Source organism: Mus musculus, chromosome 8, assembly GCF_000001635.26.
Source record: "Mus musculus strain C57BL/6J chromosome 8, GRCm38.p6 C57BL/6J".
Classification (NCBI taxonomy): Eukaryota; Metazoa; Chordata; class Mammalia; order Rodentia; family Muridae; genus Mus; species Mus musculus.
The window spans coordinates 126,892,748-127,950,247 of record NC_000074.6 but is presented as its reverse complement, the minus strand read 5'-3'; the positions used below and the strand labels follow the sequence as shown (position 1 = coordinate 127,950,247).

General features: G+C 42.9%; 3 protein-coding genes, 9 long non-coding RNA genes, 1 other non-coding gene and 2 pseudogenes across 48 annotated transcripts in view; 12 read left to right on the top strand and 3 right to left on the bottom strand.

The window, feature by feature from the left end:
• The first annotated feature begins 144,512 nt into the window (after nt 1–144,512).
• On the top strand, nt 144,513–149,198 carry Gm32590. Its single transcript, XR_388234.2, has 3 exons — nt 144,513–144,600; nt 145,151–145,301; nt 148,867–149,198. It is a non-coding gene; the product is annotated as a predicted gene, 32590 (long non-coding RNA).
• A 110,241-nt stretch (nt 149,199–259,439) lies between these two features.
• Gm32532 lies at nt 259,440–273,182 on the top strand. Of its 2 annotated transcripts, XR_388233.1 has the most exons (4): nt 259,440–259,593; nt 259,770–259,833; nt 272,035–272,253; nt 272,736–273,182. It is a non-coding gene; the product is annotated as a predicted gene, 32532 (long non-coding RNA). The 2 variants fall into 2 exon arrangements; XR_879379.1 differs by lacking the exon at nt 272,736–273,182 and having other exon boundaries at nt 272,035–272,307.
• A 37,360-nt stretch (nt 273,183–310,542) lies between these two features.
• Nucleotides 310,543–319,848, bottom strand: Gm32478. Of its 2 annotated transcripts, XR_388232.2 has the most exons (3): nt 319,100–319,848; nt 311,803–311,981; nt 310,543–311,403 (listed from the first exon to the last, which is right to left on the bottom strand). It is a non-coding gene; the product is annotated as a predicted gene, 32478 (long non-coding RNA). The 2 variants fall into 2 exon arrangements; XR_001778726.2 differs by lacking the exon at nt 319,100–319,848 and having other exon boundaries at nt 310,761–311,403; nt 311,803–313,032.
• Nucleotides 319,849–337,961: 18,113 nt separating this feature from the next.
• Pard3 (par-3 family cell polarity regulator) lies at nt 337,962–886,867 on the bottom strand. Of its 24 annotated transcripts, none has more exons than XM_006531520.3 (25): nt 885,775–886,867; nt 788,937–789,038; nt 673,047–673,227; nt 643,740–643,918; nt 626,076–626,207; nt 592,882–592,973; nt 590,438–590,521; nt 579,875–580,000; nt 578,370–578,752; nt 573,365–573,504; nt 571,934–572,062; nt 569,745–569,783; nt 561,550–561,738; nt 560,750–560,920; nt 551,489–551,648; nt 544,684–544,873; nt 540,541–540,692; nt 539,475–539,519; nt 534,451–534,678; nt 523,495–523,726; nt 489,864–489,974; nt 475,633–475,869; nt 357,067–357,187; nt 347,062–347,189; nt 337,962–339,816 (listed from the first exon to the last, which is right to left on the bottom strand). In XM_006531520.3, the coding sequence occupies exons 1-25, from the start codon at nt 885,892–885,894 to the stop codon at nt 339,474–339,476; spliced, it is 4,014 nt and encodes a 1,337-aa protein (XP_006531583.1). In that variant the 5' UTR covers nt 885,895–886,867; the 3' UTR covers nt 337,962–339,473. The 24 variants fall into 24 exon arrangements, with proteins under 24 accessions (XP_006531583.1, XP_006531590.1, NP_001350361.1 ...); XM_006531527.3 differs by having other exon boundaries at nt 540,631–540,692; NM_001363432.1 differs by having other exon boundaries at nt 540,544–540,692; nt 885,775–886,192.
• On the bottom strand, nt 445,717–475,626 carry Gm51558. Its single transcript, XR_003947492.1, has 2 exons — nt 452,454–475,626; nt 445,717–452,415 (listed from the first exon to the last, which is right to left on the bottom strand). It is a non-coding gene; the product is annotated as a predicted gene, 51558 (long non-coding RNA).
• On the top strand, nt 495,551–507,501 carry Gm9909. 2 transcript variants are annotated; one of them, XR_003947491.1, is made up of 3 exons: nt 495,551–501,404; nt 501,836–501,932; nt 503,549–507,501. It is a non-coding gene; the product is annotated as a predicted gene 9909 (long non-coding RNA). The 2 variants fall into 2 exon arrangements; XR_003947490.1 differs by having other exon boundaries at nt 495,551–501,932; nt 503,549–503,644; nt 506,995–507,501.
• Nucleotides 508,963–515,376, top strand: LOC115486907. Its single transcript, XR_003947489.1, has 2 exons — nt 508,963–509,160; nt 515,005–515,376. It is a non-coding gene; the product is annotated as an uncharacterized LOC115486907 (long non-coding RNA).
• Nucleotides 909,483–910,074, top strand: Gm5358 (predicted gene 5358; annotated as a pseudogene).
• Nucleotides 967,971–968,622, top strand: Gm38574 (annotated as a pseudogene).
• Nucleotides 968,623–970,809: 2,187 nt separating this feature from the next.
• Nucleotides 970,810–972,207, top strand: Gm29688 (predicted gene, 29688). Its single transcript, NR_151744.1, has 2 exons — nt 970,810–970,960; nt 972,035–972,207. It is a non-coding gene; the product is annotated as a predicted gene, 29688 (long non-coding RNA).
• A 6,913-nt stretch (nt 972,208–979,120) lies between these two features.
• Rbm34 (RNA binding motif protein 34) lies at nt 979,121–1,003,076 on the top strand. 3 transcript variants are annotated; one of them, XR_001778453.2, is made up of 12 exons: nt 979,121–979,258; nt 979,339–979,510; nt 980,120–980,265; nt 984,626–984,866; nt 988,277–988,336; nt 990,663–990,706; nt 993,077–993,163; nt 996,799–996,882; nt 997,021–997,084; nt 998,907–998,946; nt 999,430–999,548; nt 1,000,705–1,001,227. XR_001778453.2 is itself a non-coding variant. In NM_172762.3 (11 exons), exons 1-11 carry the CDS (start codon nt 979,209–979,211, stop codon nt 1,001,011–1,001,013), a joined length of 1,329 nt encoding a protein of 442 aa, NP_766350.2. In that variant the 5' UTR covers nt 979,199–979,208; the 3' UTR covers nt 1,001,014–1,003,076. The 3 variants fall into 3 exon arrangements, 2 of the variants coding, with proteins under 2 accessions (NP_766350.2, NP_001361729.1); NM_172762.3 differs by lacking the exon at nt 993,077–993,163 and having other exon boundaries at nt 979,199–979,258; nt 1,000,705–1,003,076; NM_001374800.1 differs by lacking the exons at nt 988,277–988,336; nt 993,077–993,163 and having other exon boundaries at nt 979,199–979,258; nt 1,000,705–1,003,067.
• A 1,250-nt stretch (nt 1,003,077–1,004,326) lies between these two features.
• Tomm20 (translocase of outer mitochondrial membrane 20) lies at nt 1,004,327–1,019,584 on the top strand. Its single transcript, NM_024214.2, has 5 exons — nt 1,004,327–1,004,644; nt 1,009,023–1,009,069; nt 1,010,295–1,010,376; nt 1,013,066–1,013,208; nt 1,015,189–1,019,584. Exons 1-5 carry the CDS (start codon nt 1,004,524–1,004,526, stop codon nt 1,015,231–1,015,233), a joined length of 438 nt encoding a protein of 145 aa, NP_077176.1. The 5' UTR covers nt 1,004,327–1,004,523; the 3' UTR covers nt 1,015,234–1,019,584.
• On the top strand, nt 1,004,651–1,008,864 carry LOC115486982. Its single transcript, XR_003947623.1, has 2 exons — nt 1,004,651–1,006,651; nt 1,008,786–1,008,864. It is a non-coding gene; the product is annotated as an uncharacterized LOC115486982 (long non-coding RNA).
• Nucleotides 1,005,268–1,005,401, top strand: LOC115487043. The gene has a single exon (XR_003947684.1). It is a non-coding gene; the product is annotated as a small nucleolar RNA SNORA14 (small nucleolar RNA).
• A 22,293-nt stretch (nt 1,019,585–1,041,877) lies between the features above and the next one.
• The window catches only part of Gm31718, a 103,664-nt gene continuing 88,041 nt past the window's right edge, over nt 1,041,878–1,057,500 (top strand). For 4 of the 8 annotated variants that reach the window (XR_388221.4, XR_879368.3, XR_001778722.2 and 1 more), the window contains exon 1: nt 1,041,879–1,042,213. This is a non-coding gene — a long non-coding RNA (predicted gene, 31718). Of the gene's footprint in view, nt 1,042,214–1,057,500 lie in introns of all 8 variants that reach the window. The other 4 variants (XR_879375.3, XR_001778723.2, XR_388217.4 and 1 more) reach the window with 3 other exon arrangements.

The following is a 1,057,500-nucleotide window of genomic DNA, read 5'->3' as shown; positions in this document are numbered from 1 at the left end:
ATGCAATGATTTCCTTTCCATCTTTCCTTTTCCTTTCTTTTCTTTTCTCTTCTTTTCTGTTCCTTTCTTTCATCCTTTTCTTTCCCTCATCCTTCCTCCCTCTATCCTTCTTCTTCCTTCCTTCTTTCTGTTTTTATTTTCTCTTTACTGGGACTATGTGATCAAGATGACCCTGGATTTCTCATTCCTCTGCCTCCATTTCCAGGTTCTGGAATTACAGGCATTCACAGCCACTTCCAGTTTATGCCATGGCTTCATGCATGCTAGATAATCACTCCACTAACCCAGCTACATCCCCAGCCTTCACTGTTTACTTTCGTCTCAAAAGGAAAATAATATTTTGCAACAACTACATAAAAACAGGACATCTATACAGAAGACCTGAACTCTCTCATCAGCCCAGCTCTCTACTTGAGAGGTTGACTGTGACACTGAAGCTGATCAGAGTGGCTTCTCTTCACAAAAGACAACTCCATTTAAAATGTTCTTATAACCAAAGTGAGCATCACTACTAGGGAGTTGGCTTTTCAATAGTCTTGAGGTCGGAAGACTCTGTTATCAATTAGACCCAAGTTTTCATGTTAATCTTAGACACATATCTTCAGAATATGAGGTTCTAGACAGCTAAAAAGAAGTAAGGCCTGGGGCAATGATTTAGTTGATAAAGTGTTTGCTGTGTAAGCATGAAGGACTGAGGGCAATATCTTGAACCCATGTGAAAAGCCAAAATGGTGGCACACATTTGTAACACCAGTGCTAGAGAGGTAGAAACCAAAGGATCCCCAGAGATTGCTGCCAGTCAGCCTATCATAATTGATAAGCCTCATGTCGATGAGATAATCTCAAATGATGAAGTAGACTGCTCTCAAGGACAATACCTGAAGCTGATCTGTGACTTCTGCATGTATGTGTGTAACTTTATGTGCACCAACACACACACAGTCACACATTAGATGAAATCCAAAAAGAAAATATGTTTGTGTGCGTTTGTGTATGTGCTGTACATGTGAAGTCTGTCTGTCTGTCTGTCTGTCTATCTATCTATCTATCTATCTATCTATCTATCTATCTATCTATCATATATATATGTATATATATACATATATGTATGTATATATATGTATATATATACATATATGTATGTATATATATAAACTGATAGTTACAGAGACTGAATTTGCACTTGTGAGAACCTGTCCTCTTTGACACTGAAATGTCTTATATCCTCAAGCTCATGTGTACCTGTGTTTTTACATCTTTTGTGTATCTTATATGACCAAGGTCACATGTGTGTCCTTACTCTCCTATGTCTTATATGATTAACACATGTTTTTATTTATGTGTCTAAACTCTCAGGTCCCATATGATCGAGATCATGTGTATATGTGTATGTCCACACCTTTTCCCGGTCCTATATGTTCAATTTCATGAGAGCATGTGTGTGTGTATATGCCTCTCCATTTACTATTTTCATTTTTCCTTTCAGAATTAAAAAATATACATTTCATTAAGTATATATTTGACATAGTATATTATATAATAAATATTTTATTAAGTAGATTTAAACACACACACACATAATTTGACCCAAATTCAAAGCATTTTGTTTTCTCATACATTGAGAGATTCATCCATCCATCCATTGAAAAATTCTCACTGAGGCATTATTTTAGGTGATAGGCTACATTAGTCAAAAAACATTTTGAAAAATGGAAATGCCTATGTTTGTAGACTTAACTTGGGCCTTAACTAGAAAATAGAGGTCAGGGATAAATGATATGAAAGAGAATTGTAATGATAAGGATAAGCTGTTCTGTGCAGCAATTCAGTGCTTGCAGGACTTGACTACTCTGAACTGTTATTATGATAAATTCCATCCACCAACAGATGTGCATTAGCCTATATGGATTACATGATATTTGGAATTTTACATATAGATATGGCATATTCTTGTGAAGATAATCAATCCCCTGAGAGCAGGTACCACATTTCTCCTTTTTAAATTTTTGAGTCAGGAGCACTGACCTCCATTCAAAACAGAGAGAAGGTATTATCCCTATTTCTATGTGTCTCAATAACTTTCAAATACTTTTATAGTTGATCTCACCTTACTTTTTATAATAGCCAGTTTGTTGATCCTTTTCCATTTTATATGTAAATGTTTTGTTTGAATGCATGTATACATACCAAGACTGTGCTTGCTGCTGGCAGAGGCCAGGAGATGGCATTGGATACCCTAGAACTGGAGTTACAGGTGTTTGTCAACCACTGAATGGTCACTGATAATTAAAGGTGAGTCTTCTTTAAGAGCAACAGGTGCTCTTAACTGCTGAGCTTTCTCATTCTGGCATATTAATTTTAAAGATGAGAAATGAAATGTTCAAAGATAATTATTTATTCATCGAAACCACATAACTCATAATTAATCAGCTGCAGTAGTACATCCCCATAATCTCATCACTTTCAGAGGTTGGGGTAGGATGTTGAGTTCAAGGTCAGACTGGGATACATAGCAAGACTAGGTCTTAAACAAACAAGCAAACAAACAAATAAATGTTGGGGCAAAATAAGATACCCCTCTTCTCTTTCTCAAATCTCTTTTTCTTTGAACCATGCAGCTAATCTCAGATCTGTTCTATATGTACATAAGATATTTCAGGCATATGACATGCCAAATAGACATCAAATCTCTATATACTATGAGGAATGAGTCACTAAGGAGGAGTTAGGCATGAATGTAGATTACATTGCTTGATACATTGATCAAGCTACTTCTGGATGAATAGCCAACATAATCTGAGAAGTATGTTTGTGATTCTGGAAATATAAGACTCCATTGCTGCTGTTCAAAGGCATCATATAGCAAGAACAACTCCTGGAACACACTGGAGGCACACCAAAAACACATGACCACAGAGTGCTTTAGGAGTTGCAGTGGGCACTAGGTTAGGGAAGACATCAGCAAGTCAAAGTGAAGAAGTTAGTTCATCCTGCATGCAATTCAGCCACACTCCTGCCTCTTCCTTTTTAAAAAATATATTGCCAATACTGTTTTAAGAAGTTCCTCTTAATTCACCTGGAAACCTTTCCCTCAAGGCTTGACATAAAGAACATCTACTTTATGTGTGCAGAATGTCCAGCCTTTGTCTCATTACCAAGGAGACGCCAAAACAGTTAAAGCTACTACCAGTCCTAGAAGGTACGCCAGAGGCCACACCTCATACTGATGCTGTTTCTACTATTTTTGAACTACATAGAGTTCTGACTAGACTCAGCTTGATTTGCTGTCAAAGGCATATGAGAGAAGTTGTTCTGGGATTCATGTCTTGCTTTTTTCTCAATTTGACAGCAAGAATCAAACAGCAGCCATGAGACAGAACTTTGATGACAGTCTCAGAAATGCCCTACAAAGCTTTTTTTCCACCCTCAAAACTGTAAGGTCACAAAGACCTTCTCCTTCAGTAGATGTACAAATTAAAATTCCATTTCCTGCATCTTCCATTCACAAGAAGCAATTAAAGTGAAGTGTCTAACATGCTCTATGATGCTGGCAAGAACACTAGTCTTCCTTTGCCTCTGTAGGCTGTGCCAAAGCACCTCTTTCATTTACTAAAGCTCTGAGCTGAATGGCATCCCAAGGCCAACTTTGTTCACTCATTCACTGTTTAAAAAATAGGAGCCAGAAGTGGAGCCATCTATTGAACAACCTGTGGCAATACCTTACATTAAGCATTTCTGTTTGAGTGTTGAAATGACCTGTTTGGAAGGCTCAGTAGACTGTGTAAATAGTGCCAGCAGCCATAAGGCCATTACTCTGTGGCTTGAGAAGTCTGTTCTGGAAAGTAAAGTGGAACTGCCTGGGGTCATGCACCCTTAGGAATTGTTACTTTGCAGATGAAGAAATAAAGGCTCTGTAAAATACTTCCCCAACATGATGCTAATAATTCAGAAGCCAGGACTTAGAGCCAAGTCTAGAACATTCCAGTACCTTTCTACTCTTAACAATTTTCTTACATACTTCTAAGGTATTCACATCATAGAAAAGAATCTCTGTTCACAATACCAAGACATCACAACTCTCAAGTAAACCCCCTTGAGCAGAATATGGAAATGGGGGTAGAAGTGGAGAAATGCATGTGGGTTTTGAATGATGACCAAGAGTGATGAATAGCATACTGTTGAGTATCATGTTGACAGAGGGAATATTTACACCAGTAAAGTCACTGTTGCAGAGATGTCATGGTATGACATGGCTTGGATGGTCTGGTCTCTCCTAGAGGTTACCCAGAGAAGACATATATCTCTTCCATATTATCAGATATCCTAACATTTTAGCCACAAGAGAGACAAGTGATTTTTTTTGAAAGCTATAAAGCAAATGCTCTGTACTAGCTAGGTTTGTGTGTCATTTTGACAGAAGCTAGAGTCATCACAGAGAAAGAAGCCTCATGAGGAGATGCCTCCATGAGGTCTAGCAGTAAGGAATTTTTTCATTTAGTGATCAATGGGGAAGGGCTGAGACCATTGTAGTGCCACCCCTAGGCTGGTAGTCCTGGGTTCTCTAAGAAAGCAAGCTGAGCAAGCCAGGGAAAGTAAGCCAATAAGCAACACTGCTCCATGCCCTCTGCATCAGCTCCTGCCATCAGATTCCTTCCGTGCTTTAGTTCCTGTCCTGACTTCTTCCAGTGATGGATTAAACCAAATAAACCTTTTTCTTCCCAATTGGCTTTTTACTAATGGTGTTTCATTGCAGCAACAGAAATCCTAAGGAAGACATACCTTAAAGCATGAGTGAGATCTAGCCATACCACAAACTCATGATACTTTGAGTATCTTCTTAGTTCATAATGACCTCTCTCTACTTGGGAAATATCACCAAGGTCTAATCCTTTCTCATATTTCACTTCTCTGTGTCAAGATGGTACTTATCTTCAGGGTATTCCCCAGGTTAAGGTATGCATAAATAAAGTCAGTTTAATGAGACTGGGTCTCCCCCTGTCAGCACAGATGGTTCCTTGACCTCTTAGGGTAATTCATGAATGAAAATTGAACTTCTAGGAAGACTAAAACTGACTCATATACCCCCTAGACCAAAAAAAAAAAAAAAAAAGAAAAGAAAAGAAAAGAAAAAGGCATGTCTCTGAAATTCCTTGTATCCTACACTATAACTCCTGTGAGACTAGACAGTTGGTCAATAAAAGCTTAACTAGACCAATGAAAGCTTAACTAGATTATTCTATATGAGAAATGAGACTTATCAATGAAGTTTCTTATGGTTGAGGAAGAGTCATTAGAGCTAAATAATATGAGCAATGAATGCTCTAAACAAGTTTGTATTGTCTTATTGCTAAAGTCACAGAAGCTGTATTTGTACTAGTAAGCTTTTAGTCACTATGACAAAATGCCAAGCTAATCAACGTACAAAGAAGAAAGGTTTATCTTGGCTCATTATTTTAGATGTTTTAGTCATGGTGAATAGGTAGACCTAGAGTATCCTTGAGCCTAGAGTGAGGCAGCCCACAATGATGAGGAATACATAATGGAGCAAAGCTTCTTACCTCATTGTAGCTAGGAAGGAGAGGGGAGAGGGGAGAGGGGAGAGGGGAGAGGAGAGGAGAGGAGAAGAGGACACTAGTATCCCAATATGTCTTTAGGGACATTAACTTAAGTTCCTCCAACAGGACCCATCCCTTAAAAGAGTTATGTCTCCCGAGATGCTACAGGTTGGCAACCAAGCATTTAGTAAAGGGATCTCCAGAGGATATTTAAGATCCAAAGCATAGCACTTTCTAAAATTTTGTTTGTTCAGTCCTTTCTAGAATCCTGTGGTGTTGCTCACTATCCTGTGAATACATTCTGCTCTTGTGTAAGATGCACACAGAGAATTTCTATGCTGTGAAACCAAACAGGATACAGCCAGTTCAGAAGAGCAGATGATGGCTGTGAAGTTTGGAACAGCTTATCCAGAACTGGAAAGACGTTTGGCAGGGGAAAATGACATTTTAAAAGTCCAGAAGAGTAGGACATGCTTTTCAAAGAAGAGGATTAGACCCTGCAGAATGTAGAACATTTGGGAGTCATTTGGGTGAAATGGGAGCCAGAGGCAACAGAGCTCCATACCAATGTTCAGGAGAAGGGAACAACAGTAGAGAAAGATTGTCAAGCACTTAGTTTGAGATGAGGCAGGGACTTTGTCCTGGAGTTCGGAGTTTTTCTTCTTTGGATCTAGGATTTCACAAGCAGCACTCTAGTAACTCATCTCAGAACACTGATATCTTCATTTACGATAAGACTAGTTTGGGTTTTTTTTTTTTTTAAGATTTAATGTTTAAAAGTTATGTATGTATGTGTATGTCTGTGTGTAAGTATGTGAACATGAATGTTCCATACGTGGTGGTCAGAATAAGACATAAGATCCCCTGGGAACAAGGCAATTGTGAGCCACCTAACATAGGTCTGAGAACTGAACTTTGATATCCTACAAGGGAAATGTGTACTCATAAGTCCTCCAGGCCCATGAAAGATTTAATGATGAGAAACTAGATATAATTTAAATTCAATATACTTTGAAGGATGAATGTCCCCTGCGGCAGTCACTGGGTGGCTAAATTCTACCTATAACATAAAGTACTGAGTCATAACTCAGTACTTTAGACAAATCCTTTCCTGCTGTGGTTCCCAAGATTCAGTTTCTACCTGCCTGTAAAACAGAGTGAAGGCTAGATGAGTCGGTCATGGCCAAACTCTATGGACAAACTTAAAACCAGCATGCAAGAAAAACAGTGAGAAATGACCTAGTTTTCAGTTTCCTTGGGTCTAAAGACAGACCAAGCACTTTATTTGCCTTGATCATAATAGATGTTTACAGTCCATCTTCATGTGAAATAAACAGGGCATGCAATGACTGGGGAAGACCACAGTTCTCCAGTGTGTCACCAAGCCTCTGCTGCTGGTTTCAAGATCATCTCTTAGTGTTTTCAGTTGGAAAAGGAGTTTGGGAAATTATTAACTTTGCTGTTAAACCTAGGAGAAACACATACTTAAAATTCACACCAGAAAAATCACTAGTTCTGAGGCCCTGTTTACATTCATGAACCAAGTTACTACACATTACCAGCCCAACAAATTAAGAGTGGCTCTTTGACCATCCCCTTTTCCATCATATTTTGCTTAATAAAATCTTCCAGCATATCCTTCCCAGGGGTGCCCAGTCTTTTGACACTGTGTCATGACATTAACGTCTACAATTATTTTGGATCACATTTGTAGGTATCCTGGTATATATGTGCCCCATGGGTGCTTGTTAGACACTGAGATTCTTTCCAGTGACCCTTCTGACCCCAAAGATTTAGAGGCTGAAAGGTAACTTTGACTGTCATAGCTTGAAGTAGCCAGTTACAGATAATATAATTAAAACATGAGGATGGACTAAATTTGCTGCAGAGAAAGCATCTAGAGACTGAAATTGTTTGTAAGACAATGACCAATAATTTCCATTTTGTTCTCTTTTTAAAGTGTCTAAGGATATGTTTTTATCAAATACTAAGATCTTATAACACAAATGTAAGTGCTAAGTAGAACATTGGTCATTGTTAAGCATCTTCCTTGATTGCCCTCTGCCTCATATTTTGAGATAGCCTGAACAAACCAACCCCCTGTTCCTGGTTAAGAGCTTGCACAACTCTTTATCTTATCTTTTTGGAACCAGAAGAGTAATGGAGAAATAGCCTCTGAAGGTTTTACTCTCTCTTGGTATTTGCAGCACAGCAGGAAGATATTTGCTGAAGGAGTCAGATAAGCTCTGTGAGCTCCCAGTGGACTGTGAAATATGTATCCAAACCCATATCTTGTTTGTTTTTGTTGTTGTTGTTTGTTTGTGTGTGTGTGTGTGTGTGTGTGTGTGAAAATATTCATTTATTCATAGTCTCAAGTTTTACTCTGAACTTCTCTGCTCAACAAATACATGTAGCAATAGCTTTGGCTGAAGCCTTGGTGAGTATGGTAGATATCTATGCAGAATTACAAAAAGCAGGTTATCTGAAGAACATGGCCTTGGAACTAGTCATTTTCCTGGTGTGAAATATATGTGTTTGCATCTATTGAGTTTAATAACCAAGGTAATAGACCCCTCCTATTCCCCTCCTAGCCCAAAGCACTACGAGATAAACTAGGAATTGGCAGCAGAGTGAGAAAAGACCTGAAGAGAGATCATGGTCTCCCTAGACATCCATGTCTTCCTTCCTCCTGGAAGTTTGGATTCCCAGAGCCCATGGAGGTTCTGGATGTGCCAGCCCTGTCTGGAAACAGGTGGATTCCTCTAATCCATTGTCCAGAAAGTCTATCTAAATTTGTGAGTTCCTGGTCAGAGAGACACTGCGTTTCATCAGTTTTCCAAAACCATTCCTATTAGGAGCCTGTATTTTAATAGTGTTGCTTTGGAAAACCAAAATTTCTCTGGGTTGTCCCTGTAAGATTAATTAAGATGGACATAGTGTGAAGGCACCGACTAGAGTTTCTTTAATAAAAATGCCTGTCCTGACATTTTCTATAATGTCACTGTGACATCTTGCTTTATTTCCTTAAATATTAAACAAACAAGAAGGGAAGCCTGGTTTTAGTGAAGAAAAGACAAAAAACCAGCTCCATTTCTGTGCCTGAGACATTAAATGACCTCTCTATGATGCTATAAAAACATCAGTGGATGGAAAAGCCAAATCCAGCATTAATAAACCTGGATTGTTAATGATAACCAGTACAGAAGAAAACAAACTTTTTAAAGACCAGTGGCTGCCAGACTGCCACAGGCAATGGCAAGCAAGTGCTTCAGATATGAAGAGCAGTCATCGTGAAATACGCAATGTACAATATACCATTTCAGAGGATAGGGTCACTGCTTCATGTCAGGAGAGTTGGAAGAGCAAAAAACGATCCTTTCACATTTTGGAAAGTCAGAGATGCCATTCAAGAGAGAGCTAGACCCAGTTATCAGAGAGCAGATATGAGATATCCATGCAACTATCAGCTCAGCATTTATACAAATACCAGTCTTTTCCCTAGTAGTAACCTTAGCAGACGTGTGCAGATCATTCTAAGCCTCAGCTAGCTCCCAGTCCAACAATGAAAACGGAGCCCACACAGGAAATGACTATACAAAACTGAAACAGAAGTCCAGTTAGGTATCAGGAGAGGTTAGAGGAAGCTAAATCAGAAAGGTTATCTCAGTCAAAGGGATCCAGGCTTCGGGTAGGGTTGGGGCTAAAGAATTCATGAAGTCAAAATGATTGGATGCTGAAGCTGGTTGCATTTCCTCCTCTCCTCTGTACACAGGAAGGTGGAATCATTTTGACTTTCTAAGTACACCATACTGTGATCTGTTCCCTTACACAGATGCCCCTGGCAGGATATACTGGCTAGGCTGCCTGTCAACCATAACCAGAAGAAAAGGCCAGGCATGGTAATGTGCTGGAATCCCAGTGCTGAGGAGGTTGGGATGGTAGATTCCTAGAGCTCAGTAGCCAACTAATCTAGCTGAATCAGTATCCCCAGGTTAAGTGAGAGAAGCTGTCTCAAAGAATAAGCAGATGAGTGTTTGAGAAAGACATGATGTTGACCTCTGGCCTCCACATGCATGCACACAGATATACCTACCTATACACACACACACACACACACACACACAGAGAGAGAGAGAGAGAGAGAGAGAGAGAGAGAGAGAGAGAGAGAGAGAGAGAGAGAGAGAGAGAGAAAGTAAAGCAGATAAAATTAGAAGTATTCAAAAGGTCTCAAGAGTTTTGGAAACACTTGGGTCTTCTTTTAGCCTGGATGTTCAATAGCATCCCCTCTTTACTTCCGTGACTCTGGGGATGAGTGACTTTGGATATGTGCTGCTTTCTGAGATCATCTATCTGTTGCCTTCCTATAATATCTGTTAAAAGATGGATTTTTTGTGAAGAACACCTTGGAAGAGATGCTGTTGCACAAGTAGGCTTTCTCTAATGGTCTTATACTGCATGAGCGAGCAGTTGAAGGCACAGAGCCGGCTGTGTGGAGGGCTGCTCCATTGCATAGAAACCCTAGCAACTACAGACTTCCGACGTTGCAGCCCAGATGCCTCAAAAGCCTACATAATGAGCTGCCTCATTCATAGGTGATAGTACACTACCGGGGAAGAATTGACCTGACACTCTGAAACCCCAGACTCCCAGCATCCCTGAGGTCTGATTAGGCAGTTTGTTGTAAGACTCACATCAAACTGTGGAACACAGAAAGATCCCATAAATAGTGCTTGAAATTGATTTTAAGGTCAGAGCAACCTGAACCTCTGACCCTGACTTTTAACCTCCCGAGTCTTAACTTTCCATCTCTGTTGTTGTTGCAATTGCTCACATTCTGAGCAGAAAGGACAGCTCCACCTCCCATGTACCAAGGCACAGAATCCTACAGTGGGACCGTTGCTGGGCAACGGCAGCTAGACCAATTTGTTTGGGGAGAATTTAAGAATGATTAGGCTTGCAGGGTTGGCTTGGGTGGTTCCTTTCTTCCTTTCCTAGGGTACCTATTCCTGGATGTTGTAAATATTCATCTGAGTTTTGCATATATGAGGGGAAACATATTTAAATGAGTTTGGGAGGACAATTTGCTTGGGTACCTCACTACTATCTTTTATGTTTTGCAGACAGCACACTGCAGAAAGAGAAGTAGCGTTTCTGTGCCTGTTATTGACACAGATGATATGCTGGCAGCCAGCTTGCTTCTGTCACTTAGAACAATGGGAACCGAAGGTGCGGGGTAACCAGTGTGGTTAGTAATTGTCAGAAAATGGGGAAGGTCCAAGTGCCAGGCACTGAGTGTTTCCTCATGCGTGTGACTGTAAAGAGTCTCCTGGCCTCCCTGTCTTGTCAGTGTTATCAACACTAAAATACCCACTGGGATAACCCCAGGAGAGCTGCCTATGAAAGGTGAAAGGAAGAAATGCTTTCTTTCAAAAGGAATGTGACTTTTTAAAGGATCTGCAGCTCACTGATGTCAGATGAGTCAAAAAGGGATAGGAACCCCAACCTCTCCTGAAACCATGGGTGTCAACATCGCCTCCTCTCCAGGAATGTCAGTATGTGCACATACTCCCAGGCACATTTATTTCACAATTCCACAGGCAGTAAAGATACTGATGTTTCTCCATAGGAACTTGAGGAGCTGTCTTGAAAACTGACTCTTTTGGTTTTCCCATAAGCCTGCAACATCCGTTGAAGTCAGTTTTTTTCTGTCTGAAGCATTCTCTTTGTCTCCATGACCACCTGACTGCTTCTGAAAGAGAGCTTCCTGGTGCTGCTGTGTCCCGCTTTAGCTACAACTTGGTCAGGAGCCCCTGGCACCATACAGAGGATTAAGTGCCCCCTCTCTGGCCAAGTATACCAGTTGTTTGTAGGGCACTATAAGCTGTGAGTTCCATCTCTTCACCCTCAGGGGGATGTCAATAGACTAAAAATGTGCCTCTGGACCATCTGACAGTATGGGCTCCAAAGCTGTTGGGCTTTTAGACCAAATTGCATTCAAGTACATATCCCATCTACAAGATCCATATCCCCAGTCCCTAATCCTGGGTCCCCAGGCTAATTTTGTAGGCTCTCTTGCATATGAGGCAGCATCTGGCGTAGGATTCAGCTAAACTGTTTCTGGATCCGAGTTTTGCTTGGATGTAAGTTAGCTATGTTGCTTCATTTAAGGGAGACATTTTGGATATAAAATGGAGTACCAACCGCTCAGTTGGTAAAGTGTTTATCTTACAAGCAGGAGAACCTGAATTCAATACCTAGAATCTATGTCAAAATCCAGGAGTGACGGCTTCACTTATAATCTCATCATGGGGAGGTGTGATGGTTTGTATATGCTTGGCCCAGAGAGTGGTATTTTGTGGGCTTTAATACCTTGTCCTAGCTGCCTGGGACTGAGTATTCTGCTAGCAGCCTTCAGATGAAGATGTAGAACTCTCAGCTCCTCCTACATCATGCCTGCTTGGATGCTGCCATGTTCCTACCTTGATGATACTAGACTGAACCTCTGAACCTGTAAGCTAGCCCCAATTAATGTTGTCCTTTATAAGAGTTGCCTTGGTCACAGTGTCTGTTCACAGCAGTAAAACCCTAAGACAAGAGGCAAAAATATCCAGACCCCCTAGGTCTTTCTGGCCAGCCACCCTACCCTAGTTGTCAAGTTATAAACTAATCAGAGACCTTGTCCCAAAACAATTGGATGGATCAGGGGGACCATCATCCATGGTTGCCCCCTGACTTTCATATGAGTATAGATACATAGATACACACACCTGTACACATATGCACACACACACACACACACACACACACACACACACACACACACACACACACTGAGGTGCCAGAGTAAACAAGGAGAATGGAGACACACAGAAGGAACACTGTGTCAGTCATAGTGTTTGACTTTCATCTTGGGAATTTGAGCTGGACTGTAACAACTCAAAATACTCAGATTGCACTCACCCTCCAAGATAGGCTGGAAGGGTCATGCATCCCATATTTTTTACAAACAACTTTTTTTTTTTCATTGAGAGCCAGTGTGGATAAGGCACTCTCTCTTAGGTCTTGCATAAATATAAAGTGATTAAAGGCAGAGTCCTCAAGATGAAGACACAAAGCCTTTTTTGAATGAAGGGAGAGGAAGCAGCCCCTGGCTATGCCTGAGTTCCATCAAATCCATGATGAGAAAAAGTGACTCTAATTCAGATAGAGGACCAAGCTCCATTGCCAATGCCTGCCTACACTTCCTTTCAGTTTCCTTTGAAAAGGGATCCTTCATCTTTTCATTCAGAGTTGACATCAGGAACACCTTCTTTCTTTTGCTATACCTCTAGGCAAGGAACATATGTCACCAATGCCATTGCCATATTTAGATGCTGTCTGTTATTCAGCTTCACTGAGCCTGCCGCCAAGTTACCTTTTACGTGGCAATTATTCATGTAATCTGAACACTGCAGTGAATGAGGCTAGGTTGCTCTCGTTTTCCAATTAACTGCCCACCTGCTATTATGAGATTCAAGTTAGGCATAGTAAGTCCTTCCCCTACAGCCTTTAGGAAGAAACAAATAGGACTCAACTTCTTTATGCGAGGAGGAATAATTAATGAGTGAAATGGTCTACCAGAGGCAACAATGAAACTTGCAACTGTGAGTACATACAAGGAAGAGACAGACAGGGAAGAAAAAAAAAATCCATGATATAAACATGAGACAGGCAGGTGGATGGCTCGGACGCACCATATGGCCTCCTTCTGTCTTGAAATGTACTGGGAGATTCTATTTTGCAAAAATCCCTTTAAGAATCAAATTGCTTTTTAAACAATAAATCACAGGCAAAGAAAATGCTTATAATGGTGGATTTATGTCCATTATTTCAATGGAAATCCAGTACTCCTGGGGAGGTATTTTCAAGACAGAGCCAACATACTTGTCACACAGTGAAGAGAGATGACAGAGGGAAAAGCAGAAAGGCAGGAATGGAGAGTTTTGTCTTGTCTCATTTTCTTAATAGACGTGGATATGTGCTTCCAAAATTCACAAGAGGAGAAGCAGGTATCCACAGCAGCCTGGGAAGAGCCTGGAAGGGGAAACCCAATGGATTACACTGAAAGACAATTGTGAGATGTGCCAGATAATAAAAACAGCATAGGTCCTGAAAAACATGAAAGAACACCCTCCATCTCCCCCAGGGCATGGGGTGGGGAGTTGGAGAAGCATATGATCCCATTCTTACATTGCAATAGAGAAACTGCACTACTGTATGCAGAGAACTGTAGCTCAAGATTCCAAAAGGCCATAGATTGAGGGCATCTCCGAGCATGCTCCTTCAAGTCTGGTTACATTCACAGCTTGGTTGTCAAGAGGAAACAGTTTTGATCACAACTATGAATTAGATTTCTTATTCAATTTTCAAATGGAGAGTTTTGCTTTTAGATGGGCAAAAAACAAACAACAAACAAACAAACAAAAAAACCCCACTACATCCTGTTGGCATCATCTTGAAACAGGGGACTCCACACCTGCCTGGAAAATTGGTAAGATCTGTTCATTGGTACCTGACAATTTTCCCCCTTTCAGTCTGTTGTGCTCACCCATAAATGAACAGAACAGCCAGTTTCCTTAAGCCTCCATAGTCCTTGGGTGGGATGGGAAGGGTACCAGAAGTTATTTCCCTCATGATTGCTGTCTGAAATTTTTGAGGGAGGGCACACAAATATCTATTTGCTTCAGAGAGGGCACCAATTACATACCAAAAATATTATTCTACTCAAGTCTAGCTGGGTGATACACCAAATTTAATGTGGGGGAAGGACTCATGAGCCTCTCCCTCTTTCATGACAGAAAGCTAATGGATCCAGTTTGGTATAAGGGTCTTATGGGAAATCATGTTTGCTGATAGTTCAAGGGCCCTGTCATGTGTAAGACAGTGTCCCTTTAAGTTAATATATGGGGCCTACACGGGACCTTTTCCCTGCCTCTTTGCCAGAATGACATTAATTGTTACTGACAGAGTTACTTGTGATGTGGTAATCTCTTCCAGGGGGATCAATCCTTCCACCAATCCTTAGGCCATCATTGCTATCATGAAGCCCTTGAGTTGGCACCAAAGACAACATTCTAGACCACAGGAGTGGATCTAAATAAAGCCACATATGTTATGGTCATTATGGTATAACAGAGCATGTTGTCTATAGATGCTTCACAGGTTAAGGGTAACTAGAAAGGAGGAATGTCCAGTATTCCCACGGGCATTGTGCTGCTTTCAAGGTGACAGGCTATATCTCTTGAGCATGTTTTAAAGATCTTAGAAACAGCTCTGCCCTCTGTACTTTTAGTGTTGTCTCTTCTTCCTGGGACTACCGTGTGAGCCCAGGGGCCTTGTGTATAGAGTAACAGATGATATGGTACCTATGTTAGTTACCACTCCTACACGAGGGACAACTTGAGGAAGGAGTGAGGGGTTTTGAACCATGATTAGTTGGTTCCAGGCAGTTGAGCAGAACATCATGGTGGTAGAGTATGTAGAAGAAAAAGTTCTTGACCTCATGGCTAACAAGAAGCAGAGAGAGGGAAAGGGCCCAGGGACCAGGTACAACTTTCAAAGTCATACCTACAATGAGCCACTTTCTCCATGCAGATCCTGCTTCTTAAAACAAATGGCAACTCTCAAAACAGTACTACCTTACTGGGGACTACATGCCTTTGATAATGTCTCTTCATAATCCTCAATACACTTTATTTAGGTGGAGATCTTGGCTTTATGTACATGAAAATAGCCTCCAGACATCTAGCAATTGCTCACCATAGAAGCTCCAAGAATGTGGTCCTGTGCGGAGTCACCCTGGATCAAGCTCACAACATGAGGGATTGAAAAGAACACTGCTTCCATGTCTCCTTGACTTTCAGATTTGTGTTAATCAATATTAAATACCTAATGAAAAATATAGCAGATGTTGAGTTGCTCCTAGTGCAAGCAAAAGCAAAGCTTAGGTATCTGTGAACTGGGATTTCACTTTTTCTCACCTCAAGTTGAAAAAGTCAGAGAGTGACATATTTCTCCTAAGCTTGGAAAAAAATACATTGTCATCAAAAAGAGACAGAGTAAGAAGTGAAATCATATTAAAACCGGCAAACAAGCAGCATTTACAGAAACTTTCCATCCTCTGCGATGCTCCCTAAACTAAATTTCACCACAGCTACAAGACATTATGAGAACCTGCTGGCCAGTGAGAAATTAGGTCGCTTAACCAATCATTTTATCTCTATAAAGCTAAACAATTAGTTTGACCCACTTTTGCCCACTAAAATGCCTGACTCATAGATTTGCTTGACTGGTTGGCATTTTATAAACACTATGAGTCCAGAAGGCAATCAGAACTATCCTTATTTTTAAAATTATCCTTTCGTTTAAATGCATCAAATGTAAAAGTAAGAATAGTTTTGTAGTTACCATTATCTCTTTTCTCATCTTGTTTAACCATATCCTCCACATGGCTCAAGAAAGGTAAAGAAGGTGCTTAACCTTACATGAAAATATCATGTTCTTCTAAAATGTTAATGATTTAAAAATCTGGGTGAAATACAATGCTTTTAAGCTATATCCAATTACAGATAGCCTAGAATACAGCTCTTGTTTTATTTTAGAGTTGGTATTTTGATGTTACATTAAGATGACTACAACCAATGTGCGTTAGAGCAGCATCTTGAGAAAGCTGTCTTTCAGATACTAAACTCTGAATACAGGTGTAATGCTACACCCTGTGATAAGTCACCAAAACACTGTAAACACTGGGCATGGTTGAAACCTGCTGGTTTCAGAGAGACCAGTAACTCATTGAAGTGTTTTTAGACTTCCCAGCAATTCCTGTGTCAGTCTATGAGGGCAATATAACCAACTGGTATACTTCCCAACAAGAGTGTTGAAGAGATTGCTTGATTTACTTCTTGTGAATCCCAGACCATGATAGATTATATTAAAACACATCTGTGAACAGAAGGACCAAGCAGACAGCTTAAGTCCACAGTGGCTATCTTCTCAGAAGCCTTAATTACTCTTGTTCAGGTCTGCACTAAATAAATAAAGTTGTCTACTTTTTGTGGAATGTGCTGTTTGGTGTGTGGATAGAAGCTCATGTGTTGAACAATGGCCAGCTTTACAGAGGGGCACTTCTTTCTACACCTCTTTAAAGACTGTGACTTACAAAGCTCACACACCTCCCACAACCTCAAGCTATGATGATTTGGTTCTGTTGACATTGTAGCTCACTAGTCTGAAATATAAGCTTTTGGAAGTCAGGGATAACTAAGGATCTCATGACCCTGTTTCTAGAGTGTGATGGGATTTAAAAGATTTGGAATCCTAGCACAATTCATTCATCAAAAAGCAGTAGCTTTGTAGGAAAGACAGGTGACTTCTCAAATTTCTGTCATAGATTTACCCCAGAATACAGGCTATAGTGGACTAGGAAACATAGTTCATCTTTCTGGTGACTAATGACATGTGTGTGAGTTAACTTGGACAACTGAGCAGGCTCTGGGATTACCTGGGTTAAAAATCACTGGCAACGTCTGTGAGGGAGTTTCAATACTGAGTTAATGGAAGGGGGCCCACAGCATCCCATGGGCATGTTTCAGGGACTAAATAAAGGGAGAAAGCAAGTGTGTAGCATCAGGGATCATCTCCTCTATTTCCTGACAGTGGCTACAATGTGACCAGCTGATGGGAGGATTGAAGGACTGAATAAAGGGAGAAAGCAAGAGTGGCATCAGGGATCATCTCCTCTGGTTTCCTGACTGTGGATACAATGTGACCTGACGCTTCACACCCTGCCCACCACCCCTTTCTGCCAGCGTTGACTGTACCCTCAAATTATGAACCCAAACAAACCCTTCCATCTGTTAAATTGCCTTTGTCAGATATTCTTACACATTGACAAGGAATGAGACTAACAACAGGCAAATGATGAGGGGATGGAATTTGGCTAAAACTCTCTCTGTGTGTTTCCTCTTAGCACAGAGCTCGGAGGAGACACTGCCCAAAGACACAATCATTGAACCATTGTTGAACCATTGTGTTCATCCTCTTCCCTTTAACCATTCATAGCTCTCTCTCTCTCTCTCTCTCTCTCTCTCTCTCTCTCTCTCTCTCTGCAATAGCTAGAGACTTGAGCCAAGAAGCCCTTAAATGTGCATCACCACCACAGGCTGGCACACATCCATTATTGGTTGATTCTTTCATTTCTCAGCTACTCTGGGATGTCTGAGTGTGAAAAAGTCAGTATGCCTGAATTGAATTTAAGATTGCTTTATGTCAGTACGCATTTGTTTGTTTTTGAAATCAGTAACAAATGCAATATAAAATACTCCTGGCTGCTCAATTATGTGCCTGTGCCTATCACTGTGTTCTGGGAGAGATCAAGCTCCCTTGTATTCAGGCAGCTTCCAGATAGAGGAGATGTAGTTTATTAAATGAATCAAATAATACAGGAGGCATGCCTCTAGGCACTTATGTTCCCTGCAAAAAGAAATTCTGGCATAGCTGGAGGGATAACAGTCTGAAAAGTGTTTAGCAAACAAGGACCTAAGTTCAGATCCCTGTCACCTGTCCAAAAGGCTGAGTGTGTGGATGCATGTCTGTAATCTCATTTCTGGGGAACCAAACATGGGTAGATTCTTAGAGCTCACTAGACATCTGCTCTGGCTTAATCAATGGGCTGCAAGTAAAATGAAAGACCCTGTTGAAGAAGAAGAAGAAGAAGAAGAAGAAGAAGAAGAAGAAGAAGAAGAAGAAGAAGAAGAAGAAGAAGAAGAAGAAAAGACACTTGAGGTAAGTGTGCATATGTAAGTCTATATGCTTACGCACACAAACATGTACTATAGACACATAGATGCAAATAATATTTCAGAAAAATAGAAGCACTATGGGTAGCAAGATGGCTCAGGGGGAAAAGATGCTTACTAACAAGCCTGCCATTTGGAGTTTAATCTTGGATCCACCTGGTGCTTGCTTATGTGCCTGTGTGTGTGTGATGTGGATCTATGGATGGTTATTTCCACACAGCTCGGAAACAGGTAATGCCAGAGTCGTGAGGAAGACTGGGTAGAAGGCAGTACACCAGTTATGTCACAGAAGTGGCCAGCTGGAATAGGAACTGAAATTTTAATTGTGATTTTGAAGTTGTAGTTGTGCTGTCCACAAACCAGAAAGTTATAATCCCTCTGAAAAAGCAATCATGCAGAGAAGGCTGACTGGATTAAATATCAGAAATTGTGTTTCCAATTAGTTCCACAAATCCCATGGATACAGACTAAAGTTGGGGGGGGGGGAACCAACTAGAAATATGCAAATTCAAATTTAAAAAGTCCACAACTTAATGAATGCAAAACTCATTATGATTTCAGAAAAGAATATCTTCCTAATAAAACAAGTAAGTACTTGCTGTTCTCATTGTGTGAGGAAGAGTGGCTGGTCCCTGTAAGTCCAAGAGAGTACCAGACCCAGGCTGCCTTCTCCTTTGATCCACTATCCTGGGTGAAAATTTGGGGAGAAACCTCCACAAGGGGTAGGGGGCTATTGAAACTCTCAGTCCCACCCCACCCCCCACCCCACCCCCACTTGGCTCCTCACCTACTCCACTCTTTGTTTTGAAAAGGTACTACCCAGGTGAATTGGAACCGAAAGTAAGAGGAAATAAAGGGTAGAGGAAGAAAATGGTTCCCCTGCTGACCTGCTTGCTTTCCAAGCACAAGGCTGAGTTTGATCACAAGAACCCACGTTAAAAATAAAATAAAATAAAATAAAATAAAATAAAATAAAATAAAATAAAATAAATAAAATAAAACAAAATCTGTAAGTAGTGACACAGGCTTCTAATCCTAGTTCTGGGGAGGGACACAGGCATGATGGGTGAGCTCCATGCCAATGAAACATGTTGTCTCTAAAAACAAGATTGTTCTCTGGCAAGCATACACACAACCAAACACACACACACACACACACACACACACACCCATACCCACCACACACACACACAGGCACACACACACACATACATACATACATACATACATACATACATACACATACATATACACACACATACATACCTACTACATACATACATACATACATACATACATACATACATACATATACACACATACATACCCACTACACACACATACACAAACATACATACACACATATATATTCACATACACACATGCATACACACATATACATGCATACATATACACATACATACCCATTACACACACACACATAAATACATACACACATACATACTCACATAAACACACATATAGAAACACACACACACAGATAAAAACATAAACATAAAAATACTTCCTTGAGTACAAGTTGAGGAAAGTTATTGCCCACAAACAGTTAAATAGTAGAAGAGAAAACCTAAAAACAATAATGGCCGCATTTCATTTTCCTCAAAATACATTGTGACCAGGAAGCCTGATTTTGCAAGCCTGAAGCCCAATGTGACCATGGCCTCTACTAAAGGTACATTGTGAGCTGTTCTGTCTGATGTGAACTTGCTGAGAATTCCACTCTTAGATAATCTGACGTGAATTGGCCTTCTTCAAGTCACACCCTAACACTTTCTTCAGGGCATTTGGCTTTATTATGCCCACAGTGGTGACTCCCCCTAGATTCAGTATTCACTTAGTCTAAACATTTAACCTTACTGGGAAAGCTTGCACATTTATTCTGAGAGATAATCCATTCTTACCTGTTTCATTGTTACACTGATCTTTGGATGTCTCATAAACTTTTGATCTGACCACCTGAAGTTCTTTGCCTAGGACACAGTGACCTCATGAGTTAGGGCCATGATTTTGAGAAATTCTGCCTTTTTTTCCTAAATTTACATACTCCATGGTCCTTGTGCTAGACCCTAAAGATAAATAAAGGTGGGCAGTACAGACCCAAGGTTGAAGCTACTAGGGAAGCTGAGGCAGGAGGAGCACACATTCATGCTAACCTGTTGCAAAGTTATCTCAAGGTCTGCCTTGGTTGATTAGAAAGAACCTGCATTAAAAACTTTAAAACAACAATAAAAAACAAGGCACTGGGGATATAACTCTGCAGTAGAGCATAGTGTTGACCCTGGTTTTTAATTCCCAGTAGGACCACATAAAAAGAAGAGAGAAGAGAGAAGGAAAAGGGAAAGGGAGATAGTGAAGGAGGGAGAAATAAGAAGTAAGGGAGGGTGGAAGGAAAGGATGTGCAGAACTGCGGAGAAGAGAGGAAAAGAAGGACTAGAACCAGTAAGCCACCATCTCCAGGAAGGGGCCAGATGCAGAAAATTCAGTGAAGCATTTGCTATGCGGGGATGGGGTCAAGGAGGGACAGCAGAGGTGGGGAGAGGGTTTTCTATGGCTGGCCTGACAAATTATCCCAAACTAGGTAGGTTAAGCCAATAGATCTTTTATGTCCTAAATTTTGGCATTTAGGAGTCCAAGCTTGACATCATGCCAGCAAGGATCATCCCTCCCTCCCTCCCTCCCTCCCTCCCTCCCTCCCTCCCTCCCTCCCTCCCTCCCTCCCTCTCTCCCTCCCTTCCTTACTTCCTTCTTTGAGGGACAATCTCCACACTTCTCTCCTCTATAGTGAGAACTTACAGAGTCATTACTCTAGTCTCCACAGTGGTAGGGCCTTTTACCTTGAATGAAGGCCTCTAAGTACATTCTATTCTCACCAGAACATCAGTCATGCTGGACAAAGGCCTACCCTACTCTAGGGTAGCCCCATCTTAACCAGGAACATCTACAACAAGCCTATATTTAAATGGAGTCACATTCCCAGGTATGGGGTTAGAACTTAAACATATCTGTTTGGAGAACATCATTTAGCGCACAGTAGGAGACCAGGCAGACTGTCATAAAGGATTTTGTCACCCTAGAATCAGACATAATCTTAACATAATTAATTCAGTATCAATACCAGGAGGCTGGGAGGATTATGAGTGAGACATGAAAAGAGGGCAGTCTTGGGAGAGGCTGCTATGGTTGGGATAGGAAAAGTTCCCCACAAGCACCTGTGTTTGAATCCTTGGTCTTCTGTTTTGGGAGATTGTAAAACCTCTGGGGCATAAGGCCTAATTGGAGGCATTGGGTCTTAGGGGGTTCACTTGAAGTTTACAACTAAGGCCCACTCCTTATCCCTATTCTTCTTGGTCTAAAAGCTGAGCAAGTAACCACTGCACAATCCTGCCACCACAGGGCCACCCATGCTATGCCTTCCTCACTGTGGTGGAGTGTATTTCCTAAGTCACTTCCCGGCAGGTAGTTAGTCACAGTGGCAAGCCCCTGAAATAGTCCACCTACCAGAGGTATGGATGAAAACCATGGCCCTGGCATCACAAGTGAAAAGGAGGCTAAGATGGCTACCTCCTCTGTGTTTTCCTGCTCTCCAGACAACACATCTGCCCACAAGCCCATGAGACAGTGTGTCCTTCATTATTCCTTTTACTTGGAGGAGCAAAAAGATGTATAAACTACAATCAATTACATATCTAGAATGTAATATGTTAAAACTCTTAGAGATATAACACAAATTTGTTTGACTAGGGAGGGAGGAATCTGACCCAGGGAATCTCGAGTGTCAAGGGCAGGAGAGGTCACCAGAGTTGAGAAGACTCTAATCTGGGAAGAGGTGTGTTTGCACCTCTCAAGGCTACTTTGGAATGTAGGAAGGATTAAGCAGGGAGGGAAGCAACAGCCTTGGGGAAGCCTTTCATCTGAACATGCTGAAGCAGTTACACAGGTTGTCAGAGATGAACAAGGAAGAGCAGATGGTACCCAGCTAGGATGTGACGGGAGAGAATGGAGTGGCACCCCAAGATGCCAGCACTCAATGCATGTTCAGAGGGTGTGGCCTGGAAGGGAACCATTAACGAGCCTGGGCAGAAGGGCTAGGAGAATGAGTGTCTCATTCCTGCGACTCCTGCCTCCTGGCTGGTTTCTGGGACCACGTTCTGTTCAGCACGTGCTTTTTTTTATCATGTGTGTGGATGGAACCTCCCTAAGAAGGACATTTTTCAAAATTACCCAAGAAGAGAAAAAGCTCTCGGAACTGGATGCCAGCTATCGTGTCCTTTTGATCCCTATCGTGTCCTCTTGGTGGACACAGGACTGAGACTAACATCCTTATTTGACATTAGGAACCAACAAAACCAAGTAGTGAAATAGAAAACTAGGTTAAATTTTTCCTGTCTAAATAGCTTCCCACAGACCCATCCTTCTCTCCCTGCCCCCATCTGAGCTGGAATCTTCCGTGGCTGTTTTCCTTCATCGGAAGACTCATCAGTTCTTAAAGAATTATGTTGAATTTGACTCAGGTAATAGAATTCTGCAGGCTGCTGACTTGTGAGAAAACTAAGACAGCTGTGCTCATGTGTTAGAGTGAACTTGGCATGACAGTTAACACAATCTGCTGTGAGCTTGGTCCCCCCTCTGTGGAGAAGTGAGGGTGTCTGACTTGAGGTGTTCTGTCTCTGAACTTTCAGATGCTCACTGGTATGCAATGACCTGGAAAGAACTAACAGCATAGAGCAGCTTTCTAGTTCAGTGTAGACATGCTCTCCCTGGGCCAGTCATTTTTAAAAGGAGAAAATAAATCTGAGTTTTCACTTTATTCAATGGGACCCCTCCCATCTTCTAGTGATAGGATGAGGACAGGTCCTGTTCACGAGTGTTTGTTCTAACTAAGAGTTGCCTCTGAAGGCTCATCAGTGAGAACAGCCAGGACCCAGGAGCATCAAGACCTAGAAGCCTGGAACTTTCTCCCACCTGGGCAGTGCAGGAGAAACAGACAGTAAACAGGTCTGCTCCAAGGTTAGAATGCATGGGAAATGCTGATATCTTTGAGTTTTCCAAGTGCAGAGTAGGAGAGAAAAGTCAGGAAAAAGTAAGGGCAAACGTGGGGAAAACAGAAGAGTTCAGCCTGACCAAGCGAAGACAGCCTGTAGCCCAGGGTTTAACAAACATCGAATGGAAACCCTGCAGAGAAGAGCCGTTTATTAATCAGTTATCATGGTGGGGTGGATTGAGGGCTGGAGTGTGCTCTGTTCCTAAAGAGCTTGGTTGCTACCTTTTAAAGCATATAATTAATAAGCAAGCAGATAAATACACAACAATAAATGATGATACTGGAGTAAGTAATTAGTGTGCCCCAGGGCTGAGTGTGGCTCAGAGGTGAAGCACTGTGCTCAGCATGCTGTGAGTGGGGTGGATAATAAATACAGATAATGATAAATATAATAACCGTAACAAAAATAATGGAACATATAACAAACAAATACTGCTTACCCAGACTTTAAACATTTCAGATGGAGTAGACATTCTTCTAGGCTCTGCCTTCCCAGCATTCTTTATGTCCCAAAGGGTGCACACAACATGAAGAAATTTGCCCTGTGCTTTTCCAAATTTCCTCTTCTTCTCTTCCTTCCTCTCTTCCTCCTTTGTAGTTTGTCCTTCCCTGCCTCCCTTTGTTCTTTCTCCTTCAGTTTTTGTTGTTCTTTTAATTTGTTTGTTTGTTTGTTTGTTGTTTCCCAACAGAGTCCCACCCTATAGGCCAAGCTGGTCTGCAACACACTATGAACCCATATTCACCTTCAGTTCAAGAGCTGATTGCAAGTGTGCACCACTGAATTCAATTCCTAGATCTGTTCCTTAAAACACACACACACACACACACACACACACACACACACACTCAGCACATATATCCAGTGGAAAGATTTTTCATGTGACAGATGCCACTTTACATACATATGGATCTATTCTTATCATTTGTCATTTCAAAAATAAACATCTTGCTGATCTTTCTGCATCTGTCTGTGTTGGTCTGCCATTTGCAAAATATCCCATAATGCATATCTAAATATACCATTCCCTGACTTAGAGATTGAGGCTGTTTTAATTTTTTCCCTATTATAGGTGATGCTGAAAGTGTCAATTGGCACCTGTGATGTCAAAGAGAAATGGATTTTATCTGAACTACCTTTAAGAACAGTTGAAACAACCTTGTTGTCTATCCTGTGGTCTTTCATTTACTGTCCAGATTAGTTTTTTTTTTTGTTTTCTTTCTTTATTTTTTCTTTTGCTTTTGATTTTGTTTTTGTTTTTGTCAATTTAATTGGAGCTAGAGTCATTTGGGAAACAGGAACTTCAACTGAGAAAATGGTTCTATCCAGATTGCCTGTGGGCAAGACTGGAGAGCATTTTCTTGAATGATTGGCATGGAGGTCCTGCCTCACTGTGATGTCACTTCTGGGTAGGGGGTCTAGGGTGTATAAGAAAGTGAACTGATCAAGACAGGAAGAGCTAGCCATGAGCAGTCTTCTTCCATGGCTTGGGCTTCAGATCCTGCCTCCAGATTCTTGCCTTGAGTTCCTGCTCTGACTTCATTCAAGATGGGCTGTGATGTGGAAGTGTAAGATGAAATTAATTCCCCTTTCCTCCCCAAGTCACATTTTCTTGATGTTTTATCACAGCAATAGAAACTCTAATTAAGACAGTCACTGAAAGACAAAGAAGAGGAAAGTTTTCTTCTCTGAGCACAGCACTCTTTGATTCAGTGAAGGTGGATGAGAGCATTTTGTTTGATATTCTACCAGAAGATGAACTGGGTGGGAAGGTGTTGAGAACAGCATATATATCCATACATGACAGATAGAAAAATTTCAACTGAAGGAATCTAAGCCTGTATCAGCAACATGATATTCCACATTAGTTGGTAGAACCATCTCTTCCAGGGATTTCTTTTCTAATGTGGATTTAAGTGATATGGGAAATAATTACAAATTTTAGACCCTTACCCATGAATGAATAGTTACAGTACATATTGGACCAAGTACTGGATTCCAAGGGCAGAGAAGAGCCAATGTGGCAGCAACTATTCCTGCAGAGAGCCCATAGCCAGAATCTATTGCTTCCCAGTATATATCTCCTATATGGATATAAGCCATTCTTCCTGGTGTGGTCTGTCTTACTGAAGCAAAATAATGTCTTCCTTCACTCACTTCCAATGCAACCAGAATGTTAACATATACATTTTGGGCATTAGATGTAGACAACTGCTTCACTCCCAGACATAGACATAGCTCCTAGATGATGGTTTCATGGACACAGGGTGCTGCCTCAGCTGCACAGCAAACCCAAGTTTCAGGAAGCTGAGAAAGAAGCAAGGGGTAGTGCCCTGGCTCCCTCCATCCATGAGAATCAGTCAAAAGTGAACACAGGGAGGCTGAAAAAGCAGGTTTATCTATAAAGTGACCAAACAGTCTACTGCCCTCCTTTAAACTAGACCAGCCTCAAGAAGGACAGCCTACATCTATGCAAATCTTTCTCTCTCTCTCTCTCTCTCTCTCTCTCTCTCTCTCTCTCTCTCTCTCTCTCTCTCTTTCTCTCTCTTTCTCTCTCTTTCTCTCTCTTTCTCTCTCTCTCTCTCTCTCTTTCTCTCTTTCTCTCTGTTTCTCAATGTTTCTCTCTATCATATATGTATCTCTGTCACTCTGTCCATCTCTCTCCTCTCTCTCTTTCCTCTGTGTGTGTGTATGTGAACATTTACCTTGAAAATCAGAGAAAAACCCAATTTCCTTCTGGGTAAGGCTACATTTTTTAAACAAGCATATTAAGTAGATTGGAACTTAGGTACTAACTCAATTAAACGTTCAGGTGCTAAAAGCTGATTGTGCAGTGGACAGCACAATTCATCATTACATGTTAGCCACATTTCTCTAAAAACAGAATGCGACAACTCTTCAGATGTTCTTTCTGTGTGAGCTTTTATTTTTTTTTAGAGATTAATTGCTTAATCTAGTAAATATTCATTATCCTCCAGCTTCCTCCCTATCCTTGTAAGAATGTGTGAGGGATGATGACTGGTTCTCTGGGATAGTCAGAGGCAGCAGGTGAACTCAACAAGAGAAGCACAGTTGTCTGCATGGAATCTGCCCACAAGCATCCCCATAGCTATCATTGTTCCCTCTGCCCACGGGAGCTCATTGTGAATGATGGGCCTTCCTCCAGGGTCCTTAACGAGTCTTGGGCAGGTGGAGGTAAAATAAGCCCAGGACGGAACTCATTGCAGCCAACCTCACCGTCTTGTGTCTGCCAGTTGGGATAGTACCATCAAAAACTGGAACTGCCCACTGTGACAGTCCACATGTGCCAAAGAAGGCTGGCTACACACCACCAGATCCTGGCACACATGACTTTGAAAACCTGACCCAGGAGCCAAGAATGGATTGCAAAGATGCCTATGAATCTTGATCTTGTGTTTCTTCTATTAGATATTATTTTTAAAATGATCTATTCACCCACCCACTTTCATACAGATACATATAAACCCATGGGTAGCCAAACTTTGACCTTGTGATTCTTCTACTAGATTATTAATCCAAGAAAAAATCTATATAAACACAAGCACATATAAACCTACAAGTAGATGAAGCCTTGGCCTTGTGATTCTTTTACTAGTCATTATTCCAAGAAAATGACCTAGTTGACTGTAGACAGGCACAGACAAACCTAAAGGCTGGTTAATATAATAACATTGCTTATGAAAAGTCACTTGGACTAAAGTATTTGAGAAGTCCTGAGTGACATGCAATGGAGTGTTGATGGTATTAATCATATCTCTATCTATACTTAATATCAAGTTAAAAATATAACTCAGAAAAAGATAATTCCATGATCACATGAGCTGTGAGCAGAAACGTGTGTGTGTGTGTGTTTGTGTGTGTGTGTGTGTTTGTGTGTGTGTGTGTGTGTGTGTGTGTGTGTGTGTGTGTGTGTGTGTGTGTGTGTGTTGCTGTAGTTAATCACCACCAAGTTAGCTGACTTACAAATGCTTATGTTGTTTGGGGTGTTTGTTCTTTTGTTTTGTTTATTTGTTGTTTTGTTTGTTTTAAGGTAGCTTTCAGATTGCCCTTGGAACTTGCATGTAACTGAGGATGATCTTAAACTTCTGGTCCTCCTGCCTCCATTTTCCAAATGCCGAGATAAGTATATGCTACTGCAAACAGCCTAGGACTGTTTCCTTAATGTTCTATTTCCAACTTCTGTAATAAATGTATCTTACTATTAGAAAGTAAATAACCATAACCATTTTAAAAAACGTTTGCTTTTTAACTGAAGACTTGCTTTCATTTCTCAGCCTCCGCTAGCGAGACTGACCGCACTCACACTCCCAGTTTTAACTGATACAAACCCTAGTTGTCTAACCAGCCTTTTACAACTCTATTTTTAAAAGTTACTAAATCTATGGAATTTGAAGGTTTAGTTTACTTATCCCTTATCACTGCATTCAAACCATTTAGCAAGTTCACATATTTTGCTACCTAGAAAACCAGCAAGTGAAAACATCCCATTTGCCCAAGTCCACTAGAAGTCCAGCAATGTCAATAAACGTCATTTTTCAAATGTCCTGTAATGTCTACTGTTTGATTCTTCTCACTGAAGTATCTGCAAAGTCATCAACAGGAACATTTAGAACATGGAGAGTTAGAGGTGTTCTTAGACAGGAAGAGCCATACTAAGACACATGTGGTTGTCAACTATCTAATCCCTCTAACAAACACAAACAAAATCCAGAAGGAAATTTGCCTAGAGATATCCATGCACACAAAGGAAAGACTGTCCCAAGGTCACCTTTGGTACATCATAAACCACTTCAGAGCTAATGAAAATGGACTGAATGCATTTCATGCATATAATTACAACAGAAAGGATCTTGGGATACCATAGGCACTGTGTCTCAGTCGTTCTGTTGCTGCAAAGAGACACCATGACTAAGGCAATTTTTATAAAAGAAAACATTTCATTGTGGGGTTGCTTACAGTTTCAGAGGTTAGCTCATTCTTACGGTGGTGAGGAGCATGGTAGCATGCAGGCAGTTATGGCACCAGAGAAATAGCTGCGAGTTCTACATCAGAATCTGTAGGCAGCAGAAAGAACCACTGGGCCTTTGAAACCGCCAAGCCCACTGCTAGTCTCCAATAAGACCACATCTCCTAATCTTCCTCGAACTCTCCAAAGAGTTCCATCTGTTCCTTGGTGATTAAGCATTCAACTTTATTAGCTCATGGGAGCCATCCTTATTTAAATCACCTCATACAGTAAACGCAAGGTTAAGGAATGCAGAAATGTCAAACACCCATATTAAAAAGGTCCACTCATTTCAGAAAACTCTCCTTTCCTTTGTATTAAAAGCCCCTAGTCTGGAGAACTGGGAGCTTGGAGCCACATGGTTATTGGGACTACTTTGCCCTGGGAAGTATGACTTTTGCTTATACTTTCACTTTAATACATCTAGGGTTTTCATCTTCCGTGTCTCACACAATTCCCTGCAGAATTCTGCAGATATCAAGAACTTGGATTTATAGCCTCTATATAATGTTCACTTAATGTTCATATTCATGTACAATACTAATCTTTCTACAATGAATATGTAAATTCCTGGCCAATACAATATGCAAAAAAAATACAAGCAAACAAAATCTTGTCATTTCTGAAGGAAAGAGCAAAGTTTCTAAATTGTTTCTTCCTTGTGCTTCCTCCACCCTACTTCTTCCTCTTTATCCTCTCCCTTCTCCCCATTCTTCTCACCCTTCTTTTTCTCTTCTAATACTTCCTCCTCTCTTTTCTCCACTTTCTCCTTCCCTTCTTCCTTCTTCCTGTTTATAAACGCCAACTCTCTGTGCTAAGTTCAAAGTTGGGTCTAAGAGACAACATCCTCTTAGCCAGGAATGAGGCTGGCCTCAATAAAGTTGGAAGGGACAGGCTTTTTCTTTCTATCCTTTCGATCTCTATCGAGGGCATCCCTGCCCTGGTCATTTCAGCAGTCTTCGCCATCATTTTCTGCCAAACCCCATCCAAACTTCCAGAATAATAAAGAAGCAAACAGAGCTGAAGAGAGAACTTGACATGTAAGCAAAAAAGCCCGATTTTAATCCCAGAGCCCAGCTAAATGAAGCAGGTCCAGGTGCATGTTTGCAATCCCAGCACTGGGGAGGCCAAGAAGGAAGATACCTAGTATTCACAATCTAATCTGCACACTCCACTTAAGTTTCAAGCCAGTAAGAGTGCCTGTCTTAAAAGATAAGGCGAGGTGCTAGAGAGATGGCTCAATCGTTAAGAGCATTTGTTACTCTTCCAGAGAACCTGAGTTTGAGTCCAAGAATCCACATGGTAGCTCACAGCAATCTATAACTCTATTTCCAGGGGACCCAATGCCCTCTTCTAGCTTTTGTGAGCACCAGGCACACCTGTGGTACACAGCCACACAGGCCAAGAAAACACTCATATGCATAGTATAAAAGTAATTTTTTTAAAAAAATCTAAAGATAAAGTCGATATTACCTGAGAAATGACGCTTGAGGTTGCTCTCTGGGACAAACACACACATGCACACATGAACAAAACGGTGAAATTAATTCACTGAAAGGACAAACAGGAGTAAAGGTCATGAATGCAGAAACAACCCCAAGTAAGAAATGGATTTGATAGAAGTACAGCCAGGGTAGGGACAAAAGGGCTGGAAGCAGCTAAGCAAATCATAAATGGGGACAGCTATTAGGTGACTCTAGGGTATGCTGTGCCCTACCTTGCGGTAAAATGGTGCAAGCCTGAGCATCAGGCAAGGAAGCCCCAATTCTCAGGACCTTGGATCTAGCTGTTCTTCATTCACTTTTTTGACAGAAGGAGGCAGTCAGGCAGAATCCTGCCACTTGTCTGTATATTCAAAGTTACTCCTGTGGTGAAGATGCTGATTAGGGTTGTGTTTTCATTTCTGGTAGAAGTTTGTGTCTACAAATACCCTTTACTTGCTCATGAGAACTATTCCACTAATAAAAATGAAAAGTGTGCATAGCCATTACAAGAAAGGAGAAAGATACACACACTACTAGTGCTCCAAACTAAAATGTAAAATTCAAATAGGTCTGTGTAGGAGCTTTTGAACATGATAAGGCAAACACCCTTTTGTATTGTCATAAGAAATAAGTAAATAAATGGTGTGGTGGTAGTCATCCATACTCTTATTCCCTAGGCAAGGAAATTCTGAGTTCAATACCAGCCTGGACTTCATAGAGAGATTAAAGATGTGGCCAAGAGTGAAGACACTCAGTCTTGGCTTTGTGCATGACTTAGAATAATCACTAAGCAGATGTACTCTGTGACAGTCACGTATCTTTGGGGGAACTTTTGTCCCTTCAAGTAACCGTATTTCTCAAATGTTACTGGTGCACATAAAAACCACCATCGAAGTCTACAAAGAGCCACCTTGCTCATTACAGTAATAAATTCTGCAGCTAGAGGTATTCCCATCTGCCTTAAAGCAAAATGATACAACATATTAACTTAAAATGAGCAAGCTCTGAAATAAGCCCGTTTCCACAAGTGAGAAGGCTCTCCTGGTGAGAACGCTCGGATTTCCCAACTGAAAGCTTCTTAGACCGGGAGAAGCAGCTCTGGGAGATGACGCTCCCAGTGCTTGTCTTTCTCGTACATACCGACTTTCCTCACTTGTATCTCCCGGTTGTGCTTGGTGACACTGCATTATGGGACTGTGACACTAGGTTACTGTGTTGTATTTGGTTTTGATTCATAGCCAAGGTTCCTGCATCTTGCTGCTTCTGGCCCCTAATCTTTACCATCATTCTGTGAATGGTACTTTCCCCCTCATTATCCACATTCAGTGAACTGAACCAGGTTTCAGTCATCTGAGAGTCCTCGACAGAAACAAGTAAGAAGGAAGAGGAGAAGAGATGGAGGAAAAAACTAACAAGCAAAACAGAAAATGAGGGGTGGCTGTCTGAGACCTAGTACTACTTGGCCAGTGACAAACTGCCAGACAAAATCGATTTCAGTGTTCTGATTGTTAGGGTCCTGATATGAAGTGAGGCGTAATGGTTTCAGCCCATCTACTGCTTCAGCCAGAGTGCTGTGTAGGGAAAAATGGTCTCTTCCCCCAATTTTCCTACTCAGTGTGGAACAGCTGTGATCAGACCTGAGGTTTTGTTTCATTGTGGAGTCTCACAGTTCCATCAGTTACAATACCCTCTACCTTAAAATTGTTAGGCTCGTTGGTTAAGTCCTAACAACACAATATAAAACACACACCTGCTGCCAAACATGGTGGCACACACCTTCCATCCCAGTTCGAGGGAGGCAGAGACAAGTGATCTCTGAGATCTCAAGACTCATCTGACCTACATAGTGAGTCAGGTCAGCTAAGACTATGTGGTGAAACTCCACTTCTGAATCAATGACAGACAGACAGCTCTCACTTCCAAGTGACCAGGAAATAGTATATTCTGGATCCAAATCAACTGCCCACAATACCAGATCATAGGCAGGTTGCTGCAAATTCCATGTTCTAATGTGGTAACAATTGCATGAAATTTTCACAGTAGTAGAACAAAGAATTTCCAGCCCTATCAAAATATAGTGGTGGAAATATCAGGTGTGTGGGGGTTAAAGCAGGAAATTTCTGCTATGGTGCTCAGATGCTGTCTGATGACATTCTTCGTTGGTAGAAGCTAGGACTCTGTTCATATAGTCCTAGAGGGTTTGCATAATAGTCCTACCAGTAGGTGGCTAAAGGGCCAAAGATAGGCAAAGATGGTTTTGGCTTCCAACTTGTTTCATTCAGTTTTCCACAGTCAATTGGGTTTGCAGAATGTTTCCCTTTGGGAACTTCAGTTCATGATCCTCAGTCCCACAAGGCCATTTCTACTTCAGACAACCCTGGGGCTTTCACAGCCTCAGGGAATTGGCTCAGTACTTTGCTGGGCCAGCTTGTTCACAAAACTCAGGGAAATGTTACCTACATCATCTGTGAGTCTGTTAGAGTTGGCCATAAAAAACACAGCTAAAACACTGGATGAAAAGGAAGGTAATATATGTCATAGGGATGGGGACTCTGTGCCTTCTCTGGCCAGTCAGTCCCCAGCTCTTCCAGGCATTCAGCACTTCAAAAACTCAAGTGTTCACATGCAACTCCATTTCCAGCACTACCTGGACTCTTCCCAGAGGGGGCTGAAAATTCCAACTAATGATATGACCTTTCTGGTGACCTGACCCACCTACCCACCTGGAACTGCTGAAGACATTCATTAGCATAAGCTGAGGTGCTGTGCAAAGGGCTCATTATCTTTGACAAAAGGTATGTGTACCACTGCCAAGCCTGAAGGGATCTAAGAATTCTAACAGGAACCAGGGACAAAGACCAGATATGTTTCATACTATTCCACAATCAGAAAGCAAAAGAGTGCTCGTACTGAGAGGCTACATCTTGCTCTTACCTTTTTTATTTTTAAGTTTGTTGTTGTTGTTGTCAATGACAGTGCTTTTTGTAGTCTCCAGCTGCCATACAATTTACTGTGTAGGTACTAATGAAAGAGAACTCTCACGGAAAAGAAACACAAGACATGGTTTGTTCTAGAGCCAAATATGAGTGACCATGGCCTGGGAGCAAAGACTTAGTTTATCTCAACTATGATGTTCTAATGAGGCAGCAATTTCATGAGCTTTTATATTTGCAGAAAAAAAAGAAAGTCATAAGGCAAACTTTTCAAATCGATCAATGAGTATGTCACTTAGGAGAGTTATAGCAATGCAAGGGACACTCTACTCTAAGATGCTAACTAGCAGCACTCTTAGCCCTTTGGTGGGTAGAAACTAAAGGTCTGTTCATTTACCTAATAGTCACCATAGAAAGGTTTGTGTGTACAAAGGAGCAATAAACGTCTATCAAGGGGTTAAAAATGCTTCAAGGTCATTTGAATCTAGACTAGCAAAATTCCAACTTCTCCACATTACTGAAGTTTGAGTCAGTCAATCAACCTTTACAGACACAGCCTCTTTGCAAGAGCTCTTGTGTCCATAAACAAGAGGGGACTTGAACTCCTGGTCCTCTTATATATCTACCTCTTGAATGCTGAGGGCACAAATGCCACACCCAGTTCATGCCCTACTGGGGTTGAACTCCAAGCTTCATGCATGCTAGACAAACATTCAACCAAGTTACGCCCCCAGCCCAGCTTTAGTTTTTTTTTTATTAACATATATCAGCTGAATTTACTGTAGTTGTTTCATACAATTACAAGACTCTGATCAAATCTAATCACACTGTCTATACTTCTCTCAAAACACAATCATTTCTAGTCAATCACTATTTTACCTGTCATTCATCTATGTTTCTTCCTTCCTTCCTTCCGTCCTTCCTTCCTTCCTTCCTTCCTTCCTTCCTTCCTTCCTTCCTTCCTTCCCTCTCTCCTTTCCCCTTCCACATAGGGAGAGAATACATAATACTTGTTCTGTGTGTCCTGCTGGAATAGCTGCAGAATCTAAGGTGTCCCTAGTGAAATGCCCTGGTTGCAGTATTTTCCTAATAATAAAATGTACCTGGAACACATGGCTAGCAATAGAAATGAAGAAAATTTGTTTATAATTTTTTTAAAAAGCACCCCCCTAGGTAGAGGGAGACTAGTGAGCTGACAAGACAGCCATTCCAAAGCTCAGTGCTACTGATCTTTAAAGGTTTTACACAGCAACCATATCTCCTGCATTCTTTGTCCCAGGTTCTGTTTATTACATTGTAGCCCAGGTCATATGGGGTTTCCAGTTTCCCTCTGCCAGCTAGCTTCTCTCATACATTAATCCTGCTGTGCCTCCCCCACGTCTCTCCCTCCCTCTCCCTCTCCCACTCTGTCTCTCTCCTGCCACAGTGTTTATTCTGATCCTAGACCAGTTCCATGTATTTCATTGCAGATGACAGGGTCTCTGTATTCTTTACATGCCACATTCTCTTTTGTTGTCTGTTGATGGATATCTACTCTGGTTTCACATCTTGGCTCTTCTGAGTAGTGCCAGCAATAAACAGGAATGTGCAGCGTGACTTAGATTCTTTTCTGGAGTGCTATAGCTAGATCATATGGGAGTTTTATTTTTAGTCTTAGAGGAATCTCCATAATGATTTCACAGTGACTGTACCAATTTACATTCCTACCAGCAGTATAAGCCCATCAGCATTTGCTAGTTGACATTGTGTGTGTGTGTGTGTGTGTGTGTGTGTGTGTGTGTGTGTGTGTGTGTTAGTGCACATTCATATGCACTAAAGTATGCACAGGTGCTGTGGGACAACCCAGAGGCTGACAACGGGTGTCATTCCTCAGTTCTTTATCTTGTTTATTGAGACAGGGTCTCTCACTGTCCTAGTGCACAGTCAGTAGGCTAAGCTGGCTAAATGACGAGCCTAGGGACCCATTACCTCCCCATCCCTTAAGCTCTGGGGTTACTCGCATGCAACCATGTTTAAATTTTTTCCTTTTTAAAAAATATAAATTCTGGGTGTGGAATTCAGGTCTGCACATTGACAAGGCAAGTGCTTTCCTGCCTGTGCTATCTCCCCACCATAGTCTTTGATTTTTTTTATAACAGAGACTCTTACTGGGATCAGATGGTACCAGCACACACCGGCTGGGAATGCCTCTCAGATACTGCTTCTCAGCTCATGTAACTCTTGAGCCAGTGCTTACCATCAGCTTTCTCTGGTGCTGTGAGCACCGTGTTCACAGCCACTCAGCACAGTCCACTGTGGTGGGAGCTTTGGTAAAAAGCATGTGATCATTCTTGTTATCTTGCTTATGAAAATATTTGCACACCAGGTTTTACTTTATTAATATGTAGGTTTTGTTGTATCAGGAGAGAATTACTTGTGGGAACTAAAGTATGTCTTTTCATAACCTTAAAAAACACTGGGTTTAGGATTCACTTTCTCTATCAGGAAGCAGGACAGATAAAATTCCTCCAGTGTGAGAAGTGATGATGACCAGGCCCTCGGGATCTCACTGCTGGCATGGTCAGTTATGTTGATATCCTTGTCTGGCCAGGGCAAAGAAGGGCACTTTGGACATCTTGCTGTTCCTACTCGCCCATCACCACCATCTCCTTCTTAGAGAAGAAAGTAGCTAAAAGTTCTCTTAAGGTGATGTGGAAAGACAAAATCAAAAGGAACACAAAGCTACTCATATCACCCTAAATTAGACTTTTAAATATGCTATTGATATCAGAGAAATCTTATCTCAGTTTTCTCCTGGAATATGGCAAGGAAGTCATTAATCATTTGATGTTAAATTTATACAGATTGCTGAATAAATGACAAGGGCTAAGACCACAGGCAGTGAAGCAAAGGCAAAAGGAGAAGAGCAGGAAGAAAAGGGGTCATTTCCTCAGCAGGCTACTGGAAGCACGAAGCCAGTAGTCATGTTTATTTCAAGCCTCGCTCCCTGGATTCCTGCCTACCTAAATGGCAAGTAATTTTAAGAGCTTAGAAAATCTTGCCAGACACAAAGATAGAAACATACTGTAGTATCCAGCAGCTTCAAACAGTTGCAAGCTTGTGAGCTTGGGGCAGAAATGAACGTTGCATAACTTCAGGAGTATACCACCAGCTCAGCTGTTATTGTACAGGCAGCCAGGTCAGCTGTCATCAGAACACCATAGAGTATAGACCCAATGGAGAAACAACACCAATTGAAAGGATTGGTCTTCATTAGTGGGACCCAGGGGTGTGACTTTACATGTGTCAGCTCCTGTGGTTGTGTGGTGTCATGGTTTTCCTCCTTTAACACATTGGTACTTACCCTGGTTTAAAAGAGCCAGGGCTCCCACTTTAGAGACCTGGGCCTGCACTTCCACTTATAGTTAGCATAGGAGAGGGAACCAGGACACAGCTGCATCCCAGATAGAATAAAACGTATCAAGCAGAAAAGAAAAGGAGAAACCTATCAGAGGAAAAAAATTCCTTTAAACATGTTATTTTTTAGTCTTTGGATGTGTCTTAGCAGAGTGCTTGCCCAACCTGTGTGAAGTTCCAGGTTGTACGGCCAACACTGCCATTACAGAATGTAGTGGCACATGCCTGTCATCTCAGCATTCTACAGACCAGAAGCTCAAGACCATCTTTAGCAACATGAGGAGTTTGAGGCTAGCCTCGGCTAAAGAGAAAGACCTTGTTTCAAGTGGAGGAAGAGAACCATATTATTTTAAAACATCATTTAATTTTATTAGCCATTTTTATTTGTTGACTTTTGGAGAAAGTGTCTTGCTATATAGTCCAGGCTGGCCTCAAACTCTCAACTCTCCTGCCTCTGTCTTCCAAGTGCAGAGGTAACAGATATTTCCCACTGTACCAGCTTTGGACTTGTTTTTTAATCCTATGCCACCTCATTTAGCCATGATTGTTCAACATTAAAATCCCTGAGCAGCAATCTTGGGGCTGCTTGCCCCTATGATTCTGTTGAGTCCTAGGGTGTTAGTCAGTTCTCCAGCAAATGTTCTATTGAGTGTCTATGTTCTATGGTGAGAACTCTCTAACAGTACATTGAGAATACTGAAGTGGGTGAGATATGGTCCCTTTCCAAAGGCCACATTCTTACCAAGCTCCACATCTCTTTCCAGGTAAGAATTCTTAAATCACCTTCTTGCATCACTCAGGAGCCACTAGGATTGGTTTTTTTGGACAACATGAGACTCTTACAGTCATTTTAGAATGAACATTGAACTTGCTCAGAATCCATCTCTGCATTTATGAACCCTCCCCATGAAACGCCTTCCCTTTTCAGACACAAAGGTATGTTTATTGCTTTGACGGCAAAGCCTCCTTGACTGTCATCTGACCCAGGGATCCACCAACCAATCATTTCATACAACATCTACCATTATATTACCTTTGTGAAGAATTCACAGAAGTCGCCCACAACCTGGCAATTTCAAGCCTAGATTCCCCATTGGCACTCAGTTAGGATGCCCCCATGGAGGCACTATGCCAAATGTAATAAGTGAACTAGCTAAAGTAATTCAGTGTGTGGAGTTCCCACACAGGTCTGATATGTTAAGGAGAGTCACATCTGAGCTGGTCTTACTTGCTATTTAGGGCAGCATTAATTTTTGTGAGTGGCAGCCCACCTTTGTGCATATAAATTGGGTAATTACACTAGTAAATTGGAATTTCTGCATTCAGAAACAGCACCTGTAAATAACAGGAGGACGGGGAAAGAGGCCAATTGAAACGTTGGCCCTTAGTATCTGAAAGCAGCACATTCCAGAGAGCTGAAGACAGAGTTCTGAAGAGAGCATCAGCAATGGCATGGGAGAAGAGACCCAGCCATTGTGCTCAAGCATCGCCTTCTATTTAAAGATAATGATGTGGTCCATGAAAGTCAACACGTGAAAAGTGCAGTTTTTTCTCATCTCATCACAATCCCCAGCCCAGTAACAGTTGTCAGGTGTACTTGGGCTAGTCATAATGTGTTAGACGTTGCCAAACTATTACCTCTGTATCCATGGGGAAGACATTGACAATCGATTGTTTCTGTATCCCTGGAGTCAAAGGAGAAGTGCTGTGCAACAGCATCATCCCCGTCTGTTTTTCTGGGAAGTAAAGGATGGCTACTGGACTTGGCTAGACATTAACTTTTCCCTGTCATCTGAAACTTGGAAAATGCAGCTACTACAATGTATCAGGAGTTAACCACCCTCCCTCCCAAGGCCTCAACTGTACACAAGGGAACTAAAATGATCATGTAAGAATGATCACATGATCCAGGCCACTTGCCCACATATCCCATCTCATCTTAGCAGCTCTGTGAGGTAGGTGCTTCCTATACAGTGGGTCTCTAATATCCCACAGAGGCCAATGTGTGCAGCACTGGGCCCCCAGAGAGGTGCTATTGGGAAGTGATGAAACCTTTGGAGGTCAGGCTTAATGGGAAAAAGTTAGCAGGTTGGAAAAATGTCCTTGAGGTGGACTGTGGGACCCAAGTTCCTCCTCTCCTTTGTGTTGTGGCCACAATATGATGTTATCATCACCACAGGCCTAAGGTCATTAGGACCAAAATGATCACACATGGACTGAAACTGTTCCACTCTGAGTTAAAATCAACCTTTCTGTTTCATGTGGACATGGGGAGAATGTGTTCATGTGGGTGTTTAAACGTGAATGTTTGTGTATGTTCATATGAAAGCCACATACTGACTTTGTTATCTTCCTGGATCACTCTCCACTTCTTTTTTGAAAATAGGCTCTCTCGTTGAATCATCTAGAGCTGACAGATTCAGACAGGCTGGCTGGCCAGCAAGCCATAGAGATCCTTCTGCCTCTGTCTCCTCAGTGCTAGGGTTACTGATACATGCCATATTGCCTGGCTTTGTCTGTGGATGCTGAGCCTCTAATCTCCTCATGCTTGAGTTGTAGGCTCCTTACTGCCTGAACCATCTCTCTAGTCCCCAACCTTTTCTCTTGATAGAGTTACTGTCTCAGGTATTCCTTAGAGTGATAGAAAGCTGACTGATGCAAATTGTTATCATTGCCACTGTATAGAGTAGAAAACTAAGAGTGGCTAAGGAACTTTTCATAGCAGTTACTTTTCTCATTGCTGTAACAAAATACATAAAAAGAAGCAATTTGAGGAAGGACAGGTTTGTTTGGACTTAGGGTTGGAGGGGATACATTCTATCATGGCCCAGAAATCAGGGCAGCAGGTGTATGAGGCTAGCTGCAGGTTACATTCCATAAGCAACCAGAATGTAGAGAATGAAGAGAAGTTGAAGCCAGGCTATAAAACCTCAAGGTCCCAGTGACATACCCTCTCTAGTGAGTTTCCACTTCCTAGAGGTTCCACAATTTAGGAGCCTGTGGGGAACATATTATATTTAAAGCGAAGAACTCATTCAAACTCTTCTAAAGGGTAAATGGCAGAAGACACCAACATTTTGGCAAAGTAGATGGATCAGATCTGAGTGGATGTTTATTTCAGTGGGAGGAGGTGGAAGGAGGCTTAATGTGTAGCCTAAGTACTTCCCTTGTTTGAGGTGGGATGAGAGATGCTATATGGTACTGGGAAAATGTCACATTCTCAAACGGATTGGCACACAAGCTAAGGCTGCAGCCTGGACTAGCTCGCCAGCTCTAAAGCTGCTCACAACATCTTGTAACCATCCCTATATTCTTTTCCAAGAAAACATCCAAAACTTTTACTCAGTAGCCATGAAACTTGAGTCAGTGCAACACCTTTGGTCTTGTTGGATTCAATAGTACATGCTCAGTGTTTCCAAAGCTAGCATAGATAGTACTTACCCAGTCACTGAGGTGCCACAGGATTCAAATACAGTGGAAATGGCTTCACTCACTAAGTTTTTGTTTTTGTTTTTGTTTTTTCAAATCTCATACCATGACTCCAGCCTGCACTATTCTATTTTGTATCAAGGCTCTGTGGGCATTGCTAAAATATAAATTAAATCTGAGATCTTAATAGACTTAACCATAGTATTCTCAAAGACCTCTGCATATGTGCACTTACACACACACACACACACACACACACACACACACACACACAGCGAAGTTTGGTCTAGATTTAGATTATCAGATTTTTCCTAAGAGATAAGCCACAGAAGAAAGTTGTTTTTGACAAGAAAATGAGATCAGACCAGAAGGGTGGCCCGAGCAATTTCTGAGGAACATCAGGGTGGGGGTTGCTGAGGAGAGGTGATGCACTACAGCTAAGACCTTGTAAAGAGAGCAAACCTCTCCTACGTCTCTGTCTCTACATAAGTTTGACAGATGTAGCTTCTACTTTATATGGCCATGTAATGACCCTCATATCTATATGTGGTCTCCAGCTCATTTCACTGTTCTGGGAGTATTCATAGTCATTTTCTCCTTGCTGACAAAATATCTGAGAATTTAAGGGGTTGAAGAGTTGATTTGGGTTCACAGTTGGAGGAGGGATAGTCTATCATCATAAGAAAAGCCTGACAACGAGAACCCGCCCCTACAGGCAGGAAAGAAAAGTAAACAGGAAGTGAGGGGAGGGATGTACCTCAAGGAGTGTCCCACTTCCTCCAATGAGGCTCCACCTTCTAGAGATTACAGAACCTTCCCCTAGGTCACCAATAGTTGTTAGACCAAGTGTTCAAACACATAAGGCTGAAGAAGACATTTCACATTCAAATCACAGAAGATAGGCTCAAGTAGAACTTTGAGGATGCAGAGCCTGGTAACATATTATATTAAAAAGTAAATCTTTCCTCCATTCCATTGCTTTTCACAGGTTAAAAAAAAAAGAGTGAATTCTGACCATCACAATGCATGGAAGAGAGACTACACCTTAACAATGAGACAAACACACTCTCAGTATCATATGACCCAGCTCTTTAAGAGATTTTACTGGAGGTCCTTGCCGCTCATCAAGTAAGCTAGGCCAGTGAACCCCTAGGATCTACCTGTCTCTGCCTCTTCAGTGATGGAATTTCAGGCACATACCACCATGGCTAGTTTTTCCACACAGTTTCTAAGACTTCAACTCAAGCACTTTCCCAACCAAGTTGTCTTCCTGTCCACAAACAATTTGGGTTGTAGAAGCTCTAATTTCTGTAGGTATCCAGAATAAATAATAAAAAGAAACAAAAAATATGACCCAAAACCTGGTGGAATTTAAGGCTTCCTTTGGGGAACAAAATTGGGGAGGGGGTTGTCTTTCTGCTCTCTGCATACTTTTCTAATGAGATTAAGACATACCAACAGTCTTGGGAGAAGAAAATCTGCTTTCCTATAAAAGTGAATTCATTATTACCTTAAAGATTATTAGGTTCAATATCACTTAATGTTGATGCTAGGATTCTGAGACAGATCAGAGTGCTTCTTTATAGGGATCTAGGAAAGTAAATGAAAAAAATATCAAAGACACTTCTAAAGAACATCAGAAAATGAGCCTAAGATAATAGGAGCACCATCCTTATTTGTGACCTCGGGCACTATTTCTCAAAAGGGTTTTGGGATATGATCTTATCTCAGAATACATGTATATTAAAGTTTATGCTTAGAATGATTGTAGTATTTACTTACTGTCTCCATGCAAAATCGAATCTTATTTGGACAACAGCCCACTGGCATAGTGGCCTCTCTATTAACCATTAACGTGGCCCCAGGGTTCTCTACCCTAAACAGCATCTTTTGTTCTCCTGGGCACTGGCAGGTTGCCACTTCTTCTTACTCTGAAGCTTGTATTCCCATGGCTGTCTGGTGATGAGCTTGTGCCTCTCCTCAAAGCTCCACACAATGTCCTGCGGCAAGCTTTTTAAAAAATTATACTCGCAGATGACCTTAAAGGTAGCAGATGATACGGAATCCTGGGGTGCTACATGTGACCTCCACTCCTTCTATATGGGATTTCAGACAACTTAAAGTAGAGAGCTATATGTGCAGAGTGTGTGACTATGTGGCAACACACATGAGCCCAAGTTCCTGCAGATCTCAGCATCACATGGAGACCTTGTGCTCTGGGGTGGGTGGTGGTCAATGGCCTCTGGCAATGCTTTTCATTGGGGATTTATTTTCCTGTCAGGTGGAATTCTGGACCTTGACAGAGCTTCTGTTCTCACCTGATGCTTGTTAGTACGCCTCGAGATTGAGAGTGTGCAGGTGGTCAGTTTCTCCACCCAGGTTTCTTTGTACATTATTCATATGGGGGAAAAAAAAACCAAATCTAAGAAAATCTAATTCTCAGAGTATGTAAAAGGAATCAGGTTGTCCTTTATATTCCACCTGTTTACTTAATTTGGATAATTTACTTAACCTTTGTTTCCCACCCATCCAGATAATAGAGGGCAGGCCTCCTAATCCTGTTCTAGCTTCATTTCCTGTTTCTGTGATAAAATCTTCTGACAAAAGCAATTTAGGGAAGGAGGATTTACTTGGCTCATAACGTCAGGTGACCACCTATAAAAGGGATGTCAAGGCAGCAGGACCTTGAAGCAGTTAGTCATATTGCATTCACAGTCAAGGGAAAAGAACAATTAATTAATTGCACATATGCATGTACTCAGATCACTTTCTCCACAGTATAGGATTCCCTGCCCAGGGAATGGTGCCACCCACGGTGGATGTGCCTTTCAACCTCAATTACCATAGTCAACATAATCAATGCCCACCAGCCAACTTGATCTAGATAATTTCTCACTTGATCTAGATAATAAAAAAAGATTCTCTCCCAAGGTGGTTCTAGAGTGTGCCAATTTGATAAAACTTACTATCCCACATTCCCTGCTACATGAGAGCCTTATGTATATGATTAAATGATATTTTTGGAGTTAGTCCTATGAACTTGCCTTAGAAATGGAAGAATTACTGGTATTACCATAATTTGATGTTTGCCAATTCCCTGCAGAGCTGGGCATTCTTGGGCTGACATGTAAATACCAAGGGGCCCACTTCATTACAGCTATGCCAGTGTGGAGTCTGCCATAAATAGACACCCATATGTCACAGGCAGGCCAGCCTTATAAAAGCCACCACCCCCACACTAATTTTTATTTAATAGAACTTTCCTGAGATGCATGATAAAGCATAAACCTCTTATAAACTCTGTCACTCATAGCGCTTCGATCTTGCTCACACTTGATAGTAGAATGAGCGATGAAGGTCATATCGAGTCATTTTAAGTTATAAAAGAAAAAGCAGGTATTGTTCAGGATCCAGCAACCACACAAATCTCATACAGATCCTCAAGTGTCACCTCTAAACCCTCTGGGGCAATAATCTAACCAGCTGTCCCTGCTCATCTCTCCAAGTGGCCCCTGCTACTCCAAGTAAGGGCGAAAAAGAGAGATCGCACTCTTCTCTCTCTACAGAGCACCCCATTTCCCTCACAGGCACACTCTGTTGGAGGCAATTATTGGTGAGCTTACTTTCTTCGGCAAATTGTCTCAATTTGGCTGTTTCATCTTTGCCGCCAAAGTCAAGCCCTAAGTATTGACTCTGATACGTCTTTCACAGAATCTCATTTTCATCCCTGTCACTGGAGCCCAAATGCCAACATACTGATTACTCTTGCTGAGACAAATACAGTATCTCTACATCAATCTCAGGTCCCAGTCTCCCAAGAAAGCAGCTCCCTCCTACTTTCAGCCTTTTCATAATATTGAATGTTCAGACTCCCACTATCCCCTTCCAAACTCTCATAACCTGGGCTACACATCGTCACTGTCATTCTGAAAGGGCATCTCCCCCCAGGTCCAGCTTCACCTGTCCCCAGCTTGTCTGTATTTCTCACTGCAGCTTCAGGTCAGCAGGACAAATCCTTCAGGACCTATAATCTGCCGCCAAGCTTAATTTTAGCACTCTGAAATGGACACTAAGGCCTGCTAATCATATCAAAGCATTCATCTCAGCCCGCTGGCCAGACTTAAAATGAATCTTCGGGGTGTAGCAAAACGCCTCAAACATTTCTTACGAGTCAACTAAGAAGCATCTGAACATGCAGCGCCACAAGATGTGTCCACAAATCTGACATAATGGCACAGGGAGGATCATTCCACATGGACAGGAGCCCCATCCTCTGACTGCCACAGGTGGCAGTGGAAGGACAGACTTCTGTGTAGACACATTCTCAGGGCTGAGACATGGGTCAGTCAATAAACTGCTTCCCCCCAAATACTAAGTCTCATGTTCCATCCCCCCAGAACCTATGAGAACAAAAAGACCTGAGAGTAGTGGTACGTGTATGTAATTCTAGTGCTGGGGAGGAGAAAGGTAGGTCCCTGGTTGATGAGAAACCGTGATTCAAATAACAAGGTGGATATCATCTGAGAAAAGACATCCAAAGTTGCCTTCTCTCTCTCTCTCTCTCTCTCTCTCTCTCACACACACACACACACACATATATACACACACACATACGGCGAGGGTGTCTGTGTGTGTGTGTGTGTGTGTGTGTGTGTGTGTGTGTGTGTGTGTGTATAATGTACTCCAAGACAGTCATGGTCTTAAAGGGTTGTTTGTGCACATGCAGAACTGTCCAAATTGCTTACAATGCCTCATGTGGGAGGGGGCATCCAAGGACACATTGTCACAAAGATGACCTTGATTATATTAACAGATTTGGATACTACTTGACGATAAGCTGAAAAAGCCCAGCATCTCCAAAGCCAAGAATTCCTGCTCAGTCCACGTGTCTGGGACTCAAGAATCTCTTTCTTGGCTTGATCAGTTACTGAACAGTCAGATAAATTTTCACCCCATTTCTTTCAGTTTCAAACATGCGCACTAAACTCTGTAGGGGGAAAATGGTTCCTAGTGTAATCCCCTCTTTGCTGGCCTACTTCACCATGAAAAAATTGCTGAGAAGCGTCCTTGCCAGCAGTGCAGAGAAGGATATGTATACAGTCGGTCCTGTCTGTTCCTTGGCCTGTCTCCGGTATCCCAAGAATTTAAATGTTAGGTTTGTTGACAGGCAGGCTGTCACTCCCCATACGAAGTCTAGAAGGAACTCAGCCCTTCACAGCAGAAAGGCTGGTACTGAAATAAAGTTCACTGGAGTCTGATTAAGAGCTACTTTTAGTGGCCAGCATCTCAGGTGACAGTAGGTCTACTGGGGACATCAGAAGAGTTAGCTTTTGCCTCAAGCAAAAACCATCCAAATCTTTCTATTCCACTGGGTCCCTGCTACATATTATATTTACTATTCCCCCAAGATCAATTTAGTTTGGAAATATTTTATGTCTACATTAGTTAAAATCTGAACACAATAAGAATGATCTTAATTCAAAAGATCATAATGTTCAGAAAGACAAAGAAGTGTGAGTTCCCAGCTCTTCATAGTGCCAGCACATAGTGGGTACACATTACATATTTGTCAAGCAGACAAAAGAACAAAGTAACTGAAGAAATCAGGTCCCTAAGCAGAATAAGAATTTTTTTTTTCCATTTTTTTATTAGGTATTTAGCTCATTTACATTTCCAATGCTATACCAAAAGTCCCCCATACCCACCCACCCCCACTCCCCTACCCACCCACTCCCCCTTTTTGGCCCTGGTGTTCCCCTGTACTGGGGCATATAAAGTTTGCGTGTCCAATGGGCCTCTCTTTCCACTGATGGCCGACTAGGCCATCTTTTGATACATATACAGCTAGAGTCAAGAGCTCCGGGGTACTGGTTAGTTCATAATGTTGTTCCACCTATAGGGTTGCAGATCCCTTTAGCTCCTTGGGTACATTCTCTAGCTCCTCCATTGGGAGCCCTGTGATCCATCCATTAGCTGACTGTGAGCATCCACTTCTGTGTTTGCTGGGCCCCGGCATAGTCTCACAAGAGACAGCTACATCTGGGTCCTTTCGATAAAATCTTGCTAGTGTATGCAATGGTGTCAGCGTTTGGATGCTGATTATGGGGTGGATCCCTGGATATGGCAGTCTCTACATGGACCATCCTTTCATCTCAGCTCCAAACTTTGTCTCTGTAACTCCTTCCAAGGGTGTTTTGTTCCCACTTCTAAGGAGGGGCATAGTGTCCACACTTCAGTCTTCATTTTTCTTGAGTTTCATGTGTTTAGGAAATTGTATCTTATATCTTGGGTGTCCTAGGTTTTGGGCTAATATCCACTTATCATTGAGTACATATTGTGTGAGTTCCTTTGTGAATGTGTTACCTCACTCAGGATGATGCCCTCCAGGTCCATCCATTTGGCTAGGAATTTCATAAATTCATTCTTTTTAATAGCTGAGTAGTACTCCATTGTGTAGATGTACCACATTTTCTGTATCCATTCCTCTGTTGAGGGGCATCTGGGTTCTTTCCAGCTTCTGGCTATTATAAATAAGGCTGCTATGAACATAGTGGAGCATGTGTCCTTCTTACCAGTTGGGGCATCTTCTGGATATATGCCCAGGAGAGGTATTGCTGGATCCTCCGGTAGTACTATGTCCAATTTTCTGAGGAACCGCCAGACTGATTTCCAGAGTGGTTGTACAAGCCTGCAATCCCACCAAAAATGGAGGAGTGTTCCTCTTTCTCCACATCCACGCCAGCATCTGCTGTCACCTGAATTTTTGATCTTAGCCATTCTGACTGGTGTGAGGTGGAATCTCAGGGTTGTTTTGATTTGCATTTCCCTGATGATTAAGGATGTTGAACGTTTTTTCAGGTGCTTCTCTGCCATTCGATATTCCTCAGGTGAGAATTCTTTGTTCAGTTCTGAGCCCCATTTTTTAATGGGGTTATTTGATTTTCTGAAGTCCACCTTCTTGAGTTCTTTATATATGTTGGATATTAGTCCCCTCTCTGATTTAGGATAGGTAAAGATCCTTTCCAAATCTGTTGGTGGTCTTTTTGTCTTATTGACGGTGTCTTTTGCCTTGCAGAAACTTTGGAGTTTCATTAGATCCCATTTGTCAATTCTCGATCTTACAGCACAAGCCATTGCTGTTCTGTTCAGGAATTTTTCCCCTGTGCCCATATCTTCAAGGCTTTCCCCCACTTTCTCCTCTATAAGTTTCAGTGTCTCTGGTTTTATGTGAAGTTCCTTGATCCACTTAGATTTGACCTTAGTACAAGGAGATAAGTATGGATCGATGCGCATTCTTCTACATGATAACAACCAGTTGTGCCAGCACCAATTGTTGAAAATGCTGTCTTTCTTCCACTGGACGGTTTTAGCTCCCTTGTCGAAGATCAAGTGACCATAGGTGTGTGGGTTCATTTCTGGGTCTTCAATTCTTTTCCATTGGTCTACTGGTCTGTCTCTATACCAGTACCATGCAGTTTTTATCACAATTGCTCTGTAGTAAAGCTTTAGATCAGGCATGGTGATTCCACCAGAGGTTCTTTTATCCTTGAGAAGACTTTTTGCTATCCTAGGTTTTTTGTTATTCCAGATGAATTTGCAAATTGCTCCTTCTAATTCATTGAAGAATTGAGTTGGAATTTTGATGGGGATTGCATTGAATCTGTAGATTGCTTTTGGCAAGATAGCCATTTTTACAATGTTGATCCTGCCGATCCATGAGCATGGGAGATCTTTCCATCTTCTGAGATCTTCTTTAATTTCTTTCTTCAGAGACTTGAAGTTCTTATCATACAGATCTTTCACTTCCTTAGTTAGAGTCACGCCAAGATATTTTATATTATTTGTGACTATTGAGAAGGGTGTTGTTTCCCTAATTTCTTTCTCAGCCTGTTTATTCTTTGTATAGAGAAAGGCCATTGACTTGTTTGAGTTTATTTTATATCCAGCTACTTCACCGAAGCTGTTTATCAGGTTTAGGAGTTCTCTGGTAGAATTTTTAGGGTCACTTATATATACTATCATATCATCTGCAAAAAGTGATATTTTGACTTCCTCTTTTCCAATTTGTATCCCCTTGATCTCCTTTTGTTGTCGAATTGCTCTGGCTAATACTTCAAGTACTATGTTGAAAAGGTAGGGAGAAAGTGGGCAGCCTTGTCTAGTCCCTGATTTTAGTGGGATTGCTTCCAGCTTCTCTCCATTTACTTTGATGTTGGCTACTGGTTTGCTGTAGATTGCTTTTATCATGTTTAGGTATGGGCCTTGAATTCCTGATCTTTCCAACACTTTTATCATGAATGGGTGTTGGATCTTGTCAAATGCTTTTTCTGCATCTAACGAGATGATCACGTGGTTTTTGTCTTTGAGTTTGTTTATATAATGGATTACATTGATGGATTTTCGTATATTAAACCATCCCTGCATCCCTGGAATAAAACCTACTTGGTCAGGATGGATGATTGCTTTAATGTGTTCTTGGATTCGGTTAGCGAGAATTTTATTGAGGATTTTTGCATCGATATTCATAAGAGAAATTGGTCTGAAGTTCTCTATCTTTGTTGGGTCTTTCTGTGGTTTAGGTATCAGAGTAATAGTGGCTTCATAAAATGAGTTGGGTAGAGTACCTTCTTCTTCTATTTTGTGAAATAGTTTGTGCAGAACTGGAATTAGATCTTCTTTGAAGGTCTGTTAGAACTCTGCACTAAACCCGTCTGGTCCTGGGCTTTTTTTGGCTGGGAGACTATTGATAACTGCTTCTATTTCTTTAGGTGATATGGGACTGTTTAGATGGTCAACTTGATCCTGATTCAACTTTGGTACCTGGTATCTATCCAGAAATTTGTCCATTTCGTCCAGGTTTTCCAGTTTTGTTGAGTATAGCCTTTTGTAGAAGGATCTGATGGTGTTTTGGATTTCTTCAGGATCTGTTGTTATGTCTCCCTTTTCATTTCTGATTTTGTTAAGTAGGATTTTGTCCCTGTGCCCTTTAGTGAGTCTAGCTAAGGGTTTATCTATCTTGTTGATTTTCTCAAAGAACCAACTCCTCGTTTGGTTAATTCTTTGAATAGTTCTTCTTGTTTCCACTTGGTTGATTCCACCCCTGAGTTTGATTATTTCCTGCCTTCTACTCCTCTTGGGTGAATTTGCTTCCTTTTTTTCTAGAGCTTTTAGATGTGTTGTCAAGCTGCTAGTATGTGCTCTCTCCCGTTTCTTCTTGGAGGCACTCAGAGCTATGAGTTTCCCTCTTAGAAATGCTTTCATTGTGTCCCAAAGGTTTGGGTATGTTGTGGCTTCATTTTCATTAAACTCTAAAAAGTCTTTATTTTCTTTCTTTATTCCTTCCATGACCAAGGTATCATTGAGAAGAGTGTTGTTCAGTTTCCACGTGAATGTTGGCTTTCCATTATTTATGTTGTTATTGAAGATCAGTCTTAGGCCATGGTGGTCTGATAGGATACATGGGACAATTTCAATATTTTTGTATCTGTTGAGGCCTGTTTTTTGACCAATTATATGGTCAATTTTGGAGAAGGTCCCGTGAGGTGCTGAGAAGAAGGTATATCCTTTTGTTTTAGGATAAAATGTTCTGTAGATATCTGTCAGGTCCATTTGTTTCATAACTTCTGTTAGTTTCACTATGTCCCTGTTTAGTTTCTGTTTCCACGATCTGTCCATTGATGAAAGTGGTGTGTTGAAGTCTCCCACTATTATTGTGTGAGGTGCAACGTGTGCTTTGAGCTTTACTAAAGTGTCTTTAATGAATGTGGCTGCCCTTGCATTTGGAGCATAGATATTCAGAATTGAGAGTTCCTCTTGGAGGATTTTACCTTTGATGAGTATGAAGTGTCCCTCCTTGTCTTTTTTAATAACTTTGGGTTGGAAGTCAATTTTATCCGATATTAAAATGTCTACTCCAGCTTGTTTCTTCAGACCATTTGCTTGGAAAATTGTTTTCCAGCCTTTCACTCTGAGGTAGTGTCTGTCTTTTTCCCTGAGATGGGTTTCCTGTAAGCAGCAGAATGTTGGGTCCTGTTTGTGTAGCCAGTCTGTTAGTCTATGTCTTTTTATTGGGAAGTTGAGACCATTGATATTAAGAGATATTAAGGAAAAGTAATTGTTGCTTCCTGTTGTTTTTGTTGTTAAAGTTGGCATTCTGTTCTTGTGGCTGTCTTCTTTTAGTTTTGTTGAGGGATTACCTTCCTGTTTTTTCTAGGGCATGGTTCCCGTCCTTGTATTGGTTTTTTTCTGTTATTATCCTTTGAAGGGCTGGATTCGTGGAGAGATAATGGGTGAATTTAGTTTTGTCATGGAATACTTTGGTTTCTCCATCTATGGTGATTGAGAGTTTGGCTGGGTATAGTAGCCTGGGCTGGAATTTGTGTTCTCTTAGTGTCTGTATAACATCTGTCCAGGCTCTTCTGGCTTTCATAGTCTCTGGTGAAAAATCTGGTGTAATTCTGATAGGCTTGCCTTTATATGTTACTTGACCTTTTTCCCTTACTGCTTTTAGTATTCTATCTTTATTTAGTGCATTTGTTGTTCTGATTATTATGTGTTGGGAGGAATTTCTTTTCTGGTCCAGTCTATTTGGAGTTCTGTAGGCTTCTTGTATGTTCATGAGTATCTCTTTCTTTAGATTTGGGAAGTTTTCTTCAATAATCTTGTTGAAGATGTTTGCTGGTCCTTTGAGTTGGAAATCTTCATTCTCATCCACTCCTATTATGCGTAGGTTCGGTCTTCTCATTGTGTCCTGGATTTCCTGGATGTTTTGAGTTAGGATCTTTTTGCATTTTGCATTTTCTTTGATTGTTGTGCCGATGTTCTCTATGGAATCTTCTGCACCTGAGATTCTCTCTTCCATTTCTTGTATTCTGTTGCTGATGCTCGCATCTATGGTTCCAGATTTCTTTCCTAGTGTTTCTATCTCCACTGTTGCCTCACTTTGGGTTTTCTTTATTGTGTCTACTTCCCTTTTTAGGTCTTGGATGGTTTTATTCAATTCCATCACCTGTTTGGTTGTGTTTTCCTGCAATTCTTTAAGGGATTTTTGTGTCTCCTCTTTAATGTCTTCTGCCTGTTTGGTTATGTTTTCCTGTAATTCTTTAAGGGATTTTTGTGTTTCCTCTTCAATGTCTTCTACTTGTTTAGCAGTGTTCTCCTGTATTTCTTTAAGTGAGATATTTAAGTCCTTCTTGATGTTCTCTACCATCATCACGAGATATGCTTTTAAATCCAGGTCTAGTTTTTCTGGTGTGTTAGGGTGCCCTGGACTGGGCGAAGTGGGAGTGCTGGGTTCTGATGATGGTGAGTAGTCCTGGTTTCTGTTAGTAAGATTCTTACGTTTATCTTTCGCCATCTGGTAATCTCTGGAGTTAGTTGTTATAGTTGTCTCTGTTTAGAGATTGTTCCTCTGGTGATTTTGTTACACTATATCAGCAGACCAGGGAGACTAGCTCTCTTCCCTGAGTTTCAGTGGTCAGAGCAGTCTCTGCAGGCAAGCTCTCCTCTTTCAGGGAGGTGCACAGTTATCTGGTGTTTGGACTTCCTCCTGGCCGAAGATGAAGGCCCAAAACAGGATCTTTCCCAGAAGCTGTGTTGCTTTGGCCTGCAGACTGCCCGCTGCGGAGTCCCAGAATCAAGGTGGCTCCCGCGGAACGTGAGGCAGAAGCCTCCTGGGCTGTGCGGCCACCTGTGCTCTGACCAGGAAGGTGGCAGGTTGTCTGGAGCTGAAAATGGCGCCGCCTCAGAGGCTCTGTGGCTCTCGCCCGTTCCAGAAGCTGCTGGCCTCTGTGTTCCACACTCTCACCCGCAGACCGCCGGCTGCGGGGTCTCGGAACCAAGGTGGCACCCGCGGAACGTGAGGCAGAAGCCTCCCGGGCTGTGAGGACACCTGTGCTCTGACCAGGAAGGTGGCCGGTTGTCTGTAGCCGAAAATGGCGCCGCCTCAGAGGCCTGAATAAGAATTTTAAAACAGGCTTGGGAGGCAGAGTCAGGTGGATTTCTGAGTTCGAGGCCGGCCTGGTCTACAAGGTGAGTTCCAGGACAGCCAGGGCTATACAGAGAAACCCTGTCTCGAAAAAAAAAAAAAAAAAAGAATTTAAAGCAGGGCCTGTTGGCACAGGTTTACAATCCCACCTACATGGAAAACTGAGGCAAGAGAGTTGAAATTCAAGTCCTGTGTGACGATAGAATGAGTTCTAGGGCAACTTTATGAGATCCTGTCTCAATATAAAAATAGGGCCTGGGGGAATGACTCCATAGATAAAGATACCTTCTATACAAGCATGAGGGCCTAAGCGCTATGTCTAGCACTGACATTGGAAAGAAAAAAAACAAAAAGAAAAAAACAAAACATGATTCTATGAATTTGCAATCCCAGCTCTGGAAAGGCACAGAGGATCCTCCTGTATCTGTCTCCCCAGTTCTGGGTTTATAAGGATACTCAGCCACTTGGCATTTTTTCACGTAAGCAGCACAGGCTTTAAGGCTTGCTTTGCCCAGACTAAGTCACCATGCTAACCTCTCACTATGGTTTTAATTCCAAGTCTTCATGGGCTAGCTGTGTCATCAACCCCAAAGATGTGAAAATGAACTTCAGCCCTCAATTAATTCTCAGTGGAAACCCTCAAATAACTTTGTAAAGGTATTCACTTATTTTTTCTAAATGGGGAAACAAAACACATGCCTGAAAGGGCCCACTTCCTTCCTAAAGTGGGAAGCTTTTACCTGTCATCTGTTAATACAACCTAAGGAAGGAACCCATGGGAGAACAGATCTGTGTACTGAATACCTTAGGGCACATCTGTGAGTCAAACACCATTTCCTTAAAATGTAAAACTCGAGTGAGTTGTAAATAAACGTTTGATAGTTATTAAAGTATTGATGTGGGAGAAGAGAACTTTCTAACAAGTCATGGGAAGAGAGGTGCAAGATAAGATCTAGAGGGTCTTCCGTATCAGGTTTCTGAGCCCTTCCCAAAGTAGAATTGGTCAACCATAACAAAGTTGGGATTTGAACTGGTCCCCTCAGGGGATTGTGTTAAATGCTTTGTCTGTAGCTTATGCATTATTGTGGAGGTTGGAACCTTCAGGAAATGGGCATAGCTGAAGGATGGGGGTCACACTCTTTTGGAAGGGTTATCCCACCCCTGGGTCTGGATATCTCTGTTTTCAAACCTACCACAGTGGTAACAAGGTGTACCACCAGCTCCCATTCCAGTTTCCCCTCCTTGATGGGCTGGACTCAATTAAGGTCAAGGTCAAAGTAGGTCTCTCCTCACTCAAGCTGTTCCTTTCACATTTCTTATTGTGGTTTATGTCCCCCCTCCTGGCCCATCTACATATTCATCAACCAGGACATTTTACTGTGTTTCTGCATACAGAACTTTTACCAGGGGCTTGTTTATGTGAACATGAAATCTCAATACTACATTCATAACACACACAATCATAGTACAACAAAGGTCAGGTTGCTTCCCAGCCTCAATCCTCGAGTTCACCTTTTTGGTAACCAGCCTGGATCCATCGTTCTAGGGCAAACATAGGCAGACTTTAAGGGAATTAGAACAACAAAAACACTCTCTGCCACCTTGAAAATCCTAGGGGCTTAGAAAATCTGATCAAGAGCCCTAGACAAAGCCTGGACACGCTCTTTATCATTGCAGAGTACAGGTCATCACACACACACACACACACACACACACACACGCGCACACGGGAGTAAATGTAATTTCAGAGGGACTGGACACAGTCAGCTCACCTTGGGTCAGTTGATTTTAGAGTTACCTTTCAACAGGATTAAAGGACCTACTGATCTAACAGGCCTACCTTCTGAGCCATCTATTCCCTCAGCTGTGTCTATGACTTGTATTATCTTATGAAGAACCCTTGACAACCTGTAGTGAGAAGCCTGTTTCTCAACATCATAGTCAAATAATCTTGACTCAGCATTACCAGTAGCAGGACAGTACACCAAAGCACACAATGCCTTGCATGATGTGATGAACAGGTACAATATCACTTGGGTGGTTTTGCTGAAAAAGTTTTAAGTTGAATCTATCCATGAGTGACCATCAGACAGGCACACAATGACATATCATGTCATACAAAGCAACAATCCTAGAATTTTTGAAAATAGTAAAATCACTGGAAAAATAAAAACAAAACAAAACAAAACAAAAACAAAAAATCAAAAACCGCAGAGGCAAACTGAGGGTTAGTCTTGGATGAAAGGAAAGTGGGTACATTACAACTGGTGGGGTTCATCACCCAGGTTGCACCTTTCATCAGATATCTGAGAAAAAGACACTTAGAGGAAGGAATGCTTTATTTTGGGTCCTGTACTTAGAGCATTCACAGTGGGAGAGTAAAGTAGAGTAGAGAACCTCATGTCCTAATAGCCAGGAAGCAGACAGAGTACTGGTTGCTTTCACCATTTCCCCCATTCAGAATTCCAGCCTATGAGAAAGTCATGCCCATATTCAGGGTGGGTCTTCTTCTAACTGTGTGAGTGACCTCACAGATACACCAAGGAGTATGCTTTCCAAACTCCTAGGTGATTTTCAATCCGATCAATGTGAACTCTCACAATTTATTTTTTAAAACCCTTCAAAAAGAAACAAAAACAATTGCATTAACTTTTATTTCATTATGGACTGGGAGTTGATACGAGCTCAAGGGTTCTAAGATTACAGGAATGTGCCACAATACTCAGTTTAGAAAGCACACTCTTGTGTATTTAAGGATCAACATGATATGTCTATGCTTCACTCTGCAAAGATCCTCTGGAAAGAAATAAAAGTGATTGGCAAGATGACCAAGTCAATTGGATAAAAGAAAATTGGGAAGTGACACTCTTAGAAAAAGACATTCAAAAGTTACCCAAGAGCCAACAAGATGGATAGTGAATAGGAAGGACCCAGAGGGAGAGAAACAACTCCAGGAAGTTGTTCTCTGACACCCTGCCTCAGCACCCAGCTCCTGCCACATATACCATGCAATTAAAAAAAAATTAGCATTTAAAAAATTCTTCAAATGTTTGCGATTTTTGACATGTTTGAATTCTATCTATAAATAACAAAAGCGTAGCTAAGAAGCTATATGTATAAAATGTGTAACTGAGTGCTTAACTAGCATTCCCAAAGCACCAGACAGACAGACAGACAGACAGACACACACACACACACACACACACACACACACACACACACACACACACAGGTAATGCTACAAAAAAAAGATGTTGTGATCATGACCGTCTGCCCCTTGTGAAATTTTTGTATATCTTAATAAAAAGATACCATCACTTATGTCCTGAATTTTTTTGAAACTTTTTCAACTTGGGTCATCCCCCTCCCCCATTTGCTTGTTTTTTACTTTTCTTCGAAACAGGGCTTCAGAGAGCCCACGCTGGCCTTTAATTGTTTATGTAGCAGAGGATAAACTTGAGGTAGGACTGCATTTGTGCCCAACCCACCTTGTTTAAACTCTGGGCACTGAACTCTTGAAGTTTTGTGCATGCTGGGAAAGCACTCTGCCAACTGAGCCATATCCTCTGCCTGGTTTTGCCCTTGGGCAGTTGAGACCACCCTTGCCAATTAGTAGTGTGTGAAACACAATATTAAGTGAAGTAAACGAAGCCTGTTACTTATGTTGGGAGCTTCTGGTTTCACACCACAAAGTCCTTCTCGGATTTTATTGTTACATGTGATATGAATGAAGATTTTTTTTTAAAAGTGGTAGGAAGTTGTGGAAGGAGGCACAGTTGTGGCCCTGTAGAGTTAGGGATGAGAGAAGTTACAAAGGGCAAAAGGGAGAAGTCACCCCCAGGAGTCAGTTCTGTACCCACAGCAAGGCTACTCACCTGGGCTAAGACAGCCTGACTCACCAACCTCTGCTACTCCCCAGGAAGCTGAAGCTGAGAGGCCTGCTCAGCATTCCTGCACAGCTGGGTGACAACAATCTGAGGTAAAAGGAGGAGTCATCATTCTCTCTTCCACCACAGCCCAGAAACCAGCTCCTGGTGCCCCAGTGAACTCATGTCTGGTCAGCATCCAGACACCAAGAGTTGAAACTTAGCTTTTGAACTCTGTTAAGCCTGGCAACAAACTGAGATTTCAGTTTAGCCAGAAGCTAAGCAAAGCTAGTAGAAAGCAAGGCTGGAATAGATCAGAATCAATTTTGCTTCATAACCTCTTGGTGGCATTGACAGTAAGTATATGGGGTGGAGAGATTGCTCAGTGGTTAGGACTGGACTTCATGTGGCTCACAACCACTCACCCACTAGCTTCAGGATATCTGATATGCTCTTCTGGCCTCTACTAGCATTTGGGCATACATGTACACACATACACATTAACAAATCATAAAATATACTTAATAAAAAGGGATTGGCAGACTGTAATTCTTAGCCTTTATTGTATGTTAAGATTTCTATTGCTGAGACAAAACAACAGGACCTAAAAGCAAGTAGGAAAGAATGAGTTTATTCAGCTTATACTTCCAGATCATAGTTGATCATTGGAGGAAGTCAGGACAAGAACTCAAGAAGAGCAGGAACCTGGAGACAGGAGCTACCATCCCCCCATCGACCAGTAACTGAGAAAATGCCTTACACCTGGATCTCATGGATGAATTTCCTCTACTGAGGCTCCTTTCTCTTCGATGACTCTAGCTTATGTCAAGTTGACACATAAAACCAGCCAGTACACCCTGGCTGGCCTAAAACGCATTATGTAGCCAAGGATGAAATTAAACTTTTGATCCCCTGCCTCCACCTTCTGAGTACTAATATTATGGGTGTGTACCACAACCAGTTTATTCAATGCTGAGAATTTATCATGGAGCTTTCTGTAGGCTAAGTAAGCATGCTCCCAACTGAGTTACAATCCCAGACCCAGTATATAATGCTTAATGACAAAACAGTCACACACCAAAAGTGAACACCATGCTACTTGCCAACTTACCTGTGTGCTGAAACAGAGATGCTAGAAATAAACCAATGAGTCAGAGATGAGCAGAGTCATTCTTGACAGGTAATTTTAATGCAATAAGCAGGCAGATGTTTCTCACACATCTTATTAAGTTCAGATAGAAGACTCCAAATGACTTCCTATAAGTCCACCCTAATCTTGTTCTTACTTCTTCCAGAAACTGCAGAGATACAACAGATGTCTGTGATATGTCAAGGGAATTCTTATTCTCCCAGCACTAAGAACCTGATTGAACCAAGTTTTTTAACACTTGCCATGCCCATTTGAAAGCATAGTACCCCGTAGTTGATTTCTCACCACTATTTAGGTAGCTCTGTCTGATGATATCCACGAGGGAGAGGAATGTTCTTCAGAAACTGAGCATCTGAGATGGGAGTGACTCCTTCTTGGCTAACATTCTCTACTAGTAGTTTGGCTGATCCAGAGGGCTGGAAAAAACAAGAAAAGGGTTGGGTTTAATCTTACATATGTGAATCTATAGGGATACTTATATATGTGTGTGTGTATATTTGTATACACACACATAAAGAAAGAGAAGTTTTGTACTTAACTCATGAACATCGGGCTTCATGTGAGCATTCCTGTTATATGCTTTAGATAAGCAAGAATAATAGCCCCTAGTGTTCAGGCTCCTATTTAGTTGAGAGTCTTTGGAAATCATGAACTAACAACTACTACCAAACAAATCCTGAGGTTAATATGAACCATCTGACTGCTTATATATAGTGAAGGTGACCAAGAAAATTACAATCAGATATTAATCACATTGCTCTCAAGGCAAGGCAATTGCAAAGGGGAATATTACCCCTGTGCTCTTTGCTGGTCTGTGAACGCACTATTTCCTGTTCCAGCTCTGTACTTTTCCACCTGAAGCCAAAGTGAAAGGGGAGAGAGAGATGAAGGAGATTAAACACATAACCCTGTAAACAATACAGGAAAACAGGAAGTAAGAAAAAACCTGTCCATGTGCAAAAAAGGGAGCCATCTGTAGATGCTTGCACTTATGGTCTTCTGGTTTGCTCTTAAGCATCGTTTAATCCTCAACCCAGGGACAGCAAGCAACATCAGCTCCAGCCATCTACAGTCTTCAGCCTCAGATTCTGCCACCCTAACTCCCTACCCAGTGCAAGGCCCCTCCCCCCCATCACACTCCCAGCTGGATGAGTCTTTCTTCATATTCTAAGTTTTTCCGTTGATTTAATTTGGCTATCTTCCATCTCTGAATTAAGTGTTCTATCTCACCTTCTGTTTTTCTCGGGTCTCTGGTTCATCTTTCAAGACTGTATGCAGCAAGACTTATCACCTATAATACCCGATCCTGCCTCACCCACCTCCCTGTAACCTCAGATTTCTTTTCTTGCCTTTGGTAAATTAGGTTCGGCTACCATCATTTATATGTCCATGTAATTCTCTGATAGATATTTTTCTTTCCCTTTTTCCTTTCTGCCATGACCTTTAATTCTGTAACTACACCGAATTACATGTAACTACATTAAGAATCATGACGCACTTGGTATACAAGTTGCATAAAACGTCAGGCAGGAAAGAAACCTGCTGTCTTGAGAGGCATCTTGTGTCTGCCATTCTACCCAAATTAATTAGTTCAGAGTCAGCCCAGCATCACAGCGCAGGTTAGACGCACAACACACAGAAGAAAGCCATGCTATTAGAACTTTTCAAAACCATACTTTATGGTTTTCTTTGTTTCCCACACACAAAAAAAGTAAACACGCCTGTGACACCTTAACCAGAATGCTGATAACAGCAACTAACCTCTCAGGACTAGGAGGAGACTGCTCTTCTGTAAAGTGCTGGACACAAGGTGCTCAGTGCCATTCCTAGAGCCCATGTAGAAAAGCTGGTCATGGTGATGTATCTTTGTAACCTGGAGAGGTAGACAGGGGGTCCCCAAGGCTTGATGCCCAGACTTAAAATCAAGGTGAACAGCTACTGAGGTGCGACACACACACATACACACCAGTTCGACTGGCAATGGCTCTACCTACTCAAAGCCTCTTCAAGCTCCTCTTTTAATGGCATTAAATGGGACAGTGAAAGGAAGAAACTTATTTCTTTCTCACCCAAGCTGAGGGTGTCAAGAAGAATTCTCTGTTATTGGAACTTGTCATAAGTTGCCGCCAAAGAGAGAGATGTCTTAGAAGTTTGTCATGGTAAGTCAGTGTGTTTGTCATGGGCTAAACAATGACAGAAGACACCCGAGAACCTGGTGCTGGTTGCTGGCTACAAACAACTCACAGATGTTAAAATATACTTCCCAATTTAAAAAAAATAAATAGAAACGAACCCCCCAGGCTGTGTGGCAAGAAGAAGCAATCACCAGCCTAAGGACAGTGGGAATCTACATAAGCAGTATCAGGCCTCATAGACTTCCCGAATGCTGATGCAGCCTCTACTCTGTTCTCCAGGCAAACAAAGCACAGAGTGCAGGGCTGGGTGCATGGAGAGAGAGCATGCCCTTGCCATTTCTGTCTCAGTGCAGAGAGATGCACTTGGTTTTGCAACTTTGGTGACACTGTGATTTATAAGGGCCTGACTCTGATTCTCCCGTCTCTTCACTGATTGCAGAACACCCTCCAGAGCGGCTTCGCCGGCCTCACAGCAGCTCTAAATGAGTAGCAGCTGTGGGCTCACTTTTCAAGTTCATCCTGGAGACAGGCAAATTATCATAACGTGACAAATGATACTGAATAGACCCACTGGTGCTCTTACCCCTTTGAGGTAGAGAATATCCTTAAGCCTAATCATTTCTCTACAACACGCCAAGCAAAAGCCCAGGAGGCCTCCCACCATGATGGAGGTTGCAAGGGTCACACACTGGCCAAAGCAAACTGTTTCTCAGGAGGAGAGGTAAGCGCCAATTGCCTTGAGGATAACCATAATGTTTTCATATTTAGTCAGTCTAATGTATAGATTAGTCAAGGGATCCATAGGCTCTGTGCCCATGCAGGCGAGAACATGGGTTGTGTAAGCCGACAGGCATTAATCCAACATCCTGAGTTTCTTACCTGACTTAAGTTCACAAAAATATCATTGTGACAATGGTCCAAGATTCTTGCCATGTGACTATGTAATTTTCACTCAAAGATCCAAAGAAAGGATCCTTTTGTGAAAGCAGAGCTTTTCCCCTGGTCCCATACTCCCCAAATAACAACTCTGAGATGCAAAATATATATTTACAAATACCTTGGCCAATAAGCCTTGGCTGGTTCCCCAATAGCTCATAAGTTAATAACCCATATATCCTAATGTAAGTCTGCCATGTGGCTAGTCACCTGGCTCTTAGCTGTATCGACCACCCCACTTTCTCTTCCAGTCTATTCCTCCCTTGCCTATCTCTCTCCCAGAATCCTTACTCCACTTGAATGTTCCACCTCCTATTTCCTGCCTTGGCTATAGACCAATCAGTTTTAATTGACAGGTGTTGTATCCATACAGTACACAAGAGATTTTCTCTACATCCTCTCATGATGGTTAAACTTCATTGTGAACTTGATTCCATATAGAATGAATCACCATAGAATCAGTTCTCTGCTTGTGCCTTTGAGGGAGTTTTCTGACAGGTTCACCTAAGGAGCAAAGGACAGCACCATCCCATGGGTTGGGGCCCTGCCTTGAAGAAACAGAAGAAAGGGAGCTGGGCACCAGCATTTGTCTCTCTCTGTTCCCTGACTGTGGATATAAGGTCACCAGCTGCCTTGAGCTCATGCCCCCATCTCTTCCCTGCACCTTCAAGCTGTGAGTTGAAATAAACTCTTCCTTCTTTAAGTTGCCTGTGTTCAGTATTTTGTTATAGCAAAATGTAGCTAATACCCTATTTTAAACCCCCTTAAAAGAAACTTGGGAAAAGGAAATTACAGTTAGACATCGCTCTTACTATCATGTTCTTCCCCTCTGACTATTGACCATGTGTTTCTCTATTCACGTGTGTGTGTGCATGTGTGTGTGCGCATGTGTGTGTGTGTGTTTGGAGAAGACTGAATTCACAGCACCAAATGGGTGAGAGAACTTTCAGAGTTGGGTTAATATTTATTCCTGAAATTGGCTCTGGTCAAATGTGAGTTAACTACATTTAAACCCGTTTAAACTATGTAATTACAACAGTTAGGCCATTGAAGTCAAACATTTTTAGTCTATTGCTTTGGCAGCTTAATTTTACATTAAAAAGGGGAAAATCCACACAATTAAAGTCCGTCTTAAACAAACACCTGCTCAAAAACTAGCCTGGAAAAAAAAAGATCATATCTGAAATCAAACAAAATGAGAGTTCAAAACCATACAATAAAAGGATTTCCATTATTCTTAGTCTGCCTATAATGAAATAATGAATATTTATACAACATAACCCCGAGACAAAATGTGGAGAACCACGTGGTCACTTCTAACTTCCAGTCTCAATTAATCACAGTGATTTTTTATTAACAAGTTGAGGGGGAAATAATAGATATAAAAACCATTAAAATGGAGCTACTCATATACATCCGCAAAGATACAAAGAAATTTATTCATATTTTTGCATGCCACACAATACATAATAAAAGTCTGAATGCATAAATTAAACTAGCATGGAAAATGTTTGCTTCTTCTCAAGTAGACTACATTTATAACATCTCTCAAGTGCAATTAAAAGATAAGCTATCTATTTTTATATATCATCCCCATGGAATGTTTTAAATGTCATTTAGAACTTCAAAAATTCAGAAGAGATACGGTTTATCTCCGATGTTGATTAGGCATAGCTCTTTAAATCCCATTCCCTAATAGACTTCAAAACATTTTCACTTTAAGATTACCCTGTTTGGGTCTGGGGAGATAGCTCAGTTGGTAAAGTACTTGCTATGCAGACAGGATGATCCTGGTTGCACAAACATATAAAAGCCAGGTATGGTGGTGTGTGCTTGCAACCCCAGTACCTGAGGTTTGTGGGTCAGCCAGCCCAGATTATCTGACAAATTCCAGGTTCACTGAAAGGACATTGTTTTGAATAATAAGGTGGATAGTGCAAACACACACACACACACACATTCACACACACACACACACTATTCAGTTCTAAGGTTTTTTGGGTTTGGTTCTGTTTTTTTTTTTTTTTGCATAACAGAATGCTATGAGTCCATTTAATATATGAAATAAGACATAAGACATCATCTCTTCAAGTTTAATGATTAGGAAGTACTTGGAGAGAGAGCATCGGAACTCTTTGGGCAGGGCTCCATCCATGGGCATTGGCACGTATTTCACTGTAGAAATTCCTTTCTGATGTAAATCACGTAAGACAAATCTCTATTTTACCATTCTTGATTCACCCATCTGTCCTTAATTATTAAAGGAAGACTCCTGGGTTCATACTGACAGGTAGATAATCCGTCCACATCCCCTAAAAATATGGATGTACTGACAAACATTTTCAGATGTCTTATCAGCTTGATAGGTCTCTGATGATTGTCCTCCAAGCCTGTCACAGCCTTAAAGAGCTGATGTGACCTTCAGGTGGTTTGCAAAGTTCACCTGGCTTTCAATCTTACAGCAGAGAAAAGTATAATAAGATTTCTAAACTCAAGAAATGATGAGCAAAACACAGTTCTGTGGTTAATATAACAGAAACTCAGCAGTATGTGGTGTGTGTGTGTGTGTGTGTGTGTGTGTGTGTGTGTGTGTGTGTGTGCGTGCTTTTTAATATGAGTGTGCCCTTGAACTTACAGGTGTGCATGCACATATGTGAATTTATATTTAAAGGCCAGAGTTTAAAGTCAGGTATCTTCTTCAATTGCTTCCTACCTATTTTGGGAGAGGGTCTCTTATGTGTCTGGAGCCCACCAATCAAATTAAACTAGCTGATAGCCAAGCCCCGGAGATCGTCCAGGCTCTGTCTCCCTATCACTGAAACTATACGCATGCTACAGCATGCCCAAATTTTTATGTGGGTTCTGGTGGTAAAAGCTTAGATCCTCAGGCTCATACAGAAAGTACTTTACTGATTGAGTCACTCCACCTAGACAGACAACTTGGATTCTATTTTCCCGTCGTATTAAGAATGACTCTGTATAGTTTAATTCATCCAGGAAAACATGGAGTTAGGAAGAGTTTCAGTTAGGTTTTAAATATGAAAATTGATGTGAGGTGTTGGAGCAAGAAGGACATGCAGAGGATTCTCAGCAACTAGAATATCAACCTCAGAGGCTGATGTCAAAGGAGGAGAAATGATCTCACAGGAGTGTGAGTTTGGAAGACTTCAAGTGTAGCTTCTCATCTAGTTCCTATAATTCCTGATGCCCAAAAATAAGCAAAGTCAGACAGGCAGTGGTGGCGCACGCCTTTAATCCTAGCACTTGGGAGGCAGAGGCAGGTGGATTTCTGAGTTTGAGGCCAGCCTGGTCTACAAAGTGAGTTCCAGGACAGCCAGGGCTATACAGAGAAACCCTGTCTCGAAAAAGCCAATAAACAAACAAATAAACAAACAAACAACAAAGTAACCTAGACAGTGGCTAGCTCCTGCAAAGAGGAAGAAATCTAACTGGGGAGGCTTGGAATCCCCAATTAGAAATGCCTTGTCTGAGCTGGCTAGATGGCTCAGTTGTTAAACTAGTTGTTACACTAGTTGCTAGCAGGAGGACCTGAGTTGGTTAGCCAGCATTCAGGTAAAAAGCCATGTGTGTCACTATGTCTCTGTAATCCTAGAGCTAGGAAGCAGAGACAGTTAGCTCCTAAGAGATTGGCAGCAAGGAGAGTCTAATCTACCTGGTGAATTCCAGGCCAGTGAGGGACTCTGGCTAAAAAAATAAGGTTCAGAGTGATCAAGAGAGGCCTCTGCTTGCACTAGCACACACAAATGAATGTGCATATTCATTTATGTGTGTGTGTGTGTGAGTGTGTGTGTGTTTATGTGTGTATATATATATATATATATATATGAATGTGTGTGCGTGCGCACACACACAGCACAAACGTGAAATATCTTGTCTAGCTACGGGTTAGAGTCTATACATGCATTTTCTCTCTGGCTGCTAAGGAGGAATCCTGGCTAAGGTAATATCTTAGCATTGACCTCTTTCAAACAGTTACACGGTGCCTATGCAATCCAAATTGTCATCTCAAGGAGTAAATTTCTGACAATAGCAATAAGGCTTGAATAGCCTTCATGGGTCGAGGACTTTGCATAGTATCTCACCTACACTTCAAAATACTAAATTTTCTATTTCAAAAAATATCTCAGCATATTTTCTACATTCCCTGAAAAAAAGAGGGGAAAAGGTATTCCCAAATATTATGAATTAAAGTGGGCAGAGGTAAAGGATTTGTCTACAAATGAATAGCAGGCATGTTTGAGATTCCAGAACACTTGGCATCAGGTGTGTTGATGGCTGTGTTAGTTATGTTCTACATGGCTGAGACAGGATGCCAGACATAAACAGAAAGTGAGGAAGATTTATTTCACACATGGTTTCAATTCATCACGGTGGGCAGGGCAAGGTGGAACAACTCACATCACAATGGACAGAAACCAGAGCAGGACAGCAACAGGAAGTATGCCGCCCTAGAACACACCCCGAATGACCTTGCACAGTTCCTCCCCTTAGCTTATTCACATGTTTTACTCCAGCTACCTAGCAGCTAAGCCATCTCAGTGGAAAGTCTGAAAACACCCTCAGAGAAACTCTGTATCAATTACTTTCCTTGTTGGGAGAAAATATCTGGAGAAAGCAACTTGGGGATGGGAAGACTTTTTCTAGCTCACAGTGTGAGGGGAAATTCATCATGGCAGGGAAGGCACAGAGGCAGGAGCACAAGGCTTCTAATTACAATCTGCCCACAGGCAGGAAGCAGAGAATGACTGATACTGGTGCCAGGTTTTCTCCCTTTTATTCAGGCTGGACCCCCAGTTTTTGGAATGATTCCACTCACATTTAAGATCAGTCATCCCATCTCAATTAACATAATCTGGGTAATCCTTTATAGACTTGCTTAGACGTTAACCTGATCTAACCTAGAAACTATCCTGGTCTAGAAAATCCTGTACAGAGGCGTCTCCTAAGTGAGTCTAGACCATGTCAATATCCATTTCACAAGTCCAACCTTGTCAACTTCATATTCAAACATATCACTTAAGCCATAACCTTTCATTCTTTGTCTCCCACCTTAGTCAGTGTTTTTTTTTTTTTTTTTTTTTTTTTGCTGTGAAGAGACACCATGACCATGTCAACTCTTATAAAAGTAAGCATTTAATTGGGGCTTGCTTATAGTTTCAGAGGTTCAGTACATTACCATTATGGTGGGGAACATGGATGCACATGGAAGACGTGGGGCTGGAAAAGTAGCTGAGAGTTCAGCTGATCAGCAGAAGAGAAAGTGGGCATTAGGTTTTGGAACCTCAAAGCTCACCCCCAGTGACATACTTCCTCCAATAGGGCCACACCTACTCCAGTATGGCCACACCCACTCTAACAAGACCACACCCATTCCAACAAAGCCACACCTACTCCAACAAGGCCACACATACTCCAACAAGGGCACATCTACTCCAACATGGCCACACCTATTCTAATAAGACCACACCTTTTAATCCTTCTCAAGAATTGCCACCAAATGATTACTAAGCATTCAAATCTATGAGCAAGTCAGTTAGCAGCTTTCCCCCACGGTTCCCAACTCTATTCTTGCTTTACTTCTTGCCCTGATTTTTCTCAAGGATCAACTACAGTCATGATGTGCAAGTCTTTACCTCCCAGAGCTACCTTTGGTCTTTGTTTTATCATAACAACAGCAAATAAAGTAGAGGAAATGACTAATTTACATGTTGCTGAGACAAAATGCCTGAGGACAATAACTTAAAGAAGGGGAGGGTTATTTCAGTGTGATGGGAGTCCATGCTGGTGGGGAAGGCGTGGCAGCAGGAGCTGAGGCAGACAAAGACTGGTGCTCAGCTCACTTTCTCCTTTTTATTTAGCACAGAATCCCAGCCCAGGGATGATTCCCTGTGCGAGATAACTTAACTTAGATAATCCTTCGCAAACATGCCAAAATCTAAACCATCTCTCACAGGCTTGTTTCCTAAATGGTTTTACATGCTGGTAAGTTATTAACCATCACACAGACCCAGAGATACACTTCACAAGCCCCCAAACATTTCACAATGCAATGGAGTTGAGAGTAAAAATCGACTACCCCAGTGTCACATGCAGTGCTCACTCCACCTCACCACCATGCAAGGTGATCTTTAAGATAAAACGGTGAAATATGGAAAACATATTTTTGTAAAGTGGTCCTCTTAATTCTATCCCACAAAGAGAACAAATGCCTGTGGCAGAGATTAGGGCTAAATGTTAACTTGTTTCCATACTGCTTTACTATAGCTGAGTACATTCCATCAAGACCTATGTAAGCCAGATCATATCCTTACTTATAGTGCACTTTGTTGGTCACTGCTAGCTTAGTGGTAGGTGGTATGGGCAGGCTGTGTTGTTTATGTGGCTCCTGCCTTGGGATCTGCTTCTCGCTTGGAATGAAGTCATATTGGGCATGGCTAAGAAAACTATTATGGCTTTCCCCATACACATAATATAGAGGAGGTTTCTCAAGGGAGGTGAGTACCGCCTTTCTTCTCTGTTCCTTATATTTGATTTGTCCTATGACCCTTTCTTACTATGACTGTTGTTTCCACCCAATTATCACACTTGGATCTTTGTCATCTGAAGAGTTCCTGCAGGGTCTGTAACGCTTCCTGGAGTTTCATTTGTTCACTTAATGCATTCAATGAACATTTACTAAGTTTCTACTAAATACTAGCAACATTTTAGGGACAAAGAACAAAAGCCAGTGGTATGAAAGGAATGGGTTTTGCTTGAAGAGTTCCTACCTCCAATCTCCAGGCTCTGCTGAATGGCCCAGGTCCACTGTGAAGTGACCTAACACACAAGTGGTCTCAAATCATCACGGGCTTGATCGTGTCTGAGATGTTGTATACACTGATAAACAGCTGGCATTATTTCCAAAACTGCAAAATGTTAAGAAGCAATCGTTCCACGTTCCCTGACAGGAACAGCTTTTTCCAGCATCTGTGCTTACTCAGTTAAAGACCACTTCCAGTCTTGATTCACCGCCTCCATGGTCTTGAATATTCTTTTCAGGGATTTGATAACATCTTTTTCACCTGACAGAGAGAGGATCTCTGACCTGGAGGGCTCCCATTCGCACACAATGGGTGCTTTTCTTTGAGAAAAACAAAACAACAACAACAAAAACTGTCCTACTTGGTTTCCTTCTCTGATTCTGACTATAAATGACCATCCTGCATCCAACAGCTCATGTGTGGGGGAGGTATTCCTGGTTTGTAAGTAGTTTCTTTCTTCCAAATCTCCCCTAGATAATGTTTTATCTTAGGGCTCCATCTCTGATTTGAAGTCCTTTTCTAATGAAGTGTATGCCCAGGCCTCTTCGACTGTATAATCCTCTTGGCATCTTCAACATTGAAATTAATTCTTGTGCAAGAGCTCTGTTATGACACTCTGCATTAATTTTAGTCATACCCCGAAGTCCTTGTATGGACCATACACTAATCTAATTACACTGGCTTTCAGTGCAGCTCAGTACAGAGGGGATAATGTAGTAGATACAGGAATTCGAAGAGTTTAACCAGGTATGAGTATTAGTTGCTTCCTTTTCTCATTTTTCCAGGTGTGACAGAACACCTAACAAGAAACAACTTACACAAGGTAGGGAAGAAGGTGGAAAGGAAGTGGGGTTGGGCTATAAACCTCAAGACCCACCCCAGTAACTTACTTCCTCCAGTAAGGCTCTACCTCCTAAAGGCTCATCACCTTCCAAGTAGCCCCACCAGCTGGGACCATGTGCTCAAACACTCGAGCCTGTGGGAGACACTCCACATTCAACCTACCTCCACAGTAATTGATTTGATTTGGAAATGTCATCCTCTTCTTTCTCAGCAGAATTCTTTCTGCTAATAACCCTAGAAATCAGTATAGAAAACAGGAAACAGATGGGTTTTGCTGTGATGAAGGGAAGAATTGCTGTTTTTTGTTCTCTGCGTGTGTGTGTGTGTGTGTGTGTGTGTTGCCTTGTGTGGCATGCCTAGCTGTCCACCTTTAGACACATTGAAGTAGCCCTTGAATGTCACAAAATTGGACTAGTTGCCTCTCGTATACATTCTATTTGTAAAATCAACATCTTTTTTCCTGTGTTAGCTCAGCCTCCCAACAGATACATCTTTCTAATTCCCATATCATGGGGTGTTTAGAGACTTGATTTTCATTTGCAATTCATTTTTCCCTTCATGACATTAGCTGTTTCTTTATTACGTCAGGAAAGGTCTCCTGTAACTTTCACACAATTAAGCCTAGAATTAGAGACCATCCACATTCTTCAATGGATAGGTCTCTGGCTCTCTGCATTTAGAGTGCTTGTAAGGTCTTAAAAGATAGGGACCAGATCTATCTGCCTGGCCTTTATAGTCCCAGTGGCATTCAAGAGATGCTGAGCAAATGTCATTGAATTAATAATATTAATTTGTGTTGTGTAAGGGTATTAACATTATCTGGTTGTTTTTCTAATTTGTGTCACTTTGTGTTTCAATATTTTCATCTGAAAAATGGCACCTGTCCTGCTGAAGCCATGGAGGGCTCACCATTAGGAACACTAGAAGTTCAGCATAAACCATGCGCTTAAGAAGTAGGTGTCAATAAGCTAATTTACCGAATTGATTATTTAGTTTATTATCCTAATGAATTGGGCTTGTTTTCTTTTTTTTTCTAACCAAGAAACCAAAATAACCAGAATAGTGTAATAAATCTGTCTTTTACATATCTTTAAGTATGATGAGTTTCTGCTGCAGTAACTTTTATTCACTGAGTTTGCAGAGATTATAAAATGAAGTATTTTACAATGGAAATAGCTGTTTTGATTTAATTCACCAGTAATTCAGAGGCAGCTGTAGGCAATCATTTTCTTGTGTTCCAAAGAAGAATAATATATGTATTTGGCTTCAAAGGAAAAAATTAAAAAAAAAATTTAACCCCAAAGGATAATGTTTTGGAAAGCTCCAGTAGTGTGAAACATGGCTCTAAAGAAGAGTTTTCTTAGAATCCTGAAGAAGGCTTACACTAGGACCAACAGCATAAAGCACACTGTGGCTCTCAACTTATTTACTCTGTAATTGTACCAGGTGGCAAACAGGCTGAAAACAAAGAGAGCATTGCTGCCTTTTGCTATGAAGAGCTGCTAAGAGCATATTGACAAAGGGCAGTTGTCAGCAAAAGCTGGAGGTTGGTCCTGTGCATCTAGTTCCATCTTCCTGTGCAGGTTCATTTAAAGGGAGTTCGCTGTTCTTCCTGGCATGCATGCACTTGTCAGATGAGGCAATTATAGTGATTTTGCAGAGTCAATTTTCAATTCCATAATCACACGGACTTGTACTAATGCATCAGAAAAGTGCCTGGGTGGGATAACTTTCAGGGTTGGTTTCAATCTAGAGGTCTGGTGTTTGAGTTCAATTCATGAAGCTTGATTCTTGTTCAAATCTCTCCCAAAAGTCTTAGTCCCAACACCCTTAGAGAGAAGCACCGTGTGCCTAAAAAAAGAGCTGTGGCAGGGCCCAGAGTCAGTATTATCTACTATTTGTGGGTGTGTCTTGTGCTGTCCATGAGAGGGTTGCTGTTGGGAACAAAATAAAGGGGGCGGGGAGTGGCTGGGGAAAAGTGGGGAGGAAAAAGATGCCACGTCCTGCCAGAGTTCCTATACTCTGGGCAGATGGACTAGGGGAGACTGCCAGGTGCTTTTCCACTCAGCCCAGGTGAGCATGCCTGACCCATGCGGCAGGGGGTGGAGAAAGGGGCAGCTCCGACGGGGGACCCTTCCCCCCCCCCCCCAGCTACCTTGCTAAAGCCCCAGGGTTGCAGGAGAGAAGGTTAAGGGAAGAGGTTCCCAACACTGGTGAGAGTGGCACAGCAGATCTAAAAGGAGCAGAGAATCTCTATGGTTTAAGAACTTTATAATAGATATTCAGGGGAAAAGAGAGAAGGTGGGGGAATGGCTAGAGAGAAAGAGAGAGAAAGAGAAAGGAGAGAGGAGAATAGAACACAAAGAGAAAGGTAAAAGGAGAGAGAAGTGAGAGGTAAGAGGACAAAGGAGTGAGAGAGCGTGGTGGGGGCTGAGCACCCCTTTTTATGGTCTTCACTGTTGCTAGGTAACTGGGGAGGAGTGTAGCCTGAAGGTCAGAAGCTTGGGCCATTGCTTACATGACTACTGACCATGCTTCTTTTGTGGGGGCTGTGGGAGGTGGTACCTTAGGCAGGGGCCGGAATTCCAGGAGCATGAGGGAATGCCTACTGTGTCATGTAGGTGAATTATGACCATCGGGGTTCAGACCTCAGCTCAACTGGATATCAGCCTACAATTCCCCACAGGTTGCTTTGCCCCTGACAGGGACTCATGTATATTCTCTATGTAGTGGGAGAAGATGACCTTGGTCTTCTCATCTTCCTGCCTCCACCTCCCAAGTACTGGGTTTACAGACCTGGTTTACAAGGTCCTGGAGATAAAACTTGGGGTTTTGAGTATGTTAGGTAAGCACTTTATCAACTGTGCTATATCTCCAGTCTCTGAACAGGATCTCTTGATGAGAACAAGGCAGTTTTGTGGCTTACCGTGAGTAAACCCTGAGGAGAAGGGAAGGCTGTATCTTACTATGAGTGTCAAGTCTGACCTAAGGCAACTTTCAAAACTTAGGCTTGGCAAGCTTGCATACGAATCACAATCCAAAATAATTTTACTATATATTCTTTTGATTTTTTTTTATTGATGAGCCAATGAATCTGTTGGTAAATTCTTGTAATGAGTCATCAGATCATGACCTAACAAGAGACTTCCTAGGAAATGTAGCATGCTAATGAGAGATGAGAAAGCCAGAGGTGTTAGTGGAGACTTGAGGTCCTGGTTCAAGCTATCCAGGCAGAAGCTGTGTGTGTATAAAAGTCCATATTGAACATATCTCTTTACTTGCCAAATGTGCTTATAAAAAAACTACACATCAGGGTGAGTATAATATAGACGACTGACAAGTGGTAATCATCATTATCATCATCATTATTATTGTTTTAATAGTGTGTTGCCAAATAAAATGGAGATAAATTGAGGTAAAATTATGATAACATTATTTATTTTTTAAGTTAAAAAATTTAAATGGGTGTGTTTGTCTATATGAGGGTGCACACAGTTGCACATCCATACAACTGCTCTTGGAAGGCAGTAAAGAGCATAGAATTCCCTGGATCTGGAGTTATGGGTTGTTGTAAGGCACCTGACATAAGTGCTGTAAACCAAACTTGGGTATTCTGAAAGAACAGTTTATACTCTTAACAGCTGAGTCATCTCTCTAGCCTCTTGATGTATTTAAAATGGTGTCTTTCCATTGTTGGCTTGGCTTGAACCAATACAGTACATGTATAACTGCAGCCTGCAGGTCTAAAAATAACAGTTTGTTGCTATGAGCTTAAAATTTCCTTGAAATCCCCTTGAAATAGAGGTAGAGGGGTAGAGATAGACATGGAAGAGAAAGCAACCTTCCTAAGATGGCAGTTTCCTGTTCCCATAAGACCACAAGGAGAAACAGCAGGAAGGTACAGAATTGCATTTTTAAATAGAACCAATATGGGAAAGGGGAGGGACCTGGGGGCCTATAAAATATCCAAGCAACATCTGTTTACCAGACTCCAAGCTTTAGGATACCCCCCCCCCCCATCCTGAATATAAAAAGCTTGTACTTTCCCTTTCTCTATGGCACAAACTATTGAATGAGTGGAAAAGACAGAAGACTAAGCCAGTGATTGTCTTCCTTGTTATACCCTGAGTGAAAAAAGAAAGAAAATATGTGACCCAGGATGGCACAACAATCATATAAGCTTGCCTCAAACCCAAAACCATTTGCCATCTCCATCCATCCAACAAATACCTTCTTCCCTTTGATTTTCTATAATCCCTCTCTTAATTGATAGAGGAGACAGACTAGAATTTACCTTCATCCTTCTTGACAGTCAGTCCTCAGTAAAAGCTCTTTCTGCAAACCCCTGGTGCTGTGGTTAGATTCTGAGACCATCTGCTTGATGTTATTAGTTGGCAAGCATTAAGGTCATCAAGAATAGACCCCTTCCTCATAATCAGCCTCAGTAATTATATGCCCTCAGTAACACACTAGTTTTAAAGAAGGGAAAGTATTGCAATTACTCTCAGATTTTGAAATACTATGGGGAAGAATAGCTAAAGGTTAGACAAAGGTGAGGAAAGTGGTCATATTAGAGCTTTCTTGAACCCTACTAAGTGAAGGCTTCTGGGCTATGGATATAGGTTAGTCTAGTTAAGTGTCTGACTGGCATTGAAGAGGTTCTATCCTGTCCAGTGTTCTATTTCTGTAAAAAGAACTCTTCACAGAACTCATGATCATAGAACTCATATGAAGGAAAACACTTAATTGGGGCTTACTTATAGTTTCAGAGGTTTAATCCATTATCAGAATGGTGGGTAGCATGGTAGCACTTCAGCAGGTATGGTGCTGGAGAGATAGCTGAGAACTCTACATCTGGAAGAGCAGGCAGCAGGAGAGAGAGAGAGAGAGAGAGAGAGAGAGAGAGAGAGAGGGAGAGAGAGAGAGAGAGAGAGAGAGAGAGAGAGAGAGAGAGAGAGAGAGAGGGAGAGGGAGAGGGAGAGGGAGAGGGAGAGGGAGAGGGAGAGGGAGAGGGAGAGAGAGAGAGAGAGAGAGAGAGAGAGAGAGAGACTGGGCATGGCTTGAGCATTTGAAGCACCAAAACCCAGCCCCAGTGACACACTTCCTCTAGCAAGGCAAAACCACACCCTTTCCAACAAGGCCTCACTTCCTGAACCACTCCTTGGTGACCAAGCATTCAAATCTGTGAGCCTGGAGGAAAGGGGCATTCTTATTCAAACCAGCACACATCCCTAACACCACATAAACTAGATATTGGGACATACTTCCCAGTGCTTGGGAGGTAGGAGTAGAAGTAGGTTTGAGATCGTCCCTGTTTATATAAAGAATCTGAGGTCATTTTGAGCTCATGAGACCCTATCTCAAAAACAAAATTAGAGAGATGGGGGGTTACTTTCACCTGGTATAGGAAAGCTATTTTTATAGATTTTTGTCATTTTATCCCTTTAATTCTTTTCAATCTTTCCTGTTACATGACTTTTGGTCAAATGAATAGAATCTGAGGGGCTGGAGAGATGACTCAGAGTTTAAGAGGAGTTTGTTTGTTTGTTTGTTTGCTTGTTTGTTTGTTTGTTTCAGAATACTGAATCTTGTTGCCCAGCACCCACAGTGGGTGTCTCATAACCATCTGTGTTGGCTATTTTTATGTCAACTTGACATGAGATAGAGTCATCTGGAAGAGACAACCTCAATTAATTAATCTTAAGCCTAGGAGAAGCTAATGCATTGTGGGTAGCAGAACAAGAGAAGTGCCTCTGCCAAGGCCCTTTGGAGCCCAGAGGGCTATGAGTGGCCCCAGACATCAAGAACTGAACTTTCTATGCTGTTGAACTTAGTATTTCTTTTGATTTGATTGTGCCCTAATTATTCTCTTTTGAAATAAGGAAAGGTTTAGCTTATTTTATATTATTATTTACAGAAGCCCACCGTTAAGGTACTTTGAACTTTTAAAGAGGCATAGGCGTTTTATAGCAAATATGTATATTTTAAAGAGGCTATGAATATTTTAGAAATGTTAGAAATTTTAGAGAAGCTTAAACTTTAAAAGAGACTTTGGATGTTTTAAAGAGACTGTACATTTGAGTTGTTTAAATTTTTTTAAATTGTGGGAATTTTAAAAGTTGGATATTTTATAATGTAGTAGTATTAATGTGAGATCTTGGGGATGAACAAGAAAGGAAAGGTTATGGTTTAACAGTGATGCAATTTTGTATCAAGTTGACAAGGAGTCAAGCATGTTGGCTATTTTTATGTCAACTTGACACAAGATTGAGTCATTTTGGAAGAGGGAACTTTGATTGAGGAAATGTTTCCATCCAGATGGACTGTGAGCAAGTTTGTGGGGGCATTTTCTTGGTTAATGATTGATGTGAGATGGACCATCTCATTGTGGACAGTGTCACCTCTGGAGAAGTTGGTTTAGGCTATATAAGAGAACAAAGTGGGCAAGCCATGAGGAACAAGCTAGTAAGCAGCAAGCTAGTAAGTAGCACTTCTTCATGGTCTTTACCTTTAGCCCCTGCCACCAAGTGTCTTGAATACCTGTTCTGACTTCCTTAATGACAAACTGTGATATGGAACTATGAGCCAAATAAAACTTTTCCTCCCCAAGTTACTTTTGGCCATGGTGTTTTATGACAACAATATGAACCCTAAGTAAGATATACACCTATGTACATAATAAACATAAAATCTTTAAAGAACAAGCAAACAAATGAAAACCTACAATTGAATCTGTGTTGTCTCTATGACCCTGCATGGAAGCATGACTAACAGGAAGCTTCCTGCTCAATATCAAAGATATATGGTTATCCTTTCCCTTAAGAGAAAATCTGAATGAGCTATCATTAATCTGAAAAGGAAATCCTACTTCAAGAAAGATGTCTGCCCTAGCAACTTTGAAAACAGTGCAAAGACCACCTCAGCACGCAGTTGAGTACCAAGGTCTCCCTGGTCGTTGTGCATGCAAGTTGACATGGAGTATCCACTCAATGGTGTTTTCCTCTACAGTGACCTCTTAGTTCACTGCTAACCATCATGCTAGAGCATTTTTCATGGTGTTCTGTAACACATTTTACCTATCTTCATCACTATGCTCTGTGTTTCCTTTAAATTTATCTATGAAGCCCATTGGTGGCAGGACAGGCCTTTAATCCCAGCACTCAGGAAGCAGAGACAGATGGATCTCTGAGTTGGACAGAAGCATGGTCTACAGAAAGAGTTCCAGGAAGCTAGGGCTAAACAGAGCAACCCTGTCAAAAACCAATAGGTATAGATAGATGATAGATAGATAGATAGATAGATAGATAGATAGATAGATAGATAGATAGATAGATAGATGATAGATTTTCTCTGTTAGAAATTTTTTCTTTTTTTTTAATTAGGTATTTATTTCATTTACATTTCCAATGCTATCCCAAAAGTCCCCCACATGCTCCCCCACCGACCCACTCCCACTTCTTGGCCCTGGCATTCCCCTGTACTGAGGCATATAAAGTTTGCACAACCAATGAGCCTCTTTTTCCACTGATGGCTGACTAGGCCATCTACTGATACTTATGCAGCTAGAGACATGAGCTCCAGTGGGTACTGGTTAGTTCATATTGTTGTTCTACCTATAGGGTTGCAGATCCCTCCAGCTCCTTGGGTACTTTCTCTAGCTCATCCATTGGGGGTCCTGTGATCCATCCAATAGCTGACTGTGAGCATCCACTTCTGTGTTTGCTAGGCCCAGGCATAGCCTCACAAGAGACAGCTATATCAGGGTCCTTTCAGCAAAATCTTGCTACTGTATGCAATGTTGTCAGCATTTGGAGGCTGATTATGGGATGGATTTCCTCTCACTTCCAAACTTTGTCTCTGTAACTCCTTCCATGGGTGTTTTGTTCCCAATTCTAAGAAGGGGCAAAGTGTCCACACTTTGGTCTTCGTTCTTCTTGAGTTTCATGTGTTTTGCAAATTGTAACTTATATCTTGGGTATTCTAGGTTTCTGGGCTAATATCCACTTATCAGTGAGTACATATCATTTGAGTTCTTTTGTGATTGGGGTACCTCACTCAGGATGATGCCCTCCAGGTCCATCCATTTGCCTAGGAATTTCATAAATTCATTATTTTAATAGCTGAGTAGTACTCCATTATGTAAATGTACCACATTTTCTGTATCCATTCCTCTGTTGAGAGGCATCTGGGTTCTTTCCAGCTTCTGGCTATTATAAATAAGGCTGCTATGAACATAGTGGAGCATGTGTCCTTCTTACCGGTTGGAACATCTTCTGGATATATGCCCAGGAGAGGTATTGTGGGATCCTCTGGTAGTGCTATGTCCAATTTTCTGAGAAACAGCCAGACTGATTTCCAGAGTGGTTGTACAAGCTTGAAATCCCACCAACAATGGAGATCCTCTTTCTCCACATCCTCGCCAGCATCTGCTGTCATCTGAATTTTTGATCTTAGCCATTCTGACTGGTGTGAGGTGGAATCTCAGGGTTGTTTTGATTTGCATTTCCCTGATGACTAAGGATGTTGAACATTTTTTTAGGTGCTTCTCAGCCATTCGGTATTCCTCAGGTGAGAATTCATTATTTAGCTCTGAGCCCCATTTTTTAATGGGGTTATTTGATTTTCTGGAGTCCACTTTCTTGATGTCATTATATATATTGGATATTAGTCCCCTATCTGATTTAGGATAGGTAAAGATCCTTTCCCAATCTGTTGGTGGCCTTTTTGTCTTATTGACTGTGTCTTTTGCCTTGTAGAAGCTTTGCAATTTTATGAGGTCCCATTGGTAGATTCTCGATCTTACAGCACAAGTCATTGCTGTTCTATTCAGGAATTTCTCCCTAGTGCCCATATCTTTGAGGCTTTTACCTACGTTCTCCTCATAAGTTTCAGTGTCTCTGGTTTTATGTGGAGTTCCTTAGTCCACATAGATTTGACCTTAGTACAAGGAGATAGGAATGGATCAATTCGCATTCTTCTACATGATAACCACCAGTTGTGCCAACAGGATTTGTTGAAAATGATGTCTTTTTTTCCACTGCATGGTTTTAGCTCCCTTGTCGAAGATCAAGTGAAGATAGGTGTGTGGGTTCATTTCTGCGTCTACAATTCTATTCCATTGGTCTACTTGTCTGTCGCTATACCAGTACCATGCAATTTTTATCACAATTGCTCTGTAGTAGCTTTAGGTCAGGCATGGTGATTCCACCAGAGGTTTTTTAATCCTTGAGAAGAGTTTTTGCTACCCTAGGTTTTTTGTTATTCCAGATGAATTTGCAGATTGCCCTTTCTAATTTGTTAAAGAATTGAGTTGGAATTTTGATGGGGATTGCATTGAATCTGTAGATTGCTTTTGGCAAAATAGCCATTTTTACAATGTTGATCCTGCCAATCCATGAGCATGGGAGATCTTTCCATCTTCTGAGTTCTTCTTTAATTTCTTTCTTCAGAGACTTGAAGTTCTTATCATACAGATCTTTCACTTCCTTAGTTAGAGTCACACCAAGGTATTTTGTATTATTTTTGACTATTGAGAAAGGTGTTGTTTCCCCAATTTCTTTCTCAGCCTGTTTATCCTTTGTGTACAGAAAGGCCATTGACTTGTTTGAGTTTATTTTATATCCAGCTACTTCACTGAAGCTGTTTATCAGGCTTAGGAGTTCTCTGATGGAATTTTTAGGGTCACGTATATATACTATCATATCATCTGCAAAAAGTGACATTTTGACTTCTTCCTTTCCAATTTGTATCCCCTTGATCTCCTTTTGTTGTCTAATTGCTCTGGCTAGGACTTCAAGTACAATGTTGAATAGGTAGGGAGAAAGTGGGCAGCCTTGTCTAGTCCCTGATTTTAGTGGGATTGCTTCCAGCTTCTCACCATTTACTTTGATGTTGGCTATTGGTTTGCTGTAGATTGCTTTTATCATGTTTAGGTATGGGCCTTGAATTCCTGATCTTCCCAAGACTTTTATCATGAATGGGTGTTGGATTTTGTCAAATGCTTTCTCCACATCTAACAAGATGATCATGTGGTTTTTGTCTTTGAGTTTGTTTATATAGTGGATTACGTTGATGAATTTCCGTGTATTAAACCATCCCTGCATCCCTGGAATGAAACCTACTTGGTCAGGATGGATGATTGTTTTGATGTGTTCTTGCATTCGGTTAGCAAGAATTTTATTGAGTATTTTTGCATCGATATTCATAAGGGAAATTGGTCTGAAGTTCTATATCTTTGTTGGATCTTTCTGTGGTTTAGGTATCAGAGTAATTGTGGCTTCATAGATTGAGTTGGTTAGAGTTCCTTCTGCTTCTATTTTGTGGAATAGTTTGTGAAGAACTGGAATTAGATCTTCTTTGAAGATCTAATAAGAAATCTGTACTAAACCCATCTGGTCCTGGACTTTTTTTTTTTTTTTTTTTTTTTTTTTGGTTGGGAGACTATTAATGGCTGCTTCTATTTCTTTAGGCGATATAGGACCCTTTAGATCATTAACCTGATCCTGATTTAACTTTGATACCTGGTATCTGTCTAGAAACTTGTCCATTTCATCCATGTTCTCCAGTTTTGTTGAATATAGCCTTTTGTAGAAGGATCTGATGGTGTTTTGGATTTCTTCAGGATCTGTTGTTATGTCTCCCTTTTCATTTTTGATTTTGTTAATTAGGATGCTTTCCCTGTGCCCTCTAGTGAGTCTGGCTAAGGGTTTATCTATCTTGTTGATTTTCTCAAAGAACCAGCTCCTTGATTGGTTGATTCTTTGAATAGTTCTTCTTGTTTCCACTTGGTTGATTTCACCCCTGAGTTTGATTATTTCCTGCCTTCTACTCCTCTTGGGTGAATTTGCTTCCTTTTGTTCTAGAGCTTTTAGGTGTGTTGTCAAGCTGCTAGTGTGTGCTCTCTCTAGTTTCTTTTTGGAGGCACTCAGAGCTATGAGTTTTCCTCTTAGAAATGCTTTCATTGTGTCCCATAAGTTTGGGTATATTGTGGCTTCATTTTCATTAAACTCTAAAAATTCCTTAATTTCTTTCTTTATTCCTTCCGTGACCAAGGTATCATTGAGAAGAGTGTTGTTCAGTTTCCACGTGAATGTTGGCTTTCCATTATTTATGTTGTTATTGAAGATCAACTTTAGTCCATGGTGATCTGATAGGATGCATGGGACGATTTCAATATTTTTGTATATGTTGAGGCTTGTTTTTGGACCAATTATGTGGTCAATTTTGGAGAAGGTACCATGAGGTGCTGAGAAGAAGTTATATCCTTTTGTTTTAGGATAAAATGTTCTGTAGATATCTGTTAGATCCACTTGTTTCATAACTTCTGTTAGTTTCACTGTGTCCCTGTTTAGTTTCTGTTTCCATGATCTGTCCATTGATGAAAGTGGTGTGTTGAAGTCTCCCACTATTATTGTGTGAGGTGCAATGTGTGCTTTGAGATTTACTAAATTTTCTTTAATGAATGTGGCTGCCCTTGTATTTGGAGCATAGATATTCAGAATTGATAGTTCCTCATGAAGGATTTTACCTTTGATGAGTATGAAGTGCCCCTCCTTGTCCTTTTTGATGACTTTGGGTTGGAAGTCAATTTTATTAGATATTAGAATGGCTACTCCAGCTTGTTTCTTCAGACTATTTGCTTGGAAAATTGCTTTCCAGTGTTTCATTCTGAGGTAGTGTCTGTCTTTTTCCCTGAGATGGGTTTCCTGTAAGCAGCAAAATGTCAGGTCCTGTTTGTGTAGCCAGTCTGTTAGTCTATGTCTTTTTATTGGGGAGTTGAGTCCATTGATATTAAGAGATATTAAGGAAAAGTAATTGTTGCTTCCTATTATTTTTGTTGTTAAAGTTGGCATTCTGTTTTTGCAGCTATCTTCTTTGAGTTTTGTTGAAGGATTACTTTCTTGCTCTTTCTAGGACGTGGTTTCTGTCCTTGTTTTTTTTTTTTTTTTTTTGTTTGTTTGTTTTATTTTGTTTTGTTTTGTTTCTGTTATTATCCTTTGAAGGACTGGATTCATGGAAAGATAATGTGTGAATTTGGTTTTGTCGTGGAATACTTGTTTTCTCCATTTACGGTAATTGAGAGTTTGGCTGGGTATAGTAGCCTGGGCTGGCATTTGTGTTCTCTTAGTGTCTATATAACATCTGTCCAGGATCTTCTGGCTTTCATAGTCTCTGGTGAAAAATCTGGTGTAATTCTGATAGGCTTGCCTTTATATGTTACTTGACCTTTTTCCCTTACTTCTTTTAATATTCTATCTTTATTTAGTGCATCTGTTGTTCTGATTATTATGTGTCGGGAGGAATTTCTTTTCTGGTCCAGTCAATTTGAGTTCTGTAGGCTTCTTGTATGTTCATGGGCATCTCTTTCTTTAGGTTTGGGAAAGTTTCTTCTATAATTTTTTGAAGATATTTGCTGGCCCTTTAAGTTGAAAATCTTCATTCTCATCTACTCCTATTATCTGTAGGTTTGGTCTTCTCTTTGTGTCCTGGATTTCCTGGATGTTTTGAGTTAGGATCTTTTTGCATTTTGCATTTTCTTTGATCGCTGTGCCGATGTTCTCTATGGAATCTTCTGCACCTGAGATTCTCTCTTCCATTTCTTGTATTCTGTTGCTGATGCTCACATCTATGTTTCCAGATTTCTTTCCTAGGGTTTCTATCTCCAGCATTGCCTCACTTTGGGTTTTCTTTATGGTGTCTAATTCCCTTTTTAGGTCTAGTATGGTTTTGTTCATTTCAATCACCTGTTTGGATGTGTTTTCCTGTATTTCTATAAGGACTTGCAACTCTTTAGCAGTGTTCTCCTGTATTTCTTTAAGTGAGTTATTAAAGTCCTTCTTGATGTATTCTACCATTGTCATGAGATATGTCTTTAAATCCGGGTCTAGGTTTTCGGGTGTGTTGGGGTGCCCAGGACTGGCTGAGGTGGGAGTGCTTGGTTCTAGTAATGGTGAGTGGTCTTGGTTTCTGTTAGTAAGATTCTTTTTTTTTTCTTTTTCTTTTCCATTTTTTATTAGGTATTTAGCTCATTTACATTTCCAATGCTATGCCAAAAGTCCCCCATACCTACCCACCCCCAATCCCCTACCCACCCACTCCCCCTTTTTGGCCCTGGCGTTCCCCTGTACTGGGGCATATAAAGTTTGCGTGTCCAATGGGCCTCTCTTTCCAGTGATGGCCGACTAGGCCATCTTTTGATACATATGCAGCTAGAGTCAAGAGCTCCGGGGTACTGGTTAGTTCATAATGTTTTTCCGCCTATAAAGTTGCAGATCCCTTTAGCTCCTTGGGTACTTTCTCTAACTCCTCCATTGGGAGCCCTGTGATCCATCCATTAGCTGACTGTGAGCATCCACTTCTGTGTTTGCTAGGCCCCGGCATAGTCTCACAAGAGACAGCTACATCTGGGTCCTTTCGATAAAATCTTGCTAGTGTATGCAATGGTGTCTGCGTTTGGATGCTAATTATGGGGTGGATCCCTGGATATGGCAGTCTCTACATGGTCCATCCTTTCATCTCAGCTCCAAACTTTGTCTCTGTAACTCCTTCCATGGGTGTTTTGTTCCCACTTCTAAGGAGGGGCATAGTGTCCACACTCCAGTCTTCATTTTTCTTGAGTTTCATGTGTTTAGGAAATTGTATCTTATATCTTGGGTATCCTAGGTTTTGGGCTAATATGCACTTATCAGTGAGTACATATTGTGTGAGTTCCTTTGTGAATGTGTTACCTCACTCAGGATGATGCCCTCCAGGTCCATCCATTTGGCTAGGAATTTTATAAATTCATTCTTTTTAATAGCTGAGTAGTACTCCATTGTGTAGATGTACCACATTTTCTGTATCCATTCCTCTGTTGAGGGGCATCTGGGTTCTTTCCAGCTTCTGGCTATTATAAATAAGGCTGCTATGAACATAGTGGAGCATGTGTCCTTCTTACCAGATGGGGCATCTTCTGGATATATGCCCAGGAGAGGTATTGCTGGATCCTCCGGTAGTACTATGTCCAATTTTCTGAGGAACCGCCAAACTGATTTCCAGAGTGGTTGTACAAGCCTGCAATCCCACCAACAATGGAGGAGTGTTCCTCTTTCTTCACATCCACGCCAGCATCTGCTGTCACCTGAATTTTTGATCTTAGCCATTCTGACTGGTGTGAGGTGGAATCTCAGGGTTGTTTTGATTTGCATTTCCCTGATGATTAAGGATGTTGAACGTTTTTTCAGGTGCTTCTCTGCCATTCGATATTCCTCAGGTGAGAATTCTTTGTTCAGTTCTGAGCCCCATTTTTTAATGGGGTTATTTGATTTTCTGAAGTCCACCTTCTTGAGTTCTTTATATATGTTGGATATTAGTCCCCTATCTGATTTAGGATAGGTAAAGATCCTTTCCCAATCTGTTGGTGGTCTTTTTGTCTTATTGACGGTGTCTTTTGCCTTGCAGAAACTTTGGAGTTTCATTAGATCCCATTTGTCAATTCTCGATCTTACAGCACAAGCCATTGCTGTTCTGTTCAGGAATTTTTCCCCTGTGCCCATATCTTCAAGGCTTTCCCCCACTTTCTCCTCTATAAGTTTCAGTGTCTCTGGTTTTATGTGAAGTTCCTTGATCCACTTAGATTTGACCTTAGTACAAGGAGATAAGTATGGATCGATGCGCATTCTTCTACATGATAACAACCAGTTGTGCCAGCACCAATTGTTGAAAATGCTGTCTTTCTTCCACTGGATGGTTTTAGCTCCCTTGTCGAAGATCAAGTGACCATAGGTGTGTGGGTTCATTTCTGGGTCTTCAATTCTATTCCATTGGTCTACTTGTCTGTCTCTATACCAGTACCATGCAGTTTTTATCACAATTGCTCTGTAGTAAAGCTTTAGGTCAGGCATGGTGATTCCACCAGAGGTTCTTTTATCCTTGAGAAGACTTTTTGCTATCCTAGGTTTTTTGTTATTCCAGATGAATTTGCAAATTGCTCCTTCTAATTCGTTGAAGAATTGAGTTGGAATTTTGATGGGGATTGCATTGAATCTGTAGATTGCTTTTGGCAAGATAGCCATTTTTACAATGTAGATCCTGCCAATCCATGAGCATGGGAGATCTTTCCATTTTCTGAGATCTTCTTTAATTTCTTTCTTCAGAGATTTGAAGTTTTTATCATATAGATCTTTCACTTCCTTAGTTAGAGTCACGCCAAGATATTTTATATTATTTGTGACTATTGAGAAGGGTGTTGTTTCCCTAATTTCTTTCTCAGCCTGTTTATTCTTTGTATAGAGAAAGGCCATTGACTTGTTTGAGTTTATTTTATATCCAGCTACTTCACTGAAGCTGTTTATCAGGAGTTCTCTGGTAGAATTTTTAGGGTCACTTATATATACTATCATATCATCTGCAAAAAGTGATATTTTGACTTCCTCTTTTCCAATTTGTATCCCCTTGATCTCCTTTTGTTGTCCAGTTGCTCTGGCTAATACTTCAAGTACTATGTTGAATAGGTAGGGAGAAAGTGGGCAGCCTTGTCTAGTCCCTGATTTTAGTGGGATTGCTTCCAGCTTCTCTCCATTTACTTTGATGTTGGCTACTGGTCTGCTGTAGATTGCTTTTATCATGTTTAGGTATGGGCCTTGAATTCCTGATCTTCCCAGAACTTTTATCATGAATGGGTGTTGGATCTTGTCAAATGCTTTTTCTGCATCTAACGAGAGATCATGTGGTTTTTGTCTTTGAGTTTGTTTATATAATGGATTACATTGATGGATTTTCGTATATTAAACCATCCCTGCATCCCTGGAATAAAACCTACTTGGTCAGGATGGATGATTGCTTTAATGTGTTCTTGGATTCGGTTAGCAAGTATTTTATTGAGGATTTTTGCATCGATATTCATAAGAGAAATTGGTCTGAAGTTCTCTATCTTTGTTGGGTCTTTCTGTGGTTTAGGTATCAGAGTAATAGTGGCTTCATAAAATGAGTTGGGTAGAGTACCTTCTACTTCTATTTTGTGAAATAGTTTGTGCATAACTGGAATTAGATCTTCTTTGAAGGTCTGATAGAACTCTGCACTAAACCCGTCTGGTCCTGGGCTTTTTTTGGCTGGGAGACTATTAATAACTGCTTCTATTTCTTTAGGGGATATGGGACTGTTTAGAAGGTCAACTTGATCCTGATTCAACTTTGGTACCTGGTATCTTTCCAGAAATTTGTCCATTTCGTCCAGGTTTTCCAGTTTTGTTGAGTATAGCCTTTTGTAGAAGGATCTGATGGTGTTTTGGATTTCTTCAGGATCTGTTGTTATGTCTCCCTTTTCATTTCTGATTTTGTTAATTAGGATTTTGTCCCTGTGCCCTTTAGTGAGTCTGGCTAAGGGTTTATCTATCTTGTTGATTTTTTCAAAGAACCAACTCCTCGTTTGGTTAATTCTTTGAATAGTTCTTCTTGTTTCCACTTGGTTGATTCCACCCCTGAGTTTGATTATTTCCTGCCGTCTACTCCTCTTGGGTGAATTTGCTTCCTTTTTTTCTAGAGCTTTTAGATGTGTTGTCAAGCTGCTAGTACGTGCTCTCTCCCGTTTCTTCTTGGAGGCACTCAGAGCTATGAGTTTCCCTCTTAGAAATGCTTTCATTGTGTCCCATAGGTTTGGGTATGTTGTGGCTTCATTTTCATTAAACTCTAAAAAGTCTTTAATTTCTTTCTTTATTCTTTCCTTGACCAAGGTATCATTGAGAAGAGTGTTGTTCAGTTTCCATGTGAATGTTGGCTTTCCATTATTTATGTTGTTATTGAAGATCAGTCTTAGGCCATGGTGGTCTGATAGGATACATGGGACGATTTCAATATTTTTGTATCTGTTGAGGCCTGTTTTGTGACCAATTATATGGTCAATTTTGGAGAAGGTCCCGTGAGGTGCTGAGAAGAAGGTATATCCTTTTGTTTTAGGATAAAATGTTCTGTAGATATCTGTCAGGTCCATTTGTTTCATAACTTCTGTTAGTTTCACTGTGTCCCTGTTTAGTTTCTGTTTCCACGATCTGTCCATTGATGAAAGTGGTGTGTTGAAGTCTCCCACTATTATTGTGTGAGGTGCAACGTGTGCTTTGAGCTTTACTAAAGTGTCTTTAATGAATGTGGCTACCCTTGCATTTGGAGCGTAGATATTCAGAATTGAGAGTTCCTCTTGGAGGATTTTAACTTTGATGAGTATGAAGTGTCCCTCCTTGTCTTTTTTAATAACTTTGGGTTGGAAGTCGATTTTATTCGATATTAAAATGGCTACTCCAGCTTGTTTCTTCAGACCATTTGCTTGGAAATTTGTTTTCCAGCCTTTCACTCTGAGGTAGTGTCTGTCTTTTTCCCTGAGATGGGTTTCCTGTAAGCAGCAGAATGTTGGGTCCTGTTTGTGTAGCCAGTCTGTTAGTCTATGTCTTTTTATTGGGGAGTTGAGAACATTGATATTAAGAGATATTAAGGAAAAGTAATTGTTGCTTCCTGTTGTTTTTGTTGTTAAGGTTGGCATTCTGTTCTTGTGGCTGTCTTCTTTTAGTTTTGTTGAGGGATTATCTTCTTGTTTTTTCTAGGGTGTGGTTCCCGTCCTTGTATTGGTTTTTTTCTGTTATTATCCTTTGAAGGGCTGGATTCGTGGAGAGATAATGGGTGAATTTAGTTTTGTCGTGGAATACTTTGGTTTTTCCATCTATGGTAATTGAGAGTTTGGCTGGGTATAGTAGCCTGGGCTGGAATTTGTGTTCTCTTAGTGTCTGTATAACATCTGTCCAGGCTCTTCTGGCTTTCATAGTCTCTGGTGAAAAATCTGGTGTAATTCTGATAGGCTTGCCTTTATATGTTACTTGACCTTTTTCCCTTACTCCTTTTAGTATTCTATCTTTATTTAGTGCATTTGTTGTTCTGATTATTATGTGTCGGGAGGAATTTCTTTTCTGGTCCAGTCTATTTGGAGTTCTGTAGGCTTCTTGTATATTCATGGGTATCTCTTTCTTTAGATTTGGGAAGTTTTCTTCAATAATCTTGTTGAAGATGTTTGCTGGTCCTTTGAGTTGAAAATCTTCATTCTCATCCACTCCTATTATGCGTAGGTTCGGTCTTCTCATTGTGTCCTGGATTTCCTGGATGTTTTGAGTTAGGATCTTTTTGCATTTTCCATTTTCTTTGATTGTTGTGCCGATGTTCTCTATGGAATCTTCTGCACCTGAGATTCTCTCTTCCATTTCTTGTATTCTGTTGCTGATGCTCGCATCTATGGTTCCAGATTTCTTTCCTAGTGTTTCTATCTCCACTGTTGCCTCACTTTGGGTTTTCTTTATTGTGTCTACTTCCCTTTTTAGGTCTTGGATGGTTTTATTCAATTCCATCACCTGTTTGGTTGTGTTTTCCTGCAATTCTTTAAGGGATTTTTGTGTCTCCTCTTTAATGTCTTCTACCTGTTTGGTTATGTTTTCCTGTAATTCTTTAAGGGATTTTTGTGTTTCCTCTTTAATGTCTTCTACTTGTTTAGCAGTGTTCTCCTGTATTTCTTTAAGTGAGTTATTTAAGTCCTTCTTGACGTCCTCTACCATCATCATGAGATATGCTTTTAAATCCAGGTCTAGCTTTTCAGGTGTGTTGGGGTGCCCTGGACTGGGCGAAGTGGGAGTGCTGGGTTCTGATGATGGTGAGTAGTCCTGGTTTCTGTTAGTAAGATTCTTACGTTTACCTTTCGCCATCTGGTAATCTCTGGAGTTAGTTGTTATAGTTGTCTCTGTTTAGAGATTGTTCCTCTGGTGATTTTGTTACACTATATCAGCAGACCAGGGAGACTAGCTCTCTTCCCTGAGTTTCAGTGGTCAGAGCAGTCTCTGCAGGCAAGCTCTCCTCTTTCAGTGAGGTGCACAGTTATCTGGTGTTTGGACCTCCTCCTGGCCGAAGATGAAGGCCCAAAACAGGATCTTTCCCAGAAGCTGTGTTGCTTTGGCCTGCAGACTGCCCGCTGTGGAGTCCCAGAACCAAGGTGACCCCCGCGGAACGTGAGGCAGAAGCCTCCCGGGCTGTGCGGACACCTGTGCTCTGACCAGGAAGGTGGCAGGTTGTCTGTAGCCGAAAATGGCGCCGCCTCAGAGCTGTTAGTAAGATTCTTAAGTCTGCCTTTCGCCATCTGGTAATCTCTGGAGTCAGTTGCCATAGTTGTCTCTGGTTAGAGCTTGTTTCTCTTGTGATTCTGTTATTCTCTACCAGCAGAACTGGGAGACTAGCTCTCTCCTGAGTTTCAGTGGTCAGAGTACTCTCTGCAGGCAGGCTCTCCTCTTTCAGGGAAAGTGCACATGTATCTGGCATTTGGACTTGCCTCCTGGCAGAAGATGAAGGCCTGAAACAGGACCTGTCCCAGAAGCTGTTAGCTCCTGTAGTCCACACTCTCACCTGTGCAGACTAGTCTTGGTGGAATCCAGGAACCAAGATGTCTCCAGCAGATGCTCCAACAACTCCCTCCCAGGCCAGGTGGACACCTCTCCTCTGGTAGGGAAGGTGCCTGGATGTCTGGAGCCCAAAAAGGGGTCTGCCTTAGAAGCTCTGTGGCTCCTGCCTGTCCCAGAAGCTGTTAGCTTCTGTAGTCCACACTCTCACCTATGCAGACTAGTCTTAGTGGAATCCAGGAACCAAGATGTCTCCTGCAGATGCTCCAGCAACTCCCCTAGAAAATTTTGAGAGGGGGAAAGAATTGGAATTTTGAAAGAAATATGGGGAAGAATTATCCTTTTCAGGCAAAAAGTATTTAACAACACTGACTACACATAGTAGTCTGAGGTAGCATTTTAGGTCTGGCAGACCAAGGAAATCTCTACTATTAAGGTTACCAAGGGAGGGAGTGGTCCTTGGACCTCAAGAAAGCAGACTTAGTTAACAAGTGACCCGTGTTGCAAGGCAAATGTTACTTATACCATATGATGTAACAGTAACAGAGGCACTGGATAGTTGGGTGTTTAACATATGACTGCAGTCAAAGCTGCCTTGACTCCCACTGGCAGGATAGTTAAGTATTTTCCCATTCTGCCTGCACAGCCAGAAAAGAGAAGGTATGGGTTCTGTGGGAACAGTGGGTGGCCCATGTGCTCTTCACAACAGTACCCGGAGGAGCCACATCACGCAGAGGTATTTGACCTTTGAGACAGCAGCACTGGTGTTGTTAGGGTTATCACTGCCTCTGCTCTGTCTCTGCTTCCTGGTTGCTGTGAAGCAAGCAGCTTTCCTCTGCCACCTACTTCTACTACAGTCTTCTGCTTCATCATGGATCAGAAGCAGCTGGCCAAGCACCCAGATACCAAAAGGTCTGAAACCATGAGCAAAAATAAAAATGCCTCCATCAGAGCTCCTTTGTCTTGGTTATATTGTCACAGTGGCAAAAATATCGGTAGCATATCTGACAATAAAAACTTCAGTTTTGTCTTTTCAACAGCCAATGTTAGAGACTTGATGGAGGAGATCCTCCAGAATTCAAGTCTCTGCTCCTCTTGTTTCAAAGTCTGATAAATGCCATTTGGTAGTCCAGGGAAATAGTGTAAGAACAAATTTGTTACTCCCAAGAACAGGGTTACAAATGTCCCCTCACAGCCTCTGCCGTACGCTTTTGACACCCTGCCACACTTTCTGATTCACTCAAGTTCAAGACTGTTTTCCTCATGCAGATTGTCCTAAGTTTTGTTTCTTGGTTACTGTGTCTTTCTCTCTTTTTCTTTCTTTCTTTCTTTCTTTCTTTCTTTCTTTCTTTCTTTCTTTCTTTCTTTCTTTCTTTCTTCTCTCCCATAGACTTTCCTGACTCTTATTAGGTTATTTTTTCCATTATTCATTCATGGTGATGGTTAACATAGACTGTCAACTTTATATGATCTGGAATTACCTAAGAAACAAACTTCCAGGCATGTTTGTGAAGGAGTTTCTAGATTAAGTTGGTTGAGGTGGGTAGTGCCACCCTAAAAACCTAAATGTAGACAGAGCTAACTATACACTGAGGTCCTGTGCTGAAGAAAGTAAAATAGAAGGAGAGCTGAACACTAGCACTCCTCTCTGGGATTTCTGACTATGGGTGCAATGTGGCAGGTTACCTCATGTCCCTGCCACCCCCTCTACCACAAAGGACTGTAGCTTCAAACTGTGAGCTACAACAAACCCTCCTTTCCTACCTTGCTTCTGTCTGGTGTTGTCATAGCAATAAAGGAAATAATTAATGCTGTCATCAAATGTTTTAAAGTTCAGTCTGTGGGTGGGATAATTTATAGACAAACACAGTGTAGTTCTTTGCCACCCAGCATTAGCATTTGAAGGAGAATTATTGTTTCTGCCCAGTGATAACACCGAAAGCAGGCACCAAACACAGAACATTCTGTCATAGAGTCCAGTACCCACATGTGTTCTCTGAATCCCAGTTCATCCCTATTTTCATATGTAAGGTTCAGCTTAAAGGCGCTGGGTTTCCACAGATGCAGTAGGGGTGAATCTGATTGTCATTTAAACAATTAAGTCAAATTCAATGAAAACTCCAATCAGTCTGGTTGTATTTCAAGGGGACAGGATGCCTTGGCTTCTCCCAGTGTGACTGGGGTAAGCAGGGCTGCATGGTTTTCTTTCCTTTCTAGAGTCTTCTGGTATGGAGATGAGGGACAGTCCCCAAACCTCGGCTTGTCCTGCTCACAAGCAGGACCGACTCTGTCTCTTGGGAATCCTGCCAGAGAGGAACTAGCTTCACTTACCAATAATTTGCTGTCGAGGCAAATTGCCATCTTCCCTGGAACTGTTTCTGACTTGCTGGGGGTGTGAAAGGATGAGGTTGTTCTACTCATCTCTCAAATGTCCCAAGATGAGAAAAGCATCCCTAAGTCTGGCTTACCTTGCTACTCTCTGGGCTGTGTTCCTTCCTTTCTGTGAACCTTTTGCTTTCATCCTTTTGATCCACTGGGTGTTATCTCAGCTTTTAACTGCATCCCTTGTGATGTTTTCCCAAGTAAGGGACACTGTGCTGCCATCAGACACTTGTGTTGAACTTTGCCATGTCATCTTTTATTACTTTGTGTTTTGGAACAAATACAAAGAGATTTTTAATTTTCATCTTTGTTCTTTTCTGTTTTTTTTTTCTTTTTATTATCTAAAAACAATTAAGACACCAACCGGAACTCTTCTTTTGTTGTACTGGAAACAAACCCCATCATACTCGGTGTTCCCTATAATTGAATTATTGAAGCTTGATGTCATTTTGGTTTCCATGCAGAACAGCCTCCTAATAGCAATTTCAGCCCTTCCTCAGCTGGATAACCAGCCAGAGTGCCAACTCTCTAAGGTACCTGAGATCGAATCTGACAAGGCCATAATCTCATTTTCTTTATCTGTATTATATCATTTCTTGCCACTTAACTGTTCTTAACATTGTTTGTATTGCCTTTGTTATACTTGTGAATGAAGTTAATGAAAGCATCACCACGTGAAACACCTGGATATTTTTGTAGAACAATTTTAGTGGAGTCAATGTGACTCTGTCAGATACTATTCTAACCACACCCTTTTCAAACACAGTATTAATTAGTCATCTTTTTTCTATTTCATTCATTTAGTTATTTTGATCAGTTTTGTTAACAGCTGTATATGGCCCTGCTGATCTTTTAAATAAGCATCAGGTTGAAATGGTGGTCTCTGGTTTTCTTCTGGATAATCAGTTTTCAATATAATGGCCAATTGATAATTATTGCATTTTTATAATTTCTCTTACGGAGGCACCAGTTCTTGACTTAGAAACAAGGCTGGCCTTCTTAACTACATGTGGAAATAATACCCTTGTTATTACAGGGAAAGACTCGAGGCTGCCATTTTAATACAGTCCAAAATGCATCAAGTGTCCAACAAATGATTGTCACAGGGTCGAAGGAGATCGAGAGGCTTCATTCTTAGTTTCCAGGAAACCCATGTGTACTTGCCTTGCTAAAGCACACTTCAGCACTTGCTTTTTCCAAGCCCCTGTGAAGGACACAAGGGCAAATACCCCCTCTTTATAACCAAGTCACCTTCACTATCTGCCATCTTGGTACAGATGGAAGAAATGGTTGAGCATGGCAGATATGTAGTAAATTCTATGGATAAACATTTCCAGAACTTACTTCAGCCAATGTGCAGTTGGTTTGTGAAGGTGAGCTGCAGTCACTGTGCAGGTAGCTGCTTAACAAACAGCATTGAGATCTGGGAGAATGTTCAGACATTGCACATCCAAGCATAGAATCCTGCTGTATCCGGGGCCAGTGGGGAAGTCTGCCCTTTCCACCAGTACTTCTGGGTTCTAGCAGTTGTCACCTATCACAAATTAACCTTCCTTATTTCTGAAAGAAATCTGCTTTGATAATTTTCAAGCATTATCCCTTGTCAACAAGGAGTTGCTCTGTTATTTGCAGTATAATAGGCTTCAAATTGAGCCTTTTGTTATAGAAAGGACATCTCTCAGTACTTTCTGAAGTCCAGAGTCAAAAAAAAAAAAAAAAAAAAACCCTGACTCTCCAAATGTCACCCGCATTCATTTGGCCACATTGCATTGTTCCCGTGCCAAGGGAGCAGTGCCACCAGTGAGCTTTGGAGTAGGAAGAATGAGTTTGGATTTCATTAAAATTTTGAATTTTCTTTGTCAGGAAAGAAAAATTCCTTCTATTCTCTTAAGTTTACTATCTAGAAAACCATAAGAAAAACTGATGGGAGACTTTGGTAAGAACAAATAAGGAAGGCTTGCGATTGGGGTCAGGGTAGAGTATGCATTTAGCATGTAGAGAGCTCTGCATTCTGTTGATCTTACCATCACACACAGAAAAGTCAGGAAAAGAAGCAGAAAATATAAAAGAAAGGAAGGGAAGTAAAGAATATAACAGGGGAGAGGAAGAGGGAGAGAAGAAAAAGAGGAGAGGAGAGTAGGGGGAAGGAGAGGAGAGAGGAGTGGGGAGGGAGGGAGTGAAGGGAAGGGAAAGAGGAGAGGAGAGGGGAGGACAGGAGAGGACAGGAGAGGACAGGAGAGGAGGGGAAATTAAGTCAATGTGATGATGGTTCAGAGGGTAAAAGTGTTTTCTGTGCAAAGCTGACAACCTAAGTTTCGTCCTCAGAAGTCTTACAAAGGTGAAAGGAGAGAACAGACTCTAAAGTTGTCCTCTGATCTCCATAGGTGAGTGGTGGCACATGTACATATAAACACAGACCCCTCCCACCCCCCTCCCCCCACACGTACAAATAACAACAGTAATAATAATGTTTAATAGCTTAATCATATCAAAAGATAAAGGAAAGACAGATTTTTTTTTTAATTCACGCATTATGCTCGATTTCACAGAAAGTTACAACTCAAACCTGGACTAAATTTGAAGCTATATACCATTTTAGTAGGGGAAAGAAAAGAAGTGGAAAAAGACATTTGTGGGAAAACAGACAACTTTTAGGAAAAGCATGATAGCTTCATGAGTGTCTGTCTGAGCCATTTTTATTCAGTGCCAACTTCTGGTCTCTGGTGACAGCATCAGGGAGTGGACTGTGGGGGTTGAATTCTTTTAATCAGAGAAGGAGACGTCAGGAAAACATATTGCATGTTCATATGTGTTCTTGCAGCTGAGCTAGTGGGGGTGTGTAAACACACACAAAGGAGGGAAGGAGGGAAGGAAGGAGGGAAGGAGGAAAGGAGGAGGGAAAGAAGGAGGGAAGGAGGGAGGGAGGGAGGGAGAGAGAGAGAGAGAGAGAGAGAGAGAGAGAGAGAGAGAGAGAGAGAGAGCGTGCAGTGGTGATGATGAAGAGTCTGTGGATCTCAAAACAGCTAAAAGAGATGCCTTTGGGTAGGACTATGAAGGAATTCCCAGAAAGAATTAACTGAAGTGAAAAAAGACCTTCCACCACAATGGGCAGCACCTTTGAGCATTGTCCCACTTATGAAAAAAATCTGAGGGAAAGCTTGCACCTGTCTGACTTTACTTCTTGCTGGAGATTATGTCTGTCCTGTTGATGTTCCTCCAATCTTTTGCTAGCATCAAAACCCATTTCCTTTGCCAGTGGAGGCTGGAGAGCCATTCTCCAAGAATCTTTGGATCTTTAGCACCAGATGGAGACAGCTGAGGCATCTACATGGACCAGGTAGTTACAGGTTCTCAGGCTTGCTGGCACAAAGATGGACAATGGTGTTCTGGGTTCTTCCAGGCCTGTGGTTCATCTTCCAAGGAAGGTCAGTGAGTATAACGTTTGGTTATCAGAGGAAGTGTTGCCTGCTCTGATGAGTTACTGCCAGGCCATGTAAACTGTTCTTCCTATGGACTCTAATCATAATACGATTGCTGTTGAATGTAGGGACAGGTAGGCGGTTTGTAGTCTCACCAGCAAGGGAGCCAGGCTTCTGCTATTTCTTTGGTTTATTTATCAGCTAGTCTATTCTTTTATTTGCCAGCTTGTAGCACAAACCTTTCGATCAGGATTAATGCTTCTGGTGATGTTGTCACCTAGACTTTAAAATGACTGACACTTCATCCCTTCGTTCTGATTCGGAAGTGTCCTGACATCCAGATCTTATTTAAACTACTTTTTTTTGCCTCATTTATTATTTTATTTAAACTCAATGCATAAAATGTAAAAACATATTAACATATAGGCTAAAGCCTATGGCAAACATTCCAGACCACATGCAATAGGCAACAAGATAAAATAACTAGGATCAGGCACACATTTTCCCCACAATGCACCTGTACCTCTTGCAGGAATTTATCTCAGAAAATGCTGTGCCCCACTCTAGCCCTGTGGATTAGCTCTTTGCAGTCGCAGTTTCCTGGGAACAGCAGGCACCCCCATGGGAGAATATCAAGCTGTCTTGCCATCTCGCTGAGAGCTTCAGAGAAGGTCAAGCCAAGGTCAGTCCTTCAGGCATACTGATCTCAGTGATAACCAGAACTGGCTGCCAGAAACTTGAATGTAACTTCCAAGAGCGTTCAGAAGCCCCTCCTAAATATTAGGACTGTGACATTTTCAGTCACATGTCAAGGGCTATCACACAGCACTGTCCCAGTAAGCTCTTAATTTCTGATTCCTATACTTCTAAATCCTGGGGTCTTTTTCTTTCCAGAGAATAAGAAGCCCAGGCTTCCCACATCAGTATTCCATCAAAGAAATCTAATGAGATAGCGTCTTGCAAAGATTAGCCAAGTACTAGCAGGACAAGGCTGGCTCATGGAGCCCAAGCCAAGTTCCCAGAGAAGGAAGTTGGACTCTGCCCTTCCTGTCTCTTTTCATTTCTTCAGTTCCCAGGGATCTTGGACTGCCCATTGTTTATTCAATTGTCTGACATGGAGCCAGTATATGATCTGTCCTCTGTCTTCAAAATCAAACTATCTCATTTCCAACTTCCATAACTTGGGACTTGCACTAGGGTAAGTTATCACGAAGTTAATAGGTCTCTTCATCAAGGTTACACTGTGCTAGTTAATTTCCATACTTCACTCAGTTGGATTAAGAAACACCTAGGGGGCTGTCAAGATAGCATAGCAGGCAAGGGAGCTTGTTTCTAAGTCTGGAAACCTGGGCATAAACGTAGAGCTTCACAAGAGCTGGGAAAGTGATAGAGCAAATGAGCCCCACTCCCAGACTCCCTCTGTTGTAAAGGAAATGAGACGCCCCATCTGTGTGTGCACTTGTTTAAGTGATTTGGTTTGAAGAGAAGCATCTGCCTGCGTCCACTCTGAGGGAGGGGTCTCCAGTGCATGCCTGCTCTCCAGCTGCAGGGAAGAACAAGGACAATCCTGGGGCCTCTGGGAAACCTTCAAAATCCCTGGCAGGCAAGATAGCAGATTTCCCTGAAGGGGGGAATTGCCAAGAGTTCTGTAATAGAAGGCTTTTTACCAGCAGCCCATAGTCCCTGTCCCTGCTTCTTCATTTCCTAAACCCAAGTAAAAGGAACAATATGAAGCCAGTACAGGATCCATGGAGAACACGTCTCCAAACACCCACCCACATTCAAAGAGAGCCAAAAGCCTGTATATTTGGCAGTGTGTAGATAAAACAACCATTTTTAAATAGAACACTTTACATCTTTATTAGGATGTTGGGCAGCATGTATTTATTTACTTATACATGCCCTGCCTACTTCTCAAAGACCTGGATATGGCAATATCAGAAGATCGCCTTGGGTTATAATTTTCTCTGGAAACCCAGTGCTGTGATTCATTACAAACACGGTGTTGGAAGAGAGAGGGAGCCGGCTTATGTAAACATAGCATAACGCTATTAACTGAAGCATCAGATTAAAATAACAAACATTATATTAGGTATAAAATCAAATCTGCGGTTGTATCTTAAAAGTATGGATAGGAAAACATAATCATTTCAACTAGACTAGAGCATTTTATTATAACAGAGTTAATTTGCATTTATCTACATGTCTGACATCAACACAATCTCAGACACAAACTTCCTAAGATGAAGCTATTACCACAGGATTTGGGTTAAATTTGCACAGAATAAAAATTCAGTTGGCCTTTCAGAAGGAACATATTTTTATGTCACACCTATACTAAGATTTAATTTTTTAACATAATTCATGCAGCATAGCCACTAAAGGATACAACCAAATTATAAAAAGCTTGGCAACACTAAAAGCTACTGGCTGGAGAAATTTCTGTAAAACAGATACTTTATATACACAGGTGATGGCGGCATCACTTGAGGAATTATGGTACCAGACAGACCTTCATCACCATAATGGTGTCTCTTTAATAAAAAACTGAAAGTAAGTGGATAGAATTGTTTTCAAATTATATAAGCATTAGTTTTCAATCTGTGGAACTTAAGAATGTGTTTTCTCGGCTGAGAGATGTTAACCTGTTTATTCAGGATAAAATGTATTTATATATAAATATTTTGAGTGTATATTAGTACACAACATCAAACCACTACATTTCTTTCCTTCATTTCATTTCTGTAAAAATGTATTATTATTTTTATTTTTTAACATTAGATACAATCTTATCTCTACTTGACTGGCCTCAAACATGCTATATAGCCAGATCTTGAACTTTGAATCCTGCCTCAACCTTCCAGTACTGGGATTATAGCCATGCACTACCTCATTTGAGTCCTGGATCTCTGAGAATGACATGGGGCATCATATATCCTAGACCAGTGTCTACTAACTGAGCCACACTCCCAGACTGGGCTATGGAGTTCTATGGAGTCTGAAGACACTCAGATTTGTCTTTGCAAAACCTTTCTCACTGCATGTCATGTACAAGACAACCTCCCTTAGACTTCAAGTGAGGAATCCTTAGTACTTTTTTTTTTTATCAGAAAGGAGAGTAACTGAGGCTCCTTGCTCAGAACCAAAAGACATAGACCAAGAATTCTGACCCAAAGATCACACTTGCCATGATGGCCATTGTCCAGCTTTTCTTACCAGTTCACCTAATATTCATTCTGAGTTAGTCTCCAATACTAGAGTATGAAACATGTGGCTAGGTTTTTATCTTTGTTACCATTTGTTTTGTTAATAAAATGAAAGCATGGAAGGCATGAACCCCTTTCTCTAACTTCCTGTATTGTGAATATTCCTTACTGCCATCTGACTATACCCAGAATAAGATTATCTATTCAGGACCCAGAGAAGTTAGGAAAACATTGCAGGTCTACTACATAGAACCATGAAACAAGATCAGGTCTCCCTTGGTTCTCAGGAAAGTTCTTGCTTTACTTCTCAGAGATACTGTAAGTTAATCTAAGAACAAAAGACATGTTTTCCCTGCAGCTAGATGCTCAAGCGTTTGGTTAAGTCCTGTGCCTCAGTACATGTTATTATATAAACCACATTTACTGCTATATACAGGTGAACCACCTCTTCTTCAGTCCCATCAAATCAATGATAAGATAGTGGTTAAAACGATGCTCAATTCACGAAGCTCAAGAAGAAAGAAGACAAAAGTGTGGATGCTTCAGTCCTACTTAAAAGGGGGAACAAAATAGTCATGGGAGGTAGAGGATGGGGGGAGGGGGGACTTGGGAGGAAAAGAGAAGGGGTGGGGAAAAAGGTATGGGAGGAGACAGGGATAACATACAGAGGGTCAGGAAATTGAACAGACGTAGCAATGGGGGATGGGGAACTGGGGGTAGCCATTAGAAAGTCTCAGATGCCAGGAAAGCAAGAGGCTCACAGGATCCAATGGGGATGAGATTAGCTGAAATATCCAACAAAGGGGAAAAAAAGAACCTGTAGGGACCATATCCTGAGGTTAGACATGGCCCCGGTTGAGGGGATGGGGTCACCCACCCATCTCCAAAATTTTAACCCAGAATTGCTCCTGTCTAAAGGAAATGCAGGGAAAAAGAGTGGAACAGAGACTGAAGGAAAGGCCATCTAGAGACTGCCCCACCTGTGGATCCATCCCATATGCAGACACCAAACCCAGGCACAATTGCTGATATCAATAAGTGGTTGCTGATACCAAGAAGAGCCTGATATAGCTGTCTCCAGAATGGCTCTGCCGTAACCTTCAGTCTCTGTTCCACTCTTTTTCCCTGCATTTCCTTTAGACAGGAGCAATTCTGGGTTAAAATACAGATGGGGATGCACAAAATCAACCATCAGACTGAGCACGGGAACTCTAGTGGAGAAGTTAGGGAAGGACTGAAGGAGCTGAAGGAGTTTGTAACCCCATAGGAAGAACAACAATATCAACCAACCAGACCCCTGCTCCCAGAGCTCCCAGGGAATGGGAGGGGAGGCCCTTGGTCCTGTGAAGGCTTTATGCCCCAGTGTAAGGGAATGCTAGGGCAATGAGGTGGGAGTGGGGGGGGCACCCTCATAGAAGCAGGGGGAGGAGGGATGGGTTGGGGGTTTGTGAAGGAGAAACAGGGAAAGGGGATAACATTTGAAATGTAAATAAATAAAATAACCAATAAAAAAAAAGAAAGAAAAGAGAGGAAAAGAAAAGAAAAGAAAAGAAAAGAAAAGAAAAGAAAAGAAAAGAAGATGCATTCAAATAGTAAAATATGATCAAAGATGATGTATCTTACATGCAGAAATTCCTGAAGGTTCCATAGAAAAAAAATAGACCAACTAAGTTCAACAAAGCAGTAAGAAATAAAACATTAAAATTGAAAAAAATGCTCAGTTGAAAAACCACTTGCCAAACAAACACAAAGACTAAATGCAATTCCAAAAACTCCTGTGTAAAAGCTGCATTTTGGTGGCACACACACAATTCAATTGCTGAGCAGGTAGAGACAGTCCCAGGTCACTGGGACTCTCAGGCTAGTCAGTCTAACTGAGTCAGAGCATTCCTGTCTCAAGAAGCAAGCTCCTGAAGAATGATACCTAAGTTTGACCTCTGGCCTCCACATAAACACACACAAGATGTTCTGTCCACTTCTCCAAGCCAAGCCTATTCAGTTCCTCAAAAGGCCTGGGCCATCCCATGGTTCCTGTATTGAACCTCTGCTGTACTACTGTAACCAATTTAATGATCACAGAGGCTAAGTAAGTGTTCAACTGTCTCTTTCTCTTCTTGCTGTTACTAAATCCTTCCATATTAATAGTCAATTTCCCAGCAAAAACGTTACAGTACTAGCAGCTTGGGAAGAAGATAAGAGCTTGTAGAGATGGGAGAGCACGGTACTGCCTATGAATCACACCAGCAGGATAACTAGAAGAAAAGCATCAGTCTCAAGGAAACATTAGCTTGGGGAAGTGAAGGGGACCAATGAGAAAATCAGTCGCTGTGCCCTCCTGCATCCATCAGCCCTGCCATATCCCTGCTACCTCACTGTCCTGTGTGCTATGAATGAATCCAAATGAACTGGTATCTCTTGACACTTTTGTTTCTCCATTTTCACTGACACCTCACCCTTAGCACTTGACCCAGAGCCCCAAAAGTTGGGGGATATGGGCAGGGATAGGCCACTTCATACTTTAGTAATGTAAAGATCTTGAAAATATTTATCAAGACATATTCTCTTCTTATGTCCCTTTTGGGGTTCCCCATTCTTCTAAGACAATGGTTCTCAAACTTCTTAATGCTTAATTCGTTCTGTTCCCTGCTCATAAAATTATTTCACTGCCACTTTATAGCTATAATTTTGCTACTGTTATGAATCATAATGTTAATATTTGATATGCAACCCCAAAGGTGTCATGACCCTCAGGTTGAGAACCACTGTTCTAAGGCTTTATCAAAGCAGTGTCTCTTGCCTCTCTGAGTGTGGGTCGCATTACAACCTTCCACCCTGGACACTCAAGACAAGAGTCAGTCCTTTAAGACCCTTGCTAGCCTGGCTTCCCTGGAGTTGCCTTCAATATTGTTTAATTCATCTCTTTAGGAGGATTTCTTTTGAGTTCTTCTGTTTTGGGTCTAACTGATGTAATTTTATCTCAAAAACAATATTAGTGTGAGTAATAGACATCAAAGCATGTGACTTCCTGCTTGCCTTATGTCAGGGACTTTGAGATCAGCATCCAATATTTCACCATTTAGGTGACCAGCTCTGCTGACCCACTCAGCCTTTTTCCTCAGAGCTTCCCTTTCCCAAAAATAATACCCTCTAAATCCAAGCCAGTTGAAAGTACTAGATACACCCAACTGCTTGGAGCCCCAGAGAATGAGGCTAGGATTTCTTCAGCTAAATTACACTGGGCCTCGCTTTTTCCTTCACTCTCGAGACCCCTATCGCCAAATTCTGCTAATCTATTTGCTTACCTAATAACTACAGATCACAAATACTTCCTAAGTACACATGGAGTACTCTTCAAGACAAGCCATATGGTGGGCCACTATGGGTGGAATGTGTCCCCAAAGGCCATGTATTGGACAGCCAGGTCCACATGCAATTAGACCATGAAATGAGATTGAGTTAGTACAAGAGTGTATTCATCACAAAAGGAGGCATTTGCCACCCATCACACATGCTCTGCCATTTCTTTGCTTGTCTGTTGCTATGGAATAAGCAAAAGGAAGGTCTTCCCCATATGCCAGCCCTATGAGTTTGGACTCTTCAACTTTCTGAGCCTTTAGTCTAATCATACATTTCCATTGCATATAAATCCTCCAGAAAGAGGGACTCTGTCCTAGCTACCCAAGAAACCAGGGTACAAAACCAAAGCATCTGACCATGAAATGAGTGCATGGTACCAGTGCACGAGATGAGAAATCAGTATCATGAAGGAAACAGGAGCTCTCACAAATCCATAGACATTTAGCAACTCCTGAACACACAAGAGTAATAGAACTTAAAGTTGAAATTTAAAACTGTATCAAGATAGAACAAGTATAGACATGTATTAGTTTCAATTCTTGTAATAATAATAATAATAATAATAATAATAATAATAATAATAAATCCTGACAAAAACAAATTAAGGAAGTGTTTACTGTGGCTCACAGTTGGAGGATACAGTCCACCCTGGTGGGAAATTCATGGAGGGAAGAGGCAGCTGCTCACATTGCTCCTGCTGTCAGGAAGAATAGAGAGATGAAGGTTCAGCTTGCTCTCTCCAACCACAAAATGGGTCTTGCCACTTCAGTTGTCTCAGTTTAGAACATTCCTCACAGATGTGGCCAGAGTAAGCATCACATGACTTCTATGGGAGCCAGCAAGTGCAGCTCACACCTACAGGAAAAGAGAAACAACTCCAGCAAACACTACAGTGCTCCTCAAGGAGCTGGGACTCAGCCCAAAGTTAGGAAGGAAATAACAAAGGCCAGGGCAGAAATAGATACTAGGAAAGATCAGCAAAACTAAAACAAATACCCTCCCCATCCCAAAATGAACAAAACTAAAAAAAAAAGACCAGCTCAACTAAGAATATTTTTTAAAACAAATAAATCCTTGGGCTAAAAAAAGAGTTGGATCAGATAAATAGATTCAGAAATAAAAGCAAGGACACTGCAGCTGATAAAACAGCAAGCCAAAGAAATGACCACCACAATTAGATTGGGCAATCAGGCTGCAGAGAAAGAGTGGAAACTTGGTTGACACACACAAGCCTACGAAGATGGACTCTTAAAGAAGTAGAAAAATCTGAACAAAATCAGTAACAAGCAGGGATACTAGATTAGTAAAACAAGTAAGATCCCTATGAAAAAAAATTCCAAGAGTTCCTCCTAATCAAATTCTACACATTATTCTAAAATGAATTTCACTGGTGCTATATCTCAGTTAATAGAGTACTTGGCTAGCTATCATGCATGATGCTCTGGACTTCATAACCAGCTACCACATAAACAGGACACAGTAGTACATACCTATAATACATTACTGCACTTGGGAGATGGAGGCAGGAAGATCAAAAGTTTAAGGTAATCTATAGCTTTATAGCAAGTTCAAAGCCAGCCTGGGATACATGAGAATCTATCACAAGAAAAATGAACTATCCTTTTTTTTTTTCAAATTCTGTTAAAACTGAGAGACAGGGCAGAGGTGAGGGGTCAGAGCTAGAAGAATATGGAAGGTAGGGAAGAGTGTAGGTTATAGCATGTACAGTTTCAGTAGGACAGGATGAATGAATTCTGTCCACATCAATTGTGTAATATGGAAACTTTACTTCATAATGATGTCTAGTGTGATGGTTCATCTTCATTATCAGGATGACATTTCTTAGTATCACCAGAAGATAAGCCTCTGGACCTGTCAGTGTTTCCAGTCAGGTTTATTTGAGTTGAGAAAGCCTACCTTGAATGTGGGCTGGGATCCAAGACTAAATAAGGAGAAAGTGAACTGTGTACCAGGATTCATTAACCTCTCTTTTTCCTTGTGTAGGTGCAACGTGACCACCTGTCCTCATTCCTACTGAGATGCCTTCTGCATCATGATGGAGCACACTTAAACTGTGAGCCAACATAAGCACTTCCTTCCCAAAGTTGCTTATGTTGAGTATTTTGTCAAAGTAATGAGAAAAGCAATGTGTGTGTATATATGCATGAAAATTACAATGTAACTCAACGCACACACAGATAAACATGCAAGGTGTTGGATATATTAAATTGTATCTCTTTAATCATTGTATGATGCATTCCTAAATCAAGACATCAGTGTACAGCATAAATACTTTCAATTTTTATTTGTTAATTATATATGAGTAAAGCTGAAAATAACCACCACTGTATATGTAACTATTCTCTTCTAAATAAACCCAACCACTACTTAGGCTCCACTCCTTTGGAAGTCCACCCCTATGTCCTGTCTCACCAAGACTGGCTTCCCTGTTTCCTCCCCAACACAAACTTTGATTCACTAAAAACATCTTCACCGTGGTTTTATGGCTCATTAGGATGGCTCCAAAGAAGCAGTGGGAATCTTTCCTATCCAAATTCCAGTGCCTTGTGTGGTGTCTGAAACACAACTCAGCCCTTTTAACAGATTCTGGTGATTTTCATTCCTGTTCAACCTTGTGAGTTTATGAAAGAACTCCATTTACCAGATGTCCATTCCCCAGTTTTCCCTAGGTTTTGATAGCATCTCCATGGGTCACATGCTAACCTTTGCAGTGTCAATGACTGCAAAGATGTGCTCAGGTGAGGGGGACAAGTCAAAGATGAATAAGAGACATGTTGCCTAAGTCCACGAGGTCAATTTCAAAGCATCCTTAGCCTCATAAAGGTTCAAGACCAGTCATGGCTATATGACACCTTACCCAAAAAGAACAAAGAGAAAGTTCCACGGGAGCAGGATGTGAATGCTTGTCCTGCTGGAGAAGGAGAGCTATACTGTTTGGCCATTATTCTCCATGAAGAGGAGTAACTGGTGTTTGCAGGAAACAATTCTGAAAACACAAAACAAAATTACTTTATGTAGAGCGTGTGTGTATCTATTCTCAAGATATGTGTGAATCTTTTCTCAAGATTCTTGAATTTGTTTTCAGACCCTCCCTGCCTGGAAAACCCAAGGTCTCTAATAATACGTGTGATTCCCTTCTGCTTTGCCCTACCCCAAAGTGGGTGGTTTTCTCTCTGTCACCAGAGTGTGTGACTGTGAGCCACAGGCTATGGAGCAATTAGGAGGTGCTGGACAGCCACTCTGGGAGCCTGTGTTATTTTGCTTGGTAATACACATTTTCTGTGCATTCAGGAAATACAGACTTTGGAGTTTGGGTTTTGTTTTTTTTTTAAGGCATTTGTCTTTTCCATGAATTTTTCTTTAAGAATCTCGAAAAGACAGTGCAAGCCTGCTGGGCTGTGGGAACGTGACGGATTGTCCTACACAAATGTGCATTTCCTTCCTCTCATTTTATTCCCTCCCTAAAGAACCACAATGTTTCCCAATTGTTGATTTTGAATGTAACATAAAGGGTTGCCCTGAAGTTGCAGCTGCAAGCTTACAGAAACGGGTGTTCTTAGAGGCCATATCCTGCCATTGATTTTCACAGTGAACCTCCCCATCGATTTCAATAGGGACTTCTCCCATAGATCGATGGCAGGATATGGCTGGCGACATTAAGAACAGATAAAAGACCTTTGTGTTAACTCTTAACACAACTGAAATTTAGATGTAAACTCACTTAACAAAAATTGGTTTTCAGAAGTTCATCAAAAAAAAATAATAATTTCAAGATGCCGCTATTGCCACTGTCAATGTAAATATGATTTCTTATGCCCAAGTCATTATTTCCTTTGTTTTTTCTTTTTCATGTTTATCAAAATCACATTCTCATAAGTATTCTTTTTACTTTTTTTTTAAATTGGATATTTTCTTTATTTACATTTCAAACGTTATCCCCTTTCCTATTTTCCCCTACGAAAATCCCCTATCCTTTCCCCAATTCCCTGCTCCCCAACCCACTCACTACCACTCCGTGGCCCTGGCATTCCCCTATACTGGAGCATAGAACCTTCACAGGACCAAGGATCTCTCCTCCCATTGATGACCAACTAGGCTATCCTCTGCTACATATGCAGCTAGAGACATGAGTCCCACCATGTGTTTTCTTTGATTGGTGGTTTAGTCCCAGAGAGCTCTGGGGGTTCTGGTTAGTTCATATTGTTGTTCCTCCTATGGGGCTGCAGTCCCCTTCAGCTCCTTGGATACTTTCTCTGGCTCTCATTGGGGACCCTGTGCTCTGTCTAATGGATGACTGTATCAGTCAGGCACTGGCAGGGCCTCTCAGGAGACTACTATATCAGGCTACTGTCAGCAAAATCTTGTTGGCATCTGCAATAGTGTCTGGGTTTGGTGGCTGTTTATGGGATGGATCCCCAGGTGGGGCAGTTTCTGGATGGCCATTCCTTCAGTCTCTGCTCTGAACTTTGTCTCTGTAACTCCTTCCATGGGTATTTTGTTCCCCCTTCTAAGAAGTATCAAAGTATCCACACTTTGGTCTTCCTCCTTCTTGAGTTTCATGTGTTTTGCAAATTTTATCTGGGGAATTCTGAGCTTCTGGGCTAAAATCCACTTATCAGTGAGAGCATATCATGTGTGTACTTGTACTTTTGTGACTGGGTTGCCTTACTTAGGATGATATCCTCGACTATCATCCATTTGTCAAAGAATTTCATGAATTCATTGTTTTTAATAGCTGAGTAGGACAACATTGTGTAAATGTACCACATTTTCTTTTGGTGTTTTGGTGGTTTTTTTTTTTTTTTTTGGTGTTTTTTTTTGGTTGGTTTTTTTTTTTTTTTTTTTTTTTTTGGGTTTTTCGAGACGGGGTTCTCTGTATAGCCCTGGCTGTCCTAGAACTCACTTTGTAGACCAGGCTGACCTTGAACTCAGAAATCCACCTGCCTCTGCCTCCCAAGTGCTGGGATGAAAGGCATGCACCACCACTGCCAGGCAGTACCACATTTTCTGTATCCATTCCTCTCTTAAGGGACATCTGGGTTCTTTCCAGCTTCTTGCTATTAAATAAGGCTGCTAAGAACATAGTGGAACATGTGTCCTTATTACAAGGGAGACAACTCTGGAGATAGAAAACCTAGGAAAGAAGTCAGGAGCCATTGATCCTCTCATTAGTATTCTTAAAGATTAAAAAAAAAACAAACAAAAAACAAAAAACAATGTAGTCTTTGCCCTCAAACAATGTCATTAATACCTAGTAAAGGAGAAAGAGGGACACACAGATTAATCCCATACAAAGTTGGAGAAAGGGTGAGTGTTTTGGATACTGGTGTATAAAGAAAGATGTCTCTTCACAGTTCATGTGCATAGAACTTTACATAATGAATTTTAAAAATTTAAATTTAAATATAAAAATTGTTTTGGGGCAGGATCTTGCAATAGTGTCCAGGCCGGCCTCATATTCCTGGGTTGAAGTCATTCTGTTGTCTCTGCTTCTTGAGCAGCTGAAGTGGGCAAGAAATGCATCCACAGCTGACTCTAATCTTCAATATTATATAACCCTATATATTTGGCCCAATGTATTCATTGGTGTTGTGCTTGCTTCAAGAATAAAGCAGGAAATTGCCTGCTAGCAGAACGAACTGTTAGTAGCTTGGCCCTATTTTCTGATCTTCCTAGAGTGTCATAATTTATGTCTACTGTCTATCTTTGGTTTTTATACAAGCTTTCCCTGACATGTCTAAAACTGACCCATCACCTGTACAGCAATGAATTCTTTCCTTAAGATCTGCTCAGAGGTAGCTAGTAGATAGGAAGTAGAAGTGGAGACCGGGAGGACTTCAATGTTATGGTCTGGGGCTCAGATCCTCTCTAGAGGTAGGCTGGAGAACAATTATCCTCAAAACCACCTGACACAAGAGACACAGACCTTCTACTATCCTCCAAGATTGTGGATTCTTCTATTCTCTCTCCCCTTTCTGGACTTGTTGAAATTTTATCTATCTCCCTCTTCTGTCTTAGAGTCATCAGTTGCTTGGTGGTCTTGTCCTTCCTCAACTGTTGTGCTGGTCTACCAAGAGATCTGCTCTCCTCATCTTTCTTAGAGAGTCATCATTTACAAGTCAGTCAACAAACATTCGCTTAACGATGATGTGAGCCAAGGAAAATGCTGGTGCTAGGCATATAATGAAGACATCTCAGAAAGGAACTGTAGTGGTTTCTATCTTTGAGTTTCAGGTGGGTTCCATATACAGGATGAGTTTCATCAGTCTGATTCAAATTTGCTGACAAATGGGGAATGTGTAATAACTACAACAAAATCATCTCAGAAACTTCATTTTTCTCAACAACCTAGGATATCACCAGTAACTCGGAAACATTTTTCTAATTAGTAGGGGATCACTTAGGGCTGATTCATGTATATTTGAACTTCACATTAGTCACAGTCAGACATGTTTAATGAACTATCATTAAACTTTGATACAACTAGGCTTCAACTAATATGATCCACACAAAAGGAACTGTGTTGTAGAAGGAAACACAATGGATTAGCTTTGTTCTTGGCTCATAAAAGGTCTGATAAAGAGACTGAAGGGAGATTCTATCAGTCTGAAGTTTAGAAAGTGATTGTCTAAAGCTTTATGTTGTTCCTTTATATTTTTTCCTATCTTCAAAAGACCAAGTAACAAATATCAGACCTTGTACTTGATAACCAGCTCATGTTGATATTCTGGATGGGAAGCATGAAACTCAGAAAATGACTTTAAATACAGGCGAGCTCACAATTAATACCTTTCAGACCTTCGGTTGAGGGGATAGGAAGATGACTCAGTCAATTCAATGCTTATGCTGCAAGTGTGAGGATTTGAGTTTGATTCCCCAAAACACATATGAAGCTTAGTGAGGTAGATCATGGGAAACTCAACACTGAAGCAGCACAGATTGGAGGTTCTCTGGACACACAGGCCAGGTAGTCTTGGCCAGTTGGTGGGCTTCAGATTTACTGAGAAACTGTGTCTCACTAAATAAAGTGGAGAGTGAATGAGGGAAAGATCCTATGTTGACTTCTGGCCATTCCATAAAGGAGTACACACAAGCACCTGCACACATATACAGCAACAACAATCACACACACACACACACACACACATGTACACATGCCTTCATAGATACTGTCTGAGTGAAAAGTGAGGAAAATAGACTCATATCTCCCATTTTTCTCCAGCCAAATAATATCATCACGTAAGAATAGAAGTTCAAAGAGTCCAGATGACCTTCCTACCCGGAAAATCTTTGCAATTGTTTTCAAGCTTCCTGGCTTCCTGTTGTTGTTTCAGGGCTGGGAGAGGGTAGAGGGGAACATCTCCCTGACCATTTCTTCTCTTTTAAAAATTATTTTTCTATATTTTTGAAACTAAATATAATTACAACATTTTCCTTTTCTCCCTCCCAAACCCCCATATTCCTTCCACGCTCCCTTTCAAGTTTAGGGCCTCCTTTTTCATTAATTGTTGTTACCTGCATATATGTAGTCCCTAACTATAACCTCCTCACTCTGTATAAAGCTACTTGTGTGAATGTTTTTAAGTTTAACCTTGTGATATTAGGTAACTAACTGGTGTGCTCTCAGATGAGGGAGACTATTTCTCCTATTCTCAGCTTTCCTTGGTTGTCTGTAGTTCTTTGTAAAGGGTTGAGCTCTCACAGGCTTTCCACTGTACGCATTAGCATGCCTATGGTTTTTCTCGTTCAGCTCATGTCTGGGTATTCATGATGGTGAGCCAGTTTGGTTGTAGCTTCCAATATTATTAGCAGACACAATCTTACAGCAAACTCTCTGATCCTTCAGCGCTTACAATTTTTTTGTCCCCTCTCCGCAGTGTTTCCTGAGCCTTGGGTGCTGGAGTGTTTTACGGATGTGTCCGTTAGGACTGGGCTCCACAACTCTGCATTTTGATTGGTTATGATTTTTTGAAATGATCTTTGTCTGTTGCAAAAAGAAAATTCTTTGGTGAGGAGCGAGAACTATGCTTATCTATGGGTATATTTAGAGTATAGTAAGATTTTTGCTGGTTTAGAAAAGTGGTGATTAGTCAGAATGGCTAAGATCAAAAATTCAGGTGACAGCAGATGCTGGCGTGGATGTGGAGAAAGAGAAACACTCCTCCATTGTTGGTGGGATTGCAGGCTTGTACAACCACTCTGGAAATCAGTCTGGCGGTTCCTCAGAAAATTGGACATAGTACTACCGGAGGATCCAGCAATACCTCTCCTGGGCATATATCCAGAAGATGCCCCAACTGGTAAGAAGGACACATGCTCCACTATGTTCATAGCAGCCTTATTTATAATAGCCAGAAGCTGGAAAGAACCCAGATGCCCCTCAACAGAGGAATGGATACAGAAAATGTGGTACATCTACACAATGGAGTACTACTCAGCTATTAAAAAGAATGAATTTATGAAATTCCTAGCCAAATGGATGGACCTGGAGGGCATCATCCTGAGTGAGGTAACACACTCACAAAGGAACTCACACAATATGTACTCACTGATAAGTGGATATTAGCCCTAAACCTAGGATACCCAAGATATAAGATACAATTTCCTAAACACATGAAACTCAAGAAAAATGAAGACTGGAGTGTGGACACTATGCCCCTCCTTAGAAGTGGGAACAAAATACCCATGGAAGGAGTTACAGAGATAAAGTTTGGAGCTGAGATGAAAGAATGGACCATGTAGAGACTGCCATATCCAGGGATCCACCCCATAATCAGCATCCAAACGCTGACACCATTGCATACACTAGCAAGATTTTATCGAAAGGACCCAGATGTAGCTGTCTCTTGTGAGACTATGCAGGGGCCTAGCAAGCACAGAAGTGGATGCTCACAGTCAGCTAATGGATGGATCACAGAGCTCCCAATGGAGGAGCTAGAGAAAGTACCCAAGGATCTAAAGGGATCTGCAACCCTATAGGTGGAACAACACTATAAACTAACCAGTACCCCGGAGCTCTTGACTCTAGCTGCATATATATCAAAAGATGGCCTAGTCGGCCATCACTGGAAAGAGAGGCCCATTGGACACGCAAACTTTATATGCCCCAGTACAGGGGAACGCCAGGGCCAAAAAGGGGGAGTGGGTGGGTAGGGGAGTGGGGGTGGGTGGGTATGTGGGACTTTTGGTATAGCATTGGAAATGTAAATGAGCTAAATACCTAATTAAAAAATGGGAAAAAAAAAGAAAGCAAAATGTGAAAAAAAAAAAAAAAAAAGAAAAGTGGTGATTGTTAGAGTCTTTTCTAAGACCCAGGACTTGTTAGTACTGAGTAGTTAGCTAAGTTTCCTTCCACACACAGTTTCCTTCTTGTTGTGGGGGTCTTAAGTCCAATTAAAGAGCTATTGGTTTCTACCAAGGTATGTATTCCAGTGCTGGACCTTAGGGTTATCATGTCATGCTGATAGTAGTTATGGTTCATAGCTATATAGGGTAGGACTGTTGACTGCTTCCCTACTTTGGAAGATGCCATGGTATCTTTTTGTACCATAAAAACTAGTCCTCAGGGCGGAGGCTTTCAGATCCACTCTAGCTCTGGGTCCTCTGGACATTCTGTCTGAAGTGCATGGTATCCTCAGCAATAAGACACCTTTTACCTCTGGAGAGAGGAACAACTAAGCCTGCTTCCTGAGCAAGAAATTCTATTCCTCCCTCTGTTTCTTTTGGATTGGAAAAGTACCTTAGATATATCCAGAGCCATCTATGGCCCTTTTGAGCCCAGCAGAGGGATCCTGAACAAACAACCTGGACAGCCCAACTTCCCTGCCTGCAAGACTCATTGGAAAAGTGGGGTAGGGAACTGTCGAGATTTGTTTTCTGTTCTTAGAGTTCTCTGTGTTCAAAGTTAGTCTTCTACTCTCAGGTGCACATGTATTTACAGGACAAACAGACACATGCATAACAAAGCATAGCCTGTACACAAGGAATTTAAAAAGGCCATGCAGAATATTGCTGCTACCTTCCCTGGCTGTCCCTAGTCACCAGCATATATTCGTTCTATATACCTTTGGTAGTCATTTATGTCACTGAGAATATCTCCTGGGATTTCTCCTGAGCCCTGGGTAAAACCATGCCTCCTAGCTGTCCTAAAATTGGATGTAGCCACAGAGTTGCCTCTGCCCAGTAAAGACAAATGAAGCAGCTCACTCTTCAGACACATGCAGTAAGAGCCACTTGTCATTTGCTCCCCTTTTCCTACCACAAAAGTCAGCAGTTGTGCTGTCAGGTAGGTCCTCGAGACTAGATGAAGTTGAGACAGAAACAGATAAATACAAGGCCAAAATAATCAAAATCAACCTTCTTCCTTCTCCTCCTCCTCCTCCTCCTCTTCTTTTTGCTTTCTTCTTCTTCTTCTTCTTCTTCTTCTTCTTCTTCTTCTTCTTCTTCTTCTTCTTCTTCTTCTTCTTCTTCTTTTCTTCTCCCTCTCCCTATCCCTTTCTCCTGACCCTTCTCTTTATCTTCCTCCTCCATCCCCTCCTTTCCTTCCTCCTCCTTTTAAAAAATTTTTTGAAACTTAATCTGGGCACAATGATTAATGTCCATCATTTCAGCAGTTACTTAGGAGACTGAGACCAGACCATTGTTGAGAGCCAGTGGTTCAAAATCAGCCAGGTGATATAACTCTACTGTCTTAAAAACAAAAATAAACAAAGCATACTGAGTATTCAGCGTTTTCTCTTTAATACTATCATTTAACTTGGTGTCACAATCCTTAACTGGAGAAGCTGAGTTCAACTACTTGTTAGGGCAATTTGAAAAAGCCAAATTAGTAGTAAAAAAGGAGATTTATTCAACCCACTGACCTTCTCAAGTCCATTTTCAGAGTCTTGAAATGGCTTGAAAAGTTTAAAAAGAGTGACAGGAGTATGCACATCTAAGTAGGCTAAGCCAATGTGTGGTCCTCCCTACCATTGACCTATCATTGTGTGGGCTTTAGGCTCATCCTCTAAAGTGGCCTGAAAAGTTGTTAAAAACTCTATAATATCATTTTCTGGGAGACAAGCCCTTTCTCTGACTAGAGCCTTTTCCTCCTCCCAGCATGAGATTTCTAGGGAAATTCCCATTTCCTTGGACCATTGTTTCAGCAGTCTGGCAGTTAGACTGAGACACAAATGTCTCTTTACAGTATCTTCATTTCTGCCAAGCCTGTTGCCCTTTGACTGAGGCTTTGTGGCTGTTATGAAAATGTAAAATATCTCAAGGACTTTGGGGAATTCTTTGTTTACACATCCTATCTTTGAGCAGAGCCCACAAACCCCCACTTTAATGATCTTCTCTTCTTTGAATGACACTGAGGAAGCTATGTGACAGGCAGGGCCAAGCTGGACCCACCTTGCTGTCTGCTCCTCTCACATGCTCTGTGACAGTCTCCTATGCCACTACCTCACATATTTACTGCACAGATCTGCAGCAGAACAAGGGGCTTTGCGGAAGACTATGTGCTTTGGGGCACAGATCTTTCCATGCCTGTATACTTCATGTGGTCGGACAAATCACCTTCCAGTACACTGTCAGTAGAGATCCAGGGCCATCGGTTCATTTGGAGATGTACATGCTCAGTTGCCCATTTCTTCAGCTGACTGCTATTCTGCCTCTTTTTTCCTGTAGTCTTCATATTCTTTCCCCTAGTCTTCCTGCACTATGCCAGCCCATGCTCTTGAGTAGGCAATTTGAAACACCAATGCATTTGAGGATAATTGGAATGTGATCCATTTGAGTTAAATTTTGTTTCTCTTAGAGGGGCTTAGCTGCTTAGATATTTTTCCCCTCTGATTCCTCTGCTGGGGCACTGGGACTAGCAGCTTCATCATCCATCATTAGCACACAGGCAATAAGAACTGGATCTTAGCATCTCTTCCTGCATCTTTCAGTTTATAACCTAACACTGAAAAAAAATTTAAAAGGCTTCAGTTTCACTCATTTGTTCCAGAAATGACTTTGCCACAGTCCTGAAAAGAAGTAGCTTAAAGAGGAAAAAAAAAATCATTTTGCTGAGATATGCTAATTCCAGATTTATCAGATAATAGAGAACTAGGTGGCTTTCCAACTCTGCCTGACAAATTTGTAAGTCAGTAGAAGGCTTGCCCATGTAATGCATATCAAAACTCAAATGCTGGGAGATCTTCTGTTCATTTTCAAAACAAAGACATCAGAAGACTTGGGGATGCACTTCAGGTTGTTTTCCAACCCAAACAACCCTTGGCTTTTTTTTTTTTTTCTTTCTCTCAGCAAAGCCTCTCTGGAGATGATCTGAGTTGAGTTGAAACATGTCATCTGAAATCACTTCTATGTAGAACCAGGATTGCTTTGCTCTGGGCAACATTCTTTCTGTGCTTCTCACTCACTATGTACAACACACTGTGGCTCACACCATGTTGAGACTGTGAGCTCCTCAGGGCAGGGCCACTACTGATTTCATTGTGTTCTTGGCAGCAGAAATCTTAGCACATCATGTTTTTGCTCATATTAGACACTCCTCCAGGCCAGGGCAGATGCAAGGGAGGCCCAGAGTCTTCTCTTACTAGCAAGAAGTCTACTGGGGAGGGAACCTGCTGCTTAGAAGTCTCCAGTTATAGCAAGTGAGGAGACAGCAGCCTGCTAATCATCTTCTAGATCTGCAATTATGTTTGGGATCCTCACCTTTATCTTTAAGCTTGGAGTCTATAAGGAAAATATGCCAACAATTGCTTCTGCCCTGGCAGATAGACTCAGATTCACACATTCACAAAACCCACTTGTTAAAGGCTTCCCATTAGAATTTTTAAATGTCAAATTCATTATAACTGGCAAGATCTCCATAATCTGAGTTTTGGGGTCCAAGTCTCTGAAACCTCCCCTTCCATTCCAGTGGTCAGTTTCTTTCTGACCATTGCTTATATCAAGTTCTTCCCAACCCAAGGGTTTTACTCGATAGTCTCTTTGCCTGGTAGACTCTTCATAGAGCTTTGCATGGCTCACTTTTTGGTCTTTTGTTCTCAATTCCCATACTTACCTGACCCTGAGCTCTGTCTTCCCTGGCATCACTTAATTACCCACGTGTTTATTTGTTCATTTATGCATTCACTTTCTTTATGTCGATGGCCCATATTAGGCTGAAACAGTAAGAGCCAGCACTGAGTCATACTCCTCAGATATTGCTTGCACATATGTGTAAGTGTGTACATGTGTGTGTTCTTCCCTTCTTATAACATCTGTCCCTGGACTTAAGATCACCCTAACCCTATATGGCACAATAATTTATAATATAGTTTATGACATCATCATAATTATGACCTCATTATAATTATGACCTCACCATAATTTATCACCATAATTCATGACCTCATTATAATTCATGACCTCATTCTGATCATAACCATATCATGAGTTTCAGACCACAGTGTAACTCATGATCTCATTGTGACTTTGTGACCTCATTGTGATTTCATGCCATTGTAATAATGACTTCATCACAATATATGACCTTCATTGTGACCTTATGACCTCATTGTAACTTTATGATGTCTTCATTTCCAACTGAGGCCATAGTATAAGGCACAGGTCTAAAGATATCATTTATAGGAAGGCAGACCAAGCCCATAGCCATAACTGATTATTTTAGTCACCAGGAACCACTGAGAAGAGAAACCAGACCTGTTGATGTGGTTTTGGATTTATGCCACATGGTGTCCTCATGGACACAACAAGCAAAGAGGTCTTTCCCTATGTTCTATATCATTCATTGTATTAGTTACTTTCTCATCCCTATGACAAAATACCTTCTAACTTCACACAATTCAGTTTCTCATGATGGAGAAGGCTTGATCCAGAAACAACATGGCCACAGAGAGATGGGGTAGAGCTCCCAGACGGGGCAGAGAAAGAAGACAGACAGAGCTAGGCCAGAAGCTGGGGCTACCCCCAGTGACCTATTTCCTCTAGCCAAGTTCCCGTGTCCCAGAGCTCTCATAACCTTGCAAAACAGCTCCACCAGCAGGAGACCAAATTTTAAAACATAAGAGCCCATGGGAGACATTTTAGATCCAGTAACATAACACTTACCAGCTTCAGCCCCTGGGATTCAGGAAGAACATGCAGTAAAGAGGTCTCCAAAGTAGTCAGTAAAGGTGCTGAGGAAGGGAAAGCAAGCATTTATGTGGGGAAAAACTGCATGGGGGTGTTAAAAAAAAAGTAGTGAATGCTTTGATTTGATGATTTTTAAATTTTATTTTTATCTTACATGTATAAGTGTTTTGTTTATAAACACTCATGCCTGCTGTCCATGGAGGCCAGAAGAGGGCATTAGACTTCTTGGAACAACAGTTACAGATGGTTGTGAGCCAAAATCACTCACTCTTTCTTTAAGTTACTTTTGTCAAGTTCTTTTTCGCCACAATGAGAAAAGAAGCACATACCCTCGAAACTGGAGAGATGGCTCAGTGGTTAAGAGAACTGACTGCTCTTCTAGAGGTCCTGAGTTCAATTCTCAGCAACCACATAGTGGCTCACAACCATCTGTAATGGAATCCGATGTCTTCTTCTGGTATGTCTGAGGAGATCGACAGTGTACTCTTTAAAACTTTTTTAAAAAGAAAGAAACAAACACACACCATACAGAAGACTTCATCTCAGTGGCCCCAAACTATCCTGATACATGTGTTGTGTGATACCAAATGTCCAGTCATCATCCCAGTGTTATATGAGTGTAGCATGGGAGATTAGGGGTGCAGCTGTAATACCTGTGATACCATGGTGACCAGACCTCTCTCCTTTGGTGCAGCCAGCCTTTGAATCTCGACTTTGGCACACTAAGGATAACAGAAACCTCATGGTCCCCTTCCCTGTCTTGACTGTCATGGAATCAACAGTACATAGAAGCCTGCCAGCCACCTGAACTGTGTCTGTTGAGGCACATCAAAAGAGGCCACTGATCAGTGATCTGTAACCACACTTATACCCAACTTCATTATATAACAACTCTGAGACTGGATTAGTATGAATAGTTGCCTAGGCCAAAAGCTTTGACTCTAGCTAGCTCATAACTTAATTATCTTATCACATTGATTGTATTCTTAGTCCCACCATGTGGTTGATTACCTTGCCTTAGTTTCATGCAACCATCTTCCTCAGAGTTCAGGGTGAATATTCTTTGCCCTGTCTCTATCCCAGAATCCTCTCTCCCTACTGCATGTCCAGCTTTTAATCTTGGCTTAGCTCATTGGCCATAGGCTTTTTATTGACAGTTGATGCCTCCAGACAGTGCACAAGAGATTCTCTCTACAGTGATCATGAAACACAGGTTCACTCCACTCCTGGACTAGGAAGACAAGGACTCTGTCTCCAACACTCACAGAGCTAAAAGCCTAACAAGGGAGAGATACTTCCCACTGGACTCAGTAGTGTACTCCAAAAAAATAAAAGATTCCATGTCAGTAAAGATAACTTCATTTTTGAAAACACATAGGCAGAAATAAACTATAACATATAAAGTGAATTCTTATAAAATTGTAGAAGGTCATCTCTCATAATCCATCCTTAAAAAATATATCACTTTGACGATTTCATATACACAGATCTGGCCAGATGGTTGAAAGGCTGATTAGCAAAGAATAACATCATCAAGGAGAAGAAAGCAATTTAACACTTGTTTCACAAGAACCATCTCAGAGGATACACCAGGCACCCCCAAACAGCTATGAAAGTTGTGCTTCATTAAAGAGTTTACATCTACGGTTAGGGGGAAAGTTGAGTCTATAAAGCGTTTGCCGCACAGGATTGAGGATCTGAGTTCAATCCTCAGAAACCCACTTATGATATTGCTCCTCTGTAATCTCAGCATGGGGAGGCAGATAGGCAAGCCTCTGTGGTTCTCTGGGCAGCTAGTGTAGCCAAGTGCCAGATCCCAGTGAGAGACTAAGAGATCTTGTCTCACAAAACAAAGAAATAAGAAAAATAAGAAATGGCCTGTGGCTTCTACATCCATAAGCATACATGTATATCTACAAACACACACACACACTCACACACACACACATACATACATATACACACACACTCACACACATACATACATAAGCACACACACACACATGAATACACATGGATGCATACACACACACATATACATACACTCACACACATATACACATACCCCACACACACACTCACACACATATACACATACCCCCACACACTCACACACACATATACATACTCCCACACACACACACACACACACACACTCACACACACATATACCCCCCACACTCACAAACATATACACACAAGCACACACACATACACACACACATGCATTCAGATGTGTGCATACACACACACACACACTCAGGCACACTTTTAAATTTTATAGCATTGATTCTAAAGTTGGGAAGACGGGTGCCTTGATGGGGTGAACACTGGCTCTCCTCATTCTCCAGGCTCCAGTTCTTAGGAATGGAGAAGTGTCAGGGCTTAGAGGGCAGCAGCCAGACATTGAAAAAGACTTCTCACATGACTCCAATCATCTTCATTTTACACAGAACAGAATAAAAAGCATTGTGTTCTCTCCCGTCTCTTATTGTTAGTGATGTTTTCCTCCCAGTTGGCCACTCCTTTCCAATGCCCTGACACTTCTTATGCATGTCAGATTGTTACCAAAAACATGATGAGCGACAATTTGCTAAGCGAGACTGTCTCAGCCAAGTAAAAAGGCTCTTTTCCCTCAATTTCAAAAACTCTATTAATCTGTGCTGATAACAACCTTCCCATCTTGAGAGTCTGGAAAAAAATTTCAAAACAATGCTATTGCCAAACCATGTGGTAAATTCCCTTTGGTGCTGCTACACAAGTATGAAGCTATTCCAACCAGACCTCCCATGCTTAGGGACTTTCCTCAGCCCCCTGATGTTCTGTAAGTCTCCACCACTCCTCTTCACAGAGCATGGCCAGCATCAGCTCCTCATCTCTGCAAAGCAGATTTAAAGACTGCATGCTTTCTTTCTTAAGTGCAGCCAGCTTGTTTTCTTCTCTTTTCTCCCTCTCTGCCTTCTTTTCTTCTGCTCCTTTTTCCTTTTTCTCCCCCTCCTTCCTCTCTTCATTTCTCCTTTCTCTTTCTTTCTCTCTCTCTCTGTCTGTGTGTGTATATGTGTAAATTAACATATACACAAAGAAGAGACAAAATAGGGAGACAGAAAAGCATCTCTCTCTATATATATACACATACACACACACACACATACATACACACATAGACATACATTATACATATACATACACATACATATACATTAAACTTGTTGAAAAACTTGTTCGTGTATACAATACATTCAACCAACTCACCCCCTTTTTTTAATCTCCCTTTCTACTTTGTCAACCCAACCCTCCTACAAATCCATTTCTTATATGCCTGTACTGGCTAGTTTTGTGTCAACTTGACACAGCTGGAGTTACCACAGAGAAAGGAGCTTCAGTTGAGGAAATGCCTCCATGAGATCCAGCTGTAAGGCATCTTCTCAATTAGTGATCAAGGGGGAAAGGCCCCTTGTGGGTAGAACCATCTCTGGGCTGGTAGTCTTGGGTTTTATAAGAGAGCAGGCTGAGCAAGCCAGGAGAAGCAAGCCAGTAAAGAACATCCCTCCATGGCCTCTGCATCAGCTCCTGCTTCCTGACCTGTTTGAGTTCCAGTCCTTATTTCCTTGGTGATAAACAGCAGCATGGAAGTGTAAGCCGAATAAACCCTTTCCTCCTCAACTTGCTTCTTGGTCATGATGTTTGTGCAGGAATAGAAACCCTGACTAAGACAATGCTCTCTTGTTTTATGGCAAACTGACTTACACCAAGGCCAAATGTGTGACTATGGGATTGCAACCACCCTCACCCCCAGAGCCTGGGGAATCCATCAGTGGATACATAACTGATGCCAATGAGTTCCCTCTCCCAGACTCTGTCAGTATCCAATAACTAACAGGACAGGTGGGACTCTGTGAGTCCTGCTGCCATCAAGACTGACTGTTGACAAGGCCGGTTTTGTATAGGCCTGGGCCAGGCAACAACATTTGCTGTTAGTTTACAATCACTATAGCTCCATCATACCCAAACATGGCATTTTGTTGCTCTACTCCCCATCATCTGGTTCTTACATTCTTCCCACCCCCTCTTCTACAATGTTCATTAAACATTAGGGGAGCTGTATATATCATGTTTAGGGCTGAACACGTGACCATCACTTAGTTTCAGCACCTTGAACAGTCATGGAGTGCAAAGAGAAAATTCTCTGATTAAAGCCAAGAGTAGCATAGACAAGGGCATTTAGAACGCAGTTTGTCTCTATGCCATTTTAGTTAAGCAACAGCAGCAAATCCCCACCTATGGTCTATGATTTCTGCAGCTGTATGTTGTTGACCAGGTTACAGTATCAAGCATAAGTTCTGAGTAGTCCTCAGATTCAATCTGAGAGAGGTTGTAACACCCACAACAGTGCTGCTGCTGTCCCACAGGTAAGCACATTTTGCATAAGAGGTTGGTATTGAAGTCAGTAGGATTCACAGCTGGGGATGAGCTGGCACCATCTCTGTCTTAGAAGGTATCTTCAACAGTGGGATCTTATCACCTAATTGTGCTAGGCAGCCAAGAGAACCATCAAGATCTTGTATTGTTTGGGGTTGGGGTGGAGCCTCTCTGACCAATCGTGCATAAGGGGTAGCATGCCTACATGCAGAACTGATATTTCTGTTTAGTTGACTCCGACCGCCAGAAGCAGCATTATCCAACCATGCAGTGTTTGTCCCTCCAAACTTTTAAAAAGTTATTACACACTGTAATTGGGTTACAAGATAGTAGTTTTCCATATGCTTTTTCAATAACCCCTTTGTTTTGGTTAGCCCTCACCCTCACATAATCTCCTCCATCTCCCCTCCCTGTTTAAGCCCTCCCACCCCAGGATTCACACTCTCTACTTTCATTTCTCTGTGTTCTCAAGAGATACATAATAGCATCTATATCTCAATAGAAAAGGGCGGTAAAATGAGAAGCAGAGAGTTTATAGCTATAACTCTCTTTTCAAAACAAAACAGAACAAAACACCAAGCTTAAGCAAGCATGGGTGACCACTATTCACATTTAAACAACACCAGAGACAATAATATTACCAGTCTTTTAGAATTTATTTTTTCTACTTTGGTTATTTTTATTGCATTTCATTTGTTTTAAAAACCCGTCTCTCTAAAAACAAACAAATAAAAAAATGAACTGAGAAGAGATCTGCTTGTGCGTTAGCAAGAATGAGAGTGGAGAAGACAGAAAACGCCCTCAGAGTTTGCTTCCATTCAGGGAGCACTGAGCTGCGTGAGACTGGAGCAGAGGTCAAGCCAGGAAAAATTTCTGGGAAGCAATATTAGCACAGAGCATCTAAGCAAAGCCTCTCTGTGGACTTTCCAGCAGATCTGTGGACCTTGCTCACTCGGGGACTGCTTGTTGCATCGTTGAATCACAGTCTATATAAGAAAACTGTTTTCTCAAGCTTCTCAATGAACAGAAGCTTAAGAAAGAGTATACTGGAGCCGGGCATGGTGGCACATGCCTTTAATCCCAGCACTTGGGAGGCAGAGGCAGGCAGATTTCTGAGTTCAAGGCCAGCCTGGTCTACAAAGTGAGTTCCAGGACAGCCAGGGCTATACAGAGAAACCCTGTCTCAAAAATAAAGAAAAAAGGAAAGAAAGAGAAAGGAGAGAGAGAGAGAGAGAGAGAGAGAGAGAGAGAGAGAGAGAGAGAGAGAGAGAGAGAGAGAGAGAGAGAAAGAAAGAAGAAAGAAAGAGTATACTGAAAATCTGCACTCAGCTGGGTGACTCTAGCTAGGAACAGTGTGGGGACAGGTACCAGGATGGTGAACTGAGGAGCTGGGAGTAGAAAGTACCAACTCTACCAGGAAGGGTCTTAGCTGCAGTGTTGAAGAGTTACACCACACCCCACTGTTGGGAAATGGGACAGCATGGTAGAGAGGTATAGGGTCCATCAGGGCTGTGGGAACTAAGGATTAGGAAAAGAAATTCAGAGATTCCCAGGGACTTAACAGCCAGGGACCACCTCTTCTGATGTTTGCTAAACCTTTCCCATTATCCCGCCCCCCCCTTTTATTAGGCTAAACTGTCATGCAACCCTGCAATGTACCTGACTCTACCTCCTCAGTTTGGGGATTACATGCATGCCAGAACAACCTACTGGTTTATGTGGCCCTGGAGGAGGGGCACAGGTCATTACCATGCTAGGCAAGCACTGTACCCGTTAAGCTAGGCTGGTTTGATGTTTCCCTTGGATGGGCATTTCTCATCTGAGAGGAGATGGGGGCCTCTGCACAGCTGCATATCATCAGCTGGTCCACTCTGATCTTCTCCCTGAACCAACAGAAGTCTTAACAGCTTTAGAAAAACTGGGTACAGCATTGGACCCTCCAACCATAACACTCCAGCTTCCCAGATGACCCCATGCTCTGTTCAAGAAGACGTTCAGTGGTTCTCACTTGAAAACAAATGTTGAGGCTTGGCAGGCCTCTCTGAAGATGGATCTGGATCCAGATCCTTAAGGCACACTCTCCTCCATCCTATGCCCTCATTTTCAGATGACAGAGCTCCCCTCTGGCCATCAGAGAATCACTATATCCCAGTACAGAACACCAAATGTCCTGGATGCCACAAGAAAGAAGATTTGCATAGTGGAAGGTTAGGAGGGGGAGTCAGGAGCTGGTGGCATTGGAAAGATTTAATATAAACACTTAGTGGTAGTGATAGGCCAACAGATAGATGGTGGCTCACATTTCTCCCCAAGCCTGTTTAAGTGAGTTTATCTGCACTAATAAGAAAGCTTACTCTAAGGGGAAGAAATAGTGAGAGATAGCTAGGATGGTTATCTTTACCAGGTCCACGGATAAAATAAAGCATGCTGCAGAACAAATGAGCAGACTCTCTCTTTGGCCAACAGGACTGTTATAGAAATAATCTCACAGTCTGTGAGGCTTCCCAGAGCTTGGTTTCTGTTCTACAGATGAGGAGAGGAACCAAAAATCTGTGTGGCAAATTTGTTTTTTCACATTGATCTTGTGTCAGCTTTCCATCATGTGACACAATGCCTCAGCTCAACAACCTAAAGGAAAGAGAAGTTTATGTGAGCTCATAGTTTCATAGTTTCCAGTCCATAGTTGCCTAGTAGTTTTGGGGTGTGGTGTCAAGCAGAACATGAAGGATGAGGGAGTAGTGGTAGAGACTGGTCCCCTTACACAGACAGAGAAAGGAAGGGAGTGGGAGATTAATAGAGGTGGGGAGGGGAGAGGAAGAGAAAAGGAAATAGAAGAGGAGGAGGCTGAGGGAATGAGAAGAGTAGAGAAACACCAGAAGTAAATAATCCCTTCAAACACTCTTCTCCTTCCTCCAATGAGGTCCCACTTCCCTAAGTTTCCACCACCTCCCTGTGTAGCTTTGAACTCATCAACAGACTGCTCCCTTAATGACATCTGAGCCTGGCAATCTGGTTGTTTTCCACAGATCCTACCCCTAAGCACTGCTACTGTGATAGCCATCAGCGTTTGAGTGTCAGGATGATTCACTCTGAGCCTTATCAAAACAAATTATTCGAACCTCAAATTTAAAGAGCGAGATTCTGGGAGCTCATTTACCCTTCTATTGGAATATAAATACTGTCAGGTAGAAATATCCAGCACATGCCATGATTCTATGTAGAAGTTACTGCTAGAGAAAAGATAGTTTAATACAACCTGGGATACTATGGAGTACAGAGAATTGTCTTTGGACCCCAAGTATTGGATTCCTTATGAAAGAAAAAAATCCATACATATGATTTGAGTTACCATCCTAATGGTGTGGTTTACAGGGTTTACATGAAACCAAAATCTTTACTATAGTTTGGATCTTAAACATCTGCTTAGTTCCTTGTGTAATGCACCCTGCCCCCAGAGGAGCTATTAGAAGTTGGTGGAACCTCTAAGAGTGAGAGCATAGAAGGAGGTCCTTCGATTAGTATGTGTGTGTGTGTGTGTGATGTGAAGATGGTAATGGGACCCTTGCTCTTATTGTCTGTGTGCTGTGCAGAGGGTAATGGGACCCTAGTCCCTGTTATGTGTGTGCTGTTTAGAAGGTGATGGGACCCTAGCCCCGTGTGTGTGTGTGTGTGTGTGTGTGCGCGCGCGCGCGCGCTGTGCAGAGGGTAATAATGGGACTCTAGCCCTTATCTGTTTCACTCTTTTGCTTCCTGATCATCAGATAAGGGGTGCTATTCAGTAGCACAATCCCACCTTGATGAGTTTCTCACTACAACCCCAAAAGCAACAGGGTCAATTGTTCATGAGCTAGGCCAGATAAAACCTTGAGTCAAAATAAACCTTTTCTCTTTTTGAGTTCATTGTCTCAGGTATTTGTACCAATGCTGGGGAACTAAGTAAGGCAATGCTGATCAAAACCGAAGCAACTTAAAATAGCTGGTAGCTCGTAGCTCAGCCATCTATACTAAGGAGAAAAGCCAAGGCAGTGAAAACATCTCGGGTTTGAGCTATTTTTCTCATAAGAGGGAGAGAAAAATGGAGCAATAAGCAGAAACAGGGACAAGCACAGAGATAAGAAAAAAAAATATTCTGTTCTCCATGGGCAAGCAGCTTCTCTGCGCCTCGCCCTTCAAACTAAGCCCAAATTCTGAATGTATGCACAGATAAAACAATAACTCTTCCTTCGCGTGTTTGATACATCCTAAAGTGTATGGATATGGCTACAGAAACATCTGTCTTCCACATCATCTGCCCATGGCTCCCCTTCGACTGAAATCTTGGATGGAACTAATGGCTGCAGTCATGCAAGCTCCTGCCTTCGGGGGGAAAGAGGTGAGAACACAGATATTAATACAGCGTCTGAGAAGCTGCTGGAAGCCAGCAGCTGACACTGCTTAATCTCATTGACTTACAAGGACCGGGTAGTTTTAAGTGAATTATGAAAGTGGTTAAGGGCTGGCTGGAGGAGAATGTTGGCAGGTATGGAAACCAGACTACTTGTGGCCACTTCTAATAAGGTTTCAGTTGACATGAGCCTGTGGTTAAGATGTCAGAAGGGCTCCCCCGGTACTGGGTTTTAGCCTTCTCCTTGCTGATGCCAAATCTGAGCCTGGCATGAGAACTGATTTTTATAGAGTAAAAGGCACCAACAGTCTATAAAGTTTTATAATCTGATTTCTACAACGTGACGCCAGCTGCTTAAATTTCCATCTTACGGAGAACACAGAAGGGAGGACCCCAAATGCAGAGACCGAGAATAGAACCGTTCCTCATCTTGCAGCAAGGCATGTTTATACGGTGTATAGACTTTCAGCCTGAAACAATCGGCAGCAAAATAAGAACTGGTCCTAGAGAGATAACTGGAGCTTGCAACATCGAGGCAATATTATTCATTGTGTTTTTATTCCTAAAGTCAAACTACACAGAGGTGAGAAAGAAAAAAAAACAGCATTATTAAAAATCACCTGCAAAATAGGCACCATCTATGCAAACAAGTGAACAATTGCACACTACTTTTGAGTCTGCCTCCTTATACAGTTAGAATCAGTAGCACACTGTAAATCTATTCTGCCTCAATGTACAATTAGAAATAGTAGTACAGTGTATATCCATTTTAATGTTAACTTACTCAAAATCATTCAGAGACATGCAGTGACTTCTAAGTGGTGTTCATGGTCCTGAAAGATGTTGCAAATTTTTCCTGCCTTCACTTAGGAGTTTAGATACCAGAATCACAAGGTGCTCATGGCTAGTACACTCTGTCTGACAGCCATTCCTTGTCTCCAAGGTTGGCTCGTGGATTTACAATACCACCTCATTTTAGTCAAGGGGTGGCAAGGGGACTGCTGAACCTGGGGTAATTTGCACTGGTCTGCTCTGTTATCTGTGCCTAGTTTCTCATCAGTTCAGGCCTTAAGTTTCTTAAACAATTTGATTGCATCTGCTAGGCCTTTGCCTTCATGCAACATTGATGTACCAAAGCATATAGCTCCAAGCTACCTTAACTCATACATAAATACGATGAAAGTCGATAACTGGAGTCATTAAGAGCAAAGCCTTTGGAATCAGCTTTGTGGGTCCATAGCCAACCTTGAGCAAGCTCCTTAACATCTGCCGTCCATATTTCCCCAAGACTGCTGCCTCAGAGCTTTCAATGCAGAAAGCAAGGTAGCTTGCTTTATGCAATAATTATGTGGAAATTAAGAGCAATAATTCAGGTAAAGTTATTAAAAAGTGCCTAGTGCATAGTACAGTGCTATGTGGTCTTTTTTCATCAAATCAATATTTGTGCATAATTTAAAAAGCAAAATTATAATGGGTAGAAGGAAAGAGAGGTAAGATTCCAGCTACTTCACAAATAGTTCCCAGTGGTCTAAGGCCCAGCTTCCTAAATGCTGGGGTGTGACCCCACAGGTGGCTGAGTGACTGAATATGGGTAAGGTGAGATATTTGGTACATTGACTGCAAATGTGTTTTAAAAAAATCAAAGACACAATGAACCCAAGGTGCTCTGGGCAGTGATCATCCACGCTGTCTTGAATAAGTCTCCTGTAGCCTTGGTCTGAACACAAGACAGATGTACTTTGAACTGTGCATGGGGCTACACCATGCAGTCACACTGTCTGAAACACCTGGGCTCAAGTTCAAGCTTATTCTGTCTTATGAACTGCAGTGACTTTTTTTTTTAAATATGCACATCAAGTTTCCTCTTTTTATAGAAACCTCATAGCTTGATTACAAAGCAAAACTCCTACTTCTTTCCTACCACCATCCCTCAGCATGGAAGAATGGAATTAATATCTCTTTCAATTTTGTTGTGTGGGTTTGACTTTAAACTTTTTACTTGAGGTCAGGTGTGGCAGCAAATACCTCTAATTCCAGCACTCTGGAGACAGGTGGGTAGATCTTTGTGAGTTCCCGGATGGCTTGGTCTCATGGTGAGTTGCAGGCCAGCCAGGGCTACAAAGTAAGATCCTGAAAACGAAAAGAATTGCTGTTTAAACTGCTGATTTGAATTTCATTAAAAAAAAAAAACATTTCAAAGAAATTGGTTTGGGATTAGGACAGAACTCCATCCTGCCTTTTGTGTTATATATTTATGTGAAACAGCTTTCTCTGTGTGGATGGTTATAAAATGTCAATCAAGTACACCCCTAGCAAATGATGTTCTGTCTGTCCTGCTGTATCAGATATTCAGCAAAATTTAATTCTTTTTAAAAGACTTATCTATTTTTGACTATGTGTGTCTCTGTGTATACATTCATGAGTGGGTGCTTTCAAAGACAAGAAGAGGACATTGGATCTTGTGGAGTTAGAGTAATAGACACTTGTGAGCTGCCCAATGTGGTGGTAGGAACCAAACTCCAATCCTCTGAAAAATTGTTATGTGCTCTGAACCACAAAGGCATCTCTCTAGTACCCAGGAGTTAATTCTTTATGTCAAAGTAAACAAGCTGTGTTCCTCATTACTATACAAATTTGTTTACACGAATTGTAAAAAATATTGACTTACCAAAATTGTTTTAAAATATAATCTCTTTATGATTTGTTAACAGTGGGTGATTGTGTTTTATACATAAATTAAAAATGGGGGTGTGTGAGAAACAGATGTCTGATAGTGTGTGGAGGGTGTGCTGCAGCACACATATGTAGGTCAGAGGACAGCTGTGGGGCGGTTGGTTCTCTCCTTCCATCTTTACCTGGGTTTCAAGAACCAAACTTAGGCTGCCAGGAAGGCACAGCATTTTTATCTGCAACTATCTTGACAGCCCAGTGCACCTATCATATATCCAGAGTCATCCAGAGTCATGTAAACATTTCTCAGGTAGGGTCTGGAAGGATAACTTAGCAGTTAATAGGACTTTGTCCTCATTTGGTTCCCAGTACCCATGCCGGGCTGCTTATAAATACCTGCATCTCCAGCTTCAGAAGAGCTGACCCCATCTTTGACTTTGTCATGCACCTTCACATACATATACATGATCAAAAATGAAATAAAATCCTTGTCAAAGTTCTTGGGTAAGTACTGCACCTGGAAAGAGCTTAAGAAGTCCTGGCCTTAAGGTATCTCTGCTGCCAAGGTTCCAGTCTGCTTCAGGCCCAGAGCCCATGAAACAAACAACAGAAGACTTTCTGGTGGGTGGATTCAGACATGTGTCTTCCAGTCACTTCCACCCCAGCCTTGTCCCACTCACCACCTTTTCAGTTTTCAGTGATAATTCCAAGCTATCCTGTGCCTTCTGTCTCTTTGTTGTCTGTCCTTAAACCTTTGTAATTAATTACTGTCAGCTTTGAAGCATTTGGGAGTGGTAGAGAGAGGAACAAAGGGGGAAGAAAACTCCTATGTGTTCAGTCGCGCAGTGTTAAGAATGTCAATTATTTCCTTATTTATTACGACATAATAATGGTGTTATCTATTCCTATGGTAGTAGCCACTGCACGTGCTCTGTGGTCACTATGAATGCAAAGAAGTTTGGGACTTGGGGAGATGCCTCAGTTAGTAAACTGTTTACTGTGTGAGCCAGAGGACCTGAGTTTGACTTACATTTACCACATAAAAATCTCTGGCATGGTGGCTCATGCCTACAATCCTAGCACTGAGGAGGCAAAGATATGTAGATCTTTGGGGATTGATGGCCAGGCCAGCAGCTTGGAGGCCATTGGGTGAATCCCAAATGCCAGTGAGAAGCGCTACCTCAAATATCAAAATAAACAGCTGCTAAAGAGCAACACCTGAGGCTTTCCTTTCTCATCTCTACCTGTAAGCACACAGATATGCATGTGTATCTCAGTACACACATGCACGCACACACACACACATACACACACACACACACACACACACACACACAAACATATACATGAATACGCACACACACATATACATGAACACGCACACATACACACACAAAGTTCAAGGAAAGCGGCATTGATAAAATATTCAGAACTTGGGCATTATCTTGCCTGCCTCTGAGTAGCTGAACAATGAAAAATTCTATTTTCTTTTACTCATCTTGAACCTTTCAGTGACTTTCCCCTAAGTCTCTGTTTGCCTCTCCTCTAGTAGCCCCCTGGCTGTGCCTTGACCTCTCCTTTCAGGACTCTTTCACAGAATAACTCAGCATTGCCTGCAAGACCCTCTGGTCAGCTTTCTCTATTAGGTTTCTTGTAACTTGATTCACAACAACTTCCCAAGCCAGCCTTGCAGCATTTCAGATTAGGTGTCTTCCCTGTGGTATGTACCTTCATACTCCTCAGAGGAAAGACTCTGCAGAGAGTGAAACCAGAGGAGATAAGAACATACAATGGCTTCTTAGAACATCGAATGTTTTTACAAAATGAGCACAGAAGGGAAGCTGGTGCCCAAACTAGAAAGTTCTATGACCCAAAGCTATAGAAAAAGTACAGTGGTGACCTTGAATAGATACCAGAATTGACCTGTGTGGGAGATAGAGAAGAGTAACAGAGACCTATCTGACCTTCTTATCTGGAGCTTGTTGGTGGGAGAAGCCAAGCTCCCATCTACCTGGACTAGCCTTCACAGGACATGCAACTCAGATTCTAACACAAGCTCGGGTCTGTATCCTGTCTCTTTCCACCTCTGTAAGCAATAGGGGATAGTCACCATGCTGAGGGAGCTGGTCTTGCCGCTTCAGGTGAGACTTCAGTTCCTAAATTTCCCTGACTTTGGAATTCTCCAGCTTATTAAGGGACATAAATGATAGAGACACCATGACCTGAAACAAACAATCCTCTGTGCTATTGAAATCGGGGAGTGAGGGAGAGAGTCTGGCTCCACTGAGAAATTCGTTACTAGAGTTGCTGGGGTCAGAGCCTGGGACCTGGCAGGCCAGACTCGGTCAGCAACCTGTCTCCAATAAACCAATTAAAGAGACAAATAATATCGGGAGAAAAAAACCCAACCAAACAAACAAACAAACAAAAAACCCAGAGAGAAAGAAGATCTAGTCAATATGACTACACTGGGGAAAGGAGCAAAGAAAGAAACCTAGTGACCTCCATTCCATCTCAGTGTACTGACATGAGGTTTGGGTTTAAAATAGGACAAGAGATATGCATTGCCAAACAGTCTTGGTCAAGGTGTAGCCCTGCCCATTGACACAATGTCCGGGCTTCCCTCTACTCTTGTGTGCGTGCGTGTGTGTGTGTGTGTGTGTGTGTGTGTGTGTGTCCCCTCTACTCTTAAAAGGCTGCCTAATAAATGGTCTGAAGTGTGTTAAACACCTTCCAGTGGGTAGCTAAGCTCTCCTTCTGGATGATGCTAGGCTTTTCTTTCTGATTCCCCAGGACAGGATTCCTGGAGAAATTCTTTTTAATTGGATACCCCGCCCTGAAACCCCCTATCCCATTTTCCCTCCCCCATCCTACCCACCCACTACCAACTCCTCACCTTGGCATTCTCCTGCACTGGGTCATTGAGCCAGGAACAAGAGCCTCTCCTCCCACTGATGTCTGACAAGGCCATCCTCTGCTACATATGCAGCTGGAGCCATAGGCCTCTCCATGTGTACTCTTTGGTTGGTGGTTTAGTTCCTGGGAGGTCTGGGGGTGTCTGATTGATTGATATTGTTTTTCTTCCTATGGATTGCAAACCCCTTCGGCTCTTTCAGTCCTTTCTCTAACTCCTCCATTGGGGACCCATGCTCAGTCCAATGGTTGGCTTCGAGCATCTGCCTCTGTATTTGTCAGACTCTGGCAGAACCGCTCAGAAATTTTAATTCTTTAGTGTACACAGTTTTGATAGTCTAACAACACCAATGTTTCTCCTATGGGAGCACAGAGCATGTAGAGAAATCACAACAGTACATGTCTTCAACACCGGAAGTCAAGAATCTTGAGCCCAATGAGAAGGGCTGTGAGACTGAGCTGGGAGGTAGGCACAGGAAACCAAGTAGTGTGTGTGTGAAGCTCAACAATGGAATAATGTAGAGAGTTGTGGTTGCCTAAAAAAAAAAACCAAAAAACCCTGAATTATGATCATTTGATACAAAAGAAACATTGGCAGAAGCTCAAGTCAGAACTCCCTGGTGGCCCCAACTCACAGTTCCCACCCTCCCAGCTCGCACCTCCCAGGAAGAGGCCAGGGAGGCTGACATCAATATAGAGCACTTGAGCTTCATAGTGGACTGTTGATCTTGGCTACTAACAGTCCTCATGTCAGCTCCTACCTTCCCTTGGGGTAAAAGATACTGAAGTCACAGAAGAAATAAGAAAGCTTGCCCTTCAGAATACAGCAAAGAAAGCAGATTCTGAGGTCATCAGATACAAGAGAGGCAGAGACAGTCTTTAATGCCCCAGCAATATGTAATGCATTCTCTGCTCCTTAGCACCCCCAAGCATACCATCCAGGGCACTGCCGGTTTTGGTTTGATTTTGTCTATATGTCAGTGCTGGCAATCAAACCCAGAGCCTCAGACATGCCAAGCAAGTACTATTCCAATGAGCTACTCATTTAGCTTCCCCCTATTAAAAATGAAAAGCCTTTCTTTTTACTGAATTACCACACTGAGCTGATTGCATTTCCTATCAGCAATACCTAGTTGTAAATAAGCTAACGGACACAGCAGAGTATCTTCTCATAGATAGGTCTATGTTTCTTTCAATGGCAAGTATAGAATTTTTGTCATTAGGAAAATCAAAGTAGTTATGGACCACACCAAAAAAAAAAAAAAAAATGGAAGGAATGATGGCTTAAAGAAAAGGAAGACAACCTGCACTAGAGGGGCAGAGAGGGACTCAGCTCCCACTGTGGGAACACAGCAACAGGGCCCAAAGCCCTCTGCCTCTCCTTAGCCTGGACTTGAGAGAGGGTTCTGAAGCTGTTTCACACCCACAAAGACCCAGCTGCCACACTGTTTTTCTTGGCAGTCACCAGGACCCTTGACAGCACTGAGTAAATCTGAGCTTCGAGGTCCAGCAACTCTAGAACCAGCCTGCAGGATGGTTCTCCAGGGAGTTGGAAGTATTTGAGTGAGAAGACATGTATAAAACTTACTTCTTGCTTGGACACAAGGAAATATGGATACATAACCAGGTGTGAAAACATGGCTGGGCTTCTGTAAATGTGAGTCTGGGAATCACTGCCCCCAGGGGAGTGAGGAAATGAACCTTCCCAAGCCACAGACTCTTGGCAGAAAAAGCCAGAGGCCCAGCTTGAGCTACAGGATGAGGGGGCCACTCATGGTCTGCTGGCCTGGTTTCCTTGGGGCTTTGGAAGTCGGTATGTACTCCTCTACACCCTGTTTTCAAGTACCGGGGCTGGTCAATAAGCCTGGAAGCCTTTTGGACACCAAATAATAAGCTTAATCAGCCTCCCGATGAGCAAGAATGCTCCAGAGTGTTGAAGCACTTGAGCCTCTAGCATTTTTCTATCCAAGATAAGCCTTGATAATGTCTGGGATCAAATGTAGTTGATGAGATTTGAAGTGCCCCAAACCTCACTTTCTCTCTTTTTTAAAGAAGGCTTAGCTTATTGTACTAAAGAAATTCCACAATAAGTACATGGTTTCCTCACAAAAATCTCCCATCTTTTAAAAAAAAAAAGTTTCCTTTAGACACAAAATTTCAAAGCCACAAGAAAGTTCAGTTGGAAACTTAACAACTCATCAAGGCTCCTGCGCCTCTCTGGGTTGGATCCAGGAATGCTTCCTCCCCTGTTTGCTTCTATGGGAGGTCATTGAACCTTTAACAGGTGGGGCCTAGTGAGAGGTCCTTGGATTGTTGGGGTGTAGCCCCTCAAGGATTCCCTTAAGATACCAGGTTCTTCCTCTCTGTGGCTTCTGAGTACAGATGAGTGCTCCTCCATAGTGATATGCAGCCCCACCATAAACCCAAAAGGATTAACCCATCCTAAACTGAAGCTTCTAACACTGTGAGACAAAATAAGAAAATACATAAAAAACTTTCTCACTCAAACAGTACTCACTGAAATTCCCACTCTCCATACCCAAACTTTTCTCTAAATAAAGTGATTAACTCAGGTTGGTTATGGTGCCAGAAAACTAATGTCAAGGAGACCAATAAAGAAGATGCTTCAAATGTGGCAGAGAGCTGAACAGTGGGATCTTCAACCTATATAGGTGATAGTAAAGTCTATCGGATTTGAGGAAAGTTTATTCAAACTGAAACAATAACTTTATGGAGATGAATGATTCTGAGGCAACTCAGGTGATGCTTTGAGAAACAGAACCCGTAACTTTCTTAGTAACTTAATTTCATGCATGTCAATATTCATACCCCAAAGAACACTGAAACATGTCTCTTCCTGTTGCTGATAAAAGTGAACCTATATTTCTAGCATTTATTTTTCTTGTCAAAATTCACCTACCATAGGACTTTTCAGATGTGAGGTGCGGTCAGACTCTGGACACAGTGGCTACTGCTGGTTTGAGAAGCAATGTTTCCTCACGGGGTCTCAGACAACTATCAGGAGAGCTGTCCAGGGACTCAATATTTTATCAAGGCCTAATACAGTTGCAACATATACATGTGTAAATTTAGTTACATAAATATAAATATGTGATTTATATATCACAAATGAGATAATGAGTTATTTGCTCTCATGAGTGTCTTTATTTAATATAATTACCTCTAGTTACATCCTTTTTGAACATGAAATAATTTGGGTCTTTATAGCTGAATAAAATGAAGAAAATCACACACACACACACACATACACACACACACATGTGCACACACACATACCGTTGTAAAATTTATTATAGTCTTTTGTTATGCAGCACAGGCTGACCTTAAACCCACATCTGGTTCTTGAGTCCTAATCATTTTGAGATGGATTTTATATCTTAGTTAACTAGGAGGAGAAAATGTACAAATTAAATATATTCTTGTTAAAGTCCCAAGAGTGGGACCCTCCCTTCAGTTTCTTTCTTTTTTGTTGTGAATAATTTTTATTATGTTTTGTTTTCTTTCCTGAAAGTAGCAACTTGTTGTAGGAGAACAGTTATGTACCTTGGCCATTTTTACAAGCACTTGTCCCTCCTCATATCTTGAGATTTAGGTGTTGTGGTAGGTAAATAGGAGACACTGTTACTGACTGAGAAGAAGTGGGTCACCATTATAATGCCACTGGGCTTATATTTATGTAGCACCTGTGCTTGAAAGATCTTGGAAGAGTTTAAAAACAATTTCATTACTCCAGGGCACGTGGAAAATATGATGGTATGCATGTTATTGATTTTTTTTAGCTTGGTCAATAAAATGTGCTGTACTCAACCCATAAAGATATTATTAAGATGTCAGCTCTTCAACTGGACTCCTCTTCTCATGAATGGTCAATTTTTCTAAACCTCTATTGTGAACAGATCATCCGAAATCATTCTCATGAATGTACCCTTAGGTGTAGAGTTAAGCAAGATTAATACACTGCAGACTCACAGCCTTTCATTCCCACCTGAGTCATGGCAGACAAGAGTCTGACAGATGAGAGTGAGCCTTGCTCGTGGATAGGTGGGACTTCCTTTCGCAATCAAAAGCCATTCAAGCAAGGAAGTTGTTTTCTTTTTAGATAACTTTGGAAAGTCATGCTCCCCAATACTTTCCTGTCACTGACTGCTAAACTCAGTAGAAATCGTTTTGTGTGTGTGTGTGTGTGTGTGTGTGTGTGTGTGTGTGTGTGTGTGTTGGGAGTGGTGGTTGTATTTGTGGGTGTGGAGTGGGGAGGGCTCTGTCTGTCGTTACATCTCCAGAGTTGAGATCACAAGCATGAGATGTCACACTCAGCTTGTCACAGGATCTGGGAGTTGAACTCAGGTCTGCATGCGTGCAAGCAAGTGCATTACTACTAAGCTATCTCTCTATACCCATCAAGGGTACCTAAGTATCAGTGGCACTTGCCCTTATAGCTCTGTGGCTTTAAGCTGTTCCAAACCTTATGGGCTAGCTAGTAGGGCTGTCATTATAGAGCAGAGATCCTTTTGAGGTATCTCTGGTTATATCAGCCAACCCCAATGTTCAATATCTAAACCTGCAATGTCCATTATAGTGATCAATAATGTCCAGTGATCACTTAAGGTTAAATTAGTTGTGATGGGAAGTAGTTAGGAGACAGTGGCTTCCTTGCATACAAGGGCCTGGTTTGGACCCTTGAAAGGGCAACAAAATAAAAGTAATGACAAGAAGAAAAGCAATTAAGACATTTAAAATAATTTAAATTAAATAAAAAATGAAGTTGAATTCCATCAATCTAGCCATATTTGAGGGGCTCAGTCATTAATGTGGCTGCGAACCATACTGAATGGCAGAAGCTATACATCTGCATCTATGTAGAAAAGTTTGTTGAATAACATAGCTGGGAACACAAATGCAAACTGGCTGAGAATCAGTTTCAGATGGTAAGTTCACACAGTGGCAAATGAACCGCTTGTGTTAAGGAATCAGCTGCAGTGAAAAATTTTAAGCTATAATTATGCAAAACAATTCATTTTTCTACACATAAAAGGACTGGGGACAACATTTCTCATTATATTCCAAAGAAAGAGGATAACAAAGACGTCTTGGAAACAGTGAAGATTGAACCTCGATGAGTTAGAAAAAGAATCAACTTATCTTTTCAACAGCTTTAGTCTTTGGAGATCATTGTAAGGAGACATTTTATAATTACCCTAATTCTCATACAATACTCTAAAACTCTTATAAATATTTTAATCTTTATGCTGCTCCTTCAATGTCTAATAAAAAAAGACCTACCCTGGAAGTCTGTACTCTTAGAATGTGGTGTATTAAACAAAGCACAAGGCACTTGGTGGCCCTCTGGATGCTGAAAGCACTTCCTTGTCATCTCATAGCCCTACCTTATCTCCCATTATGCTCTGGTTGGTGATGTCATGTCTGTTTTCTTGGTTTTTCTTTTTCCATTTGAGACAGGATCTTGCTACATGGCCCAAGCAGGTGTCTAACCTGTGATCACACTACCTCCATTTCTTAGGCTGCTCTCTTTGTTGATGTCCCAGAAGTACTGGCTTTCTAAACCAAAGACTCTCATTATTGACTGCTCCTGCTATGGCTTTGTGGGTATCTTCAGTAGCATGTCAGTGGCATCATAATCTTGGGGAGATGACACATTGGGACAGGACTGGAAAGTGCAAGCCAATGAGATTTTTGAGAATTAGGCCAGTTCAGGGACGATGGAGATGCCCTTGTGAAATCATGAGGATATGAGTTTGAATTCCCAGTACCCACATAAAAATCTTCATGTGTCTCTAACGCCAACATTGGAAGTAGAGACAGGCAGATCCTAGGAGCCCTCCAGCCATCAAACTTAGCCAAAATAGTAGGTTTCTGGTTCAGAGATCCTGACTGAAAAGAAAAAGGCAGAGAAGACATTCAACATCCTCCTCTGGCTTCTGTATATGTATGCATGAGTCTGCATATCTGTACACTGAGCTGCATGCAAAACACACACACATACAAGCCAAAAACCAACCAAACACAAAGGACTGGCCAGCTAGGTGGCTAACTCTAGGGAAGAAACATATTTCTATATCTAGAGCCCTATTGCAAACATTACTATTTCCAACACATCACTTAACGAGATGACAAAAAAAAAAAAAGGCACAAAGTCAAATATCAAAACTGGAATTCTGGAGATCGTTCTGCCCTCTTTCCAGTTGTGAATAGCCTGGGCTTCACCTGAGCAGGTGTTGAGTGTGAGCTAAAGCACACCCCAGCAACCTTGGTCTGTCCTTCCTGACTCCAACCACACCATTCACGTTCCTTCCAGGAGCTTTTGTGAATATCACCAGAATAAGAACAACATCTGAGGTTGATTTCTAGCCTCCACACACATATGCAACACATGTATACCAGCACATCCAAATTACTGTGACATAGAGAAACACACATGTGCAGGTATCTTGGACTGGGAGACACCAGAGCTATAGCAGGCTATGGCTGCACAAGTATAAAGCTCTTGCAGGGTGGGGCTGTTGGAGCAGATAGAAAGCATCATGATTGCAAGGTCGAGTAGACCAGGGATAGGATAATGAAGAAGAAAGGAACACAAAGGTTACTCTGAGCACAATCATGCTATAGGCCTCTGTCCCATCAATTTGACACCTCTGACTTCTTGTCCATCAAGAAGTGACTGACAAGAGAAAATGTGGTGCATGTATACAATACTTTTATTTAGCCTCAAAGAATAAAATAATATTATTAAGAAAATGGATGGAACTGGATATAACGATAATATAAAAAATAAGGCAGACTTGGAAAGACAAGTATGACACGCCTTTCTTCCTATCAGAGGCTAGGTTTTTAAGAAAGTAGAAATGAAGTTATTTGGCAAGAGGAAGTGTTCAGTGGAAAGGGGAGGGGGAAATGAGGATGGTGGTGGGTATGATCAAAGTGCATAGCATACGCACATGAACGAGCCAAAATGAGACACATTATTTTATATAATGAACATATACTGATTGAAAAAAAATCAAAGGAAGCTATTTTGAGAAGAGAAAAAAAAGAGAGAAATAAAACCCCATTTGGCCGAGTGTAGTAGCACAGGCTTGTGATCCCTGCACTCATAAGAAATGGAGGAGGAAGAGGGAGAGGGGGAGGAGGCAGGGGAAGCGATGCATCTATCTTTAGAAGCATCCTTTCTTCCTTCACCTCTCTCAGTTTTGTTCGGTTTCCTCAGATGCTTAGGTATATTTTGAGAACAAGCATTAATTCTCTGAAACTCATATATTAATACACGATCCACAAACTATGTCTTTCTCTTCATCATTCTCTGCTCCTTACAGTTTTAATATGAAGTATCCCCCCACAGACTCATTTCATTGAAGGTTTGGTCCTCAGTACCCTGTTGAGACCTTCGGCTTTCAGGCTGTGGCTACATCATGAGGAAGCTAGTTTCAGCTTCCTCTTCATCTTCTGGTGCATTCATAGTTGAATGAACTCGTGAGAGGGGATAGAAGGCACAGGGGGTGGAGCAAGTTTCAGGAAGTAGGTCATTGGGGGTGTAACCTCGAAAGAATACATCGCTGTCTCTTCCCTACAACTTGGCTTGTGTGAGATTACCTTACCTCCTTCTCAGTACAAACCACCAGCATTATTCCAGCTCATGTGAGGTCAGGGCAAAACCCAGGTTGCTGAGTTTCCCTGTCCAAGTTTTGTAAAAGAGATAAACAGGGCTGATCATGACTCCACAGATGCAGAAGAGCTGGTAGGCTCAACTACGAGCCACTGTACCAAGATGACAGCTCTAATTGTCAAGTGAACTAATCATGGCCCTAGAAACTTCACACTGGGGCCTCAGTGAATGATGAATCCCAGTCCCCTCCATCCTCCACCAAGAAGTACAGTTCACAGGTGACACCCTTATGTGCAAGTCAAGTCTTCATTCAGAGGATTGGAAAGACAGCTAAACCAAAACAGAGACCAAGATAAAGGGGAGGGAAAAAAAAAAAAAAGAGTATCTGTGTGGGATTGTGAAGGTTGAGTGGTGAGCAGGAAGTGGAGTTCAAAAGAGGGACTAATGGCTCACAAAGGCAGCAAGAAGTGGGAAGGAGCAATTAATTGGATCAGTCTGTGAAGGTTCAAAACAGTCTTCTAGCGTGACGACGTAATATCCTGATTCCCAAGTCAGGATCCCCAAGTCCTCCATATGACTAATAATTAAAGCCAGCTCCTGGGAAATAAATTCTTTAATTTGTATATTCTAAGTGGGGACAGCAGATATCCCTTTGACCTTATTCAAAATTGTCTTTTGGAAGGTAAATGCCTAAGACTCTCAAAAAAACAAAAATATTTAGAAGTACACTGTAGAATAATAAGGAGGATCTCGAGGAGGTTGGGAAAAAAGGACAGGAATCAGCCTGTAGCCCCAGAGACTGAGCATCATCCCCACAGCCCACCCTTCACTTCTGAAAACCCAGGTGCTCACCAGTGTACACCCCAGGGATTCCTGCTAAGGAAACTGCCAGATCTTCTATTTGCTTTCTGTATTTTGCTAATGAACTTTCCATCTGAAGGCCCACGGGTACAGATACCCATTCCACCAGAAAGCTTAGCAGAAGTAGAGTAGCCAGGAGCACGGCAGCAAGCAGAGGTGACAAGCATAGCATCCTTCAGGATCTCAGAGCAGAAAAAGACTGTTCGGCAGTTGTCCCCATCCACCAAGACCTGGACACAAATCCCAGGCCACATAAGGAACCATGATCCTGTGTCTGTCAAAACGGTCACCATGACAACCATGTAAAATATTGAAGGTGATTTTTTTTAGATTAAATTTTTAAGATGATTTCTTTTTTTTGAGATTATAATATAATTACGTAATTTCTCACTTCCCTTTCCTCCCACCAAACCCTACATACCTCTTCTTGCTCTTTGCCAAATTCATGGACTCTCTTTTTCATCAATTGTTGTTACATATGTATATACACATAAATACATAAGTGTATCCTTTTCAGACTATTTGCTACTTGTATGTAAGTTTTCAGGACTGACCGTTTGGTGTTAGATGCTCTAATGGGGAAGACTATTTCTCCTCTTCTCACTTAGTTGCTTGCAGTTCTCTGCGTAGACAGAGATCATTAGAGAGAACTGTAACCAATCAAGATGCAGAGTTGTAGATCCAAGCTGCAAGTGATACATCCACAAAACAACTCCCATGCCTAAGGCTCAGGGATTATTCTAGAAGAATATGCAAAAAGACTGTAAGACCCAGAGGGGCAGAGAGTTTGCTGAGAGATTGTGTCTCCTAGAAGACTGCCTAAGCATGAGCTGAACAGAGATAACAACATGCATCCAAACATGAACAGTGGAATGCTCAGGAGTCTTTAATCTGCACAAAGAAGCCCATGCAGTTCTTGAACTAGGTGATAGACTTGCCCCATTTGAGAGGCATATGTTATTTAAGAGTTTTAAAAGTTGACTTAGTTGGTAACATAATGAGTTTTATAGAAGATTTTCATGGGTACATCATTAAATGTTCCCCATTTTTAAGCCCTCACTGCCCTGCTCCTCTAAATCATTCAGGTTCTGTAACTAATAATAAAATGAACTAGAAAAGACAGTGCCATGTTGGCATTGGCAGTTGAGACATTAAAGGGACAGCTTGTAGTGGGGAGTGAATCTAACTTTATTTTCATTAGCATATACTCAGTGTACATGTTACTTGGTTTCATGGGGGCATTTCTATGCATGTTTAGGATATACATTTTTACCATGTGCCCCCACTTCTCTTACTTGTTTTCTCCTTCTCCCCATCTTTCTCTTAGTGCCCTTAGTTACCCTAGATACTATTGCTTTACTTTCCTGTCATACTCATACATGATTTTATGCATCTACATAAAATTTAGTACCACAAGTGAGAGATAATAAAGTATGTGTCTGAGCATGATTTAGTGTGCTTACTATGATAATCTTCAGTTGTATCCATTTTTATACAAGTGACACCATTTTTTGTTTGTTTGAGGGGTGTTTGGTTTTGTTTTGTTCAAGACAGGATTTCTCTGTGTAATAGCTTTGGCTATCCTGGAACTTGTGTTGTAGACCAAGCTGGCCTAGAACTCACAGAGGTTCACTTGCCTCTTCTTCTCAAGTGAATCCTGGAATTAAAGGTGTATGCCATTACACCAGACTCCACAATTTTGCTTTTTATAGCTATATAAAATTATATTATGACTGTGCGACCATGAAAGGCAGTCTGGTTTCTGGTTAAGCTAGGTTTGAAACCCTGGTGGCCCTGCAGATGATCCTGCAAGGGCCGGTAGGCATTTTGGCACTCTCCTGGGCACTAGGCCCCTGACACGAGGCCACAGCTCTCCATAGGTCTGTAGCCATCCGTCACATAAGGGCAACACCTCAAACCCCTCCACAGGCAGACATGACCACAGGTTCAAGACAGGTCTCCATTTTAATGAGGTACCTAAAGGTCTGAAGGGCCTAGCCAATTAAACTCCCCTCCCAAGACACTCCTCCCTGCAAAAGGTATTTAACCTCAGGCCTACCCTGAGAAAGTGGGGTATAGTTACTCATCGGCACTATCTGCCATGACAATAAATGCTTTAAAACCATAGACTGTCTCTTTACATTGGGATCCGATGTGGGGAGCAATGGAACAGGCCTTTGCCTAAAGTTGCATCTAGTCTCCACAGAAGGCCTGTCAGCACTCCCAGCCATGGCTTCCACCAAGCCAAGCCACCCACTGAATAAACCAAGGATGCTCATTCCCACAGGACCCAGCCGGAGCTCTCTCCCCACCCTTCCCCCTTGAGCCCGTGCTAGATCCAGCCCTCAGGTCCCCACTCCATTCTCAGCTCTTCCACGGCATCCAACAGTGTCTGGGGTGCCCAAGAGTCTAAGAACCAAATAGTCCCGGCCTCTCTGCAGGCCTGGGGAATCCCCAGCAGGCTCCCGCAGTCCCTGGGGACTTCAGACTGAGCTTACCCACCCCCCAGTGTGGGATCCGAAGGCTTCCTACAGCCCGACTCCAGCCCAGTGTGGGGAATGTGCAGTCAAAGCTCCTGTGTCCCACCTCCACAATCGGCCTGAGCCAAGAGCAGATGGAGGACACACCCTTAGCTCACATTATGACCACTGATATGATGGGCGAAAATCTTAACGATGTACACATCTTACAGAGGGTTAGTATCTGGAATGTATAAAGAGCTGAGGAAAACTTCATTTCAGGAAAAGATAAATTGTCCGTCTCCTCTCTCACTATGAAGAAAAGAAGGCAAAAACAGTCCCAATATCAGGAAGAACAATGAATGCCACCTTGTATCATAGGTACTTGGAGGCCTTATACAGTTAGAAGGAAACAGCTGAATGGCATCTCCAAGGACATTTATGAGAGAAGGCTTCATGTAGAAGACAGTCAAGAGTAAGACATCCCACAGAAGCCAATTGCCAAAGCCTGAAGAGCCCACAAGCAGCAAGAGGTTTCTGTCATGGTTAGTCTATGAGAGTCACCGGTCATGTGTGAAGCATGCCACTGCTCCAGGGCCTAGCTCTGCAGGTCTAAGTGCATTCAGGACTACAAAACCACAGGCAGTTCCCTGGGTGCTGGAGAGGGCTAGATTTGTAAAGACACACTTGCTGGCTTGCACCTCCTTGAAGGTATGGGGTATCTTTTCTGCCTAGCAAGGCCCCTCCTTCCAAGATCGACAGAGAAGGCTTGTTGTTATGTTGGGTGAATTACTCTAGAACCATCTCTGTCCAGGGTCCCACTGAGAAACATTAGGGAAATAGCTCTCTAAATTAAGAGAAAGTTTTGTTTTGTTATTATAAGCTGTTATGCTCTCGGGTATAAAGGTTCCAATGAAGGTTAAAGAGATAATTCAATTGGGAAAGTCCCTGAATTCGGTCCCTAGAACCTACGTAATGGTATAAGTTTGTAAGCCAGCACCAGGGAGTCAGAGACAAGAGGATCCCTGGGGATTATTGGTCTGTCATCATAGCCTGAGCTATGTCATCATGAGCTCTGAGTCCCAGTGAGAGACCCTGTCTAAAAAGTACAAAGTGGGTGGCTCCTGAAGAATGACACCTGAAACTGAGCTTTGGCCTCCACGGACTGAACATACATACACTAGCACACATACACGCACACACTTAAATAAATACTACACACACACACACACACACACACACACACACACACACACACATACACTTAAATACTCTTACACACTTAAATAAGTACACACATAAACACAAAGTTAAATACTCACACACATATACAAACAAATAAATACATAAATAAAAACACTTTTGAGATGAACCAGAGACATTCTTGCATATTATACCAGGACCTCTATCCCCTTCTTCACACGAAAGTCTTTGTTGATAGGCCAATTAAAAGTCCTTGGAGAATTCTGAGCACTTTTTAATGGAACCAGTCCTGGAAGGGACTGGGCTCACACAACACACTGGTGATAGGGTACTGGGATCTCTCAAGGGGCTCCAAGGTGAAATGCATGTGAGCCTCAGGCAGGTAGACTCTGTTCAGCCACCTCAAAATCCTGTCTGGGAGATCTGAGCAGCAGAGACACTTCACCTATTTGTTGAAAGGCCTCCTTTCTGCAGCAAAATCATTTCAGCACTTGTTCATTAAATATAAAACATCAAAGGGGATTTGGGAATCTGGAAAACATTTAGGAAACATTTAAATGGGGTGTCACTTCAGCAGAGCAAGTGGCATGAACTGTTTGATTTTCAACTACTTACAGATGTCTGCAACCCTGGGATTAATGTATATATTTTCCAGGAGAAATTGTGTATGCAAAGTTCTGACCAAATTTTCCTGAGAGGGGAGAATTAGTGTACATCTGTGCATGGCAGGATGGTCCCCTGTGTGTGCCTATCCAAGTGGATGGGAAAAGACGACTTTTTTAGTGTATCAAAAATGTTGCATGAGAAGACTTAAGAACTCAGTGTTCTATTCTCATTTTTGTTTAGAATTCCTGAGTTCCAAAGTTGCCAAATCGCTTCTTTCCTGGTTCATCGTTGTGCTTGAGAACTTTCTTTAAATAACTCCCTGGAAGCTGGTCACACAGACAATGCCAAAAGACAATATGATCCGGGAACAAATCTGGCCCCCACAGGTCTAGAAGCTTCCCAAACATTGTTTTTCTGCCATAGATTCCCGTAATGAATGACTGCTGTGATTCAGGGCCTCCTCTGCCCTTGGGAACCAAGGAGGAGAAAGTCCAGGGCTTTGCCTAGAATATTTTGTAGGATTAAACGTTTTCTGTAATTCACACTTTAGATATCATTTATGTCACGTCTTACTCCTAAAATGATTTAATATGACTTATGAAATTAGATGTTATATTTTAAAGAAAGCCAAGAAAATGGGGAGTGTGTGTGTGGGGGGGGGGAATAATTGCTGTCTGTTTCTCTAGAGGCTGCCTGTGCTCTGAAACCTGAGTTTTCAGCAGCTGACCTAGGATACGAAAGACTCCTTTTGAAACTAGTAAGAAAGAATTATTCAAGAGAAGCATGTGCAGTCCTGGTTCTGAGGGCAGAGTGAAAATACAGGGTACGCTCAATACATGATAGAGATGGATTTTAAAAAGACTGGATTGGGGATGAAACAATAGCTAAGTCAGGAAAGTGCTGGCTCTTCAAGCCCCAGGACCTGGGTTCAACTCTCAGAATCGAGAGAGAGAGAGAGAGAGATTGAGAGAGAGAGAGAGAGAGAGACTGACTCTGTCAGTCAGATGGATTAGTGAATAAATGTACCTGCTGCCAAGCCTGACAACCTGAATTCAATTTCCCAGGAAGCCCACATGATAGAAGGAAGTAATTAACTACGAGTTGTCTTGTAGTGTCTACATAGGTGCAATAGTATTATATTATATATACGTAGTTAGGGTTTCATTACTGTGAAGAGATACCATGACCAAGGCAACTCTTATAAAACCAAACATTCCATTGAAGCTGGCTTACAGTTTCAGAGGTTCAGTCCATTATCATCATGGTGGGAAGCATGGGCGTCATGCAGGCAGACATGGTGCTGGAGAAGCCAAGAGTTCTACATCTTGATCTAAAGGCAGCCAGGAGGAGTGTCTCTCTTCTTCCCCAGGCAGAGCATGAGCATAGGACATCAATGTCCACCCCCACAATGACACCCTTCCTCCAACAAGGCCACATCCATTCCAACAAGGCCACACCCCCTTCTTGTGAGCCACTTCTTGTGAGCCAAGTGTATTCATAACACCATATATATAATATATATATTTTATGTATATATATAAAATGTGTGTGTGTATATTCCAGCACTGGGGAGGTAGAGATAGGTAGCTCTCTGGGTCTACTGGACAGTCAGCCCAGCCACTTGGAAATCTCCAAGACAGTGAAAGATGGATAGATGGCTCCTGAGGAACAACATTTGAGATTGTCCTCTGGCCTCAATATGCTGGTGTACATATACATGCACATATGCATACACACATGCATACCCACACATATTCATGTGCATCTACATACATGTGAACACACACACAAAGAAACTGAACTCTACATATGCCTTAACAAAGGCCAGTAGCTTACCTTAAGGAAACCACTAAAAAATAATTTTTTAGGAAGAGGGGAAATGTAATAGTTTAGAAAAATCCCCTGAGCCAGGGGCTGATTATTGTGAGAAGTTTCTCCCTGCAGAGACAAACAATGCCTACCCACTCCTCATAAGCTCCCAATGACAAACCAATGTATGACTCTACCAAAATTCTCCAGGGGAACCAGTGAGTCCATTGGACTTACTTAGAGAGCCACGGGTGAAGGCTCGGTTATGTGCAGAAGCACGGGTGATTCTAAAGCAGCCACACCAGAAGGATGCTTCCCCATGACTCTGTAGCTATAGCCCCCTTCAGTTATCTGTCCCCACCCATTTCCTCTTACCCCTTCCTGACACCTAAGTCCATGAGCAGTTAGGGCAGAATTGGATACAAATGGATGGGAGGATCACATGCTCTGTGAGTGCATGTGAACAGGCCACAGACCTGAGTGATGGATTCCCACAAGTAAGCACAGCTGATCTCATGAAGATAGAGCACTTTTGCTCAAAGGATAGCCTTGTACACTGTGGATAGTCTCTCCTGAGTATCATTCTCTAATTAAGTCTTTGGCAAACATTGTAAGACACCCCTAATCTGCCTCTTATATGTCACCTAGAGAAGAGCTTTAATAGTGCAGCACTTAGGTAACCTCTTCCAGTCTAACACAAGAGTATGTCTGAGTTAATATCCAGGTACCGATGCTAGACCAAGCTCCTTGGGTCTTTCTGGAGGGTGAAGACTGCCGAGGTTGCTTTGCTCCTGAGCATTTGGACATCACATCTGCACCGTGTGCCTCTTCCAACGCCTTCTCATCTTGTTCCTTCCTTTCCCTTCTCTTCTCCCCTAAATACTTTTGAGCCGTTCATAGCTTCCCTGTCTCACTCATATTGACACAGAGAGAAGCATTCACATATCTCAGAGAATTACTTTCTTTCAAAGTATCTTTCCCTAATGATAGCACATTTTTCAACTTCCTGCCAGGCATCTGTCTATGTATACCTTAGTAGTCTCTGTATCAGTCCTCAGATCTGTCCCCTCTGTTCTCTCTCTCTCTCTCTCTCTCTCTCTCTCTCTCTCTCTCTCTCTCTCACACACACACACACACACACACACACACATATGTAAATGCACATGTAGAAACCAAAGCACAACCTTGCAGGTCATTCAACAGGTGCCATTTATTTTTCCTTTTAAAACGACTGCCTAGCTGGCCAACGAACACAGGAATCCTCCTGTCTCCAACTCCTTCCACTGTTCCACGGTGCTGGGCTTAGTTCCACTATGCCAAGCCTTTGTAAGGATGCTGGAGGTAAAGCTCAGATCCCATAAGGCACAGTCCCTTTACCAACTGAGCCACCTCCCTAAGCCCCATCTCATGTTGACCATCCCCATCATTCCTAGAACCTTCTCAGTTATGTGGTGTTGGAACCTCAATGCCGCTGCTCTCTTCGCTCTGCCACCATTTTAGTCAGACCTCCTCTTGAAGGTGCGTGTGAAGCATCCATCTCAGGTCAGTTCTCACATCTCATCTCCCTGGCTGCCCCAGGGAGACCACCACAAGGCTTGTCCAGAGATGCTCTCTGTATCTTAAACACTATTTGGGAAGAATGGAAAGCATGAGGGTTAGAGAAACACTTAGAATTCTACTCAGACTTCCAATCTTAAAAGTTCTGCTTTTATTTACCAGAATAAACCACAATACTCAGGTCTTAACCTGCCTTTCCGGGTAACCTTATTCCATTGTTCCCCCTTTCCATGTTCACATGACTACCATTTCCTTTACTATAAATGGACTCTGCTCACACCCCAAATCAAGTTTCAATCTTTCATCAGAGCCAGTTCAATATCTACCCCATAGAGCTTATAAAATGATGCTTCTCCCAGAGCTAGCACTTGGTTCATACTGAGGGAGAGAATGAGAAAAAGATGATGTCTGTCTCTGTCTCAGTCTTTGTCTCTCTGTTTCCCTCTGTCTCTCTGTCTCCCTCTGTCTGTCTCTGTGTGTGTGTCTGTCTCTCTATCTGTCTGTCTCTCTGTCCCTGTCTCTCTGTCTCTCTTGTGATTTCTTACTTACTTTAGTCAGACGTTTTTGGAAGAAAACAGAACTATTTTGGCCTGCCTGGCACCCCGTAAGAGAAAAGACTCTCTTCTGTGACCCTCCTTTGGGGAGCAGGAAACCTTTCCAATGAACTGCATGTCCTGAAGTCTATGATTCTCACTACTAACCAGGACTCCTGCTAGAGGTGAGCATAGCACAAGCTGGGAAGCCTTTGGGATAAACTCTGCCCCAGACCTGAGTCTGGGCAGCTATGCAAAAGGCAATAGCTCAGTTAGGAGAGAAGTGTGGGGTCTTAGGAGCCCTGTGAGCTCTTTACCTGCAGCCATTATGGCCAGAGAGACACCACAGGATACTGTGAATTGTCAGAGCAAAATAGCCCAGTAATCGTAGGAGAGCTAGACCTCATTATGATGAAACGGTACCGGCTATCCTTGAGTCAGACAAAGGAGACCATGAAATCGCTGCGGTCAGCAGTACTGACAAGCTGCATTTAAAAAGACTCAAAACGAACTGCCAGTTGACAGTACTTCAGGAGAAGATGCCTATAAATGCCACAGAGGCATGTTGGATATAAACCTCGATCTTTAAATGCTTTAAAATGTACCTTTATGTTTCATTTCCTTCCAAGGAGCTAAATAAGGAACAAGGTATATACGTTTAAGGTGCTCGTTCTGAAGCCCTGAGGCACAGGGTGGTGTAGAAATCAGGTAATTACAGAGTAACATATCTTTCAGATTAAGTATGGGTGTGCTGCAGAGCTGGAAAGCAAGTGATTCATTGAGCACAGATGACATCTGAGGAATACTATTGCACCTCTGCTCAGCTAGCAGAGGGGTTGAGAGTGTCCAGCATCGCTGTACTTTTTGGCACATCATCTGATCATAGGTAAGGTGGAAGCCTCTTAGGCAGGAAGCCACACAGCCTGTCTATACCATGTACTACTTTTTGTACGGATGAAAAGGCACCACTGAGCAGCTTTTAAAAAGAGCCAAATGCTTCTAGCAGCACCCAGTCTTCACTTTAGATTATAATTGTTCATTGCCTTTCTTTATTAGTAGAAGGGAATTTGGTGATCACCTTTTTCCCCTTAGAAAAATCTAAGGGCTGGAGAGATGTCCTCCACAGTTAAGAATGTGTCCTACTCTTGCAAAAGACCTGAGTTCAGTTCCCAGCACCCTTTCAGGCAGCTTACAATCACTGTAACTTCAGCTCCAGAGAGATTTGATGTGTTTAACCTCCCAGGTCATAGGCATGTGCACACACACACACACACACACACACACACACACACACACGTGTGTGCATATAATTTAAAATAAACTAAATCTTAATTTTTCATTATTCAAAGCCTAAAAACATCCAATGAGACATATGATGCCAAGCGCACCTGAGTCTCAGAGCCTTTGATCTCTCTCCTAGTCTTCATATATCCAAAGAAACTAGGAGCATGTTAGGCTGAGGAAGTTGGTAGCTCCTTGAGATGGAATAGGGAGACCAACCAACGAATCCTGTAGTTCTTTCCCTGAGACTTTGGCATGTGTGCACATGCATATCCAGGCAGGAAGTAAATGCTGGTTGTCGATCCCCTAGTACCATCCATCTTTATTTTTTGAAACAAGGTCTCTCACTGGACCTGGAGCCTTCCAAGTAGCTAGCTGAGTTGACTAGCTAACTACCCAAGGAATGCTCTTTTCTCCTCATTACCAGTGTTGTGACTGTCAATGTGTTCCACGATGTCCAGCTTTTCTGTGGGTTCTGGGGATCTAACTCAGGTCATTGTGCTTGTGAGGCAATTAATTTATTGACTGCTATCTCCTGGCCCTGTGTTTAATGGGGGGCTGGGTGGGGGGAGGTTGTTGTTGGTCTTGGCTTTGCTTTTATTTTGTTCTGGTCAAACTCATGCTAAACCTCTACCATTAGCACTAAGCTACACCCGAGACATGAACTGGCTAATAATTTTTGGTACTTGTAATGATATGAGGCCATATTTTAAAATGATTCACCATCGAGTCTAGTTCTTGATTTTAAAAACTTCAAGTGAAATACTTTTATACATGGGAGTTACTCTTCAGCTTACAGATACATTTCTTATTGCTCAGTGGTTGCCCTTGGGAGAGTGTCTTCTTGTTGGACTTGTACTGTGGCAGCAATAACAAAGGTGCAGCATTGTGCTGTGGGAAAAACAAAACAAAACAAAGACACAGAAGAGTTAAAACTTTGCAGAGGCTTGTTTGAAACCTGACCAGTAATGATCACAATAAGCAGAGGTGCCCTCCACCTTCGGAAGGCCACTTTCTCTCTGAACACCAAGAAACAAGAACATGTGTGAGTTTAATCCTACCTTTTAAATAAACATTTTTTTTAACTAGTCCAGGAGCAATGTGCCATGGACAGAACCAATTATTACGCAGTGGACTCAGATTTAGGCCATTATGGGAATTTTGTAACCCAGCTTTCCTCCCTCAGTTGGTAATGAGGTATGATTAAAATCACCCCACTACTTTAAGGAACTTTAAGGACTCACTCTCTAGCTTTGCTAATCCAAGCAAAGGTTTTCTTAGGAGAATCACAACAGATGACAGGTAGGATTAGAAAATAAAAGAAAGCATTTTTTTTCCCCAGACGTGACACACTGGGCAGCGTAAAAGAAAACCTAAAAGCCCCAATCTACCCTGCTCCAGACCCTTCCACCAACACAGCCCTTACCAGAGTTTTACCACCACAGGAAGCTGACAATTTACCTCAAAAGCAATGCTGGGGTCAGGAAACAAGACTGGGAAAAAAAAAAGAAAAGCCTTCCAACTGTGGAAGATAAACATTTTCTTTCTCTGTGTAGCATACTACAAAGAATTTCTCGCTAATGAATTGTGTGCTAATGAATTAAAAGGGCTGTTTATATGCAAGGCAGATAAAAAAGAATGGAAACCCCACAAACAGAAGAACCATCACCGCATTAATATAATTTCCTTCCCTAACATTTTTCACAATCATGTACTTTCGGTATATTTAATCTTTTACAGTGGTTCCCATAGCAACTCTTCTGGGTAGTGGCAGAGCTGAAGGCTATTACAGTCTTGAAACTCAGCCCTGCCCTGGTTAGGAATTTTCTCCCTTTTCCCTTTTCTCTCTTTGTCCTTATTTTTACTTATTTGTTTATATGATACTATTACATCTTGCATTGATCTCAGAATCCTGCCAGAGATGAGACTGTCTGAAGGACAAAAGAGATGCTAAGTTGGTTTTGTTGTTATGAGTTTCAAACTTAAAGTCCTGGCTCACTGAAAACTGCATCTCCATCCTCCTTCATAACATCTTCCCCTGCATGTATGGACACGAAGAGGTACTCCTTGAGGGATATTAATTGGAATCCATCCCTTACTTGTGAAACCTTCACCTCTGCGCTGGCCTCAGCCCTAGGGTGACCAGGAAAACAAGTGAATGTAAGTCCCACGTGTAAAAAAATTCATGGGCCACCACTGTGGAGGAAAGCTTTGGGATTGCGTAATGTCACAGAATTCAAATGGGATGCGCTTCTCATTTCCTTCCTGCAATTTGTTTCTCTGCCCCCAGATGAAACCAGCTCTGAGGAGTGGGCTCCGGGACTCGAAAATCAAATATTGTTATTAATCAGTGTAATTACTTTTCTTGGCCCAACTGTGGAGCTGGGAAGCAACCCAAATTCTCCTGAGTGCAGTCTCAACTAATACATGTTGCCCGGCCACCATTACCTCATCCTTAGTCATCTTAAACTTAAAAAAAAAGAAAAAAGAAAAAAAACCCAACTGTAATTATTTTACTAAAATATTATTGAGCTTGTTTATTTCCATATATCTGCCTCATAAAAGATAAGGTTTGAAGCACTAATGCTGAATGACGGCAAGAAAAAGATCTTGCCTCTATCTTACAAATGTCCAGAAACTTCCAACATAAACAGAATGAGCATTGGTATGAACACACTCCAGCTCAGCAGCTGAGGAGTTTAATATTCCTGGCTTAACAATAATTGAGTGGCTTTTTGGAAAGCATCATAAATGTTCGAATAAATTAGAAGGTCATTCCACTATCTGAGAATGTCATTCATGAGGGCATCCATCCCCTACAACCCTCTGGAAGAAGCTATTGTGGTAGGACTCTGGGCATATCATTGAAGGGTAATCTAGGTTAGATTAATTCAGGTGGGAAAACCCACTCTAACCATGGATGGTCCCTGACTGCAAAAGAGGGAAGAAATCAAGCCAGGCACCAGCATCCATTGCTCTCTACTTCCTGATTGTTGATGTGATTTGACCTCCCCCTCTTGTGACTTCCTTGATATGATGAACTGTACCTATAACTGTGCACTAAAATAAGCCTCTCCTTTTCTAACTAGCCTTTGTGGACATTTTGTTATAGCAGCAGGAAGTGGCTAATGTAGCTACTAGCACATTCATTGTTGTCTTTGTTTATCTAGATCATTCTCCATTGAATGGAATTAAGTGCTCTCATCTCAAATGAGCCTCGAACTTCAGCATAGTGTGGCCATTTTCAGTTAGCAGCCTATCCGCAGGAAATTGTGACATTCCTGCTTTATACGGAAGCAAATATTGAATGTGTGTCAAATGCATCTCACCAACAGCCATTCCTGAGTAAACACATCAGAAGATTCTAATGAAGGTCTGCCGTCAGACGAAACTGTTCTTTTGCGCTGTACAAAAATATCAACCGGCAGCGTTATGTCAGTCAAGTCTGAGACTACATAAGGTCAACATGATTCATCATCTAATAAAGTGATTCTGAACTTAACTTTGTGGGAAACACATCCTTTCATATGCATGAGCTAGTTTATGCATGCTGTATTCTTCCTAATTTAGACATACGCCAACTTACCCCCATGTGGTCTAACTTCTTCACCTAAATATATCAATCACACAAACCCTCAGGTTTCTTGAGTATAGATTTTACATGTATGAGGTGATGTCTTTGGGACTATATGAGTGTCCATATCCTCAGAATTATTTTTATTTTGTGGGTTGAGTAAGATAGCATAACCTTTCCTTTCTTTTCTCTGAAAACATACATTAAATTATAATTTACATACATTAAGGCCTGGTGGTTATCAACCTTCCTAATGTTGAGACCATTGAATACAGTTCCTCATGTTGTAGAAACCCCCAAACATAAATTTTTTTTTATGTTGCTACTTCATAACTGTAATTTCACTTCTGTTCTGAATTATAATGCAAACACTTTTGGAGATAGATGTCTGCCAAAAGGGTCGAAACCCACAAGTTGAGAGCCATTGCATTAATCGTTAATCATAATTAACCAGTGTGGTGGGAGAGTAGAGATGGGAAAAAGCAACAGCAAGATTAACATCTGAGAGAAACTGCTGACAGAAAAGACTGAAAACCCTTCTCTGTCTGGGTTACCCGTAAAAAACAGCATGTGCATGGAAAACAAACCTAAAAGTTCAGACAGGAGAGGCAGTGCTGTGCTGTGCTTATTTGTGCTGCTCATGTGTCAAGGGGCGCTAGGCTTGAGCCAAAGCTTTGCTGCGCATGCCTCTCCCTGCTCCTGCGACCACTTCCATATCTGGGTATGCCTTTCCTTAATAGCCTGTCTCTGTTTCCTTTCTTACTGTGTCCCTGGTACAACCCTTTTTGGAGGGGCACAAAAACTTAGAAACTTCAGGGGGTGCTCTCCAGGCTCAAATACTCTCCTATCACAAAACCACATGTGAGTCAAGTGCTCAGTTTGACAAGTGTGGTTATAGCTGTGTTTGTCACCAGCACATCCAAGATAAGGGACACATTCACCATCCGGAAAGATTCTCTTCTAAATCACACGTATTTATCATACATGGACATGCACATGTGATGGCATATGTGTGGAGATGAGGGCACAACTTGTGGGAGTTGGTTCTCTCTACCATGTGGCTCCTTGGGATCAACTTGAGTCATTAGGTTTGGCAACAAGTGGTTTAACTCACTTGACTCATCTCACCCCCACACCCCAAATTCATCATATCCTCTCATCGTCCTGTCTTCTAGCCTCTCCTGTCCCTAGGAACTATTGAACCCTCCACTTCCTAGGGAACCACACACCTGATTTACTCTACCACAAACTACTTTATACTTTCTAAATGTTCATATATATTCTCATATACACATATTGGTCTGGCTTCTTTCAGTCAGCATGGTAAACCTGAGATTTATCTATGTGGATATAAATATTGCAAGGTTGTTTTTTTTTTTAATTTATGTTTCATGTTTTACCTTATGTATATTTGTGTACCACATACCTGTCTGGTGCCTAAGGCTAAACTAAGTCATTGGATCCTTGGAAGTGAAGTTACTGATGGCTGTGAACTGCTGTGGTAGGTCCTACAAGCCGAACGCAGGTCCTCTGCAAAAGAAGTCCATCTCAGGGCTGGTAAGATGGCTCAGTGGGTAAGAGCACCCGACTGCTCTTCCGAAGGTCCGAAGTTCAAATCCTGAACTTAAAAAACATTAAAAAAAAAAAGAGGCTGCTTTCAGTTTGGAGTTGTTACAAATAGGTGTAAATATGTGAAATGTTGATTTCTAGGAACAGAGAAGCTGGGTCACATAGCAGGAACACTTCCATCTTTGTTAAGATGACAGGTTCACAAAGAAGTGGGACCCCAGGAACTACCACTTGCTTATTTGGTATCTGGGAGCTCAGAGTGCTCTATATCCTTGCCAAGGCTGGTATCATCAGCCTATTTAAATTTCAGACACCCCCAATCAATGGTTAGTAACCTGTCACTATGATTGCAATATACATTTCTCCTGCGATTAATAATGCATCTTTCCATGGAGTCACTTGACACAAATGCTTCTAACATCATTCAAACCCCATGCCCATGTTTGGGAGTTTTGGGCTACTCTCTCTCTCTCTCTCTCTCTCTCTCTCTCTCTCTCTCTCTCTCTGTGTGTGTGTGTGTGTGTGTGTGTGTGTGTGTGTGTGTGTGTGTGTGTGTGTGTGTGTGGTGTGGCTGCTCTCTTATGACTATTTTAGAAGTATCCTCACGTATTCCATGTACAAATTCCCTTGTTGATAAGCAATTCTTTGCTCATTTTTTTCATTCTTTTTAATAATGATTTTTGAAGAGTGGGATTCTTCATTTTGATGAAGTCTAATTTCTCAAACCTTTTACACTTGTGGTGTATGCTTCTGGTCTTATATATAAGATGCCTTGACTTTTTCAGAGATGGCATAGGACTTACAATGTTTTCTTTCAGGAGTTTGATAGTTTTCTATATAGGCCTGTGGCCCATGTAGAATTAATTTCATATGTGACAAAGCCCATGTTCACTGTTTGTATGTACAGCTATACATTGTTTATTACAATTTGGAGTAATTCTCACCAATATGCCTTTCCAAGTCTGCTAAGAAATTCATGGAGCATATATGCAGGTGTCTGTTAATGTGTATTCTGTTCTGGACTTGTTTATCCTTGTGGTTCTTGTGGCTTTTGCTATTAGGTATGTGAGCATTTGCAATGTTGTACTCTATAATGAATTGACCCTTTATCATTATAAAATGACCTTCTTTATCATGCTAATATCCTTTGCTCTGAAAACTACTTTGTGTGATATTAATGTGGCTGTTGTAGCTTACCTGTAATTAGTGTTGGTGCAATGCATTTTTCTAGACTTTTAACCCAGTTGCGTCTTCACGGTTACACTGGATTTTGCAAATGGTGCATGGTCCTTCTCACTGTTATTTCTTCACCCGGCAGTTTCTGGCTTTTAATTTGGTTATTAGGTCTTTGTAGTCTGATACAGGTGCATTATGATTGAATTATTTTACCATCTCAATTTTATTTGCACCTGTTCTATATGTATCTTGTCCTTCTTCCCATTTCTCTTTGTCTTCGTTTGAACTGGACTATTCTTTTCTATTTACTGAAGAGGAGCTTATTGAGATAGGGTTCCTCATGTATCTCAGGTAGTCTCTAAACTGATGATCCTTCTGTTAGGTCTCGAGGACTCAAGAGGTACATACATGAAGACAAATCACCCCTCCAGGCAAACAAAATTAGTGCTGACCATACAACAGGAGTCTGAAGTAGAACTACAGGCCAGTGCTGAGACAGCTAAGTGTATTTTTAAGGTTTGGACATGGTTGGTTGGGAGGTGTCTCAAACCTTAGTTTAAGCCGGGCGGTGGTGGCACATGCCTTTAATCCCAGCACTTAGGAGGCAGAGACAATTGGATTTCTGAGTTCAAGGCCAGCCTGGTTTACAGAGTGAGTTCCAGGACAGCCAGGGCAGAGAAACCTGTCTTGAAAAACCAAACCAAACCAAACCAAACCAAACCAAACCAAACCAAACCAAACCAAACAAAACAAAACAAAACAAAACAAAACAAAACAAAACAAAACAAAACAAAACCTTAGTTTAGTTAACTAAATAGGCTTAGTTAATATGTGGTCTATATTACCTGACTGAGGTGGGAGAGCAAAGATGAGCAGGGTCATTCCTTCTCTGGATAGGAGAATGGGGCATATTTGTCACACACACACACACACACACACACACACACACACACATGTATGTGTGTGTATATATATATATAATGGTATATGTATGTGTGTATATATATGTGTACATATATATATATATATAAATAATGGTATATGTATGCGTGTCTTCAGGGCTGGCCACTGGTATTGGATTTCCAATTGGTTTGTGCTCCCTGGAGATGCTTCCTCCTACTGTAGGAATTCCTTGGTTGCCTGTAATTCTTTGTGTGAGTTGGGGCCTCTTTCCCCATCCACTCTGGAGTGTCTATTGTTTCTTTTATAGGTATCTTTCTACTAAAGCTTCCTGTTGTGGTTCTTTAGGGAGCATTCCTTTGCTGACAAACTCTTTTAGGCTTGTTCATTTCTTTTCCTTCCTTCTGTTCTCCCTCTGAGAAAGTCTCAGCTCCTGTCACTCCTCCAAGACAGCTTTAGCTGCTGGGCTTATACCTGACAGCTCTTTGAAGCCATTTCTTCCAGATTCTGAATTCTTGCTCCTTCCAATGTAGCTTCCACGGGGCTTCTCTCTGGTGGCACTAGGACTTTTTGTCTTCATTTCAGAAGCTTGGTGGTGGTGTGGATCTCTTCGGGTTTCGCATACACTCAGTTCTGTGTCACTGAGATGCACACTATCCACAAAAACTAGAAGCTTCTTAGCTGTTACTCAAAGGCTGGCTCGGCCCCACTCTCTCTTCCTTCTCTTGAGCGTAAGTGAACAAATGCCTGCTCTTTTGTTCTGCTCCTGGACTCTCCGAGGCTCTCTGTATGTTTATTCATACACTAGCTGCTCTGTTGTTCAGGCTGGACTGACTGTATTTTGAGTCTGTCCTCCACATCGTTAATTCTACCCTGTCATACCTGCTAACTGTTGGGCTCATTCAGCAAATTCATTGTTTCCTTTGTTGCAAACTTTCGGTCCTATAATTTCCATTTGGTGTTTTAAAAGTCATTTCTATTTTAAAATTTTCTTTCAGACAAATTATCAAGGACATTCTTTATGGTGGCAGCTTTAAAAGCCAGATTTCTGGTATGCAGGTGATCTGTATTATATTTGGAGATTCTGGCTTTTATAGTAGAAGATTCAACACTGTGTAGATATTTATGATAGCAGATAGCCATCTCATTTAGTTTGATTTGAGAGGTGCTGGTCTTATGTTCTGGACTGTGGTTCCTATTCAGATCCATATGAAACCATCCTATAGCCTTGCCTTTTCTGGTTCTGTTCACATGGCTCCTGGTCCATGTCGAGGCTGCTATGATAGTGGATGTAGTATCCCTAAGACAGGATATCTAGTGTTTCTGAGAAAGAAAATGGGTTATTTTGGGCAAAGGACTATGCTAGCCAGTTTTGTTCACTACTGTGGCAAAACAATTCATAAAGAGCATTTTATCTTGCCTCTTGGTTTTAGAACACCACAATTAATTCCCCCTGTAACCGCATGGAGCGTCGTGGCAGATGATGTGTGATACAGGAAGCTGTTCACTCCATGGAAATCAAGAGGCACCAAGCTCCCAACATCCACTTCAAGCATGTGCCCCAGAAACCCAGGTTTCTCCCATCAGTTCGCTGAGGCCTTTGTTTTCCACTCTATTCCCTCGGTGCTTCATTCTGGACAGTTGCTATTGCTGTCTTCATGTTCATCAACCTAAGGTGTGGAACTACACACACGAACTACAGCAGACACTGTGGGCGTCATCTTTTACAGCCTGACTTCAATCTTTTACATAATTTGGAATCTACCTTTAAACATTTATTCTTTCTTCCAGTTCTTTGAGCACAAATGGAGCTTTAATAATTATTTTTATGTCTGTGTCTATGAATTCTATCATATCCATGAACTGAGTCAGTTTTAAAACAGTCATTTTTGATGTGCTCTACTTCCTTGATATTTTTTTCCTTACCTGCTAATTTCAGTTAGATCCCAACACTGTGGTCTTTATATTGTTGGCTGCTACATAGTTTTATATTACTACCAATTTTCTTAAGCTTTTTGTGTATTGTAATCTGATTACTTAGGCACTGTTTGATTTCCCCTGGGCCTTGTTTTTAAGCAATGTCAAGCAGGATCAATCACACATTGCATCTAGGGACAATTTTCCTCCTTACTTAGGCAAACTCTCCCCCTGTACCCCTCTCCCTGCACTGCCCCTTAAAAAATGAAAGCTACAAAAGTTTTTCACTCTGACAACTGGGGAGAAGCTCTGGGTGGAGCTGCATGTCCACTCGCACCCTTTAGACTGTCTCTTCTGCAAGAAAGGGTCATTCCTCAGTAGCAACACACTGACTTACATCCAACTGATTATCAAAGGAGGACAGACTCCCAAGATCCTTAGAGTTTTCTCTTGGCAGCTCTCTCCTATCTGGTAACTTTTGCTGTGATGCCCAACCATTTTGATCTCACAATAGCCCAGCTCTCCCTGCTTCAGCTCACACTACTGACTCTGTATGGCTTCTTGTCACTGAGAACTGTCTCTACAAGTAAAGCTAAGTCTATCAAGGAACAGATTTCCTTTCCTTTCACCCCTTTATCTTTGTCCATCTTTACCTAGGATCTTGATACCTTGATATCTTGAGAGGTTTTATTTCATATATTACTTGTCGTATTTCAGGTATTGGGTGAGTCTCATAATTGTTCAGTTATTTTGGCCTGAAACTGAAATATGACCTTTTTTTTTTTGTTTACAATGAAGAAGAGGACCCTGGGAGGAACAACAGCAAATGTAGAGAAGGTTGTTGGAGGCGGGGAGGCTTTCATCCAGATGAGCTTGGAGGATGCGGTTGTGATGGGCAGAAGTGGTTAGACTCCAGAGATGCATAAGAAATAGAATCTCTAAGCTTTAGGGACTGATAGACTAATAAAAGAGAATGTATTGATGGAGAGGCACCAAGGATGCCATGAATCCCATGGGGGTGGGGCAATGGGGGAGGAGCTGATTTGGGGTGAGATGAGTTCAATATGGAATGCACATAACTTGGTTTTAACCGGATAGATGATTACTAACTCAAAGTCAGTTACTAAAAGATAAGTTTGAGGGAAAAAAAAAATGGGAAGAAGGAAGTTGACCATAAAAAATGGTAAGGAACAAAAAGAAAGAATTGTAGTTGTGCCTTGCCATGAAATGTCAAGGATCATTGCTGCTCTCCCTTGTAAGAGGTATTTATTTGACACCAAGAAGCACAAAAGTTTTACTGCCCAATGCTGACTGCTTTTCATATGCCAATAAAATTAAAACACCTTCAACTTTGGTTTTAGAATAAAGAATGTTAAAATTTTTTTACTAGTAGAACTTTTTTTTTATTTCTTTGAGATAGGGTCTGTTTTAGCCAACATTAACCTCAAACTCTGTTTGTAGTTAAGGATGACCTTGAACTGATCTTTCTACCTTCACTTACCAAGTGCTGTGATTAAAGGCTCATTCAACCACAGACAGGTTATGTAGTTCTGTGGCTTGAAGAGAGCTTCATGAAAGGCAGCAACTCAACTGAATCCTCCGATCTCACCTGGATGAAAGCCACCCCCGCTTCCCTACCCTCACCCCCACCTCCAACAGGTTTCTCTACACTTGCTGTTGTTCCTGTCAGGACCCACTACTTCATCAAACACAGAAGTATCTCAGGCCAAAATAAAGGAACAACTATGATGTAGGCAAGAACTCTACCAACTGAACTATAGTGTCCAGCACAAGAATAAGCATTTTATAATGACTTGCCTGTAGATATTTTTTCCATTCTTGAATTTGCTGACCCATACTATGAGGTTCCTATGTCATAAACTGTCACACTCTAACCATTAATATAAATGGTATATACCTATATCCAGAGATATCAGGGTTGAGGCAAATGAAGACAGGGCAAGCTATAAGAATTCATTTCGCCACTTAGAGAAGACACTGGGAATGGAAGTAACAAAATGAAAAGGAGCAGGGGAAAGCTATGTGCTATAAAGAGAAGGGTGTGTGTGTGTGTGTGTGTGTGTGTGTGTGTGTGTGTAACTGCTCATAAGAAAGCCATTATAAAATACTGATTCCATGGAGATTCTAAAATTAGCAGTTGAAGCCATTTCTATTTTGCACTGACATGTTAAAGCAGGCAGGGTCATTTGGGGCTGGGCCACAATTATCTGATTATGAACCAACATCAATAGAGCAGACATTTATGGGCAGCAATAGCAAACACCTACTGAATCCACCATCATGTTGAACATTGTCCTGTTTTTGAGATACAAAAATCACAGCTTAAATACTTATTTAACAAAACAGCATCCAGCTTACATTATTGACCTTTATTTGTCTGAAACGGAGTCTCTTGTGTGGATGTGAGCAGATGTCGGAGGATCTGTGTACCGAATCATCAAGACTTCAGGGGAGGTGTGGCTATCAAGCATACAGTTAATCATCTGGGGAAGGAGTGGAGGCACATTACATCAACTAATTTTAATAGCAATTCTAATGTGCCTTTAATTATATTTGATGTCTGTGAGACTCACTTCGTTCCTGATTGCTAGACATATTGGCAAATGCTGAGCCGACTTGCCTCTCTTTGTAGGCAGTGCACATCTGAAAAAGGAGGCTACATCTTCAACATATCTGTGTGTTGGGAACATACACTAGGGAACCACTGTTGGAGGGCCACTGGGAAAAAATACATCGGCCTTTAATTGTGCTTAGATTCTCTCTGCCCAGAATTTTGAGTCTAATACTTGGATCTACAGGTAACTCCCCAAATGTACACAAAGGTGTTGTCTGAGTTGGGTTTCTTTTGCTGTAATAAACACAATGACCAAACACAATGTGAAAAATAACAGATTTATTTGGCTTGCAAGTTACCATCTACCATGGAGGGAAGCCAAGGCAGGAACTGAAGGTAGGAACTTGGAGGCAGGACATGAAGCAGAGACATGGAAGATTACCGTTTACTGGCTTGTTCCTCATGGCTTTGCTCAGCCTACTTTCCTATATACCACCTAGAACCACCTTCCCAGGGGCGGGGCGGGGGGGGGTGGCACTGCCAGGGTGAGCTGTTCCTTTTCCACATCAACCATTAAGCAAGAACATGCCTTGCAGTCTTGCCCACGGGCGATCTGATGGAGGCATTTTCTCAGTTAAGATTCCCTCTACCCAACGATGTCTACATTTGTGTCAGGTTGACAAAAACCAACCAGCACAGCCTCGACTGCAGAATTGGGGTGGGGGTGTCATATAAAAATGCTAAAATGATCTAAATATTCATTCATAGTGGGATATTAAAATAAATCACAATATTATCATACTGTGGGAAAGAGTACAGTTATAAAATTAATAAGACAGTATTTCCATACATACCAGCCATGGCCATCTTCTGCTACATATTGATGTGTGAACTAAATAAAATACAGAGTGTCACATCGTGTAAGGGGGAGGGGTGGGAAGATGGTTGAGCATGTAGCATGTACTGGTTTCTTCCAGGATGATTAAAAAAGAACTGGAAACGGGACGACAAGGGTCAGAAGATGGGAGGGTTTACTCTTCATATACATCCTTTAAATATTTTACTGTGTAATATATAATCTTTTCAAAAATTAAAAATTAAAAATTTTTCAAATATTAAAATCATATGAACTCTATTATACATTTTAACACAGATTCGAGAAACACTTGACTGGAAGATGGAGTAGAGGTACTTAAGAATGGACCAAATCTTGTTAAAAATGCATATTGAAAGGAAATTAGAAGCTCCTGGTAAAATGGAGGATCACTGGGGAGAAGTCTGAGATGCAGAAACAGAAGAGCTGGGTCGTTTTCTTTGCTTGACACATGAGCTTAAAATTCTAAGAGAAAAATAATGACAGCTTTCCTGAACAGAAGACAAGCCTGAAAAGTCCTTTGTCCCCTGTCCCTCCCCCGCCTCTGCAACTGCTCAGCCTGTGCGGCTCCCAGCATTTAACAAGCTTTTATAAATAAACAGGTGGATCTGGACAAGGAGCAATGCCCAAGAAAACAGGAAAAGAAGCAATATCAAATGAAATTATGGGCAAAAAAAGGATGTTATTTCGTAGGATCTGAAGACTCTTCCTTTTACCATTCAGGAACAAGAATATATTTTACTTATCAGATTTCTATGTTATGAACTTTAAATATCTATCAAAAGTCTCCTGCATGGGTTGGAGTGACAGCTCAGTTTACAAAATGATTGCCCTGCAAGCATGAGACTCCAAGTGTATAAAGAGGAAGGCATGATGGCAGGCACTGTCCACAATCTGGAGAGGTAGAGATGGGAGGATTCCTGGAGCTCCCTGGCCAGCCAGCTTAGCCTAACCACAGCAAGCTTTAGGTCAGCAAAAGACACTATTTCAAAAGACAAGATGGGTGCTAGATAGATAGATAGCTCAGTGATTAATAGTTCCAGAGTTCCCAGACTTGATTCTCAACACTCCTTAGTAGCTTACAACTGTCTGTAGCTCTAGTTCCAGGAGTTCTAAAGACGTCTTCTGGACTCTGTGGCCAATAGGCACAGTAGTAGTTTTCATGCCTATAAGTAAGTAAACATTCATGTGCATAAGATTAAAAAAAATCTAGCTGGGCAGTGGTGGCACATGCCTTTAATTCCAGCACTTGGGAGGCAGAGGCAGGCAGATTACTGAGTTTGAGGCCAGCCGAGTCTACAGAGTGAGTTCCAGGACAGCCAGGGCTATACAGAGAAACCCTGTCTCGAAAAAAAGAAAAAAAAATTAAAAATCCTAAATTTAAAAGAATAATGATGCAGATTTCCCCTGAAAAATAATAGCTGAGATTATCCTCTGGCCTCCATACACACTTGAATGAAGGGACACATGCACACCCAACTGGGATGGACATTTATGTGATATCAAAGAATACAAATCTACTAGACCACAAGTGTGTCCTACTCAAGCAGCCCAAAGAAAGGACATCTGATCCTCTACAAGACCCTCTGTAAATGTGTTTCAGCCTAAGCTAATGGTTGCTGTTTTGTTCTGTAAGTGTCAAGAACTTTGATCACACTTGGCTTTCTGGTCTTTTGGCTTTCTGGGAGTATGTGTTAGAATCAGACATAAACCACAATGCTGTGCTTTACTTCTGTGTGGGGCTCAAACTGGTTTTACTTTTTATTGGTCTTGTTGATGTTACTATTTTGGCAATTTTAAACTTTGTCAATTGCGAGTTCTCATCCATATTGATTTGGATTTTCAAAGTGGGAATAGTGGGCAATCCGGGTATGGAACTTATCTAGACAATGGGGCACTAAGAAGATGTAGGGAATCCCTTATCCCTTTGTCTCAGAGAGTTTTTTTGAGCCTGACCAGTTATCAGTATCTACATCTAGAGTCCCCATGTCCTTTTGTCCAGATCAGGAGCATGCTTCATGAAGCCACTCTCTACAAATGTTGTGAATGTTGATGATGCATTCTTGGTCATCAACATGTAGATGGCCCAAGGGCCCTTCTCACTATCCCTTTACCAAGGTCAGCCAGGAGCACAACATGAATATAACAAGAACATACTAGTTGGGGAAAGATTCTCCTGAATATTGTAGTCCTCAGTTAAAGAAGTGATTTACCGTGTCAGAAATGTACTCCAAGTATCAAATATGCCTGGCTTTGAATTGTCCTTGAGCAAGGTCAATTCTCAGCCCAATGACTACCTTTGTCAACTGTGGTCATATTCTTCAAGTAGCTGGAGGTTCTTGGGCAGACTCCACTGTTAAAACTTTCCTGATTCTAGGCAGAACTTCTGAGAAGATTCAAAGCACATGTTCTCAACACGCACAGGTGGCCTCACTTTAAGGGTCTGGAAGAGCGGATGCCAAAGTCAGATGACAAAGTTGTGGGGAGAGGAAAAGAAAAACCAAAAAAATTAATGGAGATTTCGAAATTTTGTTTCCTGTCAGGGAGTAGGCGCCCACATTTCCTTCCTGCTCACCTCCCTCTGAGCTAGGACAGTTTGACCAAGCCCAAAGACCTCAAGCTAATTAAACTCACCCTTCTTTCTCTCTCCATTCGGATATTCCCCTACTGCTGCATCCTAGCCCCTGGTGGGTCTCCCATCCTTGTTGGTATTCATTGATGTCCCTACACACACTGGGGAGTGAAGTAGGAGATGCGCTAGGCATGAGTTATCACCAAGTTCACAACTTAATAAATATTTCCACTTTCAACTCCCCTGAAGCTCGAGTCCCACATAGCAGATCAGATTCTGACATAACCCATCTTCACACTGGTCCTACCTATCCCTCTAATGAGCTATGGGACAAACTACTGGGCTGACGGATCCCTTCTGACTGTAGTTAATATTGTGTCTGTTTTCTCCGCTGGGCATCAGAAATTTGTATTGCTTCTTGTGATTCGAGTTGGAAACACTTTATGATGTGGGGAATTAGAAGCGGTCTCTCAAAAACCTTTCTGAGAATCAGGTATACAACTAGGACTTGCCTATGAGGTAATCAAATATGAGAAAGGAGCCTTGGTGACCACTGGGTCACCTACGGTATAGTTTTTACTCATGTCAGCCAGTTACAGGGGGGTACAGCAAAGGACACAGAGAAAATCCAAATGAACAGTACCTAAGGCAGGTGTGTCAGCTTTCTATCACATGTGGCTGAGATGATCAATTTGTAGAGAGTTTTGTCTTGGCTCTGTGGATTTGAGTGAGACTGTTCCTCATGATTGGAATATAGAATGGAGTAAAAGCACTCACTTAATAGTGGGGAAGCAAAAGAGAGTGATGAAGAGACTGGGGTCCCATAATTCCCCATGAGAGCACCCTCCAGTGACCTAAGCTCTCCCCACAAAGTCCTAACTCTTAAAATATCCACCTAGCTGAAGACCAAAGCTTTAAGTCACGGGCCTTAGGAGACATATCACATATTTATTATCATAGCAAAGTATGAAGGAAGGGTGTCAGATACACAGGCTCCCTACAAGCCATGTTCCTTCCAGCACCCCATAGGTTCAACAACAAAGAAGTTCCATAAGTCCCTTACCTTGCATCCTGAGGAGGCTCCATTGTGACTAAGTTGACCATCGGTGGCCAATTCAACCTACTTTGTTGTTGGCAGATGATGGCTAGGGTTAGAAGGGAGGATACTAGATGTTCCAATCCTCTAGTTACAAGATAGTTCCATTAGGCATCTCTGATTATATACACAGATACTTACATTTTTGAGATTCCATAGGTTTCAGGAACTGTGTACAAGAACACAGAGATTAAGGCCAAATGAATGTAGAAATCTGTTATAATAGAAAATAGGACACTTCAGACCATTTTCATAACCTTCAAAGATGTCTCCCAGAGTGAGTTCACTATTCACAGACCTCTGCTCTATCTTCAAAAGTAGGGGCGGCCTCAGTAAGCATGTATCTTCACCTTGTCAGGAACCTGCCAGGGTCTGTGAAGCTGGGTTTAATCCCTAGTTCCCACATTTAAAAAATCAGTATGTGTGGAAAGAGAGAGATCCCTGGGGCTTAGTGGTCAGTTAGCCTAGACTACCTGGTGAGCTTCAGGCCAATGAGAGACCCTGTCTCAGTAATAAGGTAGACTTTGCCTGAGAAACACCACCAGGGGTTGTCCTCTGACCTACATAAACACACACACGTGTGTACACACACACACACACACACACACACACACGCACATAGGATGGGGGAATAAACGTGCTATAATGAGCTAAGATTACATCTTTCTCTGAGTATCTCCCTTTTCTTATTTTGCTTATGTATTTTATGTGCATATATGGAAGGGGGAAACTTGAGCATGACAGTGCACATGTAGAGATCATTGAACAACTTGTGGGGGTTACTTCTCTCCTCCCTCTATGTGGGTCCCAGGGATCAAGTTCAGGTTTCCAGGTAACACCATTACCTTCTGGGATATCTCTTCATTCTGAGCATCTTTGATATATTAATGCAATCGATAGATTTTTTGACAGGAAACAATGGAATCCTGGGGAAAAGGCAAAAAATTTTATTCCTTACAGCACAGACAGCAGCATTAGTATTGTCTCTATCAGTTCCTGTGCTTACCATAAGTGCTGTGGCTTGAAGCAAGGTCAGCCCAGAAGATTTCTGCCACATTGGATCTGCCTGCTGTTGAGGAGTGCTAAGGCTAGACAGTTCTTTGCCTCTGTGTGTATGTGTGTGTGTGTGTGTGTGTGTGTGCGCGCGCGCGCGCGCATGTGTGTGTTCACACACATGCGCACATGCACGCTCATATGCATGCAAGCACATGTAGAAGGAGAAATGACTGACTACCACCTACTCAGATGTAGCTAACAGGGTCAGTCAATGACACAGACACGGTTCAAACTATAGCCAAGGTCCCTAAAGGAAGGGCAGGACTGAAACAAAGGGTGCATAGCATAATATAGCTCCTTGGTGTGACCCAAACAAAGATAATATGGGATTCCTATACATATTCAGGCAAGAAAGAACCTTTATGTGGTCCATAGTTAATATGGGATACCCATACCTGCTGAGACAAGAAGGCACCTTTATTTTGACTATTACTAGTGGATCGGGGCTTAGGATTAATCATCAGTATGTTTATAGTTAACGTTATAAATAACATATAACAGTATATTATAATTAACAGCCAATAAACTCATTACACAGGTATCACATTTTCAACAGTCTCTTCTCATATACACACTGGTGAAGTTACTGTGACTCAGCAATAGTCCACAGGATAGTGCAAGAGCAAATTAGGAGTAGTAACACAGGCCCAGAAATTCACACCCAGAGACTGATACCCAACAGGTATATATCTATCTCAAAGCCTTACTTTAAAATGGTTTAATTGTACTTTTTCTGTGCATATGTGCACATGTGCATGTGTGTGTGTGTGTGTGTGTGTGTGCGCGCGCGCGCGTGTGTTTGTATGTGCTTGCCATGGCACCCATGTGTGAAATTTTGTTCTCTCCTTCCACCATGTGAGTTCCAGGGATTGAACCCTGGTTATGAGGCTTGGCAGCAAGTACATTTACCACTTGAGCCATCTTGTCAGCCCCAGACTTTAGTTTTTTAGAAATAAATGCCACGAATTTTGAGGAAGAGACAGACCAGAAGATGCTAATGACTGCAGCTTCCAAGTCAAATCACTTAATTTGGTGTTGCATGCTATGCTAATTTCCATTTTCCTCCAGAAAAGGAAAAGTAATTGAAGGTTTATCTTTCACTTCTTCTCCTGTGCTGCAAATTCCTTCCCTTGCCATTTGGCACACTGAACACACCTTTCTGTCTGCTCACTCATAGAAGCAGCTGCCTCAGGAGGATTTGCCATTTGCTGGGTTCCACAGCCTTCTCCTATTGTCTACTGGAGAACAGCCTTAGCCTGGGACCCTAGATCCGCAGATCCTCTGAAGATTAAAGGGGAAAATCTCTCTCGGGCTAGGATCTTCTTGTCTAACTTAATGGAAGCCAAGCAAGGTGATTTTAAGGGTATCTTCCAGCCCTGATAAGAGAATCAGTGGTAAGAGTAAAGAGATGTCACCAAAGTTGCTGCCTGAGAGGAAATAAGTTCAAGTCAAGGATCTCATCTAGTGAAATCTGCATTTTCTTCTCCACAGCTGCTCCATCTCAGATCTTAGGATGGCAGCATCTCCATCTTCTTGGAAGTCTCTCTCTGTCTCTGTCTCTGTCTCTCTCTCTGTCTTTCTCTCTCTCTCTCATTGTATCTTCTGGTAACTAGACATGCCCCAGGCTTAACATCTATCTACTCACAGTGAATACCATGGGAAGGGGGCACCCCTGTACCCCATTCCATCTTTATTATACAATTAATATTATCTATCAGTTAAAGGGCTGAGAAAAATAATAAAGAAAGTGGATAATAACAGTGAAGCATGCAGAGGAGCCTTTGAGCAAAGTTTAGCAAAACAGAGTCTAAGAAGCAGAGGTATAGGAAGCTCTCAACTTCCTGCTGGCAAACTTCCTGTTTCCTGGGATCTCAGGAAACATCAAGGAGGAGGTCAAGGTGCCATAGCAGGAGGCTGGCTCAGAAATTATTAGGGAGGATGGAATAGCTCAAGAAATAATTTTTTTTAAAGAATCAAGATGAGAATGTTACCAATTACTAGGGGAAGAAACAAGTTGCTGGCATTATTCCAGTATAAACAAGCTAGGGCATCAAAAAGACATCTCAGAGGGACTGTCCCCTGGTATCTGAGGAACAGAAGGCAAGGCTGAGAGGTTTAGCAAGTCCTTCCTTGCTGTCTATTTTGGTGCCTGGATAAAATGCTCTGTGGTCCCAAGGACTGCAAGATCCCAAATGGCATCCATGAAACCATCAGTGCTGGCTTTGGCCAATGGGAATAGAGCGGTCAGCATCCAATTAGGGCAAGGGTGTCCTGGAACACTCTGGAAATTTTGCTTCTGGAACTCAAGTTTATCTTTACCACCACATTTTGTCATAACTTCTAGGTCCTCATGGCATATTGAAGTTAGTGAGGAGCTTGTTTGAGGGAGGGCAACTTTTCCTGCTGTATGCATGTAGTAAGAGTACATGTGTAACAAAGTTCTTCTGACACCATTAGCATACAAATGTTCAGACAACGACCCCAGCTGCTTCCACGGTCTCTACCCAACTGGAGGTATTGAGAGACCTTGGATGAGCAACCCAAAACCCTGCACTGCAATGGCTGTTTATGGTGCACGTTTAGAAAGGACACCTGCCACTTCTCTTCTGCTTAGCAGAGAACATCAATGCTGTGTGTGCTGGAACACATCCTAAAGCACTCATTTCCCAAAGGTCAGGGCACCATCATGGGCCAGCCTCTGCTCTAAGACCACAGGATCTCCCACCATGTGGACAAACAGCAAGCTTCCAAGCTAAGGAAACTCAGAAAACAGCCCCAAGGAAACAGGTTCTGCAGGTAGCAGCCAGAGCCCCCAGGTGGCTAGCAACTGGATCTCTGCCTTATATTCCTAACTTGGCTTCCAAAGATGGGCTCTTCATACCAAAGATGGGCTTCTCATCCAAGAGATGGGCTCTCCATTCAGGAGATGGAGGACTTTATTCCAGAAACAAGAAGTTCATTCTTAGGGAACAAGAATCACAGAATTATTGTGCTAAAGCTCCTGGGGCAGCTCCACATGTTAGAGTAGTTGAATTCTAACTGGTTTTTTCTAGAAGAACGGATGTCTTTCAGGATGGAACTTGGCCTCATTCTTTAAAAGCTTTCCTCCCGATGAAAGGTTATATAGAGACCATAAAAGAGCTGAATTCCACCTTTAAAAACTCAAAATTGTTGCCTAGTACTAAAATGGAAAGATACCAGACAGGCTATTTTTAAGTTACTACTAGAGTCTTCAGAGCTTCAGTGTCATCTACTGCTGAGCTGATGACAGGCAGGGACTTTACAGGAACCAGTGGATCCGATTAGCACCAGGGGTCCACAAGTCAGGCAGGCATTTCCTGGCTATGAATTATCAGTGGCATCTTTAAACACAAATCGACAGCCAAAACCAGCACAGCCTTCTCTGGACTCTCAGAACCTTAGTGGGGAGCTACCCTACCCAAGTTTTATATTCTAATTTTTTTTTTTAATGGAAGAACATCTTGAGATTTTTGTTGTCACGCTGACATCTATGCTTGGGAGACTGCTACATGCCTGCTCCAGTGAACCAAGCACAGCTTAGTTAGCGATGTTTACATTTTGCACTTCGAGGAACACACATATGTAGACGCCAGACTGTGTGAAGTTTGTTATTGTGATAAGAGTTATAGAGATGCTTGTTGCTAATTGAGTCATTTCTACACTCTCCTGTCCCTGTGAAATTTCAGACACCAGATATGTAACGATGAAGTCAAAATTCTCTTCAGCTATAAACTAGTCATTCAACAACTGTTTGCATAAAACAATGAACTTTTAAGCTGGGAAATTTATTCCATAAGTAAAACCAACCACATTAGACACAGTCATTCTTAGAAAAAGATCTAATTAATGACTAGCAAGTAGTTTGTTTTTCCACACATATTGTCCTTAAACCTCTGGTGTTTGCTCCCTACCTATCCATCAGACATGGCTGCCAAAGGAGAAATTAGATACCAAGTAGCAGACAGCGGATAATGGAGGACAATGTCTGCTGGCTGATCCTGCTGGTTTAATAGCTCCTTTCTTTCCATGTGTATGTGTGCCTGCAGCCATTGTACTCATGGAACAAATGCCATGGAACTCTCTGTGTTCCACCATGAAGGAGTGTCCTTACACAACGCACAGCTCAGCTGCCTGTTTCAAAACAGATTTCTACATTAATAGAGAGAGAAATAACACCTCTTTCTCTAACATCTTTAACATGTTACCTACTACCTTTGTGTCTCAAGCAAAGGCCAGCCAAGAAAGGCAGGATTGAAGTCCATCCCTTCTCACTAATCAGAATGACAGGGCAAGTCTGTAAGGACCAGAAGATCTAGACTTAGACCTTATGGAACATATGGTTTCTATCACAATGGTCTAATTTGCTGACACAGTCTAAAAACCTTTAAGTCACTTGAAAATAAATATAGTGAAATTTGATGAGATTTATGGAAACTGAGATTTGAATTTTGTATAATTTTAACATGCCACAATATACCCCCCCTGTGCAATCAACAGCAAATATTAAAGACAGTAATAGATAGTTTTCTGACCCCTATCCTATAGACTACACTCTTTAAATGCATCTATGGCCACTGGAGAATTCACCAGTATTTCCATGTATTACATTTATGTCATTGGTTTTGCCACTATACTGAGGAATTAGATAGAGGGGGTCCAAGTGACATCAGATGAACTCACTGTGAAATTACCACCATAGCTTCATTCCGGTATTATGGCATTTACCAACTCTCTTGGGTCTTACTCAAACTCCTGGGCAGTGCTTTATCATGAAGAATCATGGCACTGATCACTTTGCCTGTTTGCTTAAATTGTTAGGAAGGTCACAAGCTACAGTACAAATGGGGAATCAAGAGATTAGTAAATAAAAGGTTTTTTAAAAGTTAAAGAAGGAAGTTCATAGCATGGGTGATTTGTTAATCAGAAGACGATTGCTAATCTGTTCAAGTCTAGCAATATATGTTGTATTGCACAGCAGATACTTGGTATAAATGCAACCCACCTCAATCTTGTGTATCTATATATACACTTTGGTTCTGAAGACCCAACCCAAAGTTCCATAGATGCTAAGCACATGCTTCCATTGAACTACATCTTTCTATCCTATCATGTTTTCTAGCCCAAGTTTTCCCTTTAAAAGTGGTTCCTCACTTTTAAAATATCATGTCCTGGCACATATTTTAGTAATTACGCTAATTAAGAAAGGTTCAAACAAAATGTTCAAGCATAATGCACTCATAAAGTTCTTGCTTCTGTATTTAAAAGCATAGGTGATTTGTTAATCAGATGATGATTGTCAAGATGCTCTCCAAAAGGAACAGCACAACCTCCAGGTGTAGAGCTATTGAGTGGTTTTACTATAGTGATGTTTTACTATCAAGGGTGAAGATTCATCATGAAGGGAGTCTCCAGCAGAAAAGCCCAGTAATGCCAGAAAACAAAGTGCAGTACTTCTGCAATAGAAGTGGGGCCACCAAGGGCAAGAGGATCAGAGACATCAAAAGCACAGTGACCAAGAGTCACTAGATCTCGGGACCCCTCTTAGAACATTTAAATCCTCTTCTCTCAGGTATTGAGAATGGAAATCTGTATTTCTCTTCACTTTTGAGAGAGCATCTCATATATGCTATGCTGGCCTGGAACTATTGATGTAGCCAAAGATGAGGTGAACTTCTGGCCTTCCTGCCTCTACCTCCAGACTGTAGGGATTATAAGGGTACCGCACTCAGTTTCTATGGTTCTGAGGATGAAATTTAGGTCTACTCCACATGCTGATCAAACATTCTAAGCTACATCTCCAGCTCAAATCTGCATTTTAGATGTGATTTCTAAAGAGTTCTTAAAATATCAAAAATTAAGTGATATCACCCAAGGACCCACAAGAAGGATGACTTAAAAAACACTCATGCACGTGGTTAGCACTGGGAATTTCCAGCAGATTGGCCCAGGGGAAGAGAGCTGTCAGGCAAAAATGAATGGTTTGGGTGTAAATGTAGAGCACAGATGATGGTGACCACAGCTGCCAGGGCCAACTTCCTTCTGTTCAGTTCCTGGATCCCTTCCTTACTGGCTGTCTGGCCTTGGGCCAGTCAAATTCAACTTCCTGGAGATGGATTCTTCATAATCACTACATTGTAAGGTGAGGGTATCAGTCAGCTGAAGTTTATTGGGATTATTCTGTGAGTCATAGAAGATCTTTAACCTCAGAAACTTAGTTTTCCCCTTAGCTAAAGCACAACTGCTCCTCCTTTTTCTCCTTTTTTTCCTCCTCCTCCTCCTCCTCCTCCTCCTCCTCCTCCTCCTCCTTTCCCTTCTCCTCACCCTTCTTCTTTCTCTTCCTCTTCTTTTACTTGTGTGTGTGTGTGTGGAGGGGTATGCACATGTGAAGTACCATGAGTATGGAGGTCAGGAAGTCAATTTGTGGAAGTCACTTCTCTGCTTCCTCCATGTAAGTCTCAGTGACTCAATTCAGATCATGTTTGTCAGCTTGGTAGGTTTACCCACGCTCATGGCTTCAATATGCTTGCCTCAGGGAGTAGCACTATTTGGAGGTGTGACATTGTTGGAGTACGTCTGTCTCTGTGAGCGTGGGCTTTAAGACCCTCATCCTAGCTGCCTGGAAGTCAGTCTTCCACTAGCAGCCTTTGGATGAAGATGTAAAACTCTCAGCTCTGCCTGTGCCATGCCTGCCTGGATATTGCCATGCTCCTGCCTTGATGATAATGGACTGAACCTCTGAACCTGTAAGCCAGCCCCAATTAAATGCTGTTTTTTATAAGACTTGCCTTGGTCATGGTGTCTATTCACAGCAGTAAAACCCTAAGACACCCGCCTAACTGTCTTGGCTCTTGAGTTTCATTATGACATCATTCTTCTGTTCTCAATGACCCTCTTCCTCTTCCCAACTTTCAACTTCAGCTTCCATGCCTTTGTGTGTGCATGATTCAATAAGTTTAATTGGGGTTGCTTTGTAGTGTGTGTCAAGGTTTACTTATAAGCGCATAGGCAACATATGATGGCTGCATCATTGAAGAAACTGACTCATGGGTTCTTATCAGACCTCACCACACCTCCAATTCTCTGGTCCTTTCTCTCCTTTTCATTTGCATGCACCCTGTCTTATAGCCAAGCTCAACTACATAGAAATGAGGTTGAAGGTGTGCTACATGGAAGTCATGGGGCAAAGCTCACACAACAAAGTGTGGTGGGGATTTTTGTAGTGTGTGAGAGAAATCAAAATGTTGTGAGAAAGGGGAGTGATGAAGGGGAATGGTTCTTGCACAAAAGGTTGAGGAATAATGGAGAGGAACAGTTCTATCAGAGTAAGCTGATGAACTTCCACAGTGCAGCTCAGGCTCCTGGCTCACAAGGGGATTTTAAAGGGGGAAGGTATTAAAGTAATTCTGATGCCTGCTGAGCTTTGGGGCCTCAGAGCTGCCCAGGAAACACCCTAATTAACAGAAGTGTTAAGATTTCCTGTTGGGTGTGGTTAAATCAAACCAATGCATAATAAAAGAAACCCTTGTTTTCTGGGATCATGGCCTTATTCTAAAAGACCTCATCAGTGGATACCGAGAAGCTATCCCAAAGATGAGATCCGCTCTGTTCTTGAATTAAAAATTATGGCCCATGAATTGTAAAGTATAACAATAGCTGCAATAAAATGACTGAGAAACCCAAATTCATCTAATCACGCATCCATCTGGCTCATTCAAGCACACACAGTGCACAAAAGACTATGGTTGCTGCCTGCCTTCCCTCTGCTTTCCCTGAATAGAGTGTCAGGAGATCACCATCAAACCCTGTGATAAACACTCACATTTCCACAAATGTAGATTGTGTTTTAGAGAGATCAGCTTTAAATTAGTTTATTAAAATAGGATAAAACCCAGAAGTCTAAAAGAGCAGCGTTAATATTCTGCTCAAATCATCTCTTGATTTCTGTTTCGAAGGGCACTCACTGTAAGACAGCCTGGTTTTTATTACAGTGAAGAAAGGGACTCCTTCCATTAATCAGACAGAGCCATAAAAACAGGTTTCTCTAAAAGCCGATGCCTGACAAGTCCAAGTGCAAAGTTTGATTTTGTGAGAAGGTAAAGAATCTCTTTAGAAATATTATAATCAATTCTGAAAACTTAATTTTTTTTAAAGCTCCGTGGCATTTTAGCTATTGTGATTTCAATACCAAATGTTCCTCCAAGTGATCTTATTCTGTCTCGTGGAAGAAAATGAACTATTTAGCTCCGTGCTTAATGGCTAACTCCATTCAGTGTATCCATTAGGGCCATCCCCCAGACAGCTCTGATCGATACATCTGGTTATGAACCAGAGGTCCTTGCAGCCAGCGATACTCAGTGGAGATAAAGAGCTGAGGGCCCTGGGTGATTGATGCTTTCACAGCAGTGTCCTGACAGGTGAAGCTCCACAAGGCAGAGTAGAAAACCATATGAAGGCAACCAATAGGTCTTGGGGGAAAAGCTGGCCAGCTTGGCCAGGAGTCCCAGCTGAGAGTCAACAGAACTGAGCCCTGGTGCTGCCCCTGGGATTTCCTGTGGAATCTGGACTCTGTCTACATCTTCTGTGACAAAGAAGTTCCCTGATCCCCAGGGACTCTCTTGGAATCAGGCTATGGAGTGCTTCCAGTAGGGAGTCACAGGGGTGCTAATCAAGGAGGCTGTTCTCCCTGCACTCCTCATTCCTACCCTGCAGATTGCTCTGACTGGCAGCTGTGACCTGCATCCTTATGGCAAGCACAGCCTTCCAGGTATTTGGACATATTCTAAGAAGCTCTAGCTCAAATCCCAGAAGGGTAGCCAGCAATTAGCAATGGCAAGGCCTTATCACTAAGAGCCTTCCAGTGTGACAGTCTCACTCATGCATTTGAATAGACAGGTGTGCAGCCATGCGAACATACTCCCCTCATCTAAGTGGCAGAGTAGAAAGGGAATTCCAAATATTGTACAATTTAACTGGAGAACTTTGAAGCTCATTAAAAATGTGAAGAATTGAAGTCACAGTGTTCGTAAGAAACACTGAAGCATAAGAAGGTCTGGAGAGATGGTTCAGACAGTAAAGTGCCTGCTGCACCAGAGGCAGGTTTGAGAACCTGAAATTGATACCCAGAACCCAGGTGAAAAAGCTATCCCTGGTGGCATGTGGTGGTAATTCTAGCACTGGGGAAGCAGAGACTGAAGAATCTCTGAGATGCAAAGGTCACCCAGCCTGAACTAGCTGGTGAGCTTCAGGCCAGTAAGAGACCCTTTCCCAAAACATGAGGTAGCCAGACTGACCACTAGCTTCCCATGTACATGGGCAGGCAGAAGCACACATAGACACACAAACAGCCACATATTCACATATGTGATCACATACATGAACACAGACATAATCACACATGAAATGTTTACTCACATACACACTCAGACACATGAAGATGTACCTGAACACTCACTCACATACATTCACTGCCATACTTACACGTTTGAACACTCACATTCACACATCATTCTAGGTACTTTTTAACAACTTGACAAAAGCTAAAAGTCATCTTAAGAGGCGGGAACTTCAATTAAGAAAGTGCCTCCATAAGATTGGGATGTAGGCAAACCTGCTTAGTGATTGATGTGGAAGGACTCAGCCCATTTTGGGTGGTGCCATCCTTGGGTTAGTGTCCTGGGTCTATAATAAATCATGCAGAGCAAGCCCTGGGGAGCAAGCCAGTAAGCAGCACCCCTCTGTGGCCTCTGCCTGAACTCTACCTCCATGCCCCTGCTCTGCTGGAGTTCCTGTCCTGGCTTTCTTCAGTGATGGTCTATAATGCAGAAATACAAGGTAAACAAACCGTTTTCTACCAAAGCTGCTTTGGTCATGATGTTCATCATGGAAATAGAAATTTTAACTAAGGCATTCATACACACCCTCACACATATACCTACACACATGCACACTCACACATGAGCATGCAAGTGAATAAATACACACAAAACAACAAGCCCAAGGGAAAATGCCAGTGATATATTAGCCACTAGGCATTTCTGTACCTTAAGCCTTTGTCATTTTCAGGGAAAACACAGAAAGCCCGAGCAGAAAGTCCTTCCCACAGAAGCTCAGGAGAAGCGAAACACCTGCCTACTTGTTCACATTAATACTTGAAACAAGAATGCGAAAGCACTCCTGGAAAGAGTCACCAGGAGGAACTGAGTCACTGGGGTGGTCCTGTGCTTGAGCATGTGAGATGGGGCACTCACCCTCCTGAGCCTACCTGCCTGACAGCCCTTCTGACAGGGACAGAGCATCTCCACACTTTTTGGCAGCTTCATATGTTATGAATTTCTAGGTATGTGATTGTGTTAATAATGGAGATCCTGTGTCATCAGAAAACATATGATAACAGATACTGGCAAGGATGTAGGAAAAGAGGATCTCCTTGCTCACTGTTGGTGGAAGCAGGGTAGCCACTATGGAAACCAGTGTGGAGGTTCCTCATAAAATTAAAAATAGAACTACCATAAGACCCAGCTCTTCCACTCCCAGGCATGTTACCAAGGGACTCTATATCCTATCAGAGAGATACCTGTGCATTCATGTTTAGTGCTGTACTGTTCACAGCACAGCAAGAAGTACAACCAGACAGATGTCTGTCATCTGATGACCGTGTGGCAAAAAGAAGACATACATACACAATGGAATTTTTGCTCAGATGGAAAGAAAAGTGAAATTTGCAAGAGAACATATGGATCCAGAAAATATTATATTGAACAGGTCTCTGGGACTAAAATTTTCAAATTATACAGATGCAGATCCTGATGTATCTAAGTGGAGGTGAGTGTGGGTAAAGGCTGCTACACTGGAAAAAAAAACCCAAAGAGGAGGAAAGGGGAGGTGAGAAAATGTAGGCAGGCAAGAGGACACATGACATAGAAGCAAAAGCAGGCTACTCCAGAAAGTGTGCATTGTACAAGGACATGGAGGGACAGGGAGAAGAAAGGGGAGGAAGGTCAGCAAAAATTATGTATGAGAAGGCCATAATGAATGCTTTGTATGCTAATTTAAAAATAGATTTTAAATTAAAAAAGAGAGAGAGATGTCAAGAGCATGTATCCATGAAGACATATCTATGACATAATGTGTCGAGTTCACATTTGTAATTAAAACTTTAAGAAGAATTAATAGCAGGAACATGGAGGGGAGAGCCTGCACACAGCAGGCACGCGACAAAGCCGGTTTCCATCCTCGCATCTGACAGACACATCTCCCACAGGCACAAGAACAGCTGTGTAACACAGTCTCCTTGTCTCTTCCAGAATAAACCATAGGCACCCCCAAATAGCAGCGTGGACTTTGTCCCCCGCTCTGAGGCAGACTCTGACTGGGATTCCACTCTTCCTCCTTCCTCTATGCAATCCAGAAGATATTTGCAATTTTCCTTGTCCTTTTCTTCTCTCTCTTTGGTTTTGTTTTTAAATAACAACAGCTGTGCCCTGATTTCACTTCCTTTTATTCTTACAAAGCGGCTGGGATGTGGGGTGGGCTGGAAGATTCCTCTTCATCCCATTGATCAAAGATTCCTTTCTCAAAGCTGGTTCTCTCCCTCCTGTGGATTAACAAAATCCCCGCTTTCTTTCAAGTGCTGGAAGTATCTCTTCTCTTCCTTCAACTCTGTAAAGACAACTGAGGAAGTAGTTCTGTGTGGAGAGAGACCTACAGGAGGGCTTCACCCCAAAGGCCACAGGATACCACTTTAGCCAGCCAGCTCCTGTACAACCTAGAGTCTCAATTTTACCCCTCCTGCCTCCTCACTGGAGAGTTAGAACTTGCACCCCAAAACAGGCAGTGCCCCCACCTTGTGTGTGTGTGAAGGAATGGCATGGAAGGACAATCTCCTGTGGGGGTACAACTTCATCCATCTCATCCTTTAACACGGGTGTGCCCTTGCACACCCATCATGACCTTTAACATAGGTCATGACCTTGCACATACATCAAGTTCTTTAGTCCAGGGTGGCCTTTTGCCTTTTTTTTTTTTTTCCTGTCAACCTCAAACTGGTTTGTCTTCAGTAAGACATTTTCATTGTGTAACAGTACATTTTATTGGTAATCTATGACTTTCTATGATTAGAAGTTTTAATAAGGAGTAATGTTGGAAAATGCAAGTGCCAGTCGGCGGCCATCTTTTCAACACTGCACATACTTGTTATGCACCCAAGTTTTGGCTTCCTAATCATGTTCTAATTGGCTACATTGTTCTCCCTCTGGCTAAGTCTCACTCTGAGAACAGTCATTCTAATTCACAAGGAATCCAGTAAATAAATAGTGAGTATTTGCAGAACCGAAGCATCACACCAGTCCTTCAGAAGGGAGAGCTCAGCTCAGAAATCTGTTGCCTAGCAACACAACTAACTTTCTCTCCATTTTCCAAACCAGTTCCCAGCCTCCTGTTGGTTTGTCAAGATTCCAAAGTAAAACTCCGCTCTCCACCCCCCGCCCCGCCCTGCCTTTTAAATTAGAAATGATATGTATGGGTGTGTGTGTGTGTGTGCGTGTGCGTGTGTGTGTGTGTGTGCGCGCACGTGTGTGTGTGTTTGTGTGGGGTTGGGGAGGGAGAAATTTTCAAGGAGTTGACTTTAACCACTGGTCCCTATTTCTCTGAATTTTATACTAATATCCACTCCCTGGCTCTCACTTGATTCCAAATAGTTTTCCTTCCCTGAAGAAAACTACTTTTATCTTCCAATTAAGCACCATATCTAAGAACAATTTTCATTTCTCTCCTGAAAGGACTCAAATCCCACATGGGAGTTTAATAGATTTTAATTACTAATGACAACACCAGACAGGAAAATGGAACCGGATACATTGCAGCAGGTTTCATGCCATTTAATTAAAATTTCCAGCACTTATACAAACATCTTTGTTTACGGACCCATGCTCAAAAAATTGTAAACCACAGTAGCAAAGGCTATAATGCTGGTTTTGGGTTGTTTTGCTCTGACTTGTATCCCACAGCAGACTTCCCCAGGGAATGTCACTTTAGCTCTTCATTCTGCAAAGAAATTGAAAGGAAAAATAAAACAAAATTTTCCATGGGTTCTTTCTCCTTTGACTCTTATTCAGTTCCATTATCAAGGTGATCAGCCTTAGCCCCCAGTTTCAAGGGCAGTAAAACCAAGCAAACATCACTCCTCTCTCTTCCAGCAGGGCAACCCCGTGGGTCTTTGCAGAACACTGCCATTCAGACACAAGGAGGCTCCAAACATGTCATGAGAAGGCCCCTAGTGCACTGTTATCTTGATGCCTTTTCTTGCCATTCAAAGTCTTTGAAAACTTTTCCAGACCAAAGGCATCTTTTTGTATTTCATGACACACACCATTGTTTAAATGCCAGCATGACCCACGTCATCCATGTAAATCAGTCCAAGGGTCTTAATTTGAGCCCTGTCTCCTCTTGGTTAACTATCCCTTGGTATATGTTTCCATGTACATTCCCAAATTATGGGGCTGCATTAGGTGAAATAGACTTCTTAGACACAGAATATTCTTTGTATATCTATGTCACTGAGAAATTCCTAGGAGGTGAGTCCTCTTGGATCAGAGACAGTGCACGTTTATTAAAGTCTTCCAGACCAGGAGCCTTGTCTCTAACTCCCACCTGGAACTCTTCAGAGCCGTGAGCTTTGCTTTTAGATGTTGAAAATTGAGCTTCAGCATCTTATGTCATAAACACCATGAAGGGAGTCAATGTAAAGGCATGAATAAATTAACTTCAACCAGCAAATGCTCACTTCAGAAGGACTGTGTTTAGACATCAACAAATGTAAGAAAAACAAATGTGTCCCAAAATATCTCGGTTCTTTGGCAGCTGTATTATTTGGTTTGTGTGGAGGGATATGAGAATATGTATATTTTGAGAATCCAAATATGTAACACAAAGTAGAGGGAGAAGACACTTAGATTCATCCTGACTTCCTTCCATACTTTCCCTGCCCAGTGAGACCTTCACAGATGTGATGGATCATACTCATCTCACTTTGACAGAATCTAGAATCACCCAAAAGGACAAAGTGAGCTGAGCACCTGCCTTCACCTCTCTGCTTCCTGACTATGGGTGCCACGTGACCAGCTGCTTCATGCTCCTGAAACCATGTTGACCTGTCCCCTCAGCCTATGAGCTGGAGTAAACCCTTCCTTCTGTAAAATGGTTTTGTCAGGTGTTTTCTCAGACCAAGAGGGAAGGAAGGAGTGTAGTAGAGATGTGTTTGATCCTGTGTTTCCTCCCTCACACTAGAAGTCGGGGTTTTCAGAGTCTACCCCTGTCTCTTTCACCTTCCACCCACAAGTAGCTAACCTGGCTGTGATTCATTCCTAATGCACCTCTCTGGTACATAGAGGCAAATACCACGTCTGCACATGTGGAACGACTACATCACTCAAGGAGCACCCTTTAGCCTAGACCAATTACATAATTTGTGGGGTCCAAACCAAAACGGGGAAACAGAAGCTCATTCCAAAACTGACTGAGAATGCCATCATGGCAGCAGCAGAACATGAGACCAAATCATGGCTCTTCGGATCACAGGACCTTGAGCATTTGCATGGGCCCATGCTACTCTGGCAGATGGATTGCCTATCAGAAGGAACTGAAGCTTCAAAAACCACACAGGCAAAGAAGCTAAGGAGGGGATTTTCAGCAAGAGGAAGAGAGACAATTACAGCAATGCTACTGCCCTCAGCTTCTATGTGACCTTGTAAGGAATGTCCATTTGGGGCAGGAAAGAAAGTAAATACTGATTGGTGGCAGGCATTATATTAGGTATGATACCTGTGTGCTAGTTACTTTCTCAGTGCTGTGACCAGACACTTGACAGGAAACCACTGAAGGGAGGAAGGGTTTGGCTCATGGTGTAAGGGTTGCAGTCTATCATGGAGGCTCAGGCACGGCACTGGCAGCTCCACGGTGGCAGGGCTTTGCAGCAAGATCGATGAGGTGAGCTTTGCAGTTTTTTCTTCTGAAAAATTCTTTATGGAACTCTTCAAATTAAACCACCCATCACTTCAGGCTTCTTGTGACAACAGCATTTTTATCCATATAAAACAAAGTAAATGACTTAGTCACAATGATGAGATTTATAGGCCAGGTAACAAGAAGTAGGAAATAAACTCAGACACAAGATGAAGCTCCTTACCCCTGGTCTGTGGCATCCTGTATCAGGTTAGTAAGAACCCTGCAGTGGGCAAATTGCTACTTCTGCAAAATATTATGGTGAGAAACTCTCTGGTATAAGGAAAGGTCCAGTATGTGTGGAAATGAAATAGTCAGCAGTTTTGCTGTCTGACAACATGTAACAGCCCCTGGTCACCTCTCCCAGTGGTACACTCGTACTTCAACTTACATGGACACTCTCAGGGATCATTCCTATAAAGCACACATCAAGATTTGATATACTCACCAATGGCTCAGGCAAGAGACTCAGGAGTTCGAGACCAGACACAGTCTCAAAGAACAAAACAAATAAAACCAAGTCCTCATGACCCATTTATAGCTTCAGTGTAATCCTCACTGGATATACTATGACTTTATATCAGGGTAACTACATTGTCATACTCAAATGCTTAATATTTGGTAAGAAAAGTGCTTCATTTTATACCATGCCCATGTAACATATACAAACTGCAGTTTGAAAATAAGAAACCATTTATGCTCTGCTATAGAGTGTGATCACCCTTGGATGTTGTGATGGTTTGTATATGCTTGGACTTGGGAGTGGCACCATTTGGAGGCGTGGCCTTGTTGGAATTGGTATGACCTGGTTGGAGTAGGTGTATCACTGTGGGTATGGGCTTAATACTCTCACCCTAGCTGCCTGGAAGTCAGTCTTCCACTAGCAGCCTTTTGATACTGCCATGCTCCCACCTTGATGATGATAGACTGAACCTCTGAACCTGTAAGCCAGCCCCAATTAAATGTTGTTTTTTTATAAGACTTGTCTTGGTCATGGTGTCTGTTCATAGCAGTAAAACCCTAACTAAGACAGCCGTATACCTCATTACATCTGATGGCCTAGAGTCAACATCTGACAAGATACTTAAGTCATTCCATGAAGACCAGATAGAGAAGGATCTGAGTTTCTGGTTTATTCTCATTTACCCATTTGCCTTCTTTTGACTTCTGTCCTGCTAACCTGGGTTCCATCTTTTCTTGCCTCCACTCTCACCCCTTCCTTTTCCTCCATTATGGTCTGAAGACTGACCATTGTTTCCTCTTCATTCTCTCTCACCTCTGCACAGACTGCTTCTCAGTTTCTTGTCATACCACCAAGGTATCCATCACTTTAGCCCCAGATTTTTTTCCTTATCTCTAATGATTGGGTCTTTGTCTTTCCAGGGTAGAAAGAAGTAAAAGAGATCTGAGTACCAGGCAAAGGTCCAGCTGCTTCCTGAACACTAGGTGAACATTCTACCAACTGGACCACACCCCACCCCCTTTTGGTGACTTTGAGAATACCACCTTGGTTTTCAGAGAAATGGTTCATGGGCCGTAAGTAGCACCCAATAAAATTCCCTTTCAGCTTGATACTAACACCTTGCATAGCATGCATGGCCTTGAAACAATAGACTGGTAACTTCTCAGTTAACAACCATTTTCTGTTTATCAGTATATGAAAGCAAAAGATGTCTAGAAAGCAATGAAATCTTATAGAAACTATGCCTAGAATTGATTGTGGTATTCATATTAATTTTGTGGGGTGTGTGTGTGTGTGTGTGTGTGTGTCTATACATGTTCATATAAATGCATGACTTTGTATAGATGTGTATGTACATGTGTGTACATATGTGTGAAGGCCATAAGTCAGCTTTGAGTATCATTCCTCAGAAGTCATCCATCCTGTTTTTGTGAGACAGGGTCTCTCACTGGCCTGAAGCTTGCTGACTATGCTAGACTGACTGCCCAGTGAGTTCCAGATATCCATGTCAGTACAAGTATGTACCACTACACTCGACTTTTCCTGTGACTTCTGGAGATCAATCTCAGGTCCTTATGTTTGCAGGACAGGCACTTTACCAACTGAGCTGTCTCCTCAATTCCCACATTTATGCTTTTATGTGAATTTTTTAATCTTAGAATTCAAGGACATTTAAAGTCAGTGGTCATACAATAACTTAGTTTTAGAATAAGCAACATATTCATGGACTCATCCTTATTAAAGAGAAATGGGCACATGACGATGTCTACACCTTGGCTAGCCAAGGATGCCCCTCACTGACCAATGTCCCCTCCCACTCTGCATCCAGCCACCAAGGGACTCCATTCCAAAAGTCTGACTGTTCCACAAGCAATGTTGTCATACATTATCTGTCTGTTGCATGTGTACATGCATGGATGGGTTTTTTGTTTCCTACAATAGCCAAATGAAGCTTTGGGAAAAAAATTGAAGGCTTCTTGAGCACATTTACCAACAATGTCCAGTGTTTCTCTCTATGAACCCTCTAGTCTATTAAAAGAACTCTGTTAAAGAGGATTGGATGGCCTAACCAAGCCCCACTAAGCAGCATTTTATGGGATATAACAAGTTTGAATGGAGCACACATCATAGTTCTCTACTTGCTTATCTCAGACTGCTCTGTCAGAATGGTATAACAGAATGGTGGGGATTGAGGATTTACATAGAAAACAGATTTATTCTCTCACAGGTCAGGATTCTGGAACATCAAAGATCAAGATACTACTTTTTGGCAAGGCATTCTTTTCTTTTTCTTTTTCTTTCTTTCTTTCTTTCTTTTCTTTTCTTTCTTTTTTTTTTTTTTTTTTTTTTTTTTTTTTTTTTTTTTTTTGTCTTTTTGAGACAGGGTTTCTCTGTGTAGCCCTGGCTGTCCTGGAACTCACTTTGTAGACCAGGCTACAACTCAGAAATCTGCCTGCCTCTGCCTCCCAAGTGCTGGGATTAAAGGCGTGCAACACCACCACGGTCTTGGCAAGGCATTCTTGCTGGGTCCTTTCATGGCGAAAGGCTGGGAAACAAGAGAAGGGAGCCTTTCAGATGAGCCCACTTGATGTCATTACCCTTCTGTGAGGACACCACTCCCACTGTCCTTAATGGTTATGAATCTCAGCACTGTGCCAATGGCAGTTATGTTTCAACAAACATTTGGGAAAGGCAACATCTAAACCGGAGCACCACTCATTCCCACTGTCACTTAGGACTTACTCTGAGGCCACACATGATATGTAACTCAGACAGTCTGCAGTTCATGGATTCCTCTCCATCTCTGACTTCTTGCAGCTCCAGGATCCAACACATTCTGTCTGAATGCCCATTGTTGCCCTTCTGTGTTTGTTTAGCTCTGTTTTTTTATCAAGAGATAGAGATTGCTACACTGGGCAGAGAAATCTGAAGCTTATTTTCTATAGTGAGCAAGGCTAAATGTAAACACATGCTACTGGCCCCAATGATCATTGAATACCCAGCAAATTCAAACTGGGATTTCCAGTGGTTTCTCACTTACATATATATCTTTTTTTCAAGGAGTTATTTACTTTTATCTTGTGAAATACCAATCAGCTACAAGCTTTCAACCAATTTGCTGACCTGAGACAATTAGGGAGTAAGCTAAAAGAGAGCCCTGCATTCTTTTCAGGACACAGCTATTCATTCCAGTTGCCCATCAATTAGAGTGATCTTCCTTCGTCACTCCCTCAGCACTGAGCCCACACCTCCTACACAATACTCATATTCTCTGGCTCCTGAGATGAGACTTAATGGAGAGGGCGTACTCTATTACAAAGCACTATTTGCCTAGAAAGGAGAGTGCCATCTTGCTCATTAATTTTGCATTAGCATACTGTGCTTCTATTGATGTTATCTCCTTGCTTTCGAATGCTATTTACTGTGACTGCAAAAATACACAGATTGTTCTGTCATTAAAAAGAGTAAATGACTTTTTGAGTGTTGCAAGAAAAGAAAAACTTTCCTGATCATCTTCTGAACTGCTCTGCTATTTCAGTATGTGTTTATACGTTAATAGCCCTGTGTAAGCCTGCATCCCTGTGAGAGCTACCTTGAAGCCTTTCTGTGACAGAGCAGTTGAAGACATAGAGCTCCTGAAGAATGATGGTTTTGTGGCAGGCAAGCATAAGGCTATTGAGATTCTTATGAAGACTTGACTCTCTCAGTTTTCTCTGATATCCCTAAGTCATGCAGAATAGATGAGGTCTGTGAATAGTTGATCCACCAACACAACCGTCACACCAGGATTGGTTCCATAGGCCTATCTCAACGTGCCTGGGAAACAGACCCTCTACAGAAAACAAAAATGTTCACTATGGAAAGTAGGCAGCCTTGAGCTCACCTTGGGATAGGCAGTCTGGCTGGTGAGCCCAGCAATCTGCTTATCTCTTCCTCCCCAGAGCTTGGATTACCAGCAAGCACCACCATGGTGGGCCTTTTACAGGCTTGCAGCAAGCAGTACAGGTTGTAGAGCGAGCTGTCTCTGCTGCTCTGTTAAATAGTTTTGTAAGACATCATTTCTCTTGGGTGCATCAGTACATGGATAGGTCATAACTTCTTTATCAGTTCTGAAATTATCAGCCATTTACTTTATTCTTTATACTGAAATAAATATGAATCAATTGCCCAAATCTATGGCAATGAAGTTAAATTCATCAAAAACGAATTATTTAGTCAAAATGTATAAGCACAGTAGGGTTTTGAGAGTACACATTATGAAATAGTTCTATAGAAAGCAATTCAAATTCATCAGCAGATGAGAAAAACACTATTTTCCCAAGGATCTGACATTATTCTGTGAAAGTTTGCTTCCCCTTTAGAAAGAGAATGTAATCTATTTTGAGAATTCTGACAGATGAAAAATATCTTGCCTTAATTTGCATTTCTTTGAATCCTGGTAAACTGACATTTTCCCCCAATTTTCCTGGTTGTTTACAGTCTATACTTTGGAAGGGAGCTCTCATTTGTGTTTTGCCTTGGACTCCTCCCCTTCCTGAGTCTGGCTCTCCTTCCAATTTCCTTCTGAATAATTTTATATTAAGAATATTAGCCCTTTGCTCTCACACACTGCTCACAAACATTTTGTATGTTTTTTCTTCACTTATCCACTGAATTTTTAATGATCAACCTATCTGATTCTTAAGAATCATTCGAATTTGACTTTCTGACATTTATTTATTTTCTTACATATTTAGTTCTTTTGTGTTTGTTTTTTGTTTTGCTCTTGTTTTGTGGGAGCATGTGTGTGTGTGTGTGTGTGTGTGTGTGTGTGTGTGTGTGTGTATGGCTGGATGGGTGGGTATGTACCCACTTGTGGAAGTTAAGAGGCATCAGGTCATTATAGAGCTAGCGTTACAGGCAGGACTGAGCCACCTAGGAACACAGGGAGGGTCATCAGGAAAAGGAGTATGAATTCTTAACCACTGATCCATCTCTCTAGTCCTTATTTTCTCCTTTTAACAGAACTCCAATTTCTCTGTCTCCATTTAAGAATTGGGGGGGGGGGCTGCAAGGAGCTAAAGGGATCTGCAACCCTATAGGTGGAACAACATTATTAACTAACCAGTACCCCGGAGCTCTTGACTCAAGCTGCATATGTATCAAAAGATGGCCTAGTCGGCCATCACTGGAAAGAGAGGCCCATTGGACATGCAAACTGTATATGCCCCAGTACAGGGGAACGCCAGGGCCAAAAAAAATGGGAATGGGTGGGTAGGGAAGTGGGGGGGAGGGTATGGGGGACTTTTGGGATAGCATTGGAAATGTAATTGAGGAAAATATGTAATAAATAAAAAAATAAAATAAAATAAAATATAAATTTATTTTTATTTCCCAAAAAAGAAAAAAAAAGAATGGGGGGGGGGGGCTGTAAGTAGAACCCCGCCCATTCCTGATAGTCAAGTTAACATGTGCTCAAACATAAACACACAAAACATGCATGAATGGAAGCTTAATTAGCTAAGGAAAAAATTGAAAAATGGGAGAGTCCAAGCAACCTCAGTTGACATGTATTGATCACTCCCTTTCTTGCTATAAAATCACTTCTATAGTTATTGTTATTATTATTATTATTATTATTATTATTATTACTATTACTATTATTACTATTACTATTACTATTACTATTACTATTATTAGACTCCAAAGAATGTATGGTGGAGACCATTCTCCAACCCTGCCAGCTTCAAAGCGTCTTCAGTCATTTCCATTTCAGCATCCATAAGCAAGGTAGGCAAGTTGATGCCACAGACACAAAAGAACACAGCAGACCTCACTACAGCCCATTTCTGAGCTAGTGGAAGGTCTTTCATTTTTGGAGGCCACAGCATCAGGACTATAGCAGTCACAGACTGTCCTGATAACATGGAGGAAGAGCTGCTCAAATCTCTCTTAAGTATTCTGGGCCAAAGTGATGTCTGCTTACTTCCCTCTGGTCAAAGCAGATCCCATAACCAAACCAAATTGGACCCTTCACATAGGAGATTAAGCAAATGCTCAAACAGGCATTCCAGTCTGTTATACTTAGTCATTGAAGGAGCTTCCCTGGTATTTATAATGTTGGTAAGGACTATTTCTCTTTGGAGAAAGAGCCTTCATTTCACATTTTCTTTCCGAATTCTACCTCTGATATGTTTCAAAAGATCTCCAGGCATCAGAATTAGCCGTTTCTTGGAATCACGCCATCTTTTGTTTAGAGTTTCTAATCCAAATTTCCAAAGTTGGTGTCACATTTTGAAAATAAAAATAGTCCCTCACATCTGCTCCAACTGCTGCATCTTGTGACTTCGCAGCTTTTCCCTGGACATCTCAGTTGAGAAAGCAAGTTAGCTAATCTGAACTCTTCAGACATATCCAGAAAACTTAAGTCTTTTGTGTTAGCCCTATTAATAGCCCATAAGTCAAGTGTTCCTTGGACACATTTAGTAAAACTATTTTCTTCTAATTGGCATTTACTTTGTTTTCCGGGACATGAAGTTCTATATTTTTTTTTCAACTAAAACAGACCCCATCGACCTGCTCTGTATAGTGAACACATTTTATTTCACTGAGCTGTTTGGTGAGTTTTTATCAGGTGCCATTTTAAAAACTCTATACAAGGAACAGTCTCTGAGGTCTATTTATGCTTTGATTAGTCTCTCAGTTCCAGTACATGCAGTGGTTGCTTTAGCTACTGTGGCTGTCCTAGGTTCATTTACCTGTCACTGGAAGTCCTTTATCATTTTTTCTTATTTCCTTCCTATATTGAACAAAATTAGATACCTGATAATGCAGAGAAGTATGATAAGCACCTGACAGGCACAGATGAGACAAGCCTGTGCCCACAGGACTTAAATTCTAGCATCTATACTTCTTAATTACAAAACTAATTACACAAGTTAGTACTTATAACGTTTATAAACTCTGTGAAGTATGGATCCATAAAACTGAATCTGATGAATGAACTTCAGACTTCCATAAAAAAATAGCTTAAGGAATTGGTATTTAAAGGACAAGGAAGAAATAACCAGGCAAAGAAAACAAACCAGGGAGAGGAATGGAAGATGTCTTGATTCTCAAACTATAAGCAGAGTCATGATGCTTTTTCCAGGAGTGCCTGAGCAAGGAGCACTTCAGGAAGAGAGGCTGGGTGCAGACACTCAGAGTAGGGAGCCCTGTGGCCCACAAGGAAGATTCCAGTTTTATTTAAATATAAGAAGAATCTATGGAGGGTTTTCAGATAGTGCTGTTAAAACCACAGGTATATCCATTCTGATTCGGAAGTATGGGCAAGAATTGGAAAAGGAACAACCTGAGGAATGACAGCTGCCTGGCTTGCCAAAGAGATGATGTCGTGTCTTGGAGAATTGGGATATTTTAAAGGGAAAAGCAGTTACATGTGATGATCTGTACGATTTCCCCCATTACCTCAGAATCCCAAATCCATGATGATCTAGATTAGAAACTCGCCAGCTACAGGTAGATATGTGAACAATCTGCTTTGAGTAATCTGCGTTGCGCCCAACCGGGAAGCATCTCTTGTTGACACTTTTTCTGCCCCTACTGAAGGCTGAGTGTTAAGGATCATGGCTTGTTGCTGCTATACGTTACACTCTTTTACAGTTCATTTTTACCCAACTGCCAAGTTATCTGGTATGAAAAGAAGCCTTTGGCCTTGTTAATTATAGTGTAATTGACACCCTCATAATCACACTCAGTACCTTAACTGTTTGCTAGGAAATTCTCTGTGTTTTTTCGTTTTCTTTTGTTTTTTGAGACAGGGTCTCTTGTCCCTCTGGCTTAGCTTGGAGTTGCTATGTGGATAAGGTCATCTGGAACTTTTGATCCTCCTGCCTCTGCTTCTCTAGTGTTGGTATTACAGACAAGTGCTACCATGAGAGGTATAAGTGCTACTGGGGATCTAACCCAAGGTTTTATGTGTTCAAAGTAAGCACTCTACCAACTAAGCCCAGCCTGATTCTCTAACTCTTTATAATTAATTGTCTGTAGTGACAATTTTGGAATTTTGGTTTCTTAAAACACACACACACACACACACACACACACACACACACACACGAATATTATAAGAATGTTTTCATTTTAATCCCAGGTGTGGGATGCTGGGCTGCTTCAGACTGTCCACAGCAGCTGACTATGATTTGTTTTGTGCTCCATCAGGGGCATGATTTTGCTAGCTGCAGATAGTTTCTGTGATTGTGTGGCACTGGAAATTCTTGGAAATTTTCAGGGGGTATATAAGTGCTAGGGCCCCAAGAGACGTGGTGGGTTGTTGGTTGTTGCTGCTGATCATGATTTGTTAAGTAGCCATGTACAAAGAAGAACCAAGAAACTAGATATCATGAGGCAAAGATTAAACTTGCCACAAAGAACCTGATGCCCCAATCAGCAGGAAGTAGTCTAATAATAACATTGCCCCTTTCCAACCCCTGACTTAATTCAGGGATCTCTCCTTTCCCCTTTGTTCTTTTTTCTCTCTTATCTAGTGTCAGGGGGTTGAAAGGGTGGAAGAGAAAGGTTGGAGAAGAGTAGAAGAAAGTAGAACCCACAAAATAGCAAAACATTGGCTACAACCATCACCTGACTCATCAGGTGGATGTTGATGGTTTTACTTCCCTCCAACCCCCAGTCACCTTCACCAGCATTGTCAAGAAATGTTACATGTGATCACAAATGTCTTATGGTATTCCAGCTCAAAGCCACCAAGACACAATTTTTTTCTCCCAAGGAATATTTTGTAGCACTCTGACTCAGGGTTGTATATAATAAGGGATCACCAGACAGCCAGATACACAGAGAAAAACACCAACGTGAAAAGTTTGGAACGGGATTCTTTATTCGCTTCTTTGTTTGTTTGTTTGTTTGTTTGTGTGTATGTGTGTGGTTTGGTTTTGTTGTTGTTGTTGTTAATTTTGTTGGTACGGTGTGTTTTTTGTTTTGTTTTGTTCTGTTGTTGCTATTGTTGTTTTTTTAAATAGAATTTTAGTATATAAAGTAAGATCTCCTAGAATTCAAAATTCTCCAAACTCTGCCTCCTGAGTGCTCAGATTACAGACCTATACATCCAGACATGGCTCAAACTAGACTTCTTTATTATATTTACTTTCGCTACATCTCCATGTGCTCTTCTTCATACCCATATAAATCCCAAAGAACAGCCTTTCCAATACTAGTATAGACCTCACTACCATCTCTCTTCTCCATATCTAGTAGGCCTCAGAGTTGGGCAAATTTGGAAAACGACAAAACCCTGTTACTTTTACTTTCTTCTTAGGCTATAATGAAGATGATTTTAATGAGTCTTCCTGGCCTTACTTAACTCCAAATTGCCTAGTGAGCGCCCTTCTGGCCCTACTAGGACCAAAGATTCATTCTCTCCCAGGACTAAGTCCTGTCTTGTGCCTCTCTTGAGCTCTCCCCAATGGTGAGGAGGGGCAGTTCTCAGTGCTCTCAACCCTATAGAAAGTTCTGAGGCAAGTTCAAAAGACAAAAGAATTATGGGACTATGGAAGATAAAGGGGTCCCTCACCAAGGGTCTTGTGGTGGTTTGAATATGCTTGGCCTATGGAAAGTGACATTATTAGGAGGTGTGGCCTTGTTGGAGGAAGTGTGTCATTGTGTAGGTGGGCTTTGTGCTCAAGCTCCACCCAGTGCAGAGAAAAGCATCTCCCGCTGCTGCCTTTGAACCAAGATGTAGAACTCTCCACTCTTCCATGTCTGCCTACGTGGCTGCCATGCTTCCTACCATGATGATAATGGACCGAAACTCTGAAACTGTAAGCCAGCCCCAATTAAGTGTTTGCCTTTATAAGAGTTACCTTGGTGATGGTGTCTCTTCACAGCAATAAAACCCTAGGCAGGTCTGGTTGGAGCCTCTCACCAGCTGAAAAGCAAGAATTTCAATGCAATTAAAACTTTCCAAAATGGTTGTTAACATAAAGATAATGTTCCCTTTATATGTAGACATATTATGTTAAAATAACAGTAAACCAGGTTTAAGGCCTGAGTGTATACGACTTAGGTGGGGTCTCATCAATTTTTGAGGATCTCAAACAAGACTCATGACCTTGTGTATCAGACTCCCTTCAGGAGCTATCCTGTGACCTCATTTAGGTCATAGCAACCTCTGAAGATAACAGCTTCAAAATCCACTAGAAATCCTGTACTTGACTACTGCAAAGACAACAGCACAGTTCTCCCTCAGAGGAACCCATGTCCACTTTCTCAGGAGATCTTCTGAGTGCCTTTCTCTTAACCCTCACTTTGTCTATATTGTGATATCTTTAATAAGCCCAGCTCTGCTTGATATGGCTCCTCCTGAAATCACCTTCTGTGTTCAAGCCAAAGACCCAGTTTTACCTGAGTTGAGGTCCCTCAAAGATTAGAGGAACTCCCCTTGCAGCTGCACATGACAAGATAGAGCTGGGTGATCCTGGTTGCTGCTGTTGCTGCTGTTGCTGCTGCTGCCACTAGTCAATCCATCTCTGTCTTCCATGCAATCATGTATGTATGTATTTATGTATGACATTTCTACCATGCATGTATGTGAATGTATGACATTACTACCATGCATGTATTTATAATGTATGGCATTACTCCATTATGTATTTATAATATATAACATTACTACCATATATGTATTTATAATGTATGACATTACTACCATGTATGTATGTGTAAGACATGACATTACTACCATGTATGTATGTGTAAAACTGTATGACATTGCTCAGAAGACATCTAGAAGTCTCCAGCAGATTGCCTGACTTAAACTATGAACAACAGGACTCACTGAGAACCAAGCCACTTGACCTCTGCTTTCCCTGGAAATCTGTATCCAGGCCATCTTTATCTTCCTGGTGCAGGGATAGACCTAGTGAACACTTCACTGATAAATATATCCTTCCTAGTGATGGTATAATTCCAGTGAAGTCCTTGTGTATATTTAGTCATTTCCCCAAAATCCAGCCTTCTCTTTTATAATTAAATAAAACACAATTTTATTCTTTTCCTAACAGTTTTTCAGCTTTTTTTCATTTTTTAAAAAAACTGAGAATAGACTTTTTTTCATATAAATGTTCTGGTTATGGTTTTCCCTACCCACCTAATAGTTTTTAAAGATCTCCTGTGAAAGCCAATGGTTCACAGTGCAAAGTATAGCCCAGGTTGAATGGCTGTGTCTAGGAGAAACACACACACACACACACACACACACACACACATTTCCACTCTACTACTTCCTGATGAGGAACCTCACAGGTGAGCAGTGTGGCCCAGAACCACCAGGCCACAGAACTATAACCTGTGACCACAAAGGAGCTCAATTGGCAGGCATTAGCCATCTGGAGTGACATTCTCAGGGTAACCCAGTCTTCCCCAACAACTTCTCCATGGTGCACACGCCTGTCATTTAGAACTCAAATTGCTTCACCCCCAGAAAGCCACAAAATACAAATCCATCTATCCATCTATATACTACACCAATAACCAAAGATGTTACTTGAAAAATATTTTTTTATTTCACTCATTAAATTGCAATATCTGAAATGCCTCAAACAAATGTGCTGGAACAGCTCCATGCCAAACGTTCCCACGTAAGCACAGGCTATTCAGCCCGAAAGAACAAAGCGCCAACAGCCTTGGAGCTGTGATGCAAGCCACATGGTGCTTCAGAATGCCGTGTGCTGCCTATTCCACCAAAATTAGCTTGGAAGATTTCCTCCCATAAGCCCTCTCTCCCCTTGCCTTCTCTCCTGATTCTAAGCATGTCACAAGACACTTGGCTATAGGACAATACAAAATGATGGTGATCAAATGTTCATTCAACCCCTAGAGAGAACTGATAAACTTTTAAATGCACAAGCTATCAAAAAGACTACACTTAGCTGTTCAAATGAAGACCCATCTAATTCCCAGACAAGATCTGCTCCAAGTTAATTTGGGAGGATCACTTGCCCTTCCTGGAGCCTGGGGTGTGGGGTACGGCCTCAGAGTGAACACTTGGGTAGAGACAAGTCTCTACATGGAGCTTCAGATGCAGCCTTTTCTCTACTTTAGTGCATAAATAAAAAGACATTCACTAAGTGAAGTACTCTCATGACACTTCTATATTTGGGGAATGCAGGTCTTCAGAAAACTTTTATCTATCTAGAGATTGTGCAGGTTTCTATAAAGTACCCAGTGGTGGAGAAGAATTAGTATGTTCTTCTTTAAACCCATGATAATTAACCATGACACTTGACTCAAAGGAGCTTAGAACACCCTGGAAACAGATTTCTATGCATGTCTGTGAGAGGGTTTTCTAGGTCTGTTTAACTGAGATGGGAATACCTATCCTAACCGAAGGAAGCATCATCCCAGGGACTGGAGTCCTAGACAGAATAAAAGAAAAAAAAATATAGAAAAAAGTCTTCACCTGAAAGACGGGTTGAGACTATATAGGCTGCAGCTTCTGGGGGAGGGGCAGAAGTGAACCAATGAAGGCAAAACTCATCCATTCAAATTCTGTGAGGTAGAAGAGAGTACAACTGGTGTCTACCAGAAGCCAAAGCCCACAGAATCTGCCATCATGTTAAATATCAAGGATATATACAATTTGTCATGTCAGTACACAAACACCATACCTTAACCATAAAATATGTTAATAAAATATCACACATTCAATATGTGTGTGTTCTTGTGTATGTGTGTTTCATATATCCCACGATAGCCTCAAACTTATCATCTACATAGCTGTGCTGACTAGTTTCCTGTCAACTTGACACAAGCTAGAATTATCTGAAAGATGGAATGAACCTCTTTCTCAATTAGTGGTTGATAGGGGAGGACTCAGAGCATATTGTAAGTGGTGTCATCCTAGGGCTGGTGTTCCTGGGTTCTATAAGTAAGCAGACTGAGCAAGCCATGAGGAGCAAGCCAGTAAGCCTCTTCCATGACCTCTGCATCAACTCTTGCCTCCAAGTGCCTGCCCTACTTGAGTTTCTGTTCTGATTTCCTTCAGTAATAAACAATGATATGTAAGCCAAATAAACTCTTTCCTTCCTAAGTTGTTTTAGTCATTGTGTCTCATGATCTCGATAGTAACCCAAACTAAGATAGTAGCCAAGGATGACCTTGAACCTCTGGTCTTCCTGCCTCAAGCCCCAGAGTGTTGGAATTATAGGTATATACCATCACACCCAATTGTTTATGGGGTGCTATGGCTTATGTCCAGGGCCTTGTGCATAAAAGCAAGCTAAACTCCATAACCAGTTCAAAGTCTTACTTTTGAGAGTTTTCCATTCTCTTTTTTGTTTTGTTTTGTTTTGTTTTGTTTTCTGTTTTTGTTTGTTGTTGAGGCAAGATCTCACCATGTTGTAATAAAATATTTTCATCTGTTTGAATGGAACAGAGCTTCATTTTTGACTCACTGTCATAGTCCACAGGTTCCCTCATAAGAGCCCTGTGTGAAATCTCCACAGGTCATAGATAAATGCTCTATGGGAGCACCACGAAGACACTTCCTTGATTGTTGTATGACTGGCAACAATGGTGGCACTTGGGCATCCTGTAAGATTGGCTTCCTGCCCTGGAAAGCGTCCGAGGTTAAGAACCCTGCTGCAATCAATGAGCACGGACTTCAGAGCCTCTCCAAGGAGCAGGGGCACTTTTATGCTCAATTCAAACCTGGTTGTCCCCCAGCCCTTGGCCTCGAGTAAAGACCTGGACCATGCCTGTGCTCTAAGACACACTGGAAGCTGCGCTGCTGTTGCAGAGAAACCTAAGATACCAAGTTTGAGCCAAGAAAACACATATGGTCTCATTTCCTGTAGGAAAGAAAGGAAGGAAAAGGGTTGAAGGGTGCTTGGTTTATTTTTAGAGAAAAGGTATCAGACAGAGTCGTGACTTTGCTAAATTATTTGTAAAGGTAATTTTAAAAGACAGGTGTGGCATGTTTCCTGTAACCAGATCCTATATATATAAAGAAGGAAATGTGTGCCAACCCCTCACCTCCCTAACATTGGAGGCAATAGCCATTTTCCTGTCCTCCACATTGCCCCAGCCAGGCAGGATTCAGGACAGGCTTGGCCATTTCCCCACTTTCCTCAAGTACTCCAGTCAAGTCAGGTTTAGGCTCAGGACAGGGCTCTACAGACAGACAGCCTTTTCCTCACTGTCTGTAATATCTTCTCTCTGATCTAGTCAGGAATGTATCGAGCTGGCCAAAGGAAATTTCAAATCCCTTCACACAAAACAGCGGAAAAGACAGGAGCAGCAAGCAGACAGCTTTTCCTATGACCCTATGGGCTCTTCATCCACACATTGGAACCATTACAGCTAAACTACATTTTAAAAACTATCATCACTGAATTGGATAGGCTGGTCTCTTTCTTTTTTTCTTGTCAGTGCTCCCTAAACATTTTTATACAACAGTCATTTACACACTGAAAATAATCTAGAGAAAATTTAATGCATACGTAATGGGCTATGGCCTAGATTTAGTGGCTAGATACTTGCCTAGCACACAGGAAGTCTGCAGTTCAATTCCCAGCACTGCATAAACAAACAGGTGTTGTGACTCACACTTGTAATCCCACCTCTGGGGGGAGGGGCAGAGAGAGGAGTGGGAGGATCAGGTGTTCAAGGGAATTCTTCACTACTTAACTAGTTTGAGGCCAGTTTGGAATAGACCTTGGGTGAAGCTGGAGGAGGAGGAAGATCGAGAGGAACAGTGAGAGGTGAAGGAAGGGAGGGGGAGCAGGAGGAAGAGAAGGCAGTGGAGAAACACACACACACAGAGTAATTGTTAAATATGTTTTAATCGTCAGTAATTAAAACAAAATTAAAAATAAAAAGGACACAGAAAGTTGCCCATGGGTTATCCAAACATAGCATGTCATTTTAATATAAGAGCCTTGAGCATTCTTGAATTTTCCTATTTGTGAAGCCCTGACACCAAAACTGAGGGAAGACTGGATCTAGAAACTTGAGAGAAAGAGAGAAACCAACCAATGCCCCATCCCTAAGGTGTCATAGATGGCCTAGGAAGCAAAGCTTCCCTAAGAAAATGTGACTCTCAGACCTGTTTCTGAATGGGCACTTAAAGCAGCAGCAAGGGCATGTAGCCTTCTCTGAGGTGGCTTTAAACATCTTCCTCCAGGAAGCACACACTCCCGGGCTGGCGCTGGATTTTGCAAGGCTGGTGTAAGAGCAAGCCTTTTGGGCCATAAACGGAAGCAATGTGGCCTGAAAGTTCATTAGTTCATCAGACATAGGTTCTTAAGCATATTTTCATACTAATCATGTGCTTTATCCTCTGGAGTAGGCCTTAGAAGGCATTGGCTAACTCTGTCATATTCATGCCACTATTATACCAATGGTCAAATCTTGCCACACAAGTCATTATTCTGTTCCACAGCTGATTAAGGTTGTTGATGACTCCCCCAACCTCAGCAGAATATGTAACATTTTTCCAGTACCTTGTACCCAAGAAGCTCAACATTCTCATGGGTGCCAACCAAAGAGAAACCAGGATTATAATTTTTCCTGAAACCCTGGCTAACGGTGGTATCAACAATGAACACAGATCAGATCACTGCTGTATAAATGACATTTTAGCACCTCAGAAACTTCTTGGGATTTTCGTGCCACAGGTGAATGTGGCCTACCATTGTCATCTCTTTAATTAAGATGGCAACCTTATTTAATGGGTTCTATGGGCAATTAAATTTCTAAGACCCTACATAAAGAGACCAAGTAGCCAGTTCCACTGAGGAACAGCCTGCATGAGGAACCGCTCTGCCACTGAGGCAGATGAAAATGTTTGTTTTTGGAAATGAGAGTACATGGGCTGAGGAGTTGATTCAGTTAATAAAATACTTGCCATATAAGTATAATGGGCTGAGTTTCACCCCAAGAATCTACATAAAGAATAAAATATGATGATGCATATCAGAAATTCCAGAGACAGGGAAGTAAAGGCAGGAAGATGCTTGGGCTAGCTAGCCAACCTAGAGAGAAAGATAGAGAAAGAGAGAGAGAGAAAGAGAGAAGGGGAGAAAGAGAGAGGGAGAGAAGGAAGGAGAAGAAAAAAGGAAGAAAGAAGAAAGAAAGAGAGAAGGAGAGAAGGAATGAAAAGAAAGAAATGAAGGAAGGAAGAGAAAGAAAGAAAGAAAGAAAGAAAGAAAGAAAGAAAGAAAGAAAGAAAGAAAGGAAGGAAGAGAGAAAGGAAGAAAGAGAGAGAGAAAGAGGAAGAAAGAGGGAAGGAGAAGAAAGAAAGAAAAGAAAGACAGAAGAAAGAGGGAGAGGGAGAGAGAGAGAGAGATCTCCTGAGGAATGCCAACAAATGTAGTCCTCTGGATACCACTTACCCCCCTACCCCCACCCACACAAACAAGAGTATACTTTACTGAGCTCCTAACCAGTCTTGAAGATGTCCTTGGCACTGGGTTGTCACATGGGCCACAGCCTTTTCCCATGAGCACCATCTCCAGCGAGCACCATTCTTCGACAAGAACCCTACTGAGGTTCTTGACTTGCTTATCTATAGCCATGCCTCAAAGTTTTAGAATCATGGTTGCTTGTATCTGACTAGCACTCTGTAAATGTTTATGAAGTCATGCTGCTGTAACTGCTAGTCACAGTTGACCGTGCTGAACAAGCAGTCCAATCATTTTAAGAATGTCTATCTTTGGGGAGAAATCATATTTCCAATTGATGCTGGTGAGATTTTCTTAACTACAAGAGCAAAACCTACTGGTCACACAAACATGTTAAATTCAGAGTAGCATGAGTGAAGGGAAACAGTGAGAAGAACCTTCCCACCCTTCTGATGGGGACACCCCAAGTCTCTCTGTGCTGCTGGCTTCCTACCCATACAGTTGGCATTACAGTGATGACTACTTTCAGTCTTTTTAATATAATGTACCAGCTTTTCCACACTTGCCTGTGAGTATTCTCAAAGAACACGTTTCTAGTAGCCACAGTGTTGGGTTATATCAATGTTTTAGGATTTAGTAATTTAATTACTTTCTTTCAGGGGCATTTTGGTTGTTTTTGTGTTTTTCCATAGAATGAATAAGGTTTCTGTGAATATTCCAAGGTATGAACATTAACAACTAACCCAGTTATGTCTACATGTGAGATTCTAGAAACAGAATGGCTCTCCAAAGCTGAAAGTCAAGATGACTTCAAAGATTTGAAGTCGTGTGCAGCACAGAGTAGGGCTTCACCTTCACCACTTTGGGAGAGAAGCAGGGATGGTCTCTCAGATTCAAAGCATAGTCTTGGAAACCTGACCTGGTTAACATGAAGAGCCCAGATGCCCACACATCCAAAACCAAAGGTGGAACAAGTAAGCCTGAGAATTTTGCTGACTCAGCAAAAATGTATTCATTCTCCTTTACTATTAATGCCTTAAAAATGTGTGTGCATGCATGAATATGTGTAGTGTGTGTAGTGTGTGTGTGTGTGTGTGAGAGAGAGAGAGAGAGAGAGAGAGAGAGAAAGAAAGTCTCTGTGTGTGTGTTTGTGTGTGTGTGTTCTTTCAAGTGAGTAGAGGGCAAAAGTGGGCATCAGAAGTCTTTTGTCTGTCTCCACCTTATCTTTTGAGTCTGAGTTGTTGTGTTGCTGCTGAGGGCCATGTCTGGGTCCATGGCTATGTAGCAGCAGGGGTCAGTGTCTATTACACGGGGAACATGAGGATGTCCGTAGTCTGGGCAGCCGGCCAGGGACCATGTGGATGTCCAGAGGCTGTGTAGAGCTGGCCTCACCCCCTACTGACTGTGGCTCTCTGGAGAGTTGACCTCACATCTCATCAGCTGCAGTAGGCCCTGAGCCTCATCAGGGCAGCACAGTGGAACTGGCTCTGGTAGCGGGGGTGAGGGTGAGCTGGCCCTGCCACTCCTCAGCCATAAGGTGGCATGGGCACTGAGGTGATGCCTTCTTCCTTGTTACCTGGGGCAGTCAAGAGAGCTGACCACAGGGTTCTGAGAGTGGAAGAGCTATTCCTGACTCTCACTAGCTGTCACATTAGCCTGGGTGACATGGTGGAGCTGGTCTTAATGGCTAATGTGTGGATGAGCCCACCCTGAGTGGGTGAGAGCAGGAGAGCTGGCCTGCGGGAAGCGGATGCAGCCACATGGACCAAGATGTTTACTGCCTTGCCCGAGCATGCACAGTGAGGCTGCATGTGTGGGCTGCCTGCCAGGCTGGATTGTTCCTCGTGATCCGGACCTGTCAGCCTATCCGTGACTTACCTGAGCTTGTGCCTGGAGCATGTGTGAATTCTGATTGGATGAGGTGGGGTGGAGCTAGAAGGAGGTCAGTCAGCACGATATAGTGTTTTAGCCCTTGCCCTAAGTAGAAGCTAGCTGTAGTAAGAGAAGCTGTTGTAAGGGGAGTTTTGTAAGAAAAGCTGCAAGAAGGAGAACAAGTAATGAAGCTGTTTCGTGAACCTGACTTGGTGTCTGTGTCATTCCTGTCGCCACGGGAACGAAGGACCTGTAGCACTGGCCCAAACCTGCACTTAGGAGAGTGGGCCCTGTGCCTTGCCTGGATTGCACAGTGGAGCTGGCTGTGGATGTGTGGGAGTGGGTAAGTCCTGCCTCAAGAGCATGAGAGCCTGGCGAGCTAGCCCTGCCTCCTGCCTATGGGAGCAGTGCTAGAGAGCTCACCCTGGTGGTGCAAGTAAGGGTGAGTTAGCAGGCTAACCAGCTGAGCTACCACCCAGGTCCAGATTTAGGGCTTTGAGATGGCTCACCCCAAAATCGACATCATTTGTGAACTCTTGGGGCACATGAAAGGGCCAGTCCTGCCAATCCAAAGCTGCAGGATCTCCATGACACAGGACAGCAACAGGATAACCAGGAGAAGTTCCTGTGAGGATCCCTGTGACCCTGTGATGGTGTCACAGAGACCTCGAACCAGACCAATGAACTCACTGCCATGAACATTTGCAAATGAAGATGTGTGAACAGAGGGGTATACTGTGGGACACACTGTGACACACTACAGCTTCCTCCATTGGAGGTTTTCTATGCCCTGTTTTATTTCATTTATTTTTGTTTGCTTGTGTGCTTTTATTTTCTGGGATTTGCAAGGGCAGAGGACAGATAACAGGGGACAGGTAGATGAGTAGGACTGGGTTGCACGATATAAAACTCACAAAGAATCAATAAAATATTGAGGGTGGGAGTGGGTTTGCTTATGAAATCCAGCCCTTACTGACTGGCTAGAACTAACTGACCCATAAGTTCTATGGGTCTCCTTTCACAATACCCTCCTTCCACAGTGCTAGTCATAGAGACATGCAATCATGGGCAACCTTTATGTGCCTCCTGGGCATCCAGATTCAGGGCTTCCTGATTGCACAGCATTCACTGTACTGAATTACCCATAACCCCAGACACTCAGAACTGCTTCTATTCACTTTAAGACACATCCAGTCTCCCTTACAAATAGATGTGAACTAATGTGTTAGAATTTAATCATGGTAAGGAGAGAAACGTTTATGGGACTTCTAGAAAGGCTTCCTCTAAGCAGAGGAGGTCATAAGATATCCTTTATATCTCTGTCCCGTTCTAGTTTTCAGAAAGTAAATATAATAGCTGGGACTCCAGCAGTCATTGCAGGGTCTAAAAGTGAAGTCAAACTCTAAATATGCTGAAGAAGCAAAGCAAAACTTGAACATTGTTGACACCAGGGAAAATTATATTGCCCTGAGACTAACATGCCCTTCAATATTGATAGAATAAACACTAGGAGTTAAGTCAGCATTGGTTTGAGCTTTCTCTCGTAGGCAGCCAAGTCAAGTCTTAATTGATGGAAATGTTCCTCCTGTATAGCCATTGTGAGGATAATGTGGCTTATTAACATACGTGGCATATAGCATGCACTCAGAAGGTAAGGTCCTAGCTTACAAATTGGCATCTAGTTTTTATGCCCACCGTGTGCTGACTTCTGAGAACCTTTCCTCTCTTGATTTTCCTCTAATGTGAATTCACAACAACCCTGTCCTCTGACTCCAGTTGTAAATATTCCTGCTGATCAGAGAGCAGTTTATCTGCACGTAAGTTCATCTCCTTCTGCTCTTCTGCTTGCCGTCGGAAAGCCCAGGTTCCTGTTCATTGACTGGGAGTTCCAGGCCCACATGTGTTCCTCAGAAATACCATAATCATTTCCACATCTCCCAATAATTACCTCAAATATTGGCTCATCATACTTATCCTTCAGATAATATGTTGCTCCTAGAAGCTATCACCCACCCAGAGCCTGAAGTTCTCATGCCTTCACTGGACACACCTGACAGATCCTCAGCTCCCTACCAGGAAGCCTTCTTCTCAAGTTGGGAATCAGGACATAAACTGCCTCACGTGGTGTGGAGGAAGCACGTTGTTCTCTCCTGTTTTGTACCACCTCCTCTTTAAGGATAGACATTCGGAGATATAAGTAGGGTAAAGGACTCATTCTAGTGTATGAAATTAAATCAGTCCACTCAGTGTGATGGTTAATTCTTCCTGTCAATGAAGATTAGATTTAGATTTAGATTTAGATTTAGATTTAGATTTAGATTTAGATTTAGATTTAGATTTAGATTTAGATTTAATCACCTTGGAGATGAATCTCTGGCTGCCACCATGAGAATATGTGAACATCATCACACCATGGGCTGTGGTCCTAGACAAGGTATAAAAGAGAATGAGCAGAACACCAACATTCATTTCTTCCTACTTCCTGACTGGATGCAATGTGACCAGCTGCCTCACACTCTGCTGCTAAGCCTAGTATTTTGTGAAATTTCATCACAGCAGTGAGAAAAGTAATTAATAAAGCCAGTCACAGAGTGATTTGCATGATTTTGGTCAGTGGATAGAGTTTTTTTTTAAGCAATTGTTTTATTTGCTTTTGTTTGCAAATATACATGCAAATACAAATGGGAAATAATTATATTTAATAGTGAAAAAAAACTGGAAACAATTTAAGAAGCGGCAGAGTGTGTCTAAATGCCATTCCAGCCATGGATAGGCCTAGCTATTACAAAAGAGGTTCTCATAAACTGGGAAACAAGAATGTTCTCAATGAATGTACACATGGCAAGAGCAATGTTGCTGCTCCAACTGGGAAACAAGAATGTTCTCAATGAATGTACACATGGCAAGAGCAATGTTGCTGCTCCGTCCTTTGTCTGCTGTCTGCTCTCTGCTGACTTTCCAGGTATGCTCATGCATTTGTGGGACATTTCTACACTCACTTCCTCCCCGCACCCTCTCCTCCCTGCCAGCAGCAGTGCCCTGGTCTGTGGACCTCTGACTTCTGTAACTCTGATGGCCTTCCATGCTTCTGTGTCTCCTGCCTTTCAAGTATTAAAATTGAATGTCCCTAAAGGGAAAGGGGAGAAATGAAGGGGTTTAAACAGGGAAGGAGTGGAGGGCTAAGGCAGAGGAGGGGTTTGTGGGAGAGATACCAAACACTAATGGTGAGAAATCAATATGGAAACCTATTATTTTATAAGCTTCCTATAACTACTTCTTCATATAAAAGAGATTAATTGGACTTTCACTATACAGGTTTATGCTCTTTCTTGAAGCCATAGCTCGCCAAACAAAAAATCCCGGGGCCAGGTGTGGGAGACCTACTCTCCCCTCAAGTTATTGATCAGAAGTGTCCTAGAGACACCCAAACAATACAGACTATTTCCTTTGCTTTTCATTTCTCAGTGAAGTTGATGGTGAGATCTTATTACCAAAGACTCCATACACTTGGGTCACAGAACATGGGGAAATCAAGTTGGTGCTGAACAAGAACCTCCCTCCATGCTACCTAGCTCTCTTAGCACTAGAAGGTGCTACACGTGCTGCTGGAGGTGGGGTGGGGGGAGTCACCAACAATCTTCCCAAGATGTGAACCTCATGAACTATTATAATGACTGACATATAAAGATAATATCCGTGGATATAATAGTCACATCAATGTTATCTGAGGGGGTGGGGGACTCTTTTTGATTGGATTCAAGGTCTGCTCAACAGAAGGAAACACATGCCTGGATTGTAAATCTAGCCAATAACACATGATTGGTGAACTGACAGGCCTCAGGGTGAACCTGCTGCCCTTGTTCTGACAAATGGACATAGTATCAAACTACTCTCTGAATTAATACTTTTCTATCCATAGATTAGGGCAGCTCTCAAACCTCATCAGAGACGTTTCTTTGTGCAGTGGATGTGGTTAACACAGATGCACAGCTGGTTAACGTGCACAGGCTAAGCATTGGCAGAGTGCTCAGCCACAAATGGGACATCTATAGGATGCCCCTCCCCAAAGCTGAGGGATCAACACAGGATGGGAGACAGAAAGCTGACAGGAGCTTGAGGTCAAATGTAACCGGACTGCTACACTCATGAACTCATAGCAGCTGTGGTTAACTGCACAAGATCAAGCCAGTCACACTCTAGCATCAAATGGGAAGAGGTACATGAGTCCAACCCATAACTAGGAAGCTATAGACATTTCTTGATAGCTTTGGTGAGGGAAGTCATGTTTTTGTAATGAGATAACTCCTGATAGGCCAATCACTTTTTAGTTGATGGCCCTATATCCAAGAGTATATGGGTGGCCCAAATTATAATGGATAGATAATAGGAGAAAGAGGATATGGAAGAGGGAAGGAAGGAGGGAGGGAGGAAGAGAGGAAAGAAAGAAAAGATGGAAGGAAAGGAGGAAGGAAGGAAAGAATGCATGTTAAGAATTGGGGAAGGAAGGATGAGCAAATTTGAAAGGGGTTAGGGGAGAGATTGGGGTGAATATGATAAAATATACTGCATGAGATTCTCAACAAATTAATCAAAACCCCATTATCATCATTCTCCTACACTCTTTGTTCCCATAACCTATTCTTTACGCTTATCTCCACTGGCTGCTATAGCTTGCTCAGCTGTGCTGTCCTCTCACCGGACAGTGTGTCCCCTTCTTTCTCTGTCTCTTCAGCGTTCTGGTCCCTTTGAGCTCATTCCTCTTGGCCTTAGAGATGGTAACACTTGAACAGCCCAGCCATCAAATCCTCTGCCTGCTAGGTTGCTCAGCATTGCTGGAGACGATGGTGGCCTAGTCAGTTACAGGGTTCCTTCCTCATTCCAGAATCTTCCTATTCCTAATTTCTCAGCCTGAAGATTCACCTATATTAACCCTTCCCTGTCATTGGAGACAGTCTTCTGTCTGCTGTAGACTCTTCCTTGTGAATCATCTTGTCTTACTCCCCGAGCTTCTCCTCCAGCACTTACTACCCCCATAGTCACAACTTTTTCTGCTGCAACTTAAAAATACCCTGATGGAGCTGAGTGTGGTTGGGTATGCCTGTCTTCTCAGTATTCAGAGGGGCAATCCAGGAAGATAAAGAGTTCCAAGAGCCAGGATGGTATAGTGGGCCTCGGTCTTTAAAAAAAGAACAGCAACGAAACCAACTAATTTACAGTTTCAAAAAATGATGGGTTTCCTCACACCTGTTCTAGCTGAGTACTTCATTCACACAGGTGCATAGATGTGCTGGTCTCTTCTACTTCCTGAAGTCTATGATAAAGACATCTGGAAATGATAATGTCGAAAAATTTGTATTTAAAGAAAATGAGCTGAAAGTTTAGACAAATAGACTGAAGAAAATAAGCATGTGCCTCTACACCCTTGCTAGGTGGCAAGAATGAACAGAATCTTTGCAATAGCGAGCATTTCTGTATAACATAGGACACTGGGTATGGTGCAGCAATGTGTGCTCTGATGGTTATCTGAATGCCCCTAGGACACTACCTTGACACCTATGTTCTGGCACCTGTGTTCTGATACCTGTGTCCTGGCACCTGGGCCCTGACACCTGTGTCCTGTCACCTGTGTCCTCACACCTGTGTCTTGGCATCTGGGCCCTGACACCTGTGTCCTCACACCTATCACACTGTCCAGCACAGGTCACATCTGTGCTCATTTGGTAGCTCAGCCATCATGTCTGGAAACTGTCCTCTGTAGTCACTGCAACTCAATGGAGGACAGTAGCAGTGATGGGGGTGGAGTGGGGGCAGGGAGGAGGTGGGGTTAAAGAGCTCTCCTGCCAGGCCTCACTTACTGCACACTTGAAGCAAGAGTTTCCTGAGAAAAATTAACTCTACTCGTGTTCTTGACGCGTGAACTTTTTGGAAATTTAATTATAACAAATATATTCTATTTCACATTTCAAACTATTTTTTTTAATTTTCTAAAGTTTCTTATAGGTACACATTATATGTTGAGCATTGCCCAATCTACTCTGGGTTTACCTCTCCTCTCCAGTTAGTTCCTTCTGCTTTCCTGATATACAAATAATTAATACATATCATATATATATAATTACTATGTATATCATATATAAATATATACATATAATTACTATATATAAATACATATACATATAATTACTATATGTGTGTTATGTATATATATGATTTTATATGACTATTCAAGGTCTATGAAGCACAAATGATAAAAATCATACGATGTTTGTCTTCCTGAAAGCTGGCTTAATTCACTAAACAGGATTGCCTTTAATTGAACCCATTTATGGAATTCCCACAAATTCTATAAATACATTCTTTATGGTTGAAAAAAATCCTCTGTGCACATATATCACATTTTCTTCTGTATCAATTCTAAGCAATTAAAAGAAAAGGAAAAAAACTGAAGAAAGCCAATTATGGTGGTACTTGCTAATAATCCTAGCACTCAAAAGGCAAGCACTCAGAATTGCTAGTTTAAGACCTACCTAGGCTACATGGAATGTTCGAAGCAAGCCCCTGCTATGCAGCATGACCCTCATTCAAAAATAAAAGGGAAGAGAGAAAGAAAAGAAAGCTGAAGGGAAGTGACGGAGGAGTTAGCCCAGGGAAACTTCGTTGATTATATCAAGTTGGTGTCAGATGAAACGCCATTTCAGAACCCGAGAAACACTGATGAACAAGGTCAGGCCCCTGCCCTGTGAGAACAGGAGAGGTCAGGCAGGGCCTTCCCCTGTAAGGGCATCGGCACCAGCTGGAAGAGGAGTAGACATGCTACTATAGGAAGACAGCTCTAATCTATGGCAGGCAGGAGGAAATGCTGAGGGGGAAGTGCCAACGAAACTCAGGGCTTGGCAAATTATAACAGAGTGTCTTATTCCCCTGAGGTTTTTGCTCATACTTGTCTCTCTGGGAACGGAGCAAGTTTGCATGCCTGTGCACCCTCATGGTACTCCACTTCCACTGACCCTCCCGTGAGGATGGATCCTTCAAGCCGAGATCAGTGAAGGCTCTAGGCCAGAGCTGGGTTGTGTAGGTTTCCATCTCTCAGATGGCATTGGTCATTGGTAACTTTTGAATCTCGACAGTCCACTGAAGGGTCAGCCCCAGCTGGTGACATTATCGAGGTTCTGGAAACTATAGGAAATAGCACCTAGCTGTAGGAAGTAGGTCACAGGGCACGACTTGGTTACTTTTCTCATTATTGTGACAAGATACCCGAGAACAGTGAATACCTCCTGAGGGTGGATTTAATGTGGTCCACAGGTTGAGGGCATGGTCTCTCATGGTGGGAAAGGCATGGTGTCAGGAATGTGAAACATCGGAGTCAGGAAGGAGAGAGAGAGACAGAGAGAGAGACAGAGACAGAGAGACTAGCTTTCTCCGTTCTTCAGTTCAGGACCTGAGTTTATGTGATGGCGCCACCCACTTTCAGGATGGGTCTTCCCCTCCCATTAAACCTGTCTGCGAATGCTCTCAAAGACGCACTACAGAAGTGTTTCCACAGTGATTCTGAATCCCATCAGGTTGACGATGAAGATGAGCCGATGCAGGGAGCATGACTTTAAGGGGCATCGAGGCTCTAGCTCTTGCCTGACTTTTTTTTCCTTCCTGGGTGCCCGGAAGTAAGCAGATTGGCTAGAGAACATGGATTCACAGTGATGCTCTTCTTCAGCGCAGGCCCTGAAGCAGCAGAGGTAAATGCTATGGGGTGAACTTTTTTTCAGTGCACCGTTCTCAGGGCAAAATAAGTACCCTGAAGACGTGTACCTCATCCTTCTGCTCTATAGGTCCCTGTTGACATATTTAGTCTTTCCACTCTAGGGCCCGAGTACATGCTCAAGAACCTGCGCCCTTGAACTTCCCACCCTCTAGCAAGATTTCTGGAGTTCTCCGCACTTACAGGAAGAGTAGGAGGAATGAACGTTCCATTAAATGTAACTTGAACAATCTGTTTTATTAAAGCAAGCCGATCATAAATCAGAAAAATAGGTGGAATCTAAATTACATAAATGAGACAGGAAGTTGGCCATAGCCCCATCTTGGCAGGCCATCATACCAGGGCTCCACAAGGTCACTATGGTAATTCATTTTCTAAAATTACTTAATGCTGCTGTCTATAGCCAAATAGTTATTTATCTTCAAGTACAACTGTGTGTCACTTCAAGGTAAAATTGATACTTAGAAATCCAAGTTTATACTCAAGCAAATTGTTATGGACCATAGAACTAGATTTTTTTTAATAAAGGGATGTTCATTAAGTACTTTAAAACAAGATTCCACTGACATTTGTTTTGTTTTGTTTTGTTTAAATCTCTTTTTATATTGACTGGGGAGTTTGCTCAATTGGTAAAGTACTTGCTTTATAAGCAGGTGTACCAGAGTCTGATCTCCAGCAGCTGTACAAAAAAAAAAAAAAAAATAGGGAGCTATCTCAGTAGGTAAAATGCTTGCTGTGCAAGTACGAGGACTTGACATCAGATATCTCAAAGCCAAGAAAAAAACACACAAATGTATTGGTGCACCTTTGTAAGTCTAGTACTGATACAGAGACTGAAGGAGGATACCAGGGTTTCACTGGCCTCACAATCTAGTTAAAACAGTGGGTTCCAGATCCAATGAGAGATCCTGTGTTTGGAATAATGATGGAGGTGGTGGTGGTGGGGGGGAGGAGGAGGAGGAGGAGGAAGAGGAGGAGGAGGAGGAGGAAGAGGAGGAGGAGGAGGAGGAGGAGGAGGGGGAGGAGGATGGTAATGATGATGATTATAATGATGGTGATGTGGAGAGGCATCTGAGGATGACATCTCCACACCAACTCTAGACTCCACATACACCACACAGGTAAGCCCACCCATACGCATGTGGACACACTCCCTTGCACTGCCTCTCCTGAAACACAGCTCCTATCATGTCTAAATAGTTTTCTACGGAGGACTATTACAATCAGCATCTAAAATTTGTGCTAAGGTAAGTTCCAAATATTTGAGTGCCTTCATGCTGCTGTCAGGCCAATCAATGGAGTCAATTCTAACTTCCGTTCAAAGTAGGATAATTAATAAGAGATCATTTTGTGGTTATTGACTTAGCTCAATGCAGCCTTGAAAAATAGCCAAAAAAATATCTACACAGGCACTAGGAAGAGTTTATCTCCAAGACAACCACACAAACCTTCTTCCATATTTCTAGAGAAGATTTTTCTACTTACCTGTCTCCAGCAAGGCAAGCCTACATATACTAACAAATAAATGCAGTGAATATCCCACGGTCAGCTGGTGTAAGTGCTCCCTACATTAGTGCCACTTCCTCCCTCCGCAGGTGTCTGGTCACATCTCTGTTGAAGTTCATTTGCATTACCTAAAGATGATGGACAACCTTGGACAACAAAGGAAGCCAAGCATTCATTAGACTTTTGCAAGAAGCAATTAGACCATTCTAGAGACCTTAAGTTCCCACATATTAAAACAATGTAGCATACACATTATTCAAAAATGCTGTGGAAACAGCATTATATCGTTACAAAAGTGCAGCCTTTGCTCCAATACTCTCAACCAATCTTAAGAAAACAAGGCAAGAACTTCATGGTTTCTTAGTGAAAGGTAAATTTGACACACAATTGAGGAATGGGAAAACTCAAAGAGAAATAGCTGGGTTCTAAGGTAAGAAATTGATTCTATCTGGACTAGAGGACATGTCCTAGTTTGGTATCTATTGCTGACCAAAGCCAACTAGGAGAGGAAAGGATTTATTTCATGGTACAGTTATGTATCACAGTTCATTACTGAAAGTCGTCAGGACAGGGACTTAAACAGGAACCTGGAGGCAGGAGCTGAAGCAGACTATGGAGGAGTGCTGCTCACAAGCTTGCTTCTTATGCTTGCTCACCCTGTGTTCTTATACACTCCAGGACCACCTGCATGCAGGTGGCACCACCCACAGTGGAGTTGACCCTTCCACATTGATCATTAATCAAGAAAATGCCTGCTGACAAGCCCACAGGCCAATCTGATGGAATTGTTTCCTCAGTGGCTAGTCCCTCTTCCTAGCATCTTTACTTTGCATCTGGTCTTTGGTTGGTTGCCAAAACACAGGATGGACAGGTCTATTGAACACAGAATGCTGGAGGAGACTCTAACCAGGGTCCTCTAAGAACTGTATCTTCTTTCTTCCTCAAGTACAAGGGCTTTCATGGCAGCTTTTAAACACAGTTTTAGTTGAGATACAAATAGGTTTGCTTGTTTCCCGAAATTAAAAGTGTAAAGCCCAGATCACGAGTTATACCAAAACTTCTTTTCTCACAAAAGAGATCTTAATTTGTACAGATGGGATTCCATCAGCCTGACTTTTTCCTTCTGCATGAAGTTCCACATTCTCTGCAGCAGGGGCATTACTAGAACTTTATGTCCTTTCTCCTCTTCCCACGTTCTATGTGGCAGGAAGCTGCTGGTCCCTTCTGCCTCTTTAATGTGAGGGTATAGAGAGCAGCTGTACCTAGCACAGGACATTGCCATCTGTATGCATTTGCCCAGCCAATGTCATTGTGAGGACAAAAAGAAGTTTCCAGGTCTTCAAAGATGAAGGCAAAATGAAGAATAGCCATCTCGGCCTGGCTGCACATTGGGAGTGATCTTTCTTTCTGGTGTAACTACTGAAGTAATGAAAGCTGTAGACATCAGTGTTCTGATTCCATAAGCTCTTGTTTCACAACTTCATTAGAACATACATTTTTACAAAGAAGTTCTGAGAGGTGGGGTGTAGGGATATGTCCACAGTCAAGCTGAAGAGGAGCCTTTACTTGCAGACATGATCCCAGTGAAGTGTATGTGGAGGCCAGCAGACAGCAGGTAAGACAGAGGAAGAAATTGGAGGATTGCACTTGGTATGAACTGTGGAGGGCCTTCTGTTTCCTATGAAAAACCACAAGCTGGATCAATCCGGTTAGGTTTTAATTAGAGTGGGAATCAACTGGGAAACCAAATTCCAAGGCTAATTCTAGCTCTGTCCAAAAACAAAAACAACAATAAAAAGGGAAGCTCAATTAGACATTGTCTTATACTTCTCAGTGAAAATGGAAGCATCTGCATAATTAGAAAAAGACATCATTCATCCAACACAAATTAGGAGGCTCCTGCACGGAGGGCGCGTGCACAATTATGTGAGGGTGGGTAAGAATTTCTATAACTCCGAGAACATGTTTACCGAATTACACAGCCTTTGATGAAATCCTCATTGCATCCTGTTCTCAGGGCTGCATGAAGGGAGTTATCCTTATCTTTAAATGAACAAATGCCAAGAATATCCCATCCCAATCATCTCTCTCAGCAGAGAATGAAAAAATGTGTAACTTTTTAAAAATAAAAAAAAAAAATTAAAAAACTGAATGCACACTTAACGGCTCCTTTTCTATGCTGGTTATATTTTCCAAACTCATTTTTATTGAATTGGTCTAGCTGAAAATTTAATTGGCTTCCTATAAGACAAAAATAGGCTTTTTTTATGACAGTTGTACTGAATTTTAAAAATGCAAAATAGAAAAATAAAATTATGCAAACACAGTTCCTCAGAGCATTAACTCCATCTCGCTTTCCCTTGGAAATCCAGACTGCACACCTGTCATCTCTATGAGTCCAGAAAATTATCACACAGGTGACCATGGAAAGCCATGTCTCACTTGGTTTAGAAATGGAAGCTACCCACTCAGATGGGAATTCAATATTCCATGTGTGTGGGCAAGAGGAGGTATGTATGCGAAGAGCAGGCCAAATCCAATCTTATGATCTACCTTGTTCTTAAGATAAAACTTTTCATTATCCTGGAGCTCATCAATTTGGCTAGACCAGAAGGACACCAAACGCTAGGGATCTATTTGTCTCCATCTTCATGTTACCTGGACTTGGCTTTTTTTTTTCCCAATGTTGTTTCTGGGAACTGAAGTCAGGTTTTTATGATTGCATGATACACACTTTGCTGGCTGAGGGTCTCCCAACTCACAACACTGTGGTTTCATCTAAGGGAAGAGCATCATCTAACATCCCCTCCCTCACCCAGTTCCTCACCAAAGAGCAGCTCTTGAGGATCTGCTTCATATATGTCTCTATAGAGAGCTCAGGAAAGCTTGCCTGCTCCTAAACAAATGGAAGAGTCAGATTCTGCAAGCAACATGGTGCCAAAACTGTTTTGTTCAATGGAAAATTTGGTTTCTGTACACAGAATAAACACATTTTTAATGAATATTTTTCTTTCCTCTACCAAAATTCTTAAGAGACAAAAAGTGTGTATTATTCAGATTTGAAGTGTTTTCTCTTCCCCCCCCCCTCTCTCTCTCTCTCAATTCAGGCTGTACTCTTGTATAAAGACTGAAGGTTTATATTAGTGAAGTCCCTGTATTTAGCATGATGGGCTGGGGAGACTGTTGCTCTTTATAATGACAGAACTTTTTGTCAAGTCTCGATAGTCAGTGGAAGGCCAGCCACACTCTAGAGAATAGCCAACAGATACCGGACCCTAGGATTGTCCACTTCCTAGGGCAGTGGTCAACCAGGAGGAACACCTCCTGAGTTCCATCCCAACTCCCATAGAGAATGCAGCACAATTCCTCGGGGTACGGAGGAGAAAACATCCTGCTAGCAGCATCGCAGGGAAGACTATTACTAAGTAAGAAGACACACTCTTAGGAACTCAGGGTAAAGGATTTACTGTGGATGAAATAATCCATGTACTTCAAGAAAAGAGTGGGTTAGGCTGGGCATGGTGGCATATGCTTGTAATTCCAGTATTCAAAAGGGAGAGATAGAAAGATGAGGAATTCTAGGTCATCCTTGGCTACATAGTGAGTTCAAGAACAGCCTGGGCTATATGAGACCTTGACAGAAATGGGATAGAGACAGACAGACAGACACACACACACACAGAGAGAGAGAGAGAGAGGGAGAGAGGGGGGAGAGAGAGAGATTGGGGGACTCTTTCTTCTAAATGAGTTTCTTTTTCTATGCCTAGAATTTATTTTAAACAACCCCATACTTAGCATGATCTAAAATCCCCTTTCCCTGATCTAGAATGCCACTCAGCTATTTATTCCAACTATCTTCTTTTCCTTCTTTCTTTTTTTGTTTTGATTTTTTTCCCAAGACAGGGTTTCTCTGTTGGAGGAAGTGTATCACTGGGGGTGGGCTTTGAGCTTTAGAAAGCCCACACCAAGCTGGGCATGGTGGCGCACGCCTTTAATCCCAGCACTCGGGAGGCAGAGGCAGGTGGATTTCTGAGTTGGAGGCCAGCCTGGTCTACAAAGTGAGTTCCAGGACAGCCAGGGCTATGCAGAGAAACCCTGTCTCGAAAAACAAAAAAACAAAAAACAAAAAATAAATAAATAAAAAGAAAGAAAGAAAGCCCACACCATTCCCAATTAGTGTTCATTCCCTCACTCCCAGTCTCTCCAAATATCTCAACCAACTGGGATCTAAGCACTCAAAGATGTGAGCTTATGAGGCCTATGGGAACCATTCTCATTCAAACCATCACAAAGTCCAAGAGCCAGTGGTAAATAACCAGTCAAAGTTGCTCTCTGAGATCTGGGATGGGCATTCAAATGACTGTCAGTTCAGGTTCATAGTAGGATGGGGCAGAGAGAAAGCAAAGGGGAAGGAAGGAAGGAAGGAAGGAAGGAAGGAAGGAAGGAAGGAAGGAAGGAAAAGAGTGATAGATGGATAGAGGGAAAAGGGAGGGAGGGAGGGAAGGAGGGAAGATGGAAGGGAGGAGAGGGGAAAGGGAGGAGGGAGGGAGGGAAGAGATATGTGATTAGGAAGCCATAAAGATCTTACAGGGCCAAAGAACAGTCTCTCATCTGCTCCATGGGCATGGCTTCAGTTCCAGCCACATCTAACCCGAGAGATTCTGAAACAGAAAATGCCTAATTAAGCCAGGTGTGCTGGTCCAAACCAATAGTCGAACAACTTGAGATATAGAGGCAGGAAAATCAGAGGTTCAAGGCCATCCTCTGCCATAAATGAGTTCAAGGCCAGCCCAGGTTTCACATGACCCTGTTGCAAAAAGAAAAAAAGAAAGGAAGGGAGGGAGGGAGGGAGGAAGTCAGCCTAACTATATATACTAAGGTACCCATTTTATCTTCAAAGTCACCTTCTCCTCATATCTCCAGTACTGAGCTGCTTTCTGGTGCTCTAGAACCTCCTCCAGACCGCTCAACCCATTTCTTCCACAATGTGCACCATTCCCCAACCATAAAGACTGTCAGAGTCTACTAATACAGAGTTCTACTCCATCTGTGGAGTACAGAAGAAATGTTAAGAGGCATTGGCTAATATATGAGGGAAGCTGGGGGGGGGGTACGTAAGAACAACAGAGAACAGGCAGTTTTAGGGAAGTGTGTCCAAGAATGGAGCAGACACCAGAACCAGTACCATGTGTTAGCTTATGGAGCCTCAGAAGGCAATTTGACAATAAGAAAAATTGGAGTAGGAACCCAACCTTTAAAATGAGACTCAGAGTAAACAGTGCAGTCTGTGGAAGACAAAGAAGAATCCAAAAAAAGGCTGGGGACAGCTTAGTGAGAAAACACCTTTTCAGATCCTTCTCTTGATCAGCAGAGAGCCTTGCTAGTCTGTCATAGAAATCCTCATATTTTCCCATTCACACTCCACTCAGATCTGAGGAGATGGCTGTCAATGGCTACAGTGCAGGTATGAAGACCAGACTTTACCCCCCCAGAACACAAATGGGAAACACTTGGGCACGACAGAGTGCACCTGTAATTTCAATGCTGAAGAGGCAAGCTCATCTGTGCCTTCCTGGCCAGCCACCTGGCCTAATTACCCAGCTCCAGGTTCAGTGAGAACAACATCTCAGAAAATAAAGGGGACATTCCCTGAGGAAGGACAACTGAAGGTGACCTCTGGCCTCTGTGTGCATGGGCACAGGAACACACACGCGCTTGCACACACACACACACACACACACACACACAAAGAGAGAGAGAGACAGAGACAGAGACAGAGAGAAACAGAGAGAGAGAGAGACAGAGAGGCACAGAGATGGAGGCACAGAGACAGAGAGAGACTGAGAGACAGAATAGAGACAGACAGAGACAGAGAGCAACAGGCAGAGAGGTTTTATGGAAATATGATCTATAACTGAAGATGCCTTTAAATGACAAATTTCACCTCAGGGGTTTATTCCACAGATCCCTCCCTCTGCTTCCTCCAGAAAACTTTGTATTCATGTTTATTCCTGGTTCCTGATAACCGAATTAGAACAGTGAAATCAAACAGTCTTAAACAGTGGTAAGCAGTGTTTTTGCATTATGGGAATCTGAAATGTATTACTTGGGCCATCTTTATCCTATCAGCACGGAAGCAAAACCTGCTTCACTGAAACACTGCAGCTTGATTCATTTTTACCAAGGGTGGAACCTGTAATTGACTCAAAAGAAAAAAAAAAGGGAAGAAATTCATGTGTTTTATGGTAAAACGGATGTCTGTTTTAATCTTTGTAAGCCAGAGGGACTCTGTCCAAGAAGCTGTTTAATTTGATTCAACCCTGAGAACATCATCTCTTTTCCTTCCCAGTGGAAGACGGAACAGCTCAGAAGCTAATACAGGCACTTTTTACTCAAACATGTATGTACATCCTGGGTCCAACAGAGAGCCTGCTCTCTGTGGTAAGGAGACATCTTTCTCTGTATCCTGGCCACAAGACACTCAGCTGACAATCACTTCCAAGCAGATCATTGTCAACAAAATTCCTAGGCACTCAGAAGATCGCACAAATCACAATTTCATCCTCAACTAAATGTAGGGGTGAGTTTATGGGACCCAAGCAACAAGAGACAAACTCCCAATGCTTACTTTGTTGTAGCAAATGTTCCTCAAAACCCAATTAAACAGGGATGAGGATGTAGCTGGGTGTTAGAACATTTGCCCAGAATCACAAGTACCTGGAGTCAATTACCAGCACTGGTTTAAAAAGAAAACAAAACAGTAGGGTATTAAAGGAAGGTATCATCAGCCCCAATCCAACATTCTAGTTAACTCACACAACATGCATCTGTGCACATGTGTGTGAATGAGTGTCTGTGTGCCTGTGTATGCATGTGTGTGTGTGTGTGTGTGTGTGTGTGTGTGTGTATCTCTGTGTGTGTATTTGTATCTATAGGTTTCACAAAGCACTTGAGCACATGTATAAAAGAAACGGAGTGACCATGCTTGTCCTGTCATTTTTAAGAAAGTACATCTTCATCAACACAGTATTCACTTCTTTTCTTCTTTCAGATCTCCTGCAACCATCTCACTCTGAGCAGAGTGCAGAGTCTTCTCAGAAATATGAAATAGAGCGCTATCACATGCTGATCATTCTGGTACCCAGAGAAGACTGCCTTAGGGGAACCAGGCTAGAGAAGTCTTGTCAAGTTGGGATGTCAGGTCACAGCAGGTGGGCGGGCCACTGGACAATCTCCCAAAAATAGACCTGTCACAGAGAATGACAGATGAGCTCCTGCTGCTGAGGACCAAGAAAGGGAAGGAAAGGAGTAGTTCCCAATCTATGATTCCCAAGGAAAGACACGGTTCCTAACAAAGTCCTGGGGGGCAAAAGTGTGGAGCCTCCATTTGTTCTTTGTTCTCAAGTCACCCTCAATCTGTTTCCCTTCTGTGGTATAATTGTGCACATGACTACATCCCACAAACCCTCTTAAAGCAGAAGCCAGACAGACCCTCTCTGCTCATGACAGTTGAAATCACTAATTGCTCTGAGAAGAAACCTTTGTCATTCCATAGGATTGCCCACTGTTGCATGTGGTGGCTTTTACAATAAGTGTCTCTTCTGGGCTCTGCTCATCCTGCCATAAAAGTAGGGTTAATAAGAGCTTGTAAGCCTTCTCCCTGAGTACCTTAGATTTCTTGAGGAAGCTGTATTATCTGACATGATGATGATTCATGAGAAAGTATGACATCTGGGCAGAAGTGGGCTTTACCTACTATCAGCTAAGAACAGTATCTCTGCCAGTTGGTACCCTTCTCCATCTGGTTGTCTAGGCCTGAGCTGAAGACACATTTAGACAATTCTCATCACCATGTTAACACCCTGCCTCTAACACAGGAGATCTCTTTTATCTCCATGACTCTAAGGCAACATCAACCTATGGGTCATGACCCCTTTGGCAAACCTCTTTCTCCAAAAATATTTACACTACAGATTACCATAGTATCAAAATTACAGTTATAAAGTATCAAGGAAAATACTTTAATAATCTATAATTGTATGTGTTTGGGGGGTCACCACAACATGAGGAACTGTATTGAAGGGTCTCAGCATTAAGAAGGTTAAGAACTACTGCTCAAAGGCAACTGACTCCATTCTGTATTTGAGTGAAACACCCTAATGAAGAACTTTCTATTTAGATGTTATGATAGAAAAAAACAGGTCTTCGTCTTTTCCCATGGCTGCTTTACTTTGTAGAAGAATAAGAAGTTCCTGTATCCCAGCATTATGGATCATTCTATTTTGTGCAACTTGGGAAGGGTCTTAATGACAGGTAAAATTGTGGGTGTTGTTTAGCAGTGTGTGTGTGTGTGTGTGTGTGTGTGTGTGTGTGTGTGTGTGTGTGTGAGAGAGACAATAATACTTCATTAATCTCTCTTGGCCTTGATTTCTGTCCAGTTTTACTAGGTACAGTAGCTTCACTTGAATAAAAAGACACAGCAGCTGACCAGTTACCCTCTCTTGGGTGCATAGACTTCAAGATAGTAAAGTGTTTTGTAATTTTTAAAGTCTTGCATCTTTTGGTAAATGAATCACTGAACAACTTTATCCATGCTGTTTCATAAGTTTTCCATGGCCAAGGGAACAAAATAACATTATCTTTTCTCCTTAATTTTAAAAGATACACATTTTTTAAAAAATAAGAACTGAAGGATTTATTACATAGTGAGGTTTGAAGAATGCAATGATCAGATTCATTACATAGTTTGTAAATATTAAATTCCTTCTTATGAATCATCATCATGTCAGATAATACAGCCTCCTCAAGAAATCTAAGATGCTCAGGGAGAAGGCTTACAAGCTCTTATTAACCTTGCTTTTATGTCAGGGTGAGTGGAGCCCAGAAGAGACATGTATTATAAAAGCCACCACATGCAACAGTAAGCAGTTTTATGGAATGAGACAATTAAAGAGTGAGAGGCAGAAGGATTGAAGAGTACAGACCAACAAATAGTGAAGACCCTAAATCAATAGTGACTAACAACACACACACACACACAAATGCACACACACATGCATATACATACAAGCACAGACATACATGCATGCACACACACATATACACATGCACACACACAATGCACACACACACATACTCATACGCATGCACATACACAGGCACACATGCATGCACATACACACACACATGCATGCACATGCATGCATGCTCGTGCACACACACATACACTAATAATGGAAAGGTAAAGCAAAGATGATGAAGAAAAGGGATGAGGACAAACTTAAGGAGCTGCCACTTAACTCACTACTGGAGGATAGGGAATTAAAGATGAGACAGGCTGGTCCTCAGTTGGAGTGTCTGTACTCCAAAGTACCCCAAACCTGTTGTCACATTCTTTGCCAATGTCAGCTTAACCATGGCTAGGATTCTGCTGACAAAGAAACACTAGGAAGTGGGTTGGCAGCACAAGTGACCCAGGTCGTGTGACTGCACTACACCTTGAAAGTAAAGTGGGAGAAAGAACTATTTCTGAACGAAGCAAGCCGTGTGTAGTACATCAGAGAGTTCCTATGCATGTGCCTTCACTCACCACAGCGTCCTTTCAAAGATAAAGCATATTTTCATACTTGCCGGTCTTTTAAGCTGATCCTAAAAAGCATGGCTAGACGGGCAGGCTGGACAGAGGAGAAGACAGTCGGCATTTTCCACGGGCCTGCATCATCATTTCTGTGGAGAACTCCGAGTGCTTGTCTGCATTTTCCCTGCTGCAAACATTCGCATATTCTTTTTAGGAACATAAAATAATAATGATTTACAAGAGCATCCTTTACCGGTCTGGAGTCTATTGGCTGGAATCACATCATTAATGGAGTTTCGGTTATTCTCTCTTACTACTCAGGTTCTGCTACAGGCAAAACTGTGAAGTAGGCAAAACCTAACTTAGGTGCCTCCCTGTGCAGCAGAAACTACCCCCAAGTGGAGAAAACTGTATCTACAGTCATTCAGGTGCTTATAGCTCAAGAAGAAAAATGTTCTATGTCACCTCTCCTAAGATAGGTGAGCCTTAATAAGGATTTCTAAGCATTTCTCAGTGTGAGGCAGGACATGATTCTAATTTTGAGACTCCAGGTCCCAATGTCCAAGCAGAGCAGAAGCCAACTGTGGTGAGGTCACCTCACCCTGCAGGATACAAGCTGATCAAAAACTGAGTTTAGGAGCATATACTTGGCATGAAAGAGACCCTAGGTGCAATCTCTAGATTCAAAAAATAACAATTAATAAAAATAAAAATTTAAACTATAAAGCTATAAATTTTAAACATAAATAAAGCCATGAATTTTATACATATATATTTGTATATTTATATATACATATGTACGTACGTACGTACGTATGTATGTATGTATGTATGTATGTATTTCAGTGTCACACTGGATAGCACTTTACAGCCTGTGAGCTTCCTTGTCCTCCAGCACTTTCAAAATTCATGGTACACAGTACAGTTTATACTCAGTGAAACAACAATATGAACTAACCAGTACCCCCAGAGCTCGTGTCTCTAGCTGCATATGTAGCAGAAGATGGCCGACTAGGCCATCATTGGGAAGAGAGGCCCATTGGTCTTGCACACTTTATATGCCTCAGTCCAGGGGAACACCAGGGCCAAGAAGTGGGAGTGGGTGAGTTGGGGAGTGGGGGGGTGTATGGGGGACTTTTGGGATAGCATTTGAAATGTAAAATAAGAAAATACCTAATTTAAAAAAAAGTTTATTCTCTGTTTACCTAAAAGAAATGCCTATGGACTATGCACAGAGGAACCCTGCAGACTGCCTGTGAGTTGAGAGGTCCCCTTGCCTGCTGTTTTATTGATGAATCCAACTGTCAAGTTAAAGCTCTGTTTTCAGAACCAGTCCTGGAGAAAAAAAAAGGGAAGGGTGGAGTGGGTGTTGGAGTAAGAACCAATATTCCCAGTTCAATTCATAGTTTAGCCTCTGTGTGGCTGGGAACAATCTGTAATCTTGCAAGCCTACGTTTCATCTAGAATCTAGATTTCAGATGGAGAACCAGTTGTCACAGTCCTTAAAATTGAAGTGATAGGGGCTGCCCTCAGTTGGCAAGTGATACTCACATTGGAAGCACAAGGGCCTGAGTTTGATTATCTAAACACACAGATGGGATTTGCGGGTACAAGCTTGTTTTCTAGTACTAGGGAAGCATAGACAAATACATCCTTGGGGCTCTGTTGATGTTAGAGACCATGTATTAAAGAACAAAGTGGATGACTCCTGAACTAAGGTTTCCTTTGACCTTTATATAGAAACATGTGCACACACACTCATGCACACACACACACACACTCATGCACACAAATGTACCTACACAAATGTACACATACACAAAAACGCAAAGACACATTGAAACACACACATATAAACACACTAATGCACACAAATGCACCTATACACATGTGCTCCCAATACCCACAAATACACACACATACACAAATTCAAACACAAGCACACTCATGCCCACAAATGCACTTACACACATGTGCACACACATAAAAAAACACAAATATACACACATACAAACACACACTCATGCACACATATGCACCAATCACTGATGCCCCCACAAAACCCACAAATACACACACACAAATTCAAACACAGACACACTCATGCACACAAATGCACTTACACACATGTGCACACACATAAAAAACACAAATATACACACATACAAACACACACTCATGTACACAAATGCACCAAACACATGTGCCCCTACAAAACCCACAAATACACACACATACACAAATTCGAACACAGGTACACTCATGCCCACAAATGCACCTACAGACATGTTTACACACACCAAAAACACAAACACATACACATTCATACACAAAAACCACAAATACACAAAACATACAAACACATACATACAAACACACACACACACTCATGTACACAAATGCACCTACACACATGTGCACACACATAAAAACACAAATACAAACATATAAACACATACATTCATGCCCACAAATGCACCTATGTACAGGTTCACATACACACACGCTTGCATGCACACTTGTAGACACACACACACCACAAAAGCACAATAACACACAAACAGGACTAACGATGCAAACCCAGACCTGCAGTGCTAAGGTAGGACTTGAAGTGATGAATGGGATCCCATTTCCTCCTGACGTCCACACTCTCACTTGCACCTGTCACAGTCTTCCAATCACGGTTCATTAAGAAATGAAAAATCTTTCTTCCTGATTTAGCAAAAGGTCTGGCTTTTCATGTAATTCAGGTCAGAGCTTCCTTTTCCTTGTGGGCTAATATTATATGACAAACTCTTGAAATAGGATTATTTGACTGGCAAGATGATGGTGTTTCCAGTAGTTAATGCATCTGTTTGTCCTGGTCTCCAAGGGTGAGACCTGCACAAATGTTCATTCTGTGCTTAAACAGGGGCCCCAAAGAGACAGATGGATACCATTTTGGTTTGTGCAATTATCAAGGGGGAAGCCCTGTAAACTGCACTCCTTAGCCCAGTTTCCATGAATTGCTTAATAATAGCTAAGTAGATTTTGTGAAATTGGATTTTCCCTACTTCTCCTTGAGCAGGAACCCAAAACAGGAAAAGCTCTAAACATGTTTAACAGAGCTCTTTCCTGCAGATCATCTCATGAAACTGAATACAGATCATGAATTAGGTGGTTTCCTTATTTTCATTTAACATCTTCGGATGCACACTATTTTAATAACAGACTGCTCTGCCGGTCTCTGATTTAAGTAGTGACTATTGATTGACTAGTTAGAACTTCCGTGCCTTATGAATTGCTCTCCAGAGGTACACAAATGGGAAATCGATGTTCTTAGTTGTGTTTTATACTCAGACTTTGTACTGAATTGGCTTTCCAAACATTGGGCACAAAGGGTATTTTAGAATGCCATTAGTTAAGGGATAAAATTTGAACAGGGCTAATCATATTAAGGCCAGTATTGCTCAAAATAATCCTAAGCATGATGAACTCAGTGGTTGACAAAAGTCAGCCTTCAAACACTAGAACTATGAACTATGGTGTGTGTGTGTGTGTGTGTGTGTGTGTGTGTGTGTGTGTGTGTGTGTAGAGCTTAGAAGTCAACTTTGGATATTGTTCTGCAGGTACCAGTGACCTTGCTTTTTAAGACTGTATTGTTCAGTGGCAAGAGGCTTACTAGTTGGTCTAAAGTGGCTGGCCAGTGAGCCCTGGGATGTGCCAGTCTCTACCCTTACCTCCTAGCACTGATATTGTAAGCAAGCACCACCACCACTACACCAGCCTTTACTACATGGATGCTCATGCTTGCACCCACGTCATCATGTTGGCCCAGCAGGCACTTTACCAACTGAGTTCTCTCTCAGGGACTTCCTTTGAAGCATAAATTGGGAACTCAATCACTGTCTTCTTGCTACCAAACACATACAGAGTAGCACTGAACTGTATTTTTCCTGCCTATGTGGCCATGAGCAGGCGATGTGGTTCATCCGAATGTTAGACCATTTATATAAAGTAGGGCTAAGTGTTCATGCCTAGGACTCAAGCCAAGTTAGACATGATAATGCAACACAGCATGTAGCTCATAGGAATCAGTCCTGCATACTAAGTGGATCTCTAACAAAGGTTGATGGTATCAACTTTGGAAGCAGATTTTCAGAGCTGCTCCTCTACTGGTTACCCCGCAATGACCCACCCAAGTCCCATCCCCACCCATAACCCGTAGCTTCAGCCATCTAGACCTTCTCAGACCAAATCATGACTTTGTTCCATGTTAACCGAACAAGCTCCTGGATGAACGAAATCATTCCTCTCAGAGCTCCTCCACCTTCACATCACTGGGGTTCACAATATGCCGGAGTATGGACTGAGCACACTGGGCTTGTAAAGTGTCCACTGTGCACGCCAAGCTGGAGAAGTGTGCACTGAGCACACTGATCTGGGAAAGCAGTCTCAGAAGTGAATGAAGTCTCTCTGAACTTTCGAGTCCCTATCTCAGATCCTTTGGTTTTTTTCTTCTCAAGCTCTGGCTGGGATGTTTCTTCAAGTTCATCATTCCCTAAAGACCAAAGAGGGTCACAGCTGCCTTCAGTCCTGAGATTTCATTAACCAGAAGATTGAGAGCTCCATGAGAGAGAAAGACAGAGAGAGACAAAGAGAAAGAGAGACTTAGCCTCGCACACTACACCTGGTGCCCACACCTCTTTCTTTTACATCAGTGTGTGTTCCCTCTCCATGTTCTTTCCTTTTCTCCACACACACCCATTTCCTTCATCCAGCGGAGGAGGGTATTTAAATTCTATGCAGTTATCCATTTCTTTGAGTTCACGTGAGTTCTGTGGTTCAAGTGTACACACATATGAGAATGAATTTGCTATTCTGGCTTCATGGTAGCTAAAAGCCCTCCTGAGCTTCCCCCGGAGAGGCTTGTCTGTGTGAGGAAAGAAAGAAAGAAAGAAAGAAAGAAAGAAAGAAAGAAAGAAAGAAAGAAAGAAAGAAAGAAAGAAAGAGGAAGGAAGAAGGAAGGAGGGAGGGGGAAGGGAGGGAGGGAGGGAGTTGGGGGGAGGGAGGGAGGAAAGAAGGAAGGAAGGAAGGAAGGAAGGAAGGAAGGAAGGAAGGAGAGAGAGAGGGGGAGGGAAGGAGGGAGGGAGGGAGGAAGGAAGGAAGGAAGGAGAGAGAGGGGGAGGGAGGGAGGAAAGAAAGAAAGAAAGAAAGAAAGAAAGAAAGAAAGAAAGAAAGAAAGAAAGAAAAAGAGAAAGGAAGGAAGGAAGAAGGAAGGAGGGAGGGGAAGGGAGGGAAGGAGGGGGGAGGGAGGGAGGGAGGGAGGAAGGAAGGAAGGAAGGAAGGAAGGAAGGAAGGAAGGAAGGAGAGAGAGAGGGGGAGGGAAGGAGGGAGGGGGAAGGAGGGAGGGAGGGAGGAAGGAAGGTAGGAAAAAATTTTTCATACCTGTCTGATAGGTGTTCTCTCCCAAATTTTCTCTTGCTCCTTCAATTCATAGGTTGCATGTCCCTAATGGGCAAGTCAGCAGAAGCTATGTGGGAGAACTCAGGATACATAGAAGACAAAAGATTATCTTACTTGACTGCCATAACAATAAAAGATAGAAGACTCTTTAAGCAAGGTATCAGGGTACAAACTCAACATACAGAAATCAGTAGCTTTTCTTATATAACAAACATGCTGAGAAAGGAAACAGGAAGTGATCCCATTCGCAGCTTCCGAAACAATGAACACAGCCATAGACCTAACCAAGGACACGAAAAGCCTTGACAGTGAGAACTTCAAAACACAGAGGAAAGAACGTGAGGACTCTAAAAGATGGAAAAACTCACCACAGCCATGGACTGGCAGAATTAATTCTGTGAAAATTGCTATGCTATGGTAATTGGGCCACAGATTCAGTGCAATCCCAATCAAAATCCCAATGACATTCTTCACAAAAATACATTTTTTAAGCATAAATTTATACAAGCCACAGAAAACTTCACATAGCCAAAGCAATCCTGAGCAAAAAGAACAATGATAGAGATGCTGTAATTCTTGATTTTTGAATTCTACTACAGAACCATTGTAACAAAAGGGGCATGGTACTGACAGAAGACAAAAAAGGAAAAAAGCAAAACCACAAAAACCAGATATGCAGACCATTAGAATAAAATGGAACACCCCCAAAACAAACCCACCGAGCCACAAATGCAGTTGTCTGATTTTGATGTTGTTTTGTTGGTTTTATTCTGTTTTGTTGGGGTTTGAGACTGAATTTCACCCTTATGGTCCAGGATGGTCCATAATGTGCTTTGTAGCCCACACTAGTCTTGATCTCACAGCAATCCTCCTGTCTTAGCCTCCCAAACACTGGAAGAACAGGTATAAGGCATGTCAGGAGAACCACATTGTCTTTTAACAATGATGTCAAGAGCATACAGTGGAGAAAAGACAGCATCTTCAGTATATAGTGTCAGGTGAGCGGGATCTTCATGTTAGAGGGATAAAACTGGATCCCTATCATTCACCCTCATAAAGACTATGTCCTTTGAAGAGAACAGATAGAACTAGATAAACAAATTAACAGATTCAGAAATGCAATGTTGCACATCTTCTCTCATCCACAGAATCTAGATTTTATATTTTTATGGCATTGAAGTGTTACTGATAGTCAGTATCCAGGCTGAGTATTTCCAGGTTCTTAGCCTCTTATTCAAGAATGACACAAAATCCTGCACAGTTGTAAAATACTGAGTGTTGGGAACAAAAAAATAAGAGGGATCCCTGGTGAAGGCCCTGGGGGAGATATAGCCCACGTCCAGCCAGAGTTCCTGTGCTCTGGGCAAGAGGACATGGGAAGAGCTGCCGGATGCTTTCCACTCGGCCCTGGGTGGGCATCTAAGCCTCTCACCCCACTCAGCGGGGGCTGAACAAGGGGCAGCCCCCGACCAAGGACCCCAAGGTGACACCCTGTCGCCCCGGGTTATAAGAGAGAGGGATAAGGAAAGAGTTTCCCAACACTGACCAGAGTGTGCAGCAGATCTTGATGGAGCAGAGACTCTATGTTTTAAGAGCTTTATTATAGAAATGCAGGGGGGAAGAGAGAAGGTAGAAGAGAGAGAGAGAGAGAGAGAAGAAAGGCTAGAGAGAAAAATAAAGAAAGAGGGAGAGAGGAGAGGAAAGAAGAAGACAAAGAGAAAGGGAAGAGGAGAGAGAAGTGAGAGAAGTGAAAGGAGAAGAGTGTAAGAGTAAGAGAGTGAGGTGGGGCTGAACAGCCCTTTTTATGGTCTTCACTGTTGCTAGGTAACTGGGGAGGAGTTTAACCTGAAGGTCAGAAGCTTGGACCATTGCTTACATGACTACTGACCATGCTTCTCTTGTGGGTGTTGTGGGGGCGGTAACTTAGGCAGGGACAAGAGTTCCAGGAGCATGAGGGAACTCCTACCATGTCATGAAGGTGAATTATGACCATCGGGGTTCAGACCTCAGCTCAACTGCCGACCAGCCTGCAATTCCCCACAACTGAGATAATTTTATATAAAGCAAAGCAATAAAAAAAAAAAAACACTACAAGATAATAATGGTTAACAGAGTGAAGATGCCTCGGGGCCCCAATTATTGTTAGGACTTCTTTTTATGGGGCTCAGGGGAAGGAGGAATTTAGTTACTAAGGTATAGTTTGGGTGGCTCTCTATCCTGATTAACAGCTTAAGTTATATAACCATTTCTCTATGTGCATGCCCCTTCCCATATTGTATGTGATTTTAAGCATGCATGTCCAATTGTGCATAAGCATAAAATTGTAAATCAGGAATTCTCCCTAATCATTTACTTGGGGGCACAATATTGCCTTCTTGTGTCAGCATACAAAATCAGGTTAGGCAAAATCATCTCACTTTCCCTTGTTGCTTGGAGCAGGAACTTATTACGTTGTTGAGAGAGAGAGAGAGAGAGAGAGAGAGAGAGAGAGAGAGAGAGAGAGAGAGAGAGAGAGGAGAGAATGTAGCTCTATGCAGGTATGTGTTCTGTCTGCACTTTTTGGAGCGGGGTATGTATGCATAGTATCTACATAGAGAAGGGTCTCAGAATAGCAACTACATTGTTAGAAGAAGGGTGTGTACATGGCCTAAAGCAAGTGGAGTCTCAGATTGTTAAACTATTCCCTATTTTTGCCTGACACAAAAGTAGAGGAAGACTATTTGGAGATGAGGGAAAGGACCAAGGGAGGAAAAAAACCAAACCAAACCAAAACAAAACACAAAACAAAAACCTAAAGAAGGGTTATGGGGAAAGAACATGGGCAAAGTACACAGTATGAATTATAGTAGTTTGATTGAGAATGGTCCCATAGGCTCATATGTTTGAATACTTGGTCTACAGTAGTAGAACTATTTGGGAAGCATTAGGAGGTGTGGCCTTGTTGTAGGAGGTGTGTCACCAGGATGGGCTTTGAGACTTCAAAGAACACTATTCCTAGCTTGCTCTTGGCTTCCTGATTGTGGATCAGGGTGTGGGCATCCATCTGCTGTTCCACTGACATGGCTGCTTGCCTACCTGCTGCCATGCTCTTCACCATGATGGTGATGGAACCCTATACCTCCGTGAGTGCTCAATAAGCCCTCCCTTCTACCATGAATTGTGATAGCTTATCAAATCAATAGAAAAGTAAGTAATGCAACAATTTAAAAAAATGTTATAAAGAAAGCCACTCTTTTGTACACTTTTGGAGTGGAAAGGTCTAGGGACCCACTGTCCCACCTCCCCACTCCACTGACATAAGCAATGAGCTTTTTTTTTTCTTATTTCCATACTCAAATGATTGGACTTAGTTTCTGAGGTGCATAGTCTTCCATCCTATCTGCCTATATAAAAAATCTGAATGGAAGGACAAACATTCCTTAAAAAGCAGATGAATGAACGTATTTGATGGAACATACCTATTTTCCCCACATTTTATTACAAGCCATTATAAGTCATTTTAAAGTGACTTTCCCCATAGCTGAAACCACTGTACACTATATGTAAATAGGGGTTTCTTGGAGTACTGGGGTCCAACATGGGATCTCTGGCCTGCTATACCACTGATTTATTTGTCTGTTTAAGATTTATTTATTTTTATTTATATGAGTACACTGTAGCTGTCTTCAGACACATCAGGAGTGGGCACCCGATCCCATTACAGATGGTTGTAAGCCACCATGTAGTTGGCTGAGAATTGAACTCAGGACCTCTGGAAGAGCACTCAGTGTTGTTAACTGCTGAGCCATTTCTCTAGCCCTGTTTAATGTTTGTTTGAGATAGGGTCTTTACTATGTAGTCCTTTACTATGTAGTCCAGGGTAGCCTGGAACTCACTATCCTCTTGCCCCAGCTGACTGCAGAATGAATAAGACATGTGTACTGCCATGCCCATCTGCAAATTGTGTTTTATTGGAATTTATTTTGTATGCCTTAGCCTGAGAACTAGCTGTATTCCATGTTCACAATAAATAGACAAAGCAAAATGTTGACAAGCTGATGCTCACAAGCATTTAAATGAATGTGGGTTTCCAGGACAGATCCCATGGAACTCTGGAATGGAAATGTATTTTTTGTCCTTTGTTTCATAAGAAGTACAAGCCAGCACTCTGTTCACGGTCTCTATTAGCTTTCTCAGCATTGCAAGAGTTAGTCTTAGTGCCTGGAGAAGTCCCAGGGAGGAAGAGAGAGAGTTGAAGTTTTGTGCTGTTACTTGTTGAAACGGTTTTCAAGGCTAGCAAAATATATACTCAATGTTTTGATTTCAATCAGAAATGCAGCTTCCTCTCCTTACTGCATGTCAGTCTTTCTTCCCGCAGACAGCTTTGTGGGATTTCGTTCCATTTAAAACAATCTTATCTTACAAGCAAATGTGACAGCTCTGAGTGAAATAAAGATGATTTCTTGAGTTGGTGTAGCAATTATTTCCATTTTTCATGAAAATCGCCCCTTCTGCACTAAGGATCAGAGAAAGTTAAATTATGAGGCAAAAATGCCAGTAAAGTGTAAGTGAAGTGATAGGAAGAAAATATGTAAACAAGATAAATATGAGTCTCATTAAGAATTTAAAAAGCAGAAATAATAAACACTAATAATGACTATCTAGCTGGCCTAAGATACCACACACCTAGACACTCTGAAAATCAAAGGGAAACTCATAAATAATTGCCATGAACAGGAAGAAAGGGGAAAAATCCTCTCAATAACTTCACAAAAAGAAGTAGAAGGAAAATAAAAATTCAGGGAAATATTTTCCTGCTTCTCTTTTCTCTCTTGACCACTCTTCTGAGAACTGGGTTTTCTTTGAAGATGTTTTATCTCAGTGGGTCTTCTACCTGTAAACTCCCTTGGAACCCAGAGTGAGACAAGGTAGGTACTCTGGGGCCAAGATGTGTGTGTGTGTGTGTGTGTGTGTGTGTGTGTGTGTGTGTGTGTGTGTGTGTGTGTGTGTCTGTGTGTCTGTGTGTCTGTGTGTCTGTGTGTTTGCATGTGCACATGCACCCAGCTTCATTTTCCTCAGGATTCTGTATTGCTGAGCAGGAAGTGGAACAGGACAGTGGGGAGGCACTGTGGAGCTCCCCCACCACCCACCCATGCCCTCACCTGTGTAAACTCCTCTGCAGGGACAAGATTGGGAAACACAGCCTGGTCATCCCAGTGTGGTGCATAAGAACTCAGTCTGCATGTGGTGTGTGTTCTGCATAAGCCAAGACCCACCTTTTGTGACTGTGCCTTTTCCAACAAAGCTTCAGTAAAAATCTGTATTTCTTTAAATCTCAAAACTCAGTGGCCCGCTGTGGCACCATGGTGGCTGGTGCTGGAGTCCAGGTGATCCAGCTGCTGCTCAGAGGCCTGGGTCAGACTCAGGAGTCAGGTTTCCCCTTTCCAGGCATAAGAAAGTTCTTCTAATTTTGGTAGAACTCAATTTTCTCTTCTGAAAACTAGGGATTCACTTAGATAATGTGGCCAGGAACACAGTACTCAAAAACAGTTCTATGTGAATGGTTATTTCTATAATCACTGAAAAGGCATGGAGGAGCATGGAGACCACGAGCCATGAGAGGCACCAATCATCTAACGATGCTCCCCACAAGATTTCACGGTTCGCAAGTGGTGTCTCTCAGCTCAGAAGGGAACTGAGAAGGGGAATGAGCAAGAGAGCTGGATTATACAACACATTCCTGATCTCAACTAGGATTCAGCCTGGACTTTTCTACTACCTGTGGGTGATTCTCCTCCAGGTTGCTCCAGTGGTTACAGAAGGGCCTCATTAGAAGCAACATCCTTGGGCTGGGGAAGTGGCTCTCACTGGGCAGAGTACTTGGCATGTAAGCATGAAGATCTGAGTTTTCACCCTGAGTACCCACATACAAATGGTGCTGTAATCCAAGCCCTGTAAACACAGAGACAACAAGAGTGCTGGGTGATGTGTTTTATAAAACCAAGGATATGCTGTGTGATAGCCACACAGAACACAGTATGGGGTGTGGTGTGGTGGGACAGGTTGGCTCAGCAGGACCCATGATGAGGCTTCCCTACTACCGCTCCCCACTGTTGGACAGTGAAAGGCAGTCTGGTTGAGCAAGGCTTACTCTGGAGACCCAGTAGAAAATTCTACAAGGGACAGAACCATGAGCTATGCTCCTAGACATTAGGCTCCTGACACCATAAACCTGTGGCTATCACATGTAGGCAATGCCCCAAACTCCTGGTATTCTGGCTGGACTCCATCCCCATAGTTACCTGGCATCAGCAAGGTAGCCCAGCCCACTATAAAAGGGGCTACTTGGCCCTTCCTCTCTCTCTTAAGCTCTTGCCTCTCTTACTCTCACCCTCCTACTCCCCCTTCCTTCTCCCCTCTCTCCACATGGCCATGGCTGCCCTCTGTTTCTTTACTCCTCTCTCTCTCTCCCTCTCTCTCTCCCTCTCCCTCCCTCTCTCTCTCTCTCTCTCTCTCTCTCTCTCTCTCTCTCTCTCTCTCTCTCTCTCTCTCTCTCTCTCTTCTTTTCTACAATAAAGCTCTAAAACCATGAACTGTCTCTGTTCATCAGAATCCACCGTGCTGGAGCAATGGAGCGGGTCTCTGTCTACAGAGCCTCATGAGTCTAACGTCCCTCTGGGAGGCCTCCCTGTGCTCCAGCTTTGCCTCCAGCCTAGCCATCCCCACCTGAGCTAGCCAGACTCTCTTGTCCCCATGGTAACCTGTCAGAGGCACCCTTTGCCCCCCAGGCCAGAGTCTGCCCAAGGGGATGTTCTCAGCTCTTCCTAGTACAGTGGCATCTGGGATGAGCGAGAACTTGTCGTCCCTGGCCTCCGTACACCCCAGGAATCCCAAAACCAGTTCTTCCACGGTAACCAACAGTCTGTCATGCCTGAGAGTCAGAGCCCGACTCCAGCAGTTCCAAGGGGACCGGAGACTTCACTTTCCCCACCCCCACCCCCAGAGCAGAGTCCAGTGGCCTCACATGGCCCAATGCTGGGCCCTTGGAGGTTCCGTGGGGTCCCATGGCAGTTTCCTGCATCTGCCACCCCAAGGTACTGGTCATAGGACTCATGTAGTATGGAATAGAGTTTATTTGGGGGCATGGGAAGGGAAGTCGAGAAGGGGTAGAGGCAGAGAAAAAGAGGGGGGAGAGAGAGAGAAAGAGAAAGAGAAAGAGAAAGAGAAGAGGCCAGCCAGGAACACGGGAAAGGGGAAAAGGGAGAAGGGGAGAGGAAGAAAGGGGTCAGAGAGAGTGAAGGGGGTCAGAGAGAGAAAAGAGGCAGCAGGAGCCAAGAGAGGCCAAACAGTCCTTTTTATAGCAGCCAGGCCCACCTAGCTGTTGCTAGGTAACTGTTGGGCAGCACCTAGAAGGAATGCTAACACTGAGAACCACTAGCCTACCAGTCCAGCCAATTCATGAGTTTCAGGCTCAGTGAGAGAGAGACTCAAAAAGTAAGTCAGGAGCTGGAAAGATAGATAGCTCAGCAGTTACAAACTCTTTGTTCTTGCAGAGGACCAAGGCTTGGTCCCCATCACCCACATGGACCCAGCTCACAACTGTCCATAACCTCAGTCCCAGGGGATCCAATGTCCTCTTCTAGCTCCACAGTTACCAGGAATCATGTGGTACGCATACATGCACTCAGGAGAAACACGCATACAACTTAAGTACTTCTAAACACTAAAGCATTTGAATGAAGAACACAGCAGTGTCGTGACCTGAGATATCTCAGCCTCCAGAATGACGAGAAATAAATGCTTGTTATTTATGAACCACCTGATGCCTGGTTCTTTGTGTGAGTCCTGTTGGACGTGTTCAAGAAGCCTTACTGAATTAGAGAAATCACTGTGACAAAGACATCAAGATCCTACATTCTTGGTTCCCACCTCTTGTCACATCATGTGACCTTGAAGACTGTAGATCACCTTGCAGATCTCAGCAGGATCCATGTCACTGGCACATAGTGAACTGTCCATAAATATTACATGTAATATATTAGTATTACTGTTTTTCTCTCTTAAATTCCAAAACTTAAGCATTAAGCACATAGATGATGTTTCCATAATGAGGTCAGCTCAAGAGTTCTGCCTTGGCCCCAGGCCCAGCTATAAGAGGAGCACTGCAGCCAAGCCAAATTCCGTTGTGTGTGTGTGTGTGTGTGTGTGTGTGTGTGTGTGAGAGAGAGAGAGAGAGAGAGAGAGAGAGAGAAAGAGAGAGAGAGAGAGAGACTAATTGCCTGCTGTGAAATAGAGCAAGAAGTGAGCTCCCAGAGTTTGGCTATAAAAACAGCCCTCTCCCTACTCACTTTAGTCCCAGTCTCCTCCTCCTCATCTCCTTTCCCTTTCTCATTTGCATAATGCTCAAAACACCCAGTAACTGGCGATCCCTGGACCTGCAGCACTTCTCCGAAAGCTGCATTATCTTTAGCAGCTGACTGGAGTCCAGAGGCAATAACCATTTCAGACTAGCCAGAAGGACAGGAAAGAAGAAAAATCATGTTAGTCAGGTAGCTCTTGCTGCCTTATCGGCACCAGCAAACACCACACCAGAGGGCAGGATAAAGAGGAGTTAGGAAATAACGACCTTCCGGAGATACCTGGGCTTCCAAATTAGATATGCAGTTGTTAAATAGATTGTGTGCAAAGGCACAGCTTTTAGCTCAAACATGACCTTCAAAGGGCTTTTTCCCTTAGATTCAAAAATGAAAAGCCCCACATATTTCAAAGAGCAGATCCAAGCACTAAGCTTGTTGTCTCAGCCCCCACCCCTGCGGGTAGGGCACACTACAGACCTTTCTCAATAATAGCCCCATTGGTTTTTATTACACATTATCATGTATCCTGACGCTCTTTATCACACTGGGAGGACGGACTGCCTTTATCATGGTTTATCTCATTCTGAAGTTATCCTATCAATATCCACCGGGCAAGGCTGTCTTTCTAGATGGCAGTACAGAACGGCCGATAAACAGGAACACTGCTGCCTGGATGATCAGTGGTGAGATAAAGAGAATGTGGCCGTCTGGAAAAAAAATCAACTGTGCTTGGCAGAATGTCTGGATAATCTGTAATGTGGCCAGGAGTGATTCATCACTGGACAGAGTCACCCTCACAACCAGTGACAGAACCAAAAGTTCCTTTAGAAAGTGCCTCCCGAAGACAGCCCAGAGGATGCTGTCATCCCTTGTCCTGGGGAATCTAGGGAGGCTTTGTTTAGACTGATCTCTCCTAAAGTTACATTCCATACATACTAGGCCCAGAGCACAGTAATTGAGCTGGTACCCACAATGAGATCGAGACACAGACTATCTTTGTTGCTCCACGGTTTGTAAATCACCTAAGAGACCCCAAAAGGACAAAGGCTGCTGCAGGTTCCTTGATGTCTCAATCCCTCCCTTCTTCTTTCTGCCTGGCACATTCTAAGAATGTGGACCATTTGGGTCTTCCACAGAAAGCTTTCCACAGGCTAAGATGAGTAAACACACACAGCTTGTTTTCTCAAACAAGCATTCTGACATCCAACAGCTTTCTTCAACTTCAACAGTCCTGTCAAATGTAGTGTTCAAAATGAAATTATATGAATGGTCTAGTTTGAAAGTCTGTTGTAATAAGGCATTAAATTCTACCAAATATAGTAAGACACACGTGCTCTCGTACTTCTTTAGGAAAAGGCAAAACACATTCTTGAATTAATAAAAATAAAGCATCTAAAAAAAAAAAACCAACAACAAAAAACCTTGATCTGTATGAGGCAATAGAACTCATTCCTGTGATGAATCCACTAAGAGCATACAAGATGATCAGCATGCTTCTTGATTCTCTCCCCCTCTCCCTCTCCCTCTCCCTCTCCCTCTCCCCTCTCCCTCTCACCTCTCCCTCTCCTTTTCTCTCCTCTCTCCTCCCCTCTCCCCCCTCCCCCTCCCCCTCTCCCTCTATATGTATCCCTGGCTGTATAGATTAGGCCAGATTCTAACACAATGTTGGCCAGCATGGTAACACACACCTTTAATCCCAGTACTAAGGAAGTTTACTATTCTTATCAGCCTTGTATCTCTGGCTGCATTATAGATTAGGCTGGTCTCTAACTCAAATGTTGGTCAGGCATGGGAGCACACTCCTTTAATCCCAGTACTCAGGAAGCTTTGTAATCTTATCAGCTGTGTCTGTGAACCAGGGGCAAAATCATCCCCCAAATTATAACTTCACAGAGGAACTAAGAGATCAGTGACCAGGACAGATTCTTTGACCTCCTCGCTAATCAGAGGGGCTGCAATTCACAGGCAATTGAGCAGAAGTTATTTCCTTTCAATAGCAATTGAACCATTATAACAAAGTCCTGAATGCTGTGGCTAGGTTGACTCAGTTAAACTCTATATAAACTCATTGTCTTTCGAGAGAAATGGCTGGCTTCAAAAGCAAAGTCCTTAGTGTAATAGGAGCCATCAGTAAGACTCCCTAAAACCTATTAGCAATTTTGGAAAACCCATCTGAAGGATAACTGCTCTCTACCCGATTATGCCTAGTGTGACCCAACACAGTAGACAGAGAACAAAGTATCCTCAACTCAGAATCCAAAAGGAAAACAAATGTTTTAGATTTCCCTGTATTGCCAAAGAGATTAGAGAAGGATATAGTTGGAAGTTTTGTACCAGAAGAGGAGCTGCTTTAAGAAAAGGTCTGTCAAAATGAAATCTAGTTCTGCGATGTGCTTCAGATGGTAGAGTATTTGTCCAGAATGCTTGATGTCCTTGGTTCAATCCCCAGCACCACAGAAGCCAGGAATGGTGGTGCACATCAATAATTCTAGCACTGGGGACATAAAGGCAGTAGGATCAGAAGTTCAAGGTCATCCATTATCAGCTGTGTAATTAATTTAAGGAAAGTCTGGGATACATGAGACCTGTCTAAATAAAATAAATAGAATTGTAAGACACCAAGCTGGAAAGAAGGAGAACTCTGTGAAAGGCCACTAGTATGGGAGCAGTTCCACAGATGACAGGGTTTCTTAGCTCCCTCAGTTCCAGAGTCCTAGCACAGCCCCTCCCTAGCTGTCCAGGGAAAGGAGTTTTATGATGTGTGGGTGGTCTCACCCTTTGACCCTGTGTTCTTACAGAAGTACAACTGTGTAGCACACAACTGGTCATATAAAAAACACTTAAGTTCCAAAGTTAGTTGTTTATCACCTGTTTTTTTTACATTTGTGTTTTCTCATTCTGCTAAAGACTCACTACCACTTCTAATATCGAATTTGTTGCATTGGTACCTGGTACCGAATGATTGTGATACCAGCTGAATAAAAAGATCCAATAGATAAGAAATCCTTCATGTTGAAATTTCAATGGTTTCTGTAAATACACTTAGACACTGTATTTCTGCCAGGCTATGGTAAATGGCAGGCACCGCCCTTCACTCTGCTGGAGGATGAGTGATCTGAGCCATGATCATTAGAATGATAGGCACCTAAGCCAGCAGTCCAACCTAATATGGTCAGGAGAGAGTCATGCCTAAAACCATAATCTACAATTGTGATGAATCTGGAGATATATAGACGTAAAGCCTCAGTATCCCTGAAGGTTTTGCAACATGTAAACAACAAGTTTGGAAAACAAATACAGAAATGTGACTTCTCCGTTTTGGGACATTAAATGGCATCCCACTCAGACACCAAGTGGGGAATATACCTCCTAAATCGAACAGATTTATAGAATGTCATCCCAGGAACCAATAGGACATCCAGACGTGTGTGTGACCCTCATTAATTCAAAGTATAGCTTGGTGAAGGTGTTAGCACTAGCTTCCTCAAGTGCATATTTCTATATCTAAGTGATATGGACAAAGTGGGAAGCAAAAGTTCAGCAGTGGAAAAGCTTCTGATGCAGTAATTTGGGTTATTGAAGAACCCACATGACCAACTAAGCAAACATAAATAAATAAAAATAAAAAGACCTGGGCTTAATAAGCAGAGTGAATAATGTTCTAAATAGGATTTACTCTGTTAGCATCTGTCTTAGTTAGGATTTTACTGCTGTGAACAGAAACTATGACCAAGGCAACTCTTATAAGGACAACATTTAATTGGGGCTGGCTTACAGGTTCAGAGGTTCAGTCCATTATCATCAAGGCAGAAACATGGCAGTATCTAGGCAGGCATGGTACAGGAGGAGCTGAGAGTTCTACAACTTTATCTGAAGGCTGCTAGCAGAAGACTGGCTTCCAGGCAGCTAGGATGAGGGTCTTAAAGCCCACTCCCACAGTTACACACCTACTTCAAGGCTATACCTACAAATAGTGCTACTCCCTGGGCCAAGCATATACAAACCATCATAGTGTCTTTTAAAATTTATTTTATTTGTGTGTGCATGCATGTGGAAGCCAGAAGTATATATCTAATATCTTCCTCTAGCTCTTTCTAGCTCAGTTTTTAAGGGGGGAAGATGTACCTGCTTGCTTGATGTTAAAGGGAAAGAAATCAGGGGAGGGTTGTCCATGAGGCAGTAACTTATACAAAGATGTCATCAGTATCTTCAAATCTCCTTCCTGCCTCCTCAGCTCAGCTACCTTCCATTCCTGGTCTCCATCACTCACCTCTAACTTCACTTAGTACTTCTCTACATGACAGGGTCAACGGTGTCTGTCTGTGTCAACTTCCTGTATTCTGAGAGTTGGTGGTAAAGACAGTACAGGGGCCAGCAGAGTAGACTACAGAAGTGACCCATGTCACATGCCTAGAACCCTAATACTTCATAGCAGAGCAGCTCAGACAGTAATCAGAGGATGTTTGCTGATGGCATAGGTGTTGGATCTGTGAGAAGGACAGGAGCTTTCATTAGTCAAACAACTCCTGAAACAATGGTTGGTCATAATAGACTCTGGAGGAGTTTGTGACCCCATGGAATAAAACTATCTGATGACAATTGGTACATTAGTATAAATCTTTTCTCTTTATTGATTCTGCTAATGTTTTCAGTGCTAGAAAATGGTAAAACTATATTTGGATAAAATATAATATATGGTTCTCTGCATTCATTTTCTGTAATTACTTTTGCCTAACTGTCCAATGACAGAGTCAGGGTTCATTCATTGATTTTTTTTTTCTCCAAGAATCACAACTCTAAAAAATATATCACGCTATGATGAGTAAGATGCTCATCTTCCTTCACACATTGTCTACTCACTGTTTGCCAAACTTGACTCATTTGTAGAAAATTCAATAAATACTTACCTAAGAGGTTGTTAAATTTCAGTCAGCGGACTACAGAGTAGCTCTTTAAACTCCAAACCTAGATTATAGTTCAGAAAGCAACTGTGACTCAGCGGTCACATGCTAAAGGAAAAGAAAATGTTCTCCCACATTCAGAGAGAGATTCCCAAAGGAAAAGCTGAGGGACCTCAGCAGCTTTTAAGCAATAGGTGACTGTTTGAGGTTGGGCTGCAGTTCAGCAGTAAGGGCAAACAAACAAACAAACAAAACAACAAAACCCAGAAAAACAACAAAAAACAAAACAAAACAAAAAACAACAACAAAAAACCCAGCCCTGGGTTTCACCACCAACCCCTTAAGAAACAAGTGGTAGTTTTGTCAAGTATCTCTTCCAGTAAGAAGGAGAAGGTTGGTCATAAGAAAGTGGAGAGACAAGAGATTATTGTGGGAGAAACATCTTCAAGCTGACCTAGACAATATAAAGTATGAACTAAGAGAAAGAAAGATAGAAGAGAAGTAAGTGAGGGAAGGAAGGAGGGAGGGAGGGAGGGAGGGAGGGAGGGAGGGAGGGAGGGAGGGAGGGAGGGAGGACAGAGAAGCAGATATCAGGAAAGAGAGAGAAAGGAGAGACATAGTGAGAGGGGTAATGTCAAAATCATATGACCACATTGGGTGTGGCAATCACCATCTCTGGGTGATGAGGCAACCTCCCAATGTCTCCTAAGACATTTAGATAAGGGGAAGATGATCAAGATTTGACATGGAGACAGTTGTTGGCTAGCCAGTGATTGGGAAGCAGGGCAGGGCAGTTAGTGGGTAGTTCAGGTTCCAGCCTCTTCCAGCTAAGATGCATTAGCAGAAATCATGAACTGGCTGGCATGAGCGTGAGCAGTTAAGGATCATGACTTCCTGAGACTGGAACCATGGTACAGTACCTTAAAGTGTTCGCTGAGCCTATAAGCACCTCCCATTGTTCACTGGGTTTATGAGCCACTAGTGTGTTCATAGAGCCATTAATAACTAATCATTATTCACTATGATTCAGTGTTCCAGGGGCAGAAGGAATAAGGGAGCAGCTGAAGTCAGTTGCATTGAGCTAGATGTACTTTAGATGTCTATAAGACTATGACTCTGTGACTTCGAAGTCTATCACATAAAGATCAGCTTTGGGCATCTGCTCTGGGCATCATTAACAAGCACAAGGTGACTAAGTCATAGGAAGATAAGAGCAGTCATTCAAGAGACAAAAAGGAAATTTTAGCAGTTTCATCTAACCGTGGCTGACAGACAAGCTGGAAAGAGAGATGAGCAAGAACGTCTGGTGGAACGGGATGAAATCTGAGTGTGTGGCCTTCCCCAAAGCAAAGGAACAGAATGTTAAACGAAGGAAAAAAAAACAGATGGGTGGTGTTCAGTGCTAATGAGAGGTAATCACTGATAAATAGCCATTTTATTTAAATTAATTCAATCCTCAGCCATTATAGTTTTTTATTCCTGTTGCTACATTAAACATCATGACCGAAGGAACTTGGTAAGGAAAGGGATAACTTCATTTCACACTTTCGATTCCATCTTTGAGGGAAGCCAAGGCAGAAGCTTGAAGCAGAAACCACAGAGGAATGGTTTTACTGGCTCATTCACAGATTCAGGTCAAGATATCTTTTTACTGACCAGACCCACTTGCCTAGGGGTAATATCACCCACAGTGGACTGGGCTTTCCTTCATCACATAGCAATCAAGACAATATCCCATAAACCTGACGACAGGCGAATCAAATGGAAATAGTTCTTCAGTTGAGGTTCCCTTTTTCCCAGGTGTGTCAAGGCAACACCCAAGATTACCCATAACACCTATACCATATAACACCAAACGTGGTGGCACATGCCTGTATTCCAAGCATTTAGGAAATGAAGGTAGGAGGATTAGAAGTTCACAGTTAGACTGATACCACTTTGATACATACTACATAGCAAGTTAGAGGTACTTAGCCCCTACCTGTAATACATAATTATAGCCACTAGAGTTCTGGACAAATAAGTGGTTGAAAGCCTAGTTGGGAATAACCACCAACAGATAATATGTTGAATTCAAGATCATTCAAACAGACTCTTTACCAATCTGTCCCTGTCTCTATTTCCACATCTGTTTTTAAATCTTTTGGTTGTGCATCCAGTGTATTTAGAAACAACATTTTCTCCCCAGTCTTCCTTATGCCTTCCTCTGCCTTCAATTCCTTCTTTTCCCCCACTGAAACCTCCTCCCACCACAACCTCCCCACACAGTCACCTATGCCCCCAACAATTCATCCCGGTCGCCAACACAGCTACTCCTGCCCCCACAGCAGCCACCCTCATTCCCGGCACATCCTCATGGCTTCTCCCAGTGCAACTATAGCCACTTGTGTCCTGGAGCTATCATCTTTCCTGTCATCCCTATAGGCCATATGCATGTCTCACCTGGGCTTTGGTAGGCTGTCACCATGGGCTGGGACAAATTAGTGATCTTTCATGAGACAGATGTGGATTTTGTTATCTTTTCTGGAGGCATATTGAACAAAGGTCCCACATTGACAGCTGGAGGTAGAATCTGGCCCACAGATGTCTTTTGTTGAATCCACAGATATTTCTTTAATTGAGTCAACATTTGAAAATGGAATGTTTTACACAAAATGCCAGATTTTCAGCCTCTCTATTAAAAGTGACTATTTTGGCAACTCAAACCCAAACTCATTTCCAGAAGAGACTGTCTGAGGCTGAGGGAACTTCTGGGCCCCCTTAGTATCAGCAGGAACATCTCAGGTCAGCCTAAGACATAGTTCTCTGCATAGCTCACTGGAGTTCCTAAAGGTACCTGGAGCATTCTAGCTGACTACGCTCCTACCCTAGGTGGCTCTAAAAAAAACTCAGTAAAATAAGTGACTTTGGCCCCACACTGTCTCTTCACCCAGTGGCAGAACATGCTTCACCATCACCTCCCTGTAACATAAGACTCCAACTGAAAGACCCCCTTCACCTAATCAAAGTGTTTCTGCCTCCTAACACAAGTTGCATGAATAATGTGTACTAAAACATGACTAATTAATAAGGAAAGCATCTTCTATAGAGTATAACTATGATAGTCACGTATTGATGATGTCATACACACTACATTTGAGGCACAGTACACCCTCGGACATCCACTCAAGCACTTAAGGAAACCTTTTGTGGTTGCTTGAAGCCAGCCTTCTGCATACCATAGACAGCCTGGAATTGTTTTCCTGACCCAAGGTGGCAAAACAGGAAGAGACAATGGCTTCAAAGCCAGCACTCCAGTAAAAGACCAATAGCTTCCATTAGTTTTAACTCAAAAGGTGAGGAAAATACAACAGGCCTCTCTGAAACATCAAGAGATGGTGTAGTGTCCCTGTTCTCTGTGCACAGTCAACACCAAGAACCTTCTACTTATTACTTGGCAAAAGAAATGCACAAGTATGAATGGGAGGGTAGAAGGTGAGGAAGAGAAGAAAATCAAAGGTACTAAGAAGAACAAATGATAAAAAGAAATGCTGGTCACATACAAGACATCTGCAAGCAGACTAAAGGGAAGATGAGCATTTCCCAGATGTCTGAGCTCTTTGTGATGCCGCCATCATAAACATCCTAGAACGTTTCATAGGGACTTCACCCAAAAGCCTCTAGAGTTCCTCTCTTCTTGAATGTTCTCTGCTTCCCTCTATAAGCCACTTAAATAAGAAGTACTGAAACCAAATTGCTGTACAGCGTTCTCCTTGGCTTCACAGGCCCTCTCAGAAAATACATATTCATTTTAGCAGAGAACCAAATACCTTAAGGCATAGGAGTGTTGTTTGTAGCATGTGTAGTTCCAGGTCATCCCTAGTCCTCACGCCTCAACTCACAGAGTTCTGGTTCAACCCTGATCCTGCACTGACAGGGGGCGTGGGGGGGGGGGCTGGGATCTTTGTTTCCTGGAAATCTGACCAGATTTGGGACAACTCTAATTGATAATCTGAATAAGCAGCTCCTCGTGGGCTCTTCTTTGTTGAGCTTTGTGTCCTTGACTAACATACCTGTAGGCTCCCTGGTCTGTTGTCCTGGCTCCTGGATTTGAGTGAGTGGATGCCAGGGATGGAGGAGACTGTGCAGGGGGTGGGTACGAATCTGAAAATGCATATTGACCACAGAACACAAAGCCTGGGACTGTGAAGAAAGCCATAGCCTTTTGTCCAGCAGACAGGCATGTCTTGAGAAAATCTGAGGTAGGCAGCAAGAAGAGGAAAGGTCAGCAGACAGGTCGCCAAGAGGTTGGACCCTTGCAGTTTGCCTGAACAGTGTCACCAGAGGAAACTTCAGTGAGGCTCCTCTGTGGAATTGGGGCTACAGAGCTCCCTGATTTCTGATTGGTTCAGGTGCCTAAACCACAGCAACTCTGACCCATAGTTGAAAGGTGGGAGCAGTTGAAGGACACACCAACATAGAGGACAGGACTGATCAAGGTCTGTGAGAACCAACCCTTTACCATGGAAGCTTTTTCCAAGGCCCCATGGTCTTCTGTGGTTTTCTTGTCATACAGTCTGTTCTCTGAGTTCTCCAGAGCTAAATTAAGACAGTGGAAACCATTATTTTCTTTTTCCAGAGAAGTAAGCACTCCATCACATCTAGTGTATATGCATGAGCTACAATGGATAGCTATATGCATCATTGGCATATAGCAGCATACAGACATATGCACACACATACACACACACTCAAATATTCATCCCTATGTGCATATACATACAGATATGCGCACAAATCCATATCATACAGATAGGCACACAGCAGAACACACACGGACATAGATATCTACGTGTAAGCAATAGAGAAATCAACATGCCATACAGAAAAACATGCATATGCCTATATGCACACAGAAATGTACACACACCTCCATGTGCTTGCAGATGTATAGACACCCATACCTATTTATATTCACTTATTTGGGCAATGTATGCCAAAATATGGCTCAAGTACTTGTATATTTTGACAGGTGCACCAAGGTGAAGGTGGGAGATTAGAACAGAGCATTATTGCCCATTACTATCTGAATATCACTATTACATATATATATATATATATATATATATATATATATATATATATACATACTCTATATATTACTGACTATTAACATTACTATTCTGAGGGAGTGCATCCTATCTCCAGCCAGCATTTCAAAAGTGGTAAAATAATGCTACATTTCCAGAGGACAAATACTGCTGTGTGGCCATGCTGTAGAAAGTACTGTGTGCATGGGGGGTAGGGTGGGCAGAGGGGGCTTGATGTTAGATGTTTTTGCATAATCCTGCTATGACAGCAGAAGGCACCCCATGGAGGCTAAAGCACAAGTTTATCTGTCTGTCTGAAATGGAAGTTGACACTATGAGAACAAGAGGTTAAATCCTCTACTTTCTACTTTCACTTCAATAATTAACCAAACAATTTTGTCCAAAGAAAACATGCTTGTAAAATATTTTTAAATAGTGATTATTGTTTACATTCATCCTTTCATAAAGTTGCATTGATAGCTTTCGGAGACCTTCACCAGCGTTGATTCTGAAAGAGATCATCACCAGAACTGGGCTTGCAGATATTAGCTGTGGTTTCTTAGGACTGTGTAGTAAGCTTCACAGGTCATAGCCCAGAGCTGAGTAAGGAGGACACCTCTATGTTATTGAAGCCCAGCACCCTGGAAAACAGGGTGAACAGAAAGTGCCACATTTAAGGACAGGATCAATGCCTATTTCCAGGAGTCAGGCTTGGGTGATAACTCAATACTAAGTGCTTGACTGACTTGGAGAATCTGCAATCAGCTGTAAGATGCAATCTGAGCCTTGTTGCTAAGGTCTCAGAGCCAGAAAGAAAGAGAGGGACCACACCCTGTCCATGAAAAGTATGGAAAGCCTATCTTAATAAACTGGGCTAGTTAAGCTTGCTGAGACTTCAGGTCCTGAAGTTCCAAGGAAGCTGGCAATACTTAGATGGACTGTTAGGACACGGAAGGGCACGGAAGTCATGAAAGCCAGGGAGTCTTGATTCTCATTCTAAGTGCCTTTTAAAGTAATGGGGATTTTGGTAGACCACAATTCAATTGCTAAGTAATTGTATTGAATAAAATGTTCAAATGAGATTAATTGGCCCACTTAACAGCCCAAAGACTGCTACATAAAATAAGGTACAATTTTAAAGGAAGGATTAAAAAGAAAATGTGAAATCTGCTCCTCACCTCTCCAATCTGTGGCTTCTGTGGCATCCGTGACGGGACTGATGGTGGACAGTATCCCCACCCAATGGTCATGTTCTTGGTTTCAGGATCCTGAGTCATAACCTCAAGCTGGGCTCCACAAGAAGAGGAACAAACCCTTACATGGGACGTTGAAGAAAGCATGGTATTTGCTGAACAGTAACAGCTACAATAAAAAATCATGGATTTGGATAACATCAGCCATCATCTTGCTATCGATCGGCAAATTCAAGCCTCCCTTGACAGGTATCTAATCTCTGTGATGGATGGAGAGTCCGTATGTCCACATGACTTGGCCGTAGGGTACTCAGACATTTGGTCAATGCTATTCTGGGTATGTCTGTCAGAGATTTCTCTATGAGATTAGCATTTGAATCAGCAGAATGATGGAAAACAGGTTGCCCCTCTGAATGTGAGGGGCCTTGACTAATCCACTGAAGGTCTAACTAGAAAGAAGAACAAAAACCTGACCATGGAGGAATTGCTTTTTTCTACCTGATGGCCTTTAAGCTGGAATTTTGGGCCTTTATTCTTCAGACTCATACTTGAGCCTTGAATTTGGAGCCCTTGATTGACTGCATCTTAAGTCTAACACTATGGGACTTCTTAATGTCCATGGTGCGTGAGTCACTTCATTGTGACCCATGTAATCTTTATTGTCTATCTTATCTACCCATTCATTACCTGTCCACCATCCACCAGTCTACCCATCTGTACATGTAAACATACATGTGTTGTTTCACTTACCTGTGTATTCATCCACTTAGCATTTATTCAGTCACCCACCTATTACCCATCTACCATTTAGGTGTCTCTTTCTTTGCCTCTTTGTCTGTAGGCCTGAACATGGTGGTCACAGTAAAATATTTCCTAATATACAACAACTAAAATTAATCCAAACTCTAATCGGAGGTGTTGCTGCCAGCATTTCCCTAAGCCACGTCAGTACCGTGCAGTTTTGTTTGCAGAACACACAACCTACATCATATTTGTCATGCTACCTTGAAACAGCAGCAAATGCCCCAAAATGAGTCCGATCAGATTTTCAGACTATTATGGGTTATAGATTGCAGCATTTTCAATGTATAAATACAGTTTTCACCTCTTAGAGAAATATAATTGTATAATTATAAAACCAAAAGCTTTTAATATTTTCCTATAATTCCTCAGCAATTAGATACAAAATTAGAGCAACTTTGGTTGATATTAATTAGAATGTTTGGCTTTAGAAATTGTTGTTTAGGGCTAGGAATTGTAGCTAAGTGTGTAAAGCACGGATCTGCCATTCACAAAGCTCTGGGTTCCATTCACAAAGCTCTGGGTTCCATCCCCAGCACTTTGTGAAGCTGAACATAATGGAGCATGCCTGTAGTATCTGCACTCAGGAGGTACAGGCAGAAGAGTCAGTTCAAGATTACCCTTGAATTCACAGTAAGTTGAAGCCCAGCTGGAGCTACAAAAGCAAACTGACAAAATAAATAGGTAGATGCATCAGGAAAGGCGGGGCCGTTTCTACATAAACGCCAGGGGCTGCGCAGCCACAAAATCATCTCCTGCAGGAGAACCTGATTGAGGACTGCCCGAGAGACCAAGGATTGCTGGGTCAGACATGTCAGCCAATCGGGAACTGCTGTTTAGAAGAGGTGCTTTCTTGGGACCAATGGGGGTAGGGTGGAGGGTATTAAAGGAACTTGCAGCACATTTCAGGTGAGCTTGCTACGGGCATTTCTCACCTGCTCTTGGGGTCTGAATCATTGACTCTGCATTACTTCACCTCCAACCCCCAAGGGCAGGAGTAGTCTGGGGCGCAGACAACAGGTAGATAAAGTTGCTGTTTAAGATTAATTTTAAAAGCTGGGCAGTGGTGGCACACGCCTTTAATCCCCAGCACTTGGGAGGCAAAGGCAGGCGGATTTCTGAGTTCGAGGCCAGCCTGGTCTACAGAGTGAGTTCCAGGACAGCCAGAGCTACACAGAGAAACCCTGTCTCGAAAAACAAAACAAAACAAAAAACAAACTTTATTTATTGATTTTGTCTTAGAATTAGGACAGAATCTCCAACATCTTCAGAACTGGACCTAGACACTCTTCTGCCAAGTCTTACTAAATATTTATGTGAAGCGGTGTCCTCAGCATCAATAACTGTAAAATCAAACTACAGATCAACTCCGGAAGACACCTTAGATGTTCTAAGTCTTGCAGTGTGAAGGATCCAGCAAAGATTTCATTCTTTATGTAAGCAAGTACTTACTCCATCTCACTGGTTCGCAAAGGCCTTTCATCTTTACTAAATGGTAAAAATTAAATGTAAACCAAAGGGTCGTTATAAAATGAAATTTTTATGATTTATTAGCAGAAATTTGATTTTGTATATGCTTCTTATATACCAGGAATCTCATTTTTTAAAAATCTATCTATCTACCTCTTCTGTAGGTCCAGTTTCATCAACTGGTAGTCACGGAATTCTTTACAAGAGTAAACTGTTTCTGAGTATGGTCCACGCAGGGGAACTTTGAGCAATGAATCCTTGATGGTTATGCAGAGTCATTTGCACCTCCCTCTCCACACGTGAGACGTCGCTATTCACCCAGGTCAAGTTCTGGCTGCTGCAGGTTTAGGTAATGTCCCAGGGCAGGTGACTGCTAAGCTGGGCTTCAGACTCAGGTGAGCCCACTATTCTCTAAAGCTCCACAGCACGTTCACTATGTGGATCCTGCCCTTTCTCTGCCTACCAATAAGAAGAGAAAGGTACAGGGGGCACAGACTCAGACAGCGTGAGCAAACACCAGATACAACGTTTAAAAAAAAAAATCTGTAAAAGTGAAGGCTGTAAGGGATTGCAGTAGCAGATCATGGACTGGGGGAGGACCGCGGGGCCGCGGGGAGAGGCAGGCATCTCTAGAACTGAGAGCAAGGAAGGCTGACTAGAAGTTGAATAGGAGCCCAAAGGAGTGATACACTCCAACGAGCCGGCAGCGGATTGCCTAGTTACCAGATGCTTCCATTCTCTTCTCGGCGCTTGTGCCAGGCCTTGGTGAGTCTGGCTCAAAGCCCCTCAAGTGAGAAAAACTGGAAGCAGCTGACGGCCGGTGCCTGTGGGCGCTCAGAGCAGCCCCTCTGTTCTGGCAAAGCGATTCCCCTGACAGGTGGCAGGAGGAGAGCCTGTTCCCAATCCAGCCACACTGGAGGGTAGACAAGCTAAAAGGAAAAACAAGCCCCACGCCTCAGAACCTCCACATGCTGTGAGAAGCAGCTGCTGACTCAGAGTGTGGGAAGGACAAGAGATGTCTGCAGCCAGGTTCCCAAGGTGGCAGAGTCTCCATCTAGGCAGAGCTCTAGTTTCTAGGAATGGTCTGGATGGTGACCTAAGCAATGTGGTTGGAAATCTCTGTGATCAATCGCTCAGCACACATTTCCTTGTCTGGACATTGTATCCATCCTGGGCATGCCCACAGCCCACATGAGGTGGTTGAGCAACTGGGCTATGCTGAAGCTCAGAAGGGGACGGGAGACAGGGGCCAGTGTAAATGCAACATGGTGTGCTTTCTTACCTATTTGTATTCAGTGTGAGAGTGTTGTTTTTGAGTGTGTGCCTATGTTGTGATTTCAATGCATTGTGTGAACTTACTGTATGAAGAAAATGCTACTGCCTTTTTTAAACATTTTTTTTGTTAAAAAAAAAAATCTATGATTAGCCCTGAAATCAGCAACTCAGATGTTCCATGTTGTGTATAAGGTATGTTATCTACCACACTGACTGGATTAAGGAAAGCTGCAAGCGCTGAAATCAGAGTTTGCACAAATATACTCACGTATTATATAATACCAACATGTGCACATAGAGAGGCCAGAGGTTGAGACTGGCTTTGCTTTTCAGTCATTCTCCAGCTTATTTTTTGAGACAGTCTCTCACTGATTCAGATAGACTAGCTGGCTGCAGAATTCCAAGGATCCTTCAGTCTCCATCTCCCCAGCACTGAGACTATTGGCATGTGCCACTGTATTTGTTTTCTTAAATTTATGTTTGTTTGTTTGTTTGTTCTGGCATGGTGCTAAGGAACAAACTAAAGTCCTCATGCCTGTAATGGCAAGCACTTTATCAATTGAGCTATCTCCCTAGATACTCCCAAGCTGGTGACTGGTCTCCTATCACCTATGAAGATAGCCTCTAAACAGAAATTTAAGATCTGAAAAAATGGAGAGCAAAGGGCCAGGTGTAGTGGGTCATCTTCACACCAGGAAAAGTTTCTTTTTCTCAAGAGTTACAGGCTTTGGTGTCATTCACATTTCTTTTTGTTTTAAAATATGACCCCCCACACACCTTTTTCTCCCACAGGGAATCTTAATATTAGGTCTCAAACTGGGGGCAAATGGGTGAGGCACCTGTTCAACATAGTGGAGTAGACCTGGCTATAATCCAGCCATGTTGGGTAACTGGCCTCTCGGTTGGCAGCTCTTTCCCCCTCTCCCCTCCCCATATCCTCACATGGCCCAGCTCAGGGTCATGTCCACTCTGGACTCTCAGCTACCCTTGCTTCTGACTATGCTCTCCTTGATAATCTACAATAAACCTTCTCCTCCACCATACCTAGGAATTGTCATGCTATTTCAAAATTTCTTTTTCTTTCTTCTTCTTTTTTTATTCACTCACCACACTTATTAAGCAGGCACACAGTTGTCAACAGGAATATCAAACCATTTTTCCAGGACCACTGAAGAGCATCTTTCCTGACCATGAGCCCATAATTCAGGACTTTGCTAAAATAGAACCATATTGTTTAATTTTTGTCTCATCTTAAATTTTTTGCACAATATGATTTAAGTTTCATAGCTATGAAATCCAAGCTTGACTCAATATCTGTTAATGACTTTCACTGAATTCTGAAATAGCTTAAGGGCATGGGTGGATTTTATAGAAACTGTCCCAGCTGCTGTACTTAATGCCCTGATCGTAGGCCAGGGGTTCTGGGACCTTCTAGTCAAAATTCAAGTTATTACTACCTAGGAAGATTTGTAAGAGACGTTTGCCTCATATTATTGATTGGAATTCAACCATGCAGCATATCTAATCCCTTGGTAGGACAAGGGTTAGAGAGTTCTCAAGAGACAGGATTTCTTCACTAGGTCACCTTAGAGCTTCATTGTCAGTGCCACCTTTAGTAAATCACTTTAATGGAAGTTGGTTCGAGGGCACACACCCATTAGCAGTGGCTTGATCTGATATGCATTTTTACTACTAACACTACAAGAGCCTCCAAAGAAACGTTTAGAGCCTGGTGTACCTAAAGGAAGGTTGTTTACCCAATTGCAGGGACATGTTCTCAAATGAGCTCTTCTAACAAGCACAGAAGCTCCACACAACACCAGGAAAGTACCCTGAAAATTCTTTCCCATCATTCTAATGGGTTACAGATGGACTGGGAAGCTTCCTGGCATTTTTTATTGTTAGCTAGCTTCCTTTCTTCTGTCTGGAGTTTTATGGCTTGCTTTCCTTATTAGCCTCCAGGATGCCTGGGTCAACCCATTGAATTGCTCCAAGCTGTTGGATGGAGCTGTCCCCTCAGCAGTAAAGATATCCAGTTGGCTGAAAGGGTCCTGGAGCACTGGACTATATATCTTTGTGAGCCATGCCCAGCAAGGAGGCCGCAAAAGTCTACTTCTGTAAAGATATTAAATATATTTGAATGGTTGTCTTCATTGAACTCTTGGGAGACAGAGGCAGGAGGCTCTCAAGTTCCAGGTTAGCCTGAGGGAGGAGTAAAACCTTCTCTCAGAAAAACAAAAGAAAAAAAAATTCACTATCCCTGTGAACTTGCCAGGGCCTCAGGTTTCCTCTCAGCAGGGAGCAGGAAATTTCCAAGGACACCTCAGTGTACCCAGAGTAAGTGACTGGAACCATTTTTTTACCCAGGTATCTGTAATTCTTACTGACAGGAACTGGTATGTGCATCCCTTGTCTGGGAAGAAGCCTGCTGACTGAAGCTACTTTGGGTGGGAACAGGAAAGATGACTTATTTAGTGTGCAGAAGAGCCGCCCACAGAGATGACAGAGATCTAAGACAATGGGTTAAGTGTAATGACCCAGTAGGGCATCAGAAAATTTCCCTTTGAAAGAGCTAGGCTTGGTCTGTAAAGGAAGAAGGATGCTTGTGAATATGAGTACATGATTCAGGATTGCATGTTAGTGGACCCTCACAGGATAAATACCAGAGATGATTCACTTATGTATGGAAATGGCTGATGATCTTGGATCACAGTTTAGAATTTCAGGCCTTGATCCTGACCTTTGGGCCTGGAAGTTGTACAATATGGTGGGAGTCCATAATAAAACATGGTCTCAGGATCAGAAAGCAAAGAAGTCTTTACTCACTGCAAGGGCATATTCCCCATGACCCGAGGCCTCTTGCCATACCTTATCGCTTATAAGTTCATCAACTTCTCAACAGGGCAACTCTGTAGTGTAAGACAAATGTGTGGACCTTGGGAAATACTCGATATCCAACCTATAGCAAAGGTACTGCAACAGAGATTGCAGATTTCCCCCCAACATTCCCTTTTTCATCATGGAATGTCTGATTTTAGCTAGTCTGACCATTACAGAATGAAGAAGACATTGCCCAGACTCCTTGCTGTTATGAGTGGCCATGTGACTACATTCGGTGTACTGAGATATGGCAGATATGGCTTAGTCACCTACCAGGCTCTACCCAAAAAGCAAGGCACACCTGCTCTTCCTCTGTACCCCTCCTGAGAGCTGCTATGCAGCTGGTAGGCACCAACTTGGAAGTGATCAATGACATTAGAAATGGCAGAGATATGGAGCAACAGGATACAGGATTCCAGGCATAGTGAGGTCCCTTACAGAGAGCCAGCCTCTGACATAATTAACCACTTTTATACTGCCCCTTGTTAGCAGGTAGCAATGATTTTCCTAATCCTCACGATAGCCATCATCTTGGTTCTTATGTTCCTGAAGGAGAATTCACATGGGGCACAGGCAGAGACAGTGAACATTCAGGGCTTATCATGAGAGGGCAAGCAAGCAGAAACAAAGCATATCCCTGGAGTGGAGGGTGAACCTGGTTGGGTCTCCCATTTCTTATCCCTTCCCTACTGTGATCTAGGGTGGTCCCTTTGCTGGAACATGTGGAGCCTTTCTTAGACAGTCTTACCCACAGTTCAGTCTGTTATAATTAGATGTGTTTGATGTAGGGATGTATATCCCATAATGCTGAGAAATTTACTAGGGAAAAGGGTAATAGTAGCTTGTTCATGCTCCTCAGGGGCTTCATAGAAGCAATAAAGAACCTGCCAAGAATGGCTTTGTTTTTTTTTTCCCCAGAGCCTTGCCCTTCCTCTTGTCTGGTTACCTTGGCTGTCTTACACCTTCCCTGGCAACCCCAGCTGTAGGTTTGAACTATAGTATTCATAACTGGGTATAACTCTTCTACTATAGAAGTATACATTTTCACAGGTAAAACCCTAGAAGTCAAACTGAAGACAAAGTGACAGAGATGAGTAGCCGTGACTTGGCTGGATGTCTTAGGTCAGCCTTAGATGTGCCTGTTTGCTGGATATGTGTCCAGGCTCAAGCTTGGGCAAATCTCATCCTTGTCTAGAGCATGACAGTATCTGAAGGGCACATCTCTCATAGACATAGTAAGGGTAAGACACAGGTGAGTCTCTCAGACAACAACAAAAAGGACTTGGAGCCTCTGTGCCATGTCAGACTGGGGCTGTTGTACTTCAATTGATGCTTGTATCTCATACCTTAAAACTTTCCATTGACCAAATTAGAACTTCCTCAGTCATGGAGAACTGGTCTGTGGAATATTGCAGGCTGGGAGCCAAACTATCTTGACCTATCTTAATACCCATTCATTACCCACTTCCTTGTGACTACTGGGCAAATCCTTCTAGAATGTATGACTAGACCACTCGCTTCTACCAATCCAAAGCTAAACAGGCCATCAGACAACATCTGAGGCCTAAAGCAGAGATTCCCTTGCTTTGTAGTAACCCACGTATCAGACAATCCCACCAAATCATTTTAAAATGCCTTGCTTTATAACTTTCTTTAGTCTGTAACTATGCAAACCGTATCAAGTGGTTGCACATTGGGACATGGGAATTGGAGCAGTTTAAACCATGTGCCCAGCCTGTACTCACTCACATTTGGCTCCAGAATAAAGTCTCTTATTCCCACTGAGGTAAGAACTGCAGCTTTGAATGGACAAAGGTCAGCAGTGAGTCATCCAGCAAGGCTCACTATGGCCTGATTTGGGGCTCAATCTAAACTCCATCCCTAACCCTTGATTTACTGCATGGGTGCATGATGAAGCTTTTGAATCAGCCTTGCTGATGAGTTTGAGAGCCCAGTTCCCATCCATCCTCATGATCAAGGCATTGAGATGTTTCCATAGCCAGGGTTCCCTTGGCACACCTGCTCACTCCAAAGGCCCATCCCCAAGGTCTACTGACACCTGCCGTATTTGTTGAAATCCTCTCCTTGGAAGCAGCTGAGTCCTGCCATGAGGAAAGAGCATCCTCAGGACCATGTGCCTGTCTACCATCCACAGTGAATACTGGGAATATCTTGAGTACAGTGAGCACTGAAAGTCCCATTTATTGAGTGACTACAACCTGCAGTTGAAGCCATAGACTCAGAAGACCTGCATTCAAATCCTGCCTCCATCATTTAGAATATAAATATTGCCTCAAGGAAATGGACTTTCTGACTTTTAGTGGCCCCACCTTCAAAGAAGACAGTTCCCATCATATAGAGCTGTTGTGAGAAATTCCATGGCACACGCTGAATGTTCACAAGGTTTCAGATGACTATTATCTCTAGGCTGCCATCTACCAGACCATCCCTCAACAATCTCTGTGTGCCCACAGTGCTGGTCCCCCACCAATGTCTGGTCCTGGATTCCATCCTGGAACTACCTGACAGTGTCACCCATGTAAGTGTGTTTGTCTCTGACAAAGTATGATGGTTTCATTTACAGTAGGCCCTGTGATAATTTATTGATTATCAACTTGACAGAATCTACAATGAACTCTAGTATAAGCCTTTTGGCACGTCTGTAAGAAATTATCTGTTTCCATGATGGACTGTACTCACAGAGTGGGAGCCAAAATAAACCCTTCTTAAGTTGCCTTTGTGGTGAGGAAGGTAAACTGCAATCCTTCAGTGTGCATTGGGCAGGCATGAAAAGAGGCTTGTTTACCATGGCATACACACTGTCTATTCTAGGCTCCACCTGTCTCAAATGCTGAAGCATACAGAGCTCCATCCAATCCTCTTCATTCTGTATATCAATGCTTCTGTCATAGAGTGGAGATCATGGTATGACATCACTGTCATATGGTCACCCTCTCTTCTAATGACATCTTAGACATTTATGAGAATTCCCATGAAAGAAGCTTGTGTTTCTGAAGCTCTGGGGCATAACCATCACCCCTGCAGCAGACAAGACAAAACGAAAAGGTAAGGCATCTATGCCAACTTGCTCCCAGTGGGTTGACATGCCATTCCCAGGACCCATGAGATCTTCAATGCTGAGCAGCTAACAGCAGGAAAAGAAGGGACAAGGATTTGAAAGCTACCAGGAGTCTCTGGTAAAAAGGATTTCCACACCCTGGCTCCATGGATGGTCCTTCTCTGGGAATAGCACTAGACTCTAAATGCAGATAAAACAAAGAATAAAAACAAAAACCCTTCTTTCTATTAAACTTATTAATATGATATCTATTCTTTTGAGCTGGGACAAATTACCATGTCCCATTAGAACCTTGCTCCTAGCACTGCCCAAGAATTTAAAACAAAAGTGTCTACGTGGTTTTGCCCCAGTGATCATCCCAATCTTCCTCTGGGAGCTATAAGAATAAATAAAACCTACCCCTTCCATTCACTGTTCTCTGCCCTCAGGTGTAAGTATCAAGTCCCCAAAAATGTCTCCATCAGGGCGGTGGTTGTTGCTCAGTTGAGTGTTTGTCTAACATTCACGAAGCCCTGAGTCCCATCCCCAGAACCATATAACCCAGGTACATGCTTGTACTTACAGGGCAAGGGACATGATCAGAAGTGCAAGGTCTTCTTCAACTATGTAGCTACAGCGACCATCAGCCTGGGTTACATGGATCCTACCCACATGTAATGATGTTGGAAGGACTGGAGCAGCAAAGGAGAAATGACCAGGCTGATAAAGCAATCTGAAGACCAAGGCAGATGGAAAAGGAAGAGTTAGTTCAAAAGGCAACAGAGGTAGTTTTCTATGAGCAGATGCATCCCAGGAGAGCTTGTATGTATAAGATGCATCATCCACCTGGAGTTCCTCTTGCAGAGTGGGCAGAAGTTCATCATGGGATGGTGAGAATTGTCATCCAAATATCCACAATGGTATCCTTCCTACCATCTTTTCTCTGTACACCACACAAAGTTTCAGATCCACTGAGCATGTGGCCACCAAGCCGCAAACCATCTCAAACCTTCTCAAAGCTCTCTTCTCCTATTCATATTCTCTGTCCACCAGCCAGTTCCCAACAGAGGACATGTTTCCTTATGACTATCTTAGCAACAGACTCTGAAAGTCCAGCCTGGAGGTCAGGAATGACTGAAGGACACACAGAGGACTTATATTTATTGTGTTTGTGGTGTGTGTATATGTTCTTGTGAGTGTACTTGTACATGTGTGTATGTGGATATAGAGGTCATAGGCTGACACTGGGTGTCACTCCCCAGGCATTGTCCACCTTCTGTTTTGAGACAGATCTTTCACAGAACCTGAATTCATAGATTCAGAGACTAGCTGGCCATCAAGCTCCAGTGGTTCCCCAGTACTGAGATCACAGGCACACATCAACATGCTTGGCTTTCTCACAGGGTTTCTCAGAATCCAGAACTCTGGTCACCATGCTTGTGTGACAAAATTAAGCCCTGTCCCTAGCCCTAGGTGTGTATTTGTTGAGACTGTTTCACCTTTCCCCAATAACCTCTATCTATAGATATTCAATTCCATCTGTGGTAAAGGATGTAAGCAGCTGCCAGGATTTTTTATGCTGCAGGGCTTCTCTCTGGCCAACTATGACTCAATCGGTCTTGAGCAAAAGACCTGGAACATCCTTCACTTCTGGAAGCCAAGCGCAGGATGGTGGCGAGGCACTCGCTTCCCACTCTCACTGCCTGTGTTCCAACACCACAAAAGAAGTAATGACCTTCTCTTCAGATGCACAAAGGCAGTAGCTCAGAAGGACTCTGGCATGCCAAAAGTCACAGATTTCTGCACCACAGTGTCTGTTCCCTGTCCCTGGAGACAATCCCAAATTGCCTCTCACCTTGGCATCTTTGGGGGGTTCTGGAGATAGGACAGGAATGATGAGAAATTGATGTAGCCAGGCATCTTGAATGTCCTTCAGCACTTCCTTGACTTGACCTGATCTTCTGTTGAATGGTAAAAACAGTCTAGCAGCTTGTGGGCAGTGTCTAGTACCCAAGTACTCTCTTCTGCATCCTGTTATGGTAACAACACCTATGAGTGAGTCATTTATTACAGAAAAGACATCTGTTTTAACGAGTGGTTCTTAGTGTATGCTGCTCCATATATTGAGGAAGGTGGAGGATGCAGAAGAGAAGGAAAGAAGACTAAACTCTCAGAATAGGTGAAGAAAACATGAAGAAGGGTCATTCTGTCCCTAAATGCCTGTCCTACCGCTTGCAACATGAGTACATTGAGGACCAGGATTGAGCCTGGTGGAGAAAAACCATATCCAAGGAGTGAGTCATTGAGTGAGAGACAGGGAACGTCTTCTAAAATATCTTCTGGAATCTTGTTTCAAAGATCCTCTTACAGGGGTAGAGATGGCTCATTGAGTAAAGTACTTGTCTTGCAATGCTGGGCACCTGCATTTAATCCTCAGAAGCCATGCAAAAAAAAAAAAAAAAAAAAAAAAAAAAAAAAGCCATGCATGGTGACATGCACCAGTAATCCTAATGCTGCAGATGTAAATCAAGAGGATCCCTGGGGATCACTGGGGATCCAGCCTAGTCTATTTAGTGAACTCTAGACCAAAGTGGTCCTGTCATTAAAATCAAAATGCCTGGGGCTGAGGGACAACACCTCCACACCAGTGCATGTGCAAATACTCTCACATGTGCACATGCCTACTTGCAGAAACAATTCCCTTATGAGATACATAAGGATATGCACCAACCTCTGGGCCAGCCAGGCAACAGACTATTGGAGGACCTACAGTACCTTTTATCCCTAAAGGCCTCCCACTAAGCAAAGGTTGCCGTAGTACATCTTATTTCACCCGTTTTTTTTTTTTTTTTAAGCAGTTCCACTTTGCAAATATTGGGGATCTTGTGACTGTGACATACACATTGCAATGTGGACACTACTTTGTCCATCACTTTGATAAAGTGTTTGACAAGATTAGCTTAAGGAAGGGTTTATTTTGGTTTGAGTTTTGAAAGTGCAATGCATTGTGATAGAGAAGGCATGACAGCAGGGGAGTGAGGCAGCTAGTCACATTGAACCTACACTCAGGAGGACTACAACAATGTGTGATGGCAGGAGATCTAAGTAGTTCGTTCTCCTTGCTATGCCCACTGTGCCTCACTGTGACCCACTGTACTTCACCATGCCTGCTGTGCTTCACCAGTGCCCACTGCAGCCTACTCTGCCCAGGACACATGTGTCTTCAAGCTCTGTGTCCTTGCCTATGCTTTTCCTTCACCCAGAAAGCCTGACCTTTCCTTCCTCTGTACACATATACCATATGAAACACTTAAGTCAATAGTTCTCCTCTACCCCCAACTCTAGGAAGAACTGTGCTAGTGGCTATAATACCTCTTGGATCTGTTAAAACCATCAGACAAGAGGACCATTCTCTGTTACTATAGCAAAATACCCATGGATGGGGTCTTTATATAGAAAGATGAATTATTTAATTTATAGAGATTCAAGGGAATGGACTCAGCAGCTCTGGTGAAGATGTTATTCATAACAGATGGCTTCACAAAGACAGGTGTGATGGGGCGGATGGGGCGAGGAAGTTGTCACAGGTGAGACAGGAAGCCTGGAATTGCTGTCCTATATAAAGAAAGGAGGTTTGTTCTGTTCATGGTTAGAAATGTTGAAGGGCGTGACCCCAGCATCTGTGACGAATATGTCATTCATGACAGATGACATCACAATGGCAGTGTACATATGGGAAGAAGTCATCACACTGTGAGACAGGAAACAAGAGTGAGCCTGTAATGACTCCTCATTAGGAGACACCTCATAAAGGACCCACTACCTCTCAACATCATCACACTGAAGTCAGATCTCCCAGCCCATGAGGCTTTGGGGCCCTGTGATAATGTACAAAGAACAGGATTGAAAGGGTGCTTCATGTGGTACTTAGAGAGTGTGCCCAGGGGGCAGGCAGGAGCCTTGAGATTTCTACCTAGGAAATGGTGCAGTCATCCCCCATTCTAGAAAAGCAAGCCTTGGCTGCAGTTTTACCTTGCTAGGTAATAAGCTACAAGACACAGAGTTTTGCACACTCACTTCTAACACCTGTGTATCTACATAAACCCGGCCTATAGCATGGGGAACTCAGGTGCTTGTGTCAAAGGCTAGACCACAAAATTGTCCTGGCATATGTCCTGTCAGCTGTTATGAGGCCAGTGTAGTGGCTATTCCTGGTTGTCAACTTGACTATATCTGGAATTGAACTACAATCCAGAATTGGAAGGCTCACCTGTGATCCAGATCTTAAGGCTGGGAGATACAAGCTTCTAACCTGAATTTTAGCATGGAAATCTTGCGGCATAGTGACTATGAATGCCAGGAGACTAAGGCAAGAAGATCTCTAAGTTCAAGGTCATCTGGGAAAAGCAAGTCCAAGATCTAGGCATGGGGGTACACACCTTTAATCTGGGCCATACCTTCTGCTGGAGACCTACAAAAGGACATCGGAAGGAAGATTTGCTCTTTTTTGCCTGCATGCCTTGTGGGATTGAGCAACTACTAGATCCTTGGACTTCCATTTACAGCTGACCATTGTAGGGGAGTTGTACTACAGACTATAAGTCATCATAACAAATTTCCTTACTATACAGAGACTACCCATAAGTTCTGTGACTCTAGAGAACCCTGACTAATACAGCCAGCAAGTACATTATAGAAGCTGTGGGGAAGGGGAAGCCTTGTCCTTACCAGTGAGGTCCTCTGAGCTTACGGCATGCTTGCTTTCTTCATGAACTCCTCCCCCAACCCCACCTCAACAATCTGGACACCTGCACCCTCTCCTCTGCTTTCATAAGGTATATCCTCTTCAGGAATCTCCAACTGCATTAATGAGCAAAGGAGTAAAGTGGGAGGAAGGAGAACAGGGTTGAGGCTTGGTGGCTAGAGAAACTGAGCACCCAGGGATCTGGGTTCCTCTCCAGCACTACACACACCAGGTGTGATGGTGCACATTTGTAACCCCAGCACTCAGAGATGAAGGTAGGAGGGCCAGAAATTCAAAGTCATCCTCAGCTACACAGAGAGTTCAAGGCCAGCTTGTGGCATAGGAGAGTCTTTCTCAAAAGGGGAAAAAGAAAACTTTCATCACATTCCGAAATAGTATGCTACGGAGGGGGAAAAATGTTTGAAAGTCTCTGGGCTTTACTGCTGCCTACTTATTACACACACGGCGTGAAAAAAAAATTGGTGAGGTTCATCAAATACTTTCTTATGACTTTTTAACTTATCCAACTCAGCAGAACACAGACATTCACAGACCCACAGACATCAATAAATCTGCCTGAGCCTTAATTAATACAGCTGCATCGCCACACAGACAGAACTTTAAAGAGTCCATTACTGTCGTTCAGCCTGCTAGCTGCTTTCCCCACAGTGGCGCCAGCACTCTGAGAAGTTTAGAATGTCAAATATTTTGTAAGTGGGCTTTTTTTCCTTTCTCTAAAAATATCCAAACCAAAACTGAAGATGCAGAGATAAGTCCACCATCCAGCAGCTTCTACTTTAAGCTCAGCATATATTATGTGCCCGTGTCCTCCTTTTTTTTTTTTTTTTTTTTTTGGCTTTTCGAGACAGGGTTTCTCTGTTTAGCCCTGGCTGTCCTGGAACTCACTTTGTAGACCAGGCTGGCCTCAAACTCAGAAATCTGCCTGCCTCTGGCTCCCGAGTGCTGGGATTAAAGGCGTGCGCCACCATGCCCGGCACCCGTGTCCTCTTAAATGGCCTCTGTAGGCATGCATACTTTCTAATCTCTTGGGTGGTGCAGTACCTGGGCCTCTGAATCCTGCCCTGGTCCTACCAACTTTGTAGATGCAGCCATTTGGAAATAATGGATAGGATACTGCTGTATCCCCAAGGCACCCCCCCTCCACCAAGGAAAGCCTCTGGTTGGTACTGTAACACTTTATCTCATAATTATCTCCCTGGCAAAGAGCTGAAGGTTTTAAATTTTTCCTGCTGGTCAGTGTCAACCAGAATAATGGGACAGATTGTCTATAGAATGTGCTTGTAGTGTGGCCAGGGCTCAGCTTAGTGGTAGATAGACCTGTCTTAGATCCATGAGAAGTCAGCTAAGAACTCCTCCAGGGGTAGAATTGAAAACATGGAAGCATGCTATTGCCAATTTTCACCTGAGATTATTTTGTGTGATATGTGCATATGTGCACATGTTTGTGTGTGTACGTGTACTTGTGTGCACATGTATGTGAGCATCAGAAGTCAACTTTGGGCATCACACCCTTTTAATTTACTTAAGGTCTCTCTCTGGCCTAGAGCTAACAAGTTGTGCTAATCTGATGATGAGCAAGGCTGAGGGATCTGCTTGTCTTCATCTTCCCAGGACTGGGATGGCAGGCAAACACTGCTGTGCCTGGCTTTTGTCAGGTGGATTCTGGGAATAAGACTCTGGTCCTCATGTTTGAAAGGCAAGTGCTCCACTGACTGAGCCTCTCTTCAGCCTCATATTTCTTTCAGATCTATTACACATAGTTTTGAAAATTTGCCGTTCTGTCTGTCTCTCCAATGCTGACATTTTTCCTCTGATGATCACAAGAGGGGAGTCTGGAAAACCAGATTAGTCATGTGGCCCGTAAACCGGAAGAACAGCATTTGACACACCAGCATTACAGATGAACAAGTGAGTGGAGGCCTCTGGGTATGTATGCATATGTTGGGTGTGCATGCTCCAAATGTGCATATGAAGAGCAAATGTCAGCCTTAGGTGTTCCTTCCTCTACTGATCCCTTCCTTAGTTATTGAGACAAGTTTCTCACTGAACCTGGAGCTCACCTGATTGGCTGCCAGGGAGTCTCTAGGATCTCTGTCTGACTTCTCAACACTGTAATTACAGGCTGCTGCTATCTTATCTAGCTTCTTCCCTTGCTATCATAATTAGCTTCTTACTTGGGCACTGGAGCTCTGCACTCAGGTCCTCATGCCTATACAGGCTCCTGCTACCTTATCTAGCTTCTTATCTGGGCACTGGGGCTCTGCAATTGGGTCCTCATTCCTGAATATTGAGCATTTTCCCACTAATCCTCCCTAGTTTCCTGGCCCTGTGAGTACATTTTAAAAAGGTCATTATGATCATTCACTTCAAGTTAAAATTATGTATATTTTGTCAGACCAATAACTGTTATCCTAGCACTCAGGAGGCTAATGCCAAAAGATCTTGAGTTAAGAGTTAGTCTGGTCTATACTGGAAGTCTCAATCAGAAAATAAACAAAAACAGTAAAGAATAAAATCCTCTGTCTGTGTGTGTGTGTGTGTGTGTGTGTGTGTGTGTGTGTGTGTGTGTGTATTTGAGAAAGCATCTCATATACTCCAAGCTGGTCTTGAACTCACGATGTAATGAAGGGTGTTGGACCCCTGATTCTCTTGCCTTCATCTCCAAAGGCTGGAATTACAGGTGTAAGACATCATGCCTTCTTTGTTTTTCTTGTTTTGGAGAGATTCATTTTTAAACTGTAGCTTGGATGGTCCTGGCTGCTAAAGTCATCCTTCTTCTGTCAGAATCCTCTTTACAATTGTATCTTTCTGCCTCGGAGTCAGAGTGTATGTATATGAACATGTGTGTGTGTGTGTGTGTGTGTGTGTGTGTGTGTGTGTGTGTGTGTGTGTGCATGTTTGCGTGCAAGTGCGAGAGTGCCTCTGGTGATGAGTCTTAGGAACACTAAAATTTGGACATAATACTACTGGAAGATCCAGCAATACCTCTCCTGGGCATATACCCAGAAGAAGTTCCAACTGGTGATAAGAACACATGCTCCACTCTGTTCATAGCAGCCTTATTTATAATAGCCAGAAGCTGGAAAGAACCCAGATATCCCTCAACAGAAGAATGGATACAGAAAATGTGGTACATTTACACAATGGAATACTACTCAGCTACTAAAAACAATGGATTTATGAAATTCTTGGACAAATGGATGTATCTGGAAAATATCACCCTTAGTGAGCTAACCCAATCACAAAAGAAGTCATTAGATATGCACTCACTGATAAGTGGATATTATCCCAGAAACTTAGAATACTCAAGATACAATTTGTAAAACACAAGAAAAATCAAGAAGAGGGAAGACCAATGGGTAGATACTTCATTCCTCCTTAGAATAGGGAACAAAATACCCATTAAAGGAGTTACAGAGAGAAATTTTGGAGCTAAGATGAAAGGATGGACTATCCAGAGAATACTCCAACCAGGGATCCATCCCATAATCAGCCACCAAACCCAGACACTATTGCACATGCCAGAAAGATTTTGCTGAAGGGACCCTGTTATAGCTGTCTTGTATGAGGCTATGCCAGTGCCTGGCAAATACAGAAGTGGATGCTCATAGTTATCTATAAGATGGAACACAGGGCCCCCAATGGAGAAGCTAGAGAAAGCACCCAAGGAGCTGAAGGGGTCTGTAACCCTATAGGTGGAACAACAATATGAACTAACCAGTACCCCCAGATCTCGTATCTCTAGCTGTATATGTATCAGAAGATGGCCTAGTCGGCCATCACTGGGAAGAGAGGCCCCTTGGTATTGCAAACTTTATATGGCCCAGTACAGGGGAATGCCAGGGCCAAGAAGTGGGATTGGTTGATAGGGGAGCAGGGCAGAGGGAGAGTATAGGGAAATTTCAGGATAGCATTTGAAATGTATATAAAGAAAATAACTAATAAAAAATATCAAGGAAATAAACATATCCAAGGAGGTAAAAAAAAAAAACACTAAAATTTAAAGTCTAGCACCTGTAATCTTCATACATGTACTCATGTGTACATGCCCTCATGGATTCATGAACACACACAGAGGCACACACACATGCACATACATGTACACACATGCACATAGACACACCACAAAGTTCCTTAAGATTAGTCTCTGGGTAGATTTGCACTCAGAACAGCATAAATGCCACCATAATCCATGAATATATTTTTTTAGAGGAGTTACCACAATAGAGCATACCCTGCCTCTTATAGAATATTTTACACCAAGAAGATTCTAGCTATCCCCAGGCATTGCCCCTGCTCCTACAATTTTCCCATTCTCACAGAAAAAAAAATTGTAAACGGTTAAACATCTTTCCCTCTTATGTATTTGAAAATAACAGCTACAAAGAAATCTTTGGCTGGTTGAAGAGATTGGATGTGTCCTGTGATGCTATCATTCAGATATAAGAATGAAAACCACATATGTGTGTGTGTGAAAGAGAGAGACAGAGCGCAATCATGGCCACGTGATAATAACGGGTAAACAGAAAGTATTTAGCATAATTATCTCCCAACTGTTCAGTAGATTTAAATTAAAAGCTTGGAAAAAGCAGTTCTCTTTCTGTTATCTCTCTCTCTCTCTCTTCCTCCCTCCCTCCCTCCCTCCCTCCCTCCCTCTCTCTCCATGTCCCTCATTCATCCTCATGTCCCCAACTCCCAGATGGCAGTGACCAGAACTCACCAACCATTCCAGACCACCTGTCACCACCAAAGGACCAGAGGGTGTCACATTCCTCATGGTTTCCTCACAAGCAATAGAAACAGGTGAGGAGTCTCAGACCCAGCTCCTCCCAAGATGACACTTTCCTGTTCTCGTTCTTTGTCTGTCCAGATTTCTTTATCTGGACCTCCAGTTTCTTCAAAGACTTCTTTTGTAGCTGTTATTTTCTAATACACAAGAGGAAAAGATTTTTAACAGTATTCATTTTTTTTTCTGTAAGAATAGGAAAATTGTAGGCACAAGAGCAATGCCTGGAAAGACCCAGAATCTTCATGATGCACCAGGTAAGATTTTTCTACCTTGCAAAGTGACAATTAATTCATTTCTTTTTGTTTGTTTGTGTTTTTGTTTTTTTTTTTTTCATTTATTTATTATTAGATATTTTCTTTTTTTGGCATTTTGGTTTTTGAGTATTTTTATATATTTTGTAATTGCCCTTTCTAATTCGTTGAAGAATTGAGTTGGAATTTTGATGGGGATTGCATTGAATCTGTAGATTGCTTTTGGCAAGATAGCCATTTTTGCTATATTGATCCTGCCAATCCATGAGCATGGGAGATCTTTCCATCTTTTGAGATCTTCTTCGATTTTTTCTTCAGAGACTTGAAGTTCTTATCATACAGATCTTTTACTTCCTTAGTTAGAGTCACACCAAGGTATTTTATATTATTTGTGACTATTGTGAAGGGTGTTGTTTCCTTAATTTCTTTCTCAGCCTGTTTATCCCTGGTGTAGTGAAAGGCCAGTGACTTGTTTGAATTAATTTTATATCCAGCTACTTTACTGAAGCTGTTTATCAGGTTTAGGAGTTCTCTGGTGGAATTGTTAGGGTCACTTATATATACTATCATATCATCTGCAAATAGTGATATTTTGACTTCTTCAATTAATTCATTTCTAAGGAGCAGTTCTGTAAAAAAATCACAGAGCAGCATACAGGAACTGGGGGAACTGGGGAAGTAAATCCTGCAGATGGTTCCGAAGGCCCAGGGAAACTCATGGATCTTATTTGCCACTCCACCTATTCATTATTAGAAGTTCTGTTCTTCCTCTGTTGTGTAGTGATTTCCTCCAAGTAAAACTTTCTGCACTGAAGGGAGAAAGGAGGAGGATGAAGACAGTACCCAGGAAGTTAAGGAACCTCAAAAGGCTCATAAAACAAAAGGCTGAACATTCACAGCTCTGCCCAAGGCTAACTGCAGAGGAAGAGATTCTGGTGGAACTGGCTGCTATGTAGAGATGTTCTAGGGGTACAGCTTTCAAGAGCTGTCACTCACCTTTGCTATAGTTGGCTTTCTATTCTGTGCTTCTGTCAATAGTCCTCCAAATATCATTGGTTCCCCAAGTTGAACTCTAATGGTTCCCTTGGTCTGTTGTTGGCACTCTATCTATCATGAATATGTTTGTGTTCTAATCATACAGCATAAAGTTTTTATCTTTAGAACAGCTCACAAAACCTTGGTAGAAAACAGCTCAGTGTAAACCTTCTCTAAAGTATTTTTAACTGACACATATACATTCAAAAACTACACGTGTTAATGGAGCCCAGGTGATAGTTTAACACGAGTTATTGCTGCTATCTCCTCAAACACTCGTTACCTCTTTATGGTAGAAGCATTCAGAAGCCTTCTTTGGGCTTCTTGAGAAGTGCACATCACATCTAGAGCCCCTAGATGTGCAGAACATACAAGAAGTCCTTACTCCTTCCCAACTCTGCCTTAATGCCTGTGCTAGCTCATTTTCATGTAAAGGGACTTCAATCAAGAGATTGCCTCCATATGATCAGGCTGTAGACAAGCATATAGAGCATTTTCTTAATGAGTTCTTGATGTGGAAAGGCCCAAGTCATTGTGGGCAAGTGCCATTCCTGAGCATGTGGTCCTGAGTGCTATAAAAAGCAGGCTGAGCAAGTCAGATGGAGCAATCCAGTAAGCAGCACTCCTATATGCCCTGTGGGTCAGCTCCTGCCTCCTGGCTCCTACCTTGTTTGAGTTCCTGTCCTGACAGTGATGAACAGTGTTGTAGAAGAGTAAGCCAAATAAACTCTAAGTTGCTTTGGCCATGGTGTTTCATCACAGCAATAGTGGCCCTGACTAGGACAATGCCCTTGGCCAACCTCTTCCTACCTCTTCATCACTAGCCTCTTGAAACAATCATTCTATACTCTACCCCACAAGAATAACTGCCTCAGATCCATGTATGAGTGGCATCATGAGATATCTGTCTTGTACCTAGCTTTCTGTCGGCTTATTTCATTTCATGTAATTATTTGCCATTCAAGTTGCTGCAGATGGTAGGACATGAGGCTTTTTCATGGCTGGATAGCATTTTTTATGTGTAAGTAACATGTTTCCCTTAGCCATTAATATGTTGGTGGACATCCAGGTTGAATAGACTATTCCTCATTATCCAGAGGGGGGAAAAAGTTATATGTTTGTGTTTTTGTATGCACAAATACCACAGTGTGTTTATGGAGCTCAGAGGTCAACTTACAGGAATGGTTTTTCTCCTTCCATTCTTTACATTCCAGGGATTGAACTCAGGTCACCAGGCCTTAAGGGTGTTTAAGCCACTGAGCCTTCTCATCTCTCAAAGGAGAAACTTAAATATGTTCTAGGAAGTCCCTTTGCTTTGGCATCTGCCTATGAGGTCCCCAACCCCCTTGAAGTGTAGTACTATAAAGAGATAAAGAGGCCCAAAGTACTCCAATTCAAGAAGAAAGGAGAAATACTGGGGCCCACAGCCAAACTGCCTATGAATAAAGCAAACAGTAGAACTTTGTAGTTTATTGGTAGGAAGCAAATCCTTGTTAGTATGATAAGTGTTGTTGTGTTTACTTGTACTTGAACCATGTGTGCATCAAAACCTCAGTGTAAAACCACATGGAAAGAAGATTCAAAGAGATAGTGTGGGGTGGGGCTGGACCAAGAATAAGATATGACAGAAAAAGCTAGAAGAGATGGGGGATCTGGGCAAGACTGATACCCATCTCTTAGCTGGGCTTGGCAGGTAGCATGTTTTATTTCTTAGTGGAGATGAATTAGAAGTATCAGAAACTACCAATGGCAGGCTGAATAGGTGTCACTCAGAGGTGTACAAGTCTTAATAGGTGAAAATTGATTTTCACAGCCAAGACACTATGAAGATGTGGTTGAAGACCTTAAGATCACCCATTGCTGGCTTATTTCAATGAGCTGTAGATGCCGACAAGAATTCATAGGAAATCCAAGCAAAACTATCATTACAGAATCACACAATAAGGAAAAGACCAAAGTGGTGTGGACACAGCCAGGGCAATAGCAGGTCTCCTGGAGAAGGAACCATACTGGTGACACTTCAATTTGAAATTTCTAACATTCAGAATGTTAACAAACAAGAGGAGTCTTGCTTATGGGCTTTCTTCTATGGTTTACTCAGATACCTTTCCTCTATAGTAAACCCACCTGCCTAGGGATGATACCACCCATAGTGGTAGACCCTCCTACATCAACTGTCAACTAAAAGATTACTCAGCAGATGGCCACAAGCCAATCTGATCTAGGCAACTCTTCAACTGGCTTTCCTTCTTCTCAGATTACTTTTATTTGTGTCAAGTTGACAAAACTAATCAGTACAGCCGCCCCGCCAATCACTGAATCAGATGTGCACTGGACACCAGCTTTATAATATGTGATGAGTTATTCAAGCTAAGATGGAGGAGGAGGCACTTGAGTGCGTAATGCAATCCCCCTTCTTCAGGGAAAGTTTATTTCAATGTGTCTAGTCAAGAACAGAGTTGACATTTATGGAGCAAAATCAAGAGGCAAATTAAAGGGTCACAACCAGTTCAAGGAGAGATGAATGGTTTCATGTGACTCCCCAAGAACCATGATCAAAGTGTGTCCTGAAGAGAACAGGACTGTGACAGATGATCTAGAGATAAAGAATGTGCCACAGGTGGAGGGAGGAAAGACATCTGGAGCGAGCTCAGAAAAGGGCAAGTGGTGCTGAGGTGGAGTGTAGGGACTCAAAGGACATCCACTCCACAATTACACGCAATTTCTCTTCAGGATGATTCAAATTTTGTCTTCATGGTCCAAACTGGAAGCCAAAAAGGGAAAGTTGCCCAGGATATCTCTTCTGGGGCACAATCAAAACACAGCTACAGGTTTGACCCCAAATCTTATGAAAGAATAAGATTGCCTCACTTTTTTCATAAACAGTAAAATCCAGATAGTTCTGAGCATCAGGAGAAGAATCTTGAAGTTTCCTGACCTCTCCCTCTTCCATGTTAAGAATCAAACACAAGACCCTGAGCTTGCTAAGCAAGTGCTCTGGAAGAATTTAGAAGTGACACTCTCTGGCTGGATGTAGGCTTCCTATACCCCACGGAGAAAGATCTACAGTTGCAGAGTACCAGTTTTCTAGCGCTCTCGTGAAGAAAACCAGGGAAGCATGGGCCTGCTCTAAGAGCTCTTGACCATGATGATCTGAGTCATACAGACACAGTCATACACCAAGGAAATATTCATGACGTAGCCAGTCAGTCCTGGTGACCAGAGATCAGCCAAGGGGCCTGTGAGGACAAATGCCAGCAAAGGACAGCCCTAAGGTTAGCATAGGGTCCTCAGACCAGCAGAGCATGAGGGAATTACAGAATAAGTCCCTCAACATGTATCTATGAACCAGAAGAAAGGGGCAGGTCTAGGGAGATAGTCAGTCTATAAAGTGTTTGCTGCACAAGAATAAGGACCCCAGGTCATCTCTCCAGCACTCATAAAAAACTGGGCATGGCATGTCTGCCATCTCAGTGCTGTGGAGGTAAAGGCCGGAAGACATGGGGTTTGCTGGCTATTTAGTCTATCCAAATCGTCAAGTTCCAAATACCCTGACTCAAACAATAAGGTAGAAAGATATTGAGAAAGATACCTGATGTTAGACTCTGGTCTTCAAATATACACATGCATGTACACACACATGCACACACATGTACGAACAAACACACACACACATGTATACACACACAAGAACACATACACAAAAGTGCTTTAAAATTAAGAAAGAGGCAGGAAACTCAGTGTTCATCAAATAGAAGATACTATCATTGCATACTCCAGAAAGCCAGGCTGGTTTTACTCCTCCACCCTATAGAGAAACAGTCTCTACCAGACAGTACAGGGCAACTCTTCCAGGTGACGGTGACCTCCTTCTGATCATAGACATAAGGCCGAGAGACTGATTGGCTCTCCTTCTGCCTCTGCATTCAATTTAAAAGGACAGCTGAGCTCTTAAGACTACTCAAGTCACCAAGTGATTTGTGTGCTTAGGGAGATGATGGTGCATCTATGACTTTTGTACAGAGAGCCAAAAGGTCATATACATTTTGACTGTTTGATAGTTTAGTGTACCCTCATTAATGCACATACCAAAATGCTGTCATTATCCTCACACTCTTAGGGGAACCCTGATTGTCACCATCATCACTTGGTTGCACTCAAATGATAACGACCACCTGATTCTGGAATGTCCACCAAAGGACACTGGTGAAGTCTTTCCTACCACAAAATCTGTATAGACTCTATAGTATACATACACTGCTCTAAGTATACTGTAGTGTATGTATATACTGTAGAGGTATTACATTCTCAAGAGAAACCTTGGCCATGCATTTCACATTCAGTTCTCAGTAAAAGTCCCTCTCCTACATAGCTTCTTGTCACATACCATTTTTCAATCAGGTCCTTTAACATGACAGTACTATAGATTAGAGGAAGTGTAAGGGAGATTTGGTCTCCTGAAGTTAAAAATGTGACACAGGACCCTGTGTCTGGCTACATTCTTGGGAGTATCAAATTCAATTCACTGAGATCAATGGGCATACTTCCTTTCCAGACCTCTTCAGCTCCAACCTGTCTTCGCAACAGTACAACTTAATGTGATTGAAGAGTAAGTGGGGCAAGGATGGGGGCTGAGGTGTGGCTTTGAGGGAGAAAGCTTTCGTTACATGTGCAAGGCTCTGGGTCTACCAGCATGAGAAACACAGCCGTGAATGTTGGCTTCTTGGATCACGTGAATGTTGGCTTCTTAGGGCACAGGTTGCACAGGGGTATCTGAGACTAGAATCTGCTGATCTGTCTACTTCAGTGGACATCAGATGGGGTGGCACAACAACACCCCAGGTGGCTGACCTCAGGAGGTTGTGTCTCCCACTTTGTCAGGAAGACAGGCAGGCAGCTGCTCAGGGCATATTTGTGTTATGTAAATACCATATACATACCCTGCACTCTGAGAGCAGTCTGGCCATCTGCCACACATACAGCGTGGGCCTGAGCTGTTCAGTCAGCGTCACAGATGGAGACGGGGCCAGCACCATGTGCTCTGCCCCCTTCGCACAGTCAGGCATGCAGAGATCTCAGAATATGATCCTTTCCTGTCTTCTGGTATCTTATCACAACAACAACAGCAACGTCACCTTTTAAATTTATGTTGTCTAAATGTCTCCTCCTTTATCTTGTTCAAAGCTTTCCCACAAACTCAGCCAATAAGTCTCCATCTCAGATCATCAATGAAAGAGTTCCTTCTCCAGACTATGGAGACAAAGGCAGACGGCCCCATGTATGTGCCTGGATGTTCACAGTTTCTCCCTCCTCCAGACTCAAAGTTTCATTGCCTTAGATCCCCTATTCCTTGGGATTTCACCAGGGCTGCCTTGTTTCCAGAGTCACAGCCATCATAGCTAAAATGAAAACTTTGTGTGTTGTTTCCTTCACACAGACCCCTGAAGGCAAAATGTCACCCAACTCCTATCTCAGATCCACAGAGACTTTTCTGTGGAAGATGAGCCATGTGTGATACCTGTAGGAATACCCACACCCAAAGGAGCTTTCTTTACTCTGCCTGGCTCTCATATCCTGATGGAGATTAGAGACCAAAAGTTTAAACACATTTGTTATTTTAATTTTTATTCATTTTGTAAAGTGAGAATGAGAAGACAACTTGGAGTTGGCTCTTTCCTTCACCATGTGGGACACAGGGATTGAACTCAGCTGACCAAGTTTGGCTGCAAGCACCTTTACTTACAGAGCCATCAAGCCTGCCCAAGTCTGTGAATGTTTCTTTGCACCTGGTGGATCTCTCTCACCATGAATGCAGTTTCCTTCTCCAGTCAAGGAGAACCCAGAGAGGAGGACTGGGCAGAGGATAGGGACGCAGGCCAACTCCATGAGAGATGACCTGGGATGAGGACTCAAGTTGTAACGTTCCAATCATGGTGCACAACCAGAAAATCTGATGGTTGAAAGATGACAGTAATTCAGAGACCCTCTAAGGGAAAGCAGGCTCCTCGGGTCTGTTTGGAGGTCTCCCAAGGAAGGCTGGCCTCTTGGCATCTCTTCAGAGGTACTCTGAGCAAAGCCTGGTCCCCTGGCATCTCTTCATGCTACTTTTTCCAAGCCAAAATGTTCCTACCTCTGAGTCCTCTTCTTGGTGTCTACATTAACAAGTAATGTGACCAAATATCCCAGAAAATGCTGTTATCAAAGTGTCAAGGGTTCAATTGCTTGGTAGAGGTTGGATACTTTTCTAAGTATCTTAGCGTTCTAAGGCTTGTCCAAAGACAGAAGTGCGGGTCTGTGAACTAGCCAAGAGAAGGACTACTTATGAGACCAGATGACCATCAACCACTCTTTTATTCCTTTCCTTCATACCTTCCCCTTTCTCCCTTCCTTTATTTAGTATGTGTTTGTGTTAGTGTGTGTACAGGTACTTATGTTTATGTGTGGAGTGCTAGTACATTTGTGTATGTGTATGTGTGTGTGTGTGTGTGTGTGTGCACCAGAGGACCACTTTAAGTATCACTCTTCAGGATTTGAGTTTTTCATTAGCCTGAGATGATTACACTGGAATGCCTGGACTGTAAGTATCCCTACCTCAGCAACACTAAGATTACAAGTGTACACCATTATAGTTGGCCTTTTCATATGGGTTCTGCTCCTGTGTTTGCAAGGCAAGCACTTCACAAACTGAGCTGTTTCCATGGCCGCTACTCTTATTCAGTCTTGAACCGTGGAACTGGTGTCTCCAAATTGCTTTGTCTTAAGATCATATCAGTTTCCATTAAACCTGGGAATGATCAGACTTAAAGAAGAGACTCTAAGAAAGCAGACAACAAGTATGAGACCATACCCCTTGACCTTCCCAGCTATCAGCATAGACAAGACCACATCCCCCAACCCTCCCAGCCACCATCATGTGGGTATGCCACTTGTCCAAGACTGAATCCTTCTTGCTGAGCCAGCTTACCCTGGCCAATGACAGGAAAATGTTTATAGATGGAGCACAGACCTGTTGTGCACTGTCATACCAGGCCAATGTATCAGAGCTGCTAAGAACCATAACCACACTATATAGATAACTGCTCTGAGAATTTTTTCACAGGCTTCTCTGGACACTGGTGACTGAGATGACTTTAACTAACACTTTTCTACACACAAGTTCCATCAGTTTTGCTCCTTGAAAGTTATGAAACTAAGGGCCAGCTTCCCTGAAAAACTGGCACTGGCTGATAACCTGTTTCCACACTGAAGGGAAGACATACAACCCTTAAAGTCACTATGGAGCTAAAGCTGACTTTGAACTCACATTCCTTCTGCCTCCCTCTCCAAGGTACTGGTAAAGTTGTGTGTCCTAGAGAGGCAGACTTAATTCTTCATGGCCAGGGAGCTTAGTGTATCAGCAAGCCCAGACCATTAATAGACCCTGGAGAATAAGATTGACAACACTTGATGAACAACACATAAGGTTAGCCTCTGGTCTACACACACACACACACACACACACACACACACACACACACACACACATACACACACACACACACACACACACACACACACACACACATTTTTCTTTATCCTTTAGTGAACGTGGTCTATGTACTTAGGATGTACAGTACTTATTGCAAAAACTAACACATCTATCTTGTTAAACTTCTGGTCCTCTCTTTATGGTAAGTCTATCCAAAAATCCTTTCTTTTGGCCATTTTGAGAGGCCTAATGCCGTGTTTCAAACATCTTCTTTGATACCTCCGGAGGTCATTCTAGCTAATGTCTATTGAGCTGATTCTCTGATTCACTGAGAATTGGCAGGGTGGGAATTACGGGCCCGAGAAGGAAATAGATTTTCCACCCCTTTATTTTGCTGAAACTGTTTCCTCTCACAGTGTGAGTGGAATTTTAAGATGACATCTGAAACCCAGCTGGAAAATGGTGTAAATTCAGTAGCTGGAAGTTCTTTCTTCAGGATACCATGTCAAAGGCTGAGGGAAGGTGCAGAGGCTGGGCAGGGGACAGGCTTTTACTGGACTTGGGTGTGAAGATGGAGGAGAAGGAAAATGGGGACCGAGGTGTAGCTGTGAGTCAGCTTTGGGTGTCTGTGGAATGAGAGCCCTCCTGCTTGTCAGGGTAATGTCTGGGGCAGTTTAGGTCAATTTTTGTTTCTGATACTTTCAGAGTGTTTTGTATAAAGGGGGGGGGTCAGGGGACAAGGAAGCCAAGGTCAACAATGAAGAGGATTTTGAATTTACAAAGTTATCATTCCTCCCACCTCAAGGGGCATCCCCTAAACTACACCAACTTACATTACCTGTAGGTTGGTCATATTCCTGAGAGAAGTGGTATAAAAACAACCGTTCAGGGATGCCACTATTCTTGGAAAATTTGGCCAAATACTTTGTTTGATTTCACAGATTAGAGCACCAGGTACCCTGTTCTGAAATGGGTGGTGATGTGAGCCAGGAGAGAGAGGCTGGTTGCCCATTGACCCCAGAACTCCACCCCATACGATAGAGAGATAGAGAAAGACTAATGGGTCTTTCCTCCTCAAATAAACTTCTCTAGAGACTCCCTCACTAACATACACACAGAGGTGTGTTTCCATGGAGATTCTAACAGTCAAAATGAGCCAGCACAAAACTAGTAACAAATGCATGAGTGACTATGGACTCAAGGTTCTAACTGCTGTGAGGTGAAGAGAAGCTAGAGCCAGGACAAACTCCAGAACATTGGATTGGAGCAGCGGGTAGAGGTGGGGTGGGGAAGAGTGTTGCTGTGACCACTCTAGGCCTTCAAAACAGTGCCATGCTTAAACAATACCGAAATGAGTACAGTAGCAAATGCATGTATGCTTGTAGCTAATACTTCTCTTTCTGCATCCACACATATTCTCTCTGACTACTGAGGAGGCAACATGTCAACAGGGACACCCAGCACCGTGTCCAGACTTTAAAAAAGAAAAAAAAAAGGAAGTGAGGACAGGAACAAACATTTCAAATCCCTCTCACGCAAGCCCCTCCCACACAAGCCCCCACACAAGCCCCTCCCACACAAGCTTCCACCTGCTGTGCCATCCCTGCCTTGATGGAATGGCTCCTGCCTCCCTTCAGTCAGGTATTCTGTTGTTGCAATAAGACAAAGAGCTAATGTATCAAGAGGAGCCAGCAAATGTCCCATGAAACATTCTTTAGGGACAGATGCCAGTGAGCACTGGCCTGCTCCATGGCTCAGCTTCCACACTTCTCTGCTGGAACCCTCTCAACAAACAAACAGAGGCCACAGCTGTATGTGGGCTGTATGTGTGTGTTTGCAAAAATCCCTAGAAGATTCTGTAAAGCTTTTGGCTTAGAATCACTCACTAGAAAGCCACACCGTGTATTAATTTACAACATCCTTGTAGAATTTACCTTCCTTACAGATTCTTTGTAATGAAAAATTGAAACAATCTCAAAATTACAGGAAAGTTCTGGAGCTATAATGCTTATCTTTGTGAGAATTCCTTGAGACCAAGTCAGCCACAAACCACATTTTCCATGATTTCTGATATATTAGCTTGTTTCCTACAAAGAAGACTCATGGGTAGCATTTTAATTTGTGTTCCCCCTATCTCCTACATTGACAACATGCTCACCAAAACTATGATTTTAAAATTATATTGTGTGTGGTGGTATATGGAGTCACAGGCTTAGGGGGCCAAGACAGAGGGATTGGGGTTTGAGACTAGTCTGGGCTACAAAATACGAACCTAGGAGGTCAAGGCAGAGGGATTAGGAATTTGAAGCTAACCAGGGCTTCAAAATAAGAACCTGTGTCCAAAAGAAAGGAAAGGAAGGAAGAAGAGAGGGGGAGGGAGGGAGGAAGGAGGGGAGGAGGGGAGGAAGGAAGGAAGAAAGGAAAGAAGGAAGGAAAGAAGAACTGACATGAAAAGAGATAGAAAATAAACAGCTTTGCTTCTCCAATCCTGTTTTTGACCTCATTCCCATCCCAGCCTGGCCTGGGACAAGGCTGTAACACAAATACAACTACATTTACATGTCGCTGTCATGCTGCCTTAGCCTCTTGCCTGGATGTGTTCCTCCATTGCTGCTTGACTTCCAGGGCCCTAATCCTCTGGACTATGGTGATCATGTTTTTGGCAGGACATGACAGAAGTTGCTCTGGATTGTAGAACATCCTACCAAGAGCTATGCACTCCTGTGACCCTATTAATGGAGAGGCTCACTGCTGTCTTGATGGCAGTATCTGCCAGTGTCTCTGACATTTCTCTGATTCTCTTACCTTTAGTAGTCAATTAACATTTTGAGCAGAATAATTAGAAGTTGTATAAATATCTTCTCACTCTATAAACATCTGTGTTAGTTACCTTTCTTGATGTGACAAGATACCAGGCAAAAGTAGTTTAAGGAAGAAAGAAGGAAGGAAGGAAGGAAGGAAGGAAGGAAGGAAGGAAGGAGGGAAGGAGGGAGGGAGGAAGAAGGGAAGGAGGGAGGGAGGAAGAAGGGAAGGAGGAAGGGAAGGGAGGAAGGGAAGAAGGGAGGAAGGGAAGAAGGGAGGAAGGGAAGAAGGGAAAGAATGAAAAAAGGAAGGGAGGGAAGGAGAAAAGGGAGGAAGGAAAGGATGGAAGGGAGGAAGGGAAGAAGGAAGGAAGAGAGGAGGGAAGGAAGGCAGAATAGAAGGAAGGGGGAGGGTAGGAAGAAAGGATGGAAGGAAGAAAGGAAATGAGGAAGGCATGCAGGCAGAATGAAAGGAAAGAAGGGAGAAGGAGGGAAGGAAGAGAGGAAGGGAGAATGAAGGAAGGGAAGAAAGGAGGGAAGAAAGGAAAGAAAGCAGGCAGGCAGGTTTTGTTTGACTCACAGTTTGAGGGTGCAGTGCATTGGGGCAGATAAGTCTTGGCAGTGGGAGTGTGAGTAGCTAGTCACTGTGCATTCACAGTCAGAAAGCAGAAAGCGAGGGATGCTTTCTCCTTTGTATCCTCTCCAGGGTCCTAGCCCAAGGGATGGAGCATGGGTTTGGAGCACATCAATTAATCCAGTCTAGATAATCCTTCCTAGGCATGACCAGAAGATTGTCTTGTCAGTGATTCTAGATCCTGTGGAGCTGACTATCAATATTAGCCACCATGCCTGGTCAGCACATCGGGATGACAACTTTAATTTTAAGCATTACATCTGCAGGTGCAGTACATACCAGCAATTGTCATTACCGTACGTCGGAGGCTGGCATCTATGCTGCAAGTTGCTGTTTGAGAGCTTCAGAGTGGCCCAATGCTTTGATATAACCACAGGAGTCAGAAATATTCTCTGAGGGACAGCGTCCTACCCACCTGCAGATGGAGGTGTTTGAGCATGCTCACTCAGCTGGAATGTACGTTTTCTCCCTCGCTCCAGGTGTAGGTAAGCCTCCAGAGGGCCCTCAGACTCACAATCTCCCAGCATCCTCCGTCTGAGGTTACAGACATATACTACTATGTCCCGTACACATGCAAAATGTTCAGATTTATTTTTTAAAAATGACTTTAGGTCAGAAAAGTGTTTACTTTACAAACATGAGGACCTGAGGCAGAACTAACATACAAAAAACAAAAACAAAAAACAAAAAACCAAAACAAACAAACAAAAATGTGTGCAGTGGGGAGCACATGCAACCTAAGCACTGGGGAAGACAAAGACAGGTGGATCCCAGTTTGGGATGTTTGCAGAGCTGTAGGTTCAGTAAAAGACTCTGTCTGAACAATGAGGTGGATGGGGCCTAAGGAATAACATTAAAAATTGTCTTCTGACCTCCACATGTACACATACACACACACACACACACCCCACATCACATCACATACACAAACACATGCTCATACACAAAATGGACTTATTTTCAACAGTTAGATTGCTGAATAGCACAGTCTGCCATCTTGACAGGAAGTCACTCAGGAAAGTCTGCCAACTCCTTTGGCAAGAAAGGTCTCTTGGAAGAGTCTGGATGGATAGTCAGCATCTTCAGGATCAGAAGGAAGTACCCTATCCTGCAGTGAGCACCTTCCAACGGAACAGTCACTGCAGTGTTTGGACAGGACATCACTGTCTTGCTCTGGGAAGGAAACAGGGGTGAAGCCCTGCCCTGCACTTGGACCTCTAGGTTATCTGCCAAGACTTACATGGTGGAAAGAGCAGACAATGACAACCATTACAGCATAATATGACCCCGGTCCTCCTGCTCCACAAACCGTGAGCACGGAGGAGACATGCAACACCTGTCCGTACCTGCCTAGGTGACATTGCCTTCCACATTGCCTTCCACCTCCTCCCTAACTGTAGCCACTGACTCCCCTTCCTAGCTAATATTATTAAACAAAATCTGAGGACCTCACCCTTCTTTGCTTCCTGTATGAGTGCACTGAACATCTGGACACAGGATGTGTGTGGGCCCTGAGCAGTTAAAGCTCAGTCAAAATGCTTGCAGTGTCGTGAGAGGGCCTGTACTTACTTAGCGTTAGCTGTTAGCGGATTCCAAGTGGCAATCCCTGTGCCTGCTTTGATGGTTGATCTTCATTTTCAACTTGCTGGGGTTTAGAATCACCATGGAAACAGACTTCTAGGTGTGTTTATAGATGGGGGAGTTCTTCTCAGCAAGGAAGACTCCCTTTGAGTATGAACAACAGCACCCTGTGGCTAGAGTCCCAGGCTGAATAAAAAGGACCCCAGTGACCAGAACCCAGCATCGTTTGGCTCCTGTCTACTGACTGATCCAATGTGTCCGGCTGCCTGATGCCCTGTCCCCATGACATCTGCTCATGACAGAACACCCTCAAACTGGGAGCCAGAGTGAAGCCCCTCTTGCTGAAGTTGCTTTGTTTGCCATTTCTCCACACCGATGAGAAGTAGCTAATGCTGTTTATAGGATGTAGGTAACCTGGGTTCAGCTGTATCTCAGCCTCTGTGTTCTGACTTGATAAATAAGCAGTTACTATTAGCACAAGCAACAATGCTCTGATCAGCTCAGGTACTGAAAAGACCTCCTAAGGGACTGTGGCACAGGGACTTTGCAGACATTGTAAGATTGGCAGAGAAGTGGGTGATTACATCATTCAAAGTGGAATTGCTTCCACTTGTTACCCCAAAAGCTGCATACTCAAAGCCATGTGTCAATCATCAAATATTTAGCAAAACCCACCATGTGTCAGGTACTTGTCTAGCTTCTGAATCTGCAGAAGTGAACATGACAAGCAGGAAAGGCAGACGTTTGTCTCCTCAAAAGAAGGCCAGCAAGGATGGGAGTCAGGCAAGTGTCAAGTGAGAATAGATCTCCACCCACTCAGAGCATGCTGGTTGCTCACAGACAGTGATCACAGTCAAAGCTCACAGCTGAGTTGGAGACTCACTTCTATCTTTCCTAGCCTAGCTCAGTCTAGCTTTGCACCATGTTAGACTGAAGAGCCACCTCAACTACATCCCCTGGTATCAACAGGGGAGACTTGGATAATATATCCTATCCATGATACAGAGGTAAGAGTACTGACCATTGTATCAACAAAAGCTTGAAGACACCAGGCAAAGTTGGATATAGAACTAAGGTTGGTCCAGGCCTGACTGAATGCTATGCAGTCTCTCTTTCCACTAGACTAGAATGAACACTAGAATCATCTCAGTGTAAAGCTTTGAAGACCCAGAATGCAAAGCGAAGACAGACTGGGTAAAACAGACTGGGTAAAGCCAACGCACCCCAAGCTGGTCCCAGGGCCAATTAGCCGGCCAGCCTGTCTGAGTGGGATGAGGCAGCTCTCAATGAATTCCACTATTTTTATAGCAAGGCAAACTCCAAGAGTTGTCTGGGATTTATTTCAGGCCCTCTTTAGGATGGGAAAGTAAAGCCTCCCCTGTTTGTACAAGCTACTACGTGTTTACAGAGAGATTCAGAGCAGACTGCCAACTGAAGAACATGGGCTGGCCTAGTTTTGAAGAGAATCTTAATTAGTAACACCAGCAAGGAAAAAAAAAATCCCATTTGGACCAAGATTCCATGTCCCAGAAGTTGTCATCTCGACTCTCCTAAGGCTTATGGATAACTCTTTATTTCTGGAACTATCTTGTGAAGATGGAGTGGAAGAATCCCAATGATATATTTATCTCATTACATCAAAGGGGAAAATTCCAGCAACTCCCAGCTCACACATAGAGGCACAGGCACTTCGTAGCAGTGTCCACCCTGAGGCTCTGGCTTCCTTTGCTAGCCCTTCTGTCTCAGGAAAGAAGAATTCCCTTGGTGCCACCCAGGCCTGTGTTCTGGATGTCTAGGTGGGCCCCCGGTGATGCTGACATTTTTATTTTGCAGACCATAGTTAGAGCATCGAGGGTTTAGGTCATGACTGCACATCTGATAAGTCCTCACTCAGAAGTGACACCCATGGCTTGGGGAACTGGCTCTGTAAAGTACAGGATCCCTGGGACTCACAGTCAGCCTGGCTTTATTGGTGAGCTCTGGGACAATGATAAAACATATCTCAAAAACCAAAGCGAATAGTTCTGTAGGAATGTCAGTTAAGGTTGACCGCTTACCTCCAGATGCATTAGCACACGTGCATGTGACAAAAGAAAGGTGAGGAAGGAAAGGAGGATGTGGAGGTGAGAGGGACTCACTCCTACACAGGGTTGGGAGTCAGCGATACTAGAGAATGGAGTGCCTGGAGGAGGGGAGGCACTCACTCTGTCTCTAGAGTACCTGGACACTGTGTGGTCTTTTCCAGGCCTCGGGAGAGATGCTGCAGGAAGATGTCACCCAATGCACAGCATCTCCTTCTCCAGAGTCTCTCCATGGCCAGCAAACACTTTCCTGCTTTCCATTGCAGGGACAGAGAGTTTGCGGGTGGTTTGGATTTTTGCTTTTGGAGACTCAGCTTTGGCCATTCATCACCAGCTGATCTTTAAGGAGGGACCCTGTTGAGGGCTGGGTTTACCCAAGGCTTCCCCTGAGTCCCTAATGAATGGAGAAAGAACCAGGGTGGTACAGAGTCAGGAATGGCCTGGGTCCAAAGCTTTGGCAAAGCTGTAGCTTCAGATCCTGTAACCCCAACTCTTCCTACCCTAAAAGACTATGATTATCAGTCCCAAGATATCCTGTGTTCCCTTTGTGTAACACTGTCTGATTAGCTTCCCGCTGACTTCATCCCATTGTATGATAGCTTTCTGCTGGCTCTGTCCCATTTCTCCCCTGGAACATATAAAATGCTGTACTTCTTAATCAGCTTGTTTAGCATAAGGCAGCTTGTGCAAGACCTCCCAGTCCCAGCCTTTGTCCTCTTTCTTGTCTTATCTCCTGGCCATCCCACTTAGGACCCTTGGATGGCCTATTTATCCAGACCTAGGAATGAGTCAGAACCCCCCTTTGCCACCTCCAGAAGGGACTATTACAGAGTCCTTAACTATTGCATTGAGATTGCCCGTAACTGGCTCTGAGACCTCAGCTCAGTTTCTCTTCTGCCAGTGACTTGACCTGTCCTACTCTGGCAGCTTGGACATGTCTAACTTTGCTGCTTCCTTATTTCACCCTCCCCATGATATCTTAATCCATGATAGATGTTTTCAAAATAAGTATGTTTTCTTAGCAGAAGCAAAGATGGAAGAAGTGAAAAAATAAACTATTAGTTAAGCACAGTCAGCCGTCTATATCTGTGAGCCCAGCTCCTGGGAAGTGGAGGCAGGAGGATCAGGAGTTCATGGTTATTTTTGGCTACATGGTGAGTTTGAATCCATCCTGGGCTTCATTGAAATGAAGAGGGTTGGGGGGGGTGTCACAGTTTATAAAGTCCCTGCCATGTAAGCATGAGAAACAGAGTTTGATCCTCAGAGTCCTTGCATGTTTGTAATCCCAGCATTGAGGTGGAAATGGAAGGATGCTGGTACATGCTGCCCAGTCAGTCAACCTGAGTCAGTGAACTCCAGCTTCAATAAGAGAGCCTGTCTTAAAATATAAGGTGCAGAATGAAAGAATGAAGGAGACACTTGTTGTTAACCTCTGGCCTCCACATATATTCAAACACATATGTACATAGGCACACAGATGAAAATGAATGAACAAGAAAAATAAAACGCAACTATTAACTACAAAAAAATGACAAGATGAAAAAAAACCAATAAGATGGCATTCCCTCATGTGTTTGATGAACGAATAACAGAATCCTGTTCAGGGTTCACCTTCTATAAGAGACTGTGAAAAACTCTGCTTTCCCACATTTTCTGGATAATAATCTGGCTGCTGGGGTGGACTTGGAATAGAGCTGGAGTCAAGAATCACAGAAGCAAAGATTAATATAATCCAGTGGTCCCACAACTGTGTCTTCCCTCAGCTTCCATGGATCTGTAGTGTGCAGAGCAGACATGGTTGTATAGATGCTCATATAATATAACATTTTGGCAACTTGTCATTTGAGCAGATTTGTTTACTCACAGAACTCTCCAGAAGCCTCAATGAACTAGGCACATGCCTGGCTAGTTTGAGGACTAAGGCATGGGGGACTCAGGTGTCCCTTTCATATAGATTGTTAGCTGGGGGGGGGGGGCTTTGTGTGTGAAAGTTCTTGGTTGTCTTTCAAAATATTTCCTAGGTCAAAAAATATCTACGAATGCTTCCATGTGGCCTCACTAACAGGCTGTGTTTTCTCTCACCTTGTCTTATATGTGGTGTATCATACTTGTGTAACCCAAGATTCAGAGCATTGTTCTAGGCCATGCTATAACAACAAGGCATCTACGTCACGATGGTCTCTCCCAACTCTTACACCAGTTGTCTTTGCCTCCTCCCACAGACCCTGAGTAAAATGTCTCTAAGATAGGCTATTTGCCTTCCCTAAACCATGAATGTCAGAAAGTGGAAGGGAGGGTTAGTCAAGAGTTCCTGACATTTTAGTCAAGAACAGACCACATATATGGTGATGGACCTTCAGGATTATGTTGGGACTGCCAAAGTCCCATAGTCTAGTGACATCACAACTGTTACTCACTACTCAACAGGATGCTCACACGTGTGTGGTCATGCTTTGAAACAACCTCATTGCACTGCCAGCTGTAAAAAGGCATTGTGCACAGGGATGGGGAGACAGACAGATCAGTCCATAAAGTGCTGGCCCTGCAAACTTAAAGACATGAGTTGAGTCCCCAAAACCCATATTTAAAAAGTCAGGTGTGGTGGTAGCCTCTTGTATTCCCAACACTTGGAAGGTATGGACAGGAGGATTCCTGGGGCTCACTGGAAAGCTAGCCTAATCTAGTGGCATGTTCCACGTCAGTGAGAGACCTCATCTCAATCATAAGATGAAGCCAATGAGTTGATTATGCACTTGGTAAGGCATGTGCTCTGTGAGCCTGACCACATGAGTCAATCACTAGAACTCACATGAAGGTGGGGGAGAGTGACCTGGCTCCACTCATCTATCCTTTGACCTCCACATGTGCTGTGGTACTGAAATTTCCATAATTCCCATGTCCATACTCTGTACACACACACAAACACACACACACACACACACACACACACATATATATATATATAATAAGGTGTATAGTACCTGAGAAATGACATTGCAGAGTGATCTCTAACCTCCACACTCAGACACATAAACACATGCACACACACTTACATACACTCTCACAAATACATACACACAGAGAACATAGTGATAATACTGTATACAGTGCCCAGCACTTGATAATGACAATAGCTGACTGCTGGCTTGAGTGGGTCCTAAACTAGACTTTTAATCATTATTTCAGAATGACTTCTTTCCCATATGAAAGTTTCCTGGAAAGCGTTGTGCTGTGTTACACCAGCCACAGACTTTCACATCTTTAATTTACTGTCCCTCTTCATTGTATTGCTTTCTCTGGTGTGTGATTTAGTCATCTTGTAAAGTTTTTTGTTTTGTTTTTCCTTCATAGCCTGGGGCTATAGGCCATTACATAATGGCCTCTGTGCCACCAGGCCAACACATCTACTCATACATACTCCCTAACTCATACACCCACTAGCAAGCAATCTGTCTCTGTCTCTCTGTCTCTCTGTCTCTCTGTCTCTGTCTCTCTGTCTCTGTCTCTCTCTCTCTCTCTCACACACACACACACACACAGGAGGAGACTGTGATATTAGGTTTATCAGATAATTGTGAATATAATGCTAGGATTCTTATAATGCTAAGATTCTGAGGATGTATCTAAAATGTATCACGGATTAATTGTAAAACAGAAACTAAGAGTTTAAAACAGACTGAGTTATCTATAATACATTTTATTTGCTGCCCCAAAAGAGAAAGTAGGGAAAGAAAGAAAGAAACGTTGGAGTAATAGGCCCAACTTTTTTTAGAATTACAGGTGTGAGAAGGACGGTAAGCCCAAGCAGAGTAAATGAAAGGACTCTCGCCTTCCCTTCACACATAAGCTATAGAAAAAACAAAATCAAAGAGAAAAATCTAGAGAACAATAAGAAAGGACCAGTTAGAACCAGCGGCTGAATTCTCAAAAGTGTCCCAAAGCTGCAAACCAGCGAAAAACACTCTTCAGAAATGGAAGAAAATGGCAACCAAAATGGACATTTATAGGCAGTATTCCCATGCTCCAAAATACCCAAGGTTAAGATTCTCCCTGATACTGAGCAGGGGGACCCCAAGGGGGGAGTTAGAGGAAGGACTGAAGGAGTTGAAGGGGTTTGCAACCCCATAGGAAGAACAACAATATCAACTACCAGGAAAACACCCCCACCCCCACGAGCTTCCAGGGACTAAACTACCAACCAAAGAATATGAATGGAAGGACCCCATGGCTCCAGCCACAAATGTAGCAGTGGATGGCCTTATCTGGCATCAATGGGAGGGTCCTGTGGAGGCTCTATGCCTCAGCATAGGAGGATGCTAGGGCAATGAGGTGGGAGTGGATGGGTAAGTGGGGGAGCACCCTTATAGAGGCAGGGGGAAGGGGTGAGATAGGGGGCTTGCAGAGGGGAAACTGGGTAGGGGACAACATTTGAAATGTAAACAAATACACACACACACACACACACACACACACACACACACACACACACACCCTAATACTGCTTCTCTGTGCTAGACTAGAAACTGGCAGTCTCCATGGACTAGACTTACCAGTGAGCTGTCAAAGGATTCACTTCAGACAAGAGAAAAGCGATCCCCAAGAGGAGAAGGCTATGAAACAAGACTGAATAGATGCCCAGAAAATGGTTGGCCTTGTTGCAAACATACTGGCTGGGAATCTGGTTATTGACTTTTACACTGGAACAATTCCTTGACTCCCTTTAAGGAAAGCAAAACTGAGTTAGAGGGGCTGCTCATTAAATCAGATTTGTAACCCACCTTTTCCTGTGTGGCAGGAACAGTGACTCTCGCCTGGGGGGTGGGGGGGAAGGAATATTTAAGATAAAATGCAGTGTGTGGTGATGCACACAGTCTTGATGGTTACTTTTCCATGAATACAGAGAATTATGAAAAAACACTTGAGAAGTTGTCTCTGAAAAAAAAAAAAAACCCTACCAGAAACAAATTTAAGAATCAACTGTATTTTCTCTTCAGCATCATTAGGAAAACACAGCAAAAATAAGCAAAGCTGACAGAAGCCCTGGATCAGGCAGGGATCCAGCAGGGTGTGAGGCTACAGGACCAATGCCTTCTTGTAAATAGCCTTGTCTCAGGATAAAGGGGCAGGTGATGGGAGCTTCAAAGCAGTGAGAGCTTAAGAAGCCAATTCTTGCAAGAAAATCAGAAAGGTTCCCTCACTCCAGGCTAATTAGTGAGAGAATCCAAACTAAATGTCTGCCCTCACCTTCCCTTCTCCATCTCCTATTACTAAGGTGTTTATTCTCTTTTATATGCAAACAATGTTTGGGTTCCTCCTCTCCACAGACAGCCTTTCAAGGTATAAATTCCTGTATATGCACAGGTCACACAAACATGCTGTGTTGTGAATTTCACAAACCTGGTGATTTGTGTTTCAGGGAAGTGGGTTGACTTTTGACTTAAATCCACCCATTCTCCTGTGGTCCACACCACACAGGCCAACGTGCTAGCTGATCTAAAACTGCAGTGTCACTCAGCCCTGGTGACAGGGACCATAAGTGGTTACCTCCTCCTTTCAGGAGAAGATGCTGCTCGGTATGCTCTGTGAACTCTGAACCCAGCCCTTCTGCACTGCTCAAACACACAGGTGGCTCTCCAGGCACCACCTCTGTTAGGACCTGCTTGCTGAGACCTGGAAGTTAGAAGCAGACTACCCAACTACACTTTTCAGGTGGCATCCCTGCTGTAGGTCTTCAACTGTTCTGTCTGGCTCTTGGGTTTCACCCCCTCATCCTGGCTCTCTTCCATACCTCTTCTCTAGCCCCTTACATGCCCACCCTCCTTTCCCCCATCTCCTATGTAGGCCTGTCACTAGAATCGGGCACTCACCCTCTGGGTCAGTCTCCCTTTCCACCTTTGCTTGATTTTCTCTTACTGCTAATAGTGAGAAGGTGAGTTAGCATTTCTTCTAGGCTCCACTCCACAGTTACCTGGCAATAGCCAGGTATACCTGACTCACTATAGAAGAGGCTGCTTGCCCCCTCCTCTCCCTCTTGCTCTCTTGCTCTCTTATCCTCTTCCCCTCTTTGTCCCTTCTCTTCCCATTTCCCCTTCCCTTTACATATTCAAGACCAGCCTCTATTCCTCTACTCTTCTCTCTGTCTCTCTCTGTCTCTCTCTCTCTGTCTCTCTCTGTCTCTCTCTCTCTCTCTGTCTCTCTCTCTCTCTTTCTCTTTTTCTCTGCCTTTCTCTGTCTCTACTACCCCCCTCAACTCCCCTCCCCATGCCCTAAGTAAACTCTATTCTATACTATACCACAGGAGGAAGGGATGCCTCAGCATAGACCTACAGAGCACTCCCCCTCCCCGCACCATACCACTTCTCCACCAAACATATCCCTTTGTTCTGGACACTTTATCCTCTCTGTCTACAACATCTGAAGGAACTTCTTGAATTCTTCAAGCAAGAATAGAAACTCCTGGTAAGAAAGAAAGCAATTGACAGGGAAAGTGGTACAGGCAAAGTATCCCCAACACAGGAAATCCAAATCAACATGGCTATGGTGTGTGTGTGTGTGTGTGTGTGTGTGTGTGTGTGTGTGTGTGTGTGTGCGCGCGCGCGCGCGCACACTCGCTCCCCCACCCATGTGTATGTCCATGAGTAAATAGATGCAAGTATACATGTATTATGCACATGTAAGCCAGAGGTCAATCTCAAGTGCCACTCTTCAGATGCTATCCACCTCTCTCTCTATTTCTATCTATCTGTCTTTCTTTCTTTCTTCCTTCCTTCTTCCCTTCCTTTTTTTTGGAGGTGAAGCAGGGTATTTCTTTGGGCTAGAGCTCAACAAGAGGATCAGACTGGTTGAACAGTGAGCCTTAGGGCTCTTTCTGTCTCTGTCTTCCCAGCAGTACTGGGATTCTAAGCAGAACCATCATGCCAGCTAAGGATGTGGCTGGGTAAGCAGAATACTTTCCTAGCACACAGGAAGGCCTGGGTTCCATCCCCAGTATGGCATAAACAAACAGTACATGCCTGTAATCCCAAAACTGGAGAGGATACAAGGAGGTAGTAGGAGGAGACAGTAGAATTAGAAGTTCCAGGCCAGCTGTTGAGGTGACTCAGTGGTTAAGAGCACCAATTATTCTTCCAAAGGATCCAGGTTCAATTCCCAGCACCCACATGGCAGCTCACAATGGTCTGTAACTCCAAGACCTGACATTCTCACACAGACATTCAAGCAGGCAAAACACCAATGCACATAAAATAAAATAAAACAAAAATAAGAAGTTCTAAGCCATCCTTGGCTATAGTGTGAGCTTGGCCTACATAAGATCCTGTCCAGAAAACAAACAAACAGCATAAGAAGTTACCACAGACCACTACAGTCTCCTCTGCTTCCCTGGGTAGAGGGTACCAGCCCTGTTCAGTGTTCAATGGGAGGACCTATGCCTTCCCACAATCTCACTGCTAAGCCTGGGCAAGTGAGATCTGAGTAGAAATAACCAAGATGGGCCTGTGTGGAAGTCCTTGATTCTCCTTTCTTTCTGGGGAGAATATGAAGGTGTTACTGGCTGTTCCTTGCCAGGCATCAGACTAGGGCTGAGGGTCCCTCTCAGGGAAGTGAAGCAGAAAGACAGAAGGCTATCTGGCAGCCAGAACAACTTAACTCCAGGCTGTTTTTACATAAACAAAGGAACATGTCTTGAGGTATGTTCACACTATAATTATTCATACTAGAGAGAAAATTGAATATTTGGACAAGAGAAATAAAAAGGACCCAGCAGGAAGCAGCTTAGAAACTCCAGGGGAGCAGGTCAATGTGGACAAGGCTCCAGCCACACACTCATGTAATCTTCATGCTTCCAGAGCATTGTCCTACCAGCCATAGTGGCCAGAGGGACTCTGTCCAGGGAAGTGGACAACATCCAAAACCATAAGAAGTTCCAGGAACAAATAAAAAGCCAGTTATCAGGACCAGATGTGGCCCAAGGTCAAAGGTGTTGTGTAATGAAAGTGATGGAATGCCAAGTCCTGAAGCCCTCCTGTCTGGAGTCAGGACTGGCTCGGAGGCCAGGGTGGAGACCAGCATGTGGGCAGACAGCTAGTGGCTGCAGCCAGGGTGAGGGCTGTAGGGGAACTCTGAGGCTGAGAGCCAAGGCCAGGAAACAGGCTTGCGTCCCCTGTGTGTGATGGTAGGAAGTTGAGCTCTGAAAGAGAGAGTTTCACAGCCTCCATCTGTGAGAAGACCCTTAGCCTCCATCCTTGACTCACCGCTTACCCAGAAGAGGGATAAGTCAAAAGAAGGGGGACACCAGGAGCTGCCAGCTGCTCAGTGGGCTGAAGGGAAGGTTCAGGGGAAGGGAAGCTGCTGCTTCTTAGAGCCCCATGGGGGATTCCCCCATGTTCCTACTTCTGACCTAACTCTACAAGAGTGGATTCACTTGCAGGAGATGGTGACTAGACACTGTCTCAACTTATGAGGTATCTACCCAGTCATTGTCTCCACCTGTGAGATGTCTCCCACAACTCTATGAAAACAATTCTGCAAATTGTTGGTTTTCCATTCTTGAAACTCATATGTTAGCCTAAAACCCCAATGTGGTTGTATTAGGAGAAGAACTTTGGGACATGACAAGATCAGACATGGGGTTCTCATGAATTTATTGGTTACCTTCGAGAACAAGGCACCCTTCAGCATATGAGAACACAGTAGGGACCATGAGGCAGGAGGCAGGCCCTCAGGAAACACACGTGTCTTGATTTGGGGTATCTTAGCCTCTAGACCTTCAAGAAACAATTCCCAATGTGTTGTACAAGCCACTTAGTCTACAATTCAAATTTAGACAAAACTAAGACAACTGGATTAGATGTAGGGGAATTTATTCCTTCCCACAGCACAAGTCCTACATATGATTTACTTTAGGTTTGCCGACTTAGCGGGTCAGTGAGTAACCAGAGGCTTAAAGCTTGCCACAGTGATTGCTGGTTTTCCACCTCAATCTTGTCTCTGACCTCCCCAAATGACTGTAGACAGGTAATAGTGGATGTTGAGCAGACAGCCCACAGTGTCTTCCCTGAGACCCCCATACTTGATGAGAAGTTACCCACAGAATTAGAGGACAGACAGAATCTGGTAGCCCTTTACCCCATCCTGAAGGAGCTGTCAATTAAGGTGTCCTGAGCCAATGGGTGGCATGTAGTCTCAGCACTAGGGAGTGACCAGTCACTCAGAAGATTTACAGATGGCTTGAAATGTCTCTGGGAATCCTTTGTTTTCTCCCCCCATAAAATCACAGCAACCCCTGTGTCTGCCTGAATGCATGGGCCCTCCCCACACCCAAGACCTCACTCCCCACCCCACCCCCCATGCCCTGAGAATCTCTCTTCTACAGACACTTCAGAGTTACCCTTCAGAGCTAGTAAATGGAGTATTCTCTACCTGTAACGGTTTCCTCTTGATTGTTAACTTGTAAGGATTTAGAAACACCATAGAGACATTTCTCTGGGCTTGTCTGTAAGGGAGTTTCCAGAGATTAAGGTTGAAAATTCCACTCTGAAGATGGGAAGCACCATCTATTTGCTGAGAAGTCAGATTCATGGGCTGGGGTCTCAGAGCGCATAAAAAGGCAAAAGTAAACAGCACCAGCAACCATCTCTTTCTACCTCCTGGCTCTAGGCGCAATGTGACCAGCTGCCTCATGCTTCTGCTGTATTGTCCACCCACCACAATGGGCTGTACTCTCAATTGTGAGCAGAAGTACACCTTTCCTTCCTTAAGTTGCTTTTGTCTGGTACTTTGCCACAACAGTGAAAAAAAGTACCTAATACATACAGTATATTTCTATTTCGGGAGATGGATTGAGTGCTAACATCCAGACCCACAGCCAGGTTGCTATAACTTGCCACCAAAAAGCTTTGGATCTCACCTATGGGATGCCACCGGTGCGTCTTGTTCAGAGAAGAATAGAGAAAGTTACAAGTCCTACTTTACACAAACAGGACTCCATCTATACTCAGTAAAAGATACTATGTTTTGACAAGTTCTCATGTAGTCTAGGCTAGTCTCAGACTCTGTATAGAGAATGACTTTAAGCCTCTGCCTCTCCTGCTTCCACAGTAAGGTATGAAATGTAGCATCGCACTCAGTGCTGCTTGGCCAGGAATTCGGGGTTTCAATCATGCTAGGCTATCACTCTATGTCCCGTGATACCACAAAAATGCTAATTTTGAACAATCTTGTGATATTCAGAGCATGTTTTAAACTCTGAAAGAGAAATAAAACACCCAGCTGAGGTCAGTGCCCTAGGGTCCACATGTGAGTCTGACTTCTCAAAAATTACATGTAAGAATCCAGTCTTCCAATCCAGCCCATAAATACTGACTGGCATAACATGCATGCGGCTTTTCTGATCTCTAAAATACAGACATATACCAATTCTATTGGCATAGCTAGTGCTGGAACGCTCTGCCTGCTTCATTTACCCCAGTTGTAGACAATGTTCTATTGGTGTGAAGAGATGCCATGATCATAGCAATTCTTATAAAAGAAAGCATTTTATTGGGGCTTGCTTACATTCAGAGGTGTAGTCCATTACTGTCACAGAGGGAAGCATGGTGGCAGATGAGGTGCTGGAGGGGCAACAGAGAGCTCTAATCTCAGCAGGCAGCAGGAAAAAAGAGAGATTGAGCCTGGCTTGAGCATTTGAAATCTTAAATCCCACCCCTAGAGACACACTTCCTCCAACAAGGTCATACCTAGTCCAACAAGGCCCTGTCTCCTAATGCCACATCCTAAGTATTCAAATTCATTAGCATGGGAGTTTCTTTATTATTCAAGCCACCACAACCTCCTGCTAGAGATTTAGCCAAGCTCTATCTCTCAATTGTTTATATATTATTAAACTTACAGCAACATGTATATATATATAATAGGCATGTGTGTACACTTTCATTAGTGTGTATAATAGTAGAGGCCAAAAGTTAATGATGGGCATCTTTCTCTATTACTGTCTAGTTTGTTTTAGGAGACAGGCTCTTTCACTGGCCTGGAGTTCATCCACCTGGCTTGGCTAGCTTACTGGCAAGCCATGGGGGTTCTCCTGTCTCTGCTTCCCCAGTGTTAGGATTATAGGCATGCACTGCAGTACCCAGCACTAAGTTGGGCATGCCGGAACTTTTTATTCAAGTTCTGGAATCTGAACTCATGTGCACATATGCTATGCAGAGATGATGCAAGGTATATAAAGACAGCCAGTCAACCAGAGTAATAGCATCTCATTATTACAAAGCAAACTGATGCACCAATATATCTTACTTATCTCAGAGTGGTTCTTTCAGGCTAACAACCCACAAGTATCTAGCCTTTACTACAGAGATAAGCTGGCATGCTTCAGAGATGATCACAGACCTGGGGATGGATCATGATATGCAATCATAAATCAAGACTCTGGCACCCTGGAATGAAAATCTGTAGAGATGTTGGGTGTCTCTGGCATGCCTGTTGGGAGCCATGCCTACACTGACTTGGCCAATGGACTACATTTTCTTGACATCTGTGCAGTATATTATAGTATATTATAGTCCTATAGCTGTTTGACTCAGTGTTAAATTGAAAGAGTTTCTTGGCAACCCAGACAATGTTCTCTTACATGTGGAGAAAAATATATCAGATTAACATAAAACCCAGAGTCCAAGTTCTAAGTTGGGACTTTCAGCTAAATTCATGCTTTACCCTGGACTCAAGTTGATTCAACCAGGGGATTTCCTTGCTGGCTGAGTATCACAGGCATCCTGAGCTGCAATGGCTGTGACCGCATTGGAGACAAGCTCAGCTGGAATTCACCGGGTGTGATGGGGTCCCACAACTAGGACAGTCTCAGCTGCACAGGCTCAGCCAGCCTCAGGATGCAGGTGTACAAGGTTGTACAAAGAAGCCTCTTTTTGCTTTCTTCTTGAAGGCACCTCCTCAAGTGCTTAGCCACAGAACATTGAATAGTGGATGTAAAATGATGTATGTGCAGTCTGCTCTTTGGAGAGCTTGAGCCCTTCTCCCTGTTCCCAGGAGCAGAATTTGGGTAGGTTATCATAGAAGAGGAACCAGAACACTATTCCAAGATACTTTAGGAAAAACCCGTGTGTCTACATTTCCCTTCCTCCTGTTCTCTCTTCATTCCTTCCTTCCCTTTCTCCTCTACCCCTCCATTTTTTGTCTCTCCCTCCTCCTTATTTCCCACCCCTTTTTCTCTCCATAGCCATTCAAACGTTTGCATGCATTCTGAAGTTAGGAAAAGCTTCGGCTCATTTGGTAGTGTTTGCTTTGCATGCAGGAGGCCTATGGTTTGATCTGCAGGATCATATAACCTGGGCATGGAGATGCATGGGGATCTCAGCAAACAGGAAGTGGAGGCAGGACAACCAGAAGTTCAAGTTTCATTTGCAGCAGGGTGAGTCTGAGTCCAGATGGCAAAGCCAGTGTGCTCTTCTCTTCTCTCAGAGGAGCCCTGCAAGGGCCAACTGCTTGGGATTTCACTTTTAGTGGGTCACATCTCTCTCATCAGGATCTCTGAGAACCCCAGCTCAGATCCATTAACAAACAGGTTTGTTGTTCTACACAGGAAAGGAAGAACAGCTCAGGGGCTTCAGGTTTCAGGTTCTGGACCTTTGCTCTACTTGACCCTCTCTTCCATTATGTTGTGTGAAACTCATCCTTGGGCTGTTGTGTGGTGGCTGCAGCAGCTCCAACCATCACATCAGACAAGATGTCAAGGGCAGAGTTATTGTCTTAGTTAGGTTTCGTATTCCTGCACAAAACATCATGACCAAGAAGCAAGTTGGAGAGGAAAGGGTTTATTCAGCTTACACTTCCACATTGCTGTTCATCATCAAAGGGAGTCAGAACAGGAACTCCCACAGGGCAGGAACTTGGAGGCAGGAGCTGATGCAGAGGCCATGGAAGGTGCTGCTTACTGGCTTGCTTCCCCTGGCTTCCTCAGCTTGCTTTCTTGTAGAACCCAGGAGCACCAGCCCAGGGATGGCACCACCCACAATGGACCCTCCTACTCTTGATCACTAATTGAGAAAATGCCTTACAGCTGGATCTCATGGAGGCATTTCATCAAGGAAGGTTTCTTTCTTTGTGATAACTCTAGCTGTATTAAGTTGACACACAAAACCAGTCAGTACAATTATGTTTCCTGTCTCTCAGAATATGTGACTGTAAGACCTGTAGAGATTTTAAAAAGGTACTCGAGCATTGAGAACATTTTTAGTTCTTGCAGAGGACCTAGGTTCGTTCAGTTCCCAGCATCCACACAATGGCTAACAGCTACTCAGAGAACTCCAGTTCTGAGTTATCTGATATCCTCTTTTAAAGTCCTCAGGCACCAGGCACACACAGGGTGCATATATATGTACTTGCAGACAAGACTCACAGACATAAAATGAAAAATAAATAAATCTCCTTTAAAATTTTAGAAGAATATGAGTATATTTAGGATTCACCTTTGTTTTCTTGTTTGTTCTTTGTTTTGAGATAGGGTCCCTCTAATAACTCATACTGGCCTCCAACTCACAATCAAATCTTGCTTCTGGATAGAATTATACACATATTTTACTGTGCCTGTTAAGAAGATGTCATTTCTAATTTGGCAAGTAAAACAAATTGTGGTCATTAGAATTTGTCCTCATCCAGCCGGTCTCCTTAATAAAAGAGAGGATCAGGAGGATTCAAACTCAGAGATAAAAGGCCACATGAATACATGGACAGAAGGAAGCCACAAACACACCAAGAAGGCCTTATAACCAGCTTCCATGATACCTTGGATCCAAACTTTTATCCTCCAGAATAGGAAAACCTAACTTTAATTCTTCAAGCTCTAGACTGCCGTGATATACCAGCAGACAGACTGACTTTATGTGCTGTGATGGTTGATCTTGCCAAAGTTTGGAATCACCCAGAAAACACACTTCAGGAATATCTGTGAGATGTTTCCAGAGGGGTTTAACTGAGGTGGGAAGATCCACCCTGAATGTCCTTGGCACAATCCCATGGGCTGGGGTCCTAACATGACTTTTGGGGTTGTTATTTTATGAAAAACTGGGAATAGGAAGAAATTACAAGAGAGATACATGATGTTTGTGGTTTATTAGTAAGTGTCTTCAGATAAAGTGAAGCAGAAGACTATGGGTGAATGAATATAACTAAAGAAAAGGAAGAAACTGAGCACCATTCATCTCTGCTTCCTGACTGTGGTTGCAAGCAGCCGCTGCCCTGTGTTCCTATTACCCTGTCTTCCCACTATGGTGGAATGCACTCTCAAACTGTGATCCAAGATGATCCCTTCCTTCCTTGAGTTGCTTCCATCAGTTATATTTTTAAAGGATCAAGAAAGCTAACACATGGGTGGTGGCTCTTTCTGCCTAGGGATGCCACCATCCACAAACTTCGCCCCAATTTTGTTAGTCAGCCCAGATCTCAGATCCTCCCAGGCACCCTGGTGAGATATGCAGCTTCTTGTTCTGACTACTAAACTCATCCTCTGAGGTATGACAAATGTGGGATGAGGTAAGAAGACCATGGTCACTGCATAGCCCAGAAAGAACAATCACTTCTCAACTTTTCTGCCCTTCACCAGTCACAATGAGATATCCTGAATGTAGGACCTGGGCATGGTCTTATTTATTCAGCATGGTCTTATTTAAGAGCTATTTGATCTTAGCATCAACCAGTCATCAGTTACCATTCCAAAACAAATCTTACTTGCCAACTTCTGTAAAAGAGAATCACCCAATATTTTCATTTGGGATCACAAAGCCAAACCTTCCTTGTCATCTGTGAGGGTCTGTCTGCACATGCCCAATGCCTTCGGAATAGTCAACATTAGAATTGAATAAAACTGAACCATGAATTTCTGGGACATTGTTTTATGAAAAAAGGGAGGATTACAAAAGAGATACATGATGCTTGTGGTTTATTAGTAAGTTTCTTCAGAGAAAGTGAAGCAGTAGACTATGGGTGGATGAATAATATATAAAGATAGAGAAACACTCATGAGAGAGAGAGAGAGAGAGAGAGAGAGAGAAAATATATAAAGATACTAGATAGATCCTACACACATGAGTGAGAGACACAGAGAGAGAGAGAGAAAGAGTGAATATATAAAGATACTAGATAGATCCTACACACATGAGAGAGACACACACACAGAGAGAGAGAGAGAGAGAGAGAGAGAGAGAGAGAGGGATAGATGATTGATAGGTGGTAACAGAGAGAGAATGAGAGAGAGAGAGAGAGATGACAGAGAGATAGGTGAGAGATCAGAGAGAGAATGACATAAAAAGGGGTTTATTGTAGAGGTTCATATAAAACTGGAAAGACCCATGATGGCTAGACATAAGCTGGAGACCCAAGAAACTGGTGCTATGGTTCAGTCTGAGTCAGAAAACCTGGATACTGGGAATATAGCTCAGTTGATAGTGTTCTTACCTAGCATGCAGGAGTTCTTCTCCATAACTGCATTAACTGGATACAGTGGCACATGCTTTTATTCCCAGTTCTCAGGAGGTAGAAGCAGAACTAGAAGCTCACGGTCATTCACAGCTATGTATCTAGTTCTATACCAGATCAAAACCAGGATATATCAAACTGTCTCAAAACAGAAAAGGCTAAACAAACAAGATATCTGAGAGCTCTAGGGGAGATAGTGGACTAAATCATGGCCTTAAGCCAAAAGTCTGAGAGAGGGACAGCATGGAGAGTGAAGAACAAATATAAGTCCCAGAGAGTGATCATTCTAGAACTGGACACGCCAAAGTTTCAGGGCAAGCAAATAAATAGGGAGGGACTTCCCAGCTATGGAAGAAACAACAAATCAACTCTTCCAGCCCTTTATTCTCCCCCAACTTTTGGTGGAGTGCATGATATACACACACACTGATGGGAATTATTGTTGCTCAATCCAATGATCGCAATGTTAATCTCTTCCAACAACATCCTTACAGACATCTAGAATACGTGTTGTACAAGTTAAGTCAAAACATGAAGATTCTCAGCAGACTGGGGTTCAACAAGTCTGACAGATGGTAACACTAGACCATATTCCTCAGTGATGACTGTATCCAGTCTCTGACTGACCCCTCTGCTCAGATGGGACAACACAGCTCTTTTTCAGACAGGAAGGCAAAGACAAGCAGGTCTTTGGACTGGCTCATCACCTACCCTAATCTATGTGATTCTATGCCAATGAAAACTCTCTCAAAAACCAAAAGCAGTGTCCTAGGAAGTACACCAAGGCCTTCCTCTGTCCTAATTAGGTTTCTGTTGCTGTGAGAAAGACCATGACCAGAAGCAACTTGAGGAGAAAAGATCTATTTGGCTTACACTTCCACATCACAGTCTATCATTAAAGAAAGTCAAAGCAGGAACTAAGGCAGGAACCTGGAGACAGGAACTGAAGCAGAGACCATTCTATGGCTTACTTAGTTTGCTATTGTATACAACTCAGGACCATCTGCTCAGGGACAGCATACCCCACAGTGAATTGACACCTCCCACCTCAATCATCAATTAAGAAAATGTCATGGTTTGAATATGCTTGACTCAAGGAGTGGCACTTTTTGGAGGTGTGGCCTTGTTGGAGTAGGTGTGTCACTGTGGGCACGGGCTATAAGACCCTCATCCTAGCTGCCCAGAAGTCAGTATTCTGCTAGCAGCCTTCAGATGAAGATGTAGAACTCTCAGCTCTGACTGAACCATGCCCGCTTGAATGCTGCTATGCTTCCTGCCTTGATGACTATGGCTTCAATTCCTGAACCTATAAGCCAGTCCCAATTAAATGTTGTTTTTATAAGATCTGCCTTAGCCATGTTGTCTGCTCACAGCAGTAAAACCCTAAGAAAATGTCCCACAGAGCCGGGCATGGTGTCACATGCCTTTAATCCCAGCACTTGGGAGGCAGAGGAAGGTGAATTTCTAAGTGTGAGGCCAGCCTGGTCTACAAATTGAGTTCTAGGGCAGCCAGGGCTATACAGAGAAACCCTGTCTTGAAAACAAACAAACAAACAAACAAACAAAAATCAAAAAAAAAAAAAAAACAAAAAGAAAGAGAGAGAGAGAGACAGAGAGAGAGAGAGAGAGAGAGAGAGAGAGAGAGAGAGAGGGAGAGAAAAGAAAATGTCCTACAGACTTACCTACAGGCCAATCTACTGTAGGAATTTCTCAATTGAGACTCCCTCTTCTCAAATGGCCCTACCTTGTGTCATGCTGGCAAAGGGCTAACTAGAATGACCTGTGACCTTCATGACACACACACATATGTGCCTGCATACTTGTATATATTCAAACATGGATAGTCAGTGTCTGGGCCAAAAGAAATGTAGAGAATTTCCATGGACATGGAAACTTTCTAAGGCAGATATGGGAAACTCAAACAAACAAAAAACAAAAACAAAACTAAAACAAACAAACAACAACAAAACATGCATGGCAAGATCCACAGGGCTGCTTTATCACTCAGCTTCTGGTGTTGAGTCCAGCTCCTGAGTCCTACACCTCATTTTCTTACTGCCGAAGGACAGCTGAGTTCCTTGCTAGCATGTCCAGCATAGTCTGTGGGAGCTGAATAACAAATCTCACAGAGCTCTCTCACCATGGGTATGTGTGACTGCTGACATCAGTTTTCAATTTTCTAATTTCCTGTTAGCCTGTTTCCCATAGAGCCATTCCCTGAGCAACACATGGTACAAACACAGAAACCCAAAAAGAACCAAAGTTCTGCAGATGAAGCAAGAAAGCTATGGAGAGATTGACGAGAACAACCAGGGCTGCTGAAGGAGGAGGGTGAGAAGAGAGTACACTCTCCCCAGATCAATGCTTGGAAACCAGGCGGCTGTAAATTGGCATATCAGATCACAATGTTTTCTGGGTGGACCCACCCTGTGTCTCTGCTCAGAGAATTCCACCATTTGGGGTGAGGAGATCTACCTGTTTGCATTTATACATGTATTGGTACATGTGTGCACTTATGTGTACAGGTAGAGGCTAGAGGTATATGGAGGCATCTTCTTCCATCCTTCTCCACCTTGATTTTTGAGTTAGGATCTCGCACTGGGACTGAGAGCTCCCAGTCAGGCTTGGCTGGCTGTCCAACAAGTCCCAGAGGTCCTTCATCTCTGTCTCCCCAGCACTGAGATTCCAGGTTTGCATCACTGTGCCTGTTATGGAGATGGAACTTAAGGCCTCATGTTCACAAGGCAGGCAGTTTACCAACTGAGCCATCTCCCCAGCCCTACTCCAGCAGTTACATAATCTTCTTTCATGTTTGCTATCCCACTATTGAGAGCTGAGTCTGAGGACGAAGGATAGATATAATAAACTCTCCAATCAAAAAAAAAAAAACAGATTATAAAGGTTTATTTTGTTTTGTTCCATTTTGTGACAACATTCTAGAATGCAGCCCAGCTTGCCTTCAGACTGGCAATCCTTCTGCCTCACTCCCATGAGTGACCGGTGTGCCAGGCTGCAGACTTCGTGGTTTTAAAGATTCTGAAGTAGAGACTCATTGAGAGAGAATCTTGGGAATACTTTACTGCTTATCTGATCCCAGTGCTCAAAAGAGAGAAAGGAAATCCACTTCTTTTTTAAGGCTTATCCATGAATGCCTCAGCTACAGTAGTATTTATAAGATTCCAAACCTGGGGTCATAAAGGACTAAACAAACAAATTGCTATGTATCCATATAACAGCATCGTGAATTCAGGGTGAGAGTTGTATGCATCGCCCCTTCTGCTGACCTTACACCTGTATACATACATCAGAACCTCTGGGTTTGTGCAGCTATTACATGTCAACTGTATCTTACAGATACTGTGTTGGAGTCAGCTGTTCATCCTTTGAGGCTTAGTCTCCCTTACTCTCCCCAGGAGGGCTTCTCAGCCTCCACTCCTTTTCCCTCCCACAGGAACACAGAGCGCCCTTCACACTCACCCTTCTTTCCTGGACAACAGAGGGGTCTATGGAAAACCAATGGTTTGTGTAGGACTGGATGACAGGTGTTCTAGAGTCATGTCTGGTTTTCTGTTTCCACAGCACAGCGATGAACCATGTGGGGAATCCCCCTTTCCTTTAAAAGGTGTTTTCAAGCAGTGGTAACCACAAGTCTGGTCTTCTGACCTTCCTGGAGGTGACATCAAGAAGCACAGGCTGGGGATTAAGTCCAAGTCTGCTCCCTATACCACTGGTGGCCTGGAGAAGCTCAGGTCATGTTTTCTATCCTTCTGCGCGGCCTGCTATGATTGGATCCTACAACTTCAGCTTCGGGTTCCATTCATTTAAGTCACTCATACAACGCACAGAAACACATTTATCTATCATGAGATGTATTACAAAGGACATATGTGAGAGATGCAGGGAGATGGGGTTTCCATGCCCTCCAGACTACTAGCCTCCAAAACTTCCAGGAGTGTGGCTCTCAAAGCTCCCAGTTCTGTCTTTTACAGTCTCATGTTTTGCTTAGTTTTGAGATAGTAGTTTGCTATGTGGTCCAGCTGGGTCCCAAGGTCCTGGGCTCAAACAATTCTCCTGTTTTATTTTTTCCAGCAGCAGAGGCTTCAGGTGAAACCCACCAGGCCACTTGGGGCTCACAGAAATGAACCTCCAGAGACACAGACACTCACAAACAGCTTTGTCACTTTTCTTCGGCTCCCCTAACAGAGTTCCTTCCTCTAGAATATGAGCGGGTAGGGGAGGACTCTCTGGAAAGGGGACAGCCTACAGATCAGCCTAGGACAAGGTACCTTTATATACAGCTTAAAACAAGAAAGTGAATGGAAGTTAGAGATCCTATAACACACTGTGGGGAAGAGAGATAAACTTTACAGAGAGGAATATATATGTGTGTGTGTGTGTGTGTGCGCACGCGCGTGTGCGCACATGTGCACATGAGTGCACATGTGTGCACACACATGCTCATGTGTATATATGGTTTATGTATATAATTACAATATATAGTTATATATGAATATGTAAGATATAGTTTATCTATATATAAACAGAATAAATATGATCTATGAATATATAACTATATATAGATTATATATAAACAGAATAAATATGATCTATATTTGGTATAAATATGAATATATGATATATGTGGCTTATATTATATATTTTATGCAAAACTATGTGATCTATACTTTAATATGAATATAGGTTATATATAGTCTATGTGTATGAATATTGTATTAGTTACTTTTTTTGTTTCTGTAACAAAAATAGCTGACAAAATCAACTTAAGGAAGGAAGGAAGGGTTATTCTGGATCACAGCCCATCACAACGGGGAAGACATGGCAGCAGGAGTACGAGAGACCTGGTCCCAGAGAATCTATAGTCAGGAGTCTGAGAGTGATGAATGCTGGCTCTCAGCTCACTGTCTCCCCTCTCTTTAGTTCAGGACCCCAACCCATGAGATGGTGATGCCCAGGGTGGGTCTTCCTACCTCAGTTAAGCCAATCTCCCTGATCCCTCACAGATATGCTCAGAAATTTGTTTTCATGGTGATTACGAACTCTGTCAGGTTGACAATTAAGCTCAACCATCAGAACATCCATAGCACAACCATATGAATGAGGCTCAGGGTGCATCCGAGAAGCAGGGGCAAAATGTCTGTTAGAGCCAGAGAACCAGGACACCTAACAAGGAAGCAGTACCTGACATCTCAACAATAGAGTTGCCTCAACAAGAGGACGACAACACCAGTTGACATGCCAGCGTAGATAGAGGGAGTCTCCCAAAGCCCCACCCTAGATGAAGAGCCTGAAGCAATTAATATCTGTGGAGAGAGGTAGAGTCAGTCTTCTCTGGGGATGAGCCCTCTAGTTGGTTATCCGATCCCAAGTGGTCAGCCCTAAAACCAAATACACAAAATCAGCACTAGATGAACTCAGTAGGTTATATGTGTGCATTTACAGGTTTACATCATGATAAATAGATGAAAAGAGGCCACTAAGTCGACAGGGATAAGTAGACATAGGAGTTGGGGAGGGGGAGAGAAAATGATACAAATACAGTACCCAAATATGAATTTTTCAAAAATTAAAATTAAAGGAGATTAACCAGCAGAATCACATATGTGGTTTATGTACGTAAATGTTTCAGAAATAGGGCTCGTCTTACGAACATCCAAAAGGGCTTGGTGCACTTTTCTCTTGAAAGGAGGCATTAACTGCTGAAGGTGTACCAAGGCCTTTTGCATGCCCCAGGCTAGCCCCCCTAACACTTTCTCCCCTACACTCTGTAAGCCCAAGTCCTGACACCCCAGGGCCTGGCTCCATCTCTGTTGATGTGAAATCTTCCCTCAAACTGGCCTAGATGAACACTTCACCTGGAACATTCTTTGTCACAGAGCTGAATGAGAAATGAATAAGTTATTCCAGACCAGTGCCTCCTTTGCTCTCTAATAAACCTCAATTTCCCAAACTATAGTCAAAAAGGAAATATCTGAGCCCAACGATGCTACACCAGTCCCTTGATATATTTGATGGACTCTCCCCGCTAAATTCACACCAGTAGACACTTGACAATAGGTGAAACCTCACTGGGAGTTCAGGAGATGGAATGCGCAAAGCCCATAGCTGCAGACTGAAGCCTTCCTTCCCTTGCCTGTGTAATTGCAGCCACCCGTGTGTAAAAGCCCCCATCCGATTACAGGATTTGTTGGATGTAAATTGCAGACTAAATGGTTGGTAGCACCTTTCAGCTCTGCAATGCTGGAAATTAGTTTTTTAATAGGAAATTAGATTAGTAATATTTTAGTCAACAAAAAAATGTAGAAAAACCCTGCATAAAGATGGGAAAATTATTCATGCAAAAAAGACATTTAGAATCAAGGGTGAATGACTGTCAAAATCTGTGAATGGTTATCCACCAAAGAATTTCTTTATACATTTCCTAACTGAAGTTCAGGGCAGGAAAAATGATTTTCTTCATAGTTTTTTTCACAAGATTCCACCACAGTGAGCAACCATTCCAGATGAGAGCTATTCTACCCCTCTTTATAGTAGAGCCTGTGGTCACCAGGGAAACTTAACCAGGCTGCAGGACAGCTGCTTTGCAACCTATGTCCCAAGGCTGGTGGGCAGAGCCACTCCTGATATCTTCTTCAGACTGGTCCTGGAAGGCTGCATCTAGGCGTTGCAGGAGAAAGGCAGAATTCTGGTACCTGGGCTCTGAGAGCCAGGCAATGGACCTCAGAAGGTTCTAGAACCCAGAACTAGCTGTTGTAAAAGCAAAAAGAAATACTCAGCTCTCTGTTTCTCTCTCTCTTTCTTCTTCTCCTCCTTCCCCTTCCCCTTCCCCTTCCCCTTCCCCTTCCCCTTCCCCTTCCCCTTCTTCCCCTTCTTCTTCTTCTTCTTCTTCTTCTTCTTCTTCTTCTTCTTCTTCTTCTTCTTCTTCTTCTTCTTCTTCTTCTTCTTCCTTCCTTCCTTCCTTCCTTCCTTCTCTCTCTCTCTCCTGAAAAGCAAGTTTGTATCTATATCCATTTTGTGCCTCTATAATACAATAACCCAGACCAGGAAATCCTTAAACAACAGTGATTTATGTCTCATGGTGGTTAAGGAGTCCAAGATTAAAGTTCTGCCATCTGGTGAGGGCATTCCACATCCTCCCTGTCAATGAGTGGAAGAGAGTACAAAATACAGGAAAAAAACAAGGTGGGTCTGAGCTCACCCCTTTTGTTCTGCCCCAGGCTAGCTTGTAACTCTCCATTTATCTGAGGACAACCTTGAACTGTTCTTGGTCACCTGTCCCTGCCCAAATCACCATTCAAAGGAACAGTGCTGGGTGCTCTGAACTTTGATGCACACCTAGGACGAAAGAATCATTCAACAGGGGTGAGTCTATAGCCCCAAGTGCTATGCTAAGGACAAGCTGTTTAGGCAGGACAATTCAGGTTTAGGCAGGATGTCCAGGCACAACTTCAGCAAAGCTAAATATGAGTCTTATGCTGCAGTTCACATGACTACCGAGCTTTCAATGAAGAGAACAGAAAATGTTGACTGCAGCATACGGTCCAAGATCCTGGAAGGAACACTGTAAGACAAGACCCTGGAGCATTAGCTACCAGGCAGAGAACCAGCCACTAGGGAGGGAAATCCCAGCCTGCATCTCACCCACAGGAAGGTGCTGGCACCAAGGAATGTTGTAGTCTTCAGTGAGATTGGGTGCTGCCGGGGGTGGAGGTAGAACATTGGTCTTGGAAGCTGTGCTCCCTCTGTGGATCAGGCACCAGCAGCAGTGTCCTGTGAACTGTCTGTTGTCAGCAGGCAACAGTTAGGGTACAGAAAGAAGGCTCACCTAGCATACATGAAGCCCTGGGTTCAATCCCTAGCACAGCATAACATAAATTCAGGCTTGATGGAACAGACCTATAATTCTGGTACTTGGAATGGAGAGGGACAGGTGTGTCAGACGCTTAAGGTCATTCAGGATAGCATAGGGAGTGGGAGGCCATCCTGGGCTAGAAAGCCTGTCTAAACAAAGTTGAGCTGCACCCTCCTAAAATGTCATTCACAGAGCTGGAGAATGGAGACCTGCGTAGCATCTTCTGCCCCAGAGACATAAGAGACTATTTTTCTCTTCCTCCTTCCTGTGATAGATTTTGGTACCATTTCAGTCATTTGCCAAATGACTGAAAGTGAGGATGAAGGGTCTGAGGGACACACGGGTGGGAGGAAAAGTTGGTGGTGTGCCTTTGACTGGACCAGCTGCCGAATGCAGCCACTTTTCAGTGTGTTCTACGTTAGGACCTATTCATGTCACTGTGAGACTGACTCTTACATTACTGAATGTGTATGTTTGTGAGAGTGGATAGCTATGTGTCATGGCACACATGTGTGAGTCAAAGGACAGCTTTCAGGAGTCAGTTTTCACCTTCCATATTGTCAAAGGCAGGGTCTCTCTTGTATCTACTGCTGTGCTGTGTGCCTCAGGCTGGTCAAGAAGTTTTAGGGTGAGTCTGCGGCCCCCACTTTTCCTCTGGCCATAGAAGTGCTGGGACTACAGATGAAGGCCAGCATAACAGGCTTTTTAAACTATGTGTATTTTGAGGATCTTACATGTGACAGCTATATTTATTATAATCACACTTCATTTTCTCCCCCCGCCTCCAATTTCTCTCATACTCCCTACCCAACTCCCTCTCAAATTTATGACTTCTTCTTTAATTATTGTTATCTATACAGGTTTCCAAACTACCATGTAGCATGTAGCTTTCATCACCCCACCTAAGCTTGGGGAATGGGCCTTGCTATCAGCCCCCGCCCAGAGAACACTGGATCCTCGGATGAAAAGCACAGACACACACATACTGCTCAATTTCAACCTGCCTTCTTGGCTCAACTGCTGGGTGCCTCCAATCTACTGCGGCTAGTGTGCCCTTCCCAATACTCCCAGCTCAGCACCCTAAATCTGCCTTCAGCTTCAGTTGCTCAGCAGCCACCTTCAATTCCAGCTCAACACCCCAGCCTCCCACCTGGAGAAGCAGCCCTTGACTTTAGCCATCTTTCCCCATAGTCCCTCCCTTGCCTCTTTTCCTCCTTCCCCTCCTTTCCCTCTCCCACCCCCTCCCCACTTGATCCTGCAATTCCAGTCACTGCCCCCTGCACCCATTCATCCATACCTACCTATTCTATTTCCCTTTCCTAAGATCTATCAGTTCCACCCAGTCCCTTAACCTATACCTAATGTCTGTGGTTCTACAGTCTATAATCCGGTTGCTATTTATTTAGCAGCTAATAGCCACATGTAATCAATTATATACCATAACCTCCTAGACCTGGGTCTTTGCTTGGTCCATCCATTTCCCTGTGAATTTGATGATTTCACACTTTAATCTGAGTCATATTCCATTGTGTAAATGTACCGCATTTTCTTTATACATTCAACTGTTGATAGGCATCTAGGTTGTTTTCCAGTTTTTTGCTATTGTGAATAGAGAAGCAATGAGCATCTCTGTGATAGGATGAAGCATCCTTTGGGTATATGCTCAAGAGTGAAACAGCTGGATCTTGAGGTAGCTCTATTCCCAGCTTCCTGAGGAACCAGCACACTGATTCCCATAGTGGCTGCACACGTTTGCAGTCCCACTAGCAATGGACAAGTCTAACCCTGGCTCCACACCCTCACCAATATGTGTTGTTATTGTTTATTAATCGTAGACATTCTGACAGGTATAAGGTGAGATCCATCCTTCTGCGGGTGAATTCTTTTTGTTCTAGAGGTTTCATGTGTGCTGCTAAGTTACTAATGTGAGATCTCTCCCGTTTTATTTCTGTGAGCATATAAGAGCTCTCTGAGAACCACCTTTATTGGGTCCCATAAGTTTGTGTATGCTGTGTATTCATTTTCATTCAACCCTGGAAAGTCTTTCATTTGTTTCTGGAATCATTTTTTATTCAGTAGTGAGTTGCTCAGTTTTCATGAGTTTGCAAGCTTTCTGCTGTTTCTGTTGTTTATATACAACTTTAATCTGAGGTGGTCAGGTGGGATCAGGAAGTTATTTCAATTTTCCTGTATCTGTCAAGACTTGCTTTGTATCCCAGTCTGTGGTCAGTTTTGGAGAAAGTTCCATGAGCCGCCCAGAAAAAGATTCTTGCTGTTGTTTGTATTGACTGGTTTTGTGCGTCAACTTGACACAACCTGGAGTTATCACAGAGAATGGAGCCTCCTTTGAGGGAATGCCGCTATGAGATCCAGCTGTAAGGCATTTTCTCAATTAGTGATCAAAGGGAGAGGGCCCAGCCCATTGTGGGTGGTGCCATCCCTGGGCTTGTAATCTTGGGTTCTATAAGAAAGCAAGCTGAGCAAGCCAGAGGAAGCAAGCTAGTAAGCAGCACCTTCCATGGCCTCTGCATCAGCTCCTGCCTCCATGTTCCTGTCCTGTGTGAGTTCCTGTCCTGCCTTCCTTTGGTGATAAAGAGCAATGTGGATGTGTAAGCTGAATAAACCCTTTTCTCCCCAGCTTGCTTCTTGGTTATGATATTTTGTGCAGGAATACAAACCTGACTAAGACAAATTGGTACCAGCTTAGTGGGGTATTCCTGTGACAGCCTGACCATGTTTTGGGGAGGACTGTGGAAGGACTTTGGAACTTTGGGCTAGAAGAGCCATTGAATGTTAAGAGTTCTGTGGGATGTTCTGTAGAAGCTTGGAAGATAATGTTGAAAACAGTGCAAATGATGGACGCCTGGCTTGTGAAATTTCAGAGGGAAGATTAAAGACTCTTATCAGGGCCACTGCTATTCTGATTGTGAAGATTCTGTGGTTCTGGTTAGCTGGAGCTGAAGAATCAGCTGCGATTAACAAGATACCAGAACTACTAAAGGAAAACCTTTGCATTACTGGGACAATTGATGCTGGTTAGCTGGAGCTAAGAAATTAGCAGTGAATAAGAAGAAATCAGCATCACTAAGGTGAAATCTGAGAAGTGTTTCCTGAGAGCACAGAGAAGCTATGTTCCAAAAGCAGCCACAGCTGTACCTCATGTTGCAGCTATACTTGATAATGTGTAAGAGTCACCCAGGTGATAACTGGCTTTGAAACAGGAAAGTGTAGCACCTGATGCTTGGCACTGTGTGAGGTCAGGAGAGGCCATTGGTGAAGGTGTACCTCAGTGGCAGTTGAAGGCCCAGGACTAAAGGGGTCAGTCAGAGAAGTTGAGGCATATCACCATAAAAAGAGCCTATGAGAGGCTATTTGTGAAAGTGCAGTCCAGTTGCAGCAGAAGATAGCAGTGTTTTGGAGATGCCAGTACCATGAAATGACCACCAAGAATAGCAGCAGCAATGGAGTACAGGCAGCTGAAGCCTAGAAGACACGCTGTGTGCTACAAAGGACTGAGCTGGAGAAATGACCCAAGCGCTTGGAGGAGCACAGAATATTGTGAGTAGATCCCAGTAGTTTCCTGCCCTGTATGAGTTCCTGTCCTGACTTCCTTTGGTGATGAACAGCAATACGGAAGTGTAAGGTAGATAAACCCTTTTCTCCTCAAGTTTCTTCTTCTTCATAATGTTTTGTGCAAGAATCCAAACGCTGACTAAGACATTGTTGTTTTCTTTTGTTGTTTTGCTTTGTTTTTCCTTTGGGTGAAATGTTTTGTAACTATCTGTTATGTTTGCTTTATGATGCCATTTAGTTTTTTGTCTGGATGACTAAGAGTCGGGTAGTAAAGTCTCCCACTATCCTGTGAGAGGGTCAATGCGTGACTTAAGCTGTAGTAGTGTTTCTTTTATTAACTTGAGTGCCTTTATGTTTGGTACAGATATTTCTAATTGCAGTTTCCTCTTCCTGTATTTTTTCCTTTGATAATTGTGCATTTTTCCTTTGAGTATATAGTATCCTTCCCTACCTCTCCTGATTAGCTTGGTTTGAAGTCTATTTTGTCAGATATTAAAATAGCTACACTTGCTTCTTAGGGCATTAGCTTGAAATACCTTTTTCCATCCATTTACCCTGAGGTGATGTCTATGCTTGACTTTAAAGTGTTTTTCTTGGACTCAGCAAAAGAATGAATTTTGTTTTCACATCCGTGATTTTAGTTTGTGTCTCCTTATGGGGGAACTAACACCACTGATATTACAGAGTTATCAATGAGCAATGTTTATTGATTCCTGCTACTTTGTTGTGGTTTTATGTGTTCCCCTCTTCTGGTTCAATGGTCTGGGACTATTTATTTCTGTGTTAGCTTGGGTGTAGTTAACATCTTTAGATTGATGGGCTAGTCAGCAGATGTTGCTTAAATCTTGTTTTATCATGGAATGTTTTATTTACTCTATTTATTGTGATCGAAAGTTTTGCTGGGTATAGTATTCTGGGTTGGCATCTGTGGTTTTTGTAGAGTCTCTAAAATATCTGTCCAGGCCCTTCTGGGTTTTAGAGTCTCTGTTGAGAAGTCAAGTGTTATTCTAATAGGTATGTCTTTATATGTTGCTTGGTCTTTTTCCCTTGCAGATTTTAATATCCCTTCTTTACTCTGTACATGCAGTGTTTTGATTATTATATGCCAAGGGGTATGCCTTTTCTGCTGTTATTTGGAGTTATGAATGCTTCTTGTACCTTGATAAGCACCTCATTTTAAGTTTCTTTATTTCTTCCTTGACCAAGTTATCATTCAGTAGAGTGTTGTACTGCTTCCATGTGTATGTGTGTTTTCCATTGTTTTTGTTGGTATTTAAGACTAGCCTTAGTTCGTGGTGATCTGATAGGGTGCATGGGATTATTTCAGTCTTCTTGTATCTGTTGAGGCCTGTTTTGTGACCAGTTATATGGTTAATTTTGGAGAAGGTACTGTGAGGTGCTGAGAAGAAGATATATTCCTTTGCTTTAGGATGAAAAGTTCTATAAATATCTGTTAAATCCATTTGGTTCATAACTTCTGTTAGTTTCACTGCCTCTTGGTTTAGTTTCTGTTTCCATGATCTGTCCATTGCTGAGAATGGGGCATTAAAGTCTCTTACTATTATTTCGCGGGGTGCGATGTGTACTTTGAGCTTTAGTAAAGTTTCTTTTATGAATGTGGGTGCCCTTGTATTTGGAGTAAAGATGTCCAGAATTGACAGTTCATCTTGGTAGATATTTCCTTTTACCAGCATGAAGTGTCATTCTTATCTCTTTTTGGTAACTTTTGGTTGAAAGTTGATTTTATTCGATATTAAAATGGCTACTCCAGCTTGTTTCTTGGGACCACTTGCTTGAAAATTGTTTTCTAGCCCTTTACTCTGAGGTAGTATCTCTCTTTGTCATTGAAATGCATTTCTTGTATGCAGCAAAATGCTGAGTCCTGTTTAAGTATCCAAACTGTTAGTTTATGTCTTTTTATTGGGGAATTGAGTCCATTGATGTTAAGAGATATTAAGGAAAAGTGATTGTTACTTCCTGTTGTTTTTGTTGTTAGAGGTGGAGTTATGTTTGTGTGGCTATTTTCTTTTGGGTTTGTTGAAAGATTACTTTCTTGCTTTTTCTAGGGTGTAGTTTTCCTTCTGTTATCCTTTGTAGGGCTGGATTTTTAGAAAGATATTGTATAAATTTGGTTTTGTCATGGAATATCTTGTTTTTTCCATCTACAGTAATTGAGAGTTTTTCTGGGTATAGTAGCCTGGGCTGGCATTTGTGTTCTCTTAAGGTCTATATGACATCTGCCCAGAATCTCATAGTCTCTGGTGATAAGTCTGGTGTAATTCTGAAAGGTCTGCCTTTATGTTACTTGACCTTTTTCCCTTACTGCTTTTAATATTTTTTCTTTGTTTAGTGCATTTGGTATTTTGATTATTATGTGACAGGAGGAATTTCTTTTCTGTCCAGTCTATTTAGAGTTCTGTAGGCTTCTTGTATGTTCATGGGCATCTCTTTCTTTAGGTTAGGGAAGGTTGTTTTCTATAATTTTGTTGAAGATATTTACTGGCCCTTTAAGTTGGGAATCTTCTCTCTCTTCTATACCTAGTATCCTAAGGCTTTGTCTTTTCATTGTGTCCTGGATTTTGTAGATGTTTTGAGTTAGAGGTTTTTTGCTTTTGCATTTTGACTGTTGTGTTAGTGTTTTCTATGGTATCTACTGCACCTGAGATTCTCTTTTCTATCTTTTGTATTCTGTTGGAGATGCTTGCATCTATGACTCCTGATTTCTTTCCTAGGTTTTCCAATTCCAGGGTTGTCTCCCTTTGTGATTTCTTTATTGTTTCTAATTCCACTTTTAGATCTTAAATGGTTTTGTTCATTTCCTTCACCTGTTTGATTGTGTTTTCCTGTAATTCTTTAAGGGATTTTTGTGTTTCCTCTTTAAGAACTTCTAGCTGTTTACCTGTGTTCTCCTTACGAGAACCCATACTTTCTTTAAGAGAGTTATTTATGTCCTTCTTAATGTCCTCTATCACTATCATGAGAAGAGATTTTAGATCAGAATCTTGTTTTTCCTGTGTGTTGGGGTATCTAGGACTTGCTACGGTGGGAGAATTGGGTTCTGATGATGCCAAGTAACCTTGGTTTCTGTTGCTTATGTTCTTATGCTTGCCTCCTGCCATCTGATTATCTCTAGTGCTACCTGCCCTCACTATATCTGACTGAAGCCTGTCCTTCCTGTGGTCCTGGTCATGTCAGAACTCCTCAGAGTTCAGCTGTCTCTGCGATTCTGGGATTCTGGGACCCTGTGATCCTAAGATCCTGGGTGTGTCAGAGGTCCTGGGAGTCAAGCTGCCTCTAGGCCCCTGAGATCCTGATGTGACCAAGATTCTGGTATTCTGAGATCCTGTGGTCCTGGGCATATTAGAGCACCTGGGAGTGGAGCTTCTTCTAGATGTTGTGGAACTGACTTCAGATTTAGTGCCCAAGATTTGCTCAGGGCACTGGCCCAGACTGGAAGGGAGCTCCTTTTTTTAAGGTTAGGGGAAAAATGTCTTCTATGCTTTTGTTGAAAATATCTTCTGTGCTTTTGGCCTGGGTTTCCTGGCCTTTCTCTATTCCTATTGTTCTTAGATTTGGTCTTTTCGTGGTATCCCAGATTTTTGTTTCAGGAGTTTTTGATTGTTTTTTTCTTTTCTTTTCTTTTCTTTTCTTTTCTTTTCTTTTCTCTTCTTTGACTGGGGATAGACTTCTTCTATTGTGTCTTCAGTGACTGAGATTCTCTCGTCCATCTCTTGTAGTCTTTTGGTGAAGCCTCTGAGGTTCCTGTTTGAGTTCCTAAATTCCTCACTTCCAGATTTCCCTCAGTTTTGGGTTTTTCTTTATTGATTTTATTTCCACTTTCAAGTCTTGAACTATTTTATTAATTTCCTTCTCCTGTTTGTATTTTCATAGATTTCTTTAAGAGATTTATTCATTTCCTCTTTAAGGACCTCTATCATATTGAAAAAGATTATTTCAATGTCATTGTCTTGTGCTTCAGCTATTTTGTAGTTCTCAGGGCCCTGCTGTAGTAGGATTTCTAAGATTTACTGTAGACATATTGTCCTGGCTGTTATTAATTTGTGGTTTTATGCTGAGGTCTAGGCATATGCTTTCTGGATGATTGTAACTGTATGTGCTGATATCTGGTCTTGTCTTTGTTGGGTGTGTAATTTGTTCCTCGAATTTTGTTGCCTTCTCTGGTTCTTAGGAGGGTGTGGTGGCTGTGTGTTAGCTGGTAGGAAAATTTTCTGGGATTCTGCTAGGTGTGGCCCCTGGGGTTTCCAGGGGGGTGGGGAAATGTGTTTCTAGGCATTCACAGTTGACACTTAATAATAGGGATGATCTTGGGAGGGTAGCCTGCTTTCACAGAAGGGAAGAAAGCAAAATAAGTTCCACCAAGATAAGCATTCCCTGGGAACTGGGGCAGAGGGTGGGGAGAAATCACGACAGGTAGTCTGTTACAGGATGTGAATGGCAGGTGTGGATTTGGAGAGGAGGGATAGTGTAGACCTGCTTTGCAGGCCTCCTTGCTTCTCTGGCAGGCTTGGAGGGTGGGTTCCCAGGGAATGCCTGCTAGAGTTGGGGGTTGGGATAACAGGATAAAGGGGGGCAGAAGGTTGGAGAAGAAGATCTGTGTGATGACTGGGAGATGGGGACAGAGAGTAAGGGAAGGTTGTAGCAAGTGGCCTGCTACAAAGTTGGGAGTGAGACTGGGGACTGGATTTGGAAGAGGGGAGGGAGGGGTGAAGATCCACAGCTGGCTATCTGCATCCCTGACTGGAGTAGCCTGCAGCTTCTCAGGGAATGCCTGCTGGAGTTGGGGGCTACAGAGTTTGGGGGGGGGGAGACTGGGGGATTGTATCTGAGGAAGATGGGGGAGATGGGAAGATTAGCAGTTAGCCGATCTGCTTCTTTAACCAGTATTAACACTTCATTAAAAAAAAAAAAAAGATGTAATTAGTCCAGGCTATATACTCACATCTAAAGGTTCTGAACTGGAATCCACAAATAAGAGAGAGCACGTGACATTTATCTTTCTGAGCCAGTGTTATCTCATTTGATGTAACATTTCTGGTTCCATCGATTTACTTGAAAGTTTTATGATTTCATCTCTCTGTGCAGTTGAGCAGAATCCCTTTGTGTATGTGTGCCAAGCTTTCACTATCCGTTCATCAGCTGAAGGTCATTTAGGTTGTTTCCATTTTCTAGCTGTTGTGAATAGAGTTACAATGATCATGTCTTCTCGAGCATCTGTGGTGGAGTAGGATCTGAGCCCTTTGGGTAATATGCCAGTGAACTGTAGAGCTGGGAATATGGTAGATCTATTTTCAGCTTTTTGAGAGTTCTCCATACTGTTTTCCATAGTCAGTCATGTGAATGGAGCCCTTGTCAGGCATCCAAAGGTAGTGCTATTATCCACCAAGTGGTCTCCTTGGCCCCAACTGAGACTTTATTATATGTGACATGGCTATATAGGAAGTAGAAAATTGAGTGTGTGCGTGTGTGTTCACTCACACATTGTTCAGCAATAGCAGTGATTTGGGATGGGGTCTTCAGACAACCCCCATAAAGATAAGGGTGGCTCCTATAACTCCAGACCAAAAGGGTAATGTGGCCTCGTGGGAAGTGCTTCATTCTCTGGCCTCTTTTCAGAATTGCTGACAGTGGAGAATAGTGGAGAATTCCTAGCACAAGAGACAAAGATGATATGGAACCGTCTAGAATCAGTCCAGAAAGAGGCCCTTTCCTTAACTGGTCACTTATCTTTAAAGCCACATTCCAGAAGAAGGGAAGATTGAGGTGTCCCAAACTCCTGGTGGGGAACTCCCTTCAGCTCAGCTGGCTGGGTCATCAGGACACACATAGAGTCAGGATGTGAGCTGGGAGTATTAATGTCCATGTGGATGAAAACCACCTAATTTTATAAAAATGGGTTTGCTTCAACAGTCTAAGAATAAAGTCCTCTGAGCAGGAGCCAGGACTGGTAAGCTGGCATCCACACATTGCCCGGTCTGTGACAGTACTTGCCTATACAATGCCCAATCAGTGGTCAGCATTCACCACCTTCATGGCCATCACCCTGTTTTGAGGCTTTTGTTACTTTTGCCAGAAAACCATTGCCTGTTGCATCTCATCCTCTTCATGGATGTCAAGTTTCTCTACTCCTCAGAGATCTGAAGGACTTTATGCTGGACAGCCTTATGTCAACTTGAAACAAACAAACTAAAGTCATGTGAGAGGAAGGAACCTCAAATAAGAAAATTCCTTCATAATTGGGTTATAGGGTATTTTCTTAATTAGTGATTGATGGGGGAGGGCCCTGATCATGGTAGGTGGTGCCACCTCTGGACTGGTGACTCTGGGCTCTAGAAGAAAGCACATTGAGCAAGCCATGGAAAGCAAGCCAATAAGCAGCATTCCTCAATAGCCTGCATTAGCTCCTCCCTCCAGGTTCCTTTCCTGTTTGAGTTTTTGTTCTTACTTTCTTTGATGATGAGCAGTGATATAGAAGTGTAAGCCAAATAACTTGTTTTTTGATCATGGTGTTTCATTGCAACAACAGAAACCCTAACTAAGACACATGGCTTTTTAATTTTTGCAAGTTCTGGGGCTCAAACTCAAGTTCTCCAGTTTGTAAGGCAAACACTTTACTAACCAAAATATCTCCCAGACTCCAAGCCCTGCTCATCACATCCACATTTGAACATACTTTAGACATAACTTTTATCCTCAAAAAGCCAGTGATTATAAGGGGACTTAATTTCCAACATGGAAAACAAAAGGAAACAGCTGTTGAATTGGTTGAGCTGCAGAGTCAAGATAAGCAGACAAGGGAGTACATGGTATCTTACCTGTAATCCCAGAACAAGGGAGGCAGAAACAGGAGGATCCTTGAAGCTTGCTAGCCAGACAGCCTAACCTACTTGGGATACAACCAGGCTGCCAGACCAGTGAGAGACCATGTCTCACAAAGGAAAACAAAGTGGAAGATTCATAAGGAATATACTCAGTATGGTCCTCTAGCATGCACACATGCTCATACACACACATACACACAAGCAAACATACACACAAGTGATCACACATTCACACACAAGTGGACACACACGTACACATGCAAATACACACACACATGAGCTCACACATTCAAAACATTCTATGCATACCTCAGGTACCAGATTAATACATGGGAACTAAGTCTCAGCCATCAATCTCAGTGAACTAGTTCTATCAAGTTGGCTCTCAGCTGCTGAGGTTGGGGAATTACAGAATGATGAGCTGACAACTTCCTAAGGAGTCTGGACTAGCTTTAAATTAATTAACAAGTGAGGAGTATCTCAGGGAAGTCTCTGTACACAAAACTCAGTGGGGGAGACAAAGAACCCCAAACATCACCTTGTCTTTGCCCCAGGAGCACTGTCTTATCTCTGTGCCAGGGAACTAACAAACCTGTGAGAGCAATGGAAAAATATAACCGGATCTTTAACTGCATGCTTCACAAACCTCAGCTACAAACAGGTCAACAACCTCAACATAACACTCGGTAATCTAAATCTGAGAGAAAAGAAAGAAAGTAGGGGATATACTTGAACTCTCTGGCACAAGAAAAGGCTTTCCGCATAGGACCTTGTAATACCATAGGGATTAAGACCAACAGTTAATAAAAGTATCTCACAAAACTAAAAGCTTCTTTATATCAAAGAACACCATCATTCAAATAAAAAGGCATGCTACAAAATGGGGGAGGGAGCTGAAGCAGCAAGCACAGGGCCTACACAGGTCCTCTGTGTATATATTATAGCTTTCACTAAGCATTTTTATACTCTTGAGTATCTGAATGAGTGGGTCTCTGGTTCTTGTGCCTGCTCTTGAAGCTCTTTTCCTTTCTTGGATCATCCTGTCCAGCCTCCATGAGTTGGTTTTTGCTTTATCTTATTACATTTTATTTTGTCCTATTTGGTTGTTGTCTCTTCAAGCCCTGTTCTTTACTAGTGAGAGACAGAAAGGGAGTAGATCTGGAGAGGAGGGGAGGTGGGGGAGGAACTGGGAGGCATAGAGGTAGGAAAAACTGTAACCAGGAATAGTATATGAGAAAAGAATCTATTGTTGATAAAAAAGATAAAATGGGAAGAAAAGAAATGGGTAAACCACTTAAAAGAAACAAAAAATGAAAGAAAGAGATGCATAGAGAGGGAGAGGAAGGGAGAGAGAGAGAGAGAGAGAGAGAGAGAGAGAGAGGACAAAGCTGAGTGGTTAAGAACGTACACACTGTGGGGTATTTGTCTCTAGTTCACTGTAGGCATCGAACCTCTTGTAACCAGGCTGGAATTCCACATCCCAAAGTTTCCAGAATTATGGACTTGTCTCTTATTGAAGAAACAGGGCTGGGTCTGAGAGGTATTGAGGACAGGGCTAGGTATTGAGGAAATGATAAATATGACTTACAACATTGTACAAAATTCTCAAAGAGCTAATTACAAAAGCATTTAAAAAAAAATCAATGGATCACAGTCAATAACACCACCAGCTAGAGATTAAACCTTCAACATATGAGCCTTTGAGGGACATTCCATACCAAACCACAGCACAGTGGACATTGGCAGATGGACCACTGTAGAATGAAAGGCTAACCATGAGTCATAACAGTGGGGAAGTCTGTGGTTAGACTTCAATAGGAGAAAAGGATAGAAACTGTGTGGGTCATTGAAAGCCTGACATCATCAGAGCTAAAGACGTTGGGCATCTTCGCACAGACCATGAGAATCTGTGTAACTCTTGAGCTACCGAGCCTTTGGCTGCGGCTCTGAGAAAGATTGGTCTGGCCTCAGAAAATAACCCACATAGGGAAATCCAAGGGCATCCAACAGCACCGGCACTGGGTGTTCTGGCAAGTTATCCCTTGGTCGTAAGATAATCTGGTCCTGACCCACAAGATCTGGACCTACTCAGGGTCAGAACAACTGCGTCCTTTACTCCCACTTCTCGCAGACATTCCTCATGAACAGCTGATCATTGCTGTGCATACTTTTCTGTGTTCGGCTTCCATGGCGGCAGCCTGCTCGCTGCAAAAGCAAAACAAAAACAAACGCGAAAGTGTCATAGGAGAGTTCTTGCAACATCTGTGCAAGCTGAGCAGTGGGTAAATATTCTCCTACCTGGGACCATATTCTCAGTGAGCTGCAGGATCAGGAAAATTAAAGAATGAATAGACTTAATAGGTTTTTTTATTGTGTCTCCCTAGACACTAGCCAACTGTTCCCAACAGCATGAAATTAAATTACTCTAAAACACAATGACATCCCAAGGAACCCAGAAATCTTAATAATTTAAAGAACTCAAAGATAATAATGAGCTTAAAAAACAAATTGTGATTTTGAAGTTATTTATGCAACTGCTGTTGAAATGCATGAAGAAATTCCCTCAGAAGCTTAACAGATCCAGAAAGAATTTAAAGTAAATACCTTAGTGATGTCCTCATAATCCTTGGGATAAAGTGGAGCTATTGGTCACTTCTGGGCCTGGCTATCTGAGCAGTTTCTTGAGGACAAGAGAGATGGCCTTTGTTAATGCAGTAGGAGTAAGTCCACAACTCTGAAAACTGGGGTGTGGGATTCCAGCCTGGGAGCAGAAGGTGCTGTGCCTGGGATGAATGAGAAACAAACATTCTATGGTGTGTCTGTACTAGGGGAAGGGACCAGGAAAGGAGGCCATTGGACAAGAGAGCAAATAACAGGACAGTGATTCTTTCTGTAGTACACAGCTTTTTTTAACAACCTGAAAATTCCTTCTGAACATCCATAGACAAATTGAAGACCCAAGACCGGTTCTTATCAGGGAAATAGAGTGAGAACAGGGACAACTACCACTTAGAGGACAATTCTTATGCTCTAATCCAGACATGTCTAATCTACAACTCATGGGCCTGTATGTGTCCCAGGATAGCCATGAATGCAACCCAACACTGTTGTAGATAATGACATATCAAAGTGCCAAAGACTGGACAACCCTGACAGCAGTGTCCTTATCAGGCAATCCTCTTAACACTAAGAGATAGATCTTGTTATTATATCCAACTACAAATGGAGGTATTGACTCTCAGAAGGGCTAAAACCACTTAGCCAGGAAGTGGAAAAGCTAGACTGAAAGCCCAGGTCAGATGACCCCATATCTTGTGCCCTTAGAATCTACATTAAATTATATCATAAGCAAGGCTGGGGGGCAGGGGTGTACAAGTGATACTGGGAGAGAATCTGAATCCTCTTGTGGTCGTGAAGGCTTCAACAAAACAAGACCTTGGATGCAGGTTGTACTGGTTTGTTTTTTGTCAACTTCCAAGATGCAAACTAGAGGTACCTGGAAAGAGAGAACTTAACTGAGCAATCACCTCCATCAGACTGGACTATTGGATGTTGGTAGATCATTTTCTTGATTAGTGACTGATGTGACTGGGCCCAGCTCACTGTAGGCAGTGCCATTTCTGGCCAAGTGGCTCTGGACTGTATAAGAAAGCAAGCTGAGCAAGCTAAGGAAAGTAACCAGTAAGCAGTGTCCCTCCATGACCTCTCATTCAGTTCCTGACTCCAGGTTCCTGCTTGAGTTCCTGCCCTGAGTCCCTCAGTGATAGACTGATGAGTAGAAACGTAAGATAATAAACCTCTAGGCAGTGGTGGTGCACAGCTTTAATCCCAACACTTGGGAGGCAAAGGCAGGTTAATCTCTGTGAGTTTAAGACTAACCTAGTCTACAGAGCAAGTTATAGGACAGTCAGGGTTCCACAGAGAAGTCTCATCTGGACAAACCAAGAATAAAATAACCCCTTTCCTTCTTGAGTTTCCTTTTGTCAAAGTGCTTATCATAGCAATAGAAAGCAAACTAGGTCAGAAATTTGTATCAGACAGGAGGACGTTGCTGTGATAGAGCTGGCCATGTTTGAGGGAGGATTGTTGGGAGGACTTTGGAGACAAGGACTTTGAGTGCCTAAATCTTAACACGCTGTTAGGGAAACTTGGAAGACAAGAATGGAGAAAGATGGATACCTGGCTTGAGAATTTCAAAACGAAGTGAAAACTATCAGAACCATTCTTGAGATATCTTGACCTATGGGTATGAATATGAAACCTTGATCTTGCTGGGAAAGTTGATCCTGGTCATCTGGAGGCTGAAGGATCAGCTATGATTGATTAACAAGAGACCAGCTTGACTGGGGTGAAATCTTCTGGGGTGTATTCCTCAGGGTGAGCACACAGAAGCTGTGCTCCAGAGGGAGCTGGGGCTGCATCTCAAGCTGGCATCCAAGTTGGTAATGTGTAAGAGTCTGATTCTTGTGCCTTCTCCTAGGTGCTTTTTCTTCTATTGGCTTGTTTGATCAAATTCCAAAGTGTGAGGGTTTTTTATCTTATAGTTAAAAAAAAATGAACTAATGAATGAAATGAATGAAACCCTAACCAATAGGATATATCTGCTGGGAGAAGTAAAATAAGTTTTCTCCAAATGAGTGACTCTGGGTATTATTAACCTCTCCATGATGGGCCTTATGGTGGTCTGTATAGGAATGGCTCTCATGGGTTCATTTATTTGAATACTTGATCATCAGGGAATGGAGCTACTTGACAAGGATTAGGAGGTGTGGCCTTGTTGGAGTAGGTGCAGCCTTATTGGAGGAAGGATGTCCCTGGAGGTGAGCTTTGGAGTTAAGTGTTAAAACCAGGTCTAGTGTCTCTCTCTGCCTGTTGCCTGTGGATCTAGTTGTAGGACTCTTATAGTTCTCTAGTCTCCAGCACCATGTTTATCAGCACACTGCCATGCTTCCCACCATGATGACAATGGACTAAACTTCTGAACTGTAAGCCAGCCCCAATTAAATGATTGCTTTTATAAGAGCTGCTAAGGTCATGTTATCTCTTCATTAGCAATAGAACATTGACTAACAATAGGCCTCATGTTCAAGAGTAGTTGACCAGTAAAGGACTCCACAGGGAGGTTTTGTGCTTTTATTTAGCTACAGTTTGGTAGATTTCAGGGACGAGGGTTATTTTGTTGTCTTGGTTTTGAGTTTTGTTGCTGTTTTGGACTTTTGTTTGTTTTTTTTAAAGAAGTTGTTAAAAGTTGGGTAAGTAGGGAGGGGGTAAAGGGGTCTAGAAGGGCTTGTGGGAAAGGAAGAATATGATCAAAATATATTTAAATTTTAAAAATACAATATCGTACATATTTAATTTTATACACACACACACACACACACACACATATATGTGGAACCTGAGAACATGAGTTGAATAGAAGAAAATTCTGGGTTCCATCCCCAGCAGCAAATAGACCAGGAATAACAGAGCACATATGTAATCTCAGCATTGTGGAGGTAGATACAGAAGAATAAGAAATTCAAGGTTATTCCCTGCTACATGGTCAGTATATTGACACCAGCCAAGAAGGAGAAGGAAAGGGAAAAAGGAAGAAAGAAAGAAGAAAGAAGAAATAGGGGAAGGAGGAGGAAGAAAGGATGAAGAAAGGAAAGGGAGATAGAGGCAAGAAGGAAGGGACAGGGGGCAGATGGATGAGAGGAGACTCTGAAAAGCATATGGTGATTAACTCAGAGTAAGGAGTCAATCTCTGAAGGGGATGGTGAGGTATGGTGAGGCTGTACCCTGCTACAGTGAGTCAGAGAGCACTCTCAGTGGAAACTCCTTAACCAAGCTCTTTAAGCAGTCCAGTCAACTTAGGCCTTTGTTCTCTCCTTTCTATAAGAAACTTTTCATTAGAGTGTGCAGATTCCTCACTCTCCAAGGGTGATCAATACCCATATTCATGCCAACGGCCTATCTGCCAAGCCAAAAATCAAATGAAAGCTAACACTTATGTGAACATAAGAGAATCTTCCACAGTCTTTGAAAGACTGATGCTGTTAGGAAGTAGCCAGGATGCTTAAGACTCTGCTCATCTTGGGACTTAAAGGGCAGCACTGAGTCACAGGCTCCCAATTCCTATCCTACTGTTCTTATAATTCCAAGATGTGCTGGAAAGATTGTATCTTGAAATTCCTAAGGCATCATAGCTCTGTGTCCTTGAATCACCCCCATTTGAACTCTAGTGGAAAAACTGTGACCTTAGGGACACATTCTGGACTGGGTCAGAGGAGAGAGATTCAGTGTTTTCTACTTAGGGAGCACATCTGAATTCTGTAGGAAGCTCTGCTTACCCTCCATGAAATCTCACTCTTTTCCCTAGACTTCTCTTTTCCCAAGATACTCTGTTCTGGCTTTGTAACAGTTAATCTCTGTGTGTGGTGGGAGCTCACCCATTGGTGCAAATGCAAAGGTCCGAAATCCACATTAAGTGTCTTCTTTTATTGCTCTCCATCTTGTTTCCTGACAGTTTCTCCCTGACATGGAGCTAGCTAGTTCATTGAGAATGGCTGTTCACCAAACCCTCAGATCTACCTGGCTCTGCCTTTCCCCACCTCAGCACAGAGAATACAGACATACTCTACCATGCTCAACTTTTATGTGTCTGCTGGGGATCCAAACTCAGGTCGACATGTTTGTACAACAAGTACCTTGTTTTTTGAGACAGGGTCTCTCATTGGTCTGGAGCCTACACTGACTATCCATCCCCAAGACGTCTATCTCTGTCTGCCCAGAATTGGGATTATAAACCTGTATACAACATCAGATCCTTTGACTTGGGTTCTGGGGATCAAACTCAAGTCCTTGTGCTTGAAGGTGGGTACTTTACCAACAGAAATATCTCCCCAGACCCAGCAGATGAACTTTTAACACAATTACTTTCCACAGAGGTCAGTTAGAAAAAAATCAGACCAAGAGTCTGTCATTGTCATTGTCAGAGTGCTTTTACTCCCTTACACCTCTAACTCAATACAAAGCAAAAGACATGCATGGAAAGCGGGCCTTCATCTCTGAAGGAAAGAAGAGCAGAAAAGTCTCAGCCCTGTCTTCCATGCACCTATGGTTTGATTTTGGTGTTGTTAGAGATGGGATCTCATGTAGCCTAGGTTGGTCTTAACTCACAGTATAGTCAAACATGACCTTGAACTTCATATCCCCTACCTTCACCTCCTATGTGCTGAAATTATGGGCATGCATTTCTTTACCCAGCTCAAGACTGAATCTCAGAAGAAAAATAACTTTTTTCTTTCTCTCATTTTTGTTTTTCTTTTATTGAGACAGGGTTTTGTATAGCCCAGTCTAGCCTCAACTTTGCCTGTGTAGCCAATGAACTCATCATCTTTCTAATTCATCTTCTGAGTGTTGGGATTAAAGGCCTGTGTGCTGCCATACCTAATTTATGTGCACCTGAGAATCCTCGGTGTTCAACTGAAGACTTTGTGCATGTTGAGCAAGCACTCTTATCAGCTGAGCTACATCCCCAGACCTTAAAAATATCTTTCTTTGTTTCAGTGTGTGTGCATGTGTGGAGGGAGGGAGGGAGGGAGGGAGGGAGAGAGAGAGAGAGAGAGAGAGAGAGAGAGAGAGAGAGAGAGAACACACAAGCTATGGCATCCAATTGGTAGTCAGAGAATAACTTCCAGTACTTGACTCTCTCCTCTCACCTTATGGGAACCACAGATTGAACTCAGGCTGCTGGGCTCAACAAAGGCTTTTACCCAATGTATTATCTTGCCTGTCCCTGAGTTTCTTTTAAAATAAGAATAAAATAAAATAAAAATTAGAGCTCTCTCAAACCTCAGACCTCTTACTGTACCTTTGTGCTCTCAGGATGAGCTGGCTGGCTGAGTTCTCTTTCCAGTGAAACCTGAAACTCTCTTCATATGGCCTCATATGTGACCAGAAAACAGACGGGCTGGTTCCCACAGCAAAGCCACACATATCTGCCAAAGCCTGGGGAAAGTCTGCAGATCTCAGCCCAACTGTGGGTCTTCACACAGCCTTTTAGACCATCTGTAGCTTCACTCAGGGCCAACTTGCCTTCCCAGAGAAGGCAAACCTACCCAAGATCTCAGAGATAGTTCTGCAGACCTCATCTGTAGACCTCAAAGAAGACCCATGGGTCAGTCTCAGCCTCACAGCCATGGTCCAAGACCAGTGTGCCCATTCAGGAATCACCCTCATAGCCCAACAAAAGGAACCTTTTAAGGAACCCAAGAGAAACAATACCTATTTTCACACCCAACAATGAGTTAGTATCAGCCGACACCAAAGCAGGCCCTCATTCCTCATTAGCCTACTTGACCAAAGACCTGAACATAGTTTAGATTTTTCTAAGACTAGACAAAATACTGATTTAAAAAACAGGTCGAAATTGGTCGAACAGAGCAGGGACCCAGTAGCAGCAGTTCAGGAGTTAGGCATGAGGTTGCAACTTAAGTGATATTGCAGCCACTGGACTCCTCATGGCTGGGCCAGTCACATGACCAGATCATTCCCTTTCCCATACTTCTCATTGGTTTATGCCTTAAGTCCTTTAAAAGGCCATTATGCCACCAGCTTGATGGTACCCTAGTTCTTGGGACCTGTGCCTGCTATACAAGAGCTCTGCTTTCTTTCTGTTTCTTGTTGTCCCTGTAAGAAAATAATTCTTTACAAAACTTGCCCTTTATGATTTATAAATTTCATTCTTTAAGTTTGCAAAAGTGAGATCCTAGTCACTAGGTCAGTGGAAGTTTTCTATGACTGTGAGCATCCAGCACCCTAACTCCTGAGCTGGGATCATAAAGGTCCTAAAAACATTGCAAAACTTCCAGTATCAGTACCTGTGTATGGAACCTCAAGTTCATCAGCCAGAGTCCCCACTGAATGCACAGCATCAAGTCAGCATAACCCTGATATCAAAACTTAATAAGAGCAACCAACACACACACACACACACAAATCTGAAAACTGGTTTCCTAATTGAATACAAATGCAAAGTTCTCTGTAGAGTTCTTGAAATTTTTATTCAATTACACATTAAGACCATGCACTATGACCAACTTAGTTTTATCCCAGGGATTTATGGATATATAAGTATGTTAGAATGGTTCAACACACAAAACTTAACAAATGTAGTATTATATAAATATACTTAAGGACAAAAACATCATATGATCTTATCAATAGATACAGAAAAAACATCCTCAATATCCCTTCCTGATTAAAAAAAATTAAAGAAATAAATGAATGTATATGAACATACAAAGGTTACATGTGACAAACTTATAGCCACTGCAACAATTAATAGGGAAAACCAAAAGCATTTACTTTAAAATCAGGACCAAGACAGAATGCCCACTCTCACCACTCATATCCAACATATTTCCACATCTTAGCTACAGCAAGAATACAAGAAAGAAATTAAAGGCATATAAATAAGAAAGAAAGAAATTACATCTTTTTGTAGTCCATGTTCTATAATTCAGAGACCCTTCCCCAGGAAGCTCTTGGATCTGAATAATGCCTTCACCAAAGTGGCAGGATGTGTAAACATGCAAAAAGCAATATACAAGAGAGAGAGAGAGAGAGAGAGAGAGAGAGAGAGAGAGAATGAACAGGAATGGGAACAGGAGGGATCAGGCAGACAGAGATGGTGGTTCAGGGGGAGAGAGTACTGGGAGAGACAACAGGAATTGGGGGGTCATTTGGGGCTCAAAGTGGAAACCTAGTACAGTTGAAGTTCCCTGGAATCTATGAGGGTGACCTTAGTGAAGACTAGTAATGGGGGATACGGAACTTGAACAGGCCATCTTCTATAACCAGGCAAGAATTTCAGTGGTGTGACTGGGATACCAACCCAGCCTCAAAATCTTACCTACATTTTGTCCTGTCTGCAAGATGTGCTGGGGTAATGGTGGCTCAGAGCTTGTGGAAGTGACCAACCAATGGACTGGTCTAACTTGAGGCCCATGTCACAGAGGGAGCCCATATCAGACACTCCCTGGATGATTATAAACCAGAGGTTAGATAAGAGTCCTAGAATAGAACAAAACACAACTGGCTATCAAAGGGGGGATGGCAATGAAATATACTGGTACCCAGCCCAATCATCACCAGAGAGGCTTCATCCAGTAACTGATGGGAGCAGATACAGAGACTCACAACCAAACATTGGGTGGAGCTCAGTGAACCCTGAAGAAGAAGAAAGATTGTACAAGTTAGAGGGATCAAGGATGCCAGCAAAACATGGCCCTGCAGAATTAACTAAGCAGAGCTCATGGGGCCTCACAGAGGCTGAAGTGATAATCACAGGTGCTGTCTGGGTCTGAGCTAGGTTCTCTGCATGTCTGTTATGATTGTGTAGCTTGGTGTTCTTGTGGGACTCCTAATAGTGGGAATGGGGACTATCCCTAACTCTTTTGCCTGTTCTTGGGACCCTTTTCCTCCTGTGTGTTGCCTCATCCAGTCTTAATATGAAGGTTTGTGCCTAGTTTTATTGTAAGTTGTAACATCAAGTTCAGTTGATATCCCTGAAAGGCCTACTCTTTTCTGAAAGTAAACAGAGGAGGAGTGGATCTGGGTTGGAGAGGGCTGAGAAGAGTGGAGGAAAGGAAGCCTGCAGTCAGGATGTAATGTATGAGAGATGAATAAACTAAGACATATATAACATGTCATTCATTCATATATATATATATATATACACACATATATATATATATAACGTGTGTATATATATATATAAAATATGTGTGTGTGTGTATATATATATGTATATATATATATATATATATATATATATATATATATATATATACATACATAACCAAGGATATATGGGAGAACCTCTATAATTAAAACATTAATACACCAAAAGAAAGATATCAAAGGAGACATCAGAAGATGCAAAGACAACTTGTGCCCATGGACGGGCAAAAACAACATTGCCATGACTATGTCAACAAAAGTAATCTACATTTACCACATTCCTTGACAAAAAGTGTCCATTATATTCTTCACAAAACTAAAACACACAAACTCATTAGGAAGTACAAAAGACCCCAAATAAAAGGGGTCACAATACCTTATCTCAAACTATAATATAGAGATATTGTAACAAAACCAGCATGGTACTAGCACCAAAACAGACATAGAAACCAATAGTATAAAACAGAGGACTCAGAAATAGACATGTGGCAGCTGTAAACACCTAATTGTCAACATAGGTAGAAACATTTTTTTTTTTTGGAAAAAAACACAGGCTCTTTAATAAATTCTCAAGTTCTAGGAAACCTGGATAATATCTGCTGGTAGAAGAATAAAACTAGATCAATATATTCCACCCCACACAAAAATCAATCAAAGAACATAATGTATGACTTGGAACTCTAAAACCACTGAAGGAAAACATAGCTAAATCATCTCAAGGTAAGGACACAGGCAAGGATTTTCTGAGCAGGATTCCAGTAGTGCATAATACAGCCTCAAGAACTGACAGGTGAGATTGCATAAAATTAAAAAGCTTTTTGCTCAGTAAAAAAATAATCGCCAGGGTGAAGAGACAGCCTACAGAATGGGGGAGAATATCTGTCAGCTCTATTCGACAGGGGATTAATATCTAAAATATGTAAAGAACTGCAAAAAATAAATACCAACAAATCACGCAATTAATAAATGAACTAATGAACTGAAAAGATAGTTCTCAAAAGAAATAAAAATGACCAAGTACTTGAAAAGGTGTTCAAAATTCTTGGTCAAGTAGGTGCAAATTAACCCTGCTTTTGAGATCCCATTACATCCCAGTCAGAATGGCTATGACCAAGGAAACAGTGGCAAATGCTGCTGAGGATGTAGGGAAAGATGAGCCCTAGTTCACGGCTAGTGTAGTCACTATGGAAACACATATGGCAGCTACTCAGAAAACTGTAAGTGTAGTTACCATACGACCCAGCTCTGCCACCCCTGGTATATAGTCCAAGAACTCCAAGTCAATATTCCACAGGCAAACTTGCACATCCAGGTTTATTCACAACAACTGAGAGGTGGAATCGACCTATATGCACACCAACAGATGAATATATAAGAAAATGTGATGCCTATCCAGAGTGGGATTTTATTCAGCTCGTGAAGATAAATGTAACCATGGCATTTGCAGGAAGATGCATGCACTGGAAACCAAATGAACCAGATTCAGAAAAACAATGCTGATATTTTTCTCTCATATACATGTTAAATAGATTGATTTAAATTGAAATTAGGGATGTGAGTGTGTGTGTGTGCGCGTGCCTGTGTGTGTGTGGTATATAAATGTATGTGTGTGTGTGTGTGTGTGTGTGTGTGTGTGTGTGTGTGTGCACCTGTGTGTTGAAATTAGAAAGGGGAAGAATGTGGGAGGAGATAAACCATAGAGAACAAAAAGAAGAGAGTATATGGAATCCACGAGACATGAAAGCAGAAGCAGGACTGTTTGGTGTGAAAGGACCAAAAAGAGGTGGGGGAGCACATGGGCAGAGTGAATGAAGATGGAATATGAGTGGGACAAATAAGAAAAATGTATGACTTATATGTTTGAAATACTATAATGAGGCCCATTGCTATATATGCTAACTTGAAAAAAGGAAGAGAAAGAAAAGAAACCGCCAGTCAGAAATATTGTACCCAGAAAAGAAAAAAAAAAAAAAGTCCTTCAGAACAAAATAGAGATGGAAGAATTCCCAAGCCCAAAAGAGCCCTGGGAAAGCACATCAAAGCATCGCGTGTGCTGAAGAAGACAGGCCATCCAGAAGCTTCGAATTCAGAAGTTTTAGTGTGCAGTTGTGGCATTTAGTATGTAATGCGTGGCATATGGCGCTTTTAACTCAAGTATAAAGTTAATAGATTAATGTATTAAAAATAATCACAGCTCCACTAATTTGTTAAAGACACAAAACGTCAAAAGGGGTAAGTGCAACATTAATAGCATAAAATGTGTCAGAGGAGTAAATGTGTGGAATTTTCAAACACAAATTAAGTTGTTCCTGGCCTAAATTAGGAAATTATGTTTTTTATAAGACCCATGGTAACCATAAAGAAAAACTTTCCAGAAGTCAGAGAAATAAATGCTCGGCTGGTAAAGTGCTTGCTGCATGACCGTGAGGACCTGAGTCTGTATCCCTAGCACCCATGTAAATGGGTGAGATTAAAGCACAGAGGAAGTAGAAAACGGCAGGAATCGCTGGCCAGGCAGTCTAGCCAGTTAGTGTGTTCCAGGAAGAGAGCAATTGAGAAATGGTACCCAACATTGACTTCTGACATCCCCAGGCAGCCCTCCCCAGCACATGCTCACAGAAAAGTAAAACAAATGACAAAGAGGACAAACGTCCTATCACAAACTCACTGAGAGAAGGAAATGAGGAAGCTGTGCTGAGGAGGTCTTTGTAGCAAACGCTCATGTCAGCAAAAACAAGGCTCCTCAAATAAGCAACCTGACTTCACACCTCAAGAAACTAGAAAGAACTGAAGTCAGAGTTGTTAGAACAGAAGTGCACTAAAGAGAGACCAGAAAAAAAGTGTGTACATGTATATGTGTATGTGTGCATGTGTGCATGTGTGTCTGTGTACATGTGTACATGTATGTGTATGTAAGTGCTTGAGTGCACATGTGTGTGCCGGCATGCATGTGTGTGGGAGGGTGGAGTTATACTTGTCATGCAAAGGTCTGAACATGTAATCTGCACAGACAAACTTAAAGGACATTGTGGAAAGTTAAATAACCCAAATACTATGTGGTCATACTCACACATTGTCCTGTTGTTAGGGTTTCTATCGTTGCGATTAAACACCATGACCAAAAACAACTCGGGGAGGAAAGGAATTATTCAACTTCCAACTCTTAGGTTGCCACCCAGCACTGAGAGAAGTCAACTTAGGAACTCTTGGCAGGAAGTAAAGAACAGGCAATGGAGGAAATGCTGTGTAATGTGTTGCTCCCTGTGGCTGTGTTACTGTCTCAGCATGAGTTACAGAACCCAAGACCACCTGCTCAGGAGTGGCACTGCCCACAGTGGGCTGGACCCTTGCACATAAATCATTAATCAAGGGAATTCCCCCACAGCCTTGCTTCTAGGCCAGCTGTGTGGAGACATCTTATCTGAGGTTCTTTCTTCCCAAATGACCCTAGCTTGTGACAAGTTAAAAAAAAAAAAAAAAAACCAACCAGGACACAAGTGTTATCTAAGACACAGAGAAAATGGTGATTGCCTGGGTCAAAGGGTTGTTATAAAGAGGACAAACAATAGACACAAATACTCAGTCATATCATGAACTAGCTACAAATGTCTGATAGTTCATCACAGGTTGGAGTAGATGCATTTATAATTTGGGCATATAGCCTGTATGCATGGTATATGTGCATCAGTTTAAAATAAGTAAACAAATCTCTGGCCAATCCTAACAAATTTCCACTGAGAAAATAGATCTGTTAGACAATCAAATACTTTTTTGACTTTTTTAAGTGTGTGTGTGTGCACATAGTCATGCCCATGTATGAATCTGTATGCGTGATTGTATGTGTGTAGATGAAATTATATATATATATATATATATATATATATGTGTGTGTGTGTGTGTGTGTGTGTGTATGTGTATATATATGTATATGTATATATGTGTGTGTATGTACATATATGTGTGTGTATATATATATACATATATACATATGTATATATACACACATATATATACATATACATACATATATACATACATACATATATATATATATATACACATATATATATATATATATATATACACACACACACACACACATTGGTGAGCATTGGCTAAAGCTGTTGGAGATTGTCTACCTTGTTTATTGGGTCAGAGTTTCTCCCTGGCCTGAAACTCAAAAAGTAGGCTTAGCTGGCTGACTAGCAAGCTCTAGAATCTGTCTGTCTCTACCGTCCCAAAGTGGAGATCATAAGTAAGTTCCACCACACCTATATATTTTTTAGATCATGGGTCCTGGAGATCAAACTAAGGTCCTCATGCTTGCATGGTAAACACTTTCCTGAATGAGATATCTTCCCAACTGTCAAAATAATTTTGACCCAATATTTTATGCCCATTAAACCACACACACTGAGCACAGAATGGTTGCTAGTTACAAAGCCACAGCATATCCCCAAGTATGTCAAGAATATTTGAGTCAGGCAGAAGTCTTTTGAGCTAAGAGGAAATGACCAGCTGTTTTAGTTATGGTTTTATTGCTGTGAAGAGACACCATGACCATGAGAACTCCTGTCTAGAAAAACATTTAAATGGGGCTGGCTTACAGTTTAGAGGTTTAATCCACTATTATCGTGGCAGGTAGCAAGGCAACATGTAGGCAGACATAGTGTTGGAGAGGTTCTACATCTGGATCTTCATGCAGCAGAAAGAGAGAAAGCCACTGAACCTGGCTTGAGCTTCTAGAACCTCAAAGGTAATCCCCCGGTGACACACTTGCTCCAGTAAGGCTCTACCTACTCCAATAAAGCCACACATCTAAATCATTTCGAATTTTACTCACTATGAGCCTTAGAGGGGGCATTTTCATTCAAAACACCACACAGTCTGTGGACAACAAATGGCCACAGATGGCTTTGAGAATCATTATAATAAGTCACCTCATTGTCTGTCAGTCATGAATTCTCTCCAAAGATGTAGTTGACACAGGATTCCTTTGCTACTCTTTGAACTCATCCTTGTCTTTATGCTGTGGTTGTAATGTCCATGAGCGTGTCTCATCCAGTGACTAGGGCCCCAGGATCACCAAGGTAGGTCCATGCTTGAGTGCCTCCTTGAGGTGGCTTTCTATTAACCCTATCAAGGTTTCTCCAGTCTTCATCACAGTCCATAGTCTTCCTTCCATCTCCTTTCCACAGCGGTCATGACTGATACATGCTCGGAAGATTCCTCTGGGTTCTTGTGGCTTCTCCCTGTGCATCCTCACCAATATGCTTTATGATGAATGAGATTTTGATTGAATGAAATACTCTGTCATTGAATGAGAATGTCTCCCACAGGCTCAGGCAATTGAACACCTGTTTTCCAGTTGGTAACACTGTTTGGGAATGTTTAGGAGGAGTGGCTCTACTTCCAACTCCCCCTCTCTCCTCCATGCTTGTGGCTAAAGATATTTCAGTTCTTTGCTCCTGCCACTATTCTTGCTGCTATGCCATTAAGATGTGACAGATTCTTATCTGTCTGGAAATGAAAGTCAAAATAAATGGTCTCTTTCTTAAGTTGACTTTGGTCATGGTGTTTTATCATAGCAATAGAAAAGTAATACACAGCTCTGAATAAGTCTTTTGGTTATCCAATCTCATCCTCACGTCTACTTCTCAGAAAACTTGGGTCAGTGCATGTCATATTATCAAGAGAAGATTCTGCTGCTATCACAGCCACCAATGTATCGCATAAGTAATTCAGTAAACTTCAACCTATACTCTGAGAGGTTCAGGTTCATCTCTTAGAATTTCTGATGTTAATAATGCTGCCACTCCAGTCATTCCTTTTATCTAACCCTCTGTCCATTTTATCTGTATGTGTTATTCAGTCCACAGTGTAACAACGAATATTAAAAGCTGCAAGAGAAAAAGACCGAATAACACATAAAGGCAGACATATTAGAATAACACTTGACTTTTCAATGGAGACTTGAAAAGCCAGAAAGGCGTTCTATGCATTCTAAGAGACTGCAGATGTCAACCTAGACTACTGTAACCAACAGGACTTGCAGTCATGATAGATGGAGAAAGACAATGCAGAATGAAAACAAATTTAAGCAATATTTATCTACACACCTAGCTCTACAGAAGGTGCTAGAAGAAAAGCTTCAACCTGAAGAGGTTAACCACAGCCAAGAATAAAAACCATGAATAAAGATCTCAGACCAGCAAATCAAATTGGGAGTAAGGTGAAATGGGGTTGGGGTGGGGTAAGCCCCAAAATAAAGGGAATCAACAAACACTGCTCACTGATGTCTTTCAACATCTGTGGTCTCAGCTCCCCAATAAAAATCACATACTGGCAGATTGTATATAAATACATAATCCATCCTTCTGCTACAGACAAGAAACACCTTAGCATTAAGGATAGACATTACCTCAGGGTAAAAACATAGAAAACAATACTCCAAGAACATGGTCCCAAGACATAAGCTAGTGTAGCCATTTTAATATCTGGCAGAATATAGTTCAAACCACAACAGAAACAATAGAAAGCTTACAAACTAATGGACACTGAACAACTCATTACTGAATGAAAAAAATGAGTTAATACAGAAATTAAGAAGGAAATGGAAAGCCTTTAAGAATTGAATAAAAATGAAAACAACCCAAACTTAAGGGACACAATGAAGGTGGTTCTAAAAGACAACACACCTGAAAGCTCTAGTATAAGAGGATCTATTATGCAAAAGGAGTAGAGGGCAAGAAATAATCAAACTCAGGGCTGACATCAATAAAATAGAAACAAACAAACCAAAAAAAAATACAAAGAATTAATGAAACAGAGTTGGTTCTTTGAGAAAATCAATAATAGTGACAACCCCTTATCCAAGTTAACTAAAAAGTAGAAAGAGAATATCCAAATTAAGAAAATTAAAGATGAAAATGGTGGCATAGCAACAGACATCAAGAAGAAACAGAATTACAAAGACATACTTTAAAAGCCTATACTCTACCAAATGGGGAAATCTAAAAGACATGGATAATTTGCTTAGTATATACAACCCACCAAATAAAAATTTAAACAGACCTATAGCCCCCCGTGAAATAGAAGCAGTCAGTCATGAAAAGTCGAGAGAGAGACAGAGACAGAGACAGAGACAGAGACACGAGAGCATGATAGTTTTAGCACAGAATTCTGCCAGATTTTCAAAGAAGAATTAATGCCAGTACTCTGGAAATTGCCCCACAAAACAGAAACAGAAGAGATATTGTCCAACTCCTTTTAAGAGGCCACAGATACCAAAACTACACAAAGATCTAAAGACACAACAAGGAAAGAGAATTACAGATGCATTTACTTTACGAACAGAAATGCAAAAATTCTGAATAAAATACTTGCCAACTGAATCTAAGGGAAGTAGCCTGGAACACATTGCCACAGGAGAAAACTTCTTGAACAGAACACAGATAGCACAGGACTAAGATCAACAATTAACATGGCCTCAGGAAGCTGAGAAGCTTCTACGTGGCAGAGGACACTGTCATTCAGACAAAGTACCAGGTTATAGAATGGAAAAACATTTCTATAGACTGAACAGTCAAAAAGAGGGCTAATATCTAAAATGTATAAAGAACTCAAAAAAACTAGACATCATTTAAACAAACTAGTTTTAAAACTGGGTACAGTTATAAACAGATTTCTCTAAGGATGAATATTTTCATAATAATAACAAATGGCTGAGAAATACTTAAATGTTTAGTTTTCTTAGTTATCAGAAAAACGAGAATCAAAACTACTTTGAGATTTCATTATATCCGTTAGAATGAACAAGATCATTTTTTTTTAAATGACAACTAATGTTGGAGAGGATGTGGAAATGGGGAACACTCATCTGTTGCTGGTAGGAGTGAAAACTTGTGCAGCCGCTGTGGAAATTAGTGTGCTGGTTCCTTAGAAAGCTGAGAATAGACCTACCTCAAGGTCCAGCTGTTTCTCTCTTGAGAATATACCCAAAAGATATTTCTTCTTACCACAGAGAAACTCAGTCAACCATACTTGTTGCTTCTCTATTCACAATAGCCAGACATTGGAACCAACTGGATGCCTATCAACAGATGGTCGGGTAAAGAAAATGTGGTACACAATGGAATATTATTCAACTGTTTTAAAAAATGAAATCATCAAAATTACTCATAAATGGGTGGACCTAGGAAAAAATACCCTGAATGAGGTAATCCTTATCCAGGAATACAAATACAGTATGTGTGAATGATAGCTGTTAAACCTTTGGTAAACAGACTAGATTCCATATAAACACAGAGCTAGGTGGTGGTGAATCACCCTAGGAAGGTGGAATGGAATAAATAGTTATAGATGGATTGTGTGTGTGTGTGTGTGTGTGTGTGTGTGTGTGTGTGTGTGTGTGGTGGGGTGCAACTGGAATGGAAGGATCCATTGGTGAGGGGGACAGAACAGGAGGTGACAGAGAGAATATGGGGAAAGGTAGCTAAACCTAAAGGCTATTTGAGGGATTGTATGGAAACCTAATATGGTAGAAGAGTCCTTAAATATATAAATATATGAAGATGATAAAAATGTAATTGAGGGAGAAAAAGCCCTAACTGGCCATCTCTCGTCACCAAATGAATCCTCAAGTTCAAGAACTGGATTACATTTAATCAAGTTTTTGGCTAAAGGGACCCTACGGGAACTCTCAGATAACCCAAGCTATTTCCAAGGCTATTGGTTACTCCCCACAAACTGATGTTTAGGCCCTGTTACGAAGACAACACCTACACAACTTACTGAACATGGAGAAGCAGAGTTGGTGCCTACAGAGAGCCTTTTCTTCTGCAGACTACTGTTCATGGTACTAGAAAGTATTTCTCACACTACCAAAGTAGATAGGTAAGCACCAACCAGCTACAAATGCATTTTGATTGACAATTGTGACCTGCCTGCAAGGTGTGTAAGAGTGGCACAAAACTTGTGTGAATAACTAACTAATATTTGATTTAAGGCCCACTCCACGAGAGGGAACCTATCATTGACATTGCTTGGGTGATCAGGAACCTGAGACTAAATAGCTCAGAGACCTAGGGAAAACCAAATATTGTTCTGCTAAAGGAATGTAGCAATAAAATGAATTCTAATGACATTCAGCTACACTCAGAGACCAGTGTCTTGCTCAGCCATTATCAGAGAAGGTTCTTCCTGTAGTAGATGGAAACTGCTGAGTCCTACAGTTAGACAATGTGTAGAAGGCGAGAAACCTTGGAACAAACACTCAGACCTAAATTGAATGTCTCCATAAATTCCCTCTCCTCAGGACTCAGTGAACTCTGCAGAGTGATTGGAAGAGCCAGAGGGGATTGAAGTCACCAAAAATTCAAGGTCTTTCAAACATAGCAGGACCTGTGCACATATGAACAGAGACTGTGTTAGCATACACAGAACCTGCATGGATCTGTGCCAGATGGAGTCCCAGCACTGAGAGTAGAAGTGGACACAAGCCCCTATCCCTAACCCAAAAGCTATCTCAATTGATAACCACTCACAAATAAAAAAAATGAGCTTTTCCCAGGTAGTCATCAAACATGGTATAACAAATTACAGTAAGACTAGGCACATACCCTCATATCAAGGCTAGGAGGCCCGATCTTCTCTGATAGGAAACAGGGGAGGGGGATGGGAGGAGGGGTTGGAAAGACAGGAGGGAGGGGAACTGTGGTCAGGATATAATATATGAGAGAAGAATAAATAAAGTTAGGACAGGAAGGAAGGAAGGAAGGAAGGAAGGGAGGGAGGGAGGGAGGGAGGGAGGGAGGGAGGGAGGGAGGGAGGGAGGGAAGATTTGTTTTTTCCAACATAGTCTGGACTGGCTATGGTATAGTATATCCATAGTATAGACTGGGTATGGTATAATATACACTGAGTATGGTATATTATACCCATATTATAGACTGGGTATACAAACTACTCTTAAGGCCAGGCCATCTTTTGGGCTTCATTGATTCATTTCTACAAAAAGGAAACCCCAGTGTCATAAGGTATAAAGTTTCTGGGCTTCTGATACATTTCTAAAGTCTTTTTGGGTTCTCAGCATTCTGAAAGACTCAGCATAAGACTCAACCCCTCACACACCTTCACTGTCCCACTCTGAGTTCAGTTTCTTCCCATTACTCTCTCACAGTGTGTTTAAGGCCTTGGTCTGCTGGTGTATATGTGTCAGGATGATGCTCTGTGTCTGACTCAATTGTTCTCAACCTTCCTAATGCTTCAAACCTTTAATACAGTTCTTCATATTGTGGTGAACCCAAACATAAAATTACTTTTGTTTCTACTCCATAACTGTAATTTTCCTACTGTTATGAGTTGTGATATAAATATTTTTGGAGATAGAGGTTTGTCAAAGGAGTCATGATCCACAGGTTGAGAACCAAGTTTTAGACTGTTGTTTTTATAGAAATAGCTAGGTCCCACAAGCTCGTCACTGAATACCAGTAACAAAGTCAACATACCACCTGTACAGAAGGTCCTGGATGGATGGATGGATGGATGGATGGATGGATGGATGGATGGATGGATGCTTGGGCAGATGGATGCATGGATGAATGCATGAATGGATATATGGATGGATACATGCATGCACGGATGCATTAATGGACATATGGACATATGGATGGATGCATGGATGGATAGATAGATGCATGAATGGATAGATGGATGGATGGATGGATGGATGGATGGATGGATGGATGGGTGGGTGGATGGATGGATAGATGGATGGATAGATGGATGCATGCATGCATGCATGAATGTATAGATTCATGGATAGGTGGGTGCATGAATTGATGGATGGATGGATAGATGAATGCATGAATGGATGGATGAATGCATGGGTATGTGCATGGATGGATGGAAGGAAGGATGCATGTGTCAGGAAGCAGGTTTTGGAACTGGGGCTACAGCTTCCTGCCCTTTTGTAAAGACCCAGGAAGCTCTGAGAGAGCAGGCAATGGATGTTGAGTGCTGACTTCCATCTCTCCCTGAGACTACAGAACTTCCCCTTTCTCACAACCCTGTTTTCTTTTAGAAACCTGAGTCCTCCAGACTGCCCTTATTAGGAGATCTTATTTCTCTGGAGATTTCAAATATTGATCACCCCTTTCTCACTAAGTGGTACCTATAGCATCCCAGAGAGGCTTGCTTTCACTCACACAATGCATATTTTGGGCTTAGAAAACAGATACATGCCATTCTTGGGCATTATTTCTCTTGGACTGTCCCCACACTCCATCTCTGTGGCTTGCTAACCAGGCCGCATCTCTCTACTTCCTGAAAAATCCTTGCTAGTTCTTCTGTGAAGATCAGAACACCAGAGTCACCATATTGAACCCACGTTTGTCTTGATGTTGACTTCAACACTTAACGATCCTTCAAACACACTGGTCTGTCTTTCTGAACTGCCTGGCTCCAGGAAGCTTGCCTGTAAGAGCATTCCTACCCAGATTTTCTCTACTCTGTATACCTATTTAATATGCAGCATCTATGTTCACTTCCAGCATTCTTTTACCAACCTTGTTTCAAGTCCTTTTCAACCCTTCCATTCTTTTTTTTTTCTTTTAATAATTATCATAATAAACTCTCTCTCTTCCTCAGACAAACTTACCTGGCAAAATAATCGTAAGGCAGGCCTCCTCATTTTGTGGGGTGAGGGGTGGGGATGGTTTATGTTTCTCTGTTTGTATGTGTACAGGTGAATAGGGGGCACATACATGTGGAAGTAAGAGTACAACCTCAGATGTGGTTGTTTTCTTTGCAGACAGGCTCTCTCGCTGGCCTGCAGTTCACCAATTAGGCTATCTTGGCTGTCTCCACTCTCCCAAGGCCCCAGCACTTGGATACAAATGCATGCCTGCCACCAGGACAGGTTCTGGCGACTGAGCTCAGGTCCTTATGTTCTCTTGCTTGCTCGAAGGTGCTTTACCGACTATACCATCTCCCCATCCCTCTTCTCCATCTTTAAAGGAAGCAGCCATGCTGATACTGTGGCACAGTATGATGTAGCATTGTACATGCCTGGTAGTGTGCTCACTTCTTCCAGTCCTCCTCTCAACCCTCTGCCAACTCCAGGAGAAATAGTACTTTCTTCATCTCCCTGTCTGTTCCCAACTCCTGCTGTTTTCAACATGCTAAGTACCACTCTGGATGTGTGTCTTTCTAACTCATTCCCAGCCTCTGCAGCAATACAGTCAGAGATGTGAATGAATGAATGAATGAATGAATGAATGAATGAATGAACGAACGAACGAACGAACGAACGAACAATGATTGAGTGATTAAATATGTGATAATTAATTTTTAGAAAAAAAAATCATTCCTTTCCAGGTTTCCTCCACTCAGGCAGCAGCCGCATCCGATCCCAGCATCCTTTGACCAACCTTGTTTAGGGTCCCTTTCAGGCCATATAAAATGGCTTCTTCTTTAGAAAATCAATACTGGCTTCTTCATGGCCTTCCTGTTACCTTGAACAAATCACACAAACAGGATGTCCGTGATTTTTCAATTAATCCATAGGGAATGCCTAAAAGGACTTAAGATCCACAGCTGAAGACACTAACACAGCGTCTGCAGCAACCATGCCGGATTCCAGGTCCCTGATGAGCATCCCCTAATGAAAGGGGAGCACATTTCCTGACTTACAGGAAGGAGAGCCAGAACCAAAGGAAGCGATTAGATACTGGAAACTCGGTCCTTGGCCAGTCATCCTCCCAGATGCAGAAAGCCTGTGGCTGTCTAGTGTCTTCTCTAAGGGCGTGAGGTTGCAGATCAGCTGCAGCATCTACCCTGACTTCTGCTTCCTGGCCCTGTGGCCCATTTTCAGGAGAAAGCCTGTATTGCAGGCAATGAATGTCCCCCACACAGGAGCCCTGAAGAACTTTCCAGGGGAGGGTGGACCCCAGTCTGTTGCTCTATCTGTCCTCAAGCTCTGGAAGTCAGGCCAGTCTTGGCACCTCTCAGCCTCTTTGAGATATGACAAGTATGTTTGATTAAGATCTTAAATAAGCCATTGGCTTCATTTGGAATGTATCAGAGTTAAAAGTTTCTTTCCCTGCATAATTAATAGTCTACCTCTTTGAAGATAAATTCTATCTATCCAACTATTAATGGGTCATTTCCCTTTGCCTGTTGCTATGTCATTTCTTTGCCCAAAGTAAAATACGATACAAAGAGAAATGGATTGTAAAGAATAAATTTTCCTAAAAGTAATTTACATTTTTCTCCCCAATGAGAAAAGCTGGAGAATGTTTTAAATGTGTGTCCAGCTGACAACCAGCTGCAAATGTCTTACATCTTAGTGGGCTTCACCTCTTTGTGCTGAAAGTGCCAGTGATATAGCACAAGTCACATTGCTTTGCAATCTGCCAGCACCTCTTTTATTCTAGATGAGTTACAGGCCTCTCCTGCATCTGTTAGGACTGACTTTTGTTATGCCAGCCCTGGGCTTGGCCATGTTCGGCTTCCTGGGGCTGTGGCCCACTTGCTTTCCAAAAACATGTTTGTTGTTTCCAGTTTCCTGCGAGTCTTTATTTTCTCATCATTAAATAGCCTGACTTGGAAGTTCCCTGAAGTTCCCCAAAACAAAACAAAACAAAATCAACCAACCAACTAACCAACAAACAAAAAAGCCACACCTACACTAAACATTCTACAATGGCCAATGATGTATCTATCCGAACTTCAGTGACCATGGAGAAGCTGGTATCTTGCAGGTCCAGGATCAGGTTGTCTTGGGTTATCTTAGCCATAAATAGCTATTTGTTGCCCACCTGTGTGAGACCCAACATCCTCAGAAGGATTATATATATATATATATATATATATATATATATATATATATATATATATATATATAGGTTCTTTGCTCCCATCAACTTCAAAGCTAAGAATGATGGCAGCTAACATCTGTGGCCTGTGGCTGAGATGTCCACCATTTTGCTATAGCCTGCCTAGCTGATGTTTTTACTAAGCTAATTTTTTTTTTGATTTATGATTGTTTTTGTTTTCTCATTGGAACAGATGGTATTTGAGGTAATCTAATCTATGTTTTCTGGCCATGGACATTCATATTTGCCTCTAGAATAAGCTGTCTCTTATTCTCTTTGTGAGAGCTATTCCTTTTAAGAAGAAGTAATTCTTTCTGGTCTACTAGTCATGAACACTGACATGCTGGAGGCATGTAGTGAACCTCTAGTCACTAATAAGGGACTGAAGCAGAGCCTGACTGGAGGTCAACATGTCTCAGTAGCAGTAAAGACCCATTAAAGTAAAACTATTTCCTTTAGATCCAGAGGATCTGGCTTGGTAGTTGGTCAGCTGATTCATCTGTCTAAAGGACCACCCTTCAGGAAGGCAGTACCACTTGAAGCCATGCTAAGTGGATAGGACGGGAAATTATCCCTTTAATGTTTTTCTTCCCAGAATCTCCATCGTCAGTGAACATTGTACATTGTTCAGGAGAGGTTGCCGACAAGACCTTAGACAACTTTGTAAGTCTGCGTACTTCTGAATTGCTCAGAAAAGTTACTTTTCCAGTTTTCCTTTCTGTCTCTCAGCATGATTTCTCTGGTCCTTTTGGCCTCGTTCCTCTTTCTCTGATGTTCCCCTCCCTCCCTTTTTGACAAGAGGGCACCTCTTTATCATGTGGCTCACCTTCATACTGACCTGACTCAAATGGCATGGGCTTCTCTCTTCCTCTACTTCAGGCAGCTGCTGAGGTTCACAGTTCACTGCTTTGGGGTTTTTCTTTTAAACTCAAATAAAACTGTCAAGACTAAAAACCGCAAGTGAGAAGCCCGATTTCTCCTTAACATGTTGTGACTCCATAGTGACGTCTCAAAACTTCCAGTAAGAAACAAGTGTTTTCAATAAGAGATGTTGTGAAAAGGCCATTATATGGGCATACATGTCAGTGTGTGTGTTTGCACACATTATACACTACATAATTTTTAAGTATACATGGATACTATTAGGATCAACCAAATTTTATTGAATGTTGTTGTTCTGGGGAGTTGAACCTAGGGAGGGCTTTGCACAGCTAGGTGGGTACTGTATCTATCAGAGAGCTGTATTCCCTGCCCACTAAAATGACATTACTAATTTTATATTTCTTCATACTTTCTGTTGTGTTTAGTTTAAATGAAAAGCACAGTTACCATTAAATAAGGACATAAAAATTATTACAAACATAATCTTTCCCTACCTCTGTGTGCTGGTGAGGGAACCCAGAAATTCACAAGCATTGCCCGGCATTCCTAACTCTTTGTCATCTTTATCTGGAGACAAGGTCCCAGTAGTGTAGGCAGGCCTTCAAACTGTGATCCTCCAGTCTTAGAGTAGCTGGAATTGCCCCCAAGACTAGGTCGGGATCTTTTGTTTTTGATGAAACCATTGTGCCACAATGATGAACCGAAGTTAAGGTTTGCACTGAACAATTAAGAGACGTGTGCTGCCGCTGCCGCTGCCGCTGCCGCTGCCGCTGCCGCTGCCGCTGCCGCTGCCGCTGCCGCTGCCACTGGATGCCGAATGAAAGCAAGCCCCATATGAGCTGAACCCTAAAAGCAGGCCATTAGGCAAGATCAGGCTGGTTCTGATATTCATGTTGCAAACTACAATATATAGTTCTTCTCCACTTGTGATCCACTGAGCCCTGAGCCATGCTAGACTGTTCAAACAACAAATGCTTCAAAGTTCTTAAAGTATTTCCCTCATAAACATCTTCATAGAAGCCTCATAGCAAGCCTCTGCACTGCTACAGGCAGCCAGCGATGGCTGTGGAAGGTGGCTAGTGAGGAGACACCCACAGCTCCACTGGGACCAAACTGTAAAAGGCTTTCGGAAGCCAGCAATGGTGTGAGATGAATCACCAGCCATTCAGAGAAAGGGTGTTTCCCACACATTTAATTGATCGTAGGAGCAGAAGAGGAGCTGGAAGAACAGGAATTCTTCAGTCTCTTGTGGGGGCCGTGGGCTTTGTTCCTGCAATATCCTCCTCATTCAGTTGCTCCTGCCCAAGAGCTAAGGGTAGAGCTTGCTATAAAACATAAATCAGAAAAGAAAAATGGATCATTTGTAGCTGAATGTAGTTTGTGCATGTGGTGCGTGTATGTGTGAGTATACACATGGTTGGTATGTGCTGTGTATGTGTGTGTAATATGTGTGTGGTATTATGTGTGTGGAGTATCTGTTCAACATATATATGTGTGTGTGTGTGTGTGTGGTGTGGTTTGTATGTGGGTACATGTGCTGTGTGTGAGTGTACGTGTGGCATGTGCTGTGTATGTGTGTGTAGTATGTGTATGGTGTGTATGTGTCGGGTGTGCGTGTGTGCTACATCTATGTATCTATATACATATGTGTGGTTTGTGTGGTGTGTGTGTATGTAAAAGAGAGACAGAGAGAGACGGACAGACAGGAAACCATCTAACAGGGGAAAATGGTGTCTTCTATATGGTGGGTAATGCCAGCCTTATCTTTATCTGAGAACTTTTAGGGTGACCATTAGCCCCTTGCTTTTAAAAAGAGAGAGAAAGCTTATGTTCAGAATTATACCCTCACCCTCACATGGATTTTTAAAGTCACTTTAATCCAGCGTGCTTTTGATCTAGTCATTACTCAGAGCTGAAGGTGATTCTCCATTAAAGCTGCCCCTCCTACATTCCCACTCTCTGACCTGTGAATGCTCTTGTTAGCAGCCTTATTAAGATGATATCCTGTCTCTGAAGTAAGAAAAGAAGATTATCTCTTTACTTCATGTGTCATCACTGGAGAAACCTTTTTTTTTTTTTTTTTCAAAAAAGAAGTGGAGAAAAAAATAAAAGAAAATAAAGAGACTGCATTCTACAGATATTTAATTATTTTTCTGGTGCACTATGCTTTCCAAAAGAGGGGACTTCTGTCACCTCCAGGTGGTCTTCAAGGCTTTAGTAACATGCTTTCCTGCGACTGTAAACAAAAGTGGGAATCATGCCATACCTGCTTGGTTACAGGTGGCCTTTGACTTGTGTGTGTGTGTGTGTGTGTGTGTGTGTGTGTGTCTGCGCGTGCGCATGCGCGTGCAGGTGCGCGTCCCTGAGTTCTGAGGACTCACAGGATGATACAGAAACACACCAAATGCAGACACTGAATCATAGGTGCTCTGTTCTGTGTGATTGCGCCCACTACAGTGTAGACTGCAGGTTTACTTTCAAGTAAAACTCCAGGCATGGGGGAGCTGGTTGGAGGGACAGTTAGGACTGTGATGTCACCTGGCTGTCACCTTGCTGGAGGGCCACAGGTAAAGGCTATGATGTCACCTGGCTACAGAGCCACAGTTAGGGCTATGATGCCACCTCCTTCATCAGACACCTAAAACTCTCTTGTTCAGATAACTGGGGCTGGGGGAGTAGGGGGCCACAAAAAGAACTTTGTCCATAAAAGGGTTCACAGCCCACAAGAGGAGGTTTTGCCCAAGGGGTGGTGGTTAGTCACCTTTCATTGTCTATCTTGTTTTAATGAGAATCTTTGGCCAAGATCACCAAAGGTAGCACTAGACATATGTGGGCCTCTGTATGATCTCTTCCCTCTATTTAAGTCCTTTATCCCATACTTCCTAGGGGTTCCTTTGGGCTCTCCAGGCCTTCCACAATTCTTATTAATAAATGGCTCCATTTACATATTTATTTGCATATATATACATACATAAGTATATATGTAACCATAATAAAGAGCCCATGAATTTCAAATGCATTAGGGGCATGGGAGGGACTGGAGGGGAGAAATTATGTAATTAATATTAATAGAATAAAATATATAAAAATTTAAAAGAAAAATATAGGGTTCCAGTCCTCCCCACTCCCCACTCCCTCACTTAATCCTATGTTTGCATAGATAGGAAGGAACTTTCCACTTTCACTAAATATGAAAAAAAAAGACATCTGTTAATATACTTTTTACAAAAACAGCTAGGAGGGGTTTGCCAGGAAAACTAGAGACACAGCAAAGAACAGGAAGAAATATGTCTTTTATTAGAAGTCTTATATGTACAGGGACAGCTGTCCCTCACAGCTTAGGGGAGGCTGCGAGGAAGCCACCGCTGTCCAAGGTCACCACGCTTACTTACACTGGAAACACCACTTAAACACCACTGAAAGTCATTAACAGATAAAGCCATTACACACAGATGCAGAGAGACACGGCGCCTGTGGACACTGCGCATTATTTTCTAAAAACAAGTCTACACAAAAAATACAGTGTGCCAGTAAAAAAAAAAAATAGGCATATCAATACATGTCTTTTTTTTTTTCTTTCTTTTTTGTTAATACATGGTACTCTGAGCTTTTTGCTCAAGGTTTGTTTTTTTTTTTTTTCTTTTATTTCATATCAAGATTCGCAGGCACTTTAGCAACCCAGCCTTGGCTTACAATACAGGATGTTCAGACCTACAGATGAACAGCGGGAACATGAGGAGGGCCTCGTGACACAGGCATGCACGAAAATGTGACTCCTGTTGCTCAGAGGGGCATCAAAATGTTCTCAAGTGGGATGGCTCTTCTTTGATTTGTCTTTATGATAAACGGCAGAATAACTTAGTAATGCGGCCTTGTCAGGAAGGGACACAGTAGAGGGAATAGGAGACAAATACTGACTCCAACCTCAAAAGATGTATTGAGATTGATTCTCAGAATCCAAAGTGACTGACTTTTTTCCTTGCCCCACTCTGTGCCTTCCTTGCCAACCTACTGCGACACAAATGAAGTAAAACAAGGACAGGGTAGACTGGCCTAAACTCCTCCAGAGAATCTTCCCTCAGTTCCTATATCCTTCCTCGGGGTGCAATGCAAATGGGCCACTCCCATGTTCCTTGTTCCCAGGTATCATGAACGGGACTGAACACGTGTATTTATAAACGCAGACTAGAATCATTGTGATATGGGTAGTGGAGTTATAAGGCAGTTGGAAAGTACCCCCCACCCCCTCACAACCAAACGGCACTGGCGTATGGCTTAGTTTCTTCACTACCACTCTAGAGCCTTCATGCTCCGAGGATCTGAGGAAATAAAGGGAACCCCAGATCGAGTGGGAGAACAGGGGTAACCCTGCTGCAAAGTTCTGGTGCACACCGCAGTCACTTCCGGGGGGAGCGGGCGTCAGCAACATCTGCAGCCTCGGGTGGGGGGGTTCACTCTCTAAGATGAAGCTGTGAAGTCCGTAGGCATCTTAGGCATGGAGCTGAAGTTTCCGGTACTGCAGAGAAGCAGGTAGTTGATGCCTTGAACTTGATATTGGGGTCAGGGGGTGGTGGGGGTCCTTCCACGAGATAGACGCAGTGGCAAAGACATTAAGGCCTTCCATTTCTTTGCTCATGCTGCTTAAAGGCACTGATACCAGCAACAGAAGTGTTCTGGAGTACCACCGAAGGTTTTTTTTTTTTTTAAAAAACTCCAACAGCACAAGTCTTCATGGGTAAATGTCCTTTATTGCATGACACAAAATGCTGCCATCCTTCTTTGAGCTCAGGAGTAGAAGGGCCGCCCTTTCTCCGGTGTCTGCAGTCTGTTCAGCCTAGCCACCTGAGATGGAGAAGGGGGCACATCTTGCCGGAAGGGCCCTCTGACTCCATCAGCTGGAGGCTGCTTCTTCAGCTGCTGCTCTTTCCGCCTCTGTTCCTGTCGGAGAAGCTCCTGGGTCTCCAGCATGACCCTGGCATTAAAGCCGTGCCCGCCTAGATAGCCGTTCCTTGAGCCCTGGTAACTGGAATACCTGGGGTTCTCCTTGGCACTCTGGAAGCCTTCACCAGGGGCGTAGTTCTGTTCCCAGGAATCCTGTGATATGGAGCTGGCATTCTTCCTGCTTTGTCTAGCAATAAAGCAAAGAAGTCAGTCAGGGATGAGAGAGAGATGAATCTCCAGGCTTTAGCAAATATCATCATGACCTGAGCACCCACCAGGTATCATGGTGAGGGGCTAGAGCTCTCAAAATTGACTATCAGAGCTTGGGAAGATACCAATACCTGGGCTGCTAAAGCATGTTGTTGCCCAAGCATAATGATCTAAGTTCGATCCACAGTACCCATGCAAATAGCTGAATGAGATAGCACACATTCCAGCACTAGGGAGGAGAGACAAGAAGATCCACAGGGCTTGCTGAACGGCTTGTCTAGCCTATTTGGCAAACTCCAGACCATCAAGAAACCCTACCTAAAAAACAACAAACAAACAAACAAACAAAACAAAAACCCAAGGTAGATAGTTCTTGAGGAATGACACTCGAGGGTGCCCTCTGGTTTCACGTGCACACCCATGCATGGGTACTCACACAGATGCACCTACACTGAACATGCAGCCACACCACAACAAAACAAACAGAACAAAACAAAACAAAAAAACCTTAATTATCCTCAGCCAGTCCCAAGTTTCAGCTAAGTGACCAGTGCTAACTGAACAAAAGACAGAAGCAGATTCAGTAGATATTTAGGAACAGGTGCTCCTCCTAGCTTGAGGTGCCCTCTGTTTGGCTCAGGGCAACCAGGTCCCCTGCAGTGTGGGCACAGACACATGTGTATCAGCAGCATCTAGCTTTGCACTAACCGCTGCTCACTTCAGCGTTATTGTTCAGGTCTAAGCTACCCACACGAGCAGTGTATCTAGCTGCTGCCAGGATGTTAGAAAATGGTGCGTGCTGCTCGCTTTCATCTTCCAAAGACTGGGACATCGCTCTGTCACAAGGCAGCTCATGTGATAGACTACAGTACGAGCTCAGACAAAAATGAAAGGACAGCAGGCAGAGAGCTGGGCCAGCTCAGCTGCAGAAGCACTGGCCTAGCATGCAGGAGGCCTGGGCTCCATCCCCAGAACCACATAAACCGGGGTTGTACTGCATGCCTATAACTCCAGAGTCTGTGAAGCCGAGGCAGGTGGTTCAGAAGTTCAAGGTCATCCTCGACTATATAGTAAAGTTCAAGACCAGCCTGAGTGACAAGAGACTGTCTCAAAACAACAACAAAATCATTAACAAAACAAAGTGATGCAACAGGAGGTTCCTACAATCTTCAGCTTGGCTCTCTGGAATCCTGTATATTAGTAACTGACACAGGTCAGGGTTGCCCAAGTTCCTGTCTAGAAACACTATTTTTTCCCACATCTCAGCTTATATAATTCACTTCCTATCACCCCAAGATAGAGAGGCAAACGCAAGCTGCACAGAAACTTCACCTCCTACTACTTCTGCAAGGGGCTGCACAGAAACTTCACCTCCTACTACTTCTTAAAGGGGCTGGCTGCAGTTTTCAGGAAACACAATTCTGAAACATCTTTAATTTACTATCAAGGCTCTAGATACTTCTATGAATTTGCAATAAGATTGCCTTTGATAAAGCCGAACAATTTTGTGCCAGGAAGGAAGACATGCCCTATTTTTCCTCCTTGAAAACAGAAGGGGGAGGAGAGATGACAGTCATAAAGAAAATGTATTATTGCTCCATTTATCAACAAGAAAATCGTCTGGCGGCAGTAGGTGGAGCCTGCTGGCATCAGCCTCCTGCATCAGCACACACAACACTGCACATTCATGAGGAGATCGTGGGAGGCCACTATGTCTCCCATAGGAACAGAGAGAGCAGTATTCGAATATTCTGGAATGCTGGCAAAATGGTCCAGGGTAGAACCCACCCATTTTCTACATGGCTGAAATTATAGATGGGAAGACATTGCAGATGGAACTAAACTCTCACTGTCACTACCGGCTCTGTGATCCATTGAGAAGAACAGAGGCTCCCACCTGGCTCTACTCATGGGAGCCACAGCAGAATCCTCAGATGGGACAGAGTAAGGTCCTCTGCCTAAAGCACTGACTGTCTTCACTTAAAAAAATCGTAGACTAATCATACCAGAGATGTGACAGATGGATAATGTCAGTGTGAAGCCTGGGATGTGACAAATGTCATCTCTTCATCCATGACTTCCTGATACTAAAGCTCGCTACCTTCCTCCCTGACCCTGCATGATCTCTGCATAGAAAGATAAGCTTCAGGCACCCTAGGAATGCAGGTTCTTTCTGCATTGAAATTTGTGAAAATTCACTGTGGTTTGTTGGGGATGGAGGGGAAGATGCTGTAGGAGGAGAAACTTGTTTTGTAGCTCAAGTTTGCTTCAGATTAATGAGTACGTGAGCACAAAATAAAGCAAGAAATTCCTGAGGTTTGAAATAGGGTATGGGGAATATGAACACATACACACACATGTTCTCATATACTCACTCTCACACCCATACTCTCATATATACACAATGCACACAAATACACATGCTCTCATATACACTCTCACATACACATACATACTCTCATACACACAATCATATACACTCACTCTCATACACATACATACTCTCATACACTCTCTCACATACACGCACATACACTCACTCTCATATACATACATACACACATATATACACACACACACACCCCTCTCTTACTTTCTTTGGTGAGGAAGCTATTGGTGTCCATACGTTCTTCATTAAGAAAGAATTAGCAATGAGCCAATGCAAGAAAGGAAGAAAAGGAGGCAGACAGTGTTTCCTGTTTCGAAGGCTGAGGAAATGGCTCAGTGGCAAAGTGTTCACTCTGCAAGCATGAAGACCTGAGTTAAATCTCCCAGAACCTATGTATAAAGCCACATGTGACTGTTCATATTTGTAATCCCAGTGCTTAGAGACAGGAGGATCTTTGAGGCTCACTGGCCAGCCATCCTAGCTTAACCAATGATCTCTAGGTCCAGTGAGAGACATTTGTCTCAGGAAGTAAAACTGATGCCTGACCAATATTAGCTGAGATTGTCCTTTGGCCTCCATAGACATGGACACACATGTGCCTGTGCACCAGTGCACACACATAAACATGTGCCTACTTGTACACATGACAGGGGGTAAAGGGGGAGAGAGGAAAAAGAAAGGAGGCAAAAGGAGAGAGAGGGGAAGAAGGAGGGAGGAAAAGAAGGAAGAGAGAAAGAGAATGGATTAGCATTTGAATGTTCTGAATAGTTAACGATATAACACACAGATGCACTCACAGACACACAGATATACACACAGACCAACACATACATGCATACAAACACATATATACATACACACAGGAACACACACACACATTCTCTCCCTCTCCCCCTCCCACATTAGAAGTTAAATATCCAAGTACCTGGCATAGGGAAGAATAGCTTAGGATTAGAGAGATTCAGATTCTGAGCTCTCACTTGGTCACAGTGTGGCCTGGAGGAGTTGTATTCTCCAGGCCCAAACTACCTCGTCTGTCAGATGGGCTGTAGCTGCTGACTGTATAAGGTACTGGGGAGAAACCAGTGAACCATCACATGTAAATTGCTCAGAAAAGAGACTGGCTCTCTTCAAATGACTTATGGGAGCTGGAGAGCAAGTCAGTGTCTAATATTGGCTTCTGGATTTAGGGTAGAGAGGGATGATGGCCACTTTTGGATCCAAGGATAAGAAGTAGGAGGTGCATTGTTAATTTTCCCTCCCTTGCAGAGACAAGTAGGTTAGGATCCAAGAGCTGGTGCCCAATGACGGTCACTCCACAGTTGTACATCCCACCCGTGATCATTCAAAACGACCACAGCAATGGCAGCCGCCTATGTGTCCTCAATGGATCTGTTCACAGTCATACCTAGGTCAGCTTCGTGTGGCCCCCTGGGCATCTTACTGTACACCCAGCTAGGTACTAACTGCCTCCTCCTGGTTATAACAGCTTACATCACCATGTAAGGAACTTAAGCCAAAGTCACAAGGCAAGGGCTTTGCCACCAGGATGAGGGAGACAGAGCGATGAAGAGAGACAAAGAGAAAGGCTTTGAAACAGACAGACAGATCTGGACACAATAGCCCTGGTGGGAGAGGACATGAGGGTGCAGTGGCTGGTGAGAGGCAGAGATAAATGGTAAAGCAGTCATACAACAGAAACAGTCACCACAGGGGAGGAGGAAGAGGGAATGCAGAGAGTACAGGAGAAGGAGAGGAGAGCTGTGTTATGGGTGCTACATGGCTCTAGTGCACAGGTTCAGATGGAGAACTTTCTTCGGATACCAGATAATTTTGATAGGGCTTCTACTGCTGTGATAAAACACCTTGACCACAAGGGACTGGGGGAAAGGATTCTTTCAGTTTACAGCTATCAGGTTCCATTTTCACCGCTGAGGGAAGTCAAGGCAGGAACTCAAACAAGGCAGGGCCCTGGAGGCAGGAGCTGATGGAGAGACTGTGGAGGGGCACTACTTACTAGCTTGCTTTCATGGCTTGCTCAGCTTGCTCTCTTACATCACCCAGACCCACCAGGCAAGGGGTGGCACTTTCCAGTGGGCTGGGTCCTCCTACATCAATCACCAATTGAGAAAAATATACCACAAGATTGCCCACAGGACAATCTCATAGGGACTTTTTTCCCCCACAATTGAAACTTACTCTTCAAAAATGAATGGTGTCAAGTTAACATAAAACTAGTCGGTACACCAAAGAAAGGAGCTCATTTAGGAATTAAAGAAAACATGCTAGTCTGGTTGAGAGCCAAGTGAGGGGCTTACTGGGGTCTCCATTCCCCCAAACTGGCACTTCAGTCTGGCTATTATTTTGCCAGTGTGACTCCCACTTTGCCCATGCATGCCACAGAGTTTACATGTTAGGCTGGTTCATGTACACTCCTAATTCAAGCCACCTTCTCTGCTCCAGCTGACGCAGTCTTGGTCACTTGTTTTAGTTAATGCTTCACTCCATAATTGAGCTTCTGTGCCAAACTACACTGGTGTCCAATGCACACGACTTGTTTGCATGGATCATCAGAGGTCAAGTGCTTCTGAAAAGGATAAAACATGTCCTAAACTTGGAGTTGACTATTGCTTATGGAGGTGGCCTGTTTACCCCTCTTGCCTCCTGCTATAATCACCTTTCCCCCAAAACATTGCTTGCAGCAACTAGCTGTGAGTTAGGTAGAGCTGGCAGGGTCTCTTGCCTAAACTTTCCCCTACATGCCAAGGCTCACATGGAAGCCATTCTCCAAGAGAAGAGAGTATGAGGCTGAGGGTGCCTAGTCCCTCTTGCTGAAAATTATGTTAACTCTGGGATGTCTGATTTTCTCATATCTGAAGTGAATGAAATGACTTAAACTAGGAAGATACAATCAGCCAGAAGGGAAAGTTCATTTTTCTATGGTGGGAACAACCTTCAAGCAGCTATAGTGCTTCTAAGAGCAGAAGTCTTGAGCTTTGGTCTAGCAGGTGCTTCCTGGGAGACGGAAAGAGGGAGGGAGAGAGAGACAGAGAGAGACAGAGAGACAGAGACAGAGAGAATATCTGGGATCTACGGGAGAGGGAGGTAGAAGAAAAGGAAGGATGAAGAATGAGATGGTGACACTAGATAACTGTGACAACCACAGTCAATTGAACATTCAAAGTAGCTAAGAGAGTATTGTGACTGTTCCCATTACAGAGATGACATACTACAGTTCACCAAGTACTATTCGTATGTGCCGATTAACGTGGCCAGGAGAGCCCAGGGGACATTCCTAAGTGCCAGGGACCCTCCTTTCAACGTTGTCTTCACCCCTGCACCTTTTGCCTGTCTTACTTAGATGCACTCCCCCTCATGACCTGAACTTTGTTAAAATTCTTCATTTTGAAAGACTACTCTTAAACCCACTTGAAATAAATGAACCAGCAACCTGCCAATACAAACAAGAACACAGTTCCTAGAGCTGTGCCATGGAGGTAGGACCACAGCCTATCCCATCCTCATGCTTGCCTTTGAGATAGAATGCCAGCAACATGGCCTATGGGAGGTAGTCTGACAGAGACAGCTCTCAAGGTGCCTCTGCCTTGGGCAAATTCACACAGGGGCCCAAGTCCCAAGCCACAGAGACCACAGGGGCCTCACACCTGATGACATTCTGAATTCCAGAAGGAAATCCCTGGGTAGCTGTGGGCTCCAGTTATGAATAGTGGAGGATGTCAGCATGTCTGGAATTCAAGTATGTTAGAAGGACTTACTGACTCTGACTCTGAGAAAGCCATTCATTTCCTTCATTTTTTCTGAATTGTTTATTGGCAATATGGGAAACCTCCAAAGAACCTTGTGTAGACTTACACCTCAATGCCTCTTACCCAGTGTAGGCTAAATGACCTCAACGGCTAATCCCTATACAACCACAAGATGAGGTGAGTGTTCCAAAGATATATAGCCTCACACATGTAAAAAGACAGCTGAATGAACTGGTTAGCACATCAACACCCCATGGATTGGTGGGCGCTTGTCTTAAATCCTCTAGGCTAACCACTGTGAATGTCCAGTTCCTTAAGGATGTCATGTAGGAGATTACTTAACTTTAGGGGAACTTGCCTTTATCAGAAAGTGAAGCAAGTCTGTTTCCATCTGGAATGGCCAATGCACAGATAAGCACCCACCTTCTTCAAATTGTTTGGATTCAAATTCATGAGTTTTCTTTGAGATGGAAAAACAGATATCTAATGGCCATTACATAGAGGTGAATGGTTTGGAGGAGTTTGAAAAATCTGGGAGGTTTTCAGTGTTTACTCTGCACTACGTAGTTCCTGGGAGGAAGACTTAGATGGAAACATAGTAGGGATTTCAGTGTGTGTATGCATGTGGCCAGCCACATGATAGAGTTGTAGCCCTTTCACGGAGAACTCCCGGAGCAGAGGTCCCTCCCCTCATAATCTTCTCTTGCTCCGTTGTCAGTTAATGAGCCAAATACTCCTGGGACTAGCTATACTTCTATACAGAGTGACAACAGAGACAGAGGGTAATCAGAATGAGGTTTGTGGCCACCCATCCACAGATGTACATGCACAGAGTGTTTGTTCCTACTGTAGCAGAGCCAGACAAGCAAAAGTATCATATTCTCTTTTTGCCAACAGGGGGCGGAACTTCACTTTTGGTATGCACATGTTGGCCTTCTCCTTAGGGGTGCTGCCAACAGATGAGAAGTGCCCCTCCCAAGCCAAGCACGCCCGTACGGCCCTCTCCTTGGCAACCCTAGTCCAAGCTGGGAAGACTGTTTCAACAGCACTGAGGGCTGCTGCTCACCTTGGCAGTGAGCTGTACTGGCGCTGGGCCTGCTGGAAGCTCTCTCGCTCCTCCTGGCGCTGCCGTTGTACTTGAACCTCCACGGACACCGAGTGCCGACCACTCTGCGATGCCGGCCGCGAGCTGGACTGTGGGAGAGAGACACAGCTTGTCAGTAAGAGCCTGACACACCTGCCTTGTCATGCCAAGAGTGATGTCACTTCAGTTCTGGTTCTTAAGTGTTGGGGATGGGACCCAATGCCTGCCCATGCTCTGTGCTCTGCCTGAATGACAGCGCCAAGCCTCCAAAGCTGACTCTTACTAAATTACTTTGAAATGTTTTGCAGACTCTATGATTTTATTTACCACATCAAGTTATTTGCTATTTTATTTTATTATTCTGAGACAGGATGTCATGTAACCCAGACAGGGCTTGGATTCACTGTGTGACTTTGAACTCCTGATCCCCCTGTCTCCACTTCCTAAACACTGGGATAAGGATGCCTGGTTTATGTGGCACTGGGTACGGAACTCAGGGCTCCGTGTATGTGGGTAACCACTTTACCAACTGAGACACCTCTCAGCTAACTTCTCACTCAATTTTCTTTGAGAAAGGAACCGTATCATATCTTGGCTGAGTTTTTACAAACTCCACTCTAACCTGTGACTTTGGTTTGGGCACATCATTTAAAACAGAGCAGCCAACTTGCTAGTGTTTCTTACTGAGGCTTGGTAAATACTAACATAGATGGTGGTTGACATCCTTTACATAGCTAACACAAAGCTCAGATGAAAAGTTAAAACCAGGCTGGGTGGTGGCGGTGCATACTTTTAATCCCAACACTCTAGAAGCGCAGGCAGATCTTTGTGAGCTGGAGGCCAGCCTGGTCTCCAGAGCAAGTTATAGGACAGCCAGAGCTGCTTTGAAGAAAAAAAGAGAGAGAGAGAGAAGAAATTAAGACCAAAATTAGAGGTCTGGTAATGTAGCTCTATTAGTACAACGGTCACCAAGCATGTAGGAAGTCCTAGCTTTATTTCCTGTATTGAATAAACTGGACACTAGAACACATCTGTAATCCCAGCACTTGGGAGGTTGAGGCAAAAGGATCAGAGAGTGAAAGTCAACCTAAATAGTGAGACTGAGGCCAGCCTGGGCTACATGAGGCCTTGTGTCAAACCAACCACCACAACAGAATAAAAATGTGTTACCATAACTGATAACTGGAGGAATTCAGGGGCCTGTGACTTAAGGCTTGCTGAGCTGGTGAACACTTAGTAGTTGTCTCTTTTGTGCTAGCAGTGGTCAACAATATGGATGGTCTACTTCTATTATGAAGCTCAATTTTGAAACCAAAGACCAGCTTAAAGGAGGCACTGTTACCAAATAAAGGCCTTTGTCTCCAAGGATGTCAGCCAAAGAGGACCAGGGACCCTTAGACCCTTACCTTAGCATGGACCTGTAAGCTAATGAATACTGAATGTACCAGTTTAAGTAACACATCTCTCTTGGTCAAGGGGAAGTGGTTAATTGGCCAACGTGAACCTAGCCTAAGAGAGACATCTTTACTCAACCTGGCCATATACTCTGGCCAACAGGTCATGTGTGCAGTGTTTTTTTCATTTACAGTGGATTATCAAGTTTATATATTCTTCTGTGTAGATCAAAATAACCAGCAGCTTCACAGAATACCCAGGGAGGGCCTCCTGCTACTGCTCTTGGCCCCCCATGACACCCATCTTGCTACCCATCCATCTTGTGCCCCTCTGTGACACTGCACAGTATACATATTCCATGTGAAGAATATCAGGTAAAAAGCTCTAACTAGTTTTTCTTTTAGCACTGAAAACCTGTGGCAGGCTATGACACAATAATGGCTTTGTAAAGTAATGGCCTTAACATTCATAGGAGAGTGTTAAGGTAACATGAATCCTACCTCCTGAAGAATAGCTCCCCCACCCACACGGTTGGCTTTTGTCTAAAGAAAAACCCAGCAGCATCAGTTGCTCCCTTTCTGCCAGGATGAAGCACCTTATGGACTGGTAAACAATAATAAGGCAATGTCTAGGACATACATCTAAAGCAGATATTCTCAGCCGGCATATGTTTTCTTTTAAAAAATTCCAATACAAAGATAATATTGCAAGCGATTAGACTTTATGGTACCCAGTCTGTGTTGATGGAAATTCACAACCATACTAGCTGGGGCAGATGTATGACAGACGCTATATCCAACACAGTTCAAACCATGTATCTTTAGCATGAAGAGCACTGAGGGGCAGGAAATGTTTCAGTGGGTACAGTATATGCTGTATAAGCATAAGGATCCAATGTTGGATCCCCAAAAACCTGCCTAAAAGCTGGGTATGGTATAATCCCAGACCTGAGAAGCAGAGGCAGAGGCAGAAGCAGCCCTGGAGCTTACTGTCCAGCCAGCCTAGACTATTGTCGAACTCTACTTTCAGTAAGAAATCTTATCTGGAGGGAGGAAAGAAGGAAGGAAGATAGAAGGCTCCTAAGGAATGACACCTGAGGTACACACACACACAGAGAGAGAGAGAGAGAGAGAGAGAGAGAGAGAGAGAGAGAGAGAGAGAGAGAGAGAGATGGTAGGTAGGTAGGTAGGTAGGTAGGTAGGTAGACAGACAGACAAGACAGACAGAATGATTGACTGATTGATTTTCCCCAGTAAGTTCCTGCTTTAATGCACACAGTATCCTCTACGTTAATGAAGACAGGCATCTTCTCTCCCTTCCATGAGGCAGGATGCCACTAAACTACTGGGTGGTAGTGCATCTGCCGGTGCTTTGGGAACATCACCAGTCAGGGAAAATATACAGTGAAAACTGCATGGTTCACACCGTACCCCCAAAGTGCCCCATCTCCTTCCTCCTCGCCATCATGAGCTACCCACACATGTCAGGAAGGCGCTGGCATTCTGTGATGGGATTTAGTAAGCAGCAATTTAAGCTCATGCTGTTTTCTGACACACTGCTTGCGGGGACGTGAAAAGAAAATGGAAGATCTTACAGAAATGCAGGTATATTTTTAAGTTGTTTCTCCCAACGGCCTGAAAATTTGATTCTGACAGAGGGGGAAAAAGTTGAAGGGCTTTTGTTTCTTCAACTGTGCACTTTCTGACACCATTCAAACCTTGTCAGTTGTAAGTATATACTGAAGCTCTGGCAGGCTCCAGGAATGATCAACACGGGGGCTGCAGCACGCACAAGCGAATGACTGAGGTGCTGACAGACTGATGCCTCATCTAATCAGACAGAAGCTTCAGCCTCATCCTTATTTCACACCCCCTTCTTCCAAACCTGCAAAATGGCATGCCAGTCACGACAGTCGCCTTCATCTTTAAGAGGCAACTCTAATAGGCCACGTGTCTTAGAGAAGATTGTATACATGACTAGTGCATAGCAACAAGTCAGTAAAATCACTCTGGCAACCTTTACACTTGTTCGGAAATTAAAAGTAACCTGAGGCTTGGGAGATAACTCAGTTGATGACTTCCAAACCCAGAACCAATGATGAGAAGGAGGAGAGAAAAAAGAATAAGGAGGAAGAAGGAAAAAGAAGGAAGAGAGGATCTTGAACCGCCAGGTTTGCACACACGATTATAATCCTAGCATTGGGGAGGCAAAGGCAAAAGGTGCCCTACCTAGGTCTCACTGGTCGGCCAACCAAAGCAGTGAGCTCCAGGTTCAGCCAGAAACCATGTCTCAACTAAAAGAGCATGGGTGGTGCTCAAGAATAACCGAGGTTGTTTGGCCTCCAGATGCACACAGATGCACCTGCACATACATGATAATACACACACAGGCGCACATACAGAGTAACCTCTCAAAGGTTCAATGCAGATCTCATAAGTATAACGAGAACAGTTGATGAGGAGCAATACTACCTTCAAAGGCTGCACCTCAGTCCCCATCACAGAAGCACAGCCATGTATCTGAATCAAAAATTACAAAAACAAAGACAGGAGGAGGAGAGAACCTGTAACTCCACAGAGGAGTCCATGCTTTCAAACATGGCCACCAGAAACAACAAAGTGTGTGTTTGGTGGTGTGAGTAGAGTATTTGTTGAACAAGTATGAAGGCCTGAGTTCAGATCTCCAGGGCCTGCAGGACACCAGGCCAGACCATTTGCAGCTCCTGGTTCAGTGAAAGATTCTGTCTCAAAATGTGGTAGAGAGTAATGAAGGCATTGTCTACAGCGACCTCTGGCACACACTAGCATACACCAGACACAGACATCCATGAAGACACAAACACACACACAAACAGTTGTACAGAAAAGCCACTGTGCCAGCAAAGTGTCCCAACCCTGAAATTCAGGCAAAGAAGCAAAGCTGCTTTAGCTGCAAATTATAAAATCATCTAAATCTTGTTTGTAATGAAACTGGTTAAAAGAAATGACCTTTTATATTTAAAAAAAAAAAAAAAAAAAAAAAGAGCCCCAAGTCCCAAGTGCCTGGTCTAAATAAGAAAAGATGCTGTAAGACAGAGGTGAGTAGCTGGTTGTTAGAGAGCACAATGGAATCTCTTCCTTAAAAACACAAAATATACCTTTTCCTTTTCTAAGTGAGCTGCAAACACTGGTCTTTATCATGATTAGAAAAGATGCTACTTCAGGTCTGAGAAAGCTGAAAAATGCTGGTTTCACTCTGGGAAAGAAAAATCTTTGAAAGACCTCCACAGAGTGCCACTGAATTTGCATCAAGTAAGCATTCCTTGCAGCTAATTAAAATTATTCTTTGGTTATTTACAAAAGTAAAACACAAAGAAAACTAGCTAAAATAATTAACAGACAAATGAGGAAGACTAGGTAGATACAATGTAAAGTTTCAGTAGTAATAAGAACTAGGCAATATGTAACTTTTTACAGATTATTATAAAGGTAGCAAATAAATAATTGTTAGTTTATGATAGTTACAAACAAACTTCATAATTTAGAACATACTTGGTCATTTAATTTCAGATAGGAAGATTGTGTGAAGTATGCATATATACATACAGACCATGTGTAATTCTTATAAATGAACATTTGGAGGTTTCCTATTTTCTACCTGAATATGCACAATAAAACTTTCCAAATTTCACATGTGCTCAAGGCATATATAGAAAAAAATAAAAGTGTGTGTGTTCTAGATAAAACTAATGACAAAAAAACATCACTTTAAGACAGTGGGTCCTTATTTAGCAAGCTAAACATGCATAGCTATCATATGTATTCCATACTGATTAAAATGACAATTTAAGGGTCTGATAGTGGGTAGAAAGAAGTCTTATCCAATTAAGTCACACAAATTATTCACTCTGATTAACTTCAGATACTGCTAATCATGGTCATTATCTTCTATAGTTCCCTTATTTACAACTTTAACCACAATGAAGCTATCTTATGTCTATCTCCCATCCAATACAAACTACACTTGGCCCGGTTTAACCTCCCAGATCAGATGGGACTGGGGGGCCTTCAGGGTGGTACAACTGAGACAACTGTTTGTCTGTTTTGGGGTCTCGGTCCTCTGCCAAACTCTTGTTCTGTCAAACTCTTGTGGGTTCTGAATTCTAGGAAGCTTCAGTGCTACTAACAACTTGTGTAAAAGCTGAGGAGTCCTCAGAACAACGTTTCCCCTGAATGCTCTATAAAGGTGTGCTTTGGCAATTCATGCAGTCCCCCCATCAGTGCTCCGGTCTGTGATATTTTCCTACCTGAAGGACCTTGAGAACTAGGTATAGATCTACAGAGCAAGCCATTAGCACCAGCAGCTCATAGCACCGAGCATGCCTCCCCTGAAAGGGGCACAGCCCACGGACACATATAAGTTTGCCTACAGAGGTGGTTATGGAGCCTAAAGCAAGGGGTCTACTTTGCTGTATAGCAAGGGGCTTTCTCCATAAGGTATTGATAGCCCTCCACTGCTAAAATAGATTTCCAAGGAAAGGACTCTCCGTGCAGTATGAACTGCAGTCATGGAGGGAGGCTGATGTCTTCTGAATGAAGGACAAGGAACATCTAGGAAGCAGAAGCAGCAGATGTCTTGCAAGTCATTAATGCAATGACAACAAAACCAAACCTGCAGTTCTCAAATCCCCTGACCTGTGGGAAGCAACCAGGGAGGCAGATCAACCCTGCCTTGTACTGGGCTCCTGATTAGACCAGGCAAAGCACTGTTAAGATAGAAAGACGCACTTTAAGCCCACACCTTTCAGTAAGATGGAAGAAAAGGCAGATTTTCGGTTCGTTTAGAGTGCAAGGAACAAAGCAAGCTCAGGAAGGATGAGGACATTCACACTGCACAGGGTCAGTTTTTTCCTTGAAGGATTAATGTACTTCTGGTCACTACAGACTGGGAATGGAAAGGAATTAGCAATATTATTCAAGTCTCTGTTATCCTACTTCTCAATTTCTTCCAGCCAGCACATCGCCTGTGGGTTTCCTGAGGCCCCTGACATTCTGTACTCTTGTGTGTGTGTACAGCCTGCAATTTAACTCTTTGAGCAACTGTAGGTTCCATCTAAACCCGGGACACCATAATAATGAACACCCCAGCGCCCCAGCTACTCAGTAACTTGCATTAAGTTACCTTAGGGCAGAGTTAAGGCTTTGTTTAGGTGGCACCTGCATGGGTGGGGAAGAACCTGCATTTTCTCTTCCTCAGCCTGAGAGAGAATATTTTCCAATGACAGAGCTCAGAAATTTTCTGGGCCTGTGCTCTTCTAAAGGCCTTTTGTGCCACAAACCAGCTCTCTCCAACTCAGATACTGCCTTGAACAAAGGCCCATGAGCAGGTGCATTCCACACTGCTGGGGTCTACACTGAACATTTCCAAAATAGATGAGGTTTTGGGGCTACTTGCAGTAATTTTTTGCTGCAGGAAGCTCTGTAGATGGAGTCATTGGCGAGGAAACTCCCTATGTGATACATTTGTAGATGAAATTGTTGACTAGGAAACTATGAGATACATCTGTAGATGGAGTTGTTCACTACTAAACTATTCGATACATCTGGCTACACTGTGACTTCAACTTATATGTGCTATGGTGAAAGATGAACTTGATATTCTTTAACAATAAAATGTGTGGACTGTTACATGTGAGAACACACTCTCACACCTTCCCAGTATGGTTGGGGGGGTGGGATTCTACCAGGTCAGCAACACATGGGAAGAAAGAAAATTTCTAGCCACCAAAGGGACAATAAAAACCAGAGGAGCTTACATTCTGCTAGGTTACACTAGAAGCTCTCAGTGAGGGAACAGGAGAGCAGATACTAAGATGACTGAGCAGAGCGGAATGATGGCTGCTGTAAGTTCACATATGTGGTCAGCAAAAGGGAGAGACCTCTGATATAAAATGAAAAATAAAAAGATCAGCCTCTGATATACAAGTTACAATGGCACCTGGCACACTGTAATCTAACCTATGACCCTCGGTAGTTGAATTTCCAAAGTGCAAGGTCTTCTCCGATCTTTTCTCTAGAGTGATTGCTCCCATTAAAGAGACAGGAAACACTTGAATCACAGATACTTCCTCATTCAGACCTCTATAAAAATCCTTCCAAATTCTCTCAATGAAAATACCCTACACTGAGAGAAAGTCACTTGAACTCAAACTTGAAGTTCCATCATGCAGGTACAATGTGACCATTGGTTGGTTGGAAGCCAGGAGTGGTATCCACACCTGTAATCCTGGTACTCGAGAGGTTGAGGCAGAAGGATTGAGAATGGCTTTCTTTGCATCAGCTCCACTGCACGGTTTTAAGAATACACAGTTTTCTATCAGGGCTTTGTTCTTTCATACTGCATGATGGCGGGGCACTGTGAGCATTCAGGGAGTTTACAAATCAAGTCATTAACTGAAAAAATGAATGCAGAGAAGATGCTGGACTAAAAGCCACATTCCTGGGTAACCAATAGTGTGCCTCATAGCAAACTGTGGGACTGTCAAGCTGTGTAGGGGCTTACAGGTTAGAGCGGAGTGTGTGACAACTGCTTCCATCTGTGGTGGCTGTGTTCCCCTTTGGCTTCACACTGTGCCTGGTACTCTCTTCAGATGTAGTTAACTATTTACTACACATCACATGAGAACCCTTCTTTAGGAAACCTCTTAGGGTGAGATGGAGTCAATCACACCAAACAACGCCAGTCCATTATAATGTTCCGTCCTGTTGCTACAGAGATGACTCAATTTACCAGAGAATAAATCAGATCCCTTATAATGAAAACACCTCTAAGAGCAGAACAGCTCCAGAAGAAAACTGGATAGTTGTTTAGATGTTGGATTGGTTTATAACACCTAAGGTCGGGCAACGATGGACTTGGGAAATTTTCACACCTGAACACAGGTCTCACACCACCTCTGGCCATTCTAAGGCTGGTCTTCCTCACTTGATCCAAGGTGAGGGCTATCTCCCTAATGCAGGACTTTCCTTCCAAATCAATCTTCCATATCATCATTAAGCTCCTTGATCAGAAACCTTTGAAGGTCTCTTGCTTGCCCAGTACACTTGATGAATTGGGTATTAGGAGCAAGAAGGGCTGGAAGTTCACCCTGAGAGTCCAGAAGGAAGGTGGGCATGGCTGTACTCTTTCTAGATCTCTATCTTGGTCCATTCTTCTCTCAAACCAGCCACCTGTCAGATTCACCTCAGCTGGGAGGTCCAGCCTTCCTCTGTCAAGGAGGACCATGTGCCTAACTCAAGTCTTTTCTAACATCATTCTTCCTCCAACCTATCCAGAAATCTGGTACAATGCATTTTATTCCAAGAACTGTTTTGAAGGGACTCATTAACCTCTGGGCATGGCTCCTCAGCTTCTGTGCCTCAAGTACAAGGACAGCACAGCTGCCCCACTATAGTTCTTAGGCATCTGGCCATTCTTACATACTCTTGAGCTACTGGGGTGACCCAACTTCTAGCTGCACAGGTCCCCCTACTCAGACTAACTAGCTCTGACCCCAGAATTCTCATCAGGACTGAAGCACATCCTGGCCTTTTACCTGTTGGTCTCTCCCATCTCAATCAGAGTTTCTCTAAAAATTTGTTTCCTTCTCTCTTAGTCCTCCAGACAGTCAATGGGGGTGGACCTACCACCAGGGCTTGAAGTTTTAAAGCCCAGAGGGGTGTTTGCCTCTGTGAGCAGCTCTTACTGACTCATTCCCACCCTCCCCAGAAAGCCTTCCAAACAAACCTTTCCTGTCTACAACCCCTACTCTTTTGCCATCTCTCTACCCAGATGTGCCACCAAGTTTCACAGATGCAGGACACAGGAGTAGCAGCCACAGTTTTGTTCTGTGGAGATCACTGAAATGGCCGCACATGGGATGGATGAGAAGAGAGGTGAAAACAGACAAACAGGAATTCGACAAATACTTGACAGGACTGGGGATGTGGCTCAGTTGGTAGAGAGTGCTTGCCCAGGATGCGTGAAGTCCTGGGTTTGATGACCAGCAACCACAGCTAACAGGCATGATGATGCATGTTTCTGTTTCCATGGGAAACAGAAGCAGGAGGATCAGGAGTTCAAGGTTATTCTTGACTATATAGATGGGGGATGGAAATGGGGGTAGCCTGGGCTATATGAGGCCCTGTCTCAATAAAACATAACAGAACAAAACAAAAAGTACCAAGGGAGGTTAGAGAACAGAGAATTACCAATTTCTGTCTCAAAGACACAAAGGATCATGAGCTGAACTTACGTTGGCTCTGCTCTACGAAAAGGCATTGAGTAAACCTAATAGCAAATGCAGTGGATAGAGAGCAGACATTCTGTGGTGGTGTCTCATCATACAGCTATTTTGAACCTATTACACAGCAGACAGATGGTAGAACAAGATACAAAATGAGATTAGCAATGATGGAACCCAGATGGAAATGAGGGAAAGGTCAGAATGCTAAAGGTCAGAGGGATTTGGCTCCATCTTGTCTTATTTCATAAAGGACTGAGGTCATAGCTCAGGGGCCTCTCTTTCAGGGCAGCTGTTAGCCTATTTGCTGGGCAGAGGGACCAAACACTCACCCAAGATTGCTCAAAGCTGTAGGTACGGCGCCGGTCTTCCACATCCTCATCCTGTTTGGCTTGCTGGAACTCTTGCCGTAGACGCTGTATCCGGTCATGGTTGCTAGGAGTGGATCGATTGCTAAAAGAGAAGGGGCAACCGTGAACACCCTCAAGAAAAAGCAACCATAAATCACAGTTGGGGGAGGGGGGCAGGGGGAGGAAGGGCAGCTAGCTGTGGAATGTTGCTCAAACAGGAAGTGGATTTTTACAACAGAATCTGGGCATCTGAAATGGCCATTTGTTCTCAGGACTTAGGCTCACTGCGGCTATACTGGCAGAGCTCTGAGAGAGTGAACTGTGTTTGGAGAGAGAGACCTCTTTTCAAGGTCTCACTTCCTTTCTATAATCTGGTTAGGTGCTGGTGGCAAAGGTTTGGAAGGATGTGGCTTTGGTCATCAGAACAATTAGGGTCCAGACCAGTTCCTCCAGCTCCCTAGCCCACAGCACGTCATTCTTCCTTGACTTTTACATATGAAACAGAGATAATTATCTTCTATAAATACCATCCTAATCAAGTGGCATGACACTAACCTCCCCCCAACAAACAGCAACAACACTCAGCCTCACAAGCCAAATGTAGCATATACTGAGGGTTCTGATGTCTGTGTGGGAAGCCGAGGCAGGAGGATCGAAAGTTCTCTTCATGCCTGAGCAGTTTAGTGAGATTCTGTCTCAAATTAAAAATCATACCAAAAATTAAACGAAGCTGGAGATGTGGCTCGGGGGTACAAAGCCAACCTAGCATGTTTTCTCTGCCGAGTTGCAAACCATAAATATATATGCACCTGTGTGGGTATCTCTGTGCATACATGATTGTATGTTTATGCATATATGTATCTATGAATGTACAGATGTTCATGTGTGTAGTATGTGCATGTGAATACATGTGTGAATATGTGCATGTCCTTGCTGATATGCAAGACTGTATCATATCGCTATTTCATCAGCTTCCTGTTCACATGTCATCAAGGCCACACACAAGATATGATTTTCACAGTATAATGAGAAAAGTAGAAAAATCAAGTTAAGGTAGTGTTTGAGCAAACCACTTGCTTAAACAATGATTCTTTCATCATTTTGTACAACACTGAGCTTCCCTTTGTAGTAAGAACAGCTGTAAAGATTGGTAGAGAAGGCAGTTTCCCCTCACCTCACCAAATGTGAAAACTGACATTTTAAGGGGGTGACTGGCAAATGTTTTGGTTGGATTGGTCTGAGAACATGAAAGTTAACAGGTCTGTAAATGTACTGTTTCGAATCAGGTAGCTGTTGGTGCAGTCTCAAAAGTTCCCTCCTGCTTCTGAAGCATGCAGGTCACTATTCCTACTGGCTTTTTAAAATAGAGATATAGCTGACTCTTGTTCCAGGATATTAGCACTAGCTACCAGCCTACAGTTCCTTCTCTTCCATACCAACACTGACTGTCTAGGCATGCTATGCACATATTCACACACGTATATGCATGCACATACCACACACACACAAAACACATCGAACATCCATACATTCACAGATACATACATGCATAAACACTATGCTAGATGCCAGCATAGTGACAGAAAAGTGAGCATTTTCCAACATTACTGTCCCTGTAACATTACCGTTCCCTTAACATTACTATCCCTTTACTGACTGTGGATTTTTGCTCCCAACATGTATCAATGGGAGGATGATCGGAGGCAAGACTAACTATGAAAGTGCTCCCACCTCACCAGGACCACTGCTCAACTGTTTCCACGCAGTAACTGTACATTTATGGGTCTCATGAAATCCAAGCAAGTGATGAAAACCAATCTTCCACTGCCCGTGATGAGGTGAAAGTCATTCCCCAACAAGGTGGCTGACAAGGTCCTTAGTTTCAGTTTTGGTAACTTCAGTGGCCTTCTGGGATCAGCTCTAGATCTCCCCTGGGCCTTGGTTTCCCAATCTGCCCAGTTCCTATTCTTTCCTCTGGTTTCTTTCAGCCAGTGTTCTACAGAATTAGACCGGCTTGCCCTAAACCAGCAACACCACTTTTCTGGCTTTAGCTGAAGGTGGGCTGCGATGCTTTCATGATTGATGATGATGATTTCCGAGGACGGGAAGGCCATCAAGCGCCCTTTGGGAAAACCCATTGGCAGTGTGGAGGTGAGACCTGGCTTCAAGAGAGGGAACTATTGTACCAGCTTACTTGTTTCTCAGGCCAGGCTGTGATGGGCCAATCATTCAAATCTGGGCTTTGAAAACTCTGATGAGCTCTTTTGCCAAGAAAGCCAAAGGAGATTTAAATATTCATTAGCAACAGTGACTAATCCCTACACATCCCAATCAACCTAGATTAAGGCTTGTGCCAATTTAAAACTGGTCTGTTTCTTTTCTTCCTATTTTCCCAACCCCAGTGAGGAATAAAATAAAAACAGCACCAAAGTAGATTCAAAGGATGACTGAGACAAAAGAAGTCTTAATGAGGAGTCTAGAAATTGCATTTCCAGAGACCCCATATCATGAGGATCTGTACACAGATGATGGGGGTTTAGCATGCTCTCTACTAACATACAAAAGACAACTTTGGTCCAAATGCTAACACTTAGTTTCTCTTGCAATACTGGTTTCTGTAGCTTGACTGCTTGTGTGTGTGCATGTGTGTGTGTGTGTGTACTATTTGAAAATTTGCTTTAGTTCAATAATGATGTAGGCTTTATTCTACTGTATTCTGGGTCCTGTCCTACAGACTTCTGGCCCATCATAGATGCATGGTATAGTGGGACTTGGAGGTCATTAGAAACAGGACACCTGGCTTGGAGCTTCCTGGTGGGCCGTGTGTGTTTCTCCCTTATGACAGCTGACACATTTATTTGTGCTAAGTGTAAGAGGAGCTTCTGCAGGCCTGCTAACTTGATACTCTTGGTATACAGGGTGAGGGCACAGGTTGCACAACCGTCCCTGTCCCCACTTACTGGTCTGAGAATGACCATCTAGGAGAATATGGTAAGTGTGCTGTTTATGAAGACTGAGCCAATCAGGGCAGGGCCCAGGAGACATTCAACAAGTAGGCTCTAAGATGGTAGGGGAGGGGTTCTAGGTTCCAACAGGCCAGAGAATGTTCTTCAATTTACCTTCAGTGTGTGAGTATGTATGTGTATTCTCATGTTTCTATGGATACATGTACAGATGCACATGGAAGGCAGAAGTCAACTTGGATGTTGTCCCTCAGGTAACTTACTTTATATGACCGAACCTAACTAGGACCTGGGGCTCACTGACTAGACTAGACTGGCTGGCCAGCAAGCCCCAGAATTTGCCTGTCTCTATTTCTTTATATTGGGATTATCATTGCCAGTGTTTTGTTTTGTTTTAACATGGGTGCTGGAGATCAAACTTAGTTCCCTATGTGTGTGCACAGTAAGAACTTTACCAACTGAATTATCCATTCCTAGCTCACTCTTTCTTTCTTTCTTTCTTTCTTTCCTTCCTTCCTTCCTTCCTTTCTTTTGTTTTGTTTGTTTGATTTTGGTTTTCCAGACAGCGTTTCTCGGTGTAACCCCAACTGTCCTGGAACTCACTCTGTAGACCAGGCTGACCTTGAACTCTGAAATCGCCTACCTCTGCCTCCTGAGTGCTGAGATTAAAGGTGTGTGACACCTCTAGCTGGAGCAGTGCTGGAGCGCTCCCCCTGGTGGTGAAGATAAGGTAGAGCCAGCAGGCTGACCAGCTCAACTACCACCCAGGCCCAGATCCAGGACTCTGAATTGGCCCATCTCAAAACCTGTATCATCTGTGGAAGGCTGAGACCCATGAAAAGGCCAGCCCTGCTGTTCTAAATCTACAGGATCTCCAGCACACAGGGAAACAACAGGATATTGGGGAGGAGTCCTGATGAGGGTCCAATATTGATAGTATCACAGAAACCGGGTATCTCAAGCAATGAACACTCTCAAGTGAAGATGTGCAGGCAGAGAGGTACACTGTGAGGAACACTGTGACACACTACAGCTTTCACGATGAGACGCCTTCTATGCTTTGTTTTGTTGTTGATGTTGTTGTTGATGGTGGTGGTGGTGGTGGTGTGTGTGTGTGTGTGTGTGTGTAAAGGGACAGGGAGAGGAGCAGGACTGCACTGCATGATGGGAAAGTCACAACAAATCTATAAAGGTTTAAAAGAAAAACAACAACAACAACAACAAACCCAAAACCACCAGAAAGGTGTGTGCCACCACCGCCCAGAAAAACAGAAATTATAAATATTATTTTACCTTAAATTTAACCATTGACTTAATGTATTGTTTTGATCCAAGACAAGCCAAACACAAGAGGGCAGTTGGCAGTCAGTAGCTACCACTACTTTATATTCTGCACTGCTGTTTTCTGTTTGCTTTCCTAAGTCATTTATTTCTACCATGTCAACTGCAGCCCCTTGATCTCTGAATGGCAGTCCTGAGGGACAGATGCAGTGGGTTTGGAGATAGAGTTATTCCTGGGGCTCAGCAGGCCATGTGTAGAAAATATTGGGGGTGGGAAGGAAGCTGTTAAGATCAGCTGTTAATTTTTTGTTTATTTTTACTATGTGTTTTTATATGTATGGATGTTTGACAGGCAGGCATACTACTGCATCACGTATATGCAGTGCCCACAGAGGCCACAGGAGGGCATCAGATCTCCTGGGACTGGAATTAACAGAAGGTTGAGACAACAGGTGGGTCCTGGGAATTGAACCCAGGTTCTCAGGAAGAAAAGTCGGTGTGCTTAACCTCTTTGCAATCTCTCTGCCCCCTTAACTTTTTAGAAGTTTGGGGCTTTATCAAACGACTCATTAAAATTGCGAGAATGCAACCTCTTGGTGCTAGAGAGACCAACGTTTTCCTTCCACTGCTCAGGTACTTGGCAACAAGTACCTTTACCAACTGAGCCATTTCACCAGCTCATTAGTAACTTTTAAACTGTTGTTATTCTGAGTCTGTACATAATTAAGCATACTGGTAATTTACATGGGGATCATGGGTGTCAGGTGTTACAAACCTAGACAGGATTTAAAGTATACGGGCATATATGTTCATAGATTTTTATATGCAAATATTCTTTAACATTATAAAAGGAACTTGGGCATCCACAGATTCTGGTATCCAAAAGGAATGCCTGGTGGCTACTAAAGTGTACCAAATATCTGAAATGGGTCTCATCCTTACAGCCTACTAGTCCACCTTCTCCTTCCAATACAAATTGAACCTAGTCATACTCTCTTGTGAGCTTGAATTCTGGACCCATCTCCTTAGAGGAACAAAGAGAGTTTGCAGAGGGAAAGGAATGCTTAATGCAACTGATGAATTCTTTACAGACTAAAATTACTGTGGCATTTGCATTTTTAATTATGGAACAGAACTCTGAAAACCTAGAAGCAAGGGTAGAACACAGAGACCCCAAATTCAAACAGACAGCAAGCCAGCCATGCATTTGTTAAGTAGGCATTACTACCTTGGCGACTGTGGCCATGCCCACAGAAGAAAGATGTGGACACCATTATAAAGGTGGACAATAGGTTTAACTGGATTGTGGCCAGCCTTCCCTGGTCCCCAAAGGAGACAGTGATGGTTATATCTGATACTGAAGAAGAAAGTAGCTAAATATGGTACGGGATACATTTGTTCCGATAGTTCTTTCTCCCCCACTCTCTCTTTTCAGCTTTCAAAATTCTACCAGGAAATCAAATTCCACCTCCCTGAAGTGTTTCCTAACTTTCCAGGCCAGCTTTGTGCTTAGTTCTCCCCAAGGTGTCCTTCAACGAAAACACCGTTACAGTGCCTCTCAGAACAAGCATACATACATCTTTTCCTCAGTCCTATTCACAGTCATCACCAGAGGCTTGTGGCAGAGACCATTATCCAGCAAACATTTGTGAAGCTCACCCTTTAAAGTGGCTCCCAGAGCCCTCACCTTGTGTGCTCTGCTTTTCTGAAACTCACCCTCAAGTGTGGACAGGGCCCACATTTGTTTCTAGACATCACTGTTGGATGTGTGAGAGTACACTTACAGGACCACCTAAGAATAGGGCGTCCATGCTGCTCACCTCTGGAATGGAGCTGCCTGCCCCGAGTTCCAGAGCTGCAAAGAAAGAGCAAGGAGGTCTGGACTTCTCCAGCAGAACCTCCCCAGAATAACCAGCTTCACTAACCTCGTCTCTGTCCACTTTGAGACCCTGAGCAGAGGCTCTAGCTGAGCCATGTCTGGACTCCAGACTCAGAAATGGGATACAGATGTGTGCCGTCTGAAATGACTGAACTTGTGTTAATTTGTCAGGCAAGGAAAACAAAGCTCACTGATAATGGTCACGGCCAGATGGCTTACTATGTCCAACAGAACATCTATGGAAATGATAAGAAGAGGGATTTGCAATGTGACTGTCATGGGTATGCTCTCTCACGCTCTTGACAAGAACATTTCCACAGTATAAGAATATAAACAAGACCAGGGAGATAGCTCAGTTATTTCCATGTAAGCATGGGCCATCAGACTTGATTCCCAGAAGCCATGTAGAAAAAGCCAGATATGGTGGCACACACCTATAATCTGTGTATTATTCAGAGTTTTTACTGCTGAGATAAAACACCATGACTACAAACAACTTGGGAAGGAAAGGTTTCTTTTAGCTTACAACTCTCAGGTCACATTTCCATGGCTGAAGGAAGCCAGGGCAGGAATTCAAACAGGGCAGGGAACCTGGAGGAATTCTGCTTACTGGCTTGTATTCACAGCTTGCTCTGTCTGCTTTCCTATAGCACCCAGGACCACCAGGCAAGGGGTGGCGTGGCCCACAGTGACTTGGGCCCTCCCACATCAATCGCTAATTAAAATACATCACAGGCCTGTCCACAGAGCAATCTGTTTTCTCAATTGAGGGTGGCTCTTCCCAAAGGACTCTGGCCCAGGTCAAGCTGACATAAAAACTAACCAGCAAAATATGTGAGGTGGATACAAGCAGATGCCTGTTGGCTTGTCAGTCATCCTAGTCTGAGTGGCAAAGATCCCTGTCTCAAAAGACAAGGTGGACAGAGACTAAGGAAGACACCTGAAGTTGACTAGTCATATATTCAGGCTCATGCACACATATATGCTGTAGACACACACACACACACACAGAGAGAGAGAGAGAGAGAGAGAGCGAGCGCAAGAGCGGGGCGGGGGTGGGGGTGAACACAGAACTAAACTAAGTCTGTATCTAAGCATCAAGGCTGAGGGAACTCAGCTTAGAACAGAGCAGAACCTGACCAGTCCTTACTAGGTCTTTTGCTATGAACCACCCACACAGGCGTGCGCTCTCTAGATCTCCCTCCCTCAGTCCCTCAGGCACTTATGCTCCATTCCCGGCTCACTCATGTTAGAGAGTGGCATGGGATGGCTCTCACTTGCTAATGTGAACTAAAAATACATACAACTCTGTCCTGATACTGGAACCAAATAAACATGGACTGTTGCAAAAACAGGCTCATCAAAAGAGCAGAGAAAATGGATGGTTGTTGTTCGGGGTGGGGTGACTCTGACACTATCATTTCTAAAGATGGTCCCTACAAAGTCCTGGCCTGAAAGAAAGTCCCCCAAGTAAACACTGGTATAAAAGATACAACTGGAAAATCGACGTCCACTACGTACCCTAACAGGTAAAGCCATGGAACACCGCAGATATAGAGACTGCTCCATAGCTATCGTTCCAAATGCTCAGGGTGACTTGTTTCTTTTGGGGGGTGGGAGGATCTCTACTAAAACCACCTACCACACTCTGTTCTGAAAAATCAGTACTCAAGAAAATTTGGATGTCTCCCGACAACCTGGTGAGCCTTATGTTCCTAGTGTCTATGTCTGAAGGAGACTGTGGTGGGGTTTGTATATGCTCAGCTCAGGGAGTGGCACTATTATAAGGAGTGGTCCTGTTGGAGTAGGTGTGTCATTGTGTGTGTGTGTGGGGGGGGTCTTTAAAACCCTCATCCTAGCTGCCTTGAAGCCAGTATTTTGCTAGCAGCTTTGCAATAAAGATATAGAATTCTGAGCTTCTCCTGCACCATGCCTGCCTGGATATTGCTATGCTCCTGACTTAATGATAATGGACTGAACCTCTGTATGTATAAGCCAGCCCCAATTAAATGTTGCCCTGGTCATAAGAGATCCAGGAGCTGATGGAGCTTTCTCACAAGTCACCTATAAGGAGATATTCATTTAGGGTCCTGGGCTTATCAGGGAGACTTCAAACTGTCAGTTTCAACAGGATAGCTGCCCAGCAAATGTTCATTAGGCATGCCAGCCTCCACTCCCAGCCACTTCACTTTTGCCTGATCCTCAGCCCTACCAATTTACTTTCTGGCCTAAGCTCAAAATTCTATTCCAAATGCTAGTGAATTTCACACCTGTGTTTGGCACCCAATTACTGGAGATGCAAAGGGGCCATTATTCTAGTCCTAATTAAAACACAAGTTAATTTCCAAATATTTCAGATCCTGGAAATAATGCAATCTATACTCAATCAAAGTTTTTTTTTTCCTACTGAGAAGTTTCCATCACTTTGACAGGTATCCTATTCATCTATGTGTGTGTACATGCATACACATGTGTACCAAAAGATGATGCTAGGTTTTTTTTCCTTGATCACTCTCCACTTTGTTTACAGAGATAGAAGGTCCTTTGCTGAACCCAGGTTCACACTCATCTGTTTTGCTGAGTTGGACAGGTCAGCAAGCCCTAGGTTCCCCGTGACTCTGACTCCCTGGGATGAGGGTTACAGAGTGTGGACCACCCACACATCATTTTATACATGGGTTCTGGGGATCAAACACAGGTTCTTGTGCTTACACAGCTGAGCCACCTCTGCACTCCTCAAACTGTTCATTTTCAAAGCATGTTGACTGGGACAAACTAAGTTAATCCCTTTCCTGTAGAACTGCCTGCTCCTGGTGTCCAACTGTGAATCCCTATTTTGTCCCAACACTGAATCTAAAGTACAGATATCTCATACATGTCACTTAAAGCAACAGGGAGACAGGAACAGAAAGAGACTGACAATGGGAGCAACCAATGTGGGGCATACTTGTCAAGCAGTCTTGGAAACAGGCAGCCACAACCAGCAACACCTCACATCACTGAGCAATGTCTTACTGTGATGTCGACTATGGATGTGAGGGGTTGTAAGCCTTTCGGGACAGTCAGCATGATAGAGCAGAAGCAGATAAGCTCTTACACAGAGACAGCGAATCATGGAGGGGGTATCACTGCACCCCAGTGGCACCTGCTAAAAGCTGAGGAAGCCACCTCCTGACACTGGGCTTGTTCTGTGCTAGTTAGTAATCCCATAAAATAATCCCAATCTTCTGTTGACAGGAAGACAGTTTTTATTTGCATCATACATCAGAAGCAAGTTCTTAGTTGCTGTAAATTAGTAAGCAAATGCAGATTCCTCATTGAATTCATTACACCCATCTGTTAGAAGGGAACACCCTCTTTTGTTTTTCCTCTTGGCATTCAAGTCTGGAGCATTCTGTGCAACCTGAGATACAAGCAGCAAGGCAGAGGCGGGTGTAGTGGAAGATCTGTCCTCTGAAACATGGTGGTTATTCTTAGGGAGATGATGATGATAACGTTAAGGGCCCTACTCAGTGTGTGTGCATGTGTGTGTACATGTGTGCATGCATATGTGTGTATGTGTGTATACATGTGTGTGTTTGCATGTGTATGAGTGTGTGTGTATGTGTATGTGTGTGAGTACATATGTGTGTGTACGTGTATGTGTGATCTGTATTATATACCCGAGGGTGCAGACCAGAGTTTGACACCTGGTGTTTTCCTCAATTCAGGGTCTCACTGAACCTGGAGCTCACTAATTATGCTATAAGTTGCAAGGTTCCTTATGTGCCTACCTCCCCAGCACCGAAGTCACTATGCCTAGATTTCTGTGTGAGAGCTGAGTGTGTACTCCGGCACTCATGTTGGCACAGCAACAAGCACTTAGGACTAAGTCATCTCTCCTGCCCAGCATCTTTGCTTACTTCAGAAAAGGTCAATGGTTGTCATCCTTTGAAAACGTTTGCTTCTTTTTAGTGGGAAGGAGTGCTCCTAGGCATTGATCTGGTTCTGGTCCACTGTCCAACTGACAAGGCTGAAAATGCTGAGTTAAAATTTGGACACACCAAAATGATGTGGGGCAAACTAATTCTCAAGCTGCTAAAGCTAAAGTAGGATTCCTGGTCAGGGATACAGGATTTCCGCCATCTTGTAGGCTCCGAGATGGATGAGGAATGGGAGAAGGAGTAGGGAGGCTAAACTAAGAGATGCACTGGCTATCAAATTACAAACAAAAATAGCTCCTCCATAACAAGCTTCATTAAGTTTTAGCAGCAAATATCTTGGGGTTTTACACTCAGGCCACAGGTCATAAATTCATAGTACACCCCCATATGTTTCACAAACACCTGAATTCAATTTCTCTTTGGGCTGCAAAGCAAGAATGTGATGTTCCAATTAATTATACATGTGAAGTTAGCTTTGAAAAGGGGCAGATTTTGTGTGTGTGTGTGTGTGTGTGTGTGTGTGTGTGTGTGTGTGTGTGTGAAGCAGGAGGATATTTATAGTGTTCGGTATTTTGGAATAGCTCTTCCTCCCAAATTAGCACTCCTATGTTGGTGGGTTGATGTAAATTCAGTCAAATATAAACATGAAAAAAAAATATAACTGGTAAATACCTTGCCATGTTTTCATTTTCCATAGATAACCCAGATGTATAAGATACGGAGCCCTGGTCTTATTGGGTTAATGGATTTCAGGCAAAAACATCTCTGCCTGTGTACAAATCACCCTAAATAGATCTCTGCCTGTGTATAAATCAATCACTTTAAATTGTACAGTGGCATCTAAACAGAGACCAAGTAGCTCTATTTATATGTGTCTATGTACACATGTGAAATTAGCCACTTAGGGAATACCACGTCACCTCCAGTTTCTTTTTACAGTTTTCCTCATCATCTGTAATATGAAAAGAATTATGAGAAGCTTGTGTAAATCCCACGGGCGCTCCCTCTGCTCAGCTGATAAAATTCATCTCCAGATTGTGACACCCGTGATTTGTTGGCCATTTCACACCAATTCCAGTATAATAAATCATAACAAATTAAAACCATAGAGCTATACTCTCTGGGTTAAAAAGCTGGTCATCAAGACTGTTAATCCCAAGTCTTCTCTGATAAAGGCAGTTCTGGGTCCCGGGATGCTCTGCGGATCACAGGGAGGTCACCTCGCTGGTGGGAAGCTCACCCGTCCTCTGTGGCCCCTGGTAACAACCTCATCGTTTTATAAGCAGTTCTCTTGATCACCATCATCGGTCTTCCTTATTAGCCTGTCAGTGGTCTCACACAGGAGTGAGGGGAATTTAGCTTTACTTCTTGAGGGAAACACCTCCAGCTGCAGAACTCATATGGACTTGGGAACACACAGCTTCAGGACCCAACAGTAAGAAAACAGAAAAGCCCTTTGGAGCCCTCACTGGCTTTCCCTGATGGGAGTCAAACACAATTCAGGCTAGCTTCTGCCCAGAAGGACTACTACATGTGGGGTAGTAACACTTGCCTAAGTCACAAAAGTATTAGTACAATTTTTATCATCATCATCATTATTACTATTATTAAGGAGTACTATCATAATTACTACTATTAATTAATTACTATGTTACCCAGGCTGCCCTTGACCTGCTAAGCTTAAGCCATCGTCATGCCTCAGCCTCCCAGATAGCTGGGGGTATGTGCCCCATACCTGGATATTTTTTTTCAAGTTACCAGTGTAGTGGTAAGATGGTTCAGTGGGTAGAGGCACTTCGACACCTAGGTTCTATCTCTGGGACCCACACAGTGGAAACAGAGAACTTACAAGTCATCCCCTGATTTCCACGTGCACACAGTGGTGCAACATACATATATACTCACATGCGAAAAATAAGTAAATAAAATCATCAAAAGCAACAAACAAAATTTTAAAACCATATCAATGTAAAACTCGCTATCAAAGTTTTTATGGGAAAAAATGTGTATTTAAATAGAACTTTTTCAACAGATGGTGTTTGATGAGAGAACCATGTAGGGCTGAAAGCCCCCGAGACAGTAGAGAGAGGGAGTCTGAGTGACCTTGTGGCACCCCCCCACACACACACACACCTTACTGAAGGAAATGGGCAAAGGGCAGGCAACAGTCAGACACTGGGTCTGATCCCTAGTCAGCTTCCCAGCAAGTCATAAAAGCAGGTGATGGGGGGAAATGAGCTCCGGTGCACCTACAAGTCTAAAAGCAGTGTGGAAAGCACCTGTAAGGTGTTACACCTATAAGAAATCACAGGTGATATATTTTTCCCCTTCATACAACTCACAAAGTCATTATAACCTGGTTAATAACGCTCAAAGTATACTCTTCCCACAAGTTGTCTCTCTCCAACTTTCCTATAATGAGTAAGAGCATATGAGGCATTTCATTCGGGGAGAGAGGTGGTGCAAGTTTAAGATTGTATTATTCATTCAATAAAGCCATCAGGGATGCAAAGGTTAGCCAGCTGTGACCCCGAGTTAAGGTCTGAGTCTCAAGCTGAGATAGACATTCAAGAGTAAAATGTAGATAGAACTCAATGCCCACACTTAAAAAAAAAAAAAAAGTAGATAAAGAAGAGGAAGAAATCGGAGTTATGAACTTTGAAACAAAAAAAAAAGCAATGGAAATTAGATTACAAAAGCTGATAGATTTCAGTGACAAAATAAAATGATTATCATGTTCTTTTTCATATTAGAGGATTTTTTTAATCACACAAGCATAGAAACTAATTATCGAACCATTATTTTAATTCTTTAATCATGACATGATTACACAGAATCCAGGACTAACATTTTCTTTGTTTTTTGCGTTCTCCTGTCTTTAATGATAGCATAATTGCAAAATGCTATAGAAAAGAAAGATATCTGTTTAAAGATGAAATCTCAGTGCGATTCAGGGTTTAATTCTATATTGTATTTTAATTCAAAATAATAGCAAATTTATATATGGGTTCCTGAAATAACTCAAAATGGGAAACAATATAGTAACACACACACACTGCCTACACAGTTCGTAATAGACGTCACTTTGAGAACTAAAGTAAGAGTGAGGAAATACTTCTTTGCTTAGGAGAGAGAGGGAGAGAGGGGGAAGGGGAAGAGGAGACAGAAGGAAGGGCATCAAAAAAATGAAAGAAGGTTGGATATACTAGAACACAAAAGAAAACTTTTTGTATGTCTGTATTAACTACTTTCTGTTGTGATAAAATTCCGTGTGAAAAAGCAGCTCGAAGCTGGGCCATATTATGTTTGCTTACAGTTCCAGAGGAAGGATCCACAGGGCAGGGAAGCTATGGAAGCAAGAGGCTGGAGCAGGGAGCTGAGAGATCGCAGCAGCAGCCACAAACACAAGGTAGAGGAAAAACTAGAGAGGAGGCAAGGCTATCTACCTTCAAGGCCCGCCCCCAGTGACGCACTTCCTCCATCGAGACTCCTCCTTCTGAGGGTTCCGACTTCCCAAACAGCAGCACCAACCAGGAACCAAGTGCTCAGATACAGGAGCCTAAGCAGAGCCATAGTGGGGATTTCTTATTCATACCTCCAAGGTGGCGCCATTCCTCGATATTTCTAAGAGCTTTGCAATGTTTTCCTTGCTTTTCCTTTTACTTATTGTACGCCTTTTTATTAATTTCATAACTAATAGTTTATAGCTTCTATTTATGACCTGTTCGTGTTATAACTGAAGTCTCTTTTCAGCTGTAAACCCTGTGAGCTGAAGTAATGGCAGGTCTGATGAGATAAGCCCCACCAGTGTAATAGCGAGAGTAACCAGCCACTTACTGGTTAGATTTAGAGCTTGCTGTGCAAGATGGAACTCATGCCTGGTCCTATTGCATGGGCTGAAATAAATGGCTATGGGAATCAGTGTAGAAAAGGTTACAACGGCATTTCATACAGCTGCTGTGATTGCTCGGACACAACTTAGATAAGATCAGGTCATCCAAAATCCCAGAGTGGCGGGGGAAGAGGCTCATAAAGCGCCCCCCCCCCCCAGCTGACATGGTTTTGGCAGTTGACAGGGGCTAGGAAGGGAGAATCTATTTACTTAAGGGATTTAGTATCTCTAAAGCTACCTTTATTCTAGGAGATGGTCCTACATTCACACTCATACAAAGAGAGTTAAAAATAAATTAAAAAGAGCATATGGAGTTGGGAACAAGAAGTGGGAATAGAGGGAGAACCAGAGGGGAGTGAGAGGGGGTGGATTTGCATAAAATGCATAATATGCATCATGAGATTCTCCATAATAAAAAAAAAATCCTAAGGAAAAAAGTTCCAATTCAGTATAACAATAAAGAAGGACCCAGATACATGGGTACTTACCGTAAACTTAAATCTATAGAATAGGTGGCTACAAGCTAAAGATAATGGTGGTCTGTGACAGTAACCGTACCACATGAGCCACGACATAATCATTTCTGTATTCCTTTAAAAAGAAATATATGGCCGGGCGTGGTGGCGCACGCCTTTAATCCCAGCACTCGGGAGGCAGAGGCAGGCAGATTTCTGAGTTCGAGGCCAGCCTGGCCTACAAAGTGAGTTCCAGGACAGCCAGGGCTACACAGAGAAACCCTGTCTCAAAAAACTAAATAAATAAGTAAGTAAATAAATAAATAAATAAATAAAATTAAAATGTAATTTACTTAAAGGCCAGATTCTTTGAGACAGGGCCTGGCTATATACCCCTGGTTGGTTTTGAACTTGAGACGGTCGTCCGTCTTCTGAGTGCTGAGATTACACATATCACCCTGACAGCTTTAAAAGTAAACACACACACACACACACACAACACACAGTAAAGACACAACAGTAACTGTGTTACCTGCAGAGCACTGTGCTTAAAGTAACTGTCCTTTCTTTGACATCTCTTTAGCTGTGACACACAGTTATGCCCATTGGTCACCATGGTGATTACTACACTCACATCATCCAGTTTCAAGGCATGCTGCCTTTACTCTTTCTCCTACCAAAGACTGCAGCTCCTCCTTCAAACCTCTTCAAGTTGTTGGTGTAAGAAGTGAGTGGTGCTTTTCCACACAGCTTGCCCCGCCCACAAAGATAGAGCCCCAAGGACATAAGTTCTAGGCCCTGGCATATCCTGCAGTTTCTGAAAGTACTGGGCTTCTATGGCTGATCGCATGCGAATGGATACGAGCCAACTCAATTTGGTACAGGATCTTAAATAATGAGAGTCATAGAAAAAGCAACGGATAATCTGATTATCTGGAAGTCTGCCAAATGCTCTCTGAATGTGTCAATCCTTCTGCTTAGATAGTCTTCTAGAAACAATGTCTCTTGCATTCTGCAAAGAGATCACCAGTATTATTTCTCTAACTCTTGAGAAACACTTTGAGGTTCTTTGGGACCACCAGTTTTTATGTCTGGACGGTGTGGGCAGAAGAGACAGCCGAAAACTATGCTGGGTTTTACCAACAGCACACTCCCCAAGGTCTCTGCACCCTAACAGCAGTGATTTTATAGTCAGGGAACTCTGTAAAAGTTAGTTTGCAGACATTGGTCAATTCTGCTTTTGCTTCATTTCTGGTTAAATGCTACTTTTATTCGATTGCTGCTTAGTGCATATTTTCTGTTTGTGTGAGGCAAGACCTCATTTAACTCAGACAGGCCTTGAACTCACTAGTAGCCAAAGATGACCATGTACTTGTGATTCTCCTGCCTCTGCCCTGGAAGGGTTAGTGGTGAGATGTGTGCTTCCATGCCTGCTGCATGCCATGCCAGGGCTGGGGCCCCAGATTTTGGTGTGCCACCCAGCACCACCTACTGAGTGTATCCCCGGCACCAGATTCCAAAACTACAAAACTATAGCTGATTAAAATGGAACAATAATGAATCATTTTATCTTTTATAAGTTGTCTTACAGCGTAAAAGCCTTCACTTCTCTGTCTAAAATGTTCAAAGATTTTGTATCAGTGGCTATTAACTGTTAGCTTGACTTAGTCTAGAGTCATCTGATAAGGGGTCTCAATTAGAGATTGCTCAGAGACAACTGGCATGTGGTGTGTCTCTTAACTGTTAGCTGATGTAGGAGGGGCAGCATCATTCCCTGGCAGCTAGTCCTCGGCTTTATAAGAAATCAAGGTAAGCACAGAAATAGAAGAAAGCCAGCATGTAGCAGTTGTGATGGTCTGTATATGCTCGGCTCAGGGGGTGGCACTATTAGAGGGTGTGGCCCTGTTAGAGGAGGCGTGGCCTTGTTGGAATAGGTATGTCACTGTGGGTGTGGGCTTTGACCTAGCTTCCTAGAAGCCAGTATTTTGCTAGCAGCCTTCAGATGAAGATGTAGAACTCTCAGCCCTGCCTGCACCATGCCTGCCATGCTCCCGCCTTGATGATACTGAACTGAACCTCTGAACCTGTAAGACAGCCCCAATTAAATGTTGTCCTTATAAGACTTGCCTTGGTCATGGTGTCTGTTCACAGCAGTAAAACCCTAACTAAGACAGAAGTCATCCATAGTTTCTGCTACAAGTTCCTACCTGACTTCCCTCAGTGCTGGGCAGTGAATGGTAAGCCAAAATAAGTCCTTTCCTCCTCTAAGTTGCCTTTGGCCAGCACTTTGTCACAGCAACAGAAAGAAAACTAGAGAAACTCTGATATGTAGGTATGTTTCAAAGTTTCTTGGCATCATCACAGAGTTTAGAAAAAAATTATATATATTTTTTGTGTATACATGGAATCTTTGTTCTATTAATAAGAAAGGGCTCAGAAAACGGGTAGATGACTACCTAGCCAAGGGACTACCAGATGATGGGGCATAGGGCAAAGACACGTATTTCAAAGCCAGCCTGTACGGAAGGTCAGGGAGGCAGAGCAGTCGCAAGATCTACTTGACAAGGAGGAGAATAACGGAGGCAAGCATCTGTCAGAGTCAGTGAGAGCCTTCACCAGCAGAGAGTCACCTGCCTTTCCGTATTTCACACCATCTGCTGATGCCCAAGGACCAGTATGCAGCAGGCTACACCAGGGCCCACGAGGGTGAAATATGTGGTTAGCAGCACTGAAAGCCAGGGTGATTGTGAGTCACGTGACACAGTCAATGGCACACAGATACAGCAATAGCCCCAGGTAGAACACCAGCAAAATATGAAGCTAGGCATTAGTCAACAGAATGGTTCTGGATGTAGCCTGAGTAGCAAAAGGATGAGTTGGGAAAACACAAAATAGAACTATTCTTTTCCATCATAAGACAGCCAACAAGCAGAAGCCATATGGAGCTGTGAAGTAGCAGCCTCTGTAGACACCATCTTGTTTCCTCTTCTCTCATACTCCTGTCTCTAAGGCTGGCGAAGATATTACCTCATCTTCACATCCTAATGGTGCCTCCTTGGATTTTGGCTGGCATTTTGTTCTGATATTACTTTACAACAGACCTCCTCTGACATTTCATTTTGTTAGTGCAACAGGGTTTCTATATTATTTTGTATTGACATTAAAAACCATCTCCATGGTCTTGGCTCGTATTGTCTAGAGAATGCTGAGATAAGGTGCATGGCCCACGGAACAGACAGCTGAAGTGTAGTAGTGTGGAATGTTTAATAAACTCTGCGGCCCTTCTGGTAAGTATGAATGCACATGATATGTGCCCAATGGAAGGTTCACAAAATTGTTTCCATGGAGCCTCCAGGCTCGTGACAGGGTGGGTACAGTTATGATGTTAATTCTCTACAGTCACAATTAATAGAAACACAACAAGCCCTTTTACATGTCATGGATCTTAGAGAATTAATCCTCTGTCTTGCAGCTAGAATTAAGTTAATTTTAACCACTGACCCATCCCTCCAGTCCCTTGACAAATGAATCAAGTTATTTTAAAAATGAACATGGTTTCAGTTTTGTGTTGCAAAATTAAAAAAAAAAAGAAATTTATAAAGCAAACTATAGTAGTTTCTATTAATGTTGAACTTAAGAAGCCATTGGCTGTGGAATATTCTAAGTATCTCTTGACAAAAAAGAAAATGATAGCACTTTAACATTGGCTATAAGACGTATCTCAAAATCAGAGATGTCAATTTATTTTAAAAAATGTGAATCTTATGATTGAGAAAAATGGTGTCAAGCCTGGTATTTGATAGCATCAACATTACTAAAAAAGCATTAATAAATAATTGCTGATAGTTTAAGCGTTATAAAACAAACCATTTTATGAATATAATTTTAAGCCCAGTGTCCTAAGAGGATTAAAAAAAACAGTTCTCCCTCTTCTATCCCTTTAGTGTCTACTAATTTGTCTTTGAACACGTTATGATTTGCAACAAGATTAGAAATCATGATCTCAATGCTGTATATTCCTAAACTGGATTTCTTCACATTCACAGAGACATATTTTTACAATATAAGGTGCTTTTCCAATTCTGACAAAAAGCCAATGGTCCTCCAATATGAACATCACTATGTTTCTTCTAACATTGTATTTTAAAATGTATGTATGTATGTACATATGTATGTATGTAATCTAATCTATCTACCTACCTACCTACCTACCTAACCTATCTACCTAACCTATCTATCTACCATCTATGTATCACACTTTTCAGTGATGAAAGTTGATCCCAGAGCCTCATACCCACTAGGCATTAGTCTAACAGCGATATCTATTGGCTGGCTGTTTAGTGCCATTAAAACTGTTACCCATCTCATGCCTAGGTTTCCAAGATTCACTATGGCAGATAAAGACCTTCTGTTAGACACACTCATCATATGTTCTGTGTGCTGGCTCTTCTCCCACAGGAAATAACAGAGCGTGGGCTGGCTTCACTCTGGGCCTCAGGTTATGGGTCACAATGACTTCAATGTCCACCTACCAATGAACATTCAAATCTTGTATTTCCTAAGGACAATGAATATTATTCTGAGTTTCTCTTGTTGAGGCAAGGTCTTATATATACCAGGATGCCCTTGAATCTACTATCTAATATAAGATAGTAACCTTGAAGCCCTCATCCTCCTCCCTCCACATCCAGAGTACTGGGAAGTATAGACATATACCGCCTATATGCTGCTGGGCATTGAACCCATTACTTTAAGTGTGCTAGGCAAGCACTTTACCAAATGAGATAGAGAACCAGCCCTAAAGAGATTTTTAAAAAACTGACTGGATATCTTCAAATTAGTTAAATGATTTCCAAACAAGTCTTTTGAACTCTCTTTAGGTCTTAGTAGGAACTGTAAAATTGTATGGGTAAATTGGTAACATAACCCCCAACTACAATAGGCACACAGCAGGCTTTGGGTTTCTTTTGTTTGTTTGTTTGTTTTTTTAAGAGAAAAACTTATGGTTTTTATCAACTTTAGTCCATATTTCAAAGAACAAACTCTTTGGCATGATTTAAAGTGGAGACAAATTGTCCACATTAAAAAACAACAACAACAAAATCCTTTAAAACTCTTAACACTTAAGTTTATGGCGTCATTTCTTCACCTACATTGCATACCTGAGACCACACTCAAATTATGTACTAAATGACCTTCAACATCAAACATACTGTTTCCACCCTGCCAAGTCATAACTAAGGTTATAAGGGCTGTGAACTCAAATTTAGAAAATACAGCATTCTCAACTTTTCACCACAATGTGTTTCTAGAAACCACAGTTTAAAGTGAAGATTGGATTTTCCCATAGAGCAAGGTTAAAATGGGAGGCTGGGGGGATGGGAGGAGGTGGGAAGCTTGGGGGCTGGAGGGCTGGGAGGCTGGGGGGGCTGTTTCTCAACAAGGAATTGGTTCCATGGCACAGTAACAGTGGATTGTATAAGTAGTAACACAGTAGTATCAACTCTTCATGGTGACTTCAATAGCAAGAGATTTCACATACTGTAGAAGGGCTTTATATACTCTACTATGTAAATGAGAGAATTCATAGTTTTAGATTACATAGAAACTACACTCCAGTATATAAGTAAGAAATTCTTAGAAATTTGCCAGAAAATGGGCATGCTAATAATTCAAAATATAAAAGGTTTGCTTTTCTCACCTCTAACGAATCTTTCCACTACACCAAGTCCACATCTCTCAGAGAGATGCTTTCTCATTAAACCCTGATAAATTCCTCTCGGAGACCCAGTGTATTTTCATGTGATTTTTTTTTCCACAGGATCCTCCTTTTAATTTGGAAAAATTTCCCCAGTAGCTAGTAAGACTTTATAAAAATCATTCCATCTGCATAAGAACTGTTCCAAGATGCCAGAGGCAAGAGCTCACAGATTGTTCAATGAAGTGTGTGTGTGTGTGTGGGGGGGGGGGGGGTATGCTGATCAACTCACCATCATTAAAATGCCATTTAAAAAAGCCTGGCTTTTAAACAAGGAGGCAGGGAGTCACTGGGCCACACTAGTGCTGTGTGCTCTCCCATGTTCTCAGACCATGGCTGTGGACTGCGCAGAGCAGCCAGTTATACACGGAGAAAATGTAATGCGATGAGAATTATGTGGCATGGAAGGCAAGGCCAGGGACTCTAGCAAAATACTAGAACGGAGCTTATGCTTCAGAGTCACAAGTGCCTTACAATCAGAGACCATGACTTTGCTGTGATCACTGGGAAGCTGAGGCCCAGAGACAAGTGACAGTTCAGGCTTATATACTGTGAAGTCAGAGGCTGGGTCATAAAGATGTGTAGGTTCCCTCTTGACTCCTGCTGGTATTCTCTGCTGACCTGCTCCCTCGTGTACAGACACTGGGGAGAAATTTTCTAGTCTGTGCCAGACATGCATGAGGGGGGATCAGAAGAGCGCTCTCTCTCTCTCTCTCTCTCTCTCTCTCTGATAGAGATATATATCATATATGTGATATATATGTATATATCATATGTATGATATATAATATATATGATAAAATAAAAAACCCATGTCATATATATAATATTTATTTTGTATATGTGAATGGAAAATAAATCAAATAATACTTTCATTCTACATAGGCTCCTCATGCTGGAGGTATTCAGAATAACATTCCCTAAATGAGTCCCATAACTGTTTGAGCTAAGAGATAGATAAAATGCAGGCCTCACAAGTAATAAGAGCTTGAGTTCAGTCCCAGACTCCCTGTGGAAAACAAAGTATGGTGGCACATACTTTTCATCTCAGTGCAGAGGAGACAGAGACAGGAGGTTCTCTGGGGCTCACTAGCCAGCCTTTCTAGCCTACTTATTGAACTCCAGTACACCATAAGAGATTCTGTCTCGATAAACAAGATGTACAGCCCTGAGAAATGGTACCAAAAAATGTGATTTGGTTTTCAGATGCGGGTGTGTGTGTGTGGCCTGAATCCATTTGAATATCCACCTCCACACAAAAAGAATAAAATCCAGACTTTGGCCATTGCTAGGGTCTGAGTATGAAGTGTATTCCACAGGATCAGGATTTGAGTGTTTGGACCCCAGTGCTGTTTTAGGAGGTATAGAAACCTTTGGCATGTGGAATCTGGCTGGAGGAAGTGGGTCACTGCTGGTAGATCTGATCTTCGGGTTTTGCTTCCTGGCTTGCCAAGATGTAACAACCTGTGGCTTTATTCCTGGCAGCCCTTCCTTCTTGGACCTGATAAGTTGTGTGCCCTGTGGAGCCATGAGCCCAGATAAATTCTTCCTTCATTAAGTCACTTCTATCAAGTATCTTGTCAGCCATGGCCAAGCAACAATACAGATACGTTAATTCAGATTCTCTAAAGTTTATGTAATCTCATTGTCCAATAAGAGAGGTGAATTTAATATGTATTTGTCTAAAGACTTTTAAGCCTCTATTCCATTATCTAGTGCACAGCTAGATTTTTTTTTTTTTTTTTGGTAGCTGCTCCAGAGTCCAGAGTGTGCAGGTCCTATTTCAATTATAACCATCTCTAAATGATGCTCTCAAGAAGCAACTAATAGGGGAAGCCATTTTTCCTGCTCTGGCCTTTGTAGTAGGACTGGGTGGCGGGTACCCTTTCTCAGCACTAGTGGTACTGAAGTAATTATTTATTGTTCAGGTTCACTTCCTCGTGTGTAAATTTTGGTTTTAGTTGACACGAAAGAGAAACATCAATTTATTAGAAGATAAAATTTGTTCTCTGGTAATGGAGCAGCTGTATTCATAAATTTATTGTGGTTTAATGTGCTCGCACATAAAGCAATTAGAGTTTTCTGACAAACAGACTTGCCCTGAAAGGATGGTAGGGCTGTGGCGGAGATGGTCCAGAAGGAAAGCTTTGGGTTCTGTAGTTATTGAGAAACCTCTCAGTGCCATGTGACTTGCCTGGCCTTGCCTGAGCTGTGTCTGGAGTTGAGTGTACTTGGGCTCACAGCAAGGATGATGTAGATAGGATAGCCATAGATAAGCACTGACTGTCACAGACAGAGGTGCCTGCAGCTGCCCAAAACCAGGGTTACTCTTCCATGTGGGAAACAAAAGCCACCCAAGTTCTTTCCATCCAAGACAGTGCCCCTCTCCTGTAACAACAGCAAGAAAGGACTTTCATTTTTGTGCATCCTACCTCCTGCCTATGTGTGACATGATTTTTGTAGTAACCACCCCAGGACTTGGGCTATGAATTTTTTTTCTCTCTAGTTAATTCAGGAAGGCTGAGACTTAAAACTGCTCTAACATATTTCTGTCATTTGCAGCAACAGTTACCCAATTATTTATTATGCTATTAAATGCCAGGCACTTATATAAAACTTGTTTGCACTATGCAAATCTACATAGGTGAGAAACGGTTCCTGTGTTCTGTCGATAGTTAGCATACAACCAGATGCTGCAATTGCTGCAAAGGCAGGAAGGGTGGCCACTGCTTGAGGGAAGGGTGGACACTGGGTCAGTTTTATTTCCTCAGATTCCTGAGTCCAACACAAGGAGAGAGGGGGGCGAGGGGGGAGGGGGGAGAGGAATCGGAGGCACACAGATCAGTGAGTGTGAAGACAAGACTAGAATAAGGAGAAAGTGGTCTGGGGAGATGCTTTAGCTTATAAAATACTTGCCACATATCCATGAGGAACTGAGTTTGACCCCCCAGAGCCCATTTAAAATCTGGGTATGGTGGTTTGTTATCCCAGCACTGAGGAGGGGGCAGAGCCAGGAGGATCCTTGGAATTTCTAGTCTGGCCCATGTTGCAAATTCCGTGCTAGTTAAAGATCCTGCCTCAAATAACAAGGTAGATGGATGGTACTTGAAGGGTGACCCCCAAGCTAGGTCTCTGGTTTCCACTTGCAGGAACACATATGCACCTGTACATGAATGTACACACACACACACACACACACACTGATGGGAATAGCAGTAGAACCAGTGAGAACAGTTGTCAGGAAAGGCAACCAACAGTTAACAGGCAGAGACTGACCCGAGTGTCCAATGCTAGGACAGCATACTCAGAGATGCAGGTACCACATGCCTCCCCTTCATAACACTTAAAGCAATGAGAGCATCACAGCAGTGCAGCCCAGTTCCAGGTTCAGAGCAGGATGGAAGCTGCTCCTCCCTCTGGTAACTTCAGGTGATTCTTTTGGCTGACTAGCACCAGACTTGGGCAGGTATGTGACGAAGAGGCCATTAAGTACACATGCATGAATAAAGCAGCACAAATCCCTGGACTTGGAAAACAACAGACAACATCACATAGCCTCTGCGCTGGGACAGATGGTTCCCAGTCAGACCAGATGAGTCACTTCAAGTTTGAAGTTGGAACTGCAGCGTCTACACTGAGCAAGGAGAGTTAAGTGTTGCGGGTGCTCCCGTGAGCAAAACTCAGAGGTGATGGATGAGCTCAGACCAAGCTTTGTCTGGAGAGTTCCCACTCCAGCCACTAGCTCATTCTTGGCACAGAGGATGGCTGAACATGGCTAATGGTCCTAGAGACTTTGCAGGGAGCAGCAGCCTCCCAGGGTAGTAGTCTCACTCAACTAGACCCTGGCTACTTGCATGCCCTTCTCATTAGACCACACCACCATCCCGGAGTTTATTAAACCTCTGAATCTCTGCTTCAAATCAATAGAAAGAATGGCTTCTACATAATTAATCTTTTTACTATAAATACCTAAGCTAAAGCAAAGAGGTGATAACAGAAGAGTATCCCACTCCATTTATTTCTGCTGGCAGTCTTTCCGTGGAAACAGGGGAGAACAAAGCATCAGCCCTTGAGTGTGAACACAACATTGGAAAAGCCTGTGCTGAATCCCAAATCCAACTATGCTATGAAAAGGCTTATGTGAATGCATCATGGAAAGGCCTGCACTGGATCCTGAATGCTCCTGTTCTGTGAAAAGGTTTAAACTGAATTCCCAAATTGTATGTCACATTGTAGAATTGATTTCAGGCAGAGTCATGTGTAGTCTTGGGAAACTCACAGAACATGCCGAGAGCTTCACAGCTGGAAGAAGGTCACAGTCATGGGGCAGAGATCCTAGTTTGAATGAGGAGCTGAACCTGAGACCCTCTGGAAACAAGAAGTGAGCTTGCTGAAGGAAGGTGGCTGGCTGCAGACAGGTCTGTGATGCCCGGTAACACGCTTCTCCTGTTTGCTCCCACCTTCTTTTACTGGCTGTTTATTTTTCTTGCCGCTGTGGTTTAATATTTGATATAAGGAAGAAAGTGCATTTTAGATCACCCTTCAGAGGAATACAGCCTGTTGTGGAGGGATGAGAGCAGCCTGGTTTGCTCAGTCATGTCAACCCGGGCGATGGTGTGGTCCACATTCAAAGCAGGTCTTTTGTGCCACCTCTTTGAAAATGCCTTCAAAGATATGCTCATAAGTGTGTCTCTTGGGTGATTCTAAATCCAGTCAAGTTGGCAATCAAAATTAACCATGACATGAGTATTTATGCTTTGGATCTGCATTTTCCAACATAGAATAACAAGTTTGTGCATACTACTGTTCCTAAATCTGAAAAATTTATAGTATAAAACCATTTTTTAGCCTTCTACGAAAGCTCTGATACATGCTTAAAGTCTGAGGGCATCACCTGCTCCACACAGAGAGTTTCCCATTCCTACCTCTCATGTTCAGAGGAATAACTTCCTAGTCATCAAAGTACGAACATTTATTAGTAACATGCTATAAAAGCATAACATACAGTATGACAAAGCAAGTTAGCGCCATGGAAACACACTTCGAGACCAGAGGAAAACTTCCATTTGTTATGTTGGCTGTAATGCTAACTGAGTATTTTTCATGTTTTAACCACAACCCGCAATAAAGAGAATGTTTTATGTATTTATCAGCACAAATGTGCGTAAGTATAAAATTGAAACAGATTATGAAATAGTAGCACTCCCAATGCAATCTGATATTTTCTGCTCTATGCCTGATATTTTAAGGCTATAACATTTCTCCCTCCAACCCCTGCCCTCCGGTCCGGTCATGAAGCAGGAGGGCTGGGGTCAAACCAAGACCTTGAACATGTTGAGCGTGTCATGACCACCAAGCTACCTCCCAACTTCCAAATTCTCTTCTTAAAAAATGCTTTTCCCCTAGCTTACCAAGAGGACAACTATGCCCAGTACTGGAAATCTAGCCAACTACTCAGGGATAAGGAGGTCAAGGACCTTGGAGGAGAACTTACAACCACCACTTTTATTAAACTAGCATAAACTCTAATTGCTCTAAATATTTATCCTTATATCTACCTATGAGTATAGTCCTTACCACTCATCAGGCAAACTTCTCTTTAAAACAGACAAAGACCATTCCATTACAGAAAACCACAACCCATCAGAATGCAGAATTGGAAAGCACAGTCCCAGTGGATTTGCCTCCAAGCACTTTCATGCCCAAGGCTCAGGGAACATTGTAAAAGAGGAGACGGAAGACCGTAGGAGCCAGAGGATGGAGGAGTTTTCTGTAAGACTCTGCCTCCTAGTAATGTGAGAAGTGACACCTATAAAGTCTCAACAATATAACATGACTGAATAAATATGAGCTGAAAAAAGGTTAACACCAATAGGCACGCCAAAGTAGGTGGGGGGACCCACAAGGCCTCAAGCTGACAGAAAAATCTACAACCTACTAAGGAATGCTGAGAGTGGGAGAAATAGGCTTCTCCAGGGAAGGGCACACTATTGGTTACAAAATACCCATATGGCTAGCGCTGAAACATAGGTTTGAGTAACATTATATTGATTGACTGAGCATTATATTTAGAAACATATGTGTGTGTACATATAAATGCATATAATAGCAATTACAGAAAAAAAAGACGTCATGAACTTGAAAACGAGTGAGGAGGGTATATGGGAGAACTTGGAGAGAGGAAAGGGAAGGGAGAAAATAATGGTTATTATATTCTAATCTCAAAAGTAAAAGAGAATAAATTGTTGATGCCAACCTGAGAAAATTTTATAACCTACCTAACTCCTGGGGGAAACTATCAAGACTTTAAAACTGCAGTCACCTAGAAGATACCTATATCCTACTTATTTTCAGGAAAAAAAAAAGTGCTGGTATCATTTAAGTGCAAAATAGTCATTAAGACTAAGTTCGAACCAACTTCCATGGAAGTCAGAATCTTCTGAAATCAATCAATCTCTCTCTCTCTCTCTCTCTCTCTCTCTCTCTCTCTCTCCTTCATGGTTTATTGGGATGCCCTTAGTGTTTGGTTGCCTCTTCTACTTCTTGTTGCCCATGTGGTTTAAGACAGGGGGAAAGCCAAATAAGAAGCAGGGTGAACATCAGAACAGGAAGGCTGAGCTTGGCCTTCACCTTGAAAGGCAGAAACTCAAGACCATGCAGTCTGTAGCACACATCAACTAAGAAACTGGCTTCCAGCCTTGGCTAGTAATAAAGACCACGTGCCAAATACAGAGGGAGAGCACGGTCCCACAACTTGTGAACAGAACTTTGGAGCATGAATCACTATGTTCACTGCAATTGTTCCCCGAAGCTACCTTTCACCTGTGGCAATTTCAGGGAAGGACTGGGTCTTTCATTTAATTTTAAAGAACTGAAAGCTAAAGAGGCAAATATGGTTGCTGGCTTCCACATTGCTAAGCAACACTTATCAAGAACTTATCAAGCCTACATGAGAAGGAGAAGAGATGTTCTGGGGCAGATGGAACCATGAAGACCCTCATCTCAACTGTCATTTGATCCTAGGCTTTCATGGACAGGGACTGAAATTCTCAAATCCCGAAAATGAAACAAGAATTTATGGAATGAATTAATCACAGAATTTCAACTGAGAAAATGTTTTTGTAGCCAAGAAGCAATCTTTTCTAACTAGACCTTTGGGCAAAGGTTTTATACAAAAAGCTACACATTCTTTTAGGACTAGAAGAGATAGTGATTGGCATCAAGCAGGAGATGTGTACCTGGAGGCAGGTGTGCAGAAAACTCTCTCATTGTAGCTCAGAATAACTACAATTAAATCACAAAGGTAGGCAGAAGGCTGACTTGATTCGCTTTACACCTGCATAATTCGAAGGAACAGACAGAAGAATCACAAAAACTGTCGGTGATAGAAAAGCAAATTCCTCAATGTCTCAAACTCTGGCAACTAGTAAATGCCCAACCTAGAATACAACCTACAAAATCTTCACTCGGCTGTAAACCCACAATGGAAACAGCCCACACAGCTTTTCCACTCTTCCTGTGCACCCACAGCTCACAACCATAAAAGCTGAGTCCTGCATGACATCTTCCAAGACGGGAGTATAAGAAAGGAAGACCTAAGTGGCTTGTCCAAGATCAACAGCGAGTTTTAAGCAATACAGAATACTGCCTTTGTACGAGAAGTGGATTCTGCATGGGATAGTTATCTTAGCATTTCCAACCAGGAACTTGTTTTTAAAATTTGATATTTCATAGCACCAAGTGTCACAGAAAATCATATGACTACCAAGGAAGTATATAGAGACCTTATAAAAACAGACCTCAATATTTTAATGCTTTCAAGTTAACACAGCAATCAGCTCTTAATACATACAAGTGGCCAAAGACTCCAAAATGTGGTTGAACCATTGTTTGAATGCACTACTAAAGTGGGCATGGGTCATTAACGCTAACTTAAAAATAGAGAGCAGCTTGGTTCATAATAGCAGTAGGCTTTGATTATCTGGGTAATTCACCATAGTGAATGCTTCACTTAGTTACACAGAACTAAAGAGACTTTCACGAAACAAATGAGGGGGTCGATCATGGTGTCTTCTAAGCACAGAGCTTGGTAGCAACAGTAGGCAGCAACATACTGCAGCTTCAACATTGCTGTTGGGTACATGTTTTTTAAAAGAAAGTGTTAAAATAATAGGCAATTGCAGTGTTCTGAAATTAGATCTAACAAGGTGAGTAACTGCTGAGCAAGTCACACTCCTTCTTACAGACTTTTCTCAACTCTGCACAAGATGCAGAGATTGCCTGTAAGAGGTATAATCTTCTGTAATCTTTTCTCTTTTGGCATTCAAAGCAATTGCCCTCCAAGGGAGAAGCAAGCAAGAGAACAATGCCACCCACACCCAGACTACTTGAGAATTCGTGAACTTTGACCTTTCACAGACGCAGCTATTGACAGCTGGCCCAAAGTGTTTGACAGCCATCAACTTCTGGTGACGGGTATCTGTAAAGGAGCAGAGTGTGCCTGCCCCCCCCCCTTTTTCATCCAAACTCAAGTATGGGGACATCTAGGAGAGATGATTTCACAAGAGAGGTTTTTTTAGGCCGTTACAAGTAGGAGATGTGTGGCTGAAATTGAATGCTGAGAGGGTAAAGGATGGATTTCTTACATGTATCCACATGTGGAGTGAGAGCAAGGATGACTATTATGTCTAAGGAGAGTAAAAAGATGAAGGAAACATTGCCCCCAGAGTGGGGGGCACAAGGGTTCATGTGCATTCGTTCTTGTATGCACACTGCCAGTGCTAGGCATAAAGTGGTGACTTGGAAGCAGAGGCACCATTAACAATAGTAACATAGAACTGTGCTATTTGAAAGAAGAGTGCAATTTAATCAACTTCAGCTGAAGCACTCACTCCCCGGCTCCAAATCTGACCCATTTCAACAAGGTGCAGAGACTAAAAAGGGAAGAACTTTGGAAGTCGGCCCAATGGGCTAGAAGTACATTTCCTTGGATGGGGTTTTATGGAACCTGGCTAGGCCTTACAGGTTGACAGGACCAGACATGTGGACACTGCCACACTGGAACTTAAACTTCTCAGTTCGGAGCTAGTGACACTTCTCCTAATCAAAGGTGGGTTCTGAGAGAAGGCTCACGCACATAGATAAGAAGCAGTTGTGCATGCACCGGTACAGCAGCAGGTCTGCTTCTCCTGATACAGATAAGGGACATGCTATGCACCCTCTGGATTAACTTAAATGCTTTAGTATTTACCAGATGATTCGCCTCAGAAATAATGAGTTGTCAACCTGTTAGATGATAGGGATTTGGGTTTGTTAAACAGGAATTACGGGCCTTCATCATTCAGTATTGAGCTCCTGATAACCCAGTAAATCAGATCAAATAAAACTGGAGTCCCTCATTCTGAATGAAACTTCTTTACTTTCACAGCAGCAGATAGATACCAACATGGACAGTCTGTCCTGCAAATAGGAAAGTCCATCCCACCCAAGTCAGTACAATAAGAAAGTCTCTTCATCATTAATCCTATCGAAAAGAAACCTATCATACATGGGTAGTGATCGATCTTCTTAGTCACTATTCTATAGCTGTGAAGAGACACCAGGACCAAAGGCAGATCTTCTAAAAGAAAGCACTTCACTGGAGGCTTGCTTAGTCCATTATCCTCATGGCAGGGAGCATGGTAGCATGCAGGCAGATGCCAGAGCAGTAGCAGAAAGCTACATCCTGATCTGTAGGTGGATAGGTAGGTAGGTAGAGATTGAGAGAGAGAGAGAGAGAGACAGAGACAGACAGGCAGATATTTGGGCTTTTGAAACCTTAAACCTACCCCAGTAATATACTTCTTCCAACAAGGCCACACCTCCTAATCCTTCTCAAGTAAAGCCACTCTCCCTGAAGACTAACCATTCAAATATATGAACCCATGGGGAGGGGGCATCCTATTCAAATCACCACACCAATAAAATTACATTACTTCTGCAGCTCTGCTCCCATGCTCCTGCCTCAACAAACCCCACAGTTTTTATGTAGATCATAGCAGCTCCTTTTATATCTTGTAGAACAAAAGCCACTAAATTAATAAAACCACAAATAAAAAAAGTATGTGCATTGTAATCTAAGTGTTTACAAGACCAGCTGGGAATTGGAGGGATCAAGTCTTCTCTTAGAGGGCAAGTTTGGGCTGGGCAGTTGCCTGGACTCTGAGTCCTCTTCACAGACCAGGACTAGAAATATCCACTCATGTGGAATGGCTTTGTATACTAATGACAAGTAGCCCACCTGGGGACGCTCCTTTTTGAGGAACCATGTATGATGCATAGAACAAAAAAGATGAAGACGGGATGGGATGAAAAGTCAGCACAGGACAGGTATAAACATGTCCAGCAAGGATGCCATCTGGGCTGGGAATCAGGATGCCAAACAAGGAAGAATATGAGGAAAGTGGCATTATCTTTCACATTAGCAAGACACGGGGACAAAAACATTCATGGTGGAACAGGAACCACTAACGAATGCCATCTATATACATTTAGCCTTATAGGGTATTGTGTCTTCTGTAGCTATCATACCTGTCTGCCTCAGTGAAAAAGAAGCAAGAAGCTGCAGGCAAAGGGTGACATCCAGCTGTGACTTGCAGAGCCTCACACTAGAGGACCTCAGGCAGGTTTGCTCTCCTCAAATGTGAGGCACCAGGACTATGAGATCCTAAGTTCTTGGTATCCAGAGCAGCAGACTCCATGGCAATCCGCATCCAAGGAAGGGGTACAGCCAGGATGAAAGAACCAACCAAGGTTCACAGTCTGCTTGTAAACCTGAACAGTTACTATGTTCTTAGTTCATCCGGTGTAAACACAGACAAAATAATGCTTAATTAAAACACCACACCGATCTACTTGAGGTTGACAGCAAAGAGCAAATCACTGATATAAACTATGTCTGCCTAAAGGGAACGTCATAGATGCTGACACAAGTCTGGGAATCCAGAAGCAGCGCCAAATCAAATAATGGAGAAAAAGAAGGGACCATAAAACATTCTTTCTCTTCTGAATCAAGTCTGGAGGATGAGTGGGAAAGTTCCTGTTCATGTCCCGTGTGAATCCCCTCCCCCACGACCAAAAATTGAGTCTTTATTGGCCTTGGCTACTTGAGGGGGATGAATCGGGAGGAGTGAGTGGCACCCATCCCAGGCCGGCCTTGCTTCACAGGTTTGAAGGTGATGGAGAACTCGCCCAGGTAGTGGCCGATCATCTTAGGTTTGATCTCCACCTGGTTGAAGGTCTTGCTGTTGTACACGCCCACAACACTGCCCACCATCTCAGGCAGGATGATCATGTCCCTCAGGTTCGTCTTCACCACCTCTGGCTTTTCCATGGGTGGCGCCTCCTTCTTGGACTTTCTCAAGCGCTTGAGCATTGAGTGCTGCTTCAGCCGCAGGCCACGGTTCAGGCACTGCCTCTGTTGGGCGCTGTACAACTGTATCAGCTGCTCATAGGACATGTGAAGCAGTTGGTCGAGGTCTACGCCACGATAAATGAACTTGCAGAAGGTTTGCTTCTTCTTCTGTTCCACTTCGGCCATCTTGGCAGTTACTCCCCGTGTGGATTTTTTATATACATAAGAAACCAGCATTATCAAACACACTGAACTGGTCACCGTAGCGGTGGCCAGCCACAGTCAGCCTTCAAACAGACCCCAGTCCTTCTTGCAGTCTACAGGGATTAACTGAGAATGGGTAGCTTCAAAACACTGAATGCCTCAAAAGTACATTTGCCAGAAATCTATGATCTAAACAGCCCAGAAAGGGAGCCTGTAAAACCTCAAGCAAAGAGCAGCCCTTCAGTTATTCTCAGCCGAACGTAAGAACCCAAGACGTTAGAATCAGCCACAAGCACAAGTTACAGTCAATCACTCTGTAGGCATTATCCCTGCCGGCTACAGAAGAAAGTAGCCTGCAGCCTTACTGTGAAATTAAAAATCCAGACGAGAATCGTATGCAAACTTGTTCTGTTCGCAACTGTTTTCTCCAAGTGCGGCTGGCTTTTCCTTTCTCCCCTAATTGTGGAAATTTTAAAAGCTAAGCCCACTCACGGATCACGAGTTTCCCAAAGGCAGAGCACTGGCACAGCACTGTGGGTGTCTTGCACCGCTGCAGTAGTCTATGTTCGGACTACGTTCCCTCAAGCGGCAGCCAGAGTCAACCTCTTCTTAAGTTGCTTTGTGTCAAGTACATTAAATGAATACATTTCTCCTATAAAAACCACATCTCTGGCTGTAGAGGTGGCTCAGTGGTTAAACAGGCTTGATGTTCTTCCAGAAGACACGACTCCCAGCATCTGTGTCAGGTGGCTTACACCTACTCCTAACTTACTAAGTCTATAACAACGGGGGATGTGACACTTTCATGAGTACCTGAACTAACGTGACATGTACACAGAGACACAGAGATAAAAATGAAATCCTCAGAGCAAGACAAAACAGAACACTGTCTCAACCCCGGCACACACCAGCGAAACACATAGAAATGAAGCGTCTTGCTCTCCAGGCCTCCCACAGCTTCCATTATCTCTGCAACAGCTGATGCTACCATGCTTTATCTTTACAAGTGGGCCCTTCTTAATTTCTTCCTCTAATCCCCCACTCAAATTCAGTGAGCTGCACTCAGCGATATGAAGTAGGAATAAGGGATTTCGCTTTATGGCGGATAGCATATGAAGCTATCAGAAAGTTGTCCGTTGGAGAAATTCACTGGAAAACAAAATGAAATTCAGCACTAGTGCTTGTTGAGTGCCAGAGCTTGGGCTGTTAGTGTGGATGCATGTTGTTTTGTTTTTTTTCCCTGACTCTCCAGACAAAACTCCCACTTTCCACCAATGGGTGGGAACTCCAGAAATCTCACTAGCCTTAGAAAGAACACAGGGACTGTAAGCCAGGCTGAAACAGCCCTGTGCTCCTTTAGGAATAAGTCCTGTCAGAAACTTCTAGAAGGCACCTCAAAATGTTCAAAATCCCATAGGACTTCCTTAACTATTTCTTTTTCTGGAAAACAAACTGAGAGTCACCTTTAAATTTTTTGTGTGTGTGTGTGTGTGTGTGTGTGTGTGTGTGTGAGATGTATGTTTTACTTTGATTTAAAAAAAAAGATTTATATATGTGAGTTTACTGTAACTGTCTTTGGACACACCAGAAAAGGGTATCAGATCCCATTACAAATCAAGAGCCAACTTACAGCCTGGGATGTAGCTTCATGGCTGTGTGCTTGTCTAGCATGCTTAAAGCTTGGGTTTAACCTTCAGCATCACATAGATTAGATCTGGTGGTTTAAGCAATTCCCGTGCTTAAACATTCAAGGATATTCTTATTTGATGCTAGTCTGGGATACATGAGATCATATCTCAGGAAAAAGAAGTCGACCTTAAAGTTCTTTGAAAGCTATGCTCCTTCACGTCCATTATTGATAAAAGACAGGTGACTAATGATTTCTATATCAGCATTCTCTCTTTCCTCTTGAAACCATGCTCTATAAATACAAAACTACTGTGCTAATGAAGGAAGTGATTATTGAAAACAAACATTGTGGCTGACCTGCCCCATGGACCTCCAACGGCTCACATCCTGGCTCCTTTTAACTCTACTGCTTAGGGGCCTGGGTCTGTATGCTACCTGGATCTCATCAACAGTGTTCTGGCTATTCACAATGAGCAGTCAGCCATGCTGACCACAAAGGCGATTCATCTAGAATGAACCACCTCAAAGTCTGACTTTACAAAACTATCTTTATGCCCAAAGTCAACACCTCAGATCATTGTGAACATCAAGTGTCATGGGTTGGGTCTGCTAAATGAGCTCATGTGTGCACGGTAAATGACAGAGCTGGACATGTGCTACACCAGGCACAACTGGGCCTAGGAACACTCTTCCTCACAAGTTAATATGAGGGACAGTGGCTTCCAGTTTGTAAAGCACTGGAGGTGCAAACACGAGGACCTGAGTTTGAGCCCCAAAAGCCATGCAAACAAAGCAGGGTGTGAGGCTGGGAAGAAGGCACAGCAGTTAAACACGTATACTGCTCTTCCAGAGACCTGAGTCCAGTTCCCAGAACCCACATCAGGTGACTGACAACTGACTGTAACTCCCGCTGCAGGAATTGTGTGTCGTTTATGGGTACCTACACTCACATCCACAAAGATAAAAAGGTATATACATGATTTGTTTATTTTTGAAAGATGGGCTTGGGGCACACATTTATAAGCCTGGTGTCTGGGAAGCCGAGACAGTGCTTGGAGCTTCATGGACAGCCAATCTAGACATTTGGTTAGTTCCTGGCCAATGAGAGACCCTGCCACATAAAACATCAATGCCTAGTCACCAAACACATGCAGGATATTAGCATTTTGACTAAGCTCTGCCCTACAGTTCCCTGGCAATAGTCAGGTGTGCCTGACTCACTATAAAAGAGGCATGCTCTCTTGCCTTCTGGCTCTTGCTCTGTCCTCTTGTCCCTTCCCCCTCTTTCTCCATTCCCCCTCTCTTCACATGCTCATGGCCAGTCTCTACTTCATCCATCTCTCTCTCTCTCTCTCTCTCTCTCTCTCTCTCTCTCTCTCTCTCTCTCTCCCTGCCTTTCTCTATCTCTACTACCCTCTCAACTCCCCTCCCCATGCCCTGAATAAACTCTATTCTATACTATACTGTCGTGTGACTGGTCCCTCATGGGGGAAGTGATGCTTCAGCATGGGCCCACAGAGGTACTCCTTCCCCCCACACCTAACTACACATCCACCAAACATATTCCCTCTCTCCTTATCTTTTTATAAAACAACAGAGGTAAACACATGTGCATCCACATGCACATACACAATAGAAATATAAAACATTTAAAAAAATTCAGGACAAGAAATGACTCCTTCACTCAGCAGGAAAAGTGGCAAAAACAATAATATTCAATAACCTAAATGGGGGGGGGGGGCTCAGAAACATGGAAGATGGCAGATAGCAGATAGCAGCTCCCTTCAGAACAATTCTTGTATACACCCTAAGCTTGCTTTGCCTCCTTCATGTAGAACACCCCATTTACATTTGAACATGTTTCCACTCTGGTCATGGAAGGAAGTTTTATAAGACATTCATTTCTATTTTAATTATTTTTGTAGCTACTTAATTATGTCCTCTAGTGTAATGATGGACTCCTGGTACTGACCCTGCATCACCAATCATGTACTCCTGTTACCAGAAAGGACTGCCCTTTGACCCTGACAATTCCTGGGGGTGCAGAGGATTACCAGGAAGCACAGATGGCTCTAAACAAAGGTCAGGTCATCACAATGGCTTGAATGGCTTTTCTTCTCTCTCTCTCTCTTTCCTTAATGAAATGGTTGTGTGTTTGATGGAGTTATAACATATGAGCTATCTTTGTTTGCAATTTTGGGGGTCAATAGGTGAAGAGAGAGTTATAAGATACATAGTTAAATATTTTATGAAAAGATTTCTCCTCTAACATAAATGTTAATAATTTAAAATATGATAAACTCAACGCTAGGCTTCAAAGTTATTCAGTGACAGTTCTGTATTTGATGTGAAGCTTAAAGTTGTTTCCATGCTCCGTACTTTGACTTAAAATGGTGTTTCATCCCCTGAAAATTATATTAACATAAAACATGCCACAGTAAACACTAATTTTGAAGTGACTGTCTGATTTATCTTTTTCCTTTAATGCACCGAGCACGTGCTCATGAGAATGCCAAAACATGTTGCCAGAGCTTGGCTTTGATGTTAAATATATTCAAGTCCACACATCGCTGTGTGGTTCCAGTTAGCCGCACTCTTCCTGAGATGCTGTGGGGAGCCTCCAGGACAGACACGCTGCTGGTAAATCATCGTGAGGGGGATGTGTTTCACTCTGATCTGCTCTGACAGGCTCTCCCTACACAGGGCCCGACGGCCTGAGGTAGTTACTGAAGATCGTTTCTATAATCAGCAGCTGTGTCCTGATACTTTGCCGATTTGTGCTCACAAGACACGTGCCTGGTAACAAACTTTAGAAAGAGTTTGCTTTCATCCGTACACTACCCCACTTCTTATGTTCTTTTATCCAAGAATTTCTGAATAGTTTGAGGGGATTAGTTAATGCACTATGCAAGCCTAAGTATCTTTACTGCCAACATATCTACTTCCTGTGTTGACTGCACCATAGTGGAATACCCAAAGCAAGCAGGATCAGCTCTGTCTTCTGGACTTGTAGACACTCTACTTGTTCTGAGACGGGATCTCACTCTGTAGCTTAGACTGACCCAGAACTCACTTTGTTGTCTGGGCTAATCTGGAATATGTGGTGATCTACCTGCCCCAGGTTCCCAAATACTGGGACTGCAGGTGTGAGACACTACATCCAGCAAACACTTCTTAAGTGTAAGTCACAGAAGTTTCCTCTGTCCTGGGCTGGGCTCTTCGAGTTAAATTTTTGTGTGGCTTCCTTTCTTCCACCAATTTTCTTCAGTGCACACACAGAGCTTCCCTTGGAATGGGAATGATTGATTAAATAGGTTTACTGACAACATTTCTCAATCAATTCAGACTGGAATGAGGCATGTGAACAAGAAGCAAAGCCTCTAGGAAATTCCACTCTAGGTGCTATGTACTGCAGGGAACACAAAGAAGAGCCGGGTGAGCCAGAAACGTTTAGCTGCAGAGAACCACCACAGGCATGACAGGAAAACGTGCTTTAGTTTCCTGGGGTGGTGACAAGTGGAACTGGAGAATGGGGGTTACTGGGGAGGAAAAAAAACGAAGGAGAGGGGTAGGGAGGAGGAGGAAGGCAGGCTTTGGAAAGGAAGCTGAGATTTTGGTGATAAAACTTGAGGTGAAAGTTCAACAACAAGCTCCTGGCCCACAGGGTAACGGGAGAAGCTACCTTGGAGATGGCCAGCTTAGGCCCCTCTGCACTGGGGACCTAGTGGAGAAAATGAGCTAGGGAATTCAGATAAAGAGAAGGGATACATTTGACAGTGAGATGCAGTAAACCACAGTGGGTTAGGTTACAGAAGGGAGCCGTGGAACTGTTATCTGTGAGAACAGATGCATTAAAAATGAGAGGTTATTAGCAACTTAAAGAATGGACTGAGGGGTGGAACAAGCCAATCCCAAGAAACCATGCAACTCTAGGCTGTGTTAACTGCCAGGGGTCTCTGCACACTGTTGCTTAAACTCTTTCTCCAATCTCAAAAGCCATGGTGCTCTAAGCCAGTCTTTCACACAGTCTCCACTGGCCTATATAGCATGTCTGGGGAGGCACCTGGCAAAGAGGAGCCCAGACGGTGGCTGAGAATCATGCACATAAAGATTAGAGGTTAATTTATAAAATCCTCAGTCTCATCCACAATACATTTGGTTTCTTGAGGATACAGTTTGCTTTTCAAAGCTTGTCATGAGTTTCATTCATTCAACAACTTTACTTGGTGGAGAATGTAGCTCAGTTGGGGGAGTGCAGGCCTATATAAAGGTCAGTCCTCAGTACTGTATGTACCTGAGGGCAGGGGTGTTATATACCTATAATCCCAGCATCGGAGAGATGGAGGCTGGAGAATCAGATGTTCCAGATCGTCTTTGTTACACAGAGAGTTTAAAGTCAGTCTGGGCTATATTGAGACCATATCACAAAACAAATGCAACCAACTTTACCAATGAGCTGGTTCAGCTGATTTAAGTCACAGGTATTTATTCACTCAGGAATTTAATTGAAGACCTAACCAGACCTTGGCAGTAGGGTCAAAGTTCTGTAAAATGAACAGGTGTAGTTCTTGGGGAAATGGTCATGAAGAGATGACTGCCTGCACACCGACGGTGGACAGGAGGCACATGGACAGATTAAGGGGGACGATACATACGTGCAGCACGTACGCATAGGATGGCTTGTTCTCCACACCACACCTAGCAGACCCTGGAAGGCTAAAGGGAACAGATAAGGGAGAAAAGCTGTTTTCTCGGGCAAGCATAGCAGGCACTGCAAATCATGACCTAGAGGATCAAGGGAAAGCCAATGAAGGGGTGCTGTACCCACCTTCTCATGCTCACATGCGTTTGCAAAATATTTAAGTCGTACCTAGAGCTTTGGGAGTTTGTCCTTGCTGCTCCCTGGAATGGCTTTTTGGACACAGAATTCAAATGCACTTTCATTTGCCAGAGGCTCCTGAGAGCTTTGTCTAGCCTAAGAATCTTAAAGAAACCAACTGTAGAGAAAAGTCTTGAATAGAAATCAGGACTTGACCACTGTTTTCTCCCACACTAAACACTATTGGTGATATATACTCTCATATTTATGATACAACTTAAAAAAAAGTATTTCACTGAATATGATTGGACAAACAAGAACCCAAATCTTACCAAAAATCAAAAAAAAAAAAACTTAATTTTGGGTTAGGGAGATGGCTGGGTGGGAGAGGTTCTCACTGGAGATGCCTAAGGACCAAAGTTAAGATCCGTAGAACTGGATGTAAAGGATGATGGTGTGTAACTGTAATCCCAGCGTTGGGGAGGTGGTGACAAGTAGATCCTGTGATTAGCCATGACAACCAAATCAGTTCAAACTTCAGATTCAGTAAGAGACTGTCTCAAAAATTAAGGTGGAAAGCCACTAAGGGAGATGCTCAAGTTTGATCTCTTATCTTTCCTTCACTTTTCATTTGTTTTGAGACAGGACCTTACTATGTAGCCCTGGATAGCCTGAAAGTCACTATGTAGCACAGGTTGGGTTTGAACTTAAGGGAGATCTGCCTGCCACTGTGTCCCCAGCGCTGGGATGAAAGGTGTGCTGTTTTGATTTTCAACACAAGACATTTTCTGATCATCGTCGATCTCTCTCACCAAAGCTGTGTTAGAGAAAGAAGCAGGGCACACAGAGCCTGCACAGGAATTGTGACCCAACAGACAAGGAATTGTGACCCAACTGTGCTCCTCAAGGTCTTCCCAGCATCTCTGCCCTTATAGAAGGATTTATTAAAAGAATGAGATTTTTTTGGACAGGCAATTACTGTTGGGAACACAACCTTCTCAAGGGTTAAGTGTAAATGAATCAGAAACATGTGGCTTAAATTTCCCCCAAAATTGAATTCATATGGGCTTTGCTACAAAGTGGAAAACTGTGTTTTCCCAAACATGGCTTGAGTTTTTGAAAAAAATCCAAGTGCTGGGAAAATGGCTTAGGTATACAGTTAACCTTTAACTATGACCACAATCACTCATGTATAATAAAGTGGCAAAAACGTCATCCAGTGAAATCCTGTGCCATGAGCAGAGGAAACTGCCTGTATAAAGATCAGACACCCACCTTCACCATTCTGCAGAGTCCAACAGAACTGTGCGAGAAGATAACACTTACTACTCCCCCAACATGATCGAGACAGCCTACTCCTACCACGGAGCGTACTTGTGTATTATTTAGGACTTCTATCCTGCAGGGCTAGATTGGGGCTGACTTGATCATGCATGAACCATACTATGAGTAGCAAAGATTCAGGTGACCCTGTGCTGGATGCCACAATTTGCTACTCAGGGTCATTTTGTTCTATGCTACACACTCTGTGCTTTCTAAAATTCAGATTTGTTTGTTGGACTCCCTGGAAAAAAAAAAAAACCCAAAAAACTAAATGGCGTGACTGAGAATCAAAATTTCCTGCTAAAAAGGTATAGATAATTGCTGTGGAATTTACATAACAATATGCAGTAATTGGAAGTAATGAGTAATGTATTCATTATTACATAGGGAACAACCAGAAAACAAATAAAGAACAGTAAATATCCAGCGCTGCTGGCTCTGCCACCTCTTTATGTTTCACTCCAACTGGGAATCCTTTCAGGAAATCGTACAAATCACTTCAGACATCGGGTTATTGCCTGTTTTGAATTCAATTTCTTCTTTGTTTACCACATGACTAATTAGTCAGGAACTGGCTAATCCTATTGCATGCATTAAATCTGCACACGCACGCCCAGCTTTTTACGAGCAGATCTCAATTTCTGTGAAGAACAGACCGAGCGCTCTTGTTCCGGAATACTCCGGAGTCATTCAGCACTCGATGAGTTACAATGCACACCTTCTGGAACCCTATGGGGTATATCCCAGCTTTTAACTATATAGAGGCCACGGAAAGAGAAAAAGCCAGTTCACGGTGCCCTGCATTTCAGTGGAGGCAGCAGATTCGAATATGATGTGGGAAGAAAATATCCAGTGTTCTAAAGAAATACTCTAAATTTATTAGCGATGTTCCCATTTTGATACCTGTAACTTAATGGGACCTTGGTACTAGGATGACCACTATTATTATCCTCCTGAATAAGCGGGTACAGAATCAACTTCCTTCTGTGTTCACCACATGTGCTTCTAGGGCTGTGAAATACGGAGATGATTACTAAGCCTCCAACTCACAAATCATCATCCGCATTTCTCTGACACGTCTGATTGTTTCTCCAGGACGCGGCAGGCCCGGCTCTGGGCTTACCACTATGCATAGTCTTCCGCTGAAAGGGTCCCGTGTCATTGCCCTTTATGTACCTCAGCAAGCTGAGCATAAAGAGCCTCCTCACAGGGCCAAAACAGAAGGTTCATAGGAATTGTGTCTGGGTTGACAGTTTTAAACAGTTCACGTGAATCCCACCTGTCACCTAGGGGCTGTCTCTGGACTCTGCTGCACCCCTCAGGCAAGAATGAGAACCACTTCCTCCAATCAGCAGGCTCAGAGCCAGTGAGGACAGCAATGCCTCAGGGGCTGGGTGGGGCTTCACCCTATCTGTCGCCTCCATGACCAACAGTGCTCTGACAGAACTGTGCCCAGCTGGAGACGACCCCCACGTGGACCCCCTGTTTTGTAGGGCTGCATAGAACAATCTTCACTTGCCTAATTCAGTGGGTAAGAATCAGCAATTATATGCATTAGTTCCAGGCTGGGCTGTTTAAATGGGCTGCAATTTTCCCGTTTTCCTTTTACCAAAGAAATTTACAGTCTAGATGGGAAGAAGTTCTGTATAAGGGCAGTTAATAGTTTGCAGATCCAAGTATATTAATGCAAGATATGTTGTAAAGTGGCATTAAAAGCAAGAGAGGAATGTTTGAGTCACATGCTGAAGGTCACACCCCCCCCCCCCCAAATGTATAAAGGAAAAGGAGGGTAACAACTTTCGGATCCAGAGTGTGGGCTCACAAAGCCCTGGTGTTTAGGCTATAGTGAGCCAACCTGTCTGGCTGGTATCAAGGAAACTTGAGGTAAACGTTTGGGTTATAGGAACTTGAGGCAACCAGCAAATCGAGTTTGATCGAGTACTGCCCAGTAAACAGATGTGTAAACATGCTGCTCAGGAGTTCGAGTTCCACAGAGCTGTCTGCCTCCCAAAGGTTGATACCGAACAAATCTGACAAAGCAGACAAGGTGGAACCCTCCTGTGATCCCAGCTCTAGGTGGGAAAGGTACAAAGGTCAAGGTTATTTTTTTGGCGACACACTGCCTTGGAGGCCAATTTGGGATTCGTCAGATCTGAAAATAAATCTACACTGGTCAAATAAAATTCTATCGTCAGTTTTGTATATTAAATTTCACTTGATTTTTACCCAAAAGGATGAAGAGTTAAATATGGTTAAGTTTCTATATATGATGCCTAGGAACTGCTTTTTCAGTTGCACAGGAAATCATTTTAAAGTATTTTTTATATTAAAAACTCAGTTCATAACCAACAGCTCATTGCATTTTTAAAACAATACAAATGTTTTATTTGACACTAGGAGTCCCCTGTCTGTGTCATGGGAGATTATCACTGCCATCACTGTAATTAACTAGATCAATCTGGCTGCATCTACTTATATGATGAGACCTAATTAAATTGGAGCACACAGCATAATGGGATTTAACTGCGCATGGTAAGGAAGAGCCGCTTAGCTCCTCCCACTCCCAATTGAGCCTACACGTACACGTACACACACACATACACACACACACATAACATACACACACACACAATCCAAATAACAACAACAACCTTTATGAGCTTTCTAGAAAGCTGGGCAGAGCAGCAGAGGCTTCAGAGAGCTCCAAAGACAGACATTCATTTCTGTTTTGCATCCCATTCATAAAATGGCTTCGATAACTTGGGAAAGCCCAACTTATACTTTCTGCTAGTATGTGCATGTGTGCACCTATGCTCATGGGTATACTGGGGGAAAAAAAGCCTGCCAGCTTCAAAAGGAATTAAAAATAAACTTAAATAAGCTTTCACACACCAATGCAGGGGCCCAGAGACTTGATTGCAAATGTGCACATTTAAATTGTCTACATGAACGCTTGATTCAAAAGGTGTATTAAGCAATTTTATTACCACAATCACATAAAACATATTTTCACCTGGGGAAAAATAATCCTTGGGCAAGCAAAAGGATATTGTTTTACACATTCAGGGATCCATTTAGAACAAATGAGTGTTCTAATTTCTAAGAAGCCTGATAAAAAGGACAATTTGCCCTTCTATCAGAAGGCACTACTATATAGTGGAGAATCCGTGAGCTATAGAAGAAGAAGCATAAAATAATTTTATGGCATGATGGAGAATTTTAAAGTAAGATTATATCTACAATTTCGCTATTAAATGCCCGCATGTCAATTTATTCCTAGCCTGGGACTCGCAGGCCTCGGCGTGCCACATGCTGGGCTCCTTCTTCCTCCTAGCACATTAAGACAGTTTCACATGGTGCCTTTGGCTACCCAGGATCCTTTGCACACTGGAACAAATGGAGATGGTACACAAATATATCAAGTTACAGGAGTTGAGATGTTTACGGGAAGTGTTCCTCTAAAAACATCATTTCAAAATTTTTTGAGCTAATAGTCATTATTCTCTGTCGATAGAATCTTAAAATGCAGTGTCATTTTAAAGGAAGCCACTCATATGCCACTGAAATCGCGAAGCCCTGAGGAGTGCGCATGCGCTACGGTCGCCACCACCTCGCTTCCTTCATTGATAAAAGCCCACAACATAAATAGTTGAATCGATCCAATTTTGATTCTAATTAAAAACAAACAAACAAAAACTGTTCTGTAACCAAATAGCAGGCATGGACTTCTAAGTTAAGAGGATGCAAAAATAGGGGCCTGTGCATCATAACAGACAGTGTTGTTGAGAGAAGCTGGGACTTTGATAACTAAGATGGGTGGGGTCCAGGGAATCTTGGGAGTTAGATCAGTTCAGGGCCTTGTTAGGAGGAAGGAAACTACGTGTTTATTGAGAAACAGCCGCAATTAGTTATTGGTGGACATGGATAATTTGTTTATTGTTCCCAGTTTGGGGAAAGGTTTCCTTACGTATTTCTAACCAAAATAGTGGCCCCAGTGGTGCTGCAGTGTCTCTGGGGCTCCTGCAGACTATTCTAGCTGCCACCGCCTCCCAAGCCCAGTGCCAGTTGCTCCCGCAGAGCTGCAACTTGGGAAGTGGCCTCCACTTCTAGAGAAGGGACTCCGGGAGTGGCAGTAGTGGCTACTGCAATCAGACCAGAAAATGACTTCAGTTACAGGAAGAGAAGAAAAGAGGCTGTGGGAGGGAAGTGCCACAGAGGAGAAGGGTCAGCCAATCATAAACCCTCAAAACAAAGCAACTGAATCCACAGGGCTTTCCCTGGCAATGGGGCTGGGGTATCCACAGGAAGCTGGGGACACAATGACGGTTGTTTTGCATGTCGAAATCCTTCCTTAGGAAGAGTGTGCGTTTTTTTTTGTTTGTTTGTTTGTTTCGAGACAGGGTTTCTCTGTATAGCCCTGGCTGTCCTGGAGCTCACTTTGTAGACCAGGCTGGCCTCGAACTCAGAAATCCGCCTGCCTCTGCCTCCCGAGTGCTGGGATTAAAGGCATGTGCCAGGAAGAGTGTGCATATCTGCGTGTGTGCATGTGTACCCGTGTGCACATGTGCATGTATGTAATGTGTTTTGGGTTGGACCAGATGAATGCCACATACTCTTACTGATGGCCTGCATGCCAGTTTTTGGTTTTTTTTTTTTTTGGTTTTGTTATGAATATTAAATTTAAGGGCATGGGTTACAACTCAGAAGGTAATGTAACACTTGCTTGGCTTGGGTGAGGCCCTGGCTTCTATCTGTAAAATCTTACATATGTATCCAAACTGGCTAGTGGATGTAGTCATAACAAAGGTAGGGAAGGAGTACCGTGTGTAGTATTTTAAATACGCAGCAGCTAGTTCAGACTGTGCTGCAGACTGGTAGCCACTGAAGATAGCAGGGAGTAACAGCAGGGCGGTCCTGCCGAGGTTCCTGGATCATTAGTCTTTGTGTCGGAGAACACTTAGTCTGTCTTTCAGAGCTGGCATTTTCATTCATAACCCAATGGAATGAGATGAGAGACTGTAGACGCACCCCCGAGCCACTCTGACACTTCATCAGCGAGACTAAGAAAGACGCTCTGCCTTAGTCACATTATTTTAAAAAGGCAACAGTTGCCCTCCATCCCTCCCTGCCTAATTTTCCCACCTAGTCACTTCCTTTCACACCTGACCTCTCTTTGATATCCATGTATTGTCCCTAGACCTCCACCCACTGGGCAATTAGAGCAAGAGATCCACTTTCCTATGTAAGATCAAGGCATACCCTTGAAAGGGCAGGAAGCCTGGGCTCAGGAAACATCACAGGGGCTTTGAAGAGTGATGTCTATTTGAGGTATCCACACCCACCATTGCCATTGCAACCCCAGAATGTGGGGGTCCTTGCTTTCTTGGGCTCTGCATAGAATCGGCCATGAACGCTTTCATGCCAGGGCTCAGACCCTCAACCACCCCGATTCCTGTGAGCTATTTAACCCAGTCCTGAGGCCCACTTGGAAGATGGAAGAACCTAAAGTAAGCAAATCAGCCACAGAGATTCTCACCAGTCAGCTACAAGATGCTCAGTTATGTCTTTGACAGAAGAAGGTGGGACAGTACAAAGGCTACACAGCTCTGAACGTTCTACATTTATTGAGACAAGCGGATAAAATGCTGGAGGAAAATAAAATTAGTAAAATCCTCACTGCAGAGTTAGAACCCCCTGTACTCATTAAAAAGCCAGGAGTGGGGCCAGGAACCTGTAGTCTCAGTCACAGGGAGGGAAAGACAGGATGACCCCTGGGGTACAGTGACCAGCTAGCCTGGCCTTCTGGATAATCTCCAAGTTCAGTGACTGTCACAAAAAACAAGGTCAACTTTTTCTAAAGATGATATGAGGTTGAACTCGGTCATCTACATGCGTGTGAACTCATGTATACATGTACATACAGGTAATACTAAAAAAACAGTAATAAAATAAAAATATTCCTGATTTATACCAGTATCTTTTGAGTGTTTTTTTGTTTGTTTTTTAATTCAGGTCTTAACTTGAAGTCCTTGAAGCTCAAGTGCTCAGACCAATATCAGCAAGAAACCACCCATAAGCAGGGCAGGGTAGAAGCTCTGACACTATCAATGCACTGGGAATTTTGGTCCAATTAGAAAAGTGTTATTGTATGTTGTATTCAAAACTGCTTATCAGTACAATGTTCATTTTGCAAGTTCAACATCCCAGTTCGCTATGGTTTGGGAAGGGCCTTCCCAGAACAAAGAGAAGGTAACAGGACATAATAGGCATCTCTGTGTGCATATGTATGTGCATGTATGTGTATACATGTGTGTGTACATGTGTGGCTCTGCCTTGACCCTATGGCACAGAATACCCAGTCATTGTATGTTACCAACGTATGCCACACTCAGGTCTCAACCTTTGGATGAGAATCTGCTAAGCCAACACTATTTCCTGGCATGCTTCAGTGCCCCAACACTCTGTATAAGAATCCCGCTAACCTTGGGTAGAACTGCATCTTTGGCCTGTAGTTAGTCAGTACAATGACTGGGTTGGTACACGCTTGCTCATATCCTCCCAGGAACAGATAGACACGTGGCTAGACCACTGGCCCTCCAAGAGTAGTTACCAGTAACTCCCTCGGTTCATAAGAAGCTCCAGAGTCCTTGTATGTCCAGGAGCCAAGGGAACTATGAGGGTGCAGATTGCTAGCACCCTTCATCTTGAAATGGGTCGAGCTGCCCAGGATGCTCATTCACTTAGTTTTTTTAAACTAGGTCTACATCTTGGAGAGACAACTGATTTACCATGCCTGGTTACCCATACCTACACATCGGTATTTCAGGCCTTAGGATCCTGCCTCCCCAAAGAGTTGTGTTCTGGTTGTCAAGCTCAACTTGGACAAATGAGATCAAGACCTACTTACATTCAGGAAGCTTTGCATCTCACTTTTCTATATTTTGGAAGAGATGGGACAAAGAACTCAACTTTCTCTCATGTGACTTGGTGAGACTTGAAGGCCCAACCAAATCTCACTTTGAGTACCACACTCTGCTCACTTTGAGGTCTCCAGCTGCTTCGAGTGCTTGGGGGTTCTATGGTCTTCCCAGTTCTGCTTAGACAGATGCTATGCTTCATACTTGGAAATAGTGGCTGGACTATGGACACCAGCATCTCGTTGGAACCTAGACCCCTGGCCTATTCTGTACATGACCTGGCTAAGCTTGTAGTGGGCTGTGTTCACAGGTCATTTTGGCCTTGATATGTTCATACACTTTAAGCCTGGGGAAACAGCTGGGAAGTCACATAAATATCAGCCTGGGCTCTGACAGGCACATAGCGTCCTGATGTCTGACCTTGGAGAACATCAGGTTTCTGTGTTAAAGAGCAAGCTGCCTTCCATAGCACACTGCTGCTCTGCCCCTAGTTGTCTCACTGCCTGTGTAGATCTTCTCAAATTAGTCTTCATCTAGGTTAAAATACAAAAAAAAAAAAAAAAAAAAAAAAAAAGCCAGATGGCTCAGATGGTAAAGTGCTTGCCTGGAAAACATGAAGCCCTGATAAACATAAAAGGGCAGAGGTTGTGACCCTCAACTCTAAATCCCATGACAGCAAGATGGGAGAGAGAGGGGGAAAAAAAGATCCTTGGAACTTAGAGTCAGTTAGCCTGGCTTACATGGCAAAGTTCTACACCAATGGAACACTCTGTCTCAAACAGAATGTGGATAGAACCTGAGGACTAACTGGCATCTCAGATTGTCCTCTGACTTCCAAGGACATACACCTGCGCTCACACTTATTCATGCCCACGCCCACATACCCCTCAGGCAGCTCCCAAAATAATAGTCCTCCACATAATAAAACCAACTCAAATAAAACAAAAACCACAGAAGAAAAAGATGGGGAGGGAAAGAAGTCATTTAGTAACATATTTTTTACTTAGTAGATGTTTATTGAATCATACATGTTAGTGTTTCAGATAGTTTACTTCTTACATTCATGCTTGAAGAACAGAAAGGGGGCAGGGTGGGCTGCAGTTAAAATTTTCACCCAGGGCTGCAGTCTCAACTAGAAGAGTTGGAGCCCCAGAGTCAGCAACCAGGAGGGATCATAAAAAATGAGAGAAAATATTCTTTGGATCAGATTATACATATATGTGCATATCCATGTTACACATGTGTAGATCCATGTTACACATGTGTAGATCCATGTTACACACATGTATAGATCCATGTTACACATGATGTAGCTTAGAAAGTGCAGAGCAGTCAAGCATATACAACGGTAATTGCAGAGGCTCCATCTGGGCCTGTGACCTTCCAGGGACACCCAGGTCCAAGCACCCACCAGACTGCCCCCACTTCCTCCCAACTGAGGCCTCTCTCCTAGGTTCTTAGGGACTGAGTCTTGTCTTCCCAGCCCAACTCTTTAGTATGCTCCATTGTCACTGTGGGACCAGTTCCAAGCTATATCTAGCTTGGATATATAGACATTCTAGAAATACTTTCTAGTTCATTCTCTCCCACCCACTGTCTGCCTGACAGTGTACTGACAACACTGATTTGGAGACCTAACTCTGCACCGGCTATAAACCCTAAAGTAGAGAGAATTGCAGTATGATATTCTTCAATGTTGTAGGACTAAGCCTTCAGTGGCTGAGGAGAAGGTGTGTGGGAAATACAAAAGAAACATACTATCTTTTCTATCAAAGTATTCAATAAGACAAAACTTTGTGTGTGTGTATGTTCTCGCGTGCATGTGATCTTAAATTATGAAAGAGTCACTCAGGAGAAATTAAAATTCCTCCAGAATCAGTACTTCTTGAAATCAAAATATGTGCTCGGGATTACACAAGGTGCTTATCAACTCTGTCACTTTAAACGAGCCAGTCATACAAGAATGTTCGATGCTGACCACCCAGAGTTAAGACTTAAAAACCCAGAGAGACTCCAGAAAACGTTTTGCCCTGCTGAAATACTTTAGATGGTGTGTTCATTCTCCCCAGACCCCAGACCCATTTCCAACAGCCCCAGCAATCAGCCAGACAGATCACTGAACTCCTTAGTAGCCAACATTCAGCTTCACTGAAAGGGCAGCAAGAAGAATAGTGTGGGAAGCCATGTACCATATTGTGCCGGCACAGAGGAGAGGTTGTGTGTGTGTGTGTGTGTGTGTGTGTGTGTGTGTGTGTGTGTGGTGTGCTGGGGGTGGGGGGATGGGGTGGGGGAGTGGCTTCCATGGGGACAGTTCAGGAGGAGATCATCGATGCAAGTTCCCATCTGCTAGTCTCATGTCTTAGGCCAAAGCCCACACATTCCTGTGCCCCAGCACAAGAACAACTAAACCAGATGCTTGTCGTGCCACTAACAAAGGCAGGCTTACTTCTAGCAGGGATTATTTTTCTCTGCATCTCTTTTTTTCAGAAGGAGAAAAACAAGTCCAAACCAGAGCAATCATCAAGATATTGCCTAAGAGGGCAAATAACAGTCCCCAGACTGGAAAGCCTAGGGCATACAGAAGATGCAAGGCATCTTCCAAACGTGTGGCATTTGGGGAGAACCACACAGCTTGTAACCTGCTTCTTCTCTCAATCTCCTTTCCCTGAGTCGGGTTGGTCTGCCCATTCAGGATGAACCTATGAACCTTTTCTGCCTGCAATAGCTAGCTGTTCCCCACAGAGCTGAAATTAGAACTATGTTCCTTCTTCCAGCACAGGGTTAATTATATTCTCCAAAGGAAGCCCACGATGCTTTCTTTGGCAGGGATGTAGCTAAATCGCTTTAGACCAACTCAGTCAATCCAAGGTGCACAATGTGTTTGGTCTCTACCATGGGAATGAAATACTTCCTGTCGCCCTTGCCAGAATGGAAAAAAGTTGCCCGGATAAACACGGTAGAGAAAGGAATTGGAGCTGCATGCAATTCAAGTGCTTTAGAGTGCTTGATAATTGATTTCAGTAGCTCAACTGAAACGCTCAGAATAATCATGTGTGAGCATTATCTTCTGAAGTAAGGGCTGAGAGCATATTGATTAATAATTATTTGCACTATAACAGACTCAACTAAGGCAATATCATCAATTACTTTAAAAATTGGCATGGATCAATCACAATGGGATCAGCTGGATCTTTTGCTTGGTATGTCCAACAAAGAGACAGACTCCGGATGGAGTCCCAGGTGTGTTCCATTGCCCTAGAAAGAAGGTTCTGCAATGACTTCAGAACATTGACCTTGACCCCTGAACAGAGTAATGAGTCTTCCATGCTTCTGTGGGGTGGCTCACTACGGTAAACAAATGTCCTGCAGCACACAACAGCATGTGCTGTCTAAGAAGTGCATTACAAATGAGGGACTACAAGGAGGGCCAGGAAGGTCTTCAGGCCCAGAGCCAGAGGCACATGCATATTCACATTCCAAGTGTATCTGTGTGATTGTATGTCCTGAACTCAAATCACAGGATAGAAGTAAGCACACCCATGAAACACTGCTGCTCAGTTTATTTTGCAATTGAATGTGATTTTGAATAAAATCACCACCTCCCCAAAGTGCTTAGGAATTTGGGATTTAATTATACCCATGTATCTAGTGGCAACAGTAAAACATAACATGAATATTTTTGAGACAAGTTTTCATACAACAAAGGCTGATGATGAACCTGAAACAACTTCCTCCTCCTCTTCCTCTTCTTCTTCCTCCTCCTCCCCTTATGAGAAAGATTCGTACTATGTATCTCTGGCTGTCCTGGAACTTGCTATGTAGATCAAATTTCCCTCAGACTCACAGAGATCACCTGCCACTGCCTTTGGAGGTCTAGTATTAAAGGTTTGTGTCACCATGCCCAGCTATAACCCTAAACTTCTGATCTTTCTAACTCCCACCTCCCAAGTGGTCAGATAACAGATATAGGCCATCATGCCTGGTTCATCCATTGCTGGGAATGGATACCAGGGTTTATTTATATTTTCAGCAGCACTATCCAGTTCACACTTTCTGATGTCCCAGATCCAGTTCACACTTTCCGACTCCCCCAAACCAGTTCAAGTTTTCTGTCTCCCCCCTGATCTGGTTCACACTTTCTGATGCTCCAGAAGACACTCTGCTCTCCTGTCACTTTACTCACTATGCCTGACACCACCCCTCATTCTGCACCTCATTCCTGGGCCAACCTCTGCAAGCTAGCCTAAAAGGCCTTTACAGAACTGTGGTGACTTGAATGCTTGGCCCAAGGGGAGTGGCACTATTAGGAGGTGTGGCATTACTGGAGGAGGTGTGGCCTTGTTGGAGGAAGTGTGTCAATGGGTGGGCGGGCTTTGAGGTCTCTATGCTCAGGCTCCACCCAGTGTGGAATCAGACCCTCCTCCTGGCTGACTGCAGAAGCCAGTTTCCTTCTGTCTGCCTTCAGATCAAGATGTTGAACTCCTCAGCTCCTTCATGGAGAATAACTGCTTGCATGCTTTCCCGCCATGCTGATAACAAAATGAACCTCTGAAACTGTAAACCAGCCCCAATTAAATGTTGTCCTTATAAGAGTTGCCTTGATCATGGTATCTGTACAGCAATGAAACCCTAACTAAGACAATGATGCTCCATCAGCCCTAAGATGCTCAAACTGGGACTTGTGCATGCCTGGGGTTTCTGGGGATGCCTCGTGAGGTCCAAAACATTTTTATAATGCTATGATAACCTGCTCCACAGACTAAAGGTCCCTCGAGGAGGCCAATGACACAGTGGACACCTGTCGTATATCAGTGCAGTGTGTGGTATAGTCAGCAGTGGCGACTGTTACATTTCCTCTTGCAAGCAAGTTTCTCTCAGATAGCCCCAGATCAAACAGCACTAATTTCTGTGCATCTTGACCCCAAGTAAACATTTCTTTAATTCTGTCCTAGAAACAAAAGCATGTTTCTGTCACACAGAATGCAATGCTGGCCTCCAGGGAAAGCACACCATCATTGAGCTGCAAGGTCAATAAGTCACTTTCCCCTGGTTATCGTTTTTTTTATAGCAAAAACAACAACTGATTTAAAACAAATAAAGCCCAGCTTTTAGACATACTAGAACTATTTAAAAATGGTTATATCAGTATCGGTGACAACATTTGGATGTCTGAGAGAAAATTAGAAAACTTGTATCTACCATTGTGAGATGACAGGTTGAAGACTCCTGCTTTGTTTTCTCACAGAAGAGAACACATTGCCTGGACAACTTACGTAACGCAGTGACTGATTCATAAATCGGCCACAGAGCACCTAAGCTCAGTGTGGTCTCATTGACTGCACTGCTGTGGTTGGGACCAAGGCTTCTTCAACAGTGGTTTCCAATCCTATATGGGGATCCAGTTGGATGTGGGGTCACCCATGTTGTATCACATTGCTTTAATTCAGCCTCCGTCTGGAAGACACACGTGCATGCTGTACATTGTCCCTGCTGCCCCATCATGAGCACCGGCAAACACTGCCTGAAGCCACTTGCTGCAGCATTTTTGCTGTCTATGCAAAGCTTTTTGCTCTTGTGGAAACACAGTCATTTCACTGTGTGAAACACAGGCACTTACTACTGCCCTCGTACCACTCTTCAGCGCAAAGGCAAGGGACTAGCGTACGCCTGTCTCAGTTCTATTTTCTTAGAAAGTCTGATTTTAAGTGCAGCTGCATGCATTCCTGCCACAAATGAATTTCATAAACAATTAAGTTCTGGCTTGGGATTTCTGAAGTAAATATATTTCTGCCATTCTGTACTATGTACTGATGTGGAATGGCATTCCTGGCATTGATAATTATAAATATTGACTCTGAAAGATGTTAAAGGGGTTCCACATGTTGCATTTGCAGATAATCAGTTAAGATTTAATTCTTTATTTAAAACCAACAAGCACATCCCTGTCCTTAGTGCACAAATTGTTTTCATCTTTAGTAAGTGGTAAAGTTAAATGTATACCAAAGAGACATTAAAAAAAAAAAAAAAAACCTCTTCATGACTACTACCCACATATTTGATTCGTGTATTATCATATATAAGTCTATACTCAGAAGGAAGAGGTCATATGTATAAAACATTCCCAGCCTTGGCTCAGGTAAGTAGCTCCTAAGGTTCTATACACTAAAGGTTTGGTTTCTGTGTGGAACTTTCATGAATGATAGAGCCTGTGGTAGTTTGAATATGCTTTGGCCCAGGCAGTGGCACTATATGGAGATGTGGTCTTGTAGGAGGAAGTGTGTCACTATGGGTGTGGGCTTTCAGATCCTAATCCTAGCTGCCTGGAAGCCAGTCTTCTAGCAGCCTTCAGATGAAGAAGATGTAGAATTCTCAGTTCCTCCAGCCCCAAGTCTGCCCGGATGTTGCCATGTTTCCGCCCTGATGATAATGGACTGAACTTCTGAACCTCTAAGCCAGCCCCAATTAAATGTTGTCCTTAAAAGAGTTGCCTTGGTCATGGTGTCTACAGCAATAAAATCCAAACTAAGACAGAGCCTTTAGATGTGACCTAGTTGGGAGCAATGTGGTAACCAGGGTTGTGTTCCCCAAGAAAGATCCCATGTGTCTCCTCCTCGTCTTCTGACCCTGGCTAGTGAGGTAGATAGTTGTTTTGTTTGTTTGTTTCTGCCATGAATTCCATGGTGACTGTGGTAACTGTTACTTCACCATAGTCCAAAGTCCCAGGGTCAGCACAACGCAGAATGGAACCTAGACAACAATGAAGCAACAGAGGCTCTTCTTTATGTAAGTGAACTGTGTTTTGTGATAGTAAAGAAGGCTGACCAGCAGGCATGTGCAATGTTCAACCCTAAGGTTACAGAACTCGCATTACACTAGAATGTCAGAATCTATCATGGTTTAGGCTTTAGTGCAACAAATGAAAAACCCACCACCAGAGGTTAAACTGAACACTGCAATCAGCAGGGCTGATCCCAGGAACTGACATAACAACCTGCTACCCCTAAGCCAGACATCTCATACTATAAAACATGACCATAGTGTTCTCTGGGGAACGTCTTATTGATACAGAACCATAGCCCATTGGCAGAATCATATGCATTTAGCATTGTTGATTCTAGGAAAAGTTAATTTTTAATTTCTCTGCGATATTACAAATATGGCAATTGTCAAATAATTGGTTCTTTATCCAAATAATAAACCAAAGGTTCCTTTGGGGTCCCAGTAAGTTCTAAGAGTGTAACGTGGGGAAAGAGGCATGGAGAAATGGGTCACTGGGTTAAAGGGCTTAGCATAAGTATGACAACCTAAGTTGTCTCCAGAATCCATGCAGAGCCAAGACAGGAGTTTATGTCTGTGACAGGGTGAAGACAAGAAAATCCCTAGGAGCTCTCAGGACTTCCTGGTGTATACAGTGGCACACAAGAGAACCTGCCTCAAACAAGGTAGTTGGTGAAGACTGATCGCTGAGGTTGTTCTCTGATCTCCACACACACACTGTGGCACACAGGGACCTGTACACTTAGGCAGAACATGCTTTCAAAAGCACAGAAAGGGGGCTTGAGTACTCCCCTGCATTAGTCACTATCCAGGCACTGGCTCACCCACCAGCTTCTACCACAAAACCTACCAGCTAAGTAACAACAACAAATTGGCTGTGGCACTATGAACTCATAGTCGCCATAGTTACCTACACAAGCCCTGTATGTAATGAAACTATGATGGTACATGCCAACAGGGAGAGGCAAGAGGATCTCTGACTTTTAGGCCAGCCAAGAGCCAGGAGTGAGATCCCACTTTAAGAAGAGAACTGAGCGAGCAGCTGGGGGGGGTGGGGAGGGGGATCATTCTCTTTTGAGGATGTGGCCATTGGCAAGTTGGTCCCATATCCATGCACATGTGGTAAATGCTAACTGAATTTAGTGGCTGATCTCTCCCCCAAATGACATAAACTTGGGGAGGAATGTGTGCTGGAGAGACTATGAAAAGAGTTGGGGAGGGGGGTAAGGAACAGATATGGTCATATTTCATATGAGAAATTTTCAAAAAATAAACTTTTTTTGAACTTAAGAAATATGTACTACAACATCAGTCCCTTCCCATTATTAAAACAAAACAGGACTTGTGTGTGTGTGTCCCCGTCCAGACCATGCTTGCAGGGTCAAAAGACAAGTGCAGGAGTCGGTTCTCTCCCTCCACCATGTGGGTTCCAGGGATTGAACTCATGTCTTTGGGGTTGGTGGCAAGCATCTTTAGTTATTTTGAAAACTAGCATAGCCTACCTTCCTTTTATTATTATTATTATTATTATTATTATTAGATATTTTAGTCTACCTTCTTATGTCCATCTACCCTTTAGGTTGCTGTGTCTAGGAGAGAAACATCACAGATTTAACGAAGTAGTTGAAATCTTCTCAGCACAGAAAATATGTTTAATAAGGTTCCAGTTGCCTCTCTGCTGTGTGTTTTAATTTCATTCCTTTGCTACAACAAACACCATGACCAAAAACATTTTATGTAATAAAAGGCTTTGGTCAGCTTATAGGTCTGTCACTGAGGGAAGTCAGGGCAGGAACTTGCTCATGGAGGAACGATGCTTGGGGGGCTCATTCTAAGATCTATGTGTAGCTTGCTGTATTGCACAACTCAGAGCCACCTGTTCAGGGAATGGTGTTGCCCACAGTGGGCTGGACCCTCTTGCATCAATTAACAATCAAGGCAATTCTCCACAGGTGAGCTATCGGCCAGTTTGATCTTGGTAATCTATCAGTTGAGACTTGTTTCTTGGGTAGACTACAGGCTTCGTCAAATTGACATTTAAAGCCAACTAAGACATTACACAAAAAGTTCTTTCATGTTTTTTGTATTTGTGTACGTAAGCCAGTATGTGCATGCAGGAATATTTGCACATCACACACGTGAATATGCCTGTGGAGGTCAGAGGTCATTTCTAAGGTGCTGTTTGCTGGCATTTCTTCTAGGCTCTGCCCCACAACTACCTGGCAACAGCCAGGTGTACCCGACTCACTATAAAAGGGGCTGCTTGCCCCCTCCTCATTCTCTTCTTCTATTCTCTTGCTTTTATTCTTTCTCTCATACCCTCTTGCCTCTCTGTCCCTTCTCTCTCCATTCCCCTCCCCTTCTCACTCTCCACGTGTTCATGGCCAACCTCTACTCCTTTACACTAACCCCCCCCACTCTCTCTCTCTCTTACCCCCTCAACTCCCCTCCCCATGCCCTAAATAAATTCTATTCCTATCCTATACTGTTGTGTGGCTGGTAGCTTAGGGGGAAGGGATGCTTCAGCATGGGCCCCCACAGAGGCACCCCCTTCCCCCATACCATACCATACCTCCACCAAACATATTCCTGGCGGCGGTGGCGGCTTCTCCTTCTTCTTCCTTCTTCCTTCTTCCTTCTTCCTTCTTCCTCCTCCTCTTCCTCCTCTTCCTCCTCCTCCTCCTCCTCCTTCTTCTTCTTCTTCTACACAGCACTGTTCACTTTGAATTTTGAGACAGGGCTTCTCATCGGGATATGGAACCCCCCATTATGCTATGCCCAGTGTCCACTGAGTCAAAAAAAATCTACTTGTTTCTACCTCCCCAGAGCTGGGATTGCATGTGCACACACTGTCATGCCTGGCTTTTGAACATGGGTTCTGGGGACTGAAGTCAGGTCCTTACACTCTCAAGGCAAGTACTCCACTGGTTGTGCCATCTCCCCAGCCACTTCAGTCTCTGAAGTAAAAGCTTCAGGAAGAGGTCAGATTCCTCTCTTCTGTCCCTGACTGACCTGTTAGATGAGGACATGCTTGCTCCTCAGTGAGGTAAACTCAAGCTGGACAATGAGAGCACAGACAGGCAGTCTTTCTAATTCAGCTGAGGTCACCCATCTTTCCAGTCTGCTTTGGGGATGTGGGTGTTCCAATAAAAGAGCTTGTTGTAGACGCTGGGTTTTGTTATCGTTGCTCTTGATTTTTCTTGTTGTTGAAGATAGAGCCTCGGGTGGTCTAACTCTTAATCCTTCTGCTTTACTCTCCTGAGTGCCTGGATTATAGCCGTGCATGATGTCATCCCTCCTGAATGGTTTTTTTAAAATTTTTTTTTAAACATTCTGCTTATTTATGCTTTAAGTTTTGGACATGTATATATTGTGTGCTAAGTATCTCCCTATACTCCCCTCTTGTGCTCCCTTATCTAGTCCTCTTTCTCCTCCAGACTGCATGAAATTATGCATGATATATATATATATATATATATATATATATATATATATATATATACACACATACATATATGTAATTATACATATATATGTATATATATATACACATACATATATGTAATTATACATATATATGTATATATATACACATACATATATGTAATTATACATATATATGTATATATATGTATATATGTAATTTTATGTTTCAATATCAAATCCAAGAACCACAAATAAGAGAAAATGTATGCTATTTGTCTGTCTTGAGATTGACTGAAGTCTAGGGTTAAACCCAGCTTTGACATCTAAGTTAGTTGAATTCAGTACCTAGTGTGGAGTTCTGAGTGGCGGGGCAAGCCTTCCCTAGATCACACAAAACATCTTTTTGAGTTAAACAAGTAATTCTTCCCACTGAAGCATCTAATTTGAATTTAAACATTTCTTTACATGCTACCTTAATTAGATGCAAGTTCCTCTCAGCATCTTAATTTTATGCATTTTACACTTCTAAGCAGCACTAGTGAGGACTGCTTATTTGCATTCATTTACATACAATTTGCAAGAAATGTTGAAAAACCTAGAAAGAAGGAGATTGTAAATTTATGGATTTTTTTTCTTCAAATAAAAATGTCAGTTCTATGAGGAAACAAACAGTAGTTTTTCTCCCCCTCCTTGCCCACTTTGGTATTTTCAAGGCGATTTTTAATACATATATACATAAAGAGATCTATTTAAGGAATGCCAGGATAGGAAGATTCCCCTGCCAGTTAACAGCCAGGAAAAGGCTCCAAACTTCCAACTGCTGTAAGAAGGAACGAACTCAAGCAGATGATACCTCCCAAAATACATTATCTGAAAAGTGCATCTCCCTCCACAATGAGGGCGCATTTGATCAGTTCTGCTCTGAGGATGCATTCCCTGCCAGACTCATTTCTTTAGTGATGGGCAGTTCATTCCTGAGACTTTCAGTTGTGTTAATTAGATTTTCTCCATGTCCACCTATCCTCTTGAGCTTGGATTTATATTCACAGAACTCCTCACCATCCTTTCAGGAGCTTCTTGGAGCGGTGCTGCAGTCTGGTTTCTCACTGCAGATGCAGGCAGTCGATACTTCCCAGGTTTTCAATGCCTCACATTTGAACTGACATCGCTATTATTATTCTTGGGCTCAGAGACTGCCCTGGAGATAGCTCTGTGTGTGTGTGTGTGTGTGTGTGTGTGTGTGTGTGTACCAGGGAGGGACCGGGATGGCAGAATATACGTAAAATATAAGTGCCTTCAACATTAAAATTTTATCTTTCTCATTCCACCAAACATGATGCAAGGCTTCCCCTGCCCCCACCAAGCTTCATAAATAACCTCCCTGATTCCAGAATGCTCCCTCCTTTACATATTGAAAGCAATTTTCAATTCCGGCTCTGAAGCAAGCTGCTTGTCCAAAATAAGACACACTCAGCAAAATGTGAGTTTTGACATGCTTCGAGCTGAACAGTCATGTTTTCTGGCAGATGGAGTTTGTTCTTGAAAAGGAGATGAGGAGCCAGACTTGGCAGCTGCCCCTGCGGAGCAGCCAAGGGGAACAGAGGCTGGGACACCTCTGCTACAGCAAGTCCCCACACTGCAGGTCCCAGGGGCTGCTCTGTGGGGTCCATACCAGTCATGTGGCTTCCTGGGCCCTCCATCTCCCTGATGGAAAAATGAGGTGTACACACACACACACACACAATCACCATTTCTATCTACCTGCTTAAAAATGGGTGTGGTACTCTGACAGACACAGCACTTGCCTGGCACACACAACACACTGAAAACAAATAAATGCATGAGAATACTCACAACTGATCACTTCTAACTTACTTACTACCCTTGCATATTGCTTCTGAACACTTCTGCTTATGGTTACTGGAAAATAGACTTTATACAGCAAATGTGATTCCCTGCCTCAGAGGAAGTCAAATCCAATGAACCAATACTGGTTAGAATGTCACCCTGTGTTACTGACACTTAATTTGGTGAATGCCCTCACTCCTGGCGTTGCACTATCAGAACGGTCCTTAACTGTCTTAACATAAACCAACACAGTTTCTCAGTGTGAAATCAACATGAGCAACGGACTGCCTCATTTCACAAATAAATATGCTAAACAATGTTTTCTGAAAGAAAGCACAATTTATAATTAATGAATAATCATCTGTCAAAAGGGCTCCATACAATTAATCCAATGTTTATGCTACTGTTGAACTCTTATGCTATCTAGTTCTAATCTCCATGAGTATCTGAATGTGTGAATGTGTGTGGATGCCTGAGGCCAGACTCAGCTTTCCTGCTGGCCTAGAACTTACTAAGTAGGCAAGCCTAGGAATAGAAGGATGTGCCACTGTGCCTGACTTTTTGATGTGGTTGTGGAATGATCACATGGACAAACTCTCTCTCTCTCTCTCTCTCTCTCTCACACACACACACACACACACACACACCCTCCCCCATAACATACTTGACCTGTACATAACATGATCAACCATTGTTATTTCCTGATGTGCCAACTGGACTAACAGGGGAATCTACAGAATGCTCCTAAGGTGCAGTGTGAAATGTAGTGGAGTCCTCCACAGAAAGCTGCCTACGGTGTGGGATGTTCATTCCAGAAATATTAGCTCTAACAGATGTGGTGAGACCTCAGTCATATTTAGTCAGCTAATTAGTTCTAATAAAGACTCTTCAGAGTTACACAGCATACCAGGAGTTCATCCCAGATCTGTGACATGACACTTTTAAGCAGAGTACTTCAAATCAGGATGTTTAAATATTGTATAAAATTGGTTAAAGAGTATCATCATTTGAGAATCACTTAAACAACAACAACAACAACAACAACAAAACAACTTTTTAAAGTCTTTCCTATTCTTGGAGTGAGAAAGGGGCTTTCAACTCTTTATGTAGCTCAGGCTGATCTTGAACCCAGGGTCCTCTTGCCTCAGGCTCCCAAATGCTAGGTTTACAGGTGGAACTGTTGTGCTTTTATTCTTTAGTGGCAATTTCTGATATAACACAGTGCTGGCACGACCTCCCATCTTAAGCAGAAAATAACTGACATAATCATATTCCCCTTGGCCCTAGAATCTCCCTTCTTGACATAGATTTTTAAAAATGATACCTGCATTTCTTATCAATTACTTTTGACCTGCACTGTATCTGTGTATTACAGATACTTTGTATCCTTTCTGCTCTGATGACTAATGGACTTAATAGCAAGGCCAGACCCGAAATCTTCATCTCTCATGACTTTGACATATCATGGGGAGCCACTGATGCTAAACCTCTGGGTATTGGTGATGCTAAACAGTATGAACTTCATCCATTCACTATAAGGAAGAGCTGGGTGAACCTGGATGCAGGTGGGCACCCGACTTTCCCATTTCACTCGGTAGAGGAGCTGCTATCAAACCTAAGATGAAGAGATAGGAACAGGAAGGATATTTTAAACCCTGGCCTGGTCTTAGTGTAAAGCGTGTACGAGGTCAGAAATGGAAACGGTCTGTGTTCATCTACTGACAAGAGAATAAAGGAAATATGGCACATATGTACTGTGGAATACCATTCGGATAACAAAGAAGATCTTATCAATTGAAAAGGCATGGATAGATCTAGACTGCCGCTAATTAAAACAAGCCAGGGACGCCTGGGAAGGCTCACATATGGAGCACTCAAAGTCTAATTTCATAGAAGTTGAAAATGGGGGGCTATGAGAGCCCAGGGAACATGGAGAAGGGGTGGGGAGGAGAAAGGTTGGTCGGTGGTACTAAGCCACGGTTCAGTATGAACAAGAGGTTTCAGTCCTGCAGCATACCGTAGGCAACAGCAATGTATTCTGCATCCCCAAAGGCCGGACGACTTTCAAAGTTTTACGCATAAAAGAATGATAAGGGCTTCTGGACACACATATTTTTAACCCAATTTAGAAGCAATACAATAAAAATCCATCCAAGCATCTACAGTTCCCCATTAAAATGAATGGTGTTTCTTAAAGTATCACTTAAAATCACTGTGTGGGAACGCATGCTTAACGTCCTTCGTGCTTCTTCTCGGCATATGTATGTGTGTCATGTGTTCATGTGTATGAGGGCTCTATGTGAATACAGGTTCATGTGTCGTGTGTGCACACAGAAACGAAAGCACAGTCTTCGTTATTATTGTTCCTCAGGATCTACCTTGTTTTGGGTCACATCACTCATCGACCTGGGACTCATCCATGAAGCTATTCTAGCTGACTAGCCAGTGAGCCCCAGGGATCTCCGTGGGTCTGCCTTCCCAGCTCTGGAATTACAAGTATGTGCCATCCACTCAGGTGCCTGTACTCTGGCAAGCTTTCTAGACCCATCTCTCTCCCCAGGCAACAGCTCTCGAAGAAGAACAAATGTCATCCACTCTTAGGAAACATCCTACTTGGTTTTCGACACTCAGTTGGCTCCTGAGTCCTCCAGATGGTCTTAATGCTTTAATGATTTGTTCTGATGGACTGATTGGACCAGACATGAAATTAAACCTCCAGCCTCCTGGTTTCTGTCTCATTAGATCTCATTTCTGATCAGGACTAGATAGTAGTTCCCTCTTAGATCCCAAACAGACTACCTGCCCACTCCAACCAACCAAACCTCCTCATGCAAGCGCCAGCATCTGAGTATGAATTCCCCATACATCAAACCTCCCACAGTATAAGGTCCATAGGTTTGTACTTAATTATTTCTAGACACGGCCATGGCTTTTGCCCCTCTTTCTTGCTCAAACCAGATGTACACTTAATGTGATGGCTAATCTTGATGTTTTCATTGTGAGCCCAGCCTTTCACAGGCCTTGACAGCTAATCTTAGTTGTCAGCTTGACTGAATCTGGAATCAACTAAAACAGGAGCTTCTGGGAATGCTTGTGTGGGATTCTCCTGATCAGATTATGTGAAGTACAAAGGCCCGCCCTACATGTGAACGGCATATTTCTTTGTCACCTTTTGGTGGAAGCCCAGATGAAAGGACAGAAAAAAAAAAAAAGCTTCTTTTGCCTCCTGCTTGCCCTCACTCTGGCTGACAAGTTCATCCATTTTGTTATCTTGTTACTGTGGCATCCCTTCACTGACTGATACTAGAATCAACTTTTTTGGGATTCCAATGTAGAATGAAGATCAGCAGCTCTCTAGTGCTAGACTGGGACTGGTCAGATATCCAGCCAAGCGACCTGAACAACAACTACTGGATTCTCAGCCTCTCCAGTGTGAGACAAGCATTGTTGAACAAGTTGGGCCACATCCTGTAAGCCAAACTAATGAATCCTAGTGTGTGTGTGTGTGTGTGTGTGTGTGTGTGTGTGTGTGTGTGTATGTGTGTGTGTGTGTGTGAGTCTGTGTGTCTGCCTATGTGTCTGTGAGTGTGTCTGTGTATGTGTCTGCCTGTGTATCTGTTTGTGTGTGCATGTGTATATGTGTCTCTCTGTGTGTTCATTCTATCAGTTTCTATCAGTTCTTTTCCTTTAGAGAAGCCTAACTAATACACTCAGTAAATTAGCAAATTTAGGTTCTAGGAAAACTTCAATTATTTTTTAAACATATATTGACTTGAATCCTCTGCTGTTTCTGGGAAAAACCTTCATTCCTAACTGTAGGATGGCAGTTGGGTGTATATTAATGAAAAACATAAACTGAGCTATAGAAATGGGTGAGCTAGCATAATGCCTGGGACAGTCTTCTAGAAGCTGGTATCTAGATTGAAGATTGTGAAATAAGTCTGCGTGCCAATCAAAGGCATGATTTTTAGTCAAATTCAGCAGCACTTTCCTTCCCAAGTATTAAGGAACTACATTATACTCAGATAAAACCTTAAAAGGCTAAGAGCACGGGGCAGAGATGTGGCTTGGTTGGCAGAGAGCCTGACTTGCACATGTGAAGCCCTGGGTTGTATCCCCAACACTGAATAAACTGGATTTTAGTAGTGTGCATCTGTAATCCCGGCACTTGGGAGGTGGAGAAGGACAGGAGGGTCAGAAGTTCTGGGTCATCCGCAGCCACGCAGCAAGTTCAAGGCCAACTTTGGTGACATAAGAGAAAATGAAACAAATATCACAAGTGTGTTGATGAGGACTTCTACACTTCTGCCTATTTGTTTGGTAATTTGTCAACATACAATTTGTAGCTCTGTAAATGATAGGTTTTCAGTATTCCAACAGTTCCATCCGGGTACCAACCTCAGCACAAACTAATTAAAGTCCAGAAGAGTGTGCCTGGAATGGCTAATGGGTGTGATACAGGACAGACGCACCTGAAAGCCAGGCCCCAGCTGCCAGTAGAACATGGCACAATTCTTCTGTTTCTCTATACACTTTTCTGTATTTAAACATTTTTTTCCATAATGAATACTGTTCCTATCATGTCAAAGTTAAAATCCTTCCATTTTTGGCTAAATATTTTCACTGGCTGTTATTTTACTTTGAAGGAACCATCAGAACCATAAGTACCCCTTGCTCCCTCTTCGTGGGATTACAAATTTGTCAAAGATGGTAATTCCTTCTGACGGCTGGGTTTGCTGGCAGACTTGACTGAATGTTAAGGAGCAGGTGCTTGTTTCCCTGTAGATGGAAGGCTTAAAGTCAGGATGTCCTGAGCTCACACACCATAGACACATAGGTATCTGAAAGGGCTCTGCCCAGTGATAGCAGGGCAAAGGTAATAATCCTGGTTCTGAGCCAACTCCCACTGGCTGTAGGGAGATCTGAGCTGAAACTCCAGTCACTGAGTATGGTAGCAGTAACAACCCAAGCTCTGAGCTGAGAATCCTCCCGGCTAGTTAGATCAGCCATCCTAGAACCAACATGGTAAAGCCCGGTTTCAGGCAGGTATGCTCTACCCTGTGGTCTCCCCACTCCCAATTTCATCTACCTGTCTGAAGGACAGGTACCGTACTGAGGACCATCCTGCCGCATCAAGGTGGAACACATAAAGAGATCAGAATACTAGGCAGACACATCCTACTGACTACTCACTCACAGCCTCTCCTGGCTTTCAGGTGTTGCCTTCTGCAAATCAGAGTAGGACAGAAGGAACTCAACCACAAGAAAAGGCAAGCCTCTAATTAGGAAAATTCCCTTCCATCTTTCTTTCTCTCTCCAACACTCCTCTTTCTTTATTTCTGCTCTTAGAGACAAGTTTAGATCAGGGCAATGCCCCTGCATCCATTCTCCTATGGAATGGGAGGTGGAACCTAGGCCTTGTGTATGCTCAGCAAGTCTTCTGCCACAATACTGCACCTCTAGGTTTAGGAATACCCATTTCTGTCTGGTTTCCTTCTAAGTCTGGACAACAAAGGCTCCTGTTCAAATGTGAGTAGCAACAGCCCTGCCTAACAAAAGGCAGAACACTAAGCTCATGGAAAACAGTGTCATGATTTCAGGATCTTGAGCTGTATCTTAAATGTGACAGAGCCAAAGAAAGCGTCTATGCAACCAAAAGTGAGCTGGTTAAGCGAACATGATGAGCAAAGTAGATAGGATTTCATGAGTGGACTCAGAGAGCTGTGGTACCATGAATCTCAGTTACAAACCATGACCACAATGAGAATTGTTCGTGGACATTCAGTTGATTCTGAGAACTGCATCATGAGACAAGGGGGTCAGAGGTTAGGTCAGAGGCAGAATGAGCGTCCCAGCACCCAAGGTTGACTTCTGCCCACCACATATATACACGCACAACACCTATACTCACAAGCATACGCACCACATACAAACACACTTATAAATACACATACACATCATACACCACACACCTACACACACACCACACACATACACTCACAGCATACACATACTTCTACACCACACACATACACACCAAGACCTACACCTACAAACCATACACACATACACACCATAAACACACGCACCTACACACACACCTATATACACACACTCTCTACACACACCCACATACATACACACCTACACACACATACATCTATACACCCACACACACTCCTACATACCCCACATACATACACCATACATATCTACATACACACGCCATGCACATACACCTACACATACCCCTACCTACCACAGACACACACACATACATCATACACATACCTACATACACACACATACCTACATACCACACACACACACACCACACACACACCTACACACATACACCTATACACACAACCAACACATACATATATACCTATACCTATACACACACACACACACACACACACACACACACACACACCACCCCCACAAAATGAGGTTGGGAATACAAAAAGTTGTCACCTCCTGAACTCCAGGCTACTAGTGTAGTGTTCCTATATTAGAGTTACCACTAATTCTGAAAATGAAGGCTTGGGTATAGATGCTAGGGCTGTGAAAAATGGATAGCAGAGAGGTCAGCTTGCTGGAGCAGTCAGTGAGACGTGTCTATGAACGCACAATTCCTACCATGACCTCTGCCATTTCAGGAGCAGAGAAGAATCAGAACAAGCCCACAGAGAGCTTCTTGGTAAAGCCTTTTGTGGTCTCTTTTCTCCCATTGAGGTGTGTGAGCCATGCTTGCCAGATTAGCTTCATGACTCTGACACTCATACTGGGTCCAGGGAGGCTGAGCAGAATTGGGAAGATGTAAGATTTACAACAGAGCTGGATTCTGATCCCTGTCCCCAAACCCGGGGTGGTGACACAGGGTCTTTCTCCTGAAGGAAACACAGTCACCTGTGTGGGGCTTCTGGGGAGGCAAGCGCAGGAGGCAGGATATGGAGCTAGAGCCACTCACTGCAGACCACAAGTGACATGTACCAGTGCTCCTGGGGACAGCAAGTCCTCAGGATACACATGCCATTTTGATCATGAGACAGGCAATGTGGTGTACTCTCCTGTAATCTAAACTTTAATGAGGTAGAGGCTAGATCAGGAATTCAAGGACTGCCTCCACTACATACTTAATTCAAAACCAGGGGGCTACATGTGGTGCTGTCTCAGGGAAAAAAAAAAAACCACTACACCAACAGTATTGGATAACAACAACAGCAAAACCTATTTAAATAAGGTACAAGGTACATGCAAAAACATAAGGAGAAATAACACATAAATCGGAAACAAATGAAAACTTGTCTCTGAACAGGCCAAGGGTTCTTAGCAGCAAGAGTGTTATCTTCAGGGACTAGCAACAACACCTTTATACAGAGGCAAGATTTGGGTTTTAACTGAACACATAATGAAATTGACTTTTGAGGCATAGTTTTGCATGATAAACCTATAAAGCCATTGGCCAAAAAAAGGCAACTGTACTATATGCTAGGAAATACAGTGAGATTGGAGCGCTAGTTCATTAAGGAGCCATAGAAACATAAGGATCTCAGAACACAAAGCTCAGAGCTAGGGAGGCAGGATAGGTGGATCTGAAGCACACTGGTCAGCTATCTTATTTACTTGGTGAATCCCAGAGAAGTGAGAATGTCTGTTTAAAAAACAAACAAACAAACAAACAAACAAACGGTAGTGGCTGGAGAGATGCTCAGCAGTTAAGAGCACATACTCCTTTTGCAAAGTACTTAAGTTCAGTTGCTAACACCCACATTGAGTGGCTAATAACCACCTGTAGGTACAGTTCCTGGGGATCCATCTCACTTTCTGAGCCTGGGGAACCTGTACCCACATGAGCTCAAACTAACACAAGGATATATAAGTATTTGTGCAAGTTAAAGGGGCAAAAATAAATTAAATGCCACTCACAGAAAGATGGAAATATTACTTCTCGTCCACACATCTCGTGGTTTACACAGGGCCAAGAGTCCCGGAGCTGAGACTCACCTTATTGTACAAGGTGAGTTACCTAAAGTATCTGAAAGCACTTCATTAAATACTTACCAGCCTCATCACAAACAAGTTACACTGTGGAATCTGTTCTTCGTAAGTTATCACTAGCTTAGTCATGGGAGACAGGAGCCTAAGTATGTTCTCTGTGGTACTTTCCAGGCAACCTTTGAGGCATAATCCCCAGACCTGTATAGCCTCTTATAGCATGTGTGTAACATAAAGGGCCAGAAAACTAAACACCTGTGGGTAGAGTGTCATCCTGAGCTGGGCGTGTCTGGGATGAAAACACCAGTTCTGCAGGGCCCAGGGTGTGAATCCATTGAGGTCTGTGCTTCAGTATGGCCAAGGGAACCCTCACCTGCTCAGTACTGTCACTCAAATCCAGAACAGCTAAGGTGTGGTGTATTTTCTTCCCTTTCTCTTTCTCTTCTGCCAATGTCAAGGAAACATGGTGATTAAAGTCTGAAGGTGAGTTGCCTGCCTACATTTTGGAATGCAGGAACACCAGCAGAGAGAACTATGCCCAGTTGCTTTTCTACAAACACATGGAGGAAAAAATTATATTCATGGGCTGAAAAACTGAAGAATAAAGGAAAAATGGACCAGTCACCATCAGCTGAGACAAACTGAATGGTTGCCCTGGGGTTGGGAAGCTCCCTACACAACTCTTCATTCTCTGCGGTGAGCAAAGGTTTCTACAAACCCAGTCAGACAAAAGGACAGCCAGGAACCCACACACCGAGGTTCTGGTGAGGAGCCTGCTATGGTGGAGATTACACCCAAGTTAGCAAACAGATGGTGCGAGAAAACCTTTTGCACATGCAAGCAAAGCTGGGAAGATATCTGAACTCTTTCTTTCAAGGGAGAGTGGAGCTGCGTGGAAGATGCATCTGGTGATTAAAAGCCAAAAGCAGCTAAGTTGTACTTAGAAAGTCCCCACCACCCAGAATCCTAGCACATGGTTAGAGAGGGTTCTAAAGAGTAAACTTGTGGACTAAGTCAGTATCAACTGTAGAAAATGGAAGGCTGGAGCCTGTGAGATGGCGTAGGCAGAAAAGGCACGTGCTGCGAAGCTAAGCCTGATCCTCGGGACCTGCACTGTAGAAGAACTGACTTTTCTCAGTTGTCTCAGATTGTCATCCGAGCTCGACATGCATTCTGTGACATTACACGCACTCCCACACAAATACATAAACTGGACAAAATGTTTTAAATAAAATGAAAAGCTAAACATATTTATTGATTGATTTTTTAACAATGACCAAAATCACTTTTAAAAGAAAGTTTTAAGATCTCAACTTGTTTTCAAATAGTCATTTGTTATTGTTTGGTTTGGTTTGGTTTGGTTTTTTTGGACATAATTTCTCTACGTACCCCTCCCTGACTGACCTGGAACTTGCTCCATAGACCAGGCTGGCCTTGAGTACAGAGATCCAAGCACCTCAGCCTCCAAGGGCTGGGATTAAAGTCACCACTGCCCAATTTAAGTCTTTCTTGTTGCAGACGCCAGTCAGGATCAGATCCTGGGTTCCTGCAGTTTATCTTACAGCCTCCCACGTAGAAACGCACAACTTCAGAACTAGAACAAATGTTAATTTGGCAAACTTTGTATTTGTTGCTCTTATACCTAATTACAAGCTCATTAATTTTTATAATCACACTAAAGAACTCCAATAAAATTTCTAATGACTCAAGGGAAGGTGGTTTTAGACAGCCACAATCAAGCAAACTGATTATGCATGCACCATCAGAGCCACGGGAAGGTGTGACTTGATTCTGCAGGTGATCATCTTCAAAACAACTGCAAGACCACACGGCCAACTTTTGTATCACAAGCACATTTCGGGAAGGGTGGCCTGGGGATCTGGGAAATCAGCTGTGTGGGTGATAGGGCTCACAGTGCGAGGAAGACTTGATTTTTTTTTTTTTTTGTTTTTTGTTTTTTTTTCTCAACTAACACATCTGGTACTGAAGTCATCAGAACTGTCAGGTGTGAATTCGCAGAGCCTGAGCTCTTTCACGCTTGCGGGATGAACCTATCTGATGATCTCTTTATATTTAGTATCTTATATTGATAATCTGGATACTGGAAAAACTATTCCTGCAGTGACCTAGATTGCCCTAGTGTGCTACCTGGAGTGGGAGGAAATATTTTAATCCAGTTGAAAACAAATCTGTAAAGTACTCATATGTCTCTGTGGAAGTTTAAAAAATAATATTTAAGAGCTAGAATGTAGCTTAGGTAGTAGAGAATTTATGCATCATGTGCAAAAGCCCCAACCCTGCATAAGGCTTACACTGTGTTTACACTAGGCTTACACTTCAAACACTTGAGACATGGAAACAGAAGGATGGAAAATTACAAGGCCATCTTTAGCTATATAACAGACTTAAGGCCAGGTTAGACCACATTAGACCCTCTCTCAAAAACCCAAACCTAAACCAAGGATATTTATAAAGGAAACACTCCCCAAGCCTCTTCACGTGCTTTGTGAGGACTCTTCCAGCTGCACTGTGCAGGAAGGGTCAGATGCAGAGGCTCCCCTGGCCAAATTCTGAAGGGTGCCAACTCCAGAAAGGTGATGGAGGTCAAGAACAGCAAGGGGTGAGGCAGGTGGGAGTCAAGACCTTAGGTGCTAAGAAAAGAAGCGTGAGAGCACCCTGGTCTCTAGAAAGTGGAGCACCCTGTCCCCTGGGACCCATGTGGGCTAGGAGGGCAGGCAGCCACTTTGTACCAGGACACTAAGAGAGAGAGATCTTTCATAGACCCATTCAATATATATAATGCAGTAGTCAGTCATACATCATCTCATGGAACAAGCACAAAGGTACCGGAGCAGAGGAAAGGTAACTCTGGGAGAGGAAGAGTGAGACCTTTGCCAGTCCGTGCCAAGACTGTAAGTGAAGCTATAGTGTACTGACCACTGTGTCAGCACCTGGTAACCCACAGCTCTGCAGTTGGGGTTTGAAACCACACTGGAGGTATGGGGTGTCAGTGCTTGTGGAGGCTGGACCTAGCCAACAGGAGTTAGGTGACACCTTGCCTGCCTGCCTGGTTCTGCTTAGGATCTTTCATACTCCTTAAGCTGGCTTTCTTCCCACCATCAGTAACAAGGATCAACACTCCAGTATTGAAACATCAGTAGTGGATTCAACTGTGACTCTATCTGAAGACCAGCACCCAGCAGCACTCAGGCGCCCTGTGCCTGACGGGATTGAACCTTGTCTGCTGAGGAAGGACTTCAGGAGTCTACCTGAGCTTGAATAGGCAGGCCAGACTGAGATCTGTTCTTTTCCCTTTTCCTCTCCTTCCTTCCTTCCTCCCTTCCTTCACTCCTCTTCCTCTTCCTCCTTAAGGGACAACCTCTCACAAAGCACAGGGTGACCTCAAACTCACTATGGTAGTTAAGGATTTATTTGAGCTCTTCATCCTCTAGCCTCTTTTTCCCAATCCCGAGGTTACTAGCATGTACCACCACTTGTGGTTCATGTGTTGCTGGGGCTCCAACCTTCTTTATGCTAGACAAGTGATCCATCAACCGACCATATCCCCAGACCCATCCCTCTGGGAACTTCACTAGGGAGAAGCGTTACTAACTCTCATCAGCAACTCATCGTCCATCAGATACGTTCCCTTCCTTTCACCTCCAGAGGCTCACTATTAGGTGGAAGTTGGGCTTCTAATCTCCCCACACTCATATCATTTGCCTTATACCTATGGCCAAGGATAGGAACAGAATGTTAAAGACTAGCACAGTATCACACTCTTTTCTTTATTTTCTGAGCAGGACTTAACACTATAGTTCAGATTTGTCTCATACTGGTGATCCCCTTGCCTCAGCCTTCAGATTATTGGCACTGTGCGTATGCTCCCGAGTGCCCTAATTTCTTTTCTACAAACAGCATTGATGTTGATTCCCAAAGTTGACTTGACCCCTGCAATTCAATCCAAACTGAACAGAGAATGCAAGTCAAAGCATTTGCTGGAAAAACTGCCCTTCCCCAGATGGAGGGTCAGAGGTCACACTGGGTAGGAACATTATGGATAAAGTTTCATTCAGTAAAATGCAGGCTACACTCAGCTGTGAGTTAAGGGTGAAAGGTACCCCTTCAATCACAAAATCCCCCCAACACATGTAATCAAGAGACAGTATGTTTCCTCCCCCCCCCACCCCCAGACAGGGTTTCTCTGTTTAGCCCTGGCTATCCTGGAACTCACTCTGTAGACCAGGCTGGCCTTGAACTCAGAAATCTGCCTGTCTCTGCCTCCCAAGTGCTAGGATCAAAGGCGTGCGCCACCACTGTCCAGCCTGACAGTATGTTTCCTAAGACTGTCTTCTAGGCTCTATGTGCTTATGTACATTACACATGGACACACACCCTGTCACACACTAACAGTAATAATGAATAAAGATAGTTCTCCTATGATTTCATTGAATGCTTGATGTTTAAATTCTTTACAAACACACATATTAGAACTTCCTCAATAATTTAAATATCTCAAGCTCTTTAAACTTTTAAAAATATACTTGTATGTTTTACACACACACACAAATGGACACACACACATACAAGGTAGCTAAAGGGGAAAGGAATATTTGAAAATGGTTTTTGAACACAAACTGAATTTTTATTTTAACCAAGGGAAAAAAACGAAAACAACGTACAATCTAATCTTGCTGTTTTTACATTAGTCAAACCGGGGAAAATGACTTCAGATTTTCTACTTTAATAACTCAAAAATCTCTTATTCCTTAAAAATCCATTTCTTGGGTTTAGAGATGAGGCATTTATGAGAACACTAGTTGTTCTGATGAGAAATAAACCTCATTTCACAGGAAACGTTTTCCCATCAAAAGCCTAACGGGATGTGCAGTGGAAGGATCATCTGATTATGAGGCGCCCAAAGGATTCCATATCATTTAGCATCTTTTAATATCATGCTATTTAAATCTTCTAAGAGGAAAGGGTGGGGTTGGCACAGAGACATCGCTAGGGATGGAACCCAGGGAGTGCTTGGAGAAGCTTCATGTCACTGACTCTGCCATCTGGTTAGGTAGTTGGTAAAATTTACGGTAACTACAAATGTGTTGTGGGGAGAGTAGAAACTCAGCTTCACTCATTCCACGGGGAAGTGTTCTGTTTTGGCTTGTCTAGTTCTGATACATCCTAGCTGTGGGGTCCTGGCTGATAGACTTCTTTGTGTATTCTGAAGCTGAAATCCCTATCAGAAGGAGGACCCACCTCCAGGCATCCTGTGAGAACTAAACGAGAAAATGCATGCAAATTCTTGCAAGAGAAAGCATTTAATAAATGTTAGCTATTATTAGTCATAATTAACACTATTATTTTTATCACAACGTTGTGGTGGTTTTAAAACTGTGACAGAATAAGATATTTACGGGTAGAAACCCAGAATAGGTTTCTGAATATCATTCACATGGAAACCCCATCTTCAGTTACTAAAAAAAAAAAAAAAAAAAAAAAAAAAAAATCCCTCTGGAGATTAGATTCCTCAACTTTCCAACAGTTCTTTCGGTAAAGTTATCCATAAATATGTCTCAAGTGTAGGGAGATTTTCCAGAATTCACATCAAGTGTGCATTTGCGTACTATGGTGTTTCTGTAGTGATTCTGCAGTGCAAGGCCAGGACTAAAGGTCTCAATGCACTTACACAAAAGTATGTGCTGTGGCTCCTCTGCCACTGCCATCATAAACAGACAAGGGATCCCCATCGGACATGGACAGCAGGGAACTGGGGAGCATGGAGAGTATGTGAGCTCTGGTCATAAGGTCCTCGTGTCCTTCCTTGGTGATGCATTAGCAGAAGTCATAATGGCTGTCCTGCACAGATGACCCCACAAAGCTTGCATGTGGATGACATTACAGGGTGCACTGATGGGAACAGTGTTCTGGAGGACACATTCCCTCATGGCAGCCAGGCTCCTACAGATCAAGAACATTCCTGTTTTTATAACTTTTCTGCAGTCAAGGAGGGAAGGGACACCCACCAGGGCAGGACTCTCCTGCGTGACACCACAGACATTGACGCAGCTCACGACCTGTGAAGATGTTCAAAGGGTGAGACAATAGAGAGCCAGCTGTGCTCACCTGAGGACTCTCACCATATGATCACTGTCAGTGTGGCCTAGGCTGAGATGGACACGTCACCTCCATAGATGATCCTTCCCAACCACATACCCTGCACGGACATACATCCTTAACAGGCATACCTCATCCACAGACAGACAACCCTCCTCAGCTACACAACCATCCACAGGCACACACCTCTGCAGACAGCATCCATCTTTCTGCACTCCAAAATATAGAGGGTTTTTTTTTTGTTGTTGTTGCTGTTGTTTTGTTCTTTTAAATTTCTATTCCACCCATCCCCAGGTCTACTAATTGAAATGTGCAGAAACTGCTATTACTCTAACTTAATTTATGGAGATATTGAAAAGCTGCTTTGGCAAAATCAAACATAATTATGATGATTCTTCTCCCTCCTAGTACTTCATTTTCTTACATTTCACAACCTACATTATCTGTAGTGTGTGTGTGAGAGAGAGACAGTGTGCATGCGTGTTTAGCCTTGGCTATTACTTTTCATGCACCAACTGTCTTGTTTTTTGAGGCATTGTCTCTCACTGGCCTGGATCTCACTAATTAGACTAGCTAGCTGCCAGAGAGCCCCAGAAATTGAGCCTGTGTCCCCTGACCGAGTTATAGGCAGATACCACCATACTTGGGTCTTTTTATGCAGGTTCTGAGAACTGAACTCAGGTCAGGCTAAACAATCATTTTACTCCCTGAGCCATCTCAAATTTTTTAAAAATGTATTTTATTATCTATGTGTGTGTGTGTGTGTATGTGTGTGTCTTTACATGTCTAAATAAAATATGTACATGGGGATCAGAGGACAACTTGGGGTAGTAAAATCTTTCCTTCCAACATATGAGCTCCAGGGACTAAACTCAGGTTCTAAGGTTGGATGGCAAGTGCTTTTACCCACCGATCTATCTTACCAACCCCTTGGTTTACACACACACACATATATGTGTGTGTATATATGTGTGTGTGTGTGTGTATTTAAATCAGTAATAAAATCCAATATGAACGTAAGATAGGTAGGTCCTGTCATCCAATGCTACTGTAGACCCCATGACTGTTCCTAGGCAGGATTCTCTCATGCTGTTCCCAGACTTTTCTAGCCCAATCCAGCATTCCCTTCTCTTTACCTCTCCCGAGGACCCCCACAGTCTTTGCTCTTCCCCTCCTCCCAACCCTCAGCTGTTTCTGGCACCCAAGAGGCAGGAGGCTGCTGGACTTTATGGGTCACAGAGAAAACCAGAAAAGGGTTAGGGACATCTCTCCTAAAGCTATGCTCCTATGCTACTGCTGTGACTGCACAGTCCTCAGCACAGTGGAGCAGGCACACAGGAAGAGGGAGACAAGTCAGGGAGGGTAGTGTGCAGGGACAACGAAGCCAGAACTATGACTGTAGCATGCCTGGATAGCACCACTGAGGAATCTAACATTTCCCTACTGAGGCCTGAGAAGAAACCTGTGACTACAGGTTAGGTAGGGGACAGAGAATGTCTGGGCTGGTGGAATACTTGTCTACCATGTACAAAGCCTGCGGTTTCAGCCCCAGTGGAGACCTCAGGAGGTTGGGAACTGGAGAGGATCTGAGCTACAGGAGACCCTGGCTTAAATTTAAAAGAAGGTAATCTAAAGCGAGCAGCCTTCATATGTTGGACCACCAGGAAGTAGGCTGCCGGGCTGTCTGAGAGGTGTCTGCCACTAACTGCTCATTCTGTTTATCAGGTCCCCTCATATATCCACATTCTAGGCACTTGCATGAATCCTGCAGTAAACCAATTAAAATTCTCATTAAAAGATAAAACCTAAAACTATGTCAATAAATGCTAAACAGGCTTTAAACAGTGTTCACTTTGGAAGGCATTCTAAAGGTATAAAAAAGAAAGAATGTTTCCAATGTTGTGGAGTCTCCTGGGGGGGGGGGGGGGGGGCTCCGCCCTCAGGAGGCCGGCTTGGAAAATGCAGCTAAGTCACTAACAAGTTTGTAGCCCTGCTGCCCTACAGACTGCACTTCAGGAGTTCCCTCAATTTCTACTGCAACAGTAAGGAAAGTGCTTCTGAGATAAACGTGAATTGAAGACACATTCAGTACTGAAATGTCAGTCAGAAGTCTTCACTGACTTGTTACCTGTACGTTTCAGAAGGAATCCACGAGTTTGCCCAGGGACTCTACTTAGGAATACGAGGCTGCTTCTTCAGCAGGAAATTCACACGTACCCACTTGTAAAGTGCTGACCCATCATGACTTCAGCTCACAGGGCATAATGCTTGCCCATAATCCCAGCACTGGAGAAACCCAAGCTAGAACATTACTACCAGTTTTGGATCAGCCCAGGGGACACATAAAGCAAGGTGTCCAAAACAAAAAACAATAACTGCTGACAACAGTTAACTGTTGAACTCTGTGGATTATAAAAACATTCCTCCATGTGGTTGCTGGGATTTGAACTCAAGACAGTCAGTGCTCTTACCCACTGAGCCATCTGACGCCCTATTCTGGTGTGTCCGAAGTTAGGTATAGTGTACCTATGTATAATAATAAATAAATATTTGGGCTGGAGTGAGCAGGGGTCCTAAAATTCAATTCCCAACAACCGCATGAAGTCTCACAACCATCTGTATAGCTACAGTATACTTACATACATAAAATAAATAAATAAATAAATAAATCTAAAAAAATTCCTCTTTGACACCCGTTCAGGAGTACATGAACACACCCAACCTCTGCCCTTTCCGACGTGCTTGAAGGAAAAGGAAAGATGGCTCTAAGGAAAGCTACATTTCGAGAAAGCTAACCAAAATCGTGAAAACGAGTCCTCATTATTTATCAAGGGAGTTTGTAATAATGAAGTATGTGAGTAGATACAGAGGGGCTGTATCTAAAAGCATCATCTAGCTGGGTGTGGTGCGTGCCTTTAATCCCAGCACTCAGGAAGCAAAGGCACTGGATCTCTGTGGGTTCTAGGCCAGCCTAGTCTACATATACTTTTGGGCTAGGCAAAGCTACAAAGTGAGACCCTGTCTCAAAAACAAAAACAAAAACAAAAACAAAAACAAACAAAACAACAAAACCCCAAAAGACAAAAAACAAACAAACAAACAACCCCCAAACAAAAGCAAAAACAAATCAAAAAACCAAGGTACTCACATCTAACTGGTAAGGCACCCATGCTTTTAAAATAACCCTCCCCCTGTAGTCCAGTAAGCAATTCAACCACAAATCAAACCAAAGTAGAAGGGGGAGCAGCTAAGAGGTAAAAAAGGGGCAAGAGAGGGTTCCTGGGGGTGAATATGATTAAAATATATGGGGCTGGAGAGATGGATCAGTGGCTAGTGCTCTTCCCATACACACATGGTGCCTTACAACTGTCTGTAACTCCAGTTTCAGAGGATCTGGGGCCTTGTCCTGACCTCCACAAGCACCAGGCAGGCATATGGTACACATTCATATAGGCAGACAAACACTCATAAGCATAGAATAAAATAAATAAATAAAAAACAAATGAAAAGCATATTATATGCCTGTAGAAAAAAGTCTTAATGAAATCCGTTATTATATATCGCTAAATGTGCTAATAAAAACCTTAGATGCAAAATCTGTATTAAATTATTGATGCCTTAAAATATACATAAAATAAGTCACCACCTTCCTCTATCGTTAAAAAAAGCTCTAAACCATATTTGTATCAAAAGCCACAAAACAATTATAATTTCTATTTATATTTCTGCATTCAGCATACTTTTTAAAGTATAACATTTTATGATCGTATGACCAACACCAGTAAGTGGATATTAAAGGCACAACCCATGGGCTCATTATCTACCTGGTGGTCTCAGAGAAGAAAAGATTACAAAGTATCTAAGTCAAGAGTCTTGAGCCCTGTTCTTTCGTCAACACTGGCATCAGGAAGGTTCCTCATTCTTAGGTCCAGCATCCCATTTCACACTTGTAAGTATCTAAAAAGCACAAAGTAATCTGAGTAAGTGGGCTTCCCCACCCTAACAACAAATCTCCCTGCAACACTGGAAACACTGGAAAACTGGAAACACTGGAACACTGGAAAACACTGGAACACTGCAACACTGGAAACTCTATGGGTAGAACACTATGAAATTTACAGGGAACTTTTCAGATGTACGCATGCAGCTGGGACATCAGTGCTCCTAAACACTGCAAGCAGCTTACCCTTATCTCCCAGTACCACTGCCTTCCCACAGTGACTGATGCTTGGAGTCACCAGCCTCACATAAACTAGGTCTCTGCATTATTGTCCACAGCCATCCCCACTGCTGGTAGAGACAGGAAACTGTGTGGAGCCCAGATCAATAGACATGTCAACAGTAAGCTGCCTAATCTAATTCAGCCTATCTCATCTTGGGGCCCAGAGTCTGCAGTCTGCTCTTAGTGCCTTCTGGCAGGAAATGGTTTGGTAGGTTTAGCCTTCAGAAGTTTATCCTCTAGGCTCTTGGATGTTTACTCAGAGAACGGAGATCTCAAATGTCTTTGAAATGGCAGTGATATACACTGGGCATGTTTGACTTCCCCTGTGTGTAAAACTAAACCTGTGACTCCCCTATTCATATAAATAAATGAATGAATAAATGGATAAATGTGTGTGTGTGTGTGTGTGTGTGTATATATATACACACACACATACAGTTTTTCTGATTCTTTGAGTATTTCACATAATATATTTTGAACTTAATCGCCTCCCTTGCCTCCTTCCTGACCTTTGACCCTTCATGGGAAATTGCTTGGGTACATTCCAAGGTTCAGAATTACCTGAGTTTTTAAACTTATTTCCCTTCCCATCCCATGACATCTTTCTGAAAAGGAAGGGCTCTTCATTTAACATGAGTTTTTCTCTCTTCTTTCACTGCACTGGACAAATGCCTTTCCAGGTCACGAAGTCTCAGATCATGAAGTATGAAGTTCAGTCATGCTTCTTCAGACTTGTGGGGAGCTAGAAATAGTGGGCTGGCTCAGAAGATTATGACTGGCATCCATCACGTCTGGCTTTCCCCCAAGACACTATCAATCATGGGTTAGAGCAAGCCTGTTCTGTCAGAGTCTGTCCTGAACTCCTTATTAGCACATGCAGGATGGTTCGCGTTGTCTCTGTCACCTGGGCACTAATGTTAGCAGCACCAGGACAAACTATGCTTCTATTATTGGCAAATGAAGGGTTCGTGTCCTCACTTCCCACACTTGTGAACACACACACCCTCTTGTGCAAGCCTCAGAACTTCCCCAAGTCTGTGAAAAGGCTGACTCCCCAGCACTGCAGCCTTCACAGGATTCTAGCAGGTGTTCCTGACTGTGTGACCTCACTGTGTGCAAAGCACTGTGGGAAGGGGAACACTGAGGCCATGCCCGAAGCCTGTGTTAAGGCTAGGGAAGACTGGCATGAAGGTGACAAGCTGATGGATGCAATTTAAAATGACACAAAAGAAAAGTTTACACTAGGGAGTCCTAAAGACCACAAGCCTTGAGGGGGGAGGGGCGGGTTTGTGGTTAGTCCCACATTAGTGTGGTCACAGGGGCAGCCATGTTTGGGTTCAGATATGAGACATTCACTGAATTTCTGTCTGAGATCAGGCTTTATTCCAAGCACCAGATCAACTGCTGTGTTGAAGATAAACCCTATACTGCCTCATGGCATCCACAGCTGCAAAAGGGCAGGTGGAGAGCCATCAAGAAATTAACAATATGGCTTCAGAGCTTGCTGAGAGCTTTAAGGGTAGAGTGCAGTACTGAGAGGGTTAGGTGGGGATTGAAGAAATGACCTCAGAGCCAGGTTTGAAGCAACTTCATATGTCAAACCTGGACTTTTCTTCCCCCATGATGTTGCCCTGAAGGTTTACCTGGAGAACCAAGAGCAGGAAAGACACCACATAGAATCAACCTCCCATGCACTATACTATTCTGGAAAGCTCTATAGAACAGATATGACTTACTTGAGTTGCTATTCTTTATAGGAGGGTTGGCACATAGTACTGTGTTCTTGTTGTTAGATGGATGAAGGGAGGAACAGAAGGGAAAACAATAAACCTCATGAGGAACCCATATTAACCAACCCTCAGGAAGAGGGAGGACCAGAGGACCACACTGCTGATGGTGAAGGCCGATGGCCACCCTCACCCGGCCCCTTCTGTATCATCCGTTATGGTAAATGGTGACCTCATGGAGCACTGAAACTCTCCATTCACAAGTGAACATGCAGAGCACAAACACGCCCTGGTTAACAGGGAGGTGAGGAGCACTTGGACCTGATTCACCTGGTGCCAGGTAAGCAATAAGCTCACAGTGTTCACAGGCTGCTGGACTAGGTAGAGAGTAACATAACTGGAATTTCATTCTGGTTCCTTTAAGAATCTCTTCATGCAGCTGTCCAGGCTGTACACTGTCTAGATCACAGTATCAGTCTGTAATTGAGGTAACAATTCTGTAGCAAACAGTAACTCTGGGTTTAAAAAGATGCCCACGAATGGTAAATGATGTTTGTGAAAACAGGTGCCTTCTCAAATTGATACAAAAAGAATGCCCTGTTGCCTATTAATGGAGCTGATGACAGGTGTGTAGAATTCAAAAGAGGTGGGAGCAAAACTGTGCATGCTGGGGCACAGCTCATATCCATTGTCCAAGTGTCACTGTGCCTTGGATCTGCCGAGTCTACCAGTCAACACTGAGTATGCTTCAAGTTACCAGAGGATTTGGGGAATTGGTTAAAGGTACCATAGCATTCCCAAGAGCCCACACGATCACCGTTATTAGGTTTGTTGGGAGACAGTGTCTCCTTTCTCTTTATAATGCCCAGGGTTACTTCTAAGTCTCAAGCCTCCCAAGTGCTAGGTTTACAGTGTGAGCCACCCAACCTAGCTGAAAGCCTATCTTAAATGCTTCTGTTAAAAATAAAAACCCAGTGTCTGGGGCACTGGTTTGGTGGGTAGAGTCGTCACCCAGTATACACAAAGCCCTAAGTTTTATCTCCAGCACCACAGGTATCATGCTTAGCTATATTGGGAATTTAGGGATAGCCTGAGCTACATGAGATCCTGTCTCAAAAATGAAACAATACAACACAAACAAAAGTCAAAATCCATTACAGGTTTATACATTTTTAGTTTCCTTTTTTTTTTTTTTTTTTTTTTTTGGCAGATAGGTCTATCCATGTAAAACAAAAACCATAATAGTACAGTTAGTTACCTTTCTCTCTGGATTTCCAGGTAAGTTCAGCTTCTCTTGTTCTCTAAAGTTAATTATAGAAGGTGAGAGGGCCCAGAGCCCATCTGTGGCAAAGATATAGCAGAAAAGTCCTACTATGGATGTCTAGAGCAGTGGTTCTCAATCTGTGGGTCACAATACCTTTGGGGGTCACATATCAGATATCTTGCATATCAGATATTTATATTACTATTTGTAACATTAGCAAAATTTGTTATGAAGTAGCAATGAAATTATTTTATGGTTGGGAGTCACCACAACATGAGGAACTAACTGTATTAAAGGGTCACAGCATTAAGAAGGAAGATGGTTGCGAACCACTGTTCTAGAGGAACAGAATGGGAGCTAACTCCATTAGCAGAAATAAAGTGGAAATTCTAGGGGCAGTGGTTGCATGCACGTATTATGTTACATATTTTAAATGATGACTAAAACTCGGTAGAAACCTATCATTGCTGCTCTCTCCTACACTGAAGGACTAAGCTGCCACACCCCTCATTACAAAACAAAGGCCCTTTTGCAGGTACAAAGCTCAACAGGGACTGTCTTAATTGGGCTGGTAATGGGAACTAGCTGAAGACAGTCCCTGTTCATAGCAGGTCTCTGGAGACGTTAGCACTCCATAGACTGCAGTCTGAAATTTCTCACTGAGCCTGTCTCCAGCTGTCCCCTAGCTTTGACATTAGCCTTATAGATCACCTCTAAGTCAATCATTTTGTTTCCATCAAAGGTCACGTTGAATTGCTTCCTGCCTCTGTGAGCCTCTTGCTTTGCTCTACAGTAGTAATAATGTGCTTAAATTAAGACTTTGGCACTGTAATGAGTTATACAATTTGAAAGCAAAACACTCCCATTTCTACCCTAAGATCTTCTCAACCAGAGGCAAGGGGACCTCCTGTGGCCACAAGGGAACAGAGTGGCTGCTGGAAGCCTCCATGGCTGGAAGCATAGTCAGATAAATGACTTGCAAATTAAAAGAAACATTTTCATGGCTCAGTGTGGCAGCCTGCTTTTGGGGATATAAGGTTAAAAGTGAACAATAAACCTTTTAAGGTTATTGAGAGTAAATTATTAACACACTTCACCTTCCGTTTGTCCTTTCTGGCATCCCAGAGATTACTGATGGCTGCCCCACTCCTACAACTTGTAAATCAAAGGAGATCTTTACAGCACAAGGCCAGCTGATTAAAATGTTCTGCCACAGGGGACCAACAGAGACAACAGGAGTGGCAGCCTGCTTTGTGTGTGTGTTTGTATATGTTTGTATGTGGAGGTGGGTGGGTGTGGTTTTAATCTTCTTTCTTTCTTTTTTTTTTAAACTTTTAAAATATGGAGCTTGTGAAAGCTTTTGAAAAAATATGTTGTTAAAATTGTGAGCTTTCATCTCTGGAAGTAGCCCAGAGGATCAATTCCATCTATGAAATCTCCTTACAATATTCAAAATAATGAGCATGGCTCTCCACTCAGGCACAGGTGGCATCCCGTAACCTCGAATGCATCTTACTGGGAGGGCTTTGTGCAAACCTGAACAGTTTCAGGGGGCTGGCAACTGACTTAGCAGGGAGCAGAATTTTCTTTTAGCCCACAAAGCTCTATATACCTGAAGAGGGGAACCCACCATGAAACCTTCCCCAACCTTCCCCAAGGAGAACTCCTCAGGTAACCAGAGGTGCAAATAGGACTTGGGCTTTGTTTGCAGGCTCCTGTGTTTTGTGCCTTTTATAAGAAGGTGGCTCTCTGGCTGAGTGAGATGATTATGCCTGCCCTGACCCAGGCCCCTGGACTGCCCCTTTAAATGAGACCACCTGGGAGGAAGCCAACAAAGGCCAGGGGTGGGGATCAGGAATGGGAATAGACCACCTCTGGGAGCCACACAGGACCAGCCCAAGAGATCTAACTGAAGGGCCAACCCAAAGCAGAACAGCTCTAGTCTCCCTTATTCCCGGTCATTCATAGACTGGCTAGTAACCTATCTCTGAACTTGGGCTATATCAAGTGTTTATGAAGTATATGTGCACAGGCCAAGGAGATCTTGGCAATGAACATGACTGGCCTGCATCTCTGTCACTTTATGGATGTTCTCCATCCTTGAAAACCCAAGATTCCACAATTCCAGTGGGTCCAGGAAGCATGCATGGAGCAGTCCCTCAGTCTCCTTTTCTTGAGAACCGGAACTTGCTTTTTTTTTCACTTGACAAGTATAATATGTATTTATGATTGATGGGGAGATACTCCTATAGGTGTCTACACTGCAGGGCAACCAGATCGCATACATCTATTTCTTCTTGGTGAAAGCCAGTGGTAGCTACTCTTCTTTCAATGAAGCCATGGAGTGCAGAGAAGGGCTGCAGATGCCTGGGAAGTGTGCCGGTCACAGACCCCTGGAGCATCCTTTTCTAACAATGCATCACACCCCTGAATTGATCAACTGTGTTAAAGACAAAAGCACAGACAGGGGATCAGCCAGCAGCAGCTACTTTCCTTTTCAATCATCCTTACTCTTCTATAGGCTAAAAACAGATGAGATGGGAGGGCTGAGTTACTTCTGTGCAGCTCTGATGGCACCACCATGTGTGGGTAACAGAAGCTAGGAGAGCAAACGCCATGATTCCAAAAGACACCACATCCTAGTTAGCTTGTCCTCTTTTGTGCCGAGGCCAGACATGTTATCTTCCTCACCTATTTGTAACTTTGACTTTTTATTTTATGTGTAGAAGTGTATTTTCTGCACACATGTATGCATACGGTGTGCATGCCTGGTGTTCATAGAAGTTGGGAGAGGACATCAGACCCCATGGAACTGGAGTTATGGGTGGATATGAGACTCTATGTTGGTGCTGTAAACCAAACCTGGGTCCTGTTAGTGCTCTCTCATCTACTAATCTCTCTACCCCTGCCCCTTGCTTTTTGAGACAGGGTCTCTCACTGAACTTGAGGCTCACAGAGTGAGCTAGAGTGGCTGAGCTACAAGACTCAGGGATCCTTCTGTCTCTGTACCCCTACCCCCCAACCCCAGAGTGCTGGGAATACAAGTGTGTGTCACTACAGCTAGCTCTTTACACTGGCTCTGAGGATGAAGCTCAGGTCCCTGTGCCTTCAGGTCAGGTGCTTTCCCAACTGAGCCATCTACCCAGCCCTGACTGTTGCTGGCACTGGCAAGGATTCTTCTAAGCATACTTAAAGCTACTGAATGGTTTGTGTATGGATGTTCATGATCATAAATTTTGTCATGTGGCTTTTACCACACAAACACAAAAACCTCATAAGCAAATGAACTTGGCAAGGCAACACAGACACACAATGGTAAAAATTCAATCTGATAATTTAAAAATCTCATGCTTTCTTTATATAGCACAGGATTCAACATAATTAAAAATACTATTATTTCAAGTTAGCAAGGAGACCACGGAAGAGAGGAGCAAGCGAGCTCCTTTCACGCACTGCTGCTCCTTTTTCTGGGCTCTGAACAAAGGCTTGGCATTTCTTTTGGAATGAAGGTTCTCACTGTGTGTGTACCAGTTGTTCGAGTGACAGCGGGACACTGAGGCTTCCCCAGAATGGATCAAGACTCCTGTCTCTATATTGTACAGTTCTAGGAATAAAGACTGACAGCATTAGCCCCAAATGGAAGATTCCTTCAAGATCCAGGGACCTTGAATGGATGAACCCTGTTGTTCCTACAACAACAGATGAACAAAGGGTCCCAACAGTCATCCACTGGTCTTATAGGGCTCATGAGGCAGAAAGGGGGCCCAGGGATCCATTTTGTGGTGGGTAGAGGGCAGTGCTGCTCTCAGATACCTAAAGGTTATCTAGGAAGGATACCAAGGGCTAGCCCAATACTTAGTCTTACTTCTGGCTTTCCAGGGAGTGCCTCAACCTTGGCAACCTGTCTCTAGTCTTTATACATTGATAGACTCTAAATCCTGGCATGATAAGCCCAAGATAGGAAGAAGAGCCAACAAAGTTCTGGGCAACCTGGCCACCTTTTGTGCATCCTTCCTGGGGTCTCACTCCCTCTCTACTCTCAACTTTCCACCCAGGGCACCTGGGTCTCTCATGCCTTGAGTTTGCTGGGATCTGTGTGTGTTCATCTAACAGGAGATGGTATAGTACTCAAGATGTGTGCTACATGCTGTGTAGGAGAAGTGGATTATGGGAACTGGAGGAAGTAGACTGTGGTTCACACTCACCCATTCTTAGACAATGCTTCTTTCTGGAAAGCAACAACCAAGGAGCCTTGAATTTAGGGATTCTTGGGATGATGGCCTGGGCTGTACCAAACAAATGGAACTATCAGACCACAAGAGGAGATGGTGGTGTGATGGTTGATCTAGATTGTCAGCTTTTAAATCTCTGGGCATGTCCGTCAGGAGGTTTCGAGACCGTGTTAATAGAGGTGGGAAGATCTACTCTGAATGTGGGAGGCACTGTCCCAGGAGTTGGGGGTCTCCGATTGAAGAAAAAAGGATAAAGTAGGCTGAGTATCAGTGTTCATCTGTCTCTGCCTTCATGATGGCAGATGCAACCCTGTCCTCTGCCTATCTTGGCACTCCTGCTGCCAAGATGATCTGGACCCTCAAATTTTGAGCCAAAACCAGTCCTAGCTTCTTTAAGTTGTTTTTGTCAGACGTCTCACAGCAGAAGCAGGAGAAGTAACTAATACACGTGGAGAAAGAACATTCCAGATCGGGGCGGGGAACCTAGACTGGCAAATCAACCCAATACAGTGTGGAAATTTGGTTAGATCCTGAATCAAACCAAACTTCATCCATTTTGAGTCGAGCGCTGTTAGGTTCATGTTTATCTATTGTTGGGAGAAATTTTTAAGTGACTTACAGGACACAAGGCAGCCTTAAAAGTATGCAGACCTCTTTAAGGAAGATAGCAAATGGAACAGGAGGTGAAATCAGCAAGTCCCAGTGTGTTTTCTTTAACAAGAAAGCGGAAGTGGCAAAACAACCTAAGACGGGAACACTACGTGAAGTGTGGATGTTATGCAGACATTATATGGTCTAAGCAATTAGATTCATATATGCACAGAAATAGCAATAAAGAAATACAGACGAACCAATAGCAGTCAGGCAAGATGCTCACTTAGAACTGTGAGCTGAAGATGTGGCTCAGACACTACGGGGCTTCCCTACCAGGCATGAAGCCCTGGGTCCTATCCCCAGTACCACATAAACTGAGCGGGGTGGTACAAGCCCATAATCTCGACAAGTAGGAGGGTTTGCATTTAAGAGGATCAGAAGGTTAAGAGCACCCTCAAGCTATACAGCAATAAGTTCAGGTCTAGCCTCAGCTAAATGAGACTTTCTCTCAAACAAAAGTAAGTTCTTTGCCTTTTCTTTGCTACATAGAGATTTATTAACATGGATGTGTGTATGTATGTATGTATGTATGTATATGTATGTATTATGTATGAATGAATTTTTTTATGCTGGGGATTAAACACTGGGTCTCACACATGGTAAGCAAATATACATTTACTAAGGTATATACTAGTCTTTAGTGTCCTTTATAACCTGTGAGATAGTTGTGGAAGATCACTTTCATAAAATGGAAGGTGTTCAGAGATATCAGTAATGTACATGGAGACACATACATTCCCAGTAAGTGGTGGCCCCTGAGGTCCAACCCAGGTTTCTGTGGCTCTAAACACCAGCAGAACTGTCTCCATAAAGTGTATGTTTTTTATGTTTTAAACTCAGGGGACGAGATGACCACCTGCAGCTTGCTCTTAAGCCTGCAGTTTGGAGTTGACTGCCTTAATCAGATGTAGTTCATGTATCCAAGCAGATCAGCCCTGGGAGGACAACTTTTGTTCCTAGAGACCAAACCAAATCCTATGTTTGCCATGACTCTCACACTTTTAACACTGGGCATGAGAAGATCTGGACTCTAGAGCTTTCCATAAGACCAATTTCATAAGATTAGCATCCAGATGAGCTACTTATCAAATCCTGACTAAGTTGATGGAAGATTATCTTTCAGCTGGATTTAGGGAAATCTCACAAGAACCGGCAGACATACATGAGGGAGTTGGGCAATATTTCTTCTTCTTTCATCAATGTTTGAAACATATGGAAATTCCCCCTGGGAATAAGGGCAGGTAGGGACAGAGGGAGTGAAAATGTGCTCCATAAGATGCAGGGAACTGAGGTGTGTCAGGTGACCCACTGGAAGTGCACAGGAAGGTAGAGAAAGGCAGGGGTGATAAGTTCTTGGATTGCTAGTACTCAAGGAGAGATGAAACTGTCCTATGTCAGAGGGGCTCTATGTGTCAGATAGCCTTGTGCAACCTTGAATTTCTGATCCCGCTGCCTCTGCCACATGAGCGGTGGGGTTTGCAGGCATGCACAACCACACCATGTCTATGTGGTGTGGAGGGCAGAACACTGGGCTCCACACATGCTGGGTGCCTATGTGCTCCTCAGACTTCCTATGCATGCTACTGCATTGGCCCTGGAGCAGCTGTTCGAGTCCCTATTAAATCTAATGCCAAACACTTCAGATCCTACTCTAGTCACAGAAAATTCCAAAGAGAATGATCACATCTTGCTGATGATGAGGGTCTCAGTTCAATCCCTACAATGCAAATGAAACTCCCTCAAGAGTGATCCAGCACATTTGGAATCCTGGTGCAGGGGGAGTGGAGACAGGAAGGCCTCCAGGGTTCACTGGCCAGCTAGCCTAGCCCACTTGGAGAGTTCCAGGCCAGTGAGAAACTGAGGTGGTTGAAATGACAATGTTCTCTATAGGCCCTGATAACTGAAGTTTGACTATTTGGTTCCTGGTTGGCTGCACTGTTTCAGAGGGTGTGGCCTTGCTGGAGGAAGTATATTAATGCGGGCAGGCTTTGAGGTTTCAAAGCTATTGACCACATGCAGTTTTCCCTGTCTGCTTGCTGTTCAAAATGTGTATGCCTGGGATCCAACTGTGTTTTCTCCACTCTTCCCTTGTGGACTCTTATCTCTCTGAAACAATAAACTCAAACTGTATCTAAAAGCAGGCTCAGGCTATAGAGATGGGTCAGTGGTTAAGAGCACTGACTGCTCTTCCAGAGGTCCTAAGTTCAATTTCCAGCAACCACATGATGGTGCACAACCATCTGTAATGGGATCTGATGCCCTCTTCTGGTATGGCTGAAGACAGCTACAGGGTACTCACATAAATAAAATAAATAAATAAGTCTTTTAAAAAATGCAGAGGCTCATCCTAGCGATGACTATCTGCCCAAGCTTTTCACATTGGATTTAGACACCGGTATGTACACATGCCCAGATGCAGTCCTTGAAATAAACTCTATACTGGACGCTTTCAGAAAAGATATGTATGTGTATAAATACATGATTTTCTTCTTTTAGTTGACATACTTAGTAAGTGGCAGCTGTGACTCAAAGGGGATCACCTCTGGGGTTGTATCTGATTTACAGGCTCTGTATGGCTGAGATCCACACAAGTCTGGCTCAAGGCAATGTCTTCTGATGAAAGTCTGCCCTTGTCCTGAGCAGCTGCCCTTGGCTACCGTATGGATAGACTTTAAGTCTCTGTTGTGTTCCTTTTCCTTCCATGTTTGTTTCCATACTCTGATCTTGGCATCTGGGACCAGATGACAGGTGATGTGAAATGGGGAGTTTTCCATTAATAACCCCATTTGAGTTCCCCAAAGAGAACCTTTTTTTTTTTTTTGAGAAATATAAACAAGCTGTGTGAGTTACTGAACTTATTATGAACATATCTGACATTCCAGTCAAGAGAACACATTTTAAACACAACCTAAGTGAATAGTTCTGTAGTCTGTTGATAAGTGGAATAAAACAATGCATCTTGGTCCCGCCAGGAAATGGCACTTTGGCCAAGAAATAGGTTTTCTGTTCTTATCTCTCCACTAGTGGCTACAAAGTGACCCCAAAGATAACACATATGCTAAAACATAATAGCTCAAATTCTCAGTGAATATCAGGCATTGTGGAGAACTCTATGAAAGTCCAAATAGTAAACTATCTCTTAGTAACTAGGTCCTTTCCCTTCCTGGCCAGACATTGAGATTAGGGTTTGCTGAGGCTGAGCTGACACCACAGGAAAGATGCCATCTGGGAGCTCAGTGGAGACATCTTTACTGTCTTCCTCCACACGAGCTATCCAGGACCAAGATAGCTCCCAGAATTTCCAACCACTGGGTACTTTATTGTCCTGCTTGTTCGGCCCAAGGTGGCTGACCTAGGCATGTCAGGTGAACAGGAAAGATAGAAAATGATCCAAAGACTCTTCAGGTCCATTTGTATCACCAAGCAGAGACACAGAGTTTAGGAAACCTGCTAAGAGAACACCACGTGAGCCCCACTTTAGCACCTACATTAGTGAAAGACAATTGGAGAGAGAGAGAGAGAGAGAGAGAGAGACAGAGATAGACAGAGAGACAGAGAGAGAGACAGAGAGACAGAGAGAGAGAGAGACTTCTAATTTGAGAGTTTCAGACAATAATACTCTTAGATATATAGACTGATTCTCAAAGAAGAACATGACCACCACCAAGTGCTAGATACCATGTGACCTAAATGACCACTGGGTAGGGAAGGTGATTTGAGAGGGTGAGTGGAGTTTTTGCCTTAGGGTAGTGTATAAAACAGTTTTCCATTACTGTGACAAAGTATGCAATATACTCAAAGGAGAAATGGTTTCTTTCATTTATTATTTATTTGTGTGTGTGTGTGTGTGCATGTATGTGCACATGCACAAGAGGCCAGAGGTCAACCTTGGGTGTCCCTTAGACACCATTATTTACCTTTTTGTTTTGTTTTGGTTTTCAAACTAAGTGTCTCACTACATAGTCCCAGAGATCCCCCTGTCTCTGCCTCCTCAATGCTGGGATTACAAGTATATAGCTCCACACACAGCTTTGTAGATGGCTTCTGGGGATTGACCCCAGAGTCTCAGGTGTACAACCAAGTGTTCTGCCAGGGAGCCAACTCTGGTCCTCAGGTTAATGGATGGTTTTTACACACCATAGATCATTTGGAAAAAACACCATGCATCATTTTATTTGCTGTAATGAAAGATGTTATAGGCAAATTGGTATTATAACCAGCCTCCAGAGAGAAAGCTACTTCAAAATACCAGTCTGTGACAGCCCTTCTGAAAACACTGTTTTTCCTCAACAACTTTTGTGCTATTTGTAAATTTTCCTTTTCAATTAAACTAGATAATTTCTCCAAGGACTTGAGGAGTCTGAGAGTGATTAAATTACTGTTATTCTTTTGAAGACTCTACAACTCGGAACACTAACCCGGTGGGTGTTTCTCCCACTTACTGTGGATTCCTGAGGTTTTGCTATCTTCTTGCTCTCTTTTAAAAGACACGATGGCTAGGCTGCCCAACTGTAAACATTCTTTTAATCAGTTCCAAGGTTGGGATGCAAAGCAGGGTTCCCTGGAAGTACAGGCCAAGGAAGGAAAAAGGAGGGAGAAGGGGAGACTTGAGGCCAGCCCAGCATTGCTGCTGCACAGAACAACTTGGTGCCATGAGCTTTCCATGGGCTGTGGATAGGTTTCTGAGAGCTGTAGGGCAGGGACTGAGACTGGCCATTGTTCAAAATCTTTTAGAACAACCTCATTCAAAGTGTTTGCCCCCCGTAAGGTCTGCCCTTATTTGTAGGTATTTTGGGAGTGCTGGTAATACATAAAGTTGATCACTATTCATGAGTAACTTGCTTTTCTTTGTTTCCCAACTGACTATGCATTTATAAAGAGCCACGTTAACTATTGCTGCTGTTTACTTATTGAGATTTAATGACTAACATAAACAAGCATGTGTCTGTGTGATGTGACTGGCATGAAATCAGGTCTCCGGGAGCTCCAACTAATGGCCTCACAGGTCTGAACAGAGTCAGGAGTGGGTGTTCATGGGAGTGAAGATTCTAATATAATTGGCCCTGCACATTGTATATACTTTACATAGGAGCAAGTGATCTTGAGTTGTTCTGAAAAAAAAAAAAAGAAGAAGAATATGACTATATAGTAGTAAAAAATATTTTTGTGGGGGTACGTAAAACACTTCTGTATACACTATACCCTCTCTATATATCCTATGTACCTATAGGGTTGAGGGCATGTAGTACAGTAGTTGAATACATTCTTAGGACATGAGGCCTTGGATTTGATCCCAGTAACCCTCCAGAGAGAGAGAAAAATGCACAAGACAGAACAGACAAGGCTGACAGACAGACAGACAGACAGACACAGAGGGAGGGAGGGAGAGAAGGAGAGAGGGAGGGAGGGAGGGAGGGAGGGAGGGAGAGAGAGAGAGAGAGAGAGAGAGAGAAGACAGACACACAGAGACAGATACAGAAAGAAGACAGACAGATAGAAATACACATATATAGACAGACAGACAATGAGCATAAGAGCATTCATACACTCTTACTGGTATCAACGGAGACAATCAATGAAGAAGACTGCCTCGTGGAAAGGCACTGGAAGAAGAGCTAGCCAGTTCCTGGAGAGCATACAGGATCTATCATCTCTTAAACTGAAGCCAGTTTTGGGGTCTGTGGTGGCTCTAATATGAATAATCTATGATGCAGAGACCAAGAGATCTGGGACAGTGCTTATTAGAAGGCTGATGCCTAACCTCTGCAATCCAGACTTCCATCATTCAGCAACACAACAGCAACCAACTAAAGCTGGAAGCTCCTCTCATCTAGGCTGGAAAGTGTGAAAGGCTTATGTGTTAAAAACTTACCCCAAGTTCAATGTGGGTGGAAGCCTGTTCACTTGAAGGTGGTGGCAGAGGAATCCCAGATCACTGGGCGTAACGCTGTAAAGGCAAATAGGGCTCTGCAGCAAATAACTCTTGCCTTTACCATGTGTGGAGCAGTTCTGCTCTGCCACACACTTCCCACTGGGCTGTGCATTTTGCCATGATAGCCATTCTGCCACAGACCTGAAAGCAATGGAAGTAAACCCATCTTCTCGCTTTATAAGTTGATTTTTCCTTGGTAACTAACAGTAATGGAAAACTATCTTGGAAAACTACCTCACACACTGTTTTAGCTCCCCCACGCTGAGATTTACATTTACTGCACACCTGCATCCCCCTACCTGTTCCACAGCTGCCTGATCATTGATATTATTGTCAGTACAGGGTACTGACAGTGATTATGAAGAACAGGTAATACCCTAAGGGAATATAGGCAATGGGAACATACTGGGTAGCCAGAAACATTTAATTTCATTATGAAAAACATTCCCTTCCTTTGAGAACACCGGAAACACTTTGTGGTTGGGTTGTTTTCCTGTTTGGTGTTGTACAAAGACTGATATCAAGTGTCTCACAGCACTTGTTCACAGGAGTGATAACCCAGGATGTAGAGCACTGAACTAGCAGATGTTCAAGTTGCTCAAGCCATTGCCAACACTCTAGTGTTGGGTGGCCCAAGAAATGACCTGGGGCTGAAATAGTTCACCACTTCTTCACTTCATCAGACCCTTTCTCCAGTTGGTCCCAATGGCTTCTAGGATGACAGATGTTACTGTGTGTTGCTCTCCTGCTTTACAATAGGAGGTGTCAGTGGGCAGGGAGAGAGTTCAGTTACAAGGAGTCCCACACCCGGAAGTCACTTCAGAAGACTTCTATCTCAGCAACCTTCCCAACTCAGGACTGCTTCCTCAATCTCCTTATAAAACACACACGCATGTCCATACCCATGCACACACACATACACACACACATGTGAATGCACACAAGCATATACACATACACACACACGCAAATATGCACATGCATGTACACAAGTGAGTGCACACACATACATGCAGTCACATTCAGGCATAAACACACATACGCACACACATGCATGCATTCACACACATACAGATGCACACACATGCATGCTCACATACATGTGAATGCACACAAGCACATACACATGCACACATACACACATAAGCGAGTGCAGACACACTCAGGCATGAACACACATACTCAGGCACATCCACAAGCATAATCAAAACCCAAACCTACCAAACAAATAGAACAAAAAACGCCATTAAGGCAGACAGCTGTGCATGTAACTATCCTGGCAGAAATGAGGATATTCTAAAGAGACACTTGTGTCTCTCAATCTGACTATCAGATTGTTGAAACAATAGATCCCAAAGAAATGGGCATATCTCCAGGAATCGCTTGCTGGGAGAAGGAAAAGGCAGTGGCCAGAGGGGAACTTTTCTTCTGAAAGCAATTTCACAGGCTTCTAGCAACTTGTCAGACCACCTTACAGATAAAGCCCAGACAGTATGGGTGAGACCACCTTGACTGGGGCTGGCTGCTTAGACATTCGTATCCTTGTACCTCTTTTTAAGCTTTAATCTTGATTCAAGACCCCAAAAGACTTAGGGGATTCACTGGATGCTGCTGTCCTTCTTCCCAAAGTGACCATGCTGAATGCATGCCCCTTTCCTGCTTTCCATTTTAACTTGGCTCTTTTAATTCGTCTATTGAGGATAGTGGATAGGCATGACTTGAGACACAGGCTGTGACCCCTAAATTTGATAACATCCAGATGAACAAGAGTTGAGGCTGTCCTCTGGCCTCTACATGCAGATTCATGCACATTTACACACACGCGCGCGCACACACACACACACACACACACACACACGCACACTAGTGTAAGAACAGGAAGAATTATGGTTCATAGGAACATTTGAAAACTAAGACTAATTTAGCTGTTGGAAAATAGTATTCCCAATAGTTATTAAGCTTGATGTTTAAATAGCAATAAATTTAATCCTCTTCAGCCAGAATTTAAAAATTCCTAGTGAGAACCCAACAGCTCTAACCGACAGATGCCGAGGTCAAGCCACGCAGCTCCTCCCAGACAACACAAACCCATTACGGTGCTCAGGCACATCGCTGGGCTGTGGGAAAGAGCCTGTGCCTTGAAACTTAACCACAGACTGCCGGTTTGCTTCCTGAGGGCTTTTACTTTCTTTTCAGACAGATGGCCCAAAGTGGAGATGAAAGAAGCTGTTCTGATCTATTGTGTAGGTACAGAATGTTATCTTTGTTTTGTTTAAGCATCACCCTGCTTATAGTTAAATAACCAGGAGGAAATTCTCGGATTCAGCTTGGAAGCCAGAGCCCACGGAGACAGTGTTTGATGAATTTCTTAGTACATTAGCGTAAATGTAAGACTATAAATACAGACGATACTAGGAATGCTCTGAGTGAGAGCGGGGTATTTTGTAAAAATACTGCCTACTAACAAACTCAGCTATAGTTAGGAAGATGTGGCCACGTGTAAATTTCCACGCCATACCTCACGGTTTCCCCAAGGCACGGAGCATATCTTCTTGACACAGTTTAACGATAAAAACTCAGAACACAGGAAGCGCACTTAGTGTCCAGATTCGGAGGTACTCAAGCACGGAGCACGCTGCTCTGGTGTACGTTATAATCCCACGTCACATTGTTAAAATAATAAGGCTTAAAGTAGAGCTTCTCCCTACATACAGGACTGGGAATAAAGACCGATATTTTTTAGAGGTAGCATTTGAATGCATTATTTCACAGGCCTCTCCTGGGTTGGCTTCATACCAGTAAATGATGTCTCATCAGCCCAAATAATTTGAAGGATGGTTCATGAATTTGGTTTATGAATACTGACATATTTCAACCCACAAATCAGGATGTAACACTGCATCAAAATGGACCTAAATGAGGAGGAAAGGGGGTTGCTGCCAACAGGAGGATCCAGACGAACGAACAAAGACACTTAATTTAATAACGAAGCACTGCACTCCACCTCGACCACGGTTATTACAATAAATGCATATTCAGATGCTTCCCGAGATGTCTCCCTTCTCTTTCAGTCCAAAACAATGCCTCTCTAATCCAATACAATTCTCTCCGCTCTGCCTCTCAGCAACCGGCTTTCCCAATTTCTAATCAAAGCTGTTGATAACTGGCTCTGGCAACAGAGTGTAAAATCCCAAATGAGTCATTAAAGCTATAAGTGTGCTCCCTCTCAGAACTCGAGGTGTGCCTCATAGACCATCACATTCAGACTCAACAAGGCTCTCCTGGGTTTTCATTTGTTTGGGATCTTCTCTAGCTAATGAAGGACGGCCTGGCTTTTCTGTTGTCTTTTTAAACAGCCGGCTCCATGCAGACAATGCAAAGGTCAGGAGGGCTGAATAACTCCCATACCCGAGTCCACAACCCTTGATGGAGCTCAAGACAAAGAAGCTGGAACCTAGTGATGTTTTCTGACTACAGCAGACAGAAGAAAGTAGCTTTGAAAAAAGGCAGTGCTGACAGCTTTCGGTGGTTTTTCCTCTGAGAAACAGTGACGAGGGAAGAAATGGTCTCTTTAAATGTACTTTTGTTTGTTTACTTATTTTATGTATTTTGTTTGTTTATTACACACAAGCAAGCACACATGTCAGTGCTCATGGGTGTCTTCTTTAATCAGCCTCCACGGGGTCTCTCACTGAACCCTGAGCTTTAAGATTAGGCTCAGTTGACTAGCCAGTAAGACACAGGAATCTACCTGTCTCCCCCAGTCTAGGACTACAGATAAACACCATCATCACCAAGAATACAATATTGTTATTGTTTTGGGGTTGGCTGATATATTCCTTTTCTATTTTTTCGGAAAAAAAAACGTATTATTTCACTACTAAGACCATTTTTAACATTTAGTCAAAAATTATATTAATACATGCTGGAGCTGCAGAGATAGCAGAGTGAACAAATGCTTGCTGCACACACATGAGAGCTTCAATTTAATCTATAGCGCCCACGTCAGTCAGTAGCTGGGCATGGTGGCACGTCTATACACACACACACACACACACACACACACACACACACACACACACACACACACACGGTAATTCAGTAGTCATGATTTCCAGAAACTTGACACATATAATCAAAAGAGAAGGTTCTAGAAGGCACCTAAAAAGAATCTGTAGCAAATTTCATACTGACAGTTTTCGTATATTTTTATTATTGCACACACACACAAACATTATGTGTGTGTGTGTGTGTGTACATGCATGTTTATGAAGGTTAGATGGCACTTGAGGGTATCCGTTTGCTCCTTCTGCCACATGGATCCTGGGAACAAACTCAAGTTTTCAGGCTTGGTGGCAAGTACCATTACACACTGATCCATCTTGCTGGCCACAGTGCTTCTTAACCCACTAGACCCTCTCTCTGGCCCCACGCAGCTTTTAAACAGTGCTGCCTATAAAGAAAGGGATTTACAGGAAGAGGTGCTTCAAAAACAAAAAGCAGAATCCTCTCCACGAGAGGCCTATTTTGTTTTAAGGTGAGACTATCTACCTCAGTGGCAAACTAGGAGTATGTGCTGCCTCCAGACCCACAGCAGGATTCTCTGAGAGTCAGTAAATATATCATGCTACAATACCAGATAGAGGGCAGGGGCAGGAGCCAGACACACAGGACAGGCAAAGGAGCTGATAGCTACCTACTGTGATGGTAGCTATCACAGTAGGTAGCTGATACCTATACCTACTGTGCATCACAGGGATGTGACACAGATACAGTCTGGGGCATCAGCTGGCCAGGGCAGCAAGATGAGGAGGATGGAGGTTCAGGTGGGAAAAGGACGTGGTCCTGGCACAAGAAGAAGTTGCTTCACACCTAGATGTCACAGCTAGAGTGTCTTCACTGGGTTCTCAGTAGAAGCAATGGTGGGTATGGCCATACAAAGAAATGTGGTGCCCAGGAGAGCCAGCCTTACTAGATATACAATATACTCTTTATCCAGCTGACTCCAAGTACTAACGCTATATGTGTAGCTCAAATCATGCCCGGTTTTTCATAAGTTTATGGTTTTTCAATAATTACTTATTGCTTTAAGAAAAAAAAACAAAAGTAACAGTTAACATTCAAATCATACAAGCTCATCACATAGAGACAGTCACGTCTGTGGAACTTCTGTTCATATATATCTAAGTGTGGTGCCCTTAAGTGTCTTTGAATCATTATTCTTTAAGTCCAAGAAAGACCCATAGCTGGGTATAATTTGTAACCAAAACATAAACCTATTGGAGATAAAGTTCCATTGGTAGAGAGCTTACCTAGCACACATGGAACCTTCTTTGACTCCCAGTGTAGAATAAGCCTGACCTATGTGGGTACACCTGTAATCCCAGCATTGGGTTGGAGAAGTTCAAGGTCCTCAGCTACATATCAAGTTTGAGGACAGTTTGGAATAGATGAAACCTTATCTCAGAAAACAAAACAAGACATTACCTAAATCCAGGGCACAGGCACAAAACTGGTATGCCACAAGCACTAAGGTGAATTCATATCACGCATGCCAGAGGTCCTGGAAAAAGACAGTGTAACCATCTAACCTGGGTGACCATTGGAGGGACCTCATCTGGCAGAGGGGGGTGGGGTGGGGAGGGGAGTTGAAGCATCCTTTTGACATGTAAGTTGATCAGTATATCTTCCTTTCCTAACTATCTTTATATCCCTCTTTAGGAATTTGTAAAGAAGGCTATTGATGATCACTGGGGACTTTATTCAAGACTTAAGGCAGAGGGATACAGCTTTCATGTCCCAAACACAGATGGTGGCAACGATAATAGCCACCTGTATATCTCCCAGCTCTGTCCTGTGACTTTAGGAGCTGTAAGGTGCACACTTCCTAATTCAAGGCAGAAATCTATGAATCCGGATATTTTAGGAAAATCAAATTTAACAAAACCCAATAATCCATCAATGCAAAAGCAATGAAATACCCATCAAAATCCTAAGGTGCATTCTGAAAAAGCACACACATTCAAAGGAATCTGCAGAAACAATTCTCCCTCTGCAGCCACACTGAAAGAAACAGAATACATTTGCATTTCTATCTTGTTAATTCCCATTACATTGGTGTTACTAATAACATCAAATATTTAAAATTTGTGCTACACACACAAAGCCAATTATAATTTTCTAGTGAGAAAACAATTTAATATTAGGAATCTAAAAATAATCTATTTTATTACTGCAACAGATCATGAACATTATGAAATAAATTCTTTCAACAATTAATATTAACAGTAGCTCCTGGACTGGCTGCCCACCCTTGAAATGTTCTCAGTAGCTGACAACCACATCATCCACATAAGACTCAGAGAGTGTCAATCACCACCAGACACGTGCAACATGTGCCAACTGCACTGTCTATGGGCCAGGATTGGAGATTACTTCATTTTCTTGTCTACCTCAGCCAGCAGTATATTTAGATTAAATTTCACTCCAAATAATCTCCAAGAGTTTGTCTAAAATTTCTCACTGTTAAAAAAAAAAACACAGAATGTTTATCTAAGTAACTATCCTACACACACTGAGTTCTGATCTCTTTATTGTAAGAATTTGATGGTAATCATAATGTCTCTACCCCTAACCAGGCTCTTTCAGGAGTCCCGCAGAAGCGCACACATTCCAAAGATTCTAAAACCTATGCTGAGGCAGATTCTGTCTGGAGGGCTTGCCCTGCTCCACAATTAGAGGCAATTATGCCTCCCTAAGCAGTTGCCACTCTACATTTTACTTACAATTCCCTTTTATCCTACAAAACCTCTATCCTGTCCATTTGAATATGGTATCTTGTTTTACAGAGGGAAGACACACTTGGTGCCTATGATAGTTAAATCTTTATTGGCAACTTGTCAGGATTTAGAATCACCATAGAAACAAATCTCTGGGCATGTATGTCTGTGAGGGATTATCTAAATTGGGTTAACTGAAGTGAGATGATCCAGTACAAACGTGGGTGGCTGCATCATCCTTACAGGCTCAATCCAGACTGAAGAAGAAGGAAAGAGTGAGCCATGTACTGCAGTCATGGCTCTCTGCTTCCTGGCTGCAGAAACAGCATCCCCAGCTGCCTGGAGGATGGTTACACCAGGGCGTTCCCATGGTGACAAGCCACACCCTCAAGCTATGAGTCAATGAAAACTCTTCCTAAGTTGCTCTTTTCGGGTCTTTTTTCAGACCAACAGGAAGAGTCTCTAACACACTGTCCCAAGTTCACATCATGATGAAGTTTGAACTCCTGGGTCACGGTATGTGCATAGCTAACCAATTAAGACAATCAATTGAAAACCACATTAATAAACCTTAACATTTGTTTCTTCTGCACCTGAACTTGATATTAGAGCCCTGTGACAGGGTACTCCTTCACACAATGTTTAATTACCCATGCTTCTGCTTAGAATCTAAAACTAATTGGAATAAGACTTTGTTTAGTATAAACAGATAGCTCAAAAGAAGCTGATTAAGGGATAATGTGCTTCTTAGGAAACATTTCAAGGAAATCAGCAAAATGTTGTGTCTGGTTAAACACAGTGCCTGGCATCAGCATAGGAAGAGAGACAAGAAGGTCATGAACCTTCCAGGGTCTTCAAATACCTGCACCGTTTCCTTTTGATATCTGGGCATGAAACCAATAGTGTCAAGAGAAAGATATATCAGATCCCCTCCTCTAACACATTCATGCCTGTCTTAGTTAGGGTTTTACTACTGTGAACAGACACCAAGGACAACAGTCAGTGGGGCTGGCTTATAGGTTCAGAGGTTCAGTCCATTGTCAGGAGTATGGCAGTGTCCAGGCAGCCATGATGCAGGAGGAGTTCAGTTTTACAACTTCATTCTCCACTAGAAGTTGGCTTCCAGGCAGCTTAAAACCCACACCCACAGTGACACACTTCCTCCAACAAGGCCATACCTCCAAATAGTGCCACTTCCTGGGCCAAGCATATTTAAACCACTGCAATGCCCATCATTAGAATGTATTTTTTTGCTTGTTTGTTTGATACAAGGTCTGATAGATCAGGATGGCATAGAACTGTTGCTTCTCCTACCTCCATGTCCTACCTGCTAGGATTACATATGTGTGCTGTCATGTTGGTTTATGTGGTCCTAGTGACTGAAGCCCAGGCTACCTGCATGCTAAGTAAGCATTCAACCAACTGAGCTACATCCTTAGCCCCAATTGCTTCCATATTTGGCTACTTTTTTAGGAAAAGTCACAGAAAACATCATAGTCTAGCAATGGTTCATCAAAGGATCTATTCTGATTCATGCCATACATCACAGTCTTGGAAGGAAATCATCTCTATTGACTGAGGTCACATTTCATTAAAAAAGGATCTTTACAAAGCAACCTGCCATTAAAGAGTTATTTTTCCTGTTCATCTTTATATACCCACCTTTGAACTATTCAAACTACTCAAAAGGCTCCGAGGGAGCCTGTATCCTCATCTCCTTCTGATGAGCTATCCTTTCCTTGAAGGAAACTTATCATTTACACTGTTCTTTAGGCCCAAGACTGCATTCTAGAAGTAAAACCAGACCTTAGGAAAAGTCTGAGGATTCCCCAACACTACTGAAGAAAAATCAGGGAAAATTTAAGTCATTATAAGCGAGGGTATAAGGACTATTAAATCATTCAGTGCACATACTAAGGACATTCAGAAGAAAGACCAACTGCTCTGGATTTATAGATGGTAAAGTGGATCCTCAGTGTGCAGACACAAGCACTGAAGGATGAAATTTAAGTAAGAGGGAAGACAGGCCTACAGCAGAGCACTGTGCATCAGCAAGGGGCAGGCAAACTCTCAACACAGCCTGAGGTAGGAAACAGCAAGGAATAAGGAAACTGGATGAGACCTAAGACCATGAGGTAAGAATACCAAGCAAGACAAAATGGATTTGCTTCTGCAACCTTTCTGTTGAATATCCACCTAGCTAGACTCCGGAAGGTAGTGCTGATTGGCCTGTTTGAGCAGGCTCATAGGTGGCCAATAGTGGCACTAACATACTATATTACACCAGATAAGGAAAAGGTAACGGCGGCAAAACTCAGGGAGAAATATCAGAGACATATTCTGTGAAACGTCATCACTAGGCAGGGGGTGAAGGAAGGAGGAGGAAGAAGAGAAAAGAGATGAGGGAGGCTGGTAAGAATCCAGGGAGAAGGGACACAGGAGCCACCATAGTCACACAATAAAGAAGTAACTTCCTTCTGAATTTAGGGTGTGTTTGGAGAGAGCTACACTGGAAGTCAGGTCTGCAGCTTGCAATGAATGGATCAACTACTACATGCAATTTCTGCCATGTCGAAGTGACAGGAAGAAGAGACAAAAAGAATCAGTACTTTAGAGCAGTGGGTATGAAGGAGGCAAATAAACCTCCAAAGGGTGAGACAGCAACGATGGCCAGGGAAACACAATACAGCAAAAGAGAAGGGGGTACCGAAGGGTGAATGTTGAGGAAGAAAGATGCAGATTTGACAAATGTAAAAGTTAGGCCTTGGAACCATTTGCTAGGGGGAAACGTGGATAAGAATGAAGTAAACAGATGAAAGAAGTCTTTGGCAGAAGAACCACTCAAAACATTTGAAGGCATTACCATGTCTGGCAACGAGAGGATGAAGTGGTCCAGAATTAACTTGCCAGTGTAGAAAGCTAGAAAACAAAAGAAAACACAGGAACCAACCGTTTTCCAAAGCTTAGACATCCATGGGATTATTTCCCCTGAAGAAAGGAGTCATGAGGCACACCTGGCCATTACTGAAAGTTCCAATCCTGTGGTCTCTTCCACTCTACAGTGTAGAGAGAAAAAAATAAGACCACAGTGAGGGGGGGTATGCTATAAACCTAGAATACAAGGATGGTCATGTGACTGCAGATGAACCAATCCGAGGCAACGTATGCAGATAGCCCTGCAGAAATCCTCATGAGCCTGCTTTAGTCCTTAACAATTAACCTGGGAATAAGTAAGAGAACATTGCAAGTTCAGGCATGAGCAAATATGGGGAAACAGTAGGCAAACTCCAACTACTGCACATGGGGCTTGTGTATGGTTCGCCCATGCAACAAATTCTCCATGACTGATGGAAGACAATCTGCACTTTATCCCTTAAGATGGGTGCTTCTATTACCAAGTTCTTGGAAAATGGATCCATTCAAGATAAAACATTTTGCTAACAACTTCCATGGCTCACTGGCAGGGAAGAGAAGGCTTATTAGCTTGGCACTTCAGATACGGCTTTGTCCATATGGCAAAACACATACCAGATTTTTAAAAAGTCAATCAAACCATTCTGGCCCAGCTATTAAAATAAACAGCATGGTCAATAAAACCGGTTGTGTTATTTAAGTCCGTCTGTTGTTCTCCCAGAAGACTGGAAGACTGCTACCATCAGAATGACGGTCTGTACTTCTTTCAGTCTGCTAGCTTCCCGTGTGGTCACAATGCATGCTTAGAAAGACCAGATTTTCTAAATATAAAAAGCAGGACACAGCTGACATATGCTCCAACAATGGGACGGGAGAGGAGAAAGAGAGATGATTATAACAGGGCCCACAGAGGTCAAGAACTTGCCAAACAACCAAAAGAAAGGGGGGGGGGCAGAGCTGGATCCGAATCTAAAGCCACTTTTGGTAGAGCTCACGCCTTGCTGTTCTGGAAGTGGGAAAGGCAGGCAGAGGGGGTCCTAGGGGTAAAGGCCAGGCCCAATAAAGTGGGAAAGGCCGGCAGAGGGGGTCCTAGGGGTAAAGGCCAGGCCCAATAAAGGGCACTTTGTAAACTGCCTTACAGCTTCTTCCAGGAATCCCAAACAGTATCAGAAGAATAAAATGATTACAACATACCTAGTCATACAAAGCAAGTCATATGACTCTAATACAATAAGAACAAAGAATTTTCTGTTTTACAGAGAGTACAGCCAGTAAGAGAACCATCTTCCTCAGTCTAAGCAGCGAGTGTATATTTGTCTGCTGGTGGTCCTCAGTCTAAGCAGCAAGTGTATGTGTGCTGGTCCTCCTTGACTTTGTGTTGTATGCATATGTGTATGCAGGTGCACATGTTCTTGTGGGCATTCCTGGGGAGGCCAGAGGTCAACCTGAGACACTCTTTACCTTTTTTTTTTTTTTTTTTAGATTGGGCCTCTCACTGGTCTGGCGCTGGTGGAGACTAGGCTGGCCAGTCAGGGAGTCACGGGGATCCTCTGTCTTCATCTCCCCCGTGATGGGATTACAAAGGCATACACAACACACCTGGCTTCTGTGTGGGTGCTAGAGGTGAAACTTAAATCCTTATTTGCAAGGCAAGCAAATTCACCAGCGATCTCATCTCAGCCAGGTTCCTTTTTTATTTTAGACACTATGTAGACCTGGCTGGCCTTGAACTCATGGAGATCTATCCGCTTCTGCCTCCTGAGTGCTAGACTTAAAGGTAAATTTTTAAGACACACTTTTAGAATAGAATTTTTTTTTTTAATTTTGGTTTTTCAAGACAGTGTTTCTCTGTGTAGCCCTGGCTGTCCTGGAACTCACTAAGTAGACCAGGCTGGCCTCGAACTCAGAAATCCGCTTGCCTCTGCCTCCAAGTGTTGGGATTAAAGGCGTGTGTCACTACTGCCTGGCTGGAACATAATTCTTAATATAGGTAGACCAATATTCAATTATCTGTGAATTAAATAAATTTTTTTTAAAAAAGGGTAACAGATTAGTAAATATATTTGCTTTTGAATGCATTTATCAAAAATTGAAAGATACAAATCTTTATTTCTGGACAGTTTGCAATTCTTACTTAGCAGCATTGTCTGGTACAGTAGGCCATTAATAATCTTCACACAAACTGGTCAGCATAGCTGTAAAAACACGGTGTATTTCACAGTCAGTCTGGAGGAAATGGAAAGTGTCCATGTATTTATTTTCTTGCCTATTTATTTTCTTGTTCTTACTGTCAGTGTTAGACAGAGCCTCAGTCTACACTGTGATTCTACATTTTAGGTTAGTAGCTCTCAGCAAACATGAGACATTACTATCCACGAGCTTTATGAAAAGTACTTGAAATCTGGGGCTTTAAGCAATCTCTGCTAGATTCCCCCTAGCCTAGATGTCCTGTCCCTGTTTCTGAGTGCACTGTTCACAGGATCACCTGACTCTAGAAGAAAGTTCAGCTCTATACAGACATCTGTACTCTGAGACCCATCTCTCAGCTTCCCTGTGTCACCACAGTTCTCGGAAGGTGCCAGCACAGCTGCTCCAACCGGAGTGGACATGGGCAAGCTAGCTGCTCATGAGGCCAGGCACGTGTGCTGGGTGAGGTGTCACCCAAAGTGTCACACACGAGATGCTTTGTTCTTTTCCAATGATGGTGAGGTTCAAACACGAGTCCCTCCTGACACTTATGACAAAGGACTTGGCCTTGACTCTCAAGACATATGAAATGAAAAATGTAAACATTATTAGCCATTCAAATGATGAGAAGAAATTCCCGAAGCACGTGTGTGTGTGTGTGTGTGTGTGTGTGTGTGTGCATGCATGTATTCACACACATACACACACGATAAAGAGACAGAGAGAGAGAGAGCGCGCGCCTAGAATTCTTAACTTTAGTACATTTTTTTTTAAAGTATGCTCAATTAGTGGCGAATGTTGGAAACATCTTGACAGTGTCTTGGAGATGAAAGTATATGGTACAGAATGAGGAAAGGGAGAGCACATGCTATCTGCAGTCACAATGAATCAAAGCCCAGAAGGAAGCCAGCAAGCCAGCAGGTTCTAATGAAATATTAAGGCAAATGATTATTGATGAAAAATGAATAAGCCTTTTTGATTTCAGCAACCTTTAAATCACACCTAGCTAATTAAAACAACCCAAATCTATTAATTTAGTCCTTGACGGGTGTTTAGCTTGTTCTGGGGCTAATTTAAAGGCACGAAAGGCAGCTGAACCCACCCACACGAGCGGACCCAGTGTGGCAGTAAAGACATAGTTATGAGAATAAAGTGTGGTCTTCTCATATGTCATGTGTTGTGTCCAAGCCAGAACCCTTCCTGTTTTTTCAGGAAAAATAAAAGGATCTATAATAGGTTATTACCTAGTTATTAACACTCAATATTATTTGCAGTAATTGTCATATATGAGCACAAGGCATTCACAACACTGATACTATTTAGCTAGACTGTAGAGCTAACACTCACTCCACACTGCCAAGAGGGATCTGATGAAGAGGCTCAAGCAAGTCTTGCATGCAGGAAGCATTGCAAGGTTCAGGAGAAACAGCTCAGCCCATCTTGCAGCCTTTGCTGGCATCCTATAACACCAAATTCTGTGCACCTGAGCCTCCTGTATCGGATATTAATTGTAGGCTATTAAACTTCAAGACTATACCTAATTACTGCAGATTATGTTGCTTCCTAATCACAGAGATCAATCAACTGTCCACAGCAACGAGTATTTCAACGCTGGTACAGAGCAGCAGACATCAATTGTCTCAGCAAAACTCAAAGCAGAGAAATCTAAAACAAGCATTTACACAGGAAAGATGCTAAAAATATGCACAGAGCTACCATATATAACACAGACAAAAGCAATCAACCCAGCCAATGATTTTGCTTCTAAATGTCCTTAGGACTCAAGAATGAAGACATGAAGATGTGCTGCCGGTGATGACGGCGGTGGCTGTCCACCTTAATGGACAGCTTGCCGTCACTGTGACTCAAAGCCTCAGAGAACCCATTTATGAGGTAGAAAGGTTCATCTCAATGAAACCTTGGCCATGCCCTTTGGGCTTGTGAGCTCACCATAGCAAGAGCACAGAGTAGAGGAGACTAGACCAGCTCATGGAATCCTGGGAGAAGAGAGTGGAAGAGTATGCCCCAAATCTAATGTCCCCCAATTCCCAATGTCACCACAGGCCAATGAACACACCCTGTCACACCTGGCCTGTGGGAGTCAGTACCAACAGCATACCACATCATATCACATGGTTGAGCATCACATCTGGTCTCCTGCCAATGAGATGAGCTCCCCACAGCCAACAAGGGCTACGAATTTAACTCCTGACAAGCAAAAGGGTTTTTGCTATGTTTTTCAGACTGATTTCCAACTTGTGAGCTTTAGAGACCCTCCTGTCTCAGTTTTATGAGTAGCTAAGATTGTAGGCAGGCACATATATAAAGTGACTTTAACAATTAAAATGTTTATGTTTCTAAAAAAGACCCTTTGTGGTTATATGCAGACGGACTACAGAAGCTGTCATAAGAAGAGATCTGTCTCAGTGTGTGCGTGTGCGTGCAGGTGTGTGCATGTGTGTGAGTGTGTGTGCATGTGAGTGCGTGTGTGTGTGTGTGTGTGTGTGTGTGTGTGTGTGTACCATGGTGGACATGCTGAGGTCAGGATCAGTTCTTTCCTTCTATCTGTAGGTCCTGGAGATTGAACTCAGGTCATCAGTCTTGTCAGCTTTTAATCTTCAAAGCCAGCTCACTGACCCACATTTCTTAATTTATATAAATATACATGAATGCCATATAAATATTGGAATATAACAATGAACAAAGCAGACATTTAAAACCCCCTGCTTTATTTGAAACTTAACTCAGATTGGACATGATAAACCATGGAACAAAGTCACGTGCATGGTGTGATGGCAAAATATTAGCAGGAAATGCAATGTAGGGAAGGTGGACAAGGAGTGGGCAAGCACACAGTTGGAAATCATTTGCATTTCCTGAGACAATGCTTTCTGGCTCTGCCTCCCACCCTCCACCCCCCTTGCAATGCTGCTGTGGCCACAGAGATGGCCCCTCTCAGACAGACAATCATGTTCCAGGTGAGCGCTCTAGAGAAAGTTGCATTTTCTGTCAAAACGCTTGGGCTTTGGCTTTCTCAAGGGATGAATTCTTGTGACCCCAGAATTTGAAGGCCCACCAGCTTGTCACCTGCCTTGTCTCCCTGGCAACTTCACCCACTGCCCTTCTGCCCACTGTGGGTCATGGAGGCTTTCCAGCAGAAATCCAAACAGAAAACTTGAGACTTGAACAGTCAAAATGGGCAAGCATGGGAAAGATCCAGAAAGAGCCAAGAGGGAAATGTGTGCCTGAGAAGGATACTGCAGAGCTGCACATGCGGATCCCTACAGTGCTGAGGAGAAGGCAGGGATGGATGGCTTCCATGTGTGTCAGCCCTGCATCCTCCCATGGTAGTGTCTGCAGAAAGTGGCAACATTAATTTAATCATAATTTCTGCACTTTGGGAGCATAACTTCTTGCAACCCACAGGCATATGCGTGTGTAGCACTGGTCGTCCTTGACTATTAAAGGTTTTTCAAGAATTGACGAGACATGAAAGTCAGGAAGGGATACTAGCTGTAAAGGAAATCTCAGTAAATAACCAGAGAGCCATTTACCCTTTTAAAAAATTAGCTCACATCCTGATCAGTTACAAACAGGGCAGGGTGTTGGATATCAAACCTGTCCATCAACAAGGTTAACACTATTGTGCGATTCAAACCACTGTTCTATAAAATAAAAGCTGGAAAAAGAAGAAGGTGGAGGAGGAGGAGGAGGAAGTACTGGTAGTTGTGACGGTGGAGGAAGAATGGGTTGAGGAGAAGAAATGAGAACAAAGAAGAGGAGGAAGAGGAAAGGGACAGTAATTCAGCTGGTAATGTGCTTGTCAGACCTGAGTTCAGATCCCCAGCACCCATATAAAATGTGGATATGGTAGAGGGAACTGCATGCCTGGACTGGGAAGGTGGATACAGGAGGATCCCTGGACCTCACTAGCCAGTCAGCCTAGCTGATCAGTTTGGGTGAGTGTCACCCAAGGGACATCTTACAAGGCTTGATCCTCAGCCTATGGTGTTGCTGGGAAGTACTGGAATCTCTCAGAGTGGGGTCTGCTCTCTGGGAGTTTGTCTTAGAAGGTGACACCAAGACAACCTTTAGCCCTTTCCTATTGCTCCACACCCAGCTATGAGTAGTGTGGTTATCCTTGCCCTCCTGACAGGAGGTGAGGGTCTCTCACAAAGACCTAAAAGCACTAGGTCTCCCCAGTTACTATCTGAAGCTTCAAAAACTGAGAGCCAAATCAACCTCTTCTCGTTTTAACCTGACGATCTGTTTATCTGTCACAGACATGGAAACCTGACACACACCAGGAAGGTCTGAATTTTCCACTTTAATTATATACCTTCCATTCAAAACTCAGTCCAATTCCCATATACAGAACAGCTCTCTTCCACTGAGGACACAGCCCAGGCATCACAACCTCTTAGAAAGGCAGGCTTCTGCCACTGGGTCAACTTGTTTAGTATCACATCTCATATCATCACACTGAACCCTGTGGTCCAACTTAACGGGGAGAGAACTTAGAAGGCAGTCTGGATATACTAAGGAATTAGGGGGGAAGGCTGATGGGGAGGGCAGCAAAACCAAATACTGAAGGTTCAGTTGAAAGACACTTATTCAAAGTATGCATTTCTATGCAAGGATACAAATCTACTCATCCTTACACTCAAGTTTCTCTCATGCCATTTCAAATGCATCCTCAAAAACATCCTCTATTATCTTCAACATACATGAATCATGTAGTTATTTTTCGGTTCTTATTCATTGCTGTCCACATCACTATCCGTAATTATTGGCACGAGGCCATGACAGAATAGCATTTTAGGAGCTGCCTGGATCTCCAGGAATTCTCAGCTAAGCCCTAGAGTTCGGGCTTGTTCAAAGCACTGAAGCCTTTAAATCATCCCAGAGCTTAAATGTACAGGATAAAGGAGAGAAGGAGACAAAAGGATCATTGGAAACCAGTCTGTTTGTCCTTGGTCAGCTTCAGTTTCTGCTACAAAGTCAATGTTTAAACTTATGCGACCTCTCAACTTCAGCAGTCAGGGACTTGAGCCTAGAGTCACAATGGCCCAGGGAAACTTACCCTGTCAGAAACCTAGTACTTTTATATCATTTGTGCTGTTTACAGTTTTGTTTTGAGTCACACGTGGTTGTCTTTTCCTTTGGGTTTGCACCAAGCTCAGAGAGGATCCATGTCCTAGTGAGGTTACCTGCCCCTGAGCTGCACAAGACTAGCAGGTTTCTCTGGTGAGATCCTCACGAATGCCAGCAAAAGTAAATGGAGAAATGAGAATTTGTGTGTAAGCCCTATACACATACGGTTTGTATGCGTACTTAAATCTAAAAAGCCACCCCTCTCTCCAAAAGGAATTCCTCTGGAGACAATTCCATGATCCTCAGGTATTTTATTTAGGTATTAGTTATTTTAGTGTAGTTTGCTATGAGTAAAAAAAAAAAAAAAAAAAAAAAAAAGAAAAGAAAAGCAGCTTAAAGAAGGAGGGGCTCATTTAGGCTCAGTGTTTAAGAGGGCAGTCTGCCATGTGTGGCTCTAATGGCAGCCGGAGCCTTGGACATAGTTACACTGTACCACAATCAGGAAGCAAAGAAGGATCTGTTTGATCTTCCTTTGAACGTATCTGCTACTGAAGCAGGCTATGGCATCAACCACATTTACCTCGGGTCTTCCCTGCCCATTTAACCTAATCTAGATAATCTCTCACAGACATGCCCAGAGATTTGTCTGGGGAGTGATTCTAGATCCTGTTGAGTTGACAACCAATAAACCATCACAGTAGGGAAACACTGCTATGTCCCTGAGGACTCAGTAACACAGCTCATTTAAAGACTGAGGGATAAAAATGATTATGAAAGGCAAAGCCATACACAAAATTCTGTTTAAAAATGTTGACTGTGTGAACATATATTTCTGGGGTTGGAGGGGTAACCCAGTTAGTAAAGGGCCTTCATCTAGCATGTACAAAGGCCTGGGTTTGATCCCCCCCCCCACCTCATAAACTAGACAAAGTAGTGAATGTGTTCCTAGCAATTGGGAGGTAGGGGCAGGAGGTACAGGAGTTCAAGGTCATCCATGGCTACAAAGCTAGTTTAAGGTCACCTGGAACTACATAAGTCGATGTCTCAAAAAAGAATAGGAACATTTCTGTACACTAACATACATTTATTCTTTTAACATTTGAATCTGTTTTATATAATGTATCAAAATGTATCTTTAGGTCCTGTAACAATCTAGGCAGTCTATTCTATCTATCTGTCCTGTAACAATGTAGGAAGTTCCTTTCTTTCCATATCTTCATGTATACAGCTGGGTGAAAGGATAATCCAGCTAATTCTTTGATTAGAAAAGAAAAACCTCTTTTTAGACCAATTAGTGCTATTATTGCAGATACATAGAATTGAGCAGTGAAGAGAACATGGAAAAGGAAAGAATGAAGATGGAAACATGGGGCAATCAAACATCTATGGGAGGACTTCAGAGCCCAAGGAAGGGCCCTGGAACATCTGGGGAGTTAATTTAAAAATGGATTGTGGATTCAGGGCTCGATAAAGTCTCCCAAGAAGCTGAAAATGCGTCTCACCACAGGGCTCCACATAAATCCTCATGAATTTATATTAATAAGAGACTGATATTCCATCCTTATGCAGGAGCAAAAGAGGAAATGACAGCAGCCCAAGATCACTAAATACCAGTAAGATTGGCACTTAAAGCCTTGAGTTTGGATTGTAGAAGGGATGGGGAAATGGGGTAGCCAGGAAGAGAAAGATGGCTTAGTGTACCACAGTGAATGGAAAGTGGGGTACTAAGATGTGCAAGACACTAAAATAAAACACCGTGCCACACAAATGAAGTAGATTTCGGCCACAGCAGCAAAGATAGCTCATCAAAGGCCCACAAGTTCAGGGCCCTGTGACAAGAAAGACATTAAGACTGAATGAGTACACTCTGCTGGGGGCAATTTACTGATGATTACCAAAGTCTAAAATAGTTTTTTTCATTTAGCCTCACATTTCTGTAGAATATGAAAGTGTTCCCTAAGGCAGAAATAAATATATAAATAAACAACCCCCACCCCCACCCCAGATTACTTCTACAAACAAATTGTGGTTTCGGGCAACGTTAATCAACAAAAAGAATTAAACAAAATGTCTTTAAGATTAGCCATGACCTTATTTATGGCTTCATTACTGCCACAGTTTCATTTGTTGAACTGGTTGTGTCACCTCAGCCTTTATTTTAATTGCAGGATCTCTAGCTGTAATCGACAGCTTGGTTGAATGGGAGCTGCTCATTTTGTGCGCTGGCTAGTTTCAGGTCAGCTTGACACAGGTGAGAGTCATTTTAAAGAGGGAACCACAATTGAGATAATTTCCCCACCAGACTAGCCAATGGTAAACTGGTGGTCATGTCTCAAATGGTGACTGTGGGAGGGCCCAGCTCACTGTGGGCAGTGCCACCCCTGGGATGATGGCGCTGAGTTATGTAAGAAAGCAGGCTGAGTAAGCCATGAGGGCAACCAGGAAGCTGCACTCCTCCATGGCCTCTGCATCAGCTCTGGCCTCCAGGTTCCTGGCTTAACTTCCCTCAGCAATGATGGACTGTTACTTGAAACTATAAGCCAAATAATCCCTTTCCTCCCAAGTTTCCTTCAGTCATGGTGTTATCATACCAACAGAAACTCTAACTAGGACACTCTTCTTCCCCAAATTGTAGCCACTGCAGAACTTGCACCACTAAAAAGCCACATAGCTGGCCTATGTACCTGGTGTTATTAGGTTTATACTTTTACACTTTCAATTGTAGAGAGAATTTCTTAAGTAATGTGTGGAAGCATCACCTTTCAATAAAAAGTTGAAGGCCTATTAGCAGAGGCAGGAAATAAAAGGTGGAATATCCAGCAGAGGGGGTGGGGAGGGAGGAGATTCTGAGAAAGAGTCAAGAGTGGGAGATTTTCCCTGAATGAGGAAGTTGGACTCATGAAGTTGAGGAGAGGTAACCAACCATGTGGCAGACATAGACTAGAATAAATGGGTTATATAAGTTATGAGCTATGAGCTTGTTGGTGGAACAAGCCCAAGCTTATGGCCTATGCATTTATCCATAAACAATTAAGTCTCAGAGTCATTATTCTGGGACCAAAGAGGTCAGGTAGAGATAATAAGTTAGCAAAGAGACGTGAACCAATGTGATATAACAGAAGAGGAGCCTGAACCCAGAAGCTGGGGAAGCCAATTCCCCATGCTAAGGGCAGCTTGTATATCTTGGGTACAAGCTATAGAAAAATAACCTCAAATAAAGACAAGACATAGTCAGATTTTATTTTAGGTTCAAAACCCCAGGTAGTGGCTGAAGTATGGACTTGTCAAGAATAAGACTGCAGACACAGAAGGCAAGGAGAGTGCTGAGAGACTCCTAATGGCCACTGAAGCAGTGCTATAGAAGGGAAAGAGACTCTGAATTCCTTAGCTTGGCAAACTCGCAGGCACTGCCTGCCATGTGCTACAGATAAAAGGTTCCATTCCCAGAAGACTAAGATGCTGGTAACAGTCTAAGACATTAGTTTCCCAGAGCTGACTGGGAACGAGGGCTGCTAACCTTCAGCAACCAAGTAGCAGGAACAAGTCAGGTGCAGGTGTGGGTAGGTTCTGTCCCCAGAACTGAGGAGGAGCCTGAGAGAGTGGTACAGTGGAGAGCATGGGCACAGGTCAGAACTAAATGAGCAGCCAGAGTTAAAAAGAAACAGGTGGCCATAGGCACAGACCCTCTGTAGGCACAGGCCCAGGTCTGATGGCACACAGGACAGTGAAGGTCCCTATAGACTCACTGGTAGTTTTCAACCCCTTCCAAGACTACCATCTCACATTTCAGGAAAAGCAGAGATAAATAACAGTGAGCGAAGGTGAAGCAGTATTTGACTTTTTGAATAGCAAATGCGATTGTGTTATATGACCCAACATTTTCCAAAGGGCGCACGTTTAATAACTGCCTGTATCTCAGAAAATTAGTTTTGTTCTGTGTCTACCAGACTTCTTTTTCACTCAATAGGATTCCAGTTTTAGTGGGGAGGGAGAAATAAGTTCACAAAGGTCTTTCCTTTTAAAACTGGCATTTTTCCCTTGGTGGTAAAATGCATGCAAAAAGCACATGATTATGGTATTTATGCTTCCATTAAGACATCCTAGGCAAGCTCAGGGAGTCTAGCCTACTATTTTCCTGCATTTAGGTTTGTAACAGCATAGTTCCTGCTTTATTTCAATTATATTTGAGGACAATGCATTTTTGGTGGCAAATGATTTCACGATGACAGTAAGCAAATGTCCACTGGAGCTGCCTTGGAGTTCAGTATCTGAATGCAAATGTAGATTGCACGGTGTCCCCAAGTAAATAAAGAAGATTACTGACCATAGCTTACCGAACAGCAGGCCTCTGTTACTAGTCGGAGCCCTCCCAAATGTCCTACACGGGACCGTGTAACTTGTACGAAAAGAAACTTTGTGCTGTCAAAAACGATGCAGGAAGTACAGGGATAGTATCACAAAAAACAAGACTGTGGCTTAATAAAACGATTTAATCAAGGTGAACTCCAAATGGGATGAGCTGTGTCTGGTGATGATAGTAGCTCCCTCACAGCTTACGATGAACAGATGTTAGTGACTAGCTCATGCTAGAGGCCCACGATTTTCTTTTCGATAGCCCAAATACTTTGTGTTCCCAATTTGGATAAGTCAGTTACACAGACATCAACTGGCGAGTGTTCTGATGTGGGAGGGCCCTTCTCACTGTGGGCAGTGCTAAACCTCTGGTGGTCCTGGATACTATAAGAAAGCAGGCTGAGCAAGCTATGGGGTGTAAGCCAGTAAGTGGCACTCTTCCATGGCCTTTGTATCAGCTCCTGCCTCCAGGTTCCTACCTTGCCTTCCCTCAATGATGGACTGTTACCTTGAAGTATAAGCCAAACAATCCCTGTCTTCTCAAGTTTCCTTCAGTCATGGTGTTTTGTCATACCAATAGAAACCCTAACTAGGACACTCTTCACCAACAAGATATAACAGTTGCAGAACTTGTAACACCAAAAAGCCACAAGGTTCACCTGTATACCTGGTGCAACCAGATTAAACAGTGATTAGGCACTCCTTTAAGATCAAAATTCCTATGAGATCGGCATACCTGGGAGAGGTCGTTGTAGTGGATTCATTTGCTGAGGGTTATAGCCCTCCTTCCCAGTCAGTTCTGGGAACAGTCCCCACTTTGAAAAATAAACCTTTAATACTATTCATGGTGAGATGGGAAGAGTACTTTGGGTTCTCTTTGCACACCCTAAATTTGACAACTGTTCTACAACCCAGCCTATGTGGCAGCTTGGCAGTAGTGAAACAAATTCCTCAGATATCAGCTTGTAAAGAGGTTTGCTCTGTACAAAGGCGATGCTGTACAGAGAGAGCTGCAGGCGTAGCTCATTTGGTAGAGTTCTTGCCAAGCATGTGAAAACCCTGGGTTCTGTTCCCAGCACTTACATAAGTTGGGCCTGGCAGCACATGCCCAATATTTGGAAGGTAAAGGCAGGTGGCTGACATGTTCAAAATCATCACTGGCTACCCACTTAGTTTGAGATCAGCCTGGGATACATGAGACCTTGTCTCAACCTCTCACCATGCCCTACTTTAAGAAAAGCCTACATTGTGTAGGTGAACAGCAATTCACTACCTGGAGGACAGGAAGCAAGGAGAGTTAACACCATGGTTCCCACAATCCTCTCAGGGATTCACTCCCAGCTACTCCTTGGGCTGAATTCCATGGATTGAGAATCAAGCCTTTTACTACTCGCTCCAATAGAAGTTGTTTCAGCCCTAGACTACAGTCTATCTTTGTCAGTTACAATTATGGGTCCTACTGCTAGCTCCCTGGGGGATGGGGTGGGGAGGGGGCGCTTACCTAATGTAGACAGAAATGTCAAGAGTCTAAGTGGAGCCTGAACAGTCATACATAGTGAGTTTGAGGTTAGCCTGGGATACATAAGATTGTGTCTTTAAAAAGGAAGAGGAGCAGGTGAGAGGAGGACAGGCAATGGGGAAGAGACAGGGAATGAGGTGGAGGTGAGGAGGCGAGCAGGGCTTCTCTCTGAGCTCTTCTGTACACAATTCCTTATATCCAACCAACCTAGTGTCCAGGTGCTTGAAAAAGAAATCTCAAAATAGCAACTTAAACAACAGACTGACTTTTTCCAACTCAACAAGGAGCCAGGCTGGGCAAGTTATGACTGGAAACACTTCCACGTGACTTTTTCCCTTCAGGCTTTACAAGTAAAGCCCAACCTAGAGCACCTAGCTAAGATCTGGTGGGGGTGGGGGTGGGGGAACCACTAAAGAGCAAACCCAAGAACCCTTATAATTCAGATGTGCTAGAGAGAGCCTCCATCACAGGATTCTCCATCCTCCCGACTCCCAAATCAGGGGAAAAAAAAAAAAACTAGCTCTACAGGAAGTCCCACCTGCCCGGATGCTTACGATGTTTAGTAGTTATAACTGTCACATGAGTCACACTTAATCTAAGAAACCGAAATGTTGAGTCCGTCACTTACCGATCTGAGTAAAACGAGGATTTACTCCATAATGGAAAAAAGAGAGTGGGTACTGGGTAGGTAGGCAACTGGTAATGTCTTCCAGAGCACAGAGAAGGATGGAAATATGTCATATATGCTTCATCAGGCACAGGGGTCTTGGCCAACCAAAACACACCAGCCAACAAAAGAAATTCCCATCTTAGTCAGGGAAATACAGGATTAATGAACCACTGGCCATGCCTAAACCTTCAAAATCGCTAGACTAAGTGGGATGCATCTTAACATTATGGTAAATCTAAGTCTAATTATTCCTATAGAAGAGAGATTAGGGTCTACCTACTTAGCATGCATCTAATGTAAAAAGTAAAAATGTTACCAAGGACATAAAAAGACTAAAAGGCAGTCTACCATGACTTTAGTATGTACCTGGGAACCAGCACATGTGCAGATACAGTCAGGCATGCAGGGAAACACTGGCAGAATGAACATGCACAAAACTGAACAGTAATAAAGGGAAAGTGACTAAGGCATGCACATAGGCACGAATTCACCCATGGACGCACTTAAAAAAGCGGCATGAGTGCATTTTGAGACATAACCGTACATACAATACAAAGAGCTGGGAAAGTGTTCCCAATTGTGACACTTTTAATATATTTCCTATGTTGCATCTACACCTCTGGCTATGAGATCTATCAAATTGTTTTGAGCAATGAATTCTCTAGATGGCCTTTTTCAACTGAACAAAGAAAATCTGAGAAGTACATTTCAGATTATTAGCAATGCCTCCATTCCTCCGGAATACAGAGATTTGCATAGCAAAGTTCAACATATAACCATTGCAAACTTTGGTGACATTTAGTCAGTCGACAAGCACCTGTACATTACCCACTGGAGAAAATTTCATATTTCCATCAGAATGATTGCTTCTTTAAGTTCACGTAGGCATATTCTAGATCACCTTGCAGGCACGTTAAAAACAAGTTGCTGTCTGAATTTAGCTTTACAAACAGAAAGACACCAGGAAATGTCTCAACTTAATGATAGTGAAAAACCAGGTGATGTCATAAATGATTTATCAATATGAAATTTCAGTCAACGATTGTGGGCCACAAATTCACAAGAGCACTGAAGGAATCAGGAGAAAGGGATGGATGAAAGGCATCAGCACTTCCTCGACTCAACAGTAGCAGGTGTGCACCCAGTGTATCAATTTTTTGGGGTCACAATGCACTAATAAAGTACACTATATTATTGGCCATGTTAACACAGTTCACTGGAATGCAGTGGGCTTGTCATTTTGTTTGTGTCTAACTTTGTAAAGACTAAGGTTTTATTTGATGTATGGTGGTCCCACACAGGACTTCAGTCCCATTTTCTCTTTATATGTATTTAAGTAATCTAACCACAACGATTTACAGCAGTGTGGCAGTAGCAAGAGATTGCCTTCCCTCAGAAAATGGCTTCTAATTCCTAGCCAAATGGATGGACCTGGAGAGCATCATCCTGAGTGAGGTAACACAATCACAAAGGAACTCACACAATATGTACTCACTGATAAGTGGATACTAGCCCAAAACCTAGGATACCCACGATATAAGATACAATTTCCTAAACACATGAAACTCAAGAAAAATGAAGACTGAAGTGTGGACACTATGCCCCTCCTTAGAAGTGGGAACAAAACACCCATGGAAGGAGTTACAGAAACAAAGTATGGAGCTGAGATGAAAGGATGGACCATGTAGAGACTGCCATATCCAGGGATCCACCCCATAATCAGCTTCCAAATGCTGACACCATTGCATACACTAGCAAGATTTTACTGAAAGGACCCAGACGTAGCTGTCTCTTGTGAGACTATGCCGGGGCCTAGCAAACACAGAAGTGGATGCTCACAGTCAGCTAATGGATGGATCACAGGGCTCCCAATGGAGGAGCTAGAGAAAGTACCCAAGGAGCTAAAGGGATCTTCAACCCTATAGGTGGAACAACATTATGAACTAACCAGTACCCCTGAGCTCTTGACTCTAGCTGCATATGTATCAAAAGATGGCCTAGTCGGCCATCACTGGAAAGAGAGGCCCATTGGACACGCAGACTTTGTGTGCCCCGGTACAGGGGAACGCCAGGGCCAAAGGGGGGGAGTGGGTGGGTAGGGGAGTGGGGGTGGGTGGGTAAGGGGGACTTTTGGTATAGCATTGGAAATGTAAATGAGCTAAATACCTAATAAAAAATGGAAAAAAAAAAAAAAGAAAATGGCTTCTATACTACCCGATTTTCTATGTAGCTTTCTCTCCAACAAGAAAGACAATGGGGAGATGCCATGCTCCCAAGCAAGTCCATATTCACTAACAGGTGGGCGAGAAAAAGCTTGACAGGCACAAAGGAAGGCCATTTCTAAAAGTAGCAACACCATTAGTCATTAATGGATATCTTATTCTCTGCGAATGTAGCATTAAAGGATTAGCGAGTGTCTGTGATCTCTTGTTTTGCCTGCAAAAATAAATCATGGCCCTCCTGGTAAAGCTGAGGGGCTTGAAAGAAAGAAGTGTCAAAGGTGTGATTCAGAAATACTGCACTGCTTGGCATGACTCCTCCTTGTAAAGTGAACTGTGGGTGGGCATGAGCCAGGGGCCTGTTAGAGAATGGGATTAGCAGAATTTGGGGCATGGAGACTACAGGTCTAGATGCTGTAAACAGGAGTGGGGTGCACTCTGAATATGATAATCCCATTTAAGGTCTGGCAGAAGGCCAGGGATTGGAGCCCTGGGGTTTAAGGCAGGTGTTTGTGGCAATGAGGAGCAAGAGGGTCCTCCCTGACTGTACCTGCTATAGGCCCCTTCCCTATTTTTCTCTGATTCTCAAGTTGGTGCGAGCTATGTGCAGATAATTACTTTATCAGCCATCAGTAATTCCTTGGCCATCTTTTTCTAGATCCCCCCAGGAGTCACTAGCAAGCAGTGCTAGTGTTTTGGTAGCCTTTCTTTCAAGAAAGCAGCTTCAGAGGGATGTCCGTGAGATGGTACTTAACCTTCTGCAGGCAGCTTCCACAATCACAGCAATGATGAGACAAAAAGCTTTTAAAGAAAATGTCACTGCCACTGATGACAACTTCATTCTTGGGTTCTGACATTCCTGAGTGTATCTGTTAAAACACACATGAGCCTTCTGGGGGACTCAGGGAAGAGGCAGGAGTGACCCCAAGTGTTTGTGTTAGAGGAATCACTCCTTATAGTCAATGTTAAATAGATTTTCCGAGATAATCAAGAAAAATGTAAACTACTGCAGAAGTGCAGGGTCAGAACCATCTCCCTGGGATGCACTCACTCAGGAGCTGCTGTTCCTGTCTGCTACTTTTAAAAACGATGTTTCTTTCTGTAATTGCCAGAAGTTACTTTCTGCATTTGCAAGACTGTTACTGGCTATATGTCAGTTAGTAAAGCAAGGACTGTTGAGAATACTGTGGCAAGGAATCACCGCCAGAGTTCCCAACTGGAAAGCCATGACCTGCAAGACCAGCATCAACCAGGGGTTTCTTGAAACTGAAGTTCGACTCCGCCCTCAATCTACGGCATCAAAATAGTCAGTGTTTCAGAAGCCTCTCAGGCGAGCCTAATGCACATAAATGTCTCAGAAATACTGCTTTTAAGTAAAACCATTTATAATTTACAGAGCCCAGCTGCCATAGACAGCAATAAGCGACTTTCATAACACGATTGGCGTATTGTTTATGACAATAGTGTGCACATGTTTGATATGAAAGGAAATGAGAATTATTCTCTTCAAAGCTAAACTCCATATGGTGTTTGAGTATATAAAGGGAGGGGTGGGAAAAGATCCATCTAAGATTGTTTCAGCTAAACTCTGAAATATGTATATAGCCATTTGAAATAACTACACCAGCAGTACATAGAGCCTTAATAAGTGTATGCCAGTGCTTACAGACTCACAGATCCAGTTAAATGTTTAAATAACTAGAGAACCATTACAATACAATCAGCATTCTGTCTGCTGTTTTGATGGCTAACAAGCCTCTTATAGAAGAGATGCACTATATTTCATATCTACTAATTCTTTCATAGTATAAAATTAGGCCACCTCAAAAGTGGACCTTATAAGTCATGATCCAAATGAATGTCCCTGCATTTACTGATCTCGTCCAGAAGCCCTTCTAGCAAGAAGAGAACACACAGCTTACATTTGAGCTCAACTCTGATCTGAGCTGTAAACGACAGGCAAAGGGTCATGAAGAGCAGGGTGAGCTAGCCTGGAACTGTTAGGGAAACACTCAAAACTTCTTGAACTGTGTCAAGTCAATAGCTTTGGATATAACGGCTTTTTAAAGGATGTAAATATAACCAGCATTTCACAGCAGGCACTTACAATCTTCTCCCTTGTCCAGAACCAGCAGAGAGCTGACACAGATGCAACAACGCCACGGCTGCCAGCACCTACCTGTCTCCAGGTTTGGAGCTCCGAGGTTTCTTTACTTGGGCATACAAAGTGTCCATCAGGTGCCCTTCTCTTGGGCTCTGGGGTCTGGCATTGAGAGCCAAGCAGCCTTCATAGGATGACATGCCCCCATACAGCAACTCGTCATCACAGCCAAACGTCCGATGGAAATCTTGGATCTCTGCATAGTCACGCTCTCGGGCTTGCCGCTCCCTAAACTCTCGAGTTTTGGCTTGAATCCTGCAAAAAGAGAACAGTGCTGAAGCAAGAGAAACAATTCCTTTTCTATGAACCAGATACAGGAAACTTCAAGCTCTGTTGTGAGATGCACTTTGTTTCCTGCAGTTATGGGGAAGACGTATTATGAGTGATAATTTACACACATTTTAGATTCCCATGTAATGCCATAAACACTAGGAAGTAGAATCATTTTGTTCATGTCCATATGACTCAGTGATAAAGTGAACTCACACAGATGAGCTGACGTAAAAAAAATGAAGACACAGTAGCTCAGAGGGAGCTTAGCAAATAGCTTGCCCGTAAGGACTTGAGTCTGATCCCTTGTACACTCCAACATGGTGGCAGGCACCTGTGATCCCACCTCAGGAGAGACAGGATAATGTTTAGCTCACTGGTTTGCTAAACTGGGTGGCCAGTGAGCTGCAGTTTCAGTGGAAGACCATGTATCAAAAAATAAGCTGGAGAGTGATGGAGGAAGGCATTGACTTCTGGCATTTGTATGTATGTGCACCTATGTGCACAGACACAAGAACATACATACAGCCAACTGCTTTTTTTTTTTTTTTTAATTCAATTTGAGGTCTGCTCCACGGGTAAAAAATCATTGCCTGATATTATAAACCTTGTCAAAAGCCTATGGCTAGGAAAGTCCTAGGTGTTACAAGGGAATCTCCTTCTGTTGTTTTATGAATATAACATGCTCTCAAACTGCTTTTTAGATACTTAACATACTCATACTCTATTTGGGCATTACTTGTGATATTTTTTTAAAGACAAATACTGATTTTTAAAAGTTACATATACATTATTTATCCTCTATCATCCATATATGTATAATGAATATATATTCTTCAAAGAAAAGCCACCCAAATATGAAGTTCTATAAAACTTCGGAATGAGCGCATATATCCTTTTGTGTTGATGGCAGGGAGATCTGAGATCAGGCATACTGGTTTTCATGTAAGGTTTTTCCATAGAGAATGGAATCCTGGGATCAAGGACAGAAAAGTCATCCATAAAATTAAACTCTGAAATAAAAAACTTGCCTACATAAAAGCAAAAGAACAGACCTTAAACGATCATTTTACTGATTTAAGGATTTTATTAAATGACTTGGTACACAGATTCCCTTCAAATTATATTGATATAATTTATATCGTCTAATTCAAAATAATTCTCAGATCAATTTTGATCATTTTTGTTGGTGAAGTATTTTCATTACAGATTTATGAATTGAATTGTTTATCTAAGAGCAATGGAGCCCTGGCAAGGATGTGGGGGACAGTGCCCTCACTGTGGGATGTATGTATGTGAGACTTTGAGGAAAACACTGCAGCAGAGGCTCCTGAAACGTTCAGAATCACCATGCATGCACCCAGCAGGCCAGCACAGGCACAGCCTCAAAGGAAACCAGGCCTGGACATGAACCTGATGGCTTATTATCATCCTTATATTTCACTTCTGTGCCTCTTTGCTGATATTTACATGTGTGTGGGTGCCCACAGAAGCCAGAGAGACCTTAGATTCCTGCACTCTTAGCCACCCAATGTGAATGTTGGGAGTTGAACTTGTGTCCTCTGCAAGAGCAATAATAATATTCTCTTGGTCACTGAGTCACCTCTCAAAATTGTCTTTTGATTTTTTTTTAAGAGAATAAGTGATCTGCTCAAGAGGTATTTGTTTACTGTAGCACTTCTTAACAATAATTTTGATGTAGAATCAGCCTAGATGCTCAAAAATGGATATATTTATAAAGAAAATGTGGCGTATAGATAGAAATGAGTAGTACTATTCAGCTGTGTAAAGAATGGGATTCTATCTGTTAGGGTAGTGTGGATGGGGTGGACGGACATCATACCCAGTGACAGAAACCAGATGCCCAGTCAGACATCTCATAGTAGTGAGCCAAACAGTAGGTACCAGAGGCTGGGGCAGGGCTTTGTGGGGGATGGGGAGAGGTTATAGAGAGGTCAAAGTCATGACCAGGAAGGAAGGCTGGAACCTCACTTTTGCAGCACAGGGCAGTGACCTCATCTAGCAGCAATGTGTACCGTGAAGCAGAGGCAGGATTTGAATGCAGAGTTTGTGTAGATGGCAACAATCACCTCCCTGATCTGATCATTACACCATGTTACAGGAGCACCAAACTATGCCCCCACCTTAAGTACAATCATGCCAAAACAAAATCGTAAAAATAAGCAAAGACTTATTTCTGTAAAGTACTATTTTAGACTCATTTTAATGTCTTACTGAATTTACCTTTCTTCATATTTGAACTAGACTTCTGTTTGCATAAATGACATCTGAATACATATTTGAAAAGAATCCAGAAAGGGCACCCATATCATATGGAGACAATGCCACAGCTGTGCATGTGCACATACTCCCACCACACACACATAGATAGACACACACACACACACACACACACACACAGACACACCCACACATACCCCCACACACAAACAGACACATAATACACATATACATACCCACACACAGACACACACACAAAGAGACACACTCACAGACACACACACACAGAGGGGCTGGAGGGGAGGGAGAGGGATGAAGAAGAGAAAGAGATAAGAAAGCTAGAAGCCAATATTTGTCATGAAAAGCAGAATCCTCGACAGAGTATTAATATACAAAATTCAGCAATCATACTAGTGTATGATGATCGAGTGGGCTCATCACAAGAATGTGGCCCAGACTAAAGAAAGCCACATGATTCTATCAAATAATGAAAAACATTTGGCAAATACATCCCCACCACATATAAACTACATGTAATATAATATATAGGTAGTTTGTGTGTGTACATGCCAAAGTGTATGTGTGCAGGTCAGAGGACAACTTGCAGGAGCCAGACCTCTCTTTTTTGGTGGCAAATATCTTCACCCATCTTGCTGACCCCACTGAACTTTATAGTACAGAAGGACGTTTAAGCCCTGAAACTAAAACTGTAATACTACTTAGAATAATTTTCTTTAAGTACATAGATACAAAAAAACCAAATATTGCCTTATTGATAAAAAACATGGGACAAAGCATGGACAGGGCCGGTGTGGTGGGAAGGATGTACTGGAGCTAAAGGCGACGAAACACCAACGAAGGAGCAGAGAGGTCTCCTGTGATCACAGTGGAGACATTCTCTGGGAGAAATGGCCAACTCTCCCGACAGTGATTCACGGGCTCAAGGCAAGTCCTATAAAAACTCATGAAGATTGATTTCTATAGCTACTGATGAGATTATTTTACAGTTTATTTCGGGCTGGGGGTGGAGCTCAGTGCTGGTCTGCATCTGTGAGCTCAGACTTTGATCCTTAGCAGCATATGCATGAAAGAAAGCGCCACATGTGATATCCATGAGGAAAAAGCAGCCATCAGAATAAACCCTGGTGAGAAGAACTTTTAGATGGGGATGAGCCTTGACTGCTGGTTTGACAGAATGCAGAATCACCACTCAGATCCCTGGGTATGCCTGCTGTGAAGTTTGCAGATTAGGTTAGAAGAGGAGATGGCAGAAAAAAAGGGAGAAGGTGAGCTGAGCCCTGAATTCATCACCAGCTTCCTGGATGCAGAAAGGATATGACCAGCTACCTCACGATCCAGCCTTCCCACCACAATGTGTCCCTCCGTCAGGGGCTTTTCTCTGGTATTTTATGGCAGCAACCAAACAAGCAACAAGAAGAATCACACTTCAGAACGCGTTTTCCTAATACAATAACATGGGAGGTCTATGGTCTGTCCTTCCGACAAACCCATACAGTCTAAATTATTATTATTCTACTGGAAGTTCAAAAAGCACATGAAATGCCCCTGTGTGTCAACAGATGGGGCTATGTGAAACTAAAAGTTTCTGCACAGCAAAGGAAACTACTGGCAGAATGCACAGACAGCCCACAGGATGGGGGGAAATCTTCATAGCTACACTCCGACAGACAGTTTACTTCGTAAACCTAGAGTTTACGAAGAATTACAGAAAGTAAACATCAAATAAATAAAGCTCCCAGTCCACAAATGGGTTAACAAATTGAATAGATGATTGAGAGGGAGAGAGAGACAGACAGACAGAAAGACAGACAGAGAGAGAAAAGAAGAGAAACCCAAATAGCCAGTAACTATGTTAGAAAGTCTTCAACATTCCTAGCCACCAAGGAAATGCAAACTAAAATTACTCTGAGATGCTACCTCACAGTCAGAATGGCTGTCACCACAAACCTGACAACAAATGTTTGAGAGGACATGGAGAAAGAGGAACCCTTAGTCACTGTTGGTGGGGTGTTAATTAAAATAGACTGTGAAACTCAGTGTGGAGACTCCATTTAAAAAAATAAATATGAAACTATCCATTTGACCCAGCTATTCCTCTCCTAGGCACATGCCCAGAGTTCTCTGCACCCTAGTATAAACATATTTGCACTCCCATATTTATTGCTGCTTTACCACAGCAAATGTATGAAATCAATCCAGTTGTTTAAGAGCAAATGAATGGATAATGACCATCTAGTACAGATATAAGTTGGAATACTCTTCAGCTCTAAAGAAAAACAAAATAACACAACTCGTAGGACAATGGATACAATGTGTAAAATTAAGGTCACCCAATCTGAGAAAAACAAAAAAACAAACAAAAAAACACTAGAACCGCATGGTCTTCCCCATATGGTGACCCTTGCCTATAATGTGTGCTCATGTGTGCCTGTGTGTGTGTGTGTGTGTGTGTGTGTGTGTGTGTGTGTGTTCATGGGTCAATCCTCCAGGAAAAGAGCCAAGACCTACTGAGGTGCTGGCTGAAGGAGAAGGAAATACAGAATGGGTAGTAGAGGAAGGTAGTTATAAATACCAATTAAGGCCACGTAACCAGTTGCAGAAACGAGGATTATAAAGTAATATGAATGCCCACTGTAAATTTACAAATACGTTTGCGATTGTACGAGGGATAGTTATATCATGTTAGGCATATTCACAACCTTGTTATTGTTTCATGTGAACATGAGATATTATTTGTGTCAAGTTGACAAGGGGTGGATTGTACTGGCTATTCCTGGTTGTCAACTTGACTATATTTGGAATGAACTACAATCCAGAATTGGAAGGCTCACCAGTGACCCTTATCTGGAGGCTTGGAGATACTTATCTGGATCTTGGTTTGGAGATCTTGAGCCATAGTGGCTATGGATTCCAGAAGATTAAATCTCCGAGTTTAAGGAACACACCTTTAATCTGGGCTGTACCTTTCATCTGGGATTAAAGGTGTGGTGGAACACACCTTTAATCTGGGCGACACCTTCTGCTGGAGACAATATAAGGACATTGGAAGAAGGGAGTCTAGCTCTTGCTCTTGCTCCTTCGCCTGCTTGCTGCGTGAGACTGAGTAACTGCTAGATCCTTGGACTTCATGTACATGTAGCGATTGGAGGACAATGTGCAGTTGGTTCTTTCTGTCTATTATGGGATCTGGGGATCTAGTTCGTGTGCTCAGATTTGTGCAACAAGTGTTTCCAAGCTGAGCCTTCTTACTGGTTTTTTTTATCTGCAGCTAGGAGATAGAAATATTTAATGTGCCTCGCTCAGCATTTTTTTTTTCCGAAGATCCTCCAAAAAGGGCAGTACTTGACATTTGGCAGGACATTAGCTCAACCTTTCCAAGATGCTTTCAGTCCCCAAACTCCCTAGAAAAACCTTAATCTTCAAGTCAGAACAGGACCTTCTTGGAGATCGAATATGCTGGAAAGTTAGACATCCTCCTGGGAAAGTCCTAGATTCTAATAACTTTGTTCCCATAGAATATTCACGAGAGAAACAGTGATATGAATTCTAATGTCAATTTAGTAAAGCAAAGAGCAGATTTTTATTACATTCCCTTGTACTTAAGAGCAATTATGATAGTCAAGGACATTATTATAAAAATTGGTTATTACTGGGTCTCCAAAATGAAAATGCTTCATAGTTGAGAGATAATTTTATTCTTTGCATCATTACCATTTTTTTTCCCCTCAACTCAGGTTCAACCTGAGAAAAAGAAAACAAAACAAAAAAGAATAAAAGCTAAACAACTATCAGGAAGAAATGAGACGTTTCTTTAACTCAACAGAATATTAATCAGAATCTCAATTAGTACACATCTAACAGCCACTTTGCTATTAAGTAACATCTGGTCACTGTAAGATAATCATTTCATCAAAGGCCATAGCCAGGGGTTCTGGGCATTTGCATAAGTCAGCCTGTTTTTCATGGTGCTGGGATAGAATCCAGAGTCCCATACATGCTAGGCAAGTGCTTTACAATGAAACCATTTCCCAGACCATCCCTTACTCTGTCACACATTTGAGATAGGGTCTTGCTAAGAAGTTAGGCAGCCCCTGCACTGCAATGTTCCTGGCTTGGTCTCCCAAGTGGGGGAGGCTGTGATCCAGCTCTGCCATGCCAAACCTCATGTAAGTTTGGGAATCTGATGAAATTTTGGTGGGGATAAAAAAAAAAAGAAAGAAAAGAAGAAAGGCAAATATAAACACAGAGTTGAAAGCTCTGCACTTAGAGCCTTCAGAGTTTAAGAAGAATGGCTTAAGTTGGCTGATAGGTGAATTATACAACTGGAAAAAGTGGGAAGACCCAGCCTTAAAGAAGCTCTCATCAGGAAGAGAGCTTAGCATGACTCCACCAGAATCCGGCATCTGAATACCACCACAGTCTTTTTGCACACTGCTGATGTGCCTGGGCTGGAATTATCTTTCCAAGCTATATAGAAATTAATATTTGTTGGGAGTTGTTTTTCTTTGTATATGAGTGGGTGAATGGTGTGTTCCTGTGTGTGTGTGTGTGTGTGTGTGTGTGTGTGTGTGTGTGTGTGTGTGTGTACAAGGTCAGAGATGAACCAGTCAGGTGCTGCTCTCTACCTTATTTTTTGAGATGGAATCTGTTACTGAACCTGAAGCTCACCAATTCAGCTAGACAGCTATCTAGTGAGTGCCCGAGATCCTCTTAGCTCTAGCTGTCTATCATTGAGATTTCAGGCATGCAGAACTGTACCCAGCATTTTGCACAGGTACTGGGGACCAAACTCAGGTCTTCATACTTGCATGGCAAGAAGTTTACCCATCTCCCCAGCCTCAGGCAATACTTCCAGAGGTCAGCTTCTCAGAGGGTGTTTTTTGTTTTTTATTTTAATCAGCATTCGAAACTACTTGTGAAACTTGTCTCAATTACTTTTGTCCTTTATTCAACTTTGTATCCTATAACTGAACACCACTAGTCATTCCATTCTGTGGATAACTAACTCTGCAGTTCCATGGAAACAGAGTGAATTGCTGGTCTATGAGCCAACATGGAAAGTTGCTCATTTTGATCAGTTTGTTGTCACCTGTGCATTTTAGCCCCAAAGTTCCTTTTCCACACTTACAGGTCATGCTGATGATGAAACCCCAGTGCTGAGGGTGCCAGCACACATACATGTGTACGACAGTGACAGAAGCTAAAGGATTTGGTCAGCGACTCTGATATTTATCTCTAAGCTTCTGGGAATTAACAACAAGGAGGCTTCTTGTACAAATGGCACTGGGAAGGTGAATTTTAAAACATCAGTAACATACTGTGTGTGGGGTGGGGTGGGGGGAGAACAGACAGACAGATTTGGAGGAAATTTACAAGCAAAATATATTTTAAAATGCGTAAGTGGAATGGAGATGGAACTGAATCGGTAGAGTGCTTGCTTGCCCTGAGTTCAAAATGCACTAGGTTCTGTTCCTAGAACCTCATAAGGAGTGTGTGATGCTAGACAACTCTAACTATAACATTCAGAAATAGAGGAGTGAGGATCCCATGTTCAAGGTCATCTTCAGCAACCCAGAGAAATCTAGTCCAGCCAGTCTGAGCTGCCTGAAAGCCTGTCAAGTAATGAACAAAAGACAAACGTCAAAAAACCCAAATCAAGTGACTCCCCTAACTAACTTGTAAAATTCACCCTTGAAGTCTTCTTTACCACCAAACTTATTCATGAAGAGGGGCTTTTCAACATTCCTACGTTATATCTGCATGTGATATATATTCACTCATGGTGGAGAAAAAAAATATTTAGCTCCAGGGAAAAATATTTTCTATGTCCAAATAAGAATATCATGGTTTCTTTAGGAAACTTAAAAAAAAAAAATGCCATGATCTTGCAGCTGAGCCCCTAATGGTTCCAGATGGTCACTGCTATAAAGAATACCCCTCTATTCTTTTATTGGGACCCTGAGGTCACAAATTAGCTCTGAGATGTAGGGGTTATTCATGTTTCTGAACAGTTAGGTTTTGTTCAGCCTTATCCATCCCATTTGTCTCAGGCTAGCCTTCAGCAACAACGACAGCAACTGGTGCCTCCAAATGCAGAGGGACAGCAAGCCTCTCTTGTTTCCTGCATCTCTGTCTACCCTTCCCACTTGCAATTGCTCGAGCTCTAAATGGACTTGGGTAGCTATTGCTATATCAGCGGAAACCCATAAAAAACATCCCGAACTGTTTCCTATCATTTAAGTGTAGGGGAAAAAATATAAAAACCAGTTAAAACTTTTTTTTTTTAAATCAGATTTTGAAGGAAAAGAAGAACTTATTTTGATTTATTCTCTTCAAATACATATTCACACTTTTCTTTTTGAAGGGGGGAAAAAAAGACAGATTCTTTTCCATTACAATAAAATTGCATTGAACCTGCATAGCAAAAATACACAAAAAATGTTAATATGCTAAATAAAGTGCTAAGGTAAATGCTGTGCCTGCTGTCACTGGATTCCTGCTAACTGTCTCTCTTCTGTGGACGTCACTTAATGATTTCAGTTCTAGAATCTGTCACAGTGCCCACCACCCCTTTCTCTAATTAAAATGGATGATGTGTGGTGGGAACAAAGCACATGAGATTTCTGTTCTTGTAATGTTTCTATTCAATAGTATTTGTGATTTTCACAATAAACGGCTTTTAGCACTAATTGCAGGAGAGAAACATGAAGAGAACCTGCTTGTGAATGGGCATGGTCTTTATTTATCCAGAGTAGGTATAAGGAATAAAGCCAGCATGGATAAAGTCTACCGTGTTGAAATCTCTCTGCTGCATGCAAAACGGCCCTACTTCCCAAACAGAGGGATTCGATATAGGGAATCAGCCATGGAGAAGGTGGGGTTTGAACCTTGGGCCTAACACATGCTAGGGAAGTGCTCTACCACAGAGCTATACACCTGGCCAAGTTTTTATTTGGAATAACGTTTTATTAAGTTGTCCAGGCTGTCCTTGAACTCACTCCAAGCAAGCCTTGAATTTGTGCTTCTCTTGCTTTGCTCTTCAGAATAACTGGGATCAAATACCTCAACTATGAAGCCTGCCTGTATGATGATACAATTAAAAAAAAATTAAGAAGACTTTTAGAAACATAAATTAGCCATTAGCCTTAGATCAATTAGATAATCAGCCAATTCTTTTGGTGCTGGGAATTCAAAGATTTCATCCATGCTAAGCACATACCCTACCACTAAGCTATACTCTTAATCTCTAGAAACGGCCCCCCTAGGATTTTATTTATTTGAGACAAGATCTGATGTAGCCCCAGCTAGCCTTGAACTAGCTATGTAGCAAAAGATGAAGGATAAACTTGAACTTCTGCTCTTCTTGCCTTTACCTCCAGAGTGCTGGGATTACAGGTGTGTGCCACTCCTCATGATTTCTGCAGCTCTGAGGATCTAAGTCAGGGTTTTGTGTACCAGGTAGGCACTCTGTCAATTGAGCACGAACCCAACCCCCATTTCTAGGAGGGTAGGACAGAGGACCTTGAGCTATTCATGCCTTAGGCTCCCACTGGAATTATGAGTATGTGCCACCTGGTCCAACAACTTTTAATGATTTATTTATTTATTTATTTACTTACTTACTTACTTACTTACTTATTTATTACTGGGACTGTAGTTCAGTGGCAGAGAGCTTGCTTGGCATGCAAAAAGCCCCAAGGTTTATCCATAGTACCACACACACAAGCATGCACATAAATGTCTGGTTAATATTTACAGCAGTAGAATATATTAAGGTTAGTGCAATAGAAAAGAACTTGAAAACACTTCGACTGCTTCATATTGTGCAGTTGTTGGCTTTCTTGAAGATGTCATAGAAGATCTTAGGATCAAATGTGTGTCTTGTCTCATTTGCTCCAACAGACTATTCCAGAAGTCTCACTCTGCAATTTTCTCTCTGTAAAATCATCAGTTTTGCTGAAATTTATCAAATAAAACCTACACTGATGGGAAAATTAAACTCAAGCTACAGGACAGTGTTTCAGTTGCTGTGTGGGTAGAAGGCCAGAGATGAGCAGGAATGAAGTCCCATTAAACAAAGGCCCAGGCTCAGAAGAACAGAGTTCATGTCCACCATCAGAACAGACCAGCCCTTTAGGGATAGCTTTTAAACATCACAGACATTTTTCTCTCCATTTTCCAATATTCCCTTCTCCAGTAATGGGCTTCATGGATGCATGCAGGCAAGAAAATATTTTGGTTTGGGGGATGTGTCATGACTCATTGACGAAGGAATCTCAGATTTTATATTTTATGTAGAATCAACAGAAAATTCTGGAACTCAAATAGCCCCCATGTAAAATAATGTTATGGAAGAAGTGCTTTGCTCCTAAGTCCACAGAGACAGTGGTTGAGGCTATGTGAGGATGCGCTGTGCTGTAAGTTTTTAGCTATACTTCCAATCACATTTTCCCAAGGAAGTTACAGTATCCCTTCTCAAAGCAGAGTTGTTGTCAATGTCAAAAACAGTACAGAAGGGAAAATGGACAAGAGAAGACTTAGCACACATCACAAGCACAAAGCATACAGTGGGACTTAACACATATCACAAGCACCAAGCAAGAAGTGTGACTTAGCTCCATCAAAGCACCAAGGACACAGTGTGACTTAGCTCCATCAAAGCACCAAGGATACAATATGACTTAGCTCCATCATAAGTATCAAATATCCAGTGTATGGCCATAACCGTAGCTTACTACTCATTTTATTATACAATACAATATTCATATAAAACATACTTTTAAAAAGTACTAAAATAGCCCGGCGTGGTGGCGCATGCCTTTAATCCCAGCACTCGGGAGGCAGAGGCAGGCGGATTTCTGAATTCGAGGCCAGCCTGGTCTACAAAGTGAGTGCCAGGACAGCTAGGGCTACACAGAGAAACCCTGTCTCGAAAAAACAGACAAACAAAAAAAAAAAACAAAAAACAAAAACAAACAAAAAAAGTACTAAAGTACAAAGAGCCATTGACTGCTCAAATTCTGAGTGTAATTGATTTTTTTTTTAATAAGTCAGTCTCTTTTTCCTTCAACCCAAAGGTGTTTTGTTCTAAACCCATGCACACTGTAAATTTACTATAATCAACTGAGTTCCCACATTAGAGGGACAGGGACAAATTAAAAGCCAAAACAAAAACAAAACAAAACAAAACAAAAAAACCCTGTGCTTTGGGCAAATTATTGATATAAATGAAGCCGTGATGTGAAGCTCAATGTTCAGCTGGACACATTCAACTATGTGTTATGAAAGAATCTCTGAAAATGTTGGTACAGTTCTGCCAGTAAGTACAGAAGCATAACTGGGAAGCAATCATGTCTAGATTACAAAGAGTTGGCAGTGTTGGTCAGTTTTCATGCCCAGAAGCAGAACACTCTTTCTATCAGTCTCTAGGTGACTTAAGTCAGCTCTCTAACCTGCTATGTTCTGCGTTTAGGAGAAAGAAACTCTTTTAGTGGGTAAGTGATGCAGATCATGATAGAGAAGAGGAAGTGGGCAGAGCAAGGAGTTTCCAAAGACTGTTGAGATGATCCTAGTACATCACAGGTGTACCTATTATAACAAAACAAGAATGCCTCCTATCTGTACAATTAACATTACTAATAAAAAGTTAAATAAAAAGAAAACAAAAACAGAAGCCCTGCTAGGACAGATGTGTGAAAGTTGGGAAAAAAAAAAAAGTCCCAACACAGCACTAAGAGTTCAAAGGAAAATCTGGGGCTAAGGCTCCATGGAAGAATGTCTTACATGTGTGAGACCCTAGGCTCCACTTGTAGAATTAACTGAGATAAATAAGTAAATTGGCAAAAATTAAATAAAAATAAATATTGTTAGAAATGCAAACTTCTACACACATGGAAATACAGGGACAAAGAGTGAAGTAGAGACTGAAGGAAAGGCCATTCAGAGACTGCCCCACCTCGGGAATCCATCCCACATTCAGACACCAAACCCAGACACTATTGCTGATGCCAAGAAGTGCTTGCTGACAGGAGCCTGATAGAGCTGTCTCCAAGTTGTATTGCCAGATCCTGACCAATACAGATGCAGATACTTGCAGGCAACCATCCGACTGGGGAAAGGACTGAAGGATCTGAAGGGACCTTATCTGGCATCGATGGAAGAGGAGACCCTTGGTCCTGTAAAGGCTTGATGCCCCAGTGCAGGAATGCTAGGATTGCAAACACACACCTGTGCTCAAAGGTGCTATGGATAAAATGAAACCCACAGGGCATGTGGACCGTGCCACCGGAAGAATGGGCATGAGATGGGTGTGTGGACAGTGCTGGGAGAGAAATAGGCATGGGACTGGTAAGGTGAAGCATATTCAAACCCTGGAAATCTCAGAGTTTGAGGTGATAGGAGTAGAGTTAACAGCCTCCCTGTCTCCACACCTGCCTTGGGACATATAACCACGACCCCCAGCTAGACGACCTGGGACAGTCATACAACACAGCTCCTGGAACTCTTCCTTTATGCAAATGGAGAGTTATCACCATCTTAACTTCAGTCAACAAAATGTATTTAACATCCCTCTTCCAAATCCTACCCTACTCCCCAAAGATACACCCCTGTCCACGTGGGATGAAGCACACAGTTATTTCACCAAGGATCACCTGAGCTTAGCTGTTTTTTGTTGACCTCTAACACTTGAGGGAAGGCTCTCTCCCTGAAGCAATCACTGTTGGACCTTGGACTCGCCTACCTGACCAGGCTCACATCAGAGCCCTGGCTTCTGACAAGGCTGCTGCCTCCATCACGATTCTTGCCACCTGCCTTTACTGGCCACCTGAACCTCTTTATTTGTTTTCTAAGAGCTGTAATGCTCCCAGCATTCCCAGCCAGACCTGAGCCCTGTGGACTTTACTTTTCTCAGACTCTGCTTCACCCTCCTTAGTCTGGCTTTCAGGGACATCTGATGCCCCAGAGGAAAGGGGCAGATTGTGGACACTGTCCATTATGGACTTTGCCCTGTCCTCTCAGAGATGGTGTACTGGAAGCACCTGGGCAACCCACCAGGAGAGGCAGAAATCGGAAACCACAGAAACTTCTGTAAGCATTGGGCATCCAGCTGTGGGCACTCAGGAAGCGAAGTATAAAGTAGAAGAGGAGAAGTATATGTCTATAATCCCAATACTGGAGCTGTGGAGACAGGACTTCCCTGGGATTTGCTGGTCAGCTTTAGGTGCAGTGAGATATCCTTTCTCAAAATGACAAAAAACAAGGCATACAGAACAATGAAGAGCAACAGAGGAAGACATCGAGTTTCTACAGGGATGCACATCTCCATGGACAGGTATAGATGCACATACTGTGCACACACACACATATGTGCACACATATACTCACATGCATACATGTGCATGAGTGCACACACACAAACTCAATAAATAAATGTGTGAGTAAATAAATAAAAGTTCAGTATTAATGTACCCCCAGTCACTATGTAAAAAGTCTTAACTGAAATCATTAAAATGCACTTAGGATCAAATGAATATAAAAGTTTCTGCTCTTTCATTTTAAACATCTTCCTTTGTATTACATTCATTCACAGTCATCACACAGATATTTCAGCTGAGGGCAAACTATTTCTATTTATGATAAAACCAGTAGACAGGTGGACATGGGTGAGGGAGGCACCTTGGCAGGGAGCAGGGACTAGTGGTACCTTTGAGACCTACCTCTCCTGTTCTTCCTTCATCCGCACCCTGTCCTCTTCTGAGGTGAAAGAATCCTGGATTTTTATTCGACCCATTTTTTCCATCTTGTCATCTTTTCGATGTTTGCCAAACCTGTTGGTAATGAAAAATTCTACCTTGTCAATATATACACAGTGAGTTGTCCTCCTCAAACAGAGGAGGAGGGTAAAGGGGGAGAGGGAGAAAGAGATACTAGCTTCCTCACAATTCCATCCAGATGTCTCCTGAGCATCTCAGCTTCAATTAGAGAACCCTATTAAACTTTAATTAGAATATTCCAGGCAAAACCTTTTGGAAGGCCACTTCCCTCTCCTTCAGTATTCTACATTGTTGTTTGGAAAAACAAAATAAAATGAGCAAGGCAAAGCAGTTTATTCTTCTGGGAAGCTGAGGAGAAGTGACCCAGTTGGTACAGTGCTTACCCAGCATGCTCGAAGCCCTGGGATTTATCCCCAGTACTCTCCACCCAAACAGACAAGAGGATAAGAGATGACTCAACGGTTAAAAGCACTGACTGCACTTCAAAGGTCCTGAGTACAAATCCCAGCAACCACATGGTGCCTCACAACCATCCGTAATGAGATCTGATGCCCTCTTCACTTAAGATATAATAATAATTTAATAATAAATAAATCTTTAAAAAAAAAAAGAAGAAGAAGTTCAAGATTATTCTATCTCTATAGAAAGAGTTCAAGGTTAGCCAGGACAATAAGAGATTCTGTCTCAAAACAACAGAAAACAGGATTGCAGTTGATCCCAAGAAACAAGCAAATAAGACATGTGCAGAATGCCAAGCTGAACACTTCAGACACCAGAATGGGGGAAAACAAAATCTTCACAGAGGGAGCTCCATCATTGGACTAAAGACTGAAAATCCAAAATCATCCAGTTAACACCATCTCTGTAAGCAATGAGTCCTCTTTATTTTCCCCGAGTAGGCTTATTGGGAACATTCATCATGTTTAAAACCTGACAAACGTTTGCAAGGTTTAAAGCTCAGAGGATAATTCATGCTGCTAGACTGGAGATGATTAAACTGAAAGCTTTGGGGGAATCTTCACCAAAATGTTCTCCTCAGTCCAGCGAGCAGTGGCCGGATAGGAGGATGCCTTTGGCTTAGAAGTCCACACCTGATCAAAACCAAACACAAGGAGTGTGCAATGCAATCTGGCCTCGGTCTATGTACTGCTGAAGAAAGATGCCAACCCCAGGGCTCTTTAAGAAAATGCCACTCTAGTCTATGCTGGCATCCAACATATCCCAGACGGTCCAGCTTCATACAGACTCATCTTCCTGCGGCTATTCTCCTCTATAAAAAGTCCACGTGCCCCATGATGCTTGCCTTCCGAGGTCTCCAATCAGATACATGCACGAGGATTGTCAAGTCACCAGCTGTCTCAGAGAAGAAAGTGCAGGCACATAGCTGCACAAAGAATTTCTCATTAATAAAAGAGGGGTGTGAGTGACTGAGTCCTTCTATCGGGAGAGGTCATCCAGGGCAAAAAGAGGGAAAATGACCGACATGGGAAGGAAAACCCCTCATCCTGGCATGGTTGAAGCCTCTAGCCAGTGGAGAATCGAGAATTGAGCATCAGTAACATTTCCTGAAGGTCTTTCTTGCTTTCAGCTACAAACCTGTCATTTTTCAGGATTCTCACCACAAACCCCATGACAGTGACAGGGCCTATCCTATACCCCCTTACAACCTTAACAGATTGCAGTTACATCCCTGCTACCTCTGGAGCCATCCTGCAGTCTCAGTTATAAAATAAGAAACAGAGTTAGAGGAAGAGAGGGTTCCTAAGAAATCTCCTGAGCAGCAAAATTCCCAGAATCTCCAACAATCCTGTATACAGTGACCACTGGGACTCTTGAAGGGAGACTGTCCCTGGAGAACCCTCTACTAACTAGACTTGGGTATGTCTTATTCTTTCCCTGAGCAACTCTCTTTCTCTTAGTCCCTGTGACTCAAGATGCTTAAGATACTTGTTTAAAGTATCTTTAATGAACCGTGATTCTTGAGAAGTCTATACACATGCTTTTAGTTGTACCATATTCTTTCTCTGAACACCTTCCTGCTTACTGAGAAATTCTAACACTGCTTCATGCCAGCTTGTCCTGAAATTCTCTTCTGCATCAAAGCCAAGGACCTGGTTTTACCTAGATCAGGGGAGTTTCTCAGGTGTTGTCTGAGAGGGTATATGATTCCCTCTGTAATGCTGCCAGCTCAGAGAGGAGCCAGGAATGCAGTCTACAGTCAAACTCACGTCAGAAAGAAAAGAGCAAAGGCTTATTTGCACAGTTGACAGATAAGAGAAAAAGGTTTCAAGTCACGGGTTGGTTACTGGCACAGGTCATTTCTTATAAGGATAAATCTCATTTTAAACACTAGGCTGAACATGAAGTATCCAGTACAGACCTCAGACAGTAATTAAGATACACCGTGTTTGCCAAAGGGTTTTATAAACTAGGAAATTATCATCACAATATTATGCTAGGAAAATCTCACATGTTGTCATCCCCATTCACATTATATATTCTAATGTGACGAAATAAGGAAGACTAGTTACAAGTTAATTCTATACATCAAATGTGTCCTTGACATTTGATCTTATTTAGAAACTAGACAGTAAATTCAACTGGAAAGGGGAGGAAGGGAAGAAAATGTCTTCATGAAATTGATTAAATCTAGGATCTGCTCACTTTTCAGAGGGGATAAAATACGCACTGGGACTTTAAAACTAATATATATAAAACACATAGCTATGTCTATGTAAAATCATGCTCGTGTGTACACACACACAGAGCCTGGGAGTTAGACATTATAAAGTTATGATTTATAGAATGAATGAACCAAACAGCAAACATAAAAACACTCAAGGGAACATCATCTCAAGCATAATATTCAGTCATTCACCAGCATTATTGAGTATCTCCTTGCATGAGAGCTGACTTATCTACACGCAGAACAGAAAACACTCCATGCCACTATTGGCACCACGGAGATTCTTTTCTAGCCGGTATTTAGGTAGCAGCAGGATGAAGTAGGCACGGGAGCACACAAAGAATCATGACAGAGTGAGCTGGAGTTTTACTTTAGAGAGTTAAAGATGGCTTCCTGAGAAGGTGACATTGAGAACAGATCAGTGTGCCATGCTGGGAAGCATCAGCAATACAGGCTGAGGCTGAGACTCAAGTTGGTCAAATGCTTTAACTATTGTGCCTGGGGCTCCATCCCTAGCAGCCCACAAACTAAGCATGGTGGCACACACCTGCAATCCCAGAAGGTATTGCCAGAAGGGTCAGGAGTTCAAGGTCATCCTTAGCTTCATAATGAGTAAGATGCTATCCTGCTACACATAAAATCTTGTCTCAATATAAAACAGAACACAAGGGGAAAACTTCCACAAGGGCCCTGAGGCAAGGTACGATGATTGTCTTTGAGGAATCACAAGGGCCACAAATCCAAGAGTGGCGCTGGGTAGCATCTGATAATAACAGTTACACTGTTAGAAGCTGAGTCCTAAAGGGGGCGACTGTCAGACAGATGCTGTGGCCTAAGTCAGGCATGTTTTGGGGCAGAGAGGGCAATACACAGAAATACTAGGATATGTAGATGTACAGAAAATCATTGTCATTCCAAAGTTCAGCCTATCACCTGGAAAATGGGGCTATCTATCCAGTGACACACACAGGGCAGGGAGGGGGACTGCCTGTAGCTGAGGAGTGAGAGGGAGGCATAGCCAAGACCCAGCATATGGAATGAGGCTAGACATGCTGAGTGTCTCAAGTCATCCTGAATGAAAATTGTGCATCTCAGCGGCAGCTGCGTGTATAAAAGGGATTTCCGGAAAAGTCTATGCTCAGGGGCTGTGAAGGGGCTGGCTTAGTTAGTAAAGTACTTGTCTAGCAAGAATGAAGGACTGAGTTCAATTCCAAATACTATGTATAAAGGTTGTATGTAGAGATATACACTATGATCCCAGTGCTGGATTACTGGGACTTGCTGGTTGGGAAGCCTAGTCTAATTGTTGAGCCTCAAGCCCCAATAAGAGACCAACTTTAAAAAAAAAAAAAAAGTGAAGAGACTCCTTTAGGGAATGCTACCAAAGGTTGTTCTTTGACCATCACCTACAAGCGCGCACACACACACACACACACACACACACACTCACTCACTCAAGTTCAAATAAATATTAACATATTGCATTTACTAATAATTAGAAAGCTATAAAGGTAAATGATGACAGCCATTTCATTTTCAGTTAGTAAATGTCCTCAAATGACACACGGTTGTCATGGTGATTCAGGTCACTCCCACTGAGGAGATCATGTAGGTCGGTGCATTGAGTAAATCCTATTGGAGAAAACTGAGATTTATTGATCTGTGTGTGTTTTCACACCTAGGTCTGGTGCATGCTATAGAAACATTCTACTATTAAACCGACAACTCGGGGGAAAAAACTTAGTTGCATTTATAGTCTTCTTTATAAGCCGAGGATGGATGACTGACAGATATCCACTTTCCAGTGTCACACCCATCTCAGACCAACTCTACAATGGATCTGAGATCCACAACACAAGCCAGGCCACCTGAGAGTGGCTACGGGAGACAGGTGGGAGGAGGCTGGCGTGCCTTTGGCCATGAGCAGAACATCTCAAAGCAAGTAAAAAGACCCCAAATGGATGAACTAACTGCCACGTCTATACATAAAGAACCACCACTAACAGTTAGCACCTGCTACGTTCTCCCTGCTAGCAAATGACCAGGAAAGCGGTATAAATACAGCTGAAATAGCTTGCCATTTAAACCATGATAGTTCTACTGCTACTAAATTTAGAAGTCTTTAGTAAAAGCATGCTGAATGATTTAAAAAAAAAAAAGCATGTTCTGCTCTAGATAAAATAAAAACACCCATTGGTGGTGATGAATGGGCCTCCCCTCCCCCCAAACAGTGTTTTAAAACATAAAACAATTAAAAGGAACTCGTAAAAAAAACATGCTGCCAAATATAAAAACAGGATCTCGAGAACCAATTATCTCCTAGCCTTTGAAGAATGAGTTTTAAATTTATATTTTCTTCAAATAAGCCGAGTGAAATGTCATTGAAGTGTGGTATTTCTCACTGCTAATTACTAGGGCCCTGTTGACTCAGGAGGACTTTTTGCCATGATATATGTCTGACTATTTACCTCAGGAAATATGTAGGTTTAGAATAAATGATGCTGTACGCCTGTGAAAGAGGTCTTAACTGTGTCTTTTACTTATTTGGCCTCCGCACCCAGGACTGGCACATTCAACCTGGCCCCATTAGAAAGTTTCGATCCTGTATCCTGCTCACCATGTCCAGATCTTTGGTTTAGTATGAGTCATTTTTTTATCATTTCCTTTGTCTGAGGATTCATTTCTTCTTTCTAGAGCCTTCCTTTGTCTTGGATGGCTTCAAGCCAGCAATGTGTGCCGCCTTTGGCCACTGTTGACAGTGACAATGCTGCCAATTGCCCAAAGACCCTTCAGCTATATCAGCTGCCTAGTAATCCAGGAGAAGACTGCAGACATCAAAATGCAGACCCAGCCTAGTCCCGAGGGATACAGAGCACAGGTTTACCCAGTCAAATCAAAATATTGGCTCCCATTATCATTGCTCTAGATTGGCTGAAGCCTTCAGTTGCTCTAGCAAACCATTTTCCGTTGATTCTGGTGCTATTAGTGTATGTTTCTACGTTCTAGATGCATCAGCTTCCTTTAATTTACTACTTTGATGGGGTTTGAGTGTGAAATGCTTGGCAAGCCGCCTCTCAGACCTGCCACCATGAACTGTGAACCACAATCCTTCCTTCTATAACCTGCCTTTGCCAGGGGTTTTATTACAGTGTCTTAGTTAAGGTTTTACTGCTGCGAACAGATACCATGACCAAGGCAAGTCTTAAGAAGGACAACACTTAATTGGGGCTGGCTTACAGATTCAGAGGTTCAGTCCAGTATCATTGAGGTGGGAACATGGCAGCATCCAGGCAGGTATGGTACAGGAGGAGCTGAGAGTTCTACATCTTGATCTGAAGGCTGCTAGGATCTTAGCTGCCTGGAAGCCACTGTTCTTCTAGCCCACACCCACAGAGACACACCTACTCCAACAAGGCCACACCTCCTAATAGTGCCACTCCTTGGTCCAAGCACATATAAACCATCACACACGGGAATGAGAAAAGTGACTGATACGCCCTTGTAGTCTTGAACAGAACTGTGAACTTACTTTTGTTTAAAAAGCCCAACCACTCTAGATTTTATTTTAAACCACAAAAGCAAACAAAACTCTAGTCATATCTTTGTAGATTATCTTTTGCATTCTTATTCACTGCAGACAGATGCTCATTGGTCTCCGGAAATTGAAAGATTCATCTCCCAGTCCAGACATCACTTGACAGAATAAGAAACTGAGGCTCAAGATCCTCGGGAGCTGCTCAAAGTCCCACTGGAGGCTGGCACTAGAGATAGATGACCTAATGGCTAGTTTAGGATATCTCCGTGAGTCTGAACCTGAACACTCCCAAGAGAAAATAAAATTCTAGCTTCTGATCACAGCTCACTGTGTGTGCACTTCCTAAGTAGACACACAATTAGCTCCTGATGATGTTCATTTGATTATGTAATTATATCTAACTGGAATTTACTGAGTTCTTACATTGCATTTATCTGAATGGTTCCCACATCAACTTGTGGAAGTGCTATTTATTGTTCCCACAGGAGAGACCCTGAGCAGGGAGCCCAGAGGAATCTATGGACAGCAGGAGAGTTGTATCACCCAATGTTCTCTCACCCCAGCCCCAGCCTCCAATGTGTGAGGAACCCAAGACAGCCTCCAGGCTGGTACGTACAGAGCAGACAACCGATTTGTGCCTTGTTTAAGTGCATAAGAGAAGGTTGGGAAAATAGCTTCATAGGTAAATGGCATCTTGTGCAAGCATGATGACCTGAGTTCAAGCCCTAGCACACCCACATCCTGGTCTGCAACTCTAATCCCAAGACTGAGGAGACAGGGATGGGACCAGTTCTGTGGATTGCTAGCAATATTGGTAAGCCTTAATCCCAGTGAGAGACCTTGTCTCATAAACCAGAAAGTGACCACCTGCTTACACACACATGCACACACTAACATGCATAAAACACTTATACTCACTAGTATTGCACACGCTACACATGTCACAATCCTGTACTGTTGATAATATTATGACCTTGGGACAGGGGTCCCTAATAGGACTTGTCTAGGAGTCTGTAGGCCAGGTCAAGAACTGGCGCTACTCACTAAAGAGGATTATAAAAATTGCATGCAGCCACTCAAAGGGCGTTGCCAACGTTTCTATTTTCAATGGCGGGCCAAAAGTTAAAAGTTCAGTCTGGCATATGCAAATACTGTCAAAGGCTTGTCAAAGATCAGTCCCGGGGTTAGAGGGAGCAACTTCAAGGATTGAGAAGCACAAATTCATTGGGAGACACAATGTTCACGTTCTCCACCTATACTCCCTGTAGCTCAGTCTGCTTTACAAGAGAGAAATGGGGGTGGGGGTCATTTGTAATCTGTCCTTCTTGTCATGATTGTGCGGTTTTGTGACATTTTGAGAAATCGCGCTACTATGAAAGCGGCTGATTTGCTCAGCGGTGGATTGTGGAATTAGAGAGGGGGGGGAATCAGGGAAGAGGGGGCTGATTATGGAAAGCAGAAAGCTCCCATTGGAAAGTGAAAAGGCACCAGCAATCAACAGCAATGAGGAGCAAGGCTGAGAGAAAAGGCAGGAGAGACAACTTGACAGAGCCTTTGTAAGATGGGTGTGGCTCCCCAGTGATGGAGTGTCGCAGGGGTGCTCTTTACAGGCACATTCACAAACTCCAGAGCCATTATTTTTGATTGTGTACAGTTCTCATCAGCACCGGTCTGATTGGTTTAATAAACTAAATGTGTGCTGCTTGGCATGCAGAGAAAAATAAGTGACTTTCTTTAAAAGGAAAAAAAAATCCAGTTTCTATGTAACCAAGCTGTCATAGCCTTAGATGTGCGATACGCCCTTCATGCAAGTCATTTCCTTTTCCAGAGTCCTACTAAATGTCCCTATGAGGGCATGCCATCCTGCTACAGCCTCTGTACTGGGATATATCCCTGTACACGTACTCAATGCTTCAGAAACCATAGATGGGCGTGGAGCAAGGAAATAGTAAAGCTACTCTAGAAAGTCTGAAAATATCAGGGGTAGAGTTGGAAAGTCAGCCCAGGATCAATTCTGACCTGAGAATAAAATATCTTGAGGAAACACACACATGCACATGTACACACACACACACTCATAAATGCACATATATATGCTACATAAAAGTGGGGGGTAAAGACATAAAGATGTAAGTGGAGACAAGGCACAGAAGACAAACCTTCCAGACATGAGACAAATGCATCAATAACTCAAACATCATAGGCGACTTTACACAGGTTCTGATGAGGTTGACGTTGGTCATAAGGCTGAAGCCCAGCCCTTAGCTCACAAAAAACAAGACATGGTCTCTAGGACTCCTTGTAAAAGGAGGTCAAGTAGTAATTGCTGCTCCATACCAGGTGTTTATAAGGCTTGTTACACCTTAGTTTTTTTTTTTTATATCATTCCATACCAGCAATTAAGCCATGCTAACCCTATAACCTCTACCATCTAAATGCAAATGATATGCAAATTACACTTTGTTTCTCCTCTAAGTACACCAAACTTTATGATAATGTGCACATAGGAACACATACACACACTTTCCCATATACTTAAACACAGGAAAACAAAGCAGGATACTGATTTTGCTAAATGCTCCCTTCGGTGACAACACTTGTCACGTCCACTTGGCGTGATTCGGAGGTTGCCTCTCTCTCCCGGCTCCTTCCCTGGGTTCCTTCGGCATTGCCATGCTCCTAATTCTTGGTCTGTTCATTTTAATGCATTATTGTTTCATAATACAATACCACAAATTGCAAATTACATTTGGCTCAAGGAGTGATTATGAAAAACTATGATCGCGGCTGCCTTTGCTCGCACCACGCTGATAATAATGAGGCCCTGATTGAGTTCGAGGCAGCCGAGTGATGAGAAGGGTCAATTTGAGTGTTTCTATTAAGCTTCTTTTGTCAAACCCAACACTTTGCCAGGTCAGAGGCAAATAATCACACCCTGCATCTGGTTTCCATGGTTACCCTTCAGCCTTAGACTGTACAGCCCATGCTACTGCCCCGAGGCAGCCCCACCCCCATCCCCAAGAGAAATATAACATTGTTTGGAGGAGCCTCTTCGTCTCCCTTGACCAACAATTCAAAGAGAGGCTTTGCATGCCTGGAACTGGGAAATTTTGTTAGTCTATGTCTCTTTGTGGTTGCATTATTACCCTACATGGCATGATTCCATTTAAGCTATATGTATACACACACACACACACACACACACACACACACGTATTGTACACTTTTAAGCAAGATTATAAAATAGTTGCCCTATGGATTAGTGTCAGTTATTTCTTCTTCTTACATCTCTCCTCCGATTTTTCCCTTAATTTTCCATTTCCCCCTTCATAGCACCTGTTGACATTTCTCTTGATTGTCCCCTGAATCTCAAGATAAAACTCTGTTGTTGAAGATATCACACTCTTTGGACACAAGGGTAAAAGGATGGAGCTGGATCTTACCCTCCTCCCTCCTCTCCAGGGACTAGTGCTCATAATATTTGCGTGCACTCTCTCTCACACACACACACACACACACTCAAAAACACACACACACACACACACACACTCAAAAACACACACAAATTGAAGAATGTACCTCATTCTATTGGAACAGAATGTGCCTAGGAATACTCAAATGAATAGGTACTATGGTTGAAAACACCAAAAGTCTCAAAAGCTCACGATATGGAGACATTTGCTGTCGAAATGAAATATCCTCAACTAAATTCACATTTTGAGGCAGACTATATGTCTTTTCTACTGACATGCAGGGACCCATCAGCTACAGCTGCTGGGATTCCCTCCACTAACACTTTCCTACCTTGCATGTTTACAAATGCCACAAAGAAACATAATAGGAGCTGTTGAAGGGTTTTTTTGTTGTTGGTTTTTTGGGTTTTTTTTTTTTTTTTTTTTGGTAAATCTTGGACTTCTGGGTTTATCTTTGGGAACTTAGAAAACAGAAACTTCCCTAAAGATCTCATTATCTGTGAAGTTCCACATCAGTCAGCACTTTTTTCTGTTGATTCACACTTCTTCCAGGATGCTCCTTACACAGTAAATTAGGAGGTGTGGTGCAGGTGATCACAGTTTTATCTTTAGATTGATTTGCATAGTCAAACCAGACTTGAAAGGGCTGAGGCTTTGAAGGCTGATAGACTGCTCAGAGAACAAGGCGAGAGGCCATACTTTATTCTGAGAACCCAGAGAGGTCAGCAGCGACTGTCTCCCACTGTCTCCCCAACACCCACTGTCTCCCCAACACACCATCCTCTCAAGGAACAGAGGATCCCACACTTTGCATTTTTGTGTAAGCTATCCTTTTAGCTCTAGGATGCTGGGTATTTAGCATGATCAGAAACTGAAGGGCGATACCAAATGACAACAGTGGATTTTTTTCCAGCCAAGGTTGCTGACTGCTTCATGATGTGGCTTCACCTCCCAGGGTGCACAGCACAGGGTGTCATGATGCAACTGTTTAAGTATCCAGCTGTTGGTGAAGCTCCCAGTCCTGGCAGGCTTCAGGCTTGGAGTTACAAGGGGTCAGATCAAGGAGAGTTGTTTACTAGCCCTCCTCCAACCCACATGCCCTGCTTATACTTAGAATGTCAAACTCATAGTTCAGTAAGTGCTTAAACAGAGAATGTGTGTATCTGAACAGTGAAAGAACTCCTCTCACCTTAACCCTATGTGTGCTCTCAGATACCAGAGTACCTCACTAGCACTCATAAGCAAGAAGGATGCTCTGTGACCAGGCACTATGACCTGTCCACATCATCAAGAGGCCCAGCCACCATTACTACTGCCTCGGCATTGAGTCATCGCTTGGTTGTCCCTGTCTGAAACTGGAGACACAGCTTGGACTTAATGAGTGTATGATAACCACAGGGTGTGAGCAAGCCTATGTTTACTGAGAGCAGCCTGTATAGGAACCTCATAGGAAGACAGTACCCAGATAGCTTCCGTAGTGGAAACGCCCAGAAAGTCTACATGGGAGACAATGTTCAGGAACAAATAAGCCAGAAGGATAAGAAGACTCCAACAATTCGCCTCATGGACCAACAGGCAGCTCAGTAACTTCTTCCCAAGCTCCCATGCATGCTTTCCATCTGGCTCTTGACATGAAGCGTGAACGAAGAAATGAGAAGGAAGAAATGAAATGAAGATAAGCCTTGCCAAGTGCTGCTCTGTGTGCCTGACAATGGCGCACTCCAAGTATGGGGACCTCCAACCTCTGACCAATTAGGTTTACATGTGGACTCAAGCATCAGAGTTCAAAAGTAGGTCTTTCACCATTACGCTAACATTATATTAAAACACGGTGTGTGTGTGTGTGTATGTGTGTGTGTGTGTGTGTGTGTGTGTGTGTGTGGTGTGGGGTGTGGTGTGGTGTGTGTGTATGTGTGTGTGTGTGTGTGTGGTATGTGGTGTGGTATATGGTGTGGTGTGTGGTGTGGTGTGTGTGTGTGTGTGTGTGGTGTGTGGTGTGGGGTGTGTGTATGTGTGTGTGTGGTGTGGGGTGTGGTGTGGTGTGTGTGTGTGTGTGTGTGTGTGTGTGTGGTATGTGGTGTGGTGTGTGGTGTGTGTGTGTGTGTGTGTGGTGTGTAGTCAGGTGGATGTGTGTGTGTGTGTGTGTGTGTGTGTGTGTGTGTGTGTGTAGAGTCCAGAAATCAACCTTGACGTCTGGTGATATACATCTTGATTTTGACAGGGTCTCTCACTAGCTTGGAATTTGATTAAGCTACGCTGGTTGGCCAGTCAGCTCTGGCTCTGTGAGTCCCTGCAGTACTGAGATTACAAACTCAAATGTGAGTAACCATAGTGCTTTTCAAAAACAAAACAAAACAAACAAAATACCCTAGCTGGGCAGTGGTGGCATAAAACATTAATCCCAGCACTCAGGAGGCCAAGGCAGGCAGATCTATGAGAGTACAGCCTAGTCTACAGAGTGAATTCCACAACAGCAAAGACTACACAGAGAAACTCTGTCTCAAGAAACAAACAAACAAACAAACAAACAAACAAATAAAAGGGGTCAGACTGCCAGGCAGTGGGGACACACGCCTTTAATCCCAGCACTTGGGAGGCAGAGGCAGGTAGATTTCTGAGTTCGAGACCAGCCTGTTCTACAGAGTGAGTTCCAGGACAGCCAGAGCTATACAGAGAAACCCTGTCTCAAACAAACAAACAAACAAACAAACAAACAAACAAGAGGATCAGACTTAGATCCCCTTGTGCTTCATTCAGTAGGCTATCTTCTGGGTCTCAAAAAATAAACTATGTCAGTGTTAAATTTACTATACTGCAAAATACTTACGTAATAAAATTATGATCCTTGGGCAACCTCCAAAAAATGCACAGCCTGGGATTCCTTAACACACAGTATTCCTGGAATCTGCTGCTAGAGATGGCCTTGGAAGTCACCTCACAAAAGTGGATGGCAAACATCTGAATAGCAGTGTAGCAATTACAAGTCTTCTCTGAACAAGTAGGACATCTAAATGACCTTTGCACTTCGGAGTCTCTTTTGCAACCTAGAGAGTTTGGTGGCCTGTTCAGCATTAATTACTAGATTTTAGTAGCTCTGCTTCTCTGTGCCAACTACCAAACACCAGACAGTGACACCTACCACAAACAGGGCAATGCCAGGGTCTGAGAATCACTTGCTGTGTAAGATAAACAGGGCCAAGACTGTACCACTATTTACAAAGTATAAGAAGGTAAGATTCAAAGGACTGTGGTAAATCTTTGATCTTCATCCATCCCACCCACCCACACCTCCCCCCGCAAAAGGGCTCTCTGTTTCTGGACTGCTTCTAAGACTTAAACTGGAAGCCACTTCCTGGAAAGATAGTCTGCTTGGGTACTGTTGGCCACCCATCCTAGAAGAAAAAATCTAGTATGGTGGAGTGTTAGCAACACTCAGCATGACCCAACCTGCTAGAACAAGAATTTGGTGCCTCTTCAGGGAAACACCAGAGTTAGTACAGAAAACACTAGAACACTATGATTAAGAGCTTGTGCATCATTTGGGAGAATCACAGGTTACTTCTGTGATATATACACTAACTATTCAATAGTGGCAGCTACAGCAGAGGAGGTGGTTCAATGGACAGAGGGCTTACCTACCATGCAGGAAACCCTGTGTTCAATACCAACACTGTTTAAACTGGATGTGGCAGCTCACATTTGCAACCTCAGCACTTGGAAGGTGGAGAGAAGAGCAAGTTTGAGGATATCCCTGGCTACATAGCAAGTTACAGCTAGACTAAGCTACATGATATCTTCTCTCAAAAAGGGGAGGGGAGGTATAGCAAATACTAAAAGCAATTTAAAGGATGTAGCACACCACTAACCGAAATAATCACTCTTACAAATACACATTGTTTCTCTTAAGAGTAGTCACATCTGCTTCCTTCTGCAGGAGCTCCTTTCTTCCTGGAAGACACAGCATCTCCTTAGTAGTGGACATAAAGCTCTCTGCCACTTGTGACTGCTGCAGGCCAGCCACAGCATCCAGGTACTGAGGCAGGCAGTGAAGAGTGGTGTTGGTGATTACAGGGGCAATAGCAGCAATTGCTGGGGCTAAAATAGCTTACTTTGAATACATTTTCTCTATTTTCAACAGTCTGCTATTCTAAGACCAAAAGCCTCTGGCTTCTGGTAACTAACTCCAGCTGATAGCAGCAAGGGATTAAGAAAAAAAGGTTTAACTCTTTTCTCTTTGGCTCAAAGGCCCCTGGGTGGTCAGGCAAGAGGCTTGGAGCTCAGTACTTCTCCATGAACTGGAGAGAAAAGAGAAGGAAAGAAAGAAAATCATTTACACAAATAACATGCACACACACACTCACACTGTGGTCAGGCCTGACCACCTGTCTCATCAACTGCACAAGTGCACATGCATACTTATAGACATACAAAGGTACCTACATACAAATCGACAGACAGATACATAATACATTTGTTGAATGAAACTGAGCCCCAGATGCCACACTTTATTCCTTCTCTCTGGCCTTCTTATACCTTCTTGGACAAAAGTTCTTTATAAAATTACCTCAGAGATAAAATGTTATGCAAAGGGGGAATTACAGAAAGATATCCATAGAAAGTTCAAAGCAGTGTTTCACTCTATAAACTCACTATAAGTTCAAAGCAACAGATTCACGTGGCCTTGCTTTATCACAGCACACACCTATGGCCTCATCCTTGGACCTGACCTAGAATGAATGCTTTCCTTGATCACAAATTTGTCCCAACCCTATATCTGTTCTTGGTGTAATTTATGAAAGCTCATTGTATTCCTTATTATGCAGCCTTTCTATTCTTCATTCTAACTTTATTATATCTTTTTGGCAAAACAACTAAAAAAAACCATGTCCTTAAATTTTCTTCTTAAAATTATTTGAGTCAAATCAGGAATGTTTTAATGTAATTAATTCACCTAGACAGCATTAATTCATGAAAGTTCATCTTCATATTGATTTGCAGAAATTTACTCAACAGAATGGGTTGATCCCCAGGAATCATTAGACTATGTCATGGTGACAGGAAAAGGCATATCAGCAGCAAGAAGCAATCCTGGGATGAAGTCTCTAAGGACCCTACATCTCAAAGCTCACCCACTGCAGTCCATGCAAAACAATGTACTATCTCCACAAAGTTCACTGGCACATCTTATCCTTTTCTAGATGGCTTCTAACAGGGGGATAGGTAAACCAAAATGGCATGGCTTTGGTCTTTGTGCCACCATGGAGTGGGTGGTGGTGGGTGGCAGCCCAGCAACATAGCGCATGCAATTTTAAGTCCTTGTGGCCATCTGACTTTAAAAATGGGGCTTATAGAGGGAGTGTCCACAGCAAGGGCCAAAATAGCTCTGCCAACTGCTGGTCCAATATATTCACTATCCTCTTCCTTCTATTAGAGTCAGGATCTGGTTGAGCAAGGAAATTTGTTCCATCCAGACAGGGCTAGACTTCTGTAGCACAGGACTGTCACCAAGCCAAATAGCCATCATTCTCAGAAGTTTAATGAGGTCTGATCACCAAAGATCATCCCAGCTACTCACATAGAAAGGGTGAAGAGGGTTATGGGAATCCTCAGTATCCAGTATCTCTCTCCTAGTCAGCTGCATGCAATTCTGCCCCAATTTTACATGCCCTCAGGGCCTAGGGGACTTAGAGGAGAGAGTAGCGAACGCCACCATCCCTGCTGAGTGAAGACTGGTCCTTCTGAGGAGCAGAGATCACTGGTAGTCCTATGAATAACCTTCATTTATGCTCTTGCCTGATAAACTCACTGGTGCTCCACGGTGAACGTCAATGGGGTGGATGTCTATGCCTCCTCCATGTAAGGAATTTCAGCAATAATTTTCCGGCATTCTATGAGTTAGATATCGGTCAGCAGAAGCACAGACCCTGAGGCTGGAGAGATGGTTCAGTGGATATTTTCTTGCTATAGAGGCATGAAGACCTGAGTTTGGATTCCCAAGGCATATATATACACACCTTCACTGCACACCTGTAAACCCAGAACTGGAGAAGTGGGGACAGTAGAATCCCTGGATCTTACTGGCCAGACATTTTAGTTAAATCTGTGTGCTCAAACCCAAAAGATATTCTATTCCATAAATCGAAACTGGAGAGCAACTGAAGAGAACACCTGAGGTAAGCTGCTGGGCTCAACAACATGCACACCTGCACACAAACACATACAGAGGTGCATGCACCAGGTACGTGCATAAAATGCAAAAGAAACAAAACCTTATTAGCTCTGGAGCCAGCATCCTGGGTTCTCCTGTCTAGCTTGCTCTATTATAAGGAACAGATGTGACTAAAGGGAACTAGTTTGATTGGTTTGAGCCTCAACTACTTTTCTGGTAAGATGCAGGCTTCCTATCAGGTTTATTGTCAGGGCTACAAGAAAGGAACACTGCTAAGCACTCGACGAATATTAGCTATGTACATCATTGCTGTGATTTCAACTTCAAAGATCAGTGATTGAGACAGAAAAGAGCCTTAGAAGAGGCTGACATAGCTTCTTACTTCACTCTTGTTACCGCTAACAACACTAAGGAGATGGCTGGAGTTGTAACAGTATGATAGCATTGAGAACAGAAATGTATGGACAGACATTCATTTACATCAGCAGCAGCCAAAGCTGCAGAGTGTAGAGAGACAGATGAACAGTTAACAAAAGAGTGTGCTCATGCTATGGAATGCTACTCAGACTTGAAAAGAGGGAAATTCTGACACATGGTAAATACAGATTTAAAAAAAAAATCCTGGAAACATCATATCACGTGACATCAATTGGGATGGGGCTACTATTGCTGGGTGATGCCCTTCCTGTGAGGAACTTAGAGAGGTCAGATCCGCAGAGAGGATGGGAGAAGAGAGGACCCTTGCTTAATAGGCTCAGAATGACAGTTGTGTAAGATGACAGAGCTCTGGGGATAGAAGGTGCATGATGTAATGTCCCTGAACTCTACCCCAAAATGGTCAAGCTAGTAAACATTATACTCTGCATATTTTACTGCAATTTGAAAATAACAGAATATGGGCTGGGAATATAGCTCAGTTGGTAGAGTGCTTGCCTAGCATGCACAAAACCCTCAGTTCGATCCCCAGCACTGCACGTAACCAGGTGAAGTGGTGCAGACCCATTCTAGCACTTGAGAAGTGGAAGCAGGAGGGTTGAAAGTCAACATCTGATACAACATCAGCTGTGCTTCCTCCGTAGTTATTTGCTGTACATTGCCCATGTGGCTAGAAGGACAGAGATGCTTCTCAGGGAAGAAAGCCCTTTTCCTGGTTACTTGTGCTATATGGAAACAAAGCAGAATGCCGCTTACAGAAGCGTTACTTCTTACAGAACTCACACCTGCAGAACATGGGAACGGAGATGGCTTGCTGGCTAAGAGTACGCACTGCTCTTTCAGAAGACTTGAATTCAGCTCTCATGAGATCACAACTACCTTCAACCCAGCTCCAGAAGATCAGACACACTTTCTCCACTTGCCATACACCACCCCTGCCCATGCCATATGAATAAAAATAAAAGCAAAATCTTAAAAATCAGATCTAAAATAAAGAATTACACGTTTCCTCAATAAAAATTATGGCTACTTTTTGTTTTTTATTTTATTTCCTCTTGAGTCTGAATAGCAGGGACTCTGGAAATAAAAGATATTGAGATCACAGGTGAGGTCATGGTAGATGGTAGTACATTATAAAAAAACAATTTCAAGTGAATAAACTCTTAAAAGTCAACTGGAATGTAGGTCTGTTGATAAAGTGCCTGCCTGGCATGTACAAAGCCTGGTGTTTGATCCCAACCACTGCAAAAGTAAAAGGGAAAGAGAAGAAAAGGGATGGGTAGAAAGGAGGAGGGAGAAGGGAGGAGGTAGGAAGAGGGATGAGGGTGGGGGAAAGGGAGGAGGAAGGGAGGGAGGGAAAGAGAGAATAAACAAAGCTGGTGCTTTGATGACGCCCACTATTTTTGACTTAGGACCTTCTCAGTGAGGGAAATATGAAGAAAGTTTAGAGGCAGGTACTGATTTTGACTCTCACCGAACAAACCTCTGGGAAGGCTATGTATGGAAGACACTAGCTCGAAGCACATGATAAAAAGAAACTCAGTAACCTCACCATAACTCCTCTCTCTGTTCAGGTAAGACACAAACCACAGTCAGCAAGATTTACCCCTAATGTGCTGTTCCAGCAAGTTGTACCTTGGGGAATACTCTACTTAAAAATGAGCCCTTCACATCCTGAACCCTATAATTGGGCTACTGCCGCCGTTCCTGGGATAATCGGTATGAGATACCGTCTCAAAACCAAACAAACAACAAAACGAAATGAGTTAGGAATAATAGCAACAGCAGCAGTGGCCGGTGTCCACCTAACCTCTGATTAGAAACAGTGAGTGGCTTGTGATTCTGGACCATGTGTGTGGTAGAAAAGTAATACCCAGGGATTGGTGTGCAGAGCTAAACACTGAGGGCGGATTCCACCATGCACTCTACTTTCCACTATTAATGCATCTCTAGCATGACCAGGGGGCCGCAAAGGGGATGTGTATGAGCCTTTGAGAAATTTATTTGGGGTATCATGTGTGGGTTATATATACGATGGTCAGCAAACCTGAGCATACTCAGTACTAAAGAGGATGCTTAAAGCAAAGCACTCTATTCAGTTCCTAAGTCATTTTCTGAATGTAGACAAACTTGCTAGCCTAGGCTAGACCCTTCAGCATGAAGTTCCCAGGACAAAATCCAGACTACCCTTTCACGAAGTCCACTGGGGTGGAGCCCACTCATCATGAGGTCAGCACCAGGCATCAAACAGTGGTGGCCCTGCTCTAACTGCTGATGAAAGCGTATCTCACAGTTATTAAAGTCATCATGGATGCTAGGCCTAGGTTTGGGAAAAAACCCACATTCGCCAGCTCTGCATCAGAATCCGTTATCGACAGATGAGGGCGAAACGGTTTCTTTTTCTGCCTGGAGGCTTTTTGTCAGAGGGTTGGATTTTACGCACTCGAGTGACTGTGTTAATGTACAAGTGGTCTTAAGAGTACAGCTGACAGGGTGGGAAAAAAGTAGAGCTTAGATGTGTCAAGGGATAGAAGGCACCCCCTTCAGTGGCTGTCTCCTGCATGAGGCACTGAGAGATTCAGCAACAGGAACTTGGGGACAGTACTGGGTTGGGCCACACTTGGGGACAGTACCCAGTTGGGTCATACCAACTTCCTTCACTGTGGGTGAGCTTCAGCAGGGACTGCCCAGAGGAGCAGTCAAAGTTAATTTTTAACTGTAAGTGCTGACAGGCAGCTGCTCAGTGGTTTGGCTGCTCATTTGCAAGTCCACACCCCTAGGGAGGGCATGCCAAACCAAGCCTGGCCAGAGAGTGATCAACCTTCCTTCATTACAGCCAGGGCGGCTCAGTGGCAGGATTGCAGACGTGACAACTTCTACTTTGCCACCACACTCCAATCAATGTCCAGGAGCTGCTGTATTGCCCAGGGAACGCTTCACAGGTGAACGGGTGGGGATGTGTCTCTGCTGGGAGGGGCTTTCCTAGCAGGGCCAAGCCCAGGGGCTTATCGTCAGCCCTGAAGAGAACCTGGTTTGTTGGTTGGGACATGCCTGTCTCTTAGTACTCCCAGATGGAAGCAGCAGGCTCTGAAGGTCAAAGTCCTAGGTTACATAGTGGTTACATAGTAAGTTTCAAGACAGCTGGGCTATAGAAGCCCTGCCTTAGACTAACAAACAACAACAAAACGAGGACAATTTCAGTCTACTAGCACCCATGATTGTTTTCTTATAAGTAACTATATCAGAATCAACCCTCCGAGAGAGAAAGATGACATCATCTGTAATTGCAAAACAGGAAAAAGGCTTTGGAGCATGTAGTCCAGTGGTGGAGAAGGTGCCTGCCAGACTCAGGGCTATTCCAGAACTAAGCATAAAAACTACTCCCCACCCTCTGGAATTAAAAAAAAAAAAAAGTGAAATTCTTGAGGTTTAAAAGTTCACCTTGAGATGTGGTTCCCACCAGTTATGAGGATAGGGAATGGCTAAGAGTTGCCGAATAAACAGACAGTGGCTAGACACAGAACCAGGACCTCATACATGGTAGAAAAAAATGCTCCAGCACTTAGCCACCTCCCTGGACCCTAAAGGTGAGGCTTGAAGATTCCAGAGAGAACCTCAGCAGGAGACGTGCTGAGTACAGCAGCTTGTCGTGGGCGGAGCCTGAGAGGAGCAACATGCTCTTCTGCACAGTCAGCATCAGGTGGGCAGGCAGAGACAGCCAAGGTAGAATTATCCCTGGGGGAAGGAGTGCAGACAGGTTCTGAGCAGCAGGCAAGGATGACTGTATACTTGTTTCGAGAGCGAAGAACAGAAGAGGTGGAGAACGGTCTGAGGTGCAGGAAAGTGCACGTAAGGAATGGGGTAAATGGCTGGTAGCATTGTGACTGGCACCAGAGCTCTGTGGGACTATCCTGAACAGTAGGAAGAGAATGAGCAGGCTGTGCTTACCGTCAGTGTTGGTGAAGGGATTCTGTCATCACATGAAGGACAGTCACTTAGGAGAGGAGGTATGTTTGATTCAGTAACAAGAGCCTTATGCTCAGTTTTGGAGGATGGGCTGGGGAAGTGTAAGCAAACAGCAGAGTGCTTGCCTAGCGAGCAGGAAGCCTTGGGTTCTATCCCAGAAAAGGGCTGGGTGGGGGAGGAAAGAAAAGAATAACTTGGGGATAACAAAAGAGCTCGGAGGCATAGAGAGAAAACAGTGAGGAAATCAGGCAGAAACGAAACTGGTCAGGACCAAAGGGCACAAACTCCTGTAGCTCAGAGCTAGAACAGGAACACTTGCTTTGGCAGCACACACAATAGCGTTGGGGTGGATTTCACCGCAGCTGTGGCCCATGCACAGGTCCGGCAGCATGGTCCCCAAAAGAGACAAAATGGCTGGCCAGCTTGGCACCTGGCTGGATTTCAGTGTGCACCACCCCCACTTCACAGAGTGATTTGGCAAGTTAAGTCACTTATTGAGCCCCGGTGTTGTTAGTCTCTCTACCCATAAAATGCAGCTAAAAATAGCACCTTCTAGGATTATGGCGAGGATTACATGGGTTAGGGAAAATAATGTTCTCAGCAGATGTACACCAGTTTCAGCAGGCAATGGCCGCTAAATGCCAGCTGCAGCAGGCTGCCCAAGGAAAGTTCTTCCCGTAAAGAAGTCATGGCCTGCATGTGCCCTACAAAGCCAGAAACAGGACCCAGGAGCAGTGCTGTCACCAAACAGAAACGAGCAATGAGTAGAAGGAATGACAGGAGGACAGGTGTTCGCAGTCCACTCAGCCCAGCCCATCTGTTACTATGGAGACCAAGAATATGATGTCATCTTTCTCTTCCTGAGATAAGGGGGGGTCCTGTAGTGTAGGGTGACTTTGACCTTCCTATCCTTCAGCCTTCATCCCCACCCCACCCCCGCCCTCCACTCCCAGTAATAGGTCTACATGTATGCTCAATCGATACAGTGTGGGCCCACAGAGCCACATCCCTGGATCCCCTTAGTTTTCTTTTGCAAAGACAGAAAATAGTTACATAAGGAGAGATAGAGAGCCTGGGGGTGGGGAGCAGTTAATCACAATATAAATATTATAAATATTATGGAAAGAGAGGGTAAGGAGGTGTGGCTGTCATCGCCCTGTCAAACCACACCTCATTTAGGAGTGCCTGAAGATTCTGAGCTGCAGGAGTGGGTTAGGTCCCAGCTGAGTTCACACAGCGGCAGCATGTGCATTACAGGTTGCCCTGCAGGAGACTGTAACAGCTCCAGAGCACCCCCTGTTGTCAAGGCACATGTGTGCCTGCATGTGTGAATTGCCATCCAGGGAGAAAAATACCTGATGCTGACATAAGCCGCAGTGGCTGCTCACACCCTTTGAGGGTGCTTGGCTTGAGGGAAGGATCCTACCTCATTTTCTGAATCTGATGCTTTGAATCTTAGCAACACCCTCATGTGGCAACTGTAGCATTACATCATGCTTGAATCCATCACCACTGGAGCATACAGCCTAAGACCTGGGTGCTATGAATAGCCCAACATGTGGGAATGCACATGGCTTAGATACCTTCTGTGCAAGGCTGGACACAGAAGAAAACATCTATCATAACATGTAACAGACATGCAACATGTTACATAAAGTGGAAATACCCTGTAGGATATCTGCTTAGTGCCAGGACACACATGTGCAAGGCAGATGTGAACAATGGGATGCTCTTCCAAAGGTGGCACTGGCATTGCCACAAATGCATGGTTCCTTCAGACAAGAGTGTCTCGATTACCCGTCTACTGCTTACTACACTGGTCTGGGTTGCTCAATACTTGCTGCCACTGTCTAGGTTTAAAAGAAGTTGACCCGTATGAGAAAGGACAAGGGTGTAGGTTTCTAGGAAGTAGCTAGGAACACTGGCCAGAGAACGAGATACATGAAAAAGGGAATTTTGGAAAGCCAGCTAAAGGAAGGTGCTCCCAAGGCCATCATCCTGAGGTCAAGGAGTGCCAGGTGATACAGATCAGCTCAGGAATGCAGTAGGGAGTGCCATCTTGCTTAGTGTGGTTCTGATGCTAGTGACTGAATTCTGCCAGCACCTGGATCTGCAAAGTCCTGCTTAGAAGGCTACCCTTTATGGCTTAGGGTGTAAAACTCCACTTACAGTTAATGATCCAGGAACCAGGGGTATGTTTATACTGGCTTCTGGGGGAATGTTTGATGGCTGCTCTGAGGAGAGGCTGTTCAGAGGTCAGGCACTCTGAACAGTCCCAGAGAACTGGGTAGAGCTGCCCCAAAGGCTGTAGAAGAAACCGTAAGCACAAAGGTGGAAGTCGAGAAAGGAGTTATGCTCAGTTAACTTCTGTTAGAATTCCTGGGTACTGTGTACCAGTCGGCCAAGGCTTCACCCTTGTCCTTCCTCAAGGCAGGTGAAGAATCTAACATTCTCTGCCATTGTCAACTTTAACCCAAGGAAGCAGTTACTCATAGGCACCAGCCAGTGGAAAGGAGAAAAGAGACACTGTAACAAGAAGTGTGGCAGGAAGTGTCAATGTAGCTGAGTGCAGTTTGCAGTTTTAGATCCACCACCCTGTAAAGCAAAAATACCACAGATTTAACAGTGAAGCCATCTGTGTGTGTGTGTGTGTGTGTGTGTGTGTGTGTGTGTGTGTGTAGGTGGGAAGGATATTCAGGTAGGGGGTTAGAAAGATAGAAAGAAGAGGTTCTGGTGCTAGGTGATGTCAGAGAGGAAGAGGCCAGTAATAGATGGCCTTCAGGGATGTAGAAGAGGAAAGATTAGCATCACAGATCAGGTGATGCTCTGGGGTTGGGGGTGGGGAACAGGGTGATGTGGAAAGCCAGAGTGTTTGCTGATGGACTTACTACAGTTTCTAGCTTCCACCTGTAATGGGCATTGTTCAAACCAGCAAGGGTACATGCTGCAGGCATGGGCCAAAAGATCAAAAATACTCAGGCCTTCTACTTCCACTCCCCAGTCAACTCCAAAAGTTGCCCCATAGATACCTTCTTGCAGCCTCCATTTTTGACTCTAGTCATTGACAAGCTGCCTTCTGTGGCCACAGTGGGACCCACACAAGATGTGAATCCTCAGGTTAATAGACTGGGGCTAGAACAAGGTTCTACATATTCACAAGCCTACTGTTTGATATAAGGACTGCTATTAAGAGTTGTCCCAACGCTTTGGAGCTAATCAAGAGAAGAAGAGAGCCATGCAAAGGGAAGAGGCAGATATACAGCTCTGGGGGCAAACAGAGACCAGAGTCTTGCAGCCACCAGCCCATACCCAAGCATAAATGTCAAAGAGAGTACTGCCCATCCAGAGCTCAAAGCAGGTGCCTCAATTAAAGGTATAAACTTGGGAGTCCTCTCCTTAGCCTGGGAACCTGAAGGCTCTGTTCCAGATAACATCTACTCTCTATGCTACTGAAAATGAGGAAGAAAACAGAATAGAGAAGGGAAGAAAGGGGCTGGAGAGATGGCTCAGCCCTTAAAGGCGAGTCTCAAAACCAAAAATGTAAGAGAAGGGGAGAGAGGACAGGTCCTGCAGAACCCCAGCACTAGAGGACTAGATGGCACAGGATTAGGCAGTAAAGCGAACAGAGCAGACAGCAAGCCCATGGGCCCAGCATAGGCTTGGAAGAGTGAAAGCATCAGAATGGAGACTGCTGGAGAGCTTTGCAGAGCAGGACCAGAGGGAGACTTAGTGAAAGGGTTCAAGGGAAAAGGGGAATGGTTCAAAATATGGTTCATTCAGGAGGATGCCTGACATGCACAAGGCTCTGGCTCAGCTCCCAGCACCACATAAACGGGGTGTGGTGGTACACACCCATCACCCCAGCACTCAGGAGGTGCTGCAGGAAGATCAGATATTCAAGGTCACTCTTGTTGACTACACAGGAAGGAAGTTAGAGTCTAGCCTGATCTACATAAGACCGGCAGGGGCGTGTATGAAAATGGAGACAGCAAAGAGTTTGCTGTGACGAGAAGGAAAAAGAAGGCGTTGGAGGGGAGGTAGAGCTGAGGGATTCTTCTCCATGATAGAGGATGGTCGTAGGATACAGGACAGTGTGGGTAATCAGCCGGGGAAGATGCAGGGTGAAGAAGGAAACATTAGTTACAGGGCCTGGAGGAGGCCATCAAGGGCCTGAGTGGCTCCAAAACCCTCCACACCACTGAAAGCATGTGCAGGACCCCAGAACACCACAAAACTCAAGCGTGAAGGCCAAGAGCAGGTCTCACAGCTGTTCAACTACGAGGGGAAACTCAACCTTCTGTTTCTAAATAAGCAATTATTAAACATACACCAGAAGAAAGCCATAAGCTACCCAGTTATGTAGGACATCGGGGCTTCCAGACACTTCCTTAAAAGTCCCTTGAGAAGACTAAACAATTACTTTGTATATTAATCTGTGGCTTGATAGATAAAAACACATTTTGGAATAAGGTCTGCTTGATCTATCACATTAAATGTAAAAGATACAGAGCCTCCAATGGCACAGATAAAAGCGCCACACTGATGGGGAAGCTGCAGAGCCTGTCTCTAGTACATCTTTCAGCGGTGTGATAGCATTTATTTACCCTGCATTATTAGAAAGTGAATAGTCACTAGCCTTCAATTTTCACGTCAATTGCAGGGAAAAGATTCCATTTTCTACAGAGTCTAGGATAGAAATTGACTTAGCAGCTCGGAACTGTCAAAAAAAAAATCCTTTTAAAAACTGGTTTGCTTTATAGAGAGGACAAAGCAGGTGTCGTCTTCCTCACGTGGACATTTATATTCACCCCACACTGTAGGTCTGCATAGGACAGTGGCTGCCAGCTCCGGATCACCTCACCTCTACATGCAGGCAGCTGTGGAGCCATCTGCCCCATGGGTGTTAGAGGACTCCATTTCAATGTTCTAATAAGAAGGACACTTGGAAAATACAGATCAGTCACCATTGCTAACAGGTCAATCTGATACTGAGTTTCCAGGGTTAAGAAACAGAAAACCCTACTCTGGATTGAATTAAAAGCGGCATATACATACTACATTGCCCTTGGGATTTGCAGATTCAGAACTTAGTTTGACAAAACCTATCAGGTTTGGGCAATTATGAAAGCAGGTTATTCTCTGTCATGGGGACGATAAAAACAAATGAGCAATAAAAAGACAAGAATGAAAAATGTTTCTCTTCTCGTTCTTTCTTTCCATGTTAAGGTGTCACTGTGTTTTGTTTACAGGGGCAGTTCTGTTTTGTTTTGTATTTTATCTTTTGAGACAGGGTCTCATGTATCTCAGGCTAGTTTTGAACTCACTACTACGGAGGCAAGGTTGACCTGCTCTTCTTGCCTGTAATACCTGAATCCTGGAATTACAAACATGCACCACCATACACAGTGTATGAAGTGCTAGGGATCACACCCAGGGTCTTGTGTATACCGGGTAGACAATCTATCAACTTAGCCAACACCCTAGCTCTGTATTTTCGTGTTTTAACTTCAGTCCTTAAATCTCAAGAAGAATACACAAGTCACCATCTAATTTCATCAGTGTGAAACTGGCCCCTTTAATATACCTGGCAATTAGACCTGTGCCCTAAAACTCCAGGCATTACTAGTTTTTCAAAGGGTCTTCCAGGGTGAGTTGGGGGAGGTACATCCCCATAGAAGCAGTGAGGAATTAGGACCTTTCCCATCCAGACTGACTCCAGGTAAGACTTTTCTGAAGGAGTTCCATCTTCATGCCCATGTCTTATCAGTACATACAGCTCTAACATCTCAGTAGACTTCCAGGAGCATGAATGATGGAGAGATGTAGAGTTACAGCTTCTTACAGGGCAGCCAGTTTCTCCCTAAGCAGAGGACAGTTGTGCTTCACCACATGGACACAGAACACTGGGCCTTGCGTCTCTTCCTACAAACACTCTGCACTGGCTGGTTTTGTGTATCAGCTTGACACAAGCTGGAGTTATCACAGAGAAAGGAGCCTCCCTGGAGGAAAGGCCGCCATGAGATGCAGCTGTAAGGCATTTTCTCAATTGGTGATCAAAGAGGGGAGGGCCCTACTCATTGTGGGTGGTGCCATTCCTGGACTGGTGGTCCTGGGTTCTATAAGAAGGCAAGCTGAGCAAGCTACGGGAAGCAACCCAGTAAGCAGCATTCCTCCATAGCCTCTGCATCAGCTCCTGCCTCCAGGTTCCTGCCCTGTGTGAATTCCTACCCTGACTTCCTTTGGTGATGAGCAGCAGTGTGGAAGTATAAGCTGAATAAACTTTTCCTCCCCTACTTGTGCAGGAATACAAACCCTGACTAAGACACACTCCTCTGAGTATGCCCTTCTCCACCCCCTACTCTCTGCAATCCTATGGACAGGTGGGTCCACATCGAAGCACTAGGAGCACCTTAGAAACTCTTCTTGACTGCTTTTTCAGTCTGGAACCTGAAACCCACTGAGGGACTTTCACTTGCCCAGAGGTCCCTTCAGACCCAACCATTTGGTTTCTGATCTTTGCACCTTGCATTTCATCCCAGGTGGGGCGATGACTGTCCTTCACCTTGCTCAATTCAGTCCTGCTCCCTAACCTAGTCTGAGGTTCTCCCTTGTTGCCAAGGTATGCGGGAGACAAAACTGGAATCTTTACTGCTGCATTTCATCTTGGACGCAGTGATTCAAACATCCAATTGGTATCTGCTCATGGCTATGCTCATCCAGTAAGAAAAAAATTTAATAATTAAGAAGCACAAAACAAAAACCTGAGAGAGGGGGGAAAAGAAAACCCATATCCCTGTCTTCTGAAAGAATTCCAACCCCGAAGCGTGAAATCAATATGGAAAGTTCCAAATCGACTGTATTAGAAATCCCTAAATCATCCAAACTGATGGCATAAACAAAACTCGTCAACAGCCACTAAGAATTCATTAAAAGTAAATTTATTGTTTGGATTTTAAAAACCTTTCTTTGAGACATGTTTCATGTATCCCAGGCTGGCCTCGAACTCACTATGTAGTAGAGGATGGCCTTGAACTTCTGATCCTCCTGCCTCCACATCCCAAATGCTGGGATTACAGGCGTGTGTCACCACACCTGGTCTATAGGGTGCTGGTGATTGAGCCCATGGCTTTGTGCACACAAGGCAGGCACTCTAGACTGAGTCATAGCCCAGCCACCAGGCTTTTAAAAACAATTGTGCAATTTGTGCTGCTCAAGACAGTTTGAGTCTGGTATGCTGTTCATCTCTTCTCCGGCTTCAGTTTGGCCAGGCTGGATGAGAAACACGTACAGACAAGGTTAGTAAGCACAGGCTGAGAGAGCCGCCACATGCACTCACCCTTCACTGACAAGCCCAAGATGGGTCATCCACACCATTCCAGTGAGGTTTGAGATCTGACCTTGTGATCAGAAGTGATGGTTTTCTAAAGAGCAAGCTCTAGCATTGCATCTGATGTCACCCAAACAACGTTTCAAACCTGGTTACCCATATCCTTTCCCAGACCCAAATCAAGATGTGTCACCAGTTCTGAGTGACTGTTTTTTAACTAGAATAGCAGGATACAATTTTAGTAAGATTGTAGCAGTAGTGAGATGACCCAGTGAGTAAAGGTGCCTGCTACCAATCCTAGTGACCTAAATGACACCCCAGGACTCACACGGCGAGAACTGATTCTCACAAGTTTTCCTCACTTGCATATTTAAGCCATTGCATGCATGCCCACACACATGTGCACGTACAAAATAAATACATTTTAAAGAAAGACTGAAGTGTTACTCTTGTTCTTCCTTTCCCATGGTTATAGCTTATAAATCTCAGCTGGGCACTGTGCTCCACACCTACCATCCTAGCATTGGAAAAGCAGAAGCAAGGAGAGGAGAGTTGCAAGTTCAAGGGCAACCTAGGAGAGATCCTGTCTTACAGCACAAAAAAAGGGTCCAGGGACATGGCGCACCGTGGGTAGAATTTCTTCCACGCAAGCTCAGCACTCGTGTAAAAGGCTGGGCTCAGCTATACAAGCCAGCAATCCCAGTGCAAGGAAGGAGAGAAGTGAGGATCTCAGGGTTTCACTGGCCAGCCAGTCTGGCTGAAACAGCAAGCTCTTGGTCCCAGTGAGAGACCCTGTCTCAATATGGATATTGAGACTGATGTAGAGAAGCACTTGAAGAAGACACTCCGTGCTGGTCTTTTGATTCTGTATGCAAACACACAGGGAAACTCTCCCCTCCCAACTTCACACACACACACACACACACACACACACACACACACACACACACACCATACATGCATACACCCACCAGAACCTACCTACATGCCCATACAAAACAAACAAACAAAGAACACAAAACAAGCATAGTCAGGTCATTTCTAAGAATCCTCAGCTGAGGAGAGCTACGATTCTCAACAGTCAAATGAAGCAATATCAAACTGATTAAAAAAAAAAAAAAAGGGTAGCATGTCCTTTTAAATTATTATCTGTAAGGCAGGGTTTTACCGTCTTGTTGGTAATATCATTGACAAGATTGAGACCAAGGTTGAAACACTGTTCAAAAAGCTGCTGCTGCCCCTAAAGCTGCACATAACTCATTTGACATTTGACCTCCCTCCTTGTTCTGTCTACAGTGAGGCCACAGGAAGTAGCAAGTTCTCAGAAATGTTCCATACTCTGAGAATCTTAAACTTTCCCTGGGTTTGGCACTCTGTACTCAGGCACCCCCCCCCCCCTTTCCATCATCAGTCTCTTACATAGGAATCTATCTGAATGACGGATGGCAGCAGAGCCCTTTTAAGCCTAAGAAGATGCCACATATATAAGACATCCACACAAACACAAGGCACTTTGCATTTGGTAATGGAGTCTTTACCGATTTAAATTAGTCACTTACAGCTCGCACAAGGTGTAGCTTTCATAACTGAGACACTCCAAAACTGACAAACTGAAGAGGGGTTCATATGACTCAAACAGTTGTCCTTGGAGCTGTTTGCCAACAGTTAAAGCATATTTGTGATCCTTCAATGTAAGAAATAGGAAACTATATGTTCAGGATGTGCAGTGTATGTGTGGGTTTTCTGTTTGTTTGCTATTTTTGAGACAGTTCTCTCTACATAACCCTGGCTGTCCTGGAACTCAATATGCAAATGAGACTAGCCTAGTACTCACAGAAATCTGTCTGCCTTTGCCTCTCAAGGGCTGAGAATAAAGGCATGTGCCTGGCTCACAGTCCCTGTTTGACCCACATTATATTTAATCAAAACTGGGACTTGAGAGATGGCTCAGTACTTAAAGAGCACTGGCTGCTCCTCTAGAGGACCCATGTTCAATTCCCAGTACACACATCACAGCTCTAAACTGTCTATAACTCCAGTGCCGAGGGGTCATTTACATTAGGGATGCATGTGGTGGACATATTTGTGTATGCAGGGAAAATACCCATACACATAAAATAAAATGTCTTCTTACAAAAACTCTTAGTTAGCTCAAAGGGTAGGAAGAATGTACTTGGTGGTGGTGGTGTGCAGAAAAGAGCTATGAGCCTCCTCAGTGTGAAGGAAACCTTACTATTTCATTAATTAAACAGAACAAAGAACTTCTATGTGGCTGCATCAAGTGAATTAGACTCCAGGGCTGGGGACATGACTCAGAGTCTGCAGTATTTGCTATATGAATATAAGGACCAGAGTTCAGATCCCCAGACTCCATGGAAAGCCAGAGGTAGCATCCACAATCCTAGTACACATATGGCAAGATGAAAGGCAGAGACAGGAGAGTCCCCAGAAGCTCACATGCCAGATGGGTGGGCATATGCAGTGGTCAGTGTCAGGAGACCCTGCCTCAAGCAAGAAAGTTGGCCACTGACACTTGAGATTGACCTCTGACCTCCATGTGAACCTAGCCTCCCTCATGACCTCTAATATTCCTGTCTTCTTCGTCTATTCCTTTTGTTATTTAAACCACAAGACAGCAAGAAAGAGCAATACACAGAGACCACAGCTGCACTGTGACTCCCACACAGGCTGCCCTATTTGAATCTCTCCAAACTTCAGATACTTACATGCTGACCTGTTTTTTTAGAAGGGCTGCCTACAGCTAAGGGTATTGCATGTTAAGCTTACTCAAAGCACACAGAGAAAGGAAGAAACTCATTTCAAGAATGTACTACATTCAATATGGAGTTTAAGGAGTCCAGGGGGCAGGGGAATACCAAAGAACAAGCCATTCTTAATTAAACACTGGGCGAATGTGAACTTGATTGTACCAGAACAAAATAAAAACCTTTAGTGCCAGCATGTATAATCTGATTTTTCATTGTATTTTTAGGCTTTTGAGTTTCCAAAATGGGCCAACTTCTTTGTCTCAAAGCTGGCTCTCACTTCAAATCCTCACTCCATCAGGTACAGAAGGGCATTGAAAAGGCTTGAAAACTTGGAGTTGGACAGATGTCTCAGTGGTTAGCACCATGTGTTGCACTTGCAGGGGACCTGGAGTTATATTCTCAGTGCCACATGAGGGCTTAAAACTTTCCACTCCAGATAGGGATCCAGGAACCCTCTTCTGACCTCCATGGTGCACATACAACAGATGTATGCAAAACATAACACATGAAATCAATCTTTTTAAAAGAAAATCAATAAAATGTTTGAAAATCCTAATGAGGCTCCACAAATTCTAATAACAGTGGGAAGGAGAGATAAGATTGCTCTCTCTCTCTCTCTCTCTCATACACACACACACACACACATATCTACACACCCTGTTTCATGTTTAAAAACTATGCCTAACTCATTTGTAAGGAACAGTGTAAGGCAGTCTTCAACGGGAAAGGGGTGGAACAGCAGTATAGACAGACCTCATCCACATCCCAGGCAGAAAAGATGCTGCAATCCTACCCAGAAACACATTTGTACTCTGCCACATATAGTGAGACCAACCCTGCCTTGAGAGATTCCTTGGCCTCCCTAGTGTGCACTCCTAAGATTGTTGATTTAGAGGGGTGAGATGTGACTGTCCACAAGCCAGGCAGGGCAGTGCAATATAACCTGAGGCACACAGTATGCAGACATGCCCACTGTCAGTCATCTCAGAGCAGAGATCATATACAATAAGATAACTAGAGAGTGATGAACTTTGAGCCTTTGTTACTTTTGACTGTAAAAATAAAATTGGTTTTTGTTAATAACGTTTATTCTTAACAACTGTTGTGCACAGTCCCCCAAAAGATGGGCAATGTGAGCTAACTTCACCTGATCCCAGGTGCCCTTGAAAGTTTAAGTGCCTGGGATTGTCTTCCTAGCCATTCTTAAACACTGGGAGAATGTGAACTCAACTGTACAAAACAAAATAAAAACCTTTAGTGCCACCATGCATGCTTTGATTTTTATAATTTTGCAGGCTTTGGAATTTCCAAATGGGCCAACTTCTTTGTCTCAAAGCTGGCTCTCACTTCAAGCAAATCTATGGGTTCCGAATGAGACAATTTACACAGAGTTAGCCATGGTGCTCAGAAGAGACGCCCTCTCTCCTCAGGGCTCACATCCCCTCCACTAACCCTTAGTAGACGAAGCCTTACTGCTGGAGCTGTAAGCTGCAGGCAAAGAACACTTATAATTAAGGTAGTCCTTTGAAGCTGGAACTTCATCTGTTATTTCCCATAAAGGACAGAGCCCTGAACCTATCATGTGAGTTCTGGTGATGAAAGAACATGAATATACTGTCATTAGTAAGACCTTCAGAGGAGAGATGTAGGCAGAGGTGCGTCACAGGCCTGGGGCCGGTGTCCTCCATCTTTTCTTGTCTAACCGAGAAAGACAGCAGTGCAGAGTCTCAAGATGTAACTGATAGGTGGCAGCCTCATTACTGTGTATTGTGTGGGTGCCAGCTCATGAGCTGCCACTTGGCAAAAGTGGAACGAACCCCCTGCTTCCTGAGGAATCACAGGAGTTGGAATCTAGTAGCGGTTACAACGATTCCATCCTATAAATATGTATGGGCATGCAATATGCAATATAATGAAGAAAGATCATCAGGGAGAAAAACGCAGTCAGAAAGAGCAGCATATTAACAGGAAAAACTTGCATGAAAAGCTGTGAGGGCGCCAAGGTTCTGGCGGGGGTGGAAGGCAAAGGCATATTTCCTATATATTAAAGCTGAGCTGCCGACAGGCCAGCACAGGTCAATGTGAGTCTCTACGTTCATACTTCCCCAGCTGTGACCCATCGGACAGACACCCACAGGACACACTGCTGTGAAGACTGCAGACTATACCCTGCAGCCTTCAGGTTGAGGTCACCCTGAGGACTGCAACTCAAGAAACTCTAGGAAAACAAAAACTCGAATTCACATTTTAAAACTGAAAGCAAATGGAAGGGAAGGGACTCACGATACAGGAAAACTCTATTTTGGAAAAAAACCAAAAAACAAAAATCAGAGGTTGCGTGAGTAGTGTGTTTTCAACTTTAAACATTTCCTTGTTGTGTTTAGGGCTTACTTTGTGGGACATTCATCATCTCTGTATTTAATATTAGATATCCAAATCTTGTAAAAAATCACCTAAGATGAACATTGACAGGGATTTTTTGGTGCAACTTCCTAAGAGTCTGGTCTTTTTATTGTATGGCAGCTATTTGTAAGAAATGATATGCTAAGTAATCCTGGAGTATAATTTAGGGACAAAACCAACTGTCAAGAAACAGCCAGAAACTACATCTAATGAAATCTTTACAGACTGAAGTAATAAGTATTAAATTAATCAACATAGCTTAATTGAAGCTCTATCTGTAACATTTTTTTCATTAGACTTGTTATTAATGAGCCTTTAAATGCTACAACTAACTTGAGCTCTGTGTTAGATTTAAATAATGAACCATTGTTCCCACACAAAAAAGAACAAACATCACTTTAATAGGCCCGTTTCTCCGTGGGCCTTTTGCAGGCAGTGGGAGGAAGATACAGTCCATGGTTCCTCACCACTGTTGTGTGGTTGGCAAGATACCACAATGAAGGCTGCTAAAACAGCTCAAAAATAACCACGCTGAAATCCCCAAGGAAGTGAAAATGCAGCAGCTAAGAGCAGAAAGGAGACAAGAATCTAGGACTCGCCTCAAAGATGTGCTTATTGCTAACCCCAGTCACCAACAGTCACGTGCCACCTAGATGGACCTATACACCAAAGATGGAGCTTCAGCACTGGGCCACTGTTGCTGTGCCCTGTGATATTTGTACATTGTGTTGAGAAGGCATTTCATGCATCCCACTGCTGGGGAACTGGAGACTCTGCTCAGGACTGCCCCTGCTTTGTATCTGAATACTTACCTGAACATGTCCCCCAAGCCTTTCAGCATCCCCTTCTTGGCTTTCAGTTTATCCTTCTCCTTCTCTCGGTCTTTCTTCTTATCCTTTCCGGCTTTGTCCTTTTTCCTCTCTGTCTTGTCCCTTTTCTCTGGGTCTCCATTCATTTGCCTCTCCAGAGAATAGGAAGGCTGATCGCTGGACGTGGACACGGACTCCCTCCCTGACCTCGAGCTTTCCTCTGTGTCTTCTTCCACTTGAAAGAAGGGAGAAATGGAGATAAGAAAGATGATGAGCCTCGGTAACAAAGTGAGAGCACTGAGCCGCACATGGCCTCACTTTCCCACAGATTCTATGGCGAAGGGGACCTTTCACTGACTGGGACTGTGTGTGGAATCAGAAGGGATATGATGATCTTGGTATGGTGATCTGGGTACACAGGCAAGTCCAGCATGGAGATGGGAGAGGAAAAGCTTTCTGGCTGGGTGTGCAAACATGGTGATGCTTCCATCGCTCAGAGTCTGCCCTGAGAAGGAGAGCTAGGAAAACTTCAGACCACACAGACCCAGCAGTATCCTATGCTCTACATTTGCAAACTGAAAACCAGCTAAGCAAACTGTACCTCCTTTGTGCCTCTTTCCCCTTGGTTATAGATCCTGCAGAGACCCTTAATCTGCTGAACACCACCACTCACTAGCAACCACCATGTCAGCATGGACTTCCAGCGCCAAGCTTTCTGATACACTCACATGTGGTGTCTGAGCACAGGAGAAGTGGCTTTTTTAGTTTCTGAAGACAACAGGTTTCTTCAGGTTCTCCTTATGTTATTACTATGGGAGGCTAACACCACATGCAATAGCTACAGTGAGAACCATGCTTCTGCGGCAAGCGCTTTAGCAACTTGGCCAGCTGCTCAGTACTACTGCAGAGTACTCCATAGCTGCAGAGGTAGAGGTTGAGGCACTACTCACTTGGGAAGGCAGGTCAGATCACAGTGGACTGCAAACCCATATACAATGACTTTACAAAGGTCTTTAACCTTTCCTGACATTGGTGTTATCTGGCTCTAATCCACCATCTGCCTCCAGAAGAAATGGTAGCCTAGGAAACACTTTCCTTAGAGCTTGGGGTATAACTCAGTTGATGAAGTGCCTGCCTGGCACTCACAAGGACACTGGGTTCTATGCCCCATATCACATAGGCCAGGGGTGGTTACATATAGAACCCATGTAATTCCAGCACTCAAGAGGTGGAGGTCAAGCTCATACTCAGCTACATAGTAACTGAGGCTAGACTTGGCAACATTAAACCCTGTCTCAAAATGAGGCAGACAAAACAAAAAGAGATCTCAGAAATTGTGTCTCTTTTCCTCTCTGTGAACACACAGATATGAACTGAGGGGGGTTGTTAGAAGAGGCAAGTCCACATTTTCAGGTAGACACAGAAACTGTAGCCTTATACACAATGCTTGAACTAGGGCTATGATTTTTGTGATGTGGGCACAAGAAGAAATGATGATCCTGGCCAGTGGCCCTTGGGCTTGCTATAAATGTCACTGTATGTAAGCTATAAGAGACTGCAATTACACCTTAAGCAGAGTTCAGGATCCTGCCTCACACCTCCAAACATGGCTATGTTCTGCCCACTTACAGGCCATTGCTTCAATCCTTTGGGAAATGGGTGTAGTCCCAAATTTGTGATAACTGACCAAATTACCAGGAAAAAGTTCTCAGAAGTTCTAAAACCTATGTATTCTGGAATACTATAATGTGCTGATTGGAAGCTGATGGGTATTCTCTGAGTCCTGCTTGGGGACAAGCTGTTATTAAACCTTCTATCCAATGCACACAATCTTTTGTCTCCTCACACTTCTCAAATAATACCCATACATGTCTGTCTCCCATCCGCACCACTCCGGAAGTGAAGATGGCTGGCAGACAGCAGCTACAAAGCGATTCCTATGGAAACAAAGGCACTGACTTCCCAACCACACATGGATCCAGCATGTGAGCAGGATTCCTCTGCCTCCAGGAGATGCCTGCTCTCCTCCAACAAAGCCTCATAGCACCAGCCATAATCAAGCTATGGCTTACATGCATACCGTACGCGAACTAGCTCTAACTGGCCTCAGGTATATCCTAGCTAGCGTCACCACCATTTGAACATTTGTTAAAATGTATCACCATTTGATAAAAATATATCATCTAATACATTTTACGACCCTTTACCATGTCTGAAACAAAAGAGAACTCAATAAATGTAAATGATTTAGTGTTCCACAGCAACCATTATCATAAATCATGAATGGAGCAGGAGCAGCAATACGGTCGGTTCTCTGCCTAATAGTTTTGGCAGGACTTCAGGGGGCATATGTCTTCTCTTGGCTCCGTAACAGAATAAACATGGTGCCTTCACAACTCGCTATATGCTGAAGCAGTGTTTGTGCCAATTCTTCCCATATTCAGAATAATTTTCTCATGTATGTAATGCAACTTATTCCCTAAATTGGACGAAACAGAGTAAGTATTAAATGATTTATTAACTTTGCTTTTGTAATCTCATTTTATGAGATGAAAACTCCTATCTCACTTTCCTGCCCCCAGCAAGAGCACTGTTTAAATGGCACTTAGACATCAGAGGATTCTTTATTCTTGCACTAAACATTCAGATTTAGGTAATACCTCATCACAGAAAAGCTGCTGGGGGCATGCTGATCTAACCAATGCCTTTGAATGCCAACTAATTAAAAATATTTAGCAATATGGAATTTCATATGTACAAACATAAGATGTTCTTTTACGGATTCACATTATATACACTTCGACTCAGAACAAAAAGAATTTCCCTGCTATACCCTTCTCTTCTGTGTAAACACTTAAAAAAAAAAAAGAAGTTCAAATGAATTGGTTACATGTGTTTAATTTGTGAAAAACATGTATATGATTTAAGGACACAGGCATAGTAGATGATAAGATTAAAACCTATCTGTATATTTAGGACTAGCTCTATTGTAACAATTACGAAATAGTTTACAACCTTAGGCTAGGAATATGCAAAACACTCGTGTGAACAATAACTTTACTAAGTAAACACTAGCAATGTGTCTTGTCAGCAGCAAGTGACTTTTCTGTTCTGTTCCTACTATAAACTCCGCACAGAACTCATCATGAGCTTATATTTAGATAATGTACTATTCTAAATGCAGCATAAACGTTACTGTTTTCCACTTAAATCCTGCTCATCTTTACAGACAACCTGTGTAAGAGAAGATGCTAACTCCCTTCTTCTGAACACACAGAGAAGCCCCTGTCCTTTTTACTGGGGTAACCTGCCCCTGGCACAGAACTCTCAGCCCCTTCCTGAGTGATTGCTGTGAAGATGGCACTTGCTCTTTCCTCTTTTAAAGGTAAGATTGAGAAGCCGTTTCTTCCCTTTGATGTGCCAGTCATTCTGCAATTAAGACGTACCTAATCACTATGTTTTCAACAGATGCAAATGTGACTCAATTAAAATTCTAGACCACGTGACAAACTGAGCTTCTCGATTCTGAAAGGTACCGTGTTAGGACTGGGTCACTGTGAAGTCTAGAAAAGTCTGGGCACTTTCTCGCATTAATGGTTATGGAGAAAATGGCCTCAGCTTGAGAGAGGGAGCTCAAAGTGGGTGAATGAAACATTGCTCTTTGGATCCCACAGACTCTCACAGGCTGACTCCCAGCCTGCCGTTAACAGCCATTGTTTTCTTTCATTGATAACCAATGTTGCTGCTGCTGCTTGCTGTAATGAGCTCTTGCTGCTTGCTTACTCCAAATTCATTTCTCCCTTTCTGCTTCCCTGTAAACTCTGATTGTACCCAGAAATGACCAAGCTCCAAGGGGTCGATTCATTAAGTGTAAAGCAACCTGTGGAAGCCATACCCCTGTAGACAAGGGAGTCCAAGGTCAATGCACCAGGCACGACCCTGTCACCCTGAATCCTTCCCTTCTACTGGGTACAAAAAGGAAACTGTGAACAGAGGAGCAGACAGGGAGGAAAGAACTGGTGTCTGCTGATACCGATGGGATGTGGGCTAATAAGCTTACAGCTGCCTGGCTGTATAAAACACTGCATCTCACAACTCAAGTCGTGGAGTTGGATTTCTATTAAATGCAGCTGAAAGCATCACTGGGTGGACATGATGTAAGTCAGACATTAAGATAGCTGTAAAATATCAAAAAATGCAGGATCTGGTAGTTAACATCCTTTAAATGAATTGGTGAAGATACATGAACAGAAAAATATAAAATAGAAATTATAACTGTATTCTTTATTTTATTTCTTTCCTTTTTTTTTTTTTTTTGGTGTTTGGAAATAGGGTTTTCCTACATAGACCTAGCTGTCTGGAATGTACTTTGTAGACCAGGCTGGCCTCGAACTCAGAGATATAGCCTCTGCCTCCCAAGTGCTGGAATGAAAGATGTACACACCGCCCCCCAGAATATAACAGAACTTTATATTCACTCAATAGACACTCCCCTCTAAGGGCACGGGGTAAAGAACACTGACTGAACGAATGAGCCTGAATCAGACCTGCTTCCTATTCTCATTTATGAAGATCTACGTAGGGATTAGGAAAGCTTCACAATGAAGATGTGGGTTCTTAAGCCACTTAATTCGCAGGGGAAAACAGAAGATCAAATCTCACCAGCATCATAACCTTGACTGAGTTAACAAGGAAGTAGTGGAAAGGCAGACTTGGTCCTATAGGAGCGTCTCAGTTGGTGAAGTGATTGCTGTGTAGGCATGAAGCTATGAGTTCAATCCCCAGTCTAAAAGAGGCTGTGTATTGATGCATGCTTCTAACCTTAGCTCTGAAGACTGGGAGACAAGACGTCCTTAGAGCTTACTGACAGTCAACGTTGGTGAGCTGAAGGTTGAGTGAGAGACTCTGCCTCAAATAATAAGATGGAGAGAACTGAAGAAATTGCCCGAGGCTACCCTCCATCCCAGGCACAAGTATTGCATATGTGTATTCTCATTCTCTCCCTCTCCCTCCTCCTCCCCTCCTGTCTCCCTCTCTTAGGAATTCTGCTAAACTTGGCAAATCAACTGTCCACCAACTTTCTATGGCTGAGTGTGAGATCAATACTGCTGCAACAGAACACCAAGGGCCAGACTCCAGGGCCCGGCCTTGAGAACATAAATATTATCACTGGTTCTTATTTTAGCTGACTATTTTGACTTCAGGGAAGGAAGAAAGATGTAGGAAATGAGCAGCCAGTGCTGCAGATGGCATCAAGTAACTGGATCTGCCATTCTGGACCCTGACTTTTAACACTGGAAGGAGGCGCTCCTGGCAAGCGAAATAGTTGGCTTTAATTGAACACGGGGGTGGGCATGGAGCACACATGTTCAAGGCAGGAAGGAAATCTTAAGACACAGTTCTTTTGAGATGTGTAGTGAGAAAAATAACCATTAGAGGCTTAATGTAGTAGCACATGCATGCGGTCCCAGTACTTGAGGTCAGCTCGGGCTACATGAGATCCTTAACAAACAAACAATAACTGACGAATGAAAAGCCAAGATCATGGCTGAGAGGGGACAAGACAGGAAGGAAACAGGTATCAATACCAAGTGCCAGCAAAGGAGAAGAGTTCAAATGAACGTCCACAAGACGCTCTAAACTAAAAATAGCTTATTCATTAAAACAAAAACAAACAAACAAACAAACAAAAACTTAAAGCATACTTGGGTAGAGGAACAGAAACAACTGGTTGTACCTACAAGCTCATCAAAGTTGGCTGCCAGTGAGCTGCTTTAAGGACATTTTGACTCCTCATCCTCAGAGTTAAGATTACAAGCATGCATCAGTGCACAGCCTCTTTTAAAACATAGAGTCCGGGGACTGAACTCACATCTTCAACAATCACTTTAACAACTTATTGCCAACGATCTAGGTTCATGTATACTTTAGCTTCTAAACTTCTTTCATTCATCCACCTTCCAGATGTGTAGGTTCCTGAAGTCAATGGCAGGCTGTCACCTACACAGCTGGTCACACCCCTCCAAAGTACCCTGCTGAACAAGTAGCACGAGATCTGCCCACTCAACCAGATCAACCATTGCAGATGCATCCTTGCTGTCCAGTTTGTTGTCACATGGAAGTGACACTAGTCGAGCATCTCCTCTGACCGTAGGAACAATGACATCATGACAGTGAAGGTTTTACCAATTCCTACCAAGTGGAACAAACCCAAACTTAGAATGTTAGCACCACTGGACTCCACTGTGGGACATGTCGTTTAAAACCATTTGAAGTTAGAGCATACAGGACAGTAGGAAGTGGATTGCTACAGTGTTCACCTCGGTGCCACATAATCTTGACCCTGTGGCACACAACTGTAATCCCAGCATTTGGGAGATAAAGAGAATCAGAAATCCAAGGTCATCCTTAGCTATAACGTAAAATCAAGATCAGCTTTGGATATATGAGATTCTGTCTCGATTTTTTAAGAAAGAAAAATTTAAACAATGAGGGGGATTGATATCAATATATGTTCTAATAAGCCCCAAGTAACTTTTATTGTGCCAAGGAAGAGATTTCAGCCGTCATTCAGGCTGTAAGTGAAAACCGAACAGCTTGAAAGTGTGAAGACAGGGTTCGTCAATGAAGGCTGCTGATGCTTTCAATGTCTGTTTCTTCCTTCCTGAGAAATCAGATTGCCTATCTCCCAGAAGCTGGTTGTTTTGAACATCTAGGAAATATAGCACATTTCAGAGAATGCCTAGAAATCCTTAATGCTAAAACAAAACAAAAACTTCAGTTCTGTGATGGAGCATTTGCCTACATGTCTGAGGTGCTAGGTCATATTCTCAGCACTGCAAAGCAGAAACAAACAAAAAGCTAAAAAGCTAAAAGTGGTACACTCTACATGATGTCAGAGCTTCAGAAACACAAGTAGAAAGTGGACTGTTTAGGGTAAAGGTTCTTGAAGAAGGAAGGAAGGGGACAGGAGCTGTATTGGCTGCTTTTGTGTCAACTCAACACAATTTAGAGTCATCAGAGAGGAGAGAGCCTCAGTAGAGGAAGTGCCTCTATTAGATCCAGCTGCAGGACATTTATCAATTAGTAATCAATGGAGGAGGGCCCAGTCCATGGTGGTTGGTGTATGGGAAGCAAGCCATTGAGCAGCACCCTTCATGGCCTCTGCATCAGCTCCTACCTCCTGATTCCAGCCCTGCTTGATTTCTTATCCTGACTTTCTTCAAAAATGAAGAGCAACATGGAAGTGTAAGCAAAATAAACTCTTTTCTTTCCAGCTTGCTTTTGGTCATGGTGTTTCATTGCAGCAATGGAAACCCTAAGTAAGATGGTAATGTTTACATGGAAGGCTGAAGGGAAACACACATCATCATAAGAAGACACTTGTTACACAACGCAGATCATGTAGAAGTCTGGGCTGCTTAGAGTTACGGAGAGATGGGCATGGTGGTGCATGTCTGTGATCCCAGAGGGGTGAGGGGGAACATGCATGCTGCTAGAGCTTACTACGTCAATCTATAGTGGGACCCCCAACAACAATTTCTGGAGTCAAATAAAGAGGGCTCAAGCCTGGCTGGACAGGAATGATATTGGATTCCACAAGGAGAAATTAAGCCAGCATGGCAGTGGAGTGGCTATGCAGAGAGAAGATGATCACAAACACTAACCAGCCATCTCAGATTAAGACACATGCCCAGCCCATTTACCGTAGAATTGTTAAGTTATATTTACTGTGTGTATGCATGTGTTTTGCATGAGTGTGTCTGTGCTTGTATGTGGGTGAGCTTGGGGTGGGGGGTTACCATATAGTATATGAAGGTCAGAGAGCAATTTGTGGAAATCAGTTCTTTACTTCTACCTATGGGTCTCAAGGAAGGATCTTAGGTCATCAGATTTGGTAGTAAAGACCTTTACTTCCTGAACCATATCTCCAGGCTCCTGTGAGTCATTTAAAAAGAGGAATGGCTTGTATGGAGTAAAACCAGATGCCCACACTGGTGGAGATCGCTAGAAGCTGAGCTGGAAATAAACTTGGGTGGATTCAGATGGGATGCTTGCATGCATCCTTTATCAAAGGCTTGGTTTCTTAGTGTCATTACTGGAAGAAAGGCAGGGAAACCTTTGACCAACCTTTGGTGGTGGTCCTTAGCTCTTTGGGAAGGTACCTTGATGGAGGACTCTGTAACCCTGTCTGTCAAGCTTAATGTCTCCTGGCCTTTGACACATTTACTCTACCAATGTGTCCAGGTCATTGCCTTCTGCTGTTCACAGCAGAGTTTAAAGCAATGGTGTAGCCCCACTCTAGACAGGAACTCTTGTACCGTGGACTAACAAACCACTTTTCTTCAGAAAGTCAACTGCTACAAGTATTTATCAATAATGCAAACTGACTAACCCAGGGGATGCTTCACGTTCACACGTAGTCAATTTCCTGTTACATTTAAACAAGGATCGCAACACCTGAGAACACTAAAGTTCATAAATAAGGATTAAAATAACAGATTAACCAGAACAAGAAAACAGTTAAGAAGCCGGGCATGGTGGCACATGCCTTTAATCCCAGCACTTGGGAAGCAGAGGCAGGCAGATTTCTGAGTTTGAGGCCAGTCTGGTCTACAGAGCGAGTTCCAGGACAGCCAGGACCGCACAGAGAAACCCTGTCTCAAAACAAAACAAAACAAAAAACAAAAACAAAAAAACAAAAAACTTTAAAAAAAAACCCAAACCAGTTAAGAAGCTTCTCACAACACTGGGTGTTGATGGGACTGAAGTGCTCCACCTATTCTTAAGGACAAAACTATCATTATCTGAATCTATAGGTAACAGCCAATGTCATTTGGCAGGACAAGGAACTCTCCTTATAATGGAGAAGACTCTGCAGGGATGACAGTGCTGTGACACAGGGAACTTGGGCCCAGGCCTGGCAGCTAAACTAGGAAACATGTTCTTCCTCTGGCAAGAAAAGGGTGCATCTACTTGAAATCACAGGCTGGTGATATTGTAAAAAGGATCTGGATTTAGACAAAGGACAGAGATGTATGCAGCCAACCTCAGTTTTACTCTCTATACTACACCAGTCAGAAATATATCATGTCCTGAACACACTACATGTTATAAGCAAAAGTTATGTAGTTCTCTTTGAAATCTCTTCAAGATGCTTGCTCACTTAAAACTCTCCTTGCCCATCAGTATCATCTGCCCTAGGACTGTGTGTGTGCAGGGAGCAGTCTATCAAGGTGGAAATGAAAGTCATGTACATTCCACAGAAATGTTCTCTGGTCTTGGATCTAACTTCAGTTAAATAAACAAACAAACAAACAAACAAACAAACAAATAAATAAAACTTCAATATAGCCCACAGCTTTTCTTACTGATAAGTCACATGGGTAGCCACATTTGACATTAAACTCTAAAATGCAATCTCATTTCCTCCTCTAGATTCCACACAGCATGGTCAGGGTGTATAAATGCTATCAGAACAGTGTAATCAGCTGCTCAAGAATGATATTGCTTGAACATGGAAGTCAGAAATGCCAGGCACATAAAGCTACAAGAAAAGGAAGACAATCAGAGCTGGGGCTGTAGCTCCATGGTAGAGCACTTGCCTTGAATGTTTGAAGCTCCAGATTCATCCCCAGGGCCAAAAATAAACAATCAAAAAAGTTAAAAGGTCAATGAGGAGATGAATATGATGAGAGCATGCTGTGTGCATGCATGCAAACACCACAGTGAAACCTACTATTTTGTACAATTTATAAACCAACAAAATAAGTATAATTAAAAAGAACAAACTATAAATAAACAATTATGGAATAAGCCAATCCATAACATTTACCTTTATAGTTAGTAAGTTCTTTCTCTTCCAAGTAAGTCCTTAGTTTATTTTTTTTAAACACTTTTAAAATAAATGTTTAGACATATTCCCCACCAACCACATACTTATAAAGGTTAATTTCTCTTCAATGATCCACGTGAAAAACATACTGCTCATTCATACTAAACTATGACTCTCAGTCAGTTTGGCTTACAGTATTTAGTAATTTGGGAAAGGTACAAATTTATAGACTGCTGTTTTAGTCCAAAAATATGTTTTTAAAATAATAAGCTATTAAATGTATTTATTGGCTATGTCATCTGGCAGACAACACACAACAGTGGTTTTCAAACATTTTAGTGCAAAGATAACTCTTTATGCATAAGTTATTGAGAAATCTAAATCATATGAATAAATAAATCCACATTTTATATGTGTGTATGTATTGGTTTCTGAAGATAGCTTCTCTGTATAATATAAACCTGGCTGTCTTGGAACTCACTCTGGAGACTACGCTGGCCTCAAAATCAGAAATCCACCTGATTCTTACTCCCAAGTGCTAAGATTAAAGGCATATACCACCAAACTCCAGTCAAATGATATTTTTAATGTGAATTTTATCTATCAATATATACCAATTTAAAACTTGGTTTTTAACAGAAAATTACATTATTAAAAAGGACTAAACCAATTTTATGGTGAGTCAGATTATATTTTCAAAATACCAAAATACGTGGGTGAAAAAGATTTTTAGTTTTTAGCTGTTTGTTTGCTTGTTTGTTTTCCCCAAAAAAACCTACTTCCTGAACATAGTGGCACAGGCCAGCACTCTAGCACTGGAGGGGTTGAGAAAGACTTTCAAGCTCAACCAACCAGACCTATTATATAGCAGGATCCGGACTAGAAAGATGGCTTCTCCTAACTGCTTTTGCATGGACTCTAATATCACATGATGTGATTGCCAAATATGGACTCTTTTTAAAGAGAAAATGACTGCAAGGATAACTGATCCCTTATTCTGAAAACACGGTAGACCTCAGATGCACGAAAGGGCCTGGGCCCCTGCAGGGTCCTGGTCACATGTCTGAGAACCACTGCTTGGGCAAGCTATCTGCAATTTCTGTTGCTCTGGCCAGGACACTCACAGGTCTCCATGCCTTCGTCGTCATCATCAACCATGGGCTTGTCGTAGGACTTGTCAATGGCGGCTCTGAAGCTTTCGTTGCAGCCCCTTCCCCGGATGATTCGTGGCCGAGGGCGGTGGAAAGGAATGTTCCCGTTCAGCGTCACCTCGGCGACAGCGGTCTGCAGACTTTCTAAGGAGCTAGATTTCTTCAGACCTAAGGAGGGTCCCACATCTCTACTGGGAGAGCCTTGGAGGGTCAAAATAATACAAGATTAGACGAGATGGAAGCTACAAGTTCAGATCCAAACATCTATGCCCTGTGGAAACCTGCAGGGATAAAGTTATCCTCTCAGTGAGAAGTACTAAAATGTAGACTGAAAATAATGAGAGTTAATTTTGTTTTTCGTCACAAATGTATTGGGTTTTTATATCTGTTTCCATTTGGGAAAGGTTCTAAATCATTAATTTTTATCTTAACAGATGAAATCTTTATTAAATCATTGTCCAATGTGACACACATATAAACTAAAATAACTAGAAGAATCGGCAACTATATTTAAAATGCAGAGGCAGTGAAGAGGCTCCAGAAGAGTTATGGTTACAATCTAACTGCAGCACCTTCCTGTGATACAAAGTTATTAAAAGCAGAAGGTGAACACCGCTGTCATAGGCTTCACCCACTCTTTGCCATCATAACACAAGGAAAAGTAGTTCCAGGGACTGAGCCACCAGCGTGCATAGCTGGCACCAGGTAGAATTCTGGAGAGCAGTATGGTTTACATGGAGGATGGTACAGATCTGAACAGACAAATCACACAAGGACTTCTCCCCCAGAAGAGGCAGAGGTGTTCACACTCCTCGGAGAGAAAAATTTCGCTTTTATTTCTCGAAGATCCAGGGCAGTAAGGCTTGAGATACCAACTGCACCTGACTTAGCAGGCAATCAGAACTGCTTTCCTTAAGCAAGGGAGACAGTTGCATCCATCACTGTCTGACCCAGCACACTAGGGTGCAAGTCAGCAGTCTCTAATGGCTGACATCTCCACCTGGGTGGGCCAGGTGACAGGGCTGGTTCCTCACTTATTTTCCTAAAAGGATGGAAAAAAAAAAAAAAAACCCCAAACAAACAAATAAAGGAGGGTTGGAGAAACTAAACAGCTTATCTCCACATGAGGTCACCCCACCATATGTTGATCAATAATTAGGAAGTAGCTTCCTCATGTGACTACCTGGAAGACAAATGGCTGAGGGGTGAGTTCACCACAGCTCAGGGGTGAGACACAAGGAATACTAACTGAAAGTGTCAAAATAAGAATTAGTCTCTAATGCTTCATTTATATTACTTATCTTAACTATTTTCACCACAGGGTAGCAGTGCCCAAGGAGGGCAGGGATGTTGAAAATGCAGACAGACAGAGAAGCAGGCATGACTTTTTAACAGTAGAGAAGTATTCTAGAATGTATGGGCCTCAGGAGCAAGGATGATATGTTTGTGCTCTCAGTGCAGGTGTGTATGTATCCCATCAGTTGTCTTGTAACTGAAGCACACACTGAAAGTTTCTTTCAGGTGGCAACAGGTCACTCTCACTCATCACAGCACATGATTGACAAGTCTTACATATCTCACAAAGGCTACGTCACAGGATGGAAAGTGAACCATGTTCCAAAACAGAAGGGATGATGTCAAGGAACCAAACACACAAGAGACGCACATTCCACCTTCACAATCTTGGTAAAAGTTCATTTCTGAATCAATTATGCCTGGGGGATTTCAAAACTCCCTGTCAGTATTTGGCTCATGTAAAACATGTATTAGGTAAATCTTTCCCAAGGCTATGAGTATCTATAGAGGTATATCTGTACAGGTGTACCCCCAGCAGTGATTTCACACCTCATGTAGGGACTGACTGCCATCACAATGACATTATATATATGTAAGTATACAGTAACCTTTTCTTCAAGAGAAGTTAGCTGAGACTTTTGTGTACTTTGTAACAAAAACTGACAGTGGATTTAAGAATGGCACCAGTGCCCTTGAGGATAAAGCAGTTCTGCAAAGATAAATACACATATAGAGTAATTACATCCGCAAGAAAACTCTACAAGTACACCAGACCCTGTATCCCTCAACACATAAAATTAGCAGTGTAAATAATCCAGAGCCTTCTTTCTCTACAATATAACACTTTGGCATAATGTTGATAATCATGGATAGTATGTGTTCTCGCATGGTTGAAATTTGCAAAACAAAGAGTTTTGCAAAAAAGTCAATCTGTAGAGGGTTGAGCAAAGGCACCTTGACTCAGTTACTGAAAAATAACCTCACCCACTTAATTACATGTAGTCAACCACATCCCATCACTGTAAAATCAAACAGTTGTCAGGGACCCCATAGCTTTTTAGCCTAAATTTGCTTATTATCTGTTTTCTAACTAAAGGAGCTCACTGCTTTCTTAATATAGATCTCATACCTTTAAGAAGAAACTTTAAGAGTTCTGGGTTGGAGGCACAGCTCAGGGCCAGAGTGCTAAGTAGCAGGCACAGGGCTTGGATATCAAGCCCTACTAGCACGGTGTTATAAACTCAGCATTCACTATGATGAAAACTGTGAAGGGGTCTTCTATATAAACCATAGGCAAAGACTATTCACGATTATAGGGTTTTTGCAACAATATTTTAATATAATAACTTTCCTGTTGCTAGATCCTTAGTACATAAGAATTTTTACATCTAAAAAAAATTCTTAATGATCCCATGTTCTCTTTATTCTTTTTACAGAAAGTCTATTCATTGCAAAAATAAAATACAAGATCTCTAAATCTTGTATTTAGATCAAGGAAATCACACGCAGAATATTTTCCTAGTGTGGATTTATTTGTGTGATGCCTTCCATGTCTGAGGTGAGCATTTTACTACTGAGCTCACCCCAGCTCTTGACCTGCTGTCCTATTTTTTTTTTGGGGGGGGAGGGGGGGGTTACGGGCATAGTCTCATTATGCATGCCTGGAACTCTGAAGGTAGACTAAGGAGATCCAAGGGGTGCTGGGATTAAAGGTGAGCAGCACACCTGGTTTCTGATTCCTGCTTGCTAATAAATATCCCTCTTGAGGTGAAAAAAGTCTCAGTGAAGGTGTCTTCTGCAAAGAACAGAAAGGAGAAATTCTGTTTTCATTTACAAGTGGCTTACAACTAAACAGATATTTATGCCAAAATGTCAGCAGGCCTTGCCCAACACCTCGGGGCTAACCTGCCAAAGGCCGTAGGCAGCTCTGAAATGAGGAAAAGAGAACAACTCAGCTGAGGACTCTGTTCACTGGCTAACACTGAACATCTCCAGAACTTCCCAATGGAGATTAAATCCCCCAAGCCGAAAAGCATGCTGGTGTCTATACAAAGTTTGTCTTAAAAATCTTCCAGTTTAATTCCACGCATAGGACAGACATGTACACTCAAAACCAGAAAATGCTCTTCTCCTCTAAGACCTAACCTTCGAAACACAAAACCACATGCATAGCTTTACTAGATGATTAAATCTGAACCCATGACAGGACAATTATATAATGTTTTCAGTTAAAAGTCTTTAAACTATTTTTTATTTATTTATTTATTTTTTTACTCACAATAAATTTTATTCTCCTCATGTGGGTTTGGGTTGTTTCAATTAAACATCTCCGATTTTCACATAACTGGACAGTATGCACCGTCACATTGTGACGATATGCAGCTCAGCCTGGCACAGGGCTTCTTTAACCAAACACTAACTGCTACAGCATGCATGAAAACTACTAAGACTTGGTCTACAGTTCCAACTCAGAATTTCAATGAATTTTATGTTATATCAGAAAAATAGCTACTTAGTAAGATCTGAGGCTATAGGTAATTGCCCTGAATACAGCCAATCTTATAATTTATTGAATGCAACTTTATAATCTATCATTTACTTCATAGAATATGGCAATGCCAAGAACAACCACAATAATCTTTATGCATGTATGTAGAACACACAGGCTGAAACTAATTACTACAGCAGGTTAAAAAGGCAAATTAAAGCTAATACGTGCTAAGTGATATAATTACATTATCCTGGATCTAGAATAATTAAAGCAAGATTCCAAAATACACTAATAAATCATGCATGCTCAACTGCACACAGCACACTGCTTAATTACACTGACAGACTCTGCTGATTATTTTCATGTCGTAATATAAAAAGATATAGTGTACTGCTAAACCTAGTCCATGTAGCCCATTATTTCTATGAAATGATTAAGCAGTAAATTTAGAACAGATTCCAAAAGCTAACGAAGCCATATGTGTCATATAGTTCAAACTAATGTCAGGGTTAACAATGAGCTATTTCCACCATCTGAAAAAGATACAGGAAGCAGCAGAGGCAACACAGGAGCATGGATGGCAAACCCAGACACTATCACTTAGTCAAAGTGCTCCTATAGAACAGTGATTCTCAACCCTGCTATACAGCTCCTCATGATACGGTGACCTCCAACCATAAAATTATTTCTCTGCTACCCCATAATTGTTATTTTGCTACTGTTATGAATCATACTGTAAATATCTGGTATGCAGGATATCTGACATGAGACCCTAAAGGGGTTGTGACCTACAAATTGAGAGCTGCTGATACAGGTAATGCTATTTTCAAATAAAAATCACTATCTGGAGCACAGACCGTTACTAAGACATTACACAATACTAATGAACTGAAGAGATGTTATCTTAGGATTTTGATTTATAAAAATAAATCACCATGAAACATTCCTATACAAGAAAGATTAAAAATAAAAATCTAAGGTTGTTTTTAACACGGTAAAGGTAGTCCGTTCCATCTGTCACACGTATTGCTGATAAATTTCTCATAACAGGAAAAAAAAATGTATTTTTCTCCTGCAATTCGATTTCCCATAACGAAAGCATCTGAGTGAGCCTGGAATAGTGGTGCTCGACATGACGGGCAGCTCTATAATCATGATAAGCTCCTTGAACCACGGTTTCTATGGCAACAGACTAACTGTCCGTTCTTACCTGCTCTCTGGTCATCCACTGTATTGAGTTTAGTCTCGTCAGCTACTGTTAAAAGGTAAATGTATAATGGTTAGCCCAGTTAGTCCCCCAAGCCCAACATGCTTTAACCCTCCCCCAATCTTGACTGTTAGAGCGCAGCTCTTAGGCGATATTCCATGCAAGTCAAGTGAAACATCAAGCAAACATTCGTAATCAAAAAATAAAGGGAGAAGAATAAACAGCATCTTCATGCAGTATGCCAGTCATTTTGTCTCACAGACGTGTGTTATTTGTACTGTTAGTGTTATCATCATTAGCCAAGGCAATGCGCTGTCCAATTTTATATAAATAGATGTCTGACAAATTAATGCTTTTAGTCTTGAGGTTCAAACAGCCACCAGAAAACAGCATAAGTTATGCTTGATTAACAAAAGTTTTTTAAAGAGTAATTTAGTTTGTACCTGCATTAATTGAATTATTTTGGGGGGTAGGTTTTAATCGAAGGGAGGCACTACCTGGTTGGTGTCTAACTGAACAACTATGGTTATTTTCTTCCACCATTTGCTCCCAGATTCCTTCTGAAATGTATTCTCTCAGGTAGGTTACTAATCTGATTCAAGGCTATAATGGTTACAACAGAAGAAGGCCTATCAATTAGCACTTCAAGAAGAGCAATCAGAGAGGGCATTGACAACTAAAGCCCCAGACATGGATTGAGATAATGGTTTCTCTCCAAAATAACGCATTCTAGTTAAAAATCCCACCAAGTATCATCGGAAGAGAAGCTGCTTCTCAGATGGACAAAGTATCAAAACGACTCATTTCGAAATGAGGCTACAAGGATACAGGATGTCTTTTGCTTTCCCTCTCATCCAAAAGCACACGTCAACCACTTATCATGTCAACGAGCTATGGTGAGCAGTTATGGGCATCTCAAATGCAAGGAAAACTAATCTTTTTGCCAAATTGACACTTTGTAAATTTATTTTCTCTATTGCTAAAAATAAAATAGACATGTGTTTGGGACCCTGAGTCTCATCCCGAAGCATCCGAACCTTACTCAAAGAATCATGGAGATTGTACTCACTACCTAAATCCATGCTTTTTGATTTTCGTGTTTTAACGAAATCCAATTGACTGGCATCTGAAAATTGCTTTGTGCGTTTTTCTGACATACTCTGGCGTCCAAATCCTTCCCGTTGAAAAGCGAGAACCGGATCAACATCTGGACTCAATGAGCTGGGGTGAAGAGAAAAAAAAAAAAATCAAAATTAATTACTAAGAAGTAGAGACATTCAACTTTAGTTAAAGCCATATCTTTTAGTGCATGAATAGGTGCATATTATTTGAAGATTTAAACTAAATACAATATACCTCATTTTTTAAAAGGGGGATTGAATGGAAAGTAAGAGAAAAATTACAATTTGATTTAACGTTAAAGCTAACTCTGTAGGTGAAAATTTTCCCCTCTACTTTCCTCTGCACTTTCCCTCATTGTATTTGATAATAGATCACTATTTCTGTTATTGTTTAAAATGAGTCAGACATTGGAAAGGCTGAATATTTGACAAGACTGGCCTTGTACTGTAACATGTAACCATATAAATTGGAATTTCTCAACTTTAAAAAGAGATGTGTTCTGAAAGAAACTAACAAGGAAACCCAAACTAGACAAGGTGCAGACACTGGAAGACTTTGGAACATTGTATCCAAAATTAAATGTCTTTATCAAAACTCTCCTCTCGGGCTCATGGAGTTTTACAGAAGATGAGGAAGAAAGGTTGTCAGAGCCTGAGGGGATGGAAAGAGCTAACTAAACAGCATCTTTTGGACACAACAGGGCTGATGCACGTGTAAACTCAGAAATGGCGGCAGTATGAACATGGCCTGCAAAAGTTCAAGCCAGAAGGGGTCCCAGCCCCAAGAGCGGGAGGTGGACACAGGCTCCCATCCCTAACCAAGAAGCTATCTATAAGTGACACTCCCCTTGCAAAGGAAAATTTAGTTTTCTCCAATAGAATCTCATTGGGTATACTAACCACATTTAAGGGTAGGCCCCATGCCTATCAGTAGATGGCCAACACCAAACAGTCCCAGAGGCCTTTTTGTAGACTTCTTGTCTCAAGTTGCTTTATGTAGGCTTTCTAAATTTCAACTTACTGATTTTTTGATTGTATAGTACTGTTTCCAATTTTGTGTCTTTATGGTGTGACTGTTCTATTATTGTCGTTGTTGCTGTTTGTTTGTCTGTTTGCTTTTTAAGGAGAGAGAAGGAAAAGGCATGGAGTTGGGTGGGGAGGGAGGAGGAAAGGAACAGGGAGCATTTGTGGGAGGAAAACCGAGATCACAAAATATTGCATGAGAAAAGGGATGTGGTCTGATTTATGTGGTGTGTGTGTGTGTGTGTGTGTGTGTGTGTGTGTGTGGTATGGTGTGCTTGGATCTGCTCGTCTGTATGTGCACACATCTATGTGTATGCAGGTCAAAAGTCAGCATAGGTCTTCCTCAGTGCTCTCCATTTTACTTACTGACACACTGTCTTGAACTGAACCCAGAGTCTAAGCTAGCTAGTTTGTTCCAGGGATCCTTGCATTCTATCTCCAGGGTACCTGCCCAGCAATTGTGTGGGTGCTGGAGATCCAAACTCAGGCTCTCCTACTTTCAGGGCAAGCACTTTATCCACTGAGCCATCTCATCAGCCCCATTAGTTGATTTATGTCTGAGAGAGTCCTGCTATTACCCATGCCAGTTTTAAACTTCAATCTTCCTTCCTCCACCTCAGGTGTGCTGGGATTACAGATATATACTAACATACCCTGCTAAAATACAGTTGTAACAGAAAATTCTAGCAAAGAATTCCCAAAGTAATTTAAATTCTTCCTGATGATTTAGCGTAAAATCTCTATTTAGCATACTTTGAAACTCATTTTATATCCTCCCAAATAATGCTGTTATCAAAATTAGAATTTGCTGCTATATTTTCCCCCTCACTTAATAAAACATGGTTAATAGCCCTTACATCAATTACTAGGTTGAGAAAAAAAGATATTCTATTAGTTAACAAATTAGAAGTACAGCCATTTGACACATTTAGCCTTCCATAACTGTGCAGTCAACTATAAATGTACACATTCTAAAATGTCAAATGAGCTTGCAAATTAATAAGAGACTTAAAATAACCAAATATTCTTAAAATGTGACATGATTAATTTTTTGCTGATTAACATATTCATTAAACGTATTTCAGACACAATAAACAGTACACTAGACTATTATTCAGATAGAGTGTAAGGCTGACAGATGACTCTCTGAAAAAGCCGTATCCATTCCCCTATCCCTGAAATTCCAGCAATTACTCTTGCCTCACTGACCTGCTGGGCTTTCTTTGTTTGTATGTTTGTTTGTCTTAAACATTTTCATCCAAGTTTAGGGAAAGATAGACAGGAAAAGCTCTGAGGCTGAACAGATGACATCGTGTTTAGATAACTCTTACGTTCTTTCCTTTGCCCCATATTTCCCAAGGAAAAATCATAAAAGTCCTTGTGCGTTTTGCAAATTTATCTTAGGGAAATTAATGCCACAGGCTACCCCTGCAAGCTCATCGTGTCTTTTTACCAATGCAGATCCATCCCTAGGATCCCCTCCACATGGCTTGTCATGGTGGAGACTTGCCTCCTTGAAGAACACTTTAGACACAGATAAACTACCTTTCTCCGCTGACTTGCAGTGAGATACGAGCTGAGGTCAGCTTAAGAGCACCTGCGTATTGCTGCTCCCTTTCAGCCCCACCCGCAACCAGAAGACTTACTGGCCGCTAAGCTATCCTCATCATATGGTCTCTGACTTAGCTCTATTTTTATATCCTTTATTTTCCAAAGGAGAGTTAAAAAGCCAGAAACAAAAGCTAGAGATGAACTTTTCAAGGGCCCAAGAGCAGGTCAAGTTCTTTCAAGAGAACATCTGCAGAGTTAGCAAATATATTAATAATGTTTTCCTGAGCTCATAAGGAAGAAGAGGAGGGAGGGGACGAGTGGGGAAAGAGGACAGCAGGGGTGTTTTACTTTTTTAATGTTACCATGGAAATGTTAACACAAAAATGCTTGTCCTCAGCACCTCCAACCTTATAGCTAATGTGACACAGGTGGGCATGGGTAGGTCACTCAGTGAAACCAGCTTTGTTTGATAGCATGCTTTTCTATCAAGCATGGAGACCAAAGGACAAGGTGATGTTTGAAGACCACACATGGTGAACAGCATCAATTGCTTTCTTCTACCATCACAAAAGCAAAAAAAAAAAAACAGGGCAAAAAAAAAAAAATCAGGAGAGTATCCACAAAGTCTCTGTGTCTGTTAGGAGCAGTTCAAAGCCTGGTAAACATTAGTGCTATAATACTAGAGAGAAAAGCTGGGGATGGGGAGATGGCTTTGTGGATAGAGTGTTTGCTACACAGGTATGAAGAACCAGCTTCAGGTTCACAGCCAGCCTAGCCAGTTGGCATGTTCCAGGATCAGTGAGTGACTACCTCAAAGAAACAAAGAAACAAACATGAAAAAAACAAAAACAAAGCCTAGATGAACAGCATTTAGGGTATCTGATGCCAACTGTGTTGGGTAGCTGTTTCAACCTGACATAAACCAGTCATCTGAGAGTAGGAAACCTTATGTGGGAAAATGCCTCCTTAAGATCTGGCTGTAGACCAGCCTGTAGGGCATTTTCTTAATGAATGATTCATGAGGCAGGACATAGCCCTTGTGGGTGGGGCCATTCCTCAGCTGGTAGATCTAGTTCTGTAAGAAAGCAGGCTGAGCCAGCCATGAGGAGCAAGCCAGTAAGCAGCAGCCCCTTCATGGCCTCTATACCAGCTCCTGCCCCAGGTTCTTGCCCTGTTCCTGTCCTGACTTCCTGTGATGATGAACAGTGATGTGGAAGTGTCCCTTTCCTCTCCAAGTTGCTTTTGGTCTTAGTGTTTCATCAAAGCAATAAAAACCCTGACTGCGGCACAAACCTATGGTCTCTCTGTGCACACTCACAGGGGAGCACATCCCAGCACACATGACATGCATGCACATACTCCACAAACAGGAAAAACCACCCACAAAACCCTCCAGTAAATCTCTAGTTCCCAGGCATATTAACTACTAATTTTTAACCCAATTGTTGGATCAGTTTGGGAATGACTTAGATATTATTTATGCTATAGTAAGCTCCAGACCTGGGCTTCTCACTCACCAGTCGGCTGAGTCACTGATGGTAGCTTTGGCCCACGTGCCTGCTTCTGTCATTATGAATCCAACGTCATCATGGGAGCTGGAGGAGGACTGGTCAGAGAGGTGAGGAGGGAGCACAGGCAGCCTGTCATCTTCAATCATGACAGTGTCATCGTGAGGCATGTTCACCGTGGGGGACAGCTGGCATTTACCTGACCGGTGAAAAAGAAATTCTAGATGTCAATGGAGGTGCCACGCCTGTTCATTTTAAAATTTTACTACATCAAGAAAACCCCTAAGTCTTTGACACACCTACTCTACCTGATGGAATGAGAGAATTCAGTGCATATGTTTCTCCCAAGGCATTGTCAAACACAAACCTCAAGTCAGTTAATGACTGCTTCCACAGCATGGCTGGCTACATAGCATGCAGCAGAACATGTGATGTCTCTGGTTTTAAGATTTCAAAAAAAAAAAAAATATTTACCTTCAAAATGTTTTAATGTGAACATAACACATAGGGTCTTAGGTATGAGAGCCTTCTGGGAGATTTTACCAGGAAATCTGCAGGCAAACCTCACAAACTTACAGTGATCGTCTATCCATGCACTGGTTGGGTAGCTATACAGGGTAGACAGGTGCTAGACAAGCAACATCATCTCTGTATTTAGTCACACCCTAGTGATGGAGGGAAAACACCTACAGAGCGGGATAACTTGTGTAAGGACTGTACCAGTTGTGTTCACCTGGGAGAATAATGGGCAGATGTGGTTATGATTGATGAGCATGTCAATCAAAGTGATCAGAGCTAGGTTTTGAATACCGGCTATGACTTCTCTACTAGAAGAAATGATGGCAATTATCCCAGAAAGTAGCCACAAAAATCAGCACATTATGAATTCAGGTGACACTTGACAAGGCCTGGCATGCAAGGCAGGGAGACTACTTTGACATGATAACAACCTAGAAGGGGAAAGCTTAGCTTGGATCAGATGTGTTTCTTGAGGCTCTGAGGCCTCTCCTGGGAGGAAGGAATGGATCCAGATGTGCTTCTTGAGGCCTTGAGAAGAGGGGACCTCAAGTATGACTAGTTAGTTACAAAATGCTCAAGTCTCTCTGTCCTCTCTCCAGGCCCTTGAAGTAAAACTTGTTAATAGCATTCACACATCAAAACCTTTCTTGGGATAATACTATGTCTCAAGTCTCCAGGTCCCTAAAGGTAATGCTGGAGCACAAATTGTGTCCTTATTCCAAATCACCTACAGTTCTTACAACTTCTTTCCAAAGTCTTTCCATTTGTTTTCCAAGTAAAACTGATAAAATTTTTATCCAGGTGCACATCTTGTAAGAGACTGAATTCACGAAACAAAAACTGTATGACATGACACATTAAAGTGTGTACCCAGGCAAGCAAGGAACCATGACGATCTCCCCGCCCACCTCACAGAGAAAAGGAAAACGATCCCTCTATATCAAATGTCCATATCTGCTCAACCAACTGTACTGGTTGTTATCCAAAATAGCAAGACTGCGGAGCCTCCTCAAGACTCACCACCATTTTGAACAAGATGCTCTTTCCCTTCACAATAAATTGACATTTCAAAAATAGTTCAACAACCTTTTATTAGCATTTTTATATTGGTCTTAGATCTAGCTTTAAAACTGAGCATTTATTAGCATGTTGCTTAAGTACAGATAAACTGATAAGTTTAAAGCACAATATATCTTTCTGTGGCTGATTCAGCAAAGAAACAGAAAACTATTAAGTTGCTGTATACCTTTCAGGCCTTACCAAAAAAACTTGCCAGAAATTATAAACACATCATTAAGAGGCATTAAGTGTACTGCTATAGAAACCATGTATGTTCATTAAAAACTCTACTCAACATACTAGCTAGGAAAATGTCCTACTTTGATTCAAATGTGCCATTTTGACAAACCATGGAACTGGCAGGTTCTTATGAATGTTCATGACATAAAAGTAAATCAAGTGCAATCATTTCTCAGTCTTGATTTCAAATCGCCTCTTTCCACTCAAGCTGTAGGATATTAGAGTAGTAATCTGTTCAACAAAACGTCACTAGTACATCCATGGTAGTAAACTCCACTATCACTGGCCAAAGAAATACTTTCCTTTAAGATGTATTTTGTCTCCCGAATGAACATGTTAAATTCATGAAGCCAGGGCTCCTTCCCCTGACTGGAGAGGCAAATGTCACATTACTAAATACCAAGTCCTCGCTCAGAAATAGTTTAACCAAGGAACCATCACAGAGTAATCATACTGCGTAAAACAAAGTAAAACATGCAACCCCTTGCACCAACACAATTATTTTAAGAGAAAGCCTAGTAAGAAATATAGAACCCTCTAATTGGAACATACAATCTTCTCTCTCTCTCTCTCTCTCTCTCTCTCTCTCTCTCTCTCTCTCTCTCTCTCTGTGTGTGTGTGTGTGTGTGTGTGTGTGTGTGTGTGTGTGTATGTGTGTGGGGGGGTCTTACACCATTTTGTGTAGAAACATTGAACTGTACATGGCACAGAATCTCAATAGCAATCTGCCTTTCTGTTTCTCAAACACACATTCTCTTATTCTCTCATACTCGCCCTCCCTCACCACCACCTCCCTCTTGCTGCCCCAAAATGGCAAGAAGTCTCTCTTGCATTACTCTCCCGTGTAATATTTTATAAGATTTCAGGATCTGATCATCATATTCTCCTCCAATTAGCTTGCTTTTGAGGACCTACTCCAAGATCTTGTTCTAGAAACCGTCAGGGGTACCAAACGTGTAGAGTTCAAAGCTACATGTCCCGCTGAGACACACCAGGACCTCTCACTGACATCTGTTGGCCTTTGACACATCATAGTCGAGAAACACAAATCACGTTCAAGGTGGCTTCGGTTTTTATCAGCTAAATTCTTTCCCGCCCCAACTATTTCATCAATATCTCCAGACTACAAAATGAACATGCAGGGTCTTAGAGAGAGAAACAATACATACAAAGTGATTGTTTACTAAACATTTATTCATTGATGAATTTACATGGAAGGCAACACAATGCATGGTATCAGGAACAAACGAGATGAAAACTGTCAGCAACAGAACTCATTATAAAACCAGCATCAGCATCTCCGTTCTCTATGTCACATTTTTAACAAAATGAAAATATTCTGAACATATCTATTTAAACCACCATAAAAGTACGAATATAGAAACCACTGAGATAAACAGCAAACTGAAACAAAAATTTAGCTCAGAATAAGCTTGCTTTAAACAAAATTATGTAGACAAATACTTAAAAAAAATAATGTTCTATGCTGACAAAAAGGAGATTGTAGTATATTTATAAAGTAAACATGTTGGCAAACTATGCCTGCTATTCATTGTTGTTATTAAGGTGGCTGAATAGTTGAAAAGGTCTCTCAAGGTTTTTCAAAGGAGAAATACTAAGAAGACTCATGAAGGGATTTTATCCATCTATCTACCTACCTATCTGTTCATTTACTTACTTTTTTTTTTTTTTTTAACTTACTTAACCTAATTTTGTGGATCTGGAAGCAGGGCGCTGTAAATGCTAGGCAAGTACTCTTAGCTATATTCCCAGCCCTTATGAGTTGCTTCCTAATACAAAATAGGACTCATGTTCTAATATTAATGGCAGTGGGAATCCAACCAAAAAGAGAGGAGTATGGTTAGGTTTGGCCTTTGGTCACATTTCTGAGTGATCCATTCAAAGTGATAGAGATAAACTGGCTGTTACTAAAGAGGCACCTACTGCCCAGAGAACCACACATTCAAACTGTGGTTCAGGAACAATATGCCATTTCAGGCAAGTCACTGGCCAGGGTTCTGTAACTCCGACACCAGAGCAGAACGAAGACTGTGATGTGAGTGTTGGGGAAATGTCTTAAGGATCTCATCACATGGGGACCAGGGGACCAGGCTATGGTGATACCTCAGAGTCTTCCAGTCAATGTGGTGTCATTAAAACTTACCGGGAGAGCTTGGCATTCCCCAAGAGGGAACAGTCAAAACCAAAACAAAGCAAAATCATCACGGGGTTTTAGGACACATCTCTCTTATCCGCTAAGTGAGAAAGTGTGACTGAAGACATCTGACATCCTTCCAATTAGGAAAGATGTTTCATTTTGGATGTATATTTTTTTTTTGAAGTCTCTCTCCTGGGATGTACACCCTTTCAAAAATTATCACAAGCCTTTAAAATTCTTTTGGTTGCATGCACAAAGTACTCTTTGTGAAAAATTGCCTTGCTCACACAAAATTAATCACTTCTTTGTGTCATCATAAGGAATTTCAACACTTCTTTTTCTATCATATGAAACATTGGTCTATAGGGAGTGAGCTTAAAGACGCAGGAGACAATCAATGAACTAGCCAGGTAGGACCTCGCTGAGAAATGTCTATGCACCTGACACAGTATAAATCAGCAGGCTGATGGAGAAAAGACATACTGATATTAAGTACTGTTTTCCTCCTAGTGGCAGGATTTCTAATCTCAGTGCTATCTAACTTCACCAGTAGCATGCATTTTTTACAGCCAGCCATATTAGGATAAGGATGGAAAAAGTATAATAACTTTGAAGTTTGTAAACAGCAAGATAAATTAAGTCTATATATTTCCCTAGGTAAAGCCACATGGGCCTTACCTAGTTTCCAGTACAGCATATAAAACATGTCTTAAGGACATGGACAAATGAAGTCATCGAGAAACCCTGGATTCAATCCCTTCCCCTAAAGATAAACTACTATAAAATCTTGGCCTACTGAGTATGATGTCATCCCCAGTCCATAAGTCCCAGGACATGTGCAGAGCAAAACCAAGCATAGCAGGAGGAACCAGCCTGCAAGGGGAGTCACCATGAGTAGGAGGGTTCATTACATACTTAGCAGAGGGAGAGAAAACACTGCCTCCCAGATTACCCGCTGAAAAAGACTAACAAGTCAGGACTAACAAAACCGGGTGACAAAATATGGAAAAAAAATGACGTACTCCTCAACCCATTTTACACATTTCAACAAGTCACTAGGTGAAAGATCTGGGTGGGGGCTGGTATGTGTTTGAGTGTTAGGTTTTCGCCTTCCTCTGAAGAACCAGGGATTGGAGGCAGGATGCTGGTTACAGGAGCTGGTGTACCAATGGGCTGATCAGTATGGCAAATCCTATGTTCCTATAATAAAGTGGAAATTACAGCGTATCACTTTGTATGCACACAGATCCAGGGACACATGCACACATCCTTTCCCAGGGGTCTGAGATTTTTTTCAACAGGTAAGAAGTGGACAAAGATGCTTTACAGCTTGACAAGGAAGCGTAAATAACCCACCAGCAGCGGTAACCAACACGCACATAGCGAGCTAGAAACAAGGCCCTTTACACTAAATGGGGGCTCAAATCAAGAGCAGGGACTGCCTCCCCGGTTCTCTTGTGTTACATGTAAAATGGGAAAAACATGCTTGGACCATATCAAAGGTAACAAACTGAGAATTTAGCAATTTCTCCAAGGGGGAAAGCTAGATGAGGAGGAAGAAAAATGACAGGGAACTTCACTACTTATGCTGATATACAAATATTTTTCTGTAGTGCTCAATAGAAATCTCTTTGATGATACTGTTGCTTAAAGCACTCATGTCTACTGCTAACACACCACCTTTCCAACAAGACAAGCTTTCCATGAACACCCCAACAAATCAACCAAACTCCATTTCAATGATGCACCACAATGGGAACTCGTATTTGTATTAGATCTGTATTAAGTATTCTCAAAATGCAATTAAATTTGGGGTTTTACTTTAGAGAACTGCAAAACTCATCATAAAGTCTGAGTGTTTTATGTCAGAAGTATTTCTTATATCTTAAACTCTCTCAAGTTAACCCCCAGATGAGCAGTTCTGCAAACCCAGCCACTCCAGGGTCTGTTAGGAGAAGGCCTGGCCTATCTAGTAGGACAAATACCTATGATCACTTCACCCACTGGGGCCAAGAAGGCAGCAACGGGCAGATCAAAGTCGCAGGAGATGAACTGAGGGTTTAAAGAATAAAGCTGGTTTCTACTGTGGTTGTTTTTAAAGACATGTCTTACTATGTAACTTATGCATTCTTTATCTGTAACTAAGCAGTTCTACCAAGAGTGACAACTTCTAGCTTCACTTTAAAGTTGTTATGCATATGTGCTGCACATATGTGTGCACAAGCATGCACCACTGCATGCATGGGTGTATGTGTGCACCCGTGTGGCCCAGCCTTGGGCACTGCTTCCCAGGAGCTGTCTGCTCTGTTTTTGGGAGTCTCTCATTGGGACCGAGGGCCTGCCTTAGGCTAAGCTGGCTGGTTGGCTGGCCATGAGCTCTACGGATCAGTCTGTCCTCCAACCCAGTGCTGGGACTACAAAAGGACCAACACACCTGGCGTGTTATACTGGGATCTGGGAATTGGAAATGGATTCTTAAGGTTACACAGCAGGGGTTTCACCAACTGAGCTGTTTCCACGGCCCTTGTCATTTGTTAAAACGTAGCTTCCCTTACTGTTCTCAAGAAGCCCAGGATACTGTGACTATTAAAAACACTTCTTTCATATCCTTTTCCTTTCTGTCTTCATCAAACATCTGGGAACTGCAGCGTATTTAACCACCCAGTGCATGGATGCACTTTCCTTACGTTTTTGTTTTCTGCTTGACCATAATAAACCTGTTCTTTTTTTCTCTCAGAGACAGAGGCCTCCTTTACATTAATATTGCATTAAGCCCCTCTCCATGAACGAGCAGGCTAAGCGTAAACATGAGATGAGATGAGATGAAGAGAGCTTTACCTGACTCACCCATTATCCTGCTCAGTGCTGCGTTCCTGGTGGGCGACTCATCCAGCCCCTCGATCCCACTGTAGAGGGAGTGTGAGATCCTGCGTTCTCGGTCATCCAGTTCTGTCTCGATGGGCAGCTCAGGTGCAGCAGGGCTCCCAGGAGACCGCAGCTATGGAGAAAGGGACAGGGAAAAGTGAATCTTGGAGTCTGGTTAGCAGCATGGGGCCATGATAACAACTTTCTAAGGCTTGCATCCAGCCAGGCCTCAAATGAGCTAGAACCTTTCAACCTATACCACAATAATTTGTACTGTCAGCTTGGCCTAATGACCAACTTTCTGTGGCACTTTATTCAGCACCCCCTATGAAGCTCTGTCAACATTTGAAAATGTGTATATTGAAAGGGTTTTTTTTTTTTTTAAGTTTTACCTTAATGCTTATTTTTCTAAATTTGACTAGAGGCATGTACTGAGGTCAAGACAAACTATTGTTTAATTTGGGATTCCTGCTACCTGTCACCCTGTGGAAGGCAGGCTTTCTCAGCAGATCCTGGACTTCACTTAGCTTTGTACCTATGGGGCAGAAACACATTTTCCTCCTCCATGTATCAGTTTAGAAGCAAGAAAGCATTTACAGAAGTATAGGAAAGTAAGGGTCAGATTGTTTTGCATGTATATGTATAGCGTGTGTGTGTGTGTGTTTATGTGTGTGCATCATGTGTATGGTTTTTTGCATGTATATGCATAGTGTGTGTGGATCATATGTACAAGTTTGGATGTGTATGGGCTCATGTGTTCTAGTGCTCAGGCATGAGGAGGCCTGAGGTTGACCCTGAGTAACTTTCTTGATAACTCTTTATTGAGGCAGCGTCCTTCCCTCAACCTGGAGCTTACGTACTATCATTAGTCTAGCTATCTCTGCCTCAAGAGTTCTAACATAATGGGCAGTTAACCATGGCCACATGGCTTTAACGAAGAGTCCATTGGTCCAAATCACTGTGTTAACACTTAAGTATCTCATTCACAGAATCCTCTCCCAAGCTTTGGACTAAATATTTTGATGAGGCACACAATGACATGAGCTTTAAAGTCACACAGTCTCCTAAATGAATAACAAGAAGCAGGTCAAGGGCTTGGGGCAGGGGTGGAGGTGGGGTGTCTCAGTTTACACTGTGCTTGTTTAGCCTGGTGAGGCCCTGGGCTCAATCTCCCAGGCACTGAACAAACTGAGCACAGTAGCTCACACCTGTAATCCCAGCTCAAAGTCATTGTCTGCTACAGAGTGAGTTTGAGGCCAGCCTGGTCTACAAGAGTCCAAGTTATAAAAGTTAATTTTTTTAAAGTTTGTCTTTTTTTTTTTAAAGATCAAACTCTATGACTTTGGGTTAAAGTTGTATGGCGCCCTCCTCATCACAGCTGCCATCTTCTCCAGAGAAATAGCCAGAGGAAGACATCTGGATTAGGAAGGACTTAGCCATTTTACTTGGCCAAGGGTCCTGCATCACAGTAACTATAAGGACCCAAGTGGACCAGCTCTCTGAATGGTGCTACTGACATACAGTCAGATAGAGCCTGAGATGAGCAGATTCTTGACAGGCAGAGTGGCTACCCCATTCAAACAGGGAGCCTTGCTGGTATGCTGCCTTCCACTGAACCGAGTACTGCTTCTGTTGAAAACTCTCCGGTGTTTATGTAATGAGATACTTAATGACGCTCCAAGCTGTAGGCTGAGCTTGAGAGGTACCAGAAAGGTGGAACCCATTGACGGGTCAACACAATTACAACCAGGGACCCTCAAGCTACAGGAGAATAATAAACTTGCAGTGTGGCGAATTAGACTAATGAGGTTTAAACTGTGAAATCGGGGTTTGTTTTATTAGTTTTTCCCTTGAAACTGCAGATTACAGCTGACAGCTTTACTGGCAGGTAAACCACCTAAGGTTGCTGATATAAAGACATACAAGGATGCTGTTTAAAGCACCATGGGTACCTTGGTTCTAAGATTCCTCCAGGAAGCAAAAGCAAGAACAAACCTCATACCCTGTACCCTTAAAGACAAGAGTGCTTTTTCAACACTGGCCATTTAGAGCCATTGTATAGCTCTATAGCCAACTGCTTACCTAGTATGCCTAGGCTGGAAGTCCCCTAGCCACACAAAGGAACATTCAAAACAAAACCAAAAACCTTGATATTTTAAATGATGATATACATGAAAGACACTTGCCCTACTAGTCTCTAGGAAAAAGTACTGCTTGCTATAGGATATTTGATCAGGAGACCAAAAACAAAAAGTGTTTACATTTGCTTTCAAAAATAAATTTAGATAGCTGGGTAGTTATGGCGCACGCCTTTAGTCCCAGCATTTGGGAGGCAGAGGCAGGCAGATTTCTGAGTTTGAGGCCAGCCTGGTCTACAGGGTTCCAGGACAGCCAGAGATATTCAGAGAAACGCTGTCTCGAAAAACCAAAAATAAATTAAAAAAAAAAAAAATTGGCTCCACTATACAATTCTGCAATTTTCTGAGGAGGAAAAAAAAAAAAAAACCTTTATAAGCATTCTTTACTTTAAAAAATTAAGTATGCTGAGGGAATATTTAAAGTTATATTAAGTGAAATAAAATTTCATTAAAAAGAATGGGCAGATTTTGTAGAGAAAAATCAGGATGCATGTTCTTAAAGGGTGCCCATGTAAACATGTAGCTCTGCAACCTTGTCTAATTTACATATGAAAGACAGATTTAAATGAAGCCATCAATAGTCTACTATATAAATATTTAACAGGATTTAGAACACCTTTTAGTTCCTCCAGTTTTAGCTTGGTTTTGTTTTGTTTTGGAGACAGGGCTTCACTATGCAGTCTTAGCTAGCTTGGAGTTCACTATATAGAGATCAAGGTGGCCTCAAACTCACAGAAATGTCCCTGTCTCTGCACATCATGATGCTGGGGCCATACCCTGCAACTTCTCCAGGATTTTGTTTTGCTTTGTTTCGGGGGGGGGGGGGGTGGGGGGGAGTTAGTACTGTTTGCATTTTTAAGATAGGACTTCTCTCCATAGCCCTGTCAGTCCTGGAACTTAAGAGATCTCTAAGTGCTAGGACCAAAGTAGTGCAAAAGCAGGGTGTGTCAGGTGGTCCCAGGGCTGGCAGGATAAAGGCAGCCTGAAGAGCACTACCCACTCGTCCACATCTCGCCAGCTTTTAAACGTTAGCTTAATGCCTAATAAATGTTACTAAGATTAATAAAAATTCAATAAAAAGATGCAATTTTTAAAGACAATAAAATTAGAAAAATCAGTGTGTCAGCACAACTGCACTTCTCAGGCTGGGAAGACCCTTGCCCTGGTCTCTAGAACAGACGTTCTATCTACTGAGAAAAAATAGTTGGTGTTTCCAGTACAGCACCCATTCTGCAGGATATAAAATATCCCATCTCTTGACTCATTAACTGGGAATTTATTTTTCTTTGTGGTCACCGTGCAAATCAATTAACAAGAAAGGTCGGTGATAAAGGCTCCTATGAATCACTCTTATGATTTTATTTACATAAATGTTAGAAACAATAAGAAAATTGCAAAGCAGTATAAATATGTTTTCAAAAACATATTCAGATGATATATTGCTTTTATAAATGGCATTGACATGCTTTTTAATAAATCAGTTGGATATTATCCAATGAGTATACTTTTCTTAATTACTTAGAATTTTTCTTCTTATAAAAAGTTTAAAACTCTATGGAAACTAATATTAATACAATTTCTGGATTCTAAATTAATTTTTTTGGTGGAGCTAGAGAGATCTAAAAGCCATCGTCTCTGCCTGAAATGTAGGAAAGTTAGTATCAGTATAGCCTTAACCTCCTGCTCAGTTACCTTCAGCCTGATCCTGGCAAGCAATTGGGAGAATTTATTATTTGAAATTCTAGTTTCCATTTACATTTTATTCCCATGTTTGTCATAAAGCAGGCACTGACTGTACAATTAGCTGAATAAAAACAGAATGAGTCAGATTCTACAGAAAATAGCCCAGCAGGTTGTAGGGAAGTGCTCTTTTACGCTGGGTCCATCATGGTATGGCATCCGGTCTACATTATAGGTCTGTGTGGACAATACTAATGTTGAAAGAGTTATAAGCCTGAAGTAAATAATAAACAGATATGTTTCAGATCTAAGAGAGAAATTATTGGCTTCTAAAAAACTTTTTTTTAAGGGGCTGGACAGATGGCTCAGAGGTTAAGAGCACTTGAATGCTTCTCTAAAGGTCCTGAGTTCAATTCCCAGCAACCACATGTTGGCTCACAACTATCTGTAATGGGATTTGATTCCCTCTTCCCATGGTCTTTAAAAAAACTGTCATTATTCAGAAACATATAGATACAACCTGCTCAGTCCATGTAATGTTACTTTTATGTTCAGGGTTGGCCACTTAGGGCTGGATAACCAATTGGGGGAGAGTTTTAGGGCTCAGTGTTAAATTCAAATTCTGTTTTCATTTAGTTTCCTTCACGTCCTTGGGTTGTGATAGCAAGAATCTTAATGGGATGAGCCTCCAGGTTACTGCGCCCTTTGACAGAAGAACCAGAAACTCACACAAGAATGCCATGTTCCTCTCCATATCACTGGGAAATGACACAGTCAGTCAGATCAAATGTGTGATGGTGAGGATCTTGCCTCTAAATGACTGTCACCATGCTGGCCATATCATGTCCCCTACTCCCCTCTTCACTGACCTATCCAAATTCATCTCATAAAACACACAGGTCAAAAATCAGGACTTATCCCTCAGGGCTGTTTCTATTCTGTGTAGCTTTCTAATTCTAAAAGGATTAAATCTAAAGAAAGAATTAATTTTGAAGCAGTCCTTGATATCTAAATCCCCTCACATGAGATTTAAGATACTGCTTACCTGGCAGAGCTTTATTCTTAGGCTAAAACAAGGTTTTATATAGAATTGCTTCTAACAGACATACTGAAATAACTATTCTATGACAAATTACAGCAATTCCCACAAATATCCATTCCCTTCAGATATTTAAAATCAGCCTAATTCTCATACATAACTTATTTTGAGTACCACACAGAGGTACCAGTCCCCTCCAGCCTCCTTTGGAAGGCAACAGATTTCTCAATTTGTCTTCCTGTTTCATGTATTCCAAACTGGAAGGGAGGGAGGGAGGGAGGGAGGGAGGGAGGGAGGGAGGGAGGGAGGGAGGGAGGGAGGGAGGGAGGGAAATAAAAGGAAAGAAGGAAGGAGGAAGAGACAGAAGGAAGGAGGAGGGAGGGAGGGAGGGAGGGAGGGAGGGAGGGAGGGAAGGAAGGAAGGAAGGAAGGAAGGAAGGAAGGAAGGAAGGAAGGAAGGAAGGAAGGAAGGAAAAAGCGGCGGTGGCTCACGCCTTTAATCCCAGCACTCGGGAGGCAGAGGCAGGCGGATTTCTGAGTTCGAGGCCAGCCTGGTCTACAGAGTGAGTTCCAGGAAAGCCAGGGCTGCACAGAGAAACCCTGTTTCGAAAAATCCAAAAAAACAAAACAAAACAAAAAAAGAAAAAATCATATTAAAAACCAAATTAACAAAAACAACCAACCAACCAAATCTGTCTTTAATAACATTATCCTTCAGGAGTGAATAGGGATAGGGCACAATTTCTAAAAATCTCCCATCATCCTTCAAAAGTAAAGGGGCTATGAAAACATAGTGAAGAGAGTATTCTAAAATTGAAAGGATGCCTGAGGGCCTCAGCTAGGAGGAAAAGGTGGTAGAAGCAGCAGACAGATTCAAGGTAAAGAGAGCCCAGGTGAGTTACCAGGCACCTGTCTATGAAACAGAGCATTGTCAGGTGGAGCAATGCAGACAATTCCACAATGGCCTGACCCTGGAGCCAGGTGACATGACCAGGCATCTACCCTGGAGAACTAAAGAGATCAATTTGCTTGGCAGACTGTGGAAGAAGGTCCATCTAGCTAGTGAGAGTCAGTCTCTAACAGAACACAGGGGAGGGCAGTATCTGCATTAGGACAGCTCAGATGCACAAGAATGGCCTGGGAAGAGACACTCCCAGACCAAGCCATAGATAGAGAGGCCATGTCTGAGAGCTTACGGGAACCTCATATCTCTGAAGACATATTTCCAGTGCTTAGGAGATGTGCAGGGAGAACATCTACAATCTCTGCATAGGAGGAGGTTGTTGGCAGAACACAAGCTCATGAGATTCATTCAGCATTACATCATTATCCTTCAGTATCCTTCGGCACCTGTTCCAGGAACACCTACAAAAACTCAACCACAGGGATGCTCAAGCCTTTATCTGGAAGAACACCATGTCTACGCAGAACCTACACAGGTCCCTCTACACACAAAGTCTCTGATCTATAAGGACAAAGAAATGTAAATGTAATAAAGGGCAATCAGACTGTGCTGTTTAGAGTAGATGACACCACATGTCTATGTATGCTAACACAAGGTGACTAGTTCCCTTATATTTTTCTCATGAAAAATGTTGGGATTTTGTGAGACACAGACTGTGCAGGTAAGGAACAAGCTTGGGAACATATGCAGAGAAGATCAACCTGGGAAGAGTGTGAGGCTCACATACACAGGAAGGACAGGAAGTAGAGCCAGAGACTCACAGCAGATGGAAAGAGAGCAGAGGTTAGAACTCCAAAATCAAGCAAAGCAGACCAGAGGCGCTGCTCAGGAGACCCTTGCATGCTGCAGAACGACCAGAAATATAGGTTTCAAACAGCAACTAGTGCGGAGATCAGATATAAGGCTATGTTGATGTTAGGCAGACAGCCTACATAGAGAGGCTATGGAGATAGGTAAGTGCTTTTCCAGGGTTTTTTGGGTGTGAGGCAAGCACTTTGGGTAGGGGTGAGAAGGAAAGAGCTCAGTGGATAATGTCTTTGTGCAGTAAACACAAGGACTTGAGTTCAGAGTCTCAGCGCTTGTGTAAAACCAAGTCACAGCAGTACTTTCAGTAAAGTGTGGTGCTGGAGAGTAGGAGACAGGTGGAGAGAGATCCCAGGCAGATCTCAGGCAGATCCCAGGGACTTACAGGCCAGCCAGTCTAGCCAAACTGGAAAACTGTGATTCCAGAGAGACCCTGCCTCAATGAATATCATAGATAAGCAAATGCATGTGTGCTATATGCATACACCAACACCCCCACACATACACACAATATAGCACCCCAAAAATGAGGAACAGAACCGTGTTGCCAATACAGAAGCTCCTTTTCATGAATTCCTGTCTTTTCTAGGAGAACATCAAGAATAAAAAGCCTTGAACATCAAGAGACTTCGGTGAGATACTATGCTACTGTCTCAGACTGGACTCGCACACCTACAAGGAGCTCAAGAACATTACTGTAGACTGGGACCCAAACGTGACAGCAGGATGGCCTATGGGGACACCAATATTTACTGTAGCATAATTTACACAATCCTTCCACGATGACTCGGACAGAAAATGTTTTTGGAAGTGATATAAATCTCACACCAGCAAAAAGCACACGTGAGGCCTACTGGGAACCCTAACTGCACTCCTTTGGCTGCATAATTCTTTGGTCAAATACTCTCAGTACAAATAGCTTCTCCATACTTACTCAGCACCTTACACACACACACACACACAAACACACACACTTAACTATAAGCTACTGTGTCCTAAGAAACATTAAGAACCAGCCATATAGAAAATGATAACAGAGAAACACAGTCAGCTATGTGGATCATGGCTGCTCCCACACTTAAATCTTCTTCATTCACGTAAATTCAAACGTAGAAGTAAATGTGACAGGGATATTTCAGTAGGGAATCTAGACTCACATCTTTCATAGGGCAAAATGGAATAAATCAGTGCCTTTATCAAAACATTTTCAAGCTGGTGCACGTTTGCCTTACTCTTGGGGAATCAGAATCCTACAGAAACAGAATGATCTTTGTTACTCTTTATTGCAAAACTCTCCCACACTATTCCATATTCAGGGTGTGTGTGTGTGTGTGTGTGTGTGTGTGTGTGTGTGTTTATGTGAGAGTATGTGTGAGTATATATATATATATGAATGTGTGTGTTTGGGGGGGGGCGTATGCATGCATCCATGCATGTATGTATGTGTGTGTACATGCCAGCAGTTGATACCCTCTATGGCTCTGTGCTTTATTTTATCTGAGTCAGAATCTCTTATTGAACCTGGGGCTCAGAGATGCAGCCAGATGGATGGCCAGTGAGCTCCAGAACCCATGGATTCTTTTGTCTCTATGTATCTGGGATGGAAGTCCTTATGTTTGTGCAGCAGCATCTTCCCTCTCTGCTGTCTTCTTAGCCTCTGGATCGTGCTTTTTAAAAGCTATGATACTTTTGTGAATACACACTGCTGTGTTCTCAGAACCTATCAAAATTTCTAACATACAGAAGATGTTTAATACATATCTGTCCGCTGACCACTATCCTTGGGAATTGGAAACAACTCATTTCTCTAAATAACTACTTAATATAGATACGTGTGTTGTACACCATTCTGAGAACTATTCACAAGCATCTACATAACTTGGAATAAAAATACCAAACAATGATTTGACAAAACATAACCACTGTTCAAGACATCACTGAAAGGCTGAGATGCAAGTCAGTAAGAACACATGACCAGCCAGTGTAATATCTGGAATCCACCCCTTAGCACCACTAGTAGAATAAAGAGGGGCAGTCCTGTGGGCAACAAGACTCTCAGGATCAAATTTGAATTCTTCCCATTTAAAAGAATAACTAAGGCTTTCAGTTAATGTTATATTGATCCTTGTTGTAAAAATTAGCTTAATAATTATGCCTATTTCATTCTACATTTGGCAAATAAAAACAATACAAGTATGTGTTGGTTTGAATAGGAAAGGCCTTCATAGTCTCATATATGTGAAGCTTAGTCACTAGGAAGTGGCATTATTTGAAAGGATTAGAAGGATTAAGAGATCTGGCCTTGCTACAGCAAGTATGTCATAAGGCTGGGGCTATAGCTCAGTTCATAGAGCATTTGTCTAGAATAAGCCCTAGGTTTGGTCCCCTCTATTGCATAAGCAAAAATGATGGTGCATACTTGTAACTCCAGCACTGGAGAAGTGGAGCTAGAGGATCTGAAGTTTAAAGTCATCCTCCACAGAAAGTTCAGACTATGCTGGGTCACATGAGACAATGTTTGAAAACAAGATGTTCTCCTGACAAACCCGCACAATCTCATAGAGCCAAAGAGATAAATGATGGCTCTCCCAGGCATCATCCTCTGTTTACCTCGTTACATCTGCTGATCCGCCTCGCCACAATGAGCTGGATCATGCCACGCTTGTTGCCCTCGGTGGACATGGACCTCCGTAGAGTCTCCATGGCTTCCTGGTTGGCTTTGCCCAGTAGAGATTCTCCATTCACAGCTATCAGCTGGTCATTTACCCTCAGCCTTCCATCCTGTGAAGAAGGCAAGTGAGGATTGCTGAGCAGTCTGCAAGAAACTGCTTTTCTGAAAGTTTAAATTAAAACAAAAAAGGAAAGAAAAAGGGATCTGGGGGCTTTCATCTCATTGTAAGCAGCTGCTGTAGCCTCTGTCTATTTCAGCCTTTTAGACATTCCCAAGCCATTATTATAATCTGTTAACCAAATGGAATACTAATTCAAAGGACACAAAGTGATCATCATGGGCTTGCTTGCTTTCAGAAACAGCCATCAAGGTGGTTTATAAATGAGATCCATGAAGATCAAGACAACTGTAGAAAATTGTCTTCCATAAACAGCTAGGAAACTCACTCTAGGTCTAGAAGGAGCAAACGTCCTCCAAAGATGGGGAGGAAAAAGATACCTTCTCCCCAGCCCAGGACTCATGCTTTGCCTTCACACATTATTATCACTGAACTAATAAGACTACAGATGAGATAGAATGAAGAGTGAGAGTAATGAGCTCCAACCCACAAATGTTCACCTAAATAGAGGATCTATAAAGAGAGAAAATGTTACTAAAAGAACGTATCGGTCATGGGTAGGGGTAGGGCGGGTGAGAAACCTCGCCAGCAGTGGGATGAACGAAAATGACCGGCTCTTACTTTAGATGCAGCTCCACCATTGATAATGGATTTAACGAAGATCCCCAAATCTGCGTGGTTCTCTTTGGAACGGTTCCCCTTGACACTGACACCAAGCCCTGCAGATCCTGAGTCATTCAGTGGAACTTCAAAAGTCAGAAACTCCCTGGTACCATCGGGTGTGAGAACAACGTCCTCATCTTCAGCTTTCTAAAAGGGAAAAGAATTGCACAGGGTATTAAAATACTAATGCCTCTTTCTCTAGCTACTACACGAAAGATCTCTATTGACAAGTTCTCTAATGAGAATAGGCAGGTTTCCTTCCTTGATAAGATCCATGAGGATGGCACAACTGGCTTTCAAGATGCCCCCTGGGCCTGGTAGTGAGGAGCTTCAGGCCATGCTTACATCAGTGTTGTACCAAACCTGCAAGTGACTCTAAGAAACACAGGGATAACACAAAAGAGATATACAGACTCCTAAAGTCTGGGGCTAGTCTGCAAAGTCTTTGTACTATTCTGTCTTTGCTATGTAAAACAACTTTTAAAAAGCCAAGATAAGCAAATCATTTGTCTTTGCATGGAGGGTTTCCAGTCATCAGCAGTTAGTTCAATATTCACTGATACTGTGTCCATTTTATGCATAGGCAATATCAAAAACCCAATGATACAAAGCTAGCCAGGAAAGGTGTTCAGATTTAGGGCCAGTGCTGAGCTATAACCAGCAACATCTGGGAGACAAGATAGAACCGAATAACATCTGGGAAGAGATTTCCATAATCTCACAATCACACATCGTATCACTGGCGAATATCACATAAGCACCGTTGTTTAATTAATTAGCCATGTACAACTCTTTGGTTTCCTAACTGAAGACGCTCAAAGAAAGTCTTTCAAGATCCCACACAGTTAGGATATATAAACCCTTGTTCACCCCCCCCCTCCTTAAAGTAGAGGAAGAAATGAAAAATGAATCTATAACCCAATGGGAGTATGGTGTGAGGCCACATTCTATTACTAAATGCAAGTTCAGTACCCAAGAAGAAAGGGCAGGTTGCTGTCCAGGTCCTCAGCAACCTCACCAAGGTGAAACACACCATCTCGGCATCTGCCATCTCAAGTGGAAAAACAGACTTCTGCAGCATCAGCCTTAGAATACTTAGGACTCAGTGAAGCCTGCAAAGTAGTCCTCCCGTTTCCCAAATTGGAAAGACAGCTGTAGCGTCCTTTTTAGTCATTTAAAGTGGACCATCAGTTACAGTGGTGAACTGTCACCCTAGATGGACAGCTTTCAAACGACTCTCAGTTCCTCATAAAACTTGGCTATTATAGAGGATAGGAACAGGCCTTTCTTTTTTTTTGTATCCTATCCAATTTTTGAAAAAAATTCTAAGTGCCTAAATCAAGTAACAATAAAATAATTTAAAAATGAATTTGAGGCGTTTCAAATGTGTATGTGTGTGTGTGTGTATGTCTGTGTGCATACATGTTTGTGCCACTGGTGATAAAGCAGGGGCCTCATGAAAGGCAGTTTAGAAGCTCCTAGCCTACATGGCCAGCCATGCAGGAGTGCATTCTTGGAAACATTTCAAAGAATAGCTGGACAGTGAGTAAGGAGGAGTCAGTTTTCAGTGATATAAAAACTGCAACCTTTTTAGAACATGGTTAGTATGCAGTAATAACAAAAAATAAATGTTTAAAGGATAGTGTCAATATAAAGTAAATATTTACCATCTGACTGAGCTTCTCTGCTCTTTGTAACCACTTCATCTCTACAATATTCCCAGAGAATTATGGTTCAAATCAATAAAACTAATGAACTGGAGACAAACCAAGGTCAAGTAACTGTATCAAAATATTGATATATCACACATTTATTATACAGAAATATCTTTATACCCATGCAATGCTCTATAAATGCTAATTTTCACTTCATTTTTCATTTCTCTAATCTATGTGTATCAAAAACAAAACACTAGGTAATTATTCTATAAATGTCTACTGTTGCAGTCTTACTGTAAATGCAAAAATATACCATCTGGAAGCTGGGAGCATCTCAATGCAAAAGCACCGGCCTAGCAAACATGTAAAAGAAACCGTGCTCACATCAGCATCACAAACAACCGAAGTAATAATATCTCTCATGTGGGAGATTTCAGTAATCAAAAGGAAAAAAAAAAAACAGCATCTATAACTCCAAGCCACACCACTGTCCGCTTGTATTTGGAATTCAGAAACAATTAGAAGACAAATAGATTTTACTGAGAATGCTGCGTTTGAAAAGCCATGGATACAGTAGGTTCTTGGGCTTTGCTAAATTCAAGGAATCACAGCTGTGTTTTATGCACACAGGGACTCAACCATTACCAATTCTTTTCTCCAATCCAGAGGACCTTAACTGTCATTGGCGGATTTAGATCTTCAGTTTGGCTTTCTCATGTTTACTGATTCCAACATTTCCATAATGATTTTACAAAAGCTTAAAATTCTCGGTTTTGTTGGATTTTTTCCCCCTACTTGAAAAATCAAGACAAGGAGCTGAGTGAATTCATGAAGAAAAAGGCTAATCAAGGTGGGAGCGCTCCCCCACTGCCTTGCTTGGCAGTTTCACTTACTGTGAAAACCTGCAAGAGACCGTGGGGGTGGGGTGGGAGGGTCTTCTCTTATGGTTCTTGTATCAAACCTTGAGACTTTATTGTCATTAAGAACATTGAAGGGAGGCACTGTCAGCCTCATTAGCATTTCATTATTAATCCACTTGGCGCTTGAAGGAGACTGAAATTAACACCAGCTTTTAGAAATTTAGGGTTTGGGGGAAGCAGTAACTTTTAAAAGCTTGCTCTTCAAAAACCATTTTGAGATGCAACATCATAAAAATCCCCACAATGCTGACCTAGTGCAGGGAGCTCCGTGCTCAGGCAGAGTAGAAACCACTCTCTACTTCCTTGTTGTGCCCTCTGAAGCTGTGTCCCTTCGACTAAAGGGTTCTAGTTTGCACTTCGGCACAAAGGTTAACACGTTCTCCAACATGCTTCAGCTGGTTTGCTTGCTCTCTCACACACATGGGCAGTGGGTATCTACTGTGTGCATGTCTGTAGAGCATGAACGAGTTCCCATCAAACTTGACTACAGTTCTCCCCTGCATGCTTCTCCATTGGCAAATTTGCCTTTAATGTCCAGAAAACAAAGGTGTTTTGTTTTGTTTTGGCCAAGCCTATTAGAAATGGGGGTTCTGCCTAATGTGCCCTGTGAAAGCTATCGAGTTTCCCATAATCCTCAGAGAAGAATGTCCAATGAGGAAGAAAAATGACCAACAGCCTTCTTCATTCCCTACCTAGTGTTTTCTCTTCTGTTAACACTAGTCCCTGTAGCTGAGATCCTGACTGCCCAGGAGGGACTGTGGATGTACAGTGAACTTCATCACATCAATCATTCCTAAAGAAGGGGAAGCGACTATCAAATCTCTGGGTCGATGAAATGCATAAAATATAGCAAAGAAAACAAAGGGGGGAAAAGTCGTAGATACAGAGCACAGTAAGATGGGAGAAGCACATGGAGACAGCCGTGATATGTTCACAAAGCTCTTACACAGGAGTCCTGCTCCACTGAGTCCTTAGCCTGTAAACTCCTGGAGGATCCATAATCAGGGAGAGATACTTCAAATTCAAATGAGAGGGGAGGAAGCCATTCAGTAAGAAAGAATGGGTCAATAATAGGCAGTCCCCTTTTGCAAACTCCAATTGTTAAAGGCATTCTTCAGAGCTATGATATTTAACAATGTGCTGAACTGGATGGGTTTCTGCTGGGCACAGTGGTGCAAAACTAAACTTAGAGCTCAGGAGGCTGAGGCAGGAAGACCCTGAGAACAAGGGCAACCTGAACTACAGGAAGGAAGGAAGGAAGGAAGGAAGGAAGGAAGGAAGGAAGGAAGGAAGGAAGGAAGGAAGGAAGGAGAGAGATAAGGATATATGTACATACACCCAGGAATGACAGGTGAATGTATAAACAGACAGAGCAACTATAGAGGCAATTTGAGAGCCTCTAAGCTTGTGTATTGTATCTTGAGTTGACAACTGACTGTGGATATGTACAGAGATTTGTGGGGATGCTATCTGCCTTTATTACAACTGCCCCAAATAGAGACGAAAGATGAATTTTATGTTCCCTATTTGAGCCCATCTTTCTGAGATTCACTATTTAGACTGCTTATTCACTATTATTTTTGTAGTTACTGGGGGTTGAACTCAGGGTATTGTTCATTCTAAGATCTCTGTCTTTGTTCACCTCTCCCCATAAGCCAGATCCCCTTCCCCCACTTGTTTTGTTTTGTTGTTTGAGACATGGTCTTTCAAGTTTCCTAGACTTGCCGACTCCACAGTATACCATGCAGGACTTGGCACAAGGATCCTCCTGCCTCAGCCTCCCCAGTGGTGAGACTACCAGGCATACCTATTAAATCACAATCATATATCTGGACTTCCTATGTTATTTCCTGATTCAATGAAGGGCAAATATTTTTAAAGACTTTTTTGTTTGTTTGTTTATAACAATAATAGCTATTAACTTCCAGTATCTGACCTGAAAAGTATCCGAGGGGGAAAAAAAACAGAAAAACCCAAGTGAAGGGATACTCTCAAAGAGATGTGCTCTTTAAAGAATTAAAAAAGTTCTCACTGTAGTATTTACAAAAAATGTAAAACAAAGATACACTAAAGAACCACTCCAGACGAAGATCCCAGACACATGACTAAATGCCATGCCATGACCTGGCTTGGGCTGGAGCCTAGAGGGCCATTCTGACTTCTTGTTTATTTTATAAACTACTGTGGGCAGTTAGAGCACTGTAAAACCAAGGTTGCTTTATTGGTTCTGACAACTAGAGTATGGCTACATAGGAAAATGTCCTTGCATTGAGACATTCAGGAGAAACAGAGAATTACTTAGATAATTTACTGTCAGTTCAGGGGAATAAGTGTTATACAGTGAGAACAGTGTGAAGCCCGCATGGAAGGAAAAGGCTGAAACTGAAGTTCAAATGTTCCAGAGTGCTAACAATGGAAGATGAAGTAAAAACTTCAGGGTTCCTTGGAAAGTCAGTTGCATGGTGTTTTGCTGCGGCAACACATGAAGGAACATTTCGCTGAAGCAGACATAGGTGAAAGGATATTCTGTTCAAACAAGCATGTGAAAGGACACGTGATGAAGAATTCTTCACTGATGACATGCATGTATTGGTCTGCCTTACATTGAGTAGTTAAGCTGCATTTGTCGGGACTCCATAAAGAGAAACACAGACTTCTGGTGGTGTGCTGCAGTTTCTTGCCACTTCAGTGGACTTGGGTTGATTGGCAGACTGATGTCAACTGAGGCAAGACTCATGGAGGACATGGGATGTTTGTAGGGTATAAATAGGACTCAATGGACAATGATGGCAGTTGAACTAGATTGCTTACAGAGCTAGTTGTGCCTCTCTTGTGGGTCTCGAGTCTTCACTGATCTTTGCTTTGCTTAGAGAGGCACAGCAGAGAACTTCTCCTGGTATTCCTCCTGGTCCTTTCTGCTGACTCGTGCTGAGGCTGAGGCCTGGCTGTCTCTGTTAGGTAGTGCCACTGTTGTGGATTCTTGTTTGATATCCCTACTCTACCAAGCTGGACTGCTAATATATTCATGAAGTGTTTACAAGTGGATCGAGCTGCCACTGGTAACTGAACTGAACTGTTGATTTCCAGACACCACAGACAGGAGTTGCTTCCAAGAATGTTCCTAAACAGGTCCACTTCCCCCATATCCTTTCTTTCCCACTACCTCTGGAGGGATGAAAGGGAGGTTAAAGTGTTTTAAGAACCATTACTAAAATTAGGTTTTGAAAAAAATTCATTACAGAAGAGGTGGATGAAGAGAACTTTCTTAGATTTTCACAACAAGAAAAAAAAATTACCTAAAGGTAATTAATCCAGAATAGCCTTGAAGATAATAAAGTTTTTAAGTTAAAAAAAATGTACAAAGTTTATCGCTATGCTACAAAGACAGCTGAGAACAAATGATGAAAACATTTTGAGGTAAATATGTCAGAAACATTAAGCAGTTGTTATCCTGGTAAAGGTACCATAAGGAATTCCAACTCAATTCCTTAGCGAGTCAGCTCTGTTTGTCTTTCCAATACCCCTACATCCCTCAAAGACTTGATAAGAATCGGTGTGGGCAGACGAAGGATTCTAATCACATTATGCTTTACAGAAACCACAGAAGTCAGGAAGATTCAGAGCCCCAGTGGAGCGGCATTCATCCCACGGCCGTTCTGCAAATCCCTCTTTCCGTGTTTATACAGCAAATGCTTTGGGATACGGCTATAGCAATGTATAATACTAATCATAAGATAAAAATAAATATGTACACATAAAGATGTAGGAGAACAGAAATGTCCCTTGACTCACAGTGAAATTACACCTAGATAAACCTATTCTAAGCTGAAGACACTGCAAACCCAAAATGCATTTAGCATATCCAACGTTATCCAGCATCGCAGCGAACACTGTTAGCTTACGTGTGGATAAAATATCTACTACAGAGATTTTCATCTGAGAAGGCATTCAAGCGCTTCGATCACCTACTAATTTCTCATGAAAACTGAGATAAAAGGATGTTATACGTATGTTTTGCCCTCCTGTGAAACTGGTATTTTGACCCTTTGTAAGCTGGGGGCTGCCTGTGTGTCAGGTTTTAAAGTCACAGGTATTTTTTCTTCCAGAGTAAATCAAAATTTTCACATTTTCTTTTTGCTCAAGATTTTCCAGGACTTTTGATGTTTAAGTTCGGGACCAGCTAGGATTAACCATGGTGGCTAGTAAAGAAAGTGTCAAATTTGTAAAGGTGAATGTTTGGCTGTGAGTTCAGCTCTGTGATAGGATGTTCAATATTTATGTGGGGACGAGCCCAGCACTAAGTAAATAAACCACTTTTTATAACTGTTGTTGTACAGGCTGAGTAAGCCACAGTTTACTACTAAATTGAAATGCCATCTTTAGACACAAACATACATACGTATAAATATACATACATGTTCATACATGTGTGAAAAATTTGTGTGCGGAATTGCTCCTTGGAGTTAGAGGGCCTATTTGCCTGTGCTTTGACAACCTCTGCTGGTCCACACTACACAGCTTTCCATTGTCTTTGCCACAGTGACTGTCCTTTCAGATAGAGCGATCTCCTCAGCTGCTCTCCCTGACTGAAATCTTCAATGTGTAGTACCACTGTGGTTTTCATGACTATGACTGGCTGAGTCATTATACAACCAAAACCTCAATCTTGTGGCTCTTTCTAACCTGTACTCATTGATGCTACTTCCTGACCTGACTCTGCTCTGGGGTCTTATTTGCCATCCAGTTTAAAAATTATGAGATATTTGAAAATATCATTCTATTTATTTACATTGATAGTTTACGTATCTGTATTTTAAAAATCAAGTCTGATTAAAGCCTTATAGTCTGATGATTTTGGTTTACCTATTTGGTTACAACTTTTGGGGGGTGGGGTGGGGGAGGGAGTAGGGCTCCTACATAGCCCTGGTTATCCCTGTAATTAACTATGTAGACCAAGCTGACCTCAAACACCTCTGCTTCCCAAGTGCTGGGGTTAAAGGCATCTACCACCATACTTGGCTGAGTTTGGGAATATTTTTATTTGCTATTTAAAATATAAAGATCATTTAATATACAAAGATCCTGACTTTTATCTGGCTAATTACTGTCAGCATTAAATTCTTTCTCTTCCACCATGGAATACATCATCACAGAGACCAACATATTGCCTATAACAGACAGAATACAGCATACCCTTAGCTCCCAGTGTGGATTAGGGTTGTTTAGTTTTCTAAAAGGGACATAGTTGAGCTACATCTGTATTTGAACTTGAATGCCTGACTTATCCCCTTCCTTTTTTCACTATAGCAACTATGATTACCTTCATCACTGACATATCACCATATCTTTCCTGATTATACTTTATCCTACACCCTCTTAACCTCACCATATTGTACAAAGGAACAGAAAATAATTCTGACGTCTCCCTCTTTATGCCTATTTGATAACGCCTTTCCCCCAATATAGAAGTAAATAAAAATTATTTTAAAATTAGGTCATTTGGTAAAGAGACAGGAAAAACAGTATCATAGTGAATTAGCAAGTATTGAAACACCTCTAAAGACAAGCTTCTTACCGTTTCTTTTGGAGTCTGCATCTGGCTTGGTTCAGCATTCTAGAAGAATGAAAGAGAAATGTCAGTACAGACTGGTTTTCATCATCAAGGCCCAAGGACACAATGCTTTGTTAAAGAAAGATTAGATTGTTTTAAAATTAGATTGTTTCCTTTACATTGAAAAGTAAACATTGTAAGGTCATTATAAGTGGGCTGACGTATGGCTGTCTTCTGGACGGTCAGGGTTTAGGTCAGATTTCTTCTAGACAGAAGTCTCCCCATTCATTCACATTACCTCCTAAGCTATGTGCAGGAAAAGAAACCTCATCAAACTCTGTATCTAAATATGCTGCTATTTCTAAATGTGTTTTCCAATGTCCCCAAGCAAACCTCAGGGCTATTTGACAGCTATACGGATAAAAACCAGTCTGTACAACAGTGGGAAACACATGTAATTCTTCCTATATAATACAGAACATGAAAGGTTGATAATTTGGCTTATTTAATTTTTTTACAAAAGACAAAACACCGATTAAAAAGTACTTAGATTAAGACCCTAGAACTGAGACAGAGATAAGAGTTATATTAATTGGAGTTAAGAATTATTTTTAAACACTCACTTTGACTTTTCAGAAATGTTATTATTTTAAGTCTCAAAAAGCAGCTGCAGCAAGCATAACAGCCTGACAGCCTACTGGCCCTGTCCTTAATGAAAAGCTCACAAGCAATAAATTAAATGAGGGAGGGGGAGCAACAGAAGGGAGAAACAGAAGCCTGGAAGATCCAAATTGGCCCAGAAGAACCTGCATAACCTCAGGCTGGCACTGGCTCCCTTGTGAGACTACTGAAGAACAGGGCTGCAGTTTGGCAGGCTCAGTAAGGCCAACATGCAGCCTCAGAGTGCCAGGCAGAGCTGGGGCTGCCTGCCTGCCCAGGGGAGGCTGGTGCTTTGGAGAGGGCTCATTTGCAATCGAATAGAGACATCCCAGATTTAGGATCAGGTGGCATCTTAAACGCAAAATTGGATAAGAGTGGGGTAAAAGGAAAAACGGCATTTAAATGGAGAAAGGATGCATTAAACATTCGTTAACTATGACGACGTTTTCATAATTTATTCAAAATAAACACAACGCACAAGTGTTCACTTACTACCCTCTATCAGGGTCTGATATCCCCACAAGGCCAAGTAAGACTTTCAGATCTGTGTGTAACAAGGGATTGGACACCCATGACTGAAATTTAGCTTCAACAGATATTTAAATAAACAACTAATTTCTATGGTGAATATATCAGCCATGATGCATCACAATGCATAATTTAAGAGAATCGGGCCTATGTGACAGATTTGGGAACTGTAGCCCTAAATCCTGTCACTTGTCAGGGCTACACAAAGCTAGCAGCTAGCTGAAAGGAGATTATCAAACATCTGAGATGGCTTGGGTCAAATCTGCTTCGGGATATTTAAGATGCTGCTTGTGCCCGAAGCCAAGACAACCTTCTAACCACATCAAAAGATAAAGACGACTCTTCTAAACAAGCCACTTTTATACCTAAGTATAGAAAATTCACATATAAATAATAAAAACAACATTTTTTTCAAAAGCATATTCAGAACTACATTTACGCTCTGTTATCTTATTCCCACATCAAAACCATTTCGACACCTCTGCTTAATGGTTAGCATCAGTGTGGAGGGCAAAGGCGAGCTATAAACAGTAACTACTGTTTATGTTTTTCCAACCAAGGTCACCTGTGCTTGCAATATGTCTTTATTTTCCTAACACTAATTTTGTTAAGTTTCCCTATCCATCAAACAGGAAGCGCCATTAACTTTGCTTAGGTTGTGTTTACTACAAAAATCTGAAACCCAAAAACCTGTCATATGAGGAGAGGGTTTGGCAGTGTTTTGAGTATACTCTTTGGGGTGATCTTGGGTTTCAACAGGGTTAGCAGGAGAAACAGTGATAAACACAGGATTTCCCTGAAACCCTCCATGTAAGCTGTTTATTAAGCACCTATCCACACATAGTTGAGGCGTCTATTGCTAAGACTGGCGTGGTTGAGAATGCTTGCATTGAGATATGCATGAAGAATATAAAAACTAGAGACCCCTGATGGCAGGTGGACACAAACATTCACCACTGAGTAGGGAGCCTAGGTCACTGGTTCACATGCATGAGGAGTCTTCCATCTGCCTTATAGTTACACACCATTTCCCTTGGGTGGAAAGCCTCTTCCTGACGAAAGACCAGAAGGCTCACAGTCCCCTCCATCTTGGTGCTTCTCAACAGGGAAACAACTTCCTCCTGGGATTTGCCTGCTAAATCTACTCCATTGACCTAAAACAAAGAGAAAACGTTTAGTTACAACCCTGTCCAGAACTGCAGAGGAAGAAAAGCCAGAGATCCAGAACTGACAGTGTTGGTTAGTAAGTGAGAGTCTTTCTGTGCAAATTTTGGTCATGACTAGGTAACCATGGAAGCTTTGATGGTTCATAAAAGAAGTCCATCAGGTAGCCAGATGTCAGTGAGGAAGTAATAAATGCTTTATTGCTCACTCATAAACCAGAGCTGCAACTGCCACAAACATGCCATAAACAGAGAGCAACCACGAGGTCAAGTCAACATAAAGCCACTACAAGAACTAAGCTCTTGAACAGCCTGTGTGCAACAGGTTTTCCAACAGCCAAACAGGAGAATACAGCAGGACTCTTTAGTACAAATGTGTTAAGTTTCACTGAAAATGAAGAATACTCTATCATTAAAAGGTAAACACTAAACACCAAAAAGAATCACTAAAAAAAAAGATAGGTAAATACATACATACATACATACATACATACACATACACACATATATACATACATACATACATGCATACATACATACATACCAGTTTGGTAGGGAAAATAATGACCCAGTGTTGAACTCTTGCTTAAAATCCTTAGTGAGGGCACTTGGGTATGGCTCTTGTAGGCGTGTAGCTTGGTGCTGTTGAGGCACAGCTCAGTACAGAAACACTAGCATGAGTGTGGAATCTAGCTTCATTTAGAAAAATAGATCTTAAGTTCTGAATTGGTGCCTCTTTCTTTTGCACAGCTTCCAACATCAGAAATTATGTCTATGCGTCTGTTTGTAGTGACCTTAAATGCCAGTGAAGTTAAACCATAAGCATCAAAAGGAGATTGCTAAAATCTGTTTTCCTTGCTGATGACGTTGGATGCTGCGTCTCAGTTCGTGGTCCAGGTTGCCATGCCAACCTTTTGGCCTTCTGTGCAAGACCATGTTCACTTTATCTGTCTTGGTTCTGTTGTCTAAGAAGTTGACTTGCCTATGCTGACACATATTCAGTATAAAGCTGTCTAAAATCACAATCACAGAGGTATGGTACATGCATAATGACAAGATACGCTCTGGGCTCATAGACCAATTATCTATATAGTTAATATTTATGAATAATCTAGACATAAAGACAATCCCTTCAGATAACAGGGGAAACATACAGTAAAACAAACTGTTTTCTGGTGCAACACTCCTGCTAAAATACACACTTTTCTATTTCATGAAAATATTTCCAAGCTAGTTCCCAAAGAAAGGAATTTTTCGGGGGAAGCCAGAAGTGCTGGCCTAGAAGCCACTCACCTCTATTAGCCGGTCTCCTGCCTTGAGTCTGCCATCCTGAATGGCAGCCCCTCGAGGAAGGATATTCTTGACATAAATGGGAGCTGAGCCACCTATGGTGACGTCCCGGGAGGTGATGCTGAATCCCAGTCCTTCTGTACCTAAGACAGAGACAGAGACATGTGTAGGTGCTGCTGTGTACTGCAAGCTGTGCATGTGCGCCACACACCAAGGACTGGATGCTACCCTGCATTGTAAGCTGGCCCCATACTCTGTGTTGGTTTTACATCTGATAACATCCAATGGCCTATGCTTCTTTTTTAATGCTTTAAAACTTTTAATGAAGTTTTCAAACTGGACTGTTTGGAAGATTTAAACTGTTTAGCATTAGAAGCCATTAATCTTCTTTGGTGGTCTTACCAAGGGCAAATTCAAGTTAATGAACTCCTATGTGAACTTTAAGTCTTTGGATACCAAATGGGCCTGACAGCTCTACTTGAAGAGACTGCCCCACCTAGGGATCCATCCCATATACAGATACCAAAACCAGACACTATTGCAGATGCCAAGTGTTGACAGGAGCCTGATATGGCTGTCTCCTGAGAGGCTCTGACAGAGCCTAACAAATACTGAGGCGGGTGCTCGCAGCTAAGCACGGGGTCCCCATTGGAGGAATTAGAGAAAGGACTGAAGGAGCTGAAGGGGTTTGCAACCCCATAGGAAGAACAATATCAACCAACCAGATCCCCCAGAGCTCCCAAGGTCTAAACCACCAACCAAAAAATATACATGGAGGGACCCATAGCTCCAGCCACATATGTAGCAGAGGATGGCCTTGTCGGACATCAGTGGGAGGAGAGGCCCCTTGGTCCAGTGAAGGCTCTATGCCCCAGTGTAGAAGAATACCAGGACAGGGAAGCTGGAGTGGGTGGGTGGGGGAGCACCCTCATAGAAGCAGGGGGAGGGAGAAGAGGATAAGGGGTTTCCAGAGGGGAAACCGGGAAAGGGAATAACATTTGAAATGTAAATAAATAAAATATCCAATTTTTTTTTTAAAAAGAAGAAATCAGAAATAAAAATTTCTGTTAAAATAAATAAAATCTTTGGGACCTGGCGAGATGGCGCCGAGGTTCAGAGCACTGTGTTGTTTCAGAAGACTTGGGTTTGATTCCCAGCACCATATGGTGGCTCACCACAGCTCTAGTGCCTCTTTGGCCTCCACAAGCATGGCATGCATGTGGTGCACAGACATAACGTGTAATATGTCTATACACACTGAATAAAAATAAACTGGAAAAACTCCATGAAACCTCAAAAATCAAGTATTGGGGATAATGGTATTCAGATCTAGAGCACGAAGCAGGAGAAAGGGAGAAAAAAGTGCTCAGGGATGGTACATAGAACAGTAATATATTTAGTGAGCATCCTTCCTCATGCCCCGAATACAGCCACCAACTTAGATACATGAACTATGCTGCTTACCTTTGTCAAGTTCCCTTCCAAGTAACTGAAATGCTCCCATGTGTGGTCCCATCCCCCACACTGGGCAGATCACTCAGGAAAGAATCCACCTGGGATGAAGGATACTAAACCCTAAAGTCACCCTCTCATGTTTAAAGGTACCAAGGTTAATGGGATATCAGTAACTATTTTCTTGCTTAAATGACTCCACGTTGTCTTCACAAACAATCTTAGACCAGTAATGTTGGGGAAAGAAGTGACATCCCATTAGAGCCCAGAAGTAAAGACCAGAACCACACTAAGGTGCAGCGTGTTTGGAACCTGACAAATTTCTACGGAATCGCAGAATTCTCTAACACTTCTAAAGAGCAATTTCTATTTGAGAGCATTTACTTCTTGGGCTACGTTTCAGTTAATAGGATGTCAAAGGGATGGCCATGGTGAGAAGGATGAAGAGACACACGGGGTCAAGAGTGGAGAAGAGTAGCCGAGCGTGACACGGGGTTCACATAAAAATGAATCAAAATGTGTAACACTCGAGAACGCTGACCAAAAATTATGAGTTGAAGAGAGAAAAGAACAGAAATGAATCTCAGTAGTTCCTGAAACGAAACACGCCAGAAACATTCTCAGGCTCAGACCAAACCCTCTATGCCCAACCGGAAACCACGTTCAGATTGACTGTTAGGTTTCTGCTATTGTCTGTCCTGAAGCCTTGAATGGCAAGCTGTCTGTATGAATTTTACTAATTATTCTTCTGAGGCTGTCCCATATGTCTCTGTGCCTTCACGAGACTCTAATGGCTGGCAATAACATCTATTAAGAAGGGATTTTAAATTATTCTCTTTGGCAATATTAATTCATACAAACAACAAAGATGGACTATTATATGAACCACAATTCTATTAAAATAACAGCAGTAACCCCTAAATCTATGAGTCAGAAGTTCAGGCAATGACCTTTAAGGGAAAGATAAATAGATGTCAATTTTCATCTGGTGAAGCCAACAAGACATTCTGCTCTGATGGAAACAGATTACTAACCTTCTCCTCTCGCTTTATTAAAAAGCTAATTTCTACAAAAGAGCAGGGGATTTGAGAATGCCAGAGCAGTAATAAATATTAAGAAATCATAATTATTGAAGCAAGTGAGTTGGGGCTTCTCTGTATTGTAGCCTCATGTGACAGAGTTCCAAAATTATTTCAGTGAGTGATCATCCCAGAGACTTCTCTTTTTAGTACAAAGCATTGACTCCAGCTTGCAAATTAATATCACTTAGAGCACAAAGGTTTACTTTGAGTTGAACATATATTTTACATGATCACACTATTTTTAATGGGCTTCATAAAAGTCCCTCAATGTTACAAGAACTGGTAAAGAAAAACCATAATTTTCCAGCTACAAGGAAATGTTTAATTCTAAAGCAATCATTATGGCCATATCTGTATTCAGTCCTAATCAAAGACAATCAATGTTCACTTCCTTCATAAGTATAGTCAACACAATCTGTTTATGTAAAACATCTGTAGGCACTGCTGTAAAGGCAGCAGCCACTTCTGTTGCATATCTTCTCTGCTGGTTAACAAAAATTAATATAAATCTATGGGATGCTGCATCATTCAGATTAGCAAAAATCTGAGAAAGATTTAAATAAAACCCACCACTTTCAATTTTCTTTTATGAATGAAGATTAGACTTCCTGAATTAGTCTAATAAACAGCTTCCATCTTTCTAAATGATACAAAGCAAAGCTAATATTATTAAAACACTAAGAAAATATTGACTCCTTTAATAGTAAGTAAAATGACCCTCAATGAATGAGCCCACCTTACATCATAATTTGTCATACTTATTATTTGTGCAAAACTTCAATTGATTGAATGAATGTTCCTCCTTCAGTAAAGAGACGTATGATGTTATAAATAGTATTATTTATGAAGTAGTCAGACACTGGCTAAGTGAATACCGTCTTTGTCTAGGGAATAGGAGCGGGAGCTTTATTTTTCATACACCACTGTTGTGGCACTTGACATATTTTTGGTTAAAACCCAAAGCCTGTCACTTGAGTGGAGAGAGGAGAATGTGAATTGGACCATCCCCTCCCTGACAATAGACAGAAAACAGCGCACTTCCCATACAGCTTGCAAAGCGTAGAAGCACGGTGTCAAGTCCTGTCTGTGCCAATCAAGTATTGGTGGCTCAAAAAGCCAATCATCAGAAGCTATGGCTCAAAGTTCAGTGAAAGAATTGTTCGAGGAAGGAGACAGCAGGTGCACAGCATTTCCAGTGCTACCCCCATGGAAAGGAGAATGAGCTGAATGCCACAGTATGAAAGACATGCGGGCAAGGGTTTGCCATCCACAGCGGCCCAGCACAAGTTAGTCATTATGGACGGCTCTCCAGCCCCTACTGGAGCCGGCTGAGCTCAGAAAGGCATTTTCTTCTTAAATAAAGCTATAATTTGAAAGGCACGGTTTTGAAATGCTCAGCTAAAAGAATACACAGTAAGCAAAGTGTGTCTTATCCTTGACAGAATGCCATTGGCCATCTGAAGGTCAAGTGTGGCTGTCACTCTGCATAATAGAGAAGACTAACTGTAAGCATGACCCCATGTACATGGATCTGCCATGTTCCCATGCGCACTTATTTGTCACCTACAGGAAGGAGCTACATAAGTCAATCACTGAAAGTGGGGAAGACTTAGCAGCACCCATCACCATTATCTGTCACCATCAAGGAAATGAAGTAATATTTTAGAAAACAAAGAGCAAACAGACAACTCAAACATAGGTGCCCTTTCCTATGACATGCTGAAGACTACACAGAGACCTCTCACATCCTACTGAATGCAATGTCTTGGCCAATCAAGACAGTCAGACCTCCATTATTATTCTAGACATTGAAGGAAAACCTGTAACCAATTTTTAGTATAAAAAAAAAAATGCTACCCTAGGAATAATAGCTAATTCTTGTAAACATGTGTTGTAACTTCTTCTGAACCTTTACATTTTAATCATATTTCTTGTCCATTTATGTGTACACATATGTAGGCAATTGCATATGTATCTCTCTCTGTGTGTGTGTGTGTGTGTGTGTATGTGTGAGAGTGTGTGGACCAGAGGTTAGAGTGCAGTGTTTTCCTCAAACATTCTCTGACTTATGTTTCGAGACAGTCTCTTCCTGAACCTGGACCTTGGCAGTGTGTCTAGACTGGTTAGTCGCATAGAAAGCCACCTGCCCCCCTCCCAACCACCCCCCAACCCATCAATGCCTGGCTCTTATGTAAATATTGGGAATCTGAACTCAGGTCCTCATGCATCTACAACAAGCACTTTACCACCAAATCCATCTCCATAGCCCTTTGTGTGTTTTAAGGTTGAGTAGGAATAAAGATCAGGGCAGAGTATCCTGCAAACAGGGAGCCTTGGGCTTTATTCTGAGCACTACACACTTCACAGAGGAAGATAACAACAAAGGAACACACCTATCCCCACCTCAGTACCCAAGGTACTCTCTTTAAGTAGTTGCTCATCTTCTTAAAGAAATGCGACTAAATGCATCCTACCTTTCTTAAGCTGGATGTTGAGCCTCTTGCCTACTTTCTTCGTGTTGTACACACTGCCTACGTTGGTACTAAGCACACTGGGTGGAGCCAAGGCCGGGGCTGCGGGTGGTTTGGTTGAGGCGTGAGCACTATGAGGTAGTCGGGGGTGAGCATCCAGCTGCTCGGGTGGCTGACTCAGTCTGGGTGCTCTGGGCAATGCTTGAGGGGCATTGTTGGCCACACTCCTGTTGGCCACACAGTGGCTGTCAGGGCTGAAGCGGCCTGGGGAGTAGTTGTTCTTCTCGCGTTGGGACAGTTGTTCATATTGCTCCTTGTTTGCTGCAGGGACCACATGGAACCAAATGACACGCGCACGCATAGCTTGGCGGAACATATGTTGTGCTCTGCATTTGACAAAGAGTGGAAGATTAGCAAATGAAGACCAGCAGAGCAGAAGATAACATGAGCTTGATTAAGTATACTAATTAAGCAGTAAGAACCAACAGGCTGTTGGAACCATTCAGGAACCACATTGCAAGCTCCGATAAAAGCAGGGCAGTTTCTCCAAATATAAATTTCTCATTCTGTAAATAAAAATGATAAACCTATCTAGAACTGTAGATAAAATACAGTGCCCACACAGTAAAGCATCAGTAATGATAAGTGCTAACACATGTAATCTAGTTTAATATTGATGGAAATTAAACATAGCTTTCTTTCTCACAGGTGGGTACAACCTGCAGTCCATGGGCCACATACAGGAAAGCTATGAATGCAGTCCAACACATTTATTGATGGTACTGACACATCACAATGTCAAAGGCTGGATATCCCTGTACAGAATTATGCCGTAATAACAAAGGCATGAAGTATTTTCTTACTAAGGGGTCATAGAAATTTTAAAGAAATACTTTATAGTATACTTATGGAGATAGAGGAGGCAACTAGCCAGTCATCACTTATCAGCAAAATTGGTTCAAGTTTGTTGCAGAAATCTGACAAATACTAAGTCCTGCAAACAGATTCTAATGATGCACCAACTCCCCCCGCCCCCCGCCCGCCTGTTATGGAGCCCTAAGACCCATTGTAAGGCAGCTCCCACTGATGCTGGCCCAGGTCTCTCAACCAAGTGAGAGTGCTATCCACACCTACCAATTCTAAGAGGTTTAGTTGCTCTTATTTTTAATTCAATAAGAGCTTCAATTGGGATAAAGAACACCCAAGAAAGACACAGTATTGTGACTCAGAGAAGTCTTTCTCCTTATTTACACAGCAAAGGACAAGGCTGGACTTCCTGAAAGCAGTGTGACATTAAACTCAGGTCCATAACTCAGCTCACCCGGTTACAGGGTGTTCTAGATATAGATCAGTGAGTGTAGTTACATCAAGTTTTATTAGATTCTGGATAGAATGCTAGGTAAGGGCATTATACCACCTCCTCTGGTACAGGACTCGGTAACGTGTCCGAGTAGCTCAGCTGAAGAAACCCCATCACCGCCAGGGGAGAGGACCAGAAGTACACTTACTGCTCAAATCTTCTGTTTCGAAGATCTCCATCGTTAATCCTCACAATGCAGTCATTCTCATGGAAAAGGTTTTCTTGCTCAGCCTTACCGCCTTTCTCCAACCGCTTCACTAACAACCCCAATGTTCTGGAACATCAAGAACGTGAACAGTTACAGGGGTAACATTCCCTCCACGTGTTTTCGCTATAGTGTACATGGTTACAGACGCCCTTAAAAGGGGATGGGCTACAGTGCTATTAAGATGTGTTCCAGTAACACTGGGAGAGACCACCACAGTCTCAATGATGTGTACAAATTGACCCTTTCAATGATTACCGGAAATCTTTTTCTGACTTGTCAGTATCAGCCGTCTGAGACAAGTGCATACTAACTCTGCTCCCAGCTGCTTAGGGTATCGAGGCCATCACAGTCTGAAGAGGGATGAATGGCTTTGGTGGGATGCTGCTTCAGTTCAGATGGCTGCAAGCAACTCCCTTATTTCACAGCACAGTGGTCAGGAGGAACACAGCACAAACCCTCACCGTTCAGGGTTTGGAGGATAACAGCAAAGTCTTTAGAGAGCTAGAGAGAGACTTTCCCTTCACAATTCTACAGTAGGTCCGATAATTGGAATTTCAAAACTTGGTGAGTCTCTCCCTTAACTAAGTGATCTGCTTCCACACTCACAAAAGGGGGAAAGAAACGAAGCAGGAAAATGGTTCAAGGGACATCACTTAGCATTTCTCTGATCTGTGTCAGGACTCATGCTTTAAGAGAGAACATGAAATGAACTTCATAGAGAAGGAGACAAAGTAAAAAGACACAATTATTAATATTTGTGTGGTGGTTTGAATGAAAATGCCCCTACTAGCTCAGGTAGCTGAAGTGAGTTCCCCAGTTGTTTGTGCATTTGTGGAGTGTTATAGAGCCTATGCAAGGTGCAACCTCACTGGGGGAAGAGCACTGAGGGGCAGGCTTTAAGGGTTTATAGCTTTGCTGTCCGCTTCCAGTTCATCATTCTGCCTTGTGTTTGCAGCTGAAAATGTGATTGCTCGGCCTCTTGCTCCAGCTGCCTTTAGCCATGTCTCCTACCACGATGGATCCTTGATCCTTTAATAAACTCTTAGAATAACAAAGTCAAAATAAACTTCTGACCATGAGTCACTTCTGGCCCCATTTATCAGAGCAACAGAAAAGTAACTCAAGAGTTGGTACCATAGAGTGGGCAATGGCCACGAAGAACCTGATCATGTGGTTGTTAGAAGAAATGGGGAAGACTTTGGAACTCTGCAGTAGAGAAGAAGCTAAATTCTATAAGCAGAGCTTGAAGGACCATTCCAGACCCCACCCGGCTAAGCATCCAATTTGTAAAAGAGGGCTCAAGAGCTTTCCTAGATGGTCATCCTAAGATAATGATCTGAAAACCATGCAGAGTTACCTGCTTTACTTCTGGTCTTTCCGTGGTATTGTTTTCAGTGCTGGGCAAGCACTCTACCGCTGAGATAATCATGAAACCTCACTGAAGCTTGTCTTTCTAAATTGCCCTTCTGTGTAGCCAAATGTACTAGCAATGCTAATGTTTGATAAAAATATTGCAAATCACTGGGCATGATGGCACATGCCTCTAATCCCAGCACTTAAGAGTTCTACACCAGCCTGAATCTATAAAGCAAGTTCTAGGACCTGTTACTTAGAGAAACCCTGCTGAATACAGTGGAGGGCGTTATGACTTGCAGAAATGAAAGGCAGGACAGGAAATATAGCAATCTGAGCTTCAGCAGCCACTCCAGGGAACAGTAATGCCAGAGAATGGGGCAGGAGGCTACACCCTGGGCAACATAGTGACACGTGGTGCCAGGTAATCAGGAACTGCCTGGTCTAAGATGATGTAATTGGCTTCTCCACAATGCTGGGATCATTATCTCCGGAGAATGAATGGATGGAAAGGTCAAGTGCTATAATCTGCAAACATCTCTCATTGACTCCACAGAATGAAAGTGAACACAAAAGGAATGTGGTGAAAGATCAAAGAACACCTTCAGAGAAAACATCTACAGTCGTGGGAGAATAGAATGGCGTTCTGACCAATCCACAGGAAGCTGAAGGGTCAAGCAAGTTCAATGACCCAGAAGTAGTTGGGTGACTGACAAGCCCCATTTGCATGCTACTGACCCCCAGCTGTCTCAGGGCTCCAGTAAAAAAAAGGAAGCACATCCTAGGTCGGTCAGTCAGTTGGTCTGTCTGTCTGTCTGTCCATCTATGTCTGTGTTTCTCTTTGTCTGTCTCTCTCTGAATTTTTTGTTTGTATTTTTGTGTCAGAGTTTTACTGTTTAGCCTAGGCTGGCCTCAAGAGATCCATCTGCCTCTGCCTCCCGAGCACTGGCATTAAAGGTGTGTGTCATCCACCACCTGGCTAGGTATATATCTCATAAACTAAACTCAACAGCTTCAGAAAAGTTTGTTCCAAAGTAACTTGGAGATAGATAACAGACAGACATCTATGTTATTTTATTGGAGCATTATGGGGGTCAAGAAGGTCTCAGAGTCTATGGCAGTCAGGGTACGGGGTATGCGTCCCTTCTTGGGAGCAACTGCCAGTTCCTAAGGGGCAACAGCGACCCATCAGGAGCTACGGGAGAAAAGAAGACCAGCTCTTGGAGGCGGTTCAAGAATCAGAGCCACCCATGCTGGATGCACTGAGCCACGAGGTTGAGAAGATCAGAGCCACCCATGCTGGATGCACTGAGCCACGAGGTTGAGAAGATCAGAGCCACCCATGCTGGATGCACTGAGCCACGAGGTTGAGAAGATCAGAGCCACCCATGCTGGATGCACTGAGCCACGAGGTTGAGAAGATCAGAGCCACCCATGCTGGATGCACTGAGCCACGAGGTTGAGAAGATCAGAGCCACCCATGCTGGATGCACTGAGCCACGAGGTTGAGAAGAGACCCAGTGCTTTATGAATGAGGCTGGAGAGGTTTTTGAAGAAATGACTTCAGTGCAAGGCCATGTGGAAACATGCCTGCTCTCCCAGCTCTACCTGCCACGTGAACTTCAGGCAGATCTTAAATCAGTCACAGACTCCCGAAAGAATGCAATTTTCTTTCCTTGTTAGACTAAAAATTTCTCAAATCTACTCTTCTCCTACTGTTTACTAAAATGCTTTTTTTTTTCTTCCTTCTTAGAGAAGGGAAGAGAAGAACAGGAGAAGGAAAGGGAAGAGGTGGAAGGGGAAGGGAAGAAGGAAGGAAGGGAGAGAGAGGAGGAGGGGTGGACAGTAAAAAAAATATTATCTCCACTGGGTACAAATCTCAATTTCATATCTGTCTTTCTTTAAACCCTTCTCACACAGTTGCTGAACAGTCTCTCTCAGGAACAGGAGGAGGGAAAGGAAGCTGCCGGATGCTGCATCTCTGTGTGTGATTTTTGGTTGCATAATTAGAAATTTAACTGCTCAGATTATATTAAGGATTCACCACTACATTTTTACAAGGTTCATTAGCCTAATTATACACTTAATTCAAACAAACTCAGTTGCACATGTTAACATTTTAATTCTAAGTATAAATTATAACCAATGATAAAACTGAAAATAAGTAACAAATGTTTTATTGACATTTAAATTGGCTGAGGTAGTTTAAGTTCTGCTTTGATAATCTCCACTCCCAGAACACCCGGCTCTATGGGAATGATGACGGTTTATCTTAATAAATCCTGATGCAATACAAACATGACAGTAAGGACAGGATATGAATGGGGGTCTTGGCAAAAAGACCTTGTCAGCTACCCAAGGGTTACATGTGGGAATTAACAGTTACACATGACTCAGAATCACAGCCCTGGCCACAGCTACAGAAGGAAAGTTTGAAGTTTATAGGCATTTTAGTTAAAATAACAATCCTCACAGAGAGGAGATCTTGTTAAACATACTAATATAAAAATGGTTTTTTTTTGTATGTCATACAATATCATGTGCAAAGACATTTCCAAAAAGAAGTTTTAATTTAAAACGGGTTCTTATAAAGAACCTGGTAGAGGGCTTGCCAGCAAGTGCGATGCCCTAGGCAGGATATCCAGCACAACCACAAACAAAATAAATATGCAGATGTTGGGTAAAGTAGACAAAAACCTAAATAGAGATGGAGAGTTTCTTCAAATTAAAGTGGAAATTAAACATTATTCTGCTTCTTTAAAACACACACACACAATTTTCCTAAAAATATAAAAAGGACAGAGTCAAATTCAACCCAGATACCTGGGCAAGCTCCTAATAAGCCCTCAGGCCAATAACAGACAGACAGACGGCATGTGGACAAGCCAATCACTAATAGACTGGAAGATTGAATAAAAAAAATAGAAATAGATATTGAGGACATAAAATGAATGTCATGCTTTGGATGCTCTATAAAGAAAAAGGTTATTAACCCGGAAAATACACAGTGAAAGAGGTATAGATGATATAAATATAGCTAAGTATTAGCCTTAGCAGAAGGAAGAGCCAAGCTCAGATTCTGCTGGGATATTTAAATGGGTTAGTATCTAACTTTCTAAAGTTACATGCCAATTATTCAAATATATATATATATGAATAGAGAAACTTTATGTATCTTAGAGTTTTACTACTGTGAACAGACACCATGTCCATGGCTTATAAAGGACAACATTTAATTAGGGTTAGCTTACAGGTTCAGAGGTTCAGTTCATTATCATCAAGGTGGGAGTATGGCACATCTAGGCAGGCATGGTGCAGGAGGAGCTGAGTGTTCTACATCTTCATCTGAAGGCTGCTAGTAGAAGACTGACTTTCAGGCAGCTAGGGTGAAGGTCTTAAGCTTATGCCCACAGTGACACACCTACTCCAACAAGACCAAACCTGCTAATAATGCCACTTCCTGAGCTAAGTTTATACAAACCATCACACCATGGCCAAGGCAACTTACAGAAGACAGAGTTTATTTAGGGCTTACAGTTTCAGAAGGTGAGTCTGTGACCATAACATCCTAGTAGGCATGTAGGCGTGATGCTATAGTACTAGTAACTAGGAGCTTAAGCCTTAAGACACAAGCACAAGGCAGAGAGAGAGAGAGAGAGAGAGAGAGAGAAACCAGGAATAGTGTGTTTTGAAGCAACGCATGTCCTCAAATAAGGACACATTTCCTGATTCTTAACAAGCAGTTTCAACAGCTGGGGATCAAGTATTCAAGCATATGAGCCTCTGGGGTCATTCTCCGTCAAACCACCACAGATATGTATATAAAAAGCACGAAGTGATTAATAAGTAGGGTACCTTCCAACAGAAGCCAGCAGCAGGAAGCTAGAACACTCCAAGACCCACAGACTACCCCCTTCATGCTAAAACCCCATCTTACCAGAACCACAATCAAACCTACATAGACTTGGATCTTTCCTAAGTGTTCTGATAAAATATCAGACGTGAAGGAGAATTTTGGAAGTAACTTTTGCCAATCAGAAGATAACAAATGTGTTTGGTTTACATTCTCCTCTCCCAAAAATTTCTAAGAACCAGGAGTGTGCATTTGTTAGGAAAAATTAATAGTTAGATTTAAAAAAAAAAGAGCCTTTCCTATTATGCAGCGAGTAAATAAGAAAGCATAGATTTAAGAAACAGGAAGCAGCAACAGAGGCAATTCATGTATGACAAATGGTCAACTGTAGGCCCATGCAGGCCATGAACCACACTCTGCCAGCATGAGGATGTAGGATTCTCTGGAGCTGAAGTTATGGGCCAGCTGTCATGGGTGCTGAGAACAGAACGCTGGTCTCTGCCAGAAGAGCAAGTGCTCTTAAGCACTGAGCCATCTCTCCAGGAAACTAACCCAAAAAGTAATTGCTATGACATTTTATCTCTATGTGGGTTTACATATATATTTACATGCTACAGTGCAGTTGTGGTCAGAGGACAAACCTGTGGAGTCGCGTCTCTCTTTCCTACATATGGGCCCCAGCAATGAAACTCAGGTTTCAGGTTGGCAGTAGGCAACTTTCCTTCCTGAACCATCTTTCTGGCTCCTGGCTATATTTTATTAACAAACACTTTTATACCACAGTGTAAACAGCTACTTTTGTGGTGTATATTTGATCTGTGATGCCTCTAACTCTAGGGGTGGAACTGATAGATTATGTCTTTAAAAATCACTCCAAGGCCTTATATCTCAAAGTAAAATAAAATTATAATAAACAAAACCAAAAAAAAAAACCCTACATAAATAAAATTAACCAACATCTGATTATAAGTTGCATAAATAAATTTAGTCGGTTGGTGGCACACGCCTTTCTTTAGTCCCAGCACTTAGGAGGCAGACACAGATGGACCTCTTGGGAGTTTATAGTCAGCCTGGTCTACAGAGTGAGCTCCAGGACAGGCAAGGCTATAGAGAGAAACCCTGTCTCAAACTACCCCCCCCCCAAATGTAGTATGAAAAAATGTTTAGTAATACATGAAGAAAGACGCCTGGAAGCAGGCTGTGCAGTGCTATGGATGCTATATAAGTGAACAGCTGTCTTCACTGGGAAAGATTCAGAACATGTACGACAAAGAGAGACTGTGGAGCCCATGTAAGGCTTTGCAGCAGCATCTTCAGACACACCGTGATTCAAATGACTGACTCTCATCTCCCAACCAGTTACTCACACTTGTGTGAGCATCTTCCTTTGGAATGCCCTCCAGGAATTACTACCTTTCTAGAATAGATAGGCTAATACAGCGCTTTCAGGGGCTTTGCATGGCAGCCAGCTTTCAGTTGTCTCGAGTCTTTTGAATCCCTTTTGCATAAGACCTGTTTCTCAAGTCCATCAAAGGACATACAAAATATGACAGTTTCATAGGTCTGGCTCCTAGTTTGGTAAATGATTTTGTATCTTGTTTTGTATTTACCTAAGTTTATACTATAATCATATTTCTATACCATTGGAAAGTCTCGAAAAGTCCGCCAAATAATGCCTTGGTCAGGGTTTGGCATTAATATTTTATTTCATTTTTAATTTTGTATGACAGGTTCTCATCGCAAAGCCCAGGTTGACCTTGAGCTTGAGACTCTCCCTAATTCTACCATCACTGTTGGCCTGCAATTTAATTTACCAAGGATTTTGAACTAAGGGCTCTGAATAGTTCTTAGAACTTAAAGGAACCTATAACACAGCCAAATTCCATCAAACAATGTCATAGTTATTTGTTATGAATGGCTTGAGAGCATTTGTATTTGTGACTTAAGGTTGTTTGTCTTGTGAGAGGGAATGGAGATACAGATGTAAACAGAAAGTGTTTCAAAATGATGAAACCCGGTACGGAGTGGTACCAGCTTTGTGAAATTTCCACAAGGATACTTAAGAGACACAGCATTGTGGAGATGATGACCTTGTGGACTTTCCTACCATATCTGTGTCTAGTCTAGAGTCAGTCCTCCAAGGAAGAGCTGGGAGATGAGCCATCCTTAATGCTGTTGATGAAGGTACAACATTCTGTTGTCAAAAAGCAGGTCTGGCAAGGTCAGAAATGAAGCTGTCCCTGTGAAGCAGATGTGAAGCTCTCTCCAACCCAACTTCACAAGTTTAAATTGCTGTTTTCCTTCACTACACACGATATCTGAACCAGTCTAGGAATGCCCCTTCTCTATGCATAATTCTCATCTTGAACTAGACTGAAATTCTAAACAGGAAAGCAAGGATTACATGCATTTATCATTTCTATAAAAATAAACACCCTGGGACAGTAATTCCATTAGTTAAGTCCCTGAATTTGAGAGGCCACAAGGCTGAGTAAAATTTTCATGCTAACTGCTCTCCAATGTGCATGCATGTACTGCTGTGTTCCCACTGAAGAACACATGATTTCCTCTGGCCCACAACTTGACAAATTCCTTTCTGCTGGGTTGCTCAATCTGCCTGACATCCCAGAGCTGCCATCACATTTAAAATCATCCTCTACCACCAGTCAGACTCAGTTTCCAAATTCAGACACTTTTCTACCAGCTCCCAGATCACCCACCACCTGACTATAGCAAATCCCTGGAGACTGGCTATCCTCATCATAGGGCGATAAATGTCTCACAGGGTTTCTGATGGAGAAATGTGGCACTCTACAGATCTTTGTTTCCTGGCACCCACAAGGTGAGGGCCTCTCTGGATTTCTGACAGAACAGAAAGGACCAGTTTCAAGCATTTCTGGAATCTCTACACTCCTGGAGATGGGACCCTTGTGTCTGAGCTACTACATCCATCACTCACATTGTCCACCCAACCCCAGAGAGCTAGAACCATCAAGTTCATGTAGGATTATAGAGCCTGCACACAAGTGGAGTGGTAACCAGCAGGGATTTATGAAGTGTCTGCTTTTCCTAGATCCAAGTCTTTTGTTCTTTATGTAGGGAAGCCACACACAATTTTCCTCATTAAGAGTCAAACTGGAAAGAATTAAAAATGACTCAGCTCCAGAGTTGCTAGTTCTGCAGAAGAATTTGTTTGTTTCCTTGATTGGGTTCTGTGCATCCAAACTCAACACCATGGCAACCACCAACTGTGGTGGGCTTTGCAATATTTTTCTGAATCCATCCTACTGGCAGGTTTATTTCTGTTTTCTCCTTTCGCTTTAGGCTTGTCATCTGTTTATTTTATCCTAATGTCTTTTCACAGTGAGGTGGGAAATGTGTAATGCAAGACAGAAAGTAACACGTTTGCAATACAAATACTGGCCCAATGTTGGCACATACACGATAATCTTATTTGGGATGAATTACAGCTCATGAGCAGATTCAGACACATCGGCCCTGGGAAGCTGAGATCCATGGCTTTTAACTCTTTCTCAAGTTTCTTTTGAGATAATTCCACATAATATCTTTAAAAAGAAAGAGAGCCAAGGTACCTTTGAAAAATTATTTAGCTGAAAGTCCTTTGAAGATATTTTATTTTTTTTCCCAGAGTTTAAGGTGAAAATATAAGAGGAAAAAACGGAAAAGGGGAATGAATAAAAATCCTACTCCAAAATTCAAGGTGAATTTTATACTGAGCTACAAGATAGTGCATTCAGGGTACTTCAAAAGAATGTTAATAAACTCAACTTTCAGTTTCAAGTCCACCCACAATCTATATTTTTTACCAAAGGAAAACATAAATATGGACTTGCCGTTGTTGTGATTAATGGGAAAGCATTGCAATGGCTCAAAGTCTTAGAAACACAACATATATCTGGCTAACTCATGTATGTATGTATGCTAACTCATGCTCTGCCTTCTAGAACACAGGACAACAGTTTTAGCACATGTGGCTGGCTCTCTGCCACTGGTCTGGGACCTCGCTGTTCTACATTCAGATCTTCAGTCTCCAGCCTCAATTCAAAATGACCATCCTGGACTTCCGTAACTGATGTATGTCCACAGCTGTAGCCCTCAGCTCTTAATCACACATCTCCCCTGCCAAGCGTGGTTTCCTAGTGTGTGCTCCAGGTTCTCAGCCACTGCTCTGTGTTCACCAGTTACAGTTCTTCTTGCCTGTTCTTATTTCTTGTCGTCACCCTGGGTTCCTTGTCACTGGGTAGGCTCCCAGTCCTTAGCTCTCTGATACTGGTATAAGGCTACTTGACAATTTTTCTCTACCAAAAGTGGGGAGAAAAAAAAGCTGAAATACTTTTAAAAGAATAGAGTGAAAACAATAAAAGTTGATTAAGGGGTTCAAAAACAAGGCATAAACATGTTTCACCAGGTCATCACAAACTGAACAAAAGGAGGGAGGGGTCACACATGAATAGGAAGGGCCCCACCTGGCCAAAGCACCCACCCATCAATCATTAATACACAAAACTAACCATAATACTTATACACTTTTATTTATAATAATTTATATATAAATCTATAATATCTATAATAATCTACAACACATGAGTATAATTTATAATAATTAAACAACAAATTATTTACAATAATTTATCACATATAATTAGTTATATAAAAAAACCAACACTATTTGAATATATTAAAGCCCCCAAATTAATGTTTACTTCACAGTTGGGGGCAGCTGGGAGAATCAAGACACCTCATGTAGTATTTGTAGACTTTACAGAATCATATTCTTTGTAGTACTGAGGATGAAAATAACATCACCACATTTGGTGTAGTGAGTGAGCATTTAGAAATTAAAGTCAGCTTGCCCAGCTTTCTAAGGAAATTTTTTTAAAAACTCAGTGTCTTACCTAATTGCAGAAATGAGCTAAGAAAGACAAATTTCAAACAAATTCCCACCTAAGATATCCAGGTAATTTTAACTGTATGATTTTTTTTTTAACATAATTACTGTAGCTCTCTGGGGATAAATCGAGACATGGTAGTTAGCTTGCAACAGAGTACATAAGTACCAGGATGTGCTAAATGGTGAGTTAGTTAATATAATCTGAACCTACAGATCTTCCCTTGCATAGAAACTTCCTCAATCGGGCTGTGTATATTCTGTAGACATATTTACAACGAAAGCAAGCAGCTGACCCCAGTGAAAACCTTTCCGTTATGCATGTGCTAAGTCAACACAGAAAACAGTGGACATTACGATCAATTAAAAAACCTGCAAGATACGTTACCTGCCGCCTCGAGCACTGAAAGGCACTACATGGATTCCCAGGGGCCCTCCATCGTTGGGGACTTGTACGAGCTTTACCATATCACTGTGAGACAATGATGAATGAGGGAGCATGAACATGGACTGTCAACAAACCCAAACAGAAACACAACAAAACAAAAACAGACACGCAACCAAACAAAAAACAAAAGAAGAAAAAAGAGAGAGAGAGAACAAAACAAAATCCCGGACTGACAGGCGACGGGCGCGCACATACACACTTGAGAACATAAGCATGGTGATGGAGGCAGCACCCAAGTCCACCTACCTGAATGCTAGTCTGATGGCATGGAGGGAGCAATCGGCAGAGACAGCCGTATTAATAGGGGCACAGAAGGTCCTCTTGGACCATTCTGTTCTGAGCAATAAGACTTCATGCTTTGGACATCAGTATCTTGACGTTATTGAACACTCCAATAGCTAACTTGAGAACTCTAAGGTTAGCTAAACACAGGCATTGTGCACACGTGGCACATGGCAATTTACAACGTGATCCAATGCATGTCACTTTATCCTTCCAATAACCCAGTATGGACACACTTCTGCTCCCACGGGTTGACTGTCTAGAAGAGACCGCTAATGACCTCACAGCTCACTATGAGGATCCAGCCTCCACTTCCTTAGCTGCAGAGGCTGTGAGGGTGGTTTCTGAAGCTGGGACCCACTGAAACCAAATGCTTCTCCTGTGTGTAGCTGATCTTTAAAGCTATGAAACACATTCCATGAACTAGCATGGAGCTGCTTCTGAGCAACTGCACTTAGCGTGGTGGCCAGGAACTGACATTATTAAAGCCACTTCTGTAGATCTTGACTGGTAGCATTGCCTTGAGATTAATGAAGAGGATAATATAGAGAAGGTAGATTTCTAGACTACGTGAGATGTTTTGCTTCCTTTGCAGATTTTTTTTAAACATATACATACATTTTCAGAGAGCTGCATGAATACCGATCCATATTTGGAAATAGAATGCCAATTAAATATCTACTATAAACAATTTGGAAAACTGTAAGTTACTACCATTGGATTCAACAGGGATCCCAATGTAGTTTTTAATATAAAACAAAATGCCAAGTTTTGAACTATATTTCTTACATAAGCAGCTGATAACATAGGTACTAAAAATGTCTCACTTATATAAAGAATAAGTCCAGCTAGCAATAGAGATAGCCAACAAAGCAGACTCATGTATATAGATTTAATTACACGTATTAATTAAATTAAAAGTCTGGTATGGTGCTTTATGCCTATGATCTCAGAATCCAGGAAGCTGAGGCAGGAGTAGGACAGACTGCTGTATGTTTGAGACTAGCCTAGGCTATAAAGGGAGGTCTTTCTCTAAACAAACGAACAATATCTGTCCACACAGCTAAAATGTTTACTAAGGTAACATTATGTATAAGTCATTTTCACACAACTATATAAAACTCATGTTTTTAAACTGCTAATACAAATTTGAACATTTGCATCTCAATGAGGAAAAGCATTAATTTTAATGGCTTTATTTTAGTCTACATACTCTCTGTAAAAAAAGGTGGTACCCCAACATCTCTTAAATGCTGGTGGTTGCATCTGTAAATCCATGGTATCTAAGCCTGCTCAATCCCACTGTGGTGTTCCTAGCACACACACACACACACACACACACACACACACACACCTGCCCTGGAAGATGTTTATTAATAGTGTTGTCTTCACCCCACACTTAGACCAGAAAGTCAAAGAAAAGATCAGCAGGACTGTCCTCCCTGCTCCAGTCTACCAGGGGAGGAGCTGAGAGCAGTCTCCACTGTAAACATGGTCATGTACCAGCTCTAAAGCTGTGAAGTAGCAAAAGGCTAAAATCACAGTCGGTCTGGATTCCTACACTATGGCATTCATCATCCCATCAAGAATCTTCACAGACCCTGTTTCTTCAGCTAAATTGTGTGCATGCATATGCTTGCGTGTGTGTGACCGAGGCATACTTTATCCAACTAATTTTTGGTATTAAAATAATATTCTCTTATTAATTTTAATTATCAATATGAATAAGATGATTATGTTTTCTCACTTCGCAACCTTGAACAAATGATCAACATACAGACAGGTAAAGCAATCCGAAAACAGTTACAATGTTTACAGAGCTGTTAACGTGACAGACATCTTCAATCAAATACTATGCTATTGTAATTTAGCAGTTTTTGCCAAGACGTGAAACCCTGGGTGGGCACATATGAATTTCCAGGCCTCGCTGCTTACAGGACATCACACATGAAGGATGTTCTTGGTGAACATGAAGCCGTGCAGGCATAGCTTTTACCTAAGCACAAACATTCTGCACGCCATATGCTTTAGAACACCTGCTGCCTTAACGATGCCGCACATACACAGGAAAAAACGAGGCCAAGCCATACATAGGGACTTACTCGAGGGAAAAGTTGGGCATGTTCTCCAATCCGGTATCAGCATGTCCAACCGGCTCCACTCGGCTGCTGTCTTCTTCTGTGCCTTCCTCATCCTAGAGGCAGAACGACAAAGAAAAGCATGCTGGGTTATGAAAGAAGCTGAGAAGCACTAGGATCCTGTTAAGAGGTCTTTTGTCCAGGAACCCTTAGGTGGTAAGACAGCGATGCTTTCCTGAACAAGCAAGGAAGAGTCTCAAGAGACAGTGTGTCCCAGGCAGTCAACAGAGAGTCCCAGGATACAGAAAGAAAACTGAACTGTAATTAATGCAAATTTCTTTATCTTGTTATTTATGTCATTTATTTTGAATGTATGTTTTGGACAGTAATTTTATTGCTGCAAAGCTGTGATATATTTCTAAGTGAGTACATTTACATTTACAGCCTAAAACACTTCAAAAACCAAAAGAGTTGGGGTGCTAAGACACCATGACCACTACCAATGACGTTGATAGCAAAGTCTTCCCCCCATCACTTACTAACTCAGCTTATCATGATAAAAATTTAGTAGGAAAAATTCAAAGTCTAAAATCCTTGTTCCAGGAAGGCTTCTCAGAGAGCATCCCTAAGCAGCTGAGTACCTTGTGCCTCTCACAGGACAGAAGCCTTGGTTATAGACTCTTACCCGTTTAGAGGCACACAGCAAGACCTAAGGCAAGGGGAACACAAACATATCTGTGTATACAGTCCCTGTACTTGTATACCACCTTTGAAAATGTCCTATTGTGTCACAGATATTGTTGAGTATGTTTGTATTCCAAAAGAAGGAAGTGGGATAAATGCTGTTGCTTGCTTGAATAAGTTAAATACAACCTACCCAAGAGCCCTCTTTTCCTTATCATCTTGTTGATGTTTTCCCATTATGGAGTTCACCAATCAACCCTTACTTGACTCTTTGAGACCACTTGAAGAGTGACGAGCATGCCTGATTGTTATCAGTGTTCTAAATCAACAAATTTACAAAAGATTCATTTTCCAAATACAGTGGTTCAGAGGGCCATTCGTATTTCAACTTGAATGAACTGTTTGGCAACAACAGCGGACTCTGTAAAAATCTTGTTTATCAAAGCAAAACTACCCCTAGCAATCTCTGGGGTTGTCTAAAGGGAGCTATTAAATATAGCTTAGTTGATCTACTCCCATGCTTATAAAAATAATTTAGGTACACATATAATTTAATTTTTTCCTTCTACTCTTTATTTCTGTTTGTTTTACTATGAATTCATTAAACCAACTGCATTAGGAAAAGGGTCAATGAAGATGAAGAACGTTTTTTTGTTTGTTTGTTTGTTTGTTTTTTAAATTTGAGATAGATTATCATACTCCAGGCTGGCCTAAAGTTCCTCCATAACTACATTCTCGATCCCCTTGCCTGTGATGGGATCACAGGCACATGTGACCATGCCTGACCAATTTCCTCTTTCTCGCACATACTTAATTTGTGAGATATGTATTATATAAATGACACACACACACACACACACACACACATATATAAAACTTATATACATAATGTATATAATTTATTATATATAATTACATATGTATGCATGCATACATACCATCAACAGATACACCAGTCAACAAAAGAATAAACAGGGCAGACAGTACAGAGCATTGCTAAAGGGAGCTTAGAGAAAAGCAGATCACTCCATCACATCTTCCTGTCACCTCCTGCTCTGCTGTGGCATGCATCCCGGGAAGGGCAGACATACCCATGCATCCTGCACACCCCACACCGAGGAGCTGGGCGCTTGAAGATTGATGCTCCTGTGCTTTGAGAGGCTCTAATATGTACTTCTTAACCATCTATCTCTCTTAAGCACTAGCATATAATACATCTCAAAGGTCAACAGCTTCTTGAACCTTCCTTAGGACAGCACTTTGAATGTAAACACGCACTCCCTAAATGATGCTTCTCCGCTGGGAGTTGGAAGGTGGAGAGGTGGCAGGATTGTTTATACGTCAGATGTAAGGGGGAAAAAATGATCTTACAGGTTAAAGACATTTTGTTCTAAGATCTATTAATAGTTTAAGCCCCACTGAAATGTCACCAAGATGTATCCCCCACTGAAACACCTATGTGGCACCAGGAAAACAGCCACATAAAGAATACCCCACCTACAGAGACACACCAGGCAGAGGCGATTTACAGAGTATTTCCCTACAGGTAGGCGCAAGCATGGAAGAGATTATGGGGATCTGTGTATGGAATTTAGCTAGGGTGCATGAGACTGTGCTCAGTGGCTGAAGCAACTAAAGCTTAGCATCTTTTACGTGGGTCAGCATCAGGTACATTATATATAAATTATATACAGGTACAAAATCCTATATTTTGTCTCATATGTTGTAAAAGCCACGTACACACAAGTACTGTCAGCAAAACTAAATACTGCATCCCACTGTAACCATTAAAAAAAAATGAAGTCCAGCTAACATACAATCAATATTTAAGGACTATCACACTAAGTAAAGCTAGATACTAGTAAGGAACTTCCAGGTGCAGTTTCTCACCCCTCTGTTTAAGTTAGGAATACAGAGGTTGAGATTTCAGGTTGAGGCGTTAAAACACTGGAAAGTGATGCTGAGGAAGGAAGGTGATACCTTCTTTGTCTCTGTGTCTTCTGAAAATTGGGAACAAAAGAGACATATTTCTCTCTGGAATAGATGATCCATAACTTTGATGACCTATGCCCCAATTTAGCATGGTGCTTGAACACTATACCTGCCAAACATGGCAATTTACATATGTCATTAAAACCAAGTACCAAGGGCTATAGAGATGGTAAGGTGCATTTCTTGCTTGTTCAGGGGGCCTGTGTTTGGTTCCCAGCATTCACATCTAATTAAATAACCATCTGTAATTCTAGCAACAGGAGATAGGAAGCCTCTGGCTACACTGGGTGCCTGTACTCACTCATGCACATTCCCACACAGAAATACTCACACAGGCAAATTCATGCACATTCCCACACAGAAATACTCACACAAGCAAATAACTAAAATAATAAAAAATAAATCTTAAAAAAAAAAAAAACCAAAACCAAGAACTTGATGTAAGGAATACACCTTGACAGATATTTTAGGGTGATTAGATATCAATATGACATATTAAAATTTTTAACTTATCTACTTTATGTGTATGGGTGTGTGCTTGTATAAATTTATGTGTTACCATGTGTGTAGGAGTCCACGAAGGCCAGAAGAAAGCATTAGATGTCTTGGAATTAAAGTTACAGGTGGTGGTGAGCATCTGTGTGGACGCTGAGAACTGAACCCTGGTCCCCTGCATGAGCAGGTAGTGCTCTTAACCACTGAGCCATCTCCCTGATCCCTGATACATCTTATAAAATAATGGTAGGCTTGCCTGCTGTTCCGCTTTCATCCTTTCATACTCTGCATGCCTTGCAAAATAGTTTAATATAAACAAACTGCCCATTCAATCACATGAAAATCCACAGTGGGGAAACTTGCATAACACCTGATGTTTATTGCGATTTGCTGAACACACAGATTTTCACTGTGAATTGCCTCTGGGGATGAGAAAAAGCCAGCACACACACACACACACACACACACACACACACACACACACACACACACACAATCAGGTGGAAGAAGAAAACACTGTGAATTACTAGTAAAGGAAATATTCAAAGAGAAAGTAAATGCCAGCAACTGTGGTCACAAACACACGTATACAGTTACGACATGCTGTGGGTTAGCAGTCAAAGGAACTGTGGCAGCTGTGACCCGCACTCCTCCAGAGTTTGCAGGTGTGCCTAGAGTACCATGACGGACCCTGCTAGAATATGCAGGGCTAGTGGAAGACAGAAAACAAAAAACAAACAAACAAACAAAAAATTCCCATGATCATAGTGTCAAAGCCAGCCTGCTCCTTACCCATAGCATCTCCCGTGTTGGAGCTTCTGTAAGGTAGCAAGAAGTGGGGGATGCTGGACAGAAGAAAACTGAGAACAATAGGCCAGGTTTACTGTGGCTACAGAGTGAGATCCTGTGCCTATGTTACTGTACATACTGTGCAAATGCCCTCAAAACAAGGCTGTCTGGAAATGAAGGGATGGCCATGGGGACCCATCAGATCCCGTGTCCTCATGTCATGTGCTACCATTACAGCTAACGTACGAACGGAAGCCTGAAAGTCAAGTGTGGGTGTGTACATTTTTATCCTCTGTGAACCTTTCTTTACACACTTGTTTAGCCCCGTGCTGCGACAAAACACTGGAAACTGAAATAAAGCAAAGTATAGTACCACGGAGTCTCAAATGGAGGTGAGGGAAGGAGAAACCAGTTCACACTGGAGACGTTATCTGGAAGACAATTTCCCCACAAGGAAAGGAAATAGAAATTGTTTCAATTTTAAAAAAAAAATAGCTTGGACAAAACCAGATACTTCAACAATTTCAATGGGGCAGTGGTTCTCAACCTGGGGTCTCGACCACTTCGGGGGGTGTCAACTGAGCCATTCCTGGGGGTCACTTAAGGCCATCTGCACATCTGATATTTGCATTAAAACTCATAACAGTAGCAAAACTATAGTTAGAAAGTAGCAACAGAAATGACGTTATGGTTGGGGTCACCACAACATGAGGAACCGTTAAAGGGTCGCAGCATCAGGAAGACTGAGAACCACTGCAAGGGAGAACAGGAGTTGGAAGAAAGATTCATTCATATTGGCAAAACTAACATTTCTTAAGTAAAAGAAGTTAACCTCTAGAAAGCATGAAAGAGAATAAATTTATCAAGGTACCAGTTCTTACCCTGCTGTGTACTGCTGTAGTGTTGACTGAACCTGTGGGTGGGAGAGGGGACTAAGGTTGCCAGGGACAGGGCTAAGCACACACACTGGCATGGGTCTACCACAGCTCTGAACTACAGTCCTGAGATGATAGAGGCAGGAAAGAAAAACAGCCCAAGAGTAGCATAGTTTCCACTTTTCCATTCCAGGGAATCCACAGATTCCGGGAAGAGGAGGACATTAAGACATGTGAGACAAGGGGAAGGCATCTGGGGAGAGAGTCTGCACTGCTGAGAGGCTTGGCAGAGATTGCTTCTCATCCTGAGAACGTTGCATTACTTCCTTTAATTCTGAGTGCAACCTGTGAAATGACTGCCTGGGATGAAGGCATTTTAGCATCACCTAAACACCGAGTCTTTCCAGGCTCTAAGAGGGACCTGACATTAGACTTAATTTGAAGATATAAGGCAAGGAGCCCATACCTGGTCCCTGAAGGGTGTCTAGCTCCTAGCAAGCACTCTTCAGGGTTCCGTTTCTTGGGTGGTGGGTTGACAGACGTCAGATGGGTAATGTAAAGGACTCCCAGATGGCAGTTTGCAGAGCTTCAGAAAAAGCCAGTATCTTAGGGACTACAGTGTAGACACATCCGCTCAGATTCTTCACGTAAGTTCAGATGTAATTTACTTATCAGAGGTGACGCATAAGACAAAAACTCTACTGTGTTATTACTTTTTTCAAGTTTACAGAACAAAGGGAGCCCCAAAATCCAGTTTAAACTCTCACACAGAAAGGGAACCAGTTTTATGAACTCCTTGCCCACTCTATAAAACAAAATAAAAGGGGGAAGAATAAAGAAAGCATGGAAGTATCAGAACAGTCAAAGGAGGGGAAAGAATGAGATGCCCAATTAATTTGACTGAGGGAAGAAAACAAAATTTTCTCCAAAGTGGCCACCATGTAATGTGAGCTTCAACCCAGCTTAACGTATGTTACAACCCAACTCTAGCATACAATGATGTAACTAACCAACTGAGCCTCCTCCAGTCTCAAACCAAAGGCTACCAGGTTCTGCCCATGTAAGCAAAAGCCCATTTGAATCGTCAGGCAAACTCTGTGAACTGTATTTCTTTTCTTCCTATTGATGAAAAACAACTCATGCGGCCTTCCACACACTTCCTTTGGAGTTTTGCCATGGTCTACAGCCTTTGTTTGCTTCTTTGTTGTCTATCTCTATTTAATCAGTCTTAGTCTTTCAACAGAAAACAATGAACTTTCCCCTCGAGGGACCAAAGGAGACAGTTTGGGGGTCAGGTCATCCATAAGAGGTGAGAGCACTATGTGAAGATACCTGTGCCCAGCTGCATGAAGCATCAATGCTCAAGACTCTCCTCCATTATGGTAACAACCCAAAGACTAACAACCTTGGAGTAAAAACTTCAAAGCACCACTAGACAACTCATCTCTGAGTGGTAAGTACTCACGCAAGCCATTCAGTATGGAGAACTACACCTGTCTAAACTAAATATCATCTAAATTTGCAGAAATTTTTAATGGTTTTAGCTACCCTTTATTTGAGTGCTAAATATTTTCTGGTCTTCATAGAACAAAATTTCTGAAGCTCAGAAAGTTAGGTGGATGGCCACAGTAAGATAAATGAGAGTAATTAGAAAAGTTAAAGGCTTGAATCCTGCCTTCATCTGTTCCTGTGTTTAGAAAAAGTAGAAACTGTTACATGATAAGAAACACCACCACACTACCAATTTCACAAAGCTCTGCAAACTCAAGTAGAAGCCACATCCACCTGTGTTGGAACATACAGTATTCTAAGGAACCGCAGAGTTTCAAAATAAAAGATCACAGTTGTAGAAAGAAATTTATCATTTATGGAATCATGTTATTAAATAATAAAATTCTATTTCTCTTTGTACATTTCCTACCTGCCTATTGCTGATTTTATGCTTAAAACATAAAAATGGATGACCTGTAGTAACCTCTCAAGTTTATTGTATGTTCTCTCAAAATCTCTTCTTATTCTTAACAGAATACAACATTTTAAATAATTCTACTACACTAATTATCTATTAAATGTTCTCTCTCATACTTTTGACAGTCATTGCAGAACCTACCTGACTCAGTGAAAGACTTATAACTTCATAGACCACAGTATCTTAAGGAAAACATTTATTTGGAGATAGACAGAACAAGCGAAGCTACTTTTTAAATTACACTTGATAGATTATTCTACAGGGACATGGCTTCCAAGTCCTTCTGAGAATTGTGAAGAGGATTCCAGAAGGTATTTGTGTTGGGGATGCAGCTACGGGTATCTTCACATAGTGCTCCCCAGGGAAGAGTAGTTTCCATCACACTTGAAAAAACATCTGTGGACATAGGAACTTCCTCACTGAATGATAAGATTGTATCAGCCTTCCAAAGAGATAAAATAAGATAGTGGGTAATACAGGTTCACCCCATGGTCAGGTCACTGCATTCTATGAGAGTAACAGGATGAGAGGAAAAAAACCATACAACAACAACAAAAACAAATCAGCCAGGTGCTGGAGGTGGCACACACCAACATTCACACATAGAGGGAGTTTAAGGCCAGCTTGAACTATAGGAAAAAAAAAAAAAGCATCAGCAGAAGAAATTATTTAATTTTCATTTAATTTTGGTAGGCCATATGCACCTAAAAAATCTATTATTCATTTCTCTTAAGTTTTTCAATTTAGTGAAATATATTTTTAAGGTTTACCACTATAAGCTTCTAAATTTCATCAGTATCTACCATAATGGCTTCCTTTTTCATCTCTAATTTTATTATGGGGGGGGGGGGTGGCTAAAGGTTTTTCAATCTATGAAACAAAATCTACCAACAACAACAAAAAAAGCCTAATTCAAACACTCTCCATAGACAGGACTAAGTCATAGGATCCTGTGAAACAAAAACTTCTACAGGAACTGAGTTAACAGTGGCCAATGGTTACCTTTCGATAGCTGACCAGAATAACACCACCTAGCTTTGTAATGAGCACCAACAAGAAGTACTATAATTCAGGGACAGATGGACACTATGCATTTTGAGACATGAACAAATCTGTCTTCTATCAATATCATCTCATTACTCAAAATCATTGGGGTAATGCTTTAAAGGGTTTGGCTGCTAGGCATGGTGGCATGCACCCGTATCCCAGCATTCCAAATTCCAGGTCTACATAGTGAGAACCTTTCTGTTAACAACAGAAACAAAGATGAAAACTTTAAAAGCACACATATATAAAAAAAGAAATTAAAGATAAAAACCAATACATGTTACAAATGTGTTTTTGGAGGGAGCCAGATACACATATTAACCACCTCAGAGTGCGAGTTTTTATTTCAAAATGTCAAAGTTTCCTTGCTTTGAGACCTTTTTATCTCCATGATACAGTAAATTTGAGGCTGGCCCAGAATATATGACACCATGTCTCAAATAAATAAATAACCTTTAAAAGTTGAAAATTTATATACTGAGGTTAAAACAACAAGGAAAAATGAAATAAAATAGAGGGCTGGTAAGAAGGCTCCGCGGGTAAAGCCTTGATGACAAGCCTGGCAGCCTGGGTTTGACACCTGTAACCCATGGTGGATGGACAGAGACTCCTCCATGTTGTTCTCTGATGTTCACATGCGTGCTCCTACATGCACACATAAATGATAAACATAAAAAATTTAATGAAGACATTTAAATCAGTAACAAAATTCTTAAGGAATTATTGTTGCTGTTAGAGCAACTCCTTAAAACAATCTTCAAAATTTAAAAATACATGTTCAATCACAGTGCCAAAATTTTACACACACACACACACACACACACACACACAGAGAGAGAGAGAGAGAGAGAGAGAGAGAGAGATGTATAAAAAATGAAAAATGTAAAATGCCAATTGCTAGCCTGCCCTGATGATTTGGCAGCCCTGGTTAATGCTGTCGATGTCCTTATAACCCTTAGTACAACCCTTCACAATAACTAGAAGAACAGACAATATCTTTACTCAGCAAGGCAGACCTGCACGCCCACCTGGCAAGCTCCTGATTGCCTGTAGAGTTGAGCTATTACTGACATGCAAAAGTTTTATTAATGTTTTCTGAGTATACAATATGAAATTGGGTCTTTCTGTGCAGGGGCATACAGGAACAAGCCTGGGGGCAGAAATCCTGGCTCTGCCTTGGCCTATTTAATTCACTAAGCCCAAAAGGTGATCTGTGTCCTAAGCCCTAAGCCTGCTTTCTTCACTTGAATACAGGACATGACAGCTCTAACCATTTCACCATAATCAGGCAGTGATGAAATCATGGAAAACACTATGTGGAAAATAAAATAGTTGGGGAAAGATAGAGAACCTGTTCTCTCAACCTCCAAGGAAGAACTCCAAAAACCACAAGCATGTCTACAGCTAGTTGCTCCTCACATCGAGGAGCAAGCAGTTCTTATTATGGAAAATCTGGTCTAGCCAGAATTCCTCCCACTTGCAGAGGCAGAGCTGTGGTCTAAAAACTTCATTTATGTTCTGCCATTTCCCCATGCTTGTAAGTCATTTTCTACTTGTGGGATGTGACCCAGAGTTGTCAAGAAGTGAACACGACCCAGGGACACTGGCCAGTGTGGATGTAGGTTCTGTGAGAAAATAAAATTCATGACCAAAAAAAATAAGTTCTGAATATATAATAAATTTGCTTTCATATAAAGTGAGGGTTTTCTCTATTAAGTTGTCCATGAAGAGTTTTGCTTTAAGGAAAGAACATAAATAACGGTCATCAGAGGATGTTCAGGAATGATCCTGTAGGGGTGGTAAGATTGCAATGGATCGTACTGTATCTTATAGCACGCGTGTTCTCACAGTGAACATAAATCTCCTAGAAACGGGGAGATTTTATTTATTTAAAGCCCATGACAGCTTTGCAAATCTCTTTTCATACTCAGATATTGTTGCACGGCACTTTCTCTAGAAGGCAACTTTGTTACAAACCAAAGACTCAGGAAGTGTGTAAGTAGGGCACTGGGGGACTGCAGTGCTGTCTTAGTTACCAGGAGACACAGGTTGACTGGGAAGGACCACTGGTGGCTTGAATGAGATTATTAGATAGATTAGTACACAGGAAAAGAGCCAGAGTGCTGACAGACCTCGCCATAGTTCCTCCTCTACCTCTTTGTCCTTGCCCTTCTCCTCTCCCACCCCCACCCCTGCCCCCGTTTATGTTTTCTTTTTAAAAATAAAGAAGACTCAGGGAATTTGGATGAGAAAAGTGGTTGAATATCGAAAATGGAATTTAATGGACCATTCTCATCAGAGCTCGGAAGACAGAGGTGCTAAGAGCCAGGTGGAAGCTGGCCCAGGGTTATGAGATTTTAGGAGGAGGGAAATCCATGACTGGCTAGGGACCATTCACATGCTATCGTAGCAAAGAATGTGGCTGCTTTCTGCTCTAGTCCTAAGAACTTGCCTGAGGCTGAATTAAAAAGTAATGGACTAATTTCTTCAGTGTAGGAGATTTCAAGATAGTCTAATATTGGCTCTGCCACGTGGTTATTAATCACTTTTGTGCCAGTCAACAATGCAAAAGAGCAAATGAGGCAGAAAGAAATGCGAAAGTTAAAGTCTGAAGAGAAAAAGAGCACCAGGAAACTTAACAGTAGCCAAGGCTGGTGCTGAAGGACACAAGGGGACTGAGGCCTGCTCTGAAATGGAGCAAAGGGAAGTTTGCCCTTGCACCTTTCCCAGCAAGAAGTTCTACATCCCATTATCCTGTTAGTCAACCAACAAAGAACCAGACATGGGTCCTGTATCAAAATCCTCCTGCTAATACACACTGGAAGAATGTGTACTGACTTACTGCTTCCAGTGCAACGTTGTAATTTCACAAGTGAAGGGGACAGGGGACCCACAAACTTACACCGAAACTCATAAAGGGAGATGAAGGAAGAGAGGAATGTGAAATTAAGCCAAGCCACGACTCTCAATGTTCTAGCTCTATTCAACAAAACAAAAGTTAGCAGGAAGATTTGCGGGAAGTCCGAGAACCCTATCACGTCTAATAAAATAAAGCTATGTTCACCATAAGTTTACAGCAGTGACCGGTCTGAAGACTTAATTCTAAAATATGATTTCAAAAGTTTAATATTAATAAAGCTTCCATGCTCATGTGGTTCATAATTGTCAGAATATGATTCAAGTGCCGACTCAATAGAATGAGATATTGTGTAGCATTTGTTGTGGTGGTGGATAAGCATGGGCAGTGTATGAACAGTTGGTGCCTCTCTTTACCCCCTTATACACAGAATAACAGGATTGCCTCATTGAGCTCTCATGAGGGTTAAAGGGAGTAATTAACATGAGAGTCAGAGAACATTTGCCTTCTAGCCATTAGATGCTAAGTAAGCTAAAACTGCCTCAAGACATACAAGAGTAAAAAATTAACTTGTAACTAATGAATGGCCTCTAACTTATGTGGAACAAAGTTTAGTTGCAGCAATTAGCATACATCTGGCTGACCAAGAAGGTGATATACTGATAAAATGTGACTTTTTAAAAATAATTACTATGAAAAGACATAGCTCCCTTTCCCAATACATTTTGTCATTTACATCTAGAGTTTGAAATCATATACATATTTTTGTTTATAGATTAATAGTAAAATGTCATCTCTGATAAAAATTTTTATTAAAACCACTATGAAAGCTCAAGATAATTTGACGACTTTGATAATTTCAAGTTTACTATGGTAGGCAATCATGAATCAATAATCCATTTATCAACAGACATATCTCCCTTGTTGTATAGTGCTGAGGAGTGAGCCTGGGGCTTTGTATATTCTTGGGAAGCACCCTATCGAGCTAACCTCTAGGCTAGTCACAGGACATATAACACTTAGAGTAATTAAAGGATTCATGAAATAAAACATTTCAGCACTTAAGACTAATTTCCTCAAAGAACAACTACAAAAGACTGTTTTAAATAAAGGAGAATTTGTATCAAGGAGATCTCCTTCATGGTCACAAGATACCTGACACAGTCAACCTAAGGTGACAGAGGAATTGATGGGGAAGAATTGAGCAGGAGGCTTGCTGTAGCTTTAGAGACATCATGGCCTAGAACAGGACAGGAAGGAAAGAGGTCACCGCATGGTAGCCATGAGGTAAAGGAAGACAGAGGGTAGGTCTGGGCCCCATTACAAACTTCAAAGGAATTCACTCAAATAGGTCCCTCTTCTTCCTATCTTCTTTACTCCCACGCAACAGCACCTATGAGTGCGACAAAGCCAGTAAAATATGGACCTTTGGGAATACTCCAGATACAAATTACAGCATCGCTCCTAGTTACTTAGAGACAAGTCACATCCCGGAAGGGTCAAGGTCGCTGATATCTAACAGCTTCATGGTGAACAGCAGTACTCCACATTCATATTCTGGCCTCCTGCACGTTTTATACCCCCAGAACAAAGATTTTTGACTGTCCATGTTCAGCACTTACTTTATAGGTTATCCATTCAGCTGGCCAAATTGTTATTCTAGATGACAGTAAAGATGTTTCTGGGTAAGACATCAACACTTAAATGATTACACAGGAAAAGGAGACCGCCCTCCATAGCATGGTTGGAACTAAAATAGAATCAAAAGCTGAGTAAGAGGGGCCTGTTTTGCTGATTCTGGGAAACGAGACGCTGGTCTCTCCTGGTCTTTGAACTGAACTGTTTAGTTTCCAGAGCTTGCAGGCACAGAGGGCAATTTACACAAATAGCTGAGGATCAGGGGTACACTCCAGTTCCATGGAGGTCTCAGGAATTTTCGAACTACATAACCATGCCAGGCAATCGCTTAAAAGAAGGTTTTTTCTTGGGCTGGGGGTAAAGCTCATCTGTACAATGTGTGCTTAGCATGAGAAATCCCAGTTCATTCCCCAGCAGGCAGGGAGGAAAGGGCCTTGAAAGGCACTGGACATCCCCCAAGATGACACAACCACTCTTGCAAACAGATCAGCATAAATGCCCTTTACAGAGTCATCCATTTGTGTCATTTATATTGAATTTATGTTTTTTTTCCTTAATAAATGTGCGATATTACCTCTCTAGGTGTGATAAAAATTGCACCAATTTGTGATGTTTTAAATTTCACATGAAGTGAATGGCATCGATATTAAAGCGCCATTCTTCTTGGAGCAGTCAAACTGAGGCGGGTGCTGTATTTCAGTGGTTAGGTACCCGTCTAAGTATGCTGTTAGCCTTGAGCTTTATCCCTAGCAACAAAATAACATAAAATAAAAACAAAAACAATGTTATGCCTTGAATCCTCTCCTCTGCCTTTGGCTGGGACTCTCAGCTCACCTCAGGACATCTTTGCTCAACTGAAGCCCCCATGGTGTCTATGCTTCAGAGCACAGACTTCCAAACCAAGAGCAGGAGTCTGGGTTACAACACTGCTCAAGAGGGGGCCATCCAGAAGGGACAAGGTGCCATACTCATGTATCCCTAAAATTTCTTACATCAGAGAAGTCTTGAGGAGGGAAAAACACTTTATCATTCCATAGCCATATCATTTGCTTTTGATTACACAATTGGTCTAATTATGTGATTGCTTTCAGTTCCCTCAGGCTATCCCTAGGGGTATAATTAAGTCCGAATTTATGATTTCTACCTGCACCAAACATCTTTAGCTCATGTATATAATTCTTTTTTCTTATTGGTATGTCCCAGAAGAGAGGTCTTCAGAAAAGAAAACTCATTGCATTTTTTTTGATAGGGAATGATTAAATAAAATATACGAGACAACTAAGAAACATAAAACGTACCAGATATCACTTAAAAGCTTTGAAAAATGTATTTAGGTCACAAGCATGGGCCAGAACTGTTTCACTCCGGAAATATTTACCTGTAAATGTTCAGCTAGAAGAGGGTGTAGATTTCTGATTGTTTGCCAGATTATCAGACTAGTTAAACTGGGCAATGAGCAACAGGGAAAAGATTATCATGTTATGCCTCTGTCAGATCAAAAAGTAGACTTTACAAGTGAAAAACCACTTTGAATATAAGACAGTGGGATTATTTTAAAAGATGGTGGCAGGTGGAGGGAGAAGGGTATAGATGCCCCGCCTAGCTTGGACACTTATAACCCTGACCTGGAAACAAAGAGGAAGCCCAGGTTACTAATTACATCTCAGAAGATAGTAGGAAGTTTCCTCCCCAGCTTCACAGATTCCCTATGGAGACAGTCCTGCTTTGTTATGCAACTGAGCTATGCAAGGGTCTGAGCTGCCTTTTCTTGTAAATTGAGAAATCATTACAAAGTCAAATACCCCTTTTTCTTCAAAGCCTATAATCTTAACCCCCCTTTCAGATAGCCCCTGGAAGGAGATACACTCGCAGCTCCCATCATGTTATGTAACCTTGGGAATCAATGACTTGGGCTCTATTCACTATTATTTGGAAAACTGCTTCTCTACTAAAAGAAATCTGGGAGGTGGACAGAGGTTTTAAGACTACAAAACTAAAAAAGTAAGTAACTTGGTCATTTCCTTGTTAATACTTGTTTAGGCAGATATATCTGTACGCAACCTTCCTTGATTTAAAATTGTAAATTCAGAGACAGAGGTCAAACCCCCTTTTATAAAATCTTCAATTCATCGAGCAGAATAATAATCCATCTCACCTAGCTATGAACCTTGTAACCTACAATGGGAATCTGCCTATAAGATTTACAGTACAGTAGTGTCTCAGAGTAACTATTTTTTGCTTGGCCCTAAGACCAACTCTGAGATAGATAGAATCCATATCCAACATTGTTAATTAGGTCAACAACCTGAGAGGAAAAGCTATTAGTATTATTCTGATAAGGGAACGTAGTAATAAAATAATTCCTAATGGCATATTGCTAACCCATACATCAGTACATTGCTCCACTCTCAATAGAGAAGCTTTTATTTTGAGTGTGTGTGGCATATGGAAATTAGCACCAAAAACCCACAGCTGGACAATGTACAGTGTCTTAGAGTTTTACTGCTGTGATCAGATACCATGACCAAGGCAAAATTATAAGGACAATATTTCATTGGGGTTGGCTTATAGGTTCAGAGGTTCAGTCCATTATCATCAAGGCAGGAACATGGCAGCATCCAGGCAGACATGGTACAGGAGGAGCTGACAGTTCCACATCTTCATCTGAAGGCTGCTAGCCGAATACTGACTTCTAGGCAGCAGGACTAGAGCATTATAGCTCACACCAACAGTGACACACCTACTCCGACAAGGCCACACCTCTTAATAGTGCCAGTCCCTGGCCCAAGCATATATAAATCATCACATGCAGTCAGTGAAAGACTTGGAACATTCAACTCTAAGTAGGGTGTCTTCATCAAAACCTACCCTTCAAGGCTCAGAGATCTGTTCAGATAAGGAGGTAGAAAGATTATAAAAGCCAAAAGCGATGGACTAGCAAGCCACTGCTGGATGTCCACCCAATAAAAGGGGATCAGTATGTGGGAGAGAGAGCTGGTCCCCACCATTCTGGAAGCCACACGACTATCCAGCCAGAGATGAATAACAGAAGAACATTTAGTACATAGAGAATGTATGTGGTAGCCTTTAGTAGACTCTGTCACTGGCATCAACAAGGGTGACATTAAATGACATGACAAAATAAAGCCACACACAGGCAGTCATGTCATATCATCTCAGCTATTGTACAATCTAAGAACACTTAACTCAGAGAAATTAGGAAAGTATACAGAGGTGGGATGTCACAGGAGTCAAAAGAACAGATCAGGAGATACAATGTATCAAATGTCAATGATGGATTAGATTCTTACAAACTGTAAAAACAACAAACGTAAAGGTTTTCAGGACAAAGGGGGAAAAAACAATACACACATCAGCAATGCATATGGAAATTAGCTCAACTCAGCTAAATGTATACTCTCAAGCAGCATGTTGTACATGATGAACCTATAAAATATTTATCAGTTAATTTTAGCAAACTAAAAAGACACCGTAATTGTTATAATTGCAACTAACTGAAAATGATCCTAAATATCTGTAACAAGATCCAAACAGACACAAAGACAGCAGAAGGGAACTCTTGGGGGAGGCAACGATATACGCCATGCTTTTACCGTCATCAGAATGGGCTTTATAAGGACTTGACTTCTAAGATGCTAAGTTAAATTATGTATCAGTTACCCTAGTTCTCCAGACCACCTTAAAATCACAGTGGTGTTTATAAATCTACAAACCTTAATTAAAGTTGTATTATTAACAACCTGTTAGATTTTTACTCGCAGGGGAACTGAACCAGAAAGCTCTGGTCCACTTTTTAACCTTCCTACTTACTGCAAGTCCTCTAGTGGTATTACTCCAATAACACAGCGGACTGCAGAATGACAGCTAACCCTTGGGTTCCCCGACTATATGTCTGTGTTTGCAAACGTTTCCTAGAGTAAGGTATGGCTCACAGATTACATTTTACCTGACCACAGATAGAACAGTAACGAGATGCAGACTCAGGAGCATCTCTTCCATGTCATCACACAGGGCGATGAACCATGGCGTTACCATTCATACCACACTTTGTAACAAACAAATATCAAACAGTTTCTTGGCTTGAACAGATTCTGGTATTAGATTCCCTCAGGATAAAGATCAAGACTGTGGCAATCTCCTATAGGCGCAATAATCTGTTGGAAGAAACAGACAAGATGGATTCTAGAAACGTGAAACCATTTAGGTCAGGAGAAAACAGAAGGGGCTTTGAAAGAGTCCAGGAGGAACTAATCAAATATAAAACATGATGAAATTTGACCTGTTATTGGAGTAATCAGTGCTCTAAATTTAAAGCTTGAGCTAACAGCCTTACCAAGTGAGCTGGGCTTCTAACCACCAGAGGGCAATGGGGCAGCCATTTTTTCTGCCACTAAGAACAAAACAAATCAACGTCCTCTATTTCCTGGGAGTCTGGGTTCCAGAATCTTTGCTTTCTCCCCAACACACTCCAGAACCCCAGACGTCACATTTGGATTCACCAGAATTGCCATGAGCCATTTCCAATGTCTCCTTGAAAATGTACAACCGCGTATGACAAGGATCTTCAAATCTACCCTCCAGGACTGACTTTCTTCTTTATACGCTTGTGCCAGCCTGGGCTTTGGTGTGAATTTTAATCCACCCTGTCTGTGGTTCCCCCTGTTGACTCTTCTCTTCTCAAATTCTCTTTCAACATACTTAGTGGTGAAAGAAAATACTCACTTAACACCATAAGCAGATTCCAGTCCTTTCTTTCAGCAACTTGTGCCCTAATGTCAAGTATACACTTTCAGTGTCTGGAGCTATTCTACACTCTATTCCTGCAATCACCACACCACTAACTCCCCTCAGCATGCTGGGTGACTCACAGACAAAATTTCTTCATATTCTACTGTTTCTTTGTGCCTTGATTCTGTCTCTTCTAGATCACCTCCCTTCAGGGTATCCAGGTGAACGAGTATGTTACTTGCTTATCTCAGGGGCTTGTCAATTTTGCTACTCTTCATCGAAAGGAATATCCGTTCCAGCTCTCTACTGCCTGTCAGGAGTTTGAGAGCAAATAGAAGTTTTCTCAGTATTAATCACCAATATCAGTGGGAAATGAGTACTTCATTGAGTAAAAATAAAATGGCAAACTGAGTATATCCACCTAGAATATTATGTTCAGCTGATCTGGGAACCAAATGCAGTAGGTTTACAGCTTAGGACAAGATGGACCTCTGGCTGTCTCTTATTTATTTGTATTTGTGTAACTTTTATTTGTGGGTATCCTGCTTATCATCCAGGCTGCTCCTTTTTCTTTTAAGTTCTTACCCTAGCTTGAGTCTGGCAGCCACAGCAGAGGACTAACACCTGGGTCTCCCAGCTCCAGTCATGGGTTCTACACTTAAACAACACTGGATTTCAAAATACAAAAGAAGTTAACTTTCTGTTTAAAATTCCTAATGATTTTACTCGGGTTCTAGAGCCTGAGACTGTAACTTTGCACTAGCACTTGCTTGCATGACCATCCTTCAGTTTGTAAAGACTCCTTTGCTCCCCTCTCAACAGCTTCCAGCCAGGCTCTTCCTCACTGTGCTGTGTCCTGCTTTACACCTGTCAAGTTTCTCCAACCTTCCCATCCTTGCTTTGAGTTTGTATGTGAGAGACCCCAACTGCACAAAACCATTCAGTCTTAATGTTTCTGCATGCTTTCCTTAATTTATGACATAGAGACATTACTTGCCCTACTTCACCACAAGATTTGTGCGAATTAAAAAAATATAGGGGCTGGAGAGATGTTTTGGTGGTTAAGAGCACTGACTGCTCTTCCGAAGGTCCTGAGTTCAAATCCCAGCAACCACATGATGGCTCACAACCATCTGTAACGAGATCTGACGCTCTCTTCCGGAGTGTCTGAAGACAGCTATACTGTGCTTAGATATAATAATAAATCAATCTAAGCCAGGCAGTGGTGGCGCACGCCTTTAATCTCAGTACTTGGGAGGCAGAGGCAGGCAGATTTCTGAGTTCGAGGCCAGCCTGGTCTGCAGAGTGAGTTCTAGGATAGCCAGGGCTACACAGAGAAACGCTGTATTGAAAAACCAAATGTGTGTGTGTGTGTGTGTGTGTGTGTGTGTGTAATTACGGGCTTTATAATCATTTCCTGGTTCTCTGTCCCATTTGCAGGGTACTAAAGAACATTCCAATAGCCACAGACATCCTCCTAAATGGTGAAGGGTCTGCCATTTTCACTGGAATTTTGAGTAATTAATTTAAACTCTGATGTAAATGAGTTTTCTGTGTTTTCACTTATAAATGAAAGTGTTTGGAATTAAAGGAGTTTGTAGGCTAGCGGCTCTATGTTTCTGTCTTTTGTATTAAAGTAGAAGCTCACACACAGCCCAGGACAGCCTGGAAAGTACAAGCACAAAGCCGTGAGTTCAATTCCCAGCACCGCATGAACCAGGCATGCCGACACTCCCTTGCAGTCTGAGAGTCGTGGAGGTGGAAGCTCAGAAGTTCAACATCACCCACGGGCCACACCTGGTTTCTCAGATAGAAAGCTAGCATTTCTTTCTAAAGTGCTACAAACAACAAAGAAAACAACTCTCAGCGCGGCTGGCTGCTGTGTTGTCCCGCAGTGCCAACTGTTGGTGTCAGATGTCTTCCATGACCTGGCTTCCCTCGGGGCTGCTCAGTACACACCAGCCTTTGTATGGTACTTCCTTAACCAGAAAGAAGTTCGGAATAGACACATCCTGGTGTTGCCGCCCAGCACGGAATTCTGATGGTCTATGATTCTTTTATTTCTTTTCATTTTGCCACGTGTCTCCCTGGTTCTGATTTTCTTTCTTTCTTCTGTGTGTTTGGTTTGTCACCAGGCACTAAAGCTGCAGTTTTGTCCCTACAATCTTTCCACCTGCACGGCACCTGTTCTTATTTTAGCCGCATCTCTTCCGACTGCACTGATGTCATTGTCTCCCCCTGCCATCTGTTCCTTTAAAAGCCATTTCCACATATTCTTAGTTGATTAATCTTCAAAACCGACCGCCACTTGTGTTGCCTCACCAGAGTTTAAGAGTATGAAGAAACTGCTGCTCTACTTTGAGATTAAACTCCATTTGCATGGTACCCAGATCTCATCAGGTCTTGGGAACCAACACTGTGCCTCTTACTACCCAAACTAGTTATCAGTCACAGGAACTAGATCTTTCTCTAAAACAGCCCTCAACTTAGAGGAATGGGGCTTAGATTGCTGAACCCCAGATTCCTCCTTTACTGATGAGAATCTTTAGGAAGCCACCTGGCCTCCTAAAGTCTCTAAGAGTATATGGTGAAAAAAAATTACTTCATGAAAACTAATGTCCTGAAATATTCTGGGGGAAAAATATTTCAGTAATAGTCTTTTTGTCACACACACACACATACATATACACACATATACACACATACATACATACATATACACATACATACACACTCATACACACACAAACACATACATACACTCATACACACACATACATACACACACACACACACACACACACACACACACACACACACACACACACACACACACACTGGCATTTTCCCCTATGGTAGCAGATACCCCATTTACAAGCAGCACCCTGATCACCAGTCAGTTGCTTACATTCCTCTCCTCTAGGGGGTTTGCTGGCCTGAGTTCTCCCAGCTGTCATGATTAGACCTGGATCTTCGGGGAGATCACCTCCTTTTTGCTAATACCCTTACTCAGAACCCTAATGAGAGGGCTCCAAGCTGATCGTCTCATAGGCTTGACCTGCAAAAAGTTAGATCTATGCCCCTTAGCTGTATGATGTCAGCAGTTCTGACTGACCTCTTGTTTCAGTTTTATTTATGATTTTCCTTATTTAGGGACTTTGATAAAAGTCTTTAATAAATGCTAGTCATTTTAATTACTGTGCTGTGCTCATTGAAATTTAGTATTATGTATCGCTACCCGCTTCCAATTCCCCACTCCTAGTGACTGTCCAGAGTTTCTCATTGGATCTTTGACTTTGAGCTCTTATTAAATGGAACAAAAAGAAAATTATATGTCAGTCTCTTCTCAGGTCAAAGCTTCTGCTACAAGCTTTTCCACCTAAACTTTGTAGCGCATGATCGGGATTGCTTTGTATTCTGCACGTGGGAATGGCTAGTCCTTTGATATGATGTGAAATATAGAAGAAAACTCACATTCTCGACTGTAGCGTGGCTGTCTATCAGAAGCACAGAGCCTTGAAGAAGGCACTCCACTCCCCAGGTAAGGGAACAACTGCACAGAGTCTGGTGTGTGATAAGCTGCTCTGTAGAAAGCCAGGACATGGAACATAGCCTTTGGCAAGCATCACTCTTCTTGCTGAAGACTACCTCCCAAACACCAGCTTGGGAGGATCATGCTGAATTCATTCCTGTTGAATCTAAGTGGCTGCCTAGTAGTTATGAGTCCTTACAAGAAGAAAGGCAAGTAGCAGAGAAGCTACCCAAAGAACTCGTCCAGAGGCCATCCTGAACTCCTGGAGGCAAAGCAGAAGGGAGCTTCTGCCAGATATTCAAAAGCCCAGAAATGAATCACCAGAAGGACAAAGAGAATGCCCGAGAGTCAACTTGCTGGTTGGAGGCAGCCGGTTACTGAGGAGTCCTTCACCCACTTCTCAGCTACCTGCAAGGAGCTACACAGACCCCTAAACAACAACAACAAAAAAAAAAAACTATCACTCTACACAAACAGCTTCTAATAGCTCCCTAGCAACCTTCTCCTAACTATCCTTTTGTGGCCAAACACATCACAGAACTTATCCTGGAACAAGAAGCATTGTGCTGTTCCAATCTGGATTGCTTTGATATGCATAACCAGTAGGGGCAAACTGTGTCCACTCAAGTTGTAGGGGAAATCCTCTCCTTACTATCTTAAGCCTGCGCCTGACTAGACATACCTATGATTAAAGTCGGATGTATCGTGGGAAAGGACAGGCACAGTTACAAAAGCTTATACAATCCAAGACTGTCAATTAAAACAAGAATCGACTCATACCATGGCTAGCAAACAGCTCTCCCTGGCCTTTGAAAAGAAGCCCAAGAAGTAAAACAGGGTCTCTTGAATGCATCCCATTCCTGAACCTCTTTCCCCCTCCCCTTCCTGTTCAGGTACTTTGCTCTTGAATAAAAGCCCTTGGTAATAAACCAATTCTATGCATTTCTTCAATTCTTTGAACAAAATCTTGTGCAGACAGAGACTTCAGTTAAGTTTCAAGCACAACAGAACAAAACACGTTCATCTTAATGCAAATACTGTACATGTTACCATCTAAACATGTAACAGAAGAAATTAAGATTAATAGTAAAGTATTATCTAACATCATTCCCAAGTTAAAAAGGAAGGGCTTTTTATACTTCAAAAAGTAATTGTATTAAGACAGAAAAAAAATATATATTGTCAGTTGTCCAATATTAGACAACTAAATTAGCAAAAAAAGAGTGTAACACATTGCCCAGTGGGGTGGACCTCTTAAAAATAATAAATACAATATTTTTATTTGAATAGAGACCTGTTATTTTTGGCCAAGCCGCAAAAATATGTTTCTCTTTCTCAAAGTTTAGGACATTAATACCAAAGTCCTAGCCAAAAGGTTTTAAGTATTACTAAACTGGGCCTGTTTATGATTAACATCCAAAGTTCTCAGGAAAATTAGTCCCTTTAGGGACTTATAATATGAGTAAGTCCAAAAATCTAGGTTCTTACTGATAGAATCAAACTAACATTCCTCTCTCCCCTCAAATTGTCTATAATTTAAGATAGCAGAGATTCTTATAAAGTTACATATTTAAAGTAAGAAAATACATACTATCTTTGTAATAAGATTTTTTTATCAAAATGCTTGCTACAAAATGTTTAAAGAGAAAAATACTTTCAAAAATACAAATTATAAGCAGACATTCCTCAACAATAACAAATGTATTCAATAAAAGCATGGCTGGGCTGACATGTCAGGGAACTGGAAAGAGACCCAGTGCTTCTCTCAAAAGCCAAACAAACAAAGGAAAACACTGGGTGGAATGCATGGGAACCTGCCTTCATCAGAGTCACCTAAGGGCTGTGACAGAAAAGGAGCAGGCCACTTCCAGGTGCTGAGCTTGGGAAGGGGAGGGTTAGGACAAGGGGTATGGACAGTGTCATACCAGAAAGGAAAGTTAAAAAAAACAGCAATATTTATAACTGCCAGAGGGACCCAAGCACAAGGCAATGTGGAGCCAGGGCTGGCTTAGTGAAGCTGACCAAGTGGAGAAGCCAAATCCAGAGAATCGTGCACACACCCAACAGAACAGAGTACCAGGACCAAAACCAGAGTAAAGTGCCAGCACCAAGCCGACACCACATAAAGGCAGATAACTGTTTGTTTGTATGAGAAAGAGTCTTTCTCCCTTTGTAGCTAAGGCTAGCCCCAAAGTCCTGATCCTTTTGCCTCAGACTCTGGGGTGTGGGATGCTGGGCCACCTTCCAGACCGAGGATTGTCACTCACTGCCCAGTACTTCTTCAGTGTGTGATGAAAATCTAAGAGTAGGCGGTGTGTGTCTGGAATCACACAGGAGATAACAAAGGGAATACATTGACAACTCTACCATTCCTGCATCAAAATTCTCAAGGTCCCAAGAGCATCCCACCTTCTTCCTTCCTTGAGAGAAGTCCTTTTTAAAGAATCTATGTATCAAGACAGCACAGAGTGCACGGCTGGCAAGACAACGGTGCCAGTCCTTAATGTTTAATTCCTCCAAACACGCACTTTCCGTGCAATTGTATAACGCATGGTCTGAGGTCTCCAGATAAAAATGCTGTTAACACAAAAATAGATTAAAATAGCACCTTACCCCAGCATTGATATAACAGGAGGATCGAAGGTGTTCTAATTTGTTCACATAGGATATATGTACCTAAAATAATACTGAGGACCTAATTAAAAACACCTCTATGGGGTGTAGCTAAGCTGCAGGCTGTGTTCTCAGCATGTATAAAACCCTGGGTTACAGTCACAGATGCCCTCTGCATCTTTTTCCAAAAGTGTAATTTGAAGAGCTGTTGGACTTTAAAGAGCCCCACCCGGGTCTCCAGAACTTTATCTATTCTTCATCAAATCTCACCCAAAACAAATGACCCCTAATAACAAGCAGAGGTGGGAGGGGGGGGAAGAGAAACAGAACAATTCTAGTAAAAAGAAGAATAAAAATGTCAAGCCTATGTGATTTAAATATGGAAACAGACAGCAAGGGGGAGAAGGTTTAGGGACAGTTAGCACAACTCTAGATTCAAGAGAGAAGAAAGTCCAATGACTGAGATTTAAGTACAAGAAGGATCGAAAGTCAAAGTTGAAAAAGTTCTTCCATAAAAAGTCTGATTTGATGCATGCAAATTCTGAATATTTAACATTTCTCAAATGGTACTGAGTTTCAAAGGCCAATCTTTCTGAGTTCAAGACCAGCCAGAGCTACCTACGAGGTATTATTTCAAAAAACAACACGACAAGCCACCCTCTACTTGCTCCTGAAGGCATGGTACCATTTGAAAGAACACACGGCCTCCAACTGTGCCTTCCTGTGGGAAGGAGGGAGACGGGTCTTTGGGAGAGATGTTTGTATTTCCACACCCACGAGTAATGTCCAACTTTCAAACTATGAGTTGATCATATGTGAAAAAAAAATCCACCTACATCTTTAAAACACCTTTAAGAGGTGATGGTGGACCAGAAGATGCCACAGCCACTGCGAGGTCACCCAGAGATACAGGAGATCATTTAAAAGTGAAAAAGTATCAGAGTGGAACCGGGGAGATGATTCAGTGGGCAAAGTGCATGAAGACTCTGGCTGTATTCTCTGAACCCACATGAAAGTCAAACTGTCCTGGTGGCTTGTTTGCAATTCCAGCACTCAGGAGGCTGACAGAGGATCCATGCATTGGACAGATTGGCCAACTAGACTAGTCAGATCCAACAGTTCTTGGTTAAGTGAGAGTATGCATCTGCCTGGGTAAAATAAAGTAAGTGTGTGTGTGTGTGTGTGTGTAGGAGTGTGCAAGAAAGGAAGACACAACATCAATCTCTGACTTCCATATACACGTGCACACATACCTACACAAATGCATTCATACTGCATGGTTTTAGACCCTGGACAAGGGACTAAGGTACAAGTTTTATCAAAGCAGACCTGGCCTCCAAGGTTCTCCTAGTGTCCCTCAGTCCCTACAGTCCCTACCTGGCATGCCCTGCCCCAGCCTTGAACTTTCCCACCCAGGGTCTAGGCTGACCTTCCCCAGAAGCGCTACTCTATATAATTCAGACATTTTGCGATTCATATTCTCTCTCTCTCTCTCTCTCTCTTCTTCCTCCTTCTCCTCCTCCTCTTCTCTCTCTGCACACAAGTCCTTTCTCTCTTTCCCCTCTCCCTATGGTGACTCCCCTGGCTTCAATCCTTAGAGCCAGTGAACTTGCCAGGGAGTAACTTCCCAGTACACCTGCCTTTAATACGATGCAATCTGGCTTGAATTGGCTCATTTCACTGGCAGCAGAGAAATAAACCTATCACTTACAGACATACATATATACATGCAACACACACACTAAAAGGGGAACAAATAACAAAATGTTATGGGTACTGGTATTTTAGCAGACGTTCAAGGTCATCGTCAGCTATACCGTGAGTTGGAAGTCAACCTGTGATACATGAAATCTCACCACAAACAACAGCAATACCAAGAGTGTGTCCGTATTAGCCCTACTCTGTCCATAAGTTGTACTGTATTCCACAGGGAAGAGGAAGGGCTTGCAAATAGCTTACATGTGTAATGGACACTTAGGAAACAAAAACAACAACAATTGGTGTGGGATCATTTTTACATCGGAATCAATTCAATTAACACTTCTGTGGAATATCATAATGAACAGTATTTCCTTTCTATCAGAAAATAACTCCAAGGGAAGAAAGATGGCTCTGCAGTGAAAAGCTCTGGATGCCCTCCTGGATGACCTGGTTTCAATTCCCAGATCCACATGACAGCTAAGGAGGGACTCCAGTTCCAGGGACTCTGCTGCCCTCTTCTGGCCTAGTTGAGCACTGCATGCAAATGGCACATAAACTTTGTGCAAGGAAAACATCCAAACACATTAAATAAAGTTAAATAACTTTTTTTTAATTAGAAAATAATTTAAGGGTCTGGAGAAATGGCTCAGTGATTAATAGTGCTCACTCATAACCACCTGGAACTCCATTCCCAGTGATATAATCCCCTCTTCTGACCCCTGCATGCATCTACCCACACACATGTGGCAGATGCATAGGCAGACAGGAAAGAATTTCAAAATCACAACATGGTTTTCATATCAAATATCTATATGAATTAGAAGTGTTTCTTGGGGAGGGGTGGGTGTTGACTAAATAAAATGATCACAAGAGTCTAAATCTTATGCCAAGCATATTGATGGTGTGCTAGAATTTATAGTATATGCAATTTCTGTAAACGGACACAAAATCATACTGTCCCTCTAGTGAGGAAAAAAGCAAACAAATGCCTATACAGGTGAAACTTTCCCAGCTCGCAGCCATAGATGATAGAACAATACATTTACAGTCTAGCGAGAATGAAGAAACCCCTGGATCTAAAGAAAAAAAGCTCTCAGAAAAATCACAATGTTTTCACTACAGAGTGCTTACTGTTAGGCCCAATTCTAATGTCCACAAATTATCCAACACAATCAAATATTTTGTTCAAATACCATTTGCAAAGGAAGCAGGGAATTTACTTAGTTGTAGACATGAAGAATAATTTAATGTTTCCTTGAGAACAAAATTGACAGGTGTCTTGGACTTACATCAACATTTTTGGATTTTTCCTCCCACCCCCCCCCCATGTCCTTTTAAGAACCTCACTTAACTGGGTCACAGCAGCTCAGCAAAGCTCAGACAGACTCCTGGGCTCTCCCAGGATTAAACAGGACCAGCTCTCAATCAGCAGAGCTCATTAGGACACACAGAGATCGGCAGGGGCAGCTGATGGTGCAAGCTGCTTAGCTCTCACATCCGAGTTCAATTAGGAGGCTGTCCCCAAGGAAGCGCACAGGCCAACACTTAGATAAGAAAGGCAGTGTCCTCCATCACTTTCAAAGCAGGACCACGGCTTCACACAGACAGACTTTCCGTCTCTCTTCAGCCCTCAGGCCTTTCCTCTGTAACATGTCTTCAGTCTTCCCTGTCACAGGCAGGTGCTATATAACAAGCAGTGTTGTCAAGAAGTATCAATTGTATAACCGCACAAATCTCGAATAAAATTTATATGTATGTGATGGCTATTCTTAGTTGTCAGCTTCACTACCTCTGGATGCTATGGATAGGTAAAGCATGGTGACTGTCTGGGCTGTGTCTACGTGGACACTGGGAGAAGCCACGGCAAACTCACTTTGGTAACGTGGCCAAGAGGAGGGTGGTGGGCAGAAACACAGATGTCATCCTGAGGGGAAGGATCTGTCAAGGGACAAAAGAGGAACCAAGCCTCTGTACTCTAAGGGGCAGAGCCTGCGTGAGGAAGGCTTGTGGGGGGAGGGGGGCTCCAGTTGAACAAACACCCACTGAAGGAATGACTGGAGCAAAGAGATTTGCAAGGGAGAAACCACATGACTGACAAGGCAAGCAGGAGGGAAGTGAAGACCTTGGCACGCCAAAGGCCATTGTTTCTTTAGAGGAACAGGGGCAGAGTGAGCACCCACAGGCAAATCAAGACATCTAAGGGGGATGACAGTGCCATCACACCATACTTCTGTCTAGGTAAAAGTTAAAGCACAAAGGGCCAGTTAATGAGTTTCTTCTTTGAACCGAGAGCATTGGACAGGACAAGAAACATGTTTACCAGAGGGCTCAACTAATGAATATCAACATTACAGTTTCATTTCTCAACTTGGAAATTGTAACTCTTGAAGAAAACAAGCATGTGTGTGTGTGTGTTTTGGGGCTGCTCCATCACCCAGCATTGTAAAGACTAAATCATCAAAATTAGGAACTAGTATGTGCTTAGCTTAGAGAAGATAAAAAATACTGCCCCGTATGAAAAGAAATTCAAATGTCCCAGCCCACCAATCTCTTCAGCTGGATGTAGTAAAAATAACCACACTTCTCTCCAGTAGTTTAATCTCTACATAGTTTCTCAGCTACTTAAAAAGTCTGACTTAGCTTGTGCTGGAGAGACTACTGGGTTGGTAGAGTACCTTGGAAACACTCACAAGGGTCTCACCTGAGACCTGAACATCAGAAAAAGCAAAGGGGAAAAAGGCCCCTCATCAATACAGAACCATCACAGAAATATCACAGGCCACACAGGTGGCCAAAACCAAAACCAGCGAATGAATTGCTCGAACACTTAAAAGCAACATTTTCAGGACTGCTCCAAAACCAAGTTGATCGTGATAGGAAAAACCTACAAAGGAACTGATTAAACAAAAACAACCACCACCAAAAAACTGTCTCTATCCAAACTAAACTAAACTAAATAAATAAATGTCTTTTAAACGGTTCCTATTCTCCAGGCAGGGTATCAGAAATAGGTTTTGAGAAGAATATACTATAAGATAGAAATGCTGATGTAATTTTCTGACTAGTATTCCTAAAGTGGACAGTAGTTCTACCTCTCCTAAGACACAAAAATAAACAGCAAATGTTAAGAAGAGTGAGAAGCAGAGGTATGAACAGTGCACTGCACATCAGAGACAGACACATCTTTCCCCATCATCTGAGCACAATGCTCCAACAAAGGGCTTTAAGGCCGACCGCAATGAGCACAGGAAAAGGCACCTGAAGGTCAAGGATTTATAAAATAATGTGTCTTTATCCAGCCAGGCTGACTGTAACAGTGTATTCACGGGCAAGAAAAGCAGTGAACACTAAGATTCCACAAATGTCACTCCATATACCACCTGACTGGTTTTTTTGCTCAGAATTTCTGACTCACCTCCTGTCTCCCTGCAGGCTTTCAGCTCCATCAATCAAAGAAGCAGCAGAAGGTAGTAATCACAGCCAGCAAAAAGGACAAAACAGGCTGAGGGATGTGGCTCAGTAGGTACAGTGCTTACCTGGTAAACACAAAGTTCTGAGTGCTGTCCTCTAGACTGCATTATGTTGGGTTTGGTGGCACATACATGTAATCTCACAGAGCAATGAAGGCAGAAGGGATAGATAGATAATAGAAAAATAGATAAATGATATATAGATGATAGATAATAGACAGTCAGGGGATAGATTATAGATAGATGCTAGATATAGACAGATGATGGATAGATGACATAGGTAGATGGACAGATGGACAGATAGATGTTAGGTAGGTAGATAGATAGATAACAGATAAATAGGTAGATGATAGATTATAGATTGATGATTGATGATAGATGATAGATAGATAATAGATGATAGCTAGCTAGCTAGATTTATAATAGATGATAGATAGATAGATAGATGATAGCTAGATAAATAGATGTATAATAGATGATAAATAGATAGATGTATAAGAGATGATAGGTAGGTAAGTAGGTAGATAGAGAGATAGACAGATGATAGATAATAGATAAATGATATATAGAGATGATTGATGATAGATTATAGATAGATGATAGAGATAGATAATAGATAGATGTATAAGAGATGATAGGTAGGTAAGTAGGTAGAGAGATAGATAGATAGATAATAAATGATATATAGAGATGATTGATGATAGATTATAGATAGATAATAGAGATAGATAATAGATAATGGATGAATAGATAGATGATAGATAGATAGATAGATAGATAGATAGATAGATAGATAGATAGATAGATAGATAGAAAGATAAAGAAAACAATCCTGACAAGCAGCCTTTGAAGGGCTCCAGAAGTGAATGAGTGACAACTGCCCCCCAGCTCTATCAGATCACAGAGGCCCATATGCTTAGGTAGTACCAAGCAGAGGTGATCAGAAGGCGAGTGCATGTGTACATGGGAGCTTGCGCGCGCGCGCGCGCGCGCACACACACACACACACACACACACACACACACACCTCCAAGTCCCAAGCAAAAGGATATATAAAGGTGGGCATAAGGACTAAGACTAAATTAATTCTTCAGAAGAAGACTAAAAATGATTTAAGAAGATTAAACTGTATTCTAATTCTGATGAGATGCCACTGGAGCAAGACTCCATCTCTGAAAGGATGAACACTGGGGATGGCAGTGAGCAAGCTCAGCATTCCAAATGGTGCTTCCAGTGTGAGAGAAGAAAAGGCGATTCAAGACAGTAACAGCAGGGCTGGGCTGTAGCTCAACAGCAGAGCACTTGCCTGCCATGTGCAAGGCCATGGGTTCTATCCTCAGCCTACCATGTAACAGCCCTTCCTAAAAGGTTACTCAGGATTCCATGAATGAACCTTTTCTTGCCTAAAATGAAGTGGAAAGAGAAGCAGCCTCCCAGAAGTATTACAGCATTGACCTGAATCTGCACTACATGCAGGTGACATCATTCAACCTTCATGGAGGACAAACCCAAAGCTACAGAGCAGCATCAGTCCCCACATGCACAGGTACAGGGGAAACCTACAGAACTCCTGCACAGCAAGCAAGCTGAGAGACACAGGCATGTATGCTTGTCTGAAGTGCAGGTTTCCAATGCTGACTGACACACACATCAAAAATCCACTGTGGGCTTGTGTTACTAAGCATGTGAAAGGGTAAAACGCTTCTTTTCTCTCAGGAGAAAAAAGGAGCTCTGCCAGTGACCAGAAAGGCTTCCCCAGGAAGGTGGGGTGTTCTGAGGGGAGCACGCACCCAGGTCCCTCTCCAGCCCTACTCTCCACAGGACACTGGGGATAGATGCAGAAAATATGTAGGAATCATGGAGAATAATGCATGATCCCTATACGTGGAGCCTACCAATCACCGCATTCTAAAACAAATAATTTTAAATTGCCTCGTAAGCAGAGTCATTTATTATCATTTGCAATACGGCAACAGCAGGGGCGAGAAGAAAGCACTCTTAAAATGTTGGTTTTGGTTTTATTTTCGGTATTATTGTGAATAGCATCGATTTCTGCTATAATAAAGTGTCTAGCATTCTAGCATAATGACTAAATTTAATCCTCAAACGGTCTCGACGGTTTTAACTTTCTGCATTCAGGACTGCTGCAGGAAAGCAATTATGTTTTCCTTCTGCACAAATTTTGCAAATCATTGCCAAACGAGAAATAGTATTAATAAATCTCTTTCTTTTTAATAGAAAACAGTACGTATTTTTGGACTTAGTGGCGAGGAACTTGCATTTTTTCAGTCAACATTTGGCAGTACCAGAACTGAGCCTCAGTTCCTAGGAATGGTGGTCACAGCAGAACTGTGGCTGTTCCTCTCTGGGCTTCCACAGGGCTTCCATGGTTTCATGTTATGGCCCACGAGTCAGCTCACTAGTCAGTCCGCAGCTGCTATAATCAATTTCTGAGTGAACCATTTCTTAATTTTGTAATTACAAAATAAAGATCATGTCATACGTTGGAAACTCATTTCTCTTTGTGTTATCTGGGTAGTTCTAGGTCTTTGTAAAAATCAGGTTTTCTTCTGTCTCTTTCTTTCCTTTCATTTGGAGAAGATGTAAATTTCATAAGAACTTGGGAAGAGGAGACTACAAACCTTAAAGGTGATCTGTTGACAAAGCTACTGTGGTTAGCTTCGTATAAACAGGAGCCACGCCTGTCTACCCATGGCACCTGGCAGTTCACTACAAGTTAAAACACACATGTGCCTGTGCCCACACATGCATACAACCTGGCTTTGTCAATTCTAAAACTCCTGGCATTGAGATTTTAGGTGTTTCATTGAGTAATGGATTTCTTGAGGGCTGGGAAGGGACTAAGCCAGTAGAATTCTATCCTCACCAAACATTCAAGTAAGTTTTTACTCTTCAATACATTCTGCCAATTAAGTGAAGTTTTCCTTGATGCAAAGAACCCTAAAACATAGGTTTTTCTCCAAAGGTCAGGGCAGTCACTCCCAGCACAGTGTGGAAATGGCAGCTGGAGGTACCGTGTAGCTCGGCTCTCTGCCTCAGCTAATTGGGTTCAGGCCTGTTCCAGACAAGGAATGAAAATGGCAGGCTCCCAATTAGCTTACATTCCCTTCAGGTCTCTCTTCCTTCTGTCCCTAACGTCTTGCAGTCAAGATCTTATAAAGTTTGTGCCGACTCGTATGTAGATTTTTATCAGTTGCAATAAAGCACATAGAAACAGGAACAAAGTCAGCTCATGATCCATTATCTACCAATATTTAAAAAAAATACTCTATGCACAGTCAGGAAAATGATATGGCTAGAAAGATTTCCAACTTCTTAAAACACTTCCTGACATAGAAACTAGGAGTTTCTTGCTCTTTCGGTTTCCTGGTTTCTCAGAGGAAACTTCAAAGCACAACAAGTCATGCCACTTTTAAGTCTCTCCTGCTTCCTCTGAGAAGGCTCAGAAGAAAGAGATCCTAAGATTAACATTAAAAAGGATGCTTTCTGAAAGATGTACATCCCTCAGCATCCTGAGTGTCTCATTTAGGACCGAGACAGACTATTCGGAGCAAGGTGAGTTTATCACCTTAAAGCCAGACCACGTGTCTAGAGATCAAGTCCAGCCCACCCCCAGTGCAGGGCTCTGAAGTCTATCCCCTCAGCTATGTTGTAGAAGTAAAATCTACCAATATCCCCATAGAGTGAAAGACTTCTCCATGTTCCATTATGCAGATCAGTCCCCCACAAAGAACAGGATGGGGGGAGGGGGAGGGGAGGGGGAGGGAGGAGAGGGGGAGGGAGGGAGGGAGGGGGAGGGGGGAGGGAGGGAGGCTCTTCAGTAGGGAACAAACAAAGACAAAACCTCCCAGAGACAGGAAATCTAAAACTCTGCTAACATCCTCAGTACAAATGGCCTCTCTACAGGAAGACAGACATCAGTTCAACCCTGGTGACCCCAAGCTGTCAAAGCAGAGGACCCTACATTTTTATAACCACAGGATGCAATTCATTATGTTTGTATACTCACAGGATGTAACTCATTGTGTTTTCAATAGCAAAACTTAAGAGAAGGGTCAGCTTCAGAAGGGGCATCAGGCATTGAACCCAGAGGACTTGTGGAGAACATTTAACCAAGCAAATCACAATTAAAGGGGAGCAGCTGGAAGAGGGGTCCAGCATGGAAAATAGAATCTGTTCTCTTTCTCCTGCTGGAACCACAGTGCTTCCTTCCAGCTAACAAACAACAACAACAACAACAACAAAACAAACAGAAAACCCCAACACCACCATAATCTGACTTTTGTTGTGTTTTCTTTTTGTGGTGGTTGGCCCAGTGGGTGGAGTCAGGTGTAAACTGGTTATACTGTTGATGAGAAAGCTCCAGTGCCTTCCTCCAGGTGTAGTCTTGTTTGTGCCAGATTTAGTGAGCGGATCATCATTTGTCAAACCTCTATGGAGGAAGTGACTCGAAGCTCACGGTGGAAGGGTTCCATTTTCTTCATATGCTACCTATCAAGTATTTTAAATGGCCTCCAGAGAGGCGAATAGAAGAAAAATGAGAAGGTATGTGGCCTCTCGGTTCAACACCTTTGGACAAAGACAAACTTTTTATATCAAAATTACAAAGAAAAACGATGTCACTTATGAGGCCAAAGATGTATTTCTGTGATTAAATCATCGCCTTTTGGAGACCTGGGTTGCCATTTTTTTCTACACATACTGCAATAAAAAAAAAAATATGTCATGTACCACACGTTCCCAACTGCTGGCTGTCAGCCAGTGATGCACAGCAAGGCTACTTTACCTGTTCTTGCTTCTCCAGCCACCGGTCTACCATTGGGTGGCTGGCGCTCAGGGAGGAGCGGGCGTTGTCTCGCTGGAACTGGTTGGACCAGCTACTGGGATCCCGTGGAAGGCTTCTGTAGTTTTCATCTTTCTATTAAAAAATGAAACAAAAAGGCATCTTTGTAAAAAAACATGGACCTCACACAATAATGACCTATTTGGGTTTTCTGAAGTCAAGAAAAATTAGTCTACATATTTGAAATATTTTTCCAAGTCTATACAGAATAGTAGAATGAAGAAATTTTATGGGGATAGCATGAGGAAGCTGCACAAAGTACACACAGTAGGGGGAATAGTATGAGGAAGTTGCACAGAGTGCACACAGTAGGGATAGTATGAGGAAGCTGCACAAAGTTCACACAGTAGGGGGATAGCAAAAGGAAGCTGCACAGAGTGCACACAGTAGGGGATAGCAAGGGGAAGCTTCATGGAGCGCACACAGTAGGCCAAGGACTTGCATTTTTCATGCTCTCATTCAAATCAATCTCTAGCCAAATGTGCATTTAAAAGGTAGCATGCCTAGAGACTTATCCTCTCAACCTAGAAATTTTTTCTTTTATTCTTTTCCAATATTATGACTATTGTCAATGCATTATCAAAATGGTGAAAACAAGAAAAAACTACATTTTCTTCTCTTTTAGATTCTTGAAGGTTTGGGCAAAAGATTGAAGATTCTTTGGGCTTTTCTGTTACTTACTTCCCAAGCTTGCTGTCAAGATTAGCTTAAATATCAAGGAAATGCCAGCCTATCGTAATACTGGGTACATGATAGACAAATATTGATCCTTCTGACATGGTTATGACAGGCAATGTCTTTACATGAGGATCTGTTCGCTAGGTTTTCAATTCACCGTAGCAGTGCCAAATGCAATGTAGTAGTGAATGCTTCTTTCAAATACTACATTGTAACAACAGGTTTCAACTTTTGAGTTGCAAAAATTGACTTCAATTTTCTGAGAAGAAAGGGAAAGCCTAAGGTGAAATAAAGAAGAGGTTTTTTTTTTTAGGTCAATAACTAAATATAAAGTACTTCCAACAAGAACACTTTAAAAATGATACCCTCAGCTCTACTCAGATTGTGTGAGAAGGTAAAAGGATTATAATAGTCTCTATAATAACTGTAAATACACTATGCAATATTTAAATTTTTATTATTATTTATTCAATCTCTCTCTCTCTGTGTATATATGTGTGTGTATACAAGGGACAAACCCATGTATTTGCACGTAAACTTATCTGTGGGCATGTGTGTAGAGACCAGAGTTCAACTTTAGTTGTCTTCTTCACATCTTTTGAGACAATCACTCCCTCTCTCTCTCCCTCTCTCTCTCCCCCCCACCTCCTCCCTCCTTTCCCCCCTAACCCATGGCCCTCTGAATTTCTGGCTCACCTTTGCCAGTGAGCCCTTGAGAGTTACCCATTTTGCCTTCTTCCTCAGTGTTTGCTGGGGTTACAAGTACGACTGCTGTCACAACCATCTCTTTGTTTACGTGGGTTCTGGGGATGAAAACTCTGGTCCTCACTCATGTACAGCAAGCACTATGCTCATTGCTCTTTTTTCCCTACCCTTAATTTTATAAACACATCAGCCACAAATATCACAAGGCTGAAACAAAGCAATAGGGCACAAGACCTGTATACCATAGACCTTGCAACGGTGGGCCAGGACATAGTTCTCTTCTTTTCTTGTGGAATTCTACCATAAACTACAGCAAACATAAGATAGTCCTGGACTTATCTCACCGCATGACTCACGAAAATAAACCTACATTTATCAACATAAATTTTGATGTGCACGTCCAGAAAACTTTTATTAGATTTAACTCATGAAAATGAAATCATCTCTTAAAACTTGGTGGCTAATGGGCTAGACTCAGTGGTGAGCAGCATTTTCTCCTCTTGCACACGCTCTGGGTTCAGTTCCCTGTACCCACATGACTGCTAACAACTACCTGTAATGCCAGTCCCAGGGGATCCACAGGCTCTCTAATCTCCACGGGGCACCAGGCATATTCTTTGTGCATATATATATATATATATATATATATCACATATACATACATAATACACTCAGACACATAAAATTAAAATAAATAACATGCTTTTCAAAAAAGAAAAAAAAAACCTTGTTGGCTAAAATAAATATTAGAAGAAAGTACCTTTTACTAGAAAAAGCCTATACATTTTCAAAGACAAACAAACAAACAAACCTTGGTGGATAAATATTAGGAGAAACACCTTTTATAAGGAAAAGCCTATACATCTCTGGTGAATGAACTCAGGGAAGTGGTAAGAAAAAAATCACCACAGACATGCCAACAGAAAACTCAAGTCAGTCAGAAAGGGTGAGCATGCCAGGGACTAAACACCAGAGGCCTAAAAAGAGAAGAGTGATTTGGTTTGACGTTCGTATCAAGAATGGTGGAGCTGTGGCCAGCTACAGGCCAGCTCTGTTCTCTCCCTCACATCTGATCACTGAGGTAATTATTAATACCTCCTCACTTAGAACACAAACCACTGAACAAAAAGAGGGGCTGAAAAGTCTACCCACCGTCTTCAGTTGGAATGGCATTGCAGAGAAACCAACGGAGACCACCAATGACAGCATGTTTACTACTTTAGAAAGCTGCGAAGCCATGGTGGCAGAATGAGGTACTAGAGCAATACAAAGCCTATATGATGGCCAAGAGTGGGCATGGATGGGGAAGAAAGCATCAGGAAGAAATGTCTTAAACTAAACATCCCTTACACTGGTGTGGCCCTGAAAGGTTCTGATCTGACTTTTTCTCTCTTCTTCCTCTACAATCCTCACAGCTGGCAACTCTTTTGACCCACCCTTCTCTGTCAAGACTCCACTCTGACTGTAATTCACACCTTGTATGCACACAATTACTGCACTGGTTTCGGGACAGACACTGGCTCCAGCCTCATCCTCTCCAACATATTCTATGCTATCCCTGGGCAGATCTTTCTACAGTATGTGCTGGATCATGCCACGCCCGTGTTGGCCAGGAGAACATCTAGACAGCCACGCTGACTGCATATCACACCTCTTTCTACTTCCACTGGCTTTTCCCGAGTCCAATTTCCAAGTCATATCTACTGAAAAAAACCTTGCCATTTGTGAGGAATCAAAGCCACTCAACTGCCACTCTCTCTCAGGGGAAGCCCCCAGGTCCCAGTATGCCATGCTTTCTGTTACTGTGGTATTCTAGCTTTTAACTCAAACTTTAGTTTTCAGAGTTGTTATCTGTACCATGGCACTAAAGACTAGATACGGTCACCATTCACCTTTAACCCCCAGCAATCAGCACAGTGGCCCACCCCAATGTGGGCACCTTCCTTGAGTATGTTTTGTTCCTTGTTTCAAAAGGTTTGGGAATCCTGGAACGTGAAGAGAACTCTCTTGTAAGTTTTAAAGTTGCTAAGGGGGTGGTGCAAAGGGTCTTAAGACAAACCTGAGCACAAACGTCAGGACTGTGTTTTCAGATTTTACTAAAAGACATACATACTCACTCATGTCATACCTACAGCTTACAATGCCTATGGCAAATGTGATTTCTTGTAATTACATCTAAAAATGGTGGATCAATTCTCCACTTAACTCGATTAGGGCATAATTCATACAACAGGGCACTACTGACAGATGATCCTGTTATGGGAGATTATGTCTAAAGAGCCAAAAATCCGCCCTTTTCTATTGTGTCTGAAAAATTCTGCAATGTGCATGTATACAGTGAACTTTGTGGAGCTAATAGGTAAGGAAAGTAAGACAGACATTAACTTCCCACAGTAAAAGTGTCCCTAATGTACCAAGTCAACGGTGGATCCATGCATTAATGTGTGTATAAAGACCTGCAAATTATCACCAGGTGTTTAAGGAAGGCTTAAAATATAGTTTAATCCCCGTGAAACATATCCTTCATTGTATTAATAACATCACACAGGCTCTAACATCTTAGCCATGTTCTACATAACCTTATCTAAAGTTGGGGTTGAGTACACACAGGAGAAAGGTCCTAGAAGTGTATTCTGGGTTTATGGGGAGAGCATATGGGGAAATATCGAATATGAAATGCTTTGCTCTACCATAACACAATGTGGTTGGTCATGATTGCCCATTGAAGTATGTATAGTACACTCTATTTTCATTTGCAACACATTTGGGGATGGTATTTTAAAACACGGCTGTCTTAAACCTTATCTATGCCAGATCACATATACTCGTTTGTAGATTCTAACTACCAAACGTGAAAATTTCCAATCATTTTCAGGGTTGGAGTGGGCTCAGTGGTTAAGAGGTCCTGAGTTCAATTCTCAGGAACCACATGGTGGCTCAAGACCACTATAAGGGCACCTGTTGCCCTCTTTCTGACATGCGAGTATACACACAGCAATGCTCTCGTACAGTCAATTAATAAATCAATAAATGGAAACATAAAGCAGTACTTTCAATCTTATACAACCCAACTTAGAAAGAGAGGAAAACTAAGCTATCAAATCTTCTTTGTTCCATATTTTTGTGGAACCCCCACAAAATGTTAATAATAAATTAGAAAACATCACTTCAAATCTTTTTCACTCCCTGATCAAAGCAATACAAAAATTCTATACACTATAAATACTCAAACAAGATAAAAAATTTTATTTAGGTATTTTGGTCATCATATAAAATTATGCTGAGCATGGGAGCACACGCCTGTTACCCCGGTACAAGGAAGACCGAGGCAGAAGGATCACAGCAGGTCTGAGGCCATCCTGAGTACCTAGATAGCGTGTTCTCAGCCAGTTTAGGCTGCAGAGTGAGATGAACGAATGAATGAATCTGTGGACGGTGCAGATATCATAATGATTTATTAAACCATAAAACAGTAATGACCACTGAGTTTGCTAATGACAAGCAATGATTTATTACAGTTAAGTTAGGACTTCATCTAAAAGATTAGATATGAAAAATAATATAAGGACCCACTATCCCTTTTTTAACATTATAATATAAAGTTTCCACAGAAGAGGCAGCCCCAAACAGTCGCTAGTCTTCAATAGGAAGGACAGCACCTCTTGTCAGAGAAGCAGGTGTGGCTGCTGTGATCAGGGACTCTCCTGTCATGAATGCTTTATGGGCATCAGCAGGTGTGAAAAGTCCCTGGCCTGGGAAATGCATATTAACTTTCAGCTCCCTGGCAAGCTGCTTGTGGGATATACCTCTTCCGGGGGAGGCAGGGAGGGGTATTCTACTATACTTCCCCTGAAGCCAACCACAATTCAACAAGAAGAAATTCCACAGCACCATCCACTCCTGACAGCAGCTTTGTCTCAGAAAACCAACAGCCCACCTTCCCCACAATGCCATGAACACGCAGATTGTTCACCATGACCATGGAGGTGAGGGACGCTCCTGTTACCGGCACAGAAAGACCAGTTACAATCTGGGCCGGTTCTGTGCAGAAACTCCTGACATATTTTGAAAAAAAATCACCAAGTCTCACAATATTGTAAAATACAAAACACTCAACACATAAAATCTTCACATTCCCCTTCTGTGAATCAGATGATCCCAAGGGCTCCCACGTGACATTAAGACTTTTAAAATCACACAGTTTTCAACCCAGAACTTGTGACTTAAAAATAATTCAATTTTGTACTTCAACAACAAGAACTACTACTACTGCTTCTTTTTCCTCCTCCTCTTCTTCCTCCTCCCCTCATCCTCCTCCCCTCCTTCCTTCTTCTCTTCCTCCTCTCCTCTTCCTCTTTCTTCTCCTCCTCTTTTCATCCCCCCTCCTCTCCCTCCTCCTCCTTTTCCTCTTCCTCCTCCTGTTCTTCCTCTTCTCCCTCTTCCTCCTCCTCTTCTCTTGCTCCTCCCTTTCCTCCTTCTCTTCTCTTGCTCCTCCCTTTCCTCCTCCTCCAATACATTTATTCATTCAGGCAAGGGCATATACATATGGAAGACAAAGGCCAACTTGAAGGAATCAGTTTCCTCTTTCTGTCTTCTATGTCCAAGGGACAGCCATATTCAGTGTGTCAGACTTTACATGCTGAGTCATCCCAGCAACCTCAGCTTATCATTCCTTCCAGAAATGATTCCCAAGAGCAACAAAAGCTATTTTTAGGATATTTAACCAGAAACTATAATCCTGGTTTACCCGTCATAAGAAAGTTCAACAGCTACCTTGTAAATAAGGGCAGAGAGCTTATAGTAGTTGTTATCAGTGTAGACCAATTAGATCCTCACTAAAACAGTTAGAAATAAGGAAATGATGGACCCTGTGCCAAATACAATATGGGTTTAATATTCCTTTTGCAAAATGTTTGGAGCTAGTGTTTTAGATACCACCATCGCTACCGCCACTCAGATTTGAGGGTATCTGTGGGAATTGCATACATTGAGGCAACTCGGGGGTGGAAATCAAATACAAATTTCACTTAGTTTTCACAGGTGCCCTGAGAGCTGAAGTGCAGCCTTCTTACCTGTAACTTAGTTTTCTGGTCAGTGGTTGGTGACTGTGTTCCTCTTAGACAAGAAAACCATCTCCAGGAATACATATCAACATGGGCTAGAAACATGGATGGATCCTGTACAAAGAGGGCCTGGCAGAACTAGTGACTCAGGAAGACAATTAAAGGAACCAGATTCCTAGATGTCTCAGGAGTCAGCAGACTGAATTAGAGAGCAGATCTGACATCCAGTGACAAACACTCAAACTCTTAGGCTCTTCTGTTTGGAGCACCTTCCCCAATCATTCCTTATTTTCTTCGGTAGCCCAGAATGCCAGGAAATTTTCTTATGCACTTTTTTTTTCAATGCCAGGGATCGACTCTGGACTTTAACATGCTAGGTAGCGCTCTGCCCCAAAGCCATACATGGTTTGGACACTGGAGGGGAGACTGGAGAGCATCCAACTTATCCTCTGTCTATCTGAAGGAAGAAACCAACCAGACAAGTTCTCTAGGACATGCTAGGCAAGATGTGAGCCAACCGGCAGTCCCTCCGGGAATCCGGCCACTGCACCCCATTCCTCAAGGGTTTCTGAGTAAGAAGAAGACACACATAACTACTTTTCAAATACTTAATAGTTAGCTTACATGATATCCAACAATTCCTAGAGCCCAACCCTCTAAGTTTTCTTTTTAAAGAATTATTTATTTTATGTATATGAGTACACTGTAGCTGTCTTCAGACACACCAGAAGAGGGCATCAAATCTCATTACAGATGGTTGTGAGCCACCATGTGGCTGCTGGAAATTGAACCCAGGACCTCTGGAAGAGCAGTCCGTGCTCTTGACCGCTGAGACATCTCTCCAGCCCCTTCCTAAGTTTTTATACACATGTGTGGCAAAACAACTATGCAGCCCCTACTGAGGAATTACATTTATGTAGAGATGGCTGGACACCAGGACATACTATCTAATCTTCAGAAATCCACAGTAAAGTGTCTTCTGGGAAACTGTCTATGACAAGAACCTCGTTCCACACACCAGTAGGAAGCTCTTCTTTCTCTCAGAAAACAAGCCAAGGGCAGTGAGAAGCACAACCCAAAAGGGGAATTTACATTTTTTTCTGAGTTACAAAAGTGCTTTCTCCTGACATCTGATATAATTACAAAACAGAGCTGTAGGACAGCCAGTGATAACAAAAGCTTTCATAGTCTCATTTTCGAGGTCCTTCAAAGAAAGCCACACGGGCACTTAACGTCCCTGGATTGGCCGCACTAGACAAGCAGCATTTGTCATACCAGAGAAGGCTGGACTACTGTTTAACCACACACTCATCTTCATTAGGTTCCTAAGGCTGTGATTAAAACACCAGAACCAAAAGCAACTTGGGGAGGAAAGGGTTTATTTCAGCTCACACATCCAAATAACAGCCCATCATTGAGGGAAGTGAGGGCAGGAAGCTGGAGGCAGGAACTGAAGCAGAAACCACTGAGGAGAGCTGCTGACTAGCTGGTTCCTCGAGCCTTCATCAGCTTGTTTTCTTAAGCCATCCAGGACCACCTCCCTAGGGGTAGTTAGCCCACAGAACCATACCTACCTACATCAATCATTAATCACACACACACACACACACACACACACACACACACACACACACCCCTACAAACTTCCCTACAGGCTTATTGGCAGCTGTTTCTCAATTAAGATTCTTTCTCTCTTTTTTTTTTTTTTCCTTCAGGCAATTCTAACCTGTGCCAAGCTGGCAATAAACTGCCCAGGTCAACTCTTTCAACTAACTGTAAAAGGAGAAATCACAACAAAGTACTTCACATCAGACTAAATGTAGAACACTCTGAGAAGAGTCTGGGAGAGTGTGTGTGTGTGTGTGTGTATGCAAGTTCTCAGGGGGAGGGGGATGGGGGTTGGGGGAGAAGCTGTCTTGCTGTACATAGAACCTAGGTCTTGGCATATGATAGACATGTGCTCTTTCATTGAGCCACACGCCGACTCCCTAGCTCATCTTCTTGAGCCACAATAAGACAGAGAGCGTTATTTGATAACTACCACTTAACTCTGAAAACAATGAAAGTCTAAAGCAACCTGGAAACACTCTACAGTGTTGTATACTTCTGACTCTAAAGACAAGAAGCACCTGCCCACATTTAAGTCTCTTTCATAAACACACAATTCTAGATGTTTTTATCTCCGATCAAATAGTGGAAATAAAATTGCACGCTGCTGCCTCAAAACCTTTCACATAATGCCAAGGGAAGGAAGCAGTATGCTAGGAAGCAGAGAGAGGAAGTGAACAGCAGGTGCCAGATCCACCGTACTTCATCCGCACCATCATCCAAACATACACCGGTAAGTCTGCGGGTGAATTTACCGACACATTTTTCATCTGACGTAGATTTAAAGAAATCATTCCAAAACCAAGGTAGTTGCACCATATGCCTGCAATCTGCCAAGGCAAAGTATTAACACTTCTCTCCTAAAAAATTTCAGGTTAAAAGGTCTAGATGGAATGACAGAACAGGTGGGGGAATTGTAGTATACGCCCCCACACTGTCAGCCCCTCGGTATTTTCTAAAGCTTTCAGCTTCCAAAGGTAAGCCAGACCCATGGACACATTTCTAAAAATGCTTCTTCGTGTCATAATGTTACCCTGCATACCACTGCTCATAAAATGAAAGGACTGATTCTGGACATGCGCATTTGAGAATTACACCTCTCCATAGGAAGCAGGTGTGAAGAAATGAAGGCAGAGCCTCTAAAGGCCAAAGACACTCTATCCCCCAATTCTAGCAGACAAGGTGGGTTCTCCGAGCAGAGCACAGATAGGCAAAGAAACCACTCTCCCCAAGTTACAATAAGAAATCAGGACTCTGAAGTAACGGTTGCAGAGAATCTTGAGGAGTCCCTCTGTTGAAATCCTGCCACTATCACAATTTTTACCTTGACTAAATTAGAAACAAACCAAAGATGTCATCTGAATATCTCGGGAAATATTAAAGATAAAAAGTGTGGGCGTGCATCCATACAGTTCAGCCCATCTAAGACCAGTGAGCATGTCTCAAAGGTAGGCTTAGAACAGAATAGCTCTAACCATATATCAGTCGTCAACAAAATCAGATGAAGAATTTTCAAAGTATGTCATTTTAAGAGATAATTGGACATAAGGGTATGGCTTAGATGTGGGCAGGCTCAAATGACACCAGGTGCCTTCTGGGATATGCAGACTGTTCTGTCTGCTAACTTCACCCCTGAGTCAGATACGTGGGTGATACTTATAGTACTAAGATCTAGTGCAACTTTTTTTTGGGGGGGGGGGTGTTTCGAGACAGGGTTTCTCTGTATAGCCCTGGCTGTACTGGAGCTCACTTTGTAGACCAGGCTGGCCTCGAACTCAGAAATCTGCCTGCCTCTGCCTCCCGAGTGCTGGGATTAAAGACATGTGCCACCACGCCCGGCAACTTTTTTTAAAAATTATTTTTATTAGTTATTTTATTTATTTATACTTCAAATGTTATCACCCTTTCCAGTTTCCCCTATACAACCCCCCCATCCCATCCCTCTCCCTCCTGCTTCTATAAGGGTGCTCCCCTACCCATCTACTCCCACCTCACCACCCTAGCATTCCCCTATCCTGGGGCATCGAGCCTACACAGGACCACTGATGCCAGATAAGGCCATACTCTGCTACATATGCAACTGGATCCATGAGTCCCTCCACATGTACTCTTTGGTTGATGGTTTAGTTTCTGGGAGCTCTGGGTGGTCTGGTTGGTTGATACTGTTGTTTTTCTTTTGGGGCTGCAAACCCCTTCAGCTCCTTCAGTCCTTCCCCTAACTCCCCCATTAGGGTCCCTGTGCTCAGTCCAATGGTTGTCTGTGAGCAATCACATCTGTATTGGTCAGGCTCTGGCAGAGCCTCTCAGGGGACAGCTATATCAGGCTCCTGTCAGCAAGCACTTCATGGCATCAGCAATAATATCTGACTTTGGCGTCTGCAAAAGAGATGAATCCCTAGGTGGGGCAGTCTCTGGATGGTCTTTCCTTTAGTCTCTGCTCTACTCTTTGTCCCTGCATATAACTTTTTTGAAGTTTTTTTTTTAAAGTTTATATAATATTAAGCAATACAAATAATATTAAGAACAGAGAAAAGAGACACAACATGCTACTTTTGTTTTGGAAACCTGGGGTCTTCTGCTATCTCTCCAGCACAAAGTTAGAGCGTTGTGATCCAAGACTAGAAATATTAGGCCATGGCAAACATGATGAGGTTTAAGACTTGTTCTAGTTCTAGTAAATAAAGTTGTTTATAAAAATTATGAAATACTTTATAGTTGGAAATATTCAACTTAAAAGGTATTTGGACATTTATCAAACTTCAGAGTGTATCAGAAGGTGGTACACCGTTAACAGGCCAGAATTTTTATTTGTTTATATGCTGGGGTTCAAATTCATGGCCTCAGAAAGCTAGGCATACATTCTATCACTGAGATAAACTGATAATCTCAGGAGAATAGAATTTATTTTTCAACATTTATTTATCTATTTATCTATCTATTTTATTGGTCAATTCACTTACAGATTCGTGGGATACATCTCTAGCCCAGACTGGTTTTGAACTTGCTGTGTAGGGCAAGGATGGCCTTGAATTCCTGATTTACCTGCTTTCATCTCCCAGGAGTTACAGATGTGGGCTCAACATGTCAGTTGTATGTGTTGCTTAGGATGGAACCTGGCCCTTTATGATGCCAGACAAGCAGTCTGTCAAATAAAATCTATCTCAGGACTGAGAACATAATTAAAAGTGGACAATCAGAACTGGGAACAAAACACCCATGGAAGGAGTTACAGAGACAAAGTTTGGAGCTGAGACGAAAGGATGGACCATCTAGAGACTGCCATATCCGGGGATCCATCCCATAATCAGCTTCCAAACGCTGACACCATTGCATACACTAGCAAGATTTTGCTGAAAGGACCCAGATATGGCTGTCTCTTGTGAGACTATGCCAGGGCCTGGCAAACACAGAAATGGATACTCACAGTCAGCTATTGGATGGATCACAGGGTCCCCAATGGAGGAGCTAGAGAAAGTACCCAAGGAGCTGAAGGGATCTGCAACCCTATAGGTGGAACAACAATATGAACTGACCAATACCCCCTCCCCCTGCCCCCCCGGAGCTGTGTCTCTAGCTGCATATGAATCAAAAGATGGCCTAGTCAGCCATCAGTGGAAAGAGAGGTCGTGCAAACTTTATATGCCTCAGTACAGGGGAATGCCAGGGCCAAGAAGTGGGAGTGGGTGGGGGAGCGTGTGGGGGACTTTTGGGCTAGCATTGGAAATGTAAATGAAATAAATAACCAATTTTTTTAAAAAAGTGGACAATCTGAGCTCATGTTACAACTTTATCGTCTTCAACCATTAGGCTGGTTATTTCAACTCACCAAATCTGTGTCATCAATAAAGTAGAAAAAGCAATAGTACCAATAATTAAGAGGTGATCTTATGAGCTGTAACTCGTAACATGGAGCACCACACAGTGCTTTGAAATAAAGCTAATGTGGGCTAAGTCCCACCCAAGACACATGTCCATTAGAATGCTGAATCTGAAGGGGGCGCTGTTGAGGAGTACTTGGATGTTTAGAAAGAGGGTCTGATGAGAAGCTTTGAGGTCACTGCCGTGTGAGGGGACCAAACATCAATCCCACTCACACCTCTCTGCCTCCTCACTGATGGAGTCAGTGGTGTGACCTACTATAGGGTTCTGCCATGGGGCACAGCCCTTCCCACATGCTCAGACCTACCCCACCCAGAAGTATGAGCCCAAATAAACCTTTGCGTTTTTATTTTCTTTAGAAACTGACTCCTTCATCTACCTTGTTATAGTAAAGTGAATCTGACTAGTATACATGAAGAACATTTACTTCCCATGCTGCTAAAACCTAGGGAAGAGTGCAATTCTCCAAAGGCAGCCAACATAATAGCATCAAGGATGCTCCAAGATGAACCACATCGAGGGTGCTCATTGGCAGGACTATTAATGGCTGGATCTAACTCTGTGACATAAAACTGTAAAATTTACAAGTTAAATTCAGCAAGTTTAACACAAAAGCCAGTTCTAAAAGATGAAATAAGACCAAGATACTTGGAAATGGATAAAGACTGAGAATTTTAAAGTCGGTATTGCCTACCTGGTATTATTTCATGGTCTAAGCTTCTAAGAAAGCTGGTGTAGCTAACTCTTTCCTTTGAACCTTATGTGGCTTTGGAGGTATTCGTGAAAGACTCAGCTTCAATCTGAATTTTTACTTGATATGTGGTAAAGTAACATATTCCAGATCACCTTTAAACTTCATAATTTTAAGTACAAATTGTATGATTTAAAGTGCAGGGAGGCCGGTTCTATCCTAAATGTAGCAGGGAGACGAATGAAATACGGCTGATGGTAGGACCAGGTGAGCAGTCAGGCTACTGTCCTGATGATTATAACCATCACTAACCAAAAGCTCCTAATGGAACCGAGTTGAATTTAAAGTCTTTTAATACATAAAACAGAGGGAAACTCATAGGTATAGAATGCTTCAGCAGGAAAAACAAACAAACAAACAAAAACATTTCAAATGTTGCAACAGCAGACTAAGATCTGGAAGGGACTTCTGTATAGAACTCTTCAACAGGAAAAAAAATGCTACAAATGTTGCAAAGAGCAGACTAAGATCTGGGTCTGTTGTCAGGAGCGTGGGTTGAGGTGGTTTGGGGATTACTACAGCACCTGCCACTGAACTGCGCTCACTTGTCAGATTCTTCTTCATAGCCAGCTGCTCAAGGGTACTAAGATATTATGCTTTATATACGTGTGTACAAGTGCATGTGTGTTCATGCTCGTGTATAGGAATGGATTTGAATATATGTAGGTTCACATGGGTGGAGGCCAGAGGTCAACCTTGTTTGTCTTGTCCTGTCCTCAGACACTGTCCACAGGATCTCTCATTGGAAAGAGGCTGAGCTAATAAAATAAATTAATTTTAATTGATTTGAATTTGAAAATGATTAAGTGTATATCGAAGTATGAAAAGAAGCTAAATGTCACAAAAGCAAATATATGTTCCAGAATCTGTTCTGCTATGATTATTGTTCTCCCGTGTTCTCGTTCTCTCTCTCTCTCTCTCTCTCTCTCTCTCTCTCTCTCTCTCTCTCTCTCTCTCTCTCTCTCTCTCTCCCCCCTCCCCTCCCCTCCCCCATTTCTCAAAGAAAAAGAGGTAGCAGAGGCCTAAGTTAGAAATCTCCTTTCCAAGTGGCTCAATGTGTCAGGTAGTCTTCCAGAGACTGCCCTACCTGGGGATCCATCCCATATACAGGCACCCAACCCAGACACTATTGTGAATGCGAACAAGTAAGTGCTTGCTGACAGAAGCCTAATATAACTGTCTCCTGACTCTACCAGTGCCTGACGAACACAGAGGTGGATGTTCTCAGCAAACCATTGGACTGAGCACAGAGGAGCTAGAAAAAAGACCCTAAGGAGCTGAAGGGGTTTGCAGTCCCATAGGAGGAACAACAGTATGAACCAACCAGTACCCCCAGAGCTCCCAGGGACTAAACCACCAACCAAAGAAAACGCATGGTGGGACTCATGGCTCCAGCTGCATATGTAGCAGAGGATGGCCTAGTCAGTCATCAATGGGAGGAGAGGCCCTTGGTCCTGTGAAGGCTCTATGCCCCAGTGTAGGGGAATGCCAGGGCCAGGAAGCAGGAATGGATGGGTTGGTGAGCAGGGGGAGGGAGGAAGGGATAGGGGGTCTTGGAGGGGAAACCAGGAAAGGGGATAACATTTGAAATATAAATAAAGAAAATATCTAATAATAATAATAAAGAAAGAATACTCAGCATAGTCACTAAGAAATAAGAAAGCTAAAGGGTAAGAAGCATTCAAAACTTACTCTCTCTCTCTGGCTCTCTCCCTCTCTCTCTCCCTCCCTCAAAGATCAATAGATTCTTAAAATGCTATAGAGGGCAGAGTGAGGTGTTTTTATTACCTCTCTCTTCCCCCTCCACTAATTGGATAAGGGTTTTTCTTGGAAATTTGCCAGCTCGCAGTTTCATGCTAAATCTACTGCTGTTTAATTTCTGAGGGAGGAGGTAAATGACTCATGGATGTGTCAATATACCATGAGACCTCTGCTTTCTCACCACACAGTGACAGTGTAGTCTTACCCACTCAACTGCCTGCTAGTAGGCTCTGCTAAGTGCCTCCTACTTAGGTAGGTAGATAGGTAGGTAGGTAGGTAGGTAGGTAGGTAGGTAGATGATTGATTGAGATAGAAAAATGTTTTATAGTACTAATGACATACAATTTAAATTATTTTTACTTTCATTTTATGTGTATTGGTGTTTTGCCTGCATACATTTCTGTGTACCACCCATATATCTGTGCCCATGGAGGCCAGAAAAAGGCATCAAATCTACTGCATAATTTAACAGACTCCAGTTGAGAGCCACCATGTGGGTGACAGAAGTCAAACCTGGATCCTCTGTAAGAGCAGTTAGTGCTCTTAACCACTGAGTCATCTTGCCAGTCCCCAGTATATAATGTAGACAAGATTAGTAAATTAATAATTGAGAAGTTAAACAAGAGAAACACAATGTTACCCACTATCTCTCTGTATCCCCTGTGAGGACACAATGTCATCTAGGGGTTAGTATGGATCCAGATCTTTGCTTTGGGGAGTGTGGCCGTGTGTACCCCTGAGCATTCTTCTGTGTGGTAGAGAAAAGGCTTGTTGGACATGTCACCATTTCTAAGAAAGACAATCAAGGTTGTGTACCAATATGGATATTTACAATGTGAGAAGAGATAGATAAATAAATGTCCGAGAAAGGGGTCGTAAATCAGAGCACACTGTACAGTGGAATATTTCATTGTTTAAAAATGTTCTCTAATAAAATTCAAAAGGAAAAATCTTCGTAGTAGAAGAAAAATGTGGAAATACTGAATATGCAGGTATGCAGAGCTGACATAGAAGGACATGTATGTGTGTGTGTGCATGTGGCACATGTATGCATGTGTGTGCACATGTGTGTGCACAAATGTGTGTATGTGTGTGTTTGTGTGTGCGCGCGCACGTGTGCGTGTGTTTGTTCATTCACTGATACCCCCAACCAAATTCTAATCAAGTCTAATGCCTCTTGGCCATGAGATCTGATAAAAGGTTGTCTGGGGTGGGTGGCTGCCCACCGTTGACATCTCCATGCTGGAGACTTTACATTATCCTATTCTCCTGGTTTCCCAGGTGTTCCACCATGACAGATACATATTATTTACTACAAAGGCAGAAGTGCATTTGGTTAATTATTCTAAGCGTCTCAATATGCCCCTTGCATGCCGTGCTCTGCCGCAGAGGTGGGAAGGAGGATGATGGCTCCCTGGAGTCTCAGCAAGTAAGAGTCTGCATACAAATTATTCTGCCGGTCTGAATCTAGTGGTGGGAAATTTCCCAATAATTCTAAGTATTAAGGCCTTTCATGTTTCAAATATGAACAAAGCAGATCTGTCTGCTGCCACTACACCTAACTCAAGTGCCAAAGATACTGATTTACCAACAGAAACCCTGTGACACTCACACAACTAGCCTGCCAACCATGACTGGATGAAACTTAAATATTTTTTTTTAACTATAAACTTCATTAGCTTATAAATTTGTAAATACTTATAGAAGTGAATTCTGACAAATATTAAATACCGGGAGGCCTATTCAGGGATGTGTTTTGCTTCTTTGGACAGTTCACTTCAAGTCCTCGCAGGCTTAAGCTGCCCTAAACAAGAAGGCAACCTCATGTGGTTCCTTAGAGAGTCTTTGAGAGTAAGGCTAACAGCTAAATCCACAGGTACCAACAACCCAAAGCAACATTTCCTTCTATATTTGCCCTTTAAGACTCATGTTGGTTTTTATTATTACATTGTCATTGTGCTGGGGACTGAAGCCATGCAACAGCCCTCCCTCAGAACTATACCACTTGCCTAATTCTTCTTATTTCATTCATATATATATATATATATATATATCCCCCAAGGTTTTTACTTCCACTTGAACTAATACTAATAAAGACAAGAGTCTGTCAGAATGTAAAACACGATTAAAAGAAACTTCACTAGGAACTTTTACAGAAATGCAAAGAGTAAGTCAAAGCAATACAATAATCTCAAGCTACGCCCACTTTGATATTACTGTGACTGGTGCTATGTGCTAACACCTTCACGTTCCTCACGCCACGCTGTGTGAAATTACTGGTTACAGTGAAATACATTCACAGACTCTTGTTCTGGAGATATACCCATGAAAAAATGAAAACATGGCTTAAAGTTCATTACGAGATTAGAGACATGGCAGAACAGAAGGGGGTTCTATAGGACTGGGTGATAAAGGGCACTGAAAACAAGGTTAATAGACTAAAGTGTATTTACTGGGCTAAGTAACTGAGGTCAAAAGAGCAAGTTACACAATGACCAGACAGCACAATTCCACTCTGAACAAAGAAAAACATGGGTTAAATGATGAAAGAAACAGATTAAAACACACAAATTGTACTTTTATGCTTCTGGGCCTATGATGTTCTCAGTTTTTAGATACGTTTTCTCAACCAATGTAGGGTTCTGCTCATTTGTGCATAAAATATCTCCAGAAGGTCATACAGAAAGCAGGAAGAAGAAATATCTAGGAAGAGAGAAGAGAAAAAACCCAGAAACAAAAAAGGAAAGGTGCTTTATAGGGAATGCTTTGTGTTTGAGTTTTTCTTCAGTAGCTGTTTTTATAGATTAGCGTTAAAGGACTTCCCTATAGTGTTAAGGCCTTGGCTCCCATCCCTGGAACTGAGGAAGACGAAAGGGGAGGGGCATAGGCATGAGAAAGGGGTGGGGCTACCTTTTTAATCCTACTGATATATTATCATTTCAAAACACGGATCCATCAGAAGATCATACTCAATGCACAGCACTGAATTTCATCAAAAAAAAAATGTAAACAAACTATACATTAGTGTCTCTACACACGGATGAGAAAATCAGTAATGCTCACACAGGGCCACAGCACATGCCCAAGGAGCCCATGGCCACACTTGACTGGCACCAAGGACAGAAGAAGCCAAGGGTTATAGAAATGAGTGGAGGTGTTTACCTTCCTGTCGCAGGTTTTGGGACTTCCAGCGGTGTTCTGCTTGAGAAAGCCAGCTGTCGTGGACCAGCGGGTGGGGTTTTTCCTGGAGGGCTCCTCTGAGGAAAAGTTGTTATCACTGACAGAAGTGGAAAGGCCAGTTAAAGCTGGGTCGCTGCTCCGGCGGACATGAAGAGGCATATCTACACAGGCAAAGAGAAGATTGGACTTAGCAGAAATGAACAACCACGTTGGGATAGATGCATTTGATCCGAAGACTTTTTTTTTTTTAATTTTGTAATTTAAAGCTTAATCACATTTATTTATTGCGTGTCTGCGTATATATGTGGGTGTGTCTGTGTCACAGCACACGTGTGGAGGTTGGAAAACAGCTTGCACTAATTGAGTGTCTCCTATCATGTGGGATTGAAGGATTGAATTCAGATCTTTAGACTTGGAGGCAAGAGTCTTTATCTGCTGAGCGGTCTTGCTATCCCAAGTAATGCTTTTAAAAAGATACAAGGGATGGGCACTCCGAGACAGATTCTACTGGGGCTTCAAAAGTCCTGATGGTGAGGGAGATGAAGTAGGGGTCTAGCTCTGAATAAAGCTGCCTGGTCTGGTATTCGGGCTTCGCCACTGGTTACTTAGTCAAGAAGGCCAGCTGTCCTCTACCTCTAGTCCCCTGCTCCTGGAATGATGATGAAATAACATCCTGCTTGACGAGGAGACTACAGGGTCTAAATAAAAGCCAGTGCCTGGTATGTGATAAATACCAAACTGAGAGCAACAACCTATACTGTTCTTATTTACCAGTATGCCTAGATAAAATATCCTGAACGCTATGTAGGATAATTAACAAAAAAAGAAAAAGAAAACAAAATGATTTCATCTAGCTTTTAACTGCAACTGCAGCTACAGAACTAGTAAGGTAGAATTTAGAAAAATGCTTAGATAGTCTACTAAGGAATTATGCTGAAGAGAACCCTTTTCTTTAATAAAGTAGTTCAGGGAAATGAAAAGCATACAATTACTGCTTCTTTTTAAGATGACTTACAACCATCTTACATCTTGCATACACCTGAAGAGATGATCCGTCTAGGAGATATCTCTGTGTGTGCCTATGACAATGTATCCAGAAAGGTTTAAATAAAAAGGGAAAACCCACACCAACAGTGGGTGGCAGTGTAGCTGGAGTCTTGGAGAAAGTGGGTGGGGCACCAGCACTGCTTCCTGACTGTGAATCTCACGTGACCAGCTAGCTGCCTCTCACTGTGCTGCCCAACTTCTCAACATGGTAAACTGTATGTACCCTCACACTTGTGAGTCAAAATAATCACTTTCCTTAGTTTGCTTCCATTAGGCTATTGTACCAACAAGGAGAGTACCTGAGTATAATGAGTGATCTTGAGAGTGCACATGAGCACATAGGAGCCTCCTCTATACGCTCATACAACCCACTCCATGGAAGACTATCCTAATAGCGTATCCACGCAGATTAGAATCTATCTATAGTTAACTGTGGTAATACAATCTGCAACAGATTCTGGCATTATCATTGAACCATGTCAAACCACAGCAGAGGAGAAACCTATGATACAAGTTTTTAATCATTAAATAACTCCAACAAACGCCTGCAAATATCTTTAATCCCAGCACTTGGGAGATAGAAGCAGGAGGATTTCTGAGTTTGAGGCCAGCATAGTCTAGATACTGAGTTTCAGGATAGCCAGGGCGACATGGTGAGAGCTTTTCTTGAGAAACCAACCAACACCAACAGCAGCAACAACAACAAAACAAAATCGATAGTATGTCTAATAAAACAGTTGCAGTAAGCAGTAAGCTCACTTTCAACCCAATCAAAGCCCACAAACAAGCCAACCACGGAAATGACAAACAACATTTGCATCTACACCATGAAAACTTGATAATAGTACCACGAGCTGGGCAACACTACCCAAGCGAAAAAGAATCACTTGTTAGTTTAACACTGGTTGAACACATACATGGAAGTTGGGGAGGTAATTCTGATTTTTAAGTGTATAAATTACCTGTGACAGTTGCTATTACTTAAATTTTGAAATAAAAAATTAAATAGAGGCTAGGAATTTAGCTCCATTGATGGAGTAATAACACATGCCTGTAATCCCAGCACTTGTGGAGCGGAGGCAGGAGAATCAGTTCAAGATCATCTTTGGCCACAAGGAGTTGGGGGCTGGCCTGGGCTCTACAAGACCCCATAAGTATATAAATAAAAGCAATGATTAGGAACTCTACAGTCACTTTGTTGACAGGTGCATAACAACATGAAGATCAATGTATACTAATGTTATAAGGAAAGTCCCTTACCAGAAGGAAACAAAATTATTCCCCAAATTAATGGACTAGACTAGCCCTAAGGGTTACAATGATGTCTGTTTTGGATAATGTAGTTGCAGGGGTTTCTGGGTTTTCCATTTTTTAATCAGGTCTTAGTACCAGTATCCCTCCCACCTTCCAGTGTGTGAGTATAAATACCACACTGGCTCACAAAAGGTCTTTACCAGGGGCACAGCCATAAAGGCTAAAACCTGTACCCATTACCTGCCACAAAATGACCATAGAAAGTAATATTCCATCTCACAGCAGACTCAGACTTCATAATTTCACTGAACCAGTGGGAGGAACACATTACACACATGATTCCATTACCCCCATTACCTGGAACTGTCATTTCTGCCTAAACATGAGTGTTATGTTCACCTGTTAACCTGGAACGAAGGAAATTCACATCTTTGTGGCGATGCATTATTATGAAATTATACCTTAGAGTCTAAGGAATTAGAACTTTTATTGGGCCTCACAGCCAAAGTTAAAAATACACGGTGAGGTCACTTAAGGCTCAAGACTGTCCCCCTACTGTGCACTCCGCCTGTTTGTCTAACCTGACTGTAAAAGGACAACCAACTTTATAGGCCTTTGCTTTTCCATGTATTCAACTTTTACACCCTAAGCTTATGCTGTAATCTTACATTATATACTCTTCCATTCCCCTGACCAACAAGTAGTACATGTGTGTATGTATGTTATGGCCAAAAAACAAACAAACAAACAAACAAACAAACAAAACCCAGGTTGTAAAGGCTTTAAGGGGCCGTAGAGCTGGGTCATCACAACACCAAAGTGGCATCCACTGTCCTAAAATGGAAAGTGACTCCAACATCATGGTGACTGAAGTAATCCAGACACAGAGGAGAGTAGCAAAGCATCTCATTCGCAGGAAGAAGCTGAATAAGCAGCTCCTCTTGAAGGCCAGAAAGGGGAGGAGGAAGAGGAAACAGGAATGAAGGCAACCAGAAAATGGAATGTGCTCTGGTAGCTGCAGCCAAGAATCATTTATTGTTTATTTCAAAATAGCCAAAGTAAGGGATCCCAGACATTCTCAGCACTGATTAAGTGAAGGATGCTAGAAAAGATGTGGATGCTATTTACACTGCGTGTGTACACACACATCAGTGCACATCACACATGCAGAGCACTAGCACATTGCACTCCACAAACATACACGATAACCATGAAAAAAAACAAGACTCCAGTGCGGCTCTGCATTCGCACTCACATTGTCAGATCCAGCAGAAACTGATGGTCTCTCCCTATAGCCATGTGCACTTGGAAGTTTACTGGTTTGTTTTTTTTTTTTTTCCTTTCTTTCTTTCTTTCTTTCTTTCTTTCTTTCTTTCTTTCTTGGTTTTGTAGCTGCATGAAAATTATAAGGCATTTTTTAATGCAGCTTACACAAACACAAAGGTTTAGGAATAGTGTATTAGAAGCAATGACTTCCCTTGGAGGGTCTGAATAATTTTATTTTTTAAATGTGAGTTCTGTACTAGTCACAATAGAGAAGCATGTGACTTATTTCACAGATAAGCTGGACTCAATAAGACAACGGGAACAGCCAGCTATGGTCACAGATTAGTGTTCCAGAAGACAGCCCAGGATCCTAAGCCAGGGCTCAGTGACCACAGAAATCATTAAGTTGTTATTCAGCAATGTATCAGAAAAAGCATTGAATTTCTACCTATGACTATAAATGTTGCTATCAATTATTAAGGAGAGGAATGTTGTTGTCTTCAAGTCAGAGCCATACAATCTTAAAGCTACATACTCAACTGATGGCCTCCACTTCAGGGAGAGACAAAGAGTACACTAATTATAAATGCAGATTATAAAAGCACACATTTATATCCAAAAAATGTGATAACAGAGAAGAAAAGGGCCCTATTGGGTACACATAAGGGTGGTTTGGTGACAGGGGACAGTTCAGATGAACAGGCTGAGTCTGGCGTGGTTCTTAAAACATTTACCTCAGGATCTGACCTCATCCAAAAAATAAGGGCAAGGTGTGATGTATGCAATTAATCCTAATGAGGCAGAGGCAGAGGCAGAGGGATGATCTGTGAGTTTGAGGCCACAGTGAGCTCAAGGCCCTACCAGGACTATACAATGTAACAAAACAGTAGCAACAAAAAAGTGAGTGAGCCCTCAAACAGCTGTGGTTTGGGCAGCTCATGGTCCAGGGTGGTTACTATTTAATATGTGAAATGAAAAAAAATGCTAAATATTTACTGATTTTTTTTCATTTTAAGTGACAATAATAAACCCACTACATGCTCCATAACAATTTAAGTTTATGACAATGATTTTACAAAAAGCAATGCACATGATAACAGAGAAGACAGCCACTGCTTTGTGTTTTATACAATAGAAGACACCTGGATATCCCATATCTGCTTCTGCAGGCACTACTGTTGCAAAATGGAAATGTACAGAAGAAAAGCAGCATTATAACTGTGGAGCTGGAGGAAAGATCATATTTTAATTGCCTTCTGAGATAATTGTGGAGATTCCTCTCCATACTTGAGGAATAGCTGTTTCTCAAAGGTCAGACGCAACATGGGAGTGAACTTTTCCATTACGTTAAAATCTGCTTGTCTATCTCACACTTTTAATGGACTATCTACTTACAAAAAATTCTGTAGCTTTAGTCATCTGGAAAATATTAGTTATTGAGCTAGGCCAATCTTCCCAATGTTGACACATTTTCTTTCCTATCAGAAAAATCACATATGTTAAAGTCTCTACCGATCTCATTGGGAATGAGTTATGGGGTGGGAAGCTGTCAACAGGAGCACATTATGGGTTGGGAAGCTGTCAGTCACGCTCACAGTGGGTGTGAGTTTCCCAAACTTGCTTTTCACCGTTAGGTTGAATTTTATATTTGGCAACAAACACTGTCAATTGCTGTGCTTGTTTGATGGGCTTCTGTCATCAGATACCGAATTCTGAACATCCAAGAACCTTCTGCCCTTCTTAAAAGTAAAAATAATGTTACAGGGCCTGTGAGAATAGTGGGTGAGTTAAACGTTTGCTGTGTAAGCAAGAGTCCCCCAGTGCTGGGAAAGCCGAGAGAAATGGATCCCTCGGGCACTCTGACCAGCCAACCTAGCCAGAAACAGTGAGCTCAGGTTCAGCGAGAGACTCTGTCTAAAAATAAGCACGACGACACCCAACAACCCAACATCAACCTCTGACCTGTGTGCGCACACACATGTACACATGCCTGCACACACACCCCTACCTACACACTAAATGAAATCTAAAAGGTTCCTGATCAAGCCATCACCTAGCAGGTTTTTCTTTGAGACAGCTGAGATGTTTTAAGCTTCTCATTCTACCACTTACCATCTGTGTACTTGGAGTCAGATTGAAGTAATGGCTTTCCCTGGTTCACTGAGTAACAAGCAGGGCTCTTTTTCAATGAGTCTAAGAGGCAAACAAAGCACATACTGCCACGTGAGTTGTGGCCAGCGTGTTACCTTCGGATTGCCCCAACCTGCCTGTGAGGCAAGTAAACCATTCAATGAGGGTTCCTTATGACCTCGGGCTGGGGACTGAGACCACAGCCTCACTCATGGTAGCTGATGTTCCACTCAGCCCAGGGGATAGAGCTTAATAATACTGGAAATGTGCTACCCTCTGGCCCCCTTGAAACGGTGTCAGTGACTTATAAGGACTCATGAGCCAGAGCCTAAGAAACACTAGCCTGGAATTAGTTCCCTTTCTAAGGCTTAATTCCTAACTGGTAAAACCAGAGATCACCCTGACAGCTGAACCGGTACCCAGAGGAGCAAACATGTGACCTCATACATGTCTACTGCCTTCCCTAGGATCCTCCATCAGACCTCTTCCTAACAGAGCTGATAACCATCTAGCAATATGTCAAAGTATAAACACATTCATAGGAACCTCCAAATATGTTGCAACATTGCAAGCACTATAGCTTGCAAATACCAAAAACTTTAAGCACAGGTTTAAAGTTAGCAACAAGGTAAACAGGGTTGGGGGTGGGGGTGGGGGGTGGTCTCTGAGCAAGCAGACTAGGTCTCAATGAAAGTGATTATGATAAATATCTAGACTTGTGGTTAAGTCCTATGCTTGAGAAGTTTGCCGTCTCTTCTCATAGCAACAGAACTTAGCGTCACTCACAGAATACCATTTTACCCTAGCCATGGAGAATGAAGTAAAATATGATGCAGCCATCTTTTCAGTTTCATTTCCTGTTACTGTGACAGGGCACCCTGACAGAAGCAACTTCAGAGAGAAGGTATTTGGCTCACAGCTCTAGTTCACAGTTCACCACTGTGGGGGAGTCAGGGTAGTAGAATCAAGAGTCAGAGGATCACACCATACCCAGTCTGGAGCAGGAAACAAGCGTTCAGCTCGAGTTCTCCACTCAGGAAGACTGCATTTTCTGCCTGATGGATGCTTCTACCTGTCGCGTCTGCTCTCGACCAACAAGAACAACACGACCACCAGTTCTTCTAACAGCAGTTTCTTCATCTCTCAAGCTTCATCTTTTTCTCTCTCTCTCTCCCTCTCTCTCTCTCTCTAACCCCAGGCCTCTCTCTCTTATATACGCTCAGCCCTCATCCACTCACAGCAGACCACGTCACCTTACCAGGCATGCAACTTCAGCCAATCAGGGCAGCAGGGGCATGTCTCCACCAAATGTGGACTTGTTTATACCGCCAGTATCATGGTGCACCTGCGCAGCTCTTACAATGGTCATGGCTTATTTTCAGGTGTATGAGGAAGTCAGGTGCAAGTCATAAGACTTAGCTGCAGTCCCGAGCGCCATCTTGGGACTGCTGCCACACCCGCTCCTCACATCTACCCACACCGAGAACTGGGTCCTCCTACTGAACTCTCTTAATCCAAAAAATTTCCTCCTCCACAGACATCCCCACAGCCCAACCCAATCTAGGTAACAACTCATTGGAACTGTTTGTCAAAGTGATTCTAAACTCTAACTGTCATACGACTTGTACAACTTACAGAGTGACCCTGGACCAGCGGCCTGCTACAATATCACTAATAATCTCCTGTACACTATGCCCGTTACAATTACTATCAATAATATAGGTGGTTCTTATCTGTTGAAATTCCTCGGCCCTAATTTTAGGAAAACAGAAGCGTTTAAAAAATACGATAATGAAACTTTCCAACCGAGCAGCACTTCTGATTTATTTAATATATAGATGTTCAAAGTCTAGCCTCTAGGACATTAAAAAGAAAATTCAAAGATGGGAATCTTTAATAATTAAGCTCCTGGCTGCAGCTCAGAGGGATGTGCAGTGGTACTGGCCCGGGACAGCTGTGCAGGCCGTTTGATGTCACCACTGCTTTGAAGAAGGGCTAAAGGAGCAATCCACCATCATCCCAAGATTCCAGAGTCTCTGTGGTGCTAGTGAGCTATAAATATTGATTTGTTTTCCTAGGTAATGTGCTTTTTTAAATAAAGCAAAGAAAGGGTAGATCTAATAAGGTGCCGGAGCAAATGCTAAATGGGAGACACAAGCATTAAGTTAAACTTCAACTTCCTCCTCCTTACTGCATCAAATGCAGCTTCTCTCAGTCCTTCCATCGACTCATGTATTATTTAACCACTTGAGGCGATGAATAAACTTGTTCCAAAAAGCCCTGCCTAAGCTGGCAAGGTATTTAATCAAATCTAAGAATAGCATAGAGCCACAAGGTTTCTAACAGAATTTGCTATACAAACGGCACAATTACTCTACATGCAACCACTTCTCCCATCTCCAGGGCCACCACACAGTTCCCAGGGACACAGCCCACCGCGGAAAGAGTCAAGTTGTTAACATATGCCATGCTACAAAACCTACCCTCCAATGGACATGCACCAAACCAAACCAGGGAAGAATTTTCTGTACACTCGTCATGGCCCAGGGTGTAGCCCTACCCAGACTGGCAGTTCTACCACCAGGCCCTGCATGGAGATCCTCCCAAAGCTCAAAAAGATATAAATGAGGAAAGCCTGTTGCTTTCTGCTTAATTTACAATAACGCTCTGAGAGGTTGGTTTTTTATCCATTGTTAAGCATACGTGATTTCTAAACCACCAATCAAACACCGAGGCCCAGCATTCTTGGTCTGGTCAATCCACAACATTAAAACAAATCCTCATCTATGTATTCTAGGATGTATTATCTGAAGTTCCCAGAAAGAAAAAAAAATCCTTCCCATGTTGACCCTTCTATACAAAGGCTGATCAGAACATCGATGGCTGTGGAGAGCTAGATTATTGCAAGTCCAGAGCTAAATTACCCTGGGCTATCCTAGCTATCCTACCATCTCTGTGTGTGACCTAACATCCTTGTGACTGTTAAGTAAGTCCTGTGAAATGTGTTAACGGACCACTCATTTCACCAATGCAAAGGCTAAGAATGTCCTCTGGCAGCATCTAAGGCCCCCTGCTGAGATCTCTCCCTTCGCTGTAACCTGCCCACCTGGATTTCCAGCACTGTGTTTGAAAAGTGCCTTGATTTATAACTTTCTTTGTTCTGTTACTATAGAATATCATGAAAGCGTTACCATGTTGGAACACAGAATTTGGAGTGACCTGAATATGTGGGCTGCAGTCATTCATTCACATTTGGCTTCCTAATGAACCATCTCTTCATTCCTTTTGAGGCGAGCGTTGTGGGTTTTTTTCTAGGACACGCCTGAACACCGCTCTATACCTCATGCCCAAATGTAGCTGAACACTTGCTGGGAAGGCACCGATGTCACAAGTATTCCCAGGTTTACCTTCTCTAAGAGGTTCCCACGGCCAAACGGAAGTTGTCCTCATATGAAATACTCCACTTAGAATTCTTCCCCTGGCACAGAAAATGGTACTTGGAAATGTTTGCAAAAATGCTGGCTTATAAATTAAACCTGTGAATAAATGTGGCTTCCAGCTATCTCCTTTTATACTCACTGTCCAGATTATAAGGTCAATCTCTTTATCAAAGAAGAAAATGACCCCTATTGGTAGTCCACGGTGGATAGGGTTTTTTTTTCTCTCTCTCCCTGATGATAAAAAAAGGAATGAATTGCTAGTTCAAACACTACCAATAATAGATGGAATCCCAGAAACAGAGTCTTTTCATCTTATTGTCTTTCCTATTAAGTTTTCATTGTTGTCCCTTCATTCACAGCCGAGTCCCCTACAGCAGTGCCTGCGCACCACATACCTCAGGTTAAAGCCGACACTCCACTAAGAATTTTACATTCTCTGAATCAAATCCCTCATATCCCCACAAGTTTAGCACTTCAGGTCAACGATTAGGTAATCAAAGTTGAAAATGTTCAATTATATCTGACAAGGAATTTGTCTCTCAAAACTTGCCATTGACTATTGACTAACAGAGAGGCCCACGCTCTCCCCTTGGCCATTTGTCTTCTGTTATCTTATTAAAGACTTGCGGACATCACTAACTGTCAGGCTAACTTTTGAGAAGCATTACTTTCCTACCCTTGATTACTCTAACCTCTGACCTTCAATGCTCTAGGAACAAGTAACAACTCCCCTCGCCTAGGGACTAATGATCCACAGCATTCACTAGTTGATTTTCTATCAAAAGGTGGAGCGGGTACCGCCACTGACGTCTGGTTCTAGAATGACTCCACTCACATGCTTATCAGTTGCTTCATGGAGGCAGACTTGACTTAAATCTCCAGTGTCTCTTTCTGTTGTTATTGTGACTGGGTTAATTTATTTTTGTGGCACTGGGATGGACTCTAGGCTTCAAACCTGCTTAGGCAAATCCAGTGCAATACCCTCCAGCCCAAATCTCTACCCTTTATTGCGGTGACAGATGGAATTTTTGTCTTAAAAATGAATCTCCGCTAAGGAAGCCTGAGGACGCACTATACACTAGTCACTCGACTAGCTACTGGGGGCAAACAGATTTCAGTGAGGAGAAAGGAATTACAAAATAACACTGCACTGTACGTCACCGAGGGATCGGCGTAAATGGCGTAAGGGACGACAGGAAAGGAAGCACCAGTTTACAAAGGGGAGAACAGGACACACGCTGTCCGTGTTCCTGGCGTGCATGCTCCACTTTTGGATCCGCTCCTCACGGTGGCACTGTGTACATGCTGGTTGGTAATAAGCTTGTTTGGCACCAGGCAGCTGTTCCATGCCGTGAGCAAAGCTTCATGGTCCTGAAACATATGGCCGCATGTCTATGTGTATTACCTTCAATGGGTAGAAAGGACTCACTGATAATCTAATGTGGTCATTTTTCTCCTTAAGGGAGGAGTAATGGATGTGTTAATACATCCTTTGCATCTATAGCAGGTAGTCGGGGTAGGGACACTGACACTGGCTAGACCCTATGGTTAAAAATGTGAGGGAACTTTCACACACTAATAGAATTCCTCAGAGCAAGACTAAGAAAATAGCTAAAGTTATTCTTCTCATTTTAGAGGTAGGGAAGTTTGGCATTAGAAGAATAAGAACTCCTGACTAGAGTTAATGTCCAAGTGACTGTGGAGGTGAATTCATGTCTCAGTCATCAGAACAAAGATGGGCTCCCACCCAACAAGGGTGGGATCAGAATCTCCTGAGTCTAGGGCCTGAACCCATACCTTGCTCACAAATTCCTAGCACAATGAGTCCTCATCACCAAAGGGCAGCCATATAGCAAATGCATTTCAGCAGATCCCATAGTAACAGAATAGGAAAGACAGATCAGGCCTGGAAATCCAGCTAAGAACACAGATTCCAATGCCAAAGGTTTACAGTGGATCTAAAAATCCTGTGTTTTCACAAGAATTTTCTAACACCTAATGGAATTTCTGTGACATATTTTAGGTTTATATTCACACTTTGGGAAATCACAGGTCAATGACAGCAAATCATCAGATTCTGCCCCGAGTAGCAAGACTGCCCCATGCAGAAGCCACTGTTAGGGTTTATTTCACTCAAGTCCCTTTGGCCTTAGTTCAAAGCTCAGAGGCTATGAGAGGATAGTGATGGCTACACTGTTCAGAGACACGTCTCTCTGAATTTAAGACTCTGGTCATTCTGTAGACCAGCGAACTTAGCACGATGAAAGCATAATCTCAAAGCTATGGTTTGATACTCCCGATTGTATTAACCTCTTATCACGCCACACAGGACACGATCAAAGGTGGCTCCGTTTCTTTCAACTTCACTTTGAAACTCTAAAGAAGAAGAAATCCTTAAAGAATTCAGAGAGAGGGCGGGCAGGATTGCTCAATGGTTAAGAGCACTTGTTGCTCTTGCAGAGGACCCAAGTTCAACTTGCAGCACCCACGTGGCAGTTCATAGTCATCTGCAGCTCGAACACCAGAGTGTCTGATGCCTTCTTCTGACTTCTGTGGGTGCTAAGTGTGTTCACAGTGTCCATACATGCAAGCAAAAATACTCACACATAAAATAAAATGAATATATATATATATATATATATATATATATACTAAAGAAGGAAAAGAATACAGGGAACAGAGGAGAATCTAAATTTTCTAAACATCTAATGGAATTTTTGTGACATATTTTATGTTTATATTCACACTTTGGGAAATCACAGCTCATATCTAGACTCCCCAAAGAAATAAACAAACATTTACATATGATTTTATCAAGGTGCTATATTTAGCAGTAACCCACTGTGATAATACAAATGTTATCATAAATCTGCTTCAAAATAAAGTTCCAATCATAATCCTACCAGTTAACAATCCTCTGCTTAGTATGCTGAGTGCATCAGAGTCGGCCGCTCTCTAATTGGAGAGATAAAGCGCTTTAATATTGATGAAATATTTCTAATATTTAAGTAGCAGTTTTACACCATTAAATCTAAACAACTTTACCTATCACTCTGGCAGCCTGACAACCAAGCAAAAAGAATTCAACCCAATAGTGGTTTCCTAGGCAACAAGCAGAAAGAACCACCGGGGGAAAAAATATCGAAAACAAGAAAAAGCATTGTGGCATTTCCAGTAGGCTTAAGAAATGCATTCTAATTGTTCAAATGTCACAAAGACAACAATATTGAAAATCATTTCATTGGAAATGACTCAAAAAGATAATGCCATTTTCATAGCATAGCAAACGGGGTGTAGAGAAATAGAAAAATTAGATTCCCTTCCTTTATTCTGAATTAAGTAGGGTCAGTCATCAATCTTGTCTGATTTTATGAAATTTATCTACATTAGTACAGATTTCTAATATGCCTCCTTATTTCCCTATAGCAAGGATGAGCTGACAATCACCACACGAAGAATCACATAGAGTGAGGAGACCGTAGTTTAGATAGAGCCTCTGGGCATCTCCGGGCACACAGAGGACCTTATGCATGCTTTGGTCTTCATTCAAAAGGAAAGCCCTTTGTAATGGTTAAATTCATTATCTACTTGACAAGCTCTCTAATCAGCTTGGAGACGAACCTCTGGGCATGTCTGCAAGCAAGCTTCTAGATTAAGTTAACTGAAGCAGAAAGACCTACCTTAAGTGTGAGTGGGACCTTCCTCTAAGCTATCGTTGTGTACTGAATGAAAAGAAGACAGTGGATACTGGATGCATCTCTCTGCTTCCCGACTGCAGAGGCAAGCTCCTGTGAACACACACCCTACTGTGTAGACTGGACTGACCAAGCTAATCAGAACGAACCACTCCTTCCTTAAGTTGCTTTTGTGACGTGTCTCCACAGTACAGCTCTCCTTAAAAACAGTTGGCTATCCTCCCTTGCCTCCTGGTCTTTTTCTCTGTAACACAGAGGGCACCTGGATTCAAGCTCACAAAGCTCTTAGCTTGTGACTTTTAGAGCAGAATCACAGAAGGCTGGTCTGTAATTCTGCTGATGAAATCAGTACTATGTTCTAGGCAACTTGACACTTTCGTTATAGTCCTTGAACTTTGACTGGTAATCTTGAGAAAAGAATATTGGAAGCACTATACACTGCATAGGTAATTTAAGGTCTTATCTCTATGATAGGAGAGCCTTTTCTAGAAGAAGAAATGTGGAAGGGAAGCTCTCAACCTACACTGAATGGTACTGCAGACCTATGAGACGCTCACTAGTGTAACCCAACCAACTTTCTCAGAGACACACTTCATTAATTTAGAAACTTGGGTGAAACTTATCCAATAATTTAGTCAAAGCCATCAATTTAGTAGCTGCGGTCAAATATGACAAAAGTGTTTTTCCGATAATTCACCTCTTGATGGTTGGTAAATTAAGGAAACAAAGAGAAGAATGTAAATAATAATAAAATAATAACAATAATAAATAATAACAAATTGTAAAATTAGAAAAATTTTGTTTCTACTATATATTCCAAACAAAGCAAGGGAAAAATGTTGCAATTCTTTCCCAGTGGCAGTCCACCAGCATTGTGAGAATGGTGCTATCAAGAGTGGTGGGCAACCCTGACCTGGGTGTTCCAGTGATCAGTGTACAACCTTTTTACCTAGGTGACCCTGTAAACAGTGTGCAGTTCTGACCTGGGTATCCCAATGATCCATCCGTGTGCAACCCTGTAGTCTGAGTGTCCTAGTGATCAGTGTGCAACCCTGTAGTTTGGGTGTCCTAGTGATCAGTGTGCAACCTTGTTACCTAGCTGACCCATTGATCAGTGTGCAACCCTGACCTGGGTGTCCTAGTGATCAGTGTGCAACCCTGACCTGGGTGTCCCAGTGATCATTGTGCAACCCTGTAGTCGGGGTTTCCCTGTGATTGGTATGCAATCCTGACCTGGGCGTCTGTTTTCATATGTATGTGTTCCCTTTTTCATATATGCTTGCTCACATATAAAAGCCAAAATAACAGAATGCTGAGCGCTGCCACGGATCAAGCTGATAACTTGTGAGAAAAGTGAGTTCTTAGAAACAGAACACATTAACTTCGGTTCATTTGGACACGCTGTCTCTGTTGGTTTGTTTTGTATCCAGCTCTCTAAACTCTTTTACTGGTTACAAAACACAGACGAGGAGGGTCACCATACTTTATCCGTACGCCACACAAAGCCATCTTAAAGAAAATTTAAACAACACTGTAATTAATTAAAACTCTGAGCTGGGTTTGGTGGCATAGACTTTTAATGGAAACCCAATAGAAACAGAGGCAGAAGGATTCTAAATTTTAGGCCAGTCCAAGCTATAGATACAAAACCAGTGGTAACCTGGCCTGCATACTGAGACTGTAGCTTTAAAAGGAAAACAAGTGTACCCTAAGAGTCCAGAGGACTGTTATGGGGGCTAGAATCCATGCAGGTTCACAGGGGCCTGACAAAGCACACAAATAATGAAATGTGGACTGGATTTTCTCCCATCTCTATGAGCTGGTGTGGCTGATGTCAAGATCCACATCTGATCTGATACAGGTAAAATTACCCCCTTTTTCATAGTTTTTAACTTAACTTACATTTTCCTTTCTCGCAGTTTTTCTTTTTTAATTTTACAAAAGACTTGTTATTTCAGATATCAGTATATAATATGGTTTGATTGAGCAATGTCCTCCGTAGTTGGGGGTATTTGAACCCTTGATCTTCAGGTGTTTGGGGAGATGGTCCAGGACTGCTGGAAAAAGCATGTCACCTAGGGCTCATTGGGAGGGTTTATCACATTGCCCCATTTGTATTGTATTCTCTTTCTCTCCCTCTCTCTTGTGCATGCATGTACACGCACTGTGTGTTTCTGTCTGTCTCTGTATATCTGTCTGTCTGTCTGTCTGTCTGTCTCTGTGTGTATATATGTAAGTCTGTCGGCCTCTCTCTGTTTCTCTCTCTTTCTCTCGGAGTATGTGTGGCTGTTTATCCCTCTGTGTATTTGTGTGTGTCTCTCTCTCTCTCTCTCTCTCCTTCCCTCCTCTCTCCCCCCTCATGTGTGTGTATCTGTTTGTCTCTCTCTATGTATATGTGTGTGTGAATGTGTCTGTCTGTCTGTCTCTCTCTGTTTCTCTGAATATGAGTGAATGTGTGTGTGTGTCTGTGTATGTATATGTTTGTCTCTCTATCTCTCTGTGTGTCTGTAAGTATGAATGTGAGTGTGTCGGTCTGTCTCTCTGTGTTTCTCTCTTCCTCTCTGTGTATGTGTGTGTGTGTGTGTGTGTTTAAGTGTGTGTGTGTGTGTGTGTATGGGGGTTTCTTATGTGTGTCTCTCTCCGCCTCTTTCTCTTTCTCTCTCTCTGTCTGCTACATGTGAATGGATATATGCTCTCTAGCTTCCTGGTATAGCTGAGTGCTACTATGCCTTGCCCTAACTATAGAGTCATAGTATTTTATCATAAACAAACAAACAAATGAAAAATACTACTAATGCAACTAACTGTCCATCAGCTAACAGCATTTCTGGGTTTGTAGCACATCAGCTGCACATACAGAAGACTATAAATCACAATTAGCAGAAGATAGGACTGGGCATGAGCCACAGTTGGTAGAGCACTCACCTCACATGCCCAAGTCCTTGGTTTGATCCCAAGCACCACTTAAACTGAGTGGGTGGTACAGGCCTGTTACCTCAAAATTGAAGAGAAGGAGGGAGTTCAAGGCCATCTGTGGCTACACAGCAAGTTTAAGGCCAACCAGGGATGTATAAGACCTATTTGAAATAATAATAATGACAATTATATAATAATATGTGCACTGACTCTAACATGCCAGGAGGTAGTATATTTAAAAGTGCATGCTGAAAAGTTAATTAGAATTAATGTATTCCAAGCAATTGCCTTTCAATTACCAATCCCATAATGCACAGGAGGCAGGGCACCCAGAGAACACTACTCTTCTTTGATGGAAAAATGTCCCCAAACTCAAAACCCTTTGAAACCTCAGATTTCACAACTTCTCTAAAGCAAAGCGTGGTTATGAATTATCATGCCCCAAATGGAATAGATCTGCAAAGATTAGACAATGTTTTGACAAACCACGATCCTTTCATGTTTGCGTTCCTAAAAGAGCAAAGAGAGAGTCAACTGAAAAGCGACAGTGCTCAGCTCCTTAAAACTTAATCATGAGAATCGTGCAGAACACACCAGCAAAGGAACCCATTTCCGACCAACACATAGCCACTCAATTAAATGAGGGGGGGGGGAACAAGTTAAATATTTTATTGACATAACAGTGAAATCACAAGATATGAGCAACCAAAGGAAAAGAGGCTCCTTCACCTTCTCATCAGGAAAAAGTCTGCAGCCTGCCACCTGGAGCTGAGGAAGCAAACGCTCCTATTGCTATTCTGTAGCATCAATCGCCCAGAAAGATCAATCATCAGAAAACTCTGACACTTCCCCAGAATGCAGTCTGTATCTTTGTAGTCCCAGTTCACATTTACCTTACAATTTAAGGAGTATGTAGGCTTAGCATGTTAGGAGCAATGCTCAAAGCAGAACAGACATGACGAAGGCAAGGGGTGCCAATGCTGAAGTCGTACTTGTTGGGACACTGTGTTCCTTACCCCCTTTACCCAACAAATATCTCATGACCAGCCATTTATTCATCCATTCATCCATTCGCCATTAACAAGCCCCTCCTCTGTCCTCCTCTCTCACTGATACTTGCTAAACTTAATCCAGGTACCTCAAAAATGGAATGGTCTGTAGAAACCAACTGTACCAACTTTACACTCAAAATCTGGGTACAATGAATGGGGGCACAGAGAGTTAAGATACACATTAGCACTAAGTTTTACCAAAACAGGACACACAAAAGGCCTGGGTTTAATCCCCAGTACTGAAATAAATCAGGTGTGTATGGCACACCTGAAATCCCAGCACTGAGGTAAGAGGAAGGAGTCAGAATTCAACATCAACCTTTACTACAGAGTTGGAGGCTAGCATAGAATACAATAAAATCTGTCTTAAAACAAACAAACAAACAACAAAATTGTAACACAGGTTAAGCAGCACACACATAAAATTTGAGCTTTGGGTTGAAGAGATGGCTCAGCAGTTAAGAGCACTGACTGCTCTTCCAAAGGACCTGAGTTCAAATCCCAGCAACCACATGGCGGCTCAAAACCATCCATAATGAGATCTGGCGCCCTCTTCTGGTGTGTCTAAAGACAGCTACAGTGTACTTACATAGAATAATAAATAAATCTTTGGGCTGGAGCAAGCAGAGGTCCTCAGTTCAATTCCCAGCAACCACATGATAGCTCACAGCCATCTGTAAAGCTACAGTGTATTCATATACATAAAATAAATCTTTTTTAAAAAATTAAAAATAAAATAAAACTTAAACTTTGGAAGCTGAAGGGTATAGAACTCCAATCCCAGACAAACCTGGGAGAACAACTAAAAACAAACACAGCAAATTTTTTTCCCTGTCTTTATGAGAGGCAAAGAGGCCTTGTAGAAACCCAGCTACTTACACAGGGGAAGAACCCTGCGAGCCCCCCTTACAGGAAATGCTTGAAAATGCCTTCATTTCTGACATACTCCGTTTGTTTCCATCACTTATTTGTATTGTTTCCTTTTTACAGCTGGTAAGGAACAGCAGCCACAACTATAAGCCCACGGGCAAATCAAACTTCTTGGAAGCAATGAAACATAAGACCATGAATTTGAATTCAAATTTGGCAATGTATAAGCCTTGCTGATGCACAGAGTGACCGGAGTCAGAAGACAGGACAGAGTACTGCTGAGACAGGCTTTCAGCGAGTATACTTCCTAATTTAAAGTCTCAATTGTCCACGTTAACAGAGCTGTTGCAGGAGCACTAGTTAACTCAAGACACAGATGCAGGAAAATGCATGTGCAGGGGGTTAACAGCTCAGCTGGTAAGGTACCTAGCATGCTCAAAGCCCCGACTTTAATACCCAGCTTCCATGTGGTTATAAGCACTAGGGAGACAGATGCTGTGGGAATCAAAAGTTCAAGGTCATCTGCTACTACGGGTGTCATAGGCCAGGTTATACCTCAAAAGGTGACTTATGAAGTTTTCATACAAAGTCTTAGACAATAAACAAAAAAATTAAATATTTAACAATGGCATCCAGTAAAAGGTCTTATTATGAAAATATTCCATGTTTAAAAATAAATCCACACTAAAGGAACTTGGTCAGTAAAACTGACAGATCGAGTATAGCCTGGGACCCTGGCGATGTCTCCAGAGACATGAACAGAGGTTGATCTTACTGCCCTCGCTCGAGAACTTTCACAATCCCTGTTCAAGGACACCAACCTGCTAGTCTCGTGAGCTAAGAGGAAGAATCCGTACTTCAACACTGTGGAGCTGCCGGCACACAAACAAGAAAGGTAGTGTTCTTTCTGCTCCTCTTGAGACATGGTCTCCTTATGTCGCTGAGACTAATCTTGAACTCCCGTCCTCAAGGGTTTATGTCTCTTCTTGGGCGGGTGGGGGGGGGGGGGCTGTGCTTACAAAAAAAAAAACCTACAAAACAAAACCAAACCTGCATGCTCTAGAGATAGGCATAAAATTAGCTGCAAAAGGCAGGCATGGAAGTCAAGAAATGTATCCATTCTTTAAAAGCTAGTAAATGCCTATGTAGCCAACTCCTCTCTATCCTAAGAAATCAAAAGTAGAAAAGGCTAAACTACATAAAGAATGGCCCCTGAGGTAAAGGTCAGCAGTGAGAGGATTCCCAGCTACTGAGCTAACAGGACCTACAAGGAAGTAAAAGCCAAGAAGCTCAGACCAACCAGGATGGTGAACCGGCCCCACTGTTCAGTGTTCAGTATTCGCAGCCTGTACATGATTTTCCTAATTGAAATTTCACACAGTACAAAAGTGAGTAATTATCATGGAATATTTCTAATGATGCAAACAAGATAAAAATGGAAGAAACTTTTTTATTTAAACCAGAGTATTTTTTACCAATCAAACAGAATTATATAACAATGGTCAGAATTCTGTTTTTCATAAAACAGGGCTCCATGGAGCTCATCTAAACAAAGCAAAGCATGAGTGAAACACTCTGTGGTTAGCCCTCACTGCCTCTGTTTGCCTTCTTGACATATTTAAAATGACCAAACCAACAGCAGCTGTGTACCCTGTCCAAGTCTTCACTGGTGTACAGGCAGGCACAGATTGGGGGAACAATGGTTTCGTCCATGTAGCAGGGGCGGGGTAATCATACTGGAACATTTATTGAGCATGCATGAGAACCTGGGGATGATATCCAGCACCATTTATAATTGGGTACATGAATGGATACCAGCATGCATACAACAGAAGTGCTGTGTTAAACTGTGAATATGGTAACATCCACTCAATCTGTGGGTGTTTGGACTGTTGTGGTTTGAATATGATACACACACACACTGAGGATCATATATTTGGACACTGAATCCCCAGTAGTAGCTCAATATCTTTAGGAAATGAAGCCTTCCAGGGGTAAATATGCATCAGGATGGGAGGAATAATGGTGTCTGAGAGTTTGAGAACCAGACTCACTTTTGATCATTTGCACTCCGCTTGCGGGCTGTGGCTATAATGGGACCAGTTGCCCCTTGCCCCACACTAGGGCATTCATGCTTTGCCTACCCTGATTGGCTGCACCCCTTGTCCTGTGAGCCAAAAATTAACCCTTCCTTTCTTAAGTTGTCTTTTGTCAACTCTCCCCCCACCCCCCAGAACAAGGAGAAAAATAACCAATGTAGAAGATCAGAAGAGAACAACAAGGTATATGGACAAGGATACAGGTCACATATATATATTGTTACATTGTGTCTTAGGGTTTTACTGCCAGGAACAGACACTATGACCAAATCAAGTCTTACAAGGACAGCATTTAAGTGGGGCATGTTCAGAGGTTCGGTCCATTATCAAGGCAAGAACATGGCAGCATCCAGGCAGGCATGGCACAGGAGCTGAGAGTTTTACATCTTCATTTGAAGGCTGCTAGCAGAATACTAGCTTCCAGGCAGCTAGGATGAGGGTCTTATAGCCCATACCCATAAGGCCACACCTACTCCAACAAGGTTACACCTACTCTTACAAGCCACACCTACTCCAACAAGGCCACACCTCTTAATAGTGACTAATATGGGCCGAGCATATACAAACCATCACACATCACATTATTGCAATTGTTGTTACTAATTACTGTTAATGTCTTCCGTGAGTTGAATGAGAATGGCCACAATAGGTTCTTATGTTTGAATGTTTAGTCACCAGAGAGTGGAACTGTTTGAGAAGGATTAGGAGCTATGGCCTTGTGGAAGGAGATGTGTCACTGGGGGTGGGTTTGAGGTTTCAAAAGTCCACACCAGGCTCAGTCTGTCTCTCTGTCTGTTTGCACCCTCTCTCCTATCTGCCTGCCTGCCTGCCCAGATGCCTGGGGATAAAGAAAGATGTAAAACTCTCAGCTAAGGCCTGTCAGCTTCCCACCACAATGAACACAGACTAACCCTCTAAAACTGTAGTCAAGGCAGGCCCCAATTAAATGTTTTCTTTTATGACAGTTGCCTTGGTCACGGGGACTCTTCACAGCAACAGAACAGTGACTGAGACAACGTCTTACTATGTCTAATTAAACTTTATTAGAAGTACGCATCTATAGACAAAAACATACAGAAAGGCATGGTAGCCTGTACCTGTAATCTTAGCATTTGGGAGGTGGAAGCAGAAGGACATTCAATTCAAAATCAGCCTCAGGCCAGCATGAGCAACATTGAGACCCTGTCTCACACATAAAACAAAGAGGCTTATACGCAGGGCTATGAGCTTAAAAGAGAGAAGGACAAACAAACAAACAAACAAACAAAAACTCCCTTTAAAGAGGAGTAAAGAGGAGAACACTTCTCTGACCAAAACACCCTCCTGGCTCCTTACCACCTAGCTCCTCCTTAGCCTTGCCCACAGATCAGAAGTCAGCATGGCGTTGTTCTCCTGAGTTTTGATCCAGCGGGGACTTTGTTGCTGTCTCCCTTTCACAACCCACTTGTTCCAGTTAAAACATAACCAAACCATTTGGCTAATAAGAATCCTTACTGGATACCCATGCACTATTAATCTAACTAATCACCAGCTGCTCTTCCTTGTTCTAAGTCATAAATCTTCAGGCTGAGACATCACTGCCAAGCAACATAATATCCTTTTCCAATTCATTATCACAAACTCTATATTTAAAATAAATACTGTTCCAGCTGATTTAAATAACAAATCAGCCAATGGATCAACCATGGCCCGCAATGACATTTTAATTAAGTGTGATAATAGGGCTGCATAACCTAGCAGAGCTCTGAGACACCCTTCGGTCACGGAGTTTCCCAGATTACTGTTGGTCCAAGCTGCCCTGACTGATCCAGTTGTAATTTTCCATCTTTAAACATGAGAATTAACTTTTAAAAAAATCATTATCCTCGATACTTGTTAAATCTTTCCATACATATCCTCATCATCAGCCTTGTGTATATACTTAGACATAAGCACGTTTGTGGATGTATATTTACAGTGTGTATATCTAAATACTATGATATCGATATACATGTATATATCAAATTATTAATAGGCAACTACTACAAAGGCAAAAAAAGACACCTAGTGGACAGCGGTACAACTGCAAGGTGGCAACTGACTCCTGTGACTGCTGTGCTTGCCACTTTGTACTTAAACCAGGTGTGGTGGCTTATACCTTTAATCCCAGCACTCTGCAGGGAGGGGCAGTCAAATCTCTGCATTTGAAGCCAGCCTAGTCTACAGAGTGAGTTCAAGATGGCCAGGGCTACACGTCTTGAAAAGCGAAAGAAAAAGTTGAGGAAATAAAGGAAAGCAGCTGTGGAGCCCTACAACACACAGGTGTGTAGAGTGCAGATATATGCAGCTGTGGAGCCCTAGAATAAATGGTATGTAGGGTGCAGATACATGCAGCTGTGGAGCCCTAGAACAGATGGTATGTAGGGTGCAGATACATCCCAGACCTTTCAGAGAAAATGGGAGGAAGGAGGCTGGTGAAGGAACTCACAGTATGATGGGATTTAAGAACAAATAAGGCTGACGGTTTACACTTATAACAAGAGGCAGAAACAGCAGGGAGGGTAGCAAAGGCAATTGTAGATTTAATTCACCTTTCAAATATAAGATGAAGATGTTAAAAGAGCACATCAAATGCAGAATGCTGAAAGACCTCTATTATAAAAACACCTATTTCCTAAAGAGGTTTTCTGCAACACATCTGAGCAACCTACTATGCACCCACACTTCTGGGCTCACCAGTCACCATGTAATCATACATAATTAAGACTCTTAATGGAGCAGAAAGATGATGATCTGTCGGTAGGAACTGCAGTCTGGATGAGAATGTCCCCCAGAAACCATGAGATGCAACTGAGGCTCACCAGCACTGCTAGAAAGTGTTAGAACCTTCTACAAGCAGAGACTATAGGAAGGAAGCCAGTTCATTAGTGAGTGAGCCCTGGAAAGGTAATGTCAGAGGCTAACCCCTTATTCTCTTCTAGTCTACTTCCTGGCAGTTATAAAACATTCACTGCACTCCTGCCATGATTCACAGTGAGACCCACAGGACTGAGCAGCAAGATGAAATAGCTGTGAACTGAATCCATGAGCTAGAATAAATAATTTGATCAGTTATAGACACTGGTTATCTTCAGTGCTTGTCAGTGATAGAAATCTCACTCTTATTGGTAGGCAATAAACTGATAAATAATTGAAAATCAATAGAAAAAAATTTAAAAACAAAATAACTTTGACTTTCAGGGATGTTTTCATCCTTTAAAATGTCATCCCACAGAGACCATTAGTTACATCTAGAAGTGGAGGAGGTTACAACATCAAAGGCTTTCGCTCACCCGGTGATTGGGACTGACTCGGTGGTTCTGAGACAGAAGAGGTGTCTCCAGCTGCCAGAAGAGCCTAACAGGATCAAATAAAGCAGGATACGAAACTACTCCTGATGTTCAAAAATATTGTTCAAAGAACTATAAATAAGCAAACATATCGTCAAGAAAAAACAAACAAGAGGTCTATGTCAAGTGCAGCAGAGAAAGAAATTTTATCTACAGGATTTCAAAGGGACAGAGTGATCCACTCTGTAGGATAGGAATTAAGGAATAAAGAATTGAGCAGCAGATGGAACAGAAGACAAAAAAGATACTTTGTATGTTCACTATTGTACAGTGTATACTGAAACACTTTCATGTAGCTGTATATGTATGCAGTAACACACATCATAAAGGATTGAGAACTAGATGCAACAAAAGATGGAAACAAGAATTGTACAGTGTGTACTCGGACACTTCACGTAGCTCTGTGTGTGTGTGTGTGTGTGTGTGTGTGTGTGTGTGTGTGTGTATGTGTGTGTAACAACACACTTCTTATTGTCATTGAAAAAGGCTTTCTTATCTCTGACTTAAATAATACTTCTTTAACATAGCCATGACAACACTAACATCACAAATTTTCAGGTATAAACAACTATTTCTCAGTTTCACAGACAGCATAGTCAGGCATATCGAATAGAGTCCCATAAAAAAGGAGATCAAGTCAGACCCTCAAGGTCAAGGAAACTTTAATCATTAAACACAAGGAGTGATGGAAAAGTGGTTGTGCAGTGGAGAAATCTTTGAGGCATGAATGATAACCTGTGAATGTACAGCAGACGTGGAAGGCGGGAGAACTTTCTGTAGAAGGGCCCAGTTCCACATGACCTGCCTCTAATTTCAAAAGCAACTTCTGAAGAAACCTATGATTCATCTCAGGAATACATGTCAAGGCATGGAGACACCACGTGTGACCTGAATCCCACCAAGTCAGTCTGTCCTGAGGGGGACCAGAATGGTCTACAATGTTTCTTCGGCTATTGGACTGTTGATTACACACAGTGCAAATATCTTTATATATACTACTCACACTCAGTGCAAAGCATCGTTACATTATATATGTTAAGATGCCCGTGTGTGTGTGTGTGTGTGTGTGTGTGTGTGTGTGTGTGTATGTGTGTGTGTGTGTGTGTGTGTGAGAGAGAGAGAGAGAGAGAGAGAGAGAGAGAGTAGACTGTAGCTTCATGAAAGAGGACATACTAAGCATATACAAGACCACTAAAGCAACAAGCAAAGGTACTTCACACAGACACAAATAAAAGCAAAACCCTAATATTCATTTTACCTATAAATGACTTAGAAAAACTGATGCCAGCCAGGAAGTGCAAAGTTACAGTCAAATCAAGTTTTCTGGAAATGCGGCAATTAACCAATAAAGATGTTTTTGCCATGTATGTGCTGTCAGCCTCTGTACGTTTCCAAAAATGATACTTTTCTTAGATTTAAAGACCTAAGCTACAGTTGTGCCTTAAACACATATTTGCTAGTGTTTTAACTCATTGAGCCTGTTGTCAAGCAATAAACATAGGAAAAGCAACATGGGAATTTTCCTATGGGACTGCATGTTTTAAAAGTCTGCGATCTTCAAATGTCCTTCAAACAACACAATGTCCATAGCCTCAGTGGGGAGGTGGCAGCACCATGTAGACATCTCTCAGTACTTCCTGGGTACCAACAGCACAGTACCCTGATAAGACTGCAATATAACTTAGAAGACTTTCAACGGGCTGATCACAGATGACAGGCTGCCATTCGGTGAAGCACTGGCCACCTCTGCCTTACCTGTATGCTTTGAAGCCTAGTATGTCGTGGTTGTGAAATGTGTTAAATGTATTTTATTCATTTTTTTTTATAGATGAGACACGTGACCAGGCAAATATGAAAATGTTCTACAATCTAAATCGCCATATGTTGATTGCTGGTTGTGAAACAGAAACCTCAAAAATAAAGCACACTTCTTTGTGATACCAAATTACCACAAGGAAAAGATAATTTTTTTTTTCCTCCTTGTGGTATTTAAACACCATCCTTTGGAAGGAACAATGTGATGCAGGCAGCTAGCTGCCATCGCCTGACAGCCTGTCTCATCTGCCAAATCGCTCATTAGGTTTGGCAATTTTCACCTGCTCCCCCAGTTTGTATTTTATCAGGAAACGGGCATCAACCTGCTCTTACCATCTCTATAGCAAGCTCCCAGCAGCCTTTTGTTAACACAGCGCCCCTCTCCCCCACACCTTGACAATGCAATCATTCTATGTACAATCCACTATTTTAAAAATGTCAGTTTGGTTCTCACCACAGGAGGCCAAACTAGCTTCAGTAAAGTATTAGTATTGGAGCAAGTGTGTTAATATAAGCCCATAATACAGCACTAAGCACACTCGACAATAATTACCCCATAAACCATAGGCGTTTACTTCTCTAAAATGCTCATCTCAAGGAGTATCTTAAGCAAGTACGGGTTAAGATATGAGGCACCGGAGTCCTCTTCCCATTGTGTCAGATCACCAACCTTTCCTATAGGCCTGGAAGGAGAACACTGGATTTATAAACAAAGAATGTCAGAGGCACAGCAACCAGAGTGGAGAGAGGCTAAGAGTGGAGGGAAGCTAAGAACTGCTCACCCTGAGCCTGTGAACGGGGTGGCATTTGGGATGGATCGATACGTGTTGGGCAAAAATCACCAAAGATATAAAACAAAATGCCTGATACCCTATAAAACAACTTCTGATGGAACACTGGTTTTCATTATGCAGAAGTAAAATATTCACTACCAACCCTGCAATTAGCTAGAAAATTACAATAATTACAGCAATTTTGTATCCCATCTCCAGTCCAATTAATAGATATATGACCTTGTCAACATGTAATAATCAGACTGCATCCACAACAGGGCTGTGGATGCTGAATGGAGCTTACTCAGTGAGAAGGCAATTATTTGAAATTCCGGGAATAGCATTTGTATGCCTTGTTCTGTTTTAACAGCTCAAAGCAAATACAATAGGATAGAATCTGTAGTTTCAATATATATTTAAATCAGGTCCAAAAAAAAAAAAAAACCATGTTAATATCAGCTAACTGTTAAAAGGCTAGATCGCTAAGCCAAAGAGTCTTAGTCTTCTCTATCTATGAACAAATCTTTGAGTAGATCTCTATATTCTTAGATAAGGAAAAATCCGAGATCAAAAGGGAAAGGCAGAATAGCTAGACAGCTAAGCCTTGAAGGTACTCACTGCATGAGCCTGGTGATATGAACTCAATCCCAAAACTCACATGAAGGTGACAGAAAAAATAAAATAAAAGGAAAAGGGCAAGGACGGGAATTTACTTTATGGCATAATCTTTTAATAAATATTACTTTTCCTTTAAATTCTAAAAATTATCAAGTTAGTAATGCCTTAAAAGTTAAAAAAAATTCAGAAAAAAATAATAATTTTAAGACTTAATAAAGTTTTAAAATAGTTAACAATGTAAAGATTTAGAAGTTACTAAGATACAATGTAACCAATCAGATACTTTGTCAAACATTTTACAGCAGCACCATTTCCAAAAGCTGGGATATCAACGGGGCACACAGCATTTCCTGGAATCTCCCTTTGACTTCTATCACAGATATGAAAAATTCAATTCTGTAAAAAAAAAAAGTTATGTTGCCAGGACTCCAGCTGTCTGGAAATTTAAGACATCCTTGAGCATTAAGAAAACTAAACCAGCTTGTAAAAACAAACAAACAAATACCCCTGAGATATCTGAACCTCCTCTATCCTGGAACATTTCTGGAGGATCGAGTTCAGCTCTGCAGGTATGTATCTCTTACTTCCTCCTGGCCAGCAGGATGACAGAGACCAAGGTGACCAGCAGTACTGTCAGGACTGCACGGCGGATCTCCACTTTCATGCTATGGGTTTCAGTCTGAACTCTTGCTATATTTAGTTTCACAGTCTATTTGGGCTATGGGCTAGACTCCCATTCATGTTTCAGTGTGATTCGTTCATTACACTCATTAAGATCTAGGAATTCTTTTAAAATGTTGTGAACAGGAACCTGTATGTGTGTCATCACACATGGGTGCACATGACACAGGACCTGAGTGGAGGTCTGAGTATAACTCGCAGGAGTCAGTGTGTTCTTTCCACTGTCTCGGGGATGGGATTCAGGTGGTCAGGCTTGGTGGCATGCTTCTTTACCCACTGAGCCATTTCAGGTACTCTCAGTTTCTAGGAAACTGGCATTTGGGGGTAAGGCAATGATCCCTGAAGCTCCGGGCTTCTCGGTCTTGGCTCTTTTGATCTCTGTGCACAAGTGTGTATGTGGTATCTTCTCTCTTTTTATATTAGGATTTTCACTTGTTTTCCTTATATGCACATTTTGTTCATGCTGGTGACAGAGTCTGGGAGCCTGAAGTATACTAGGAACATGACATACTATGACATTCCCGGCCATGATCTAAAGATCAGGGTAGTAAACGTAACATGGGAGGAATTTAAGGGCTGGGAGATGGACAGGAGTACTGTGCCCTGTTTCTTTTGGACATGACATGGTCATCGCACTCATGAACCCCTGCAGCTATGACTACTTGCACAAGACCCATGAAAGATCAAGTCCACAAGACTAGTCAACATTCCAGCAGCCAGCATGAATTGGATTCAGTGAGTTAGAGAAGGAGAGGGGAAGAGGAAGGAGTGGGGAGGAGGGGAAGGGAGGGGAGAGGGAAAGGAAGGAGGAGGGAGGGAAAGGGAGAGGAAAGACCAAGGAACATGACTACAGGAGGTTGCTGAGGCTGAAGGGTGAGTAGGAGTGGAGAATAGAGAGACCTAGGATGCATATTATTGGATGCACTGTAAACAACATCCGAGTGAAAAAGAACACCTGAGATGGTCTTAAAAAAATAAATAAAAGAAAGAAGCAAGATCTGGTGGGGAACCAAGGATGTCAGTGAACAGTCAAGAGTTTGACATTTGTCTTATTTCATTTCATTTTCTGTAGAGGTCTCCTTTAAATGATGCAGGGCCGCTGAGAGAATTATAAGGACTTTTATCTTTTCACTCTTTGAATCTTGGGTGCTTAGTATTGGACTCAGATTCAAGTTGCCTGCATATTTTAAACTTCTAGCTGACTACATAGATAAGATAAAGAGCCAGGAGAAACAAGGGAAGAGGTGCATGCGGCTTACAAACAAGTAGAACCAAGTTATTGAAATGTGACAGACCTCACCGGTGAGGGGGAAGAAAGGAATCAGAGTACATTCGAGAAGAATAAAATACACATTCTAAATAATCACTCATGTTATATTTTAGATATGATCAACCATAGAAAAGAATTTGCCACCAGAAGACTCTCAGTCAGTAAAACCACACCAAGTACTTTATCTGAAGTAACTGAGGGGATCTTAAGCAGAAACGCCTAAACATAAGTAAATGAGCTTTAAACTTATTTCTTTGTGGAAGGAATGTGGTGTGACAGGGTCCCATTATGGATACAACTCACAGTGTTCCTGCCTCAGCCCCTGGAGAGCAGGATTACAGGTGTAAGTCGCCACCATGCCTTACCTAAGTTATAAATAACCTGAACAACACCTTGTTACCGTTAACTGCAGCTCGGCTCTGAAATTTTACAAACGAGTATTATTTATAGCAAAAATATTTCACTTTTCTAAGTAAACTGTCCAGAATTGGTTATGGAATTCTTCAAACAAATATCCTGAGACTGACAGTCCCTGGGGCATATGACACATCATAGACTGTGTCCCTAACTTTCCTTGAGGTTTGAATTCCCTCTCTCCCAAAACCCCCACAGACAACTTTGATGCCAAGGTCTCTTCTTTGCTAGTGTTCTCGTGAAATACATGCACTATGTGTCTTAGCTACAATGGGGTGGACTATGAGAAGCTTCTGGTTATTTCTATTTATAAAGAAAGTGCAGAGTAGCATACCTACAATCTATCTTTATTTACCCTCAGTGAGCAATCAAAAGCCTCTACTATAGACAAAACTAAACCCATCTATGAACAGGTTCATAACTGCTGGGTTCTTGTGTAAAAGATACTGGCCCAAGTTCAAACTGTAACCAATGTCCGATAAACACAAAGAATTCCATTTGTAGGCACAAAGACAGATAAAGAAGCTAGGGTACCTGGGAATTAGGATGAAGTGTGCAGAATACAGAAAACTCTCACTTACTTGCCCGAAGAACTGAAGGCGTGACCTCAATTTCACTTGTGGCTTGATAAGGCTGAAAAGCAGAAACATTGTTGGTGCCCAGCTCACTGCCGAATATCTCTGGACTCTGGGTTCCCGTGGAGCTGGCGCTGGTACCATCTCCTCCATGGTGGGGATCCTGTTCATCAAATACTGCTACCAGCTGGAAATGACAGAAAAAAAAATGGCACTCATGAATGAAGGCATCAAAATCACTACCAAATACTCCACCCTGCTGAGACAAACCTAGGAGAAAATACTGACAGCGATGTATCCAAGTTCGCTAGCTTTTTAGGAAGCACAACCACAGTGAAACGTTGTTTCCCTGAGGCCTGACACTCCAGTCACACATTTCTAGGAAGTGAGTTTCATATCTAAAATTTCACAGGTAAAAATACAGTAAAGACACGGTGACATCCCAGAATGCTAGGGTAGGAGTTAGTTTAAATCTTTTTTTTTACACAGATAAGCTAAGTATAAAGACGGTCCATAGGAGATCCATGTACATGCATGTAGACCATACATGTTTTCTTTGCCTTCTTTTGTTGTCCCACCCCTAAGGGTCTCAAATCACCCAGGCTAGCCTATAACTTGTTGAGCCCAGGGATGTCTTTCACTTCCCATTTCTCAGTCCTGGTTTACAAGACTAATCCACCACATCCTGTGATGCTGAAGACTGAAGCAGGTCCCCTTCCTAGATGCTAAGTAGATGCTCTACCAACTGAGCTATATCCCCCGCCTCAGAACTATGTGTGTATGTGTGTGTGTCCATATTTGAATGCACACATTTCTGCTGCTCTTCACATATGAGGAAGACGGTATTTTAAAATATACTCCTATCTCATCGTTACTGTATAAAACTTAAAGAAAGGCCAATGAAATGAGTCACTTACGGGCATGAGTTTGATAAAGAGGGGAGGGAGGATGGGAGCAGACAAGGCAATAGGAGGGAAAGGACACACTGCTGAATAGCTTTGCAGGTCAGAGGCATAGCTGTGATTCATTAGCTAAAGCACAAACAACTAACTGAAATTAGTTATCCGTCAGGACAGCAACACAAGGCAGCGACTTTGAGGACATAGCAATAACGCAAGTAAACCGAACCATTCTGCAAACAAATACATGACCACACTGATTAGGATAAAGCAGAAACCATCTAGGTTGACTGTGAAAAGACACGGTTTCTACTGTTTAAAATAAAGCTAAATACAAAGAATGGCCATACATGCACCATTCCAGGGAGTCGATTTGTTTTGTGTGTGCATATAGTCTAGCAACTCCTACTCTGCTCACAAATACAGATCAGGAATGAACAAAAACGTGAAAATATTTTGGATGGCGAAAGCCAATATTTTTACTGTCAGAAACAGCAGTTGCCGAAAGGGAGAAGCTGGAACAAGCTCTGTGGTGTTAGACTGGAACTGGGGCTCAGAAGAAACTCATGGCTCCCGTGAGTAAGTCGCCCCCAGCAACACTACTTCATTACTGAGAACACCACCATAGTTTCCTAGAGAATATCTACACTACCCTGGATGAATAGGCCAACCACTAGATGTGGGCCATTAATCAATAACACAGCAAGTACTAGATGTATTAGGCCATTGTTGGCATAGCAAGGCATACTGTTGAACATTAAACTTTTCTATAGAACATAATATACTCTACAATAATGACAAAATGTACCATACATAATTTCTTGCTGTGCTTGTACATGACAGGCAATGAAGTAGGTTCTTTCACACCATCAAATGACAAAACCATCATGCTACGATCTCACTGAGATAATGAAAATTCCTACATTTACTGTTGTCTGATGGGAAGCCAGTTAGAAAGATCATACGGTGGTGCGCAGCTACAGGTGGCTGAACATACAGAGAGATGGTGGTTTACAGATAAATCTCCTAGCTCTAGTCAAAGAGGTCCCAGCATTGAGAAGCAATAGCATCTCAGAATCAATGAGCACACTTCATGTCCAGATCTAGAATTCTAATGTCATTCTCTAATAAGGCAAGGCACCTTGAAAAATAGCTGATTGAAAGTGGAACAGTGAAACACACATTGAGTATGCCTAGCAATGGGGGCCAAAATGGAGGAGTTAGAGAAAGGACTGAAGGAGCTGAAGAGGTTTGCAATCCGACAGGAAGAATAATATCACTAACCAGATCCCCCCGCCCCTCCCCCCAAGCTCCCAGGGAATAAACCACCAACCAAAGAGTACACATGGAGAGACCCATGGCTCCAGCCACATATGTAGCAGAAGATGGCATTGTCTGGTATCAATTGGAGAAGAGGCCCTTTGTCCTGTGAAGACTCAATGCCCCAGCATAGGGGAATGTCAGGGCTAGGAGGCAGGAGTGGATTGTGGGTGGTGAAGCACCCTCATAGAAGCAAGGAAGAGGGAAGATGAAATAGGAGGTTTGTAGAGGGGAAACCAAGAAAGGGTTGAAAACATATAAAATATCCAATAAAAAATAAATGACTACATACATACATACATACATACATACATACATACATACATACATACAAAAAGGATGCCTAGCAGTGCTGAGAGCGAGGAAATATTTGAAAGACAAAAAAAAATGTACATCAAAGGGAAGCAGATACAACCTAAATTCCCACTGTCCCCTACAACCAAAGCTGGGGTAACTTACAACCAAACAAATAATTCTACCAGGGGGTCATATTGCAAAGCAAATTACACATCTGTAGATCTGTGATGGTATAAGCAAGGTGGGAAGCTGAGAGGTGTCTTCTGCTGTAGTATCCAAATAATAAAGACAAGACTGGGGCTGGGGCATGGCTCACTTGTAGGTGGCTTCCCTAGGATGCCCAGTACCCCTCCTTTCATTCCCAGACATAGTGGCAAAATCCTGTCATCCCAGTACTTCGCAGGTAAAGGCAGGAAAATCAGAAGTTCTAGGTCACCCTTGACTATACAGCAAGCTGGAGACTGGTCTGGGCTATATGAGTCTCTATCTCACAAATAAATAAATAGATAAATAAATGGATAAATATAAACAAGAAACAATATCGATATAAGTTATCATTAGGAACATTCATAGAAATAATTGTCACAGAAAATCTACGAATACATGCCAATGTTACAGGATGGAAAGATAAAGAGAAGCAGAATAATTGCCTGTCTCAAAAGACCTCTCTCCCTATGCTTCATCCCTGGCTACAGGGCAAGTTGAAGGCCAGCCTGGGCTATATGAGACCCAGTCTAAAAAAATAAATAGATAAATAACAATGAACGAATAAGTGATACTGGAAATAAAGTTATCATTAAGAAATCCATAGAAATAATTCTTACAAACAAAACCTAACAATGGATGCCTAAATGGATGGTGAGAATAAAAAGAGACACCATATGTTTGCCTGTCTCAAAAGGCTTCCCATATTATATGTCTCAACCAAAAGAAGACGGGTAAGTTATCTTTGCTGTGGAGAGGGTTGACAGGCACAGCTCTCCATACATAAAATCAGCAGTGATTAGAACACCACCCCTGAGAAGGACAGAAGGCCATTTGTGTGGCTGTTGTTCCTGCCAATCATGTCACTTTAACCTAATCATAGAATATCAGGTAAATCTAAATTGAAGGACATTTGTTTGGTGAAACAAAGATTACTCTGATTCAGAGTATGATAGCCAAGAAAAATCAGGAAAGAATGACAAAAATCACATAAATAGGAAATCACAGAAAAACAAGAAGTACATATGATGGGAAGCTCTGCTGGATATAGGGCCCAAAAAGTCTAAAGGCAAAATTTAAAAGAACTTTGAAAACCAGCTGAAATGCAAGATTAAGGTGGGTTTATATTGACAATAATTGCCTCTGATTTTAGATGATGCAGAAGTTAAGGCACTGACAAAGGGATCTGGAAACACTGGGTAGCTATTTCCCAACTTTTATGAAATTTATAATTATCTCAAATGAAAGTTTTCAACGGTTAGTTATAGTCACAAAATACTACAAAAGGTATCACTGGTTCTTCTCAGAACCAGCACAGTTCTTTGAGAACTACCAAGGTGTCCAGCAACTCAGTAGCTTTCCAGGTGTGGAAGAACCAGGGCTGTGGCTAAAAGGAACCACCGTGTCCTACTAAGGTATTGCAAGGTCCATGCTCTGCTATTAAAAGACAGAGGGGTACCTTCACAAAAATATGAGCAGCATTTCCTCATTTCCTAGGCAGCTTTACCATCGCCTAGGCAGGTTTACCATCGTAACAAATGCCTGCTTCTATCCTCTTGTCACAGAGACACACAGAGAAACAGGAAGGAGGGAACTCTGCTGTGAAGCAATGAGCTGATTAGTCCAGTGGGATGTCATGTACAAAGGAGGATGAGACCTTGGGCCTCTCAACCTGGTAATAAACAATGGGAAAAGCATCCTTGAGAGCTAAATAAAAATACAAAGAAAGTGTTTGAAGGTGTACTCCCAAGTTTTCACATTGTAATTAAGTCTTGTCTTCCTGGTGTGACTGGTAGCTCCCTCTTCACCTGAAGCACGGAAGTCTCCTGACAACGAAGATCAGGGTACTCTTTCTGAAAATAGATTCTTCCGGAGCTATACTCCTGATCACATATCTGCCGTGACTCTGCTCTGATAGCAAGAGAAAAGCATAAAAAACACATGAAGAGATGAGTATGGCTCTGTTTAAGCAAAACTTTATTTATAAAAATAGGCAGCAGACACAGTTTGGTACATGGTGATGCCTTTATGACTCTCCATGCAAGGGATTCCTGTCTTTCTGCTGCCATTCATCTGTAAAGTTTCAATTTCCAATATAAGGACAGTCAAAGCTACAATTGTAACCCTGATAAGCCAACAACACCCACTCTGAGTTGTTCACCAGAACATAGGATTTCCTACATTGATTTAAATATCATATCCTACACAAGCTGTATGGCTAAATATGCATTTTAAAGCTATCAGTTTTTGACATTTTGATGTTTAATTGGAGCTAATTAAAATTCAAGTTTGTTATTAACCATGAGATATTTTCTCAAGAATCCAGTCCTTTCTGCAGAGTGAAAACGGAGATGGAAAATTACAAACAAGTCTCCAAATGCCAAATATGGAAGTGCCTATATATGTATATTAGTTTCAATAATTATCTCCAGCATTTTGAGAAAACACAAGATTAAGAAATCTGGACTATGTCGTGAATAAATGCTATGTGAATCACAGTGGCAGAATCGCAGTTGGTGATTTGCAATGTGCCAATAACACACAATTTTACAGCTTTCTTTTAAACCAAATTTTAAGTGCCAGGTGCAGAAATGAAGTAATTTTGTGTTAAATTGGGAAGGATTTATAATTTTAGAAAAGCTACTCCACAAGAATACATATAGAAACACAGCAAAAGAAAACGAGACCTCCACAAAAACATCACAGATTCAAAATCCCTGCACACCCTTCAAAAAGTAAAAGAAATGTAGTTTTAAGTTTCTAAGACATGACTCAACTATGTGCTTTAGCAGATGGAATCTTCACTATCCATGAACTAGATCATTCTTTAAGATTCACTTTGAAGTTTTTTGGGTTTTTTTTGTTTTTTGTTTTTGTTTTTTTAATTATGCTTGTCTGGAGTGGGGGTGAGGACGAGCATAAAGATATCCTTAAGAGTCCAGAAGGAGGTGTTAGATCTCCTGGATGTGCAGTGGCCATGAAAATCCTGGTATGGATATTAGGAGCTAAACTGGGGTCCTCTGCAAGAGCAATACCTGTTCATCTACTACTGCGTCATCTCTCCAACCCTGCAGCGACTGTCCCTAACTAACTAGTGAGCCATCTCTCCAGTTCCAAAGGTTATTACTTAATAGTTACTAGCTAATCTCTCTTCTGTTCCTTGCATCTGACAAGTATGATGGGGAAAAGAATCTGGTTAATTATGGAATAAGCTACATGTAAATAAATACACCTTACTCAATCCAACACATCCCCTACCAGAACCTAGTAAATATACATCACACATGGCTGCAAACTACTCTGATGAGTAAAATTATAGAGTGGGCCAAAGTGGAGTGGCTAAATCCAGAACTGCATGTAAGAGGAGCTTGGGCTTCTTTAAAGGGTGGCTGGTGCATTATGGGCCTCCACTTATCTCCAACTGCTTCATTATTGGAAGTGGGAAACAGGATGATAGTTACAATAAGCAGAACAATGGGCTCACACCAAAACTATCATGTCCACATCTCTCATAGTAGTGGGTGTTAAGTTACTTGCCTTGACCAATAAAACTCTATGAACAGGATTCAGGTTAGTGACCAGAAAACACAAGAGCTAACCCAGGTGATGTTAAAATCCTCATCTAATCAATGGAGAATTAAATTATAAAAGATCTTCCAACTGTAGTTGGAGCTCTGTGATAATGGATAGAGATGCTGACCACTTGCTCTTAAGATGAAGAATGAGAGCCTTGAGCCAATGAATGCTAACAGCATGAAGGGGCAAGAAAGAAGTGCCCCACAAGCACCGGTGAAGGCTGTGGCTTTGCAACCCTGTGAAGACTAAGGTCACCTCTCTCCATCTATAACTGCATGTGAGTAAGCACACATAAGCGCACACACGCGCACACGCGCACACAAAAGAAGCCTCTAGCTTATAGTGATCTTCCACAGTAGGAAGAAGAAACTAATGGTGACCCACCAAGCACATAACTAGTAGTCCTCACTTGGTTATATCATGGTAGTGTATATATACATTGTAACTACAAAAGACTAATGAAAAAACCCAGTTGGTGTGGTTTGTGTCTTCACACAAATACGAAAGGTTTTGTTTTAAAGGATCACAAAAAAAGAAAGGCCACAGTCCTGCCAGCATCTTCTCCTGTGTCTGGGATCTGACTTACAAGCCCATGACACAACAGGATGCTCTATCCAGAAACCCAGAAGTGTGGTGATGTGAGGCAGTCTACACTCCCATCTCTTACACTATACTCCATCTAGAAACCAGCATAATGATGAATGACCCCATGCAGAACCACACCCCCATCTCTTACACCACTGGGTCCAGTTGTAAACACCAGAAACATGAAGGAAAGAAAGGAGTCTCTTACCAGATGTCCAGGGTACAACGGAAACAATTGCTGGCAGAAATAATCCTCCTGCCACTAAGAGAACCCTCAAATAAGAGTATCAGAACAACCAGGGAACCACACAAAAGCCTAAACTTGTGACTTTTAATTCAATCTCCACACCATATATTTCTCTACGAACAAGACTATGGACCATGCTTCCAGTCAAAACATTTCTTCTCTCCTTATTGCCTAAGTGTAGGAAGAAGTTCTGTGACTTTTCTATACCTCTGTATCTTTAGCCTACATTCTTTACTCATTTGCAACATGTGTAATACAATGTACCCTTTACCTTCACAATCTGATTCCCTAAAGGAAATTCTCTATACTTCAGTGTCTAGCGAAACATTGTTATTTAACCTTTCTAATACTTTGAACAATGTAACTTCAAAGGTGGACAAAATCATATACAGAGCTATCCTTAAAATACAGCTGTCTTAAGAAGACCAGATGCATGTACAGTGTTTATTGACCTTCCCCTGAGTCTGTCTGAGTCTGTCTCTCATTATTCCAGTTTCAATCTGGATGAAAGCATTTTCTGAAAGATTTCAGAAACGTTACATCATTTTCCTAACAAACTCCACTCTGCTTCACACTAGCTCAGCCTGAAATTTTCTTCTTGATAAAAGTGGTTACTCCAGCTTTCCCTCAGTAGAGGTCTATGAAAGAACTCCCCAAGCTGTCTCCCTCTGCCTGTAAGTGAGTATCCCTCTTTCAAGAGATTATAAAGACCAAAGCCATGATCCTTAGGAAGACTTGCTTTATTCCTTTACTTCTTAAGCTACTGAAGATCCCTGAGCCAGAAGCCCGCCTGTTTCACTGTCCTGGGGCACTTCCCTTCTTGCTAGAGGCTACACTTGGCAGGCTGTGCTGGATCAGAGGTCTTTGAGAGTATAAGTGACTTCCATCTATGTCTGGAAACTCAGAGTGTATACAGTCTATCCAGGAACATATATAAAGGAGATAAGTCACAAAAATTTCCTGCCAGTTTAGTCTTAGTCACTCTAAAACTTTGGTGTTTTTTATTTGGGGGGGGGGGGCAATTAATGCTCAAACACAAATTAGAAATGTGAAAAATCACTTTGTTCCACATTTTGGAGACTGGTTAACCAAGTTGTTAAAAAAAAAAAAAAAAAAAAAAAAAAAAGGTGAACGAAGCTGTTGTTGAGTCAGTCACAAGAACAAAGTCACAGAAAACCTCAACTCTGTGTCAGACCTGGGAGGAAGCAATAGAGGTCAGCAGAGCATCATTCTGCACTTAATACAAGACAGCACTTTCAGTGCAGAAACCAGCCTGTTTCCAAGGCAACCTGCCACATCTATGGGGAACTCACTTGGGAGTCGGTAAATCCTGGGAGTGCAGAGTTCACTGTTTGAACAAGACACCCACTGGCAACTTAGCTCCCTCTAAAAGCATGACCGGAAAATAAAGAGAAGTTTAACTGCTTCAAAGGATAAAGGAGATTCACACGACTCTATTAAGATGTGGAGATGGGCAGATAAAATGAAAACGGGCGACCTAAGATGAAAAGGAAAAATTGGTTTATTTTCAAGTTCAAAGGCACCAATCGTGGGGAGTGGGTGGCAAGCCTGTCCTACTAGTGTTCGGGAGGCTGAAGCAGGAGTATAGTCAAGTACAGATAAGCCATTACATATAGATCTAGTCTCAAACACCCCCCTCCCCATGGCACCAGAACATACTTTCTATTCAAAGTCCTCACTGAAAGTTGGAGATGACACATACTGAACGGTCAGTGCGCACACTGACAACCACGAGCCAATATTAGCAAAAGACCCAAGGTCAGTCAATTTGTTTTATAAAAATCTAAGCCCCATGTTACATTACAAAACGACTATCAGATTAATTTGCATACAAAAGGAAAGAAAAGGGGGTGGGCGGGTTTTAAATATCCACTGGGGCACAGCCAGGAAGCTTCAAACATTTTCTGAAGTGTTTGTTGCTCTGTTCATTGTTTTAGCATCTTCTGCAGGATAGATGAAGATGTCCTTGACATTAGCTTAAATTATCTCTGGTGTACAGTACCATGCTGATTAAATTAGGCTCATTTTAATCATCTGGCAGGTGTATTCTAAAAGCAACCAAATAATAAAAAATGTTAATCAACTCTTCATTAGCACAACCCGTTTAGCAGTACTTTAAAAGGTAAACACACTGTAAATACTAATTGTGTGCCAATCCTCCCTCCCACACATATATGAAAACAATAGCATACCAGCATCCCATGTATGTGGTGGGTAAAAACAGAAGAACAATAGCACACAGCATCACATACATGTAATGGGTAAGAAAGTAAAGAAATAACATACAAGCATCCCATGTAAGTGGTAAAAACAAAAAACAATAGCTTACAAGGACTCCATCTAGCCCAGGAGTCACTTTAAGTCTTTTGTCACAATGCAAATCTCCTTAGGAGTAAATATCACAGAACTTGGTGAGAGTTTACCTAAGGGGGAAAAAAAATTCAGAAGCTACATTTTAAAGGAAACTGATTCTGAGGATAACAGACCTCAACCTTGCCTAATGTCTAGAAGAAAATGTCCCAGAAGATATCCTGGGACGGGGGAGGCACAGTTTCTTTCCCTGAAGTGAGTGAGGGGCAAAAAGGTGACCCACCAGCTGTGTGGGCCTGAACGTTTTCTTTACCAGTCTGAGCTCAGTAACGGGGTCTGGTATTAGTGATGAGAAACTGCTTGGGCTGCTTCCTGCAAGCAACAAGTGCACAGGTCACTAGTAAGCTACTATTTATTCAAGAGGAAGTTTCAGCCCTGAGAGTCTGGTCAGAGCATGTCAACAGTCCTGGAGATGGCAGCTAAGCCATATACTCTATATCCCGAAGACCAATGCTTCCTTAAAGACACACCATCTTGTAGGCATTTTTTCTATGGAGGGTTTCAAGGGGTGCAGACAAAGGACCAGAAGAGGAAAACCGTTTACAGCCCGCTACTCCAATAATAAAGAAGTCACCAGAGCCCAGATTAATAGGAAAGCAGTGGAGTGAAAAGACAATTAAAATGTATAATTATGGAAATACAGAGCCCGGACTTATTTAACGGATTTGGCATGTGTGGTGTGGGTAGTGACACAGAGGTGGGAATTGCACACAGGGTTTGGTCTCCCAGTAGGAGGGATAGGCAGGGGGTAAGTCCAAGGACACACAGTGACTAAACAATCAGCTTATAGAAACATTAAGAGGAAGAATAGAGGACTGGGGGAAATTTTCATAATTCTCACGGATATAAGAAGAAAAAGGAGCCTCTTAAGCCTGGAGTCTGACTGAAGACTCTGCCAGCTAAAATTCAGTGATTCCAGCACAATTAACCCTGGCTGTGAAGACTGTCAACATGGAGACTGTGGGTCTTTATACAAAACTATTTTCAAAGAAATGTTTACATATTAGCCAAGTAAGCTGCAGGCCTAAATGTATAGAACCCTCTAGATAGGACCTTTATTTGCCCTTAAATGTTTTCTAGGTATCTCCCAAACAAAACAGTGAATTTTGTTTACATAAGGTGAACTAAAGCTCCGTGAGACGCTCTACACACTCCAGGTTGAAATGTCACAGCCAGGGAGATGGCTCAGTGGGTAAGAGTGTTTGCTGAGCAAGCACGAAGACATGAGTTCAAGTCCCCTAGAACCATGTAAAAACCTAGGAGTGACTGTATGTATCTGTAATCCCAAAACCAAAACAGCAAGCTTCTATTCACCTGTCTTAAATAAGTAAGGCAGAACATAACAGAAGAAAATACACAAAGACTTCCTATGGTCACCACAACACACAAATAGGGTCTGACATACATGTATATGAATGCTACGTGCATAAATATACACACTAAAAATTACTTTCAAGTGAAATAAAACATTATCCTGGACTGTCCTTGGCACCCTTAAAAACCCTTCATTGCCCACCTCTGGGTATATGACCTAACATTTTTGTGATCAGGGAAATCCTTTGCAATACACAGATTCTCTAGCTCCAACCAACCTAAAGAGAAGAAAGACAGTGTCTGGGGCCTATTGTAGAGATTGCCAAATCTTGCTGTGTCTTGTCTAGCTAATGTTCTCACCATGTATTTTTTTTTTAAAAATGACACTTTATATCTTCATCTACTACTATAAAAACTCCCTGAAGTGGTTGCTACATTGGAACATGGCATTTAGGGTAATGTGTATCTGTCTCCCCGGGCCATGGTCAATAATTACTTGGTTCCTCTGGGGTGATGAATGTGTTTTTTCCTATGTTGTCCCTTGAGAGATCCTAACTTCGTGCCTGCAGGTGAAAGCCTGCTTTCTGTACTACCACAAAAATTACTGGGAGTTCAAAGCCCAATTGTTACATACAAGATTCTTTAGAAACAAAACAAAAACCAACCAACAAGTATTGACCTTAAACGGAAAAGAAATAGCAGCTTAAAATGTTATAAAGTGTTCCACTGAACATCACAACCCTGATCTCAAAATTAGCATTGAGCTTACCTTAAAAAAAAAAAAAAAAAAAAAAAGAGCAAGTCTGATATAAACAAGCCATTAAACGTGGAACCTTCTTCCCTCAGGAAACGGCACTGTTGGTAAATTATTGCTGCTTCAGAACTGACCTCACTCAAATGTGTCAGACGGTAAAATACATTTAAGAAAGTGTCAAATCACAAAAGGAAAAATCACACCAGAAATGGAAATCTAATCCTTTGTAGGACAGAGGGACAAACAGCGTACCACATAGCAGAGCTGTGGCATCTTACCTGTGGTGTTCCACGCCAAGCAGGCTCTGAAGTGACCCAGGGACTTAGTAACACACAGCCAAGGCTGCGTCACCTTTTACAGAACTGTTCACAAGGTTAGGGCTGAAGAGGTGGCACAACCAGGAAAGAGCTTGCCATGCAACCCTGAAGCCCTGAGTTACGTTTCTAGTACCTAAGTATGATAAGCCAGGCATGCTGGAGCACATTTGGAATGTCAGAACTAAGGAGACAAAGACAAGCAAATCCCTGGTGGCCAATGGCTACTCAGCCTACACTACTGGGGAGCCCCCAACTGAGAGAGCCTAGGTTTAAGGGGGGGGGGGGGAAGTACAGTTGTCAGTACCTAGGACAGCACTCACAGGTGCACTCTGGCAACCATTATACTATGATACAGAAGGACTGTATGTGACTAAGTCCCTGGCTCAGTTCAGACCCTATTTGGTGGTAACGTTGCCAGGTTGTTGGGAAACTCAACTCCAATGCCAGGTCAGCTGTTCAAGGGTAGCTTGGCATTTTCTTCCATGCTCTGAGGAGTTGGACCTGTAATGTCACTGGCTGGTGTCTACTACAGGTGGCAGTGTACATCAAACACAAGTAAAAAGCAACGTGAAGGAATGTGAGAGCAAGCTCTGTTGAGAATGGAGAGCCACGTGGACTTGTGCGGAGCACAAGGAAGCTATAGGCAGAGTGACAGGAAGAGCTAGTCAGGAGTGTCAAGAAGGTAATGGGAGTCACAAGAGTCAGGTTTCAGACAGGCCCACACAAAGGCCAGATGAGCATTTCCCCAGCAGGGCATGGAGGAGCCAAGGGAGAAAGCAGGCTGAATGTCTACTCCCTTTACATGAGAAAATGGATACAATGGCTCTCCTAATCTGGGAATATCGCGATGACTTTTTAAGTCATGGCACAGGCATAGAAGGCCTTATCCACAGCAACAAAACCAAATGACTCCGAAAGAATAAAGCTTTCTTGATAAACACGCGTGTAAGCACATGAAGAGCAGCTTCAGTACAAAACAAACCAAACCTGGACACGTGGTTGCTTACGGTCACTTGTAATGTGAGGGTTCAAAATACCTTCCTGCGTAAGTACCAGTGTCTTCACTGCACCCGGGGCTCTGCCTCGGATGTCACAGGAAGTGCTGCATTTTATGATGAACAGGACAAAACACACCCCAAGGAAACAAAAGGAAAAGGCCCATGAACAGGCACAAGAAAGAGAGCCACTTGTTCCTACAGATGGAAATCCCATGAAAACACTCAGTGGGATGCTATAATATATATGTGGAGGACCTGTAGGGTAAAGGAAGAGAACACACACACACACATACACACATATATATATATGAAATAAAAAGTAACAAGATAAAATGTAAAGGGGGAGGGGGTGCCTGACACACTCTTTATGAGACAGACAAGAAACTTCCAAGAATGTTGCTGAGTTCATTTTCTGTTGGACAGCTACTGCTAGGCACACAGTCTGCCCTTATGAATAGCTGGTTTTCCCAGGAGACTTCCTTAGAGGGAACTAAATTTTTCATTTTCAACCTATAAAAAAATCATGTATAGTCACTACCGAGAACTGTGAAGCTTTAGAGAATGAAGCAGGGCTAGTTTGGGTGGCTCAGTAGGATCCGCTACTTACCCTGACAACCTGATCTCCCTTGGAGAAGAGAAGCAAGGTGACCTCTGACCTCTGTGAGCATTTGCATAGTGCACATGTGTACATGCACGAGAGTGAGCGACTGAGAGAGTGTGTGTAGATAAATGTTAAAAGCGAAGCATGTGTTCATGTAGTTTTAAGAAGGGAGAAATCTTCTGCCAGAGTATGACACACTCTTGTGATACACTGTGAATAGGCTGGGTTGTTTGTTTGTTTGCTTGTTTTTCACAGTTTTTGTTTAGAATTCACCATTTTCACACAGCGCTGATAAAACAACTGTTCCACCTATCATCTGGAATTAACTAGAAACATCCTAACATTTGTGCCTAACAAAATGTTGCTTAGTCAGAAAAGCTCGTTTTACATGCATGAGATCATGAGTTCAGTGCCCAGATCCCACAGACAGACAGACAGACAGACCCATACACACACACCACAGAGATAGACAGAGACAGATAGCCAGACAGACAGACAGACACACAGACTCAGGCATACGTGCACGTGGAGAGAGAGAGCCAGTCAGAAAAACAGAGAGACAGAAAGCCAGCCAGCCAGCCAGCCAGCCACACACACACACACACAAACACACACAAAGACAGACAGACAACCACACAGACAGACAGGTGTGGTAGTGCATGCTGAGGAGGAGGCAGCATGGTGCTTGCAGGGAAGTCAGCCTCGCCTACTGAATGAGCTCTAGACAAGTCTCAAAAATTGTCTCAAAAATAAAAAGGTGGACAGTGCTTGTATAACCCCACCCTAAATGAGGTTGACATCTGTCCTCTATACATGTGTACCTGCCCTACCCACCTCTCAACATGTAAGCTGACTAATGAGACAGCTAGGAAGAAAACATTAAAAAAAAAAAGGTGGGGAGACCACCAAACCAGGAGAAAATAGAAGTCTCCCAGCTATTTGCTATGCCTGCTGATTTAGACCACAAGGTGACCCAGGTTTGTCTTGAGAAAGCTGATCTTCCATGAGCAGCTTATCAGCAGCCAGAGCACTGTAGGAGCAAGACCAAGGCTGTGGGAGAGTGGACACTATAAACCAGCTGCTCTTTGTCTTCCAAAGTCTGGAGAACAAACGTCTGCCTGCAGCAGACAAACAAGCTGAGAAGTCTCGAGTTAGAGACCTTTTCAAAAATATAGTTTTTAATCACAGCCTCATGACTCTTCATCATTATATTTAATAGAACTCTAATTACATTTAGGGAAAGAAAAGTGGATATACACATCGGCACTAATGGGATCTCAGGACACGGATGGTTTCAAAGCAGCAGCTAGCAACCGAAGATGCATCTTGAAATCATTTGCATTAAGCGCAAGTTTTATCAGAAGGCCAATTAATAGTCAATTTAACAGCTCTGTGGAAAGAGTACTAAATTAAGTGTGTCAACACCATATATTTGATATCAGGGCCCATCTCACATGAGTCAAGGAAATTACATGAGTGTAGGAAATTCTCGGAGATGAGAGCCATCACTGTTGACTCACGGCCGTGGCTGACAAGTCCAGTTGTTTGAAACATCTGGTAGAGAAGATGCCATTAAGAGGAGGCCAGTCTCTGTAGATCTTTCACAGAAAGCAAGGAATAAATTAACTCAAGCTCCCAAGGAATAGTTTTTTTAATTACGGAAAATAGTAATCCCAGGTTAAGTGACATAGATACATTAGAAATCAATGTGTAGTGTTAGTGTCCTATAAAAATAACTTAATCATTTTCATTAAAATTAAGCCAATATTCTATGTATGCTATTGAAAACCTCCAAAGCCTACATCATCCTAGCTTTACATTAGTCAGGTCATTCTTACCCTCATCCTTGTAGCAATTCAGATAATTCATGCTTGACTGCTTTGGGGAGTGACTTACACACACACACACACACACACACACACATATATATATATGTATATGTATGTATATATATATATATATATATATATATATATATATATATATATATACATACACACATATACATATATACATGTGTGTGTGTGTGTATTTATATTCCTGGCTTAAAATATCACCTGACCTTATAAGCACACACCCCAAAAGCTCCCCAGATGTGGTTGCTGTACTACTTGGAATTTGCTAGAAAGACAAATATTTGTACCCACTGAATCAGAAATGTTGGGGCTGCAGTTTTAGGCATGTGCTATGCAAACTTCAGACAAAGAACAAATATCACTGGAGTCCGTTTAAGACCTGTTGTTTAAAGTGGTAGCCACGATCCTTAATTCAGGCTATCACACTTTTTGAGAACCTTTAGTCTCATACTGGTGTCAACTCCAAGTCACCCAAACTAAGCAAAGTGCCAAGACACAAAGAAAGGTGTAGGTGGGGTTTGCTATCAACCATGGCATCCTCCTCTTATCACACTGGAATTCATGTGCTCGGTATGCTGCTAAGGGCATGAGGGGGCAAAGATGTTCTAGACTGTAACTCTGATATCAGACTGTTGGCGCCAATGTGACCTAAGGGTAAAGATAGTTCTAGAATTTCGGCTGGTAACCTAGGATGCAGTTTGACGCCATTTGCATTAAGTACAAGTTTGATCAGAATAGAAACTCGAATGCACTGTCTTAGATTATTTTTCTATGGCTGTGATGAAATATCATGAACAAAAGCAACTTGGGGAAGAATGGGTTCGTTTTAAATTACAACTCTCACCTCACATTCCATCAAGGGGAAAATGGGAGGACTCAGGGCAGAAACTCAAAGCAGGAACCTAAAGGCAGGAACTGAAGCAGAAGCCATGAAGGAGTGCTGTATACTGGCTTGTTCCTCATAGCTTGCTAACTCTGCTTTATAACTCAGGACCACCTACCCGGTGTAGGCACAGCCTACAATGGACTGGGACCTACCATAATAATCATTAATCAAGAAAATGTCCCACAGGACAATCTGGTGAGAGCATTTTCTTCCCTGGGGTTTCCCCTAACCCAAATGACTTTATCAGTTTATAAGTTCACAAACAAAAAAACTAGGATGTGCAATGACTATATGCCCATCGCAAAATATGAGCAGGTAAAACATACCAATGGATTCCTCTTCTTCTGCTTTTGATTTAACTTGAATCAAAGTGAAGATAACTTGAATACACCCCACCCCAATGCCTTTGTAGCCTGCTATCTTGTTCCAGAATCAAGGCGAAGTTTCCCGAACTAGTGGGTTCACTCGGATCTCAAATCCAACACCCCTATCTGAAAACCTGAGCCAACCAGAATGAAGACACTCTACGAGAAGACCTTTCTAGTGCTGTCCCAATTCCAACTTATGGAAAAACACATAAAGGCCGAACAGCGTTACTGCCCAAAGCCTCATCTACAGAGGTTGGCACACAGAGAGGAGGACAACATAACCAAGGGATATGTACAGTATATAGCTCAACGGCAGAGTTCAGGGTTCATCCAACCATCCCTGTAAGAAATCTACCAGCATAGATGCTAAAGGGAAGTCACATTGTGTTGCTTTAATTTTAAAATCTCAATAGCCTCAAATACACACCGGGAGACTAATTATAAGACCAATAAATAACCACAGCATGTGGAAGGTGGAGGCAGGAAGGTCAGCAGCTCAAGTCCCACCTGGGCTTTATGAGACCCTGTCTGGATGCCACCCGTTCTGTGTATGTGTGCCCGTAAGCATGCACACGTAAAATAAGACTAATGAAACAGTGCTATATCCATATTACTCAGAGCATACCTGGTTCCAAAATATACATATACATTCTCACACACACACACACACACACACACACACACACACCTCTGAGAGTGTTGAGAGGGGACAAAAATTCACCAAAGAGCAACATACTTATGAGATAATCAATACTAGAGAATTGTACTAGGGGCATACTTCTACTGTGCACTCCTTTCCGTCTTAGTTCTTATTATTCATAGAAGTGTGCTTTTAATATGAAAGTAAATTTTACCATCAAGTGAAATCAAGAATATAATAAATATATGTTCTCTAAGAACCTAACAAAATATCAGCATAATAGATGATATCATTAAAAGTAATGAAAGATTTTGATATTCAAAATTGATATTTTATATTAAAATTTAAATGTGACTTGTTCTAAATATACTTTTATGCAAAGACATTAGAGCTGTGTGGATCACAGCAATAACCCGAACCTATCTCACCAGCACACTTCAGAACCCTCTGGGAATAGAGATAGCTCTTATTTTCAATGGAATTTACCAAGCTGGCGTTTTTTTCATCTTTCCCACTGTTTTTGATATTTAATGTATTCTTCAGGCTCAACACAATGAACAAGCACATTAGAATTTAGGACCACTCTAGACTCATGACAGCCAGATGAAACGCGGTTAGCACTCTCTAAATACAGCTAAAACCAGCTGAAACAGCAAGGATCTGCTCACCCATTGTATGGTGCTGAAAACAGGAGAAAGCAAGAAACGCTCTTAAATGTTCAGCTTACTCTCCTAGCACATTATCTTATAAAATTTAGTTATTCAACGTGTGATGGTAAGAGCACAAAAACGTTCCTCATGGGACTTTCAGACTGTACACAAATTCACAGAGTAGAAGGGACAAGACTGGATGGTTTATCGGAGCTTAAAGGTGGGCTCTCATCATCAGCCTACTCCTATTAACAGGTCAAATAAAGGGACAGCAGCAATTAACAGCAAGTGACAGGGGATACAACAGATTATACGCTCTGCCTGAACTCTTTATCTTTACACTTGCTTTTAAAAATAGAACTGCAGGAGTTTCAAGATCCAACATTATTAATTTTTTTTTTTGCCATACATTTTAAATGTAACACAAGTAATCAGCCAGAATCATCATGCCACATCGTTCCTCCCTTTGGGAAGATTACGAATATTACACATGTACCACGTGTATTAAATAATTATGACTGGAAATCATCACAGCACGACGAAACACAGGTGTCACCGCCAAGAATTCATCCAGGGATATATTACACTGAGACATATGCTTTTAAGCACAGTAAGAAGACTATTCTGAGTTCTTAACATTGCACAGAATAATAACCACAGCTGGGGGAGGGACAATAAGCACCTGGAAAGAGTCCCAAAGGGACAAATAATTACTGGGCACTTTCCTGTCCTTCAGACAGCATGAGGAGATTCCAAGTTAGATACTGCTGCTCTGTGATCACAGAAGAAATGCCTCATTCAGCTTAGAAAGACAGACTTGGGCCGATGACTGTGTTTAAACTCTAATTAACTAGAACATTTGACCATTGATTGTAGTAGCTGCCGAAACCTTAGCCTGCATCATCAAGTCTTCACATAAAATACCTCTATGATTTCCTGTAATTGTGCTTCCTTGTGCTGTAGCCAGATGAAGACAGGTAAGCTAAACAATGGAGCTAGCCTCTTCAGGCAACTCAATTTATCCTCAGCAAGCACACAATCTTCCTATCTCGTTGTTTAGTTTATATCAGTGAGCTCAACTAACAATTTAAAGACCTTGTTTATAGCTAATAGCATCTACCAATCATTTGAACTTAGTTTTCTATATGTCATAGTCAGTCCCTTTGTTCTACACTTCCTACACAAATCTCCATTAATAAAAATGACAAATTCACTATCCAAAAGCAATGACACTTTACAGGACAGAGTGGTCCCCAAACCCCAATCTTCCCCGTGAAGTATGGTTCTTACCAATTCCAAGGTCAGGAGCAGAATGAAGGTCACCTGTGAGGCCCCTGGAAATGGCTTCACTTTGGCAAATACTTCGAACAAAAAAAAACCTTGTACAAGTCTTTGACACTGTCTCCATCATACCTCAAACCCAATGACAGCTCTCACAAGTAGCCTGCTTTTGAAGACCAGTACTCCAAGTCCAGTTGTCCTCAGACCTTACTTCAGCTAGGCACAGTCTGTTTGCTGATCTTTGGAAAGATGGCTGAATGTCTTGTGTGTTAAGTGAGCATGGAATGTGTGTTGGGTGAGCATGGAATGTGTGTTGGGTGAGCATGGAATGTGTGTTGGGTGAGCATGGAATGTGTGTTGGGTCAGCATGGAATGTGTGTTGGGTGAGCATGGAATGTGTGTTGGGTGAGCATGGAATGTGTGTTGGGTGAGCATGGAATGTGTGTTGGGTGAGCATGGAATGTGTGTTGGGTGAGCATGGAATGTGTGTTGGGTGAGCATGGAATGTGTGTTGGGTGAGCATGGAATGTGTGTTGGGTGAGCATGGAATGTGTGTTGGGTGAGCATGGAATGTGTGTTGGGTGAGCATGGAATGTGTGTTGGGTGAGCATGGAATGTGTGTTGGGTGAGCATGGAATGTGTGTTGGGTGAGCATGGTAAGAGAAGAAAGCCTGTTCACAGTGGTGCTGTTAAATGACATCACTGGGAGATCCACCTTCAATGTACTTGAACCACACCCCACAGAGAAACTCGAGCCTTGTATTTGCTAGAGGGGAGTGTGTGGGCTGGGACCTTAAAGTACAACATAAACCTCAAGGAAATTATGTTCACAGAAGTGCAAGGACAAAGCAGTCATAGGGCTAGCGTGGTACCACACACCTCTCATCTCAGCACCCAGGAGGAAGAGGCAGGGTTCGTTAAGCTCTAGGCCAGGAGACTCTACATTCTAAGCTGTAGGCCAGCCAGGACTACACAGTGATGCTCTGTTTTGAAAAAGTAGAAAAGAAAAAAAGAAAACTAATGTCTCCCCTTGGGTCCTGTGTGATTTTTACAGTCACTCCATATTTGGAGATAATTAGGATTTTCTTCCAACTCGGGAGAAAAAAAATTACTTTGTTATGCTCTTTTAACTATTAGTTTAAAATAAAACAGCAGGAGTAGGATATTAAAGGTTTCACTTCAAAAACAGAATGTTTTTCATTATTTAAATGATCTACTCGTTTTTCACTTATTCATTATTCTTTGGGAAAGCATATCTTGATAGCCCACACCTTCAGCATCAAAGACAAGGACTCGCATGCGCTGCACTCTAGAACAGAGCTCCACCTATGTGTACCAATTGAATGCCATAAATATGAAGGAAGTCGTCTCATGTTTACCCAGGTCTCCTGAGCTCCAGCTGTATAAATGTGTTAAAATTGATTATCTACTACAAAGTACAAGTAAAAGACAGTGACCCTGGATCAGATGGAACTGTGAATGAAAACTCTGCGTAAACGATGTAACTCAAGGCTCGAGTACCAGGACTCAGAAGTAAAATTTCAAGGTCATAAAAACTGCACAAATGCACATCAAGGAAAGTGGGAAATGTATGTGCTTTGAGTCCGTGGCTTGGTACTTCCAGGAAAGGCATGAAGTCAGAAGACACAGTCATCAGTAGCAACAACACACACACACACACACACACACACACACAGGGAGATTTGGGAGGTGGGAGGGAAGCTCAGAAAATGACAATGTCTTTTGGCAGACTGAGTATTTTGACCTAAGGGTAGCCTCAGACACAACTCTATGGACCTCATTCCCCAGCCCCCCTCCGCTCCACTGCCTCCCCAGAGGTGGGTCACAGAAACCAGACTTCTTCTTTTATGAGGTAGGCAAACATACTCAACCCCTTACCCCAGAACCAGCTGTGGCTCTAGAAAGAGTTTTCAAACCTTTCTTCTACTTTTCTCTGTAAGAGCTGGTCACAAAACAGTCACCCCACAATAGCCTGTAGTAGGCCTTGAGGTTCCTGGTTCGGCAGAGGCTTTGCCTCACAACCTGGGAATAGGAAGAGCAATAGGAAGAGCTACCACTGCCTTAGCCCCGCCTCTCTTCCTTCCTCCAATAACATTTGCACATGGTGGCCATGAAGTCATCCATTACATTGTCTCTTCTTAACCTGTTTCTGAGTCCATCAGTGTCAGCAAGATGTTAAGGGAGGAAAGATATAATAGCATCCTACTACCCTGACATAGACCACAAAGTTTAACCAGCTGGGCTAGCACACAAACCATCAATGTGCCATTACAGGTATGTTCTCTCACATAACTTTCTTGGTATGCACAACCTCTTAAACCAGTGGTTCTCGTCCTTCCTGATGCTGTGACCCTTTAATACAGTTCACACTGTGGTAAACCCCAACGACATCAGCCCCAATCAGCATTGTCAGGTGGGAGACCTCTGTGAAACTGTCATTTGGTGCATTCCCAAGGGGTTGTGACCCATATACTGAGAGCCCCTGTCTTAAATGACTAGGAATAGCAAGATTAATAGGTTGTGTGGGTATCAAAGAGCCTGAGATCATGGCCACTCCTTCCTTTTGGCTGATTCCCCTCCCCCAAAAGACTTTTGGTATAGCATTGGAAATGCAAATGAGCTAAATACCTAATAAAAAATGGAAAAGGAAAAGAAAAAAAAAAACCTGTTAGGAAAATGAGTGTCAACTCAGTCTTATGGTCAGCTTCAAAGTCTGTACCCTCTGACGGCCGAAACGAAGAGGGCAAGGCTAGAGAGATGAGACACTGTATAACCATGGATGTTCAAATCCATGCTTTTGGTAGCCATGTTATAAAGAAACACCCACAGTGACATCTCAGACTCATACTGCCACAAAAGCCAATGAAATGCTGAACAAAAGACAAAACGATAATTTAAGTCTCTGTAGAAGCTTCAAGAATCAGATAGCTTAATTACCGCTTATAGCAGGATTTTGGTTTTAAAGGACCTGTAACAAACAGAGGATAAAGCATCTGAGATATGAAAATAGCTAGCATTATGTTTACCCGTATCCACGCTGACCTGTACTCTAAGCCACTTCAAACACTCAAATAACACACAAAAGAATGTGGCGCCCCATTCAAATGAAGAACTCTGAGGCCAGACTTTGAAGGAGATGTGAACACAGCCCACATCTGGGGAGTCTGAAGTGGCCAGCGCACTCAATCCATGCTGCCTCCGGGGCTGTGGCATATACCGAGCGAGTGTAACCCAGGCAGGAAACAGCAAGCTTGAGTCAGAACCATGAAGAGGCTCTTTCAGATCCCCCAGATCTCAGTGCTGAGCCACAAATAAACTGTCCTGGGAACAGTGGTGCATTCAGAGAAAACAGGCCTTGAAAGGCCTCCTAGTAGCAATATACCGAATGCTCTGCCATTCAAAGGTGTAACTGGAGAAAATGTTAGATCAATGGCAAATTCTCAGGGAGCCCAAATGTATTTGTAGGGGAATAAACTGGTGTGTGGAAGGGGTGGTTGGTCTGATCAGCATGTTCAGGGCTCTGGCATGTACAGATCTGATGCTAGGAACAGCAAGTTACATCATAAGAAAACTTAGAGACAAGTGTTGACACTGAGGGTGAATGGAAGATCAGCTGTGTGCATTCAGCAACTGCCAGGCAGGGGCTTCGGTAGAAAGGTATGCTCTGTTCACTCAAACGGCTCAAAGTAATCACAGCAAGCGAATAAACATGGTTTTTGTCTGAACAAGGTCTTGGACCTTCATCATAACCAAAGAAGCTTGACCAAACTCTGCTGACATCATATAACCGTGCAAACTCTGCTGCACGTTGATGTCTCACATCCTGGGGCTCTGGAGAGGTAAGTCCGAAAGTTACCAACCGCTGTTTTATGTATTTCACTATTAGACTAGTAGACACTTAACACACAAATGCCAGCAATGCCAGAAAAGGATACAAAAATTTATAGTGGATGTGCTTTTAAGTTAATGTCAGTTTACTATCCATCAGCTATTCTAGTGCCAATTAGCACCTTAAAAAATGTGTGTAAATATTTGAAAAACATGTTTGCAATTAAAAGGAGGAAATATTACACATTAAAATCAGGAAGAGACTTTAGGTTAAATGCTGGAAGGTAGGCTGATTCTCAAGATATCACGTTTTCACAGCTTAGCAGAAACCGGTAGATCCACCCTGAAATGAAACACAACACGCAGCTCCTACTTAAAATTCAGCAAATGTCAATTATTGTTTACTACTTCCAAAGCTAATAGGTTCTCTAATTGAATGTAAGAGGTTTAAACTCGGGGCATCATTAACTTGCATGCCATGTCAGTAATGAAGTGTTGACAAGCACTTTCGGTACCAACGTGGGAAAGTTCCAGAATTCTTTGTATTAATTTTTAGCGGCTGCCCCCCCCCCCTTTTTTTTAAACAGTGGGAAAAGTCACTGTCCACTACTAGACTTAGAAGCAAGCTTTTTTCTTAGGAAAACTAAAAGGAGCAGAAAATTGCCATAACATAGAGGATAGAATTTCTAAAGGAAATTGTCACAGAAAGAAGTGGGGTAATCCAAAATAAACAATATAAGAAGTTACAATTGAGCCTGAACAACAGCCATTCACCCTGAGTCAGTTTCATATTACTGGGACACAGTGTTTAAGTAGTTCGGCTTTGAAATTAGGTTAAAACTACTAATAGAAGAAACAGTTACTCTTTATTGAAACCACAACAATCTCACATGTCAGAAAGGAAGCCAACAGTGTTCATTCATGAAGAAAGGTCTAAAAAGCAGGGGATATTTAAATTATGATACCAGTGTTTCAGGATCTGGGTGAAATTAAGTAGACAAATTTAGACTTAGCCTTTTCAGCCATGCCTGACTCCCACAATTCGTTCTCTGACCTCAACACACATGCGTGTGTGTATACACACACACACACACATATTTTTTTTCTTTAATTTAATGGTAATTCAAGTAGGGTAGGGTGGTGGTAGATGGGATTTTGTAGGTAGTGAAACTATAGTTTCCAGTTTATAATGGTGTCATTTTAATTTGTGCAACATCAAATGTACTGGGCTGTAAGTGACAGGACCTACAGTCCCATCTACTCAGGCAAATGCAGTATGGTGAACATGTTCGTCGTAGGGGTGCTGAGCAAGAGTGGCCACGGGGACAAAAATCTCTGCACCAGATACTGTGTTTTGGATTAATAGTAGATGGAAGTGATAGATTATGATCTGAAGTTAGAAAAAGGCAGACTGTGACTTTCCTGTATGCACAGCAATCTTACATTATTACTCTATGCTACTTTTGCATGTCCTTAATATTTTTATATTTTATTATTTCAAACCCGAAAGGCTATCTCATTCCACTACAGTGCTACTTGCCATTTTCTGAAAGATACTTCTAACTATCCACACACTCCCTACTGATGATACCCTAAGGAGTAGAGTCGGCCTAGTAGACACAATACCAGTGACTTCACCCTATCGCCTATGAAGCTGATCTCACTGAGAATTTGCTGTTGATCCAACATAAGATTTTTCTGGTTACAACTTTGTGTGGCTGTGCATTCGGTATGTGGCTAGTGGGAGACCTTTCAAGGCCGATTTTCTCTGAACGGACAAAGTCCTAGAAGCAATGAGGACCCTTCTAGGCACCACGCATGAGAACCAGGTCAGGCACGTGATCTGAAATGGACCAATAAATTACCCCGCACGGGGCGTTGGGGAGAAAGACAGGCACGTCTCTAGGCAGACAGAACCCTTGCTAGGAAAATCCAGCAGTAGCAGTATGAAACAGATGGTGTCATGGACAAACAAGGGCAGAGACAGCGCCCCCTAGGGGAAAAACAAAGATGCATTACAAGATGGGCGAGCTGAACCGTCATAGAGCCGTCTTAGAGACTTCCAGAGTTCTGTGCTGGTGTTCATCAGCTTCCTGGGTCGTTTAGAGGCAGGAAGAGCCCAGTGTGGCACCGCAGCAGCTTTATTGCTTCCTTTGTAGGAAGCTACGTTGACTGCTTCAGTGAGACCCACTATAACGAGAATGACTGGATACTTCTAAAATCTTACAAGCAATGAGGACTTAACATACGTAACGGTGCTGCGTTTCCTCAATCTCTTCCAGCAAATATCAATGAACGAACCAGAGCATTTAGGTGTTTTATTCGTGTTTGCTCTGTCTGTGAACCCTGAGTATTAACCAGCCTCCTACGCTAACCCTTTCTCTGCTCAACATGGCCTTAAAGTTCAATGTTCTAAGTATCTATAAAAGAACACAGTTTGCAAACTATGGTGACTTTTAAACTAAACCTTTCTGGACCCAGTGATTTATTAACCATTCCCTCTTCACAAAGCCTGGTAGAATTTCCTTCCTTAAATGCCCAGGAGGTAGGGGATCTTTCTACCCATCATTTCAAGGCCTCATGATCTACTTCTCTTGGAGCACTCAGGCTACTGCTGCCATTAAACTGTGTTTACCTCAGTTATACAAGGATATGTGTCTATCTTCCATTTCTTGGTGGGAAAAGCGAGATTTAAGTCTGCTAAACAAACAAGGGTTGCTCTTTATTCACCTCGCAGCCTTCAAGACATAGTTTATACCCAGAAAACAACGAGCCATGGCCCTGAAGCCATGGTGTATTGGCAGGTGGCATTATAATAATAAATTATCATTATGGCCTTCCAGGCTAACTTTTCAGTTAGAGATAGTGGCAACTTGGGTGTTTCTGGCTGTGTGTGGAGTGGATGTAGACACACAGGCTCCTCTTCAGAAGGTGACAACTGCAACTGTTGCTTAGCTTATTTATCCCTTGCACAGGTGGAGGGTGAGTCGCTTTGATATAAGATGGCAAACCCCCACACCTTGTTACACCAGTAAGAGTCCTAGTAGTGCTTTGCAGGGGCTTATGTGTGACTTGTCTTACTCCAAAACCAATCTGAGTTCTTAGTGGAAATTTTGTCCCACTGTATGGGCCTCCTGGCATGGCAAGCCAGAACCGCAGAGTAAATTGTTATCATTGCTGTGCTTTCTTAGAGTAACAGATGAATCCTTGTCATCCCTACTGACTGACTGATGTCACCCAGTGTTGCGTCATATGCAACATGAGAATGAGGTCTTTGTCTCTTCCGGCAGCCCTCGTGAAGGAGGGCAAAGGTGAACTGTTCCAAAGAGAGCAAAGAGTCCTTGAGTTCTAATCCTAACTTCCTTCCCTTCCTCCAACCCAGACACACTAAAACCATCCTAACTGGAGGCATTGACTAATTCTGTTAATACATGGTATGCATTTCTACCTAACAACGCTGTTGTGTGCATCATTCTGGGAACAGACTCAGGGGGCTCCATGCTGAGCCACTCACTGTTCCTCCGCAGGCTGTACATCTCTCTCTTTTCCGCCTGGGGTACATTCGCTCAGTGATGAAAGCCACCTTACCTCTAAATCAATCTCCTTTTAACTGTTTTTGAACCCTTTGCTAAAGCACTCCACCTTCCTAACCCTGTGTATTTCTGTGTGTCTTTTTAACACAGGTGGCTGCTATACTCTGCCTTGTATTTTAATTAATTGTGCTCAAGTCTTACAGGAGCTCGTTCTGACTGAATTGGTCTTATTGGCAAAGTAGTATTTTTCATTGATCTGGGATTTAAACGGCTTTGTTGGTTCATCGATGCAAAGTTGTTATGATTTTCTAAACGCCACACACTTGGTGGACTATCCTGGACCCTTACAATCATTAAATACATTCCTTTGCGTTTTCCACCAGAAGCTATAAATAAGCATAGGGGAAGTAGCCAGATATATAGTATTATAAAAGCCCAATTTATTTTAAACAGCAAGCCTCTAGGACATTCACAAGATCACTTCAAAGAAAAACTGAACACTGAAACAAGAATTCCCCCTGAGATACACACAAGTCACAATTAGGGGAGAAAGACTTGGGGTGGGTGATGGGGGCGGGGCAGGAGACACTAGAACCCTAAGGTTCCAGGGTTTTAATAAGCTAACAAAACAAGAGTTCTCGTGTGAACACAATGCTGTCGGTACCACACCTTCTTCACCTGTAGCTCAAGAATCCACGGTTCAATAAAGCAACCCCTCCAACAGAGCACACAGGCACAGCAGACAACAAAAAGGAGGCTCCCTGGAAAGAACTGGAAACTGCCCTCACTCAGTCTACGAGGGAGGAGTGACTTCACCAATGAATAACACACTTCAGAAGCTCATCCTACAGCCAAAAATCAAACAAGGAAGATGTTGTCCTAGGTGATAATGGCCTCGGAGGAAACCCTGACGGTAAGAGTGTGAGCCTGGCAGAAATCACCCTGGGGTCAGTCCTAGTACCACAGATCCCAAAGTTATTCCCCAGAGCTGAGCTGCGATTGTACGAGTTACATAAAGCAGGCATATAACATGTGTTGCTAGAAAGACAGAGTGTTTTATTCCTTGCACACATGCCACTGGCCATGTGTTTTCATTATCACCAGTAATGAACACTATGCTTCCTGCACATAGGATTTCAGAGTTGTTCAAAACAGTGGTAAATGTTAGCCATCCAAGGAAGAAGAAACAACTGAATTTTAAGACTTGGGCATAAAAACATCATAGGTTACTCTGACTCCAGAGAAGGAATTAAGAGGCCAGAAGAGTATCTTATGAAACATTCCCTAGATTTTCTGAAAGGCACACCTGTGCACATCAGTAGTACATCTCAGACCTCAATTAGTTATGATTCAAAATTTAGTCCATGTAGAAAGACTTGACAATGCCACAGATATTTCTCATGAGCAAGTATCTGCATACATCAAATTAACATCCAGTGTGTGTGTGTAAAGGTTTTATGAGTAATTTGTTCAACACCGAGGACATAATTATGAAGAAAGGACTGGACCATGCCTCCGGAGGCACTTTGAGTATTTCCAACCATCCATTTTCAGAATTTAATTTAGTTGGTTATGCAATTAACAATAATTCCTATACTTGGGAGTTGCCATCCACAAATGAAGAATCTCATTTTTGCAAGAACCAGGGCTGGCTCCAGATAACATGGGTGATATTAAAGCAGCAAGAAGACAGAAAGCAGAAACTGCCCTCTATGTAACTTAAGTCCTCTGTGGACACAGTGATGTTAGACAGACTCTGAGGCTATTTCATGAGATGGCCAGTGGAAGTCCATGCTAGAACCTCACACAGATCTGTCACAGTCACGGCGTTTGGCACTAGCACAGCTGAATCAAGAAAGGATAACAGATTCACACTTCAAATCTCTATCCTTCCCCAGAGCGTGTACTTGGTGAGGATTTGCTGTAAACACCCATCAGTAAAGTTTGGTTTCTTTCTCATGCGTGTTGCTGTGTGCTGGGAATGAACCCAGGACACACAGGACACACATAGACTCTGCCACCAAACTGTGCCTGCAGCAATGGATTCAAAGCAAAGTTTTCCTGGCAGTAAAATAGGTGCCTCTGGCACTGAAAGTAAGAACGTAAGAGCTGAGTTTCAAACCAGAAAAGTCAGGAGGGGTGGGAAACATTGTTTTGCTTGGTGAGAGTATCTGATGTAAACTGCATCCTAACTCCCGTCTCATGAGGGTGCAATGTGTGGAATGGTGGAACTGAGGAATCAGAAGTTCGCTGCAATCCCTTTGTCATCACTCTCAATGCTTTTCTGTTCTCCAGAAATTAAATTGCTCCTAACTGACCTTACTGTAGCCACCATGACAAGTACTGAGGAGAAAGGATGAGAATCTCATCTCACTAAAGCTGCAATAAAGTTTCCTTCCAATCCGTTCCAATTCCCATTCATCAGTACTCCAAACTGCACTGAGTAAAGCCAGGTGTGGACTGTGTTGTACATTGAGTCTGAAAGGTCCCAGAAAGATCCTCAGAAGGCTGCTATTGGAAGACAGAAAACCTTCCCAAAGGACACATTCTGGGGGTCTCTGGAAGATGGCTATGGGGTTCGAGTCTCTTGCCCTTCAGTCTCTGTCTCACTATGGACACAAAGAAGAGAAGCCCACCAGTCAGGAACTGGAAAATGAACTAAAAATAGACCTCTTTCCTTTATGAGTTATCATCTGCTCCAGAAACTGACAGCTTACAAAGCAAAGTTAGAACAGTTACGACACCAGGCATCTTTTTTGCAAGGTACATTTAGACCTATTTACTCAACTCCTTATGGAAACCTATTCATGCAGACTGATGCAGGACCTCATTGCTCTTCTCTGCATCAGTGGCATGGAGTGCACACAGATATCCCATAGTTCTGGTCAGACTACTTACTGTCCAATTCTCAAGGTAGAAATTTTATAAGATTTTGTTTTTATTTTTTACGTCTAGCAACATTAAAACCATGTTCTTAAGTCAAACAAAGAATAATTATCTTCAGAAAAGCAGAATATGGTCTTCTGGAAGAAGCACAAAAGCACCAGGAGATATTATATTCCTAAACTATTGAAACTTTTAATTAATGTGGGAAAAAATGTTGTCCTACATCCACACACCCACACCAGTCTCACAGGGCTATACCAACCGTGGCACAACATACACACACACACACACACACACACCAGTCACACAGAACTATACCAACCATGGCACTACATACATACACACACACACACACACACGAGTGACACAGGGCTATACCAACCATGGCACCACATACATACATACATACATACATACACACACACACATACAAGTCACAAAGGGCTACACCAACCATGGCACAGCATTCATCAACTGGGTTCACACACAACCCAATTTGAGGGTCATCCTTTGGTATACTCTGATTATAAAAATAATGCTATCGCTAATGTAGGAAAAATAATCCTGTTTTGGTTTTATTTAACATCGTGGCAACTGGCATGTAAAGTGTATGCTTTTTGAATGAGTTGATGAAGTCATGAGGGTATACTGAAATGACTAAAGACCGCACATGCCATTTATATTTAATAAGGAAACAGATTCATCAGGAAATGTTGATCATGTGATGAAAGGAACCATTATATCTTGAAAATAATCTCTTCTCCATACATAAAATCCATAACTTCAAAATTAACGAAGGTGTATCAGTGATGTAACAATATCCTGATATTAAAGGAGTAAGGGGGAGATGGATAACATTAGAGCAGTGGTTCTCAACCTGTGGGTCCTGACCTTTACACAGGTCAAATGACCCTTTCAAAGGGGTAGTATACCAGATATCCTGCATATCTGATATTTACAACTCATAACAGTAGCAAAATTACGGTTATGAAGTAGCAATGAAAATAATTTTATGGTGGGGTGGTCACCACAATAGGAGGAACTTTATTAAAGGGTTATAGCAGTGGGGAGGTTAACAACCATAGAACTAGAGTGTCATATCCCACCAACAGTTCCTTATACAACAGACTAGTATCCAGGAAATAATCCTCCCTCTCTCTCTCTCTCTCTCTCTCTCTCTCTCTCTCTCTCTCACACACACACACACACACACACACACACACACACACACACACACACACTCACACACTCACACACTCAGGAGAGAGAGAGGGAGAGGGGGAGGGGGAGGGGGAGGGGGAGGGGGAGAGGGAGGGGGAGAGGGAGAGGGAGGGGGAGAGGGAGAGGGAGAGGGAGAGGGAGAGGGAGAGAGAGAGGGAGAGGGAGAGGGAGAGGGAGAGGGAGAGGGAGAGGGAGAGAGAACAGCCCAATATTTGCCCTTTTAATTTCTATACAAGCAAATCCCACTAATCTTTAAACACAAAACAATACAGCACACATTGTTACCGAAGTCAAAATCCCCGCCTCCTCCTTCCTCACTAAGGGATACAAGCTATTTTCATGTATCTATCTATCTGCTGTGTTTGGCTACTTGAGTAGCGTCATTCCACTTTCAGAATTTACTATGGAAAAGCAGAGAAGGTCCAAGCTCCATATCCTCAGAAAAGACTAAGAGCCTGGGTGCGGGCTTCCAGCCTGTGTGGGTGACGCTCCTGCTCCCGCTGTCCCTGAGCAAAAGCAGGGCCCTTCACAGAATCAAGTTATCTGAGATTCAATGGTTAGGTAAAACAGGCCCCAGACATCTGAATCCCTTTTGCATGAATGTTCTAGCGCTTGCATGTATCTGCAGTAAACGGTTGAGTTGTTCATATTTTGTGAGAATGCGTAAACATTTTACTATCTCAGTCTATGTCTACAAGTCATGAATACGACCAACTAGTATTCAATCTAATGTAAGACACCAAACACTAATTCACTGTAACTCATTTCTGACAACAAATTTATAAGGTACGTGTACCTTCTATCTTTATTTTAGAGAAAAGTAAACAGAGAGGCAAATAGCTTGCCTGAATTACTGACCTATGAAGATTAAGCTCAGGCACGCCCTTCATGATGGTAACATCTCCCCTAACAAGTAAACAACAGTATGAAAAGTTGGAACATTGCGAGTATTAACGGCTGTGCAAACCTAGGGTAATTTATTGTGCAATTATATCCCATTAGGAGAATAAGTTTAATTCTATCAAGACAGTTCATCTGGTCACTTCTGAAGAGCATCTGGCCAAGTTAAATGCATGGCGAGAAAAGAAGCAAGCATACAGAACCAGAGAAGCAAGTGCTCTTCGTGCTGAAGTTTCGGGTGATCTGTATTTTCAAGAGGCGATTCTGACGCACAGTGCACCTGGGAACGAACCCGACTTGCAGGTCAGATCTAATCCTCGTTTAGTAACAGGCTGCTTCACCTTTATCCACCTGGATGACACCATCCTTGCCTTTAAGACCCCGTGAAAGCACAGAGGTCCAGTGGAACTCTGGAAGCCATAGCTAGAGAAGAGAGGTTTCCAGGCCAGCCCCAGCAACAGCAAGACTCTCACTCAAAAACTGAAATAAAATAATATGAAAAACAATGAAAGATCCAGGAGCGGGTACTGGCAGTTGGCAGAGTTCACGCCTAGCATGCACAAAGCACTGGGTTTTGATCAACAACAAATAAAACCAGGCATGGTGGGACATCCACTACAAGGCTGCCCTGACTGAGCTACAAGAAACCCTGCCTCCCCACCCCGAAAAAACACATAGATAGATAGATAGATAGATAGATAGATAGATAGATAGATAGATAGATAGAAAGAAAGAAAAGACGGAGGGAATTTGCAATACTAAAAGGATCAATTTTTCCCCTTTAACAATTTTATGCTTGAGCACTGTATTTTCATCAATTCAACTCCTCCTCCAACTAATCTCAGGTGGTTCCACACATTCATGACCTCATTGAAGACGTGTGTGTGTGTGTGTGTGTGTGTGTGTGTGTGTGTGTCGCCATTTCATGAGCTTGTTTGTGAATGTGTTTAGAGCTGACCTCTTGGGTTTGGGTAACCATGGGGTGAAGGGGGACATGTCTCTAGAGAAGACTAATTCTCCCGCTCTCAGAAGCCATTAATTGCCTATGGCTCTTATAGTTCCTTTCTTTAAACATTACTTGTATTTATTATTTGACATGTCGTGTGTGTGTGTGTGTGTGTGTGTGTGTGTGTGTGTGTGTATGTGAGTGCGCGCGCGTGCCTATGTGTCTCTCTATCATATACATATGTATGTACACATATATATGGAATTTTTATTTTCGCACCATTATCCTCTTTTTCTTCTCGATGTAAACTTCTTCCCAAACTCCTTCTCTTCTTTCATATCTTCTTGTGTGTGAAACCCCCTGAGCTTGAGGTTGCATGCAGGAGCATGGGTGGTTGGGGGAATGAAGTTCTTTACTGTGGGCAAGGGGATCCAAATCATAAATGTAAGCGATAAATGTAAAATTATGGCGATACAGGGCTTTTCCTAATTTGCCCCATTTGTTAAATTCGAGAACAGAAGGATAATGTCTCGAACTGCCGGTGACTAAATGGAGTCTGATGAGCTGACAACGAATAATCTGACATCACCTATCACTTCTCCTGGTCCCGGGGTGTCTGTAATGACAGTTCAAGGAACGGGTCCTCATGACTCACAGGGTGACAGCTGAGTCACGCTTTCTTATGATAGGAGCAAGGAATGTTGCAAACGAAGCACTACTCCAGGCAGTGCAGGATGTCATCTACTTCGCAAAGTCTTGAACTATTTTTTTAATCTGCAGACATGAAGAACACACATGTATCTCTGAAAGGGATGGGAAGCCAGGTCCCTAGAGACATATCTAGGGAGGTCACCAAACGCATCTGACTAAAGGAAAGTCCTGCTGCATCCTTAGAGTATAGTTGAATCTATCGCAAAACATACACAATAGTAATGCCCAAGACATTCTACAAGAAGGACTCGGTCCTCTCTGGCACACAAAGCAAACAGATGCTCACAGGCGTAAAGGCTATGTGTAGGGAGAACACAGGTCCACACAACCAGAAATGTGAAGAGAGCAAAGATGTAGCAAAACCTTGACTTGCCCATCGCCAAGCAAAGCAGCTGATTTTACCCACAAGTTGTAAGTTACGTCATTCCATGATTCACACAAAAGCTCATGACCTTTTGCTTTTACAACAGGAACTATTACATAAAAGCCCCACAGTAGCACCTTATGAAATACTATATATTAACTGAAGCAGACTGTCTGACTCTGTTTTTATAGTTGGTAGCATCCTTTTTTTTTTTTTTTTAAGTAGGCCAAATAAAATGGGTAATCAATCTGATGCTACTAAAGTCCATAGACTCCTGCCCCAAAACCCACGTCAAGCTGGGACACCCACAGAACCCAGCTGACACAGGACCTAGCCCCTCTGCTTGGAGCCCCAGGTCAATAGATTTTTATAATGAGAAAAGATCTTTAAAGGGTTAGGAAGTTACCTTAATTAGTAAAGTACTTCTACAATGATCTGAGCTCAGTCTCCAGAAATTATGTACAAAAGCCACAATGAGGCTAGTGTGACAGAGGGCTCAATGGATAGAGGCATGAGCTGCTGAGACTGACAAATTAGCTCAATCGGGACCCAAGTGGTGGAAGGGAAAAACCAACTCCCTCGGGTTGTCTTCTGAACTCACAGACAGACAAACACACACACACACACACACACACACACACACACACACACACACACACACATATACAAGCAAATATAGTAAAGATGATGTCTCCTTAAAGTAATGATGGTGCATGCCAGAACCCAGCACTGGAAAGATAGAGACAAGACAAACAGATCCCTGGAGCTCCTTGAACAGGACCATCAGCTACACAATTATTTTCTGGCCAAACTGGATACACTGTCTCAGAAAAATGAGATGGATGGAGCCCACAGATTGACAGCACCTCGGGTTAACTTTGGCCTTCCACATGCATGCACACACAGGTAGTGTGCATGCACCCACTCATATATATGCATATATGCACACACATAAAGATAAAAATACATCTTTAAAAGCTCATACGGAATCACTTCAAGATGTTCTATTTTGAGAACTGTAAACAAACATTTCTAAAACTGTCCAGATCCTTCCAGCATTTCTTTTAAATGTATGTTAAACACAATTTAACCTCTCTATTTATAGCCACTTCCTCCATAAAGATGTGGGCATAAAGAGCAGCAGTATTGACAAGTCAAGAATGATTGCCACAGAGGAAAGTAATAACAGGAAATGCAATTTGTAGCTGCTTGTAGAGTGAAGTCCTACAGAAACCATGAGGTTAATGCGTCTGCCTAAGAACCAGTCTTGCAGGTGGGATTGCATGAAAAGGTGCACACGCACACATGAATATATACTTGCACGCAGTATACATGCATATATGCACACATAAATATATGCATGTGCACACACATAAATATATACATTCACATACATAAATATACATATGAACACACATAAACATATACATGCACACACATAAATATACATGCACACACATAAAAATACACATGCACATATATATATATCTACACACATAAATGAACACATGCACACACATAAATATAGACAAAATATATACCTGTACAAAAATATCCACGTATACACACATAAACATACACATGTATGCACAAATAGACATACCTACGCAACATACTCACAGTCACATTCTTGTTCACCAAGTCATTTGTGAAATAAGAACTCTGAGAGAAACTGTGCCCTCAGGGCAGAGTCTTACACTGGTTTAACCTAACTGTAAACAGGTGGACCACTCAGACCTGCCACCCTCACATGCCACCTTCATCTGATGAACACTCCTTAAAGCCCATTAGTCCACACAAGGGCAGAGATGTGCACAGCAGCGATGTACAGTTCTGGCTGGCCTCGAAATAGCTACGTAGATTAGTCTGGCCTAGAGATCACAGACATTTGCCTCCCAAGAACTGGCAGTAAAGGGATGTGCCACCACACCTGGCTCTCAGGTAATGATGTGGTTATCGTAATAAACAGATAAAGATGTAAGAACAGACCCCAATAGTCAGCGTTGGATATCTGCCTGTCTACCACTGTGTTACCAGGATGGCTAGAAAACAGACCTGATACTAACTTATTCAAATGTATGCCTAGAGCTCTTCCTGTGAAGCACTTCTTCTCTGTGATTTTGGTGAGACCTAGCTAGGACTGTTTCTGTCCCCTGGAGAACCAGAGAGGTAGGTTCCATACATGGAACAGCAATGTCTTCTGTGACTGTGTACCTTGTATCCAAGGGGCCGATCTGCAGGCACCACCTACTGCCCTGAGCACACTCAAAACTGTTGTCTGTGGGTGTAAGGCAAAGTCAGAAGGAAATGAACCAATCATATTTACTTAAGAAAAAGGGACACCATTTTCATTGTTAAAAATAACAAGGCGGGGCTGGTGAGATGGCTCAGTGGGTAAGAGCACCCGACTGCTCTTCTGAAGGTCCGAAGTTCAAATCCCAGCAACCACATGGTGGCTCACAACCACCCGTAATGAGATCTGATGCCCTCTTCTGGTGTGTCTGAAGACAGCTAAAATCGACTTCCAACCCAAAGTTATCAAAAAAGACAAGGAGGGACACTTCATACTCATCAAAGGTAAAATCCTCCAAGAGGAACTCTCAATTCTGAATATCTACGCACCAAATGCAAGGGCAGCCACATTCATTACAGACACTTTAGTAAAGATCAAAGCATACATTGCACCTCACACAATAATAGTGGGAGACTTCAACACACCACTTTCTTCAAAGGACAGATCGTGGAAACAGAAACTAAACAGGGACACAGTGAAACTAACAGAAGTTATGAAACAAATGGACCTGACAGATATCTACAGAACATTTTATCCTAAAACAAAAGGATATACCTTCTTCTCAGCACCTCACGGGACCTTCTCCAAAATTGACCATATAATTGGTCACAAAACAGGCCTCAATAGATACAAAAATATTGAAATTGTCCCATGTATCCTATCAGACCACCATGGCCTAAGACTGATCTTCAATAACAACATAAATAATGGAAAGCTAACATTCACGTAGAAACTGAATAACACTCTTCTCAATGATACCTTGGTCAAGGAAGGAATAAAGAAAGAAATTAAAGACTTTTTAGAGTTTAATGAAAATGAAGCCACAACGTACCCAAACCTATGGGACACAATGAAAGCATTTCTAAGAGGGAAACTCATAGCTCTAAGTGCCTCCAAGAAGAAACGGGAGACAGCACATACTAGCAGCTTGACAACACATCTAAAAGCCCTAGAAAAAAAGGAAGCAAATTCACCCAAGAGGAGTAGACGGCAGGAAATAATCAAACTCAGGGGTGAAATCAACCAAGTGGAAACAAAAAGAACTATTCAAAGAATTAACCAAACGAGGAGTTGGTTCTTTGAGAAAATCAACAAGATAGATAAACCCTTAGCTAGACTCACTAAAGGGCACAGGGACAAAATCCTAATTAACAAAATCAGAAATGAAAAGGGAGACATAACAACAGATCCTGAAGAAATCCAAAACACCATCAGATCCTTCTACAAAAGGCTATACTCAACAAAACTGGAAAACCTGGACGAAATGGACAAATTTCTGGACAGATACCAGGTACCAAAGTTGAATCAGGATCAAGTTGATCATCTAAACAGTCCCATATCACCTAAAGAAATAGAAGCAGTTATTAACAGTCTCCCAACCAAAAAAAGCCCAGGACCAGATGGGTTTAGTGCAGAGTTCTATCAGACCTTCAAAGAAGATCTAATTCCAGTTCTGCACAAACTATTTCACAAAATAGAAGTAGAAGGTACTCTACCCAACTCATTTTATGAAGCCACTATTACTCTGATACCTAAACCACAGAAAGACCCAACAAAGATAGAGAACTTCAGACCAATTTCTCTTATGAATATCGATGCAAAAATCCTCAATAAAATTCTCGCTAACCGAATCCAAGAACACATTAAAGCAATCATCCATCCTGACCAAGTAGGTTTTATTCCAGGGATGCAGGGATGGTTTAATATACGAAAATCCATCAATGTAATCCATTATATAAACAAACTCAAAGACAAAAACCACATGATCATCTCGTTAGATGCAGAAAAAGCATTTGACAAGATCCAACACCCATTCATGATAAAAGTGTTGGAAAGATCAGGAATTCAAGGCCCATACCTAAACATGATAAAAGCAATCTACAGCAAACCAGTAGCCAACATCAAAGTAAATGGAGAGAAGCTGGAAGCAATCCCACTAAAATCAGGGACTAGACAAGGCTGCCCACTTTCTCCCTACCTTTTCAACATAGTACTTGAAGTATTAGCCAGAGCAATTCGACAACAAAAGGAGATCAAGGGGATACAAATTGGAAAAGAGGAAGTCAAAATATCACTTTTTGCAGATGATATGATAGTATATATAAGTGACCCTAAAAATTCTACCAGAGAACTCCTAAACCTGATAAACAGCTTCGGTGAAGTAGCTGGATATAAAATAAACTCAAACAAGTCAATGGCCTTTCTCTATACAAAGAATAAACAGGCTGAGAAAGAAATTAGGGAAACAACACCCTTCTCAATAGTCACAAATAATATAAAATATCTTGGCGTGACTCTAACTAAGGAGGTGAAAGATCTGTATGATAAAAACTTCAAATCTCTGAAGAAAGAAATTAAAGAAGATCTCAGAAGATGGAAAGATCTCCCATGCTCATGGATTGGCAGGATCAACATTGTAAAAATGGCTATCTTGCCAAAAGCAATCTACAGATTCAATGCAATCCCCATCAAAATTCCAACTCAATTCTTCAACGAATTGGAAGGAGCAATTTGCAAATTTGTCTGGAATAACAAAAAACCTAGGATAGCAAAAAGTCTTCTCAAGGATAAAAGAACTTCTGGCGGAATCACCATGCCAGACCTAAAGCTTTACTACAGAGCAATTGTGATAAAAACTGCATGGTACTGGTATAGAGACAGACAAGTAGACCAATGGAATAGAATTGAAGACCCAGAAATGAACCCACACACCTATGGTCACTTGATCTTCGACAAGGGAGCTAAAAGCATCCAGTGGAAGAAAGACAGCATTTTCAACAATTGGTGCTGGCACAACTGGTTGTTATCGTGTAGAAGAATGCGCATCGATCCATACTTATCTCCTTGTACTAAGGTCAAATCTAAGTGGATCAAGGAACTTCACATAAAACCAGAGACACTGAAACTTATAGAGGAGAAAGTGGGGAAAAGCCTTGAAGATATGGGCACAGGGGAAAAATTCCTGAACAGAACAGCAATGGCTTGTGCTGTAAGATCGATAATTGACAAATGGGACCTAATGAAACTCCAAAGTTTCTGCAAGGCAAAAGACACCGTCAATAAGACAAAAAGACCACCAACAGATTGGGAAAGGATCTTTACCTATCCTAAATCAGATAGGGGACTAATATCCAACATATATAAAGAACTCAAGAAGGTGGACTTCAGAAAATCAAATAACCCCATTAAAAAATGGGGCTCAGAACTGAACAAAGAATTCTCACCTGAGGAATACTGAATGGCAGAGAAGCACCTGAAAAAATTTTCAACATCCTTAATCATCAGGGAAATGCAAATCAAAACAACCCTGAGATTCCACCTCACACCAGTCAGAATGGCTAAGATCAAAAATTCAGGTGACAGCAGATGCTGGCGTGGATGTGGAGAAAGAGGAACACTCCTCCATTGTTGGTGGGAGTGCAGGCTTGTACAACCACTCTGGAAATCAGTCTGGCGGTTCCTCAGAAAATTGGACATAGTACTACCGGAGGATCCAGCAATACCTCTCCTGGGCATATATCCAGAAGATGCCCCAACTGGTAAGAAGGACACATGCTCCACTATGTTCATAGCAGCCTTATTTATAATAGCCAGAAGCTGGAAAGAACCCAGATGCCCCTCAACAGAGGAATGGATACAGAAAATGTGGTACATCTACACAATGGAGTACTACTCAGCTATTAAAAAGAATGAATTTATGAAATTCCTAGCCAAATGGATGGACCTGGAGGGCATCATCCTGAGTGAGGTAACACATTCACAAAGGAACTCACACAATATGTACTCACTGATAAGTGGATATTAGCCCCAAACCTAGGATACCCAAGATATAAGATATAATTTGCTAAACACATGAAACTCAAGAAGAATGAAGACTGAAGTGTGAACACTATGCCCCTCCTTAGATTTGGGAACAAAACACCCATGGAAGGAGTTACAGAGACAAAGTTTGGAGCTGAGATGAAAGGATGGACCATGTAGAGACTGCCATATCCAGGGATCCACCCCATAATCAGCATCCAAACGCTGACACCATTGCATACACTAGCAAGATTTTATTGAAAGGACCCAGATGTAGCTGTCTCTTGTGAGACTATGCTGGGGCCTAGCAAACACAGAAGTGGATGCTCACAGTCAGCTAATGGATGGATCATAGGGCTCCCAATGGAGGAGCTAGAGAAAGTAGCCAAGGAGCTAAAGGGATCTGCAACCCTATAGGTGGAACAACATTATGAACTAACCAGTACCGCGGAGCTCTTGACTCTAGCTGCATATATATCAAAAGATGGCCTAGTCGGCCATCACTGGAAAGAGAGGCCCATTGGACTTGCAAACTTTATATGCCCCAGTACAGGGGAACACCAGGGCCAAAAAGGGGGAGTGGGTGGGCAGGGGAGTGGGGGTGGGTGGATATGGGGGACTTTTGGTATAGCATTGGAAATGTAAATAAGCTAAATACCTAATAAAAAATGGAAAAAAAAAATAACAAGGCACTGGTTCTAAGAACAGTGATTTAAACAGAGCTATGCAGCCAACGTCCACCCAGGTAACCTAATTCTCTTCAAACGCAGCATTTTGCAAGTATTGAGACACTGGACTCAAAAGGGGAACCTAATAACCACCTGGTGCAGGCAGAGTCACCTGGGTTCTCTCGACTGGAAAGAATGAGCTCAAGCCAGTCAGTCACCTGATTCTCCTTCCTAATGTTTGTTTCAAATAATATTCAGCTCATCACATTTCCGTAGGTCTCCTCATACACAAAAGCAAAAAGAGGATTTGTTTGATTTACAGCTAATGGATAGAGATTGAGCACAGGGCCCCTTGCATGCTAACCATAACCTTCCTCGTACACAATGGCCTACACCCTCAACCCCTCCAAAACAATGCCAAGCCCAGATAAGCAGAATTCATAAATAATAATGAAAAGAATAGCTATATTTTCCTTCAAAATAAAGGCATGGTTAAGAAATTCTCAAGACAGTAGCATAGCACCAGCTAATGAAGAAAACCGACACTGGATGGAGACGTAGTCACGGGCTGCAAGGAGCTGCACAGAATCCTGGTCATCTTGTGAGACTACGGCGACTTGGGAAGAATCAGATCCCAGCCCAAGAAACTTCACATGGGACGTGAAGGCTCATTTTGATCCTAATATATTTTCAAGTTGGAGAAATTATGCTTGAAATGAAATGGGAACGCTTAGCAATAATAGTGTGCTTTAAGTGGCAGCGATGTTCTTAAAGGGAAGTCAACATAGATCATGACAGAGTACAAGCAGATTTGCATTTTTCTGTCAATGTTAGAAAACAGATGAGAGGATTGACCGATGGCAAGCTTAACTGAACCTTTCCTTCTGACTTCGGCAACTAGATACACAAGACTACCAGGATCCTATTTCATTATTACAGACTATTTTCTTCCGAAGATTAAAAAATAGGAATAGGTAATTCCAAAAATAACAAAGAATGTTTCTCTCACTTCCTTCAAGCAAAGATAAAAATAATCAGTCTCAGAGGAAATTTTTGCAAAAACAGAAAAACTAAGGAAAAAAGTATGCATGTAATCTTGTTAAGAACTCTCAGTTTAAATTCCTAGAAACCTGTCTACTCCCCTGGTTAGTGCTCAAATGCTCTAAAGCACGTATGTTCTGAATCCATGGTTTAAATTATTCTGACTTGTGTGTTGCTTTTGGAGTTGTCTGTTTTTATATTAGACAAGTGCTTTGCCTACGTGTATGCATGCACACCAAGAGGATGAGGTGCCCATGGGGGTCAGAAGAAGAACTCAGATGCCCTAGAACTGGAGTTACAGATGGTTGTGAGCTACCACGTGGGTCCTCCTCATAATAACTGAGACATGTGTTTAGAACCACGTCATTTCCTTGGTACTGAAGGTAGGGTGTGACTAATGCGGGGGGGGGGGGGGAATAAAACCAGGAACTTAAATTCTAAAATGTTTATCCTTTAGTTCCATGAAAGGTAGCAAAAAATAAGGTTTAGTTTAGTTTAGTTTGAAATGGGTTTTATGATGTAGGCCAGACTAGTCTGGGTTTCTCCATCTGTCTCCCTCCTTCTCAAGAGCTGGGTTAACACAGGTTTTCACCACCACACCCAACTAGATTTTCCATTTTTTATCCAGCAAACAAGAGTTGAAAAGCTCCACATAGCCCGCAGTAGTAAGTGTAAGGGACTCACTTCTCTCTGGCTCCAGACCAGCTTTACAGAATTTAGGAATTTTGAGTCCAAGGAATCCCAATACCACCAGAGAAACTGAAGCAGAAAGCTTGGCAGCACAGAACATACAGGCATGTATTGTATACACGCTCTCAGTCAGCCGACAGCAACTCTAGAAAAGTTCACTGCACTCTCTAGATGGGAGAGGAGAGGAGAGGAAGGACCAATAGCAAGTATGTAACTGTAATCACCAAGACATGCATGTATATATACATATATAGGGGTATGTGGGGGTGGGGGCTAGAGGAAGGAAGGGGAAATGAAGAAACATTATAATTAAGTTATAATTTCAAAATTTGAAAAATATGTGTGTCTGTGTGTGTCTGTGTGCGTCTGTATGTATGGTGTGTGTATGTATATGTATGTATGTATGGTGTGTATGTGTGTATGTGGTGTGTATGTATGTGTGGTGTGTGTATGTATGTGAATATGTGTGTGTATGTAGTGTGTATGTGTGACTGTATGTGTGTTTATGTGGTGTGTGTGTATATGTATGTGATATATAATATGTGTATGTGTGGTGTGTGTATGTGGTGTGTGTATGTGTGGTGTGTGTATGTATGTATGTGAATATGTGTGTGTGTGTGGTGTATGTGTATGTGTGTGTGTGTATATGATGTGAATATGTGTGTATGTGCTGTGTGTGTAGGTGTGACTGTATGTGTGTGTGCATGTGTGTGTATGTGTGTGTATGTGGTATGTGTGTATATGTATGTGATATATATGTGTATGTGTGGTGTGTGTATGTGTTATGTGTGTGTATGTGGGGTGTGTGTATATGTATGTGATGTATATATGTGTGTGTGTGGTGTGTGTATGTGTGTCTATGTGTGTATGTGTGTGTGATACCATTGGTGATACAGCACTAGTAACAATGAGGATAACATCACGTTTAACTTTTGAGCTCAGTAGAGGGTAAGCACTGTTCTAAATCATTTTCATATATAATTTATTTGGATTTTTACAACCCAGTGAATCAGGATTAAACTTTGTATATCATCTACCATAAAACATGAGCAGTCGCAGGCTTCTCCTTCAGCATGTGATTGCAAAACTAGCAGTAATTCCAAGTCACAAAAGTAAAATCTTACATATCTGGGAAATAAAGAAAATGACACACCAAAGAATAATAAACCCAAGGAGCAGATGGAATGTAAACTTTGGGAGAAAGCAGGGACTGATCCAATTAAGAGCACAACTGGTCATACTGTGATTAAACTAACAGTTCAAGTTTTGGTATGCTGGTTTGTGAAATTACTTCCCCATTTAAATGTAGGGTCTTGTATTTGATGTCATGTGATGTGTTTCACTTAGACAAGGTTAGCGATTTGGAAATTAAGAATATTAGTCTTCTAAGTTATTAGGAAAAATGAGGTAGGAGTCTAGGTTAGCAAAAGAAAGCAAGCAAATCCCACTGGGTTCCGGCTGGTCAGTTATGTGCTCTCAGGTCATCCAAGCAACAGAATTTCTACAAAGGAAAACTCCCACCAAATTATGATAAATATGAGTATTTGGAGCAATGAATTCCTAAACAACCACTAACTATAAATGCTTGCCACATTTTTTCTCCTATCCTGAAAATACCACTGAAGGTTCATGTAAAAGAGGGAACGGTTTTACTCACAGAACTGAGAGATTCTTTGGCTTGAAAATAGCACTGAAGGTTTGGATGAATTAGCAGAGGAAGCTGAGTTACTCTCAGATGCACAAGTATCTTGCTTACTACTTTTGGTTGGCCTCAGTTTTTACATGTTACCATAAATGGTGATCTTATTTCCCTTTACGAAAAAAGTAGACTACTCAAATGGAGCTACTAGTTATGTTGTTTAAAGTAAATGATGAGGGAGTGGGATGGCTCAGCAGGTAAAGGGGCCTGCCTTTAGGTATGATGACATGAATTCAATCTCTAGAACCCACATGGTGTAACTGACTTCTGCAAGTTGTCCTCTGACTTCCACACATGCACTGTGGCACATATATATGTACACATACATACATGTACATAATTAAATGTAGAAAACACATGTGTATACATACATGCAATTAACTGTGAAACACACATGTGCACATGCATGCACACATATAATTAACTATGGAACATACATGTACACATGTATATACATACACACACATAACTGTGTAACACACATGTGCATGTGTACATACATACATATACATGATTAACTATGGAACACATGTCCACATACCTGCATGCATGCAATTAACTGGGAAACATACATGTGCACATGCATACATACATATAATTAACTGTGGAACACACATGTATATATACATACACACACACACGTAGCTGTGGAACACATACGTGCATAAGTACATACATACATGCATGATTAACTGTGGAACATACATGTACACATATGCACATGCATGCAATTAACTGTGGAGCACACATGTGTACATGCATACATACACATAATTAACTTTTTAATATCACTGATAATGAGGACTAGGGAAATGCTCAGAGGGAAGAGCCAGTTCTGTACTTTAAAGGATCCAAGTTCACACCCTAGTACTCATGTCACACAGCCCACAATTGCCTGTACTCCAGCTTGGGGGGAAGTGAGGGAATCTGATGCCTTCAGCCTCTGCAAGTACCTGCACTAATACACACCACACACCACACATATGCACCCCCACATAAACACACACATACACAATTGAAAATAAAGTTGTCCTTTTAAATGAACGATAGTAAATTTGTCAGGTAAAATGAGGCAGAAGACCACAAATGACCTCACGAATTACTTCTGAAAGAGGTCACTTAGTATCTCCCTTTCCTAACAGTTGGGGAGGGCATTGCAGAACTTGCTGGTATTCCAATATATTAGAGATTTAAGGTGGCTCTGTACATCATGTCAAGAATTTCAGAATACATTATAGTCATGGCCTAGGAGGAACTCACAGTGTCAACCTCAACACTGTTTCTAACTCAAGTGACCAACACTGTAGTGTTCCAACAATGTGCAGGGAATTGGATTAGTACAGAGAAGGTTTCAATGAGTGAGTTATTGTGTCCTTTGCATTTGTCGTCTACTAACTAATTAGCCTATCCTATAATGTATCCTTTAGCTAACACAGGCTATCACAATAAATGCTAATAGAATTAAGAGCCTTTTGAATTCTGCTCATGGACTGTATTTGGGGGTTGGTGGCTTGTTCGAAGAGTTGTAGTTCCAGACACTAAAAAGAAAGGATTCTGCAGGACTCCTAACCTGGGAAGACACTCAAAGCAGAAACAGTTTAGTCAATGTGTATTGAACCAGGTGAAGTGCTCTATAGTGTCACTCAGCACTTAGAACATAGCAGCAGAATCACAAGTTCAAGTCCAGCTGGATTACAATGTGAGATCCCACCTTTAAAAGGGGTTTGGGGGGCTTCAGAGATGGCTCAGCAGCTACAGCATTTGCTGCTCTTGCTAAGGACCCAGGCCAAGTTCCCAGCGCCCTCTTAGTAGCTCACAATCTGTAGCTCCAGTTCCAGAGGCCAAAGATCACTGTATATACATGGTGCACATATATCTATGAAGACATTCATACTCACAAAATAAAAACACAATAAATGTAAAAAAAAAAATCTGCAATAGTAAACTTGTCAAAAGAAATTGAAACAAAATTCTGATGACTCACATGTATCTCAGAGCAGAGTGAGTGCACACTTTATTTTATGAGACGATGATATATAACATAACACAAAATTGAGAAAAATAAGCATAAATTTTTAAATGACCTTATTTCAAGCTAACTGGGATTTCAACATCAAGTCCCCAGTGAATGTTAAAACCTTACAGTATCAATCATCATTAGGGGAAGATTTTGCTGGTTTTTTTTTTCAACCTGGATAGAGACAGCAACAACTCTGGAGCCAGTTATCTAGTCCTGTACACAGAAGCACTCCACGGACTGGAATTAGCTTTTGTGGAGTGGATGATACTCGTTCATTTTTGTCTTTAAAGACTGTTGATGGCCCAATCAAAGAGCCTTTAAAAATTAACTTAAGTACACATAATTCACTCATGGATACACATTGTGTTCATTTTATTAGAATTTGGGACCAAAAAAAAAAGTGTATTTTAAAAGAACTACTTAATAAGAACAGCAAGGAAAAACAGAACCTGATGGGGCAAGTGTAAAGCTCTTTGAGGCTGAAGCAGGAAGACCCTGACTTAAAGCATGAGTCAAAGAAGAAAGGTTTTTCTGGACCATACAAGTGATAAGCCAATAGCCAGACAACTGTTGGTTTTCATTTTCTTCCTGCATCAGTTGATAATCAAGCATGTCACCCATTGATGGCAATAGCCAGAACCCCACTGAAAGATGTGGCTATGGGAATTTATGGGAACCAAATAAATCATGGGGAAAAAAGGGGGGGTCTGGAAAAGCAGAGATAGTCCCGGGAGCTGACCGGCGTCAAGATCTGCATACCAAAGCACAACTTCAGACCTGGCTGCTGCCATGAGACGTTCAGTCCCTGTGGAAAGTGTCTCCGTATAGCTTCTCTACATCGAATGCATAAATATGAAAGGAAATATACTTTCAACCTTGCCTTTCCACTTAAACAACCTGCAATCAATTAACTGTTGTCAGCAGCCAAAGCCAATTTTCTCTGTGCATGTGGAGGGAAATGTGCAGAAGAGGTTGATAATTCCCTGCAAGCGTGTGGCCAGGGGTTTCTAAGCAACCTGTTCCATTGTCTCCCCCAACGAAAGCAAGGGAAAGAGTTTGAACTGCAGATGACGGAGCTCGGAATACTAATGATGAAGCAAGAAGGAGTGGTTCGCCACAGATCTTTTGGGGAAACTGCGAATGGCCTTCAGCTGAAAATAAACTTTGGTTAAACATTAGTACGCAGGTCATAGAGTCAGTCCAACATAAGTAGATTTTGTGGCTGTCCATCTAAGTTAGTGTGCCCATTAACACACCTGTACAGAGGGTTTAGCGGATGATTTGTGTGAGGATGCTGGAAATCGCTGTGGTATAGGGCACCTTCCAAATATATGTAATTACTTGCTGTGGAATTCTCTTCATCCTCTGGAGAACATTTAAACTGACAACATTCTTACGTTAGTATCTCTGTCCAAGGGACCTTGCATGGTGGCTGTGTGCACAAAGGTCTCTGACAAGCTGAAATGGAGATATGAGCCTGTGTCAGCGGCCAGCCACTGGGGGGGGGGGGGGGGGGTTGGTGGGCGCAGCACAGAGCAGCAAGCTACAAGGCAAGGAGAATCACCGGCGCCTGCTCTGAGGGAGAAGTGCTGCTCTCTCCACAGCTGTACCCAGATGGACACCATGACCCTCTCCTCCTGTCTGGGAAATTAAATGAAAACAACCTCCCAAAAAGTTCCCATGTGGCTCAAGGGAAAATGTGTGCTCTGTCCGTAATTATTAAATCAGAGCTTCATGCTATCTGTGGATGGGGAGGTTGTACTAATAAAAGTTTTAGAAACAGAGTACGTGAGCTGGAGAGACGACTCAGACAGACAGTACCCACCACTCAGCATGAGGGCGTGAGTTTGGAAATCTAGCACCCAGTTAAAAACATGTGCAAAGATGTGTGTGGGACCCACATCCTGGAAGGAAGGATTCCAGAGGGCCTCGAGTTCACTGGCCAGTCAGTCAACAAGAATCATTAAACTCTGGGTTCAATGAGAACGTAGTCTCAAAAGGATAAGTTTGAGAACGATAGTGGAAGACTCACAAAGACAACCTTTGGCCTCCAGGCATCCAAGTTGTAGCCACACATACACCACAGAGGCACACATATCTGAGGGCAGGGTGGGGAGGACAAAACCTCTTGTTTGAAAAACAAGAACTATTGTTCTATTACTGGAGATAATTATATTCCTAGGTTTTGTATGTGTTTGATGTCATATATATAATATGTAGATATGTAACATAGTATATAATACACACACACACACACACACACACACACACACACGGCATGAATGTAGCAGCAATGCTGCCCTAAAGGGACAAAATAGAGCAGTCGGGGAGAGCAGGAGGATATGAGGAGAAATATGCTCAAAAAACAATGTATCCATGTGAGAAAGCTTCAATTGTTTTAATCTCAAGAAGAATAAAAGGATTTCAGCTGTATCCAAAGCACAGCGGTTCCGTGTAAACACTTCTGTATTATGGGCAATTCCACAGATTTTTTTTTATTTAAACAAAGAAGCCATAATAATATGCCAATACTAAGTAGATCTTCATTTCTTTACAGAATTCTTAAATTATGCCACTTTTCTTAAGCCAAATGACCATGGCTCAGCTATGCAGCACACATACAGAAGTTACACATGATGGCTGGCGCCTGTGACCTCAGCACTGGGGAAGCAGAGGCTGGAGGATTCCATGGTAGTCCTGGCCAGCTAGAATAGCTGAAATAATTAAGTTTCAGGTTCAGTGAGAAATCCTAACAGTAGACAGTTTAAGTTCTATCAGGTCGTTTACCATATAAGGGTACTGTGGGCTGGATATGGTCAGTCACAACAGAAGCTTGTGGAGGCAGGTTTTCTGTCTAAACAGTATGCCCTTTCCAGCTCACATGAGGAATCTGAACCCCACCCCGCCCGCTCTTCACTATGAGCCAGTGCCTGAGGAAGCACCTATTCCCTATACTTCTAAGGATGGCCTTCAAATAACACAGCAGCCAGGTGTTTATATAAATAATTGTTTTTCTTTTCAGGCAGAGCCTCTCACATCTCCTAAGCTTAGGCTCAAACTCACTATGTAGCAATGGATACCTTGAAGTTGTGGTCTTTCTGACTCCACCTCTCCAATGCTGGGATTATAGGTGCGCACTGCCACATCTAGTTACACACTGCTAGAGGTTCAACCCCTTGTACCTTCTTGGCAAGCACTTTGTCAAGGGAGCTACAGCCTCCACCCTTAATTTGATGGTTTTTGACTTGCAAACCATTTCAGACTGAATTAATATGACTTGTGGGAAAGGTGCTAGTAGAGGAGGAGGAGGCATAAATTGGCAATCAATGTAAGATTAAGAGATCTACTCATACAAGAGAAAGTTATAGATTATGATATAACTCAGTGTACAGCACTTGCCCAGTATGTGCACGTTCCTCTATGAGACCCATAGCATCAAACACACGTGGACATGCATAAACACATAAACACAACCACACACACACACACACACACACACACACACACACCACATCCCACTTACACACCCATACACACAGATTCACACAGACAGACATACACACACACACATAGACACACCTTACACACACACACATAGACACACCTTACACACACACACACACATAGACACACCCGAAGACACACAAGATACATGTGCACACACACACCATAAGAGAATACCAACCACTTTGGGAAACCTGGAATTGCTACATGGTTGAGCAGAGAGTTGGGTGCAGACAGAAGATCTGGCTGGCTGGCTCTGAGTAAGAAGCATGATGTCACAGTAACAATGTTGCAAGTCACCCTTCCACAGCCCAGCACTGCTATTTAGAATGTCTGCCAAGCCAGACATGCACGAGCTGGCTCACTGGCTAACAAACCAAATTCTTTATATCACAGCAAGCTATTTTCACATTAAGTCTGAAATCGAAGGAACAAAAAGAATAGAAATCTGCTATCGGGTGTTTAAAAATTTACACCAAGAACCAAGGAATTCCCCAGTAGAGTATAAGGACTTGCTGGAATTTTCATTATGTGAATTTATTGCCACTTCAGCCATCTTAAAAGTTGTGTTATTAAACATATTGTCCTTTGCTGTTCCAAATAACATTTGGGGGAAAAAATGAGTTTTTAATGCCATCACTAGAATGTTCTTCCATTCTCTGGAACCACTAGACACGGAACAGAATAAAGAGCTGGCATTTTGCCCATTGTCTTCCAGACAACTATTAGGAGGACTGAAGACTGAGGGAGAGGACAGTCACAAACTACTCCCAGGAAGCTGCTTGTATTTCTTCTTGAAGACTCTGAAGAGAATATAGAGCTGAGCTTAGAAGCACAACAGAACCTAACCTTAGTGTTACTAACTCAAAAAAAATTGTAAAAATAAATATGTTCTGTCCTATGTTATATCCACTACATCTTCATACTGGTCCACTCTGAAAAGACCAATGGATGCTCCCAGTCCTGCGTCAGGACACTGGGCACCACTTTTCACCAGGTGTTCCCAGGTCAGCTCTAAGTAGAAACAATGTAACAGCTGAAATGCTTTCACCAGGTGTTTCCACTTCAGCTCTAAGTAGAAACAAGGTAACAGCTAAATTGTTATGTGGCACTTCCAATCCTCCCCTCTGCTTTCTCAGGCTCATAAACATTATGGCTGAACCTGAGGAGCCACCTTGGACCTTGAGGTGGACACTAAAGAGAGACAACAGTCGGACAGGCATTGGCACTGGCTGTGACAAATACATGCCCCCAACTGCAAAGCACTGGACTTATCAGACGAGAGAAAAAGACACTGTAATATATTTAAGCTGTTCTTGCTAATATTTGGAAGTCTTGGGATCATATATCACCATATGTATTTAACCCCAAGTATTAGAGTTAATGCTGCACAAAATCCCCATACAAATAACTAACTATGACAAGAAAGTTGCTGACAGCCTGCCAGGGCACAGAGTTCAAATCATTAGTTATAAACCAGTAAAGCACTCCACCACTAAGCTGCTGTCTCCAAACAACACCAAAGCTGCTATCAGAAGTAACAGAGATGCCCAGCTTCCTTTGTCTTTGGGCCCTGATTTTCCGTCTTGGAGAAAACAGGTGAGACTGCCACTTAGACAAAAACCGTAAATCTTGCTACTCTACGCCTCTGAATACTCTTTATCCTAGTTTTCTGAAATGTTCTAGCCAACAGTTAATCAGCTTGGCCTTCTAAATTGATAAAATTGAACCCAATCCATCAACTTTGACACAGAGTTAAGACACAGACATTAAAAGAACATAATTAGAAAATATTTTCTCCGAGAGATCTTCACACAAATGAAATACAAAAGTACACAAAAATCTACTTTGTAAGCACATACAATACAAATGATTTCAGTATTGATTTCAACTTAAAATAATAACGATGGAGAAATGGGCTGTTTTCCCTCCCATGAGCAAAATCATTTTACTTCTCCCAATATTTTCTTTACAAATTGACATTTTCTTTTAAAAGTAAAATCAACACAATATAGGGTCTAATTTTAATTCTTTCATTTCTAACAATTTAACTTACATCAATAATGCAATAACTTCTAGATATTTTGCTTACTAGCACCTGGGTATGTATCCACACACACACACACACACACACACACACACACATATATATTAGCAAATTCTTGTATCATTCATACTGCAAAACCTACATGGAGTACAAGAACATGAAGCTATGGAGAGAGGCAACATACCTTCTTGCGTTCATAAACTACTCTACCTCAAAGGGTGTCCTGCCATTATAGCTTTCATGACTGAAATACCCTTCTTATAAAGGTATGCACATCCTTCACCTGAGGGATGCATGCTGAAGCTATTGTCCAGACTCTAGAGGCCAAAGACCTTCCCAAGCACCTGGGGTCAGTCCACAGAAGACAGGGCATCCACAGTGTCAGAATGACTTATCTTCAATGTGCCTTTTTCTTTCATGTTTTCTTTCGAGACACATTTTCACTGGAAAGGTCCACAGCTGAGGAAGTTCATGTTTTGTTCAATCTTAATACCACCTCATTATGGCTGATAAGTGAACAATATTGGACAGACAAAATATATGATTTACCAAAACAACTGCTTAATGTTTTTTCATTATAGAGACTAGAGAACTAGCTTATTGGGTGCATCGTCTATACGCAAAAAATAATCAACTGTCGTTAGATCTTCATTTCTGGAAACATCTCCTGATTATCAGCTATTTCCTTCACTGATCTTAGCATCATCTTACTTTTCCCCAGACAATGCCAATCTGTTAGCATAAAATAACCCTTTTCACTTTTCTGTTGTATACACTTGCATGCCTGATCCCATTGCTCTGTTATTAAAACAAAGGAGAGCACTCCATCCATACTTTGTCTGCAGATTTCATTAACACACTGCCTCAGTAATCCTTCAAGGCTACTAAAGAAAATAAATGTGTTACCCTGGGATTCCCCTCAGTTTGGCCTGCTTTCAGTAATAATATATCTAGGACAATTTATCACATGCTTACCTCTGCTTTATACAATTCAGTTAATTTCGAGTATTAGATTTCAAGATTTTGGATCTCAAATTTATTATATCTACCCGTGATAGTCTTTTTTTTTTTAATCAAGTAATTCTATAAAGCCATCGAGGAGAGCAATCAGGTTTTCGCGTGACGATTGCCACTCTCCAGCATTGCGTCTTTTTCAATTATCTTACAGATGCTTACACATTCTTGCTAATGTTTGTTTCATTTGTCTATTAGGAACTGAAATTAAACCGGCTAGATGATAATTTTTTCTTTTTAAAAACAATCTGCTAAATTTGTCTCATGATTTTTTTCTATTTCTAACACTATTTTCCCCCAGAGCTCTGGGAAGCCTCAGACAGCACTATCTCCATGGGAAGAACAAGGCAACTGTGGCATGTAGGTGTGACTTCCAATGTGCTGGGCACACGCACTTCCTCTCATTCAAATACATGTAGGTGTGACTTCCCAGGTTGCTGGGCACACACATCCACTTCCTCTCATTCAAATGCATGTAGGTGTGACTTCCCAGGTTGCTAGGCACACACATCCACTTCCTCTCATTCAAATGCATGTAGGTGTGACTTCCCAGGTTGCTAGGCACACACATCCACTTCCTCTCATTTAAATGCATGTAGGTGTGACTTCCCAGGCTGCTGGGCACACACATCCACTTCCTCTCATTCAAATGCATGTAGGTGTGACTTCCCAGGTTGCTGGGCACACACATCCACTTCCTATCATTCAAATGCATGTAGGTGTGACTTCCAATGTGCTGGGCACACACATCCACTTCCTATCATTCAAATGCATGTAGGTGTGACTTCCAATGTGCTGGGCACACACATCCACTTCCTATCATTCAAATGCATGTAGGTGTGACTTCCCAGGTTGCTGGGCACACACACTTCCTCTCATTCAAATGCATGTAGGTTTGACTTCCCAGGTTGCTGGGCACACACATCCACTTCCTCTCATTCAAATGCTTCTGTTCAGTCTCGCAGGTTTTGTAACTCACATGGCATTAAGGTATTCTTAGGGAAGGTGGTCATAGACATTTACCATGGGGAAGATCATGTAAAGACCCAGGAAGGATGTAGTCATCTACAAGTTAAATAGACAGACTGCAGAAGAGTCAAACACTGCCAGAACCTTGACCTTGGGTATCTGGACTCTCAAACAGAAAATTAATTTGCTGTGTATATTTGTTATGGCAAGCTTAACAGCCATCTGACCTATACAACAAAAAGAAATAAAACAAAACAAAAGGGCATTAAGTTTCTTTTCTGAGAAGTTCTCAGAACATGCCCACTACTGATGATGGGGGAAAGAGAAAAATCAAGATTAACTTTAAAAATTCTCCCACTGGAGAAATGACTGAATGGGTAGAGTGCTGAGTTCATATCCTCAGCACCATGAAAAGGTCAAGTGTGGCAGTGCACAGTGGTGGTCCCACAGCTCAAAGGGGACAGGAGAACCCATGAGCTCTGCTGGTCAGACAGTTGAAGCAGTCATGGAGCCTTAGGTTCAGTGAGAAGCCCTGTCTCAGAAAAGAAGGTTGAACAATTGAGGAAGATGCTTCAATATCACTGTGTTCATTCATAATTCCTACACACAATAGAATTTTCAAGATTAAGGAGATTGGAGGGAGACATACATGATCATCTCAAGATGGCACAGGAGCCATCTTACAGGAGGTACACATTTAAGATCTTAATCATTTAGAAGGCAAAAACTGACATTCCTAGTGCAATCATGACTGAAAGAGGGAGAGAAGGAAAAGGGAGAGAGGGGAAGGAATAAGCAGGGGAGGGGAGGAAAAAGAAGAGGCAGGGGAGGGGAGGGAGAAGGAGGAAAGGGGAGAGGGAGAAAGACAGAGGAACAGAAGGGAGAGGGAGAGGAGGAGAGAAGAGGGGAGGGAGAGACAGAAGAAGAGGAAGAGTGAGAGGAGGAGAAGGAAGGGAGAGAGAAGCAAGGGAGGGGGAGGGAAGAGGAAGAAGAGGGGGAGGAGAGGGGAGAGGGAGAGAAGGGAAGGAGGGAGGGAGGGAGGGAGGGAGGGAGGGAGGGAGGGAGGGAGGGAGAAAGAAGGAAAGGGAGAAAGGGGACAGACAGGAAGGGAAACAGTGGGGGAAAGAGAGGAGAAAGAAAGGAGAGGGGGAGGGGAAGGGAGAGACCAAGGAAGAAGAGGGAGAGGAAGGGGGAGAGGAGGAGGTCTAACACTGGCTGCCCTATTTCTGTTTCTCTGCAGATGGTATCCACCACCTGCCAGAACTATTTCATAAATGCCATTCTCATGAGTGTACATGAACATGAGTTCAATTAGACCTTGCATGAAAGGTGACTTCAGTCCATTCTCAAGTCCATCAGCCAGAACAAAGAGAGTACGGGTCGTGCTGGCCCGGGGTACTTCTACTCTGACAACTAAGAGCTACTCTCTAATCTCTCTGCAAATCTAATTGAAAACTGAAGCCAAGGAAGAGCAGGACTCCAGCTATCACTCAATAAAAACTAAGAGTCGCAACAAGAACAGTGCAGCTTCTCTTCTTGCTTTATGGAATAGATGTGGTGTTTGCTCTCTGGCTTTTTGTTTTCCTCATTTCCAGTTTTCCCCTTTGAGAAAAAAAAAGGGGGGGCAGAGAAATACACTGACACTTATCTGAAAGGGGTGATAGAGGTGATCCATATATGATTGCATTTTCAGAGATTCACAGTGTGATTCTGCCTATTAGTTTTAAATCGGAGGTGAGAAGAGGAGGAGGGGCCGGGAACTGAGCTCAACAGCTACAGTGTATCACTTCTGTGTCTGCCGGAGCCGGAGGAGAAGCTGCACTCAGGAGTACCGCTCTCCTTCAGTCAGCTCATGATCGCTAAGTCAAGGAAGACACCCTTCCTTGCTTGCCAAAGGGAATTACATCCAAAATAAAATGGTTCCAAAAAGGCAGATGTGGTAGATGGACATGTCCAAAGACTGTAGTTGTATAGGTTTGGTTAACTTCTTACAGAGCATCTGCTTCTTTTAAAAGTATGAGAGCAAACATCATCCAACTCAGTTCTCCCAGGAACAGCTGCTGCCTTGGAAGCCGCCATGCTCTAAGGTAGCTACATGGACGTTTCATATAAAATCTCAGTCAATCGAAATGATACATACTAATGCACAGAAAAGAGAGAACTGAGCCCGTTCCTGGGTAAGCCTGGAATGTGAAGCACAGCAGAGACAGAGAGACTCTAGATCGGCAGGGCAGAATACAAGAACTGACTTCAGGAAGCTATCCTCTGACATCCAAAAGCAATGCACTGCATATATGTACCAACTCTCTTTTGCAAGTGGGTCTCTCTCTCTCTCTCTCTCTCTCTCTCTCTCTCTCTCTCTGTGTGTGTGTGTCTCACACACACACACACACACACACACACACACACACAGCAGGGATAAGTAAAAGAAAGCAAGAAAGAGACCACACAAGGTGACATAAAGAGATAGAGTCAGCAGTGATTGGTGTCCCCCAGCATCCTGGGACACTGCATTTGCTTCCCCTCCATGCAGTATCACCCAGGACATAGCCACTGTGAGTGCACCCAGAGCCAGACTCTGTTCAGACCCTTAAGATGCAAAAATGAGCAGAATGGGAGGAAGTGACAAGCTTTTTAGAGGGATGGGCTGAGAGGAAGACGTCAGGTATTATCATCAGTGTCAGCTGGAGGCAAAAGCAGTCTGAGATAGGGGGAAAGACGGGGTGACAAAGGACAGACCACCAGAGGGGACTGGTGAGCAGGGGAAGTTCAGTCACATGACAGAAGTTCATACCATGAGCACTCAAATTTAAGCACTGCGATCACTGAATAATAGAACCTAAACATGCAGCAGAGTCTATGTCTACATGTGCACACACATAAACAAATGCATGTTTATTTAAAGGGTTTGTTTGTTTTATGGGGGTTTTGGAATTGAACTAGGGCCTTGAACATATTAAACACAAACATTCCGTGGAGCTTATGCTCAACGTTCCCTTTGAAGGCCAACTTAAACCCAGCCAGCATTTCTTGAGGACTCTGTTATACTAGCTATATAAAACAGTGAGTGAATCACAGTAACAGAACAGAGAGCACGCTACTTCAAAGTGTTAGCTCAGAACCACTGAGGGACTGCCTGGCCATCGCTTGTCTGGGTATTGTTTAAATGTAGTGGTGAAATCCCATTTACGTACGAATTGATTCTGTTCCCCCAGCTAGATATCATGAGGCCAGAGACTCGTGGAAGGTGTAGAGATCTCCCTGTTAAAAAGACGGGTAATTCTTACCCATCACGAGCTCCAGAGAGGAAGACAGCTGTGTGGTTTTACAAGCCTAGGCTTCTTGGCAATTTAAAGCCAAGCATTTTTCATGGATTTACATTTATTAGAGCTCACAATTATGACTTATGCCTCTCCCCAGAACTCAAATAATAGCTTCCTTTGAACCTCAGATAGAGCAAAGGAAAGGTTTATTACTCTGTCACTTGTGAGCCCTCGGGGCAGTCAGAGCACAAAATGCACATGCTGTTAGTGAAAAGTTTCTGTTCAGTCGGAGCACACTACTCGGAGGACACAGAATAGGTATAGCAATTTGTCTTTGAAATGCCCTACAATCCACACTCAATTTAGTGGCAATTAGTTTTTAACTCCTATTTGCTCCTACGAGACAGTCTCGATAAAAGCACACACAGTCACTTCAGTATGAAATGAACTCTTCAGCCTGTGTCTTAAGTCAACCATCCAGCTACATACACGTCTACAGTATCTGCTCTTCCCTGCTCCCTTCCTGGGACTCTGTAAGAAGCCAAGAAATCTCCAGAATGGGGAGGGAGTGACCCCAGAGGAATTGTACAGGCAGGATCACTCTACCCAAAAGTCCTTTGGAAGCCTTACTAAGAAAATGGGGGGGGGGGGATTTTTAAAAGTTTTATTTTATTACAGGTTCTATAAAGCCACTTTTTATTCAGTATAGAGTGTATACTAATCACGCTTCCCCCATCCTTACTCTATCTTTTCCCCAAGTCCCAGTAGTCTCCTTTGTTTCACTACAGTTTTGCTGGTTTCCATGGCAGCTGTACATACACAGTTATGTGTATCAATATAAAATCTGGAGGCCTCAAATGATGGAATCTATGTGCTATTTGTCCACAGAAAAAAACTATGGACTCTGTGTGCATGCGGTTCATGCACAGTGGTTAGACCTGTGGAAGCCAGAGAAGAAAGCCGGGTGCTTTGCTCAGTTATCACTTTCTCCCTTAGTCCTTCTTAGATGGTGTCCATTACTGATCCTGGAGTCAGGCTGGCAGCCAGCAAGCCAACTGTACTGTCTCGGGCCTGACAGTACAGGGTTTGCAGGAATGCCCACACCGGGACTGGTATTTTTAAACGTGAGTACTGAAATCGAGACTTAGTCTTCAAACTTGCACAAGAAGCACCCTTCTTCCCACTGAGCTGCCTCACCAGCCTGGCCTTTGTCTGACAATCACTTCTTAGGCTTAATACTGTTACCTCCAGCAGCTTACATATTTCTGCAAACTTTGCTCTTCTTTATGGATGAGAAGTATCTGTTGTGTGCCCACATTTTCCTTACCCTCTCCTTTGTTGTTGGGCATGTAGATTTGCTATTGTAAAAAATGTTATAATACACGCCGACAGAAAAGGGAGATAGAGAAATGGCTCCAGACTTAAGAAAACTTGCTGCTCTCACCGAGGTCCTGAATTCAATTCCCATCACCCACACCAGCTGACTCACAACTGCCTGTAAAGCCAGTTCCAACCTTTCCTGGGCTCCACAGACACCTGCAGCAAACATGGTGCCCACACATACACTCAGGCACACACACAAATCCATAAAATAATAAACAAATAAATCTTACAACAGAGACCAAGAAACATTAAGAGTGGGTGTTTAACATGTGAGCCCTACACTTCTCCTCCTGTTTTGACATTTCCATGAGATATCTTTGTGAGAAGTCTTTCCTGTCTTGTAGGATCCTTGGAAGATACTCCCTCCAAATTAAGAAGATGTATAAAAAACGCAGGAACAATTCAAGTGAACAGACAGGCAGTAAAGGACTTCATGACAGTAACAGATAGTTCATGGATACTGTCAACCTGCATAGACTGAGAAGCACCATAGAAAGATCTACAAGGGCGTGTGTACACATAGTGTGTCTACAGAGAGCCTTTCCAGAAAGGTTCACCTGAGGTGAAAAAGGCCCACCCTAAATGAGGTGGCATCACCCAGTGAGCTTGGCTTATGGATCAAATAAGGAGGAAGTAAACTGGGGTGCACCATGGAGCCCCTCTGCTTCCTGGCTGCAGACTTAGCATGCCCAGCTGCTACGGACTCCTGTCTTCTTCATGTTGCTCTTGTCCAGGCATTTTGTCGCAGTAATGAGAAACGTGGCTAATATTATAACTAATCTGCTTGTCAAACATACCTAACCTGAGCCTGGGACCCTGCTATTCAGAAAGAAAGAAAAACTTTCTTTTGGTTTTAGACATCAAAACAACAGGCTCAGGACATAGCTCAGGGGTACAGATCATGACCAGCATGTAGAAAGAAGGCCGAGAGTTTCATCCTCAGCACTGAAAATGAAAAACAAAGATTCCAAGAACAGCGAACGTAGTGTTAGGATGAGAGGTTCAGGGTCAGGCTATAATTTGTAAAAATTCTATCTGCGTTTTTGTATTGCAACTTAGGGGAAATAAGATGAATCCAAGCATAAATCATTTTAATAGGAAAAGGAGACAAGAAAGAGGGGTAGAGACCTTTAAATAGCACAGTAAAGAATTAATGTATTAAAAATATTAAACTTTTATCAGGACAGAAATCACCATTTCAAAATGTTGACTAATGGGCTATGTACTGAGTATCCAGATTATAAAAACAAATCTTTTGAAGACTTAAGAACAAAGGATGTCTTAATAATAAGCAGATCTTTTTAAGTCCAAGATAAAGACCACACCCTCTTTCTTACAGCACTTTTCAAGGCACAGTTCTAACAATGTAGCTGGACTCCAGGCTGACCTCATCATGCCTTCAAATCTACCCTGGTTCTCTTTGCCAACTGTGGAGACTCCTTCCTATCTTTCCTCTATGTAAACAACAGAATAACTTTCTTTTAAAAAGAGAATAAAGTTCATATATCCTGCAGTAGAAGAAGTTAAGATTTTCCATTTAACAAGACATAACATCTCGACACTTAGCTATTCAAATATAAGTAGTTCATTATGTAGGGTTTAAAACCTCTGTAACGGTTTATACATTAGAATTTCCAATCTCTTTTCTGTTCTTACCTCTAGTGCCAAGGAACTGATAGAGATAAAAACTCAATTTAAAGCCAGACATGGCAGTTCGTGACTATGACTCTCACCCTTGGAAAACTGAGGTTAGTGGATTGCAATGAGCTAAAGGCCAGGTTGAACAGCTCCATAGGTAAAAGCTCTAGAATATCCTGAGAAACATGAGCGTACTGGCTGAATTTGTGTGTCAACTTGACACAAGCTGGAGTCGTCACAGAGAAAGGAGCCTCCCTTGAGGAAATGCCTCCATGAGATCCAGCTGTAATGCATTTTCTCAATTGGTGATCAAGGGTGGGAGGGTCCATTGTGGGTAGAGCCATCCCTGGGCTGGTAGTCCTGGGTTCTATAAGAAAGCAAGTTGAGCAAGCCAAGGGAAGAAAGCCAGTAAGTAACATCCCTCCATGGCCTCTGCATCAGTTCCTGCTTCCTGACCTGCTTGAGTTCCAGTCCTGACTTCCTTTGGTGATGAACAGCAATGTGGAAGAGTAAGCTGAATAAACCCTTTCCTCCCCAACTTGCTTCTTGGTTATGATGCTTTGTGCAGGAGTAAAACCCTGTTTGAACAACCCACTTCCACCTCACAAATAAATAAATGAATAAACACACACACACACACACACACACACACACACACACACAGAGCTTTGCCCTCATGCTGCATATCCATTATTCCCAATGGAAGCAATTAAATCATCAGAAAATGGCTCAGTGGGTAAAGGTGCTTCCCTCCAAGCCTGAGAGGACCCAAGTTCAAATCCCAGAACCCACATAATGGAAGGAAAGAACTGATTCCTACAAGTTGTCCCCCAGTCTACACACACACACACACACATACATACATACATATAATTTTAAAAACTAATTTAAAAGGCAATTTACAAGAAGAAAACCTAGTACTCCTTTAGGCACAAACTTAACTTGCAATTTCTACATTACTTTCTCAACTTTAAGGCAAGTTAAATATAATGATATCATTGCCACAGATTGGGTAAGACATTTCTACAAACAACCTTGGGGGTGTCCCAGTTTGACAGCAACTTGTACAACCCAAATGCTTGCTCCTGTACAAGAAAGCGTACCTGCATGGTTACACATACCTGCATAGCTACATAGCTCTATCTGGACTCCCTTCTGCTACAAACACACAGAGTGCTCAAGCCCTACAGAAATCACCAACCAGTGTGCACCGCAGGTGTCTGAGGCAATTCTGAGAGTTGGGATGGTGATGAAGGAAAGGAAGGGAAGGGCTTGTGCTCTTTAATGCCGCAATCTCACTGAGCAGTTGGGGGGTTGCACTACCAATTTTTAATGTATTATCTAAATCTTGAATAAATCGAGAGAGAGACTGCTAAACGGAGCGGGGATTTAATGAGCTTCGGGCATATAAATAAGAAATTGCTCCCAGCTGTAGTTTCAACAGAGGGTGGGTAAATTTTACAACCCCAGAGGCAAAGGCATTTCAAGGGTCTGCTTTATCAAAGGAACAATGAAACCCTCGGTCTTGAAAAGCCTAACAGTGATCAGGAGTGGGGCTCTGAGCTGAGAGCGCTATCAGGTGATCAGTGTTGTAGCCAGGGTATTTGGGGAGAGGTGGGTCTGCAGGGACAAGGGTGGCCATGGGAGCCTGAAAAAGCCAGAGTCCTAAGAGATGTTCCTCCCTACCTATATCTGCTTCCTCTACTACAACAAACTTGCAGAGGTTTCTGTATGACTTTATGATGTATATTTTGGTGTGTGTGTGAGACAGGATTTCATGAAGTCCAGGGTTAAGTCCAACTCATGATGTAACTGAGGATGATGACCTTAAACTTCTGATCCTCCTTTCTCTACCTCCCAACTGCTAGGATTAGAGGCGTGCACCACCATGCCATCTTTATGTTAAGAACCAAACCCAGGATTTGGTGCATGGTAGGCAAGTGTCCAATCAATGAGCTGTATGCACCAGAGGTTTTTGTTCCTATCTGTATTAGATATAATAAGTAGCTACAGCATGCCAATGTTAGTATATGCTATGTGTTACTTGTAATTTATACTGTTTTATTGGCACAAATATCTGTTCTTGAAATGCAAATGTCACATTGCCATCATTTAAAACACAGTCTCTGGAGGAAATTATTCTAATTTTCTGTAAGACGATATGGTGTTGAACTGGGATACCTACACGGAGAGAATAAAGGGAAAATACACTCCCAGGAGTGTGGGGAGGCAGTGGTGACTCTCTTCTGCCTCTAGCTGGTTTTCCCAGAAGCTTGGCAAGGTACAACCATCTACAGAAATGTGGAAGCACATTGTTCTGGAAGGTGAGGCAGGAAAACACAGGGGATAGCTTAGCCAGTAGGATTCCATTCTGCTTAGCTGCGTATGAAACTCACTCTAATAACACACTTGGCAGCCCAGGTCCTTTAATAACAAAGCACCTAGCAACTTGTTAGCAGCCTAGGACCCCCTCTCAATAACAGCATAAGCATCCCCTCCTATTAACAGCCAGCAAACTCAAATCCTGTTCAGTCGCACACTCCCTATGTCTAGTACCAGAGCAGGAAGCTGAGCCAGCTGCACAGTAAGGCAAGGCTGCATCCTCAAGTGAATTTTTAAGGCAAATCCCCTATGAACCATTTTATGCCAGTGCATAATTGGGCAAGCATATGATTAAAACCAGATGCATTGTGGGAATGGAACATGCAGAGTGGGCTATGGCTTACATAATCCAAATCTATCAATCAAAACAGAGAACTGCTCATGCTACACCCCTTAGCAACCAAGCTCTCTCCAGAGCCTCATAAAAGGAAACCCCAATAATAATTGCAGTGGGCCTTGAGTACCTCGCTCTTTTGTGCTGTAATCTGATTTTTCTTCTATTGTTTTGCTTTAAATAAAGTTCTCTATGAAATCGTGTGGGCTTTGATTTCCTTCTCGAATAAAAGGCCAAGAACTTGGAAACACCCAGTTCAGACAGAGTCCCCGTTACACAACTGAAGCTTGGAAATTTGCTCTTGCAGAGGCAGAGGGAGAGAAAAGGGGCGGGGAGTAAGGCTGATTGTAATTTTTCCCACTGGATCTCAATAACTATCTGTTCAGCACAGTTCATACGCAGCGATCTCCTTTCAACCCCTCCACCCTCCTCCATTAAGACCGTATCAGACTGCAACCCAAGAACTCAGAAACCATTGTTCCTTGAAACTTCACATTCTCCAAGTACACAGGGCTGTGTCAGTAAAATGACTTCTGACCAAGAATGGGGGCCTGGGGATGATGCCTGGAACCCACCATATAAACTTGATGTGGTTCACTGTCCAGTCAACTGACCTTATCAGTGAGCTCCAAGCCAGTAAGAGGCCTTGCCTCTAAAGCTAAGACAAACAGCACCGGGGGAACAATACACCTGATGTTGACTCCTGGTTTCCAGATACACACACACACACACACACACACACACACACACACACACACACACGAGCACAAGTAGTCTACTACTCATAACTATCTTCTCAGGAACTAAGGAGAAATCCTTAGCTAAGGTGCATGAAACATACCAAAACATACATTCATATCCTCTCAAGTCACTGAAGGAGAGGAGAAAATCCAATAGGTTCAAGTAAGCAAAAAGAATTACTAAAGTTCCCCGATAAAGGTAGGTGAGATTTGACAATTCTCAGGAAAGAAGAATACTATGATATATTTATGAAAACTACATATTGCAAATAATAGGGAAACCAGTGCTGGGTAGAGTACCTGCCATTCCTGGGCCATTGGTTAAACTCCCAACAGCAACAAAGAAAACACATTTTGTCATGTACAAATAGTGGAATTTTAAATACCTAAAATACCAAACCAGAGCCCGGGCACCAGATATAAGATGAAAGTTAAACTTGAGGCATATCAAGAAACTTTCCACCCTAGAATAGCATATTCTGGTTCTCAGAGCTGAAAGTAAATAGAACATTCAATTCATTGTACATTCTCAGATTACCTCCTGAGCATGGAGATTATGCGGTGTGCTACAATGCTCAGTTACTGTGGTACTGAGGATGGAACCCAGGATTCTGTGTGCCTGGCAGACACTCTACCCATTAAACCACACCACCAGCACCTTCATCTCTGACCTCAGCAATGTTCCAGCCTTGGCAGAGAAGACAGGCAGATTCCACAAACCCCTGGGGTTAATGCTAAGTTGGCTTGTGGCCATCTTATAGCTGAAAGGAGAGAAGAATCCAGGGACCTAACATCATCACAGGACATGACATGGAAACACCTGAGAAACCAGGCTTTCCCTGTGGGATAGCTCACTTTAACTGAACAGAGGCCAACAGAACACTGAACATAGAAGGCTGACCACTGGACACCTTGTCTGAGGATCATGCAAAACTGACAGTAATAACCACTCAGCATAAGGTGAGCATATGCTATCAAAGCAGTGGCTCATTTGAGGATGGCATAGTGGCTCCAATCCCCTAGTCCTGCCTTTATCTCTGGGTTTCCTGGGTTCCCATTCCCAGAATAGCTCAAGACCCAGCATAAACCCACCCTTTGTCCTCAGGAATCTGGGAGACTTTTTATCAAGAAACCCCATGGACTCTTCATTTGAACAGTTCAATAAAGTTGATCCCAACCCACTTGAGAGTTTGTACTGACCTATGTGGACATTAAGAAGCCTGAAGCTACGGAACCTGGTGCACACAGAACTTTCTAACTTTAGGCCAGGTGCTATATAACCAAAGCCTGGAGGAGGCCCACAATGATTGCAGAGGCTTTGAGAAACAAGAAATTCAAAACACTAGGGTTTCTTCTTTGTTTTCTCTTAGCAAATGGCTTGGTTTCCTCATTCTATTCACAGGGGACATATTTCTGTGAGAACGAGGTGGCAAAAAAGTACAGACCTCACAGAATCAGCCATAGCCATGAGTATATAAAGGAGTGCACTAGAGGCAGGGAAGGTGTCACAGTGCCCTCACAAGAAATTCACAACAGGAGGCAGGTAGGACTTCCTCATCTGGCCTGGCTCACATCTCCCAGCATGCCCTGCCTGCAGTGTGGTTCAGGGTTCCTTCTGCCTGATTTGTTCTTCTCAGAGACTGCTAGGTTACAGGTCCACAAAAGTTAGAGTGAGCCCTTGCCCAGCAGGCCCTAACCTAGATTTGCCCAGATTTAGAGGTAGAGGTATTGTCTTCACGATGAGAAGCAAAGCTGAAAACTCTATTTCAGCAACGTTCTTAGCCTTTGGGGCCCCATCTAGGCACCTAGAAAGTTAGTACCCAGGTCTCCTCATTTCATACATTTACAACACATGTGATCACTTTTGCAAACAGCCCTCTAGGGTACAAATATGCTAAGAACTGCCGTGTTTTTTAGACATATCAGAGATGAAAAGATGACAAAGATCCCAAGATGAGACCCAAGCAATGGGTGCTGTGCAAACAGCAGGCATTCTTAATGCGTGCCAGCTACGAGAGTTGGATAATTGAGTAACTTCTTGTCTGGTGGGAGGGGAAGTGACAGAAATACAAAGTGGATGGATAAGTGAAGGCATATTCTGTGACTTATGCAAATTCTGACTGGGGGCCGCCATTCACCACTTGTGACTCCAAGAGGGCATTTTGGGCAACTCCAGAGGTTGGCCAGCCACGAAAACCAGTCCCAGGAATCTAAGACAGCTGGTCTACTCCTTCACTCTGCCCCACGCTCCCAGCATCAGAATTAAGAGCAAGAAACACGTGGTCCACCTATACACACTTATCACTTCAGCTTGGTGGTCAATATTTTGAATGCTTATTAAGTTTAGAACAAAATATACTATCCATCATTCCTTATTGGGCCTGAAAAAAATTAAGCATCAGGTCCTGAGAAAATACCCCTCAGGGTCTTGGGTGTTTGCACATCTTAAGATGGCTACTGAGGCTCTACACGCTAACAGATATGGGGTATGACTCACCTGACACTAACTGCAGCAGCCACCAGAGCCCACTTCTGGCTCCTCTTAACTCCACACAAATAAAACATGGTAAAATCTGTAATGTACACATAGACACTGGTCTGATGTCTCAGCAGGTAAGGATGCTTGCTACCAAGCTCAGTTACCTACGTTTGATTCCCCAGGACCTGGATGGTAGAAAGAACCAATTCCCACAAGTAAGAGATAATATAAAAACTAGGAATAAGTGAAAATCGTTCTTTTTTCCATCATTAAAAAAGTGGTGGCCTCATCGGGTAGCAGCCTTGATTCTTGAGAATCCTGGCCTATGTGTTCCTCATGAAGCACAATGACTAGAATCTTTGTCTCAGTCAGTTAGACAATCATACAATGGCCACATCATGAGACCTATAGCATTTCAAATATCTAGGATATGATGCAATCCATGCACACCTTATGAATAAGCTAAGCATTGAGAGATTAATTTTGGTTCAAGCTGGCATTTCTTCACTTTTTCTTTCTAACACGATAGACAATTTTTTTTTCTAAACACTAACCATTCGAGAAAGATTTTGAATTCTAGGCATGTTTCCAACTCCATAATTATTTCTGGTCAAGTAATTTTAATAACCTATCATTAATTAAGATTCAGATATTAAAACAAGATTCTCCTACCACTTAGCCAGCTAAATGCCCAGTGAATAAGGGTGAGCTCTAAGAGCTCTGTATGGTTAATCCGAAGGTCCTAAAAACAGGAACATGACAGTTTGAGGATGGGTTTTAACAAGCAGAAAACTCAGGCCACATGAGACAGATGACACCTGTCTGGACATTGGCCAGACTCTGAGCGGTAAAACCTGCTCTGAGACCAAGCCAGATTCCTGGATGCTGAAGTGTTAGTGAGGGAACAGGAAAAAAACAGCAAAGTTCTGAACCTTGTACGGAGATTTTCAAAATGCACCATGAATTACAAAAGTGATCGGCAATAAGAGGGAGAAACTTAAGTGACATGAAATTACTCTGGGAAAGACGACCTTCTGCAGAGATATAACTTTTATTAGGAGTAATGGAGTTTCTACATAATGGAAATTCACCTACGTGATGAATCCTACAACTGCAGAGGCATTCGGATCATTGTTCTAAGTGCAGAATTTTATACGAAACATCCTTCACTGAAGCTCTATTTAGGACAGATTTTCCAATATCGAGTCCAGTGTTTGGCCATTTTACCCCTGCGTTTACTTACATTCTGTTGGCTACAATGGGAAATACTATTATATAATTCCATGGGAGCTGCCACGGGAAAGCCATATGCCACTGACAAACTCCAGGTCTTTAGCTTACCATCCAGGACTGTGAGAACAATTAGGTGCTCTTAGAAGCCACATTTGTGACTATGGTCATCCTTCCCTTGAAATACTCCACTGATAGAGAACTGGCTACTATACTATAGCTGCTCAATAACAATGAGAAACAAGAGAAGGTCCCAAGAGGGCTCACAAAGCATCATGTTTTCTCTCATCTAAGTATCTAGATCTGATATGTGCATACATGAGACATGAAAGCAGAGGGAGACTATTGAGTGGCAATAGGAGTCAGGATGGAAAAGATAATGATAAAAGCCAAACAAACAAGAGGTGGTGAGATGGCTCACCAGGTAAGAGCACTGACTGCTCTTCCAGAGGTCCTGAGTTCAGATCCCAGCAACCACATGAAGGCACACAACCATCTGTACAGCTACAGTGTACTCATATACATATAAATAAATCTTTAAAACAAACAAACACTAGAACAATACTCATTGAAAACCAGCCAGGCATCAGGGAACAGCAATCTCACCAAAAAGCTGACTCAATGTGCAGAATGTATTAACAGACATCTAGGCCTCAGAGGATGGCTGGCAGGATAGTCTATCTACCTGAATGTGACAGGAAGGCTGTGCTGGCCACTGAAGTAACAGAGGTGCGGGTACAGAGGATGTCACAAAGAATACTCCGGTGACCCAGCAGGATTACTGAGAGCTGTACTCACTAAAGAACTTTCATGGTTTTCCTAGGGTAAACCAGGCAAACCACAAGGGTTTATTTGTTTTGTTTTGCTTTATTTTGTTTTGTTTTGTTTTTCTTTAATAATGTTACTAACATTTTATTTGAGTTCCATTTTTATTAGTTTTAAACAAAATGAAGCTGTTGGATGCTGCATATGAGGGTTCATTCCAAGATCAGCAAAGTATAGTACCCTTTCTAGTTGAAAATACCCAGAGCTTTCACTGTTGAAGACGTACTAAGCCTGTTTATATTGAGAAATCTAACTGCCTTGGAAACAATGTGTCTGTGTGCACATTTATGTTGAGAGAGGAAACACTCAACTTTTAATAACTTTAGAAACTAAACCAGCTCCACACAATGACAAGGTGGTTAGCTTTCTTTCATTTTGTTAAGACAAAAGGTCTTTTGTAGAACACCTTGTTAAAGCATGCTAGCTAGCCCCCAAACAAGTTAGAGAAGCTGCAGTGGGCCCTTTCCTCATGAAGCTTGCCAACCTCAGTCATAAGCACGGGAGGGAATCAGACACCTAAAATCGGACAGGCTGATGGCAGGTTTACTATCTCCACTCGTTAATGTTCTGATGCCTGCGTTAAGTGAGAATCTGCGGTGGCTGGTAACATTCATTACAGCTTCCAGGGGCTCTCTGTGTCCACTGGTTATTTATAAAACATAAACACACACAGATAAATGGTCCCATCACTACTCTGCACTGGGAAGGGAGACACTGCACAACCTTGGTTAACAGACGGATTAATTCTGTTAAGCAACTGTAGGCCTTGGAATAAAAAGCACGAAGCAAACCGGTGAACCAGGGTGCAAGACCTCTGGAAACGCAAACTATTTTACAAGAAAGCAGAGCCTCCACAGGGATGTTACCCTAATGCAAGTGGAGGGCGGACATGGAATCCTAAATCCACACAAGTGTGCTCAGCGTCTGCACTAAGGTGGGCAAGGAAGGAGAGGGGGGCTCAGAGCAGCAACCAGAGGAGGTGCTGCGGGGCTCCCTACTTCTGGAGTTCAATCACAGATGCCAACAGAAAAGTTAATACAGCCAACTGTTAATAGAATCCTTTCCTTCTGATAAGACTCATTAGGGGGCTGGTGAGATGGCTCAGTGGGTAAGAGCACCCGACTACTCTTCCGAAGGTCCGGAGTTCAAGTCCCAGCAACCACATGGTGGCTCACAACCATCGGTAACAAGATCTGACTCCCTCTTTTGGAGTGTCTGAAGACAGCTACAGTATACTTACATATAATAAATAAATAAATACTTAAAAAAAAAAAAGAAATTTCCTGGTGGAGTTTTTCTTAAAAAAAAAAAAAAAGACTCATTAGAATAAAACAATAGAAAAACTCCTCTGGGTCAGGGTGGGAGGGATATCTACAACTTGAACCAACCCCAGACATTCTAACACACATGCACATGATTTTATTATATATATATAAATATATATATTGTAATATTTTAAAGATAAAATATAAATATATGTGTGTAAACCTGGTATATTGAAAATGAAATAACTCAAATGTACCATACATAGACACAACCATGCATAAACCTAGCTATGTTTATCTAAACTTGTACCCAAGCCTTCTTAAACTATTTAAAATGCAAACGAAATTGAAAATTATAATAAAAATTTTTTCAACAAATCATTCTCCCAAGTATATCCTCTGAATCTTTACATATATACACCTTTCCCTAGTTAAAAAGTAATTATCCATTAAGATGAGGACAACCATTTAAAAAAAAAAATAAAGCAACACCTAATGGTTAAGCAGAACTGGCTTCTAATCCCTGGCTCACTGTTTCATTACAAATCTATAAAGGATGGTTATGAGTCTGTTACAATGACAGTTTTGTGAAGACAATGGTGAATGCCTACACTGTCACCAGCCTCAACAGTCCCGAGCGATTCTGGGGACGTCTGAGAAATGGATAATTAATTACCTCATCTGGAAACACAGCAGGGAGGTACAAGGGTCCAGAGGCAGAGGGAAGTTAGCTGAGGCAGAGAAGGAGGCAATTCTTCACATGGGCCTGTGTGTGCACTGGCCCTGGCTGGGAGAGTTGTTCTGCTAACCTTCCCAACACTGAACCCTGAGGGTCAGGAGAAACGCAGGTAAGACCTTAAGTGATCTGAGTCTGAAGTAAGTGAGCAATTGTCTCTGGCCAACATCTGAAAGAGAGGTGATAAAGCACTCGAATAGCCCATTAAGTAAGCAGTAATAGTTAATCCCTATTAAAATTAATCTTTTGAGTTAATAGATATGACTCTCTGAGCCACTACACAAAGCTTATACCCGCACAGGTTTCAATCAGTCGAGGCTCCTCGAAGCACAAATATTAATAAATGTTTCTACTTAATGTATAACACACAAATAACACCCTTTCCTGCATTTAAAGCAAGCTATGGCTGCTTAAGCATTGCAAGGTATTTCAAAGCGTTAATAGAAACGTAGTTTTGCTGGTCTTTAAAAGGACAGTAATATGAGGAATGAACCAAGAAAGCATACACTTGTCTCCTGACTACGTACCAGTGACATGTACACCTACACACTAGTGACATGTCACACACACACCTATGCTCTAGTGATACATACATCTACATACTAGTGACATGTACACCTAGTACCAGTGGCACATACACCTACATACTAGTGGCATGTACACCTACATACCAGTGACATGTACATTTACATACCAGTAACATGTACACCTACGTACTAGTGGCATATCCACCTACATACCAGTGACATACTAGTGACATGTACATCTACATACCAGTAACATGTACACCTACATACTAGTGAATTGTACACCTACAGAACAGTGGCGCATACACTTGTTTACCAGAGACATGCATACCTACATACCAGTGACATGTACATCTACATGCTAGTGACATGTACACCTACAGACAAGTAATATGCACATCTACAGACCAGTAGCATAATGTCAAGACGTTATGTTTTACTTGACTGCCATCCATTCTGACATGTACAACACTGTAATGATTTGGTTCTATATGTAGCAGCACATGGCACTGGGAGGCTTAGGAAATACGTGGCTTTCTATTCCTTCTGCTTCTTATAAAAAGAAAAGGAAAATTCAAAGGTAAGCAGAGCCAAGGGAGCAAACACTCATTTCCTGTAGAATAAGAAAAGGTTTCGAGACAGGGTTTCCCTGTGTAGCCCTGGCTGTCCTAGAACTCACTTTGTAGACCAGGCTGGCCTCGAACTCAGAAATCCACTTGCCTCTGCCTCCGAGTGCTGGGATTAAAGGCGTGTGCCACCACGCCCGGCAATAAAAGGTTTTAAACCAAATTTCTGTGTAGTATTCTCTCAGGATCAGTTTCTATGTGTCTGGGCCTCCAGAAGGAAACAGGGCAAATGTACACAACCCATTTGCATCTTTTTCTGAAAGCTTAGTTAATTACTTTAAATTTGCTTCTTTTTTTTAATTATTGTACCATAAGCTGGGGAATAACAATGATAAGAGTACTGGTCCCCAGACTGCCCCATGAGTGGACTGTTCAAGTTATAAAACTACCAGCAGGCTTTCAGAGCACATTGCTATGCTGGACATGCATGGAACACACATTCACACATGATTGTGTGCACACACCACGTGTGCTTCCAATCACACAGCCAAGCTCAGGAAAGAAACTGGAAAAACATTCCTGCACCATAATCTTGTTAGTTCTTTTCAGCCAACAGAGAGGAGCCATTTACCTCCTGGCCCTGGAAAGGAAGATCCACTCTCTCCCCGAAGGCCCAGGAACCTTAGAAATTACCTAAGTTTGAAGGAGAGTCCATAGGAGCTGAAGCTCTGGAGATCACAGATTTGGGAGCCGCACTTAAGTTCCCTAACAATAAGCAGTTAGAGGAAGTGAAAAGGGGGTATAAAAACTTAAGAAAAACTCAGGGTAAGATTGGTGGGGGTGAGAGGAGTATGTATTCTGAAGTAACAAACCTGATTAGGAGTAGTAAAAAGAGCTAATTAACAAGTTACTTAATTATCCCCTCCCCCCAGCACTTATGCCTTCAGATCACATTCTAGGCTGCCAGCTTATATTTAAAGCATTGTTAATGCTGGTTGATAAATTTTGGTTGGCTTCCAAAGCACAGGGTTTTGTTGTTTTGTTTTGTTTTGTTTTAAGTGTATTTGTGTGTCTGTAAATAACTTAGTAATTTGCCAAATAAAAGCAGAGCAGAGAAGGTTGGCAGGTCAGAGAGTCCCCCGGCAGTTCCCACTGGTCAAGACTACAGTCTACTTTCAAATAAAGGACTGAACTCCAGAGACACAGACAGCCTGGAAAGGTCAAGACTGTATGCTTCTAATTGTTATTCAAAACCATTCTCATTTCTTAACAGAGCAAGTCTTCAAGCTGAGACTTGCTTTTTTGCTTGCTTTTTTCCCCCCCTCGGTATGAAGATGTTTTCAGGTGGAGAGGGGGGAGAGACCAGAGCTCAGTGCTGGGCACCTTCCTCACTCTACACTTTAGTTTTAGCGATATTAAAGATATCAGTCAGCTGACATCTTCCTGTCTCTGGTATGGACCACTGTACCTGGCTTTCCTAGGGTGCTGGGATTCTGATCAGAGGTTGTCATGCTTGTATGGCAAATATTTTAGACTAAGGCACCCCCTACCTTCTGCTTTGAGATTTTAAAAGGAAAATATTTAAAATTACTAATCATCACTTTTGTAGAAATACTGATTCTCAACCACATTCATGTGCAAAAATTACACAATGACAAGTCAGGAACCATCAAAATTGTCTTGTCCTATGCTGCAGTCCAGAGCTAAATAAGCAAATGAATGAATAAAAACAAAACCCAAGCTTCCTAATCTTTTTTAAATATTCTTTTTCTTATTTTTTATTATTTTTGGATGTATGGGTGTTTGCCTACATGCATGTTTGTGTAACACATGCACACCCAGTGATTTTGGAAGCAAGAAGAAGGTATCTGATCTCTAGGACTGGAATCAAAGATGATTGTTATCTGCCATATTGTTATCTGCTGGTAATAGAACCCCTGTCCTCTGGAAAAGCATCCAGTGCTTTTTTTTTTTGGGTTTGAAATTTTATATTTGAAAATAAGTAAATGTTCTCTAAGTTAAGTTTGCAGGATAAGGCACTCTCTGTGTGCTTGACCATGCTTCTACCTGAGCTCCATAGCTAATATGCAATATTAGTCGGCATCAGCACATCACTGTGACAAATGAAAAGAATAATCCCATAGAGAGTGCAAGCTATTGCTCTTCATGTTTTCACTAGAGAGAGATGGGAGTGGGATGGGGGCGGATTTATCTTACAAATAGAATGAGCAGCCGCCATACTCTGGACTAAGAGGTGGCACTGAGCAGATTAAGATAGTAGTGGACTAGCTGTTGCACTGATATCTAAATTCTGCATCCAGTGCTCTTAACTGTTGGACTACCTCACCAGTTCCTACCTTAAAAATGTTTATTTTGAAACACTTAAGAACTTTATACCCTGTATTTAAGCATAAAAAAGAGGAGGAGGAGGAGGCGGTGGCAGAGGCGGTGGTGGCGGCGGAGGCAGCAGCGGCAGCAGCAGCAGTATAATAAAGTCTTCAACAGAATGACCCTTGAGACATTAGACAACTTCCAGAATGCTTTTACTCTTGGTTGAAAATCAGTGACTTCTATAAAAATTAAAATATATTCCTTTGCCAATGCACTTAAGATAGCTTTTCTCCACTCTCAAGACTGCAACAATGAAGCCAGCAGTTAAGATTGCATCCTTTAACAGTGACACACTCACAGTCAGAAAAAGTAGAAAGTGGCTAGGGTGTTGCTATACACTGGGGCAAACACCTATAAACCCATTTCAGAAGAAAGTGGATGTAAACAAAGGACAAACCTGAATGAACAAAACATTCAAATTCAGCAAACAGACAAGTGGCATGCAAAACTTCAACCTTCCTTTGGGCTATGACATCTCTCTGAATAGAATGTTTCAAGATGTTTCAAAGATGTTTCAAAAATGTTCCTAACCAGTCATATTGTACACTGCTATACGGCAGAGAAGGCATTTGCTAACATGGAACACTCCTCCATCCACATTTGGCTGCATAGTCTACACCACAATGCTCAGGAACAATGTTACTATCACAGAGTAGCTCCAGTGTCCTTTCCAGTTGCTCCTGCTAGTAATTCCCCGCGATCCCTCATGACACTCCAGGCCCATGTCAACTCTCCCATAACTCATCAGCCAGGGTACTCAAGAATGTTCTAGTTTACCAAGCACTCTTAAACATCGTTTATAATCTCGTTCTACTCCATCCTCCTCCAGAAGTTCCTGCAGCTCTTACCAACTGCAAGCCTGACCCTGGCACCTGTGGTGTTTACCTGCACTGGAGTTTACTGAGCTGAATGAAGGGCCTAAATGTGTTGGGTTCCTTTTCAACCTTCATCTTTAAATTTTCATTTTACCACTGCCAGGAGCTTTAGAAGTCCCAAAGTGTGAGCAAGATCGGAGGATCCTACCTTGTAGGGCTCTGCCTTGTGAGTAACATACTGTTGGAGAAACAGGAGCCGGCCAGGACATAAACAGCACCAGAGGATGCAATTTAACTCCCCACTAAAGAGTTCTGAAAACCTTCCCTGATATTCCTGCTATTTACTTCTACTTTAACCCCTTCCTTCCAAGCAGCTATTAAAATCCCTTGGACCTAGGCCCAGGCACTGTACAAAAAACCTACCTGTGTTAGCATGAAAGGAATATATATGCTATATTGTTGCCATGTTCTCATAACAGACTATGCTAGTGAACATGAATGGAGGCATATTATAAACAAAGAGTTGACAACCTGTTAAGTATCAGATTATTCCTTACGTCTTTAAGTCCACAGAACAGCATCAACATCAACATTGTGTACCTGATTTATTTTCATTTATAATGCATGTTGGAAAAATAAGTATTTAAACCATGACATTCAGGTTATATAACATTCTATTCAAGTTGAAGGTTTCTCAACCACTGCATTAACGACAGCTATGTAAATCACTCGAATTCTTACAAATTTCTTAAATTCCACTGCAAAAAGCAGGTAGTCCTAAAGGTGGCCAGTGTATTTTTTTCATTCCCAAGCAGACAACGTTTGGCTCAAATCTGTAAATGTCAGCACTTGGGAGGTTCACGTAGGAGGAGTGTTCCTAGTTTGAGGAGACAGCCCTTACTACAGAGTATTTCCCCATGGACTTAGAACATACAAAAAGAAATGTATTTATAGGACTTCATTTGGAAAACATTCCCAGAAAAGATCATCATTCATGTAAGAAATGAACTGTTTTCTGACACAGCTCTCATATTTTCATATAAATATTGATTTGAGATTTGCAGGTTGGTACCGGTCTAAATTAAAGCTCCAAGCCTCCGGATTCCGTGAATTAGCAGAGAAGATGCGAGGTATGTAAGTCTTGCTTTTGCAAGGACGTTATGTGTTCCCATCTCGGAAGTTTATGAAAGAAATTCTGCAACAGAACTGAGCTCTCAAGTCCCACATCCTGTTGTGTATGGAGGGTTGTGAGAACTCACTTGCCCTAAGGTTTTTTCTTTCCTCTTCTATGGCTGAAGGGAAAGTCAATTCAGGGACCTAAAAGAATTTTATTTCTAATCAAGATACCAAACACAACCATGCCTATTGGGTGACATTTAAAAAAAAAACAAAAACAAAACGCTGAATAAATTAGACTGAATGAACCTGTAGACTGAGCAGATTTTAGTTTCTTTAATTAAAAACAAGAAGCTTTGGGAGAACAAGAGGACCTCTGTGCAATATCTACGAAAAACACTAGAAGAGGGGCCTCTGTGACAGGTGTGTCTGGTTGGTTGGTATATGGTTGCTGGTTTGGGGGCAGGAGGTCTTTAAGATTTTTTTTTTTTTTTTATGTATATGAGTACACTCTCGCTGTCTTCAGACACACCAGAAGAGGGCATCGGATCCCATTACAGATGGTTGTGAGCCACCATGTGGTTACTGAGAATTGCTCTTCCTCTGGAAGAGCAGCCAATGCTCTTAACAGCTGAGCCATCTCTCCAGCCCCCACCGAGGGGTGGGGGAATAGGGAAGCAGTTGAGACATAGTTTCTCTGTGTAGCCGTAGCTGTCCTGGAATTTGCTTTGTAGAGCAAGCTGGCCTTAAACTCACAGAGATTCACTTGCCTCTGCCTCCAGAGCACTGGCGCACCCAGCAACAGGTGTCTGTAACAAGCATGGGCAAGTGGGTTTTATTTCTTGATACACAGTGGGTTCCTTCCTGACATTTCCTTTGCTCCTTGGGAGGATGGTTGTGTATTGCTGGGTACATGTGAGTGTTTGTGCTGTTTATGCATGGACCCTGTTCTCATCGGAGACCAATACATACCTATCTGCTGCCCTGATGGCATGGAGTTCAGTTTGCAGGCTGGACTCTTCACACACTATTATTTACACACAGCTTACACTGTTTTGTCAGCAATATTGTGCTGACCTGGAATTCTCTAACTGGCTTTTGATAGCCTAGTTCTTATAAGAGTATCCTGAAGCATTATCCCAAACTTAACCCAGTTATACTACTGGGGGCAGCAGCTATGAGGAGCTCAAGAGGGGTTGTGACCAGATGCTAACACAGGTGGTGCCAGCTCTAAGCCTCAGCCACAGTAACAACCTAGAGTGCTATGAAAGGTGACCTTCTATAAGGTACTCAGCCCTGCTATGCTCAGCCACTGAGATACTATGAGCACCACTGCCTATTACTTGAGAGTCGGTGAGAATGTTGACTCTGGTCCCTAGTGGTTCTTACTGTCTGCTGTAAGAACCTAAACTAAGTAGGTCTCATAAACCTAAGACCACCACCTATTTGTGGTTCATACTCTCAGTATAGAACAGAAGCTTTGAAAGGCACATTCCTGTTTTGTCTTCGCCTCTATTGCTACTGTAAGACTCCATGACCAAGGCAACTTGTAGAGAAAGGGGCTTATGGCTTCAGAGGGTGAGCCCACATGACTATCATGGTAGGGGAGCAGGGCTGTAGGCAGGCATGGCACTAGAGCTGTAGCTGTGAGCTCTCATCTCAATAATCCACAAGGAGGCAGAGAGAGCTACCTGGGAATAGTGTGGGCTTTATAAACCTCCAAGCCCATCCCTATTCACACACCTCCTCCAACAAGGCCACACCTCCTAATCCTTTCTCAAACATTTCCATTAGCTGGAGAATAAGTATCCAAATAAGGAAGCCCGTGGGGCCATTCTCATCAACCACCACAGCCTCTCTTCTAAGCATGGAGGAGAGATTTGGAGCCCTGGAATTGTATTCTGCGAAGCAAGCTGACAATGCTGACAGCAGAAGGGAACAGGCACCAAGGGTAAACTGTGCCTCTATCCAACAGTCACTCAGATGTGCCCACTACATGTCACAGAAGGAGCAATGACTGTCCTTCTGAAACCCCTTCCGTCTTGTCTATGTGGAGTACCCTGCAGGGGACTTTATAAACTTCAATCCTTTTAATTTCCCTATCTTTGTGGAGAGGGAAAAGAAAATGAACTATGTAATTGTGACCCACGCCTCCACACTTTGGCCAGGTACACCACGACACGTTAAAAACATGCATAGGCATGTGTCCATCTGCTGTGAATAGCATGAACATTTAATGGATGAAATGCTGAATGTTTGACATGTGATGTGAGTAGAACATGACCTTCAAGCTAATACACTCTGTGCATAGTAATTTCAGGACAAATTTGCTAAACCAGTGCCCCAAATGTGAAACTGCACACACCCAAAAGGACAAGAGAAGTTCAGGGTACTGTGAGCCACACCAAACCCATTCCAAGGCCCAGTCAACTATGCTGTGGATGTTCTACACTCTGAAGCAAGCACTGGTCTAAATTATACTAACATGAAATGCCTGTATTGGGTTTAATCATACCACAGAAAAGACATGAAGTCTTCAGCCACAGCATATCCAAATTTTGAGCTTATGTGGATAAGGGATCTTCAAATGTTACTAAGCTGCAGTGAGGCATTAGAGCACACCTAATGTAGCAGGTCTGACTTTATATGAAAAGGAATGTGGCAGAGACTGAAGGTGTGAAATTTAATGCACTGTAGTCATGATGTAGATAGAAACACTTGCAAACCATGAATACCTGGACTACCTGTGAACATAAGGAGGCGTGGCATCTTTCCCTGGGGCCTTTTGTACACACAGGGTATACGGGCTAGTTTTGTGTCACAAGCTAGAGTCATTAGAGAGGAAGAAGTCACGCCTCTATGAGATCCAAGATGTAAGGCATTTTCGCAGTCAATGATCAATGTGAAGAGGGGCAGCCCACTGTGGGCAATGCCATCCCTGGGCTGGCAGCCATAGGTTCTATAAGAAAGCAGGCTGAGCAAGCCATGAGAAGCAAGCGAGTAAGCAGCACCTTTCTATGGCCTCTATATCAGCTCCTTCCCCCAGGTTCCTGCCTTGTTTGAGTTTCTGTCCTGAATTCTTCTGGTGATGAATAAGCTGGTGGAAGTGTAAACTGAATAAACCTTTTCTCCTGAACTTGCTTTTTGGCTATGGTATTTCCTTGCAGCAATACAAACCCTAAAGATGACACTGGGTTTGCATTACCTTGATCTTGGACTTCCAGCCATCAAAACCAAAAGAATACAGAAGGTGGTTCTGATGCTAAGGTCCTGCTCCCCAGTTGGTTTATGATCCATCAATAAAGATGCCAGGGGCCAATTGTTGGGCCAAAGGAAAGATATGGAACTTCTGGATCCCCAGAGGCGGCTATGAGATGCAGGGGAGGAAGGGAGATTTTCGCCATGCTTCGGAGGGAAGAAAGTTGACCAGCCATGTGAGGTCTCAGATAGAGTGGCCATAGGCTGCTTCTCCAGGCAGGTGGTTAGAACATAACTAAGCTGAGGGCAGACTTAGGGTGTTGAGCTGGGACTAAAGGTAACTGAGCAACGAAGCTGAGGGCAGATTGAGAGGTGCTAAGCTAAGAGTATTGGGAAATGCACTCTAGTCATGGGAGATTAGAAGTGCCCAGCAATTGAGTCAATAAGACAGGTTGAAAATAAGTTAATGTGTATATGTTTCATCTGTGGATTGGAGGGAACCTGGGCAGAGCTAGGATCATGGTCTGCCTGGAGATTAAAGCGGGGTAGCAAAAGCTACACACTACTGAATGTAGGCGTCTTTTGCTGACGCTACCCAGTTCCCAAAGGCTTGCTGTGATAGCTCTGCAAACTAACAGATCATACCCAAGCCCTGTCTGCAATGAAGTCACAAACTCTAGGAGGATGTGAGGGACCTGAGTAAATATGGGTATGAGATTCCTTCTCTGTCTTAGTAAACCATGAGAAGTTTTGGCAGCATGCTGGCCAGCCCAGCCAGGTCGAGAGGTCAGCCTTCTGAGTTAAAGCACAGCCCATCGTCAGTTCACTTGCTGTGCCACAACTATGCTCTTCAGTCTCTGAAACTTCCTCAGCTATCCTGGGAAGCAGCATCATGATGCGCAGGACTCTGACTGAATGGTGACCCGTGAAGAGGCTGGAATACATTGAAGCACACACTCACCTGCACCCTAAACACAGGGTGCACAAGCCCAGGCATCAGACATTGACAAGGAGATTTATTTATGCAGCAATAGGAAAATCTCCAATATGCTTATTCATGTGGCAGTCACAGAATAGCTGGCATAAAGTAGATCAAGAGTTCGTAAGCTCTCCCTAAAAGCCAGATAGTGCTCAAAAAGAAAACAAGGCAGGGTACTAGGGAGATGTCTCAAGTGGTAAAATGTTTGCTGCAAAGCAGCAGAAACCAAGTTCAAATCCCTAGAACCTACATAAAATGGGGATTCAGCAGTGTACCCTGGTAACTACATCACTGAGAGAGGATGATCTACGGTCTTGATAGCCAGACTGCCTCAAAAAACATAAGGTAGGGGAATAATGGGAAACATTTGACAACACTGTCTGACCCCCACATGTATGTGAAGCACACACACACACACGCACACACACACACACACACACACACACACACACACACGGGGTGGGGGGGTCCAGGAGTGGGGATCTGTAGTGGAAAGAATGGTCACAGACAGATCAAGGTCAAAAAGCAAATGCCTTTGATAGACAGTGCTGATGTCCCCAGTGCTGTTAGCCCCAGTGACAGAGCTGGGGCTGTCCCTTCATTCTAAGGCCATACAATTTCAATAAGTAAGATTTAAAAATTAGAAAACAGAGGCCCTTTCCCCCACCCCACATCAGAGAGAGGGAAAAGAATAAAAACTATATTGCAGACACAAGTCACAAGACGTCTGTTAATGTTATGGGACTTGAAAATTCGCTGCCTACGTCCTTCAAATATGATTTTTTTTTTAAATCACCATGAAAATCCAAACGGCCCAGGTTTTTAAACCCTCCCCCAAAGGGGGCAGTGGTGTTAAATCCCTCCTTCACCACCCGCTCTCCCAGCCGTCTATTACTGTGGAGTTACGAGGTGAGGATGAAGGGCCTGACTGGGGAGGGACGCCAAGTCTCTGTGCAGACACTGGCTCCATCCACCATGTGTCTTGGACATCTGTTTCGACAGGCATTTGTGATTTATTGCCTCTGACTCTCATATTAAACATTTTCAATATCTCTTAACAGTTTGACACAACCTGTTAAAATAAATTTCAACCACAAGTCACTCATCCTCACCTGAGGAGGCAAAGGCTACACTAAAACGATCTCTTTACAGCCCCGGCCAGAAAAAACAGAGAGTAAGTCTTTCGTGCACATAGGTAGAAGTGGCAATCCAAAATCACCATGGGGGATTTCCCCCTAACTTACAAAGCTATGCACATAAGGCACACACAGGCAAAGGTCACTAGGCACAGAACTGCACATGCCTCTGCTGCTCAGTGAACACAAAGTCCTAGAAAGATCTATGTGCCGCAGAGATGACATCAGCTACAGGGGAGTGCACATGGACCAGATGAAACTAATGTTTGAGTGCACTGCAGGGGAGCAGTAGAGAGAGAGAGAGAGAGAGAGAGAGAGAGAGAGCGCTCACCAGTTGAACTGCTAGAGATAAAACATTCAACTAGTTGTCTAAATTCTAAATTCTCTTTTTATGACCTGTTTGAAACCAGAGGAGAGGGTGTAGGGTGGCTTGTTGTTAGAACACTTACCTATTGAGCACATGATCTTGGGTTCAATCCCCAGGAATACACACACACACACACACACCAAATGCGCCACCAAGACCCTCGGCTTGTAATAAGAGAGTTTATCATTATTGGGGGGGGGAGGGGGTGATATGCTATTGTCTTGAGGTCAGCAGCACATATATTCACTCACAAAGCCATATGGGCAGAGTATGTTTCAACATAGAGTGTCTCAGCATCTGCACATGTTTAGTTGAATACTCAGTGTGTAATACAATAGCATCCAGGAGGAGCTGGGGACTAAGTGCCAATGGCAGAATGCTCAGCTTGCACGCAAAGGTCCTAGGGCCCATCACGAATATCGCATAAACTGGATGTGGTAGGGCGTATCTGAAGACCCAGCACTGCGCTCAGAAGAGATGCTCCAGATCACCCTCAGCTACGCAGCAAAGTTCAAGGCCAGTCTGGTCTATTCGAAATCCCGTCTCAGCAGCAGCAGTAAAAACAAAACCAAAATAAATAAATAAACACAAAACCAAACAAAAAAACCCCAGAATGCATTGGCCTGTCCCTTACTGTGTTCAGTTGAACTTGAGATGAAAAGGAGACCTGGGATTCCAGATACGCAATGTGACCCCAAGAGTTGAGAGATTAAAAACATGCAGTACTCTGAAGACCTGAGCTTCCTCTGTATGGAACTGCCCTGCTCATCCTAAGACCAGGTTCCTTCTCCCTCTACTACTGCACCATGTCCCAAAGACATGGAACTATAAGCCACCATCAAGATGCCCTGAAAACACCCTGCTGGTGGCCTGGCAGGCATTCACATGCCGGTTCCCAACCTCAAATGGCTGAGCCTAACAGCTATGTCCACTCTGGACACCCCGGGCTGAACTCATCTCTTTTAAGGCTGTCCAGTGCAAAGCAGGAACACGGTGCAGTTGCAAGAGTGGAGAGTTTAGACTTCCGGTCACAGATGCACAACTCACCACTGCTATGGCAAATGCTGTGATCAGCTCTCTGAATTCACCACACTCTGATGTCCTTGGACGGTGACCCAGCACTCTACTCTCCCTCTACACTGCGCACAAAAACACCATCACGCAGGGCAAGAACATTAAGTGACAGATGATCAGGGTAGGAAGCAAGATAACTCAGTGGGCATCCAGCAACACCAAGCTCAAGCCCACCTTGCCCCTGGACAGAACAATGGCTGCTGCCACGTAGCTATGGACAGTGAAGGGACAGGCCCCACTCTCTGTTCCACCGCCTGCCTCAGACCCGGCACAGCATACCAACTGCGAGAACACAGACAATGAGTGCTCTTGCTCTGAATTCGCAGAGCGGGAGCTGGGATTTGGTATGAAACAATCAGGCAATTACATTTAAGCATCAGCACGGGAGACTTAAAAATTCACGATGCTGTCAGTCAAGAAAAGAAACTCATCAGCTAGGCTCTCGGCTGATGCTCACTGGTCTGTCTCCTGGCAACACACCCTCCAAAGACTCGTCCCTGCATCCCAATCCCTAGGCTAAATGGGCAGCACATCCCTTCAGCAAAGCACACACCACAGAACAAACAGAGGTGGAGGAGAACTCAGGAACAACGTGACACTGAATCGGAGGCAACATTCCCAGCTTTGCCTTTTCTGTCTTTCACAAGCAGACAAGACCCAGAACTTCTGCTGCCTTTGAAGACAAATTAGACATGGTCCGTTTAAAAAACAATAATAATAACTTGAAAAGTGGATTTTTGAAAATACCCATCAAAAGATGGCTTAGCAGTTAAGAGCACTTCCTGATCTTGCAGAGGACTTGGGCTTGCATGGCTGCTCACAATCACCCTAACCCGAGTTCCAGGGGACCTGATACCCTCCTCTGGCCTCCAAGAACATCAGGCAAGCACACAAGTACACATGCATACATGCAGATAAACACTCATACACATAAAACACAAACATTAAAAATAAATAAAAAGTTGGTTACACCAGCCGTAGAAATTGTCCCTTGCTTACAGTTCTGCAAAATAAAACTAGCAGCTATAATTTAATTAAAGGACTACCAACTCCCCCCACTAACTTAAATGAAAAATGGTTATAATTTTCTTTATGATTTTGCTCCTCCTTCTTTTTTGAGACAGTAGCTCACGTAGACCAGGCTGGCCTATAAATCCCTATGAATAGAGAGGAAGACCTGAGCTGAACTTCTGATCCTCCTTTCTGTACCTGCTGAGTGTTGAGGTTGCAGGTATATGCTACCCTGCTCAGTTACATGGTGCTGGGGATGGAACCTGGGGCCACCAACTGGGTCCAACCCCCAGCCCACTCTCTGGGATTTTACAATGCACTGGTTTTCTTTACATTGAGTCAGTGTCACAAACAGGGTTCCAGAAGCCAAGGAAGAAAAGGGGAAGGAACTATACAATGAATGTATCAAATTTTGTCATGTCACCAGCTCAAAACAGCCAAACAACACTTAAACAAATACACACACACATGAACACACGCATACACACATAGACACACACATAGACACACACATGTACACACACATATACATCAAACACACATATACACACATACACACATATAACACACATACATACATACACACATGTGTACACACAAATATGCACATACACACATATACACATATACATACACACAGCCTAAGTAACAAAGAAGATGAGGTATCGAACTTAAAGTTCAAGATTTAAAAATCTCGAATAGCAAGCAGTCCCTCCCTGTCTCAGGTCTCAATTAGTAGCCAAAGCCTGGGCCTCTTTTTATCAACAAAGAACTGGTAAGGGACAACGGTGGCTCCAAATCATGGGATGACATAAGCCCTGGAAACAACCTGAAAGCAACAACGGAAACGGGAGAGTGGGGGTTGTAAGAAATGACCCACGAATTACCAAGTAATGAGGTCTGTACTTATTCACTAATTACTAAGACTGTTGAGAAGAATTGGTCTCTATTCACTGATACAGAAACACATCTGAGACATAGCAGAGAATAGCACTATCTAGCAAGAAGCTATCTGCAGGTCAGTGTGCTTAAAATGCTCATGTGGGTGCAGAAGATTGTAGATGGATGGAGAAGCAAACGCCAAACAAATGCAAAACAAAAAACAAAACAAAACAAAACAAAGCAAAGTTAAAAAAACAAAACAAACAAACAAAACATGGTCTCTTCCCTTCATGGGTGTGGCTCAGGGCACTCTACTTACTTAACACTTTACATATTTTTTTCTAGTTTCTCTCCACCACCATGAACTCCTGTAATAATAAATTAAGACTGTGCGGGTCCCACAGGAGTGGAAACTCCTGAGGGTAGTCACAAGGTCCACAAATGACTGTTTAGTGATAAGCACAGGATCGTTCGAGGCAAATGTGTTCTTTCCTGAACAGGGCATGGCTGTAGACAGAAACAACTCATCACCTGGAGACTTGTCTGCATCCCCACAGACACTCAGAGCCTCACAGACTAAAAGAAGCCGCAACCCGCCTTCACGAGAATCAAGAGCCTTTTTAATCTGTTAGGATGAGCTCTAGTAAAGAGTAAGCCTATAGTGAACAAAAGGATTCTCTTACTCCTCTCCCACACACACCTCTACTTCATCTTCTCCTTTCCACCCTGTGCAAGCCTCTCACAAACACCACCTCCCAGCCTCACGCTAACTCCCAGCTGAGCTCCACCACAACAGTGTTCTAGTTCTCAGTCAGCGCTGGCGGCTGTCTTCCAAATATCATCACCCAGTCTGTGAGGGCCAGTGGTGAGAGTCCATAAGTATAAGTTAACCGGGGCAGCCACTGGACATGGAGGAGCCTGACAACTGAAGGTCAAACGGGCCCGCACTGCCTCTCAGTCAGTCAGTCAGCACAGCTGAAGTTAACATGCCAGGTCCCATTAAAATGAATATTGCCAACCAATTAGTAGAATAAATGGTTTGCCTCATAATGGGCTTTGTCTGTGTTAATTCGCCTGCGTGCTGGAGGATCTACAAGTAGAAGCAGGACCAGGTGCGATCCCAGTGCTGTGGCGGAGAACCCAGGACACAGGTGCAAGACAGGAGTCCACAGCAGTCAGAGGAAAGTCGGTCATATGTGAAAATCAGGAAGAACAAAGTAATTCTATTGTCATCCAACATAGAAACCAACATAGAGACAACTGCTTACTAAGCTAAGCATTCAAAACCCTAAATGTAGCAATAGAGGAAGTAAGGAGGGAATAATGGTACTGAAAACCAAGGGTGTGGGCAAAGCAAGCTCCACACCACTGATACAAAATAACCTTAAAAGTGTGCCCATGTGCTTTGCAGAGAGCTACAATGGCTTACATAGTAAGTGGCCTCATTTTGTGACTGCTTTGTCTCCAGAGAACGGTAAGTAAAACAACCCTGCTGGACAGGGCTCCGTGAGCACGGCTTCTCACGAGACCCATAAATTAATCGACATATCTTTTATTTGAATTCCTTTCTCATTCTTTTCTAAGGCAAAGATGAAGCCAGCTATGCACAGGCTTTTTCTTGGCTAACTCTTCCTATCTTGACATCTTGAAACAAGTCAAAGGGTGGATTTTAAAACGAAGTAAAAAAAAAAAAAAAAAACCATCACTATCAAAGGCCTGACACGCATTTTGAAGTTGTACAATGACAGTACCCACTAGCATTAAGGCTCGTTCCACCCACAAGTGTCATTCTTGATTGCAAGTGGCCCTGTGTGTGAAGCCTTACCCCAGAGCCCTGCCACGGGAATGCTGGGAATTTTCCATATCGTGTGTTTGAATTCACTGTGCTGCTTTGCCACTGGGTTTTAGGTGTTCAGTAATAATGTGCTTTGTTCTCAAAAGTGTCCCTCACACCTGCCAACTGAGAAACAAGGAGGCTCTCACAGAATGATGTGTTGTTGCGCTGCCCTCTAGTGGTAACTCAAAGCAGAGCAGAAAGGGGGGAGGACCAGGAGAAAAGGCTAAACAGAATGGGGGGAAATGATGAAGAGATCACCTCTAAAGATTTAGTAGTACCCTGTTATTCGATTGGTATAAAACAACTCTGCTGGCATGTCACTACAGACCTGTCTACTCACTTTCAAAACCTCCACGTAAGAAAAATCCAGAGTAAAATCAGCAAGCACACACGTGTATAAACATATACACAAATTAATTGCAGCTTTAAGAAAAGAGAACACTAGCAAGGGCAGGTCTACAGAACGTAACATTTGTTAAGGTGATGAGGACAGAGTGATGCTTCCTAAGACACAGTGGAGGGTGGGCAGGGAGAGAGTGGACCCTCTAGCTAGGATGTGTGCTCTAAGATGCAGCCATATTCACACAACAGTGGCACAAACTCCCACCTTGAGAGGCTGAGTAGGAAGATCACGAGTTCAAGGCCAGCCTGGGCTCCAACACAGCACATCTCAGGCCAAAGTGGGAAAAACAGCGAGAGCCTGTCTGCAAAAAGAGGAGGTGGTACAGCAGCCATTTCTCCAGGATTCAGAGCACGTAAAGAAATATCTAAATTTTCTGAAATAAATAAAACTTAACAAGCCTGAGTTGCTTTTGGAGGTTACACATCAAAAATCAAAATTAACCCATAGGTTCACACTGGCAAGATTTCCTTCGTAAAAGTCAAATCAAGTCTGTAGGGGAGGAACCAAGTAGGGTAGGTATCAAGGGGCTTTCGAAGCAGTCTCTTCTAGTCAGAACAGGCAGGCAGCGGGAACCTGGGTTCTCCAAAGACGCCTCACAATGCTGTTTGAACACTTACAGAAACCTCTATGACAACATCTTAAAATAAAATCTATCTTCACAAAACAGACCAGCTCCGTCCCGAAAGTATGCAGACGTGGGTCACTTATCATCCAGCAATAGCCTTCAACTACAGGCATACAGCGACCTCTTCTGGATCATGAAGGAAATGCCCCAACAGCAAAACAAAGGACTTCCATCTCCAGGTAAACCACAAAACTGCCCAGCCACTTCCCTCCGGGCAACAGCCACAAAATCATGTGTGAAGCTGAGCTCTAAGGATGTTTATCTTTGATTCAGAAATCAGTTATGAACCATCCAAAGACATCCTTTCCCTTGTTACCATATACATGCTTTATAAAGGTTTCTTTCACAGTTCTGAGCAGCAGGAAAGATGCATGACTTGAGTCATTTTGAAGACTGTTTATAACCACACCTAGGATCGGAACACCATTAGCATAATATCTCAGATTCTCTCTGCTCTGGAATTCTTATCTTTGGAACTAAAAATGGCCAGGCCTGAAGATAGATGAAGATTCTGCCAGAAGCATGCCTCCGGAATGGGTGTGTGTTATGAGTGCCACTCCTTTAACAAAACACAGAAAACACACACACTAGAAACCTTGTTCCTAATAGAGTAGAAAAGGGACCACACCTGAGGCAGTGAAAACCACATTCAAGCTTCCCTCACCCTGACCACTCAAAAAAGGAGCGCTGCTATGGGGGATTTTAAGGACATAAATAATAATGCATCAAGCACATGGTTTGCCTCCAATGGGCATCACATACCACATATATAAACAAAAGACAACAGGCTGTGATATTCCCTCCACAAACACTCTCACAATTCTCTTTAAGGAGCAGACGTACATTCTAACAATCCTCTTGTATAGAAATCACACACAAGCAAGCAGGTGCCAGCAGGTGTTGAGGATCCCAGGGAACTGAGCAAACCTGTTCATTTCAAGATGCAGAGACTACAGGCAAAGTGCTACACAGGCTGAACACAAGGATCCTCAAAAGATCTTCTACAAGGCCTCTGTGCTCTGGGAAGATAGAAGTTAACATAATATGGACCTTTAAAGGGGTATCTGAGGCCAGACATGGTGGTTCACGCCTGTAAATCTACCATTCGGGTGACTGAGGCAGTGGGATGGCTAGTTCAAGGCCAGTCTTGGATGTATAGACAAACCATGCCTCAAAGAAAAAAAGATCAGGAAAATGGCATTCCTATAAAGGACAATTTGACAACATCTGTCACTCTATATAACGCACCATTTCCCTTGCTAGTTAGGGAATTGTGAGATACGTTTAATACAGCACTGTTTTTAATTAAAAGAAAAAGAAGGGAATGTGATATATTTAATAAACATAAAACAGTTTCCTGATTATAAAGAGAGGCTGAGTGCATCTTGTGCTCAAGCAAGACACCCCAAATTATATGCGAAAATCGTAAAGACACTTTCGTTAAGACTACCCCTTCATTTCGTGCAGTTTTCCTATACACTTGCCATATCTGCATCATGCAAACACTTATGGTTAATTCTGTCTGATGGAGATAGAAGGGTGCTTTCGCTTCCTTGTGTTCTTCTAGGAGGTGGCCTCCTCATCAGGAATATGCTCTATCCTTAAAGGAACTCCAATACTTTGCTTATGTTGGTACTCATGCAGAAAAGCTAATGATTAGTCAAAATTAACCAAGGCCTTCCTACAGCTGTCTATCCATCTGAGACCCAGGTGACACTTTAGAGAACAAAGTTTAAAGGCAGCATCTTAGAGGAGAAATCTTGGAGATGATTGACAGTGGGTGAGGGAGGGCAGAGAGCAGAGGCATCTGCACTTGGCTGAATCTTTAAGCCTGGCTTTTACTGCCAGATCAAGGAGTCATGTGTTAGTGTGTCAGGACCCTGGGCTCTCCCAAGGTTGCATTGCATCTAGGAAGGAGAACCCCTGAGACATCAGCTAGCTCTCCTATACCTCACCCACCTCCAACATTACCAACAAGCCTGCCATGGTAGCCATGTCTACCCCAACACCTAAGCCTGCTGTAGTGGCCAAGTCCTGAGTGCTGTTACCCATGGGGTCTTTGTGTCTGCTCTTCCCCCTCTCTATAGCTAACACAGTCATCCTCCTCTCCTTCCTGCCTTCTTCACTGGCATTTTAGATGCTCAGTGGTCTGCAGTGAGCCAAATTATGCTATCAAAATACAGACCTTATTACTCTCAGATACAAACACCTGCCCCTTGGCTTCAAAATGCCCCTATCAGAAACCTGCACGGACCTTGAATGGACTTGGTTAGAATGCTACCTCATCAAAGGACAAACTCCCTTAGCCTCTTCCAAAGCAGACCCTATACCTCGAGCTACTCAGTCCTGACATCCCTCGGGAGCCACATGTATCCCTGCCTGCCATTATTTGAGATGCACTATGTCTACAGTCCACCACAATCATCATAGGCACAAAATGCCTCACTAAGCCTTGAACTATGCTAAGTCCCAAGTCACCAAGCATTCACTGGATACTGGATGCTAGCTGGCCCACTACCCCGAACACCTTCCTTAAGCTCTTTCTTCATGCCTTATCTACAGGAAGACTAATGCTCCTTTCCCTCCAAACCATCTCTTCCCATTCTACAACTGCAAACGCTTCCCATTCCTTTGGTAGAATGTTGCACTTGCAATGGCAAGCTGGCATGGTCTAGCCTTCCTCTATATGCCCTAGCAGTGTGCCACCATTATTAACCTGTGTGGTATTCACGGTGAACATCATCAGGGTATCAGCCTGATATCTCCTCACACACGGCAACAAAGAGAGCTCACAAGACACATGTCCAGGGGGCATTCTCATCCCTCACATGCTAGGAAGCAATGGGTCGAGTGACAGGCAGGTCCATGCAGGAGGTTACATTCTGGAGCTGAGTTTACTGGGCCGTGGGGCATTCCCCTACTAAGGTGACAGCAGGGTGATACCCTAACCCTCTGGGCTATCAGCTGTCATAGTGAAAGTATAAAATAAATGGAGAATAGGCACCGAGGCTTTCTCTAACTCTGCTAGGTTGTACGTTGACATTTAATGACAGTGTCAAAGGATGCAGAGTAACACAAATCTAAGATAAAATTCTTCATATACACCAGCAAGAAGTGTAATGTGTACCATGGTGAAAGACTACAGGGAACACACAAACACATTCCTTGAGATCTTCATTTTATGTATGTATATGCACACACACACACACACACACACACGACCAGCTACTGAATTCTGAAGCCGAAGTAAAGAGAAAATACCTAAACTTTACATTCATTTCTCCTCCTTTGGCTCTTGGAGTTGCATCTGCTAGCTACACATCCTAGTTCCTGTGACCGTAGCCCGGGAAACACCTCTACCTGAAACTAGAAAACCTACATTGCCCCAGAGGACACATACAATCTTTACTCAGCTCCATGGGACTGTTCCAGCTTTAATATCTTCAAACTGCTTCATTCAAGAAACAGCTAAATCCCAGGGGCCATCTCTGCACTCTGTCAGCTTTCTGGCCACAGTGACATGTGTAGGCTTAATCTCTGATGCCACAGTGTAGCCAGTATAAAGCAACATGATGTGACAGAGCTTTTAAAGGGTGGGAGGAAGAGGGTGTCACTGTCATGGATCCAGGCATCCTAAAGAGCCTGAGACCACCACCGAACACACAGAACCCCAGCATTCTTGAAATCAGCTTATTTTAGGAGTCTACAAAACAGCAAGAGAGCTACCCTGGCTTCTGTGTTGTCCTACACAGAAGTAGGACAATAGCTATGCTAAGTCTTTACATTCTCTTAGTTGTCTCTGACTGACAGGGGAGAGGGATCCTTTTGGTGCAGCCAATGGAAACACAGAATTCTTGAGAAATTAACAGGCCAAGTGAAGTGAGGGTGGGCCATGCATTTGACATGGCAGAATGAAGCTTGTCAATTATGTTTCCTTGTGGTGCTGAGGCACTGAGCTAACACCAAAGGGGAAGCTCTTGTCATGAGCTGAGTAACCGAGAACAGGGCTTAAGGAAAAGCAAGGCCATACGCCAACAAGCCTTGACTTGATGGCACAGCCTTCTCATCCCAGGCCGAAGATCATATGATCTAGGCCAGCCTGGGATTCATGGGGGAGGGGAGGGGAGGGGAGGGGAGGGAAGGGAAACTGTCTGTGAACACTTAGAAGACCAAAAACCACAAAAAGCAAGTAACGGCTTGTTCCCTAGGTAACACTCATCAATACCTTTTCATCTTTGCTCCTGGACTGTTACTGAGAAGGGAACACAATTAGCTAAACATTTTTGATGGCTGTAATGAAGTCCGGGAACACGAGAAACGGACTGCTCTCCCATGAAAGACTTAACAAGGCACTGTGCTTCATTAATGACATCTTACCCTTAAGCTCTAAATAATTCCCGACTGCACCTGAAATATAAATCCTAAATTTTCCTCTGTCCCCCTAGGCACTCGCTCACTGTTCTGCCCTGCAGCGTACTTTAACAGCAACACCACAGAGTACCCTATCTCACCCCAGCAGTCCCTGGTACCACTCCACACTTCAAAGAACACAGTGGCAGTCCAGCAGGGAGACAACACACCACCATCACGTGCCATTATCATCATGGAAGTCAGCCATGTGAGGACTCTGTTCTGTAAACACTTTTTTTCACCGGTGAGCACCTGCTTGATGGCTAAACATAGGAGTGCTCACTGGCTTCTTAACTACCGCTTCTGGTATAGATCTGGCCCCTCTTCGGGTCTCACACCCCTCTCAGTCCTCTCAGACCATTGATCCACACCACCTGCCCCTGGGTACTTAACATATACTTTTGTTTTAGGGGAAAAAAAAAACAACTTTATAAATAACACTTTTGTCCTTTCTCTTCTGCCAGTAGAACTAAAGTTGATCTCTTTCTATATGAGTACAAACTTCTCTCTCTCTCTCTCTCTCTCTCTCTCTCTCTCTCTCTCTCTCTGCTGAGCTACACCACCAATCCCAACTACTACTACTTCTTTGCCTTCACCAGCAATAACAATTTCACAAGAAGAACTTAAACTTTTTTTTTCTTCTGCGTGTAAGAATCACACTGAAGAACGATCCATTATTCATCCCTTCCTAGAATAAACCCGCATGGCCTAGGACTCCCTACATAATAAGTAGCAAGCCGGAAGCTGCATCCCTTTAGAGTGACGGCTTGTCTTTTATCAAGGCTACACCTCACATCCAGAAGATGCACTGTAGGTATCAGTGGGGCATCTACTGACAGGAAATATGTAAAGCACATAAGGAAAGCGACGGTGAGAGTCTGTCGGGCAAAGCTTTAGCAAACTCAGCAATCTTACAAATATTCCCCAGACTTGGAGTAATTCTGCAGTCTGCCACATAAAACAGGAAAGGCAGTGAAAATGGAAACTTTGAAAGATGTTTTTTCCTTTGAGTGCGCAGGAGCAGATCTTTACCTGACACAAAATCAAACCGCTGCCAGAGCTCATAGTCTCAAAAGCTCCTTGTAGCCCTAATTACTTTGTGATTTCCAGCTGCTGTGAAAAGGTGAGGGCTTTGCTTGCTGCCTTCTGGTGACTATTAATGGTTGACAAGAACTACTGGAGAGAAATCCCAGGATGAGTGAATTGTGGCAAGCACTCCACAAAGGAAAGAAAGAACAACACACTTGGAAATCCAACTTTGTCCTGTGTAGACAGCAGATACTGTGGTGGAATGTAGCTGCTGCCTCAGTAGCCTAAATTAAAATTTCAAAGAATGACGTCAAGGAGCAGAATCGAGGGGGTTCCTCCAGGTTCAGGATGTATGCAGATCTGCATCAATTCCAGAGAGAAACACAATATGCAGTTCTCACATAAAATACTCAAAAATACATGTTTATCAACAGAAAAACTCTCCTTATCCCAGGGTCACCACGAGTCTGTGCACAGGTATGAGGACTATGTCTGACTTAAACAGACTGAAGGTTCATGCTTCATTATCTTCAAACACATACACAGTCATCGTAACAGATGTGGCAATTTTAAGTCAGCTTCAAAGACATTCTTGAGAGAAAATCCAACAACCTTCATGAATGTTTGATAGCTTATTTTTTAATATTGATGTAATCCGTGTTACTCCCAGTGCCAAGAGCTATAGTGCATGTTGGGGATGCTGCTAGGTGTCTTTGATAAAAGTCCTGTGACATTACACAATCCAAATAATATACAAAAATATGGAAATAGTGTATCTCCCCAGGTGACACTTTAACAGACACCCAGCTGTTTCAGATGGCCTATCATTTAATACTTCCTGGCCAGGTCAGAATTCCTGCCGCTCCTTGGAAAGCAGCCAGGGTAAACTTACAGCCACTGACAAGTCCTCCACAAACAGGAAAGCAACATCATCAGCTTTAAATATGCCCACAGAGCTACAAAGGCTGAGACGGAGGGTCCAAGTTCAGCAGATTTCAGGACTTCAAAGGACTTACAGCTGCCAACAGACGGCTATGCAGGCAGCCAGGGGCAGGCTTGGCTTTGCACAAATATTTACCCAGATTTGCAACTCAACCACAAAGCTAATAGTCCCAAGCATATCTATCACCAGAGGTCCGGGACAGGGCACTACAGCACTCCACAGCACACAGGGGGAGAACCAGAAAGGTCACTGTTTTTGTACTTGTCTTGATGATGAGAGAGGGCCTAGCAAACTCTGAGACTTAAGAGTTTAGTTTTGGAAACTCTCTTGCCAGCCAGCTCGGTACACTACCATCACTTAGGTCAGAAGGAGGAAAAGAGTGTGTGTGTGTGTGTGTGTGTGTGTGTGTGTGTGTGTAGACAGACAGATGGACACAGAGAGAGACAGACAAACAGACGGACACACACACACACACACACACACACACAAAGGGAGCAGACAAAAGCCAAGCATATCCTGACCACACTTTGGCAGTGGGTGCACTGGAGTGGCTAAGCAGCTGCCATCACCATCCAGTGAGTGTGGGAAAAGTTCTATGTCCACGCATGTGCAGGGAAACATGGTATCCAGAGACTGCACAGACACCTGCTCATCTCCCTTCCACAGAATTAGGCAAATGGCAAAAATTAATGCAGTAACACTTCCCACATATTCTTTCTTTTGGTCTGAGGAAAGAAGGAACCTTATTCCCAGCATCTTTCCCTTAATACTGAGCACCCATTGTCCCTTGAGTCTCCTTCCTAAGAGGGAATCAAGCCAGCTGTTTCTCTGCCATCCAAGGCATTACCTACTGAGCCAAAAGTGGCTACACACAGGGAGGACAGAAAGAGAATCTGGGCATGGTGGTATAAGGTTATAACCGTAGCACTTGGGAAAATGAGGCAGGAGGTCCAACCGTTACCCAAAATAAATACAGACAAACAGAGCAGGAACTGAAGATGTCCGGAGAGCCACCACAGTGATGCTCCCTATCCTCGGTAACCACTGGGACTACCAGCCTAGTCCTCAAGGGACCTGGAAGTTCTCCTCAGCCAACCCAATGTGACAACAGTCTTCAAGATGCCAATAAAGCCCCCTAGCACAGATGACTCCCAAGTCCTTCTCAGCACACAGCTGCTCTGCAAAACCAAAGTGCCGTTTCGTTCTCCTGAAGTAGAACTGGGACACCTGTGCGGTTCCAAGGCTAACACAAAGCTCTCACCTAGGACCTGAGACACCATGAAGCAACCACTGTGCTGTGCAGAGCCACCCCATTCCCAGGAGAGTGGATCTCAGCATTAAGTCACACTGAGCAAGTACTGGGGGCCTCACCTGAGGCTGGCTGTACATAGGTCTAACAGTGCATACTGAGGTGAGGCCCAGCTTTTAGTGAAGATGTGCCATGTTCATTTCCTTGGGTCCTTCACGTTCTGTATGGAGAAGCACAGGGCAAAGCCACTAACTGGCCGCCTCCCTCATGCAGGCATCTCGGGTTTTCCTCAGAAAACCCATTATCCCTGATATTCTTCCCAACCTTCCCTTGCCGGTTTCCCACTTCTCAGTGCAGTTGTGCAATTGAAACAGATTTTTAGGCCTGGTCAGTATCCTTGAAGGAACAGGCAAAACCAAGGCAGAGAAATTTCCAGCAGACACCCCCACGATAACCTACACTTCCCACACTGCTCACAGAAGCTGTGCGATGGCCTCACTCAAATGGAGCAAGGAGAAGATGCACCTGTGTGTGCTCACAGGCTCCCAAACAGCATCAAATGAACAGACATATTCTGGGGAAAGGGAATCAGTCAGTCCAGGCCTAAGTACAGCCATGTACAGTGATTAGTCAAACTCCTCAATCAAACAGAGGAGCTTGTACAAATTCGCAAGCAGACTTGTCAGGAAACTGTTTAAAAGTTGTCAGCTAAAGAAAGTGGTGCTGGTGGGGTGCAGATGTGACGGCTAAAGACTTGCCAGAGTGGCAGAACTCAGAGTTCTGAGAGAGGATAATGAGGGAAAAATGTTCCGAGTGTGGGGGCAGACCTGCTGAAAAAGAAAGACTGTGTTTCATAAGATCCAACAACAGATGAGTCCCAGTAGCTTCCACCCCAATACCCAATAATGACTTCCTCAATTCCCCAGAGATTAGTAATCATCACCAGAAAGAACTGAACTCCTTCTTTGTTTAGACAAAACCCCTCCTTAGGAACTAGCAGTTTCTACAATGAACTCTGGAAACAGCATAGCATCAATGGCCTAGCCATGATCAAGAGCTGACATTCTTTAAAGAAAGAGGAAGGTACTGAGATTGGGCTATGGAAATGCACAGAGGTTAGGCTGACCCACAGGACCCTGAGAAAGCCACAGTGTGTCCACAACATTTGGTCAAAAAGCAGATTTTGCCACCTCTGACCCTGATGACTATCAGATGAAACTTCAGGGCAAAAATAAGATTCCAGGAAGAGACAGTGCAGTGCATGGTGCGCAGACATGAACACTAGTCATGGGGGGATGCTCATACGCTGAGCCCCAGTAACACAAGACATGAGCCCACAAGACAATCTGTAGGCATATATTTTTCTCAACCAACTTTAATAAGGGTTCAACCTCCACTCTAGCCCACCACCCACCAGAGGCAGTAGAAGAGAAAGGTTATTAGGGTACGGGGAAGCAGACCTGTTTAGAAATAGTTCTTTGGGGGAGATTTCAATCTTTGCTGTTCTTAGCCCAGTCCACTAGCAAACACCAAGCATGAATCAGCAGCTGCAGACCAGTCTACTTGGCAGACACCACACACAAATCAGCAAGGGCAGTTCAATCCAGAAGAAACCACAAGGTTTGACAACTGGCCCAAGTCCACGGAAATATCAAGAAGCCACAGGAACCTCACAAGAAGTTCTTTGGTGAGTGTTTCTCTCTGTGAAGTTACCATAGGCAGAGCTCAGCAATGCAATGCGAGATAAACCAATACATGCATGTCAGCAATGCTAGTAAGACAGACAGAGCAAAGCAAACCAATGTTTGAGCTCTCACTGACTATGGGGTCATATTTATATTCTTTCTAAACATCGCACATTCTTTTTTTTGTGTTTTGTTTTGTTTTGTTTTTCGAGACAGGGTTTCTCTGACTAGCCCTGGATGTCCTGGAACTCACTTTGTAGACCAGGCTGGCCTCGAACTCAGAAATCCACCTGCCTCTGCCTCCTGAGTGCTGGGATTAAAGGCGTGCGTCACCACACCCAGCTAACATCGCACTTTCATTCACATGTCTGCTATAGCAAAACATCCTTTCACCTGTGTGCCCCAGCAAAACATCATTTGGCATAACTGACTTTCCAAAGAAACCAGACGTTTCCACCTCACAGTCCGCATCTTGTCTTTATTAAGTGGTTTAATGTGAAACTGACAGCCTTATAGGAAATACGGGTATGATGGCATGGTTCTAATGAGATGAGGTGAAGGAAAACACACCTGGGGCCGGTAAAATTGTGAAGGAAATTAAAAAAAAAAAAAACAGTTCAAAGAACTATCAGAGAACCCTACTGTTCACTTCCTGAAAAGGATCTTCAAAGAAAAGAAAGTGAGAATTAAAGACAACTAATATAAGTAAAGTAACAGTCTCCCCTCGAAGCAACACGGAGTGATAGGAATGATTGGCGTTCACATGTGACCTGAGAGGTGGACACAGAGCTAAGCTAAATGACCCAAACTTTGCCATTCAGGATGCAAGAAGCCCCCTACCTTTCCATGGGAAAGCACCCATGAATCTACAGCAACGCATAGCTGTTTAAATGATTGACAAGATAGCTTCACGGGTCAGCAGAATGCCTATGGTGCTAATATTAGTGAAGTTCAGGCCAGACCCAATCACATCTGTCTACTTCCTATTAGACTACTTCCTTGATGCCGCTGAATCTATTCACTTATCAGACTCAAAACTTTGGGCTCGACCACCATAAGCTCTTCCCAAGCTGCTAGTTAACATGAGGGCACTGATCTGCCACACAGGCACACAGCACACATTTCCACACCCTGCCTACTTAGAAACCAAATTTCCCCTCAGGTCTGAGATGGCCATACAATCCCCTTAGGGATAGAGACAGCCCCAGGTCAGATCCTCAGAACATTCTGACCCTTAGCTTTTCCTTCCAAAATTATAATCTGACCCTGACTATTCACATCTGCTTACAGTTTCCCCTATGTACCCCTGCTGGAAAAAAAAAAAAGTGAATTAAGCATTTAATGCCTTTGCTTCTTTCCTGTTACGTGACAAACACTTCTTCTGAACCCAAAACTCCACTGACCCTCTGTTGAGCTCAGTAAAAACTTTATCAATGCAGTCAGTCTTCAGGATCTATGGGGGACTGATCCCAGGATCCCACAGGTACCACCACCTAGGTAGCTGCTCAAATTGCTGGTGTCAAGATGGTGCAAACTTTTCACAGAATTTATCCACACAAACTCTGCCATGCACTGTATTGGTGGTGCTGGGAGTCATGCCAGGCAAGCATTGACTCCTCCTGCACCCATTATATCCGGTCTACATTACATAATACCTAACAGAACCATTAAAATGTGATGGGTACAGCTGCCATGTTACATTGTTTAAGTAAGAACAAAGAGACAGAAAGGTCTGTATACTTTTTAAAAATGCAATTTTTAGGGTTTGTTTTCATTTTTTTATTTACTTTTCCAGAATATTTCTGACTTGGGGTTGAATTCACAGATGCAAAATTTATACATTACAGGGTTGGCTGTATTGACTACTCAAGCATGTTATATATTTTTTTAAAAAACACTTTTAATAAAAAAAAAAACTCACTTCCCTTATGACCAGGTTTCATGTGCTTTAAAATATTCATTCAACCTTAACCATTTTATGGCGACAATTTAAAAATGGGTCCATTCAGAGGAAAAATAACTTAGCTCCATGTATACAACCACCATTCTTATTTTTTAAAAAAAATGGAGTCTTAACATAAATACAGTATTACAATGTATCTTTTAGGGCTGCCTGCCTGGCTCTTTCAAAGTATATGTTTTTATGTATCTTTGTATCTTTTAAGTTCCCATTGATCTCTTTGTATGTTTTATTTATAAAATGCAAACTGGTAGTATCCTAGCTTGTGTTTCTCCCAGGCAAACAGAACGTGGGACCTGACATGGGACAGAAACAGAGAAAGTGGAATATGGACAGAACAGGAGTGCTGGTCTAAAAAAAAAAAAAAAAAAAATCAGAACCCATTTTGAGGGTGCATAGGGAACGGCAGCCCTAGAAACAAAGACACTCTCCCTGTCTGCACTGTGCTCTAAGGATGCTGCATTTTCATGCAAGGGCAGGAACAAAATCTCAGTAGATATATGTGCTCTGTAATCCAAATCCTTATGAGTAGGGCACAGAGAAAACACTAGGGGGCAGTATGGCCATCTATAATCTAAGAAGAAGTTTGGTTTCTAAGAACTGAAGCAACCACAAGCCTCAGACAGGGTGAACCAGGCAGGCATCATGGCCCACACCTCTAATTGCAGCCCTGGGACCGTGAAGCAGGAGGACTGCCACCTGTACCGAGACAGTCTAAGCTTCATAGTGCAATCCTGTTTTTAAAACAAAGCGAAAACGACCAAGACGAAGAAAATTAAGGTCCAGGAGAGGTGTGGCTTTACAACCAGAGAGATGCCCTGTGCTCATTATACATGGGTTCCCTATTTATAATCTCTGATGGTAAATCAATCAAATATTTGAGAGGGACAGCCTAGAAACAGACCTCTCATGCAGGCAAAATGTAATTTTTTTTCAGTCTCTAATTTGTATGTTACAAAACATTGTGTTTGGTTTTTGTATGTTTGATGCATATCTGTTCCTGGTCTGAGCTTGCTAACAAGGTATTGACAGATAGCTGTGAGGACCCCTCCAGTGGCCCTGAGTTGATCATAACAAAGTCCTCTGTCCCCATGTAACCCAGGCTAGCCTTGCAGTTGATATGTAGCCAAGGATAATTTTAGACTTCTAATGAGTCATAAAGAAACCCAATGTTAACAGACTGAATATAAAACACATTTCCTGCTCTCTATATGGGGCTCTTGGATGCTTTCCTACTTAATATCTAATTTATACCTTTATGGTAAAGTATACCTCCATCTGCAACACAATCCATTCAGTATTTTCTTGAGATGACTAGCCTAAATTCCAGGAAGTATCACATGATAATACATGATAGATACACTGTCTGCAGAGAATGTAAATGTTGTTACTGAAGATCTAATTATCAATGTTCAAGGTTTCATACTAATTAAATGGTGGCTCAATGACACAGGACAAATGTAATGGAAGCAACCATGGGCTTCAAAGGGTGGCGGTTGAAGTGTTATATCTTCTCTTTCCACAAATTTGGTGCAAGGAAGACTCTAGCTCTGTCCACTGACTCTTAAATCCTTGCATACAAAAGGACCAATCTGTCAAGACCCAACAGGGTTGGCTTTCTCTTCTAGCTCTGCTTCCAGAGCTAGCCAGGTACTTCAAATACTCCCTGACAACAATAATTAAACATCTGGTAATAGGGACCTACATGTGCCTGCAGAACTCGCTGTCCTTTTCATTAATTATGTGCATGCTGTGAGCTAAGAGGACTCGGTTATAATCAAGTCAGGGCCACAGGACAGGAACCTTGAAGATGCCTTGTTAGCAAGCGCGGGCCAGGGGACAGATGCTGAATCAAGCTTCCACAAACGCCAAGCAAAAGCACGCGTATCAGCTCAAGGGGGACACGCTGTGAGCTTTACAAAACATTCGAAACTGCACCTGGAGTGTGGGAAGGGCAAGCTGTCCCCTTTCCTATATTAGGGTGACTATATTCCATGACTCCACATGGAATCATGTCCGGGTGCATGCTTTGACTCACAGTGCCCAGATCTCGCAGAGCCTTGGCAGGAACACAAATAAATGCAACATTAAAAAGTAATAAAAATAAAAATAAACATTTTCAAAAACGCGTTTCATACTTTCCTAAGTTTCAAGGTGAAAAACAACAACAAAAAAAGAGAAGTGGGAACTCAAAGATGCTTGTGGGAGTCTGATATTCATTTGGTGATAAAAGATTCTTTGTCGAAATAAAAAACAAACTTTCTGTCCTTAAATTAACTGATAACTTTTTATACTAGCTGCTCCCAAACCACGAGATTTTGCTAATTAGCACATCACTGCTACTCATTTTTTTTTCACCTTCATTTAACTTTCCTGGAGATCAAAACAACAACAAAAAAAAATCCTACCCAAATCCACTTTTTTGAGAAGACTTTTTAAATTTTTATATCCTTTGGTACAAAAGACATGAAAACACATGCAGGTGTCCATTAAAGCCCAGAGGATGAGTCATATGACAATATGACTCAGAGAATGTTTCTCAAAGTCACCTTCTGGTCTAATTTGCTCAATGCTGAATATCACCTAAATATACACTAGTACAGTAAAGACCCACCAGAGAAAATGTAATTCCCCACACAAGAAGCCTAAGGTGAGTGGACTATGGATGGGCCATCCTGGAGTAAAAGGCGAGTCAAAGGATGGAAGCTGAGCTATCCAAATCCAAAGTCAGACGGAAGAGGGTCCTGGCAGGTGGGACTCAGCCCCCAAGGATGGGATAGATGGGATACAGGTCAGTCTACATATGGCTTGCTTAGCAAAAGGACTTGGAGGGAGAGGCTAGGAGAGAAACAGAATAGTGTCCGATCCTCCAATAGTGGTGTTGATTCTCCAAAGGCTAAGGGAAGCTGCCAGGAAACATAAAAAGAAAATGGATAAGAATTGGAAAGGGTACTTCCATTGCTAGATGATGCTGGCCAGTAGCCATCAGAGCAGAAAAGTCAAGGCTCAGTCCCATCCTGCCATCAGGCTCCACCTAGCATCCCCTAATCGGGGAGCACCTGGCAAATCAAAGACTACAAAGTGTTGAGCCGCAAAGTGATCTTTATGGGGGCTTCATGATTGCTGAGCCTACAACCTCTGAAAGATGAAGACGATATCAGAAGCTATTCTGTCAGAGGTAAGCACCGGGTGAGTCAAAACTGATGGCTGGGTCAGTCACTACTTTGGTTAAATTTAAAATAAATATGGATGTCTCTAAGTATTTTTTCATTTCTGCAGTTAGGCCGGGTAGAATTTAGCCACAAGTCCCACTTGTTCATAAAAGTAATACGGTATAAGAACACACACGCAGCACTGGCTTGGCGGATACTGAGGCTCTGATCCCCGAAACAGAAGACATCACCCAGCGAGGAACAAGAGACCAAAGGAGCTTCAGTGCTGGCACAGCTGGGATGCAGAGCAAGCCCATCTGGCCTGGAGCCCCTTCCACTGGGGGGGAAACTATCACTGTGACCGTGAAACTTTTTAGCTTTTATGATGTTATTCTGGAGGGCTGCATAAAAGTAGAGTCTTTGAATCCCTAGGTAGCTCCCTCCCAGCTGCAATGCTAACTAATATTTTGGCAATATTGACCAGTTTATCTAGGGAAGAGCCACTGACCATACCACTGGGCTGAACAGCCGTGTCAAGAACTGCATGTTATTGGCTTGAGGTGAGATGATAAGGAGTTAGCACTGAGATCAAGGCACCACGTATCCCACGCTGGCCTCAAACTCACTCTGTAGTAGCAGATATGGGAGGACTTTGCTGGTGACCTTCAGTTGCTGATCCTGTGTCCACCCCCTCAAGCCCACTAATTACAGGCCTACACCATCACTCCCAGATTATGTGACGCTAAGGACTAAATCCAGGGTTTTGTGAATGCTAAGCCAGGAAATCAGAGTTCAAACAAGTGAAGCTACACTACTGGTTCTTTTCCTTCGAGTCTGTATGATGTTTTATACCCCAATTCAGTCATTCACTGCTTTTTATGACCCCAACCCCTACCTAGAACTAGGTCAACCCCGTGATGATTAAACACTGGAAATCTCTCAACAAGTAGTTTAGTTATTAAAGCAAAGAGTTCCTGCCATAAAGTAATCAGAAGGAAGCAAATATTTCAGATTTGTTTGGAGTTTGTGGCTTAAACTATTCTGGGTACAGTTGATAAATGTATATTTTACCTAATTGCTTATAGGGAAGCTAAAATTAAATATTTTAAAAATTAGATGTCACCCTTGAATAAGTTACATACAAATGTAGAAACCACATTAACTGAGGCTGCTAAGGAAGCAAAAACCTCCAAGTACAACACATGACTAAGGAGAAATTAAGATTCATATCATCTTAATATTTATACAAAAAAAAAAAGGGTACAGAAAGACTCATTGGGAATACATTTCTCCTGCAGACCAGGGACACACCATCTGCCAGTGCCACTTTTTCTTCTAGGACCAGGAGGTAATTCTGTCAGTGAAGAAAAGCCGCACTTAGATGGTCTATTTTGTTGTTGTTGTTGTTGTTGTGAGTTCTAAGTCATTATTTCTTTCACAAATGAAAAAGGCAGATAGAATTACCACCTTAGAAAACAAGGACGCACACTTGCGTACATTCCTAGCAAGTAGCTTCCTGACAGCACATTTAGCGAGAATATACACAAGTTCTAGTGTTCCGAGACAAACAGTACAGTACTTGGCACATCTATTTATCTGCGTGTTTCATCAACTACAAGTGGCAGCATCCACAGTGGAGGAAAAGACTCATTTAAAAATACATCTGTAGGAGTTGGAGAGATGGCTCAGCTCCTAAGCACTGGCTGCTCTTTTAAAGGAACAGGCTTCAGTCCCCAGCACCCACACAGCAGCTAACAATCATCTGTAACTCCGGTTCCAATTTCTGATACCCTCCTTCTTGCTTCTGAGGGGACTGCACATGCAGGGTGCACAGACATACACATATATATGTGTGTGTGTATGTATGTATGTATGTATATGTATATATGTGTGTGTGTGTATGTATATATGTGTGTGTATGTATATATATACATATATATGTGTGTATGTATATATATGTGTGTATATATATATATATATATATATATATAGAGAGAGAGAGAGAGAGAGAGAGAGAGACACTAACACAAGAAAGAAAGAAATCTATTTAAAAAATACAACTATGGGATACAAAGCTAAATCCAACTGACTGTAATTCTATTGCATAGCACTTTTATTGACAAGGACAATCATAACTGCATACTTGGGTGTGCTGCCTTCTTGTATTCTGTGAACACTTATGGAGAATAGCAATTGTTTAGGTACAAGACCCAAGACTCCTTTGTGTTGGGACAAAAGAATATGTAAGTATGGATTCAGTTCCCAGTTCCCACATGGTGGCTCGCAACCATCCTAAACTCTAGTTCCAGAGGATCAAGTGTCTTCTTCTGATCTCCAAAGGTACCAAAAATAAATGAAATGCATAGGTACAAGCAAGCCAAACACTCATACACATAAAAGAAATGCCCACGAGAAAAAATAATTTTCAGATTTTACTGAGACTGTTGATCATACATCCTATACGATAAACCTGTTCACCCAGCAAACTACCCCCGTTGACTTTTAGTCTCTCATCGTTGGCAAGGTCTCCTTCTGCTGGGTGGATACAAAGGTCTCATTCTGCAGCTGACTTGGGCACTCAGCAAAAAGCTGGGGTTACAGCCGGACTCCACCAGAAGCTCTTTCACATTTAATACATGATCTCAACTTTCTTGACAAATCTGAGGAGATTTGCAGTCTTCTAACTATACCTCCTTTCCCTAGCAATGTGTACCAATATATACAATGTATACAAATATATACAAAACAGTTCCATTTCTATAAGCCATGTGCTGGCTTCGAGGAGAAAAACCATTCTCTACAGAGAGAGTACGTCATGCTTAAGAGAAAAGGAAGCTGCCTGTCTTTTTTTGTCAATGCAACTTACTATCACATCTTCGCATAGGTGAGTGTCTCCCAGGTACCAGTGTCCTCATGCAACCTCCCAAGAGTCACATCTCATATATAAGATGAACATTAACGCCATCTTGCTAACAGCTCAGAAAACTTAATCATTTACGAGAGTATTTTACAAGAGCAAGACAATGCCACCATTACCATGGGATGAGGAAGGGCAGGGCGTTAAACGTGCACAGCACAGTTCAATTAGCAAACTGGATTCTGACAGGACGGGAGGTTGACACCCTGCCACAAAGCAACTAAGGACTCCTTTCTGTGTATTCATGTACTGAGACCGAAACTCCCAGGTGTCAAATGCCAGCCCCACAGGCCTGCACACTTGGAGTTCAGCAGTTTCACCTCCTGCTTCTCCAGAGGGAAAGCCTCATCCAGTAGAATTATCAGTGACGCTTCAAGGCTGGGCCTTGATCTCCTCATTTCCTGTTACATTCCATATACTCTAGGTAGAAGGTTTAATTCTTTAAATAAATAAATCACAGGGTTTAGGGGTCATCAAATTACACGGATCGAAACAAAATATTATCAGTAGAAATAAATCAGAACTGCTAAAAATACTTAACTGAAAAAAATGTGTGCTCTTGTGATTTCTGCTGAAATTTATACAATTATTTGTTTATAAGATATTTATAAACATTTTATATAAATAATTCGCTTATCAAATAATTAGAAGGCTGAGGTTGTAGCTCAGTTCGCAGAGTGCCTGTCTGCCATGCAAGAAGCTATATAAGCCACACCCATAGTCTCGGAACTTGGGAGGTATAGGCAGGAGGACTAGAAGTTGAAGGTCATCCTCACATATAGTCTGAGGTCAGTCTGAGTTACATGAGATTGTTTCTGACTTGCTTCCAGCATACCGGTGGTCTCTGTGGCAGTAAGGGAAACAGGCGGGAAGGAGAAACTGAAAATCCTCAAGACTGAGCAGAACACACACAGCACCGGCTTGGCAGATGCTGAGACACTGATCCCCAAAACAGAAGGCACCACCCAGCAAGGAATCAGGGTCTTGTGCCAGAGAAACTTCACCACCAGATGCAGAGCAAGCCCATACTAAAGCCTAAATCCATATATTCAGCATACAAATAGTAAAATAAACTGTCAAGAAAGCATAGCCACACCTACTTCCTATCATTTTCAATCAGCACTTTGAAAGCAGAAAGAGTAAACTGTAACGCTATGATACTGTGCTTCTGTGAAACTACTTTCTATGAAAGTGAGGGCACTGACAGACTTTATTCCAATGTTGTATTGCATGTAAAAGTTACCTAATCCTTTTAGAGAATGTTTTGGTAACATAAATGTAACCACTGAAGTGGATCACACACGAGATTCTGGAATCTTCTGGCAACATGGTTACTTGTGAGATACAACCTTGACACTTGTGTAAGAAATAACTAGACACACAAATAGCACACATCCACACACAAACACACAGACACACAGGAGCACAGCAAACATCAGGAAGACTTTGAAGGGAGGTGTTCAAATCAATTAGGAAGCTTTTTCCCAAAGAATATTAAGAAATAATCACAGAGAAGAAGAAGGTTTTTCAGTTCTCAAGGAAGTTTTAAAGGAGACAGAAAGCTCTGTACCAACCTGCCTTTTGCTGACTCTTGAAGTAGCTCTTTTGAGGTTCAAAGACCTTGACAGCCGCAGGGCCTTCACTGAGTCCTTCCTGGAGGCACCAGAAAAGGAGAAATACCTCTCTGTATATTTCTGCCTGGCTTGGTCTGCCATTTCTAGCCATCAGAAAGAAAAGAAGAAAAAAAAAAAAAGGCCAAGATGTCCCAGACTGCAAACCTATCTATGGAACAAAATGGTTCCTTGCTGTTCTCAAAACCCAAGCATCCAGTCTACAATCTCCTGGGTTCTGGGGAAGGAACAACAGCCTGGAACACAGGGAAAGCTCCGGCTCATCCACACAGAATCAGTCCTCCTTGTAAGCTGACCGAGACTCCACAGGGCAATGTGGATCTCAGATCACCCAGGGACAGGCCCCAAAGCACCAAATTAAAACACCCTTCACCAGTTAAACAGGCTTGGTAGTTGGTCAAGACTAAAACTGGGTGTAGTAACACACCCTGTCAGTGGCTACACGTGAGTAAACCCATCAGAGTCAAGGAAGTCTCTAGATCATTCTTCAGCAAGGCAGCAGCAGGGTTCCAGCTCAGCTGCCACCTCACTGAAGAGCCTCTTCAGGGACTGCTGGATTTACGCTCTGAGACCATTCTCCTCCTCCAGTGAGTGAGAAGTGGACACTCAGATGCTCAAGTGTATACATAGCACAAAAGGAAATACAGAACTAAGAATGCATAGTTATCATGCATTCTGGCTCTAGGACATCCTTCCTCAGACCTGGAAAGGGAAGGGGGGCTCTCTTTACGTACTCTCCAAAGTGGTCATACAAGGGAGATAGGACGGCTTGAGGAGATGCTCTGTAGGAGAGCTCTTGCCTAGTCATGCCAGATCTGAGGTCCATTCTAAGGGTATCCAGGAGGAGGAGAGGAAGCGGGTAAATAAGGAGAAAATGGAGACATAAGTTTTTATAAAGTAACAAATTCTCTAAAGATTTACAATATAACTAAAATGCTAATTATACCGTGTGTGTGTGTGTGTCTGTGTGTGTGTGTGTGTGTGTGTGTGTGTGTGTGTGTGTGTGTGTGTGTGTGTAAAACTTGAGAGCTGGAGAGATGGTTTAGTAGTTAAGAGCTCTTGTTGCTGTTACAGAAGAACTGAGTTTAGTTCCTAAAGCCCATATGATGACTCACTGCAGTTTCAAGGAATCTGACACCCTCTTCTGCCCTCCTTGAACACCAGACATGCACATAGCACACTTACATACACGAGAGGAGAAACTGTCACATAAAATAAGTCTAAAGTTGAAAGAGAGAGAGAAAGAAAGAAAGAAAGAAAGAAAGAAAGAAAGAAAGAAAGAAAGAAAGGAAGAAAGGAAGAGAAAGAAAAAAAGAATGAATGAAAGAGAGAGAAAGAAGAAAGAAAGAAAGAAAGAAAGAAAGAAAGAAAGAAAGAAAGAAAGAAAGAAAGAAAGAAAGAAAGAAAGGATGAAAGAAAGAAAGGAAGGAAGGACTGACTACAGAGGCTGGAGAAATGGCTCAGTGATTAAAGAGCACTGGCTGATCTTCCAGAGGACCCAGGTTCAATTCCTGGCACCCACATAGCATCTTGTAACTCCAGTTCCAGGAGATTTGACACCTTCACATAGACATACACATGCAGGCAAAACACCAATGCACATAAAATAAAATTAAATAAATCATTTTTTTTTTAAAAAGGAAAAAAAAAAAGGGCTGGTGAGATGGCTCAGTAGGTAAGAGCACCCGACTGCTCTTCTGAAGGTCCAGAGTTCAAATCCCAGCAACCACATGGTGGCTCACAACCATCCATAACGAGATCTGACTCCCTCTTCTGGAGTGTCTGAAGACAGCTACAGTGTACTTAAATATAATAAATGAATAAATCTTAAAAAAAAAAGAAAAGAAAAGGAAAGGAAAGGAAAGGAAAGGAAAGGAAAGGAAAGAAAAGAAAAGAAAAGAAAAGAAAAGAAAAGAAAAGAAAAGAAAAAAGGAAAAAAAACTATAAAACTCAAGGCTTTAGGGGAGATGGCTCAGTGGACAAAACGCTTGCTACGCAAGTGTGAGGATCTAAGTTCAAATCTCTAGAAAACACATAAAGGCGGGTTGGCAAGTGAGATGGGAGCCAGAATTGGAATATCCCCTGAAGCTTACAAACCAGCTGGAGTGGTGTGTGCCAAGGTGAGTACTGTCTCAAACAGGGCAGAAGGTGAGCACTGACCAGAGGTTGACCCCTGACCTCTGCAGATGTACCAAGGCGTGCACTCACCTGCTCCCATTTGGTTAGAAGTGACAAAACATACAAATATACTTATTACTAATTAATTTTAAGACCAAGGCTTTAAGATATATTCAAGACTAACGCAATGATTGAAGGACAGTGCATTTGAAGTGCAAAAGATGGCTTGGCAGGTAAAGGCATTTGCCATTGAGCTGAGTTCAATCTCTGGGATCCACATGGTAGAGAGAACCAACACCTGCAAGCTGTCCTCCGACCTCGACACATGGGCTAATAGCAGGATCTGCTTTAGTGTTCCAAGCTGTTTCCAGAAAATGTGCATGAAGAAGAAACTAACAATTACATGTCTGTCTGTCTGTCTGTCTGTCTGGGGAAAGCAGGAAAAGTTAACAGCATTTAACAGCATGATTTGGGGTTTCAAATACTAAAATATCAACTTGAACTCTCAGCTCCCTTTCTCTTTCAAAAGAATACATACATTTACATTATATTGGGAACTGATACAATCTAAAGATGCAGACGCCTATACATTTTGTCCAGCAATTACAGATGAGTTCCATTGCCCAGCCCAGTCCTCGTGTAACTGGTAGAAAAGTAAAATTAAGCAAACTAGTCACCTACATAAAACAAATGGCCAAAACACACTGGTTAATGTTTGCTGCTGAGCCTTTGGGATGGGGTGTTAAAGCAGTAACCATACCGGTAGTGGTGTTGGTGACCAAGGGTGCTTGCAATTAACCTTTCCCAGGACCAACCACAATCTAAAACCAGTTGTTAGGCTTAATCATTATCCCCACTTACAGGTAGGAAATGAGGCTCATACTGCAAAGCCATGGGGGAGGGGAATAAGGACTGCGTACTTAAAGGCAGACCATGTGGCTTCAGGCACCACCAATATGAGATGCCCCAGGAACACAACAGGAGCACAGCTTGCAATGACTAATAAGGCTGCAAGAGTAGCTGTCTCCACTCTTCTTGCCTAACTAGGTAGCACTTGACAGTGCTTCCACAGATATCCCTGAGAAAGCTTTTTAATCATTCTTTCCCCCCATACTAAGTCATACAAAAGCTGAAAACACAAAAGATGTTGCTATCCTAGGCTCTATTTAGATATGCCTAATGCTTTCTGGAATGAAGCAAAAGTAGAATTAACAAGGAAAAAATATATTAAGGTTGGTAGTTCAAAGACCACCCTGCCCCAGTCTAGCTTACGTCTACATCCAGCTCTCAGGAAAACATTGTGCTAAACATTCTAACTTTTTCCAGTAACTATAATTAGTTCTGCTAATATTAAACCATACTGAGGATAGAGAGAAATGGTTCAGAAATTACGAGCACTGGTTGTTCTTGTAGAGGACCTGGGTTTGGTTACCAGCAACCACACGAGACTCAGCCTTCTTTACACACTCCAGGGCATCCGATGCCCTCCTCTTGCTTCTCCAGGCACCAGAAACACATGTGGTGAACACACATACATGCAGGCAACACACTCAAAGGCATAAAATCAATTGAAATAAATTAAATTTCAAAATAAAATAAATTTTTAAGGCATCGGAAAAAATATAAGACTGTTGTTTTATAGTTGATTTCAATGGGTTTGCTTCTGTGTCACAGACAGACCTGTACTTGGGTTCCCATCATCTAACACCTCACCACATAAGAGGCTCACCACATCAGAAGGCTTAGGCTGTGGTACTTCCTGCCACACACTGGCATCTGGCTACTTGGAGTCACTCCACTCTTGAGAACATCCCCACCCGCCATCTTTATTCTCCAGCCTCTATCAGCCTCTTGTCTCCTGGGAAAACATGCTGCCAACCAATTCAGACTTTACCACTCATTCTTGACACCCACAGATGGATCTAGTTCTCAAATGAAAATATGATCACCTCTAATCCCCTCCATTCTCAGTTATAACTCTAAAGCCAATCAAATAAAGGTTATGCCGGATAGCATAGCTGCATCAACCAGTTTCCAAACTTGTGCCAGTTAACAGACTCAGAACCCCTTTAACGAAGGAAAGGCAGAGCCCCTTAAGGAAAGACCTTGTTTAGCCTTCGGCCCTTCCTTCTTTGTTTCTTTGAAGGATTGTATGGCCTTTCATTAGGGTAACTGTACCTTGTGGGAAAGAGATAATCAGACTCCCTGGGCCTATTGGACATTAATTCTAAAACTGGCACAGATTCTAGGAAATATCGAAAGGCTTACTGAAAGTAGAGGTTTGTGGAGATCAGGTGATCAGTGGAGCTTTGACTGAGGTATAATTTCCAGTAGGTTCAGTGGGTCCCAAACTCACCCTGGGGTTATTCCCCCAGTTCTAGGGTAAAAAAACTGGGATAGTTACACTTAGAAGTTTACAGAATTCTCACACTGCTTGCCTGACCTGTGGGAAGGTCAAATGGAAGCCACTGGAGTTGCCTCTACCAGAAAATAGTGAAGCAAAACAATATCACAACCTTGGAACTTCAGAAATTAATGACAATATCAAGTCGAATGATACAGGGGTAGAGGACCCCATTGTGTCTCCCATAAACTCTATCTGGCTTGTGCAGAAGACAGATAGATATAGAAAGAATATTTTCTGTATTGTACGAATGCATCACCTGTCAATTAAGAAGCCTATGGCCTACAGCTTAAGCAGGAAGTAGAGGTGGGACACGGAGAGAGAGAAAGAATTCTGGGAGAGAGAAGGCAGAACACAGGTAACCAGCCACATGGCAGAATGTAGGCTAAAATAAATGGGATATTTTAAGTTGTGATCTAGTCAGAGAAGAGCTTAGCTATATGGTCAAGGTATTTGTAAATATATTTTGAGCTTGAGTTTTATTTCTGGGAGCATTGGGCCGGGAGCAAGAACCAGGGTTTACCTTCTACAAATGGATCATAGGGAATGACAACTGACTGTCAAAAATTTAACCAAGTGGTGACTCCAACTGCAGCAGCAGAGCCAGGTGTGGTGAACTTACCTGAGCATATCTCCTGGAACTCGGGCTCTGTTAACGGCATCACCAGAAACAATTTACCTTGCCAGCAGGATACCTTTAACAATTTTACCTTGAGGGTTTATTAACTCTCCTGCCCTAAGTCTTAATTTAGTTTAAAGGGCTTTGTCATTGTTGTTGTCGAATTTTATTTTTTATTTTATGTGTATGAGTGTTTTCTTGAATGTATGTGTGAGCACAAGAAGAGGGCACTGGATTCCCCGCAACCCCTGGAACTGGAGTTACAGACGATTGTGAGTTGCTATGTGGGTGCTGATAATTGACTCCAGATCCTCTAGTAGGAAAGCCAGGGCTCTTAACCACTGAGCCATCTGTTCAGTTCCAGTTTGAAGGAATCTTGATCTTCTGTTTCTTCCACAAAATATCATACTGGTCCTCTATATTAATGACATTATGCTGAGCAGATTTAGTGAGCAGAAGGCAGCAACCGCTTTGGACTTGTTGGTAGTGCAATTGTGTATCAGAGGAGGAGAAGTAAGTCTAACCAAAATCCAAGGGCTTGCAACCTTAGTGAAAATTCTAGGAGTACAGGCATGTAGGACATACAGAGATATTCCTAATGCGAAGGATAAGTACCTGGACTCTCCCACCACCAAGAAAGTAGAGCTAGTTCAGTGGGCCTGTTTGGATTCTAAAAGTAGCAAATTCCTCATTTGGGTGTATTCCTCCAGCCCATATACCAGGTGACTCAGAAACCACTGGCTTTGAGTGAGGCCCTGAGTACCAACAAGTCCAGGCCACTGTACAGGATGCTCCACCATTTGGGCTTTATGATCCTGTAGATCCAATGGTACTTGAGGTGACTGTAGCAGATAGGGATGCTGTTTGAAATCAGTGGCAGGACCTTCTGGGTGAATCACAGTAGAAAACCCTTGGGATTTTATAACAAGGTTCTACCACAATCTGCAGTCAAATATTCTCCCTTTGAGAGGCAATTCTTGGCCTGCTATTGGTCCTCAGTGGAAACTGAATGTTTGACAGTGAGCCACCAAGTTACAACGCAACCTGAACTGCCATCATGAGTTAGGTGTGATTTGATCTGCCAAGTCATCAAGATAAATCTGCAAAGCAGCAATTCATCAAATTAATTGGTATGTGGGTGTGGCCATGCCCAAAAAAGGTTCTAAGGGTACAAAGAAAGAAAAGTTGTCCATATGCCTGTAGTTTCTATTTCTGCTACAATATTCCAAGCATGTATCTATACCCTCATGAAGTATGGTATGCCCAATGACTGGTTGGCTGAAGAAGAGAAAAATAGGGTCTGGCTTACTAACAGTTGCTAATATTATGCAGACACAATGAAGATGTAGACAGCAGCAGGGAACTACAGCCCCTTTCTGAGATGACCCTGAAACAACTCTTGTGAAGAGAATCTTCACAGTGAGCAGAATGCCAGGGAGTGGATATGGTCACACATTTTGCAAGATATGTAATTAGATGCTGACTCACGGGCTGTAGCCGATTGCCTGGCAGACGGTCAGTGATGTGAAAAGAACCTGGCTGGTGAGAAGGACATTTGAGGAAGAGGATATGGACAGAACTATCCAAACAGAAAAGGTGCAAAGATACATCTCCCATGTGAATGGGTGCCCCATGTAAATGAGTGTGCATCAGACAGTGACTTCAGTAGAGAAGGAGTTCAATAAACAGATAGGATCAACTATTCCGTAGGCACTCAACCTGCTTCCACAATCATTCCTGCTGTTGCCCAATGGAACCACAAACAAAGCAGCCACGAGGGCAGAGATGGAGAGAATGCATAAGCTCAGCAGCATGAATTTCTACCCAACAAGTCTGACCTGGCTAGAACTCCTGCTGAGTGCCAGAGCTGCCAGCAGCAGAGACCAAAACTGAGTTCCCCATGCGGCACCATTCACGAGGGGTGACCAGCTAGCCACTGGGTGTGAGGTTGACTACACTGAGACCGCTTCCATCACTGAAGGGACAGACACGTGCTCTGGTTATGGATTTGCCTTGCCCACACATAGTGCTTCTGCCAAATCTACCATGTGTGGCGTTACATAATGCGCATTGTCTACTGTCATGGTATTCCATGCAGTATTGCTTCTGGCCAAGAAACTCCTGTCATAGCCAAAGAGGGTGGCAGTGTCGCATGGTAATGAAATTCATTGGTCTTGCTATCCTGAAGCAGATGACATGACAGAAGGTGGAATGGATGTTTAAAGTCACAGTTACAGCACCAATTAGATGTCAATAGCCTGGAGGGCTGGAACAGGGTTTTCCAAAAGATACTATATGCTTTGAATCAGTGGCCAATATATGGCACTGCTTGTCCTACAGCAGGGACTCACAGTCCAGGAATCAGAAATAGGAATGGTCTACTTGCTATCACCCATCCTGAGCCACTTTAAAGACTGCTTCCTGTTCCAGTGACTTTTTATGCTCTGATGTCTTAAACTTTTGATTTAGTGTATGGGGGTGGGGGTGGAGGTGGGGAGGGGTGTGTTTCTTCCAGGAGACACAATAAACATGCCATTGAACTAGAAGTTCAGACTTCTTCCTTATCACTTTGAGCTTCTGATACCCTTAAACCAAGAAGCTAAGAAAGAAATAACAGTATAAGGAGGGGTGGTTAATCCAGATTACTAGGAGGAAATTGGATTGTTTCTCTACAATGGAGATATATATATACATACATACATACACACACACATGTGTGTGTGTGTGTGTGTGTATGTCTGGAGTATAGGAGATCCTTTAGGTCATCTCTTGGTGCAAACCATGTCCTGTGATTAAAGTCAATATGAAACTACAACAATCTAATTTAGACAGGTTGACCAAGGGCACAGACCATTCAGAAATGAAAATATGAGTTAACTTCCCAAGAAAAGAACCCAGACCTGCTGAGGTGCAGGCTGACAGTGGAGGAAATACAAGATGGGTAGGTAGTAAAGCAAAGCAGTCGTAAATACCAGCCAAGTCCACATGACCAGTGGCAGAACTGAGGAACGTAACCAACATGTTTCTGGTCTATGCATTCTGTTTTAAAAATTCAAAAAGTGTGTGTGCATTTATACACATGAACTGAGTAGATTATTTTTTCTGTCCTCTTGTTTCTTTACCATGCAATGTAACATCAATAGAAATAATATCAGTGGTTAAGTGTTGTGAATCTGTATTACCAGATTTAAGTTACAAGACGCTAAAAACTCAACATTTCTCAGGAGCTTTGCCAACTACTTAAAATATAAATATTACATATATTTTAAGTATAGCTATATGCATCAATCAAACAAGGAATAGACTTTTGATGGCTCATCTAGATTTCCAACCTGACTGGATCAACTAAAATGAAAGCCACTTGAAACAGGAAGACTCCATTTAAATGTGGGCAGCACCTTTTAGTGACAGCTTACATAAAAGGACATGGAAAAAGGAAGCTGTGCTCTGGGTGTCATGTCCTCACCTCACTCTTGCTGGCAAGCTCACCTGCCCTTTTACTACAGCACTAAAGTCAACCTCTTCAGGTTCCCAATGCAGACTTAAGACAAGCAACTCTCCAGGAAATCCTCCAGGCCTTCAGTGCCAAACTGGAAGTGCTGAGACATCTCACACTGTGAACTGAGCAACTACTGGACTCTCGGCCTCTCCAGTGTCAGAAAGACACTGTTCAGCTCCCTGAACTGTATTGTGTAAGGCATGCTAATATCCCCCTTCACACCACACCATCCACACACACACACACACACACACACACACACACACTTATTTAGAGAACCCTGACAAATACAGATCGTGTTACCAGAAGTAGTTCTAGAGAAACAGATTTGTGAGGTTGAGTTTGTCTAGCAGGCTTGGTGGTATCTGAAGCCGGTTCCCCAACCCTATAAAACCTACAAACTGAGAGCAGCTTCACTACTCTCAGGAAACCACTTGAGAGTGACCACTGCTACATGAGAACCCCAAATGAGGGATATGGCCCCCAAGGAAACCATCATCAAGGCACAAACGGGCCTAAAAGATTTGCATTTTTTGACACAGTATGCTCCTGACTCATGGTAGCCACAAAAGACAAACCCCACAGTAACAGGTACTGGCAAGTCAGTCCCCTTGAAGTCCTCAACATTTGTGCCTGAGATTCTTGCTTTTCTTTAGATTTCAAGAAAATACGCATGGTTTCTGTCCAATTCTGAGCAGGCATGATATCAACTATATCACAAGCACGGGTTTGAGGAAGAGTCAGCAGCTATGCTCACCAGCTCAGCCCAGAAACAGCAAGGAGGAGAGTGAGCAGGGCATCACTCATGGTGAATATCCTAACAACCTCGTTGTCCTCTAGCCTCCTCGAGTGGCCTGGCTGGTTTAATGCCCTGTGTGAACCCTGGAGTGTGATGAGGACATAGGGCCATCTTCAGCTGCCTCCACACACCTGTGGTAATACAACTGAGTCTGCGGCTATAAGTCCTTGTGCAATTCCAGTTCAACCCAAACACAGCACAAGGTGTGGGCACGGAGCTCTTTATACCCAGCCCCTCTGATTGCCTCACTGCAATAAACAATCTGCTGGCATCTATATGTGGGGCCAAGCACCCAGCCACACGTCTTTATCATGCTAGGAGACACTCTCCTCCCATTCCTCCCAAGCAAGCGGGGGAGCATGCATAAACTGGCTTGGGCTGCTACGGTTGTGACATGAATGTACTAGGCTGACTTTAAGGTGGTAGTGAGAAGCCACAGACCAAAGGTAGCAGGAGAGGCAGCTTCACGAGCGCACACACATTGCAGACAGAAGTGCCCGGGGCATGCACACTCATCTTGGAGCAAGTCAGTGGCTCAGCACAACCCAGTCATTACACCAGACCATCTCTGAGCCAGCATTGGAACCATAGCTAGAAGATCCCATGTATCCAGCAAGATCGGAAACGAGAACTTCATAAGGATGGACTAGAAATGCTGTCCAGGAAAAGGGTTGTTTGGCAAAAACAAGGAGGAAATGGCAAAGACTCCTTGGTGGTGTTTACACTGTAAATGTTTCCGTTTAGAAATTCTAAAGTTGAAGTACCAAATCCCAGTTTCAGGAAAAGCATCACAACCTGGCATCAGGGCAACGGGGGGAGAGCGGTCACCCGGGTGAATTGTCATCTGTGATTCTAGCACAGAAGGGAAGGGCTTCCTGCCACCCTCCCCTCATCCAGGGAAACTGCCACTGGAGCGGACTGCCCCAGCCATGAACTCACTCTGTCTTTGTCATCAGCAACGTCACAGAGGATGTCATCCAGGTCTAGAATCCCTCCATCTCCATGCTCCAAGCGATGCACCTGTATCCAGTAGTTTGGATCCTGAGCAAAAGACAAACACAAACATCAGATACATCAGTGCCAATGAAAGGGAATTCAGTGACTTAAACCTAATAGCTTGCTGACCGTGAAAGGGAACGTCAATAATATTACAGCTAATTAAAACCCCAGCCAGAGTTCAACTCATGGCGGAGTCAGTCTTCCTCTTCCTCTATGAATAGGTCATTCATATATACTTCCCCTTGGCTCCATACCATCCATTATGGCGACAGGAAAACTCCCGCCCTCACAAGACTCTGATTTCTCTCAAGCAGATCAGACTTTTCCTTGTCTGATATACAAGCCATGCAAGAACCCCTGCAGAACAATCTATAGAAACCTAAAACATGAGCAGCACACATTCTGCATCTGAAATCTCACATCTGCTAATCTGCAGACAGCACGCCGCACACCCTGGAGAGTTACGTACTCCTCTCAAACAGACGCCTGTCCTCCGCCTGGACAGACGGAGCTGTTGACAAGTTGGCACATGAACCAAGAAGGCTGAGGTGTGAGCCTTTGTTTTAAAAAGTCAAACCTGCCGGGCAGTGGTGGCACATGCCTTTAATCCCGGCATTTGGGAGGCAGAGGCAGGTGGATTTCTAAGCTCGAGGCAAACCTGGTCTACAGAGTGAGTTACAGGACAGCCAGAGCTACACTGAGAAACCCTGTCTCGAAAAACCAAAAAAAAAAGTCAAACCCAGCAGACATACATATGTGTGTAATACACTATTTAAAGCAATCCATCGAAATGTGTGATGCAGGTCCTTTTACTCCAAGGTGGAACTGGGGGAGAAAAAGAGAAAAAGGACAGCACTTAAAACTTTTAAATATTCCTTATTGGTGTATTTAAACACACTCACACATCTTGTTTTCAAGTAATTTGAGAAGGGCACAGCTGCCCTTAAACTCAATAAAACTTCAATGTGTGTGCTCATATAGAAATACAAAACAATGCTGCCCATAGATTTCCCAAAAACACAGAATTGCTACACAAAAGTTACACTGATTTCCCAAAACACAGAATTCCTACCCAAAAGTTGTATTAACACTCTGTTCTTTCCTAAGAAGGGATGTTTGATACAATCTTTTCTTGAAGACAAAGGATGAGTGTGTTAGCAAAAGCACAGATTCCACCAGATCTATGAGCCAAGATGTTGCAAGGTAGTGGCTGTTAGCATTCCTCCTAGGCTCCTCCCCACAGTTACCCGGTAACAGCCAGGGATGCCTAACTCTGTATAAAAGAGGCTGTTTGCCCCCTCCTCACTCTTACTCTCTTATCCTCTTCCTTCTCTGTCCCTTCTCTCCCCATCCCACCCCCCATGTGTACATGGCTGGCCTCTACTCCCCCTACCCTGCCCCCACTCTCTCTGCCTTTCTCTGTCTCTACCCCTTCAACTCCACTCCACACACCCTAAATAAGCTCTATTCCATACTATATACATCATACGCCTGGTACCTCAGGGGAAGGAATGCCTCAGCATGGGCCCGAGGGGCATCCCCTCCCCTGCACCATACTTCACCTCTACCAAACATATTCCCGGTTCTCTCTTTCTTTTTATAAAACATAACAGTGGCAAAGGTCAACATTCTCTGGATGTTGCCCAAACTCATCTCTAACACAGGCATGCCTCAGATCCCCTAATGCACAACATGTGTTACAGAAATGGAGAATCACTATTTTTGACACTGTTTAGCCAGAAGGACAAGCAGCTCAGACCTTACTAATATTATGATATAAAATATAATTAATATAATATAATATAATAATATAAGCAGGGCCACAAAAATCACCTCAGCTACTGGGACCTCTGTAAAGGGAACCATTCATCTAGGTTGAAAACACATCACACACAGAAATACAAACTACACACACACAAACACACCACATATACCAGATATATACAAGCATATACACAGACATATACACACATAGCACACACACACACAAACACACCACATATACCAGATATATACAAGCATATACACAGACATATCCACACACACACACACACACACACACACCACATATACCAGATATATACAAGCATATACACAGACATATACACACATAGCACACACAAACAACATACAGACATCACACACACACACACACACAAACATACCACATATACCAGATATATACACGCATATACACAGACATATCCACACACACACACACACCCCATATACCAGATATATACAAGCATATACACAGACATATACACACATAGCACACACAAACAACATACAGACATCACACACACACACACACACACACATACCACATATACCAGATATATACAAGCATATACACAGACATATACACACATAGCACACACAGACATCACACACACACACACACACACACACACACACACTATATGCTATTTTAGTTAGGGTTTCTAGTAATACAACCAACTATCATGACCAAAAAAAGCAACTTGAAGAGAAAGGGTTTATTTCATTTATATGTTTTAGGGCACAGGAACCCAGAGGCTAGAACTAAATCAAAAGATGTGGAGGGAGAGTGCTATTTATTGGCTACTGGCTTGCTTTTCATGGCTTGTTCAGCCTTCTTTCTTACACCATTTAGGATCAGTCCAGAGGTGGACTCCCCTGGTGAGCTAGGCCTACTCATATGAATCATTAGTCAAGAAAATGCTTTATAGACTTTGCCCACAGGCAAATCATATGAAGCTATTTTCTCAACCCTTTCCCAAATTACTATAGCTTATGTCAAGTTGACATAAAACTAACCAACATGTATACCAAAATAAATACACACGCACACACATACACACACACCATAACAGACAGACAACAGACATGCACACTACACTACATGTACATACACACATACATACTTACAGACAGACAGACACATACACAAACAGATACACAGAGATTCAAACAGACACATATCTACAAGCACACTCTTCAACTATGTAGCTTAACTGATCCACACAATCTCCTAATCTCAATGTCACCGACATGGTGCTTTTAAGACCCGCCACTTTGAGTGTTTCAGAATTTGTTGCTTCAACCTCTGTTTGGCAGCCAAAGTCCCAAAACAAACCGCCTTCCAAGATCCTGGTCTTTAAATCAAATGGTATATTAACTGTATTAAGGAAATTTAGCATCTAATGTCCTGTGGTGGATAAGGAAAAGGAGACCCTCACCCATCACCTCCTGGCCAGTCAGGACAAGTGCATTCTGCCCTCCGCCACTCACCCACACCCAGCAAACACTAGCACAAACTACCCAACCAGCTTAAATGACAACTTCCACTTCTATATCCTGGCTACATGCACAAGCAGATGACTTTTCAAAACAGCTCACTGAACTCACTCTTCACACACCTACCTCCTCCTGCATCAGCACCAAAATCATCCATCCAAAACTTAAGAATAACTTTAAAATACCTAAGACAGCATAGAGTTGTCAGAATAGTTTACATAGTTATGGGGTAAAGGCAACAGGTACATATATAACGTGTTTAAAAAGCCAAACAAGAACACACAAACAACAACATAACACACCATGTGCGGTGGTACACGCTTATAATCTCAGCACTGACAACCAGGAGACCAAAGGATCCCTGGGATTCCAAAGGCAATCAGCCAATCTATCCTAGATAGTGAACTCCATGCCAATGAAAGGCCCAATCTCAAATCATCCGGATAGCATTCCTCGGGATAATCTCTGGGGCTGTCCTCCAGCCTCCAAATACATGCATGGTTCATGCACAGGAACACGCACACACCTATGTGTACACACAGAAACGTTGTTTTAAATTAATCCACATGCTTGTTGCCTTGGAGTCATCTCCTACAGTCCTGCTGCCGCCAGGTTTCCTCCCACGACTGCTCCCCGGTCACCAGAAACTTCTGAATTGCTACATGCAATTGGTCCTCTTTTCAATCCTTCTTATCTGCCGGCAAAATGGCACACTGCCAATCCCTGTCTCTTCTCTGAAATATCCCATAATGTTTTTTCCATCTTCTCATGAGCTGACCGAGGCTTTCTGAACATGAGACTTGTTAACTCTACATCAGGAGGGGCCCTGATTCAACAGTCAGATACTTATTATATGTATCAGGCTTTTATGTGCTCGATGAAGGGACTTTCAGAAGGGAGAATGAACACATGAATGACTCTCTCCTCATTAAAAAAAAAAAAAAAAAAGAGGTGAGAAGGGCATCTGAATGACCTCCCCGCACAGCATTAAGACCAGGAAAGTGATTTGTTTTGTTTTGTTTTGTTTTGTTTTGTTTTGTTTTAATCAGGGTACCACTCTATGTATCCCTGGATTGTCTGGAACTATGTAGACAAGGCTGGATTTGAACTATGTCAACAAAGCTGGATTTAAACTAACGAGGTATACCAAGGTGGATTTGAATTAACTATGTCAACAAAGCTGGATTTGAACTATGTAGACAAAGCTGGATTTGAACTAACTATGTAGACAAAGCTGGATTTGAACTAACTATGTAGACAAAGCCTGATTTGAACTAACTATGTAGACAAGGTTGGATTTGAAATAACTATGTCAACGAGGCTGGATTTGAACTTGAAGTCTTCCGACATAGATTTCCTGAACCCTGGGAATTCAAACTCTCTCCCACTCCTAATACTAAATCTCCCATTTTACTTTCTACCTACCCTACTTCTCCAGTTTTAAATAATCCAACTTTTCACTTACTTATCATTCTCTACTTTCTTCCTCCCTAAGTTTTTTCTCTTGTTAAAATCATCTTTTTAAACTCTCTGATAGTCTTCCTGCTCCCACCATTCCTACTGTTGTGACAGTTGTGGCTGTCAAAGCTGAGACCCGGGGTTTTACTGTATCTCACACATCACTCTCGCTGCTGTTACTGTGACTTGCTCCCCTCTATGCACCGGCAGTGAGTAAGACACTCTACATTGCCTCTGAGGTACACTCCAAGACCAGCAAAGGCTCAGCTCTACATACAACACATCCTTGCTTTAACTTCAAGTAATACTTTAACTGAAAAAAATGGGGTAATAAAATATCAAGATGAGAATTAAAGACCAAACAGGCATAACTGGGACCTGAAAACCCCCCTAATGAGCATCTACCCCTACTTGTAGAGAGAGACCAGCAATGAAGGCCAGAGCCACAAGACTGTGGCACAGGAATCCTTTCAGACTACACATTAGACTTGAAGAGTAACTAACAAGGGTACACCCCATATAATGCGCTGTCCATGACATACTTGCCTGGTCTACTATAAATAACACCTGCTCCCATAAGACCTGCAGAGAAAGCAGGAGCCTCAGGCCACACCATAACATGCAATGTGTCAAAATACAGGAATCCCCACCAAAAATATCGGGTAACGATAAGACAAAATACAGTTGGAATACATCCAACATCTCAAAACAACCCACTGCTAATAGACTGGGTATAGCCTGAGGCTCAGTTGGTAGACTACCTGCTAGTAAACATGAGGCCCTAGGTTCCATCCCCAACAGGACATAAAAACTGGCATGATGGTACATGCCTATAATCCCAGCACTCCTAAGGTAGAGGTAGAAAGATGAGAAAAAGGGGAGCCTGTGTATGGTGGCATGCTTGACATTCTTGTAAGTGTCTAGAGCTGTGTGTGTGCATGTGTGTGTGTGTGTGTGTGTGTGTGTGTGTGTGTGCGTGTGCACATGTGTGATGTGCAGCTGTTACAGGGTAACCTGTAGAGTACTTTGTTCCTTTTCCACCGTGTGGGTTCCAGCAACTGAACTTAGGATAGTCAAGCTTGGTGGCAGGTGTTTCAATCCAAAGAAACATATCACTAGCCCAAAATGCACCAACTTTTAAAAATTAAAAAGGAAACACAAAAAAGCATCAGCAGGCCGGGCGTGGTGGTGCACACCTTTAATCCCAGCACTCAGGAGGCAGAGGCAGGCGGATTTCTGAGTTCGAGGCCAGCCTGGTCTACAGAGTGAGTTCCAGGACAGCCAGGGCTATACAGAGAAACCCTGTCTCGGGGAAAAAAACAACAACAACAACAACAACAAAAGCATCAGCAGGAAGCAAACTAGCCTATTCCGGTGGCTTCAAGATTCCTAAGAAACACTCTGTATTGTAGAAGCCCAAGCCTTGTCTATTTGCAAAACTGAAAGACAGAAAACAATTTTTGTAGTTGTTGTTTTTTTAGAAATGTAACCTTCACTGTCCCTTTCTCTGGAAAGTCCTGGAAGATGTGTTCCGACAAAACAAGGACTAGTCTGTGAGCAAGAGTGTCATGGCTTATGAAGCAGACAGCCAGTGTGAAGGAAAAGAACTCCCTGAACCACAGAGATCACGGGAAGCTGACGCTGAATGGTGGCCCCAGAAAGCTGTCGGAGAACACACATGACCCACCTAGAATGAAGATGCCAGGATCTCGAAGCGATATGTCTCAGGATGATGTGGAAATAGCATCCAAATTCACTGAGACACTGCCTTCCAGCAGCAGTGGGGCAGAGTAAGGAGTCAGAGCACAGAAGTCCTCGGGGATGGCACAAACGAGCAGAGAGGCCCATAAGGCTTAGCTACAAGCAGCATTGCACTGTGAAGAACACCGGGCTTTTAACCTAACCAAAACCATAACTAAGTTTGGTGGAAGACAGTCTTTTAATAAGTACATGTATAGGAGAGGGACACACGCAAACCATGACAGAGATCCAAGACTGGTTTTCTCAGATGGAAAGAAAGGAAGTACACACTGAGCAATGGACAGGATCAGTCAACTAAATAGTGAGAAACTATAATTTAAAAAAAAAAAAAAACTCATCAAGAAATAATAAAAGCAATTTATATAGAAATATGGTGATGGGTTCCAAAAGAATGGGTTGTTAGAGAAGGCAGCTTGCACTCACTGCCATTCCTGGAAGGGTGAGTGGATGGATGGATGGATAGATGATTGATAGATAGATAGATAGATAGAGCAGAAAACTGAGAATTTTCCTTAAGTGATAAGACAATCACTTAACACTAAGCATGCATTGAACCGATCAGCCACAAGGTAATTACATCCCTAAGATAAGGAAGCCACTGTTGCTAACAACTATACTACGAGAAAACATGTCAGTTTTGAAAGCTGGTAGGACCAGTCGAAGGAAGTATTCTTCATTCTTGGTAGTACTGTAACTGTCTCTCCAATGTTTGTAAGCCAAAACAGACATTTTAAACATGTGATCTAAACTGTGGCAGCTGTCTAATGAAACAGTGGTGTTCCAAGGCAGCAGCCACAACCTCCGTGGCTTTGCCTTAATCACATTTCCACTTCAGAAATACATGCCTTTACCTTGAACTTACGGAGCTAGCTGTCAGTTAGTTTGCTGTGGGAACTAAAGAGTAAACACATTTCTGTTGCCTTCTCAACAGGAGTGGGGGATGTGGATGTTCAGAGGTCACAGCTGACATCCAACAATGAAATGACCTGCATCCCTTTTTGGGAGTGACTAATGCCCTTCTCAACCCCAAGCCACGCCCACACCGATGCCTCAACACCACCCAGCAACCCACAAATCTGTTGCCCCACAAATCTGTTGCCCCACAGGAGAGTGGATGCCATTACTCATCTCGCTGATCAAAAGGGAAAGAGGCATTGTGGGAAAGGTAAAGTTCAAGTTCACGAATAACTCTGCATGTCTTGTTCCTTTAGAACCAGGCAGTGTCTCCCAGGGCACTGGGCTGCCATTGCCCTTTTCTTCTCTCGTCATTTCCATTAGGACGGGTGTGGAAGTCTTTGGTTCCTCCATCATTCCACACCAAAAAGGAGCTCTTGACACAGCTTTCTTCTCCATTCTACTGGCGGCAGCCGGAACATTCCAACCCAATCAGTTCACAACCTTCCCAACAGGCAGCTTTGAGATGGATGGAGAACCCAGTGAGCAACCAGACAAAGACAAAATGTATGAGGCTTTATAGAAACAGAACTGAAGCGATCTTCAAAAAGAGAAAAGGCCAAGGACTAAGGGAGAGGTGGTTCAGGTAAAAACACAAACTGTTTTTCCAGAGAACCCAACTTCAGTTCCTAGCACCCACAAGGAGGCTTACAAGTGTCTGTAACTCCAGTCCCACGGGATCCGACGCCCTCTTCTGGCCCCTGGATATACTGGACATGATGAAAATTCACACACTCAGGCAAAACACCCATACTCATAAAATAAAAGTGAACGAAATCTAGAGAGAGAGACAGACAGACAGAGACAGAGATGGTGATGGAGTCAGAGAAACAGAACATAGGACGCTAAAGACAAAGTCCCGTGAAAAGGACAGTTAAAGAAACTTGTCATATGAAATAGTCGTGACCTGAGCAATGTTAAGTAAGAGCACTTTCGTGTTTGAAGGGAATGCCCGCTGACGTGTACATGAGAAGCAGCGTACATGAGAAGTGTCATACTGAAGAAGCACCTAAAGGCACTCCGTTTGAAACATATGGTTTTGTGCTTGTCACATAGGAGGACGGTGACTGTCATCCCCTGTCAATAGCTAAGAAGCCAGGCAACGGATGAATTAGTGGCTCGAAGTTTTATAAGGAAAAATGTCTGTCATTTTAAAATAGCAGGGTTCAAGATCAAAAGGAATAAAAACTATGATGATATTCTTAGCTGGTTCCTTGTTAGAGTTTTAAAAAAGGAAAAGAAAGTCAGGCTAGGCATATGGCTCAATACCAGAGCTCTTACCTATCTGCATAAGGCCCCAATTGCCATTCACATTACCACTGGTTTTTTTGTTGTTTTATTTTGTTTTGTTTTGTTTTTTTAAGGCTATAGTACTGGGGAATGAACCTGGGCCCTTCCACATGCTATGCAAGTACTCTACCACTGACTGAGACACATCCCCAGCTTTTAATACTGAGGCACTGTCTCACTCAGCTTCAAAACTGGCCATCAATCTGCTCTCTATAGTCCAAGCAGGCCTTCCGTGAATAGATGGCTGGGATTACAGGCCTGCTCCATCATACCTAATACATGCAAAAATGTTTAAAGTCATCATAAAAGACATTTGGGGAACTACTTGAAAAATGTTACTGTAAATTATGTACCAAATAACTGTTAGAAGTTGTTAATTTTCCTAATTGTAATAACGGTCTTGTGAATATTGAAGGAAATGGTCTTCTTAGGGAATAAATCATGAAATATTCATAAATGAAGTGTCATGACATTGGCAATTATTTTAAAATAGCCTGTTCAAGCTGGAAGACAGCTCAGTTGGTAAAGTGCTTGCCTTTCAAGCAAGAGAACCTGTGTCCAATCCTCAGAACAATGGAAGCCTGCCAGGTGAAGTGCTTGTACTTGTAATACCAGTGCCTGAGAAGCAGGAAGAGGAGGATCCCTCGTGCTCACTGAACAGATGGCCAAACAATCGAATCTAATTGGTGAGCTCCAGGTCATGAGTCTCTGCCTCAACAGAAGTGGACAGTGTTCCCTGATACGCCACCTAAAGTTGTACTTTATCCTACACACATGCACACACAAACACTCACACATACATACACACACACTCACATACACACTCACACATACATACACACACACTCACATATACACACACACTCTCACACACATGCACTCACACATAGATACAAATACACACATGCACACACACATACTCACACATACATACTCATACATACAAACACATTCACACACACATACATACACATATACTCACATATACATACACACATATACATACACACACACTCTCGCACACATGCACTCACACACATGCACATACACACACATATACTCTCACACATAGATACAAATACACACATGCACACACACATACTCACACATACATACTCATACATATACACACATGCACACACACACACTCAGAGACTTATACACACATACACTCACACACACACACATACTCACATATACACACCCCAAGCTACATGAACACCCATGCACAAGCATACATACACACACTCACACATACATACTCACATACATACGCAAACATGTGCACACATACCCCAAGCTACATGCACATGCATATATATACCCTATATATCCCCATACTAAGGAAACACCTACTGCACAACATATATCTAGGAAAATATAAATTGTCCCGTCTTTAAACCAAGAAAGTTAACACAGAGAATTGGTTATAAGACAAGGAAGAGCTGAGGTTCCTGAGCAAAGAAGTCTAAGAAAGTCATGGTCCTCCATGCTGACTGACTAAAAGAGGGGGCAGCATAGCCCGGGGCACAGGTGGCCACAGGCCAGAGGAGGGTGGAGGTGCTGGAGCTGGAATCTCAGGAGAGACTTCTCTGCAGAGACAGAGCCCAGAGTGGGAGCTGGGATGTGTCCTGTGGACATCATCATCACATGGTACATCCCCACCACACCTCCCACTGCTCAGCCTGGACAGCTGTCAGCAGATATGGCTAATCCCCAACACACTGGAAACCAGAGTAACTTCACACAAATACAGTGACCAAGTTCATGAGAACACAGGAAGCCAGCCTAATCAGTATTCCAGGGTGTAAAACTGTCAGGCACGTGAGAGGGGAGCCGGGGATGGAAATTTTTAATCGATGCTTAGGATGAAATAGAAGGCATAACACGTGCACAGCAAATAATCTACCCACGGAGCTCAACCTTCAACCTGCTATGCAACTGGGGGTGGAGAGGGATTTGGTATCATTTAAATAAACCTTTCTAAAGGCTTAAAATTAAAACTTTCTACAGATCTGATAGCTAAGAATATGGGGAGATATATGTGGCTGAGACCAAACTCCACCTAAACATGCAGTTATCTGAAACAGAGCTGAGCCCATCCAATCCATGGAACAATGACCAGCAACTCAAGCTTTTTTCCCAGGACTGGAGATGTGACTTGGTTGCATGAAGACTGCATTCCACTGACAGCACACGTAAACCAGGTGTGGTGGACTGTGCCGATAACCCCAGCACTCGGAAAGGGAAGGCAGGAAGAGCAGATTCAAGGTCATCCTTGCCTTCTTGGGGGTTCCAGGCCAGCTTGGTCTACAAGAGACTCTTTTTTATTAAAAAAAAAAGGGGGGGGGGGGAGAGATTGCCCAGAACACTATCTGTTCAGGGGAAGTAATCCTTATAATCCCTATGAGCTGGAAGTGCTCCCCATCATGCAGGGAATGAGTCCCCCTTACATTAAACCACCAGTGAATGCATCTCTTCCTTTCCCGTTGCTTCTCAGTCTTGCTCAGTACTGAGCCCTCGACTACTGAGTACTCAATACTGTCATCACTGAATACCTGCCACCTCATCTCACTTGGCTCCCATAACAGTCACAGGCATAGAGCACATAACACCCTGCCCCTAACCTGCCTTCCACCTCCTAGAGCATACATGTTCCTCGCCAGAATGCCTATATATCCGAATTCTAAACTACCCTACTTGTATCTACATTCTCATTTTTGGTTTAAAACGTCTTCTGTGACACAGGCTTCGGCCCTCGGGTTCTTATCTAGACACTGATTTGTACTGAATAGCTGGTTTCCTTGTACTCCTGCGGTAGTCTGCTTTTCTCATCGGTAAGGTACCCAAAGGGACTTTTTATGAGCTTTCTAAAAATGCAGAACAAAGAACAAACACTGTGATATAGATAGATAGGCAGGTAGATAGATAGATAGATAGATAGATAGATAGATAGATATGAATGAGTGTTTTATATATTTTATATATGTTATATATATGTGAATGATATATAATATATACATACACATATATACATACATATGTATATATGTAGTGTATGTATATCTATATATAATCTATATGTATCTATATATAGATATATATATATAGATACATAGATATAGATGATATAGATATATAGATAGATAGATAAAGGTAAGACTTCAAACAAGTGCTTCTTGGAAAACTTAACAAACAGCCCTGTGCTTTGCTAACAGCCCAGGAAAGTACATAAACAAGGTTGCTGTTCATCCTCCATCCTCCAGCTTTCCAGCCTGGCTAAAGAATCCCCATGGATTACTCTGTCTTATAGTCCAGATGACGAGAAGCATAAGGATGAAAGAATCCAGACCGAGTTCCCCTGTGGTGAGAAGACCCGACTACAGTTTGGACACTTTTGCTCACACCCACAGATTAGTTTAGGATTCCCTGGCACCATGCCTGCAGTCCCAGGGATTGTGAGGAAGCGGGAAGAGCCAGTACTGCCACCTGACAGTGAGACAAAGGAAGGAACATGTGAGACACCGGATGTGTCACACATCCCAGCCAAGGCAGACGGCAAGACAGCCAGCTCCCAGCCTCAAAGGCTCCATCCACAGCTCTGCCACCAACAGCTCCCGGAAGGCTGGCAGCAGGTGGTGCACCCCATCTCACAAGCTCTGAGTTCATCTGGTGAAGGACCACAGGTGGGTAAGCCTAGAGTTGAGAATACCTCTGCGCTACTCTTGCAGGCTTACAAGGAGGGTCTTCTGCTTCATTTTGTATCCGAGATGAAATACTAAACATAACCAAAAGAATGACAGAGCCAGAGAATGCTACAGGTCTGGAAATGTAAGTCATTCCCTCCGGGACACATTGCCACCTTTTCCTGAAGATCCAAGAAGCTGGCCGAAGTGGCAAACATGAAAAGGAGAAACTGAACCAAGAGCAAACCCTTACCCAAGAGAAGGGTCTTTTTAAAATTGGAGGAGAGGGATAATGGAGACAGTGTCTTGTCTATGGAAGAGCTTGTTTGGCACTAGCATAAAGACCTGAGTTTGCTCTCCTAAAGCCATGGCTTCTGAAAGAGTCTAGGCATGGTGTCATGTAATTCCAGGGTCAGCAGACACTGAAAATACCTAGGACTCACTGACCAGTCAGCTTAGCATACTTGGTGATTCCAGGTTCAATGAGAAAGTGTCTAAGAAGAGGATGGACAGAGTCCAAGAAACAACATGTGAGGTTGATCTCTGACCTACATACAGACATGCAGGTATACACATACACACACACACACACACACACACACACACATACATACACACATATTCACACATACAAAGACACATACATACTAACACATATACACATACACACACATACATAGACACATATATACACATATACACAGACACACACATACAAATATACACCCGTACACACATATGCACACACTCACACATACCACCACCACCACTATCACCTATCAGATAATATCTTTCACTTCCTGGAGTGTACGGAAAGAATGCTTTGCACCAAGTTATAGGCTATGATTCCAACAGGATTGGAGCCAAACTGCAGAAAGAAAGAAAAAAAAAAAAAACCCATCGACTCAAAATCAGGTCAGGAACCTCAAATAACTGTTTCTCTCATACACAGCAAAAAGAGAATCCAAATAACCACCCTGGGAGAGCCTTAAAGATAGTCATCAGCTGAGAAAAGAAAATCTACACTGCACGTTCACTCCGCAGGCAGCAAAGAGGAGACCCAACTTGGACCAAAGGAGACTCTGACCTGAAAGAGCATGCCCACTGAAATACAACCCACTCTCACGGGCCCCCGGGAGCTCCGGATCAAACAAAGCAACCTGGAAACAGCTCCCTTCTCCCACTTAATCCGAACCCACCTCTTGGCTTGTTCCTAAATAACAGAAAATATTTTTAAAACAACAACAGCAATAAAATCCTTTCTCAGGTTACCCAGTCACAAACACACGTGGCAATCCCATACACCTGGATATCCTAAACAGAACTGAATCCAGAGAAATACTTCTCAACTGAGGGAAGTAACCTGTACAGACACCAAGCATGCGGAAGGCCCGATACCTACCTCTGCTTTCCTCCTTGGAAGCCTGGGCAAGCACTGAGTCAGCTGTAGCTTATGGCTCTTCCACTCAAACTCAGCCCAGCCCACCCTGGGAGGGCTCTGGGTCGAGGTCCGACAGCACCACATGGTCACAATACCAGTGGAGACCAAGGCAGGGCCCCTAGACACTGGTGCTCCGCGTGTAACTCCCAACAGCCATGAGAGGGTGGCCAGCCCAGGCTAGGAGGTACCTAGGGCCACTGTTGCCAGAAATGGAGTTCTCTGTCCTCCCAGAGGACTCTAATCCCCAGACAAGGGAGGGATCTGTGATGGTATCTTCAAAGGAATGCCAAGACAGGGGTGTCCCTTCCTGTGGCTCTGCCATCTACTGACAAGGAACACAACAGTCAGGGCAGAGTAGTAGAGGCTCACAAGCAAGACCTCCACATGCCTGTCTCGGTCTGTCCCTGCAGACCAAGGTGCTGGGCTCTCCTATCTCCCATTATGTTTGTGCTTGTTTACACCTCCTGGAAAGGCAGGCTCATTCCTCCCACTGTGCTGTTCTTTCCCACACTCCACTTCCTGGCATAGATCTGTTTCTCCCTGGCACTGGTCAGCAATCCACGTTTATCTATCCCAGTCAGTCCACCACAGATGAGATGGCAGAAACCTCCTGCTGGAAACACATTTATTACCATTTATTTGCCATTTATTACCCTGACAAATATTTAGATAGCACTCTTTAACTCAGTGGGGATGCTGGACACCAGATAAGCCCCCCACCTTCCCAGAGACAGCCCTGCCTTTATTCTCAGCCAGAAATAATGGACTTTTGGATATATTTTATTAATTCTTGAATAACGTCACATCATGTCTTTCGCTCATGTTTATCACCCTCTCAACTCCTCCCAGATCCACCCATGCCTTTCCACCATGCCCCCAATTTCCTGTCCTCCTTTTACTTTTAATTTTTTTTAACTACCCAATCTTACTCATTTTATGCTGTCCATATATATACTCCTGGGCGTGGAGCCTCCCACAAGTTGACCTACCAGAAGTCATATCCCTAAGGAAAGTGTCCATGACTCCTCTGTTAGTGATATAGGCTAGGAAACCCCTGCCCACTCCGTGCTGGAAAACTGGCTGGCTTGATTCTGTTTGGGTCCTTTGCAGGCAACCACAGCTGCTGTGCCGTGATAAGCACATTGGCCCTGTCCCATCCAGAAGATGCTGTGATGACCCAATATCTAGCTCTTATCCTCTCTCTCTCTCTCTCTCTCCCTCCCTCCCTCCCTCCCTCCCTCCCTCCGTCTCCTTCCCTCTTCCTCTCCTTTCCTCCTTCCTACCCTCTGTCTCTGTCTCTCTCCCTCCTTCCTTCTCTCTATGCCTCCTTCCCTCCGTCTCTTTCTCTCTATCTGTCTCTCCCTCCCTCCCTCCCTCCTCCCCCACCCATACACACACACACACACACACACACACAAAACACTGGTCCTTAAAATCATTCTATGCCCTCTTCAATGATGGTACCTGAGTTCAGGGGCAAGTGCATGGGAAATGCCCTTTCAGTGGCTGGTTTTGACCTATTATTAACACTTGTTCTGAAATAAGGGAATTCTTTAATAAGGGCTAACCCTATAAACCTTTTCTGAACAGCTTACAGTGACATATTTAGGAATATCTTTGTTACAAAATTAAAGAAAATGGAGCCTATGAATTGGAGAGTGAGCAAGGGGGGATTATGGGGAGGATTACAGAAAGGAAACAGAAGGGGGAATGGATTCTGAAATTATGTTTTAATTACGATTTTTTTAAAAAAAAAAAAGTTTTTAAAACATACTTACAGAGCAGAATGACAGCCCCAAATACTGGGTTATCACCTATCCCACCGGCTTTAGAAACCAGACCAGCCTCCCCAAGTCACATTCCCGAGCACACTTAAAGTTCCTTATAAAACCCTGCTTGGAAACAAAGAAACAAATTAGCTGTGTAGGAACTCCAAAGGATGTAATTACACAGCTGATAATTAGGAAACAGACTTCCTCAAATGACAACACTGGAAACTACAACATTATCAGATGAGGGAGGGACACTGGAGCAAAACAGGTTTGGGAGGTTCAGCCACAGAAGTAAACAGTGGTGAGAGCCAGCATTGCAGGGGCAGAGATGAGAGTGGGGACTTAGTGGGGACAGAATCCGAGCTGGGGCTTATAGAGACAGCCAGAGTGGGGGTGGGCAGTCTACAAATACAGAGATACAACAGCGGCTTCGTGGCATATCCAGAAAGTGACAACAATGTCTGGATGAGCACACAGACTCTCTACAGGTCAAGCAGATGGAGGCAATTCTTCTATTACTGTTCCCTCCTCTCAGGAGACTCTAATTGTATCAAGTTCACAAAAAGTAACCACACACTATTGTGTCTACAACATCCTCTGTGGACATACACATTGTGTCTACAACATTCTCTGTCGGACATATACATAAACATAAATAGTTACAACAGGGTTCTGAGCTCTGTGGAGCCACCACCTGGGAAGCTTTCCAAACCCAAGATTCCAGCTCTTCCAGCCCCCGGCAGACTCTTAAGGTGAAAACCATCAGACATATTGAGGAATCCCCGCATGGCAGCTCCTGCTGACCCACCCACTTCCTGAGGACTCACTGAACCTCAGCCACAGGCAGAGATAACACAGCATTTTGTGTGCACACACCTCTAGCCAATTAAGAACAGCCCTGGTGCAGTTCCATGGTTGAGTGTGTACACAGCATGAGCAAGGCTCTGAGTTCTGTCCCCAGCACCAACGAAGAATAAAAACAAAAACCTGTCACCCAGTCTGAAGGAAACACTTTAGAATACATGGGTACAACCAGATCTCCGTGACTTAAAAGCAACAAGTGAGTAAAGATTTCAAAAAGGACACCCCGTTACAGAAACCAAACACCACCACACAGATAAGAGGACCCCCCCCCCAGAACCCCGAGATGCTGAAGACAAAGCAAGAATGCTTTCTAAGGAACCATCATTTCATTCCAACAGGGAGAATGTGAGGGCTCAGAACACTCCCAGTGTGTGAACAGGACCTCCACATGGCCTGGGCCTGAGCACCAATGCTTCCACTCACTGCATCCTCTCTTTCGGAGAGATGATGGCAAACCCCACAAGTCAAGAACAGAGCGGAGAGCCCACTGCTCAGGATCCAACCTGTGAACACTGCCATTGCTGCTTTGTGTTAAACAACTGTAATAAGAAGGTGCCCACCTGGTATGCAGCAAGAACCACAACATACCCAAAACTTACAGGTATAGGGCGGAGAGCAGAGGAGAAATCCCAATAAGTTCAAAAACTATAAGGAGTGTTTGAATATTTTACTGGATTCCTCCTAAAGGAGTTCAATCTTTCCAGTTAAAACCCCCACCCCTTGGCGTGTTTAAAAGCTCCTTGAGTTTAATAGCTCCTTAAACACTCCCTGAGTAGTCTGCCTGTAGTAGCTCTTCCTGTTTATCAGAAGACTAAAATAACCAGCCGGTCAACAAGACGAGACAAGGAAACAAAACTTGATTGACGACTGAGGAGGCCACAAATATGTGCCAGTGAGTTCCAGGGGAAACCACCAGCCAGAAGCCACCCTCGAGAACATTCATGTGACAGCAAACAGGCCATCCCCTGCCACCTCCAGCTACCCTTCAACCTCTGCCCCTCAGCCAAGATCTCTTAAGCAGTCTGAGTAAGACTTGCACCCTGAACTCATGAACGTCAAGATTCAGCTCTCGAGTCCCAGCAGTGTAACAGGTGTGCACCAGTGACTCAATTAACATAAAAATCAGCACACAACACTTGTGAACGAAGCATCAGAGCTTGCGCACTGGTAACCCAGAATGGAAAACCACTCGTGGGTGAGCCTGGAGGATACAGTGTAGTATGTTTGCTTCTATGAGAAGCCTAAGGTTTCTTCCCGTACAGGCCTGCCCATAGTCACCTAACATTCCTGCAAAAACTTGTCTTTCTTTTGTTTGAACATTCAAAGAATAGAGTTGGCACCAAATAAATATTCATCTTGGGGCACAAAGCACATTAGAAATAAACTGTCCTGGGCTGGAGAGATGGCTCAGAGGTTAAGAGCACCAACTGTTCTTCCAGAGGTCCTGAGTTCAATTCCCAGCAACCACATGGTGACTCATAACCATCTGTAATGGGATCTGATGCCCTCTTCTTGTGTGTCTAAAGACAGTGACAGTGTACTCATATACATAAAATAAATAAATAAACCTGAAACAAACAAACTCCTTCATAAGTCCAGTGTGCATTATGGACCTTCTTTTTTAGTGCTGATTTTCTGGACGGATGGGTGGATGGATGGATGCATGGATAAGTGGGTGGATGGGGAAGAGAAAACCTCTGGAGGCTGAAAAGATGGCCCAGTAGTTAAGAGTACTTTCTCCAGTATCTAAGAAGACTAGAGTTTAGACCCCAGCACCCATTAACAAGCTAGGCTTCTCTGCAACCTGTGACCTCAGCTTGTGAAGGTGGCACAGAAAGGTGTGGACAGTGATAGAAGGATCATGACCCCTAAGGCTTGCTGGCTTGCAATCAAGTTGAGAAAGCAGGATTAGGGAGAGACGCTGGAGTAAGGGAGACCCTGGGAGGAGGGAGAGGAGACCCTGCCTCAAACGGAAAAGGCAAAGAATGACAAAAAACACATGACTCTACTTCTTGCCTCCAAGAATACACAGCCACATGCACAGGCATGCACACACACACATGCACATAGGTACACACACAGGCACACATCTAGACACATACGAAAGTAAGTCTTTCTTAAAATTCCTTGAAATAATGCTACCTTGTACTAGAAAAAAGAATTCTTAAGACAGGCATAGTGAGCTGGAGAAATGGCTCAGTAGTTAAGAGCACCAACAGCCCTTCCAAAGGTCCTGAGTTCAAATCCCAGCAACCACATGGTGGCTTGCAACCATATGTTACGAGATCTGACTCCCTCTTCTGGAGTATCTGAAGAGAGCAACAGTGTACTTACATATAATAAATATATCTTTTGAAAGAAAGAAAGAAAGAAAGAAAGAAAGAAAGAAAGAAAGAAAGAAAGAAAGAAAGAAAGAAAGAAAGAAAGAAAGAAAGGCAGGCATAGTGGTATACAAATGTAATACCAGCACTTGGGAGGCTGAGGCAGGAAAATCATGAGCTTCAGGTCAACCTGGCATGTGTAAGGAGACTATATGACACAAGTTCCGAAGAAGAGAGGGAGGAAGGGATGAGAAAAACGAAAAGAGAAGAAAGAAGGAATGTGAAATACTCTAAAGCAAGTTACAATCCCACTGACATCATGAAAATGGTTCAGAATTATCTAGCAAGGCTAAACCCATTGCAATTTCAAGAAAAGCTTATCTTTAAGAACCACCCCTCCCAAAAGTCACATGTTATGATGAAACAGAACACTATTCAGGTAAGGAGAAGACCTTGAGTACAAACGCGCAATGCTTCACATCAGAAAGGAAATCAAGTCTGAGGCAGTAGTCTGGTGGTAATATCCTGGCTGCACAAGCATGAGGGCCTACCACAAGTGCTGCAGAGTGTATCTATGACCCAGCACTGAAGCTCAACCAGCCAGCTCTGGGTTCAGCAAGAGAAGATCATGTCTCAAAGAGTGGAAATAGACAAGAAACACACATAAGGAGGGAGAGGGAGATTTTGTTGGCTTGGTAATAAAGGCTAGGTATCTTGAAAATGATTCATCTATTCTAAATCAACACCCCCACCCCACCCCTCAAAAAAAAACCAACATAGAGCAGCATGACCTCATGGCAAAAATTAAATTAACTTGGCTCTAGTTTTAGGCAGTATGACATGATTTACAAAGACCTGTGGCCACAGAAGAAACTAAGTCAAGAGTTGAGATCTGCCGGGCAGTGGTAGTGCATGCCTTTAATCCCAGCACTTGGGAGGCAGAGGCAGGCAGATCTCTGAGTTCCAGGCCAACCTGGTCTACAGAATGAGTTCCAGGACAGCCAGGACTACACAAAGAAACCCTGTCTCAAAAAGAGTTGAGGACTGCAGACTTATTCTAGAGGGAGGAAAAGAACCATAATCACAAATATTGCTGCTTCTTTAGTTATGTCCCATTCTTCCCTGGGAGAACTGTGGAAAGAGAGGAGCAAGAAGTGAACCACGTGAAGCGAAGGCAGAAGGAAGCTGGCTCCACATAAATACAGAGTCCTGGCAGGTGACTGACTCTCTTGCCCCAGCCACACAGTACCAGGTGCAGGTCTAAGGTAAACACTCTGAGCTGGGTGGGAAAAGGAGCCAGGGAGGCAGCTCAGGGCACTTCCCAGAGGTGCCTGAGGTCTGCCACCCAGGAGTTCACATTTCACATCTTATGAAGCAGCCAGGAGATCATTGTTCACAGACAGAAGTGCTAAGCAAACTTGTCTGGAAGGCACTGGTGCCAAGCTGATTTCACCAGTTATGATTAACTAGCAAGTGGAGCCACTAGTATAGGGAAAAATCAGACATATGGTAGGTGATACAATCAGTATGACCCTGTATGACAGAGATCAGACAATTGTCCAATATCTGCAATCAAGCATATGTGTGTATAATATTATTATAAATATACATTAACTCAACATATTATAAATATACATTAAAACTCAACAGAAGAGTGAGCATCGCGCCCTTCTGCATTGCAGTTTTCCCAGTCTGTTACCAACACAGAAAAGAAATCACAATTTTGTAGTGCTCTACAAGGGATCCCTGTGAACTACCGGCACAGAGAAATGAAATAAATTTGCCACAATCAAGACGAAATTACTGTGTTAAACCTGACCAAAAAGTTACATAAAGGCCTAGGAGTTATAAAGACAACACATGTGATACAATGTGATACATCCTCACAGAAGTCTCACCTAGAGCACAAAAAGTACCTCAAGAAGGACAGCTGGACACGGGCACAGTGACACACACTCATAGTCTTAGCACACAGGAGACTGAGACAGATCTGCTGTAGGTCTGAGGCTGGCGTGGCTGCAGAGAGAGTGTCAGAGTAATCAGGACTACATAACAAGACCCTTATCTCAAAAAACCAAATGGATAAAAAGAAGAACATTGGGCCCAGAATCTGATGTCTAAGCCAGGACTTGTCACTCATTAGGAATCATGGCAGCCAAAGATTAATACTTCAAAGTGTCTGATATTGTTACTGGGTAAAGTGCTTCACACACACGCACACACACACACACACACACACACACACACACAGGAGGACCTAACTTAGACAAATCCTAGGAAAACAGAGAGAGCATGGTGACACATGGTGGGCAATGCCTACAAACCCATTGCTAGGAAACAAACAGGAGCAGCTTCAGAACTAACTGGCTAAAAATCAGCAATTCCCTGGCTAAATAAGATACGCTGTCTCAAAAGACAGGGATTATTGGCACCAGAGGAACAGCTCATGTACATGTGTGCACACCCAGACACAAACACATACAGAGAGAGAGAGAGACAGAGACAGACAGAGACAGACAGACAGACAGACAGCGCCTGGTATAACAATACATGCTTAAAAACTTCATATCATTCTTGCTACCTTGTACCTTATAGGCACATAACCCCTCTGGTTTTTGTTATGAGCTCTCCAGATTTTCCAGGCAGTGCCTGTCTTAACTTCACAAGCATCTTTCAGTTTGGTTTGCTTGTGATTTCAAATTATGTCCTAAAAAAAAATCAAAATGTTATTAGATATTAATCAGAACACAGTAATTAATCTCAGCTTCCTTTCATCAGAAAATGTTTAGATTTCCATTTTCACAGCTAGTTCCCATGTAGAGAAAAATGAAAATCCAACCACTTCGTAAATCTTGTATCATCCTGATACGCTGTGCTTTAAAATAAACTGGAGTATTGATTAGAGAGAGACAGACAAGCCTGGGGCTGCAGGTTTGGTTACCACCTTAAGCAGCTACTTCCTTTCTAGGTGACGCAGGAGAAAGCCTGGGGCTGTGCTCAGGCTGCAGCAACCCCTTGGCTAAGTTCCTGCTCCAACTTTACTTTGGAGACAGTTCTCTCACTAGTGTCCAAACCCAAGCCACCAGCAGATGGTGCTCTCTGAGCATAAGCAGATGAGTCCCACTCTGCAGAAAAAAGAAAGCCAAAAGGTCATGACTGCATTCAAAGACTTTAACCTGAAGTGTGAATGACTGAAGTATTCAGGAGAAAATAATTAAGCAATGTTAAGCTTTTATAAACCTAGTAATACTATTTAAGTTTTCCTAGGTAAATATTTTAAGGTTAAAAAAAATTAATGCATTGTAGTGGGAAATTACATCATGAGCTATGGTTTTTCTCTCTGCAATCACCATGTTTGGGGGGGGGGGGGTGGCTCAGACAATACCTCCATGTGTAAAGTGTTTGCAATGCAAGCGTAAGGACCTGAGTTCGGATCCCTCGAGCCTACATAAGCACTGGGCATATGTAAACAGGCACTAGAAGGCAGAAACAGGAAATCATAGTGGGGGGGGGGGGGTGCGGGGAATGGGTATCTGGACACCGGCTGAGATGACCAGGCTCAGTGAGAAACCCTGACTCAGAATCCGAAGGCTGGTAAGAGGGTGCAGGGTGACAGGAAAGAGCTGACTCCTGCTGCCAACTCCTCTGGTTGCCATACACTCATGTTGAGCATACATGTGTTCAAGCACACAACTAGCAGTGACCAAGGTAAAGTGGACAGCGATAAAGGTCAACCTTACACACACACATACACAACTTTCCAACTCATGTTAACTTTAAGCAGCTTGCCCATCCCCCATTCTCCTGTCTGTTTCCTTCCACTCCTCTGACACCTCACCTTACTGAAGAAGTCTGTTTTCTTTGCAGTACTGAAGTGGAGCCCAGACTCCAGGAGCCAGACAAGAATTGCTACCACTCAGCTCCATCCTGATTTTGTTGACTGTTGCTTCTTTTAAATGCTCATTCATTTCTAAATTTGTCAGGAAAAAAAGAATTCTAAGTCTTCCAATGGCTTTCTAAACTTCCCAGTAAAGTATTAAATTATATGTAATTGGGTATCCTGTCCCTGATCCCCATCAAATATTCAAACAATCTGATCATCACTACAGTAAACAGAGTGCACACACCCAAAAAGAAACAAAACAAAACACAGAAACGTTAACAAAATGTTTACTAATCAACTGGGTCCGTTTTCATAAAGCAGGAATCTGAATCTTAGGCACACCACATGAATTTGCACATTTATTATGTGTAATTTCAAGACAAAAGATAGAAAGGAGTACTGTTAATGGTCTGCTTCCCACGAGCAATCCCACACACGCTGCTGGGAGAGTTCTGTGTCACCTTGACACAAGCTAGAGTCATCTCAGAGGACAAGCCTCAGTGGAGAAGATGCCTCTGTAAGGCTATAGCTAAACCTGCAGGATGCTTTCTTAATTAATGATTGATAGGGGAGCCTTTGTGGGTGGGGTCACCCCTGGGCTGTTGGTCCTGGGTTCTAAAAGAAAGCAGGCTGAACAAGCCATGAGGAGCAAGCCAGTAAGTAGAGCTCCTGCATGGCCTCTCTATCAGCTCTTGCTTGCAGGTTCCTGCTCTGTTTGAGTTCCTGTCCTGATTTCCTTCGGGGATCAACAGTTGACACTGAAACATAAACCATACAAACCCCTTGCTCCCCAAGTTGCTTTCTTAGCTGAGGAATCCCCAGAACTATCAGCTTAACCAGTAGTAACCAGTTAGTTAACCAGTAGTTACCTGCTAGGCCAACACAGACGCACTAAGGGAAGTATCCAGATGGGGGTCAACGGAATGACAGATCTCCCATGAGTAAGAAACAAAGTTACTGTGCGAACAAGCAGTGTCTCCACAGCTCCTGAAACAGCATTTACCTGACTCCTGATATGACTAATTCTGATGTCTTGGGTCAACGCGTGGGGGGTTGGGTGGGGAGCTCACACTCCCACATAACAGGGAAAGGCAGTATTTAAGAATCAATTTCTGAAGATAGGAATAAGTTTGAGTCCTTCCAGCTCTAAAGTTCTCTGTGGATAATCAATGTGTGGCTCACGATTTCTGCCTAAAATATGTTTCAGCCATCCACAGAAGGCATGCCATTTCCTAAAGCTCTCAGCTGTGGCTATTTTTTGACCCAAGTTAGAGCAAGCATAGGTAATGACATTGAAAACTCAGGCTTGCGACTCACAGTTCACTGCGCTGGCATCACGGCCTTACATTTCCCTCCCTGAGGACAAACTTCCAAGGCTTCTGTAGCTGCAGGGTCTCAGAGGCCTCAAGTCTGTGGACCTCCCTGTTTAGCATCTGCTCTGTCAGTAACAAACTGAGTGGGTTTGGGCAATAAAATAACCCTCAGCCATGGCTCTACCTGGCTAGTAAAGGGTTAGTGAAAAATCACTAACATGCTTGCCCTTTGGCCCACAAAACTCTGGCTAACTTGAGCCAGGGAGGTAGCTCAGTCAATAAGGTGCTCTGCCTTGCAAGTTTGGGAGTCTGACTTCAATCCCCAGGACTTATATAAGGCCAAGGATAGCGGCACCCACTTGCCATTCTTCCTTGGGAGAGCTGGGGACAGGTAGACCTTCACATTGCTCACAAACATGTAATTGTGTGTGTGCATGCGTGAGTATACACACAAACACACACACACACACACACACACACACACACACACACTTCTCCACATCACTTTATGTAGTGTAGTCTGTCACAAAAAGAAGCGCCTTGGCCCAAGAGCCCGCATGCCTACAGGCACCTCAGGAAACACTGGAGCAGGCAAGAGAGGAGCTGTGTGACAGTGTGAAAGCCATGCCTTTCTAACACCCTCTCTGTGGGCAGGTCATACCTGGCCAGACCCAAGTGGGTCATTCCTTTTATACTAAGCACATGTGGAAGTACAGAGAGACCTCCTTGGACTTTGGAAACTGCTGAAATTCACTGAACTAATGCAAGTCTGAACATAAGTCCACAGACTGATTGGCTCGTTTGAAAAAAAAAATTGATCCAAGTTTATATGCAGATGATTTATGAGCACTTTGAAGTCCTTAAGGTTTTTCTTTCTGTCCTTGCCTCACCTCTCTCTACTCCAAGTCCTATAGCTAATGCCTGCCAGAAGAAAGTCCTGCCAGCGCTGTTCACATATCCTCTAGTTTGAGAATCAAATGTGGGATGCTTTCAGACTCTCCCCCTGGGCTGGCATGTGGTCTGACTCCATCCTCAGGGGGGGGAGGGAGGGAGGGAGGGAGGGAGGGAGGGAGGGAGGGAGGGAGGGAGGGAGGGAGGGATAGAACTTACAGTTAATAAAATAGCCTTTTAGAAAACACTTCAAGCTAGTTGTGGTAGCACATGCCTATAGGATTTGCTGAAGGAAGTAGAGGCAGGAGGATCATGAGTTTGGGGTCAGCCTGGGCTATACATTTAGAAAACACTTTGAAACATGGCAGTCAACCAAATTACATAGTGAGTGCTTCAAGGTATACCAGGTGGTTCACTGAATAAGGACAGTTGTTGCATAAGCATGATGACAACTTCTGAACTCCATCCATGTGCCATGACATGCACGCACACACAACACATTAACTCACAGTGAGATGCACAATTCTGACGTATAGTATCATTTTTAAACTTCATCAAAGTAGAAAGATGGACTCATTAGTGGCCAGCTATCCTACACAGGGAACGTCCAGGTTGCAGAGACACAGAAAACTCTGTGGAACGCTGATCCGGTCCTAATTGATGAGCCATGAAAGCAAACAGCATCCACTGTGCAGTGCTTGCACTAAGGGCCTCGAGTGCCTGCCTCCTTTAACTCAATATTAGATGTTGCCACCACATTCCTGAACTTTCCCTGCTCACCCCCTAGAAGCAGAAATAAAAAGATCCATATGCTCACTAAGGATGTAAACTATTTAAATAATATGTTGAGTTTTTAGCACATCAGAAGTTTTATGCCAGGAAACTATCCTTACAGAGAAATCCTTAAAGTCCTCCAATCAGACGACTTCTCTAAAGACAGGAAACCCCAAGAAAGACAAAGGCTGTGTGAAAATCTGAAGTATTTTACATGGAAGTTGGAAGCCAAGTTTTCCAACATAATCTGAGTTGTAAGACAGAAGGGCCTAATATAATAACAAATCTGAATTCTTTCCCCCAGAGGCCTGCACTGAACTAAAAACTCATTAAGGAAGTTACACACAGCAAATTGATTTAACCATTTGAGATGAGAAGACCCACCCTAAGTCTGGTCTACCTTCTGCTGGCAACCCACTTACAAAGACAGGAAAGGAAGGAAGCATTTTGCCCTCACTCTTGCTGGCGAGTTCATCTATCCTGCTGGCGAGGCGATCCTTTGCTTATATAAGAGCCAACTTCTTCAGGATTCTCACAGACTGAAGACCCGCTGAGACATCCATCCTCATGGGTGGACCAACTACCAGATTCTTGGCCTTTCTGTTTGGAGGCAGCCATTGTTGGACCAGTCAGACCACAGCCCAAGAAGCCACTCTAGTAAAACCCCTTTGATACAAATATAATATATACTATAGACTCATTCTTTCAGTTCTGTTCCTCTAAAGAACTCCGACTAAAACAATTCCCATGAGAAAGGGTGAGAATAAAATGGTATTTTGTGACACCGATGAAGCTGCCACCCAGAATCTACGTGTACACACACAGACTAGACTTCTGGCAAGTTAAACCAGGCTTCCATCATTTTTTTGAGCAGCCCAAACCTTCTGAGTGAATTTACAACTTGAGGAAGAAACCAGGTAAGTTTCCTCCTTCCGCAGGCTATAAACGCCTCTCTGTTGACTTGCTTTATGGCTTTTCAGAGTTGGCCAGGCTGGGGAGGAAGTTCCAGACAACTCTGCGTCCGTCCTTTCCCTCCCCGATCACTCCAGCCCCCACCCCAACACCTAAAACACAGACTCCAACAGCAAGCCTCCTTGGCTCCTAGCCAGAGACTGGGTTCTGTGCCTAGCCCAGTGCCTTTTCTGACTAGAATCAGAGGCAAAAAGGGCTCCAAGTGCATCCAGAATGTTCTCTCCACAGAATAAAGCTATGAGTCAGTAATGCACACCTCAGGAAAATCTCCCGAGGTGTTTCCTATCGGAAAATTTGGAAATTAGTCCTCAGTACCTGGCGGGTAAAAGAACTCAAGAGAGATTAGAAGTATTCTGAACTTGAACTACCTGATAATAAAATTGTAACCTGCTGCAATTTATGGATTGCAGCTAAAACCTGACAAGGAACCCACAGCTCTAAATGCCGACAGCGGGACCGCGAAGACGTGGAAAAACAATTACCCTAAGTGTGCCTGCGGCACTTAAAGAAAAATGATGTAGGAAAGAAAAGGGAAAAAATAATAAAGTCTGATTGATGTGCTCATAAAAGGATAAAGAGAGATAAGGGGATATGTTCTATGGGAATATAGGAAGATATGGGGGGAGGGGATGTCTCAGTCGGTCCATGCCAAGGCATCCCTTACCCATGAGGGACCAGCCATATGATGTTATAGTATAGAATAGAGTTTATTCAGGGCATGGGGTGGGGAGTTAAGAGGGTAGTAGAGGCAGAGAAAGGGAGAGTGAGAGAAGTAGAGAAGAATAGAGGTCGGCCATCAGCATTGGGGTGGGGCGGGGTGGGGGTGGGAAGGGGAAGGGGAGAGCAAGAGTGAGAGAGAAGAGGCAAGAGAGAAAGGAGGGGGCAAGCAACCCCTTTTATAGTGGGTCAGACCTACCTGGCTATTGCCAGGTAACTGTGAGGTAGAGCTTAGACAGAATGCTAACAAAGTCAAACTGCAAAGTAACTACATAGAAAATAGACAATCATGTAATGTCAAGCAGACCCAGCACGTGTGGAAACCCAGCAGAACCAATCAAGGAAAAGGAAAAAGTTAGCATAACAAGCTGAGAAGTCACCTAAGTCAGAAAGTGCTCGCCTTGCATGTGGGAAGCCATGAGTTTTCATCACTAGACTCATGTAAAAAGCCAGGCTTGATGGTAGGACAGGTGTGTGGTGTAATGCCAGCTCTGGATTAAAGCAGAGACAGGAGAAGAATGTACGTGGCTCAATAGTCAGCCAGCTTGGCATTCTGGTAAATTCCAGGCCAGTGAGAGACCTTCTCTCAAAAATGTTTTTTCTAATTTTAAAGAGAAGGTAGACAATGTTGTGTTTTACTAAGAAGAGAAGAGAAGAGAAGAGAAGAGAAGAGAAGAGAAGAGACGAGACGAGACGAGACGAGACGAGACGAGACAAGACAAGACAAGAAAAGAAAAGAAAAGAAAAGAAAAGAAAAGAAAAGGGATATATTTGGTGGAGGCACAGTATGGTGTGGTGTAAGGAGATGCCTCTGCAGGGCTATGCTAAGGCATCCCTTCTCCCTGAGGTACAGGCCACAGGAGGGTATAATATAGAATAGAGTTTATTTAGGGCATGGGGAGGGGAGTTAAGGGAGTAGTGGAGACAAAGAAAGGCAGAGGGGGGAGGGGGAGGGAGAGGGAGAGGGAGAGGGAGAAGGAGAGGGGTAGAGATCAGCCATGAACACATGAAGAGAGAGAGGGGAGGGGAGGGGAGGGGAGGGGAGGGGAGGGGAGGGGAGGGGAGGGGAGGAGAGGAGAGGAGAGGAGAGGAGAGGAGAGGAGAGGAGAGGAGAGGAGAGGAGAGGAGAGGAGAGGAGAGGAGAGGAGAGGAGAGGAGGCAAGGAACTCCTTTTATAGTGAATCAGGCACACCTGGCTGTTGCCAGGTAGCTGTGGGGCAGAGCCCAGAAAGAATACGACAGTGCCCAGTGAATGACCGTCTGACCATACACAAGGTGACCTTCTGACTGCCATGCACACATGCACACATTAATGTACCTAAGCACACACTAATACGCACACACATACACACACACACACACACAAATATGTTTCTAATAATAAAATAATAGCATTAGCACCCATCATGTGGTTGCTAAAGGCTAAGAATGAAATGCCACAAGCAGATATATTCAGATAAACTTGACAACTTAGATTAGGTGGAGCAATTCCTATGAAAATACAAATTACCATAATTAAGATAATATGCAAAATCGGGATCATCCCAGACGTTTTTAAGTGTACATTCATAATCTGAAACTTTCCCACACTCAAAGCTCCAAGCTCAGATGGCTTGATTTCTAAGTTCACTTCAGAAAAAAATCTACTACTATTTGACATGAGCTCTCCAAGTAGCAGAGGACATGTCTTGACTCATTGCATAAGTTCAGAACAGGCCTGATAGGTATCTTAATTTTTATCAAATCAACTCCAGCAGTAGGTAAAAGAAACAAATTACCAGTAAGGGTAAGATGCAAACACTCAAAGACAGGCTGTACATAGACAAAACTCCTTTCCCTAAAAATAACAACTTGCTTGTGGAAGGTAAGACACTAAGTTTGTAGACTGACAAGAACTGTTAACTGTACACTGTATATCACACAGCTGCAAATCTGTAGAACACAAGACCATTTCTTCAGTGGTCTCCAGGTCAGAAAAGAGAACCTGAATTTTAAAGAAAGGCAAAGCCTGACCGTGCAGAAAACCCCTGGTCTTTCAGATGCAGACTGACGAACTACCATGAAGGTTCACCAGCCTTGAGGAACACAGGCACAAAGCCACAACTATTTCCATTACCACCAAGAAATCTCTTTTGTTCATTTGCAGCAAGAATGATAGCTGAGGCCTAATCAACTTTGTCCTCAAAGCCACCTTTTAATAAATTTGGCTTTGAGTTTTAAAGACATGTTTATTTTAATAAGTCTCAATTAAAGAGAAGTTGCCAAAAGCAAACCAAGAGGACAGGGAAGTGCATCTGCTTAAACACCTCTATTAGCATAAATTCCCCAAACTCAAGGATTCTGTGACTACAAATTCCCATAGGCTCTCCCCCAAATGTGCGCAGGACACTGGATCACAGCTATAATCAGCTGGAGAACACTATGCTCTGGGATCTTTTTTAAAAATAATGTATTGAATTTTATTATCATCATGTATGTCTATATGAATGTGTGTGTATGTGTGTGTGTGTGTGTGTGTGGCATGCTGTTTCTGTGGAGGCAAAGACACAACCTCTGTGTGAGCAGTCCTCTCCCTCCACCTTAACCTGGGCTACAGGAACAAATTCATATAGTCACGCAGCAACAGTCTCTACCTGCTGAACTGGCTCACTATCCTCTGAGACGTTCCTTTGCTCTAATTTTGGCAGGGTCATTTTAATTCAGATGAAATTCAAATTGCAAAATCATTCCCCACCATCTCTTATAAACTCTCCTATTAAGCGGGTTTGAATTTCAATTAAAAACAAAAATCAAAAAGTACAGTATATGTTGGTGCGAGAGCCTCGGGTTTCCCCATAAACTTCAACCAAGCCTCATTTAGAGAGCTGTTCTTGTGCAAAAGTTTGATCACAGACCTTAATGCCCATCTTTGACCCTAGGTCCAGACCCAGACAGCTGCCACAGATAAGCTTATTGCTCTAGCAGTGACTGAGGCAAGGTGAAGCAGACACACAGCACTTAGATATTTATAGTTCTTTGTTCCATGACCTCTGGGAAGCAGCATGAAACTCTACAGCTAGCTACCTCTGCTACACACATTTGGGACCTGTCTTAGGGTTTCTTCTACTGGGATAAAACACCATTACCAAAGGCAACTCGGGGAGGAAGGGACTTACTCCATCTTATAGGTCCATCATCCAGGTAAGTCATGACAGGAACTCAAGAAGTCATTGGAGAATGCTACTTACTGCCCTGCTCCTTACTGACTTGCTCAGACTGCTTTCTTGTACACCCCATGACCACCTACCACCATGGGCTGGGTCCTCCCACATCAATTACTAATTAAGAAAATGTGCTTCAGGCTTGCCCACAGGCCAACCTCATAGGGATATTTTCTCTACTGCTGTTCCCTCTTTGCAGATACTGTAGCTTGTGACAGAATGACATAAAACTATCCAGCACGGGCCTATGAAAGGATATAAAACAATCTGTCATTAAAACCACTGAGCTGAAAGAGACTGCAAAGCCTCTGGGTTGGATCTCACACCACACCAGCTGAAGCTCGAAGACAAATGAACCGTTTGGGTGACAAGACCTACAGCCTCCTCCCAGGATTCTCAGCACACCACATACTTCTGCCCAAATCTTTATTTTTAACTGAAACCAGAGGGAAAGCAAAATTGGGCAGTGAAGTGGCAAGTATTTGCAAGAGAGAAAGACAAGGGATAAGTTTACTGGCTCTAAAGAGACCACAAACGGGACCCTGGGGTCCACAGTCTCAGAATTAATAAGTGACAACCACAAGAAGAGAAAGAACGTTGCGTGGCCGACGCTGTTTGTGAAGTGAAGCTCGGCAACGAACCTTTCCTTGGAAAACTAAGGCAGAGGATGTTTCCCATCTTGAAGTCCGAACATGAGAGAAGACACTTCCCATGACTGTTGCCGAAACATGCAAGTGTCTTAGTCAGGGTTTCTATTCCCACACAAACATCATGACCAAGAAGCAAGTTGGGGAGGAAAGGGTTTATTCAGCTTACACTTCCACATGGCTGATTATCACCAAAGGAAATTAGCACTGGAACTCAAGCAGGTCAGGAAGCAGGAGCTGATGCAGAGGCCATGGAGGGATGTTACTTACTGGCTTGCTTCCCCTGGCTTGTTCAGCTTGCTTTCTTACAGAACCCAGGACCACCAGCCCAGGGATGGCTCCACCCACAATAGGCTCTCCAACCTTTGATCACTAATTGAGAAAATGCCTTACAGCTGGATCTCATAGAGGCATTTCCTCAAGGGAGGCTCCTTTCTGTGTGATAACTCCAGCTTGTGTCAAGTTGACACACAAAACTAGCCAGTACACCAAGAAAAGGACATACTGCAGGGCAACCACCAAGAGCCTTAACAGTAGTGTGGTGAAGCCTGCAATATCTGCCTCAACCTTCTCACTTGCGCTCAGAAGGAGCATGCACAGTGGAGGGCTTAAGACAGAGCTGGCCTGTATGTCTCTTTTACTTTTTGAAAGCTCTCTTGGCCACCTGGGTTCTGTTTTGTTTTTTTTGTTTTTTTTTTTTTTTAATGCACATAAAATTCACATCCTCCTCTAAGACTCTGATAAATGGATAACCAGCTCTGACAGGCCCACAGCTGCTGCCAGTGCCCACACTCAGATGAAGAGCTGAAGGCCACAAGACAGAGGCAGCGGGCCAGGAGAGAACTTGGTGCCACCCCCTGAACTGTCAGCACCAGGCACAGCGGGGACTTCAGTTCATACAGGACCAGCCTCCCACACACTTCTTGGATCTCTCCCTCTTGCTTACCCAATACAAGAAACAGAAGAGACTACAGTGAGGGGTTTTGAACCAAAGGTGGACAAGGAAACAGCAAGCTGAACAGAAAAGGTGCTGGCCACACCTCTACCAGCTGACAGCCAAGAAGCTCCGAGATGAAACCAAAACTCTAGCCTCTCTGCCCTCGGCTTTAAACCAAAGTCCAAAAACACCAGTCGGGATCAAGTGCAGGATAACTGCCCACCCATTCCCTGAATCCACGCTGGAACTGAACCTGCCCAGGATCGCAGGATCACCATGGCAACCATCAGCTCTAAAAGTTCAACGCTGTCACTTTTCAAAAGATTCTTCCATTTTAAGATTGAATTGCGAGCGGGAGAGGAGTATGAATAACATTTCCTTTTCTACCAATTGTCTAGGATTTTAATGCAACTAGACTTCTATCTGTAAGAGAAAAAGTCTAGGAAAACTTTTCTAAATCTCTATTTCTAAGAGAAAAATATTACAGTTACTAGAAAAAGAGGAAGGGTACTAAACATGGTGTCCGATGTCTTTAATCACAGCACTTGGGAGGCACATAATAAAATAAAAATAAAGTAAAATATTTTTTAAGAAAAGAGAGATAAACAGATAAATGGAAAATTCCATAAAAATGAATATAAACATAGAAAAAGTGGTGAAAGTCCTGCTAAGGCTGAGAAACACAAACCAGTCTTATTTCTGTTTACCTGATAAAGCTAATGGGAGGCAAGTCGGTGCACACAAATGTGGAGTAACTCTTCTTTTTCAGCACAACTGGCTAACATCTAATAAAGCATGACTCACACACCTCCTGTGACAAGCTGCTTGTGTGTCCTATAGGAAAACCAATGCACAGTATAGCTGTGGAGGTGCGATGGGATTTTCAACAAAATGATAGAGAAATATTAACATTATTATTAGAAGAATGATTATAGAATTGCCCTCCACGTCATGAGATAGGGCCCATTTTTCTCCCCCTCAGATTTCTTCTCTGCTTTATATACAGAGTTTGGTATCTTTACAGCATCTGTCTTTCAAGACATTAAAAGTCTACATTCATAAAGCTACACTGCTATAATAATTCACCTTGTTTTTACTTATTGCTGTTAATCTCATCCTGTGACTAAACTATAAATTAACTCTTTTTGTAGGTAGGTCGATGGTAAAGCCATCCTTCAGGATCCCCAAGAATAGATACCGAGGTTCCAGGCTCCTAGATAACAGAATCTGCAGATGTTCTAAGTTCTTCCACAAAATAATAATGTCTGCCCAGAACCTATGCAGGGCCCCCATATGCTTTAAATCACCTCCAGATTACTTACTGTCCCTTACACAAACCAATGCTAAGTAAACACTGTGTGGTTTGGGAAATGTTGGTGTATAATATAAAGCAATGTTTTTCAATTGTTTTCTACCTGAGACTAGCTGAACGTGTGGTATAGAGCAGACTGACGGTCACAATGGGCCTACTGTGCTCATGGTGCTGGGGACTGTCTGGTCTTAGGCATCCACTGGGGGCTTAGAGTAGTTGTGTATGTAGGTTACGGCTTTCTCCACCTTCTCTTTCAAAGAAATCTTTTTTTCTTTTTCTCCTTTGAAAAAAATATGAACAGGCTGAAGAAATAGCTCAGTGGTTAAGAGTACTTACTGGCTGCTTTTGCAGAGGACCTGGGTTCAGTTCCCAGCATGTACCTGATGGCTCACAACTATAACTCCAGAGCCAGAGGAGATGAACCCCTTTTCTGGCTTCCATAGGTTCTGCACTATGGTACACAGTGTGCATTCATGCAAAACACTTACATGCATACAATAAAAATAAATGATAAAATACAGAAATATAAATACCAGTCAGAGGAAATAGAACACAGACATTTAAATGTTTTCACCATCCATGAAATATTTGTCTTTCTTTTGCTTATGATTGGAAACAAGAGGGGAAAAAAACAAAACAAAAAACAAAAAACTTTGCTGAAGGTATGACCTATCCCATATGCTAAATCTGCCAACTCAAACACATAAATATAAACTCACTGCAAAGTAGGTTAAACGTCATGCCCTTAATGTGGCTTTTTCTTCTTTTAATTTGTTTTTTGTTGGTTTATTTTAGACAGCCAGGGGGGGAGAAGGCCCCATCATCTCTCCAGGGCCCCTGACACTACTGACCTATCGCTCACAAGAAAAGCAAACATAAAGCTAATGTTTTCAAACTACAAAACGGGACATTTTCCACACCAAAAACCTGCATTCCACACAAAGACAAAGAACATCGACTTTGCTTCAACATTCCTGTCACAGGCTGCGCCCGAATGCTATCAACTCTCCTAAATATCAACTTTACTCACTAGTGAGTATTCTGGACACTGAAAACCCTTCCAGTATCAGAAAACAAATCTCAGCACAAAGAAAGTCAAAGCACAAAACATGCAGCCACCTAATGTTTATTTACGCCCCATACTCTGAACTCTGGTATAAATGCTTCATTACAAATTTATCCATCAAACCCTCTTTCCACCCATTAATCCAACTAACAAAGAAAAATTCCAGGAGATTTGCACTTTCCCCGCCAGACCGTCAGTGTGCACAGCATTACCTGGAGGTCAATACGTAAACACTGTGGGATTTGTTCAGGCGTTTTATTTTAATCATAACCAGACTTAGGATCTCACGGTTTTAACTTCTCAGTTAAACTTTTGAGCGATCCTCAGATGGAAGGATGAATCCTCCATGGGGAAAACAGAGGATTCAACAGGGGGCTGCCTCCAAATGCCACCCCACCCCCAACCTCCCATCAGCCCACTGGGATGGTAGCCAACCAGCAATGTGTCCTCTGACCCCACCCCCACCCCCACCCCCACCCTGGGGCGAGGCATTTCCAAAGCCCAGATGGACTCTGCTTGGCTCATGATTAGTCAGACATCACCATCACGCCTACATAATTTGAAATTGCAAATATCTGCAGATATATTATCATCTCAAGCAGTCCCCTGTAACCTTCTAAAAGATAAGGTGTTAAATGGACTCAGCATTGTTTTAATTCAAATGCGTGGTATAAGGCCTGAAGGCAAGGTTCAGTTTTGTAACTCCACATACTTGAGGAAATCAGGAGCATCTCAAGGTCTTAACCTCTCTGCACTAGATCCCTGCTGTTAAGGCCCCAGAACAAGGCAATAGCCTGCCTGATCACAGTGAAAGACAATAGCTACCCTTAAAGTAAGCACCACTTGAAGTTAACCAGTCCTCTGCTGTCCGGTAAAAGTGTTCAAGCAGGCCAGTCACACCCTTTGGGAAACCAGAGGCCTCCCCAACCTCTAAGTTCTACCAAGGCTGCCTCCCACTCCTGCTTGTTCACTATGGCCTCAAGAGCCCTGCACAGCATGGTTCCTGCCCCTCCAGGCTGTGCACAGGGGAAGCTGATAGACTGAGTCAGTCAGGTCCAAGAATGCTCCCTCACCCACAGGTGAAGAAATGATCAAAGTAAAATGTCTGTTTCTAATTAGTACATACATACTGTCAGGACATGGAATGACAAAAGGCACTACAATTGTGAAACAGAAACAAAAAATTAATCTGCAAGACAGACAAGCTGTGATCTAGTGTATCAACCAGGTGAGCAACCAGGGCCTTCTACCCACTGAACTAAAAACTCATGCTCTAGAAATGTTTCAGGAGTAGGTAGTTGAATGGACGGAGAAACGGGGTCTCCGAAGGGTAGAGCCCCCTTTCCCAAGCCCCATTCACTTGTACAGTGGGTTTGGTTCAACTCAACTTAGAAGCAACTCCACTCTTCACTAACAGAGCAAGGCTCGATACAAACAAGACACAGACTGCCTGCCTTGGGAATTGCTTCTTCAAGTCAAGACTTTTTTTTTTTTTTTTAAACATGGCAGGAAATTGAAGAGTTATTTTAAATTTTTGGAAATGAGTTACTTCAGTCATTTGAAAAGTTTGACAGCAGCAGATCTCGTGTTTCCCTGATGCTGGTGTCTATGTTCCAAATCCCAGCTAGAATATCAAGATCTAATCACAGAAGCACGAAGGCTGGGGCTTAGAGAAACACAATGAGAGCCGAGAAAGGGCAAGACGCATCAGACACGGTGCCAAGAATTCCTTCCACGGAGTGTTTGTTTGTGTGGTTGAGCTATAAGTCCACAAAGTCAAAGACTCCTCAAACATGAATTGTCTTTTGCTTTTCAACAGACGCCAACGTTGATTATGTGGTCAGGCAAGCAGACTTGCCTAGGTCTAAGCTAACAACAGCCCAAAGCTAAAAGCTTTCCCAGGCACTTAGGGGAGTCTGCCTTCAAGGTTTGCCCTTCCATGGCCTGGGAGCGATGTCACACAGGGCCACAAAGCAAAGTCACACCACTCCCGCAGCAAGCACAACCACAAGGCTATGGTTTGAACATCTGTGTGCTGTCTAAGAGTCTGGCTGAAATGTAATCCCCACAGCAACAACATTAAAAGAGAGAGAGTGTTTCCCACCGCCACCCTTTTTTTATTATTTGTTTTTTATTAGCATATATTAAGTATTTATAATAATGGGTTTGGAGCTGGTACGAATAAGAGGCCCCTTAAGTCTCAGGCGTGTAAATACTTGGCCCCCATTTGGGGATACAGTATGGGAAAGATGAAGAAATGTGGCTTGCCGAAGGAAGTAAGTCATTGGGGGTAGGCTTTGAGTTGACTTAAGTCAATCTAGTCAGTTCTCTCTACTTCTTGTTTGTGGTTGAAGATATGACCTTACAGCTGCTGATCCAGCCACCTGCCACCTACTACTTCTTCTCTGCCAGCATAGACTCTAACCCTGGAAGTATAAACCCAAAATAAACCCTTCCTCCTGTAAGTTGTTTTGGTCATGCTCACTAAGACAGGCTTCGTGATGACATTTTCACACTTGTATACAATGCACTTGGGTCACATCCCACCCTCTTTTGGCCTCTCATGTTGTTATACTGCTCCATTGATGCCATTCCCCTTCCTAGCTAGCTCCCGTTGACTTTAATGTCTCTTCTTGGATGTGCAATTCATTAGTGTTGCTTAGAAGAGCACGAATACCTTACTGGTGGTTACATCGCTGAAATAAATGGCTCTCAAAGGAGGGTCTTTTAAGAGTAGATGAGTGTCTTGTAAAGAGGCCAAAGGGAACTAGCTAAACTTGCTGGTCCTCTTTCAGTCAGCCTGCGGATACAACAAGTGTCTTGGAGACAGAGACACAACACACCCTTCCCCAACCTGGAGCCTGGGGGCTTTACTCTTCCAGCCTTCAGAAGAGAGAAAAGCAAAAGCCTGACGTTTATAAATAATAGCTATTCTCAGTATTTCTGTCACAGACATCGAATAGTCTAAGACAGACAGCCAAGCAGCACAAGACACATTTAGGAATTGGGAACACAAGGGCCACACAGCAGAGGAGGTTCACAGAGCCTCAAGGAGTCTGGTGGGGCCAGCCACAGTTCTTGACACTCTGAGCAGAATCTGGAAGAGGAGGAGGCAGGCAAGACAAAGCTCTGAGCCAAACCTGAAGGCTGTGGACCTCACTACACTGGAATGAACACAAATATTTTCTCCTCTGTATTTTTGTTAATCCTTAACCAACTCATAAAATTGTATAACAAGAAGCTCCTGGCTTAAAGAAAGTATATGTGCCTACTCTGAGCCAATCGGAGTGACCACGGCCAGGAACATGGGTTCATGCTGCCCCAAATATCACTGCAGAAGCAATTTTTATTAGTTACCCCCAAAGATCACAATAATTTTTTTTTTTAATTTTACCAACCATGTTGTTGGGATAACAGTAAGGTGAAGGAATTGCTATCAGTCTCAGATAGGACTGAGGGCATCTGTAGCTTTGGGGTTGATAGGAACTAGAAGAATACTAAGAATACATTTCTTAGGTTTTATCTGATAGTTAAAAGGACGTTAGGTCAGATATAGGCATGCTTATGGAATGGCTGTTAAAGAGACTAAAGGTAGCTCAAGATAATTTGGCTCTTAGACAGGCAACACCTTAAAACTCTCCCAACCAGAAGGTTCTAATCATTCGGCCTTCTTGACACAAATAAGCAAGTTCTTCCTCCTCTTCCTCCTCCTCCCCCTCCCCCTCCCCCTCCTCTTCCTCCTCCTCAAGGAGTTTGCATATGTTGTATTTCAATACACTGCTTTACTTTAGTTACATTTTTTTAAATTCTTTAATCTTTCTTTAACAATCCAGTCTTTATCCCTCTCCCGGTCCATCCTCTGACTGTTCCTCATCCCATACCTCCCCTGATCCCTGTCTCCAAGATGTCTCCATCCCCCACCCCCACCCCCACCCCATCAGACCTCCCACTCCCTGGGGCCTCAAGTCTCTTGAGGGTTAGGTGCATCATCTCTCACTGAGGCCAGAAGAGGCAGACCTCTGCTGTATATGTATCAGGAGCCTCATATAACTGGTGTATGCTGTCTGGTTGGTGGCTCAGAGTCTGAGAGATCTCTGGGGTCCAGGCTATTTGAGACTGCTTGTCTTTCTATGGGACCGCCCCCCCCCCCCTCCTCAGCTTCTTCCAGCTTTTCCCTAATTCAACCACAGGGTTCCTTCCCCAGGTTCTGTCCATTGGTTGGGTATACGTATCTGCATCTGACACTTTCAGCTTTTGTTGGGTCTTTCTGAAGGCACTCATGATAGGTCCCTTTTGTGTGAGTACTCCATAGCCTCAGTAATAGTGTCAGGCCTTGGGGCCTCCCCTAGAGCTGGATCCTAATTTAGGCCTGTCACTGGACCTCCTTTCCCTCAGGCTCTTCTCTGAGTTGTTGTCCCTGCAGTTCTTTCAGACAGGAACAATTCTGGGTCACAGTTTTTGACTGTGGAATGGCAACCCCATCCCTCCACTTGATGTTCTGTCTTTCTACTGGAGATGGAATCTACAAGTTCCCTCTCTCCACTGTAGGACATTTCATCTAAGATCCTTCCCCTTTGAGTCATGAGATAGCAGCCTCCATCCAATAGCAACTTACGGCAAAAATGACATGACCTCTGATCAGTCACGGACATCACTGTGAGAAGGTGCTCAAGTCAAGTTATCCCCTGCCCCGGCCTCCTGCATGATCCTGTCACTCTGTTCAGGTTGTTCCTCTGACCAGCCTTCGTATATCTTAGGAATAACAAATGATGTTCCTCCCCTGTAGTAAAACAGTTCAGCAAGTGAAATTGTGTTTGGTACAGGAATAAGGCTGACATGTGCCTTTTTCCTTTGGCGACCTATACTTAAAAAAATAATAAAATCCACTAAGCCTACTAATTAATCAACCACATTGAGTAAAAAGGGGTCTAAAAATATTTAAGTGTGAAACACGTCATACACAAATATCACTACATCACCATGCCATGAGCAGATAAATTATGCCAATAGCTTTAATCAGCAGTAAAAAATGCAAAACATTTATTCACAGGAGCAAAAAGGGTCTCATGTTGCCCTGGCTGGAGTTGACCTCTAATTGGTAGAAGGTGACCATGTGCTTCTGGTCCTCCTGCCTGCAGCCTCTCTAATGCTGCAATCATGGCCGTTCATCACCGGTTTCTGCATTGCTAGAACTGTGACCTCATGCCTGCTCAAAGTATGCTTCCTTCCACTCAGCTACATACACCACCACAGGGGAGGAAAAAAATGTTTACAGCACATGAAAAGATTATGTCTCAATGGAACTAGTCTATTTGCAGATAATCAGACCAATAAACTAGGGAATTGATACCACACTTCACAAATGAAATAAAACGTCAGACTTAGAATTAACTTCCTGATCCTGGAAAAAGCCCATGGCTGTGGTTGCACCGGACTGGCAATTTGATTTTGAAAGAATATCATCTTTAGTGAGTAAGAAAGAGAAGAGCTATTCCTGTTTCACCGGGTTTTATGTACTCCAAACATTCTAAGAGTTCTGGGTAGTTCTCAGCACAACCCCAGATCCGTGTAGAAGTGACTTCCCTGTGCAGTTGAACAGAACCATCTCTAACAGAACACCAGCCAGCACAGACTTTTCTCGTGACAGCCAGTGTGACCTGTGGAATTCTTTCCCCAGGGCAGGAGAACCTGGCTACTTCACTGCACACCATACATGCATACATCCGCAAGAGTTCAGAGCTCTGTTCCACTTTGCACTGTGCTTATATTCAACAGGTATCACACTCCAGGATGAAATCCCATATGCTATCAGATATCATGACAGCTCAAAGAAATTACCTAAAGATGGCTAAAACACATCAATACATATGTTCTGGCTTTTACAATCTCACAAGACAATTGTAGTCCATAAAAGCACAATAAGATAACAAAAACAAACAGAAAAACTAACCTTAAAGCATACAGCCCAGCAACATAACAACACAAAGCCAACTTCCTAACTTGTGGACTTTGTGTTGGTGTTTTACACCACAACACATCCCCATCATGCCACCTAGCACAAGAATTGTCTGTTTAGATTTCAAAATATTTTGACCTCTGCTGTCTCCACAGTTCCATCCAAAAACCTGGTGTGCTGTAGGCACAGAACACAGGGATGCCGCAAGAACAGGGATGCTGCCTGGAGAGATGGCTCAGCAGTTAAGAGCACTGACTGTTCTTCCAAAAGTCCTGAGTTCAATTCCCAGCAACCATATAGTGGCTCAGAACCATCTGTAACAGTATCTGATGCCCTCTTCTGGTATGTTTAAAAAAACAGGTACAGTGTACTCATATAAATATAATAAATATTTAAAAAGAAAAGGAGAGGAGAAAGAGAGGAGAAGGAGAAGGAGAAGGAGAAGGAGAAGGAGAAGGAGAAGAAGGAAGAGGAGAAGGAGGAGGGGGAGGGGGAGGTGAGGGGAGGGGGAGGGGGAGGGGGAGAGGAAGAGAAGAGAAGAGAAGAGACGAGACGAGACGAGACGAGACGAGACGAGACGAGACGAGACAAGACAAGACAAGACAGGACAGGGATGCTGCAGGCACAGAGCACAGGGATGCTGCAGGCATATGACACAGGGATGCTGCAGGATTTTCTATTCCACTCACCACTAGGAAGGGAAGCAGCAAGCATATCACTTGCCACTTCAAAAATAATTTACTATCTGAAAACCTTTTCCAAACAAAGGAAAGAAAGACAATGAGCAGGCCCCTCTGTCTACAGTGATCAGAAGGACACAGTAACCAGGAGCAACAGAAGCTGTGGGTCATACATTCCTGCTGCAGGCTCCTCACTGAAACACTGGAGTCACACAGTCCTGGGCGCCATGCCTCAGTTCCCTTGTGAACTAAAGGAACGAAGCCATGCCCACATTGATTTTTTTTTCTTCTTTTTATTACAAGGACAGTTTGTAAGCAACAAAGAAAATATGTTAACTGGTTGAGTTACTAGGTTGTGTGCTGCATCTGGGGAGATGGCTCAGTGGGTAATGTCCCTGTGTCCCAAGCGTGAAGACTTGAGTTTGGATGTCCCAACACCCATGTAAAGAACTGGGCATGGTGTCATGTGCCTGTGACCCTGGAACTGGGGATATAGAGACAGGAGGACTCTTAGATGTACTGGCTGGTCAGCCTTGCCGGTCAGTAAATGCCAGATTCGGCGAGACCCTGCTTCAAAAGGTTAGGAGAAAAAGATGGAGGAAGATACTTGGTGTTGACTTTAACCTACATACACACACACACACACACACATGCGCGTGTGTACACACACACAAACACATGTGCTCACAAATGCATGCATGGGCTCTGTGTGCTGAAGGATGAGGATTATTCTAGAACCAGCAGATATTTAATAAAAACTCCATCACCTCATCATTAAAATTCCATTATATTTTTGTACCAACCAGAAAGTGTCTGGGGATATCTAGTTTGCAATGACCCCACATACACAGAAAGGTGCAGATCTATACCAACAGATTTGCCTGTCTTCTCACCGGAAGGTGAGCCATGTCCTAAAGAACCTGCCATAGAGCATGCCCAGTGTTAGTTCCCCTTGCACTAACTTTGCAAGACCTACTTTGGTTTTGGTACCTTAGCTGGTTCTACGACAAGGCTTGATACAGCACAGAACCATCCTCGGGGGACTCAACCTTAGCATCCATCCATTCTCAGCAGATCACACCCCACATGTGTCTTCAGAATGGGCTGAACTCTTTTATGTGAAATTTCAGGTTCTGCAAAGCTCTGCCAGTTCATCCAGAGCCCAGAACCACAAACTCAAACAGCCAGACTCTCCACAATCTGAAATCTACTTTCTCAGAGCCACAAAAGCACCCTAACAAGCTTCAACAGATTTTTACGCTCTGCGCCAACTGGCAATGGGCATCAGAAGCTAAAGTGACGGTTCTCGTTAACGTGAGGAGTCAACTTGTATACCAGCTACCTCGAATGGATGCCAAGGCTGGAGGAAGAAAAAGGGAAACGCAGAAGCTATATAAGCCTCGGGCATGCCCCTAGTTGCTATGAGCTGCTCTGCCCAGTTAGGAGTATGCTATGTTCTCTCACTGCACCCTTTCCTACCATATGTTAGCTGCACTACCCCTGACAGACTTCCTAGGCACTCAAAGCTGCCTGCAAAATTGCTCGGAGTAACAGCATGTTTCTGCTTGCCGAAGAGATCCCTAGACACTGCCCTCATGAGACCAGCGGCAAACAGCCAGGCCCTGGCCAACCCAGATGACAGACAGGCTGCAGCAACTGTGGCTGCTAAAAGTAGCCAGTGAGGACCTCACAACCTGCACCTCTCAGGGCAGGGGACTGGGGGCCCTTAGAAATAGTTGTAACATAGCAAGGCTATATTTTATAGTTAAGACATCAAGCAAGCTTTGTTCTCTAATGGCGCCTATGTTAGGGCAAGACTTGCAGGGTCCACGTAAGCTGAAATATTCACCATCCACACATCCTCCAGAAGACATTAGCATCATAGTTTCTGGAAGCTGCAGCGCATGAGGAAGGTTGGAATGCAGGTGTGGGTGCTGGTTAAAGGATATACTTTCATAGATGGGTTGAAATACCTGAAAATCTCTAAGGTTCGGCAAAGTGACTGTGGAAATACTTCATTCTTGAACGTATAGTGCAGATATCATACACTAACTATTGCCACAAAAATAACAACAACCAAATGGCACCACCCACACAAAACTTCCTAACAAGGCACAATCGTACAATGATATCAGTTAATTTTTTAAATGACATACAAACAAAGCACAGTCAACGTTAAGAGGAACAAAAGGACAGCACATTTCCTGTCTCAAAGAAATAAAAAAAAAATTAAAGTTAATTCAATCCATGATTATTTATTTTCCATGTGGGATTGAATGAGTATTTGTTTACCCTAAAGACACTTTCTCTGCCCACTCTGGTGTGTGTACACCATGGGACAGGAGTGGAGAACATAGGACAACTGGTCCTTGCTTCCTCCTTGCTGGTCAGCACTGCACAGGCCATGCAAGTCAGCCCTTGAGCTTCTAGAAATTCTCCTGCCTCCCATCTCATCTCACAGGAGCAATAGGGTGCAGTCAAGCTACCATGTCTCTGTCTAAACAGAGATCTGAATGTTTGTAGGACACATGCTCTTAGCCTCTGAGCCCTGAGTCTGAATCATTTGTTTGCTTATTATAGGCATGGTCTCTACATTGCTCTGGCTAGCCTGATCTCTCTGCATAGACCAGGCTGGCCTAGAACTGATGGAGATCCATTTGCCTCTGTCTCCCAAGTGCTAGGATCAAAGATGTGTGTGCCACCGCACCCACCCCTGAGGCTGTTTGTATGCTAGGTTTTTACGGCTACAAGCTTCCGCGTGATCAGCATGATCGAGCATTGTGTCTAGCTTATCAGTGATGCCCTTCTTTAAACCCTCAAGATTCTTGGCTTGGATGTTGTATTTTGCAATAAGCACCACAAAGAATTTTAAGGTTCATAAGACAGTAGTAACTGGAACAGGACCCATTTTAACAAAACGATGGGGAGGAGCAACATGTGAAATGCAACATAAATAAAAGTAAGATAATTTTGGGTACCCTATCTGGTAAGGCGGACACCGACAAAACTTCCTGACATGTCCAGCCTTTTGTTGGGACATGTGAATATCAACAAGTGTCAGTCTAGCAATAAAAATAGAACACAAAGTATCTCATTATGCTCTAAGTAAGTTTTATAATTTTGTTATCGGGCTACATTCATAGCTATCCTTGGCCACATGTATGTGTGGCATGCAATTTGGACAGGTATACAGCACTGATCATCAGCTCAGGGTACCTTGGTCCCCTAAAGTCAGAGGAGCATCAGTGGGCCTGAGGATGGAGCACGTGCAGACTCTCAGGAGTCTTGGGTTAGAGAGTCAGCTCTACAATGGCCTCTTTACTTCCATCTTCGACAGCATCTATCATTCAACCTGGAGCACAGTGCTGACCAAGAGATGCCACAAGCTGGAATAAGAGGAGGAATCCGGACCTTCCCAGACACCTGGTTTCTACACTGAATGCTGAAAATTAACACTGACAACACAGCAGCCAACCTTTCCATCTTACAGATAAGAAAACAGAAGCTGGGAACGTAGCTCAGTGATATAGGCTTGTTTGCCTAGAGTGAGTGAGGTCCTGGGTTCAAAAGCTAGCACCACCTCAAAATAAAAAGAATGGACAAAAGAGAAAATCTGACTGGAAAAGCTACACGTAAGGAATGAACACACACTATGGACCTACAGACTGTTAGTGCCATGAAACGGTCAGCCAACAAGGCTGATGTGGCCAGCCATCCTCAGAAGAACAACCAAGGGGATTCTGTAAATGGACAAACTCCCTATGTACAGCTTAAGGCTTATCAAATGCGAATGAGTGACATTTTCTAACCTGCAAATTTCTCTACGTAAAAACCCCTTCATCTATCCTGTCTACATTCTCATTCTTTATACGTGAAAACTAGAGTACCAAAAATAATAGTCTCCCATACAACTTCTAAGAGACTCTTTGCCCTGATCTAGAATAAACAGGGAGTGCATGAATGGGGGAGGGGGGGGAGGTGGTGGCAGTGAATACTACAGGATCTATTCCAGGCTGGCCTGAACTTCTGCCCCCAACTTCCAGTGCTGGATTACAGTATATGCCGCCACACCCAAGTAATGTGGCACTGGGACTCAAATCAAGGATTTACTGAGTGTGTGGGCAAGCACTGAACCAAGTAAGCCACAGCTCTAGTCTTGCATTTTTAGAATTTCTTTTCCAAACATGCAGACTGAATTTTAGCACACCTATAGCCATGTTTACACACTGTCAGAGTATGCGCTCAAACCCTGGACAACTCATTCTGGGAGCAGGAACTGCCAGAAAAGAGCTTCCAAGGCACAGGCCAGGACCTGAGGTCCATGGAGGGAGAAAGGAGGGAGGGAGGGAGGGAGGGAGGGAGGGAGGGAGGGAGGGAGGGGAATAAAAGGCCTCAAACTTTTCTTCAGTTTAAAAAGCAGGTTATGGCCCTGAAACATACTATCATATACACCTAAAAAATAGAATCTTATAGTATTTTATCAAGCCACAGAGCTGTTCCTTTGATGTGCCAATAAGGTGACTAAATTTGCTTTTCAAGTCTCAAGTCTATTCATTTTTATTTCCCGCTATATACAAAATATCTGGGTTTTTTTTTTAAGTGTTTGTCAGTTTGTCATAATTAATTTGGTGTGAGTAGATGTTATTCCCATTTCATAAAGCTCTTCAATTTTCAACCCAAACGTGATTGCCTGTGGTTTATAACACCTCTAATAACTTGCTGTAGACTAGTACAGCATCTCCAGGGGATGGGGCAGACAGGGAATTCTCAGAACAGGGCAAAACTCTAGGTTCTCCCTCCTACTGTCCCCAGCCAGAGGGTGCTCTCTCTCTCACAGATGGTTCCTTATCCCCACTCCAGACAGCAACTGCAGTCTTGACACCCAAACCTGCATCCTCCACATACAGGCTCTGAGAGATTGTGCAAGACACCAGGCTTCTATCAAATTGTGGTTCATACCACCCACATCATAGAAACAAAAAGAACTAAAGTTATATATACAAAATCCTACCTCAGAGTACAGCTGGACAATAAACACCATCTATCCTCTAACGATCTGCCAAAGTGTGTTTATTAAAGGTACTTTTCTAAGCAATTCTGTGCTAAAATTTTACTCACTCACTCACACACACACATACACCTTAGAGGGAGGGAGGGAGGGAGGGAGGGAGGGAGGGAGGGAGGGAGGGAGGGAGGGAGGACAAATTCAGTGCATAAACTCAACATTAAGGATTTTTAAACACTCTGAGCGTACATTCATAAACCTCCCAGTAAAACACACCACTGCTTTCTGAGGTCAGCCTTCATTTTCTGAAGGCTGAGCAATAGTTTTACACTAGCTGCTAGGGTCAACCTGCCCTTCTACAGTGAAAATGAAATCCCATCACTCTTAAGAGAACAACTGGAAAACATCAGCACACCCAAGACAACTGCATTCTGCATTGCCGTGGTGCTGTGACAGACATCTAAACGCTGACAAAGGCAGCTCAAGGAAGGAACGGTTTATTTTGGCTCACAGTTGGAGAGTGCAGTCCAACTGGGCAGGGAAGGGAAGGCAAGATGGCAGCAGCGTGAGGCAGCTGGTCACACTGCATCTGCAGTGAGGAAGGAAAGAGCAATAGACGCTGGTGCTCTGCTCACTGACATTTTATTCAGTACTGGACTCCCAGGTCATCGTGTGATGCTGCTTCATGTGGTAACCTCAGCTAACACCCTCTAGAAAGTCCCTCACAAGCATGCCCAGAGGTAGTCTGCTAATTGGTTTCAGATCCTCTTGGGAGCACAGCTGACATGCACCATCACAAGTGCTATCCGAGGGGCTGGAGAGAAACTTTGTTGGTGAGGGCTTGTCATGCAAGCATGAGAACCTGAGTTCAGAACCCCAGCACCCATGTGAAAAGCGGGGTGGTATGAGACACGCCTGTAATTCCTGCACTGTGCGAGCTGAGACAGGAGGATTCCTAGGGTTTGTTAGCCAGTCTAACCAATTGGTGAGCTCTGGGTTCATTGAAGAGACCTTCCAACAACACCCTCTAACACATGCATATAGTGCGTGTAAACACAGAGAAGGGAAGAGGGAGAGAGGGAAGGAGGGAGAGAGGGACAGAAGGAGGGAGGAGGGAGGGATGTAAAATCAATCTTTAGAGTAATAATTCCTACCTTAGGCACACCTCCACCAAAAAATAAATAAATCATACTCTAGTTGTTCTTTGTCATTCATGATGGGTGGAACTTTGTGTTAATGTATCTGCTCTGGGGTCCCCTACACACCTATAGGTAACGCTTCACCCACGCACTGTAATAAGGCCAATAAACTTATCAGGTCACCAGTTTGAACTTGAACATAAGCCTTTTTCTGTCCCTGGTGTCTTATCAGGAAACTCATGGCCCCTGAGTGTCCCAGGCTAGTGCATCCAGAAGTGCAATTATCACTTGCTCGCCATAAAGGCTTACTCATGAAAATCTGCTTAATCAAAGGCTTCATGAACCAACGTGACTGGAGAACCACTTGAGAAAGATGTTACAACCAGTTCACAACCCGGTGACTAAGTAAGCAGGAGCTACAAGAACAAGACAGCTCTGCGGTGAATGCTGTAACCGGCTGACTTAGCATCCTGTCCTAACCACTCTAGTCATGGCTGTCTTATTAAGGAGAGAAAAACCTGGGACTCACTCTCCCATGCAGCGGGGCATGGCCACAAGACAGTGTGCTAAATGAAATCTATTACCAGTCATCCATGGAGCACAGAGCACTGGACTAGACTGAGGGTTGTGGCTTTAACCATTCTTTTATCCTGTCTGGATCATGAAAAATGTAGAAAATGTAGGGTTAGGTAGATAGGTGAGCTCAGCTCTTAATGCCCACAGCCCACACCACCCCAGCCCTCCATATCTTCCTAGGCTTCTTCTGTGCCTTGCCTGCCTCCTCACTCCTCAGCGAGCAGCCACACCTGACCATAGCACAACAATTCCCCTGCATCAAGGTCTCTCTTGCTCCTCCCTCTCCCTCTACTGACAAAACCAGGCTCATGAGCTTCATCATTTCAGCCAAGAACCACAGTGAGTGGTGGCTTCTTTCAGTCACTAATGCAGACTTGGGCTCTGTCTGGTGTTGCATCCGGTTCTAGATCCAGGGACTATAAGCAGTAAAGGCGATGGTGTGACCTTCTAGTAAAATCCTACGGCATTTGGTGACTTGTGACATTACGACACTCAGGCCTCTGCTGAGCTAAACACCAGGATGAATCGTTCCTTATCTATCCACACGGAGGACCCCCTTTGCTATTTTTGAGGCAGGATCTCGAGTATCTTAGGCTAGGTTCAAATTGGCAATGTAGCTGAAGATCCCCTTGTGTCAAACTCCATGACACAAGAACAGACATGTGGGTTTGGCAAATGGAAAAACACAACACTAGCTGAGAAACCCTTGGAAAAGCTGGCAGACAAACTCTAGGGAGCCTCAAGAACAAGCAAATTGGTGCCAACTGTGACCTCACAAGGTGCCACATCTGACTATCCAAACGCCAGTGACTTTATAGTTTTCCTGAGGAGACATGAACAAATGTCTACGTACCCACAGATAAGCAATCAATGACAAAATAAGGCTCAAGCCCAAATCACTGAACTAAGAAGCTTATCAGCTTTATTACAGAGTATGGATAAAGGGTTGCTTACAGGTGTACAGAGGACCCCAAAACAGCTACGTCACCACAAAGTTACACCCCATCATGAATGACAGACAACCTCATGGAAACTAGAGTGCTGCCCCCTCCCCCACCCAAGTTAATCCTGCATCTCCCAAGACCTTTAGAAGCAGGAGGAAAGAGAAATGGCTGCCGTCCCAGGTTGGCGCTGTGACCCTTCCCTCCTTCCATCGACCAGAGGATGTCAATAAACAGCACCACTGCCTCTGCCACAGATCTGTCACGGCACTGCTTTGCTCATTGGGCTACCAGACTCCAAGACGTTAAGGACATGACTGTGTTATGTCTGTGCCATGCTCAGAGAAAAATGCCATGCTTCAACGCTTTTCTTTGAAATCTTCCTCTGTGACACAGGGTCCCAAATGTAACCATGGAATGTAGACACCTCAAATGTCAAAGGCAGACAAGTCCCTCCTGAGCCCTAACTGCAGGGCTGGCACACAAAAAGTAACCGTACTATAATGAGTGAAGTAATCTGTACTTTCTTTTGCTGCCTATGAGCCACCAAGTGTCCAATTTAATATTTTCAGAAGTGACTTTGGTGTCTCAGCAAAGGGAGAAAAGACTGCCTAGAAGCTGTGACCTTCCATGGTTCTTCTGAGGACCGTGCCTGACAATCACGGATTCCAGTTTACAGCAAGTGAAGAAGAAAAAGAGACAGGCCAAGTAAGCGATGCCTGTCTATATTCCTGGTACTTCGGAGCCCAAGGAAGAGTGGGAGGGGGGAGGGGGGAGATCCCAGCAGCAGGCCAGCCTGTTCTGTACAGCCTGTTTCTTGAGATATTGGGTAGTGAAGAACATTAGTTAGAGCTGCCAATTCCATAGCCCATCTAAGATGAAGGCAAAAGTATTCCGAGCAAAAAAAAAAAAAAATCACATTAAACACAAAGACTTCAGCCAGCATAATGTGCTGAGACAAAAACTAATATTAAAGGTTACTGAATAAAGGCACCCAGGAGAGCAATTCAGGAGTTAATGCATTTCATATATGAAATAAAACAGAAAATAGTCTCAGGCCTGATTTTTAATATAATAAAAAGCTGTGTGTATACTGCTGAGATTTCTGCCTTCTCTCCACTGTAAATAATCAGCTTATAACTCATGAATAAAAATAAATTTTATTTCCCTTGGAACGAGACTCATTCATTCTCACCCCGCACGGGCACTCTAGGGATGGAACCCGGGGTAAAGCTCACTCCTGCTCTCTTTATTCATTTCTGCGATTATAATTTAACTAATCAAAATCTCACACCGTCATCAGGTATACACATTGCAACAAGCCTGATGTAACTCTGGGTTTCTACAGACCATGGTATAGAAGTTAATATAAATAGTCCCTCAGATCATCCTGTCTCCTGGTGTCCACACGGCTAAACAACCCCCTTCCTGACTCACTCCTAAGAGCAGACTACCACAGAAGTGATGCGCTGTTACCTCCAAACTGGCTCCTAAGTGGCTCCCCTTCAAGTCCCCAGCAACCCATGAAGAAGGACTGAGAGCTGCCACCCAGCCCATGAGGGAACCTCACATGGACCCTTAGCCCTCCCTACTGAAGCCATAAGAGGGCCACAGCCTCCCAAGACCTGGCTACCCATAAAGATCCAATAGTACATCCAGTGACCTGACCACAAAAACCGAGTCAAGGAAGTTTGGGTTTCTTTAGAAGCTACTAAGTTTGGGGAGAATGTTCCATCAAGCAACAACAACAACAAACTACATGAATGATAGAAACAGTTAAATTATTGGATCTGTTGTAGAAATTCTGTCATTGTTTTTCGTTTAATGTTCATCAGGAAAGAGGAGGGTCACAAGGAATCTGCCCTTGTAGATTAAAAAAACAAAACAAGACAAAACAAAAAACAAAAAGAACCGTAACTCAAATGTATTATTTTCTGAACTAGAGAACTACACATTCAGGGACTGGAGAGGGCCAAGGAGTCAAGAGCATAAACTGCTTTTGCACAGAACCTGAGTTTGTGTCCCAGCCCGCATACTGATTGGCTCAAAACTGTCTGTAACTCCAAATACCGGAGGTCTGACATCCTCTCCTGGTCCCCAAGGTCACTGTACATACAATTTTTATATCATTGCTTATGTCTAATTATGGGTATGTATATATTCATATGAGCAGAGTGCTCTCAGAGGCCAGAACAGGACACCTGTATCCATTGAAACTGGAGTTACAGGGGGGTCATGACCTGGGATGTGGATGCTGGGCACTGAACTTCAGTCCCCTGGAAGAGCAATGCAGGCTCTTACATGCTCAGTCATCCCTCCAGCCCAGCATATACACGTAATTTTAAAAGTAAAAAAGAAAAAATGTTAGATTTCCTATTTCACATGTATCCTTGATTTAAATAAATTTTATACAGAAGGGGAATTTTTAACTAAACATTCATCGATGTTTATGCTATCTTTCAATTTTTATCTATTTTTCTGCTCTAAGAAATGATCACTGTGACATTTTAGAAACACTCCCAAGTTTAAAAACTCCTTAGTGTGTTCCAGTGGCAGAGTGGCATGCTCTGACTTGTGGAATGGTGGGTGACACTCCCCTGCTACTTAAAGGGCTAGCTGGTGTGAGCCAAGACCGACAGCTTCCTCCTATTGTCTGTGGCTTTGTAGAGCATTCTACACTTCTCCCCAAGGAAATGACTGTGGCTTCTTAAGAAATATATCTTTGATGGGTGTGCCGTGTGAGCATGGGAAGGCAAAGGTGTAGAGAGACAGGCAGATCTCTAGAGTTTGAGAGAGCCTGGTAGTTAAGTTTCAGGTCAGCCAAGGCTGGGGCAGTTAGACCCTGTTACAAAAACAAAATAAGAGACAGACACAGAGAGACAGAGACAGACAGACAGAGAGACAGAGAGCACGAGAGCCCTTTGACAACTCTGGAGAAGAACTCGCCCACCTCCAGAAGAAACATCATAAGCAGCCTGAAAAGACAAGAATCTTCTGGCAGAGGTATGAAGAAAGTGCTTGCACATGTGAACACATAAGCATGGAGTTCATTCGTGTAGCACACACGTGGTGTGGTCTCACCGTGACAGAAGCACCAGGCTCGCTCACCAAGGCTTACAGGCTGTTGCAGCTTACAGTTACGATTTTACTGATGGTGAGAAGTTGTGTCCAAAAATAAAATCAAAAAGGTAGGAACACGTCTGTAGCTCAAGAACTTGGAGGCAGGGGGAAGGAGAATCTGGAATTCAAGGATCTACTCAGCTACATATTGGTTTTAGAACAGACTGGGATACACAGCCTCCCCCACCCCAGATAGATAGATAGATAGATAGATAGATAGATAGATAGATAGATAGATAGATAGATAGGAGGATGAATCTCAGGAGAGTTTCACTCTCCCTTACAGGTCCAGAAGTAGGAACTAGATTTCAGTTCTCAATCCATTCCAGAGTACGGGACATATAGAATATGGAATTTGCACAGCAACCCTAACGCTACCCATAGGTGGTCTTTCTAAAAGCAAAGGATTGCCATCTGCATGAGGTTGGGAAGGTGTGAGCTCTTCGAGGCATTAGTCAACTAACACCTAACATCTCAGGTTTTGAATTCTCTAGAAACCCATCAAGATCTTCTTTGTCCACAGGTGTCTGTCTGCATGACCTTCAGGACATAAATAACCTGTGGTTTCTTGGAAATGTCTAAAGGCACACCATCTGTGTAAATCATGTAGCTCACTAAATACAATATCTCCTGTAAAGTAGCCAGGGGTAGTGGCTCACACCTGTAATTCTAGCCCTTGGGAAGCCGAAGAAGGAACCTGAGGCCATGCTGGACTACAACAGTGAGACCCTCTCTCAACAACAAAATCTTAAATTATTAAAACTTTGCAACATGCTCATTAGTATCACGTGACGTATACACAGTAATTGATTTTTTAATGTGTTGGGGTTTTTTTGTTTTTTGGTTTTGGTTTTGGGTTTTTTTTTTTTTTTTTTTTTTTGAGAATTGACCATGGGAAATGGGGCAGATAAGGAAGAAGTTATAGATCAAACTAAATGGCCACATGAGGGTGCTGATAGGAGCTGAGTGACAGGTACCCAAGAGCTTTCCTTCTGCCCTGTAGTCATTTGTGTGTAAACATTTCCATAGTGCAAAGCTACCCTCAAAATAGCTTGGTGTGTGTGATGCATGTTGAGAGGTAAATGAATTATGGGAAAAAGTGAAGCAAGCAGATCCTCAGTGGGTGTTTGCCAAGGGGAACACTGCCAGGTACAAGAACAGATTCTAAAGGCTGGGATTCCACCCTGACATCTGTTCTACCATATGCGACCATCTGCTTCATATCACAGACAGCAAAGCATTTCAATAGGAAGTGTCAGAGGCGACTCCTAATCAGAAACCAATTACCTACAAGTGCTTTCAGCCCAGAGCAGATTAGAAACTCCTGGGCAGAAGTTAATGGAAAAACCACAAAACCGCAAGACAGGTACACATTCTAATGAGGGCGGTTCCCTGCTGAGACTCTTACCAGCTCTGATATCTTAAATATTTTAATTAAAAGGAAAAAAAAAAACTGAGGCTTTAAGACAAGAGATGTTAAGAAAATGTTCAGAGGTAAGAATGAAGAGTTTGGGAAACAGACGCTTGGTTGGGAGACTCGGTGGTGTTCAGGTCGCCTAAGCATAAAGCACCCACCCAGAGACTCTGTTGAGTAAAACCTTCTTTACACCCAAAGAGCACATGGCCAAAAAGACAACGCACACAGGTTACAACGCACAAGCACTACAAGACTTTTTACGATTAAGATAAACTTCAGATACTCATAAGATCAAGCGCTGCAGCTAGCTAGGACATCGGGAAAGACTGTGGATGGAGCCCACTAGTGTGCTATGAGGTCCAAGTCTTGAAGTTAAAGATGCCTAGCAGGCTAGCAGGTAAAGGAGCTGGCCAGCAGCACAAGCTTAAGCAGGAAGCTGAAAGACAGGAGCAGCCAGTGTGACTCACAAAAGGTACAAGAAGCAGATCTGGTGCAAGCTGCAAACTCAGGAAAGAGAGGTTTACTGTGTGCACAGGCCATAGAACCTTCAAGGGGCTTCTTGAAAGGAACTCGGTCATTGCCTCTTATGAGAAGATTTTGGGGGGCTGGTCATGAGCTCTAAAATTAATACGAGGTATGATACAAAGGCGAAACCTGACTGAAGCCTCTGACCAGAGAGTGAAACATTACAGCAGAGACTGGAGAGATGGCTCAGCAGATTGGGGGGGGGGGGGGGGGGGGGGGGGAGGCAACTGGGTGCTTGTCCACAGGACTCCAGCTGGATTCTCAGCACTCACACAGCAGCTCACAACCACTGCTAACTCTATTTCTGAGCGAGCTGATTCCTTCTTCTGGCCTCTTTATCCGCCAGTTACGCATATGGAGCACATACATGTGTGCAGGCAAAATGCTCCTACACATTAAATAAATGTAAACAAATTGTCTGGCACAATTAATACTCACTGTGAAGGATGCATAGAGAAATAACATTCCTTTTATAGAGATGCTTTATGTTAAAATTACACTCGAGGCTGGCCAGATGGCTCAGCGGGTAAGAGCACTGACTACTCTTCCAAAGGTCCTGAGTTCAAATCCCAGCAACCACATGGTGGCTCACAACCACCCATAATGAAATCTGATTCCCTCTTTTGGTGTGTCTAAAGACAGCAACAGTGTACTTATTTATAATAATAAATAAATCTTTTTTTTTAATCATACTCATCCATGTTCAAGGCCTAAACCTATATACCACCTTAAAATCTCAGATATAAGACTAAATCTTTGTTTACAGTAAAAATATTAACTTCTCCTTCTAATTCCTTTTAACGTAGAGTCTTACCTTATCACCTGTGATCCTCTACAATGCAAAGCAACCACCCTAGGATCTTGTTTAGGGTCCTTAGCTATTCTTTGAGGTGTAGTGTCAGAAATCCACCAAAATGGTATATACGTTTTCAAAAATGTCCTTTAATAAACTCCAACTCCACTTCACACTGGCTTGCCTAAAATCTTTTTTCTGAGGCCAAACAAGAATCTGACTTCACTTAAGTTTAGGTACCTAAAAGCTTGAAGAAACTCTTCAGTCCGATGCAGGGGACAGCAGGCAACTGAGCATTCCCCACTGGCAGTGTTCTTTTTACAGAGCATGGGTTTTAGGGTGCAAAGAGTATGGGATAAAAGTAAAAAGAAGGAAGGTAGGTAGACAGGGACACTTCTTAGTGAGCCCGGCAGGTGGCTCATGTTGCGGCTTAGAACCAGTCTGCTCCCAGGGAAGGTGTGCTCTCAAAGGAGGCCTAGGTTATCAGACCAGCTCTCAGAGGGCTCTGGAACCCTCCAGCAGCTCAGGAAGACTCTCTGACTCCACATCTCTTTAAATTCAACCTTGTAATTGAGCTAATGAAAGACTGCTTGCAAAATTACTTGTCATTAATATACAGAGCACAGGGATCTTGATGGTGCATGGAGCTCTCCTCGGGGTTCAGCTAACAGGCACCTCCTAGCCCCTCCTGCTGCAGGGAAGGCAACATGTGTCTCTCACTATACAACTCCGGGAGGTGAAGCAGCACCACAAGGACTTCTAGAAAGTGCAACGTTATAACAAAATAATTATATTATTAGCAAATAAAATCTGAGGGAGCATGAAACTTCACCAGTGCTCCTATACAGGTGAGGAGACTGCCACACAGCATGCCATGGCAGTGTGCATTGTTCCCAGTCACTAATTCCACTCTTAGAATCAATAGATAAAATTGGATATTAACATAAAAGCCATATCAATAACTACTGTGTGTTAATTATCCAGAAAAACAAAATAAATATTCAAAAAAGAGTAATTATATAAAATACTCAAAAAGAATAATTATATAAACATCATGTCATGATACCCATGGAAAGAACATAATAGCGACTCAGAATGTTTGATACATTAAGGAAACATTTTTTTACTTTAAACTAGTAAAAGCCAGGCAATGGCGGTGCACACCTTTAATCCCAGCACTTGGGAGGCAGAAGCAGGCAGATCTCTATGTTTGTGGCCAGTAAGGCCTGCAGAGCGAGTTCCAGGACAGTCAGGGCTAACCAAACAAAAACAGTAAATAACTGTATTTAGTGTGACCCTCAAATTCATAAGAGATTTTAGGAGATTTCAAGATTCAGGACATCGATAATAGAGTTTGAAAGGACTAGATTCTATTCAAGGCACCGAGGGGGGAAAAGAAAATACAAAATGTCATGCAATGAGACTTCAATCTCTGTATTAAAGGTATGAATGTGTTTTTTTAAACATACATACAAAGTTTTCTTCTTTGCAAAACAACACATTTAATCTCTAACGTGGTTTGCTTACTGAACCAATGTTTAAAGTTCTCAGGCTACCTCAAGTTTCCTAGGTTTTCATATCAGCCCAGCAAGTCAGGGGCAGAGAAGGAAAGGGAAGCCTGACTTTGTTTAGACTGCTTTTATTCTCTAAAGACTAGATGGTAGAGCCACACACATGGCTGGGTCCCTTGATCCTGGCCCTGGCTGCAGTCCTGCACATCCACAGAGCACTATCAGGTGTGGCTCCACCCCAGGGCAAAGTGACAGAGCAAGAGGCTGGACTTCACCTCCCTTGGGTATAAACAGGTAAACAGCCAGTTCCCAGGACAAGCCTCCTCTCGAAAGCTCCTGAACATGTGTCTTGATCCCAACTTCAGGCTCCTACCAAACTGCAGGAATTCACTGGCCCACCCTGCCTCCACCTCACACGGGTATCTGGTCCACAAATGTTTACCCTCTGCAGTTGTGGGCATGGGTTGAAGGCACAGCTGAGCCCAGCACCTCTACACACTCAGTGTCTGTAGAGTTCTAAGGATACAGAGGAACAGTCCTACAGTTGCCACCCTGCTCATGTCTAACCGCCATAATGGCTGCACTCCCTGACCAACTGCCGAACCAAATCTGTCACACAGAGGCACACACATAACTTTACTTTTATTTAAAATTAAATTTTGAGGCCGGGCAGTGGTGGCAAACACCTTTAATCCCAGCACTTAGGAGGCAGAGGCAGGTGGATTTCTGAATTCAAGGCCAGCCTGGTCTACAGAGTGAATTCCAGGACAGCCAGAGCTATACAGAGAAACCCTGTCTCTAAAAACAAAAATAATAATAATAAATAGATAGATAAATTTTGAGGTTGGAGAGATAGCATAGCAATTAATAGCACAGATTGCTTCTGCAGAGCAGTTGAGTGTGTGGGTCCCAGAACACACATTAGGCAGCTCACAACTGCTTTTAACTCCAGTCCCAGAGGACCCCATGCCTCTGGCCTCCAAGAGCACTTGCTCTCACATGTACACATGTACATACTTACACACACATGCAAACATACACATGCACACACACACACAAACTTACACACACACATACACATGCCATGCAAACACATACATGCAAACACACACATACATGTGCACATACACATATGCACACACATATAATTTTAAAAATAAGTCTTTTAAAAATACTCTTTTTGACTAAATATCTGGCATTGCATGGGTTCAGTTCCCAGCACCCACACAGTGGTCCACAACCATATATATCTCTAGATCCAGGAAATCCACCATCCTCTTCTGAGCTCCACAAACACCAAGCATGCACATCTATACATGCAGGAAAAACAATCATATGCATAAAAATAAAATAAATAAATCTTTTTTTTAAAAAACCTGTTCAGAAACAGAACACACAAAAAACGGAGAAAGGAAAACCACAGGGGTCCGTCCAACCCACACATTTCTTGAGGCCACTTGCTGGCTTTTCTTCAGTGTGAGGCTCTGAGGTCAGGCAGGGAACATTTTCCACACTGACTCTTTCTTGTTAATTCCCCAGTGTTCCTTATGAAGCAATAGGTGCTTAGTCAAAGACACACAAGTCCGGGCTGGTACACGAGAAGATCTGATAGCAACGAACATCCTGTCCTTTTAGGTGGAAACAATGGAGTTTTTCAACATTGTGTGCTCAGCCCCAGCTTCCTGGAGCTTTACAAGAACACACCAAAATATACTGATGAGCTGATAAAAGATGATGACCTCTGGAATATCATCTCACACTGTGGGGAAAGCAAGAGCAGAGGTGCTTTACAGAGCAGAGTACCAAGGAGTTCAGTCTAGAAGGCAAGACTGTCCAACTTCATCCCCTGCGAGCCAGCAGAGCACATAGACTGCTCCATCAATACCAATGGCTTCTGTAACAACTCCACAGTACAAATACACAGAACAGCTCCTTCAATAAGGGACTCTTAACATGTAGCATAAAGGAGAATCTATATAGACCCACAGAAATGAAGTGTGTCGACAATATTGGATATAAATACAAAAAGACCCTCAAGTTTGTGTGTCATTGAGTCTGAGCCCACTCTATCCAGACAGCGGCCTGCTCTGAATCTCTATATGCTGCAAAGACTCAGTGTTGCACTGGCTTTTAGTCAACCTGACACAAACTAGAGACACTAGCAAAGAAGGAACCTCAACTCAGAAACTATCTCCATCACACTATCTTCTTGGGATATCTGCAAGGCATTGATTGGTTAGGAGAGGTGGGTGTAGGGGCATTCATTGATTAGTGATTGGTTAGGAGAGGTGGATCTAGTCACTATGGGCAGTGCCAGTCCTGGGCACAGTGACCAACAGCAAACTGAGAAAGCCAGTAAGCACTAGTCCTGCATGGTCCCAGTTTCAGTTCCTGCCTCACATTCCTGTCCTGACTCCATCACTCAATGATGTAGTGAGACCTGGGAATCAGAAAATAAAATAAATCTTTTCCTTCCCCAACTTGTTTTTGATCAGTGTTTTATCAGAGCCACAGAAAAGCAAACCAGGACAGAAATTGTTACCAGAAACATGGAGTGTTCCTGTGAGAGACCCAAGCACATGGGGCATTTCTGTGAGAGACCAAAGTACATGGAGTGTTCCTGTGAGAGACTCAAGTACATGGGATGTTCCTGTGGGGGACTGGACCACGTGGTCTGTTTATGTCTTGAACTGTTTTGAAAGAGGAGTTTGGTACTCTGGGCTAGGAAAGGCCTTTGAATGCTCAGACCTGAATGGGCTGTTATGGGAACTTGGAAGGCAGCAACGTTGAAAAAGATGCAGATGATGGAAGCCCAGCTTGTTTCAAAGAGAAGTAAAGACTATCAGAGTCAGTTATGTGATATTTTTGGATTAAGAATCTGTGGAAGTGAGGCTGGGCAGTGGTGGCTCATGCCTTTAATCCCAGCACTTGGAAGGCAGAGGCAAGGCAGATTTCTGAGTTCGAGGCCAGCCTGGTCTACAGAGTGAGTTCCAGGACAGTCAGGGTGGCTAAACAGAGAAACCCTGTCTCAAAAAAAACCAAAATAGGAAAAAAAAATCTGTGGAAGTGAAACTTTTGCTTTACTGGAACAACAGGTGCTGGTCAACTAGAGCTGAAGAATCAGCTGTGATGAATAAGAGACCAGCATCACCAAGATGAAATCTTCTGTGGAGTGTTTCCTCAGGGTCAGCTCAGATACGCTGTGGTCCAGAAGGAGCCAAGGCTGCAGTACAAGCTAAGGGGCTGAACTTGGCAATTTGTTAGGTTCTTCCACGTGGTTCTAATTCCAGAGGCATGGAAGATGCAGGATTGATGGGGTAATGAAGGAAAGCTGAGTTCCTGAAGAGAAGCCATTGATGAAGGTGCAGCCACAGCTGCAGTGGAGACCCCAGAATATTGGTCACACCAGGACCATGGAGGAACCACCAAGGACAGTGGCAAGTGAAGAGTGGAGCCAGCCTTAGCCTTCAAGACAAATGGTGTGTTGTGGATGGATGTCAGAGCTGAAGAAATGATCTGTCTGAGCTCGTTGAAGCCCAGTGGTCATGAAACACGAGACATCAAAATTTTGCGTATTAATGATTGATATAGGAGGGCCTAGACCACTGTGGTTGGTACCACACCGTAGAAGGTGGTCCTGGGAAAGCAGGCTGAGCGAGTCATGAGAAACAAAGCCAGTAGTAAGCAGCCATCCTCCGTGGTCTCTGCTTCAGCTCCTGTCTCTGCTTTTCTTGGTGATGAACTATAACCTATAAGCCAAATCAACCCTTTCCTCTCCAAGTTGCTTTTTGGTCAGTATTTTATCATAGCAACAGAAACAAACTTAGGACAGGCACCCACACCCATAGGTGAGGAATTTCTTAAAGGAGTTGGTGGAAACATCTATGTGTATCTCCCGAGCATCTGCACTTAAGTGCTACCAGAACTACACTAGAGGGGATATTTACATGATATTATAAAGACCTTTATCATGTGTAAATGCACACTGTAAGTATATACTTGGAGGTGTGGGTTTCTTGCTACTGTTAGGGGTAGATGACAAACAATTAAGGGCTGGCAACAATATAAACTAGCTGCAACAAATCTAACAAATTTGAGCAGGAAAAAAAATTCACATAATAACACTTGGAAAAAATAAATATTCTAAAACTCCATGACATTAAAATATGAGTAGAAAATGAGTTACACAGTCTAGTGCACATACTTAAGAACTCTAATATAATTTTAAAAGTATATATTGATTAATTTAGTAAGGTCGTCCTTTTTTCGTTTGTTTTTTGTTTTTTTCGAGACAGGGTTTCTCTGTATAGCCCTGACTGTCCTGGAACTCACTCGGTAGACCAGGCTGGCCTTGAACTCAGAAATCCGCCTGCCTCTGCCTCCCAAGTGCTGGGATTAAAGGCGTGAGCCACCACCACCCACTTTTCAATCATCTTAAATGTTGACATAAAGCAATTAACTGGACAGAAAGTCTCTACAAGCACAGGCAGCAAGTGTGAAAGGATGTGGGAAACATGGGAATCACATGAGAAAGATTGCAGGGATCATGGGCATCATGTGAGAAAAGATACTAAAATCAGACTAATTTAATCCTCATCTGGCCTGTTCTCTTTATTAACAATTTTCCTATGCCCCCTTATTTAAAATGCCTATTTTTAGATATTTCTCTAGAAGAGAGATAATCAGAATTGAGGTTTTTCCCAAAGGACAATTTCGTTCCTTGCCTAAGATTACTCTTATAGGCATACGGAGTCACATGGCATCAAAATGTTACATGCTTTGCAGCTTAAGTTACCAGCTAGACATGCACAACCATGGCAGAACAGCAGAGGCTGAAGCAAATAGCTCTCCTTGAGTTCAAGGCCAGCCTGATCCACACAGCAAGCTCCAGGCTAACAACAACTAAATGGTGCGATACTATCTCAAAACAAAACAAAACAAAACAAAAAACAAACAAAAACACTAACTCACTTTCCATATCATTCACAAAATACTTGTTGCTTGTTGTTGTTTTGTTTGAAGGAGGTTGTTTGTTTTTATCTTTGTTGTTGTTATTGTTGATAGTGGTGGTGGTATAGTGTAACTGTCAAAGCAAAACAAACTCTGCTTATTTTTCAGGGTCTACTCAAACTGGCAACTTGCCAAGTCCTTTGGAAATGCTGTCAACACTTGTGAATCTGTAACACTGGGCAGAATGGAGAGTATTTTGTTTTTAGTACTTTGGTAAACAAAGAAAATATATAGAAAATAACATCTGCTCTCACTGCAATATTCAAAAGACACTAAAATATAGTCATACAGAATTTATTCCTACCATCAAGGTATACAATCTATTCCCACTGCAGAACCTGCTACCCCCAGCCAAACAGGTTCTTCACCTTAAAACTTAGCAGAGAGGTGTGTTCTCAGGCCCCACCCCAAGCCTGTGGAATAGGATCTCCACCTTCACAATGGTGGGAGGAGAGAAGACTCCTGTAGGCTTTGCTCTGACCTCCACACGTGTATGCACACACATATGCACACACACACACACACAACTGTTTAAAAAATAAAGGGTCTGTTTTATTTATTTTTTAAATGAGGCCAAATTCCCACTAAATGACAGGCCTGTCTCCAGCGTGAGTTATGCTCTGTGGTTTCTCAAAAGCTTACCCATCTGTGAATTTGGAGGACGTAAAAGCCTTAAAGTTGAACTAAAGCTGCAGATTATTTGTATGTTCGATCTCCACCACTGTAAGAATAACCAAACCTTTATTTTAGGGTTTCTGTCCCCTTTCCAGACCATCTTCCAAAGACTAAGAACGCCATCTCTTCAAACATCCCTAGGTCCATCTCCTCCTGCCCCATTCCAAGAACGTAAGGAAGCCTTCCATAGCTCCCAAACTCACTCTGCATTACACCATCAAGGCCATTCATATTTGTCCTGACCTAGAACCTATTTCTCAAATGCTGCCCAATACTCAAGACCAAGTCCCAAATCCTCTGCGAAGCCTTCTTTGACCAGGCAGAGACCAAGTTACTCTGTGTCCTATAACCCTTGGGTAAATTCATGCTCGGGACACCCAGCTAGCCTTCTCTTGTCATGCTAAGTCTCGGCAGGGAAGGGACTATATTTTGAATCCTATTAGTGACCATCACAACATGGGATTAATAAAGATACTAGGAAAAAACCATGACTATTTAACCCTCCAAAACAGCTGAGTTGATCCCTGAAGAAGGAGTCCTGGCATTCAGGAATCCTGCCTGAAATAACTGAATCAGTGCTAGTGCCCCACGCTGGCACCTCACAAGGTGTCTGGAGCCCAGTAATGCCTGGCATGTTTGGCTGACTGAGAGGCTGAAGGAAAAGTACCAGGACCACTCACACACCAGCCTCATTACAAGTGGGAAGGACCCAGAATATCCAAATGTACCAAAATATATTCTTTTTTTTCTTCTTCTTTTTCTTTCCAATTTTTAATTAGGTATTTTCTTCATTTACATTTCAAATACTATCCCGAAATTTCCCTATACTCTCCCCCTGTCCTGCTCTCCTACCCACCCACTCCCACTTCTTGGCCCTGGTGTTCCCCTGTACTGGGGCATATAAAGTTTGCAAGACCAAGGGGCCTCTCTTCCCAGTGATGGCTGGCTAGACCATCTTTTGCTACATATGCAGCTAGAGACACGAGCTCCGGGGGGTACTGGTTAGTTCATAATGTTGTTCCACCTATAGGATTGCAGACCCCTTAGCTCCTTGGGTACTTTCTCTAGTTCCTCCACTGGGGGCCCTGTGTTCCATCCAATAGCTGACTGTGAGCATCCACTTCTGTGTTTGCCAGGCACTGGCATAGCCTCACAAGCAACAGCTATATCAGAGACTTCCCCACCCGGGGACCCATCCCATAATCAGCCACCAAACGCAGACACTATTGCATATGCCAGCAATATATTCTTTATAAAGTAAATCTCAGTTTCTTCTACTCCAATAAAGAAAATGCACAAAGAATACATGTAACCGGAAGGCCAGTAACACAGGGAGTACATGGAGCCTTTTCATGGCTAAGATCCACCACGAACACATGAGTAAGCATTTGTGCAAATTTCAGCATTCATCTAAAAACATGTGATCTCAATTAGTGGGAACTATATGTATCTGGCACACCCAGACTACAGAAAAAAAGACTTAAAGTGTTGTACATTTCCTAAAAGCATGACTCAATAGGTTGTTTATAAAACGGTCTTTAAATGCTGATCTCAACTGACAATACCAGATAATAATACTACTGCCAATATCTATACAGATTTATACAGTATCTATACAAATAATACATGTATATATAGTGTTGCAAAATATAAACAAAGTATATAAAATGTATAATGCTTTTTGAAATTAAGTGTAAACAATCAAAAGAATTGGATGACTTAAAGATTCTCTCTAAAATGCTTAAGGAAAAAAAGATTATTTCTACATGCCTCCATAGCTTGTTTTCTCAATGGTAGGTAAGGCTGCAAAAAATGCCTCTGCAAACAGAGGGCACCAACTGGGCAGGCTTTATGTCACTTCACCAAAATTACTTATTGTTCAATCCCAGGCATGGAGGGAAGCTATATCCACAGACATAGCACATGAACCCAGCAGTGTACCAGACACTCCAACATCTCTTTCCATCCACCCATAGGTTTCTCACTCTTTACTGCTCCCTTCACATTGATAAAGAGCCTAATCACAAACACAGTAAGAGGAAAACAAACCTAGAAGCTCTCTGCCCCTCACAAAGATGGTCTGAGTGTTCACCCACTCAATGAACATCCCATACTGTTCTGCACACAGGGCTCTTGGGACTTTGATCTTTTTCTTGCTTGCCCCAGCATAACCTTTTTCGACTTGCTAAACAATTCTTGTGCGCATTTAATGGTTGCACATTATTTGTTTCTGATGGGCAAACTAAAACTGACTTGACCATGCCATTGGCCTTTTGAAGTTATTCTGATTTTTCTTTAATTAAATAATGCTAGGTTGAATATCCTTACCTATTGTGCTGATTAGACTTTTGCCAAGGTCATCTGGGAAGAAGGAATCTCAGCTGAGGGATTGTGTTTATCAGACTGACCTGTAGGAAAGTCTGGGGGGCGACAGGTTTGGGTGCTGCCACTCCTGGGCAAGTGGCCCTTATAGGTGGTATATATGGGTGTGTATGAAAGCCATAAAGAAAAAGCCAGTGTGCAGTGATCCTTCACTGTCTCTTCCCTTCCTGCTTCCATAATTCTACCCTGTGTTCCTACCCTGATTTCCATTTACGAAAGACTACAATTATTAAAACAAAATAAATCCTTCCTCTCTCGTGTTGGTACCAAGCTAAGAGACACACGATTGCAGTTTCCTTGGGAGGCAGAATATTCCAAAGGACTGAAAGAAAATGTATAGTCATATCTTTACCCGTTTTGTAATATTGTTAAGTTACATTTCAATAGATGTGTGCAGCCACCAAGGATATGGCCAGTAGTGTGGAAGGGGAAAAAAAACAGCTTGCTGAAACTTTGAAAATATGAACAGCTTATGTTCCGCTTCTATCAATTTAAAAGGATAATATTGTCATTTCTGAGTCTTTGAATACTAGGTTTGGGTCACTGTGGCTGTGATGAAACACCATGACCAAATACAACTTGGAGAGGAAAGGGTTTATTGGGCTTTCACTTCCACAACACTGTTCATTGAAGAAGTCAGGACAGGAACGCACATGTGGCAGGAACCCAAGCAAGGTAGGAACCTGGAGGCAGGAGCTGGTGCAGAGGCCATGGAGGAATGCTGCTTACTGGCTTGTTCCCCATAGCTTGCTCAGCCTGCTTTCTTATAGCATCCAAGATCACCAGCCCAAGGTGGCACCATCACCAATGGGCTGTGCACTCCCCACAGGTGTCATTAATTAAGAAAGCGTTCTACAGGCTTGCCTGCAGCCCCAGCTTATGGAGGCATTTTCTTGACTGAGCTTCCCTCCTCTTGGAAGATTCTTGCTGTGTCAAGCTGACGTAAAACCTGCCAGTACAGTCAACATTTTGTGGGGAGCCTTTAGTGGTTAATTCATTCCTCTGCTAACTGCTTATTTGAGTCCTTTGGGCAAACACTCGTGAGCTCTTAATGTTCTCATCAATTTGATGGAGGCCAAGTGCCCCATAAGTGCTCCGCGCTTTCAATTAGGAGCTTTCATATTAGAATAATGTAGAGTTAATTCTATTCCTGATAGGTTGGCTAAATGTTAAGAAGTAAAGACATCAGAACTCCCACATCTGTGAAATAAAACGTGCGCTTTACTTTAAGCCAGCAACTCTCCATGAGACTGAACACAACCAGCCCTTATCATCGCTACTTTCCGACAGAGCAAACTCGATCGTTAAAAAAAAAAAAAAAAAAAAAAAAATTCAGTGGTCACCATGTATAACTAACCAGAATGAGAAAATGACATGTATACACAAAGTTGGTCAACAATTCCTGTTGACTGGGGGAAAGAACTAGGCTTCAAATTTTCTTATTAGAGAAGCATAACCCGAAGCACTAAGACGGCTGATAAAATGTATCATTTCACCACCGTGTAAATTTGGCCACAGAACTTACAACTGCCTAGAGTCACATTGTACACAGGTGTGGCTAACACGAAGCAAATGTGAATACAAAACTAAATTTAAATGGAAACCATTTAAACAGCACATGGTATAAGCACTTGTGGCTTTTTTTGAACAGTGCGTATTTCACAGAGTACAGTGAAAGACATTGCTGTTTCCATCGAAAACCCACTGAGACAAAAAAGAAATGGCTCCGGCCTGCACTTAAAGGAATGTTGTATGAAAACCAGTCGGGATTATGTCTCAGCATACACTGGTAGTTGGGTTAATGAGAAATAAATGCATATGACACAATGCAAAAGAACTGGAAATCTAAAGGCAACCAGAAACAGCAGTCAAAACCACAGCCAACTACACACACACACACACACACACACACACACACACACACAGTCCACACAATGACAAGGCATCTCTCTTGAGGATTGGATTAAAAGTAGCTGCATGTGAATATCTGTCACTACTAAGCAATTCTGCCAAGTACTAGTGCCAGACTTCAGAGTACTGACTTTGCATGAAGTAATGTGACGGTAGACATCTTTTGCTTTCAGATTCCAAATTTCAGAAACACCTGGAAGCTGCCTCTTTTCCATGAAGATGGCAGACAGGCAGAAGCTGCTTCTCGGTAACTGTGCTTCAACGGCAAGTGCAAATGAGAGAGGAATCCCTAGACTGTTGGGTGATAGCGGCATTTTTTTTATTTATAACAAATTTATAGATGTTATGATTAGGCATGCTGATACACACATACATATACATACATACATATATGAATGAAATATTTATAAATCAATTTCTTTTTAAAAATGCATTTTATAAGCAATCCTGCAGAGCGTGCCCTCCAGGTTGGGGGCATCACCTTCTAAGTAATTCTAAATTATTTATATATATATTTCATTATATGAAATGAGAAACACCAGGGTATGAAGCACAGGTAAGAAGAGTAGTTTTGTGGTTTCTTCATTTTGACTGTATTGTTCTCCTGTCCTCAGGACGGGCCTGACTTCAAAAGTGACAAAGTGTTTCAGAAGAGAATCTACAGCTCCCTGTCGCAAGTGCTTTCCTGTACTGTTTCCTCTGCAGTCTGCTTCTGGGGAAAGCTTAAGGTCTTGGAGAAGCATTGGTGCCTGTACAGAAGGGAATCCTGCCTTTGAGAATACCATAACTAATACTGCACAGTGATGTCTGCTGGCAATCTGAAACCCTTTGGGTTCTCCCATGGTTCAGCATCTTTTACCAGCAGGAAAGACGGGATCTTTGGATTCAAGATGTAAAGGTTTTAGGAGAGACTGCAGCTTGTTGTCTGTCCTAGTAATCCCGCCCTTACTACAGGCTCCGTGTGGAACGATGCTTTGGTGCTATGATGGCTTCCTGTTGGCATCTTATTCTTCCCCGGAGTTCAAGTTTTGAGTGTGCAGGTCACCTGAGCCCCCATCTGCCCTTGGGCTCACCAGCAATCCCTCTGACTTAAGAGATCTGCTCCAGGAAGGAGCAACGTAGAGTTTGCCAAGGGCATGTTACAACTCTAAATTATGTGGTTTCAAACCAATGGGACCATCAAAAACAAATCTCTTCATAGGACCCAGGCTAGGTTGCCAAGTACAGACCTGTTATAAGAGCTTGTATGAAGACATGGCGCAGGGGAGAGAAGGAAACTGGAAAGCAGTGTCTGAGGAGATCACTTAGTCATTGAAGGGCTCATCACACAAGCACCGAGCACCTGAGCTCAGAAACCCAGTGCCCATGTAAAAAGCCAGGCATGATAGCATGTCTGTAATCCCACTCCTGGGGGAAGGGAAAGCTAGGACTGTGGGGTTCCTGGGGCTCACTGGCTAGCTAACCAAATCAATGAGCTTCAGATTCATTGAAACTCTAGGGGAAAAAAAAAAAAAAAAAAAAAAAAAAACAACCCTAAGCTTAAAGCCAGGGGTGATAAATATATTTAATCCCAGCATTTGTCAGGCAGAAGCAAGAAGATCTCTATGAGTTCAAGGCTAACCTGGTGTATATAGTGAGTTTCAGGCCAGCCAGGGCTAACTAATAAGACAATCTGAAAAGAAAAGAAAACAAAAGAAGAAAGGAGCGGAAGGGAGGGGAGAGAAGAGGACGGGAGAAAAGAGCAATTGAGAGAGACATGACATCAGCTCTGGCCTCCACAAGTACATTGCACACACATACACACACTACAAAAACAGGAAGGAAAACATAAAAGAAAGAAAAGGACAAGAAAGGGAGACCGTACCAGCCTTAGAGCCTGCTGCTCACTGACCAGAGAAGCCCAGGCTGCAGTGACAAGAACTGAGGACAATGAGCACAGTGCCCCCCACCCCCTGCAGGGCTTAGAGAAGTTCCAGACGCAGGTATAGTGCCCGCGAGAGTGGACGGCAGGAAAGAATCCAAGAAGTCTAGGGATGCAAAGCAACAGCATCCACAGCCATGAATCTGGTTGGCTGGGATTTAAACAATAGACCCGAGAACCCCAAGAGTGGGCACACAGCCAAGGAGGCTCTACAGAACACCCTGTCAGAAAGATAAATCCCAGAATTCCCTGGTGCTCAGGAGCAAGTCGTTTCTTTAGCAGGCAGAGGGAGAAAATGTGTTTTAAGAAACAGTGCCGTGTGGAGAATTCCACTACCGTGAACCCATGGCTTTTCTTTTGTCTCTGGCAAGCTAAAACTCTTTAAGCTTGAGAAGCATCTGTGTGAAAAGAAAATGAGAAACCGCTTACACCCTCACCCAAACACCACACCCACACAATTAAGGGGAAAGCTTACAGGCATCTCCGCTGTTTGTGTCATTTCCAGCTTTAGGGCAATCCACTGTACCCAGGAAACACAAGCCACTCTATACCAAGGGCTCTGTACTCAGGTCAGGAAGCCCTTCACACAGACTCCTCCAAATCTGCCTCAAGGACCCTCTGCACAGCCTGCACAGTGTGACATCTGCCATCAGCCTAAAGCATTAAGAAAGCCTTACTAGGGCTGGAGACATGGAGGGCCCTGCAGTTAAGAGCACTTACTGTTCTTAGAGGACCCAGGTTCAGTTCCCAGCACCAACATGGTGGTTCACCATCATCTGTTGCTATGTCCGTGGTGCGTATGCACATGAGCGGGCAAAACACTCATACATATAAAATGATGATTTTTTTATTACTAAGAAAAAAAAGTCTTTGTGTGTCTCCATGTGGAACCATGCATGTATCTCCTGCCCCACTGGCTACCTCTGTGGACATGTGTGTGGGCAACTCACCCTGGACTGGGAGTTCTGAGGACATTCTTCTAGAACATCCTCCTTTGCCAGACCCAGGAACACAGCAGGAGGCATTCATTAAACATTGGCTAATTAACCGGTGCTTTGGAGGATGAAGACAGAAGAAACAGATCCACGCTGTCACCCATAATGCTCCGGGGAGTTCCTCTAGTTTTAGAGATGGCAACTCTTAAAACCAGGATTTGTGGCTTTGGTCATGAAAAGAATTTCAGGACAAGGCCCTACAACACACAACTGGGTTTTAATAAATATATTCTAACAGAGACTTAAGCAGTAGGATTAAGAGAAAGAAAGATACTCAGAAGATGGTAAGACAAACCACCCAAGAGCATGGCTTTTCTCCCCAACAGAAAATCCAGGCTATCTTTGCAATAGACACATGTGGAATTGTGGTGGGATTTGAAGCTACTACTTTCAAAGACTTGCTAGGAACCTCAGTAAGATCAGTGGGTGGTTGCTAAGGGACCTCCTACTACAACTGATAAGGTAAAAGCCCAACACTGGGAAGTAGCAAGATAGGATTATCTTCACTATCAACAAAGTTAACTGTCTGGTCTGAGGTCCCAGAAGTCTGCTGAAAGGAATGAGGTCCAACCAAAGGTCATATATACACAGTGCTTAAGCCTGGCTCACTTTTGTTTTGTTTTGTTTTTAACATATAAAGGAATATTACTTTTATGTCAGCAACCTTCACAGCAAATGTTTCAGCACAGCAAACTGCCAAAATTCTTGATTCTCAGTTCAGGAGAATCTTCCACCAGACTGGGGTTAGGGACTCCTCTGCTTCCTATGTCCCCTGTCCTTCTAACCTTCCTCAAATCAGATAGGTCCTCCTCAGGGTAGGAAAATCAAGGCGAGCACTGTACCACCCTCTATCATGTGAGCAGAGAAAGGAGCTCAGCTCAAACAAACAGGGTGCAGAGCTGGGTTAAAGCTTTATTCTCTAGGACTCCTTACAAATGGAGAGCGCACAGCTTGCAACTGCGTGGCTTCGGGAGGCTCGCTCATGGTTGTGCAGCCATGTCCACAAGCCTGCAAGCCTGAGTGTTTCTCTGCCTTAGGAGCAGCAGATTCTGGTAAAACCTGGGGCTCTGAGAAGAACAAAGGGAGAACAAACACTGTTGCTCATGACCCATGACCCCATCTTAGCCGGAACATGAAAACTTGCCTGTTCAGAATATGGCTGTAAAATGCCATACACACACAATATTCAACAAGAAGAATTATATGAGGTAATCAAACAGTGAATTGGTCCTACTTCCTGGGACCACACTAGCAACTGTTTTCATAAGACATTGAAGTCTTTCATTATTGAACCCACAGTTGAACTTCTTTAAATTTCACCACTGTGTGCAGCTTCACCTACCATATTCAAGTTCTGTGCTGTCTCAAATGGGGAGAGAGAAGGGACCTGGAAGAATATTGGTTCCTTGTGAGAGGACCAAGCAGTTTCTCGGTCTGCTGAACTCTAAACCCTGGGACCTAGCAAATTCTAAGTCAGAGTTAGATTTGTTGGATTTTAAACACTGGGCTTGGCACAGGCAGAAAGCAATCACTGTTTCAATGAACTCATGTGGTACAAGGTCACAGTATTGCTACAGTGCCTTAATTTCAGCTTGGGTATTCCCCTTCAGAGTCGTATGTCATGGATGCAGGGAGCGTATGAGGTCTGTGCTGCTGAGTGGTAAATAGCAAAAAATCAGTGATAGTGAAAATCTACAGACATTGCAAACTTGCAAACTCGCATCCTAATTGAAGATGTCCCCTTAGAAGCAGGCCTACAGCACACGGCATCAGAGCACCTCAGCAAAGCTGTGGGGAGATTATTCCACTGCACCCAAAACATCTACACATCTAGAAGAAACCCCCAGTTTTCAACTCTAAAGTACACTGTGCGAATTTATGAACTAAGAGACTATGACTCCATTGACATAAATGACAGACCATGTTTCCCTGTGTGCAGGTACATACCTAGAACCCCAGAGCTGATAAGTAGAGGCCCAGCCTGGACTACAAAGTTTCAAGGAAACCCTGGGAGAGTGAGGACTTGCCTCAGAAAACAAAGAACAACAAACAAACAAACAGACAGACAGACAGACAGATAGACAACCAATAGTATTAAGACTTCTGGATACCAGGCTGGAGCAATGGTTCGGTGATTAGAGAACTGGCCGATCTTTCAGAAAACTCAGGTTCGATTCCCAGCAGCCACATGGTGGCTCATAACTATCTGTAATTTTAGTTCCAGGGATCCAACATCCTCTTCTGGCCTCCAAGGGCACCAAGCACACATCCGGTACACAAGCAAAAACACTCATAAAGAAAAAATAAACTAAAGTAAATAAATGAATAAATAAATAAAGACTTCTGGGTAGGACCTGAAATCAATAATGACGCCCTGTCTTTCCAAGGACACCCTGTTTCTTCCCCTTCTACCCCCAGATGCCACTGTACACCCATGGGTAAGCCACCCATGACACTACTCACTACACTGAGCATGACAGCAACTGCATCGTTTCTACCAATGATTTCAAAGTTACTGAAACTTGCTGACAAAAAAATTTTAAAAATTTAAAAAATTAAAAATTCTGGAATATAAATTTCCAAGAACCATTGTGCTTTTCTATATTCTGCCCCTGAAGATGAATGCTCTCCAAAATTAGAGTCACAGAAACTATTTGCAAAATGGTTTAAGAGTGCTCCTAGTTAAGTCCAAATTCTAGTTTATGCCAGGCCGCTATGGTATTCCGTGCAACACTCTCAAAATAGCTTCAGACCGATGGAGAATACAAAGTAACAATTGACTTAATAGGGGCCTTAAGCACTTCCCTTACCCTAGTAATAAAATTTTGTTGGCAGTATTTTCAGGGATAAACGTCTCATTATTGAAAGCCTCTAATCAGAAAGGTGTCACATGCACCCTGCACTACAGAGTTATTTCTCCGAGGTCACCAAGACACACAATGGGAGGAAATCCGGCTCTGCCGTGAAAAGTCTGCTGGGAGTCATTAATAAAATCATTGCGAAGGAGAAACTTAGGCTTCGGTCTTGGGCCTGCCTTATCCAACGGGCAGACAACATACTCCTAGTCTCTTAAAAGGGTTTTTAGAGAAGCTGTACTTCTTAAATAAAAGAGAGATGAAATTCCAAATAGCTGTTGTTTCTCTGTTCGGTTTCTGTGTGTGAAACAAGACTTCTCAACCAACACAAAAAACAATAGTCAGTCCAGAAGGAAGACACAATGCAACTGTAATATGAAAATGCTAGAAACACCACTCACAACAGCAAGCACAAGAAGAAGCCAAAATTCAGCGTTTGGGCTAATCACAAGATGGTATGGGTTATATATATATACAATGGTAGACACAAAAGCAACCCAGGGTGTCGTATAGATGAAGAATGTGTTTGCACTGATTTGTACTTGCTGTGAACTTGGGACAGGTGCTCAGGTTCACGGTCGGTGCTTCTCAGTTCAAGCTAGGTATCCAATAAAGCTGTGATTGTTTAAGGACTGGAGCCTGGCTCCACCTGGCCCACCAGAGCACCACAGGCATGCACAAATCAAGGACAGATGTCACGGTGGGGCTTCTGGGTCTCACAGTTGGTGTTCCCTCCCTGGTGACGGATGCATCCTTGCAGGAGGGAGCGATTGGATTTCCCTCCCCGCCCCCACCCCCCGCAACCCCCCACGACCTAAGCCCATGCTCCTTATATGGCAGAAAGGCTTGGTAGGGGGTATGGCATTTCCTGTCGGCTCTTTGGTCATTCCCCTTTCCCTCTTTATTGATTTCTTCTGGTGGTTTCCACATTTGGAGAAATGGAACAGAATAAACAGATTCATCAGCCCCTCTGCGTGGTTTGCTTATTTGCTTGCTTGTTTTTAACAGTTAATGCTTGGACTGGGAGTGTTACTCAGCTGGTAAAGTGCTTGCCTAGCATGCATGATATCCAGTGAAACAGAGCCAGGAACTCCTGTGAATGCACACATAATATACAATAAAACATTTCCTGTGGAATCATGATATACTGTGAAACAAAACCAGGGTCTCCTGTGAACACATGCATGATACACAGTGGAACAGAGCCTAGGAAGTCCGTGAATGCATGAATGATAAACGACACAATAATACCAGGATCTCCTGTGGATGCATTATACACTGTAAAACATAGATAGCTAGGGTTTCCTGTGGATGTAAGTATGACATAGAGTAAAACAGCCAGGTTCTCCCGCCCTGGGGAAAGGATTCCACGGGGCACACTAGCTGTCATGAGGAAGGTCCTGTGCCAACTGGGTGTTCTGTTATAGATGGTTCTGTTTCTTACAGATGGTTCTGTGCAACTGTGAAGGAAAGTCACTCCTGCATGGTCTAAGAGTGTACCAAGATCTTAGAATGTTTGGAGGAAAAAAAAACCAGTGAAACAGAAATAGCTGTTAACTTTCTTACTCACTAAAGATACTCTTGTAAAGTCAAATGTCAATCCTAAGCAAACACAGCCCTGGGCTTTTCCTGAGGCAATAAATTAACTCTTAAGTTTGACATTTTATTTCATTTGTGAAGTGTGGTATTGAGTAATTTTCTGTCAGTTCATGTGCAAATAGACCAGTTCCATTAAAACACATTCTTCGGATCTGGAGAGATTGCTCAGTGGTTAAGAGCACTTACTGCTCTCACAGAAGACCCACACTGGGTTCTCAGCACCCTTCATGGATGGCTTACAACTGCCTATAATTTCAGCTCCAGGGGATCTGATGCCCTCTGGTTATCTGGTGCAAAGCTTATCTTAGACTCTTTATCTGAGTAATATTCCCAGCAGGTACCCCTGCTCTTATGTCTCCATATGCTCTTTGAAATGTTTAAGTGCCATGGTCTGGGCAGGAGCTCCAGGTTCAGTTCCAAGGAGGAAAGGGGAGAGTGAAATTCAGAAAACTTGAGCTACATCTGAGGATCTAGCTCAGTGAGCAGAGTGCTGCCACGAGAGGAGAACCTACAGCAGAACATGGAAGCAACAGCTATCTCTGCAACTCTACGAACACTCCTGTGTGAGATGGAGGTGGAGACAAGAGAAATGTGGGGGCTGCCTGTGGTGATTAACACACTCTGAAACAAGGTGCAAGGGGAAGACTCACACCTAAGACTGTCCTCTGATCTACACACACACTCACACACATACACACACTCACATACACACACTCACATACACACTCACACACTTAGACACTCGTTCACACACATACTCACACACATACACTCACACATACACACACTCATACACACATATGTGCTCACACACACTCATATACTCATACACATAATCACACACACACATACACTCACACACATACACACACTCACATATTCACATACACTCACACACTTATTTACACACCTACACACTTAGACTCACACTTATACACTCGTTCACATACATACACACTCACACATACATACACATACACTACACACATTCACATTCACACACACACATGCATGTGCTCACACATTCACACTTATACTCACACACTTACACACTTACACATACACACTCACTTACACATACACACACTCATGCACACTCACACACACACATACACACACTCACACACACAGGGGGATTTGAAAAGAAAAAGAAAGTGAGTGACTGAGTGCCAGAAGTCTAATCACCATCTAAATGTCCCCTTGACTTGTGACTGCTGGAAGCAAAGTGGATATTGAAGTTTGTTCCAATTAATTTCTGAAAACAATTACAGAATCAAGTAGCTGCAGGGGAGTGCACACACCACACATTAGATGGAGCTGGAAGGCTTCTCAACGGGGACAGTAGCTGCAGCTTCACTTAGGAATGCTGTCAATCCTTTGGTGCATGTGGCAAGGCTATATCTTTAACAAAACACACAAGCTGAATGATCTGATCGTATTGAAAATGGGCAGTTTTCCAAATCCCCAAAACCTGCATGTTCCACAAAGCTGGGCCTTTGTAACCCCAGAAACATAAAACCATTGTTTTCCAAATCCTCCCTTACTTATGCATTGTGAAGCCAATACTCTTCAGATAATTGTCAAGAGAATGCTTTTACAAGCCATGTCATAGAGTGCACCATTTTTAGAAAAAAAACAAAAAAACTTTTTTAAAGAAGCATTTTTCATCATTTTTCTAGAATTATTTTATTATTTTGTGTGTATGAGTGTGTTGCCTGCTTGTACATCTGTGAACCACATGTATGCCTGGTGCCCAAGAAAGCAGTAAGCTTCCATGTGGGTACTGAAAATCAAACCTGGGTCCTTTGCAAGAACAAGTGTTCTCAACCACTGGGCCAACTCTCCAGCCTCTAGAAAAGAAATTTTATTCCGGGCATTTTTCTCCACTGTGCATATCACTTCCTCTCTACCAGCACGTGTGGTTATACTATCGATTAGTGAAATGCTGTCAATAGGCAGGGGTAGATCAATGAAATTACACATCAAATACATACCCTGACAGTTTACCTTTCTCTCCAGCTTCCCCTGGGACCCTGTGGGAGCTTCAGAACTCAGTATTTCAGAGTAACAGGCACAATGCTAATGCAGGGTCCCGAGGCAAGCTTCTAGGTCACCTGATGCAAAGAGGGCTGCCACTAATGTGTCTTAGTAGAGCTTGGACCCACCACCCTGCTCTAGGTTGCCACAATGCTTCTAGAACAGCCCAAAGAAAGAAAAATCCCACAGTGCATTAAAACATTTACAGCAGAAGGGCCTTTAATGTGAAATCACACATGGGTTACCAAGGGTTTAACTGCCAAGTCCTCTCACACTTTGAATGGTTTCATGGCTACTACTACTACCATAAAGGTGGACAAAGGACTTTATAAATAACAGATGAAAATAACTATATCCAGAGAGACCTTACCACATGTGGGGATGAGGAAGAAATGAAGAATGACTTCCAGCCCAAGGAGACTGAGCTTCACAAGGTCTGTGCCCCATTCTTAACACTTGCTATATAATACTGCAGGTCTTGCAAAAACCGTGAAATCCCAGAAAGTTAGATTTAAGATCCTTTCTGATATAAACATTCTTCCATAGATATGTATATGTATACATGTGTGTGTATATATGTATATATGTACATATGTACATATATGTGTGTATATATGTGCGTGTGTGTATGTATGTGTGTATATATACACACATACAAATAAAGGCAACATAGCAGTATCACTATCCTAGACAGATCGAACATCCATACGGTTGCACTGAATCATTCGTTTGAAACAAGAAAAAGGGAGGCTCTAAATTTATCTAAATACTCCCATCAAACCACAGCACGGTAGCATCCGCCTATCAGCCCAGTACTTGGGGAAGGGATACAGAAGGATTTCGTCATGTTTCCTCAAACAATATGCTACTCAGAACTTAAGAGTTGTTTACTTATGAGGGTAGCAATCAAAGGTTGTTGATTTTTGGCTTTGGTTTTGCAACAGGCACTCATACACCCAAGGCTGATCTCAAACTCTCCTATGTAGCCGAGGAGGAGGACCTTAAACTTCTGATTCTTCATCCTCCACATCCCTAGTGCTAGGAACACAGGAGTGTACAACCACACCAGGTATGTGATGTGGGGGAGGAAGCCAGGACCTCATGCATGCCAAGGAAGCACTCTATAGACTGAGCCACATTCTCAGCCCTGAACTTTCCCACTTAATATTTTCAGATGATGACCACAAGAAGCTGACAGTAAGTACAGAAGCAAACGTTGGATGAGTAAGGGCTCATGTTACCTCTCATTCAACCTTCAGGGAGTCAGCATCAGTGATGCCTAGGGTATCACTTGGGACTTTGCATCCTGGCAGTGGTAGAACTATCCCTGCCCACACAGTAGGGACCCCAGCAGAGAGAGAATGCAGTCACCCTTGCAGGCTAGTGTGCACCAATATAGCTAGGCTAATATCTACCCATAAAGACACAGACAGGGACCCTGAAAGTTCCTACTCTGTAATCCTACCTCAGAGACTTTAAATAACCTGTACTAGGGGAACATTTTTGGTTTTGTTTAGGCTTGGTTTTGCTTCCTGAGACAAGTTCTCTATATGTGATTCAAGGTAGCCTGAAACTTGCTATGTCACCCAGGCTGGCCTCAAACCCACAATCCCTCTACCTCAGCATTCCAACCACTCCTATTATAGGCTTGTACCACCATGCCCAGCTCTGAGGACAAAATATGAAAACATCCTTACCCGTGAGATGGATCAGCAGGTTGCAGCACTTGTCACACAAGCCTGAAAATCTTACTATGCTCCATCCCTGGGGATGCATGGTCAGAGGGCAGAAACAACTGAAAACAGTCCTCTGACCCACAGACACAAATTAAACAAAGACACACATGCACACATATACACATGTACCAGGCAAGTATGCACGCACATCATGTGTATTGTAAAAATAGGAAATAAACTAAATTTCCAATAATGGGTAACTTTTTTTTTGTATCTACACAGTGAAACGTTACACAGTCTTTTAAATTTTTCCTCAAAAATATTAAAGGATGTGGGCAAAATGCTAATATGTTAAGGAGAGTAAACTGAAAGACTTACACAGGTGCTGTGCCATCAATTATTTTAATAATCGTGTGTGGGGCTGGGAGTATAAATGGACAAGGGAAGTGTTCAGCGAGCACAGAGCTGGGGGTTCTAACCCTAGCATCCTGCACACAGCCACAAACACACAAACTTCAGGTATCTACACACAAGCACACAAAGAGACAGAAAAGATACAGTTTCTGAAACTTTAAATTACCTGAGTGGTAGGGGTATTCATGCTTTATTGTCCTCTAAAATTATCTGGATGTCCTCATGTCATGCAATATATATTAGCTTTATTATAAGAAATACATGGGTTGAAGAGGTGACTCAATGGTTCAGAGCACTGGCTGGTTTTTACAGAGGACCCAGGTTTGGTTCCTAGCATCCACATGGTGGCTTTACAACCACCTATAACTACAGTTCTGGAGTATGCAATGCTTTCTCCTTACTCCTTCAGGCTACTGCACACACATGGTGCATACACATGGTACACACACATGCAAACACAAAATAATTAATAATAATATTTTCTTCAAAAGTATCAGGTATGGTTGCTCACATCAGTGCCTTTGGCACAATCCTGGGCTCTAGAGTGCTAAACTGATAACGCTGAAGATGGAATGTGCAGCTACGGGCTGCAACCAAGCTTGTCCAATCCCACATAGGCTACCAAGGAATCTGGAAATTACTTTATTATAGATGCATGTGTTCTCAAGGGCTGCATCAATGAGCTCCGAGGCCTGAAATCCAGTGTGGGCACCCACCCACTTCCACACCATAACAGAATAGAATTCTCATTCAAATAACAAAATCCAATAAAACAAATTGTAGAGTGCATTTGTTTAAAGGAAACACCACTTCTGTGTTGTCTTCCACTTCTGTGCCAGCACTAATTTACCAATCAGTCAGGTCCCTGAGGAGGCTTGCATAGTAATGATTCTCCATAAACAAGGGAGAAGAAGATGCTGGCATCTTTCCACCGCCAACGGCACAGAGCACCAACTCAAAACCAGAGGATGAAAATCTGGACAATGCAGCCTCCAACCTCAGCTATGGATCCTGTCCTCATCCTGATTTCAATACCCTACTCACTGCTATCACAGTCAGCCAGAAATCCTACATCACAGTGGCCAAAGCAAAAAACACAGGCATCAGAGAAGGGAAAGAGTATGCATTCTTTCAGGTGAAGCAGGGTGAAGAGTTATAACAGAGTTAACAAAAAACAATGAAAAGTTGGAAAGTTCTGTTGCAAACCTCACACACACACACACACACTCACACATGCACACACATGCACACTCACGCACACACTCACACATGCACACACTTATGCACACACATGAAGACACACAGACACATATACACACTCACACATGCACACACATATACACATGAAGACACACATACACACACTTGTGCACTTGTGCACATACTTGTGCACACATGTACACACTTATGTACACACATGAAGACACACATATACGCATATGCACGCACACATATACACACATGCACATACATATACACACATGCACACACTCACACATGTACACACTCATGCACACACATGCACACAGACATTCCAGGAAATTCTAAATATCTCAATTTGATTTTTTTTTAACATTTATGAGTCTAACAAAAACTGAGTACAATTCTGTAGCCCACAGCGTTACACAACAGAGTCAATGATTACCTCAGAGACACTTGAAAGCCTGTGACTATCAAACAAGTCCGTCAGCAGTGGGAAATGGATTGGTAATAACATGGTGTCTCACAACCATCAGAGCCCCTACAACATACACGTACACACTCAAACATGCACACACATGGAGGTCAGCCCGTGCAGATCTCTGCTTAAAGGTGAATACACAGAAGCAATGTTGTGATCTCCTTGGAAAGAAATGAGGCAGGCTACCTATGGAGGTGGGTCAGGACAGTCACACATACCATAGTTCATTCTTAGGGTTCCAGTGGCTACATGATAACTCCTCTAACTCAAGAGCTCACAGGCACCAAAAATGCTATGGCTGATACGTAAGGACTCCTTACTGGTCTTCCTGCTCATACAGTTTCCATTGTATGACTTTTCTGGAGAGGTATGAACAAACATTTATTCACCACAGACAGAGCACTGGCAACAGACCAAAGAAATGATTACAACCAAATCTAGGTTGGTGAACCACTGAGTTTATGGGGGTAACTTAAAGAACACGGGGTGGCTGAAAAGCAGCTGCATCGCCAAATGACCCATTGAAGCCTAGGTGACAGATCAGGAGAGCAACCACCCTGGAGCTCCTTGCATAGCTTGTAGGCAACTCTACTCAAGTGTCTCTTCAACTCCACCAACTGTTTACTGTTTCTGTAGGAGAGACTGATAAGGGGAGGGGCTTTGTGGGTCTTCCAACTTTCTGACTCTTCTAATTTGCTGTTTCCTTAGCTTCCTGAGTCCCCTTCCTCCCTCCAGGAGGCTGTGTTTCAATATGGAGTGGGGCTGGAGGTTACAGACTACAGTCCACAGGCTTTTAGCAATTATTGAAAAGAAGAGGGGAAAGGGAAGGAGGAAGATAGGGAAGGAGGGAGGGAGGGAGGGAGGGAGGGAGGGAGGGAGGGAGGGAGGGAGGGAGGGAGGGAGGGAGGGAGGGAGAAGACCTAGCTTGCTTATAGTACAATAGTATATGTAGTCTGCATAAAAGCCCTAGGTTCAATTCCTAGCATTAAAAAAAAAAAAGATGATGAATTAATGATTCAAGCAACAAGTTCAATTCAAACATTCCTTTCAGGAATACAACAGCGTATACATGTAGCATGTCACCAACTCCATGCTGTGTGTGAAGCATATCCCCTTGCTAGCCTTTCAGGCTTAATTACAAGGGGCTCCTCCTCAAACATGGAGGCCTACTCCTTAATTACCACCTGCATTAATGAGCCCCGCAGTTCAGAGCCTGATTATATATGAAATGTCTTCATATGCCGCCAATGCAGCACGCCACCCCATACTGTCAGCAGAAAGAGCTGCAGAACTCTACAGATGCTTCATGAGGGCGGCTGTAAGGGTGAGGCCCCCACACCAGAGGGAGTGGGAGGAAGGCCAGAAGGGAAGGAACAGGACAGGCCAAATAAAAGGGAACGCAGAGGAGGATATGCCAGGCTGGGAGACAAATGTAAAGGAGACTCTGGCCGATGCTATGCAGCAGACATCTCTCCAACATCCCAGTCAGTGCCCGCCATTCACACAAGCACATCAAGATAGGGGAGGTCGGTGGCGGAATCCTCAGCAGTCCACAGCATTCCAAGTGATCCTCTGCCCACTGCTCGCTAGTGAACAATGAATTCACCACCTCCCTGGTCTGTGCAGGAACTCCAAGGGTACTGTAGATAGATCACTTACCTCACAGCGACCATTCAGAGGAAGATGCCACATAAAGCTAAGCTATTATTATCATTATCTTTCCCTAGCAGGTAGCCTGGGAAAACTGTCAGGTTGTTGGCTCATGAAATACGTAAACAGGCTACTTATATTGGTCAGCTTCAAACACCCAGGACATAGACTTTATAACCCTTGCCTAGATCAAAACAGGGGCAAGTTCAAAACATGCCACATCTCAATTAAAAGAATGTTCAGTTCTGTATCCAGTATATAACATACACATATGCATATGCGTGTGTGTGTGCCCATGCACACACACACACATGCACACACATACACAGGCATACTGAATAAGTAAATATACTTAAAATCAGAGTATTTAAGACATATGCTATCGACTGTTTCCACAAATAAAAAACCAGCAAAATATCAGGCAGAAAAATATAGTGATTTGGAAAGTCAGACAGGACAATGCACGGTGGGCCACTTGCCACTGAGAAACCAGCCCTTCAGCCACCTGGCTAACACTTCCCATTGGTGCACTGGACAATCTAACACCCAGCAAAAGGCAGCTTGGACCCCACATCCAAGGATCCAATTACATGAGAGATCTGCAGTCTGTCAACCCGGTTATACAGGAACTCACACCAGCCTTGCAGAACTGTTGGCTCCCAGTCCTGACTCAGACAACACAGGCAGTGGCCTTCAAAACCCTTTCAGGTCTTCCTGCAGTGTGTGCAGTGGTTGAGTCTAAGTGTCCTGGCACCACTTGCCTGCCAGGCTATGTAAAATGCAGACTCCGAACAGAGGGTCAAGATGCTGTGTTGCTAAGCAATGAGACGTTGGCTCTCCCAAATTACATAGCTAAGTAGCCAGGGGCTTTGACAGCCAACTGATCCTTAGCAGAAAAAGGGCATTTATTCCCTGAACCCGTAAGTCATTGGAGCAAACTTAAGAACATACTCCTCTGGGGTAGTTCTGAAGAACTGCAGCAACCTATAGTGTGTGGCCACACAGTGTGTCCTATGCAGGGAGAGACTCAGACAGTGAAGGCTCCACAACCTGAGAACTGTTCTTGAGAGAGCCAAACATTCATCAGTCTGCAGCCTTTCAAACTCTGCTTGTCCATAAGTCCAAGATTCCTCACGAGGGATGTCAGGATTTCATCACCAAGAACCCACTGAGGGGTGAGCATACACACAGGAAAGCCACGCAACCATAATATGTAACACAATTGCCACCACTCCTGACAATGAGAGCAATTACTGCTGCTTCCTGGTCTCTCTGCAGGGTCTGATCCACTTCTCTGAAACACCCTTGAAACGAACTGGTCCTGAGAAATGGGATGAGTGTGTCTATGAAATGCCCCTTTCTCAACAACTCCCCAGGCTGACAAGCAAGTTACTCACGCCCCAGTACAGCACTCTAGTGATAACTTTCCATCTGACCTAAGGAGCTTTGTTCCATCAAGATTGTATCAACACCCTGAATCCATGAAAGCAGTTTCCCGTTAGTGGGGGGAAGGAACCAAAACCACTCTTAAGGACACGGATTACAATCTATCTAAAACTCCTCCAGTTATTTCCCTACAGGTTGTCTTTCAAAACTGTCATTCTCTTGAGACAAGGTCTCATTTACAGCCTCATCAGGCCTGCAACTCACTATGTAGATTAGGCTGGCCTTACACATGTAGTCATCCTCCTGCCTCTACCTCCCAAATGCTTGGGACAGGAATGTCCCACACCACTGTTTTGTGTCTATCAAATAGTGTGAGGGTTCTAGATATTTTTGAAAGCACTGTTCATCATTGTCCTAGGAAAGTACAAAAAAAAAATCGGGAATATATAAGATCCATCTGGAGGGCTCTCTTTTAAATAAATAAATAAAGCTACAGCTTTAAACTTCAATATACTTTCTGTGCAACAATGTTTACAAACAAAAGCTAAAAGGGAGAGAGCATACAGTGCCCGGCTGAGTGGCTTTATTATCTGATCGCTGCTTAGCAATTTCCTAAGTACATTTGAAGACAGAAAGAAGCACTGTTTTAATTAATACAGCCTATAAGGTCCTCAGAGGCAGGAGCTAGTCTCGCGCTCCAGAGTGGGTAGATGAGAAGAGATGATTCTGTTGAACATAAAGCCATGGGCCCATGATTTTGTAAGTCTAACCAAACACCTCCTGCTCTGCCCAAAACCCACCACACCCTCAAGATACCACTCCCTACTTCTCATAAGATAAATAGGTCAATTCTTGGGTGAAGTCAAGAGGTGATTGACAACGGGTGCCGTTGGCTGGACTAAGTATTAAAAGCTGCGTCAATCTCTCAGCCCTTGCAACTACTATTACACAAGCAAAAGATGTTCTATGTTCCTATATGCTGATCGAGCTGTTCAAAAGTCAAAAAGTGATTGAGGTTCACAGAAGAGTAAAAAGGGGTTATATAGGCAATAGAGTTATATGATAAAGGCTTATCAGAAGAGTCACAAAATGTCTCCCATTTCCTTCACAGCACGGGTGACGTCTATTCCCCAGAGTCGTCTCAGAACTGATTAGTTAAGGAATGCAGTAGATCTTCAGAAGCCTTATGCATATTACAAATAAATGACACTCAGTTCCGACTTCTATCATTTTTAAAGTGAAGATGCAGTCTTGATGCCTTTCAAAATGTTCCAAGAGACTTGGAATGGAGCTCAGTTGGTAGGATGCCTGCACAGCACTCTCGGGGAGCAAGGCTCCAGTCTCAGCACCGTGTCAGCCCAATGTGGTAGCAATTCAAGCACTGAGGACATCCTGGCAGGGAGATCAGAAATCCAAGGACACCCTCAACTACACAGGCACTCTGAGGCCAGTCTGAACTTCATTAGACTCTATCTTTAAAGTATCAAATAAAGAGAACCAGCCAGCCACTCTTGCCTCTCTCTATCCTGATGCCGAGGGCTTCCTATAGTCCAAGTCAGTTCCCCGAAGGTCCTGCCTCTAAACACTGAGGTCTTTACTCTCCACAGTGGTTATTGAACCCCTGCATAAGCTCAGTAGAAGACAAACTGTCACAGGCTGTATAGTTAGAAGGACTCCCGAAGCAGGCCACCATACTGCTGCCAATGCACTCAGGAAAACAGAGGCTGAACTGGGGACAGAACAGGTTCCAGAGCCTAAGTTGTGGGCAGAAGCAGCAAGAGGTTCTCCAATATGACATCATATAAGAGTCCATACCTAAAGAAGCTGAAGAGGGAGACTGGACTAGCGAAGTTTCTGCTTGCTCCACAAAGCGCTGCAACCCATTGGGAAAATAACTAAATAATTCAAATATAACAAATCAATGTATATGACTAATTTTTATCAAGTTGACATAAACTACAGTCACCTGGGACTAGGAGCTGCTTGCATCAGATTGGTCTGTTGGCATGTCTATGGGACACTTTCTTGATTAATGATTAATGTGGGAGGGCCCGGCCCTGTGTGGGCGGTGCCTGCCCCGGGCAGGTGGTCCTGTATTGTGTAAGAAAAACAAGTTGAGCAAGCCATGAAGGAGCCTAAGCTATACTCCTCTGGGGTTTCTGCTTCAGTTCCAGCCTCTTGAATGAGCCACAGAGCCAGAGACACCTTCAGTCTGATAGACCCCTACTGCTGATCCTGCCCGTCCCACTGACGTCAGGCACAAGGGCGTGGAAGCTGCCCAGGGCGGGCCTGAGTGGACCCTGACCTTGTCCTGTCCATGTTCCTGACTTCTCTGCTGTCTTGAAGATTGAGCATGTAAAAAAAAAAAAAGCTTTGTATACCTTTTATAGGTGAACTCCTCCTAATGTGCTTCCAGGGATGAGGGGCTGTGTTGGGACTGGACATGTGTGCTTTGTATAGAGATGCTGAGTTCTGTGCTCCAAGATCAGGCTGCAGCCTGGACATGGGCATTGTACTGACCTGTGTGCTGTAAAGAACGCTCCCCAATAATCACTGACTGAATAATAAAAAGCTAGAGCCTGTGACTGCACAAGAGAATGAGGAAGGCAGAACTTGAGATTGAGTAGGGAAAAGGTAGAAGAAGAGGGAGGTCCCCATGAGGCAGGATGGATTGTAAGGATGGAGTATGAGCACATGGTCAAGAGAAAATCACCCTGAGGACTCACACAGAGCAGAGCAAACAGAGCAAGACTCAGCTGGCAAGTAACACGGGGTGGGGGGGCTGAGGGTGGCCTATGGCTGGGATATAGGTTAGAATATCTAGAACCTGCCCACCGCAGAGCCAAGAGCTTATTATTTAAAAAATACCAGGTTTGTATGTCCTTTATTTGGTAGCTGTATCGGCTAGAGTGGGACAGAATGCCCCCTGCCCCCATAAAATTACTACTATAGGGCTGCAACTTATAAACTGAAAATAAACCCTTTCCCCCCAATTTGTTTCTAGTCGGTCAGTGTTTTAACACAGAAAGCTACCTTGCACAAAATATTAATCAACTTCCTTTAATATAGCAGCATGGCAGCTTCCACTGCTGTAGAAAATAGCAAGGATTAATGGAGAATCCAGCACAGGGCAATAAGTGAAACTTTGTAGCAGAGTTTAGCCGCAGCACATAAGCATAGCACACAAGTGTATAAACCATTGTGCCCTATACAGAGCTACTTCATGGAAAAAACAAAAACAAACGCCAGGAAAGATCAGCGATCAGGAAAATCACCCCTGTCTGTCGTAGCTATGGGAAATCTGTACACTGTTGGGCCTAGAACTGTTTTTCTCCTTTTCCAATGACTCATATACCAAAACTTGAATTTCCATAAAACTTCTAGAAGAAAAAGTGATTCTTTAGCAGACCATCTTGAAAAAACAATACTTGATTATAATAAATCAAGTAAAAATGAGTTGATTTATGAACTAGCCACTAGAACTGGGTCCAATCAATAATCAAAACTTGAGGAGGAAGAAGATACAATAGGACTAAGCATCAAGGAGATGATATGAAATCACTTCTTCTTCATGAAAGCCCAAGAAAGACAGCATCCCTGTCAAAGATCGGAAAACAGGCTCACTGCTGGTAGGTGGGGCCACACAGAGCCAAAAATGGAAACTGATAACGTACATCCTTTATGAACACCTCTGGAACCTCCAGTTGACTGCTGAGACATGAATGTTTCTTGGAATAGTTTTATAAGCAAGGCTGTTTATCACACAGACCCAATTGTCCACACCTAGTGCAGTTCTAATCAAGGCGAGAAGAAACAGAAGCTCACGCAAGTGGTCCTGGCTCACCAGTGACCATCTTAGCAAAACCGAGCAACAGTTATTGGTGACATCAACTGTTTGGGATGTGGCTCACTAATCGCCCACCTAGTGTGGTACTGGGTTCGATGCCCAACACACAATCACCCCATCATTAGCAACAAAATATAAATGACGAAATCAATCACCCTCTTTGCTCCCTGGCAACAACCCAATAAGATAGGGACCATTAAATACACAACGCCATTCTCAGTCACTTGTCACCCTGATGTGGCTGTGCTTAACAAGGGAAGCACCTCCCACTGGACTTGCCAGTTCCAGCTACCTGTGTTTTTGCAGACATCTCGGTTGTCATCAGTAAATCATAAAACATGAACCATAAAACTAACATCACAGAATGCTCAGCGGTTAATTAGCATTCCATGTTTCCTTGAAAAAATAAAAAGTAAAACCTTTTAGGATATGACTTGATAATTAAGTGTGTTCTTCAGAGACTTGAGTGTTGAAGAGGCCCAGCTTCAGGTCCAACTGTTACTATGGCGAGCATACCACATGCTAACGCTCTCACTGAATTTTTCTGGAACTTTAACCAGGCGGTGAAGATTTCAAATCCTACATCTATCTTCGGTGGACTTAGTGGTTAGTCACATCCTGCGTGACACTCTGCCAGGAAACCATAATCTGTGCTCTCGGCTTTCCTCTCTGCAGTGAAGAGCACTCTTTGCTGAAGGATAACCTGCCGAGCAGGAATCTGCTCGCCATCGCTCACAATGACGCTGCACGCTGGGTTTCGGAATTATAAATTATACATCTGAAATGCCTTTGTGCTGCAAGAAAATGTTTCCTGGAAAAGAACTTACATTAAAAAAAAAATAGGCTTTATATCGGACTTGGAAATGAAAATTAAAAGGCACGCATGCAGGGGTTGCCAATTTCCATTTATTTTAAACATAAAAAGGTAAAACACAAAGCCTATTCTTATATCAGCCACCTACACAAAACGAACACTTTCTGCTTTGTGGTTTTCCTATGTTAAAGCCTCCACGTTTTGGCAAGCTGGAAGATTTTGTTTTGCAGGGTGAACAGTGAGCTATTTTGTTACTTATACATTAATTTTTAGTAAGGCAATCTTAAAAGGGCCTTTCCTGAACCACAGTGCCTGTAATAAACTCTAGTTTTCTATTCTAAAATGATGTAAAACAAGTACAAGCAGAAAAAAATATACAAACCCAAAACTTAGCTCTTCCCAATATCAGACTGTAGAACAAAGAGTGGGGATCCGTACCGTTATGACATTGCTAAAATCACTTATAGTTACATACCAAGAAAATGTTGCATCCGTATATGGATACATGCAGCACCCATCGGCACCAGGTAGGAGCAAATGTTAAATTAAAACTCACTAAGCAAGCAGTCTGAGGAAGTCACCTCTGCACACGAGACTCACCTTTGAAACCACACTTCGTAAAACAGTGAGTTCTGAGGACACCCTAAACCACATTTACCCTGATGCCCACTAGCGTGTGTCCCAAGGGAGGCAACAGACTCTTACAGCACTGGTGAGTGGAATGGGATCCAGTGTCCTGTCGGCTCCCTGGCAAAGTCCATGCATGTCACACTTCCCTAGTAACCCAGGAGCAGCCCTGCAAACTAGAAAGGCTGCTGGAGCTTAGGGGTTGTAACTGAAGCTGCCCAGCCTTCACACATAGTGAGATGAGCAGAGAAGGGGGAGCTACTGAGAGCCCAAAGCACACTCACATAATGCTCTTCCAATAGGCACCTTTGGGACATCTCAGTCAAATGCCATCTGCCATTCGGTAAAGGGGGTTGGGGAGTTGGGAAAGAGCTGATGCAATGCATGAACCACTGGCCTGGGAAGCCTTCTGAGGGGGTGTGGCAGCAAAGTGCATGGGATGCAGAGCTTCCTGGACAGACAGCAGGATAGACTACACAGACTTAAAGAAGCAGAATTAATTTATCACATTGTATTTTTTAAAAAACCTCTAAAAATCATTTTCAATAGGGGTATTTGGTTGTCTCTGACACACAAAGACATGCTTTATGGGACTCTCAGAACTATAAATAGCTAAAAATGCAATCTTATTCATACTGGCTTATGTAATCTATTTTTAACATCTTTATTGAGATATAATCGTAAACCATAAAATTCACCCATTTAAAGTACACAATTGGGGTTAGAAAGATAGCGCAGACAGTTAAGTGCTTGCCACAGAAGTGTGAGGCACTCAGTCCATGTCTAACACCCATGTGAAAGCAGGGCTTGCTAATACAGCTGTAATCCTGAAGATCCTGAGAGCAGCCTGGTGTAGCCAATTCAGTGGCCTTCAGGTTCATCAAGGGACCCTGATAGAGTACAACTGAGGGCACTCTATACTAATGTCTATACCAACCTCTGCACACACACACACCAAGTAAAAAGGAATAATTCTTAGTATATTTGTAATTGAACAACAATTACAACCACCTACAATTAGACTATTTAATCACTCATAAAAGGAATGACAGGGGTAGAGAGATGGCTCAGTGGTTAAGATCATTGGCTGCTCTTTTAGAGGACCCAAGAATCCATATATGGCATTTCACAATTACCTGTAACTCCAGCTCCAAGCAACCCAACCCCCTTTTCTGGCCACCCATTAGTACCTGCACACATACAGACTCATACATACATAGACAGATATATATAGATATAGATGATATAGATATAGATTAGATATAGATATATCTTTGTGCAGAAATAGCTCAGTAGTTAAGAGTACTCGCTGCTCTTGAAGAGGACCGGGGTTCATTTCTCAGAACTCATTTTGCAGTTCACACCTTCTGTAACTCCATTCTGAGGAATACAATACCAGGCACACATGTGGTGTATGCATATATGTACAGGCAAAATACTCATACACATAAACTATATTAACCTTTTGAAAAGTAACAAAAATAAGCTGGGCAGTGGTGGCACACTTTTAATCCCAGTGATCAGGAGGCAGAAACAGGAGAATCTCTGTGTTTGAGGCCAGCCTGGTCTACACAGCGAGTTTCAGGACAACCAGGGCTACACAAAGAAACCCTGTCTTGAAAAACAAATAATAATGATAACAATAGCAGCAACAAAAATAATTTAAAATCTATATAAAGAAATGAACCAATTCTCAGTTACTCTGTACCCTCTTTGCCCTAAGCCCATGTCAGCTGGTCAACACAGGGACTATTTGGTGTCATTATGAATAATGCATCTATGAATATTTATGCCTACGTTTGTATATAAATGTTTCACTTCTCTTATTTCAATATAAAAGAACTTGAGAGAAGAACTTAACACTATTTTAGGGCATGTGGACATGAAGCTTAAAGTTCTAACCATATGTGCCCACATGGACAGAGAATGGAGAAAAGGCAAGAATGTTAGCTTTTGTTTGCTTTGACACAGCCCCATTTGGCTGAGAGAGGCCCCAAGCTTACTATATTGAACTTGCACTGTTTCAGAGGATGACCCTGAACGTCTGACTGGCCTGCCCCCAGCTCAAGAGCAAAGGGATTTCAGGTGTGCCTCCCCAAACCTGGTTCTCTGCAGTAATGGAGACTGAACTCAGACATGTTCTTGTGTGGGATAGGTGAGCAAACAAACTAGCTGCATCCTGAGCGTCACCTAATGGTATAAATCACCAAAAGATGGAAGGTCAGACATAAGGAAGCAGAGCCCCAAGGAAGAAACCCATCTCCACAAAATCTTTCTAAAACGAAGTTTGAAAGGAAATATAAGAGAGAATGGAAAAAAATCAGACACTTTCCTCCTTTAGTCACTAAACATTACATTTATTTTCACTAGAATTTGATTCTCTAAGGACAGGCCTGCTGACACAAGCCTTTAAATCCCACCACTTAGAAGACAGCAGTTAGAAGGCAGAGGCAGGGGCACCTCTCTGTGTTCTCGGTGGTTTCAAGGCAGCCAGAGCCATACAGTAAAACAGGGACAATAAATAAATAAATAAACAAACAAACAAACAAACAAAAGGAATTGATTTTCTATGTTCTGTGTTAAACAAAAAAGACAACAAAAAGGTTTAGCATACGGATCACACGTTCTACTGCTATTGACCTATTCCAGATAGGAATGTAGAATTAATGGCTACTCAGGAGGGAGGGTGCTGTGTGTGCCTAAAATGCCAACTCCACCCAGTGGAAAATAACCTATGGAAAGAACCTACTGCCCTAATTTCCCCCCATTTCCTCTCATTTCCAACCCTGAGAGAGAGAGAGAGAGAGAGAGAGAGAGAGAGAGAGAGAGAGAGAAAGAGTGTATAACGTGTGTGTCATCTGTTGAATATTTGCCATCACCAACTCCATAGGAAAGTAAGAGCCTCCCAGGACAGGTGGAGGATCTGTCTTCAGGTTAATGGTCCATATGGGACTTTAAACATTACCTCTAACAAGTAACTCATCCATGAGGAATTAGAATCACCATAAGCCAAGCAGTGATCCTCCTCAGCCAGATTCATTCTGTGAATCTCAATTCCTCAGCACTTGCACTCACTTCTGGCCCAGCACCAAGGATTCACACTGAAAGAAATGGAGGCACTAGACCGAGCCTAAGTATAGTCAGGGCCAGATTCCCACACTGTTTTGGCCACATGCCTTGAATCTGACCCAGTGCAAACCCCAGGACTAAGCTCTGCTCAGTCTCACAGACAAACTGAACTCCTTGAAAATAGCTAACATGAAAGAGAATCCTCCAGGCACTCCAAGCTCTCTAAGCCTTAATTCTGATTATACACTATTTGTGCTACACGACAAACACACAAGCGGTTAGGCCCTTCTAACTAGCAAGTGGGAATCAGTATCTTCTCAGAAGGGTCCTTCCTGTGTGGCACTTGTGTGATGTTTTTATTCTCGACGGCATTCTCTTCCCCCTTTATGGTGGCTGTATGATAGGCGTCTGCTGAACAAGTGAGACTGTGGCAAGCAGTGCACTAGCATCAGCCATCTCACCTGGGAGAGAACCACAGCCCCACTCTGCCTACCTTTGAATTCTACAAAGTACAAGAGCTGCAGGAAGTCCTCAGGAGAAGCACAAAGAAAAGAGAGCCTCAAACAGCCAGGTACATACAGCACACTACCAGACAGGGCTGGCCTGAGCTGAGGATCAATGGAAGCCTGCAAAGAGAGAGGGATCATTCTAGGCAGAGGAGGCAGGAAAGATGGGAGAGGAGGCTGGAAAGTACAGGAAAGTCAGAAGGGTATGAAGTCTGAAATAGAGGACTCAGGAGAGCAAGAGATCACTACACAGACACTGCCCCTTGCCTCTGAGAGAGGGGCGCATCTGGAGCTGAATTTTGAAACCAGCCTTTTAACTATGTTTCTTTTTCCTCTTTGAAAGACTGAAAGTGTTGCAAGTAAAAGCCTTATACTTCACTAGTTTTTTGGGTTTATAAAAAATTCTTGCCTGTATCTTTTCTCAATCACTGCCACAATGTAACTTCCATCAAGTGTCTAGAAAGTTTGCAACTGTGTGGCAAGATGTCGCCATGCATTTATCCCCACCACTCCCCACCCCACCCCCCTCCACCTCCACTTCACACACATTCTCTCTCTCTCTCTCTCTCTCTCTCTCTCTCTCTCTCTCTCTCTCCCCTCTCTCTGTCTCTCTCTCTCTCTCTCACACACACACACACTCCATACCAACCACCAGGTATTCATAAAAACCCTGATTCGTAAATTTAGTGGTTAGTAATATTCCAAAGAAAGCAGGTTTTAGGTTTTTTGGTTTTTTGGTTTTGTTTTGTTTTGTTTGTTTGTTTTTTTTACAAGTTCCTGTCCATAAGTTGTTTTATTTATTTATTTTTGTTTCTTTGAGACACTCACTGACTAACCTGGAATTCACTGTGTAGATCAACCTGGCCTGAAACTTGTGATCTATCCTCCTGTCCCTCCCTCCCTCCCTCCCTCCTTCCCTCCCAGTGCTTAGGTAACCGAATTATAGGTATGTCCTTCCACCTCCCCTCCTCTTTAAACTGTATTTTAAACAACAAATTGCTACTAAGTTACTCTTAAGAGACTGGTTTGAGAAGCAGAGGCCCGGCCAGCCCATCTGAAACACTTAGAACAGCTTTGGAATTCTCTGCCCACTACACTCAATGAATCAGTCTGCCCTTCTGACTGCGCCATTGCATAAGCAGGTTTTAAGTCAACCTATTCTTCAATTAAATTACAGTCTAAGCAAAAGAAGAAAAAGCCAAGCAGGAGCTAGGGGATGGTGAGAAGTCAAGAGTGTTCCCTGGATGAAGTGCACCAGTGATACAACCTTCACTGAGCAGCTTCTACAGTGCAGATCTAATTCAGAAGAACTCATATTCACCACTGCTCAATGCTCCTTTTAATCCTGCAGGGAAAATGAGGAAGCTGAGGCTCTGTAAGGTTAGTTTGCCTGATGTTAAAGAGCTAGGTTCCCAACACTTCCCCCCAGGACAGATCTATAAGGAGAAGGGAGGTGAACCAAGGGCTTGCAGCCCACACTCTCTCATCTTGTCTTCAACCCCTTCTCCTGACTACAGGAGCTTCTCTTTCCAACTAAGCCATACTCATCCAATCAGCAACTTGGACTGTCTCTTCTGTTACCAAACCATAAGACATCCCAGAATCTCTCCCAGGCATTTCCTGTCTTCCACAGCTTGATCCAAACATAGGCCTTCCAAAACCCCAATGTTTCTGTTCCCACAATGCCTTCCTCCATGCTTTTAGGATGGGAAAACACTCTCCAGGTTCACACACTCTTTTTACTTCACCACAGAATTGAGGATCCAGAACTCTCCCACAGCAAGGCAGGTGCTTTCTGCGGTCACTCAGCTACTCAGTTAGAAAGCAGGATCCTAAACACAGCTAGTCACCCCTTCCACCAAGCCTCGTGCAAAACCTAATGACAACATGATACACATCACTGCATAATAGTGACTCCTGCTGTGAAGTTCCAGAACTTGACATTTAGTACGGAACTTCCCTTCAATAAACCCCATGCTTAAAACTAAGGTCCTGATTGCACCAGAAATGATAAGGCTCAGAGCACCCACACAGAGACACAAATGGTCCTCCAATCAGACACACTCAGTAGAAGCATCCATGTAACCTGGTCCTCAATGTCTAGCACAGCATCTACTAAACCAGGGTCTTGATGATAGTGGGTAAAAAAGGAGGGCAGATAGCCATTTCACCCCATGACTACAAAAATGTTTTCACACTAGTGAAAAAATATATACATTATATATGACTAAGGGTAAGCCATCAAACATTGGCTCCTTAAGGATATTTCTAGTGCTAAGGCATGGCATTTTGCTGGCCAGAAATTGATTCGTTCAACCTACAGAGAAAACAGCTCGAATAACGTAAACAGAATACCAGAAAATTAGCCCCACCATACCACAAAGTGCTTAGTGCACAGAAAGCTTGGCTGGGTGTTTTCTGTTTGTTTGGTTTGTTTTGATTTTTAAATCCCAGCTCTTCTCCTTCTTTGTTTCTTCTGCTTCATGGGGTTTTTCATAGATTAAACATGGTTTGCCTGCCCACATTTTCCCCATAAGGTGGGAGCTCATCATGTCTCGTGTCACCTAGCAACCGAAGCAAGATATTACTATTACCTGGCTACCCAGTTCTTTATACAGGATCTACCCTGTTTTATTAAGCAGAAGAAATAGGAGAAAAGAAGTTGCAACACTAACAATGTTGATATGTTTGCTCCCTAGTCATCTTATATAGGACAGGATAAGTGTAAAAAAACTAATGTCAGTCATTATCTAACCATCCCAGAGGAAAAACAACAGGTACATGAAGTAGCTCCCTTAAGCCTTTAAACACTTTTAAGTTCAACTGTTCATTTTATGTGTGTGGATGTTTTGTGTGCATATATGTGCACTACATGCATACAGTGCTTGCTGAGACCAGAAGGGCATTAGATTCCCCTGAGACTGGAGTTTCAGATGGTTGTAAGCTATGATGTAGGGGCTGGAAATCCAACCCAGGACTTCTGGAAGAGCAGCCAGTGCTCTTAGTGACTGAGTCAGCCCTCGTTTTTTTGGTTTGGGGTTTTGGCTTATTTGTGGTTTGTTTGTGTGTTGTTTGTTTGTTTGTTCGTCAGGTTCTCACTATGTAGCTTTGTGTGACCTGGAGCTCACTCTGCAGATGAGGTTGGCCTTGAACTCACAGAGATTCACTTGCCTCTACCTCCAAGTTCAGGGAGTAAAGCTATGTGTTATGAGCCCAGCCCTTTGAACACTTATGAGTCAAAAGTCTTGTGATCCAATAGTTAAACTCCAACTATTGCAAAATCTATCTTTTTCAGAGAGAGGTTTATGTAGCCCTGGCTGGCCTTGAACTCCAGGTTCTGTAATATTTCATCTCAAATATTTCTTTTGAAAGCACAGAAAAACTGAGAAAGACACCCAGCAATGACCTCTGGCCTCTGAACAGAACACACACACATAGAAAAACATTCACTACACACACACACACACACACACACACACACACCATCTCCTAAACTGAGTTTTTTGGAACTAGTAAATCATTTCTGACTGTCTTGTCTACTAGTCCAATGTCACAGTCTCTCTTCCATCCCTCATTTCTCCCACCTGGTCTTCTCACAGCTAGAAGTCACTCAGACCTCCTACTCTTTCTGGGACCCTTTCATCACCCCTCCCCCTTGACTTTGGACAGCCACTGCTGATAGTGAAGAATAGTCCACACCTATCAGCAAGGGCCCTCAACTCTATCCTTCCAACATCCCAGGGACAACATTTCCCCACAGAAACACCACGGCTGTCCCCACCTGAGGGATCACAAGAATCTTGTCTCAGACTCTCACAACCTATTAAGAACAAAGAATCCTACATATCCCTTAGATGCCCAACACCCACAACACAATAAATACTTAATATGACTTGAAATAGTAAATGTTTCATTCCTATGGAAAAATTAATAATTCAGCCAGTCAAACAGTTACCTGTGTATTTCCCAACAGGCAACTTGACCATTGCCCAGGGTGTGCAAGATGAAAGAAACATGGCTAGCTTTACAAACAAAATCGGCAAAGCAAGAGGTCAACATGGTCATGCTCTCTGCTCTGGAAGTAGGCACACTTCTATATTCTACATATGTTACTGCCATTTTTCTTTTCTTTCACAACTAATGATGTTTGTCTGCAGAGTACAAAGACAACCTGGTTTTCCCTTACAATAGTAAATCACCAACTGTCAGTCAGAAATGATGCTTAAAACACTTAAGTGTGAAGTTACAGAGGATTTCCCCTCTTGTCAGCTTTACAAGATAAACAGGTGCCCAATTTCCACTAATGTTGTTTGATTTTTCAATGAGTTCGACCAACTGGAAGAACACTTACAGCTGTTGAACTCAGCATCTCCTATCCCTGTACCAGATTGCCAACCATCCCCCAAAGTCTCCTTAAAGGGGCAATCTTGTGTTATATTTTCCAACACAGACTAAAAACAAAACAAAACAAAACAACGGTGTAACCATTTTGCCCTTTCTTAATTTCAGCGAAAAATGGAGGGTGACCCACGAGCATTCAGCGACATATGCAGACAAAGCCACCTTCTCCTCTCGCTTGTTCTGAAGTCACAGAAGGCAGGCCACTGAACAGACAACAGACGGGGAAATACCAAAGGGAACACATTCCACTCTCATACAAAGGAAATATCCTCAGGTGCTAGAACGAAACTTCAGCGTGGGCTGTTGTCAAACACAGAGGGTAAAACAACCTACAAAACGCCCTTCCACTTCTGACCTATTATGGAGGAATGCGGTTTAATGGAGACAATGTTCTCCATGAGGAAAACAGAGAAATAGAGGCTACTTCGACCCCAGGCCCAGTGAAGCCCGGGCTCCTCACTGGAGCACATCCAGCTAGGTAGGGGTAGAGAGCCAGAGGGAGTTCTGACTCCAGGAGCGAGTCTAGGCTTAGGTGTTTTAAGGAGCCGAGCACCGGAGCCACTCCATCGCCCCCACCTTAGCCCATGAGCCTGGCCGACCCAAACACGGCTGCACGCGCGACTCGGAGATCCCGCAAGAACACAGAAGGTCCACGGCCCGGCTGCGGCTCCCGCGTGTACCAGATCGCTCAACTCTTCCCACACTCCCCAAAGTTCCGTGGGCAACCCTCCGGGACAGGCCTGCTCCGGGAGAGGCCTGGAGCTGGATTGCCAGGGCCCGCGGACGGTCGGGCAAAGGCGCCCCGCCAGGCAACGCCGCGCCTCCCGCGTGCCGCACTCTGCCTCGCCCCGTGCGGGCTCTGGGCACCCGGCCGTCCACTCCTAAGCCCGGAGGACCCAGACAGTGTCCAGGGACCGTGAGGGTGGCGATCGCGGCCCAGCCGGAGCGCGCCGAGAACTTTACGGCCGCGGGTCCGGGCCGGGGGCGCCGGCGAGGCCGTCGGCTGCGGCACTTTCCCTTTCCCCGCCTCCCGGTCTCCCTCCTCCGTCTCCAGGAAGCGCCATATTGATCCCCGCGCCTTTCCCCCGTCCGCTCCCCGCCGCGCGCCCCAGGCCACTCACCTTGGCCACGGCCTTCCGGTAGCGGGTCACCGCCTGCTGGATGAGGCTGAAAACTTTCATGCGGCCATCTCCGCACGGCACGACCACCCGGGTCCTCCCGAAGCACACGGTCACTTTCATGCCGCCGTCCCTCGCTGTCCGTGGCCGGAGCGGCGCTGGGCCGGGAGACTGTACGCAGGGCGCGGTGGGGCCGCTGCGCCGGCGCGCCGGCGGCTAGAGGCGCGAGCAGGCGGCCGCACAGAGCTGCCCGGCTACCATGTCCAGCCCGGCCGCCTTCGCCTGGCCTTGCCTGTCCCCGCCCGGGCGCCTGCAGCCTCCGGCCACCTGTTCGGCGTCTCGGCGTCTTGGCGCGCTCGGCGGCGGCCCGGGGCCGTGTGGCGCTCGCGCTCAGTCGGGACTCCGAGGAGGGGACGGCGAGGCAGGGAGGAGGAGCAGCGACGGGCTGGGCGCACAGCACCGCGCGCAGGCGGCAGGAGGAGGCGCAGGGCGGGGCGCCCCGAGGCCTCCGCCGCTGCCCGGCCGCTCGGTTCACCGCACGGCGAAGCGCGTCGCAGCCCGCGGCGCTGTGCTCGGGCCAGCGCGGGGCAGGGCGCGTCCTCCTCCAGCCCACTTGCCGTAGGCTGCAGTGGGAGGCCCACTCCGGGACGCCCCACCCACGCCCCCAGAGGGCTCCAGCGAGGTCCTCTTCCTTTCTTTGTGACTTTTAATCCCCTTCCTGGGAGAAAGCAGTTTAAGCTCGGAGACGCCTTTAGAGCCCGAGAGCCACCGAGTCGCGCTGGCGAAGATAGGAAGCTCCAGGTCAGGCAAAGCAGGGTTTCTATCCTAAGTGCCTGGCTCCGGTGCAAGGCCGGGCGGCGCTGTTCTGTAGCAGAGATTAATTGGCTGCTCCCGAGAGAGGTTGAAGACGCGTGGACGCCCTGGTACTTCCTCTTGAGGCCACTATTTACCTTAAAGTTTCTTGGTGACCCACTTGTTTAAATAAGCAGGACTTAACACCGCAGTTCAAATACATCTGTTTCTTGAAAATTCCTCAATCTAAGCAACCTAAAACCCTCTGAAAAAAAACACAGTACGAACGCTCGGAGGGAAGGCTGTTCTAGATAGGCTATTCCCTCGCTGCTAAGGCTGCCTCAAAACTCAGGCACTGACACACCCCCAACTCCACAGGGAGTGGGTGATAAGCAAACTCTAAGGTGTTTAATAACAAAGTGGACCAAGTCTAGAGAAGTGACTGAAGCTGCTTTCTGACTTACTTAGAAAATGTGATCCTTAAATAAATGTTGTCTTCAAAGAATGGCAAACTTCAAGAGAGTCGCTGTTGACCTGAGTTTGTCCCACACAATACAGTAAGTTCAGTTTGACAGTTAATTTGCATGATATTTTAAGCCTATTAAAACTCCTGTGGTCCCCAGAATTTGAGCATCTACAGCTGGTGCTGAGGGCTCTCCATCCATCCCTCCTTTCTTTTAAAAATAATAAGCAAAACAAAGAAATCCCTTGGCTTTTTAGACTCCTGCACAGTCTCCTTGGCCATGCGGCTCTAGGTCAGAGGAAACATCACATTTTCTCCCTTCTGACTGCTCTCAGTCCATCCGATGATCACTGGTCCCAGCAAATGTATCGTCCTTTCAGGGGTCCGTCAAGAATTCACCCTCCCAAAGTCCACAAGAGAACTCTTGCGTGCACATAGCCATGGGAAAGACTCTTATTATCTCTACATGGCTATATCTATCATTCAACTTGTCTACCAGTGCCTGTGCTGGTCGCACTATGTCGGTGAGTCCTGCTGAGGTTTTCTTGTTTGGGATCTTAGCAATACTTGTGTCCATGGGCCACCAAGATGGCTCAGCCTGCCAGGTGCCGACCACCAAGACTACCTGAATTCTAACCCCAGATCCTACATGGTGAGAAAAGAGAACAGCCCCCAACAATTTTCCACTGACCTTCACACACACACATACACACAGAGAGAAAGAGAGAGAGAGAGAGCCATTAAATAAAATATAAATAAAAACAACACTTGCACCCACAATAATTATGGGTAATTAAAGGTAGTGTTTCTGTTTTTGACACATGGGAGGAGTATAAAGTTGCTAGTGGACTTTGTCCAAAAAAACAAAAAGGCACTGATTTAGGTTAAGTTCTAGGTTTGAACAATAGTACTTTCAACTATGATGTTAACTCTCTCCCCAGCCTTGTCTTTGCCAGCTGAGGAAAGAAATTGGTGAGATGCATCTCATAAATTGTAAGGATCAAACAAAATTGTATATGAAAAATCTTAATGCTATATTATATATGCTATGTTATATGACATGTATGACATATTATATATATATGTATATATATATGTGTGTGTATATATAATATGTGTATATATATATATACACTAGTATGTGAGAGCCTGTAACATAGCAGAGTCTAGTGGCCATGGTATATAGTATGCTAACAAAGCCTGGGCAGGACATCAAATGATTGGAGAGCAGTAAGCAAAGATATCTCAAAGAAGCTGAAGATATAACTAGACAAGGACTGGAATATACTAAGTAGAATGCTTGTCTAATATGTTCAAACCCCTGAGTTTGATCTCTAGCACTCCATAAAAACTTCACATCTGTAACCCCAACACATAGCAAGTAATTTGCAGAAACATGGCAAGTTAAAGAACAGCCTGGACTACATAAGACCATGTACTGTTGTTAATAATAATAATAATAAAGATTAAGACTTTATCTGGCTAGCTGAATAGAAATATGATCATTAATCTTGTGCATCATAGTTGAAGATGCCCCAAGCTTTGATAAGCAACTAAAAAGATGTCAATCAAATGTCTTCTCTCTTAGAAGCATACCACCTCCCTCCCTAGTACAGCCATACACCATCAACTTGAGGTCCTGAAACATGGTAACATCTTAAGGTGGAATCATATACTAGCTTTCCCATAGCTCACCTGTATAGTTCTGTGACATCCTCATAGCTTTGCTGGTAAGCAGCCTCAGTACCTACAGATGGAACTGAATTCTCATGAATTAGGCACAGCCTTGGAGTCTTGAGATAGCTTACCATGCAGATCCTAAAAACAGCCAAATTGAGTGCTTGTATTGAGTTGTTTTTTTTTTTTTTTCTTTTAGATATAGTTTCTCAGGTCCCAGACTGGCCTTTAACTCATTATGTACTTAAAGACGATCCTGAACTTATGAATCTCTTCCTCTACCTCCAGAGTGCTGGATTACAAGCATGGGCCACCGTCCTTGGTTTAGGAAATGCTGGTGGTATAATCTGAGGCTTTATACATTCTGACCAAGCATTCTAACAACTCAGATATACCATTAGTCCCTACTCTTTACACACATATATATGCAATGAATCTCTATATTAAAATTCATTAAAATTAATACTTCATAATTACTTAGATGCCAGACCCTTTGCTGTCTTGAAAAACTTCACAAAATTCTATGACAAATAATTAATTTATTTCTGCCACTATATTCCTTAAATAACATCTAACTATAAAGATGGATCATAGCCAGACCTCCTTCAGGTCAATAAAATATTCAGCTTAGCAAATAGCTTCTCGTCTGAGGTAAGCATTAAAGCAAAACCTGATCTCTTTGAGAAGCAAAATTATGAAAGTCAGGGGTCAAATGTTGTTGTGTAAATATCTTATAATTTGTTTACTTTCTTAAAGTCTAGAGTTTCTAGTTAAAAAAATAATCACGGCCTTTGTCTGTATTTCTGTTTCACAGCTAATTGATTCAATTGGTTATGAATACCCCAGAGAGTTCTGAGAATTAATTAGGGTTTATCTGGGCTTTGTGCCTATGCTTGGGTGGGTGCATGTGACCACACAGAATATAACTTCAATTTTATCCAGCTACACTCACACACTCCATATGTGTCAGAAAGTCATTGTACCAAACAGCTCACCCTGAGAAAGTTAATAATTGAAAATGAAGGAGATAGGATCTGAGAAGATGGCTCTATTCAATCCCCAGAAACCTAGGGTGGGGTTGAGAGGGACAAAAACAAAAACAAAAACAAAAGCCAGATTTGGTGGTATTACTTGTAAACACAGTGCCTAACCTCAGTGTGGAGAGGAAGAGACAGGTGGACCCCTGGGGCTCACTGATCTACTTGGAGAGTGCATATATAATATACATACACACATATACATATATGACCATCAACTGAGGAATGACATTGAGGGCTGTCCTCTGGCCTTCACATACATACACACATGCATGAATACACACAAAGAATAATAACAACATGTGAAAGGCATATACATACATGAATAAAAGAATAAAAACTTGTGAAAGGTTTTTGAAATGTAGTCATCCTGTGAAGATTATTATCACCAGCATTTCACACATATGCACTGCTTACTCTTTGATTACACAGCCAAGAAACGTTTACACCACCATATGTCTTCCTTCATGAATTAGGACATTCAGATCTGTCACACTCATTCAAGAGAAGTCCAATCTGGTAAAGATTTCAGAAATGAATGGGTGGAAGCTGAAATATGCTCACGTGCTACATAGTAGCAACCATGGAGATACCAAAGAAACTACTCAGTCCCTCTGACACAGAAGAAAACAGGCCTTCTAATTCCATCCCAGTGAAACACACTGTACATTTTTATGTACACAAGTAACAATAGTTAACATTTTATGTATCACAAGTAACTAATGGCCACAAATGAAATTAATGATAACAATGTAATGTATTTAACCAACAGTATAGCAATGAGGAAGGGTCTTGCTTAATAGTCCACGCTGGCCAAAAACTTACTAAAGTGCACCCCACCCCCAGTTCTGCTTCAAACTTGTAATCCTCTTGACTCGTCCTCACGAGGTGCTGCATTGTACTTACACAATTTAATATGTCTTCATGTTTATATTTCTTGGCTAGGTCATTTTGATCCTGTGTGTGACTGATAGTCAAAGCACAGCTCAGTTTGAATCAGCCAAGTCCCCAGAGCTCAGTCACTACTTGTGGTCAGTGGAGGCCACATTGGACAGCATAGTTCTGGAGTACAGGTCCACTAGAAGCCAAGATCACAGTGTGCTGTCAAAGAAGAGAGTCACCAATGGATTGAACTCTTTGAGGCAGAAACTGCTTTCACAAGGTGGACTCAGTTCATGCCTCATGACTGGATGAGGGGTATCTGAGTGATGGAATATGGAGGAATGGATAGTAGATATCATCCTGACATGTTTCAACTTTCACAATAATACAAAGGATAACGAGCAAAGATGGGACTGGGCCTAGGGCTCAGCTGTCAGAGTGCTTGCCTAGAATGTACAAAGCCCTGCCTAGATTTGATCCACAGTTCTATATAAACCAGGCATAGTGACACATACTTATAATCCCCAGGACTCAAGAATTGGAGACAAGGGAAACATTCAAAACTGTCAGGGGGGCTGGAAAGATGGTTCATCAATTAAGAGCACTGGCTGTTCTTCCAAGGGATCTAGGTTCAATTTCCAACACCCACACAGCTGATCACTGCTGTCTGTAACTCCAGTTCCAGAAGATCTGGCACCCTCACACAGAAAAATGCAGGCAAAATACCAACACATATAAAAATAAACATGCAGGCAAAGATTGTTCTCAGCTACATATTGAGTTTGAGATCAACCCAATCTACATAAGACCGTGTTTCAAAAGGAATGACGAGAAGGCTCAGTAAGTACTTACTGTGCAAGCACCCCATAAAAGACAGCTCTATAGTACACTGTAGCACTGGAGGGCAAAGACAAATGCATCTCAGGAACTCACTAGCCACCTAATCTGGCTGAATGGACCATTTAAAATGTAAGGTGGCTCCAGTGGACTAAAGGCAATTGCTGCAGAATCTGGAGACATGAGTTCAATTCCAATTATCCACATGGTAGGAGGGAAGAACTTCCACGAGTTGTTCTCTGGCCTCCACCTACATCACACATGCACCCATAAACTCATACACAAAATTATAAATAACAAGAAATAAATGTTAAAAAAATAAATAAAAAGTCATGGAGTGGAGCCCTGGGTTCAGTTCCCAGCAACATAAAAACCTGGGCATGGTGGTAAACACGTGTAATCTCAAAACTCTGGAGGTGGAGTCAGAAGCATCGAAAGTTCAAGGTTGTGCTAGGTTTAGCTCATTAGGTAAAGTGCCCACTTAGAAGTACATATTGGGTTCACGGCAAGATGGGACTTCATAGGGCCCTATCTATAAGCAAAACAGACAGGCAGAAAAAGACCACAACTCCATTAAGAGACATTTTGCTGGAGTTGAGGAAGACACCCAAAATTGACTTCTGGCCCCCTGCACACATTTATGAACATACACACACACACACACACACACACACACACACACACACACACACGGCACATAATACTGTCCAAAGGCTCAGTACAGCCCCTATTATTAAGGAACATTAAATGCAATTGTAAAAGCATGGTTTCCCCGCAGGAGTTCATGTGACTTCCATAATTAATGATCCGCAAAGGCAAGCAAAACCAACAAGAGGGGGGAGGGGGTGGAGAAACAGAGCTTTAACATAATGATCTTCAAAGTGTCAAACAAAATCATCAGACACCGGCATGAGGAAGGACAGCAGTGCACAGGACGAGAAAGACCCTGCCAGTGTTCCTTGGCCCAAATCATCTCAGATCCAGAACTTTGATCTCCTCTTTCATTAGTGTCCTCAAATGACAGCCGACTCATCAGCCTGAGCTGACAGCACATGTCCTATATACACTGACTGTAGTTGATCCAAGTTCTCCCCTGCCCAAACTCAGCTCCCTTTGAGAGGCTCCTGGGTCAGCCTCTCCAGGCACATGCCACTATGCCTGCTTTTTATTGGGTTCTGGAGAACCCGAAATCAGATACAAAGGATCTTGTCTATAAGCAAACAGACAAGCACACACACACACACACACAAAAAAAAAAAAAAAAAAAAAAAAAAAAAAACCAGCAATTCAACTCCATTTAAAGCCATTTTGCTGGAGCATCCAGAACATAAGTCAAATCCATTTACCTCCTGGTGGTTAGCCTTGAACGGAGGCAGAATTCCCAGAACTCAATGGCATGGAGAAATGGCTCCGTGTGAAGCTTTATTCTTTGCAGGGTAGCAAAGGCAGGCCAAGCTGTTGACCAGAATGGAAGGAGAACACTTGACTACAAATTGCCCTGTGACCTCTACACATGTTCACAAATACACACAGTAAATGTAAAACAAAATGTACTAAGATGGGTGCACTCCTGTCAGCTACCCTGTTAAGTTCGAAGCTTGCTACCACGGATCTCGAGCTTCAGGACGTCAGTGCCCAATCAGAGACCCCATGCTTACTTCCATGAGGGTATTCACGGGAGGAACACCATGAAGCAGGCTTCTAAGCGCAGATCCAGGACCCACAGCAGGAAATCTTTGAAGCCAAAAATAATAAAAGAGTTCCCTGTTGTAGTCCAGCCCTCCTTTCCCATTGGCTAATTTTCACCCCATGTGTGTTGGTTTGGATAAGAATGGCCCCCATAGACTCATATGCTTAACTACTTGGTCCTCAGTTGGTAGAATTGTTTGGGAAGGATTGGGAGGTGTGATCTTGTTGGCAGAAGTGTGTCACTGGTGGCAAACTTGGAGGTTTCAAAAGACCTGTTTTCAGCCTCCTTTTATGGATTTTAAATGTCTTAACTATCCCTTCCAGCACGCTTTGGCTCTGCTGTCTGTCATAGACTAGATATAGATCTTGGGAACTAACAACTCAATTAAAAGCTTTCTTTTGTAAGTTGCCGTTTGTCATGGAGTTGTATCAAAGCCATAGGAAAATAATGAAGACACCAGGCAATGCCAGTTTTCTTCTCAGATACCTGCAAAACTCTATACCCCATTCAGAAACAGAACCCCTATCTTCATATGCTCTACAAGGGCCCAGGTGATCCAGACTTAATTTCCAACTCCCTTTTCCTCAGCTCCCCTGTTCATTCCGCTCAGTATGCTTAATCTTCCTGCTGATCCCTAGCCAGACTGAGTGGACTCGTGCTTCAAGGCCTTTGCAACTTGCTGTTTCCAAATTCCAAAATGTTCTTCTTAGCCTCTACCTGGCTTCTGATCCCATATCCTTTAGGCATCTACTCCTACCAATAGTAAATTCTCTCTGTTTCTCTCAAAGCCTGTAGTTTTATTCTTTTCCTTAAAACTTAGCAACATTTAATACCTGGGCAACTATTGATAAGCTACATGTCTCTCCAAAAATCTGATGTGATCGTTTGTATATGCTTGGCCCAGAGAGTGGCACTATTAGGAGGTGTGGCTTTGTTGGAGTAGGTGTGTCACTATGGGCATGGACCCACATCCTAGCTGCCTAGAAGCTAGTCTTCTCCTGTTTGCTTTTGGAACAAAACGTAGAACTCTCAGCTGCCATACTTTCCTCCATGATGATAATGGACTGAACCTCTTAACCTGCAAGCCAGCCCCAATTAAATGTTGCCCCTTATAAGAATTCTATAGTGGTCTTCGAAACAGTAAAACCCTAACTAAAAGACACCTGAGAAAAGAGACCACACCAAGTCTGTTTTGTTGACCACTGTAGTGTCAGGGCTGTTCACTTCACAGCAGAGGCCTCAATCACAAAGGATGTTATAGCACTGAGATTCCAGTAGATAAAGTGTTTGCTGTGCAAGCATGAGGACCTGGTAGAAGTTGCATCTGGTAACTCATTTTTCAAAGGTGCCTCCAGCCAGTTTAGGTCCAGTTACAGCTGAATATAAAACATTGGGTTCCTGTTAATGCATTCAAGCCCAGCAATCAATCTCCGTCATCTCTGTCTCTGTCTTTCTGTCTGTCTCTCTCTGTTGCTGTGTCTCTCTGTCTCTGTTATGATCACCACTGCATTCGTTACTTGGAAATCTTTTGCCTAGTGAATCTATGACGTCACCGTCACTTCAGAGAGCAGCTTTGTAAAGATGTCATTGTGACTCCTAAGTTGAGGTCTTATTTAATTTTTTTTTCATTTTATTCCTATGTGTTTGGGTATTGTGCAAGTATGTATGCCTGTACACCACATGCATGCAGTATCTGCAGAGGGCAGAAGAGGGTATCAGATGGCCTGGGACTGGAATTACATATGGTTGTGAGCTATCCTGTAAGAGCTCGGAATTGAGCCTGGTGCCTCTGGGAGAACAGCCAGTGTTCTTAATGGGTGAGCCATTTCTCCAGGCCCAGTTGTTACTGTTTTAAAAATAGTAAATGCCAGCTGTGTGTGCATTTACTCGCAGCTGTCCACTTCGAGTGTGGCTGGTCAGCTGTGGCCTGAAGTCTTAATCAGGCCCACCATCTGTCTTTGTGTGCCCTGCGTACTAAGAATTTTGGCTCTGTTTTCAGTTTTGCCCCTTTTAAGTGGTTATGAAAAAGTCACAGCATCAAAAACTTGAGATGTGAAATTTACATGCAATTCCAATGTCAGTGTTTATAGATAAGACCTGGATGTGCTCTTGTGTGTGTGTGTATGTGTGTGTGTGTGTGTGTGTGTCGGGGGGTTGATTGAGTGCTATATTGCCAGATAAGCAATTTCAAGAAAGAGCAGATGGTCTATGAAACATAAATCTTCACAGTCATTTGCGACAGATGTTTACAGGTCTCTGGCTTAGATCAAGGAACAGTGGGTAAATGTGCTTGCCACCAAGCTTGACAATCTGAGTTCTATCCATGGGACCCACATATTAGAGACAGAAAAAACTGTTCCCTCACCCCACCTCCCCTACACACACACACACACACACACACACACACTCACTCACACATACACACACACACAAAGGTTTTTTTTTTAAGGTGAGAAGCTGTGTAGGGTTAAAAGAATATATTATCCAATCCTTGGAAGCAACAAATATGTGCTCCTTGTATTTCTTCCCCTCGCCCTCTTTGGATCTTCATTTTTAGAAAATTACTCTAAACCCTCGTGTCTTTATCAGGTGTGGTACAGCTATTCCAATGACAGACCTGTGTGATTTACAGGAGGTTGGTCTGGTGCTATTTGTATTCAAATGCTAAATTCTGTACTGTCTTAGTCAGGGTTTCTATTCCTGAACCAACATCATGACCAAGAAGCAAGTTGGAGAAGAAAGGGTTTATTCTGCTTATGCTTCCACATTGCTATTCACCACCAAAGGAAGTCAGGTTGGAACTCAAACAGGTCAAGAAATAGGGGCTGATGCAGCCGCCATGGAGGGATACTGCTTACTGGCATGCTTTCCCTGGCTTGCTCAGCTTGCTTTCTTATAGAACACAGAACCACCAGCCCAAGGATGGTACCAACCCACAATGGACCCTTGATCACTAATTGAGAAAAATGCCTTACAGCTGGATCTCATGAAGGCATTTCCTCAAGGGAGGCTCCTTTCTCTATGATAGATCCAGCGTATGTCAAGTTGACACACAAAAATAGCCAGTACATATACCCCAAGTTCTGGTTGCTCCAAGAGGAGAAGATTTTCACATATTCAAGCTTTTGTTGTGTAAACCTTGCTCCCCAAGTTATCCATGATTGGTTAATAAAGATACTTACAGCCTATAGCTGGGCAGAAGACAGGTAGAAGGGGTGGAAGGTTCCTGGGCTCGAGGTCTCAGACAGGGACCACGTAGAGAGAAGAAAGGGACATGGGGGAAGAAGGAAGCCACCACGGCTGACTTATTGGAGTAGGAGTGGCCCAGGTGGAACATGGCAAGTAATATCTCAGGGTTATTATCAGGGAAGTAAAAAAAAAAATAGCATAGAGGGTTAGTATATGCCTTATATTAAGGCTTATTATAAATATAAATGTTTATGTCTTTTATTTGGGAACTAAATGATCTAAGGTGGGGTAGGAACCTCCAAATAATATTTCCTCTCACCCAGTACAGAGAGAACCTTTGGCTTAACTCCAGTTGATAGAAGAAGTTGATTGTCAACTTGACCACATCTGAAATCAACTAAAGCTGCTGGGAACTTCTGTCAGAGATTTTTACATATTTATATATAGTTATTTGTTTTTATTTTATTTACTTTGGAGTTCTTCCTGCATGCATGTCTGTGTGAGGGTGTAAGATCCTCTGGAACTGGAATTACAGACAGTTGTAAGCTGCCATGTGGGTGCTAGGAATTGAACCTGGGTCCTTTGGAAGAACAGCCAGTGCTCTTAACCACTGAGCTGTCTCTCCATTCATAAATCTGGGCCACAGCTTCCGGTGGCCTCTCAGACAAACATTGAAGAGGGAAATACTGTTTGCTGCTTTCCTCATTCTCCCTCAAAAGGTCATTTATCATGTTGCTGGCAGTATTAAATCCTATTTCTTTAGGATTTCAACCTGAATTGAAGACCAGCAGCTCTCCAGGAATCCACTGCCAGATATCCAGCCTCCTGAGTTGAATAACTATAGGATTCTCAGCCTATCCTCATAACAGAGCCTTTGTTCAACTACCCAGATCTTATTCTGTAAACCAGTTTTGTAAACTCTTTTTTAATACATACATTCATTCTATCAGTTCTGTTCCTTTAGAGAACCCTGATGAATACAGAATGTAACCCCCAAAATGCGACAGGGTGTCGCTGTTGTGACTGTGTTCCACAATGTAAGGCTCTAAATAGCAGACTGCAGAAGCACCATGTTTTTAGCTGACTATGGGAAGGGATCGTGGGGCAGGAACTGTGGGTGACCTCTGAAAGGCTAGGACAGCTTCAGCTCACAGCAAGTGAGAAGCCAGTGCCCACCATGTCAGTGTGAGTAGATAAATATTTGTGGGGCATGGAGTCATGACCCACAGAAATTGTGACAAGAAATCTGTATTGTCGCAAGCCACAGTGTGTTTGGTCATTTCTCCACACAACACTAGAAAACTAACACAACCGTATAATACAGTGCTTGCATTGTAATTTAAATACTCTGCACTTCTCTGGCTCCTCCTCAAGCTGTGTGCCCTGATGCTGTCACCAGGGATGCTGATGAAAAAGCACAGACCTCTACAGCCATCTCCTACTACTGTGGTTCCACAGATGAAACGTAAGGCTGAAATCTGAGGAGCGGCAATCCTGTGCAAAGTTAGAAAGTAACAATGTTGGGGGGGGGGGGGGGGCGAATAAAAGGAAGTAGTAAAGAAACCATGCGAGGAAGTGGTTGGAGACGAAGTGACCGCAGAATGGGTGTTAAGTGGAGATATTTGTGTGACGAGCACACATAAATGTTCTTGCTGTGCCCCAGTTTGTGTTTGCTGGCTAGACTATTCTTTAATTTAAAATTCCTAGGTAGGGTGGCCCCAGCCAACCTGAAGACACCTGAACGCTGCCCTGGGGTGGGCGAGAGCCAGTACAACGAACAAATAAACAAATACGTGATGGAGAGGTAGGAAAGATAGAAAAATGGAGCAGGGTCTGCGCAGGGAGATGCAGAACTGAAAATGAGAAGGCGGTGACAGGTGAGAGAGGGGGCCGCTGTCATTGCTCAGAACAGTCAATGGGATATTTGCCACAGTCAGGAGCTTATGCAGTTGCAGACTTGGTCTCAAAACCTGCCGCGTGGCCGGGATCCCTCTGGCTCTAGGCAATGAATGAGGCCCAAGATGAGGAATGGTCGATTTTCTGAACCTCCTCAAAGAACCACCGTGCTCCGAGATACCACCAGAGGCTATGTTGGCGTCAGTGGTCTGTGCTGCGGCCTCAGACCACTGTGAAGTCTGAGATCCGTGTGGACGTTTGCAGTTTGTGCAGCTTTCCAAGGCCTCGGTGTAGTCCTCAGGCTTTGCTGCCTTAGGAAACCATGCTGATGTGGATGGCCTGTGTAACCATCTGAGACTATGCTGAGGTTCGTGGTCTGTGCAGCTTCTGAGGGCCATGATAGATCGGTGGTCCTAATATGGCCCGAGGCCATGTTGGTGTCTGTAGGAGTGTTTCACTGATGCCCGTGAAGATGCCCAAGGTGGAGGAGTCACCTGAAGCCAGGTTAATATCTGTGGGAGGAGGAGAACCAGCCCCACTCGTCAGCGGCAGTCGCACAGTGGCACCAACAGTGTGGTAGGAGAATGAGAGCCGGCCCTGTCTCTTGTTCTGCTTCTCAGCTGATTGCTTCTGGAGCAGACGCAGGCAGAGAAAGATTGATCCTCCTTTGAGGGGCTGGAATTTGACCATGCTCCAGTGAATATATGGACCAGACAAAATGGGTTTGGGTATTTTTTGGGAAGGGGATTGCTAGGGGGCAAACATGGGAAGACTGGGAAGTGAGTGTGAACAGGGCAAATATGATTCTCAACCAACAACAAATTTTTCTAGGCCTGTCAGGCATAAACCTAATTCCACCAACAAAGAGGCTGAAGTAGGAGGGCCGTTTCTTTTGTTTGGTTTGTTTGTTTGTTTGTTTGTTTGTTCATTTGAACTTATTTATTTTTTATTGTTTTCTGAAGCAGGGTTTCACTGTGTAACAGCCCTAACTGTCCTGGAAATCACTATGTAGTCCAGTTTTAGCTGGATTTCAAATTCAGAGATCTACCTGTTTCTACCTCCCGAGTGTTGGGATTAAAGGCATGTGGCACCAAAATTGGTTGTCTCTAAAATGTTTAACTGGTTAGTTAAGCACAACAAATTTAAAGAATTTTTAAGCTGTTTACATTTCCAGTTTTATCTTTCCAGGTGAAGTCCAGATGACATCCTTTCAAAACACACGCATGCACGAACACATACACATTCATGCACATGTACATGCACATACATGAACACACATACAAATAGACACATGCACATACACGCATGTGCACGCACACACATACATACATCTGCATGATTTTTTTTTTTTTTTTTTTTTGGTTTTTCGAGACAGGGTTTCTCTGTGTAGCCCTGGCTGTCCTGGCACTCACTTTGTAAACCAAGCTGGCCTCGAACTCAGAAATCCGCCTGCCTCTGCCTCCCGAGTGCTGGGATTAAAGGCGTGCACCACCACGCCCGGCTCATCTGCATGATTTTTATATCAAGTTCTGCTTTCTATTTCTTCTCTGTGCTTACAATTTGTCCGTGTCCTGATAGTTCATTACCTGATTATCAGGGGTCATGAACATCCAGTACAAATAATTTTCATGAGGCTCATCTATCTCTGATAAGATCTGTTTTTGTAAAAACCTGAGCCACAGACACGTCAGGACCCGTGGCTGTTTACAATAGAAGCACCCTGAGCTGGAGTGCAGTAGAGCCACTTGCCTAGAGGCCCCTGCTTCCGTGTCTGTGACAAGATGGGAGGCAGAAGAGAAAAGGATTTTTACAAGAGAAGTGTGGGAGGTACTTCCAAACCATGTGAGCTGGTTGTGGTGGTGGCACACACTCAGTTCTGGCACTGGTTGTGGTGGTGGCACACACCCTCGTCCCGGCACTGAGGGGGCAGAGGCAGATGGAGCTTTGTGAGTTTGAGGCCAGACCACTTTACACACTGAGTTCTAGGACAGCTAGGGCCACCCAGTGAGATCCTATCTGAGGAGTGGGGGGAATGGTTTGACAATTAATGGGTCAGAATAAGCCCTTAAGAAAACTGATCAAGCTAGATGATATTGTGTAGACACATGTAGGGATAATCTCTTCTGCCCTGTATAAAAGCAAACACCTGTCAATAAAAAAAAAAAAAGTTTATGGTCAATGAGCTGAGGCAAGAAATAGAAGACGGGACATCCAGCAGAGAGGAATCCTGGGATTGAGTGAGGTGTGCCGAGATTCACCTGGACACAGAGGAAGACTGCCTCATGAATCTGAGGACCAGGTAACCAGCCACTTGACAGGACTTAGGGTAAAATAAAGGGGATAATTAAGTTATGAGCTAGTTGCCCCAAGCTTATAGCCTAAGCATTTATTCATAAATTTAACTAAGTCTCAGAGTTCTTATTTTGGGGAAATTATGCCTGGGTGGGAAAGTCCACAGTTACAGACACATTTCTTTTTAGAATAACATTGTCAAAGAAGTCATGAAGTTAAACTATTTTGCATAATTGTGGTAATATCTTCTTACTACATTCTTCTTAATTACAAATGGAACAGGCTGTGAATGGTATCTCAGCTACACAGTGAGTTCAAAGCTAGTCTGGTTTATATAAGACCCAATTAAAAAAAAAAAACTCAAACTAAAGGAATAATTATGGACTTAGAGGATTGGCCCAGTGGTTAGGAGAACTTGTTGCTCTTGCGGAGAGCCTAGGTTCCGATCCCAGCACCTTCTTGGTGCACAGTGCCCTCTGAAACTCAGATTCTTCTTGTCCTCTGTGGGCACAAGGCACACACAGTATGCAGACATACCAGCCTGACACTTAGACATTTATGACAAAGTAAATAAACCATCAAAAGAAAAAAAATTAAAGAATAATTAATGGGAAAGGTCCAAGAGTTTAATTTTCACATTTTCAGCTTCAAATTTCCAGATGAAGTCAAATAAAATATTTTAAAGATGAATATAGCATCTTCCCATTGAAAGTGATGTCTGGAAAGCAACTTTATTACCTTCACATTATCGGGGTCTATGGCAAGATACGAAAGGGTTAACAAATTGTTCCAGTTAGGCAATTGATTCTCCTCCAATGACGTTAAAAATGGAAGGAAGGCTTTTCTTGTCAACTTTCTGTGACAACAAAGCCCTTACTCTCAGGAGGACCTCGTGACCCAGATAGAGGTGAATGCAGTGGCTTTCTACAGCACGTTCCCTGAACAGACAGATATTCCTCTATGGGGGCAACATTTTTGTGTACCAAGGTCTTGGAAAACTAAAAAGGATTCGTAACAGTACAAATCCACAAATGTCACGTTCCCAAGCAGATTGCAGCGTGAACATACGTACAGTTATTTGTGACCTCCAGATGAATAAAAATAGAGACAATATAAATAACCTTAAACACAGCTTGTTAGGATTTGTCCTGAATGGTTCAGATTTATTCCCAAAGGACTTTCTGTTTCCAGGCAGTGGTCGCTGTGTGAAAACAGCACTCTTCTCAACAACGGTAATGATTTTAAATATGGGAGAAAATGTAATGATCCCAAGTGGGAAGTGATGAAGCGAGTCCTGCCATTTCCTGTCGGCCGGGCCTGAAGAAATCTCTGCAGGAAGGTTGCTAAGAGGAAGTCTGTGCGAAGCTGCATCATCTGAGTACTTTGACATCTGGAAGGCTCAATTTGAATCAGAACTAGCACCTATTGGGTTAATTAAACTCATAAAGTTTCAACTTCCTCATTTGTAGAAATTGTAAATACACATACACACACACACACACACATCTAGGTGTTGACTCAATAATAAAATAAACTACATAGTACCTGATTATAGAATGTGCTTAGTAAAAATGTCCAATTCAGCATAGCCATTATTATTATTTACACTTATTTCGTAGAATGACATTGATGGTTTCAGAATGAAGTTTTAGCCACACTCTGTTGTCAACAGCCCAAACTCTGTTTCTTATCTGCTTTTATCTCAAATACTTAGGTACCAAATTTTTTTATCAGTACTTTTTCTTCCTGTTCAGTCATTTCCTGTTAGAACACTAAGTGCTAAATCTCTTATCTTGAGGAGGAAAACCAAACATCTCCCATCCAGAAAGCATCCTCACCTCACATCTTATTGGAGCAGAGGTTGGTAATTCCCCTCTTACTCTCTCATGTTCCATTAGGTTAGATTTCTGTCCTCACAATTCCACTGAAATCCTCCTGGTCAAGTCACATAACTTCCCATTTCAAACACTCTTCATACAGAATTTTTAGATTATCCACTCCTTTTTGGTTTTTGTTTTTTAAGACAGGATTTTAGGTAGCCCAAGCTAGCTTCAAACTCTAACTAGATGATAATGAGCTTAAAACCTGATGCTCTTGCCTCCACCTCTTAGTGCAGGGATTATAGCCTCCACTACACCAACTAGAATCTTCATTTTTCTATCTTCTTCCTATAAATCTGGGGGTGAGTTTGTCAATATCTAAATAAGGAAGGACAAAGGGAGGCCCTTTGAGACTTTGATTTAAACCCGCTGACCAATTTAGAAACCATTAATATATCGTTTTCCATCCATAGGTTTGACTCCTTTCCCCCATCTATAGAGCTTTAAAATGCTTTTGTGAAGAGCGTAATCATTTTTGGAGTATTCCTTTCTTGTTATTCTATACTTCTGCAGCTACTATAAATGTCTTCTTTTTCTAAAGAAGGAGGAGGAGAAGGGAGAGGAGGAGGGGGGAGAGGAAGGAGGAAGAGAAGGGGGGAAGAAGAAGGGAGAGAAGAAAGGAAAGGAAAGGAAAGGAAAGGAAAGGAAAGGAAAGGAAAGGAAAGGAAAGGAAAGGGGAAAGGGGAAAGGGGAAAGGGGAAAGGGGAAAGGGGAAAGGAAAGGAAAGGAAAGGAAAGGAAAGGAAAGGAAAGGAAAGGAGAAGAGAAGGAAGAAATTTTACCCCTGCCTTCACATATTTTGCAGCTGAGTTTCCCACATTTGGGGAACTTCCCTGGGTGCTCACACAAGAAGCACAATGGACATGTTTTTTTTTTTTTTCCTGAGAAAACCCCCTTTATGGTCATAGAGTCTCCCCTACTAAGTTTGTTGTTGTTGTTGTCAGGTTGTTTAACGGTTGTTGTTTGTTTTGGGGCATAGTTTTACTAAATATTTCAAGGTGCTCTGGAACTTACTACATAACCCAAATTTGCCTGGAAGTCACAGCAATTTTCCTGCTTCAGTCTTTCAAGTCTGGAATTATAGACAAGTGTCACTACACCCCGATATCATTTTCTCACACACACACACATTGCACACACACACCACACATACCACAAACCACACACACCACACACATCACACACACTACACACACACACATTACACACACACACCATACACACATACCACACACACCACACACCACACACACACAGAGTGTATTTCTTGATATGTGACCCTGGCTGGTTTGAAACTCAATAGATAGACACGGGAAACTCACAGAGATTCACCTGCATCTGCCTCCAAAGTGCTGGGGTTGAAGTTGTATGCCACCATACCCGGCCTTCAAAATTATACCTTTTAAATTAGATTTTCCTTGCACTTAAAGTAATGGCTGAAGCTTGTGCGCTGATTTTGTGTTTACCAGCTTATGCAAACCTGACTTTCATAATTTTCTTGTAGATTTTTCTGAATTCTGTAGGTGTGCAGTCATAACATCAGAAAGCACTATGTTTCTTTCTTCCTTTCACATCTATTCCTCCCTGTGTAGGAGCTTTTGGAGAATTTTAATAGAATTGATAATGGAGTCATGTGGTTTAATTCTTACCTTAAAGACAAAGTTTGAACGCTGTCAATATTAGGAATTTATTTCTCTCTTGAAGGAAGTTCTCTGTTCCTCTTGGTTTACTAAGCCCTGCTGAACTTCACCCTGTGTATCTACTCATTTGCCATTCTCTGGTTCCTTTGACATACCTTCCCCAAAACCAAAAAGGATAAGTGTTGTTCTGAGTTAACCATGAGGGAAGGGCATAGCACCCCCTGCTTTGCAGCCAGTCAGTTAGAACACACTGATGAAGACTGGGGTCTGACGCAGGGGCAATCTTGTGGGGCTGTAGGGTCTGTGCTTACTCCAGGGAGAAAGAGTGATGATGCAATGGAAATTAGTTCTGAGACATGCGTTTATGCCCGGGGGAATTGAAGAACTGGCTGCTATAGTGGAAATACTTCCACGTTGCTTCAGAAGTACTGAAGACACACAGACATGTTTTCCTTTGAGGAGAGAAAGGGAAGGAAGGGCCTCTCCTCTCAGAGTCTGTGTCTGGTGGCAGACAGTGTTCTCACCTGGGACTATTAAAGGAAAACAGCTTATATTATATAAAGTAATATACACAGGGTGGTAAATTAAATTTGTTTTGACCTATATAGAGCATGAGCCTGTATAGAGTGGAATTCAACATTTCTTGTCTTTCACAATCATGACCTTTGTGAGTGGTATTAAGTGTCCTCAATCTGTACTCGCTCTTCAAAGTATAATGTCTCTTAAATATAGATTCACTTCCATAAGCATTTTTGAAAAATTAAACGCGCTGTTATCATGGTACTGCTTCGGGGGCGGGGGAGGGGGAGGGGGAGTCTCCTTTTAGAACTTTGCTGGTTGACTTCAGCCAGCTTGGAGCTTGTGGATTGTGACAGTGTAGAACACTTATTATTGAGGTTGTATATAGCTGTGTAACACTAATACTTGGAAGTGTGAACAAACATCCACTCGCCCAAATGTGGACCCAACAACAGAACAAAACACAGATAGCACCAAAGTTCGACTTGCTGGGCCAAGAGTTCCATTAGGGTCACTTGCAGCAATGTGATGGAAGGTTACTTACAGGAGCAGCAGTGACTCGGAGCCAGCTGTATCACCAAAACCCACCCCAGCACGGGTGACAGTTCATGAATGCTAAAAATGACTGTGTGGAATAGTACTTCACACAGTCTATAGGCAGCTAAACAGGGTAGAGAGTGTCCTTTCCAGGTAGCTCAGTTGGTCTGAGAGACTCTTCCTAGTCTTCGAGTCACCCAGGCAGCTCAGCTGTCTCTGTCTCTTCCAGGTGGCTGGGCTGGCTTGAGACTCTTTCAGGCAGCTCAGCTTGTCTAAACAGTCCTCACTGCTGATATAAGCTTAGGGGTGGAGAGCTTAGTAAATCTTATCACTTTCAGAGACTCCCTGACTGAAGCTTTTGACAAAACTTACCTGTTCTACCTTTCTTTAGAGTATCCTGTGTCTTAAGGATCTTACTTCTAGGATGCATGGTTTTATTTTGGAGAAAATTGTTACATAAAATATATATTTGGAGGTATTTCCTGTTTTATATACATATGCATATATGCTATGTACTCACATGCATATATATAATACATTTGCACATATTTGAATAGAGGACATGTGTGTGTATGTGTTTGCCATTGCACATGTATGGACATCAAAGGACAACTTGTGGGGACTGGCACTCATTGTCCACTACATGTGTCAAGAGATCAAATACAAATTGTTAGACATGATGGCAATCACCTTTCCTTTCTGGGCTATCTTGCTGGCAAGTAAGGTATTTAATTTGTTTAAATTAAAAGTATATTAATTCTTTGAGAATTTCACTCAATGTATTTTGATCATATTCCCCCTCTCCCTTAACTCTTCCTAGATACCCCGACCACAACACCCCAGCTTCCTCTTAATTTTTTTTTTAATTTGATATCCTATAGACTCCAATTTGTGCAATTTCTAATGTTTAAAAAAAAAATCAGATCCAGGCCAGGTGTGATAGTCCACACCCTTAAATTCCAACACTCGGGTGGCAGAGGCAGGAAGATATCTTAAGTTTGAGGCTAGCTTGGTTTACAGAGAGAATTCCAGGACACCCAGGGTTATACAGAGAAACCCTGTCTCAAAAAATAACATAAGAGATAGATAGAAATAAATGGATACATAGATGCTACATATACATATATACATACATACATATGTAGATAGATATATATATAGATACTACATACATACATACATATACATACATATGTAGATAGATACATAGATACTTCATACATACATACATACATAGGTAGATACACAGGTAGAAAGAGAAGATGGAAAATCAGTGGGTGTCACAGGAGGAGACTGGTCACAATTAGATACGTTCTCTTGTGGGTTGGAGACTACTGACTACCTTTGGAAAGGCCCTGTTGCTCTGCCATTCTGTGCAGACACTGGGAAATAGTCCCTAAAAACTGAGATGGGATAGGTCTTAAGTTTGGCCAGTTATTTGTTGGTCATTCCCTCAGTCTCTGCTCCACTTTTGTCCCTGCATTTCTTGTAGACAGGAGGACAAATTTTGGGTCGAAAGTTTTGTGGGTGGATTGCTTAGTGAGTATTTTTAAAGGAGCACGGTAGGGCTGGAGAGATGACTCAGCAGTTAAGAGCACTGGCTGCCCTTGAAGAGAACCCAGCTTCAGGTCCAAGCACCCACATGGTGGCTCACAACTGCCTGTAACTCCAATTCCAGAAAATTTGACACCTTCTTCTGGTTTATGCAGGTACCAGGCACATGGCAATGCACAGACTTACATGCAGGCAAAACACTAAACATAAAGTAAATAAATCTAAATTTAAAAACTTATGATGTTTAGCTGGGTGGTGGTGTCTCAGCACTCTGGGAATTCGGGGTCAGCCTGGTCTACAGAGTGAGCTTCAGGACAGCCAGAGCTACATAATAAGACCCTGTTATGAAAATCAACAACAACAAAAAAAAAAGCAAGAAAAAAATTATGATGTTTAAAACTAAATGAATAAAGAGAGAAAAATAAAATGATGCAAGATTGTTTGCTCCTGAAATCCTAGCATTCAGGAGTCTGAGGCAGGAGGATCAAGAGGCTCAAGCTACCCTGGTTTACTTAGAACCCTGTGCAGAAATAAATGCCAGAATAAAATAAAGCCGCGGCTTTCTTTTGCATTTAGGCTTCTGCAGAAAATACTTTGACCTATTAGAAAAGTGCTATAAGAAATTAAAGGCAAGGGGGCTGGAGAGATGGCTCAGTGGTTAAGAGCACTGACTGCTCTTACAGAGGTCCTTAGTTCAAATCCCAGCAACCACATGGTGGCTCACAACCATCTGTAATGAGCTCTGATACCCTCTTCTGGTATGTCTAAAGACAGCTAAGGTGTACTCATATATAATAAATAAATAAATCTTTAGAAAGAAAGAAAGAAAGAAAGAAAGAAAGAAAGAAAGAAAGAAAGAAAGAAAGAAAGAAAGAAAGAAGGAAAAAGAAATTGACTAAGAAAAAACCTGCAAAGGCATATACAATGTTAAAGGCTAATTCTTATGAAGAACTGAGTCAGAAGTGGACTTGAGAGCCAGATTGCTTGGGTTTGTGAGCTCAGCCATATACACCCATTCATACACCCTTGACCAATGAATTCACTTTGTTGGCACACGGGTTTGCTCAAGTGTAAGACGGACACAGTGATAAACACCTTCCTCGTGGGATTGTGATGAGGAGTAAACGAATCTGCAAGCCCACAGAACCTGTGACAAAGCTCAAGCGTGCACATGTTTGTTTAACTGTTCACACACCAGACATTAAACGAGCATCTGATGGGTACTGTAACCTTGTAGGTGCTGTGTATACCTCAGTGGGTAGAACAGATGTATGTAACCCCGACCTGTGAGGAGCAGAGCTCCAATGGGAAGACCTCCGGAAGGAAGAGGCTCAGTTAGCACCAGTTGTTTCTATACAAGTAACGAGAAAAAGATCATAAGGAATGAAGATGCAGCTCCATTGGTAGAGGACTTGCCTGGCATCACAAAGCTCTGGATTCAATCCCTGGTACCACACAAAGCAGGAGTGATGGGCGGATGCTTGAAATTCTAGCACTATGGATGTGACCACAGGAAAATCAGGAGTTGAAGGTCACATTTGCCTACTCGGTGAGTTCAAGGCCATCCTGGGCCATGTGAAACCTTGTCTAAATTTTTTTATAAAAGAAAAGTAAGGGATCATGAAATGTGGGAGAGGAACCACAAGGACTTAAACAACAACAACAACAACAACAACAACTACTACTACTACTACTACTACTACTACTACTACTACTACTACTACTACTACTACTAGGGTTGTGTTACTGAAAAATAACTTGCCTTTGTGTAATCTTCAAAGAGTTTTTGGTGCCTGCTTCTTTGGTCCTTTATTAACTACTTTTCTGTTGTTGTAATAAACAGCCCTGAGCAAAGTAGATTATGGAAGAAATAGTTTTGTTGCTGCTGTTGTCTTCACTTGTGGTTCCAGAGAAAGGAGAGTCTGTCCTGACAGAGAGCCATGGCAGCATGTGGCCAGAGAAAGAAGTTGAGAGCTCACATCCTCAACTCTAAAACTCTAAAACTCTAAATGAAGAGGACATTGGGTGTTTCGGTCAGTGTTCTGTGACTGTGAAGAGACGCTATGACCATGGCATCTCTTATAAAAGAAAGCATTTAATTGGGGCTGGCTTACAGTTTCAGAGTTTTAGTCCATTATCATCATGGCAGGAAACATGATGGGCAGACAGTGGAGCAGCAGCTGACAAGTACACCCTGATCCAAAGGAAGACACTCTGGTCTTGGAATGGGCTTTTTGAAGTCTCAAAGCCCGGCCCCTTGCCCATGCCACCCCACCCCCATTCCAGTGACACACTTCCTCCAACAAGTCCACATCTCCCAATCCTTTCAAATAGTGCCCCTCCCTGATGATCAAATATCCAAATCTATGGGCCTATGGGGGTCCTTCTCATTCAAACTATCACATGGGACTAGACAGCAAATGTTTAATACCCGACACCAGTGAAATACTTCTTCCAGCAAAACCACACCCTCTAAAAGTCTCACAACCAACCTGGGCAACATCACTTCGTTGGACAGTTTTTATATCAATATGACACAAGAAAGAGTTGTTGGGGAACCAGGCATGGTGGCGCACACCTTTAATCCTAGCACTTGGGAGGCAGAGACAGACGGATTTCTGAGTTCGAGGCCAGCCTGGTCTACAAAATGAGTTCCAGGACAGCCGGGGCTACAGAGAAACCCTGTCTCAAAAAAAAAAAAAAAAAAAAAAAAAAAAAGAGTTGTTGGGGAGTAGTCATTGCTGCCTCTGCCTCCTGCCTCTGCCTCCTGCCTCTGCCTCCTGCCTCTGCCTCCTGCCTCTGCCTCCTGCCTCTGCCTCTGCCTCCTGCCTCTGCCTCCTCGGTTGTTGTGGTCGCTGAAACCCGTGGCTCAAAGAGCGGGCTCCCTCCACCATGAAGTGAATGTTTAAGGAGGACCGCTCGCTGGAACACAGATACGTGGAATCCCGCGAAGATTCAGAATGAAGTACATCGACCAGGTTCCGGTGATCGTGGAAAAAGTCTTTGGCTCTCAGATTGTTGACATTGGCAAAAGGAAGTACTTGGTCCCATCCGACATCACTGTGGCTCAGTTCATGTGGATCATCAGAGAAAGAATCCAGCTTCCTTCTGAGGAGGTCATCTTCCTGTTTGTGGACAAGACAGTCCCACAGTCCAGCCTAACTAGAGGACAGCTTTATGAGAAGGAAAAACATGAAGATGGATTCTTGTATGTGGCCTACAGCAGAGAGATCACTTTTGGCTTCAGAGGCTCTTGCTGGGCTAGGGGCGCTCTTCCTGCTTGTGTCTCTTGTAAATAGCTGGCTGTTCTCAGTTACACTGCCAGAGCCTCCACACAGAGCCTCCAGTTTGTAAGTGGATTTATTTCTTAATATATTGGAAGGGTTTGTTTCCTTAGATTAGTAAATCATCATACAGAGTTTTATTTTCAGTTTTCTTTTTGTGCACTACCCTCATGGCTATATGCTCCAGGGAACCTGTCCTCTGGGAATCATATTTAATGAAGATATTTCTGTATTGAAGGGAGGTAGGTGTGGTATTAAAGCGAAAAGGGGGGGCTGATGTATTATTTTGGATTGTGTTAGAAGTATTAGATGGCTAAGTATTAAAAGCACCCAGATTAAATCCTTAGCAATCAGAACACTTGCTTCACTAGATTTTGCCAACTGCAAATCATGTTAGACTGAGCTAATATGTTCTTCTTTCTGAGACTGTTATGATAAATAATTAACAATAAAGCCTCCTCTTTTAAAGGCAAAAAAAAAAAAAAAAAAGAGTTGTGTTGTACAGGAAGGAACTCTGAAGAAATGCCTCCTTATGATCAGGGTTTACACAAGTCTGTAGGACATCTTCTTAATTAATGATTGATGTAAGAGGACCCAGCTCATTTTGGGTGGTACCATGCCCGCGCAGATGGTCCTGGGTGTAAAAGAAAGCAGGCTGAGCACGCCATGGCGAGCAAGCCAATGAGCAGCACCCCTCCACAGCCCATGCATGCATCAGCTCCTGCCTCCGGGTTCCTGCTTTGAGTCCCCGCCCTGCCTTTCTTTGGTGATGGACTGTGATGTGGAACTATAAGCTGAAATAAACCCTTTCCTCCCCCAAGATGCTTGCTTTTTTTTTTCCCATGATGATTCATCAACACAATAGAAATCCTGAGACAGATACCAGCTGGGGACTAAATGTTCAAGTACCTAAGCCAATGGAGAATGTTTCTCAATTCAAACTGCCACAAGGTGCGTCCTGAATCCTCTCAGAGCCTCAGAGTCACTTGTCATCCAAGGTTACTTGATTCATCAAAGCAGTTCCACCTCTGGGTTCTGTTCCTTGGCATCGTTCACTCCATCTTATCCGCTCTGATGAGTTTCAGTTACTTTGGGCTACATCAAGGCCCTTGGCTCTGGTATTGTGTTTTGGTTGTTTTCCTGCTATTTCCTGGATCTGTCAGCCATCCAGCCTTACAAATTGCTTGGCTGAGAGCTGCATCTGTCATTTTCCTTTGAAACTGTGATTCACAGTGTTGCATGCTTTAAACAGAGTCCTCCCAGCCTGGGTGAGCAAGAGGCTTGTTTTAAAAACAAGCTGCAGAGCAGGCTGTCTTCTCAGGGTTTCCTCAAAGCACGCTGAGATGGTCAGACTCGCAGAAGGGGCATGTGAAAAAAATCTCAGGTTTTCTTTCTGTGTTAATTGGAATGCCTTAGATGAGGAACAGCTTGTCACTTTCTGCCACCAGGGTGCCCGTGACAATCCCAGTCAGCTGAAAAAGCAAACTTCTAAATGAGAATGCTGGCCATCATCAAAGTATGATTCGTGTGAAATGTGCTCAATCTAGTAAGAAAAAGCCACAGTCGCTGTATGCCTATATCTTTATTTTTAGGTAGCATTTAGGATGTTCTCTTCCTGTTTAAGTCTCTTATGTGTAAGACGACAGTAGCATAATTATTTGGTACTGTTGACTGTTGGCTTTGTCCTTATTTTACATCATGCTTCTCTGACATATTTTTGTCAATTTAACAAAAGCTGGAGTTACCCAGGAAGGGGAACTCTAACTGGGAAAATGCCTTCATCCAGCGACAAATTTGTAGGGTGATTATGCCTAATCCACTGTGGGTGGTTGCCACTCCTGGGTAGGTGGTCCTTAATTGAGTGATAAAATATACTATAAGAAGTTTCAAGTTTTATCCCAAATAATATTGATGTTGACTGTGTGGTTACTCATTTTGGAAGGGCACCTGAGAAAATGCCCTCACCAGATTGGCCTGTGTGAAAGCCTGTGATGTGCTTTCCTGGTCAGTGATTGATGTGGGTAGATCCATGCCACAGAGGATGGTGCCACCCTTAGCCAGTTGTCCTGAATGGTGAAAGAGAACAGACTGAGCAAGCCACGAGGAGCAAGCCAGGAAGCAGCATTCCTCCATGGCCTCTGCATCAGCTCCTGCCTCCAGGTTCCTCCCCTGCCTAAGATCCTGCCCCAACTTCCTTCAGTGATGGTCTGTGATATATAAGTATAAATGAAGAAAATCCTTTCCTCCCCAAGAGGCTTTTGGTCATGATGTTTTATCCCAGCAATAGAAACTCTAAGACACTGAAGCATGGTTGTTAAATATATTTAATCCTCACTATGAGACAAACATAGTGCCAAGTATTCATATATGTGTGTATGTATGTTTGTATATACACATATTTATATGAACTCATTTAAGCCCCGTGGTGATGTCAGTTACATTGATGTCAGTAAGTCCGGAAGCACTAGAATCCAAATCTTTAATGGACTTTAAAATATCCACGCCTGGGAAAGATGGCTTAGTTGTTAAAGTCCTTGCCATTTGAGACAGGGATAAGAATTTGATCCCCAGCACCCACATCAGAGCTGAGCATGACGTCGTGAATCTGCAGTTCTGGTTCTGCAGAGGTAGATGCAGGAGGATCACTGGACTCACTGGTCAGGTTTAATGAGAGAACTTGTTTAAAAGAATAAGGTGGAGAGCAATTGAAAAGGATTCCAGACACGAGTCCCAGGCTCCATATGAATGCACGTGTAGTGCACCCACAACCACACCCACACTCCAAATTCTGTGAGGACTTAGACCTGCAGTATATGAAGCTCAGATTCTGACCTCAGAGGCAACTAACTCCTCACAAAGCTCTTGGGGAGACAGACAGCAATGAAAATGGGCATAAACAGTCCCAAGAGCTCAGTGATTCTCCCTCTAACCAGAACAATGCAGATTTGTCAGTCTCAGGGTTGGGGTTGGAGCAAAGGCCTAGCCAGCACTTCTGGCTCTGTCTGAGAGAAGACTGGATTGATGTGTCAATGGGCCCCACGGTGCATACTGCCCTGATCCCAGATTTCACATCACTGCATGTGATACACTCTTTATATCTAGTTTCCTTGCCCTGGTTCAAGTTTAGTAGATCTAGTTTGTACTTGATCCCAGAGTCTCAGGAATCCTTATAAGAGACCAAACTAGGATGAAGACATAAGACCTCAGAGGTTTCTACAGTAGAGAGGTGGTAACATTCTAGTAACAATGGCCAGGACTCGGCTCCAGCTCTGGGTAATTACCTATGGCCCATATCTATTACGACCTGAAGTTATTTCTATCGTGTCCCCCAAAATATCCCTCTCCCCTTTTCACCAGTGGAATCCAGGCTTCCTCACCATTGCTAAGGGAGTGCTCTGCCTCTGAGCCACATCCCTCAACCTGTATCCTGTATCTTCACAGCAGAAAGCACCCATGAGGCTTGTTTGAAGAGCTACAAAGGGCCTTCTCCAGGGTGTGGCAGGCCCTGCCTTAAGAGCTTTTACAAGTCCCAAGACGCATCTGACTATTTGTTGGAATCCAGAGCCTCTCGCTGTTGACACAGCACTCCCGTGCAAATATTTGCTACAGAGAAAATATCTTTGATGCCCATGGAACCAATAAGATGAACTGGAGAATTAATGAAAGCATTAAAATAATTTCTCCTAAGAGCTCAGGCAACTCCTGGGTTGGTCTAATCCACAAAATAACTTTAATGACCCTCACCCTCGACTCCTCCTCCCCACCCTGCTCCTCTAATAAAAAAAAAATTTCTGTGTCTTTAGCTCCGAATTAATTTGCTATTTGTCATCTGGTGTTGTCTGACTTAATATATTTCCAAACAGCTTCTAAATCTCCCTTCAGAACTCAGAGTTTAAATATGAGAAAGAAGACAGAGTGACAGAAAAGAGTAGGCAATAAGGAAGACATTTGGACATTTCCTAGCAGTTCCTTTTATTTTTTCTGTTTTGAGATAGGGTCTTAAGTAGCCCAGGCTAGCCTCAAACTCTCTTTGGAGCCTGAGAAGGACCTTGAACTTTTGGTGTTCCTGACTCAATCTTCCAAGTGCATGCCGTATGCACTATCACACACGGTTTTGTGTGGTGTTAGGGATGGAACACAAGGCTTTCTGCATGCTAGGAAAATGCTCCACCAACTGAGCTGAGCCTTAGCCCAGCAGTTCCTTTAACTACTGAGTCATCTCTCCAGCCCTCAGCAGTTACTCCAAACAGGCTGTCTGTAATCGGTTGGCTCCCCCCTGTCTCATCTCCATCCTCCGAAAGCTATTCTTTCTCTCCTTCCATCCTTCAGAATTTAATAAAAGAAGAAGAAACACACTCCTTTATACTCAGGCTCAAAATCAAGTAATCTGAAAATCTTAATGGAATGTGTCGCCAGGAGTTCTGGCATTCATCTCACAATCCTGCTTCCGAGGTTTAGTGTCCCATGCCTCCTTCTAATTTACGGGCTCAGCAAAGCTTTCTCGAGAGTTGGGTTTGACTGGTACTCGACTGTATTCTTTTAGTGCTGTTACTCATTTTTGTTTTGTTTCGTGTCTTTGAGACAGGGTCTCTTGTGTTCCAAGATAGACTGAACTTGCTGTGCAGTTGAGGATGGCCTTGAACTCATCGTCTTGCCACACTGAGATCACAGGCAAATCTTGACTATTTCTTTTTTAGCTTAATTATGAATGGCAAGGAGAAAGTGAAATTATTATCTTTTTTGGCTTAATTATGAATGGCAAGGAGAAAGTGAAATAATAAAATCTATTAACCTGCTAGGTTGAAAAAAAATCCAGTCCATTCTTTTCAAATGTAAAGCTGTTCTTTCCTTCTGATAAAGTGAAGGGTTATAATTAGCAAGACATTTTGTATGACTGTCAAACGGCAAGTGCGTTGCTCCTGTTAAGATGAGTTATTTTAAGGAGCAGAGATAAGTCATCCTCATCTTCTAGTGTAAAAGATGTTATTGCTTTAAACAGGGGCTGAAGGCGCTTTGAAAGTCATTTTTCAATTGTTATATGCAGACTGCTGAAGCCTTAAGGAACAAGGGGGGCGGGGAAATCCATCCGACAAATTTATAACAATTGCAAAATCTAGTTGAGGATCCTTTAGAAAACTTGACTCTGAAAAGGAAGAGAATGGGACCCACAGAGGGAAGTGAACTAAGTGAACAATGGGGCTGTGCCGTGACTGGAATGACATAGCCTTGGACATCCAAGAGGTGAAGTTTTGATTCTCAAGAAAAATTATGAGTTCATAGTGAGAAAGAACCTTCATCAAGTTTAAATTCATTCTCCTTGGATGGTTCAGTTGTCCAGTGCTGTGAACAGACATCATGACCAAGGCAACTCTTATAAGGACAACATTTAATTGGGACTGGCTTACAGGGTCAGAAGTTCAGTCCATTATCATCAAGGCAGGAGCATGGCAGTGTGCAGGCAGACATGGTACTGGAAGAGCTGAAAGTTCTACATCTTATTCCGAAGGCTAACTGGAGAAGTTTGGCCCTCATGTGCCTAGGAGTGGGGTCTCAAAGCTCACCCCCACAGTGACACACTTCCTCTAACAAGGCCACACTTCCTAACAGTACCACTCCCTATGGGCCAAACATAATTCAAACCCACCATATCCAGAATCCTGACTATTGTGTTCAGCTCAGAGTCACAAGGTCTGTGATTCTGTGATAGTCAGGAACTAAATGAAAACAGATGAGGTGTAAGCCCTGTCCTGACAGGACCTAAAGTGTCTGCCTAACCAAAAAAAAAAAAAAAACCAACAAAACAAAACAAAACAAACAAACAAACAAAAAAAACCCACATAGGGAAAAGTTTCCTGAGCTCTGGAGAAAAGGAGAGAAGTTTGTATGTTGATAAAGCGCCTCTTGGTGGGCTGGAGAGATGGCTCAGAGGTTAAGAGCACTGGCTGCTCTTCCAGAGGTCCTGTGTTCAATTCCCAACACAACCATCTGTAATGAGATCCGATGCCCTCTTCTGGTGTGTCTGAAGACATTACAGTGTACCCATATGCTTAAATAAAATCTTAAAGAAAGAAAGAAAGAGAGAAAGGAAGAAAGAGCTTCCTGGTGGGGGTGGGGCATTTGAAACTGCAAGGGGATACAAGGAAATGTTAAAAACAATAGTTGTAAAGAAAAAATGAAATGAATGACCTTTGAAAGTAAGGGGTGGGATTGCAAACCATTTTGAGTGACGTAACTCAGACCCGGAAAGGCAAATACTTCATGTTCTCTCTCTCTCTCTCTCTCTCTCTCTCTCTCTCTTACAACAATGATAGCTTTGAATCTTTAACAGGTATCTTTAAGTTGGAGTACCCAAAGAAGACAGGAAACCAGAAATGGGCTGTGGAAGTGGATTTCAGAGGTTGGAATGTGGGTGATTAGAAGAAGAGGAAAACAGGGTTAATGGAACAGAAAGGGTTAGAGATGGCTAACATCAAAAACCTTTGAAAATGTCATATGGAAACTTAACTACGGTAGAGGCTTCCTACTATATATATTAGTATAAAAGGAGTGTTATTGGTGTTACTGTATAATAAAGGGATACTACCTCTCTCCCAAATACCATTGGCTATCAAATAAAAAGCCCAGTGCCAGGTATAGGTGACTTCTTTTTGAATTGTTGGTCAACAGGACCCCAGGTACCCACTTCCAAACACTACAGGACTTTGTGATTGCTCTTAGCTACCCTCCAGATTATAAGACTCTATTTCTGCCAGGTGTGGTGGTATACACATTTAGCCCTAGCACTGAGGAAGCAAAGGTAGGCAGATCTCTGAGTTCAAAGCCAACCTGCTCCAAGCAAGCTAGGGTCACATAGTGAGACCCTGTTTCCAAAACAAAATCAGCTAATAACTACTAACAACAAAAGGCCCTGTTGTTGAAAATATCACATATCTGAGTTACAGGATGTGGAGAAATTAGTACTGGTTTAGATGGTGATCTGGAGGCTTCAATCCCATGGATTACCTTCCATGGGCCTTGAAGGTTCCATGCACAGGACTAGGAGAGAAAACCACCAGTGTTACCCAGAAGTGAATCATTGAGCTACAATAACCACTTGCCTAGGAAGATATAGCTATGAGAAAAATAATGGCCTATTTATTATGGGAGTAACCAACCGCTCTCTGAGTGCACTTAAAGCCTACTTTATATGATTGGCCCCATACCCAGTGCTCATACTTAGAAAGCTGAAGCAGAGGGATCCAGAGTGGGAAACCAATCTGGACTGGAGAGCAAGAATCTCAGGACAAACAAAGGCAGCACTTGGCAGGGGCGAGGCAGGAAGATGAGGAGTTCAAGGCCCTCCTCAGCTACATAGGAGCTTGGGGTTTATGAAACCCTGCTGTTCAAAAGAAAATTAAAAAACAAAAGCACTTTTAATCTCAGCACTCAGGACAGAGGCAGATAGATTTCAGCAAGTCAGTGTGGTCTACATAGCAAGTTCCAGACTAGCCAGGAGTTAAGCACAGAGTGAAAACCTGTCTAAAAGAATTAACAATTGGGACTGTTGAGATGGCTCAGCGGTTAAGAGCACTGACTGCTCTTTCGGAGGTCACGAGTTCAAATCCCAGCAGCCACATGGTGGCTCACAAACACCTGAGCGAGCAGGGGCCGGAGCAAGACAGAGAAGGGAAAGGGAAAAAAAAAAAAGCAATCAAATAAAAGTTACCAAGTGATAGACTGGCAGTGGAAGAGGTACCTGGTGACCTTGTCCCCACAGTGACTCAACAGAAGTCACGTGGGCATTGTGAATAGTTGATTTTCTATGTTTTTGTTACCCTTAGGATGCATGTTTACCATAAGCAGCAACAACACTTCAACAATAAAGTGTGCCAGACTGCAGAGCACACTGAGAAAAACCAAAGGCATGCTGCTGAGTTTGCATTTTTCCCGGTTTCCGGTTTTTTGTTTTTTTTTTTTGTTTTTTTTTTGTTTTTCGAGACAGGGTTTCTTTGTGTAGCCCTAGCTGTCCTGGAACTCACTTTGTAGACCAGGCTGGCCTCGAACTCAGAAATCTGCCTGCCTCTGCCTCCTGAGTGCTGGGATTAAAGGTGTGTGCCACCACACCCGGCTGGTTTCCGGTTCTTAAGGACCATACTTGCTTCAGGTCAGTGTGGTTGTAGTTCTTATATTTCTTGGGGAAACATTAGAAAAATGAGTGGGGTTTGGTTTGGGTCAGAGCATGTCACTCAGTGTGGAAATTTAGAATCTCCTGTTTCTCTTTCAGTAAGGTGGTGAGGGTAGAAAGAACATGTAATCAGTCTTGGGATTTGTGCAATTGTTATCTACACCGTGATCTCGGGGTAGTTGGGACAGCCCAGTGTATGCTGTCTCTGACTTTATCATCTAAAAACAAACAATTTCCTCATCCAAAAAGAAACAACCAAACAAAGAAACAATAACAAAGTCTTAGGGGGGGGAAATCACAATATACAATATGCAATACCCAGGAAACAGACTTGACAGAGGTTGTGCGCTTGTTGAAAGAGAACAGACGCTTCTCTTGCTGAGGGAGATAAAAGGAAGCATTGAGTGGTACTCCCATAGGAGACACCTTAGATCCCTCTGAAAAGATCTTCGATGCTCAATCAAGTGCCACCTGGTGCCCAGGCCTCGGGGACAGTCACTTGGACTTGACACAAACCCCACTGAATGCAGCAGATGGCCTGATTAATTTAGCTATTTAGGTAAATCACTCCCCCACACGAGATGATAATAATTTACTCTTATAAAATAGGTTAATGTAATAAGATGTGCTTTTATTTCTTGTTTTTCCTCTAAATATAGGTAAATATTTTTCTAAGTATGTGTATTGCTTGGTTTTTCCCCCTGTATTGGAAGGCATACATTATTAAACTCATAACCCTCAAATTAATGTTGCTCCTCTTTTTTTGTTTGTTTGTGTTTAAAGGACACTCTTTGTTCATATATAAGTCAGAGTTTCTGAAGTAGCCCCATGGCTTTAAGTGTGTCACTTAACCCTAATGTTTGACCTTTGACCCTCACTCTACGCCTTTTTTCCTTATTATACTTACACTCTAAGGCCTCTGCGCATGCTCTCTAGGGCCTCTGCGCATGTTCTATTTCCTAGTGTGCTCTTCCACAAGATATTAGACCCGTCTGCAACTCCTCGTGAGGATGTCCCTCAGAAGTGTTGGACCCGAGTAGTTAAAGCTGCCATCCCCTCCACTGCTTGAGTCTCATCCAAGTTCTTCCTAAATCTTTGGCTTGCTGAATCATCCTGCCGCAATAGCACTCAGCCCATCGTGAATCCTCAACACATGTTCACTAAACAAAGGAATTACTGAAAGAATCTGCGGGTAATGAGTCTAGGAAACAGACTTCCCAAGTTAATGTCACGGCCATTCTGCAAAGACTAATGGGTGAGGTGACAGGAACAAATGTGGGTCAAAGAGGCAGACACAGAAACAGAATAAGTCAGCTGTGGTGATATTTGCCTGAAATCTCAGAGCTGGGGAAGCTAAGGCAGAAGGACATGGATTCCAGGCCAGTCTGGGACACATACTGAGACTTTGTCACAAAGAACAAACCAAATAAACAAAAACACCTAGAAACAACACCAAACCAAGCCCCACATAACCTAAAGATAGGAATAAAGAGGTCATTTCAACAAAGATCAATGTGAGGCTCAGGTTAGAAAAATCTAGAATTTTCCAAAAGGTGTACATGATTGTTATTGTTGGTTGTCAACTTGACTACATCTGGAACTAAAACCCATGTGGCTGGATACACCTATAAGGGATTTTTTTTTTAAGATTTAGTTATTTTATGTATATAAGTACACTGCAGCTGTACAGATGGTTGTGAGCCATCACGTGGTTGCTGAGAATTGAACTTGGGACCTCTGCTCACTCTGGCCCCACTTGCTCCGGCCCAAAGATTTATTTGTTGTTATATGTAAGTACAATGTAGCTGTCTTCAGGCACACCAGAAGAGGGTGTCAGATCTCATTATGGATGGTTGTGAGCCATCATGTGGTTGCTGGGATTTGAACTCAGGACCTCAGGAAGAGCAGTCAGTGCTCTTAACCCTTGAGACATTTCTCCAGGCCGGGTTTTTTTCTTAATTAAATCACTTGAAGTGGAAAGACCAACTTTTGATCTGGAACCTTGTGGTTCAAAGATACGCCTTTAATCTGGGCCATACCTTCTGCTGCCAGCCTACATAAAGGACATAGAGGAAGAAACATGCTCTCTCTGCCTGCTTGCTCTTGCTGGCAAGTTCATTCCTTCACTGGCATTAAAATCTTTGAGATTCCTGTGTACTAAAGACTAGCTGAGACAACTGTCTCATGGGCAGAACTACTAGATTCTTGGACCTTCTACTGATTGACAGCTATTTTTACACTAATTGGACCACAGCCTAAAAGACATTCTAATAAATCTCCTTTATAAATAGAGAAAAATTCATTCTATCAGTTCTGTTCCTGTAGAGACCCCTCAGTAACAGAGTATATAATAGCCCCCAAAGGAATGATAATCGGTAAGAGTACATTTGATATACTATGCACCATATAAAATACACAGAGAGTCAAGTGTGATAGAATGTGCCATTAATCCTAGCATTTTGGGAGACAGAGGCAGGGAGGTTTCTGTGACTTCCAGGCCAGCCAAGGATACATAATTAGACATTGTCTCGATCTAAAAAAAGACAAACAAACTGGGATACATGGATACATCTCTTATCTCAGTGTCTAGTGCTTGCTAGCATGCAAGAAGCTGTAGACTCCATTTCTAGCACTACAAAATAAACAAACAAACTGATATGAAAATAATACAAAATAAACTTTCAGGGAACTGGATTCCTCAGCAGATGTTTATACTTGCCTAGCCCTGAGGACACTGCCTTTGGAGCATAGGGACCAGGCATGTATTTATGTAGTCAACCTGGGCAAAGCTGAGAAATCATAGTCAAAATATTTAAGAAGATTTCCAGCCAGGCATGATGGTACATGCCTTTAGGCCTGACACTCTGGAGGCAGAGGCCAACCTCATCTACAAAGCAGGTTTCAGGACAGCTAAGGCTGTTACACAGAGACCCTGTCTTGCTAAACAAAAAGAAAAAAAAATTTTTTTCATGGTGTAGGGAGAAGTCAGTATGCACTGTTTCTGTTTTGATCCACAGAAAGATCTTATTGTAAAGAACAAGGTTTTCAGAGAAGCAGTTGCCCTGGACGATCACCCAGTATCTTCCTCAAACAGCACCCGCCCCTCTGCACCTTCCTGCAAAGGACTGTCTTCCCCATAACCCTGAGCTGGCTTTGCCCAACACCTGCCTGATGCCTGCCTCTACAGTAGTGCTGATGATCCTCCCTGGGTGTTTCTCCCACATAGAGCTACTTGGCTAAGCTATTTAAACAGGATTCCACAGAACACCTCCAGATATTTCTCACAGCCTGTGAGGACTAGTCCCACTCTACAAGAGGCAAGGACACTGAGTCTCACTCAGCTAGCAAGAGACAAAGAGAAGAGTTTAAGAGACGCTTCAGGGACTGGCTGCATCTGGGCAACACCAGACCTCTCTCCTCCAGACAGCCTGTTTCCTTCACTCTGTTTACAAATACTTACTGAGTGGCTTCCATTGTTCTAAGAAGGACTGACACTGCACAGAAGAAAATAGACAAGGCCGAGGCCCTCAAGGGGCTCGGTACTAACAGGGAGTAAATAAACAAGTCCGGGCTGGAGAGATGGCTCAATGGTTAAGAGCAATGACTCTTCTTCCTGAGGTCTTGAGTTCAATTCCCAGCAACCACATGGTGGCTCATAACCATCTGTAATGGGATCCGATGCCCTCTTCTGGTGCATCTGAAGACTACTACAGTGTATTCATATACATACAATAAATAAAATCTTTTAAAAATAAATAAATATAAACAAATAAACAAAAAAGTTCTCTCTGTGTGTATTGGCATCTACATACTACATACGTGAAACATGTATGCCAAGGAGAGACAGGATAGGGGCATGGTGGCTGTTGGGTGCTTGTTTATATATTCAATTATATTTATTTTTAAGACAGGCTCTTACTGTCACTGTGTTGTCCTAGCTGACTCCCAAGCTTCTGAGTTGAAATAATTCCCATGCCTCTGTCTCTTAAGCAGTTGAGACTCTGAGTCTGTACCTCCATATTTGAATGAAGTAATCCTTTTCCTTTTGTATCTTATCTTTTTGAACCTTTTATTCTTCCCTTCCTTTCGAGCTACACACAGCCTTATCCTGTTTAGATAGGGAGGCCAAGAAAGGGAACCATCATGATGATATTTAAGCATAATCAATCAGTATTCCTGAATGGAGAGGACAGAATCGGGAAGCTCAAGTTCACCTAGATATCAAGGCCAGGAGCATTCTGGGCACAATGAAATGACTGTATGGCTGGGGTCACCACAGCGTGAGGAACTGTATTAAAGAGTCACAGTATTAGGAAGGGTGAGAGCCACTGATCTAAATGATGCTTTAGCTGATGTAGCACAACGACTAATTCAACACAGAGTACAAACTAATTCAAGTTCAAGTGTAAATCATGGAGAGTTCACATATCCACAATTCTGCCTGGATGAGGCTAAAGCAGAAAGATCAAGTGGAAGCCCTGCCTAGGCTACCTTTGGAGACACAATTTCAAAGTATATGAACAGAAATAAAAAGAAAAAAATAAACATATAAGGAAGGAACACAGTGAAATTTCACACATCAAAAGCAGAAAAATGAGACAGGCCTCAGTGGGCCAGAGTGGGGAAGTGGGTACGTTTTGGAAATGAAGAGAAGAATTCAGGCTCTTTCTCTTCCACTTTTTACCATTCTAACCCCCGGGTCTATTTCTATTTCTTACACCTTTCCGATTTTCTATGTATACCCGCTCAGCTTTTTCATGCATCATCCTATCTACAGGGTTCTTCTACATGCACACCGTGATGGCCATGCTCCAAAATGTCTGAAGCTTAAGATTAGTATGATCTGTCAGTTTTACTCATCACAGCCACTCAGCTCAAGCCCTCGGCTTTCAGTCCTGAGAGGAGCCTGGCTCCTTAGTCATGCAGGTGATAATCCTGGTAACTTGAGGGGTGGTGACGAGATCAGGTGTGTGATTACCATGCATATCTGTATGATGTCCTGATAGCTACCCTGGGAGGGAAGGAAGCTGAGGGAGTGGCTCATAGATAGCTCCCATCACTCCATTTCCATTTTATCCTTAAATTTTATGGTGAGTTCCCGGATGTCTTTATATCACTCTCTTTTGATGTCTGAGGTTTCTTCGAACCTTCAAAATGAAGAGAAGGGGCTCTTTCCTAAACTGAAGAAAGATGTCCATCCGGATGCCTGGATATAGGCACGTACACCTCCATCAGTGGTGAGATCTTCATAGAATTAATAAATCAGTATGTGTTAACCTCCTTGAACTCTTGTACACTGGTATCCTCCTAGATTAGCACGTGGGAGTTGGTAAGCCCATCCTTCCATCCGTCCATCCAGTGAATATTTATTAAGCATTCTCATATCCTAGTCAAACTGGAAAGCCCTGGATTTACAGAGGCTCAAACCAGGTAGGGAGATTGTAGCTGCTAAATTCTACATAGAAGGAAATGATCCCTTTCCTCCTCCTCCTCCTCTTCCTTCTCCTCCTCCTCCTCCTCCTTCTTCATCTAAAATGTTTTCTACATGTCTAAATGTTTCCTTTAATTAATTTTTAAAAGATTTTATTTATCATTAATTTTATCTGTATGTATGAGTGTCTGCTTGGTGTCTAAAGAGGAGAGGAGAGGTTGTTGGGTGCCCTAGAACTGGAGCTATAGGCAGTTTTAACCCTTCCTGTAAGTGTTGAAAGCTAAATCTGAGTCCTCTATAAAAGCAGCTGTGCTCTTAACCACTGAGCCATCTCCTCTGCACCGTTCTTAGTAGTTTACAGAAATGAAAGGCCTCAGTTATTTGGGATACATGTCATTTTTTTCCCGATTAAAAAGAAGTTGTGCCTGGCTTGGCACACTCCTTTACACCCAACACTCTGCAGTCAAAGGCAGGTGGAGCTCTGAGTTCAAGGCCAGCCTGAAGTGCAGAGTGAGTTCCAGAGCAGCCAGGGCTACACAGAGAAAGCCTGTCTTGAAAAACCAAAAATAAAATAAGGAAAAGAAAGTACTCCTAAACCACACACATACGAATATACGAACGTGTCTTTATTTCCTTGCTGACCAGGTTGTAGTTCCAGGGAAGAAGCACTGGAGGCTTCAAACTGTCCTCTGGAACAACCCAAGGCAGGGTTGGGCAGGGCGGGGCGGGGAGGGGCAGGGCAAGGCTGAGCGGGAAACCGGGACCCTTCGGTAGCGTCCAGTGCTTCAACACCACAGGACACCACAGGACACGGGAGCAGTTTAAGTCAGGGTGAAGATCCGACTTGGCCTGTGTTTGTTCTCACTCTTGTCAAAAATATCAGGGTGATGAGATGCTGTCATTGGCTATGTAGAGTTGGGAGCCAGCCTGGGCTATATGTAGCCCTATCTCAAACAAAACAAAACAAAACAAAACAGAAACAACAGGAGGAGGAGGACCGGCTTCTTCCAGCTCAGTTAATGTGCCAAGCACTTCGGCTCTTTGATAGGAGGAGGAGAGGCCAAGACAAGAAAGGGGGCCCCTAGAAATCTGGCAAGTGGAAACTGGAGCCAGTTCGGACTTGAAGGGTAAAGCGTTCTGAATCAATCTTCGCTCCACACCGGTGAAGCAGGTCGTACCAGTTATACACAGAAATCAAGGTAGTTTCAAATTGCATAAATGCTACGGCTGTAAATCTCATGTTTCACCGAGAGAATAATAGAGAGATTTATGTGGATTTGGGAGCGGGGGGGACGGAAGGGGAAGGGTGCACATGTCATTTTTTAAAAAGTAAATGGCACAAACCTGTCTGTCAGGCTAAGGTAAGGTTTAGAGCTGTGGGTAGCAGCAATTTTAGGGGGAGGGTTAGGATTCTGGCTTGGAGAGTGTTGTTGTAATTGCATGGGTTAGGGTTGGGGTAGTGCTAGGGTTAGGGTCAGAGTTGCAGTTTGATTTAGGTTTGGGTCTGGGGCTAGGATTAGGAACAGAGCTAAGATTAAGGTTAAATTTATGGGTGGGGCTGGAGTTCGGTGTCTGTCTATGGTTAAAGTTTGGGTCAGTGCTGTGGTTGGGTCTGGGACTACAGATAGGTTTAGACTTGCAACCAGCCTAGTGCTGCGACTCTTTAATACAGTTGTTCCTCATGCTGTGGTGAGCCCCAACCATAAAGTTATTTCCATTACTACTTCATAACTGCAATTTTGCTACTGTTATGAATGGTAATGTAAGTATCTGTATGTTTCTGATGGTCTTGGGTGAACCCTGTGAAAGGTTGAGAGCCGGTGGTTTAGAGTCAGGTCAAGGGTTAATTTTAAGTTTTAGGCTAGGGGTAGAGCTTGGGTAGAGCTAGGGTTAAGTTTAAGTTCAAGGCCTGTGTCAGTGTTGTGGCATAGGCTAGACTTGAGGTCAGGGTTTGAATTAGGTTTAGGGTTTAAGTCAAATTAGTTAGGTTAGTGTTTAGGTTAAGGTTAGGAATGATGCTAGGTTTAGGGTCAGGGTTAGTTTTAGAGCTAGGTTAAGTTAGGGTTGTAGTTGGGGTTAGGATCGGGCCAGCGTTATGATTATGGGGTGGTCTAGGTTTAGTTTTAGGGCCAAATTTTGTTTAGTGCTATGTTTAAGTATAGGGTTAGGATTATCCATAGATTAATCTTCAGGGCAAGAGTTATTTTTAGGAGTAGAAGTAAAGGTATGGTTACTTTAGGGCTTGTGATCTAGTTAGGGTTTAGGCTACCATAAGAGCCATGTTAAGGGGCAGGGGCCGAGTTAGGTTTAAAATTAGGGTTAGGGCTAGTTTAAGGCTAGTGTTGGGTTAGTGTTACCCTAGGCCTTTTGTTAGATTAGGGGTTTAGCCAGGCAGTGATGGCACATGCCTTTAATCCCTGCACTTGAGAGGCAGAGGCAGGTGGATTTCTGAGTTCAAGGCCAGCCTGGTCTACAGAGTGAGTTCCAGAACAGCCAGGGTTACACAGAGAAACCCTGTCTCAAAAAAAAAAAAAAAAAAAAAAAGATTAGGGGCTTACGCTAATGTTAAGGGTATATCTAGAATTAGAGGCAGAAGTTAGGCTATGAGTAGGTTTAGGGCTAAGATTATACGTTGTAGTTAGCCCTAAAGTTGGGCTTAGGGTTAGAGTTAGCAGTAAAGTCAGAGTTGGGGATAGAGATCATTCTAAGACTCTATCAGAGTTAGAGCTAGCTTTAGGAATAGGATTCACGTTAGCACTAGTATTAGAATTAGGTCTGGGTTCAGTTTAAGGTCTGTCCTCTGGATGGGTTTGGGGTTAGTGGTAGGGTTAGTAGCTTATAGTTACTGATGAGGCTCAGCTTAGACATAGTGCTAGATTTGTTCTTCTATATTAGTACTAGGTTTAGGGATGGGATTAAGGTTAGTACTAGGTTTTCATTTAGGGTAGGTTTATGTTATGGTTTAGAGTTACGGTTAAGTCTTGAGCTTGAGATAGCAGTAAGGCTAGTGCTAGTTACAGGTTGTTTTAGTGTTAAGGACAAGGTTAGTGTACTAGCTGGTTTTGTGTGTCAACTTGACCAAGTCAGAGTAATCAAGAGAAAGGAATCTCAGTTGAGAAAATGCCTCCATAAGATCCAGCTGTAAGGCATTTTCTCAATTAATGATCAGTGGGAGAGGGTCCAGGTCACGGTGGGTGGTGCCATCCCTAGGCTGGTGGTCCTGCATTCTAGGCTGAGCAATTCATAAGAAGCAAGCCAGTAAGCAGCATCCTTCCATGGCCTCTGCATCAGCTCTTGCCCCCAAGTTCCTGCCCTGCTTGAGTTCCTGTCCTGATTTCCTTTGGTGATGAACAGTGATATGAAAGTATAAGCCAAATAAACCCTTTCCTCCCTAAGTTGCTTTTAGTCATGGTGTTTCATCAAAGCAATAGTGACCTTAACTAGAAGAGCAAGAGTTAATATTAGGATGGTGCCAAGGTTTATGTAATGGCTAGGATTAGGTTTAATATTGGGGTTAGGGTCAGTGTTTGATTTAATGCTAGCTTTGGGGTTAGGTCTGGAGCAATGTTAGATTAGAAGGTAAGACTTAGAGTTTGGGCAGGATTAGAGTTAGGCTTTTGTCTAGGACAGAGGCTCTTAATCTAGGAGGTTGAACACCGCTTTCACAGGGGTTACATATCATAATCTGCATTATCAGATATCTATATTATAATTTATAACAGCAAAATTATAGTTATGAAGTAGCAGTGAAAATAATTTTGTCGTTGGGGTCATCACAGCATGAGGAACTGTATTAAAGGGTCACATTAGATCATTAGAGGTTGAGAACCCCAGGGCTAGGGTTGGGATTAGGGTTAAAGTTTAAAGCTCTGACTAGGTGGTAAGTTATGGCATAGACTGTGACTAGTTATAGAAAGGGTTTATAGCTAGTGCTAGGTTACAGCTAAGGATGGTCCTACTCTTAGAGTTATGATTCGTATTAGTGATAGCTTTGGGGAGTAGGGTTGTGTGGATCGGTGTCTCGCCTTTCCGCTGGGGTGTGGGAACACCACTGGGGTGGTTGGAACGTGAAGTGCCAGACTGCATTTACCCCACACTATAGTCAAGGTGCTGGGCTCAAGCGAAGCACTGAGACACACAGCTCAAGGGGTGGGAAGATGCAGCATAAGATCTGGGAGGCCGAAGCTGGGTTTCCCTTACTCCCGGGCATAAGGAAGCCACCTCTGGAAACCACACAAAGAAGTTGGAGTCCATAGGCCTGTGTCAAGGCCAGGGACCAGGGTTCTCAGACTCCTGGACATCCAAACACTGCTGGGAGTTTCGAGGAAGTCGAGAACTAAGGAGGCCCCCAAGCTGAGGACAAGCTCAGAGCCCAGGGAATGGGGAACTCTGGCTTAGCTCAGTGGTGGTGAGTTCAGGAGACCAGAGGGGGGCCTTCTTAGTGAGGCTTAAGCATCAAGGCTCTGTAGATGAAGGCTTTCTCCAGGATGAAAGAGACAGTCCATGTTTATCATAGAAAATGGATGAATACCACCTCCTTGAGGTAGGTGGACTAGAGATTAAATATCTTTTGCAGGAAGGAATGTCTGGAAAGGGAAATTTATTGGCTAAACCCTCAGGGCCTCTAGATAGCTCATTAGCATGGAGAACTCTGTTCTGATCTTTGTGACCATAGGCCAAGTTCCTATGTAGGGAGTGTTGTCATGTGACAGGGGCCTGGTCCAGAGCAGGTGAAGTTCCTACCGTACTCTCAGAGGTTCCCAGGGCTTCCAACCTGCTCAATCTTACCAAGTTTCCTGGCATAGTCCACTGTCCCTCAGGGTTGGAGTTGTGTCTAGAATTAGGTTTAAGGCTATATTTAATGGTAGGGCTAAGGCTATGGTTAGGGTTATTTATAAGGGCAAGGGGGATGTTAGGTTTAATATTAGAGGTAGGGGAAGGGTTAATTTAGTACTGGGCCTGTATTAGAGTTAAAGCTATAGTATAAGTAAAGTTATGACTAGGATTTTTGGTTGTAGCTAGGAGTAAGTTTAGAACCAGGGTTAGGATTAGAGTTAAGGATATGGTCAATGTTAATGTTTGGGTCAGACCTTGGATAGGATTAAGACTTGTTCCAGGGTTAGAGCTATGGGGTTGTTTGTAGCTTGTCTTTTGCCACTTTGTGGGTTCTTCTTTATTGTACTCTTCTCCCCCTGACACTAGATAGGAGAGAATAAAAGGTGTCTTAGTTAGGGTTTTACTGCTGTGAACAGACCAAGGCAACTCTTATAAGGACAATATTTCACTGGGGCTGGCTTATAGGTTCAGAGGTTCAATCCATTGTTATCAAAGTGGGAGCAGGGCAGCATCCAGGCGGGCATAGTGCAGGAGGAGCTGAGAGTTCTACACCTTCATCTGAAGGCTGCTAGCAGAATACTGGCTTCCAGGCAGCTAGAATGAGGGTCTTAAAGCCCACGCCCACAGTGACACAACTACTCCAAGAAGGCCACACCTATTCCAAGAGGGCCACACTTTCTAATAGTGCCACTCCCTGGGTTAAGCATATACAAGCCATCACAAAAAGTTAGAGGGGAAAGGGTTTTTGTCAGACTACTTCCTGCAGATTAGGCATGTTGACCTCCAAACTTGAGGAAAGTTTGATCTTTGCCATCAGGGTATTAAATTTCTTCCTGTTGTTTCTTCTTCATGACTACTTCACAAACTGCAACCAATCAACAATAGCAATGCCTTCTCAGGGCCCTAGCATTTATATACCTTCTGAAAAGTCCCCAGAATTCCAAACATCACATACCTGTAAAAACTATGTGCAGCTGGCAAAACCTCTAACAGAGGCTAGAGCATGAGGCAAATCACAGTCAGTTGCTGGGGACAGTCTGAATAGAGCATGAGGCAAATCACAGTTGCTGGGGACAATCTGAAGCAACCCCACATCCCACACCTGAGATGAAGACAGAAACATGTTCTTATAATAGTTCTGTGTTTTTCAAAGAGACCAAAATTCTCACTACAGTGGATTTAACGAAAAGGCTCCCATAGGCTCATAGGGAGTGGCTAGTAGGTGTGGCTTTTGGGGGGCAGGTGTGTCCTTAATGGAGCAAGCTTGTCTCAGTTCTCTCTTAAATATTGTCCTTTGTAAGAGTTGCTATGGTCATGATGTCTCTTCACAGTAATACAAACCCTAACTAAGACAAGTTAGTTTTAGGATTATACTTAGAGTTAGGGTTAAAAATGGAGTTGGGGTTAGAACTTCTGTTAGAGTTAAGTTATGGCATGTGGTCAGTAATAATGTTATGTTTAGAGTTAGGTTTAGGATTAAGGCTATTATCAATGTTAGTGTTGGTGTTAGAATTGAGTAGGGTTAGGGTTTTATCTTCTGTAAGAGTCAATATTAGTCTTTGAATTCGTTTTATGGATGTGAGAAAAGTTGGTGTCAGATTATAGTTAATGTGGGTGTCTTAGGGTTTTATTGCTGTGAAGAAGCACCATGACCATGGCAATTTTTATAAAGGAAAGCATTATTGGGGCTGGCTTACAATTTCAGAGGTTTAGTCCGTTAATATCAGGGCCGGAGGCATGGCAGTGTACAAGCAGACACGGTGCTGGAGTAGCCCAGAGTTCTACATCTTGATCTGCAAGCATCAGTAACCTTTGTGTCACACTGGATGTAGCTTGAATTTAGGAGACCTCAAAGCCCACCTCTATAGTGACATACTTCCACCAACAAGGTCATACCTATTCCAACAAGGCTCCCAATAGTGTCACATCCTATAGGCCAAGCACTCAAACACATAAGTCCATGGAAGACATTCCTATTTAGACCGCCACAATCCACTCCCTGGTCCCCATAGGCTTGTAGCCATACTACAATACAGAAATGCATTCAGTCCAACTTCAAAAGTCCCCATAGTCTCTCAGAGTCTCAAACTCACTTAAATGTTCAAACTCTCTTATGAGAATCATGCACTCTTTTAACTATAATCCCCTGTAAAACCAAAGTGGAAAAACCAGATCAAGTGCTTCCAACATTACAATGTCAGGGGATATACGATGCCATCCCAAAAGGAAGAAGAGTGAGGAAATATTGGACCAAAGCAAGACTGAAAACCAGCTGGGCAAACTCCAAATTCTGCACCTCCCAAGACTGATGTCAAAATGATGCTCAGATTTCCAACTCCTTTCAGCTTTGTTGACCTCAACACGTTTCTTTGTCATGGACAGGTATCTCAAAGGTCTGGCATCTCCAACATTTTGAAGTCTCCAAGGCAAGCCAGGCTTCACCTTCACAGCCTCACACAACGGCCTCTCTGGACCTACAAGCAGGGACATCCCTACCTCAGCAGCTTTCTCTGGTCAGAGAAGGAGATTCCATAACTCTATTCTTCTATTCTTGCCTCTAAAGCAAGAAAGAGCCCTGTGGCTGAGGCTGCCAAGCTCTGCTGCTTGCTGGGGCTGGAACATGGCTCTCTTGTTCGATTACATCTTCATCAGCTTTCTGCTTTTAATGGTTTCCTTCGTTGCCTAAGCTTGGATGTCCTCAAACTTGTTCTCTTTGAGTCCAGACTGGCCTCAGACTCAGAGATCTGCCAGCACCTGCCTTTCAAGTGCTGGGATTAAAGGTGTGCACTACCACACCTGACCCTAAACTTTTCTTTAATTCCTTTTCACTTTTCTTTAATTCCTTTTCACAAGTTGGACTCTTAGCTGGGTGGAGTCCTGCCCTGAGGTCACCACTCCCTTTTTTCCACTTAACATCAGGCTTTACTTTAGTCAGTTTATTTCCTTGAACCCGGGGCTTAGCTCCATCCACTTACCGGTGCCATTTTCTCCTCAAATTGTTCATTTTGTAATCTTTCTTGCTCACCCTGCTCCTTTTCTTTTCTTGTAAACAACTAGCTGTTTTGGCCTTTAAAAAAAAAAGATTTATCTATTTTTACTTATATGAGTACACTGTAGCTGTTTTCAGACACACACCAGAAGACTGCATTGGACCCCATTACAGATGTTTGTGAGTCACCATGTGGTTGCTGGGAATTGAACTCAGGACCTCTGGAAGGACAGTCAGTGCTCTTAACCGTCGAACCATCTCTCCAGCCATGACCCTTTTCATTATAGATCTTTGTAAGAGTGAACACTAATAACCACATGACAGAGTCAATACTAGGCTGTTTTGAGATTTCCCCTGCCAATGAAATTAATCCAAAACTCTTCAGTTTAGCCCCAGGAAGACTTGTTGGATAAAGGCAAAAAACAGAACAAAAACAAAACATATTCTTTGCCAAATAGCACAAGGACAGTCTCTAGGCTACATACTAACATCCTTCTCATCTGAAAGCTCTTGAGCCAGACCCCTATAGTTCATAGTTCAAATCACCCTCAGCATCACAGTCTTCCATGTTCCTACTAGAAGGACCCATTAAGCCCACTTAAAGTGTTCAACTGATTTTCTAATCCAATGTCCCAAAGTCTACATTCCTCCAAACAAAAGCTTGGTTAGGCCTATCACAGCAATACTCCCTGGAACCAACTTCTGTCTTAGTTAGGGTTTTATGGTTGTAAAGAGACACCATGACCATGACAACTCTTACAAAGGACAACTTTTAATTGAGGCTGGTTTACAGTTCAGAGGTTAGTTCAATAATGAACTAAACGTTCATTATTGTCATGGTGGGAGCATATCAGCATGTAGGCAGACAAGGAGCTGGAGAAGGAGCTGAGAATTTTGCATCTTGATCCACAAGCAGCAGGAAGGAGAACTGAGACACACTAGGTGTAGCTTGAGCATATAAGACCTCAAAGCCTATCCCAACTGTGACACAATTCCTCTAACAAGGCCACACCTCCTTATAGTACAATTCCCTACTGGCCAAGTATTCAAACACGTGAGTCAACGGGGGCCATTCCTATTGAAACCACCATAGTAAAGGTTTGATTTAAGTTTATAGATAAGGATTGCCTTTGGTCAGGATTAGGTTAGGACTGGGGTTAGGGTTAAACATTGGTCTAAGATTTGGTTTTAGTGTTAGGATTTTAGCATTATGGTTAGGTTTACAATTTTAGTTTAGGAGTAGGTATAGGTGTAATTTGGGGTTGTGATTAGAATTAGGACATGGATTAAGGTTAGAGTTAGGATTAATTTTAGGGCTACGTTTAAAACCTGAGTAAGGATTAGAGTTGGCAAAGGGGTAGATGAGTTTAGGGTAAGATTAGTGTGTTAGTTTGAAAGCATTCATGATTAAGATCAGTGTCATTGATAATGCTGAGGTGTAGCATTGACGACCGAAAACAAAGCACTTCCCCTTGATGTTTATTTAACCTGGAAAGAGTCCAAATTTGAGTTCTCCTCTTTCTGTGTCTTCTGTTATCCCTGTCTGTCTGTTGTATGAATCTGAATCTATGCCTGCCTGCAGGCTGTCTGGTGAATCTCTTCCTGTCTGACCCTGTGTGTGTGTGCCTGCCTCCCTCCCTCTCCCTCTCTCTCTCTCTCTCTCCCTCTCTCTCTCTCATTAAACAACACAGAAAGCCTCAAATGCGAAGGAATGAGAGAAACTAGGGGTTACACCACCGACTGATTTATAGTAACAGGAATCCAAGCATGGGCTGGTTATCTCAGAGTTAGCTCCAAATGACCACCCCAACTGACCCAGTAACAGTAGTACTAACATGGTTTACCAAGAGATATCCACATATTGTCTTTAACACTTATATTTGTCTTATAGATACTGCTTTCAGCCTATTTTCTGTTCCAGAAAATGGTTATCGTCAGAGGTATTGAAAAGTATATAACTTAAGATTATAGCTATGCAATGGCTTAAGTTGTAAAAGTTGATTATGCAGGAAATCCAATACAAGCAAGGTTGACCGGTACAGTTTTCTCTTCTGAGGAGGTTAAACAAGCAGACTGCATATACAACAAGATTGTAGTGCAGTTAAGTGATACCAAGATGTGTTAACTCTAGCCTTAAGGTCTAACAAAACTTCATTTCCTAAAACATAAAAGATCTTTTTATCATAATGGTTTGCCACAGTTCCTCCTTTGTTGTCTTGTAGAAGAAGAATCAATAGATGTGATCACAGACAAAGAAATGGTGGGTATGCCTTAGGGATAGCCAGAACTTGCACCACTTTATTTTAGGTGGTTCTTTTGAAACCACATACAAAGAGATGGGTGTGGTGGTGCACACCTTTAATCCCCACACTTGGCAGGCAGAAGCAGGTGGCTCTCTAAACTCAGGGCCAGCCTGGCACCATAGGACCGCAGGGAAGCAGTGGACAGGCAGAGTGGCTATTCCTATAAACAACTGCATGTTCAGGTTTAATCCTGAAAACCAATCAGAAAGGTGGAGCCAGCTAATTATCAAACACCATTTTAAAGTGCTAATTTTGAAAAATAGGAATTTACAGTTGCTGTAGTGTGGGAGGCACAGAGAAAGGTCCTGGCACTCACAGATAAGCCCTAGAGAACCTGGAATATTAACCCACAGGGTTGTTCTTCAAAGGAAGGGAGGCATACATAACCTGTTATCCGCCCAGAAGGCTGGAAGCAGATGTGATGAATATGCTGGTGAACTTTGCATCATATGTGGTAGGAGACTACACTGGACACTCCCCCAGACCCTTCTTGTAAGCTTGGTTTGCTAGATCAATCTATAGAGCCCTTCTTTATGGAAAGTGCCATGTGCACTTTACAATGAGTTTCAATGTAGTCACATCTGAGTTCAATCTAAGGCAAGGTTTGTAATCCCACACAAAACATCATGACCAAGGAAGTTCAGGAGGAAAGGATTTATTCAGCTTACACTTTCCACATTGCTGCATCACCATAGGAAGTCAGGACAGGAACTCACACAGGGCAGGAACCTGGAGGTAGAAACTGATGCAGAGGCCATGGAGGGGTGCTGCTTACTGGCTTGCTTCCACTGGCTTGCTCAGCTTGCTTTCTTTTCCTGGACTACCAGACCAGGGATGGCTCCACCCACAATGGGCTGAGCCCTCCCTGCTTTGTGAAAAAGCCTTATAGCTGGATCTCATGGAGGCATTTCCTCAAGGGAGGCTCCTTTCTCTGTGATAACTCCAGCTTGTGTCAAGTTGACACACAAAACCAGCCAGTACACCTTCTTTATGGGAAGGTGCAACGTGTACTTTACAACGAGTTTCGATGTAGTCAGGTCTGATCTCCATTAAGCTTACTTTGTGTTTTATTGTGCACATGGGATTGAGTTGATTGTCACTAGGAAAGTTTTAACCAAAATTTTTGTGCCTTAAAAATGCCCAAAATAAACTATCCAGGGTCAGACTCCCAAAGTTTGAACCAACACCAGCTCCTTAGAGGATCATTACTCTCCTGGCCATGGTGGTCACAGAAACCCTACACACAGTAGTTTGGATGCACTGAGTTAAGGCTGTTGTTGTCCTGGCAGTAATGACTGTGACAGCCTAATACTACAGCAATGGTTCCAGTGAATTTCTGCACACATATTTAAGAGTACTGTTAAGTTGTTTTTCAAGCATATCCTTCATGCCTCTGCTAAGTCATATTAACAGGAATCCAGGCATGGACTTGTCTAAGAACTGTACTAGGAGACAGGATGATAATGTAAGAAGAGGACATTTGGAGAGAGAATGAAAGAGAGATGCAGCTGAAATTCAGAAAGAAAACAAAAATAACTCTTCTGTTACCATGTTGCTTCTATAATGCCGAGACATTGTAGCACTACTTTTTCAGCTCTATTGGACTCTGGAGAAAGCCCAGTTAGACTGAGTTATGAGGGACTTGGACCCAGATCTTGGCTAGGTCCTCAAGGAAGTTTAGATAAAGCTGTGAGACTTGCTAAAACCTTTTTTCTTTCTTGTGACTTTTCTTTTTATAGTTGCTGTGAAGGTTTGAATATCCTTGGAGTGGCATTATTAGTGTGACCCTGTTGGAGTAGATGTGTCAATGTGGATGTGGGCTTTAAGACCTTCATTCTAGCTTCCTGGAAGCAGTCTTCTGCTTGCCTTCCGATCAAGAAGTGAAACTCTCAGCAACTCCAACCTGGGTGCTGCCATATTCCCAACTTGATGATAGTGGACTGAAACTCTGGATCTGTAAGCCAGCCCCAAATAAATGGTGTTTCTTTACAGCAGTAAAACCCTAGCTAAGACAGTTTTCAAAGATGAGAAACTCAGAGAAATAATGTTTATATTTTAAAGTAAAAGTTGCCTTGGCTCCTAAAGAGTTAGTACCTTGTTCTCCCCCTTTCTGTGTGTTTAGTTCTTAAGTAATAAATTATCTTGTTTGGGCTGGTGAGATGGCTCAGCGGTTAAGAGCACTCTTAAGACTGCTCTTCCAAAGGTCCTGAGTTCAAATCCCAGCAACCACATGGTGGCTCACAACCATCTGTAACAAAAATCTGATGCCCTCTTCTGGAGTGTCTGAAGACAGCTATAGTGTACACACATTAAATAAATAAATAAATAAATAAATAAATAAATAAATATAAATCTTTATTTAAAAAAACAAATAAAAAATAAATGATCTTGTTCAATTATGACTTGTTCTTGGGGGTTATTGGGAATTCTATGATAGATGTGAATTTGGGGGAAAAAAAAGTTTTAGATACAATAGTGGGACAATTGTCTGTTCTAGGGAATGTTATCAACATAACATGAACAAATTTTAAACAACCAAAGGAGATTCAAATTTTTGAGCCTATGTTTATGATAGTTTTAAGTTGTTTTGTCTAGTAGCCATTACTTATAACTGCTACCAAGAGTTGATTAATAACTTATTATAAATCCACTGATTTGTCACTGTACGGGGTTGTAGCTAGGTTCTCTCTTCCAGTTAAAGAATTAAAAGGCAGGAAAAATGTTGAGTCAGACAGAGCAAAAGGCAGGAGACAGAATCAGTTCTACAGTAGACAGAATCAATGGGTAAAATGGGGCTTTTATTAGGGGTGAGGCACAGAGAGAAAGACCTCTGCAAAACAGTGGGAGAACCCGAGAAGATGAAACCCAGCCTCTCCTTGAGAACTAGGAGTTCTCAGAGTCTTTGAGGTGGGGTCTTCCTCAACCAAACTGCCAGTATGAACAAAGACAGAGAAACTGATAGGGCCATAAGTTTGGAATAAACACATCCTGGTGTGACCTTGACCTTGTCAGACAGGACCACAGGCAGGGAGCCCTACTGGCTGGAGAAAAAGCCCACTGGGCCTTTGTTTTAAGCTGCAAAACTTTTGTTTCAGGCCAGAAGAGTGAGAAGCAGCTATCTTGGAAGTTCACTTTATTGTCTAGCTGTGGCCCCTCTCCTTATGTGTCTGCCTATCAGGGGATCTCTCTAACTCCTAGCTTCTCATTGCCTCCTCTAAGAGGTCATCCTAACCAATGTTAGAGGTTTGGGGATATAGATCCTGTTAATTTCTTCCAGGCTAACCAAAGAGACGATGTTGAAAGGAGAGAGTTGATGCAATAGGCTACAATAAAACTTAATAGTCCTTGGAACACGCTGTGCAAATGAGGTAGCATCTGTAACATAAAACACAAGCAAAGCCTTTAACTTATCCTCACATACAGAGACTGACTGGTAAAAGAAAGACAAGAGGAGACAGAGGTTCCCCTTAAAGCCCAGTGGCCACTGAGAACTGGATCCTCAACTGGCCTTAACAGTTCAAAAGCAAAAATTAATTTTGGCTCCTTACGTGGTCTTCAGTACCCACTAGGGAAGTGTAACCAGGATTAGAATGGTCAGTTTCTTAGTTTGGGTTTTATTGCTGTGAAGAGGCACCATGACCAAGGCAACTCTTATAAAGGAAAACATTTCATTGGGGCGGGCTTACAGTTTCAGAGTTTTCATTCATCATCATCACGGAGGGAAGCATGGTAGCATGCTGGCAGACATGGTGCTGTAAGAGCAGCTGAGAGTTCTACATCCTGATCAGCAGGCAGAAAAGGGAAATTGAGCTGTAGATAACCCTGGGAGGCCTTTTCTTAAATAGCGATTGACGGGGAGGGCTCATCCCACTGCGGGTAGGACCATGCCTTGGTTAGTGGTACTGGGTTCTAGAAGAAAACATTTGGGTCTAGCCATGGGAGCTAGCCAGTAAACAGCACCCCTCCATGGCCTCTATATAAACTCCAGGTCCCTGGTCTGTCTGAGTTCCTGTCCTGACCTCCTTTGATAACAGCAATATGTAAGTACAAGCCTGTTTCGGGAAATATTTTTAAAAAAAAATCGAACCAGCATGTTCCCGCGCTTGTGCCTCTGCTCCGGCAGTCTAGCCTGCCATGCACTGGTGGGTGATAGCCGACCTGTTTTTATCACATGGAGACTCTCTGGTCCGGATCTCCTGAAACAGCTCCACCCAGCTTGCAAAGTTCCATCTGGTGGGGTCACTACCACACCAGTCCTATGCTTCAAAACCTCCACGACCTTTGTGTTGCACCTCAGGCAAACACGCCTTTAACCCCAGCACTTGGGAGGCAGAGGCAGGTGGATTTCTGAGTTCGAGGTCAGCATGGTCTACAAAGTGAGTAGTAAGTTCCATGACAGTCAGAGCTATACAGACAAACCCTGTCTCGAAAAACAAAAACAAACAAACAAACAAAAACCCTTTATCTCTTGAACCCAGATGAGCCGCAGCATGAAGAAAAACACAACACAAACTTAGTTCAGAAGCAACGATAACTCAATCAACTAAAATCCTAACTCGTAAGCCTTATTAAATCTAAATCTTTCGGTGGCAAATCCTGATGAATCCACCATTGAAACCGGATTGAAACATCTTGTCTCCATGCTATCCCGTCCAAAAGAACTTAACTCTCTCTGGCTTCCTCTCTTCCCCTCTCCAACCCGGAAGTCCCGCCTACTCGCCCAGTGATTGGCTCCTTTATTCATTAGGGGCTTGCTTCACAAGAACAGCACCAGGTCCACCCACAACACAAGCCCTTCCTTCCCCAACTTGCTTTTGGGTCCTGCTGTTTCGTCAAAGCAACAGAAACCCTGGCTAAGACAAAAGGTGGTATCTATCACACTGATCACTTGGGCAATATTGGGAATCTGGATTCATTTAAATCTGGTTTTGCTTCCAAGACTCAGAAGAAACAGCAAGCAAATATGCTGAACCTCTGCTACCCTGGTTCATTAACATGAAGATCTTAAACTAGGCTCTTAGCTCTGGTCTTTAATCTCAGCACTCCAAAGGTTCAAGCAGGAGGACTGCCACACATCTAGGACTAGCCTTACCCACCCAATGCAATTCCAGAAAAAGCTACAGAGCCAGACCCCATCTAAGAAATAAACAAAACAACAAACAAAAAATAACAAATAAAAACCCTCAAGTTGTCTGTCAACACAAAACTGAAAACTCTCACGCCAAGTGGATACAGAGAGTTTATTCTGAAGCCAAACATGAGTGACTGTGGCCTGGGAACACAGACATAGACTACCCCAAATTCTGTGTTCAAATGAGATTTGGTGAACTTTATACACTAATAGAACAAAGAGAGTCATAAATCAAGGCATCTCTCTGGTAACGTTGATGAAAATGTTCAGTAGGTGGTAGGTTAAAAGCAAAAATGGGAACGTGTAATAGATCTGTGATGCTGATACCAGTTAGCTTTTCTGTTGGTTGCAAAACCAGTGCTCTGTACATTCCACATTCCATTACACAATGGTCCCAAAACTGTAAGGGCAGGAACAGAGGAAGGCACGAAATCACTATTAAAAAGTCTAAAGACGCCCGGGATAATCCATCATTAGGTTCTGGACCTGCAACAGTCTAACCTCTCCATGATCATTGGAATTCTAACCAGTTATTCAGCCTTGAGACAGGATCCTAGGATGTTGCAAGTCCTTCCTGAGAACTTTTGTTCCCAAGTGACACTTAGAGGTTGGAAATGGTGATGTTACCATTTTCCAGTGTAACCTATTGTCTTAGTCAGGGTTTCTATTTCTGCAGAAATATCATGTCCAAGAAGCAAGTTCAGCTTATACTTCCATACTGCTGTTATCACCAAGGAATTCGGGACTGGAACTCAAGCAGGTGAGGAAGAAGGAGCTGATGCAGAGGCCATGGAGGGATGTTCTTTACTGGCTTGCTTTCCCTGGCTTGCTCAGCCTGCTCTCTTATAGAACCCAAGACTACCAGCCCAGAGATGGTCCCACCCACAAGTGGCCTTTCCCCCTTGATCACTAATTGAGAAAATGCCTTACAGCTGGATCTCATGGAGGCATTTCCTCAACTGAAGCTCCTTTCTCTGTGATAACTCCAGTCGTGTCAAGTTGACACAAAACTAGCCAATACACCTATCTAGAATACCTAAAGGTAATTTCAGTTCTAACTCTGGGGCTTGTTGGATTTGCTATTCTTTTTTTTTTTTTATTAGGTATTTTCCTCATTTACATTTCCAATGCTATCCCAAAAGTCCCCCATTCCCTCCCCCTACTCCCCTACCCACCCACTCCCACTTCTTGGCCCTGGCGTTTCCCTGTACCGAAGCATCTAAAGTTTGCAAGACCAATGGGCCTCTCTTTCCAATGATGGCCGACTAGGCCATCTTCTGATTCATATGCAGCTAGAGACATGAGCTCTGGGGGGTGAGGGGGTACTGGTTAGTTTATATTGTTGTTCCACCTATAGGGTTGCAGACCCCTTTAGCTCCTTGGGTATTTTCTCTAGCTCCTCCATCAGGGGCCCTATGATCATCCACTAGCTGACTGTGAGTATCCACTATGTGTTTGCTAGACCCCGTGTAGCCTCACAGAGACAGCTATATCTGGGTCCTTTCAGCAAAATCTTGCTAATGTATGCAATGGTGTCAGCGTTTGGAGGCTGATTGTGGGATAGATCCCAGAGTATGGCAGTCTCTAGATGGTCCATCCTTTCGTCTCAGCTCCAAACTTTGTCTCTGTAACTCCTTCCATGGGTGTTTTGTTCCCAATTCTAAGAAGGGGCAAAGTTTCCACACTTTGATCTTCGTTCTTCTTGAGTTTCATGTGTTTTGCAAATTGTGTCTTATATCTTGGGTATTCTAAGTTTCTGGGCTAATATCCACTTATCAGTGAGTACATATCATGTGGGTTCTTTTGTGATTGGGTCACCTCACTCAGGATGATGCCCTCCAGGTCCATCCATTTGCCTAGGAATTTCATAAATTCATTCTTTTTAATAGCTGAGTAGTACTCCATTGTGTAAATGTACCACATTTTCTGTATCCATTCCTCTGTTGAGGGACACCTGGATTCTTTCCAGCTTCTGGCTATTATAAATAAGGCTGCTATGAACATAGTGGAGCATGTGTCTTTCTTACTAGTTGGAATATCTTCTGGATATATGCCCAGGAGAAGTATTGCGGGATCCTCTGGTAGTACTACGTCCAATTTTCTGAGGAACCGCCAGACTGATTTCCAGAGTGGTTGTACAAGCTTGCAATCCCACCAACAATGGAGAGTGTTCCTCTTTCTCCACATCCTCGCCAGCATCTGCTGTCACCTGAATATTTGATCTTAGCCATTCTGACTGGTGTGAGATGGAATCTCAGGGTTGTTTTGATTTGCATTTCCCTGATGATTAAGGATGCTGAACTATTCTTAATTAAAAGCCTTTTCATTTCCTCCTGTGACAACACCTGGCAACTCTTGCCAATTCATTGGCAAGTCAGTGAGATGGTCTTGCTGACTAATTGGTTCTCTAGAGTGGAAGTCTGCTCACTGATTGGTACTCTATTGAGGTGGGTGGTTCCCGGAGATGCCCATTGTTGGACTCAAGATTGTCCGAAGCCGGACTGCCTGCCTGGGTAGTTCTGTAGGAGTTCAAGAGTCTATGGCATTCGTGCTTAGTTCAGAGCTCTGGCTTCTAAAAATGCATCGAGGGAGGAGAGGTCTGCTACCAAGACGACCAGGCAGGCCGTTTGGAATAGCAAGGAGAGGTGATCTATCAGAGAGCGCTGGGAGACCAAGGGGGCTGGGGGAGCTGTGGCTCAGCAGTTTCAGCCCAGCTCTGTTCTACTTTGGGGACATGCTAATCAAGGACACAGCCTTTGATTCTACTAAACCCAAATGCGGCGGTGCTGTAGGTTGAGCTGTCACTGTTGCGCGGATCAGGGCTTCAACGAATCTCAGAGCCATAAAAGTTGCAGGAGGGTGCGAGGGGCGAGTCTGCGCCCGCTGGCCTCCTGAGGATGCAGAGGTGGGACTGGGAAAAAACAAGACACCCCAACATCATGACTGTGGGAAGGCCTTGGCACATGGTCACTGTAATCCTTGGGGGGGGGCAGTTTTGTTGATAATTCTTAAAATGTATTCGTCTCTTTGACCAAATCTCATCATCAGCTTACCGAACGACAGATAAACCTGTAGCATTTAGCTGCTTGAAATAAAAGCTGATTTTGCAACTGAATTAATTTTCATTTCACATGAGTTTATTTTGTCCAAGATGTCCTCAACATTTTACATTTTTGACCCAAATACTATATACACTCTTGAACTGTGTCACTTCTTTAAAAGTATTTTTAAAGCCAGGCAGTGGTTGGCACATGCCTTTAATCCCAGCATTCGTGAGGCAGAGACAGGAGGTCCAGGCCAACCTGGTCTACAGAACCAGTTTCAGGACAGCCAGAATACAGAGAAACCCTGTCTCAAAAAATATTTTTATTAATCATCATTTCTAGTAGTATTATTTTAGGTGAATTCCCTGCAACTCTAAGTACTTAACGGAGGCCCTGACAATAATGAGAGATGGCCTGATCACTTTGGTATACATAATCCCTCTGTCTCAAGTTTAGATCTGTAGGTTGCAACCTCTTCGGGGATTGAAGGACCCTTTCACAGGGGTTACCTATAAACTTCAGAAAACAGATATTTACATTACAACTCACAACCATAGCAAAACTTCAGTTATGAAGTGGCAATAAAATAATTCTATGGCTGGGGGTCACCACACATAAGGAACTGTATTTAAGGGCTGCAGCGTTAGGAAGGTTGAGAACCACTGCTCTGGGTTATTATATTCTCCTCAGTTGGTATCGTTCAGTACATGGCCTATCCTGATCCTTGGTGTTTCTTCTAATCTACTGACTGCCTTTTCTGTGTTTTAGAATAACAGTTTGATCCTTTCCATGGCTTTTACACCCTGTGGCAGCTTCCATGCAGACAGAGCCCACTGACAGTTATTGACTGATAACTGGCCTGTGTAGCTAGCTAGCCTTTATGTGGGACCCACGTTTGCATGATGGCATGACCCACAGGAACATAAAAGGTGGTCAGGAATACATTACACTGTTCCTTTTCACCAGGGGAATAATTCATATTCCAGCTTCTAACATTGGTTGAGTAAAGGTATGGATAACAAGGTGATTAAAGGCACAATCTATCAAGCCTGGTTGAATCCTGTCTGCTGCCTGTAGACTGACAATCGTCTTCTGTACCTCAGCTAGCTCAGCTCGGAAGTGGTGCATCTGTTCAGTTATTCTTAGGAGGCTTAAGTGGTCATTGATGAAGTATTAGATATAAAACAGTTATTAGACAGTAATTTTCAGAAGTATACAAATAGAAGAGGGAAGGGTGCTGGCTTCTCACATTCCCAAGACACCAGGCTCCTTCTGAACCTCTCATGCAGCTGCACATCTCATTGTAGCTGCACCTCTCATGCAGCAGTGCCTCATTACAACTGTGCCTCTCATGCCGTGCACCTCTCATGCAGCTGTGCCTCTCATTGCTGCTGCACTCTCATTGCAGCTGTGCCTCTCAATGCAACTGCACCTTTCATGAAGCTGTGCCTCTCATTGCAGCTGTGCCTCTCACGCAGCTGTGCTTCTCATGCAGCTGCACCTCTCACACAGCTGTGCCTCTCATGCAGCTGTGCCTCTCACGCAGCTGTGCCTCTCATGCAGCTGCACCTCTCACACAGCTGTGCCTCTCATGCAGCTGCACCTCTCACACAGCTGTGCCTCTCATGCAGCTGCACCTCTCACACAGCTGTGCCTCTCACACAGCTGTGCCTCTCATGCAGCTGCACCTCTCACACAGCTGCACCTCTCACACAGCTGTGCCTCTCACGCAGCTGTGCCTCTCATGCAGCTGCACCTCTCACACAGCTGTGCCTCTCATGCAGCTGCACCTCTCACACAGCTGTGCCTCTCATGCAGCTGCACCTCTCACACAGCTGTGCCTCTCATGCAGCTGCACCTCTCACACAGCTGTGCCTCTCACACAGCTGTGCTTCTCATGCAGCTGCACCTCTCACACAGCTGTGCCTCTCATGCAGCTGCACCTCTCACACAGTTGTGCCTCTCATGCAGCTGCACCTCTCACACAGTTGTGCCTCTAATGCAGCTGCACCTCTCACACAGCTTTGCCTCTCATGCAGCTGCACCTCTCACGCAGCTGTGCTTCTCATGCAGCTGTGCCTCTCATGCAGCTACACCTCTCACACAGCTGTGCCTCTCATGCAGCTGCACCTCCCCATACTAGTTCTCACCAGGCAGACTGTGTGCCCTCTTTCTCTGGAGCTGTGACTTAATGCTACTTGTTCTCTGCCGTGAAGGAAGAGGTGTACTCTTACTCCTATATCCCTACCCTTTCCAGCCCAGGAATGGTTTCTGTAATTTCATATTGATTCCCCAGACAGCCTTTATTATTTGCTATTTGCCACCTTCAGGTAACTTTACAGGCTCCTGCTTTTCTATCTCCTTCATAATAGCTTTTACTGTATATAGCCTCAGTCAGAATTCTGAAATTGGAGTCTGTAGGGAGTGTTCTAGTAGGGATCTGCCCCCAAAATGTTCTCTCACAGGGCAAGATGCATATTATATTCCTGAGGAGAAAATTATCTACCCCACCGAATGAGTTTAGGCCACATCAACCTATATGGTTTTCTCCCCATACCTGTCCACCACTACCCATTGACCTGATGCTTTGGGGGTAAGGAGGTTACCATGACTCAATATTCAGTCCACTTAGTATCCAGTAGAGCCCAAGTATGCTGAGCACCCGTACTCCCTAGTAAGTCCTCATCTATACTCTGTAAGAAAGCCCAATAAACTCATTGGTTCCCCATACTGAAGTTTGGAGGACTAGTGCTCTCATTTGTCACTGAGACCTTAGGAAAGGGGGTACACGCTGCTTCCATCTCACCCTGGGAAGAGATTTTAGCAACCCAGGTAAGAGACTGCACTGTGATTGTTAAAGTTTGAATTCCACCTCGTGAAAAACTAAGCCAAAGCCATTCGCCTAAACTCCTCCTAGACTAAGGAGCCTTAGACCTGAGGTGAAATGCTTCAGGTGTTTTAAGCCATTAGATTTGGTATGATCTGTTAGATAACTAAGTGTTATGTATATTATCTGTGGTCGGAGGAATTATCTTGCAAAAATGCACTCATGACCATAAAATCTACTGTTCTTCTAATGAGTAAGAAGCAGCCATGATAAAATAATGGCCCGCTAAGGGCTGTAATGAAGATAAAGCTGACAGTTTGCAAGTTTGAGGTTCTATAGCATAATTAGCACTTTAGAGCAGTGGTTCTCAACCTTCCTAATGCTTCGCGGCCCTTTAACACAGTTCCCCATGCTGTGGTGACCCTCAACCATAAAATTATTTTCATTGCTTCTTCATAACTATAATTTTTCTGCTGTTATGAATTATAATGTAAATGTCTGATATGCAAGTTATCTGACATATACCCCTGTGAAAGAGTCATGGGGTTGCGACCAGAGGTTGACAATCTCTGCCTTAGAGCAAGCGTTTCTCCTCAAACCAGAAAGGATAGTTGCAAGAATGAGCAGAACAGAGATAAAGTTGCCCAGTTAGGGTGTTATATAAGGTTTCTTACTTCAGAAATGAAATTTGATATACTGTAGATGCCTCCAAAATCAGCAAGACTGCTTCAAACACAATAGTCCCCCTCCCTGGATACTTGGATTTATACAAAACACTTTAAAAATTAAAATCTAGTAGTTGATGCATCTTATGCATACTTTACATAAAATGTAATTCATTAGAATTAAAAGTTTTTCTCAGCACTCGGGAGGCAGAGGCAGGCGGATTTCTGAGTTGGAGGCCAGCCTGCTCTACAGAGTGAGTTCCAGGACAGCCAGGGCTATACAGAGAAACCCTGTCTCGAAACACCAAAAAAAAAAAAAAAAAAAAGTTTTAAATATGTCCCCAGGATACTTGACTTTTCCATTGCTTTCCATTGGTTTCCACATTCACTTTTTTTTTAATTAGAGCCATGCAGAATACTGTGTTCCTGAACTCTGAAAATATAATTTTTGAAGAAAAAAAAACTACATATGGATTGTTTTTATATCATCTTTTTTTTTGTTTTTGTTTTTGTTTTTCGAGACAGGGTTTCTCTGTATAGCCCTGGCTGTCCTGGAACTCACTCTGTAGACCAGGCTGGCCTCAAACTCAGAAATCCACCTGCCTCTGCCTCCCAAGTGCTGGGATTAAAGGTGTATGCCACCACCACCCAGCTACATATGGACTGTTAAAACCAAAGAACTTTCCATTCATTTTAAAATCAAAATAACAAGTTTAGGATACCAAACACCTCCTATTCTTCACAAATAATTGCATCTTTTTGTTAAGATTTACTTATTTATTTTATGTATATGAGTACACGGTAGCTGTACAAATGGTTGTGAGCCTTCATGTGGTTATTGGGAACTGGATTTTAGGACCTCTGCTCATTCTGGTCAACCCCGCTCACTCCATCCCTATTTGCTCCAGACCAAAGATTTATTTATTATTATGTGTAAGTACACTGTAGCTGTCTTCAGATGTGCCAGAAGAGGGCATCAGATCTCATTATGGGTGGTTGTGAGCCACTATGTGGATGCTGGGATTTGAACTCAGGACCTTCAGAAGAGCAGGACTTTACCCGCTGAGCCATCTCACCAGCCCTAATTGAATCTTTGATATAAAAACCTTAATACTTAATAAGTATAAACCAACTAGCTATTAAGCTGCCAAGTTTTTGTCCCCTGTCAGGAGGATGAAAAAGCAGCAGCCATCTTGGAAGTACACCATCTTTATTGTCTAGTGATGTCCCATGTTTTTGTGTGTCTGTCTGCCTCTGAGGATCTCTCTAACCCCTGTTTCTCACTGTATCAGAAGGAACTTTATTCGGAAGACACATACAGGATTGGTCATCCAGTGTCTTTTTTGGGGGAGTGGAGAGGTGGGGGAGGGACGGGTTTCATGACAGTGTTTCTCTGTAGAGCCCTGGCTGTCTTGGAACTCACTCTGTAGACCAAGCTGGCTTCAAACTCAGAAATCCGCCTGCCTCTGCCTCCCAGGTGCTGGGATTAGGGATTAAAGGTATGTGTCATCACTGCCCAGCTAGTATCTTGAGTGCCCTCTTTTCCACAAACATACAGAATAACCCCGAGAGCCTCTGCGAGATGAACTGAAATTGAGAAAAAGCGATCCCCAAAACAGCACAAAAACACGACCCCAAACACACGTGTGCAGACAGGCAACTTTTCAGAAAAAGAGGGAAAAAAAAATCAGGAACAGGTTTCCAAAAAGGAGGACATGTGTGGAGATTAGCTGCCTCCTGCTACTCCAGCCTGCCTTGCTGTGAAATGGCTTTCAATGTGTAAGTATTGGGGAAAACATGGGATCGAAGTAAAAACAACTGGCTTCACTGTCTGGCAACTTCCCTCAACAGTGAAAATGTGCTATCATCAAAATGATTCATCCTTCCTGCTTAACAAAGCCCCAGGACATACAACATGAAAAAAAAATCACAAACAGGCAGATTATCTAACAAAATAAAATAAAATCAATAATTCACAATAATAGAGAGTTCTAAAAACTACATGTGAGTTAAAATAAATACTCTAAAGTTTGTTTTAGAGCATATCAAAAGGTAAATTATAAAATCTGTCACTACTTCATCTTTCCCTGTCCTTGCTTATTCCTGTGTATCTTACAGTTTTTCTTAAGGAGTTTTCTTTCCCCCTTCACTACTGTGCTTACATGAAAGCACCTTTCTTTCTTTTTAAAAACTTTTTTAAAGAACATTTACTTATTTTATGCATATGAGTACACTGTGGCTGTCTTCAGATACATAAGTAGAGGGCATTGAATCCCATTACAGGTGGTTGTGAGCCACCATGTGCTTGCTAGGAATTGAACCCAGAACCTCTGGAAGAGCAGTCAGTGCTCTTGATCACTGAGCCATCTCTCCAGCCTCATACCTTTATTTCTTTACTAAACAAACTAATACTGAAATCTCTTGGCCTAAAGCCCAAAATCTCAGTTTGGTCTGAGTCAGGACCCCTAACGCTCCGGGGAAGTCCTCAGGCTGTCAAAGACGACCACATGAAGCTATGCCTGTGCTCCTAGAAATTTACTCATCTTATTCATGAGTTTCCCTGTCATCATTTGGCTGGTCCACCTTGTTAAACATGGCTTCTGTGTTCCTTTACTTCTTCTTTTCTGAACAGAGACCCACTAATGTCTGAGTGCCACCAACACCAGAAATAGATATTTTCTAGACTCATCTATATTCTGCTCCTGGGTCATAATGTCACAGCACATGGCTTACCTAGGAAACAGCAAGCATCATAAAACCTGATTTCCCATACCTCCTAAGCCAGTCTCTTACCTCCTAGAAAGCTACCTGAGACACAATGGGGAAAAAAAAAAACTACTTCCCCTCAGCTGTATAGCCAGAGAGAGAGACAGAGACAAAGACAGAGACAGACAGACAGAGAGACAGACACAGACAGAGGAGATGGTATCTATGAGACAAATTGCATCTTTTGATCTTTAACCTTACTCTAAGCCTTTTCACATTTCAGAGATGGAAGTATATACTTTTTACCTTTTTTTTTTTTTTTCTAAACTGGGTATACTTAATGTCATATAATTGTGTCATGGGTGTCTATGATAATTATTTTTATATGGTTTTGGTTGTTTTCATCTGTGGCTATGTCAAAACTTTTTTTTTCTGTCTACGAAGCTAATTTTTTATTAGGTATTTTCTTCATTTACATTTCCAATGCTATCCCAAAAGTCCTCCATTACCCCCCCCCCACTCCCACTTCTTGGCCCTGGCATTTCCCTGTACTGAAGCATCTAAAGTTTGCAAGACCAATGGGCCTCTCTTTCCAATGATGGCCAACTAGGTCATCTTCTGATACATATGCAGCTAGAGACACGAGCTCTGGGGGGTACTGGTTAGTTCATATTGTTGTTCCACCTATAGGGTTGCAGACCCCTTTAGCTCCTTGTGTACTTTCTCTAGCTCCTCCACTGGGGGCCCTGTGATCCATCCAATAGATGACTGTGAACATCCACTTCTGTGTTTGCTAGACCCTGGTGTAGCCTCACAGAGACAGCTATATCTGGGTCCTTTCAGCAAAATCTTGCTAGTGTATGCAATGGTGTCAGCGTTTGGAGGTTGATTATGGGATGGATCCCAGGTATGGCAGTCTCTAGATGGTCCATCCTTTCGTCTCCAAACTTTGTCTCTGTAACTCCTTCCATGGGTGTTTTGTTCCCAATTCTAAGAAAGGGGGAAGTTTTCACACTTTGGTCTTCATTCTTCTTGAGTTTCATGTGTTTTGCAAATTGTATCTTGTATCCTGGGTATTCTAAGTTTCTGGGCTAATATCCACTTATCGGTGAGTACATATCATGTGAGTTTTTTGTGATTGGGCTACCTCACTCAGGATGATGCCCTCCAGGTCCACCCATTTGCCTAGGAATTTCATAAATTCATTCTTTTTAATAGCTGAGTAGTACTCCATTGTATAAATGTACCACATTTTCTGTATCCATTCCTCTGTTGAGGGGCATCTGGATTCTTTTCAGCTTCTGGCTATTATAAATAAGGCTGCTATGAACATAGTGGAGCATGTGTCCTTCTTACCGGTTGGAACATCTTCTGGATTTATGCCCAGGACAAAACTTTTTTTAAACAAGCTGGGCCATACTAGTTCTCTCTTCTTAAAAATTCATTATTGTGCTGGGCAGTGGTGGCACACGCCTTTAATCCCAGTACTTGGGAGGCAGAGGCAGGCAGATTTCTGAGTTCAAGGCCAGCCTGGTCTACAGAGTGAGTTCCAGGATAGCCAGGGCTATACAGAGAAACCCTATCTTAAAAACTTAAACAAACAAACAAACAAAAAAGAGCCAGAAGAACAGGAAAGTTTGCTGTGAGATTGTTTGTGTCTCCTAGCAATGTCAGAAGCTACGACTATAAAGTCTCACCAACATGATTGCTGTTATCCTTGGAAACATACATACAAATAACATTATACAACAGAGGGGGTGATATTTATGGATATATATGTATATACATATATGTTATATAATGATAATTAATTTTAAAAGATCATGAATTTGAAAAAGAGCATGAGTCTTCAAGGGAAAAATGGAAAGGTATAATAATGCAATTATAATCTCCAAAATAAGAGGGAAAACAACTTAAAACAACAAAAACTTTGTTTTATCCTTTCACTAAATGGACATTTTTATTGGTTATTTTATTTATTTACATTTCAAATGTTATTCCCCCTTCCCAGTTTCCCCTCCACAAACTCTCTATCCCCTCCCACCTACTAAATGGACTTTTAAAACCTGCGGTTACATTTTAATTTTATAGGATTTTCTTATTAGTCATAGCGTTGTGGATAGCTAGTCAATGCTTTAGTCATTTAAAATAATCTGTTTAGGGAATTATGCCTATTTAGATTATTCCTACTAAATTATTTAGTAATTATAAAACTCATTTACATAATAATTATAAAGCTCATTTTGATGGACAAATATTTAAATCTGTTCATAAAATTTGATCTATTTAAATAAAAAGCAATATATAGCATTGTAAAGAACTTTTAACTAACTACAACTAAAATTCAAAATTAGCCACAGAGTCTTCTTCAAAGTATTAAGGAAAAAAAAGTAAATGATTTTATTAAGTAAAAGAAAAAAGAGTCGTGTGGCGGTGGCACATGCCTTTAATTCCAGCACTCCGGAGGCAGAGGCATGTGAATTTGTGAATTCGAGGCCAGCCTGGTCTACAAAGTGAGTTCCAGGACAGCCAGGGCTATACAGAGAAACCCTGTCTCAAAACAAAACAAAACAAAACAAAACAAAACAAGGAAGAAAAACACATCACAAAGTCTCCATTTAGGTTAAAAAGATCAGGGCAGCATCCAGGTGCTTTTGACTCACTCCTAGGAGGACACGGACGGGCTTGTCATCTAAGGGGCTCGTCATCTAAGATTACGTTCATGAAGATTTTGACAGTGCTGGATGATGCTCATCTCCAGCAGGCATGCAACTGAAGAGTTCTCTCACATTGTATTCCTTAAATATGTTTGTAATTAGATCCACTTAGTATGTTTCTAAGTGATACAATAATACTAATCTTGGTCTTAATGAGGTTACAAATGAAGGTATTGGTGTGTATACCAAGTGAAGGCATGTGTATACACATACATACATATACATATATATGGCCTTTATATGTTATGTGTATATAATACATATATTACATGCATATATGTATACTCTGCTTATCTAAATTATTACAAAAGATATCAATCTCTAGTAACAACATTCATGATGTTCTATGCCTTAAGTACTGGTTTCTTTTTTTCATTAATTAGTTTACTTTGAATCTCCGTTACAGATTCCCCTCCCTCCTCTTCCCAGTCCCTCTCTCTTACCTTCCTCCTTCCCTTTCTCCTCAGAGAAGGGGAGGCCTCCCATGGATATCAACTCCCCTTAGCATATCAAGTTGCAGTAGGACTAGATGCATCTTCTTCTATTGAGACTAGACAGGGCAGCCCAGTTAAGAAAAAGGGATCCAAAGCCAGACAGCAGAGTAAGAGACAGACCTGGTTCCTGCTGCAAAGAGTCTAACATGAAGATGAAGCTGTACATCTGTTACATATGTGTAGGGGCCTAGGTCTGTCTCATGCATGCTCTCTAATTGGTAGTTCCATCACAGTGAACCCCTCTGGGCCCAGGTTAGTTGATTCTGTAAGTTTTCTTGTAGTGTCCTTGGCCTCTCTGGCTCCTTCGATCCTTCCCCCGACTCTTCCACAAGATTCCCCAAGTTCTGCCTAATATTTGGCTGTGGGTCTCTGCATCTGTTTCCATCAACTGCTGGGTGAAGCCTCTCTCAGATGATAGTTATTCTAGCCAGCCACCTGTGTGCAAGTATAGCAGAATATTATGAATAGTGTCAGTGGTGGGCTCTCTTGTATGGCATGGGTCTCAAAGTCATTGATTGGCCATTCCCCTCACTTTCTGTTTCAACTTTATCTTTGTACATCTTGTAGGCAGGAAAAGTTGTAGGTCAATGGTTATGTGTCTGGGTTGGTGTCCCCCTTCCTCCATTGGAAGCCTTGCCTGGTTACAGGAGGTGGCCGTTTCATGTTCCATATCCCCCCATTGCTAGGAGTCTTAGCTAGGGTCATCCTCCTAGATAGTACTGATGTTTCTTAATTTAATTAGTATGCAATCTGTCCTGTAGCATAATTAGTTGAGATATAAAATTAATTAAACAATATGCTTCTTGGTATTTAAAAAAGACAAAACTACAGGGAGTTACTCCTGCAAGCCATTTCTAACTATTTCTAACTATTTAAATACAAGCAAAGCAATTGGGGTTATTTCAATTTATTTGTCCAAGACTTTTTTTTAAATCCTTGTTAACGCTAGGTGACCTTGCAACCAATTTCCATGTAGAACAAGGAGAGCACCTCACCCGGTTTCCCAGCAACAGATTAGTGCAGAGTGGGCAACACCATGATAAGAACAAACAGACACTGACACTCATGGAGAGCTACTGCGGATATTCCAGCTTCTCTATGCCAGTATCAGCACCAGGTCAGAATGCCCCCCATTAGTGCAAACAAAGACATTAACACATTTGAAAGGTTTGCTGTTTTTGTTACAGCTTCTCTCTGGCTATAACCGTTTGCTGGTCAGCTTTCTAGGTGTGCCTACTGAGGTAGACCTTTCTAAGCTGCTCTGTTGGTGGTGCAGTAAGAGACTTAATAAGAGGCTTGCCTTGGGTTATCTTTTCTTGCCTCGGTTAACTTGTAACAAAGCAGCGGTAGAGACAGGAGGTAAGAGTGAGTACAGAGGCACCAGAGTCAGAATGCCATCAGAAGCCATGCCATCGTGGAAGTCATGGAGTGGCCACATCCATGATTGATGGTGAGTGCCCTTCTGGGCACTGCACAGGCCAGGATGCAAAGACAGCAAGGCAGCTGGTTTCACAGACACCTCCAAGATGCTGGCTACAAGCTCAAGCAACCAACAGCAACAGTAACAATAAATAGCTCATTTTTGAAAGCTAACAGATGTGTTGCTGTCATAACAACCAGGGTTGCCTTAGGGTTTCTACTACTGCAACAAAACACCATGACCAAAAAGCAAGTTGGGGAGAAGGGGGTTTATTCGGCTTACACTTCCACATGACTGTTCTTCACCAAAGGAAGTCAGAATAGGAACTCAAGCAGGGCAAGAATCTGGAAGCAGGAGCTGGTGCAGAGGCCATGGAGGGATGCTGCTTACTGGCTTGCTTCCCATGGCCTGTTCAGCCTGCTTTCTTATAGAACCTAGAACCACCAGGCCAGGGATGGTACCACCCACCATGAGCTGTGCCCTCCTCCATTGATCACTAATTAAGAAAATGCCTTACATCTGGATCTCACATAGGCATTTCCTCAACAAAGGCTCCTTCTTCTCTGATGACTCCATCTTGTGTCAAGTTGACACACAAAACCGTCCAGTACAACAGCCTATAAAAGCAGCAGGAAGGGCTGGTGAGATGGCTCAGTGGGTAAGAGCACCAGACTGCTCTTCCGAAGGTCCTGAGTTCAAATCCCAGCAACCACATGTTGGCTCACAACCATCCATAACAAGATCTGACTCCCTCTTCTGGTGTGTCTGAAGACAGCTACAGTGTACTTACATATAATAATAAATAAATCTTTAAAAAAAAAAAAGCAGCAGGAAAAGGAGAAGTATTTAACATGGCCACACCGACAAGAACAAAGAGATTCAGTGACTCGTAAGTCTCTTAGCTAGGTCTCAAGATGAGAGTTCAGGGTAAATAGAGGGTAACAGGTGTGTTCAGCTAAGGAGTCCCAGCCATGGTGTTATCTCATTCATCACCCACTGACCCATCATTTATGGCTCCAGTCTCTCTTACAAAGCAGTCTGACAAGTTGTGAGAACTGTGTGAGACCATTCAAGAGACACAGTCCCCTCAGTCTGGCACCAGGCTCTAGCCTTTTCCTTCAGCTAGCAGGCAATTCCTGAGGAAATTCCAATTCACCAGGGTTCACTGGCTCCGTGGTCAACAGAGAATATGTCTTCACAGTTTCTTCATTTCTACAAACTTAGTTAGAACAATGTTAGAAGTGCTGAGACAGTGGTCTTGGGTGTTTCCTGGGATCAAAGGGACATGCAGAAAGAGTAATAGAAGGGCTGGAGAGATGAGCACTGGCTTCTCTTCCAGAGGTCCTGAGTTCAATTCCCAGCAACCACGTGTTGGCTCACAACCATCTGTAATGGGATCTGATGCCCTCTTCTGGTGTGTTTGAAGAGAGTGACAGTGTACTCACATATATAAAAGTAAGTAATAGGATAGAATAAGAATAAGAATAAGAAGAAGAAGAAGAAGAAGAGGAGGAGGAGGAGGAGGAGGAGGAGGAGGAGGAGGAGGAGGAGGAGAAAAAAAGAATAATAGAAAATGAATGCTCTCTGAGTGAGATAGGCTTAGCAGGTGTGGGAGCAGCTACATCAAGTGAGAGACCCTGAGGTCTATAAGCGCATCTCTCTTTAAGAGGATCATTTTTCCTGCCATTCTCCTATTACATATCCAGGTATATCATGTTGCCTTTAACTCTCTGGCTCCCAGCTGTTCTCTGCAGGTCACTGCACTGGATTTTTTTCCTTATCACAGGAGGTCTTTGACCTTCTCTGGGCAAGTGAATCTCCTGCTGTCTTCATCTAAGGCGCCATCAACCACTGGCCAGGCTGTTTCTAAAGAGAGTCAGAGGATGTCCCTATATTTTTATTTCTGCCTCAGTGGGTCTTCAGACTGGGGAGGCTCCCACAATCTGTATCAGAAAGGAACTCACCAGCTGCAGACCACGCTCTCTGTACCAAAGGATGCTGACACGGATGCTCATTACATCCTGCTGGTGTCTTGGCAGCAGACTACAAATCTACCTTTTTATTTCCTCCTCATTTAGCATCACGCATTTTTGCCTTATAAAATTACAAGATGTCATTAAAAGTATCAGAACGGGTGACAGAAGGGACAGGGTGAATTATTCATATGGCCCAATACATACATCCCTCCCCCCAGAGTAATCCTGTAACTTGGGTGCTCAAAACATATTTCATGTTCTCACCCCTTTGCTATTTCCGGTGCTTGAGCTAGGCCTCTCCATTTCTTTGTGGCCAGTTTTCATGCCCCCCATCCTGTGCTCCTAGACAAATCATCCATGAGCTGTCACGTGTGAGCATTTCTGGATCTAGCCAATAAGAGAATCAAAAGACAGGGAAAAACAGTGTGACATTTACCAAGGGGAAAATACCAAACACGGCAAACAGGATTAGATGGTGAAAAGAGGGTTTAACTGGGGCTAAGAACACACACACACACAAAGCAGGCACAAAAACAGAAAGACCCTCTGCAAAAGGGAGGACGGCTCAGGAGCCCCAAGATCCTATCTCTTCTCCGGGGCTGTATCTTTGTTGGTGGTGGTTTGTTGTTGTTGTTGTTTTGAAGTCTTTCAAAGATCTTCTCTTAAATGGGGGCAAGTGAGTTTGAACAAAGGAGGGCTGATTGGCCTTCAGCGTGGTGTAAAACAACTCCTGATTCTGCTGTGGACACCTCTGGTTGGTCCATGAGCAGGTGGGCCCCACTGGTGGGAGAAAAGCCTGCCAGACCTTTGTTTTAAGCTGCCAGACACCAGTCTCAGTGGGGAAAAGGCAGCCATCTTGGAAGCTTGCCATCTTTATTACCTAGTCATGACCCCTCTCTCTGTCTGCCTGCCTACAGGGAATCTCTAACTCTGCTTCCCTCTCCACTCCCCATCTGGAGAGCAGCCACAGTCACTGGGACTAATGCTTTTAGCTTAGAGACTGGAGTACCCTTGGTGACTTGTGCCTCCTCAGGACTTGAGTATAGTTTTGTTAGCAATAGGACTGTCTTAGTTAGGTTCACTGATGCTGTGATGAAACACCATGACCAAAAGCTACTTGGGGAGAAAGGGTTTATTTCACTTACAGTTCCATATAACAGTTCTTCATCAAAAGGAATGGGGGCAGGAACTCAAGCAGGGCAGGAACCTGGAGGCAGGAGCTGATACAGAGACCATGGAGAGATGCTGCTTACTGGTTTATATTGCTCCACATGGCTTACTTTCTTGTAGAACCCAGAACCAGTAGCCCAGGGGTGACCCCACCCACAATGGGCTGGACCCTCCCACATATATCATTAGTTAAGGAAATTCCCCACAGGTTTGCCTACAGCCTGATCTTATAGAGGCATTTTCTCAATTGAGGCTCCCTCCTCTCTGATGGTGTCAAATTGACACAAAACCAGACAGCACAAGGACAGTGCTCAGTGAGCAATGTCCTAAGGTTAGGCCTAGCATAGAGTGCAGAAATTGAAGTCATGCACCTTGCTTCTCTCCTGACCCTCATTGCTCCTCTTTATTTATTTATTTTAAAGATTTATTTATTATTATATCTAAGTACACTGTAGCTGTCTTCAGATGCACCAGAAGAGGGCATCAGATCTCATTACAGATGGTTGTGAGCCACCATGTGGTTGTTGGGATTTGAACTCAGGACCTTCGGAAGAGCAGTTGGGGCTCTTAACCACTGAGCCATCTCTCCAGCCCCTCATTGCTTCTCTTTAAAAGACATTAACAGTCATGTGATGGATAACAACATATGTCCTGCCAGGCAGGGTTGAAGAGTGGAAACGTCAAGGCAGAGAGAGCAGGGAAGGAAGCAAACATAATGCCTAGAGCTGTGGTCCCTGCTGTCACTGAACTCACCAGGACACTGAATTTCCCACTGTTCCACACAACAAACCTCAGTCTCTGTATCCATCTTCCTTCTGTTATTGTACATGTGTCTGTCTTTTCCAAAGAATTTTTTTTTCCTGGAAGTATCTCAGGTTTTTTTTTATTTCTTCTCACAATTTCTGAAAATATTATATTATAATAGCCTGTTAGAAAATAAAATATCTAGGAATAAAGGTAAGCAAGCAGGAACTTTATGGTAGGAAGAGAACTTTATGGTAGGAAGAGATGAGAAGACACTAGAAAGTGAAAAGACAACTGTTGTGTTCATAAAAAGATAAAGAGGGGGGATATGTTCTATGGAGGTATAGTGAGGTATGGGAAAAGGGGGTGCCTCTGCTGGCTGAGGCATCCCTTCCTCCTGAGGGACCAGCCACACGATGGTATAGTATAGAATAGAGTTTATTCAGGACATGGGGAGGGGAGTCAACAGGGTAATAGAGGCAGGAGTCAACAGGGAAAGAGGCAGGGAAAGGCAGAGAGAGAAAGGGAGAGGGAGAAGAAGTAGAGGAGTAGAGGCTGGCCATAATCATGTGGAGAGAGGTGGGGAGGGAATGGGGAGAGAAGGGGGAAGCGAAGCAGGGAGAGAGCAAGAGAAGAGCAAGAGAGGAGGAGGGGGTAAGCAGCCCCTTTTATAGTGGGTCAGGCCTACCTGGCTGTTACCAGGTAACTGTGGGGTGGAGCTTAGACAGAATGCTAACAACAACCCAAGCCCATGAGTTGGTAGAACTAATATTATGAAGTTGACCAGTCCACCAAAAGCTATTTGCAACTCCAATGCAACCGCAATCAAAATCCCCATCACTGGCTAGTTTTGTGTCAACTTGACACAGCTGGAGTTATCACAGAGAAAGGCGCTTCAGTTGAGGAAATGCCTCCATGAGATCCAACTGTAAGGCATTTTCTCAATTAGTGATCGAGGGGGAAAGGCCACTTGTGGGTGGGACCATCTCTGGGCTGGTAGTCTTGGGTTCTATAAGAGAGCAGGACGAGCAAGCCAGGGGGAGCAAGCCAGTAAAGAACCTCCCTCCATGGCCTCTGCATCAGCTCCTGCTTCCTGACCTGTTTGAGTTCCAGTCCTGACTTCCTTTGGTGATGAACAGCAATGTGGAAGTGTAAGCCGAATAAACCCTTTCCTCCCCAACTTGCTTCTTGGTCATGATGTTTGTGCAGGAATAGAAATCCTGACTAAGACACACACACACACAAGAAGCCCCAACAATCTCCATGCAAATGAGCTATCCTCATAAACCTCAGCCAATTAAATTTAACACTAAGAAGAACCCCTTCCCCCTCTCCAAAGTTCATATATATAGTTCCCATAATTCACCGGGAACAAAGTTTGTGCGCACACGCTGTTTTGAATACTTTCTAAGAAAGCTTTATCAGTAAATGTCCTCTAAAAGAGCTGCAACACTGAAATCTTCGGAGGAGAGCTCCCCTGGGCATTCACTGGTGGACCGGGATCCTGCAGACCGGTCTTTTCCTGCCCAGTGTGCATCGGGCCTGGACATCCCAAGGGAAGAAGCAGAAAATAGCGCCACACTCAGCTATGCTCATTCCCGATCGAGTCACTGGTTGGTTTCGGACCCCAGGACAAGGGACTGAGAGATTCATAGTTTACATATCAAAACAGACCTGACCCCCAGGTTCTCTCAGCATCCCTTGGTCCCTATCTGGCACACCCTGCCCCCAACCTTGAACTTTAGCTGCCCTTCCCCCAGAGGCTCTTCCCTATATAATCCAGATACCTCGGGGTCTGTTGGTCTGTCGCTCTCACTCTTCTCCTCCCCGTCCCTGCCCCCTCTCCCCATGGCTACTTCCCTGGCCTCCTTCCTTGGGGACAGTGAACCTGCCCAAGAGTGGCTTCCCAATAAACCTGCCTTTAATATACTCTAACCTGACTGGAATTGGCTCATTTCACTGGTGGAGAAGTAACCTATCAGTCACAATAGCTAAGAAACGGAAACAACTTCAAAGTCCTTCGGTTGACAATAGACTTTGCAAAATACCACTGACTGAGCTGTAAAGACAAATGCAGTCATGAACTTTGCAAGCAAATGGATGGAACTAGAAAAACAAACAAACAAACAAACAAACAAATTGAGTGAGGAAACCCTGATTCAGAAAACCAAGCATTGGATGTTCGCTCTCACCTGAGATTCCAGCTCCAAGTCTACAGATGTGAGTATATACCCTGGAGTACCTGCAGAAACAAGAAAATGAAGAGAACCATGGCAGAGAGCAGTTAGAGGGGACTGAGAGGGTACACGTGATTTAAAGAGGGGGATGGGAAGCATAGATGTCCAATTAAGGAGGGGTGAGGGAGACAAATACAGAAGAGGGGAGGGTTCAATAATGTAAGGGAAAGTTATAAGGACTCATACTCTCAGCTCTCTGCCTAAAACAAACAAACAAAACCCTACAATGCACATAAGTCCTTATATGGATATGGGTGGTTGTTGTTGTTATTGTTTGGATTTTCGAGACAGGGTTTCTCTGTGTAGCCCTGGCTGTCCCGGAACTCACTCTGTAGACCAGGCTGGCCTCAAACTCAGAAATCTGCCTGCCTCTGCCTCCCAAGTGCTGGGATTAAAGGCGTGCGCCACCACTGCCCAGCTATGTATATGGTTTAAATGAAATTTCCTCATCTGTGCCTACAACACCCTTTCTGAGAGCCAAAGACTATCTAGCAAAAACCCCACACCAGGCGTGGGAAGGCCTCATTGGAGTTGTCCAAGAGACTCCCCCAAACAGTAAAGCCTATTTCTATTGTCCTTGGTTGCTCCCCAGTGGTAGAGTGTAAGTCCCTATTGCTGTAGACACCAGGCACTTCAGAGGCAGGGGACTAACTTCCATGGTATCAGAAGTTTCCAAGAGGGGCTGGCTCAGCGGTTAAGAGCACTTACTGCTCTTTCAGAGGTCCTGAGTTCAGTTCCCAGCAACCACATGGTGGCTCACAACCATCTGTAATGGGATCTGATGCCCTCTGCTGGTGTGTCTGAAGACAGCAACAGTGATAGTGTACTCACATACATGAATAAATAAATCTAAAAAAAAAAAAAGTTACCAAGATTCCAAAGGAGAGAAGCAACCAATATTCCTACCCAGCTACGGTGCTAATGAACCATGGTGACCTGCATGGTATGGTAACTCTAAGGGTGTAGAAATGGCATAAAAGGTGCAGTAGTGGCACGCACACCTCGATAGCAACCAACAGCTCTCTAGTTGGACTTAAGACCTCCCCTCAACAAGAGAGAAACTCTACCTGCTGCTGGACACTAGCAAACTACTCAGTGCAAGTGAGTAATGGATCTTGGAGGAGAACCTATGACTACTTTACTAAACCAACACTCTGCCCCCGGCTGACAGGATGACACTCTCACCCATGTTCTTTCACTGTGTGCCTTAATTCCGATCCCTCCTTTTTTCTCTTATGATTTTCATTAAATTATACTAATTTATTAATATATGTAATTATTAAAAAGCATACCCTAATTTATCAATGTGTTTAATTATTTTAAAATATTTATTTATTTTATTATTTTATGTGTATGCGTGCTTTGTGTTTTATGTGCATGTATGTCTGTGCATCTCATGTGTGCCTGGTGCCCTTGGAGGTCAGAAGAGGGTGCCAGATCCCCTGAGAATAGTGTTACAAACAGTTGTGTGTTGCCATCGGGGTGCAGGGAATCAAATCCTGATCCTCTGGAAGAGCAGCTAGTGCTCCTAACACAGCCACCTCTCCAGCCCTCTTTACAAATTTTTGATTTTTCCACACTTCTCTTTTTCTTTTCTTTTCTTTTTTTTAAGATTTATTTATTCTTATACATAAGTACACTGTAGCTTTTTTCAGACACACCAGAAGAGGGCATCAGATCTTATTACAGATGGTTGTGAGCCACCATGCGGTTGCTGGGATTTGGACCCAGGATCTTCGGAAGAGCTTACCTGCTGAGCCATCTCGCCAGCCCCTCTTGTTTGCTGTTGATTTTAGTGCTCTATTTTTCTGGTGCTGAAATTTACTATTGTTACTGTTCCTTGCCACCCTCCTTCTAAGCATCCAGCTCAATACTTTTAGGAGCTACACCCTCTGCTGGTTGGAAAAAAAAAATCTGATCTTACTGAGTTTACAAGTGTAACCTGCTGGGCTGGAGAGATAGCTCAGCAGTTAAGAGCACTGATTGTTCTTCCAGAGGTCCTGAGTTCAATTCCCAGCAACCACATGGTGGCTCACAACCACCTTTAATGGGATCTGATGCCTTCTTCTGGTGTGTCTGAAGACAGTGATAGTATACTCATATATATAAAATAAATAATAGTGATAGTGTACTCATTTATATAAAATAAATAAATAAATCGTTAAAAAAAAAAGTGTAACCTGCAAAAAATCTTGGCAAAGCCACTATGGAGGAGAACAAACTTCATCCAAGCATTGGCTACACACACATATCTCCAATCTGGGAAAGTGATTTTTGTGCCACACCTTATTTACAGCCAGCAGCTGGACAAGAGCAACATCCTAGGAGGATAGGCCGAGGGATCAAGCTGAGTGTGGGTAGCCCAGGCCTGGCTGACTGGCTGGTGTTGCGAGACACAGCTGAGCAGACTTCACAGCTGTCTAGGAAGACCTAGGCTTCCTGCGGTTCTGGGTCCTCTTTCTCTCAGCATGCTGTCTGCCCCATTCCTCAGCATGCTTTATCCGGGTTCGCAGAGTGAGTAGTCCACAGGTACAGGAACGTCAACCCTGGACACCCTGGTAAGGAGCAGTAGAGGGACCCCCAGTGGTACTGCTGTTCCCTTCCTCTGCTGGGTCCCAGCTGTGATCTCTCATGGAGCGGCCACAGCTCAGACTAGTTGGCACTTCTGGCTGCCTGCCCGCTCCTCTTGCCCTGTCAGTCAGCATCATGGAAATCTCTTTTAGTAGATTTTCCTGAGCAAAAACCTTTTGCAGAGACAAACGGAGTGCTTGGCGGGGGAAGAATGAATACAGGAGACAGGGGTAAATTAATATTTAATAACCTTTGTCTATTAACAAAATAACATTTTAAGAAACCTGACAGATAAAGACACTGTGATAAATATGGCTCTAACGCCGCTCGCTATCAGTGGTGCCCCGTACAGGCTCAACTCGGAACTGCTGTCTACAGACCCGTGATTTTGATAGAGATGATTTCAGTATAGACGGTATGAAGCAGAGTTGGAGGTCGCTGAGAAACTCGCTGGGAGCATGGCTGAGGGTCTCAAAGAGACTCAGCACCTTAGCATTAGCCACATAGGCCACTTTTGTAATTCTCAACTTATATCTTTAAGGCTTGACTAAAATTTTCTCGAAAAGGAGCGTGTCGTTGACGAGTCCGGCGACTTCTCGGGCTGCTGGAGACAGGCCACCGCAGGCTTACCTGGTTCGGTCGCCTGCGAAGCCAGTACCACTACGAGACCAAAGCATCGTGGAGCCTCTGCTGCTGCCCCTATTCTTGTTGCTTGCCCTGTGCTGGGAGGAGAGCGGCCACAGCGCTGTGCCCGCGGACTGCAAGCCTGTTGGCTATGCCTGGGTTGACAGTGCCAAGGGCTGAGTGGTGTACAGCAAGCAGCCTAGAGCTCTCTCTCGGAGGTCCTGCCCCTGACACTCTGCCCAACTGCACGATCACCCTGACTCTGAACAACGAGATAATCAAGATGAAGTATGTTCATTTTCTGGACTAAGTCTCTTTGAAAGACTTTCGTGGTCAGTGCTGCTGCCAAAGGCAAGACCGAATTCTGAGATCCGCGCTGATGCCTCAGGCTATGTTGATGTCGATGGTCTGTACCTCAGACTCTTGTTGTTCATGATCCAGCCTGCTATCAGAAACCATGTTGAAGTTTGTGATTCCAGCTGCTGCCGGCTGCTATAACACTGTAAGTACACTGTAGCTATCTTCAGTAACCCCAGAAGAGGGCATCAGATCTCATTACAGTTAGTTGTGAACCACCATGTGATTGCTGGGACTTGAACTCAGGTCCTTTGGAAGAGCAGTCAGTGCTCTTAATCACTGAGCCATATCGCCAGCCCTACTTATTTTTTATGTTTATGAATACACTGTGGCTGTGAGCCTTCATGTGGTTATGGGGAATTGAATTTAGGACCTCTGCTCACTCCGGTCAACCCCGCTCGCTCAGTCCCTGCTCACTTATTTATTACTATATTAAATATAATATAATTATATATTATTATTATTATAAATAAGTACACTGTAGCTGTCTTCAGAGCACCAGAAAAGGGCATCAGACTCCATTGAGATGGTTGTGAGCCACCATGTGGTTGCTGGAATTTGAACTCAGGACCTTTGGAAGAGCAGTCAGTGCTCTTACCCAACTGAGCTATCTTGCCAGCCTGTTAACTTAAAACAACTTCTCCACATGAAAATCAAATGGTCTAGAGCGCACTTCATGTCAGAGCCATGCCTAGGAAGGACAGAGTCCTGTGTATGGGTATGCTTTAAATACGGGACCACATGGCACTAGTGTATACACACACACAGAGAATTAAAATAAAATTGAAAATACATAGTCGTTTGTTCAATATTCATTAAAATATGTTTTTGCTTTTAAAAATTGTTAATTCATATATACTAATTATTGGTCAATCAACTTGCAACTTTTTCTTAATGTTAATAGTAGCTTTTTCACTGTTTTGATGGTCTCGTGTTTTGCAGAAGTGTTATCATACTGTCTGCAGATAAAAATGATATACCTTTTCTATTCTTATGCTATTTATTCAGGGAGAATTAGCTAAAACCTTTAATATAACACTGATAGAATAGGGCCACATGCCAACTTCTAATTCACAAATAGTCACCGGGGTTAAAATGATCACCTTCCTCCATCCTGACCACAGTTCTGTGCTGTGTAGATAAAGATGGTCCCACTCAACAGGTGGAGAAAAACCGGTAGTGTTTCTGCGACCTCTCCTGGCGAAAAGTCTTTGTGCATTTGTCGCCAGGGAATGAAAATGTGCCTAGTAGGCGTGGCACGCCACCTTGTGGAAGGAAGAATACAGTGCCGCTCACCTGCGTCTCCTGCCTTAATTACCTTGGTCATTTCAAAGCTGTCAGCCAGGGTGGAAAAGTATCCGGGAAACAGGAACCCAGCGTTCATGGGAGAACTTTCTAGCGTCTTCTGTCTGTCTTCGTTAGGGTTACTATTGCCGCGACAAAACATCACGACCAAAAGTAAGTTGGAGAATAAAGGGTTTGTTGGGCTTATTCTTCATTGTCGCTGTTCATCATCAAATTCAGGACAGGAACTTAAAACAGAACAGGGACCTGGAAGCGGGAACTGATGCAGAGGCCGTGAGTATTACTGCTTATTGGCTTGCTCCTCATGGCTTGTTCAGCCTGGTTTCTTATAGAACCCAGGACCACCAGTACAGAGATAGTACCACCCACAATGGGCGGGGCCCTTCCCTATCAATAAATAACTAATTGAGAAAATGTCCTAAGGTCCTCGCCGCCTGGTCTTCTGGAAGTATTTTCTCAATTGAAGTTTCCTTCTTACAGATGACTCTAGTTGTGTTGAGATGACATAAAGCTAGCACCACATAGTGCAATGGAACATTGGCCTTCAAATGCCCAGCTAAAAGTTCTCTCTCTAGCTGTGTCATGGTGGAATGAACTCAATATCCGATCCCATATGTGTTATGATCATCTAGTAGGAACTTCCTTGTTTGTGGGGGTGGTTGGGGGCACTAAGAAGAAACGCTTGGCCTGGCACAGTGGTGTGTTCATCTTTAGTCTCTGCATTCCAGGAGGAGAAGGGGGGGGGGGGGGCGCAGAAAGATCTTGGGAATTGAAGGCAGGGCCCTGGTTTGCATAAAGAGTTTCAGGTCAGCCATAGTAAGGCCCTGTCTTCAAAACAGAAACACAAACAGAAACAAACTCCCCCTGTTCCAGAGTGTCCTTTTCAGTAAGGGACACCACAGATGGACTTGTTGTTTCCGATGCAGACATCACAACGGGCACTGGGTACCAATTGTAAGGTCAAACTTCATCACACCAAGAGAACGTTCATGGGAAATTTAGAAACCTAACAACAGGGTACTGTAGACAGACCCAGAGAATATCCCCAGAAGTTAGTTTTATCCCACTATAACTGGAAGCATTAATATAGAAATGTAAAGCCCACAAAACTAATAGCTTTAGATGCAACATTTTGAAAGCCACATTAATATAATTTATAACAATGTAACTAGAAATGAACAAGTTAATAAATTGTCACATTCTGCCTAGAGACATAACTATATACACATACCACATATCTCTCTGTATAAAGACACTAAAATGTTCCCATTGCTGAAGGCACTGCTCCATCTATTATAAGTATAAGGGATTACTACATCACAGATCTGTCAGGGTGCAAACAGACACCAGCCTACTGAAGCCTTTCACTAAAATCAAGGCTATATACCACCACAGAAAGCAGAACTGACTTCAGTCTGGTTGGCCTCATGGTTATCTATACAAGAAATCACTCAATTCCTCTGCACCATGCATGCCTAGATGGTGCCATGTTCCCACCTTGATGATAATGGACTGAACCTCTGAAGCTGTAAACCAGCCCCAATTAAATGTTGTCCTTATAAGAGTTGCCTTGGTCATGGTGTCTGTTCACAACAGTGAAACCCTAACTAAGGGACCTTCTTTACATGTGGCACAGAGCTCAGTATAGTTCTGTGAGATATAGATAGAAAGATAGATAGATGAAAGAAAGAGAGAAGGAGATAGATAGATAGATAGATAGATAGATAGATAGATAGATAGAGATATGTGTGTATGTGTGTTGTTGTTTTTGTTTTTCATCTGAGGATCCAGGGGAACCTAGGTGAGGGTTGGGAAGCAAAAATTACATGCGACATTGGAACATGGAATTTGGGGGAACCTGAATCTGTGTTCCCAGGCCAGTGTCCTTCAAAATGGCTCCAGAGTAAGCCATCTCTTGTTTCCTTTGAGATAACAGTTGTGGTCATTTGCCTTGAAATTTTTTCTGCCCTAGGTGGCGCTCAGGAATTACCCTCTTGAGCCTCATCTGCAATGTGGGGGCTGGTGGGCCTGCTCCAGCGGCTGGAGCTGTGCCTGCTCATAGTCCTGCTCCATCCACCTCTGTTGCCCCATCTGAGGAGAAGAAAGTGGAAGCAAAGAAGGAAGAGTCTGAGGAGTCGGAAGATGACATGGGCTTTGGTCTTTTTGAATAAACTGCTCTGTTGATATGTCCAATAAAGAGCTGAACCTGTAAAACTAAAAAAAAAAAAAAAAATTACAGAATTACCCTCTTTTTATCGGAGGAGTCACCTGAATCACCTGACTGGAATGCAGATACGTGCATTAACCTGTGTGTCCACACTCTACCATTATTTTCTCAGGTGGGCTGTTGGTGAGTTTGATAAGTTGATTAGTTTGTTTTTGGTGTGTGTGTGTGTGTGTGTGTGTGTGTGTGTGTGTGTGTGTGTGTGAATCCCTGCTTGTGTATCTGTCTGTCCATGACCTTCTTTATCTATAAACCCTAGGGAGATATCCCTGAGATTTTGTTTTCTATCTCATGCCCTGGAACTCCTTGAATTGTATTATGACTCCCTTTAACGCACACTGGCTCATTAACTACATGAATACAAATACATAAATAAGTGAGTTGTGTGACATGTAATTCTAGTGTCTCAGACTTGGATGAAAAAAAAAGGGAAGTGAAATGCAGAAGCAGATTGAGATGGGTCATAAATTCAAGGTCATTGTCTATTCAAGGTCATTGTCTATTCAAGGTCATTGTCTATTCAAGGTCATTGTCTATCCATAGCACCTTGACCTTCTGTCAGGGCAGGAGAAGCAATGGTGGGTGGGTGGGTGGGTCCATAAGTCAACAGTTATAATTTATCTGGTATCCAGCAAGCCCTTGCAATTGTCTCCTTTACCCTCCTGGCTTGAGTTACAGAGTATCACTGCCTGGCTCAGGACTTCTTCCAAACTTCTCTGACAAGAAGTTGTAAGACACTCAAAAAATGTTTTTTTGTTTCTTTGTTTTGTTTTTGTTTTTGTTTTTTTCCAGACAGGGTTTCTCTGTGTAGCCCTGGCTGTCCTGGAACTCACTCTGTAGACTAGGCTGGCCTCGAACTCAGAAATCCACCTGCCTCTGCCTCCGGAATGCTGGGATTAAAGGCGTGCGCCACCACCGCCCGGCTCAAAAAACGTTTTTAAAGATTTATTTTATGTATATAAGTACACTGTAACTGTCTTCAGACACAACAGAAGAGGGCATCAGATCTCATTACAGATGGTTGTGAGCCATCATGTGGTTGCTGGGATTTGAACTCAGGACCTCTGGAAGAGCAGTCAGTGCTCTTAATCGCTGAGCCATCTCTCCAGCCCTTAAAATTATTGTTAATGTATTATTTATTACTGATAATCAAATATCCTCATCTCTTTCACTGGTGCCTTCTTACTAGTAAGTGGGACATGGAGGAAAGGGAGAAGGTGAGAGGCCTGAGAGATTCTCTGTGGCTCCCTTTGTAGTCATATAGAATAAATCTTTGTTCTGCTTTTTACCATCCCTACAGTCCCTTTCCTATTTTTTAAAAAATCCTGGATGCAACGTTCATTTTGGTTTTTTACTTATTTATTTATTATGCATTCATTTCTTTGAGAGAGGGATTGTCTATGTAGCCTTGCTAGGTTTTGAGCCAGTAATCTAAAACCTAATTTGTCATTGATGCATACAATGAGCACTCCTGTCACATGTTCACCTTAACATGGGAAGGAGGTTTTAATCAAATGTCTTTCAAGAATGTAATTAGCTGGGTGATGGCAGCAACATATACCTTTAATCCCAGCACTGGAGAGGTAGAGGCAGGTGGATCTCTGAGTTCAAGAACAGCCTGGTCTACAGAGCACCAGGATAACCAGGGCTTTACAGAGAAACCCTGTCTCAAAAATCCAAGGAAGCAAGCAAGCAAACAAACAAACACACCAAAAATACAATTAATATGCAGCTTCAATATCTGCAAATTAAGAATGTCCTAACTGAGCCGGGTGGTGGTGAGTTCAAGGCCAGCCTGGTCTACAAAGTGAGTTCCAGGACAGCCAGGGCTACACAGAGAAACCCTGTCTTGAAAAACAAAGAGAGACAGAGAGAGAGACAGAGAGAGAGAGAGAGAGAGAGAGAGAGGCTCATAACCATCTATAATGAAATGTGGTGCCCTCTTCTGGCTTGCAGGCCTATATGCAGTCAGAACGCTGTATACTCAATAAATAAATAACTAAATTTAAAAAGAGAGAATAAAAATAGCAAATAACAGAGCCATTGCAGTACATTGAGCTCCGTAGAGACAGTGCTGAGGCAAACACGAGCCGGATGGGCACTGGGCGACTCTGTGCCTCGCGGAGGAAAATCAACTAAACATGGGCAAAGAAGATCCTAAGAAGCCGAGAGGCAAAATGTCCTCATATGCATTCTTTGTGCAAACTTGCCGGGAGGAGCACAAGAAGAAGCACCCGGATGCTTCTGTCAACTTCTCCGAGTTCTCCAAGAAGTGCTCAGAGAGGTGGAAGACCATGTCTGCTAAAGAAAAGGGGAAATGTGAAGATCTGGCAAAGGCTGACAAGGCTCGTTATGTAAGAGAAATGAAAACCTACATCCCCCTCCCCAAAGGGGAGACCAAAAAGAAGTTCAAGGACCCCAATGCACCCGAGAGGCCTCCTTCGGCCTTCTTCTTGTTCTGTTCTGAGTACCGCCCCAAAATCAAAGGCGAGCATCCTGGCTTATCCATTGGTGATGTTGCAAAGAAACTAGGAGAGATGTGGACCAACACTGCAGCAGATGACAAGCAGCCCTATGAGAAGAAAGCTGCCAAGCTGAAGGAGAAGTACGAGAAGGATATTGCTGCCTACAGAGCTAAAGGAAAATCTGATACAGCGAAAAAAGGGGGTGGTCAAAGCTGAAAAGAGCAAGAAAAAGAAGGAAGAGGAAGATGATGGGAAGGATGAAGAGGATGAGGAAGAGGAGGAAGACGAAGATGAAGAAGAAGATGATGATGATGAATAAGTTGGTTCTAGCGCAGTTTTTTTCTTGTCTATAAAGCATTTAACCCCCCTGTACACAACTCACTCCTTTTAAAGAAAAAAATTGAAATGTAAGGCTGTGTAAGATTTGTTTTTAAACTGTACAGTGTCTTTTTTTGTATAGTTAACACACTACCGAATGTGTCTTTAGATAGCCCTGTCCTGGTGGTATTTTCAATAGCCACTAACCTTGCCTGGCACAGTCTGGGGGTTGTAAATTGGCATGGAAATTTAAAGCAGGTTCTTGTTGGTGCACAGCACAAATTAGTTATATATGGGGACAGTAGTTTGGTTTTTTTTTTCTTTTGGTTTTATTTTTTTCATCTTCAGTTGTCTCTGATGCAGCTTATACGAAGATAATTGTTGTTCTGTTAACTGAATACCACTCTGTAATTGCAAAAAAAAAAAAAAAATTTGTGGCTGTTTTGTTGACATTCTGAATGCTTCTAAGTAAATACAATTTTTAATTAAAAAATAGCAAATAACAGAAAGCACTCTCTTTAAGTTTGTCTTTTCTTAAGATCTATATGTATCCATATGAGCAGCAGTGATACTTTCAAGACCCCCCCCCCCTTTTTTTAATTACACCAGAGTTGGTTCTTTCCTGGTCTTCCTACTTGGGCTCTCTCCTTATTCCTCTCACTGTATCCGAGGCAGACTCTTTTTTTGTTTGTTTTTTCAAAACAGGGTTTCTCTGTACAGTCTTTTGTTTGTTTGTTTTTGTTTTTGTTTTTGTTTTTGTTTTTGTTTTTCGAGACAGGGTTTCTCTGTGTAGCCCTTGCTGTCCTGGAACTCACTCTGTAGACCCGGCTGGCCTCGAACTCAGAAATCCGCCTGTCTCTGCTTCCCGAGTGCTGGGATTAAAGGTGTGCGATACCACCGCCCGGCTCAGTTAGGACATTCTTAATTTGCAGATATTGAAGCTGCATATTAATTGTATTTTTTTAAAGAATTGTTTATTTATTTTATGTATGAGTACACTGTAGCTGTCTTCAGACACACCAGAAGGGGGCATCAGATCCCATTACAAACGGTTGTGAGCCACCACGGCAATTGATCTGGAAGAGCAGTCCTTGCTCTTTTTTTTTTAATGTTTATTTATTTATTTTTATTTTAGTTCTTAAATTTATTGTTATATGGAAGAACATTGTAGCTGTCTTCAGACACACCAGAAGAGGGTGTCAGATCTCATTATGGGTGGTTGTCAGCCACCACCTGGGACCTTCAGAAGAGCAGTCAGTGCTCTTAACCACTGAGCCATCTCGCCAGCCCCAGTCTTTGCTCTTAACCACCGAGCCATCTCTCCAGCCCCGAGGCAGATTCTAAAGCTGGGTGTGGACCACTTCCAAGTCCATGTCCTCACAACTCCAGAATTCTAAGTGTGGTAATGTTAGGAAGTAAGCACCTTTGAAAGAAGGGAAGGTCAGCAGGACCTAGGGCACTGCTCGAGACAGCAGGGAAAGGAAATAGATGGCAATCAAGTCATTTTAGGAACCCGGGTGTATTATTTCCATAACACAAGTTTCTTTCATGATCAAATGGTCCATGGAAAACATGTTTTTCTAGTCAGGTACAAACTCTGTATGTTTTCTTTCAGAAGACTTTGAGCCAAAAAAAAAAAAAAAAAATCACCCCAAAGATGAAGCCAAATTATCTGTGAACACTTACAGATTAAAAATGCTATGTAAATAAAGTTTAGACAGTGGGAGAGAAGCAAAAGTGAACATAAATAAATTTTGCCATGTTCTGTCGTCTGAAGATAGCTATTGCTCCATTTCTTTTGTAGCACTGGAGAATTCCCGTGCGTACGAAGTAAGAGAGTCTGACTCACGCTCAACTTGGACTTAAGAAGTTGAACTTGGATTGCAGAAGCAAGTACTTTCTATTACAGTGCACATGAACTCTGTGACGATAAATGTTAGCCTTGCCATTTTTATTATTGCTGCCATTATCTGATCATATCAGATAAAATCTCAAATGCTCTATAATAAATATTATAGTTATTTTATGGCTTTTGGGAGGGCCTCAAGTTGTTTGGAGAGTCTAAAAATACTCAGATTGTATCTTTCCGTCCTTGGCAGAACATCTCAGAAAGCCAGAGTTGTGCCAGAAGTCTCCTAAGGGCGAACAGAACGCCAGCAGTTGTGACGGTCTCTTGGGTTTTCAGTCCCACGTGGCAGGGGGAGAACTGTATGAGCGAGTCTCCCGTGTTCAAATCGCAGTCGTGGTTCGGTTGTCGATGTCAGACTGCATTTCAGTGAGCGCAGAATGGCTGAAACCAGCAGGTACATATGTCACTAAGAATGATTGTCGTTGACATCAAGGTGCGTTAGTTATCGCTTTGGGGGTAACTTCTGGCAGCCAGGAAAGTGTAGCCGATCACAGAGCTCTGAGGTGAGACAGGGGTTTGAAGCTAAGCGCTGTCGCTTACTCGATAATTCCTCGGCGATTAGCTTTGTCTTTGGAACTTTTGTTCCACTGTAAAACTGCAGACCTATATTAACTGTTTAATAATTATGATGTTTATAATAACTTGTCAGAGAGGGAGAGAATGTTGTGAGAGGAGAGGGAGACAGAGAAAACATCTGTTCAATCAGAGTCGCAAGTTTCTGTGTTTTTTGCATGACAAAGTGACACCTCTTTGATTAAACTTCTGGAAAAACTACTGCTAAGCTGCCAGACATGAGCTGTTCAAGAGTTTATTTCCTAATTAGAATCAATTTACCAGGTTGAAAGAATTGAAAGTACAATTGCGTTTTGGGCGTGGCACTGGATGACTGAAGGGTAGGAAAGAATGACTTCATTCTCACTAAATTTACATTTATTTCCTTTGGACTTTATGCTATATGCATTAAACACCCATTCAAAACTCTCTAGAAAGTTCAAAAGCTTCACAGAATGGTTTTTCCTTTTTTCTTTTCTTTTCTTTTCTTTTCTCTTCTTTTCTTTTCTTTTCTTTTCTTTTCTTTCTTTCTTTCTTTTTTTTTTTTTTTTTTTTTTTTTTTTTTTTTTTTTTTTTTTTTTGGGTTTTCGAGACAGGGTTTCTCTGTGTAGCCCTGGCTGTCCTGGAACTTACTTTGTAGACCAGGCTGGCCTCGAACTCAGAAATCCGCTTGCCTCTGCCTCCGGAGTGCTGGGATTAAAGGCGTGCGCCACCACGCCCGGCTTAATCCTATTTTTAAATGCTGAGTTTCTAGTCTATGTTTTAAATAAAATTCAAATAGTTTTAAGAGATTGAGCCTGTGATATTCACGAGGTTCCTGCAGCAGCTTGCCACTTCTGTGGCCTCGCCTCAGGCTGGTGGTTTCTTCAGGACTGAACTACAGCTGCTGGTTCATGACTTGTGTCTGTCTGCCTAGAGGAGTGGTCTGCGACGGCTGGATCGTATTTGGAGTTTGCTATGGGACTGAACTACTGCCAATGAAGATTCAGCTGGCCCCCAAAGGACTATTGCTGAACAAGCCCACTACCTCTAGCCGGGTTGTGGCCTAGAGGAGAGGTTGAACCCTTATTAAAAGTAGATTCAAAAAAATGTGTGCCTCCATTTCTGTGCAGGTGCATCTTTCTGTTTTGATTTTGAAACAGGAGTCAGTCCTCTCCTTCCATCATATGGGTCCCTGAGAATCAAACTTACAACATCAGCTTGGCAGCAGGCACCTTTACCCTCTGAGCCATGTTTTCAGTCCCTGGAAACATACTCACACCTAGGCAGCCTAGCAGCCTGTAACTGCAGTGCCCTGGGTGGCATTTGAGTGTGATGCTATTGAAGCATGGTGTATTCCTGATGTGCATTCTGATCCACCAAAGGAAAGTTAGCTTTCAACTAGCACATAACTTATGTATTTATTTTATGCCCCCGGAAAAATTATCGATAAAATTTGCTGGTAAACCAGAAGGTCAATCAGACAGGACTATTCTTTCCCATATTTTATCCATGTGAAAATGTACTGGGCATTGGATTCACTTATTTGTATAACTTTAAACATGATTTTCTTATTTCTAAACTTAATTACAACACTCTCATCATTTATTACGTATGTTCTGAAGTTGGCTCAACTCTTCAGAAATTGGTGATTGTTGTTCTCCATGAAATTAGCTTCTGTTTGGTTTGGTCAGAATCTGTATCTCAGGCTGGCCTTGAATTTGAGCTCACAATCCTGTCAACCTCCTAAAGGTACATTTGTGATCTTCCTACCTTACCACCTGAATGCGGGGCTTATAGGCATATGCCAATATAAAACTAGCTGTTTAAAAAACAGAGATGGGCTGAAGAGGTGGCTCTGAGGCTGCCTGTTAACTCCAGTTCCAGGTGATCCAGAGCCTCCTCTGGCTTCCACAGTCACTTGTATCCATGTACACACATACACATAATTAAAATAAACCTTGGGGCCAGGAGTGGTGGCGCACGCCTTTAATCCCAGCACTCGGGAGGCAGAGGCAGGTGGATTTCTGAGTTTGAGGCTGTGCTAATCTGCCCCTGATGTGGCTCCATTCATTATCCGAGATGAGGCATGAGCTTACTCATTTCTAAAATTTATATATACTTTCTTACTGTACTTAAGTTTTGTCCTGATTCTTGTGAAAGGATAAGAGGGATTTATTTTGAATCAGAAAGTCAGAGTTCTTGTAACAGTGAAGACATGTTTAGCCCCATTGTATAAACGAACTCTTTTGTGCTTTGTAATGCCACTGACTGTTACTGAACAAAGCTCTAAGTATCGGGCTAATACAGCATTTATTCAGAGGATCATTCTAATTAGCTAAGTGAGAAGGAAATGGCAGAAACACAGGAGCGATTATGCCCCTTTGTTCTGCAGAGGGGCTTCATGTCTGTGTTGTTAGGTCTCAAAGAAACTCAGGACAAGTGGCTGACTGAGGTACCTATTTAACCCAGAGCATTGCAAATCCCTGTTACGGGGTCATCCTGTTGGCATTCCCTGTCCCTGTCCCAAGCTTCTCCAGCCCCTGAGCTTTGTTGCCCTTCCCCCAGCTTCTCTTGCCTATATAACACAGCCATGTGGCTATGGCTCCTCAGCTTCTCTTCTGCCCCGTTTCTCTTCTTTTTCTCCTTCCCTCTCCTTCCCTCCCTCCTCTCATTACCCACTTCAGTCTGCTGGCCATGCCTAGTCTGTGCTGCTGCATTCACAATGATATGTAAGCTAGGTGGACAAGGGGCTAGTGCTTTTTTTAAAAAAAGTCCATCTTTCAGTAGGGTAGGACAATACACAAATAGTGTGTGTGTGTGTGTGTGTGTGTGTGCGCGCGCGTGTGCGTGGTCTCCCTATACAACCCAGGTCACCTTTGAACTTGCAGTGATCCTCCTGAGCACTGGGATTATAGGCATGTACCAGCATGTCTGGGATGGCATATAATGCTATTTTTAAAATATGTGTGGATTGAAAGTGGAAAGATATCTCAGTGGTTAAGAGTACTGGCTACTCTTCCAAAAGACAGGGGTTCAAGTCCCAGTACCCACATGGCAGCTCACAACTGTCTGTAACAAGATCTGACACCCTCAGACATGCATGCAGCTAAAACACCAATGCACATGAGAGTAAAAATAAATTAAAAAGAAAATATACGTGGACTGAGTCAATTTATGAAAGGGGAATCCTTTTCTCTATTGTATAGCTTGCTTTTTCATAGATTGCCACTAGATGGCAGTCATGCCTTCCTAAATCAATATGAGGCTTGGGAGCCTTTTGGGAAAACCATTAGCTCAAAGAACTTGAGGTCAAAATGATTAAGATTACTGGTTGAGAATAATGAGTGTGAATTATCAAGCCAGCTGAATGAAAAAGATAAATTAAAAGGAGGACATGACTGCTCCTAAGGGGTTGAGGTGAAGGTTTATCATAGAAATAAGGGAGAAAACAAATTTAGAGGTGTCTGGAAGAGTCCTGAGTATAAGAGGGGAGAAGAAATGGGCGCAGCGGCCAAGAAGGCAAGACGGCGAAAATGCCACGTAACTAGAATGGCTAGGTTATATAGGGGAGAGCAGTGGGGGAAGGGAAACCCAGCTCCTAGGCTGGAGAAGTTTAAGGCTAGGGAATGGGGTATGCCAGCCAGGAGGACTCTGAAACAGGTAGGGACTGAGGGATGCTGGGAGAACCCGCCAGCCAGCAGCAGCTTTGATATATTAATAGGCATCTCAGCCTTTTGTCCCGTGTTTGAGACTTAACGCCAGTTAAGAGAGACCTGTATTGAACCAGTATGGTTCAGAATGGTAAAAAGCAGTTGATATGATTGTACATTTGGGCTTCAGGGTTTTACATCTCTGTCTTAAGATCATACTAAGTTAATAGCAGGGTCTCAGTGGTTGAATTCTGGCACATCTTGGTGAGTATTACATGCTTAGAACATGAGTATTTGCTTGGGCAGTGGTGGCTCATGGCTTTAATCCCAGCACTTGGGAGGCAGAGGCAGGCAGATTTCTGAGCTCGAGGCCAGCCTAGCCTAGTCTACAGAGTGAGTTCCAGGGCTACACGGAGAAACCCTGTCTCAAAAAAACCAAAAACAAACAAACAAAAAAAAACAAAAAAAGACAGCTGCAGTGTACTCATATAAATAATAAATAAATAAATCTTTTTTAAAAAGAAAAATCACATTGGAGGTGTGAAGATGGCTCAGTGGTTAAGGGTCCTGGCTGCCCTTTCAGAGGGCCTGGGTTCAATTCCCAGCACCCACAGGGCAGCTCAGCCATTGTCTGTAACTCCAGCTCTGAAAGTTCTGACACGTTGCCTTCACATAGATACACATGCAGGCAAAACACCAATGCACATAAAATAAGTACACACACACACACACACACACACACACACACACACACGGTTTTAAAAGGAAGTGGCAAGTGGCTTTACCTGCTGAGCCATCTTGCCAGCGCCATGTAGTCATTCTTTAATGGCACTCAGTTAATGGCTAATGGCGAGTGTGAGCTGCATAATTCAGGTTACTTAACTTTTCATTTATTTGTCTCTTTTGATTGGACTGTGAAGGTCATTGAAAGCTAGCTCACAAATATTCACTGAAGGAAGAACACTACAGTCTACTTAATGTTAGCATCTCCTTGAATACATTCACCAGAATGCTCTTCTTGTGGAAAAAGTCTTTATGAAAAATACAGATAAAATAATGTTGAGAAATATTGCTCTCAGGAGGCAGAGGCTGGTGGATCTTTGAGTTTAATGTTAGTCTGCTACATTTTGAGTTCCAAACCAGCTACAGATACAAGTTCCACCCTTTCCCACAAACCAACAAATACAAACAAAAACAACAAAACCAAGACAAACAACACAGGAATGAATGAAAGACAGAAGCTGTCACGCCCAAGTTGCAGGGACCCCAAAGACCCCCAAGGAGCTAATTCTGATGCAAACATACAAAGGTCTTTATTACGAGCTCAAAAGCAAGGACTCTCCTCTCCCAGTTGCAGGGCGTCAGAGGTAAGAGCCTCAAGTCTAGGGGTGCGGGGTATGTATTGTGGTTACAGCGAGCTTGGGAAATTTCCATACGGGTCAGCAAGTTAATATTTTAAAATCTGCATTTCTGACGTAATTCGTAGGAACTGAAAATGGGGGCAAAACCACCTGACAAACAGGATAGCTAGGTTATCTATTCTCTTCAGGATGTCTTAGGTTATCTATGTGTACCTTGACCCTGCTGTCGTAGCCTGACTGGCTGTAGCTGGGGTTGGGGGAATTGCCATAGGATGTTTGCTCAAGTGGACTTTGTGGTTTTCCTCCTGGAACTGGAGTTTAGGCCCTGGTCAGGAGGTTCTTCTCAAAAATGGAGTTGGTTGGGCTTTACAAAACCACAGACACACACACACACACACACACACACACACACACACACAGATGCACACATACACTCACAGGAGAAAACTGTTCTTGTGCTCTTGGACATATCCCCTCCCACCCTTTCTTCTCTTTTTCCTCCTTCCATCCTCACCCCTTCCCCCCTTCCTTTTCTCCTCCTTTAGTGAACGAAAACCCATCCCCATTCCAGAAACAGTGCTTCCCATCCCCCACTCTACCTTCAGTAGTCATCATTAAAGGCCCAGGTGACACATTTCACTAAAGCCAACGTGACTCTGAAGCCAACATTAAAGCCAATGCAATACCTGCCACTAAGGGCTGAGGTGACACGTGTCACTAAAGCAACAGGGTTCCACCACTATGAGCATGCGTGCATGTTCTGTAGTTTGCTATAAAGCCCACACTATTGTGGCCTGATTCATTCATTCTCTCTCTCTCTCTCTCTCTCTCTCTCTCTCTCTCTTTCTCACATCCCAGCTCAGAGGCAACTTTTTTGCCCCCACCCCACCAGAGAGGTCTGCTGTGTGCTGTGATTGTGGCATTCCCTCCCATCTCTTTGTTGTGAAAACTCTTACACCTTTCCCTCTTCTTTCTCCTCTCCTTTTGCCTTTTCCTTCCCTTCCCTTACCCTCTCCTCCCCTTAAAAAAACAAAACAAAAAATAAAAAACAAAAAACTGTTGTGGTCCTTGTCAGCTTTACAGGTAACTCCATTTTCCCAAGGCCAGCCTGGTCTACAGAGTGAGTTCCAGGACAGCCAGGGCTACACAGAGAAACCCTGTCTCAACCCCCTCCCGCCAAAAAAAAAAGTTTCTGGGCATGTCAGCTGATTCAGACTCCTGTAGAGTTTTGCTAAGACAGACTCACAAGGTGTTTTGCTGAGGCAAGACCTATGGGAGGACACATAATGTTTACAGGGATGATGACGAGGGTGGTGGTGGTTTGCATAGCTAGTTTTGCAACACTTCTTTGGTCTCAAGTCTTAGGTAATCTTCACTTCATTGAAGTGTCTATTTCCACCTCTGCAACCATACTGTAACCCCTACTGATGCAGGATACAGGCTGCCCCCAGAGAATGATTGGAGGGCTTATACCTGGAGACTCACTCCATGCATTTATGGCCTGGTTGTAAATACGACTGAGGATTTTTATGTCTTCAACCAGCTAGCACCTCCAATCAATCAAGTTAAATGTGGCCATTTCTGCTGTGTTACTAGGTTCTCTTCCTTAACATAGGGCTGGCTGGAGCTGCTAGTGCAGGGGCCTCGGAAACCTCTCAAGGGTTAGAGTTGGCCCATTACTGAAAGGGAGGAATGAGAAGCCTAGGCTGACTCCGTGACAGACTTCAAATAGGAGTTTAGGAGACCAGGCCTAAAAACTGGGCAAGTCCAGACAAGTCAATTACTAACAGGAAAAAGCCCAGGCTCCAGCTTTCATGCCCAGGTAATGGAATGTCCCAGCCACCTGGCCTGAAGCAAGCACAATGGGTCAGCAGCAGTTTCCAGAGTTCCTCAGTAACAGTTCCCAGACCTCCCCAGCAAGTTTCCAGCCCCCACATCCCAGTAATGGAATGTCAGTATCCCTAGAGATAGACCCAACATATTAACATAGAGGTCACCTACCCCAGCATTCCCTAATGTGCTTTAAATCTGGCCTGCAAGCTCACTTGGGTGTCTCTCTATCTTGGTAACTGGGGAGATCCCAACATGCTGGACTTCCTGCAGGCAAAAGAGGCTACGACCGCATATCCCAGAATAGCCTCAAAATCATGGCCAAGCTCTACCTAGGCCCTAGAGAACAGGGATTACAAATATAAGCCACTATTAAAAAAAAATCTAAGTATGAATTTACTTAAAGAATGACGGGAGGTGGGGAGGGGGCTGGTGAGATGGCTCAGTGGATAAGAGCACTGACTGCTCTTCCTCAGAAGGTCTTGAGTTCAAATCCCAGGAACCACATGGTGGCTCACATCCATCCATAATGAGATCTGACACCCTCTTCTGGTGTGTCTGAAGACAGCTACAATGTACTTATGTATAATAATAAATAAATATAAAAATAAATGACAGGGCGGCTTTGAAGACGGAATAGTACAAGGATGTGACCAGTTAAACTGTGATCCCAAATACTTGTTTTCTGCCGACTTTGAAACGTCAAACTTCGGGAAAGGTGTACCCTTCCCCGACTGCTAAGACACATCCCTGTAGCCCCATTTCTCTTGGAAACCTCCTTCCTTAATGAGCTGTGGCCGACAGCCTTCCCTAAGCCTGGGGGGCGGGGGGGCTTGTTTTATTTGAGACGAGGTAGCTATGCTGGAGCCATGTGGTTTTAGCCGGTCCTGGAAATCGAGGTAATCCGGCTACTTCGAGCCCCAAATTCTGGGATTAAAGACCTAAGCCACTATGTCAGGTTTTAGCTGACCCTCGTACTAACACGAGGCCTCAGCTACTCGTGAGACTTGCTGCACTCCCTCAGCCTAGGTTTCCCTGAGACGCCTGCGGACTGCAAAACCATTAGTATTAAGCATAGCGCGGCTCCTGCGCAGCCACGGGCTGAATGGGGAGAGGGGGTGTGGTCCTGAGCGGAAGAGCTCAGCCTTAGAACGGAAGTAGTCGGAACCCGGAGGCTGCCGGAACCCGGAACCAGAGGGAACGCATGACTAGTCGGATCCCAGAAGCGCGGACCTAGGACTTCCATCCCGGAAGCTCAGTTTTCAGCATGGCTCTGGGAGGGGAGGAACGCAAGAGAAGGAAGGGCTCGGAGCGGAGGTGAGTGGCGGCGGGCGTTGGTGTGGATGGGTTGGCGGTGAGTGGCGCGGCGTGGCTGAAGAGTGCTCTTGTGTTTGCAGACAGAGCTCTGGAGACGGCGTGAGCTGTGCGGCCAGCGACTACCTGGTGGGACAGGTCGCCGACAGCTTGCGGGGCGGCCCGCGGCCTCCTGGAGGCGGGACGGGGCGGCTGGCCGCTCTCTTCAGCACCGCGGAGCCATCGGCTCCTCCTGTATTTGTGCCTGTGCCCCAGGTGAGTCGCCGGGCTGCACCCTGAGTATCCCGGTAGAGAGAGATGTAGAGGGTCACTCTCCTGACAGCAGTGACTGTCTGGTCCTTTGAGCAGGGCTAGCGCTTCACCCTCAGCCTATTTGATTGGCAGGGTCACCTGTAGACCGTGTAAGCCTCAAATTTCAGTTATGTATCCGAGGATGAACTAAACTCCTGATCCTTCTCCAGCCTTGAGTTCTGAGATTACAGAGTCGCTCCCACCATGTCCGACTTGACTTTTTTATTTTGAGACAGGATCACACTAGTTGCGCACGCTTAGAATACACGGTAACCCAGATTCTATATTCCTGCCTCACCTTTCCACTGAATGGCTGGTGCTGCAAGAATATTCTGCTTCTCTCCGTAACCCGTGAAGAAGTATCCATGTAGAAAGGCACATCGGAGTACTGCTCAGGGACTTGGAGACGGAGGGACTTTGCTATGTAGCTCTGGCTGGCCTGGCACAGTTCCTCCTGCCTCTATTCCTGAATACTGGAATTACAGATATAAGCCACAACACACAGCTTTAGGGTCAGGATTTTTTTTTTTTTTAAAGTTTGAGGTTTTAAATATGACTTCAAACTTTTGAAAGGAAACATCTAAAAAAAGAAAACTTGATGATGATGATGATGATGAAGAAGAGAGTGTGTCCCAAACTAAAAAGCCAGTTTTGCAAGAGCCTTCGAGAAAAGTGAAAGTGAAGAAACTCTCTGATGCAGACAAAAGACTGGCAAACAGGTTGGTAGAAATCTCCTTTTTGCTATATTAAATACCTCAGGCAGTTTTTTTTTTTTTTTTTTTAATGTTCATCTTAATTTTTTTCACTGCATATTCTGAAATTTAAAAAATACATTATACAAAGTCTCATACAGGGTTAAAAGATACAAGAAAGCCATTTATCCTAAGCGAACAGATACTGGTAGATCAGCTTTTTAGGTCTTTGTGTCCATCACTGCTTCTTGATTCTGAGCCAGCCTTGTTAGGACTTTAACCCCTTCTCTGTTTTCTGAGTTGGGATTTCTGAGTTAGTGTGTCTGTCAAATGTGAATTTGGTTTTCATAGGAACCAAATTTCCCTTACTAACTTAAAATTCCTTTTACATAATATTTGAGTTAGTATCCAAACAGATACACTACTTTTCTATTGAGTGTTCCTCATTCTTTCTTGGAGACTTCTTGCATCCCAGGTGGACCTTAAACTCACTCTGCAACCTAAGCTGTACTTCAGCTTCCACAAACCCTTGGCTCTCAATTCCTTCTCGCTGCTTCAAGCCTATTTTCTTTTCCCATTTTTACACTCTCCTCTTTCAGTAAAACCTTCAGTAGTTATTACGTTTGTTGTCTGCATGTGTGTCAGTGCATTCCTGTCAAGGTGGCCTGTGGAAGGACCAGCTCCTAGGAGTCCATTCGCTGTCTGGCTGCAGGACAGGTGCCTTTGCCTGCTGAGCCACTACACTAGTTCCCCACCACCCTCACACCCTCTGAGGACTGTGCGCTGCTTCCACTCGGTGACTGCTTTCTCGAAGCTTTACATTCCAAGCTTTCTGTTCCCTTCTCTGTTTTGTCTCTGAATTAAGATGAACACCTTTCCTGAGCTTGCAATTAGGAAACGGCTTCTTCTTGGAGTTCTTGTCAGTCACCTCGCAGCAGTTCTTCATGGGCACTGCTGTGTGTCGGCCCTGAGCATTAGACCTGTTCCGTCTTTTTGATTGCCTGTATCTGCACCTGTACATTTCTTGTTTACCTTAAGATAGTGCTCCTTGAGGCTAGAGGTGTGCCTCACTTGGTGGAGTGTTCCTTGTCTAAACCGTGCATGGTAACATATACTTGCAGTCTCCCAGCACTTGGAAGGTGGTGGTTCTTGGATCGGACACTCAGAGTTATCCTACACCATATATAGTGAGTTTGAAGCCAGCCTAGGTTGCATGCCACCTTCCTTAAATCAAAACCCAAAAAGCAAAATAAAATGCTTCAAACTGAAACCCTCCTGTGTTAATGGTACTTCACGTCTAGATAAGTGCCTAAGCCAGTGCTGCAGGGGTTACCCTGTGCTCTCACCTCTTCACACACAGCTACTCAGCTGCTAAGTCCTGAAGCTGTCGTCTTTTTTTTTCTTTCTTTTTTAATGAAAAGACAGTCTAACTGTATTTCTCTATTGCCGCAGACCCTCTGGGTCCCTTTGTCTTCGTGGATGGGTCTCTGGGTGCAGATGGGCAAGGAGTTGGCGAATGACAGACAGACGCAGACAGGAGGTTGTGTAGAATCTGAATGTATTGTCAGGTCGAGCATCAAACTTTTTATACAGCAGAATAGCAAGGAACCAGACAAGATACAATCCACCAAGTTACTGTGACGCAATACAAAAGGAATGTATACATCAAAAGAAGGCGGGAACTAGGCCACTGCCACTCAGAAGGGAGCCAGGTGTAAAGCTAGTCTATTGTTAAGACCACCACCAGGGGTTTAGCAGACCTTCTCATGAATACTGCAATACCTCAACCCTCCTATTTCCTGGGCTCTGATAATTTCTAGTAACTTTTAAGTATCTGTGGAGAATCTCCATTCGTCAGAAGAATTCAACAGCTTGCTTCTAATATGCAATGTAGCCTGTACTGAAGATTTCTATCTCAGTGGGATTCCCTGGCTCTTTTTTGGTAAACACTCTGTAGACCAGCACTGAGCTACTGGATCCATCTTTTGTAATGCTTAATTAGTTACTGAATAGGTAACTTCCTTACTGCATTTCTACCGGATTCCAAGCTCTCGTTGGCTTCTGGCATGTTGGAACACAGGTGGGAGACTTAATTATATCAGAATTCAATCTTAAAAGGTACTTATAATAAAATAATACTAAAAGGGAGCACATGGATCCGAACACCAGATTAACGCGGGAATAGGGTATGAGTATACAGGTTAATGAGAACGCCAAAACTCCAGGAGGTGAGTTTCCGTGAAACTCTGCCTCATGAGTGCTTCCAGGCCTCTCGGCCTGCCAAGCAAACTTCACTGGAGTGTGCGTAGCACTCTATGCCAGTCTGAACTTAAGATCCTCCTGCCTTACCTTCTCAAGTCCAGTCACTATTCTTTAATTCTGTTAATCTGCCTTCGTTCCATCTCCATCCTTGTTCTGGCCTGCTATTTTTGTGTGTGTTGTCATGACAATATCTTTGTTCATGTTTATACATCTTGTTCATTTCTTATCTTCTCCATTGCATGATTGACTTGGGTCTGTGTGTGTGCCTGCCTGCCCTCCTTCCTCTCCGCCCTTTTTTCTCCCTCCTTCTCCCCTTGCCTTCCCTCTTCTTTCCTCCCTCTTTCCCTCCCTCCCTTCCCCCTTTCTTCCCTTCCTTCTGTGGTGCTAGATATTGAACAAACAAAGATACATGCTAGGCTGAGTGCCTTGCTGAGCTATGTCTCTGGACTCAAATTAATTTTTGAAGTACAGCCTGTCCGTGTGGTCCAGGTTGGCTTCTAGTGCCCAAGTGATTTTTGTAGGTAGTCAGTCTTGTGGTTTCCTGTCTCCCAAAGGAAATGCTTTTGCATAACTGGTCGCTCTCAGCTGGGCCCCACCATTCCCTTTTTCCTTGCCAGCTACGTTAGATGTTGAAATGAACAGATCATTGTACTTGGGCTCTTGGTGGAGGAGCAATAGTGGTATTTATTTAAGACTGCGACACATACTGCTACCTTCTTTAAAAAGCCTTTCTTGGCTGGGCTGTGGTGGCACACACCTTTAATCCCAACACTTGGGAGGCAGAGGCAGGCGGATTTCTGAGTTCAAGGCCAGCCTGGTTTACAAAGTGAGTTCCAGGACAGCCAGGGCTATACAGAGAAACCCTGTCTCGAAAAACAACAACAACAACAAAAAAGGAAGACTTTCTTGGTCTTCATGGTTCTTTTCGGGTGTCCTAGCCATTGCCACGCTAGCTGTTGCCACGTGATCACTGCCTGCCTCTGTAGTGCACTGCTGAAAGGCTTGAAGAAGCATAGTGGGAACCCAGTGAGTCATTGCATGGCTCCTGCAGCCCTCCTTTCTCTCACCTTAAGACCCCTATCTAGTTCTCTTGTCAGTGTGGCGTCAGACTTGAGTATCCCTGTGCAACAGAACCATCTGTTTGTATTTACCTTTTCAGAGCTTCTGAAGGGACAGCATCAACACAAGACACCTCAAGACCAAGTTCCTAGTACAAAGGATATTTATTTGCCCTGGAGGGATGGGGGGGGGAGATAAGAGACAAAGATAGGAAATAGAGGATGAGGGAGAAGGGGAGGGCAACAAGGGAGATCGGGAGGGGGAGGGATGTTTGGCCCTAGGGGGTAGGGAATAGGGAATGGCAATGACCACAAAGTACTGCCTCTAGATAAAGAGGAGACACAAGTGGCCCATAGGCAAATGGCAGTTTAAAAAGGTAAAAGGGGAAGAAACCCTGTGTTAGGGTTAGGTGTTTAATTTTTATTGGGCTTGTTAATTAGGGCAACCAAAGGGGGCTTTTGATTGCTAGACCTTATTAGGAGAAGGAAGTGGCCAAATAAGGGAATAAAACTAACCTTAGTGGTTAGCTTTAGGAATGTAATCTATTGTTTTTTAGCAAGGGGTTGGGGCAAGGCCTCTTTATATATCCGTATTTGCCGTGCTCGGTGGGCCAGAGACCCTTCACTTACTTTAGTTAGCTGTCCTTCAACTAGATAGACCTCTCCTAAGTAAGGACCCATGTTTTCTCAATCAACAGATTCTGTTTTCAGACTGTTTGGTGGGCACAGAAACCTCTGTAGGTCGTAGAGAGTGTTGAGTGTCCAGGGCCTAGGGCAGAGAATGACAATAACGGGCACCCACAGAGTGTAAAGTAGACATGAAGAGCTTATGTGGCTTTCCTTTAGTACTCCTGTGCCCTGTGCTGCTGCCGCCGCTGCCTGGCTTTAGTATGTCAGAAAATATTCCTTAAACTCTTTGATATAGACTTTGTTTTCTAAAGGTAGCGCACAGCAGAAGCCAGCAGAAGGTGTCTGCAGTCAGGAGGCAGGACTGAGTGTCACATGCTGGTTTTTTTGTTTGTTTTGTTTTTGACTCCTCCTTTCTTTGGTTGTTCCTTAAAAACTAGGGAAAGTGCTCTAGCAAGTGCTGATCTAGAAGAAGAGCTTCATCAGGACCAAGGGCAGGGAAGAAGGAGAAGGTCTCAGTCTCGGGGTAAAGTGGCAGATGGAGAAGCACTGGACGTTGCCCTCAGCCTTGCTAAGGATGGGGGCCAAAGAACAAAAATCCCAGTCAACCCCGAAGAGGAGCGGTTAAAAAACGAGAGGACTGTGTTTGTTGGCAATTTGCCTGTCACATGTAATAAAAAGGTGAGTGGAAGGGGGTAGAATGAACCTAGAGAAGCTATTGACTAAGGTTACGTTTAATGAGCTCATAGTTGATAACTAACTCATTGCTGCATCTTTGTGCTTCCTAATCAGCACACCATAGATGGGTTCTGGGATGTGTGTGTGTGTGTGTGTGTGTGTGTGTGTGTGTGTTGCTTGGCTCTCAGCCCTAATTTAGGCTTGTGAAGGTCATGTTTGAAATAGTAGTGGCCTATTTCTGTTTTTTTTCCCCCCTCTTCACCTTTCTTCCTGTTAATGCCACTAGAATGTAAACCAATACACATAACTCTCCCTCCCTCCCTCCCTCCCTCCCTCCCTCCTTTACTGTTCTGTCTTGCACACATGAGAGGATGCCTAACACAGTAAAGGTTCAAAGAATATTTGCTATGTGGAAGAATGAGTTTTGCCTTCTATGTGGGTGTAGTTGGTAGTCTATGCAAACCTCAGGCTCAAATCCTGTTCATCTTTGGAAGGATGGGTTTATATTTTTATTCTTAGAAAACACAGTGACTTTTATTCCCTAGTCTTTCATTTGTAAAGATATCATGTACTACCCTTTAATTAAATAAACCTACTTTTTAGATTTGTTTTATGTGGGTGAATATTTTCTCCACACGTATGTGCACTGCATATATAACTGGTGCCTATGGAGGTCAGAAGGCATCAGATCCTCTGGAAGTGAAGTAGTGGATGATTGTGAGCCATCATTTGGGTGCTGATGGTGGACACCATGCAAGAAGACCGGCAATGGGCAAGTGAGCTCCCTAGAGACAGCCATCCACTTGCTTGGCTGCAGTGAGTGAGCTCTGGTGAGGCAGGGCCCCAGAGACTTAGTCCCAGGGTTGCTTCTTTCGACTGATGTCCTTTCTCATGCTTGTCATTGCCACACTTCTCATTTATCTCACTTGGTGTGAATGGACACCAGGAGACCCGCACTGCCTATAGCCTGGTGTGACTACTTCATGAGTGGTAGCTACCCTACTGGGCACATTTTCTGCAGATCAACATGAAAATGAACTTTCATGAATTAATTAGATGAACTAATGACTATGGAATTCCTGATCTGATTCAAATAATTTTAGGAAGAAAGTTTAAGGGGAGAAAGTTTTAGTTGTTTTACCAAAAAGATAAAATAAAGTTAGAATCAAGAATAGAATGTGTTGGCCGGGCAGTGGTGGTGCACGCCTGTAATCCTAGCACTTGGGAGGCAGAGGCAGGTGGATTTCTGAGTTCAAGACCACCTGGTCTACAGAGTGAGTTCCAGGACAGCCAGGGCTACACAGAGAAACCCTGTCTCAAACAAACAAACAAACAAACAAACGAATAGAATGTGTCCCCTTCTCATAGAATAGCAAGTAAAGGCTGCATAATAAGGAGTACAATGAGCTTTCATAAGTTACACTTAGAAGAGAAATAGGCTTGGAAAAAAAATTATGATCAAGAAAAAACATTCTAGGGGGTGGTTGGGTATGGGGGACTTTTGGTATAGCATTGGAAATGTAAATGAGCTAAATACCTAATAAAAAATGGAAAAAAAAAAAAAAAAGAAAAAACATTCTAGGTCAGGTCCAAAGATGAAGCCCCAAGTGTACACTATGATAAAGTAAGGCCACATGAAACTGTTGCTTTGAACTTACAATGAGCTTATAGAATGAACCACTGCTTTGAATTTACTTACTTTTTTTTTGGTTTTTCGAGACAGGGTTTCTCTGTGTAGCTCTGGCTGTCCTGGAACTCATTTGTAGACCAGGCTGGCCTCGAACTCAGAAATCCGCCTGCCTCTGCCTCCCAAGAGCTAGGACTAGAGGCGTGCGCCACCATACCCGGCTGAATTTACTTACTATTGACATCCTTCTGTAACTCTGCTTTTGTGTGGCATTTTATAAGGAACTTTTGTCTAAGAAGTATAAAAAGACTGAGAGAAAAAAATAAAGTGTGACTGTTTGGGCTCTGTTCCATCCACCAGTATAAATGTATATATGTCTGTTTGTATGTACATACATACATATGTAGGTATATGTGTATAAGTATGCATGTACAATTGTGAAATTGATGAGACAGGTGGTCAGGCCTGGCCTGAGTGGTGTGTGTGTATGTGTGTGTGTGTGTGTGTGTGTGTGTGTGTGCACAAGTGTGCATGCACACAATTGACTTTGTTTCTTTCTTACGTACTTTTTTCCCTTTCTCTGTGAAATTGCCAAAAATCACTAGCTTTTGGCCCCAGAATAGCAAGAGAGAGTTAAATTGCCAGAAGCCATCAGCTTCTGGCCCTCAGAACAGTAAGAGGGGGTTAAAGGCCAAAAGTCACCAGCCTCTGTCCTTGTCCTACTCAGCACTCTTCTACCCCCATTCTGAGATCCAAGCTCAGGTCCTGTTGAAGAGTGAAAAGTGCTCTTAGCTGCTGAGCCTTTTCTCCAGCCCTCCTTTGTATTTTTGAGTGTTTACTCTGGTCTTTAACTCATGGTAATTCTTCTTCCTCTACCTCCTTAAGAGCTAGGATTAGAGACTATGCCCAGGTGGTTTTTGTCAGTTTTGTGTCATCTCCCTATGAATCTCATGTACCCCAGGCCAGAGGAGAGAAGTGTGATGTTATGTTGTTCTGTAAAAATATTCTTTCAGTAAATGGCTTTTAAATTAGAATTAGTTGTACAAATTACTGTTGTAACCTGTAAATACATGTATGTTCTTCACATCTTGCGATAGTCCAAGAATTTGTCCCAAAATGACTAACAAGGATTCTCCACTCGGGTAGTCAGAGTCAAAGAGCTGGAGATTTTCTCTGTGGAACAGTATTCTTAAAGGCACTGTGGTTTAAGCCAGTGTGAAAAGATCAGAGATTATGTGCAAAATACAAGTCTAACTAACCTCCATTTAAGTGTCAAATAAGTTATAAACATTGAAACATACAGCTATCATATAGGTCATGCATGGATGATAATGTGAACCTGAATAGTATTTTTCTTCTAACCAAGTTTCTGTAAAATCTTTTCGTCTGTCCAGCTCAAGTCATGTGTTTTTCTGACGTGTTCTTTGGTTTTTAGACACTGGATGTTAACACCTCATCTTGAGTCCGCTTTGTGTTTCTAGTGCTGGGATACTACTCACACTTGATTCTGGAATGGCCTTAAAATAAATTCACATCATTTCCTTTTTTGTTTGTTTGTTTTTGTTTGTTTGTTTTGTTTTTTGAGACAGGGTTTCACTGTGTAGCCCTGGCTGTCCTGGAACTCACTTTGTAGAACAGGCTGGCCTCGAACTCAGAAATCCGCCTGCCTCTGCCTCCCGAGTGCTGGGATTAAAGGCGTGCGCCACCACGCCCGTCACATCATTTCTTTTGTGACACAGATGTTCAGGGTGTTGGCTAACATGTACGTGTATATTGTTTATTTTAGAAGCTGAAGTCATTTTTTAAAGAGTATGGACAAGTAGAATCCGTACGATTTCGTTCTGTGGTAAGCGTCTTCTCCCACTGAAAACTGCATAATGGCATGGCATAGATAACTGCATGAGTTCATACAGTACAGTGACATCTGTCACCAAGGCTGGCCATGGGATTTGATGGGCAGGTGGGTGACTGTCTCTGCTGTCAGAGTAGGCAGGGGACTGTTTCTCACCATGCCGCAGGCAGCCTGACTAGTGCGTGGGCAGAGAGGAGTGGGACTGCAGCAGTGTGTGCTTGGGATCTGATTCCACTCCCAAGCAGTTATGCTAATGTTCAGAGAATGAAGTGCCAGGAATGTGTATGCTTCTGTTCTTGTTTGTTTTGAGACAGAATCTCACTATGTAGCCCCAGCTGTCCTGGAACTCACTTAATAGACCAGGCTGGTCTAGAATTCACAGAAATCCATTGCTTCTGCTTCTGCTTCCTGGGTGCTAGAACTAAAGGTGTGCGCCATCACACCCAGCAGCGTGTTTTTCAAAATTCTTTTCAGTGTAATGTGCAGTATTTCAGCATGCACAGGAAGGGCTTACCTTGTTTGATTGCTCTTCCTTTCATGATTCTCTAAGGGCTTCTCAGGGCTGAGAGCATAGGTCAGCAGTTGGATGCTTGCCTAGGGTTTGCACTTTCTCAGTCTCCACACTGTTGAGGCGTGGGCTGGATGGCTCTGTTGTTGCTGCTGCCTTGAGCCTCCCTGGAATTATCCACTAACTCCTGCAGACTCTCCCTGAACAAAAGTGTCCCATGGAAAAACAGACTGCTTCTTTAAAAGTAGACATTTTCTGAGATCTTGACAGTTCTAATTATTTCTGTCAGCATGCTTGTTCCCCACCATTACCACCAACTTGCCTGCTCCTTTGAGCTTCACTTCCCAATGTGAAGCTCTTACCTGAACTAACTGGGGCGTCTTGGCACACACCCTAGGTGCAGGATGCCTGCAGGATGTGACTTTCTGCTGTTAACTCCTTGGTGTACCTGGCCTGTTACTTGCTCTGCTCGCTTTTCACATAGAGGCCTTACCCAATTAAGTCACTTCTTTCCTTTCTCCTTGGCCTATATTTATTCATGGCTTCTTTTAAAAAGTTTTGTTTTTATTGCGAATCTCTTTAAGATTTAATTTTTATGTGTATGGTTGGATGGTTTGCCTGGATGTGCGTGGAGTGCTCCTGGAGGTCAGAAGAGGGCATTAGATCCCCTGGAATCAGTTGGAGTTAAAAGTCAGCTGTGGGAGACCAGCCTGGGTGGGTCTTCTAGAAAAGCAGTTGTCTTTACTGCTGAGCCATCTCTCCAGCCATTTCATTACCTCTTGTTAGAAGAGCTGACCATACCATGGTTCCAGGTGTGTGTGGCCCTCTGGGTGCTTGAGCCTCATCGTGCAGCACAGCATTTACTACCCTGAACTGAAGCCATGTGTTTTGTTGGCTGTGTGGCTCTTCCCACAGCTGCTGCTTTGTCACTTTGGCTTTTCTCTGCTGATAGTAAAGCGTGCCCTTGGTTCTCCTGGAGTGTGTTCCATAGGTCCTAGGTCAAGATTGTCCTCAGCTATATGCTGAGGCCATGTCTAGTCTGGGCTGCAAAGGCCCTGTCTCAAACAAAGAAAGACACCACTAATTTTAGGACCCATGGGATATAATCTCTTAGATGCAAAGGAAATGTTTCCTTATTACCAGTTTAGACATTTTCGGTTTATACATGATCCTCCCCCCCACACATTTACTTTATAAAACTGTTCTCATGATTCTTCATTGTCATGAATCATCCTGTAGCCTGAGCCTCTTGTCTGTACTTGTGCCTTTGTTGTTTGAGAGAGGCTGTTGAGTGTGATGTTGTTGTTGTTGTCTATACTTGTGCCTTTGTTGTTAGAGAGGTTGTTGAGTGTGATGTTGTCTGTGGAATTCCTTGTATCTTAATTCTCATGTCCCCCTCCCCATTTCTGTTTTGTGGTAGGGCTTCCTGTAGCCTTGAACTCAAACTCACTTACAACTGAGGGTGACTTTCCATTTCCTCATCCTCCTGTTTCAAGTGCGGGATTCTAGGATTATAGGTGTGTGCCACCACTCCTGGCTCAGAATCCTCTTCACAAGCACTGTGATAGCAGCAGCTTCTGATTTGATTGTCCTACAGTGTATTGAGTTACATGAGTTACATGTGCTTAGAATGTTTTGGCTCCTAAAATGTAATGTATGTGTCTGGGAGTGTGGCAGAGATAGACCACGTTGGCATTCTTGGAGGCCTGCGATCAGTCTCCAGCACTGAAAAAGGGGAAGAATGAAAATGCTAACCAATTTGGAAAAATATCTCAAGTTCAAAGTTTTAATGTTTCTTTTTCTTCTTAAAAGATGCCAGCAGAGGGGACACTAACCAAGAAGTTGGCTGCAATAAAGTAAGCTCATAATAAGATTCCTTTCTCTTTATTTTAGACCATCCTAGAGTTCTGTAAGGTCTGCCCCATTTATTTAACTATACCTGCAGATGTCTTGTGGTCATGAAGAGCACTGGGAAGTACTTTGCACTTAAAATGGCTGCTGTCTCACAGAACTGTTCATCTGGTTATAGTGCAGGTTTTATTTTATAAAAGTTGTTATTTATAAACAAGAGCAGCCTGGCAGGTGACAGTGGTCTTTGTGGCTCCACCTCTGCAGCAGGCCTGTTACTTTGCTCTAGATTGTTTTTGGCTATTGAGTTGTTGGGTTTTTATTTGCTTGACAGGGAAGAAGTTAGATATTTGTGATGGAAGATAGAAATATTTGTTTCCCTATTAGTCTTTTCCTCTTGTGTGTGTGTGTGTGTGTGTGTGTGTGTGTGTGTGCATGCATGTGGAATCTCTCCATGGAAACTAGGTGTTTTATTGTGTAATTACCTTAAGTAATTAAAAGTATTTAAAAGTGTAATTTACCTTAAGTAAAATTGCACAATTGAGATGTGTAACTTTAGTTGTCTCTTCTCTTTTGCTATTTTGGGGATTGATTTTTGTATATACCAGGTGACTACACCCAGTCCCATCCCCCACCTTTTTTTTTTTTTTTTTTTTTGAGACATGGTCTTATGTAGCCCTACTAGCTGGCTGGTCTGGAACACACAGAGATCTGCCTATCTGTACCTTCCAAGTGCTGAGATTGAAGGTGTACACTACCATGCCCAGCCAACCCTTAGATTTTTTAGACAGTCTTGCTATGTAGCAAGTTCTGTGGAACTCCTGATTTTTCTGCTTTGTTTCCTGAGTGCTGGGTATATACAGGACACCACTGCCTCTGGCCACCTTTAGGATGGGCTGTGTGTGCCCTGGTGCAGACATTGCCATAGTCTACATTCTGAGTGTCCCCTTTAGCCCAGTCTCCTGCTGTGCCCTTGCAGTTGCCCCTCCTCCTCTGTCCATAGGAGCCACTCACCCGCTTTGTGCCTCTGGGGGACATGTGCTGCTGTGTCCCCACCCTTCTCGTGTCTTGCAATCTTGATTCTGGGATGGGATATGAGGACTGCTTCATGCTAAGCACACACTGCCTCTGACTTTGCTCAGCATGATTCTGAGACCTATCCTGTGTGCACCAGTATCCTGTTCTTTGTCGGCACTGTTGCTTTGTGTGGAGTTAGCAAACCTTAGTTGTTCACCTTAGTTGTTGCTCTTGATATTCAGGTGGTTTCAGTTTTTACCTGTCATGCATAATGGACTAAAAACATCTGTACCTAGTTTATGTCTGGGAAAGTACCTGAGGTAGAATTGCTGCACCTTATAGTAGGTATGTTTTCTAAAATATAGCCACCCAGCACCCCTTTCTTTTTGCATGGTTTTCCATTCCATCAGCAGTAGGTGAGAACACCACATGTTCACGTTCTCACCAGCACTGGATGCTGCCAGTCATTTCGGGCTAGTCTTCTCAAGGCTTCTCCACACGCTCTGTGTGGTTCTCATACTTTAAAATGGCCAACATTGATTATGTGCTTACTGGGTATTTGCATGTTTGGATGTTTGGTCAAGTATTTGTAAGAGCTTCACCTGTTCTACTGTCTTTTTCTTGTTTCTGAGAGAGAGGGGGTGGGGCGAGAGGAGAGACAGACAGCAGGTTAGGGAAAACTACATATTCTGCATACAAAAGCTTTGGATGCCTTTTTTTTGGATTTATTTATTTTTATTTTATGTTCTTTAGCGTTTTGCCCACATGCATGTCTGTGACGGTGCCAGACATCATGGAATTGGATTCACGGACAGTTGTGAGCTCCTGTAGGGGTGTTGGGAATTGACTCCAAGTCCTCTAAAAGAACAGCCAATGCTCTTAAACACTGAGCCATGTGGCCAGTCCCTGCTTTGGTGTCAGAATCAAAAACGTGGAATCCCACAATTTATTAGGGATCCAATGTAGAGTTCTCCAGCTGTTGGTGAGCCTGTAGTATAGTAGGAATACAAGCACAAGGCACTTTGTTGTCCTGGCCTAGACTCAGAGCCGGCAGGCTCAGGATCTGTCAAGATCTATGGTCAGCTCTTTCTCGCTGTGGCAGCCAGGCCCCCCATCCCCACCCTGCTTTAATGTTTGTATGCATGAGTGTGGGCCTGCATGTGCTACAGTGTGCTTGTGGAAGTTGTTTCTCTACCACCTTGTGGGTACTAAAGGATCAAACTCAGGTTGTCAGTCATGTTTGCAGGCATTTTCACTCATCGAGCCATCTTGTAGACTAGGCTCAGCCTTTTTGTCTTTAATGGGTCTTAAAGTTCCATACCAGCTTGCTGACAAGAGGTTCCCCTTTCCTTTTCTTCTAGCCCTGGAGTCTTGTCTCTGCCTTAAGTGACAGGCTGACTGTCCTCCACAGCATCTTCACTTTCCTCTTCATCTGGAGGAGAATCCAGGTGGGGCTTGGGCACTCTACTCCAGTCTGTTGTTACCATAGTTGTGCTCTGGGGCTCCTGCCCACTCCATCTTCCCATGGGTGGTAGCTCAGATCAGAAAATACCCTGTGCATGGTCCCCCCTCCAGCATCAGTACCTCTAGGGTTCTGGCTGAGATTCACCCATGCTGTTATCGTTTCTCTCTGGAGTTCGTGGAGCCTGACCTTAGTGTCCAGGCTGCTTTCCTCCAAGACTCCTGCTCTGATGGCTTCTGCCAAAGTTTTGATGCTGTAGATTAGCTGAGAGACAGGAGAGATGCTCTTTCTGGCTTCTGTGTTGCAGGGGAAGGAGAGCACTGTCATTAGTGGTTCATGATGACGCATTGAGGCTGATGCAAGGCCAGCTCTGCAGTGAGGCAGACCCACCTGCTTGCCACTGGTGTTCATGTGACAAAGATCTTTGCAGACAGAGAAACAGAGCCACATTCTGTTCCCATGTTCTTGGGATGTTGACAGCTTTGGGTTTGTCAACAGCTGCGCGTTGTGGAGAAAGAGTTAGGTGCTGGAGTCTGCCAGACTGAGTTTCTATCCTTGGCTAGCTTGTTACCTTTTGATCACTATCACACACGTCTTCAAACTTCAGTTTTTTCATTCGTAAATCAGAATCCATGTTAGGTGTGAGGTTAATGTCTGGCTCAGTGCTTGGCAGCATTCCTCATCTAATAAATCACAGCTTTCTTCTCAATAGAAAACAGCCAGATTGTACAGAGTAAGTCACAGAGACTTTGGCAGCATGTGCAGGTCCAAGCTATACAGACTCAGTGCTGAGAGTGGAAGTGAACATGAGCCCCATCCCTAACCCAGAAGCTGTCTACAAGTGTCAGCTGCTCACACAGGAAAAGTTAGTTTTCTCCGATGGAGTCTCACTGGGTATAAAAGGCCCTCTGCCCAGGAGTAGATGGCCAACACAAAACACACACTCTGTATTTTTGAAGGTTTTTTTTTTTTCTTTGTCTCATATTGTTGTTTGGGCATTTTTTACCGTGTTGGTCTTTTGCTTATATATTATAGCTCCTGATTTTGTGTTTTTATGGGTATGTGTGTATGTGTGCAATTTCTCAAGCTTTTTTTCTCTTGTGATTGTTTTTTTTATTTGCCTGTTTTCTAAAGAGAGAGAAGGATGTGGGAGAAGGTAAGGGAGGGAAAACGAATCAGAATATATTGTATGAAAACAGTATTTTTTCAGTCTTTTGTGACAGGGTTTTCTCTGTGTAGCCCTGGCTGTCCTGAAACTCACTTTATACCCAGGCTGGCCTCCAGCTCACAGAGATCCACCTGCCTCTGCTTCCCAGTGCTGGGATTAAAGGTGTGCACCACCACACCTGGCTTGAAAAGTTTTGTTTTGATTTGTTTTTCAACAAAAAAGGAAAGGCTGTTAGTGTAGTGTGCTACAGCGTGCCATGTGCCGGGCCTGGCACTCTTTACTTGTTCACTTTGTAGTGGTGCTCATTTGTGTGTTGGCATTTTTATTACTTCAGCAGCAGGTTAACATCTTTAGCCAAGGACCACTGAACACTACTAAGTCCATTCTGCTGTCTTCTTTATGATTTATTTATTTTTATTTTTCATGTATATGGTTTTATCTGCATGTATATGTCCACCATGTGTGTGTTTGGTGTTTGAGGAGGCCAGAAAAGGATGTCACATTCCTGGAACTGGAATTAACAGATGGTTGTGAACTGCCCTAAGGGTGCTGGGATGTGGCCCAAGCCTTCTTTGGGAGGAACAACTGCCTTTAACCCGTGAGCCATCTCTCCAGTCCCTAGTCTATTTATCTTTAATATTACTATTTTCTGCTGAATCACATCCATATTGCATTGCCCTTGGGCAGCAGCATTGTCCATAATCACTAGAGGTGAAAAGCTAGCCTTGTTTTTTTTTTTTTTTTTTTTTAAAGCTGGCGCTGGACAGTGGCAGCCCACGCCTTTAATCCCAGCACTTGGGAGGCAGAGGCAGACGGATTTCTGAGTTTGAGGCCAGCCTGGTCTGCAGAGTGAGTTCCAGGACAGCCAGGGCTATACAGAAAACCCTGTCTCAAAAACCAACCAAACAAACAAACAAACAAAAAGCTGACATAGTGCTTGTCATAATTGTAGTACCTAGAGCCCTGGTACCTAGTAGCCAGCCAGTCTAGCCTATATGGTGAGACCCAGGCCAATGAGAAACACCATCTCAAAAACATAGGTAGTACCTGCAGGATGGCCCTGCAAAGAAAATTGCCTGCTGCCAAGCGAGATTACTTTGGATCAATCCCTGGAACCCCAGTCGTGGAAGGACAGGACTAATTCCCATGAGTTGTCCTCTCCCTACACATGCGTGTGCATGCCACCCTTACCTACAACCACACAAGTGTCTTAAAAATATACACAGAAATAGTAGACAGCACTTGAGGGATGAGAGATGAGATTGGTCCCTGGCCTGTACACACACCTGTATTTATGTGTAAACACGCTCATACACAAGTGTGCCTTGCTGAGAAGGAACATAACTGTGGTTCTGACAAAGGGGCCATGTCTGAATCAGATCAAACTTTTGGATCCAGTAGTCAGTTTTCAAGGCACAGAAGACAGAGGTGCATGTCAAACTGCTTTTTCACAGCCAGCAAATCTTAAAAATATACACAAAATGCTAGACCAGCAAAGTCCAGGCTGTGAGAAATAATGAAGGACAGAGATAGGAGGAAAATGGACAACTAAGAGTGTAATTTGTAAGAGTAGGTGAGGCTGCATTGGGAGAAGGCTGTCCACGAGGAAGTAGGGATGGTGCTGGCCATCAGAAGGAAGGATGGGCTCCTAGGTGGGATGGCTGTGTGCTGAGCTGTTTGTGCATGTGCACTTTTAATGTATGTATCTTGCAGTGAAAGGACTCTGCTAGGTGCAGAGTTGGAGCCAGGGTGACGTCTCGAATCCTTCTATTTTTCTGGGTTGGCACATGTGGGAGTCTGCTATTAGCACGCCCTCACAGTGATGATGCCAGAGAGTGTGTGGGCTTCCTATTCTTTTTGCTGTCTTTATATGTCTGTGTTCTTTTTCAAATTACTGGATCTTTACTTAACTGTGGAACTTCCACTCTACAAGTCCTGTCTTACATTGATTGTAGAAAACAGTACAAGTTTTTTTTTTTCCCTTGAGTTTGAGGTTAGCAACTTTTTAAAAAAGATATTTTCTTGTTTTAAAAATATATTTTTATTTTATGTACATTGGTGTTTTTTTTCTTTTTAAAGATTTATTTATTGATTTTATGTATATAAGTGCTCTATCTGCATGTACTCCTGTGTGTCAGAAGAGGGTATTAGATCCCATTATAGATGGTTTTGAGCCACCATGGAATTGTTGGGAATTGAACTCAGGACCTCTGGGAGAATGGCCTATGCTCTTAACATCTGAGTCATCTCTCCAGCCCCTACATTGGTGTTTTGACTATATATATACCTAACTGTGTGAGGATGTTGGATCTCCTGGAATAAGAGTTACAGACAGATGTGAGCTACTATGTGGGTATTGGGAATTGAACTCAGTACTCTGGAAGAGCAGTCAGTGCTCTTAACCACTGAGAGCTTTTACATGATCCTTTTTTTTCTTATGTTTTTTTCTGTAGACGTAAATTTCATCCTGACCAGAAAAGCATCAATGCATATGTAGTGTTCAAGGATGAGAGCGCCGCTGCAAAAGCTCTGCAAAGGTAATCGTGTTTGGGATGGAGCACGTCGCTGGCCTCTGACCTATAGAGATGGGTTCATTATTTGGCTTCACTACAGCAAATGTTTCCATGGCTAAGTGCCCATTTTCAACAGCTGTGTCTTCTTGTCTTTATAACTAGAAATGGGGCCCAGATTGCAGAAGGATTTCGTATTCGAGTTGATCTGGCATCTGAAACGGCCTCTGTAAGTAGATTGTTATTTGTTTAAAGATGTTAATAAGACAGCCAGATATGGTAGGTCATGCCTGTAATCCATGCATCAGGAGGGTGAGACAGAAGAAGCAACTGGAATTACAGGCCCACCTGGATGACTTGTGAGACAATTTCTCAAAGAAAACAGGCCAACAACAAAAAGATCTTATTAGCAAGAGCCTGTGGAAAGGAACTAAGGATATGAGCAGGAGAGCGAGAGCGAGCCTTTGCTCTAAGGCCGCAGTGTTGGCTCCATCGTAAACAGGTCGCTTTCTATCTGATGATTCCTTTCCCCATCATGTTGCAGAAAGTAAGAAATCGTCAGGTCTAGCGCCTCGTATGCCTACAGGCCGGAAGATTATTATAGTTGTTACTACAGATCTCATTATAGATGGTTATGAGCCACCATATTGAACTCAGAACCTCTGGAAAAATAGCCAGTACTCTTAACCTCTGAGCCATCTCTCCAGCCTCTAGCACTTTCTTTTCATAGACTGAAGTCAGGAAAGTTATTACTCAAGTTATGGTGGTAGCGCGTACCTGTGTCAGTGCTGGGGAAGCAGAGGCAGGAGAATCACACGTTTTGGGACACTGGGCTATACAATGAGAGCCTGTTTAGAAACCAAACGTTGTCATTTGTTAGAGGTAAGGAGCACAGTACTGAAGACTCTCTGTACTTGGGAGGGGACGTGCAAAGGTTCAGCCTGTGGCTCTGTTTTATGGTCAATGCTGTCGTGAGCACGGGATGCTTCACCCATTCAGGAATGGGGCACCTGGGGACAGGCCAACAAGAAAGAACAAGGATGGTTTCCAGGAGAACAAATTTTCTGAGTCTTGAAAGGTTTATCTGGACAGGAAGATATTTTCCCAGGTAGTATCTGTGAGGTTTATGCACTGAGGACAGAAACCTGACTTCCTGAGGAATGTCAAGAGCTTGGTACGGTAATGGTGTACGAGGGCACAGCATGCTGTTGCTAGGTTAGCAGGCAAATCATAAAACCAGCTTTGCCTCACTTTGTGCAGTCTGAACTTTGTCCAGGAGCAGATCATAGTTTCAGTGCTGCAGCAGTGTGACCAGATTGCACATGACAGCTGTGTCTTCAGACAACAAAGGATTGTGGGCTCAGTCTGCAGACGTGTGCTTCTAAGTGTCAGAGTTACTCAGTTGAAAGAGAACAGCAGTCGGAGCAGACCCTACCACAGAGGGTCAGTAGGCTACCTGCCACCTGTCTGTCACTAAAGTTAGCTGCACACAACCACATGTTTCTTAAGCAGTTCTTACAGCAGGATAAGAAGTTGCTATGGAGTCCACGTGGCCCTTAGACCAAGTCTCAGTGACTCTTGGACTTCCTAATACTGCGACCCTTTAATACAGTTCATTATGTTGTGGTGACCCCCAGAGTTAAAGTTATTTTCCCTGCTACTTCATAACTGTAATTTTTCTACTGTTATGAATGGTAAATATCTGTTTTCCAATGTTCTCTGGCAAACCCTGTGACACGGTCATTTGATTCCCCCCACTATCAACAGGTTGAGAGCCCTGCCTTAGAGCCTCAGGGTTTGCTGGTTAGCTCCTCACAGGCACCGCTTCCCAGCAGCAGGCCTTCCCTAGGAACTGCCCTGAGTGCCACTGTGAACAAGTCTCTCCTCTGCTCTCTACTGTGCAGAGGGAAGACACGAAACAGACTTGGGCAGGTGTATGATCAAGTCTGGAGGTGGATGGCTACAGGCAGGGGAGGAATGCAGAGGGCAGGGTAGCGTTGTAAGAGAGTTTCTGTTTTTAATACGCTGACTGGTTTTTACTCTTATTTCAGAGGGACAAGAGATCAGTATTTGTGGGGAATCTTCCTTACAGTAAGTTTGTTTAAACAAATCAAAATATAACTATTGTTACAACTTTAGCTGCCTCAGAGAAAAATTTAGAAAGAGCTGGGAGTTGTTGCTCAGTAGCAGAGCTCCTCTCTGGTATTTGTGATGTTTTAAGTTCCGTGCCCTTAGCACCAGAACCCACACAAACAAAACAAGTAGTCTAATGATTAGCTTATGACTAGTTTTAAGAGGCATGTTGTAAGATGGAGGGTGGTGGCGCATGCCTTTAATCTCGGCACTTGGGAGGCAAAGGCAGGCAAATCTGAGTTCGAGGCCAGCCTGGTCTACAGAGTGAGTTCTAGTATAGCCAGAGCAACACATAAACCCTGATTGGGGGATGTAAAAAAAAAAAAGCAGCCTATTGTACTGTTGTGTGCATGGGGCTTTGCTTATCTCAGCATTATCAAACTGCTCCAGCTGAAGGTGAGTCCACATGCTTACCTCGGTTGTACTTGGATTTGTTTGTAGAAATTGAAGACTCTGCTTTGGAGGAACACTTTCTGGACTGTGGAAGCATCGTGGCAGTGAGGATCGTGAGAAACCCACTTACAGGAGTCGGCAGAGGATTTGGCTATGTGCTCTTTGAGGTATGGGAGACTAGTGCGGGGATGCTCTTTGAAATGCTGGGGCGAGGTTGTCACTGCTGTGCCATCTTTGTGGTGATGCTGTCATTTAAATCCCCGATTTCTGACTTAGGGAAGCTAAATCCATAGGCACACATTGCCGTGGCTATGGCTCCTTGTTTGTACATGCTGACAGTACTAAGTCATAGCCCAGGTGTTGGGTATGAGAGGAACTAAATCTTTGGAATTTTACCTTCTGTGAGATGGAGCAGACACCTGAGTGTTCACTCAGTGTTCCCTAACAGCAGTAAAGAACATAGCATACTACTTAATGGCACTTAGATTCATTTTTATTATTTTTAACATGGATGCATATGGTCTGTGTGGATACATGCATGTGAGATTCATTTTTATTATTTTTAACATGGATGCATATGGTCTGTGTGGATACATGCATGTGAATGTCCATGCACCTGCCAGAGTTGTGGGATTCCTCCCTGAGCTGGGGGTAGGTGCCTGGAACTCCAATTCTCCAAAAGAACCAAATGTACTCTTAACTACTGAGTGAGACATCGTCCAGCACCCAGGGTCTTTGACTCTTGATAAGTATTGCCAGGGAACTTTTAACACTCTTAAATGTGTGAGGTTTGTGTTGCTCTATTACACTGATCTTATTTGTTACTGTGTCTAGATGTTACTTGCCTCTTTGAGACCCTTGTAGAGTTCTTTCAATATCTCCTTAACATTGAAAATAGTATTAATGGTTCTGTGTTGGAATAGAATAGGATTTTGGACTCAAGTAGAACCCTCTAGTGTCTAGTCCCACATCTCTGACTGTAGAGGACTTTCCTGCCTTCTGCTTACAACAGGAATTTTAAGAAAGTTGTGTTTTGAGCTGATTACTGTTTTAAAGAGACATCATATGATGAACAGTGAACCTGTGGTGGTGATTATGAGCATTTAGTGAAGCAGCTTGAGCGCCACCTGTAGCCGTGAGTGGAACATGAGCAACAAGGGGTTCAAGCAAGGCTGACCAAACCCTTGGATCTGACCTCTAGGGCATAGACTAGAAGGACTTGTGTGTACAAGCTTGAAGACTGACATAGACCACTGAATTCTGACCTACTAGTCTCATTGCATATCACTTTCTGGTGGAAATTAATGTTTCTCCTTATTGCAGAACACAGATGCTGTTCATCTTGCTTTGAAGTTAAATAATTCTGAGCTAATGGGAAGAAAACTGAGAGTCATGCGTTCTGTTAATAAAGAAAAACTAAAACAACAGAATTCAAATCCAAGCTTGAAGAAGGATGTCATTAAACCTAAGCAAAGACTTAATTTTACTTCCAAAGAAGGAAAATTCCATTCCAAAGAAGGAAAATTCCATTCCAAGAATGCATTTATTGGAGAAAAGGCAGTTCTCATGAAAAAGAAAAAGAAAGGACAAAAGAAAAAAGTACAAATGAAGAAACCAAGAAAACAGCAGTAATAACTGAGGTTGCCTCCTTTCTGTGGTGAAACCTTGCAATGAGTGTCTGGGTTTTTTATGGATTATGTAGAAAATGTGGAGGCATCCACGGTGTCTGGTTTTTGTTTTTGTTTTTTTTTTAATTCATGCTATATGTAAGGCTTCTTTGAAGCCTTGTTCTTAGAAATGTATTTAAAGAAAAATAATAAACATTAATACTCTGTGTTTAGGATAAGTGTTCAAATGGTCACTGTGAGAATACTGATTCCAGGTATAGTCACAGTCCCTAAGAAAGACTTGTGAGCTGTGTAAAACACACACGCACATTCTTCACTTCTCATTTTTCTTTCTCTTGCAATTGTAGTATAGATCTACATTTCTTATCCCATATATCTAATAATTGCTAACCAATAAGACTGATAGGATAAGAGTGACTATCTTCTAATTCGTTGCCAGTGACTACAGTGGTCAATGATGTCCTTGGCTATTAGGTGTGTGTGTGTGTGGAGGGGGGGGTGCTCATAAGAAAAATACTCTTCCAGGAAAATGTGATGCTTAAATTAGTATCACTCAGAATGAAACAGCTGTCCCAGAAAGTTTAAAGACAGCATCTAATAAATGATGTTAATTAAACTGCAGTCTTTAAAGTTGAATGACATGACAACATGGTGCTGCATTCCCTAAGTTCCAGACACATCTTACCAAGCTGGGGCTGGATCCAGGATGAAGTGGGGGAAGCAGGAAGCCAAGGCTGATTCAGGCAGGCAGAGTCCAGTAGGCAAGAGGGTAGGATAAGTTTTCACTCTTTTAGTTGTAAAAGTTCTGTCTTTGGGAAATGCCATGTAGAAAACCTAATGAGGTCTTTAAAACATAGCTCTAGGGGCTGGAGAGATGGCTCAGCAGTTAAGAATACTGACTGCTCTTCCAAAGGTCCTGAGTTCAAATCTCAGCAACCACATAGTAGCTCGCAACCATCCGTAATGAGATCTGATGCCCTCTTCTGTTGTTTGTTTGTTTGAGACAGGGTTTCTCTGTATAGCCTTGGCTGTCCTGGAACTCACTTTGCAGACCAGGCTGACCTTGAACTCAGAAATCCGCCTGCCTCTGCCCCCCAAGTGCTGGGATTAAAGGCGTGCGCCACCATGCCTGGCTGATGCTCTCTTCTGGAATGTCTGGATACAACTACAGTGTACTTACACATAAATAAATCTTAAACAAAAAACAAACAAACCCCATAGCTCTAGAGGCTGGAGAGTTGGTTTCTTGGTTAAGAGCATGCACTGCTCTTCAGAGTACCTAAGTTCAATTCCTAGTACCCACGTCAAGCAGTTCACAACTGTCTGTAACTTGAGCTCCTAGGTCCAACTCCTCTAGTCTCCCCAGACTTTGTGCACTTTTTCACTAACATAACCTACACACACATATATACAAGTAAAAAATAAAAGTGTGGGGCTGGAGAGATGGCTCAGTGGTTAAGAGCACTGACTGTTCTTCTAGAGGTCCTGAGTTCAATTCCCAGCAACCACATGGTGGCTCACAACCATCTGTCCGATGCACTCTTCTGCTGTGTGTCTGAAGTCAGCTACCGTGTACTCACATTAAATAAATATTAAAAAATAAATAAAAGTGTGTAGCTTTTACAGCAGAGAAAGCTCTATTTCCTGTATCCAAGACTGGATAATTTATGGTTGGTTTTCCTTACAGTATTTAGAACCTTTTCAGTTAAATTTCAGCAATTTTACCTGATCACTCTGGAGCATTTTTGCATAAACTATATAAAGATGTAACATTAGATTGTGCGTGCATATATAATCTATGTACAACTTACAGCTCCTGTGAGTGAGCAGGTTATATACATGCATAGATGTAACTTTATTTAATATGTGTATGATGTGAATGTGGAGGCCAGAAGAAAACTCTGGAGTTTTCTCCTTCCAAAGCATGGACTCACTCAGCCATCTCACTGGCCCTAGATACTTTGGAATTCGGTACTGTGTAACTGTTGAAATTCCTCCTTTAGAATGTGTGTGCTACTATGATTGTGTAAATCATTAAAAAATGTATTTTGTAGGAAATTTTCTAAAGATGCTTAGTGTAATTTCTTGGTACGTTCTATCTGATAAAATACTTAATAGCCACAAGACTATGTATATAAGTGGTCAAGAGTGGATAGAAGTTGGCTTTGTTATAAAAGTGCTGGCTAAGTACTGATTAGTCATGAGTATGAAACATTTTTTTCTTGTAAACTTTTTTTCTCCCTTAACATAGCTTCAAAAAATCCTTAAAGGGGCTAGAGAGATGGCTCAGCAGTTAAGAGCACTGGCTATTCTTCCAGAGGTGCTGAGTTCAATTCCCAGCGACCACACGGTGGCTCACGACCATCTGTAATGCTATCTAATGCTCTTTTCTGGTACGAAGGTGTACATGCAGGTAGAGCACTCATATGCATAAATGAAAAAAAAAAGCATTCTTACAATGAGAGGTGCAGGAAAGGCTTGCATCGGCTACCTCTTATCACTGTACCCAATTCTCAGAGACTGCAGCATAGCTTGTCACTGTCCCAGGTTTCGATGTTTCCTCAGTGAAGGGAGCAGTTGCTGTACCAGACTGCCTTTCCTTCAAAAGCCAGCCACAAGTGTGGTGGGTGGGTTCGAGCATTAGTAACGAGCTGGTTGGGAATCTTGATGGGGGTTGTGGAGGAGGGAGAGAACGACAAGACTGCAGTTTAATGACGGCACAAATCAGGGCCACCCATAGACTTTTTTTTTTTTTTTTTTTGCCCTTCTGCATTCCTTACAGGTTAAATTTTTTTGAACGAATTAACCCATTTTTCTTCTCCGCACCAGGGCTACATCATAAAATTATTTTGCAGTCAATCATTGTGTCTAATCTCAGTCACAACGCAATTTACAAAGCAAATACTGCCAGATCAGGCGGCTCAGGTCTTCCTTTAAAACCACAGCTCAGAGGATGAGGCAAAAGGATTGCAGGTTCGAGGCCAGGGCAGACTACACAGCAAGTTCCAGACCCTACTATGCTACAAGGGGAGAGCCCGTCTCAAAAACCTAAAAAGCAAACGCATGCACTTCAAGTCACAGGCTTCCTGAAGGACACAGTGAGATGAGATGCTGTTCTCAGCCGGCTCCCACCTTCGTCTTTCATTAGCAAGGACAGTGGATTAGAGGCTTCTGACTCAGCACGCCACAAACACGTGCTGCCCCTGACCCCCTGGTCACGGGATGACGCACAAATCCTTCTGCAGTGCACGCCCCGCCCCCAGCTTGGCGTCTCAGCCGCGCAGACTGGGTCCATCTGCGCGTGCGCACCAGGCGTTCCCGCGCAGGCACCGCCGCGGACAGCCCGCCGCGGACCTTCCCCCGGGGTCCTCGCGCGCCGGAAGTCCTCGCGCTCGGCCTTTTCCGTCTGGACTGGAGGCAGGCGGCTGCGAGCGGCCGGCGTGCTCCGATCGGTCGGAGCTAACCGCTGCCAGGCGGGCTGCCGCGGCCCGGCGTACGCCCCAGTCGAGCGAAGATGGTGGGCCGGAACAGCGCCATCGCCGCGGGCGTGTGCGGTGCCCTCTTCATCGGGTACTGCATCTACTTCGACCGCAAAAGGCGGAGTGACCCCAACTTCAAGAACAGGCTTCGAGAACGTGAGTGGGCCCCGCGCGCCCCCGAGTGCTCCCCGGCGTCGCGCTCTTGCGGCCAGGGTCCCGCCTGTGCCCGCGGGCCTCCATCTTGGAGGCGACCTGGCTCCATCTTGCTGGCGGTGGAATGCATGCTGATTCGGGGGAGGGGTAGCACTTTTTTGCCTTTCCCCAGCTCTGTAATTCTGGGGGATGGGGGGTGGGAGACAGGTCTTTAGCTCAGGTTAAGGTGGTTATCCTCCAGTTTCAAGGTCTCACCACGCCCAGCTCCATTCCCCCCCACTCAACTTGTGTTGAAGACAGGGTCCTCCTGTGTAGCTCAGGCTGTAACCCGCGCTAGCCTCGACCTCGTGGCAGCCAGCACCACCACCACCTCCCCAGCCCCCCGCTTCAACCTAGTGCTGTGATAACAGGCACGAGCCTTTCTCTATAACAGTCACCGTTGAAAACAATCATTCTTTATGTGTGTTTACGACAGGGGACTGCTGCAGTTGGTAGGTCGGCTTCGAACTCTTGGTGCCTCTCATTGCTAGCTTTTCAGACGGGTGCCTACCCCGAAGGCGGTGGTGCTCTATTCAGCAAACCCGTCGACGGTGCTGCCCCAGCACTAGCACAGTGGGGTGTCGTCCTTGCATTCTTAAACCCTCTTGGCAGCTTTGCTCTGGTGCTTCCAAGATATGAGTGAATGCTAGACAAAGTGCGGGGGAGTCCAAAGGGCTGCGCTCCTCACGTGGCTCAGTCTTATTTCATACCTGCGACATCTTCAAAGAGTTTTACCGGAGGGAAATCTTGGCACGCCTTGGGAAGTCATGGACATGTGATCCACCCATGAATTTACAGAGACTCTTTATTTTTCAATATATAGTCTGAAAGCACATTTGTTGGAATAATCTGGCCTTTTTTGTTTCGCTTTCTTGGGGGCTGCAGTCAGTCAGTTACTCCATTCTCTCGAATTTCTAAATGAGTTTTTTAATTTTTCGTAGTTATATATGGTCGGAGACTAATGAATTAGACGTACATCCTTTAATACTCATTATAGGACTTCCAGGACTTTTTGAGCCCGTAGGCCCCAAGTAGCCTCATCGTTTTCTTCACGTGGGGAGATAAGGAGAGTGTGTTTTTGTCCGATGGCTAGGTAGAGTAATGCGAAGAATGCATCTTGGATTTATAGACTGCGTTTTGGGGACCAGATTGCGTACTGACCAGCAGCATTCACTAAAAATCTCCTTAACTGTAAAGTACGGTGGTACAAGCTGCCTCTTGTTGGTTAGGTGGGATAAGTACTTGACCTACGGAAGGCTCCATAAATGCGGACTGTTAAGTGTGACTTTTGGGTCCACAAGTCTACTCAGTGTCTTGGGGCTGTGGGTCTACACATTGGGAGACAGCTAAGCAGGCTGATTGATTCCTTTGGAAAGCCTTGGTGGAAATCTTGAGAAAGTGGTTTTGGTTGAAGAAATAAGTTGTTTCAGGAAAATTATGGTTGTTTAAAACTTTTGAAGCCGGGCGTGTTGGTGCACGCCTTTAATCTCAGCACTCGGGAGGCAGAGGCAGGCAGATTTCTGAGTTTGAGGCCAGCCTGGGCTACAAATTGAGTTCCAGGACAGACAGGGCTACCCTGTCTCCAAAACAAAAACTTTTGAGGCAAGCTCACTCTGCAGACCTGTCTAGCCTGGAACTCAGAGATAAACCTGCTTCAGCCTCCCAAATGGTAGGATTAAAGGCGCGGCAATAACGCCCTGCAAGGGTGTTCTTTTCAAAATCATCTTTGCAGTATTAACTTTTTTGCCCTTCCCGTGATTGAATCCATGGCCTTCTGCAGCCTAGGCCTTCCGCCTCTGCTCCTCCCTGTGGCTTTCTGTGCTAGACTGCTTGTTTTCTCCGCTTGCCTTTAGTCAGAACCAGTTGATTTCAGTGACTTACTGACTGCAGCAGTGACAAGAAGGCAGAGGGAAGCCACACTTCAGAAGTCCTTGGTACTGTTGCTGATCGGTAATTAGTGAATGCTACAAGGTTGGTTTGTTTTGGCAAATTTTTGCTACCAAGTAGCAGTAAATTCACAAGTCTCTAAACTATGTAGTTGGGTGATTCTTAAGAATTTGAATAATATGAATTTAATTTTTTTGATGTACATGTACATCTGCAATGAAAGGATGGTGTTCTAAGTCGGTTTGCCTTTTAATGAAAAGGGACTTAAATTTAGGATTTGAAATTAGATGTCTTTTTTTTTTTTTTAAAGATTTATTTATTATATGTAAGTACACTGTAGCTGTCTTCAGACACTCCAGAAGAGGGAGTCAGATCTCGTTACGGATGGTTGTGAGCCACCATGTGGTTGCTGGGATTTGAACTCTGGACCTTCAGAAGAGCAGTCGGGTGCTCTTACCCACTGAGCCATCTCACCAGCCCGAAATTAGATGTCTTAATTCAGATTGACTTCATTACCCCCACCCCACCTCCGTTGGTGTTAAGGCTTGATCTGAGGTTTCTAAATACTGTTCCCACCCTAGGTGCGCCTCATTTATACTGCACACTGTGAAGGATACTTCACTTAGGAATTCACTAAATATGTGATTTGTTTTAAATAATGGCTTGCTTGGATTTGGAGTGGTTCTGAATTTAGGCTTTGCATGCTTTTGTTTTGAGACACCATCTCTAATCCTGGCTGTTCTTGAACTCAGAGATTCCCCTTGTCCTGTGCTGAGATTAAAGGCATTCACCTGGCTTACAGTTTGGCTTTGTTTTTTGTTTAATGAATATAGTTGTTTAAACTTGGTAGATTTACAAGTGTCTCAGGCTTATATCAACACATAACTATCCTTGCTAATTGAATGTGTGACTCTTTCAGCCTGTTTACCATTGTGACTTTATTACAGAGGTAGTCTTATGAAACTGAAGGCAGAACTCTAGTCATCCTGTTAAAAATGAAACACATTAAGGATCTTATCTTTATCTTCTATGTCCATGTCCTGCATTGGGTAGATGGTTGTGGAAATAAAGTTCATTGCCTTTTTATTATTTTCTCAAAATTCTGGTTTAGCATATTGTATTTTTCATTCCTTATTACCCAGTTTTGCTTTGTGAGGTGGTTTTCATCCGCATGCTGTGTCTTTGGTGATACAGGTAAAGGAAGACAAGGTGGTCTGGAGTCAAGCGCTTGAGTAACTGCTCATCACTTACGTTTTAGGTCTTAGCCAACAGGTCCTTCAGTTCCAGTTGACTCAGATTCATAGACTACTTTAAGGTTTTCAGAGATGTTTTGCTTGGTTGATGGCTTTTGCTTTTCTTGGCAAGACTGATCTTGGAGAGTTAAGTTCTCTTGCTTACAATTTGCCTATCTAGTGCATAGAGAAAATGCCTGTCACTTGTACCACCTGGCTGTTGTCTAGGTCATTGTATTGAGTAATTGTTACTCTCTAGGTATTGGGTATTTAACGATAGGATGCCAGAATGGCAGGATATGAGCCTAGGTTCTCGTACCACATGTTTTACATCTGTTAATTCCAAGGCTGCTGGAAGCCTCATAATTACAGATACTAGATGAGTTACTGGATGAGTTTTATTGAGTACCAGGTTCACTCTGGTGTAAGTGTAAGGCACTGAATATAAACCTGGCAGTGATCCCCATAAGCTAACAATTCTTTCTTAGGGCATACTGTTGCAGAGCACCGAAGCCATTGTTAACTAACCAGCCCGTAGTTAACAATTTCGGGATGGGGCTCAACCTCTTGCCCTTCTCTTTTGGTCAAATGTGTAAATACTGTTGGGACTAGTAGCCTGCCTGTAACCCTGCACTTGGGAGCTGAAGCTGTAGGAGCCTCAGTGTTGTAAGCCTGAGTGTGTCACAGAGCTTGTCAATCAAATGTCTTACTTTTACTGAACCATTTGGCTTAAGAAGGGATAGATTGCCGGGCAGTGGTGGCGCACGCCTTTAATCCCAGCACTTGGGAGGCAGAGGCAGGCGGATTTCTGAGGCCAGCCTGGTCTACAAAGTGAGTTACAGGACAGCCAGGGCTACAGAGAAACCCTGTCTCGAAAAACCAAAAAAAAAGGGGGGGGATAGTTTTTTTGTTTTGTTTTGTTTTTTTTTAATAGTAAAGCTGGAATCTGTATATTTCAGTAATAATGGCTTAATTATTTTATTTAGAAAGGGGGCTTTGTTCTGCTGCTGCACAGCTGTTGGGACAGTCTCTGTCTTCTGAATTGTTGGACCTGGGGATGCAGAAGAAAAGAGAAAGATCCTACCTAGAAACACCAGTTCACTCGCCAGGGAGGCAGGGATTCTGGAGGCAGGAACGTTTTGTAGAATTAATGATGGTTGCAGCAATTAGATGTCTTGATCCTTAATGATGATAGCCAAGTTTTTAATTTATTTTTCTTGTAGGAAGAAAGAAACAGAAGCTTGCTAAGGAGAGAGCTGGGCTTTCCAAGGTAATGAAAATAGTCTTGTGTTTTTGCGTGTAGATTGCATGCTCTCTAAGCCTCCTGTGTTTTCCTTTGGTGGTGGTAAGAGCAAATATGTTAATTGGGTAAGCAGCAAGATGAGAGTCTCCAGAGATGGACATGAAGAGTTAAAGTTCTCGGCTACTTAAAAATGGTTTTAAAAAATACAGCATTTGATTGGATTTTCCTTTCTTCCTTCCGACAGTAACCTTTAATCCTAGTTTGAGAAGCTCTGTTAGAGGCAGCCTGGGCAGCACAGTAGCAAAAGAACCACGTGTGTTAGTCCCACAGATCTTTAAGGTTTTTACACCTATGGATCAGAATTATATCAGGTTCTGACATTTAAAAAAACAAATTGTAATTTGTAGAATATAAATTTTCATTTTTTTCTTTTCATAGGTCCTTAGTTTACAATTTTTAATGACTGTAGGTTTTTATCTACTTAATTAAAAATATTCAACTTTCTCTCTTGCTGACACTCTGGATTTATAGATGAAGTATTGGATCACTAATAGTTCTTTTAGAAGCACACTCAGGCAAGCAAAAATGGTGTTGATAAATGCTACACTTTTTTGATATTTTGAGCCAGTTGAGTGATGAGCATAGCTGGCGGGATACGTGTGGTTCTAGTGAACTGAAGCTGGGACCACTTGTTTTTTCCAGTGTGTCCAGACTGCCTTTCCACCATGTGGGATATGATGAGGAGACAACTTAGGATCTCTGTATGTGTGAGTCTGACAGGAAGTGTGTATTATTTAGAATTTTAGAGGTAGAAAGGGAGTTTGTGTGTGCTAGGCAAACTTTGTACCTCTAAGCTGTACCCAGGCCAGCCTATAAGATCCCTGCAAAAAGAGGACTGGTGATCTAGCTTAGTGGTAGAGCGCTTTTCTAGTATGCAAGGGGCCCTAGGTTCAATCCCAAGCACCACCCATAAAAGTTTTACATCTGTGTGAAATATTGTTAAAAGAGTGAATGGATGATAGTTTAATAGTTTATAATGGCAACAAAATAGCATTGTATAGATGATAGAGAGGTATAGGTAATATTATAAAGGCCTGTATAGATGTATAAACTACAGATATTTGTATGCTTTAGCTTTCTCTAGGTTTTCTTGATTTAGGAGGTTTGCTCCTAGAATGAACTCATTTTATTTTTAGTGGTTTTCTGTACGCTGCTGTATCCTCAGCTTAATTTCTGTATGTTTCGTTTCCAGTTACCTGATTTAAAAGATGCTGAAGCAGTTCAGAAATTCTTCCTTGAAGAGATACAGCTTGGTGAAGAGTTACTAGCACAAGGTAATTGTCATTTCAGGATAAACACTCAAGGTGGGTTTTGGGTTCTTTAGGCTGAGGCTGGCTCCAGAAGGAAACTGGGTTGCTGTTGCCAGGCTGTGTGATTGAAGTGAGTTTTACTTGTTCTGACATCGGATGTGGAGGATAGGTAACATTTGAGTGAAATCAGAAGAGGACTTTATTTTTGCAGAGATGACTCTCAAGTCAGTCAGGGTGTTTGGGTGTCTCCATAGTGCAGAATAAATAGTAACTGAATACGGCTGAGCCTGCCAGCCCTCACCTAGTCCAGGTTGTTCCAAGGTTGTAGGAAGGAGTGGCTAATAAGCCTAAAAACAACGTTGATTTGCCTAATCAGAGTCACAGTATATTAGGGTTCTCTAAGGAACAAAATTCACAGAACGAATTCATAGAACGTTTGTGTATCTGAAGGATTTATTACAGTAGCTTTTTAGTGTCTGACTAGTCCCAACAGTGGCTATCTCCTAACTGCTCCTAGAGATCTCGCCTTGACACTTCCCGTTGAGCATTGAAATCGTAAAGAAGAATGTTTTAATACCATCAAAGGGGTGGCTTGGGATAGATGAGCTTGTCAGTGAGAGTGAGGGCAAGCAAGCAGAAAAGCACAACTCTCTTCTTTTTGTTCTGGGTGGCCTCCAGAAGGTAAGGCCTGAACTTGGCTCTGACCTAACCAGTCCAACCAAGAAAAATACCTCACTGATGGACTCAGCTGCTTGGGTGTTCAGTTACTTTCCAATGTAATCAGGGTTACAACCAGGATTAACCACCACACCAGGTATTGATAGCTCTTCAGATCTGGTTTTTGTTTTTGTTTTTTGGGTTTTTTTTTTTTTTTTTTTTTTGTTTTGTTTGTTTGTTTTTTTTTGGTTTTTCGAGACAGGGTTTCTCTGTGTAGCCCTGGCTGTCCTGCAACTCACTCTAGACCAGGCTGGCCTCGAACTCAGAAATCCGCCTGCCTCTGCCTCCCGAGTGCTGGGATTAAAGGCGTGCGCCACCACGCCCGGCCTTGTTTGTTTTTTTCAAGACAGGGTTTCTCTGTGCAGCCCTGCCTGTCCTGGAACTCACTCTGTAGACCAGGCTGGCCTCGAACTCAGAAATCGCCTGCCTCTGCCTCCCAAATGCCGGGATTAAAGGTGTGCGCCACCACGCCTGGCTAGCTCTTCAGATCTGATCAGTTATGTGATCCAGATTTTAGATAATTACTTTGGGCCTCATTTACTTGTATTGAAAGGTGATTTTGTTTTATTTTTTGTTCTAGAATTGGGCAGCATTTTGTTCCATACAATAGAATGGTCCCATTGTTTAGTAGTTTTTAATCTCAAAAGTAGTTTTGAAGTTGTTGCTATCATTAATAAAATTGGAATTGTGTCTCTGGACAGTGGTAGCACATACCTTTAAGCCCAGCACTTGAGGGAGAAGCAGGTGGATTTCTGAGTTCGAGGCCAGCTAGGGCTACATAGAGAAACCCTGTTTGGAGAAACAAAACAAAAATTGGCATTGTGTTATTCTTGGGTTTTTTTCCCCTCAGTAGATTCAGATGGAGTTGAACTTGATGTATAATGTGTATTTATTTGTGTTCTGTTTGTTTTATGAGGAAAGTTTATGGTCAACTTTACCCTTTTAAAAATTAATTTTGTGGGCTGGAAAGGTGGTTCAATGGTTGGAGCACTGGCTGCTCTTGAAAAGGACCCAGGGTCAATTCCCAGCAGCCACCTGGTGGCTCTCAGCTGTCTGTAACTTTAGTTATAGGGCATTCAGCATCCTTACACAGACATGAATGCAGGCAAAACATCAAAGCACATAAACTTTAAAAATTGTATGTGTGAATTGCTTAAGTGGAGGTTAGAGGGAAGTCTTGCAAATGTTTCTCTTCCACCTTTATGTGAGTCTGGGGATTGAAGTAAGGTAGCCATCCACCTTGACTTGCTGAGCCACCTCACTGATGTCCCCCCCCCCCCCATTTATTTTTATGTTTCTTTCCGAAGAGAAAGTTTCTCATTGAGTTTGTTCAGTTGATTTCATCAAGAGTTGGAGGTAGTTCTTATATTCAAATAACTAGCAAACTTTTAATTTCCACGCTTTTCCTAGATTAAGAGCAATTGAGAAGAACTAATCAGAAAGTGTTAAGTGCTGGAAATAGATACCATCAGGAAGCTTTTCCAAGATGCCCTGCAGAGGGCCAGCCAGGCATTGTGTGTTCTCAGAACCAGTTCATCAGCACTGTTGGTTCAGCAGAAAAGATGGCTGTTGCCAGTGCAGGTTCAGCAGAGACCTGGCGTCTTCTGCATCAGTGCCTGGCCCTCAGGGGTTGGTTCTTCTGTGGCCATCCTATCTCCTCCGTACCCCAGGAAAGGAGCTAGGCATGTATGTCACAGTAAGGGCTGCCCAAAACCAGATGACAGTCAGGTGGTGTCTGATTTGTATAATGGGATTAGACGTAATTCCCACAGTGACAGCAGAGATTTGGCTATTTCTGACCAAGCTTGCCAGGCTGTGAAAGCTGTGGATGCTGGTGCCTGTCTTTGCACAGCTGTCAGTTGAAGTGTGCTCATTTCCATGGGTGCAAAGAAATTCTGTACCAAGTTTTTACTTTCTAGTGATTTGGACTAGGACCAATTACTTGGTGACAAAATCTTGATGGCTTCAGATAACATGCAGTTGTGTGTGTCTGCAGGTGACTACGAGAAGGGTGTGGACCACCTGACAAATGCCATTGCTGTGTGTGGACAGCCTCAGCAGCTGCTGCAAGTGTTACAGCAGACTCTTCCGCCACCAGTGTTCCAGATGCTTCTGACCAAGCTTCCGACCATTAGTCAGGTAAGGAGGCGAAGTGCTTCAGGGTGACACGCGAGTTGATTACGAACTCCATGCTTAGGGGCAGGTTTGCCGAGCATGGAGTTGGATATGCCAGTCGTGTACTAGCCTAAGGTGAGTGCTTGTCAGATGTGAGTCAGAAGTGTAGGTGCTCTTGTCAACTTTACGTTTGAGTCCCCAAATTCGGCCTGCTCAGGTGCTTAGGTGGCCTGGCAGAGGATACAGAAGTCAAGACTGCACAGCCTGGACTATCCTGAGTCAGACTCTGTCAGGCTTGGTGTTGTCTGCCATTTTTTCCTGCTGTGGGCTTTGAATTTTGTGCTGTTTGACTGTATCACCATATTTCTACTTGAAAGTTCAAGGTGCATGTTTCAAATGATGAGTGTAGTTGAGTGTGATAGCCCATGCCTGTAATTCCATCACTCCAGGGGCAGAGAGAGGACGGTGGGTCACTAAGCCAGGGCTGCTTAATGAGTTCTTGTCTCAAAACATAAGGTACAAATTGACTAAACATTCACTAGAGTGAATTCTTTCTGAGGAGTCCAAAATGAATCTCAAGGGCTACTGCATCATATATAGTTAAGAATTAGCAAAGTGATGGTAGCAAGTAAGTTTTCATAAAACTTTTTAGTAACTTGTTAGTTTTTTTCTCTCATGGTATTCTGTCTTCCTTGTGTTAGGCTTTACCACTGAGCCATGTTCCTAGCTCCGTTATACTCAGCTAGAATGCAAGAGGCCTGGGGAAAAATTAAATTCCCCCCAAAGATTTGAGGAAGACTTAGAAAAACAAGAATTTGAATGAAATTTTTTTTTTTAAGATTTATATATTATATACAGGGTGTTCTGCCTGCATATATGCTTGCATGCCAGAAGAGGGCACCAGATCTCCTTACAGATGGTTGTGAGCCACCATGTGGTTTCTGGGAGTTGAACTCAACCTCTGGAAGAACAATCAGTGCTTTAACCTCTGAGCTATCTCTCCAGCCCAAACTAAATCTTTCAAAGTTAGATTAAAATGGTTCAGTTCTGTTCATGCCTCAGTTGATGCTATGTGCTGTTAAAGGGATAGCTGACTCTGCCTGTACTGTGTTGCTATAATCAAAATTCCAGGAATGAATAAGAACAGATTATTTGCCTGCTGTGTCTATATGTGACTAGGAGTCACCTGGCTGTGTGACAAAATCAGAAAAAGAACCAGCAATGTGCAATCAAGAGCTGGTAGTTAGTTGTTCAGAAACTGATCCAGTTGGAGAGTGGTGCTGTCTTAGGGTTTTATTGCTGTGAACAGACACCATGGCCAAGGCAACTCTTAAATATTTAATTTGGCCTAGCTTATAGGTTCAGTTATTATTATCAAGATGGGAACATGGAAGGACCCAGGCAGACATGGGCTGGCTTTCAGGCAGCTAGCATGAGGGTCTTAAAGTCCACACAGTCCGTGACACACTTACTCCAACAAGGCCACACCTCCTAATAGTGCCACTCCCTGGGCCAAGCACATACAAACCATCACTGGCACCTGAGCTTCCAGTACAGGGAAGCTTTGTTGAGAACAAAGCATGTAAGCTACACACAGATTTTGCTGGATGTTAATTTTGGCATGCCGTATTCCCTCTGATGGTTGCAGGCTGGAAAGGAAAATTATGAAGTATAGACAGCTTTGTAAGGGCTCTCATAGATGAACAGCATTGTGTCATGTGTTTGAATTTTCATGTGGAACTAAACTTTGTATGGTCATACCCCTCCCTCACCACCACCACCAATCTGACCCCCTCTCCTTATGCTCAGCGTCTCTAGTGCTGAGGTTTGAGGTATGTGTCACCATGCCCACCTGATCTCTGTCTTCTGAGATAGTAATATGAAGTATGGGATCTATGTCAAAATGGGGGAATTTTATTTAGCAAGAATTGTTTCTTTGAATATGAAGAGCAATTTAAGTTAAAATTAAGACACTTCTCAAAATTAATTTTCTTTTTCTTTCAGAGAATTGTAAGTGCTCAGAGCTTGGCTGAAGATGATGTGGAATGAGCCAGATACCAACAAGATAAAATCTCAGTAAAATAATTTAACAGTTAGCTTGGAAGCTGGTCAGCTCTGGGGGATTAAGGGCAAATTATGCTGTCATGAACTGTCCCACACTGACGTCTGCCAAAGCGAATATGAACTTTGGTAGATCCATTGTCTGTTCTATTTATTTTTCCAGTGAAAAGTATTTTGATAGAGCTTTTCATTTTATAAATACACTGAGTTAACCAAATATCATGGATTTCCGTTTGTTCTTAAGACATGCAATTCAAATGTAAATACAGTAGAGTATTACTTAGGTAGAAACTCGTGGTGATTTTAAGATTGGAAAAGAATCTGAGGAAGAGTTGAATAACACACATTCTAAAGACTAGAACATTTTATTGTATGTTGTAAAATTGGGTAGAAATTTGTGTTTGTGAAAACTGAGCATTAAAACCTTACAGAGACCGTTTCTCGTTTACTTAAGAAAATGTGCGGTGTGTTGTCTGTTGTTAATTCCATTCCCTCCGTGTGTTTCCTTAAAAGCTTCTGTCTATTAGTGGCTTCCTGTGCTCTGGGCACTTAACTCCTAATCTTTCAAACACCGGGATGCAAACAGCACAGGGATTAGACCTGTGTGCACCCTGACCTGGAGGGTGAGCTTTGCCTGCTGTCTGCTCGCTTGGCTCTTTATACAGACTGAGGCTCAGTCTGCCTGCCCGTCTCTGGGGTGTTCCATCTCAGCATTAGGTCAGTTGGTTCTGTTGAGTGTCTTCAGGTCCACCTCCAGCTGGTGATTATTTCAGAATAACCAGACCTTGTACTTGTTTATATTCTGAATTTGCATGTTTGCCTGACTTAGTATTTCTCAATTAAAACCTCTTAAGTGGAGTAATTTCTTTGTCAGTTGCTACTGATGTGAAGTGATTCTGTTACTGTTGTGTAAATTAACCAGAAACTCATCCTTAAGGAAGCTGGGGTGGTCTTCTTGTGCAAGTGTTTTTGCTTTTAACAGAATTATCTCTTCAGTTCTACTATGGATTGATTAATTTATCTTACACAGTGACAGCGGCGTGCCATCTTGACGGGAGATCTTGTGGTCTGCTACTATCTGTTCACCAAGCAGCATTCTCACAGGACAGCTCACTTGCATCAGTGCTGTAGACTTGTTTGCTTGGCTGTCCTCACCTTTGCCTGGGTCAGTGTAGTGGGAAGAATCTGGAAATGGAGGTTTAGTTAGCTTCTTTCTGCCTGTTTGGTGTTTGGATAACAGCTTTGGACAACTCCATTCACTCAAGAGCCTTTCTCTAATGTTTGCTGGTGGAATGCCAGACGTGGAGAGGCACACATTTGAGACCTCTTCCATGAGTCCTTCTAGGCCTTTTGATCCCAAGTCCTTAAACACTACGTTCTTGGTAGGTAATGCATGTTTTGGGGAATGATGCTACAAATATGCCAGTTGCATTTTGCTGGTAGAATCTTTAGTCCCAAGCATCATAATGGTGACTTGTCTGAGATTGACATCACTGTAGAGTCCTATGCAGCCCAGACGTGGAGAAGACCACAGGGCACTGCTTACAGAGGTACTCTGCAGTGTGCACTGGATGCCCTGGCCCTGGAAGTTGCAGAGGTGGAGATGCTGTTTTACTTTGAGGCTGATTAAGCCAAGTTTGTTTGCACGAAGGACAGATGTGGGGCTTTGGCACTGTCACTTGTGAACACTAGATGCTTGTTTTGGTTGCGACAACTACTTTCCTTCATAGAAACAAATGTTGCACCCCAGCTCACCTGAAGTTAAATAGATGGAAGCAGAACACTAGATGCTTGTTTTGGTTGCGACAACTACTTTCCTTCATAGAAACAAATGTTGCACCCCAGCTCACCTGAAGTTAAATAGATGGAAGCAGAAAGCGTTGGTGCTGGTCAGCAAGGCCAGAAGGCAAGATTAACACCCAACTGAGATAAAAGCAGTTTTAAGTGTTGCCATGGGAAGTCTGGAGAGGGAATACATGTTAGGGCATGTTGGCATGCTGCCTTGGGTGCCACTGTCTTAACTGAAAACATTTTAGCCAGCTGCCTGGAAAGATGTAAACAGCCCCAGTAGTGCACACTGAGGCCAAGTCCAGGTGCTGTGTTCCTGCATCTCTGTCCAGCAGGTTAGGTGTGCATACCACCATGCACCTGTGACCTTGAACCAGCCTGCAAACCAGAGTGCTGATGTACTGTCATGGAAGTGGTGTGGCTGGTGCCAGACAAATCCATTCTTCTCACGTCAGAAAATGAAGTGTTCATTGCCTGTGCCTCAGCTGTATTAAAGGGATTGGAGAACATCTGGCTTGGTGTGTATTTGCAGAACTGAATGCTGTTGATTTTGGTGACTACTTAGAAAGGACACCGCATTTTAGGTTAACACCCTAAGGCCCTCTCCCATCTCACCCCTTTAGTAAACAAAAGCCTGTTTACTGCCCAGTATGGAAAGTATTTTAGGTTCTAAGTTAGGCCCTTCTTCCTTGATCCCAGGAGGTGAGAGAATAGCAGTGTCTGCTGTGGGTTTGGTGTCTGGGATGTGAATTCTAAGTGGGTGAAGTGGCCACCAATAGGAAAGGGAGAAACTTGATGACAGTGACTCAGCACTTTTGAAATGTTCAAGATTTTAAATTTGTTACAATCCACAGTTACACTAAGCAGTTTCCATGTTTTGGGAGTAAGGTAATTTTACCCTTACCCAATCAATACAGGACAGGTTACCCTCTCCCTGGTGTGTGTAAGACACAACTAAAGCTACAATTGAAGGCTTTGGAGAATTAACCATTTAACGTGCTTACTACTTTAGTCTACCCACAGGATGAGGCTACATGCAAAAACTGCCCAAGTCAAATAGTTTTGTCAAGTTAAGTAAGGGGCTGGAAGGTGAAAAGTTGACCCTAGAGAATGCTTCAGCTACCCTTTGGGGCAGGTAGCCCTGGCCCCTGTGTGCAGGTGTGCTGTAGGCATTGTGGAGACAGGGGTTGGGGGGGGGGGTGTGCCTGCTGTACTTGACTGAAGTGTAAAGCTTTGGTAAGGATTTGGCCTCTAGCAGTCTTAGGTTTCTGCATTTACCACGGTGACACAGCCCCTACAGGGCTGACTAGGAACAGCACATCCTGTGCTGTTGAAGCTGTCCACATCTCATTCCTAAAGGTCCTCTCTCTCTTGTCAATCAGGGCTCCACGGACAGCAAAACATTCCCTCACCCCTTTTCAGTTTCCTTGATGTGACTTACCTCTTTTTGTTTATTTCTTTTGAGACAGGGTTTTTCTGTGTATTTATAGCTGTCCTGGAATTGTTCTGTAGACCAGGCTGGCCTGAAAGTTGCCTCCTGCCTCTGTCCGCCCCCCAAACCCTGGGTTTAAAGGTATACACCACTACTAACTGTTGAGGCTCAGTCTCCTAAGAGCTGGGATTTCTGGAATGTATCAGTATGCCCATTTTAGGACCCACCTTTTGGATTAAGGAATATCGCAGGAATTAGAACATAGTCTTAGTAGAACAGCTCCCTTCTGACTCTGCTTATCACTGATAAGGAAGACGTCAAGGCTGGGTTGTGAGTTTGAGGCCAGTCTTGGGCACACAGTTCTAAGCCATCTTTGGACCCCGTGGAGACTGGAAGGTTCAGGATTTGAATTAGGAAGGGTAAACTGACAAGATTAAAATCATGGAGGGTGGGGGCTGGGAAGTTTTTTGTTTGATGCTTTTCATATATCTTAAGCTGGCCTTGAACTCTTGATCTTCATGTCTTAATCCATGGAGTACTGGATTTACAGGTCTGCTATGCCTAGCTACTTATTTATTTAGGACAGGGTCTCACTATGTAGCTTTAGCTGGCCCAGAACTCAAAGATCCAGCTGCCTTCGTTTTCCAGCCCTCACAGGACCAAACAGGAACTCAGTTGTTCCCACCTTCATTCCTCAGTAGTGTTAGTATCAGGATTAGATCCTATCAGGGTGATGATGGATGCTCTAATTCCCAAGTACTGGGACCACAGGCATTTGCCTCCATGTTTGTTTTTCAAGAGTTTTTATTTATGTTTCTGACTTGAATTTCATAGGAAACTGTTGGAAAGTTTTAGCTTGGTGTTAAGGCAGAGTTTCCAGCACTTTCTGAAATGACCCTAAACACTGCTTCCATGTTATACTGTGTTTATGTAAAGCAGTGTTCTCTGCATCAACTATGAAGTTGAAATATCAGCCAGCTCTAAATAATGCTGATGGCGCTCTGCAGCTTACAGGATCAAATGCTCACCCAAAATTGTTATGTAAAAAGCACACCCATTTCTTCTTCCATATGCACCTTGGCATTTCAAATAAACACCTTCATGATTTATTACTGATAATTTGTCTTTCTATTTCATAGACTCAGTACGTGGTCATGTAAAAATTTCTTGGGTGAAGGGGTTGGCCAGTGGGAAAAGAAGTCCTGGTTTAAACGGCCATATAAAAGCAACTCACACTGGCAGATTTGCTCAGCTCTTTCCTGTCTGCCACTTGTTCCGCTGCAGTCCTGAATCCACAGCCTGGCTGGAATGCAGTCTTCTGACACCCACTTCCTCACCTCCAGTTAAACTTACTGACATTCACAGATCTTGAGCTGTTTTTAAAACATTGAAAGTCTGCAGAGTACAAAATCTAAACAGGCCAGATAGCACCCTTGGTCATTCTGCTTAACGGGCATGGTGGTATGCAGCTGAAATCCCTCGACTAAGACTGAGGCAGGAGGATTGCCCCAAGTTTGAGGCCAGCCAGGGCTATACAGTAAAGCTGTTTGTCTCAGTAACAGAAAGGCTCACTTTAGACCACTGGAATCCCCACTGGAGAAAAGAGACTGGCAACCAGGCTGTTGTGAGGATTAGGCAGGTGCTGTCACTAAGGCTTCCCACTGCTGACCTCATGCTACTGGGAGAGAGAAAGGCAGAAGACATGGGTCTCCATGCCCTTGGCTCTGGTGCGGGTGTGAAGCTTAGTTGTGTCACCTCCCAGTGTGTCCCTGCATGAGATTCTCACTGAGTTGGCCAATGCTAAGTGAAGCCGATTGCTCCATATTGTGGGTTGTTGACATCTAACCCAGTGAAGGCCTGCATAGAGAAAAAAGGTCGGCTCCCTGAACAAGGCTGTGCTGTCTGGAAGGCCTTGCCTTTCCTCTTGTTGGACACTGCAGATGTGCACAAGCATGGATTCATATTCCACAGGGCCTGTCTCTGGAAAACCCAGTGATTACAGTGTGCCCTGCTGACATCTAAAAGACCTTGTAGATGGACTAGGGCAAGTTTAACCTCTTCCTCAATCTCAAACCCTTCCTGTCTGCAGCAAATTCTTTGTGTGCCATCTAGTGTCAAGTTTAGGTACTGCAGGGTGTTGGCCTTCTCACTTTTCTCTAGGAACTTCCCTAGTAGACTTCCATATTTAGGTGGGTCATTTGCTTTTTTTATTCATTGAGCCAATACTTGAGATTTCTATGCACAGGACATTTCAGCAGATACCCACTTTGTCCCCTGCATGCAGGTGGAGACCGAATACAAGCTAATTCTAGTTGAACAAGAACAGGGCCAGGACAAAAATGTGACAAGGAACTAGGGGGCTAAGCCAAGATGGAGGACTGAAGGGTGGGCTACTGTTGCTGCATGGTGTTGCTGTGTTTCAGGCTGTGCATGAACTCTGGCGCCTTCCATCTGTGAAGCGTCTGTCTCACTGGGCACGCTTCCATGCTGGAAGGCAGGCAGGGTGGTGAGGAAGGTGACTAGACCCTGCTGAGTCAGGCAGGAGGACTGCCCCTCCACCCCTCTCTGAGAATGGCCAGGAGGAGGAGGGGAGCTTTGGGACTGCTGGTGTGTGAGTGAGAGGGTTGGGGTGGGTAGGGAGGGCAGGTCTCAGGGTTTCTTTCCTGTGCTCTCAGCTCCCCAGTTACCCAGGCAGGCTGGGTAGGACTGGCCTGGGAAGTATTCGGTGGTGGTTGAGGTAGCAGCCTCACACACTCACACACACACACACACCCCCGTATGGGTAAAGCTGTCCAGCAGTTCTGGGTCCTTAGAAGGGCTGAGCTGGGATAGAAGTGTGGGAGGGAACACAGAGAGTGAGCCGGGATCCATGCCGCACCATGCATCAGGCACTGGGCAGATCCACTCCTTTTTCTGGTGGTACTTTGAGGTACAAGGAATTAAGAGACAGTGCTGTCACGGAAGTCAGAGAAGAGCAGCTGAGGCAGGGGATGCAGGACAGGCTTGCTTGCGGTCCTCTGCTGGTGAGCTACTCTTTTACCCATCCCCCATTGCACGGGCTTTCTCCACAGTAAGCGAAAGTCATTGAAAGAGCTTGGTACCTTCCTCATCTACAAAATGGAGCCTCCTGTATCTCCTTACTCATTTTTGGCACCGTCTTCTGTAGCCCAGGCTGGTCTTGAGTTTGCTTTATGGAAGAGAATGGCCCTCTTTTGACCCTCTTGTCTTTCCTTCCTGACTGCTGGGATTTTGGGTGTGCATAGCCACTTGCGTAATACAGGCAAATACTGTACTACTGAGCTGCATCTCCAACCTGGATGCTGTTTTCTTTCCACCCAAGATGGTGGAACCATATCTGGCCCCTGGTCCATTGCAGATGAAACATCAGAGTTTGGGGCCAAGCCATCCTTCCTGAATCCAACATAGAATGTAAGCAACAAGAGTACATAATAGCACCTCAGAGGGAGGAAGGGCTTCAGGGGACAGGGTTCATCTTCAGGGATTCCTCTCCTGAAGCAGTTCTAACCAGCTCAGCTGTGCTGAGCAGGTGACATCCTCCAGTTGCTGATAGATAGGGAGCTCCTTTCCTGCTGAGTCTGCACATTCCTAACCACTCCTCTGCTTGGAAGTTTATTAGAGGACAGTGGAGCCCTAGATGGCTGCCCTCAGCCCAATTCTGCCCCTTGCCTTCTCCCTCATCTTTCCATGTCCTTCCCTGGGACATTAAAAGTTTCCCAACATGCTCTGAATTGCTACAAACACTGTGATTGTGTGTAGAGCTCTGGAGTGCTAAGAGTCCCAGGATCCTGGCAATTGTGGGTCATGGCCTTTGTGGGTAGTTGGTAGCTGACCGGGGCCAACTGGTTGGCAAGACCAGAAGGTGCTGGCTGTGTATGGCTGTAAGTGTGCATATGTATACATGTGTGCACAGTTTTACACTATAACCCAGGCTGGTTGAACTCACTGTAATCTAGCCCAGCTTCAAAACACAAGGCAAGTCTCACGTGAGTGCGAGGACTGCAGGTGTGTGTGCACCACTACACCTGGCCTCCTTACATTCTTCCACCAGGCCCTCCCTTCTTTTCTCCCAGAATCATCTCACACTATTTATTTAGAAACATCTCGTGGTCACGCTGTAATGTCGTCACCTTCTATTTGGCTCTAGTCTGTGACAGGCAGGAGTCATCTCTCAGGTGATGTCAGAGAAGACAAAGCTTGGTGTATTTGATTAGCAGCCACAAGGTGCTTTCTCCCTGTTCATATGCTGAAATGCTAGGTCCATTTCCCTGAGATCTCATGTCCAACTTGTTTGTTGGGTTAAGTTTTCCAAGCACATGTTGAGTCCATAGAGATCTGCTGGTGGGAAGTTCTGAGAGCAGCTGGGGGCACAATACAGACAGTCTAGGACTTGAACCTCTCCAAATTGCCCTGCTGCCTTCTGCAAACTTCCTTTAAACAATATTTAGTGTGTTATGTGTGCTTATGGGCACCATGTGCACTTAGAGGCCAGAAGAGGGCGGCAGATTCCCCTGCAACTGGAGTTACAAGTCATTTTGAGTTTCCTGTTGTGGGTGCTCAGGACCCTCTGTGGAAACAGTAGGTACACCTAGCTATTGGGCCACCTCTAATCCCCCCTCCCCCATATTTGGGATTTGGGGTATCTTATGTAGTTTAGGTTGCCCTCAAGCTTCCTATATAGCTTAGGACAACTTTGAACATTTGAGTCTACTGCCTCTTCTATCCCAATGCTGGGAACACAAGTGTATGTTGCTACAAACAGCTTTCTTTCCTCTTTTCCTCCCTCCATCCTCCCCTTCTTTCTGGATCTTACTTATTTGCTCAGCCTGGCCTCAAAACTCTTACCCTTCTAACTCAGCCTCACAAGTGCTGGGATTAAAGCACAGATACCATGCTTGGCTGCATCTTAAATCTTAGTTTGGGACATTATGCTCCCCTCAGCTCTAGAAGGCACTAGATTTGACAAGATAGTGCTGTCTTTTGCTTGTACTGGGTGTTCCCTCCATCTGTGCAATAGAAGGAAAAGAACAGTTGAGGTATAGTTACCAATTTTTTTGTTTGTTTGTTTGTTTTTTGAGACAGGGTTTCTCTGTGTAGCCCTGGCTGTCCTGGAACTCATTCTATAGACCAGGCTGTCCTCGAACTCAGAAATCCGCCTGCCTCTGCCTCCCAAGCACTGGGATTAAAGGCGTGCACCATCACCGCCCGGCTAGTTACCAAATTTTATTTAGCCTCACAAAGACATGAAATGAAACATGGAATCACCATCACTCTCACTACCTAACCAAATTATACCACATGTACACACACACACACACACGTATATATATATGAATACATGCACATACACATGCATGCACATATGCACACATAAATATATACACACATGCACACATATACACATGCGAACACATGCATTCAAGCACACATGCATACATACACACATGTATGCACACAAGTATACATGTTTGCACACATGCATACATATATGCACACACACATATATGAATACATATATACACACACACACACCACCCCATGGTACAGGGAATTGAATCCAGAGCCCCATGTATCCTAGGAAAGCACTCTAGCACTGAACAACATTCCTAAGATTAAAGGCATTTGCCACCATGCCTGGCTACTTTTATTTACTTACTTGAGATAGGATCTTGCTATGTAGACTAGGCTAGCCTTGAGCTTATGCTGAAGCCCACAAAAGCCTCACTCTCAAGCGTCCCAATTCTGCTTCCTGTTGAGCTAAGGTTGAAGGCATGTACCATAAAGTCTGGCACGAAATGTTAATGGCAAGAAAATGGTGGGAAGAGAAACTAGCAAAAGATAATTCTGGTAAGGATAGATCTACCAAAGCTTCACCGTGGATGCTTGGAGTTGCCAGCCCAGTACCATGAGTGATGTGACTGGATGGCCCAGGCTGTAGCACCTCAGGCCTGTGTGTAGCAGTCATCTAGGGCTCTTGGTCTTGGCAGATTCTTTTATTTCCAGAAAGAACATTTCAGCAGACTGGGTGAGCCAAGTGCTGCTGCTGGCTATTACAGAAGCCCCTTTCCACACCATGCCAGAGACAGTCCTGAGGCTGGGGAGAGGGATTGGTTGGAAAAGTGCTCACCGGCCAGCCAGCCTAGCCTATTTCAGAGGTCCCAGGCCACTGAGAAGTCTCAAGGGGAAGACAGCACCCAAGGAATGACACCTGAGGTGGCTCTCCAGCTTCCTTGTGCATCTGCATATATGTGCACGTACAGACATACATTTACATACCACACACGTGCACAGAAGTTAGGTATAATAAGGTGGACATGGTAGCACATGACTTTAATTCCAGCAGAGGCAGGAGATCTCTGTGAGTTCAAGGACAATTTGATCTACTGTTCCAGGTCAGCCAGGGCTACATAGTGAGACCTTGTCTCGAAACAATAAAAATAAAGTAAAAAGCTAAACAAGATAGTTATTTTGAGTCTAATTTTTAAAAAAACCACACTTTTCAAATAAATTCTCTGCTGTTGCATAGATATGCCTTTTGCTAATGGAGACCACTACTGTTGTGTCAGAAACTACCTGAGACAATGCCTGGTGATCCTCTGTGACCCCTGACCTAGTAGGAGCAGTGGCTTCTGGCCAGTTCCCTTTCTCCGGCTCCCCAAAAGCACCAGCAAGACCAGGCAGGACTATCCATTTCTTTGTTAAGTCTTGAGCATCTGAGGAGAGAGATTGAAGCCAGGCTTAATCACTCATGTCTAGTCTTGGGCCAGCCCTGGGTATATAGCAAAATACACACACATACACATACATACACACACATACACACACATACACACACATACACACACATACACATACACACACATACACTCACATACACACACACACACACATACACACACATACGCATACATATATGCACACAAACACTACATGCATGAGTAAACACAGAGATGAGGGAAAATGAGATAAATGGACAGACTAATGAGCCATTTACAGTTAAAAACTTATGTTACCGGTTTGTACATGATGGGGAGGGGCAAATGCCATAGCACAAGTGTGGAGGTCAAAGGGCAGCTTTCTGGAGTCAGTTCTCTCCTACTCTGGGTTCCGGACATAAAACTTAGGCCATCAGTTTTAGCAGCCGCTGCCTTTACCCACTCACTGAGCCATCTCACGGCCCCTCATTTACAGACCTCTAAGTCCCTGGGTGGAAAGTTTAGGACAGACACGTGTTTAATGTTTTATTAGCATATATTAATTGTTCATAATGGCAGGTTATATTATGACGTTTTACTACACATACATAGTACATCAAATTCATGCCCCATCACCCTGTCTTGTCCCCCTATGACTCCTGGCCCCATCCCTCTCCTCAGCTAGCCCCTTCTACTACCATGGTCTCTGTGTGTCCCAGTATGTCATCAGGGGGCAATTTACAGGAGTGTGAAAACCTCACTAGTGGCTATAGCACCACCCCGGCAACTGTTAGCATCCTAGAATCCCCACTTCTGTGATAGGGTTTTGTCCAGCCTCGTTCACCTTGTGCAAACAAATGAATTCAATGAAAACCATTGCTGTAGTCAGCAGGGGTAGTACGGGTAGAAACAAACTATAAAATGCTTTTCAGATTAAATCTGACATCCCAGAGAACAATGAATGGTTTGTAAAGAATGTTTGAAAAGGTAGAGCTAACAGTGTCAATATTTGCTGAGTCTTTTCATGCTGCTGTATGTTGAGCATTGTAATTCATAAGCTTGCAGTCTTTTTAGAAAGTACCCTATGTTTTTGGAAATAGGCTGTGGCCTCAGGAAATGAGGTGTGCTGCACTGGGCCAGATAGATGTTATGCCTTAGAACTGGGAAAATCTTTAGGGCAATCTATCCAATGTATTGTTTGTTAGTTTGAGACAAGGTCCCATTTTGTATCTCTCTGACTGGTCTGGAACTCACTGTGTAGACCAGGCTGACCTTGAACACAGGGAGATCTGTCAGCCTCTCCCTGTCAAGCTTAGATTAAAGGCATACATACATACCACTACACCTGGCTTGCCTAGTGTTTTGAAGTTTTTAACAGAGGTACTCATTCTTGGAAGCTGGGTGTGGTGGTTCAGGCCAGTATCTCAGCTGCTTCAGAGGCCGAGGCAGAAGGATTCGCAAGTTCAAAGACCAACCTGGGAAACCTGGTGAGGCCTCATCTCAAGGGCTGAGACTGGCTGTGGAGATAGCTCAGTTGCTAAAATGTTTGTCTTTCAAGCATGAGGACCTGAGTTCAACCCTTCACCCTCCCCAAAGCTGGAAAGGTAAAGTCTCAGAGGCTGGCCGGCCACACTATGTAGTACCCTGTAGCTCCAGGGCAGCGGGAGACTTTGTCAAATGAACAAAGTGTTTGCAGGACAAACTGAGGTGGTCTACCGGCCTGCACATGCAAGCACACAAACACACATATACACCTGTGCACATGAATGCACATACAAACACACATGTACAACATACATGCACAACACACACATAAGCACGACATACACACATGCACACCACATACACACGCCAATGCATACCACACACACATGCACACCACAGACACACACAGCACACGTGCATGCACATGCACACGCACACACACACTCGCAAGTTCGTGCTAGAGATGTAACTCAGTAGTAGAGCACTTGCTAAACATGCACAAGACCCTGACTGATCTCCACTGTGAAAAAAAAAATCAAACTATAACAAGAGAAGAGGCTCTTGTGAACAAGTCACAGGGAAGAGGTGCCAGGGGTGAGTGCTGGGAGACTGAATGGGTGTGAACAGCAGCAGCTGGCTGCCTCTCTGCTTCCTCAGTCCTTGGCTAACATGTACAGCTTTAGACCCTAGCAGAGACTGACTGTCTCCAAATTTGACACAGTTCTGTTTTGTAGGAGGGAGATTTGAATGGCCTTCTTTCTATAGGACATTCATCCACTTTCTGTCCAGCCAACAGTGACCCAGGTCTTGAGTTACATGACTTGATGACAGTGACTCTGCAGGCCTGGCAGGAGTGTGTCTAAAGCATGGGACCGTAGGAACCCACTCCAAACGTGGTTATGCTACCCAATGTTCAAAAAAGGCAAATGTGAGGTGAACAGAGGTGTGTGGGAAAGGAAGTATCCTGGTGCCATTTCTGTTGCAGTGAGGAGAAAGGGTTTATTTAGTTTTCAGACCCCAAGTAACAGCCCATCATTGGTAAGAAATCAACGCCAGAACTTCACACAGCCAGTCATATATCACCCACAGTCAAGAATGGAGAGAAATAAATGTATATATTCTTGCTTTCTTGTTTGTTCCTGCTAGGTTTCTCTATTAGTATACAGTTTAGGAACCTCTGCCTAGGAATGGTGTCGCCCACAGTGGGCTGGGTCTTCCTGCATAGATTAAGACAATGTCCCACAAACAGGACAACCCGACGCACACAGTCCCCCACTGAGACTCCTTCCAGATGATTCTAGGTTGTTCCAAGTTGACAATCAAAGCTGGCCACCATAGGGAATGAGGCTTGAAGTCCTGCCCTACCGGGTCGCATATTTAGGCCTCAGAGCTGACTTTGGATCTCCTGGATCTTGCCCTGCTTCCTGTTTCCTCAGGCGAGGCCACCTCCTCAGAGATACAAGAGCGTCAGGACTTGAACCGTTAGGCATCCCCTCCCTCCTCATTCCTCTCTCAGTTACCTAAACATAGGACTGCTGAGTTCTAAGTCTTCTGTGGTGTGTGTGTATTGTGTGCAGGTGTGCTTGTGTACATGCATGTGTGTCCTTGTATATATGAAGGCCAGAGATCCATGTTGAGTGTCTTCTGTTCCTCTTCACCTTATTTTTCTAGAATATCACCAAGCCTGGAGCTCACTGTTCAGCTACACTGGCATCCCAGGAGCCCCTCTTGTCCTCTGCCTCCTTAGCACCAGGATGTTCACATAACACCATGCCATGCTCTCCCACCCCCACTTTCTCAAAATGGGTTCTGGGGACCTGAACTCGTGCTTGCGCAGCAAGGAATTCACCCACTGAGATATCATCTCATCCCATTCCTTTCAGTTTGAGACAGAGTTACCTGGTTCAGGCTGGCCTTGAACTTGTGACCAACATCTTCCTACCTATGGGACCAGAGAGATGGCTCAGCACTTGAAAGGGCTGGCTGCCTTTCCAGAGGACCTGAAACCATTTCCAGCACCTATACAACAGCTCACACTTGTCTGTTACTCCAGTTTCAGGGGATCTGATGCCTTCTCCCTATCATCATGAGCAGTAGGAGTACACGGTCATGGTGCACAGATATACATACTCAAAAAATACCCATGACATAAAAGTAAAGGAAGAGATTCCTCTTTGTACTCGGATCATAGGTGTGTTGTCTCATGCCCAGCTGAGACGGTGGCTTTTGTACTGATTCTTACAGAGATGTCTCCTTGTGTGCTGATGTTCCCAGCAAGCACTTGTGAGTTTGCTTGCCTGAATGCATGGAATTGATTAGACACTGTGCACATGCCCGGATGTATACATCTCTGATTATATTGCCAGGGATTGGCATTTACCGAACAGTTCAGAGCTCTAGGCTGGGGGTGCTTCTGAGTCCCTAGGTAAAGTCCCAACCCTTTTTTCTCTCCAGGTAGCTCAGGCTGGCACAGACATCCTGCACTGGCTCACTGGGCCACTTGATGGCAGTGTGAGAATTGAGAAAAGAGGCTCTTGTCTTGCAAATCTTAGCAGCTCTCTCCCAGTGGCCACTTCTACCTCTGCAGCCACCCAAGCCAAACAGAAAGCTCTCTGCTCAGTCTACCGCTGTGCCCTGCCCCTTGGCCAGATCCAGGCCTCCACTCACAAGCTCTCCGCTCTCCCCTTTCCTGCCCCAAGCTGACAGCAGTCCCTCCTGGTTTTACTTCAGATTTTTGTGTTTTAATTTTAATGTAATTTTTTTTTTTTTTTGAGACCCGATCTAACTCTGTAGACCAGGCTGACTTTGAACTCGCAGAGATCCGCCTGTCTCTGCCGCCCAAGTGCTGGGGCGATACACATGTGCCACCGCCTTCGGCTCTTTGTTTTTAAAGTGTTGTCATCTGTGTGTTTCAGAGTCCCTGGGAAGAGGAGCAGAAAATATTATAAGAGCTGGTGGCTTTAGAACAAAAGCAGAAGTGCCTGAAATCCTTCTGGCCAGGGAGGTTGTTTTCTGGAAGAAGGAAATGGCAGAGAGGGCAGAGGAAAGGCAGAGGTTGGGGGGCCAGATCATATGGGGGTCACTACAGGAGGGTGGGGGGGCAGGGTGTGGGGACCTGCTGCTCCATTGTTGGGGAATCTGACACTGGGTTGCATCTTAAAGGCTGTCAGTTCTTGCCTCCCAGCTCTGGTGACAAAACCCTGCTGGAAGGGTTAAGGGCATCAGCACAAGGGCTGGCCTCTGGTTTGTAAACTGGCCTACCAGCCTCCCTCCCTCCCTCCCTCCCTCCCTCCCTCCCTCCCTCCCTCCCTCCCTCCCTCCCTCCCTCCCTCCCTCCCTCCCTCCCTCCTTCCCTCCTTCCCTTCCTACCTGCCTGCTTGCCTGCCTTTTGTTTCTTTTCTGAGACAGGGTTGGTTTCATGTAGCCCAGGCTATCACTAAACTCCTGATCTCTCTTCTTCCACCTTCTGAATGCAGGGATGATAGGTACCTACCATCACACTTGACTAGTTTCTTCCTCCCATAGGCAGATGGGATGGCCAGGCATGCTAGGAGGCTGAGGCAAATGAATTGTAAAGGGTTAGCTTAGGCTACACAGTGAGTTCAAGGGCCAGCCTGGTTTTAAGAGTGAGGCCCGGTCTCAGCCATCACCTCCACCCTCACAAGAGAGATGCGTGTGAGAAGGCCGAGGGAATCCACAAGTTGCCCACATCTTTCTCCCAAGACTTAGGCTGACAGCACTGCCCTCCCACCTAAGGAGATCGCAAGGAGATAGGCTGTGGCTCCTAAGGAATTTGCTGTGGGAAAAAATATTTCTCCAAACGATGACCAGGAAATATTGTCCTGACCAAGGTTGCTGCATGTGCTATCTTGGAAGCATGAGCTGAGGACTGAGTGCTATGTGATCTTCAACAGGGCCCAGTTCTCAGGCTCAGAACAGCCACCCCACACAGGCCACTAAGACCTCACTATCTCCCTTGGTTTACATTGCCATGCTCTCCTGTAGGACAGCCTTGACCTTGAGCAGGACCTAGGCTGGCTGGCTCAGCCTGTATGGAGGTGGGAGGCCACTCTCTGCTGACTCAGACCTGGCCTAGGGCAAGTTCATGCCTCCAGCCTGTGAGTAACACACTGGTGTTTCAGCTTCAAAGGCCTTCCCAGGATTAACCAATTAGTCACCCAGGAGAGCCACAGTGCGGGTTACTGTTGTCTTCACTAGGCTGGAACTGAGGGAGGGAGGGAGTAGGATCTCACTGCAGAGCAGCAGCAGCAATGAGGTGTAGGGTGTCCCACAGCGTGGGAGGGACAGGATGAGGCAAGATGGAGTTGGAGCTGATCACTGAATGAGAGTGAGAGACCTGGGGGAAGTCTCCGGGTCGGGGAGTGGGGGTTCTGGAGAGTCATGGTTCCATGCAAGGAACATCCTTCTTGGGACTGGGGAGATGGCTCAGCAGGTAAAGTGTTTGCTATGTTAGCTTAAGGACCTGAGTTCAGATCTTCCACAGATTACAGATCTTCCACACCCATATAAAAAGCTGGGCTTGTTGGGTCACATGCCTGTGACCCCAGAGCTGGGGCTGAGACATGGAAGACAAGAAGAGCTTTAGAGCTCTCTGCCCAGCTAGTTTAGCCAAAGCAGTGATGTCTAGGTTCAGTGAGAAAGTGTTGCACAGTAGAGAAAGGCTCTAAAGTCAGTGTCTGGCTTCCATCCACACACGCACACAGATGAACACACTTAAACACACACACATGCACAGATGAACTCATTTGTACACACACATACACACACTCATACAGATGAACTCACACACAGATGAGCTCACACACTCTCACACACAGATGAACTAACTCACACACACACACATACACAGATGAACACACTTACACATGCACAGTTAAGTTATACCCATAAGCATACACTGACACAGATGAACTCACACACACATGCATGCACTCTCACACACACATACACACAGATGAACTTACACATATACACACCTACACACATGCACACACACACATACAAGCATACACACACAGGTACTCACACATGCACACACACACACATGCACACAGACATGCATGCCCGGACACACATGCATGCATGCACACACATGTGCACACACAGATGAACTCACTTCCACACACACTCACATGCAGAGGAGGGAGGAAGAGGGGGTGTTGGTAGGGGAACTGGCCCATGAGGGCCACCATGTGTTCTCACCATTGCAGCCCAAACTTATCCTGCCCTTCTGAGCCTTCCTGGCAACTGTAGCAGGAATCTTGGAACAGTTTTTGGTGTGTGTGTGTGTGTGTGTGTGTGTGTGTGTGTGTGTGTGTGTCTGAGAGGGGGGGGGAGGGGAGGGGGAGAGAGGGAGAGAGAGAGATTCTTTTGGTGCAGGGAGAAACTTTTGAACCTTTGAGAGAGTATTTCACATATCCTAGGCTGACTTTGAACTTGCTCTGTCTGTAGATGGCCATAGTCTTGAATTCTTGATCCTTCTGCCTTCACCTCCTGAGTGCTGGGATTACAGGCGTGTGCCATCACATTCAGTTGAGTGTGAGGATTTGGGGACTGAGGGATCATAAAGACCTGCCACTCAAGTATCTTGCACATAACTATTGTAATATGGCCACACATGTGTCCCCCTCAGGTACGTAGTGAAGAAGGTGGGGTTCTTAGAGGAAAGTTAGTGTCTTGGAAGCTGATCGGACAAGCCCTTCTGTGAAGTCTCTCCACAGCTGCTTTTTATAACCTTGGCATCAGCATGAGCTTGGCAATGCCAGCACAGTGTAGCTGGAAAATATTTTCTGCCATTTGAAAACACACACACACACACACACACACACACACACACACACACACACTTGGAAAGGGGAAGAAGGGGGGAAAAGAACCCAGCCAACAACAAACAGAAGTTGTGAATGGTACAGAATGTCTTTGTGGAGTGCTTCCCACCCCCATTACTGCTCCAGTTCATTTTCTCTGCTGCCGATTTTAGAAGGTCAGAAGTCATTGTTGTTGTTAGGCTTTGCCAGTAGAAATGTAACTCTAAGAGAAGAGTCATGTCATAGGCTGTGGCCAGAAAGCCTTTGGAAAGCTGCTCTGGTGGGAGGTACACCTTTATCTGTGAACAGAACCCAGGTATTTTCTGGTAGGTGCTCTAGGGTGGGCCTGCCTCTCAGGAACTCAGGCTAAGGGAATCTCCAAAGCGCCCCCTAACAGGAAAAAGGGTTGATGCACCAAGCTGTCAGCTGTTCCATGTGACTCAGAAACAGAGTCCCTGTTGTTGACGGCAACCCGTAGAGAGGTCTAGATAAGGCTAAACTTGCCCGCTCACAAACTCCCTAACTTGGAAGAAGTGAAAGCTAGGAAGGACAGTAGCCAGGTCAGTGGTCTGAGCTTTGAGACTCTAGCAGGTTGAACATTTGGTTGACCTGGAAGACTGGAGGAGGCAGGTAGGGTCCTGTGATCTCCTCTGGCAGTTTCAATGACAATCAAAGTGAAGAACACAGCTGATTGACATTTCTAATGCCTGAGCTTAGGACCAGCCATAAAAACCCAAAGCCCAGCAAGGTGCCTGCAGCATAGTCAGCCATTGGTATGGAGGATGGCCCCACCATCTCTCTCTCTCCTCTCTCCTGTTATTCTCCATGGCTGGCCATTCCCAGAGGGAGGGGGACACTGTGGACCGGAGTCATCTCTGTCCACAGAGCTGGAACTGGGATGGTTGCTCCAAACGCTGTGTGTGTTTGTAGATAGTTGTGTGAGACCCAGGATTAAAGGCAGCTCTAGTAAGTCCAGTCCCAGAATCAGCCCCCGAGATGCTGAGCTGCCTGCACCTAAGGTGACTGTGATGGTTTGTATATGTTTGGCTCAGGGAGTGGCACTATTAGGACTGTGTAGATTTGTGATCCCAGCATGGAGGCTGAGGAGGAAGCAGGGGAAGGGAGATGCCTGGGGTGGATGCCGTTCTAGCTGAACTGATGAGCTTTGTTACAGAACCAAAACTGTGCAGAGTGATAGAGGAAGACACTGGGCACCAACTTCTGGCTCTTCATGCATGTGCATGAATATGTCCACATGCCCACACGAATATGCCCATATACGCCACATACATACACATATGAAGCAACAACAATTTTGCTGAAAGGACCCTGATATAGATGTCTCTTGTGAGACTAGGCCGGGGCCTAGCAAACACATAAGTAGATGCTCACAGTCAGCTATTGGATGGAGCACAGCGCACCCAATGGAGGAGCTAGAGAAAGTATCCAAGGAGCTAAAGAGATCTGCAACCCTGTAGGTGCAACAACATTATGAACTAACCAGTACTCCGGAGCTCTTGACTCTAGCTGCATATGTATCAAAAGATGGCCTAGTTGGCCATCACTGGAAAGAGAGGCCCATTGGACACGCAAACTTTATATGCCCCAGTACAGGGGAATGCCAGGGCCAAAAAAAATGGGAATGGGTGGGTAGGGAAGTGGGGGGGGGGTATGGAGGACTTTTGGGATAGCATTCTAAATGTAATTGAGGAAAATACGTAATAATAAAAAATATTTTAAAAAATGAAGCAACAACAAAAAATACCAAGTGTATGCTCTATCATCTATGCATGCTCCTTCATATATGTATGCTCCATCATCTATACTCCATCATATGTATGCTCCATCATATATGTATGCTCCATTATATATATATGCTCCATCATGTGTTTGCTCCATCATCTATGCATGCTCCATCATCTATGCATGCTCCATCATCTATGTATGCTCCATCATCTATGCATGCTCCATCATATATGTATGTTCTATCATATATGTTCTATCATATATGTATGCTCCATCATATATGTGTGCTCTATCATATATGTATGCTCCATCATGCATGCTCCATCATATAGACTTTTGGAGACAATTCTTTCTGAGTAGCAGGTAGTAGTGGGTAGTAGGATTCCTGAGTTCAATTCCCAGCAACTACATGGTGGCTCACAACCATTTATAATGGGATCTGATGCCCTCTTCTGGTGTGTCTGAAGACAGGGACAGACAGTGTACTCACACAAATAAACAAACAAGTACATCTTAAAAAAATCTTTCTTCGTGCCGTGTGTGTGGTTCCCATCCAGAATCCAGCACTCTGGAGGCTGAGGCAGCAGGCTAGAGCAGACATTTGAGGCCACCCTGGACCACAGTGGGAGTTAAAGACTTGCCTGGGTTATATATAGCAAGGCCCCATCTCAAAAAACAACAATAACGTTTTTTTTTTAAAGGATGGGGTGGGGTTGGGTGAGAAGGGACAGCCACTGCTGTCTGAGTCCCTCAGCGCTGTCAGATTGCTAAGTCAGCTTTTCCAGCAGATGGCTCAAACAGAGAGGGCATTGGGGGACAGGCACTTATTTCCATTCGGCACGCATGGTCTGCCTGAGACCTCTCTGTCCTCTGGGCACAGCTTCTGACAATTTGGAAAGACTCAGGAAATGAACTAGAATTTTTTAAATTCCCTCCTCTTCCTTTTCCAAGTCAGAGATGCCTTCCTGAAAGAGACAAAACAAAAGACCTGTGACTGCCTTCCGATGGAGAGGCTCATTCTGTATGGTGGGCTCAGGATGGCCCTCCTGGTGGACGTGTAGGAGAGGCATAGGCCATAGGAAGAGGCAGTGGGGGCCCGGAGACAGCTGTGGGCACTGAACACTCAGACAGTGACAGATATGCATCCTCACGTGTGTGAGAGCCCAGTCCACCTGCAAGGAGACAGACACATTTGTCAGCATGTGGTTGGCTATTTGGGGCTTCTAGGTGTTTGTGTGTGACTTGTGACATTTTGAGGGATTGTTATTAATAACATGTCTGGCAGGACAGGGGCCGAGAACATTTCCTTTGATGACAGCAGAGGCTGGCCACCACCCCCGTGCTGGACACAATACCCAACTCTGAGGCCAGTCTGTTCTCTCTGTTGGGGGAGGGGGACACTTTCTATTGATGCGTCTCAGGCACCAATTTGCAGGGACAAGGGGCCAGCATTTACCAGTGGCTGTCTGCACCTCTGCCAGGTAGTGATAGTGCCACAGACTCCCCCAGGAGACATTCCTTTACTGTCATCACAATGAAGGATGTTTTCCTGAACCATCTTCAGAAGACCCCCTCCCCTTTTCGTTTGACAGTAAATATAATTAGTAAGAGGCTGACTGATTACCAGCGATTCCTATCCTGAAGTTCAGATGAAATACACGCTGATCTGTTTTTGCTGTTTGCTGACCACGTGTCCACACCAGCCTTCAGGAGTGACTTTTATTTTGGCTTTTTTTTTTTTTTTTTTTTTTTTTTTTGGTTTTTCGAGACAGGGTTTCTCTGTATAGCCCTGGCTGTCCTGGAACTCACTTTGTAGACCAGGCTGGCCTCGAACTCAGAAATCCGCTCTGCCTCCCAAGTGCTGGGATTAAAGGCGTTTGCCACCACCGCCCGGCTGTGACTTTTATTTTGAAGCAGTCCCAAGAACCAAGGGACAGGTGTGCCTTTCAGCCCTCACAGCTGCCTGAGACTCAGTTCTCCCAATGTTCTTGACTTTGGCAGTGCCAAATAGCCCCGGGAGATGTGTGGTTCAGGCTGAGGCCAGCTTCCCTTAGGGCCAGGGTATGGTTGACGTAATAAAGAGGCGACCACTGCTATTACTGCTGGCTCTGAGCCATGACACTGTGAGGGGCTCCTATGTACCTGCAGGGTCAGATCTGTCTGTCCCAGGCTGGCAGCCAAGACCAACTGCCTTCGTTGCCAGATCCCTGCTGGGGAGCCTGGCATGCAACTGTAGGTCCTCATGCGTGTGAGGGGCACTGGTGGGTCACTCAGCCTGCAGCTCCTCTCTCTGATTCAAAGCAAGGCTGGTTATTTGGAGATCACTGTCCAGCTGTGGAGAACATGCTTTCTGTGGAGAGTGTGAACGCATGCACAGCCCATGGCCAGATTCTGGGATGAGAGCCCAGCCAGTGGGCTTGGCTACACGGGAGAAGCCGTTGCACCTCCCTGGGGGCAGGCAGTGGTAACCATAGGGCTGGCTGGCCTGGCCTTCTCTGGCCTGGATCAAATGCAGCAGGCGTCATCCGAGCCTTGAGCACCTTTCCCCAAGTTGCTCAAAGTGTTTTCCAAGCAAGCAGTTGTTTCCTCACACCGTGAGAAGTAGGTGGGGAGACAAGACAGTCTTTGTCCCTGTCTTTCAGATGGGGAAATTGGAAAGCTTGCCTGGCCTGGTGGGGAGGCCAAGGGAGGGAGAAGGCACTGTCCCGCCCAAGGCTCTGGAGTGCAGAGGGCTGGGGCCAACTGTGCCCAGTCACCAGTTCCTGTAGGGAGAACAGTGTGAATGGGAACCACTCATCAGTTGCTGAAGTGTAGACAGGGTGTATGGGGAAGGAGGCTAGGGGCGAGAGAGACACAGAGTCTCTCTCTACACCAGGAGGCCTCAGAAGATCTTTCTGGGCCCTTTAGCCCTCAGTGCTATCATAGGCTACTGGTGACGTCAGGGTACCCTGTCCTCCTTGGTTTGTTTGAAGCTCCTGGGGGTTAACAGAGATGTTTTGAGGGCCTCATCCTGTCTCAGGAATGATTCCAGGCACAGGGAACATACTGGTGAGTGGGCCATGTATGGCCTTGCCACTACAGTGCTCACTGGAGACCCAGTGGAGAGTAGTACACACCATAAGGATGATAAAAATGGAAAAGACTGGCCTGGAGAGATGGCTCAGTGGGTGAGAAAGCTACTGTGTATGAGGGCCAGAGTTCGAGTCCCACATACCCACATAAAAAGCCAAGGGTGATTGTGTGTGGCTATAACCTTGTTGTTGTGGAAAGCTGAGGCAGAAGGATTTCTTGAGTTTGTAGGCAGGTTGCCTGTCTCGGGAGAGGAAGATGAAGAGCAACAGAACAGGACACCAAGTGTCCTCCTGTGGTTTCTGCACAAATGAATGATCACAGGCACCCCAACACATGTGCACACCATACACATACACCCCACTCACACACCCTACGCTTGCATACAGTCTGCGCTCACACACATAGGCATGGCTCTGTCACACAGGGAGCAGAGGGAAGGGAGAAAGGAATAACTTCAGACAGAGGCTCAGAGATGGATGAGGTTAGCCAGACCTGGGAAAGAACAACAGCAGGTGCAGAAATTCTGAGAAGGAAAGGAAGTAGCCTGCCCAAAGGCCAGGGAGGCGATCACCGCTCTTAGATGGCAGTGAGAGATGGCCTGAGGGCTGTGAGAAGAGCCCTGGTAAAGCAGGGAGAACCTGGTGTCACGGGTATGTAGGATTGTGACTGCAAGGACCAGGGAGGATGGAGGATGGACAGGGAGGATGGAGGATGGACTGGGGAGGATGGAGGAAGGACAGGGAGGATGGAGGATGGACAGGGAGGGTGGAGGATGGACTGGGGAGGATGGAGGATGGACAGGGAGGATGGAGGATGGACAGGGAGGATGGAGGATGGACTGGGGAGGATGGAGGATGGACAGGGAGGATGGAGGAAGGACAGGGAGGATGGAGGAAGGACCGGGGAGGATGGAGGATGGACAGGGAGGATGGAGGAAGGACTGGGGAGGATAGAGGAAGGACCAGGGAGGGTGGAGGATGGACAGGGAGGATGGAGGATGGACTGGAGAGGATGGAGGATGGACAGGGAGGATGGAGGAAGGACGGGGGAGGATGGAGGAAGGACCGGGGAGGATGGAGGATGGACAGGGAGGATGGAGGTGATGTGAGCATCAGGCTTTGCTGGGAGGTAGCACTAGTAAGCTTTGCTCATGGGCATGGCCATGAGGAAGAGGAGAAGGAATGAGTTTGGAGGATTTACTTGGGCTGGAAGGTTGGCCTGTAAATGGAGATTGAAAAGATTTGGGGAGGGGTGAGAATACGTAAGAGGAGACAAAGAAGCTCACTTGGAGCTGGAGCTAAGGCTCAGTCAGTGCAGTGCTTACCTTGCAAGTAAAATGGACTGGGTTTTATTCCCCAGAACCCATGCAATAAAAGCTGGGTGTAGTGATGTGCATACTTACAATCCCATTGCTGGAATGGGCAGGGGCAGGTGGATTTCCTGGAGCTCACTGGCTAGCCAGCCTCTTTTACTTGGTCACTTCCAGGCCAGTGAGAGGTCCTGTCTCAAAAAAAAAAAAAAAAAAAAAAAAAAAAATAACCAGCAAGCAAACAAACAAAAATGTAGATAGTGCTTGAGGATTGACCCTCAAAACTGTCTCTTAGCTTTCATATATGCACATGTACACACACATCCAAGACACTGTATGCACTTGCATGCCCCCCACATAGAGGCATGTGCACACCCCTCCTTCCCCCCCCCCCAGGCATGTGCACCCCACCACACACAAGCAATTTCTTCTGAAAAGAGTCTGAAAGAAGAATGTGTGCCTGAGGGTAAACAGCAGCTGGCTGACCCAAGAGGCTCTCTTTTGACCACACAAGTGGCATCCTGTATTGTGTAGTGTTTCAGAAGCAGCAGGGTGACATACAACACACCCGTAATTGTAGCAATTGAGAGGCTGAGGCAGGAGGCTCACAAATTTTGAGGCCAGCCTAGGCTACATGGGAGAGTGTCTAAAGAAGAAGTGCATCAGAAAAGGCCCACCTCAGGGCTAACCTGCACCATCAGGGCTAACCTGCACCATCTCCTTGGAGGGCCAGCTCAGAGCTAATTCACAGCATGAATTTCAGCTCTGCTCCTCCAGGCCATTATGTGGGGGCAGGAGATGAACTCATGTGTCATGTGTGTGCACATGTGCAGTGATTTCCCAGTGACTCAGTGGAAAGCTGTAGTGTTGGATGGAGAGGTTTGCTTACTGACAGACTGACAATGCTGTTAGCAGGTGGCCATTGTGGATAAAGGCTCAGAGGTTCCCTTCTTATGACCAATCTTTCCACAGAGCGGATCCATTCCCGTGAATAGGGATGGCTTCCATGACCATATTCCATTTCCTTCACTCTGCACCTCATAAGGCTTGGGGTGCTGCTCAGTGGTCTCATGCTTGCCAGGAATGTGCAGGGCTCTGGGATCCATCCCCAGTGAATGCGCGCATGCGCATGCATGAGAGAGAGAGAGAGAGACAGAGAGAGACAGAGAGAGACAGGGAGAGAGAGAGAGACAGAGAGAGACAGAGAGAGAGGAGAGAGAAAGACAGCGAGAGAGACAAAGAGAGAGACAGGGAGCGATATGGAGAGAGACAGACTCCTAGTACTCCTGCTAGAGAGAGACAGGCAGAGACAGACAGACACACAGAAGGAGACAGAGATAGACAGACACAGAGAGAGACAGACACACAGAAGGAGACAGAGATAGACAGACACAGAGAGAGACAGACACAGAGAGACAGATAGACAGAGTGTCCTAGCATCTCCTGCTAGAGAGACAGAGACAGACACAGAGAGAGACAGACACAGAGACAGACAGACAGAGACAGAGAGAGAGAGAGAGAGACAGAGAGACAGACACACAGAGAGGCAGAGAGAAATACAGAGAGACAGAGAGAGAGAGAGAGTGTCCTAGTACCTCCTGCTAGAGAAAGAGACAGACACACAGAGAGAGGGGCAGGCAGGCAGGCAGGCAGACAGACAGACAGATAGACAGACATACATACAGACATATAGACACAGAGAGACAGACAGACACACAGAGACAGAGAGAGACACAGAGACAGACAGGCAGGCAGGCAGGCAGAATCTCCTTGCACCTTCTGCTATTATTGGCAATGACTCCACTCGATGCAGGAGTGAACAGAGGGTAAGTCAGAGTCACACAGTGTGGGGACAGCTCTTAGCTTCTGCCTGCAGGCTTTCCCAGGCCTCAGCTGTCAGGCCTTCGGTGGCAGCGGGCCAGAGTGGTTCCAGGCACCTGGACAGGAGTTTGGTAAGCTGGAGGTGCTGCAACCCTCTGAGCTCCTGGGAACCAGCTCTGTGCTCGCAGAGCCACGTTGCGACGTGACTAATGGGTGAGAGGGTTGAGACTGAAAGCCATTACTTCACCAGTGGGAATCAAGGTCATTTGTCATCTTAGGAAGCACGGGGAACAGTGACACTTGAGAGGGAAGGGAGGTACCTACTTCTGAGTCCAAAACTCAATGTGGTCTGGCGCTTGTCCCATGCGGCAGGGAGCAGGGACACTTCTAGGAAGAAGAATGTGCAAGGTGGCCGGGTCAGGAACCAGAGTGAAGGAACCTGACTGTGCTGCTGTAAGCCTTCCTCAGGAAAGAGACCCAGTCCACAGGAGCTGCCTGGAGACCATTGGCTGAGGGCTCCTGGACACTGTGAAGGTTACTTGAGGGGAACAGGTTAACACCAAGCTTCTAGAGAGTCCGCAGGCATGGCTTCTCTTTCTAGCCTGGCAGGCTTGCTGTTACAGTTTGCATGTGAACTGCCCCCAGGTTCATGAATTTACACACTTGGTCTCTAACTGGTAGTGCTGTTTTTATGAGACCTTTGGGACCTAGGGACTAGCAGATGTAGGTTGCTGCTAATTGGACCGAAGAGGCTGGACTGAAGGTTGCAGGCTGGCCGTGCCTTCTATCCAGTTCTCTACTTCCTGATTTCCCAAGATGTGAGCAAGCTGTCTCATGCTTCTGTCACCACACACAGGAGCCGCGCACCCACGTGCTAGGGCTCAGAGGGAGAACCCTCATGGGCGACTCCTAGAGGCTAACTGTTGCCCACACTTGGGCAAGTGTATACTGTGTTCAATGGGCTAAGACAGCACTTCCCACCTGCAAACCAGGCCTTCCATCATGACTGCCCCTTGGGCTCTCAGCATCAGCCCTGAGCTATTCCTGGGATCTGTACATCATTCATGTCTGTCAGCTTCCCCTGACCCCGTTCTTGCTGTGTGTCCTCAATGGTGCACTAATGTGATTGGATGTGTAGATTCTATTGCTTGCTTCTAATGTTTCTTCTCGCAGAGAGGCAAGTTCTGCGAGGGACAAAATCTTGCCTGATTTAGGTTGTAGGTTCACATCCTGAGGACAGAGATCATCTTTTATCTATCTATCTATCTATCTATCTATCTATCTATCTATCTATCTATCTATCCTTTGGATGAATGGATCTATGTGTGGGTGCCAGGAAACTGCTGGGGTAGACCAGGAGGCCCAGACCACACGTGAGTGGATGCCATGTAAGGGTCCTCTCACAAAGTGCCTGAAACTCTTATAGGGTGGACTTCCTGGTGTCTTACAGACTCCTTCTGGGCTTGAACAGGAGGTGCCTCTTGAGGGCTACAGTGCTGTCTGGTAAAGGAGTGGGATTGGTGGATGAGTAAACAGGACCGGCCAAAAGGTCGGGAGTAACTCAGCCTCAGAAACTGCACGTGTCGTAGAAATGGAGGAGCCAGGAATGTGTTTTGCACTGATGTCAACCTGCTGCACGGCGCCACACCTGCTTCCCGACCCAGGAGCGTGGGAATGAGAAAAGAGTGGCTTGTTTTGGTAGAGGTGGAGCATGCTCACTCCCTGACTCAGAGCCGGGAGGTACTCTGGGCCCTGCAACAGCCTGGGGACTGTGGTAAGTCAGCTTGGGCTCCTGGCCCTTCCCTGTCAGATGCTCCAGTGAGCAGCTTGTTGGGGCAAGTGTGCTTTCTGCATGGGACAGCTTCCCTTTTGTCCAGGTGTTTTCCTCGACTTTAAGGTGCAGGGATTGCCTTCTGCATTAGAATAGAATCAGGACCAAGAGGCTGGACAAAGAACTCCCGGCTTTGGCTCTCAGGACACCTCCTGCCCTTTTGGCTTCTGGTCCGCACAACTTCATCCTCCAAGGGTGTCAGGATTGTGTTCCCCACACTTTCTTCTTCCTTCCCTTCCCACAGCCTTGGGCTACTCTGCTAAGAGGCTGTGATTTCTGAGACCCCTATCGGCAGAATCTGAGGCTGCATAGAGATGCTGTCTCCTCTGAAGCTCTCCAAGCACCCTTGTTTTTCAGTCCACAGAAGTATGGCCTCGTATTCATGCATTTTAATGGAAACCCAAAGGCTTGAAGGGCTAGTCTTGGCTCTCAGTGACCAGTTTATCACTGGTGCCAAGTGACATGCAGGTCTCTCTTTGGAGTTCCTAGAAGAGACTATGAGGTTGGCAAGGCAACCCAGTGGGTAAAGGTTCTTATTTCCAAGCCTGGTGGCCTGAGTCCAACCTCTGAGGCCCAAGTGGTAAAAGGAGAGAACCAATTCCGGAAAGCCGTCTTCTAATCGCCACATGTGGGCCCACATTATGTATGCACACACATAAGGAAAATTTGAAAATATGATAAAAATTTAAAAAAAGGATTTGAAGATGTACTCAGAACAAATTTATTAAAGTTAGAGAGAGAGGGAGGGAGGGAGGGAGAGAGAGAGAGAGAGAGAGAGGAGAAGCATACTTGAAAACACCAGCTTGGCCAGTGAAGAGGGGAGACAGAGAACAAGTCAGGCCTTTGCATTTAGGCATGGCGATCAGAGGAGCAGGAGGGAGGTACAGAGTGTGGAGGGAAGCATATGAGTGCTGAGCCACGGACCTGAGCTCAGAGGGACCCAGTGTGTCCCAGGCTTGTGTGTCCAAGAGCAAAGGATTGCACCAGGGACACACGATTAGAGACAGAAATAGAGAAAGCTTATGAGAAAAAGAAAAACAGGGCAGGAGAGAGGAGGGCTCAGTGGTTAAGAGCACTGGCTGCTCATTAGAGGACCAGGGTTTGAGTCCCAGCACACACATGGCAGCACCCAACCATCTGTAACTTTAGGCTAACTGATGCCCCTTTCTGGCTTCTGTGGGCACTGCATGCCTGTGCATGCAGGCAAAGCACCCATGCACATAAAACAAATAAATCTTAAGTTTTTTTGGTTGTTGTTGTTGTTTAAAGAAAAAAAGGTAAAAACAGGTAGTGAGTTCAAGACCAGCCTGCTCTACATAATGAGTTCCAGGCTAGCTGATTGGTTACACAGATAGACCTTGCTTCAAAAAACTAAAATAAATGAGTAGAAGGGAAGGAAGGGAGGGAGGAAGAAGGGAAGGAAGAAAGGAAAGAAGGGAGAAAGGGACGATGAAGGGAGGGAGGAAGGAAGGGAGAAAGGAAGGAAGGGAGGGAGGAAGGAAGGGAGGGAGGAAGGAAGGGAGGGAGGAAGGAAGGAAAGAATGGGTGTGAGATGGTGAGCTGAGGGAAGAACCCAGAATATGTGGGGCCATATTACCCCTGACCCTTTTCAGGTGATTTACGTAACACCTGACTCTCCCAAGTTTGCATGCAGCAGGCTTTCTTTGTGAGTGCTGTGTATGTTGGAAGGACTTCCAGAACTCCTCTGCAGGCTGGAGTCTGTCATGTGTAATCTTGGGGCTTTTGCTGATCTCTCCCAAGATTACCTAAGTACACTGCCTGTATACCTGGTACCACCTTCTTCTCCTTCTCCTTCTCCTTCTCCTTCTCCTTCTCCTTCTCCTTCTCCTTCTCCTTCTCCTTCTCCTTCTCCTTCTCCTTCTCCTTCTCCTTCTCCTTCTCCTTCTCCTCCTCCTCCTCCTCCTCCTCCTCCTCCTCCTCCTCCTCCTCCTCCTCCTCCTCCTTCTCCTCCTCCTCCTCCTCCTCCTCTTCCTCTTCTCCCTCCTCCTCTCCCTCCTCCTCTCCCTCCTCCTCCTCTCCCTCCTCCTCCTCCTCCCCCTCCCCCCTCCTCCACCTTCTTCTTCTTCTTCTTCTTCTTCTTCTTCTTCTTCTTCTTCTTCTTCTTCTTCTGATTTATTTATTATTATATGTAAGTACATTGTAGGTGTCTTTAGACACACCAGAAGAGGGCATCAGATCCCATTACAGGTGGTTGTGAGCCACCATGTGGTTTCTGGGATTTGAACTCAGGATCTCCGGAAGAGCAGTCAGTGATCTCAACTGCTGAGCCATCTCTCCAGCCCCTATTTTTTAGTTTTACATGTTACATTTGTCTACATGTATGTGCACTCTGTGTATGCATTACTCACGGTGGCCAGGAGAGGGTATCGTATCCCTGGAAACTGGAGTTGCAGATAGTTGTGAACAGTAAGGAACTTGAGTCCTTTGTGAGTGCAGCAAGTGCACCTGACAGCTAAGCCATCTGTCCAGCCCCACCTTGTGTCTCCTTAAGAACCTTGTTCCTGTGGAGTAATGGACTAAAAGCACATCAGCACATCCATCACCTTGGATTTAACCTGCCAACTGACATTTCTGTAACTCTCCAGTTGGTCAGGTGAGCACTTTGATTCCTGAGCCCTTTTTGTTTGTTTTGTTTTATTTTTGTTTTTTTTTTCTTTCTTTCTTTCTTTTTTTTTTTTTTTTTTTTGAGACAGGGTTTCTCTCTCTGTCTGCCCTAGGACTCACTCTGAAGGTCAGGCTGGCCACTTGCCTCTGTCTTCTGAGTGCTGGGATTAAAGGCATGCACCACCACTGCCTAACCAATACCCGAGTCTTTAAAATCCTGGATGTGTTTATGTCTTTTTGCCTTTTGATCTTCTAGGCTTGAAATTTCTAAGCATTATCAAAGTCCTCAAAATGACCTCAAAAGTCTGTCTCTAAAAGGATTTTTGCTTGGCTGCACGTGGTGGGGGCTGCTTCTCTGTGGAGAAGCTGTGCTGGCTCCTGTGTTTGTAATGGTGTTTGTAATGGGGCAGAAAGACAGAGCCACAATTCGCCTGCTATGTTTTCCTGAGTTTTGATTGTACTGAACGTTATCTACACCACACACACACACCTCGTACATACGTGCCTATGACAGACTCTCATTTTTTCCTGAATATTTAAGCGTTTCAATATCAAGACCATCTGTGTGATTGCAGAACTGGGTGCTGGATGATGGGCGGGTAGCAAACCCAGCATGTCCCAAACAAGGGGATAATTCACAACCTAAGTGTGGTGTCCTGGAGAGTAGGGACATCACCTTATGTGCCTTAGTTGTTTACTTCTGGGGCTTTCCCATGAGGTAGCTTCACACTATGGGTGGGAATGAGTGTTGGTAAATGAGAGCACTCTGGGGCTAGAGGCTGCTATGTGTGATCCTCTCATACTGTGCATGACAAACATCCGAAGGCAAGACCTACCTTGGTACAGAACAGTTTCTGGTGCACTCCATCACACGTGGTGGATGCTCAGTAAGTGTGCTGAAGTTAGCCTTGGAATAGCTCAGGTACATCCAAAGGAACTTGGTCTTCAGGAACTTCTTACAGCTGATAACAGCCAAAGAGGCACACCAGGCAGGATCCTGGGAACTCTTATATTTCCCTGTATGTGGCTGGAAGACTCTGATAATTGGCCATGTCATATCCTCACACTGATCCCTTGAGTTTCATTTTGCTGAAGGAGATGTGATCTGCTGAGCTTGTGTAGCCAACCCAGCCGACCGTTGGGACCCTGGGGCTCTCCTCGATCTTACCGGCATGCTTGCTTTCAGCCATGTGCAGCTGTGTGATGTGTGTATGTGCAAACAGTAGAGCCCTGTGTGTACACACACTGTTTAGAAAAGCAAACCAAGGTCTGCGGAGGTAGTCCAGTCACGGGCGGCTGAGTGTTTGTCACAAAAGCATGAGAATCAGCATTTTGTCTTCCAAGGCTGATCACTAGCCTCGATGGGCATACACCTAGGTGTACACACACACACATGAACACGGACACACAAGCCACACTGTCTAAAACACTGTGTCCATTGGTCATGGTCAAAGGCAATTGATCTATGTTCCTTCCTACTGGACTGTTGTTTCGGTGATGTCTCAGGTAGGACATGCTCCTACCTGGGGCTTTGGAGTGAGTTCTAGTTTGGCCCAGTACACTGGTCGGCAGCTGCTGGGTGGTTGTGGGAGAAGTTTTGGGATACAGAGTATCAGGACCCCCCAGGTAGCTGTTAGTCACAGCACAGCTGGTGGCATGACAGCTCCTTGAGTTCTTGTGGTCACTAGCTGTGCTGCGAATGGAATAGTGTAGCACTAGGCACTCAGCAAAAAAAAGAAAAAAAAAAAAAAAAAAAAAAGGATCCCACACAGCTGCCAGCCTCCACGGAACTTGTCCTGGATGCTGGTCTGACTTTGCCCCGAAGCCAGATGGGGGGTTAACTTTTCCTCTCTTCAGCTGACAAGGTTAGTCATTGCTGACACCCGAGTCTTTCTCATTTTCCAGAACAATCCCTATAAACAGGTCATGAGATATGTCACATGTTTGGTGCCAAATTCCTTTGCTGATACGTGTTTGTATTTTGCATATTCAGGTGGTTCAAAGGCTGGCCTCCCTCCTGTGAATGCGCACCCCTAGGTGCTTCCTCTGTTGGTTGTAACCTTTGCTCCCAAGCCTTTCTTTATCCAGGGTGAACTTTACTCTTTTACCTATCCGTCTACCTCCCACCTCAATTATCACCAAACCCTTTCCAAAGCAGGTGTTCTGCTAAGTCCAGGGGCGTAAAGCAAATGGAGTTTATAAGAAGCAAGCATAGGGCAGTGCTGAGAACTAAGTAGCCTGGACCATCACTGTACTGACAGCTTTCTAAGCAATGTGAGCACCCGGAGCTGCTCAGTCTCCTTCCAAAAGGAAGTGTGTCTTCATGCAGCTGGCCACCAATCAATCAATAGGAAGTACTTAGTATACAAGTATGAAGCACCAAGGGCCTTCTGTCAGACAGGTTATGCCTAGGTGCAAGGCTCGGCACTGGGCCTGATGTATACACCTGTAATCTCAGCAACTCATACAGATTTGTAACAGTTGTGTTCTGTCTGGCTGACTCGGTGAGACCCTGTGTCGAAATTTGAATTTTAGAAAATCTAGAAAGATGTAGCTCAGTAATAGAATGCTTGCCTGTCCTATGCAAGACCCTGTATTCAATCTCCAATACTGAAAAATCAAAACTAAATAAGCAAATAAAAAAATACAAGTATGCTTCTTACAAACTAATGCTAGCATCATAATAGTTTGCATTAAAATGACTTAGTGAAAGGTTTATTTTAAAAAATTATCTTTATTAAAGTGTGTGTATGTGTGTGTGTGTGTGTGTGTGTGTGTGTGTGTGTGTGTGCGCATGTGAGTGCAGGTGCCTTGGAGAAATGTTGGATTCTTTGGAGCCGGAGTTATAGGTGTCTGTGAGCGTCCTGATGTGATTGCTAGGAATCTAATGCTGGTTGGTTCTCTTCAAGTCGCTCAGCCACATCTCCAGTCTTGAGAGCAGTGGTTCTCGACCTGTGGGTTGTGACTCCCCGAGGGGTGTCAAATGACCCTTTAAACAGGGGTCACAAATAAGATATCAGATATTTACATTACGGTTCATAACAGCAGCAGAATTACAGTTATGAAGTAGCAATGAAATAATTTCATGGTTGGGGGTCACCACAACATGAGGAACTGCATTAAAGGGTCGCAGCTTTAGGAAGATTAAGGACCACTACCTCAGAGGAAGATTTCGTCTGGCCAGTTGTAGCAAGCCCAGGACTTTTTTCTTTTTACTCTGTTGTGTGTATTTATTCTATTGTGTGAGCTAGACAGACATTGTACTCAGAGCTACTTCATTCTCTGTCTCTCTTCCTCTTACCCTCACATCTCCTCTTCCCTTCTTCCAACTAATTCTGTGTATGTTCATCGTACTGTGGTTAGACCCAGAGGTTCCCTTTAAAGCCCAGAGAAGAAGTAGAACATTGGCATAAAGTGACCTTAAGTGTAGGACTCTGCCAGAGCCTGTCTCACAAGGTGCCCCACCTGGGTAAACACCATTTGCATATCACTGTGTGGACTACAGCCCTTTCTTTATGGGGACAAGACAGGGCTCTGTTACTCAAACAGGTGGACAAACATCTAGGGAACTCTCAGACCTTGGGCAGCCTGGGAACAGAGGCCATGACCTCAGACCTGAGGCAGGGCTGTGTAGCCTCACCTGCCTGTCTCTGCTGTTGCTGTACACTCTTTGCAGCCCCAATTCCCTTCCCTTCACAGATGACCCCACTTCCAGAAGGCAACCAGATTGGAACTCAGGCTCCTTCTCTTGTCTCACAGATAAAGAAATTTAAGATGGATTCAAAAGAAAACTTGAAAAAATTGTTAGAATTATAGATAGAGGGGCTGGAGAGATGGCTCAGCACTGACTGCTCTTCCAGAGGTCCTGAGTTCAAATCCCAGCAACCACATGATGGCTCACAACCATCCATAATGAGATCGGATGCCCTCTTTTGGTGTGTCTGAAGACAGCTACAGTGTACTTACATATAATAATAAATAAATCTTTTAAAAAAAAGAATTATAGATAGAAAGCCAGCAGGGTCAGTCAGCTGCCACAAGAAGAGGAAAAAGAGGAAATTGTGCTTTTTTTTTGAGTTTGAGGTCAGGAAAGTGGGCAGGTTAAGCAATGGAAATCTTCAAGCAGCTGCTGTGAGGCATCCGTAGGGGGGAGTGTGGGGAGGGAGGGGAGAGAGGGAGGGGAGAGGGAAGGAGGGAGGGAAGGAGGGAAAGAGGGAGGGAGGGAGGGACTTGAAGAGATTGAGATGCCAGGCATAGCCATGTTAAGAAAGAAAAAGTCACTTTCTAAATTAGAACTCAGAAATTGAGCAGGCTTGTCAGTGAGTCTCCACAGCACCTGTAGAAAGAAAGGCAGGGCCTCTGAGAGCTGGCAGGCCTCCCTCAGGTGTGTTGTGTTTCACTGCACTTCCTGGTTATAGAGCCTCTTGAAGTTATAAAACATAATCTTGTCCTTGATTCAAGATGGCTTTGCCTTGCCTGGCAAGGAAGGTTCCTGTGGTTCTCATCATAGGATGTTGTTGGCCACCGACCAGGCCATTTGTGGAGGGGGCTACTGGCCATCAGAGGACAACTTTTGGGAGTTGGTCTCCTCCTTCTACTAGGTGGGTCCTGAGGATGGGCCTCAGGTTGCCAGCTCTGCAGCAAGTGTCTTGTTGGGCTAAGCCATCTCCTCATGTCCTATCTCCTCCCCACCAGAGATCTTTCCATCTTAACCAGAGGAAGATGACATGACTACATACTCTGCCCCAAAAGGCACTCACGGAGCACTTGGCTGCAGTGTTGTGTGTGGGTTTTGTGTTTCGTTTTGCATTGAGAAAAGGTGGCTGAGAAAAGGTGGCTTTAATAGTGGTTGGAGGGTTCTTCAGACACGAATGCCAGGCCTCAGGCAGGGCTCCACACTGCAGCCATTGCTGCTGCTGCTGGGGTTCCCATGAGGGGAAGGTGAGAGGCTCTCACAGTATCAGATGAGTGCAGTGTAGGTGAACAGGGTCATCAGATTGTCCCAGATGCCTCTAGGCAGCTGAGTCACTGTGGGTAATGGATTACCCAGGGGAGCAGGAGGATCAGAGGGGGTAGGGGAGGCAGTCTGTAACTCAGAGTCCTTCATCTGGAAGCAGTGGGACCAGGAGATGCCACCAGATTGGTTTCTGCAAGAAGGACAGGCAGGTACTCATGGCTTATACAGATCAATGTGATTTCCTCTGAAGCAGTTAATTAACCCCAGGCACCTTGCAGGAGCTTGCAGTATCAGAACGATAAAGCTGGCCACATGGAGGGAGGTTAGTGTTTTTTTTTTTTTTTTCCTCGATCGCTGACGTAATTGGCGCACTTTTCAGAGCGTGTTCAGTTCCAACTAATACCATTAAAAAAAAAAAAACCAACCAAGTCATAAACTCAGTCATTGGTAAGAGAATTGTAACTGCAGGCACAGTTGGTCAGAGGGCATGCAATGCTGTTACAGGCATTGTTAAAATTGAGGTCTGGGTCCTGGTAGTTCTCCAAATCACTACAACAGTTAGAAAGACAATCATAGTAAAAAGCTGAGAAAGGAGATTTATCCAGTGGGGTCTCTTTGAGAAGAGGAACAAAGAGATCCAGGGAACCTGGGTCCATCTGCAGGGTCCAGATGAGGTTCAGGTTTACATAGAGGGCAAGAGTTATTCACAGGTAAGTAGGCCTGGTCAAGATGTGGTCCTGCCTGTCACAGACCCATCACAGACTGACCTGTCCTGTGAGGTGGTCTTATGAGGACTGGATAAAATCTGTTTCTGGAACATAAGTTCACCTTGTGCCTAGAACTGGGATCCAGCTTTTTCCTTCTTCTAGCATGAGATTCTTGGGGAATTTTCAACTCCTTGAGGAGCCATTTTAAAGAGTCTAATAGCCAAAAGGAGGGGTATGCGTGACTCTTTAGAATGGATTTCCTCCTGCCCAGGTGGCTATAATGACAGCCTGTTTGAGCAGAGAGTTAGCTGAAAGCCCATGGATTCCTTTTCAGACCGACTTAGTGGGTCTTGTCCTCTCTCTTCCCTAGGATCCATCTAGCCTAGTGATCTGCCATTTCTTTTTCTGTTCTCTGGGTGATTTACAGTGGCCTTTCTGGAAGGGAACATTAGGGTCCTACCCTGAGCTGCAGCCACGGAATAACATATCTTCTTGCTTCTCAGACTTAGAAGGGGCTGGGAAGGTGGCTCAGTTGATAAAAGGTCAGTCAATACAAGCCTAAGGACCACAGACCAGATCCTCTGCACTCGAGTACAAAGTTGGGTGCAATGATGTGTGTACTTACAATCCCAGAGCTGGAGGTGAAGACAAGAGGATAGCTGGGTTTCACTGACTGCCAACCTGGCTGAATTGATGAGCTTTGAGCAAGTGACAGACACGGTCTCAAAACATTAGATGGAAAGAAAGACATTGAGGTTGACCTTTTGGCTTCTGCATGTGTGAGAACCCCTGAGCAGAGAAGATCATGTTGATTGGCATCAGCAGCCACAGACTGCCATTAGTACCTGTTTGTACTTCCTACAGGAACAGACAGGTCTGGTGGTTAAGCCTGCTGGCCCCACTGCTTCCAAATGTAGGACCCCGAATTGTAGGCATCCTCCATGCCCCATCAACGATGCCTGCTTCCTAGGATTATCAATACACAGAGCGACTTAGCTGCCTTGGGGCATTTGGGTCAATCCCCTGTCCATTCAGGAGCTCAGAGACACAAAGCACAACCTGGAAGGGGCTGAGCCAGTTGTAGAATGGCTCCATCCTTAGACATCAAGGACAGTGTTGATCAGTCTCTGAGGAAATTACAGGAATGCATTCAAGGTAGGTCGATATGATATGATGTGTATGTGCACGTACATGCTATGTGCATGTGTGTGGAGGCTGGAGGAAAACCTAGGATGTTAGTCCTTGCCGTCCACTTTGATTGAGACAGAATTTCTTGTTTGCCACTGCATATCTAGGCTAGCTAGCTCATGAACCTCTGGAAAGTCTCCCATTTCCAGTTCCCATCTTGCTATAAGCATGCTGGGATTACTGGACGCACACCATGGCACCCGGCTTTTGTGCGGGCTATGGGGGACCTGAATTCAAGTCTTCACCCTTGCATGGGAAGAACTTTATTTAACCTGAGATGTCTGCCCAACCTGCTTGGGTTGTTCTTGAATTTAGCTTTGTAGATGAAAACATCATGTTGTAATGTCAAAAGGTTGAACATGTCTGGTGGGTGTTCGGAGATGTGAGCTGCCTTCTTTATTTCTCTGTCAGGGAATAAGCCTGTGTTGCTGATGCCTTCAGAGGAGCCTGGTGGGTGGTGGGGCTATAGAGGAACACTGGATCCAAGCAATAAAAAGCAAGATGAAGCTGTGAGGTGTCTAAGAGCTGGATTCCCTCAGTGAAGAAAGTGTTGCTGTGCAAGTCTGGTGACTAGAGATGGATCTCTGGAACCCACATAATGGTGAATGGAGAGATTCAACACCACAAACTTGTCTTCCTGTCTCCACATGTGTGCTACGGCATGCACTCTCCCCAGTAACAGTAATAATACTAAAAATGCAAGGTGCTTAGGTAAATTTGAATATCACACAAAACTAAACAATTTTTGGAGGGTAAGGGTAAAATCATGTGTGATCATGAGAATACATTTACTTAATAAAATTATTTAATACATTTATATTGAGAAAGTATTTATTGGCTGAAGTTCAAATCTTGGCTGAACACTCTATTTGACTGGCAGCCATATTTGCAGGAGAAGTTGAAACAGACCAAATACTGTAGGAGGCTTCATCAGCAGAGTAGGACCCTGGAGTGGGCTTTGCCCAGCAGCTCAGAAACCTTTCCTGAAATTGGCAGCTCTGACAACACTAGATAGAATTTGGCCAGCTATGGTTTGTTTGTTTGTTTTTTTGTTTTTTTGACTGGCACAATTTTAATTATAAAGTCTATAGCCAATCAAAATGCAGATCAGGGGAACCCACCAGTCCAAGTAGATACATCTACAAAGCAACTCCTGCACCTAAGGTTCAGGGAACATTGCAGAAGACGGGTCACAAAGTCTGTAAGAGCCAGAGGATCAGGGAGTTTGCGGTGGGACTGTGTCTCCAGGAATGTCAGCATCTACACCCATAGAGTCTCATCAACATGACTGCATAGACATGAGCTGAACGAGGAGGACACTAGTGAATGTGACAGGCTGGTTGGGGAAAAGCTCTTGGGGTCTCAACCCTACACAAAGAACTAAAGTCAACCAAGGAGAGCTGGAATGGAGAGGTCTTCACAGGGAAGAAGCCATAGATTGGTTGTCCAGTGTCCAACAGTCAGCCCTGAAAAACATACCTACAGGCAACATGATACAGATTAGACAGGTTATGTTTAGAAATATGTATGTATATAATACACATAGCTGCATGTAATGACAGTTAATAAAAAAGGGAGCATGAATTCAAAGGAGAGTGGGGGAGGGTGTATGGGAAGGATTGGAGGGAAGAAAGGGAAGGGAGAGATATAATTATAATCTCAAAATGTTTTAAAAGGTTTTATCTAGCCAAAACAAATCAGGGGCCTTCAAACATAACTTTATAATTTCTAGTTTCAGCCTCATTTTGTGTATTTTGTGCATGAATGTGGTGACCCCAAAAGCTCATGTGTTAGGTATTGGTCCCCAGCTGGTGGTGATAGTCTGAGTTATTGTGAAACCTTTGGTGTTGTGATTTAACTAGTACAAGTGTCATCATTGGAGGCAGGCCTCCAAGGTGATTTCCACCTCTGGTTCCAGGTGGGTCTGTCTGCTTCTCGATCCTCTAAGATGTGAACAAACCATGGCACAAGCTGCCACCGCCACAGATGGAGCTTCCCCCACCACATGCCTTCCTGACAATCATAGACCGTACGCCCTGAACCTGTGAGCCAAAGTAAAATCTTCCCTTAAGTTGCCTCTTCCAAGTGTGGCACATCTTCCAAGTGTTGCCTCTTATCACATCAACATGATGAATGTATACGCTCTTGCCATGTAGGCAGGCTGGTCTTCAACTGGAGATCCTCTTGGTCCAGCATGTCAAATGTTGAGTGTTGTGATTACAGGCAACATGTGTCTGGATTAGTTCCTGACATTCTTTTAAAAAGATTTATCTTTGTGTGTGTGCATGCACGTGTGTGTGTGAACGTGTGTGTGCCATGTGTTTGAATGTATGTATGCCGTGGACATATGCCACAGACATATGCCACGTGTATGAATGTATGTGTATTCCATATGTATGAATGTGAGTATGTATATATGCCGTATGTGTGTGAGTGTTTTTGTGTACATGTGTATATGCCGTGTGTGTCTATCTGTATGTGTGTATGTGTGCACCATGTGTGGGTGAGTGTGTGTTTGTGTGTGTAGTTTTCACATGTATGTCATGTTTGTGAATTTCCAGAAGAGCCCAGAAGAGGTCTTTGGAACTTATGGAGGTGGCATAACAGGTGGCTGTGAGCCTCCCAGTGCATAGAAATCAAACTTTGTCCTTGGAAAAGCAGCAAGCCCTCTTAGCCACTGATCCATCTCTCTCTAGTCCATCTGGCATTTTCAAGAACAACCAGCTAAGCCCTTGAGACTTGATGATACCAGTTCTATCAGCCATGCCAGGGTCCTCAGTCGAAATCACTGCTACTTTGTCTGGTGGAATCAACCAGTGGCAACAGCCAGCCCACTGATTCAGAGCTCCAGGTTCAGCCCCTGCCAACTCTGACCTTTTACCTCTTTTGATCTCACCACAGGCCGGATCATCCCTTTCTCGTAACAATAGCAAAAATACCAAAAGTCTTCACACAACTGTCTCCTCCATTTCTGTTTCAGGGTCTCCCTTCCTGTCCCATCTCACCCACTTCCTATCGCCATGTGGGTTACCCCTCCTCTACAGCTAGGCTGACTCGAGGCTCGTCCTCACGTGCACAGCTTCCTTCCAGAGATCTCCTAGAATTCCTGGCTCAGATGCTTGCTGCTGGTGCACACACAGATGCTGCCACTTAGCAGAATTTCCTCATCACTCAGATTGGCAAATGGAAAATGTGACTCTCAAGGATTACACACAGCTGAGACTGGGACCCAGGCAGCAGGGAAGAGGGGGGTTTCTCACTCACCCACACGCTCTTGGTGAGGAGCCATCTCCCATGTGCTCTAGGACAGCATCACCATGTGCTCACGGAGACATCTCTCTGACTGGCTGATTGATTGCTAAAATACTTGGCTCTCGAGCAAGGGTGTTTTCACTCTGCCTGGCAAATTCTCTGTATTCTTCTTAGTCCTCTGGAGCTCAGATGAAGGGGAAGCTCTGATATTACCAGAGAGCTTTCAATGGAGTGAGAAGAAGGGATGTGTCTGTGTGCAGAGGAAGAAGGTGCTAAAAGCAGGAACAGGGGAGGGCAGCTTTTCTTTTTATCTGAAACAGAGATAGGTATACTCTTACCCACCTGCCATAGCTGGCCTGAAGCCAGCTGTCTTTATATTTAAAGTTTTTCTAGAGCTTGTTTGTGGGTTGTCAATGGCTGCTTTTGTGTTGTACTGAGAGTTGAGTAGGAACTAGAGAAACAGTGTGGCCTGTCAAATCTAAAATCTTTACTATCTTTTCAGAAAATGTTTTCTGAGAGCTGCAGAGATGGCTTAGCAATGAAGAGCAATTGCTGCTCTCCCAGAGGACCCGAGTTTGATGCTAAGTACCCACATGGCAGCTCACAACTGTCTTTAACTCAAGTTCTAGGGGACTAAATGCTCCTCTGGCTTCCAAGGGCATCAGACATACACATAATTGTGTGTGTGTGTGTGTGTGTGTGTGTGTGTGTAGGCAAATAACCCATATACATGAACACACACACACTCCTTTAGAAAAAGGAAAAAGTTGTCTGTCCTAGGCTCTTTAGTGGTCCCCAGAGTAGACCTTATTATCATCGTTGAACATGGGGAGCTGGCACTTTAAGGAGGGAAGACGGCAGTGCTTGTCCAGGTTCACTACCCTAAGTGTTTGGGGTGAAACTTAAGCTATTGATTGAGAAAATACATCAGCACTTGACCAAATGCCATCAGGATAAATTCACACACACACACACACACACACACACACATACACACACACACACTCATCATGGAGCAAATCCATGTGTCCAGCTCCACCTTCCCAGGGTCCCACAACCCAGCAACTTGAAGGCCATGTTGGCAAGCTACACAGCTCTGTGTGCCTATATCTTTCTAACTGCTGTTTCTTTCCCATGGGATTCTGCAGTTTCCTTCTTAGTAAGTCCTTCAAGATTAACCTTATTGTCTTTTTCTACTCCTGTGTGCTTGTGTTCAACCCCGAACACACTGTCCATCTGCTTACAGACTTACAGGTACCTTGAGAGCTGCAACTTATATTCATGCTTATAGTCTCTGAGGTGTCTACTGGGACATTAGAGTACTGTTGCTTGAGTGGCACCTCATTTTAGGATCCCCAAGGAAAGGAAAGAATACTGCCAAGAGTGATCATTGTTTTCTTAACACTTGGGTCTTAAAGGCACGTTCTTATTTAAATACCATCTATTTCTAATTTTTAAAAGGAATTTTTAAATATCACTACCATGTACACAGCTATAACTAAAAGTCATTGCAGAATTATAATTATTTCACCTTGAGCCTAACTATCACCTCCTCAATTGGCCTTCTGTGACTTGGATTAAGTTAGAGTGAGAAGGTTATGGTGCTGGGTAGACGGTCCAGAGGGCAAAGTGCTTGCTGCAAAAGTGTGAGAACACAGGTTTAGATTCCCTCAGAGAACATGCAGAAAGACAGCATGGTAGTGCATGCCTGTAACACCAGCACTGAGTGGCAGTGCATGCCTATAATACGACTGCTAGGGAGGAAGAGACAGGAAGATCTCTGAGGCTTGCTGGACAGCCAGCTTAGTGAGCTCCAGGGTCAGTGCCAGATGCTGTCTCAAAACAAAAGATGGAGAATGATTGACTAAGGAAGACACCTGATCCAGTCTCTGGCTTCCACACTGGTACCCTTACAAAAACAATGAACACACACACACACTTACTTTCCATCTTCCCCAAAGAACAAGGCTGAGTGTGGTGGGTTTTTTCTAAAACTGTAATACCTGAGACACTGAGGCAGGAGGTTTGCTGTGAGTTCAAGGCCAGTTAAATGAGTTTGAGGCTATGCTGGGCTATAGGGTGGGACTCTGTCACATACACACATACACACACCTTGTACACACATCCCAATGTATTACTTCCTTTCTGTAATGACCTAGGTTGGTCACTTTGCCATATGTGATATTGAGCTTTTCTGCCTCATAGAGCTATAAGATTGAGGAAACTTCTGAGATGATGCTCAGCTGGAGGAAGTAGGATGCAGACAGATGCTCTCTGAGGGTTCTGTTTATTGCCTGGCTCGGCTTCTGGCTCCAGCCTCTCCCATGGCTTCCTGGTTGTTGAAGATGTATTGAGATTTTGGGGAGCTTCTGCCACTATGGGTGGCAGCCTCCCGCTCTGTGATGGACTATAGCCCCTTAAACCAGGAAACCCAAATAAATCCTTAAGTGTCTTCTGTCAGAATTCTGGCAAAAATATGAAAGAAGTAACTAATGTGGGAC

Coding starts and splice junctions, on each gene's coding strand:
- Pard3 (XM_006531520.3), bottom strand. CDS start 885,894: ATGAAAGTGACCGTGTGCTTCGGGAGGACCCGGGTGGTCGTGCCGTGC. Junction 544,874..551,488: donor CAGGATAATGGGTGAGTCAG/GTAAAGCTCTCT, acceptor TTCACCGGTCAG/GTAAATGCCAGCTGTCCCCC. Junction 540,693..544,683: donor ATCAGTGACTCAGCCGACTG/GTGAGTGAGAAG, acceptor TCTTCACCCCAG/CTCATTGAGTCCAGATGTTG.
- Rbm34 (NM_172762.3), top strand. CDS start 979,209: ATGGCTCTGGGAGGGGAGGAACGCAAGAGAAGGAAGGGCTCGGAGCGG. Junction 979,259..979,338: donor AGGAAGGGCTCGGAGCGGAG/GTGAGTGGCGGC, acceptor TTGTGTTTGCAG/ACAGAGCTCTGGAGACGGCG. Junction 979,511..980,119: donor TATTTGTGCCTGTGCCCCAG/GTGAGTCGCCGG, acceptor AACTTTTGAAAG/GAAACATCTAAAAAAAGAAA.
- Tomm20 (NM_024214.2), top strand. CDS start 1,004,524: ATGGTGGGCCGGAACAGCGCCATCGCCGCGGGCGTGTGCGGTGCCCTC. Junction 1,009,070..1,010,294: donor AGAGAGCTGGGCTTTCCAAG/GTAATGAAAATA, acceptor TTTCGTTTCCAG/TTACCTGATTTAAAAGATGC. Junction 1,010,377..1,013,065: donor TGAAGAGTTACTAGCACAAG/GTAATTGTCATT, acceptor GTGTGTCTGCAG/GTGACTACGAGAAGGGTGTG.